At 43.0% G+C, this 1,133,131-nt stretch overlaps 3 protein-coding genes, 4 long non-coding RNA genes and 2 other non-coding genes across 24 annotated transcripts; 4 read left to right on the top strand and 5 right to left on the bottom strand.

Moving 5' to 3' along the window:
* Positions 1–68,699: 68,699 nt before the first annotated feature.
* On the top strand, positions 68,700–148,195 carry FAM107B (family with sequence similarity 107 member B). Of its 2 annotated transcripts, none has more exons than XM_019973081.2 (4): positions 68,700–68,858; positions 133,535–133,718; positions 143,404–143,554; positions 145,447–148,195. In XM_019973081.2, the coding sequence occupies exons 2-4, from the start codon at positions 133,591–133,593 to the stop codon at positions 145,561–145,563; spliced, it is 396 nt and encodes a 131-aa protein (XP_019828640.1). In that variant the 5' UTR covers positions 68,700–68,858; positions 133,535–133,590; the 3' UTR covers positions 145,564–148,195. The 2 variants fall into 2 exon arrangements, with proteins under 2 accessions (XP_019828640.1, XP_070658203.1); XM_070802102.1 differs by lacking the exon at positions 68,700–68,858 and adding an exon at positions 111,942–112,540.
* A 14,304-nt stretch (positions 148,196–162,499) lies between these two features.
* LOC139186658 (uncharacterized) lies at positions 162,500–259,384 on the top strand. Its single transcript, XR_011570329.1, has 3 exons — positions 162,500–163,823; positions 168,698–168,795; positions 254,509–259,384. It is a non-coding gene; the product is annotated as an uncharacterized lncRNA (long non-coding RNA).
* A 10,359-nt stretch (positions 259,385–269,743) lies between these two features.
* Positions 269,744–1,019,753, top strand: FRMD4A (FERM domain containing 4A). Of its 12 annotated transcripts, none has more exons than XM_070802094.1 (24): positions 269,744–269,876; positions 339,549–339,673; positions 797,881–797,946; positions 849,339–849,433; positions 862,593–862,685; positions 876,458–876,542; positions 891,315–891,371; positions 892,280–892,302; positions 906,839–906,922; positions 912,581–912,646; positions 912,889–912,946; positions 918,950–919,036; positions 944,748–944,824; positions 949,844–949,982; positions 956,189–956,330; positions 986,653–986,786; positions 991,512–991,634; positions 994,684–994,912; positions 997,346–997,402; positions 999,046–999,283; positions 1,000,040–1,000,207; positions 1,001,993–1,002,852; positions 1,005,195–1,005,291; positions 1,018,646–1,019,753. In XM_070802094.1, exons 2-24 carry the CDS (start codon positions 339,629–339,631, stop codon positions 1,018,746–1,018,748), a joined length of 3,126 nt encoding a protein of 1,041 aa, XP_070658195.1. In that variant the 5' UTR covers positions 269,744–269,876; positions 339,549–339,628; the 3' UTR covers positions 1,018,749–1,019,753. The 12 variants fall into 12 exon arrangements, with proteins under 12 accessions (XP_070658195.1, XP_070658197.1, XP_070658196.1 ...); XM_070802096.1 differs by lacking the exon at positions 269,744–269,876 and adding an exon at positions 326,479–326,605; XM_070802095.1 differs by lacking the exon at positions 269,744–269,876 and adding an exon at positions 338,899–339,128.
* On the bottom strand, positions 703,559–703,631 carry TRNAE-CUC (transfer RNA glutamic acid (anticodon CUC)). Its single transcript has one exon. It is a non-coding gene; the product is annotated as a tRNA-Glu (tRNA).
* Positions 759,810–767,235, bottom strand: LOC139186659 (uncharacterized). The gene is made up of 3 exons (XR_011570330.1): positions 767,053–767,235; positions 765,894–765,982; positions 759,810–760,035 (listed from the first exon to the last, which is right to left on the bottom strand). It is a non-coding gene; the product is annotated as an uncharacterized lncRNA (long non-coding RNA).
* LOC109567966 (uncharacterized) lies at positions 937,426–944,346 on the bottom strand. Its single transcript, XR_002182157.2, has 3 exons — positions 944,292–944,346; positions 942,902–943,273; positions 937,426–940,802 (listed from the first exon to the last, which is right to left on the bottom strand). It is a non-coding gene; the product is annotated as an uncharacterized lncRNA (long non-coding RNA).
* Positions 1,008,176–1,023,418, bottom strand: LOC109567965 (uncharacterized). The gene is made up of 5 exons (XR_011570328.1): positions 1,022,770–1,023,418; positions 1,019,149–1,020,718; positions 1,015,574–1,017,047; positions 1,009,661–1,014,537; positions 1,008,176–1,009,085 (listed from the first exon to the last, which is right to left on the bottom strand). It is a non-coding gene; the product is annotated as an uncharacterized lncRNA (long non-coding RNA).
* A 6,607-nt stretch (positions 1,023,419–1,030,025) lies between these two features.
* Positions 1,030,026–1,086,263, bottom strand: PRPF18 (pre-mRNA processing factor 18). 4 transcript variants are annotated; one of them, XM_019973071.2, is made up of 11 exons: positions 1,086,044–1,086,261; positions 1,069,785–1,069,862; positions 1,069,643–1,069,669; positions 1,067,016–1,067,120; positions 1,064,413–1,064,526; positions 1,058,632–1,058,778; positions 1,057,103–1,057,171; positions 1,055,524–1,055,664; positions 1,055,329–1,055,400; positions 1,052,661–1,052,816; positions 1,031,163–1,032,475 (listed from the first exon to the last, which is right to left on the bottom strand). In XM_019973071.2, exons 1-11 carry the CDS (start codon positions 1,086,107–1,086,109, stop codon positions 1,032,395–1,032,397), a joined length of 1,056 nt encoding a protein of 351 aa, XP_019828630.1. In that variant the 5' UTR covers positions 1,086,110–1,086,261; the 3' UTR covers positions 1,031,163–1,032,394. The 4 variants fall into 4 exon arrangements, with proteins under 4 accessions (XP_070658201.1, XP_019828630.1, XP_019828631.1 ...); XM_070802100.1 differs by lacking the exon at positions 1,055,524–1,055,664 and having other exon boundaries at positions 1,030,026–1,032,475; positions 1,086,044–1,086,263; XM_019973072.2 differs by lacking the exon at positions 1,069,643–1,069,669 and having other exon boundaries at positions 1,086,044–1,086,260.
* A 4,688-nt stretch (positions 1,086,264–1,090,951) lies between these two features.
* TRNAD-AUC (transfer RNA aspartic acid (anticodon AUC)) lies at positions 1,090,952–1,091,024 on the top strand. The gene has a single exon. It is a non-coding gene; the product is annotated as a tRNA-Asp (tRNA).
* The last annotated feature ends 42,107 nt before the right edge of the window (positions 1,091,025–1,133,131 follow it).

Here is a 1,133,131-nt window from a genome sequence, read left to right as displayed (position 1 = left end):
TGCAGAGAGCACTGAGGCCCAGACCCAGGCAGATGGTATGAATCTTGTCCTACCCAGAAGCACACAGCTTTAGTTAGTCTTCAACTCTCTAGGGCCCCTTCTGCATAACAGGGACACAAATATCAACTTTGCACTTTCCCTGACAATGTTTTTCAGTATTATCTACAGAGTACCTTTTGTGTCAGGGAACCTCCCTGCAAACTTCCTTGACATTCCATGTTCATCCTAAACATTTAGGTCTGTTCTACATGCCCTTCTGAGACATAATGAGATTTGTTTTAAAGTACAAATAATGTTTTCTCTCCCAAATCTTTGAGTGAGATTGATCTCCAGAGAGAGGCTTTGCATACTTCTAGCATTTTACAGGGAGAAGGTGATGGCATCCCACGCCAGTACTCTTGCCTGGAAAATCCCATGGACGGAGGAGCCTGGTAGGCTACAGTCCATGGGGTCGTGAAGAGTCAGACACGACTGAGCAACTTCCCTTTCACTTTTCACATTCATGTATTGGAGAAGGAAATGGCAACCCACTCCAGTGTTCTTGCCTGGAGAATCCCAGGGACTGGGGAGCCTGGTGGGCTGCCGTCTATGGGGTCACACAGAGTCGGACACGACTGAAGTGACTTAGCAGCAGCAGCAGCAGCAGCATGTTACAGCATACCTCTGGGAGGTACCTATACCTTTGTTTGAATGTTTCCTGTTGTTTTATTTTTTTAATTAAAAAAAATGTATTTATTTATTTATGAGTTCACTGGGTCTTCGTTGCTGTGAATGGGCTTTCTCTACTTGGGGCGAGAAGGTCTTTGCGATTCACAGGCTTCTTTCTCATTGCGGTGGCTTCTCTCGTGGAGCACAGGTTCTGCAGTTGTGGACCACAGGCTTAGTTGCCCCAGGGCATGTGGGATCTTCCCAGACTAGGAATCAAGCCTGCGTCTTCTACGTTGGCAGGCAGATTGTTAACCACTGGACCACCAGAGAAGCCCAGAAGCTGTACTTTAGAAGTGTGGCTGATAAGATGATATTCAGGACTGAAGATATTCAGTAGGTATGCATTAGTATCTATTTCTGCTTTATTGACTATGCCAAAGCCTTTGACTGTGTGGATCACAATAAACTGTGGAAAATTCTGAAAGAGATGGGCATACCAGACCACCTGACCTGCCTCTTGAGAAACCTATATGCAGGTCAGGAAGCAACAGTTAGAACTGGACATGGAACAACAGACTGGTTCCAAATAGGAAAAGGAGTACGTCAAGGCTGTATATTGTCACCCTGCTTATTTAACTTCTATGCAGAGTACATCATGAGAAACGCTGGGCTGGAAGAAGCACAAGCTGGAATTAAGATTGCTGTGAAAAATATCAATAACCTCAGATATGCAAATGACACCATCCTTATGGCAGAAAGTGAAGAGGAACTAAAAAGCCTCTTGATGAAAGTGAAAGAGGAGAGTGAAAAAGTTGGCTTAAAGCTCAACATTCAGTAAATGAAGATCATGGCATCTGGTCCCATCACTTCATGGCAAATAGATGGGGAAACAGTGGAAACAGTGTCAGACTTTATTTTTCTGGGCTCCAAAATCACTGCAGATAGTGATTGCAGCCATGAAATTAAAAGACGCTTACTCCTTGGAAGGAAAGTTATGACCAACCTAGATAGCATATTGAAAAGCAGAGACATTGCTTTGCCAACAAAGGTCCGTCTAGTCCAGGCTATGGTTTTTCTAGTGGTCATGTATGCATGTGAGAGTTGGACTGTGAAGAAAGCTGAGTGCCGAAGAATTGATGCTTTTGAACTGTGGTGTTGGAGAAGACTCTTGAGAGTCCCTTGGACTGCAAGGAGATCCAACCAGTCCATCCTAAAGGAGATCAGTCCTGGGTGTTCATTGGAAGGACTGATGCTGAAGCTGAAACTCCAATACTTTGGCCACCTCATGCGAAGAGCTGACTCATTGGAAAAGACCCTGGTGCTGGGAGGGATTGGGGGCAGGAGGAGAAGGGGACGACAGAGGATGAGATGGCTGGATGGCATCACCACCTCTTTGGACATGAGTTTGTGTGAACTCCGGGAGTTGGTGATGGATGGGGAGGCCTGGCGTGCTGTGATGCATGGGGTCGCAAGGAGTCAGATATGACTGAGCGACTGAACTGAACTGAAGTGATGCATCAGTAAGAACAGTATTGTCTATTAAAAATGCTGGAGAGGGTTGGAGAAAAGGGAACCCTGCTATACTACTGGTGGGAATGTAAGTTGGTAAAGCCATTATGGAAAACAGTATGGAGGTTCCTCAGAAAACCAAAAATAGACTGTATGATACAGCAATCCTACTCCTGGGTATATACCTGGACAAAACTGTAATTTAAAAAGATACGTGCATCCCTATGTTCATAGCAGCACTATTCACAGTAGCCAATACATGAAACAATCTAAATGTCCACCAAGAGATGATTGGATAAAAAAGATGTGGTACATATATACAACAGCATACTGCTGCTGCTGCTGCTGCTAAGTTGTGTCAGTCGTGTCCCACTCTGTGTGACCCCATAGACGGCAGCCCAACAGCTTCCTCTGTCCCTGGGATTCTCCAGGCAAGAATACTGGAGTGGGTTGCCATTTCCTTCTCCAATACATGAAAGTGAAAAGTGAAAGTAAAGTCGCTCAGTCGTGTCTGACTCTTAAGCGACCTCGTGGACTGTAGCCTACCAGGCTCCTCCATCCATGGGATTCTCCAGGCAAGAGTACTGGAGTGGGTTGTCCTTGCCTTCTCCGACAACAGCATACTACTCAGCCATAAAAAGGGAACAAAATAATGCCATTTGCAGCAAATGGATGCAACTAGAGATTATCATTGGAGAAGGCAATGGCACCCCACTCCAGTACTCTTGCCTGGAAAATCCCATGGATGGAGGAGCCTGGTAGGCTGCAGTCCATGGGGTCGCTAAGAGTCGGACACGACTGAGCGACTTCACTTTCACTCTTCACTTTCATTCATTGGAGAAGGCAGTGGCAACCCACTCCAGTGTTCTTGCCTGGAGAATCCCAGGGACAGGGGAGCCTGATGGGCTGCCGTCTATGGGGTCGCACAGAGTCGGACACAACTGAAGCGACTTAACAGCAGCAGCAGCAGCAGCAGCAGCAGAGATTATCATACTATGTGAATCAAGTCAAAAAGAAAAAGACATCTAGGTTGCTTCCATGTTCTAGCTATTGTAAATAGTGCTGCAATACAGATGAATGGATAAAGAAGTGTGGTACATATGCACAATGGAATATTACTTGGCCATAAAAAGGAATGAATTTGAGTCAGTTCCAATGAGGTGGATGAACCTAGAACCTATTATACAGAGTGAAGTAAGTCATAAAGAGAAAGATAAATATGATATTCTAATGCATATATACGGAATCTAGAAAAATGGTACTGAAGAATTTATTTGCAGGGCAGCAATGGAGAAACAGACAGAGAGAATAGACTTATGGACATAGGGAGAGAGGAGGAGAGGGTGAGATGTATGCAGAGAGTATCGTGGAAACTTATATTACCGTATGTAAAATAGATAGCCAACAGGACTTTGCTGTATGGCTCAGGAAACTCAAACAGGGGCTATGTATCAATCTAGAGGGGTGGGATGGGGAAGGAGATGGGAGGGAGGTTCAAAAGGGAGAGGATATATGTACACTTATGGCTGATTCATGTTGACGTTTGATAGAAAACAACAAAATTTTGTAAAGCAACTATTTTTCAATTAAAAAATTAATTAAAAAACAATAAAAAAGAGAAAGACAAATGCCATATGACATCATTTATATGTGGAAATCTAAAATATGACACAAATGAACTTATCCATGAAACAGAAACAGACTCACAGACAGAGAGAACAGACCTGTGGTTGCCAGGGGGAAGCAGAGGTGGGGAGGGCAGGAATGGGAGTTTGCGATTAGCAGATGCAAACTGGTATACGAGAATGCATAAACAGTAAGATCGTACTGTGCAGCACAGGGAACTATATTCAATATCCTGTGATAAACCATAATGGAAAAAATATTTTAAAAAATCTCTGTGAAAAACTGTCACTTTGCTGTACAGCAGAGACTGGGCTACATTGTAAATCAACCATACTTCAATAAAAAAATAAAAAAGAAGTAAAAGAAACATTGGTTTTTAAGATATAAAAACACCTTTGTTTTGACCTATAAATAGCTGCCCCCAGGTCCTTGAGTGGCATCCATTCCCCACATCACTCCTCTCAGGAGGTATTTTTAGTCTTGTGGCTTTGGAGAATTGTCTGCTTGGAGTCTATATTTTGTAGCCAGCATCTCTTCCTCCCTCACTTCTGGACACAGCTTTCCTTCTCTTGGGGAACTGCGCCTTCCCCATTCTCTAAGGTTCTGGGGAGGCTTCCAACCACAGCACCTCCCCCTTCCCATGGCCCATGGGGTGGGCAGTGATGCAGGTCCCTATTCCTTGAAAGGCATGTGCATGTGGTCCAAGACAGAGCAACCAGAGGCTTCCCCTAGAACTCTACACAATCACCTCGGTATCCATAAGGAGATGGGTTCCAATACCCTCCTGTCCTCCACAGATGCTCAAGTCCCTTACATAAAAGGTTTCTGAAATTTGATCAAAGGTTGGTTGAATCCACTGACATGGAGGGCTGACTACATTATGAGTGCAGGGACTGAGACACTCTTTGTCCCCCTTTGAAACATGAGCTGAAAGGCTATGGCCTTAGAGCATCTGGTGGCCTCGACTGTGCAAAGAAGGAGAAGCCTGGGAAGCAACACTAAGATAGAAATGGACCACTGGAGAGATTGAGAGAAAGAGAGGACTCTGGTGATATCTGAGTACCAGGCCAAATTTCTATTCTTTATAATAGCAATTCTCAAGCTTGGGTGTGTATCAGCATCAGGCGGAGTGCTAATAAGTAATCCAGAGCCCAGCCATGGTGAAGTGGGAAAGGGCTGGCTCCTCTGTATTTGTTCCTCATCCTCCAGGTGGTTTGGATACACATCAAAAGTTGAGAACTACAACTTGACAAACATCTGACCCATTATACCTCTTTTGCAGCAGCGACTTAGGTTTCTGACGTGCAGAGACTAAGAAGCACCAAGGACTCTATGGCATCATGCAAACAGGAAACAAAGCAAATCTCTGGTCAAGGCCCCAGTGTCCCAGATCTTGGGTAGCTGAGTGAATTGCAGTTTTTGTTCATGAGGAATATTCTCCATGGACCCAGTGCTCATGGGAGTGAAATGTTGAAGTGATTAAAACAGGAATGACACCTCCCATCTTCCTGGGCTCCCCTACATCTACAGTTATCTAAAGGGAATTCCCTGAGCTGGCAGAGCTTTCCTTTATGTGGGCTTCCGTCCCAGCTGCATGTGCCAGCAGCAGCCCAACCCTCACACCACAGTCAACTCAGGATTTGGGACCAGGGTAGAAGATAAGCCATATTCTTGGAAGTGCACTGAAAATCTCTCGTTAGCCCAGATTGGGTCACATGACTCACTGCACCAATCACAAGGAAATGAAGTGGACTAATGTGCCCACCCCTAGATCACATGACCACTCTGTACCAATAACAGGGAAATGCAGTGGCCTGCTGGGCCCAGCCCTGAGTCACATGGCCACCTCTGGCGTGGTGGGGAGGGACATTATGTGGGGGAGAATTGAATTGGCTTCATAAGGACACCAATTCATTACTAGGTGGAAAGGATGACTTTAAAGAGGAAATCAGGACACACTTACTAGAAAATGTGAGTGAATTCCAGGCAGCAAAATCGACAGATGTCTACTACAGTTGGACTCTTGTCATTTTATTCTAGCTTTGCTGGGAAAAAGCCAGTAAGAACAAATTCAGCAAATCACAGACTTGCACTGAAGAGAAGAAACTCAAGAATCTAGGAGCTCAGCCTTTTTTCTCTAAATAGAACATAGTTTATGCTATTGAAGACAGATGCTTGTTTATTCTTTGCTGAGAGCTCTCTGGCCGGGCAGATTCCAAATATCCTTCCATCTGCAGATCCTTCCAGGGCTTTGCAATTTTTACTAGTTAATGACAAGATTGGGGGAGGGGAAACTTAAAATGAAGTAATAAATGCATTTGGAAGAATGTTAAAGGCTTAGTTATTTCACACTTCTGGAATTCAGAGCAATGAAAAAGTAAACAGTCTTACTGGCTCAGAGGGGAATCCTTCCATCCATGAAACAAATTTATTTTGATTATTTTGGCTTCTCAAGAGACATTTCCTGTGGGTGTATTATAAAAAATTCTTCATGTTTTTATTCTATACTGTTCTACTGGGCCTTGTGAAACAAGAAATTATTTGCTGCATTTACTTGCTGTGTAATGGGGCTTCACTATCATTTACATATCTTTTATATACTATTAATTCAGATCTTTTTTAGAATTGTAATTGTGGAAGCAATTTTCATTACAATTTCTTGTAATGTATAAATCTGAGATAATTGGACTGGAAGGCTTGTTTGTCCAAATTGCCTGCATCAGTACTATTTCATGGGTTTTGAAAGTATGAAAAAAATTGAAACTGGTCCCTGATGATAAACATTTGAAGATGATTTTTGTTCTCTGAAAAAACCATTTGTACCCAATGCAGGTGAAAGCAATTCCTTTCTGAGTTGATACTGATGGTGATTTAATTAAACTAATCTTTATGAACTGAAAAGAATATCTTTTTATCTTACCAACCAAGCTTAAGAGTATGATGAATTCTCAGATGAGATATGACCTAGGAGCTGCAAACTTAGAACAAATTGGGGATTTGATAGATCCTATGATAGGTGGGCTATCTATCATAATCCTATGATAGATGGGCTTCCCTGGTGGCTCAGACAGTAAAGAATCTGCCTGCAGTGCAGGAGACCTGGGTTTGATCCCTGGGTTGGGAACTGGAGAAGGAAACGGCAACCCACTGCAGTATTGTTGTCTGGGAAATCCCATGGACAAAGGAGCCTGGTGAGCTACAGACTATGGGGTCTCAAAGAGTCAGATACAGCTGAGCAACACAGCAGCAGCAGCAGCGTATAGTGGATAATATCAGTTTTGGAATTCCATTGTTCCCATCTGGTTAGAGAGTAGTTATCATTTATGGAAGCCTCTTGATGAAAGTGAAAGAGGAGAGTGAAAAAATTGGCTTAAAGCTCAACATTCAGAAAACTAAGATCATGGCATCTGGTCCCATCACTTCATGGCAAATAGACAGGGAAGCAGTGGAAACAGTGTCAGACTTTATTTTGGGGGGCTCCAAAATCACTGCAGATGGTGACTGCAGCCATGAGATTAAAAGACGCTTACTCCTTGGAAGGAAAGTTATGACCAACTTAGATAGCATATTGAAAAGCAGAGATATTGCTTTGCCAACAAAGGGCCGTCTAGTCAAGGCTATGTTTTTTCCAGTGGTCATGTATGGATGTGAGAGTTGGATTGTGAAGAAAGCTGAGTTCTGAAGAATTGATGCTTTTGAACTGTTGTGTTGGAGAAGACTCTTAAGAGTCACTTGGACTGCAAGGAGATCCAACCAGTCCATCCTAAAGGAGATCAGTCCTGGGTGTTCATTGGAAGGACTGATGCTGAAGCTGAAACTCCAATACTTTGGCCACCTCATGCGAAGAGTTGACTCATTGGAAAAGACCCTGATGCTGGGAGGGATTGGGGGCAGGAGGAGAAGGGGACGACAGAGGAGGAGATGATTGGATGGCCATCACTGACTCGATGCACATGAGTTTGTGTGAACTCCAGGAGTTGGTGATGGACAGGGAGGCCTGGCATGCTGCGATTCATAGGATCACAAACAGTCGGACACAACTGAGTGACTGAACTGACTGACTGACACCCGTAAGCTGTATTAAGGTCCAGAACATCTTCTATTGGGCTAAATTCTTAGGAGGAACAAAGTGTATGAAGAAAGTATGTCAGCCTAGGGAGGAAGTGAGAAGGGAACTACCTACAATATAATTCAAGAGACTGGAGAAGGAATCTTTCCTAAAGATTAAGATCCCATAGATTTAGCCCATTACAGGCACTCAACAGATATTTATTCTATGAAGGAAAAAAATAAAGGAATCAGACAAAATTAGAAAAGCCCCTTTGGAGATGTTCCTTTTAATTTACCTCCACTTCTAGCTGGACCAACTTTGATGAGTGCTACATACGGGAGTCACATTTGTCATTAAAGCATGTCATACCAGAGCTCAGAGAACCTTCCCAGAGATAAACATAACTGAGCTGGGATAGAATTTTCTAAAGTACATGAAATCAGCTTTTTGAATTGTGAAAAATAAAACATAGTTCTTTTTGTTGCACCATACTGGCCGACTTTCCATCTTATGAAGAAACCCGCCACTTCTGTGTTTGAGTAACTGATGTCTCCTAATGGATCAGTCACAGACGGTGCCTGAGTTGTGTTATTCCAGGGGCAGCTTTCAAATGCTTCCACGTGAATGGCACCCTGGAGTCTGTAACCCAGCACCCCCATAGTTATTCTACTCAACATCTGTGGTTGAGTTTGTTCCTTATCCAGGGCCTCAGTTCATAAGGGCATGGTCTAGTTTTTTTCAGATCTTGATCTCATTTTAACTAGTCAATTTGCAAAAAGTTATTGCTGTCAATTAATACATTGTTTTTCTTTTCTCCCTGTTTTTTTTTCTGGTTTGTGGGACTGGAATTCAGGAAGAAGAGGGATCCCCAAGAGAACCACAGTGCCTCAGGGTGGAACCGAAGATGGCAGCAGGTAGAGTCCATTCATGGCAACGCCTCCTTTCCTGGGCTGCTGTTGTTGACAGCAGGGCTCAAAGAATCCAAAAGCTTTGCAGATCACAAAAGAAAATTTGTATGTTCCCATTGATTGGAAACATGGCTAGAAATGTCTTTTGTGATGTATGCCAGGCACGACATCTGGACAGTCTGGTCATGGTGCAAAAAATAGCTTCTCTTTTTCTTCTTTCTTCTAATGATTTCAGTGCTTGCTGAACAAATACTTGCAATGAAGTAGATGATGATAATGATGAAGAAATTTCAAATTTAGTCATACTAAAATAAGTAGTGCACTTTTTTTCTGAAGTATTTATGATTACCTTGGAAAATGCTATCTAGATGCATTTGCTTTTTTAAAAAAATGTGTATAGTTAAATATGCAGCTTTGCTAAAGATATTTACCCCATCATTGGACTTCATATGAGATAAAATGCAAAGGAACAAATGAGTCTATACTTTAGTTTCTGCCTATGATTGGTAATGATAATAAGATGTAATAGTCATAAAAATAAACAGTTGAATGGACCTCATAAAAATGAGAGCTAAATCTTAATACTCTCTGCTTCTATTTTCCAATGACTGTGAGGAGGGGTTAGAAGAGGGCTCCAGATGTGTTTGCCACTGGCAGAGGCTCATGTTCTTGTAAGTTAATGAAAATCAGGGAGAGGAATTAAGAAAATTAAAATGGTAATGAAAAGAATATGCAAAGTGGGTGTGTGTGTGGGATGGGGGTGAACTGGCGCCCTGTTCAGATTTCCATGGAGGAGAGAGAATTAGTGATTACCCAGCTCCAGCATCTCCCTCTATGCCCCTCCCAAGTGTCTACCCCATCAGAAACACTGTTTTAGGTTCATGCTTCTTCTGACTTGCGCCCCTTGCAGATTCTTGCATGACTGGTTCCTTCTTCCAGTAGCTGTCAGCTGAAACATCCAGTCCCAGAGGCTACTTTGTTGTTCCTTGAGATCACTCTTCATCTCACTGTCCGTTTTTATTGGGTTGGCCCAAAAGTTTAATTGGTTTTACTACAAGATCTTATGGGAAAAAAACAAACAAACTTTTGAGCTAACCCAATATTTTTTTTTTCCATAATACTTATTACAATCAAATCATCTTTCTCTGGATTGGTTTCTTTCTTAAATCTCAAGAGATTGTAGCATAGGAGTTGAGTCTGGAAGGACAGATATGAAAATCTATTTGTGGAAAGAAGTGCATTAGCTGGGGTGTTTATAAAGTGAAAACCAAATACTGTAAATTGACTCCAAAGGGATATCTATTTGAAATTCTGCTCCCCCCTGTTTTTTGGCTGATGATCTGATCCTTTGGTATCTGTCACCTTATCCTGAGGTCTATGATTTCTATTTGCAGGGGTAACCCAGGGTACAATGACAGGTTAATTGGGAGTGTGTTTAAATATCACCAGCTTTGCACTCTAATGATTCAGCATCTATGTATGATTGAAGTTTTTCTTAATAAGTGACCTGCCTATAATAGATAGAACCCTAATGCCTGCTCAGAATCAGGTAGCATCCCCCCTTGACTTTATGGATACAGTAGCTGAATGGATGGAGTAGCCCATTTAAGTCCCTTTTAATGTGATACAGTATGGGTTGCTGTCAACTGGTGCTCTGTTTCAGCAAGATTAGCACTGGGAGAGTTCATTAGGTGAATGAGGTTTACCTTTGCCTTCAGCCTGCCCTTCTGGTGCCCTGCACCTCCTAGTGAGGTTCCTCCTCACTACTCACCCCCTGATTTCTCTGCCTTCAGAAGAACGTGCAGTTAGGCACATAAACCTTAGTCCATGTTAATTCACATCATTGTGTTGCTTCTTCTTCAGCCTATTGCTATTTAAGCCACAGAGCTACCTGTGGAATGAAAAAATGTGGCAGTTGTTAAACACATCAGCAAACAGAAAAAGAAAAAGGGACACTTCTGGATACAATCACAATGCCTGTGGAACCACTTTCTTAGGCTGAGCATTGAATGGCCCTGAGTCATGGGAATGCTCTGCAAAGATTTCATTAGAGAGTGTTTCTTCAGAGCAGGAATTGTGTCTCTTTACAAGTGAGTGCTCCAACACTAAGTTGTGTCTGGCTCTCTGTGACCCTTTCGACAATAGCCCAACAGGTTCCTTTGTCCTTGGGGTTATCCTGGCAAGGATGCTAGAGTAGGTTGGCATTTCCTCTTCCAGGAGCTCTTCCTGACCCACACCTCCTGCACGGGCAGGTGGATTCTCTACCACTGAGCCACATGGGAAGCACATTTACAAGTGAGGTTAAATCCTTTATTGAAAGACACCATTTTCAAGACTTATAACTTCTTTCTGATATAATGTTCAAGGCAAAAATAAAGGATGGAAAGCTGAACTGAAGTGAGGCTTATCACCCTGCACAGGGAAAAGGAAGAATGAGTGATAGACCCATGAGATGGAGGTATCACGGAGAAGAATTTCCATAACTTAAGAGCCCCTTTGATATGACCATCACTTCCATAATAGAGAAAAAAATAAATATGCTTTACTGATAGTGACAAGGAAAAGGGCATAATTTCTGCGAGGGAGAACTCTACATCAGCAAAAGGGCTGACAGTATCACCCAATTCAGTTTGGCTCAGTTCAGTCACTCAGTCGTGTCTGACTCTTTGCGACTCCATGGACTGCAGCACACCAGGCCTCCCTGTCCATCACCAACTCCGCAGTTTACTCAAACTCATGTCCCTTGAGTTGGTAATACCATCCAACCATCTCATCCTCTGTTGTCCCTTTTTTCCTCGCTACCTCAATCCTTCCCAGCATCAGGGTATTTTCAAATGAGTCATTTCTTCCCATCAGGTGGCCAAAGTATTGGAGTTTCAGCTTCAACATTAGTCCTTCCAATGAACACTCAGGACTGATTACCTTTAGGATGGACTGGTTGGATCTCCTTGCAGTCCAAGGGACTCTCAAGAGTTTTCTCCAACACCACAGTTCAAAAGCATCAATTCTTTGGTACTCAGCTTTCTTTTATACTCCAACATCCATACATGACTACTGGAAAAACCATAGCTTTAACTAGACAGACCATTGTTGGCAAAGTAATGTCTCTGATTTTTAATATGCTGTCAGGGTTGGTTATAACTTTTCTTCCAAGGAATAAGCGTCTTTTAATTTCATGGCTGCAGTAACAACCTGCAGTGATTTTGGAGCCCAGGAAAATAAACTCTGCCACTGTTTCCACTGTTTCCCCATCTATTTGCCATGAAGTAATGGGACCAGATGCCATGATCTTAGTTTTCTGAACGTTGAGTTTTAAGCCAACTTTTTCACTCTCCTCTTTCACTTTCATCAAGAGGCTCTTTAGTTCTTCTTCATTTTCTGCCATAAGGGTGGTGTCATCTGCATATCTGAGGCTACTTCTCCCAGCAATCTTGATTCCAACTTGTGCTTCATCCAGCCCAGTATTTCACATGATGTACTCTGCATATAAGTTAAATAAGCAGGGTGACAGTATGCAGCCTTGATGTACTCCTTTACCAATTTGGAACCAATCTGTTGTTCCATGTCCAGTTCTAACCGTTGCTTCCTGACCTGCATACAGATTCCCCAAGAAGCAGGTCAGGTGGTCTGGTACTCCCATCTCTTGAAGAATTTCCCACAGTTTGTTGTGTACCACAGAGTCAAAGGCTTTGGCAGAGTCAAAGGCTTTGGCATAGTCAAAAAAGCAGAAATAGATGTTTTTCTGGAACTCTCTCGCTTTTTTGATGATCCAACGGATGTTGCAAATTTGATCTCTGGTTCCTCTGCCTTTTCTAAACCCAGCTTGAACATCTGGAAGTTCATGGTTCACATACTGCTGAAGCCTGGCCTGGAGAATTTTGAGCATTACTTTGCTAGCATGTGACATGAGTGCAATTGTGCGACAGTTTGAGCATTCTTTGGCATTGCTTTTCTTAGGGTTTGGAATGAAAACTAACCTTTTCCAGTCCTGTGGCCACTGCTGAGTTTTCCAAATTTGCTGGCATATTGAGTGCAGTACTTTCACAGCATCATCTTTTAGGATTTGAAATAGCTCAACTGGAATTCCATCACCTCCACTAGCTTTGTTCATAGTGATGCTTCCTAAGGCCCACTTGACTTCACATTCCAGGATGTCTGGCTCTAGGTGAGTGATCATACCACCGTGATTATCTGGGTCGTGAAGATCTTTTTCGTACAGTTCTCCTGTGTATTCTTGCCACCTCTTTTGATATCTTCTGCTTCTGTTAGGTCCATACCATTTCTGTCCTTTATCGAGCCCATCTTTACATGAAATGTTCCCTTGGTATCTCTAATTTTCTTGAAGAGATCTCTAGTCTTTCCCATTCTGTTGTTTTCCTCTATTTCTTTGCACTGATCACTGAGGAAGGCTTTCTTATCTCTCCTTGCTATTCTTTGGAACTCTGCATTCAAATAGATATATCTTTCCTTTTCTCTTTTGCTTTTCACTTCTCTTCTTTTCACAGCTATTTGTAAGGCCTCCTCAGACAATCATTTTGCCTTTTTGCACTTCTTTTCTTGGGGATGGTCTTGATCCCTGTCTCCTGTACAATGTCACAAACTTCTGTCCATAGTTCTCCAGGCACTCTGTCTATCAGATCTAATCCCTTAAATCTATTTCTCACCTCCACTGAATAATTGTAAGGGATTTGATTAGGGTCATACCTGAATGGTCTAGTGGTTTTCCCTACTTTCTTCAATTGAAGTCTGAATTTGGCAATAAGGAGTTCATGATCTGAGCCACAGTCAGCTCCTGGTCTTGTTTTTGCTGACTGTATAAAGCTTCTCCATCTTTGGCTGCAAAGAATATAATCAATCTGATTTCAGTGTTGACCATCTGGTGATGTCCATGTGTCGAGTCTTCTCTTGTGTTGTTAGAAGAGGGTGTTTGCTATGACCAGTGCATTCTCTTGGCAAAACTCTATTAGCCTTTGCCCTGCTTCATTCTGTACTCCAAGGCCAAATTTGCCTGTTGCTGCTGCTACTACTGCTGCTGCTGCTGCTGCTAAGTCGCTTCAGTCATGTCCGACTCTGTGCGACCCCATAGATGGCAGCCCACCAGGCTCCCCCGTCCCTGGGATTCTCCAGGCAAGAACACTGGAGTGGGTTGCCATTTCCTTCTCTGATGCATGAAAGTGAAAAGTGAAAGTGAAGTCGCTCAGTTGTGTCCAACTCTTAGCGACCCCATGGACTGCAGCCTACCAGGCTTCTCCATCCATGGGATTTTCCAGGCAAGAGTACTGGAGTGGGTCGGAGAAGGCAATGGCAACCCAATTTGCCTGTTACTCCAGGTATTTCTTGACTTCCTACTTTTACATTCAAGTCCCCTATAATGAAAAGGACATCTTTTTTGGGTGTTAGTTCTAGAGGCTCTTGTAGGTCTTCATAGAACCGTTCAACTTCAGCTTCTTCAGCATTACTGGTCGGGACATAGACTTGGATTACTGTGATATTGAATGGTTTTCCTTGGAAACGAACAGAGATCATTCTGTCGTTTTTGAGACTGCATCCAAGTACTGCATTTCAGACTCTTTTGTTGACTGTGATGGCTACTCCATTTCTTCTAAGGGATTCTTGTCCACAGTAGTAGACATAATGGTCATCTAAGTTAAATTCGCGCATTCCAGTCCATTTAGTTCATTGATTCCTAAAATGTCTATGTTCACTCTTGCCGTCTCCTGTTTGACCATTTTCAATTTGCCTTGATTCATGGACCTAACATTCCAGGTTCCTGTGCATGGGACCTTTTAGTCTTCATTAACTCCACCATAGTTTGGCCCAAGGTAAATAACAGGGAGAGAACACAGCCCCACCCATCAACAGAAAATTGGATTAAAAATTTACTGAGCGTGGCCCCATCTATCAGAACAAGACCCAGTTTCCACCTCAGTCAGTCTTTCCCTTCAGGAAGCTTCCAAAAGCCTCTTATCCTTCTCCATCAGAGGGTAGACAGACTGAAAACCACAATCACAGAAAACTAACCAATCTGATCACATAGACTACAGCCTTGTCTAACTCAATGATACTAAAAGCCATGCCGTGTAGGGCTACCCAAGATGGGTAGGTCGTGGTGGAGAGTCTGACAAAATGTGGTCCACTGGAGAAGGGAATGGAAAACCACTTCAGTATTCTTGCCTTGAGAACTTCATGAACAGTATGAAAAGGCAAAAGGATAGGACACTGTAAAGATGAACTTCCCTGGTCGGTAGGTGCCCAATATGCTCTTGGAGTTCAGTGGAGAAATGACTCCAGAAAGAATGAAGAGACGGAGCCAAAGAAAAACAACACCCAGCTGTGGATGTGACTGGTGATGGAAGCAAGGTCACCCAGTTAGCCAGTGTTGAGAAAAATATTTACACAGTGTGAGAGTTGTGAGTTAGGTTTTATTTGAGGGCAAAATAGGGACTGCAGCCTGGGAGATAGTGTTTCAGATAGCTCTGAGAAGATGCTCCAAGAAGGTGAGGGAAGGAGCTAGGATATATAAGAGTTTTGCAATGAAGGGCAGGTAGGGCAGGTAGCCGGGAATATCAAAAGATTACTGCTTAAGAAACCAGATACATCAAGTTAAGGAATTTAGTGCTTTTCTATGTGAGGGAAGATGTGAGAGTCTCCACTCACTAAAATCATTTTTTGATATGCATCTCAGCTATCTGGGGTCAGTATCCTGTGTTATCAGATTCCGAGTTTTCTCAAGGCTTACTGTAGGGAGTGGACACAGACTGATGGCTACTAGATGGCAGAAGTTATTTCCTTCCTTAGTTCCTTCAGGGCGCAGCAGCTCATGTTGGAGGACCACAATTGCTAAGACTGTGATATCCTTTGTTTACTGATATGGCAGGAGACATTCCATTTCTCACCAGTTTTTGGAAGGTGCTAAGGACCTGCATCATCATGCAGATGACACCACCCTTATGGCAGAAAGTGAAGAAGAACTAAAGAGCCTCTTGATGAAAGTGAAAGAGGGGAGTGAAAAAGTTGGCTCAATGCTCAACATTCAGAAAACAAAGATCATAGCATCCAGTCCCGTCACTTCATGGCAAATAGATGGAGAAACAGTGGAAACAGTGGCAGACTTTATTTTCGGGGGCTCCAAAATCACTGCAGATGGTGATTGCATCCATGAAATTAAAAGACGCTTACTCCTTGGAAGAAAAGTTATGACCAACCCTGACAGCATATTAAAAATCAGAGACATTACTTTGCCAACAAAGGTCTGTCTTGTCAAAGCTATGGTTTTTCCAGTTGTCATGTATGGATGTGAGAGTTGGACTATAAAGAGAGCTGAGCGCCAAAGAATCAATGCTTTTGAACTGTGGTGTTGGAGAAGACTCTTGAGAACCCCTTGGACTTCAAGGAGATCCAACCAGTCCATCCTAAAGGAGATCAGTCCTGAGTATTCATTGGAAGAACTGATGTTGAAGCTGAAACTCTAGTACTTTGGCCACCTCATGCGAAGAGCTGACTCATTTGAAAAGACCCTGATGCTGTTAAAGATTGAAGGCGAGAGGAGAAGGGGATGACAGAGGATGAGATGGTTGGATGGCAACACCATCTTGATTGGACTTGAGTTTGAGCAGTCTCTGGGAGTTGGTGATGGACAGGGAAGTCTGGGGTGCTGCAATCCATGGTGTTGCAAAGAATTGGACATGACTGAGCGACTGAACTATCTAAGAGCAAGAATTAGTCTACACATTCTCACCTGGGCATGTGCCTCACTGAAAAAACAGCTGTTGTATAGTAGTCAGATTTTTGGTCTACATGACTCAGACCCCCAACCTCTCTCAGGTCATTCTTTCCCTGGATTATCTCTTTCCTTTTTGCTCCTCTGTTGGTGGTGAGACCAATGAATGGGCCAGCTATGCTTTCTTGAGAGAATTCTTTTTAAAAAAGAATTGCATCCTTTCTGATGGCTATATTTTCAAGAGGAAAAAAAAAGGAAAATGTGTTTTTAAAATGTTGGCTCAATCTTGCCATGTTTCTTGCCATGCATGGCTTTAGAAGCAAGCCAAGTACTTTTGAATGCTGCAACAACTTTAAATGTTTAAAATCCAAGAAGACTTTGTGGAATCCTTATTGTCTTTTGGTCTGTACTCACCATGTGCTGTTAGGGCTGCAAGATTGCAACATTTTGTTCATTGGAGCCAAGAAGCCATTTTATTCCCATCAGAGGATTTCATCTGAATGTTCTCCTTTCCTTAAAGGTCACCCAGGGCTGAGTGGGGCCCAACCCCCTTCAGAGGTGGGTGTCTGTGTCATCTGTACTTAGTCAAATTTTCATTTCCTGTGGTTTGTAGTTTATTGAAATGTAAAGTAACAAGCCCCAAATGGTTAAAATTCTTCTACTAAAAATGGATGCGATGAGGGAGAAAATATATATATTTTTGTAACCTTTCTGGGAAACGAGACCAGAGTTTCACTCTGCAGCTTCTTAAGTGACATAATGTTACTGTGCGTGTGAGGCTGGGCCCCCAAGGAGACTCAAAAGTCAGACTTTCTGACTGAGAGCCTTGTGAGAGGTCAGAAATAAGACCTAGTCTCTGATAACCAGACAAATGTCTGCTTTTGCTTTCACATCATAGGGAGAACAGTCAAAGCGAGGTTTCCACTCCAGCCAACTGTATTTCAGTAGACTCTCTTCTGATTGTGCAAGAAAGTTATTTGTCCTCCTTACTGATTTGTCTGAGGCCCCAGCCAAAGAATGATCAGGAAATTGTTAAGGTAGGGAAATTAGGAAACAAAAGGGTGGTGTACTTCCTTTATTCTGAATTTACATTCTTTCCAATCCCTTAGACTCGGAACAGATAATCTGAGGATTCCTGGGAGGCTGTTTATTAGAGAAAATGCTACTGGACGCGATAGGTGAATTTCAGCAAAGTCCTGATCCTTAAATTCTTTTATGGGACTTTGCTGCAGTATATATATTTAACTTATTTATTTATGTTTGGCTGCGCTGGGTCTTTGTCACTTTGCCCTGGCTTTCTCTAGTTTCAGAGATCGGAGGCTACTCTCTTGCTGCGTGAGGGTTTCAGTAGTAGTGGCACGTGGGCTCAGTAATTGCAGTTCACAAGTTCTAGGGCACGGGGGCCGTAGTTGTGGCCCACGGACCTAGCTGCTCTGTAGCATGTGGAATCTTCCCGGACCAGGGATCAAATCCATGTCCCCTGCATTGGCAGGCAGAGTCTTACCCACTGCGCCACCAGGGAAGTCCCATACTTTTGTTTAACCTAAGGAATCTCACTACAATTGTTTGTCTCTGCTTCAGATAACAGTGCTTAGATGTTCACAATCATATAAATTCTTCTGAAGAAATGAAAGCAGTGCTATGCTTGTTGCTGGAGGTTTGTCAGAGGAACACAATCCTTTGAAGGTGAGAACATTTCCTATTCCAAGAACTAAAACACCACTGGACAGGAGGCCATAGGCTCCAACATACATTCACAAAAAGGGAGATGTTTCCAGAATTTACTTACGGTTTCTGCATTGTCAGTGTCAATAGGAAAAAGCCTTTTTTTTTTTTTTTGGCTTAGATTTTCTTCACCTGTGAAGTCAGTAGGACTCATCCTAAAATCTGAAGAGATGTTTCTCTGGTGACTGGGGTTGGGAGGCTGTGGCGGTGGGGGAAATGATTGTGTTTGGCAGGAGAGAGTGGTCAGCTTGGGAAGTCTTCCTGTCTGCAGTGATGGGAGACCTCCTGGTCTGCCTATTGAAAGGTGCCAGTCAGCCCCCAGCTCACTGCCATATTCCAGGAGAAGGCATCAGAGAAAGGAAATCAGGTTCCCAAGTTCTCAGGGCTTTCCTAGGTGAAATTTCTTAAGTGATGGTCCACCCACTGCTCTGAACCCACTGCATCCATCCTCCTCAGCATGGCCCAGAGAGCAGTCCTGGCCTTTTCTCCTCTCTCCATAGGCAGAGAGCTAATCATTTCCAGATTTTTTTGGGGGGGGGGGCATAATTCAACAAACCACCAATTGTTCATAAATGGGAAAGCAGAAATATAAAGAAAATGAGGGTCTGCTTTAGTCCTCTGTGTTCACAGTATACCTGCTATGTTGTTGATTGACAGGCACCTGTGCCTTGAGGAGAAGCAGAAATTCACCTCCACAGCTGATGTTTGGGTGTTTGTTTGTTTTTTTTAAGTGTGTGTGTTTTTTGTTTTTAAGACTGCACCATGTGGGATCTTAATTCCCTGACCAGGGATCAAACCCATGCCTGCTTCATTGGGAGCTTGGAGTCTTAACCACTAGGCAACCAGGGAAGTCCCTGATGTTTGGTTTTGACTCTGTGCACATGTGTGCCAGGAGACACCTTCTTTACTTTGTCCTGTCCCTTAGCTCAGTGGGGATGGAGGCTGAGAGCTTACCAGTGAATCAGTTCCCAGGGATGAAATTTTCAGTGTGGGAAATCAACCCTGAATATTCATTCAAAGGACTGATGCTGAAGTTCCAATACTTGGGCCACCTGATGTGAAGAACTGACTCATTGGAAACGACCCTGATGCTGGAAAAGATTGAGGGCAGGATAAAGGGGTGACAGATGATGAGATGGTTGGATGGCATCTTTGACTCAATGGACATGAGTTTGAGCAAACTCTGGGAGATAGTGAAGGACAGGGAGGACTGGCAAGCTGCAGTCCATGGGGTTGCAAAGAGTTGGACACCACTTAGTGACTGAACATGAACAAATACTTAGAGCAGAATAGCCTAATCTCTGTTTGTGTGTGAGAGAGACAAGATATGTTTCTATCCAATTTCACTTTTTAAAAATTATTATTTTCTTGTTTGTTTGACATTTATTATTCGGTCTTTGTAAGAACCCCCTCTGAAAGCTAAAGACAAAGGAGAAAAGGAAAGATATATCCATTTGAATGCAGAGTTCCAAAGAACAGCAAGGAAAGATAAGAAAGCCTTCCTCAGTGATCAATGCAAAGAAATAGAGGAAAACAACAGAATGGGAAAGACTAGAGATCTCTTCAAGAAAATTAGAGATACCAAGGGAACATTTCATGTAAAGATGGGCTTGATAAAGGACAGAAATGGTATGGACCTAACAGAAGCAGAAGATATCAAAAGAGGTGGCAAGAATACACAGAACTATACAAAAAAGAGCTTCATGACCCAGATAATCACGATGGTGTGATCACTCACCTAGAGCATCCTGGAATGTGAAGTCAAGTGGGCCTTAGGAAGCATCACTATGAACAAAGCTAGTGGAGGTGATGGAATTCCAGTTGAGCTATTTCAAATCCTAAAAGATGATGCTGTGAAAGTGCTGCACTCAATATACCAGCAAATTTGGAAAACTCAGCAGTGGCCACAGAACTGGAAAAGGTTAGTTTTCATTCCATTCCCTAAGAAAGGCAATGCCAAAGAATGCTCAGACTGTCGCACAATTGCACTCATCTCACATGCTAGCAAAGTAATGCTCAAAATTCTCCAGGCCAGGCTTCAACAGTATGTGAACCATGAACTTCTGGACGTTCAAGCTGGTTTTAGAAAAGGCAGAGAAACCAGAGATCAAATTTCCAACATCCATTGGATCATCAAAAAAGCGAGAGAGTTCCAGAAAAACATCTATTTCTGCTTTTTTGACTATGCCAAAGCCTTTGACTCTGTGGTACACAACAAACTGTGGGAAATTCTTCAAGAGATGGGAGTACCAGACCACCTGACCTGCTTCTTGGGGAATCTGTATGCAGGTCAGGAAGCAATAGTTAGAACTGGACATGGAACAACAGACTGGTTCCAAATCGGTAAAGGAGTACATCAAGGCTGCATATTGTCACCTTGCTTATTTAATTTATATGCAGAGTACATCATGTGAAATACTGGGCTGGATGAAGCACAAGCTGGAATCAAGATTGCTGGGAGAAGTATCAGTAGCCTCAGATATGCAGATGACACCATCTTTATGGCAGAAAGTGAAGAACTAATGAGCCTCTTGATGAAAGTGAAAGAGGAGAGTGAAAAAGTTGGCTTCAAACTCAACACTCAGAAAACTAGGGTCATGGCTTCTGGTCCCATCACTTCATGGGAAATAGATGGGGAGACAATGGAAACAGTGGCTGACTTTATTTTCCTGGGCTCCAAAATCACTGCAGGTTGTTACTGCAGCCATGAAATTAAAAGACGCTTACCTCTTGAAAGAAAAGTTATGACCAATCTAGACAGCGTATTAAAAAGCAAAGACATTACTTTGCCAACCAAGGTCTGTCTAGTCAAAGCTATGGTTTTTCCAGTAAACATGTATGGATGTGAGAGTTGGACTATAAAGAAAGCTGAGTGCCAAAGAATTAATGCTTTTGAACTGTGGTGTGGAGAAGATTCTTGAGAGTCCCTTGGACTGCGAAGAGATCAAACTAGTGAATCCTAAAGGAAATCAGCTGAATATTCATTGGAAGGACTGATGTTGAAGCTGAAACTCCAATACTTTGGCCCCTGGATGCGAAGAACTGACTCATTAGAAAAGACCCTGGTGCTGTTAAAGATTGAAGGTAGGAGGAGAAGGGGATGACGGAGGATGAGATGGTTGGATGGCATCACCATCTCAATTGGACATGAGTTTGAGCAGTCTCTGGGAGTTGGTGATGGACAGGGAAGCCTGGAGTGCTGCAATCCACGGGGTCACAAAGAGTTGGACACAACTGAGCAACCGAACTGAACTGAAGAATCCCTTAGAGAACACAGAATTGGGATGGTGATGTTATTATTAGAATAGCATGTGCATTACATAAATCAAACTGCCAAGCAATGGTCTTTAAAGATTTCCATCCCGGGGGAATCTCTCTGCCCACTCCCTGCTTCTTCCTTGCCCTCCCCACTTCCCCCCACACGCCCACCCTGCACATGAATAAGAAGATGGCACTTGTGTTGCATGCAACGCATGTGGATACCCACCAGCTCCTTGGAGTCCACCTTCCCTCTTGTTCTCAGGATGTACAAAGTAGGGGTCACCAACTGGAAATTCCAGCTGATTATTGTCACAAAAGCTTGAGGAGAGAAAATGAGAGGGTTTTTACATCTCAAAGACTGTTGTCGTCGTTGTTGTTGCTGTTTGCCCACGTCTCTCTGCAAACATTTCAGTGAAGTGGCATTTTTGGTTCTGGGGCCCCTGAAGTCAGCTGCTTTATTTCAAGCACTCCCCACGTGCTCCAGTTCAACTTGGCTTCGTGGCAGCCGCACTTTACCACATGCTTCAGTGATTCCTGGTGCAGCAGCCACTGATCCCAAATTTGTATTAACATCTAGAAGGGGCACGGGGTCCAGCTTGGCCTGAGGCTGCTCTAAAGCCCTTCAGAGGTAGCCCCAAGCAATTACTTACGTGCCTTAGTGAGTCAATACCTCTGCTCTCTGGCCTCATGAGAAGCACAGCTGGGGAGCGTGGTCCCCACAGGGTCAAGCCCCAGTTACCCCCAGAAGTTGCTGGCTGCAATAAGCCCTGTGCCAGCTACCCGCTCCTGTCTCTGCATCCCACTGCCCTCCTATATCCTCCACCACCCATATAAACTTGGGGAACCTGAACTAAAAGAAGATCCCTTGACACAGTCATGCATCGAACTCATCATAACATATTTAAAAACATCAACGAGCCTGGTTGAAATCTCAAAAAACCTTTCAAAAATGTTTTTAAAAATCTAAATGCAAAATAACTGCTTTGAAATTAGACTGCTTACAGATGCTGTCCACAGGCCTTGCTAGAATGTGGATTTTGATTTGGGCATAAACAGAAGGGGCTAGAGGGCCTCCCTGGTGGCTCAGATGGTAAAGAATCCACCTGCTATGCAGGAGACCTGGGTTCAATCCCTGAGTCAGGAAGATCCCCTGGAGGAAGAAATGGCTACCCACTCCAGCTTTCTTGCCTGCAGAATTCCATGGAGAGAGGAGTCTGGCAGGCTATAGTCCATGGGGTTGCAAAGAGTTGGACTCAACTGAGCACACACACACACAGACACATGCACAATGTTTGAAAAGCGTGAACTTTAATTTAAAAATCTAAGTTCTTATTTCTCTTGAGAAATTGTAAGAATTGGCCAAACCAGGCTTGCATCCTTAAGTGGTTAAAAAAAAAATAGCTGGGGTGGCATCCTCTAGGTGTCCCCTCTCCATCCTGCCTGTGGTCTAAGGAGCAAGTAAGATGATGCGGGGGCTGTTGCTATGGAAACAGGAAGACATGCTAGCATCAAGCTAACGAGTGCTTACCTTGGCCAGCAATCTTTACACAATTCTCTGAAGCTCCTCTGGGATGGTTTCTTCTTTGTAAGAGGCTAATGCTGTCCTCTTCAGAGGATTCTCATGATCTCAGTGATGGAGGATCACTCACACTTTGCAGCTCTGCAGGGTACCATGAGAAGACCAAACCACTTAATGGATGGGTGTGGCCAAACAGCTAGAAGTATTAATATATTCCATCTCACATCTTGATGACACATGATGCTGGAGGACTCAGGGTCACCTAAGAGGCCATAAACTTCTCCTCTGGGTCATCTTTTCATGGGAACTGAGAGGCCAGTGTATTCCCACTGTGTAGCCCACCGAGAGGGCTACAACCAAGGTCTTCTGTCTCTGCACTTGCTCAGCAAGCCTGATGTCATATCCCTTTGTGAGCATTTGCCCATCTGGCTATGTGCCTGGCACCTTTTAGATGGATTTTGACCAAGCATGACTCCTGTGTGCATTGCAGTCATAGAAATCTTTAGCTTTCTTATCCAAGGAGAAGCTGACAAAAGGGACAAATTGCCCTTGGCTATTTTCAAGCTATAGAAGTAGAACAGATCGAGGACTGAGAGAGTCAGACCACATTCCCAGAGTCAATTCTAGTATTTGGTGGTAACTGTAAACACCAGGACATCCGTGTATTTGATCACAGGCTTCATTTGTCTCTTTGTTCAACAGGGTTTATGAAGCCTGCTGTTATGCTAGATGCTAAGACAGGGTGTGAAGTCTTGCAGTCTTGCTTTTTTGTTCACATGGAACCAGTTGCTGCCCTCACCCTAATAGCCATGTTTCTGGAAGTTCATGCTTTGCCATTTATTTCTGTGCCTGGATTCTTCTCATGGCTGCCCTGCTCCAAGTGGGTATGTAGATCCTTCAAACATCTTCAAAAGATGGAAGGAAAATGGATACTTGTGTCACTTCCTTCAGGTGACCGCAACTGTCTCTGCCCCTTACCTCTTACAATCCACTGATTTTATTCTGAATTATTCCAGTAAAGCTGCCATGTTTGATTTTCACATATTCAGGATCACATCATCTGAATTGTTCTTTTCTAACACCTGAACATAAGACATCTGGAAACCATGCCAGTCTGATACTTAACAGTAATACAGTTAACATTTATTAACTACTTGCAATGCACTAGGGACCTTGGTAAGTGCTTTACATGGATTTCCTATTTAATCCTCTTAACAGTCCTATGGAGTAGGTACTATATTATTTCCACTATGCAGATAAGGGAACTCAAGTTTAAAAAATCCATTTATCCCAACAAGTCTGGTTGAGTCAGTCCAAATCCTACTGTCTTAGCCATTTCAGTGACTCTGCAAATACCAAATGTCTTCTGGATAGAGTTAAGAATTTCTGAGCAGTACCATGGACTGCAGGGCGATCAAACCAGTCAATCCTAAAGGAAATCAGTCCTGAATATTCATTGAAAGGACTGATGCTGAAGCTGAAGCTCCAATACTTTGGCCACCTGATGCGAAGAACTAACTCATTGGAAAAGACCCTGATACTGGGAAAGACAGAAGATGGGAACAACAGAGGATGGGATGGTTGGATGGTATCACCGACTCACTAGACATGAGTTTGAGCAAGCTCCAGGAGTTGGTGATGGACAGGGAAGCCTGGCATGCTGCAGTCCATGGAGTTGCAAAGGGTCAGATTCAACTGAATGACTGAACTGAACTGAACTGAACCATATGAGAGGCTTCCCTGGTGGCTCAATGGTAAAGAATCTGCCTGCAAGGCAGGAGCGGTAGAAGCCCTGGGTTTTATTCCTGGGTCAGAAAGATCCCTGGAGGAGGGCATGACAACCCACTCCAGTATTCTTGCCTGGGAAATCCCATGGAAAGAGGAGCCTGGCAGGCTACAGTCCATAAGGTCGCAAAGAGTCAGGTACAACTGAAGCGACTTAGCACGCATGCACACACCATATGAGAGGGTTGATTTTATATCCTTCTGATTTGAGCAAGTTTGTCAGCAGGGATCTTGGCTTGAGTGCCCTTTAGAAAGGCCTAACCTTCCTGGTTTCTTTTAAGGAGGGAGAGGTGAGTAGAGGGGTCCTTGGAATTTGCCCTGGGCATATAAAGTCATGCTTTGGCGAGGTCATGGAGATGAAGTAAAGAAATGAGAGCCTTTACCTTTCTCTCTCTTTTTTTAAGGTTTAGTGAAGTTGAGTATCTGTTTTAAATCTACTTCACTCTAATAAGACATTGGATTTAAATCTCATAGAGCCAATAATAATAATAAACTTCCATCAGATTTGATTCTTTCATCCAATTGTGTAATTTCTGTTTATAGTCCATCTTGGCTTCAAGGTCCTGTTTGATTCCTTCTTTCTCCTTAACTTCTGTATCAATTTTATTGAATTCCTTTACTGTATTTCGTGTATATATGCCAACATTTCCAGTTCTGCTGTTATACTCCATTGTTGGGTCATTATTCCCTCATGTCAGTTTCCTAATAGGTCTTTGTGCATCCACATTCTACCTCCTCTTATACATCTTATGTACCACTGACAGATTATCTATTCATCTACTAAAATCACACCTAGGCTTGAAGGTCTAGGTCCAATTCTATAGTCTCAATTAAATAATGGAGGACCTACCAAGAAGCAATCTCACCAATACCTCCTTTATGGGCCATCATTTACAATCACATGTGGACATGTCTTATCCCTGCCAGTTTATCCGATATTCGCATTCTCTTCTCTAGCCACGGAATCTGATATTGTTGAATACAATTTTAGGTTTAAACCGTTGAATGCAATTTTAGTCTCTGTGTTCTCCCTGCCTTTTCTTTCCTCTCCTCCATCTCGCCATCAGCAAATGGCCAGAACGACTGCACTAGTTCTAGAACTATATTCCCCAGCCTCTCTTACAGATAGGGCTGGACAAGTGATATATAAGCTGTCAGAAGATGCCTTACTTTGGCTCTTCTAGAAGTAGATTCTGAGACAAGGATTCTAGCACAGATTGTTTGGAGAAGATCTTAGGAAGCCCAGGTAGTGGAGAGAGAAAGCAAAAAAGTAGGGCAGGTGGGAAAGCAAGGGTTTGTTGTTGTTGATGGCTGGAGTTTCATCCTGAAGGGAACAGTGGGATGCACACTAGGGGCTGGCAGTTTCAAGCTGGGGCCAGTATGTGCTGAGGATGGTAAGAGCGAGGGAATGCGGCTCGTTTTATTTTTGTTGTTGTTATTCAGTGGCTAAGCCATGTCCAACTCTTTGTGACCCCATGAACTGCAGCAGGCCAGGCTTCCCTGTTCTTCACTGTTTTCTGGAGCTTGCTGAAACTCCTGCCCATTGAGTCGGTGATGCCATCCAGCCTTCTCATCCTCTGTCATCCCCTTCTCCTGCCCCTAATCCCTCCCAGCATCAGAATCTTTTCCAATGAGTCAGTTCTTCGCATCTGGTGGCCAAAGTATTGGAGCTTCCGCTTCAGCATCAGTCTTTCCAATGAATTTTCAGCTTTATTTCCTTTATTGTTAATAGACTTCATTTTTTTAGAGTAGTTTTAGGTTGACAGCAACATTGAGTGCAAGGTACAGAGATTTCCCACAAGCTCCCTGCCCCAACACCTGCATACCTTTCCTCGTTATCAGCATCACTCACCGAAGTGGAACACTTGTTGCCATTGATAAACCTATAGTCCAATATCATAGTCATCCATAGTTTACATGAGGGTTCCCTCTTGGTAGTCTACACTCAGTGGGTTTGGACAACCGTATAACGGCATGTATCCGTCATTAAAATATCACATAGAGTATTTTTTATTGCCCTGAAAATCCTCTGTGCTCCATCTCTTCACTTCTCCATACTCCCGCAACCCCTAGTGACCATGATCTTTTCTTGTCTCCATAGTTTTGCCTTTTCCGGAATGTCATAGAGTTGGAATCATACAGCAGGTCACGTTGTGTGGGAGAATGCGGGCACCTGAAGATGAATAAACGCTGTCTCTGCTCTCAGGGAACTGATGGTAGAATTGTGTGTGTTGGATGTGGTGTTACAGAGTGTACCTGACGTGTCTGGGGAGATGAAGGTGGGACGGGGGTCAGCCCACTGTCTCTTTGACTGGGAACAAGATGCCCACTCATATCTTGCTCTCTCCTGACACCCTCAGCTCTTAGGTGCCTGCTGGAAAAGCCAGGCCTGGCCCAGCATTACTGTGACATCTGAGCATTGAGAGCTGTTTCCTTTCCTTCGAAGCCTAAGAAGGATTATTCTAGTGATATCTGAATAGCTGTGTGTGTGCAGAGGAAGTGGTTCCCTAGCAACAGGAATCTCTGAAGCCTCTGCGTCTCTGTGTTCCCCCTGCCTTTTCTTTTCTCTCCTCCATCTTGCCGTCAGCAAATGGCCAGAACAACCGCACCTGCTCTGAATTATAGGGAGGCCATTCAACCCCAGGCGTTTGTTTTCTAAGTTGAGAGGCCCTGTTCCTCTTTTGGTGGAGCTTCCTCATGAGGTCTGGGGCCTTGCTCTGCTCCTGGTCAGGCCGTCATTACCTCACACCAAACTTCCTTTTCTGTCTTTCAGATGTTGACCAGAAACGGAAAATTCTGAGGTGCCTGAGGAAAATTTTGAGCTTAAAAAAATACTAGTTTTTGCACATTATTTCAAATGACCTAATTTTCTTAAGAAAAAGTTTAGTAGACCTTCCCCACCACCAAAGAGTTCATTCTCACTCCCTTCTAACTTTGTTTTTCCACAGAAGCCAAGTTCTTCCTTTCTTATATAGGTCAGCATGTCAATATGAAGTCGAATGCACAAGGAGATTAACAAGTATCTTCTTATGATGTTGCCTCAGTCTAGCAAACTCTGAGTTTCTAGAAACAGTCATTCTCACTAGGGGCATTGATCCACTTCCTGTTGCAGCCCCGGAGCCCTATTTTAGAAAGGGTAAATCTTTCCAGACCTCAGCACATCGGCAGAGTGTGGGTTCAGAATTGCTGACTGGAAATGCCTTACTTCGAATAGTGTTCTCTGTGAGAACAGTGATCTTAAAGGAGGGGATTCTACATCTTCACCTACCAATTGGCTGGTGTCTGTTGATAATGTTGACTATCTGACCCAAACTGCTGGCCACGTGTGACTAATTATAATTGAGCCTAACAGTGCCTAGAATCCTTGTCATCTATAGCAAGCCTAACAGTGCCTGGAATCCTTGTCATCTATAGCTTTTAAAATATTTTTTTCACTCATTTGTTTAAACAATAACTGTTTAAGTTGGATGAAACTGGAGCCTATTATACAGAATGAAGTAAGCCAGAAAGAAAGACACCAATACAGTATACTAATGCATATATATGGAATTTAGAAAGATGGAAACGATAATCCTGTATGCGAGACAGCAAAAAACACAGATGTATAGAACAGGCTTTTGGACTCTGTGGGGGAGGGAGAGGGTGGGTTGATTTGGGAGAATGGCATTGAAACATGTACAATATCATATAAGAAACGAATCGCCAGTCCAGGTTTGATGCAAGATACAGGATGCTTGGGGCTGGTGCACTGGGATGACCCAGAGGGATGGTGTGGGGAGGGAGGAGGGAGGGGGGTTCAGGATGGGGAACACGTGTACACCCGTGGAGGATTCATGTCGATGTATGGCAAAACCAATACAATATTGTAAAGTAATTAGCCTCCAATTAAAATAAATAAATTTAAATTTAAAAAAAAAGAAAAAAATATTTTTATTCACTCATTGGTTTAAACAATAACTGTTTCTAATTGAGGGCTCCTATGTGTGTGTACAGGCTTCCCAGCTGGCACTAGAAGTAAAGAACCCACTTGGCAATGCAAGAGACATAAGAGATGAGGTTTGATCTCTGGGTTGGGAAGATCCCCTGGAGGAGGGCATGGCAATCCACTCCAGGATTCTTACCTGGAGAATCCTAGTGACAGGGGAGCCTGGTGGACTACCGTTCACAGGGTTGCAAAGAGTCGGACATGACTGAAGCAACTTAGCACGTGCACACACGTGTGTCTACAGATCATGGCGTGTCTTGTGGGGAAAACATGTCTGTAACCTTGGTTAGTGGGGGTTGTCAACTTAAAAGAGGAAGTAAAATATGTACCCCAGTAACTATCCAGCAAGCTCATAGCCTAAACAGAGATAAAACCATACAATTATAGACGTTGTCTTTAACTGAGTCTTCCCATGAGAGGGTAGTGGTGGAGACAGGGCAAACTCACCTTTCTGGGTGATCAAGTAGAATGACTGTGAGGGAAGAGAGCTGAGAAGTTCCATCTGTTCTGTAGACAACAGAGGACTTGGGCTCCAAGACGATTCATCCAGCTCTTTTGATTAACGTTACATTTATTAAAGTAACAAAACTGAAGAGCAAAATCCCCCTATGTTATGGTATTCTGTTTCCATCCAAATGGTCTATTTTTAATCAGTGTTAAGAGCTTGACATATGTCCTCTAAAGTGGCATAAAACAGAAAGCGGGAAGATAATTTATCTGGGATCTGGGAAAAGTAAAACATAAACCCTAGCTTAGGGGAAAATTGAAAGGCCACTGTTTATCTTCTTTTCCTCCCAGCCAGTGTGTTCCACTAGTAAATGAGAGAGGAAGAAAAATGCGTCTCAGTAGCCAAACCCCCTGGGAGCCAGGCTCTCTCTCGTTAATAGCCGTATCCCCCACAAGCTGAGTCTATCCAGGGTAGACTGTGTGCATGGTCACGGTCATGGTCGTGGTTAACCTAAAAGCGAGGTTGTAAATCACTGGCGATGTGAGAAAGGAAGCACCACCCAAAGCCAGACAACCATGGTATGTTCTTTCTCGGGCTGGCTGAGAATAAAGGGGAGCGGACACCTAAAAGCCATTCTTAATAGAGCCAGGTGACAAGCCATTGCGGATCATTTCTGACTTTTAAAAAAATAGTCTCTGCCTTCTGCGCAACTGACACATTAAAGACGTATGATGTGGGGAAGGACCTATGGCGTGGAGAAGGCGAGATAAACCATAAGCGAGCTTTTTGTTAACCAAATAAGTAATTTGCCCTGATGATGGGAAAAATTGAGGGCAGGAGGAGAGGGAGGTTGAGAGAGGATGAGATGATTGGATGGCATCACTGACTCAATGGACATGAGTTTGAGCAAGCTCCAGGAGATGGTGAAGGGCAGGGAAGCCTGGCGTGTTGCAGTCCTTGGGGTCACAAAGAGTTGGACACGACTGAACAACAACAAAATAATTTGCACCTTATGGCTTACGGCGTAAAAGACAGGGAGGTCCCAGTCATGAAAAGAATGGAATTCCCCGAGGATGTGTCCTGAGGCTGGGGCTCTCCTGTAACTATGTTATTGCTAAGGCATAGCTCCCTTTCCCCACCACACTCAGGATCTTCAGTTTTGAAACTAATTGCTCATAAGAAGATCACAGCTATTATTTTTAGGATGTTGCAAACACATTCCCCATGACTTTAGATGAGTAAGTACCAGACTGTATTAATCAGAGTTCTCCAGAGAAACAGAATTAATAGAATGTGTCAATGGCAACCCACTCCAGTACTCTTGCCTGGAAAATCCCATGGACGGAGGAGCCTGGTAGGCTGTAGTCCATGGGGTCGCTGAGAGTCGGACACGACTGAGCAACTTCACTTTCACTTTTCACTTTCATGCATTGGAGAAGGAAATGGCAACCCACTCCAGTGTTCTTGCCTGGAGAATCCCAGGGATGGGGGAGCCTGGTGGGCTGCCGTCTATGGGGGGGGTCGCACAGACTCGGACACGACTGAAGCGACTTAGCAGCAGCAGCAGCAGTGTGTATATATACATAAATTTAATTTTTAAATTTTTATTAGCTTTAAAAATTGAAGTACTGTAGATTTACAATGGTTCAGGTATACAGCAAAATGATTCACACATATATATATATATATATATATATATATATATATTTCATTGGCTTGGGTAATTTTGGAGGTGGTCAAGACCCAAGATCTGAAGATCTGCAGATAGGGGAGAGGCAATGACATAGTGCCCGTCCAAAGGCCAGCAAGCTTGAGATCCAGGAAGAGCTGACATTTTAGTTTGATTCAGAGGCAAGAAAAATTCTCTTTTACTCCAGGGAGGATCAGTCTTTTTTTCTATTTACAACTTCAGCTGATTGGACAAGGCCCACCCATATCCAAGAGGACAATCTGCTTTATTCACCCTACTGAATGAAATGCAAATCTCACCAAAAAACCTTCACAGAAACACCCAGAATAGAGTTTTGGCCAAATATCTGGGCAACTTATGGCTCAGTCAAGTTGACACATAATTAATCTCTGACAGGCTTTGCCTCCTATGCCCATTCAAACAAAGTGAGGAAACTAATATTTATTGAATTCCTACTAGACCAAACACTCTGTGTTTATCTCTTCTTATAAATAGGGGATAATTTACTGCCTACTTTACAAAGCTTGACATGAAGATGACAAGATAGAGGATTTATATTTAAGAAAGATCTGTTAAGTAAGAAGAAAAATTTCTTCAAAAAACAGACTTCTACTTCAAAAGACAGACTTATACAACAGAGATCAGATTGATGGTTACCAGAGGCACGTGCTGCGGGCAAGGGGAATTGAATGAAGATGGTCAAAAGGTGCAAAGTTCTAATTATAAGATAAGTACTAACAACATTATGTACACTGTGATTAACATAATTAACACTACTTACATTATATATGAAAGTTGTTACAGAAGTAAATCTTTAGCATTCTCATTGCAAGGAAAAATATTTTTTCTTTTTCTTTTCTTTTATTTCTATAAGAGATGATGGATAAGCTTGACAATCATTTCATGATGTATGTAAGTCAAATCATTATGCTGTATACCTTAAAGATGTGCAGTGCTAGATGTCAATTATATCTCAATAAGACTGGAAAGAAGAGAGAGGAGAAAGAGGGAGAGGAGGTGAAGGGGTGGGGGGAGGAAGCGGGAGGAGGAGGGAGGGAAAAATTTCCGAATTTCATAGTAAATACAACATACCAAAGCGCACATATGTTCAACGTTCTTCATAATGCTTTCACAAGCATTTATTCAATTTGTCATTAAAATGCCTTGAGATAAAGTCAGAAAGATAAAAATTTTACTTTATAGGTAAAGAAACTGAGTCACAGAAGAAGTAAGCAGCTTGCTTAAGATCACATGGCAAATGGGAAACAAAAGCAAGATGCTTTGCTCACACAGGTTGCAGCATGTGTCACAGTTTCCTTCCTTTCAAAGGCTGAATAATATCCTATTGTATATATCTACAATAAATTTTGTTTATCCATTCATCTGCCAATGGACACTTAGGTTATTTCCACCTTTGACTACTGTAAATAATGCTGCTATGAACATGTGCTTGCTAAGCCATTTCAGTTGTGTCTCACTCATTGTGAGCCTATGAACTGTAGCCCGCAGGCTCCTCTATTCATGGGATTCTCCAGGCAAGAATACTGGAGTGGGTTGCCATGCCCTCTTCCAGGGGATCTTTCCCATCCATAGATAGAATCTGAATCTCATGTCTCCTGCACTGGCAGCTGGGTTCTTTACCACTAGTGCCACCTGGCATAGGTGTTCAAGGATCTGTTGAATCCTTGCTCTCATTCCCAGAAGTGAAATTGCTGGATTGCACATTAAATCTATGTCTAATTTTTAGGAACCACTAATTTTCTTTTCTTTCTTCTTCTTCTTTTTTTTTAAAATTTTTTGATCACACAGGCAAGCTTGTAGGATCTTAGTTCCCTGACTAGGGATCAAACCTGCACCTCCTGAGTCTTAATCATTGGACCATTAGGGAAGTCCCTGCTGCTGCTGCTGCTGCGAAGTCACTTCAGTCATGTCCGACTCTTAGTGACCCCATGGACTGCAGCCCACTAGGCTCCTCCATCCATGGTATTCTCCAGGCAAGAACACTGGAGTGGGTTACCATTTCCTTCTCCAATGCATGAAAGTGAAAAGTGGAAAGTGAAAACGAAGTCGCTCAGTCGTGTCCGACTCTTAGTGACCCCATGGACTGCAGCCCACTAGGCTCCTCCATCCATGGGAGTTTCCAGGCAAGAGTACTGGAGTGGGTCGCCAGTGCCTTCTCCAACATTATTGGTTAGCAGTGCGCAAAGTTTCCATTTTCTCCACATTCTCACCAACACTTGTTATTTTCTGTTTTTCTGATAGGAGCCATCCTCATGTGTGGAAAGTAGAAACTCATATTTTGAGTAAAATAGTAATTTGTTGTCTCTTCCCTGGCAGGAGGTGCCTCCAGCTCCCACTGGAGATCCTCTGGCAGAGAATATGATTGTTTTCTAAGTAGTGAGCAACAGTTAAATTCTCTGTCGAGTTTCTTCAGCCTCCTCGGTGCTGCTTGAAGTCTAACCATGCAGGCAGAGTTTAAGGGTCAGTCCAGAGATGTGGGCAAAGTTTATGCAGAAAATCTGGGGCCGTTCTTCTCTCCTGCTCTCCTTTCTCAGATTTGTCCCCCTCACTTTCTAGCTGCTGTGGTCTCCCTGCTTCTGTTCTGCGGTTTTTTAGCCCAGAAAGACTGCAGGTTTCTATCTAAGGTTTTGCTGCTCTTCTATCCCCACCCGCATCCTAAAGATACCATCTGACTTCAGGCTAAAGGCCACACAAGTAGGAAAGTCAGCTGGTGCCCCTGCTGCCCCAAATATGGATTCCTCTCCAGGTTCTGCCTGCTTTTAGATCACTCACCAGGACTTCAGGAGTTGTTTTGGGATTTTATTTACAGTTGACAATTGTCTTCTGTGGGAGCGTTGAGTCCACCATTACCGGAGTGAAGTGAAGTGAAGTCACTAGTCGTGTCCAACTCTTTGCAACCCTGTGGACTGTAGCCTACCAGGCTTCTCCGTCCATGGGATTCTCCAGGCAAGAATACTGGAGTGGGCTACCATTTCCTTCTCCAGGGGGGTCTTCCTGACCCAGGGATCGAACCTGGGTCTCCTGCATTGGAGGCAGACACTTTAACCTCTGATCCACTGGAAGCAGACCCTTATCCCCTTTCTCACCATCCATTCTCATCTTCAAAAGCTGATGCTGCCCTGTGAATAAACCCAGGCTTCTTCTCCCTTTTTTGATGTTGGTGGTGGTATTGGTGTTGTTCGTGTGGCTTGCAGGGTCTTAGTTCGCAACCAGGGATCCAGTGTGTGGAGTCTTAACTACTGCACTAGCAGGGAAGTCCCATTTTCCGAATTTTGGACACTGAGCATATCTTTTGATATCTTAAGTTAATATTTTTATTATTTTTTAAAAATCTATAATAAAACATCTTAAAATCATAACTCAATTATAGAAAAAACATCACAATCCCCTTCAGAGAGCTAAGGGGAAACTCTGCAATGGCTTCACATTCTTTTGCTTCCAGGCACGTGAGCTGAGGCTTAGTTGACTCATTTAATCTCTTCCCTAAATTGTGTTTATGCTCCACAAAGTGGCTCAACATTTAACCAGAAAAGTTCTAAATTTCTCACTATGTGGGACGCAGGAGAAACAGGAGGTTAATCTTGCAAAACAAGCATCCATTAGATCAGTATTTTCTCTGGGTGCCTTGTGGAAAAAAGCTAACAGGTTTCAGATTGGAAAAAGATAATTCTGAGATCTGGGGGTTAATAAGAGATTTGTCTGCCTTTCTTCAGTAGTCCATTCGCTCAACAAATATGTGTTAGATTCGCATTAGCTATTCATTAGCTTGTTTAATGAAAACTAGTTTAGTCATTTGTGGATTAGTGATTAGCTGGTGTGGTCACACTTTTCTTCGTCAATAAATTAATTTATTTCATGAATTTAATTTAGTTAATTTGTGAATGAATCAATGCAATAATTTAATTCTTCAATAAATTTCTAATCCTTGTTCCAAGGCCCTGCAAGATCCTGAAATGCTTTCTGAAAAATCAAGTTAATCAGTTTTGTTCAGTATAGTTTTAGCATCAATTATATATACTTGCCAACATCCACTGGATCATCGAAAAAGCAAGAGAGTTCCAGGAAAACATCTATTTCTGCTTTATTGACTATGCCAAAGCCTTTGACTGTGTGGATCACAATAAACTGTGGAAAATTCTGAAAGAGATGGGCATACCAGACCTCCTGACCTGCCTCTTGAGAAACCTATATGCAGGTCAGGAAGCAACAGTCAGAACTGGATATGGAACAACAGACTGTTTCAAATAGGAAAAGGAGTATGTCAAGGCTGTATATTGTCACCCTGCTAATTTAACTTCTATGCAGAGTACATCATGAGAAACGCTGGGCTGGAAGAAGCACAAGCTGAAATGAAGATTGCCAGGAGAAATATCAATAACCTTAGATATGCAGATGACACCACCCTTATGGCAGAAAGTGAAGAGGAACTCAAAAGCCTCTTGATGAAAGTGAAAGTGGAGAGTGAAAAAGTTGGCTTAAAGCTCAACATTCAGAAAACAAAGATCATGGCATCCGGTCCCACCACTTCATGGGAAATAGATGGGGAAACAGTGGAAGCAGTGTGACTTTATTTTTCTGGACTCCAAATCACTGCAGATGGTGATTGCAGCCATGAAATTAAAAGATGCTTACTCCTTGGAAGGAAAGTTATGACCAACCTAGATAGCATATTGAAAAGCAGAGACATTACTTTGCCAACAAAGGTCCGTCTAGTCAAGGCTATGGTTTTTCTAGTGGTCATGTATAGATGTGAGAGTTGGACTGTGAAGAGGGCTGAGCACCGAGGAATTGATGCTTTTGAACTGTGGTGTTGGAGAAGACTCTTGAGAGTCCCTTGGACTGCAAGGAGACCCAACCAGTCCATCCTAAAGGAGATCAGTCCTGGGTGTTCATTGGAAGGACTGATGCTGAAGCTGAAACTTCAATACTTTGGCCACCTGACGTGAAGAGTTGACTCATTGGAAAAGACCCTGATGCTGGGAGGGATTGGGGGCAGGAGGAGAAGGGGACGACAGAGGATGAGATGGCTGGATGATATCACCGACTCGATGGACATGAGTTTGGGTAAACTCTGGGAACTGGTGATGGACAGGGAGGCCTGGCGTGCTGCGATTCATGGGGTCGCAAAGAGGCGGACATGACTGAGAGACTGAACTGATACCTTCTTGCATTATTGGAAAACCAGGAGTCATGCATAGTACCTGTATCAATTTTCTCAAGTATTAGGTAAAGTTTCACTTTTCTGGTCATCAGTTTCATAATCAAAGGCCTATGTAGATTTCCCATGATCTCTTGAAGGGAAGCATCATTCAATAAGGTGTTTTTTTTTTAATTTATTTTTTTGGTTGGGCTGAGTCTTAGTTGCGGCTTGGGGGATCTTTGATCTTCGTTGAAGCTCATAGGATTTTTTTTTTTTTTTTTGGTTGCAACATGTGAACTCTTAACTGCAGCATGTGAGATTTATTGCCCTGACCAGGGATGGAACCCAGGTCTCCTGCACTGGGAATGTGGAGTCTTAGCCACTGGATTACAAAGGAAGTCCTGTCAATGAGGTGTTTTTGACTAGCCGTATGATTTTAAATTATTCCAGCATATGGACCTCCGGCTCATTTTGGAACCCCTCTCCTCTCTGGCACTTCTTATTCTGTACCTCCTAGTCTCTATCATAAGCTGGTCAGCCTCTCAGTCCCTGGGTAATGTCCCAAGCCTCTCCTTCCCTATCTCATACTCTACCTACCTTCTATCCCCCACCTGTCTTCGTCCTTATCCTTTCCCTAAGAACAAAGTTACTTTTGGATTTCCTTTATGTACTAATTTTTATATGCAGACTTCTGAATTCTCTTGGAGGGGATTCTAATTCTGATGGCCAGGAATCTGCACTTTTCTTCATGGGCATACTACAACCTGCATTGTCCTACAGGGACTTGAACCTAGAAGAGCCTTGCACTTGGCTTACTGCTCTGCTGTCACCATCTTAAAGTGCTTAAATGATTTTTTTTTAACAAGATGCATTTTGAAACGTTTTTATTCTGCGCTGGCCCCCACAGCTATGTAAGCAGTCTGCATTTGGGAGAGGTGCTCAGTGGGTCAAGAGTTGTGCAGTTCACTGGGGGAGGGGAAAGGAGCAATCAGGGCTATTTATGACATCACTGAGGGATAGGAGGGGACCAGGAAGTTAGGAAAGGAGGGAAAATAGGATCATCTTTCAGCAGTGCTCTCTTTTCCCTTGGAAATCTTAAAACGCCAGACCAGAGTTAGAGGACATAGTGGTAAACATCTTGGAGATCAGTCAATAAGTTAGTTGCTCAGTCGTGTCTGACTTTGCAACCCCATGGGTTGTAGCCCACCAGAATCCTCTGTCCATGGGATTTTCCAGGCAAGAATACTGGAGTAGGTATCCATTCCCTTCTCAAGAGGATCTCCCCAACCCAGGGATTGAACCCAGGTCTCCTCCATTACAGATAATTCTTTACTGTCTGAGCCACCAGGGGAGCCTCCAAGGAACTGTTCAAATGATCAGAGTCAATTCTGATCTACTCTTGGGGAATCCCTGCCAAATTCTACAAAAGGAAACTATCTCTAAAAATAGATTGATTTTAAAAACCCTGCCATGGAATTTACACACTGGCTCATCTCGTTCGCCTAACAGGTAAACTAATTAAAAGATAGGCAAGTTTATCCCAGGAAAGCCAGGAGCAAAATCTTGTCCTGTAAAGATAAGAAGTGGCAGTAAGGTGCTTCACAGATGTTGACTGTAAAGGGATGTTATAATATGTTGGTTTAGGACAGAAATCCTGGGAGAGTAAATTAGAAAGAGAATTGTGATGTCGACCTTTTCAAGAGGTGATAACATGCTGCCCAGGCAGAACCTGAGGGAAAACAATGAGATTCATATGTGAGAAGAAAACAAAGGAAAACACGTGAGATAATTTCAGACTGTCCTGGAAAAAAGAATTATCTATGTCGATCCAAATAGAAAGGTCTCTGTGATGATCTGGACAACAGAAATGCAGAGTTGAGACTGCAAATTCCTGCCTGTTTGCTTTGTAATCATTCTTTTGTTGGCTCTCAATAAGTGTAAAATAGTATTAAAAGTCCACGGGATAAACCATTTCAAACAGCCTAGATTCCATTAGAATTCTAAACAATAGCATTTGAAGGCTCTTGCTGAAGTTCGTTCATTTAATAATTGACTGCTCTTGAAGCAAGTTCATTTCAGAGCGTGGTTTTGAAAATGGGAGCCGAATAAAACATATACCCTGGTAGCGCAGCTGGTAAAGAATCCTCCTGCAATGCAGGAAACCCCAGTTTGATTCCGGGATTGGGAAGATCTGCTGGAGAAGGGATAGGCTACCCACTCCAGTATTCTTGGGCTTCCCTGGAGGCTCAGCTGGTAAAGGATCTGCCTGCAATGCGGGAGTCCTGGGTTCGATCCCTGGCTTGGGAAGATCCCCTGGAGAAGGGAACAGCTACCTTTTCCAGTATTCTGGCCTGGAGAATTCCATGGACTATTCCTTGGGGTTGCAAAGAGTTGGACATGACTAAGCAACTATCACTATAGCTTTCAAAACATATACACGTAAAATTCAGCTCTGCTGAGATGCACTGTTTTATTTCTTATGTGTTGGGATTACTTGGGAGCAGTGGGCATTTGTAGGCAATCCTTTTGCTAATGGTTACTATGGTCAATCTACGAAGTCAACTATTTTTCTGCAAGTCTATTTCCATTGTGTCTTTCAACACAGAAGCAATAGCAATGGCATATTGAACTCAACAACCAAGTTTAAACATTGCATTCAGGGCACTAAGTGCTTCCCTTAATGCAAATTGCTGAAGAGAGCAAGGGAAGTACATTTTGGTGTTTTCTTCAAAGTCCTAACTATTGCACTGAGCCTGAAGTATGGACGACAGGAAATTCTGCAGCCAAGAAACTTTATCTGTACATAACATCCTGCAGAAGATAAAGCTCCATCCAAGTTTTACCATGATACAGATTGTTCATTTACTGTGAAACCTCAAAGAACATATATATATATATACACAAACACATACACATATATATTTTCATGTATCTTAGATGAAAAGATTGTTTTCACTTCCATGACTTATGTGTTTTTTAATGTTAATACTTGATTTTTAAAAATAAATTGAGAAGTCACGATTTTTCCTTAAGTTTATAAATCTTATCTTCCTTTAAATTATATGCAGTGAATTTCTAAAATTCACTTTAAAGGCTCTTCGATTCATCTTTGGGTTCCATGTAAAACCTAAACTCCTTTAAACATTTAAAATTTATTTAAATATCTTTAAATGTTAAAATTTATTTAACATTAAAATGTTATTTTTAAATATCTGATTTATTTATATAGCTTTATTTCTAAGTCCTTCAATTGTCTCTGGAACACCAAAATTTCCCAAAACTTACTTAAGAAATATAAATACAATGTATATAATATGATAATACATGCATTTATACTTACCTACTTATATATAATCTTGCTGTGCTGTGCTTAGTTGCTCAGCTGTGTCCGACTATTTGTGACCTCGTGGACTTTAGCCCACCAGGCTCCTCTATCCATAGGATTCTCCAGGCAAGAATACTGGAGTGGGTTGCCATACCCAGGGCTCGAACCCAAATCTCCCACATTGCAGGCGCATTTTTTACTGTTTGAGCCACCAGGGAAGCCCATAATCTTAAATTCTCTGAAATTTTTCAGTACTGTTTACAAATTGGGTTTTATGTGGTCAGCTTAAAAATCAAGAGTCTGAATCAGTTAATTCATGCCAGTTATTCTTTAGACAATTTATACAAACATTTCAAATGCAAGGTACACAAAATTTTACATACAATTTAACACCAAAATGTAAATATTATGAATTGCACTTACTCAATTATCTTTAGACTTAGCTCTAAGCTGACCTGGTGTTAATCACACCCACCAAGGAACCAATTATACTTTCTCACAGTCATTTCATTTTTCTTTCCAAGTATTTTTTTGGAATACTATTCCAAGGAAGTGGGATTTCCATTCCAAGTGCATTGAGGTGACCTCAGTGCATAAAAATTAGATTGGCTTGAGCATAAGATGAAGAGTTAGAGACATCCAACGTAATTTTTTTCACCAATAGACTGTCATATTGAGTCTTCTTTTTCTTTTTAATTGGAAGATAATTACTTTACAATGCTGTGTTGGTTTCCGCCATACAACATGAGTTGGCCATAAGTATACATATGTCCCCTCCCTCTTGAACTTCTCTCCCACCTCCACCCTCTCCCACCCCTCTAGGTTTTCACAGAGCACTCGATTGAGCTTCCTGTGTTATGTAGCAACTTCTCACTGTCTATTTTACTATCACAAGCCTAGATAGCGTATTAAAAAGCAGATACATCACTTTGCCAGCAAAGGTCCATATAGTCATAGCTATGTGGTTTTTCTACCAATCATATATGGATGTGAGAGTTGGACCATAAAGAAACCTGAGAGCTGAAGAATCGATGCCTTCTAATTGTGGTGCTGGAGAAGATTCTTGAGAGTCCCTTGGACTACAAGGAGACCAAACCAGTCAATCCTAAAGAAAATAAACCCTGAATATTTATTAGAAGGACTGATGCTGAAGTTGAAGCTCAAATACTTTGACCATCTGATGCAAAGAGCCAACTCACTGGAAAAGACCTGATGCTAGGAAAGATTGGGGGCAGGAGAAGAGGGCGACAGAGGATGAGATGGTCATATGGCATCACTGATTCAATGGACATGAGTTTGAGCAAACTCGGGGAGATAGTGAAGGACAGGGAGGCCTGGAGTGCTGCAGTCCACGGGTTCACAAAGAGTTGGACACGATTCAGCAACTGAATAACAACAACAATCTGTTTTACACATAGTAGTGTATATGTTTCCAGAGAAGGCAATGGTAACCCGCTCCAGTATTCCTGCCTGGCAAATCCCAGGGATGGGGGAGCCTGGTGGGCTGCCGTCTCTGGAGTTGCACAGAGTCAGACACGACTGAAGCGACTTGGCAGCAGCAGCAGCAGTACATATGTTTCAGTGCTACTCTCTCAACTCATCCCACCCTCACCTTCCCCACTGTATACACAAGTCTGTTCTCTATGTCTGCATCTCTATTTCTGCCCTGCAAATAGGCTAACCAATACCATCTTTCTAGATTTCATGTATATGCATCAATATACAATATTTGTTTTTATAGGAAATTGAAGTGAAATTCATGTAGCATAAAATTAACCACTTCAAAATAAAAAATTCATCAGAATTGAGTACATCCACAATGTGTGAAACCACCCCCTCTCTTTAGTTTTAAAACATTTCCATAACTCCAAATAAAGTCCTGTTCCCACTGAGGAGTTACTCTCTACTGCTCATTACCTCTGCTCCCAGGAACCACCAATCTGCTTTTAATTTCTATGGTTTTACCTATTCCGGGTGTTTCATATAAATGGAGTCATACAACCTGTGGATTTTTGTGTCAGGGTTCTTTCATTTAGCATGACTTTAGATTCATCCATATCATAGCATGTTGTTGTTCAGTCACTAAGTCGTGTCTGACTCTTTTGCCACCCCATGGACTGTAGCTCGCCAGGCTCCTCTGTCCATGGAATTTTCCAGGCAAGAATACTGGAATGGGTTGCCATTTCCTTCCCCAGGGTATCTTCCTGACCCAGAGACTGAACCCACATCTCCTGCTTTGGCAGTTAGATTCTTTACCACTGAGTCACCATGGAAGCCCATGTTGCAGCATGTATCGCTACTTTATTCCCTTCTGTGGCTAAATAATATTCCCTTGTATGGATACACTACAATTTGTGTATGCATTTATCCACTGATGGACATTTGGGTTGTTTCCACCTTTGACTCTTGTGAATAATGCTGCTATGAATGAGCTTGTACATGTATTTTCGTGAACACCTATCTTCAATTCTTTGGAGTATTTACCTAGGAGTACAATTACTGGATCAAGTGTGTGGTAATTCTACACTTCGCTTTTTGAGGAACTGCCAAACTGCTGTTTTCCACGGCAGCTGAACCATTTTACACCACTCCACCCAGCAATGTGTGAGGGTTCCAACTTCTTGACATCCTACTCAACACTTGTTACTTGCCATTAAAAAAGAATTATGGCCATCTTAGTGCCTATGAAGTGCTATCTTCTTATGGTTTTGATTTTCATTTCCCGAGTGACTAATCATGCTTGAGCCTTTTTTTCTTAATGGCTTCTACCAATGGGGAGGGAGGCATCAAGTCAATGTCCTATATTGTAGGTCCTTTGAATTCATGTTCATTCTTTTGTAACTACTCTCAACTGTGTCCTAGATTAGGGCAAATTATATTATGGGACCTTCCTACCAGTCCCCAATTCCATTTGTCCTCTTTGCTTCACAACCTAACTGGATTCAACCAATCTGTGTAATGCTTATTTCTACTCTACATTCTTTTCACTTTCTATCTGGCAGAGCTCTTACCTTAAACAACTATTTGTGTGACATCCTTTAGCTTCTGCTCGCCTCTCCTGCCTGTTTAACTGCATGGTCAATTTCTCAAGTCATTCTTTTTATTTTTTGCCCTTCCCCCTGGCAAGCACGATCTTAGTTCTCTGACCAGGGATCAAACCTGTGCTCCCTGCAGTGGAAGGACACAGTCTTAAACACTGGACCACTAGGGAAGTCTCTCTAAATTCATTCCAATGATAATATTCTAAGTATAACATTAAATATATTGGGAGGTTGGAAATTTCAGACTGTGACCAAAGTATGTTTTGGCAGAATCAGACTACTGTACTTTAAGAATTAATAACCATTCATTTAGGAAATTTTCCTTTTGAATCAAATAACCTTGATTGAGACCACAGCGTTCAAGCAATGGCAATTTACCTAAATCGCCTGGATGGTAAATTGGTGCCTGTGGGGGAACTAGGTAGATCACCAATAGGAACTATAGGAACCAGGCAGTGCCTGCCTTGTAAATGTCCTTTCTGAACATGACCTTCAGGCCATGGTCATATCTAATTAGGAGTGTCCCGGGAGGGGAGAGATGTTGATGAGAACAGAGAGCATAACCAATTGATGCGGACGAAAATCAGAATTATAGATGAGGGTTTATAGTGTGACAGCCAAGAGACGGAGCAATGCACAAACAACTCATATGGGGACAGATCAGAAATGGGGACAGATCAGATATGGATTCAGAGGTCACTGATCATGTCCTCCATGGTACTTTTTATGCGTGGCCCAAAAAGAGTTTTGCCGAGATACATGGAGACTTACAGGACTCCTGAAGCTATGAAATGATCCATCTCAAATCTACAGTCTGTTTCCACGAACGTCTGGCCCTGCTATACCTGGGACTTCAGATGAGAAACCAAAGAGCAGAAGCACTGGGGGAGACTGTACTCTTTAGCATCTACGCCCCAAGATCTCCAGCTCCTGGACAATTGTCCGGGACAACAGAAAATTCTAAATTGCCACTCAAGTATAAAACAGTGTTGCTTTTATTGTTCTCCTGATGAATTGTATATTGAAGGCAGAGGAGAGCAGAGGGGTCTGAGTTAATTGAAGCTATAAGAAGAGTCTTGTGTAAATTCAGGACCACCCAGGGACTGGCAGTGGCCAGCAGTGGTCAACCCTCAAAAAAGCTAAATAAAATCATCACCGTAACAGGAGATGGCTTTTCTCTTCTCTTCTTGCTTTGCCAGCTGCAAAACAACCACTGTCTTAAAAGAATCGGAAGAGTCCCAAGTGTACTTCGAGGGGACCTTGAGTCCCCAGCCTCCTGCTGGCCATAATGAAGGAGGAGGATGTGCTTTGCTTTGATGTACAGCTGTAGGTTTTTTAATGAGGGAGGCAAGAGATCAAATTCCATTAGGACATTTCCTTTTAAGCCTTGATTATTCAGCAGCCCTGTTGAAATGAGCTGTTCATTTATCTACGAGCAGCTGCATGCAGGGTAGGTCGTTTTTGCTTGTGCTGTGAAACTGACTAGGGCTGGGAGAAGGCACTCCTGAATATTTATTTAATTCAGTTATTCTTCTGTGCCATTTTTTTTCCTTCTTCTGTATAATAACCCCAGATTCTGAAGTTGCTAGAATTTCGCCGTAAAAATGGCCAAGAAATTTGATCTGGATTTGTAAAACCGCAGCTTGGTTCCAATAGGAGACAAGTCCTCTGGGTCCAACCCTCCTGTTCCTCTTCCACGCGACATTAATGCCAATCTTGGCACATCTTGTCACAGCTGCAAAGCAGGGCTGGGCCCTCCTGTGGGCCTGTTCTGATGAGCTCCCTGCAGCGCTACCGGAATGGTCATATTCATGACTGTCAGGGTCTGGCTGGAAATATGAAGTCTGTGTTTCAGAGCAGAGGCCAAGCTCTGCTTACTGTCCTGGGAAGGTGTGCATGGTTAGATGAGACTTTGTCAGGGGATCAAAGCAGCAGGAATGAAGGATGACCCAGGCATGGGGCAGAGATTTGGTGCCAAGTTGGAGAATTGGCAGGGCTAGAAGAGATTCACAGACACACACACACACACACAAAGAAGTGGCATTCTGATTATTGTCATGTATTTCGTTCCATGGACCACCAGGAGCACAAGGGTTTCTCACTCTTCAATATTTACTGATCCAGATAAACTTCGTTATGTATGTGCTTTTGGTTGACAAGACCTCTGCAGTATTATTTTTTTCAATATTTTATTTGTTCTTAAAAATCAAATGCAACTTTTCAGCTTTTTTTAATTAATTAATTTTTTTTTTACAATGTTGTATTGGTTTCTGCCATATACCATCGCAAATCAGCCATAATTATACACACATCTCCTCCCTCCCCTCTTCCCCCTGAGTCATCACAGAACACCAGACTGGGCTTCCTGTGTTATACAGCAACTTCTCACCAGCTATCCATCTTATACCCAATAAATAGTGTATATATGTTGATGCTACTTTCTCCATTCATCTCACTTTCTCCTTCCCTCACTGTGTCCACAAGTCCATTCTTTACATTTGCATTTCCTTTCCTTCCCTTCAAATAGATTCATCAGTATCATTTTTCTAGATTCCATATGTATCAAATGCAATTTTTTTCTTTGGCCATGTGGCATGTGGTATCTTAGTTTCCTGACCAGGGATCGAACATGTGATCTCTGCCTTGGAAGCACAGAGTCTTAACCACTGGGCCACCAGGGGAGGGCCAAAACTTAAATGCAATTTTAAAGGTTACTTTCCATTTATCGTGATTACAAAACATTGGCTGTATTCCCCGTGTTGTACGATACATGCCTGAGCCTGTCTTACACCCAGTAGCTTGTACGTTCCCCTCTCCCACCCCTGTATTGCCCCTCCCCACCTAAGGCCTCTGCATTATTGATTTAACTGTTTCACTCACCGTATTCTTTTCTCCCTACATGTGTTGGTTGCTTGAGCTGTTTTTTCACCACATTTTGTGCTCAAAGATGGAGTTCTACTCAGGGACCTTCAAGCTCCCTGGAAGCTGACCCCCAAGTTCTTTTTACTTTGAGATAAAACTGGCCAAACAAATCCTGGACCCAGTGGAAGCTCCGCTGTCATTTCTTCTTCAACCTTTCCAGCCTATTTTGGGATAGTTTTCACGTTTCTTTCCTCTCCCGATGGGCTTCGTGGTTTTATGGACTGTTCTTACTATCACTAGGTTGTTTGCATTGTTCTGGGGTCTCTTTCAGTGTTTCCAGTGGTTATTTAATGATCCTCCACGTGTTTTCTGAACTGGCCGCCAGCCTCAGCTGCCTCTGCTTTGTTTCCTGTTTGCTAGGAATCCTTTGGGGACAATGGTAGCTGATGATACAGGCAACTGACATTTTACAATCCTTCATTACTCAGAAGAAGGCTTTGTAACTGATGTTGGCAAGTTCATGAAAATGTGATGTGCTCAGCACCAGAGGACAGACTAGTGGTTGTCAAGGGGTAGGGAACTGGGGGAGGGATGGAGTGGGAGGTTGGGGTTAGCAGATATATTCTATTATATATAGAATGGATAAACAATAAGGTCCTACTGTACAGCACAGGGAACTATATTCAATAGTCTATGATAAACCATAATGGAAAAGGATAGCTTAAAGAAGAATATATGTGTATAACTCCATCACTTTGCTGTACAGCATAAATTAATACAACAATGTAAATCAATTATATGTCAGTTAAAAACATTAATAGAATTTGAAAACTGGAGAGGGCCTCTAACATAATTTGGTGAAATGGATGAATCTAGCCTTAGTTCCTTTGAAAAAACATTGGATTTTATTGATCATTGGGCTTTTGGGCTTTCCTAGCCATAGGGGTCCACTGACTGAATATAAGATATTTAAGAGGGCAATGGCACCCCACTCCAGTACTCTTGCCTGGAAAAGCCCATGGACAGAGGAGCCTGGTAGGCTGCAGTCCATGAGGTCTCTAAGAGTCAGACACGACTGAGCGACTTCACTTTCACTTTTTACTTTCATGCGTTGGAGAAGGAAATGGCAACCCACTCCAGTGGTCTTGCCTGGAGAATCCCAGGGACAGAGGAGCCTGGTAGGAGGCCGTCTACGGGGTCGCACAGAGTCGGACACGACTGAAGCGACTTAGCAGTAGTAGCAGCAGCAGCAACAAATACTCATTATTTAGCTAGAGCCAGATAAAATTTCATAATTAAAACCAAAGTGTATAAAATTATTAATTAATTTGTCTTAAAAACCCAAATATTTATTTTCTTTTTTATTTTTTACATTAATTTATTTTAATTGGAGAATAATTACTTTACAATATTGTGATGGTTTTTTCCATACATCAACATGGATCCGCTACAGGTACACATGTATCCCCTCTATCCTGAAACCCGCTTCCACCACCCTCCCCACCCTATCCCTCTGGGTTGTCCCAGAGCGCCAGCTTTGGGTGCCCTGCTTCATGCAGTGAACTCGCATTGGTCACCTGTCTTACATATGGTAATGTATGTTTCAGTGGTGTTCTGCCAAATCATCCCACTCTCAGCTTCTCCCAGTGAGTCCAAAAGTCTGTTCTTTGCATTTATGTCTCCTTTACTGCCCTAAATGTGGGATCATTGGTACCATCTTTCTAAATTCCATATATATGTGTTAATATACAATATTTGTCTTTCTCTTTCTGACTTACTTCACTCTGTATGATAAGCTCTAGGTCCATTCACCTCATTAGAACTGACGCAAATGCATTCCTTTTTATAGTTGAGTATTATTCCATTATAGCTGAGTAATATTCCACTGTGTATATGTACCATAACTTTCTTATCCATTCATCGGCCAATGGACATCTAGGTTGTTTCCATGTCCTAGCTATTAAATGGTGCTGCAATGAACATTGGGGTACATGTGTCTCTTTCAATTCTGGTTTCGTCAGGGTATATGCCCAGCAGTTGGATTGCTGGGTTGTATGGCAGTTCTATTCACAGAAAAACCCCCAAATATTATCTCATGTTCTAACCTGCTAGACCTACCAACATATTATAATCACTAGAAAGACTGTCAATGAATAATTTTTCAACCTTATGCTTTTTTTAAAAACTATTTATTTTATATTGGAGTATAGCCAATTAACGATGTTGTGATAGTCTCAGGTGGACAGCAGCATGTATCCATTCTCCCCCAAACTCCCCTCCCATCCAGGCTGCCATATTGAGCAGAGTTCCCTGTGCTATACAGTAGGTCCTTGTTTGGTTATCCATTTTAAATATAGCAGTGTGGACGTGTCAGTCCCAAACTCATTAACGATCCCTTCCCCTCATCCTTTCCCCCTGGTAACCGTAAGTTTGTTCTCTAAGTCTGTGAATCTGTTTCTGTTTTGGAAATAAGTTCATTTGTATCATTTATTTTTAGATTCTGCATATAAGGAATGTCATTTGATATTTCTCATTCTCTGACTTGCTTCACTCAGTATGACAATATCTGGCTCCATCCATGTTGCTGCAAATGGTATTATTTCATTCTTTTTAATGGCTGAGTAATATTTCATTATGTACATGTGCCACATCTTCTTTATCCATTCCTCTGTCGATGAACATTTGGGTTGCTTCCATGTCCTGGCTATTGTACATAGTGCTGCTATGAACATTTGGGTGCAATTATCCTATGCTGTTTTATCATAGTAAGTAAAGGCTTCTATCTATTTTTCACATTAAAAACTAGTGTCCTTAGCAATATTGAATATTACTGTTGGGAAAGATGAGTTTGACATTTTTGATAGAGTGTAAAAGTTAAGGAAAAGTGGACAGTTTTAAATGCTTTTAGAATGCAAAGCCCAACTGTGGGATATTTAGCTTGAAGTCTGAACTTATCAAATCCTCTGTGCATGTTTGTGATGCTTTTGTGCCCATGTCCCTGTATCTCTGTGCTGCTCACTCTCCTTGGATATTTGTGCCTTGTCCATTGTTGATGTCCTTTAAACAGATCTCCACGTAGCCACATGCTGGATTAAGGGTGACTTTAAATGCTCTGGGTAGGGTGTAAGGGTGTTACATTCATAGCTTCCTAGACTCTGGCAGCTGATAGGCTATACCTATCTGTACAATGTCAGACTTTATTTTTGGGGGCTCCAAAATCACTGCAGATGGTGACTGCAGCCATGAAATTAAAAGACGCTTACTCCCTGGAAGGAAAGTTATGACCAACCTAGATAGCATATTCAAAAGCAGAGACATTACTTTGCCAACAAAGCTCCGTCTAGTCAAGGCTATGGTTTTTCCTGTGGTCATGTATGGATGTGAGAGTTGGACTGTGAAGAAGGCTGAGCACCGAAGAATTGATGCTTTTGAACTGTGGTGTTGGAGAAGACTTGGACTGCAAGGAGATCCAACCAGTCCATTGGGAAGGAGATCAGCCCTGGGATTTCTTTGGAGGGAATGATGCTAAAGCTGAAACTCCAGTACTTTGGCCACCTCATGTGAAGAGTTGACTCATTGGAAAAGACTCTGATGCTGGGACGGATTGGGGGCAGGAGGAGAAGAGGACGACAGAGGATGAGATGGCTGGATGGCATCACCGACTCGATGGAGGTAAGTTTGAGTGAACTCCAGGAGTTGGTGATGGACAGGGAGGCCTGGCGTGCTGCGATTCATGGGGTTGCAAAGAGGCGGACACGACTGAGCGACTGAACTGAACTGAACTGATCTGTACCTACTGCTTATTTTACTGAGAAAGAAAATGTGTTTGCTTCCAACTTCTTTACACCTGTTGTTATTTTAATGCCCTAATGTAATGAGACATGAAATAAGTCAACAAAATATGAGTGCCAAAACAAAAGGAGTGGTGATTATGAAAAGCAAATCAAATGCTTGGAAAAGAAGGGGGATGAGCTTCTGAAGACAAATTGCTGTCAGATTACGTGTGGGCAATTGGGCTTCCCTTGTGGCTCAGCTGGTTAAGAATCCCCCTGCAATGGGGGAGACCTGGGTTCGATCCCTGGATTGGGAAGATCGCCTGGAGAAGGGAAAGGCTACCCTCTCCAGTATTTTGGCCTGGAGAATTCCATGGACTGTATAGGCCATGGGGTAGCAAAGAGTCGAACACGACTGAGTGACTTTTACACTCAAGAGAATTACATTGATATAAGATGAGTGAAAATCAAGAAGGACTCTTTTCACAGATTGCTTTGGAATTCTCTCCCCATTCTTGTTCCCAAACAAGGTGGAGCGGGGTGGGAAGGACAGGGTGGGACAAATTGAGAGGGTAACACTGACGTATATACACTGCTGCTGCTGCTGCTGCTAAGTTGCTTCAGTCGTGTCTGACTCTGTGCGACCCCATAGACGGCAGCCCATCAGGCTCCCCTGTCCCTGGGATTCTCCAGGCAAGAATACTGGAGTGGGTTGCCATTTCCTTCTCCAATGTATGAAAGTGAAAAGTGATAGTGAAGTCGCTCAGTCATGCCTGACTTCTAGTGACCCCATGGACTGCAGCCTACCAGGCTCCTCCGTCCAGGGATCCTCCAGGCAAGAGTACTGGAGTGAGGTGCCATTGCCTTCTCCGGTATATACACTACTATGTGTAAAATAGCTAGCTATTGGGAAGCTGCGGTATAGCACAGGAGCTGAGTTCAATACTCTGTGATGACCTAGAGGGGTGGGATGAGGGGTTGGAATGGGAGGGAGGCTCATGAGGGAGGGGATATATGTATACATATAGCTGATTCCCAGATTGTGCAAGTGGCCAATGCAGGAGATGCAAGAGACACGGGTTTGATCACTGGGTGGGGAAGATCCCCTGGAGAAGGGAATGGTCACCCGCTCCAGTATTTCTTGCCTGGAAAATTCCATGGATACAGGAGCCTGGATGGCTACAGCTCATGGGGTCCCAAAGAATCAGATACAACTGAGGATAAATATAGCTGGTTCACTTCATTGTACAGCAGAAACACAAACCGTAGAGCAATTATACTCCAATTAAAAATAAAATTCTTAAAATAAAAATAAAATTCCAAAAAAGAATAAAACCCCAACAAAAGGGATATTGTGTAGTTAGTGCATTATGGGTGTGATTTGTGGAGGAAACAAGACATGGAAACTCCAGTTAGAAGGCTTAAGAGGAAACATTGACCCTACAGCAGGTAAACTGGTGAATAAACACCCAATATGAGCTTATGTTGAATTAAGTGCTCAAGGCATAGATTATTTTTATATAATTGCCTGCTTTGGTTAACTACTCAGCTACGTGAAACTGAGCCAATAAGAGGACTTCCTGGGTACCAATCCTTTATCAGACATCTTGGGTGCAGTCTCCTCCAGGAAGCTTTCCCTGATGGAAGCCTCCTTCATTCTGGCTCCCAGCCATTTGTCCATCACAGCATTTTATTACCCCGCAACTCTTTGCTTTGTTGTCTCCATCCTCCACTGGGCTGTGGGTCTGCTGAGATCAGCGAACTCATTTTTAATCTCCAAATTCTTAGGTCTTGAAACACTCTGGCCCCAGTGTGGATGCACGAAGGCTTATTGGTTGAAGACTGAGAAACAGACTTCGTTAAATGTGTTGATGAAATAACCAAAATTTAAAAAATAAAAAAAAGGTGTATCACTTTATGGAAAGATTGTGGAAAAACTTTGTTAGTATAAGGGAGTCATTTCTCTGGACTTGAGATGTGTTTTGTGATGAGATTAAAGACCAAATACCTGGGAAACACAGAGCAACGTCAATAGATTTTACTGTTAGTGTGCATTGTCTGAACACTTTGTCTAACTGCAAGATATTCATGTATGTCTTTTTCACTTTGCAGAATTTTTGCTCCCTTTTCTTTTTTGCCCTTCATGTGCTGTATTCTATTTCCAGCAGCTAACAAGCAAGCTGTGGAACAGGGTTGGGGCTGTCCCACATTGACTGGGACAGCCTCAAGGCATCTGAATCCTTCAGCTTCAAATCTAGTTTATTCTCCTTCCTCTCTTCCCTAACCTCAAATCAACATATGTGTCTAGTCTAGGAGTCTAGGGGACTTTTCAAGGCCGTGTATCCTGTTTCCTTTAATAGACTTGCAGCCTAACTAAGCCAAGAATTATCTCCGCCCCTCCGCCCCCCACCGACACCCGGTCTTTTACATTCTTTAATTCCTTGGTCTTAACTCTTTAATCAAATGTCTTGTTTAATGTTCCCTTGCCCTGTGGCATTTGGCTTATGTCTAGCCACAAAACACTCTATTTTATATACATTTTAAAAAGTGGCTTGCAAGAGGAAATAGTTCATTCAAAAGTGAATTGTGTAGTTTGAACACTTAAAAGCTTAGAACCAAAGAGTCTGCAGGAGTCAGTCACAGAACACGGATGACACAGACGCAGTTCAACAGGAAAAATTTTAAATGAATTCATTTAATGTAATCAGCAATTTAATGGGTACTTTGAAAACATATACATATGGAGCTGAATCTCATTCTTATTTGCTGTAGGCATGCCCCTTCCCCTGAAGTCCCCTGAAAGGATGGCCAAATTTGAAAAACAAAGAACCTGAGAAATAAAACTGTATTGCAAATGAATGATTATCTACATTAAAAATCCCAAAGAAGTAAGAGAGTTTATCAAGTAGTAACATGAGAGTTTATCAAATTCACAGGATGCAAGGTCAATATATGGAAATCAATTGTATTTCTATATAGTAGCAATAAATAATTAGAAGTTGACATTTTAAGAACGTATCATGTACATGTATATGTATGACTGAGTCTTTTCACTGTTCATCTGAAACTATCACAACATTGTTAACCAGATTTATCACAATACAAAATAAAAAGTTTTTTAAAAAAATGTCTTTTAGAATAGAATCAAAACCATGAAATATGAAGGCATAACGTTAACAAAGTATGTGCAAGACCTATATGCTGAAAAGTACAAAACTTTAATGGGAGAAATCTTAAAAGATCTAACTAGATGTAAAGACATATCATGTTTATGGATTAGAAGACTAAATATTGTTAAAATGTCAGCTCTCCTCAAATGGAGTTACAGATTTAATATCATCTCAATTACAGTCTCAGGAAGGTTTTTGAAAAAAAAAAAAAATTACATATTGATTCGAAGGTGTGTATGGAGAAACAAAGGACTTAATATAACCAAAGGAATTTAAAAGAAAACCAGAGTTGGATGACTCACACCGCCTGACTTTAAGACTTAAACCAAAACAAATAGCACAGTGTGGTCTTGGTAAAAGGAGAGATCTAGAGATATAGGGAACAGAATGGAAAGTCCAGAAATAGACCCACATTTATATAGTCAGTTGGTTTCCAACAAAGTTACCATGGTAATTCAATTTATAAAAAATGATATGTTCAAAAATGGGACTGGGGATTTCCCTGGCAGTCCAGTGGTTAGGATGCAGCGCTTTGAAACCTTTTTGTAAGCCAAAGTAATGTAAAGCGAAGAAAGAATTATACCTTAGGACACATTTTGCTAATGTGTGCACGAAATAAATGGAGATAAAGCAGAGATGCTCACAGACACAGTTCAAAGCTATAACGACTTGATGCTGAGATGCTGAGCGTGGTTCCCAGGGAAGGAGCTTAGTGGGGCCCCTCTCCCTGCATGAATGCTCACTGTTTCTACAACAACTTGCTGGAAAACAAACACGGAACACTATTTTTGCTTTCTACCTTTTTTTTTTTTTTCGTAAAAGCAAAAATCGCTTTCGGATTTCAGTTAGCGAAAACAGGTACCAACATAAGTCTTTTGTAAAAATAAAGTGGTGTAAAGCAATCTTTCAAAGATAACTTGTATTAAGCTTCAATGACAGGATGTATTAATACAGATTTATATTCAATCATATTTGACGTATGCCAGTTATGTTCTTTTAGACTGTGTCTCCTGCATGGCTTCAGCCTTCTTGGGCAAGACCAGGGCTCTCTCAAGTGAACTTGCCCATTTCAAGTTTACATCTGTCTTCCCCAGGAAAAGGGCCCCAGGCTTCAGGTGCAGCCCCAAATCTGCCACAGACTTGCCAGCTGTATACTTCTCTTTGTACACAACCACCATTTACAGGGAGCTTAGCAAGAGTCCCACACAGGCCTCAACAGGAAGGTTTCTTTCCTGAGTCTTGAATTCACAGTGAGAACCAGGCCATGACCTTCAAAAAAACTCTTAAAATATCCTGTGTCTTTCTCCCCACTAATTTCCTTTTCCTTTCCAGCCTCCCCTCCTACCCCACCCCTGTCCCCTCCCTGGTAAGGCCTTCCTGTCCCCTCTCCCCTTCTCTTCCTCGACTGCTCTTATCTGCTCACCTGCCCTTATTATTCTTTTCTTTTTTTTTTTTCACTTTCGCTACTTTCTTTTTTTTTTTTTTTAATAATTTTTATTGGGGTATAGTTGCTTTACAATGTTGTGTTAGTTTCTGCTGCACAGCAAAGTGATTCATATATATATGTATATATATATACACATACATATATTGCTCTTCTTTGGATTTCCTTCCAATTTAGGTCCCCACAGAGCATTGAGTAGGGTCCCCTGTGTTAAACAGTAGGTTCTCAATAGTTACCTGTTTTATTTATATAGTAGTGTGTATACGTCAATCCCAGTTAAAGTACTCTTTGACTACTACAAGGGACTCAAATGTATCTTTTCTTAAATCTATTTTTTACTGAAGTATAATTGAATGACAATGTTGTGTTAATTTCTGCTGTACAGCAAAATGACTCAGTTATATACATATATGTATGTGTGTGTACACATTCTTTTTCACATTCTTTTCCATTATGGTTTATTACAGGATATTGAATGTAGTTCCCTGTGTTAGATAGTAGAACCTTGTTGTTTATTCATCCCAGTTTGCATCTGCTACATGATTGCTGTTCTTATTCAATCAAGTGTTGTGTTCTCAGAAGCCTAGAAGAAGATCTGCTACAGACTTGCCAGCTGTATACTCTCCGAGTGCCTCCACTTTTTTAATACCAGGCGGACCCAGGCGAGGGACAATACCCTTTATCAGCCTCTGGGTGTGATTCAAGCTCATGCATATTCATGTTTCAACCTCATCAGTAGTCCTCTGGGCTGACTCTGTGTCATCCAGAGAGCACAGAGCATTGTGGAAATCTCAGTTAAAACAATGTCCCTTGTCTTTTTATTGGCCTTGATCTATATTGAAACACAAGTTTCCAATTGCTCCATAGAACTGCTAATCAGATTCTTTTCCTATATAGAAAACCCAGTCTTAAAACAACAGTCACTCCAGCAAATGGGCAATGTGCCTTTATAAAAATTCCCAATAAAGATATAGCTCTGCCTGCCACAAGGAAATCAGAATCCTTTTTTTGAAATAATTACTTTAAGAAACTTTTTGTGACACAGCAGGGAAATATCTAACATCTTTTGGAAAGATGACAAATAATTGTCATAAGAATGTTTGAGGGAATAAACTGGAAGCTGAGTTTTTGGGTGATTATTTCTACAATCGGGAAGTAACATAATGGTCCTGTTAATAATTCCATCATACTGAATTTTTAATATAATTCAAACAATATCTATCTTATTTGTCTCATGGCTCTCTCATTGTACTAAAAATACCAAGAGGATGAAAATATTGATTCCTGCCTGCCTTCAAGATTTCAAGGTAATTAGGGGAAAAAAAGGTACAAAAAATTATAATACGTGACAGATAACAAGTTTGTTGCCTTCTAGAGTGTAGATATTGTGCTTTATATTCAGTGTGTTCTTGTCTCATATCTAGCTCACTCCTTTGCAGACAGAGATATTTAATAAGTGTTTGAAAAATACTGGGTGTTATAAAGAAAATAAAAAGCAATGAATCCAGATGATAAAAATTAGGGATGGCCTCATGGGGAAAGTAGGGCTTGAGCTGAAATTTAACACATGGGTAGAGGGACTTCCCTGGAGAAGGCAATGGCACCCCACTCCAGTACTCTTGCCAAAAATCCCATGGATGGAGGAGCCTGGTAGGCTGCAGTCCATGGGGTCACTGAGGGTCAGACACGACTGAGCGACTTCACTTAAACTTTTGACTTTCATGCATTGGAGAAGGAAATGGCAACCTACTCCAGTGTTCTTGCCTGGAGAATCCCAGGGATGGGAGAGCCTGGTGGGCTGCCGTCTGTGGGGTCACACAGAGTCGGACACGACTGAAGTGACTTAGCAGCAGCAGCAGCAGAGGGACTTCCCAGGTGTTCCAGCGGTTGGGACTTCACACTTCCAATGCAGAGGGCTCAGGTTTGATTCCTTGTCCTGAAATCAGGATCCCATATACCCCTCAGTAAAAAAGGAAAACAATACAACAAAAACATGGGTAGAATTTGGATCTGTTAAAAGGGGAGGGAATAGCATTCCTGCCTGAAGGAACTGTATGAACAAGGTTCAGAGGTGGGAGCAATTATGTTCATGCCAATGGGAGGGAAACTGGCTGGAGTAAAGCATTCCCTTTAGCAAGGTTAGGGTTTAATATTCAAAAGGCCAATAAGGATAATCACTAATTCTCTCCATACAGGATCATCCCTATCAGCTTACAAAGAAAGTAACAAGAATTACACCTAGGCCTCATCATGCCATCAAGTTCTTCCAATTTAAAAATAAAACATAAATATTAATAGAACCTTTCTTAGCTCAGTATTTACCGTTGCTTACCTCCCTAGACGGAGAAGGCAATGGCACCCCACTCCAGTACTCTTGCCTGGAAAATCCTATGGACGGAGGAGCCTGGAAGGCTGCAGTCCATGGGGTCGCTAGGAGTTGGACATGACTGAGTGACTTCACTTTCACTTTTCACTTTCATGCATTGGAGAAGGAAATGGCAACCCACTCCAGTGTTCTTGCCTGGAGAATCCCAGGGAATGGGGAGCCTTGTGGGCTGCCGTCTATGGGGTCGCACAGAGTCAGACACGACTGACGCAACTTAGCAGCACCTCCCTAGAAAAAGTTGCCTATATCAGTTGCCTCCAGTTCCTCCCCTCCTATTCTTTCTTTTTTGTAATTGAAATGTAGTTGATTTATAATATTGTGTTAGTTTCAGGTGTACAGTAAAGTGATTCAGATATATATTTTTATATATGATTATAATATATATGATAATTTATAATTATAATAAATTTATATTATAACTAATACATAGAACATAGAAGTATAATATATTAAAATTTTCCATTTACATTATTTCAAGATATTGAATATAGTTCCCTGTGTTATACAGTACACCCTTCTTGCTTATCTATTTTATATATAGTTGTATGTACTTGTTAATCCCAACCTCCTAATTTATCCCTCACCCTTCCCCTTTGGTAACCATGTTTTTTTCTGTGTCTGTGAGTCTGTTTCTGTTTTGTAAATAGGTTCATTCATATTACTTTTTAGATTTCACATATAAGTGATATCATATAATATTTGTCTGTCTCTGTCTGGCTTACTTCACTTAGTATGATAACCTGTAGGTCCATCCATGTTCCAGCAAATGGCAAGATTTCATTCATTTTTATGGTTGAGTAATATTCCATTGTGTGTATATATCACATCTTTTTTGTCTATTCGTCTGTTGATGGCAACTTAGGTTGCTTCCATGGCTTGGCTATTGCAAATAGTGCTGCAGGAATTCCCTAGCGGTCCAGTAGTTAGGACTCTGTGCTTTCACTGCTGAGGGCCCGGTTTCAATTCTTGTTCAGGGAAATATAAGCCCACAAGCAGCATGATGTGGACAAAAAAAAAGTGCCACCATGAACACTGGTTCCCTCCAGGTCTCCATCCCTTCTGCCTCACCAGTGACATGGAGTGTGTAAATCCAATGGTCATCTCACTGGGCCTCCAGCAGTGTTTGAGACAGCTGACTGCTCTCCCTTTCTTGAAACACTGGCTTCACTTGAACTCTAGGACCCTGGTCTCTTGGTTTTCATTCTCTTTCACTGGCCGTTCATTCTCAGTGTCTTTTGCTACTTTCCAGTCACCTCCCTAATCTTTAAATGCCAGGTGGCCCAGAGCAGAGACCTCAGTCATTTCCTTGATGACATATGCAGTCTCCCAGCTTTCAGTATCATATACCCACTGATGATTTCTAAATGTATAGCTCCAGATTGGACCTCTCCTGTTAATTCCAAACTCACATCCAAGCACATTGTTCAACTTGAACAACGCAGATATTATAGGCATGGACCCTTCCTGGAGTCGAAAAACTCAGGTATAATCGATAATCAGCCCTACATATCCACAGTTCCTCATGGGCGGATTCAGCCATTCAAGACTCTGTAGTGCGTATTTAGTGAAAAGATCCTGGTTTAAATGGCCCTTGCAGTTCACACCTATGTGGTTCAAGGGTCAGCTCTACTTATTTGATCTTTTCACTTGGATCATGGAGGGCGGCTCAGACTAAACATACCTAAAGCTGAACTCGTCCCCCTTCTCAGAAAAAGGAAATGCCATTCTTCCAGGTTCAAGTCAAGCCCCAAACTTTGAAGTCATCCTTGACTCTCTTTCTCTCCCACTCACCATCTCATAATCCGTCAGCAAATCCAATTGGTTTTACCTTCACAATTTCCGTCATGTAACTCTTTCTCATGACTCAGGTTCCAGTGACCACCACCTTCTCTCTCCCAGAAGAATGCATAGTCTTCCAAATATTCTTTCTGCTTCCACCTTTGTTCCCTTGGAGTCTGTCTTCAACCCTGCAACTGGGTGAGCCCATAAAAATGTACATCAAACCGGTCTCTCCTCTGTTCGAAATCTTCTGCTGGTGGCTTCCCAGCTTGCTCGGAGTTGAAGCCAGATGCCCTTCAACAGCCCATGGGGCCTTCTGTGATCTGACTTCATCATCCATCATTTCCTCTGGACCTGCCTTTCAACTGTTTGCCTTCTTGCTGTTTCTCGAACTTACTGTGTGTGTCAGCCTCATGCCCTCTGCACTGCTATTCTAGCTGCCTGCAAAGATTTTCCTCCCAATGCCTGCTCAAGGAGTGCCTTCATATCCTCCAGTTGTTTGCCCAAATGTCACTTTCTGGGAGAAACTTTCCCTTGCCACCCTATTTAAAATTACACATTCCTATCACCACTTTTTATCCCCTTCCTAGCTTATTTTATTTTTTAAAGTTTTATTGGACTATAGATGAGATTTACAACGTTGTGTTAGTTTCAGGTGTACAGCAAAGTGTATCTATTATACATACACATATATCCACTCTGTTTAAGATTCTTTTCCCATATAGCCATTACAGAGTATTGAGTACAGTTTCCTGTGCTATGCAGTAGGTCCTTATTAGTTATCTATCCCACTTGGTTTTTCCTATAGTGTAGGAATAACTAATGCTATTGGACATATTATATGCCTTTCTATTTTTCTTCTTTCTTTCCTTCTTTTTTCATTCCTTCCTTTCTTGTTTGATGTCCTTGTCTAGAATGTGTATCAGGTAAAGGCAGGGATTTTTCTCCATTGTGTTCACTGTTGTTTTTTGTTTTGTTTTTGGATGTGGCATGTGGGATCTTAGTTCCCCGACCAGGGATCGAACCCACACCTCCTGCATTGGAAGTGCAGGGTCTTATCTGCTGGACCACCAGGGAAGTCCTAGAAGCTACTGTTTCTGAAAATGTGTACAGTTCTTGTAAAGTAATAAATCTGATCAGTAACTATAATTCATGAGAAAATGCATTGTTTTATGAGAGTAAATGTCCCCTGCCTCTATATGTGTTCCTAATTTTCAGCTCAACTGAATTCATTAACATTGGCTGTTTGATGGAAAAGAAAGCCATTTGAAGAAAAAGTTGTATATATTTACAATATATAACATGCTGATTTGATACACACATATGTTCAGTTCAGTTCAGTCGCTCAGTTGCGTCCGACTCTTTATGACCCCATGAATTGCAGCACGCCAGGCCTCCTTGTCCATCACCAACTCCTGGAGTTCACACAGACTCACGTCCATGGAGTCAGTGATGCCATCCAGCCGTCTCATCCTCTGTTGTCCCCTTCTCCTCCTGTCCCCAATCCCTCCCAACATCAGAGTCTTTTCCAATGAGTCAACTCTTCGCATGAGGTGGCCAAAGTACTGGAGTTTCAGCTTTAGCATTATTCCTTCCAAAGAAATCCCAGGGCTGATCTCCTTCAGAATATGTGTAGTGGAATGATCACTCAGTTCAGTTTCAGTTCAGTCGCTCAGTCGTGTCCGACTTCTTGCGACCCCATGAATCACAGCAGGCCAGGCCTCCCTGTCTATCACTAATTCCCAGAGTTCACCCAAACTCATGTCCATAGAGGCAGTGATGCCATCCAGCCATCTCATACTCTGTCATCCCCTTCTCCTCCTGCCCTCAATCCCTCCCAGCATCAGGGTCTTTTTCAATGAGTCAACTCTTCGCATGAGGTGGCCAGAGTATTGGAGTTTCAGCTTCAGCATCAGTCCTTCCAATGAACACCCAGGACTGATCTCCTTTAGAATGGACTGGTTGGATCTCCTTGCAGTCCAAGGGACTCTCAAGAGTCTTCTCCAACACCACAGTTCAAAAGCATCAATTCTTCGGCGCTCAGCCTTCTTCACAGTCCAACTCTCACATCCATACATGACCACAGGAAAAACCATAGCCTTGACTAGATGGACCTTTGTTGGCAAAGTAATGTCTCTGCTTTTCAATATGCTATCTATATTGGTCATAATTTTCCTTCCAAGGAGTAAGCATATTTTAATCTCATGGCTGCAGTCACCATCTGCAGTGATTTTGGAGCCCAGAAAAATAAAGTCTGACACTGTTTCCACTGTTTCCCCATCTATGTCCCATGAAGTGGTGGGACCGGATGCCATGATCTTCGTTTTCTGAATGTTGAGCTTTAAGCCAATGTTTTCACGCTCCTCTTTCACTTTCATCAAGAGGCTTTTTAGTTCCTCTTCACTTTCTGCCATAAGGGTGGTGTCATCTGCATATCTGAGGTTATTGATATTTCTCCCGGCAATCTTGATTCCAGCTTGTGCTTCTTCCATAGTCAAGCTAATTAACATGCTACCTCACATATTTACCATTGTGTGTATGGTGCGGGGGCGGGGGGCGGGGGATGCCTTTCCACTTTTCAGAAAATAATTTCTTAAAGAAAGAAGTAACTTTTAATTTTAATTAAAGGGCAACTAAAGGTCTGGATGTGAGGAAGGAAGCCTTATGTAACTAGTTATGCTGGACATGCTCTACAGGTGCTATGGCTTGTGCGATAATGTTCACTGTGTGGGGTGGATGGGAGGAAAGGAGTGTTCATAGATGTCCATTCAATGAAAATTATGTATATGTGGTTCAGGCAGAGTTTGATAGAAATGGAGAGGAACATGCAGATATGAGAGAAAAACAGTGAAAGCAATGGACTGGCTTTGTGACCCAAGTAGATGTGGGGCCCTAGAGAGGAAATGATGATTACCCTAAAGTTGTAGGACGGAGACTGTCAGAGGTCCTCTTAATGAGAGGGTAAGTAGGGTTTTTCCAGTAGTCATGTGTGGATGTGAAAGTTAGACTGTAAAGAAAGATGAGCACCAAAGAATGGATGCTTTTGAACTGTGGTGTTGGAGAAGACTCTTGAGAGTCCCTTGGACTGCAAGGAGATCCAACCAGTCCAACCTAAAGGAAATCAGTCCTGAACATTCATTGGAAGGACTGATGCTGAAGCTGAAACTCCAATACTTTGGCCACCTGATGCGAAGAACTGACTCATTGGAAAAGACCCTGCTGCTGGGAAAGACTGAAGGCTGGAGGAGAAGGGGACGACAGAGGATGAGATGGCTGGATGGCATCACCGACTCAATGGCATGAATTTGAGTAAACTCCAGGAGCTGGTGATGGACAAGGAGGCCTGGCATGCTGCAGTCCATGGGGTTGCAAAGAGTTGGACATGGCTGAGCGACTGAACTGAACTGAGGGGAGCTGAGAGGAAAAAAGAGAAGTTCTGCTTTTGATTGGTCACATTGCTAAGCTGTCTCTCAAAAAGATGAGACATATATTTAACTAAGCCATGAATATCATTAATCATTCTGAAAATCAATTTCCTTACTACTAGGTTCCTCCTATCCTGCGAGAAAATTTTAACTGCTGATCTGACTCATTGAATGTGTGTGGGACTCTCCCAGTTTCCTATTTCATTCTGAATCACTTGGAGCAAGTTCTAGGAATTTTTCCATTTCATTTAAATTTTCAGGTAAAGTTGTTCTTAGTATTTCTATATTCTCTTTTGAGTGTCTTGAGTATCAATAGTTATGTCTCTACATTAATTCCTAATATTCTTTAAATTTTGTCTCTCTGTCTCTCATCATTTTGGACAGAAGTTTTTCAATTCTATTGATCTTTTAAAGAAAAAGAAATAGCTTCTACTCTATCTTTGCATGTCTTCATTTATCCATTTAACTACTGGGGAGGCCAAAACGTTTGTTCAGGTTTTTCCATAAGCTGTTACAGAAAAACCCGAGCAAACTTTTTGGCCAAACCACTAGTTGTTTATGCACTCATGTTGATGAGAGCAGATGGTGTAAGCAGTTGTTGTAGGGAGAAATGATTTGGGAAAAGCAGGTGCACGTCAAAGTCCGATTTCTTGAAAAGTGTCTCAGCTGTTGACTTGCAAAAAGGCAGTCATCAGGTCAAGCTGCAATTAGAACAACACAGGTTGTTTTACACAATGAAAGTGACTGAGGGGTGCCCAGGAGGATTACAAACAGTGCCAGAAACTAGCCTTCGGCCACCCCACATGACTCTGTCCTTTTTATCACTCAGTCTTTCTCTCTAATTTTCCTTCATGGGTATGTGCTTGGTCGCTCAGTCAACTGAGCGACTCTTTGCAACCCCATGGACTGTAGCCTGCCAGGTTCTTCCATCCATGGAATTTTCCAGGTAAGAATACTGGAGTGGATTGCCATTTCTTTCTCCAGGGGATCTTCCCAACCCAGGGATCGAACCAGTGTCTCCTGTATCTCTTGCATTGGCAGGTGAATTCTTTAGCACTGTGCCATGTGGGAACTTTATCCTTATCAAGTTCAAATATTTATTAATATTAATATTATCCAGCTATAGCTGACATTAGGTAGCATTTTAGTCCATGTTGAATTTTGGTGGAACATATAAAAGAATGTTATCACTCAGAGAGCATTTTTTAAAGCCCAGGAATCATTAGCAATCATGTGGCAATTATCTAGGCAGAGTTAATAAGCAAACTTTCTGTGGCAAGATTTAACATTAGCTTGTGGTTTGGACTTTAGTTGCAAGCCCAAAGTAGATTAAGCAGCCTCCAACTTCCAGCCAAGATGGGATAGCAACAGAAAAACCATTCACACTGTAATTTTTAGATAGAACATATATGTATACACACACGTCTTTATATATATGTATATATATGTGTGTGTGCAATAGTGCTGTATTTTTTACACATAACATGCATTTATCTAGATATAGATTTCAATTGAATCACTAACCACTAAATCCAGAGGCAATAGCCTGCAGTAAGTTAAATATCTTGTCCAAAATCACAAAGCTAGTTGGTAGCAGAGCCATGGTTTAGATCTCTTCTGCCTTAGCCTGGTCTTTATTCTAAACTTCATGAACTTACTTTATTGCATTGTTTAAAAGGTAGGTGAATATGTATAAATAGCATCCAACCAGTTATTACCATTATGGCATTTAAAGGGATACTTTCTGCTAATAGAAATGTATCTGGAATGTAGAGCAAGAAGAAAAAAAAGCTGGAGTAAATGCAGTGTTCTCAGTGAACTGGCCACTTGTTTTCTATGTTGGTTTTAGAATTAGGAAACATTTAGGAGGAATCGTCTTTACTATGCTTATGTACAGAGATGGTTTATTTACTCGTTAATATATACCTACTACTGAGACATCTTAATATTTTTGACAGGATGAGAGTTTAGTGCTTTTTCCCCCTGTCTTTGCTTTTAGAGATTTTTGTCTTAATGTACAGGAAGACACTCAGGAAATCCTTCTTTTCTTCTGGTTTTGGATTTATGTGAAGAAAAAGACGTAAAAGTCAGACCTTTGCATCATGCCCTAGTTGTTTATGTGACTAACAGCTGTTTCTTTGGATTCTTAGGGGATGTTTAGTTGCAAAGTTGAATCACCATCTTATAGAGTCCCTTTGATTTTAAAATTATGGGTAATAAAGACAAGTGTTTTGTAAAAACAAAATCAAAATCAAGCATTTTAGGCAACACATATTATTAAAGGTTTTGAAATTAAAACTCTGCTGAATTTTAGACTCTAGAAATGGCAAAGTGTCCAGTACATTATGAAGCAGGGCTGTGTTGTAAAGTTTGCGAAACGCTTTGTAGCAGATTAACCATTAACTATTAAAGGGAAGAGGATTCCTTTTTCTTACTGGTGCTGTTAGCATATTTAATGAAGTGATTCCATTCCCATACTCACAAATGCTCATGCTCCAAGGGGTGGAGCCCCTAAACCTTGGATTTGGGCTACGTCTGTGATTTTCAAACTACAGAATGTAGCAGGATGAGGTTAGGTCTCAGTAGGCCTGATGGCTTCCTCTGGGACCAGCTGCCGTGGGAGGAAGTCCCTGTGAGTCTGCACCTGAGGTACCCAAGCAGACAGCTCCAGCCAACATCTGGACTTTGAGGCCGCTCAGGACAAGCCGATCCATAGCCAACCTCCCAGGTGACAGCAAATGCATGATAGAGTGCAAGAGAACAGAAACCAAACAGAGCAGAAGCGAGGTATCCCAGCTGAGCCTCCTCCAAATTGCCAACCCACAGCACAGTGAGCAAAGCAAATCATTCATTATTTTACACCACTACGTTCTGACATGCTGGGCTATTCATTAATAGATAACTGATACAGATATTGAAGAATATGACTTTTAAAATGTGAACTGAAAATTAAGATTCTATTTCTGTTTGAATGAACTCTTATCTATTCAAATGGCCATGTATACAGTGCAAAATTTAAGACACAAAAGACTATAGATACATAAAAAAATTTCCCTCCTCTGGGGCACGGTTAAGCCATTCTCATCTGTTTGGAGCTCTGTAGGATGATGGTTCGGGCATAAAGCAACTATTTCAAGATCATACATAGGGAAAATGACCAAGTGGGAGATTAAAACACAACATATCTCATTCCGAATTGACCTCTTTTGTTCTATTTTATGTTCCCTTCAAATGTTCATCTCTGCTCTCCTCAGTTTTCTTTAGGAAAGAATATAAAAGGTCCCAGATGTCAAAGCTGAAGGATGAGGTTAAAGCTGAGAGTATGGGTGGTCTTTTGGGTGAGTGTTCCTATATGGAAGATTAATATGTGTACTCTGCAGTAGAGAATCTATCACTAATGATTGGTTAAAAGACTCAAAAACTACTTGGGGGAACATTTTCTTTGCTTTATATTTGGAGAAAGTGAGCAAAGGCTCTCTGTACACCTGGTGAACTGTGCCACCCCAGGACTAGAGACCCAGGGAGGTGCCGCCAGCTCACCTGACCTTCCTGAGGTTCTGTTCACATCTAGAATATGGAATCTACCAGGACATCAGACTCAGGCTGAGAGTTATGTGTCACCTGATGTAACCCCTGGGAAGTCTAGTTGTGCCCTGAAAGTCCAGGCTATTTACTGGACAAACACCTGTCACGTCCTGAATATGGTCCAAGTGCTGTTGATAGAGGCTATGGATTCAAGCATAAATATCACACTGCGTTTGTGTGTGCATGCCAAGTTGCTCTGTCGTGTCTGAATCTGTGTGATCACACGGACTGTAGCCCGCCAGGCTCCTCTGTCCATGGGTTTCCCCAGGTAAGAATACTGGAGCGGGTTGCCATTTCCTTCTCCAGGGGATCTTCTCAACCCAGGGATCAAACCTTTGTCTTACTTGCAGGTGATTGCCACCTGGGAAGCCCCCAACACTCTAGTCCATAACCTTTTTAAAATTAAAAAAAAGTTATTTCTTTTTGGTTGCTCTGGGTCTTTGTTGCTGGGTGCCAGCTTTCCCTAGTTGCAGTGAGTGGGGGCTGCTCTTCTTTGTGGTGTGTGGGCTTTTCATTGTGGAGGCTTCTCTTGTTCTGGAGCATAGACTTTAGGCGCAGTAGTTGTGGCATGAAGGCTTAGTTACTCTGAGGCATGTGGAATCTTTCCCGACTAGGGATGCAGCCCACGTCCCTTGCACTGACAGGTGGATTCTCATCCGCTGTACCACCAGGGAAGTCCTAGTCCATAACCTTTAAGTTCTTATTTCTGGGTTCCACCCACAGTGACTCCAGGGGTGCCAAGCCAAATTGGATATTTGATCCTATCTGAATTAAGATCTCCTTAAGATTCTCAGGAATGTGAAATATAATAGAAGCCCCAAACCATAGACTTAATGAATGAGTATTGGCATCCTATCTTTTAATAAAGCTTTGACTCAAGAAGTGCAAAGTAAATATTTGATCGCCTCATTGTTTTTGGTTTAGAAGAAGTAATGGTTCTTGATACAAAGGTAAGGAAGAGGCTGAGAGCTTCTGGACATTAACACCCCAGTCTAGGGAATAAGCTGCATGTTTCTGTTTCTCTCCAGGGCAGGGACGAGGCTATGTGGTCACTTATCACATCTAGACACTCTGTCCATTGTCCTGGCATCATCAACGTTTGTCCAGGCTGCTTTGAGGGGACGTTATAGACTCACTGGTGGGTCAGTGCTTTTCCAGGGTTAGAGTCTAAAATTTAAGGCATCCTTCTGCTCAGGCTGCCGTAACAGTGGCTTAAACCACAGACACTTATTTCTCACAGTTCTGGAGCCTGGAAGTCCAAGATCAAGGTGCTGGCAGGGTTGATCTCTGGTGAAGCTCTTTCTGGCTTGCGAATGACTGCCTTCTGGCTGTGTTCTCTCATGGCCTCTATGTGTGTGTGTGTGTGTGTGCACACGTGCGCACACACACACACAGACAGAGAGACCTCGGGTATCTCTTCCTTTTCTTATAAGGTCACCAGTCTTACTGGGTTAGGTTCCCCCTCTAATGACCTCATTTAACCTTCCTAAAGGCCCTATCTCCAGATATAGTCACATTAGGGGTTTGGGTTTCAACATACGAATTTGGGGAAGACATAATTCAGTACCTAACATTTCTTATATGCCAGACACTAGGTTAAGCAGGAGGCTATGTATATCTGTGAAGATATGTATATCTATCAAGTATAAACTCTGCTCAAGGAGGGCGCATATTTATAATTCGTGCACTAATTATAAGGTCATACTAGGTACGGAGAGGCAGAAAAAGTCCATTCAGTTTGAGCAAGTTAGGAAGTCTTCTCAGAGGAACTTGGGTTTCAGAGAGGAGAGGAGCTCTTGGGGGTTGGGGTGGGGAGGTGTGCTAGGCAAAGGGGAGGTGTGTAGAAAAGCCAGCAGGTGACTGATTCTTTCATGCAGTCCTCATAGTCACAAAATAGGGCCATTTAGCAAATACAGCACTCTGGCTGAGTGGAGCCATGGGTATGTGTTTGGGGGAAGTAGAAAGACCCCAGGAAGGTCATCAAGGTGATACCAAAAAATGTGTTGCTCTATGGGGTACTGTGTGAAGGAACTTGAACTGGGTCATGTAGTAGGAATTGAACATCCTTTAAAGGATTTTTTATTTTATTTATTTTTAATTGGAATGTAATTGCATTACGATGTTTTTGTTTCTACATATATATATATATTTTGTTTCTATATATATATATATATATATATATATATCCCCTCCCTCTTGAGCCTTGCTCCCACCCTTCCCATCTCTCCCCTCTAGGTCATCAGAAAGCATGGAGCTGAGCTCCCTGTGCTATATAGTAGCTTCCCACTAGCTAAAGGTTTTAAGAGTAGATTAGAACTTTGAAAGTTCACTGGGGAAGCAATCTGGAGGAAAAGCATGTGTGAGATGGGAGGCTGGGGATATTGGGAGGCTACTGCTACAGGGTGGTGATAGACCCCAAAGGCCAACTGTGGCAAAACCAGTGGGATGGGGGCAGGGAAAGCCATCAAGGCATCATGTAGAGCTGACTCCCATGTGGGGAGTGGGGAAAATCTAGGCCGGATCCCAGATTCTGGTTTGGTGACTGGTGGATCCATTGTCAAGAGCAGAGCCAACACAGCCCAAGAATGGGAGAGAAGTAAGACTTGTGGGGAACAGAGTGGATAAAGTTCACACAGGTGAATTTTGGGGCTTGGAAGACACTGTCTCTCTAAATCCTGTGGCAGGTGATCCCACCCCCTAGTGGGCTTCAGGGCCTAGGGATGACCAGACTCTAAAGTGTTGTGACTTCAGAGCGTCTTTGGAGGAAGTCATTCGTTCGTGTGCTCAGTTGCTAAGTCGTGTACAAGGCTCTTTGCAACCCCATGGACTGTAACCCGCCAGGCTCCTCTGCCCACGGGATTACCCTGATGAAGAATACTGGAGAGGGTTGCCATTTCCTTCACCAGGGGATCTTCCCAACCCAGGGATGGAACTTGAGTCTCCTGCATTGGCAGGTGGATTCTTTACCCCTAAGTCACCTGGGAAGTCCCAACTGGTTTACCAAAACCCATAATTGATATGACTTTTTTGTGTGATCATGACCCAAGCTGTTTCAGTCAGAAAGGTTTGCCCATAAGTAAGTGTTTATTCATCTGCGGCCAAGAAAATTAAAAAGCTTTTGATCTAAAACCCATTACCTGTTGTCTTTATTGTTTGTTACCCTGAAACAGATACCTCCCCCACTTTTTTTTTTTTTTAACCTTCTGTGATTCAGGTAGATTGTAATCTAAGAGTCTTAAGGTTGGGCAGAAAACAATTTGCTCTGAGAGCTGAGAAAAATGAAAACCTGAGAGGGGAAAAAAAAAAAAAAGGCAAAACAAAGCTTTTTCTCCTTTCCTATAAATTTAAATACCCTTTCATGAGTGAGGAGGAGGAGTCTGAACAAATTACCCTGTCTCTGGGTTTCAGGCCCTGGTTGGCCAGTAAATACGTACAGTTACAAAACAAATCTGATTCCCTGTCCCTTTGAGTTTTCTCTGGACACGTGTTGGCAGGATTTTAACGGGGAAGTTTGAAGCCAGACAACAGCAGCCAAACACTCCAGAGTGCTTGTGCTTGCGGGGGTGGTGGTAGTGGTGGTGGGGTGTGTGTGTGCGTAATTTAATTTCCCATTTCTCTCATCTGGTGATACTCAATTTTTTGTTCCAAAACAGTATTCTCTCTCCTTCGAGAGTTCCCAAAGCGAACCAAACTAAAACCACAGAAGGAAAACCTCCGGAACCAAACCCGCTGACTTTTTCCCGGTGTAGCCCTAGTGGGCCACGGTCCGGAGCGCGGAGCTCCAGCCAGCGCGGCGGGGCGTGTCCGAGGGCGTGGCCTCGGCAATCTCGCCCCGCCCCCGCCCCGCCCCGCCGCTTAATTTGGACGCGCCGGGCCGCGGGGTGTGAAAGAGCCGCCCAGCGCCGGACGGGTAGCCGCCGCCTTCAGAACCGCCGCCCGGGCCGCTCTCAGCTGCTGGGCCGCTGGGTGCCGCCGCAGACACCCGGAGCGAGCGCCGGGGAGGGAGCCGCGCGCCTTTGTGCGCGCGCCGAGGTGGGTTCGCCTCCAGCACTTACTTTGCACACAAAGACTGGGAGCTGAGGGGAGGCGGGGTGCCCGCCAGGGTTACGGCACGGCCGCCCACCCTGCTCTGACTCCCGGCTCGAGGCTTTCCCAGTGGGAAGGGCCGCCAGGCTTCCCCTCCTCGCGGCTGGCGCTGGGGCGGGGGTCCTTGCGTGCGGGGGTTGGGGGGTTACGGTGCGCAGGGCGGTGGGCTTCCGGGGAGCCCCGGCCACCCCGCGCGGTGCAGGGGACGGGTCCGGCGTGCGGGGTCGGGGCGTGGCAGGGGCCGCGTGCGGGGAGTCCCCGGTACCCGGGGGTGCAGGAGATACGGGGGGCGCCGCCAGTGCGGCGAGCCTGGGCGGCCGCTCCGCTCAGCTTATTGTTGCTTCCCCGGCCCTGAAAATGGAGAGACCCTGCTTGGAGGGATGCGCTGCCCACTGGCTGCGCCGCGCGCGGCCAGATGCCGAGCCCAGGGCGCCCGGCTCGCCCCTAGCAGCCCTTGCCGCCGAGGAGCCTCTCCGCCTGGGCAAACAAAGGAGGGGCCGCGGGGGGGTTGCCCCGCTGGTTGAAAGGTGATCAGGGCACTGTTTCCCAACCAGCCTACAAGTAACTTTTCCATTTCTGCCTCCTCTCTGCTCCGCTCCTACTGCTCCAGTGAACCCAGTATGTTGGGTGGCGTCTGTACCCAAGGAGTCCTAAAATTTTGATTCTCATTAACTCCTCCCCCGAGCATCTTCGGGTCCCCTCTGGGATAGCGTGGATGCCTCTGGCCAAGTTTTGACGAGCTGTATAGGGGATGGTAACAGTCCTGAAATATGAAGAGGAATCCCGTAGAGGATAAATAGCAGATCTTCTCTGTAGTTTAAGATACAGATCTTCCTGCCTTTCGCTGGAAGACTTGAGTCAATTGACAGTAGAGCAAAGTTCTTTGATGAGAATGAGTGTGATATTCAAGACAAATATAGAAAATTGGAATAAGACCTGTTAGGCTTTATATTTTTAACTTGCCAACAGATACTTAGTTTCTCCTCGGACCATGTCCCCTTTTCATCACGTTGGAGATTTCAGCTGTACAAATTGCTTTAAGTTGAGATAGTATCTGAGGTGCATGTCTAGAGATTTCTTAGTGCTAGTAGTTCCCAGTTTAAAGCTTTTAGGTGTAAAATTATATATGTTTATTAACAAATTGAAAAGAAACAGGGGAAAAAAAGTCACTCATGTACCCAACCACCCAGACATCCCCTAGAATAAAGGCGTGTTTGCTTCATTTATGGCTTGGCAACCCTGGTGTGAAGTAAGTAAGTGCGTGCGTGTGTGTGTGTGTGTGTGTGTGTGTGTGTCTGTGAATGTGAATGTGAATGTGAATGAATGAAGGAGTTACTGATTATTAATCTTGACCACTACCATCGGTCTAAAATATGATCTCTAATAACCTTAGTCCACAATGGTGTTTTGCCAACAAATTGTTTGAAATATATTTCCTTATAGCCTTGCAAATAACCACCTGTGCAGAAGGGGGAGGGAAGAAGTAGGAAAAAACAATGCAAGTTCCACTTAAATAGTAAAGAACAGACTGATGAAAGCATTTAATGTACTCTGTTCCTTGGATTTCAGGAATAGTTTGGGGTTGACTTTTTAAAAAAATAAAAGCAACCTTTCATTTTTTAAAATGTTAAAGAAAATAAAACTGTTCTAAGATCCATGAAAAATTGTAACAGAAAGGAACTCTTTTTGTAGAACCAGGAATAGCCATGGTTTTGTAGCTGGTGACATGTTTGCTTCTAAAAGACCTTACACTGGGAAAGTAAAACAAGAAGGATTTTCCTGTGAGTGTAGAGAGTAGTTTTGAAGTGCCTGTGTTCTGGGAAAAAAACAAAAACAAAAAAGTTGTTCAAACCGCACATTTGGCCACTGAATGTTTTTGTCTTTATATACTTTTATTTTCCACTTGTAAAATTTTCCAACATTTAATTTCTCCAATATGAAAATTTACAAAGAGGTCTTGGAATTGACTGTTCAGAAGTGCTAGATTGATGATTAGGATGATGCAATGTTTTTTGAAGTTACAAAAATGTACGAGAAGGAAGTCGTGGTTACGTGCTGTCAGGTGCTGTCTTTGTTCCCGTTTCTAACATGGGGCTCCTTACTCTGCATGTGTGTTTGGGGGTTTACAATGCAGTACAGTTGACTCTCCAAACCCCTGAGTTTCACATCCCCACAGTCAACCAATCGAGGATTGAATCTGCAGGTGCCAAACCCCAAGATGCAGAGGGCCAACGGTATTCATCGTACTGCACCATTTTATTTGGGGACGTGAGCATCTGTGGATTTTGATGTCCTCAGGGGTCCTACAACCAATACCCGTAGACACAGAAGGTCTACAACAGTGACCTGTGAGTGTCAAGTTTGTGACCTGTTGTGATAACGGTACCTTTCTCCATCCAGAAGTCAAAAGAAACTAAAACAGGGACTATCAGAATCTCTCAGTCGTATTTTTCAACCCTCCTGTGACCTGGAACAGTCCGAGCAGCACAACCAAGCTGGATGTGAGGTCAGAGTTGAGTAGCTTTGCTCTTAAAAGTTCTGTTGCCTCACAGGGAGGAGAGAAAAGTTTGGAAGTGGTCCAGGGTTACAGACTCGTATGGCTGTTTGTGATGGCCTATCCCTGTGGCCTGGAGATTCCATTCCTGACATGTTTAAAAGCAGGCTTGGTTTGAATTTGAGAGAAGTGCTCTGAGAAGTCTGGTTCCTGAGCTGTATGTGGTAGGATGTGTATGTGGTCATTCGTTCATTCATTCCTTTGATTTCTTCATTGTTTAAAATGTCACAGAGGTGGAAAAGAGTTTTTACTGATTTTGAGGGGAGTAGTTAAGGTGTGGAAAACTTCTTTAAAAAGAGGGAACATAGTAGGTTAATAATATGGCTTCATATTTTTTTAAGATTTTTTTTTTTAATGTGGACCATTTTTAAAGTCTTTGTTGAATTTGTTACAATATTGCTTCTGTTTATGTTTTGGTTTTTTAGCCATGAAGCATGTTGGATCTTAGCTCCCTGGCCAGGGATCCAGTCTGTACCCTTGCATTGGAAGGCAAAGTCTTAACCACTGGACTGCCAGGGAAGTCTCATAGGGCTTCATCTTCTTAATGTCCTGTCTGCCCTTTCCTTCCAGAATTCTCTGTGAACATGTTTGGAGAAAAGGGGCCAGGAGGTTTTGTTGGGTGAGGTCTAGATTTGAGGCATTTTTGAAGTCCCCGGGTATCTTGAGAGATAGGAACTTGTCAGCCTTTTTTAAGTCTGGAGAAAGTAGCTGTGAGCATTGACCCGTTTTTGCATCTCACTTTGGGCTCCCGTTGTGCAGGGAGAGAACTGTGCAACAGAGGAGACTGTGTGCACAGCCCGGGGCCACTTAGTGCTGGAATGACCTGAGGAGACTTCATTGCATTTCCTCACGTCATTTCCCTGTCCAAGCTTGGCCTAGTTTTGCTCTTCGTTTGTGAAACAAACCAGTTTCTCCCTTTCTCCTTCTCGTGCAAGATGTGCTGGGCCCCATCCATCTGAACTGTAAACCTTTCCTTATGCACTGTACCCAGGGAACTCCGCTGAAAAGGATTCACGCTTTTATCGCATCTGATGCTGCTGATTCCAGGACCCTGTCAGTAAAAGAGAGAAAATCATTGGTTAGCTGCCACTTAGTCCTGGTGAATGGACAAGAGGCTATTTCTAAGGCTGATTGGGCATGCTTTGTTTTCTATTCATTCCTTCATTGAACACACATTTTCTTAGCTCTTCCCATGTGCTGGCACTGCCCTTGCATTGGGCATACTGCAGTTGATAAGTCCCATTGGGCCCCTGTCCACTTGGCAGGGTAGGAGAGGAAAATATTTAAAGAATTGCATAAAATCGCGTAAACATTGTGTTCAATGACCATGATGTTAAGAGAAGGGAAGAGAATCTTTGTGAATTAAGGTATCTCAAAAAGAATGGTGTAAATCCCAGCTCAGGCTGTGGGATTGAGTTTCTGAACTGTGGTTGAAGTGTCTGGGGTGAGAGGCATGGTGGGAACTTAGTGTGATTCACTCAAGGCTGAGAGCTTGGTGATAGGAGCTTGGTGGAATCAATTTGGAAGACTGTTCACTTGTGTCTAGAATTTGGTTGAGGGTTTGGGGCACTTTCTGTTGTAAAATTGAGGAGGGACTGGGAAACCAAGGTCTTGTTCTTAATGTTCTCGTTGACAGTATACCTGCAGGCCAGTTGGGGACAAGGTGTCCCAGCAGGTCCGAGGGATTCTGAGGACCTGAGAGCTAGTGTTATGTGGTGGGGGGAGGCAGGACCAACTACATCTGTGCCCACCCAAGGTTCTGTTACTATTGAAAACATAAGAGAGGGGTTTGTGGGGAAATTGTGGGAGGACTTACTTAAGAAGACCTTTCAGACTCAGTTGAGCTGTAGGAAGAAAAACGGGGAGCGATGCAAAAAAAGAAGGACTGTGGCTTTGACATGAGTGAACTCTTCTGTGAACTCTGCTGTTCTACCAAGGGTTGCATTTAAGGTCAAGCAGCTGGTTAGAGCAACTGTAAAGCAGTAGCCGTAGTCTGTTCCTCGTGTGCTTGGGGAGATGGGAAGGAGGCATAGTTTGGTGACAGTGATGTTCCTTATAGACAGTGTGAAAAAAAAGCTCCTTCCACCCTCAGAGCCGTGAAAACAGCATGACCTATGTATGGGCTGTCTGCAGTGCTATTCCTGGATATGCTCCTGAATTATAAAACCTTAGCAATTGTTTCATGGAGAAGTCTTAAATGAAGGATTGTAGAACCTAGGCAAAAGATAGGGGTAAAAAAAAAAAAACAAAAAAAAAAAAAAAAACAGTGCAGGTAGACCAGCTGTCCAAATCCTGGTGGGTTGTAGGTATGTGTTGTCTGGAGGATTTTCTCACCTTGTTCTCTGTTCTCCTTTCTGTTGTCAATGCCAAGGGTATTATAGTGAAGCATCTATGGGGTACAGCCCTGCTTGGTACCAACCCTGAGTGAGAGGAGTGGAATTGGGGAATGGGGCATGTTAATGAATGTGCTGTAGGGGAATGGTTTGGAGCTTTGAAGCCAGACACATCTGAGTTAGAACCAGGTAGCTCAGCTACTAAAGAATCCGCCTGCAATGCAGGAGACCCTGGTTTAATTCCTAGATCAGGAAGAAAAGCTGGGGAAGGGATAGGCTACCCACTCCAGAATTCTGGGCTTCCCTGATGGTTCAGATGGTAAAGAATCTGCCCGCAATGCGGGAGACCCTGGGTTAGGAAGATCCCCTGGAGGAGGGCATGGCAACCCACTCCAGTATTCTTGTCTGGAGAATCCTCATGGACAGAGGAGCAGGCTACAGTCCATAGGGTTGCAAAGAGTCCGACATGACTGAGCAACTAAAACACACACACACACACACACACACACACACACACACCCACCCAGTTTCATGAGCTCCACAAGTCACGGAGCCCCTGGGAGCTCTAGTGCTCTTGATTGTGAGATGCACTTGGTAAGATCTACCTCAAGGGCCTGAAGCCCTAAAACCCAGTCCATGAGACATGGCTGGCCATGGGTGTTTAGGGTCTTGTATCATTGTGCACAGATTTTTGGTGACAGCAGTGGTGCCAAGATGCTGATGAGGGACACCAGTGAGAGGAGGTGAGGGGTGAAAGACTTGATCCCTTTTCATCTGACCTTTCGGGATGCCTTCACGCCTTCAGGAGTGTTTTAAAGATAACCCGGCTTTGCTATTAGAAACGGTGTGTTTTATTCTATTCTTGGACACAGATTCTGGCACCCTTTGTAAAGTGTCATATTCACATGTCTAGGAGAGAGGCTGTGATCCCATGGTGTCAGCTTTTCTGTGTCATTGTTAGTATATGTAACCCAGAGTGCACTCGGTGAGCATTCAAGTTAAACTCACATTTCATTCTGGTTTTTCAGGCATCTGGGTGTGATCCATGCTCATCAGTTTACAAAACCATGCAGTCATGTTATGAACTCCTGCAGTATAAATAATCAGTTGTTTCTGGGTGTCTCATGGACAGGTATGAACATGTCCTTGTGCTGGAGGAAGTTAATGCCATTGTGGATATGTATCAGTTCAGTCATTTCAGTTCCTCAGTCGTGTCCGACTCTTTGTGACCCCATGAATCGCAGCACACCAGGCCTCCCTGTCCATCACCAACTCCTGGAGTTCACTGAGACTCACGTCCATCAAGTCAATGATGCCATCTAGCCATCTCATCCTCTGTCATCCCCTTCTCCTCCTGCCCCCAATCCCTCCCAGCATCAGAGTCTTTTCCAATGAGTCAACTCTTCACATGAGGTGGCCAAAGTACTGGAGTTTCAGCTTTAGCATCATTCCTTCCAAAGAAATCCCAGGGCTGATCTCCTTCCCAATGGACTGGTTGGATCTCCTTGTAGTCCAAGGGACTCTCAAGAGTCTTCTCCAACACCACAGTTCAAAAGCATCAATTCTTCACCACTCAGCTTTCTTCACAGGCCAACTCTCACATCCATACATGACCACAGGAAAAACCATAGCCTTGACTAGACGGACCTTTGTTGGCAAAGTAATGTCTCTGCTTTTGAATATGCTATCTAGGTTGGTCATAACTTTCCTTCCAAAGAGTAAGTGTCTTTTAATCTCATGGCTGCAGTCACCATCTGCAGTGATTTTGGAGCCCAGAAAAATAAAGTCTGACACTGTTTCCCCATCTATTTCCCAGGAAGTGGTGGGACTGGATGCCATGATCTTCGTTTTCTGAATGTTGAGCTTTAAGCCAACTTTTTCACTCTCCACTTTCACTTTCATCAAGAGGCTTTTGAGTTCCTCTTCACTTTCTGACATAAGGGTGGTGTCATCTGCATATCTGAGGTTATTGAGATTTCTCCCGGCAATCTTGATTCCAGCTTGTGCTTCTTCCAATCCTGCGTTTCTCATGATGTACTCTGCATAGAAGTTAAATAAGCAGGGTGACAATATACAGCCTTGACGTACTCCTTTTCCTGTTTGGAACCAGTCTGTTGTTCCACGTCCAGTTCTAACTGTTGCTTCCTGACCTGCATACAAATTTCTCAAGAGGCAGGTCAGGTGGTCTGGTATTCCCATCTCTTTCAGAATTTTCTACAGTTTATTGTGATCCACACAGTCAAAGGCTTTGGCATAGTCAATAAAGCAGAAATAGATGTTTTTCTGGAACTCTCTTGCTTTTTCCATGATCCAGCGGATATTTGCAATTTGATTTCTGGTTCCTCTGCCTTTTCTAAAACCAGCTTGAACACCAGGAAGTTCACGGTTCATGTAATGCTGAAGCCTGGCTTGGAGAATTTTGAACATTTCTTTACTAGCATGTGAGATGAGTGCAATTGTGCAGTAGTTTGAGCATTCTTTGGCATTGCCTTTCTTCGGGATTGGAATGAAAACTGACCTTTTCCAGTCCTGTGGCCACTGCTGAGTTTTCCAAATTTGCTGGCATATTGAGTGTAGCAGTTTCACAGCATCATCTTTCAGGATTTGAAAGAGCTCAACTGGAATTCCATCACCTCCACTAGGTTTGTTCATAGTGATGCTTTCTAAGGCCCACTTGACTTCACATTCCAGGATGTCTGGCTCTAGGTCAGTGATCACACCATCGTGACTATTTGGGTCGTGAAGATCTTTTTTGTATAGTTCTTCTGTGTATTCTTGCCACCTCTTCTTAATATCTTCTGCTTCTGTTAGGTCCATACCATTTCTGTCCTTTATCGAGCCCATCTTTGCATGAAATGTTCCCTTGATATCTCTAATTTTCTTGAAGAGATCTCTAGTCTTTCCCATTCTGTTATTTTCCTCTATTTCTTTGCATTGATCGTTGAGGAAGGCTTTCTTATCTCTTCTTGCTGTTCTTTGGAACTCTGCATTCAGATGCTTATATCTTTCTGTTTCTCCTTTGCTTTTCACTTCTCTTCTTTTCACAGCTATTTGTAAGGCCTCCCCAGACAGCCATTTTGCTTTTTTGCATTTCTTTTCCATGGGTATGGTCTTGATCCCTGTCTCCTGTACAATGTCATGAACCTCATTCCATAGTTCTTCAGGCACTCTATCTATCAGATCTAGGATAGAAGGGGGCTTTCTAGGTGGCTCAGTGGTAAAGAATCTGCCTGTCAGTGCAGGAGATCCAGGAGACGCAAGTTGGATCCTTGAGTCAGCAAGATCCCTTGGAGAATGAAATGGCAACCCACTCCAGTGTTCTTGCCTCCAGAACCCCATAGACAGAAGAGCCTGGTGGGCTCCAGTCCATGGGGTCACAAAGAGTCAGAAACACACACATATAGACGCACTTTCTTTTGAACGTTCTGTTCCTGTACATTGTCATGTCATTTAAAAGAGGTAAAGCTGTGGTCAGGGTTCTTTGTCTTCCTTTTGTTTTTTCCCAGATGCCCAGAGTAGTGCAGTGTGTTGGAAAGAGAAAGGCCTGGTGTTTTAAAATGTTCAGAATCCTTGGCCCAAGTTCACCATTAATGGTTTCCTAGCAGGTCATTTATTTCTCTTTTTTCTACTTCCTCATCTATATGAAGATAATCAGCCTTGCCTACTTCTTAGAGTGGTCTTGAGGGAGAGGTGGAAGCCTGTCTTCAGTTTACCTACTGGCACACTCAGGATGATCAGTCGTCGTTCCTGGGGCTGCTCAGGGGTTCAATATCATGGTGGCCATCCCCTAGGATCAGGTGACTCTTTGAAGGGGAGGGGAGGCAGGGCACAGAAGGGAGAGCAGGACCGGCTGCATCACGCTTTGTGTTCCTGCTGTGGGATGGGAGTGAGGGAGCATCAGTTATTCTGTGCTTGTGGAGGGAGTCACCATGGACGTGTACTACCCTGTCAGACTTAGCATCTGACTGGCTTAGGCAGTTAACCTAGGAGGGCTTCCATATTCTCATCTGTGAAATGTAATTATAATAAATATTTTCATTATTACCAACTAACAGTTCTTGAGCACTTCCTACCTGGCAGGTGTTGTGCTAAGTACTTTATGAGAGCTCTTTATTCCTTCAGGAAATGCTTAGTGAATTTTTCTCCATGCCAGACCCTGTGCCAGACTCTGGAGAGTGTGGATGGGAGGGGCAAAATTCTGCATACATGGGGCTTCTCTTCTAGTAGGAAGACAGAGTATAAGGCAGACATGGATGATGTGCTTCAGAGCCCTGTTGGTGCTATAAAGAAATCAGGTCAAGGGGCAGGAGCAGAGGTAGGCCTGCATCTGTCTGTGCAAAAGCAAGTACAGATAACAACCCAGGGGCTGGAGGCAATCATCAGGTAGGCCTGCAGGCCACTGGGGACCAGGGGAGGGTCCTGAGCAGGAAGTGGAGGAGATCAGCCTTGTGTTTTGTAAATATCGCCCTGTAGCCATGATTGCAAAGGCCAGAGTGGAGGCCAGAGGACCTGTGGGAAGTTTCTGTGAGTCCTGGGAACTGGGATAGAGCTGGTGAAAAGTGGTTGGATGGATCCTGAAATATTTTGAAGATAGAGCCATCAGGACTTGATCATGGTTTGGAGCTGATAACAGGAGAGGAGAGAAGTCACGAGCGACACGTCTGTGTTTAGCCTCAGCCCCGGGGTGAAGGTTGACACCGTTTATTGATCTGGGAGACTTGGGAGAGGATTATCAATGCACACAAACAGCCTCTGAAATGAATGCCATTTTAGGCTTCCCATTTCACAGATGTGGAAACTGAGGGTTAGAGAAGTAACAAGTTGGCTGTAAGATGAAGCCGTCAGGATTAGGATCCAGGTCTGGTCCTTGTCCCAACCTTGCATTCTCAGCTGTTTTGCTGTGCTCAGCAAAGTATCTGAATTTACTATCAGAGTAGATTGGTGAGAAAGGACCTGTGCACTAAAAACATGTCTCTCTTTTTTTTTTCATTGCAGCCTTATCGGGGTGTCAGTTATACACCATTCAGTTCCCCCATGATAAGTGTACAGTTCCGTAATTAGTAAGTTTGTACAGTTGAGCAGCTGTCACTCCATCCAGTTTTTGACTCTGTAGTCACTTCCTGTTTCCATCCCTAGTTTCAGGCGACCATTGATCTTCTGTCTCGAAGGTTATGCCTTTTCTAGAAATTTCCTACACAGAGAATCATACACGTGACCTTTTGTGTCCAGTTTTGTTCATTTAACCAAGAGTTTCTGAGGCTTATCCATCATGGCACAACACATCTGGTCTTAAGGACCATTCTTTGCCTTGGTCAGAAAGAGGTGCTCAGTGCTGATGAGAATGATTTCTGTGGTGATGGGTCTTCAGATGATGATAAACGTGATGATGGCACGCCTTTCTGATTGTGCCAGGTGTGGTTTTGTTCATTATATTCTGTGGTCTTCCAAGAAACGCCACGAGGGAGGTACCATTGATGTTAGTGTTTTACAAAAGAGAAGTAAGCCTAGAGAGATGAAAAAGCTCACCCCAGGTTCTAAGAGCTGGAATCAGACTTCAGCCTTGCCTCCTGTTGGCCACGAATCCACAGTTACTTAGCTGTGTTGATGAAACTTCTGAGTTCTTAGCCTTAGGAAGGGCTTGGAATCCCAGGGGGAATAATGCACTTGCCAGGTCAATCTAAAACTGTAGTTTTAAGGAGGACATTTATTCTGTATTTTAATTTTGGCATCCTTGCATGGAAATGATGTCTTAAAGTGATCCATTTTTGAAGGAACTTTCTTAGATATGATGTGAGGATGGCACCAAATTAAAAACACATAATCATGTCATTAGGCAGAGCTTGTGTGTTTGAGTTGTGTCTTCAATATTATGTTTACCAGAAGGGCGGTTTTTTGGGTATGAAGTTTCTCAAGGCTGTTACCTTATTAATGGGTGGAATTTAATTAGGCATCATGCATTTTTCAAAATGTTTATATCATTATATGTTTATATTGATATATTTTCCCCTTGGGGTAACAATTCTGTGTTTAAACAGTATTTTCTCCAATTCGCATATAGTTCATACTGGAGGATTTTGTCTTCCCCATTGCAGAGGAGTTCTTTGTACATCACAGATGGCTGAAAGTTTTGAGAAGAGTTTTAAACACTTCATATCTTTCTGTCTATACTTATTTTTTAAAAGGTTATCAAGTAGCTTGTTAAGAGCTAGTTATATAATTTAGCCATAAGTGATAACCTCATTGGACTAAAGACTAACTTTGCATAAGATTCTGCCCTTGGTTTCTGGTAAGGCACTTTTTACTGGTGTCACAGCTTCTTAACTTTTTAAAATGGAATTATAGCATCTTTAAACTAACTCTGTAAGTGTAGTATAGCTTTCATTTTTAGGGATTTTAAGTTATAGTTCCAGTTTACTAGCTCAAAATAGCAAAGAAAGAAAGATGACTTTTTTTTTTTAGAAAACCTTATCTTAATAGTAAAAATTCAACAGGATTAAATTTTGATCTAAAAAGATTGTCTTTGAATCTGTGTTACAATCATCTCTTCCTGCCATTAAAACCAGAGGGGACTGTACTCTTCTTAAAAACAATTAACCAGTGAAATGCCAGATCTTGAAAACTTAGCAGATGGGGACAACCATTGTTGCAGACTCACTGGGCCATTCCAAGGAGTGGCAGGTTAAAAAAAACTCTCATGACTTCAGCTAGAAGAGAGTGTTAGGATTTGGGAGCAGAGGGAGAGACTTTAAAAAATGCAGTAAAGAAGCCTGGTCTTTAGTTGCCATCGCACTGTTTAACTTCATTCTGCCCTGGCTAGACAGCTTGCTTCAGCTGTGCAGGCTACCAGCACACAGAGCTCAGAAGCTGGAAACAGGCTCCCACTTGTTTCTGTTTGCATTCCAGGATTGCTTCCGACTGGCAGTATCCTTGAGAGGGGATGTGGTACTGGACAGCCAAACCGAATAAAATTTAAATTGTAGGAGGTATAAATGGTTGGAGCAATTTATGTACCTTCTACCTCAATAATAATAATACAATAATTATTATTTGGCCACACAGTGTGGCTTGCAGAATCTTAGTGCACTGACCAGGGATTGAACTTATGCCCCCTGCGGTGGAAACACAGAGCTCTAACCACTGGACCGCCAGGGAAGTCCCATATGTCTCAATTATTTGGAAAAAAAAAAGGACCTGCAAACTACACAAAACCAAAACTCTACAGGGAGTAGCTGCTAGGGTGGAGTCTTGTTCAAGAATGCAAAATCTGCATTACCACTTGGGTGTTCATCTTGTTTCCTTCTCTCCCATTACACAGGTATCCTGCTTGGTTCAAATGCTGACCTCTCTGCTCAGAGCATTAATTTTACTCTTCTCGAATGAAGCTCACAACTGCTAGAATCCTGTTGGCAGAAATGGTGCTCAGGAGCCTGTAAATTTCTCTCTAGATTACTATACATACTGCCTCTTGTTCTACCAACCAAGATCTTCTGAGCCTTCTTACCAAAAGTTTCCCTTCCTGTGCAGAGTAGGGTATGGCCCTGCCATCTACGGCTCAGTTTCTGCTCATAGGCCCTGCCCTTTCAGTTGGGAAGTGGCTGAATTGCAGTTTCAGAGCATCAGAAGGTAAGGGGTGGGGCAGCTCAGAGATTTGTAGGACTCTCCATCTTCCCCACATTGATGTCACCCCTCTGGCTTAAGAATGTCTTTTAGTAGTTGATTTCTTCATACCAGGGTCTGAACAAAGCCCGCACATTGCATTTGATATGCCTCAACTCTAGAGCAGCTCTTCTTCGCCCCATCCTGTTCTCCCTAAGTTATTGCTTTGTTGAAGAAGCAAGTCAGTTGTCTTATAGAATGTCCCACATCCTGGATGTGACTGAGAGTTTTCTCTTTAAACATTTTCCACTAGTCTCTGTATTTCTGTACCTGGAAATTAGCACTAAAGCTTGAGTTAGTTTGTTGATAGTGATAGTGAAGTCGTTCAGTCATGTCCGACTCTTTGCGACCCCATGGACAGTAGCCAACTAAACTCCTCCATCCATGGGATTTTCCAGGCAAGAATACTGGAGTGGGTTGCCATTTCCTTATTCAGGGGATCTTCCCGACCCAGGGATCGAACCTGGATCTCCCGCATTGTAGGCAGACGCTTTACCGTCTGAACCACCATAAAACAATAAAACAGCCACTTAATTTTACAGCAAAATGAGTTTATTTGGGAACAGCAAAGAATTGCTATTTGGGACCTGCAACTTACGGTGAACCATAGGTATGTCCAGAGAACAAAGAGAAACATTCTTTTGTAGAGAAGTGAGAGTTGAGGGGGCCGTTATAAACAAAGAGTCCATTGGCGGAAACTGGGAGTTCAAAGTGTTGTTGCTTTTCATTGGCTGACGTGTGACAGTCTCTCATTGGCTGCACTGTTACTGGGCGAAGAGAAATCCTTCCTTCCTCCTGCTGGGTGATAAAGTAATAACCTTTAAAGAAAGGCCATGCCAAAGAATGCTCAAACTACCGCACAATTGCACTCATCTCACATGCTAGTAAAGTAATGCTCAAAATTCTCCAAGCCAGGCTTCAGCAGTACTTGAACCGTGAGCTTCCTGATGTTCAAGCTGGTTTTAGAAAAGGCAGAGGAACCAGAGATCAAATTGCTAACATCCCCTGGATTATGGAAAAAGCAAGAGAGTTCCAGAAAAACATCTATTTCTGCTTTATTGACTATGCTGAAGCCTTTGATTGTGTGGATCACAATAAACTGTGGGAAATTCTGAAAGAGATAGGAATACCAGACCACCTCCCTGCCTCTTTAGAAATTTGTATGCAGGTCAGGAAGCAACAGTTAGAACTGGACATGGAACAACAGACTGGTTCCAAATAGGAAAAGGAGTACGTCAAGGCTGTATATTGTCATCCTGCTTATTTAACTTATATGCAGAGTACATCATGAGAAACGCAGGATTGGAAGAAGCACAAGCTGGAATCAAGATTGCTGGGAGAAATATCAATAACCTCAGATATGTAGATGACACCACCCTTATGTCAGAAAGTGAAGAGGAACTCAAAAGCCTCTTGATGAAAGTGAAAGTGGAGAGTGAAAAAGTTGGCTTAAAGCTCAACATTCAGAAAACGAAGATCATGGCATCCGATCCCATCACTTCATGGGAAATAGATGGGGAAACAGTGTCAGACTTTATTTTTCTGGGCTCCAAAATCACTACAGATGGTGACTGCAGCCATGAGATTAAAAGATGCTTACCCCTTGGAAGGAAAGTTATGACCAACCTAGATAGCATGTTCAAAAGCAGAGACATTGCTTTGCCAACAAAAGTCCATCTGGTCAAGGCTATGGTTTTTCCTGTGGTCATGTATGGATGTGAGAGTTGGCCTGTGAAGAAGGCTGAGTGCCAAAGAATTGATGCTTTTGAACTGTGGTGTTGGAGAAGACTCTTGGGAGTCCCTTGGACTGCAAGGAGATCCAACCAGTCCATTCTGAAGGAGATCAGCCCTGGGTGTTCATTAAAAAGACTGATGCTAAAGCTGAAACTCCAGTACTTTGGCCACCTCATGCGAAGAGTTGACTCATTGGAAAAGACTCTGATGCTGGGAGGGATTGGGGGCAGGAGGAGAAGGGGATGACAGAGGATGAGATGGCTGGATGGCATCACTGACTCAATGGACCTGAGTCTGAGTGAACTCCAGGAGTTGGTGATGGACAGGGAGGCCTGGCGTGCTGCGATTCATGGGGTCGCAAAGAGTCGGACATGAAGAGCGACTGAACTGAACTGAACTTCTATCTGTTGGAGATACAAAGGTATCTCTTTTCCTTTTGGGTCTGCAGTTGACCTGGAGTGATGGGGCCTGAGAACTCCCCCTTCTGGCCTCCTGATTCCATTTTAAATGAGGTTTCCTTTTATTAATTTTCATAGATTCATGTTCAGCTTTGGGGGGGGTGATATTAGTTTGTTGACTGTGTTGTACACTTCATGTCCCATAATCTCAGCACAATATCTGGTTTCCTCCCTTGTGGTGATGCTGAGGTTAATCACTGGGTTCATGTAGTGGCAGGTTGATCCTTTCATTGTAAATTTTCTCATCAATCTTTCTCCAAGGATCTGTTAGCGTCCACTAGGAACTGTTGCCTGAATTGATTATTTCATGAGAGGTTGCTGATTCTTTTTGTCTTAATGAACATATTAATGAGTGTGAGATGAAACTTAAACTAGCCAGGGTGTCCACTTGAGGATGGCTAGATAATCAGTAGAGAAGCAATGATTGGCTTGGCTTTATCCAAGCATAGCAAATACTTCCAGACATTAGAGGTAATTGCCATTTGCGCAATTTTTTATGAATGTTACTGTGAAAGTGAAAAAGTGAAAGCGAAAAAGTGAAAGTGAAAGTCACTCAGTGTTGTCCGACTCTTTGTGACCCCATGGACTATACAGTCAGTGGAATTGTCCAGGCCAGAATACTGGAGTGTGTGGCCGTTTCCTTCTCCAGAGGATCTTCCCAACCCAGGGATCGAACCCAGGTCTCCCACATTGCAGGTGGATTCTTTACCAGCTGAGCCACCAAGGAAGCTCAAGAATACTGGAGTGGGTAGCCTATGCCTTCTCCAGTGGGTCTTCCCGACCCAGGAATCGAACTGGGGTCTCCTGCATTGCAGGCAGATTCTTTACCAGCTGAGCTCCCAAGGAAGCCCATGTTACTGTGCCAGGTTGATTTTATTGTAAGTCTTGTTTAGCAGCAACATAAGAAATTCTATCTGTATTTGCTAACTTGGGTGCTTGACCATCACCTAAAAATTAAGAGATTATGACATGGGTTTATAAATTAGAATTCCACATGATGGTGTAGACCATGATAGATTATCTTCTTCAATAATCATCTAAAATTTCCTGACACGTAAGGACATTTATGCCTCATCTTTCCTTATAAGAGATGTAGGCCGTTGATGAGTTTAAAAATACAGGAGGCAAATGACAAATCTGAAATAGCTGAGTTTCTGTTCTGCCTAGATGGAAGAAAAATGGACCTGTGCTGGCAACTCTCGACTTCATTGTTAAGATCGGAAAGGATGGACTATTGCGACGTGTGTAGCAGGAAGTAGTTGGGAGTTCCTTTTAAAGGAGGGTGGTTATAGCAAATGAATTTAATATGTGTGTGTTCCATCACTGCCAGGGGCCACTGGAACAATAACAATGTGATTTGGGGACATACCCAACATTTGAAGGCCCCTGGGATGGAAATACATTGTTTCCTCCTGCCATAGGCAGGCTCTCCTTTTGCCAGCATGTAAGTAAGTAAGTGTGTTAGTCAGTTGTGTCTGACTCTTCACAACTCCGTGGAATGTAGCCTGTAAAACTCCTCTGTCCATGGCATTCTCCAGGCAAGAATACTGAAGTGGGTTGCCATTTCCTTTTCCAGGGGATCTTCCCAACCCAGGGATTGAACCTAGGTCTCCTGCATTGTAGACAAATTCTTTACCCTATGAGCCATATGGTAAAGCCATAGTTCTTGGAAACTATAGCATGAAAAGGATATTCATAAAGCAGGTTCTAGGATCCCCACAGGCACAGTCTCATGATTAGGAGTTGTGCCTGTGACCTGACACTTGGTATTAAATAAATTGTAGCTGTGATCAGTATATCATAAAGGTGTGACAGTTAGAAACCTAGAAGAATTTGAAATTAGAAACTACCCTGTGTTGTCACAAAGGATTTGAGCTTGAGGAAGCCTTAGAGATCAAGAGATCATCTCATTTAGACTCATTTTTTTTTGGTGACTAAACCAACACTCAGATGTGTTAACTACCTTACCCGAGACCACACAGCTCATTAGTGGTTGACTTGGAACTGGAACTCACCCCACACTAACAGTCACTAACCCGTGAGTGTTTCTTACGCACGTGCTAAATGCTCTCTGTGTGTCATTTATGGGATCCTTATCCCAGGATGGAGGACTTTAATTGACTGTATTTTACGCGGAGGACACTGAGGCCTAGAGACGTCAATGATTTATCCAAGATCACACAGAACTCTGATAGAGTTGGCCCTCTGTATCTGCAGGTTCTGTGTCTGTGGATTCAACCAACTTTTGATAAATTCCAGAGGTTCTAAAATGCTTGAATTTGTGGCATTCTGATAATTATTTGCAAAACATCTATATTGTGTGTACAACTATTTACATAGTATTTGCATAATGGCACCCCACTGCAGTACTCTTGCCTAGAGAATCCCAGGGATTGGGGAGCCTGGTGGGCTGCCATCTATGGGGTTGCACAGAGTTGGACACGACTGAAGCGACTTAGCAGCAGCAGCAGCATTATAAGTAATCCGGAGATGATTTTACAGTGTATAGGAGGATGGATGCTTCATCTAAGGATCTTGCACATCTTGGTATCAAATAAATCGTAGCTGTGACCAGTATATCATAAAGGTGAGACAACTGGAAACCTAGAAGAATTTGAAATTAGAAACTACCCTGCATTGTCACAAAGGGTTTGAGCTTGAGGAAGCCTTAGAGATCAAGAGATCATCTTATCTAGACTTTGGTGTCTGTTTTGGCCCTGGAACCCTTCTGTGCTGATATTGGGGGATGACTGTATATTCATTAGAGAAAAGGTACGTTTATTCACCCTCTGGTTCTGCCTTTTACTTTAGCCCTTTCTTCTTTTCTTTCTTCCTTTCTCCTCCCCCTTATCACTATTATTATTTTAACTTTATTATTCCTTATTAAAGGAGTTATTCTTGACAGCCCATAAACATTGCCTTTCCATCCATGGCTTTCATTTACTCTAAGATTTATATTAAACCCACCAACTCTAATATGTAAATATGGTCAATGGAAAACAATAAGTAACTTGACTACTCAGCATTTAAAAGTTTGGGAAGGTAAAAAAGTTCCTTTGAGCATTCTTAAAAACAAACAGAAAAACTACGTAAGCTTTATGTTCTAGAAAGCTTTATGTAAGCTTTACGTAAGCTTTATGTCCTCCTCCTCCTCCTCCATTCCTCCTCCCACATTCCTCCTCCTCCTCCTCCTCCCACATTCCTCCTCCTCCTCCCACATTCCTCCTCCTCCTCCTCCTCCCACATTCCTCCTCCTCCTCCCACATTCCTCCTCCTCCTCCCACATTCCTCCTCCTCCTCCTCCTCTCACATTCCTCCTCCTCCTCCTCCTCCCACATTCCTCCTCCTCCTCCTCCTCTCACATTCCTCCTCCTCCTCCTCCACCCACATTCCTCCTCCTCCCCCCACATTCCTCCTCCTCCTCCCACATTCCTCCTCCTCCTCCCACATTCCTCCTCCTCCTCCTCTCACATTCCTCCTCCTCCTCCTCCTCCTCCTCCCACATTCCTCCTCCTCCTCCCCCCACATTCCTCCTCCTCCCCCCACATTCCTCCTCCTCCTCCCACATTCCTCCTCCTCCTCCTCCCACATTCCTCCTCCTCCTCCTCCCACATTCCTCCTCCTCCTCCCACATTCCTACTCCTCCTCCCACATTCCTCCTCCTCCTCCTCCCACATTCCTCCTCCTCCCACATTCCTCCTCCTCTTCCTCCCACATTCCTCCTCCTCCTCCCACATTTCTCCTCCTCCTCCTCCTCCCACATTCCTCCTCCTCCTCCCATATTCCTCCTCCTCCTCCCACATTCCTCCTCCTCCTCCTCCCACATTCCTCCTCCTCCTCCTCCTCTCACATTCCTCCGCCTCCTCCTCCTCCTCCTCCTCCCACATTCCTCCTCCTCCTCCCACATTCCTCCTCCTCCTCCTCCTCCTCTCACATTCCTCCTCCTCCTCCTCCTCCCCCCCACATTCCTCCTCCTCCTCCTCCTCCCACATTCCTCCTCCTCCTCCTCCCACATTCCTCCTCCTCCCCCCCCCCCACATTCCTCCTCCTCCTCCCACATTCCTCCTCCTCCTCCTCCTCCCACATTCCTCCTCCTCCTCCTCCCACATTCCTCCTCCTCCTCCTCCCACATTCCTCCTCCTCCTCCCACATTCCTCCTCCTCCTCCCACATTCCTCCTCCTCCTTCCACATTCCTCCTCCTCCTCCTCCCACATTCCTCCTCCTCCTCCCACATTTCTCCTCCTCCTCCTCCCACATTCCTCCTCCTCCTCCCATATTCCTCCTCCTCCTCCCACATTCCTCCTCCTCCTCCCACATTCCTCCTCCTCCCACATTCCTCCTCCTCCTCCTCCCACATTCCTCCTCCTCCTCCCACATTTCTCCTCCTCCTCCTCCTCCCACATTCCTCCTCCTCCTCCCATATTCCTCCTCCTCCTCCCACATTCCTCCTCCTCCTCCTCCCACATTCCTCCTCCTCCTCCTCCCACATTCCTCCTCCTCCTCCTCCTCCTCCTCCCACATTCCTCCTCCTCCTCCTCCTCCCCCCCCCCACATTCCTCCTCCTCCTCCCACATTCCTCCTCCTCCTCCCACATTCCTCCTCCTCCTCCCACATTCCTCCTCCTCCTCCTCCTCTCACATTCCTCCTCCTCCTCCCCCTCCTCCTCCTGTCACATTCCAGGCAGTCCTATGGCAGAGATTTCATCAGGAGCAGGTCTGCTTTTGGGATAAAGAGTGTGAAGGATGATGGAGAGGGAGCAATGGGTGTGAGACGTTGCTTCTGGAAACAGGAGAGGGTGTTGGTGTTGTGTTAGCTTCTCCTTTCTGAAGCCTGCAAGACTCACCTTGTTTCTGTCCATGTTGCCCTCACAGAGCCTGGTGTGGGTGCCGCAGATGTGTCGTTTTGAGGAGATGGTCTGTATCCTCTTGAGTATATGAGGGAGAAGGGAAATATGGAGACCCTGGTAACGTCCGGGGAAATCTCCACTTGGAAATGTTTTGTATCCTGGCCCATGGGTGACTTGAAACAGTTTGTTGTAGAACAAAAACCCAGTTGGCTTTGCAGCTATCTGTGTAGGTGCCCAGAGTAGAATTTGTTTCTAAATTGCAGTTCTTCGTGAGCTTCCTGTGTCAGACATACAGCTGAATCTGCAATGATGGGCTCAGCCAACACTGGTTTTTCTCCCCCCTCTCCGTTTGTGTTTGAAACAAAGCCACCTGCAGAGACAGCCTGGGAGATGCTGCTTGCATGGGCTTCTCGGTGGACCGTGGCGCAGCGCTGACTCATTGCAAATGCTGCCTTTTTATAGCCTCTTCACAGTAATTGTAAACGTTAGATGTTCTCTCTACCACCACCATGTAGATTAATATGACTTTTTAAATGAAGATAAGTTACGTTTTACTCACAGATGACTCATTTTCTAGCTCTTTAAATACACATCCCACCGGTTCCTCTCAAGCCTGTCACTCTCCGTTCTCTGTAAGCCTTAGGCTCTGAAGGGGGCCGAGGCCTTCCAGAATATGGAATTCTGTATGGAAAACTGGTGCTCAGAGAAGCTAGGACCCCAACATCTTACACGTCTCCTTAATGTGGACCTAGGACCAGACCTCTCTTCCCTTGATTGCTAATCCAGCACAGCTTCCTTTGCTCTGACATGCCTTGCCTACCCCCATCGGCCCCATGGACTGGCACTTGCCACCACAAAAGAGCACAAGCAAAAACAAAAGAGAAAACATCCTAGTTTCTGGCATCCTAGGATGTTGGCAATGATTTTATTGCAGAAACAGAATAATGTGTTTTGTGTGTGTGTTGTGTGTGCGCTGAGTCTTCATTGCTTTGCCCAGGCTTTTCTCTGGTTGTGGCAAGTGGGAGCTACTCTTCATTGTGGTGCCCGGGCTTTCTCATTGCCATGGTTTCTCTTGTTGTGGACCATGGACTCTAGGTGTGTGGGCTTCAGTAGTTGTGGTTCTCGGGCTCTAGAGCACCGGCTTAGTAGCTGTGGTACACGGGCTTAGTTGCCCTGCATGCGGGGTCTTCCAGGACCAGGAATCAAACCTGTGTCCCCTGCACTGGCAGAACGTTTAAAGAAAAACCTCACATGGTTCTGTCATCCTACTCTTTCTTTTCTTTTTTTTTTTTTGATGTGTATGTTCTTATTCATTCTAATATGAAGTCTTTAAAATGTTCAACATTAAAAAATAGTTACTTATACCATAAACAGAAACCACAGTGTTTATTTAAATACCTGAGAACTATCTTTGCTAATGTTGTCTGGTGTCCACATTTCGACTTCTAGGGCTAAGCTACTTCCTATGGATTGAATAAATATATGATGTCTTTCAATGTAAATAAATGAGACTATATAAGAGTAAATATATGAGTTCTTTCCATGATTTTGGAAATGTACTTCTCACATCACCATTCCCTGCAAGTCTTTTTTTCAAGGGTTGGTTGTCATCAATTGGTTCTAACACTGGCATTTGAGAAAGAGATGAACCTTCTGTCAGACAGACCTTGGGAGGTAAGTTCTTTGCTCTTTGTGAGCCCAGTGTTTTCGATTCTACAAGGTGAGTCTTAGGCAGGGATTGCAGGTAAAGCACCTGGCAGGGTGCCTGCAGGTAGGGGCTAACCAACGTCAGTGTCCTCCCTGCGTCTGCTCCCCTCACACTGAGGTCTGCATGTGACATCACAGCTGGCGATTTTCACCCACCTGCTGGAACAAAGCAGTTTAGTTCCATTAGGACCCAGTTTGAGTTTGCCACAGGTTCAGAGTGCCTGCGTCAGCCCTACCACTCTCACGGACCTTCTGCACCTGAAGTGCTGTGCTGGTTGTATAAGCAGAGGTAGCTGGAGAGATGGGTTAGGAAGCCGAGGATGAAGGGCCAGAGAGACCACTGGGCTCAAGGGTGTGGATGTGGCTGCGAGCCAGCTCGGGTGTGGTAACAAACGCCACAGACCAGGCAGCTTAACAGCAGACATGTATTTCTCACAGTTCTGGAGGCTGGAAGTCCAGGATCAAGTTTCTGGCAGATTTGATGTCTCATTGAGGGCCCTTTTCCTATTTTGCAGATGGCTATCTTGCTGTATCCCCACATGGCGAACAGAGATCCCCTTTGTGTCTTTTCTTGTAAGGGCACTAATCTCATTTGTGAGGGCTCCACCCTCATGGTCTCATCACCTCCAAATACCATCATTTTGGGAGTTAAGGTTTCAGCAGTGATTCTTGGGGAGATGCAGACATTCAGCCTGTGTGAGCTGAGGTTTAGGACCTGTAGGCAAGCATCTTAGAAACAAAGATGAGTTCTGTAGAGAAGGAAGGTTTTCAGTGGTTTAGGATGGAAGTGAAGTAGGGGGGATATGATGAGAAGTAAGAGTGAAACTCTGGGTCAGGAATCTGAGCCAGCCAGCAGAGCAGAGAATTGGGTCAGTAGGTCGCCCATAGCCAGGAGTCCAAGGATGCTGGATAAAGGTTCTCACTCTGTTTATTTGTTGGTTTGTGGGCTCCTGTAAGCACAGGAACTGATTGCTGAATGAGGGGAGCCTTACCAGTAAAGAGGGACCCAGGGTCAGAAGTCAATGGCAGAAGAGCAGCCCATCTGGTACCTCCTAGGTTGTCTGTAGGCAGCTTGATCCACGTCTTCTTTGCACAGTGTAACTTTAGTAGAGCCTTCATCCACGCTCAAAGTGACCTGGTCTGGCTGATAGATCATGTCATCATCCTTTGTATATTTCCTCAGTTGCGGGTAAGTATTTGCTGTGTGCATAACAAAAATCCCCATCAAAATTTTGTTTGACATGAGGTTCCTCTGTAAGCCTGAGGTTTATTACCTGCCCCACTGAGGGAGCTTGGCTGCTATCTCTTTGCTCCTTGTTTGAACTCTGAAGAATGTTCTGTGTTAGCATTATGTTCTGTTTTTCAGCACTCTTTTCTCTTGGTTTTCCTCCTATTTGGGCAGCAATCCACTAATGCTGTAAACTGTCACTCGGTTGCACCAGCAGCATATCTAATTGCACCTCTTCACCTGGAAATCCTCAGGAGACCCTGCTCTCTCCCTGGGGCTTCCTGGGTGCCGACGCCCCACCCCCAGTAGCACCCTGGTGGCAGGGACTGGTGAAGAAAGGAGGAGGAGAGAAGGTGGTGGGTGCTTTGTGTCCTTTTACTGGTCATCCTGATGAGAACGATTTGGGGAAGTCTTGTTTGAGGTCTGGCCATTGGGGTGTGGGGGAGGACAGGTAGGTGGGGTAGGGAACAGAGCCCAGGGTGCCATCTGGGGCTGTTGATAACATACCCTGCATATTTCTTGTTCCCTTTGCCCTGGGTTCTCTGTGCTTCTGATAAGAGCTGTATTCCACAGAAGGAGAGGTGACAAGCTATTAATATCTGATAGGGTCTTGCACTTTGATAGTTTTGTTTGGGATGAATTGGGAGCAAGGCTCAGAGGGCTTGCGTGCCCCCCACCCCCACCCCCCGCCCCGGGCTGAGAGAGCAGACCCCAACTGCACCTCGCCCCTGCAGGAGAGACTTCTGCATCTTTGGGTTTCTCTGTGGTCATTTGATCGTGGACTGCATTTTTCCATCTCTGATTGGAAACTCCCAGGGCAGGACCTTGTCGTCCTAATCTCATCCTACTCAGGGTCAGGGCTTCTTCCTAAGTCCTGCTCTGGGTCGGGCTCAGATGCCGACTTCAGACCCTGAGTGTGGCTGTCTGTTGAGTGGGGCTGGGCCAGCTTCATAACGTTCATAAAGCACTGGAGGAAGGCTGGGCCTCTGCTTTCAGACTTTGTTTCAGACTCAGTGTGGGTGAGCATCGGAGATGTGCAGGAGGAGCCTGGAGTTTCTTTTAAAAGCAGTGTTTACTTGGTCCCACATTTCCTGAGCTTGAAACCGCTCTGCAAAGGACTTGCCCTGAAACACAAACACATGCACATACACAACAACAACAACAGCAGCAACAACAGAACAGATCCTTTAAGGGGAAAGTGTCCCATACTTTAGTTTGTATCCCCAGGCCTTGGAACCTGAGAAGAATCAGCCTTGTGATACACTGCAGAGGGTCCCAGTGCAGTGTGGAAATACCTTTCTAGTGAGTGGAAGGGTCTTGTGTGTCTGTGTGTTTTCCTTTCCTTGGCTTCTGTTGGTTAATTACTTCCTCTATGAACTTCCCATCCTTCCCACAGCTGATGTTGGTGAGTAAATGTGCCGGTTGGTTGGGTGGGGCCTTGTCTTCTTCCTGTATCTCCACCCACCCTATCTTTACAAGTTGGGTGGGGTGCCGTGTCAGGCCACGAATTCTGTGACCCCTTTTAAAAAAAATAAACAGAGCTGTGCTGCCAGCTTGTGCTCGCCCCTAGATGAAGGATTATTAAAATGGAAAAGGGCCAGGGGCTGGTGGGTGGTTGCTTGCCCAGGAAGGTGAGCTTGCTTCCTGTTGTCTGAGCTCTCTGGTGCATTCCATGGTTCTGCATTTCATGTCACTTGTGGTTAATAAATAGCAGGTCCTTTCCATATAGTCTGTTTGGTTCTGGGTTACATATATTTCTCCAAAGAGTCCTAACTGGATCTTAAATAAGACCTAGATCATCATATTAGTTAAGTGGAAAAGGACGTGTCCTCCTCTCTCTGCCTGGATGACTGCCATCTAATGTATATTTTTCTCTGTCCAGTTTCTTTAAATAGAGAAGTCGTGTGAGTTCGGAGGCTCTCAATCATGCTGCTTGGTTCCACCTTCTGGGCCTGCAGTTTATTGTTTAATAGCTTTATCAGTAAAATGAGGATAATAATAGTACACACTTCATGGAGTTTTATAAGAATACAGCGAGTACACTTGCAGAGTGCCTGCATATAATACAGTTAGCATTCAGTTCAGTATTTAAAAATGTGGGTATTGATAATAACATAAACCTGAGTACTCTGGTGCTGTTTTTGGAACTGTTATCCATCTCCTAGAGGTATGGTCATCATCTTTACTCTGATCGTGAACAGAGGGAGTTGTGTGAGAACCGTGCCTACATTTCTGGGGTTGACAAAGAAGAATATTTAAAATTGGGAGTGGCTTAGAAAACCTGAATCTTTTGGGTTACTTGAAGCAAACAGGATGTTGATAATAGGTTCTTTGGTTGGAGATGGGTTTTATTTTAATGTGTCTGGAGTTTTATCTGCTGTCACCAAGACTACAGCAGCAGAATGCCTGAACTGAAGCTGTCAGCCCTGGGAAGCATCCTACACAATCTTGATCAATCAGCCTCAACTCCCCACAGCCTGCCTCCTTACCTGGGCTTTGATTTAAAAACTACTGCGGTGGGACTTCCCTGGTGGTCCAGTGGCTAAGTCTGTGTGCTCCCAACGCAGAGGGCCTGAGTTCAATCCCTGGTCAGGGAACTAGATCCAGCAACTAAAGATGCCACAAGTCACAGTGAAGACACGCACAGCCAAAATAAATAAAAAACAAAACTACCGCGGCTGGGGGCCCCTGTGGATGAAGCCCAAGTTAGACATCCCCTGGGACCTCTTGATGACTTTATCAGGCTGGGGGTAGGGGGAGGCGGCTTTTAGCATCTTTCAGGCCAGTTGAGTCCCACCGTGTTCGGTGATCTGGAACTCTGAGACCTACATCGGCCGCTCCTATAAGTGAGAAAGTCGACCAGAAGCTGGCCTCGCCTTGCCGCCTCCCTGACCTAGTTTCCAGCCACTTCCCTCTTCTGTGTGCTCCAGCCACACTGGCCTCTTTTCTGTTTTTCCTACACAAGCCAAGCTCACGCTTGCCCGGGGCTGGACGGGCTCTCCAGGGCTGCCGTCTGGAAAGCTCATTCCAGGTCCTGAGCCTCTCCATCACCCTTTCCAGAGCCAGCCCCTGACCTGTAGCCTCTTACCTGCCCACTTGCCCTCCTTCCCAGGCACGTTGCAGACACCTTGTCTGCTCACTGGTTCCTTGCTCATCTTCTCCCTGCCCTTGCCCCACCACTGGATCAGAAAGTCCATGAAACCAGGGTTTCCAGCACAGAGACACTGCTTTTTTCTCACATGCGGGCCTTTGCTGGACTGCCAGTTGTCCTTCCGGTAGGGGAGATGGCTTCTCCTGCTTGCAGAGCAGCAGGGGATAAGAGGGCGCTAGGTAGTAATTACCAAGGATAACCGAGTGGTCTGTCTTCTCCGTAAGCCGCAGAGGGAAACGTTTGGGAAACGTGTTCTGCAGAATACATGATTTGAGCTTCCATCTTGGCATGTAAAGAAGGCTGAGCACCAAAGAACTGATGCGTTCAAACTGTGGTGCTGGAGGAGACCCCTGAGAGTCCCTTGGACAGCAAGATCAAACCAGTAAGTCTTACGGCAAATCAACTCTGAATACTCATTGAAAGGACTGACGCTGAAGCTGAAGCTCCAGTATTTTGGTCATCTGATGAGAACATCTGACTCACTAGAAAAGTCCCTGATGCTGGGAAAGATTGAGGGAAGAAGGAGATGAGGGCGTCAGAGGTTGAGATGGCTGGATGCCATCGCTGAAACAGTGGACATGAACTTGGGCAAACTTCGGGAGATGGTGAGGGACAGGGAGGCCTGGTGTACTGCAGTCCATGGGGTCACAAAGAATCGGACATGACTGGGCGACTGAACAACAACAACTTGGCATGAAGTCGGGATCTTGGGAGGCCAAATAGGAGGATCAGGTTAGTGTTTCCTTCTAGTGAATTAACATGAATGAAAGGCCAGTGACTTCAAGGCCAGGCCTAATCCTGTGCCCTTGGCCTTGAACTGGTTTATGACACTGTGTACCTGGAGCTCAGTCCCAGGAGACTCCCCCTCCCGTCTTCATAGGTCCATCTCGAATTGTCGGTCCCCAGGTGACCCACTCCTGTTTCTTACTGTGATAAAATATACATATAAAATTTACCATTTTAACCATTTTTGAGTGTATAACTAGTTCAGTGGCATTCAGCACATTCACATTGTTGTACAACCATCACTATCATCCATCTCCAGAACTGTCTTCATCTTCTCCAAATGGAAACCCTGTCCTCATTAAACACGTAACTCCCTGCTCCCCCTCCACCTGCCTTGGTACCCACCCTCTCTTTTCTGTCCTCGTGAAAATGATGACTCTGGGTATTTCGTATACTGCATGGGATCACACAGTATTCGTCATCTTGTGGCTTGTTTTTACTTCACTTAACGTTTTCAAGGTTCACCCGTGTTGTAGCATGAGTCAGAATTTCATTCCTTTTTAAAGCTAAGTAGTATTCCATTGTATGTATCCGCTATATTTTGTTAACACATCTGTCTGTTGACAGATCTGTCTTTTATACTGTGAGTAATAGTCAGCATTTTAAAACATACAATAGGAAACGTTTGCCTGTATTAAGGATCAGTACTGTTTTGTGAAATGTGTGTGTGTGTGTGTACGTTGTACTAAACCATACTGATTTTTTAATGGGCATTGTAGAGCAGAACACTTCAGCATCTCCCGGGTCTATGGCACTCATCACGTAGAGAACTCTGCAGTGCTTCCTGTGTTTTGGGAGGGATGGGCTAGGAAAGTAGGAGCTTGAAGAGCAGGTTAACTCTGCCTCCTTGTTTGTTTTAAGCATCATGTGTCCAGAGTGATGGAATTACTTAGAAGGAATTCAGGTGGGCCCAGTGGGAGTCAGACAGCGTTGTTTGCAAATAGTTTTCAGGGTTTTCCCTGGAACTTGTCTCTCCTGTCTCTGTGGGGTCCTTCCCTGCTATGTAGGGCAAGGAATGAGATGGGGCTGCATGCCTGGGAGAGTCTGCAGCCCGAGTGGCAGGCTTGGTGTAGGAGTTGACGTGGACCGTGGATCAGAGCTGAGGTCAGCTCATGGAATGTTATGTCTTGATCACGCCTCCGCGGTTGTTGTGTCACGCTCTTTGTCTTGGTCTGGACTTGGTATTTCCTACTAATTTAGTATCGGTAATCTAGCCCTAGAAGGAAACTTCCTTGGTTTTAGAGGGACAGACCCTTCAGCCCAGAGGTCACTCAGGTATTTATATGAAATGGGGACTAGTGCTCAAGACTAGCTCCCCTGTTGCTTTTTTCCCCACTGTATTAAACGCTTCCCCCCCAAATAGAAACATCCCAGCATATTTCACAAGTGGACTGTAATGTCATGAATTAAGATCATTAAAAGTATAGGTTTGCATTATCTCAAAGCCTGGATGCTACGGAGACTGTGCGGGTTACAGAGAATGTTAGAATTCCACCTCCTTTAGTTGAGAGTGTTGTTGTTTAGTCACTAAGTCATGTCTGACTCTTTGCGACCTCCTGGATTTCCCAGGCAAGGCAAGAATACTGGAGTGGATTGCCATTTCCTTCTCCAGGGGATCTTCCCAACCCAAGGATTGAATATGAGTCTCCTGCATTGGTAGGTGGATTCTTCACCACTAAGCCACTAGGGAATCCCCCTCTAGTTGGAAAGGGGATTATAAGTAGTTGGAAAGGTCAATCAAGGGTGATCAAGGTGTGTGAATGTCAGGCTGGGGATGGTGCACATGCAGACCTGGGGAGATCACGGTGCAATTGTGTGTGTGTGTGTAAGATCCCAGTGTATTTGCGGTGTGTGTGTGTGTGTTTATACCACTTATTGAGGGAGCTGATTCTTAGGGGGAAATGTTTGCTTTCATTGATAGGTTTCAATTACCCTGTATAGAGGGTATTTACTTGTCAGCGCTGCGGATGTTTTTCTGCACATGTGCTGCTGGAGACAGTGTGTTCTGGAAGGTTGGTAACCCGTACCAGGGTCCAGCGTCGGACGGTTTGTTTTTCATTGTTTGCTCTCGTTTCTATGCCAGATGAAGTCATGCAGAGATGGGTATGCAAACTTTCCTGCTTTTTGAAGTTGCTGCAGTGACTCCCTTTGAACTTTAGTTTTCATTTTAAAAATTTCCAGCAAGAGAGCTTCTTGGTGGGGGAGAGGTGGTGGTAGTGGTAAATTCTTGTTCTGGGTGCCTTGCTTTTATCGCTAGAAAAAAGTGTTACTGTTGGGAGGTGCGTTCCTACTGTGGTCTTTTCATCTGTTGCCTTGAACGAGGAGCCTGAATGATTCTGAAGAGATTAACATATATCCTCTTTAACATGTGGTCGCTTATGCCTTGAATAGGTAACATGTGTGGGGTGATTTTCTGGGCAAACTTTATCTTCCTGGAGGATGGCTTTTAAAATATTGAATGTTCATGATGAAAGCATAAATATGTGAATATCTGAGGTCATAGTAAACCTTGAGATCTTCCCCTGGGTCATTGAATAGTCCTTCAGGTGTGTGAACTTGAACTAGTGGGTTTAACAAAACATCAGACATACACATGACTAAATAAAAAGCCATGTCTTGTTATAGTTCGGGGTGTCATGTCTTTGCCAGGGAGAGAGCTCTGTAAGAGGCTGTCTTGCAGTTGTAAACTAATGTTTTTTCCCCAACAATTTCTTCAAATGCCCTAGCATCTCTTATCAAACTCTGGATCCAGAGTTGCCCTTTGCAAAAGGTGACTTTTAAAAATATCTTTCAACATTCAGTAAATTTTGTCTCCATTATTTTATCCGGGTTTCATCCAGTGCCTGGGCTCGTGGTGATTAAATTGTGCTTCTTCTTTGAAGATCTCCACTTCGGTACAATGTGACTCTCCAGTGAAAACTACAGGACTGATGTGTGCATTGAAGTGCTTCATTTTAGAAAAATTTTATTTGCTTTGTAATTGTTTTGCTTCTTATCTCCACTTTTTCCCTGATGGTTGTGGGTATAAGATGCACAAACTTGGAAAAACAGCAACAGAACATTCTGATAGGCCTTCGTTTTAATTTGCTGCCTATTCCTTGGTGGGGGGTGCCTTTTTTGGGTGTCCATTGTGGAAACAGTATTTTCAGTCTCTTTTCATACCTGTCTAATGACCCAAGGGGATTTAAATGCTGTCCTTCATTGAGGTGTCATAATTTCCACAGTGTTTTTGGCTTGTTTTGCTACCTACTACTTCACACTCCTGTCTCACCTAGATGTGCACAGATATTTGGTGACAAGGTAATGTTGATGTAGACAAACAGATCACACACACACACACACACACACACACACACACATACCACACCAACACCAATGCATGGGGGCATGGGATTGATTCCTGGTCAGGGAACTAAGATCTTGCCTGCCACATGGTGTAGCCAAAATGATAATCATAAATTTAAAAATAAAAAGTATATAAAACCAAAAATTTTCAATAGCAATCAATACATGCCATCTTAAGTAATAATGGCTTAGTTTTTGAAAGCTTTCATTCATAGACGAATTCTCTGTCACTAAGGAAGGTGGTTTAGAAGTTCGTATTTCTTGGTAGCTACATTAGTGGCCACCCCTAAGAACATCCTGCTTTCTGAAACGTTTTCACATCCCTGAACTGCTGAGATCTTGCTCTCTCCTGCCTTCTCTTCTCTTTCTGGATCTTCCCCTTGGGTATCCTTTGCAGGCTCCTCTTCTTTGTCCTCCCTCTGGTATTTGGGGGTTTTGGAGGGCACCTTTGCCACCCTATGAGTGATATGAGTGGTTTCCTTAGCTTCATTTGCTTGTAGATTTGGGGCTCCCAAATCCACACAGCCAGCCCTTATCTTGACTCCCGAGCTCAAGTACCATGTCCAGTGCTTGTTTTATTATATATGTTCACGTGTGTGCTTTACGGGCCTCTAAGCACCGTGTGTCTCGTGGGGATCTCGCTGTTCTCTCTGATCAACCTTGTTTATCTTAGAGCGTCTATTTTGGGGAACGGCTCCACCGTGCCCCGAGGTGAGTTTAGATCTCTGGTTTTACTATGCTCCTGTCTTGAGCCCCCTCTCTCTTCGTCTTATGCATCTTGTATTTGAGGTCTGTGCCTCCACGTGGCTGTGAAGGGGTCTCCCTGGGTCTGTATTTCATCGGGATGATCTTCCTGTTCTCAAGACCTCCTGGGCTTTGCTTGTTCAAACCCAGCGCCTGTCATGTCTCCTCCTCCGTTAAGGGTCTGCTTTACCTCTTAGAATGTGAGCCTCATGAGAGCAGGACTTGGTTTTGTTCACTGCTTTGTCCTCAGTATTGGGGAGCTGGGCACCTGCTACAGCTGCAATACATGTTTTTTTAATTAATTACTTTTTAAAATTAATTAACATTTTCGTCATGCCATGGGCATGTGGGATCTTAGTTCCCCAACCAGGGGTTGAACCTATGCCTCCTAAAGTGGAAGCGTGGAGTCTTAGCCACTGGACCGCCAGGGAAGTCCCAGTAAATGTGTGTTTTAATGAAAGAGTTTTTTATTTTCAGCGTGATTTTTTATAAAACCTGTGACTGGTTCCTTTGTAGAAACCATATGTTTTGGAAAAACAGAACAAGGGTAGAGAAGAATTCCTCTTCTGGAGATGCTAGGAATGTCTATAATGATATGACAGTTTTGGAGTTTTTGACTGGAGTGTTGTTGATTAGAAAGTAAAGTTGTAACAGGCACTAAGTGGGTGTTTTCTTATTTCCATCGAGTTCTGGGCCTGGTGGTTGGGAGGGAGCATGTGTTGCTGACCCTGCGGAGTTGACAGAATCGCTTATGTAGTTTGGTAGGAGGAAGAAGTAAAAACAGATGATGATAACTGTGAAGATAAGTGTGTATCAGGTACCATCATCTGAATCACTCTGCTCTTACCCCAGATGTCTCGATAATTTATTGTTTTTGTATTTTTTAAGCAACAAGTGGAGAGGTAGTTGTGGTCAGAGATCTGTATCTCCGATTTCCCAGGGTTCTGTTTTCCTTACAATATCTGCTTTAAAAAAGTGTTGGGTAACAAAGTGTTGAAATACATTAAGTATTTGGGGACCTGATTATTTAGAAACTAAATGTGGGCCAGAAGAGGAAGGATTCCATTCAACAAAGACACTCCTCATCTATCAAAGGTCTTGGAGAAGTCTCATTTTGAGTAGAAGTTTGTTACGAGCAAACAAAATAATACATAGGTTTATTTGTTTAAGGAGACCCTTTATTCTCCAGCTTAGTGGCTCTCAAACTTTTGGATATCAGGACCCGTTTACACTGTTACAAAGCAGTGGGTTGGCCAGAAAGTTAGACTGTGTTTTCCTGTACCATCTTATGAAATGTAACATGAACAAACTTTTTGGCCAACCCATTACTTGTGGCCCCTCAAAAGACCTTTGCCTGTTGTAATATCTATTGATTATTTATTTATTGTTTATTAAATTATTTATTTAATATTACTTAATATTACACTATTATTTATTGTTAGGAATTAAAACTGAGAAAGTTGAAAAATTTCACTTAAAAATGACAAAAATAACTACAAACCCATTACAGTTTAGGAAAAGATCATTTGTATTGAAAAATGTGTCCAAAACAGAAAAAGAAAGATGAACGTGATTTTACTTTTGTGCACATTTCTTCAATTATGTTTAAAAATGGAGCAAAACTGTTCTGCAAAATTGAAACAACAGTGAGGCTAGTGGCATTGTTTTACATTTTTGCAAATCTATTTCATAACCAGCTCTAATAGAAAATAATTCAGTTCTCATGTCTGCTTCTTCATTCAGGCTGTTGTAGGTTGTTTCAGTTGAAGTATATGCAGAAAATCCAGCCTCATGCACATACATAGCTGGTTAAGGTGGGAATACTGAAATAACCTTTTCAGGGAATTATGGATGGCGCAGTGTGGATTCTGACACTCTGGCAATGGTTTTTTTCTTACTCTGTTAACGTTAAAATTCATTAAATTACCTTTCTTTTTGAATAAGAAGAAGGAAAAGTGAACCAGTTTAATGCCATATTATGCAACCATATTTTAAAAGTATTTTATCACGGATGGAATGCTTACATATGTAGTAAATTGTCTACTTAGTGTGACCCTCATTTTGCTAAAAATTAATGAAAAGACATATGTATTAAGTGAAAGGAAAATATATCAAAATATGGATGTGTTTAGTGATGCATTCATGAATGATATTTTATTTTCTATATACTATTCTGATTTTCCAAATTTTCTAGGATCACATTACTTCCAAAACCTGGGTGAGGGGAATTTTTTTTTTTTTTTTTTTTAATAGGGAAGTAAGTGTGTCTGTTAAGCCTTTTCCCTCATCCAAAGGTTACCTTGTATGTGAAAATCCCAGTTTTTATAGTTGGAGTGGTAACTAAGATCCCTTTCCCTCCTTTAAGTTTTTATTTACTTATCAGATTAATGTAACTTTTCTATGTCTGTTTTCAACCTCAGAACTTTCCCCTCTTTCTTTGGATAACAATTTTAACTGATTTATTAGAGAAACTTTATTCAGGACTTATTCAAGCGAAGTATTGATGGTGGGACTTTATAGCAAGGACACAATTTACTTTTCCTCATTTCTGCTACACCTGAAGCAAACACAGATTCTTACCTAAGTAAAATGGTAAAAGGATTTTGTCCTATGGTGATAGTACAGCTCCTTTAGAAGTTGAGAAACATCCTGGAAATTAGCATCTCATTAACCTGTCAGTTATTTTAAGTCCTTTTGTCAGCGGTGTGTTGTGTATTTCTCTTTACAGTCGTGTGGCTGGAAGTGGAAGTGTGTACACAGAGCTGCAAAGGGCAGTTCACATCTGGGGATGAGCTCCCTGCTAACACCTGGGTTTAGGAAGCCTGTGTACTCCTTGTTGTGTAACTGACACGGTGGTGGCTTTTGTTCTTTATGGACAGGAATCCAAATATGCTGATGGTCTGTTTTCCTGAAAGTGGAGGACTCCATCCTGTTACTTCTTTGTTTTATGTTCCTTGTGATATAATTAAGTGATTATTAAGATGTCTACAGAAGCAGCTAAGCACCCACAAAGCAGGAAATTAGCAGTTTTGGATCCACTACTTATCATCTTAAAGATATGAACATTGTTACTTTGATTCTTCCAACTGAACACACAGTTCTGTGGCTTTAGTTAATAAATTAGTGACTGTTAATGTTTGCAGTCTCTCCCAAGACTGTTTACAAAGGCACACCTGATTCTGAAGTATAAACTGGGATAGGAAATCACTTAATTGCTTGTCCTAACATTGTTTTACTAAATTAAAAAACTATTCTATTCTCTGCTTAAAACAGTTGAGACTGTTCTACTTGGGCGCACCCTTAAAGCATTCATCATTAAATTTGGAAATATTCTAATTTAATTTTAGTCAGCTTTTATGAGTTGAGCATTTTGGAGGCTAAGAAATGTACTCCAAATATACTTACTGATTTCTTCCTTTTATAATTGAAACCAGTCTTTGAATTTAATTATTTCTGGTCTCTGTCATTGTCCTTAATGTGGCTTGGACGGTATCACAGATTCTAAGTAAGACATAAGAAGTGTTATTATTGCATCACCGTAATCATGAATTGTGGAAACATTTAGGATATACTCTGAAATCATTGCCACAATACAGAAGATAGACTTGACGAAGGCAGGAGCTTTGATTCTGTTCCTGCTAATTGCACGCTGTTTAGAACAGTGCGTTTATGCCCAGTTTCTCAGTCATGTCCGACTCTTTACAACCCCATGGACTGTAGCCCACCAGGCTCCTCTGTCCATGGCATTTTTATGTCAAGAATACTGGAGTGGGTTGTCATTCCTACTCCAGAGGGTCTTCCCAACCCAAGGATTGAAACTGTATCTCCTGCCTCTTCTGCATTGGCAGGCAGATTCTTTACCGCTGAGCTACCTGGGAAGCCCGAATACCCACATGGTTGACAGTGTATTAGTCGCTCAGTTGTGTACTCTTTGCAACCCTAAGGACTGTAGCCTACCAGGCTCCTCTATCCATGGAATTCTCTAGGCAAGACTACTGGAGTGGGTTGCCATTCCCTTCTCCAGGGTATCTTCCCAACCCAGGGGTCCAACCCAGGGGTCAAACCCAGGTCTCCCACATTGCAGGCAGATTCTTCACTGTCTGAGCCACCTGGGAAGTCCAAGAATACTGGAGTGGGTAGCCTATCCCTTCTCCAGGGCATCTTCTCAAGCCAGGAATCAAACCAGGGTCTGCTGCACTGCACGCAGATTGTTACTGCTGAGCTATCAGGGGGAGCCAAACCTAGATGGGAGATGATCAAAAAACATGTTCCCAGCAGTAAATTGGACAGTTCCAGATGGGGGCTGGGGGGCAGCATGCAAGCTTAGGACAGAGACAAATGGTGGAAGGACCCCGGTTAGATAGGGTGATCTGGGCAGATGGTGTATGAGTGGAGATTAAAGGGTGAGCCAGTGGTAGGGAGAGATTTGCGACGGGGATGAGTTGTGGTGGGGGGACTTGGCATGAACACAAACTAGGTAAGAGATGAAAGGAGGCCAGTGGGACTGGAGGGTGGGGAGTAAGGTCTGGAGAGAGATGCAGGAGACGAGGTGTGAGAAGTACACCTGGGTAGGGAGTGACAGCCACGGTCGGGGTTTAGAGAAGCTTGTGGTGAGAGACCTGACCTCACCTCATTTGTATTTTAAGACAGTCCCGTGGGAGGAATATTAATTCTTAGTGCAGGCTTCCTGCTTTAACATTTTTTTTCTTTGATAATGAAGAGAACATTGGGACAGCATTTTTAGCCATGAAACTGTTGCTTTCTGAGTGTGTTTGAGAAGCAGTAATAACAAGGTTGAGCTTCTCAAGTGATTCAAGTGGTAAAGAATCTGCCTGCAATGCAGGAGAGGCGAGTTTGATCCCTGGGTTGGGAAGATTCCCTTTAGAAGGAAATGGCAACCCACTCCAGTATTCTTGCCTGGGAAATCCCATGAACAGAGGAGCCTGGTAGGCTACAGTTTATGGGGTCGAAAAGAGTCAGACATGACTTAGCGACTGAGCACACACAATGAAAAGGTGACCTCCTAAATTTTCACCCCGAAATTAACGTAGCGGCTTAACTGTGAGGCCTGGCTGGTGGCCTAGGTTGCATTCTACAGGTTCCCGGCAGGAAGAACATGTGGGAAGGGGCTAGTCCAGCCAGTGGTTGGTACAGCTTTACAGTGTCAAGAGCAGAACCGTCATTTGTCGCGGCTGTGACCGATGAGAATACTGTGACCTGGCTGACGGCTGGCAAGCTGAGTGCTGACCAGTGTATTTGCTTTTTCAATCACAGCATCCCGGCTGAGCCAGGAACAATCGAGAAACTCCACTATCAGCACTTGGAGATCTTCTGTGCTTTGGGGAAGAATGGGCATGGACTAGTTTATTGTAAATTTCTGATGTCAAATTACTGATGGTGAAATCAGTTGTTTCAGATGACAGAGGAGGACCGGATGGAAGGCCTCTTTAGAGCAATTGTTATTAATTGTTATTAATCCAGTAGTGCTCTTTATTATAGGGAATGCTGAGAGAGGAGTGCTGTGCTGTTTTATTGGTTTGCTTTCTTACTTTGCCTGGTCGCCTCCAAGCATGGAGAGTCTGGGCGTACAAGCAGTGAGGGGCTGCATTTCAGATACAGAATTTAATCTGAATTTCTTCTGATCACAGATCTTCTGAAGAGTCACCCTATTGTTTTGTATTATACCTAAAAAAATAGGGCTTCCTGGTGGCTCAGCAGTAAAGAATCCACTGCAGTATAGGACCATAGGAGACATGGGTTCAATCCCTGGGTAGGGAAGATCCGCTGGAGGAGGGCATGGCAACCCCCTCCCATATTCTTGCCTGGACGGAGGAGCCTGGCCAGCTACATACAGTCCATGGGGTTGCAAAAAGTCAGACTGAAACAATTTAGCATGCATACCTAAAGATGGGCAAAAATAGTTCTCACATTTCCCCTTTGTGGGGTTAGGGAGTGGCTTACATGGAGTGGCTTAGAAAGGCCTGTCTCTGCTGGAGCGTGACTGTGTTGCCTGGTGCAGTGTGTGTTTGTGGCCAGTCTGTGTCATGTGTGTGTGTGTGTGTGTCTGTGTCCAGTGTGTGTGTCTGTGTCCAGTCTGTGTTGTGTTTGTTTCTGTGTGTGTGTCTCTGTCTGTCTGTCCTGATTGGTGAGAATTGCTGGTCTCCTGGTCTGGGGCTCACAGATGAGGAAACTGACTGCTAGGAACGTGATCCTTTTCTGAACCACAGAGCCTGGCAGTGGCTGAGCTGGGACCAAGATCTGGCATTTTTGGTGCTTGGACCTGTGCCCTTTGACAGAATGTGTTGTTTGGATTAATTGTAAAGAAAATGGTCAGTAACAGATGTAATGAGGAAATAAGTAACATCCAGTCATTTCAAGCCACTGAGTGGGATCTTGTAAAACCAGCAGTGAACCATTTTAAGAGAGAACAAAATTTGATTTTAGCTAGTGAGGTGGAAACAGCTTATTTTAAAAAGTGAGAATGAGTCAAAATAAAACTAGATTAAAGGCAAAGTTGTTCATCTAGGGTACTTTGTATCCTTGTTTTATAATCAGGCATTAAATAAAAATGTCAGTGAGTATGCACACTACTATATATAAGATAAATAACTAATAAGAACCTACTGTATAGCACAGGGACCTCTACTTAATACTCTGTAATGACCTGTATGGGAAAAGAATCTAAGAAAGAGTGGCTGTATGAATATGTATAACTGATTTACTTTACTGTATAGCAGAAACTCAAAATTCTCCAAGCCAGGCTTCAGCAATATGTGAACCGTGAACTTCCTGATGTTCAAGCTGGTTTTAGAAAAGGCAGAGGAACCAGACATCAAATTGCCAACATCCGCTGGATCATGGAAAAAGCAGGAGAGTTCCAGAAAAACATCTGTTTCTGCCTTATTGACTATGCCAAAGCCTTTGACTGTGTGGATCACAATAAACTGTGGAAAATTCTGAAAGAGACTGGAAACCAGACCACCTGACCTACCTCTTGAGAAATCTGTATGCAGGTCAGAGCAACAGTTAGAACTGGACATGGAACAACAGACTGGTTCCAAATAGGAAAAGGAGTTCGTCAAGGCTGTATATTGTCACCCTGTTTATTTAACTTATGTGCAGAGTACATCATGAGAAACGCTGGACTGGAAGAAACACAAGCTGGAATGAAGATTGCCGGGAGAAATCTCAATAACCTCAGATATGCAGATGACACCACCCTTATGGCAGAAAGTGAAGAGGAACTCAAAAGCCTCTTGATGAAAGTGAAAGTGGAGAGTGAAAAAGTTGGCTTAAAGCTCAACATTCAGAAAACTAAGATCATGGCATCCGGTCCCATCACTTCATGGGAAATAGATGGGGAAACAGTGGAAACAGTGTCAGACTTTATTTTCCTGGGCTCCAAAATCACTACAGATGGTGACTGCAGCCATGAAATTAAAAGACACTTACTCCTTGGAAGGAAAGTTATGACCAACCTAGATAGCATATTCAAAAGCAGAGACATTACTTTGCCAACAAAGGTCCATCTAGTCAAGGCTATGGTTTTTCCTGTGGTCATGTATGGATGTGAGAGTTGGACTGTGAAGAAGGCTGAGCGCCGAAGAATTGATGCTTTTGAAGTGTGGTGTTGGAGAAGACTCTTGAGAGTCCCTTGGACTGCAAGGAGATCCAACCAGTCCATTGGGAAGGAGATCAGCCCTGGGATTTCTTTGGAAGGAATGATGCTAAAGCTGAAACTCCAGTACTTTGGCCACCTCATGTGAAGAGTTGACTCATTGGAAAAGACTCTGATGCTGGGAGGGATTGGGGGCAGGAGGAGAAGGGGACGACAGAGGATGAGATGGCTGGATGGTATCACTGACTCGATGGACGTGAGTCTCAGTGAACTCTGGGAGTTGGTGATGGACAGGGAGGCCTGGCGTGCTGCGATTCATGGGGTTGCCAAGAGTCGGACACGACTGAGCTACTGATCTGATCTGATAGCAGAAACTAACTTGACATTGTAAATCAACTACAATTTTTAAAAAAGTAGTATGTCAGTGGGAGTGACTTTCGATTGTATGATTGTATGACTTATGATTATAAACTCATAATGTTATCAGTACTTAATTAAAATAATGAATGTATTAGGAAGTCTACTTTTGTTAGATAATATTGTTTAATCTGGTAGGTCATTTCATAATTTTTTCCCTAAGGGTAAAAAGCCACTGTATGTCTTCAGATTGTTAAATAGCTATATATCAGCAGTGTCCTGCTTTCTGAACATTCATAAATCCAACTTGTGTCCTTTAGATTTATGAGTGTATTTTTCCAAGTCAGCCTTATGGGATGTATTCCCTTTTGGTTTGGCAAAATAGTGATTTCTTTTTAAAAATATTTATTTGTTTATTTTTGGCTGTGTTGGGTCTTTGTTGCTGCACAGGCTTGTCATTGCGGAGCTTCTCTTGCTACAGAGCACAGGCTCTAGGGCTCATGGGCTTCAGTATGTGGCACGTGGGCTCAGTAGTTGGAGCTCTTGGGCTCTAGAGCATAAGGTCAGTAGTTGTGGTGCATGGGCTTAGTTGGCCCAAAGCCTGTGGGATCTTCCTGAATCAGGGATTGAACCTGTGTCTCCTGCATTGATAGGCGGATTCCTTACCACTGAGCCACCAGGGAAACCCAAAGTGGCGAATTCTTAATACTTGGAAAGTATATAACGTAATTAGTGATAGGATGTATAGTGTAAAACAAAGAGCTAAATTGGCAAATACTGATCTATGCAGGCATTTACTCTCCACTGTTTCTATGACAACTAATAATTTAAGTCTAACATATATAGCTAGCTTATTACACCTTGAGGGCACGTGTGCAGTTAATTTCCTTGTTTTTTAAAACAGACTGGATTCAGTAATTGGGTGGTGGTGTATTATTGACATGTCTTTGATCAAGTTGGTGAAATTAACTTGTTTGATGTGCTTTGGTTCTTTTCCTGGCACCAGCCTGTCAGTGCTTCTGTTTACTCACTTTTTGAGGGGTAAGGAAGTGGAGGAGGTAGCATTTGGGAAGTAAGGTGGACAGGAAAGCAAGGGAGAAATGTAACCCCATTTTGAAAAGTTCTGTCGACACTTATTAACCACTCAGTCCCGGTACTTCCTGTTTCCAAAACTGATTTAATGCCAGCCTCCCCTCCACTATGAGGTGGTTTATTGCCTTCAGCAGAATTCCTGGCATATTTGAGGCTCTGCCCCTCTAATTCCTGCCAGATCCCCAAGCCACAACTGGCTCAGTCGCTCTCCTGCCTTCATTCTGTCCCTGGTCAGGACCTCGCAGGGTAAATACAGTTTAACCCTAGTGATTGTTCTAGGGCGCTCCTGCCGCGCCATCTGAGTCCAGCCTTTGTTCTCTCTGCCTGTCATTGTCTTGGCTCTGAATGAAGCCTGACAACTTGGCCCTGCCTAACAAACAGTAGACACTCACCTCCCTTCCCTTAGTAAACATACTCATGATAGGTGTTGTGTACTCTTGCCTGCAGTGCTGGTGAAATATTTCCTAAGGTTAATAAAAGGTATTTGTAGGGGAGGTGTGTTTGAAGGGTGGAGCAGTGAGAGGGTAGAAGGAAAAAAAAAGATAGGTTTCTATTGCTGAACAAAAGATAAGAAGTTTCTGAGTTTGAATAGGTGAAGCCCACTCTCCTGAGATATTTGGTGACCTGCACAGGTAGCAGCTGGGATGCTGGGTCATGGGAGTGATGAGTCCTTATTAAGCAGATGTTAATATAAACAGCAACCCTGAGAAGGGAAGATAAGGAACCAGGCTCAGAAGGCAGCCCCACACACGTTTTGAAATGAGTTGACTTATGTTAGAACTCTGGCCTTTCCATGACTAGTTGTGTGAATTTGGATAAGTGCCTTGGCCCAGGGATCCCCAGCCTCCAGGATCTAATGCCTGATGATCTGAGCTGGAGCTGATGTCATAATAATAGAAATAAAGTGCACAGTAAATGTAATGTCCTTGAATCATCCCAAAACCACTCCTTCCCCCTGTTTATGGAAAAATTGTCTTCCTTGAAACTGGTTCCTGGAGCCAAAAAAGTTGGAGAGTGCTGCCTCAACCCCTCTGGCACTCAGAATCTACCTCCAGTGTTGTGAAAATTCACTATGTGGGGACGTTTAGGACTGTGTTCAGCCCACGTGCTAATATTTATTGAGTAATCATTTTAAGTATTGAATCATTAAAAGCAGGTTCAACAGTTTCTCTATCCACAAATAAAATGATAGCCATCGTACAGCAATATTTAAAACCAACTTTATGGCATTTGCCTATTTGTTAAAAACTACAGTATAACTCAGCTTCTTAATACCATCAGTTAACTGGAGTGAACCAAGGTCATCCAGCTAATACATGGCAGAGTTGGCTTTGGGCTCCTCAGACTTTAAAGCTTAGCTCTTTCTCCTGTTTCATAACCACCACTACTGCTGCCATGTCTCTTTTTACCAGGAAGAAAAGCAGATCAATTCTTAGTTGCCTCCCTTAGCATTTTCTGGCCAGGTTCCCATGTGGTCGGTGTAAATGACCTCGAACAGTTGAGTTGCAGGTACCCAGGACTGGATAACTTCCTCTTACTGGTTTTTTTTTTTTTTTTGGATTCTTTTTATTTTTTAAAATAATTTTATTTAGTTATTTATTATTGGCTGTGCTAGGTCTTCGGTGCTGTGTGGAGGCGTTCTCCAGTTGTAGTGAGTTGGGGCTACTCTCTCATTGTGGTGTGCGGGCTTCTCATTGCGGTAGGTTCTCTTGTTGCAGAGCACTGGCTCTGGAGCACTGGCTTAGTAGTTGTGCACGGACTTAGTTGCTTCTCGGCATGTAGAATCTTCCTGGATCAGGGATCGAACCTGTGTCTCCTTCCTTGGCAGGTGGATTCTTTACCACAGCCACCAGGGGAAGCCCCCTCTTACTCATTGTTCACTCCAGTTAACTGTGGAATTTTGTCCTGTTTCTTAAAAAATACGTAAATAGAATTGTTGTTTTTGTGTTAAGAAGCTGAGTTATACTGTAGTTTTTAACAAATAGGCAAATGCCATAAAGTTGGTTTTAAATATTGCTGTACGATGGCTATCATTTTATTTGTGGATAGAGAAACCGTTGAACCAGCTTTTAAAAAACACTTTAATAAGGGGAGAAAATACTGCCTTGGTGATCTCCATCCCCTATGTTCATCATCATGGAGAAAAAGGCTTATCACTGAACTATGAACAAACGTAATTCTCCCAGTAATCTCTAATTTGTTTTCCTTTTCTCATTTACACATAGCTAGAAGGATTTGAGGTTATTCTTTAGTGATTGGAATAATGGTATTTTAAAGATTAGACAGAGGAGAAGATGATGGCTTCAGCATTAGTAGTAGAAGCCCAAATAAGCTTTTAAAAGGTCATGGTTCTTAAGCGTTTCCCATCTGGAGGGGATGGTGACAGTTGGCATACATGCCGTCTTCCAGTTTACATTTCCGTTGGAAATTTTCAGGTGTCTTCCCTAGTACCCTGAGTGCTGCCAGCGGCTGGTGGCGAAGTTAAGTAAATGAATTAGGATAAAATTTTCCAAGCTGCATCCATTAGTGGATCCCAGAATCAATTTAGTGGGTCACAAGAAGCATTACCTGGAGTAGGAAATGGCAACCCACTCCAGTATTCTTGCCTGGAGAATTCCATAGACACAGGAGCCTGAAGGGCAACAGTTCATGGCATTGCAGAGTCAAACCCAACTGAGCCACTAAGCAAGAAGCATTACCAAAAAAAAAAAAAGTGAAAATTATCAGAGTGTATATAGGCTGGTATCACTTCCGGAAACTTTTACTTCAGTTTGTTTTAGTGTGGGCTTGTTATTGGGTCCCTGTGTATAATTACAGACAGAAAAGTTTGGAAGGCATTGATCTGAGGTGTTTCTGAAAGTTTATCAGCTTACGAGCAAGTCTAAATGTTGCATGGAAGGGAAGTTCTTTAGCTGAGTCCTTGACATTGGTTTTTGTATAGGGTTAACAGAATGAAATTTAGAAACACAGTGTGGTAACTCGGAGATGTTTTTTTTTCCCCCCCAAAGCTAACATATATTTTATAAATAGAAAATAAGGTTTATGATTTTAACTCCAATGGTTCATGGATGAAAGTTCAAAATAAAGTTGATAGTGGCCTTCCTAATTATCATATCACATGTGCTGTTGTGTTGTAGATTTTGTACTATAGACTCAATTTAAAATTTTTGAATTGGATTGTTAAATACTTGGGTTCATACTCAGTTTGGCATTTGTAAGATTATAAACTAAAGGGTAGTGATTTTTGTTCCTTGAATTACCTTGAAAACTTTTTAAACGAAACATTTTTCATGGCCTTTGGCTATATTTTGCTTTTGAATATTTCAATTAAGTAGGTAAATTTAAGTAGGTAAACTATCCTGTCTTAATTAAGCTTTTCAGACTTTTTTTTTTTTTTTTTTTAAGGCATCAGGGAAGTAGTTAGCTATCATGATACATCTGCAGGTTCTTGTTAAATTATTTTATAGCTGTTCTTCTGGAAGCCATGAATGATTTCCTTTATAACCACCTGTACGTAGAGGAGAAATTTTCCTTATGAATGTGTTGATATGCCCTTTATCCTTGCCCTTTTCATTTAATTAACCAGTAACTCCTGTTGTATGTGGATTTTAAAACAGATACAAAGTTCTGAACTTTTGGAGAAGAGCTATAGAGAAGTCAGAAGCTGATGGGAAGTTTCTGGATGCAGAGTTCTTGAGTAAGGAGTCCTGTTGCAACAAAAGAAATAAGAACATTTCAAAAGTGGGTAACTTCAGGGAGAGAGAGAAGCAGAGTTCTCCATTTCCTGTGCAACTGGGGTTGAGCAGGGCTTTTGCTAGTTACCAGCTGTCCTGTTCTTAATCAGTATTGCTGGTGTGGATGTGTCAAGACGTGGGGAAAACATATAAAAGAATAGTATTGTTGGTAAGCAACGGATTTGATTGAGATGCCAGAGTGAGTGGCCTGATGGAGGATGTGTTAGTACTCACGGAACTTGTCCTAATCCCTATTGGCTGAGGACCTGGGGCTGTAGACACTGGTAAGTGCATACTTGGATGGAGGGAGGAAGGGGTGATGGCTAAGGCTTTATTTTAAGAGAGAAGGTCCTTGGTGGAAGCTACCAAATAAATCTGAGAGTTTTGAAGTAGTCATAAATGGTACATAAAACATTTTATGTTTGAACATAAACATCCCTAAAACATCTTGTTGGAATGAAGGTGAATAATATCACCCAGTTTCTATAGGACCTGGGTTATGATTGATGTATCTGTTGCTTGTCACTCAAGCTAAGTGCCTGTGTCTCTTAGGCTTCTGTATGCTCTCGGAATAGATGCAGTTTTGAAATCTTGACTATTTTCTAATTAACCTGGAGCCCCCTTCCTTTCCAGTAAGAAGAAAGGCTGTGTTATGTTAGGCTTCTCAGACACAGTGGCACCTGATACCTGCTGGTTTAAATGCAGGCTCCTTGTTTTCAGGCTTTTGTTTTTCTGTGTTCCTTGATTGCCAAGTAGATTGCTGTCATTTCCCACCCCCCCGCCCCCCCACCCGCCCCCCACCCCTGTTCTTATTTTGAAAGTTTTCCTCTGCCTGTTCCTGTACATGGAGAAAGTCAGAGCTCCAGTGGAGGCCCAAGGGGGATTGTATCCAGTTCGTACGTTGGGTGGGCCTGTTAGATGGCGGGGGTGGGGAGGGGGGCGGAAATCACTGTCTAGATTGCAGAGACAGCCTCTTGGAGCTGGGGGCACCTTGCTTTTGTTTTCCTGTGACTGCAAGACAGCCTGAGGGAACACGGTAAGGCCTGGTAACCTAGAATGGGGGAGTTGAGTTAATGTGTGGAGTTCAAGCAGAGCAAGTTCACAGTCAGTATGGTTTACTCCCTCCTTCTGGCATCTCCTCCCACAACAAATATGTTTATGTTTGAACTTTTGCCAAAATCCCCTTCATTTAAAAAGGGGAGTTTTGTGTGGAAGGAGAAGTTGAAGGCTGAAGGGGTTTCCATTAAAAGGACCCCATCTCTGTTGCTCACTGTAGCTTTCCTTATGAATGTTCTGAGGACAGAACACTTCTGAGAAACGATTGGTGCTCTAGTTTCCCTTGTCAGCTTTGGAGCTGAGAGGCAGGGTGGCAGCTGACTTCACCCAGAGGGGCCTGATGAGCCCCTCGTCAGAAGGCCGGAGTGCCTTTGAAGACAGTTGAATTGGGTTTGTGTCCTAGTCAGCTCTGGCTGCCATAGGCTGAGTGGACTCAGGAGCCTGGTGGGCCACTGTCCGTGGGTTGCAAATAGTCTGACACGACTGAGCGACTTAACGCTTGAGTGGGTTAAACAACAGACATTTATTTCTCATGGTTCTGGAGGCTGGAAGTCCAAGATCAGGGTGCAGATGGGATTCCTGGTGAGGACTCTCTGCCTGGCTTACAGATGGCAGGCAGCCTTCTCATCTGAGTGGGTGGGGGTGGGGAGAGATGCCAGCTCTGTTATCTCATCCTCCTATGAGGACACCAGTCCCATCATGGGAGCCTCAACCTCATGACTTCATTTAGTCCTGATCATCTTACAAAGACCCCACCTCTGCATACTGTCACATTGGGGGTTGGGGCCTCAACATATGGATTTGGGGGGGGACACATTCCACCCATAACTGTGTGTGGCAGAGTCGATTGTCGACCTAACAGCCACTGCTGTCCCCCCTTCACTGCTGGAATGCCGTGTCCCTATTTTCCCAGGGCCCTTTGTTGCTATGGTGATCACAGGACACAGCTCTGGCCAATGAGAGGGCTCTGGGAGTGGCCTCCCTCCCAGAAAAATGGATGCTGGATGGGGGGGTGCCTTCCCAGTCTGCCTTTCCTCCTGGAGATGCCAGGGCTGCTGAGCAGAACAGAGCAGTGAGAAGATCCCAGTGCCCCCATGACACCACTGAGCTCCGAGGCAGCCTTGCACAGCCTAACACCACATCCTTGTGAGGTGAAAACAAGCCCTTGTGGTGCCGCTCCTTTTGGGCAGGTTTTGAGTGTGGTCCAGGGCATCCTCACTGATGGAGTCACATGGGAGAACCTTCCTCCTTTTGGAGTTGGGAGGAGGTACAGTCTTGGGAAGACCTTATCCCTGACACTGGCCTGGTCTTCCCACATTCAAGGTGTACATATCACAGTATTGATTGTGAGCCTGTCTCCTCCACGCCTTGAGCTCTGGACATCAGGGACCACATCTCACTCCTCCAAGATCTTTAGAGGCTGACCCAAGGCTCGTACAAAGGAGTGGACACTCATGGTCTGGCCTTGGCTTAATAACCCTATGTTGGTTTTGGTGTCCTCATCACAAGACTGGCTATTTGTTGTTCACAGAAAGCCCACTGGGTAACCAGAAGAGTAAGTGGGAAAACAGACTTTAATTAAAAGTACCTGGGCTGTGCACACAGCTGCTCTCTGGGGTTTAGTTAGCGCCAGACAGTCTTCTAAAGATCCAGACGGAGACGTGCCCCAATCCTCATGCTAATTTGTCACTGTGGAAGGAGAAATCAAATCAGATATTACATTTGTATAATTATGAAACATATTAACCATCCAGAAAAGCACATAATTGTAACCATTGTTTCTCACATGAAGATCTCTTTTCTTTAGAGTGAAAAATGAGGTTTTTGCAACTCTGTGCTGTATTTCACACGTGAAGTAATTGAGTGATTGGAAGTCAGAGCATCTTGTTCCATGGTCATAAACCTATTTGACCCACAGTAGGGCTGAAATACAGTGTATTTGAGATGAAAAGTTTTAAAAGTATAGAATAATTGTCATTTTACCACTAAGGAAACAGACCCAGAGAAGCAGTAAGTCAGGATTCAGGTTAGTGGACCTTTAATTTTCATGTTTTTTTCTGCTGTACCTCATGTTATTAGTAACTTAAGATAAAAGAGTGTCGAATCCCATCAGCCAGCAGCCCCCAGGAATGCACGTGTCATTGCAGAGATTCGGTTCATTTAGCAGCAGGGCGAGTGTAGCCTGGAAGAGCACTGGGATTCTGGGATTCCCTTGGAAAGGCAGAGTTGGGTTTGCGCTTGTGCTGGATGACTTGAAGGTGGGGTTAGAGAAATGGGGCCAGAGCTGGTTTGGATGTGGTAAGGAAGCAGGTATGTTTCAGTGACTGGGTATCTTAATTTTTATATAGGATGCAAGAGATTGAAGTGGGGTTAGAGTTGCCACTTGGTAAAGAATTAGCGGTCACAGGTTAGTGAGAAAAGTGGGACAGTCTTTCATTTTTGTGGAGGTAGGCACAGGCTTGGTGTCTGGGTTCTACGCTGAACTTTATGTCCTGATGGAATATTGGGGTTCATTATTAGTAAGGCCTGTCTTTCCTTGTCCCATTGTTGCTAGGGTGGATTTTTGCTTTTCCAGCAGTTGATTTGATTTGATCCTGGATACTGATGCTTGAGGAATGGTTGGCTTTAGGAGGAGGAGAATGAGATGGTGAGTGGAGAGTCCAAAGAGGATGTCTGAAGTCACTGTGTCTGAACAGTCTCTGTTCTTCAGGGTTGTAGTTGCTCAGTGTTAAGATCAGCTCTTTTAAAAAAGGCAAATGAGTTGTTTTTCCTGCCCTAAGAGGCATGGGTTTTTTGTTTGTTTGTGTTTGTTTTTTGCCATGCTTCATGTAGATGGGATCTTAGTTCCCCGACCAGGGATTGAACCCATGCCCGCCTGCGTCAGAAGCCCAGAGTCCCAACCACTGGACACACCAGGAAAGTAACAAGAGGTGTCTTTGTTTGTTTTGTTGTTTTAATCATCGCAGTGACTTTGTAGTCTTCTGGAATTTGGCAGGATGTAGAAGCAGATGGAAATGTGGATACTTATAACTGAAGCATATTATTATCTTCAAAGATGCCATCCAGTTATTTTGATCAAGAGGTAATGTTAATGGTGGTGGTAGTGCTGGTGCCAACCCCCCTCCCCCCAGATCAGTAGAAAATGAATTTAGAAAACTCAGTACAGTTCAGTTGGAGTCAGCAGTGAGTGAGGTGGTTGTAGTCCAGCCAAGTGAGGGCCGGGACAGACACACACTTTATGGGCCAGGCTTGGCCACCTTCTCTTTGAACTTAGTCGAGCTTCCATCTCTCTGGGCCTCTGTTTCCTCCTCTTCGGTGCTGGGGAAATTGAACAGATGGTCCCTGCTCTCAGTTTCTCTGTTACGTCCTTTTGAAGATACTCTCCTCTTTGGAAAATACTTGTTCAGGTTCCCAGGTGGACCTGGTCATCCATTTTATGAAATTATTATTCATTCCTGAAAGCAGGAATACTTGAGGGCTTTGAAAGCTAGTCCAGCAGGAAGTATTTTTTTCTGGTCTGTGTAGTTTCCTTCCTCTCAGCGGGGACCAGGCCTAAACCCACATCTTTCCAGGGCATCCCCTTTGCAGTCTCCTGAAATGAATGGCCGAGGTGTTAACACTTTAGAAAGTCGTATCCAGTAAATGTGCCAAGGGAGGCGCCTTTATTCAGGAATTTTCAGTTTGGGGGTAAAGGCTGGTGGTGTGTGTTTGCAAATTTGAATTTTATGACTATAAAATAGCATTATATAAAAATTTTAAGTATTATGATACATGCAAATGTTGAATGCAGGAACCAAAAGAGTAAAAGAAATTGATCAAAAGTTGCCTAATTTCTAAGACAGTAGGCCAGGTGGCTTGTCCCGGGTGTAAGGAATGGCCAGTGGCAGCCCCACTCTTGCTAGTGACAGGAAAGCTTTGCATGTTCAGTCCATATCATGCTCCGTGCTGCCACTCAAGGGCTTTAGGATTTCTGTTGATGGGGGCTGGTCTTTTTAAAGACTTCAGTGATGTTAAGCAGATCTTCACCATGAGGTGTGTCAGTGGTGGTGCCTGTGTTGGGGTAACGCCCCCCGCCTCCCCGCCCCAGCCATAGCTCTGTAACAGAAGCACTGAAACTCTAGGAAGAGTGGGGCGCATCGTGTTGTGACTGAGGGAAAGGAGCACAGAGCACGCTTAGAGGTACAGAGCCATCGCAGAGAGGCCCTAGAGCAGACTGGTGTGGAGTGTGGACTCGAGCTAGCTGTGCAAGCTTTGCAGCCTTAGGGAATTTACCTTACTTCTCTGGGCCTCAATCTCCCCATCTGTACAATGGGACAGATTTTAGTATCTCCCTCAAAAGGTTGTGCTGGGCACTCCCCTTGTGCTTCTCAGGGCACGTGCACTGAGCGAGTTCCTGGGCAATGCCAATACAGCTGATCTTTGGACACTCCAAATACCTTTTGTTCACGCAGATGCATGTATTAGAAAATAAAGGACATACTATTTTGGAACCTGGTATTTTTCTCCCATTCAATCCATCATGAATATTTCCCTTTTCATTACTTATTCTAATAATATGGTTTTAAAGCTGCATTGTATTGCATTCAGCTCAGTTCAGTTGCTCAGTTGTGTCCGACTCTGTGCGACTCCATGAATCACAGCACACCAGGCCTCCCTGTGCATCACCAACTCCCGGAGTTCACCCAGACTCAGGTCCATCGAGTCAGTGATACCATCCAGCCATCTCATCCTCTTTTGTCCCCTTCTCTTCCTGCCCCCAATCCCTCCCAGCATCGGAGTCTTTTCCAATGAGTCAACTCTTCGCATGAGGTGGCCAAAGTACTGGAGTTTCAGCTTTAGCATCAGGGCTGATCTCCTTCAGAATGGACTGGTTGGATCTCCTTGCAGTCCAAGGGACTCTCAAGAGTCTTCTCCAACACCACAGTTCAAAAGCATCAATTCTTCGGTGCTCAGCTTTCTTCACAGTCCAACTCTCACATCCATACATGACCACTGGAAAAACCATAGCCTTGACTAGACGGACCTTTGTTGGCAAAGTAACGTCTCTGCTTTTGAATATGCTGTCTAGGTTGGTCATAACTTTTCTTCCAAGGAGTAAGCGTCTTTTAATTTCATGGCTGCAGTCACCATCTGTAGTGATTTTGGAGCCCCTGAAAATAAAGTCTGACACTGTTTCCACTGTTTCCCCATCTATTTCCCATGAAGTGATGGGACCGGATGCCATGATCTTTGTTTTCTGAATGTTGAGCTTTAAGCCAACTTTTTCACTCTCCACTTTCACTTTCATCAAGAGGCTTTTTAGTTTCTTTTCACTTTCTGCCATAAGGGTGGTGTCATCTGCATATCTGAGGTTATTGATATTTCTCCCGGCAATCTTGATTCCAGCTTGTGTTTAGATATTTAATCGGGGTTTCTTTTTTCACTTTCATGAACCACACATAAAATATTCTTATACATATGTTTTGTGTACATGTCTGATTATCTCTTGGGAGTAAATTCCTGGGAGTGGAATTACCAGATTCATGGATGTGTACGTGTTAAAGCCTCTTGTCACAGACTGCCCACAGTTCTTCAGACAGGAAGTAGCAAAATTTTATCTTCTTATGAATAACCTGTGAGAGTAGATAGTGATTCTCTAAATGTAAGGCAGTGAGGAGAAAAAACTGTCATTGACTGTATGAAATTCTTGTGGTTGGGCTTTGTTGAGAGTAGGCAGGAAGAAAGTGGATTTATAAAGAGAAGGCAAAGAGATGTCAAGAAGAGCTGAGGAGGAGCAAAGGGCTGAACTGTGGCTTGATTTCAGGGTAGTTTAGGATTCAGACGAATTAATTTAATTGTAGTGTAACGTATACTTGCTATAGGTGGTTTCATGCAATGAAGGATAAACAGTGCTTCGTTTTTGTTGATCATAAGGGTATATGTGTGCTTCTTGACTGGAGTATCTAGGGGCTCCCTGGACTGGGGTTCTGGTTTAATAAAGTCTAGTCCGTGCTCCCTCCTATGTGGACATCTCTAGCCCTGGACTGGCCTGTTGAGACTCTCCTCGAGGGACTAGGAGTGAGGGTGGCTGCATCTGGAGTAACGGGGCATCAGGACCAGAAAGCCTGGATGTCAGACACCGGGAACAGGGACGAGGAGGAGTGGAGGGCACGGTGGCGCGTGCATGGAACGTAAGAGGGGTGCCTTCCCGGGGTCCGCCTGGCCCTGATGACGGGGCCAGAGTTTCACTGCCTTGGGTCAGAAGCCCCCGTGGTGGGAGCACCAGATAAGCCGAACTCTTCTGAATTCTTAGAATGTTAGAACCAAGAAGGGAGCTCAGGACCGTCTGGTCTAGCCTTCTCTTGTTACGGATAAGGAAGATAAATAATTTATTGTTTTCAATTAAACTTCACCTCATAAGTTTTTAAAATCAGATAGTCAACCTTGGAACAGAATGGGCTTTCTTTCCTTGCTCTGGGAGAGCCGAACTTTTGAGAATTTAAAGGCTGAATGGTGGACGGGAAAGCAGATGGCATGAGTGACCATATTGCTCCGCCCTGGAACACCGAGTAGATTTCGAGTCAAACCTGCTCCTCCCCCTGGTCACAGGGGCCTCCCTTATGTCTGGCTTCAGTGCAGCACACATCTGCCTGGTCCCCAAAGGCTTCAAAGTAATTTTGGACTTAGGGAACTCTCCTCTTGTGCCAGCCCCATGTTTTTCTTGAATTTACACATGCTAGTTTTCTTAGAGAAATTCCTTAAAAATGGTCTTTTCTGTTGAGTAAAGAAATACGTGTGAGAAATACTTCTTTTAAAAAACAACAGCTGCTCTGAATACAGACTGTGCCTTCGCCACTGGGTGACACTGTTAGACCACAGAACACTCTTCGAGAGTAAAATCAAGGGTCTTTGAACTTGAGATCTCATCAGGCTGCTTTACCTAGGAGAGAGAGAAACTCTGAACCACTTAATGGCCATCTATCAAATGTTATTTGGTAAGTGTAATTTATCAGCCTACGGCAATTTTGAGGCCAGCAGGTTTAGGGTAATCAATTATTGAGGAAATCTGTTAATTGGACAGCATTTCAGTTGCTTAGAGGGTTGTGCAGATTGATGGGCTGCATATTAATGAGGTGCTAATTACTTCATGGGAATATTGGTGCAAGCCTGTGCACTCAGATTTATTTCCCACCAGACAATCTGAGTTATCTTTCTGGGGCAAAAGACACCTGGCTTGTACGTAGCAATTCATGTTACAGACTTTGAGTGAGGGTTTTGGGGGTCATCTTATGCAAGAAGGAGCATCGTCTGCTGGGTTAGAAAAAAATGGGCATTTGGTTCCCTGGACTGATATGTACCAGAAGAACTAGGAACTTGTCTCTCATTCTGAGCTTTTTCTTAAGTTTTTTTTTTTTTTTGATGTGGACCATTTTTAAAGTTTTTTTTGAATGTGTGACAATATTGCTTCTGTTTTTTGTTTTGGTTTTTTGGCCACAAGGCATGGAGGATCTTAGTTCCCCAAGGAGAGATTGAACCTGCTCCCTCTGCATTAGAAGGGGAAGTCTTAACCACGGGACCACCAGAGAAGTCCCCAAGCTTTGTCAAGATCAGATGAGGACAGAGTTTGTTCAAAGCATGAGATGTCCTCTTTCCCCCTCCCCTGTTTTCCGCCCCTTGTGTAGGTCTGAGCTCTGCACGTCACTTGTCAGTGAGTCAAATTGAGTTGAACGATACAGGAGGTATCGATAGCAATGTTTCTGCAGGTAGGAAATGAGGAAAAGTCAGGCCTTCCCTTTGTGACTTTAAAGTGAGAGACTGTCATTGTTGTTTTCATAGCAGCAGCTATAAGCATCGTTAGAGAGGGGTTCACAGTGAGTGTCCTGTTGGGACAGAAAGGAGGAAAACCTCAAGAGGAATCACGAGAGGCTTCAGGAGATGAGCTGCCTGGTTTGGCTTCTCCATTCCTTCAGTGTCTGTGCCCTTCATTCAGTGCAGTTCTTCCGGGTGCCCGTGGGCTGACTCCCAGCCTGGGAATGCAGGAGGGAATAAAGCTGGGTGTGCCGCTGGCTCCCCTGATGCTTAGCTGTAGGCACAAGGAGCCAGAGGCCCCACCTTCCTGTTGGTTCTTCTTCATCCACTAGTCATGGTGGGGCTGCTTCCACTTTGGACGGCATATGTGTGAGGCATTGTGCTGGGGGGGAGGGTGACTGAAATTGGTCAGGGGTCTTTTCCAATTGGTCAGGGGTCTTTTCCCCACCGAAGGGACGCACATCTCTCCTGCAGGAGAGACCAGCTGGAGATGCAGGAAAAATCGGTGGATGTTGAGTGTCAGATTCGTGGACGGAGGGAACACCAAGTAACATTGTACTCAGCACTGCAGACGGGAGGGAGACGGCCGGGGGAAGTGGCCGGGGGGAGAAATGACTCACAGAACTGGAGCACTAAGGGTGTGGGGGCTGGGAAGGCGAGGCCGAGAGAAAGGTCTGGAGCCTGTTCCTGAGACTTCTCAGCACCGAGACGTCAGGATGGAAGAGACATGGGGCCATCGGGTGTGGGGAGAACCAGGAGAGAGGGTCATCCAGACGGCTGGCTTTCAGGTTGAGAAGGAGATGGACAGCAGCTTTGAATTCTCACAAGAGGCTGGGGAGAAGGTACCCCAAGAAGCTGGGAGTCCCCTGCAGGTGGACTGTGAGGTGAATGGGACGTTTTCTGTGAGCTCTTTCTGTTAGGGATTCGCTGGTGGCTTTTTGTCCCTGGGGCCTTGAAGGTCGCAGCTCTTGTGGACAGACCTGGGGGCCAGAGCACAGGAGCTTGAATTCTTAAGGAACATTTGCCCCCCAGCTAGCAGTTGGGAAGAGAGAGGTTTGCTACTGTCCTTCCAGGTTGAAATACATGCTGATTTATACTCAGGCCCAGCTGTTCTCTTGGGGGAAGGCCCGAGTGCGTTTGCCTGGTTGAGAAGTGGCTGCCCTGCAGGAAGGATGAGCGGGGCCGTGGACCCTGTGATACCCCCTGCAGCGCCGGTGGTCCTCCTGCAGTGGTGGTGGGGCCCCGCCCTGGTGAGCCCCTCTGGGCACCCTCTCTCCTTCTCTCACATGTGTGCTGACCCCCTATCGCTCACTGCTCGCAGAATGAGGTAGTTCCTCCATCCACAAGGGAGTTCCAGTCTCTCTCTTCTCTGGAAGCAGGCAGAGGACATGTACAGAGTCTGTGTCTCAGCTGAGGTTCTAGGACTTGTTTAGGTATCAGAGAGAAGACATCACCTGGATGGGCTGCCTGCCCGGACGGTGTGGACGTCATCATTGATTCCGTGCCCTTGAGGGATTTTGTTCACTTCTTTTCTTCCTTCAACTGAGCAACTTAGTAAATTTTTATCAATTTTATATTAGTTTTGTTCTACTTAGAAACATTTTTTTTCTCATACCCCCATAGTGTTTTTGTTTTCATTTTCTTTGTATATTTTGTCTTCACACTTCCCCACGGTAGCTTGAATGGCTAACTTACTAGCAAAACAAGGTTATTCAAGAACTGCTTTTTTGATTTTTTTTTTTAAACTTTTACTTAGGCTTTGAGCATGACCTCATTGGTGACATAGCAAACTCCTTTTTCTTGCAAAGCATTGGACTTTGGGGAGCTAGAAGGCAGAAGGAATTCAATCACAGGGTTAGTTTGCTGGTTTCTATGGAAAGCAACCCAAACTTGGCATCTGTTGACTATCAGCATCACTTTTTTTTTTTTTTTCTGATCAGACACCTGCAGACTCGTGGGTGCCCAGCTTAGGTATGAGCATTTTCTGAGGTCCTGATGCTGCAAGGCGTGTATTTTCTGGTTACCCCTTGTATGTGTTTGAGCTGTTCTGTGTTAGATTATTAATACACTGCTTGATTATAAACATGCAGGAGCAGTACACTTTACTTACAGAGCCAGTGGAGTGAAGTGCAGAAGAACAAAGTACTGTGTTTTTTGGGGACGTTTTTGTTTGTCCTCCACCCATGGCTTCTCTGCCCACTGCTTTCCCATGGGGTTTGACTGAACGTTATGCAAAAATGCCTCTGAAAAGATCTTGCCTGTTTTCTGTTTTGACTTTTTTGGAGAGTTGTCCAACTGAATCATTAGGTCAGATTCCACCAGGGCTATGGGAGGCTAAGTACATTATGAACATTTGATGTATGAGCAGTTAAACTATTTATATGGGACTAGCTTCTGTTTTTATTTGTTGTTATTGTTCAGTCCTCAAGTGGTGTCCGACTCTTTGTGACCCCAATGGACTGTAGCCCGACAGGCTCCTTTGTCCTCCACTGTCTCCCAGTGTTTGCTCAAATTCATGTCCATTGAGTCAGTGATGCTATCTAACCATCTCATCCTCTGCCGCCTTCTTCTCTTTTTGCCTTCATCTTTCCCAGCATCAGAGTATTTTTTCCAGTGAGCCAGCCCTTCACATCAAAGTATTGGATGGAGTTTCAGCTTCAGTATAAGTCCTTGACTCTTCAGGGTTGATTTCCTTTAGGGTTGACTGGTTTGATCTCCTTGCAGTCCAAGGGACTCTCAAGAGTCTTCTCCAGCACAGTTCGAAATTATGTTTTTATCGATCCCTCATATTTATATTATTGCTCTGTATGCAGAATAGTTATTTACAACAGAAACCAGAGTGGTGTAGCAGTTCAGCTGTACAGATAAGAAGACCGAAGCCCAGAGATTGGGACATAATCAGCATTTTCATGGTGTGGGCTGGCTTGGGCTGAGGGCTCCTCTCTCTGCTTTGGCTGTGAAACAAAAGCCCGTCAGGGATTCTGTTTTCTCCCATAGACTCTGTCCCTCTCTCCCATCTAAGAACAAATTGGAAAAATGAGCAGAGGCCTATATGGGGTTCACCATTAAGCTTGGTCTAAACTAGTATACTTGTACTGCATGGTCATCCATTTTTCAGTTTGATAGGACATTGATCATGGAGAGTTAGATTAATGAATTAATTTGTTTTAACTATTTAACTGTCCAATTTATTGAACATCTGCCACATGGTCTGGTACCATGTGTAGTGAATGTTCTCCTTAAGTTTAATTCAGTGCTCACAACAATTCTGCAAGCGTGGCTATGAGCACCCTGATTTACAGGTGAGGAAATTGGGACTCAGGTTAAGTCACATAATTGGTACGTGGCATAATAGGCTTCTAATTCAGGATGGAGGTGGTCTTCAAACTGGCTGGTATTTATTACTTCTCATGACTCAACAAGGTTTAAAATGGATGAAATAACAAAACTGTAATAACACAGCAGCAACCGAATGATCTCTAGGTTGTAATTTTAATAGCTATTAATATTTAATAGGGACTGTATTTATGGAGGTATAATACACATACAGAGAAGAGCATAAGCAAAAAAAAAAAAAAATGAAAAAATGAACTGCTTGTTACATTTTCAGAGTGAATATGCCTGTGTAACTAGAACCTGTATCAGAAATCAGAACCTTACCAGCACCCCAGGAGCCCTGTTTCTTTCCATCCACTCACTCTGTGCTCCGATTATGCTGACATCTGACATCAGAGGTGGTTTTACTCGTTTTGAACATCAGATGGATGGAATGACCCAAGCTGGACGTTTGTGTGTCTGGCTTCTTTTGCTGAACATTGTATTTCTGAGACTCGGGTTGCTGTTGTCGTTCTCCTTGCTCTGTGTTCTTCAACTGTATCCTCATGCCCCACAGTCTGCTTCTCCATGCGGCTGTTAACAGACACTGGGGTTGCCTCCCATTCAGGGCTGTGGTGAACAGTGCTACTGTGAACATCTTTATAAAAACATTTATGTGTTTGAAAGGAAATGTGTCTCTCTTGCCACCTTTCCCCACTTCAGTATGATTTTCTGCAAGGTGTTTTCTGGTTGGGATTATAAAGCTATGATGTTAGAAAGCTTCTAAAATCTTGTTGAGAAAATCATCCTGTTTAAAGTGAAACCCATTCTCTGCTCTCCTGCCTGCTCCCTTCCATTTTCCCAGCTCAGAAGAGTGTGATGTTGAAAGGGGCGAAACCACCCCTATGGAATCAGACCCAGGTTCAAATCCTGGTCCTGTACTTTCCAAGCTGTGTAACCTGGGGCAGAATCATAGGGTTTCTGTTTACTGTGCTTAGTTGCTCAGTCCTGTCCAACTCTTTGTGACCCCATGGACTGTAGCCCATCAGGCTCCTCTGTCCATGGGGATTCTCCATGCAAGAAAACTAGAGTAGCTTGCCATGTTCTCCTCCACAGGATCTTCCCAACCCAGGGATCAAACCCAGATCTCCCAAATTGCGGGTGGATTCTTTACCTACTGAGGCATCAGGAGATGCCTGGAGTGGGTAGCCTATCCCTTCTCCAGGGGATCTTCCCCACCCAGGATTCGAACCTGGGTCTCCTGCATTGCAGGCAGAGTCTTTACCAGCTGCGCTACCAGGGAAGCCCTAGTTGTTATTTGTGGCCAGTGACAGCACTTGTCATAGGTGACATTTATGGAAGGCTTACTGTTTCCAGGCCCTGAGTTGGGTGTGCATTTCTCGTTTATTCTTCATAACCATCTGCCTTTCCTCTTCCTCTTCCTTCTTCCTCTTCTTCCACTTCTCTTCCTCCTCTTCTCCATCTTCTTCCCCTTCCTTTCTTGTTTTTTTTTAACTGGTGAGGAAACATAACCCCAAATCACACTTACAGTAAATGAAAGCTGGAATTTAGACCCATTTGGTGTGATCGGAGCCTACATCCTTGAAGCTGTCTGAGCTCAGAGGGAATGGGGAGACTTACAGTGAGGCCCTGCCTCACTGGGCCATTGTGAGGCTTAAGTGATGGGGAGATGCTTATGTAGAATATAGAGAGATGATGCATATAGTGACTCCAGAGTGGATTCCTCTTGTGGCTTGTCTCTGATGCTTTTACTAACAGTGCTGAGGGTCTGGGTGAGGTGGCCCTGCTCCAGTAGGCGTCATCCTGGAAACAGACACCTTGTTATTTGTGGAGCCATCGCCACCTACTGGTTGGTCCCGTCTCACTTGGTCCAGCTTGGATCTTAAACATTGGCACGTGCTCTGTCTTCCCGAGGTTTCTCTTGCCTTCGTTCCCATCTTCTAAATATAAAATGTGTGCCTTGTTTTTTTTAATATAAAAATACATTTTTCAGGGATGAGAAAACGAGTTTGGTATTTTCCCAAGCGCATCACTGTTTGGCAAGCGTGCGGCAGCATCTCTGTGGCCAGTTAATTGTGAGTCTGAAATTCCAGCAGCGGTGGGCCCGGCACAATTGGAAAAGCCACATTTCTGAGCTCACGTGGATTGCTCTGGTTCAGCGTCAGTTGTCTGCCTTTGTTGAGTTTTTGGCCACGAAGGTCATCTGGGCACTTGTCTGATGCCTTTGGGTCCTAGATGGTGCCATGGTCTCCTGGCAACGAGACTGAATCTTCAGGTTGTTCCCAGGCTCAGGAGTTTTGTAAGTGAAGCCCTTGGCTGTTTGGGAGAAATTCCCATTTTAACTCACTCTCTGCTCTCTCAAGGCCTTCCTCCTCACAGCCAGCCTCCCTTCTGGGAACTGTGGGTGCTGAGGGAGACTGCCGTGGCTCCAGGGACAGTCCTTGCTCTTCCAGGTTGACCCGAGCCTGGACTGGGCTGGCCTGCAGACTTAAAGGACTTGGATTTTTCCGGGTATTGTGAGAGGATTGCTAGAATCTCTTAGAGACAGCCTGGGAAACAAATGCTCTTTAAAACTTCTTGGGCATTACTTTCCAGAAGTTGCAGCACTTCAAACATTTAGTTGTTTAGCTTCGGTTGGTTCTAGTACAGCTCTAACCTGCATGCACCGACAGGTTTCAGGGATTGTTTTCTAAAGGATTCATTTATGAGTGCTTTAGACAGATTTTAAATATTGAGGTGAACATGGAACTTAGCATAATCTGTAAATTTTTATTTTTTCCTCTCAGAGGATTGTTCTATAGTATAAACATAGCTTTTATATATACTGAGGTGAAGTGAAGTGAAAGTCACTCAGTCGTGTCTGACTCTTTGTGACCCCATGGGCTATACAGTCCATGGAATTCTCCAGGCCAGAATACTGGAGTGGGTAGCTTTTCTCTTCTCCAGGGGATCTTCCCAACCCAGGGATCGAACCCAAGTCTCCTGCATTGCAGGTGGATTCTTTACCATCTGAGCCATGAATGAAGACCCCCAAATTTGGGTGACTTGTTTTATTTGAATACTCAGTTTATTGTGGTCTAGAACCAAACCTGCAATATCTCCGAGGATTAAGTTTTAACTTTTATCTTTGTGGGAATTCCCTGGTGGTCCAGGAGCTAGGACCATGAACTAATGAGTATCTGGGTTCAGTCCCTGGTCAGGGAACTACGATCCCACAAGCCCTAGAAAAAAAAAAATAAAATTATCTTTGTGATGTAGAAATATGAAAATGAACCCCTGGAGCCAGGAATAGTCTAATGGGAAACCCAGATGCAGTGAGCATTTATTCATCCAGTTGTGGAATTTTTCTGTGGGGGTGGTTATTCACCTCTGAAAAGCAATCAACACAAAATACCTGGGACTAGCAGAGGCCTGGACCCAGGGTTAACCTTTGAAAAGGGGAAAAACGTGAAGAAGGACTCAAGAGGGCATCTATAAGGCTGGAATTCCCTTCTTTTTCTGGGACAGTGGAGTTTAGTAATGATTTTGCTCATTCACAGGAACCAAAGGCAGAATTCTCATCAGGTTACGTTTTCAGTGTACAGTGTTAGTATCTATCTAAAATGCAAATCTGTGTTTTTATTCCTCAGCTTGAAATCTTTCACTGAATCCCCTCGACCTCAAAACAGCGTCAGAGTTTCTCAACATCAGCCCTGTCTCCTTGGTACACGCCTTGCACTGTAGTCGGAGCCATTCAGAACCCCATGTGCGTGTGATAGACTTTTCACATTTTGCAGAAGGGTCTTAATGTCGGTAGCATGAATGGGTTTTAGAACCATTGAAAGTTACCATCGACTGTGGATTACATGAGGGGAGGGGCTGAGTGAACCTAGGGAGACTTCCCAGTGAGCTAGGGGATTGTAAAGAATGCTTTATTATCATTAAAACAAACAAACCAGCAAACAGCAAAGAGATTTAATGGGCTCCCTCATTTAAAAGAAGAAAAACCTTAAAAAAAAAATAGTTACCAGAGAGAACATGAAGGGGGCTTCTCCTCTATTGAGCTGATCCTCATTTTCCTTCACTGACTTGATAGTTTTTTAAAAAATCCCTTTATGAATCAGTTACTGGTCCAGGGGCGTGTATCTGACAAGAGTGTCTTCATGTTAATTTCTGGAAGAAGATTTCATGTAGCAATACTGATATACATTTCAAAGTGCCTTTACTTCCAGACATTTTTCTGTCTCCTCTTTCCTTCTGGGCTGTGGATTACTGGTTGCTCAGAGCCCCTTAGGCTTTAACCCTCGTTGCTTGAGACTCCAGACAGCTCCGGGGCTCCCTCTCCTGGTGGTTCTTCCTGGATTCTGTTCCTTCATTTAAGGATTAGTCTTTGACTCAGTGGAATGTATCTGGTAACTCAGATTGTAAAGAATTTGCTCGCAATGCGGGAGACCTGGGTTTGATTCCTGGGTTGGGAAGATCCCTTGGAGAATAGAATGGCGACTCACTGCAGGATTTTTGCCTGGAGAATTCCACAGACAAGTCTTGAGACTGGTGGGCTACCGTCCGTGGTGTTACAGAGTCAGGCACAACCGTGCGACTGAGCACGCATGCACACAGGAATGGGGCGCAGTCCATGGGTGCAGGGCCTCTATCGTGTACAGTTTTCAGGGCCACCCTCCTTCTCATGCATAACCTTTCCCAGACCTCAGCGTGGTCTGCGACCACGGGGTTCCCCTCAGCCTGGTTTGCAGTCTCGCTTGAGGTCTGCACACTTGACTCAGGCTGGGACCCCCTTTCCTGTCTCCACTTGGATGAAGGACAAACCAGGGAGAGAGAAGAAGGAAGAAGTGTGTGCCTTCGTTTATGGGCAGAGCTCCCTCAGCCACCGCCCACCTGTGGCCTGTCTGCCTCTGTCCAGCAGGAGACAGGCCGAGCCTGTCTTAGGCCTCTCGGCCAGTGGGAAAAGAGAGGCTTCCCAGGCGCCCAGTCTTAAGAGAAAGTGAAGAAGAATCCAAGCTAGAACTTGTTCCCTAGGCTCAGAACTGAAGTCTGTTCACTGTGTGCACAGGAAGCTCAATCTGTCTCTTGGCACCAAGGCCCAAGACAGTGTCTGTACCCTGGCTCTGACCTCTGGGAACCACGGGCAGTGGGCATCTGTGTGGCCTGCTGTCATGGGAATAGTGGGAGTGGAGGGTTGGGGGGTGTGGGGGAGGTGAAGTGAGAGACCCCGGCAGTCACTGAGTAAGACCAGGAAGGAGCCGCCCGGGGTCTGGGCCCTCACTGCTTCAGCTGCTTGCCCTCAATCACCCGGGTGTCCAGGGACATCTCCAACCCAGCATGTGCCAAAGGGAGCTCCTGACCTCACTCCCGTCTGCTGTGCTCACAGCCTCCACCACGGCAGCTCTGTCCTCGTTGCTCAGGCCAGAGCCCTTGGAGGCACCCTCAACCCCTCTGTGCGTCTCACTCCTGGTGTGCAGTCCTTCAGGAACTCCCAAGGGCTGAAATGAAGTGATCCGGTCTGCTGCACCCACCTCTCACCTGAGTCCCCTGACAGCTGCCTCCTGGAGTCTTGCCTTGGCCGTGCTGGGCCTGTCCTACACTCGGCTAGAATAATCATCCAGACACATGAGTCAGAGCTTGTCACTTCCTGCTTGGAGCCCTGAATGGCTCTTTGCTGTCACTCAGGGCAAAAACCAGAGCCCTGGCACTGGCCTTCAAGTCCCCACATCGAATCCCACCCCTCTCCAGTGCCCCCACTGGTCCCCCGCCATCCCTACCTTTACTCACGTCTCTCCTTCCTCAGATGCATCAGGCTTGCTCCTGACTCCTTATTCCCCAAGTCTGGAACACTTTTCTCCCCAGGTCTACAGGCTCCCCTCCCCTGCTGACACCTTGACCTCAGGAGGCAGGAATCTGGATTTGAGATCAGGGAGATTATCCTTGGTTTAGGACAAAGGGACTAATCCTTTTATGGCAGCTCATTGCCTTCTTGTCTACTGATTAACTAGGATGAAACTGCGGTTGGCTTTTAAACAAAATCAAGACTGCCTGCAGGTCTGTCTGCCACTTCTCCAGTTTCCACCGAGGAGTGCATTCTCTGAGGGGCCCGTTCAAATAGTCAGGCTGATGTGATGGGATCACTGACCTACCACAGGCCCAGTTCGTGAGTTTCCATTTGGGGGAGGCTACAGACATACTTGTCTTTAAAAAATCAATGCAGGTAGCATTTAAGGAATATTTGGTTTAATCTGTTAGATGGTGGTGGTGATGGTTTAGTTGCTAAGTCGTGTCCGAATCTTGAAACCCTATGGACTGTAGCCTGCCAGGCTCCTCTGTCCATGGGATTCTCCAGGCAAGAATACTGGAATGGGTTGCCATTTCCTTCTCCAGGGGATCTTCCCAACCCAGGAATCTAACCCGGGTCTCCTGCACTGCAGGCAGATTCTTTACCAACTGAGCTACCAGGGAAGCCCAATCTGTTAGAGACATGTATATTATTGCTTGGCCATGCATTTATACCTAAAATATACAAATGATGCAGCTACAGTTTTTCTGTTTTAGTTGATTTAATTTATTCTTTGTTTTTTTCCTCTTTATTTCATGTTAATTTTCAAAAGATCTTTCTATTAAAAATAGGAAACATTGTAATTTGGTAGACAACATGAGTTTTAAGATCAGAGAGTGTTAATTTTCATTTTTTTTCAAGTCTGAGATTTACACTATTGGCAAAACTAGCTTAGGCAAGTTATTTTAACTTTTATTCCTCTGTTTATTGTCTGTGGAATAAAGATTCTAGTGCTTCTGTTCATAGGACCGTCACTGGGATCAGGTGTGATCACGTACCCACAGGTGCTGTATCTAAATTGTTGGGAAATTGTTGGCTGCTGTTGAGGACAGTTCAGAGATTCAGGAAACATCACTGATGACTTTGAGACTCAAGACTCCTACTTGTAGCTACCGGCCTCTGGACCCATTTTACTTATTTCTAAATTCTACTTGAGATTGCATCTTTATTCTTTTCGATTATACCCCCACTCCCCCACCCCCATGCCAGGGTCCATGGAAGCACATAGCCACATCTCTCCTCCCTGCACCCCTGCCCCGTGTATAAACACACACACACACACACCCTCCCTTGGTCATGGGCAGAAATAAGATGGAGCCTGTCTTCCATCTAGGAGCTTGCTCACAGAGGCTGTGTCCTCTTTCTGTTTATTACAGATTTGATTAAGTTCAAAATTTATTCAGCTTCTGCCATGTGCCAGACACTTGGCTGGACCCTCGGATTTAAAACTGGAGACGAACTGGTTCTGGCTCTTTCACAGAATAGACAGACATGTATGGTTACGGTGTGTGTGTGCACAAGTGCTCAGTCGCTCAGTCATGTCCAACTCTTTTGTGGCCCCATAGACCGTAGTCTGCCAGGCTCCCATGTCTATGGGATTCTGCAGACAAGAATGCTGGAGTGAGTTGCCATTTCCTTCTCCAGGTGATCTTCCCAGATCAGGGATTAAACCCGTGTCTCCTGTGATGGTAGGCGGGCTCTTTACCACTGAGCCACTGGGGAAGCCCTCCCAGGTGTAAGGATGCTTCTTGTACCGGAAATACATCTGCGTGGTGCTGTTGGGGCTCTGAGGATGCAGGGGAGGGGGACCACTCTCGACTCACCTGGAGAAGTGGGGACAGGGGGCAGTGCTGGGTGTGAGCCTGCTCAGATGGGATCCTCCCTCCTGCCCTTGCCCTCTTCTCAGATCCCTGTTCCATCTGGGGGCACGGCTCTTGCCAGATTAACGCGCATGTACTCTGGACTTTCCAGGGAAGTCCCACTATCAGATGTTCTGCTGTAGTGAGGCCCTGCCTCTAACTTTTGGTTTGGAAAATTTAGTCATCCTGCAGGACAGGGAGGCATAAAATGACGTGTTGGTTATCTTGAAAGATTTATGTGTGTTGGGGAGAGGGAGCAGGGTTGGGTAAGCGATGAGAGACATGCCTAGGGGTCCGCAGCAATCGGATACCTGCCAGGTGGACCACCGGGGTTTCAGCCTGCACTCAGCCAGCCATGTCCCCTCAGCTCTTGCCCCCATGCCTTTTCTCTTCCTTCTCACACAATATGACACGTTTTCATATGGTGCTTGCTGTGTATCGAGGTTGCAGGGGACGAAGGAAGGAGACATGTGCCCCACTCTCCAGGGGCCTCTACACACACGCACTTAAATTGAACACAGGACCCAGGGGTCATCACGTCATGTGTTCCTTTCACGTACTGATAACAGAGTCCAAGCCCAGAAATAAGCCACTTTGGGTGGTCTGTTCTGTTCTCCAGTGAAGCCTCCTCTTCCTTCTAGACAACGAGTGTGAAGAGCTGGGCTCTGCTGTCTGGTCCCTCCCTCTGCGCCTGCACTGTTCTGGCAGCTGGGGGGTGGGGTGTGTATGCAGATGAAATCCTTGCCCTCAGGAGCATCTGCTCTAGGTGGCCAGTGACTAGTCAGTCAACCTGTGATTTGGAGGAAGTAGGGAAGGGCTGGGGTGGGATTGCAGGTTTAAGCAGGGCAGTTAGGAGGAGGTCAAGGCTCTCTGAGAAGGTGCCACTTGAGGAAAGATGCAAAAGGCTATGAACGGGATGAAGTTTCCAGGGTGCTCACAGGAGTGGGAAGGAGACAGGGACCAGTAGCCTGGCAGGATAAGAAGGCTGATCTGCCCCTGGGGAGCTGCTGGCCTCTTATGTGGGCTCTGGGATCTGTACATTTTTAGAACGTCTTAATTTGGAGGCTGAAGGGAGTGTGAAGGACCTGGGTCTGGTGCCTAGGTGCTCATTGTGGGTTCAGCGGGTATTCAGACACAGTGGTGGGCAAGACCTGTGTGACCTGAAGCTCACGGTGAGCCTGGTGGGGACCCGTCTGGCTGTGGGACTCTCCTGTGCTTTAGTTGTCTACTCCCAGAACCAAGTGGGCTTCTCCTGCTCCTTGCTGCCCGCCGTGGCTAAGACAGAGCTTCAGAGGGTTTCCAGTGAAGTGGCGGAGGCCCCCTGGAGGATGTGCTCGGCTGTCCCAGGCCTCTGCTCTGGGCGGACAGACGTCTGAACCGACACCACAATGACTCTCATCGTTCTGTTTCAGACAGCCCACTGGAGGATTCTGACCCCAAGGACAAGTATCTCATCCCGAGAAACATCATGGCCGAGCCAGACTATATAGACGATGACAATCCTGAACTCATTAGGCCTCAGAAACTAGTCAATCCTGTTAAGACGTCCCGGAACCATCAAGACCTTCACAGAGAACTTCTTATGAATCAGAAAAGGTATGATGGCTTTTTGAGCAAAGTTTTCCTTAGGGGACTTTTGAGGTAACTAGATTTGTTTCTTGACCATGTTGAAAGCTTCCTTATTCCTTCGCACATCCTTGAGTCAGAACATCCATGATGTAAACCCGTCTATAGGCTCAGCTGCTGCCCCCAGGATCACTCAGGTTCTGTGGTCCTGAGTCCCCTTCTCAGGTGGACACATATTTTAGAATGTGTACGCAAGAGGCTGGATTAAGGATAAAAGAGCATGTCCTTCATCAAAGAGAAGTACATTGTTTCCCCATATATTTGGGGAAACGTGAAAACCAGATAATGCCAACCTTAGCATTTGTAGGGAGAAGACAATGGCACCCCATTCCAGTACTCTTGCCTGGAAAATCCCATGGATGGAGGAGCCTGGTAGGCTGCAGTCCGTGAGGTCGCTAAGAGTCAGACACGACTGAGTGACTTCACTTTGACTTTTCACTTTCATGCATTGGAGAAGGAAATGGCAACCCACTCCAGTGTTCTTGCCTGGAGAATCCCAGGGATTGGGGAGCCTAGTGGGCTGCCGTCTATGGGGTCGCACAGAGTCGGACACTGAAGCAACTTAGCAGCAGCAGCAGCATTTGTAGAGTGGCAGAGAGAAGTCTCTAGAACCACATCTGACTTAACAATAGATAAGGACCCCCTTTCTTGTGTTTTCATTTGTTTGTTTTTAGGGGGCATTTTAAATGATTACAATCATTTTTATTATTACTATTTGTTTTTTGGAGAGGAGTAAAACATTTACCTTCTGTCTTCCTTGTAAACCATTTGTTAGTTCCATCTGTGTCATAATGTAATTTTGATTGTTGGGTTTGGTGTACTCTGCTTTTTAAATTTTTTAAAATTTTATTTTATTGAAATATAGTTGATTTACAATGTTGTGATACTTTCTGGTGAACAGCAAAGTAATTCAGTTATACATGTAAATATATATTCTTTTCCATTATGGTTTATCACAGGACATTGAATATAGTTCCCTGTACAGTAGGGCTCTGTTGTCCATCCATTCTGTATATAATAGTTTGTGTCTGCTAATCCCAAACTCCCAATCCATCCCTCCCCTGTTCTCCTCCTCCTTGGCAACGATGAGTCTGTTTTCTGTGTCTGTGAGCCTGTTTCATAGATAAGTTCATTTGTGTCGTATTTTAGATTCCACAAGTAAGTGATATCATATGGTATTTGTCTTTCTCTTTCTGACGTCGCCTTGTATCATAGTCTCTAGGCCCATCCATTTTGTTGCACATGGCATTATTTCATTTTTTTTTTTATGGCTGGTACTCTGCTCTTTAAGTGATTCTAAGCAAGATCACTGGGCTAGGAGAGCTGAGAAAGTAGAGCTGAGTATGTAAGACACATGTTATTTTCTCTAAGATCTGTTAAGCTTCATTTAGAACTGTTTTTGGGTCTTCAGACTAAAATTGTTGACCTGAATTGTGAAACTGGATCACTCAACCACTCACTGTTTGCTCTGCCTTGGTGAAAGGGTGGCTACTACTCACTGAACTGAAAGATGTGCAGACAAAGCTAAGCCTGGGGTAATGTTTTGGAAGGAAGGCTTAATTAAAAATAAAACCTTTTAACAAGGATATGAGGGGGCATTCTTCTGGTAATTCTCCGTCTGAGTATACTTAGGCCAGAACTCCTAACTCCCGTCCCGGGAACTCTTTGCGATTACGTCTCTCCCTCCAGAAGTGGTGATGTGTTTTGCTTTCTGTCCCCAACACGACAGTATGCTGCTGGGTTAACCCTTATTCAACAGAATGTGAGTTTGATCCTTCTTGAATAAGTGCTTAACTTCTACCTGTCTTCATCACATAAAAGTTAAAACAACAACAAAACCAAATGGGTATCATCATGCCCAAAGTAAAACAGGACTATGTAAGTTCCTCAGTAGGCCAGAGAATTTGGGAGCTGTTCCTGAGAAACCACATCTGCATTTTGCTGGGAAGATGGAAAGTTTAATATCCTCTAAAAGAGAGTAGCTAAATGGTTTTCTGAACAAAAAATTTTCTGACTGTCTTTATGTCTTGGATCTTAGTTTCCTTGTCTGTCAAATAGCACTAGGACACTTAGCTGATCTCTGAGAAACGTAAGTTCAAACTGCTGTTGGTTTTGTGTTTTTTCTGTAACATCTACAAAAAGCCTCCATGTCAGAAATAGAGGCAAAAGTAAACCAAAATTGGCAGCATAGTCGTTGTTTGAATTAGAGGCTCTAGACTATTCTGCAGAAATGTACGTAGCAGCCTGGGTCATACCTCTACAGGTAGAACATTACTGGTTTGGTTTGTGCGGTGAATCTGTTTCCAGATTTCCTGCAGTAGATACATCCTGTGAGGATGCAGCATCTTCCTGTTGGCCTTTCTCCTGTGCTTTTTTCTCTTCTTGTTTGCACAGCTGACCTCTTAGCTGGGCCCAGCTCAGCTGCTTTTAGAGAATGCTCATGTTCTCTTGAGCACCAAGGTGTAGACAGCACGTGGGCTTTGAGGTCAGGGAGAAATGGTATGGATCCGGTTCAACATTTAACTTGTTGTTTGGTCGCTTCATCATGTCTGACTCTTTGTGACCCCATGGACAGCTTGCCAGGCTCCTCTGTCCATGGGATTCTCCAGGCAAGAATACTAGCGTGGGTTGCCATTCCCTTCCCCAGGGGATCTTCCCAACCTTCTATGATTTTGGACAAAGTCTTCCTTCCTGAGATCTGTTTCTTCATCTATTAAGTGAGGGATAAAAATAATCTTTCTTATAAAGATGAAAATGAAGGAGAATGTGCATAAACATCTACTAAAATACCTGACCTATGTAAGACGTGCTCAGTAAGCACCACCCATCTTTCTACTTACCCTGCCGCAGCATCTTAAAAATCCCTATTGCCTTTTCCTGTTTTTCTCTGAAGAGTTCTGATCTGGTTGTAGAAGTGTATTTAAAAAAATAAAAGTTGCAAAATCAAGTGAGTATATCTTATCCTACTTCTTTAGGTTTTTTTCAAAGGTAAAATCTTAATTTGGTAGAATCCTCTTATTAGAAATACAACTGGTTTTAGAGTAAAGACTTCTAAAGTGGTTTCTTCTCTTATATTCCTCTTCTAATACACATGCTTTTTCACAACTTTGGCTTTTTATTTCTAAGTACCAAATAATAGTATCACATCAATAGTATGTATGAATGAATGAATAAAAGTTGCTCAGTCATGTCTGACTCTTAGTGACACCATGGACTATATTATAGGCTGCCAGGCTTCTCTGTCTATGGAATTCTTCAGGCAAGAATACTAGCGTGGGTTGCCATTTCCTTCTCTAGGGGATCTTCCCAATCCAGGGATCAAACCTGGGTCTCATGCATTTCAGGCAGATTCTTTACCATCTGAACCAGCAGGGAAGCCCTGATAGTATGTATATATTCAGTTAAAGGGTTGTCATACTTGCTGACTAGTTTGTACTATAATGAAATTCTATTGACTTTTCTGCAACTGGTAAAGGACTTTCCCATATTTAATCCAATGATTTTTTTCAGAAACCCAGTGTGTGTTGTTTTGGAATTGTTCTAATTTGATATGTGATTGAAGGGAAGTTCTTCAGGGTACCAGGCTAAAGAGTCTTCTCAAGGTGACACAGTCGCTTTTTGGAATAAAAAAGGGTTGAAATCAATATAGAATTATGTATGTCTTTAATTATATATATCTTTAAAGACAGCTATGAATCAAATTTAATAATAATATGAATGAGGGACTTCCCTGGTGTTCCAGTGGTGAAAACTCTTCACTCCCAATGCAGGGGTCCTGGGTTTGATCCCTGGTCAGGGAATTAGATCCTGTACGCCCCAACTAAAATCCTGCAACCCCCAAACAAAGATTGAAGATCCCAAGTGCCACAACTAAGACTTGGCACAGCCCAATAAATCAGATCAGATCAGATCAGTCGCTCAGTCGTGTCCGACTCTTTGCGACCCCATGAATCGCAGCACACCAGGCCTCCCTGTCCATCACCAACTCCCGGAGTTCACTAAGACTCACGTGCATCGAGTCGGTGATGCCATCCAGCCATCTCATCCTCTGTCGTCCCCTTCTCCTCCTGCCCCCAATCCCTCCCAGCATCAGGGTCTTTTCCAGTGAGTCAACTCTTCGCATGAGGTGGCCAAAATACTGCAGTTTCAGCTTTAGCATCATTCCTTCCAAAGAAATCCCAGGGCTGATCTCCTCCAGAATGGACAGGTTGGATCTCCTTGCAGTCCACGGGACGCTCAAGAGTCTTCTCCAACACTACAGTTTAAAAGCATCAATTCTTCGGCGCTCAGTCTTCTTCACAGTCCAACTCTCACATCCATACATGACCACAGGAAAAACCATAGCCTTGACTAGACGAACCTTTGTTGGCAAAGTAATATCTCTGCTTTTGAATATGCTATCTAGGTTGGTCATAACTTTCCTTCCAAGGAGTAAGCGTCTTTTAATTTCATGGCTGCAGTCACCATCTGCAGTGATTTTGGAGCCCAGAAAAATAAATAAATAATTTTAAAAATAATATATAATTGAGAAGAAGGGGTAGGAATAGGAGAGGAAGACAGAACTGAGATCACAGAACAAGCTTTGTGGAACCTTTGCTCTTTGTGGCTGCGTATTTGGCTCAAAGCTCTGTTGCAGTTCAAAGAGTTGTTGGAAGCACCTTCTAGAGATCAGAAGACAAAAGCAGAGTCCATGCTTGGGAGAGCACATGCTCATAGGTGTTCTCAAACTGTGTCCCGTACTCCTTCAAGGATTCTGCTCTTCTGTTTGCCAGCTTCTGGACCCACCTAAGTTTCAGGCTAAAAGTCTTTAAATTTTTTTTGAAAAGATGTTTTTGATGTGGACCATTTTTAAAGTCTTTATTGAATTTGTTACAATATTGCTTCTGTTTTATGTTTTGATTTTTTTGGCTGAGAGGCATGTGGGATCATAGCTCTCTGACTAGTGATTGAACCCGCACCCTCTGCATTGGAAGATGAAATTTTAACCACTGGACCACCAGGGAAGTCCCTAAAAAGTCTTTATATTTTGATCTGGTCATGCCATTGGTCTGACGATTAGGACCTTGTGTTAGGGTTCTCAGAGTCTTTAGCTATTTTCATAAAATGGCAGATTGCAAGAGGCATTATTTTTGATACTTGGAAGATCATTGTTCAAGAGTGCTTATTTCTGATATAATTTAGAGAGAATCTGCCTTCTCTAAAAAGAGTATCCATACTAAGTCACTTTAGTCGTGTCTGACTCTTGGTCACGCTATGGACTGTAGCCTGCCAGGCTCCTCTGTCCATGGGATACTCCAGGCAAGAATACTCCAGGCAATGCCCTCTTCCAGGGGATCTCCCCGACCCAGGGATTGAACCCGCATCTCTTATGTCTCTTGCATTGACAGGTGGGTTCTTTACCACTGAACCATCAGGGAAGCCCTTCTAAAAAGAGTCCTTTGGGACAAATATAGAATACCCAGCTACCCTGCATCCCTATCATTGGATCTTTGGCTTGCACCTTTCAGTCAGCAGTTTCCAGGACCTTCTGCAGTCGGCGTGCTTTGCTAGACAAACAATTAGTTCCTCAATAAATGCTTATTGTTGTGCAACATGAAAAGAAAATAAGGGAAGTTGAGGTAGAAATATTTGCATTTGAATCCATGCAGGTAGAAAGGGCTCAGTCAACAATGTAGATGTGGGCCGACCAAACCGGAAGATTCCAAGATTCAAGATCAAGGGCTGGAGAACCAAAGGCAACCCTCCTCCTCCCCCATAAAGGAAAATATTAGGCCAAGAGGCTTGGCTGGGTAGGCAGGGGAAGGGAGTGTGTTGTGTTAGGGTTTGTGCCAGACCTGCCTCTGCCCGGTGCTGACCCGCATGATGGTTTCCTTGTCACAGGTTTAAGTGTGGCCGCCGTGGAGGTGGGGCGGTCCACTCGGCCCCAGATGTGTTCAGTGGTTTCTATGAAAAGTGAAAGGGACCTTTAAAAGTTGTCTGTACATTTTCATTGGTGACGGTGGGAATATAAATTGTTGCAGCCTAGTTGGAAAGTGATTTGGCCATCCACATCCAAATCCAGAATATGCAGATGCTTAGCCAGCAGTTCTGCTTCTGAGAATGTTGCCAACAGAAATACTTGGATAGGACAGATATAAATGGTCGAAGAAGTCTCTCGCCTCCTTGTGTTCCATCAGGGACAACTGGAAACCACCTAAATGTCTCACTGTAGGTGTGGCAAAATTTTGGCACTTCTGTGCTCTGATAAAGGTACAGGTAGTATAGGGGAGCACAGACTAGATGGGAAGTTATCTGTGGATGCAGTAGTGGGAGGGCTTCCCAGGTGCCTCAGTGGTAAAGAATCCACCTGCCAATGCAGGGGACTCAGGTTCCATCCCTGGGTTGGGAAGATCCCCTGGAGGAGGAAATGGCAACATATTGTTGGTTGGAAAATTCCATGGACGGAGGATCCTGGTGGACTACAGTCCAAGGGGTCACAAAGAATTGGACACAATCGAACAACTGAGCACAAATGCACACAGGAGTGGGGAGCAGTCTATGGGTGTAGGGCCTCTATCTTGTACAGTTTTCAGAGCCACCATTCACCTAGAATACCATGCGAATGGTGTGCCCAGTAGATGTCGACCGGGGGAGTTGAGGTGCACTTTCACTTCTTGTCTTGCTAATATGTATATGTCACCTAACTTTTTTTTTTTTTTTCAAAGTGTCAATTGCTAAGTCATGTCCAGCTCTTTGTGACCACACGGACTGTAGCCCACCAGGCTCCTCCTCTGTCCGTGGGATTTCGCAGGCAAGATTACTGGAGTGGGTTGCCATTTCCTTCTCCAGAGGGTCTTCCCAACCCAGGGATTGAACCCAGGTCTCCTGCATTGCAGGCAGATTCTTTACCATCTGAGCCACCAGGGAAGCCCTAAAAAACATTGTTTTTTTCAAAGAGGACTCACTAATTTAAAAAATCAACTTGGTCCACTATAAAAGTCACAGTAAGCAATTTGGGAATAACTCTTGGTCTTGAGTGGTACCATGGCCCCCAGACCAAGTTGTCAGTTGAAAGTTCTTGTTAATTGTATATGTCAGAATGGATTAAAGATAATCAATGTTGTCATGCAGAGGCTTATACTGTCATTTTTATGAAACTTGAGAGAAACTAATTTCTGCCTGTGTATGCTCTCTGGGAAGTCTGATCCAGTTTTAGACTCAGAGAATCACATAGATAGTGCTTGCCTTTTTCCATTTAGCACAAAGTTAAGTGAGCTGCTTAATAAAATATTAATTCAATTTGTATGACTTCTTGACTATTATAAGTGCAGGACATTTATCATATAAGCACCATTTTCCTGAGTTTTGTGTTACTAAATATTTTATCTTACTGCACTATTGGGTAAAATCTTTGAACAGAAAATGAATATGTGTATTAGTTAAACCCATTCACATGTTTCTGTAGAGTGCCAGCTTAATGCATCATACATCAGTTTGTTCAACAGCTTTTGCATAATCCAGAACACTTAATAACAGTTGAGGTTAATTTCTCCAGTGAATTATAGTTTGAAATTTAAATTGTGCAGGTAACTAAGTTCTTAATTCTATAATTTAAATCCCTTAACTCTGTAAGTGTCATAGTGAGAGTTTTTAATAGTCATGAAGCTCAGTGGGTCTTTTTCAGATTATTTACAAACAGATTTTCCGGTGCTCAGTGACACCTAAGTCTATAGGAGGAAAGTACCGTAAGCAACTTTTTTATTGCACTGAGTAAAGATTTGGTTTCTGGAGTAGTCTGCCTATACTTCTCTCCACCTCATACAATCTTAATAACTGGGAAACAAATTGTAATTAAATCACAAAATAGCCTCCTCTATTTCACTGGAAATATGGCTGAATTTAGTATTTTCTTTTTTTTTTTTAAACCAAAGGTTCTGCTAATGAAAATGGGGAAAGGGAAGATATACATGTTATTTTGTGTCCTTTATCTTCAGTGATGGATTATACTCATCTTTACTTTACAAACAGCAGCTTTGAAAAAATCATTTATTGTGATTTTAAAAGTAGGTAGAGAGGAGAGATGCCAGAATTTTAAAAATTCCAATAGATGAAGAAGTATGATGTTTGCAAGTATGATTAGTTTGCAAAATATGATAGGGTGAACTTGAAAGAGATTGAAGCAAGGGTGTTGTTGAGATTCTTAAAACCAGAACGTGTTTTGGAAATTCTTTAAGTTATTCAGATGACTGCTGGTTGATTAGTTGCCTTAGCTGATTGGAGTAGTTTGGAGAACAGCCACGGAGATTGATGGGCCCGGTGCACAGACTCCTCAGTGATGATATCATCACTGAGGCCGGCAGGTGTGTAGGGAGGCACATGGGCCTCCGCGGTCCTGGGCTGATCCAGCAGAGCTGGTTTCCTGCAGCCCAGACAAGCACGAGTTCCTGTTGTGGCTGTGTGTGTGCTCGTGGGTGCGAGTGTGATAGCACTGTCACTTATCCCCTTGGCTGTCTGACCTTGATAATGCTCTTCCTGTTCTGTAACTTGTTGTGTTTTTGTCATCAGTGTGAACACAGAGTTGAGACACTTTAGGGGCCAGTGGAGCCTGGCTCAAGAGAGGGAGGACGGTGAACAGGAGGTGGGCAGCTAAGACAGCACAGAGGGTCGGGGCATGGGGGAGTCCAGACTGGAGGAACAACCTGGCCAAACCCTGAGGAACAACCTGGCCAACAACCCTGGCTGAAGAAATGGAGACTGGGCAAATCCCAGCTGATTTTAGCATAGAAATCCCTTCTACGAAAGCATCAATGAATGTCCTTCCTCTGACCTGGCTCAAACCTTTCAGATGAGAGCTGACAGGGAATGACCTAAGTTTGGGTTTTGTTTCGCCCCATATGAAGAGCTGGCAGCCTGATCCATCGCTCCCTGAAGCCTGACTTCCAAGCATTGTCAGCAGTTGAACTGTGTGTCTGAAATGGTTCCAGAGCACTGGCCTGGGAGTCGGGATCTGGATTTGCCGTGGCCACAACCCCAGCAGTGATAGAGCCTTGGGTGTGCCTTGGGATGTGTGAGAATCCTCTCCCAAGTCTGAAAGAGGGAGGGTTGGAGGAGGTTTCCAGGCCATTTTGTTGAGCTTTCTACTAGCTTCTCTCCAGGCTACATTTAATACTTGGGGTCAGGGGCTCCATCTTGGGAAACTTCCCCTGGAATTCTGGGTGGAGGCAACTTCCTCTCCAGTATAGGTGACCATCACACGCTCTGAATGAGCGTGCTATTCCTGAACTCCCCCCACAAACCACAGACACTAGCCTCCCTTGCATGGCCTAGTATCTGGCATGCAGTACAGATTTTATTGAGCAGCGGGTTTTGCTTACTCTTAGAAGGATGCCCTTGCCCTTTGCTTCCATGCTTGTGAATTGCTGAGGCTCCTCAGTGCTGACTGTTAGTTGGTAGTAGGCGTCACAGTCATGCTAAGCTACTGGGCCCTTCTGTGGTTGGTGCCTAAATTTCTGATCATGAAATATGTATCCATTAGATTACAAATTTTGTTAATGCTTTAAAAATTTTTTCAATTTAATTTTTTTTTTACTTTTTTTCAATTAAAATTTTTTTGAAGTACAGTATTGCATTAGTTTGAGGTGTTCAGCAAAGTGATTTGTTAATGCTTTTTTTGTAGGGGTCTTGCCCCTCAGAATAAACCAGAACTGCAGAAAGTGATGGAAAAGAGAAAACGAGATCAAGTAATAAAGCAGAAGGAAGAAGAAGCACAAAAGAAGAAATCTGACTTGGAAATAGAACTATTAAAACGGCAGCAGAAGTTGGAGCAGGTAAGGGTGATTGGGGGTAAAGGCGGGGGTTTTTTATTGAGATATTTGACATAAAATATTGTTTGAGGGAAAGTACATTGATTTTATACATTTGTATCACAATTGTCATTGTAATGTTAGCCCACACTTCTGTCATATAATTACCCTTTCTTCTAGTGGTGGGGCGGAGAAGGCAAGGGCAACCCACTCCAGTACTCTTGCCTGGAAAATCCCATGGACGGAGGAGTCTGGTAGTCTGCAGTCCATGGGTCGCTAAGAGTCAGACACGACTGAGCAACTTCACTTTCACTTTTCACTTTTATGCATTGGAGAAGGAAACAGCAACCCACTCCAGTGTTCTTGCCTGGAGAATCTCAAGGACGGCAGAGCCTGGTGGGGTGCCGTCTACTGGGTCGCACGGACAGGACTGAAGCGATTTAGCAGCAGCAGCAGCAGCTAGTGGTAGGGAGCGTTCTAGTTTCTTAATGTTCATGTTTATAATTGCTTTGCTCCCTGTAACCCCTGGACTATGTATTAGGTCTCCAGGACTTATCTTCTAGTTGGGAGTTCAGTTCAGTTCAGTTGCTCAGTCGTGTCCGACGCTTTGTGACCCCATGAACCGCAGCACGCCAGGCCTCCCTGTCCATCACCAACTCCCGGAGTCCACCCAAACCCATGTCCATTGTGTCGGTGATGCCATCCAACCATCTCATCCTCTGTTGTCCCCTTCTCCTCCTGCCCCCAATCCCTCCCATCATCAGGGTCTTTTCAAATGAGTCAGCTCTTTGCATCAGGTGGCCAAAGTATTGGAGTTTCAGCTTCAACATCAGTCCCTCCAATCAACACCTAGGACTGATCTCCTTTAGGATGGACTGGTTGGATCTCCTTGGAGTCCAAGGGACTCGCAAGAGTCTTCTCCAACACCACAGTTCAAAAGCATCAATTCTTCAGCATTCAACTTTCTTAATAGTCCAACTCTCACATCCATATATGACCACTGGAAAAACCATAGCCTTGACTAGACGGACCTTTGTTGGCAAAGTAATGTCTCTGCTTTTTAATATGCTGTCTAGGTTGGTCATAACTAGGTTGGTCCTTCCAAGGAGCAAGCGTCTTTTAATTTCATGGCTGCAATCACCATCCGCAGTGATTTTGGAGCCCAGAAAAATAAAGTCAGCCACTGTTTCCCCATCTATTTCCCATGAAGTGATGGGACCGGATGCAATGATCTTAGTTTTCTGAAAGTTGCGAGTGTGTACCCTTAATCGCATCTTTCCCATTCCCCCAGCCTAAGTCCCTGCTAGTCCCCATTTTACCCTCTGTTTTTAGATTCTACATATAAGAGAGATCATACAGTACTTGTCTTTCCCTGACTTACCTTGTTCAGAATTTCCCAGGCATGTCGGATATAAGTGTTTATATACAGTGAAAGGAAAAGCTGAGACAGATGTCTGCAGGTGGACTAAAAGACATTCAAGATAAAGAGAAAGATTCTGTTGAGGGTCTAGAAGAGATCAGGGAGGCACAGCCAAAGCCAGGGACTACCATTGAATTTACAGCCCAGTGCTGGAGCTCAAGCACATGAGTGAAGTTCAGCTTCCCTCACAACATATGTGTGTTTCCCTCAGCTCTTGTTTTCATCCTTAACCTTGATCTTCAAGTTCTCGTCACCCCCCAGGGTTTCAGCAACAACCAGTGGGCTGCTGCTTCTGTGCAGAATTCTTACCCCAGGACCTAGATCCCACCACATATATGAAAACATAAATATATTTTAAAGTGGAGACAGGAGAAGGTTTTCTTCTGTTGGGAATCGAAGTCATTAGGGCCTTTGGGAAGAGAAAACAGTGTTTTGGAAAGCCTCTCCCTTTGTAAATACTTGGTAAATAATTCTCCTGTTTCTGAATTCTGTTTAGCTTGAACTTGAGAAACAGAAATTGCAAGAAGAGCAAGAAAATGCCCCAGAGTTTGTGAAGGTTAAAGGCAATCTCAGAAGAACAGGCCAGGAAGTGGCGCAAACCCAGGAGTCGTAGGTCCAGGCTGCAGAGACCACGCACCCAGCCCAGCACACAGAAGGCCTGTGCCAGGGCCTCCCCAGCGCCTAAGCTCAGGGCCAAAGCCCCTGGAGTGAATCCCAGCCAGCAGAGATCTGTTACTTTCAAAAGGGTTTGATTTTGGTTTTTCTCCCATCCGGGTGGGTGAGTCGTCTGTGACTGTTGCAGTTCCTATTCGCCAAACAAAGGATGTTGACCAGCACTTAAGGTGGGATAGTGGACCTGTGTTCAAAGACTTTTAAAAGACAACAGCAAGAAACAAGGGAAGAGGACACTGGAATAAATTCTTGAGAGTTGCACTACTTGGTTTTTCTTTCAATCCAAGTTTAGTGGGGCACAGAGCCTTTTCTCTTTCAAAACCTAAAGGAGACACCTTTCGTTCTTCCTTTCTTATCTATCCAATAATTTAGATTGCACAGAAATGCATTGAATCTGTTACATCCACCGTTTGTAAATTCCGTTTTCTTGTCTCATTTACACTCTCACCCAGTTTAGGCTTCACGCTGGAGAATGTGAATATTCATGTTGAGCACAGCTGTTACCTTTGTTGACATTAAGATTCAGAAATAGGATGAGGAGGTGTAAAAATACAGAAACAAAATTTAGAAACAAAACTCTGTAAATGTCCATCTTGATCTTATTTTCATTCCTGCTGGTTTTCTGAGGCTTCACGGTGACCTTCTACTTCAGGGAAGGTGTGTCCTACAAATCCGGGTATTGCTTTGATAACTGTTAGGGCTTTTGTTTCATTTTTGTTTTTAATTTCTTGCTCATTTAGTCCTTTCATGTGAAATAATCTCCCAGCCCTTCGAGAAATAAAAACTAGTCCGAATAGCCCAACTTCAGTGTCAAAGGAGTGCGTTCAAGTCTTTTGGTTTCTTCTGAGAACAGTATGGGGAAAGCTCCCACCGGAAGCTTGGGAAGGAAGAGTTCTTTGGGCTTTTTGATGTGAAATGAATATGAACTGGTCTCTGGAAGAATTATAGCATTTATGCATTTTGAATATTATTTGAATCCAAGCTTTGAAATTCTCTAATGATCACCAGCTCTTTGCCCTTTTTCCTTGTGAAGGAAGACTGTCTCATCCCTACCTTCGTGATGGTGATACTGTTGGTAAGGATGATGTTATGACCACTGTTGATCTCTCAGGAACAGCTGAGGGGATGGGGCACACTCAGTCTGTGCTCTCCAACTGGCATATTATCCTCCACATGAACCCCGAATTACCAACTTTACAGCAGATTCTTAATGCAAAATCCATTCTCTGTCATCAGTATGGGCAGGGGAAGCATTTCTACTTGGGGTGGTTTAGAAGAATCTGTGTGGATCCAGTATGTTCTCTGTAGAAATTACTTATCCAGTAAGTTCGACATTGAAGGCTCTTCTTATAATTCAAGAATCAAAGAAAGCTGGATCCTAAGCTTTTGAATCCTTAATCAGCCTAGTAGAAATTAGCTTTCTCTGGGAATTCTGCAGTTTTCATGGTTGGCCATTAGGCTTCTATTCATCCCTAATGTGAACAAGACAAAAGTAAATGCAGAGATAATGTACTGCTAGTCAGAGAACATGTGGACTACACCTGAAACATTTCTTTCATCAGCAAGTATTATATGAATAAAATACGAGGTGCTTAGGATAAAATGTTGCTGTATAGTAATTTGCTTTGGAAGGATGGAAGGATACCTATTTTTTCCCATCCTTCTTTTTGCAAGAAGAAAGTGCGTTAACTAAGCATCTTGAAAGTACATTTCTGATTGCACATTGACTAGAGTTCTTTCTCTGTGTATACGAAATAGTGATGCGATTTATAAAATGAAGATTCAAAACTAGCTCATAGCCTTTAATCCAGCTGGATATGCAAGATCTTTAGATCCTGTATCCTTGAAGCAATTCTGCCACTTGATAAAATTTTCAAGGGCCCAGACAGGCTTCTTCAGAAGGACCAATTCTGTTCCCAGAACTTACCTAGAATTCATGCTTCACTGGGAAAAGCTAAATTCCAAAAGCATTTCCCTCTCAATCTCACTCACAAATCTGCAAAAGTAGTAGTGGTTGGTAGTCCAAGGTCTGGCTGAAAGAAGACTTGTAAATAGTGTCAAGTTAAGTTTCCTCGCTAAACAGTGGAATGTACAGATAGAAAAGCTTTTTGAAGTTGCCAGGTCAGCCCGGCTCATAAGCTTGAGTTTAAAAAGGCATCATTCTCTCCCTCCCTGCTGCCCCACACTTCAATACTCTACAGTCCAAACCTCTAGGACTCACGGACATCTGAGCAGTTTTGGGCTTTGAGCCACTTTTTGACAAAAATGGCTCCATTTTTCCACTCTATGGTTTTCTTAAAATAGCTCAGTGTTTTCTAATCTCCAAGTAGGAAGGTAGTGTTGCTTTCTAAGCTACCACAGTTGACTTTATTCTTCTACTCTGAAAAATGTTCACTTGTTTGAGTGTATATAATATATATAAAGGGAGCCTTAATGGATTTGTTTTCATAATTTAATATTTTTTGTATTTGCTCTTGTATAATTGTTTTTAATGGAAAGTATTACAGAATTAAGGGTGGAATTCTTAGAACCAAAGTTATTCTTAATAAAAATCACCACATGCTTGGACCATACAGCTGTGTTTTGTCTGATCTATTTAAGGTGGATGTCTGGAAGGGATGTGGGGGGTGCTGTGTTCAATTCAAGGGTTAGAAGGTGGTTCTGGGGTTTCCCTCTGATGGTCTTCCCCGCCAAATCAGTTATGTCCTCTTGTCTTATGTCAGTCAAGGCTGGCAGTCTATTCTGTCAGGCAAATTCATGCTAAAATATTATGTTACACTTAGAATATGTGGTATTTTAGCAGCAGCTGTTAGTTCTTCAGATCAGAGTATTCTGCATTTTAAGTAGCTTGGTAGAAGAGTGGGAGATACATTTTTGGAAGGGCCACGTTTTAGTGCTTGTGAGCATGTATGGCATAAGTATGACCATGGAATTATTTTGCTAATTCAGCTAAATTAATTTCATCCTCAAAGAAGTCACTTTGGGAAGCTGAAGACATGATTACATTATACTATTGGTTGTAATAGCCTTGGAGAGTCAAATTACTTTATAATTGTGCCCTTATTTTTCATCCCCAAATTACTACTCAGCTCATTCACCCAGCTCCAATATCTTTGGACTGTTTTAAAAGAAATTATATCTACTCCGGGCAGTGAAGATTTTCTATGTCTAGGGTTATACCATGAGCTCCAAAGGCCGATGCAGAAGGTGGGCTACAAAAATAATTTGAGGAATAACTACATCTTTGGAATAACTAGGCAGTTTTCCAAGGTGACAGTTTTGAGGCCATTGGTCCATTTCATTAGACCATTGTGTGGTTCTTACAGTATAGTCATAGATTTGAAAAAAAAAACAGAGGTCAATTAACACAGTATTGACTTTAGTCAATATTAACACCTCAGGCTTTAGTTTCTGTAAAACTCCCTTGGTCGATAATGTGTAAATATGTTTGATAAGATTTAAAATGTTATAGTGCAGCTAAAAAAAAGGATTAGAATACTACTACCCAGCTTACATTTACTAATACAATGAAAAGTGAAGTGTTTTATTCCCAAGTCTTAGGGTAAATAAAACCTTATAAGATAACTTCACAGTCTCACAATTATAATTTCTCCTTTTTTTCCTTCTCATGAGAAAATGCAGTCTGATTATCAATTGGAGATGTTTTGGAACATCTTCCCATTCTCCCAGAAAGATGGTAATGCCAGAGTCTGGTATGCCTTATCAATATCTTGTATAATTAGTAGAATCATATTGAGGTTTTGTCTATTTAAAGTCATCAAGTGGTGTTTCCTCTGAGACATTTGGCTAGGTATTGTCTTGGACGTACTACTGGGTCCTTTTAAATTTGTTGTTTCTATGTTTATGGCTCCTTTTATACTTGGTTATTGTGTGTGACCACTGCTGATGATCACTCTTCTTGTGCTATAATTTCCAGGGTGGACCAACAAATCCAGTTGTCTATCAGCTGGTGAATGGATAAGTAAAATGTGGTATATCCATGTGATGAAATATTATTCAGCCACGAAAAGGAACAAAGTACTGATACATGCTTCAACATGCTGCTGCTGCTGCTAAGTCGCTTCGTCCCATGGACGGCAGCCCACCAGGCTCCCCCATCCCTGGGATTCTCCAGGCAAGAACACTGGAGTGGGTTGCCATTTCCTTCTCCAATGCATGAAAGTGAAAAGTGAAAGTGAAGTCGCTCAGTCGTGTCAGACTCCTAGCGACCTCATGGACTGCAGCCTACCAGGGTACCGTCCATGGGAGAGTACTGGAGTGGGTTGCCATTGCCTTCTCCGCTTCAACATGAACAAACAAAAACATACTGCTAAGTGAAAGGTGGCTGACAGGAAAGATGATATAGTGTACACTTACATCTGTATGCAATGTTCAGAGTAGATAAAACTATAGGGACAGAAAGCAAAATAGTGGTTCCATTGGTAGGAATGGGAAATGATTGCAAATGGACATGAGATTTTGGGGATGGGATGATAGAAATTATTTAAAATTGTAACAGTCATACAACTCTTCACCTATACGAGTAACCATATAAACATAAATATACTAATACACACTTAAAATGGGTAACTTTTATGGTATGTGAGTTATACCTCAATCAAGCTTTTTAAAATGCACATATCCTTTGAACGCACAGTTAGATTTCTAGGAGTTCTTCAGAAGTATTTATCTGCACAAAGATTGTTGTTCAAAGATAATGGAGCATTTCTCATAATTTCTCTAGGAAACAACCCAACTAGATTGCAGTAGTTTGCTAGATGAAGTATAATACATCCCTACTCCCTAATATGTACCACAATGCATGTCTTTTAAAATAACGTGTGTGTGCTTAGTCACTCAGTTGTGTCCAACTGTTAGCAACGCCATGGACTATCACCCACCAGGCTCCTCTGTCCATGGGTATTCTCTGGGCAGGCATGGTGGAGTGGGTTGCCATACCTTCCTCCAGGGGATCTTCTCAACCCAGGGATCGAACCCGGCTGGGTATCCCACACTGCAGGCAGATTCTTTACCATCTGAGCCACCAGGAAAGCTATTAATATTTTATTTACTTACACAGAAATAAGACTTTGAAGCTATACTGTTATATAAAAAAGCAAATTACAGAATAATATGTGTCATATAATCCCATTTACATGAAAAAATTAAAAGTCTATTATCCATACATCTATATAAATGCTTATAAATAAGATAGGACATTTATTTACCATCTCATTGGTGGTTACTACTGAGGGAGGGAAAGAAATTTGGGTCAGAAATAAAGGGGGGTTTCCTAGTTTAATTTGTATAGATTTTTAATAATTTTTCACAGTTAAAAGGTGCTCTTGAGTCACCAGCATTAGTACTCTTGCCTGGAAAATCCCGTGGACAGAGAAGCCTGGTAGGCTGCAATCCATGGGGTCGAGAAGAGTCGGATATGACTGAGCGTCTTCACTTTCACTTTTCACTTTCATGCATTGGAGAAGGAAATGGCAACCCACTCCCATGTTCTTGCCTGGAGAATCCCAGGGACGAGGAGCCTGGTGGGCTGCCATCTATGGGATCGCACAGAGTCGAACACGACTGAAGTGACTTAGCAGCAGCAGCAGCAGGAAGCAAAGAAAAACCTTGAAAAAAATGTGTTTCACACAAAATTATCTTTAGAACTATATAATACTCATTTCATAATTATTTGCACATAGAGTATGTGGTAAAAAATGACAATGGAATGATTTCAGTGTTTTCAACAGCAAAGTAAAAGTGACTGTTTTAAGAAATTGTCAAGAATCCAATTATTTTAAGCACACAGACCTGTAATTGAAGTAGAGTCAAAGGAAAAGAGGGTCCAGGGAAGGAATAAAGAGAAGCCTTGACTCCAGAATGGCAGTGAGGAATGTTTCAATTCTTTGTTGACCCCCAGGGTTCTTGGCCTCCTTAATCAATAGAAATTGATCAGAGGCCAGACAAGAAACTCAGGAAAGGCTTTATTGGGGCCCCTGCTGCAGCAGGGGGCAGCGAGAAATCAGAACAGTTAGTTGCCCTTGGTCGCTTCCTGAATTGAGGTGGTGAGCTGGTTCCTTATATGGGGTCAGGGTAGGGGCAGGTCCAGGGGTCCAGCCAGAGGGGTGGCTGAGGTGGCTTGCCCACTGCTTTGTTGATGTTGAGTGCAGGGGGCATGCGCAGTCCTCTGCTTTTGCTCCCAGCACCCTGTTTTTGCTCCCGGCTCTTCAGAAATGCTAATTGGGCTTTTCTGTCTTTTTGTGTCTTATTCTTCATAATTTGCCCCAACTGTGCATGCGCACAGTTATTTTTAGTCCTTGATAGTTTGTATTTTGTGGAGGAGATGTTTTTCCAGGTACAGGCTTTGTAGCAAAGGGTCCTAGGTGCCGGGTCCCAGCCTGTCTCACAGTGATGAACCAGAGGCCTAAGCTGGGGCTCCTTGTAAGGGGTCCAGTTGTAGGCTTCAGCCTAAAAACAACTCTGCTCTTTAAATGTTTCCTCTGCTGTTGGAATTTAAGGTAGTGTGGCTACAGTATTGGTTTTTCCTATGTTTGTTTTTGTTGGCTGAGGTCAAGGAGACTGGGAACTTGGGGACATGTAGCTTGGTAATGAATTACTGGTACCCTCTGCACGCAGGGCCTTGGGAGCTTTAGGCTGACCGATCACAGTCTTCCTGGCACATACTCTCTTTTGGATGGTGGTGAAAGTTCTGTTCACCTTCTCCCTTGCTTCCAGGTGGAGATTTCATTCTATTACTAACCCTTTTATTTCTTTTTCTGCTTCTTCTGGATGAAGGCTTAAAATTTAAACTGAGACTCAGCCATAAAAAAGAATGAAATCCTACCATTTGCAGCAACATGGATGGACCTAGAGATTGTCATCCTGAGTGAAGTTAGAGAAGAACAAATATTACGTGATATCGCTTCCATAGGGAATCTAAAACTTAGCACAAAACAGAAACAGACCGACAGCCGTGGAAAACGTATCTGGTTACCAAAGGGGAATGGGGGGAGGGATAAATCGTGGTATTGGATTACCAGATGCATACTACTATATATAAAACAGAGAAACGACAGAGATTTACTGTAGTACACAGGGAGCTACATTAAATAAGTTGTAGTAAACTATAATGGGAAAGTATAGGAAAAAAAGACTACTGATATATAAATGTATACATGTAACTGAATCGCTTTGCTGTATACCTGAAATTAACACAATTTTTCACACCAACTGTACTTCAATAAAAAAGTACATATTTAAAAAAAGATTTCAGCTTAGAAGAGGAGTTAGCAAGAAATGGAGAAATGCTGGCCCTTTCCAAAGGGCTATTAGGCCTTGGAATGGAGGCTGGCTTAGAAGAGAATTCATGCTGGAGAAAATAGCCAGCAGTGCCAATTGTCCTGACTTCACTGTTCAAGTGGGAGATGTGATCACATGCATACCACCTTGGTCATTTCTCCATGGTCATTTACTTGTTCAAGAGATTTCAGAAAACCATTATCTATGTCAGTCAGGTTTCAACAAAGAGGGATTACCATGATCAAAACATCTACTGAACCACTGGGCAAAAATCTTACACAGTGAACTGTGAACCAGAATCGGGTTCATAGGTAGCCTCTTTAGAGCTGGAATTCAACCTAGGACTTTCACAAGGAGAAAATTCACGGTGTAAACTCAAATAAGCAAAGGCAATTTTCTGGCTAAAACTCATAAATTGGCTTTAATTTGATGAGGTGGTTATCCCCATTTCTCTCTCCTTCCGCAGTGATTTCAGTGTTTCTCAAAGATAAGCCCCTAGATCGATCAACTAAAAGTACTTACTGAAGAAGTTTACAAGATGTTTTGCAACAAGCCATTTCCAGCCCTAGGGTATTTACAATCTTGTTCAGCCATAAGACATTGCATGGGATGTAACAAATAATAACAAGCATTAAATTAAATAAAAGACCACATGAATACTGAGAAGATAAGGCCTATAGGAACAAATTAAGAAAAGAAAATAAATACACTAAATCAAGTGGTTTTATTGCTACACAGATGCTCTCATAAATGTTCTTGGAGAGGAAGCAGTGGAAAGGAACCGTTCAAGTAAAGTTAAATGAAATGCACATCTTACTTATCCTTGATCTCTCCTCTTTGCTTCACTGTCTCTTAAAAAAAAATAAAAAGACTGGACAGTTTGAAAACCCAGGTTCTTCTGAATATCAGTGATAAGAGAGTGGAGTGTGGCAAAGAGGGCATAGCAAGTAAACCCTCAGCCCCACCATGCACAACAGTTTGTAGCATTGCCAGGTGATGAATGACATTGTTTATTTCCAAAGAACTCCCTGAGATACTGAAGGTTAGGCTGTGGGTGAGTTTAGATTTGCTTCCTAGCATGAACCCTGAAGATCTGTGCAGTTTGCAGTGGCATGATTAATACCAAGTAAGTAACAAGCTTTCCCCATGTGCCTGGAGTGGGTACACAGGAATGAACAGGGTTCCAAGGAAGCATGCATTTCACGTCCTGGTTCTTTGTTTTTAACCACAATGCTCAGTGACGGGCTACAAAATCATGTTCAGTCTCTGTTGTTTGGGAGCTTAAAATCTAACAAGGAGCCAAATGTTATTCAAAGAATCAGACAAACAATGTGACAACTGGGGTGTGTGCTATGATCACTGCCCCCCACCACCACCCCTGCCCAGCCCCAAACTATCAGGAGACCAGGCAGTGACAGTGAATCCACAGGGCAAGTCATGTCAGCGAATCTAGCCAATTAGAAGCTACGGTTGTTGTTGTTCAGTCACTACTGCTACTGCTAAGTTGCTTCAGTTGTGTCGGACTCTGTGCGACCCCATAGACGGCAGCCCACCAGGCTCCCCCGTCCCTGGGATTCTCCAGGCAAGAACACTGGAGTGGGTTGCCATTTCCTTCTCCAAAGCATGAAAGTAATAAGTGAAAGGGAAGTCGCTCAGTCGTGTCCGACTCTATCGACTGCATGGACTGCAGCCTACCAGGCTCCTCCATCCATGGGATTTTCCAGGCAAGAGTACTGGAGTGGGGTGCCATTGCCTTCTCTGGTTCAGTCGCTAAGTCGTATTCAATTCTTTGTGACCCCATGGACTGTAGCACACCAGGCTCCTTTGTCCTCCACTATCTCCTGGAATTTGCTCAAACTCATGTCCATTGAGTCGGTGTTGCTATCCAACCATCTCATCCTCAGTCACCCCCTTCTTTTCCTGCCTTCAATCTTTCCCAGCATCACGGTCTTTTCCAATGAGCTGGCTCTTCACATCAGGTGGCCAAGGTCAGAAAGATTAAAGGCAAGGATGAGGAGAACAAGATTGAATGCATGTAATTACCCTTTCTTTTCCGCATTTTATTCTTCAGCCGAGGACATTAACCTATAATCTGAGACTTGGATGATTCTGAATGTAGGCTGTTTACTCATACTGATAAGCTGTTCATCTTAAAAATAAGTCCCCTCCTCCCTCATCCTCAACACAACTCAAACTACAAAATGTATTTATATTGGTTTTTCTTTCTTTCTTTTGGCTGCACTGCACAGCATGTGGGATCTTAGTTCTCCAATCAGGAATAAAACCCATGCCCCTGCATTGGATAAGTGCGGAGTCTTAACCACTGGACTTCCAGGGAAGTCCCTAAGGTATTTTTAAAGGTTATCACCTTTTTTTTAAAGGTTATCACCTTATCCAGTCAGGTGAGTTTTTCTTTGCAAACTTGCAACCATGAGGCTCTCATCAATTTGCTGTGTTGGAGATACTTTACCATATTTCTGTGAATGGCCTGCATCTTACTCAAGATCTCGGGGAAGCTGACCATCCAAGCTGCGCTGGCCTTTTCTGTAGTTGCTGTATTGTTTTCCTCCCGTCTTATTTGACCTGTCGTGGCTTTTGGTTCTGGCTCTGCAGTGTCACACCTCTCCCTGTTCTTTGATGGAGGACAGGCATCCAGGGAAGCCCAGCGAGGGAGCTTTCAGGTGGAGGGGTGGCCAGTCCAGAAATTCAGAAGAGACCCCTTCTTTCCGGAGTCCACCCTCTCCTCTCTCAAGGATTCATTTATTGAGTGCCTGCTGTACGCTAGCCAGCATGAAGGTCGAATCTGAGTATGATAGAGGTCCCCATTCTGAAGCTTATGCTCCTTGGAGGTCCTTCAAGTAAACAAGTATCCTCAACATGCAAGGAACCTCCTGAGTATTGACCTTAACAGACATGGCTATAGTAAGTATTGTAGGAACCACAAAAAAAAGCAATGTGTTTTTCTAAGAGAGTATGAGGGAAAGTCAAATCCAGGTGTCACAAGAAAAATCCCATGGTCTTGTGTGTGTCACTATAGGAACACACCTAAAGGCTCACACACATGTTAGTCTACGAGCCAAACACAGTGACCCAAAGCCATGGTCAACTCCTGGGCCTCCTTTCCCCAGCTTGAAACTAACTTTGATTCATTCTCACCAGCTGACAGCATGAACCATGAGGTATTTGGGGATGTTTGCCTTCAGTAGAAGGGCTGTGTGTGTGTGAGAGAGAAAGGGAGAGAGAGAGAGAGATGGGATTCATATTGGATGTTGGTGTTTGAGGGAAACATGAGTGAGCAATAGAGTAAGCTTAGGAGCCCAGGCTCTTGTGTGAATCTCAGCCCCTCCATTTTCTAGCTTCGCGATCCTGAGAAAATAAAATCTCTGGTCTCAGTTTTCTCATCTGAACAGTGGGGATAATGAGCAGATCTGTGTCACCGAGTCACGTGAGTTTCACAGGAGTCAGCACACGTGAAGCACATAGTAAACATTAGTGGCTCTGATGGCTTCTGTTCTTTGTGTCTGTGGTCTCTAGCTTGTATTTATGAACAAGTGCAGGCTTGGTCAGCAGAGACTCCTGTGCCAGATGGCTTCAGGACTGTGTTGCTTACAGAATCAACGCCCAGGGCCGAGGCGATCCCAGTACAAGACTCTGCCTCATGGTGTGATTTAAAGCGATAACATCCACCTGCTCCCGGAATTACTCTTCTAAAAGCCTATAGCATTCTTTATTAATATTTTTTAATTCGAGTATAATTGCTTTACAATGTTGTGTTAGTTTCTGCTCTACGATGAAGTGAATCAGCTATATGTATACATATATCCCCTCCCTCTTGGACCTCCCTCCCACCCCTCCCTCTTCCCACCCTTCTAGGCCATCTAGAGCTGAGCTCCCTGTGCTGTACAGCAGCTTCCCACTAGCTATCTGTTTTACACATGATTGTGTATATATGTCAGTCCTATTCTCTTAGTTCATCCTGCCCTCCCTTCCCTCTCCTCTGTGTCCAGCTGTCTATTCTGTATGTCTGCCTCTCTATTCCTGCGCTGCAAATAGGTTTAATTCCTACCACAGTTTAAATCTGTGAAAATTCTAATGTGCTGTCACCCGGGGAGAGAGAATAGTTACCCTCTCGTGCGTGGCACAGACACCTTGGTGCACCCTTAAGTCCTAGGAACAGGACAGTCCCTTTTGAGCTGGGGAAGAGAGGAGACAGACTGGGCCATGAGCTGAGGGCTTGTGGAAGCTAAGCAGGAACCAACCCTGAGGAGTCAGGAGCAGAAGGGTGGCTGGTATGGATGGTGCAGGCGCAAAGCCACGTGGGGCTTGGGGGTTGGTATTTGGGGCGTGTTGTTGGCGCACAATAGGTGCTCAGTAAATATTTGCCACTGAAAGACGGGGCCTAGAAAGAGGCAGCCTGGGCACCGCAGGTGTGGGCTGTCGTCAGTGTGCCCTCGGCTGGCCTGGCTCAGCAGAAGTCAGGGAGCCAGTAAAGGAGGCCCCTGGAGGTGTTGCCGGCTCATTCTAAGGCCCAGGGATGCCTCTGTCCCTACTGCCCCTTCTCACCATGGCAGGACCCTATTCAGATGCTTCTAGAAAGCAAGGCTTCCCTGGGGGTCATCTTCAGTGACAAGGCAAGGCAGTCACATGGAACCTCTGTGCACATCCACTCTGGCGAGAGGAAGGTTGGTGGCCTCAGGCTTCTAAATTTGATCCTTTCTGCTAGGCTGTTTTAATCTGCAGAACTGAGTGCTCATGAGGCGTACATGAAATAGTAAAAATCAAGCCCTGGCTTAGGGCGCAGTCTCTATAGACCCACCAAGGAGGGGGCTGACTGTTGCTATTACTGCCCTCAAAAGTGATGCAAGGGACTATCCTGGTGGTCCAGTGGCTACGACTCTGCGCTTCCAGTGCGGGGGGCATGGGTTCCATCCCTGGTTGGGGAACTAGGGTTCCCACATGCTCTGTGGCACAGCTTAGAAAGAAAGAAAAAAACAATGTTTTTTTTTTTTTTTAAATGCAAGATGCTGCCCTCTACTGTGCATCAGCAGAACTTTAAATTTTTAGTTAGAATTGAAATTAATTAATGAATTTAGTATTATTTCCCCTGTTGGCCTTAGGATTTTTTTTTCAGGATATCCGTTTTCTGTTCTTGATCTGAGGTGTCTAACGGAAGTCAAACATGTCCGATTGATGCGCTAGCCTCCTGCACAGAGAGCAGAGCCTCTCTCTTCTGGTCCCATAGCCCCTTTTCCTGTGGGGCAGTGGCTGAGTCCCTGGGCCTCCAGATGAGCAATATTTCTCATCTATAAACTGATGAAAAGGGCTACCCAGCCCTTTTCAGTCTACAGCAAGTCTGAGGAGCACAGTTTCACCCGTTCATTCATTCATTCGACCAATCCATGGTGGAGCCTGCTGAGTACCAGCCCTGGATCCCTTGTGAGGAAGGAGGTTGGGGGTCGGGGACTGCCATCCGGGAACCAGGGACCCAGGAAGAAATAGACCGACACACAAAATGAACAAGCCACGGAACCATTTCTCAAGGGACTCCTTCCTCCATTCTTGGCTTCCAGCCTTTTTCCTTTCCTAATACTAAAATTCTTTTCTGAAACACAAAGCTGGACATCACTGCCTTGCTCAGAAACTGGCTCCCTGTTCAATATAATAAAGTCCAGTTTCTCTGTCCTGGACGTTTCTCTATTCCGGCCGCTCCATCAAGCTGCTTCCGGTGTTTTGAACTCATAGCAGGTGGCCTTGGCTGGGCATCAGGTGCACTGCCAAGTGCTTTATCTGTTCATCTTTGCCACAGGCCAAGAGCTCCTATCACTACCCTCTGCTTATCGACGGGGAAACCAAGGCAGGGAGGAGCCAAGGAACTGGCCTGAGGCTGCACAGCTTGTAAAGAGCAGGTCCCTGGAGCTCAGACCCAGGTCCCACTTACGGCAGAGCCTGTGTCCTTGGCTTCTGTGCCACGCTGCCACCTAGCTTCAGGCTTCTGCACCTCTGCTCACATCAGGTGTGTGGGCCGTCTGGTGAAATCTCATCAGTTACTCACGAGGCAGCTCAGAGGTCCTGAGCACCAGACTGCCCCTCACATCCATGGCCCTGCTCTGCCACCCCCAGCCCTGGAAGGGCCCCTGCCTAGGTCAAGCCTTATCACGTGTGGCGGAGTTCATACTCATTTGCCTCCCTGAACACGTGACCAGGATCTCATCCACACCTGTTGCGGCCTGAGCTAAACACAGGTTTGCTGAATGGCAGGAAATGAACAGCGCAGGAGAGAGTGCCCTGCACGCTGGAAAGCCTCAGAGAATCAGAAGTCAACAGATGCTTTTAAAATGCCTTTATAAAATGCAAACGGATATAGGAGATGAAATGTGCCTGAGCATTGTTTGGTCTTGATTTTAGTATTACAATTCAGGATGGCTTCTGCCATTTTAACCAGGGTTCACTATCTGGGGAAGTGCTTATGTTACTTACTGAGAAAGAGACTTGAAACTGTCCTGACACAGACTTTGCACAAAGGCAACCTTGAGGGACTTCCACGGTGGTCCACTGGCCGGGACTCTGTGTTGCCAATGCAGGGGACCCAGGTTCAATCCCTGGTCAGGGAACTAGGTCCCACATGCTGCAACTAAGACCCGGTGCAGCAAAATAGTTTTTTTTTTTTTTTTTAAGGCAACCTTGACTCTCCTGACAGAGCTCCAAGTAGCTTCAGTGCAGTGACTTGGACTGGGAGAAAAGTTTTTTATTTATCCTTTATGTCACCAGGAAATGGGTAGGACCCTGGTCTCGGATTCATGCACTTGGTTCTGCCTGGGGCTCTGCCCCTCACCGACTGTTCCTTATTAAACTTCTCAGTGGAACAAGGGAGTTCCCCAAATGATTTCTGGGATTCCTTTAAATCCCAGGGTTCTTAGATTCAGATCTTGGCTCTGCAGCCTCATTGCTTAGAGTCATTTAATTGATTTTAGAAAGCGGTTTCCTTGGCTATAAATTGGAGCTGGCCTAAATTATCAGAAGTCTGTGGGCACTGTGAAGAAATATGAATATAAATTGCCCTTGCAATTAAAAATCTAACAAATGGGAACTTCCTGGTGGTCTAGTGGCTAAGACTTCGCATTCCCGATGCCAGGTGGGCCCGACTTTGATTCCTGGTCAGGGAACTGGCTCCCACATCCTGCAACTAAGGTTTCACACTCCACAACTAAAGATCCCCACATGCCACAACTGAGACCAGTGCAGCCAAATAAATAAATAGTTATTTTTTTAAAAATCTAATAAATGGAAAGAACTAAAGAGTGCTGTGTGTTCTCAGAGCTAAGTTCCAAAGGATGACTTCCTATGGTAGAAGCCAATTTTCTCTTTTTAGAAGATTAGATAGGTGAAACCTGGAGTCTTTTTTTTGAGGGGGGGCTGTGTGACAAAATGAGATTTATATAGTCTGTGACAATAGAAACTACATCCCTTGTTCTCTAAGTAGATTGTCTTCCTCTTTCTCTGGTCTTCACTTTCTCTCATTTCATCATATCTATCTGATCTTCCTGAATAATAGTTCTAGACTCAAAAATGAGTAACCTTAATGCCTTTTGTGACTGCAAATGAAAATTGCTTTATATGAAATAATTTGGAATCAAGGAGAAATTATAACATTAAAAAAACAAAATCTTCTTAAATAATGTTATGTGCTTGGCTATTGTAAGTAGTGCTGCTATAAACATTGGGGGGCATGTATCTTTTTGAATGAACCTGGGTCATAGTTTCATGAGTGTTTGCTTTATAATTATCTACAACACAGACATTCTTTATATACTCTTCTTAGTACGAAATATTCCACAGTCCATTTTTTTTCAATGACAACATTTCAGTTAAACCTAACGACTGGCTCTGTAAAAAAAACCTTGGTCCCCTAGGAAGTGGACACCAGCATGTCTGGGAAGAAGAAAGAAACCAGGAGCTTTCACAATATGATGGTCTTGAAGAAAGGATCTCTAATTTCATCTCTAAGCAGGCCTCTCTCCCGCTGCCTTGCAGTACTATCTTGCCTATCAACCAGCTCTCCCTGTGGGTTCTAGCAACTGCCAATACGCAGTGGAGTGAATACAATTTGTTCTGAGGAACAAAGGTGAGATAATTAGGGTGCATTCACATTGCAGCAAAAGGAATTAGATTAGATTTGCTTCACCTGTTACTTGTTTAAATCAATAGCACTGGCAACCATTGTAATAAATCTGTAGGATGTATATTGGCCTTACCACATTTGTCCGTGCAAACCCCAGACCTCCATATCTTCACCTCCTTTTACTGGCCCCTTATGGGGAGGCTGATCGAGTACAAGCATCTGTTGATAGGAAATTTTATTTGGAATTCACTTAAAAGCCCAGATCCCTATAAAAATGGAACAAACGGAGGTTATAAGGGGAGGAGAGCCCATGCATAATAAATTACCCTTCACTTTCACTTTGTAATTTCTTTTGGCCCTAATCTCTATTTTCATGTCTGTGTTAAACATGGCAGAGATTTGTCTGCCTGTGAGGGCTGTGGGAGCACTGGAGTGTGAGGCCCTTGAAAACCAGACTCTCTCCTGTTCTTAGAGGAAGAAGTACTTTGGGATGCTCCTCCTAGAAATTTCGAAGGGGGACCTTCAGTGTATCATTTGGGGAGGTAAAGTCCATGCAACAGTGTCTTATTTCCGTCAGCTTCTTCTACAAGGGGTTTTACTGTTATTTTAATAGGATGGATATGTTTCTTTGAAAAGAGCACCATGTAAGGGAATGAATAAATAACTAGTAAGTAAGATTTAAATTCATTCTAATAAGAGACTGTCTTAGTTATTTCCCTCCAGACGTTGGACATGCCCCATGTTATTCTGTAGCACCAGTGCCTGGCGTGGTAGGAGCCACTGGTGGGGACTGGAGCCACTGGTGGGGATTCACTGAATCACATTGAATGAATGAATGGATGAGATGAACGCTGAGTCCGGCATCCAGGCTTTCATTAGTGCTCTTTCCCGACCATACTTTCAGGATCCCTGGATCTGGAGACTTTTCCCCCAGCTTGTTATTCTGTTAATTTTGAGTGGAAAAACAGTGACAGTTTTCCATTGCACCCAGCACTAAGGTCATCAGTAACCTGAGGCTGAGTTTGTGGTATTAGGATCTTAAAGATCAAGATTCTGTTTGTATCTGAAATAAAAAATTGAGTTGTGCTAATTCATGTGGAAGAGCACATCACATCTTTTCCCATAAAATGAGATTATTAAATGAATTGTAAATATAATGGATGAGTTTAGATGGCCTCTCAAGGGAATTAAAAGAGATATCCTCTACTTTAGGCTCCAAAGCTTTGGATCTCTTCCTTCAGTTCAGTTCAGTTCAGTCGCTCAGTTGTGTCTGACTCTTTGCGACCCCATGGAATGCAGCACGCCAGGCCTCCCTGTCAGATCCCTTGGTGGTTGTCAAAACCAATTTCTGGGCCCTGAAAATAAAAGAAAACAAGCACCTGTCCACAGGGGTCACTCATCATGCCTCCCAAACATAAATTTCTGTGAAACAGAACCATAAGAGTGGGAATTTAAGGCAATGTGTAGTTAGTGAGAAATATTTTTCTTTTTGCTAGGCTGTGTATGAAATTGAATGGTTATAAAAGCAGTCTGCCTTCACTGCAGGCACGCAGATTTGGGGGTCAAGCACAGATGCCCTCCACAGAAGCACAGGGCCAGGGCCTGCTGAGGGTTGTAGTGCCCGAGAGCCTCCTTGGCCTCTCAAACATCAAAGTGCCCAGGAATCAATACCTGTGCTCCGCCAGTATGTCTACTGAACCAGAGCCAATAGCATCAGTGAGTAACTTCCTAGGAAATGTCTCTTTTTCCTTCCTTCTTTCCTTTCTCCTCCCTCCCTCTTTCTTTGTTCTTGTTTTGATTTATAACAAGAGCACTGTGGCTGAATTTTTTACAAGCATTTGACAAAAACCCCACCACAGCCTAGATCATCAACATTCATCTTCTGGATGACGTGTGCCAGTCAACCATTTTCCTGTTGACCAAAAAAGAGGCTTCCAGCTCCCTGGAGGGGCAGGAACACGCAGAAACAAGACCATAAAAGTGCATTCCAAGCTGGAGTGAAGGGCCATGAGGTGTCGAGGCAGGGGGAGTTTGTGGTTTCCCAGGTAAGCAGATCTAGAGTCAAATCCTGTTTCATTTATGCATTTACTCAGAAAATATTGGAATATTTGATATCTGTCCTATTGGCCAGATTCTATTCCAGGCATCCATGGTATATCAGTAGACAGAGAAATTCCCTATTTTCATTGAACTTGCAAGCTCATAGAGCATGCAAAAGACAATGCAACCAAATTACCATGTTTTGTTGATCTGGGGTAAGTACAGAGTTTCACCATTAGCTGCTCTGAATTTGGGAGGCTTTCTGTAATCACAGAGCATCTTACAATTACTGTCGGCCAGGCAGCTGCCTTTAAGTATGTCATCAACTGCGACTGTGCTGAGCAGAGCTATGAAATAGGAGCGGGGCAGGCGCACAGCCGTTATCGCGAGAGTATTAGCAGGAAACCCGGAAAGCGACCGTTAGAGATCCCGCTGTGCCAATGGTCAGCCTAGCAGTGGTGGGACTCGCGGCAGAAAGTGTGGTGAGAGGCGGATTACAGCCTTCTCCCCGGGGCCCTCCAGGTGCTCTGGCCTCAGGCCAGCAGGTGAACTGGGGGGCCGTGGGGACAGGCCAGGGGCTGTGTCTCTCACACGGCTGCCTGTTGGTCGGGTCCAAGCCTGGAAGTGACCGTGAACCTCTTCCCGCTCCTCGCCTGCGAGACTTGATGGCGACGTTAGTCGTCTCCACTGGTCTCCGTCCACAGAAGCCCCAGCAGCTGAAGGATACACACACTGCCATTCAGGTAATGCCTTCAAGCAGCTTCAGTCTCTCCATTCAAGTTTCAGAAATCAATCCGGCTTAGATGAGTTGTCTAACCCTGGGAGGTCAGGGTTAAATTGCAGGGACATTGCATGTCATTCCTTCGGGTCCACCTCTGTGGTCCGGGCTGTTCTAAGAAGAGCAATCACTATGAGTTTGGAATTAACCCAATTGGTATTAGCTATGACATGTATTCCTATTGATCCTGTACAATGGAGTCTCTCCAGTTAAATGAAAAGCCTGGGGGCCGGTGGGGTCCTGGGTGCTTGGCTGCCTCGTTGATGATGGCTGGGCGGGGACTTGGATCTGAGGGGGCTGCCAGCGGAGATCTACCTCTTCAGCAGGGCCTGGGTGCTGGCAGGAAGACCCAGACTGGGGGCTTGACCAATGCTCCTGGGACTCTGTCCTCTTAGCCAGGATCTGGCCCTCAGAGAGTGAAAGTCGAGCCTTGGGACCTTGCCTTTTCTAATCTGAATGGAGAATAACGTTTGGTGAAGGTTTACAGGAACATCGTGACCTGACCATGACTTCGCCTCAAGAACAAAGGACCTGGGACTTCCCTGGTGGGCCAGTGGTTAAGACTTCACCTTCCAATGCAGAGGATGCAGGTTCAATCCCAATCCCTAGTAGGGGAACTAAAATCCTATAAGCCTCATGGACACAAAACCAAAACATAAAACAGAAGTAATATTGTAACAAGTTCATTAAGGACTTTAGAAATCATCCACATCCTAAAAAAAAAAAAAAAAAAAAGAACAAAGGATCTGATACCAAGAAGTCTGCAACAACTAACCATGACCCTTTCCTAGAAAAAGGCTTTGCTGAAAGCTCTCAGGAGTTTGGGGGTTTTAAGGCATGAGCCACCTGTCTCCTTGCGGGGGCCCTGCAATAAGCCTTTCTCTGCTGCAAATTGCAATGTTTTGGTATCCTTTGTCCTCACTGTACATCAGGCACATGGACTTGAGTTTGATAACAGCTGATCATAGTGTTGCTGCTCCAATCCAGTCATGCACATTGTTGGTACTCTATGCATAGAATTTAATTTGCCACTTAAAGATGTCTCCAAAAAGAGTCCTTGATGATTCGGCATTGAAACAACAAGCTATGTAAACTGAAAGACTGGGAACCAAGAAGCAAATACTCATTCTTGGAAGAATGACCACAATTCCATATTTTCTTTTTAAATTAAAAAAAAATTAAATTAATGTTTTCTGTTTAAAGCATTATATTCTTTTTGATCAAAATCATGTGGGTATTTAATTTTGAGGACATTAGATTTTAGGTTTTGAATTATATTATTGGATTTATAATTGCTTTATGATGTTATTAGTTTCTGCTGTACAACCCTAACCATATAAACAACTAACAATGTTATGACACCTTAAGAAAGGAAGATACCTCCAAGTAGATGTAGCCATATTATATTTTATTAGTGAGCTCTATTTGCAGATGGATTGCTGATCACATGCCAAGGATATCAAGGCTGTAGACGACTCTAAAAACTTCTGAATTACACAAATTACCAAAGAAACTTGAGCTGTGTGACCTGACATTAGGCATTGACTCAGCTGGCTAGTCTTCCCTTTTAGTGACACATGACCTAATGATGTGTCTGAAAGTTCTTGCTGCCTTTGATAAAATGTGGTATTTTGAGTATAGGAAGTGTTGTACAGGAGAATAACATAGGAAGGTGCCATTGCAAATGGTGTGGATTTGAAAGTGCTCACTGGGCAAGTGACATTTGAGCCAAGACCTGGGGGAACTCAAGGAAGAGCCATGCTTCCTTCCAGGGGAAGAGTGTTTAGGGAAGAATGACTAAAAAAATAATGATTTCAGGGCATACTGCAGCAAAACGCAAAATAATTTAAAGCTCTCGCTGGGATGTATGTTTCAGGAAGACTATGAGCTTGTGGCTGTTAGATCTCCCTGGAGGTCGATATTTGTGGATTACATGAATAAACTCAAAAAATGAAAAGGAATGCTATAGTGAGGGATGAAACCATTAACATTTAAAGTTACATTTATTTTAAAATTTATTTATTTAGCCATGCTGGGTCTTCATTGCTGTGCTCAGGCTTTCTCTAGTTTCAGAGAGTGGGGGCTACTCTCTAGTTATGATGTGCAGGCTTCTCACTGTTGTGGCTCCTTTTGTTGCAGAGCACGGGCTCTAGAGCATTTGGGCTTCAGGAGTTGTGGCACATGGGCTCAGGAGTCGCAGCTCCTGGGCTCTAGAACACAGGCTTGATAGTTGTGGTGCACAGGCTTAGTTGCTCTGAGGTATGTGGGAGCTTCCTGGACTAGAAATTGAACCCTCTTCTCCTGCACTGGCTGGTGGATTCTTTACCACTGAGCCACCAGGGAAGCCCTAAAGTTACATTTAGATTGTTGCTGTTAATGTTGTCATAAGGTTTAATACTATTGTGGTCTGAATGTTTGTGTTCCCCCCAAACTCATATATTGGAACCCTAACCCCCAAGGTGATGGTATTAGGAGGTTAGGCTTTTGGAAGATGATCAGGTCATGAGGGTGGAGCCCTCCTAATAGGGATTAATGCCCTTAGCACAACGGTAGTGCATCTTACTCCAGATCAGAAGGTTGTATGTTCAAGTCACATCAGGGTGAAGCTGGCTTTTTTTTTTTTTGGATATGCAGGTGGCTCTGTGGTCAAGAATCTGCCTGCCAATGCAGGGGACACAGGTTTTATCCCTGGGTTAAGAAGATCCTCTGGAAGATGAAATGGCAACCCACTCCAGTATTCTTGCCTGAAAAATCCCATGGACAGAGTTGCCTGGTGGACTGCAGTCCATGGGGTTGCAAAGAGTCCAGCACAACTGAGTGACTGAACATGCATGCATGCATGCCCTCATAAGAGACCCTACAGCTGGATACAAGAAGTCTGTGACCCAGAAGAGGGCCTTCCTGATCTTGGACTTTCAGCTTCCAGAACTTTGAGAAATAAATTTTTGTTGTGTTTTAAGCCACCCAGTCTATGGCATTTTGTTATAGAAGCCCCAATGGACTAAGAGAAGTTTTTTAAAGAATTAAAAAACTAAACAATATATGTCCCCAGAGAATTGCAAATTAAAGCAATTATCAAATGTACCATTAGAATGGCAAAGATGTCAAACAGTGACAACCTCACATGCTGATGACAATGTGGAACAGAAGAAACTCTCATCCATTGCTGGGGGAATGTAGATTGGTACAGCCACTTCGGCAGTTTCTTAAAAGACTTAACCATAATCTTACCATGCAATCTAGCAATTGCAGTCCTTGGTATTTATCCAAATACATTTATAAGTTATGTCCACATATCTTCAAAAATCCTGCACATGGATGTTTATGGCAGCCTTATTTATAATTTCCAAAACTTGGAAGTAACCAAGATGTCCTTCAGTGGATGAATGGTTAAATAAATTATGGTATATCCAGATAGTGGGATATTATTCAGCACTAAAAAATGACATGGAGGAAACTTAGATGCATATTACTTACTGAAGAAAGCAATATGAAAAAGCTACATACTATATGATTCTAACTATGTGACATCCTGGAAAAGACAAAACTATGGAGACAGTAAAGGATCAGTGGCTGCAGGAGTTGGGGGAAAGAGGGTTGAACAGCAGAGTGCCAAGGATTTTGAAGGCAGTGAGACTACCCTGTCCGACATTATAATGGTGGATACATGTCATTACACAGTTGTCAAAACTCACTGAATGTAAAACACCAACACCAAGAATGAACCTTAATGTAAAGTATGGTTTTGGGTGATAACGATGAATCAGATTCACTGGTTGTAACAAATGCACCGCTCTAGTGTGGAGTTTGATAGCGGGGGAAACTGTGTGCACGGGGGCGTGGGCAAATGGTAATATGTGGGAACTCTCCACTTTCTGCTCAAAAGCACAGAAAGTGAGCCTAAAAGTGCTCTAAAAATAGTCCATTATAAGTTAAAAAAAAAGCCCTCATGATAATAATTACAATCCTGGAGCTAAAATTCAACATTACTTCAACAAAGCTTAAGGCAAGGGGTCATTAAGAAGAGAGGATACAATAAGTTGTCACCATATCATCTTGTTTGATTTGGAGAAGAGGGAGATTAAAATATTAATTATTGATGTTGCTAGAAAATGTAGTTTAATTGAGTTAGCTAAAAATGGAAGCAAATCTAGTAGACTAGACATAGAACGTAGAACTTCAGGAAGAGTGTGCTAAGTCACTTCAGTCGTGTCTGACTCTGTGCAACCCTAGGGAATGTAGCCTTCGAGGTTCTTCTGTCCACAGGGATTCTCCAGACAAGAATACTGGAGTGGGTTGCCGTGCCCTCCTCCAGGGGATCTTAGCAACCCAGGGATAGAACCAGCATCTCCTGCGCCTCCTGCACTGCAGGTGGATTCTTTGCCTCTGAGCCACAAGGGAAGTCCTCAAGAAGAGTGTAGAAAAGGAAAAAGAGAGTTTAATGGATCCAGTATATATTAGGAAAGAAAAGAAATTGAGATAATATAATATATATAAAGCGTAAATAGAGTAAGAATAACATCTTCACCTACCAACAAGACACAACTCCCCCATCTCCTGCTCCAGACTGTTAAGGAATAGGCTGGTTCTGGGTGTGGGCAGGGAGGGAAGGTGACTACACGGGACTTCTCTCAGGGCTCCCCGTAGCGAGGTGGGTGCTGGCAGGGGATGCTCTGCCTTCTTCCCCCAGGGGAGCCTGCGGGCAGCAGAGAAAGGAGTTTCCAAAACCTGATTCATCCCATGCCAGCCATCCATCTGCTTGTGAGATTTTTCTGGGTATTGCTATGGTGGGAATCAGGCAGGAATTAACTCAGAAGCAAAGTCATCCCTCTCTTCCAGATGCTGTGGTGCACGAACGTTACTCTGGTCCATGTTCTCTTGCTCACTGCTGCCTCGTTGACATGAAGAGATGGTCAGGCGCATCCTCCTGTGACCTGGTGAATAGTCCCCTCTGTGTGGGTCTGAGGGTGTGGACCAGCCAGCCTCTGTGTGGTTACGGTAGTTTTTTGTTTATCCCCTGTTATGTGTCCCTTTGACTCATTCTTGTCTAAGGCAGCTCTGAGCTCAGGGGTTTTACCAGACTCTGTGGGGGAAGTGCTTCCATATCTCCCTTTGCAGTTGCTTATCACAGGCCAGTTAGTCCTGATCCACTGAGCTGTCAGTCCTGCCCCATCTGCATCACACTGTCCACAAAGTTCCCAGCATTTCACTTTGCTATTTCCCAGAGCTCTTTTCTTGACTAATTTTTGTGTGTTTTGGTTATATCCATGGAGATTTGAGAAGGAGGGGATACAGATGACAATCTGAAGATACAAGTTGCAGTTCTAAAATGGCAGCCTTGTTGTAATAGCAATATTCTACTTACTCTGAGGGTGAAACACTCATTTGGGTGTGCCAAGTCTGTGATAATATGTGTGTTAAGAAACGAAGCCCATCCTTATGAGCACACCCAGCATGCTTCCCCAAGGCGTTTGCCTGGCTCTCCCCACCTCTATGCTGGCCTTTCCTTCAGACATTTACATAGTTTAGTTCCCTTCACTCAGTTCTCTGCTCTGATGTCCCCTCCTCAAGTTATTTCCCCCATCTCTTCAATCCTTGCTTTGTTTTTATTTCTTAGCACGTATCACTCCTTGATGGGCTTCCCTGGTGGCTCAGTGGTAAAGAATCCACCTGCCAATGCAGGAGATGCAGGTTTGATCTCTGGTCTGGGAAGATCCTCTGGAGAAGGAAATGGCAATCCACTCCAGTATTCTTGCCTGGAAAACCTCATGGACAAAGCTTTGTGGGCTATAGTCTATGGGATCACAAAAGAGTCGGACACAACTTAGCAACTGAATGACAGCAGCAACAATCACTCCTCGACATTGTATTAGGTATTTATCTGTTTGCTTTCTGCCTTCCCCTTCAATAGGAATAAACTCCAGAAGAGGGCAGGAACTTTGCCAACTTCTGTATCCACGGCACCTAGAACAGTGGCACACAGGAGCATCTGTCCGTATTTGTGAACATGAGGATGTGTGGCCATGGAGAAACTGAGATAGCTGAACCATAGTCCTCACTTTTTCCATAATGTCAGATTCACACTACAACTAACCTTATTGCTTCAGAGGTGTTTTATTCCTATATATATATCTATGTATATCTATCTATCTATCTATCTATATATCTTGCATTTCATTGCATGGTAATATGTCAACTTTCTGGTTAACAAATCCACCTCTGTGATATTGAGGTATAAAGCCTGGAGCTATAACCATATCAGAGATCTAAATCTGCTACCTGTCACCTTGGTGTCTGGGGTGTCCCTCTGAGTATAACCTTTTATTTGTGAGCATATAACTTGGATTTGCCAGCTGGACAATCCTTCAGAAATAATAAGGCAGTTCCACAGTTCCCAGTAGTTGTGTCTGGTTGGTTCTGTCCTCAGCTGACATCATTTTATTAATATGAGCAATCCCTCCCTGCCTTTCTATTATTTTGCAGTGTGATTAATGGTAAGCTTCTGGATGGAAGGAGCTTTTACAGCAGTAAATGATCATTTAAGTCATGCTTTGATTACCTCCAGCTGCCTGTTCATGGAGACATTAACTGTTCAAGGTGGAAAGTCATTGCTAGATGTAGGATTTAAGTACCCAGAGCGGTTAGAGTGGAAAGAAGGTTCTGAGGAGGACTGAGTTTCCGAGTATTGTGGGCTGATTTTCTGAAGCAGTGTTTCGGCAAAGGCAAGGGTTAGTCAACTCATTAGTAAAGTTGCAGGGCTTCCCAAGTGGCACTAGTGGTAAAGAATCCAACTGTCAGTGCAGGAGACATAAGAGACTTGGGTTCAGTCCCTCAATCTGGAAGATCCCCTGGAAAAGGAAGTGGCAACCCACTCCAATATTCTTGCCTGCAAAAGCCCTTGGACAAAGGAGCCTGGTGCAGAGTCGGACATGACTGAGCAACTGGGCATGAGCATGAGGTGCTATCCGCACTAAAAGTCCTCCAGGAGAGACGTGTGAGCCAGGAAAATAACAGTTCCAAGGAAGGAAGGAGGAGGCAGAGGAGGCGGAGACCAGGGAAGAAGGGAAACTGTTTTTGTTGGAAAGTAATAGAAGAATTTTGCTCACTGATGTCAGTTTAAGTCTTTTATCCAGAACACTTACTAGTAGGGCCATAATTGGTTCTCTTTCCCCCTGAATTCTGGAGATAATAATACAGAAGTCAACAGAAGTGCTTTGATGTTGCCAAAATTGCCTTGTGCACCGGCTTCTGGAAGCAGCATTTCAGGGCACAGGTATCATCCAGTTGTAAATTGAAGCTGGTACCAATGGACAGATGTAATAAACATACGGATGGCTACTCCCAGAATTCCTCCTTTTGTAAATTAGTAATTCAGAGTCTTGAGTCATTGTCAGGAAGCCAGAGGCTGTTCTGGCTCCCAGAATGATTTTCAGGGTTGCTTATTGACCGTATGATGCTATGTAGGACCAGAACGTGGATATGGATTCAGACTAGCCCAAAGGGTACATTTTGGTGAAAGCTCGTTGTAGGAAAATCCCATATCTGTTTGGAATGCTCTATAATTCCCTCTTGGTTTAGCACCCCTCTGTGGCACCAGACCCAGATGGGATGTTAAGTGATGGGATATATCAGAGAGTATGGGAAGAATCCCCCTGTGCAAGTTTTGCCTCCAGTTCGGCCTTAAAGGTGCCTTGAGGCAAAGTCATTATCATATGTACTGGTTCATGCTTAACACATTCAGATATGTGACACTCTACCATTAGCCCTGGAAACTCTTCAGATGTCACTTAACTCATTATTAACCAGGAAATTTTTGTAGAAACTAATACCTATTGTCAGTGATTTTTCTTTTGGCCAGCCAGAAATTAATTCTGTTACTTCACTAACACTTTGTGGGTTATTACATTTAATAGTTATACTTAACATACCTGTAAAATCTTCTAATTTTCATGAAATGTTGTCTTCAATCCACTCCTCTGTAGAAGCAAAGAAATATTCTCCAGCACTGTGAGTTTCGTGTTCACTTTTCATATCAGAATCAATCACTAAGTCTTTTTGTCTTTTTCTTTGTCTAACATTCAGTTCAGTTCAGTTCAGTCACTCAGTTGTGTCCGACTCTTTGCGACCCCATGAACTGCAGCACGCCAGGCCTCCCTGTCCATCACCAACTCCTGGAATCCACCCAAACCCCACGTCCATCGAGTCGGTGATGCCATCCAACCATCTCATCCTCTGCCATCCCCTTCTCCTCCTGCCCTCAATCTTTCCCAGCATCAGGGTCTTTTTTAATGAGTCAGCTCTTTGCATCAGGTGGCCAAAGTATTGGAGCTTCGGCTTCAACATCAGCCCTTCCAATGAAGACCCAGGACTGATATCCTTTAGGATGGACTGGTTGGATCTCCTTGGAGTCCAAGGGACTCTCAAGAGTCTTCTCCAACACCACAGTTCAAAAGCATCAATTCTTCGGCTCTCAGCCTTCTTTATAGTCCAACTCTCACATCCATACATGACCACTGGAAAAACCATAGCCTTGACTAGACGGACCTTTGTTGGCAAAGTAATGGCTCTGCTTTTTAATATGCTATCTAGGTTGGTCCTAACTTTCCTTCCAAGGAGCAAGCATCTTTTAATTTCATGGCTGCAATCACCATCTGCAGTCATTTTGGAGCCCAGAAAAATAAAGTCAGCCACTGTTCCCACTGTTTCCCCATCTATTTGCCATGAAGTGATGGGACCGGATGCCATGATCTTAGTTTTCTGAATATTGAGCTTTAAGCCAACTTTTTCACTCTCCTCTTTCACTTTCCTAAGAGGCTCTTTAGTTCCTCTTCACTTTCTGCCATAAGGGTGGTGTCATCTGCACATCTGAGGTTATTGACATTTCTCCCGGTGATATTGATTCCAGCTTGTGCTTCCTCCAGCCCAGCGTTTCTCATGATGTACTCTGCATATAAGTTAAATAAGCAGAGTGACATTCACCTAATTTGAATCACAACTGTTTTATGAAGAACTGTCTTCTGAGACACGAGTATATATGTCTCTTGGACAATCAGAGAAAGCCTCTGCATACAACTCACTGAAAAATTCTTCTTCACTCAACCATTCACAATGCATCATTTTTGAAAATTTTATGTTTATAATAATCACAAGGCTGGAGCAAAAACCTAATGGAGCAAAATGTGAATGATAACAATTGTAAGTTGTACAATGAAGTGAAAAGTGAAAGTGTTAGTTGCTTAGTCATGTCTGACTCTTTGTGACCCCGTGGATTGTAGCCTGCCAGGCTTCTCTGTTCATGGAATTCGCCACGCAAGAAAACTAGAATGGATAGCCATTCCCTTCTCCGGAGGGTCTTCCAGACCCAGGGATGGAACCTAAGTCTCCTGCATTGCAGGCAATTCTTTACCATCTGAGCCACCAGGGAAGCCCAGTGTTTTGATAACAGAATATATATTCATGTCTCTGGTCAATAATGTGTTTAATATGTTGGCAACAAAGCTACCCCTTGAATCCTCCCACAGGTCAAGTTGCAAGATCTCAGGCAAATAACACAATTACATAAATTCTAATAAGAGGGTTAAGTCATCAGCAAGGGGCCTTGATTCATGGTAAAAAAGTGAAGATGGCATAGCATTAACAATGTGGGCTTGGGAATCTGAAAAATACACAGACCCCTAAAGGGTAGTGAATAAGCTTCAGCTAATTACCCAGCTTCTGGGAGCCTCAGTTTCTCCATCTGTGAGATGGGTTCTTAGTAGCAGACCTTGCATATTCTAAATGCATAATTGCCATTGTATGATTACTGCTATTGTCATTAATTATAGAGAGTAATAGGAAGAAATAGCCAAAACAAAATTGACTCCAGATCTCTGTTCGACCAAATTCCCCAAAATCAAATTCAAGAATCCCTCAACTGTATGTCATTGCCATCAATGCCAACTGGACAGTCATTTCCCTCCGTCCTTCTTTCATACAGTCTTCAGTTATTATGTAGAAAGTGAAAATCTTACCATGTTACTTCCTTCCCCCGGCTCCAGATTCCTGAGAAAAGGCCTCTATGATCTCCCCATGGGGGCCCCTGAGGACAGCCTACCTTGGCCCCACTGTAATTCCATGGGGGGCGGTTATGAATTATGATTCTATATCAGAATCCCCCTGGATCCTGATTAGATGGAACTATCTGTAGTAGTACTTGCAGTTGCTAGGGTTCCCTGGGATGCTCACATCTTCCTCTTTCCCTTCTATTATCAATTTGGGCACTGCTACTCACACATCTTTAAGACTCAACCCCGGGGACTTCCGTTATGGTCCAGTGGCTGAAACTCTGCACTCCCAGGGCAGGGGGCCCAGACTCAATCCCTGGTTGGGGAACTGGATCCCACATACCACAGCTAAGACTGGTGCAGCCAAATAAATAAATTTTTTTTAAAAAAAGAAAGAAAAACAAAAAGACTCAACCCAAATGTGGTCCCCTTTGTGAATCCTGGGCTCAGACCCAGGAGGGCACTCCCTCCATTGTGCTGGATCTGGGGCATAGATAGCTTTCTGGTTGCACGTATGTCATGGGGTGGCAGGTGGTTGCTTACCTGCCTCCTTCCTCCACTGGACTGTGAGTTTCTGAGGGGTTCAGACCTTGTCTTGCTCATTTTGGTGGCCTCCATGCAGAACTCAGTACTTGATGGCAGTTGCTCAGCAAGTGAGTAGAATGAATCAGTGAATGATAATCAGTGTTGCATATAAGAAGCTGGACGTACCTCCAAGTGTCAACTTCTTCCCATTGTGCCCGGTAGGAAACCTAAGTCCAGACAGACCTGGTCATGCCCCCATGCTTTCCAGCCCCAGCTCCTTGGGCCTTTCATTTCACCAAGTCTGGAGGTGCTTCCCAGTTTCCCATGCCTGTCCAACAAACCTTTCCTTCTTCGAAGCCCCACTTAGAAATTCTACATTATTAAATACTGTTCAGTGCCAGTTATAAACAGTGGATGCAGTGCCAGTGTCTGCATCCCTTGATTATCTATATGCCCTTGAGGAACTGTATCTTTCATCATAGTGTGGTGCCCAGTGAAGTGCCTGGATCACGGGATTTATTCTGTAAATGCTGAGTGTGTAAATGGTTGATATACACTTAATAGCCTTACATTCATTTGGGACTTGTTTTCTACTGGTGTCTTAATCACCTTTTCATGTCACAGAATTCTTTTTCTAAAAATATTTATTTATTTGGCTGTGTTGAGTCTTAGTTGCAGTATATACAGGATCTTTAGTTGTGGCATGTGGGATCTAGTTCCCTGACCAGGGATAGAACCTGGGCCCCCCTGCATTGTGAATGTGGAGTCTTAGCCACTGGACCATCAGGGAAGTCCCCATATCATAGAATTCTTGAAATTACTTTTAGTACCTATCCCAGGCCCAAAGATTTAAGTGGCCCTTAATAAATATTTTTTGGTTACTTAAGGCTTTTCTTTACATTGCATTTTATAGCTTATATTTTGCCATTCTTAAATTTCTTAAAGTTATCTCCAAAGTGAAAGACAAATAATTGCTTTAAACTTTAAAAAAAAATGTTTTATCTGTTTTGTTTTATTTATATTTTCCTCAAGTTCATACACATCTATAAAAACAGATTGATGTTTCCCTGAGTAGATATTCTTCTATTTTTGTCAAAAAAAGTTTACAATTTTCTGTGACTTTCTATTTAATTAATTTATTTATCTTAATTGGAGGATAATTACTTTAAGATATTGTTATGGTTTTTGCCATGCATCAACAGGAATCGGGTGCCCTGCATCATGCATCGAATTTGCATTCAAATCAAGGTTTTAGCAAAGAAATAGCACTGTGATAACTATAGATGAAGGCGTACGTGTATGGTTAGTGCTGTTGGGTGGCAGAAAAGTAGCCCAACGCTAGAGGTCCCTCCCTCCACAGGTTCCACTGGCTCTGCCCAGGATCCCTGCCAACTTCCCTGGCTTCTGACTTGGAACAAAAAGTGAGGAGCAAAGGAAATTTGAACCAGGGAATTCTTTGTGGCATCGAAAATTAGATCTTATATATCAGTCCTGCATCACAGAGGCATTGGCAGAGAAACAAGGAAAATATTATTTTCTCCCCCCAAATCCTAGCCCCAGTTTAATTTTATTCTATTTATATCTGGCTCTTGAATTAGCCATGTGCCTTTATTCAAATCCTTTTATCTCAGCCCCATCTGGGAAGCAATCTGGGTTTGGTTGCTAGTTTTTCACTGAAATAACATCATGGAATATAAGCAAGGAATGGGATCCCCTTGCCCCTCACAGGGGCATGTCAAATCTTCAAAGATTTAGTAACCAGTTTGATGGTCTTTATTTGAGGGAAGGAATCCATGGATTGGGGGAGTATGGTGCCTCACACACTGTGGAGCCCTCTTCCCAAGGTTTTTTTTTTTTTTTCTTTTTATTATTTTTGTAATTTTTATTTTTTAATCTTAATGTTTTTTATTTTTTTTAAACTAGAATACTTTAAATATTTCAGGTTTTTTATTTTAAAGTATTTCTTTACTTATTTGGCTGCACTGGGACTATTTAGTTTTATTTTTATCATTTTAAATTTTTATTGGGGTCTTCTAGAGTGTTAGAAGAGGCAGTGTGGAAACAGGGCATGCTTGGCTAGGAGGCCAGGGAGTTCCTTCTAAGGCCAGCAGGCCCTGTATTCTAGGGTAAGGGGAGCTTGCTAAAGCTCAGTTGGAGGGTTGTGATTGGTGTGTGTTGTTTCCCCCATAGGTGTTTCTGTAAGTACAGGTGGACAGGTTTAGATTTGTGATGTGCGCTGGACCACTGGGGTGGCCTCCATACTGTGGGTCCTAGGATAAGAATCGGAGAAGGCAGTGGTACCCCACTCCAGTACTCTTGCCTGGAAAATCCCATGGATGGAGGAGCCTGGTAGGCTGCAGTCCATGGGGCTGCTAAGAGTCGGACATGACTGAGCTACTTCACTTTCACTTTTCACCTTCATGTATTAGAGAAGGAAATGGAAACCCACTCCAGTGTTCTTGCCTGGAGAATCCCAGGGACGGGGGAGCCTGGTGGGCTACCGTCTATGGGGTCGCACAGAGTCGGACATGACTGAAGCGACTTAGCAGCAGCAGCAGCAGCAGGATAGGAATTAACTTCCTGTGACAGTGGTGGGTATGGGAATAAACTCAAAGATTACCAGGATCTTGTAATTCTGGCTGTTCTTATCCAGGTCAGGGCTCCTTCCAGGCCTGAAACATGTTCATTATTCACATGCAACCAGCAAGTGCCAGAGAGGAGAATCTAAGTGGGTACCTTATTCTTTTCCCCAAGGGTCAGTTACTCGTAAGAAATCAATTGAGGTGCATACTTTTACTTTTGAAATGAGAAACACATTTTAACTTAAGTTAGAAAATACATGCACCCTAATGTTCACAGCAGTAGTATTTACAATAGCCAGGACAAAGAAGCAACCTAAATGTCCATCTACAGAGGAATGGATAAAGAAGATATGGTACATATGTACAATAGACTATTACTCAACAGTGAAAAGGAATGAAATTGGGTCATTTGTAGAGATGAGGATTGACCTAGAGGCTGAATGAAGAGTGAAGTTAAGTCAGAAAGAGAAAAAACAAATATCATATATATGTGGTATCTAGAAAAATGGTATCAGTTCAGTTCAGTCGCTCAGTCACATCTGACTCTTTGTGACCCCAGGGACTGCAGCACGCCAGGCTTCCCTGTCCATTACCAACTCCCAGAGCTTGCTCAAACTCATGTCCATTGAGTTGGTGACACCATTCAACCATCTCATCCTCTGTCATTCCCTTCTCCTCCTGCCTTCAATCTTTCCCAGCATCAGGGTCTTTCCCAATGAGTCAACTCTTCGCATGAGGTGGCTAAAGTATTGGAGTTTCAGCTTCAGCATCAGTCCTTCCATTGGATATTCAGGACTGATTTTCTTTAGGATGGACTGGTTGGATCTCCTTGCAGTCCAAGGGACTCTCAAGAGTCTTCTCCAACACCGCAGTTCAAAAGCATCAATTCTTTGGCACTCGGCTTTCTTTACATCGATAATTATACTGATGGGAACCTACTGTATAGCACAGGGAACTCTACTTAATACTCTGTGGTGAACTGAATGGGAAGGAAATCCAGAAGGGAGAGGATATATGTATACCATATAGCTAATTCATTTTGCTATACAATAGAAACTAACACAACATTGTAAAGCAACTACACTGCAATAAAAATTAATTAATAAAAAGGAAAGAAAATACAGAATAGAAAGATGTCTTTCAAGGAAATGAGTTAATCAAGTTTCAACTCTGTGTTGTGGCGCTGATGGAGTAGGGAAGAGGAGGTGGCCAGAAGTAAGAGACTGTCTGTGGCCTCCTTGTTGCTAAAGCAAATGTAATTTCTCCAAGACTGATCTTCTATGAATTCCCAAAGGCAGCATTGCAGGTCACAGGAAAGCCCGCCCCCTTCTCTATCTGCACTGCAAGGGGCCTCCAACTCCGTCTCCTATAAGCACCCACCTCTTGACATCTTATGTCCCAGGGATGTGCTGTTGATGGCAGAGGGCACCTTATAGAGCACAAAACTGGAGAAGAGGCTGGCAGTGGCTCTGGACAATTTGATCGTAGAGTTCTGGGGTCTAGGAACAGAGCCGTAAGCTCTTGTTATTGAAGGAGGAGAACCTCTCAGCTCTGTGAACCTCTCAGTCCATGTCAGGGGCTCAGCCAGAAAAGGACCAGCTCAGGGCCCGGGGCAAGGACCCTTGTTGTCCAGATGTAAAAGTGGTACTGGGTTGTCTCAAGGTCTCCATCCTTGGTTCCTTGGTCTTCTGGTTCCATGTTCATTACTCCCTGACCTAGAGCAGTGTGTACTTAGGACCAGGGAATATCCATATGTAATATAACCAAAATTGCTTTTCATGCCCAGTAGCTAAGTTCTTAAGGATTTTTGCCAAATCCAGTGGATTTGTACTTGGCCAAAAATGTGAGTAGCAAAGGAAATTTGATCCAGCAACTGTTTGATTGAGGCAGGCTTTCTTCTTCTTAAGTTTTTGTTTTATGTTGAACTATAGCCTGTTAACAATGTTGTGATAGTTTCAGGTCGACAGCAAAGGGTTTCAGTCATATATATCTATATATCTACATCCATTCTCTACCGAACTCCCCTCCTGTCTAGGCTGCCACATAACATTGAGGAGAGTTCCCCGTGCAATATAGTAGGACCTTGTTGGTTATCTGTTTTAAATATAGCAGTGTGTACATGTTGATCCCAAATTCCCTAACTGTTCATTTCCCCCATCCTTCCCCCTGTTAACCATAAGTTCCTTCTCTAAGTCTGTGAGTCTGTTTCTATTTTGTAAATTTGTATTCATTTCTTTTTAGACTCCACATATAAGGGATGTTGTAAGATATTTCTCCTTTTCTGTTTCACTTACTTCACTCAGTATGACAATCTCTAGGTCCATCCATATTGCAAGGCAGTCTTTCTTCTGATAGAATTGGGACCTGTTTGGAAGTAGTAGAAAATTACATAAGTTATCAATGCAATTCTGCATTCATCACTGCTGCCCTGATTTGCTCAAAAGTGATTTTTGACTAGTTTCTAAATAGATGACACCGAGAGATGAGATCAGACACATCTGGGGCCTGTCTCCAAATGGGCTTTGGAACCATAAGGCCAAACTCCATTTGCTGGGGGTGTGAAGAGTGTAAGAACAAAGAGTGGAGGTGGGGGTGGGGCGCTACAGATATCTCTGATGCCTCAATGTCAAAAGCCCACAGGAGATTATAGACATGTTAGTTTGCCACCCTGGAATTCTGCTTGAGGCTTTGGCAAAACCGTTTAGCTGGCTGTGACCTGGCCACAAATTTGGGGAAAGCTAATGGGTTTCATATGTTATTGGCAACTCTGGGCCCACCTACAGTACTGAAATAACTCAGGAAATGCCTTTGCTGGCTCCTGACTGCTTTTATTTTCCCTACAAAGAGACACAACTCAGAGGCCCCTGTAATTTCCAAATCAACGAGCAGGAACACCTGTGACTTGCTAATGGCTTGAAACGCTGCGGGTAAAGATTCTCAAAACCTGAGAGTAGCATTCTGGTTAATTTAGGAAGAGGCCACCTTGGACCCCGAGTGAGCTGAATTTTCCCAGCCTTGTGTCCCTTGTTTGGTTATGAACACCTACAGCCTCCTACGAGGTGCACAGATTCTGAAATAGAATCCAATTAACCTTTAGCAGGGTTTGGGCTGGGAGGCTGGAAAGCACATTTGTTTCACCTAATTCCACAGTTGTCATGATGCTAATAGACGGTAGCACATTGAGGACCTCCTCACCATTGCATTTTTATAGGCTGGCAATTAGCACCTCTGTTTTCCTGCAGCCTGGAAGGCTGGAATCTCCAGGTGGGGTTCCCTCTCACAGCTTCTCTTGCTTCTGAGCTACAATGTGTGTGTGTGTTCTGCAGGTGCCCGGAAAATCCCCCCAATTCTCCCCTCAAGGGGGTCACAGCTGAATAATAATTAAGCTTCAGTAAGAAGAATGTCAATTTTAAAACAGTGCAATCACTTTTCTATATGAAATGCATTTCTTTGAAAGGTGTAGAACTTCTATTGTGCCAGTAATTTAAAAACATGTATTTTGGAGGAGATTGGGGGTATTCTGGTTATCAATTGCTGTGCACAAATTACCCTAAAATTTAGTGACTGAAAACAAGTGTATCATGTATCATCATTGTATTGGTTTGCTAGGGCCTCCATAACAAAGTAGCACGGTCAGTTGGTTTAAACAACAGACATATATTGTCTCCCAGTTCTGGAGGCTGGAAGTCCAAGGTTAAAGTGTTGGCAGGGTTGGATTTTCCTGAGGCCTCTCTCCTTGGCTTATAGATGCCATCTTCTCCCTGTATCTTTACATAGCTGTCCCTCTCTGTGTATCTATCTGTGTCTTCATCTCCTTTTCTTATAAGGACACCAGCCAGATTGGATTAGGGCCCATCCTGGTTACCTCATTTTAACTTGTGAGTGAAAGCCGCTCAGTCGTGTCTGACTCTCTATGACCCCATGGACTGTAGTCCATGGAATTCTCCAGGCCAGAATACTGGAGTGGGTAGCCTTTCCCTTAACCAGGGGATCTTCCCAACCCAGGGATTGAACCCAGGCCTTTGGCATTGCAGGAGGATTCTTTATCAGCTTAGCCACTAGGGAAGCCCCATTTTAACTTAATTACCCCTTGGCATCACCGACTCTATGGACATGAGTTTGAGTAAGCTCTGGGAGTTGGTGATGGACAGGGAAGCCTGGCGTGCTGCAGTCCATGGGGTTGCAAAGAGTCGGACACAACTGAGGGACTGAACTGAACTGAACCCCTTTAAAAGCTCTGTCTCTAAATACAGTCACATTCTGAGGTACTGGGACTTTGAACTTGAACATATGAATTTGAGGGGACATAATTCAACCTGTAACAGTCATGAATCTACAGTTTGGACAGAGGTCAGCAGAGATGACCCCCTGGGGGAGGGCATGACAATCCTGTTCAGTATTCTTGCCTGGAGAATCTCCATGGACAGAGGAGCCTAGTGGGCTACAGTCCATGGGGTCGCAGAGTTGGACATGATGGAAGCAACTTAGGATGCAAGCAAGCACACAGCAGAGATGATTCATTTCTGCTCCACATCTGGGACCTCAGCAGGGCTGACTACATAGATGGGAGCTAGAGAATCTGGCCCCAGCCTCCCCAACCCTGACATCTCTCTATCTCTATTGTCTCTCTTCCCATGTGCCCTTCCCAAGGTCGACTGCTTCAGAGTAGCTGGGCTTCTTACATACCTGCTGAGTCAGAAATCTAAGGAACTTTGCAGAACAACTTTTACAACCTAGCCTCAGACTCATCATTGCCAGTATCTCTCTTTTTTTTCTTTTTGGCTGCACCACATGACCTGTGTGATCATAGTTCCCTGACCAGGGATCGAACTTGGGCCCTCAGCAGTGAAAGCAAAGAGTCCTAACCACTGGATGGTCAGGGAAGTCCCAATCCCTCTTTACTCAGTGGGCCACCCAAGGCCAGGTCCAGTTCACTATGGAAAAGGTTGAATAAGTATGTGGATACTGGGAGGTTTTTGGTGTTGGAGCCTCATGTTGGAAGCTGGGTACTGCAGACAAGAACATGAACTTGGCACATAGAACTGAAAAGACGATGCATTTGTGTATGATGCTAATTATAGACATTCTGCAATACAGAATTATAAGGTCGTGGTAGTTCCTCGGCTGGTATGTCTCCTCCTCCATCTGTCTTCCTCCGGGAATGTTCTCCTCACCATCAGAATTTCCTGGCTTTAAGAGAAGTATCACAATAAGCAACATGTACTGCTATAGACTGAATGTTTGTGTCTCTCCCCAGTTCATATGTCAAAATCTAACCCCCAAGGGAATGCTGTTGGGAGGTGGGGCCTCTGGGAGGTGATTAGGTCTTGAAGGTGGAGCCTTCATGTATGAGATCAGCGCCCTTACAGAAGGGGCCCCAGAGAGCTACTTTACCCATTCTGCCACGTGAGGGCAGTGAGCAGGTACCTGAGTGGAAGAGGGTTCTCATCAAACACTGAGTCTGCTGGCACCCTGATCTTCTACTTCCAGCCTCCAGAACCTTGAGAAATAAATTCCTGCTGTTTATAAGCCACCCAGTCTATAGTGTTCTGTCATAGCATCTGGAACAGATTAACACATGCATCAATATCCTTAAAGCACCATCGACAGCAAGGTGACCAGGACAGGGGAATAGAGAATTTAGAGCAGTGGCACCCAGAGTGTGGGATCCTGCCAATATCTGTGACTAGCCCAGGAGGAGATAAGAGATTAAGAGTTCAGAAACTTGTATTGCAATTGAACTGACTCATTTAAGTCCATTGAATCTAATATTTTTATTTTTATTTATTTTTAAAATAGTTTATTTATTTATTTTATTTTTGGCTGTGCTAGATCTCGGTTGCTGCACGCAGGCTTTCTCTAGTTGGGGTGAGGGGTTCATTGCTGTGACTTCTCTTGCTGCAAAGCGCAGGCTTTAGGGCATGTAGGCTTCAGTAGTAGTGGTGCATAGGCTCAGCGCTCCAAAGCATGAGGAATCTTCCCAGACTAGAGGTCAAACCCCTGTCTCCTACATTGACAGGTGGATTCTTCACCACTAGACCACCAGGGAAGCCCTGAATCTAATATTTTAAAATGTGGGTTTATTTTTATATGTATGTGGTATATTTCATTTTTCACTAATTTATGTTATTGTCATATTGCATCAGCCTGCCATTTGGGCCGCAATTAGAAACTATGAATCTGTCACAGTTGAGTGCTTGGGAAGCACTGACTTAGGAATCTGAGTCCAGCTCCAAGAAGCAGAGAGAATGGTGGTTGTAGGGGCTGGGGTTAGCAGGTGCCAGGAGTGCTCAAAGAGGAAATAGAATCTTCTAGAACCAAGGTTTCTGAGTTAAGATGGAGGGCTCTAGAAGAAAGCTCATGTATTAATATTACCAATCTTCTCTGGTTGCGTCTCCCTGCTTGTACACAGGACATGGGATTGTATTGGGGTCAGACTGAAACCATGAGGGGATTATGAAATGATAGAGGGGTTTGCTTTTTCACAGACACATCTTGGTCAGAATGTCCCTATGGATGTAAATATCCATGGTGTGGTTTCCATGATGTCCAGCTGACATCACATTAATCAGATTCTCCCTGAAACATTTTAGGCCAGATTGGTTTCAATCTTTAAATTACCCCAGGCCCTCCAAAGTCTCCAGCTATAGGGAAAAAAGTCCGGATGCTTTAACAATGACCAGTTGGCATGCTTTTCAGGGGGGTTAAATGAGGCTTGAGCAAAGGACATGAGTTTGAGCTAGCTTTGGAAGATGGTGAAGGACAGGGAAGCCTGGCATGCTGCAATCCATGGGGTCACAAAGAGTTGGACATGACTGATTGACTGAACAACAACAATAACAATAACAAATGAGGCTTATTACATTTCTGTAAAGGGCCTGGTAGCTGATAAGAGATAAACCAAAGTTCTCTTTATGGGCTTATGATAATTTATGGTTTTAAAATAATGTCTTTAAAAAATAAAAAATTTAAAGTAGTCATTCCACTCTCCTAGCAATTTCAGAAGGTTTATTTTAGGTTTCAGCAAAGTTTGTAATTCTCTATAATAGATGAATCAATGAACTATGGTTTAGCAGAGGGTCAAGCTGACACAATCATCCCAAAGTTATTTGAAAACTGACTTACAAAAAAGCCTTACCATGATTACAGCATTTTTTTAGTCAGGTGAAGAACAAATCACAACAAAGTGTGTAAAATGATTCCCAGGGAAGCAGTAAAGTCCATAGGGAAGGGTGTAGAGAGGCTATTCTTCGTCCTGCCAACGAGCGAGAATAAACACTAGGGTCTTCCCTGAGTCCAAAGCGTAGCTTTTGGAAAATAAAGATTTATGATGTGGGTATAAATGGTGATGAATCACTCAGCGATACAGGCTTTCTGGCACAGCCTGTCGAAAGTAACGAGGCATAGTCTGTTCCAGAGTTCGTCCAGTTGTAAGTGTTCCCGATAAAATATGGAATAGAGTAGAGCACAATTTGTCTGAGTCTCTGCACAACCTTCTCCCAATTACTGTGCTTCTGTCCCTGTCACTGGTGGAAATAAATGGACTGATAATTATAGCCCCAGATACACTCTGATAGCCTGAACTTCCCTAGGCTTTGCCAGGCACTATGTCTAACGGGGTCCCATTATGAGTCATAACTCAACATTTTATTGTCTCCTCTGATGCCCCCTTGGCCCTCTGTGTCCCCGCTGACCTCCATTTCAGTGCAGAGTTCTTCCCACATCTCAGGGGCTCCCTGGAGGATGTCTCATTGCCCTTAAATGAGTCTGCTCCTCGGAGGACTGTTTCTGCCGTGGGCATGCAGGGTCCTCCCGGGCACATGTGATGCTCTGCTGTTTTTGTTGGACTTAATGGTCTCCACTGATACCGTCACATCTTTCTCCGGGCACTGCCAAATGCACAGGGGCCCTCTGGCTGCCAAAGCTCTGTGGTGGTCTATGCAAGAGTTGCGGAGCCGACACCTGTTTGTTTCTTACTCCGTGTTGTGTGTGTGTGTGCATGTGTGCACAATCAGTAATGCTTATACCAGGGAGTTTTACCAATATTTCGATGGACCAGCCTGTCTAATTTTACTAATTTTTTTTTTTTTTTACTAATTTTACTACTTTTTTTTTTTTTACCAATTACTACTTTTTACTAATTTCTCTCTCCCTCAGACCTACTTAAGAGCAGTGTGCCCTTCCTCCCACGTGTACTCTCCATGCCTGACTGCTTCCCTGCACACCCCCTCCCCACCCCACTGCGCACCTCATCCACCCTGGCCAGAATGAATTCTCTCCCGGGAAACACCTTAGCTCCCATGCAAATAGCAAGTCTATCCCACCAGTTATCCAGACAAGCTCAACAAACATAGGTCCCAGCTGAAGCTCCAGCTGGGACATGCATTATATTTTCTTTTGTCTTTTTGCAAGGGTTTTCATGGTTACAGATGAACCTCTTTCTTGGAAGGTTGGAGAGATGATATTGGCTGTCTGGAAACTGGGGCACTGGGGCGCTTCTCCTGGCTAGCTCCCAGGACATGTTGATGATACATTGGTGAGACCTTGACCTTGGCTGTGCTGCTCGATCTGTCCATTATGTAGCTGACACCATCCATTCCATTCTGTCTCCACCTGGCTGTGTTAGGAGTGCTGTCTGTGCTGGGAAAGCCACTGGTGTGGCTTACATGGTTGTAGTGTTTCAGCAGGCAGTTCTGGGGAAATGTGAGGGGAGAATGCCTCCTTGACACATTCTGATTTATATTGCTTTTAGATAAACTTTATTTACATACCTAACTTCAGGAACTAGTCTTTTTTTTTAAGTGATGGATAGGGAAGTTGAGAAAAAAAATCCAGGAAGTTAAAAACTCTGAGCCATGCCAAAGTATCTTTCTTACAGTCTTCAGTGACCTACCCTGGAAATGAACTTGAAGCAGAGAGAGCAGAAAATGCAGAAGACATTAGCACCTGGACAGACTGTTGCCTGTTTACTTCTCAGATCTGGGCAGCGTTCCAGGGTATCAGCGCATGCTGCCTGTCTCCAGAATGACTTCATGTCATACTGTTGGTTTTCACGAGCCATGAAGGACACAAGTCCAGGTCACAGATGGCTGGTCCCAGCGAGTCATGCTTTCAGTTCCAAGATCTTGCTCCATGAGGATGATTGATGGATGCTTAGGGAAGTCTGAGCTTCACCTTTCCAGAGGTTACCATGGAACTGGCTAAACCAAGCTGAGACTTAAAAAAAAAAAAATCACACATACCATGGATAATAGCAATAACAGGTATTTCAGAAAAGAAGCACTTAGAAACCCAATAGACCAATAAGTAACTATTATATTTTTTTCTGCATTCACTTATAGTGTAAGAGGTGAAATATTATGAAAAAAAGGATATTTGAGACTTTGAGTGAATAAGTGCACTCAATTTGCTGGTTAAATATTCATGTAACTAGAGACATTTTGGGTGAAAAGCTGTAGTGGATATTGGATGCCCTTATTTATTCAAAATAATGGGAAAAAAAGGAATAAGAAAAGTCTATATTATATTCACATATCCTTAGTTCCCTTTTGGGAACTAAGAGGAAGATGTATCAATATCTTATTTTTAAGGGATTCCCTGGTGGCTCCGTGGTAAAGAAGCCTGCATCATCAGGCAGATTCTTCTCTGAGCCTGTATACTTTAAAAACTAAATTTGGTCATGCTTTACTGACAATGTTTATTTTTGCTTTCTTCAGTTGGTATTATTTCCATAGCATTTCTTCACTGCCATTACATATTATTTGAGGGCATCATTTTATTATTATTTTTTTTATCATTTTTGTGTTTTATTGAGGTATAATTGATGTACAATAATATATGTTCCAAGTGTACAGCATAAAATGAGCCAGAGTTTTTAAAGGTTATACTTCATTATAGTTATTATAAAATACTGGCTGTATTTCCCTGTGTTGTATAATATATCCTTGTAGCTTATTTATTTTGTACATAGTAGCTTGTACCTCATAATTCCCTACCCTTCTCTTGCCGCTCCCTGTGCCTTTCTTCCCTTTCCCCACTGGTAGTTTAGGGCTTCCTAATATCTCAGTTGGTAAAGAATCTGCCTGTAATTCAGCAGACCCCAGTTTGATTCCTGGGTCGGGAAGATCAGCTGGAGAAGAGATAGGCTACCCACTCCAGTATTCTTGGCTGCCAACCTGGGTTCAATCCCTGGGTTGGGAAGATCCCCTGGAGAAGAGAAAGGCTACCCACTCCAGTATTCTGGCCTGGAGAATTCCACTGACTGTATCGTCCATGGGGTCGCAAAGACTCAGACACGACTGAGTGACTTTCGCTTTCACTTTCTTTTCAAGCACTAGTTTGTTCTGTCTCTGTGAATCTGTTGTTTTCTTGTTATAGAGGGTATAATTTTATTTATTTTAAATATATATATATTTATTTTTATTTATTTATTTATTTATTTGGCTGCACCTAGGGCTTACCTCGGAGAAGGCAATGGCACCCCACTCCAGTACTCTTGCCTGGAAAATCCCATGGACGGAGGAGCCTGGTAGGCTGCAGTCATGGGGTCACTGAGGGTCGGACACGACTGAGCGACTTCACTTTCACTTTTCACTTTCATGCATTGGAGAAGGAAATGGCAACCCACTCTAGCGTTCTTGCCTGGAGAATCCCAGGAATAGGGGAGCCTGGTGGACTGCCGTCTATGGGGTTGCACAGAGTCGGACATGACTGAAGTGACTTAGCAGCAGCAGCAGGGCTTACCTGGTACCTCGTGCAAAGAGGGAGACCTCAATCCAGGGTTTTATCCCTGGATTGAGAAGATCCCCTGGAGAAGGGAAAAGCTACCCACTCCAGTATTCTGGCCTGGAGAATTCCATGGACTGTATAGCCCGTGGGGTCACAAAGAGTCAGACAGGACTGAGTGACTTTCACTTTCATTTTCACATTTGAACTCTTAGTTGAGGCATGTGACCTAGTTCCTTGACCAGGAATCATATGGGCCCCCTGCGCTAGGAACGTGGAGTCTTAGCCACTGGACAACCAGGGAAGTCCTTGGAGGCCATTATTTTAGATCAGGGGTCCCCAGCCTCTGGGATCTAATGCCTGATGATCTGAGGTGTAGTTGATTTAATAATAATAGAAATAAAGTACACAATAAATTTAGTGTACTTGAATCATCCTGAAACCATCCCCACACCCCACAGTGGTCTCTGGAAAAATTGTCTTCCACGAAACCAGTCCCCAGGTGCCAAAAATGCTGGGGACTATTGTTTTAGAGGGGCTGTATAACAGTTTATCACAAAGATTCTCTTATAGCTGAACATTTGATTCCAGTGTTTATCACAACTGTTACTGCAATGAACAAGTTTACACTGGTCTTTACTTGAGTTTCAGATGAATTCCTTAGGGAAGATACTTAGAAGACATCCTGTTATGAGCTTGAAAATTGACCTTCTGTGAATTTTAAACTAATACAATTCTTTTCATTAGCATTTTGATGTGTTATCTTAGGTTTTACAACACAATCCTTGACTTTTCAGAGCTTAATTAATAATTGGTACTTTTAGCTCTTTTTGGATAAAACAGGATCTTTTCTTGTTTTCTAAAATTCGTATGCCATCATTGTTGTGTATTTTAATTCTATTCTATTCCTCAGGAAAAAAATTATTTTTTTGCTTTTAATTTGTCAAAACGTTCAGATTTACCCTTTCAGTGTACACCATTGCCTCTCACAGCTGTGACTTTGTGTGGGGTAATTTTTCTGATGTCTGAAGAACTCCCTTAGTATTTCTTGCTGGGCATGTCTGCTGGTGATAAATGCTCTGCTTTGCTTTGCTTGAAAATATCTTCATCTCAGCTTAATTCTTGATGGATGCTTTCTCTGGATATAGTTACAGTTACTTCATTTCTTAGTTTTCTATCTTTCATTTTTTCCTATCAGTCACTAATAATGACTGCTCCATTAAAAATAAGTTGTCTTTTTTTTCCAGGCAGATTTTAAGATTTAAATTTCCTTTCTTTCTTTTTTAAGTAGTTTTAATAATATGTACCCAGGTGAGAATTTCTTCTTAGTTATCCTCTTTGGAATTTGTAGGGCTTGACTTTATGGCTTGATATCTTTTGTTAGTTTTCAATTCAGTCCAGTTGCTCAGTTGTGTCCAACTCTTTGCGACCCCATGAATCGCAGCACTCCCTGTCCATCACCAACTCCTGGAGTTCACTCAGACTCACGTCCATCCAGTTAGTGATGCCATCCAGCCATCTCATCCTCTGTCGTCCCCTTCTCTTCCTGCCCCCAATCCCTCCCAGCATCAGAGTCTTTTCCAATGAGTCAACTCTTCGCATGAGGTGGCCAAAGTACTGGAGTTTCAGCTTTAGCATCATTCCTTCCAAAGAAATCCCAGGGCTGATCTCCTTCAGAATGGACTGGTTGGATCTCCTTGCAGTCCAAGGGACTCTCAAGAGTCTTCTCCAACACCACAGTTCAAAAGCATCAATTCTTCAGCGCTCAGCTTTCTTCACAGTCCAACTCTCACATCCATACATGACCACAGGAAAAACCATAGCCTTGACTAGACGGACCTTTGTTGGCAAAGTAATGTCTCTGCTTTTCAATATGCTATCTAGGTTGGTCATAACTTTCCTTCCAAGGCCTAAGCGTCTTTTAATTTCATGGCTGCAATCACCATCTGCAGTGATTTTGGAGCCCCAAAAAATAAAGTCTGACACTGTTTCCACTGTTTCCCCATCTATTTCCCATGAAGTGGTGGGACCGGATGCCATGATCTTCGTTTTCTGAATGTTGAGCTTTAAGCCAACTTTTTCACTCTCCACTTTCACTTTCATCAAGAGGCTTTTGAGTTCCTCTTCACTTTCTGCCATAAGGGTGGTGTCATCTGCATATCTGAGGTTATTGATATTTCTCCCGGCAATCTTGCTAGTTTTAGACAATATTTAATCAAACATGTCTTCCTTGTTTTCTTTTGAATCTCATTCTTGGTCTCCAGTTACACTGTGTCATACCATCATCCAGCACCCTTTATGTTTTTCTACATTCTTTTCTGTATTTCCCATCCTTTTCTGTGACTCATTCTGGATCTTTTATTCTTGGCTATATTTTATTCATCAAGTCTTCCTTCACCTATCCAATCTGTTGTTAAATCCATCCTTCAAATTATTAACTTCAATTGTTGAATATTTTCCATTCTAGAATTTTAATTTGTTCCTTTTTTTTTATTTCAAATAGTTTCACCCTCTCTGTTGAAATTCTTAGTCTTGTTTATTTCCCTGAAAATTTTTAATCATAAAGACTACTTCTGATTACTACAATATCTGGAATCCTGTAGGTCTCTTTCTTTTCTCTCCTATTTCTACTGTTTCATTCATGTGACTTTATATATTTCATGTGTGAGGTTATTTTTTATTTTGAAGTTACAAAATTATATGTAGGAATGACATGAAGCCAAGACTTCTTTTCTTTTTTAAAATTTATTTTACTAAAGTCTAATTGACTTACAATATTGTGTTAATTTCTACCATACAACAAAGTGATTCTCTCTCTCTCTCTCTCTCTATATATATATATACACATATACATTCTTTTTGCAAAAATACTCTTTTCAATTATGTTTTATCACACAATATTGAATGTAGTTCCCTGTGTAGGACCTTATTGTTCATCCATTCTATATATTATAGTAGCATCTGCTAATCCCACACTCCCAGTCCAGTCCTCCCCCACCCTACCTCTCCCTTGGCAACCACAGTCTGTTCTCTACGTCTGTGTGTTTGTTTCTATTTTGTAATAAGTTCATTGGTGTCATATTTTAGATTCCACATTTAAATGATATCATATGGTGTTTGTCCTTCTCTGCCTGACTTCACTTAGTATGATAATCTCTGGGTCCATCCATTTTGGTGCAAATGGCACAATTTTATTCTTTTTCATGGTCAGATGGTATTCCATTGCATATAAGTACCACCTCTTCTTTACCTGTTGATTCATCTGTTGATATATCTAGGTGGTTTCCATATCTTTGGTATTGTAAATACTGCTTCTATGAACATAGGATTGCATGTATCTATTGTAATTATAGTTTTCTCTGGATTTAAGCCCAGGAGTAGATTGCACGATCATATGGCAACTTTATTTTTAGTTTTTTGGGAAACCTCCATGCTGTTCTCCATAGTGGCTGTACCATTTTACATTCCTACCAACTGTATAGGAGGGTTCCCTTTTCTTCACACTCTCTGCAGCATTTATTATTTGTAGACTTTTTAATCATGGCCATTCTGACCAGTGTGAGATGGTGTCTCATTGTGATTTTGATTTGCATTCAAGAATGGTTTTTTCCCTTTGTCCGTGGCTTGGGTGGAACTAACCATTTGAGGCATCCTTGATACAACTTCAGGGACTGAGATAATTCAGGCACCTAGGAGGACTACTATACCTCCTGATAACCCCTCTCCTGATACATAGCTCTGTAAAGTCTCAATCCAAAGAAAGGGCATTCACTGGGACTTCTTTCTGATTGGCATCTGGACCATAAACCTTTTTCTTGGTCAAAAGCATTAGTTGGTCTCTCAAGTATGGCCTTAAAAGTTGGCAAACACTTCTAGGGGAAATCAGTCTTCATTACCAGCTCATCTCTCCTCCCCTAACTCTTGACCCAGTAACTCTCTTTATCTTATTAGCTGTCTTCTCTCCCATCATGGACAGGGTAGAGCTGGGAGTGCCCTGGTGCAGAGGGATCCTTGGATTCCAGGACCTGGGAAAGACACTGCAGAGTAGCCAACAGTACCATGATCATCCTCTCACCAAGATACCAAATTCATTTCATTGTCTGCCTGAAATAATTAATCAACTAATACTTTGAACTTCAATATTTTTGTTTGTTTGTTTTGAAATGAAACCTAGTGAAATACCTTTCTTGATGGCATCGAGTGGGTGTGTGCCAAGTCGCTTTAGTCATGTCCAACTCTGTGTGACTCTGTGGACTGTAGCCCATCAGGCTCCTCTGTCCAGGGATTCTCCAGGCAAGAATACTGGAGTGGGCTGTCATTTCCTTCTCCAGGGGGCCTTCCAGACCCCAGGATCAAACCCGGGTCTCTTATGTCTCCTGCACTGGCAGATGAGTTAGTGCCACCTGGGAAGCCCCTTGATGCCACTATTTTGATGCTAATGTTTTGTCAGATCTGCTTTAAGTTGGGCGGGGGAATTTCTGATAGGACTCCATCCTTTTCCAGTCTCACATTTATTTAGGAAAGAATGCTGGATAACAACTCAGGCTAACAAAAAGCAATAAGTGTGAGGCCAAACCCACAGCTCCCATTCTCAAAGTCAGTCACCACTCTGGCTGATCTCAGATCTGATGTGTTTCAAATCCTCAAAATACCACTACTTTCTTTTCCTATGTGCTCCTCAGCCCAGCCAAACCTTCAGACAGACAGGAAATAAGGCTGCTCTCAGGGAAGGAAGGATGTGAACGCAGTCTGGTTGTGGTTTTTCATCTCCGAGGGCAGCTGAGAACACTTCTCAGGAAACCATACTGGTGAGAGCTTAACCACCGTTTTACAAAGTTTACAAATGTTAAGGCCCTAGAGACTAGAACTGCCCACAATTTTAGGGTGGGCACAATGTGCCTACTTGTCTCACCTGTGCTTGATGAAATATCATGCTGTTGATAAGAACGAAAAGAAGGAAAGTTAAAACTATTGCACTTTTTTTCTGTTTACTTTTCTTTAACAATGTATATGCAACCCACTCCAGTATTTTTGCCTGGGAAATACGATGGACAGGGATGCCTGGTGGTCTACAGTCCATGGGGTCTCAAAAAGTCGGACACAACTGAGGGACTAAACAATATACAACAACAACAATATACTAGCTGGAAGGACAAAGGGAAGTTGAGACTATGGGGGCTGGATGCAGAGGCTCAGCAATGCTGGGGAGGACTGATTTGTTACACGTGAAGAGTTCCACGGCTCCAGTCAAAGTTTTGCTTTCTAATTACATATTTGTGAAATATATAAGACCTGGGAAGGACCAAGGAAACACAAGAGAAGGGGTGTGTATTAGGCAGAGTTTTCCACTGAAACAGAATAGCTGTATATAGATATATGGTTATCTATATGCAGAGTATTTGTATATATCTCTCTACATACAGAATATATATTTCTATATACAGTTATCTATCTATATATATACCTGTAGATATATATAGTCACTAGGAAAGCCCATATATAGCTATATAGATATATATCTATATAACCACTAGGGAAGCACATATGTATCTTTAGTGATAAAGAAATCTGCCTGCAATTCAGGAGCCAGAGGAGACGCATGTTTGATCCCTGGGTTGGGAAGATCCCCTGGAGGAGGGCACGACAACCACCAGTATTCTTGCCTGGAGAATCCCATGGACAGAGGAGCTTTGCAGGCTACAGTCCATGGGGTCACAAAGAGTTGGATGCAACTTAGCACCTATGCACACATAGATACATATGAATATCTATGTATAGGTACACACATGCACACATACACACACAGAATCTTTTTGGGGGGAATTGGGTCATGTGATTGTGGCAGGGACTGGCAAATTCAAAATCCATAAACAGGCCAGCAGGCTGGAAGCTTCAGGCAGCATTCCTATGTTACAGTCTGGAGGTCAGATTCCTTCTTTTCTAGAAACTTTGGTCTTTGCCCTTAAGGCCTTCAACTGATTGCATGAAGCCCACCATGTGATGGAGAGTAATGTACTGATTCTAATCTGTGGTTTCTTTGGCAGTAAGGAGTTAGGATGGAGTTTTACTTTAGTAGCACAATTCATGAAAGCTGCATTTTGATGTCACACATTCATTTTTCACTCTGGGCCAAGTCTTTACACCCCAAAAGCCAGCAATTTTCTTTAACATTTTGTATATTGGAATAGGATGGAAATATGTTCTGGAGTCAGTTCTCTTTCATCATCAGGCTACACAGACTAAATAAATGTGGCCCCAAGGGCAGCAGATCATAACCACATCCAGGAAGTAATCCATTCTGTTAAAAAGACCTGTGCTATAAATAAACCAACATGGCTGCTGTCGTCTTACAGTTTCATTTCCCATCTGAGAGTCACAAGTGTGGTCGGGACCTCAGGCCATGGTGATTTCTTATAATTGTTTGATGAGTGACTTCTATTAAGACTTCTAAATTTTAAATAGTAATAGGTGAGGGGAATACAGTAATGATACTCTAAGCCTAGTTCCCATGGATATGATCACTCTGGCATCAGTTCAGTTCAGTCGCTCAGTCGTGTCCGACTCTTTGCGACCCTATGGACTGCAGCACGCCAGGCTTTTTTATCCATCCATTCTGGCATGGATGGGGACATTTTCTGGTGATATTTTTTAATGAATGTCTCATTAATTTTCTTTCTTTCATTTTCCTTTTTTTTAAAAAAAAAAAACACAAAGCTTATTCTAGTTTAAATGACATGATCCCTTGGAAAGAGCATGTGCAAATTATCTTTTGTTAGAAATGAAAGGGCAGGCACATCATGAATGCTTTTCCTCCGTAGGGTTTCAAAGAATGCATTCATGCCTCTGGACAGAGAAGGAATTGGTTCTGAATTAACTACACAGTGAAGATTAAAATGTAATTTTCATGACAGGGGTCCGTCAGGTCCCTTACTTTCCAGCCCAGGTGAGGCAGGGCTGCCTGGCTTCCTTCTCTCTGGCAGTGCTGCCTGTTGTCATGGGATGCACATAGAATCCTAAGAAGCTGTCCAATTTGGAGCCATGATAGCAGTTATCAAGTGGACAGTGACCTTATTATAGTAAGTCCCCCACATATGAATGAGTACCATCCTGAGGACATGTTCATAAGACTGATTTGTTCATAAGTCCAACAAAGTTAGCCTAGGTACCCAGCTAACACAATCAACTATATAGGATTGTACTGTAATAGTTTTATAATATTTTCCACACAAACAATACATAAGAAACACACACAAAAATTTTTTTGATCTTACAGTACAGTACCTTGAAAAGTACAGTAGTAGATCTCAATAATGGAGAAGGCAATGGCACCCTACTCCAGTACTCTTGCCTGGAAAATCCCATGGATGGAGGAGCCTGAAAGGCTATAGTCCATGGGGTTGCTGAGGGTTGGCCACGACTGAGCGAGTTCACTTTCACTTTTCGCTTTCATGCATTGGAGAAGGAAATGGCAACCCACTCCAGTGTTCTTGCCTGGAGAATCCCAGGGACGGGGGAGCCTGGTGGGCTGCCATCTATGGGGTCTCACAGAGTCAGACACGACTGAAGCTACTTAGCAGCAGCAGCAGATCTCAACAAACTGTAGAAAATTCTTCAGGAGATGGAAATACTAGACCACCTTACCTGCCTCCTGAGAAATCTGTGTTCAGGTCAAGAAGCAACAGTTAGAACTGGATGTGGAATAACAGACTGGTTTGAAATTGAGAAAGGAGTACATCAAGGCTGTATACTGTCACCCTGCTTATTTAACTTATATGCAAAAACAGAGACATTACTTTGCCAACAAAGGTCCGTCTAGTCAAGGCTATGGTTTTTCCTGTGGTCATGTATGGATGTGAGAGTTGGACTGTGAAGAAGGCTGAGCACCGAAGAATTGATGCTTTTGAACTGTGGTGTTGGAGAAGACTCTTGAGAGTACCTTGGACTTCAAGGAGATCCAACCAGTCCATTCTGAAGGAGATCAGCCCTGGGATTTCTTTGGAAGGAATGATGCTAAAGCTGAACACTCCAGTACTTTGGCCACCTCATGCGAAGAGTTGACTCATTGGAAAAGACCCTGATACTGGGAGGGATTGGGGGCAGGAGGAGAAGGGGACGACAGAGGATGAGATGGCTGGATGGCATCACCAACTCGATGGACATGAGTCTCAGTGAACTCCGGGAGTTGGTGATGGACAGGGAGGCCTAGCGTGCTGTGATTCATGGGGTCACAAAGAGTCAGATACGACTGAGCGACTGAACTGAACTGAACTAAACTGCAGATTACATCATGTGAAATGCTGGGCTGGATGAATCACAAGCTGGAATCAAGATTGCCGGGAGAAATATCAATAACCTCGAATATACAGATGACACCACCCTTATGGCAGAAAGGGAAGAAGAACTAAAGAACTTCTTGATGAAAGTGAAAGAGGAAAGTGAAAAAGCTGGCTTCAAACTCAACATTCAAAAAATGAAGATCATGGCATCCAGTCCCATCACTTCATGGCAAATAGATGGGGAAACAATGGAAACAATGACAGACTATTTTCTTGGGCTCCAATATCACTGCAGATGGTGACTGCTGCCATGAAATTAAAAGACACTTTGTCCTTGGAAGAAAAGCTATGACCAACCTAGACAGCATATTAAGAAGCAGACACATTACTTTGCTAACAAAGGTCCGTCTAATCAAAGCTATGGTTTTTCCAGTAGTCATGTATGGATGTGAGAGTTGGACTGTGAAGAAAGCTGAGCACCAAAGAATTGATACTTTTCAATTGTGGTATTGGAGAAGACTCTTGAGAATCCCTTGGACTGTAAGGAGAGCCAACCTGTCAATCCTAAAGGAAATCAGTCCTGAATATTCATTGAAAGGAGTGATGTTGAAGCTGAAACTCCAATACTTTGGCCACCTGATGCAAAGAACTGACTCACTGGAAAAGATCCTGATGCTGGGAAAGATTAAAGACAGGAGGAGAAGGGGACGACAGAGGATGAGATGGTTGGATGGCATCTTCGACTTGATGGACATGAGTTTGAGCAGGCTCTGGGAGTTGATGATGGACAGGGAAGCCTGTAGTGCTGCAATCCATGGGGTCACAAAGAGTCAGACACGACTGAGTGACTGAACTGAACTGAACCAGCTGTATCACCGCTGCTTTTATGCTTGCTTCTGGATATCCTGGGCTTGAAATAATGATAGGGTACTACTGTACTATAAAACACACCAGAGCACAACCACTGTAGAGGATGCGCACTTGACAATGTACACCAGACACATGAACTGACTGATGTGATTGGACATGCAAACACTCATCCGCATCTTTGAAAGTTTTCAACTTGAAGGTTCATATGTAGGGGATTTACTGTATTTGATTCTTCCACTCATTTGCGATCCAGTTTTGGAAATAATGAATACCCCCAAGTACCAAATAGAGGAGCTTGTGACACTAAATGCCTCTTTTTATTACATTCAACAACCATTTGTCATGTGCTCACCATATCCACCCCCCCTTCCACTCCCCACTGAGTACTAGGGCAGGGTACTAGGCCTGAAGGTGCAATGCTAAAAAAATGGTTTTCTTAAACATCTGTGGATTTAACCTTTTTTTTTTTTTTAATGGATAATTTATGTTTATAAAAATACATTAAATGATTAGAAATTCAAAAAATAAAAAGGAATCTTGCCAAAAAACTGACAAAAGTTGTTTACAACATGTATAGTGGGCATAAGAATATGTTAAGAAACAGTGAAAATGAAAGAATTAAAACTCATGTCCATTTGAATGAAATTACAGAAGGTAATATTGAACAAAAGAAGCAACTTTTTGCACACTTTGGGAAACTGTGCATTATCAAATTTTCTTTTTTTTCTTTTTTTTTTTCCCCAAATCTTCCCACCCTCTCCCTCTCCCACAGAGTCCATAAGCCTGTTCTATACATTAGTGTCTCTTTTGCTGTCTCGTATACAGGGTTATCGTTACCATCTTTCTAAATTCTATATATATGCGTTAGTATACTGTATTGGTGTTTTTCCTTCTGGCTTACTTCACTCTGTACAATAGGCTCCAGTTTCATCCACCTCATTAGAACTGATTCAGGGGGAGGAGCCAAGATGGCGGAGGAGTAGGACGGGGAGAACACTTTCTCCCCCACAAATTCATCAAAAGAGCATTTAAACGTCGAGTAAATTCCACAAAACAACTTCTGAATGCCGGCAGAGGACATCAGGCACCCAGAAAAGCAACCCAACTCTTCGAAAGGAGGTAGGAAAAAATATTAAGAACAAAAAAAAAGAGACAAAAGAGGGAGGGACGGAGTTCCGTCCCGGGAAGGGAATCTTAAAAAGAGAGAAGTTTCCAAACATCAGGAAACCTTCTCACTGCCGAATCTGCACCGAGCTTTGGAAGCACAGAGGGCAATATAACAGGGAGAAAAAATAAATAAACAATTTAAAACTCGCAGATTGCGAGCCCTACGGTAACTCCCCCAGCAGAGAAGCAGCGCAGACGCCTGCATCCGCCATTAGCAAGCCGGGGCTGGGCAGGGAGGCGCGGCGGGGGCTGCATCGCTGAGAGTAAGAATCTGGCCTGAATACCCTGAGCGCTATCTGAGCGAAATAATTTGGGCTAGCAAACCAGACTGTGGGATACCTACCACGCGAAAAGCCAGCCCTAACCTAAGACACCGCCAGGCCCGCGCACGGAACAAAGGACTGAACAGAGATAGCCGGCTGCAGACCTTGCCCCTCCGGTGACAGGCAGCCAGAGCCGGAAGGGGGCAATCGCAGCCCCAGAGAGACATTATCTATAAAACTGTAAGCAGGCTTCTTTGCTAACTAAAACTTCTTGGGGGTCTGGACGGTCAACATCTGCCTGAGAAGGTGCGCCGGTTTTACATCCAGATATCTGAGTGGCGGGGAGGCGATAAGTCGCAGCATTGGCGCTCGCCTGGGAAGAGCAAATTGGCGCTCAGACCTGGGAAGAGCACAAAACGCAGGCCCAACTGAGTCTGCGCCTCTGAGGACTACCCGAGTGCCTGAACCTGAGCGGCTTGGACCTGGGAGGTGCATGCAGCCCAGGGCCAGCCTCGGATTGTTCCCGGCGGAACAACCTAGAGTCCGAGCAGTGTGGACAGGGAGGCTACACGCGCCGTGAGCGGGGGCAGACCCAGGGTGGCTGAGGCACTGCGAGCCCACGCCAGTGTTATTTGTTTGCAGCATCCCTCCCTCCCTCCCCACAGCGCGACTGAACAAGTAAGCCTAAAAAAAAAAAAAAAAAAGTGTCCTCCACCGTGCCCTTTGAGTCAGGGCGGAAACCAGATACTGAAGAGACTAGCAAACAGAAGAAGATATAACAGAGAGAAACGCCTTGGAAGCTACAGGCAATAGATCAAAACCCTGTGGTTACTACGGACTACATAGGAAGGGGCCTATAGATCTTGAGAAATATAAATCTGACCAAGGAACTAGCCAAAAATGAACTGAACCCACAACACCCACAAAAAAAAAAAAAAACCCAAAAAAGCCCTAGATATATTTTTATTATTTTTACGATCATTCTTTCTTTTTTTTGTTTTAATAAAAAAAAAAAAATTTTAAGTCCTCTATTGTTTCTTTAATTTTCACTTTTATAACCTATTACTTTGCAAAAAAAAAAAAGATCCTATTTTTTTCTTCTTCAGCAAACTTCATATATATATATTTTATAATTTTTTGACCTTGTTTTTTTTTTGTTTGTTTGTTTGTTTTTTTCTTCTTTTCTTTAACACTGTATTTTTGAAATTCCAAACTCTACTCTAGATTTTTAATTTTCGCTTTTTGGTATATGTTATCAATTTTGTACCTATAGTTTTTTTTTTATATAATTTCTGTGACTTTTTTTTTTTTTTTTTCTTCTTCTCTGTTTCTTTCTCTTCTTCTTTTATATAACATTGTATATCTGAAATTCCAAACTTTACTCTAGATTTTTAATTTATGCTTTTTGGTATTTGATATCAATTTTGTACCTGTATTTTCTTTATAATTTTTGTGACATTGTTCGTATTTGTTTGTTTGTTTTCTCTCTTTATTTTTCTTCTTCTTCTTCTTTTTTTTTTAACATTGTATTTTTGAAATTCCAAACTCTACTCTAGATTTTTAATTTTTGCTTTCTGGTATTAGTTATCAATTTTGTACCTGTACTTTCTTTATAATTTTTGCGACCTTGTTTGTTTTTGTTTGTTCGTTTTTTCTTTCTTTTCCTTCTTCTTTTCTTTAACATCGTATTTTTGAAATTCCAAACTCTACTCTAGATTTTTAATTTTTGCTTTCTGGTATTAGTTACCAATTTTGTACCTGTACTTTCTTTATAATTTTCACGACCTTGTTTGTTTTTGTTTGTTCGTTCTTTCTCTCTTTCTTTTCCTTCTTCTTTTCTTTAACATCGTATTTTTGAAATTCCAAACTCTACTCTAGATTTTTAATTTTTGCTTTTATGTATTTGTTACCAATTTTGTACCTTTAAGGACCCAATCTTCAGGACCCATTTTTCACTAGGGAGTGAGATTACTGGCTTGACTGCTCTCTCTCCCTTTGGACCCTCCTTTTTCTCCACCAGGTCGCCTGTGTCTCCTCCCTAACCCCTCTCTACTCTACCCAACTCTGTGAATTTCTGTGTGTTCCAGACGGTGGAGAACACTTAGGGAACTGATTACTGGCTGGATCTGTCTCCCTCCTTTTCATTCCCCCCTTTTATCCTTCTGGCCACCTCTGTTACCTTCCTCCTTCTTCTCTTCTCTGTATAACCCCGTGAACATCTCTGAGTGGTCCAGTTGTGGAGTGCACATAAGGAAGTGACTACTGGCTAGCCCACTCTCTCCACTATTGATTCACCTCATCTCATTTGGGTCACCTCTAACTCCCTCCTCCCTCTTCTCTTCTCCATGTAACCCTGTGAACCTCTCTGAGTGACCCTCACTGTAGAGAAACTTACCATCTTTAATGTAGATGTTTTATCAGTGGTGCTGTATAGAAGGAGAAGTTTTGAAACTACTGTAAAAATAAGACCGATAATCGGAAGCAGGAGACTTAAGTCCAAACCCTGACTCCAGGGAACTCCTGACTCCAAGGAACATTCATTGACAGGAGCTCATCAATTGCCTCCATACCGACACTGAAACCAAGCACCACACAAGGGCCAATAAGTTCCAGGGCAAGACATACCAAGCAAATTCTCCAGCAACAAAGGAACACAGCCCTGAGCTTCAAGATACAGGCTGCCCAAAGTCACCCCAAAACTATAGACATCTCATAACTCATTACTGGACATTTCATTGCACTCCAGAGAGAAGAAATACAGCTCCACCCACCAGAACACCGACACAAGCTTCCCTAACCAGGAAACCTTGACAAGCCACCTGTACAAACCCACACACAGTGAGGAAACGCCATAATAAAGAGAACTCCACAAACTGCCAGAATACAGAAAGGACACCCCAAACTCAGCAATTTAAACAAGATGAAGAGACAGAGGAATACTCAGCAGATAAAGGAACAGGATAAATGCCCACCAAACCAAATAAAAGAGGAAGAGATAGGGAATCTACCTGATAAAGAATTCCGAATAATGATAGTGAAATTGATCCAAAATCTTGAAACTAAAATGGAATCACAGATAAATAGCCTGGAGACACGGATTGAGAAGATGCAAGAAAGGTTTAACAAGGACCTAGAAGAAATAAAAAAGAGTCAATATATAATGAACAATGCAATAAGTGAAATTAAAAACACTCTGGAGGCAACAAATAGTAGAATAACAGAGGCAGAAGACAGGATTAGTGAATTAGAAGATAGAATGGTAGAAATAAATGAATCAGAGAGGATAAAAGAAAAACGAATTAAAAGAAATGAGGACAATCTCAGAGACCTCCAGGACAATATTAAACGCTACAACATTCGAATCATAGGGGTTCCAGAAGAAGAAGACAAAAAGAAAGACCATGAGAAAATACTTGAGGAGATAATAGTGGAAAACTTCCCTAAAATGGGGAAGGAAATAATCACCCAAGTCCAAGAAACCCAGAGAGTACCAAACAGGATAAACCCAAGGAGAAACACCCCAAGACACATATTAATCAAATTAACAAAGATCAAACACAAAGAACAAATATTAAAAGCAGCAAGGGAAAAACAACAAATAACACACAAGGGAATTCCCATAAGGATAACAGCTGATCTTTCAATAGAAACTCTTCAAGCCAGGAGGGAATGGCAAGACATACTTAAAATGATGAAAGAAAATAACCTACAGCCCAGATTATTGTACCCAGCAAGGATCTCATTCAAGTATGAAGGAGAAATCAAAAGCTTTTCAGACAAGCAAAGGCTGAGAGAATTCTGCACCACCAAACCAGCTCTCCAACAAATACTAAAGGATATTCTCTAGACAGGAAACACAAAAACGGTGTATAAACTCGAACCCAAAACAATAAAGTAAATGGCAACGGGAACATACTTATCAGTAATTACCTTAAATGTAAATGGGTTGAATGCCCCAACCAAAAGACAAAGACTGGCTGAATGGATACAAAAACAAGACCCCTACATATGTTGTCTACAAGAGACCCACCTCAAAACAGGGGACACATACAGACTAAAAGTGAAGGGCTGGAAAAAGATTTTCCATGCAAATAGGGACCAAAAGAAAGCAGGAGTAGCAATACTCATATCAGATAAAATAGACTTTAAAACAAAGGCTGTGAAAAGAGACAAAGAAGGTCACTACATAATGATCAAAGGATCAATCCAAGAAGAAGATATAACAATTATAAATATATATGCACCCAACACGGGAGCACCACAGTACGTAAGACAAATGCTAACAAGTATGAAAGGAGAAATTAACAATAACACAATAATAGTGGGAGACTTTAATACCCCACTTACACCTATGGATAGATCAACTAAACAGAAAATTAACAAGGAAACACAAACTTTAAACGATACAATAGACCAGTTAGACCTAATTGATATCTATAGGTCATTTCATCCCAAAACAATGAATTTCACCTTTTTCTCAAGCGCACATGGAACCTTCTCCAGGATAGATCACATCCTGGGCCATAAAGCTAGCCTTGGTAAATTCAAAAAGATAGAAATCATTCCAAGCATTTTTTCTGACCACAATGCAGTAAGATTAGATCTCAATTACAGGAGAAAAACTATTAAAAATGCCAACATATGGAGGCTGAACAACACGCTGCTGAATAACCAACAAATCACAGAAGAAATCAAAAAAGAAATCAAAATTTGCATAGAAACGAATGAAAATGAAAACACAACAACCCAAAACCTGTGGGACACGGTAAAAGCAGTCCTAAGGGGAAAGTTCATAGCAATACAGGCATACCTCAAGAAACAAGAAAAAAGTCAAATAAATAACCTAACTCTACACCTAAAGCAACTAGAAAAGGAAGAAATGAAGAACCCCAGGGTTAGTAGAAGGAAAGAAATCTTAAAAATTAGAGCAGAAATAAATGCAAAAGAAACAAAAGAGACCATAGCAAAAATCAACAAAACCAAAAGCTGGTTCTTTGAAAGGATAAATAAAATTGACAAACCATTAGCCAGACTCATCAAGAAACAAAGGGAGAAAAATCAAATCAACAAAATTAGAAATGAAAATGGAGAGATCACAACAGACAACACAGAAATACAAAGGATCATAAGAGACTACTATCAACAATTATATGCCAATAAAATGGACAACGTGGAAGAAATGGACAAATTCTTAGAAAAGTACAACTTTCCAAAACTGGACCAGGAAGAAATAGAAAATCTTAACAGACCCATCACAAGCATGGAAATTGAAACTGTAATCAAAAATCTTCCAGCAAACAAAAGCCCCGGTCCAGACGGCTTCACAGCTGAATTCTACCAAAAATTTATAGAAGAGCTAACACCTATCCTGCTCAAACTCTTCCAGAAAATTGCAGAGGAAGGTAAACTTCCAAACTCATTCTATGAGGCCACCATCACCCTAATACCAAAACCTGACAAAGATCCCACAAAAAAAGAAAACTACAGGCCAATATCACTGATGAACATAGATGCAAAAATCCTTAACAAAATTCTAGCAATCAGAATCCAACAACACATTAAAAAGATCATACACCATGATCAAGTGGGCTTTATCCCAGGGATGCAAGGATTCTTCAATATCCGCAAATCAATCAATGTAATACACCACATTAACAAATTGAAAAATAAAAACCATATGATTATCTCAATAGATGCAGAGAAAGCCTTTGACAAAATTCAACATCCATTTATGATAAAAACTCTCCAGAAAGCAGGAATAGAAGGAACATACCTCAACATAATAAAAGCTATATATGACAAACCCACAGCAAACATTATCCTCAATGGTGAAAAGTTGAAAGCATTTCCTCTAAAGTCAGGAACAAGACAAGGGTGCCCACTTTCACCATTACTATTCAACATAGTTTTGGAAGTTTTGGCCACAGCAATCAGAGCAGAAAAAGAAATAAAAGGAATCCAAATTGGAAAAGAAGAAGTAAAACTCTCACTATTTGCAGATGACATGATCCTCTACATAGAAAACCCTAAAGAGTCCACCAGAAAATTACTAGAAATAATCAATGACTACAGTAAAGTTGCAGGATATAAAATCAACACACAGAAATCCCTTGCATTCCTATACACTAATAATGAGAAAACAGAAAGAGAAATTAAGGAAACAATTCCATTCACCATTGCAACGGAAAGAATAAAATACTTAGGAATATATCTACCTAAAGAAACTAAAGACCTATATATAGAAAACTATAAAACACTGGTGAAAGAAATCAAAGAGGACACTAATAGATGGAGAAATATACCATGTTCATGGATTGGAAGAATCAATATAGTGAAAATGAGTATACTACCCAAAGCAATTTATAGATTCAACGCAATCCCTATCAAGCTACCAACAGTATTCTTCACAGAGCTAGAACAAATAATTTCACAATTTGTATGGAAATACAAAAAACCTCGAATAGCCAAAGCGATCTTGAGAAAGAAGAATGGAACTGGAGGAATCAACCTACCTGACTTCAGGCTCTACTACAAAGCCACAGTTATCAAGACAGTATGGTACTGGCACAAAGACAGAAATATTGATCAATGGAATAAAATAGAAAGCCCAGAGATAAATCCACGCACATATGGACACCTTATCTTCGACAAAGGAGGCAAGAATATACAATGGATTAAAGACAACCTCTTTAACAAGTGGTGCTGGGAAATCTGGTCAACCACTTGTAAAAGAATGAAACTGGACCACTTTCTAACACCATACACAAAAATAAACTCAAAATGGATTAAAGATCTAAACGTAAGACCAGAAACTATAAAACTCCTAGAGGAGAACATAGGCAAAACACTCTCCGACATACATCACAGCAGGATCCTCTATGACCCACCTCCCAGAATATTGGAAATAAAAGCAAAAATAAACAAATGGGACCTAATTAACCTTAAAAGCTTCTGCACATCAAAGGAAACTATTAGCAAGGTGAAAAGACAGCCTTCAGAATGGGAGAGAATAATAGCAAATGAAGCAACTGACAAACAACTAATCTCAAAAATATACAAGCAACTCCTACAGCTCAACTCCAGAAAAATAAACGACCCAATCAAAAAATGGGCCAAAGAACTAAATAGACATTTCTCCAAAAAAGACATACAGATGGCTAACAAACACATGAAAAGATGCTCAACATCACTCATTATCAGAGAAATGCAAATCAAAACCACTATGAGGTACCATTTCACACCAGTCAGAATGGCTGCGATCCAAAAGTCTACAAATAACAAATGCTGGAGAGGGTGTGGAGAAAAGGGAACCCTCTTACACTGTTGGTGGGAATGCAAACTAGTACAGCCACTATGGAGAACAGTGTGGAGATTCCTTAAAAAACTGGAAATAGAACTGCCTTATGATCCAACAATCCCACTGCTGGGCATACACACTGAGGAAACCAGAAGGGAAAGAGACACGTGTACCCCAATGTTCATCGCAGCACTGTTTATAATAGCCAAGACATGGAAGCAACCTAGATGTCCATCAGCGGATGAATGGATAGGAAAGCTGTGGTACATATACACAATGGAGTATTACTCAGCCATTAAAAAGAATACATTTGAATCAGTTCTAATGAGGTGGATGAAACTGGAGCCTATTGTACAGAGTGAAGTAAGCCAGAAGGAAAAACATAAATACAGTATACTAACGCATATATATGGAATTTAGAAAGATGGTAACAATAACCTGGTGTACGAGACAGCTAAAGAGACACTGATGTATAGAACAGTCTTATGGACTCTGTGGGAGAGGGAGAGGGTGGGAAGATTTGGGAGAATGGCAATGAAACATATAAAATATTATGTAGGAAACGAGTTGCCAGTCCAGGTTCGATGCATGATGCTGGATGCTTGGGGCTGGTGCACTGGGACGGCCCAGAGGGATGGTATGGGGAGGGAGGAGGGAGGAGGGTTCGGGATGGGGAGCGCATGTATACCTGTGGCGGATTCATTTTGATATTTGGCAAAACTAATACAATTATGTAAAGTTTAAAAATAAAATAAAATTGGAAGGAAAAAAAAAAAAAAAAAAAAGAACTGATTCAAATGTATTCTTTTTAATGGCTGAGTAATACTCCATTGTGTATATGTACCACAGCTTTCTTATCCATTCATCTGCTGATGGACATCTAGAACCTTTTTTGAGTGTTCTATTAGACTATGCCTTTTCAAAAGATCAGATTTAGTTCTTGGTGAGGACTTGCTTCTTGGCTTGTAGACCATCACCATCTTGCTGTGAGCTCACGTTACTTCTTTGTGTGTGAGAACAAGAGAGAAATCTCTTTTGTCTCTTCTGCAGATAAGCGCACTCATTCCATCATGGGGACCCCACCCTCATGACCTCATCTAAACCTGTTTTCTCCCAAAGGCCATGCTTCCATGTACCATCACATTGTGGGTAGAAGATTCAATATATGAATTTGAGGGGACACAAACATTCTGTCCATTACAGTTCGCCTTGGAGAGGGAACCAGCCCAGGAGATGTCTCTTGAAGAGAGATGTGTTTGATTCCTGCATGAACTGGAAGGAAACTGAAGATCATAGGGAGATTGCTCTGTGGGGAACCCCTTCCTCCCTCTGCCTCACAGACTTCCCACCCTCAGCAGTCCTGCTGACTACTTCACTCCAAAGGTGAGGAGATTCATTCAGGGCCATGTTCCCAGGCTTGGGCCTGCTGATGGCTGTTTTCTCTCCTCTTGTTTAATTGGGTGCATTGGGCCATTCTGTATTCCAAGGTCATGCATGTCAGCTACTCACTAATTTCTGCTCCATCCCAGCTTACCAATATCTTTCCTGGTAAATCCTTTTACTTCTCCTTTTTCCTTTAGCTCTATTTCCAAAAGTTGAGAGTTATTCTGTTAAATTAGGAGGAAGAAGCCCTTGCAGAAGTGAGCTGCTCCCTGACTCCTGCAGCAGGTACTCTTGGCTCCTCTCCAGTCCACAGAGTCCATCCTCAGATGTTGCCTGCTCTGGGTCCTGTCTGTTAGCTGTTGCCTTTCGGCTTCTCCCATGTGTCTCATCCCAAGTGCTGAATGGGGCTGTGGCCATGTGACTGGTGTCTTTCAAAGAACATGGGATCTTTGCCATCTCTCAGCCATCATCCTGCTCTTACTTCTTTCCCAGAAGACTTCCAAAGAGCATCTCAATATGAATGAGAACTGCCAGATGGAGGCGTTCCAAGTGTTTGCCTGGAAGTGGATGCTCCAATTTTAAAAGCCCTGTGTCCAGGATTACATTCTGTTCTACTTACCTTTCAAGCCCTCATTGGCAAAAAGAGACTCTGTGGCTGGAGGGCTTCCCAGGACTCCTGGTATTCTAGGGGCCAGCCCTCATCAGTGTTTCTTATCTCTCCCAGTGCAGCCCAGGCATGATCTTTCATACACGAGGTATCTATGAAGCATGTGCCTTGTCCAAAGTCATCAGCAGAGCCTGGTCAGGGGAACTCAGTGTCTTGATTTTTTTTTTTTTAAAACCAGTAAATCTTTTATTTTTTTGCTAATTTTATTTATTTATATATTATATTACATTTATTTTTGGCTGTGCTGGGTTTTTCTTGCTGTGCAGGCTTTTCTCTAGTTGCAGGGAGCAGGGGCTACTCTTTAGTTGTGGTGCACAGGATTTTCATTGTGGTGGCTTCTCTTGTTTCAGAGCATGTGCTCTAGGGTGCACAGGCTTCAGGAGTTGTGGCATGAAGGCTCAGTATTTGTGGCTCCTGGCTCTAGAGCACAGGCTCAGTAGTTGTGGTACACAGGCTTAGTTGCTCTGAGACATTTGGAATCTTCCTGGACCAGGGATTGAACCTGTGTCCTGCATTGGCAGGTTGATTCTTTACCACTGAGCCACCCGGGAAGCCTAGAGCCTTGATTTTAAGTACACTTCTCTTTCACATTGTGACACAGAAAGTAGTTCAGTGTAGTGGGAACCACAGAGGGCTGGTGGCCAAAGACCTGCTGCCTGTTGTAGCTCAGTCACCACTAACCACTGTGGGGTCTGGGGCAGTTTCTCCAGCCTCTGTTCCTTTGAGAATTGTGATGGTCAACAGGAGTATTCGTGTTCCCTCCCCCTGCCACCCATGACCTTGCCCCTTTCCCACTGGCTGCAGAACATTGCAGAAAGCCACTACCAATGACTGGATTTGCTCACAGAGCTGGATCCTATTTGTCCTGTGTTGGGGGCCAGAGTGAGGTACTCCGCCCATGGCAAAGGTCATGAGGAAGGAGGCTCGACATACGCAAAGGCGGGATCGAGCCTCAGGAGTCCCCCTGGAAATCCTCGAGCATCTACCCCCATTAACCAGAGTCTGCCTACTTTACTACTTTGTGCTCTCACCTACACCTCTGACTTTACGGGGGGCTGTCCTCCACCACCTCTTTCGGAGAAGGAGTTAACTTAGAGCTCCAGTTAATAATAATTCCTGGGCGTGATAAGAGTGTTTTAACCTACAAACTCCTCTTAAGGTTCTCTAGCCTGCCTGACAGGCTTGTCCGGCCACATGTGATTGCTCACAGCCTCCCAACCGTGAGAGGCACGAGATGCTTTAAACCTTCTAAAAACAGGTTCCTTAGAAAAGTTAGAAAACTATTAGTATAAGTATAATGGGCTGATTAGAAATTGTATTGGTGAAGGGTTTTTCATTTGTTGAGCCAATGTTTGTTGCTAAGTCTCCATATCCCCTGCCCTTACACACATTAATGGATATATAGAAGAAATAACTATTAACCTTTGATATTAATCGCGTTAGACCTTAGGCTAAGTAAATTCTTTCCTTAACTAAAACCCACTACACCCTCACCCTATAGGAATGTAACTTTATTTGGGTGGCGTCTGTTTTAAGAATAATCACCCTTGGAGAAAAAAGTGTTCTGACCACTGTCACAAGGAGAGGGTCGTAAATTGTCACCAGGCCCCCCTGGCCAGAAGATGATGTAACACCCCTAAGACCTCTGTATACATTTGTGTGAAGCACCTGACTTTAATAAAAGTCAGGACTGCTGTCCCCGTGTGACTTTTGTATAACATCTCAGTGTATAAAAACAGACTCTGGAAAATAAAGAATTGGGATCAGTTTCTCGAAATACTGGTCTCCCCCATGTCTCTCTCTCTCTCACTCTGGCTGAGTCTCCATCTGGAGCGCGGAACCCACCATGCTTACTAATTATGCCTGGGCTTCTAAGATCCGACCGGGGAGGCCTCAGTGTCTCCTCTCCTTCGGGAGAACGGAAGGACGCCTGTGGCCTACGTAAGTGGTGCAAACTTCTTGTCTTGAAGTTTTATTGGTCTCCCGCGTAAACCAAGCCACTCAGCCTCTTTTCTCCACTGAATTTTCCTACTGAGCTATCCTTATTCTATTACTCTTTATATCTTTAATTAATATCTAATTGAAGCTATTGTATCCTGACCCTCGCCGACGCCGTCCCCGCCTCGAATACCCTGGATCAGCCGGGGCTGGACCACGGCAGTCCTGCCTCTTCATATAAGAAAAGGGATGAAATATATCACTGGTTTTCCAACAATTTTTAAGACAGAAATTCTTCCTTCAGATAATATCAGACAGGGCAACCCTGTGTATGAGTACAGTCATTCTCCTTATTCCCAGATTCTGTACTGGCAAAGTCACCCACTTGCAAACATTTATGTGTAACTCTAAAATCAATACCCATGGTCATTCATGGATATGTGCTTGGTGGTGGAATGTTTGAATCAGCAATGTGCCTGGCCCCAGCTGAGGCTGAACAAGGCTCTGCCGCTTTGTCTCAGCCCCATTTAGGGATGACCAGAGGATGGAGATGTAGGGCAGTTTGCAGGGCTGTGCAAGGTGCCCCATCTCTGGGGCTGGCAGACAGGCTTTGAATTCCCAGGAAATCATCTTCTACTCTGAACCCTGTTTCTTCTTTTGTAAAACAGAGAGGATAGAGTCTACCAGAGTGTTTTTTTAGAATTTAAGATTACAATTTACATGTGTGTATAAGCACACACACATACTTTCCCTAGTAGCAATAGTGCAGTATTCACAAATTCAGCATTCAAGTGACTTTATGGAACATAAATAACTTGTGTGAATAACCAGACTGACTATAAACCAAATGCCAAACTATCCTGGAGACCCATCAGCTGGCCTTTCTCCACCTGGGAGTGGGGTGGGGAACCTAACTTGACAAGCCGGTGCAGGGGACCCTAAGGAGTCCCCCTGTGAGTGCTACAGCATGTGGTCTGGATTCCCTGGTCTGAGTGGAAACTCCTCCGGTTGAGCCAGGCCAGAGGATGGCTCTTCTTGGAGGGTCACAAAAGGATTTGTTTCTTCCGGAGGAAGATGCCCCACACAGCTCCTCCGGGGAGATCTCAGCCTTTCAGTCTCATCAAAGGGCCCCTTTCTACTCATGTGGTCAGGATATCAGATCCAGAACTTCCTCTGCCCTTGGCTTTCTTGTCTTGTTTCCTTTACTGGAATGAGGTGTGATCGTTTGAGCTTTAAATATCACAGTTGTGTGTCTGTATTTGTATCTGTGCTTGTGTGTGTGTGCATGTGTGTGTGCATGCATGCATGTGTATGTGTGCTTATCTGTGTGTATGCATGGGTACATGCATGGGTGCTTCTATATAGTATCTGTGTGTGCATGTTGATGTGTGTATGTATACATGCATTTCTCTCTGTGTGTACATACATGCATGTGAATTTGTGTGTTTGTATCCGTGCTATGTGTATGTGTGTGTGTGTGCGTGAATGTATCTGTGTGTTTATTACATATCTGTCTTCTGTGTATGTTTGCGTATGTATGTATGTGTGTAAGTCGGGGTGTGTGTTTACTGGAGGTGGAGTGTCATAAAAAGCGAGGACAGCAACAGCATGAGTAGTGAATTTAGAGGCAGAAGAGAAAGGTGAACTTCCCCAGGGAGGCAGCTTCTGATGCAGGAACTGACTTAAAAGATGTCAAAATCCTTTCCTATCTCAGCATTTGAACCTCCGCCCAGATGTGACTTAAGCCTGATCAAAACCAGACAGAAGCCCTCCTCCCTCTCATCTTCCCTCTGCTCTCCCCCTTGCACCCTTTCCTTCCTGCCCTGCTTCTCTACCCTGTCCCGCTCCTGCCCAGGTTGGAACTGGATCTCTGTCAGTAGCAGTGGCTTTAAAGCCAACTCCCGCCATCCCTGCCCCTGTGCCCAGCCTCCCTGTCCTATTCCACTTGTAGGGAAGGCGGAGCTTTATTCATCCCCAGCAGCACCACTTCCCCCTCTTTCTGCGGCTCTGGAGCCACCACTTAAAGCTCAGGACATGGGGTGGTACAGGAGAATAGCACATCCGCCATCCTCAGAGGAGAGCATCCCGAAATGGCAGGACACCTGCTTCCCCCCACAGCAAGAAAGGACACAGAGTGTGGTGCTCAGATGACCTTTCCTTCATTTTAATGGGAGGACTGGCTGTGAGAGGTCCAGGGCTCAGGTGCCACGTTAGGGAGTGGGTTAAACACCACCGCTGCCTCGTCGACACCCGTTCGCTTGTTTGCTTGTTGGTGATGGACTGTCACTGACAGCGTCCTGTGTGCCAGGCACTGTTCTAGGTAGTCAGGACCCTGGACTCTGCCCTGACTCAGCCATTGGCTGTGGAGGAAGTGACTGTATGTTTGGGACCAACGAAACACTGTACTGCTTGGGGTTTCACTGTATCCAGGAGAGCCCTTGATTTTCATCTCCCCACCCCTCTCAGTTACCTTCAAGGTTGAGAGGATTCTCTGGGCTGCCAGGGCTCTGTGTGTCCCTTGTCTTCCCTGGTGGCTCAGAGGGTAAAGCATCTGCCTGCAACGCGGGAGACCTGGGTGCAATCCCTGGGTCAGGAAGATCCCCTGGAGAAGGAGATGGCAAGCCACTCTGGTACTCTTGCCTGGAAAATCTCATGGACGGAGAAGCCTGGTAGGCTACAGTCCATGGTGTTGCAAAGAGTCGGACACGACTGAGCGACTTCACTTCACTTCACTATCAGGGACAGGGCTGAGCTGACTGTCTCCAGGTCCTCAGTTCCAGTCAGAGTCATTGTTCATTTGTTAACAATTTGCTAGACTTTATTGTGCAAAGAGTTTTTTTTTTCCTCTTAAGATTGATAACCCTCTACCCTACTTACTCACCTTCAGGTTTGGAAGGAGGCTTCCAACCCTGAGACAAAGTCTAATCATGGCAACTCACTTATTTTGTTTCTTTTTTCTTCTTAAACTTACTTATTTTTTTTTATTGAAGTACAGTTGATTTACAATGTTGTGTTAGTTTCAGGTGTATGGCAGTGATTCAGATGTATCTCTATCTATGTATTTTTTTCCAGATTCTTTTCCCTTATAGGTTATTTAAAAATATTGGATATAGTTCCTTGTGCTACACAGTAGGTCCTTGTTGATTATCTATTTTATATATAGTAGTGTGTATACCTTAATCCCAAACCCCTCGTTTCACTTACCTTGTTTCTGCCTCACTTACCTTATCTGGGGGATCAGGAAGGGGTCATAATAACTGGTAACAGCTTCCATAACTATCCTTTTATGTTTTTAAAACAATTTTATATACAGTCTGTCATTAGATTTATATTGCCTCTCTCTCACGGTTGTAGTCACAACAGACAAAGCAATGATTGTGTTTTCTGGAAGAAAGAAGCAAGGGTCTAAATGGATGGCTTCTGTGTAATGACAGAGTAGGCTGCAAGAACATATTTTTTTCTATAGCACAATCCCATTATTCAAAAAGTCCAAATACATTTGGGTCTTCAATGTATCAATAATTAAACAGGACAATGAAATAAAAATTACAGCTATCTCCCCTTCCCGCCTTTCTTTCTTCATGGGCACTTGGACGGTCCATGCTGTCAGCACAGCTGACAAATCTGTTTTCCACTGAGAAATAAACTGCTTTTCTAATATAAAGGGGCACCCAAACAGTGTCCATTCATATAAGAAGACATAAAATATATACTTTGATTAAAAGAAAATGTCAACCAGGGACTTAGTGGGCTTTTCTCCTGACTGCAGCCAGTAGCCCTGAAGCAAGGGTTCAGATGATGAGAAATGAAAAGTGGTCCACAGAAGAAGCCCCAAGCCTAACAGCACTTTGTAACAGATTTCTGATGGTATGCTTTGAACAGAGGGAAACTTTTCTGATGCATCTGAATTCTGTGGCTATTTACATCCTCCCTCATTTTAAAGAATAATTTTGCTTGCTAGTTGAAAAATCATTATGATATCTTTCAGACATAAAAAAGATTTATATCATGTATGTTTAAGACATAAGGATGAGTCAGAGACACATACTCATCATTTCATTTAAGAAATTATAAGAATTTTATGATTGTATTCCTTGCCTTTAGCCCTCAGGGATAAACAATATTTGATTTTTGTGTTCATCCTTCCCTCAATTTTTATTATAGGTTTACTACATAAGTGTTGTCAGGAAGCATTTAACAGGAGGCTTCCTGTGTGCTGTTTTAGATCTGTTAGGAATTCTCTGTTCCTTATTAATTCCTGAATATTCAGGAATTAAGAGGAGAGGCAGGCCTCTCCCAGACTGAGGAATCCAGGCATTTCCTTCGTTAGTTTTTCTATATGGTGATAAGTACCCTCTTCCTTTTTATGAACCATATGGTAAAAGTGATTATTTACAACTCTCTCTCTCTTTAATATGGATCTCCTATGTTTTGTAACCACCAGGTTCCGGTCCATTAACCTCAACAAAGGGTAAATGGCTTCATTTTGTGGTTTTTACTATTAAATAAATAGAATCCTGATGTTTTTCTGCTTCCATGATGAACTTTTTGGCATTATATGTTTCATAGATGCATTCTTAGAAAAATCTATTAGTATATGTAATTTTATTAGTTAATTTTAAAATTAACTTTTTTTATCTTAAAATTTTAATTTATTTAAGCTAAAACAAAAGTGGAAACAATTTACCCATTTCTTCTGCCCCTCACTTTCTGTCTCTGGCACCTACTATGTGTTCTCTGCTTTAAATCTTTTTTAAAATTGAAGTAGAGTTGATTTACAGTGTTGTGTTAATTTCTGCTGTAAAGTGACTCCGTTTTACACATATATACATTCTTTTTCATATACTTTTCCATATGATTTATCACAGGATATTGAATATAGTTCCCTGTGTTGTAGCCACGCGTTCCGGGAAACAAACTCACTCAGAAGGACAATGCAGATAGTGGAGTGCAGTTTATTACACCGGCGGGCCCAAGGCAGAGTCTCCTCTTAGCCAAGGACCCCGACCAGCATCTGTGAAAATCTTTTATACCCCATGTGTACATATCTGAACCCATCACTCCAAATCCCTTGAGACTTACATAAACCAAGGAAAATACAATCCCAATAACCCCATCATTCACGTGCTATGTGCTCATGTGCTCAACAGTCAAACAATTAGCCAATAATCAATAAACCCAGGTTACATTCCGATAGACACAGAAAAATTTATGGTCTGTCTGGAGGAAGGGGTGATTAGTGTATGTTTTCTCTTAGGCGATGAGTAACCTAGATACGATCTTCAAGGTTCCCCTGTCTGGAGGGGGTCTTATCCTCCTGTTGCTGTTTTCATAGGCACTAAACAGAGTTCAGAGTCCATTGGAGAGGAGTCACGCATGATCAGCATGAACAGGCCTAAGATGGAGTCCAGGCCCTGTGAATTGCTTCTTCACCTGTGCTATACGGAAGGACTTTGTTCAACCTACATATAAAAGCTGACATCTGCTAAGCCCTACCTCCAACTCCATCCCCTCCCCCACAGCAACCGCCTGTGTGTTCTCTATGTCTGTGAGTCTGTTTCCGTTTCGTAGACAAGTTCATTTGTGTCACACTTTAGATTCCACATGTAGGTGATATCATATGGTATGGTCTATCTCTGTCTGCCCTACTTCACTTGGTATGATAATCTCTAGGTCTATCCAGGTTGCTGCAAACAGCATTATTTCACTCTTTTTTATAGCTGAGTATTATAAGCCACAATATTGAATAGAAGTGGTAAGGACAGACATTCTTGCTTTATTCCTAATTGAACATATTCCTTCTTTCATAACTGTGTGTGATGCTAGCGTAGATTTTCAGTAGATGCTGTTTATCAAATTAAGGCATTTTCTTCTGTCACAGCTGGCAGAAAGTTTTTTTTTTTTTTTAATTATTATGAATAGCTGTTGAATTTTGTCAAATACTTATTCTGTATTAATTTGAGGTTATCATATGGCTTTTCTTTTTAAATTTGATCATATAGTTAATTATGTTGACTATCAACCTTGAATTCCTGGGATGCACCTCACTTGCTCATGATGCATTCTCCTTATATACTGATGGACTTGGTTTGATAAAATTTTGTTAAGGATTCTTACAACTATGCTGTGTTAGTTTCCTGTTGTCACTGTAAAAATTACCATATGCTTCATGGCATAAAACACAAATTTATCTTCTTACAATTTTGGAGGTCAGAAGCCCAAAAGCCATTTCACTGGGGTAAAGTTAATGTGTTAGTTGGGCTGATTCCTTTTGGAGATTCTGAAGGGTGAATCCATCCATTTCCTTTATTTTTTTTCGCTTCTTGTGGCCCCTTTTTGCATCTTCAAAGAATCACTCTCAATTCTGCTTCTGTCATCACATCTCCATGTTCTCTAATTTTGACTCCTCCAACCTGCCTCTCTTTTATAAGACCCTTTTGATTGCATCAGGTCCCACTGGATAATCTGGGATAATCTCCCATCTCAGGATCCTTCATTTAATCACACCTACAAAGTCCTCTTTGCCATTTGAGGTAACGTTAAAGGTTCTGGGGACTAGGGCATGGACATATTTGTGTGGGGACATTATTCTGCCTGCCACATCTTCATGGAAGTATCCAGTTATCTTTTGGGGGAAAGTTTTATATAATTTTGGTATCATGGTAAAGCTGACCTCATAAAATCAGTTGAGAAATCTTCTCTCTTCTGTTTTATGAAAGTATGTGGGTTGATTTGGTATAGTTTATTCCTAGAAGGCTTAGTAGAATTCATCAGGAAAGCTGTGTACTCCTCAGCAAATTCTCTCCTGAACCTCTAAGCCAAGTCAGGCCCTCTTGTTAAACTTTCTGAAGCACCCTATACCTTTTCCTTGGAGCAGTCAACACAATTTCTAATGACATATGTAGTTGTGTGATTACTTTGTTTACGTATGCCTCTACCAGAATATAAGCAGTGTATAGGCCTGTCTCTTTCACTGGTGAATACCCAGAACATATCACTGAACTTGGCACATATTAGTTACTCAATATGTAGTTTTTGAATAAATAAATGAATGCATTCCTGTTTCATGAGACTTCCCTGTAATTTTATATTTTCCTTCCCTGCTTTACGAAATAAGGATGCTTTCTTTTACTTATTTATTTTAATAATTGACAATAATTTATTCTACTTTATTGATATATAATTGACAAAATTGTAAGCATTTTTGGATTAAGCTAGATCACATTGGTTTCTCTTTCTCCTTACTGAAACTGTCTCAGAAATGGTCAGTCAGGTGAAGGCTAGTATATACTTTGTGAAAGTAGGCTATGTGAGGACACCATGAGAAAGTGGCTGTCTATAAGCCCGCGAGGGAGTTCTCACCAAGAATGCAATCTGCTGGTACCTTGGTCTGGGACTTCCCAGCCTCCATCTGTGAGAAATAAATGTCTGTTGTTTAAGTCATGCAGGCTGGGGTCTTCGTTATGGTCGCCCTGGGCTAAGACAGTGAGCACATCATGTGTTGTCTGCCCTGTTTACTAAAGCCTGCCCAGTCCTGTGTCCACCCTGGACCTGCTCTGCCTTGCATGCAGATGAGCAAGGCCAAAGATGCCTCCAGCGTGAAAGAGTGGACCTGCAGTATGCAGCCTGGCTTCCTTTAGACGGTCCATCTCTTCAGACTTGCTTCAGTAGGTCCCTGAACGCTGCGCTCCCTCACCCTAACTTTTCTCTTTCCTTGCCAAAGAAATGGGTGTGTATGCACACACACACAGACCCATAAATGAACACCTACATACATCTCCAGCTTCACAAGTGAAAGTGAAAGTCGCTCAGTCATGTCTGACTCTTTACTACCGCATGGACTATATAGTCCATGGAATTCTCCAGGCCAGAGTACTGGAGTGGGTAGCCTTTTGCTTTTCCAGACAATCTTCCCAACCCAGGGATTGAACCCAGGTCTCCCACATTGCAGCTGGATTCTTTACCAGCTGAACCACAAGGGAAGCCCAGGAATATGGAATTGGTAGCCTATCCCTTCTCCAGTGGATCTTCCTGATGCTGGAATCGAACTGGGGTCTCCTGCTTTGCAGGCAGATTCTTTACCAACTGAGCTATCAGGGAAGCCCAAAGTGAAAATCACTCAGTCGATTTTCTGTTTGGCTGTTTGTGACCACATGGACTACACAGTCCATGGAATTCTCCAGGCCAGAAATACACTTTCACATGCAGTAAATCCCACAATGATAAAGTCTCCTTCATTCAGATCACTTAAATGTATTCAAATATGAAGAAATAAGAATCTTTTATTTAGAAATAAGAAGAAATAAGACTGTTACTTCCAACTTATTTTTTCATTTGTAAATATTTGTTGATAACACCAATGTGGCTCTAACCACGTCCAACTTAGATGGCTTCACAGGATGACTTCAGCCTAAGTAGAATGTGTCTGCCTGCAGCCAGACTTGCCTGATTCATCGCTGTTGCTCTGAGATCAGTCATCAACTACCGAATCTTGAAGACTTGCAAGGAATTGAAAAATCTCTGGAGAAGAAAGTCAAGGGAAATAAATGTGTCCTCAGATGGCCTTTGCTCACTCAATCTGACAAGTGTAGATTATGTTGTTTGAAATACTTTCCAGTCTGCTAGGAAATGTCCCCATATGGAGCGTATGCAGGGAATTAAGCCCTCATATTGTTAGACAACACTCTGCTGTGTATGAAATGCCAGAGATTTGAAATGAAAGATAATGACGTCATCTGGTTCACTGTGCCAGAAAAGCCTTCTTTTTTCAAGTCCATCATCAGACTGCAGTGTTTGGAGCTTTTATTGCCTGCAATTACTTACACATAGCAAAGTAGCAGAAGGCCAGGATCAAGTTCAATTTATCTTTACATCTTAGTACCTAGCTTGGTAAAGGTGCCTGGTAGATACTTAATCCATGTTTCCTGAATGGAATTCTATTGATTCTTCATGTAAAGCCAAGTCTTTGACATATTGAACATTTTCTAGTTTGCTTATTGAATTAACATTTATTATCTGAAATAGATGAAGCACTGGTTTTTTATTCTTGATATTTATTTATTTTTTGGATGCACTGCATAGAATGTGGGATCTTAGTTCCCAGATCAGGGATCAAACCTGTGGCCCCTGCACTGGAAGCTTGGAATCTTAACCACTGGACTTCCAGGGAAGACACCAATACTTTTTTGATAAGTGCATAAAAACAGATTCATCCATCTTCACAAGTAAATAAGATAAAACACTAAAAAAATTTTTAAGAAAGAAACAAATGATAATAAAATTCTACCCCCCAAAAGATAAAGCACATGATACAATGGAATGCTTATAATGAACTTAATGCTGATTTACTAAAAAAAAAATAATAATAAAATAAAATAGAATAAACTCTTTCTAAAATGAGAGAGAACTGTGTGTAAAGAACATAAAACATACTCTGTCTTGTCTCATTTTTTCCTAAAGGCAAGTCTTAATAGACACCACAGGCAAACAAATAAAAAAGACTAATGAGAAACTGAAAACTACAGAACTTATAAAATGCTCATTGTAATATAATATGACAAATCTTACAGATAAATTAGAAAAGCTCTAATGTGCTTCTCATAATAGGAGAGATTGAAATAACCAAGGGATTTTAATTTTGTGCTCCACAAGCTCAGAATTTTATCCACAGGGGAAAAGTTATTTCTTTAAAAGATAAATAGATAAATCTGTGCCGTGTACAGATTATTCTTGAAGAATTGCTTATAGGCAATGCCTACATTTAGGTACTATGATTCTTTTTTAAAATAATTTTATTCAATTATTTTTGGCCGTGCTGGGTCTTTGTTGCTCTGTGGGCTTTTCTCTAGCTGTAGAGGGTGGGAACTACTCTTTAGGTGCAGTGCATGGCCTTCTCATTGAGGTGGTTTCTCTTGTTCTCTAGGGCACTTGGGCTCAGTAGTTGAGGCTCATAGACTCTAGGGCACAGACTCAATAGTTGTGCATACATGCTTATTTGCTTCAAGGTGTGTAGCATCTTCCTGGACCAAGGATCGAACCCATGTCTCCTGTGTTGGCAGGCGGATTCTTTACCACTGAATCACCAGGGAAGCCCCATTTTACTATGATTCTTGAAGACTAACCTCAAACGGGCTTATTATACAATGAGTCTGTACTCAAGTTGTTACTCTGCATGTCTTCCCTGATAACTGTCAGAGAAGAGGTGGAAATCTCTATTAGGCTGCACTGAATAAAGCATATGGTAAACTTAAAGTCTGTAAAACACGTATTAAATCTCCTGGAGCTATTCCACATACCTTTAAAATCTTTCTTGGTGTAAGAACATATACAGATGGTCAATAGGCACATGAAAAGATGCTCAGCATTACTAATTATTAGAGAAATGCAAATCAAAACTACACTGAGGTACCCCCTCATACCAGTCAGAATGACCATCATTAAAAAGTCTGCAGATAAATGCTGGAGAGGATGTGGAGAAAAAGGAACCCTCCTACATTGTTGGTGGGAATACAAGTTGGTGCAACCACTGTGGACAACAGTATGGAGGTTCCTCAAAAAACTAGAAATAGAATTATTGTATGAGTCAGCAATCCCACTCCTGGGCATATATACAGACAAAACTATAATTAAAAAGATACATGACCCCTATGTTCATAGCAGCACTATTCACAACAGCCAAGAAAAGAAACAACCTAAATGTCCATCCATAGAGGAATGGATGAGGAAGATGTGGTATATATATACAATGGAATATTACTCACCCTTCAAAAGAATGAAATAATGCTGTTTGCAGCAACATGGATGCAACTAGAGACCATTATACTAAAGTAAATCAGAAAGCAAATGAAGTATATCATAAATACCATGTGATGTCACTTACATATGGAATCTAAAATATGACACAAGTGAACTTATCTATGAAACAGAAACAAACTCACAAATATAGAGAACAGACTGGTAGTTGCCAAGGGAGAGAGATCTGGGGGATGGATGGACTTGGAGGTTGGGGTTAGCAGATGAAAGCTTTTATATATAGGATAGATAAACAACAAAGTCCTATTGTACAGCACAGAAAACTATATTCAATATCCTGTGATAAACCATAATGAAAAAGAATGTATATATGTATATAACTGAATCACTTTGATGTATAGCAGTAATTAACACAACATTGTATATGAACTATACTTCAGGTAAAAAAATCTTGTTTTGTTGTTATAAAATGGTACCATTGGTTTTTAAAGAGAATCATTTCACTGCATCAGCAGCTGCATCAGAACCCCCATAGGACACACAACAGGGGCTGCGAGGACCATCATTTCACCTTTCTCCTGGGACCCCTGAACTCTGTTCATTGAAGCTCGTCTGATTCAGTCTAAACATTAGCCTTTTCTCTCTTGCTGTGATACCACTTGAAATTTTTGTTGCTATCTGATCCTATCCCTTGATTTTATTAATAATAGTTGGGAAATCCAAATCATTACATCATATATGGCAAAACCAATACAATATTGTAATGCTAAAAAAAATTAAAAAAAAATAAAAGCCACACTTAACCCTAAAAAAATAAATAAATAAAAATGTTTTTAAAAAATTAATTAAAAAAAAATCTTTGGTCCTGTTGCATCTTCATTGCAGCACCAGGTCTTCTCTTGTTATAGAGTTCAGGCAGCATGTGGCTCAGGGCTCAGTTGTGGCATACAGGCTAAGTTGCCCTGAGGCATGTGGAATCTCAGTTCCCTGACCAGGAAGGGATTGAACCTGAGTCCCTCACATTGCAAGGTGAATTTTTAACCATTGGACCACCAGGGAAGTGCTCTAACTGCATGTTTAATTTGCGTTCACATTGATTATTCTACCATCATCTTGTTTTTCTTTACAGTAAGAAATGTAAAAGAAGGAAATGCCTCAGGGCATCGCCATGCAGAACTGGCTTCATGACCTGTGCTTTCCTCACTTCTTTAAATGCTGTTTTTGCTGTCTTGATACTCTTAATACTTCCTGGGCAAGGGGCCTACATTTTTATAGAGCTGTTCCGGTGGCCACTGCCCTCATCTGTTTCTCAGATAAGCAGAAAGCTGGAAGTGAGTGAAGTTGGATGAAATACTAAAAAAGACCACCTTGGTGTGGCTGAGACACAGTATGGATTTTTGCTGTGTTTGTTCATATTTGCTGAACATGGCGTCTCTGGGGAATCCAGATTCTTCATGAGAAATAGTAGTGGAATCTCTCGAGCTGCAGGCTATTATTCCTTATGCTGTCCCTAAAGTTTAGTACATGTTCCTGGCAGCATGGAAGAAAAAAAAAAAATACAAAGAGAGAGATGTACATGGAAGCAGAACAGAGAGGGAGGCAGCCCAGTGGTGTCCATGATGTCACACTTTCCCTAGACATTTGGCTACCCCAGAGCATAGGATGTAGCCAAATATTTTAACCCACTTTGTGCTGTCAAATTCTGATCTATCCAAGTAAATGCAATCCATATATTTAGAAATCATTTATGTCTAACTCTTCAAAGTATTATTCTTAAAGTCCCTTTGAGGTCTAGAAAAATGTCAGAAGCTCATAGAAATTTTCTAGACTCCTATGGCTGACTTGCACTTTGCATAAATCAAGATGAACCACAGAATCAGAAAACAAACTTATGGTTACCAAAGGGAAAAGGTGTGGGGAGGAGGGATAAATTGGGAGTTTGGGATTGACATACGCACACTATTTAAATTAGATAACCAACAAGGACCTACTGTATAGTACAGGGAACTCTACTCAATATTCTTTAATAACTTGAATGGGAAAAGAATTTGAAAAAGAATAGATGTGTATATACAACTGAATCACTTTGCAGTACACCTGAAACCAACACAACATTGCATTTCAACTATATTGCATTATTAAATAAAAATTTGAAAAAAAGATGAACAATCCTCTCTTTCAAGACTGCCTTCTGTCATAAAGCCTAGTCCTCAATGGTGAGAGTATGATACGTGGTCTCTGATGTTAGATGGCAGGCAGTGAGTGCCCCAGTCCTACCTCTGCAGTTTTAGTGACTGTGGGTGGGTCTTTGTCTTGCCAGGACCATGATTCCCAGGAATGGGCTTAAAGGGTCTTTGCTGCCCAGACTACCATTTGCTCTTTGCTTTTCCTTGTGGTCCCTGTGGTGCACCTACCTGAACCACAAGGGAGTTTTGGACGGAGGACCCTGGTGGGCTGCCCTCTCTGGGGTTGCACAGAGTTGGACACGACTGAAGCGACTTAGCTGCAGCAGCAGAAGCAGAGTCAAACTGCGGAGAAGGCAATGGCACCCCACTCCAGTACTCTTGCCTGGAAAATCCCATGGATGGAAGACCCTGGTAGGTTGCAGTCCATGGGGTTGCTAAGAGTTGGACATGACTGAGTGACTTCACTTTCACTTTTCACTTTCATGCATTGGAGAAGGAAATGGCACCCCACTCCAGTGTTCTTGCCTGGAGAATCCCAGGGACGGGGGAGCCTGGTGGGCTGCCATCTATGGGGTCCCACAGAGTCAGACATGACTGAAGCGACTTAGCAGCAGTAGCAGCAGCAGCAGAGTCAAACTGTATGCTATTAAACAACATAGTCAAAGCTATGGTTTTTCCAGGAGTCATGTATGGATGTGAGAGCTGGACAATAAAAAAGACTGAGCACAGGAGAATTGATGCCCTCGAATGTGGTACTTGAGAAGACTCTTGAGAATCTCTTGGATAGCAAGGAGATCAAACCCGTCAATCCTAAAGGAAACCATTCCTGAATATTCATCGGAAGGACTAATGCTAAAGCTGAAGCTCCAATACTTTGGCCACCTGATGCTAAGAGCTGACTCACTGGAAAAGACCTTGATGCTGGGGAAGATTTTTGAAGGCAGGAGAAGAGGGCGACAGAGGATGAGATGGTTGGATGGACAACTCAATGGACATGAGTGTAAGCAAACTCCGGGAGATGGTGAAGGACAGGGAAGCCTGGTATGCTGTAGTCCATGGGGCTGCAAAAAGTCGGACATAACTGAGCAACTGAACAACAAGAAGTTAAACAACAAGGTCCTTACACTATAATAAAGCATAACAGAAAAGAATATTTAAAAATACACGTATAACTGAATCATTATACTTTTGTCACCTTGATCTTGGACTTCCAGGCTTCAGAGCTGTGAGAAATGACCCAGTTTATAAACCACTCAGTCTGCAATATTCTGTTTGTTATAGCAGCTCAATGGACGAAGATGATAGCTTTGCACAGTATCTGTCTTTTGCCTGCCATGCAGACCTGACTGTACATGAATCTTCAGCTCCAACACCATCTGCCTGATTCAGAGTCCATTTCTTAGTTCCAGATTCCTGCCTGGGAGGAGTGACAATCCAGCCTAGAGCATGTTCTGTTTCCCCAGTCCTAGCAATTGTGGTGGGCAATTGCTCATTCTGAGCAGTGGGTGAGGCAGCTTCTTTAAGAAGAGACTGTTGATGGGGAGTAAATGATGGATATCTTTGGTTCAGCAACACAAGTCTGTGTAATTCATGGTGACACTTAATCAATATCAAGAAGCTCCAGCTTTAGGTTAAGACAATACCTTGAGTTCATTAATCCTCTAAAGCAACTACACTAATCCTGCTAGCACATTAGAAACTTACTTGGATATGCCTCATTTGTTTTTGGCCTTTTATGATCCTATAGCAAGTTCAAAACTGAGATTCAGTCTTTGAGCTTTCCTAATTTTCACCCAGCTTGGTCAAAATATTAATGTTTAATTTATAATATCAGGGACTGTCTTATAAAAAATTTTGAGGATGGTGCAGACTCCTAAAATGAAGATGAACTAACTTACTTTGTGGTGGTATGTTAAATCTGGGGTACTGGAGATAATTAGCTTTATGAGCATCAAAGCCATTAATATTTATTGAGGATGAACAGGGTATATTCAATTTAGCACAATGTAAAAAATGATAAAGTTCTTTGCTTCTAATATTTATTGAATGTTCATCATATGAGACAATAGTCACTTCTATCATTGAATTGGGAAATGAAAGCAAAACCAATTTTATGTAGATGAAAAGTTAAACATAAAAGTCTATTTCTGTAGGTATTCTCTTAAATCAAGTTGAAGACTTCAGAAGTTCTACTTGTACAATAAAATTCATCTTTCATTGAAATATAGAAAGATAGAGTCAATAGTGGCCTTGGACCTTAATCATAGTGTCTTGTTTTTAAAGAGGAAACTGAAGCCTAATGAAGGGTCTGAGTGACCAGTTCAAAGGTCATGTGGCTAATGGGGTCTCTCTCCCTAAGAGCACACTCCCTGGGACACTGGTGTGAGGTGATTATATGTTCTTTAGGTAGTCTAAAGTGTTCATCTGGATGAATTTGTACACACACATATATATACAAATATGTTTACATATATACGCATCTTACACACATTTTATATATATGTATCTTACACATATGTACATATTTTTGTATATATATGTAATACACATAACATCTGAAGCATTCAGAACACCTTGCAGAAAAACCTGAACAACTTTTTTGGCCAATCCAATATTTCTATGTAACTACTGTTCAGATGATCCCCCCAGCATCCCACGAAATAGTCCTTCTCAGTATATACTTCATCCCTACAAAAGCAACTACTGTCTGCCAGCATCATCAAAGCATTATATTTCTTATCTAAAAGGAATTAAAGTTTCAAACTATGGGAAAGTCCCATAATTTATTTTCCATTCATTTATTTAATAAATATTTGATGATCACTCTCTAATGAATTTGTACAGGCACTGGAGACTCCGTGATGAGTCATTTCTTGTACCATTTCTTGGTATTTTAGATAATGCTGGGATCAGTCTCACTATATTTTGAAGATTTTTTTTTTTCCTCTTTAATTTTATTCTGTGTGTATCATTTTGAAATGTATTATATATTACATATACCAATTTGTGTTATCCTTTGTAGCTTTAATATTGAGTTTTAACCTTTAAAACAGGGGTCCCCAACCTTTTTGACATCAGGGACTGATTTCGTGGAAGATAATTTTTCCATAGACTGGGAAGGGGGGGAAGTAGTTTTGGGATGATTCAAACACATTATATTTATTGTGCACTTTATTTCTAATCTAATGCTGTCACTGATATGACAGGAGGTACTGGTTTGAGACCTGGAGATTGGGGACCCCTGCTTTAAAATATTTTTGGCTTATTTTTGAAGGAGAACAGGTTTGCCATTGAATGTAGAAGGAATATGATGACAGCAGAATGAAAGCGTTTCTTACTTAACCTATTGGGAACCTATGGCTGTCAGGACCAAGCAGCCATAGCTATAGCACCATTATCTATGAGGGGCAGCACATCCTAGAGAAGGCAAAGTGCCCAGTTGGGATAAAGCACGTGATCTTGTGTGTTCTGCCCTGAGTCACTGTGGTGCAGAAGGAGAGAGACCAGGCTGCTGGTAGGAAAATGAAGATGGAACGTCCCAGGAGAACACTGTATGGACGACACATCTCTGTATGTGAAAGTAAATCTCTGCACCTCATTGTATTTTTGAGATATGTTAGTTTTATTCCCAGAGAAGGCAATGGCACCCACTCCAGTACTCTTGCCTGGAAAATCCCATGGACAGAGGAGCCTGGTAGGCTGCAGCCCATGGGGTCGCTAAGAGTTGGACACGACTGAGCGACTTCACTTTCACTTTTCACTTTCATGCATTGGAGAAGGAAATGGCAACCCATTCCAGTGTTCTCGCCTGGAGAATCCCAGGGATGGGGAGCCTAGTGGGCTGCTGTCTGTGGGGTCACACAGAGTTGGACACGACTGAAGCAACTTAGTAGCAGCAACAGTTTTATTCCAAAGGCAAAATAAGCAAGAGAATCATTTTACTTAACTTATTTTTGTTTGTGCTGGGTCTTTGTTGCTGTGCATTTGCTTTCTCTGGTTGCAGTGGAGCGGGGGCTACTCTCTAGCTGCAGTGCTTGGACTTCTCATTGTGATGGCTTTTCTTGTTTCAGAACGTGGGTTGTAGGGTGCATGGGCTTCAGTAGCTGCCCCACATGGGCTTAGTTGCCCCTCAGCATGTGGAATCCTCCCAGAGCAGGGGTTGAACCCATGTCCCCTGCATTGACAAACGAATTCTTAACCACTGGACCACCAGGGGAGTCCGGGCAGGTGAATCTTGACTGTCGCATCAGAAGTGTCCCTGCAGTCTGCATATCTAAACGATGACTGAATGCTTGCTGAGTGCCTTTCCCCAGAAAAGAAGACACTGCAAAGGAAACTGTTAATTATAGGTACAATTCTGGGTCAGTGCTCTTGGAAGTCTCAGCCCTATCATGCTGCTGCTACTGCTAAGTCACTTCAATCGTGTCCATAGATGGCAGCCCACCAGGCTCCTGCCAGCCAGCCAGCCCTATCATAGACAGCCAGTTTATCACTGTGTTAGAACTGAATTTAGATGTTTTCAGAAAGGGGGAAATGTATTTTTCAGTTTTTTGTAGTATAAAAAAAGAGAAAGATGTCTACTCTATTCTTTCTGGAAAAAAAAAACCAACCCACAAATAGTGAGCACAGTTGAAAACAAAACCATCTATCTCCGTAGTAAATGGCTTCTGTAAAGTGAGACCTGATCTATAAAGCTGTATAGGATTACCAAACACAATCGACAGACTCACCGTTTATCATTTACTAAAAGGCCTTGCTTGGGAAGGAAATAGTGGAGGAATTCATGACTCATGTCCCTAGGAACTGTTGAGAATTTGCTGTCTCTCTTTTTCTTCTTGGAGTGAATGGGAGGCTGCCCAGATGAACATTTGTTTCAGACAATTAAATTGAGGGAGTCATGACTGACATGTTTTCATGTTATTCTTTCTTGGTTTGATAGAGAAAATCTCCTGGAATCAAGCTAATTTACAAATGAAGGGGTTTATTTTCCCTTTGCTTTGTGGACATAATTGTCTCCATTAACTTTAATAGGAGTTCTGGGGCCTGGTCTGAAGGGAGAAAGATGGCTTAGCATGGAGAGCTGGTTCTCTGCTATTAAATCCTCTGGGAGGAAATGCACCCAACTTCTCCACCGTGAAGAAAACAGAAGCTGTTTGAAATCATTCACATTTTGCTCTATTTATGCCTTAAAAAGAAATACAATGAAAGCCTGATGAGTGCAAGAACAATTTTATGTGGTTCTTGAAAAGATTAAGGGTCATCTTAAAAACACCACAGACATTTTGTCTTGAGTAATGGGGATGTGTGTAGCAATAAATGCACACCAGCAACGGGGAGCCCGACTTCTGCGTCCTGTAACCAGTATATGTTCATATCCAAAAGGTCAGATTGACCAATAAAACTTCCATAAAACTCAGAGAGTGGCAATCCAATCTCCTGAAAAATGAATATGAGATACTGTGAGGGAAGTAGTTCACAGTGAGGGTCTTTGTTTTGCTCTTTTGAAGAATATACATCAAAGGTGCTATAGGCATCTGGACAAGCTAATGAAGGTACATTTAATTATGAAATTGGCTTTATTAATGATGTAAAACATCACATGGCATAGTGTATTATGTGACACTGAAAGAGGGCTCTGGGAGAACAGAACTCTACTTAGGATTTAATTGCAATTTCTGCAAATGTTAATTGTCTTGCACACTGCCTGGCTGTATTAGACATTGAATAAGTTTTGTTGAATGCAACAATGAGTGACCGGTTGCTTATGATGTGTAGTGCACCATCCTTATCAGGACAGTCAAATGTGGTCCTTGCTTTCAAGGAAACACAGTCTAATAGATAATGCATATACAACTAGAGTGTCCTTTTTTCCAGCTCTACTGTTTTAAATCCAAATACAAAGCCTATTATCCTAAGTGCAGTATTACAGAGAAGCACCAATTAAGTATAATGGGAGAACGCAGAAGCGAGTGATGAACCCTGTCTGAAGGTGACCTGGGGAGGCTTCACAGAGGAAATACCAGTTGACTTAGACACCTGTAATAGGGAGGGAAAAGAAAACATGAGCACAGGATCAGGTACAGGAACATGCACATCCTTTTCAGAGAATACCTAATAGCCTAAGCTTTGTGGCCACAGCTGATTGGGTCTGTGTGGGAACAAGTGTAGGTAGACACAGGTGGAGGATGGTAAAGGCCCGAGTTCCAATCATGCTGCAAAGGATACTGAATATCATATGAAGGACTTTGAATGGTTTTCCTGTTTTTAAATGATGGAATAATTGATTTTTTTTTTTAAGGAAAGTAGGGTGATGTCAGGATTTAATCTGAGTTCTAGAATGATGACTGACTGACGTCGGTGTAGAAAATATATTGATACTGGGGGTGCTTGGGGCTGGTGCAGTGGGATGGCCCAGAGGGATGGGATGAGGAGGGAGGTGGGAGGGGGGTTCAGGATGGTGAATACATGTACACTCATGACAGATTCAAGTCAATGTATGGCAAAACCAATACAATATTGTAAAGTAAAATTAATTAATTTAAAAAACCCATATTAAGTAAATAAAAGCCCATATTAAGTAAAAAAAAAATGAAAGAAAATATATTGAGAGGGAAAGACAAGACTGTAGACAATAATTTTTATTATGGTGGCAGTTATAATAATGTAGATGATAATGATGATGATCTGAACAAGAGTAGGATCATTGGCAGCAGGGATGGGGAGGTATTCTGCCAAACCATCCATCCACCCACCTATCCATCATCCATCCATCTACTCACCCATCCATGCATTTACTCAATCAACAACTAATTGTGAAGTGTTATAGCCAATATCAATGCTTTCCTAACATCTATTTTTTTCTCTTTCATTTCCCCAACAAACCTTGCTTTCTTCCTGATATTAGGTGACTATGTACTTTTAGAGATGCTGAGCTTTCTCAGTTCCAGGCAGTTGATCTCAATTAGTCTATTCATTCATTCATTCAATATTTATTGGGTACCTTCTAGGGTTCAGGCACTGTTTTCAGAACTGGGGCTACAGAAGTGAGAAGAATAATTATGATTCCTCCCTCCAGTTAAAATGCTCATGCTCTATTATTGGAGATATTTACCTTGACTAGATAGACGACATCAAAGTTCACTGTAGTCAGACTTGTCATGCTCATCCATACCTTAAGCTTTTCTCCTGGGTACACATTTGTAGTCAGGCAGGATCAGAGTGACCATTTCTGTCTAATGGGCTGTGGATGAAACTTCACTTCCAGACAAGTGTTTTCCTCTTCAGTTGTCCTGAATGAATAGATCATATGCTCCTATGATCTACTGGAACAGGTAGAAAAATCATTGTTAGCTGGGGTCACTAAGTCTGCATGGAAGACAAGGAATCACCATTACCTGAGCAGATTTTGCTTGAAAGAGAAATACGCCCTTGTTTATAAATAATTAGGATTTGGGGTGTTGATTGTTACTGTAATATAACCTAGCCTGTTCTTCCCACGTGGCTCAGTAGTAAAGAATCCACTGGCCAAGCAGGAGATGTGGGTTCAACCCCTGGATTGGGGTGATCCCCTGAAGAAGGAAATGGCAACCCGCACCAGTATTCTTGCCTGGGAAATCACATGGACAAAGGAACCTGGTGGGCTGCAGTCCATGGGGTTGCAAAGAGTTGGGCAAAACTTAGCAACTAAACAACAAAAACAACAACAATCTAATATGATGATTAATGCTGGCATTCAGGTACGAGCTAAGTGCCATAGGAGCCCAGGGAAGGGAGTAACTCACTGTCTGAGGGGTCAAAAAGGGGACTTTGGAGGTAATAACTTGAGCTGAGTCAGGAAAAATGATTAAGATTTAGCTAGGCAGATAGGTAAGTGAGAGACTTCCATGTAATGGAAACATCCTGGACAAAGGCTTAGGGACTTGAAATAGCTCTACATATTGGGAGAACCATGCATAGATTTCTTAGGCTGCATGTAGAGTGTGTGACTGCAGAATGCCCTCTGACAGCCCAGGAGTTCTGTTCATTACTACAGCACACTGAGTGTAGATGGTGGAAGACAGCAAGAGTCCCAAATAAAAGGAGCAAATCAAATGTCAGAGCTTAATCATGATAATTAGGGGTAGAATTAAGGCTTTTCCTTCCACTTCAGACTTTCAGTCCTTGCTGTCACTCAGTTCAGTTCAGTCGCTCAGTCGTGTCCAACTCTTTGCAACCCCATGAATCGCAGCATGCCAGGCCTCCCTGTCCATCATCATCCCAGAGTTCACTCAGACTCACGTCCATCGAGTCAGTGATGCCATCCAGCCATCTCATCCTCTGTCGTCCCCTTCTCTTCCTGCCCCCAATCCCTCCCAGCATCAGAGTCTTTTCCAATGAGTCAACTCTTCGCATGAGGTGGCCAAAGTACTGGAGTTTCAGCTTTAGCATCATTCCCTCCAAAGAAATCCCAGGGCTGATCTCCTTCAGAATGGACTGGTTGGATCTCCTTGCAGTCCAAGGGACTCTCAAGAGTCTTCTCCAACACCACAGTTCAAAAACATCAATTCTTTGGTGCTCAGCCTTCTTCACAGTCCAACTCTCACATCCATACATGACCACTGGAAAAACCATAGCCTTGACTAGATGGACCTTAGTTGGCAAAGTAATGTCTCTGCTTTTGAGTATGCTATCTAGGTTGGTCATAACTTTCCTTCCAAGGACTAAGCGTCTTTTAATTTCATGGCTGCACTCACCATCTGCAGTGATTTTGGAGCCCAGAAAAATAAAGTCTGACACTGTTTCCACTGTTTCTCCATCTATTTCCCATGAAGTGATGGGACCGGATGCCATGATCTTCGTTTTCTGAATGTTGAGCTTTAAGCCAACTTTTTCACTCTCCACTTTCACTTTCATCAAGAGGCTTTTGAGTTCCTCTTCACTTTCTGCCATAAGGGTGGTGTCATCTGCATATCTGAGGTTATTGATATTTCTCCCGGCAATCTTGATTCCAGCTTGTGTTTCTTCCAGTCCAGCGTTTCTCATGATGTTCTCTGCATATAAGTTAAATAAACAGGGTGACAATATACAGCCTTGATGTACTCCTTTTCCTATTTGGAACCAATCTGTTGTTCCACGTCCAGTTCTAACTGTTGCTTCCTGACCTGCATACAAATTTCTCAAGAGGCAGATCAGGTGGTCTGGTATTCCCATCTCTTTCAGAATTTTCCATAGTTTATTGTGATCCACATAGTCAAAGGCTTTGGCATAGTCAATAAAGCAGAAATAGATGTTTTTCTGGAACTCTTGCTTTTTCCATGATCCAGCAGATGTTGGCAATTTGATCTCTCGTTCCTCTGCCTTTTCTAAAACCAGCTTGAACATCAGGAAGTTCACGGTTCACGTATTGCTGAAGCCTGGCTTGGAGAATTTTGAACATTACTTTACTAATGTGTGAGATGAGTGCAATTGTGCAGTAGTTTGAGCATTCTTTGGCATTGCCTTTCTTTGGGATTGGAATGAAAACTGACCTTTTCCAGTCCTGTGGCCACTGCTGAGTTTTCCAAATTTGCCGGCATATTGAGTGCAGCACTTTCACAGCATCATCTTTCAGGATTTGGAATAGCTCAACTGGAATTCCATCACCTCCACTAGCTTTGTTCATAGTGATGCTTTCTAAGGCCCACTTGACTTCACATTCCAAGGAGTAAGCGTCTTTTAATTTCATGGCTGTAGTCACCATCTGCAGTCATTTTGGAGCCCAAAAAAATAAAGTCTGACACGGTTTCCACTGTTTCCCCATCTGTTTCCCATGAAGTGATGGGACCGGATGCCATGATCTTCGTTTTCTGAATGTTGAGCTTTAAGCCAACTCTCCACTTTCACTTTCATCAAGAGGCTTTTGAGTTCCTCTTCACTTTCTGCCATAAGGGTGGTGTCATCTGCATATCTGAGGTTATTGATATTTCTCCCAGCAATCTTGATTCCAGCTTGTGTTTCTTCCAGTCCAGCGTTTTTCATGATGTACTCTGCTCTGCTGTCAATAAATACCATTAAATGAAGTGATACAACTTATGAGGGTCTTTTAGACAATTCCCCCTGGGCTTATGGAGAGTTCTTTAGAGGGAGTAAACTTTGGAGGCAATGGTGTAAACAGGGATTATCCAGGCAGAATTAACAAAAGTGGGCAGATTCCATTTGAGTCATATATGTTTATAGTCTAAAAAAGGAGACCTAAAAATACCCTTAGAGCCTTGATATGTTCTGTGGCAGATTTAGTACTATACAAAGGGACAAAAGAAATATATGCTGTCATACAAATTGTTAGATGTCTCAAGGAAATGAATTACCAAAAAATGCTTTTTAGTCACTTTACAAAACTAGAGAATTTTACTCTTCCCTCTTTTTTGTATTTTTCATGGTATTGGTTAATTTATTTTTGAGCTGATCACATGCTAGATATAATCTAAAAAGTAATACACAAATGCAATAAATTGCGTTATCCCTCTTTATTTCTTCACATTGAAAAAACAAAACAAAACATGGGAACTAAGTGATTTCCTAACATTCAAGACTATAATCTTTTCTACTTGAAGGCAGGAATGTGCTAGTTATTTTTATATTTCTCTCAGAGACTAGTGCAAACTGGTAACATAAGTTTATTTAATCAAAACAAATATTCACCGTTGCCTACTCTGAGCCACGTAGTGTTCTAAGTGCAGAGGGTGGTCCACAAACTGGATGGAAAAGGTGCCTTAACAAACTTGCAATTGAGATGGTGGCCAGGGCTATGGAGAACAATGGATCAGGGAAGGGTAGGGGTGCTGAGGATTGTCTGCTGTTACTTACCGAATGATTGGGGAGGCTTAGCCTGGAGAAGGCAATGGCACCCCACTCCAGTACTCTTGCCTGGAAAATCCCATGGACGGAGGAGCCTGGTGGGCTGCAGTCCATGGGGTCGCTAAGAGTCGGACACAACTGAGCAACTTCACTTTCACTTTTCACTTTCATGCATTGGAGAAGGAAATGGCAACCCACTCCAGTGTTCTTGCCTAGAGAATCCCAGGGACGGGGGAGCCTGGTGGGCTGCCATCTATGGGGTCCCACAGAGTCGGACACGACTGAAGTGACTTAGCAGCAGCCTTGATAAGGTGACATTTGTTCAGAGACTTGAAGAAAATGAGCTGAAGACCATGTGGATGTCTGGGGAAAGAGACACTCAGGCAGAAGGAGCAGCCACGAAGAGATCCCAAGATGGCATGTACTTGGCATGTTGTAGGAACAGCAAGGATGTCAGAGGGGCGAGAAGGGCGTGAGCAAGGAGCAGAATAAGGGGTTGTGAGATCAACGTGTTTTGGGATCAGATCTTATAGGGTGTTTAGGTCTCTCTAGGAATTTTGGTTTCTATGTTAAGTCTTAAGGGAAGCTTCTGAAGGCTCCAAGAGGAGGGTGTTCTCTGGCTTTTATGGGCTGAAATGTGTTCCCCTCAAAATCCACAGGATAAAGTCCAAACCTCCAGTACCTCAGACTGTGACTGTATTTGGAGGTAGGGCCTTTAAGAGCAAATTTAGCTAAAATTGGGTCATATGAACATGAAGGGAAAGTTGCTCAGTCATGTCTGACTCTTTGTGACCCTGTGGACTGAAGCCCACCAGGCTCCACTGTCCATGAAATTCTCCAGGCAAGAATACTAGAGTGGGTAGCAATTACCTTCTCCAGGGGATCTTCCTGACCCTGAGATTGAGCCCAGGTCTCCTGCATTGCAGGCTTTTTTTTTTTTTTTTTTTTTTACCATTTGAGCCACCATTTTTTTCACTTTCACTTTAAAAACAAATTTAGTTAAAATTGGATCATACAGGTAGGAGTAGGGCTTCCCTGGTAGCTCTGCTGGTAAAGAATCCGCCTGCAATGCTGGAGACCCTGATTCGATTCCTGGGTCAGGAAGATGCGCTGGAGAGGGGATAGGATACCCACACAAGTATTCTTGGGCTTCCCTGGTGGCTCAGCTGGTAAAGAATCTGCCTGCAATGCGGGAGACCTGGATTCAATCTCTAGGTTGGGAAGATTCCCTGGAGAAAAGGACAACTACACACTCCAGTATTCTGGCCTGGAGAACTCTACTGACTGTATAGTCCATGGGATCTCAAAGAGCTGGACATGAGTGAACATTCACTCACTCACTCATGTGGCTGGGCCCTGATCCAATATGAGTGGTGCCTTTATAACAGGAGGGGATTAGGACACAGACAGGCACAGAAGGAGGATGATGTGAAGACAGAGGAAGAAGACAGCGACTCACAGACTGAGGAGAAAACGTTCAGAAGGAGCCAACTCTGCCCACACCTCAGTCTTGGACTTGCAGCCTCCAAACCTCTGAGGAAATACGTGTCTGTGTTTAAGGCCCCCCAGACGCTGGTACTTTGTTATGGCAATCTAAGCAGACTAAACCAACACTGATCTTACTTTTCAAACAAGGTCTTTTATCCTCTGAGTGCAGAATGTTTCAGGAAGGGCAAAAGCTGGAAGAACTGTAAATGCTGTTTAGGTAATCCAGGTGAGATTTGCTGGCACTTAGTTCTGAGAGGTCGAAGTGGAGGAGTTATGACGTGGTCAGATTTGGGATCTGATTTTTTTTTAATTTATTTGGACTGCGCCTAGTGTTAGTCACAGCACATGGGGTCTCTAGTTGCGGCATGTTAACTCTCAGTTGTGGCATTTGCACTTAGTCGTGGCGTGCGGTAATCCAGTTCCCTGACCAGGGTTAGAACTCAGGTCCCCTCCCTGCATTATGACTGTGTAGTCTTAGCCACCGGACCACCAGGCAAGTCCCCCTGGGATCTATTTTGAAGGTAGAGAGATGGAATTTGCTCTTGGCTTAGATACTGAATGTGAGACCAAGAGCAGACTCATGACTGTCTCTAAGGTTCACTGTGTGAGCAATTAGAAAAGAGACTTTGCCATTTTCTGAGGTGGGAAGACAGTGCGAGGAGGGGGTAAGGAGAGGGTTTGGAGGGTGGCGTGGGGATCAGGACCACGATCTGGATGTGTGACTCTGACATGCCTGCTAGAGACCAAGTGCGTCGCTAACACCATATAATGCCAAATAATTTGCAGAGCCTTTGTCTACTAAGTACCCAGTAGGTGATTACATGATGCTCCCTGGATAAATTAGTGGATGAAACTGAAGATGAGGGTTTTAGCTTTGTTCTTCTTTTGTTTTGGGGAAAAGCTCATTATCTCCCTGCTTGCATCTGAAAACAATTTAAATACTACTGCAGAGTTATCTTGCTTCAAGCTATATTTTTACAAATTATGATGTTGTGGCAGCTCAGGGGTTCTTGTAAAAAATATGTTGCCTTTTGAGGGAATTTTTCAAATGTATTAAAGTAGGATACATAATTCAAACAACAAAATGGATCTTTTATCATTTCTGGAATAGTTCTTGGTCCTTTTCTCCCACTGAGCTTTTAGTCCATCTTGTCCCCTCTGGTCTGTCTACATCAGGGTCTCCCAGGGAAGCACCCCTCAAGTGCTACTGAGTGCTGACAAGACTGACAGTGGCCACTCATGTGATTCTGTCCATAGTATCATGAAAATTTGCTTCAAAATGATGCTTGGTATTCTCTAAAGGAGCTAGAACAGGCCACAAAAATTTCAAAATTCCATCCAGCCGACACACTGTAACACAACTATTTTATGGATGATTTTTTTTCCAGCTGTGATTTTTTTCCCTTGATACTATTTGAACACCGTTTAAAACTTATAGGAAACTTTCAAGAATTGGACAAGAAACACTGCTATATTTAAAATAGATAACTAGCAAGAACATACCGTATGGCACAGGGAACTCTGGTCAATATTATGTGGCAACCTAGCTGGGAGGAGAGTTTGGGGGAGAATGGATACACATATGGCTGAGTCCCTTTGCTGTCCACCTGAAACTACCACAGCATTGTTAATTGGCTATACTCCAATAAAAAATAAAAGCTTTTTTTTTTTTTTTTTTAAGAAAAAAAGAGTAGTACAAGGATCTCCTGAGTACCCTTTACCTGGAATTACATTTTATCTTTCTTTCCTTTTCTTTGTACATGCACACACTTGTTTTTTCTGGATTATATGGAAGTTGGAGATGTCATCCCCTTTTGCCCGTAAATACTTTGTCATGCATTTCCTTAAAGCATTAATATTCTTCTACATAATCATACTATCATGATCAAAATCAAGATATTTGCCATTAATAAAATGCTACTATACAGTCCACATTCTATATTTAGTTTTTTCCCTACATGGCATTTCTTTATTGCCATTTCTTTTCTGACTATTTTTAAAAATTGAAGTATAGTTGATTAACAGTGTTGTATTAGTTTTAGGCATACAGCAAAGTAATTTAGTTATACTTACATAAAGTAAGTAAGTGCTCAGTCGCTCAGTCATTGTCTGACTTTTTGGCTTCATGGACTGTAGCCTGCCAGGCTCCTCTGTCCATGGAATTCTCCAAGCAAGAATACTGGAGTGGGGTGCCATTTCCTACCTACTGTAGGGGATCTTCCTGACCCAGGAATCACACCCAAGTCTCTTTTATCTCCTGCATTATCAGGCAGATTCTTTACCACTATGGCCACCTGGAAAGCCCAATACCTACATATATATCTATTCTTTTCAGATTCTTTTCCCTTATAGGTTATTACAAAATATTGAGTATGGTCCCTTGTGCTATACAGTATGTCCTTGGTGGTTATCTATTTTATGTGTAGTAATGTATATATGTTAATACCAAACTCCTAATTTATCTCTCCTCTCCTTTCGCCTTTAGTAACCATAAGCTTGTTTTCTATGTCTGTGGGTTTTCTGACCATTTTAAACCTGAAGATCTAAGGTCAAAGACTACCTTTATTTGTCATAGCCTGTTTTCCTTTAGTTTCTCAGCCTATCTTTATGATCTTGATCTTGACCTTTAAAAAATATTTAATTTTGGTTGCCCTGGGTCTTCACTGCTTGTGTGGGCTTTCTCTAGTTACAGCAAACAGGGCCTACTCTTCAGTGTGGTTCCTGGGCTTCTCTTTGTGGTGGCTTCTCTTGTTGCTTAGCACAGGTTCTAGAGCGTGCAGGCTTCCGTAGTTGTAGCTCAAGGGCTCAGTTGTTCTGCGGCATGTGGAATCTTCCCAGACCAGGGATTGAACCCATGTCCTCTGGCGAACTCTCATCTACTGCACCACCAGGGAAGTCCAATCTTGACATTGTGTTGAGAAGTAGAGTCCATATATCTTATGGACTGTTTCTCTGTTTGACTTGTCGCCATTTCCTCATAACTAGATTTGGGTTCTGCCTTTGGCAGGAACAGCAGAAAGTATTGTGTCCTTCTTGGTACATTGCATCAGGAGGCCCATGTCTGTTTGTCTGAATTTGGGTGATGGTGACTTTGCTCCATTGGTAAAGATGGTGCTTCCCATGTCTCTCCCCTGTAAAGTTACCATTGCTTCCTTTGTAGTGATTTGTCAGGGCTTCCCTGGTGGCTCAGACAGTAAAGAATCCACCTGCAATGAAGGAGATCTGGGTTTGATCCCTGGGTCAAGAAATATCCCCTGGAGAAGGGAATGGCAACCCACTCCAGTATTCTTGCCTGGAGATTTCCATGGACAGAGGAGTCTGGTGGGCTATAGTCCATGGGTTCGCAAAGAGTCAGATACGGCTGAGTGACTAACACTTTCACTATGAGACTTATATAAACATCCTATTTCTCATCAAACTTTCTTCTCCTGGTGTATCTGTCCATGAGTTTCGGTCTCTAGGTTGACTGACTTTTATTGGGAATCCATTGATGAATTTCTGTCTCCAGGTTGATTGACTTTTATTGGTTATCCTTTGATGAGTTTCTGTCTCCTGGTTGATTAAAGCACATGATGTCTATTGAACTCAACATTTGCAGGATTCTTTCTTTCTAGATCTGTGTGTGGAGCTCAATGAATCATAACTGAGGCACATGTATTCATGGCCTTCATTAGTCATGAAGACCATGATTAATTAAAATATCTGGCAAGATGTCATAAAATTAATGGACCTCCTGGGAAGTCAAAGGAGTCTGTTGCAGCCTTTATTTAAAATTTGAAGATCATCTTATAGCATTGACAGTTCTGTATATGTAGAATATGTATAATCTACATATACTTCTGGATGGTGTGGAAAAGATATAAAAAAGTTATAAAATAAATTCCTGATTTGAGTTTGTTTTGTTTTCTTTGATCTTTTCCATCCAATAGTAGAATGAGCAACAAGTTTTAGTAAATTGAAGTGCTGCATGGCTAAAAGTAAAAATGTCAGTCAGTTTCTAAGCCACTTTAAGAATTTTTATTTCTTATGACAACACAGAAATTACATAAATGCTCTCACCACCCACATGTATATATGATGCCCTTTTCTTCCTCTTCCAGTTATATAAGTTTTACATTATTGGGAGCATGAATTGCACTTTTTTTCATAAATACTATACCATACCATGAAAACCAAACTGAGATGCAAATTATTTATGTGTTTACATGATAAACCATGCAAAACAGTGAAGATTATTGACCTAAGTATATTGGATTAATTCACAATGTCTTATAAGCAATAAAATTACTTTGTAAATATTCAACAAAATGAAAAATAAAATTCTCAGCTTTTTTAGTTCTTCTGTGTGTCTCCCCAGCTTTTAGGTTACCAGGTTTTATCAGGTGGGTGTAACATTTCATGTTAATTCTGCCCTAGCACGTGGCCGACTGATTGGACCTCTTCTGGCCTTGCTCATATAGGATCTGTCACCACAAGCTGGCCCCCTCTTTCCAGCCCTCCTATGTACCCACACAGACTCAGGGGCTTGCAAGAAGGTCTGAGTAAATGAAAGAACAGAGCAGGGACTTGCCTCTGTGGGTGATGGTACAGAGAACGTTTTCCTTGTGCTGTCTGCCCCAGGCTTTCTGCAGGAACACAGGCTGACGGAGGCAGAACTGGGTTTTTGTTTGCATGCTGTTGTAGGGTTTTGTCAGCAAGTCTCAAGCATCTCTTGCAGTGAGGAATGCAGAGACTGAGCATTTAATTTTTTGTTGTTGTTTTTTATTGGAGGATAATTGCTTTACAGTACTGTGTTGGCCTCTGCCATTCATCATCATGATCAGCCACAGGTATACATATGTCCCCTCCCTCCTGAATCGTCCTCCCGTCTCCCACCCCGTCCCACCCCTCTGGGTTGTCACAGAGCACTGGCTTGTGTTCCCTGTGTCACACAGCAAACTCCTACTTCTTATCTACTTCACATATGGTAATGTACATATTTCCATGCTATTCTTGCAATTCGTCCCACCCTCTCCTTCCCCTACTGGGTCCACGAGTCTGCTCACTATGAGACTGAGCATTTTTAATGTGCACTTCTATTGGAAGAGCTGAACTCACAATCTGTTTGCAGGCAGCAAGAGACAGGTTATTACACTCTGGTCTTTGTTGTAGGTGCTTAAAATGAGGACTGCTGGGTTACAGTTGGATGACAGTGGGAGGGGTGGGGATGCAGAAACTGACCAGAGTAGGGGAGCATTTCATTATGAGGATAGCCCAGAGTTAAACCCTGCCATAAGATGTGAGATTCAGCAAATCTTTAAAGGAAATGGAGGCACACAGACCTTCAGACCTTGTTCTCGAGCTGGGATTATCATTTGAAGGAACCTCTAGCTTCCTCAGTGTGGACTGAATATTATGGCATCACAAAGGTTTTTCTTTCCCATGTGCTCTGAACCTTACCATGGTTTAATGTATAGAAGCAGCAAATCCACGCCACATAAGTGACATTATTTATTTATCTGCTTTGCATTTTAGTTGCATCGTGCAGGATCTTTCATTGTGGTACATAGGTTCAGCAGTTACAGCGCTCAAGCTTAGTTGCCCCACAGCTTGTGGGAGCTTAGTTCCCCAACCAGGGATCAAACCTGAATCCCCTCTGTTGGAAGACAGATTTCTAACCACTGGATACCAGGGAAGTCCCTGAAATAATTATTTTATACTGCCTGACAAATGGCCAAGATGTTGAATACTCCATAAGATGAGTATGTTCTTTTTACATATCAGTTCAGTTGAGTTCAGTTGCTCAGTCGTGTCCAACTCTTTGTGACCCATGGACTGCAGCACACCAGACCTCCCTGTCCATCACCAACTCCCAGAGTTTACTCAAACTCATGTCCATTGAGTCGGTGATGCCATCCAACCATCTCATCCTCTGTCAACCCCTTCTCCTCCCACCTTCAATCTTTCCTAGCATTAGGGTCTTTTCAAATGAGCTAGTTCTTCGCATCAGGTGGCCAAAGTATTAGAGTTTCAGCTTCAGCATCAGTCCTTCCAATGAATATTCAGGATTGATTTCCTTTAGGATGGACTGCTTGGGTCTCCTTGCAGACCAAGGGACACTCAGGAGTCTTCTCCAACACTGCAGTTCAAAAGCATCAATTCTTCGGTGCTCATATTTCTTTATAATCCAACTCTCACATCCATACATGACTACTGGAAAAACCATAGCTTTGACTAGATGGACCTTTGTTGGCAAAGGAATGTCTCTGGTTTTTAATATGCTGTCTTGGTTGATCATAACTTTCCTTCCAAGGAATAAGCGTCTTTTAATCTCATGGCTGCAGTTACCACCTGCAGTGATTTTGGAGCTCCCCACCACCCCCCCCACCACAATTAAAGTCTGCCACTGTTTCCACTGTTTCCCCATCTATTTCCCATGAAGTGATGGGACCAGATGTCATGATTTTAGTTTTCTGAATGTTGAGTTTTAAGCCAACTTTTTCATTCTCCTCTTTAATTTCTTCAAGAGGCTCTTTAGTTCTTTTTTGCTTTCTGCTATAAAGATGGTGTCATCTGCATATCTGAGGTTATTTATATTTCTCCTGGCAATCTTGATTCCAGCTTGTGCTTCATCCAGCCCAATGTTTCTCATGATGTACTCTGCATATAAGTTAAATAAGCTGGGTGACAACATACAGCCTTGACATACTCTTTTCCCAGTTTGGAAGCAGTCTGTTGTTCCATGTCCAGTTCTAACTGTTGCTTCCTCACCTGCATACAGATTTCTCAAGAGGCAGATCAGGTGGTCTGGTATTCCCATCTCTTTAAGAATTTTCCACAGCTTGTTGTGATCCACCCAGTCAAAGGCTTTGGCATAGTCAATAAAGCAGAAATAGATGTTTTTCTGGAACTCTCTTGCTTTTTCCATGATCCAGCGGATGTTGGCAATTTGATCTCTGTTTCCTCTGCCTTTTCTAAAACCAGCTTGAACATCTGGAAGTTCATGGTTCATGTACTGTTGAAGCCTGGCTTGGAGAATTTTGAGCATTACTTTACTAGCATATGAGATGAGTGAATTGTGTGGTAGTTTGAGCATTCTTTGGCATTGCCTTTTTTGGGATTGGAATGAAAACTGACCTTTTCCAGTCCCATGGCCACTGCTGAGTTTTCCAAATTTGATGGCATATTGAGTGCAGCACTTTCACAGCATCATCTTTTAGGATTTGAAATAGCTCAACTGGAATTTCATCACCTCCACTAGCTTTGTTCATAGTGATGCTTCCTAAGGCCCATTTGACTTCGCATTCCAGAATGTCTGGCTCTAGGTAAGTGATCACACCATTGGGATTATCTGGGTCATGAAGATCTTTTTTGTATAGTTCTTCTGTGTATTCTTGCCACCTCTTCTTAATATCTTCTGCTTCTGTTAGGTCTATACCATTTCTGTCCTTTATTGTGCCCATCTTTGCATGAAATGTTTCCTTGGTATCTCTAATTTTCTTGAAGAGATCTCTAGTCTTTCCCATTCTATTGTTTTCCTCTATTTCTTTACATTGATTGCTGAGGAAGGCTTTCTTATCTCTCCTTGCTATTCTTTGGAACTCTGCATGCAAATGGGTATATCTTTCCTTTTCTCCTTTGCTTTTTGCTTCCCTTCTTTTCACAGCTATTTGTAAGCCCTCCTCAGACAGCCACTTTGCTTTTTTGCATTTCTTTTTCTTGGGGATGGTCTTGATCTCTGTCTCCTATACAGTGTCACAAACCTCCATCCATAGTTCTTCAGGAACTCTGTCTATCATATCTAATCCCCTTGAATCTATTTCTCACTTCTACTATATAATCATAAGGGATTTGATTTAGGTCATACCTGAATGGTCTAGTGGTTTTCCCTACTTTCTTTAATTTAAGTTTTAATTTGACAATAAGGAATTCATGATCTGAGTCACAGTCAGCTCCTGGTCTTATTTCTGCTGACTATATAGAGCTCCTCCATCTTTGGCTGCAAAGAATATAATCAACCTGATTTCGGTATTGACCATCTGGTGATGTCCATGTTTAGAGTAGTCTCTTGTGTTGTTGGAAGAAGGTGTTTGCTATGACCAGTGCGTTCTCTTGGCAAGACTCTCTTAGCCTTTGCCCTGCTTCATTCTGTAGTCCAAGGCCAAATTTGCTGTTATTCCAGGTATTTCTTGACTTCCTACTTTTGCATTCCAGTCCCCTGGAATGAAAAGGACATCTTTTTGGGTGTTAGTTCTAGAAGGTCTTGTAGGTCTTCATAGAACTCCTCAGTGTCAGCTTCTTCAGCATTACTGGTCAGGGCATAGACTTGGATTATTGTGATATTGAATAGTTTGCATTGGAAATGAACAGAGATCATTCTGTTGTTTTTGAGATTGCACCCAAGTACTGCATTTTGGACTTTTGTTGACTATTATGGCTACTCCATTTGTTCTAAGGGATTCTTGTCCACAGTAGTAGATATAATGGTCATCTGAGTTAAATTCACCCATTCCAGTCCATTTTAGTTCAGTGATTCCTGAAATGTCAACGTTCACTCTTGCCGTCTCCTGTTTGACCACTTCCAATTTGCCTTGATTCATGGACCTAACATTCCAGGTTCCTATGCAATATTGCTTTTTACAACATCAGATTTGGCTTCTATCACCAGTCACATCCACAACTGGGTGTTGTTTTTGCTTTGGCTCCATCCCTTCATTCTTTCTGGAGTTATTTCTCCACTGATCTCCAGTAGCATATTGTGTACCTACCAACCTGGGGAGTTCATCTTTCAGTGTCCTATCTTTTTGCCTTTTCATACTGTTCATGGGGTTTTCTTTTTACATATGTGTGTGTCTAATTGGTAACATGTTCAGCAGTGTTCTTACAACATTAAAATATTCATTGCTATTTAGAAGAACTAAGTTAGAGTTGAATCATGCAATAATTTCTTTATGCAGACACAAACAAGGTATCTATAGAGTCCCTTGGACTGCAAGGAGATCCAACCAGTCCATTCTGAAGGAGATCAGCCCTGGGATTTCTTTGGAGGGAATGATGCTGAAGCTGAAACTCCAGTACTTTGGCCACCTCACGCGAAGAGTTGACTCATTGGAAAAGACTCTGATGCTGGGAGGGATTGGGGGCAGGAGGAGAAGGGGACGACAGAGGATGAGATGGCTGGATGGCATCACTGACTCGATGGATGTGAGTCTGAGTGAACTCCGGGAGTTGGTGATGGACAGGGAGGCCTGGCGTGCTGCAATTCATGGGGTCGCAAAGAGTCGGACACGACTGAGTGACTGAACTGAACTGAACTGAACTGATAGATCCAAAGTGAATTCTCTGCTGTCTTTGGGAGGCTGCTTGTGGAGCCAGGAGTGTCTGGCTACCTTTGTCAGTAGCCTCCATTCGTACTATTCCCTTTCAATGCCTGTTTATTGAACTCATGGGCTAGTAAGTCATTGTTTTATTAAGTGGAAAGGTTTATGGGTAGCTGGATGGTCAATAACATTGACCATTCGTAAATCAAATAATTAAGTCAAATGAAGCCCACGCAATGTAGGCTGACAGTTGTATAGAAAGTAACTTCCTCTGAGTACTTCTACTGTACCTTGTGTTTTGCTAGATTCCAGTCTGTTCTGGGATTAGCTTGGAGAGCTAGCTTTGGATTTTGGAATGTAGAGTAATACTTATCACAGCTGTAACCGGGCACTTGTGTTGGTTCTGCCAGAGTATCATGGGGCTGTTAAATTTAGTGAACTGTTCATTCCCCAAGGGCACTCCACAAGGTACTTTATTTTAAAACTTTTTACTTTATATTGGGGTATAGCTGATTAACAATGTTGTGATAGTTTCAGGTTGACAGCAAAGGGACTCAGCCATACATATACATGTGTCCATTCTTTCCTGAACTCCCCTCCCATCCTGGCTGCCACATAACATTGAGCAGAGTTCCCTGTGCTATACAGAATGTCCTTGTTGGTTATCCATTTAAAATATAGCAGTTTGGACATGCTGAAGTGAATCTGCCAAGACTCAGGAAAACCAAGACCACCACACATCTCATGCTCCTGTAGAGCTTTAGCTGTTTCAAAGGGGTATTCCCACTGGTCATTGCTGCTATGGAAGAGCAGGAATGTTCTCAGAGTCTTTTCTTACCCACCAGGCTCCTCTGTCCATGGGATTCTCCAGGTGAGAATACTAGAGTGGGTTGCCATTTCCTACTCCAGGGAATCTTTCCGACTTAGGTATTGAACCTAGGTCTCCTGCATTGCAGGCAGATTCTTTATCATCTGAGCCACTAGGGAAGCTCAAAGAATACTGGAGTGGGTTGCCATGCCCTCCGCCAGGGGATCTTCCCTACCCAGGGACTGAACCCAGATCTTCTGCATTGCAGGTGGATTCTTTACTTTCTGAGCCACCAGTGAAGCCCTTTTCTTCATGGAAAGACCAAAGACAAGGAAGCAAAAAAAGAAGAAAAAAAAAAAAAACCTCCCATTAAACTCAATGATATCTTTAGCTTTAAAAATTATAATGATAAAATCCTATGTTTCCCATTTATGAAGCATCCATGATGTACCAAGTATTGTGCAGTAGTCTTCACACACGTTGACTTACATGCTCAAGATGCCCTTACCAAACAGAGAGTGCCCTCATTTTACAGATGACCTGGGTTCTGACTGTAAAGTGATAAGACTGGGATTCAAACCTGGGTCAGATTATCCTCATAAATATCTGGATAGAAGATGGAGTCAAGGTCAGATGATTCTGAGGATGGAGTAAACCATCTTATGTGCTACACATGTTTCTAGGGCTTAAGACTGAGCTGGGAGTATGAAAGGATGTTGATGGACAAGCGCATAGTTTCACTGAATTCCATGGTACCAAGGGGACAGTAGCTAATATGCAGTGTTTAGTAGGTGCTGGTCATCATTCTAAGCTCCTAAGTGCATAATTATGCAATGAATCCCTGCTGTGAATGTATGAGCTATGTACTCTTATGATCCTCATTACGCTTGCTTAGGTAGCCAGCAGGCTCTTCAGGGCTCCAGATCTTGATGTGAGAGCAGAAGCACACTTAAATGTCAGGAGAGTTAAAACAATAGCCTTTTCTCTTAATTGTCCCTGTAAAATTCCATTTGTTGTAACATTGGTTAATAAAATCTAAGACAACAGTCTGGAATATGTGTTTTGAATTTCACATTTGTTTGTTTTAATTACAAGGGCAATTTTTTTTTCAAACTACAATATGTTTTTAAATGAATTTTTAAATCCAGACCTCTTCAATGGAAGGGCATGGAATGTTAGAAAATCCTTATTCTTTGAGCAAGTCAGGTAAATGAGGAGAAATCTAAGGGAAGCTACCACCAATCAGAGGGAATCGTTGCTATCAATGGAGCTCAGAGAGCACAGGCCTTTAATTGCAGCGAAAGGAGCAACACTCCAAATGCTCTTGATAAAAACTGATTGTGTCTCTGAATTCCACGGTAAAGCTCCTCACAGGATGTCTGACAGAGACTCAGCAGCCAGTAGCAGTAGATTTAACAATGCCAATAAATTTAACAATGAAGTTATCAATTTACATCAAATAACATATGGTTTAGAATAGAACATCACTGAAAAAATAAGCACAAACATCTATCTTCCCCCGAATATAGATAATGTATAACTATCATAAAATTATTTACAGTTTTATTACTAGTCCAGCCATATATGTCCCTTTAGGAAAAATTTAAAAATTGAAACAAGAATAATTTTTTTTAATTGTCTGATGATTATTCCTATGACTCAGAAAACAAGTACTGGTTGTTGTTTTTCATGGTTTTATTTCCAAGGACATCTGTGTTCTTCTGATGCAGGCTAGTAGCCATGTGATTCCACTTTGGCTAATTACTCTTGCTAGTAAGGAGCTGTCCAGATTTGAAGTCACTTCCAGTGATCTCTCTGCTGAGAGTGGCTCGATGGAAGGTGGGGTGGGGTGGGGTGGTGGCACCATTTTTGCCAAATGGTAGGAAGGAAAATGAGAATAATAAAGGTATTGGTATTAAAGACAGTCTCTTTTAGCCAGAGATCAGCTGTTGTCTATAAAGTGATGGAACATGGACTTCTCTGGTGGTCCAGTGGTTAAGACTCTGCCTTCTAGAGCAGGGCGTGTGAGTTCAGTCCCTGGTTGGGGAGCTAAGATCCCACATGCCACACGGGCAAAAAAAACAAACATAAAACAGAAGCAATATTGTAACAAAATTCAAGGCAGCCTTTTAAAATTGTTCCTATTAAAAGTATTAAAAAAAATAAAGTGATAGAACAAATCTAGGACAAAGCTAGAGCAGAACCAGAGCCCAGGACTTCATATCCTTCGTGGTTTGTTCACCATCCTCTTGGTCAGGAATTCCGGCCGTGGCGGCATATTCTTCAACTTGGCTCAGTCTCTCTTTGTCTTCATCTCAACTCAAAGCAGCAACTTTCTTGCTTCCTATTATGGTTCTGAGAGGAATGGATTTTCTGCATGGGAGCATCTCCACTTAAGTCTTTTGTGTTTTAAGCAGAGTTTTATTTGAAAACGTAGCTTGTGTTTGTATTTTTGGCATTTAGGGTTCAACTTTTAGCTTAATTTTCATAGTAACAAGTGAGGGATGGAGGGGTCATTTGAGAGGACAAGGGGTAGATAAAAAACAGACTATCATCTACTGGAGGTCAGATGGCCATGGACAAAGTAAGGGGTGGGCAGGTAAGGCAGGTGGCATGAAGGTAGAAATCAAGAAACTAATTGACATGCAGAAATAAGAGGAATCAAGAAGCCCAAGCAGAGGATCTGAGTTCCAGAGAACCAGGGTCCAGACATTTCTTCCATCTAATTTTGGAATTTAAAAATAGCCATAGGGTGTGGGATTCCCTGGATGTCCAATGGTTAGAACTCAGTGCTTTCACTGCCTGGGGTTTGATCTCTGATCAGAGAACTAAGATCCCACAGCTGCCAAAAAAAAAAAAAAAAAGTAATAATAGTGGTAGGATATTGATTTTTATTGAAATTTTTTTAAAGCTATTTGGACACATTTAGGACTCACTTTTGTCATCATTTCCCTTGTCAATTAGCATTTATAATGAAGAAATCAAAACTTTGTATATTTGTAGTCTTTTATTGTTCTTTGAGATGTGAGTATATTCAATAATATTCTCATTTTATAATAATCCATGGAAATAGGCTGACACTTTAGAATTCAGCATGACTATGTCAAGAGTGGAAAATATGTTTTCATTTAAATTAAGAATAAAAAGGAATTCATGGTCAAATGACTGTTAAAATATAAATAAGAGTTGGAATGAAGAAAAAATCCAGATAAGATCAGTCGCTCAGTCGTGTCCAACTCTTTGTGACCCCATAAATCGCAGTACGCCAGGCCTCCCTGTCCATCATCAACTCCCGGAGTTCACTCAGACTCATGTCCATCGAGTCAGTGATGCCATCCAGCCATCTCATCCTCTGTCGTCCCCTTCTCCTCCTGCCCCCAATCCCTCCCAGCATCAGAGTCTTTTCCAATGAGTCAACTCTTCCCATGAGGTGGCCAAAGTACTGGAGTTTCAGCTTTAGCATCATTCCTTCCAAAGAAATCCCAGGGCTGATCTCCTTCAGAATGGACTGGTTGGATCTCCTTGCAGTCCAAGAGATTCTCAAGAGTCTTCTCCAACACCACAGTTCAAAAACATCAATTCTTCGGCACTCAGCCTTCTTCACAGGCCAACTCTCACATCCATACATGACCACAGGAAAAACCATAGCCTTGACTAGACGAACCTTTGTTGGCAAAGTAATGTCTCTGCTTTTGAATATGCTATCTAGGTTGGTCATAACTTTCCTTCCAAGGAGTAAGCGTCTTTTAATTTCATGGCTGCACTCACCATCTGTTGTGATTTTGGAGCCCAGGAAAATAAAGTCTGACACTGTTTCCACTGTTTCCCCATCTATTTCCCATGAACTGGTGGGACCAGATGCCATGATCTTCGTTTTCTGAATGTTGAGCTTTAAGCCAACTCTCCACTTTCACTTTCATCAAGAGGCTTTTGAGTTCCTCTTCACTTTCTGCCATAAGGGTGGTGTCATCTGCATATCTGAGGTTATTGATATTTCTCCCGGCAATCTTGATTTCAGTTTGTGTTTCTTCCAGTCCAGTGTTTCTCATGATGTACTCTGCATATAAGTTAAATAAGCAGGGTGACAATATACAGCCTTGATGAACTCCTTTTCCTATTTGGAACCAGTCTGTTGTTCCATGTCCAGTTCTAACTGTTGCTTCCTGACCTGCATACAAATTTATCAAGAGGCAGATCAGGTGGTCTGGTATTCCCATCTCTTTCAGAATTTTCCACAGTTTATTGTGATCCACACAGTCAAAGGCTTTGGCATAGTCAATAAAGCAGAAATAGATGCTTTTCTGGAACTCTCTTGCTTTTTCCATGATCCAGCCGATGTTGGCAACTTGATTTCTGGTTCCTCTGCCTTTTCAAAAACCAGCTTGAACATCAGGAAGTTCACGGTTCACATATTGCTGAAGCCTGGCTTGGAGAATTTTTAATATTACTTTACTAGCGTGTGAGATGAGTGCAATTGTGCGGTAGTTTGAGCATTCTTTGGCATTGCCTTTCTTTGGAATTAGAATGAAAACTGACCTTTTCCAGTCCTGTGGCCACTGCTGAGTTTTCCAAATTTGCTGGCATATTGAATGCAGCACTTTCACAGCATCATCTTTCAGGATTTGGAATAGCTCAACTGGAATTCCATCACCTCCACTAGCTTTGTTCGTAGTGATGCTTTCTAAGGCCCACTTGACTTCACATTCCAGGATGTCTGGCTCTAGGTCCATGATCACACCATCGTGATTATCTGGGTCATGAAGATCTTTTTTGTACAGTTCTTCTGTGTATTCTTGCCATCTCTTCTTAATATCATCTGCTTCTGTTAGGTCCATACCATTTCTGTCCTTTATCGAGCTCATCTTTGCATGAAATGTTCCTTTGGTATCTCTGACTTTCTTGAAGAGATCTCTAGTCTTTCCCATTCTGTTGTTTTCCTCTATTTCTTTGCATTGATCACTGAAGAAGGCTTTCTTATCTCTTCTTGCTATTCTTTGGAACTCTGCATTCAGATGTTTATATCTTTCCTTTTCTCCTTTGCTTTTCACTTCTCTTCTTTTCACAGCTATTTATAAGGCCTCCCCAGACAGCCATTTGCTTTTTTGCATTTCTTTTCTATGGGAATGGTCTTGATCCAGGGTTGTAAAATGTACTGTGTTGGCACTGATGCTGGTTATGACTAATGGCCAGGAAAAATATTGTAGTGTTTCACATGCCATCTAAACACTAATATCACAATTTATGGAGTATATAGAATGTTGTATTTAAGCTCTTGGGAAATTTTAAAGCTGTATATACCAAGATAATACTTGAGAAAATAAAAAATATAAATACTTGTGTTTAAAATTTTCAAGGTGGCATTAAAGTTGTCAATGTGAAGTTCACAGCCCCCGATCCCCTTTGCCTCAGCTTCTCTTCCAATTCTCCTTTTTCAGAAGTAAAAAGGACAAAAACCACATGCAAAGATTCTGGTAAAAATATTTCTTAGAGGTGAGAATATAAGACAATGTGAAAGGAGGACCAAGAGACCTGGGAGCAAATATGGGACCAGGAAGGAGTGGTTAGGGGGATGTGGTTAGGGCAAAAATGTGAGTGAATCCTTAAAGATTTAGGGAACCAGAGAAGTCTAAAGGGGAGTCAATCCTAGTAGGAGATGCAGGGATTTTCCTGACCATCCTTAAATGTTTGAGAGAGAAGTGAGGATGTTAATTCCCACTTGGGCCATTCTTCTTTCATTGGGATCCTGATCCACAGTTGTACAGTAAGGGTCAGGGCATAAAGACTGTTAGATCCAAGTGACAGGAGACCACTCCATCCTGACTAGATCTGTGTTGGAGGACAAAAACCCACAGGTTCTGGGATTTTCCTCGTGGTCCAGTGATTATGACTCGGCCTTCCAATTCAGGGGGTACAGGTTTGATCCCTGGTTGGGGAACTAAGATCCCACATGCCTCGGTGACCAAAAAACTGAAACATAAAACAGAAGCAATTTTGTAAAAAAATTCCATTAAGACTAAAAATTTTCCATATCAAAATATATTTTAAAAAGCCTGCTGTTTCCAATGTATGTTATCTTATTTAGTTTACTTAACAGCCATCTGATACTGATGCTGTTTTGTCTCATGTATGGGGAGGAGGACCGAGATTTGCAGAGCAGGCTTGGGTTGACCAAGTGCTGACAGTGTGTATCCCACACCCGTTCTCCCGTAGGCTGGCCCCGTGCTCTGACCCCTTTCTTCCCTTTTTAAACAACATACCTGTGATGGATTCATTTTGATATTTGGCAAAACTAATACAATTATGTAAAGTTTAAAAATAAAATAAAATTAAAAAAAAATAAACAACATTTTAAGAGTTCAAGATCGATTCTTCTTTTCTCTCTCAATCTGAAGGTCCCATCACAAGTCTTTCTCTTCTGCTCTAGAAGATGTTCAACAGAAAAGATGGTGATGAAATGCCAGCCCTATGCGTGGCTTTGCTGGCTGGCTCATTTGACTAGGGGACCTTAAGATCTCTGTCTCAGATCTTCCCAAGTGAAAAACAGACATAGAAACCTTATTCTCATTCTCACAGAGAGTTAGTGAAGGTTAGAAAGGCAGGGCTGCCATACAGATCCTCAGGAGTAGAGCACTTAGTAGAGTCAACAAGTATCGAGTTCTTCCCATGATCATCCTGAAGTCTTCCTCACAAGACCTTATTAAGTGAATGCCTTGGCAAACCAAGAATTGATTGGGACTCTGGTTCTGTTGCTGAGGTAGAATTCAGAATCTGAGCTGTACTTCTGCACTTATGAGAAATAGGGCTGAGAAGGGATGGGGCCAGAAATGTTCTTCCAGGTGTCTCTGGAGCAGGCAAAGGTCCTTGAGTGAACACGTGTTCAGTCACATTTGTTGACTGGAGTATCAGACCCTGTAGAATAAACCCTATCCAAACATAGGTGTGTGACTGAATGGGTCACTTGTCATATTACACACGCAAGTTATCCTTCATTATCTTCTTTTGTTTGGGATAAATCGTAGTGACAGTAATATGGACTTAAATTCTAGTCCTCTTATCAAACAAATTGAGAATGAACACTCTTGCCCACACTGATTTCATAATAAATGCACATCCAAACATGTTTGTTGCTTGGATGGAAGAGGGGGCACTTCTTCCTTTGCAAGCCTTTCTGAAATTTAGGGACTATTTGGATGAGGCTATTGATTCTTTTGATGCCAGGGGTTACTCAGTGCTCATCTGACATTTCAAACTATTTTTCAATGGGAAGGCCATCAGATCTTGTGCTTTTGTGGTCGGGTCTTCCCTGGTGGTTCAGATGGTAAAGAATCTGCCTACAATGTGGGAGACCTGGGTTTGATCCCTGGGTTGGGAAGATCTCCTGGAGGAGGCATGGCAACCCATTCCAGTATCCTTTGGGCTTCCCTGGTGGCTCACATGATAAAGAATCTGCCTGCACAGACTAAGCACAGCACAGCACAGCCTTGTGTTGGTAGATTGCCTAGCTTCCCTGCTGCATCTGAGACCAAGAAACCCAGAATAAAGTCATTCCATCAAGAGACTAATAACAATTGGAAAGAAGCTTCTTTACTTTTTGTTAGAGCCTTTTCATGACTGACTGGATCTAAAAGAAGGGACATATTGATTCTGTGTCCTTTTGCTGAGTATGGTGGCATGACAAGTGTGACCTACAGGACATACTAGGTAAGATTTTGGTATTGCAATAAAGGCAAACACAGCAAAACAATAGATCACAGAGTTCAGGTTGACCTCAGGTGGTCAGTAGGCAGTCCTAGGCATTTTGTCCTGGGAAGGAGAACTGTTCATTTCATTCACAAGTTTCTTCTTCTTCTTCCCCTTCTTCTTCCTCTACTTCTCCTCCTCCTCTTTCCTCTTTCTCTTCCCTTTCCCTTCCACCTTCTTCTGAATACGCTTTGGAAACTTTCTCCAAAGGGAAATGTCCTTTCCAAGCTCAGAACTGTTAATCCTTTTGCAGCCAAGTTTCTGTCTTGTTCCAAAAAGAGAACATTGACAGTAAATTCAGTGTTTCCTTAAATTACCCCTTTATTTAAACCTTTAAATGTGTTTCATTTGTTATCGTTGTTTGCTGTTATTTTTAAGCCACAACGCTTACCCATCCTCACACCATCTATTTTGGGCACCCCGAGACGAAGAACCAAATCAATGCTGGCTGTTGCTTTCTCAATTAGTTCAAGGGTTCCAAGAAGCCCTATGTGCCCTAAGCATTGTGTGTTAACTTGATAATGATGACTTACACACATGTGTAATGTTCATTGCTTTTATTGTAGGGAATAAGATACAAACTTGTTTATAAACATTATTAAATTTGTAGTAGCTTTTGGCTCTTTCAGTGTGTGTTGAGTATAGTGATTATGAAGATATTGTTTTGAAAAGCACAAAGGGATTCTAATGTTGAAAAAAGATGGAAGTCAGTGGGGCAGAAAATGAGATTCAGAAGAGCACCTAACTCTCCAGACCCTCCATCACTTCATCTGGTTCCTCACAGAACTTGTTCCCCTTACAGGAACTGGCCAGAATGGACCAAGAGATCAACTGACTTGGGAATGAATTTCAGCCCTGTTCCTTCTTTCTTAGCTGTAACTGTGGCCAGGTTCCATGGCCTCTGAGTGCCTCAATTTTCTCATCTGAACCATGGGGACAATAGTTGTTGTTGTTCAGTTGCTAAGTCATGTCTGATTTTTTGCACCTCCATGGGCTATAGCATGCCAGGCTCCTCTGTTCCTCACTGTCTCCTGGAGTTTGCTCATATTCATGTCCACTGAGTTGGTGATGCTGTCTAATCATATCATCCTCTGTATCCCACCCGCTTATCCTTTTGCCTTCAACCCTTCCCAGCATCAGGGGTATTTTCCAATGAGTCAGCTCTTTGCTTCAGGTGGCCAAAGTACTAGAGCTTCAGCTTCAGCATCAGTTCTTCCAGTGAATATTGAGGATTGATTTCCTTTAGGATTGACTGGTTTGATCTCCTTGCTATCACTAGTAGGTCTATTTAAACTGTTTACCATAAGGCTTGGAGTACAATTACTATTCAACAAATAACAGCTACTGTTTATTAAAGATAACAATGAATTTTCTTTAAGAGGCCAAGACTGAGCAATTTCAGTTTGATTGGACAGACCCCTGTTTGTGGTGAATGTCCTTTTTTTGAGCTGTGTTACGGGGAGAAAGGGCTTCTCAGGTGCTGCTAGAGGTAAAGAACCTGTCTGCCAATTCAAGAGACATAAGAGATGTGTGTTTGATCCCTGGGTCAGGAAGATCCCCTGGAAGAGGGCATGGCAACCTACTCCAGTGTTCTTGCCTGGAGAATCCCATGGACAGAGGAGCCTGGCGTACTACAGTCCATACTGTTGCAAAGAGTTGAATGTGAGTGAAGTAACTTAACATGCATGCATGTGTAGAAAAACCTGCCTTCCCACAAGGGATTAAAATGCAAAAATGATCCCCAAGAAACAAGGCTGATGAAAATATTTAAGTTTTGTTCTGATTGAACAAACTCAGCACATGTTTAGCAGTTCCTTTATTTTTAGATTAAAAGGAAAAAGGAGAAGCCAAGCCTTCCAGATAAACCTGCCTGACAGCATGGGACCACTGACCAGAGAGGACTGCTGATCATCCAGGCTCCCACTGGGCTGCCTGCCTGCGTCCTTCAACCTTGACGACAGGTTCTGGAAGACAACCTGGCAGCCCTCTCACAGTCCATTAAGGCAGCAGATGCAAACAGACTCTGAAGCCAACTGCTGAAATCAGGTTAATTTCAGCTCTGTCCTGGGGCTGCCCACTCACAGCCAATGCCAACTCAACCCAGAACTCTCAAGGTTAGGTCATGGTAAAGCTCTCACTAATGGACATTTCTCAGTAGGATCTGTGCTAAATAAATGCAGAACTGGGCGGCTGGATGGCTTCTGTTTGGAATAGAAATTGCCAGCCTATCATTAGGAGATGGGAGGATGGTTGAGCATAGAAAGTAGGAGACAAAGACACAGAAGCAGTCGGGTGAATAGGGAAGTATCTGGCACTTGATCTATGTTCATTTCCTAGAAGATGAAATTGTTTCAGGAACACTGGACTTAATTGGGTTATGTGATTGAAATGTTTATGAAACAATAAGGTTTATTTGCGTCTCCCCATTGTGACAGTAGTGTGGACCCATGCGGAGAAGCAGAAAGAAAGAGAAGTAATTCAAGGATCATTTGCTTTTATCTTTCTCTGCACTCTCTTTGGCTTACTTGTTGACTCAAGTTTGTACTTACACTGAGAAAATCTGCTTCTAGGTTTTTCTGTTGTGATTCACAGTCAAAATGATTTGAACCTAAATTTGGGGAAGAGGAAAGAATTTGAAGGTTGCCCTCTTTTTTATAAAAGCTTTTTGCTTTATACTGGAGTAAAGCCAGTTGACAATGTTGTGATAGTTTCATGTAGACCGCAAAGGGACTCAGTCATACATATATATGTATCCATTCTCCCCAAATTCCCTTCCCATCCAGGCTGCCACATTGAACTTTGAGCAGGCTTCCTTGTGCTATGTAGTAGATCCTTGTTGGCTATCCATTTTAAATATAGCAGTGTGTGCATGTCCATCCCAAGCTCCCTAAGCATCCCTTCCTCCCATTCTCACCCTTGGCAACCCTAAGTTTGTTCTCTAAGTCTGTGAGTCTGTTTCTGTCTCATAAATAGTTCATTTATATCATTTTAGATTACACATAGAAAAGATGTTATATGATATTTCTCCTTCTCTGTTTGACACACTTCATTCAATATGACAATTTGTAGGTCCATCCATGTTGCTGCAAATGGCATTATTTCGTTCTTTTTAACGACTGAGTAATATTTCATTGTACATATGTACCATATCTTGTTTATCCGTTCCTGTCGATGGACATTTATGTTGCTTCCATGTCTTGGCTATTGTAAACAGTGTTGCTATGAACACTGGGGTGCATGGATCCTTTTGGACCATGTTTTTCTCTGGAGTGGGATTGGTAACTCTATTTATAGTTTTTAAGGAACCTTCATACTGTTGGAACAGTGTTTATAGTTTTTAAGCAACTATAGTGACTTAGCAGCAGCAGCAGCAGTGACTGTACCAATTTACATTCCTTCCAACAGTATAGGAGGGTTCCTAGAGGCTGTCGTCTTTGTGGTAACAGTTATACTGCCCCTTAAGGAAAATACCTTTCTATTAGTCTGAAAGGGAAAATAATGTGCTTTTTCTCTCTCACCATTACATTTCTGGTGGCTGTGCTCCTCTGATGGGCTGGTCCTCTATTCACCCTCTGCTGTTTTCCTTGGTGCTGCCCCAACTTCCCTCCTTTCTCTGGCCCAGCACCCAGGTCAACAAGCTCCACAAATGGCCACGTGTGCCTTTTTTAGACTGGGTACCTGGCTGAGCACTGAGGTATAGGAGATAAGTATGTCTGATCCTGGTCCACGAAGGGTCCATAGTTCTAGTGGCATAGGACTTGCCTGCCCCTGGTGGGAACAGTCAGGGCAAAATGAGTGGAGAAATCCTAAGAAAACACTCTTTTCTCTGCAGTTCTTACCTACAAAATAAAATACCCTAGTCTCATTTGGGTTCATGGCTGGTAAATGAAGGTGACCAGAAGCTTGCTTAACTGGGTATTTTCCAGAGTGATGGTTTAAGTAGCAGTGCTGCCCATCGTTAAGTGCCTGGGTATTGGAATTAGACAGGACTGGCTTGGGATTCTGGCTTTGCCGTGAACCACTGTGTGACCTTGAAAAATACACCTAACCTCTCTGAACATCAACTTCTGCATATGCTAAAATGAGATAATAATAATGAGTTCATAGGGCTGTTGAACGACATAAGAAGTGCAAAGTGGGTAGCACATACTAGGAGGTTAATAAATGGTAACTGCTTTTATTTTATCGCTGTCTATGTTTGTGGATGAATTCTGAGCTACTGTGAAGGGTCAGACTGTATATTGGGAGCAGTTGACATGTGAGCCACGGGTACCTGGGAATTCAGGGGGGTCTGAGGAGGTGGGGGGCAATGATGACCTCTTAGCTTTGGCAGCAGTTGAGTCCTCTCCTGTGGAAAGGAAATGGCCCATTTAGCCAGCTGCATAACCAAACTGCTACCATCAGAGTCTTTTAAATGGAGCTTTGTAAATGTGTGCCATGCAACCTATGGTAATGAGATTCATGCTTCTTCAGTGGTAATCTTCCACCAGACAGCATTTAAAATTTTTTCCTATTTGGTGCACAGAACTGAGTCCAGGATATATATATTTCCAAGTGTCATTTTTAATTTAATGCATGATTGAACGTATTACCACTGGCACAGCTAAATAGTTAAACTAGAATCCATCAATTTGTCCTGAACTGTTGACACGCAGGGTAATGCTACGGTTAAATTAAATTTAAATATAAGAACGAGAGGCAGCTTGGTTTCCTGGCAGCCCTGGGGCCTGCTTTCTCAGTGAGGCCTGGCTGCAGGAGGAAAAGGACATTTTAAAATATGAGGTGCATCGCTCCCCTCCCCTCCGTATGGCTCGGGGAGTGTGCTGATTCTCTTGTGTTTCTGGTTGTTTTCCCGGACTGTGTGGCAGAACAGACCAGGTGTCCAGAGTCTGGCAGGAAGACACTGTGCAAATGTAAAAGCAAATTACAGTTAATAGGAAAAACCTGGTTTGCAAATCATAACAGTTCAGAATGGGAACAGATTTGGGAGACCCCAGAATATCACAGTCAAGGAGACCAGCCAGAGCTTCTATCCAGCTCAGAGGGTCTGGGAAACCTGCCCAAGGACGTTTGAGTTGAGAACTGGGCCCTCAACTCTGAGTAAATGTTTTCTTCTCTGCATCTGAATAGGCTTAATGCAAAGACATGGCCAGGTATGCCCCGCTGCTCATTTCTGTGATAACCTGGGCAAGTGAGTGAGCCCCTTGGAGCTCAGTATGCTTGTCTGTAAAATGGGGATAGACTCACTAGCTGTCTCATTGGGTTGTTAAGACCACTAAGCAAGTTCTAGGTGTGGAATGATTACAATAGTGACCCATACTTGACAAAGGCTCTGTAGATAGAAACTAGTCTTGCAGTTGTTGTTGTGCCAATAAATATTATTTGACTATTGATTCAACACTTTCTCTGAACTGTTTTCTAGGAGTGGGAATACTCTCACCCCCAAGTGTGTCCTCCATAGCCTGGTCCTCTGGTGTCCCCTTGCAGAAGGATTTGAGATGCCCCATGCATTATTCAGTCTGCTGGGAGGCCCGTAAGGAGTTCCTGAAAGTTAGAGAGTTAAAAACCGAAGACACATATTGTCTTATAGTTCTGGCGACCAGAAGTCCAAAGTCAAAGGATTGGCTGGGATGTGCTATCTCTGAAGACACTAGGGGAGGACGCTTCATCACTTTTTCTAGCTTCAGGTGGTTCCCAAAGCTCTTTGACTTGTGCCCACGTCATGCCAGTCTCTAGCTTCATTGTCAGCTGGTCTTTTCTTTTCAGTGTGTCTGTCTTTTGTGCATTCCTTATAAGGACATTTGTTATTGGGTCTGGGACCTATCTGGGTAACCCAGGATCTCATTTCACCTCAGATCTCATTGTGAGATCCTTACCTTATTTGCAAAGACCCTGGTAATGTGCCTTCTCATGCTAGGTGCTCAACACACACACAAAATGAAAGTGTTAGTCTCTCAGTCGCGTCCGACTCTTTGTGACCCCATGGACTATAGCCCGCCAGGCTTCTCTGTCCATGGGATTCTCTAGGCAAGAACATTGGAGTGGGTAACCATCCCCTTCTCCAGTGGATCTTCCTGACCTAGGGATCAAACCCAAGTCTCCCGCAATGCAGGCACATGCTTTCTCATCTGAGTCACCAGGGAAGCCCACTCAACACATAACTAAAGCTTTATTCAGAAATTCCCCTTGGATTATTGTAAAATAAGTGATATTCAGGTACAAGGGGCTGCTTCTGGTTTCCTACATAGCTCTGAACACAGTGGCTGCTCAAATGCAGTGATACCCAGAATACACCCACAAATATGGTCTGTTTAAAAAAAAAATTTAAAGGAAATCAACTCAGTGTGTTTTATTACTATAAAGAGAGCAACCTCTATGTACATGCCTCACATAGAGAAAGGAAGTTTCAGTCACATGCTTTCATAAAAATGACATAGAAGTTTAATAGGGTCCCTGTAGGATGCTTTAAGTCCAAGTTCCTTCTGGACTCTTCTGCAGGAAAGTCCAGTATTCAGACTTTGTAGGGAACGGTGTTCAGTTCCCTTGTTTCTGCATTGTTTGGATTTGCATCATTCATTACTTTTGAAGCCCAAACGTAATGGGTGGAGGAAAAAGAAAAGTAAGGCCCATCTATCTACCTACAGTAGTGACATCAGCCGCAGCTGGCTAGCTAGCCCTGCCAGCTCCACTCAGCCTGCTGCTCAGAGCAAGGGAGGCAGCTGGCTGGCTCCTGGTAAGACTTTGTCAACTGTACAGCTGTGAGCCCTGGCTCATTGCTGCTTGAGCTTGGTGGTAGACTGCCAGCTGCTGAATCGCTGGTGATTATGCTGAGATGCCCAGCAGATGGGGCACATTTAAGTCATGCTGCTTGTGGTCAGTAGCAGCCATTTTTTATCACTGTCCTACTGATGGAGATTTAAGCACTCAGGTGATTTCTTAATTCCTTTGGCCCCTGACCTTTTAAGATGACGATCAGATTTTTATGAACTCTTGTATGCTTTTTCTTTATTAGTCACGATTTCCCCAAGCCTGTGCCATCGATGCCAGCAGTTCTGGGACAGAGCTTGCCATGATTAGAATCCAAGATACTTTTGAAGCTGACTTTCATTTCTTGTTCTTCTTAGATGATGCCAGAACTTGGAGTGTTCTGTATCTTTGAGGGAATTTCAAAACTGAGATACATACTAAAACTCTTGAGTGGGGTTGCTGGGGGATAGGGATACTGGACAAGTTGACAAGAAGGTGGGAGGGGTATAGTGTATCCTGAAGTGTGATCTCAAGGTCACCAGGATAACCATTCATAGCCACCAGGCCAATGAGTTCTGAAATTTGAGACTAGCCGAGAATCATTCTTTTGACGTCAGCCTGTCCTTTTGTGGAAGAGCAAGTGCTCTGGGGAGGGCTAGCCAATTCATCTGTTTTCAGACACGTCTATTTGAACACACATGCGTCTATTGGATCATTTGCTGAGATTGGGTTTTGTTGGAAGGGTGCAGGAGGGAGAAAGAGGGCACTGGATGTCTGAATGGGGTGAGGAATCAGGAGAGGGTCATGGGTAAGAGATGATAGAGTGAGGCTACCTTCCTGTATTTTCCTAGGCTTCGCACCGTGAAGAATGGAGTGATGGGCTATCAGGACATCTTGGATGACAGCGACAGTGAGAAAAAAGGTATGATTAGAATTATGCTGTCCTAGAGAGAGACAGGAGAAGGCAATGGCACCCCACTCCAGTACTCTTGCCTGGAAAATCCCATGGATGGAGGAGCCTGGTAGGCTGCAGTCCATGGGGTTGCTAAGAGTCAGGCATAACTGAGCAACTTCACTTTCACTTTTCACTTCCATGCATTGTAGAAGGAAATGGCACCCCACTCCAGTGTTCTTGCCTGGAGAATCCCAGGGACAGAGGAGCCTAGTGGGCTGCCATCTATGGGGTTGCACAGAGTTAGACATGACTGAAATGACTTAGCAGCAACAGAGAGAGACAGGGTGATCCAGCCTATAGCTTAAAATACAGCAGAGTATTAATTAGGGTCCAGGGCCTTTGTCTTACAATAATTTTTTCTGGATGTAAAACATAGCCTGATACTTTAAAATATATTTTTCCTCTCCTACTCCCACCCAACACAGCATTCATAGACCATCACTGGCAGCTTAGTCTCTTTCCTTGGCTCTCCAGATGCCATTTTGGAAGTAGGACAAGGGCTTTCCTGCAAAGTCATGGTACAAGGGCTGATAAGTAGAAAATACAATGTTACACTTATATTTAAAATAACAGGTATGGACTGTTCTATAGCCAGTGGGTTGTAAATATTATTAGGTCTCCTTTATTCCCTAAATTAAAACTAGCCTGTAAAAATTAAAAATGGCAAACCTAAAATTACATTATTACAGTCTTGGTTAAAATGGAAAGAAATAAGATTATGATTGTTTTGATGGGGTCAAACCATGAAATAGAATAAAGTTTGTTGATAAAACTGACTCAGGAATTCAGAGTGCAGGTAATTAATTCCGTATCTCAGAGAGATAAGAAAGATTCAATTAAGCAGGCTCATATTTAGTGATTCATAAAATACAATGAAAAAAAGGTGTGGGGGGGTACTTCCTGGTGGTCCAGTGGTTAAGCTCCATGCTTCTACTACAGAGGGTGTGAGTTTAATCCCTGGTCAGGGAACCTAGATCCAGCATTCCATACAGCTCAGGAAAAAAATTTTTTTAAATAAAACAAATATCATGAAATCTAGAAAAATGGTACTGATGAACCTATTTGAACATTGACATCTTAGGATCCTATCAGTGAACTAAAATGGACAGAAATGGGTGAATTTAATTCAGATGACCATTATATTTACTACTGAGAGCAAGAATCCCTTAGAAGAAATGGAGTAGCCCTCATAGTCAACAAAAGAGTCTGAAATGCAGTACTTGGATGCAATCTCAAAAACAACAGAATGATCTCTGTTCATTTCCAAGGCGAAACATTCAATATCACAGTAATCCAAGTCTATACCCTGACTAGTAATGCTGAAGAAGCTGGACTTGAATGCTTCTATGAAGACCTACAAGAGCTTTAAGAACTAACACCAAAAAACAGTGTCCTTTCTATCATAGGGGATTGAAATGCAAAAGTAGGAAGGCAAGAGATAACCAAAATAACAGGCAAGTTTGATCTTGGAGTACAAAATGAAGCAGGGCAAAGGCTAACAGAGTTTTGTCAAGAGAACATGCTGGTCACAGCAAACACCCTTTCCAAACAACCCAAGAGACGACTCTACACATAGACATCACCAGATGGTCAATACTGAAATCAAATTGATTATGTTCTTTGAAGCTGAAGACGAAGACACTCTATACAATCAGCAAAAACAAGATCTGGAGCTGACTGTGGCTCAGATCATGAGCTCCTTATTGCAAAATTCAGGCTCTAATTGAAGAAAATAGGAAAAACCACTGGGTCATTCAGGTATGACCTAAATCAAATTCCTTATGATTATACAGTGGAGGTGACAAATAGATTCAAGGGATTAGATCTGGTAGGTAGAGTGCCTGAAGAACAGAGGTTTGTGACATTGTACAGGAGGCAGTGTCCAAGACCATCCTAAAGAAAAAGAAATGCAAGAAGGGAAAATGCTTGTCTGAGGAGCCTTAGGAATTCCTGAGCAAAGAAGAAAAGTGAAAGACAAAGGAGAAAGGGAAAGATACACCCAACTGAAGGCAGAGCTTCAGAGAATAGCAAGGAGAGACAAGAAGGCCGTCTTAAATGGAGGGTGCAATATATATATTCACACAGTGGAGTGGGAGAGACCAAGGACCTCTTCAAGAGAATTGTAGGTATCAATGGAAAATTTCATGCAAGGATGGGCACAAGAAAGGACAGAAATGGTAAGGACCAAACAGAAGCAGAAGAGATTAAGAAGAGGTGGCAAGAATACTCTGTATCCACACTTGGATAACCATGATGATGTGGTTACTAACCTAGAGCCAGACATCCTGGAGTGTGAAGTCAAGTGGGCCTTAGGAAGCATTTCCATGAACAAAGCTAGTGGAGGTGATGGAATTCCAGCTGAGCTATTTCAAATCCAAAAAGATGATGCTATTAAAGCGCAGCACTCAATATGTCGGCAAATTTGGAAAACTCGGCAGTGGCCACAGGACCAGGAAAGTTTAGTTTTCGTTCCAATCCCAAAGTAGGGCGATGCCAAAGAGTACTCAAGCTACTGTGCAATTGCAGTCATTTCACATGCCAGTAAGGTTATGCTCAAAATCCTTCAAGCTAGGCTTCAACAGTACATGAACTGAGAACATCCAGATGGACATGCTAGATTTAGAAAAGGCAGAGAAACAAGATATCAAATTGTCAACATTTGTTGGATCACAGAGAAAGGTAGGGAATTCCAGAAAAACGTCTACTTCTGCTTCATTGATTACACCAAAACCTTTGACTGTGTGGATCACAAAGAAATGTGGAACGTTCTTAAAGAGATGGGAGTACCAGATGACTTTACCTGCCTCCTGAGAAATCTGTATATAGGTCAAGAAGCAACAGTTAGAACCAGACATGGAACAATGGACTGGTTCAAAACTGGGAAAGAAGTACATCAAGGCTGTATACTGTCACCCTGCTTATTTAGCTTATGTGCATAGTGCATCGGAGAAGGCAATGGCACCCAACTCCAGTACTCTTGCCTGGAAAATCCCATGGACGGAAGAGCCTGGTAGGCTGCAGTCCATGGGGTCGCTAAGAGTCACACACGACTGAGCGACTTCACTTTCACTTTTCACTTTCATGCATTGGAGAAGGAAATGGCAACCCACTCCAGTGTTCTTGCCTGGAGAATCCCAGGGACAAGAGAGCCTGGTGGGCTGCTGTCTATGGGGTCTCACAGAGTCGGACACGACTGAAGCGACTTAGCAGCAGCAGCAGCAGCAGCAGCAGCAGCCTAGTGCATGCATGCTAAGTCGCTTCAGTCACATCTGACTCTTTGTGACTCTATGGACCATAGCCCACCAGTCTTCTCCATGCATGGGATTCTCCAGGCAAGAACACTGGAGTGGGTTGCCGTCTCCTCCTCCAGGGCATCTTCCAGCCCCAGGGATCGAACCTGCATCTCTTAAGTCTCATGCATTGGCAGGCAGGCTGTTTACCACTAGTGCTACGTGGGAAGCCTCTACATGAATAGTACATCATGTGAAATGCCAAGGCTGGATGAATCACAAACTGGAATCAAGATTGCCAGGAGAAATATCACCCTCAGATATGCAGATGGTCCCACTCTTAACAGCAAAGAGTGAAAAGGAACCAAAAGGCCTCTTGATGCGGGTAGAAGAGGAGAGTGAGAAAGCTGGCTTAAATTTCAACATTCAAAAAAATAAGATCGTGACATCTGGTCCCATCACTTCATGGCAAATAGAAGGGGAAAAAAGATCTGGCCTCTCATTTAGAGGTTATTTATTTTTGGATAATTATTACTCAAGATTAGAACCTATAATCATTATCCTGTGTTAATCTCTGTGTTTCTTTAAAAGTAGTTATTAAAGAAAACGATGTTTCTTCCTTTAAACTTATAAACCCTGTTATAGGAAATTGAATTTACTCCCTAATAACTAAATTCCTCTGTATGATTTTACTGGCTATAGTAATATAAACCAGGTTAAATTTCTCTTTTCAGAAAAATATTTCACAATCCACAATTTCCTCCTTGAGAGTTAGCTATACAAGTAAAATAAGGATTTGTTTATGTCCAAAACCACAAATTCTCATAATTTCTCAGCTCTCTCCCCTCTCCAAGACAGTAGAGAACTCCAGTCTTTCTTGGAGGTCTCTCCTCCAAGAAATAGGATAATAGGAGAACCCTGGAGAGTGTATAAAGGCTAAAATGGGACCTGTCAAGCCTTGTTCTTAAACCTGCATGAGAATCCTATGCTTCCAGGATGCTTTCAGCCCTCAGAACCCAAGACACTGATACCCGGTCCTAAGACTGTCACTGAGGAAATGTGGGAGATTGAGAAAATTCAAATATTCCCTCTTAAATCAAACACAAGAACCTCACTTAATTCAATGAGGTTAATATGTGTGGATGGTTCCATTGTCCATCTGTGTCCAGTGAGGACTCTTGATTGATTTTACCTAAATTCAAGTAGAAAGTCAAGGTTATGTAATGAATATAGGGCTCTCACTAGAAGCACCTTACATGCTCAGGGCAATAATGTTCTAGATTTTTAGTAACAGAATAGCTTGGCAAATAGTGTGTATATGCATTGGTGTGGAGTGAAGATTTCTTTCAGTATTCCTGTGTCCTTAGAATTCTATGTCACTTGCACATTCTGAATTCTTGAATAATTCCCATTAGTTTTCTTAAAACTACAGGTGAAGTTTGCTAAAGTTGATACCTTAATTCTCCTGAGGTATCCAGTTCTGCAAACCAATTATATTAAGACATTTTTTTGCTTATCTTGAGCTGCTGAAGATACACCAAACTGGAGAAACGTGCATTTGACAACCACTGAAGTTGAGTTTTTGGCTCCTTATCTTCACTGAGGGCTTCCCAGGTGGTGCTAGTGGTAGAGAACTGCCTGCCAATGCAGAGGGTGGAAGAGACCCAGGATTGACATGGATTGGGAAGATCCCCTGGAGAAGGGCATGGCAACCTGCTCCAGGATGCTTGCCTGGAGAATCCCTATGGACTGAGGAGTCTGGTGGGCTACAGTCCATAGGGTTGCAAAGAGTTGAATATGGCTGAAGTGACTTAGCACAGCACATGCACGCCCTTCGACTGAGGCTCCTTATGGGACTTTTTCAAGGTCAATGTCTCCATCCGGTCCCACCAAATTCTGTTACGTTTTGGATCTCATGGTATGTGACTGAGGGTGTGTATCATATTGCTTTACACAAAGTGTTCTCCCATTTGAAAGAATCTCATAATCTCTCCTCTGTCATGAAATACTGTTGATTAATTGATCCTATCAGTTATTCATTGGGTCCTTTATTTAATAAATAATGTCTGCACGATTCTTAACTAATAGTCCAGAATTAGTCAGCATGCAATTTTAATGCTCTAGGGACAAAACAGGAAAATAGACATGCTTTCAACTATCACAGAGCTCAATCTAGCAGGAAAAACAGACATTAAACATAAAATTATGACCATTAAATGCATGATTACAGGTATGAGAAATGCTGTAAAGGAATTCTGGGTGCTATGGGAATGTTTAACAGGCAGACCTCAAAGTTGGGGAAGTCAAGGAAGATTTCTTTGAGGAAGGTGAAGCTGAAATAGGATGGACGCATTTACGTACGACTGTGTGGCAGGGATGCTATTTTTACTGGGTTTTAGGATGTGCCTGAGTCCCAGTTACCATGCTCTAGTGGCCACCTGAGTAGGCCGTAAAGCTATTTCACTTGTCTCTGCATTTCTGGGGGCAGTGATTCAGTGGGCCATGCATCAAACTATGAGGCTGTGCCCAGACCAGGGGCTAGAGGCAACCCTAAAGATTTCCTTCAATGATGAGTCAGGTCCATTATGGATTTTAATCCCTGGAGTATCCTGAGTTTCTGGATAGTCAATGAAGAAATTAAGAGCCCTTCTTTCTACTCTAATACTAATGATTAGGGTGATTTAGGTTTCTACTCTCATCAGTTCCAAGGGGAAAGTCATATAATGTGGGTCTCACTAATAATGGCTTCTAGTCAAGGGCTCCCTCCATGAACACAGCCCTACATCCCTCCCAGTCCAGCCAGATTCTTGGGGTCTTCTCCATCTATTAATACTTCGGAGTGACTCTGAGAATCCTTTCCTGGATGCCCCAGAATGATCCTCCTGTTTTGCTCACTACACAGTTTCTCCACTGTGCTGATACTTTCCCTAGAGTGCCAGGGGGTGCCTCTGAATATTTTGACATTAACCTGAGTCTAGATTCTCTTGTTTTTTTGAAACAAGGTGGCCATGTGCTCTGGGTTACCAAGAGCATCCATGCTTGTAGTCATCTTTCCCTTGAGTCAAGGTGAGGGTTCCAATTTACCACAATCAACCCACTGCTTCTCTGGAAATTGTACAATGCCCCTGGGGAAAAGGGCTTCTCAGGTGGTACTAACGGTAAAGAATCCATCTGCCAATGCAGGAGACGTAACCGACACAGGTTCCATCTTTGGGTGGGAAAGATCCCCTGGAGGAGAGCATGACAACCCACTCCAGTATTCTTGCCTGGAGGATCCCAGACAGATGAGCCTAGCAGGCTACAGTCTGTGGGGTTGCATAGAGTCGGACACAACTGAAGCAACTTAGCATGCAGGCACGCGCGCCTGGGAGAAAAAGAGAGAAGCAAGAAGCAATATAAATGATCACACCCAGTGCTGCCCACTTTGGGTTTCCTTTCCACTCCTGTAGCCCCTCGGAGAAGGCAATGGCACCCTACTCCAGTACTCTTGCTTGGAAAATCCCATGGACGGAGGAGCCTGTTAGGCTGCAATCCATGGGGTCGCTAAGAGGGGGACACGACTGAGCGACTTCACTTTCACTTTTCAGTTTCATGCATTGGAGAAGGAAATGGCAACCCACTCCAGTGTTCTTGCCTGGAGAATCCCAGGGACGGGGGAGCCTGGTGGGCTGCCGTCTATGGGGTCACACAGAGTCGAACACGACTGAAGTGACTTAGCATAGCCTGTAGCCCCTAACACACTTCTTGAGTGGCAGTGTGGACTGTTTAGCTTGGAGAAAGAGGTTTTGACCCAAACGGAAGAACCTCATGTCTCTGAACTCAATGCAGATAGTTAGGGGGAGGGGAAACCCTATCTTATGACACACAGGTTTAAAATTTCCAAAGCTCTGTGTGGGAGTGGCTGTTATAAATCCTGTTATCTGTTGATGGGAGTTGAGCCTGAAACGCCCACGTGCTGCTTTGAAATTTTCCTCCATCTGTTCATTTCTGCAGAGCTTATTTATTTATTTAGGACAAGAGAAGTGGCCTAGTAATGTCCCCAGCTGAACAATTAGGATGGTAGATCTGAGGAGAAAATAGATAACTGTTTGCTGGGGGCGTTCCTGATGTGTGTCTACCTAGGTTCCCTTCCTCTGGTATCTTCAGATTAAAAAGTTCTGGTGATTCAGATTAGAAGATTCGTGGTTTATTAGTGGTAGAAGTCAGCATCGGTGAATGCTCTACTCTCAGCGTCGGGAGTCCAACAGAGTAACAGTGGGGGTGTCGACAGAGGCCACTGGAAACTGAAGTGAGTGGCTTTCAGATCACAACATTTTCATGGGCAAGGACTGTTCACTCGGCTGTGGAAAATAAGATCGAATAAATATTTAGAGACTCAGCTTGGACTTGACCCAACTTATACCTACTTCAGGAAGGAATTTGATCCTTAATTTGGCTTCAGGAAACTTCCCATAAGGTTTTTTTTTTTTTTTTTTTTCCTAATTCAACTTCTGGAGTTTTCCTCTTATCTCCTTCTTGGTTATGAGTCAAGTACATCCCAAGGCTTCCTTTCCCAGAATCTCTTCCTTCCCCTTTGATGACAGGTAGGGTTTTGGCCCCAGTTCCCAATCATGTTTTTTGACCCATGTCTGTTGTGGACAAAATGTTGTGAACAAAAGCTCTCAGGGCCTTGACCCTTTCTCTCACCTCTCTGCTGTCCTTGGCCACAATCCTTCTGCAGACCCAGAAAAAATTGGAGCACTATCTTGCAGTTATTTCATAATCATGAAGCACTTCTTGGATGTTTATGCCTTTAGCAGATATTCACTGAGTGTCCCATATGAACAAAATACAGAACTGAAAATGTACACAAGGTTTTTGTTCCCAAGGACCCGATGGCGGAGACCTACGTAGAACAAGAAACTATACATACACTCATAATTTTCCATTGTGTAAAGTGTTGTGAAGAGTGAATGGGAAGTAATCAAAACTGGGGACCTGACTGGGCTGAGGGCTTCCCAGAGGAGGTGACTTTCGTCCTGAAGTCATGGCTTCTCTATTTGCACTTTCCCCCACTATTTGCACTATGCTTAGATTCCACTTCCGTTAAGGGTGTGATTGAGAATTCAAACAACTCTTGTTCTATTAAAAATGAATTTGCTTGGGTATTTCTCTCCATCCCTGTTACCTCTGGTGCTTGATTACTGAGACCAGGAAAATACTAGACATCCAGGGATAAATTATTTTGTAACATCATGTTTACAGAGTGTGAGCAACTCATTTGGAAAGCGTTAGATTTATAACTTTATGCATTAGTCTTACCTGTGATGTGATGAAGTCCCTGGGGAGGGAATAGACTGGTAGAAAGCTAAAAGGAAGACTTAGCTGACAGTTAAGACACCAAGCAGCCAGAAGAGGTAACCCTCTCTGCCGTTCGTTTTGGTAACCCCAGCTGCCCTATGGGCTGGGGTTTATGTAAAACAGAATGTGTGACAATAGCTGGCTTGGGGATCTATCACAAAAATGTTTGAGACCTGCTCCTTGGAAACCCCAGTCCTAGATGAATGTTTTCCCAAGACTCCATGAAAAGTCGTAGATAGGCGATGAGGGTCCCTATATCAACCACTTGGGAATGAGCCCAAGAGTCTGTGTTTCTGTCACATTCCCAGGTGATGCTGCTGTTGCTGATCCTGCAAGCCAACTCCATAATCGCTCTCCTGGTTTCTCTCCCTGGTCCTGCTCCTCTTCCCTCAGATTCCTCATTTCTCATATGAACACTGGTTTTTACCCACACTTCTCATCACTGTTTCTCTTTTCTGTAATTCTACCAGCCCCACCATCAGCTCAGCTCACACTTTGGTCATTTTTGAAATGAGTGAAACAAACAAACAAAAAGATATTCTCTTTGCCTTTCCAGTAACACATCTAAGGCTTAGGGGAGCACACAGGGCTACCCCATATCCAGAAAATAGATCCTTTTTTTTTTACTTTGTCTTTAATTGTCTCCATTAAGATTGTTTCAGCCTTGTAGCTTTTTCATTGCTGCACCTGCTTTCTTTCTTACAAATAGTTTCAACCTAAAACAAACTGGTTATGAAACGAAATTGCACATCTACATGGGAACATGTCTATAATGAATTTTCTTTCCAGGTTACTGAACCATTTTTGGATTTGTTTGGCAATGAGTTTGGAGATCTCAGAAGAGGATGTAGAATCAGTGATTTATGCATTGTAATGTGGATGGTGTAGCAGGATTACAGTTCTGATGATGTCACACATCAAGGTAATGTGTTAATGTTTGCATTTCTAGTAACATTTTGAAAAGTAAAAAGAAAATGGATAAAGTTAATTTTAATAGTATATTTCATTTCTTATCTAAAATATTATCATTTCCACACATAATCAATATGGAAATTGTGGGCTTTTCTAGTGGCTCAGTGGTAAAGAATCCACCTGCCAATGCAGGAGGCACGGCTTTGGTCCCTGAGTTAGGAACATCCCCTGTAGGAGGAAATGGCAACCTAAGCCAGTATTCTTGCCTGCGGAATCCCATGTACAGAGAGGCCTGGTGGCTTACTGTCCATGGGGCCACAAAAGAGTCGAGACAACTTTGCTACTAAACAACAAGAACAAGAACGACAACATTGTTTCGTACTAAGCCTTTGAAATCCAGTGTGCATTTCCTATTTATAGCCTATATCCATCTGGACATTTCAAGCACTCCATCACCATATGTGGTTAGTGGTTTCCGAATCATTGTTTTCCATTTCCTCTTTGACTGCCTGGGTTTAAATACAGTTGGCTCTCAGTATCTTAGGGTTTTGAATCAGCAGATTCAACTAACCGAAGATCGAATCTGCAGATGTGAAACCCGTGGATACAGAGGGCAGATTGTATACACTGTTTTATATGAGACTTGAGCATCCCTGGAGTTAGGGATCCTGGAACCAATCCCATATATATGCCAAGGGGTGACTGCAATGTCATTTAAAAATTAAGGTCTTTCAATATTGTTTAGCCCAAACCCCTACTTTATAGATAGGAGACTTGAGTCCACTAGAGGTAAAGTGAGCTGCCCAGGGTGCTCCGTGAGCTGAGGACTCGGTGTGTTCTGAGCCCACGTCTCCTGCCTCACAGGTCATGGCTCTTTGCAGACCATACTCCAGTCCTGCATTGTGGTGACTCATGACACTTGTCTAGACAGGAATAAGCCAAACTATGCAAAAGGTGCATTCTGTGCTCTGCCTCTGACTTGAGATAGAATCAGAGTCATATCTTTCTCTTGACAGATTCACTTGTTCACTCAATTCATTTAACTGCCTACTACGTACTCAAGTTTAGGAGTGCAAACATACTCTGAAGAGATTCTGTCTGTAGGGGACAGGAGGTTGTTACTGCGTCAATTGCAGTTACAAAACCCTGTGTTAAAGGGCTTTGAGTGTGTAAGTTTCAAAAAGCTCTGAGACCATCAAGGAGAGGGTGGATAAAGACATGGTCTGTGAAACATTTTGAGTGTGGAGGACAGTCTAACAGAATAGACAGATGCCACTGACACCTAGACTGAAATTTAGACCTTTACTCATTCAGGCAGGAAATGTTTATTCAGTTTGTATTCAGTTCAGTTCAGTTCAGTCCCTCAGTCGTGTCTGACTCTTTGCGACCCCATGAATCGCAGCACACCAGGCCTCCCTGTCCATCACCAACTCCCGGAGTTCACTCAAACTCACGTCCATCGAGTCAGTGATGCCATCCAGCCATCTCATCCTCTGTCGTCCCCTTTTCCTCATGCCCCCAATCCCTCCCAACATCAGAGTCTTTTCCAATGAGTCAACTCTTCGCATGAAGTGGCCAAAGTACTGGAGTTTCAGCTTTAGCATCATTCCTTCCAAAGAAATCCCAGGGCTGATCTCCTTCAGAATGGACTGGTTGGATCTCCTTGCAGTCCAAGGGACTCTCAAGAGTTTTCTCCAACACCACAGTTCAAAAGCATCAATTCTTCGGTGCTCAGCCTTCTTCACAGTCGAACTCTCACATCCATACATGACCACTGGAAAAACCATAGCCTTGACTAGCTGGACCTTTGTTGGCAAAGTAATGTCTCTGCTTTTGAATATGCTATCTAGGTTGGTCATAACTTTCCTTCCAAGGACTAAGCGTCTTTTAATTTCATGGCTGCAGTCACCATCTGCAGTGATTTTGGAGCCCCAAAAAATAAAGTCGACACTGTTTCCCCATCTATTTCCCATGAAGTGATGGGACCGGATGCCATGATCTTCGTTTTCTGAATGTTGAGCTTTAAGCCAACTTTTTCACTCTCCACTTTCACTTTCATCAAGAGGCTTTTGAGTTCCTCTTCACTTTCTGCCATAAGGGTGGTGTCATCTGCATATCTGAGGTTATTGATATTTCTCCCAGCAATCTTGATTCCAGCTTGTGTTTCTTCCAGTCCAGTGTTTCTCATGATGTACTCTGCATATAAGTTAAATAAGCAGGGTGACAATATACTGCCTTGACGTACTCCTTTTCCTATTTGGAACCAGTCTGTTGTTCCACGTCCAGTTCTAACTGTTGTTTCCTGACCTGCATACAGATTTCTCAAGAGGCAGGTTAGGTGGTCTGGTATTCCCATCTTTTTCAGAATTTTCCACAGTTTATTGTGATCCACATAGTCAAAGGCTTTGGCATAGTCAATAAAGCAGAAATAGATGTTTTTCTGGAACTCTCTTGCTCTTTCTCTTTTCTTTCTTACTCATTCAGGCTGGAAATGTTTATTCAGTTTGTATTAGGCACTGGGAAATACAGTGGCAAACAAGACACACAGTTTGAGTATTAGAGAAGGCTACTATCTACTGGGAGAGACATACCAAAATAAATACATTAAGATGAATAAATAAGTTACAAACTATAAAAACAGAGCAAGACGCAATATGGTGACACAGTGAATGAGGGAAGGCTTATTGACTTTGCTCGAGGAGAGAATACCCGTCTCTGAAATCTGTGTTAGAGAGAGAGTAGTGTTTTATAAGCATAATTGAGACATCCAAATATATATCAATATAATGGGTCAAAGATGAGTTTTTTCTCACTCACATAAAATCCAAAGGGAATATTCCTGATCAGCAGGTGGCTGTTTTCCAGGCAGTGATTCAAGAACCCTGTTCCCTTCTGTTGTAGCTCCTCAGTTTTCAACACATAACTTTCACGGTCGCCATGCTCTTCTGTATCATGTTTTTTTTCAGCTGGGGGTAGCTGGCCTGTGAGTGATGTATGTTATGTTCGTGCATAATCGCTTGACATGTCTTACTGCAAGGTAGTAAGACATAGCTGTGTGCTCAGGAGAAAAGGGAAACAGATTCATACTGGTGACCATCTAGCTAGTTTTCACCATAGTTTCTAAGGATCTAAAGGATTTATCTCTGCAAAGAATAGAGGGAAGAATGTTCTTGGCAGGGGAAAAGATACATGCAAGGCTCCGAGGTAAGAAAGAGCTTGACATGTTTGAGGAGCTGAAACAAGAATAGGGGGCTGAAATACTTACTGGGGAAGCATAGTAATGTTTTCTAAACTCTTCAGACTCTTAGGTTAGTTTCTCTTTTAGTAATAGACTGGCCTCTTTTTATGTACATCCAAAAGAGAAAAAATAAATATTGTGATTGCAAAAAAAAAAAAAAGGATAGGGTAGTTGAAGCATGGTGAACAGGAATGGAGCAACTGAGAGCGTGGTGAAGAAATATGCAAGGGTCCAAGTACGAGAGCAGTCTGGGGTTGTTAACTTTTTGTTGTCATAAAATATACGTAACATCAAACTTAGCAATTTAACCATTTGTAACTATATCATTCGTGCATTTAATACATTCACATTGTTGTGCAACCATAACCACCCTCCATTTCAAGAACTTTTTTTGTCATCCGAAACGGAAATTGTGTACCCAATTCCCCCTCCCTCTAGCCTTTGGGAACCACTGGTTTACTTTCTGTCTCTGTGAATTTGACACAGTTTTAGGAACTTCTTATAAGAGCATTCATATAGTATTTGTCCTTTTGTGTCTGGCTTATTGCTCTTAGCGTAATATCTTCAAGGTTCATCCATGTTGTAGCACATATCAGACTTTTATTCTTTTTTTAAAGACTGAATGATATTCCATTGCACACACATAACACATCCTGTTTATCCATTCATCTTCCATCAGTGGACCTTTGGGTTGTTCCACCTTTCAGCTACTGTGAATAATGCTGCTTTGAACACCAGTGTACACATATATGTCTGAGTCCCTGCTTTCAATTTTTGGGGCTATATACCCAGATGAACTGCTAGATCATATCATAATTCTATGTTTAATTTTTTGAGGAACCACCATAATGTTTCCTCCATGGCTGCACCGTTTTGCATTCCCACTAGCAAGGTGCAAAGAGTCCATTTTCTCTACATTCTCCCCAACACTTATAATTTTGTTTTTCTTTTAAAAATAATAACCATAGTAAATGGTACCCATAGTAATGGTATCTCACTGTGTTTTAGATTTGCATCTCTCTAATGTTTAGTGATTTTGAGCCTCTTTTCATGTGCTTATTGGCCATTTTTATCAGTCTTATTTGGAGAAATGTCTATTCAAATTTTAGGCCTTTTTAAAATCGGGTTGTTTAGTTTTTAATTGTTGTTGAGGGGGTTAGGATTTTATTCTCAGTGCAATGGAAAGGCATTGTGGCACTCAAGCAAGGAAGTGATGTTTTAGGGAGAACCTATGCCTTTCTCAAAGGATTGTGTGAAATTCTCCAGCAACACAGGCTGCTGGGTCCAGAAGCAGTGTGGGTGGATATGGATGACATCACTAACCACAAGAGTCTCTGTTCACTATGAGCTAAAAATGTCACGTAATTAGGGCAGAAGGCTTAGGTTCTGTTTTTCCTCCCACAAACTTCAGCAACGTCCTATATTTCTATGCTGTTCCCATAGTGTCCCATATTTTCATCTACTGAGGCTGAGATGGGGTGGGGGTGGGGCAAAGCTCTGAGTCTGAAAATGATTCACTCTCCAGGGCCCATTTAGTCCTGTGAATTGTTAAAAATTGACTTGTAGTTGATTTTAAATGTTTCAGATGTACCTTTCCTGATTATTTTCCATTGCGGATTATTGCAAGATATTTAAATTTATTTATTTTTGGCTGTGTTGGGTTCTTCGTTGCTGCATGCAGGCTTTCTTTAGTTGTGGTGAGTTGGGGCGGCTCTCTAGGTGCAGGGCTCAGGCTTCTCATTGCAGTGGCTTCTCTTGTCCTGGAGCACAGGGAACCTCAATGGCTGCAGCTCATGGGCTCTGTAGTTGTGGCACATGGGCTTAGTTGCTCTGCAGAATGTGGGATCTTCCCGTAGCAGGAATCAAATCCATGTCTCCTGCATTGGCAGGCTGATTCTTAACCACTGGACCACCAGGGAAGTCCTATTGCAAGATATTGAGTATAGTTCCTATGCTACACAGTAGGTCCTTGTTGTGTATCTATTTTACATATAGTAGTGTGTATCTGCCGCCCGCCCGCCCCCCTCCTCTGCCTCTTGTCTCCACTCTGGCCTGTGATTCTTAAAGGGCCTGATGAAGGAACTCAATTAGTTCAGGCACTAATCTTGGTGGTTGTGATTACAGCAAAGAAACCTATTCCTTGAAAAACTGGTGATATTATCAATTCATTTCACACCAGCCCAACAGGAACAATAAAGTCTGAGCAAGAGATCAGTGACGGGGAAGCGATAGGGTTTCTGCAGTCCTGAGAGCTAGTTCCCCTCATTTGGTTTTATACATCCCATTATGTTCAAATCAGCATTAAATATTAGACTTAACAGAGCACTTGACAATTTTATCAGTTTATCAAAATAGGACACGAGCAACTGAGCACGCGTGCATGCCCTGCACTATACAGTAGGTTCTCATTAGTTACCCATTTTATTTGTAGAGATGTGGATGGACCTAGAGAGTGTCATAGTTCTTGTTTACCCACTAAGGCAGTGGTTCTCAAACTTGAGTGTGTTAAAATTGTCTGCTGGTAGTGGTTCAGTCACTAAATTATGTCCGACTCTTGCGACCCCTTGGACTGTAGCCTGCCAGGTTCTTCTGTCCATGGGATTTCCCAGGCAGGAACACTGGAATGGGTTGCCATTTGCTCTTCCAGGGAACCTTCCCAACCCTGGTATTGAACCTGTGTCTCCTGCATCGCAGGCAGATGCTTTACCACTAACGGCCTGTTCAAACACATAGTGCTGGGCCCAGTCTGCCCGAACTTCTGACTCAGTAGGGCTGGGTGGGCAAGAATGTGCATTCCCAAATTCCCAGGGCTTGCTGCTGCTGCTGGTCTGGGCCTCCCTGTTAAACCCTCACCTGAAGACAATAAGCCCAGCTCTGTGGAGTCAGAGAGCAAGCTGATTCAGAGTTCTTCAAATAGCGGTGATTCAGCTACTGTTCATCATGGCCTGGTGCTAGGCAGCTACATCCTCTGCGGAGGTTTTCTTCTGCAGTGCAGTATGCATGCAGGTGTGCGTGTGGGGTGGGGTAGGGGTGGTGAACAGACATGCCAGTCCATGACCCCTGGGGATTCTTCAAAGCCCACTGCTTTTCTGTGCAGACATTGTAAGTAGAAAGCCCCAGGCCCTGATGTGGCTGGGAGAAAGTTACCTGCTCTTTCTCTCCTGTTTGTTTCATGTGATGAAAAGGAATAATGCTATTGTCTCTATTGCTCAGCAGTACACAGGCATTAATTATACCCGTGAAAATCTTTAATCTCATTCAGACAGCTCATTAAAAATATATTAATCGAACATCCACCTTATGAAACCTTTGTTCTACATACTGGAGATACAGCAGTGAACACAAATCAGTCCCTGATCAAGTTAAAACTTTTTTTCCTAGTGGCAGAGATAGGAAATAAACAAATGGAAAGGTAAATATGTGGTATGTTGGATGGCAATAGATGCTGTGGGGGAAACAGGGTAGAGTATGGGAGACAGGATGTGGTGAGAATGGAAAGATTTGCCTTTTGTGTGTGTGTGTGTGTGTGTGCACACGTACGTGCATAGTGGTCAGGCAGGTGTCTCTGAGAAGATGGCACTTGGGCAGACTCTGAGGAGGTGAGGGAGTGAGCCACATGAAAATCTGGAGGAATAGTGTGCTAGGCAGAGGGAACAGCATGTGCAAAGGTCCTGGGATGGGAGTACACTTAGCATTTCAGGGAAGAGCCAAGAAGCTAGGGTGGCTGGTGAGGAACCACATTAAAGAGGAGAGGGTGAGAGAAAAAGTCAGAGAAATAACCAGGACCAGCTTGCATAGGACCTTGTAAACTATTCTAAAGAGATGAAGTGGGCATCACTGGAGGGTTTGGAGCAGAGAAGGGGTACAGTGGGATTTACATATTAAAAGGATTTTCTTAGCTGCTGGTGGCACTGTAAGGGAGTTATGGGGGGCAGGCAGGCAGGAAGACCAGTTAGGATGCAGATTCAATAACCAAGATGAGTCATAATGGTTGAGGGGATCAGGATGCAAATGGGGTGATGAGTGGTAGGACACTGAAGGAAGAGCCAACAGGATTTACTCATTTAGATTAGGGGGAAGGGGAGAGAGAGGGGGGATCCAGGATGGCTCCAGGTTCTTTGAGTCCAGCAACTGGAATAACAGAATTGCCAGTAATTAACTGAGCCCGGGAAACGTGGTCTAGCTGAACACCCAGGAGAGAGGAAAACAATACAAGATGTAAAGGAAAATCACCCAGATCCTATAGCCTCAGCAGAGCTGACATTTTTATTTTGTAATTCTTTCCATTTCCTAGTCCTATTCATTTGTAGTTTACACAGAGGTGTAGGTAACATTATTGAGTAGTTAAAATATGACAGTTAACTGTAATAAGCATTTCTCATGTATTATCATACTGAATCCTCACAAACTGCCCAGAATAAAGACCACAAAAGCTTAGACAGGTTGAGTAACACCTCGCTAGTAAACAGAATTCAATTTCATCCAGAACTAGAGTTTCACCCAGGACTGTCTGACTTCAAAAATCCAAGTTACTCCCTATTACTCTACATTTCTTTATTATGTATGTATATAAAACCCAGAGAACCCCAAGTGTTCCAACTTTTGGAGTCATTGTCTCCTTTCTCTGGTACTGATGGAATCTCCCCGCTTCCACAAGATTCCTGCGTCCTTTTCAGGGATCACTTTCCCTGGAATGTCTGAAATAAAGTTTAGACCTCCAGGGCTAAATGTGTAATCCACCATGAGGTTTATTGACTTGTGACAGTTGGGGAGAGCACTCCAGGGAAACCAGAGTGTCTCATCACACAGAGGAGGTGATGAGGTTGTCAGGACTGGGGAAAACGGTGGGATTTACCTGAAATTCAACTAAATCAACGTGGTTTCTAAGCAAAGTAAGGCTGTGTGTAAAGGAATTAGCATCCTCCTGGGCTAAGGGAGCAGACTCAGATTTTTTTTGCAAACGACAGTGTTAAACATGGGCGGTTGTATCCAAAATCCCTTATCTGAGGCTCTGCACCTGGGTTGGAAATTCAGGCTACTTCATCTGTATCCAAGATGACTGGGCTGTCTCAGCTAGCAGCGGGATGTTCCATTCTTCTGAAAATGATTTTGGACAGGAAAGTTTCTGGAAATTTATAGTTTTAGAGAACACAGTTTCTCAGGTCTATGTCTTTTTATTTTTATTTTTTAGAAATAAAGTCTTTAATTTACAAACATTTTACATTTACAGAAAGATTATAAAAGAGATTTGCCGGGAAGAAGAGCCAGAAGTAATAAGATATTTTTTCATAAAAATCTCCCTAAGTTACATAAGTTGAGCAGTCACCAAGCACTTATTTATGGGCAAATGATAAGTAAATGAGGGCGCCTTTTTCTGGTTTTTCTTTATCACCTACATCTCCACCCTTTCTTTCTTTCCGTTGTGTTTTGGCCTCCACGTTGCAATACTCTGTGATAACAGAATCCAACTTTTAGATGTTGACTGTTGCGGTAGGTCGGAAATTGCATTATTTGATTTGCCATAATCACCCTCTATAATGTTATGTGCAGCTTATATGAAGCATGACCTCTGAACTAAGTTTTTATAAAGCTCACTAGACAGACTTCTAGGATCTGGATTAACAACAGACTTCTGTTGCCTCTCAGCCTCCATCTTAACAGTGCTTTTGAAGTTTATACAGAAAGCTTTAAAAGTTAGTTTGTGCCCTTGGTTTTTACTCTTACAACTGCCAAAATACCTCTATAAGCCTTATCTGTTATTCTTTCATATATTGTATAATAAATGTATAGAATCCATTGACCAACTAAATTGTTGGGTGTCTGTAAATGAGACCAAAATGTGGGTTGCTTCTTTTCATGAAGTCATTTCTCTCGGGGGTTACTGTCAGTGAACTGCAGCTAACCTGTAACTGTGAATGCTTCGTGTCGTCAGTATTTGCATCACCTTCATAAACGTGTGCAAGTCTTGTGACTCCCAGCTTAACTGAAATACTGTTATGCCACCTAACTTGAGTACAGCAAACTGGTGTTAGGTTTTAATGTAATTGATGTAAAACGATACCCCATAAATAAAAAAGTTATTTGTGTTTGGTTTCAAAAAAAAAAAAAAGAGATTTGCCGTAATCTGCCTACTTGTTTGCCCCTATTATCATTTAACTTTATTATGATACGTTTGTTACAATTAATGAACAAATATTGATTTTTTAAAAAATTTTAAATTGCAGGATAATTGCTTTACAATGTTGTATTAGTTTCTGGTGTACAACAAAGTAAATCAGCCATATATATACATATATCCCTTCCTTCTTGTACCTCCCTCCCGCTGCCCCATCCCACCTCTCTAGGTCATCCCTGAGCTGAGCTCCCTGTGCTGTACAGCAGGCTCCCACTAGCCATCCATTTTACACATGGTAGTGTATGTATCAGAGAAGGCGATGGCACCCCACTCCAGTACTCTTGCCTGGAAAATCCCTTGGACGGAGGAGCCTGATAGGCTGCAGTCCATGGGGTCGCGAAGAGTTGGACATGACTGAGCGACCTCACTTTCCACTTTCATGCATTGGAGGAAATGGCAACCCACTCCAGTGTTCTTGCCTGGAGAACCCCAGGGACAGGGGAACCTGGTGGGCTGCCGCCTATGGGGTCGCACAGAGTTGTCGACTGAAGCGACTGAAGCGACTTAGCAGCAGCAGCAGCAGTGTATGTGTGTCAGTGCTACTCTCAGTTCGTCCCACCCTCTCCCTGCCGTATCTCTATTCCTGCCCTGCAAATAGGTTCATCTGTACCATTTTTCTAGATTCCATATATATATATATATATGTGTTAATATATGATATTTGTTTTTCTCTTTCTGACTTACTTCACTTCTTAGATATATATACGTGTTAATATATGATATTTGTTTTTCTCTTTCTGACTTACTTCACTCTGTATAACAGGCTCTAGGTTCATCTACTTCAGTAACACTGACTCAAATTCGTTCAGGGCTATGTCTTTTTGCTTATTAACAAAAGTGCTCAGAAGGAAGCTGGCTTCTCTGCTCTGTGCCCTTATTCCTGGGGCTCCTGTTTTTCTTGCAACCCAGGCTCACTCTGCCGTGGTCCTATGTCTCCCCAGCCCATAAATTCCAGCTCATAAGTATCAGCTGCTGGTACTTGTCTGTTCATTTGGGGTCATGGTGTGGGATTACAGTACCATGAAGGTGATGCTGTGATGTTTCACTGCCAATATGACAGTCTCAACAATCATTTCCTATGTCAAGGAAATTGTCCACTGGTAAGTCCTGCTTACTGCCCTTCTCTTAGACTTCTCTGCCCTCCTCGGTTTTCTGAGTCTCCAAGTTTTCCTCTTTTCTCCTGTTTTGGGGCCTCCACCATTCTGGAAATTATGGGGGAGTCATTAACACCCCCAAGCTGCCCTCTTTGAAGAAGGGATGTCTCTGATCCCCCTTTTCATATGCACAGGACCTCGCTGAGAATGAATGTAAACAGAAGTGAGTGAAGGGGTCCCATTTGCCCTTTAGGAAGGACATCTGGATGCATGCGGATGAAGTACCGGAGGCAGGGAACCCAGTGAGGAAGCGATGTGGACAGTGCATCCCCTGGGAGAGCCTGAACTGAGGAGGATTGAAGAGAAGCAGAAAATCACATCCCCAGAAAGGCTGGAGGATGGCTGAGAGTGACTGCAAGGGAACCTCAGGTGAAGTGGCCAGGGCCTCCCTGAGGATAGGATCTGAGGGGAGGGAGATACCCAAAGTCTGTAAAGATGGGAGCAAATGCCATGACCCTAGGGGGCTACTAGGAGACACTCTCTACTACCCAGGTCATGGCTGGTCCAGGCAGACAAGAGAGACCATTTTAGGGTTGTTTTCTGGTTTGGGGGGGCTTGTACACCTGACTTGGTAGATGGGCAGGATGGATTATTTTACCCTCATTTCACATTTTCACTTCATCTGCAAAGTGGACATGCCTGTCAGGGTGTAACTGATGCTTTCCATTGGGCTGCCTTGGGCCATGAGGGGTGTTCAGTGGTGTGTAATTAATAACTGCTAACAGCTCTATTATAATGTACACTCAAGAGTAAACCGTCCCATTAATCTTCACCGCATGAGGAAAAAAGCATCATTTGATGAGATCCTAGAATTTGCTGGAAGAAATGCCCACAATATAGTGTGAGGATGAAGAACAAAAGAAGCTCTGTTTTTTCTTTTTTTTTTTTTAAGGTGACATCACTGATTCACTCAACAGATACTAATTGAGGACTTGCTATGTGCCAGGAACTGTTCTAGGCACTACACAGAGCGGTGAATGAAGAAAGCAAGACCCCTTCTTATGGAGCTGATATTTGGTGAGGGAGACAGGCAAATACCAAGTAACAAATAAGCGAGACAATCAAATTGTGGTTAGTGCAATGAAGAGAGAGGATTCATGTTTCTGAACTCAGGTTTGGCTACTTGTCACTCAGGAATCCAATACTGAGAGACAAGTGTTGGGTAAAAGGAAAGACAGCTTTATTGAGGAGGCTCGAAACCCTAGGGAGAAGGTGGGCTCATGTCCCAAAGAGCTAACTCCCCCTTGTCCATCAGGGAGCCAGAGTTTTGTTGTTGTTCAGTCGCTCACTCATGTCCGACTGACTCTCTGTGACCCTGTGGACTGCAGCATGCCAGGCTTCCCTGTCCTTCACTATCTCCCAGAGTTTGCTTAAACTCACGTCCATTGAGTTGGTGATGCCATCCAACCATCTTGTCCTCTGTTGCTCCCTTCTCTTCTTGCCCCTGATCCTTTCCAGCTTTAGGGTCTTTTCCGATGAGTTCTTAAAGAAGAGTTTTAGGGCTGCATATGTTGGGGACAGGGTTGTGTGCCGAGCAGCACAGTGAGCTCTGACAGTCATCATGAAATTGATTGTGCAGCAGTATGACTAGCTGGAGAAGGAAATGGCAACCACTCCAGTGTTCTTGCCTAGAGAATCCCAGGGATGGGGGAGCCTGGTGGGCCACCATCTATGGGGTCGCACAGAGTTGGACACGACTGAAGTGACTTAGCATCACTAGCACCATCTTGATTGTTTTAAGTACAGTTAATCTTCAGTTCCAAGATAAGTTTGTTCCCATTTCCTTGAGGCCAGCTCTTGGAATTGTGTAAAACGGAGCAATTTATGTACCATCTACAGTCTGCTCTTCACGCTGTTAACTTCTCCCACCTGGTGACGGTTTCAGTATCTGCAAACAGCTCAAAGGACACGGCTCAGAATTTATCTGTAGCCTTGAGGAGAAACTAAAGGTCCTTGACTATGTTTAATGGCTATTACTGTTTTGTCTTATTTGACTGTCTTCCTTTGTTTCTGCATTTTCTCATTTCTCCGATTAAATTTGTTCTTTGACTAAAGTTTTCCTACAGCAGGCAGGTGGAAAACATGGTGGTTGAGGCCAGGGTGGGGAATCTGCCCTGGAAAGGCCCCATAGGATGCTGGTCTGTAACATTAACAGGGCAACATGATGGAGTATGTAAGTTAGGATGGTCAGGGCAGGCCTTTCTGATAAGGTGACAGTGAGGTTTATTCATCTGGCTCAAACCATGACGTCACCATGAGGGCAAGTTGAGCACCAGTGATCTAGGCTTCAGGCAACTTTGATTAGGAATACCATCAGAACTCATGTAACCACCTTCTTGCAGTGGCTTCTCTCCATGTTCCTGATTGCCTAGAAGTACAGGGTGCTTTGACCTTGATGAGACATGGATGTTTTGAGAAGACACCAGATTGCATCTGGTGTTACACTCTTGTTATCAGCTTTAGGAGATGAGAGCATGGAGGGTGCAACCTCCCTGGATCTCAGGGCTACCATGGGAGGAAGAAGGGCCAGAGTGGAGGGCTTTGGACCCCCAGTGCTGGGTGCTTCCTGCTCCAGCCATGGACCCTGGACTGTTTTTGTTTACTTCCTTTTCTCACATCATCTTATGGACCTCCCAGTCATGTTATCGACGCTTATCATCTTCTCCCTTACCTTCTCTTCACGACATTATATGTCCTGAAGAGAAGCTGTCAGTTCAGTTCAGTTCAGTCACTCAGTCATGTCCGACTCTTTGCGACTCCACGAATCACAGCATGCCAGGCCTCCCTGTCCATCACCAACTCCTGGAGTTCACTCAAACTCATGTGCATCGAGTCGGTGATACCATCCAGCCATCTCATCCTCTGTCATCCCCTTCTTCTCCTGCCCCCAATCCCTCCCAGCATCAGGGTCTTTTCCAATGAGTCAACTCTTCACATGAGATGGCCAAAGTATTGGAATTTCAGCTTCAGCCTAAGTCCTTCCAATGAACACCCAGGACTTATCTCCTTTAGGATGGACTGGTTGGATCTCCTTGCAGTCCAAGGGACTCTCAAGAGTCTCCTCCAATACCACAGTTCAAAAGCATCAATTCTTCAGCGCTCAGCTTTCTTCACAGTCCAACTCTCACATCCATACATGACCACTGGAAAAACCATAGCCTTGACTAGGTTCGGACCTTTGTTGGCAAAGTAATGTCTCTGCTTTTGAATATGCTATCTAGGTTGGTCATAACTTTCCTTCCAAGGAGTAAGCGTCTTTTAATTTCATGGCTGCAATCACCATCTGCAGTGATTTTGGAGCCCAAAAAATAAAGTCTGACACCGTTTCCACTGTTTCCCCATCTATTTCCCATGAAGTGGTGGGACCGGATGCCATGATCTTCGTTTTCTGAATGTTGAGCTTTAAGCCAACTTTTTCACTCTCCACTTTCACTTTCTTCAAGAGGCTTTTGAGTTCCTCTTCACTTTCTGCCATAAGGGTGGTGTCATCTGCATATCTGAGGTTATTGATATTTCTCCCGGCAATCTTCATTCCAGCTTGTGTTTCTTCCAGTCCAGCATTTCTCATGATGTACTCTGCGTATAAGTTAAATAAGCAGGGTGACAATATATAGCCTTGATGTACTCCTTTTCCTATTTGGAATCAGTCTGTTGTTCCATGTCCAGTTCTAACTGTTGCTTCCTGACCTGTATACAGGTTTCTCAAGAGGCAGGTCAGGTTGTCTGGTATTCCCATCTCTTTCAGAATTTTCCACAGTTTATTGTGATCCACACAGTCAAAGGCTTTGGCATAGTCAATAAAGCAGAAATAGATATTTTTCTGGAACTCTCTTGCTTTTTCGATGATCCAGCGGATGTTGGCAATTTGATCTCTGGTTCCTCTGCCTTTTCTAAAACCAGCTTGAACATCTGGAAGTTCACGGTTCACGTATTGCTGAAGCCTGGCTTGGAGAATTTTGAGTATTACTTTACTAGCGTGTGAGATGAGTGCAATTGTTTGAGCATTGATGAGTGTGGTAGTTTGAGCATTCTTTGGCATTGCCTTTCTTCGGGATTGGAATGAAAACTGACCTTTTCCAGTCCTGTGGCCATTTCTTCTAAGGCAGGAATCCCTTAGAAGAAACAGAGTAGCCATCATGGTCAACAGAAGAGTCCAAAATGCAGTACTTGGATGCAATCTCAAAAACGACAGAATGATCTCTGTTCGTTTCCAAGGCAAACCATTCAATATCAGAGTAATCCAAGTCTATGCCCCAAACAGTAATGCTGAAGAAGCTGAAGTTGAACGGTTCTACGAAGACCTATAAGACCTTTTAGAAATAACACCCAAAAAAGATGTCCTTTTCATTATAGGGGACTGGAATGCAAAAGTACGAAGTCAAGAAACACCTGAAGTAACAGGCAAATTTGGCCTTGGAATACAGAATGAAGCAGGGCAAAGACTAATAGAGTTTTGCCAAGAAAATGCACTGGTCATAGCAAACACCCTCTTCCAACAACACAAGAGAAGACTCTACACATGGGTATCACCAGATGGTCAACACCGAAATCAGATTGATTATATTCTTTGCAGCCAAAGATGGAGAAGCTCTATACAATCAGCAAAAACAAGACCGGGAGCTGACTGTGGCTCAGATCATGAACTTCTTATTGCCAAATTCAGACTTAAGTTGAAGAAAGTAGGGAAAACCACTAGACCATTCAGGTATGACCTAAATCAAATGCCTTATGATTATACAATGGAAGTGAGAAATAAATTTAAGGGACTAGATCTGATAGATAGAGTGCCTGATGAACTATGGACGGAGGTTCGTGACATTGTACAGGAGACAGGGATCAAGACCATCCCCATGGAAAAGAAATGCAAAAAAGCAAAATGGCTGTCTGGGGAGGCCTTACAAATAGCTGTGAAAAGAAGGAAAGCGAAAAGCAAAGGAGAAAAGGAAAGATGTAAGCATCTGAATGCAGAGTTCCAAAGAATAGCAAGAAGAGATAAGAAAGCCTTCCTCAGCGATCAATGCAAACAAATAGAGGAAAACAACAGAATGGGAAAGACTAGAGACTTCTTCAAGAAAATTAGAGATACCAAGGGAACATTTCATGCAAAGATGGGCTCGATAAAGGACAGAAATGGTATGGACCTAACAGAAGCAGAAGATATCAAAAGAGGTGGCAAGAATACACAGGAGAACTGTGCAAAAAAGATCTTCATGACCAAGATAATCACGATGGTGTGATCACTCACCTAGAGCCAGACATTCTGGAATGTGAAGTCAAGTGGGCCTTAGAAAGCATCACTATGAACAAAGCTAATGGAGGTGATGGAATTCCAGTTCAGCTATTTCAAATCCTGAAAGATGAAGCTGTGAAGAGAAGCTGTACCTATGGCTTAAGAGAGAATTTATTACGTTATAACCTACCACTTTCTAGAAAGACCATGCATGGATCAACACCAATCATGCAGAATAAAAGTTATCTATATGTGTGTGTGCATGGACCATATATGTATGTATACATACACATACATGTTTATGTGTGTATATTACCACTAGCACCTCCTGGGAGGCCCTATAAATATATATATTTAAATATACTTTATATATAAAATTTGAAAATATATTTTATTCTATATCTTACATCTATTTTTTATCTTGTGATAAAGTATCAGCCATGAAGTCCCTATAGAAAGGAAACAAGAATGTGCGTGTCCTTTGACCTTGAAGTCTAATACACACTAACTAGGACAGGATGGTTTTGGAGGAAGAGGAACAATGTCCCTGCTCTTTGTTCATGAAGGTCACAGCACTGGAGCTTGCGTGGCCAGGTGCTTGGGTCACCCTTGGCCAACCTGCCTCTAGCTGCCAAGGTCCATGGGATCAGAGTCCATCTCTGGCATGCGGTGCCGTTCCAGAGCTGCTACAGCTCACGGAGCCCCATGCTGACTGTGCTGACCCCTCAAGACCTCTGTGAGCTCTTTCATTCTGTTGCTCCCTGAGGCTGGCTGGGAGCAGATGGCGTAGACAGGCCCTAGACATTGGGGAAAGAAGCTCTCTGTCCAAAATCATCCCCCTCACTGTGGCATGAAATACCCTTTGTATTAAAGACCAGCAAGTCAATTACACTGAAGTATAGTTGACTTAAAATATTATATTAATTTCACATGTACAGCAGAGCAATTCAATGTTTTTGTAGATTATACTCCCTTTAAAGCTATTATAAAATATTGACTATAATTCCTAATATATGATATCCTTATAGCTTATTTATTTGTAGTTTCTATCTCTTAATCCTGCACCCCTATCTTGTCCCTCCTCCCTTTCCTCTCCCCACTGGTAACCGCTGATTTGTTCTCTGTATCTGTGAGTCTGTTTCTGCTTTGTTATGTTCATTAATTTTTAAATTTTGTATATGTGATAACATATAATATTTGCCTTTCTCTATCTGACATATTTCACTAAGCCTAATACCTTTCAGGTTCATCTATGTTGTTGCAAATGGCAAAATGTTATCTTTTCTTATGGCTTAGTAATATTCCATTATATGTGTGTTATCTTCTTTATTCATCTGTTGATGGAGACTTAGGTTGCTTGCATTTCTTGGCAATGAAAATTGGGGTTCATGTGTCTTTTTAAAATATTGTTTTTTTATTTTGGATATATACCCAGGAGAGGAATTGCTGGATCATATGGTAGTTCTATTTTTAGGTTTTTGTTTTTTATAGTGACTGCATCAATTTACATTCCCACCAACAGTGCATACATGTTCTCTTTTCTCCACACCCTTGTCAAAACTTGTCTGCTGCTGCTGCTGCTAAGTCACTTCATTCATGTCCGACTCTGTGCGACCCCATAGACGGCAGCCCACCAGGCTCCCCCGTGCCTGGGATTCTCCAGGCAAGAACACTGGAGTGGGTTGCCATTTCCTTCTCCAATGCATGAAAGTGAAAAGTGAACAAAACTTGTCATTTGTGGTCTTTTTGATGATAACCATTCTTAGAGGTCAGAGGTGATAATCTCTTTGTGGTCATTTCTAAAGGTGCTGGACAGGGAGGGGACAGTTTCTAGATAATCTTCTGTGCCCAGGGGGACGAGGTTACTTATGGGGAACCCATCTCCTCTTTCCTGTATTTATTCATTTGACAAATATTAGCGAGAGTACTGCATGTGAGGCACTATTTAGATGTGGGGATAGAATGATAAACAGAAGTCCTCAATCTCACAGAGCTTATATTCCAGCAGAGATGAAGGAAACAGTGAAGAAATAAATAAGTAAAATGAATAGTGTAATAGATGATGATAAGTACTTTGGAGGAAGATATGCAGAGGGAGGTGAGGAATTCCAGTGGGAGGGGGATACATGATACCCCTTTAAGTAGAATGGTCAGGGAAGCCCGCAGGAAAGGAAAGAGGTTATGCAGTTCTGGGGGTGGGGTGGGATTTCCAGGTAGAAGGACCAGCAAGGGCAGAAGCTGAAAGGTGGGATTCTGATGGTGACTGGGGACCAACGAGGAGGCTGCATGGCTGAAGTGGGGGAGGTGGGGAGAGAGGAGGGGATAGGATTCGAGGCTGGAGGGTATCAGCTCAGGTACGGCCCTGTGCTCTGAAAGCTCCAGATGTGGACACCATTGGTGTGGACACCATTGCAAGCTTTTGAACTGGGGAGCTACATGGTCACACACCAGAAAGTATTGCGCTGGGCGCTGTGTTCAGGATAGACGAAAGTGTAAACTGTAGATCACCTGGGAGGCTCTGGCTGTAACCCAAGTGAGATATGACAGAAGGGACCCTGCAAAGGGGGTAGGCCTGTGCAAGGGATGATTCAGGGACCCTGAAGACAGTAGCTATTTTCTGCATCAGATGAGATCAGATCAGTCGCTCAGTTGTGTCTGACTCTTTGCGACCTTGGTCTATTGTAGATTTTTCTCTAAATCTCCCTGGCATACACACTTGCTTCCAGAATCACTGATAAGACCACTGGAGAGGGCATCCACTCATTCTGTTGTCTCAGGCCCTGGAGCTTAGACCATGTGTCTCTCCCTCCACCCCCCAACCCCCCACCCCCCGCCACCACACATGTCCTGGCCAAGTGGCACCTCATCACCTCCTGCACAAGCAGAACGGGTTGAAGGCTCATTGATGGAAGGGCTGGGGGGTACTAACTCTCCTTACCTCTTCCTCATCCTCGACACCTGCTCAGCTCTGGTCTCTGTGACCTTGGACATGCTGCTAAATATATACATTCCCTGAAGACCAGCTTTTATGGGGAGGATGTTTGAGCTGTGATTTCTGTGCTTGTTCAGACCAGAGGCAGGAACCCTGAGCTCATAGAAGGGCATCTGTTGGACGGATGCAGATGGACGTGGCCGTGGCCCGACCCCAGCGCATTTGCCGAGGTCCAGAGAGGCGACTCCTGCCCCACCCCACCTGTGACAGGAAACTGCAGATGGCTGGGCAATTTCATGTGCTGTGATGTTTTCAAAGCTCCCTGTGTGGTGTGTGCAGCCACACCGCTTGCTTCCAGGAAACTGCCTCCAGTGTGGGGAATTTGTCATTTGTATCCAGCTCCATTAAAAGCTTTGTAGTAGTATAAACCCCAGGCAGAAATGGCCTTTCTCTAAATGTCAAGAAAATCACTGAGTTCAAATGTACTGTGTTTATAAAAAGAACTCAGGCGGAGTGATTTTTCACACCTGGTGCTTCCCCTGTTCGCTGTGAATGTGACAAAACATTCTGGTGACAATGAGATCATTTGCCCTGACTATCTTCATGGTCTATTTCCTTAGAAAAGATTATTCTTTGTTGTTCTTTTAAAATTTTTATTATGAGTTATTTTGAAAAGGTTTTTTCTTTTTTTTTTTTTTTGCTGTCTTATTAGTCATTTATTATTATTTTTTTTTAATTTTTTTATTTTTTATTTTTTATTTTTTATTTTTTTTTATTCTTCCAATTTTATTTTATTTTTAAACTTTACATAATTGTATTAGTTTTGCCAAATATCAAAATGAATCCGCCACAGGTATACATGTGTTCCCCATCCCGAACCCTCCTCCCTCCTCCCTCCCCATACCATCCCTCTAGTACAGCCACTATGGAGAACAGTGTGGAGATTCCTTAAAAAACTGGAAATAGAACTGCCTTATGATCCAGCAACCCCACTGCTGGGCATACACACTGAGGAAACCAGAAGGGAAAGAGACACGTGTACCCCAATGTTCATCGCAGCACTGTTTATAATAGCCAGGTCATGGAAGCAACCTAGATGTCCATCAGCAGATGAATGGATAAGAAAGCTGTGGTACATATACACAATGGAGTATTACTCAGCCATTAAAAAGAATACATTTGAATCAGTTCTAATGAGGTGGATGAAACTGGAGCCTATTATACAGAGTGAAGTAAGCCAGAAGGAAAAACATAAATACAGTATACTAACGCATATATATGGAATTTAGAAAGATGGTAACAATAACCCGGTGTACGAGACAGCAAAAGAGACACTGATGTATAGAACAGTCTTATGGACTCTGTGGGAGAGGGAGAGGGTGGGAAGATGTGGGAGAATGGCAATGAAACATGTAAAATATCATGTAGGAAACGAGTTGCCAGTCCAGGTTCGATGCATGATGCTGGATGCTTGGGGCTGAAAAGGTTTTTTCAATGCACAGGAGATACCCTTCTTCAGATTTGGCTTTTTGGGAGGTTTGTTTTACGTTTAGGAATGCTATGCCTTAATATCTACAAGATGACAAATGCATTTGCCTTTTCATGCAGAATTTCCACTTTTGGGATTTATTTTGTAAGTTCACGTCTCTGTATATGAAATAACATCTTTAGCATTGTTTGTAGTGACAAAGGGAAAACTTGTTAAAAAAAAAAACACAATGCCACAATAGCAGGACCCTATGCCAGAAAAACATCTATTTCTGCTTTACTGACTATGCCAAAGCCTTTGACTGTGTGGATCACAATAAACTGTGGAAAATTCTGAAAGAGGTGGGAATACCAGACCACCTGACCTGCCTCTTGAGAAATCTGTATGCAGGTCAGGAAGCAACAGTTAGAACTGGACATGGAACAACAGACTGGTTCCAAATAGGAAAAGGAGTACATCAAAGGCTGTATATTGTCACCTTGCTTATTTAACTTATATGCAGAGTACATCATGAGAAATGCTGGGCTGGAAGAAACACAAGCTGGAATCAAGATTGCTGGGAGAAATATCAATGACCTCAGATATGCAGATGACACCACCCTTATGGCAGAAAGTGAAGAGGAACTCAAAAGCCTCTTGATGAAAGTGAAAGAGGAGAGTGAAAAGTTGGCTTAAAGCTCAACATTCAGAAAACAAAGATCATGGCATCCGGTCCCATCACTTCATGGGAAATAGATGGGGAAACAGTGTCAGACTTTATTTTTTTGGGCTCCAGAATCACTACAGATGGTGACTGCAGCCATGAAATTAAAAGACGCTTACTCCTTGGAAGGAAAGTTATGACCAACCTAGATAGCATATTCAAAAGCAGGGACATTACTTTGCCAACAAAGGTCTGGCTAGTCAAGGCTATGGTTTTTCCTGTGGTCATGTATGGATGTGAGAGTTGGACTGTGAAGAAGGCTGAGCACTGAAGAATTGATGCTTTTGAACTGTGGTATTGGAGAAGACTCTTGAGAGTCCCTTGGACTGCAAGGAGATCCAACCAGTCCATTCTGAAGGAGATCAGCCCTGGGATTTCTTTGGAATGAATGATGCTGAAGCTGAAACTCCAGTACTTTGGCCACCTCATGCGAAAAGTTGAAAAAGTCATTGGAAAAGGCTCTGATGCTGGGAGGGATTGGGGGCAGGAGGAGAAGGGGATGACAGAGGATGAGATGGCTGGATGGCATCACTGACTCGATGGACATGAGTCTGAGTGAACTCTGGGAGTTGGTGATGGACAGGGAGGCCTGGCGTGCTGCGATTCGTGGGGTCGCAAAGAGTCGGACACGACTGAGCGACTGAACTGAACTGACGCCATGTAAAGAGGAATCAAGGTGTGCTCCTTTTACCAACATGGTATGATTTCTAGGATATGTGATTTAGTGGAAGAGTGAAAGAAGACAAACAGTGCTAATTTTTACATAAAATAGAGGAAAATAAGCATATATTTGTATTTGTTTGCATATCATAAAGAAACACTAGAAGGGAAAAGAAATTGATAAAAATTATTCCTTTGGGGGGAAGAGAAATGGAGTGGATGAAGATGTGATGCAGTGTATTTATTAAAGTTTTGATGCTACAGTCATCAAATATTTTATCGCCACAATTTTTTTTAAAAGACAGACACACCCAACCATGTCCAGGCTCCAGTGGCTTCTCACTTGGCTTCTGACAATGGTGCAGGGAAGTGCAAAGAGCTTTGATAGTTATGTAATTTTTGAACACCAGCCAGTGGAAGGCAGGGGTTGAGAGCAGGCTCTGGGGGAGGGAATAAGACCCAGGACCTACCTGAAGGCATTTGCAACCTAGCAGAGGGGACAGGTAAGTAAACTGTTGGTGATAACACATTGCACTGAGAATCCCATGAGAGGAAAGTAGAGGATGCTGTGGTGCTTGGAGGAGGGCTGGAGAGGAACATGGAACTCTTATAGGGGATGGGGCTGGAGATGGAGTTGGGAAGGAAGGAGCTCGAAAGAGAAAGGACGGAGAGGCTCAACTGGGCAAGAAGAAGAGGAAGGACATAGTGTGGAGTTTGGTGTGCTTAGGGAAATGCAGGCAGTTCAACACGGCTGAAATGGAGTGGGTGTGTATCGACAGGGGATTGATGGGACATCAAAGACAGGAGAGAAGTGACTCAATCATAAAGGTCCTTGTTTATCATCCTATGACAGATGGTGCTTGTGCTACCGATACCCTTCCTCCCTTTATCCAATCTTCTATTTGTGCTTAGCATATGGGTTCTTGGACTCAAGACAACATTACCCAGCCTCCTTTGTAAATGTGTATGGCCATTTGACTACATCCTGGCCAATGGGATGTAAATGGAAGTGATATGTGCACCTTCTAGAAAGTGCTTTCAAAGGATGGAATGTGCCTCCCCACCCCCTTTTTCCCTTTCTTCTGGCTGGAATGCAGATGTGATGGCTAGAGTTAGAGCAGTCATTTTGGACCTAATAGAAGACACTTAAACAGATGAGTAGAGCACTGAGACTTAAAGGCCTATATTTATGTAAGAGAGAAGTTATCTGTTCCTAGCAGTTAAATCTAATACTAATTAAGTTCAGTTCAGTTCAGTCGCTCAGTCGTGTCTGACTCTGAGACCCCCTGAATCACAGCACGCCAGGCCTCCCTGTCCATTACCAACTCCCAGAGTTCACTCAGACTCACGTCCATCAAGTCAGTGATACCATCCAGCCATCTCATCCTCTGTCGTCCCCTTCTCCTCCTGCCCCCAATCCCTCCCAGCATCAGAGCCTTTTCCAATGAGTCAACTCTTCACATGAGGTGGCCAAAGTACTGGAGTTTCAGCTTTAGCATCATTATATATAGCATTTATTATTAAATATAGCATTTATACATGTAGTGATTTAAGCTATAATGGCTATACATTTTTGGAGGATGTCTTTTTCCACTCCACTGGCTGGCAACTCTGGTCAAATTGCATATTAATAGCCACATAGTGGATTAGCTAAACAACTATGGAGGAAAACCAGTGCCTTTTTTCTAGATTCCATGAACTAATCAATGACATTTGTTTTTCTCTTTCTGACTTCACTCTAATACTAATTAACCTGGGTTAATTAGTAGTTATTCCTCAGTAGTTTAGGATTATGTTTCCAATATATCCAACTTCACTTAATAGCTTTATCTCAAGTTAGGAACCCTAAGTTTAGCCTGCAAATATTTTTGGTCTGCACAATGTCTTTGAGTGAACATCTCTGTAATCTTTCTATCTGTTAAGTATGTGACTTTTGGATCATTGAAAACCCATCTCCTTCTAGCCTGATATCATGTATTTTAATCAAGTATTGGAGAATGGCCAACAGGGTGGACTGTGACACCAAACTCCTAGCAATTTAATCCTGCCTCTGTCACTTATCAGCTGTGTGACTGCAGATAAATTTTTTGTTCTCAATAAATCCCAGTTTCCCCCAATTTAAAATGACGAAACATAGTCCTTCCTTCATAGCCTTGTTGAGACAATCAAATGATAAATTTAGGAAGAGCAATTAGCACAGTGCCTGATACTTGTAACTGCCAGATACATACTAACTTCTAACACTAGTTAGGGTCTTCCATCCTTGAGAATCTTTAGGTACATTTCAAATAGTCTCATCAACATACCCAAAACTCCCCTCCAAGAGTCATATGAGGCCCCCTTTCCAAGCTGGATAGCTGTTAGAAACCGCTGAATCTCTGCTTCATTTTCTGAGACTGGCATTCCCAGCCAGCTCTCTGCAGCATCCTGGGCTCTACACTAGCAGCCAGGTTATTGGCTCCACCTAAAAAGAGAAAGTATGTCTGTCTCCTCAAGGAGAAGTCCAGGCACCCATGTCCCCACATCCCAGAGGCACCACTTCATTTTTTGGTATGAACGCACTCCCGTAATTGTGCCTGTGCAACCATATGTGCCAGTGCTGAGGCCCCCAAGCAGAATCTCTCTCTGGCCAATGTGAAGGGTTTCCAACTCTACAGGGGAGCTAGGGCAGTATAGAGTCAAGAGGGAGGGGGAGAGTTTGCATGGCCACACTTTCTCTTATGTTTCTGGAGGGGAGTCATCTCTGACTTCATTGTCTGTGAATCTGTGAACAAAGCAACTTGTGCCAGAGTCTCTCAAGTAAGCTTCCTCCTAGCTGTTTCTTGTGAGTGTGCATGCTAAGTTACTTCAGTTGTGTCCAACTCTTTGTGACCCTGTGGATTGCAGCTCACCAGGCTCCTCTGTTCATGGGATTCTCCAGGCAAGAATACTGGAGTGGGTTGCTGTGCCCACCTTGAAGGGACCTCTTGACCGCATCTCTTATGTTTCCTGCCTTGGCAGGTGGGTTCTTTACCACTAGCGCCACCTGGGAAGCCCAGCTGTTTCTGAGCAGTTCACAAAATACAGTGTTAGGTTAATGATACAAGTTAATAGCAAATGGAAAGGTTAACTAGCATTTATCTAAGGCCTCTTAAGTACCAGGCACTTTATATATATGTCATCTCATGTAATCTTCACACCAAAGCTGAGAATGGTTAGCCCGGTTTCTGTAGAAGAAGAAACTGGAATTCAGAAAGGATAAGTAACTTGCCTGAGGTCACCCAGATGATATACAACAGGGCTGGGATTTGAACTCTGGTCTGCCTGGCACCAAACCCTTTCCCTCTGCTGAGCTACAGCAGAACCTGAGTAAGTAGCAAACATCTGTCCATAACACTCTCCCCCGGTGTTCCACTGACAGTCATCTGTTACCCACAGGGAACTGCAGTTTTCGACAGCAAACCTGGTCCAGATTAAGGGCCTCCGCAGGTGACAAGGCACTCTGAATAGCATCATGAATGAGGAAACAGTGCAGCTGATTGCCTAGGCTGCAGGGCAGATCATTGACTGACTGCCAACTTTGGGGAAAATCAGCTGTTTACTAGAGATAAATCAAACAAGGAATATTTCAGCATTAAGGTATATGAGTTTTGGCAGGGAAAGATTTGATGACTTAATGGTGAGCACTGGAGGCTAATTTGGAAATAGCAGATAACTCGGTCTCTACCTAAAACGGTAGGCTGAGTTATTAAAACAGAGCGCCGACGAGCCTGGAGACAGTGTTATTTAAATTGGATGGGATAGAGGCCATTCAGTCCCAGACGATGGCTTTTATGGCTGTTTAGGATTCATGATGTGTTGGGCCTATTCAGGTCAGTGGCCTGGCTGTGTGCATGGCACCTCCTAATGCCTCAGTGGACTGGAGGCAGCTGTCAGCCTGCTGGGTGGGTCCTCTGGCTTCAGAAGGGGACGTTAGAGAAGCTTACAGATGAGTCCGCCATCTGCCTCTGGACTCTACACAGCCAATGCTCAGTTAACTGAATTGAGGACAAAAGCTTGGCCAATCTGCAGAAAACTGCATTTCGACCATCATGGCTGCTGTACCTACCTGGGCATGGTGCCGGGGTATGAAGGTGAAATAATGTTTGCTTCTCCCAGCTCCACCTACAGTATGGTTGCAGGAGGAGGGCAACCAGGCAACCTCAGTGTGACAAGCTAAGTGATTGGATGGTGCAAGCATGGGCAGCTATGGCTGGGGTTATGCCAGTCCAAATGGGTATCAACCTATAAGGAATCCTGAGGAAGCTCCAGTTCCCACATTAGACAGGAGAAGGCAATCTGGAGGGGGTCTCTGGATGCCAGTGTGTGGTTACTTCCCTAGTGGCCACTGGGGCTCCTATCAGAAGGCAAAGGGGCATTTGCTTACCAGGATGCCAACATTGTCACCAGACCGGTCATCTCCCTTGCCATAGCTGCCCATGTTTGCACCTTCCAGTTCAAGAAGAGAGAGAGAATGAATGTGCCCATCCTTCCTTTTTTGTTGTTCTATTTAGACCTTCAAGAGATTGGGCGATGCCCACTCAGCCAGGCTGAGGAGGGTGGTCTTGCTCAGTCCATTAATTCAAATGCTTATCTCTTCTTGCCTCAGTCCACTTATTCAAATGCTTCTTCTTCTGAAAACACCCTCACAGGCATAATGACCCAGAAATAATATTTTGACAGCTATCTGTCTTTGCTCTTTTTGGCCTTTTGTATTTTCTTAATGAATTTTAGGATCAGCTTGCCAATTTCTAAAAAAAAGAAAAGAAGTAAAATTCTGGGATTTTGATTGGGGTTGCATTAAACTTATGGATAAATTAGGAGAATATCTGATGTTTATAATACCATGCCCTACAGTCTATGTACATGTCATACACCTTGATTCATTTACTTTCTCTTTATTTTCTCTCAGTAGTGTATTTTTAGTTTGCATTGTAGAGCTTTTGCATGCCATAGCGGCTATTGAAGGTCTGAGTTGTTTCAAAGGCAAGAAAAGGATAAATTGAGAAGCTAGACATTGTTTTGAAGGAAAGTTGAAATGTTTTTCAATTAGCTCAACAACCACCAAACTACACAGCCATTACCACAGCAAGAATCTGGAGTGAACTTCAATCTTCCTTTCCAAATGAAAAAGTGGACTATTGTAGGTTGTACCTACAACAAGTACCCCAAAAGGTATCTTGAAGCTCACACCCCCTTTGCTTGGATGCAAGAGAGTCTGAGAAATATAGTTTTTGACACTTGAGTCTGTGTAATGCAAGAAGGCACACGAGCAGTGGAAGTGGTGTTGAGTGAGCCAGTTCGTAGCACCGAATAGGAGGTTAGGACGTTTACTGCCTTGGTTTGTGTCAGGGTCCCCCAATCTCAGAACTTCTCCATAGTGCCTCCTTTTTGCATACTGTTTCGTTCTACCCACCTCTCACTCCCTGGTAGTCTTGGATTTTGAGATATAACTCTTTCCTGCCCTTTCCTTTGTGAAGGTGACGTTAGTACCTGGTTTCAAAAGCTCTGACAATTCATAGCATCTATTTCCAGTCCATAGCAACTGTTGGTTGGTCTGCCTTCCAACGTGTTCAAGGCAGAAGCCGATTCTTGAAACCTCTAAGAGCCTCCTCTCTTTGCTATCGCTTTTGTCCTCAGAGTTCTTTTCCTGGGACTGGCTGCAGCTCTGTCTAACAATAGCACCACATGGCATCCTGCCTCTCACTCTACCTCCAATCAGCAATACATTCTTCTCCCCCTGGTGCAGCTGACTGCCGGGTGCTTTTGAAATAGGATCAACAACACATGCTGCTACTTGGCGTCAGCACACACTCACACATATGTAATGTGTGTGGTCTAGCCACTCTCTTCCATTATGGCAACCGGGGTACAAGCCTTGTGAGATCACCCTGGCACAGTCCACAGCATCCAGCGATGTGTGCATAGGCTCTGGAAATGGCACCCACATGATCCAGTGAGGAAGAGTGACATTGTCATGCTGCCCAAACCTGGGTGCCATCTTGCCCCTTCTCTTCAAGTGTGAGAATGGCAGTTGAGCTGATTGCATTGGTATTGCTTTGGTGGGAGGTAAAAAAGGGGTGGGGGGTTTCATGGGCTCCTGTGACTGTTGGCCCCACATTCTCCTGAAGAGCGAGCTGTACTGAAAGCTGCTCTCTGATCTTTCCTAAGCTCTTTGACAGACATAAATTTGCTGCTACAGCTGCTCAGATCATATTTATTCTTGGGTGAAGGAGAGGCTGGCACTTGTACTTGGCAACAGGATGTGATTGGTTGAGTCAAGCTGGCTATCGTGTCCTTGATTCCTCAACTTGAATTCGTTTTTTACTGTGTACGTCAGTCAGGGGCCAGGCAGGAAACAGATGGACTCCTCCAAAGAAATAATTGCAGCAAGTTAATTAAGGCAATTTTTCTAAAGTGGAGGGAGTAGTTTAGGGGTACCAGCAAGAGACTGTGAAGCATCCTTTCGTGGGTTGAAAGGGCAAGACTGAGGAGCAATTCTGAGAACTCTGGAGAGAGGGGTTGAAAGCAGAGGGCTGCCTGCCTGTGCTCTTAGGTTCAGAGAAACAGCCCCTCCATGGCATCCAGCAGGGAGGGGCTGGTGGAACACAGCCTCAGATTCTTCCTGCCCTCCAATCTCTTACCCCTCGTTGAGCCAACCAGCCAGAAGCCAGAGGGCAAGGAGCTCACCTGCAGCCTACAGAGATCAACCTCCTGGGGTTTGATGATGGGTACAAAGTGGAAGTGGAGGAATAAGTAGAAAATCACCAACAACTCCACTGGAACATACTAGAATGAATTTCCTGCACTGTGCTTGGGCACAAGAAATGCCTCGTTGCTTTAGTTTTCTAAATTGAGGTAAAACTGGCTCAAGATACCATTATTATCATAAATCACAATGAATATCAGTTACTGAGAAGCACCCCTGTATGACACTGGGTTTTAAACTGTCCTGGCTCTTCTGCGACTGTGGGAAAAGCTGTAAGGGCCCTTTCTGTAGTAGACACCTGTGTTTTTGCCAGTTTGTTCCTTTGTTTTAGCACATAGCGCCTCATGTTCATACGGGAAATGACTTCCCCTTAGTTGTATGTATACTGATTGTGGCGGATTCTTAACCAAGTGCCCTGCCCTTCTTTGGCCAAGGGGTGGACAACCAAACTACCAAGCCAATCACACTCAATTTTCTGAAAGTTTGAATTGGAGCTGAGTACTTGATACCTAAACCAGGTGGTGCTACTGGTAAAGAACTTGCCTGCCAATGCAGGAGACATAAGAGATGCGGATTCCATCCCTGGGTCAGGAAGATCCCCTGGAGGATGGCATGGCAACCCACTCCAGTATTCTTGCCTGAAGAATCCCATAGACAGAGGAGCCCAGCAGGTTATAGTCCATGGGGCTGCAAAGAGTTGAATACAACTGAAGCAACTTAGCGCACACTTGCATTTGATACCTGCACAGAAAATATGGAAACTGAAGCATTCCAATCGTGGAGCCCTAAGGAGATGGTCATCTCTTGTTACCTCGATACCCTGAACTTTACTGTTTCTGTCCTTTTGGAGGCCTGGGTTTTCAGTTTTCTGATTCTCTGAGATGACCTTTTTAATTACTAGCATTGTTCTTGTTGCTTACAACCCAAGCATCCTTATAGCTACACTATTGTTGCCATGACAACGTCTGCTACATGGTAATTTTGCTTCCCCTGTTTCTGATCTCCCAGTGGCACTGGGAGAGCTGCAGAGAGCTCTTCGCCAAGGTCTTCCTCCAACCACAGGCTTGACCAGAAGGGACCTTTGTCACAGCTTAAAAAACTGCAGACTTGGTGTCCAGCCTGTCATTTGGTCTCCAGGGAGCATCCTGGGGAAGAGGGAACGTCCCCACCACTTGTGCAAAATCCATTGCTTTATACCCCATGTTCCCATCCTTCAGTTCAAGGAATTAAGACTGGGTTGGGCCAGTTCTCTGGAATCCAAATCTTCAGTGCTCTCATCTTTTGGACTAGTGACCTCTCTTACCTTGGTAATCCACATTTTTAAAAATAAAGCTTAACTCCTTGCAACAAGATAACTCTTGATTTCTAGGGTTCAAAGCCTTGGAATGTCTTCTTAAATGGTCAACTGCTGGGAAAATCCATTATTCTATTGTGAGAAAACTTTAGTACAAGACCAAAACAAAACAATACACAAAAAGTTCATTTCTCAAATGGTTAATCCTGTAACATGACTTTCTATATTTTTGACAGAATGAATCTAAATCTATACTATGTATATCTGGGGTATCTTCTCACTTTCTCTTACCTCAAATATAATTGTCATGAATATGACTCACTACTAAACTAGAAGGGATTTCTGTGTATGCAAATAAATGATCAGATCAGAGCAGATCAGTCGCTCAGTTGTGTCCGACTCTTTGCGACCCCATGAATCGCAGCACGCCAGGCCTCCCTGTCCATCACAAACTCCCGGAGTTCACTCAGACTCACGTCCATCGAGTCAGTGATGCCATCCAGCCATCTCATCCTCTGTCATCCCCTTCTCCTCCTGCCCCCAATCCCTCCCAGCATCAGAGTCTTATCCAATGAGTCAACTCTTCACATGAGGTGGCCAAAGTACTGGAGTTTCAGCTTTAGCATCATTCCTTCCAAAGAAATCCCAGGGCTGATCTCTTTCAGGATGGACTGGTTGGATCTCCTTGTAGTCCAAGGGACTCTCAGGAGTCTTCTCCAACACCACAGTTCAAAAGCATCAATTCTTCTGCACTCAGCCTTCTTCACAGTCCAAATCTCATATCCATACATGACCACAGGAAAAACCATAGCCTTGACTAGCTGGACCTTTGTTGGCAAAGTAATGTCTCTGCTTTTGAATATGCTATCTAGGTTGGTCATAACTTTCCTTCCAAGGAGTAAGCGTCTTTTCATTTCATGGCTGCACTCACCATCTGTAGTGATTTTGGAGCCCAGAAAAATAAAGTCTGACACTGTTTCCACTGTTTCCCCATCTATTTCCCATGAAGTGGTGGGACCGGATGCCATGATCTTCATTTTCTGAATGTTGAGCTTTAAGCCATCTTTTTCACTCTCCTCTTTCACTTTCATCAAGAGGCTTTTGAGTTCCTCTTCACTTTCTGCCATAAAGGTGGTGTCATCTGCATATCTGAGGTTGTTAATATTTCTCCCGGCAATCTTCATTCCAGCTTGTGTTTCTTCCAGTCCAGCGTTTCTCATGATGTACTCTGCATATAAGTTAAATAAACAGGGTGACAATATACAGCCTTGACGAACTCCTTTTCCTATTTGGAACCAGTCTGTTGTTCCATGTCCAGTTCTAACTGTTGCTTCCTGACCTGCATACAAATTTATCAAGAGGCAGATCAGGTGGTCTGGTATTCCCATCTCTTTCAGAATTTTCCACAGTTTATTGTGATCCACACAGTCAAAGGCTTTGGCATAGTCAATAAAGCAGAAATAGATGCTTTTCTGGAACTCTCTTGCTTTTTCCATGATCCAGCAGATGTTGGCAATTTGATCTCTGGTTCCTCTGCCCTTTCTAAAACCAGCTTGAACATCAGGAAGTTCACGGTTCACATATTGCTGAAGCCTGGCTTGGAGAATTTTGAGCATTACTTTACTAGCGTGTGAGATGAGTGCAATTGTGCGGTAGCTTGAGCATTCTTTGACATTGCCTTTCTTTGGGATTGGAATGAAAACTGACCTTTTCCAGTCCTGTGGCCACTGCTTAGTTTTCCAAATTTGCTGGCATATTGAGTGCAGCACTTTCACAGCATCATCTTTCAGGATTTGGAATAGCTCAACTGGAATTCCATCACCTCCACTAGCTTTGTTCGTAGTGATGCTTTCTAAGGCCCACTTGACTTCACATTCCAGGATGGCTGGCTCTAGGTCAGTGATCACACCATCGTGATTATCTGGGCTGTGAAGATCTCTTTTATACAGTTCTTCTGTGTATTCTTGCCATCTCTTCTTAATATCTTCTGCTTCTGTTAGGTCCATACCATTTCTGTCCTTTATTGAGCCCATCTTTGCATGAAATGTTCCTTTGGTATCTCTGATTTTCTTGAAGAGATCCCTAGTCTTTCCCATTCTGTTGTTTTCTTCTATTTCTTTGCATTGATCGCTGAAGAAGGCTTTCTTATCTCTTCTTGCTATTCTTTGAAACTCTGCATTCAGATGCTTATATCTTTCCTTTTCTCCTTTGCTTTTCACTTCTCTTCTTTTCACAGCTATTTGTAAGGCCTCCCCCGACAGCCATTTTGCTTTTTTGCATTTCTTTTCCATGGGGATGGTCTTGATCCCTGTCTCCTGTACAATGTCACGAACCTAATTCCATAGTTCATCAGGCACTCTATCTATCAGTTCTAGGCCCTTAAATCTATTTGTCACTTCCACTGTATAATCATAAGGGATTTGATTTAGGTCATACCTGAATGGTCTAGTGGTTTTCCCTACTTTCTTCAATTTAAGTCTGAGTTTGGCAATAAGGAGTTCATGGTCTGAGCCACAGTCAGCTCCTGGTCTTGTTTTTGCTGACTGTATACAGTTTCTCCATCTTTGGCTGCAAAGAATATAATCAATCTGATTTCGGTGTTGACCACCTGGTGATGTCCATGTGTAGAGTCTTCTCTTGTGTTGTTGGAAGAGGGTGTTTGTTATGACCAGTGCATTTTCTTGGCAAAACTCTATTAGTCTTTGCCCTGCTTCATTCCGTATTCCAAGGCCAAATTTGCCTGTTACTCTAGGTGTTTCTTAACTTTCTACCTTTGCATTCCAGTCCCCTATAATGAAAAGAACATCTTTTTGGGGTGTTAGTTCTAAAAGGTCTTGTAGGTCTTCATAGAACCGTTCAACTTCAGCTTCTTCAGCATTACTGGTTGGGGCATAGACTTGGATTACTCTGATATTGAATGGTTTGCCTTGGAAACGAAGAGAGATCATTCTGTCATTTTTGAGATTGTATCCAAGTACTGCATTTCTGACTCTTTTGTTGACCATGATGGTCACTCCATTTCTTCTGAGGGATTCCTGCCTGCAGTAGTAGATATAATGGTCATCTGAGTTAAATTCACCCATTCCAGTCCATTTCAGTTCGCTGATTCCTAGAATGTCGACATTCACTCTTGCCATCTCTTGTTTGACCACTTCCAATTTGCCTTGATTCATGGACCTGACATTCCAGGTTCCTATGCAATATTGCTCTTTACATCATCTTGCTTCTATCACCAGTCACATCCACAGCTGGGTATTCTTTTTGCTTTGCATCCCTTCATTCTTTCTGGAGTTATTTCTCCACTGATCTCCAGTAGCATATTGGGCACCTACTGACCTGGAGTTTCTCTTTCAGTATCCTATCATTTTGCCTTTTCATACTGTTCATGGGGTTCTCAAGGCAAGAATACTGAAGTGGTTTGCCATTCCCTTCTCCAGTGGACCGCATTCTGTCAGATCTCTCCACCATGACCCGCCCATCTTCGGTTGCCCCACAGGCATGGCTTAGTTTCATTGAGTTAGACAAGGCTGTGGTCCTAGTGTGATTAGATTGACTAGTTTTCTGTGAGTATGCTTTCAGTGTGTCTGCCCTCTGATGCCGTCTTGCAACACCTACTGTCTTACTTGGGTTTCTCTTACCTTGGGCGTGGGGTATCTTCACGGCTGCTCCAGCAAAGTGCAGCCGTTGCTCCTTACCTTGGACTAGGGGTATCTCCTCACCGCCGCCCTTCCTGACCTTCAACGTGGGATAGCTCCTCTAGGCCCTCCTGCACTCGCGCTGCCACGGCTCTTTGGACGTGGGGTTGCTCCTCCCGGCCGCTGCCCCTTGCCTCAGGCTTAGGGGCATGGGGTAGCTCCTCCCACCCACAGCCCCTGGCCTATGGCTTGGGGCATGGGGTATCTCCTCCCACCCACAGCCCCTGACCTCAGACACGGGGTAGCTCCTCTCGGCCGTTCCTGCGCTGTCGCAGTCTGGTACTCTCGGCCACTGCCCCTGACCTCGCACGTGGGGTGACTCCTCTTGGCCGCCGTCCTTCGGGCATGGGGTCCTCCTGGCTTCTGCCCCTGACCTCGCACGTGGGGTGACTCCTTTCGGCCAGGCTTTAGCATGCCCGTGGCAGCCACCGGCGCTTTAGCGTGCCCGTCTTTATCCATAATTAAGTATATGACATTATATATAAACAGTATCTTTTTTGAAACTATTGGACAAATGAATGAAATAATAACTACAACAAATGAATCTCTACTAATTCACTGGCACTGATCATTTATGACCTTAGTCAACATAGCTAAGACAAAAGTCACGGTTTTGTCTTAATTATGACTTCCCTCACTGTGCCCGTTTTTCATCACTCACTCATGCGTCATGGCTACCGATCTCAACACTGTTCCTCCCCAGTCTTTCTGGTAAGCCTCCATCTTTGGTGTAATCTCCCTCTGCTAAACCTTTTGTCCCTCCATTCTTTTCCATGTCTAAACCATATCTCACCACCTGTAAGAAAATTTCCAAAATTGATTGGTATTTTACCTTTACGTAATATAAATGTATAATATAAATCCAAATATGTGTTCACTTTCTTCCACTTGTATGTATTTATGTCTATCTATCTCTAATCTATTTATCTATCTGTCCATCATCCTTGTGCTTATATAAGCAGAGACTTTGCTCATGTGTTAAAACTTAATTACAAATAAGATCTTATTTATAAGTAGAAGAAACAGGTGGGAGAAAAACTATTCTTTGCCTTGAACATGCCAATTTATTGAACTTTAGACAAATATAAATAATTTTCTCTTGTCTTCTTTTTGAAGAGAAATAACTAAAACTATCTATAATAATTTAATGATAACAGATTAGAACTCTATACTGACATGGGAATGATAAAAATGATACAAAAGAGCGCCATGCTACAGGCAAGCAAAGTTGATCTAGGAAGGACATATTGTCTTAAAAAATGTTAACTGTCTAAGAATAAACAATTAGTAAAAATTTTGGTAGCCTGGAAGACTGAAAAATTTCTTGAATTACTGAAAATTCAAGTTAGTATTGGGAGAAGAGAAAGAATACTGTGTTGTGATTTATGATTACGAATCATGAAATGTCCAATTTCAGTGCAAAAGAGAATATTCGTTAGGTTTACATTTTATGTTCCAGGAAGCAGAGTGATTTCAGTTTCTTGGTGATTTATGTCCCTCAAATACCTTTCAAAGAATGCTTATAAATTCATGCATGTCTGCAGAAGCTAATGGGACCTACAGAAAAGACTTCTAGGCACAAAAAAATTTTCTTTACTCAGGTGTCTCACAGATTGGAATTCTACTAGAGACAATACTCTTGTGTTATGTTTTATCCATATTTTCATGACTTATTAATTTTGCAAACATTTATTGAGCACCACCATCTTCAGGATACTGCAGAATGTAAAGATGCAGAGGTCTTAGCTCTGCCTAAGGCTTTATAGCTTATACGGTTCCCTAGGCATGTTGATAAGCAACCACATGTAGCAAAAAAGAAAGTATGCTCCAAAAGCATATAAATACAGTAGTGAAGGAGAGAGCTTGGGAAAGGACTAAGGGATTACCATGAAAAGAGGCTGATGGTTCATGAGCCTGCATGGGGACTTGGAGAATGATGGATCCAAAATCACTGATGGAATTCAAACTTGTTAGGAACAAATGCCCTGACATTTGAAAGCTGGCCTTTGAGGTGGAATGTGTGGACTCACTGTATACTTTGAGCCTCTGAGTCCAGAAATAAGGGTGTGAGCAGGCAGTCTGGCTTGTTGAGTTGGTAGTGGTTTAGTTACTAAGTTATGTCCAACTCTTGTGACCCCATGGAAGCCCACCAGGCTTCTCTGTTCATGGGATTCTCCAGGCAAGAATACTGGAGTGGGTTGCCATTTCCTTCTCTAGGGGATCTTCCTGACCTGGGGATTGAACCCAGGTTTCCTGCATTGCAGGCAGAGTCTTTACTCACTGAGGTACCAGGGAAGCTGTTGAATTGGAATTTGCTCTAATGCCCCTCTCTTGCTCTAGGTCCCCACTCCTTCCTTTCAGAACCTTTAGAATTCAATCTGAGAATACTTCTTGCCACCCTCCTCTGCCTCTTAGACTTGTCCCCATTCTAAGACGTCAATACACTGACCACCTAAGGACCTGGGAAAGTTGAGCATTGACCTAGATCACTTTCATCTTGTCTCACTGGTCCCAACTCCATTCACTTTTTGCCCACTGTATATGGCCCTAGAATTTCCCTGTCCCTACATGAATCCATGACAGCAAAAAAGGGTGGATCAGAAAGGAAAAATCAATTATATTACTTTTATAATAAACTAGTTGCCCTAAGTCTACCAGGTTATCAGTGCTGCTGGTCCTTTGGGCTTTAAACCTTCAGGTTGGTGTTTTATATTTGTGTTAAAGAGTTGTATCTGGAATCAGAATAGGAAGGGATCTGAAGCACAGCATTGGTCACTGCAGCAACATAAAGGATGCTGCCTGAGTTTCCACACTACCAGCCAGTATTGATGACTCAGCAGTACTGATGCCTGCCTTCCATTCAAGGTCGTAGTAATGACGGATTTGTCCTGGGCAGGGAGCCAGTACACCGCCTGACTGGCAGACACCTTTGCCCAGAGCTCTTTCATTCTCTCCCTATGTAGAGGGGCCCTAGTGGTCCTGGGAAGAAGCAGTCCTATGACCCAGTATGTAAATGAACTCCTTGGAAGGGATTTTGGGGACTTGGCAGTGCTGCCTCTTTGCAGGTTCTAAAGAAGGGCCAATCTTCCATAGAAAACTCTTTTAGAAAGTGTGCCAGCCTGGGAATGGCCTTATAGGATGCTAATGAGCAGATAATGAGGACATAAGGAGCCCCGTCTGATCACTTTGATGGAAAATGAGAGAGGTAGAGAGATATTATATACAATTAGTCTTTGTCTTAATCACATTCCAGCTGCATCCTCAAATGTAATCCCAACAGTAGCTACATATGAAATGGACAAAACTCTAGTAATTAGGTAGAATTTCCAACATTTATATATATTTCACATTCCTTTTTCATTTCTAATTTGATTCTTCTCTCTTTTTTCTTGATGAATCTGGCTAAGGGTTTGTCAATTTTGTTTATCTTCTCAAAGAACCAGCTTTTAGTTTTATTATCTTTACTATTGTTTCTTTCATTTCTTTTTCATTTATTTCTGCTTGGATATTTATTATTTCTTTCCTTCTACTAATTTTTTTCCCTTCCTCTTTTTCCAGTTGCTTTAGGTGTAAAGTTAGGTTGTCTATTCGATGTTTTTCTTGTTTCTTGAGTTAGGATTGTATTGCTATAAACTTCCCTCTTAGAACCCATAGGTTTTGAGTTGTTGTGTTTTTATTGTCATTTGTTTATAGAATTTTTTTTATTTCCCTTTTGATTTCTTCAGTAACCTATTGGTCATTTAGAAACATGTTGTTTAATCTCCATGCGTTTGCATTTCTTACAGTCTTTTTCTTGTAATTGATATCTAGTGTCATAGCGTTGTGTGCGGAGAAGATGCTTGCTACAATTTCAATTTTCTTAAATTTACTAAGGTTTGATTTGTGACCCAGGATGTCATCTATCCTGGAGAATGTTCCATGTGACCTTGAGAAGAAGGTGTATTCTTCTACATTTGGATGGAATGGCCTGAAGATATCAATGCGATCCATCTCATCTAATGTATCATTTAAGACTTGTGTTTCCATATTAATTTTCTGCTTTGATGATCTGTCCATTGGTGTGAGTGGGGTGTTAAAGTCTCTTACTATTATTGTGTTACGGTCAGTTTCTCCTTTTATGTCTGTTAGTGTTTGTCTTATGTATTGAGGGGCTCCTATGTTGGGAGCATAGATATTTACAATTGTTATGTCTTCCTCTTGGACTGATCCCTTGATCATTACGTAGTGTCCTTCCTTATCTCTTGTAATCTTCTTTATTTTAAAGTCTATTTTGTCTGATATGAGGATTGCTACTCTAGCTTTCTTTTGCTTCCCATTTGCATGGAATATATTTTTCCATCCTCTCACTTTCAGTCTATATGTGTCTTGAGGGCTGAAGTGGGTTTCTTGTAGACAGCATATGTTTTTGTATCCATTGAGCCAGTCTGTGTCTTTTGGTTGGAGCATTTAATCCATTCACATTTAAAGTAATTATTGATATATATGTTCCTATTGCCACTTTCTAATTGTTTGGGGTTGATTTTGTAAATCTTTTTTCTTCCCTTGTATTTCTTGACTACATAAGTCCCTTTAGCATTTGTTGTAAAGCTGGTTTGGTTGTACTGAATTCTTTTAACTTTTGCTTGTCTGAAAAGCTTTTTATTTCTCCACCGATTTTGAATGAGATCCTTGCTGGGTACAGTAATCTTAGCTATAGATTTTTCCCTTTCAGTATTTTAAATATATCCTGCCATTCCCTTCTGGCCTGCAGAGTTTCTGCTGAAAGATCAGCTATTAAGCATATGGGATTTCCCTTGTATGTTAGTTGTTGCTTCTCCCTGGCTGCTTTTAATATTCTTTCTTTGTGTTTAGTCTTTGTTAGTTTGATTAGTATGTCTTGTCATGTTTCTCCTTGGGTTTATCCTGTATGGGACTTTTTGTACCTCTTGAACTTGATTGACTATTTCCTTTTCCATATTGGGGGAATTTACAACTATAATCTCTTAAAAATTTTTCTCATACCCTTTCTTTTTCTCTTCTTCTTCTGGGACCCCTATAATTCGAATGTTGGTGCATTTGATATGGTCCCAGAAGTGTCTGTAACTGTCCTCAGTTCTTTTCATTCTTTTTACTTTATTCTGCTCTTCTGAAGTTATTTCCACCGTTTTATCTTCCAGCTCACTGACTCATTCTTCTGCTTCAGATATTCTGCTATTGATTCCTTCTAGAGTATTTTTAATTTCAGTAACTGTATTGTTTATCTCTGTATGCTTATTCTTTAATTCTCCTAGGTCTTTGTTAATTGATTCTTGCATTTTCCCCATTTTGTTTTCAAGGTTTTTTTTTTTTTTTTTTTTTTTATCATCTTTGCCATCATTATTCTGAGTTCTTTTTCAGGTAATTTTTCTATTTATTTTCATTTATTTGTACTTCTGTGTTTCTAGTTTGTTCCTTCATTTGTGCAGTATTTCTCTGCCTTTTCATTTTTTAAAAAATTATTGTGTTTGAGGTCTCCTTTTCCCAGGCTTCAAGGAAAGTTGAATTGTTTCCTTGAAAAAGGTTGAATTCTTTCTTCCTTTTGGTTTCTGCCCTCCTAAGGTTGGTCCAGTGGTTTGTGTGAGCTTCATAGAGGCTGAGATTTGTGCTGAGTTTTTGTGTGCTTGTTTGTTTTTCCCCTGATGGGCAAGGCTGAGTGAGGTGGTACTCCTGTCTGCTGATGATTGGGTTTCTATTTTTGTTTTTTGTTGTTGTTGTTGTTTAGATGAGGTGTCCTGCACAGGGTGCTACTGGTGGTTGGGTGATGCCAGGTCTTATATTCAAGTGGTTTTCTTTGTATGAGTTCTCACTACTTGGTACTCCCTAGGGTTAGTTCTCTGCAGTCTAGGGTCTTGAAGTCAGTGCTCCCACTCCAAAGGCTCAGGGTTTGATCTCTGGTCAGGAATGAAGATTCCACAAGTGGTTTGTTATGGCATTAAGGGGGAGTAAAAGAAATATCCAAAAATGAGAAACCAAAGCTGAACTCTAGACAAATGGCAGTTATAAAATCAGGCAAATAATAATTAAAATAATGGAATATACACATATACATTATATACCCATGAGCAAAGTGAAAACAGTCCAACAAAAATAAAGTACAGTAGATTGATCTGGCAAAGAAAGGCAATACAAAATTATACTTACCAGTTAAGAACAAAACTAACTTAAGCACAAACTGGAAAACAAAACTAAAGCAAGGTGCCAAGTGGGAAATAAAGTAATGAAAACAAAGCTAACAAATATGTTGAGAGGAAAGGAAAGAAAAAAAAAGAAAGAATAGATCTGCAAAGTTAAATAAAGGTAGATGAAGAAGATTTATATACATTAAAGATTAACTGCAAGGGGAAAATAACAATATGAAAGGCACACGAAGGAATAAATGTAGTAAAAAATAATAGGTTTAAAAAATTAAAAATTAGAATTATAGAAAAGAGAAAAGAGATAAAATGGGAGAAGAAAGAAAAAAGGTGGGGGTGGGGGCAGGAAGGAAAACTCCACAGAACTGCAAAAGCCCAATGTAGAGGCAGAGGTTTATAACAATAGAAAATGTGACTGAATATTCACATATACGTATACACCCATAAGCAGAATCAAAACAGTCCAACAAAAATTAAGTACAATAAATTGACTTGGTGAACAAAGGAAACCAAAAAATTATATCTACCGGAACAAAATTAATTAAAACACAAACTGGGAAACAAAACTAAAGCAAGGTGCCAAGTGGGGAATAAAGCCATGAAAATAAAACTAACAAATATGTTGAGAAGAAAAGGAGGGAAAGGAAAGAAAGAATAGATATGCAAAGTTAAATAGAAGTAGATAAAGAAGATTTATATACATTAAAGATTAACTGCAAGGGGAAAAGAATAGTAGGAAAAGCAAGCAAAGGAATAAATGTAAAAAAAATAATAATAGGTTTAAAAAATTAAAATAAAAAAAGAGGAAAACTCCACAGAACTGCAAAAGCCCAATGTAGAGGCAGAGGTTTATGACAACAATAAAAATGTGACTGAGGAAAAAGAAAAAAAACAAAACAAAACCCAAAAGGATTTCTTAGTGCCAATAAAATCGACAACTACAATGGGGCAGGAGGGAGGGAAAAAAAATCCAAAAGAATCTACAGAACAAGTAAAAAAAAATAGTAAATGTTTTTCTTGAGTCACTGCTGTCGGAGTCCTTCCCCATGCTGGGAATCACAGTCCACCTTACCTCCCTAGGATGCCCTCCGACACTGTACTGATCTCTGGACCTGCTGTGGGGGCTGCTCAGATTCTAATCTGGTCCTATTCCTGTGTGTTCTCGCCTGCAATGTCCACAGCTATCAGAGCTAGTGTATTTTCTTTTGTGGGGGCTCTCAGTGGCCTTTTATATATTCCATAGACACAGAGTCTGCTTAGTTGATCATGTGGATTTAATCTGCAGCTTGTACAGCTGGTGGGAAGGTTTTGAATCTTCTTCCTTAGCCGCACTGCCCCTGGGTTTCAATTGTGGTCCCACTCCAGTACTCTTGCCTGGAAAATCCCATGGACGGAGGAGCCTGGGAGGCTGCAGTCCATGAGGTCGCTGAGGGTCGGACACGACTGAGCGAGTTCACTTTCACTTTTCACTTTCATGCATTGGAGAAGGAAATGGCAACCCATTCCAGTGTTCTTGCCTGGAGAATCCCAGGGATGGGGGAGCCTGGTGGGCTGCCATCTATGGGGTCGCACAGAGTCAGACACGACTGAAGTGACAACAGCAGCAGCTACATGTGGGTCGTCCACTGCGGTTTAGCTCGTGAGGCTACCCTGGAGGGCTTGGGTTTGCTCCTGTGAGGGCCAGGTGTGGAGGTGGTGCAGCTGCTTGGGTCACAGGTGTTCTGGCAGCACCAGGTACTCAGGGGAGTTGGCAGGTAAGGTAGTAGGAAATACAGTGCTCTAGAAGGGTATGGCAACCAGTATTGGCCAATACACTCCAGTATTCTTGCCTGGAAATCTCTGCCTGCCATCTCTGACAGGGAAGCCTGGCAGGCCACAGTCTACAGGGTTGCAAAGAGTCGGACAGGACTGAATCAACCCTGTGAGCATAAACACAAGCCTTTTTTTCCCCCTGTGGCAACTCTGCCCCAGTGAGAGTTGATTGTGAAGGTGGTACAGCTGCTTGGCTTGTGGGGACGCTGGCAGTGCCAAGTGTGCAGGGACACAGACTGCCTCCATGGCAGGAGTTATGGCCCTATCAGAGTCTTTTTTAGAGCCTCTTGTAGCTGGCGATCAGAAGGTCTCTTTGGCCAGTCTTTCTCCATAGCTCTGCCTGTTAGGGCACTTAGAGGGCTCCCTTGCCTGGGGTCCTTCTCTGTTTTTTGGCACTCTATTTTCTCATTCTATGAGAACACATGTGAATAGAAGCATTAATGTTTAATATAACTATGTACTTAACACCATTTCACAATAAATGACTGGAAGAGCCTAAAATTTGCCATCTACTTATTGACCTTTTGGGCATTTGGTATTAATTATTTTATGTTGAACATTCTCTGTATTTTTCTTTTAGGAACTAATTAGGTTGTATTTCTGTTTCCATTTGGGAAGCCTCACAAGGGGAGGGTTCTTACCTCTAGACATTGTGAAGTTAATTCTTTTTTAGCTCTTATTCTATTTACAAAAATAGGGAGTAAAGATATTCCCATTGCTTTCTCATTCTCTCCCCAACTGTCCTTTGTTCTTGTGTTAGGTCCAACTCATGGGCTCCTTGGTCCTTCTGACAGCAACCAAAAGAAAGAATGAGGTGTTGGCTGCCAGCATCTGGTTTGATTCTCAAGTAGAAACAATATTTAAATTCCATGTTAATGCTGGTCCTGCCCATACACAGCCCTGGGAGAAATCATTACTAAGACAAGAGTTAATGTGATAAAAGAACAGGGGACAAACATGGAAATAAAGCACTTAATAGCTACTATTTTGTTAAACAATGCAATAGTATTTAGGGGAGACATTCCATTTTCTCTCTTGGATTATTAATATTTTTAGGTTAATTTCTCTCTGTTTTGTATATTGTATGACTTGAATAATTTTATATTTAGAAATACTTTGGAATGGAAAACTTTCCTGTATTGCACATGGTGAAATTTAGCTTCCCCTTTAATATCTTTAGGTTTTTTTTTTTTTTAGATTTCTTGTGTGGACCATTTAAAAAATCTTTATTAAATTTGTTACAATATTGCTTCTGCTTTATGTTTTGTTTTTTTTGACCACAAGGCATCTGAGATCTTAGTTCCCCAATCAGGAATCAAACTTGTACCCCCTGTATTGGGAGGCAAAGTTTTAACCACTGAACTGCCCAGAAAGTTCCATCTTTAGTATTCTTAAGCAGACTTCTTCCTGAGAATGTGAATAGAAATATTTAGTACATTCCTATGAAATGCCAATATTGTTCTCTTTTAAAAAAATTAGTAAATATTTATAATATAAAACTCTTTCTTAAAAAAAATAATGTGTTAGTGGTGGATTTGGTCATGGTCGTAGAAGCTAGACCTTTGAGAATGATTACTGAGATTCATTTTTTTTTATTTTATTTTATTTTATTTTTAAACTTTACATAATTGTATTAGTTTTGCCAAATATCAAAATGAATCCGCCACAGGTATACATGTGTTCCCCATCCTGAACCCTTCTCCCTCCTCCGTCCCCATACCATCCCTCTGGGTCGTCCCAGTGCACTAGCCCCAAGCATCCAGTATTGTGCATCAAACCTGGACTGGCAACTCGTTTCCTACATGATATTTTACATGTTTCATTGCCATTCTCCCAAATCTTCCCACCCTCTCCCTCTCCCACAGAGTCCATAAGACTGTTCTATACATCAGTGTCTCTTTTGCTGTCTCGTACACCGGGTTATTGTTACCATCTTTCTAAATTCCATATATATGCGTTAGTATACTGTATTTATGTTTTTCCTTCTGGCTTACTTCACTCTGTATAATAGGCTCCAGTTTCATCCACCTCATTAGAACTGATTCAAATGTATTCTTTTTAATGGCTGAGTAATACTCCATTGTGTATATGTACCACAGCTTTCTTATCCATTCATCTGCTGATGGACATCTAGGTTGCTTCCATGTCCTGGCTATTATAAACAGTGCTGCGATGAACACTGGGGTACACGTGTCTCTTTCAATTCTGGTTTCCTCAGTGTGTATGCCCAGCAGTGGGATTGCTGGATCATAAGGCAGTTCTATTTCCAGTTTTTTAAGGTATCTCCACACTGTTCTCCATAGTGGCTGTACTAGTTTGCATTCCCACCAACAGTGTAAGAGGGTTCCCTTTTCTCCACACCCTCTCCAGCATTTATTATTTGTAGACTTTTGGATCGCAGCCATTCTGACTGGTGTGAAATGGTACCTCGTAGTGGTTTTGATTTGCATTTCTCTGATAATGAGTGATGTTGAGCATCTTTTCATGTGTTTGTTAGCCATCTGTATGTCTTCTTTGAAGAAATGTCTATTTAGTTCTTTGGCCCATTTTTTGATTGGGTCATTTATTTTTCTGGAGTTGAGCTGTAGGAGTTGCTTGTATATTTTTGAGATTAGTTGTTTGTCAGTTGCTTCATTTGCTATTATTTTCTCCCATTCTGAAGGCTGTCTTTTCACCTTGCTGATAGTTTCCTTTGATGTGCAGAAGCTTTTAAGGTTAATTAGGTCCCATTTGTTTATTTTTGCTTTTATTTCCAATATTCTGGGAGGTGGGTCATAGAGGATCCTGCTGTGATGTATGTCAGAGAGTGTTTTGCCTATGTTCTCCTCTAGGAGTTTTATGAGATTCATTTTAAAACACCTTTTTGTTCTCTCTTGTATTAAAACACATCACTTGGGAGTGTATAGTATTCATTCTCCTGTGACGGAAAAGTTGGAAGTCAACCCTGAAAGGTACATTCGCAGGGGATTGCCATGCTGGAATTTGTCTACTCAACTTCACAGAAATGCTGAGTTTATAAACCTCGAATTTTCTTTGCTCCCAGCTCTTTGCTTGACTTTTCCATCTTGACATTAGCTCAAAGTGAGGAGTAAAGGATGATAACTTCAAGTTGTGGGTTCTATGTCTTCAACCTGTTGACCTGATAGGGCCCAATCCTGTTAGCTCCTGTGGGATGGTGATGAATTTGTCATTTCTTGTCTACTTGCAGAAATTTCCCCTTCTGTCTCATGTCTGATTTCCAGTGTACAGTTAAGGCTGAAACTCTCTCATCTTTGTGGTTGTTGCTTGGCTGGCTGACACCAGTGTTCTTGGGTGATCTTTGGTTTGACACTGCTGGATAGCATGGTTTGTTGTTTGTAGACGTATGCATTGCTTTAAGTAGATTTGGGCACAGAAATCAAGATTTAGAAAGAGAAGAATCCACTGACAGCATAATTTACAAAGAGATCAGTAGTTTTGAAAAAGTATTCACCATAATACTCAATTTTTAAATGGCTCTTTGTTGTGGTACAAGGGCTCTGCTGCCCTGCAGCATGTGGGATCTTAATTTTTCTACCTGGGATCAAAGCTACATCACCTGTACTAGAAGACAGAATCTTAACCACCAGGGAAGTCTCCACTGTGCTCGATTTTTTAAAAGTGGGATCCGTCCATCTCTGTTCTTTATCTACTTTATCAATTAGAAGCAGAGTCTCTATCTTATTTGCTTGAATTTTTGTAAAGATAAAGCTACTTTCACAAGTATAAGCAACAGGGAATATTAAGACAATAGTCTAGATAATCCAAGCCCCAAATTACTTTGATATTGCCCCAAAATTATAGGAAAAGTATACCTGAATCCATATTACCGCTTACCTTGAGTTTTCACATATAGTTTTGGGAGTTTTTTTCATCATCAATTATAAAAATAAGTCACAATAATAAATATTTTTGGTCAAATCTCATCCAATTCTGTTCACAATTCTATTTTTTTAAATAAACTTGAAAACATTTTAGAACAGAGTTACATTTGTAGAAAAATTGAACAGAGAGTTCTCTTTATAGTCTACACACAGTTTCCTCTACTATTAATGTCTTTATTATGACATAGTGTATATGTATGGTATACTACTACTATTACTACTACTAAGTCGCTTCAGTCGTGTCCTACTCTGTGCGACCCCACAGACGGCAGCCCACCAGGCTCCGCTGTCCCTGGGATTCTCCAGGCAAGAACACTGGAGTGGGTTGCCATTTCCTTCTTTGTCCAAATTAATGAATCAGTATTGATATATAATTGTCATATCAATAATAAGATAAAGTGTATACCTCATTTAGACTTTCTTTGTTGTTACAAAATGTCCCTTTTCTGGTTTACGTTCCCATCCAGGATACCCCATTTTGCTTACTTCTTATGTCTCCATAGGGTCTCCTTGGCTGTGACAGTTTATATAGACTTTCCTTGTTTTTGATGACTTTAACACTTTTAAGGTGCACTGGTCAGGTATCTTATAGAATGTCCCTCAGCTGGGGTTGGTCTTGTGCTTTTCTCATGGAGAGACTGGAGTTAAGGATTCTGGGAAGAGAGAAATTAGTAGAAATAATCTGCCACTTTGAGGTGACTCAGACAGTAAAGAATCCGCCTGCAATGCAGGAGACCTGGGTTTGGCCCCTGGGTTGGGAAGAATCCCTGGAGAAGTGAAAGGCTACCCACTCCAGTTTTCTGGCCTGGGGAATCCTATGGACTGTATAGTCCATCTGGTCCAAAGAGTTGGACACGACTGAGCGACTTTCACTTTCACTTTTCATCACGTTGCATCAAGGGTACATACTGTCATATAACTCATCACTGTTGATGTTGAGCTTGATCACCTGGCCAAGATGTAGTGTATGTCAGTCAGGGACTCTTTCAATAGTCAAATCCCCACTGCATATTAAAAAGACAATAAAGAAATTTCTTTATGTGTCACCTGTTAGGACACAGTTTTACTTGAAAGAAATTACACCTATAATGTTAATTTGGGGCAGTGAGAGATTGCTTGAACATGGAATGAAACAAAACTACCTATAATTGACAAAACAATTGAATTTCTGATAAAGTTAAAGTTTCATTTCATTTTTAAGTCTTTGCAAGTATGAAAACACAAAAATCACATCAAATTGTTCTGAATCCTATATTGTAATAAACACTAGACTTTTTACTACTAAAAGACAAATGTGAATCTAATTTATTCATTAAAATATTTGAACATGTTGCTGTGCTGGTATCACAGAGATATATGTTAGAATTACAAACCAAGGTTTTACTATATCTTAACTGTGGACCTATTATTTGTAGGAAAAGTAGGGATTAGGGAAACTACCAGACGTTGGAAGAAGAGTCAAGTCATTAAGAATGTTAAAAGAAATGATAACTCATGGGCTGTGTAATATGACTATGAAACATTGTCTGCATAAAAGTTAGTTGTTGATAACTGGAACTTCCATCAGCCAACCCAGATGCAGTCATTAATCAATGTTACATAAACAAACAAAGAAGACATATTCACAGGGGAAATTTGAAATATGTCAGCAAAGCATTTTCTTCCCCATCTTACTTCATTTCATGCTGGCCAGTTATTTAGAATTTCCTCTTCTTTGCTCTCTAGTGGATCAGCCATTGGCCTGTATCCATGAGAAGGCAATATGCCCAGTTGAACAGTATATCCAGTACTTTTAAGAATATCCCTGGAGATTAATTTCATTTGATCATTTACAGGAGAAATGTTTAGTGAAATATATTAACACTCTGTAGGATGACATAATATATAAAATTACACTTGCCTGATGAAATGTTTAATAAAATTGAGCAGCAGTTCCCAGTTAGACCTATGAAAAGAGGGAATAAAAATATTGTTCTTCAAGTGAAATAATATTTGTGGCAATGTGGATGGACCTAGAGATCATCATACTAAGTGAAGCAAGTCAGAAATAGGAAGACAAATACCATGTGATATCACTTATATGAGGAATCTAAAGCATGGCACAAATACATTTATCTACAAAACAGAAACAGACTCCCGGATATAGAGAACACACTTGTGTTTGCCAAAGGGGAGGGGGTTGGGGGAGGGATGTGTTGGCAGTTTGGGATTAGCAGATGCAAATTAGTATATATAGTGTGGATAAGCAACAAGGTCCTACTGGGAACTACACAGGGAACTAATATTCAATATCCTATGATAAACCACAATGGAAGTGAAAGTCACTCAGTCGTGTCCAGCTCTTTGTGACCGCATAGACTATACAGTCCAGGCCAGAAATACACTTTCAAATGCAGTAAATCCCATGGTGATAAAGTCTCCTTCATTTAGATCACCTAAATGTATTCAAATATGAAGAAATAAGAATCTTTTATTTAGAAATAAAATAAAAGCTGAGCCACAAGGGTAGCTCAAACCATAGTGGAAAAGAATATTAAAAAGTATATATATGTACAACTGAATCACTTTGCTGTACAGTTGGAATTAACACAATATTGTAAATCAACTATATTTCAATAAAATAAAATTTTAAACATTCTTTATATGATAAAACTGTCCATTTACTATCATAGGTAAAAATCATACTGAGCTTACATATATTCAGAATTATTCACCCTCAACCTGATACAAAAATAATTCAGTACAATTCAGTTCTTTTATTCAATAAAATCATGTATTGAGCAACTATTTCCTAATGCTGAGGACACAGTAAAAAGCAAAATAGACAGAGCCTTGCTCTCTCAGAGCCTAACTTATATTTTAATCTCATGTTGTATGGGAAGAAGAAAGGTAAGAAGATGAGAAACACATGCATAGATGCAATGTCACATGGTGAAAAGTACAATGGAGAAAAGTAAAGCAGGAAAGGCTTAAAAGAAGCACAAGGAGAGGAAGTCATTTTAAATAGGGGAGTCAGGGGATAAGCATCACTTAGAATCTAACATTTGAGCAAACACGTGGAGGTGGTAAAGGGGTGAGCCATCCAAATACCAGGGAAGAGCTTTCCAGGCATCTGTAGTAGCAAGTGCAAGGGCCCTGAGGCAGGAATATATCTGATATGTTCAAGTAATAATAGTGTCTCCTGTAACTGGAAAGAATTTAATGAGTAGTGAAGTCTTAGGTTGCACAGGTAGAAGAGGCAGACCATTAAGGGCTTTTCAAAGAACTATCAAGAATCTGTCTGCAATATAGGAAACATAGGTTTGATCCCTGGAGTTGGGAAGATCCCCTGGAAAAGGGAATGGCAACCCAACCCAGTATTCTTGCCTGGAGAATTCCATGGACAGAGGAGCCTGGTGGGCTACAGTCCATGAGGTCACAAAGAGTTGGACACAACTGAGAGACTAACACTTTCACTTTTTATCAGGATTTTGGAAGATTTTGAGCAGAAGTGTGACAAAATCTGACCAAACATCTTGAAAATCACTCTAAGTGCCCTTTTCAGCTATGCTAAGGAGGCTGTTTCAATAATCCCTGTGAGAGGGCCTTGTGGCTGAAATAGAGTGGAGATGCTAGGAAGGACTGGGGTTCTGGAAGTGTTTTGAAGGTACAGTCAGCAAGTTTTGCTGACACATAAATGTGGATGTGAGTTTCTTTTCAGCATAAGTAGCAGGATGGAGTGGCTTTCACAATAGCTATTTTGCAGAAATTTCTATTTTCTTGTCCACATAATAACGTATAAAAAAGAAATGAGCTTTAAAAGGAACTCCATTAGAAAACTATGATTATATACCTAGAAGAGCTAAAATAATCAACCAAAGCTATTAGAGATAATAGAACAGTGAGAAAAACTGCTGGTCAAAAGACAAAATCACACAGATAAGTCTGTGTGATTATATATACTCAAATGCCTTTATTACCCAGCTAAAAATAAAATAATAAAAGACTTCCAATTTATGATAGCCACAAAACTGAATTATGTATTAATTAAACTTGTGTGAGAGTATATAAAACACATTAATAAAAAAAACTACAAAAGTTTCATGGTGGACCAAAAGGCCTGAATATGTAGAAAAATACATCCTTTTCAGAGAGTAAGGTTGAATGATGGTGGCAATTTTTTCTGTTTGTAGTTTTAAGACACCTTCTGGCTGAGACAGTAAAGACTCTACCTGAAATGCAGGAGACCTGGGTTTGATCCCTAGGTCGGGAAAATTCCCTGGAGAAGGAAATGGCTACCCACTCCAGTATTCTTGCCCGGAAAATCCTATGGATGGAAAAGCCTGGCAGGCTACAGTCCATGGAGTTGCAAAGAGTCAGACATGACTGAGTGACTTCATTTCCCTTCACTTCTTCAGTTGAAATACCAATGATGTCACTGGTGTTTTAAAGAATTCAAAATAATTGGTTCTATAGTATTCTTGGAAAGATAGACAAAAATATGAAAGCGTTAATGAAGAACTAGTAATTATAAAATAGATTAAAAAATAACAATAATTGAGCTGGTATTATAAGGAAAAATATAGATTATTGAAATAAAATAGGGCATGCATAAATAATTTTTAGTACATATGAAAAGATAATACATGGCAAATAAATATAATAGAATTATATAGAACAAACTTATTCTATACATGCTTCTAGAGTAATTTTATTTCAGTGTGACAAAAGACAAATTTACCTCAAAGAATTAAAATAGAAAACTAAGTCATATGCAAAAAGATAGTTTATTTAACCAAAGACGGAAATCATTTTATATTATTAGAGAAGTTATAAAGAAAACTTATTATTGTGTGTATCACAATAGACTATGGAAAAGTCTGAAAGACATGGGAATACCAGACCACCTGACCTGCCTCTTGAGAAATCTATATGCAGGTCAGGAAGCAACAGTTAGAACTGGACATGGAACAACAGACTTGTTCCAAATAGGAAAAGGAGTATGTCAAGGCTGTATATTGTCACCCTGCTTATTTAACTTATATGCAGAGTACATCATGAGAAACGCTGGGCTAGAAGAAGCACAAGATGGAATCAAGATTGCTGGGAGAAATATCAATAACCTCAGATATGCAGATGACACCACCCTTATGGCAGAAAGTGAAGAGGAACTAAAAAGCCTCTTGATGAACGTGAAAGAGGAGAGTGAAAAAGTTGGTTTAAAGCTCAACATTCAGAAAACTAAGATCATGGCATGTGGTCCCCTCACTTCATGGCAAATAGATGGGGAAACAGTGGAAACAGTGTCAGACTTTATTTTGGGGGGCTCCAAAATCACTGCAGATGGTGATTGCAGCCATGAAATTAAAAGATGCTTACTCCTTGGAAGGAAAGTTATGACCAACCTAGATAGCATATTGAAAAGCGGAGACATTACTTTGCCAACAAAGGTCCGAACCTAGTCAAGGCTATGGTTTTTCCAGTGGTCATGTATGGATGTCAGAGTTGGACTGTGAAGAAAGCTGAACGCTGAAGAATTGATGCTTTTGAACTGTGGTGTTGGAGAAGACTCTTGAGAGTCCCTTGGACTACAAGTAGATCCACTCCAGTCCATCCTAAAGGAGATCAGTCCTGGATGTTCATTGGAAGGACTTATGCTGAAGCTGAAACTCCAATACTTGGGATACCTCATGCGAAGAATTGACTCATTGGAAAAGACCCTGATGCTGGGAGGAACTGGGAGCAGGAGGAGAAGGGGACGACAGAGGATGAGATGGCTGGATGCCATCACTGACTCGATGGACGTGAGTTTGAGTGAACTCCGGGAGTTGGTGGTGGACAGGGAGGCCTGGTGTGCTGTGAAACATGGGGTCACAAAGAGTCGGACATGACTGAGCTACTGAACTGAACTGAACACAAAGAAAAAAATGGGCAAAGGTTTTTAAATAAAATTCAAACTTTTGTACAATTAAAATAAAACAAAGACAAAATAGCAGCAAAATAAAGAAAAAAATTTTAAGTTCTTGCGGGAAGTTGAAGTGTCACATGCACAGTTATTAAATGTTTTTTAGGGTTTCTGATGTTTTACAAATATACCTTTACAACAGATAGAAATTTAATAGATAAAATATGTAAACAAAATCCCCAAAACCACCACCAAATCTCCAATAGACAAATATATGTGTAAATATGTATAAATATATGTGTATGCATATATATATACACACACACACAAATGGGGAATAAACAAGTCACATGAGAGAAAAATTGCTTAACCTAATTTATCAGAAAATGAATAGAAATTAAACTCATTCCAGAGTAAATTACATAGCTATTAAATAAGTCAACATCAGAAGAAGTGCTGATGAATCTCGAAGCTGCCTCTTGCACTAGAGATGACACTGGAAATTGATTCACTTCAACAGGGCAATATTTTAGGCAACATGAAACTAATTTTAGCTTTATTCTAGTAATCTTAGTATGGGGAAGTGTGTGTATGAAAATAATTTAAAAGGAAAACAAATGTTATCTGTACAAAGTTGAGTTACAGTGGTATTATCTTGAATAGTTACAACAATAACTAGAGAGCAAAAAAAAAAAAAAAAAAAAAAAAGGTCAGCACTTGATTATAATGAATTAGCCTATAGTTTAACAATCTTATGCGAGCTGTTTATTATGAGCCTAAGGTGAGGAATTAGAAAAGTAGTTATCAGATAAGGATTATAGGGGAAAATAGCAAAACACAAAATTTTGACTGTGATTCAAATATCATGGAAGGTTTACCTGTGCTTAGAGATGAGAGATGTTATTATGAAAGATAGTTGAGTCTTGGTAAAGGAGTCTTGGTAAAGGACTTTTTGATGTAATTTGTGTAGAATTTTTAAAAATCAACATTAAAGAATTAACGTGAACATCTGCATATAGTAATGGATGAATTGGAGGTATTTTGGTGTTACAAGAAATGTACTGATTTGCCTGTTACCTATGCTTTGTCTTCTTTACGCAGTATTGCTCATTTCATTTTAGAACTGGGGTGGCAAAAATGTCAAGGCTATTGGCACCTGCATTCTGGTAGCCCTTTGGCAGGGGAGTCCTGGCTGTAGGTAGACTGGTGGAGTAGGTGGGCTGGTGAAGCTGACTAGGCCACTGTGCTGCATGGACAACATATGTCCTAGGGTTTGGGGACTGGGTTGGAGTCTTGTGGAACTGGAATGCTGGGCAGAGGACAAAGGCAAACCAGCTGTGTGGATCCAGCTAGCCCAGCAAGGAAGTGGCATATGAAGGCTGTGGGTACCCCTTGGCACAATACAGGATATCATGGACTCCTTACTCTGGTTTAGAGCTAAGATGGACTGCATTTGCTGGTGAGTGGCATCTGTAACTCCCCTTGGTGGCCCAGGGAGGCCAGGAGTGGGGCTACCATCCACAGCTGTACTTCAGAGGAGTAGGCAGAGAATTTTGTTTGAGTCTGGGTCTGAGAGACAGCAGGACAGGATGGGTTCTGGGTTCAGGTCACTGAAAGACATTAGGGAGAGTGCCCAGGTAAGCTTGCCCTTATGCAGGCCTTGCATGGGGTGGTCATCCACTCTGGAACCTTGTGCATTCATGTTAGGCCACAGCTCCAACTGAGAGGCCTGGCATAGGGGACGAGGGTGGAGGCGTGAACCATCCCTCTGGGACCAGCATCTCCCAGAGCACATTGTCCTGGTTGAAGCAGAAGAAGAAAGAAAGGAAAAACATGGGAACTCTCTACTGAGATCAAGACGATTGAATGGAGGTGCTTCAAGCCCTTCTTAGCAGATTAACATATCACTGTTTCTATGCCTCCTTCATGTTTTCTCAACATTTCTATGCATTTTTACCTTTCTTTTTATTTTATGGGAAGATACAGCCCTCTGCCCAATGACAGCCCCTCTTTCTGGGAATCTATTCTCCTTTGATTCTTTTGGGATTTGTATGTCCTTAGTCTTTTCATCTTTCTGGCTTCTTTAAAATATACCTGCGACTCTTCTGCTTTCAACAGCACCAACCAACAACGATGTCTTCTCTTAACCCTATGAGCTCCTCAATCTATACCTTTCTTCTTGTCCATGAGCTGATCATGCCCTCTTTGAACAATTACAATAAAACTTCTATCTTCCTCAAGTTGGGACACATGGTTTGAAGGTATTTGGCCTTCTGTGGACCCCTTTACCTGGCAAAGCAATAAAACAATTCTTTTCTACTTCACTCCCCAAAACGCAACTTTATTGAGGTAAAATTGACATGCAGTAACCTGCACTTTTTATTTTTTTGGTTGCACTGGGCCTTCATTACAGCTCACAGGTTTTCTCTAGTTGTGGCAAGCAGGCTCTCTAGTTGCAGTGCATGGGCTTAGTTGCCCCCATGGCATGTGGGATCTTAGTTCCTTGAACAAGGAGCAAACCCATGTCCTCTGCATTGGAATGCAGATTCTTAACCACTGGACCAGGGATGTTCGAACCTGCACATATTTGAAGAACACAATTTGAAAGTTCTTACACGTTTACATATCCTTAAAATCACCACCTTAATGAAGATAGTAACATAGTCATCACCACCCACATTTTCCTCATGCCTTGTGTTAATCCCTCCCTTCTGTGGACACTTTGCTCTATGTTCACTCCTTCCTAAACCAGTCCTATTCCTCAGGAAACAACTGACCTGCTATCACTATGCATTAGTTTAAACAATCCAGAATTTTATATGAATGGAATCACATAATATGTATTTTTTGGTCTAGCTTCTTTCATGCACTGTAATTATTTTGAGACTGATCCACATTGTTGCCTGTATTGATTGTTCATTTCTTGTCTTTGTCAGGTTGAGAAAGTTTCTATTACTAGTTTGCTGAAGTAAAAAAAAATCAGGAATAGATGCTAAAATTTGTTAATTTGCTTTTTAAATACATCAACTGAGGTAATTTTATGTTTTTTTCTTTTTTAGATTGTTATTATGACAAATTACATAGGTTGCTTTCAGAACGTTAAACCAACTTTGTATTCTTTGGATAAGCTTTGGCTGGTCATGATATATTATCTTTTTAATATATTGTTAAGTTCTGTTTTCTGTAATTTAGAATGTTTGCATCCTTGTTCATGAGGATTAATTAATTTATAATTTTCCTTTCTTATATTGTCTTTGTCTGATTTTGATATCAAGGTAATGCTGACCTTATAAAATGAGTTCATAAATATTTCCTCCTCTTCCATGTTCTCAAATAACTTATAAATAATTGTTATTTCTTTAAATACTTGCTATAATCAGGGAAGCCACGGGGGCGGTTCAAGGGTGGGAAGTTTTACTGCTTTCAAATCTCTTTTCCGTTTATTCATTTTGTATCTCTGAAAAAGTCTTCATAGCTTTTGTTTTTGAAAATCACTTTTGTTGGATTAAAGAATCTTACCAGTTTTCCTTTAAATTCATTAGAAGATGTTGCTCTGCTGATTTCTTTTTTTTTTCCTTTTATTACTAAATTTTCAACATGAATCCACCACGGGTGTACACGTGTTCCCCATCCTGAACTCCCCCTCCCACCTCCCTCCCCATACCATCCCTCTGGGTCCTCCCAGTGCACCAGCCCCAAGCTTCCTGTATCCTGCATCAAACCTGGACTGGTGATTCGTTTCTTATATGATATTATACAGGTTTCAATGCCATTCTCCCAAATCATCCCACCCTCTCCCTCTCCCACAGAGTTCAAAATACTGTTCTATACATCTGTGTCTCTTTTGCTCTCTTGCATAAAGGTTATCATTACCGTCTTTCTAAATTCCATATATATGTGTTAGTATACTGTATTGGTGTTTTCTTTCTGGCTTATTTCACTCTGTATAATAGGCTCCAGTTTCATCCACCTCATTAGAACTGATTCAAATGTATTCTTTTTAATGGCTGAGTAATACTCCATTGTGTATATGTACCACAGCTTTCTTATCCATTCATCTGCTGATGGACATTTAGGTTGTTTCCATGTCCTGGCTATTATAAACGGTGCTGCAATGAACACTGGGGTACATGTGTCTTTTTCAGTTCTGGTTTCCTCAGTGTATATGCCCAGCAGTGGGTTTGCTGGTCATAAGGCAGTTCTATTTCCAGTTTTTTAAGGTATCTCCACACTGTTCTCCATAGTGGCTGTACTAGTTTGCATTCCCACCAACAGTGTAAGAGGGTTCCCTTTTCTCTACACTCTTTCCAGCATTTATTGTTTGTAGACTTTTGGATCGCAGCCATTCTGACTGGCGTGAAATGGTACCTCATTGTGGTTTTGATTTGCATTTCTCTGGAAATGAGTGATGTTGAGCATCTTTTCATGTGTTTTTTAGCCATTTGTATGTCTTCTTTGGAGAAATGTCTAATTAGTTCTTTGGCCCATTTTTTGATTGGGTCATCTATTTTTCTGGAATTGAGCTGCAGGAGTTGGTTGTATATTTTTGATATTAGTTGTTTGTCAGTTGCTTCATTTGCTATTATTTTCTCCCATTCTGAAGACTCTCTTTTCACCTTGCTGATAGTTTCCTTTGTTGTACAGAAGCTTTTAAGAAATCTAATGTTACCTTTACCTTTGTTCCTCTGTGTGTGACATAGGTTTGTTTCACTCTGGTTGCTTGCAAAATAGTTTCCTTATCATTGATACTGTGCAATTTGATTACAATGTGACTTGGTGTAGTTTTCTTAATGTTTCTTATGCTTAGAGTTAGTTCATTTGTAATGTATAATTTGGGGAAGTTTTGGCCATTATTTCTTCAAATATATTTTGTGTATTTACCTTTCTTTAGGAATATAAATTACATGTACACTAGGCTGATAAAACGGACCCTACAGTTCACAGATGCTCATTTTGTTTTATTTAGAAAAAAAATTTTCATCTCTGTCTTTCAATTGGAATAGTATCTACTATTTTCAAGTTTTCAAGTTCACTAATTTCTCTTTCTTTAATATGTAATCTCCATTAATCCAAACCAATGTTTTTTTCTTTTCTATTTTTGACATTGTAGTTTTTAATCTCTGAAAGTTCAAATTGGTTCTATTTTATATCTTCCATATTTCTACTTAATTTTTTTAACATATTCAATAAAATTATAATAACTCTTTTAATGTTCTTTTCTGATAACTTTAACAAGTGTGTTAGTTCTGGATGATTTTTATTGATTTGTCTGTTATTTAATGGTCGTAGTTCCCTACTGCTTTCCATACCTGGCAATTTTTATTAGGTGCCAGGCATTGTAAATTTTACCTTCTTGGGTGCTGAATATTTTTGAACTTATATAAATGTTCTTTAGCTTTGTTTTGGAACACAGTTAACCTACATGGAAGTAGTTTGATGCTTTCGTGTCTTGCTATTCAGGTTTGCTAGGCACTGATCAATCTATGGCTAATTATTCCTTTCTTCCCAGCTGGTGCAGTGGTAAAGAATCCACCTGCCAATGCAGGAGACACAGCTTTGATCCCTGGGTTGGGAAGATTCCCTGGAGGAGGAAATAGCAACCCACTGTTGTATTCTTGCCTGGACAATCCCATGGACAGAAGGATCTGGTATACTACAGTCTATGGAGTCGCAAAGAGTTGGACACGACTGAGTGAGTGAGCATGAGCATTCCTTGCTACTGATGCGAGAACTTTTTGAGCATCCTGCCTAATGCACCATGAATTAGGCTTTCCTGACTGGATGTATGAACAAGTATAATTCCTGGGCCTGTGTGAGAACTCTGTCCATCTTGGTCACGCCTGACTCTCAACTTTGTCTCCTAAATTTGGGGAATCTACTTGATTCCACTTGGGATTCCCTCTCTGTTCTGTGGCCTAAAACACCTTTAGTCAATAATCTGAGACAGTTATAAGGCAAACTGTGGATCATTGTCCTTTGTTGCCCTGCTTTCAGTATCTTCAAAGATATTGGTTCATATATTTTGTCTGGTTTTTTGTTTGTTTGTTTTGGGTGGGAGGGTAAACTTTGTCCCTGTTACTCCATCTTGGCTAGAAGCAGAAATTCTTGAAAATATATTTAAATCCTCTTAAAATACAAATATTTACATGGCTGCAATTGGAGTATATGTATCATTTTATGGTCAAATCAACATTATATCTCAGACAGACAGTTTCTATATTTCTAAATAGCTTTCATAATTGCCCGTTTAGTAGATGCAAAATACTCCATAGTGTGCCAAATTTATTTGAGAGCAATTTATACATTAGAGAATGATTGGTTCCAAAAAAGAATTTCAGATGGCTTACTGACAAAAAGGCCTACTAAATAAGAGTAATACATTATGAATTAAAAAGAAAAACAAGGTTGAGGAAAACCAAGAAAGTAATAATGCCAACTATGATAATATCTGCTCTAATTGAAAGTAAAATTAGGTTTCAAGTATTCTGGCAGCCAAAGGTGCCAACTGTGATGGGTTCTATTATTTTCATTTTACGGATGTAAAGGAGATTTTAAGGGAACTAATAGTTATTTAAGGCCTACTGTATGCTGCTTAACCAAAGGTATAATAATATTTGACTTGATTTTCACCTCATCCTCTTGGTACCTACTCTGTGTTACAGAGCAAATGACAGAGTAGCTTTCTGATTTCCAAGAGTAAAATAGCAAGGATTCTGGGGCTAAAGCCGTCGGTCCTTCAAACTACCTCAGGAGGGACAGACATTTTCCTTGTACTAAATTCCAAGAGAAATTTGTTGCATGGGGCAATTTACACAGGCAGCAGTGAGTGACCCAAACATCAGAGTCTACCCAAAATCTTCCCACTAAGTACAGAAGAGGTTTTTATTGGCTATTCTTTTTTTGGCAATAGGTTTTGTTGGGGGTGACATTAAACTGTGCTTTAACTGAGGTACTTTTAGGAGGAGCTACACTGAAAGGAGGGCTTCCCAGGTGGCACAGTGGTAAAGAATCTTCCTGCCAAGCAAGAGACATGGGTTCGATCCCTGGGTTGGGAAAACCCTCTTGAGAAGGAACTCAATGTCAACTCACCCCAGTATTCTTGCCTGGGAAATCCCATGGACAGAGTTTTTCCTGGCAAGCTGCAGTCCGTGGGTCACAAAGAGTTGGATATACTGAGTGACTAAACAGCAGCAGCAACACTGAAAGGAATTACTGTGCAGTTTTCTTGAGATGTTACATTAGCCAAACATGGAACTTAGTTACTTAGAGGAAAGGATTGCTGTTCTCCAAACTTTCTATTTTGCTGATTTTGATTACTCTTGGTTAAGGTTTTGCAAAGATCTATAGAGCTAATAGCTTTGCTTCTTTCTTTGTTTGATAAGGGTTTGTTTTATACTAATTGATTTTTCTTCTTCAGACTACTCCATTATCCTTCCAAGTTTAATCTCTATATCTGTAACTCTACTAAAAACTCCAGGCATCTTTGTGGAGGGACCATTATGTTTGGAACTCTGAGGTTCTCTTTCTTCTCCTCTGTCAGACTGCTAGTTTTCTTCACAAAAGCCCCATGTTCTACCCACCCCTTCTAGTGTGCTGTTCTTGCTCCTTTCTTCTTGTATTTGACATTTTAACATCCTTATTGGTGGCCAGTTTAATATTATTGAGCCCCTACTGATCTGTGCTTGATGCTTGGAGCTATGGGATTTCACAGAGAGGAATGGTGCCTGATTCTGATGTCAGGTTGTTCATTCTCTAGTAGGAGGATATTAAAGGAAAGTGAAAAATAGTTGCAAAAATACAGTAACTTAAAAGTTTTACAAACAGCAGAGGCACTCATGGCGCCACTGGGTCCAACTGCATTCACTCCACCCCATCTTCCCACCACATTTGAACTAGAGTGGCCACTGATATTAAGCTACAACCTTCTTTGTCTCTTTTCCAACTCCACCCCTTCGTTTCTACATGGTCACCTGCAGAAATCAAGCCCTGAGCCTTTGGAGTGGGAGCACTGACTCCAAGACCCTAGACTACCAGAGCACTAACCCTAGGGAGTATCAAATAGTGAGAACTCACACAAAGGAAACCACTTGCATATAAGACCCAGCATCACCCAATCACCAGTAGCACCCTGTGCAGAATGCTTCATCTAAACAACAAACAAAACAAAAATACAAACCAAATCATCAGCAGACAGGATTACCACCTCACTCAGCCTTGCCCATCAGGGGAAAAACAAACAAACAAAAACTCAGAACAAATCTCACCCTATGTAAAGCTTACACAAACTACTGGACCAACCTTAGGAGGGCAGAAACCAAAAGGAAGAAAGAATTCAACCTTGAATCCTGGGGAAAGGAGACTTCAAACACAATGAGTTAAAAAAAAAAACGAAAAGGCAGAGAAATATTACACAAATGGAGAAACAAACTAGAAACACAGAAGTCCAAATAAATGAAGAGGAAATAGGCAAACTACCCAAAACAGAATTCAGAATAATGATAGTAAAGATGATCAAAAACCTTGAAAACAAAATGGAGAAAATGCAAGAATCAATTAAAAAGACCTAAAAGAGTTAAAGAATAAACATACAGAGACAAATAACACAGTTACTGAAATTAAAAATACTCTAGAAGAAATCAATAGCAGAATATCTGAAGCAGAAGAATGAATCAGTGAGCTGGAAGATAAAACGGTGGAAATAACTTCAGAAGAGCAGAATAAAGTAAAAAGAATGAAAAGAACTGAGGACAGTTACAGACACTTCTGGGACCATATCAAATGCACCAACATTCGAATTATAGGCGTCCCAGAAGAAGAAGAGAAAAAGAAAGGGTATGAGAAAAATTTTTAAGAGATTATAGTTGTAAATTCCCCCAATATGGAAAAGGAAATAGTCAATCAAGTTCAAGAGGTACAAAAAGTCCCATACAGGATAAACCCAAGGAGAAACATGACAAAACATACTAATCAAACTAACAAAGACTAAACACAAAGAAAGAATATTAAAAGCAGCCAGGGAGAAGCAACAAATAACATACAAGGGAAATCCTATATGCTTAATAGCTGATCTTTCAGCAGAAACTCTGCAGGCCAGAAGGGAATGGCAGGATATATTTCAAATACTGAAAGGGGAAAATCTATAGCCAAGATTACTGTACCCAGCAAGGATCTCATTCAAAAATGATGGAGAAATAAAAAGCTTTTCAGACAAGCAAAAGTTAAGAGAAGTACAACCAAACCAGCTTTACAACAAATGTTAAAGGGACTTATGTAGTCAAGAAATACAAGAGAAGAAAAAAGATCTACAAAATCAACCCCAAACAATTAGAAAGTGGCAATAGGAACACATATATCAATTATTACATATATCAATAATTACTTTAATGTGAATGGATTAAATGCTCCAACCAAAAGACACAGACTGGCTCAATGGATACAAAAACATATGCTGTCTACAAGAAACCCACTTCAGCCCTCAAGACACATATAGACTGAAAGTGAGAGGATGGAAAAATATATTCCATGCAAATGGGAAGCAAAAGAAAGCTAGAGTAGCAATCCTCATATCAGACAAAATAGACTTTAAAATAAAGAAGATTACAAGAGATAAGGAAGGACACTACGTAATGATCAAGGGATCAGTCCAAGAGGAAGACGTAACAACTGTAAATATCTATGCTCCCAACACAGGATCCCCTCAATACATAAGACAAACACTAACAGACATAAAAGGAGAAACTGACCGTAACACAATAATAGTAAGAGACTTTAACACCCCACTCACACCAATGGACAGATCATCAAAGCAGAAAATTAATATGGAAACACAAGTCTTAAATGATACATTAGATGAGATGGATCGCATTGATATCTTCAGGCCATTCCATCCAAATGCAGAAGAATACACCTTCTTCTCAAGTGCACATGGAACGTTCTCCAGGATAGACCACATCTTGGGTCACAAATCAAACCTCAGTAAATTTAAGAAAATTGAAATTGTATCAAGCATCTTCTCCAACCACAACACTATGAGACTAGATATCAATTACAAGAAAAAGACTGTAAGAAATGCAAACTCATGGAGATTAAACAACATGTTTCTAAATGACCAATAGGTTACTAAAAAAATCAAAAGGGAAATAAAAAAATTTCTATACACAAATGACAATGAAAACATGACAACTCAAAACCTATGGGATACAGCAAAAGCAGTTCTAAGAGGGAAGTTTATAGCAATACAATCCTACCTCAAGAAACAAGAAAAACATCAGACAGACATCCTAACTTTACACCTAAAACAACTGGAGAAAGAAGAACAAAAAAAAAAAAAAAGGAGAAAGAAAGAAATCATAAAGATCTGAGCAGAAATAAATGAAAAAGAAATGAAAGAAACAATAGTAAAGATTAATAAAAATAAAGCTGGTTCTTTGAGAAGATAAACAAAATTGACAAACATTTAGCCAGACTCATCAAGAACAGAAGAGAGAAGAATCAAATCAACAAAATTAGAAATGGAAAAGGAGAGGTAACAACAGACAAGGCAGAAACACAAAGGATTATGAGAGAGTATTATGAACAACTATATGGTAATAAAATGGAAAACCTGGAAGAAATGGACAGATTTTTAGAAAAGTTCAATTTTCCAAGACTGAACCAGGAAGAAATAGAGATTATGAACAACCCAAATACAAAAGTTCAATTTTCCAAGACTGAACCAGGAAGAAATAGAGATTATGAACAACCCAATTACAAGCACTGAAATTGAAGCTGTGATTTAAAAATCTCCCAAAAAACAAAAGCCCAGGACCAGATGGCTTCACAGAAGAATTCTATCAACCATTTCAATTCAGTTCAGTTCAGTTGCTCCGTCGTGTCTGACTCTTTGTGACCCCGTGGACCACAGCATGCCAGACCTCCCTGTCTATCACCAACTCCTGGAGTCTACTTAAACTCATCTCCATTGAGTCGGTGATGCCATCCAACCATCTCATCCTCTGTTGCCCCCTTCTCCTCCTGCCTTCAATCTTTCCCAGCATCAGGGTCTTTTCAAATGAGTCAGCTCTTTGCATCAGGTGGCCAAAGTATTGGAGTTTCAGCTTCCAATATCAGTCCTTCCAATGAACACTGAGGTTTGATCTCCTTTATAATGGACTGGTTGGATCTCTGGACTTCCCTGGTGGCTCAGACGGTAAAGCGTCTGTGTGCAGTGTGGGAGACCCGGGTTTGATCCCTGGGTTTGGAAGATCCCCTGGAGAAGGAAATGGCAATCCACTCCAGTACTATTGCCTGGAAAATCATCTCCTTGCAGTCCAAGGGACTCTCAAGAATCTTCTCCAACACCACAGTTCAAAAGCATTAATTCTTCAGTGCTCAGCTTTCTTTATAGTTCAACTCTCATATCCATACATGACTACTGGAAAAACCATAGCCTTGACTAGACAGACCTTTGTTGGCAAAGTAATATCTCTGCTTTTTAATATGCTGTCTAAGTTGGTCATAACTTTCCTTCCAAGGAGTAAGCGTCTTTTAATTTCATGGCTGCAGTCACCATCTGCAATGATTTTGGAGCCCCCCAAAATAAAGTCAGCCACTGTTTCCACTGTTTCCTCATCTATTTGCCATGAAGTGATGGGACCAGATGCCATGATCAACCATTTAGAGAAGAGCTAATGCCTATCCTTCTAAAAGTCTTTCAAAAACTTTCAGAGGAAGGAACACTTCCAAGCTCATTCTACGAGGCCACCGTCACCCTGATACCAAAACCAGACAAAGACAACACACAAAAAGAAAACTATAGGCCAATATCACTGGCGAACATAGATGCAAAAATCCTCAACAAAATTTTAGCAAAGAGGATTCAGCAACACATCAAAAAGCTCATACACTATGATCAAGCTGGGTTTATTCCAGGAATGCAAGGATTCTTCAATATACACAAATCAATCAATGTGATACACTATATTAACAAACTGAAAGATAAAAACCATATGATAATAGGGGCAGAAAAAGCCTTTGACAAAATCCAGCGCCCATTTATGATTAAAACTCTTCAAAAAATGGGCATAGAAAGAACCTACCTCAACATAGCAATGGACATACATGATAAACCTACAGCAAACATTATTCTCAATGGTCAAAAACTGAAAGTGTTCCCCCTAAGATCAGGAACAATACAAAGGTGTCCACTTTCACCACTTATTCAACATAGTTCTGGACGTCCTAGCTACAGCAATCAGAGAAGAAAAAGAAATAAAAGGAGTCCAGATCGGAAAAGAAGAAGTAAAGCTCTCACTATTTGCAGATGACATGATACTGTACATAGAAAACCCTAAAGGTAGTAACAGAAAATTACTAGCACTAATCAGTGAGTTTAGCAAAGCTGCAGGATACAAAATCAATACACAGAAATCACTTGCATTTTTATATACTAACAATGAAAAATCAGAAAGAGAAATTAAGGAATCAATCTCATTCACCACTGCCACAAAAAGAATTAAATATTTAGGAATAAACTTACCTAAGGAGACAAAAGAACTGTATGCAGAAAATTATAAGACACTAATGAAAGAAATCAAAGACAACATAAACAGATGGAGAGATATTCCATGTTCCTGGATAGGAAGAATCAATATTGTGAAAATGACTATACTACTAAATGCAATCTACAGATTCAATGCAATCCCTATCAAATTACTAATGGCATTTTTCACAGAACTAAAACAAGAAATTTCACAATTCATATGGAAACACAAAAGATCCCGAAGAGCCAAAGCAGCCTTGAAAAAGAAGAATGGAGCTGGAGGAATCAACCTTCCTGACTTCAGATTATGGTTGGATAGGACTTCCCTGGTGGCTCAGACAGTAAAGCATCTGCCTACAATGCGGGAGACCTGAGTTCGATCCTTGGGTTGGGAAGATCCCCTTGAGAAGGAAATGACAACCCACTCCAGTACTCTTGCCTGGAAAATCCCATGGGTGGAGGAAATAGGAACTGGTAGGCTACAGTCCATGGGCCCACAGAATCGGACACGGCTGAGCGACAATCAGTCCTGAGCGACAATCAGACACTCACCTCACTTCACTTCACAAAGCTACAGTCATCAAGACAGTATGGTACTGGCACAAAAACAGACATGTAGACCAATGGAACAAGATACAAAGCCCAGAGATAAACCCATGCACCTATGGGTACCTTATTTTTTATAAAGGAGGCAAGAATATACAATTATACAGTGGAAATGAGAAATAGATTTAAGGGACTAGATCTGGTATAGTGCCTGATGAACTATGGATGGAGGTTCATGACATTGTACAGGAGACAGGGATCAAGACGATCCCCAATAAAAAGAAATGCAAAAAAGCAAAATGGCTGTCTGAGGAGGCCTTACAAATAGCTGTGAAAAGAAGAGAAATGAAAAGCAAAGGAAAAAAGGAAAGATATACCTATTTGAATGCAGAGTTCCAAAGAATATCAAGGAGAGATAAAGCTTTTCTCAGTAATCAGTGCAAAGAAATAGAGGAAAACAATAGAATGGGAAAGACTAGCGATCTCTTCAAGAAAATTAGAGATACCAAGGGATTTCATGCAAAAGGACAGAAATGGTATGGACCTAACAGAAGCAGAAGATATTAAGAACAGGTGGCAAGAATACACAGAAGAACTGTACAAAAAAGATCTTCACGACCAAGATAATTATGATGGTGTGATCACTCACCTAGAGGCACACATCCTGAATTTGTGAAGTCAAATGGGCCTTAGGAAGCATCACTATGAACAAAGCAGTGGTGGTGAAGGAATTCCAGTTGAGCTATTTCAAATCCTAAAAGATGATGCTATTACAGTGCTGCACTCAATATGCCAGCAAATTTGGAAAACTCAGCAGTGGCCACAGGACTGGAAAAGGTTAGTTTTCATTCCAATCCCAAAGAAAGGCAATGCCAAAGAATGCTCAAGCTACCGCACAATTGCACTCATCTCACACGCTAATAAAGTAATGCTTGAAATTCTCCAGGCCAGGCTTCAGCAATATGTGAACAGTGAACTTCCAGATATTCAAGCTGGTTTTAGAAAAAGCAGAGGAAGCAGAGGTCAAATTGCCAATATCCGCTGGATCATGGAAAAAGCAAGGGAGTTCCAGAAAAACATCTATTTCTGCTTTATTGACTATGCCAAAGCCTTTGACTGTGTAGATCACAATAAACTGTGGAAAATTCTGAAAGAGATGGGAATACCAGACCACCTGACCTGCCTCTTGAGAAACCTGTATGCAGGTCAGGAAGCAACAGTTAGAACTGGACATGGAACAACAGACTGGTTCCAAATAGGAAAAGGAGTACGTCAAGGCTGTATATTGTCACCCTGCTTATTTAACTTATATGCAGAGTACATCATGAGAAACGCTGGGCTGGAAGAAGCACAAGATGGAATTAAGATTGCCAGGAGAAATATCAATAACCTCAAATATGCAGATGACACCACCCTTATGGCAGAAAATGAAGAGCCTTTTGATGAAAGTGAAAGAGGAGAGTGAAAAAGTTGGCTTAAAGCTCAATATTCAGAAAACTAAGATCATGGCATCCAATTCCATAACTTCATGGCAAATAGATGGGGAAACAGTGGCTGACTTTATTTTTTTGGACTCCAAAATCACTGCAGATAGTGATTGCAGCCATGAAATTAAAAGACGCTTACTCCTCAGATGAAAAATTATGACCAACCTAGACAGCATATTAAAAAACAGAGACATTACTTTGCCAACAAAGGTCTGTCTAGTCAAGGGTATGGTTTTTCCAGTAGTCATGTATGGATGTGATAGTTTGACTATAAAGAAAGCTGAGCACTGAAGAATTGATGCTTTTGAACTGTGGTGTTGGAGAAGACTCTTGAGAGTCCCTTGGACTGCAAGGAGATCCAACCAGTCCATCCTAAAAGAGATCAGACTTGAGTATTCATTGGAAGGTTTGATGTTGAAGCTGAAACTCCAATACTTTGGCCACCTGATGCGAAGAGCTGTCTCATTTGAAAAGACCCTGATGCTGGGAAAGATTGAAGGCAGGATGAAAAGGGGATGACAGTGGATGAGATGGTTGGATGGCTCAATGGACATGAGTTTGAGTAAACTCCTGGAGTTGGTGATGGACAGGGAGGCCTGATGTTCTGCAGTCCATGGGGTCTCAAAGAGTCAGACATGACTGAGTGACTGAACTGTATTGAAAGCATATATAGGGAATCTAGAAAAATGGTACCGAAGAATTTATTTACAGGACAGCAATGGAGAAGCAGACATAGAAAATGGACTTATGGACATGGGGAGAGAGGAGAAGAGGGTGAGATGTATGGAAAGAGTAACATGGAAGCTTACATTACCGTATGTAAAAGAGATAGCCAATGGGAATTTGCTGTATGGCTCAGAAAAGTCAAACAGTGGCTCTGTGTCCATCTAGAGGGGTGGAATGGGGCAGGAAATGGGAGGGAGTTTCAAAAGGGAGGGGATATATGTGTACCTATGGCTGATTCATGTTGAGGTTTGACAGAAAACAACAAAATTCTGAAAGCAATTATTCTTCAATAAAAAATAAATTTTAAAAAGATGGTAAAGCAATTAAAATTGCTATTATTGCTCTATTCCAATTAAAATAAAATAAAAAAGTTGTACAAACAAAACACATTTGAATGCTCAAATGGAAAAGCCAGGAAATGTTGCATCGAGGCTATAACCCTTGATATTGAAACTTATGTAAACATATATACTTTCACCAGACCCGGTTTTTGCAGCTCCTGGACTTGCTTGGCCCCTATCATGGCCTCTGGAATTTAGCTCTTAGCTTGGTGGGGAGCCCAGCTGCTGTCACTGTCATTTCACTTCCTAGCACAGCCTGCATCCCAGTCTCCTCCAGAGTGTGGGCCAGACTTTGAGCCAGCCCCTATCACATACACGGAGGAAGGACCTTAGCAGCCCTGGTGCCCAGGTCCCATTTGACTGACCCACAAAGGTGAACGATGTCCTTTCATTTCTGGGCTCACATGTTATGCCTTTATGTTATGTGGATGGCTACCTGGAGGTCAGCTAAAACTCTGAAATGTAAGGCAGCTCATGACCTCTACAGCCCATTTAGCCAAGACAAGAGTCAGCTGATGGACAGGAGCAGGCTCGTAACCCGCCTCTCCTACTCTTTGATGGACTATCCCAGGGAATAAAGTCCTATGCCTGTCTGGTCTCCATTCCTCACTACTGAGCATCTGTTCTGTGACCAGCTGTAAAGGTACCATGTAGTACCCACTCTCATCCCCTCCCATCTCCTTCATGCTTGCTGCCCTGAGATGACACATCCCAATAATGTCCTCACACTTGAGGCATGTTGCTGGATCTGTTTTCTAGATTCTTTCTATGGCAGGGATTCAGGGTGAGGTTTTCCAGGCAAAGTACAGAGAGAAGGAGGCAGGTGTGCTGAGGGCCGGTATCAGTGGTTGACATGCAGTCTCTCACCCGCAGGTGTCCTGGGCTTCTCCATACCAGGAACTCCTCAGGCTGGGCCCACTGTGGGATACAGAATTCCTCTGCCCTTGTCCACCAGCTTCAATAACGACAATAGTTATTTTTTCCCTTATGCTTTCTATAATTTCCAAGTATGTAATCCTCATGGAATCATAAACCAGAAGTCATAAAAAAATAAGTTCTATGTATTCCCTTAAATTCCGACTCAGATACAATGACATTCATGAAGCTAAAAGTAAACTCTGTCTGCTCTGTGATGCCTGAACTGTTTTTAGGTCACTTTATAACATTTATCACAGACTGTCTTGTCTCATAAATGATTCTTGGGTATCATTGCATCTACCAGATGAAAAGCCCCTTGAAGGGAGAGATTATAATTGAGTTTGGTACCTTCTGCAAAGCTTATCACAGAATACAGCACGTAGTAGGTACTCAACAACGATGAGTTGAATACACTTAGCAACCCATTCACAAGGTTTAGAGAACCCGTAAATATGTTCCTTAAATCATTACTATTATTATGGTTAATTTAAAAGTCTTTTATGGAACCCACCAACAAATCTAAAATATTCTGCAGCTCAGTGCAAAGCCACACTCAGCTCATACTGTGAATTTTCAAGCACCTGACAGTAGGGATTAATTCTCAGACGTTCCCAAGGTCAAGGACATTAGAATCCAATCCAACAATATGGAAGAGAGTTTTGACCCATTGGATCACCATAAGAAACTTTTCATTCACTCCATTAATATTTCTGAGCACTTACCTTGTGCCAAGCACTGTGATGATCAAATAAATGCTTTTGAAAGTATAAATTATGTAGGGGAAACAGCTGTACTCATCCATAGGAACATTTAAAGGTTATTGATTTCTTTCCCCCAATTTTTATTTAGAAAATTGATTTCCATGTTCCTATACTTCATACTGTGTAGTTAATTCCAAAGAATTTTTATAGTCATTACAGCAGGTGAATAAAAGGAGAAATCAGAAAAGGGCATGAGAAACTTGCCAGAAGTATTAGTAATTGCTATTTTTAGTTGAAAAGGTGGACTCCAGAAGAAGATATAAGCTTGGCAGTGCTCATAAAAAAGAAAGAAAGAAAGATGATTTAATTTTCTTAAATCTTTGACTCTGGGAAGCCTTTATACAATAAGCCTGGGCCGACTTCTTTTTTTCCATTGACATCTTCCCAGGAAAATGCTGCATGATATGATTTTCAAGGCTAATTTGCTTTTTTTGTCTTAAGCACTGTCCCTGGCTACAGATTATCCTTCCAAGCCTCCCTAAGATAGAGAGTCTCCTTCAAAATTCCTAACAGGCAGCCTGGTGGAGAGATGGGAGGGAAAGGAGGGAGGGAGGCAGGGAGGGAGGGAGGGAGAGAGAGGTAGAGGGTGTCTGTCTGCCGTGTACATGTGGTGCAGGCAGGGAGATCAGAACGCTCACGGAACAGGCAGTGTAATTACATGGCCCTCGGAAGTATGTTAGCCCCACGGGGAACTCGGCTTGCCTGTCTACTTGGGGAGGAAAAGTAGATTTGGGGATGGTGGAAGGGGTCAGTTCATAACTGACTTCCTGCTTGGTTCTGGTGAGAGCATCTGCTCATCTCCAGTGACTGCCTGATGCTCGTGGTCAGGCTCCGCTCTCTCGCTCCCAAAGACTTGATTTTGCAAAAGGGAACACACCTTTCTGCAGGAAAGAAGACTCTGACCAGACTGCGAGCGGTAGGTTGACATCCAGCTTGTTTATGCAGCAGAATTGCTGAGAGATGCAGAGAAGGCGGGGAGGGGAGGTTATTCGGGCTGCCTGATTTATCTGCAATGGGAAATGTTTTATTTTAATTGTCAGTTAAAAGAAGAGTTGCTGCCTAGGCTCAGGTGCCAGTGAAGCATCTCAGCTTTTATATTTGCGTCTGATGTGGCTTCTGTGCTTGCACGGCTTAGGGAAGCTAGGCAAGTTTCACCTTTAAAAAACCTGCAGCTTCCTATTTTTCCTCTTTTTCTCCTTTCTCTCCCTAAGCAGAATTCCCACCCCTTCTCGCCAACATCTCCTTGACCTCCCCTGCCACCCCATGTGAAGTGTGTCCACTCAGTGTCTTGAGCCCTTTTGCACCTGAGTCTGAATTTTTTGCTGTTTTGCTGTAGGTTTCTGTGGATGCTCTGCAGTTGCCCAGGGCCCAGGCGGACTGAGTGTGCAGGAGGTTCGTGCATAGGAATCGGAGACCATGGCAGTGCAGCTGGTGCCAGACTCCGCGCTCAGCCTGCTGATGGTGAGTGCTCGGGAGGAGGTGGGGCCCGGGCAGCGCCCAGCTTCAGCCTCTCCGCATCACACACCGCACACCGTGGGCTGCTGCTCCTGCTGCTTCAGTAGCTGCAGACATGTTCAAAATCTCTGCTTTATCCCACACACTGTTCTGAAATGATTTCTTGAGTAAAGAATCTCAGCCATGACAAAGCACTTCCAGGGAAAAGAAGCCTTAGATTTGCCATTTTAGAAACTTGTTGCTTAATGCTATTTTGAGAGATGAGTTTGCAAACAGGTGCTGAGAGCCTCCGGAAATAGATTCCTACCAACGCCTCCCCATGGATCTCAGCATCCTCTCCCTGCCCCGCATGCGCCTTTTTTTTTTTTTTTTTCCCAATCTAAATCCAGGTAATTGGATTCGTTTATTTGTTTATTTACGTCTTCTCATGGCAACCGTGTAATTTTTTGACCACGGCGTGATAGAATAGGCCTTTGATTCCAGGTGACCATGTATCTACTCAGATTTCCCCATAAAAACAGCCCATGGGGTTGGCCTGTGGCCTTTTGTGGCACTGGGGCTGCAGAGCTAGAGAAAGCTTATCTCCCAACCACAAATGAGGAGACCATGGCAAGCTCTGTATGGATCACTGACCTACTTTCAGCTGCTCTGTGATTTCTATTATGTTAAGAAGGCCTCTGCTCTTAGCATATTTAAACAAACAAGGTCAGTGGCATTGCCTTGTTTTTACTCGATCGACCTTTTGCTGGACCCTGGGTTCAGGGTTTGCTTCTACTCTCCTGTGGCTCCACCCTCCTCCTCACCAAGTAGCCCACGTGCCCTGGGGATGCTGGCGGAAGCAGCCCACATTAAGCTGGGTATGTGAATGGGTGTCACAGAGACACGGGAGATTTTACATACAAAGCATAAGTACTTCTGCTATGTGCATTGACCTCTCCTTTCCGGTGGAGAAGGGGAGATGCTGCTTTTTGGAGACCTGGGGAATTTATTACAACTGCTTGGAAGATGAGCGGGCTGGGAGCCTGTCTCCTGGGTGGTGAGCCAGGTCAAGCTAGGAGACAGATCCCTTGGTTCTGCATTATCCCAAATGTGGTTTAGGCCACAGAGGTACTTGAAATAATTGAGATCTCATGAGCCTCTGCTGGCTTCTGATGTCACGGGGGAGAAGGATGGGAAAGAATGAAAGTTGTTTTCTGGACAAATTAGCCTTTATACATTTTCCTTCCCTCATAACTTCTATTGTTTGGTGATGCTTTAGCCTCCATTGTCTACCCACGGCCACAGAAGTGGATGATGGGGATTTTGAGTATTTGTGACTGTGGCAGGCACTGACATGGCAGTGACTGTGAGGACCAGGGGACTCCCAGGAAACTGAGTCTGGGTTATATGCCAGAAAAGTAGAGATGTGCACGCTCATGTGCCACATGTATATTATCTGATATTGTTTAAATAATACAGAAATAAATTCTGTATTGTGCTAATGCAGAGCAGAAACGTGTTCTTGAGAAATGGCCTGCTTGCCTCCAGATTTCTGCTCTGAATTCTCTCCCGGGCTTCTGAGCACTGGGATATGTGTCTGTTTTCCTGGAAGCCCTAAGGTTGCATCTTTGGTACCCAAACAGCTCAACATCCTGATCTAGCTGCTTCTGATACAGACACACCCAGGTTCTCCTGTTCCTCGGGCTCCCAGATATTATGGTCACCAACCTGGAGGTCTCTGCAGCTCAGACTTTATCCTCTCTTGGTCAGCGGCCTCTGCCCTCAGATCTCTCCCCAGCGCTCACCTCCTGCCCAGATTAAAGGACTGTGTGCACCCCTTGCTCGGAAGCAGGGGGAAATAGCTCTTGACACCGTGATGGACCATTAGATTAGAAAACCCTGGAGCATTGTGTGTAATCGGAGTCAATGCATGTTTTCTGGTTCATGTGTTGTTCATGGGAATTTTCCCCTATGGACTTAACTGCTTTTTTTCATCTTTAAGGGTAAAGCCTTAAAGCAATTGTTTCCCTGACCAACTACATGATGAGTCTCAAAAATTATAAGCAAGTCCAGAAGGAAAGAAAGAAGGAAAAGAGGCTGTTTAGCAGAGTTGCTTTGGCTGTGAGTTGAGGAAGGAAGCTATAAACATTATTTATTAGCTAATTGATCAGCCAATCAGTTCCCAGTATTTACGGAGTGCTCAATGACTGAGAGAAGAAGCATGGTGTAAGATCAAGAATGGGAGCACCCCCCACCAAACATCCAATGTGGGGGAAGTCAATATCAGGATGCCTGATTGCAATTCTGGTTCTGTGCCTTGGAGTCACTGGGCTGCAGGGAATCCCAGGGGTGAGGGGAGGAAGGGGGAACATATGTCCACGCCCATTGCTTTTGGATAAGGAGTCAGCCAGAGGTTATATTCAGTGTAGCCTCTAAATGGTTCAGGGCAGAAGATGTTTATTTGGCAGTGGAAATTGCAGCAGAGTCTAGAGCTGGAGAACCCTGTGTTCTGTTCCCAGCTCTGCCGTTCACTGGGTGATCCTGCGTATCACTTCTCTGTGCCTTAATCTGAAGGGGTCTAAACTGAAGGGGTCATGCTCATCACCAGGATTCTTTACAGCTCTGTTGGACATGATTTCAGACCCCTCGGAATAGTATTAAATATTTAGAAGAGGGCTCCTAATGCTTTATTTAGCATCGTGCCTTATTTGCACATTTAGCATGTGAACAATAGTGCTTTTGGAAAGGTGTTCCCATCCATGCGTCTTTTATGCCAGGGCAAGTATGTTTCATACTATTTGCTGGAATGGGTGAGCATTAGGATTTATTCACATTCTGCTGTCAGGCGTCCTACCCCAGGGAAGCCTGATTTATACTGTTGGACAAGAGCAGATGACTTTTGAGAAGTGCCTAATTGCCTTTGTAACTTGGGGCTGGGCATCTGGGTGGGGTTCTGGGTTGTACTGTGGTGGGTGAGATTCCACACAAGATGAAGGCCCTCAACAACCAATGAAGGGTGGTCTTGGAGAGGATGGGTGCTGGTGGTGGGGACAGTCTCCCATGCTGTGGAAAAGCCCATCTTTGCAGAAAACTTGGGAAGCAAGAAAATATATGCATTTGTCACACTGTTAGGAGCTTTCAGCCTGATGTGAGTAATTGTAGAGCAGGAATCTCTTGGCTGTGTGTCATTTGCTAAAGTCGTGTGAGTTTGGAACACACTAGAGCAGGTTCATTGATTATTTTGTAGTGACAGGATGGAGATACACAACCAAGGGGCTACAAGGTGGCATTATGACATTTTAGCTTTGAGATTCTGAAAGCTCAGACACTGATTAAAATTATTTTTGATGTAAATTAACCAGCTTGTCAATAATGCACATCATGCTTTTCTGTAAGCAAAGTGTCTTTATATATATTATCTCATATAATCCCTTCAATAATTTTATTTTTAAGACAAAATTTATAATCAGAATGTGGGAACCTGTCAGTGGTCACACAGCAGAAATTGATGGTGCAAAGTCTCAGAATTGAGGTCTTCTGACTCTTGAGCAAGTGGTCTGATACCATTTTAAAGCTTGATAAACGGGCCACCAGCATCTTCTGACACTTTGGATCAGGCCCTCAAGGGAGGCCTCACCTTGGAGCTCTTCTGCATTTTCCATGTTTCTAGGTGGGTAACCCTGTCTTCCTGGTTATCACTATTCTTTTCCATGTAGATGTGTAAAATCAAAAAGTGGTATACCACAAATATATGACTCGAGACATCTGGTTTGACTCTAGCCAAATGAAGTATTTTTATATCCATCAAAGACTTGCTGTGTTTTCAAGGTCCCATTCTCTCAGACTCTGTTTCTAAGAAATTTCCGTTCTAAGAGTCACATTTTACAATAGGAAAATTAAATATGTAAAAACTCTAATTCATAAGTCAGATGGATTAGCAGGTGATTATTCTCAATGAAGGAAGAGTGTGAATTAGACTATCCAGCAGGTTCTTTCCATTATAAAAATTTGATTTCATATTTCTGAAATTCTAATAGAGTCACTACTTGGTTTGTTTTAAATAGATTCCAGTTGATAATCTGCTGTCCTGTAGCTTTATTTTTCTCATTTCATTTCATTATAGACTCTTCTATCTTCAACCATTTTCTTCATTTGGACATTTTCTTTTTAATTAACCAAAAATTATTTGCTGAGTATATGCTCTGTCCAGAAAAAGTTAAAACTGGTCACTGGCTTTAGTGGACTTAAAATCTAATTGGAAAAAAAAAAATCTAATTGAAGAGACATGTGGAGACTGTATTAGGCATTCACAGGATGACTTCAGAGAATGACATAAGAACTGTAATAATACAGTGCATAACCATTACCAAGTGAGCTCTGGGGTGTGCTGAGTTCAAAAGCCCTGGGGTGCACTGATTGTCAGAATGGAGGAACTGATTAAGTTAGGTATAGTGTTGAGGAATGGATGTGTTAAGAGAGCAGATTTGAGGTGAGAAGAGTGATGGAATTACACTTAAATCTATATTGTGTTTGGGCAATGGAAAATCAACTGGTTTGCATAGAGTGGCTATAGGTAACACAGGGTTAAAAGGTCAGGAGAGTAGATGGGGTGTGACTAAGTTCTAGTTCTATTTGTTGTTGTTCAGTCACTAAGTTGTGTCTGACACTTTGTGACCCTATGGATTGCAGCATGCCAGGCTTCCTTGTCCTTCACTATCTCCTGGAGTTTGCTCAGATCCGTGTCCAGTGAGTTGGTGATATTATCTAACCATCTCATTCTCTGCTGCCCTCTTCTCCTTTTGCCTTCTGTCTTTTCCAGCATCAAGGTCTTTTCCAATGAGTCAGCTCTTCACATCAGGTGGCCAAAGTATTGGAGCTTCAGCTTCAGCATCAGTCCTTCCAATGAATATTCAGGGTTGATTTCCTTCGGATTAACTGGTTTGACCTCCTTGCAGTCCAAGGAACTCTCAAGAGTCTTCTCTAGCATCACAATTCGAAGCATCAGTTCTTTGGTGCTGAGCCTTCTTTATGCTCCAACTCTCACATCTGTACATGACTACTAGAAAAACCATAGCTTTGACTATATAGGCCTAATTTTCACCTAAATTTGACCAGTGACAGATATCTATTCAGAATTTCTTTTTTTTTTTTAACTTTACAATATTGTATTGGTTTTGCTGTATATCAAAATGAATCCACCACAGGTATACACGTGTTCCCCATCCTGAACCCTCCTCCTTCCTCCCTCCCCGTACCATCCCTCTGGGTCATCCCAGTGCACTAGCCCCAAGCATCCAGTATTGTGCATCGTACCTGGACTAGTGACTCATTTCATATATGATATTATACATGTTTCAATGCCATTCTCCCAAATCATTCCACCCTCTCCCTCTCCCACAGAGTCCAAAATAAAACCACAGATTTTCACCAGACCCCAGTTGGTAAATGGCATGGAATAAAATTGAACTCTGCCTTGAGGAACCTTGCTCTTGAGTTAACAATAATAATCCTTATGTTTTTCAAAATGCTTTTGCATTTGTTGTCTAATCAGATGTCCTCTGCAATTCAACTGTGACAAGCACTCTGTTGTTCTCTTATATGATGAAGCTGAGACTCAGAGAAGTTTAAAGGACTTGCCCAACATGAAATTGAAATGTTACCCAGGTTTCTATGGTGGCTAACTCATAAGTTTGAAAATGTGTTATTGACAACCTTTATGGAAATTCAAAGAACAATACAAAATGTAGCCATCTAAAGCATTGTATATGAAATGGGACCATCTAAGCATGCGGCTTGGAATGGGGACCCTGGATGTTGTAGTCTACAGGTGTGACTGGTTCATTTATCTTTCTGGTTTAAAGTAGAATAATTATGCAAAGTCTCTGGGAAATGTCTTGTCATTGTTACAACTAAGGCAGTAGCTAAAACCCTTCTTACACTTAATTGTCTAGTTTCTAAGGTATGATTTCCTAATGGGTAAATCTGAAGTCTTGATATCAGTACTTTCTGTCATTAGTGTTTAATATATAAATTTATCTGTTCTCAGAAGATGAAATTTGAAATCAAGGACAGACAAATCACTTCTCTCAGATCATTCTTTTTGAATATATATTGTTTTCATTTTATATCAAATCTGTCTCTCTGCTTGTTAAAGAGATCTACTCAAACTAGCATCACAAAGAGAGGAAGATATTGACCAATATAATTTGGAAGACCAATAAATGACAGAGCTCCAGGAAAAACTCCAGGATCAAGGACTTTGGGTGATGGCCTCAGGACTGTTTCTCTGCCTCTCCCTGTATCTCAGTTCTACTTTGCCCTCATTGACTTCAGGCTCTGGAAGAGTCTTCCTCCAGCAACTCTGGGATTATTTGTGCTTAGAAGTTAGTGAACCAAACTAAATGAACAAGACTTTTTTTTTTTTTTTTTTCACAAGTTCCTCTGTTACCATCTATTTGGCCCTGTTGGATAATAGGCTTTTCCTAGGACAATCTCTGGGTCCAGGAATGTGTTCTTTGATCAAGCAGGTTGGCTTCTGTCTCTAGACCTGAGGTGAGGAAGGAGGTGGATCAATGGGCTGGAAAATCCACCTGAATCGCATGAGATGGGAAGGGCAGGTTCCAAAAGGAAAAGAGCTCTCTGTAAGGGGAGAAGGGATGTAGCAAGGCAAAAACAATAGAAGTCCATTACAATGGTCATTGCGCTAGTTTACCATTACGGGAAGCCTACAGAACTTTCATGGAGGGGATGCATTGGTGAACCCTAAATCATAGGTTCAGTTTCACTCAAAAAGATAAATGGGAAACCCTAATTGTCTAGATAGTTTATGCTGGGTTGAACGAGTCTCACCATCACTCAAGTGGGATAATAATAGCTACTATTAACACATAAGATTTGGAATAATTCAATGAGATGTGTATGCAGAGTACTTAGCACTGTTCCTGGACCAAAGTTAATGTACAGTAAGTCCAGCTATCCCTAAGTATCCCTGGGAGGTTAGTTTCAGTACTCCAGTGGAAACCAAGGTCCTCAAGTCCCCTGTATAAAATGGTGTAGAATTTGAGTATAACCTACCCACATCCTCCCATGCACTTTATTTTTTTTCCTGTTTTCTAGGTAATAATTTATTTTATTTTTTAACTTTACAATATTGTATTGGTTTTGCCATATCTCCCATGCACTTTAAATCATCCCCTGGGTTACTTATAAGACCTCATACAATGTAAATGCTATGCCAACAGTTGTTATGCTGTATTGTTTAGGGAATAATGACAAGAAAAGAAATCTGTGCATGTTCAGCTCAGACATAAACATCATAGGTCTGACTATACAGAGCATGTCAGCAACAATGTAATATTATTAGGGATTGCTTTCACTTAATGATCTGAAAGAGAAATACATAGCATAAAACAGAATATTTAAATACAAATAGAAAATATAAATGTATCCTCTCTCTTTCATACACACACATGAACCCAAACCCTGGCTCTTCTCTCTTTTTTTGTTTTGGCTGCACAGTGCAGCATGTAGGATCTTAGTTTCCTGCTGCTGCTGCTGTTGCTGCTGCTAAGTCGCATCAGTCGTATCCGACTCTGTGCGATCCCATAGACGGCACCCAACAGGCTCCTCTGTCCCTGGGATTCTCCAGGCAAGAATACTGGAGTGGGTTGCCATTTCCTTCTCCAATGCATGAAAGTGAAAAGTGAAAGTGAAGTTGCTCAGTCGTGTCCAACTCTTAGCGACATACTCCTTTCCAAATGATTCTGTATTTTCAAGGTTACTGAAAGGAAATGGCAACCCACTCCAGTATTCTTGCCTGAGAAATCCCACAGACAGAGGAGGCTTGTGGGCTCCAATCCACAGAGTCGCAAAAGAGTCCCACTCGAGTTAGCAACGGAACAATAAGGATTAGTTTCCTGACTGGGGAGCACATCTGTGTCCTCTGCATTGGAATGACAGATTCTTAGCCACTGGACCACCAGGGAAGTCCCTGGTCCTTTTCTGTTGCTAACCCTTGTGATGGTGATGGTGAAGGTGATGGTGATGTTTGCTATACGATGCCTACAGTGTGCATGCGGTGAGATTACAAGGTGTGGGCTCTAGGTAAGTGGTGAGACACCAGGCTAACTTGAACCTTCTCACGGAATGTCAGAAGGATCATCTGCACAGGAAGAACTGGGTTCCCCTGGTAGATGTGGATGCTGTGGAGGAGGTCAGGGGTATGGGCGTCAGGATCTGTGGAGTTTGAGGGCTCAGGATCTTCAGGCATCGAAGACTGAGATTTCACAGTTGCAGATGCTTTAGTTAGCAGCACTGTTATTGGAAGCTGGGTTTGTTGTTTTTTTTTTTTCATTTCCTTTGCATCAGCAAACAAATCTAGTGGTGGTTGTAAGAGTGTTGTTATTCCTCTGGTGACACAGAAATGTTGTTCCATCTAAAGATTGTGCTCAAGAATCATGTCCTTTAAAAACATTTATGCCTGTTGAAAGTCTGCTTCAAATTTTTCAAGTGTCCAAATTGATGGCTCTGCCTCCTTTAAATTTTCTGCATCACCACCACCATCATCATCACCTGTGAGGATTTCAGCATGTCTTCAACTTCCTTATTGGTAAGGGTTCCTCTGTGTTCTTCTACATGTTCCTCAGCATCACCCATGATGATGTCAGAGAATTCTTTCCCACCAATTTCCCTTGCAGTGTTCCTGACTTTTGCGTCAAGAGCAGGGAAGCTCCTGAAATCCCTGACTGCCTCAATCCATAATAGCTTCCAACACACATTGACTGGCTCTGGCTTTAGGGCATTGACAGACCTCTGTAATTATGAAGCGCTTCCATAAATCTGTGATGCTGCTGTCAGGTTGACATCAGATCAGATCAGATCAGTCGCTCAGTCATCTCCAACTCTTTGCGACCCCATGAATCGCAGCACACCAGGCCTCCCTGTCCATCACCAACTCCCGGAGTTCACAGAGACTCGCGTCCATCGAGTCAGTGATGCCATCGAGCCGTCTCATCCTCTGTCGTCCCCTTCTCCTCTTGCCCCCAATACCTCCCAGCATCAGAGCCTTTTCCAATGAGTCAACACTTCACATGAGGTGGCCAAAGTACTGGAGTTTCAGCCTTAGCATCATTCCTTCCAAAGAAATCCCAGGGCTGATCTCCTTCAGAATGGACTGGTTGGATCTCCTTGCAGTCCAAGGGACTCTCAAGAGTCTTCTCCAACACCACACTTCAAAAGCATCAATTCTTCGGCGCTCAGCCTTCTTCACAGTCCAACTCTCACATCCATACATGACCACAGGAAAAAACATAGCCTTGACTAGACGAACCTTTGTTGGCAAAGTAATGTCTTTGCTTTTGAATATGCTATCTAGGTTGGTCATAACTTTCCTCCCAAGGAGTAAGCATCTTTTAATTTCATGGCTGCAGTCACCATCTGTAGTGATTTTGGAGCCCAGAAAAATAAAGTCTGACACTGTTTCCACTGTTTCCCCATCTATTTCCCATGAGTGATGGGACCAGATGCCACGATCTTCGTTTTCTGAATGTTGAACTTTAAGCCAACTTTTTCACTCTCCACTTTCACTTTCATCAAGAGGCTTTTGAGTTCCTCTTCACTTTCTCCTGAAGGTGAGGGGGTTATGTGTGACCTTTGTGCTCTTGATGATGCCTTGATCAAGGGGCTGCAGTAGTGATGCAGTGCAGGAGGCAGAAACATCACTTCCATATTCTCAGCAGGAGGAGCAGAGATTGGGGTGGCTGGGAGCCAATGTAATGTCAGTTACAAGGAAGCTTGTGAATGGCAGTGCCTTCTCTTCGAAGTGCTTCTTCCTTTTAGGAATGAAGCACTGATGGAATCATTCCAAGAGCAAGATGGCCATTACCCAAGCCTTCTTGTTGTGGTGCCAGAACAAGTGCAGGTAGTTTTCAGTTTGGTGCTTAAGGGCTTGGGGATTGTCTGCTCATTTGCTTTTGTGACCTGCTGTGTTGCCACATGGCACCAGAGTGACCAGGTGATCTTTTCAGACTTTGAGCCTGGGGCTCTTTTGGCACTGGCATTCATGGATATAGGTGTGATTAGGGATCGTCCTCCAGAACAAGCCTGGATCATCACAACTGAAGGCTTGCTCTTGATGGTAGCCTTTCTCTTTTCTTCTGTGAGTCTCCTGAGCTCTTCTGGGAACCGTGATGCTGCCTTGACATCAGGCCATGTGGGTTCTCCCATGATCTTTAAGTTCTTGAGGCTGTAGCACTATGCATAGCTAGTCAGCCTTTCCTCACTAGCTTTAAAGTCCTTCGTCTTCTCAACCTCCTCACAGTAGTTCTCATACAGACTCGTGCTTTCTCACACATCATTTTGCCATCAACAGGGACAGGTTTCTGTGACATGTCCTCAAACCACCTTTTCTCAGTCTTTGTAAGCACTTTGTCACCAACCAGAGAGACCTCATTTGCCATTGTAGGGGCAGCACAAACACTGCTATGGATTTCAGCTGCTTTCTGGTTTATTGCTCAAATGTTGGATTTAAACTTATCGACTCTATGGCCCACTTTGGCAAGTGGCATGCCACTTGCTAAAAGATCTAGGATTTTCACTTTTTCATCAAGAAATAGCCTTTTATGCTCTCTTAGATTTCAAGGGGTGACTTTGACCACTTGCTTTGTAGGAGTCATTTTTTTTTTTTTCACAGAAAGAAAGGGTGCACAAAACATAGCAATGTGTAAATAGCACATGCGGTTGAACAAGGCTCATTCAAGGAGTGCTGGGGAAAGGCTGAGGACCTGAGAAGGGAGATGCTCCAGCAGGGAATACCTGCCTACGCATCACTTTATTCAAGTGTATTCACTCTAGTGTCCAGAATATGGCTAATTTAAGTTTTGCTTTTTGAAGCTTTCTGGAATTTTCTTCCCCAATATTTTTGACCCATGTTTGGTTGAATTGTAGGGGGATGCATAACCTGTGGATACAGAGGACCAATTATATTAACAGTTGCTTGCTTTATCTTAAAATAATATGAAACAAACATCCACCCAAACTCATCTCATTGGATTCCTACAGGAGCCAGAATCAACCTAAAAGAAAAAGTCACCCAATTCTCTCTTTCTGTAACCCAGTCTCTGGACAATCAGTGACCACTTTTGGACAATCAGCCAATGGTTTTAGAAAAACTGATGCTCTGAGGGTCAGGTGAACCATTCTAGTCAAATTTAGATTTGAATTCCTGTCTTGAATAACTAACAATTTTTTCTTACCTTCTGAGGGGAGATGATTAAAATATGGACTGCAATATGTTCTCTCTGGCAAATGCAAAATGCTCACCATCCAGGCCTGGTACACATGACTGGGCAGCTATTAGTGCATCTCTGCTAAAAATTAATTGTGTGGCTGCTTTGCAAAGTTTAATGGCGGTGTGGAGAGCATATGGTCCTGGTGCAGGTAGCAGTTTCTCGTTGAATTCTCTGCCAAAATAGGAAATCTAATGGAACATATGGTATGTAGCCTGGTTGTAATCAAAGGTCCTGAAAAGATGCTTGACTAAGATCGTGTGGCACATGCCGAGCAGGACACAATTGCAGTGTCGGGGTAGAAGTGACCTGCATCTCATGTTGCAGAGTGATGAGTGTCCTGGATAACCCTGGAGATTGACATTTTGGTCTTGCTGTGTAGACCTGGAGAAGCAATTTCCCTGAGTGGTAGAGGCCCTTCCTGTTCCCAAGAAACGTCAAGCACAACCATGATTTTAATTTTCATTTTACATTCTTGACTCTCTGTTGGTGTCTGTGGCTCAGGCTTGCCCCCAAGCTCCTGGTGATTACCAAATCAAATGCTTATTGATTTATCCTCCTGCATATCCTGCAGGTACCTCAGACTCAAATCACTCCAAAGAGGACTTATGTTCTACTCATAGTCTGCACATCTTGCATCATTTACTCTGTCATCTCAGAATTCATCTTTGACTCTTTCTTCTCCCTCATCCCCCTTGTCCAGTTATCTCCAGGTCCTGGTACTTCTGCTTCCTTCTCTTTTTCCCTATCTGGCTCCTCCTCCCCATCCTCCCTCACTCCCACCACTGTTTAATAAGTCTATAATCTCATGTACCTGGGCTAACTGCAGAGCCACCTACCTGGTCTCTCTGCTTCTGCCAGACACAGAACACTCCTTGAATTTGTCCACTTTGCTCTTTTCTCATGCTGCCTCTTCATCCCTCTGCACATGTTCCAGAGTGATATTTACAAAATAAAGGTCTACTTTCTAGACCTAATATCCTCTGATTATACCCAATTACACACAGAATAAGGCTCAAGCCTTTCAGTATACCATGTTGGTCACTTCAAGCTCTGGCCTCTGCTCACCTGCCTGGCCTTATGTCCCACTGTTCCCTCCACCAACCTTCAAAATTCCTATGTTAGCAGTTGTATGATATGTTCTTTCCACTATCTGGATTCTCAATCTTTTAGTTTCCCCTTTATTTCATTCACATACACACACCACCCCCCGCCCCCCGCCACACACACATTTTTTTCTATCATCTCATTTATTGGTAACACTGCTGTATAATATTTGACTTTTATATCTATTTTCCTTAGTAGAGTGTGAGCCCATCAAAAATAGAGAATACTTGTCATTTATTCATTCAACAAATATTTACTGAATACCTACTAGTTTCTGGACAGTTGTAATGTAAAGGATGCAGCAGAAAACAAGCTGAATGAGGCTTCTGCTGTCCTTGAGATTACATTCTCTGGGGGGAGATTTAAAAAATAAACATATTGAAAATAAACAGAAATATAAATGTTTAAGAGCCCTGCTGGGAAGGTAAAGCAATCATGGGGAGACACTACTCTAGTTTTAGAGTAGGTGATCAAGGAAACCTCCTAAGAGTAGGTGACTTTTAAGCTAAAGAGCAGTTGGTAACAAGGAATCAATGGTTGGAAGCTATGGGCTAGACTTTTCATCCAAAGAAAAGGCTATAGGATCAGAAGGAGTTTAGCAAGTCCCAATGCCTGGCACTGCACTCGGTAAATTGAGTAGATTGATGTCTGGATCCAACACTGCCAAACATTAGCACTGGGCCAGGCTCTGGGAGGAATCTGACGTAAGTACAGCTCATAGTCCTTATCCAGAGCTTAAATCTCTTTATAGAAGTAGAATTACAGAAAACATTGATGTACCACTGCATGAAAGGAAATGGCCCCAAATTAATGGGTGTGGTGCCAGCAACATGTTGGGAGGTGTTCAGAGGCATGTGGCTGTGGTCAGGGCGACAGGAGAGTGAAACTTAGAGATCTAGCTAAGACAGACTCTGTGGAAGAAAAGGACATCAAGTCATGTCAAAGGTGCATTTCACCCCAGTTTTATTGCTATATAATTGACATACAATATTGTGTTAAGTTTAAAGTGTACAATATGTTGTTTTGATACAGTTATATACTGGACAGTGATTACCACCATAAAGAATTCATCCACCAAATGGACAAATTCATTAGCTAACTCATCCTTCTTGCCATATAATTACCAGCTCATTTTTGTGATAAGAGCATCTAAAATCTACCCTCTTAGCAACTTTTGAGTATGTAATACCTCATTAACTGTAGTTACCAAGCTGTACACTAGATCTCCAGAATTTATTCACCTCCTAACTGGAAGTTTGTACCCTTTGATCAACATCTCGCCTTTTCCCTCATCACAGCTCCTGGTAACTCCATTCTACTCTCTGTTTCTGTGAGTTCAGCTTTTTTAGATTCCATGTATTAGTGATATAACAAACAGTAATGTCTTGCTCTTTCTGGCTTATCTCACTTAGCAAAATGCCTTCAGGGTCCATCCATGTTGTTGCAAAGGCAGGATTTCCTTCTTTAAATGACTGAACAATACTCCATTGCATATATATTTCATATCTTTTTTATCCAGTCATCCGTTGATGGGTGCTTACACTGTTTCCATGTCTTGACTAATGTACATAGTGCTGCTGTGAACATGGGTGTTCTCACAGATATCTCTGTGAGACCTTCATTTCATTTCCTTTCCTTTGGATAAATACCCAGGAGTGGAATTGGGGTGTATTTATTTTTGATGGGAGAGGGAAAAGAGAAGGTATCTTCCCAGAAAAAGCAACAAAATGAAGAGGGAAATTCAGGAGGAAATGATTATAAATGGCCAAGCGTGGAAAGGGGATAATGGCAGAGGTGGGGATGTGAAGGAGGGACTGGTCAGGAGCCAATGGTCTAAATGAAGGAGAGGACTTGAAGGAGGAAGAAAGCTGGTGAATTGAGTTGGGACCAGATGAAGGAAGATGCTACAAATGCTTCAGTGAGCACCTGGAGTGGAATCAGGGGCACTTAAGAGTGTGCCTTGGTTGGGGACTGACTTAATGATTGTGGAGCTGGAGAAGTTTAATCTGGAGGTGGCATGCAGGGTGAAAGGGAGAATTCAGGTTAGAGTCATTTTCACCAGTTCAGGCGGGGGATGAAGAGGCAGCATGGGAAAAGAGCAAAGTGGACAAATTCAAGAAGTGTTCTAAAAGCAGCATCCTCAGGACTTTACGATGGATTGACAGTAGGGGACCACACACAGGGAGAAGAGCCCAAGTTGACAGAGTGTTGGCTATTGGAGCTGCAGGGAGTGGGGACAGATAGGAACAACTTCAGGGTGGGAAATTCAATATGAAGAACAGGCTGCAATTAACTTAGCAGTCTGAGTGGAATGTGCTGAGGTAATAATAAGATTTCCCAGCAGAGATATGTGATGGGTAGCTGGAGATGCTGGTCCCTGTAGGTCCGGGATTAGATGTGAAGGGGCAGAACTGGGAGTGAGACCAGAAACTCAGGAACCCTGAAGAAAGACTGTAGGGAGAAAAGAACAGGAGGTCAAGCCTGTGCAAGGGGAATTCCAGCAGATGTGGTTAGAAGAGTTCCTATTACCTTGGCATATGAGGCACCTTTGGACCATATCAATGTTACCTTCATGGTGAAATTAATTTTTCTTATGTTAAATATACCACATGGCCTCATTGGAGCAGCCAAGGAGCTTTTTTTGCTAGATGTTGGTTAAATGCAGTTCCATTAGATGACTGCACTTCGTCAGATTTCTGTAGTGCGTGACTGAGCTGGGAATGTACCTAAGCAGATTATTACTAAACTTCACAAAGCAGCTGATGTGTCTGTCATGTGTGTGTGTGTGCACGTGTATTCCAATTATACTGCTGCATACAACTATCTCACACTGTGTGACTTAACACAATCATTTTATTGTGCTCACCAATTCTATGGGTTACAGGTTCCAATAGTTGATGATGGGAATGGCTTGTCTCTGCTCTAGTGTCTGGAGCCTTGGCTGGGAAGAGTCAAAGTCTGGAATCCCTGGACAGGTGGAGCCTGGCATGTCCTGGAGGTGTCCCCACTCATCTGTGGTGGTGGTGATGTTGCCGTCAGCTGGGCCACAGCCGGTTGTGTCGACCACAGTGATTGTCCAGGGCCTCTCCCTATGGCTTGGGCTTCCTCACAACATGGCTACTTCCAAATAGTTGCACTGCTTACATGATGGCTCCGTACCCAGAACCAGTATCTGAGCTGACAAGGCAGAGCTGTGTGACCTTTGGGGACCCAGCCTCAGTGGTCGACCACACAGACCAACTTCTGCTGAATTTTCTTGGTTGCCAGAAGTCACTAAGGCTAGACTCAGAGGAGAGTCTAATCCTAAATGGAGAGGATGAGCCCCCACCTTTTGATGCAAACATGTCAACATATTTTAGGATGTGTTTAAGTCACCACAGTGTGTGTTCATTCTTTGTAATCTAATTGCATGTTCCTTGAGGGTCTTTTACTTGTTGTATTATGCACAATTGTCTATGGAATTTTGCTCCATAAATATTTATTGATGGAATGGTAGATTGATATCTGAATAAGCCAATTATTTATTTATTTATTGCCTATTAGCAAAGAGTTGCATTTGACTTTTCAGGTTTTTATCAAAACTCTAAATATCTGAAGAGTTACAAGTGTTTCATACTTCTATGCTATACATTCAAAGACTGCCCAGAGAATGTATGACTCGTGAAGAATGTCAAGATCCATGACCCCTACCGCAGGTTTTAGTTCCCACTGATGACTGGGAGCTAATAATGCAATAGTGTTGCTTCCTTTACATGCTTGGTATTTGGATTCCTAATTTGTTTTGTATCTTTACTGCCATGTGTCAGGGTAAAAGAAGGGTTGTAGCTTGGTGTTAGGACTGAAATGCCTTTTATTTTTCCCTCTTGAAGAATGTGAACATAATTGAGCCGTAATGAACACGGCTGAGGTCATTTCCCAGGGATTAATGACAGGGAGAATGTGTTCATGGCCTGAGGCTTAGTCTTCGGTCATTAACCTAGTTGGTCATTAATATTGTCCAGGAGTGCTTTATGTTAGGCCATTACAATCACTGCCATATGCCGCTACGATCGGGGACGTGAACATTACCTGTGTCAACAACTGTTTGCTACCTCCCCATTCCCCATGATTACTGGGCCAGGCAATATGCACAGAGTCGGACACGACTGAAGTGACTTAGCAGCAGCAGCAAGACCACGAAGCACCAAGGGCAGGAAAATCTAAAGCTTCCCTTCCCTCCTCACCCCTTCTCCCTTCTCCCTCCTCCCTTTCCCTCCCCGCTTCTTCCCTTCCCCTCTCTTTTAAAAATGTTTATGGAAGAAAGCACTTAGATAAAGTGCTAGGATATAGGAATAGATACGTAAATACCACCTAGTCCCTGCTCTCAAGAAGTTTAGAGTTTTGCTGGAAATGTCAATACGCAAATAATTTCAACACAGCAAGTTAATGTTGTGACAGACAAATCATCAACATGTTGTAGAACACAGGAGCACAGAGTAGGAACCCCTAAAGGGTGCTGATGTTTCAGGTGAGTTTTGAAGGATTGGGGATGGGAAGTGGATGGTGGTGTTCCAGATGTAGGGAACAGTGTACACAAATACAAATGAGAGAGCTGTATGTTTCAGCAACTATGTGGCATTTGGGTCTGGGAATAGTAAGAGGGGATGGCAGAGATGAGACCAAGATCCTGGCTAGGCATGGACACAGGCTGCTTTCTGAACAAATGGTAAGGAGTTTGAACTTGAAACTTCAAGTTTCAACTGCTGCTACTGCTAAGTCACTTCAGTCGTTGCACTTCTGTGCAACCCCATAGACGGCAGCCCACCAGGCTCCCCCGTCCCTGGGATTCTCCAGGCAAGAACACTGGAGTGGGTTGCCATTTCCTTCTCCAGAGTATAAAAGTGAAAAGTGAAAGTGAAGTTGCTCAGTCGTGCCTGACCCTCAGCGACCCCATGGACTGCAGCCTTCCAGGCTCCTCCACCCATGGGATTTTCCAGGCAAGAGTAGTGGAGTGGGGTGCCATTGCCTTCTCTGTGATACTTACTAAAGGTTGCTAATGCTTTTAAACATGAGATGATGTGCTCAGAGTTGGGATGCAAGAATATCACTTAAGAAGTAGTACAGAGAATGGATAGAAAGAAGAAGTTACCTGAGGGGAGGGAGCCTGGGTAAGAAGATATAGAAATCATCCTGTTGGCAGTCCAGTTGGACAAATGCCAGGCCAGTGGGGATGGAGGAAAGGGATAGACTCATGGGCCACTGAAGTGGAAGGCAGAGATGGGTGCTTCGTCATGACTCCTACTGATAAAATAAATACCTGCCTCAACTGACTTACAGGAGGAAATTCTTTAGTTCAGATAGCAAGTCCAAAGGTAAAGTCATTACCAGACTCTGATCTCACCCCTACTCCCACCTCCTCTGCTCTCTCTGCTCTGTCTGCAGGTTGACTTCCCTCACACGGTCACAAGGTGGCTGCCAGCAACACCTGTTCAAGCCTAGGTGGAGAGAGGAAATGTTTTTGCTCAAAATAGGAGCAATAAATTCTTCCTTTCTTTTTGAGAGCACCCACTCAGGTCATCTGAAGTCAAACACCAGTTGGCTTAAGCCTGGGATTATGAACTGGTCACTAGCCAAGAGGCATGGAGTGAGCCTGCTTGGCTTGGATACATCAGTATTTATGCTGCTGCATCTGGGAATGGGGTCAATTTCACATAAGAGGAAGAGAAGAAGGTGGGTGTGGTTGCTGCAGAGACAACAGTATCTATGACTAGAGCACAGAAAAGGGCACTCAACCCTCCCACCCTTCCTTGGGAGAACTGGAGGAAGAGAGAGGTCAGTATGTGGATTGTAAGTTTTTTTGAGAGAAGGACATATGGCTCATTCACCATTGTTTATTTAGCTCTTATCTCAGTGCCTGGCACATAGTAAGTGCTCAGTAAACATTTGTTGACTAAGTAAACTCATCTAGAAAGAGACAGTACCTGAGCTTGAAGGTACAGATCATGAGATGAAGTAGAGGAACAATTTCAAGCAGAGTTAAAAGAATTTGCAACAGTAAAGAATCATACAATTGCATCATACATTTCAGTGAAGTTAAGAAGTTTAGAATCACAGGCACAAAATCCAAGGCAGGGCAAGGCTGAAGATGATGTTAGAGAGTTAAGGAATGACCATATTCTGCTGAGGAGCTTGGGTCATCTCTTACAGAGAATGGAAGACACCTGAAAAATTTTAGACAAGAGAATGAAGTAACCCCATGCGCGTTTGTCTAGATCACTCTGCAAAGATGTGTAGAACATGAGAGAGACATGATGAGGTGAAATCAGCAGTTGATTAGTTTTTGATGAGATGTGTAGGCAGAGAGAGGAGTCAAGGATGACCTTAGGTCATTGTGTTGGGTGAGAAGGCAGGGGGAGGTCACAAGGAAGAATAGATTTTAAAGGATTAATGATACTTTGTTTTGGATGGGTTCATGGGAGCCAGTGAAACATTATAGGGGAGGTGTCTAGCTGTGGTCAGGTGTTTGCGTGTGAAGCAGGGGAAGAGTTCTGGTTAGGACATGCATATTCAGAATTGCCAAAATTCAGGTGCCAGTTTGAACAATGCAAGAGAATGAAACCACCTAGGGAGTGTAGACTAGGTAGAGCCGTGAGCCATGGGTGAGGCACTGAAAGGGTAGGGAGTGGGAAGAAAGCCCAAAGAAAGAGACAAATAAAGTCAAGAAGGTAGAAGGAGGTCCAGGAGCATATGCTGTCTTGGATGACAAGAGAGTGGAGAGTTTGAAGAAAGACTGAGGATTGATGATTGAGGCCATCAAGTGAAGCAGAGAGATAAAGGAAAATAAAAACTGGAACATGTTTATTGTATTTGCCAATCAGGATGGCAGTGGTGACCTTATGGTGAGATGCTTCTTAGATGTGATAAAATCATAAGTTAAGTTGCAAGTGAATGATAAGGGAATAGAAAGTAAATAAATATACACAGAGAAGATATAGGAGAAGGGGAGAAGAGATAGTAACCTGAGGAGTGGGAGGAAACAAGGGAGGCATTTCAGAGATGGGGAAATCATAAGCATTGCTATGTACTCAAGGAGAGAGGCTCAAAGAGATTGCAACATTAAAAGTGCAAGGGATTGGGGAGGTGATGTTGGCAATGACATGACCTCACAGTTCCAAAATGGCTGCTGCAGCTCCAACCTTCACATCCCTCACTTCTGTGTCCAAAAGCAGAAAGAGGAGGAACAGTAAAGAGAGCACTCCTTGTGTCTCCTAATTTCTATCAGGGAGGAAAATCCCTTCCTCTCCCACACCCCCTCCTAAATGCCCTCCTGACTGGGAATCTAAAACATGCATTTCCTGACGTCTCTTGTAGCTGGGGTTCTGCATATGATCTGGTTTCTATGAAGCAAGCTCTCTGGCACCAGACTTGGAGAAGTGAAGTGAATGAGTTGAAGTGGCTGTTGTAGATTTTCTGGCAGGCAAGGTGGCAGAGTGTTTGGTTCTTTGGGACCAACTGTTGTGGAGGTGCTGGTGTCTAGTCTTTGGTGTCAGAGGTGGTGGCTGTGACGGTCTGGGGTCTGGAGGTATGCTTTGTCATTATATTTGGCTCCGTGGTGAATGACCTTGCTCAACTGGTTTTCCCATATGTTCTTAAACTTTCTAGTGTGTGTGTGTGTGTGTGTGTGCATGTTTGCATGTGTGTCTGTGCATGTGGGCATGCACACCTGTTCTCAGTCATATCTGACTCTTTGTGACTGCATGGACTAGCCTGCCAGGCTACTTTGTCCATGGAATTTTCCAGGCAAGAATACTGGGGTGGGTTGCCATTTCCTATTCCAGGGGATCTAAATTCCCTAATACTCTGTAATAATTTCCTTCCTGCTTAAACTAATTAGAGTGGATTTTGTTGTTTGCAACAAAGAACCTGGAAGAACACACAAGACCCGCTCCAGCTGTAAGAGGGACTGAAAAAGAGAATTCCTGGCTTTTTTATGTTCTTCTTGGAGAGCTGAAGGTTCAGGATAATGACTGTTGTGTAGGGAACCAAAAGGATCTGCCAAAGACAAATGCGGACCTAAATAGGTTTTAAATAGAACAGACTGGGTAAGTGTTTTATTTGGTACAAGAGGTTTTTGGGGACCATTAGAATATTTAAAGTATAACCATCATTTTATGACAGTGGTTTATGTGAAATAGCCAATAGTACAAAAGCTAAACCTATTTCATTTCTGTTGTCTGATGATAATAGCCTGTGAAACACCAGTCAGGTCACCATCTAGCTTTGAGGGATGGCAGTTCCAAAATAGAATTCAGAGGAGGGAAGGTAGGAAGGAAGCAGGATTGTCTTTTTAAATAAATATTATAACCTTAATTATGATTATGTAGACACACAGGCGAGGTGGGCATGGCAACCCACTCTGATATTCTTGCCTGGAGAATCCCCATGAACAGAGGAGCTTGGTGGGCTACAGTCCATGGGGTCGCAAAGAGTTGGCCACGACTGAGTGACTAAGTACACAGGCACACAGGCAATATGGTTTTTGAAAATCTTGGTAGATCCTTAGCCATTTGAATCTTGGATCCAAATTCTTTTGACTATTAAAACCATTTTTTACAAATTAAGGTTATTTGGTTTTTATAAGTTTTTTAAAAATACAAATAACTTTACATGATATATGTAACTCTTATATATATATTTTTTTCACCCTCTGGGAAAAAATATATAACCTCCCGCTCTAGTTCTTTAATCCTTTGGATTATTGTGTATCCTTCCAGAAATTGTCCATACAGATGCAACATCTTTACTTGTCAATCCCTATAGCATTACTTCATTCTTTTGAAAGAATATACAGTATTGTATGAATTACAGTTTATTTAATCAATCCCTTCTTAGGCTATTTTCAATATTCTATAATTACAAACTATCCTGCAATGAAGATTCATGTGCATCCATCTTTGTGCAGATGGCTTGAATATTATTTTTGTTCAGTCACTCAGTCATGTCCGACTGTTTGCAACCCCATGGACTGCAGCACACCAGTCTTCCCTGGCCTTCACTGTCTCCCAGAATTTGCTCAGACTTATGTCCATTGAGTCGATGATGCCATCAAATCATCTCATCCTCTGTTGTCCCTTTTCCTGCCCTTAATCTTTCCCAGCATCAGGGTCTTTTCCAATGAGTTGGCTTTTTACATCAGGTGGCCCAACTCTTGGAGCTTCAGCTTCAGCATCAGTCTTTCAGATGAATGTTTAGGGTTGATTTCCTTTAGTATTGACTGGTTTGATCTCTTTGCTGTCCAAGGGACTCTCAAGAGTCTTCTCTAGCACCACAGTTCAAAAGCATCAATTCTTTGGCGCTCAGCTTTCTTTATGGTCCATACACAACTACTGGAAAAACCATAGCTTTGACTAGATGGACCACTGTTGGCTAATTGATATCCCTGCTTTTTAATATGCTGTCTAGATTTGTCATAGCTTTTCTTCCAGGGAACAAGTGTCTTTTAATTTTATGGCTGCAGTCACCATCTACAGTAATTTTGAAGCCCAAGAAAATAAAGTCTGTCACTGTTTCCCCTCATCTATTTGCCATAAAGTGATGGGACTGGATGCCATGATCTTATTTTTTTGAATGTTGAATTTTAAGCCAGCTTTTTCACTCTGTCCTTTCACCTTCATTGAGTGGCTCTTTACTGCAGGTCAAATTCCTAGATGGAGAATGCTGAATCAAGATATATCATTAAACATTTTTTATAGATATTGTCATATTATTCTCTTCAAAACATGTATACCTGTGGCAGATTCATCTCGATATTTGGCAAAACCATTACAACATTGTAAAGTTTAAAAACAAAATAAAATTAAAAAAAAAAAACAAAAAACTCAGTGTTCAAAAAAAAAAAAAAAGGCACCATGCAAATTTGTCTTTTAAAATTACACTTTCAAAGCTCTAGGTATATAAGAACCCATTCCTATCTGCTGGTACTGCTGGTACTGAATATGGAGACTATAGGAAAAGTGAGCTGTTCTCCAAAAGGTATTTGGAGTCTTACTGTACAAACAATTACTGCATTAAATGTCTGCAAAATTCAAGTGGCAAATGAGTATTGAATATCAATTACACATCTGTTCCATCTCAAAGGCAGATGGCCTTTTAATTTTATATCCCAAGAATTATACCCAAATTTCATCTCTTCCTCAGATTCCTCCCCTCTCTTCTTTTACTTCCACTGAGAAAATGGTTTATTGCACTTGTCACATATCAAATTAATTTTAACAGAAAGCACAAAGAAACTCTCTTACTTTAGTAAGCAGATATCTGGGACTGTAATACTAAAGAAACATATATGGGGTCCCAGAAATTGTTTATTGGATGCAGGGTACCATCCAAGCAAAGTTAGAAGGTCCCTACCTTCAGTGATCTTACAATCTGGGTTGAGAAATGGACATAAAATGTAAATGATTAAAGGCCAAATACAAAGCAGAATCTAAATGCTATATGTATAATTTAGCTATTCATACTTGTCAATACAAAGAAGGAAGAGGTTGCATTGTAGAGGAGCTGTCATGGATACTACGAAATAGGTGGGTGTTGGTTTGGCTTTGTGGGATGGGAAGTGAAATGGAAAAGCTCTCCCCAAAGAAACGGGGAGACGGGTGGGGTTGCTCTGAGCCAGTGGAACTGAGTGAGATCAGGGTTTGGGTGGATGAGATGGGACCATGTGACAAAAGACCATGCTTGTTGGTAGAAATATACAGGAAATAATAGGAATTGAGTGTGATCTACTGGAAGGAGGCTTTGGGAGAAAGAAGATGTGTCGTGGGTGTAGAATGAGGGCCAAGAACCAAAGTGGCTTGTGGTCTGGTCTCTCACACTCAGCCATTTAAATCTGAAGTGTCCCACATATAAAATGCCATCCTTCTTTGTTCTAGAGCTTTGTGAATTCATCTAAATTTTTCCAGCTGTTGTCCAGGACCTGAATATATGCTCAGCAAAAGACTAAAGACTGGAGGCAGTGGTGGGAGAAGGAAATTGATGCATTTTCAGTTTTTGTGAAAATGATTTGTCTACTGTTTTCAATCCTGACCTGATTTTGTCAGTATTGTGTAATTACAGGATATTGATCTTTAGCCTCTCTCCACTAGGAAGACACCAGTCCATCAGGTACCATTCCTAACAATGGCGGCAGTGGTGGTCAACAGGCATCCCATTAATGCTTGAACGTTTTCAAAGAGTGTACTTGTCTTTCAACATGAAAACAGACTTAAAAGAGGTACACTAGTCAGAGATGAAAGATATTTGCAGGGAGATAAAAACCTTTGAATTTATAAGAGGTAGCTATTTCATATGAAAGCCAAGCTATATTTTTCTCTCAATCTGCTCCTGCATAATTTTATCTGACTTTTCTAATTATGGTAACAGAACAATAAAAATCCAGACTGCAGTTCACACTCTCACTCCTTTCCTCAAGGAAAAAAATAATAAATTGGTAATATCTACACCAAAGAAAAGGAAACAAAGACAGCATGTAAATTTTCTTTGTGTGAGTTATCCTTGGCACGTTTCTCTCTCTTCTCTTCCCAAAGTCATTTAAAAGAGTGTCACTCAAGGCCAATTAAAAGGATTTGGATGAGAAGCTTCGAGTTTACAGTTGGTCCAAGCAATAGTACAGTTTGTCCATCAATAGACTTCAAAATGCTCTTCAGAAATGACTACGTTTAAGTGTGGCTGAATGATTAGAAAATGCAATTTCATTGAGCAAGTCAAGCCCTCCTTTGTTTGAAAGACTGAGCTTCAGAGTGCTGAAAATCAGTTGTGTATGTGTGTGTGTGTGTGTGTGTGTGTGTGTGTGTGTGTGTGTAAGGCTATCGATTGGGTATGGAGAAACTGATGTATCTTAGATACTTTCCAACACAAAGGTTTTGTCGCTGACTTCCACACGTCTTGTGATGAATCCCATGGAGAAAGGAGGTAAAAAATTGGGAGTCAGGACTAGAGTCAGTTCTAAGATAAGTTCAAATATGCCTTTCTTACCCAGAGAGTGTGTTTAAACTTAAAGCTTTGTTAAGACTAATTTCTTATCTTCTCTGGAGTCTGGGAAGACAGATAAATGTTGCTAAACAAAAACTGTAGAATTTTCCAACTATTTTCTCTTTTTTTCTGAAATAGCTTCAGCGGAATCTATGATTCCTGTCATACAAGTTGTTGGTCTGGGCAGGGAACATTTTGTTTCTTCCCTCTGGGTTTTCTTCTGCAGTTACCTGAACAATGTAGCCTGTGAGAGAGGTGCTTTCTCACCCCCAACAGGAGGGGCAGTGGGTAGGCCAGTAGTGTAAATGTCACTACTGGCCACCTCAAGTCAGACCCAATAGAACGTGTCATGTGATCATGTTATTTTTCTTTTCATGATTCATTTTTGGGGAGAGTAATTTCTCACCTGGGGACATTCTCCTTGATTAGTGTATTAGTCAGTATATTGAGCTGTCTTTACAAAACCCACAGACTGAGTGGCTTAAACAATACACATTTATTTCTCACAGTTACAGAGGCTGGCATCCAGGATCAAGGTGCTGTCCAGTTGGGTTTCTGGCGTGAGCTCTCTTCTGAGCTTGCCATTGGTGTTAGCGAACCAAACTTGGGTCTGCTTGCCTACATGCAGTCAAGCCAATCTACTGATACTGGGTTGTGGAGGAAGAGAGTTCATCATTTATTGCAGGGCACCAAGCAAGGAGGATGAACAGGCAGCTCATGCTCAAAAGATCGGAACTCCCTGAAGGCTTTCAGGGAAGGCGTTTTAAAGGCAGTGTGAGGGAGGGGGCTGTAGTACCTGATCAGCTTGTGCAGAATTCCCAGTTTGGCATCAAGGTGAAGTTTCAAGTAGTCTAGGGTCTCTGTTCTTGTGGTCAGTTTTCATCTGCAGGGGGTCTGCTTCCTGTAAAAACAATTTAGGAATGTGTGTCAAGACTTTATATCTTTCAGAGAACTAGGTGCTCAATGATTCTGCTATGTGGCAGATTTAGTCTAAATTGTTACCAGTTTCTCAGCTCAACAGTTATTCTGCTTTCTACAGCTTCACATTTCCTGATCATTAACCCCCCTTTTTTGTAACTGGAGTATAATTTTGTACAATGTTCCATTAGTTTCTGCTGTACCCAGAAATTGGCCCAGCAATCCCACTACATGTCATATAGAAGAAAACCATAATTCAATAAGACACATGTACCCCAGTGTTCATTGCAGCACTATTTACAATAGCCAGGAATGGAAACAACCTAGGTGCCCACAGACAGATGAACAAATAAAGAAGGTGTGGCACACATATACAATGGGATATTATTCAGCTATAAAAAGGAATGAAATTGGGCCATTTAGAGATGTGGATGGACCTAGAGTCTGTCATACAGAATGAAGTCAGAAAGAGAAAAACAAATATCATATATTAACATATGTATGTGGAATCTAGAAAAATGGTACAGATGAACAAAATCATTAACTCTTGAGACTCAAAGGAGGCGTGGGAGACTAAAGCAAAAGCCTTTTACTTCAGAGGACAGGTACACAGGAGCTTGGACATAGTTGGAATGGTAGCCTTCTCACTGGATCCTCACATGACAAAGAGACCAAGAAAGTTCTTGATGTCTCCTCCTCTTATAGTACAGCAATCTTACCAGATTGGGGCCCCCGTTACAACCTCATTTCACCTTGGTTGCTTCCATAAAGGCCCTGTCTCCAGATCTTTGTTACATTGGGAGTTAGGGCTTCAGCATATAAAATTTGGGGAACACAAGCATTCAGTCCATTAGAACTGGTTAAGGTAGCTTCATGCAAAGCCCTGCCCTTTCTTGGGTGTTGTTTTTCCTTTCTAATTGTCTCTGATTCCATCCTTGGCTTTAAATTAATAGCTTTATTAATGTGTATTTTGTTTCTAGTGACAAATGGATGCAAATGTGTTATCAAAAGAGAAGTATCAGAAGTTCAAAACTGAGAATAAAGATAATTGATAAATGGCTGTTAAGTATGCATGTATTCCTACATTAGTCATAAGGGTAGATTCTTTTTGGAAGCTAAAAAAATTTTTTTAATAGGGTCTTGATTTTGCTAAATGTTTCCAGATATTCTCCCTGGTTCCCCTGCCCCTTCCCACAGATGTACTGGGTTCAGTGTTTTAGACAAAGTTATAAGAACAAAGGAGCCTTGTGGGCTATAGTCCATGGGATCACAAAGAGCATGACTGAGCAACCAATACACACACACACACACACACACACACACACACAAGTCATTTTACCTTTTTCAAGACCTGGAGAAATTTAAAATAAAAACTTTAATCACTACCCCTTAAACTGAGTCACTAGGTCTACATTTCTTCTTTTTTGTAACATGTGCATTTCCCTCAGAGGAACATAGCGTTCCTATTATGCACCTATATCAAAATACCAAAACAGATATCCTTAATTCTTTTCCATGGAGAAAATGAGAAGATTCTGCTGGGGAGAGCCTCTGTCCCTTGCTACTCACATCCTAATACTCAGAATTTCTTGGGTGTTAGCGCTGCCTGCTGTTATAACATCCATAACCTTGAAACAGAACATTGGAGCTGTCTGATGGCATCTCAGTTTGCTCAGCTGTTCACTGCATTCTAGAATTAACTGGTTACTATTTTGGATCCAGCTTAGAGGAGCCTCCTGGCTTCTCTTGGGTAAACGTTTACTTTCCCACCAGGATAGCACTGATAACCTCTCAGTGCTGGGAGAAGCTATTTCTCGACTCCTTCCCCTCTTTTCCATTTTGAACTTGGCTCATTTTAATTTTCAGTCTCTTACTTAAAATGTATATAATTCCTTTCGGCTTCCCTGGTGGCTCAGACGGTGAAGAATACGCCTGCAAGACAGGAGACCTGAGTTTAATCCCTGGGTTGGGAAGATCCTCTGGAGAAGGGCATGGCAACCCACTCCAGTATTCTTACCTGGAGAATCCCCATGGACAGAGGATACTGGCAGGCTACAGTCTGTGGGGTTGCAAAGAGTTGGACATGACTGAGCAACTAAGCACAGCACAGCACATAATTCCTTCAGGAAAAACATATGTTTCTCATATAACAATTGCTTTCTGTAGTTTCATTCTCAGTATAATGGTTATGAATCAGATATTTATGAAGGAGCAACAAACCACTAAGGGGAGCCCAGTAGAGAAAACATCTGGTACACAAGCTTGCCATGATTATGAGCTGTATTATCTTATTACTAGCATTAAAATCTATGAAGATGTTCCCTTGGCTTGAGATGTATGTGGTTTCTAATACATTGTGCTGGAAACTCAAGCATTTTAATGGGGAAATATACAAACCGTATTACTTAAAATTCTTTCCAGCAATTTCCTATGTGCAGTATGCTACTTTGAAGTGTTTTGTAATTAGAGGTGGGTTTATGGGACATAAGAATCTCCTTGAGGCACATGCGTATCTGGGGAAAATGTGAATAATAAAGCCTGAAAGAAAGGTTAAGGACAAGGTACAGACTCTCGAATATTTTCAAAGACCTCAAAATCTTTCCCTAACTTTTTCCCACACTAACCACAAACAAGTACCGGCTGTTTGCAAGTACAGGAAGCAGAAAGAGGTGTAGCATTCTGTTTTGATTTAGGTTCCTTCCAGAAACAGACCCTGAGGCCAGGATTTGAGCACAGGTTGTGGTCTGAGGAAATGCTTATAGGGAGGTGGGGAAGTGAAGCAGAGAAGAAAAGGAAGCCAAAAAAGGAGGCATTGTCCAACTGATTTCCACTGCAGGCATGAACCACTCAATCAGAAAACACCTGGAGAAGTGCAGAGATGCCTTAGATATCCCAGTGCAGGGCAGAGGCAACCGGGGTAGTTGTCCACCAGCCCTCTATCTGCCACATGCTGCAGGGTGCCCAGGGGCCATTCATTCTCCATCACTTCTGATTTGGCACTTCCCAGCACTCTGTGATGAAACAGTATTCTCCCACTACTATGAAAAAAGCCCTCAGGCAGAGTTTTTAAGCAGTGATTGAGGATGAGGGGATCTGGCAGGACATAGGGAGTGCCTACCCTAGTGGCAGTGCACAGAGCAGCCACTCTGGCTTCGACATAACTCAGGCAGCGTTCCATCGAACTGTAAACTAGCACTGCTGCTGCTGCTGCTGCTAAGTCACTTCAGTCGTGTTCGACTCTGTGCAACCCCATAGGCGGCAGCCCACCAGGCTCCTCCGTCCCTGGGGCTCTCCAGGCAAGAACACTGGAGTGGGTTGCCATTTAGCACTCATGAGTAGTAAATAATGAGATGCTGCCTATAAATGTTTAGAGTGAGATTATCTAGTTTTATTAAATCTACTGCTGTCAGCATCACTAATCAATAGGGAAATGTGAATCAAAACCACAGTGAATTATGGCCTGATATCAATTAGGATGGCTACTATCAAAGGAATAAAGAAAGAAAGAAGCCCAGAAATAACAAGAGTTGGTGAGAATGTGGAGGAATTGGAACTCCTGTGCACTGTTAATGGGAGTACAAAATGGTGCAACTGCTGTGAAAAATAGTATGGAAGTTCCTCAAAAAGTTGAAAATGGAATAACCATTTGATCACAGCAATTCTGTTTCTAGATAGACCCTAAAGAATTAAAAGTAAGGTCCAAAAAGTTATTTGTTCACCTATGTTCACAGCTGCTTATTTATAACAGTCAAAAAATGGAAGCAACTCAACTGACCATAAGCAGAAGAACTATTGTTGTTAAGTCACTATGTCCAACTTTTGTGACCCCATGGACTTTAACCCACCAGGCTCTGTCCATGGGCTTTCACAGGCAAGGCAAGAATAGTGGAGTGGGCTGTCATTTCCTTTTCCAGGGGATCTTTCCAACCCAAGATCAAACCCACATCTCCTGCATTGGCAGCTGGATTTTTTAACATTGAGCTATCTGTCAGAAGAATGGATAAGCAAAATGTGGTATATCTGTACAAGAGAATATTTCTCAGTCTTAAAAAGGAAGGAAACTTGTACACAAGCATAGAAGGCCTTATGCTCAGTGAAAGATGCTGGACACAAGAGGATAGATACTGTATGATTCTGCCTCGATGAGGTATAGAGAGTAGCCAAATTCACGGAGAAAGAATGTAGAATGATGGCTCTCAGAGACTGCAGGAGAAAGAATGAAGAGGAAAGAAGTCTGCTGCAACTTCATTCATCTACCTCTTTTTACTTTCAAGTCTTGATCCCTTCATTCTGGCTACAAATGCTGCCTGTGTCAGCCCTTGCCCCCTCAACTGAATTCACTGACAACCTGTGTGTGCAACCGTTTCACACCTGCCCCGAGAGTCCTGACCATCTGGTGAAGTACATGAGGGATTTCAGTGCTTTATCTTCCTGCCCAGTAGGCATAGACAGAGGCACACTTCCCAACCCAAGGACCTATCAGCCAAGTTGCAACCACTGAGCACCCACTTGGGGCTTCTCTCCAAATACTGTGAGTGCTGCCAGGCCCTAGCATCTGTAGTCCACTGACCAGCAGCATCAGCATCACCAGGGAACTTGTTAGAAATGCAGAATCGGGGATTTCACCCCGAGCTATGGAATCACTATCTGCATTTTGATGAGAACCCTCAGTTTCCTTTGTATGTTAACATTGGAAAAGCAGTTGGATAAATTTCAGAGCAACGGTTCTCAACCCTGGATGTATGTTAAAATCATGGAGATGGGGGAAGCTTCTGAAAAACTGCTAGTACTCTGAAGTTCTAATTGTGTTGCCTTGGGTAAGAGCACTGTGTTAAGCACTGTGTTAAGTTGTGTGTTAAGCACTGTGCTGAGAATATGCGTTAAATAATTTAAGCCTGTGAATGCATGCTCAGTCGTGTCCAACTCTTTGAGACCCCATGGACTGTAGCCCACAAGGCTCTTCTGTTCATGGAATTATCCAGGCAAGAATACTGGAACGGGTTGCCATTTCCTACTCCAGAGGATCTTCCCAAACCAGGGATGGAACCTACATGTCTTGCATTTTCTGCATTAGCAGGCAGGTCCTTTACCACTGTGCCACCTGGGAAGCCCATGAAACCCCTGCAATGTGGGCCCTCTTATTATCTCCACTGTGCACTGAAAGCACAGAGAAGTTGGGTAACTTGCTCAAGTCACACAGCTGGTCCATGGCAGAGTTGGAATCCGGAGTCTGACTCCAAAGCTCATGTTCTTCATGTGATTTTTTTTTTAAAGTATCTTAAAAAATGTATTTATTTCTGTGGCTGTATTGAGCCTTAGTTGTGGTGGTTGTGGCTCATGGGCTCTTTGATCTTCACTGCAGCATGTGGGTTCTTCTGTTTTAGTTGTGGTATGCAGGGTCTTTAGTTACGACATGCAAACTCTTAGCTGTGGCCTGTGGGATCTAGTCACGAGACCAAGGATGGAAGCCAGGCCCCTTGCAGTCTTAGCCACTGTGACCACCAGGGATGTGCCCCCATTATGCTATTTTTGAATAAAAGTTCCCTTAATGCAAATTGAGAAGGCCTCTGCGAATACATTCCATGCAGGGCAGATTTCACTATGAAGCTCCTTTGCTGAATTTAGTTGATGCTGCATAACATATAAATTTGATTTTTAATAGTTTTCACTGGCCCCTCACTCACACCCCGGGCCAGCCAGTTCAGCCTCTGGTGGTTAAACTTTGTTATTGGCCTACAACTGACTTCAGGCATTGAAAGCACAGAGAAGGTTGGCAACTCATTCAAGATCATACAACTTGGGAAGTTGTGGGAAGAGAAAAGAATTCTGGAGGGAAACCATGTATGTAAGAAGTGGATTGAAGGGACTGAGATGTCCTGGAAAGGACTTTGGAAGAAAGACCATCTACTACAATATATACAAATCAAAGCTCTCCCACTCCAGTGAGATTTGTTCCATAGCCACCTGAACCTGGAGGCCACTGTTTCTCAGTTCCATTTCCAGCTGGAAAGCTCCTGGGCATTACTCTCCTCTCTCAAGCTTTACCCAACTGACTTCATGGGTCAGCTGAGGCCCTGTTGTCATGACTCACTGAGTTCCTTCAACCTGTACCCAATCATTCAGGGTTCTACCCACTCCTTTTCCAGGTAATTTATCTTCACCTTTTTAAAATCACTGGCTCAATTCTCCCTTCTTGGATCATGTTATTAATTTCACTGCCTACAAATCCTGTCTGATTCACCTTAAATTTAGCCTTTCTAAAGCACACTGTTACATTGGAAGACATGTTTTCTTATAGGAAAATAAGAATTATCTGTGGAGTGTAGTTGTATTATAGGTCTTGAGATTGTAGAAAGAAGATAATGTTTGAAAAAAAAAATTCAACAAGATTCACTAGACACTGAGTATTTTTTATAATAGGCAATATGTAGTCAATGGAATGAGGCTTTATGGTTTATAGAAACAAACAAACAAACCAATTTTGCTATTAAGAGCAAACTGGCCCAGTGCTAAAAGTAAAACACCCTGCCCTCAGCTCATGGGACATTTCTTCTTTCAGCATCTGAGATGTGGACAGTTCCCATGGGAGACCTTACCACTCTGACACCTTCAGTTTAGATAATTCTATGGAGGACTCACAGAACTCACTGAAAGCTGTTATAATTACAATTTATTACAGTATAAGGATTCAGGTTGAAACCAGCCAAAGAAAGAAGCACCAGGGCAGAGTCCAGGGAATTACTCCATGGCCTTTTTTCCCCCCGGCTTTTGAAATATAACAGACATATAACATTGTGTAAGTTCAAGGTGTACAATGTGCTGCTTTCGTACATTTATATATGTTGTTGTTCAGTTGCTAAATCACGTCTGACTCTTTGTGACCCCATGGACTGCAGCATGCCAGGCTTCCTTGTTCTTTGCCATCTTCCAGACCTCGCTCAAACTCATGTCCATTATATATGTTGCAACATGATTATTACCATAACACTAGTTACCACTTCCATCCTGTTACTTTTTTTGTGGTGGTGGTGGTAAATTTAAGATTTACCCTCTTAGTAACATTCAAATATATATAGAAATACAATATTATTAGCTATAGTCACCATGCTGTACCTTAGAACCCCAGTACAGGGGGATCTTGTCATAACTGGAAGCTTATACCCTTTTACCAATATCTCCCCATTTCCACCTACCCCCAGACCCTTGTAACCACAAATCTCCTCTCTTTCTGTGAGGTCAGCATTTTTTTAAGATTCCTCATGTAAGTGATATGCTGTTTGTCTGACTTATTTCACATAGCATAATGCCCTCAAGATTCTTCCAAGTTGCACAAATGGTAGGATTTCCTTCTTTCTTGTGACTGAATAATATTCTATTGTTTATATACAAAGAGTTTATCACAAAGAGTTGGACATGACTGAAGCGACTTAGCACACAATATGGGTATTCAGATATCTTGGTGAGAACCTGAGTTAAATTCCTTTGGATAAACCTTCAAAAGTGGGATTGTTGGATCATATTCCATTGTCCTTTCCATGGAGTCTGGTCAACTGTTACTTTCCTGGTACTAATGTTTGGCAACTTGCATATAGTACTGCCAACCAGGAAAGCTCACCCAAGCCTCTGTTGTCAAGAATTTTCACTGAGGATCAATCATATACTTCCCACATGGCATCCACATGGACTCTTAAGAGTCCCTTGGACTGCAAGGAGATAAAACCAGTCAATCCTAAAAGAAATCAACCCTAAATATTCATTGAAAGGACTGATGCTGAAGCTGAAGCTCCAATACTTTGGCTACCTGATTGGAAAATGAGCCAACTCATTGGAAAAGACCCTGATGCTGGGAAAGATTGAGGGTAGGAGGAGAAGGGGCAGCAGAAAATGAGATGATTGTATGGCATCATCAACTCAATGCACATGAGTTTGACCAAACTCAGGGAGATAGTGAAGAACAGGGAAGCCTAGTGTGCTGCAGTCCATAGGGTCGCAAAAAGTTGAACATGACTGAGAGACTGAATAACAACAACAAAGGGCCTGGAATTAAAAAAAACAAAACACCTTTGGAGACTGGCTAATGACATATGTGATCTTGGACGAGTGAAAAAAGGACTGAAATTTATACAGCGCTTGAAGCAGGGCCTGGCATGGTGGTACTTGGGTTAATCCTCCACGTCTCCAAGCCCATTGCCTTTCATGTAATTGAAAGTTGACTCTGGGTAGAATTAAGCAGTTCAGTCTCACAAATAAGAGACCTGAGGAAGATCCGAAGGCTGGAGAAACATGGAAGGACCTTGAATTTATGCTTTGTTCAGGAAGTGCATTCCACTTAGAGGAAAGTCAGACTTTTGATACATTCACCAACTTTGTCAGGTAGATCTTTCTGGATTATGTCACACAAGGTCTAGCTAGATTCTCCTCTGAATTCTGGAGGAAAAAATTATTCCTTGGGAGATCCTTCTAGAACCTTCTCTGTATGCTTGACTTTCTTGCCTTCCTCTCTGCCTTGCTTCCTTGTGCTGTTCTGAGCAGAAAACCCACCGATTCTATAATGACTTTGCTTTCCTGTTCCTCCCTGCCCCCAGCCTACTTGTCCTTGGGTTTCAACTTAGCCAACCAACACATATTGAATTCTTCTAATCTTTCTTGATAGATCAGTCCTTCTCAGCCCTTAATTATTCATGTGGCTCTCCTCTGAATTCCCTTCAGGCTACTGGGTCTTTTCTGGCAGTTGGGAGTCTTGTCTGAAGCAACTCATGCAGTTCCTGGGAGCTGTGCATTGGTACTTATGGCGAGGAAGCCCCAAGGACAGACAAAGGGGTGACTGCAGTTGGGAAAGTAAGATATGTTGCAGGAGTAGAGGTTGGGGTGACTCACCATAAATTATGGCTCCCGCACTTAATAGCTGTGTGCCATTGGTTAAGTTAGTCAACCTCTTCAGCTGCCTTGCTGGAAAAATGGAGTGAAAATAATATTTCCATTGACTAGTTGTTATAAATATCAAATGAAGTTGCAGGTCAAGCATCAATACTTCTTCATGGGAGCATTTATTTTTATTAGCAGCAGCCAGCTTTCCCTCCCTCATCCAAGCTTGCTATCTATTAGCTTCTCCACTGGCCAACCATATGCCTACATTCCTGCCACTAACTAGTATATTTCTTCAGGATAAGAACTTCTGCTGATAAAAGACCACAGTTAGATGCATGTGGAACAAGACATAAACAGAGAAGAGGAGGCCATTCCTTTCCATGGAAACTTTGGCAGGAAGTCGTCTATCTGACTGAGCAACTTCCCTTTCACTTTTCACTTTTATGCACTGGAGAAGGAAATGGCAACCCACTCCAGTGTTCTTGCCTGGGGAATCCCAGGGACAGTGGAGCCTGGTGGGCTGCCGTCTATGGGGTCGCACAGAGTCGGACATGACTGAAGTGACTTAGCAGCAGCAGCAGCTTAGGAGTCTTGTCACCTTGTGTCTGGACCACAGGAATAGCTCTGGACCGATCTCTTTGTCTCTACAAGTCTGAAAATGTCTGGTGTCCCAGGATTGTCCCAGTTTAAGCACTGCAAGTCCTATAACCCAGGAAACTACTCTAGGGCAAATGGGAGCAGTAAGTCAACCTACAGTGAATGCGCCCTTTCCCCAATACCTTAGATAATACCATCCTAAAATTGATCTCAACATACCACTTTATCATCTGAATAACCCAGATTTTCCCTTGTTTAGTCAGGCAGTTGTAGTCTTTCCCAGTATGGCCCCAACTTGCTTCCAAGCCTCATTTTTATGTCCTCATGCCTCATACTTTGCTCCTACCAGCTCCTCCTTGTCCTCCCGGCATGCTTCTCCCCCTTTATGAAGTGCTTTTCTCTATAAAGGCTGCTAATAACACAAATACAGTCAATCAGAGAATAGTCAATCCCAAGGTCACAAGTGGTTCCAGTGATTTTTCCTTAAACCTGGCGTAGTTCACTGATTTATGTTGCTTGTCTGATTCATGTAGGCATTTGAAGTTGGAAGTTATGATACAGAGCAGGGATTGGCCTGCCCTTCCTTAACCCACCTTCCCCTTTCCACTGCTACCTGCAGGCAAGAAATCACAGATGGCAACTAAAGAAAATCAGGAAAAACAAAGCATGAAATAAAGTGAGAACTTTACTGAAGAAGTGGAAACCATAAAAACGGACCAAACAGAAATATTATGTCCCACAAAGCCTAAAATAGACAGCGATTATTGTGTCTTGGTGGCATGACAGCAGTCTTAGCTAGCATGTGAATAAGTGAATGTGTCTGTGTCCTAATAAAACTTTGTTTTCAAAAGCAGGCATTGTGTTAAGCTTGACACTTGGCCCATATTAGTTCCTGATGTAATTCATCTGCCTCGTTTTACAGCTAAGGAAACCAGAGACAGAACATCAGTTGCTAGTTTGTAGCAAAACTCATCTAAGGTCTCAGCTTTTTAGACTTAAAAAGGCCAACATAAATACCTCTACTTCATGTCATTATTCATCCACTACTGGTCAGCTTCCCTCCTGAGCTTTAATTCCACCCTGCTGGACACAGTGATATGACTGAAGCAATAGAAATAAGGGTGGAAGGTACAGGTGATGGAACTTAGCCAAACCTATAATAAGGTGTGTTCCCCCCACCGCCAGTAGTCTATAACAGCTTGACACTCATGTACCTAAAAATGGTACCTAGAAATCCTTCATTTTTTCTCTGAGTATGATTTCTTAAAATGGAAGCCTGAATGATATTCACAATCTTCTTTATAAATATTCATAACCTTCTTTGTATCCTCTTTCCTAAGGAAAAAAAATATATAGAAAAATATCTTCTGAAAGAGCCTATGGAGACCTGGGGTTCTCTGGACCTAGAGGAACTGTAGCTGGTGGAGTTAAGGGGGAGATAGCAAATAGGTTTCATCTTTTAAGATACATTTGTTCAGTTGCTCCAGGATGCCTGAAGGACTGTGATGAGAAGTACTGTGGAATGCTCAGGCTCAGAGAGAGAACTCTGTGATTGACCATTGATGTCTGCCATGGCACAGAAATAAGGAAGGAGGCTTGCAGGCTACATGTTTCCATCACTAATTAGGACAGGAAGATAATTGGGAAGAAGAAGTTGCATTAACTTTCTTCTTCCTGTTGTTCCTCTCTGGGGCAGTAATGAAGACAAAGCTATAAGAAAGGAGGCTCCTGTGATGAAGAGATGCCCTAGAGGGTACTGAGTCAGGAAGGAGAGTGGTTGTAATTCATGGTGATGACTCTCGAGAAAGCAAATGAGAAGATAGGCAGAAATTCATACATTAATCCCCCTTTGGCATTAAGAACTTGGCCTCTCTTCTTCTCATGTAGTCTCCGCATTAGCGTTTTATACTAATAAGCAGTCAGAGCTATTAACCCATTTTGCTGGTATGTTTGTGATCATTTGAATATGATAGACGATGTAAAAAGATGGATCGTGCTGATACCTGAGGGCAGATGAAGGTTGATTACAAGGGTTTGGGGATCAGAAAAGTGGCTTCTGGATGGACAGAGCCATAAGACGGACAAGTCAAGGATGGGAAGCCCTTTCTGAGAAGATGACAGGCAGGACGTGGGGAAGCGGAGAGCTCCTATTGCAGGGTAAAGGACATGCTGCACCCGTATCTAGGAACTGGAGGTTAAGATCAGCTCTTTCTCTTGAATACCAGCCTCTATTTTTCAGTATGCATGTTCCTACCTGTGAGTAGCCTTGTCAGGTCAGACCAGAATTTTATTGCTTTGGCCAAAGGCCTTTACAGGAAATATCGTTATCCAACAAATGTTTATGACTTTGTGTACATCACCTGGTCCCTCTTGGCTCTATTTTTCTTCTGGTGGGAGCAGGACGTGAGTTATGACTACAGTAGTTTCCCTACCATGCCAGATGATTCACTTTTGCATTTTCTTATAAAGACACTTCTTGTTAAATAATTAAAATGATAGAAACAGTCATTGGAAAAATATTTTCTTAACAAAACACTTAGACATAGAGAACTGTATCATGCCCTTCTTCCTAGTTCCAAAGGATGGTTTTTTCCATTTTGTTTATTTCAAACCGGTTTGGACTGCTGCATCCTGCTTTCTGGAATTTTTTTTTGAAATAATAGAGCTTTTTGAAAGCTTATGCTGTTGAGTTTATATAAGTTGATTTGCAAAAGCTTTTGCCATCAAGCAGTAAATTTTATTCTTTAAAATGTGTGTTAAACTGAAGTTTATGTATTTCTTTCCCACCTCCCTCTCCCAAACTTCTTGTAAGGGAAGACTGTCCATCCATAGACCCTGCTGCAACCTTATTGTATATGCTTTTCCCTCTCCTCATTTCCTTTCATCCCAGCCCCACTAGATAAGAGGAAGCCCAGAGTGGAGGAAGTACCTTTGACGTATGGCCATGACAGACCTCCCACAAAATGTGAGCTGGGTGCAGCAGATTCTTTGGTCTGGAATTGGGGAGCATGGAGAGACTGAGGCAGCAGAAACTTACATGGAAAGTTCAAGACACATATAGGGTCAGAGAGACTGGGCCTATTTTTTGCACCCAAAAAGAAAGCCATTTGACTTTTTAGCAAATCAGAGCTTCCCAGTGAATCAGATCTTTAGTGGAAATTAGGTATGTCAACAGCTATGGTAGATCCTAGAGTAAGTTAAGTTATCACACAAAGGGGACATGTGGCCTAAAACCATTGCATGGGGCTCAGCCCCCAGGTACTTGGAAGAGTCACACCATGTTGATAAGGGGCTCTCATCACCTCTTCTGCTCCATGTATACTTGTCCCAAAGCCTGAATTTATAAAGGCTGATCCTCCTCGGAACCACTGTTTTAAGGAGGGAGAGATTGATCTCATTACAGGTAGATCTTAGAGTTCAGTTTCAGATCACCACAATAAAGCAAATAAAGCAAGTTGCACAATTTTTTTGGTTTCCCAGTACCTGTAAAAGTTATGTTTACACTATACTGTTGTCGATTAAGTGTGCAATAGCATTATGTCTAAAAAAAGTATGTACCTTAATTTAAAAATACTTTCTTAGTATTCTTAGTATTTCTTACTAGCTAAAAAATGCTAGCCATCATCTGAACCATTAGTCAGTTGTAACAATAACTTAAAAGATCTCTGATGACAGATCGCCATAACCAATATAATCATAATGAAAAATCTTGAAATATTACGAGAATTGCCATACTGTGATTCAGAGACATGAAGTGAACAAATGCACCTGTAGACTTGCTCAGGGTTGCCATAAATCTGGGGAAGTGTTGCCACAAATTTACACAATGTATAAAAATTGCAGTGTTTGTGAAGCGCAATAAAACAAAGTCTGTCTGTACTAAAAACACTTTGTCTCTGTGTATAAAAAGACTCTAGTTTTCCCATTTACAAAAAGTGGAGAGTGAGGTAAGTCAGAAAAAGAAAAACAAATATTGTATATTAATGCATATATATGGAATTGAGAAAAATGGTACTGATGAGCCTATTTGAGGGCAGGAGTAGAGATGGAGACAGAGAGAACAGAGCTCTGTGCTCTATGATGACCTAGAGGGATGGGATGTGGGGTGGTGGGAGGGAGGCCCAATTTAGAGGGGTTATATTTCTACTTAAAGCCGATTCATGTTGTTGTACAGCAGGAACTAACACAACATTATAAAGCAATTATCCTCCAGTTGGAAAAAAGGAGAAACTCCCGGTTTACCCCATCCCTGTGTTGCAAGGATAGATACAGGATTAATGGGAGAGCCCGAAGGACACGTGCTGAGTGATGCAGAGGACAGATGCCATGCAAATGAGGGACAGAATAATAGCGGAGCTCAGTACACCTGAGCCCACTGTAACCTTTGGGCAGCCTTCTTGAAAATAATATGGGAGCTGATATTTAATCAAGCTTATCCTTTTGAGAAGACTGTGGTGGGGAATCTTGCCAAGCAGATTTAGGCTTCAGTGACCTTTTTTTGACATTATAAATAGTGTCAGCAGGTTAACACAATGCAGAATGTGCTCAGTGTGGCAGAGAAATAAACTTTTATGTCTTTATTATACTTTTTTTTTTGAAAGACTCTAAAGGCCTCCATTTTATTGGTTTGTCCATTCAAATCTGCCTGAATTTGGGGCCAGTTTACATTATGGATGAAGGGAGCATAGTAATCATGCCTCTATCAAGGGTCAGTGAACTACGGATTGCAATACTTGGCAGAGATATTGCATTTACTGGATGGCCACAGGCATGGCCTTATTATTTTTTCTGGAGGACACCTAATATATTTACTTGTCCCTTTTTTAATTGGTCTGTGTTAGGTCATTTGGACTTCTGGTCTTCAAGGCCCTGACTTTCTGCATCGCTGATGAGTTAAAGCAGAGATCACCTATTTTTAAATTTAAAACTAGGAGATTGTACATATGAAAGAATGTATAAAATCTATGTCCATTCTAAAAAAGAATAAAATAAGCACCGATGAACCCATCAGTGTGAATAGGAAGCAGACTAGCAGCAGCTCTTCGAGGTCCTGTGCCCCCTCCCTGTCTGTACCCTCTCCCACCCCACCTGGAGGTACCAACCTGACTTCACAGGAATCATTCCTTTGCTGTTCTTGGTAGTTGTGCTGAGTTGCTATCCCCTCACAATGCATTTTGGAGAAGGCACTGGCACCCACTCCAGTACTCTTGCTGGCAGCAAAATACATTTATGTTTGCCTGTTTTTGAATGTTTTAGAGATAAAATTATCCTGTATGTATTTCCCTCTGACTTTCTTCTTTAACTTGACAGGATTGCTGAGGTCCCTTCACATGGATACAATATTCAATTATGAATATTCCATCATTTATTTATCCATTTGACTGTTGATAAGCATCTGGATTGTTTATAGATTTTTGCTAGAGTGACAATGCCACATGAACATCCCTGAATGTGTTTGAACTTGTAGCACAAGTTCAGGAGTTTCTCCAGGGTTTACACCAAGGAATGGAATTGTCGGGGCTTGGGGTAAATGCAACATGTATAATGTAAAATATTTTCAACAAAGTTGCACGAATTTAACCTCTAACCAGCTATGGACAAGCATTACCTGCTCTGTCTACATCTTCATTAAAATTTAGGATTGCCAACCTGATAGTGTGAAATGATAATCTAAATGTGAACTGATTTTTGTTATTTCCCCAGTTGTTTGTGAAACAGCACAGTCTTGTTCATTGGACATTTGAGTTTCCTCTCCTGTAAAATGTATGGCAAAACCAATACAATATTGTAAAGTAATTAGCCTCCAATTAAAATAAATAAATTTATATTTAAAAAATAACAACAATAAATTTTATGTCCGAGAATATGCTTAAAAAAAATAAAATTCCTGTTCTTGTCATAACACACATTTTTCAGTCAATTGCTTGTTTTTTGTTATTAGTTTAGCAATTTGTTACAAGCTCATAACATTTATTCTTTTCAGTTGTAATTGTTGTATTATCTACATTTGATTGTTTATATTTTCTCTCTTCTTAAGATAATAATTTTTAGTGAGCAGAAATTCTTGATTCTAATGTAGTCAATTTGAATTACACATTTGTGTGTTTAAGAAATTCTACCTAGAGATCATAAAGATGAACTCCTCAGTTCAGTTCAGTTCAGTTGAGTTCAGTCGCTCAGTTGTGTCCGATTCTTTGCAACCCCAGGAACTGCAGCACACCAGGCTTCCCTGTCTATCACCAACTCCTGGAGCTTACTCAAACTCATGTCCATTGCATTAGTGATGCCATCCAACCATGTCATCCTCTGTTGTCCCCTTCTCCTCTGGCCTTCAATCTTTCCCAGCATCAGGGTCTTTTCCAATGAGTCAGTTCCTCGCATCAGGTGGCCAAAGTATTGGAGTTTCAGCTTCAGTACTTCGAATGAATCAGTCCTTCCAATGAAGGACTTCTAATGAAGTCAGTACTTCCGATGAATATTCAGGACTGATTTCCTTTAGGATGGACTGGTTGGATCTCCTTGCAGTCCAAGGGACTCTCAAGAGTCTTTTCCAACACCACAGTTCAAAAGCATCAATTCTTCGGCGCTCAGCTTTCTTTATGGTCCAACTCTCACATCCATACGTGACAACTGGAAAAACCATAGCTTTCACTAGACGGACCTCTGTTTGCAAAGTAATATCTCTGCTTTTTAATATGCTGTCTGAGTTGGTCATAGCTTTCTTTCCAAGGAGCAAGCGTCTTTTAATTTCATGGCTTCAATCACCATCTGCAGTGATTTTGGAGCCCAAGAAAATAAAGTCTCTTACTGTTTCCATTGTTTCCCCATCTATTTGCCATGATCTTAGTTTTCTGAATGTTGAGTTTTAAGGCAACTGTTTCACTCTTCTCTTTCACTTTCATCAAGAGGCTCTTTAGTTCTCCTTTGCTTTTTGCCATAAGGGTGATATCATCTGCATATCTGAGGTTATTGATATTTTTCCTGGCGATCTTGATTCCAGCTTGTGCTTCATCCAGCCTGGCATTTTACATGATGTACTCTGCTTATAAGTTTTAAGTTAAATAATCAGAATGACAATATATAGCCTTGACATACTCCTTTCCCGATTTGGAACCAGTCTGTTGTTTCATGTCCAGTTCTAGCTGTTGCTTCTTGACCTGCATAGAGATTTCTCAAGAGGCAGGTCAGGTGGTCTGGTATTCCCATCTCTTGAAGAATTTTCCAGAGTTTGTTGTGATCCACACAGTCAAAGGCTTTGGCATAGTCAATAAAGCAGAAGTAGATGTTTTTCTGGAACTCTCTTGCTTTTTTGATGATCCAACGGATGTTGGCGATTTGGTCTCTGGTTCCTCTGCCCTTTCTAAATCCACCTTGAACATTGGAAGTTCACGGTTCACTTATTGCTGAAGCCTGGCTTGGAGAATTTTGAGCATTACTTTACTAGCATGTGAGATGAGTGCTATTGTGCAGTAGTTTGAGCATTCTTTGGCATTGCCTTTCTTTGGGATTGGAATGAAAACTGACCTTTTCCAGTCCTGTGGCCACTGCTGAGTTTTCCAAATTTGATGGCATATTGAGTGCAGCACTTTCACAGCATCATCTTTTAGGATTTGAAATAGCTCAACTGGAATTCCATCACTTCCACTAGCTTTGTTCGTAGTGATGTTTCCTAAGGCCCATTTGACTTCGCATTCTAGAATCTCTGGCTCTAGGTGAGTGATCACATGATCATGGTTATCTGGGTCATGAAGATCTTTTTTGTACAGTTCTTCTGTGTATTCTTGTCACCTCTTCTTAATATCTTCTTCTTCTGTTAGGTACATACCATTTATGTCCTTTATTGTGTCCATCTTTGCATGAAATGTTCCCTTGGTATCTCTAATTTTCTTGAAGAGATCTCTAGTCTTTCCCATTCTATTGTTTTCCTCTATTTCTTTGCATTGATCCCTGAGGGAGGCTTTCTTATCTCTCCTTGCTCTTCTTTGGAACTCTGCATTCAAATGGGTATATCTTTCCTTTTCTCTTTTGCCTTAAGTGTCTTTTCTTTTCTCAGCTATTTGTAAGGCTTCGTCAGACAACCATTTTCCCTTTTTGCATTTGTTTTTCTTGGGGATGGTCTTGATCACTGCCTCCTGAACAAATGATGCAAACTCCCACCCATAGTTCTTCAGGCACTCTGTCTATCAGATCTAATCCCTTGAGTCTACTTGTTACTTCTAGTAGTTTCCCCTACTTTCTTCAATTTAAGTCTGAATTTGACAATAAGGAGTTTATGATCTGAGCCGTAGTCAGCTCCTGGTCTTGTTTTTGCTTAGAGCTTCTCTCGGAGAAGGCAGTGGCACCCCACTCCAGTACTCTTGCCTGGAAAATCCCATGGACAGAGGAGCCTGGTAGGCTGCAGTCCATGGGGTCGCTAGGAGTCGGACATGACTGAGTGACTTCACTTTCACTTTTCACTTTCAAAAATGGAGAAGGAAATGACAACCCACTCCAGTGTTCTTGCCTGGAGAATCCCAGGGATGGGAGAGCCTGGTGGGCTGCTGTCTATGGGGTCCCACAGAGTCGGACACGACTGAAGTGACTTAGCATAGCATAGAGCTTCTCTATCTTTGGCTTCAAAGAATATAATCAATCTGATTTCAGTTTCCATCATCTGGTGATGTGCGTGTGTACATTCTTCTCTGTGTTGTTGGAAGCGGGTGTTTTCTATGAACATTGGGTTCTCTTGACAAAACTCTGTTAGCCTTTGCCCTGCTTCATTTTGTACCCCAAGGCCAAATTTGCTGTTACTCCAGGTGTTTCTTGACTTCCTACTTTTGCATTCCAGTCCCATAAAATGAAAAGGACATCTTTTTGGGTGTTAGTTCTAGCAGTTCTTGCAGGTCTTCATTGAACCATTCAGCTTTAGCTTCTTCAGCGTTACTGGTTGGGGCATATACTATGATATTGAATGGTTTGCCTTGGAAATGAACAGAGATCATTCTGTCATTTTTCAGATTGCATCCAAGTACTGCATTTCAGACTCTTTTGTTCACTATGTTGGCTACTCCATTTTGTCTTCTGGATTCTTGCCCATAGTAGTAAATATAATGGTTTTCTGATTTAAATTCACCCATTCCAGTCCATTTTAGTTCACTGATTCCTAAAATGTCAATATTCACTCTTGCCATCTCCTGTTTGAACACTTCCAATTTGCCTTGATTCGTGGACCTAACATTCCAGGTTCCTATGCAATATTGTTCTTTACAGCATCAGACTTTACTTCCACCACCTGTCACATCCACAGCTGGGTGTTGTTTTTGCTTTGGCTCCGTCTCTTCACTCTTTCTGGAGTTATTTTTCCACTGATCTCCAGTACCATATTGGGCATCTACCAACCTGGGGAGTTCATCTTTCAATGTCCTAAATTTTTGCCTTTTCATACTGTTCATGGGGTTCTCAAGGCAAGAATACTGAAGTAGTTTGCCATTCCCTTCTCTAGTAGACCACATTTTGTCAGAACTTTCCACCATGACCCATCCATCTTGGTTGGCCCTACATGGCATGGCTCATAGTTTCACTGAGTTAGACAAGGCTGTGGTCCATGTGATCAGTTTGATTAGTTTTCTGATTGTGGTTTTCATTCTGTCTTCCCTCTGAAGGATAAGGATAAGAGGCTTATGGAAGCTTCCTGTTGGGAGAGACTGACTGAGTGGGAAACTGGGTCTTGTTCTGAAGGGCAGAGCCATGCTGCCCTTGAATCCAATCCAAATCTTGAATCCAATTTTCTATTGACAGGCGGGGCTGTGTTCCCTCCCTGTTGTTTGACCTGAGACCAAACTACGGTGGAGGTAATGAAGATAAAGGTGACCTCTTTCAAAGGTACCATGTCTGTATGCACTGTGGCCCTCAGTGCCTCTGACCTTGCAGCAGGCCACCACTGACTCATGCATCTGCTGGAGACTCCTGGGCACTCATGGGCAAGTCTGGGTCAGTCTCTTGTGGGGTCACTGCTCCTCTCTCCTGGGTCCTGGTGCACACAGGTTTTGTTTGTACCCTCCAAGAGTCTGTTTCCCCAGTCCTGTGTAAGTTCTAGCGGCTCTATGGTGGGTTTAATGGCGACCTCCTCCAAGAGGGCTTATGCCATACTGAGGTCTGCTGCACCCAGAGTCCCTGCCCCTGTGGCAGGCTGCTTCTGACCCACACCTCCACAGGAGATGCTCAAGCACTCAAAGGCATGTCTGGCTCACTCTCTGTAGGGCTCCTGGTATGCATAAGGTTTTCTTTGACCCCTCTGAGCATCTCTGGCGGGTGTGGTGTTTGATTCTAAATGTGATTTTGCCCCTCCTACCATCTTGTTGGGGCTTCTCCTTTGCCCTTGGATGTGGGGTATCTTTTTTTGGTCAGATCCAAAATTCTCCTGGCTACAGTTGTTCAGTAGTGAGTTGTAATTTTGGAGTTCTCGCAGAAGATGAGCACATGTCCTGCTACTCCACCATCCTGTAGATCCCTTGTGTAAAGATGAACTCCTACTTATTCTTAAGTTTTATCATTTTCCCTATGGGGTTTAATAAAATCTACCAGGACTTATGTTTGTGTAGATAAGAAGAAATTTAATTTTTTAATAGAATTGTCTGTCCTCTCTACACTCATCTGTGTTACTCTGAGATAGGTAAGATCTCCATATATGCGTGGGCATATTTCTGAGAATTCTTTTTTGTTCAGTTGGCCTGTTTCTCATACCCTGTGCCAGCATCAAGAAGAAGTGTTTGAGTGTAAAATATCATACTCCAAATTTCCTCACTTTATTTCTCTTCCCAACTTGCTGTGAATAAAGCCCGTGTTCCTAGAGGATCAGTTATTTACAGTGGAGTCCAAAACCAATTTCACTACTAGTAAGAGATGCCTGTTATTGAGTTCCTCTGTGCCAGGCATTGTGCTAGGCAGTTGGCGTATATTTTATACATTTTAGAACCCAAACCCTGTGAAGCAGCTATTGTTATTCCCATTTCACAGATGAGGAAACTGAATTTAAAAGGAATTGAGTAACTTTTCCAAGATCCTACAATATGGAACCTGCAAGGCCATTTTCCAATACCTCAGTGCTGTTTCTCTTGGTTTATTCAAGTATTAGTATTTTTAATACATGGTGATGGCTTACTTCGATGAGGAAAGTCTAAATTCCCAGCATGAAATTGCATATATTCCCTCTTGTATAATAAATTTCAACTTAATTGGAACTATCCATTCTCCCTTCTCCCATCCCCTCAACTCTAGGCAAACTTGATTGCTGCATCCCAAGAGGCCTGGAGGCTTACTTTAAAGTAAGATTTCACAGTTTCTCTTTGGGAGAAATGGAGCATCCTCCTGCTTCACTATCAGGAAGTTGGACTATATGCTTTGTGATAAATGCCCCCCTCTTAACTACCTCTTTAAATATTTAAGCCACACTCACATTTCTTAGAAAAAAAAACTAATGGTGAAGATGAAGAGCCTGGTGAGGGGTGGGTCGGCATACATCTTTCTCCTCAGAGTTGGTGTCTTTTCATCTCCTTTTTTTCCCTGGAGAAAGTCGTTTCATCTAGAGCATCAATTTCCTTTGAAAGCAAAGGATAAGCACCTTTCTCCTCCGCAGGAGTCTATAGGGAAGATTCTGTGGTTAGTTTGTAAGGCACTTTGAGCTTCTCAGGTAAGAGTCGTTTTGTAATTTCTGAGATTAAGGAATTATTGTCTTAACATCCTGTTTTTCTGAAACCTGATATTTACTGTTTTTTCCCATTTTTTGAGTCTTTCAAAAGATACCTCAAAAGCTAGCAGAGAGGTAAACCTTAAGAAGGCTGAGAATACGTCTTTAATAGGGGCAGTGCAAGAAAGGGATGTGGGCAAGGGTGAAGAGGGACCTTGTTTCTCATTGGTAAAAGGACAAACATCCTTATGACAGGAATGGTCTTATTTATAAGAGTAGGTGGTGGCTACCAATACGATTGGGTCTTAGAGGGTGTTGAGTGGGGTATCCCATACCCAATGACTGACATCTTACTCCTTGCGTCCTAAAGATCTTCTGATCCTTTGTAATCTCTGTTACAATGTTTATATGTCTGAGAGAAATATACTGAAGGTGTTATCACTGCTATCTTTATCAACTTATTCAACTGCTTTAAATATGTGTTTAATAACTACTAAGTGCCAAAACCAATGCTAAGGTCAGGAGATATAAAAAGAAAGGCAACAGAACCTTCTCCCTTTGGGACCTTGCAGGCTGGTACAATACACTTAAGAAAGCTGTAATTACAGTTGAAGGAACTGTGCTTACACACACACATACACTTTCTGTAGAAACTCAGAAGAGAGGCATCTGATCGCCAGCCTACCTCACAGCAGGGATGACCTGATGGCTGTGTGAGAGCATGAATGGGTCACAGAGTGAGCACGTCAGAGAATAAGATGATGGCAAGAAAAGAACTGGAACATTAGTAGGTGAAGCTAGAAGATAAACTTTGTCTGCTTAGCAATTTTATTAAAGATTGACCGTGAAAGAAATAAAGTGTTAATCACTCAGTTGTTTCCAACTCTTTGCGACCCCATGGACTGTAGCCTGCCAGGCTTCTCCATCCATGGGATTCTCCAGGCAAGAATACTGGAGAGGGTTGCCATTTCCTTTTCCAGGGAATCTTGCTGACCCAGGGATAAAGATTTACCGTAACAGTTCAGTTCAGTTCAGTCGCTCAGTCATGTCTGACTCTTTGCGACCCCATGAATCACAGTATGCCAGGCCTCCCTGTCCATCACCAACTCTCGGAGTTCACTCAGACTCACGTCCATAGAGTCAGTGATGCCATCCAGCCATCTCATCTTCTGTCATCCCCTTCTCCTCCTGCCCCCAATCCCTCCCAGCATCAGAGTCTTTTCCAATGAGTCAACTCTTGGCATGAGGTGGCCAAAGTACTGGAGTTTCAGCTTTAGCATCATTCCTTCCAAAGAAATCCCAGGGCTGATCTCCTTTAGAATGGACTGGTTGGATCTCCTTGCAGTCCAAAGGACTCTCAAGAGTCTTCTCCAACACCACAGTTCAAAAGCATCAATTCTTCAGCACTCAGCTTTCTTCACAGTCCAACTCTCACATCCATACATGACCACTGGAAAAACCATAGCCTTGACTAGCTGGACCTTTGTTGGCAAAGTAATGTCTCTGCTTTTGAATATGTTATCTAGGTTGGTCATAACTTTCCTTCCAAGGAGTAAGCGTCTTTTAATTTCATGGCTGCAGTCACCATCTGCAGTGATTTTGGAGCCCCCCAAAATAAAGTCTGACACTGTTTCCCCATCTATTTCCCATGAACGGTACAGAATCCCAAAAGCAACTTGAAACATACTTCTTGTGAGAATAGAAATGTGCTGTTTCTATTACTTCACTGGGGGCCGTGTAACCACCATACCCATCAGAATCTTTTGTTGACCCCACTGTGCGGGCAACTACATTCCTGACCGCAAAAGTCCTTGGAAAACTTACACACATGGATGTGGTCTCTTCCTAGCCTCCACACCCATCTGACTTTCTGAAGGATTATTCTGTTAGGTTTCACTTGTGTAGAGCAGATCCAGGGCTCTCCATCATCCCCATGCTGGTGGGGAGATGGTGGCCTCCCTGTGCAACAGTGGAAGTGAATTCTGCCTCTGAGCCAGGCAGGCTGCTGGCCTTACGCTGTGAAACACAGCTGCTCGGCTCCTGGGGGTTGGTTGTTAGAGACTCGGCTTCATAGCGAACAAAGAGGTAGGTTTCTCTTCATGCAGCTCTTTCCCTATCATAACAATTTCAGTTTTCCTGGCACAGTTTTCCTCAAGCCATTACTTAAGAGAGAGCAGCATGAATATGAATAATACAATTTGAGCAGAAAACTTGCAAAAGCAAGAGGTTGAGACATGAAGGCTCGTTCAGCCTGGAGACTTGACCACATGGCCGAGGAAGCCAAGTCCAGTCCTGCCTGCACTTTCATTTAAGAGACAATGAGGAGCTAGTTGGGTGAAAATAGACTACAAAGCTGTCATATCCTTTCTTTCTCTTTTTAACTGTTTCTCGATGAGCAAATAAATTTTTAGTGAGCATTTGCAATTCCTTTTCTCAGACAGCCAAGTACAAATCCATTTGCTGCATCCAAGAAGAACTGGGGCTTCGCTGAGAATGCCAAAGCTTTGCAAAGCAAAATCGGGAAGGACAATTTCTGATCTTAAATTAGCACTATCAGGCGTGAGGAGAATTCTAATCGTCCACATGTGTTGCACAGCGATGATAGTTTAGGAATTTTGAAGTTATTGCACAGATCCACCATTTTGCATTTTTGAATAAAATAGGAAACTAGTATTTCCCAGCCCAGACTGTTCAGATCAGAACACGGTCACCACCCTTTGATTCATTTACTGGCCCTTGACGGCAGTGAAGCTTCTGATCTGTTGACTGCTGGTTGGCTGGCACTGATCCGTAATCTTAAACCTTGAGACGAGAGAGTCGTTGCTTTCCAGGGAATGCTGGTGTTGGGGAGGGGAGATGAGGGACCAGATACTTGTTGTGCATACTCAGCACCATTGCCTACAGTGGCTGCGTCATATATAGGGCTTTGTATAATCCTCACAGCAGCCTCAAGATGTATTCCTATCCCATTTTACAGGCGATCAGGTAACTTGAGTAACTTGCTCATGGTCTCACAGACAGCTTATCTATGAGTGGACAGACCTGAGTCGCTCGGAAGCTGCCCTCTTCTGGCTATACCAAGGCGGAGATGGGAGCCACCAGCAGTGGCAGCTAGGGTTCTGTGTCCTGTGCACCACAGGGGTGCGCACTGTCTCATGAGTAGAATTTTCAAGACTCCGAGTTAAAGAGAGAACCCATCTTAGAGCCTCCGATGTTCCTTCCAGTTTAACCTCTTTGTTCAGACTAGTGTTTTCTACCCACATCTTTCCTCATGTCTAGAATATTGGCAGCTGCTGGGGTCTACAGCTTATAGCCCCACTGGGACTCTGACCCCTATAATGGGCCTTGTGATGACAAGAATTGAGCCCAGATCCAAGAATGTAAATATGAAAACTAAGCAGGAGAGCTTGGGGGGTCTTGTTGGAGGATTCACTTTGGGGGTCTGTAGTATGCTTTGCTCATCACCCCAAGTCTGACCTTCACTATAGCCTTACTGGGAAGTGTCATCACTTATGCTCAGATGTCTAGTGAATTCCAATACTTAAACATATTCAACCCCGCTTTATGGTACGTCAGCAATTGAGATTAATAGGAATTTTAAATCAGCACATTTAAAGTGTTCTTTCATTAAATAAACAATTACTGTGTAGCTTCTATATATCAAGCCCAAGTTGAAAGTGAAGTGAAAGTGTCAGTTGTGTCCGACTCTTTGCGACCCCAGGGATTGAACCTGTGTCCTCCTGCATTGGCAGGTGGATTCTTTACCACTGAGCCCCCCAGAAGCCATAAGCCCCAGGATGGGCCTGGCTTTATCAAATGTTTCTGAAGTGTAGTCCCCACTCTTGAGTGCCATCTAGCGGAGTTCTGTAGTAGTGCAGAAAAGAGGACAGCTCCCTTCTACTGTGGATTGAAGAGAAGGTTCCCAGAGGAAGACACATTTGTGATGGGCCTTGAAGGATGAATAGGAGTTTTCTGGGAAGAGAAGGCAAGAATGAAGACTATTGGTATATGACCACCACACAAGCATACGAAATAAGTACTGATGGAGTGCATACGGAACCATACAAGTTTTGCAGTCACCTTACATATTTTATTGCCAATGTGTTTAGCTCTCTAAGAGTATTTTATAATTGTTCTTTGTTGCTATATATTTTAGTTACCATGGTCACTATCAGAAAGTGTTATTTGGCATGCGTACATTAAGTTCAAGTGAGTAGAGTTCATTCAATGGTGATATGCATGGTGACAATTTGGGGGCATCTTAACAAGATATGGGCTTCCCTGGTGGCTCAGTGGTAAAGAATCAGCCTGCCAATTTAGGAGACACGGGTCTAATCCTTGAGTTGGGAAGATCTCCTGGAGAAGGAAACGGCAACCACTCCAGTATTCTTGCCTGGGAAATCTCATGGACAAAGGAGACTGGCAGGCTACAGCCTGTGGTGTTGGACAGACTTAATGACTAAACAAATCTGTTTAGTCACAACAGGACTAAGGAAGGTATATGATATTAGCAACCTAATGTTTACTGACAACAAAGGAAGGTATATGATATTAGCAACCTAATGTTTACTGAGCACCTACTTTATGTCAGCCTCTGTGGTATTGGTTACACATATAACCTTGTTTAAATTTGACAACAGTCCTATGAGATGAGTATTTTTGCTCATATTTAAAAGTCAAGATAACTAAGACTCAGAGAGGTAAAATAGTGTATATAGATTGTTTGGGTTTAGATAATACCTTACTTTCTAGTTTTGTTTGATCATGAACCAGTTACTTAAGCCCTCCAACCAGCAAATTGGTTGTAATAGTAGTAGACTTATCAAAAGGTTGTGGGGGAATCTGTTGAGATGATCTGCGTTCAACCCTTGGCCCAGTATAAGTGCTCAATGAAGTATGACTATTTTTATTTATTCTTAACCTCTTAACAGAGGTTAAGAAACTCATGTATACCTGTGGTGGATTCATTTTGATATTTGGCAAAACTAATACAATTATGTAAAGTTTAAAAATAAAATAAAGTTTAAAAAAAAAAAAAGAAAAAAAAATAGAAAAAAAAAAAAAGAAACTCACCCAGAATTAATCACTATTCTACGTGATTCCAAAACATGTACATGCCTGCTTTACAATTAGAGCTCAGATTCCATGACCTACAGGGATTATTTGCAAGATAAACAAAGTTGTTGAAACAACATGTATTATAAATAAATAGTTGAAGGTCAACATTACACACAATCGAAGGAATTCTTGTTATTATGAAGCAGTGAGTAAATAGATGTGAACCCAAGAGAAAACAAAGAGTTTTGAATGCCACTACATGGGCCCAATCTGAAATCTAAGAACTTTCCTTTCTTGAATGTATTTCTTTGTTTATTGGTTGGTTGAAGTTTTGTTTGCAGTCTTTTCATCTTTACCATGGCTATAGAAATATATAGGGTAAGGTAAAGCAATGTTATGGGGCTTCCTCAGTGGCCTACTGGTAAAAAATCCACCTGCAATGCAGACAATGTGGGTTCAATCCCTGACTCAGGAAAAGCCCCTGCAGAAGGGAATGGTAACCCACTCCAGTATTCTTACCTGGAGAATCCCATGGATGGAGGAGCTCATCAGGCTACAGTCTACAGGGTCACAAAGAGTCGGACATGACTGAAGGGACTCGGTATAGACACACACCAAGCAACGCTATAAATCTGGAGTTAGCTGTTAAATATTTTATATCAAGCCTTATTTCTTTTCAGTTACCAGCTTTTCAACCATTCAGTTTGAACTCTGCTGCTTTAACAACTTCAAATTTTGGCAGAGGTCATTCTGACTTGAAGCCATTCAAACTCTGAAATCTTGCTAAGTTAAAGCCAGCACCTGCTAGGAATCTGAAACTGAAGATGAGAGATTTAGCTGAGAATTGTGGTTGGAGGAGCACTTATAAATGACATTTAGCAAGCGCTGTTTTCTGTGGACACTGCTGTGAGATAACCCCTTCATATTTGTGAGTTGAGCTTAAAACTCATCCCTGGAACTAAAAAGAGACACTGATGTCCTTTGAGGATACAACTCAAGGTGTCCAATAGTAATGTTATCTGGACTTTAGCTTTTACAGTCCTTTCTGGAGGGAGGTATTTTGGTGTCAGGGCAAACTGCAAGAAACTACTTTTTCTGGTTATAGCTAAGGTGTTTCCTAGCTCAGCAATTCAAGGAAGGGAAGGGAAAGAGGACCTTCCAGCCTGTATAAGAAGACCCCTCTGAGAGCAATAGACAGAAGGGAGGAGGTTGTGTATGTATACTTTAGCTTGGAGGACCCTGATTTCAAATTCTTACAACAGGTAAAAGGATGATTAATTAATGAGCAAATGCATATGTGTCTCTTTCCAGATGGGTTCTCATCAAACCTGTATCTTTCCAGTTACAAAGTTCATTTATGACCTGGAGTCTGAGCCGTGTTGATTCTCAGTTTCTTTATACGGTTTATTTCTGCATTTTTGTTCTGAAAGCTTCCCATGTTTTTAGCTGCATTGAACTCCATTTAGCACTGGGGGTAACTTAAGAACCTCTCTTTCGAAGCCCATGACAGGGCTGTGTTAGAATATATGGGTTTACTTGTCTCTCCTACCTTTGCTTAATTTGCTGGGCTGTGACTGCTTCCTCATAGCTAAAGCAAAGGCAACTACTCATTTTATTAGAGAGATTTTCTGGAGACTTCTGAGCCTTCTGGAAGGATGGATGAACCACAGTTGTTAGTTTATCTTGTCTGTAAGCAGGAGAGTTGACTTAGCAAGCCATGAGCTTCTTGGGATCACAATCTAGGTTAAGCCTCTGCTTTTAAAAAGGGCATTTGCCAGCCCCTCATAAATACCTTCACACATATTTATTTTAATTTATTGACTAGTTTGGTACTACATGTCCCTGTATAAGTTTACAATATCTGGGTTGAAGTCAAGTGAGAAGGGGTTTTTGTGGTTCAGAACAGGCAGACAATTGGACTGCAAATGGTTCAGAGTAGGTTAGGATGAAGAGTTAGCATTTAATAGGTACAGAGTTTCTGCTGGAGAAGATGAAAAAGTTCTGGAGATGGACGGTGGTCATGGTTGTGTGTGAATGTCCTTAATGCCACTGACTGTACACTTAAAAAGGATTTAAGTGGTAAATTTCATGTTATGTATATTTTACCACAGACTAGATGGTACTTAAACAACAGAAATCCATTGTCTCACAGTTCTGGAGGTTAGAAGCCTAAGATCAAGCAGAGGTAGTTTCTTCTAAGGCCTCTCTCCTTGACTTGTAGGTGGCCATCTACCCACAGGTCTTCATATGGCCTTCCTCTCTGTGTGTCTGTGTTCTAATTTCCTCTTTTTAAAAGGACACCAGTCGTATTGGAATAGGGGGACTCCCAAGGACCTCATTTTAATTTAACTCCCTGTTTAAAGACCCCATCTCTAAATATCATCACATTCTGATATCCTGGGGGTTAAGATTTCTGCATATGAATTATTAAATAATCTTAATAACAATCATATGAATCATTAAGTCAATCTTCAGGAAAATCAACCCTGAATACTCATTGGTAGGACTGATGCTGAAGCTGAAGTTCCAGTATTTTGGTCTCCTGATGCAAACAGCCAACTCAATGGAAAAGTCACTGATGCTGGGAAAGATTTAAGGCAGAAGGAGAAGACAGCATCAGAGGATGAGATGGCTGGATGGCATCTCTGATGCAATGGATATGAACTTAGGCAAATTTGGGGAGATGGTGAGGGACAGGGACGCCTGTCATGCTGCAGTCCATGGGGTCAAAAGAGTCGGACACAACTAGGTGACTGAACAACAACATATGAATTTGAGAGAATACAACTCAGCCTATAAGAAAAATACAATTTTAGAAAGTAGATTAGACTTGATTATCAGAAGGACTTCAAAACTTCCCATTTCTGACTTAGTGAATCCCAATTGAGGTGTGAGAGAATAGCCTGCACATTCTCCAAAATTCACAGGACTTTCAGGATCTAGATATATGGGATTAGATCTTTTGAAATACCTCCCTGGGAGCAAAGTCTATTAGGAAAGGAGGAGAGAATGGATAGTCAATTACTTTTACAACTTAAACTAGAGCTGTTTGGAAAGGATACTCTTTTTAATTTAAAAATTGATCTGGGTAAATTTAGATTATATTGTTTATTGAATAAAGTTAGATTATGTTGTTTATAATACATACAAAGCATTTACATGGTTGGCTTGACCTTAGTAGGTCTGAGATATAAGCAATTTCATAGTGTGCATGGCCAAGGTCAGGGTGGAATAAAGCCAACACATCAGGAGGGGGTGGTTATCAAGATGCTTTTCCACTAGGTTGGGCTGCAGGGACCTAGGCAACTCCCTTGATGCCCCTCTGCTTTGTCCCTCTCCCACATTGCACTCCCCAACCCCAGGTAGTATTGTCCTTAGAAATTAAGTGACCATTTATGTCCCCAGAGGGTCAAATTCTACTCAAGAAAGGTAAAGAGCAGTCAGGAGCCTGGGGTGGCCTGCTCATTCCTCCACAATTAACACGGTGTTATTGGACAGTTCACCTCTCTGGGTCCCGGTTTCCACATCTATGAAGTGTGGGATGTGTACTAGATGGCAAGAATGTGTAGTGGTTATGAATGTGGGCTTGAGTCAGGCAGACCTGGGCTGGAAGACTGTGTTGTCTTAAACAGGTAACTTCATTTTTGACCCCAGTTTCTTCAAAGTGGGAAAAATAATAGACACTTGTTATCTTATAGATTTGTTGTGAGGATCACTGAGGTAATGCATATAACCCTAGCATCTAGTAGGCACCCATGACTGATCATTGTCACCACTATTACCATCTAAACTTCCATTTCTGATTCAGAATCATGGTTCTATGATGCTAAATCACAAAGAAGGGGATTCAACTTGACAAGATGGGCAACTGTCTCATTTTTTAAATTGTGGTATAGTTGATTTATAATATCATGTTAGTTTCAGGTGTATAACACAGTGATTCATGTATATGTATATACACACACACTTCAGCAGTTTCTATTTCCCCACAGGACATCAGAAAACATTGAGTAAGTCCCCTATTCTATACAGTAGATCCTTGTTAATCATCTGTTTTATGTAAGTAGTGTGTATATCTTAATCCAAACCTCTTAATTTATCCCTACTTCCAACCCTCTTTCTCCTTTGGTAACAGTAAGTTTGTTTTCTCTGTCTGTGAGTCTCTTTCTCTTTTGGAAATATGCTCATTTGTATCCTTTTTTTTTTTTTTTTTTTTGATTCAACATATAAGCAATATATATTTTCTGTTTGGCTTACTTAGTATAATCTCTAGGTCCATCATGTTGCTGTAAATGGCATTATCTCATTCTTTTTAATGGCTGAGCAATATTCCATTATACACACACACACACACACACATACACACACACACACACACACACACACACATATAAACCACATCTTCTTTATCCATTCATCTGTCAATGGACATTTAGGTTGCTTGCATGTCTTGGCTATTGTACATAGCGGTACTATAAACATGGGGGTACGTGTATCTTTTTGAATTATGGTTTTTTCCAGAAATATGCCCAGGAGAAGGATTGCTGGCTCATATGGTAACTCTTGTTTTTTAAGGAACCTTCACACTGTTCTCTACAGTGGCTGCACCAATTTACATTCCCTCCAACAGTATAGCAGGGTTTCTTTTTCTCCACACCCACTTCAGCATTTATTGTTTGCCAATTTTTTGATGATGGCCATTCTGATCAGTGGGAGGTGATACCTCATTGCAGTTTTGATTTGCTTTTCTCTACTAATTAGCAATATTGAGCATCCTTTCATGTGCCTTTTGGCCATCTGTATGTCTTCTTTGGAGAAATGTCTATTTAGATCTGCCCATTTTTTATTTGAGTTGTTTGGGATTTTTTGATATTGAGTTGCATAAGTTGTTTACATATTTTGAAAGAGGTGTGAAAAAAGAATGTTATAAGCAGTAAATTCAGACTCTTGACCTGAGTTTTATAAAAGCTGAAAAACCCCACTTATTGGAGGAAATAGTTTACTTTGATAGTGGCTTTAGGTTGAAGCTATTCATGCTTTCTAAACACCTACAGATCAATACCAGCCGATCGTTGGAGCCCAGGCCAGGTGCTCAGAATACCCTGAAGTGATTGGGACCCTGTGAGATTCCCATGGCTCCCCCAGCTGATGCACCAAATAAACCAAAGTACCAAAGAGAAAGCAGAGAATTCCAACAGCACAGCTGTGATGAACTAGAGAAAGGAAATCCATACATTTCAACCTGAGAACATAGAATTAAAGGCAAAAAAAAAAACCCAAAAAAAACAGAAAATAAAGATTCCCTTCTCAGTGTCCTCGCTGTGGTTCTTCTCTGTAACATTGTCAGACAGGATGAGATCGATGGCTTCATCAGGCCAGGCACAGAGTTCTGTAAGCTGCAAAGACTGCAGAGTCACATGGTTACTTGGAAGACACACGACCGCCTTCAAACCCCAGGCCCGGGGCCAGGCAGGATTCTTTCCCTCATCTCGTTCGTTAAACCTCTCAACCTGCGTCACCTTTTTGTGCCTTTATTTTTTCCTAAGAAAATGGAGCCTGGCCCCAATTACTTATTTCAACAAAAATAAGGATAAATATGTTATAAGGATAAATATGTTCAAAGTTCTTGGTGACTGAGATGTAAATCTCTATGAATGTGGGGAGATTGTTGAATTTTCATGTTGAATTATGGTGACCTTAGATAAGTGTTTTCCAGCTGACCCTTGAATACAGTGGATTAAAACTGCATGGGGTCTCCTTTTACATGAATATTTTTCAATAGTAAAATGTTGTAGAACGACTCGATTCCCAAACGGCTGAATCCACAGATGGGGTGGCACCATGGACATGGAGGGCTGACTATATATTTGGATTATCCCCTTGCATTGTCCAAAGATCAGTTGTATTTAAAAAAAATTGCCAATTGATTTAAAGCCACATTCTGAGCTTTAACTTCATAGCCTGTTGAGGAAGATGGAGACCCACCTGGGCACTGGGGACAGTAGAGTGGGGAAGAAATTAAACCTTGACTTGGAAATTATTTGTAAGTTAGAGGAACAGAGTAAAGTGGAGAGGAAATCTAGAAATAAGTTAATGTAACCCTCATTGGTTAAGTCCCTACAAATGGAGTTTCAAGCAAGGATCATTTTTTCATCTTTCTCCCTTAGACCCAAGAATAGGAACCCAAGAGGGTTAATTTCTGCCTAGGGGATCCCCAATTTCAACTTCTAATTGATCTGAAATATAGGACTCTAAGCTGTCAAAGAGATCCCTGCAGTTAGAACGTTAGAAACCACGATTGACATGATGACACAGGGGTCCTGCTGCTGGGAGCTGAGTTGGAAACAGGTCAGGTGTTGGCTGAAGGACCTGGGTTGCAGGAATTGGGTGCCATTCAAAGCCTGGCACTTAATAATGTGTTTTCTTGGTGCTGAATTTAACTGTGGTGTTTATTGTGCAGAGCTCAAGCCATTGGATGTAAATGACTTTGAGAAGTCAGTAAATACCTGGATTCCCCTCCCCCTGGGCCCTGCTGGGCTGATGCCCCTTCCCTGGCAGGTGAAGAGCTTATGGATCAACCAAGAGCATCCTCAGTAGGCAACATAGGGGCCGGAAAGGGTGACAAGGTGGAGAGTATAGTAACAGTGTGTGGGCTGGACGTCTTGAATGTTTACTGCCAGGCATTAAGTTGTATGTTCTAGGTTAACACTTTTAATCATTACAACAACCGTAAGAGGTAGGTTCTATTTCTAACTTCATTCGATGGCTGAGGAAACCTAGGCACAGAGAAGTTAAATAGTTGTCCAGGTTCACAAGTGGTAAAGCCAGGTTTCAAACCCTGGCAGTCAGGCTTCACAAGCCATCCCCTTAACCATGTTCCAACCTCTTCCTAAAACTGTAGATTCATAGGCTCCTTCACAGCCCAAGGGTATACATTTATGTATTTATTTTTAATTAAAAATAATTTCTTGGAGTTCAGTTGCTTTACAATGTTGTGTTAGTTCCAGGTGTACAACAAAGTGAATCAGTTGTATGTGTGTATATACATATCCCCTCCTTTTGGATTGCCTTCCTATTTAGGTCACCCCAGAGCATTGGGTAGAGTTCCCTGAGCTATACAGTAGGATCTCATTAGCTATCTATTTTATACATAGTATCAATAGCGTATATATGCCAATCCCAGTCTCCCAATTCATCCCCCTCTTAGTGTCCATACATTTGTGTTTCTATTTCTACTTTGCAAATAAGATCATTTGTACCATTTTTCCAGATTCCACATAGATACATTGATATATGATATTTGTTTTACTCTTTCTGACTTACTTCATTCTGTGTGACGGTCTCTAGACGCATTTATGTGTCTACAAATGACCCAATTTCATTCCTTTTTATGGCTTAATAATACTCCATTTGCCTTCTTGTTTGCTGAGATGATTCTCTCATTTCTAAGCATGATTCCTCCATCCTTCCCGGCCCTCATGCTCAGATTCAGATGTTTCTCCCTGACAACAGTGAGGGCTTCTCCTGAGCATCTCATCTGGTTGGGATGGTGGGGCACTGGGCCTGTGACACTCCCTCACCCTCCCCAAATGTGAGAAATGTGGGCCGGGGAAGAAAGGAGGCAGACACACTGCTGATCACATTGGAAAGAAGGGCAAGGCTATGTTGACGTTTGGCAGAAACCAACACAATGCTGTAAAGCAGTTATCCTTCAATTAAAAGTAAATGAATTTTATGTAACAAAGAGAAACAAAAAGTAAACAGAAAGAAAACTGTCCCAAGCTCCGGGGGCTCTGGTGAGGTGAGGATTCTAGCCTTTTCTTACTGCCTGTGGGGGTCCGTGACAAGGGGCCAGCTTTCCTCCCATGATTTTAGGCAATTCCAACTTCCCTGGGCAGGAATGGAAGCCAAAGGCAGAGCGCCAGAGTGGCAAGCTGGACCTTGAAAATGGGAACACAGAGTTCCTGAGCGGAGAGGCCAGAAGCTGGGGCTTCTCAATGAGCGATTTTGGAGGGAGAGCTCTCCCTGAATGGGTTTCCCAAGAGGTGGGGAGGAAAGCAATAGAAGGAGGTGAGGTTTGCTCCAAGTGGCTTTTTGTGGGGGTCTTGGGCAGCCTTCTTAGAGGAAGTATTCAAGTTGAGTCACATTGGGTCAGATTGTGAAGCTGGATACACTGAACTTGCGCTTGGCTCTCAGAAGCATACAATGCGCTCACGGGGCAGTGTTTCAGGCAACGTTTCATAGTCAGGACAACAAGGCATGAATTTTACAGCCAGAAAGGTCCTTACAGATTAACATAGAATACTGTTTTCTGCTGGAAAGAAAACAGAAAAGCATCCCCTAGAGCTCATTTGACTTGGTCAATGTCAAACGCTGGCAGGCCAAGACCAGATTCTTGGTTTTTTGATGCACTCTGATGGTGTGTTTGTAAAGGCCAGAGAAGGATTCCTGATGGAGAAGACTTAAATTTCTACCTAAAGAGAGGTCTGCATTTAACCACCTTTATCGTCTAATGGCAGTCTGGCTGTGTATAAGACAAAACAAAAACTTCAGAACACACTGAAACAGCTTAAATATCATCCAAAAGTATAAATTGGCTTTATTCTCTGCTCTCAGACATTTTTCTTTGTTTGTTCTTTCTATATTCCCCTTCTTTGCATTGCCTGACATCTTTGCATAGGCTTAGCATATTCAAATGACCACCAAGCACGTGGCTGATGTTGGATTTATAACTTGTATTTGCATATTTTGGCTTAAAAGAAAGGCAATATTGTTGTGTGCACTTCCTGATATATTTTGTCCGTCTGTGCCTTTGTGCATTTTAAATACTCCCTGTACAAAACTTATGTGGGTTTTATTTTGTTTAATTCTATTAGGAGAGGTTGAGACTTTGGCAATCACTGTTGTGATTTGAATTGGGTGCCATAGTCTAAGCACTATGAACATAAGTCTGGGAGATTAGTGATGGACACAAGGTTTTCTCCATTTCCCTGGGAAGGGGCAGAGATCCTTACATCCAGGAAATCAGACCCTCCCCTTATGGAAACAAAGTGAACTGCCTGGCACCAGCCAGCAGCTGGAGTCAGAAGTTAGACTTTGAAGGGTTGACCAGAGCAGGACGTGTCCTTCCAGAGACTGTGGGAAACAGAAAAACCAAGTATAAAGCTTGAGGGAGAGAAGGATGTCAACCTGGAAACTGAAATTCCAATGCCAAGACCAAGGTCGGGGTAAGAACCAATTTGTGATTCAGCTGCCAAACAGAAACTTAACAGCCAGAGATTTTAATCAAAGGACTCAAAGTCTCCTCCCCATTCATCCAAAGGACATGGAGACCAGTTTCAAAAAAGAATCCTGATGTTAAATCTAACCACCCAGAGTCCCAAGCCAGAGGTACATAGAGATTAGGTCCCATCAAGTCTCTTGCCACATCTGTGTCTATTGTTTGGATCTGGAAGGTCTATGAAAAGTTTAGAATTCACTTTTACCTTGAATCTAAACTCTGTTGTAATTTGAAAAAATTGACAGGGAAGATTGCTAATTTCATTCATTCATTCAAAAAAAATTGCCAGCTCTATGAGCTGATGCATTTTATATTACCTATTTCATTTGCAAAATGAATTTTGTTGAATTGGGAAGCCAGTGTTATGACTAAGAGATGAAGACTGAACACTTGAAGAGAGATCAACAGAATAACAGGGAATCTTTAACCAGCATTTTGCCATCTGGCTGTGTAATTTCAAATCACCATAGTTCTCTACGGTGGCAGAATTAGTCACCTCCTTGCCCCCAGGAGAGGTATGTTAAAAAAAAAAAAAAAAGAACAGGAAAGTGTTTCAGAGCCTGAGATAATTATTTGAGCAAAATATTTGGCAGTTAAATTGATTGAAATATTAACTTCAAATATAACTGAGATGTGGCATTCAAGCCCCTTTGCAAAGGTATGAACTTTGAGTAAGTCAACATTATCGACCATCCTAAAGGTAAATCATTCACAGAAGGACAAATCAGGTGGCTTCAAAGTGTCAGTCACTGAAATTGCCATGACTTTAAGGGAAATTAGTTGTTTTGGGAAACCTTGAGAGATTCTTAGAGAAAATGAACCTGCCTTCAAAATACCAGAGTTGCAAAATGGCAAAACAGTCATGGAGGTGTTGGGATAGAAGATGGCTTGGATGGCTTAGCTACAGATCACTTTTATTTTTACTTCTGCTGGTTCAACAATAGGAAGACAAAGAAGTCAGTGAAAAGAATGAAGGTGATGGAGTGGCAAAGACAATTAGCCCCAACTAAAAGTCCCATGCACTCCCCTCAATTTCCCAGCATTCTTTGAAGGCAAGTTAGGGTTGCGTGACTATTTCTGGCCAATGGCCTGGAAGAAGAAGTGATACATGTCACTTTTCAGGTGAGGCAATTGAGAGCCAATATGCCTTCTCCATCTCTCTCCTCCTGCCTACAGCAACCTTGACTATAGGAAACCATGTTTTCCTGATGGCATAGCATAGAACTGCACTGGGCTTTGTGTGAGAAAAAAATAAACATTTATTTTGTCATGTTTTTTGAGATATCAAGATTTGTTGGGAGCAGTTTCTCAGGATAATCTGCTTAAGTCCTCAAATTTGTCCACTGAATAAAACATAACTCTCAAAAAAGAGGGGGAGGGGATTTGTTTGTTGCTATTCTTACCTGATCAATGTGATAGGTCTTTTTATGATTTTTCTGACAGGTGTTTGGGTAAAGTAACAAATAAAATGCATTTTTAATTAATATTAGTTATAATGAATTACAAATGAATTTATTAAGCTAATTATTAAGTAACAGCCATGAGAGTTTCACTGAAAAGATTTTAGAAATGCTGTGATGGAGACTTCCCTGGTTGTCCCGTGGTTAGGACTCTGTGCTTCCACTGCAGGGGACCCGGATTCAATCCCTGGTTGGGAATCTAAGATGCTGCATGTCACATGGCATGGCCAAAAGACCAACACCCCCTCCCCAAACAAACAAACAAAAAATGCCATGATGTTGGCTGCTATAATTTCCAGAGCAGGGTAGGTTAATTTTACCCCCAGCTAATGACTTGTAAAGTATGTTTGTAAAAATGCAGATCATGTTATAGAACATCAAGAAAATGCTTCATTTGAGAGTTCTCTGGTTGCCTAGTGGTTAGGATTCTGGGCTTTCACTGCCATGGCTCAGGTTCAAGCTGTGGTCAGGGAATTAAGATCCTGTAAGCTGAGATCAAAGAAAACGACTCATTGCCCTCTCAGCTTAAAAATTTTACAGATGCTGATTATTAAATAAGAAAATAATTTGATGCAAAGGTATCCTGAACCCAGTATCATAGGATGTTCTTTAGAGTAAATAAGAATGTTGTAATTGAGCACAGCTGTATTCTAACAGTTGTAATAATGGTGTCTGCCAGAAGGATGTTTGCTATATAAATTAGCAATAATAATCATGGGTTCCCCCTGGTGGCTCAGATGGTAAAGAACCTGCCTGCAGTGCAGGATACCTAAGTTCAAATCTTGGGTCGGGAACATCCCCCTGGAGAAGGAAATGGCAATCCATTCTGGTATTCTTGCCTAGAGAATTCCATGGACAGAGGAGCCTAGAGGCAGGCTATGGTCCATGGGGTCCCAAAGAATTGAACACAAATGAGTTATGGGTCAAACTGTGAAAATTGCTTCTTCAGTGGGTAGGAGGGGTTTCTTATTAAAGGGGCTGAATGGGTGAAGGATTTGGGAATCTTCAGATCATGGAACCATTTTGGTAGGCGGGTTAATTGTTCCCCAAAGATGTCCTAATCCTAATCCTCAGAAACTGTGTGTGTTACCATACATGACAAAAGGGGGCTTAGCAAATGTGATAAAGTTAAAGACCTTGAGATGGGAAGACTCTTGGATCATCCAGGTGGACCCAGTCTAATCACATGAGTCCATAGAGACAGAGAACTTTCCTCAGTTGGAGTCAGAAAGAGAGATGTGACAATGGAATTAGGGGTCAGAAAGAGAGACAAGACAATGGAAGTAGGTCAGAGAGATGCTCCTTTGCTGGCTTTGAAGATGGAGGAAGGGAGCCATGAGCCAAGGCATGTGGGCAGCCTCTAGAAAGTGGAAAAGGCAAGGAGAGATTATTCCCTAGAGACTTCAGAAAGGAGTGCATCCCTGCTGACACCTTGATTTAGCTCAGTGAGGTTCGTATCAGACTTCTACAAAACAAAAAGGTAATGGATTTGGGTTGTTTCAGGTGCTAAATTTGGGATAATTTGTTACAGCATCAATAGGATACAACCATGGCAGATATTAAGGCCACTCATAAAAGCTGTGATGTGGTTACCATTTCAAGCCTTTTCTTTGTTGAGCTTATGACCAATGTGGCATTTAGTGAGAATACCCACCTGTGAGAATCACCACCCCTTCCCATGGCCTTGCCCAACCAGCAGCATCCACAGAGCTGCTGTAGTACGACTTTATGGTTCAGGATGCAATTATCTAAACACAGAGAGAAATCAAAATTTATTTGAGGTTCCCCTACTTTTGCCCCAATTCCTATACCCAAACCTCAGATAGTTTTGTCACTGGCTCCCTGTCCTTGGATTTTATCCCAAGGAGTGTACTTAGTGGACAACTCTTACCCAGTGGTTTCTTCAAATGTGAGGCAATATTTTAAATGTAGTTGCTGTTTGGTTTGGATTAGACCCTGATGTTTTTCATTGGATAAGACCCTGATCCTGGGAGAGATTGAGGGCCAAAGGAGAAGGGGGTGACGGAGGATGAAATGTCTGGATGACATCACCAACTCAATGGACATGAGTTTGAGCCAACTCTGGGAAACAGCAAAGGACAGGGAAGACTGGTATGCTGCAGTCCACGGGATCCCAAAGAGTAGCACACACCTTAGTGACTGAACAACAACACTTGATTTGGAGCACTTTAAAATTGAGGATAGGCCCAAAATATGTAGTAACTCTGAACAGTTAGCCTTGGCTCTCTTAATGGTTTGACCTGGAAGGGAATGCTTACTGGCTTCTATTGGCTCTTGGCTTAATTTAGGCAAAACATTGCCTATGTCCTGAGCATGCGCATGAATTGCAAATGAAGAGCTACCAATCTTTGCATTTCCATAGGGATACCATGTCAATTTCATAATTTGTCAGATATTTCAGACCTTGAGTGGCTTTCTCCAAGTATTAATCTTCAGTAGTTTGTTGGAGGACCTGGCAGGTAGGTAGCACATGAAGAACTATAGCAATTTTGTTGCTACACTTTTTTATGAAGATGAATGGAAAAGTAAATGATTTGAGGAAGTCTTACAGTATATTACATTTGCAGTGTTTAGGCCTATTTGCAGAAAATAAATAGATCTAGGGCTGAAGCATTATGGATGAAGAGAGTGGAAGGCATTCATTGATTAGATGAAGACATCTATACAAAGAATTCACATTCAATTATGTGTCATGTGTGTCATTGTAGGCAGTACAAGTGGCCTATAATGTTGGAAGAACTGCCTTTTACTGCATATTTGTTGAAAAATGTCACATTTCTTTTTTATAGCAATGCCATGATTTGACAGTTGTGTTTCATACCTGAAGCAAAAATTAAAACTAATATACATACACACGCACAAACACATATCTACCTACAGGTTATTCCACTAATAAATGATTAAGTTTGAGCTAGACATTTAAAATATGTATCTTCTGTTTTAAATTTGATCACCTTCTAATATTTGTGAATCAGTTATTTGGAATCTAGAATGCATTATATCCTATAAAATGATCCTACAGCGATTAGGTATCTAAGGCCTAGGTCGCAAACAACTATTTAGGTCATAATAACACTAGGGATGTTTGCCAGGATGTACAGCTAGTAAATAGAAAAGTCAGGACTCAAATCTAAATTCTGAAAATTCTGTTAATTTATACTGCCACATAAATGATTTATAAACATTTAACTTAGAGTATTTGGAGCCTTAAAAGAGGTTATTTGTTCACTCCATTGAATTCTTAATTGGCTGACTTGCATACACAAATAAAATGAAGAGAGTAGTCCATTCTGGAAATAAAAATAAATATTTTGCCCAGTGAGGCTGTATTGAGTGGCTTATGAGTAAGAGGAGGGCCTTGAAATTTGGCAAAACCATATTGCCTGACATTGGGCAACTTACTTAATGGGCCTCTAGTTTCCTCATCTTTAACACAGGTTAATAACACTCACTTCCTAGGGATGTTGTAAGGATTAAATGAGATATTATGTGAAGATACAACTTTAAGCTGTATGTATTTTCCCTTGCTTCTTCTCTTCCTTCTTTTAAACCTCCAGACATGTGTTCACAAGAACTACAATACACACAGACTTCATTTGTCTGAAAGAAACATGTGACATATAAAATAATAATTCGAAAAATCCCAAGGTCTTGATCTCTTACCTTTCTTAACCTCTCTTTATTTCTTTAGCCATGGATTTGATTTGTAGAAGTGGAGCCAATTATGTTTTCTCTATATGCCTTTGTTCTGACTCTATTAACTGCATCTATCCTCCTGCCCCAGGCGTTGTGTCTCCTAAATAAAACGTGTTTTGTTAATACACAGTGCTAGCAATGCTGAAACTTAAACGCTGCCTAGGAATTCTGAAGAAAAAAATAGTTCCGTTCTTGATTGTTTCCATGACACAGTGTGGGAATTCATTATATTTAATGGTAGCTCAATGATATAAATTGTGTATTGACTACAACATGAACATTTATACCCATCTATTCACCCTAAAATTCTTAGTCTTCTCCAGAGAGCAGTAAAAGGATATAATTGATAATAGTATAATTAACTTTCAATTATATTTGCAAATTGCATTTCTTGGAGTCTCTTCATAACAAAGAAAATAGAGGAAGTTAAACTAATGTATATTCTCAAGTATGAAAATGTGATTTTCCTCCTTTCCAATTTTTTTCTCTTTTATGAATATATTCTCTTTATATCATTAACCTTTGAGGAAACATTTTCAAACATCCTTTTCTGCTTTCTGCTTTACTGAATGTTGTGTAAAATAGTCCTGCATAGCCTTACACACACACGCACACTGACACACACACACACACTGAGAGTTAAAAGCATCCAATGAAACAGGGTTGTGCTCGTTTAATTCAGTGATTCAATGGAATTGTACCAGAAAATATATTCATAATCTAGAAATATGTTAGTCACTCAGTTGTATCTGACTTTTTGTGACCCCATGGACTGTAGCTCTCCATGCTCCTCTGACCATGGAATTCTCCAGGCAAGAATACTAGAGTGGGTTGCCATTCCCTTCTCTAGGGGATCTTCACAATCCAGGGATTGAACCTGGATCTTCTGCGTTGCAAGTGGATTGTTTACTGTCTGAGCCACCATGGAAGCCCCAATAATCTAAAAGCACCTCCCCAAACTTCATCTGACTTTGAGAGAAACCTTGAGGGATAAGCAGTAGTTTTCAGGCAAGGGCTAGTTTATCCCTCCAAGACTCATCCCCTAGGGCAGGGATCCCCAACCTCTGGGCTGTGGACCGGTGTCTCCTGTCAGATCACCAGCAGTATTAGATTAAAAATAAAATGCACAATAAATGCAATGCATTTGAATCATCCCAAAATCATCACCTCCCTACATGTCTGGTCTATAAACAAGTTGTCTTCCATGAAATTCATCCCTGGTGCCAAAAAGTTTGGGGACCACTGTCCTAGAGGACATTTGGCCATGTCTGGAGAGATTTTGGTTGTCACAGCTAGAGAGAAGGGGTGAACACATCTAGTCTATAGAGACCAGGTTTGCTAAACAGTCTACGGTGCACAGGACAGACCCCCAGTGCAAGGAATTAACCAGCTCCAAATGTCAATAGTGTCAAGCTTAGGAAACCTGCTCAAAGCTTGCAGGTTGTTCAGCTCACTGATCCCTGTGATTCAGCACTTGATACTGGCCATCTTCAATACCAGACCACCTGACTGCCTCCTGAGAAATCTATATGCAGGTCAAGAAGCAACAGTTAGAACTGAACATGGAACAACAGACTGGTTCCAAATCAAGAAAGGAGTACGTCAGGGCTGTATATTGTCACCCTGCTTATTTAACTTTTATGCAGAGTACATCATGAGAAACGCTGGGCTGGATGAAGCACAAGCTGGAATCAAGATTGCCGGTAGAAATATCAATAACCTCAGATATGCAAATGACACCACCCTTATGGCAGAAAGCAAAGAAGAACTAAAGAGCCTCTTGATGAAAGTGAAGAGGAGAGTGAAAAAGTTGGCTTAAAGCTCAACTTTCAGAAAACTAAGATCATGGCATCTGGTCCCATCACTTCATGGCAAATAGGTAGGGAAACAATGGAAACAGTGAGAGACTTTATTTTCTTGGACTCCAAAATCACTGCAGATGGTGGCTGCAGCCATGAAATTAAAAGATGCTTGCTCCTTGGAGGAAAAGTTATGACCAACCTAGACAGCATATTAAAAAGCAGACACATTACTTTACCAACAAAGGTCTCTCTAGTCAAAGCTACTGTTTTTCCGGTAGTCATGTATGGATATGAGAGTTGGACTATAAAGAAAGCTGAGCACTGAAGAATTGATGCCTTTGAACTGTGGTATTGGAGAAGACTCTTGAGAGTCCCTTGGACTGCAAGAAGATCCAACCAATCCATCCTAAAAGAGATCAGAGCTGAGTATTCATTGGAAGGACTGATGTTGAAGCTGAAACTCCAATACTTTGGCCACCTGATACAAAGAGCTGACTCATTGGAGAAGACCCTGATGCTGGGAAAGATTGAAGGCAGGAGAAGAAGGGGCTGACAGAGGATGAGATGGTTGGATGTCATCACTTACACAATGGGCATGAGTTTGAGTAGGCTCTGGGAGTTGGTGATGGACAGGGAAGCCTGGAGTGCTGCAATCCATGGAGTGGCAAAGTCGGACACGACTGAGCGACTGGACTGAACTGAATCTTCAGGATATTTTCTTTTTTCCCAAGTCTGAAATTTGTGCTGAGGCAAGAGGGGACTTGGTAGCCAGTTACTGAGTTACTCTGAATACTTCTTTATTTTTAAAGTACATCACAACCTCCTGTCCATATATCCCTCTAGCAAATGGTGGCTGTTATCCCATTTGACATCCGGATCACTCTTTCTCAATTAATTTACATTATAAGGTCCATTTTCCCATCATGTTCACCTATTTTATTTTTAGACTGCATAAATAGCTCCTGTTGAAATAATAGGAAGAGACACACATAGCGTACTTAGACAATCCATTGTTGCAGTAGCTTTTGGGGCAGGTAGAGATAATGTCATTACTGCAACGTGAGTAGGGAGAGTGATGGGGCAGCACCAGGTGGGATTTATGATGAATGGTTTTCTCATTCTCCTTGGTTGCTCTGGCAACCAGTAGCAAACACATGTGAAGCCACAGTCCCAACCTATCTGGAGGGCACTGATTTGGGATGTTAATATGCAGATCTAAAATATCTGGACTTCCTAGAATTCCATAGCCAGATCTTATCACTCAGAACCATTCCTAAATCCTTGTCATGTAGCTAGTGAGCCATTCCATTATAATTCTGGTAGGATTATTAGAAACCACTATAGAAATAATCAGTTTTGCATTTTTACTCTCAGAAATGCCCTGTGTCTTTTAAAAGTATATTCTCATTATTTATAGCTTGTATAATTTTATAAATATGAGTCCTTGTTCTAAAGTTTATATGATTTACTTTAAAAATTTTCATCTAAGAAGTGACAGATTTTTTTGAATATATCATAAATCATAAAACATCTGCCAAATCCCTATGGAAAAACTTTTGCATTAAAAAGATAAACCTATTTCAATGATCCTACAGATATAACCAAGGATAAAATACCATCTGCTCATTTTAATCAGGTATAACCTTAAACTAAGGGCACTGAATGAGAGATTTTTTAAAAGGACAATGATAATAACATTAACATATATTGTTGTAATTGTGTAGCACTTTAAATGTTAGAAATCATAATAGTTAACTTTTATTGGGGGAATATTATAGATCGGGCACACAAATATTTTGTATGAGTTATTCCATTTTATCTTCACCACTGTCCCATGAAACACTACCACTCTTAATGTACTTCAGAAATGAAGAAACCTAGGACCTGAAGATATTTAAGTGTCACATTAAAGTAGTGAGTGGAGTCAGGATTGGAACCCAGACCCGTGTAATCAGATTCTGGGATCTTTTTTATAAAACAAAACAAAACAAAAAAACAGAAAAGCAGTTTTTTAAAAAAATTAATTTAAAAATTGTATTCTTCGGCTTCCCTGGGTCTTTGTTACTGTGCTCAGGCCGCCTCTGGTTGTGGTGAGCGGGGACTGCTCTCTGGTTGCGGTGCACGGGCTTCTCATTGTGGTGGCTTCTCTTGTTGCAGAGCACGTTCTGGAGCGTGCAGGGCCAGTAATTGTGGCATGCCGGCTTAGTTGCCCCGAGGCATGTAGAATCTTCCCAGACCGGGGATGGAACCCATGTCCCCTACACTGGCAGGAGGATACTTAGCCACTGGACCACCAGAGTAGTCCCAGATTTGGGGTTCTTAACTACATGCTTTCACAAGCACCATCATGCTGACTAAAAAGGGTACAGTGTCAGGAACAGTCACTCCAACTTCCACAAAATGTATATAGGTTAACTGCTTTCATTCATTCATCTCTCTGTTTTCTCCCTGACACATATCCATCCTATCTTAGCTGCCCATTAACACATATCCATCCTATCTTAGCTGCCCATTGACATCTATCATAGGGCAGTGATGGCTATGATAGTTGGCTCCTTTGATCTGTGGACCTCTAACTCTAATGCTGAGTCCTTCTGATTCCCTCTAGTGCTGACTCATTATTGCCCCCAAATTGGACAGAGGCATGATATGATGGTTTAGACCCACAGCACCACTCTGTCTGTATTCTCCCAGCATCTCATAGCAGTGAGCTAGCTGGAGGTGGGCTGTGAACTCGACATTTCTTTAGGTCTTGAGCTTGAACTTAACTCCATAATATGGTCTTTCTTGTTTTATTAGAAAATTAATATTTTAAGTTACTTACCAGGTAATTTATTTAACTTCTACTTCCTGAAACTTTGACAAAAGTGACCACCCTGGAAAGTCACACATGGTTCACCAGAGGTTTCTTACTGCCTGACACAAGGAACCATGCCTCTTAAGGGTATCTGCTGTGCTTTGGGGAACAAGGGAGGGATACCTCTTTGCTTCAGAAGTAGCACAAGTGGCTATGGGAAAAGTTGAGAGCCAATAATGGGCAAAAGGGTTCTTTTTTTTTCCCAAAACTTGGAATAATGGTAATGGATTACAATATTAAGTGACTAGTTCATCCTTGTGTCAATGAAATTTAGAGGAAGCAAAAGTTGAAGGCAAGGAAAATACGGACCAGTAGGTTATTTTAATGAAATATTCCATAGGAATTCCTTATATTCAGGCTAAATAATATTACAACAAAATTGAGGGGGCATTCACTTTATTTTTTTTAAAACTAAGTTAGCACTGAGCACAGGGCATAGTATAACATTTGAAATATAGAAGGGATTCAATAAATATCCGTTGATAAAATTAATAATTCATTGATGGCTATGAATCGGTCATCAGTAACAGTCTGGCAATACCTCAGCTATGAAAGAGTAACTTTGAGGATAATGACTGCTTCTAAAGGGGACTAGTTAGGCGTTGCACAGCATGAAGAACCGGCCTGTGTATTTTCTCTTTTATTTGTTTGGCTGCATCGGGTCTTAGTTGCATCATGTGGGGTCTGTCCTTGCGGTGCACAGACTCTCCAGCTGTGGCTCGGGCTCACTAGTTGCCGCGTGTGAGCTTAGTTGCTCCATGGCATGTGGAACCTGAGTTCTCCAACCCAGGATCAAACCTGAGTCCCCTGCACTGCAGGGTGGATTCTTAAGCACTAGATCACCAGAGAAGTCCCATCCAGGCTGTATATCTGTTACCCTCTTTCGGGATACTCATCTCAGTGAAAGCTAGGGTAAAAGAAACGACAGGAAAATCCTTCCTCAGAGACCCGTGGTTTGCCTTATGGACAAAAGAAGAGAGTGGCTGCAGTGCACCCAGAGACTCCAGGAAGTAGCTTTATCTCTGCTGTTACTCCCTCTCTAAACTGGGCATAAGCATAACTACCAGCTTCACGGGAGGGCCATGTGGATTAATGAGCTCATCTTGTGAAGTGCTTGGCAGATGGAAAGGTTTTGAGTGGTGTTCTGATTGTCTTCATTAGTTTTCATAGACAGTCCAAGAGTGAATCTTTAGCAAGAAGATGTGTAATTAATGCCACAGCTCTTTATAGGTAGCGTGGGGATGTCCGTGCAAGGGAAAAGAGCCTGATGCTGCTCTACTCCATCTCTTCCCCTGGGTGCCCACTGACTGTTTATTCCCCAGCCCCAGTCTAAGCACCTTCTTTGGATTACCTCTCCTGGCAACTGAACTGTCTGCAGGAATGTCTTAATTAGGTTTGGGATTTGCTTCTTGTCTTAGTTGTTTTGGGTGGCTATAACAAAATACCAGAGGATGGGTTAGTCACTCAGTGTTGTCCGGCTCTTTGTGACCCCATGGACTGTAGCCCGCCAGGCTCCTTTGTCCATGGAATTCTCCAGGCAAGATTGCTGGAGTGAGTATCCATTCCCTTCTCCAGGGGATCTTCCCAACTCAGGGATCAGACTAGGGTCTCCTACACTGCACACAGATTCTTTAGTGTCTGAGCCACCAGGAAGTACACCAGAGGATGCGTGGCTTATTGACATTTATTTCTCATGGTCCTGGATGCTGGGAAGTCCAAGATCAAGGTGCTGGCAGATTTGTTGTTTGCTGAGAGCCTGCTTCCTGGTTCACAGATGGTTGTCTTCTTACGTCCCCACGAGTCAGAAATGGCCAGGAAGCTCTCTGGAATCTCTCTTATAAGGGCACTAATCCCATTCATGAAGGTTCTAGCCCTATAACCTAATCACCTCCCAGAGTCCTCACCTCCTACACCATCACATTGTAGGTTAAATTGCAACAGATGAATTTTGTGGCGACACAAACCTTCAGTCTATAGCATTTATCAAGGGCAGGCGTGAGTCACAGTGGAAATTAAGTGTCTTCCAGTTCTTCTGATGACTCCAAGGGCTCCTTGAACATTGTCCCTGTTCTGCACATACTCCAACCCCAGAATACTAAGGAGTTTAGGAGGTCTTGTCTGGGATCCAAAGATCCCATCACGGACACCACCACCTCTACCAGTCCTTGTAGCATCTTCCTGGAGACAATAGGTGGTGGTGTGTGGTGCGTGGACAGACTGAGGAAACTCAGAGCTGGCTGTGGACAGGGATGCCTTTCTGGTGAAGGAGATTTACAAGAAACAACCTCTATATTTTGAGGTTCCAAAGCACATGAAATGGATCCACTTATTAATATTTTTTTTAAAAAAGAAAGTTTATGAAACAAAGGAAGAAGATGGAAACTTTGGGTGATTCTTAGCAGCAGGCTTGTCCAGAGGCTTTACAAATGATTTATGTGGCTAGTCCCACCTCCCTCTGGATTGGCTGAAGTCAAGGCCACGGGCTCATGAGTTTCTGTGCAAGGACCTCAGCTCTACCTAGAAGACGCTTCTCTTGGATAGGACTGGTGGGGAGGGACCACGCTGGGCCACCTGACTGTCCCGCCAGCTCCCAGAAGAGGGTATCACTGTCCTGCTTTCTCAAATTAAGTCTGTTCAAACTTCATGGCTCTGTCTCCTTAAACGCTGCCATCAGAAAATAGCACATGAGTCCCCTCCTGGCTATTTGTCCTGAAAGGAAATTTCTGAGCAAGGATGGGACAGGAATTCAGGCCAGGGGGTGCTGTGCTAGTTTATTTACCCCTTTTGCTGGATCTGACTGACAGAATGAGAACAGCATGGACTGGATTTGCTGTTTACTTCTTTTATGGCTAGCCCTCTGGTCTTCCTGATGAATTAGGGAGCTATTAGTATGCTGACTTGTTTAATCTACTTGTAAAAGAAAATGTTCTTTAGGAGGGGATTCTCTTCACTGAAATCCTAACACACCTGAAGCCTGAGGCCCCTGGGGTTTGTGATGTGCTTTGTCTTTTTCTCCATCTCTAGAGCATTATCTATTGTCTCTCAACCCCTCTGGGAATGAGAAAGAGGCTCATTCTAAATTCCTGCTGCTGCTTACCACCCAGAAGCCTTTTGTATGTTTGTAAATCATGAACTCTGGCAAGGGAGGGTCTCAGTTGGCAGAATGAGGTAAGAATGGTTCAGCCCTCTGAGCAAAAACTCTCAGCTCCGGCTCCTTTCTGCCTGCCCCACCATCATCAAGCCTACAGCAGCATATATGCCTGCATTCCAGAGCCTTCTAGATAAGCCTCATTACACAACATATTATCACGAATATTTACGTATAATCATTACCCAGAATTTGCAAAGTGCCAGCAATGAAATTTTTAACATGTACGGCAACTTCATGCTGTAGTTATTTAAAGGCCGTTTTACAGAACCAGGTTTCAAAGGAGGAGGTAACTTGCCTAGAGTTACTTAGTTAGTATTAGGGAACCAGAGAGGAGATAACCAGGTTAGGGAGATGATGGGAAGCCATGTCTCAGCCCAGTTTTCATGTAGATATTTGAAGAAAAGCACAGACTGAAATACGATGTCTGCATTTTGTGGCTTTGTGGGAAGAAGACAGGTTTTCCTCCAGACTCTTTCCACTTATGAATCAAAGATTATTCTTGAAATTTTGGAAGCATGTGGAAGTGGAAGAAGTATGTCGAGAAATGACACAAAGATGTGGAGAGAAGGACAGAGAAGTCGAGAGGGGGACAGAGGGAAATGAAGAGAGTGTGTGTGTGTAAGACTGAATAGCTGCCTCCCACCAGCCTCTGGTTGGTTAACAACCTCCCTCGAGGCCAGTACCTGGGTTGGAGTCTCTCAGTTACTTTTCTCTGAACACAAGTGGCCTCAAAAGAACCTAGTAGAGTAATTTTAAAAGCTCTTTATTAACTACATTAATGCCAAGAAAAAAAGGTCTGTCCTTGTTGTCCCTCCAGGCTACAGATGAAAGAACTAAGGTGCAGAGAAGTTAAACGATTTACCCAAGGTCACCAACTCACCAATGACAGAGCCGGGATGAGACCCCAGGTCTTCTTTCCTCACACGGCGCATCTTGCCTCCCTCTCTGGGGCTGATGTGCACCGGATTGGAATGGGATTGGGTGGCACAGCCATGGCATCCTCTTTGGAAGGGAAAAGTGAGTTTACAGTGAAAATCATTCAGTCATGTCTAATTCTTTGCGACCTCATAGACTATACAGTCCATGGATTCTCCAGGCCAAAATACTGGAGTGGGTAGCCTTTTCCTTCTCCAGGGGATCTTCCCAACCCAGCAGTTGAACCCAGGTCTACTACAGGTAGATTCTTTACCAACTGAGCCACAAGGGAAGCCCTTTGGAAGGAAAAGTATTTGGAAAAGGCAGCTGTTGGACAGCTGCTTCTCTGACAGCTGTTTCAATGGTGGAAGCAGCAGCTTTGATTGGGGTCCTTGAAAGGAAAGAGCTGGGCATTTGGGCTGGTGGTGAGGAGGTAAACCTTTCAGTACAGGACTACCTGGATGGGGAGATAACAGGGACACAGTCTGACAACCAGCTAGATATCAAAACTGTCTGTTAATAGGGGCTGGTATCATGCAGCATAAATAGCTGATTACATGAAGCAAAAGTCTTAGCCCCAGAACCCAGAATGGTCTTATCTAGTATCCTTAAAGACTCTGTCCATTGTTTAGTTCAGTTGCTCAGTCATTTCCAAATCTTTGAGACCCCAAGGACCACAGCATGCCAGGCTTCCCTGTCCATCATCAACTCCCAGAGCTAGATCAAACTCATGTCCATTACATCAGTGATGCCATCCAACCATCTCATCCTCTGTCACCCCCTTCTCCTCCCACCTTTGATCTTTCCCAGCGTGAGGGTCTTTTCCAATGAGTCAGCTCTTCAAATCAGGTAGCCAAAGTATTAGAGCTTCAGCTTCAGCATCAATCTTTCCAATGAACACTCAGGACTGATCTCCTTTAGGATGGACAGGTTGGATCTCCTTGCAGTCCAAGGGGCTCTCAAGAGTCTTCTCCAACACCACAGTTCAAAAGCATCAATTCTTCAGCACTCAGCTTTCTTTATAGGTGTCACTATGTGCATTTAATAATGCCATTGTCATGCCTACTGTGTAACTACTGTATATCTAATATATATACTTGCTAAAGTTTTTTTCTATACTTTTTGATATCTGTTCTCTCATTTATTGGTTTCTGCTGATGTCCAAGTAGATGAGAGCAGTCAGGTTAGCTACATTAAAATATGGTCTGGAGAATTCTTCACATTTAGTTTGTTCCTTTATTTATTTACTCATCAGATATGTATTTAGCTTACCATGCCTAAAGAATCCATAAACAAGGATATAAGCAAATGTAATGGGAATAGTACTCCCAATATTTTCTCAGTATATTTTGATGCTCCTTTCAATCTAGACTCCATGTAGCCTCAAGAGTGATTCGTGACGCATATTGCCCCAAGGAAGGAAAGATTAGATGTTGTCTGGAACAAAGGGGCAGGGGACCATGTTGATGGCTGAAGATCAGACTCCAGCTTCTCAATCTCATGTGTTCATTGCCCAGATACCATCTTGTATTAAAATTCTCCCCAAGTAGTTAGGCATAAAGCTCTTAGAGATCATCTATGTCAACTTATTCCTTTTCTCAGTGGAAAAACCGACTTAAAAAAGTGAGTGACATACTCAAAGAAGTTAGTCGTGCAGCCCAAAGCTTGACCTGAATGCTCTTTTTGGAATTGAGCAATTCTGAACATTATATCACTGTATCCTCTTTGTTATCAGGGGAAACGCTCAGGTTTTCTCCTATATTCATGTTTCACTTTTAATTTGTTTTTATGGTCAAGGAAATAGTTTGCCTTGACAAAAGTCATGTTTCCTCATTGCTGGGAGAGTCACTCTTAAGAACAAAGGTGGGGATTGTGAGCATGGCTGTGAATGCTCTTTGACTGTTTTGTGAGCTTGGCTGTGAATGCTCCTTGAGTCTGTTCTGCTCCTTGACAGGAGGTGGTCAATTTGAAGTGGTCAAGATCAGCATGTGCCTTGAATGGTGATCATTCTGGCTTTGGTTCTAATCTTCATAATGATTTGACACTGTCATTGATGTGTCAGGCCATGAAAGAGCACACTCTTTCCTTGTGACTTAATGAGTATTTGGGACAACTGGTAACCCTCTGATTTGATCAGTGTGTGAAACTTGAGCCCCAGAAGACTTTTCATGTTTTCTGTGTGTTGTTGCAGCTGTTGTTGGCTTGACCCATCGACTCAGTCATTGTTTGGTGTCCATATCTGCAGACTGGAGAGTTTCCCTCCGCTAGATTGTTTGACTTGTGGGGACTAACACTTCTTTATTGGTTTACTTGAAGATAAACAGATCTCCACCTAGAACTTGGATTACTGTGAAAGCAAATGAGAGTCTGCATGGTATGGAAGGGAGAGAGGGCAGTGGTTGGAAGGTGGATCATGCTGAGCTGGAGTCTGGGTCTTTCCATGACCCAGTGAGACTCTACTACAGGTCACTTCACTTTAATTCATTCCTCTTTGTTTCCTTTTCTGCATGATGTCAGTAATAGTCTGCCCTGGGACTCTGGGTAAGCTGCCAACAAGATGAGATGTGGATTTTTTTTTTCTCTCTCTGTATCTGGACATTATCTATGACATAGAGATTTTTTTCTTTCTTGCGATGCTATTATTAATTTCCTCTGAGTATTGTTAAGAGGAGATAGAGGTATACATGAGAGAATAAGCTGGAACCACGTATGGATGGGAGATGCTAAATGGGACACTGTGGTCATCATGGCATGTATCCTACGAACCATGTGGAAGCAGATCCCCTGGTGACAATGTCAAGCTGCCCTCCCCCAATGTGGGAAACCTGTAGTCAACAGGGAGGGAGACCTTCAAGGTGCATCCAACTCTTTGTGCTTGTACATTTTCAAAATGAAGCTAATTCAAGCATTTTCCCCTTTAAAAATTTTTATTTGGTGAAAAAATTTATGGTCGCTATTAAAAATGTGAAAAGGAAATTATGGAGGAGAAAATTAAGATGACTTTGTATTGTGACACCTAGCAATATGAAGATTTTAATATTGGCAAATGTTTTCTCTGAAAAGTTTCTCCAATTGCATTAACATTGCTGGAATATGGATGCTCACTTCACTGCATCAAAGCCAGCATTAATTTTTTAAATTGAAAAAAGTGCCAGTTTTATTGATGAGAACTGGTGGGCAAAATATTGTTTTTAATAATATTTTATTAATATAATTGTTGAAAAATTATATATGTATTTTAGTTGTGAATTTTTGTTTACAATTTTGACGACTTTTAAAATTTGTTCTCGACTACTTTTAAAATTTGTTCATGTGTTCTTTTTGATTTTTGAGGCCACTTTGTATGTTTGGTACATTAAGCATATGTTTGCCTCATACTTCTTATTTTTTTTATTTATACATTTGACTGTTCAGGATCTTAGTTGTGGCACTTGGGATCATCCATCTCTGTTGAGGCATTTGAACTCTTGGTTTCAGCGTGTGGAATCTAGTTCCCTGACCAGGGATCAAACACTGGGAGCCTGGAGTCTCAGCCACTGGACCACCAGTGAAGTCCCTGGCTCATACTTTTTAAAATTGTATGATTCCATTCTTTTTGTTATAGGATATGATTAATATATAATAATTGTACATATTTAAAGTGTACATTCTTGATAAAGTTTGACATATATATATACATACACACACACGCACACACACACACACACACACATATATATACAATCATTAAACCATCACCACAATCAAGATAATGAACCAATACATCATTCCTAGAAGTTTCCTTGTGTTCCTTGTAATCCCTCTCCTAGCATTTTAAATTTGAGCAATTCTACTGGGTATCTAATAGTATCTAATTATGGTTTAATTGGCTTTTTCCAAATAACTAATGATACTAGACATATTTTCATATCATATTGCCATTCTTATATCTTCTTTAGTGAAGTGTCTGTTAAAATCATTTGTCCATTTTTAAATTTATCTCATTATTGAACTTTGAACATCAGTATATAAATATTTTTTATAAAATCCCTTTGTCATATATATGTCTGCAAATATTTTCTCCCAGTCTGTGGCTTGCCTTTTATTTTGTAACACGTCTTTTAGGAGTGTAAGTTTTACATTTTGATGACGTTAAATTTATTGATTTATTTTTTTTGTAGTGTATGTTTTTTGTCCTATTTTAGAAATATTTTCCAAATCTTGGGCTACGGTCCATAGTGTTGCAAAAAGTTGGACACAGCTGAGCAAACACACACACACACTCACACACACACACACACACACACAGACATACACAAGGCTCTCCAATATTCCAGCACCGTTTGTTGAAAAGATTTCCTTTCCCCTCTGAATTTTGCATTGGTGTCCTAGGGCTGACATAACAAATTACAATCTGGGTGACTTAAAACCCAGAAACTAATTTTCTTCTAGTTCTAGAAGATAGAAGGTCAAAATAAGGGGTGAATCCTTCTTTTTCTCTTCCTAGCTTCTCATGGTTGCTGGCAGTCCTTAGCACTCATTGGCTGACAGCCACTCCAATGTCTGCTTCTGGCTCCACGTGACAGTCTTTCCTCTGTGTGTCTGTTTTCTCTTCTTATTAGGATACCATTCATACTGGTTATAAGGGCCACCATGCTCCTTATGAACTCATCTAAACCAGTTACATCTGCAAAGACCCTATTCCCAATTAAGTTCACATTCTGGGACTCTGGGTGGACACGCATTTAACCCAGTATAAATTACTTGGGCGCTTTTGCTGGAAATTAGTTAACCATGTATGTGACTTATACTCTCTGATTTGGTTCATTGCTTTTATGCTTCAAAAGTCATTTATCATCCTGAGATCAAATATTAACCTCTGTTTTATTCCAACTTATTAAATGCTTTGGCTTTTAAAAATTGGGGTATATTCTGGAGTATTTTATATAGTTACACTGTAAGATTATTTTTTTCTCCAAAACAACCAATTTCTTTTTTTCCTATCTAGTGCCTAGTATTTCGGAGATGGCGATGGCACCCCACTCCAGTACTCTTGCCTGGAAAATCCCATGGACGGAGGAGCCTGGTGGGCTGCAGTCCATGGGGTCGTGAAGAGTTGGACACGACTGACCGACTTCACTTTCACTTTTCACTTTCATGCATTGGAGAAGGAAATGGCACCCCACTCCAGTGTTCTTGCCTGGAGAATCCCAGGGACGGGGGAGCCTGGTGGGCTGCCGTCTATGGGGTTGCACAGAGTCGGACACGACTGAAGCGACTTAGCAGCAGCAGCAGCAGCCTAGTATTTATTTTAGGTTTTAATTTTTGAAGGTATACACATGATAATTTATACAAATACTGTATTTGATTATGTATACCTTTTTAAATTTTATTTTTTGTTTATTTATTTTTGGCTGTGCTGGGTCTTTCTTGCTGCATGGGCTTTCTCTAGCTGCAGCAAGCAGGGGCTACTCTCTAGTTGTGGTGAAAGGGCTTCTCTTGTGGCATATGGTCTCTAGAGGGCACAGGCTTCAGTAGTTGAATTGTAAGGGCTTAGCTGCCCTGTGGCATGTGAGATCTTCCCAGACCAGGGATGGAATACATGTCCCCTACATTGATAGGAAAATTCTTAACCACTGGACCACTCCAGAAGTCCCTACATTTACTTTTTTTTTTTTTAAACAGAGTCATTATCCATTTCAGAGGTAATTCATCTCTTGCCCTTTCTGTTTCTTCCTTTAAGTTCTGTTTAGCATATACAGTAAGACCAATTTAATGACCATTTTGTTCTAATACTGTTTTTGAGATTTTTACCAGTATTGTACTCTAATAATCATTGTAACTTTATAATTGACTTTAACAATTATCAGGGAAAACCTCCTAAAACTTTCATACTTTCATGCTTTTCTTGCTTATTTGTCCAGATGAACTTTAAAATAATTTAGTCAAAATTGTTCAAGTCCACTATAATTTCTACTCAACTAGCATTGTACCAATGTACAATTTTGTGGAGGACTGCCATTTTTTTCAATTTTAGTTACACCACAGAGAAATCTGTTTATGCGTTCTTTTAATGTAAGTTTTTTTTATATCTTTCATTAAAGTTTTATAGTTTTCATTGTATGGATTTCTATTATGCATTTCTTATTAGCATCATTCCTAAATATTTCTACTTATTGATTTCCATTATAAACAGAGTCTTTCTTTTCTCTATTACCTTTTTTACCCAGTTTCTGCTAGTGTATAGGAACCTGAATGTTTTTGGTATGTTTATATTTTATCTGGTGACTTACTTAAACTACCTTTATCAATTCAATGATTTTCAAAATTGCTCTTATCTCCTTTTGATATCCAAGCTTTAAGCTGTATTTATTTATTTAGGGTCCCTTTCATGATTGTTTTCTCGTGTCTGAACTAATTACCTTTTCAGATCTGCAGTTTGAGGCATGTTTGCTCATAACTAGATTTCCAGTGTCCAACAAGTGCTATTCTACTGGTCTGATTTTCTCATGCCTTTGCTTCTTTGTTCTCTGAAATTCTAAGCATCATGGTGCATTAAAATGTACAATTTCCAGTGAGTAGTAACACCAGTGCTCTTCTTGGGTCCCCATCTGCATTTACTCTTGGAGATTATGCTTTGGCACAACATTCCCTACCATTTCCTGTCTGGTGTCATACCCTGCTTCTTTTCCTGAGAATTGCTCTGTCCAGTTGGATGGAGGAGATCCGGAGTGGGTAGTACTGTGTTGCTCTTCTTTGACAAACTGCTGTCGAAATATTAGGATAGTTTTCTTAAATCTTAGAAGAAATGCTCACTATTTATCTTGAATGTTTCATGCTGTCATGTTCTGCAGAAATGATTAATGATGATGCCAACTCAGTTACTTAGTCTTCAGTGGAATTAACCTTGACCAGAGCATGGATGAAGATAACAAAAAATTCTTAACATGAGCAAAGTCTCTGTTCCAACATATACCCATGTCTTTTAGAGATGAATGTATATATATATTCTTGGTCCTTAAATGTTGTTAAAGTAATCTATTTGATTCAGAGCTATTCAGATTTATCTTTGGCTTTATTACAAATTATGGAGAGCAAAATATAATAATCTGTTGAAAAAAGTAAAAATTCATGAGTCTACACTGATGTGAATGAATGAATGAATGAATGGGGAAGAAAGGAAAGTTCTTTCTTAAAGTAGAATGTCAACTAATGCATGCAAAATAAATTATGGAATTAAAAACACACCATTTGCCAACCAGCATAGTGATAATTGGCTTAGCATAGTGGATCAAAATTTGAGGAATAAAAGGATATTTACATGGTCTCCAAGTATAGTCCCCACAAGCTACTTTTTGTTACAAAGAGAAAAATAGTAACATTACAGTACAGATCATGACAGGCATCTCCTGAACCAATGATCAAAGGTAATGTTGCCAAAAATGGCGCAAATGGACAGCAAGTGCCACCTGACACCATGCTGTGAGAACTCGGCATCACTTGTGGAGTATTCCTGCCAAAAGGCATGACTGAGCTCTAATTATGGGAAACATTGGACAAACCCAAAGTGAAGGAGACTCTCCAAAATAACTAGCCTAAATTCTTCTTAAATATCAATATTGTAAAACACAGACAAATAAAAGAGTCAGGGATTGTAGATTAGTCATGATGTGTTGTCTGAATGCAGCACATGATATTGAATTCTTTTGCTCTAAAGGAAATTATTGGGACAAATGACAAAAAAAAAAAAACAAACTCAGTAAGATTTGTAGATTAGATGATAATAATTGTTCAATGTTGGTTTCTCAATTTTGATGATTTCCTGTGGTTATGTGACAAAATAGTTTGGTTTTCAGAAAGACATAGTAGAGTATTTAGGGATGCATTTTTCTTTAAATCTGAAAAAAATATGAAAGAGAAAGAAAAGGCCAAAACAAGTGGAATAAAATTTAACTTTTGAGAAATCTAGAAGAGTGTCTGGTCATATGTAAATCTGAAGTCTTATCAAAATGAAATATAAGCAAATACAAGTCTTAAAAGTAAACGTATGATAGTGAGATCTCATTTTGTACCATGTTTTAATTGTCGTACTAATAAGCACTTACATAGAACTTGCTCTTTGGTCCTGTAGTTTATATCTATAAATGAGTGAATGTACTCATTTAGTTTTTATCCTGTGAGCTAAGTGGTGTTGTTTTCCCCATTTTCAGACCCAGATTGAGGGACAGTAAGGTTAAATAATTTGCCTGTATATATATGCTAGTAAAGGGAGGACATGAGATATGAACTCATAGGAATCTGGATCCAGAATGCTTGTAAGGGCTGAGTAAATCACAATAGACTTCTTATTTCAAAACTTATTCATAATACCTGGAACTGCTTTTCGGAAGTTTCTGTTTAGAGTGTGTATAATTGTCTGCTTCTGTTTAACATGTTACCCCAAATCTTATTGACTTGAAATAACAGACATTTAATACTCACAGTTTCTGTTGGTCAGGAATCTGGGTGCAGCTCAGGTGAGTGTCTCTGTTCGAAGATTTCTCAAAAGATTGTAGTTGTAGTTGAAGCTGTTGTCTGGGGCTGTGCTCGCATCTGAAGGTTTGCCTGGGAGATATTTGTGTCAGAGCCCACTCCCTTGGTTGTTAGGAGCTCTGGGTTCTGTACCACATGGCTCTTCCACAAAGATGCCTTGCGACGTGGCAGCTGGACTCCTCCAGTTCAAGCAAAGAGAAAGACTGACAGAGAGAGAGAATGCCTAGTTTTCTCTAGAAGCCACAGTCTTCTTATAATTGCACCTCAGAAGTGACATCCTGTGCTGTATTCTATTTATGAGAAACAATGAGATCATCTCAGCTGGGGGGAGAAGGGAATTTCACATTTCACTAGCGAGTAAATACCAGGAGGTGGGGATCATTGGAGGCTGTCTTAGAGGCCACTTGCCACAGAGTTTATGTATTAGTTGTGTACATGTTTTCATATTTATTCTTGTTGGGTATAGTGAGATAGCATATTCAAAAGCAGAGACATTACTTTGCCAACAAAGGTCCATCTAGTCAAGGCTATGGTTTATCCTGTGGTCATGTATGGATGTGAGAGTTGGACTGTAAAGAAGGCTGAGTGCCGAAGAATTGATGCTTTTGAACTGTGGTGTTGGAGAAGACTCTTGAGAGTCCCTTGGACTGCAAGGAGATCCAACCAGTCCATTCTGAAGGAGATCAGCCCTGGGATTTCTTTGGAAGGAATGATGGTAAAGCTGAAACTCCAGTACTTTGGTCACCTCATGCCAAGAGTTGACTCATTGGAAAAGACTCTGATGCTGGGAGGGACTAGGGGCAGGAGGAGAAGAGGACGACAGAGGATGAGATGGCTGGATGGCATCACTGACTCTATGGACGTGAGTCTGAGTGAATTCCGGGAATTGGTGATGGACAAGGAGGCCTGGCATGCTGCGATTCATGGCGTCGCAAAGAACCAGACACAACTGAGCGACAGATCTGATCTGATCTGATCTGATAGTGAGCGCTCTTTTTTAAATTTTTATTTTATTTATTTATGGCTGTGCTAGGTCTTTGTTGCTGTGCAGAGGCTTTTTCTAGTTGTGGGGAGCAGGGGCTACTCTCTAGCTGCAGTGAGTGAGCTTCTCATTGCAGGGGCTTCTCTTGTTGTGGAGCATGGTCTCTGCGCGCAAGGGCTTCAGTAGTGGTGGGGTGCAGAGCCTAGAGTGCATGGCCTTCAGTAGTTGTGGCACACAGGCTTAGTGGAATGCGGCATATGGATTCCGAGGCATGTGGAATCTTTCCAGACCAGGGATTGAACCTGTGTCCCCTGCATTGGCAAGTGGATTCTTAACCACTGGGCCACCCAGGGAAGTTCAATGATCTCTTGAAACAGGCCAATTTTTGAATGCAGCTAGAAACATGTGACAGAAGAATGGAATGGCAGCTATCTAAGAGATGGTTTGTTCTGGCAAGGAGTACAGTTGGCTTCCTATTCCCTTTTCCCATTTAGTACCATTAGCCCTCTAGGTACTGGACATCCCTCCCAGGTACCACCAAGTGACTGGCTGTGACTTTGGGGCCTCTCCCTGAGACTGCCCATTTCCTTACTCTTCACTGGGTCCATGTCTTCATCTGCCTGGCTGAACTGGATTAGTGGACTCCCTGAGGGTAGGGAATGTGTCATTTTTGCCAAAACGGTTACTTCCCACCTAGCACAAACCCTGGGCCAGGAACTGGGTTAAAAGAGCATTGGCTTCTTCCCTAGGAGAGTTTGATTGATTTTTGGCCATAGCAGAGGGTCTGACATATGCCAAGTGCTTTGCACACTTGGTTGGTTCTATAAGACAGGCTATTATACCTGTGCAGTTGTAATGGGGAGACCAAACCGATTTTGGACTTGATAACGTCTCAGGATTACAGCCTTAATCTTTTCTCCTTAATTGGAAAATCCTTTTGCAGGGCAACACCTCTGTGAAAGTAGTCCAGGCAACAGTTTATAAAAGAAGACATCGTTTCCACCCAGTTCTGTCTCCTGCCATTCCATGTGGCCTGCTTACTCTTTCTTGACCCCCTGAAATTCTCACTGTTGGAATTATGCTTTTGGAATACACATGACTTTTTTTTTGAAGAGAGAAAGAGAAAAATATAAATGGGAAATTACCACCTCATTTAATTCCATCACCCAGAGATTAACTGAATTAACTTGTTGTTGTGCTTTTTCCTCATATTTTTTGGTGTATACATACTTTTATTTTTTAAAAATGATGAAGTCAGGGAATTCCATGGTGGTCCAGTGGTTAGGACTCCACACTGTCACTGTTGTGGGCTTGAGTTCAATCCTTGGTCAGGAAGCTAAGATCCCAGAAGCTGTAAGGTCAAAATAATAATAATAAAGCTAGAATCACATTACACAACCTCTCATTTTTTCCGCTTAACACTTCATGAATGTTAAATATGGCTGCTTACCATTCCACTGTGAGCATGTAGGTAGTTTAGAACATTTCTCATTGTGGATTCTTAATTTGTTTCCAAGGTTTTGTCCTTAAAAATAATGCTATCATGAATATCCCTGGGCTAAATAATCATGTGAATTTCTGATGGGCTTCCTCTGATAAATTCGTGTGTGTGAAATTACCGACTCAGAGGAAAGAATGATGATTGCCATGGATTCTGAGACCAGCAGGAAGCCATGGAAAGGCAACTGGCTGAAGACAGTGGACACGAGGTCAGGGGCCACATGAGGGAGTACAGGCAATAGTGTTAGTGGTTCAGCATGTGGCCCCCTGGGTGGAAGTCAAACACTAGCTCTTTGATGTTAGCAAAGTTACTTCAACTTCTGAACCTCAGTTTCATTATCTGTAAAATGGGATGAATGATCTCAAGTGAATCAGAATATAGGGGTGCTCACCAAAAGCATCCCTTATTAAAGAAGCCATATCTAAAAACTTGGATCCTTACAAAGTGTCTGAAAATTTGAGATCCTTTAACTAAAAATGATGGTAGTGATAAAAGAATCCTTCTGCCAATGCAGGAGATGCAAAAGATATGGCTTTGATACCTGGTCGGAATGATCCCCTGGAGGAGGAAATGGCAAGCCACTCCAGTATTCTTGCCTGGAAAATTCTCTGGACAGAGGAGCCTGGTGAGCTGCAGTCCACAGAGTTACAAAGAGTCAGACACAACTGAGCACAACACACAGATCAAAACCTTGTTTAAAGAAAACACATTGGCACGAAATGACTTGCATCCCTGAAATGTAAGCATCCCAGACACCCCAGCATTTGTTTGGGATGCTTATAGGGGTTTCTTGACATAATACAGAATAAGTCAACAGAAAGGAGGCAAGTGAATTGAACACAGATTTAGCAATTATTTCCGAGAATCTGACATCATGAATTGAGAATATGGATGCCATTGTAAACAGAGCTTCTGAAGATTTCCTTCAAAGGCAATAATTGGTTGCAGTGTGCTGCTCATAAATACACACCTATAGTTTGAATACATAAAACAGCTGTCCTAATGTTATATTAATGGGTATTCATGGCTTGGGATAAACTTTCTAGTGACAGAGTACTATATCTCGAACAACTCAGATGGAAATGAAGATGACATGTTCTGGAAAAAAAATGAATTGAATGACTCAAAAATTGGCTCTAGAGATAATGAACATGCAATGAATAAAATTATGTAATGATATGTCAGACTGGAAAGAGCCAATATTTCTCCATTCATGTATAATTTAAATAGTTTGTGGTTTTAAATATGTATGTGCAACCAAATTAGTATTAATAAATTAAATTTTGTAAGTCATATTTACTTTAGCTACAGCCCTAAGAGTTTATATAAGTGACTGGATAAGAACTGGCATTGGGAAGATCTTCTCATTAAGATGGGTCTGCTTATATTTGGGTATAGATGTATTAGTTATCTAACTCCTGGTGTTGTGTGAGAATAAAGATGTGATGTTTATTGATGCTCAGGTCTCTGCCTGGCACATAGCAAGTGCTCCAGTCTGCTGGCTTGAATCACGGGGGTGTCAGATGGCAGACATCAACTCCGGATGAGTACCCATTGGGGAGCTGGGGTGGGGGAGGCAGGGGGTTTAGGACATAGAAGCATAAGGCACACTTACTTACTCTATCATGTGGCATAGGATAGGATTTGACCATCTACAGTGGCTTGTTTCCAAAAGAAATTTTTTTTTTTAAACTCTTAGAAATAATGTTTTGTGTGAGGCCCCAGTAGAGTTTTCTGGCTCTTGCACAGTGTGTGGAAGCACTTTACAAATTACCCCCCAAGCATCTCCATGTCCTCACGACACACAGAAGCGTGGAGTGGAGCCGAGCTTTAGTTCATGGTTGAGACTTCATCGTGTAAGTCCTATGCCCCCTGTGGCATCCACTTCCTCTCCTCATCATCTGCGCCTCCCTCATTGGGGCTCATTCCCATTTGTCATTTGAAAGGAAGAGAATAGATGTGTCTTTCATACCAGCTTCCTCTGCCAGATTGTGACATATGGATCTTTGGGCTGCTGTTTAGAACACTGGCTAGAGAGAGACAAGCAGAGAGAGGGTGAGACAAAGATAGAGAGTGAAACAGAGACTGAGAGACAGAGAGAGATACAGAGAGAGAGGGAGACCGAAGCAGAGAGAGGGTGAGAGAAACAGAGAGAGATACAGAGGTACATATATATAGAAAGAGAAACAGAGAGAGACAAAGAAACAGAGATATATAGAGGGTTATAGAGATAGAGACACAAAGACACAGAGAGAGAGAGAGAGAAGCAGAGCAGAGAGAGGCAGAGAGAGCTGTCTGCATGGTAAGCCAGCTAGTTTAGCAGAAGAAGAAATTGGCAAGAAATTTAATGTGATCTTATTCCTCCCAACAAGGGCTCTAAGCTGCGTTTTCCTTTGTCGGGTTTTGGGGACTGTGTAGTATCTTTATCCCAGGGCCTGAGGCCCGAACCCATGTCTGCAGGAGCAAGTGTTCAGCAGTGAGACCATTGGAAAGATAAATAACTGTCTTTCTGAGGCTCCCTCTGGCCACCTAGGTAGCATACTCAGTTTCCACCAGGATGAAAGCAGGATTCCCCCAAAGATGCCATCTGGTCTCCTACTGGCCTCTTGGGGTCCCTAGGCCCCCTGTGTGGCCAGCAGTGTGTACATATGGATACCAGAGGAGACCTGATGTTTCTATCACAGCCCACCTCGTGTTGGTTTACATACTGAAGAAGCTGTTCACATAGCCAAATGGAGAACTGCCAGCATCCTTTGATTATTTGGAAAAGTCTCCTCTGAAGAAAAATGGTCCAGGGCTTCACATACGTGTAAAGGCTGCCGGATCTCTGCAGCTGAGCCTGTGACTGGTATCTGCGGCCCCTTCCCTTTCCACGTCCCTGAACTGCATGTTCTCAGACCCCTCTGCTACTGGACATACCAAATTTCCTCTCCTACATGTCTTCAATCCCTCTGTGTCTCCGCGTATTCTCCCTTCTCTGTTTTCCTTGAGGAGGGTATTCACCTCCCTCTCTACAGCTACCTTGTTGGCACCATACCTTCCTTTGGGAACCGTGCTACATATTTCTGCCTAGGGGACTTGGTGTTTTGTCAAAACAACTTAATTTCTTACAGCCCATTCTATCTCTCTGTGTGTGTGCTTTCTTAGTTTTTTCTGAACCAGGACTCCTTAGGCCTGTGTATTTGAAAAAGTACTTTCCTGATATGAATAACATTAGATCTCGTGTTTGGTTGTGATATAAAATTTCTTCTTGATAAACTGACATTGCCTCCATTGCCTCCATTCACTCCATGAATCAAAGACCTAGATCTTTATTTAAACCTGAGGAAACTTTGGTGGTTCAACAAGAAACCAAGCATCGACCAACAGTTTCTCTGGAAGGTTCCTACTGAGCCTAGGACTAGATTTCTCCTTGGTGGGGGGCAGGGTAGAGAGTTGATTTGGGGGAGCCCCTTGCAGGGGTAGGTCAGCAGCCCACGAAGCCTCCCTTTGGGTCCCTTGCAGGATGATTACAGCCCAGGCCTATGAGAGAGAGGGGTTCTTTGTGGCCAATGTGCTGTCAGTAGCTAATGAGTGTTTTCAGAGTTACTCTGGTCACTTGCAACCAGGAGAGGCTAGAGCTACTGAACAAAGAACCACAGACTCAGGCTTGCACAACAGGAGTTTTGCAGTTCTGGAGGTTGGAAGTCCAAGACAGAGGTGTCAGCAGTGCTGGTTTCTTCTGCTGCCTCTCTCTTGGCTTGTAGACACCTTCTCCCAGTGTCTTCACATTGTCCTCCCCTCCATGCGTGTCTGCATCCACATTTCCTCTTCATGTAAGCACACCAGTGACTTAGAATTACTGCCCACCCTGAGGGCCTTATCGAACTTAATTTAATTACCTCTGTAAAGACCCAATCTCCAAAAGAGAGTCACATTCTGAGATACTGGAGATTATGGTTTCAACATAAGAATTTAAGGGGAATGCCGTTCAGCTGTAACAGGACTCAAGCACCTACTGGAAAGCACTTTGCTCTCCTCTAATGCCATAAATACTAGATATGTTCCTCTTCAGCTTACCCTCTGGGTGATTTATAAGTAGGAACTCACTTTCTCTACACTTCAATCCCTTGGGTAGGTATTCATTTCTTCACCATTTCACGAGGAATCAGTAAAGGGAGGATAACCTGCTGATACCCCATAGCTGGTCACCGGCCCAGGGACCAGAGGCCAGACTCCAGCCCCACACTCTTTCCTGTGCAGATCCAGCCCGGTTTTTCGGCCCTCCCCCACCCCAGCAGCAGCACGCTCATTCTGATCTGAGAGCCTAAGACAGACTCGAGACTTAATTCGGTCCTCGGGACCCAAGGTAAACTGTGCTGTGCAGTGTCTGTGAGCAAATGTGTCAGAAGAATGAACATTAGGGTTTTATCTCTCGTTTTACAGCTGGGGTTGTAGGATGTTGAGCCTTTTGTGAAAGATTCTATATTTAAGGGATCCAACAGCACTGGAGGGCTCTGCTTTCCAAAGAAGACTATTCTTCCAGAAAGGTGATGCTTATTTAGACATGAATCAAGTGGGGGCAGATAAATCATTATTTTATCTCAAGGATAAACAACATAACCCTTTAGAGATGACAGTGACTCCTAATGGTTGGTGGTGGTGGTTTAATTGCTAAGTTGTGTCCGACCCTTGCGATCCCCTGGACTGTAGCCTGCCAGGCTCCTCTGTCCATGGGATTCTCCAGGCAAGAATACTGGAGTGGGTTTCCATTTCCTTCTCCAGGGGATCTTCCCAAACCAGGAATCAAACCTGGGTCTCCTGCATTGCAGGCAGATGATTTACCAACTGAGCTATCATAATGGTTCTTAATGGTTAAACCAGACATGAATGTTAAAGGGAACTTTACATTACAGTGGAAAGTGAACAGCTCTTCGAGTTTTAGCTGTTAGTACTACCTTAGTGGGTGTGATGTTTTGCCCCCAACTGCTTCATCCAGGAAATGGGTACATAATATCTCATTGCAGAGTTGCTGATGGTTTACAGATTATAGGCAGACCTTGTTTTATTGCACTTTACTGTGCTAAACAAATACTGTTTTGTGTTTGTGCTTTTTTTTTTTTTTTCACAAATTGAAGGTTTGTGACAACCTCTTGTTGAGCAAGTCTATCAGTGCCATTTTTCCAACAGCATCTGCTTGCTCCCTGTCTCTGTGTCACATTTATGGTGATTTTCACAGTATTTCAGACATTTTCATTCTGAATATATTTGTCATGGTGATCAGTGATCACTGACCTTTGGCGTTACTACTACAACTTTCTGAAGGCTCAGATGATGGTTGTTAGCATTTTTTTAAAAATATATATGTCCCCTCTTGAGCCTCTCTCCCACCCCACCCCTGTCCCACCCCTCTAGGTTGTCACAGAGCACTGACCTGAGGTCCCTCTGCTATACAAAAGGTTCTCACTATCTATCTATTTTATACATAGTAGTGTATATATGTCAGCGCTAGCATTTTTTAGCTACAAAGTGTTTTTCAGTTAAGGGATGTGCTTTTTTAATGTTAAAAAAGAACTCTTACCCCAATGTTCATTGCAGCACTGTTTATAATAGCCAGGACATGGAAGCAACCTAGATGCCCATCAGCCAATGAATGGATAAGAAAGCTGTGGTACATATACACAATGGAGTATTACTCAGCAATTAAAAAGAATACATTTGAATCAGTTCTAATGAGGTGGATGAAACTGGAGCCTATTATACAGAGTGAAGTAAGCCAGAAAGAAAAACACCAATACAGTATACTAATGCATATATATGGAATTTAGAAAGATGGCAACAATAACCCTGTATACTAGATAGCAAAAGAGACACTGATGTATAGAACAGTCTTGTGGACTCTGTGGGAGAGGGAGAGGGTGGGATGATTTGGGAGAATAGCATTGAAACATGAATAATATCATATATGAAATGAGTCGCCAGTCCAGGTTCAATGCACGATACTGGGTGCTTGGGGCTAGTGTACTGGGATGACTCAGAGGGATGGTACGGGGAGGGAGGAGGGAGGAGGGTTCAGGATGGGGAACATGTGTATACCTGTGGCGGATTCATGTTGATACATGGCAAAACCAATACAATATTGTAAAGTTAAAAAATAAAATAAAAGTAAATAAATAAATGATCCCCCCCCCCGCCAAAAAAAAAAGAACTCTTAGTAGACTACACTGTAGTTAAACAAGGCTTTCTAATTGCTAGGAAAACAAAGCTATGTGATGTACTTTATTGTGATATTCACCTTATTGAGGTGACCTGAAATGGAAACTGCGGTATCTCTGAGGTCTATTTGTATATATGTTAGGGTACCCAGTTCAGTATCTCAGTTGTTGTTGTTGTTTTGGTTCTGTCGCAAAATATAGGCTAGGCTAAATAAACTGCAGTAACAAATTACCCACAGTCTTGGTGGTTTATCCCTACAAATATTTATGTCTAGTGTAGTATGTCTCCCCCTGACTCCTCACTCTGATAGAAAAGCCACCATCTCAAGCATCACAGGTCACCAGTCCTCTCCCTAGAATCTTGCACCATCAATGAAATGCTTCTGTTTGTGAGTGACAAACGTTGCTGCTCAGCACTCACCAGCTGAACCCAGCCATGTAGCTCCACAGAAGCGCAAGGGGGCCCTGCACACACACCTTCTAGCACCTGCCAGGAGGAGTAGGTGAAGAGCAACGAGGACACTTCACTCTATAGAGCAGGTACTGAGTGCATGGTACCCACATTCTTGGGGCTTCCCAGGTGGCTCAGTGGTAAAGAATTTGCCTGCCAATGCAGGAGATGTAGGTTTGATTTCTGGGTCAGGAAGATCCCCTATTAAAGGAAATGGCAACCCACTCCAGTAATTTGCCTGGGAAATCCCATGGACAGAGGATTCTGCAGGCTACAGTCCATGGGGTCACAAAAGAGTGAGACAGCCAACATTATTATAACCAGGTCTGCCTTTACTGAAAACCACTGTACTCGCTTTCACTTGCTCTCTTTCCAGAAGGGCTTAATGGACCCTCATCAAGTGGACTAATTGCTGGAGGTGCATGTCCTCTTGCCCCCTCACCCTTGGGGAAAATTATCTGTGAATATCCCAAAGTCAGCTGTTATTCTCTGAGTTGTCATGGTAGAGCTGTGTAGATTCATCTATAAAAAGAAAGCATTTTTGACCATGCATTGAAAAGGATATTTTAGGAATGTGTCAGTGACATCATGTATTTGTGTGTCTTGGGCAGAGACTGAAAGTCAGAGTTGGTTATTTTTATCTGACTCATTCAGCTGAGGTCCATTCTGCTTTTTAGCACTGACCTGGATGTGGTTACATTCCAGCACGGTACTGACTGCTCCCCTTAACTTTTTAAAAAATTGCAGTAAAATCTATGTAATATAAAATTTACCATCTTAAGCACTTAAAAATATTTTGTATTGGGGTACAGCTGATTAACAACATTGTGATAGTTTCGGGTGCACAGCAAAGGGGCTCGGCCATACACATACATTTATATACTCTCCCCCAAACTCAGCTTCCATTCAGGCTGTCCCATAACATTGAGCAGAGTTCTCTGCACTGAACAGGAGGTCCTTGCTGGTTATCCATTTAAAATATAGCAGACTGTACCTGTCTATCCCAAACTCCCTAACTATCCTCCCATCCTTCCCCCTTGTGACCATAAGGTCGTTCTCTAAGTCTGTGAATCTCTTTCTGTTTTGTAAGTAAGTTCATTTTTAACCATTTTAAAGTATTTAGTGTTATTCATCAGTTCGGTTCAGTTCAATCGCTAAGTCGTGTCCGACTCTGCAACCCCATGGACTGCAGCTCGCCAGGCCTCCCTGTCCATCACCAAATCCTAGAGTTTACCCAAACTCATCTCCATTGAGTCGGTGATGCATCCAATCATCTCACCCTCTGTCAACCCCTTCTCCTCCTGCCCTCAATCTTTCCCAGCATCAGGGTCTTTTACAATGAGTCAGTTCTTCACATCAGGTGGCCAAAGTATTGGAGTTTCAGCTTCAACATTAGTCCTTCCAATGAACACTCAGGAACAGTCTCCTTTAGGATGGACTGGTTGGATCTCCTTGCAGGCCAAGGGACTCTCAAGAGTCTTCTCCAATACCACAGTTCAAGAGCATCAATTCTTCGGTGCTCAGCTTTCTTTATAGTCCAATGCTCACGTCCATACATGACTACTGGAAAAACCATAGCTTTGACTAGATGGACCTTTGTTGGCAAAGTAATGTGTCTGCTTTTTACTATGCTGTCTAGGTTGGTCATAGCTTTTCTTCCAAGGAGCAAGCTTCTTTTAATTTCATGGCTACAGTCACCATCTGCAGTGATTTTGGAGTCCAAAAGAGAAGTCTGCCACTGTTTCCACTGTTTCCCCATCTAATTGCCATGAAGTGATGGGACCAGATGCCATGATCTTAGTTTTCTGAATGTCGAATTGTAAGCCAACTTTTTCACTCTCCTCTTTCACTTTCATCAAGAGGTTCTTTAGTTCTTCTTTGCTTTCTGCCATAAGGGTGGTGTCATCTGCATATCTGAGGTTATTGATATTTCTCCCAGCAATCTTGATTCCAGCTTGTGCTTCAACCAGTCCAGCGTTTCTCATGATGGACTCTGCATATAAGTTAAATAAGCAGGGTGACAATATACAGCCTTGATGTATTTCTTTTCCTATTTGGAACCAGTCTGTTGTTCCATGTCCAGTTCTAACTGTTACTTCCTCACCTGCATACAAATTTCTCAAGAGGCAGGTCAGGTGGTCTGGTATTCCCAGCTCTTTCAGAATTTTTCACAGTTTGTTGTGATCCACACAATTAAAGGCTTTGGCGTAATCAATAAAGCAGAAATAGATGTTTTTTTTCTGGAACTCTCTTGCTTTTTTGATAATCCAGTGGATATTGGCAATTTGATCTCTGTTTCCTCTGCCTTTTCTAAATCCAGCTTGAACATCTGGAAGTTCACAGTTTAAGTACTATTGAAGCCTGGCTTGCAGAATTTTGAGCGTTACTTTACTAGCGTGTGAGATGAGTGCAATTGTGCATAGTTTGAGCATTCTTTGGCAATGCCTTTCTTTGGGATTGGAATGAAAACTGACCTTTTCCAGTCCTGTGGCCACTGCTGAGTTTTCCAAATTTGATGGCATATTGAGTGCAGCACTGTAACAGCATCATCTTTTAGGATTTGAAATAGCTCAACTGGAATTCCATCACTTCCACTAGCTTTGTTCATAGTGATGCTTCCTAAGGCCCACTTGACTTCACATTCCAGGATGTCTGGCTCTAGGTGAGTGGTCACACCATTGTGATTATCTGGGTCATGAAGATCTTTTTTGTATAGTTCTTCTGTGTATTCTTGCCACCTCTTCTTAATATCTTCTGCTTCTGTTAGATCCATACCATTTATGTCCTTTATTGAGCTCATCTTTGCATGAAATATTCCCTTGGTATTTCAAATTTTCTTGAAGAGATCTCTAGTCTTTCCCATTCTATTGTTTTCTTTTATTTCTTTGCACTGATCACTGAGGAAGACTTTCTTATCTCTCCTTGCTCTTCTTTGGAGCTCTGCATTCAAATGAGTATATCTTTTCTTTTCTCCTTTGGTTTTGGCTTCTCTTCTTTTCACAGCTATTTGTAAGGTCATTACATTACATTACATTACATTACATTACATTACATTACATTAAGGCCTCCTCAAACAGTCATTTTGCTTTTTTGCATTTCTTTTTCTTGGGGATGATCTTGACCCCTGCCTCCTATACAATAGTTCCATCCATAGTTCTTCAGGCAATCTATCAGATCTAATCCCTTGAATCTATTTGTCACTTCTGCTGTATAATCATAAGGGTTTTGATTTGGGTCATACCTGAATGGTCTAGTGATTTTTCCCTACTTTCTCAATTTAAATCTGAATTTGGCAATAAGGAGTTCATGATCTGAGCCACGGTCAGCTCCCTGTCTTATTTTTGCTGACTGTATAGAGTTTCTCCATCTTTGGCTGCAAGGAATATAATCAATCTGATTTCAGTATTGACCATCTGGTGATGTCCATGTGTAGAGTCTTCTCTTGTGTTGTTGGAAGAGGGTGTTTGCTATGACCAATGCATTCTCTTGGCAAAACTCTATTATCTTTGCCTTGCTTCATTCTGTACTCCAAGGCCAAATTTGCCTGTTACTCCAGGTGTCTCTTGACTTCCTACTTTTGCATTCCAGTCCCCTATAATGAAAAGGACATCTTTTTTGGGTGTTAGTTCTAAAAGGTTTGTAGGTCTTTATAGAACCGTTCAACTTTAGCTTCTTCAGCATTACTGGTTGGGGCATAGACTTGGATTACTGTGATATTGAATGGTTTGCCTTGGAAACGAACAGAGATCATTCTGTCATTTTTGAGATTGCATCCAAGTACTGCGTTTTGGACCACTTTGTTGACTATGATAGCTGCTCCATTTCTTCTAAGTGTTATTCATAGATTTACATAATTGTGGAACCATCACCACCATCCATTGCCAGAACTTTTTTCATCTTCCCAGACTGAAATTCCACAGCCACTAAATGTAACTCTCCATTCCCCCTGTGCCGTCTCCTGGCAACATCATTCTACCTTCTGTCTCTATCAATTTGACTACTGTCACTACTTCACATAAATGGAATCACACGGTATCTGTCCTTTTGTGACTGCTTATTTCAGTTAATCACAGTGTCTTAGAGGTTTATCCATATTATAATGTGTCTAAATTTCCTTCCTTTTAAAGGCTGAATAATATTCCCTTATATATATAGTTTATACATATAACATATAGTACATATACTATATGTACTACATATACATATAGTTTATACATATAACATATATATACATATAGTTATACATATTTGGTTTATCCATTCATGTCTGCAGACACCTGGGTTGTTTCCACTTTTTGACTGTTGTGAATAATGATGCTCTGATTATGTGTGTGAAAATACCTGTTTGATCCCCTGTTTTCAGTTTTTTGAGGGAGATCTATACCCAGAAGTGGAAGTACTGGATTTTGTGATAATTATATTTTTAATTTCTTGCTGCTAAGTTGCTTCAGTCGTGTCCAACTCTGTGTGACCCCATAGATGGCATCCCACCAGGCTCAACCGTCCCTGGGATTCTCCAGGCAAGAACACTGGAGAGGGTTGCCATTTCTTTCTCCAATGCGTGAAAGTGAAGTCACTCAGTCGTGTCCGACTAGTAGCGACTCCATGGACTGCAGCCTACCAAGCTCCTCCATCCATGGGATTTTCCAGGCAAGAGTACTGGAGTGGGGTGCCATTGCCTAATTTCTTGAGGCACTGCCATATCATTTTCTATAGTTCTTACAGCACTTACCATTCCCTCCATCAGGGTATACTTTTTACACCCTGGCTGACCTCCCCATGGAGGTCTTCAGAGTATAAGTTGCTTGTTTCACATTCTTGTACAAAGGACAGAGTCCTTCTTGCATCCCATGTATCAAGACCTCATTTGGCATTTATTGCCTCCTTATCCTTCTTTTACTTTGTAATGTTACTCAGAGGTCATGTACTAGAGGCATAGGTTATACTTTAAATCCTGACAAAGAACATGGAAGCAAGTTATCCTTGGTATGTCTTTATTGGATTTTGGTCATTTTTTATTACTGTTAATATACTTGCTATACCTATGGGCTATCTATCATAGAATTTTCCCAGTATTCTTAGTAATGATGTGTAAGAAACACAAAGTCTAATATAGACATGCAGCCCCTTAGAGATTTGTGGGAATAAAGCTACTTTAAGGAATGTACTTGATGTTTAGTTAGCATCTGACTTCTAGATATACTAGGTATATATACTAGATATATCTAACTACATGCTACTCTATCAAAAATACAAAACAAAACAAAATTTGGGGAACCTAGCTAAATCTGTGGATGTTTTCCTTCTCCTTCCTCACTCTCCATGACTCTGGATGGTAATAAATATCCCATCAGTGGAATCTGCCTCTCATTTTCTCAGTATACTCTATAGCCTTTTACTTGAAATGATGACTTTCCCCCATATCTCTTAGGTCCCAAGCCTGAAAAGATTTTAATTTCCTAGACTTGAGAAGCTAGCCTGTGAGGAGAGGTACAAACAAATGCTTTGAAGAGCAGTGTAGAGAAAACGGCCTCAACTTTTCCAACTGTCTGCTTCTCACTCCTGCAGCCAGACTGTTCTCCATCAGTTTTGTCTGAGCAAACAGCGCTCCACACCCATCCACCACCAACCCCACCTGGGTGCGTAGCTTTCCAAGAAAAGCAGCTTGGTGGTGATATTTGCTTAGGAAAACAGAAAATAGCCTATTTCAAGTTCTTCCTACAATGCCAGGAAATTCCTGCCTGGGTGGTCCTGGAGTCCTTGGGAAGTCATCTTCCCATACTCCCAAGCAGACATACACATGCACAGGACAGTTCTGTTGTTTTATCTTATTTGTGTCATCTCTGTTCCTGACACCACTTCTGTATAATTCTCAATTTGGTTTTTTTCTTAGAAGGAAAAAACAACTCCCTTCAATACTCTGTCAAGGAGAAGGAAATGGCAACTCACTCCGGTGCTCTTGCTTGGAGAATCCCATGGACGGAGGAGTGTGGTAGGCTACAGTCTGTGGGGTCGCTAAGAGTCAGACATGACTGAGCGACTTCACTTTCACTTTTCACTTTCATGCATTGGGGAAGGAAATGGCAACCCACTCCTGTATTCTTGCCTGGAGAATCCCAGGGACAGAGGAGCCTGGTGGGCTGCCGTCTATGGGGTCACACAGTCAGACATGACTGAAGCAACTTAGCAGCAACAGCCAATTTTCTGTCAAAGGGGATTAGAGTCACTGTGACATTCTGGGCTGGCTAATAAATAATTTGAATGGAAGTTACATAAACTCTGAACACAAGTGTGGGAATTCACAGGTGTCCTTCAAACCATTGTATTTCCATATTTCTGCTCTTTATGGAAGACTTTTTTAAAACAACCAAGAGATAAAAATAAACTCATAATTGAAATCTCTTTTATGCTAAATAGGAATATTAATTGCTGTTGAATAATCAGCCTCACCTGATTATTAGGAGTTGTCCTCAAAATACTGACAATAACAAAAAGGTTCTATTAACAAAGGTTTAGATAGTTTCAACTGAGTCACTATTGGGTGGTTTAATATAAAAAGTCCACGTCAAAGCCAAGTCTGTTTAATATACATTCTTTTTTCCTCTAAATGGACTGACAGGCTATTTTATAAATATGGTGACATGAAATTACATTTTACACTAGCTAGCTATTTTATTATAGGCTATTTTAAACACAGGCTGTTTTATAGGACTACTTTATTATATACCTTGAAAGCACTGCATTTTGGTAGACGATATTCTGTTCTCATTAAACCAGCAGAAACCTATGTAGACTGAATTAATAGCCAACAGAACTTGGGTAACTGCTTCTTCATTTGCAAAATGCTGAGCCATTAAGAGGATCAATCAGTAGGGGGTGGTGTAATCCACAAACACAGGCATTTTTCACATGGTTCTGTTCATGCATCTGAATGAAAAATTGTTCAGGATTTTATTTTTGAAGTGCATTAAGGAAAAGGCATCCCAGCAGGGGCTTAATAAAGGACTTCTCTCTCCTTTTTCTAAACTTTTTATTTTCATTCCAGGCTTTATAGTTTGGAAACCATTTTGAAGTCAACATGGTGAATATTAAACAGGGAAGAGAATGAGGCCAAGCTGTTACCTCGTAAAAATCAGATACTAACCCTTTATCACAGCCTGGGTGGAAGGTGTGATAGACTCAGAATGACCATTTTGATCTTGTTAAATGGGAGAATTTAGTAATAATGGTTAAATCTTAGGCAAACATAAGGGGGATTAAAATGGGGGTGGGTTTTTGAGGGGGTCCTGATCTCTAGGGCATAAACTTGAACCTTCATCTGGAGACCAAGATTGTCCTGTTGAACTGAATTAAACTAAACATTGCCAGTGTTGCCCCTAACAACAGTTGCTAGGCGACCTTTGCCAGCATGTGGAGGGGTGGGAATCACTGCAGATCAGGGCACTGTTTATCATCATACACCAGCGGGCTTGATTCGGGAAGGGCCTGACACTTATATTGAGTGGGCCACGTGATAGAAATGTTACACTCACCCTGGGAAAGGGAGGCATTTGGGGATGGTCTGAGAAATCAGAAATAGTTGTCATGCAGCTGGTATCGCATCCCTGCCTGTGTGATCTCCAATTGAAACTTCCAACACAGACTTTGAGTGATCAACAGCGTTGAATGTACAGTGTGACCATCCTACTCTGTTGGGGGAGGCTGGGAAGGGAAGGGAAGACGGAGCGAGTGAGGAATAATGAAGATGTCATTGCTCGATCAGTACTGGAATTATAACTGATAACAATCAACTGTAACTCTAGTAACAATCCATGTGGTACCCTATATTGCTGCTGCTGCTGCTGCTGGTAACAATCAACTGTAACTCTATTAACAATCCATGTGGTACCCTATGTTACAATATCCAAATCAAGTGAGCACACACTCAAAGCATTCTTTCAATCAGTACTTGATTCAATTTACAGTTCGCCAGATATCTCATGATGTAATTCCTTCCTGAGGCTCAAAGGGTCATATTGCAGAAGCCTACTTACTCTTCTGAAGGCGTTACATCTATTGCAGCAGAAAATCATTGAACAGATTAGCTCAGCATAAGCAGAGCCCAAGTGGGTGTTTCCAAAAATCACACTGCTCTTTGAGCTGAGCGCATGCTTGAAAGGGCATCTTTTCTTTTCCTATTCTCTTTCCACTTGGCCAATCTATGCAGTCTCAGTGATTGGGCTGAGTTGTGTGTTGTTTGAGTAGTTAGATCGTAAATCAATAGAAACCTGCCTGACCCCACTTTGTTTTTACTGGTTTTAAAGGAGCAATTCTTTACAAGACTTTCTTTTTAAAAAGCAATTAAAAAGCTATTTTTAATTAGAGCAAATTAAAGCAGTTTATAAATTTATTAATCCCTGGAGCAGCATACCACCTAAACAACACCCCTGCTTCAACGATTGCAACTCTTAAATGATCCAGCTCTGTTACCACAAAGGAAACGAAAAGGAAGCGAGAGTCTCCAGGACATTTTTCTGTGAATGTGCCAGATAATTAAAATGACAGTAGCTCCAGGGTGAAATGTCATACCTGCCTTCCCGTGTTCTCAATATTGGAACTGCATTTAGAAGACACTTTGATAGGTCACCAGTCAGGAAGGGTAGAAATAAATCAATGAAAAAAAAAATGCATCTTGCTCTCTTGCTCAAAAAAGAAGAGGGGAAAGAAACAGATGTTTAAAAGGTCCTTTAGAGAGGTGATGGGTCAGAAGATGACATTATTTCCCTAAGGAAGATGTAGGGTTTCCCTGGTGGTTCAGATGGTAAAGAATCTACCTGTAATGTGGGAGACCCAGGTTCAATTCCTTGGGTCGGGAAGATCCTCTGGAGAAGGAAATGATGACTAACTCCAATATTCTTGCCTGGAAAATCCCCATGGACAGAGGAGCCTGGCAGGCTACAGTGTGTAGTGTCTCAAAGAGTTGGACATGACTGAGGGACTAACACACTGCTGCTGCTGCTGCTGCTAAATCGCTTCAGTTGTGTCCAACTCTGTACAATCCCATAGATGGCAGCCCACCAGGCTCCCCTGTCCCTGGGATTCTCCAGGCAAGAATACTGGAGTGGGTTGCCATTTCCTTCTCCAATGCATGAAAGTGAAAAGTGAAAGTGAAGTCGCTCAGTCGTGCCCAACTCGTAGCAACCCGGGCTTCTCTGTCCATGGGATTTTCCAGGCAAGAGTACTGGAGTGGGGTGCCATTGCCCTCATGCTAGGAAGACGTAAATTGGGTGATGATCTGGTTTCTGGATGGAGCATCATGCAATAGCTCAGGGCTCTGGCTCTGAGATCAGGTTTGGACTCATTTATTTATTTAAATTTATTTATTTTATTTATTTATTTTTTCAATGTAATTCATTCATTTTGTTTGTCATAGAAGAATTAAGTTGGCAAAAATGGAATATAACCAAAGTATTCCTATTAATATCATTGTGAATATTTGCTAAAAAATAAAATTTAGTATTTTTTTAATCATCTGTATAAGATACTGGGCTTCCCTGGTGGCTCAGATGGTAAAGAATCTCACTATATTTGATAAACATAAAACCTCATAATTTATCAATAATTGTTCATGTAATTTGGTAATGGAAAGAGTTATCTTACAGTCATAAATTTCTTGTACTTACATATTGTAATGTTTTATTTAAATTTATTTATTTTAATTGGAGGCTAATTACTTTACAATATCATATTGGTTTTGCCACCCATCAATATTTTTGCCAACACTTGGTGATGACCCCCATCAGGTGTGATTTTATCTGGATAAGCTCCCGATTCACCTACAAATCTCGGATAATAAATATATCATGTATACACAGTATATAATTACAAAATTTGCTGACACACAGTATGTAAGATGCTTAAGACTGTGCCTGGCAGTGGTAAGCTTGGAATAGATGTTAGGGTGGTTGGTGCCTTATTTTTGCTGTAAATCGCTGGGAAAGCTGTTTTTAGGGAGGATTCCTAAAGGGAGCAGTGAATGTCCTCTCAATGGCACCTATGGCCGAATTCTGGAGTGACACGAGCAGAGTAGGGACAGAAGCTTCCGGAAACAGATGAGGACCAACTAGATGTCCAAGGGAGGCCCTTCATTGATAACCTCAGTAGCCTGACTGTGGTGAACACTCAGAGACCCAGAGTGAATGATGGATTCCCAGAGGGACCTTAAGTGGTCAACATAATGAATAGCATTTATGTTGAACTTCATAGTTTCTCACGTTGTCCTCTTTGATCCTAGCAACAGCCTATGACATAAATAGGGCTGGGAGTTTCCCTTCTTCTCTGTTCTGTTTCTCTCTTCCTCAACAGAATAGAAACTGATGGTCAAAACCTGTGACTTGCTCCTGATCAAATGATCCAGCACAAGAAGTAGAAGGCACAGGGACTTAGCACATGTGTTCTACCCCCAAATCCTACATGCTAGAGCCTTGGCTTTCTGTAACAGTGCTCTATCATGTCGCCATGTCCCATTTGGCTTCAGTGCAGCTGAGGGGGCAGCACTTACATACAGCCAGGGACCCACCTCAAGAACCTTGGTTTCTCTCTGTTTCCCATCCCAGAATTCTCAGAGAAGCCTCCTGATCCTGAAGTAGGAAAGTTTAATGCCCTTGGAGGCAACTCTCAACCAATGGGAGGGTGGAAAAGAGATGGTGGAGAAGGGTGGAGAAGAGATGGTGGACAAATGCCCCAGCCTCTGTTCCTTGAGGGGACAATTTGGGGGACATTCTACAAGGCTCCTTAGGGGTCCCCAGTGAGACTGAGCCCACCCCTTGCCACAGCAGTAATCACCCACTAATAACCTTTTTAGACTTCATTTCCTCTGTCTCACTTTTCTGCCCTCTCAAGCTAATACCTAGGGTTTCCTCTCTGATAAGCTACTCACATCGTGCATCCAGAGAAACCCAAAGGAAAGCAACAAACCTTTAACAAGGAAGCTCTAAAGGCAACAGAAGCTTTTATAAGCAGGAAGGGAAAAGGCCATATTTAATATTCCAGTTGAATAATTCAAAGCTTCTCATTTTGTAAATTTTGAAAAACTTGAAAAATATTCCAATTGGATTCAAAATTCAACAGGGCAAAGGAAGACTTTTTAAAAATTTTATTTATTTATTTTAATTGGAGGATAATTACTTTACAATAGCGTGATGGTTTTTGCCATCCATCAATATGAATCGGCCATAGGCATACATTTGTCCCCTCTATCCTGTACCCCCTCCCACCTCCCTCCCCACCCCATCCCTCCAGGTTGTCGCAGAGCACTGGCTTCTGTCTTCTGTGGAGCCCGGTGGTCTGTGTCCTTGCAGGTTTAACCTGTGCCCAGAGGCACAGAGCTGGAGCACAGCTGAGGACCTTTGCTGCCCCATGCAGTCTATTCCCTTTGTTGGATTCATGCAGAAATGTAAAGGGTCTTCCATCCCCTGTGCCTTGGAAATCCCACCACAGAGCTCTGTAGGGGAGGCCAGCAAGGGCCAGCAGTGGATCAGGGGGCGCTGAGCTCTCAGAATCGGTCAACTCCCCCTGTTTGGTCTCCTCCTTATCATTCAGGTAGATGCCTGTGGGATGCAGGGTTAGAACTTGGTGTGAGTTCAGGCTCTTACTCCTGTCTGCTGTATGGACAGGAGTAAGCCACTTCGCTATCTGTGTTGGCTCCTCGACTGGACAAAAAAAAAAAAAAAAAAAAAAGGCGGGGGGAGGGGCAAAACTAATGAAGATGTATGTATATAACTTATGAGGCTGTTGTGGTCACAAACGTGGAGGAGATATATGTGAAAGTGCTTAGAAAACCAAAGAGAAAAAAACAAAGTGTTCTTAATTTGTAGAAGGTGGAGAGGGGGGAAGGAGAAAGAGGAAGGAGAGAAAAGGTTACAAGAACGCTGGTTAGGAAGTTCCATCCCTGCAGGCTGCTCCCTCTGCCTAAACACAGCTGCCTCCCCTCCACCTGCCTGGCCCTGCTCCTCTCTGCCTTCTGATCTCAGTTTAAAGGTCACTTGCTCCAGGAAGCCTGCTCCGACTACCCCTCCGCTATGTCTGTGCAGGTGCTTCTGTGCCCTCATGCCAACTTGAACTTGACCCGTCAGAGCTCTTCTTAATTGCCTGTGGTTTGCCTGCATTCCCTGCAGCCCCATGACGACGTGCCTCAATACTGCCTCACCTCAGTACCTAACCCAGTGCCTGGCATGCAGCGTGCTCAAAAATGGAGGATGAGGGACTAAAATGAAAGCAGATACGCTGTATTAACCACTCCATGGTTGAGACTTTGAAGATGCAATATACTTGGTCTAAATAATCTTAACCTTGTTACTAACCAACCACTATAGTTATTAAAATACCAGAAAGTGCAAACTATCAGATATTTTTCTAGGCGAAGAACAAATCATTGACTTAGGTATAGACATTAGAGTCACTTTATTCAAGTTTAGAATTAGAAGGCACAGCTTTTCTTGAAGGTGAAGGAAGCCCTGAATTCTGCACTTTGGAGAGTTAAGTAAACATGCTTATTTGAAAACTTGTCAGTATACAAAATAAATGCCATCAACAGCTTGCCTTATCAATATGCAACACTGTAAACTTTAAAAAATAAGTTTCCACTCCACCTGCTTTCATTTCATGGAAGGAATACTTTCATTTACTGAGTACTGAAGATGCAGGAAGCATGTGGCAATGAAAGATAGACATATATGTGTGTGTGTGTGTGTGTGTGTGTCAAAATTCCTTGCAGAATTTCAGTATACTGTACATAACATGCATCTTTCAAAAAGCTTAAAATTTAAATGTCAGAAATATTGCTGCTCTGTGCTTAGTGTCTAAATCTTTTTAGACACATTGAAATAACAGTTCAGTAGTCAGTCTCTGTAGTGATTTAACACACAGGTAACTTTTCTTATAACTTTCATGTTTGTGCTCATCTTAAAGTCATAAGCATGAAACTACTACTAACAGTCCATGATAGCTATTGATCTTTCCTGTCCAATTAAGTAACAAAGAACAGAAAGGTGTGATGAGAGTTTGATGTGGTTGATGTTAAACTACGATCAGTGTATATCACTAAAGGTTATCTTTATCTTAAATCAATAAGTGCTCTGAGTCCTAAATGGGCCACAGCCCAGCTCCTATGTTCACTGCAGCACATTCATGATGGTCAGGATGTGGAGACAACCTAAATGCCCATCGACTGAGGAATGGATAAAGAGAGTGTGGTATACACATACAATAGAATATCATTCAGCCTTAAAAAAGAAGGAAATGATGAAATGAGCAATGGCATGAATGAACTTGAAGGACATTAGTAAGTGAAATAAACCAGCCACAGAAATACAATGCTGCATGATTACACTTATATGAGGTATTGATAATAGTCAAATTTGTAGAATCAAATAGTGGAATGGTAATCCCCAGGTGTCAGAGTGTGGGAGAAACAGGGAGTTACTAATCAATAGGCAGTTTCAGTCAAGTAAGAAGAAGTTCTAGAGATGAGCTGTATAGTACTGCACTTATAGTCAACAGTAACATACACTTAAACACGTGATGAGAGTACGTCTCATGTTAACTGCTTTTATCACTACAAAATTAAATTTTAAAACGAACAACAACAACAAAAAGCTACTTTATGGTAAGCTTCCAGTACAGGTATTTTGATAGTACTTGGGATTTGCAGTTTGCTGGCATCATTCTTTATTTTTCTTACCCAGGCAGAAGAGCAAGTTTAGAAGAATAAAGGAGGTGTCCAGTCAAGGTCTCTGTATTGATTTAAGATATCTGTTAGACATGTCAATGGTGACTATACTCACAGCTGGAATCCAGTGCTTGAGGGAGGTCTAGGATGGAGAAAAATGTGGACAACATCAAATTGCCCTGCCATTCAGAGCATAAGCTGGGTGCAGTCATCTAAGGAGAGTAACCAGTGAAAGGAGGAGGCTCACCCAGGCACTGCAGCCTTCAGCAGTTCCCAGGTGCGCTCCACCCACCTTGACGCTCTGGCTCAGCAGACGAGCCCCCAGGGAACTCAGTGTAGAACTCCGGTGTAGAAAGAAATCAAGGTGTCCCCAAGTACAGTAACCTTAAATAGTGCCGGGAGGGTAGTTGCTAGCCACAAGCCAGACACAGTAGTTATCCTGCTGTGAGAGCCATTGTTACAAAGCTGCCCTCAGGACCAGCACAGATTGTGTTCCCACAGCTCCCCCACCCCTGCATCAGCTCCCGAAATAGAGGTCCTGGAAGCACTCCTCATCTGCTTTGTTTTTGCTTCATCTCTGTCAAAATACCCTGGCCAGCACAGAAGTTGGGGCGCAGGGGAATTTTCCTTCTCTGCCTTCACCCCAAACCCACCACTGCCTACTTGCTTTGCTTCTGCTCGGAATTTCTATCAGAAATCCAGCTTAGTACTGGAAGTCACATGACCAACTTATTCCATTCCTCCCCTTTTATAACATGGGCCACATTTCAACATCTTTGGATTGTGTGATTTTGCTTCTAAATCCTGCAGAGAACATGAATGAGCTGTCCCTTCTCTCACCACCACCTTCTTTGGTGAAGCCATTTTTCCTGTTTGAATAAAATAAATCATTGACTTATAAATAAGCCAATGTCTTGTGGGTACTGTATAGACAGTGTCTCTAATTCTCACAGCAATTCCTGAAATAATAGGCTTTATTATCTGTTCTTTACAGAACAGGAGACTGAGACCCCAAGACCCCAGATCCCTTGATCAACATCACACAAGATGAAGGGGGATTTTACTTGCAGCCTTAGTTGGACTTAGTGTAAATATCACCTCTTCAGAAAGTTTGCTTCTTGGATCGTTCATTTGTTTTTATTTGTTGGCCACCATCTGAACTTCCTGACTATTTAGGGGCGTCTCGCACTTGATATGTAAGACAGGCTCCCACTGCCCAGAGCAATCCAAGCAGTTGGCTCTCTTACCTGGTTCTCTGCCTGTGCAGGGATAATGTACCAGTGCAGGGGCAGTTGTAGGTTAGTTGTTAGAGGTGCTGTAGTTTTAGTGACAGCATCGAGCTCCCAGTGGTATGGGGCCAGCTGTCCCAACTGACTGATGATGGGAGACCTCGGCTATCTCCTCTGCTCCCTCGACTCCTGACTCATCTTCTTTCTTCCACTCTGGTTTTCTAGTCTCCCTCTCAGCTCAGGTGTGCTTCTCTACCTTCTTCTGGTGATGCCTTTTTTGCTTGAATCAGTCAGAGCTGCTTTCTTGGATTATAACCAAGAACTCTCTCATCCACGCTGCTGAGGAATCCAGACTACCTTTTCCTGGTGGGTGTTTTACCTGGGAAAAGATGCTTCATAAATAGGAATGGGACCGAGGGAGAGGGTTTTACTTTGCTCTTCTTTACCATTGGATTGAAGGCAAGTGCAACATGAAGAACATCCCTTGTAGGAAGTCCTAAAGAATGTGAAAGAAGACTCAGAGGCCCTGTGGAGAAGAGTCACACATGAGACTCAGTGGAGTTCTTTCTCTCTCAGTCTCTTCCTGGCCCTGTAAATTCTTGTTATGGGATTTTTTGAGACTCAGATACACTCTCTTCTGCCCTGGGTTGTTGCATCCTTCACTGTCAATGGTTGGATTTGCTGTCTGATTCTTAGAAGTGTCATGCTGCTGCTTCTAAGTCACTTCAGTCGTGTCCGACTCTGTGCAACCCCATAGACGGCAACCCACAAGGCTCCCCAATCCCTGGGATTCTCCAGGCAAGAACACTGGAGTGGGTTGCCATTTCCTTCTCCAATGCATGAAAGTGAAACGTGAAAGTGAAGTTGCTCAGTCGTGTCCGACCCTCAGCGACCCCATGGACTGCAGCCTTCCAGGCTCCTCTGTCCACGGGATTTTCCAGGCAAGAGTACTGGAGTGGGGTGCCATTGCCTTCTCTGTAGAAGTGTCATAGGTGAATGTAATTCAGAATGAGGATTATGATCTGTGCTTATTCTATAGCGTCCCTACAAAGTCATCCTAATTAGCTTTTTTGCCTGGCAGATGGCACAACTGGCAAGTAGTCCTGAGGACAGAAGACATCCTTTCACACTCTGGGATTCTCTCCTCAGTTTTGTTAGCTCTGCAATAGCACAGCAGTCTTGGGCTGGCTGGAGAGTTGTTGGAAGGAAGCTCCCCTATGGGACATATGGCAGCGGCTGATTCTGTAATACACATGTTATCAGACATAACAAATATTCCATACCAAACCCCACTGAAGCAACAAATGGATGGTTAACATAGGTCTTGGAGAAAGCAGTGGCACCCCACTCCAGTGCTCTTGCCTGGAAAATCCCATGGACGGGGGAGCCTGGTAGGTTGCAGTCCATGGGGTCGCTGAGGGTCGGACACGACTGAGCGACTTCACTTTCACTTTTCACTTTCATGCATTGGAGAAGGAAATGGCAACCCACTCCAGTGTTCTTGCCTGGAGAATCCCAGGAACGGGGGAGCCTGGTGGGCTGCCGTCTATGGGGTTTCACAGAATCGGACACGACTGAAGTGACTTAGCAGCAGCAGCAGCGGTAGCCTTGGTCTGGAAGATGTATGATAGTGTGGTACTGGAAGTGAAGCACTTCCAGCAATGCAGCAGTGGCTTTGTGGGGAAAGATGGGGACTGCTGCTAAAAGACCGCTTAGGTTGCCCAGAAAGCCCTTACTGAAGCATCGCAAATCCAGAAACATGGTAATGGTGAGCACAGGACTAGAGGTGGACTAGTTGCTAACCGGAAGAGAGCTATAAACTCCCATGTTTACATGTGTCTAGGAAGGAGCAAATAAGAAAAAAAGAACAAGAGCTACGAAAGTACAGTTGATAAAGATAAATGCTTTAAAACTTGAGCATGGAAAAGTTTAGAGCAATGCTGAAAATTTCCTATAATCGGTGACTCCTTCATGAGTCACAGTAGTGATTGATCTAACACAGAGCCACAGGGGCTGTTACTAGATGTGAAACCATGAAGTTTCCAGAATTTGATCATAAAAGGAGAAGATCTGAATGCCTAACATAGAGATATTTCCCCAACTGCTCTTGGCTGACAGTTTCTACCATTTTAATAAAGAAGAATTGATCTTTGGCATCAGACTCACACTGCAGTTATTGAGTTCTGTTTGAAGGACAAGATCTGGTCCCTTTTGATTGTGGCCCTCTGCCCACATTCATACCCCAGAGCCACATAAGACCTGCTCTGGCATTGAATGCCCAAATCAGCCCCTTGGGGCTCCATTCTGGGGCAATAAGTCTGAACATCCCTGTGTAAGATGGGCTGGTCGCTGCCTTTGAGAAATACCCCTATGCCCAACTCACATCAACCCTAGGATCCCTCTGAAGTGGTTCAGAGGACCAGGAAGGGGAGGAAGTTGCTGATAAGAACTATATATGAACACAAATGGAAAACAGAATCAGTCTCTGATGTTTTGATTAGTTGGAGTGGCTGACCCAGAACTCACAGACTCCTCACCAGGGACTGATGCAAACTGATCCAGAAACAAAGGGTCGGAGCAGTTGATTCAACCAGAACTGAATTTTTTTCCGAACCCCTGAAGCCCTAACAAATAGGCAATCAACATATTAAATGCGTATCTTCAGAGATGCTATGTCAAGTGTTCAGACAAAAAAAAAAAAGAGAGATGCATTTCATTTATCTGCTTGCCTGGCCCCCAGTTCTGTAAGAGTACCCAGCGTTCTGGGCTTGGTCTCAGGAGGGAAAACGGTAGATTTCTAGGCTTGAGATTTCCTTCTCCCCACTTCACGGTGGCACTAGGGCAAAGAAGAGATGTTTGAATTCTCAGCAGTGACAAAACACAGCCTATTTAGAATCTTTTCCTTGTGTCACATTGATTTATTATTTCAGACCCACTTTCAGAAACAACTTTCTAGTTTTTGAATCTTGAATTAGGACCTGAAATGGTTTCTGATTCTGACTTCAGCTCTCCACATTGCAAAAGGCAATCAACTGGGTGCCTACGTGGCTTAATTGTAACCACCTCTGCCTCTCTGTGCTGAGTCGGTTCTTCTGTGAGGAAGCAAAACCAGTGGGTTTCTTTTGGCTCGCCTGCTTTTATTCTTTTTTAGTCTGTTTCTATTCTCGTGAATTTGCAAAGCTCTTACATCCTGTACTGAACTGAGTAGGGTCACAAAAGTGCCCAGAATGATTTTGTTTCTGAAAGTGGGGATACCGTGAAATCAGATGGTTTGGAGGACATATATTTTTATGCCTCAGTGGAAGTTGAAAACTAATATGTGTGTGTGTGTGTGTGTGTGTGTGTGTGCATGCCAAGTTGCTTCAGTAGTGTCCAACTCTGCAAACCTATGGACTCTACCCCTCCAGGCTCCTCTGTCCATGGGGATTCTCCAGACAAGAATACTGGAGTGGGTTGCCATGCCCTCCTCCAGGGGATATTCCTGATCCAGGGATAGAACCCACATCTCTTGTGTCTTCTTAATTGGCAGGAGGTGGGTTCTTTACAACTTGCACCACCTCGGAAGCCCCAATAATATCAGTAACAATAATTTTACATTACCTTTAATTCACAGTGATCCTGTAAGGTAGATATTATCCCCATTTTGCACATGAGGAAACCGAAGCTCAGAGGGGTTAAGAAAATGGCAGAGGGTCATGTAGCTATTATGTGTCAGAACTGGGTTGGAATTTTTTTTTGCTCTACCACTTTACCTAACTAAAAATGATCATGCAGACTTAGGAGTGCAAATGATTGCTCTTGTGAGTAGCAAAAACAACAGCTACAACAAAAACAAACAACAATAATAACAACTTGTATTTATTGAGCACTTACCAGATGCCAGGATCTTTGTTTGCATTATCTTTGTGATCCAAACAATAATGTGATTTAGATATTAACTTTATTCCCATTTTACAAACAAGGCAATTGATACCTAGGATTGCTAAAGAAACTTGCTCAGGGACCCAGAACTTTATATCCAGTATCTACACTCCAAGTTCCTAATTATTTCTCAGTAACAATGATCAAAAGTGTTCTTAAATCTGGTATTAAGTAGGTGGAAGAAGAGGATCCCACATTTCTCATTTCTGAAATGAGAAGCTGTAATGAACTTTATGCTTCCCTGATAGCTCAGTTGATAAAGAATCTGCCTGCAATGCAGGAGACCCCAGTTTGATTCGTGGGTCAGGAAGATCTGCTGGAGAAGGGAAAGACTACCCATTCCAGTATTCTTGGGCTTCCCTTGGCTCTGCTGTTTGTAAAGATTCTATCAATTGTAAATGAGAGGTACATGCCTTTCTTGTGTTTTACTCAGGGATGTGACACAGTGCTGTCGTTAGAAAAATAATCAATGACTACATTTACAAGGTCTCTGAGCAGTTGGGATCTGAGAGTTCTCTGACCATAAGATCAGCTCATCTCTGTAGACAGGGGTGCAATGAAGCAAATTGGATTTTCCACCAATTCCCAAAGGGCATAAACTCAACTTTTATAGTTCGCAGGACAATTCAAGTTTTGATTTGGGGCAGAATGACCCCATGTAGAGAGGCAGGCTAGCTAGATGGTATGAGCATTCAACTCTGTTTCGAGACAAGGGCTCTGAGGAGTCTGAATTTTAGTTTTATTTTATATAGAACTTGTTGACAAAATCTCTTGGTTTTTGAAATAAAAATACATGTGTGTTTGTATATTTGTGATATATTGTAACAGTCTTGTATAATTGGCCATTAAAAAAACCAAGATCTTCAAATACATTTTACAAGTTTACGGAAGTATCTGTGGTTGCCATTTTTGCATACCTAATTTTAGTTTTAAAAAATGGCACTTAAAGCAATGCTGTGTATTGAGTAGCATAAGTTTAAATGATGGTGTAGACGCACACACACACAATGCTTACTCATGTCACCAAGTTGGCTTTAAATTAATCTTGTGTCTGTGCTGTGCAATAGAAAGAAAGTCTAAATGAAATTGCTTAGTCATGTTCGACTGTTTGTAACCCCATGGACTGTAACCCTCAAGGCTTCTCCATCTATGGGATTTTCCAGGCACTGGCATAGGTTGCCACTTCCTTCTCCAGAGGATCTTCCTGACCCAGGGATTGAACCCGAGTCTCCTGCATTTCAGGCAGACTCTACTGTCTGAGCCACCAGGGAATATTACCTCTATGAAAACCTCTTTTCCTGAATATGCTTCAAATTTTGAACTATGTTAAGCAAAAGATGACAAAAGACTCTTACCCTGGACATAAATCCATTCCACGCTCCCGTCATTAAAAAGTTTACTTTTATCTTAAAAACATTTCTCCAGCATTGGTGATGAAGAAAGGGAACAGGGCAAGGAAAATCTACATAAGCAGATAATCCCAGCAGTACCTATATGAAGCTGTGGGGTGTGTTTTTGTGCTCGTATTACATAGCAGTTCAGCTGATTATGTGAGAATACATAATGGTTGAAACTAAATCACAGAGCAATCTCAGGCAATCTGATGCAAAAGTTCTGGAAAATTGACTTCCCACATCCTGCTTTATGCCTCTGAACTGTGAGGGCTAGACAATAATTTTTCTAAATGTAAGAAATTAATTGCATGTATTTCTCAATGACTGAAAAACCTCAAACAAACAGAAATTGGCGATTTGTATTAATCTAGACCCTAATTTGCTTTAACTCAGTTACTCCAGATACATATATCCCCTGCGGGCTCTATTACACATTGACTCAGATGTATTGTTTGCTTTATGTCAGAAGTCTGAATCATCTTATAAACCTTAGCTACTATCACATTCTTGTTTCCAAACCACATTTTTCTCAAGAAAGCCTCATTCTGTATCTTTGGACTGCAGTTATTTACTTTCTCCAAAGAAAACAGAGTCAGGAGAATACTGTCTTCACCTACAAAATGAGACATTTATAAACTGGTGTATGAGTGGTAGTAGTCAGTCACTCAGTCCTGTCCATCTCTTTGCAACCCCGAGGACTGTAGCCTACCAGGCTCCTCTGTCCGTGGGATTCTCCAGGCAAGAATACTGGAGCAGGGGTGGGGCGGGGGTTGCCATTTCCTCTTCCAGGAGATCTTCCTGATATATGAGTAGGTGACTGAATAATTGATCACCCAAGCCTGTGCACTCGTGAGAGAGAATGGGAATGTTATTAAAATTATGTCTGAATAATAAGATTAATCAATCTGATTTCAGTATTGACCATCTGGTGATGTCCATGTGTAGAGTCTTCTCTTGTATTGTTGGAAAACGGTGTTTGCTATGACCAGTGAGTTCTCTTGGCAAAACGCTATTAGCCTTTGCCCTGCTTCTTCTGTACTCCAAGGTCAAATCTGCCTGTTACTCCAGGTATTTCTTGACTTCCTGCTTTTGCATTCCAGTCCTTTATAATGAAAAAGACATCTTTTTAGGGTGTTAGTTCTAGAAGGTCTTGTAGGTCTTCATAGAATGATTCAACTTTAGCTTCTTGTGCATTACTTATTGGGGCATAGACTTGGATTACCATGATATTGAATGGTTTGCCTTGGAAACAAACAGAGATCATTTCTGTTGTTTTTGAGATTGCATCCATTTCAGACTCTTTTGTTGACTATGATGGCTACTCCATTTCTTCTAAGGGATTCTTGCCCACAGTAGTAGATATAATGGTGATCTGAGTTAAATTCACCTATTCCAGTCCATCTTAGTTCTCTGATTCCTAAAATGTTAATGTTCACGCTTGCCATCTCCTGTTTGACCACATCCAATTTGCCTTGATTCATGGACCTCATATTCCAGGTTCCTATGCAATATTGCTCATTACAGCATTGGACTTTGCTTCCATCACCAGTCATATCCACAACTGGGTGTTGTTTTTGCTTTGGCTCTGATTGATTTTTCCTTTGGCTCAGATTGATTATATTATTTGCAGCCAAAGACGGAGAAGTTCCATACAGTTAGCAAAAACAAGACCAGGAGCTGACTGTGGCTCAGATCATGAACTCCTTATTGCCAAACTCAGACTTAAATTGAAGAAAGTAGGGAAAACCAGTAGACCATTCAGGTATGACCTAAATCAAATCCCTTATGATTATACAGCGGAAGTGACAAATAGATTAAAGGGATTAGATCTGATAGATGGAGGTTCATGACATTGTACAGGAGGCAGGGATCAAGACCATCCCCAAGAATAATAAATGCAAAAAGGCAAAATGGTTGTCAAACAATAAAGGCAAAAAGGCAAAACGAGGCCTTACAAATAGCTGTGAAAAGAAGAGAAGCCAAAAGCAAAGGAGAAAAAGAAAGGTATACCTATTTGAATGCAGAGTTCCAAAGAAGAGCAAGGAGAGATAAGAAAGCCTTCCTCAGAGATCAGTGCAAAGAAATAGAGGAAAACAATAGAATGGGAAAGACTAGAGATCTCTTCAAGAAAATTCCAGATACCAAGGGGATATTTCATGCAAAGATGGGCTCAATAAAGGACAGAAATGGTACCGACCTAATAGAAGGAGAAGATATTAAGAAGAGGTGGCAAGAATACACAGAAGAACTAACAAAAAAGATATTCACAATCCAGATAATCACAATGGTGTGCTCACTCACCTAGAGCCAGACATCCTGGGATGTGAAGTCAAGTGGGCCTTAGGAAGCATCACTATGAACAAAGCTAGTGGAAGTGATGGAATTCCAGTTGAGCTATTTCAAATCCTAAAAGATGATGCTGTTACAGTGCTGCACTCAATATGCCATCAAATTTGGAAAACTCAGCAGTGGCCACAGGACTGGAAAAGGTCAGTTTTCATTCCAATCCCAAAGAAAGGCAATGCCAAAGAATGCTCAAACTACTGCCCAATTGCACTCATCTCACACGCTAGTAAAGTAATGCTCAAAATTCTCCAAGCCAGGCTTCACCAGTACGTGAACCATGAACTTCTAGATGTTCAAGCTGGATTTAGGAAAGGCAGAGGAAGCAGAGATCAAATTGCCAACATCTACTGGATCATGGAAAAAGCAAGAGACATCTACTTCTGCTTTATTGACTATGCCAAAGCCTTTGTGTGGATCACAACAAACTGTGGAAAATTCTTCAGGAGAAGGGAATACCAGACCACTTGACCTGCCTCTTGAGAAATTTGTATGCAGGTGAGAAAGCAGCAGTTAGAACTGGACATGGAACAACACACTGGTTCCAAATAGGAAAAGAACTACATCAAGTCTGTATATTGTCACCCTGATTATTTAACTTGTATGCAGAGTACATCATGAGAAATGCAGGACTGGTTGAAGCACAAGCTGGAATCAAGATTGCCAGGAGAAATAACAATAACCTCAGATATGCAGATGATACCACACTCATGGCAGAAAGCAAAGAACTAAAGAGTCTCTTGATGAAAGTGAAAGAGGAGAGTGAAAAAGTTGACTAAAAACACAAGATTAAGAAAACTAAGATCATGGCATCTGGTCCCATCACTTCATGGAAAATAGATGGGGAAACAGTGGAAACAGTGAGAGACTTTATTTTTCTGGGCTCCCAAATCACTGCAGATGGTGACTGCAGCCATGAAATTAAAAGATGCTTGCTCCTTGAAAGAAAGGTTATGACCAACCTAGACAGCATATTAAAAAGCAGAGATATTACTTTGCCAACAAAGGTCCATCTAGTCAAAGCTATGGTTTTTCCAGTAGTCACGTATGGATGTGAGAGTTGGACTATAAAGAAAGCTGAGCACCGAAGAATTGCTGCTTTTGAATTATGGTGTTGGAGAAGACTCTTGAGAGTCTCTTGGACAACAAAGAGGTCCAACCAGTCCATCCTAAAGGAGATCAGTCCTGGGTGTTCATTGGAAGGACTGAATATGAAGCTGAAACTCCAATACTTTGGCCACTTGGTGTGAAGAACTGACTCATCGTAAAAGACCCTGATCCTGGGAAAGATTGAGGACAGGAGGAGAAGGGGATGACAGAGGATGAAATGGTTGGATGGCATCACTGACTTGATGGACATGAGTTTGGATAAACTCTTGGAGTTGGCGATAGACAGGGAAGGCTGGTGTGCTGCAGTTCATAGGATTGCAAAGAGTTGGACATGACTGAGCAACTGAACTCAACTGAACTGAACCGCAGAGTCAAGAGGTCCAGCTGGACGTGGACAGTCAAGGCTCCAGAAAGATGACTGGGCTTGAGTTCCAGGTTCAGGAGCCATCATGAGTAGGATTCTCAGGCATTGATGCTGTGGAAGTGGGCCTCAGGGAAGGGATTGTGGTGAGGGGTGAACAGGAGAGTCCTGCTGTCACTTTGGTACCGAATGCTTTCTCTACATTCAAGTGGATGAAAAAAGGCTTTGTTAATACGTTGCTTCAAAATAGTTGCTTGTAGGAATTCACAAAAAAAAGGCATAGTAAGATTAGGGCATCAGATAGAATGTCTGGCTGCCCAGAGTTCAGCCTTGGCTGCCCCTTGGGTTAAGAAATTGCCCCATTGAGTTGGTCCCAGAACAGACTCACAATCACAGACCTTACAAGAAATGTTATCTAGATCCCAAATACCAAATTATTAATTTATAATGAGAGATAGGACTGGCAAGTAGAACAGACACATGTTTCTTCCTAACCAACCTCTTCAACCACTTACAGAAGAGCTGCAGAGAGAAACAGATAATTAGAATGTTGTCTGGCACCCACAGTCAGAACAAGGGGGTTGGTTTCATGGTTTGAACTGGTAAGGAGTCAGGCTCTCATAGCCTGACGTGGCGCTCCCCATGATCCAGAGGGGGTGCCAAATGGACTGCACATCGGCTCATCCCCTCCAGCCCTCAGCTGGACTCTCCACCCTGGTCTGTGCAAGCGTGCTGAGTCACTCAGGTGTGCCTGACTCTTGCGACCCCCTCGGACTGTAGCCCGCCAGGCTCCTCTGTCCATGGGATTACCCAGGCTAGAACACTGGAGTGTGGTTGCCATGCCCTTCTCCAGGCAATCTTCCTGACCCAGGGCTTGAACCCACGTCTCCTGCATCTCCTGCATTGGCAGGTGGATTCTTTACCACTGAGCCACCTGGGAATCCCTCTGTGCGTGTGAGGTACTGCCAACTTTCGTTTCTACAGTGTTCCTTGCATCCGTAGATGATCCACTCCATATTAATGAAAACGTGATTTGTCTTTTTAAATTTTTTGAAGTATAGCTAATTTACAAATTGTGTTAGTTTCTGGAATACTGGTGTACAGCAAAGTGATTCAGTATATATATATATATATATATATATATATATATATATATACATACACATATACACACACTGCTAAGTCGCTTCAGTCGTGTCCGACTCTGTGCAACCCCATAGACGGCAGCCCACCAGGCTCTGCTGTCCCTGGGATTCTCCAGGCAAGAACAGTGGAGTAGGTTGCCATTTCCTTCTCCAATGCATGAAAGTAAAAAGTAAAAGTGAAGTTGCTCAGTCGTGTCTGACTCTTAGCAACCCAATGGACTGCAGCCTACCAGGCTCCTCGGTCCATGGGATTTGCCAGGCAAGAGTACTGGAGTGGGCTGCCATTGCCTTCTCTGATATACACACACACATGTATGTATATATATATATATATATATATATATATATATATATATATATATTCTTTTTCATATTCTTTTCTATTATAGTTTATTACAAGTGGTTTGTCTTTGAAATATGAATATCTTCCATCAGATTAAAGACTTGCCTTGCTGCCCGAAGAACTGTTCACTTCCTTTGAAATAATTCTGCATATTGCTGCTTTCATCCATTATGTTCTGACTTTCAAGTTTCATTTCCCTTATTTCCACATTCTTGGCTGTGAGGGCTGGATTTCAGGGTTGGGGATGAGGCCTCACTGTGGTTCTCATGTCAATTTCTTAAATAGGTATAAATATAATATTTTTAAAGTAGTGATTTCAATAATGGTTATTTCCAGCTCAATGCTTTGCAGCAAATTATTTTTTCAGTTTTGCTATCTCTTTATTTTTAGTTGTTGTTGGAGTATAATTGCTTTAGAGTGTTAGTTTCTGCTGTACAACAGTGAGAATAAGCTATGCGTATACATACATTCCCTCCTTCTTGAGCTTCCCTCCCACCCCTCATCCCACCCCTCTAGGTTGCAGCAAATTTGTTGTTGTTCATTTGTAAAATATTGTTCCCTTACTCTCTCATCTGGGGTTTCCCTGATGGCTCAGTCTGTAAAAAATCTGCCTGCAGTGCAGTAGACCTCGGTTTGATCCTTGGGTCGGGAAGATCCCCTGCAGAAGGAAATGGCAATCTACTCCAATATTCTTGCCTTGAAAATCCCATGGACAGAGGAACCTGGTGGGCTACAGTCCAAGGGGTTGCAAAGAGCTGGACACAACTTAGTGACTAAGCCACTACCACCACCAGCTTTAGGGTTTTCTCTGTATACCCAGTTTCCTCTGGGGTGTATTTCCCCTTTCCCTCTGCCCACTATTTCTAACACAAATGCTAGGTCTCTTTGTAGTCAGGTGACTCTCTCACTCTGGCAACTCTTGTTTTTAGGACTGTCTATAATTCAGATGACATGGATCATAATGGGAAAGGCAGGGCACATTTATTTCAGGTTTGCTGGTTAATTTCTTTGAGCCCTCTTGGGATTTTTTTTTCCTTTAGTTAAGTGAAAAATGGTTTCCTGTGGGGCTGCTCTCCATCAGTGACAAGCTGGACTTATAAATAAAGTTGATAAAACTTTCGGCCTCTCTCCCCATAGCTGCAGGCCAGTGAAATTAAATTAATCAAGTCTTCCCTCTTAACATGACTGTCATCAAAAGTCATATGCTCTAAGGAGATAAACATGAGCCTCTTTTAAGCTTCCGCTTTCATCTTTTGCTGCTTCTGGATAGTGATGGGAGTGGACCCCTGAATGGCTGAAGCTGGCAGTTGGAATTTTATCCACGTAGGCTTGCTTGCAAGTTGCTGGTATATTGAAGTTCTTTGCAGGAAATACATTTCAGAATTTGGCCATTTTCACAGTCAAAAACGCTTCCCTTATAACTATATTAACTGGTCTTTTAACTGGATAAACCCCAGATTTTTCTTCATGGTCTGAGTAAGGAGTGGAAGTGAGGGAAGAAAAAACAAGTAAAATAAACTCAGCTTTGCACTCAAAGGGCCCCCATCTGATGGGGAGACAGACACATACACAAGAGACAATTACTCCGTGGAAGACATCCTAAAGGAGCCTCGTGATGTTGCAGAAGGTCAAGGATGGGCAGAGAACGCCCAGCCCTGTTAGAAGGTAGGGGATTGCGCAGGTGTGGCCCCACATCGAGAAATAAAGACCTGGATTTGAAGACACTCCACAGAAACTGGGCTATTTCTATGGGGCTGGCTTTCTGCACGTGTTGCTGGGGGATGTGGATTTGAAAAAGAAGGAATTTTTCTTTCCATCTGAGAATTCAGGGCAGCCCTGTCCTAAGAGTGAAATGGTCAAGACTTCTTCCCCGAGCAAAGCCATGGATGGTAAATGCCACAGAGCCAAATTTTCAATGGGGTGATTTGAGGGGACCTAGGGCAAAGCTCCCTGCTGTAAATGACCAGCTTTAGAGAAGAGTCCCCCCAAATCTTTTCAGCTAGCCACTCAGAAGAAATGAGTTTATTTGGTGGTAGGGGGATCCATATTACAGTAGCCTATGGGGTTGAAGAGGAGAGCTCAACACAGAGATGGAGAGGGGCCAGGGGTTCCCATCCTCGTCACCTGCCTCTGCCCACATATCACACTTGGCTCTTTTCAATGATTCTCCAAGATCCCCAGGGAAAATCATCGAAGCCACTGGCACCAGAGTCTGTCACCTTCTAGAGAGCAGTTCTTCCCAGATAGAAGCATGGCTGTGCCCACCATGGGGAAGGAAGGAGGAGGGAGTGTGTGTCCCTGGCATGCATGGTGCCGCCAGGGTGATGGTGCCTTGCTGGCCCTGCTGAGCATTTGTGCCTGATCACCTGAGAAATGTGGACCACTGAAGTCTTTCTCTCAGGGGAAGTGACAATTACTAGACCAGTGGTTCTCAGGAATTTATTAATTTCAGAGCTCCAACAGTCAGAAGTATCACCTGAACACAACAAGAAAGCAATAAATCATATTTCTCTCCTCAAGACGCTTTTACTCCAATGATCTCCAGGACTTGCCTATTCAAGACTGTGTTCTAGTTCTGCAATAAGTTGGGAACGGGTGGGAATAGCATGTGTGTGGGTACATGCTAAGTTGCTTCAGTTGTGTCTGACTCTTTGTGACCCCATGGACTGTAGCCCACCAGGCTCCTCTGTCCATGCGATTCTCCAGGCAAGAATACCGGAATGGGTTGCTGTGTCCTCCTTCAGGGGATCTTCCTGACCCAAGAATTGAACCTGCATCTCTTACCTCGCCAGTATTGGCAGGCAGGTTCTTTACCACTAGCACCGCCTGGGAAGCCCAGGAGTAGCACAGTTGAATGGAAAATGGTCACATGTGGTGAGAATCATATTTGTAATATTGTTATAAGATGTACTTCTATTTCTGAGTATCTGTTCACATTATTCGTTCAGAAAATCCTCTGTTACAGAAAGCCTAGTTTCTGTCTGTCTCTTCAAATCAGATTTTCATACCTTCTGCTCTAAAAGGACAGTTCTGATTATTTGACAACTGGATAAGCATCACACACCTCTTTTACATGTGCACCACGGCAGGCACAGACTGGGGCAGGTATTTTGCAGACCAGGGAGCACCAAGCAAACCTACATTCTCTACATAATGAGAACTTTTGCCAAGTGAGGCTTACTAAGGCCTGTTGATAATTATTCTGCACGATAGAGGACCCAAACACTCAGGAGTTTCAAATGATTTCACAGCTGATTTATATGCATGAAGAATAATTCACATCATGTAATTTTCCTTGCCAGATTGATTCTCATTTGAATATTGAAAGATATGTCATTTAAAAATAATTTCATACTTCACCGATGAACTAAAATTGAGACATTGGACACATATGGCATGTGTGTGTTTGTGGGCAAGAGAACAATCACCTTCTCTCTTAGGAAGGCAGGGACAGCAAACTCCACAAGAAGGAATTAACCATCTTTGAGAGAAGCAACCATCATTTTTAGAACCTGTTGCCTAGAGAAGTAAACCGGGGCCTCACAACTCAGTAGTCAACTGTGCCCACTCCGGTAGCACAGGGGAGTTCAGAAACAAAATCATGGGCATGAAAAGTCCACCAATTAAGAGATACAGATTCATGGATTAACCTTCTTCAAAGTAATGATTTTAGAGCTGCAGGAAGCTGGTTTGGTTTTGAAGAAAGGAAGGTGTTGTGATCTGTCTCCCCAGATCACACCATCCAGGACTGGCCTTGGCTCTCTGGGTACCTGCCCTCACACAGCACTTTCTTTCAGGCATCCCACCCAGACCCCCAGGCCTCCTTCTCTGCATTTCTCTAAACATTGATATGAGGCCTCCATTGTTACCAAAACCCCTGACTTAACCTTCTCCTGAAAAGCCTCCACCCCCATAGAAGCAGAAGTTTGCCCCTACCTGTAGTGAGCAGGCCCTTGGTCAAGTTCAGACAACAGTGCTCACCTAGTCAAGAGGGTTTAAGGCCCCTCAGGTCAGTAGGGCAGCACCCAGGACACTAGCCTTGCCAGACTTCCCTCTGTTCTGTCCAACCAGGATCCTGGGTCAGCCCCTTGCTTCTCCTTTGCCTAAATCTTTCCACCATTGGCTGAATGACCCACTTTTTTGGGGGGACACCTTTTCTCAGTCCATGTGGTCAGATTCCTGCCCCTCCCCACATTATCCCATGGGCCTGCCTCAATGAGCTATGTCCTGCCACTGAGCTGCAGACCCCTGCCACTCCAGACCATGCAACTTCTCCAATACCCCCTGCCTTCTTTCTGGATGCCAAGGCCACCAAGTAACCCACTTAGAACCCCTCACCTGGTTGGTCCAGTGCAGGAGGACCTTGTGTTCTGACCTTCTCCCTTCTTTACTGATTTCAGCCACTTTAAAAGTCACTTACTGCAAAGTCAGAATGCTTTCAAGCAGTTCAAGAAGTGAATTTTCTCTGATTGTTTTGGAGAGTGCATCAGTGATGAGAGGACTTTCAGGCCGTATAGCTCCAACATACCAAACAAATTCAACAATTGGCTGAAAAGCTGGAGATAGAGATGCCATCCTGACCCCACTTTAGTGGGGTGAGAGGGCATTATGATTTCCAGGAAGGATTTTGAATTGCTCTGCTCAATTAAAAGATGTGAAGGGGTCTTTTGAATGGCATGCCAAATTAGTAATATTATCAGCAATACAAGTAAAGTTAAAGTCACTTTCTGGGATGGCACCGTATAAATGAGGCACTTGAGGTTTGACTTGGAGTGAATTCACATTGACCTGGTGTTGGGGGTCTGTTTGGAGAAGAATGGTAAGTTGCATTTTTGGCCCTCAGAGGACAAGAGTAAACCAATGCGAGTCACCAGAACATTAACTTCTGGAATGACAGCAGAGGAAAACACAGATCTTGGACTTTGAGGGCCAGGTGATCACGATGGTAAGTGAACAACCAGGCTTGAAAAACAGCCTCTTGCTCCAGATAGTGTCTCTGATGAGATTCATAATAAATCATGTAAAATTAATCCCAGGAATCTCCACTTTACTCTCTTGTCTTGAAATCAAGGGGAGAATATTTTTATTCCTCTTGACTGCTGGTGCTTCCAAGCTTTAAGAAAGATTCATATTCAGTTCAGTCAGTTCAGTGGTGTCTGGCCCTTTGCAACCCCATGGACTGCAGCATGCCAGGCTTCCCTGTTCATCCCCAACTCTTGGAGCTTGCTCAAACTCATGTGCATTGAGTCGGTGATGCCATCCAACCATTTCATCCTGTGTCATCCCCTTCTCCTGTCACATGATCCATGTGACTCATCTTAAAAACCCAGGCCCTGACCCAAAGCTGACTCCCTCCTTCCCTCAGTCAAGTTTTGTTCCTGGAATGAGTCTTGGATGTGGACATTCACAAGCACATACCCACCTTCCCTTGGCCCCTCAGAAGTTCTCAGGACTCCTGTCTGAAGGTATTCCATTTGGCTTAGCTGTCTCTGTTTGCTGCTCCATTCTTGAAAAACAAAACAATAATAAATGTAGTTACTGGACACAAGACCATGGATCAGCACAGCTTGGTCAAAAGAGCAAGAGTTTGTAGCCTGAGACTTGATGGACTTGCAGATCCTCACTGCCTCATTCTGTCATCTCAGAAACTTATTTTTCCGAGCCACAGTTTCCTCATTGGATAGAAACAATGTCCAATATAAATATGAATAGTAATATCCAGGTTACGATTTCATGGTGCAATTAGCATGTGCTAGCATGGAGTAAAGTGAAGAAGTGAAGTCGCTCAGACAGTCGTGTCTGACTCCTTGCAACCCCATGGACTACAGGTGTCCGACTCTGCAACCCCATGGACTACAGTCCATGGAATTCTCCAGGCAAGAATACTGGAGTGGGTTACCATTTCCTTCGCCAGGGGATCTTCCCCATCCAGGGGTTGAACCTGCGTCTCCCGCACTGCAGGAAGACTCTGTACTGTCTGAGTCACCAGGGAAGCCTAGCATGGAGTAGGTGCTCAGTAAATATTTGCAGAATGTTGTAGATGACCCAGTTTCCCATGTGTTGCTCCTGATGTAAGTTCCAGGACATCCAGGTCCCCATCAAAAACATCTGACAAAGACAACAGAGGCAGTTCTTTTAAAACTTTTTTAGTCCTTCCTATTTTCTTTCTTCTTAAAAACTTACTCACTTTATCACTTATCTGGCTGTGCTGGCTCTACTTGAGGCGTGCACTTGGGACTTGGTTGCGGCCTGCAAGACGTTTAGTTGCAGCATGTGAACTCTTGGTTGCAACATGTGGGATTTAGTTCCTGACCAGGGATCAAACCTGGGCCCCCTGTATTGAGAGCACAGAGTCTTAGCCACTGCACCACCAGGGAAGTCCCTGGCAGGTGCTGTTCTTGATCCAGAAAGAATCCAGAGACTCAAGGTGCCCACAGTCACAAAGAACTTATATGAGTGCTAAGACAATGCAGAATAGAAACATTGGCTTTTGAGATGTCTCCATTATTCTATTCCTAGTTCTTTTTGTCACACAGACTGAGCCCCGCTTACCTGACTTACTCTTGCTTATTCCTTGGCTTCCTCTCACCTCCTGTTTTCCTGGCCCCTCCCTTACTTCCTCTTCTTTCTTTCACAAACAGCTTCATAGCTAAGACCCTCTAGATCCAATCTATGATGTACCACAGCTTACACGGATTGCGTGAGATGGTGTGAGATTCTACATACAAGAGAACTTGGTAAACCATGAAATGTTGTACAAATGTAAAGAATGATGACATTGGTGGTTGGGATGATGCTTTGTCATTATGACTGAAGCCCAGCAATTTAACCCTAGTGATGATAACTCAGCAGTTTTGAGTTCTTATTTGGGTCAGTTAATGAGCCTTTAAACAACTATGTCTTCTTGGTGAAAGAAGAAATGAATCCAAAAATCTATTAAATTCTCTGCTGGTCTGAATGAAGATGTGGATAAAAAAGGGAATCCATGTGTCTAATCTTTAGGAACATCTTTACCTTCATTTCATGCCAATTTAAACCAACTAAGTTGACATGGAACTGGGAAATGATTGGATATAGATTACAAAAGAAGAGGAGAGAGTAGAGAGAAACGATGACTATTTTGGAGGAGACACTGCTAGCCTACAGAGCACCTTTGTGAGAATTTCTATAGGTGGTCCTTCTTGTAGATTAATAGAACCCTGCCCCAGAAGGGGGCCCCAGACTGCAGAGAGCCAACTGTGACCAGGTGTCCCGGTGCAGGCCACCACCCATCAATCCTTCTGGGTAGTCCAGAGTGGGAACCACACGTCCTCCAAGGATCAATGCTTACAACTGTTTCCTTTGACATTTTAAAAATCATCGGCAGAGTACGGTGCATATTCGTTTTGAAAATGTATTCTATACAATAAAATGTTTAAACAAAAAGATGAATGTGTTAGGTGTAATTACAGAAAAGTGAGGAACTGAAGTTAACACTTAGGAAATCCCGTGGATGGGTTTTTGGGAAAAGTTCCGAGCATGTTCTTGTGTCCTCAGCAGCCAGTTATGTTTCAGGCATATAGTTGATGCTCAGGGAATGGATGAGAAAGAACTGAAGAAAGGGTGGGAATTTGGAAATAGGGGGAACATACAGAAGGAGGTTCTGGGATCTTTCTCTTTGATCTGCTATCTCACCAAGAAAGAGGGCTTGGTTTGGTAGTTGGTACAAGACTGATAATTTACAGGTTCCTTGAAGAACTTGGGCTTCTCTCGTGGCTTAGATGGTAAAGAATCTGCCTGCAATGCAGGATACCTGGGTTTGATGCCTGGGTTGGGAAGATCCCCTGGAGAGGGGTATGGCAATCCATTCCGTTATTCTTGCCTGGAGAATTGCATGGACAGAGGAGCCTGGCAGGCTACAGCCCACGGAGTCACAAAGAGTTGGACGTAACTGAGTGTCTTTCACTCACTCACTAAAGAAATATATTCATCTTGTGACCAAAGGTATTTTTGAAAACCCAGAAGTCTGTTTTCCTTTCCAGCAAACTCAGGTTGTATCCCTACTTGAGATGGGGACGTGATTCCCCATGTGTAAAATAGACAGCTAATGGGAACCTGGTATAAAGCACAGAGAGCTCAGCTCAGTACTCTGTGATAACCTCAAGGGGTGGGATGGGAGTGGGAGGGTGGGAGGTCCAAGAGGGAGGGGATATATGTATACATATAGCTGATTCAGTTCATTGTATAACAGAAACTAACACAACAGTGTATTTACTACTCCAATAATAATAATAAAAAGAAACCAAAAAGTATCCCCAAAATATTAATACTAGGGTGTTTGTGAAGAGAGGGGGGGACATTGAACTGACTTTATGCTTGATGTTAATTCCATCATGAATGGGAAGGATGGGTGAATACTTGTTCAGCAAATCTCAGAATTCTGCAGGGAACTGGGAATAACCCAGAAACTGGTGGCTTTTCCTCAGCCTAAACACAGAGTTCATGCCCCAAAGCAGCAGAAGTGGCCTTAGGAGCCACTGTCAGAAAAAGGTTGAACTTCTTTTCCCAAAAGTTAATTCAGTGTTAGCAAACAGAGTTTGAAAAATAAGAAAGTGAAATGACCTGCTCAGAATGATAAGACTTTCTCAGTAAGGATGACAGAGGCAGGGAGAGTGGCCACTAAGACTCCCATGACTAAATTCTTAAATAGTGTGAAATGGTTAATTTCACAGTAGGCTCTTCTTGTTCTTTGGCAAAACTTGGTGAATTTACTGACTGGCTGGTTAATACAGACTTTCACTTGTGTGTTTGTACTATTCTTTCAAGTTTTCCCCCAAGCTCTTCAAATAGAACCCCTAAGAAAAGCTTTCAACATGAGTGGGAGAAACAGTTGGACACCTCCACCTAGTATTCTATAGAGAATTGTGTTATTACACTCAGTTTTATTAAATTTTCTTTTCTTCCCACTTAATGCTTTTTCTCTAAAAGAAGGAAAGCAAAAAAAAAAAAATCTGAAGTTACTCTTGCTACTTTCAGTTTATAAAGTTGAAAGAGTTACAGTGAAAAAAGAAAACCACACTTTCATGTTTTGACTAAGGGTAGGCATTCTATAGTCTTATTAGTGATATTCTGGTGTTATATTAACTTTGCAACCATACCGTGCAATTCAAGTAGCAGATGGCAAAAAAAAAAAAAAAAACAAGTTGAGCATGCTATTACATTTTTTATGAGTAAGAAATATTGGTCCCTTTCAAACCAGAGTCGTTTATATTGATGGCTTTAATTATTTTAGGACTTGGCTTGTTTTTCACTTAAGTATATAGGTGGAATTTAAAATAACTTTTGAACCCCTGGAATGTATTTATTTTCCATGGCTTTTCCTTTAAAGTCAAGACAAAGGTTTCTAGAGCTGATGGTATCTACCTTTTCCCTATTTAACTGGCTGCTACTGTGTCCTTTCAACAGTCCAACTGTTGGCATTTAAAATTTTCACTTTCTTTTATCTGAAATCTAATCTGATGAAGTGACCCGGTTCATCACGCTTGTGCTAATTCAGCCACAATAATAAATTGCAAAAAGTTGGAATAATGTGCTTTTTATTATAAACCCATTAGCTTTATTGGTGTGATTCTGCCTTAGAAATTATGATGTTCGAGTATAAATTAGCAAGGGGCTGTTACTTAGATAATTCTTTGTTTGCATTTAGGCTCAATATAAAGATTTTTAAAAATCACAGCTGGTTTTCTTCCTTTCTGTGTTTCCCAGAATGCTTCAGCTTAATTGTGTCTATATGATATGACAGTGAAGTTCTAGGCACAGGGGAAATATCCCAAATACAAGAGTATCTGTGAACAGTGGGACTCCAAACATCAAAACTGTTGTTTTGATTGAGAATCTAGAGAAACGCTGCCTACAAGAAACTCAAAAATTTTAGAGAAATTTGATAGAGATATGTGGAAATAAAGCTGTACAAGATAATGCATGTTAAGTACTAAGTCACAAAAATTTTGAGCTCAAAAGAGAGACAAGTTACACAGTTTTTGAGCTGGTAGGACCTTTATTTTCATTTTCAACAATCTTTGTATTTGTTTATTTGGCTGCTCCAGGTCTTAGTTGCAGCACTCAGGATCTTCCATCTTCACTGCAGTGTCTTTAGTTGCAGCACGAGAACTCTTAGCTGTGGCAGGTAGGACCTAGTTCCCTTTGTATGTGTGCATGAGTGCTCAGTTATGTCTAACTCTGTGACCCCAAGGACCGTAGCCCACCAGGCTCCTCTGTCCATGGAATTTCCCATCAAGGATACTGGAGTGGGTTGGGTTGCAATTTCCTTCTCCAGAGGATCTTCCAGACCCACGAATGGAACCCATGTCTCCTGCATTGCAGGCAGATTCTTACCTGCTGAGCCATCAGGGAAGCCTGACCAGGGATCAAACCCAGGCCCCCTGCATTGGGAGCTCAGAATCATAGCCACTGAGCCACCAGGGAAGTCCCTGGCAGGACCTTTAGACTCACCCTATTCCACTCCCTTATTTTCCAGAGGTAAAACGGAAATCTGGAAAAGTTAAATGATTTGTCTGGGCTCCCTCAGCTTACATTCAGCAGAATCACAGCTAAATCAACATATGCTAACTTGCAGCCCAGAACTTTGGGTCCCAGCACTGCCTCTTCTTATCGTCACAAGGATAGTCAAGGAAGGCTTCATAGAACACATGGGATTGGAGTTGCACTTTCAAGACCTAAGTTCAGAGACTCTAGGTAGAATTGTGCAGGTTGGACTTTGAACATCGCTCTGTTTGGCCCCATAGATGCTAATGACCAGCTCCTGAAGGGGGAGACATTCTATAAATGAATGAGATTTACATAGGCAGAGAGCATGAAAGCTCTGTAGCATCTCTCTCTAAGTGACTGTTAAGCACTGTGCCCTTCATTCAAATGGCATCAAGGAGATTGCAGTCTTCAAATGTTGGAATACTGCCACCTCTGGTTCTTCTGTTCCCTGGGTTCAGTTCAGTTCAGTCCAGTCCCTCAGTCATATTTGACTCTTTGTGACCCTGTGGACTGCAGCACGCCAGGCCTCCCCGTCCATCACTAACTCCCGGTGTTTACTCAAACTCAAGTCCATTGAGTCAGTGATGCCATCCAAACATCTCATCCTCTGTTGACCCCTTCTCCTCCTGCCTTCAATCTAATCTTTCCCAGCGTCAGGGTCTTTTCCAATGAGTCAGTTCTTCGCATCAGGTAGCCAAAGTATTGGAGTTTCAGCTTCAGCATCAATCCTTCCAATGAATATTCAGGATTGATTTCCTTTAGGATGGACTGGTTGGATCTCCTTGTTATCTAAGGGATTCTCAAGAGTCTTCTCCAACACCACAGTTCAAAAGCATCAATTCTTCGATGCTCAGCTTTCTTTATACTCCAACTCTCACATCCATAAATAACTACTGGAAAAACCATAGCCTTGACTAGATGGACTTTTGTTGGTCTCTGCTTTTTAATATGCTGTCTAGGTTGGTCATAACCTTTCTTCTAAGGAGCAAGCATCTTTTAATTTCATGGCTGCAGTCACCATCTGCTGTGATTTTGGAATCCAAAAAAATAAAGCCTCTTACTGGAATTTCCCCATCTATTTGCCATGAAATGATGGGACCAGATGCCATGATCTTAGTTTTCTGAATGTTGAGCTTTAAGCCAACGTTTTCACTCTCCTCTTTCACTTTCATCAAGAGGCTCTTTAGTTCTTCTTTGCTTTCTGCCATAAAGATGGTGTCATCTGCATATCTGAGGTTATTGATATTTCTCTCCGCAATCTTGATTCCAGCTTGTGCTTCATCCAGTCCTGCATTTATCATGATGTCCTCTGCATATAAGTTAAATAAGCAGGGTGACAACATACAGCCTTGATGTACTCCTTTCCCTACTTGGAATCAGTCTGTTGTTCCATGTCCAGTTCTAACTGTTGCTTCTTGATCTGCATACAGATTTCTCAGGAGGCAGGTCAGGTGGTCTGGTATGCCCATCTCTTGAAGAATTGTCCATGTTTGTTGTGATCCACACAGTTGAAGGCTTTGGCATAGTCAATAAGGTAGAAGTAGGTGTTTTTCTGGAACTCTCTTGCTTTTTTGATGATCCAAATGATGTTGGCAATTTGATCTCTGTTTCCTCTGCCTTTTCTAAATCCAGCTTGAACATCTGGAAGTTCACGGTTCATATACTGTTGAAGTCTCACTTGGAGAATTGGGAGCATTACTTTGCCAGTGTGTGAGATGAGTGCAATTGTATGGTAGTTTGAGCGTTCTTTGGCATTGCCTTTCTTTGGGATTGGAATGAAAACTGACCTTTTCCAGTCCTGTGGCCACTGCTGAGTTTTCCAAATTTGCTGGCATATTGAGTGCAGCACTTTCACAGCATCATCTTTTAGGATTTGAAATAGCTCCACTGGAATTCCATCACCTCCACTAGCTTTGTTCATAGTGATGCTTCCTAAGGCCCACTTGACTTCACATTCCAGGATGTCTGGCTCTAGGTGAGAGATTACACCATCGTGACTATCTGGGTCATGAAGATCGTTTTTGTATAGTTCTTCCGTGTATTCTTGCCACCTCTTCTTAATATCTTCTGCTTCTGTTAGATCCATACCATTTCTGTCCTTTATTGTGCCCATCTTTGCATGAAAAGTTCCCTTGATATCTGGAATTTTCTTGAAGAGATCTCTAGTCTTTCCCATTCTATTGTTTTCCATTTCTTTCCATTGATCACTGAGGAAGGCATTCTTGTCTCTCTCCTTGCTCTTCTTTGGAACTCTGCATTCAAATGGGTATATGTTTCCTTTTCCTCTTTGCTTTTCACTTCTCTTCTTTTCACAGCTATTTGTAAGGCCTTGTCATACAACAATTTTTCCTTTTTGCATTTCTTTTTCTTTGGGATGGTCTTGATCCCTGCCTCCTGTACAATGTCACAAACCCCATCCATAGTTATTCAGGCACTCTGTCTATCAGATTTAATCCCTTGAATCTATTTGTCACTTCCAGTGTATAATTGTAAGAGATTTGATTTAGGTCATACCTGAATGGTCTATTGGTTTTCCCTACTTTCTTCAATTTAAGTCTGAGTTTGGCAATTAGGTATTCATGATCTGAGCCCCAGTCAGCTCCCAGTCTTATTTTTTGGTGACTGTATGGAACTTCTTCATCTTTGGCTGCAAAGAATATAATCAATCTGATTTTGGTGTTGACCATCTGGTGATGTCCATGTGTAGGTTCTTCTCTTGTGTTGTTGGAAGAGAGTATTTGCTAAGACCAGAGCATTCTCTTGGCAAAACTCAGCCTTTGCCCTGCTTCATTCTGTACTCCAAGGCCAGATTTGCCTGTTACTCCAGGTGTTTCTTGACTTCCTACTTTTACATTCCAGTCCCCTATAATGAAAAGGACATCTTTTTGGGTATTAGTTCTAGAAGGTCTTATAAGTCTTCATAGAACCATTCAACTTCAGCTTCTTGTGCATTACTGGTTGGGGCATAGACTTGGATTACTGTGATATTGAATGGTTTTCCTTGGAAACGAACAGAGATTATTCTTTCATTTTTGAGATTGCATCCAAGTACTGCATTTCGGACTCTTTTGTTGACCATGATGGCTACTCCATTTCTTCTAAGGGATCCCTGCCCACAGTAGTAGATATAATGGTCATCTGAGTTAAATTCACCCATTCCAGTCCATTTTAGTTCACTGATTCCTAGAATGTCAACGTTCACTTTTGCCATCTCCTGTTTGACCACTTACAATTTGCCTTGATTCATGGACCTAACGTTCCAGGTTCCTATACAACATTGCTCTTTACAGCATCATACTTGACTTCCATCACCAGTCACATCCACAACTGGGTGTTGTTTTTGCTTTGACTCTGTCTCTTCATTCTTTCTGGAGTTATTTCTCCACTGATCTCCAGTAACATATTGGGCACCTATCGACCTGGGGAGTTCATCTTTCAGTGTCCTATCTTTTGCCTTTTCATACTGTTCATGGGGTTATCAAGGCAAGAATACTGAAGTGGTTTTCTATTCCCTTTTCCAGTGGACCACATTTTGTCAGAACTCTCCACCATGACCCGTCTGTCTTGGGTGGCCCTTCATGGCATGGCTCATAGTTTCATTGAGTTAGACAAGGCTGTGCTCCATGTGATCAGATTGGTTAGTTTTCTGTGATTGTGGTTTTCAGTCTGTCTGCCCTCTAATCAAGAAGGATAAGAGGCTTATGGCAGCTTCCTGATGGGAGAGACTGACTGAGGGGGAGACTGGGTCTTGTTCTGATGGCCATGCTCAGTAAATCTTTAACCCAATTTTCTGTTGATGGGCGGGACTGTGTTCCCTCCCTGTTGTTTGACCTGAGGCCAAACTATGGTGGAGGTAATGAAGATAATGGTGACCTCCTTCAAAAGGTCCCATCATGCACTGCTACACTCAGTGCCCCCTACCCTGCAGCAGGCCACTGCTGACCCACACCTCTGCAGGTGCTGATTCAAGGCATCCATCACAAAATCATAGTCATTCTGCTCTCCTACTCTGGTTTCAAGGCATCTTCCTATGCTTTAAGGATATAGATAATTTCTGCCTGGTGTCCAGTATCCACAGGAGAAGAGCTGGCTGAGCTTGTGGCTAGCATGACAGGGACTAAATGATTTTCAGTATCAGAAGTGCAGATCAGTTCTTCCATTAAGGGGGAAATAAGATCACCGGATGTGGAAGCTCAGGGCAGACATCTGACCCAGCCCCCACTGCTCTGATAAGGCAGTGGGGGTGGGTGTGGGGGGTGGAGTTAGGTGAAGTTGGAAGGACAGCAGGGACTGTTCCACTGCTTGCTAGATGCAGGAGGTCTTTGGAGGCAAAGGGTAATGATGTGCCTTCTCTTATAATTAATATTCTCCCAAAGGCTATCTTCCCGTGGCAGCTGGTACAAAGGCCTCGGTGCCTCTGAATTCTGGTGTGGATGCTGCTGAGCAGCCCTTGTTAGTGAGGGTCCCATAGGGAAGGTGTCAAATGGTGATAGCATGGGGAGGGCCCCCCCTTTCTCCTCCTGGGAAAGGAGTGCCAATTTGGAGCTGTCCTGGGGGCACTTCTTCAGCCCAAACAAAGACAGACTGTCTCAAGCATCAGACGGGGATGCCTATTCATACCCTAGGCATCTTTTTGGAGCTCGAAGCTGCTTTGTTTTATCACTTGGGTTCACTAAACAGAGATGAAGAAGATCTGGAGCCTGTTTTCCTGAGCTAAGGCATCATGGAGATACATTCAGGGCTTTAAAGCACTTTATATTGAAATACCTCTCATGGCAGCCCTTGTACAATTTCCATAAGAAATTGGATTAAAATGTGTTGTAATGTCTGACAGTTTCCCAAGTCACTTAATTTCACTCATTCTTGAAATTCTTACTTAAATATCAGCTCCAAATACTTTGTGGTCTTGGAAACATAATATCCCAGGAAATGCATGATATCCCAGGCTGGCCTACACCAGACCCTCACTTGTCCTTCGCCCTGTCAAGGACTATAAAGCTTCGGGGGACCCAAGATAAGTAAAATACAATTGTTGCCCCCTAAAAATCTTATCATGGCAGACAAGGAGAGGGTAATTTAGCAGAAAGAGTGTGTGGGCCTTTATAAGCAAATGTACATTTTAGTCTGATTCCTGTCACAGTGCTGTAGAAATATCTAGGAACCTCACTTTTCCTTGTCTGTGAAATAGAGATAGGTCTCTTAAAGATTTCAGGTCCTCTCTCCAGCTTTTCAGTATCATAAATAATATTGTGATAAACATCCCTGTGCAGAGATCTTTGTGGACTATCTGGTTTTTTGGGCCAACTCTCTACAAGCAGAGGTGTCAGCTGGGTCAAAGATTTTGAATGCTTTTAAAGCTGTTGATTGGCCCAGATGCAGTTGCTTTCCAGAAATACTGTATTATTTTGCATTTCCACCATGAACTTCCCTTGTGGCTCAAACCGTAAAGAATCTGCCTGTAATGTAGAAGACCCGGATTCTATCCTTGGGTCAGGAAGGTCCCCTGGAGAAAGGAATGGCTACCCCCTCCAGTATTCTTGCCTAGAGAATTCCATGGACAGAGGAGCCTGGCAGGTTACAGCCCATGGGGTCTCAGAGTCGGACACGTCTGAGCAACTAACACTTTCACTTTGCATTTCAATCAGTGGGACATGAGCCTGCTGATCTCATCTCCAGTGTTTTATGTTATTATTTTCAATATATTTTGTTTCTCCTTTTAAAGATTGAGTTTTGAACTAGCTTTTTAACATGGAACATCTGGGTCTACAAATAGGAGACTGAGTAAAGAAATTAGGATTAAAAGGAGCAGTGGAGCATGAAGTAGATGAATGTATATTAAAATTCAAAATACAGACCCCTAGTGTGGAAAAAAACAGCAACAATAGTTTTTTTGTTCTTTGTTTTTTGTTTTTTAAACTTGTCAGTGGTGGATCCATCTTTTCATTTTTTGTTCCAATTTAAGTCCTAGTTGGTTATCTGTGTGTGGCTGAGGTGGGAGGAAAAAATGTGAGCTTTTGCATTGAGAAGGTTGTAAGAAACTTGTGGGTCTATGTGGTTACGTGAGAGTCTTTTAGATTATTCTGAATATTTAGCTTTGAAAACAACCAGCAGGTCAGTGGCTGGGCTTCTATTAGCAGTGGCTGGATGTGATGCCCATCAAACAGGAATGCACGCTGGGGCACTGACGTGAGGCCTGGCCTGTGGGTAGAGCAGCCGGGAGCCAGCTTTTATCTGTCAGAACCTATTCCCTCCAGAATATACAATAAACCTTGGGAAGAAATAGGAGCCTCAAGAAATGGCAAGGTGGACAGCCCTGGTGGTCCACTGGTTAAGAATCCACCTGCCATTGCAGGGGGCACAGGTTCAATCCCTTGTCAAGGAAGATTCTACCTGCTGTGAGGCAACTAAGCCCATGTGCCACAGCTACTGAAGCCTGAACACTTTAGAGCCCATCCCCACAATAAAAGAAGCCACTGCAAGGAACAGTCCACACACTGCAACTGGAGTGTGTGCAGACCTGCATTTCTTTAATCTGACCTCAGGTGGTCTCCTCAAGAGCTTCTGTGATTCTTGAGGTTATCAAACTGTGACCTTCTCTCTGGAATTGATAATATCTCATCAGATAGTTGACATCTTCCATTTGTTGGGGGTTTCATTACCTACAGAAGAGCTCAAAGATATTCTTGTGTATATTCCTTGAGGGGAACCAGGACCCTGCCCCAGGGCTACACTATTGTTTCTTGGCTGCTCCTCTCTCCTCTCCAGATTGCCCTCCTTTCCTCAGTAACAACTGTTTGAACCTGCCCTCTGAAACTCAGGAAAGGTTTTGGAGGCTGAAGCCTATTTCCTACAAACAAGAAACTGGGGACAGAGGGGCTTCCATGCCCAGGAACCCCAAGGATCTTGCTTGGTTTCAGTCACACGATGTGCCATCCATAAGCTGGGTAAGCAAGAAAGGCAGTGGTATAAAGCAGTCTGAGCCCAAAAGCCTGTGAACCAGTTGAGTCTATGGCATAAATTGCAGTTCAAGGGCAGGAGAACATGAGCTATGTCCCGGCTCAGCAGTGAGGCAGGATTGAAGGAGTAAATTTATCCTTCCTCCACATTGTTCTCTATTCAGGCCATGACGGGTTGGACGGTGCCCACCCACACTGGGCAGGGCCATCCAACTTTTCAACTGCTGATCTCATTGGGAAACACCCTCACAGATGCACCCAGAAATAATCTGGGCATCCCAGGATCCAGTCATGTTGACATACAAAATTCTCCATGACAATGATCTTGGTAGGCTTCTTTAAAGATTAGGAAATCTTTCGCATCCCAAATGAAGCAGAGGCCTCAGAACCTACAAGAATGAACACAATTTCTAAATAGCCTGATCACTTGGGCCCCAGGGAACTTCTGGCATGTAAATCACATTCATGGGGCTTCCCAGGTGGCTCAAGTGGTAAAGAATCTGCCTGCCAATACAGGAGCCACAGATTCAAACCCTGGGTCAAGAAGATCCCCTGAAGAAGGAAATGGCTACCCACTCCAGTATTTTTGCCACATGCAGGCAACGAGTTCACATTCATCATAATATTAGGAACTCAACCGAGAATCAGGGAAGGTATTGGGCTGGTCAAAAAAGTTAATTCAAGTTTTTCTGTAAGAAGTTACCAAAAACTCAGATGAACTTTTTGACCAACCCAGTAGATTCTCAGGGTGTCAGAAAGCTTATAGGAATATAAACCAGTTGCATAGTGGAAGGTAAGTTCTGTAATCCTTCCATTGCCTGGAGAACTCTCTGCAGAGCTGGAAGTGCTCTATGTCTACATGGCCAATGTGGTAGCCACTAGCAACATGTGGTGGGTACTTGAAATGTGTCCAGTGCAACTGAGAAAGTGAATTTGTAATGGTATTTTTAGAATTCATTTCAATGTAAATGGTCACCTGTGGCTGTTGGCTGCTGCACTGGCTAGCACGTGTTTTCAAGCGATAAAAACCTTTTTAGGTTTATGGCTAACACTGTTGAAAGTCCAAGTCCTGTTTTAAGTCAATTTTTAATTTATACAAAGAAGTAAAATGTTGCTGCTATTGAAAGTGGGGTCCAGCTGGTTGCCACTCAAACCCAATAAACACACCAGGCTGGTAGAAAAGACAGTTTGCTTTATTTTGGAGGATGGCAACTGGGGGTTGGAGTAGGGGTGGAGAGGGTGGTTTCGTGTCAGAAGGCCAACTCCCCACAATTGATAATCAGTGGGCAAGAGCTTATATAGATGAAGGGAGGGGGCTACATGCAGAAATATCACAGTCAGCTCTGACAGTCTTCTTGAAATTAGTCACGCAGTGGTCTGATCAGTGTCATTCTGATTGTTTTACATACAGTTAATCTTCAATTCCAGGCTCAGTTTCTCTGAGGCTGATTCTCAGAGTTATGGCAGCTTATGGTTATGGTCTGGTCATCAAATAGTTAACTTCTTCCACCTGGTGTGGGTTTCAGTATCTACAAGACAGCTCACAAGATATGGCTCACAATATGACCTATAGCCCTTGAGGAGGAACTAAAGGTCCTTGACTTTGCTTACTGACTTTATTATTATTTTGTCCTGTTTGACTGCTTTTCTTTGCTTCTGCATTTTCTCACTTGTCTAATTAAACTTATTCTTTGGCTAAAGTTTTTCTACAGACAAAAAGCAGGTGGAGGACATAATAGGGAAGGACCATAGGGTCCTGCTTTGTTTCATTATCATTTCATCAAAAAAGAAGAATGAGGCAGCAGACTTGGGTAAAGAGCAGCTGAGTTGTCAGGCATGAAACTGAGCGTAGAGAGGATAAATTTGTTTGAAATGCAACCAAGTTGGATTTGCTTTGCTGGGGTGTGCTTTGCTGGGACGTTGATTCCTTTTCTTCCTGGTTGCAGGGTTATTTTGGTGGTTTGGGGTTTCATGTTCAATAGGCTTGATTTTTCACACAGCTGGGGGATCTCGGTGTGAAAGCTCCCTGCCTGATCTTCCCAATTCCTCCTTGCTTGGTCCCGCTGCACAGATGTGAATGTGACACTTTCATCTTTCTCAAAGGCACTGATCAAGGGTGACAGTTTCTCTGATGTGCCCACATAGAAAAATAAACAAAATCCAACCTTATGGAATAAAAACAATATTATTCAGAGCCACAGAGGTTGCCATGTCTTTCCTATTCCTTGATGGAGTAGATGATAGTCGACTCATTTTACAATTATGAGAAAAAGAATTTACCTTAACTATGGCCATCCGCCTTGACGTAGGATGTTGTGAGTTTCCACTCTTACATAAAACCATCATTACCATAATTAATAATTATTTATGATGGCATAGACATTACTTTGCCAACAAAGGTCCGTCTAGTCAAGGCTATGGTTTTTCCTGTGGTCATGTATGGATGTGAGAGTTGGACTGTGAAGAAGGCTGAGCGCCAAAGAATTGATGCTTTTGAACTGTAGTGTTGGAGAAGACTCTTGAGAGTCCCTTGGACTGCAAGGAGACCCAACCAGTCCATTCTGAAGGAGATGAGCCCTGGGATTTCTTTGGAAGGAATGATGCTAAAGCTGAAACTCCAGTACTTTGGCCACCTCATGCGAAGAGTTGACTCATTGGAAAAGACTCTGATGCTAGGAGGGATTGGGGGCAGGAGGAGAAGGGGACGACAGAGGATGAGATGGTTGGATGGCATCACTGACTCGATGGACGTGAGTCTGAGTGAACTCTGGGAGTTGGTGATGGACAGGGAGGCCTGGCATGCTGCGATTCATGGGGTTGCAAAGAGCTGGACACTACTGAGTGACTGAACTGAACTGAAGTGATATTTTTTTCAATGAGCCCCTCTTTCTTCTTTTCAACCATTTTTCAATGCTAAAGGAAACCTGGTAAATAAGAAAATTGACTGTCCAAGGAAGAAACTAGCTTGCACATCTCTTACAAAAGGCCTCACAAGAGGCCTTTTGTTCACTTTTTTAATGGTAATTTATCCATTGTTGAGGTATAATTGACATCAACCTTGTGTGAGTTTCAGGTGTGCAATATAATAATTTGATATCTGTCTCTATTCTGAAATGATCCCCATGATAAATCTAGCTAACACCCATCCATTGTTAACAAATATTTTTTTCTTGTGAAGAGGACTTTTAAGATCTACTTTCTTAGGTACTTTCAAATACGGTATTATTAGCTGCAGTCACCATTCTGTACATTACATCCTATGACGTTTATTTTATAACTGAGTTTCTACCTTTTGACCCTCTTACCGGTTTCATCTACCGCCACCCCAACTCTCCCCTTTGGCAACCACCTGTGTGTTCTCTGTATCTATGAGCTCCTGTTTTTGTTTATTTTTTGAGATCATATAGTATGTCTGACTTACTTCACTTAGCATAATGCCCTCGAGGTCTATCCATGCTGAGTTCCTTCCTTTTCCATGTCTGAGTAATAGCCCATTGTATAGACATACCATTCTTCTTTATCCATTCATCCAGTGATGGACACTTAGGTTGTTTTCATATCTTTTCCATTTTCTACAAAATAATTATTCAATCCATGTCTACTATCAATAAGTGCAAAGATGAAAAAAGGGAAAATTGCAGAAACGTCCAGTGATGATGGCACAGAGCCTGATGACAAGATGCAAACAAGGCAGGTGACACCCATGGGTCCAGGAAAGTGCTTACTGATGCAAAAATCAAATGATCAGGGCTAGGGGGAAAAAAAGTAAATGTAGCTGAATTACTGTCTGATTTATGTGTTTATTAGAGAGTGACGGGGCCACTTGAACACTGTTATTACTAATTAACATAATAACTGCGTACTTTCTAGGATCTAGACACTTTCTAGAATCTAGTGCTGTCAATAGTTTATTGGCTTCCCCCTCTCACAAGTGTGACTTGCAGAAGCATTTTCTGTTAACTATAGGAAGATGGCCTGTGTAATAATTAGCCCCAGTCTCAGAGAGCCCATGCATGCTGCATGCTAAGTCACTTCAGTCATGTCTGACTCTGCAACCCTATCTGTAGCCCACCAGGTTCTTCTTTCCATGGGATTTTCCAGGCAAGAATACTGGAGTGGGTTGCCATTTCCTTCTCCAGGAGATCTTCCCGTCCTAGAGACTGAAGCCATGTCTCTTATGTCTCCTGCATTGGCAGGCAGGTTCTTTATTACTTAGCGCCACTTGGAAAGATCATCCCTACCCAATTTTGAGATGGAAAATGAGAAAATTGTATCAGTTGTCATCTTCTTCTACTATATCAAATATTCAAGCAATTGAGTAATTTATATGAAAATGTATACGCATTGCAATAAACATTTACATTTAAAAAGTGAAGAAAATGAAGCAAAAGGAAAGAAAGACTATCAGTAAACGTTGAGTGTGCAACCACATTTCTGTGTTCCATCAATGTGGGCACCAATCTGACTCTAAATAACCTATCAGCCCTGCAAAATTAGAGACATCAAGTTATGAGATGCATGGTAACTGCAGAGTCAAAACTAATGGGGTACTTGGGAAGAGGACACTTTTTCCTGGACAGACCTCCAGGGTACAAACTTTCTGCTCTAAGATGAATAAGGTCTGGGGATATAATGTAAAACCTGGTGACTACTACTGGTTGATAATATATTGTATAGTTGAAATCTGCTAAAAGAGTAGAACTTAAATGTGGCCACCAAAAGTAAATAAATAAGTAAGAAAATTAAAAATCTAATACATATTAGAATTCATGGGAAACAATAAAGGATAAATAAATGAACAACTAAAACAATAGCTAAAGCAAATGGGATTAACTTTTTTTTAAATAAAACTTAAGAATATAATCAACAGATAACACTTAAAAATAAAACTAGTAATGTGGAATTAAAATGTTTATTTGGGCAAGAAAGAAAAATTATTTTTAAATTCAATTAACTTGAATTAGTTAATTTAGTTTTAATTGTAAAGTCCAAAATCACTGCAGATGGTGACTGCAGCCATGAAATTAAAAGACACTTACTCCTTGGAAGGAAAGTTATGACCAACCTAGACAGCATATTAAAAACGAGAGACATTACTTTACCAACAAAGGTCCATATAGTCAAGGCTATGGTTTTTCCAGTAGTCATGTGTAGATGTGAGTGTTGGACTATAAAGAAAGCCGAGTGCCAAAGAATTGATGCTTTTGAACTGTGGTGCTGGAGAAGACTCTTGAGAGTCCCTTGAACTGCAAGGAGATCCAATCAGTCAATCCTAAAGGAAATCAACCCTGAATATACATTGGAAGGACTGATGCTGAAGCTGAAACTCCAATACTTTGGCCACCTGATGTGAAGAGCTGACTCATTGGAAAAGACCCTGATGCTGGGAAAGATTGAGGGCAGGAGGAGAAGGGGGCGACAGAGGATGAGATGGTTGGATGGCATTATCGAATCAATGGATATGAGTTTGAGCCAACTCCAGAAGTGGTGAAGGACAGAGAAGCCTGGAGTGCTGTAGTCCATGGGGTCACAAGGAGTTGGACAGGACTTAGTGACTGAACAACAACAAAGTTATCACAGTTAGCACTGGTAATCACAATAATAGTTAACATTTATTTAGCGATTTCTGTGGTTCATCAGTTTATATTAAGAAAGTCATTTCTAATCAAATACCAGATAAATGTAAGTACCCTGTAGACTCTGCTGTGATGCGCACACTGTATTCAACTCCACTGAGGTGGATGTCTCTCTGTATCTGTGATACATGTAGGAAATACTGTTTTAGTTTGTGCTTGATTTTTTTTTTTTATAAAAGTGGAACCTTCAGATTTGACTTAAATTGAATTTTAGCCTTTATTTTGAATCTTTCATGTTCTTCATGTGCCCCAAAGCCATTTGCTAATAGGTATATTTAAAAAGTTTTCAATATCTCTGCAACTTTTGCAGGTTGAAATATTGGGTCTATGGCTGAAGGTCACTCTTCAGAGAGACTCTGGGATTGATCCTTAGAGAGTAGGTCAAGTCTGAGTAGCTCACAGTTGACCTCATCTTAATTTCTGATTGGGTCCCAGTCAACCCCAGGCACCAGTTTCTACTAATGAGCTTCCTGCCACATTCCCCTGTGACTCTGCGTGTGAGTGTGTGTGTGTGTGTGTGTGTAGTTATATTGGAAAGATTTTCAGATGGGAGTTACAATATGCTTTTGCTTCCCTGGTGGCTCAGTGATAAAAACTCTGCCTGTCAGTGCAGAAGATTCGAGTTTGATACCTGGGTTGGGATGATCCTCTGGAGAAGGAAATGGCAACCCACTTCAGTACTCTTGCCTGGGAAATCCCATCGACAGAGGAGCCTGGTGGGCTATAGTCTATGGGGTTATAAACAAGTTGGACACAATTTGGCAACTAAACAACAGAATATGTTTTTGCAGTTCCTGGCTATTGTAACTGATTTGCCTTCCCTGAGAAAGTCTTTATTGAATCTCAGCTCAGACGGTAAAGTGTCTGCCTGCAATGCGGGAGACCTGGGTTTGATCCCTGGGTCACAAAGATCCCCTGGAGAAGGAAATGGCAACCTACTCCGGTACTTTTGCCTGGAAAATTCCATGGATGGAGCAGCCTGGTAGGCTATAGTCCATGGGATCACAGAGAGTTGGACACAACTGAGCAACTTCACTGGTGGACTGATCTTTCACAACAAGCTAGTAAAGAGACATGATCACTGGTTTCTGAATACATTACACGAAACATTTCAGTGTTGTCAAGTGGTAAAAAAAACTACTTGATTCAGATTCTTTGTTTGTGTATGTTCAGTGTGGTACAGGAAACTATGGTGGCATGTACCATGGAAGAGGCTGTTCACTTCCTCTGTCAACCTCTCCTGGGCTGTGCATATGCTGAAGGCTTGGATGGTCTTAGTCCAACTTGCAACTATTAATTTCCTAATGGTATACAGCCTCAGAAAAGGAGCCAGTTTCCCTCTGGTCTTTTCTGCTATAAGCTTACCACCTCCTTGCCTGGCAATCACGTGAAGAATTGATTGGACCCAGCTTGACTCTTCCTGTAGCAGGGACACCTGGAGATCTCTCAGCGCGAAGAGTCAGACTGATGTTCAGAACTGAGCAAGTTTATTTATTATCTGAGGCGAGAATGGAATAAATGGGGGAACCTTAGGGAAATAATTTTTGCAGGTAGTTTTCAGTCTATAACTGCAGCCCTGCGTGTCTCTGTTATTTCCTGATGGCAACTGATTTTTAATGCAAAGAAACACAGGGGAGACATTTTACTTTTGTGAGAAAGATTTACTCTCACACGCAGGTATGCCTGTCTCTCAGGTATGTTTTTCTTTTAAAATTTCCCTGAAATCGTGAGCCAGATTTCAGAGATTTTTTTTTCTAGTTCGTGTTCCATTTCTAATTTACTGGATTATAATAGGAAATAGCCTCTGGGTGTTTCCACTCATGCAAAAATAAAAATTAGGACATTAAGACTCCATAAAAAGGATTGTCAGGGGAATATGGTAGATTATTTTTGACATTCTAGAAGAAAGAAATAACATATACTACTAATAATAATTCACATTGTTCTATTTAAACCTGCCCTGAGAATAAGAATTGCTATTTAATTTTTAAGGAAGGAAGGGAAAATAAGCAGAGAGATGATTACTTAATGCTTTGACCAGTCTGAAGTGGAGTAGGGGGCTTCCCTCCTCAAAACTGGGATGTGATTCATAATTTTCATCCAATGGTCTTTATGAAACCAGATGAGGCATTTTTTTCAAAGGACATTTGAAATATAAAGAATAATATTTTTTAAGGACAAAGGAAGGTTTTGAAATTTATTCGGAAAGCTAAGAAAGGGGGGGGTCACAAAATGCAAGATTTTTATCAATTTCATGGTGTTGACATTTCAGAAATTAAAAGTTCTCAAAAATGCCCCCCTCTACCACCAACCTCCTCAGTGCTTAACCCAGTGGTGTGAGAAAAGGACTTGGTATGAGGTTGATGAGTGAATATAGGAATGTATAGCTGGGTGAACTAGTGAAGAAACAGATGACTGCTCTGGTATCTCACCAGTGGTTTGTTTTTGCTTGTTTCTGTTACAGAAATCAACTCTTGGAAGTTTGGGAAATGGAGACAAATATAAAAATGAAAATAATAATCACAGGGGATCACACTGTAAAGATGTTGGCATATTTCCTTCTGTTTTTCATGCATGCAGACTACACACACACACACACACGTGGATGTTTGTGTATAACGCTATAACCTCATTTTTCTAATTTGACATCATAATATATCGGAGAAGGCAATGGCACCCGACTCCAGTACTTTTGCCTAGAAAATCCCATGGACAGAGGAGCCTGGTGGGCTGCAGTCCATGGGGTTGCGAAGAGTCGGACACGACTGAGCAACTTCACTTTCACTTTTCACTTTCATGCATTGGAGAAGGAAATGGCAACCCACTCCAGTGTTCTTGCCTGGAGAATCCCAGGGACGGGGAAGCCTGGTGGGCTGCCGTCTATGGGGTCGCACAGATTTTAGTCGTGTGATTAACTGTTTCTCCGATTAGTATTCTATTGTGAAGATTTTCACAGACAAAATGTGGTTAAAAATAAGATTGGATGTACCTCAATAGGATTAAATTGTCTTGCAGAGTGGGCATTTAAGTTTCACTATGAAAATAATTCTGTCGTGAGCTCCTTTTCTATAAATAGTTATGCCATCTTAGGACAACTTCCTTAGGATAGTTCCTAGATGTAGTGGGAAGGCCATTCTTTAAGATTTTGATTTGCTTTGCATGTTTTTATCAACCTCTTCTATTTCTCCTTTTGCCTAGTCATGCTCTCTGCCTGCAGTGCTTGTCTCTCCCATAAGGAAGTGAATACAGTTGGTTCTCATGCCTGGTCACCTGCTGGGGGATAAGAAAGGCAGAAAGTGGCTTTAGACACCTGCTGCTGCTGCTGCTGCTAAGTCGCTTCAGTCGTGTCCGACTGTGCGACCCCAAAGACGGCAGCCCACCAGGCTCCCCCGTCCCTGGGATTCTCCAGACAAGAACACTGGAGTGGGTTACCATTTCCTTCTCCATTTAGACACCTACATCCAATCTTTTTGGGCTCTCAGCTTAAATCCAGACGTTGGTGCAACTACTGTGGAAAACAATTAGGTATTTCCTTACATAGATTAAATATATAGAATTATCATGTGACCCAGCAATTCCCCTCCCAGGTTTAGACCCCAAAGAATTGAAAGCAGGGACTCAAACAAATACATGCACACACACATTCAGAGAAACATTATTCCAATAGCCAGAAGGTGGAAACAACTCAAGATACCCATCAACTGCTGATTGCATAAACAAATCACCTGATGGATATCATTCAGTCATAAAAAGGAATAAGGTGTTGATACAGGCTACAACACAGATGATCCCCAAAAGCATTATACTGAGTTAAAGGAGCCGGACACAGAAGGTCACATTTTATGTGATTCCATTTATTTGAATGACAGAATAGGTGAATCTATAGAGACAGATCACAGATTAGTGGTTGCCAGGAGCTGGGGAGAGGGACGAATACTTACAAGTGTTACCAAAGGCTGACCCATTGCCATAGCACAGCTCTCAAAGCAAGGCACATCCCTGGGTCCATGATTCTTGGGGGATTAATTTATTTAAGAGGCAGCCTATCAGGAAAAAGCAAGGTAGAGTTTTTTGGTTTATAGGTTTACAAGCAATCAAAATGTGTTTAAAAATCATCTGAAGGAAGAGCATGTTCTTCACCATTCTGTGATTGCCAGAAATCCCATTCAGACATAAAACAAAATTAGCTATGGTTGGCCCAGAGTGGAATTTCTGAACAGAGTATTTAACTTGACCTAGATATTGACAAGGATAACAGTGCAATCCTTGATGTTGAAGTCAGCAAACACAGGCTGTTATTCTTTATTTCTTTTGGGCATGACTCTCTGTGTAAATATATTTTGTGCACATTGCTGTGTACACAGTTCTGACACTGAAGCCCATTGGGGGTGATTAGAGCTGTAAGAGCAAATAAATATATCATCCTCTGGTAGATTCTGGTAGACCTCTAGAAGAAAACCTTGACTCAAAAATACTTAAAAGCTTCTTCAAGAAATTCATTATGTTCTTAAATCCAGTTATATAGAGGCAGAGATGTCACATCCTGGAAATTCACAGACTAAAAGTCATACATTGGTAATCCCACGCCCACTAGTGTGCTTGAGTTTACTGTCTGACACTGGAGAGAGCAAGAAGGCACTTCTTTGGAGAGGTTTAGAGAGTGGGAAAAAACAAATAAGCCTGGAGAGATCCTGAAACTCTCTTAAGGAAAGAGGTTCAAAGGAGAAGGCTCTTACCTAAACCAGAAGGTTTGAAGAGGCCAATCTGGATGAACAAGAAGATTGTGATGGAGACTTGTTTCACAAAACCATGTACTCAGTACCTTTGAACAGAATTTGTGTTTTCAGACTGAGTATTCAAAATTTTCTTTTTCTTTTACACCAACAAGTTATTAGGGTTGCTGTTTTTAACAGCTGATCAGTCTCTTTGAACATCATTCAAATAAGGTAAACAACATGTGTGTGTATGTGTGTGTGTGTGTGTGTGTGTGTATTCCCAAAATGGTGCATAGAGTTAAACCAAATCCTTTTAGCAATTCTCACAGAGATAAAAGTGGAAATGACATACCTATTAGTCCAAATCCCTGAAGACTTTTTATACAAAGCCTGGAAATGTCAGTAAGTTGGGATCACCTTGGATGATAAGGGGATAGTAACTTCAAAGATAAAGAATCACCAGGTAAGCAGTTATGCACCTTTGACTGGGGCTCAGAACAGTTGATTATTAGCAATGAAGCCTTAAACAGTGATTAGTTAGGACCAGTGGGGATTAAGGCCTGAATGATGTTTCAACTAGGGATATGAAACACATAACTAAAGATATCCTGATGGAAGAAGAGATCCACAGCCAGTGAGAAAATAATTTTAATTATAGAATAAAGAGAAAATAGGAAGGAAGAATAAGTAACATCTAGGAAGTAAGTATATAAAGAGCTGCAATCATGTATAAGGAGATGGAGCATTTACCAGGAGAAAAAAAAAATATCCAACCAGTTGCACTGAAAACTCCCATCTAAATGTGAAAGCAGGGAATATATTCTGAAGCTGGAAATAATCATCAGTGTGTTAAATGTCACACATTCTAAAAATATGAGATAGATTTCAACAGCCTATAGTTAAAGACTGATGATTGGGATTTTGCTTTTACGATGCCACAGCAATTCAGATGGTTCTTAGGTCTCCATAGCAACAGCCCGATGCTACTTTTTGTTCTTCTGAGTTGTCGCATGATGCTTGATGCACTGCATGAGAAACAGAAGCAGTTGATTGTAATCCTTAATTAGTGACACAGAGACTAGAATCAGGAAGAACTTTTATTGGCATTGGGTCTGAGCCTTGTAAACTGGAGCCATGACGCGACAGCCTTTATTCTATGAGCTAGCACTTAAACTGGGTGTCAGCCTTTGCTTTGATGAACCATGGCTCTATATCAATAGCACTGTAGCTTAATGAACTGTATGTCCATCTTGATAAAGTTCCTTGGAGCAGGTGACCCCTTCTATTTGTGTTGCCCAATTTTCCTAAAAGTTGCCATTATATATGATATATGAATCGTGGTTGCTAGCCATGAAGTGGCTAGTGACCATTTTCCCTCTAGGATGAGCACCAGACTAACTTGCTAGGACAGAGCCACAGTGGTGTGTCGTGGAACAATTGGCAAGTCGCTATAATGGTTTATACTTCAGTTTTCCCATTGTGAAAGGGGGTGATGAGCAAAGTATTTTTCTTACTCACAGGGTGATGTCTGCATTTAAACCAGTTTTGTCAAACATGTTTTGGAAGTTGACTTACTCAAGAGAACCCCAATTGCCCTAAGCTTTTATATGAGATATATCAAGGTGCTTCATGGCTTAACCTAAAGCCAGAACACCGTGAAGCTTACAAGATAGAAATCTCTCCTGAGCTCTCATTAAATTTACAAGGATTTTCTTACTGAGGCCAATTTACGTTCCCAACCCTTTTACCATCATTCTCATTAATGAGTATTTGGCTGAGTTAAGATCCATCCAAACTCATCTTGACATTGGCTGTTTTTCAGTTAGAGTCAGAAGTTTATGGACTCTAGTTCTAAGCAGTGACACATTTGTTATCCTGTCTAAATCAATTCACTCCAATATGTTACTCTTCCTCTGTAGAAGATGTTTATACACTAACAAAGACTGTTACTTTGTGTACAGGAAGTAACCAGTAAATACCTGTCCTCTTTCCTCCTCTTAATCCTTTCTCCATCTAAGATTCTTACATTTCTGGAATTTTGCTACAGGGGGATGAGAGGTGGGCCAGTGGTGTGTGTTTGAAGCTGAGGATAACATTCTGGTGATGCTACAGCAGCGGTGTCAGTGCAAGGTACTAAGCTCTTATTCTCCACAAACACTACACACAGTGCTGGGAATGCTAAGCACTATCAGAGGGGTTAAAAGGCAGCTGAAAGATAAAAGATAACAACAAGGTAACCTAAGCTAAATGTCAAATAGGAACTATAGATCAGGGGGGTGGGGCTGGGTACTGAGCAAAAGCTTCCCGAAGAAAGAGGAGTAACTGTGGACGTTTCAGAGGGCTAACATTTATTGAGTGCCTATTAAGGAAAGGACATGGGGCCCTTTGCCCACTCTATCTCATGAAGAGGGAGAGTCTTTTTCTTTAACGGTGTTATCTTTCTCTGTCTGACTTACTTCACCCAGTATGACAATTTCTCTTTTTAATATTTATTTTTATGTATTTGCTTATTTGTCTGTGTCCGGTCTCAGCTGTGGCACCTGAACTGAGTGCCTGAGTTTCAGAGTGGTGCCTGAAGCTGTGGCACTTCAGTCTTCATCGCAGCACGCAACATCTTTTAGCTGGGAGCGGGAAGTCTCAGTCACTGTACCACCAGGGAAATCGTTAAGAGGGAGACTCTTGGTGATGGAATCGAAGTGGAAAAGTGGGAATATTGGCCTAGAAGTGAGAATGATTGGCAGGAGGAGAGGTAAAAAGGAAAGAGGATAGTAAATCAATCTAAAGGTGAAAATAAGGAGTTTGAACTACATTTTCAAGTCATGGGGAGCTATCATACCATTTTTTTTTTTAGTAGAGAATGCTGTGTACCCAATTGTACAATTTAAGAAACAGTGGTGAAATCAAGCAGGATACCACTGAGACAGCCCAGGCATTAGGTCGTGGAACCTGGACATAGATGGAGAGGCAGAAGGCAAAGGAGAGTATAAGGTTGATCAGAAGAATTATTACCATCAGCAGCAGCATTTGGAGGTCCAGGGGAGGGAGCTCATCTGGGAGAAAGAATGTTAGAGCTGAGTTTGGATGTATTAAATTTGAGGGGACCACAAGTAGATGAAGAGATCTTCCCTCTAGGGTGTTAGAGATGGGGAACTTGCATTGTGAAGGCTGCTGGAAAGTCCACCCCTCACCTTCCTCATGGGGAAGTGGGAAGGATGAAGCCTGACAGCAGAGATTAACTGAGCATCTTATCCTCGCTCTTCAGGGAGTAGCAGAGATTGGCCACTGTTAGATACTACCTTCTGGGCACCCTGTGTGTGTTTTAGTCATTTAGTCGTGTCCGACTCTTTGTGACCCCATGGACTATAGCCTGCCAGGCTTCTCTGTCCATGGGATTCTCCAGGCAAGAATACTGGAGTGGGTTGACATTTCCTTCTCCAGGGGATCTTCCCAACCCAGGAATTGAACCCAGGTCTCCTGCCTTGCAGGCAGATGCTTTACCATCTGTGCTACTGCTAAGTCACTTCAGTCGTGTCCAACTCTATGAGACCCCATAGACGGCAGCCCACCAGGCTCCCCCATCCCTGGGATTCTCCAGGCAAGAACACTGGAGTGGGTTGCCATTTCCTTCTCCATCTGTGCTACTAGGGAAGCCCATAATCCTGTAATTCTGTAATTCTGTCTAATTACTGGGGCAGAATGCTACCCAGCTTTTATTTTCTGGCCAGTGTCCTATGGTAATGTGAACCATCTATTTCTTTTAGTTCCATCTCTCTTTGTGCTATCTTTCTTTATATCACTTTCCTTTCTCCTAGCAAATTATGAATTCAAATAAAAACCAAATCCTCCAAGTCTGACATCCCAAGATGCATTATTCAGCAAGTTCTCACTGGATACCCTTTTTTTTTTTGACAGACACTTGTCCTCTCTCACTTCTTCCCACCATAACTGGCTGTCTGTTTCCCTCTGTACACTGGATGGAGAAATGCTTTGGATACAGGTCAAAGCAAATGTCCTGGGAGAGTTTCTGAGTCAATTCATCAGTGTTTGTAAGACTGATCTAAATAAAATACATTTATTGGCAAAGGATATATAATAGAAGATTTGAAGGAGAAAGAATATCAAATTAGGAGGGCGGAGGACTTTGTATACATTAGGAAATTCACTGAGTTCCCTGGCACTCAGTTTTTACCTACCTGTTGAAATAAGTGGATAGGCTAGTTGATATAAAATTCAGCTCTAATATAATAATGCTTTTATATCATGGAGTTAGGCTTACTATGCCTTTGAGAAATAGCATCACTATATTTCCAGACTATGCTGCTGCTGCTGCTGCTGCTGCTGCTAAGTCGCTTCAGTTGTGTCTGACTCTGTGTGACCCCACAGACGGCAGCCCACCAGGCTCGCCCATCCCTGGGATTCTCCAGGCAAGAACACTGGAGTGGGTTGCCATTTCCTTCTCCATTTCCAGACTATAAGTGTTTCTTATTATAAATGTTCTTAAAGGGTACACTGTGCCCAGCACCACCTTCAGCAGTCAAAGACCAGTCTGTCCTGGTGCATCTCCTGGTTAGAAATCTGAAGCTCAGTAAGCCTCTGTAGCCTCTGAGGCTGAATGACTCTCCTCTCTCAGGAGAGTCTAAATATAACTAAGGGAGAAGATGCACAGTCTAGACCTGTGGGTTACATGTGGGTGACATTGAATATGAGAGCAGCAGGGTCCGCAGATCATCATGTTCCCTTTGAACTACCTGGGTCCCAGCTTGCACCCTTCCCCACTCTATTTCTCCATTGACCATGAACTCTGTGCAACTCATCATCTGGACCTGCTCCTATCTTTATGTTTGACCCAGGATGACTCTGTTCTGGCTGCACGTTTGCCTGCTGTTATGTATTTATTTATTTATGGCTGTGCTGGGTCTTTGTCGGTGCTCATGGGCTTTCTCTAGTTGCAGGGAGTGGGACCGACGCTCCAGTTGTGATGCACGGGCTTCTCATTGCAGTGGCTTCTCTTGTTGTGGAGAACAGCCTTGAGCTGCTTGGGCTTCAGTAGTCGCGGCAGATGGGTTTAGTTGCCCTGTGTCACATGGGATCTTCCCAGACCAGGGCTCGAACCTATGTCCCCTGCATTGGCAGGCGCATCCTTAACCACTGGACTACCAAGGAAGTCCCTTTTTTATTTTTATTTTTTAATTCAGAGCATTGCTAAGCCTGTTCAGTTCAGTTCAGTCACTCAGTCATGTCCGACTCTTTGTGACCCCATAGACTGCAGCTCGCCAGGCTTCCCTGTCCATCACCAACTCCCAGAGCTTGCTTCAGACTCATGTCTATTGAGTCGGTGATGCCATCCAATCATCTCCTCCTCTGTCGTCCACTTCTCCTCCTGCCTTCAATCTTTCCCAGCATCAGGGTCTTTTCCAGTGAGTCAGTTATTCGCACCAGGTGGCCAAAGCATTGGAGCTTCATCTTCAGCATCAGTTCTTCCAATGAATATTCAGGACTGATTTCCTTTAGGGTGGACTTTTTGGATATCCTTGCAGCCTATCTCTGCCCCACTGCTGTTATGAGTCTGTCCTACTCTTTACAGAGCCTGACCACTGCTGCTTCTGCTGGCTCCAGCCCAACTCAGCCCCATACCTTCCATGATTAGTCTGGATTACCCTTCCCAGTGGTTTTGGCTGGTATGAGCCTTCTCTGTCTCTGCTACCATGATGTCCTTCTCGAACGACTGAAGTGCCCATCCCTGAAGCTGCTACCACTGCCACTGCTCCCCTGTGGCTGCTGGAGGTACTCCACCTTGGCTACCAACCCCTGACGCTGCTGCCACTCCTGCGGTGCTGTGCTAAATTGCTTCAGCTGTGTCCAACTCTTTGTGACCCTGTGTACTGTAGCCTTCCAGGCTCCTCTGTCCATGGGATACTCCAGGCAAGGATACTGGAGTGGGTTGCCATGCCCTCTTCCAGGGTAATCTTCCTGACCCAGGGATCCATCCCCCAGCTCCTTCAGCTCCTGCATTGCAGGCAGATTCTTTACCGCTGAGCCACCTAGGAAGCCCTGCTGCCAGTCATACCTAGGTTCAATTCTGTTTCCTACTTTACCACCACCATGACCTCTTCTGTTGAAAGCATCACCGATAGGCACTATAACCTCAGTGCAAGGATGCTACAATCAGCCCCACCTCCAGTGCTAACTGGTGTCCCTACAGCTTTACTCAGGCTTCCCTGGTGGCTCAGCTGGTAAAGACTCTGCCTGTAATGCAGGAGACCTGGTTTCGATCCCTGGGTTGGGAAGATCCCCTGGAGATGGGAAAGGCTACCCACTCCAGTATTCCAGCCTGGAGGATTCCATGGACTGTATAGTCCACGGGGTTGCAAATAGTCGGACACAACTGAGCGACTTTCACATAGCTTCACACCCATGGGGTACATTGCCTTTTTATGCATTGTGTCTATTTTGTTTTTCCTACTATAGTATGTCTTTGAGGTCTTAGCAATCTAGTTCTCTGGTTTTGTGGACTTAGCCTAAGTTCACAAGAGGATCAGAAGATGGCAAGACTTACCAGGGCTTTGGAGTCTGCCTCTGCTGCCATGCTCTGACCTACAGTACATCTTGGAATAAATTTTTTTTTTTTTTTAATGTAAAGAATCCGTCTCTGAATCCTACTTCTAAGGTTTCCCAGGAAGCAAGAACCTTAGGCAATTGGTGTGTCTGGGCTTCTTGAAACAGATGTGCAAGGTTAGACCCCACAGTGGCTTTGGGCTTCTCCATATTATATATGTAATAGGAAAAATGGGATGAAGGTGACTTCTGAGGTATATTCCTGGGAAAAACTTGTCCAGACACAGATTCTGGCAAAGGATAATCAAGATGTGCAATGGTCTTGGGTTGGTTTCTCAGAGAAAAAGTAAGCAAAATCAAGGCCCAGCGACCCAGATTCAAAGCATTCCTTTCTCCTGGGCATTGTTTTCTTTCATTCCAAGCTCTCTGGTTGTGTAACTGTCTAAACATATTCAGACATGAAAGGGAGACACCCTAAACTACTTTCGTGGTCATGTTTGTTTATGCACCATTTTGCCCACAGAGTTGCGTCCTGTGCAGTCCTTGCCTGAAGATCCAGAATTTCCTTAAAAAAAAAAATACTTTATTACTCAAACTTCTCTCCTTTCATTTCTGAACCACAGCCTATGTACCATACATCTGTGCTCCTTTGAAACACAGCTTCAGGAGATTTGTTTCATAGAGAGGTGAAAAAGAAGTTATGTCTTGCCCAGCCTGGGCATGTGCTTCTGCAAACAGTCAGGATGCCCCTCGGGAGATGGGCATGGTGCCTTGCACAGGGAATTTTAATCTTTGTTGAGTGAATGAATTCACTTAAATTGGAAAGAAATACCATTTGTTCAGGAAGATTTGGGGACATTTGAGAACTAGCAATTTCCCCATTTCCCGTTGAATAGAATAGAAAGTTGTCTAAGAGAAGTGGGGTACATAACGAAGATTATTTAACAAGTTAGATAGAGAAAATGAGTTCAGGTATAAGAGCTTCGATGATCTGGTTTTAAAAGGTCCGGTCGCTTTCCCAGACCTTGGCCAGGTGGTCATTCCATGATCATAGCAAAGTTCAAAATAATTCCTTCTTTTGTCCCCCTCTATAGCTGTTCCATATCTCATAATTTCTCTTGATTCTTGTGATTAATTACCATTATGTTTAAAGTCAATATGCTTTACATTCAGAGTTTGGTTTCTTGGGTTCAGGCTGAGGTTCTGAATCAGAAAAATCACATATTATCAGAACTGAGGCAGAAATATTCCTCATGTCTAATTAAAATGCCAATGACTTTGTGACCTCAGGCACTGGTACCTCTTTTTCTGTTTATGAAAGAAAGTCACTAGTCTTGCTTTTAAGACACATACTTAGATCTCAAGGTTCAGATATAGTTTGTGAACCAGAGCATGTTTCCAGGTTTGGGGATAAAAGATGCCTATCAATATCTATCATTAATTCCATGAGTTTGACATGGTAAGAAATCGAATTAAGCAATTATTTTCCTTTGTGCCTCAGGCCAAAACTGACCAATGAAACTTAAGTTGATTTGAAAAATTCCTCAGAGCTATGAAAATAATGCACATTGAGGCATATTTTATTGTTTGAAAGGTCACGTTCTCAGCATAATTCCATTATTAGGTAATCTCACTGCTGGTAATTAAAGAGACCATTGAGTACTGCGCAGGTACGCACACTTCAACTTTTCATGTCAAACAACTTTAAAGAATCAGAATTCATAATATACAAGAATTTCCTGCAGAATGTTAAATAAATTAATATGGAACTTTCAAGAAAACACTGACGGTATAAAGTGAACTATCCTATTATTTCATTTGTGTGTGGTGTACAGATTTTTCTCAAACAATGTGAGGTGTAAATGAAGTTTTAAATTTGGAAAAATCACATCTGAGATCATATAACCTGGAGATCACTTGTCAGCACTTCGCACACCTTGGTGTTCTTACCTTTGTCTTCAAGCATGGTGTTATTTTCTGCCTCTGTGTTTCTTTTTTTTTTAATGTTTATTTTTTATTTTATCTGGCTGTGTCAGGCCTTAGTTGTGGCACACAGGATTTCCATTGCTTCAAGTGGAATCTTTTGTTGCATCACACAGACTCTCAACTTCAGTGTGCAAGCTCAGCACTTGCTTTGTGACATGTGAGATCTTAGTTCCCTATCCAGGGATTGAACCTGTGTCTCCTGCATTGCAAGGTGGATTCATAACCACTGGACCACCAGGGAAGTCCCTGTCTTTCATTTTCATGTGTTAACCTCTCTGTCTGACGTCGTCTCTTTAGTCTGACCCTTCTCCACACTCATTCCCCCAACTTGACAACAGTAAGTCTCATACAGTGCCCACATAACAGTCTTGAAGCCACAAGAACAGCCCTCCCTATGAAGTCTTCATCCACGGTGTGAGGTGAATCAGTCCTTCCCCACCTTCGGTTCCACTTTAACTGTCCAACCCCCTATGCTAGTTCTCTCCAGTATCATTCAGGTCTTTGAAGGCATTTTCATCTCCAATCCTTGGAATTCTTCAAGAGCCATAACTAGTCTTCATTAGCTTAGTATCCTCAGAGCAGAGCCTCTGGCTGGGCCTAACATACTGTAGGTTCTTCCTATAGACAAAAGGTTTGTGCCCCCGCTCTCGGAATTCAAATGTTGAAACCTAATCCCCAATGTGATGTGATGTTATTTGGAAGTGAGGCCTCTGGGAAATGATTAGGTTGTGAGGGTGGAGCCCTTGAATGGGATGAGTGCCCTTAGAAAAGAGACCCCAGAGAACTGCCTTGTCCCTTCCTCCCTGTGAGGACGCAGAAAACAACAGCAGTCTATGAACTAGGAAGTGAGCTCTCACCAGACAATGAGTCTGCTGACATCTTGATCTCGGCCTCCCCAGCCTCCAGAACTGTAAGAAGTAAATTTCTGTTGTTAACATACAACCCTGTCTATGGTGTTTCTATTACAGCAGCCTGAAGAGACTAAGACATTTCTTAACACATACATGTAATTTGAAAGAATTCTGCAGCGTCCTGGGGCCCAGCTTCAATAAGCTCAGTCATTAATGAGGTGCTTTTAGGATAGAAGACGGGGGCTCTCTTTCACACCCTCAGAGTGCAGGATGGGCACATTGGAAAAAAAGGTTCTTGTTCTATTTACACAGCTGGAGGGTTCAAAGAAGTCTCCGAGCTGGAAACTGCTAGGATTCCCCTCTCTGCGTATCATTGTCATTTTTGTCCCATCCTCTCTGCATATCATTATCATTTTTGTCCCATCTGTGCCCAGGGTTTGATTTCTGAAAGTGATTTGTCTACAGCCTGACCTTCCTGAACATTTTGAGAGAAGGATCAAGAAAAGGTGTTTCTCTTACGTAATATTCTTCAGCACAATGCCTTATTTTGGAGCTTTGAAATAAGGACCCCAAAAGAAACAGGAGGTCTTTAAAAATGTGAACAGATGCCTTCTTTGCAGGGAAGAGGGTGGAGAGGGTTAAAAGAACATTCAGCTGCCTCTCCTTCTTCCTCAGGGTTCAAAGGAAGGAAAGTGCCAGCAGCTTCCTCAGTGTCTTGGGCCCAGATACCCTGTTTTAGTTTTCTCCTTATCTGTGTTCCCAAAGGTCTTCTAAGCAAATACCAGAGTAATGGTCTGAGGCCACAGCAGCTGTTGGTTTCTTCCCTCTTGACAAAAGCACTTAAACCAAAAACCCTTAGAAAAGAGAGAAATATAAACACCTCTTTTTAAATGCCTTGCAAAGTCATGTCACTTTGTTCTTTATCCTTTTTTGTACAACACAGGAATAGCTAGAGACCCATTTCCACTCAAAGCTTGCAAGAGGACGAACAAAAGCAGTTTCTTTTTTCCCACTGTGTGGCACTTTTTCAGAAAGTCAAGAACTGCTGAAGTAAGATGTCTCCCAGGGCTAGATTCCAACTAACTGTGGCACTGATTGCTGATAACTTTTGGCAATCACCAGTTCTTTCAAAAATGGGACAGAGTATCTGAAAGATCATAAAGACAAGATGACTGATCAACCAAGGCTGAAAACCTAACACCCACTTACCCCTAGGCTTCCTCAATTTTAGAATGAAAATAGTGGAGGGAAAAAAGCATTGAGAATGAAATGTTGCCAGTCTTGTGCTTGATACTTGGTAACATAAAAGTGTTAGTGTGTGTCTTGAAACTCAGATATTGATCCAGAGGTGTGGAAAATATGTGAATGACCATCATTTCCATCAAACTCTGCATGACTTGCTTTCAGAACTATCTGGAGTAGGAAAACATGAAATTTGGGCTTGGAAGATGTGTGTCTGTACTGTTGTACTGGTTATACTGTTTTCAGAACTGTGATCTTGGATAAGTCACTGTATCCATTGGCTGCATAACAGACACACTGCCTGGGACCAGGGGACTACCTGAGATATGCCCTTCTGATGGACATTGTCAGCCATCTATTTGTAACACATTTGCTAACATCCCACTGGCTCAAACCAGCTATATAGCCACACCCAGAGTATAGCCACACCCAGAGGAAGTGAGAGAGTATAGTAAAGTCTAGGTGGAAGATGGCATAGATAACCAAATGCATGAAGGGTTGAGGCTAAATGATGCAATGTACCATGATACTTAGTTCTCTCAGTCTCTGTTCTCTCATCTGTTAAATGGGGATAATAACGCACCATTGAAGAAGAAACAAGATGGTACTCATGACTACTCACCCCAAAGCTAGAACAAAGTCAATAGCTGATAAATGTTAGTTTCTTCCTACTCCCCTCTCCAACTTGGCAACATGGAAATTAATGCTTGCCACACCACACAGGATTATTGTGAGGTTCTAAAAAGGAAATGCAGGTGAAAGCACTTGGAAAGAATGTCAATTGGTATATAATTTTTGTATTGTGATAACTTAGAGAATGCTTCCTCTTACCAGATACAAACATAAATTCAAGCATATGGATATTAATTCACAATTGTCATTGAATTCTTTGGTTCAGCATGGAGTAAGTGGAAATTTTCTCTGTGATATGCTGTGATAGTTACACTATGCTGCTAAGTCACTTCAGTCGTGTCCGACTCTGTGCAACCCCATATACGTCAGCCCACCAGGCTCCCCCACCCCTGGGATTATAAAGCAAAGTAAATACGCGTGGCCCAAGATCAAGGGCAGGGGCAGGGGAAAGTGAAATGGGAGGGGAAAGTATGGCATGAGCTAAAGTGACACTCAGAGTGTTGCCCAAGATAGCTGGAACCCATACAGTTCAGTCGCTCAGTTGTGTCCGACTCTTTGTGACCCCATGGACTGCAGCACGCCAGCCTTCCCTGTCCATCACCTACTCCCGGAGCTTGCTCAAACTCATGTTCATCAAGTTGGTGATGCCATCCAACCATCTCACATCACCTGAAAGCCTCAGTCTTAATGATGAAGTTTCCCAACAAGAAGTAAGGAGTAATGGGTCATGGAGGGAAAACCCTGATGGTTGTCAGGTCACAGTCTTCTTACCTTAATAAATAAAAAACTATTTATGAAGCAAGACAATACCATTGTGGAAAGGAGAACCCCTCCAGGACCCTAGAGTGGGCTCTTGTCTAACACCTGAAAGTTGTTTAGGGAGACACATGTGCCAATAAAGCAAGAGACTTTGTTGGGAAGGGGCACCCAGGTGGAGAGCAGGAGGGTAAGGGAACCCAGCTCTGCCATGTAGCTTGCAGTCTCAGGTTTTATGGTGATGCAGTTAGTTTCCAGGTTGTCTTTGCCCAATCATTCTGACTCAGGGTCCTTACTGGTGGTACATGCACATCATTCAGTCAGGATGGATTCCAGCGAGAAGGATTCTGGGAGATTGGTCAGACATATGGGCTAGTGTCACCTCTCTCCTTTTGACCTTTTCCGGATTCTTCCAGTTGGTGGTAGCCTCTTAGTTCCACGTTCCTTACCAGGACCTCCTGTTGCTAAGATAACTCATGCAAGGGGCTAGTGCTAGTGCTTGCCTGGCCAGAGCCAGCGGTTTCAGTCAGTGTTCCCCTTTCAATACCATCCTCAGATAATGAACCCTAAATGTGCAACTGGCTGTGGTCCCCAGAGACCACAAGGGACCATAGAAATTAACCTTGAAGATGGAGAGGGTGGGGAAGCAAGGGTCAGCATCTTAAAGCGAGAGATGGGAAACCTGAGCCTCTGACAGATACCTGTCTGAGGGCCTTTGTGACATTTCCAAGTGCTTCTGGCCTAGAGAGGTTTATTATGAAGTTCTTTCTTCTTTTTTTAATGTCAAAATAGAGAAGATGGATGGCCCAAGGGACAAATGCATTTGCTGAGAGATTCCTTAGTGCAGGAATGTTTCCTCCAAGGTCAGAAGCCCCTACCATGCAGTGGAAATTCCTTGAGCCAAGACTCTCTTTCCCTGTGATGCAAACTTAATTGATATTTTACAAGTTTCTGTATATTTGATATCCATTGACTTGTTCTTCCAAGGCTGAGTTAATCCCAGATTGTAGCTCCCGCCCTTTTTGAAGCAGTAGGAACTCTTCTGGAACATGAAATAGTACATGGAGAATGCCTCAATCTAAGGAAATCTGGGGGAAGAGATGTGAATGAGTGTTCCCACTTTTGCATATTTTGGCAACGTTAATCATCCTTAAGAATGTCAGGAGGTCTAATGAGCTGGTAATTATTGTCAACTGACATTGCATGTCTATTGCCCAGGTTAGAATATTTCCTAAAACCCTACCACCACCACCATCTGCCCATTCCCATCCCCCAAAGAAATCTAATGAATTTAGATATAAGAGATGGAATGGTCAGTATTTAAAGGACTTAGATATAGACAGTAAATTGACTGGTATGTTCCTTTTCACAAATAACTCATTATCTTTAATAAACACCAGACTTGTGCTTGATAAGTATCTTACACGGTAACTGACTTGACGTGGATGGCCAATGAATATTGATTGGTATCATCAACGAATAAGTGAATGAGGTACTAAAGTTAACACAATAGCCTAAAATAATGCAGTTTCAAATGCTTAATTTGCGGTCTGTAACTAATAAAAAATAGACCGTTAACTCTTTATATGTCTCCTGTTGCCGGAGGAGATGGGAAGGAACTAGTGTTCTCACTAACTGTGGCCTCACTGAGCTAAATGGAGGTCCATTGTGTGAGCAAAGTACTTAACCAAACCATCCACAAAATAGCAATAAGCACATTGCCTCCCTCATAGGGTAGTTGAGAGGGTGATGTGAGCTAATGATGAAAATCACTTAGTCCAGCATCTAGTACAAGTTAAGTGTTTAACAGCCATCACCATCTTCATCTTTACCATCACCATCAGCATCACCTCAAGATCCTAGTTTGGTCCAGGTCCTATAAATGTTTAAAGGTTTGGGTTAGTCAGGGACCTCTCAGACCACTGTGAACATGGTGAGCAAGCCCAGACTCCAGGGGCTAGAGTTATGGAGTATGAGCAACCAGAAAAGTTGCACTTTCATTATGTGGTGTGATGACACGGGAGATTCAAAATTCCTTCGTCAAGCTTCCTCCTCTGGCTCAGGAAGGCTGTCATGGTTCCAAAAACTATGCTTTGGGTTTGTCAGAAACCAACTAGCCTCAAACATATAATCAGTCTATTTTTTTAAAAACCTTGACATAGTCCCACTCTGTTGTACCACTTTAACCCTCTGGGAGATTTAAGGTCAAAGAGAGAGAGAAGAAGCAGGAAGTGATTCGTTGTGGCAAAATCAAAAAAGGGCAAAAAAAAAGTTTGAGAAAAGTGATTGGAATTGGTAATCCTGGTGAGTCGGGTTCCAGGTGTAGGAAGGAACAAGACCAAACAGAAAGCTTCAGAAAAGAATTGTGGAAAATAAAAGGCACAAGATGGTTGTACCTTGTCCAGGTTGTTGAGAAGTCAAAGAGAATGAAAGCTGGGTGGAATGGGTGATGTGTCAGAATGAGCGGAATAGCAAGCCTGTTTCAATGTCCAGCACTAGGAAGTGGGGTGGATGAGCACTGCTGTCTTTAAAAAAACCAAGAGTGATTTTCTCCCTCCCCTGAATAAGCCCTTGAGGAGATAAAAGAAGGATTTGGGAGATGGGAATATAATTAAAGATGCAGGTGGAGGAATGGAATTCTTGTGGAACAAATTGGTTTTTAGTTGCCCCAGAAAGTGACTAACGGGTATCCCACTAGAAGATGAGTGGAGCCATAGCAGAAGGGGAACCTCGTGGGAGGGGTGACAATCCTACAGAGAAACACAAGAACACACGCAGAGGTTGATATAAAAAATGAGCTGGCAGGGGCTTTCTCCACCCCATTTCGCACTGTATCACCTGAAACTGGAATAGGTCCCCACTGATAGTAGGTACATTACAACTTTGTCAGATAGATGACTGAATACATAAAAGATTAAATAACCCCTGAATATTAGTATGCTGAATACAAAAACGTCATGTTTAAGCCAGCAACTAAAAGAACAAGGTCCAGAGACCCCCCAAAATGCCAAAGATCAAGGCAGAGTTGGGGTTATTGAGGATTTTTCTGGATGCTAAGACTCAAGCCAAATGACGGATATAATTGGTTGAATTAGAATGAGGTTACAATGTGCACGTGTCATGTAGTAGAGAAAGGTGAAGAGTAAAGGACTGAGACAGGAGAGGAATCAGAGGGTGATGGTGTAGACCCTGGGAATCTTTAGAATGTGAGTGTGTGAACTGGAAGAGAAAGCACGGGTTCATGAAGGACGAAGAACACAAATGAAGGATTAGGAACACAAATGGAAGAAGAGGCTGGATAAGAGGATCAACTTCTGATACCATTTGGGGGTCAGCATGCGGGTCACCCCTATCCTGGAGATGAATCGAGAGTCAGGCATAAAAGCAGCAAGTTCTATCCAGGGACAGGGAGCGTTAGCTTTAAATTTCATTGATGAGTTCACATGTAGTATGTGCATGTCACACATACGGTGCAGAGATTTCAAATTATTTCCGCATAGAGAATTTCTCAAACATAAAAAGTTCCCGAAAACCTCATCTTTTTCAGTTTCATTATGCTCTGACCCAGGTCTTGGCAATATTTTTTCACTGTCTACTTTTTACAAGGGACCAACCAACAAGGCTGAATGAAACACTCAATCCTTGTTTATGTGGAGTCCTGGGCAGCACTCACACTTAATATTTCATGCTTAGCCCTTCAGGAACTGAGTCCATAAATCTGCTTTTGAAACTTCCTGGGAAGAGGCTCTGCCTGTACATTCATACACATCTGGCCAAACAGCAAGAAAACCCAGTTAACTATCCAGATGTTATGTCAACACTGAGCTAAAAAAAAATGGTAACCTAGAAATATCCAAGTGATGAGATTTCTTTTTTGGCTTTCTGCACACCAGCCAGAAAACCAGCTGAGTAATGGTGGCAACTAGATGCCCCGCTGTTGGGTCCATTCCTTAAAAGAGGAATGAATGAATGAATGAATAGCTCTGCAGTGCCTTGGGCTGTCAGCTCTACAGAGAGCATCTGCCAGTGGATCCTGGGAAGCAGGGGGATGCCCCGGGGAACAGCTAAGCCACCTCGCCTCCTGTCCTGGGTGAGCTGTCCCTGTGCTTTGGTGCAGATCACTTTTCTTGGCTCAAATGTGGTACCTAAGACAGGGATCATTTGTCAAGTGAGCCTGGTACACAGAGAGCTGTAGGCAGATTATGGAAAGAGAGAGGGAGGAGAGGGAGGGAGGGGAGAGAGAGCGCGGGAGAGAGAGAAAGAGCGAGGGAAGAGGGCGAGGAGAGGAGCAGGCTTCTTCAGGAACAGCGCTTTTCAGGCACCGGAGATTCAAGTTAGACAGGGTGGCAAGGCGCCTCCGGGAAGAGGGGAGTGCCCGGCGACTCCCGGCATGGCTCTTTTCTTGTGGGATGCTTGAAGACAGCGCGCAGACAGAGTAACTTGGAGGAGAGGGAAACTGGCATGAGGATTCTGCCAAAATGGAAGGGCTCCTGTCTCCGATGAGGACTAAGGTAAGGGGAGTGGATCTCCGTTTCTTTTGATTCCGCTCAAAGGTACAGGAAAGGCGGCTGAGGTGTCCTCAGGCTTCTGTAAATGGGAGGCTCCGGGAGCTTTTGTCTTGTTTCAGAACTAGGCTGGCGGATGCAACTGGATCTCTCAAAGAATAGGCTCGCCTCAAAGGCAGTGCGATCCTGGGAAGGGGAAAGCAGGGGGTGGAGAGAACCATCTGTCAGTGCGGACAATGGGAATCTTAGTGAATGAGTTCTCCTCTTGGGTGATTAGACAGCCATATTTTAGCAGGATTTCCAATCACTCTTCTTCGGAGGCTGTGCAGCCCTCAGAGCTGCTCGTTGCAGGAAGTACCAATTTCTGCACTGCTGTTAAGCAGAAAGAGTAACATGTTTGAAAGGAGAGCATGCCCAGCTCTCACTCAAAATATGCTCTTGCCTCTTGCTCTTCTCTAGAGCGAGAGGGCCAGGGAATCCTCAATGGAAAGTAGGTTAATGCATTCTGGAAGCCAGCGTGTTCTCAGGGAACTGGCAGACCCGCGGAAAAGAGTCCAGTGCACTGGACTAGCCTGATGTCTAGAACTCAGTCCTCTAACATTTAGAGGCGCTTGTAAGAAACAGCTCACCCTCTCCCGGAGGCTCTGGGAACTTGCTCTCCGGGTTAGAGTTTGCTTTTTTGCTTGAAAAAGGGATGCCGTGAAGATGGGGCATTAAAAGCTCAGATGAGGAGTATATTTGATATCTGCTATATCCACATGTAACTCGAACTGGGTGCACCAAAAGTTCTACCTTGTGCTAGAAATACTACCTTTTCTAAAAAAAAAATCGTGGGGAAATTATCTCCATAACCACCCAGAAGAGTTAAAGTCAAAAGACTATGGCTTTGATTTGATTTTCACCTCTTTGATCCTCTATTTAGTGATTCCAAGACAAATAGACTCTTTTGTCATGGAGTTATTTTTCCCCTTGCTTGTTAATGAGCATGACCACAGTGTTTTAAGAGAATATTAGAACTAGAGTCTTACGCATGACAGCTTCCATCCTCGCGGAGAATTCCCCATCTTCCTCTCTCAGTCCCAGTTGTGTGACAGTCATTCATTAGACGGACTGCCCCAAGTGAATTTGTTACCAAAGGTTCTAATCTCAGCCCCTGGGCTGACTGGCTGACTGATCTCCTGCAAGACCTCTTCTGTGACCCATTTGCTCTCTTGGAGCATGTAGCTGGCATCGTTATGGTTGCAGGCAGCATACCTCAATTCAAGGTGCTGCGGAAACAGCAGATATCTCTTCCTATGTTGTGTACCACTGCAAAGAGAGTGGCAAATGGCAGTGGATTCCTGTGTCTCTTTATTGACAGAGTGCGGTGTGAATGCTTTAGGGAACGGCATGGAAATCTGTATGCCGAGCTTCCGAAATTGCTGCCACTGGCACTCTCTCTTGTGCACAGTCAGGCTTCCATCAGAGCAATGAATCTGTGCTCATAACCTTAACGCGAGTACAACTCTCTTAGACTTGGACGGGAGTTCCCAATGCAAATGAGTCAAGACCTAAGCACAGTGGCGGAGGCATAAATCACACTCCGGGCCAATTAGAATGGCATGCTCTTGCAGGGGGAGATATGAATGTCAGTGGGTCAGACTACTCATATATTATGTTTATCAGTTTAATTCACATCAGAGCTTTTTCCTTAACCATTATATCACCCAGTGAAACTATGGAGTAGGGGGTGGTCCCGCTAGAGTTCAAACATAGTCTCTACATAGCAAGTGGACTCATTCAGACCCACTAATTTTTAGCTTTCGTGAGATTTGTGTGTGTGTGAATTAAACTGCTTCTGTGAATTCTTTTTAACTCTCTTTCTGATGCTGGAAATCAATATATCCATATTGAAGATTCAAATCACATTGAATTTGGTACCTTCCAGTATCATCCTGACTCAGGGGACAAGACCTGACTGTGCAGGAGGCAAAAGGAGATCCCTTTGATGGGTCTCAGCTTTGGTTCCTTAATTGCTCTGTCCCATGTTGTTGAAATTACCCTGTGAATTGTAAAAATCTATCCAAAGATGTAGATCAGTGGCAGTGGGTTGCTGTTCTTAAACTTTGATCCACACTGTGTCTCATTAAGTCTATTCTGGAATATTTTCCCCCTTTCATAAGTATTTAGCTGGAAGTTTCTGACTTCAGAGTATCATAATAGGTTGAACAAAGAAAGCCTCCTAGCGCTGAATTTTGGTGTGTTATGGTTACTTAATAACTTACTGACAGTTTAAAGCAAGTGTTGAGGTAAATTGGACATCATGCACTAATTTCATTACGCTGTGTAATAGACTTAACCAGTGTAAATCATGGGTGCTTAATGCATTTTTATCTTGGGATTTGCATAATTGACACATAAATATGCATGAGGTTAACTGGAAATGGCAAAAGGAGGTGGGCAAAATGTTCATGAGTGTTCAAATAAGGCAGTTGCAAGGAGGGCACCTGAGCACTGCATCTCCTGGGTGGTGGCCACACGAGACATACCTGGAAACAGACAGGGGAGCAGCTGGCCTCCTATGTCACAGTCAGTGTGCTGTCAGTGACGCAGGGACTCACTGAAGTTTTTGGCTTGTGGCTGCATTCACTTGAGTACGCTACTTACTCTTCCTTTTATATATAATGCAATCTCAGAGCATCTGCAGGCTGATGGATAGACTTGTGACTGGTCTCCTGGCAGGCCACGACACAGGCCTCAGGATGCTAACCATAACAAATGATGTTTGCAGAGACTAGGGGTTGGGGGGAGGAAAAGAGAGGCACTGATTGAGTCATTTCTCCTAGGAGGGTCCAGGAAAGAATTTTATAATTAATCTTCTTTGTGCACTTTTAAAATGTGTCCTTTTTTAATTTGATTTCTAATCCCCCAACTTCTATAATTCTCTTTAATCCTCTGTGCACTGCCTCCAGTGAATGAGGCTGGCAGAAAAATTCCTCTCATTTTCAGCTTCTTGTTATTCCTGCTTGCCAGTGCCTGCTGTAAAATTTGCAGGAGGAGAAGAAAGGGGAGGGAAGGGGAGAGGAGGGAGGGAAGGGAAGATGGCTTGGTTAAAAGTTCACCTTTTGTTTTTTCCTTTCAGTTTTACTGAGATGTAATTGGCATACCACGCTGCATATGTTTAAGGTGTAGAATGTAATGACTTAACATATATATATATATTTCAAAATGATCATCACTGAGTTTATTTAACATCCAGCTCCTCACCTCATATAGTTACCAAAAAAAGCTTTCCTTTGTGATGAAAACTTTCAGGATTTATGCTCTTAACAAGTTTCAAATGGAACAGCCAATGGTGTTCACTGTTCTCACCACACTGTACATTACATTCCTAGTACTGAGTGATCTTATGGTTGGAAACTGTACATTTTGACCACCTTCCTTCCAGTTCCCTTTATCACCCTCTGCCTGTGGTAACCACAAATGTGATCTCTTTTTCTGTGAGTTTTTTTTTTTTTTTAATTCCACATTTGAGAGAGATGAGCAAGACCATACAGCATTCATCTTTCTTTGACTTATCACCCTTAGCACAATTCCTTCAAGTTTCATCCATGTTGTTGCAAATGGCCAGGATTGCCTTATTTTTATGGCTGAATAGTATTTCGTGTGTGTGTGTGTGTGTGTGTGTGTGTGTGTGTTTCTGTTGCTTCCATGGCTTGGCTATTATGAGTAGTGTGACAATGAATAAGGGGTGCAAATATCTTTTTGAGTTTGTGATTTCATTTCCTTTGGATAAATACCCAGAAATAGAATTACTGGATCATATGATAGTTTTATTTTTTATGTTTTGAGAAATGTGAAATCTATCTTTTATGTCCAAAAGATTTTATATCCAAGGTGTGTTTTATCAAGTGACTGCACTGTAAATGGATTGAAATGAACTTCTCTACAAGGGATGGAGTATTAACTTCTAGAAAGTTTAACTTGACAGGTGAGTAACTCTTCTGTGTACTAACTTGGGTTTTTAGAATACCATGACACTCTTGCCTTTTATATCTGCTTTCCATTAATAATTAGCTAACTTCCCAGAGAAGGTGTTGCTTATGTTTCAACCCCCCTAATTTCTGCCTCAAAGACATTGTGGATATTACTTCACTTCAGTTACTTTTTTTTAAAGGGAATGATTCCTGATCTGTGGCTTAGGGTGATTTTCTAAGGGAAGTCATTCTGAAAGGATCAGGCCATTCGTGAAAGGGATACTAAGGAGAAATGTAAACTGAGCTGATAACAGTATAAGCATTTGAAGTTAACACAAGAATTGTGTCTGGCTTTTGTGCACCCAGAGTAAGTGCCCCAAGCAGCAGTTGCTGTTACTTCAAGGACAATCCTTTTCTACCACACTGCAATTTTGGAAACATTAGATACAGATGTAAGATGTGAACATCCTAAAATTGCAGGCAATACAGAGAGCGAAAGAAAGAATCAAAAGAGTGCAAAGCTCTCTGGCTCTTTAGATCAATTATCATGCAATATAGGAAACCCTTCAAGTCACTTAGGATTGTGCTAAATCTGCTCAAGACTTTGCCAGGACTCCATGGAGGAGTATGTGAAATGATCCATTGTGTTCTGCCTGCTTAATACGTAGATTCTGAAAAAAATACTGAAATCTCCCTTTTAAAGAGCTCCTTGAAATCAGTACAGACTAAAGAATACTGTAGTCTGAACTGGGAAGTCTAAGGCAGAGGCTTGACAATTACTTTCAAACATATTAAATATACACAAGATTATTCAGCAGCTAATGACAGGCTATACTTTATCTTAATGGAGACTTAAATAAGAGGAAAACTACTGGAGCTGAAACATGACAGCTGTAGATTCAATTCAAGGCAGTGTTTCTTGACACCAAAATGTTTTTCCTGAGAAAGGTTTATGTGGTTTCTAATCTGAGGCTTCTGAGACAGGTAAGGACGATCCTACCTATGAAGCCAAGAGGAGCCTTTAAGACACGCCCTGTTTTTATGATGCTGTGAATTTTCACCATAAAGCCAATAAAACCAGATATACGTTTGCTGACAAGGCATGCAGTAGACTCCTTTATAAAGTTACATGTATTGAATCACGCAACTCAGCTGGGTGCGAACAGGAAACAACTTTATTCTGTTTTCAAACAACCTCTTGCAAGCAAACTGAATTGTGGAGAGGAAGTTGGGGACTACATAGAACAATTTATTTGCTTAATGAGAGAAGATACACAAGGCAACATAACCTTTCCTAATCAGGCGATAGACTACATCGCACTCCCAAACCTATAAAACTTGGGGTTCACACTCTAGCTCTGCTGTTGACTTGGGTGTTTTTCTGAGACAGTTTTCTCATGTACAAAATGCATACAGTGATGAAACCAATACCATATCAGGAGTCTCCAACCTCCAGGATCTGATGCCTGATGATCTGAGGTGGAGCTGATGTAATAATAATAGAAATAAAGTGCACAATAAATGTAGGGTGCTTGAATCATCTGGAAACCATCACCCTACCCAGTCCGTGGAAAAATTGTCTTCCACAAAACCAGTCCCTGGTGCCCAACAGGTTGGGGACTGCTGCATAGGTTGTTTTGAGAAGTAAATAAGATAATGACTACAGGGTCTTGTCACATTATAATAAATGTTAGCCATTACTAGTATCCTCGTGTGAATGAATATATACCAAAATGCAAGTCTCACAACAAGTGTTTGGGATGAATTGCCATAGTCATGAGCACAAGTAGGAAAGGCAGAGCATTGGTCTTCAAGCTGAAACGCAGGAGGAGAGCCCCTCCTCACTGCAAGATCCCTGTGAAGTCAGGCCCTCACCTGTCAAGGTGCAGCTCCAAGAGCTGAGGATAAAACAGACGCCTTTGGAGCGTAAATCAGTTCTCATTACAGCCAGGGCCTTCACAACAAATGATGATGATGTGGAAATTGTTTAGAAGAAAAGACTGTAGATTCAGCTGAAGCCTAAAGTTTTCCTCTCCAGAAGCTCGAGAAAATCAGTTTTCTGCTCCAGGTTTTGGTTTTGTCATCTCCACACTGACACCTTCATAAAAGAATAGTCCTTCTTCCTTTTGTGCTTTAGATCTTACCAAGTTGAAAGTGCATTATCTTCTGTGATCTTTACTGCAGTGGTTACAAGGCCTCAGGGAGGAAAGAGCTGGGAACAGGCAGAGAGATGCCTCTGTGGGTCTCCCCAGATGGATCAGCTCTCCTATCTCCTGACAGTGGGGCCTTGGTGCTTGGAGACCAGACCTGGGCAAATGCAGGATGCAAGGCTTGTCCCACTCCCCAGAAGGTAGATGAAAAGAGCCAGGAACAGACTGCGAAACAGCCTGGTAACTTTTGGACTCTCAAAGCCATGATTGGTTTAAAGCCTTTTCCATCATGTCCCAACAAAAATCCTGTTGGCCCAGGAGATTTTATGAAGTCACAGAGGAGGCTGGCTGGATGACCCTGTGGAAGCAGAAAAGGAATGGGCCCCTGGCTTCATCAGATCGGATAACAGGGCCCCAGGTGGCAACACCCCTGGCCGGTAAGCCAAATTCTACTTGTACCTAGGGAAAACAGCACAGATGAGGCCCCTCAAGCTACTGAGCTTATGCTGTATAATTAGACTGGAATATGAAGGTGGCAAGTAAATGTTAACATGATTGAGGGAGGAGAGGGCATAGATGAAGGTTTTTGAGCATTTCTGAAATATAAAAAAAAAGAAAATTAAAATCGCTCAGTCATGTCTGACTCTTTGTAACTCCATGAGCCTGCCAGGCTCCTCTGTTCATGGAATTCTCCTGGCAAGAATACTGAGGTGGGTAGCCATTTCCTTCTCCAGGGGATCTTCCCAACCCAAGGTTTGAACTGGGGTCTTTGAACTGGATTCTTTACTAGCTGAGCTACCACGGAAGCCCTATAAAAAATAGAGAGTTGATATATTTGTGGTAATTCTGTTCATTTTCCAGTCAGATCTATTTGGTACATTTCCAGCAGGAGAAGAGATCTCAACAACAAAGCTGCTGAGCAAGAGAAAGTAACCTGGCAGTTATTCTATCTCATTTACCTATCCATCCAGCAAGGATTTATTAAGTGCTCGGATCAAGTGTCAGGGAATAAACTCGTTTCTTTCTGTCAAGGTTGTACAGACAAAAGGGAAACATGTTAAAGATCCACAAACCAGACAAAGCAGCCCAGTCCCTTCCCTTGAAAAGAATCTGAGCACATGCTCTAGAGGCTGGAAGCAGGAGAAAATGCTCTCCCTGAAGGGCACGTTCCTTTTCACTGAGTGAGATGCTTTTCACAAGTGGATGATAGCAATTGGATAAATTAACTCCGCATTGGTATTCAAAGGGAATTACGTTAATGGTAATAGCTGAGTGTCTTCAAAGGGATAAAGATGCCTCCAGGAGGATCCTACTGCATCTTGGAAGGTTTCCTTTATCTACGTGAAGAGCGTGAACTCCAATGTATTTTCTAAATGGGAAAACTGAACACAGTTATTTCTCCAAAGATTTCAAGTCAAATGCTGTAGTTAGCACTGGGAAAACCAGGTTAGAAAATGCAGTGTCAAGTATGATGAAATTTGATAAAGACCAAAGCCCTTAGTTAATTCATTTTGATAACTAGAATAACCCCAACTACACAGTTGGACTTTTCTATTATTATTATGTCTCTACAGATTTTTGGTGAGAGATTCATATTTGTGTGTGTATGTGTAGCTCTCATTCACTTTCAAAACTGATGTTTCTGAAAATGATTCCAATGCTAGTGTATGTCATAGAAATGGAGCAGAATTTAGATATTTTCCTAGAGGCTGTAAGACAAATTTTAATTTACAGGTTAAGTAAGTCATGGCTAGCTCTTGGGTAGGGCTCTTGGGCATGTGCATTGTGGATAGACTGGAAAGATGTTAACATTTACTGTAAGGTACTTTGTTTTCAATTTTAGGGGTAAAATCATAGTATGTACCAAGGATATGCTATAGTATATAACAAAGAGTGAAGAGAATGTAAGTTCTCTAACTCAGCATTGGCCAATAGAAATATAATTCGAGCTATAGGAGTAATTTTAAAGTTGCTTATAGCCACATTAAAAACAAACAAAAAAAAGACATAGCTATAAGTATTGGGTTGTCCAAAAAGTTCATTCAGGTTTTTGGTAAGATGTTACAGGAAAATCTTAATAAACATTTTGGCCAACCCAATAATTTTAATGACATCTTTTATTTGCTAAATACATCTAATATATTATCATTTCCCCATGTCATCAATATCAACTTTATGAATGAGATATTTTACATTCTTTCTTTATAGTGTCTTCAAAATATTGAGTGCATTTTATGCTTACAGCACTTCTGGACCCAGACTGGCCACATTTCAAGGGCTCAGTAGGCACAGATGGTTGGTGGCCACCATGCTAGACAGGGCATCTCTAACTGATTTATTGGTACCACCACAGAAGCCATAAAGCGGGGATTTGTCTCATACTGGTCAATTGCAATTGCTGTCAGCTCTCCCCAGTGTTGTATTGTAGTTGGGATGCTGGTGCAGCCCAGGAGCTCTGGTACAAGCATATTTGGTGGGATGAATGCCCAGAGCGCTTTGACCTCGACCATGAAAGCTGATGGTCACACACAAAGCATGAAGGATCTCAATGCCCCCATTGTGTGGGAGGGATGGGGGTCAAGTCAGAGGGGGCATGTGGACACCAGGGAACAGAGCAATTCTAAGTGGTTCATGGGGTTGTTTTCCACACTTTCCTCCCAGTCGATTTAACATTAATACTAAGTTTTTCTCTCTCTTTTTTCTTTGCCATTCCAAGTGTTGTTTCAGGTCTTTCCCTTTGGTTTAATAACATTTCTGTAGGGATTTTCTCTAGCTGGTTGCTCCAGACACCAAAGCACTCTATGCAAAGGCATTGTCAGCTGGGGAAGCATTTTCTTCAACAGAGTCGAAGTTCTTGGCTCTGCTGATCCTCCATGACCTCCACCCCAGTCCACACCTCTCCCTCCAGTTTCATGGCTACACATCCAAATAGTTGTTTGTTTCTCTTGTTGTTGCTTTCATCACTCGCTGGATATTCTAGAGACATTTTAAACCTAATACAAGCATGAACTCATTGTTACCTCCTCAAGCTGTTCCTTCCTGTGTCCCCACCTCACTAAGTGGCAGCCCCCTCCATCTAGGCGCAAGCCAAAGACCTGGTCTCTACACCCTCTTCTTCCCCTGACTCTTCATATCCCATCAGTTCCCACGTCTTGGTTTCTCATCTCTGTGCTCTGTCTTATGTCTCTTCCTTCCACTTCATCCACAAGATCACACTTGGAGTGCAAGTGGTCATCTTTTGACTGACTTCTTACTAGAGTCTCCTTACTGGGCTTCTGGTCTCCAAGACTCACTTCCTCTAATCCATCAATTTATTCCTCACAGAGCCACTGTTCTTAGACACAAATCCAATCATGTCACTTTTCTTCTCAAAATTCTTCTCTAGCTGCTTGCATCACCTATGAAGTAAACTATCACCGCTAGTGTGACATCTGGGTAAATGTTACCAATCAAGGTTGTTGGCCTCCTTAATCAATAGAAACTGATTAGAGGCCAGACAGGAAATCCAGGCAAGGCTTTGTTGGGCTCCTGCTGCAGTAAGAGTGAGAACAAGAAACAGGTGCCCTCGCTCTCCCGCTCACTCTCTGAGGAGGGGGGAAGCTGATGTGAGGGTAGGGGTGTGTCCAGGAGTCAGGCTGGAGGGGTGCCTGAGGTGGTTTGCCCACATCTCAGGGCATGTGCAGGGGACATGCACCATACGCTGCTTTTCTCTCAGCTCTTCAAAAATGTTTTCATCCTCATTTTAAAGAAGAGCAACTGAGACTTGAGATAGTCAAGTAACTTTCTCAAGATCATCACAGTCATCATGAGGATAGAGACAGGACCTGACCCCTTAGTTGACCTCAAATCCCACATTTCTTTACACTATACCAAATGCCTCCCAAATCTGTGATGTGGTTGGTGGTATTGTATGATATAAAGGTGATCCAGTAAAGAATGAGCCAGATTATGGTAGGTTCTGGGCTCCAGTTGGGCAAAAGATAGTCTAGGAGCTGTGGAGAAGACTCAAAGGGTCTCCATGTAAGGTCAATTTCCACAGTATCAGAGCAAATGCTGTTAATGTCCCCTTATTAGGTTGGTCTGATGAATGGGACCTCCTTCACAGAGCATAGCGGGGTTGCTTTGCATTAGTTTTAGATTCAGTTTGGACTTCACTGCAACTCTCAAACCTGAACCTTAGGTCTCCCAAGGGTTGGTGAGTTTTTGAGAAATATTTGTGTTCCTTTGCTCTTCTCTCAGGAGACCTACCTCTATTAAATGAATGAACCAACAATGGCAATACAGCCAACTACTCTGACATGAGTTCATTTGCTCTAAGAAAACATGTATCTGGATTGCTGTAAAGTTTATTTTGCTTTACAGCTTAATGTTTTCATGAAGAGAGTCTTGATGAACCTCTTGATGAGCCTCTTTGATGAACCCAATGAGATCATCAGACAAGGCTCATGCTCAGGTTTACAAGGTGTGGTCCTGGAACAGCTAGGAGTCTATGGATCTTCAAAGGTTTCCATTAAAGTATTTTCCAAGCAGTATTGAGTTATATGTAACGTGGCTAAAATGCCTTACTCGTCATGACTTATTTCAGGTAATCAAAAGCACATAAAGAATATAGACCTGTAGCCCTATATATGTGTCACCCAGATTAAGAAATGAAACATTGCTGACAGAGTATCATCCCCCTTCTTAATTTCCCAGAGTTGACATCCATTCTGAATTTGACATTTACCATTTTATACCTTTATTTATATTTTTACTACCAACGTTTGTCATGAAAAGTCAGTGATATTGTATGTATATTTTAGTGCCTCCCAAAAACAGTGCCTAAGTGTATGAACCTTCGCAACTTGTTCTCTCCACTCAACAGGGCATGTGTGTGTCATCAGCATGGATGTGTATAGCTGCAGGTCATTCATTTTCCCTCCTGAAGGAATTGCTAGAGCACAGCAGGGCATGAATATACCACAAGTCTTATATCCATTCTCTTGTGGGTGGATATAGCCCCCTCTCACCGCTTTCAGTCATTGCAAGCAATATTGCCGAGTCTGCTCTTATATACATCTCCTTGAACTCATGGGGAAAGTTTCCACAGTGTCTATGCTGGGAGCAAAGTATCTGGGCTGGGAGGTATGGACATCCTAATATTTACCAAATTGTTCTGCAGAGACAATGACCATCAGAACATTTTCTTTCCCCATGTTATGACTCTCTCTTCACCATATTCTGTGGTAGGGATGGCATAAGTGTTTTTGTCTATATATACAGCATTTATTGTACTTGTTGCATTGTGTCCAGAGGATGAAAGTCAGAGAGGTATTTGATTACTTTCCACCAAAACCTCCATCTGCTGTCATTCTACTCTAACATGTACTTTCTCTTTTTAAAAATTTTATTTATTTAATTTAAGTATAGCTGGTTTACAATGTTATATTAGAGTCAGGTGTATAGCACAGTGCCTCAATTATACATATATATCCTTTTCTCCTATAAAGTGAAAGTGAAGTCATTCATTCATATCTGACTCTTTGCAATCCCATGGACTGTCCATGGGATTTTCCAGGCAAGAGTACTGGAGTGAGCGGGTTGACATTTCCTTCTCCAGGGTATCTTCCCAACCAGGGATGCTCCTATAGGTTATTACAAAATATTGAATAGAGTTCCCTGTGCTATACAGTAGGTCCTTGTTGATTATTTTATATATAGTAATGTGTATATGTTAATCCCATCCTTCTGATTTATCCCTCCCCTGTTGCGGTCCTTTAATGGACCAGAACCTGGCGGTCCAGAGTCGACAATAAGAAAGTGAAAGAGAGAAAGAGAAAGAAAGAAAGACACAGGGACCCAAGCTCTGATGGAGCAAGGATGCTTTACTAGCAGAAATGCAGGCTTATATATCTTTAGTAAGATGATTACTCAGCTATTACACAGGATGAAATTTTATCAATAGCCACAATATGGATAGTCTAATACATACAAGGTCACTGATGCTGAAAAGAGTCACTGCATGTCTCATCCTATAACCTCAGTCCTGAGAACTGCATGCAGCTCTACTCGTTTTCGGAATAGGAACTGATAAGGAACAGAGAATCCTTGAGAAATAGAAAACAGCATGCAGGAATCCTCCCTCTTTTCCTTTGATAAAGTATGTTTACTTTCTATGTCTCTGAGTCTTTTTCTGTTTTGTGCATAAGTTCATTTGTATCTTTTTCCCTAGATTTCACATATAAGTGATATCGCATGGTATTTGTCTTCCTCTTTCTGGTTTATTTCACTTGGTAGGATAATGTCTAGGTCTATCCATGTTGCTGCAAATGGCATCTCATTCTTTTTTATGTCTGAGTAATATTCCATTGTATATATGTACCACATCTTTACCCATTCCTCAGTTGATGGACATGAAGGTTGTTTCCAACTTAAATGTACTTTTAAAGTCATCATCCCAATGTCCCAGCACCCTCCCTACTGTGCATTGGATTATATATGTGACCTTAACACGTGGCACCAATGTGTGTGTGTGTGTTTGTATTTATAGCATTAACCAGCACTACCTGATCTGAGACTGCTTGATTTTACTGGGGTTTTTGAAGTGTGCTGCTTTGCTCTGTCCTTGACATAAGAGAAAACATACAGAAAAAGAAATTTTCTTTACATAAAATTCATGAAATGATAATTTCATGGTACTGCTACATGCTCAGAGAAGGTGATGGCACCCCACTCCAGAACTCTTGCCTGGAAAATTCCATGGACAGAGGAGCCTGGTAGGCTGCAGTCCATGGGGTCGCAAAGAGTTGGACACGACTAAGCGACTTCACTTTCACTTTTCACTTTCATGCATTGAAGAAGGAAATGGCAACCCACTCCAGTGTTCTTGCCTGGAGAATCCCAGGGACAGGGGAGCCTGGTGGGCTGCTGTCTATGGGGTCGCACAGAGTCAGACACGACTGAAGCGACTTAGCAGCAGCAGCAGCAGCTACATGCTACTGCTACTAAAGCCAAGCCCACCTTCTTTAAGGCTGTCTAAGGAAGGAGAAAAGGCAGAGGAACCAGAGACCAAATTGCCAACATCCGCTGGGTCATCGAAAAAGCTAGAGACTTCCAGAAAAACATCTATTTCTGCTTTATTGACTATGCCAAAGCCTTTGATTGTGTGGATCACAATAAACTGTGGAAAATTCTGAAAGAGATGGGCATACCAGACCACCTGACCTGCCTCTTGAGAAACCTGTATGCAGGTCAGGAAGCAACAGTTAGAACTGGACATGGAACAACAGACTGGTTGCAAATAGGAAAAGGAGTATGTCAAGGTTGTATATTGTCACCCTGCTTATTTAACTTTTATGCAGAGTACATCATGAGAAATGCTGGGCTGGATGAAGCACAAGCTGGAATCAAGATTGCTAAGAGAAATATCAATAACCTCAGATATGCAGATGACATCACCCTTATGGCAGAAAGTGAAGAAGAACAAAGAGCCTCTTGATGAAAGTGAAAGTGGAGAGTGAAAAGTTGGCTTAAAGCTCAACATTCAGAAAACAAAGATCATGGCATCTGGTCCCACCACTTCATGGGAAATAGATGGGCAAACAGTGGAAACAGTGACAGACTTTATTTTCGGGGGCTCTAAAATCACTGCAGATGGTGACTGCAGCCGTGAAATTAAAAGATGCTTACTCCTTGGAAGGAAAGTTATGATCAACCTAGACAGCATGTTAAAAAGCAGAGACATTACTTTGCCAGCAAAGGTCCATCTAGTCAAGGCTATGGTTTTTCCAGTAGTCATGTATGCATGTGAGAGTTAGACTATAAAGAAAGCTGAGCACTGAAGAATTGATGCTTTTGAACTTTGGTGTTGGAGAAGACTTTTGAGAGTCCCTTGGACTACATGGAGATCCAACCAATCCATCCTAAAGATCAGTCCTGAGTGTTCATTGGAAGGACTGATGTTGAAGCTGAAACTCCAATACCGTGGCCACCTGATGTGAAGAGCTGACTCATTTGAAAAGACCCTGATGCTGGGAACGATTGAAGGCAGGAGGAGAAGGAGACGACAGAGGATGAGATGGTTGGATGACATCACTGACTCAATGGACATGAGTTTGAGTAAACTCTGGGAGTTGGTGATAGACAGGGAAGCCTGGCATGCTGCTGTCCATGGGGTCACAAAGGGTCAGACACGACTAAGTGACTGAACTGAACTGAACTGAACTGAAGGAAGGAGAGTCTCCATATGGAAAAAGATAGCAGCTAATCCTCCAAACTTTTGTTCCTTTTCCTGGCGATCCAGCTTCCCTGAGAGAACCACTTGGGATTTATTGCCACCAAAACTAGGCTGGCCTCAGAGGCACATTTACTTGTTCTACTTCTTGGGAGACCTCTATGAGAATTTGTATTTTACACGTCTACCCAATAATCTTCATAAGACAAAGAGTAGGAGAGGACTGTACACCATCTGATGATCACCTCATAGCTGAGCACTGGCCCACAATTTCTTTCAGGCTAGAGGAAAGAGCAGAGATTTACTTAGTAACAAATGATGTAGTTCTGCCAAATGCAGGCTTAGGCATTGCCCTGCATTATTAAAGGTTTTGCAGAGGTTTGAATAGGAAAAAAATGAGAGAAGAATGGACTTCTCACCCCACACATGGTAATACAAGCATGCCACACTCGAAACTGCCATGTGGGAATCAGAAACATATTCACACTGAATTTAGTCTTAGTCCCCCCAAAACATCATTATTAGGGTCAATCAATGATGTTAATTTGAATTTTATTGATTTTATACTTATATATGTGTATTTAAGTTATAAATTTGACTTTATAGTAATGGAAGAACTCTAAGCATAATGAAATTATATTTTTTTAATGGTCACACACATTTAAGTAACTAAAATTGTTTTGTCCTTGAAAGGGGTCCACACATTTCTGAAGTGAAATCAAACCTCTTGGTATAGCTGAGACCCAAATGGAACATTTTCCTGTGAGCTTCTCATCTCTCTCAGGAGGAGTAATTCACTCATGTTCAGTCCTCGTGAATGCTTCTGCTTGTCCCCTTCCTTGGAAGAAGCTTTCCTTCTTCCTCACCTGCAGTTCCTGCAAAGCTGCTGGAAGCTCTCAAAATCCACACCCTAGAGCTTAAGGTCAAGAGAGAGACATAACCTTCTTGCCCTACCTCTCTGAGATCACTTCCAGTGTCAGTCAGGTCCAGCCATGTGTTTTAAGCCCCAGATCATCTAAGACAGAAAATTGGTTACCCAGGTGGTAGAAGAGCTAAGCAGCTGAACAGGGGATGGTGAAGTGACAGCAGGAAGCCACTATTCCCCAACCCCACCGCCCCCCCACCACCCCATAAGGCTGTAGGGATGGGGGAGGAGGTAAGGTTACTTCAACACCCCAGCCCGAGCTATCTGTCAGGAGTCAGAGTCCCAGCAGGGGCTGCCTGGTAAGAACCAAGTTCATGGAAGGAGAGACAGTGAAGGAGAGACAGCCCTGATAGAAGGGGGCTGTCTTCCCTCATAACTCCCTACTGACAAAGACAACCAGAGAGTCTGCGAATGCAATTCCTGTGACACAGAACAAGGGAAGGGAGGAAAACAGGCATATGAAGGTGTGACTCCCGAGTTGTGTTTTTTTGTACAACAGGCCTCCACTTCTTTCAGATAACTGATACTGGGAATGACCATTATGGGTGACTCTCCCTTCAACACACTGGTATGGCCTCACTGTATGTCAGGAAGGGCAAACAGGATTCTTATTCTGTACCAGTGTTATTGGTTTCTGTGGCTGCCTGGGTCCCCTTGTTGATGTTCCTGTGATTCTATCTGTGCATGCACAGTTGGGGAAAGAGTAGTGGGTTGATTAGTCATGTCTGTCAAGAGCACAGAAGGGGAGCATGAGCACTCATGTTTGGTATATGCTATCTCTATCCTCTTGTTTCATCCTAAAAATCATTCAGGAGACAGAATACAAAAGTTAACATCGATATGTAACAGATTTGAATCCTAGTCTATCTACAAGGGTGGAGAAGAAAATGGCAACCCACTCCAGTATTCATGCATGGAGAATCACATGGACAAAGAAGCCTGGTGGGCTGCAGTCCATGGGGTCACACAGAATCTGACACAACTGAAGTGACTTAGCATGCATGCACAAGAGTAGGTGTACAAGAATGTCCGTTGCTTTATTTTCTTAAATTGAATTAATGTGAATCTGAGTCTTTATCCCTATAGATGAGCAGGGATTACTCTCGTCATTCTTTTCTCATGGTACGTGGAAAATAGGAGCTCTGTCTTCTTCAGTCCATCATGGTCACCACTGACAGCTTACTGTCCAGCCTACCTGAGGCAAGTTGGGTAGCTCTCTGCTTCCCTGCCTTGTATGGGGCCCAGGGTCTTTGCCAAGGCCAGGAACCCTAGTGCCCAGGAGCCCCTTGAAGTCATTTTCTTCTTGGATCTTGCCTTCTTCCTGGGGCTCCACCAGAGAGTGGGGTAAAGATCTCTACTGCTCATGGAACCACCTGACCTCTATCTACATCCCAGGCTAGGGGACTCTCTTCTCTACATTCTTAACTCATTATTGACCAGGGGATTTTTGTAGAAACTAACTCCTGTGGCAAGCAATTTTTATTTTGGCCTGCCAAAACTGAATTCTGTTGTATCACTAACACTTTGCTATTTATTACATTCAATAGGTATACCCAACACACCTCTAAAGTCTTCTCCAGCACCATGAGTTTCATTTTCGCTTTTTGTATCAGAATCAATCACTCAGGTTTTTGGTTTTTTGTTGGTCTAATATTCACATTGTCTGAATCAGAACTTATTTGAAGAACTATCATCTTCTGAGACACCAGTATGTATGTTTTTTGTATAATCAAAGTATCTGCATAAAATTCACTGAAAAATTCTTCTTTACTTAAAACTCCATGATGCATCATTTTTGAAAATTTTACAGTAATAAACTTGCATTTATAATGTACACAAGGTTGGAACAAAAAACTGATGGAGCAAAATGTGAGTCATAATGGCAATCATAAGTTGTATAATAAACTCTTGATCAGTTTTAAGCTCTAACAACTTCTCACAGTCATGTGAATTGTATCACTCTCTAAAAGCATATAGATACCTCTCTGGTCAGTAATGTGTTAAGTCCAAGATGCTCAATAAAGGTGGTCCAAAAGGAAGACATTTGTCCCCAGGTGTCTCCCTTGGTCAGTGCAACAACCAAGATGCCAGCCAGATATTTTTACTTCAGTTTCACCAGCCGAGTTACTCTCTTTAGACTTCTGTAATGGGAACACACAGATATATCTGGTTTGGCTACATATCTATTTTCTGGCAGGTTCTGGTGTATGAAGAGACAGCATAAATGCATTCCATTGCCTTCTCTTTGTGCTGCTCAGTGTCCCATTCTCTCACTCTTCTTCCCCTGGGAATCCTGGCAGCATCTTTTCAACAAGCTGAGTTTTAGGAACCTAGAAAGTGGGGTGGAATGTGCCCTGAAAGCTACTTCTTCTTTGAGCTTGGGTGGAAATCTTTCTGAAGTGAGAGGCATGGGGACCTGCTGCCTTCCCAAAATAAAGGAAAGAAAAAATACAAGGATGAAAGAAATTAAATAAACATTTCTAAAACTAATCTACAGTACTTCCAAGAAGCACAGCCTGGGGGTGGGAGGGAGGGAGGAAGGGTTGCAGTGAGGATGGCTGCTCTCCCTGTAGAAGGTTCCATTCTTCCAATCAGATACTCATCCTCCTGCAATGGACAGCAACTTTCCCATGCATGGGGGCTGTGCCTGCAAATAAATGACCAGAACTACCCCATGGAGCTTTGAACTAGGAAGTCAAGGAATTTCAATAACCTCAGTCTCTGCCTCTGAGCAGCATTTGAAATCCCTGAGCGTGTGACAAATCCAGTACCTAGGATATCACTAAGGTGTGATTCTTAACTGAGATTGCTCTGGAAAAAGCCCACAGTTGGCAATTACGAGGTCTTCCCGTGAATGAGTATGAAATCGGTATAGTAATTTGTAGAGTAATTTTTAAAAGTGCTGATGTATTTGCACCTTGTTTCATTAGCTAAAGCTTCTTGGGAGATGAGCTGGGGAGGAAAATGGAAATGTGTACTTTGAGGTTCCTGGCTGTGAGTGTGTCTCCTAGGAAACCACATGTGATAGAGCACAGTAGACTCTCCAAAACGGGAAAGGAGGAGTGAGAAATGATGGCCAATATGCACAGGGAAAGGAAAAAATAAATCACTGACTGAGCCCCATGGTCTTTAATTCACAAAGTAAATACTCTATTTTTAATGAAATCTTTTGGAACTGCTGATAAATTTGAGGTGGATAGAGGGCGGGAGAAGTCAAAATGGGTATATTGGCTGGACTGGGATGTAATCTAATCTCATTAATATGCAAAAAATTAAGCAACATACAAATGAAAGAACAGCATCATCTCTACTTTGGCATCCCAGCATAAATGAAAACAACGATCTAATTATCCTCTGAGAATAAAGATGATACTACTTACTCCCCATCAGCAAGTCACAGGCATTGGTTTGTTTTTACCAGTGGATGCCACATATAAAATGCATGAGATGTCCATGCTCCTCCATCTCCTTCCTTTCATGACTGAAATATAGACCTTGATCCTAAATGGAAGAGTGCAGGCTAGGACACTTGGGGACAAGAAGCCTATAAATTAACCCCTTATCCTCCACCCTCCTTGAGGATGGGAAGTGGAACTGGCTACATGTTTAAGGTGATGGCGGGATATTGAAAAGGCATTTACATCAAACCCACTGGATATTTATGTACCTCTAGTATAATTAATATTGAAGTATTAAGTACATTATGTCAGGAATTCCACTGCCTGATGAATGTTGTAATTTCTGTTTCTTCCCCATGCTATGCATTACAACCCTAGGACAAATTTACTTTATAACCAGATATTTATACCTTTGGCCCCCCTTCATCCAATTTACTCTCCCACTCCGGCCTCTGACAACTACCAATCTGTTCTCTGTATCTATGAGCTTGATTTTTGTTTGTTTGCATGTTTATTGTTTTTGTTTGTTTGTTTTTATTTTTTTGTTTAGAGTCCACATGTAAGGGATATAATATGGTATATTCTTTCTCTATATGACTTATTTCACTTAGCATAATGCCTTCAAGGTGCATCCATGTAATCACAAAAGGCAAGATTTCATTTATTTTTTTAAAGTGATTGAATCATATTCCATTGTATGTATGTATGTATGCATATACACACACACATACATACACAACATTTTTTTTATCCATTTTTCCGTTGATGGACATTTAGGTTGCTTCCATATTTTGGCAATGTATCTGGTGGAAAGAGTCTGCCTGCAGTGTGGGAGACCTGGGTTCAATCCTTGAGTCAGGAAGATCCACTGGAGAAGGAAATAGCAATCCACTCCAGTACTCTTGCCTGGAAAATGCCATGGATAGAGGAGCCTGGCAGGCTGCAGTCAACGGGATCACAAAGAGTCAGACATGACTGAGTGACTAATACAGATACCATATCTTAAGGTGACGGGAATATTTAAAAAACAATTACATCAAATTCACTGGATATGTCTATGCCTATAAGACAATTAATATTGAAATAGTAAGCATATTATGAGTAGCATCGAGTTGTCTAATGAGTATTGTAATTTATTTTTCAGTTGAAATTCTTCTATGACATGCGTTTTCTACAAAAACAATGGTCCCTAAAAGAGTCCAGTTTCTCTGTAAGCAGGTACAGTTTAGTAAGTTTTAAGAACTTGGCTTTTGACTTCCTTGTGATGTTTTGCTAAGTTGCTAAGTTGCTTCAGTCACGTCCGACTCTGTGCGACCCCATAGATGGCAGCCCACCAGGCTCCCCCATCCCTGGGATTCTCCAGGCAAGAACACTGGAGTGGGTTGCCATTTCCTTCTCCAATGCATGCAAGTGAAAAGTGAAAGTGAAGTCGCTCAGTCGTGTCCGACTCTTCGAGACCCCATGGACTGCAGCCCACCAGGCTCCTCTGTCCATGGGATTTTCCAGGCAAGAGTACTGGAGTGGGGTGCCATTGCCTTCTCCATTGTGATGTTTATAGGTTATTAAAATCACCCTTATCAATATTTTGTCATTTCTGTACTTTAGTGTGTGAATTAGGTTTATTTTCAGTGATGTGTATATAATCATGTATTATAGTTCGTTTATAATTACACATGTGTGAGCATTTGCATATATCTGCATCTGTATATGGGAAGTAAAATCATAGTGTAAAACTTTAATCATCTAAGAAACACTTTAACACTATGAGGTCTTACCCCAGATTTTAATGTTAAATATTCCTGGTTCTATTGTTGCAATTCCTCAAAGAAACAGGGGTGGGGAGGGTTTTTTCATTGTTTCTTTTTTAAAAGGGGATTTCCTCTGTATTTTAGAACCCTTTGAGAATGTTTTATTTTTCATTCATTGTTTGCAAAGAGAGTTCCTGGTTGAGGCCAGGGTCGACTCATGACCATGCATTCAGGTCGAATGTGTTGAAAAATGGAGTAGTGTTTTCTATAAAATGGATGAAAAGAATAACACAGTCATGATGTGTAAACTTTCTGGAGCTCATTAACCTGGAAATGGAAAAAAGACAGTTAAAATATTTTCTTTCCTTATCTGACTACATTTCATGGGCATTGGAGAAGGAAATGGCAACCCACTCCAGTGTTCTTGCCTGGAGAATCCCAGGGACGGCAGAGCCTGGTGGGCTGCTCTCTATGGAGTCCCACAGAGTTGGACACGATTGAAGTGACTTAGCAGCAGCAGCAGCAGTATGGTAAATAGGACATGTACACTCTTCAAGAGCCTAGTGAGGCTCAGTCTTCTCCAAGACCTTCTCCATAACATCATAGCCCAGCACAGTACTTACTCGTAGAGAGTGTACCTCTTAAGGGAATGAGGACAGCTAAGGTCTAGTCAAGGCTATGGTTTTTCCTGTGGTCATGTATGGATGTGAGAGTTGGACTGTGAAGAAGGCTGAGCACCGAAGAATTGATGCTTTTGAACTGTGGTTTTGGAGAAGACTCTTGAGAGTCCCTTGGACTGCAAGGAGATCCAACCAGTCCATTCTGAAGGAGATCAGCCCTGGGATTTCTTTGGAAGGACTGATGCTAAAGCTGAAACTCCAGTACTTTGGCCACCTCATGCGAAGAGTTGACTCATTGGAAAAGACTCTGATGCTGGGAGGGATTGGGGGCAGGAGGAGAAGGGGACGACAGAGGATGAGATGGCTGGATGGCATCACTGACTCTATGGACATGAGTCTGAGTGAACTCCAGGAGTTGGTGATGGACAGGGAGGCCTGGCGTGCTGTGATTCATGGGGTCGCAAAGAGTCGGACATGACTGAGCGACTGAACTGAACTGAACTGAACTGAACGTTACTGAGAGGGTTCTCAAGAAATTAATGGAATTAAATGATCCTCAAACGCCTTTAGACAGGAAGAATTTCAACCATTCACTCCTTTATGGATAAAGAAACTGAGGCACCAGAAACACTAAGCAACTGTTCCAAGATCACATGGTAAGTGAAGGAGTTAGGATCTGAACGCAGGTAGTGTGGGCTCAGAGCCTACATCCTTAGCAAGTCTCTATGACATCTCTGATCTGGAACTGGGGTTTGGCTCCAGCATGTAGAGCCGGTTGACTCCCACTAGAAACATAGTGGACACCCACTGGGACTGGCTCTGGACCTTCTCATCCCCAGACAGAAGGAGAGTCTGTCCTTCAGACTCTCACCTGCTTTGAGAGTCATAAGCTATTCACCAGCTACAGGTTGGCATGAAGAAAGGAACATTTGTATCTTTTCCAAAAGGTACTATGTCCTGGGGCTCTGAAATTATAATCCAAGCTATCTTTCAATGAACTGGCCTGTCTGACATTTTGTTTATTTATCCATAATTTATACTTTGTGTATAAAAAAGGAGTTGAGGCAGCATAATACAGCTGCATACATGTACTTCTTAGATGAAAATAGAAAATTGCACACTTGAAATGGAAATGAAGCAAATAGATATTTACTATAATTAAACATTCCTATCATTTGCCCCAACTAATCGCATACAAAACACTTTTATTTTCAACCCATCAATCAACTCATTTGTACTTGGAAACTACCTTGCACCCAGCAAGTGCTAGGTGCTCTTTGTGAGGCAAAGATGTTGAAGATATGGCTGTTGAAGAGATGGCTAGATGCTGACATTGAACCTCAGGGAAAGTCTGGTATATGTGAATGAAGAGATGAGAACAAGATCACACTTCATGCTATGCCATACTGTGTCAGAAATTGTGTCAGAAGGGGCTCTGAGAAGTGAAAAAACAGTCAAGTGTGGAAGAATTCATCCCTATATTTCCAGGATTCCAACAGGTATCATATATAGGTAATGGCCACCATAATCGCCCACAGCAGTGAGATGAATAAGGTGCTGATCAAAATGGGTTTGCTATCAACTGTGTTGTGTCCTCTTGTGTTGAATTATATCATGTTGTAATGTTATTGGATCCATAGGTCTTCTAAGGAAGTACCGATCCTGACTACCTCCCACACTGTGTAGGAATCTTTTCCTTCCTATATCATTCTGTGAATCATCTAGCTGCCACATCCAACATGGTAGAGGAACGATGAGAAGGAGAAGAGCTAATATTTATCCTGCACTTTCCATGAGTCAGCTTTTAAGCGTTCTTCATATAGAACTCAGGCTCCCCTGGTGGTTTGGTGGTAAAGAATCCACCTGTAATGCAGGAGACACAGGTTTGATCCTTGGGTTGGGAAGACTCCCTGGAGAAGGTAATGGCAAACCACTCCAGTATTTTTGCCCATGGAAATCTCATGGACAGAGGAGCCTGATGGCCTACAGTCCATGGGATTGCAAAAGAGGTGGCCACGACTTAGCAACTAAACAACGATGTAGAGCTCACTGAATCCTTACTCTAGTTTTAGGAGGTAGGTCCTGTTGTCAGCCCCCAGCTGAGATACAGAGATGTTTAGTCATTAGATTAAGGTCACAGGGTCAGCACACAGCAGATCTGTCAACCACTGAGCCTTCTGAGACAATGATTTCATTTCCAGATTGTATTGTTAGGAAAATGTTGTAAGGTTTGTCTGAAATCTACCTTCACATGCTGAGACCCAGTGATCCGGTTTTATCCTATCAGTACAGAATAAGTCTTCTCTTCTTCCAAAAGAAAATGTTCCCAAACCTTTGTCACAGAGCCTAGTCTTATCTTCTTAGGAAGGCGAATACCCTTCCAGTTTTTTTTCAGATAGCTTCTGCCCCTCAGGCAACATAGTGAGAGACTGAGAGCCTGTCTTCTGGCCCCAAGCAGTGTAAGTTCAAGTCCTCATTCTGTCAGTCAATAGTTTCGTGACCTGGACATGATGCTCAACCTCTCAGTGTCTCAACTTCCTCACTCAGTAGCAGTAAAATATAATTTTTGAAGATGTAACTACTAAAGTAACAATAAAGTCTGCAAAATATCCTGGTCATAATGTCTAAATTGTTTGTACCTGTAACACAGGGCCTAGCACAGAGCAAGTCAGTGCTATTATTGCTGGGACTCACCACACACACACCCCCAACCCCGACCCTGGGAACAGCATCTTAAGAGCAGCACTCAGACCGGAACACGAAGAGGATGACACTGAACGTCTCAGTGACCTGTGTGTAGAACTCATTTTTTAAACTGATTAGCATTAGTTAATTGTATATATTATCTCCATATGGGGAAGAGAAGGAACAGTGAGATCTAGGGGGGTTAATTAAGTGACTCTTCCAAAGTCATTCAATAAGTCAGTGGTAGAACTAGGCATAGAATTGTAGTTTCCTGAGGTTTTTGTGCTTACTTAGCAGTCCTCTGGAGAAGGCAATGGCACCCCACTTCAGTACTCTTGCCTGGAAAATCCCATGGACGGAGGAGCCTGGTAGGCTGCAGTCCATGGGGTCTCGAAGAGTCAGACACGACTGAGCGACTTCACTTTCACTTTTCACTTTCATGCATTGGAGAAGGACATGGCAACCCACTCCAGTGTTCTTGCCTGGAGAATCCCAGGGATGGGGGAGCCTGGTGGGCTGCTGTCTATGGGGTCACACAGAGTCGGACACGGCTGAAGCGACTTAGCAGCAGCAGCAGCAGCAGCAGCAGCAGTCCTCAGTGGTCGTCACCCGCCTTGTGTGTACTATTTATGCTTCTTTCACTCGCCCTTATATGTATGTGTCTACTCTTTCCGTGTAAGCTTATATCTGTTCACGGTAACACCAGTCTCCAGGTCACCCCAGAAATGAACCTTGAAGTGACTTTGGATTCCTTTCCCTTCTCTTCCAGTAACACTGGCAGGCATCAGTTTCTCCAGGCATCAGTAAAACGAAGGAGCAGCATTAGATGGTTTCAAAGGACCCTTCAGTTCTAAGAGTTTGTCCTTTCAGAGCTGGATAGTAGTTAACAGCAGTAAAAATAGGTTTTAACCAGGAAGTATTGAAATGGGGGGAAAGTGACCCAGGGGAAATGGAAGAGGCTGCATTCTGAATACAGCATGGACAAATGGGGATTTATAGCCAAGGAGCGGGGGTGGGGGTCCGTGGATAGAAAATTGCTAAGAGGAAACTTCAGAGGTAAGAGTGGATTCGGGCTAAAATGACTTGATAGGATTCTTGCTGAAGGCAGGAATCACCTGAGGAATCTGATCAGATACTGACATGATCAGATGTCTAGGACAGGGATTCTAAACCACCTTGACAGGATTCTTGCTACAGCTGGGCAATGCAGGCCCAGTGAGGACACAAGGATGGACACGGACCGTGGAGGCCTGGAGGGTTTAGAGGAGCCTGACTAGTGAAGGAGAGAGTATGTGCAGGTTTCCATGTCTTTGTCTCAACCCCGTGATTGCCATCTCCAGGATTTCTCTTAAAACCACATCCTTCTCTTCAGCATCCCATTCATCAGGCTTACCACCCAACCCCAGAATCGAGTGGGGTTTGAAGCAGTTTAGGTTTTTCTCATTACAAGGCTACTTCCCTGTTTGACCCAAGGCTTTAGAAATCATCCTCTGTCTTTCAGGCTCAAGATGGCCATGCCATCTATCAGAATAAATTCCCACATGGCAACCTAGCATGATAATACCCTTGTGAGTGACGCAAATTGTGCTGAGACAATTACCAAACATGATAAGGCCGCCGATTGCAGATAGAAAAAGTGCTATAAAGACACATTTACTGCCAGGGAGATGGTTTAGAGCAGAAACCCATCAAGGTTTTGTACTTTTCAATTTGGGCAGTGTAAATTGTGTGTGATGCTGAGCAAAGATAATTACTGGTACTATTTGAAAGACTCACCTAAACACATCAGAGACTAAAAAGGAGCAAAAGAAATAAGAAGGAATCCTGTTGGGTTGTTAGACTCTTGTTTTCCCCTCTCTCCTCTCCTACACCCTCAGAACCAGTTCCTAGGGCAGTCCCCATCCTTGTTCTCTTAAGGCACATGTGACCATGTGACTGAGTGCTGTAGCTCTCAGGAGTAATGCTGATTTGCATGTAGACAAGCTAAAGTTAAATGAATGAACTTCCAAGGAAGAAACTTTGAATATTAGCCAGCAGATGGGGAGAACTCTAGCCCTCAAATCCCCCCAGTAGCATGTAGGGGTCTTCTCTTCCACTTCTTTGTCACCCAAACTTGCACATCTTTTCAGTTTACCCCAGCTCTTCTATGCCCTCACCCTTTGTTCCTCATTGAGTGAAAATGATACATACCCATGACCTTTGTGTCCCATTTTTATTGCACGAGCAGCATTTACTTTGGCAGCCAGAAACAGCAGGAAGATCCAAACTCAGATGTCTAGGAGGCTCAGGCTTTAATTCTACCCATTAAAATATTGTCTGCTTTAGGTACTTCCCTGTAATCTGTTCTCATTTTCTCTCATCTGGAAAGGAGAGCATTGGGTTATATTATCACTCAGAGACTCTTCCTGGTTGGAAAGCCCCGATGCTAGTCATGAAGCAAATGTTAGTTTTGGAGAGTTTATTGGATGCAAACTCTTATAATCCATGTCTTAGAACCAGATTTCCAGTTAAGGGTGCTCATCTCAGTGTTACTTGCTTCCCTTAATTCTCTTAGGGCATAGGATAGATTTTTGACAGTATTTGTTCTCTAGGAAGCAGTCATCATGAGATTACAGCTTCTGAAGGGTCAGCATTTTACAAGGTCATATTTTCTGCTTAAATGGCCTGACAGTTTCCCTTAATAGCATAGAGTACACTTTACTGGGAAAATCTGTGCTCAACAATTTAGAGGATGTCACCAGATCATGTGCATAAATGATGCACACATCTTGAATAACCATTATTGCTAGACAGAGAGGAGGCATACCAAAGGGGTTAACAATAAGAATGCTGGAACTTTCTGATAAAAACATCATTCCTGTTATTAGCACCTTTGTTTAAAAAACTATTTTTCGAAAAAGTTCTTTGTCATGTCTCCATCTGTAAGAAAGAGATTTCCCAATATATTATTGATCCTAATATCAATAAAAGCTAGTCACACAAACTCTGTTTTTATTATAAACCTTCCTTTGTGACAACAGAGCCTATTAGAACAAATGTACCTTTTGTGATCCTTCAGGGGAAATGAGATTTTTCAGTCAACCGATGTTTGTTGAATTCCGTCACTACGCCAGGCATCAGAGGATTCCTTATGACACAAGGAATTTGTCACATTGAGGATCACACACACAGACACACACACCCCAAATGCTAAACCAGAAAGACCACATGGTGAGAAGCACTGGAGGAAATAAAGTGGGAGCAACCAACCCTGATATGAAAGTGTAGAGAGAGGAAGCAATTCATCTTGCCTGGGAGTGGGGTGGGGAAGGCTGGGGTGATCATCAAGGGAGGTATTACAGGAAGGCTAACCTCTGAGGTGTACTTGAAGGAGAAATAGAATTTCAGTAGGTGGAGGAGATGGAGAAGGAGGTGTGGAGGAAGGCATCCTGGGGAAGAGGAATAGCTCCTGTGTTAGTCAGAATTCTCCAGGGAAACAAAACCAACAGGATGTGTGTATACATGTGCACACCATGCATTGTGCTCAGTCATGTCCGACTCTTTGCAACCCCATGAACTGTAGCCCACAGGCTCTCACATGTGTGTGTGTGTACACATAAACACACACATAAACACACACACACGTAAACACACACACATGCACACTTTATATATATGTAAAGGGATGTATTATAAGGAATTGGCTCATGTAGTTATGGAAAGCAAGTCCCAAGATCTGCAGAGTGAGTCAGTGAGCTCTAGCCTCAGTAGAGTCATACAGTTCCAGTCCAAAGACTGGCAGGTGTGAAACTCAGGGAGAGCCAGTGTTCAGTTCTAGTCTGAAGGCAGGAAAAAAAGCCCATGTGCCAGTTTGAAGAGACTCAAGCAGGAAAAATCCCTCTTACTCTGGGCAGGGTCAGCCCTTTGGTCTATCCATCCTTCAACTGATTGGATGAGGCCCACCCACAGGGGGAGGGCAATCTGCTTTACTCAGTGCACCCATTTAGATGTTAATTTCATCCAAAAACACTTTCACAGTCACACCTGGAATAACGTCTGACCAAATATCTGCATACCCTGTGGGCCAATCAAGGTGACACATAAAATTAACAGTCACAACATGGGCAAAGGCAGAGCAGAGAGAAGACACTCTGTGTGTTTCAAGATGAGTCTCCGACATGAGAACAGGCAGAAGGTGATGAGAGATAAAGCTGAATAGGTAGTACAGGACGTTTTGGTGAAAATGCTTAGGTGCCCTGCTCTCTGGACCTCTTTTCCTTACTTGTCAAATGGTGATAAAAATGCTTTCTTCACAGGTGCTGTAAGATTTAAGAGCAGTTCCTGCGGTGGCTGCTGCAGTGGCTGGCACATACTGGGAGCTCAAAAATACTCGTACCTTCCCTTGCATCTTCCGAGTGGACACATTTTAAGGTCCTTGTCTACCCATACCTGGTTTCTGATAAAATATCAGATCACCACCATCTCTTTAGCTTAGAAAACATGTCCAGTCTCTGTCTGCTCGAATTCTCCCCTCTCCCTGCAGTGTGTCTTCTTACCAGTGCCGGTCTCTGCCCCCAGGCTAGACCCTTTGGAGAGATGCCCTTTTGGGATGAAGTGTCACAGCCTCCCATTGCCCTTTATGATTGAGTCTCCACTGTCCTTGGAGGAGTGCTGGTCAGTCACTTGCCATTTTGTGTTTCAGTATTTTAACAAGAAGCAACTGTATTAGCTGAATATCATGGATGCTAGTAGATAGGTTAAAATTACTAAGCTTCCAACTTTCTCCTGGTCCCTTGTCCCAGCAGCATTAAGAAGATAATGAAGTGGATTGAATTTATTTATTTTGCTATCATTATCATAAAACATTTACTGCATTACCAGTACCAGATCGTTATCTTAGGGAGAAAGATGAGCCACTTAAAAGGCTGTGAAGAGTCTTTCACAAGACACAGTTGGATTCATCTGCTTCATCCTATCCACCATACTGTGCAGAACAAAGGCATGTCTTGGGCACCTTGGTGTCACCAACAATGAACACTCAGCGAGACATGTAGAAAGTTTGTGAATGAATAAACAAGCTTTTTCTTTTTTTGGTCAATAATTTCCTTTCACTAAGATGCTAAACACAGGAAAAGATAATTTAGGATAGAACAAATGAATTTGTTTTGGGATGTGTTGAGACTGACACAGGTCTATGTTTAATTTAAACTACTAATCTGGTCCAGACTGTTATTACTATTTCTCACCTGCAATCTTGCCATAACTTTACCACATCAATTTCTTCCAAATCTTTTCTTCATATAGAAATCAGCCTGATGTTTATAAAAGCAAGTGCAAATACATTCCTTTGCTTAATACTTGACTTTCTAAAATTGAAGTTTAGTTGATTTATAATGTTGTGTTAATTTCTGCTGTATGGCAAAATGATTCAATTATATGTGTCTATGCATTCTTTTTTTTTTATTCTTTTCCATTATGGTTTGTCATAGGATACTGACTATTTCCCTGTGCTATACAATTGGACCTTATTGCTTCTGCATTCCATATTCAGTAGCTTACAACTTCTAACCCCAGCCTCCTACTCCATCCCTTCCCCAGCCCCCAGTGCTGGCAACCACCACTCTGTTCTCTAGGTCTATGAGTCTGTTTCTTAAACAAGTTTATTCTTGATTCATTCAGCACCCAGAGTTAGTTGAAAACTCAATGACCCATTCAATAAATATGTTGGTCAGCTTTTGGTCTCTCAGCTTACCTGCTGGGATGCTGAAATGGTCATTCTGTCTAACAATAGCTTCATATTATGAAGAGCCTGCCCACCCTTGCTTACCGGCAGAGTGAGTGCAGAACAACTCTGTTCAAAGATTTGGCTGTGGGACTTCCCAGGTGGTCAAGCAGTTAAAACTTCACCTTCCAATGCAGGGGATGCAGATTCGATCCCTGGTTGGGAAGCTAGGATCCCGTGCTCCTCATGTCCAAAGGACCAAAAACATAAAAACAGAAGTAATTTCGTTAACAAAATCAATACAGGCTTAAAGATTTTGATGTGCCCAACCCAAAAATGCTCCCCAAAGAAAAAACTGCTGCTGCTAAGTCACTTCAGTCATGTCTGACCCTGTGCGACCCCAGAGACGGCAGCCCACCAGGCTCCCCCATCCCTGGGATTCCCCAGGCAAGAACACTGGAGTGGGTTGCCATTTCCTTCACCAATGCATGAAAGTGAAAAGTGACAGTGAAGTCGCTCAGTCGTGTCCGACTCTTCGTGACCCCATGGACTGCAGCCTACCAGGCTCCTCCATCCATGGGATTTTCCAGGCAAGAGTACTGGAGTGGGGTGCCATCGCCTTCTCTGAGCGAAAAAGCACTTGGGGCTTAAATAATCCTGTAAGAAAAGGAAAAGAGGCAGGAATGAAATAGGTTCAGAGAGGATGAAAATGAAAGTAGGGAACAAAGAAGGAGGGCAGTAGAACACCCTTTTATATTCAGAGGTGGAAAAAATATATAAGCAGGTGGCAGCTATTGAGAAGAGGGATGATCGGGGTAGCCGAGGAAGCTGGCGGGGAAGGGGCTGGCATAGGAAAGAGCTGGAAACTGCGTCTCAGACGTGTTTCTATTCAGTGAGAGCAGGTTTTCCTGGGCTACGTGGCATGAATTCTTTTCACACCTCCCTACTCATCTCCTCTCAACTCCAATCACTTCACTCATATTAGGCAGACAACTTCGTAACATCAAAATCAGTGTGCACTGATGGCTCTCAAGTCACAGGGAAAATTCAAAAGGTGGGTGTTTCAATGCTAGAGGAAGAAAGAGAGAAAGGCGCCAAGCCAATTCAAAGATTTCATTCAGTCAAACTCAATACCTTTTTGTCACTTGTCATAGCTTCAAAACACACAAGTTCCCAAGAAGAATTTAAAGCCCAGCTCAAATAGCCCAATGTGTTTGCTTGTAGACTACAAATCTGGCTTCAGAGTCAAAAGTCATCTTTCCACTGGGGACGGTATTCCTGTAGAGAAAGATAATTTTTAATAACTTCAGAGTCAAATTATACTCTTCCCATTCCAGTGGAATAAAAAGCAGAAATCACAAGATCCTCCTTGTAGGAGTCACCTAAAGAGAATTCCTCCACGTGTGCTGGCTTTTGGAAGGTCAGAATAGCAGGATCTGGGGGCTTCACGTCACCAGTGGATGGTTTTTGTTGAGTTGGAATAATCAGTAAGTGCCAATAATCAAGGGGGCAGTGAGAGCATGGGGATGCTGCCTGCAGGGAGAGGGCAAGCTACATGCTAGCACATGGCAATGCTTGAATTTCTCTCTTACACATCTGCAAAATGCATAAACCTAATTACGAACACTTAAAACCTACGTTTCCTAGATACATTAACAAGATGATAGGAAAACTTTGAGCAACCTGGTTGAGAGGGCAGTGAGAGGACCAGGGCTACCCTTGAAGATGGGAAACCAAGTTAGGGAAGACGCAGCGTATGTTCTCAATGGGTCGAATATTTAGAATTCATCTCATGACCCTGTACCTCTGAGCACTTGAAAAAGTAAATCAGAAAGCTGAATTTTCAGTTCAATGCTGCTTTTGTACAGAGTGCTTGCTTTCTTATTTAAATTTTTTCTATGAAAATATTATGGAAATAGAATGGCAGGTTACCTCTGCCGCCTCTAGACCTAAAACAAAATAGTGCCTCAAAAACTCTTTTGTTTCCCTTCAATGTAGTTGTCAAGGGCATTGTATTCAGACAGTTGACGTGATAGGGTTTGTTACCGTGCATTTCTAAACTTGGTGTCATCCTCATCCTCAGTAATCCTGTTTTTTAAAACTCCCTCCAGACATGGGTAGTGAATGTTTGCCCCTATTGCCTTAGTCTCCATCACTCTCTCCACTTCATTTATCTTTCTCTTTCTCTGTCCATCCATTTATCCATCTACCCACCCACCCATCTATGTATGCTTTCTAAGGCTCATTGAAATCAAAATAATTAAAGACATCTTGCAAAAGACATACCTAATAGCAGAAAAGGAACAAAGAAAGAAAACAAAAGAAAAAAGAGTCAAAGGAAACCAAAGACTACGTTAGTCTTCTTTTATTGGAAGTCATGTAGAAATTATCAAAAGAAATTATCAAATGCATATGTGCTAAGTCACCTCAGTCATGTCCGATTCTTTGTGACCCTATAGACTATAGCCCTCCAGGCTCCTCTGTCCATGGGATTCTCCAGGCAAGAATACTGAAGTGGGTTGCCATGCCCTCCTCCAAGGTATCTTCCCGACCCAGGGATCAAACCCACATCTCTTACGTCTCCTTCACTGGCAAGCAAGTTCTTTTCTACTGGTGCCACCTGGGAAACCCAAATTTGCTAGTTCTCACAGCAAATAGAAGAAATCAGCCTGTCCCAAGACTCAGGTCATGTCAGATGCTAAAGGGAAACGAGTCCTGCAAACTTCACCTCATTTCCTCCTCTCTCTGCCCATCACTACATGCTCCTAACAAATTATTTTCCCATCTGAGTTCACCATATGTGGGATGAACTATTAATTCTAGAAGTAGAGAAAGAGACAGGCCCTTTGTCCTCTAAATGGTGGGCTTTATTCAGAGAGTACAGAATCACAAGACATAGACAGTGAGTAAGCATGCTTTCAAGTCACCTCCCATTCTCCAAGTGGGGAAAAAGTGTCCTAGATGAGCAGAGGATTGTGTGCCCATCTCTCCAGGCAGGATGCTGCACACAGGAGGGAGTGGGTCCCCAGAAGAGCTGTGCCCTTCCTTCTCCAACCAGAGAAGGATGGGACACCTGCCAGCTGGGCCTCAGCTGCCACTGGATGGGATCCTGTTGGTTCAGGCTGTCCCCAGCCATGGTCATCACACTTTCCTTGCATGGTCCATGATCATGTTTCTTGTTGAGATGGCCAAGCTTCTAGAGACTGACTGCTGAGGCAGCAGGGACCCATGGATGCTTTGAAAATATATAGCCAAATGCCTGCCTGCCTTTTACATTCTCTAACATCACTTTGGCACCTAAAATTGAACTCAATTATTCACTCAGTTTTCATATGCCATCTTTATATTTAAAGCCTAGAGACTTCTACAAAGAGCTTTTATCTGGCCCCAACTAGCCATGCCCCAAGAACTTCTTAGCAAGATACCTTTCTTTCCTCCTAATTTAACATCAATAGATTCTATCTTAGGCTGGATTGAAATCACTTATTCCATCCACAGCCAAATTTTTGAGCCAAATCCTTGAAAGTTTGGTCAGAATTCACTTACTCGGATTTCACTGAGTTTTTTTCTCCTTCTTATCCTGATCTTCCTGACAAGGGTACAAGATAAAATAGGACTAGCTCTTCATAAATTGGATGATCAGGATGGCTGCCCTGTCTTTAGAATTCTGATGGTACAGAAAAATACAGTTGTTGTCAAGGACCCACTATAGAACACAAGGAACTGTATTCGGTATCTTGTAATAACCTACAAAGGAAACAAATCTGAAAATGAACTTACACATCTGTAACTAGATAGATGTAACTGAAGCAGTTTGAAAGTGAAGTGAAAGTCGCTCAGTTGTGTCTGACTCTTTATGATTCCATGGACTATACAGTCCATGGAATTCTCCAGGCCAGAATACTGGAGTGGGTAGCCTTTCCCTTCTTCAGGGGATCTTCCCAACCCAGGGATTGAACCCAGGTCTCCCACATTGCAGGTGGATTCTTTACCAACTAAGCCACCAAGAAAGCCTGAGTCACTTTGATGTACACCTGAAACATTGTAAATCAACTGTACTTCAATTAAAAAGAAAAAAAAAAACAGTTGTTGAATCAACTGGAAACCACAATAGGCACTCAACCCCTGTTCAGCAGGTCACAGTGAGTACAGACCATGCCTGTGGCAGAATAAAACTGGTTTCGCTCCCACTCACATTGTGACTCACATTCACACTGTGAGTCACAGGCAGGACTGGGCTGGTGATGTGTCTCTCTTGTGGCTTCCTGTGATGGCCATGGTGTGTCCTTTTCCTGCAAGGAAAGCTCCCAACATTGAATGAAAGGTTTTAAAAGAGAAAAATGGAGGAAATGGTGGAATAATACTCAAGACACAGTTGTCTTACTCAGTCTGGGCTGTTATAACACATTATCATGGACCCGGTGATTTCAACAACAGACTTCATTTCTTACAGTTCTGGGGCTGGGAGGTCCAAAGTCAAGGTGCAAGCAGATTCAGCCCCCGTCCTAGTTTACAGGTGGCTGCTATCTTGCTATGTTCTCACCTGGCCTTTCTGTGAGGTGTGCACACAGGGGGAAAGAGAGATTCAGAGATATTTTGTGTCTCTTCCTTTTAAAGGGTGCTATCCATGCCATGGGAACCTCTCCTGACCTAACATACATGTGTGCGAAGTCGCTTCAGTTGTGTCCAACTCTGTGATCCCATGGCCTGTAGCCTGCCAGGCTCCTCTGTCCATGGGATTCTCCAGGCAAGAATACTAGAGTGGGTAGCAATGCCCTCCTCCAAGGGATCTTCCCAACCCAGGGATCGAAACAGCGTCTCTTACATGTCCTGCATTGGCAGGCAGGTTCTTTACCACTAGCGCCACCTGGGAAGCCCCATGACCTAAAAATATAAGCCTAAGTAAGTGAAGTTGCTCAGTTGTGTCTGACTCTTTGCGACCCCATGGACTGTAGCCTACCAGGCTCCTCCATCCATGGGATTTTCCAGGCAAGAATACTGGAGTGGGGTGCCATTGCCTTCTCCAGGAGATCTTCCCAACCCAGTCTGTAGGCAGACGCTTACAATGTGGGCCGCTAGGGAAGCCCTAACCATCTCCCAAAAGCCGCATCTCCAGATCCCATCATGCTGGGGAGGAGGGCTTCAGCACAGGAATTTGAGGACCCAGACATTCAGTCCACAACACCAGCGGTCTCTGCCTCATCCTCCCTCCGCTTTCCACGATGAGAGCCCCACAGAGTCCCAGGTGCCCATGGGTCAAAGGGTCAAAGGCCTCAGGAGATGAAAGCTGCCTGACATCTGCTCCGACAAACCCCTGGCAGCCTCTCCATCACACAGTACACAGCACACAGTCTGCTGTCTTTTCCCTCAATATTTCTCGATCTGGTTGGTTGACAACTTAGAAAGGCAAGCATGGCTCCCTGAGAACTCCCATCTGACTGTGTATATGTGAGTTTTCTGCCCCACTAGTCAGGGAAAATAAATTGGAAATTGCCTGTGTGACTGCAGGTCACAGGATGATGGCCAGCAGAGCAGGGGGCTTGGGATGGGAGTACAGAGGTGGGGTGTTTTTTTCCAGAGTGAAGAGGCCTTAGTTGTGGTCACAGTGCAGGATAGAGCTCCATGAATCTGAAAGCCCAGCTCCCAGCCCTGACTGCATGCTACCGCCCTTGCAGGACAGGAGCAACCAGGTCTCCTGGGTCAGCGACAGGCAGAAAATGACCCCTGTCCACCCAGGGACCCTGTGTCTTGCGTGTCTCTCTCCCCTGAGCCAAGATTTTAAAGTGTATTTTCGTCTGTGCCCAAATTGTTTGTAATGGCCTGGCAAGTGGATGAGAATCTTCAGATGAAAGCCTCAGACATTTGACGTGGGAGCCGGAGCAGTCACACTGCTGAGCCACAGACACCTAAGTTACTCTGTCTATTCCATTCATGGGTTGGGTCTCTGTCTTTTCCAATAGTCTCCAAGACGGTCACACCTGAACTGGATTCCATCATCAAGGCAGAGCATTGAAGCGGGGCGACCCAGGAGAGACACCAGATAGAAGCGACAACAGGGTGGCGGGAGGGCAGTAACTTGGATGAACTAAAGAAGCATCCAGAAGATTCCCTTTCCTTTTCCCTGAATCTGACTCTGATTCACTCTGGGGGTCCCTCAGCACTTCCACATCACCTTAGCCTCTCCTCCCTCTGGTGGTTTTGCCAGCCCTGGTGTTTGGGGTGTGGCATAATTAGAAGAGAGATTTGTGAACGCTGCAATTCACTGTTTCCTTTGTTCTAGCAAAAGCATAATTAGGGGATTTGTGTGGTTCAAATCCATGTTACAAACGCGGCAGTTCAGCACTTATGGTGTAACAGGGCCAATTATAGGAGAACCACAGAGACGGCATGTGAGAATTTAACACTGTCTGCTGCAGCTAACCTTTTCCAAAAGAACAGCAGTACTGTGCCTCTCCAGGTGACAAGAATACAAGCCAGAGATGCTAGATTCCACCCAGGCATGTTAACCTCAGACCAAAGCTTGAGCTTCAACCCAGGATCTAACTGGAATGTCCCCTTGGAGAATCTAGGAATTACAGAGGCTTGATCCCAGGCTAAACAGATTTCAAAGCCTTCTTGGAGCCTGGTGTTAGGAGTTTTGAGATAAGTATATAAAGCTTTATTTCCTATGTGAAATAAAAAACACACATATATCTACATATGGATACTAGAAGGTAGGTTTCAATGCTAAAACCTAAGTTGTGTAGCTTATATACAAATATTTAGGTATGTGATCATCACATTGTTTTTCAAACATGAATGAGAAGCTACAGTACCTGTCCTGTGTTAGGTGGAACTTAGCAATGCCACCAAACACTGCAATGACCTCTAGGGAGAAACACCTAACAATATTGACGATAGTGAGACAGACAAAGGTTTCCAGGTGGTGGAGAACAGAGGTCTCTGAATATAGTAAAGACAAGAATGGCAGACATCTAGGGGTGGGGAGAAAGTGCCATGACAGCAAAAGGAGATATGCTCCCTTCGTGGCAGTTGCCATGGATTCCCGAGAGGAAATCTAGGATTGGGGAAGAAGCATAGGGGGTCCACAAGGCATGGAGGCAGCCTGAGTCCAACTGTAGGACCACAGGCCAGGGAGGTTTGTGGAGAGGACAGCCCTGAGGAACCAGGAAAACCGAGAGGGCGTGCTGCAACATGCAAGGAGCTGGAAGGATCATCTACCCAAAGCTTCAGCCAGGTGCCTGCAGCTAGGTGATGGAAAATCTGGAAGCATGTGGGCAGAGAGGTTTGTAGACTTCAAAGACCAACCACTGAGTTTTTGTTGTTTCATGTTAATTAAAGCTGTTAATACACCCAATAGTAAGACTTCCTGTTTTGTGCTTCAGATATTTCTCAGCAACCCTGAAAGATGAGGGAGCAGGAACAGGTCAGCTCAGCCCAGGACGATGCATCACCCTGCTGGCTGATGGGTGAGAAGGGGTCTTCCTTCCCTGGTTGGCAGCCTGCGGGCAGATGCCTCTGTTTCCAGGGGCTGGTGTCCTGCCCAGCAGATGGGCTGCCCAGGAAATCTCTTTCTTAGCTGGGAGCTCCCTAAAGTCAATGCTAATTCCACTGTCATATTGACATTCTCTGCGACCTTTAGCTGGTTTTGCAATTGCTGATTCCAAATTGCTTCTACTATTCATGTATATCTAGGCGTAGTAATGGTATTATTATAAATTATGGGTGATTTTTAATCAGTAAGCAACCCTGAGCCTCTCAGAGGAACTGTTTTTGTTTGGTCTTTTCCTGATTTAAGTCAAATGATCAAAGGGAAAAGTGTCTCTGTGCTTTGGTTCCTTGAATTATTAACTAGATAGACTGTAATAAGTTGCTTCATTCCCATTCACAATGGTGAAAAGAGAGAGAAAGATGAAAGGCTATTGGGGTGAAGTAGATATCAATGGAAAGTTTCATCCATATGAGGCAAGGCATGGGTTCGAAGAGGGGGTGGGGGCTGGAGACATGTTATCTGAGGGACAGAGCTGTGCTATGGATGTACAGACTTGCAAAGGAAGCTCATTTTCTTAGCCTGACAACAAGCAGTGTTCCTTCCATGAATGCACCCAGCACTTTTTCACATTCATCATCTTTCTGACTGTTACAACCCAAACACAGGGAATACAGGACAGGTGAGGTTAACTGAGGTTAAAGGAGGGCTGCCACCCCGGAGATGGTGTCAGGCCTGAGAGCGTTGATGGTGATGAAGATGATGATGATAATGGTGATGGTGGTGATGATGGTGATGATGATGTGGTGATGGTGGTGGTGATGGTGGTGATAATGGTGATGATGGTGATGATGGTGGTGGTGGTGATTGTGGTGGTGGTGATGATGGTGATGGTGATGATGGTAGTGATGATGGTGATGATGGTGGTGGTGGTGATGATGGTGATGATGATGTGGTGATGGTGGTGATGGTGATGATGATGGTGATGGTGATGATGGTAGTGATGATGGTGATGATGGTGGTGGTGGTGGTGATGATGGTGATGATGGTGGTGGTGGTGGTGATGATGGCAGCAAATGATATGCATATATAGGCAGATCTCATTTTATTGTGCTTTGCTTCATTGCATTCTTTTTGTTTTTTGTCAAAGCAAAGGTGTGAGGCAACCCTGCATCAGGGAAGTCTACTGGCACCATGTTTTCTAAGAACATTTTCTCACTTTGTGTCACTGTGTCCAATCTTGGTAATTCTCCCAATATTTCAAACTTTTTCATTATTATTACATTTGTTGACCTGTGATCTTTGATGTCACCACACCTCACTGAAGGCTCAGTTGATGGTTAACACTTTTTAGCAAGAAAGGGTTTCTTAATTAAGGTGTGCACATTGTTTCTTTAGACATAGTTTTATTGCACAGTAGAGTGTAGACGTAACTTTTATATGCACTGGGAAACCAAAAAGTCATGTGACTCACTTTATAGGAGTATTCAGTTTGTTGTGGTAATGTGGAACCGAAGCCACAATATCTCTGCATTGGCATGTCAGTAGTGCTTACGATCTACAGGGTTATCACAGGCATTTTCTCATCACACAACTAAGAGACCCATGGAGGTAGAAAACCTTAGACCCTAGATTTGCTCAACTACCATATTCAAAGCCATGTGCCAACCAGCAAATGTATTGTATTTTTGCAGGGAAACCATAATAAAAATTTGCATCAGATTTGAGTGCCTAGGATTCTTGGAATACAATGACCATACAAACAGCCTTTGCCCTCAATAATGTCACATTCGAATAGAGGGAAGAATCACAAGTGCACATCACTCTCCAAGAAAGCAAAAGATAAGAAGTGATAGGAAAAGTGGTCCAACCTCTAAAAGTGAGCTCAGAGGCAGTGGAGATAGCTGGGGGTTGGGGCCGGGAGCGGGGGCGGGGTGTGGCGATTGAAGGAGGCTTTCTGGAAATGGAATTCGGATTAGTGTTTGGAGGATGGGTTGAATTTCAGTAGGAGGTGGACCAAAGTTACTCTGGGGAGAGAAAATGTCTTGAGCAGTGACATAGCAGAGATAAACACTGGATGCGCTAAAACCCTCTCCACCTTCAGCTTCCCCAGTGTGTGGTGAGGCCTCCCCTCCACTTCACAGAGCAGTGGGATCAGCATCAGTTATTTTGCTTTGAGTTGCAAGTAACAGACTCTAACTCAAAATGGCTGAAATCAAAAGAAAATGGATGAACTCACAGAACACGAAGCCCAGAGGTCAGGCATGAGCCATCACTGGTCAGTTCAGTGGCTCAGCATTCACATTCAGACTATGGTACTCCCTGCCCCTCCCGCTCCAGGCTGTGGGTCAGCCTCTACCACTGGCTAACTGCTCTCACTACCACCTCCCTGGTCTGGTCTCAGCTCTGCAGGGCAGCCTTTCTGACTCCCTCATGGCATCTGCTTCACTTCCAAGACTCCTGCAGTACCCCTGGGTCTCCTCCTCAGAGCAGGGCCGTGCTTTCTAGTTATGTGACCGTGTCATTAGTGCCAGCCCTTCCCTTTAGATTTAGATAGTGAGGGAAGGAACTCTTCCTTTTTTGTTCATTGTTGGTTCTCTACTGCCTGCCACTCAAATACTTGTCCAGTGAATAAACAATAGCTTTTTCCAGTACCTGGAAGCCCAAGGGCTACAATAAATACGTAATATGGAAAATTACTCATTACGATGTATTCTTCTATGGTGCTTTTCCCTGAGGCAAATTACTATCAGTTTCTTCCCCCCACCCCCAAACCATTATCCGCTTTGTTCTTCCTATACCCTCCAAGTGTGTGTGCTCATTCGTGTCCAACTCTTTGTGACCCCCTGGACTGTAGCCCTCTAGGCTCCTCTGTCCATGGGATTTTCAAGGCAAGAATACTGGAGTGGGTTTCCATTTCCTACTCTAGGGGATCTTCCTGACCCAGGGATCAAACCCATGTCTCTTGTGTCTCCTGCATTGGCAGGTGGATTCTTTACCACGAGCACCACCCATAAAACCCATGTTCATTTCAATAGCCACACCACCCCCTGTCCCACATGGTGACTCAGATTATTCTGCCTCCTTGGGGCATTTCTCTGGCCCATGGCCAAAGCTGCCCAAACAGACAGAAGGAAAGGACATATTTTTGGAGATAAACAAGGGTGCCTGTTGACCCAGCTGCCGCTGGTGGTCATTTTGTAGCCAAGGTAGTGCTAGTGGAGTTGGGGGGAAATGGAGAGAAATTTAGTAGGTAAAAGTGAACAGGACTTGGTGGTGTTTGGGGACATAAGGGGTGAGGGAGAAGATAGTCTTAAGGAAGACCCCTCATTTCTGACTTGGACCACTGGGTGATAGATGGAGGTTCTCCAGTTACCAGGATAGAAAACACTGGATAAACAGACTCATCCAGGCCAGATTATCATGTGCTGCTCTGTGATCAGTTCCATAAATTAAAGCAAGTCCCAATTCATCTCCGCTTCTTGTTTGCTTCTATTGCACCGTGTCCAGCTCCCTGTTGTCCTGTTTATCACATCTCTCCTTGTATCAATTAGACTTATTGACTAATGTTTGCATGTCCTCCCTGGACCAGCCTGAGAACTTGGAGATAACAGGAGACGTGTCCCACCCTGTGCGGTGTGTGTGCGTGTGTGTGTGTGTGTGTGTGTGTGTGTATGATTGCATTCCCCACAGCTGATTACTGCTTTGTCCACATAAGCAGTTGATAAATATTTGCTGGATTTAGCTGGGCTGTAGCTTTGTGAGAATCAGACAGCAATACTCTGGTGAAAGAGTTGTGTTCTAACCTTGGAGTCGACAGAACGCCCACCTCATCAGCTCCCCTCACTCCTGACTGTGCCTTTAGTGGTTGCATGTTTGAAGAGTTCATCCCATAAGCCTCTCCTAAGTGCAAATGGACCTCTGAAAGCCTTGGACTGATGACAGGGTAGCCGTGTCTTTGACTATCCGAAGCCCGTCACCCTTTTTTCTTTGGAGGATAGAGTATAGCTTTCTCCCTGTTCTTCCAAATAGGTTTGCTATTATTTTGGCAAATCTAAAATAATATTCGAAAGCAGGGGAGAAGCAGCTGGGGGACATTACTTGTAATTGCTTAATATTATTATCACATTTGCTTACAAGAAAACAGAGGCAACCTGCCATCAATCAAGGGAGGGCATTTTCATAGACGTCGAACACGGTGCTTGCTCCGGAGTGTCATGGCAACCGTCCCACAGTCCCAGACTTGATGGCTTCCTGCTGCATCTCGGTCGTAGCTGAGTTGCTTCATTAACTTTACTTTCTTCAACCTCATTTGTAAACGGAAGCTAGAAAACAGCCCCACACAGGGCTTCATGCTCCTCTGCTCTGAAAAACTGATGTTACAAAACAAAGTAGAATCTCTCCTTTCTAGGTTCTTCAAACACTGTCTATATGTGCATTCAGAGGTTCATGGGTCCTACTGTGGTCCCCAGAGAAGGGCTCATTCAGAGGTGACAGGAGATTACACACTACCCAGGTCTGTCTTTTTACAGGTGGGAAAATGCAGTCAGGAATGGTGCACGCCCAGTAGTGGATAGAGTCCTGTTTGGTGATCATGTGCTCTTGAGTTCAAATCCTGGCTCCATCACTTACTATCTAGCTAGCTACTTACCTGTGTCAGAGCCTCGGTTTTCTCCTCTGTGAGATCAGGGATTATAACATCTGCCTGTAAGCACCTATTGTGAGAACCCCAGATCAAGCAAACTTCATGGTTCCTGGTACAGAGCAAGTGCTTGGTACCTGGGTACTGAAATTATTATTATATCTAGAGTCACAAAAGGAGGTGATGGGGAAGATGGACTCAGACTCTCGTGTCTTATAAGTCTGGCCTGATTCAACTACACCCCTAAGTCAGGAGGCCCTGGAGTATGGATACTTACAGTTTCTGCTCCATAAAGTTTCCCTCATTTTAAGCCCAGAGACTAGTGCTTTCCAGTTGCAAATAATCTCAGTGGGTGAGCTCTTGGTTGAATATTTGCCCTAAACCCTGCTCTTTGTAGCATTTTACAGAAGCCTCTGCATTATCCTAGGGGATGTGGGGGAAATACATGGGTATACAGGGAGTTGCCAATAAAATGTCCAGTCTCCATCTCAAAGACTCAGGGGGCCACCAACATGAAGAAGAAGACGCCTGCACTCAGATCCAAGCAAACCTCAGGGTCCACTGGGCACAAGCTTCACAAAGGAGTCACAATGATGGTAGCATTTAAGCTTCAACATCAGTTCCAAGACAGCATGGTGGCCCCTCTCCTAGGACTGGGGTCAGGTACATCAGGATTCTTGAAGGTTCTGAGAGGTAAAGCGGACTTCTAAGACACAGAAGGACTTTCCATTGAAGAAAGGCTGTAGGTAGAGTGTGGTTTAGAAAGCAGAGTTCCTTCACTACTGAAGGGAAGATGGGAGAGCCCAGTAGGGTGGCCCTAGACCTGCAGAGGAACCTGACCCTTCTGGACAAGCCTGGTTTGCTTATGCAGGGAGATGACTGGAGGCCCTCCAGTCCTGTGCATTTTGCCTTTGTTTTCACAGTTATCCTTCCAACTGGTAAAAGAAATGGAACTGGAAACAGTTGCTGGAAGTTTTGGCCAGAAACCCAAAGATGCTGGCAAGAAGGAAAACTTCTGGAGCAGAACTAGCAAAGGGGGGCACTTGTGTGCTAATGAACCTTCCCCAGGAACAGACTGGTGTGAAACCACCAGCACGCAGCCTGTCGGGAACATGACCACAGAATAGGTCCTGCCTCTGCATGGCGGGGCCGGTGTGTGTGTGCTCAGCCGTGTCCGACTCTTTGTGACCCTATGCACTGTAGCCTGTCAGGCTCCTCTGTCCATGGTATTTCCCAGTCAAGAATATTGGAGAGGGTTGCCATTTCCTTCTCCAGGGGATCTTCCTGATCCAGAACCCAGGGATTGAACCCAGGTCTCCTATATTAGGAGGTGGATTCTTTACCCTTGAGCCACCAGGGAAGCCCCAGCAGGGCCAGTGCAAGCTTCAGTTTGGCCGGAAGTCATGTTTGTGATTATTTTAGCAGCAGTTACTTTTTGGGTCACGCAATGCCTTGTGTTCACTTTCTCATTCAATCCCCACAACATCCCTATGAATCAAGTACTTTGATTCCCCCTTTAATAAATGGAGACAATGAGGCTTAGAGAGGTTAGGTAATTTGCCTGCAGACAAAGTTGGAAGGTAGATGAGTGAGATTAGAACCCAGTTTTCTCACCCTTTGATGCCCACACTTGCACACTCTAATTATGTAACAGTAGAGCCATTCTGTGTCAGGTTTCTAAGATCAGATGTTTCTAAGATCAGATGAGATCGGACACACTCATGGTGGTATAGCCATAGACACAATTCCCTATGTTAACATCATGCTGACACCCACCTTATAAGATCAACATATGGCTAGTACCATCCCCATCTAACTGATGGGGAGATTGAGGCACCAAGAGGCTGAGAGATTTGCTCTAGGTTGCACAGCTAGTGGGTAGCAGGGACAGGGTGAAGAGCCAGCATGGATGGGTCCCACGTGTTTGCCATTTGCTGTGGAGCTCTTGACGTCCAGTCCCTGGAACCACCGTACAAACATCACTCAGAACTTCAGGCCTCTGCCCAGAAAGCCCAAAATCAAGGCCCACAGCCTTGATCTGGCCTGGCCCACTCACACCTGCTTGTGGTTTCTCTCCAGCTCACCCACTGATGATAGAGATGACACTCAGCTTTCTAAATTCTTGTTCCTTGAAATGTGATCGCTGAACTAACAATGTCCCCATCACCTTTGAGTTTGTTAGAAATTCAGGGCTCCACTCAGATCTATTGAAGCAGAAGCTGTGTTTTAACAGGATCCCTAGGTGATTTACATGCACACGAGAGGCTGAGAGACACTGACTTATAACAAAAAAGATCACACCAACAAGATCCCCCTCTGATCTTGCTGCTTCAGAAACAAGAGAAGAGAGACGGAGAGAAAACAGCCAGGAGACACAGTCCTTTGCCTAGAAGGCCTGTGTGCTGATTAAGGTAAAAGAGGGCATGACAACCTGCTCCAGTATTCCTGCCTGGAGAATCCCATGGATAAGGAGCCTGGCGGGCCATAGTGCAGAGGGTAGCACAGAGTCGGACATGATGGAAGCAACTTAGCACGCATGCAGATGCTGACACAGGTAACCTGAGTCTCTGTGATTAACAGAAATACTTAAAATAAGTATTTATCACTTGTGTAAAATCTAATCTGGGGAGGGCTTTGCTCCCAGAAAATTGGAAGTGATGCTTATTATTAATACTTCAGTTCACTCTCCATACCTACCTCTAAGTGTAAGGGAACGTGGAAAACATCCTCTGGCTGTGTGTTCAGGAAAAAGCTTTAGTGAATAGCCAGCCATTCCCACCACAGTTCACTGGTATCCTTTTATTTCCCAAATGCTCATTTATTCATTGAATAAATGAATGAATGCATGCATAGTATTGAAAAATGAATAAGATTCATGTATGCACCCATTCATCTATTTATTCATTCAACAAACATTTGTGAATGCCTGCTATATGGAAGGTCTTGGAATAACAAAGGAATAGAACTGTTGCATCTTGTCAAGAGCTCAGTATCCAGAGGGGTGATAAACAGCAGCCCAGTGACTGGAAACCATGGACAAGAGTAAGGAAGGGCATTCTGGGAACCCAGACAAGATGGGCGTCAGGCAGGGACATGAGGGAAGGCTTCCTGGCAGGAGTGATGCTGAAGTGACTTTAGACATATGGAAAGAATAAACAGGCTTCCCTAGTGGCTCAGACACCAAAGAATCTGCCTGCAGTGCAGGAAACCCGAGTTTGATCCCTGGGTCCAGAAGATTGTGTGGAGAAGAGAATGGCAACCTACTCCAGTATTCTTACCTAGAAAAGACAGAGGAACCTGGCAGGCTGCAGTCCATAGGATTGCAAAGAGCTGGACACAGCTGAGCGATTAACACAACACAAAGAATAAACAAGGCAGAGTGAAGTTTGAAGACTGAACTGCACCACAAGCGGGCTGTGTGAAGTCATGGAGGAACTTAAGTTTGGGAAACTGAGATGTTGGTCAGCTGGATGATGCTTTCAGGGAAGGATGAGAGATGTGGAGGAAGACAATTCAGAATAGCTGAGTTGCCTATCTCCTGGAAGGTAGGAAAAGGTGGATCCACAGTCTAGCCCCAGATGGCAGGAAAAGATGCAAAGAGTCCTGACCACGCACCTGCATGTCATTCTCATGCCTAGTCACCCAGAGAACAGTCACAAACAGACACCTACACACACACACACACACACACACACAAATTAGCTTCCTCCCTACAATGCCCTTTATAACTCTGCAAGAATGGAGGTGCAAGCTGCTTTAAATTACCCCATATTTTATAGTCCTGGAACAGCTGTCACCTGCCTCGCCCTGGGGAGCTCATTACTGAAGGAGGGATATGCAGATTTTACCCATTACCTAGGTCTTGGGTGGTACTGGGTTTTCAGAACCGCTGCACACTATCTCCACCAAACTCTCAGCCCCAAATATGTCCTTCAGCAGGTCTGTGGGACAGAACACAAAGTTCTGTCCATCATAATTAGGGAGAGTGATTAATAACTTAATCAGAACAAAGAGCAGCCCACAGGTGTTACCCCCTCTCATTTGTTGGGCTCTGAGCCCCCATTAATCACAGGACATTCTGAATGCAGTAGAGACAGGTTGGTTTGAAGCTTAGCATTGGAGTAACCTCACTGCTGCTCCCTGATCTGCTTGACAAAGGCTGCTAATATATCACAGCGAACAGCACCGTCAGCCTCTATTCCTGATGAACTTCTGGGACAGGGAAATTTAATATCTGCACATGGAGGACGCCTGCTCCATCCCTCCTTCTCCCACTGGGGATCCTCAGAGCCACTGCAGCGCAGATGCACAGATGAGGAAGTTCTACGAAGTTAGATCCCACCCACGGAACCCTGCGCTCTGTTCTCGCTGACTCACTTTCTCCCATAGACCACAGGTTCCTCCTCCTTGACCTCCTCTTCCACTCCTAAGGATGCTCCCGGAGAGATGCTTCCCTGCAGTTCTCGGCTCACAGAAGCCTATAGTCCTGGTGTCTGCAGGCTTGAGAGTGAGTCACGCTCCTGTGTCTGTCACCTCTCTGAACTTGGGCGCTCACCTGACTTGCCCTGGCTGCTGGTGCGTGACAACCCCTGGGTCCCTCAGCACTGCTCCTGGCCACGTTTCTGAGCTGGACTCTCAATTGGAAACCAATTCCTCCTCCAACAAAAGACCATGCAGTCAACTGGGATTCTCCATCCCTCACTGTGGAAACACAACTGGCTGATGATGAAGGAAGGAAATTGGTTAAAAGGGAAACCACTACAGAGGTGACAGAATTTCCAGGAGAGCCAGAGAATTGCTGGGATATTCAGGTTAGATGGCTGGGAGAGATGCCCCAGACCTCACCTCCCAGTGGATGCCCTGAAGACACCATCACCTTTACGCCACACCCAGACGCTGCAGCTCACAACTCCAGACACCAGACACCCTCACTAGGACAGCTGCATCGCTGCTGCCCTGAAGGCACACACTCTCCCATGGCTAGGCTGCTGCCACTGGAGAGGCCCCTCAGTGCCCGGGACTCCTCGAAATGAGCCTCTGAATCCAGGTGTAAAGTCAATGCAGATGCCCAGGTCCAGTGCCCACACCCTACCTTCAGGGTGGCTGGGAGAGTGAGGAAGCACCAAATATTTTCAGCTTCCTTGGCAGGAAATGGACTCAGGCCCCCCACGTCTCATCTGGTGGGCGTGCCCCAAACTGGAAAGAGGTCCATTGTTGACGGCTTCTGTGTCGTGCCTCTGGTGAATGAAGTGAGGTTTAAATGCATCAACACTGGGTGGCTCGTCATATTATTCAAAATAAACAGTTAACACTTTCAGACACTGAGAGTGGGTTCACTCTCCATCTTTCCTGCAATTTCCACAAAGTCTTCGCTTATAAACATCTGATGTGTGTGTGTGCTCAGTCATGTCTGACTCTTTGCAACCCTATGGACTGTAGCCTGCCAGGCTCCTTTGTCCCTGGGATTCTTCAGACAAGAATACTGGAGTGGGTAGCCATTCCCTTCTCCAGGGGATCTTCCCAACCCAGGGATCAAACCTGGGTCTCTTGCATTGCAGGCAGACTCTTCACTATCTGAGGAACTGATGTCTACTGCTGCTAAGTCACCTCAGTCATGTCCGACTCTGTGTGACCCCATAGACGGCAGCCCACCAGGCACCCCTGTCCCTGGGATTCTCCAGGCAAGAACACTGGAGTGGGTTGCCATTTCCTTCTCCAATGCAAGAAAGTGAAAAGTGAAAGTGAAGTCGCTCAGTCGTGTCCATCTCTTAGCGACCCCATGGACTGCAGCCTACCAGGCTCCTCCATCCATGGGATTTTCCAGGCAAGAGTACTGGAGTGGGTCGCCAATGCCTTCTCCCCCATCTAATAAGGGTTGGCTGCCTCTGACTTGCTGCATCTTCAAAGGAAAAAGGTCTTGGGAATTTTTTGTTTGTTTGCTTGTTGTTGTTTTTTTTTTAAAGATTTTCTTTTTATGTGGGCCATTTTTTTTTAAAGTCTTTATTAAATATGTTACAATATTGTTTCTGTTTTATGTTTTGGTTTTTGGGCTGCAAGGCATATGGAATCTTAGCTCACTGACCAGGAATGGAACCCACACCCCCTGTATTGGAAGGCAAAGTCTTAGTCAGTGGACTGCCAGGGAAGTCCTGGCCAAGGGAGTTTGATTCTGTGTGGCTATTGATAGATGTCCTTTATATTAAATCCCTATCTGTAATCTCCCTACCTTATCAGTTTGCTGCCAAAAATGAACTCTGTTGCTCTCAAGGTCTCCAATTGTCATGTCTTTAACATTGGCCATGTTGACTACATTTAGGGCCAAGAATCTCAGGGCTGCATCTGAAGATTCAGATTCCTGGGCCCTAGCTCCAGAGATTAGGGTGTCATGGGTGTATGATAAAACTGGTCTCGAAGTGTGAAGGTTAAATTCTTTGGCAATTTCACAATGTCTCTGAACATCCCCATTTCCCAGGTGCTGCACACACTGCTTGAATATTTAGGGCATCCAAGCTCACCCCAGGCTCTAGACAGGCTCACATATCCAAGAAAACACATGGCAGCTGTTCTAGACTTCCAGGTTATGCTGCATGGGCTCCCGGAGTCCCCAGGATGCTCTGTGGGCGTGAGTCATCTTCTCCACTCCATCAGGAGATGCCCACACCACACTATTAGTGTTGACACAGCAGCCAGCTCCCTCCACCTTCCTTCCCCAGGTTAACTGATCTATCTCGCTTGGTGTTAACTACACCCTTTACTTGACAATGTTGGCCTCTTGATGGAGCCCTCTTTCTTGGTCTCACTGGGTGAAAAAAAATGCTCATTGCTTGATGCCTTAGGAGCACAGAGCTCAGTAAAGAAGGCTGCTGGGTTCTCAGAGTCTCAGAGACCTGAAGTCACCATGACCCCCATGGCAGTATGACAACCCATCAACTTCTAGACAGTAGGACCCTTGTTTCCTTAGAACTGGAGAGTAGTGGCCCTGATGATAAGGAGGCCAGCAGACTGTCATTTGCACAATGAATGAAGACTCATCTTCATACTAGGGCTGAATAAGTGGCTCTCATTGATTCGCTCCTTCATTCACTCATTCAGCAAATATGACTTGAGTGACCACTGCATGAGAGGGCCTGTTCAGACCCTGCTTTGTGATGAACTCAGGCCTTCTCCTGGGATGGAGGAAAGGAGCCAGTGTGAGTCTGGGCCTTGCAAGAAGCGGACACCAAGTCAAGATTAAACATGCAAGGGGAAATGCCTGCATGAATGGCAATGGAGTTATTGTTCAGTCACTCAGCTGTATCCAACTCTTTGTGACCAAATGGGGTAGAGCTGGGAGAAGCTGGGTGAGGCCTCAAAAGGCAGTCCAAGTTTGATCTGGAGTGAAGGAGAAAGGGAATGCTATGATCTCCAGGTTTGCATCCCTTCCAAATTTTTAGGTTGAAATCCTTACCTCCAAAGACTATGATATTAGAAGGTGGGACCTTTGAGAAGTGCTGAAGATTCTTGAGAGCCCCTTGGATAGTAAGGAGATCAAACCAGTCAATCCTAAAGGAAATCAGTCCTGAATATTCACTGGAAGGACTGATGCTGAAGCTGAAGCTCCAATACTTGGGCCAGTTGATGTGAAGAGTCAATTCATTTGAAAAATCCCTTATGCTGGGAAAGATTGAAGGCAGGAGGAGAAGGGGGCAACAGAGGATGAGGTGGCATCACTGAATCAATGGACATGAGTTTGAGCAAACTCCTGGAGAGAGTGAAGGATAGGGAAGCCTGACATGCTGCAGTCGACGGGGTTGCAAAGAGCTGGACACAACTTAGTGACTGAACTACAACAGCCACAAGTTGTGACGGTGGAGCCCTTCTGAATGGGCTTAGTGTCGTTGTAAGACAGAGGCTCCAAAGACATCCCTCACTACCTTCTGCCTTAAGAAGACATGATAAAATATCTGTGTCTCAGAAAAGGTCCCTCAAACAAGCATGCCCCTACCCTGGTCTTGGACTTCAGCCTCTAAAACCATAAGATATATGTTTCTATTGTGTATAACCCACCTGGGCTGCACTGTATTGTTGTATCAGCCCAAACAGGCTAAGACAGGTGGAGTAGTTTGGTTGAAAGCATAACAAACTGCTGTGCTTGAGCCACTGGGAGTACCTGAGCCTAAACTGGCCAACAGATGAGTCCAGTGTCTGCGAGGAACGGGCTGCCTGAGTATCTCTGCTGCACTTGGACATAGGTGGGGAGCAGCCCATGGATGGTGATACCTCAGGGCCAGCACAATGATGGATTTCAATGCATAGCAGAGGGCCCTTGCCCGTCATGCTCTCAGCCCTAGGAGGTCTACCAGGTGCGTTCCCCTGGTGGTCATAGAGCCACGCTTTTCACAAAACCAGAATGAAAAAGGAAGCAGGAGTAAATTTCGGCGTAAAATCAGAGCTAAGGTAAGAAGAAGTTATATCCCTCTTTCTGTGGGATGGCTTAGACTAGCTTGACTGTTATCCACTTTCTGTCTTCTAAAGGCAAGAAGTAACTTATGATGGGTGACTATATAAGTTGTGCCAGGTGCTGGTCTGAACTCATACAAAGGGTGGACTGGGCAGATGTTATGAGCTGGCATTTGGTTACTGCTTGTTTAAAAGCATGAGGTTTTGCATAGTGAGGAAGCTGAGTTCAAGGAAGACCTCTCTAAGGCTGCCTTCTGCCTCAAGATCCCCCCATTAGAAGCCCCCTTTTCACCCCTTCTCCTATCACTTACATCAGGCCTTCTTTATTTGCAATGTCAGGGCTCAGTGAATCCCAGGATAAGCAAGTACTACAGTAATTCTCCATATCCACTTTCAGCCAAACTAGAAAACACAAAAGGCATAACACTGAAGTCTGTTCAACTCAGCAGTTTCGACGGATTCAATCTGATTGTAACAGAGGAAGAAACATGCAAAAACCACACCCCAGTGTGCATTCTTCATATGAATCTGAGGTGAAAAAACAAGCTGTCGCAGTAGCGTTTGGGTTTTCCTAACAGATGCTACTCACGTTTCGCGGAGTGAAACATGTTCCTGTTTTCCTGTGTCAGCTCTGATTCCTAACAGGGCAGAGCAATGAGGCAGGGCATGAAATTTTCATAACCAAGCCCCCCATTTGCATGCATGAGAGCTGAGATAGCCTGAGGAAAAAAACAACAATCGCACAGAGATCTGAAGTGTTTCCGAATATTGGGCTGAAAATTCCCTACCCCCAACCCATGCTTTGAAATTAATGAGTGCGGATGACATTTGCAAAATATTTCTTCATTCTTTCACTCAGAGATATTTATTGAGTGTCTATTATGGGCATGGTTTTTTGTTTTGTCTTTTTTTAAGAAACTACAGTACAGCCAGAGATGCTCATTGAAAAGGGATTGGGGTTCAGGTGAGTTAAATGGAGTTTTGCATCCATTTCTTGCATAAAGTAGAGGAGAGTATAATCATAAAAGCAAAACCTTAGTCTGTGGTAGAAAGACTGTAAGACTGGGCATCATCTGTCTAACCAGATAAAAGAGCAATTATCTATAATCTTTCTTATGTAGTCGGGGATTCCATGAGAACTAAGAGGTAAGCTACATGTAGCCCAACCAATGATGGGTTGGGACCTTTGGTATGTAATGATCAAGGGATAACCAGAAATGTCTGAACCACCATGCACTGGTCAATGCAGCGGCCAACTCACACACATGGTTACTGTACGTTTGCAGTGTGCCTGGTCAGAACTGAGGTGCTGTAAGTATAAACAACACACTGGATTTCCATACTGGGACTGCTCTAGAATGTAGGCTTCTCCGAGATGGGTTCTCCTACTGTGTCCTTAGAACACACTCAATTCCGGGAATGTGCAAGGTGGTCTGATGTTTTCCAAGTGGGTGAGAGTGTGAGTTAAGCACGTCAGCCCTGTCAGTAGTAGGAAGGTGACCGTTTGTTCTCTCTCTGCACCCACTCTTCGTAGTCCATTCATGTTCCTTCCATGGCTCATTCATACCTTCTGACAAGCCCATTAGGAACTTGCTCTAAGGCGTCCAGATGGCGGTCACAGGTCCTGAGGCACACCCACTTGTGCTAATCCTGGCAGCTTCAGTGGTTTTGCAAACTCAGATGGCTGCCAGTGGATCTGTGGGTTCAGAAGCTCTGAAGGGGGCTCAACTGCCCACGCTGTTTTCCCTCACTGATTTCTTACCTCTTACATTTCTTCAAACATTTTTGTTAGTAGGTACACACACACACACATATACACACACAGAGAGACATGCATCTTCTTTATCTGTTCCTCTTAATGTCAGTGGACATTAAGTTGCAAAGCAGTATTGAATGATGCTCTCAGAACCCAATCTGCATCTCAGGGTAGCAGCCAGCAGGTGGCAGACCAGAGCTCACCCACAGAGAGATGAACCCAAGGAAAAGCATGAGGGAGAATGGGGAACAGATCTCCCTAAGCGTGCGGGAGCTTGTCCAAGCCATCCTCCCTAAATCTTTGTTGGGACACAGAGCAGACAATAGGTGGGGGTGATCTTTCAGAGAAGCCTGGGAAGGGGAGACTAAATTTCCAAACCGGGCCATACCCAAGCATGTTAAGCTTTTGAAAAGCCACTGAGACCTAGCCCAGTCCATGCACTGGAGTCTGGCCAGCCCACATCACCTCTCAGTATCCTTGGAGATAGGATAGGTTGGCGGTATGGTGTGGGGTACAGAAGAACAGACCTTCTTGATCCTTCACCCTGGAGGTCAAGAGATCTGACTTCCAGTATTCAAATAGTGTTTGCTCAATAATCAAAATCTGATGAAGGAGAAAAACAAACATTTGTGTGTATATATATATATATATATATATATATATATATATGTACATTTCTAATTAGAGTTTCACTAATTGGTCTTTGGTTCAGATAATTGGAGAAATGAACAACAAATGACTTCTGAAAATGGGCTTGTTGTGTATAGGTGCCTTTTTTTTTAAAGGAACATTTTAGCCAATAATGGTGAGGACAAATGAAATGAAAAACTCCGTGTACCCCACAGCATTCTTTGAGCTGGTTTTCTGTCAAAGAATGCAAAATATAGTGTCATTAAAAGGGATATTATAGATGTATCTGTACTAGACACACAAGCTCCTGTCCCCGCCACCAGCCCCACCAAGTCATCCAGGCTGGCCCCTTGGTGTGTGTTTCCCAATTAGCACACACTTACATAGCCACCGTTTAATAACCCCTTTGTATGTTGCCTTAATTATAATAATTATACCCATTGAGTGAGGATAGAGATGGGAGCATAGAATGAGATGTCCTTTTGAATTTGGGAGAAATAAAGTTTAATCATTGCCTTGCCATAATCCTGAACTAAAGTGAGCAGATGGGGAGGTCTCAGGGGAGGTATTGTGAGCTCTTCAAAGCCATCTCGTTCTTCTGAAATCAATTGAGAGAAAATGCAGACCTGGCCTCATCCAGACCCTGGCAAAGTGTTCTTCACTGCTCTGTCTTCCCTTCTCTTCTCCACACTAATCCATTGCACATACCTGCCAGATTAATCCTCCTAAAATGCCACATTAATCATGTTATTCCTGCACACTGATCTTCACTGCTCCTAATTACTTAGAGAATTAAATTAAAAACCACATCCCACTGCTATAGGCCCACCCCAGCAGGACTCACGTCCTCATATCTGATCTTCGCCTTCAGGTACCTCCAGGCCGGTCCCTGTCCTTCTGACAAACCACTCAGCTTAGTGTTTCTCAAACAATTCCTGAACTTCCCCCAACACAAAGTTTTGTTCACACTAGTCCCCAGGCTGTAATTCTCTTTGCCTTCCTTGCTCCAGTAATCGCTGAGCACCTGTGGTGAGGAACTGTGTGTGAAACGTCCTTCTTCCCCGGGGCACACAGCACTTGACTTTTTTGATCATTTTTGTCATTAATTTGTCCATTAGGCATAGACTCCTGTGACAGTCACTTATGCCAGGGGTCCCCAGCTTTCAAGATCTAATGCCTGATGATCTGAGGTGGAGCTGATGTAATAATAAAAGAAATAAAGCACACAATAAATGTAATGCACTTGAATCATCCCAAAACCATCCCTCCCCGCCGCCGGTTCATGGAAAAATTGTCTTCCGGAAGTCCAAGATCAAGGTGCCAGCAAATTTGGTGTCTGGTGAGGACCTGCCTCTTGGTTCACAGACGGCTGTCTTCGGGCTGTGTCCCCACATGGTGAGAAGGGCAAAGGAGTTCTCTGGGGTCCCTTTTATCAGGGCACTAGTCCTATTCAAGGAGACTTCCCAGGTGGCTTACTAGTAAAGATTCTGCCCACCAGTGGCAGGAGATGCAGGAGACTTTGGTTCAGTCCCTGGGTGGGAAAGATCCCCTGAAGGAGGAAGTGGCAACCCACTGCAGTAATCTTGCCTGGAGAACCCCATGGGCAGAGGAGCCTGATGGGCTACAGTCCATAGGGTCACAAAGAGCTGGACACGGCTGAGCGACTGAACACACATGCAATCCCATCCTAGAGGGCTTCCCTTTCATGACCTAATCAGCTCCCAGAGGTCCTAATACCATCCCTGGGGGTTGGCGGGGGGGTAGGATTTAGTGTATGATTTGGGGTGGGGGGAGAAAAATCAGACTATAGCATATACTGTTCATTTTTTTAAATGTATTTACCTCATCTCTCAATGAGATTTCAAGTTTCTCAGTACAAGGATCATGTCTTATTCCTTTTGGTACATGACATAATGCTTTGACAGAACTAGGTATGCCCAATACACATTTCTTCTATGGATGAATTAATTAATTAATGGATTCATTTTGTTAAAATTCAGTCTTAATGATGTCTGCACTCTGATCTTTCCCACAGTAGCAATCTTTCCCCAACCGTAGCATTTCAGGCTTAGAAATCCCTCCAGGGAAGAGGCAGTAATGCTGCCTAAGCAATCCATTCTCTCTTTCTCTCCTTAAATTTAATTAATTAATTAATTAATTAATTTTGTCTGTGCTGGGTCTTCGTTGCTTCACATGGGCTTTCTCCTGTTGTGTGGGGGTGACTCTTGTTGTACAGGCTCCAGGGCTCAAGGGCCTCAGTAGTTTTGGTGTACAGGTTTAGTTGCCCCACAGCATGTGGAATCTTCCTGAACCAGGGACTGAATGCATGTGCCCTGCATTGCAAGGCAGATTCTTAACCCCTAGACCACCAGGGAAGTCCAGCAACCCATTCCTGAAGGAAGGGATGTGGAGGGGAGAGTGGTCCCTGAGCTAGACACATGGACATGGTTATACACCATCCAATAAAACCACGAGTCAAGTCATTCTCAATGGGTCCAGGCCTCAAGGAAACCCAAGGCACAGAGCCCTGTGGTTTTACAAAACACAAGTATAATAAATAAAAGTTAAAACATACCCTATGCACCTGAAGGACGGTGTGCTAAGTGAAATAAGCCAGTCACAAAAGGAGAAATACTGTGTATTCCACTCCTGTGAGGTACCTGGAGTAGTCGAATGCCTGGAAACAGAAAGTCGAGTAGTAGTTTCCAGGGACTGGGGGAAAGGGATGGGGAGCTGTTTAGTGGCTTCAGATTTTCCATTTTGCAAGATGACAAGTGTTCTGGAGGTGGGTTGCACAGCAATGTGAACAGACTTCCCACCAGTGAACTTTATAGTTTTAAATGGTTAAGATGGTAAATATTTTGTTAGGTATATTTTATCATAATGTTTAAAATTTACATTACTATTACAAGAAACAGATAACTGCTCATGAGATAATTCTTAGAAATGTGTTTGGCACATTAAAATCATTTCAACAATGGCAAAGAAAAATTCTTATTTTCAGCATGACAAAGGAATTCACAGCTGTTTCTCAAAACAAAGGAGAAATCTGATTGAATATAGTTCAGGTGACCAGACGCACCCTTCCCTTGAAGGTTTTCCAATTTTCCTTTTTAAAAAATAAATAAATAAAAGAGATACACATCTCAGTTGTCCAGAATGTGTATTTCTACATCATCTTCTTGAATCATGAAAAAGAAAACCTCATAGATCACTTTACAATTTATAAAATCACTCATATTTGCCATTTTTTTCAAACTTGAGAATGTCACAGAGGTCTAGAGCACCTCATTTCCATGGTTGATCGTGGGCAAAAGTGTTTGTTCTTTCTTTCAATTCTTTCAAATGAATTTTTCCCATTCATTTTACAAACCAGTTTCTCTTTATTTGGTCTTCTAAATTAAACTGAAATATCTTTGCAGCTTTATCATGAAATCTCTCTTATAGTTACATATTTATAAGCAGTGTTTGTGTATACATAACTTTTTTTTTTTTTACCATATTTACTTTTGATAAGAGTTGTAGTGCCTCAGAGGTGGAACATTTAGGAATAGAGGAGAGGCCATTTGTAGGATATAGAGATGGTGAAGGCATTTAGGTACCCATACTGGAGAAGGCAATGGCATCCCACTCCAGTACTCTTGCCTGGAAAATCCCATGGACAGAGGGGCCTGGTGGGCTGCAGTCCATGGGGTCGCTAGGAGTCGGACGCGACTGAGCGACTTCACTTTATTTTTTCACTTTCATGCATTGGAGAAGGAAATGGCAACCCACTCCAGTGTTCTTGCCTGGAGAATCCCAGGGACGGGGGAGCCTGGTGGGCTGCCGTCTATGGGGTCGCACAGAGTCGGACACGACTGAAGCGACTTAGCAGCAGCAGCAGCAGCAGCAGGGAGCAGTTCATATCTATTGTTGATTAAATTTGCTTACCAAGGTTATTAATTCTATAAATGCAGTCAGCAGGGACCCGGGGTTCTTGAGTTGTGGTGCTCCACCATCCTCAATATATCCCCTCGTGGCCCCAACTTGCTGCTTGAGATCAACACATTACATCTGTATTCCAGACTGCAGTGAAGCAGAAAGGGGAGAGGCTATGTCCTCCTGGTTAAGGAGACTTTATTAACACCCACTAAGCAAAGCAAAATCACAGAACATATCTGCATGAGAATGCACTTGTATACCCCTTTTAAACAGGCTCATTGCTGATCTGATTAAAACACATGTTTTGGTCCATGGAACACAGGATAGAAAAGGATATCGAGGTTGATGCCACAGGCTCTGTTACTTCTGCAGTGGAGCCTGTTTTGGCCGAGGCATCTATGTCAAGGAGAGACTCATATCATGAAACCAGATATGAAAGGTGCCCAAATAGAACAAAAAGTAAATCGTGTCATGCTCTTCATCCTGTCTATTTATTAAACATTTCTAATTTGCTGTGGGCTGGGTTTAGAGTTTCAGAGGGGGAAAAAAAAAAGCTTCAGGAAGTAGCTGTGACAAGTTGCCCTGTATGAAACCTCCCGTGCATATAATCACTGCACCAGATATAATTGGGAGCTAATTTCATATTTCCTGCATATCATATTGGAAAATTGAGCTGTCAGATGTATTTAAGGGCTACATGCCAAATGAGAACACCCAAGCCCTGCTCTTTTCAAGAATACATTTCTGCAAGACCTTTTCTTTTCTCTCTTCAAGACTTAACAATAGCATTTTACTAGAAGCCAGTCCCATCTCATTCAGGAAGCTTTTGAAGTTCAGACAGTTGCTGTATATAAAATTTAGAGAACTTACAGAAGACACTATATAACTGAGGGAAATCTTCTCTGAAGTATCTTTTCCCATAAAAAGTCCCTTAAGTTCCAAATCCAACTGTGGATTGTAATGCAGCGGGCTGATGTCTCGTACATTATATGAGGTTCAGTTGGGTCTTGATAATCCATGATCAGGGTGCCCTGACATACCTGTGTAATCAAGCTTGGTTAATAAGAAATGAGCAGAAAATTATTCAGTCTGTCTCTTGAGAGACATTAAGCTACATGCTGTGAATGTATATTGCTGAAGCCGTACTGCTGCTGTGGGACCATCATTTCTGTCCTTTATCAACAGATCTTCCAATCACTGGACCACCCCACTTGTGTTCTTCTCCCATAGCTTTTACTGAGCTCTTTTGCATCTTGGACTTCCCTGGTTGCTCAGATGGTAAAGAATCTGCCTGAAGTGTGCAAGACCCAGGTTCAATCCCTGGGTAAGGAAGATGCCCCTGGAGAAGGAAATGGCAACCCACTCCAGTATTCTCTCCTGGAGAATCCCATGGACAGAGGAGCCTGGTGTGCTGCAATCCATGGGACTGCAAAGAGTCAGACATGGCTGAGCAACTAATGCTTTTGCATCTTGTGGTTTTTCAGAAATGTGCTTAACTAGGAGGAAATCTGTATCTTCTATTCTCTAAAAGCAGTCCACAAGTTGGACTGAAGTCCACTGGAAAAAACTCCTCATTTAGTTTCTAGAAATGATTGAGAGATGATAGTCCTCAAACATCTGGTGGGAGATATGCTTAAAATTCTATTTGATGACTTTGATAGGAAATGCCAAAATGAAGAGGGAAGGAAGAAGAAGAGAAGGAAGAGAATATACTTCTGGGATTTGTTCCATGAGTGGCTGATGGGTGTAATTCACAAAGGAAGACGTGTTGTATTGTGTTAGCATTGAGCCAGGCTCAACACTGGAAGGTAGCAATTCTCAAGCACCAAGATGGTGACCACATGGACCAGGTCCAAATATGAGTAGAACATGAAGCAGGTAGAAGGATCATTGGTTCCTTCTTCATCTTCTTTTGTTGTTTTTGGTTTTTACCTGATGTTCTTTCTACTTTGATTCCCAGTATCATTTTTTTTTCCTCTCTTCTCTTGTCTCAAAAGAGTCTGTGGAACCTAATTTACCTAATTGTTATAAAGTGTAATGAATTCCATTGGAATTTCAGCCAATGATCAATATCTGAGAAAGGATCTTTTGACTAGCAGATCACAGAGGCCTTTTTTACCTACTCCAAAGGCTATCTATGTGGCAAGTAACTCTTTTTTTTTAATCATAGATTTGTCTTTTTTCATTGCTTTTATTTATTTTTAATTAAAATATCATTGATTTCAATGTTGTGTTAGTTTCAGGTGTATAGCGAAGTGATTCAGTTATATATTTGTGTGTACACACATTACATATATATATAAATTCTTTTATATATATATATAAGTATACATTTTACATATATTCTTTATTTATATATATATATATATATTCTTTTTCAGATTCTTTTCCCTTATAGGTTATTAAAAATATTGAATATAGTTCCCTTGCTATACAGTAGGTCCTTGTTGGTTATCTGTTTTATGTATCAGAAAGTAAGTCATAAGAAAAATGCCTGGGAAGTGTCTTAGCGAGTTTCTCTATTGCAAGTCAGTTTCACTAGTTTCATTGCCTGCAGGGTGCAATGAAACTGTCCTTCGTACAGGATAACTGTAGGAAGTTCTGGGTAATCCTGTAATCTTCATGAGATATGGAATTGACAAAAGGATTACAATATTACAGGTGAGAAGCTATTTAACTCCATTGAGCTATTACCTGTTATTGTTATTCAGTCGCTTCTTTGTGACCCATGGAGCTATCACCTAGTCCAGAGGTTTATCAAACTTTTTTATCTTAAGCAAAATATTTGTAAGTAGAAACAGTAGAGGGATTCTTTTTTTTTTTTTTTTTAAATCACACACATAAATTTTAACTGCCAAAGTTCTTTGACTTCCATAGTTTCATCACATAATTCTGAACAGCATTTTTAAGATTTTTCTTTCCCCTGTTAAAAACACAGGTTAGATAGAGATGTGGAGGTGAAAGATATCCAGCAGTATTCTGAAAAGGTCCATACTTCTCTTTATGAGTGTTCCTTTGAGTCTTTGCCATTGTGTCTCCTTCACAAAAAAGGAAAACATTCCTCAAAGGAAACAGTAAGGGAATTCTTAACACATAAAACATTGAGCCGATTAAGCAGAGCTGTGTTGGTGGAAACCAGAGTGGGCATCAGAAGGAGATTTGGGGAGGGGAAGAGGATGCCAGAGGCTCTTGCAGGGACCTCTGGGATTTAGAGCTTAAAGTCTAAGCACTGTGGCACCATCCAACCCCCATGTCACAAAGGTCCAGAAGCTTGAGTTCTGAGATGCTGAAAGACTTGCCCAAAGTTACACAGTCAGGAGGGGTGGCATTAAACTGGACTCAACACTCCAAACTTCTAGTTCAGAAGTTTCCCATAACAGTGAGCCAATGACTGATCTTCCCTTCAATGTTTATTTTTTCCAATTATTTGAAAACCCAGGAAGTGTAGGGAGTATAAGGGAAAAAATGAAATCCACCTAAAATCCTATCAACCAGAAAAATGTACATCCAGTATAATCTTGACTTCAAGACTCTTAGACATACTTGACTTTTCTCAGGTTGATTCAAATGTGTGGTTGATTCTGAGACAGTGAATACAGAGAATCGAATGTCCCAGACCCTATAGATCATATCTGTGCATGGAAAGATTAAGCTATTCCATTATTCAGAATTTTAAGAAAGAGAAATCTATGGTGGAACAGTCTTTTTGAAATTTCTCTTCCTAAAATCACAATAACTAGTTATCCCAGCACCCAAACACAGTCTATCATTATAGAGAATAATGGAATGATTTTAAAATATTTGCAACAGAGCATTTTTCTAGGCATTTCTCTCAAATATCTGAGTATATCAAGTTCTGGCTGCAACTGAATGTTTCTAGTGTACTTTTGAAGCTCCAGCATGGATGCTACTTCAAATTAAAAAAAGTGGTAGAAAATGAAATGCTTCTTTTACCACATGCATTCAGTGATTCTAAATTCATAAGCTCAGGTGAATCATGGTGAAAGTAGAAATGAAGATGACATAAATCACAGGGTAGCCCACGTGGAATTTTGCTGGGCTGATTGTGAGACAAGGATGGAATGAGCCAAAAAAAACCAACACATTTGGGGTAAAAACCAGAGATCTACACTCCACCTGAGAGTTTGCATAAATGTCAATACAGTTCAGTTCAGTTGCTCAGTCGTGTCCGACTCCTTGCGACCCCATGAACCGAAGTGCGCCAGGCCTCCCTGTCCATCACCAACTCCCGGAGTCCATAAATGTGAGGAACAGAGAATTGAGGGGCGACCGGACAGTGGACGGGGAGATGATGCTTGCCTGAATGTCAGGGTGTCTTGGTTCAAACCAGGTTCTGTACCTTGAAACTTCTTTAATCTCTCTGACCATCTCCATCCCCATCTATAAAGGAGGAACTAAAAATGGTACCAATATTTTAAGATTTAATAAGATTTTTAGCCTCTTTGACCTCCTGTCTGTCTTCTAACCCTGCCCTGGAAATTTAGACTCGAAAGACTATTTTATTGGGTGCATCTGGAAGGCCAAAACAAAGATGAACCATAGTTATGGGTTTGAGGCTTAAGCCAAAAGTAGGTCTGAATGTGACATTGATGGAGTGTGAAGGTCAAGTAGACAGAGCAAACCCTGTGTTGCTGGGTAACCCCTCAGACACAGTTCGAAGAGAGAGCACAGAATTTCCCAAGGCAAATAAAATGGTTTCCCTGTACCGAATGCTGTGTGCTGGGCACTGTGCTAAGTGGAATGTATCTGCTCTTTCCTTTGATGCTCTAAACAATGCATGTTTTCAGATGAACAAATAAAGTTTAGAGAATTCACACAACTAGCCCAAGTTCACACAGCTGGTGGGTGGCAGAGCTGGGATTCCAGTCCAAATCCAGTCACCTGTAAAGCTCATATTCCTGTCCTCTATGCCCCACTTCCTGCCAGAAGGCAGGCCAGATTGGGATCATAGCATGAACAAAAGTCTTAGACCCTTTGAACACTGAACCAGGTGTTCACGTGACTGTGAGGGATGTAAAAAGGACTTGAGGCTGGATCATGGATCCTTGAGCACCATATAAGAAGCATTTACTTTATTGGTCAAGTGAAAAGAGCCATGGAGAGGATACTAGAGAGAATCCTATGACTTGCATTTTCAAAACATAACTCTGTTGGCAGCTTATGGGGATGGATTTGTTGGAGAAGAGACGGGAGCCATAGGTGGCCAGTTTGAAGACTCTGACAACAGTCCCCTGAGAGCTTCCAAGCTAGGAAAATGGGAATAGAAAAGAAATTACATGTAAAGAATCCACTGACAGTGCAGGAGACTAAGAGATGTGGGTGTGATCCCTGGGTCAGGAAGAGCCCCGGGAGGAGGGCATGGCAACCCACGCCAGTACTCTTGCCTGGAGAATCCCATGCACAGAGGAGCTTCACCGGCTACAGTTGATGGGGTAGCAAAGAGCCAGACACGACTAAAGCAACTGAGCATGCACACATGCACACATATACATGTGTATGTATATATATAAGCAAAGATCTAGGATGTCATATATCCACAAGTGTAACAGTTGAGGACACTGACTCTGGACACTGACAGTCCAAAGTCTGCATCTTAGTTCTGTCACTCACTAATTGTTTAACATTGAACAATCAACTTCCTCCCTTATAAAGCAGAGACAATGATGGGCTTAGCTAGTTAGAGCTGCTATAACAAAATACCATGGACTGAGGGGCGTATAAACAGCTGACATTCATTTCTCACAGTTTTGGAGGCTGGAAGTTTAAGATCAGGGTGCAAGTATGGCTGAGTTCTGATAAGAGCCCTCTTCTGGGTTACAGACTGTCAGCTTCTCGTTGTAACCTTACGTAGCAGAAAAAGAGTATGAGAACTCTCTGATGTCTCTTTTATAAGGGCCCTAATCCCATTCATGAGGGCTCTATCCTTATGACCTAATTACCCCAAAGGTCCCACTTTCTAATACCATCATACTAGGGGTTGGGACGTCAATATATGAATTATATGAATATACACAAACTTTCAATTCATTGTAATGATACTACCTTAAAATGTATTGTGAAAGTAAGGATTAAAAAGATGAATCACTTAATAATACAGTGGCCTAGCCCATATTTAGTGCTGAATAAATAATAGCTACTTTACTATCATTATAATAATTGCTAATAATACCTTACTGCCTCAGTCTTTCCTATCAATCAGAGAAAAAAAACCTGCAGAGAATAAGAAATAATGAATTTTAAATAATATTTCATTGTGATCTCATTTAAACCATTTAAAATTTTCAAAAATTATATTTCTCATGTTTCCTAAGATAACTAGGGTTGAGAATCTCTGGTATGTAGGCTGATGTCTTCAACGAATAGACATTGTTGTTCTTTCAGTTCAGTTTAGTTGCTCAGTCTTTATTGCGATCATGGACTACAGCACGCCAAGTTTCCCTGTCCATCACCAACTCCTAAGGCTTATTCAAACTCATGTCCATCAAGTTGGTGATGCCATCCAACCATCTCATCCTCTGTCGTCCTCTTCTCCTCCTGCCTTCAATCTTGCCCATCATCAGGATCTTTTCCAAGGAGTCAGTTCTTCACATCAGGTGGCCAAAGTATTAGAGCTTCAGCTTCAGCATTTGTCCTTCCAATGAATATTCAGGACTGATTTCCTCTTGGATTGACTGGTTTGATCTGCTTGCAGTCCAAGGGACTCTCAAGAGACTTCTCCAACACCACAGTTCAAAATCATCAATTCTTCGGCGCTCAGCTTTCTTTATGGTCCAACTCTCACATCCATACATGACTACTGGAAAAGCCATAGCTTTGACTAGGTGGACTTTTGTTGGCAAAGTAATATTTCTGCTTTTTAATATGCTGCCTAGGTTGGTCATAGCTTTCCTTCCAAGAAGCAAGCATCTTTTAATTTCATGGCTGCAGTTATCATCTACAGTGATTTTGGAGCCCAAGAAAATAAAGTCTCTCACTGTTTCCATTGTTTCCCCATTTATTTGCCACGAAGTGATGGGACTGGATGCCATGATCTTCATTTTTTGAATGTTGAGTTTTAAATCAACTTTTTCACTCTCCTCTTTCACTTTCATCAAGAGGCTCTTCAGTTCCTCTTTGCTTTCTACCATAAGGGTGGTATCATCTGTGTATCTGAGGTTATTGATATTTCTCCCAGCAATCTTGATTCCAGCTTGTGCTTCATCCAGCCTGGCATTTTGCATGATGTACTCTGCATATAAGTTAAATAAGCAGGGTGACAGTATACAGCCTTAATGTACTCCTTTCAGCATTTGGAACCAGTCCGTAGTTCCATGTCTGGTTCTAACTGTTGCTTCTTCACTTGCATACAGATTTCTCAGGAGGCAGGTAGTGGTCTGGTTTTCCCTTCTCTTAAAGAATTTTTCACAGTTCATTGTGATCCACACTGTAAAAGGCTTTGGTGTAGTCAATAAAGCAGAAGTAGGTTTTTTTCTGGAACGCTTTTGCTATGATCCAATGGATGTTGGCAATTTGATCTCTAGTTTCTCTGCCTTTTCTAAATCCAGTTTGCACATTGTAAGTTCTTGGTTCATGTAGTGTTGAAGCCTGACTTGGAGAATTTTGAGCATTACTTTGCTAGTGTGTGAGATGAGTGCAATTGTGCAGTAGTTTGAGCATTCTTTGGCATTGCCTTTCTTTGGGATTGGAATGAAAACTGACCTTTTCCAGTCCTGTGGCCACTGCTGAGTTTTCCAAATTTGCTGGTATATTGAATGCAGCTCTTTAACACCATCATCTTCTAGAACTTGAAATAGCTCAACTGGAATTCCATCACCTCCACTAGCTTTGTTTGTAGTGATGCTTCCTAAGGCCCACTTGACTTCATATTCCAGGATGTCTGGCTCTAGGTGAGTGATCACACCATCGTGATTATCTGGGTCATGAAGATCTTTTTTGTATAGTTCTTCTATGTATTCTTGCCACCTCTTCTTAATATCTTCTGTTTCTGTTAGGTCCATACCATTTCTGTCCTTTATTGTGCCCATCTTTGCATGAAAATTTCCCATGGTATCTCTAATTTTCTTGAAGAGATCTCTAGTCTTTCCCATTCTATTGTTTTCCTCTATTTCTTTGCATTGATCACCGAGGAAGGCTTTCTTATCTCTCCTTGCTATTCTTTGGAACTCTGCATTCAAATGGGTATATCTTTCCTCTTCTCCTTTTCCTTTAGCTTCTCTCCTTTTGTCAGCTATTTGTGAGGCCTCCTCAGACCACCATTTTGGCTTTTTGCACTTCTTTTTCTTGGGGATGATCTTGATCACTGCCTCCTGTACAATGTCACAAACCTCTGTCCATAGTTCTTCAGGCACTCTATCAGATCTAATCCCTTGAATCTATTTGTCACTTCTACTGTATAATCATAAGGGATTTGATTTAGGTCATACCTGAATGGTCTAGTGGTTTTCCCTACTTTCTTCAATTTCAGTCTGAATTTGGCAATAAAGAGTTCATGATCTGAGCCACAGTCAGCTCCCGGTCTTGTTTTTGCTGATTGTATAGAGCTTCTCCAACTTTGGCTGCAAAGAATATAATCAATCTGATTTCAGTATTGACCATCTGGTGATGCCAATGTGTAGAGTCTTCTCTTGTGTTATTGGAAGAGGGTGTTTTTTATGACCAGTGCATTCTCTTGGCAAAACTCTGTTAGCCTTTGCCTTGCTTCATTTTGTACTTCAAGGCCAAACTTGCCCGTTATTCTAGGTATCTCTTGACTTCCTATTTTTGCATTCCAGTCCCCTTATGATGAAAAGGACATCTTTTTTTGTCATTAGTTCTAGAAGATCTTGTAGATCATCATAGAATTGTTCAACTTCAGCTTCTTCGGCATTAGTGTTTGGGGCATAGATTTGGATTACTGTGATATTGAATGGTTTGCCTTAGAAATGAACAGAGGTCATTCTGTCATTTTTGAAATTGCACCCACGGACTGCATTTTGGACTCTTTTGTTGACTATGAGGGCTACTTCATTTATTCTAAGGGCTTCTTGACCACAGCAGTAAATATAATGGTCATCTGAATTAAATTTGTCGTTCTTTTAAATCGTTGTTCTTTAGTGAATGAATAACATGCAGTGCATCTGAACAAGCTGTCTTGCTAACGCCCCCTCTGCATGGATGGGGAATTACCTGCTGCTGTCCTGTTTTTGTTTCACTGCCTTTTTTGGCTCAGGCCCTCCTGGGTTCCCAACTCCTGGACAGCAGAGTCCAGGTCTTCCCAATTCTTTTCATGGTTAAGCAGAGTAAGCCCTATGCAAAATTAGTTGCTTAAAATTTACTCTGTGTGATTTATCTGTTTGAAATTTGGAGGGAAATATCTAATAACTGAAAACCTATTTATTTGCAAAGTTGGATTAAGGAGTCATTTTTCCCAAAGTTGCCTAGAAGATTTCTGTGAAGTCAGCTTCCTACCTCTAGGGGAATTGGGGAGTCACAGAGTCCCCAAACTGCTGCCAGGGGAAGTACTAATTAAGAATGCTTAGCACTATTTTTTTCCTCCAAGAACAGGATGGTGGGGGTTATTTTTACAGCCTCTCTCAGTCGGGCACAGATGATCCAAATTCACAGCACACTAGAGTGTTCTAGTTTTACATTTTTACTCCTCAAATCTTCTTATTGTTCTCCTGGTTTTACTGATTCTTGGAGAGCGAGTCCTGTGTTCGTCTCACACTGATGCCCTTTGGACTTGCCCTGGGGTGGGACCAGCAACCTCTGGATGAAGCGTGGTATAACTAAGCTCTGGAGGAGTTAGATGTGATTTGGAAAGCATATTAGTTGTGCTTAATTATATGTGGAATTGTATATGGGCTAACACCTTCACGTGTGGTCTTTGTTTCGTTCCTTCGTATTGAATAAGGATTTGACCTGCTGCGTTGGAGGAACAATGATTCTGTAGAAATGGATCCAGTAAACAGCACTGGCCCACAGGCTGCATAGTGCTAAAGGGGATGATGTTGAGAAGTACACACACAAAATTATTCAAACAGTGATCCCCAGCGATACGCTTAGACTCTATGCATCGCACTATTAATAGCTCAGGTCCCCACAGACTGAGCAAGCATTCAAATTCAATTGACAGCTGTAAATTACAATACAAATAGCATCAAATCACTGAATGGCCCTGTGCCAAAATAATAATATCACCCTTTTTGCATCAGGGTAAATCTGCTCTGAGTGTGAAAGTGATGGCTAGCAGGAGACACGCAACAGCACAGGCAGCATCTTTTAACACTGAACTGTTTGCTCTGGAGGATGCCTGGGGGAGATGTCATGAGCGGAATGGTCCGTGGTCTCTTGAGTGAAAAAAGGCAAATCTCAAGAGTTTCATGTTGGTCTCATTTAACTATTAAAATCAGTGGATTTTTTTCTTAGTTTCTGAGCCAGACAGCCTCAATATTTCCTTAATGATCAGAGTCATTAAAACTCACCCTTCAGAGACAATGAAGACAATAAAAGACTTGAAATCATTAGGTTCTTAGTGTTTATACAGCATATACACACATATACCCTTGAACTCACACACACATATACAACCAGGTATATGTGTGTGTGTGCATACACGCACACACTATAATGAAAATTGCCACAGCAATTCTAATTTGCACAAATATTGTTACCTGAACTGGAAAAATCCACTTCTCCATCATGTTCATAGAACCTAGGCAGGCCTGAGAATCTAGGCAGGGGTGAGGGCTCTCATGATCCCAGTAGAGAGAGAGGTAAGGTAGATTCTGAAGCACAAGGCCCAGGTTAAGCCACACAGTAGCACTCACTGAATTGGTACCCATGCATCTCTTGCCTGCAGTTGTGTGTGTGGAATGATGGAGGAGCAGTAGATGAGCAGTAGATGGTTACCCTGGCTGGCTCTCCATTTGGGAGGTTGCAGCCTTTTGTGTTCACACTGCAGGGAGGCTGGCCAAGGCAAGAGCTGGGGTTAGGAAAGCTGCGCATCATTACATTTCCATTCTGATTACACTTCCCCCACTTCTGTGATCATCCCCCCAGGGGGCCTCGTTAACATACTTTTCATGCCTTCCATGCACAAACTCTGGAGTTATAGCACCGGCCACAGCATCATGCCAAACACCTTTCTATTGTGAACTTTCCATCTGTGCATAGGGCAATGTGACATGTGTCCCTGCCTTTGGGGTCGACCAAGGGGCGGGCAAAGGAACAGATGATTCTGTTGAGCCAGACTGTCCTGATTGGTAGCCCCATGCTGTCACGAATTGCTGACCTCAACCTGCTCTTTCCAGAAGGCTCCACCAGACAGCGGCTTCATTTATATGTTCTGCTCCAGTGGTTTGAATTTCATTATCTCCTCCACAGACCTTTTGGCAAGAGCTTCCACCTTCCTGCTCCAGGCACCCCTTACAATTTGACAGTTGAAGTGTATGATTAAAGCCATCTTCCTTTTAAAAAGCATTTCCTTTCTAGCTCTGGTTTATTTTCCATATAAATTCACTAGGTGGCAGCGAACAGTGAGGGAAAGAAGGCTGCCTTTGAGAGGCTTTCGAGGGCAAGTGTGACTGAACATTCTAGGATATCCAACCTGCACTTTTTTGGGGGGAGGGAGCATGCCTTGTGACCTGCAGGAACTTAGTTCCTGAACCAGGGATCAAACCCATGCCCCCTGCACTGGGTGCGCAGAGTCTTAACCACATAGACCACCTAGGCAGTCCCCCAACCTGCAATTTTAAGGGAACACCTAGTATTTTACTAAATGATGAAATGCAAGATTCATTGTCAAAACTCTTAGCTCTCTGCTAATTTCTTTTCTGGTTATATTCACAAAATTGTTGAAACCAATGACATTTATTCATTGCCTATAAACATATTGCTTTTTCAGAAAACAGTGATTACAATCAGGTCCTACTTGTCCAGTCAAAACTTCTATTGTGTGCGTAAGTGTGAGTGGGTGTTAAGTGTGAAGGTGTGTGTGTTTTCTTTAGAAGACAGGTGAGCCTCACGATTCCTTGGAGGATTTAGGTGGTGTTCTTTGATTAATTTCTCTAGGTAACCATCACCTCCCTTTCACCCTATTAGATTTAGGGTCACAGTTTTTGCAACAGGCAAAGCCTGGAATCTTATATTGCCTCTGCCTTGAGAAGACTCTAAAACTTCAAATTTATGAAAGGACAGTAAAATCTTAGTCCTTATGCTCTCAATTAGTTTATTTATATGCTGCCTGGTTTTTAACCTAAATGCACTTTGTGCAGGGGGGAAGAAAACAGTTATAAATCAACTAGAAAGGCAGTTTCCATAAGCTACTGAGTTGTGCTGTGGCTGGAGAGGTTGACCTGACCGGGATCAGGAATGCAGGGACTATCATGTCACAGCCTCTGCACCTCCTCGTCTTTACCCATGAGCCCTCCCCTGGCCCTGACTCTGGCCCTGGCCTGGGAAACTTAACAGAAGTGATGCAAGCTCTGTTTCTTGCCAAACATTCTTGGACACAACAGCATTATTGCGTCAACCAGGTTGCTGCTCTAACACTGATCTCATAGTCCAGCTCTCATGACTCAGCTTCCTCCAACTTCTGGATCCTTCTCACTGTGCAGGTCTCTGCCCTGCTCTTGATAACCAGTCCACTTCTACTCTACTGCTTTGGTCTCACCAGACACTCTCCGAGGCCTTTATAATCTGAGCCTGGTCTTAGGACCCCACTATCTGATGCAGACCACCCCCAGGTGCCTCTGATCACTAGATATTGCTAACTTCCGGCTCCCTGAAAGTGTCCTCCACTGAGCTGTTTGGATGCCATGTGATTCCCCTTTGAATTCCTCCCATGAGATCACAGTGAAAAACTCCAGCTTTGCTGATGCCCTTGACAAACTCTAAGGAGGGTTACTGTGTTCGAGGCTCCGAGCAGGTACTAGAGATACAGTGGGAATCAGACATGGTCCCTGTTGTCAGAGAGCTCACACCCACCTCCAGGTCTGTGTTCTGCCTTGGTATCTCCCGTCAAAGCCGGCTTCAGGGTCCGTTCCCTTGTTAGGCCACGGTCGCTCCCAGTCTGTCTGGTCCTATGGCTGCAAACTGGGGTGTGGCTGGCTGCACCCGAGGCTATCAAAATGTCCCACTCAGTTTCAGGTAAACTCCTGTGTTCTCTGTCCACAAGCAGGTTGGGCTACCGTTATTCAACTTGAAGAGGGAAACGGAGAGCTGAATAGTCACATAATCACTGTCTTCTTCCCGGGTCTCCACGGCCAGGAGTCCCCACCACCAAGTGCAGCACAGAACAGACATGAGGAACCTGCCTGGTTTGGGGTGTGACGCCCTGGACCATTACATCCTGCCTGATGAACTTGCGGTATGAGAGATGAATGTGTCTGGAGTGTAAAGTCATCCTGTGCTTAGTCACTCAGTCATGTCCGACTCTTTGCCACCCCATGGACTGTAGCCCGCCAGTCTCCTCTGTCCATGGGACTTCCCAGGCAAGAATACTGAAGTGGGTTACCACTTCCTTCACCAAAAGTCACGCTTTCCTTAGGTTTAATCACATACATGATCAGGAGATCCTGAGGTGGCATTGAGCTGAAAATAAGGCATCACTTGCTAAGAGGATGAAAACAACTGGGGAGAAGTTTCTATAAATAGTGGAGAGTTGTACCTTCTAGAGAAGCTGTGCTTGGGATACTCTGTTAATTATCTTCTAAGTGAGTAGTGTGGGTTGTTAATAACATTGGTGGTTCCCGTTGAGGACTTAAAGATGCATGTGATAAATCTTAATGATATGCTAGCTGGACGGCAAATAAGAAAAACCAAGCTCCTCTCTGGTTCTCCCATTGGAATGAGGCAGGCATTGAACAAAGATACGCTCATAGGAAAACTAAGATTGGGAAAATCAGTTCAATCAGTTCTCTTAGAAAAAAAGAGATCTTTACACACATGGTGCAGTTTTTCCACGGAGCTGTTTTCTCATGCGGTTACAGGAGTGTTTTGCTTTGTTTTGTTTTGTTTTGAATGCTGGGTGGCACTACCTTGTTTATTGTAGACATATACATACATTCACACATGTCTGCAGGAACCACCTGATGGCTTTTTAATGATTTTTAAAAGATAAAATGACTTACTTAAGACATTAAGTACACAAAGAAACCCCCTGTAGGAATCTGAACAACCTTCCCTCTCTTTCTTGCAGCCTTATTCACGCCTTATAGTTTTAAGACCTCTGGGGACGTTTCATGGTTTGCTGATCTACACTGGCAGGATCCAAGAGTGGTGACTTCAATGTTGGTTTGGGTGCTTTAATTTGAGTGCTTCTCTGTAATGAGAACTGAGGCTTGAAAATTTATAACAGTGACCAAAAGATGTATTACAGAGTCCTGAACCCATGCCAACAAAGTATCCTCGATACAGCTCATAAGCTTAGAAACAGAGAAAAAGAATGACAAGTCGTACACAGGTCCATTGCAGTCTGGTTCCCTCCTCCTTGGCCAGTTGTTGAAGGCTTTAGCACAGAGGGGCTGGGTAATTGCATCCTGATTTGAACCCAGACCCCAATCTCTGTGCCCCAATTCTGTGTTTCCTGCCCCTGCCCCATGCACATCCCTGCAAAGCGGCCCCTTCCTGATATGATGACCACCATCACGCTGATTCTGGAGTGTCCTCAGGCTCTCTTCCTGCATCTCTGAGCACATGGTGCAAAATGCCCCACCCATGCTTCTACTAATCTTACTACTTCCCTTCTGTTTCCAGTTCCTGTCTATCGGGTCTGCGCAGCACGAAACTATGGGAGGGTTAACTTTTGCATATTCTGTATATACCAAATATTCTCTCCTGCATGCTAGGGGATGCGCAGCCCTCCAGAATTTCAGATAAAAGCAACAATATCTTCTAGACCAAATGCTACCTGAAGTCCTATCTTCTGTTACTCAGGAGGCTTTTCTATTACAGTTATTTCTAGGTCCCTGCTATAAATATCCTCCCAGCAGCCATCTGCCCCTGAGGCAGAGTTTTACAATTTTATGCTGGCTGTTTGGGTTACACAATCACAGGACTGCCATCCATTCTAGAGCCATTTCAACAATTCCTCTCTTTCTCCTAGAGAATATCGCCCCTGCTCTGTTAGGAGTGAGCAAGATTTATTTTTGTTTCCTGAAAAATCTGTGCAGTTTATATAAAGCCATCAGGAGCCGGTCGGCTCATGTGGTTTAACCCATGAACTTGTGAAGGGGATGCAGGAAACAAAACAAGGTCTGGAAATTACCTTGACGTCTGGGCTGTGAGCTCCTGTTCCATGGCACCGGGCCAGGTCCCTGCACAATCCATCCACACTGGGGGTGGTAGCATCTCTCAATGGGGCAGGGAGAGATTTTCCCAGAAGAAAAAATTCCAGTAAAACTAGAGTTTGTATTTAAAAAAAAAAAAAGCTTGAGAGGGTATACTGTTTTACAATTCACAATAAATAAGGTGTTTCAAGGCCAAGACCCTGATGAGATAATCACCACCAAAGCGGCCAGTGAAAGGAGCATGTTTGAAAACTTATTGAAAGCATAGAATGGACTGGCCCTGTGCCTAGCATACTGGGTGAGAGGTGGGGGAGAGGGTCTTTGTTTTCCCTGCAACAGGTGACTGTTCAGAGTCTGAACAGTCCATCCTCTCTGGGAACAGTGCTGATATGTGCATGCAGGGGCTTGTGGGCCCAGTCCCTGCGGGGGAAGGATGGACCATGGAGGGGGTGCAGGGTGGGGGGGAGTGAGCCACGGGCAGCTGCCCTATTCACTGTGCTATCCCTGTGGAAACAACTTCCAGAGAGCCATCACCAGGGGCTGGGAGGCACACAGGTGAAATCAGGAGAAGCTTTGGAACTGTAAAATCAGCTGGGAAAGTAAATGTACTCCAAGCATTGGGCAAATGCCAAGAAAGAGGCTTTGTGAAAGAGGTGGTGACCAGAAGCTGGCTGAACAAGCCCTACTGACTTCCTCATAAGTACTCATCTTTTTTTTCTTTGCTTTTACTTATTTTTTAAATTAATTTCTATTGGCGTTTAGTTGCTTTGCAGCGTTATATTAGTTTCTACTGTACAGCAAAATGAATCGGCCATACATATACATATACCCCCTCACTTTGGGATTTCCTGCCAATTCAGGTCAGCGTAGAGCATTAAGTAGATTTCCCTGTGGTATACAAGGTGCTCTCATTAGTTACCTGTTTTATGAAAGTGAAAGTGTTAATCACTTAGTGGAGTCCGACTCTTTACCACCCATGGTCTGTAGCCCGCCGGTTGCCTCTGTCCGTGGAATTCTCCAGGCAAGAATTCTGGAGTGGGTAGCCATTCCCTTCTCCAGGGGATCTTCCTGACCCAGGGATCAAATCCAGTTCTCCTGCACTGCAGGCAGATTCTTTACCATCTGAGCTATCAGGCAATGTATATGGGTCAATCCCAATCTCCCAGTTCATCCCACCCCCTCTTCCCCTTGGTCTCCATACATTTGTCCTCTATGTCTATATTTCTGTTTTGCAAATAGGTTCATCTATACCATTTTTCTAGATTATACATATATGCATTACTATACCATATTGTTTTTCTCTTTCTGACTTATTTCACTCTGACGACAGCCTCTAGGCCCATTCACATCTCTGAAAATGGCACAATTTTGTTCCTTTTATGGCTGAGAAATATTAAAAAAAAAAAAAAACTTGGTATATGGCTGAGTTGTTGTTCAGTTGCTAAGTCATGTCTGACTCTTCTCAGCCCCATGAATTGCAGCATACCAGACTTCCCTGTCCTTCACTATCTCCCGGAGTTTCCTCAAATTCATGCCCGTTGAGTTAGTGATGCCATCCAACCATCTCATCATCTGTCACTCCCTTCTTCTCCTGCTTTCAACCTTTCCCAGCATCACGGTCTTTTCCAATGAGTCAGCTATTCTCATCAGATGGCCAGAGTATTAAAGCTTCAGCATCAGTCCTTCAAATGAATATTCAGGGTTGATTTCCTTAAGGATTGACTGGTTTGATCTCCTTGCTGTCCAAGGGACTCTCAAAAGTCTTCTCCAACACCACAATTTGAAAGCATCAATTCCTCAGTGCTCAGCCTTCTTTATGGTCCAAGTCTCACATCCATTCATGACTACTAATAAAACTATAGCTTTAACTATATGAACCTTTGTGGACAAAGTGATGTCTCTACTTTTTAATATGCTGTCTAGGTTTGTCATAGCTTTTGTCATAATCTTTTAATTAATGATTTCACTCACCATCCACAGTGATTTAGGAGCCCAAGAAAATAAAATCTGTCACTGTTTCCACTTTTCCCCCATCTATTTGGCATGAAGTGATGGGACTGGATGCCATGATCTGTTTTTTGAATGTTCAGTTTTAAGCCAGCTTTTTCAGTCTCCTCTTTCAGCCTCATCAAGAGGCTCTTTAGTTCCTCTTAGCTTTCTGCCATTAGGGTGATATCATCTGCATATATGAGGTTGTTGATATTTGTCCCAGAAATCTTGATTCCAGTTTGTGAGTCATCCAGCCCAGTATTTCACATGATGTACTCTACATATATAATGGCTGAGTAATACTTTTAAAACAAATTTGGTTATCCCAAATTATGTCAATGGGAAACAGCCCTATTTCACTTATAGAAGGTAAGATGTAAATCATAACAAAGTACACTATGAATAAGTTTTTAGTATAAGTATTTTCTATTTGTTTAAAATACATGAACATGGAGTCAAATTTTTTATATTGGCAGATTTGCTGTTCGTATTAGTGAATTTGAGGTACTATCAAATGCTGAGTTATCCAAGATTAATCAAATGTTCAATCTACTAAGGCAGAAAAGCAGACTGACTGGTACATTTGAAAGGTTTTTTGTTAGAATAGTGGAAACCAAACTGAGATTTTCATTTAGACTTAGTTAAACAGTAATTAGATTTAATCAGTATATCTTGTTCCCTAGCCTACCTAATTAGTTTTACTTCTTTGGAAAGTAAAACGGGAAGTATCACTTCCATTTATTTTATAATAAATGTGGACCTTGACTAGAGAAATATATATCTAAAGTGGAATTACATGCCTTTAAATAAGCTGGAGAATTCTTAAAAGACCAAGGCACAAAAGGCTTCCTGCCAATCCCATTAAAGTTGAAGGCAGAGGATTTTGAAAAAAAAAAAAAGAGAGAGAGAGAGAGAGAGAAAGAGAGAGAGAGAGAAATTTGTTGCAGTGCTCATCAAAATGAGCCCCTGCATGCCTGTTGCAGGTCAAGAAGGGTGCTGATGCTCAAAGCTGTGAAATGAATGCATGATTCCTGCTGCTGAAATGAACAGTTAATGCAAATCCCTCCAAGTTCATGAATCACATTTGGGACCAGGCAGATGGTCCATGCCCAAAATCGTGACTACACCAATTTCACAGAGAGGAGGTTTTCACAGGACAGTGAGTGCAAATGAATAGATGGGAAGATTGTGGCTGCCCACACACTCCCCCCTCCGCCAGTCCCACAGGCTGAGCTTTCCCTGGTGTGTTGCATGCCCGACGTGTGAGGCAGCCTTTTTTCCCAGCATCCCCATGGGCACTGAGTTGAAAGGCAAGCCCTCTGAATATAAGATTCTGAGACCTGTTTAATCTCTCTGCTGCAGAAAGAATTTTTGATAAGGGGGGCCTATTCCTTGCAAACTGTCAGAGCGTCACCCGCGGGTTGTCAAGCCACAGGAGCAAGACTGGTGATTGGAGAAAATAAGAACACCTGAAAGCTGCCCTTCAGTTAGTACTAACTAGAACCCAAACAGGGGGCTGTCTTCTTTATAGACACCATTTTCTGTAAACCCACAACCCTGGGAAATGGAAATTCACATCCACATTTACAGATGAGAAAACTGGGACTTAGAGGGAATAACCAGCCCAGAAAACAGGAGTTAGGATGCAACCACCTCTTGCTGCCTCCAGGCACATACCCACTGTCCTATATATAATGGCACAGGGCAAGCTACTTTGCAAGAAGGTTTTCAGGGCCTGTGATGAAAACTTCTTGATTTATAAACAGATGAAGTGATTCGGTTAGTGAAAATGAGGATTTATTCTGATATTGAGCAAGGAGGTGTTTCAAAAGGGACCCAGGATTTTGTTTTTATCTATTGGTAAGGCCAACACATCAGGAGACAGTTGTTATGGAAAAGGATTTGTTAGTCACCATTCCTAAGGGGAGAGGGCGTGGCCCACCTCACAGGACCACGCGTGGAAGCACCAGGGTCAGTCAGGAGACAGAAGAAGCAGGGAAAGGCAGGGGTAAAAGTCGTTATTGTGGATTTTCATGGGATTGATTGGACAAGGAAGGCTGAGCAGCAGGGCACACTTAACAATCGGATACTTTAACTTTGGCAGGTTCTGGGAATAGAGATGGTCTCTAGCTGTATCCGTCCCTGGGATGATTTGGGGCTGGGGGATAATGTCCCAGCCTGCAGGAGCCTGATGAAAGGAGGTGGGTAGAGAAATGGACTCAGATTTGATTGGTTTGCATGTCAAGGTGTATTGGCTATCAAATTGTTTCTTCGCTCTACGAATTATTAATAATTACAGGAGCCCTCTCACCCTTTTTGTGGTTTTTCTCTCCACAGTTTCAGTTGCCTACAGTTAACCTCAGTCCAAAAATATTAAATGGAATATTCCAGGAAAAGATAAGTCCTAAGTTTTAGATTTTGAGCCACTCTGAGTCATGTGATGAAATCCTGAGCTGTCCCACTGTGTCCTGCCCAGAATGTGAATCATTCCTTTGTCCTGAGTATCACACTATTTACATACCCAGTAGCCACCTCAGTTACCAGACTGACAGTCCATTTATCATGGTGCTTGTGTTCGAGTCATCCTTGTTTTACTGAATAATGGCTCCAAAGCACAAGAGGAGTGATGCTGGCCATTTAGATCTGCCAAAGAGGAGGTGTCAAGAACTTACTTTAAGTGAAAAGGTAAAATTTCTCAACTCAGTGAGGAAAGGGAAAAATTGTATGCTGAGGTTGCCAAGATCTACAGAGAGAACACATCTTCTATCCATGAAGTTGTGAAAAAGGAAAACGAAACTCATGCTAGTTTTGCTGCTGTATTGGAACTGCAAAAGTTAACAGTCACAGTGGGCAGTGAGTGCTTAGTTAAGATGAAAAAGGCATTACATTTGTACAGTTAGTTATTCTGAGACCGATTGAGAGAGCCCACATTTACACAACTTTGATTACTGCATATTGTTATAATTACTCTGTTCTATTGTTAGTTACTGTTATTCCCTTGCTGAACCTAACTTATAAGTTGAACTTTATCATAGGTATGTATGTATAGGAAAAAACATAGTATATGCAGTGGGAAAAGTGAAAGTGTTTCACTATTAAACTGTTTACAGCATCCACTAGGGGCCTTGGAATGTATCCCCTGTGGATGGGGATGGTGTGGTATGAAATAAAAAGTATGATTAATACAAGAGTGCCCCTACAAAACCCTCTGTGCATATACCTTTTTTACTTTCTGCCATGACAACCTAAGCAGCAGTCATGGCTACAGATGTTTTATGGGACAATTTTGCTGCTTTCAGAGCACAGTCTGTGGACTGTTCACAAGTCTAAGGAGGCTGAAACATGGGCTTGTGTGCCATTTTTCTCTAGGTATAGGACTTCCCTGGTGGCTCAGATGATAAATTGTCTCACCTCTCATAAATGAGTCTTTATTAGCGCAGGTATTTGACTCCTGGAAGTATTTCTTTAGAAATGGGATCTCCTGCTTGCTTCTTTAACAACCAGATTTTTCATTCCCTGGAGTTTCAATGGGACAAAGGTGGGAAAGAGATGCCTAACAAAAGTATGTTGTTGTTATTGGTCCGTTAGGAAGTCATGTTCGACTCTTTGTGACTCCATGGACTGCAGCGTGCCAGGCTTCCCTGTTTTCAGTACCTCCTGGAGTTTGCTTAAACTCGTGTGCATTGAGTCGGTGACGCTATCTCACCATCTCACCCTCTGTTGCACCCTTCCCTTCCTGCCTTCAATGTTTCCCAGGATCAGGGTCTTTTTCCAATGAGTTGGCTCTTCGAATCAGGTGGCCAAAGTAGTGGCACTTTAGCTTAAGCATCAGTCCTTCCAATGAATCTTCAGGGGTTGATTTTCTTTAAGAATGACTGGCTTGACCTCCTTGCAGTTCAAGGGACTCTCCAGAGTCTTCTCCAGCACCACAATTCAAAAGCATTAATTCCTTGGGGTTCAAAAGTATGGATGTCGTTGTAACCTTTATATGATGCTCATATCGTTTCTTTTTTGTTTGTTTTATTTATGTCTTTGACAATAGGCTGTCTTCTTTGCTACCAAAAATGAAGGAATTGTGGCTATGAGAGGAATCAACTCTAAAATCTACTTAGATGTCCCCTCATCCGTTGGTGGACACTGGGCAGCAGTAACTTGGGCGAGTGGAGTCACTGTCAAATTCCTCTGTCAATTCACAGCCTCGCCCTGCCTTCAGGGGAGTCTTCAGACTGAAGTCACGCCTAGAGGCATCACCTTTGCTGTAGTGCCATTCACCTAAGGATCCAGTGCCTTTTATGCTCAAACAAAACCGAGTGGAGACAGTAACAGTCCGTTACACCCCACCCTCCGGCCTCTCTCTTCCTTTCAGAGAGGCTGATGGCTAAGAGCAGATGCTCTGCAGTACGACATGGGTTCCTCTTATGGCTCCACACCTGACCATCTCAGTGACTGGGGCTGGTCACCTAACCTCTGTGTGCTTCAGGGTTTTTTCCCTAATCTCTAGAATGCAATGATAATAACAGAACCTATATTGTAGAATTGGTGTGAAGATTAATTAACTATTTCAGGGGCAGAGTAAGGCTCACAGATATCAGCTGTTATTAATAATCTTTGGAACAGTATTTTCCCAAGGGGGGCCCATGGTCCACCTACACCAAAATAACCTATGCTGCTTTGGCAATGGTCCTAGAGAATCAGATTCTCTAGGAAGGTTCCAGGACTCTGTCCCCAGCCAGTCCTTATACATAATGTGTGAGAACCACACCTTAAACTTTAAGGTTGAAAGTGGTAGATAGAGAAACTTTAAGGATAGAGGCTTTTCAGGGAAGCAGACCTAACTTCAGATTTCACCTCCCCCCTTAAATAGACCTGTGTGATACAGAACAAGTTACTGAGTTTATAGTTTCCTGGAGCTGTCATTTCAATACACTGAGATATTAACATCTATTTTGTTCAACAAATATTTATCAGTGATGCTATGTATAGGACACCCTTCTAGCTGCTGGGAATATAATAGTGAACATTCTTGAAAAATCTACTTGTCCAGATTATTGTCAGACCTTGGTGGAAAGCACTACAGCTCTCCCCTTCTCTACAGCTCAGATTCCAGGAAAATGCCAGAGCACTGGGTAATTCATTGATTGGGCTGCTCACCCCAAGAGATAGCATCCCATAAATAATGTAACCAGTTCTATCACAAACTAGTTGGTGACCTTAGACACAGCACTACAAAATCTTTGAGCTTCAGAACCTTCTCCTGCAGAATAAGAATGTTGGATTCAAGAACTCTACAGTCTCTTCCAGCTTTATCAGCTCATGGGAGATCTATTCTAAATACAATTAGGAGTTCTTGGCTCTTCTTGAATAAGCAGATTCGGGGACTCCCAATATCTATCCCTATCTCCCACCCTCCATGTCTACAGGGCTTCTAGTCACTTTTGAGAAAGAAACATTGAGTTCTGTGCAAAGCCTCTCGCATTGGTTGGCAACAAAGATGGTACGTCTTTTGCAAAATCCAAGACTGGAATATTAGTAGAAACATCCTAGGTTGTATCTGTGTTTAACAATGAGTAGAAAAATCTTTGAAAAGTATGGTCTGAATTAAGACAGATAAACTTAAAAACGATTACATGTTAAAAGGGTTAGGACAGTGCAAGACCGTAACGAGAACCAGATGACCATACTGGAAGGCTGAATTTGCCACAGGAAGAACTGGCTTGTGTTGCCTCCAATAAGTTACCCGTCCACTCTGATCCAAAGGAGAACCTGCCTCCTAGGAATGTATGGGGATTAAAAACAATAATGAGTGTCTAGTGTTTGACATAGTTCCCTACATCATAGAACACACTCAATATATTAACATGATATTTATTATGATCATCATCATTGTATTATTGTTATTATTACTACTACATTATTGCACTTTAACGTATTCCTGGATATAAAGCTCACTACTGAACATTCACTTACTTTCTCCTCCATCACCCCTATGTGGTATGCGGAGATGGTACTATCTTAGATAAGGAGTCAGTCATGGGTCAACCGTGATTTCCACTCAATTCTCCTTCAGAGGGTCTCAGTCCAAAGTGGCTTTCCCGTCTCCTCTTCGTCTGAGCTATCCAGCGAAGTGCTTACAAGACCCTGAGTGCAGGCAGACCCTGGAAGAGGCAGCCTCCATCCGGCTGCCTAACGTAAACTGACAAATGTCTCGCCACCAACGTTTTGTTTTGTTTTGACCCTTTCGCCTTTGTCACACACACGCAGAAGGAAGTCGATACCAGAAATGTCACTTCAGCACAGACTAGAAATTGACTGCAGGGTTTTACATGGAGAGTTTATTAAAAAGTAAATTGATAGCTAAAAAGAACTCTGACTAAGAGAAGCCCATAAATTTAATGGCATTTATTAATTTATGGGCTTTTATCCCAAAATGAGTCATCTCTCTGTAAAAGCATCAAATAGCTGTGATTTGGTTAGGACTATGCTTGCTGTCTCCCCTTACAGAGATGACGACGACCCACCAACATCTGAGCTGGTTAGATGCGGAGCAGCACACTCGCCACTTCAATCAGACTGCCTTTCTCCAGGCCTCTCTTTGACTTGATACATTTATTTATCTCATTGTGATCAGTCTCTCACTCTACTGACACAAGCCTGGTAGATGATCCAGAAAAGGCAGCAGATGAGCCCTAATGAGACCCTAATTGGGCACTGACCCCAGGATTCTTCTTCGAACTCGGCCTCTTGCTGGCTTGCCAGGCTCCCTCTCAGGCTACAGTTTTCTCATCTGCAAAATGAGAGGCTGGCATCACCAGTTCTTAATTGCAAGCTGTCCTCAGAAAGGATCCAAAGGTACCTGGCCATCAAAGTCCTGGGAAACAGCCCCCAGCAAGGAGGGGCTCACTGTCTTGTCTCAGTCCTGGCACTCTCATGGCACCAGGAAAGAGAGGCCCCAGCAAAGAACATGCCCTGCCTGTCAAGTCACTGATCCCCATGAGTCCAGTGAATGAGACTTCAAGGTGCTGGAGGGCTTGTCATTGTGGTTGAGGGTTCCCTTCCTGGACTAACCTGCACACAGGACCCAGTTCCCATGTCCATGGCTGGGAAAATATGGAGGAAAGGATGGAATATCATCACAGCCTTCAATGATGTGACAAACACAGTGGGGAAGCAGCAGAAAAAGTGGACTGTGTGGAAGTCTGTCTCTATAGCACCCTCCAGATAGAGCTGGGGGAAGGAGTAGTCATGTGACCCAACACTAGTACAGAACAGTCTGGCTTGAGCGCCAGTCTTGAGCGCCAGTAGTGTTTGAGGCACCAAAGGATACATAGAATCAACACATAGGTCTGTTACTCTCTGGCCAGGGATTTTTTTTTGTCTATAACCACTGTAGATTTCACCCATTTCATTAAACACCATTGCTCTGAAGGCTTGATCATCTCAAAATGCATGCTAGATGTAAAAAAAAAAAAAAAAAAAAAAGGATCAGAAAAAGTCATTTAATTTTTATTACTAGAAATATTAGAAGACACTTTTATTGTTTTTATATCATTTACTTTCTTCACATTTTGAGACATAAAAATCTGGCATGTATTGTCACTTCCTCAATGCTGGCCCCTGTTGTGTTTTCTGTAGCATTTATGTTTACTGTTCACATTGACCTCATAAGGGGTTTGCTGTTATCCCCAACAAATAGGGAAGGGAAGGTGGGGTTTTATATACACAGGTGGTGAGAGGAAAGGTTGGGATTTGACCATCTGCAGGATCTACTGGCCAATCATTTGGCCACCTGATGAGAAGAGCTGACTCATTGGAAAAGATCTGGATGCTGGGAAAGATTGAAGACAGGAGGAGAAGGCAGAAGCAGAGGATGAGATAGGTAGCATCACCGACTCAATGGACACGAACTTGAGCAAATTCTGGGAGACAGTGAAGGACAGGGAAGCCTGGCATGCTGTAGTCCATGAGATTGCAAAGAGTCAGACACGACTGACTAACTGAAGAGCAACAGCAGGAATCTACTGTTATCCTGTCTGCCATACTGGGATGCCTCCCTCTGCACAGCTGCGCTTGACTGCTACGGTCAGGAGAAAAGAAAAATGAGGGGCTCTGGACCCTCTGAGATGTCCAGACCTGGGCTATCTCTAAGGGAAATCCTTCAGGATCTGGGGGTATTACTGGTTTTCTCTTCCAGGGAGGAATTCCTAGGACTCATCCAGAACACAGAACCTTAATGCAAATGGCCTGCCAGAAGGGCTGCATACAATGCGCCCATCCCCACAGAGGGATGACAGCACAGGACAGCCAGAGGCTGAGAGGTGCAACTGGAAACGTGGGTTTGGAGCCAGAAGACCTGGGTTTGAACTTCACCATTAAAACTTCTCTGAGCATCAGCTCCTTTGTGCATCATCTAGAGCCACAGTCCCCAACCTCTTTGGCACCAAGGACCAGTTTCATGGAAGACAATTTTTCCTCAGACCAGGGGTGGAGGAATGGTTTGGGGAAGATTCAAGTGCATTACATTTATTGTGCACTTTTATTATTATTACATTGGCTCCACCTCAGATCATCAGGTATTAGATCCCTGAGATGGGGGACTCCCTATCTAGAGGTCACCACCTCTACCGTGCCCAAACCCAGAGAGTTATTGTGAGGGTCACATGAAAAACAGATGTCAGACACTATAAAATGCAAAATGTTTCAGAGACTGCTTCACACATGGTTGGTGCTCAGTGCATGACTGTTGAATGAGGCAACTTTATTCCATGAGCCCATGTATCTTATAGACAGAGAGAAAGGCAGCTTGCTTCGTGTACCACTGAAAATGAATCCATTGTCCCAGGTGTAGTCTGCCTTCCACTAAATGAAAGAGGCATGCAAGACTTGACACACAGTAGGCACGTGAGTCTGAGTCGACTCTGGGAGACGGTGATGGACAGGGAGGCCTGGCGTGCTGCGATTCATGGGGTCGCAAAGAGTCGGACACGACTGAGCGAATGAACTGAGCTGACTGAGGCAGACTTCCTGAGAGTCAGTATCTTAAAGCCTTGAGTGCATTCTCACGGGAATATCAAAGTCCTTTATAGCCCTGTTAGGTGTGGTTTCAGGGTAATCTGTCTGGAGACACAGACAAACAAGAGTAACCTTGCCCATTCTTCCTCCCCTTTGGATTCTAAAAGAGCAGCCTGGAGAATGTTGCAACCGGGGCTGTGATTCTATTAGGGTCCAGCGAAGTAGACTGTAGATGAACCTCTGGCTTGTATCTATGACTTTTTTGTTTACTATGATTATTCATTCGTGGAAATGGCTCTTTGCAATGGAATGCTGTCTGCCTCAGAAATCTAATGATGAGGGTTATTAATCCTTGAAGCCAGGGTGATCATCAGGTGGACTGAGGCTGAAATGATTCACCATTGTATAATATTTTGCACAGTTGTGTTCATTATATAAGATCTTTTCTCATTTTCTTCTTTCCCTACCCAATGCCCTACTCACATGTGAGTGAGGACACCAGCACCCTCACACACCATGTAACACATGCAGCACGTAATCACAAGCACCTGGAATATTTGAGATGGATGTTGAGCCTATGAGAGGGGGTCTATTTCTGAGTATTTCAGGGGATGCAGTCTCTGATTTAATTATGCAATTCCTTGAACATTAGACATAAAACCTCAATCCAAATAGGTCTGTTTCACCTTTGGTTTGCTTTTAAAAAATGAATGTATTGTCAAACCTTAAGAGGACATTACTCCAAATGCATTGCTCCTGATATATTTCCATGTTGCAGAGGGCATCTCAGAATTGACAAGAGTGGCCTCTTAAGAGCAGGGCAACAGAAAGGCTTTCCACTCAGTTGGAGAGGGATGCAGAAATGGATGTTTTGCCAATACTAATAATAGTGACTGCAAATACTCAGGACCCATTTACAAAGCATCCTCACGTGCTCTATCCCCTTTGAGCCTCATAACAGCCCTCAGAGACATGGAGAGGGCTGTTATGAGAATATGTTCTCACCCTCATTGGAGGATGAGAAAGCAAAGCCCTGAGGTTCCGCGGGCAGCAAGGAAGGACTGGCAATGCCAGTGCCCTGGTCCAAAATCTTCCATCCCATCTGGTTTTTTTTTCTCATGGACAAGCAGCATTTTTAGTCCCTGTGATACCTACTCAGGCACCATGTCAGAATCTGGGATTCCTGGTGTCTCCTCACTTCTCTAACTGTTTGAGTGACACTGAGCTAGCCCAAAAGGAAACTGCAAGAAAGTATTAATACTCCTAGACCCAGGCCTTCTATTAAGAGGCTTAAAGTGCAAAATTCCAAGGGCTGTCTTCCCCACAAGCCTCTGGACTCTGCCCTCTCCTTTGTGCTTACTCCATCATATACATGTCCTCTCTCAGCCCCGTATCTTTTCATCTCTTACTACCCCTTCTGTCTCCCCTACTTGAGAACTCACTGAGGAAAAGAGCCACCCTTCATTTAACCTCATATGCTGTTGTCCTGTTTGGGGGAATATGTGTGAAATGAACATATGAAGAAATTGACCAAATAATTCATTACTAGAGAGAGATCCAGGCAAGTGTATGAGAAGGCAAATTGGTGGACTGAATCTGTCTTGTTCCTCCTTCCCCCACCACCCCAAAATAAATAGTAATGACATTTAACAACTTCATACATTTTAGCTTCTTAAGGTGATGGTTTTAGCTCCAGAAATGACAAAGTAAACCCAAGCACACTATATTCTTTGGCCATGCTCACAAATTCTGCAGTCCTTGTAATCATACAGATTACCTGGGAGAGGCCAGTCGGGATTCACAGACAGGCCCTTGTGACACAGCTGCAGCCTTCTGGGTGCAACCCACACTGGGTAGATGAATAGGTAAAGGGATGCATGGTGTGTGTGTGGTGCACTGGCCTCATAGTCCTGAGGCTGGTTTCTCCAAGCCTCAGGAGTGACAGATAGATCCAAGACCAAGTAGTCCTATAGCTTAAGTCAGGTTCTTCTGGCAAATATTAGTACCTTCCTGTAATTATGGGCTTCCCTGGTGGCTCAGATGGTAAAGTGTCTGCCCGCAGTGCGGGAGACCCAGGTTTGATCCCTGGGCTGAGAAGATCCCCTGGAGAAGGAGATGGCAACCCACTCCAGTATTCTTGCCTGGAAAATCCCATGGACAGAGGACCCTGGTAGGCTACAGTCCATGGGGTCACAAAGAGTCGGACACAACTGAGCGACTTCACTTTCCTGTTAATTAAAGGTAGATGGCATATTACAAGCTCATGTTAGACTAAAGTATATTTTGCCACTGTTAGTTTGGGAAAGCAACATGGTCTAGGAAGGGATGATAGCCCTGGATGTTCTTAGCCCTGAAAATCTATATCAACTCTTCAGAACTTGGTTCCTTGATTTGAAAAATAGAATCAATGGTAGTGATGTTCTGATGATTATATATGATAAGGGAGGTAAAGTATTTACTAAGTACTTGGATTGATTAGGTGCCAAGGAAATAATATTTCCTCCTCTCCTTGCCTCTCTTCTTCCCAATATAGTAATAGTAATCAGATGAGCAGGATTTTACCAGAACATAAACAGGTAACTGAAGAGAAAAAGAACATTTAAAAAAAGACATAGATCACTGATTATTTCTATGCAAATGTGAGTGTAATTTAAAATAAGCTGTATCTAATCATTGCTGATGATCTTGCAGAACTTTCTGTTAGCAGTGCTCTATTCGCAGAAGTTGGCATGAGTTAGTGTAGGTTTTTTCTTTAATTATTAGAGCATCTTTGTTTGACTCTACAAAGTATGTCATGCTGCATGCTAAGTCACTTGAGTTGTGTCCGACTCTTTGTGACCCATGGACTGTAGCCCACAAGGCTCCCCTGTCCATGGGATTCTCCAGGCAAGAATACTAGAGTGGGTTGCTATGCCTTCCTCCAGGGAATCTTCCCAACCCAGGGATCAAACCTGCATCTCTTATGTCTCCTGCATTGGCGGGCAGGTTCTTTACCAGTATTTCAACTGTCAAGTAAATCTGAGTAGTCTTCTCTCCCTGTCTGCAGGACTTGCTGTATTATAAGCTTCTGAAATATCTATTAAACCATCTAAGAGTACTTCCCTTGAAGTCAAGACCTGAAGTCAAGGCTTTTATTTTACATTTCTCCCCTCATCCTGTCCCACATGCTTAGCCAGGAATGACCAGTGTTACTATCTTAAAAACCCCTCTTGACTTGTGTGAGTCTCCTCTCCTCAGTGGAGCTGCATCTTTTCCAGCTATAAGTAACCGTAAGTATGCAGTTGTACAAGTTCCTGGACACTATCCAGAATCTATAGAGACTCAAAATGTTAAGAAGGAAGAGCTAGTTCTATAGCCAGACATGCCCAATCAGTCCAACACCCTCCTGGATGAGACATTTCCTCTTCTATGTGGTCAGTAAACATGAACTCTGAATGCATTCATCCCCAAGGTCATTGCACCCAGACACAGAAATGCTTTTGTTCTGCACAGTAGTTTATAGCATTTGCAGTAGCTGTGATATCTTCTTGACTGTTGACTTTGATCACTGTTGCTTTCCTGAACTGGGTGCCCTCAACATTTTGGATGTGAAACTGCTGATAATTCATCTGGTTGATGCAGGTCTTAAGCATTTGCACTGGCTGACTCTCATCCTTAGCTCTGGGACAAGTGGGAGACAGGAGCGCAGAGCCTGGGTTGAGGGCAGAGACACACGTCCTCTCTCACCCTTCCACTGCTTCCAGTTTTGCTCTGTCCAATACTGAGACCCCACTCCCATAACCCCTACCTTTACAATCTACCTTGACTACCCTTCTACTTGCCGCCTAAGTATTTGTTGGTGCCATGGTACTACTTGGGCTTCCCTGATAGCTCAGTTGATAAAGAATCTGCCTGCAACGCAGGAGACCCTGGTTTGATTCCTGGATGGGGAAGATCCCCTGGAGAAGGGATAGGCTACCCACTCCAGTATTCTTGGCTTCCCTTATGGCTCAGCTGGTAAAGAATCCACCTGCAATGTGGGAGACCTGGATTTGACCCCTGGTTTGGGAAGATCCCCTGGAGAAGGGAAAGGCTACCCACTCCAGTATTCTGGCCTGGAGAATTCCATGGACTGTATAGTCCATGGGGTCTCAAAGAGTCGGATATAACTGATCGACTTTCACTTTCTTTTCAAGGTACTACCTACACAAAATTTAAAAGGAACTTTTGGTGACTCAACTCATGCAGGGCAACTTACAGTCTTCCAACACGTGACTTACCAGGAATTTCAGCTCTACTGTGTGGGAGTTAGATGAGTGCTGGTGGTGAAAAACCCATGAAAAGGGCAGACTTTATCCTGAATTGCCCCTCACTCCATCCCCGCCCTCTATAGCAGCCTTTGAGCAAGGCAAGACACCCCCAATCTCATCAGTTATCATCTGAGATCTTTTCCATCATGGATACCAGCCATGTAGTATCTGACCTCAGATCCCAGTCAGGTTTTGTTTTTGGAGGGTATATTCAAGGTCCTTTGTGTTTCGTTTCAACCACACAACCACAAAGCTAACCACCCAAAGATGATGAGCAAATTAAGGAAATAACCTGGGAACTTGACAAATGTGTAACATTTCTTACAAACAACCCAGTGATCTGGCTCTTTATGACCTAGAACACCTCCTTTCATACCAAAAATGCTTCCAAGTTTCCCATCCCACAAATCTCCTTGCAAGCCTTCTCTCAGCTCCACCAACAACCCAGCCTGCAGGTCACCCTCACTCCCTACCTACTAAAGGAGTTGTAAGAAGTACGCCAATCAGCAAGATCTCTAGAGACAACATATAAATAGAAGACGTGCCTGGCACTAACATCTGAGCCAAGAGATAGGGACCCCCTGTTTTGCCTGGAAAGCTGATGTGGGTGCAGGTTACAGGCTATCCTCACAGAGTAAGTCTCATCCTTGAATATTTTCTCTTTTCTAATATGAAGTTATTTTTATTTAATCCTTTTTTAGTCCCTTTCTCTATTGTCCTTCCTATAAATTATGAACATATGTATATATTTTCCTAGTAATCAGTATCCATAACTCTATTTTCCAAAGACTTGTGTTGAAGAAACAAACCACATAACTGGGAAGTGTGTGGGGTTAAGAGAAAGTATAAAGCTATTTTCCAGAAGCATGTTTTATTACTTTTATGATTCATCTTTCTCCATTTCACCTCATTTTCCTTTAAGGCTCAATATGTAGCAAACTGAGATGCACAGATATGGAATCTCCATGAGGAATGTGTGCAGACAAAAAGCTTATTAGCATAGTTTCCTCTCTTCTAAAAAAAAAATCCTCCCCATTCCCAAAATAACTGATAAATGATCCTTTGTGGTGATGGTTGTGGTGCAGCCTTTACGCTGTCAAACGCCTACTTTACATCTTGCTGAAAATTAGAGCTTTGCAGCTGTGGACAGCAAATGTGGATGTTTACTCATTGGCTGACACCACCAAGGTTCAGAAAGCACTAGGTTTAGAAGACCAGCTGAGGCCAACTCACATAATTTAAAGTCTTTAAAACCTTTTAGATCTGTAATTGCCAAAGAATGCTTACAACTTTGAAGAGTAAGGGTTATGTGAATGCTACATCATCCTAAAAAGGCTGCACAGACACAGTTGTTATTCTTGGTTTGTTCTTGCTATATCTCCTTCACTTGGCACCTTGAGGACAGTATCCTGGAGAAGCAAAAACTGACTTCCTAAGATACCAGTTGTGCCTAAGCCCAGCATCTCCTTGACCTATGTCACCCTGTCCCTTCTTCTCCACTTGGCCATCGAGCTCTCCTTATGCAGTTGATTTTAGCTAGATATCCAGAAGCAGTCTTATTTAAATACACATCGTGAAAGATGAATGAATGGTCAATTGACTTGAACCTTCCCAGGAGAACTATTCTTTTAAGGAGGATGTTGTTAGAATAAATCAATGTCTGATGGGTAGAATTTCAGGTAGAAACATCAATGTTTATTGAAGGTTTATTAAACATTGGTCACAGTTCTTTGGATTTTATGGCAAAAACACAAAATTAAGAGAAGCAGCCTGGTAATAGTACATGGACAGTAACGCTTCCCAGCACCTCTTTTACACACTCTCTCTCTCACCGCAACCGCCAGCTCCCACTTGTCAAAGTCTCCACCCCAGTGCACCATCCCTGAGTCTTCTTGAGTCATTCTTCATTCAGTGATTACCTGAGAAGATACCCAGCAAGCACAGATCTTTCTGCACATATGTCCAATCATTTTCTCTGCCCCGTTACCAGCCACATCTTAAGCCAGCAGCAGCACTCAAGTCCTATCCACCCACCTCCTAAGAACAGAGTTCAGAGACAATAAAAATTCAGAAGTTACATTTTCTCCCTATGCCATCTCCCTCTCTTCCTCTCCTAGCTTAAAATTATTTTCCAATCCAAAGTAAGTCTTTTTTTCTCCTAAATCATTTCTTTACATGAAGTATTTTCAGATGTTAACAGTATTTTGGGATCATTTCCAAAGAAGATTTTTTTTTTTTTTTTTTTTTTGCTTTACATTTTTAAATGTAATTAATCCCAAACCAAAGATTTCTCCTGTGCTTGGAGAATGAAGGCATGATGTATGAAAGATAAGCTTAACTTGAAGCTGGAAAATCAGGGTTTACAGTGGCCAGTGTTAACACAAACTTTGTTTGAAAGTCATATGCATTTAGTAGACTTCATCCCCAGCTAGGTCAAGATGCCAGCCTGATTTATTTTGCTCCCTTGGAGAATTGGTTGCCTTTCTGAGTGTGGCATGGAATTTGTGGGGGACTAAGTCAGTCTTGGTTTATGTTTGCTCTTGACAAGCTTCTAAGAGACTTCATTCTAAATATCCTTACAATTGGAATGGCCACAAGGAGCAGCAGAAAGGTAATGTGAGGAGGGTTCCAGTGGTCAGGGATCTGGGCTCTTTCCCTGGTGAGAGATGTTTGACTTTGCACATCAGTGACCTCAGAGTAATTAATCAGAGAGTAATTAATAAAGTGTTAGCCAGTATGGATCTTATCTGGCAACTTCTCGATTTTCTTTCATTAGGTATATCAGTCTTGACTTGAAATTCTTGCATCTCCTTTTAAGATGCTAAGGAAACTTCCTTTGGCAATGCATCTGTCAACACAGTAATCTTGAAACATAAACTTCTCCCCTACACTGCTGATCCGGAGAAGGCACCCCACTCCAGTACTCTTGCCTGGAAAATCCCATGGACGGAGGAGCCTGGTAGGCCGCATTCCATGGGGTCGCGAAGAGTCGGACACGACTGAGTAACTTCACTTTTATTTTTCACTTTCCACTTTCATGCATTGGAGTAGGAAATGGCAACCCACTCCAGTGTTCTTGCCTGGAGAATCCCAGGATGGGGGAGCCTAGTGGGCTGCCGCCTATGGGGTTGCACAGAGTCGGACACGACTGAAGCGACTTAGCAGCAGCAACGCTGCTGATCGGTGGTGGTCTGAGCCGCCTTGTTTGCGGAAATCTCGTCTGCATGTTTCCCGTTGAATCCCCAGTGTCTAGCAGTGTCTTGTACACAGTAGACATTCAGTAGATAGTTGTTGAATGAATGAGTGAACCAAGATATAGCCCTAACCATGGATAACAGTCCAAAGGATTTCCCGAGCCCTGAAAGAGATGAGAGGTCTGGTGCTTCTGAAGTTCCCAGATGGACAGCATTGCATTATCAAGTCCATTCTTGCTCAGATGGAAGACTAGCTCTTGCTGTCTGCCTCTCCTCAGCTCACTCTCCTTGACCATTTTACTTTCATCCAGTTCTTCTCCAGTTATTTAACAGGGCTGCCTGTTATATTGCTAATTAAATGTTGGTAGAAGGAAAATACTAGGGGGAGGACAAGTAAAATGAAAGATTAAGGGTGAGGAGCATAGTGTATAGTTGTCTTTTTTTCTTAAAGTATTGTTGATTTACAGCAATGTGAACAGTTGGCATTTTTGAGTATCACTTCTTTGAACTGTAACTCCATTACAAGATGAAGGATCTTCCAAATTTCCAAGATGACTACTTGGAGGAGGAAGCAGGGGGAAGGAGGTAGAATAGATGCTGGATCACACCCCACAGGCGTCTTCCCAGGAAGGAGCAGGGGATGGGCATGGTACTGAGCTCAGAAGGATACAAAGCAGGGGGGAGCAGGGAGCAGGCAGTGTGAGGACAGAAGGAAAGAAATGGAGCAGTTCTGGTCCGTGTGAGGTTTGAGGGGAAGGAAAGTAAATACACTGTGATGCTCTGTGCAAACCATTCCATCAAGAACACCCTCATCAAGACTTTTTGTTCTTCACAGCTGATGACTATTGATCTGTGTTGAGTAGACCAGCCCTGGAAGCAGCCCAGTGGGGCTTCTCTGGTGGCACAGTGGTAAAGAATCCACCTGCCAATGCAGGAGACAGAGGAGATGCAGGTTTGATCCCTGGGCTGAGAAGATCCCCTGGAGTAGGAAATGGCACCCACTCCAGTATTTTTGTCTGGAAAATTCCATGAACAGAGGAGCCTGGTGGGCTAGGGTCCATGGGTCCAAGATTCAGTCATGACTGAGAGCACACACACACACACACACTTACACACATATACACACACATTCACACCTGAGACATCCAAATGCCCCTTAATTAGTTTACTCTCAAAATAGCCAAAGACAGATTGCAAATGTTAGAAAGAAAAATTAAAGACCATGAGAATCTTCTGTAAAAGGTGTAGTTCCCAAATATTTGGTTTCAGGGGCCATGAAAATTAAAAGTTCCTTGAACCTAACTTTAACATTTTTGCCTTGGGAAGCCATTGGAGCAGAGAAGGGGTACAGACTACCCTACATTAATACCATCATAATAAGTGAAACACCAAAACATTGGAAAATATACACTTTTTAAATAAAGCACAGTCTTTAAAGTTGTATCCATTTGGCTTCAGGAAATTCCCTTACAATTGTTCTTATTTTGTACATTTTGTCATGGACCAATAAAATTTCTTCATGATTCCTCATACCAGTGTTTACGCACAGCTGTCCTGGAGGCTCCAGGGTAAACAGGCTGAATTCAGATAAAACTCATGAACTCTCTCCCAAGAAATAGGCAGATGCATACACGCTTTTGCAAACAACTTCAGGAAGATCATCTCTAAGATAAGCACTTGTGCTCTAGAGAACCATTATATGAATAGAGATCAGTCATCTGAATTCATGATACCATAGCCAGTCATTTTTGCAATTTTATCTTACTTTTATAGCTGTGCATACCAAGGCATGGTAGTTCAATAACTTAGAGTTCATCACCGTATGAATTAGTGGCAGAACAAGGAATATAATTCACATGACCTAAGTTTTGGAATGTGAAGTAAGTGGGCCTTAGGAAGCATCACTATGAACAAAGCTAGTGGAGGTGATAGAATCCCAGTTGAGCTATTTCAAATCCTAAAAGATGATGCTGTGAAAGTGCTGCACTCAATAGGCCAGCAAATTTGGAAAACTCAGCAGTGACCACAGGACTGCAAAAGGTCAGTTTTCATTCCAATCTCAAAGAAAGGCAATGCCAAAGAATGCTCAAACTACCACACAATTGCACTCATCTCACACACTAGTAAGGTGATGCTCAAAATTCTCCAAGCCAGGCTTCAACAATACGTGAACCGTGAACTTCCAGATGTTCAAGCTGGTTTTAGAAAAGGCAGAGGAACCAGAGATCAAATTGCCAACATCCACTGGATCATGGAAAAAGCAAGAGAGTTCCAGAAAAACATCTATTTCTGCTTTATTGACTATGCCAAAGCTTTGATTGCGTGGATCACAGTAAACTGTGGAAAATTCTTCAAGAGATGGGCATACCAGACCACCTGGCCTGCCTCTTGAGAAACCTGTATGCAGGTCAGGAAGCAACAGTTAGAACTGGACATGGAACAACAGACTGGTTGCAAATAGGAAAAGGAGTTCGTCAAGGCTGTATATTGTCACCCTGCTTATTTAACTTATATGCAGAGTACATCATGAAAAACACTGGGCTGGAAGAAGCACAAGCTGGAATCAAGATTGCCGGGAGAAATATCAATAACCTCAGATATGCAGATGATATCACCCTTATGGCAGAAAGTGAAGAACTAAAGAGCCTCTTGATGAAAGTGAAAGAGGAGAGTGAAAAAGTTGGCTTAAAGCTCAACATTCAGAAAACGAAAATCATGGCATCTGGTCCCATCACTTCATGGGAAATAGATGGGGAAACAGTGGCTGACTTTATTTTTTTGGGCTCCAAAGTTACTGCAGATGGTGACTGCAGCCATGGAATTAAAAGACGCTTACTCCTTGAAAGGAAAGTTATGACCAACCTAGACAGCATATTAAAAAGCAGAGACATTACTTTGCCAACAAATGTCCGTCTAGTCAAGGCTATGGTTTTTCCAGTGGTCATGTATGGTTGTGAGAGTTGGACTATAAGGAAAGCTGAGCACCGAAGAATTGATGCTTTTGAACTGTGGTGTTGGAGAAGACTCTTGAGAGTCCCTTGGACTGCAAGGAGATGCAACCAGTCCATCCTAAAGGAGATCAGCGCTGGGTGTTCATTGGAAGGACTGATGCTGAAGTTGAAACTCCAATACTTTGGCCACCTTATGCGAAGAGCTGACTCATTGGAAAAGACCCTGATGCTGGGAAGGATTGAGGGCAGGAGCAGAAGGGGACGACAGAGGATGAGATGGTTGGATGGCATCACCGACTCAATGGACATGAGTTTGAGTAAACACTGGGAGTTGGTGATGGACAGGGAGGCCTGGCGTGCTGCAGTTCATGGTGTTGCAAAGAGTCGGCGAGGACTGAGCAACTGAACTGAACTGACCTAAGTTCGGCATTGACTTAGCTAAACTACATAACATTCTGAGAATGTAACATAGAGGGCAAATGATATGTCCCCAACAGTACTGATAAGTAAATCAGCAAATCTCCTTTCTCCCTACCCTGGAGGCAGGAGTGACGGCTGGGAATGGGGGGAGGTGCAGCCGATTGGAAACAGAGTGACATTACAGAAAGAGCAAAAGCAATGCCCTTGGACTTGAGGAAAATAATATACTCACAAATCATTCAGGATGTTTTTAAGAGAAAAAGAAAACTGACCAGATAAGACAGCTTCCTTCATCTCACTTAGCCTAGGGGAGAAAAAACCGGGAAACAATTCTAATTAACCCTAATAAAACTAAGATCATAATATGTGGCTAGTTCAACCACTACCCAGCAGTGTATATCTGTGTGAGATCTTCGAACTCACACACATGTAAGTGATATCCAATGTAAGGTATTATTGTTTCTATATAATTTAATTATTTTCAATGGAAAGGGAAGGAAAAATTTCCTCCCATCCCCAATACCCTTTTTTACATCCTAGGGTTAAGAACTCTGAATAGAGCTACTGAGCACAGCCCAAAGTCAGATGTACATACAAACATTACGAACAAAATATAGTAACATATGCACTTGTGTGTGTGTGCTCAGTTGCTCAGTTGTGTCCTACTCTTTGCAACCCCATGGACTATATAGACCACCAGGTTTCTTTGTCCATGAGAATCTTCAGGCAAGAATACTGGAGTGGGTTGCCCTCCTGCAGGGGATCTTCCAGATCCAGTGATTGAACCAATGTCTCCTGCATCTCCTGCATTGGCAGGCGGATTCTTTACCACTGAGCCACCTGAGAAGCCAATATATGCACTTACTAGATTATAATGAATCAAAGCTTTATTGAGCTCAAATTTTTCTGCGCCACACTTGAATGATAAAATCACTGGGAAATAAATAGCAAGGATCTGGTCTATATTATATATTCTTGATCATAACTAGTCTCCTATATGTTCCCCTCAGGCATGTGGTATAATCACCCCTTAGCACAGTGCCATCAGGGAAATGAAGTCTTGCTTCTTTCATTGACTTCACCCAAGATTTCACACACCCTCCCTGGGGCCTGGGGCTGGAAAAGGTTGACCTTGTAACATGACCCACAGTTCCTGCTTAGGTGTCAGTGACTTCATACCTGACTCCTCTTGGGCATATTTGGACTGCAAAAGATGATCCTAGAAAGCAGATGGCTTCATTTATTATGACGAACTTTCAGTGGTAGGATTTCAGATGGAGTAACACTGGATGGAACAGATATTATAACTGGAGTGGAAGGAAACTTTCCCAGCACAACTCTTGCTCTGCTTCTGTTATGTCTGACCCCTAGAATCAGTCCTGGTCCTGCTGCTCCTATTCCTGCCAATGGGATGACTCTTTTCTGTGTATACATATGGGGGTGTGTGCATACCACACACTCCTCCCCACTTCATGTTTTTGCTGTTTCTGTTTTCTGGAAGTCCCTAGATACTTATCCCCGTAGGATGATGTGAGCAGGGAGGATTAGGGGGGCTAGGACTCTGGTCACCTCTAAACATTCTCTGGAGAAGAAGTTACTATGACCCTCTTCATGCTTTATTCAGCCCTGAGTCTGTGAGCCAAGAGGTGAGGTGTACAAAAAAAGAAGCAGATGTGTTCCTCCTCTTTCATGAGAATGGGGCTTCTTTGCTTCATCAAGTTAAGCAAGGTTTGTTGTTGTTGTTTAATTGCTCAGGCATGTCTGACTCTTCTGCGACCCCGTGGACTGTAAGCAGAATGCCAGGCTCCTCCTGTCCATGGAATTTCCCAGGCAAAAATGTTTTAGTGGGTTGCCATTTCCTTCTCCAGGGGATCTTCCTGACCCAGGTATCAAACCCCAGTCTCCTACCACCTGGGAAGCCCTAAGCAAGGTTGCTGCTGCTAAGTCATGTCAGTCGTGTCCGACTCTGTGCGACCCCACAGACGGCAGTCCACTAGGCTCCTCTGTCCCTGGGATTCTCCAGGCAAGAATACTGGAGTGGGTTGCCATTTCCTTCTCCAATGCATGAAAGTGAAAAGTGAAAGTGAAGTCGCTCAGTCGTGCCCGACTCTTAGCGACCCCATGGACTGCAGCCTACCAGGCTCCTCCATCTATGGGATTTTCCAGGCAAGAGTACTGGAGTGGGGTGCCATTGCCTTCTCCAAGCAAGGTTAGACCATTGTTTATTTTACTTTAATTCCAACAGCCTTTTTGATAGTAGAAATTTCTCCGGGATTCTGTTACTTGATGTTCCAATGTTGGATACTTGAATGAGTTCTTAGCATTTTTAGTGACTTAGGTATTTCAGTGCAAATTGGAGAGGTTGCATAAAGGCCTCTCCCCATAGTCTGCTTCAAACAAGAACTGGAAAAACAGAGTTGGACTGAATAAGGCAAGGCTCCTATTCTCCATCTGTCTCCTCCCATTACTAGTAGAATAAAATATCAGTGATGGGTGTGGGCAAAGACCCCAGAGCCAGCAATAGGGGTTTATGATACTCTACCATTCAAATTAGAAAGTACTGGGAGAATGCCTGAAAATGATATGGCATTCGATAAATGCTTGATAACATTATTAGAGTATATTACTATCACTGCAGTTTCGCATGCTGAAATTGCCTCTGCTGCTGTTTTAATGACTGATCACTTCCTCAGTGTTCAAAATAAGCACAGTATTCTGATCGTTGAAATTCACCAGGAACTTCACAGTAATGGGCACTAGCAAAGGGCTCTTTAAAGTTCACGCAGAAAAAATCATAATTTCCCGAGAATAAGCGTTTACTGTTTTCCAAAGGCTGAAGGGACGCCTTCCCCACTGGTGTCCATGGCAATGTCGGGTGGAAGAGTTAGATACTTGGATAGCCGCTTTCACATGGTGCTTTTTTACAATAAGGAATATTTCTGAGGTTGCTGGAAGTGGTTATAACGACGCGTAATTTAAAAGCACTATGAAAGGAAAAGTGGAAGGAACTGTGAACTCATGCATTCTTTCAGTGAGGCTGTAGTTAGGGAAAACATCAATATAAAAATAAACTATTTTTAGGACCTCAATATCTTCAGCTCCGTGGACGCTTCTGAGTCATATTTTATGAGGACACACTTGGCTACTGTTGGGCTCCAGCTCCCGTCCAGCTGGGGGGGATTAAGCATGCATTCCATTGTTGAGCACTTCCCAGAGAAATTGCTAGTGCGTTCTGACTGCAAAATCTTTACTCTTGGTATTGACTTAAGTAACAGAAAGAACATGACTTGATTTTTCAAATCCTTGGTAGATCTATAGCTGCTCTAAAGCTTTTGAACCATTCAGTTGGCCTCAAAAGTCTCGGGGAAGCTGCAAAATGTTCATTTTCATATTTCTACTGTTTAGTGCACTTAAAACTCATGGAGCAATTTTTTTATGATATGTATATAGCAAGCAGATTTAATTTTCATGTTCTGACTACCTCACCTTTATTACTGAGGTAGATAGAAATTCTAAGGAGTTTGGAATGCATTGGCGAGAGAACGCATATCAGATAGGCATTAGCTAAATCCACATGCACAATTAAAGCAGCAGTCCCCATCATTTTTGGTACCAGGGACTGGTTTCATGGAAGACAATTTTTCCATGGACCAGGGGTGGGGGTCGGGGGGATGGTTTACGAATGATTCAAGTGTATTACATTTATTGTACACTTTATTTCTTTCATTATCATATGAGTTGCACCTCAGTCATCAGGCATTTTATCCCAGAGGTTGGGAACCCCAGTTTAAAGCCATGATGCCCAGTCTACACTGGTTTGTTTAGATAATGGCCAGGTAGTTATTAAGAAATAACTACCTGCCTAGCAATGGTTTGAACCCTGTTAGGTTTCAACAGAGCAGTAACAAGTGTATCACTAAATTACGGACATGGAATTAAAGCTATGGCATAGAACTTTTTTTTAAGAGGAAAGGAAACAAAGTAAAACTAACTTTGGCTTTTATCTTTAATTTGGGGTATGTTACTTGAACTTTCTGAGCCTCAGTTTCCGTGTATGTAAAATCCCCAGAGATAATAAAACCAACCTAATAGTGTAGTTGAGAAAATAATAAATATAAATGGCATAGCAAATATTTGGCTCATCTCGATGAGGCGAATCAGGGCCAAAATTAAAAGAAGAATCTGCTTCTTGCCTCTGCTTTAAAGAGTTGGAGATTGATACTTGCTAATGTCCAGGAGTAATTCAGGCTGGAAAGATGTACACATACTTACTATAGCATCCAGAAAACTGAGGTGGGAACCAAGATGCTAGAAATTTATATTTATTTTTATTATGTGAGATTTATTACTTGGACTGGAAATATTTATGTCTTCAAAACAAGTACATTCTTTCTTTATGTATAAAGCTCTTAAAATAGTATCTGGCTCATATTAAGTGCTAATAAATAATCACTAAAACATAGGTTGTATGATTAGAATTAACATGAGAAGCATTGTCAAAAAAAACACAGCAAAACAGAAAGTGTGCAGTGTCTGTAAGATCATCACATTATGTCCCTAGAGACAAAATCATTGGGAATTAAAACAAAGAACTGGAGGAATAAAATGAATGCCTACATAGTGGATTAGTAGACCCTGTAGAATGCTCACCCTCCGCCCAGATACCCTCACCTACTTCTGAACAATACCTTGATTTTGTTCAATACCCTTCTCTCAGGTAAAGCCAACCCACCCCCAGTTCTAAGGATCAGCTCCTTTGGGCTAGAACAACACCTTCCTTACCCTACAGCTAATTCCATTCCCTCAGGGGAATGTGGTCAACAAGATAGAAAGGAAATCTGTTGGGAGGCGACCAGGAAAGCTACAGGAAGGGACTCCCTCTTCTCTCTCTAGACAGGATCTGGGCTGGATGTGAACCATAATTCAGTCCATAGCAGACAGTTTCCAAGAAATCCCACCTCTAGCTTTTAGATTCTCCTGGGTTTTTGTGAAACAGCACTGGGACTCCAAAGGAGACAGGAGCTAATACTATAGCCACCTGGTTTCATTTACACACAAACATTAGACTCCACAGTGATGTCCACAAAACATAACTAGATTTGGATCAGGTTTTCTCTCTCTTTCAATCCTGGTATGACTTTCAATAAGCTCTTTGGTTTTTTTTTTCTTCTTCTTCTTAGTTGTTTGTTAACCAGAATTATTGGATAAAGTAGGAATGCTTTGCATTTTGCTTTTTGTATTCACCTCCATTATATCTCAATTCACCGCTATTGCCTTGACTACAAAAAACATTTTTAGTTTGACCACAGCATTTTTTCCTTGCTCCCACCCACCTCCTAAACCAAGGATAGACATTATATGTGATTATGGCAGCCTAAAACACCACTTGGGGCCTCTGAGTGCTGCATATCCCGTTTGGATCTGTGATTTAGCTGGTGGGTGTGTGTAAACATGTACAACCAGCCTGCTCTCTGCAGACCCTACAATTGCAGGGTTCTCTGTATGTTCCTTCACCAAAGGGCTTCACTTGGACTTCAAAGACTGCCATGCTGGGATGTGTGCAGTGCTTCTGCCAGTCCATCCCCTTCCTGTCAAGCAAGCTGCGGAGAAAGGACGATGAGAATCATATCCCTGCTAACCTAGATGAGGTGCTCAGTCAACAGCGAATGTCTGTGTTTATCCTTTTCTGTGAAATTTACTCAACTTTTTCTCTAGTTTCTACCACACTACAATAAATGAAAAGGCCTGGATTTGAACAGTAACATGATGTAAGAAAAAGACACCTTTTACATTTCTTCTCTCTTAGGCTCTTTCATCCTCTTGCAGTGTCTTACTGATCCAGACTAGACAATGTGTGTGTGTGTCTGTGTGTGTGTGCTCAGTCGTATCTGACTCTTTGTGACCCCATGGACTCTAGCCTGCCCTGACTCCTCTGTCCGTGGGATTTTCCAGGCAAGAATGTTGTAGTGTGTTGCCATTTCCTCCTCTAGGGGATCTTCCTGACCCAGGGATTGAACCTGTGTCTCCTGCATCTCCTGCATTGACAGGTGGATTATTTACCACTGCACCACTCAATACACTTAAAGATAAATGGTGGAAAGATTCTAGAAGGAGAAATGAAGATTTTAAAAGCATACATTTAAAATTATATATATCTAAGTACATTTTTGTCCTTGAAAAAAGCAAAAGATGTGTAAATTTAAACTCCAGATTGGGCCGAAACCAATGAATTCTACATGGTGGATGAATTCATTATGAAAATAGCTAAAATATACTCTGTTTTCTCATCTCTAAGGACAAAAAGAAGGAAAGGAAGCTTGCAGTTGAGGATATGGTATATTTGGTAAGAGGAACCCCCACCTACCACCTCCTCCCTCAACCAAGCCTAGGTTTTTCTAATCATTTCTCTCCAGTTTCACCTCTTAAAGGAACCAGAAATAGACACACATCTATGGTGGGTTCAATTTAAGACCTTAGTGAAGGTGAATTCACTGATTCCTTTATAGGGAACTAGAGATTACTTCCCTGATCAAAACTGTTCCTTTATTTCTGGGTGAGTTTGACTATTATTTTTTAATCACATTCACCAACACAGACTAAGTTTGGTTCCTAGAGACTCTGATGAGTGTCAAGAGTAAACAAACACACTAGATGGGAAAGGAGTGTTTTAGTTCCAAAATTAGCTTAGCACACATTGACTTCTTTTTATTTTAATTTATTGAAGTATATTACAATGTTATATTCAGGTATACCAAAAATAGTTTGATATTTTTATAGATGACACACCATACAAAGTTATTATAAAATACTAACTATACCCCTTGTGCTGTGAATTCATCTCTGGGACTTATCTACTTTATAACTGGTAGTTTATATCTCTCAATCCCTGTCACTTATTTCACCTCTCCTCCTACCTCTGTCCCCTTTGGTAACACTAGTTTGCTCTCTCTGTCTGTACTCATTTGCTTTGTTCTTTAGATGCCACTTATAAGTGAAAACATACAGTATTTGTCTTTCTCTGTCTGACTTACTTCACTATGCATGATGCCCTCTGGGTCCATCCATGTTGTCAAAAATGACAAAATACCATTCTTTTTAATGGATGAGTAATCCATTATACAGTGTGTGTGGGGGGTGTGTGTGGGTGGGTGTGTGTGAGTGTGAGTGATGGCTCCACAGGTAAAAAATCCATCTTCAGTGCAGGAAATACAGAAGACACAGGTTCAATCCCTGGGTTGGCAAGATTCCCTGGAGGAGGAAATAGCAACCCACTCCAGTATTCTTGCCTGAAAAAATCTCATGGATAGAGGAGGAGCCTGATGGGCTACAGTCCATGGAGTCGCAAAGAGTAAGACATAACTGAGCATGCATGCATCTGTGTATATATGTCTGTATACTTGTATACAGCATCATCTTCATCTGTTCATCTATTGACGGGCACTTAGGTTGCTTCCATAACTTGGCTACTGTAATTAATGCTGCAGTGAACATAGGGGTGGATATTTCTTTTCTAATTAGTGTTTTCATTTTATTTTGATAAATATCCAGGAGTCGACTTGCCAGATATTAAAAATAGAACATGTTGTCTTCTATCTTGTTGGATTTGTGTTTCCCTTTCTTTGAAATGTCCTGAGTTGAAGCAATAAGGCAAAATAGCTACAGAGCCTGATGTTTATTATTTTCTTGTATTTGTTGACATAACATATTCTCATAAATCCAGCTCTAAGGTAAAGATAATATGTGAGGAAGATGCTATATTCAGATTGTGGTGAGGAGAACATTTTCTCTCTCTTTTTGCTTTCATTTCATCAAGAATGTTGCTGTATTCACTGGGATTTGAAAAATAAGGTGCAAGTGTGCTCTCTGCCTGTGTCGTCTTACCAGACAGAGAAATAAATAACCCAGTCTAGGGTCTGTACTGACAATATTGCATGGCTAAACTTCCACTGACCTAAAAGCAAAATGCCTTCATTGCAAAGCTCTTTAAGTCTCACTCTCCAAACCTAGCTGAAGTTTCTTGAATTCTTATTGTTAGCTGCTTTTTTAAATATGACAAGTCCAAAGAAATACAAACTATGTCAGTCCATTTACTAAGGTTTCAAGGTTTTGTGACAAAATATAATCTGCCAGGCCTGGCATGGTTAAATATAACCGTAGAAAAACTCACTTACTAAGGGAGATGTCAGGAACAATGATTTTTTTCCCCCTAAATATTCTGTAACCAATATCTTTTCTTTCGAAGGTAAGTGGGGCAAGAAAACAAGGGGCAAGAAAGCAAGAACTCTCCACCAGTGCTTTTCTCTCACTAGAAGAGACAAAGAAACAGCAAAGAGCTGAGCTCTGCATTTGAAACGGCAGAGTATTTGCACGTGAATGAACCAGAGCAGATGTCGGGTGTAGGGGGAGGCCTCCTAGGCTGTGGGCTTGGATTGGTTGAAAGATGTGTGAGTGGCAGGTTGGATGGCCAATAGCAAAGGAGTGATGCCGTGCGCACCACTGGTCCAGGGAAGTGGTAACTGGAGCTGAGACTGGTCCTGAAGAAATACTGAGGGAGTCTTTAAAACGTGAGGGAGGGGAACTAATCCCACATACTTCATAGCACAGCCTTAAATAAATAAATAAATTTTCAGTTTAAAAAAGAATGAGGTTGGTATTTTAAAAATGAAAACAGCAAATATCTTTAAAATGAAGGCAGGTATAATTTACAGTCTTTTTAATCCTTCAGTCATTTCAGAAGCTTTGTAAGAAAACAAATCTAGGGATCATTCAATGTGTGCAAAATTCACTGATTTTAGGTCTTGATTACATGTGTGTGTGTGTGTGTGTAGCTAGAACAGTGGAGGGCTGGAGGGTACAGGGAAGTCAGAAAAAGGGATGTAAACCTTACTATCTATTCCCGAGGTTCTTACTGTCTGGATGGGAATACAGACAGATCATGAAGATGAAGGTGGCGTCTGTAAGGAGCCGACCCACTAAGGCTCCTGTAAAGTAACCTGAAAACCTAACCCATTCGAATCTTCCTTGGAAGGAAACAGAATTAATATATTCATTAATTTGTTAACAAAGAGACTGTGGTTGAATTTCTAGAGACAAGGACCAAATGACACTTAGGTAGTTGGAGGTAGGTTTTTCTCTGGAGTGAATCAGTGCTTTCTGTTGCCAGTGAATTTGAGGTTCTTGCTTCGTCACAAAAGAATCTGGAGACAAAGTCATAGGTAAGATGTGGATTTATTTAGAAAGAAGCACACTCCACAGACAGAGTGTGGCCCATCTTAGAAGGTGAGATAGAGAGCCCCGAAACATGAGGTGGTTAGTTTTTATGGTCTGGGTAATTTCATAGGCTAACTAGTGGGAGGATTATTCCAGTTATTTAGGGGGAGGGGGGAGGATTTCCAGGAATTGGGCCACTGCCCACTTTCGGCCTTTTATGATTACCCTCAGAACTGTCATGGCTCTGGTAGGTATGTCATTTGGCTTCTGTTAATGTACCACAATGAGTGTATACTGAGGCTCGAGGCCTACTGGAAGTCACATCTTCCACCATTTTGAACCCAGATAGTTCTCAGCAGTCTCTGTCATGTGCTATATTTATGTCATTCATTTAAAGGTTGGGCTCTGCCCTCTTCCCTCCTGTTTCATCTCCACCCATCTTCTTGGAAGGAGACAAAAATTGAAGCCCCAACAAAGTGGACTTGAGACGGGAGTTGGAGTGAAATACTCCCTCTCTCAGGATCTGAGAAGATAGTTTTTACTGAAACTGGAGAGGAAAACTGCCTGGAGGGACCGGGGCCTGGGATGGTGCTGGTAGTCTGGCCTGTGTCCTTGGAGACTGTCCAGTTTCTATGTGGGAGGCTGGCCGTGTACCACATAGGGACTACACGTATAGGGCAATTTCCATTTTTCTTTGCACTCTCGTTGAATTTTCAGTAAGCCTTATAAAAGTTTCGGCCTGGTCTCAGTCATGGGGGAAATTAGGGCAAGACTTGTTTCCATTCTTCGAGCTGTGCAGAGAAGAGTGAAAGAGGAGTGGTCTCTGTCCACAAACCAGAATTGGAGTCTCAGGGGTTGGGCCCCGAGAGGCAGTCTTTCCAGGGTCACCAGCAATGGAGGTGGTGGCAAGGACATAACTACACGTAAAGGACCCAAACCAAGGACCCAGGGCTGTTTGTTCTGGAACGTACCAAAGATAGGGCCTCAGAAAACGCTCTGAAATAGCAGGGGTCTTTTTGATGGAGGTGGGCTGACACCATAATAATCTGGGTATATAAAGTAAGTATCTTTGTTTAGAAGGTGTCAACTAAAAAAGATGCACAGCATGAGAGTTGTGAGTTAAGTTTCATTTGGGGCAAAATGAGGACTGCAGCCTGGGAGATAGCACCTCAGTTAGCTCTGAGAAACTGCTCCAAAGAGCTATGGGGGAAGGTCAAAATAAAAGATTCTGGTGAAGGGAGAGCTTAATGCAATCAAGCACTTATTTTACAAAAGGTTTTTCTGCTTGTCACAAGGCCTGATGTCACCATGAAATGATTTGGTGGTTTTCTAGATATGAAGAGATGCAAGGATTGGGATCATGAAATCAGTTTCTGAAAATATTTAGCTGAATAAAGACCTGTTCCACCAGTTTCCCTGGAGCACAGAGTGCCTCACTCTCCACCCTGAATTTCCCTCAGGAGGTGTTGAAGGTTGGCAGCTGCAGCAGTACAGGGTTCAATCTCTGCAGAGGCAGATAGCAAACACCCTTGTTATTGTTCAGTTTAGTTCAGTAGCTCAGTCGTGTCCAACTCTTTGCGATCCCATGAACTGCAGCACGCCAGGCCTCCCTGTCCATCACCAATTACCAGAGTCCGCCCAAACCCATGTCCATCGAGTCGATGATGCCATCCAACCATCTCATCCTGGGTCATCCGCTTCTCTTCCTGCCTACAAACTTTCCCAGCATCAGGGTCTTTTCCAATGAGTCAACTCTTCACATGAGGTGGCCAAAGTATTGTAGTTTCAGCTTCAGCATCAGTCCTTCCAATGAACACCCAGGACTGATCTCCTTTAGGATGGACTGGTTGGATTTCCTTGCAGTCCAAAGGACTCTCAAGAGTCTTCTCCAACACCACAGTTCAAAAGCCTCAATTCTTCAGCACTCAGCTTTCCTTATAGTCCAACTCTCACATCCATACATGACCACTGGAAAAACCATAGCCTTGACTAGACGGACATTTGTTGGCAAAGTAATGTCTCTACTTTTTAATATGCTGTCAAGGTTGATCATAACTTTCTTTCCAAAGAGTAAGTGTCTTTTAATTTCATGGCTGCAGTCACCATCTGCAGTGATTTTGGAGCCCAGGGAAATAAAGTCAGCCACTATTTCCACTATTTCCCCATCTATTTGCCATGAAGTGATGGGACCAGATGCCATGATCTTCGTTTTCTGAATGTTGAGCTTTAAGCCAACTTTTTCACTCTCCTCTTTCACTTTCATCAAGAGGCTCTTTAGTTCTTCTTCACTTTCTGCCATAAGGGTGGTGTCATCTGCATATCTGAGGTTATTGATATTTCTCCCAGCAATCTTGATTCCAGCTTGTGCTTCCTCCAGCCCAGTGTTTCTCATGATGTACTCTGCATATAAGTTAAATAAGCAGGGTGACAATATACAGCCTTGATGTACTCCTTTTCCTATTTGGAACCAGTCTGTTGTTCCATGTCCAGTTCTAACTGTTGCTTCCTGACCTGCATACAGGTTTCTCAAGAGGCAGGCCAGGTGGTCTGGTATTCCCATCTCTTTCAGAATTTTCCACAGTTTATTGTGATCCACACAGTCAAAGGCTTTGGCATAGTCAATAAAGAAGAAATAGATGTTTTTTCTGGAACTCTCTTGCTTTTTCAATGATCCAGCAGATGTTGGCAATTTGATCTCTGTTTGCTCTGCCTTTTCTAAAACCAGCTTGAACATCTGAAAGTTCATGGTTCACGTATTGCTGAAGCCTGGCTTGGAGAATTTTAAGCATTAGTTTGCTAGTGTGTGAGATGAGTGCAATTGTGTGGTAGTTTGAGCATTCTTTGGCATTGCCTTTCTTTGGGATTGGAATGAAAACTGACCTTTTCCAGTCCTGTGGCCACTGCTGAGTTTTCCAAATTTGCTGGCATATTGAGTGCAGCACTTTCACAGCATCATCTTTCAGGATTTGGAATAGCTCAACTGGAATTCCATCACCTCCACTAGCTTTGTTCATAGTGATGCTTTCTAAGGCCCACTTACTTCACATTCCAGGATGTCTGGCTCCTGATGAGTGATCACATCATCACGATTAACTGGATCATGAAGATCTTTTTTGTACAGTTCTTTTGTGTACTCTTGCCACCTCTTCTTAATATCTTCTGCTTCTGTTGCTGCTGCTAAGTTGCTTCAGTCGTGTCCAACTCTGTGTGACCCCATACACGGCAGCCCACCAGGCTCCCCCGTCCCTGGGATTCTCCAGGCAAGAACATTGGAGTGGGTTGCCATTTCCTTCTCCAACGCATGAAAGTGAAAAGTGAAAGTGAAGTTGCTCAGTCGACTCCTAGCAACCCCATGGACTGCAGCCTACCAGGCTCCTCCATCCATGGGATTTGCCAGGCAAGAGTACTGGAGTGGGTTGCCATTGCCTTCTCTGTCTGCTTCTGTTAGGTGCCTACCATTTCTGTCCTTTATTGAGCCCATCTTTGCATGAAATGTTTCCTTGGTATCTCTAATTTTCTTGAAGAGATCTCTAGTCTTTCCCACTCTGTTGTTTTCCTCTGTTTCTTTGCATTGATCACTGAGGAAGGCTTTCTTATCTCTCCTTGCTATTCTTTGGAACTCTGCATTCAAATGGGTATATCTTTCCTTTTCTCCTTTGCTTTTCGCTTCCCATCTTTTCACAGCCATTTGTAAGACCTCCTCAGACAGCCATTTTGCTTTTTTGCATTTCTTTTTCTTGGGGATGGTCTTGATTCCTGTCTCCTGTACAATGTCACGAACCTCATTCCATAGTTCATCAGGCACTCTATCAAGATCTAGTCCCCTAAATCTATTTCTCACTTCCACTGTATAGTCATAAGGGATTTGATTTAGGTCATACCTGAATGGTCTAGTGGTTTTCTCCACTTTCTTCAATTTCAGTCTGAATTTGGCATAAGGAGTTCGTGATCTGAGCCACAGTCAGTTCCCAGTCTTGTTTTTGCTGATTGTATAGAGCTTCTCCATCTTTGCCTGCAAAGAATATAATCAATCTGATTTCGGTGTCTACCATCTGGTGATGTCCATGTGTAGAGTCTTGTCTTGTGTTGTTGGAAGAGGTTGTTCAGTTGCTGGCAAATGCTCTTGGCAAGTGCCAATTTGCAGGTGACAAAGCAAGTGTGGGTGACTCCTTGGCTATAGGGGTGGAAGATCAACAAGTCAAACCAAGTACTCAGTGTTACGGACTGAACACTTGTGCCCCCAAAATTTGTATGTTGAAACCCTACTCCCAATATGATAGTATTAAAAGGTCGGGCTGGTACAGTAAGTAGCCTACATATGAGTGAGTTTTGTTATGAGAGCACATTGGCAAGTCCAACCTGTCTGTAAGTCCAACAAAGTTAGCTGAGGTACCCAACTAACACAATTAACTATATAGTTCCATTAAGTGAAGTGAAGTGAAAGTTACTCGGTCGTGAATTCTCCAGGCCAGAATACTGGAGTGGGTAGCCTTTCCTTTCTCCAGGGAATCTTCCCAGCCCAGGGGTCGAACTCAGGTCTCCCACATTGCAGATGGATTCTTTACCAGCTGAGCCACAAGGAAAACCCAAGAATACTGGAGGCTACTGGAGTAGCCTATCCCTTCTCCAGCGAATCTTCCCAACCCAGGGATGAAACTGCGATCTCCTGCATTACACACAGATTCTTTACCACCGGAGCTATCAGGGAAGCCCTTATGGTAGTTTTAAAATAGTGTTCATAAAAATAATACATTAAAAATAAACAAAAAATAAAGAAAATATTTTTAATCTTACAGTACAGTACCTTGAAAAGTACAATAGTACAGCACAACAGCTCCACACAGGGGTATGTTCACATCTTTGAAAGTTCAGAACTTAAGTTTCATATGTTGGGGACTTACTGTAGTAGAAATTAGATGAGGTTATGAAGGTGGGGCCCTTATTAGGAAATATATGAGGTCATGAGGGTGGGATTAGGATTCAGAGAGAGCTTACTTGCTCCCTACTCTTTGCCACAGATGCATATAAAGAGCAGGCAGCCTCTGCAGCTTGGTCGAGGGTCCTCATTAGAACCCAGTCAGATTGGCACCCCAATCTGATGCCCACTGTCCAGAACAGTGAGAAATACTCTTTGTTTTCTATAAGCCACTAGGCTGTGGTATTTTTGGTACAGTAGCCCAAAGAGGCTAAGACACTCAGGGAATATAGAATAAATGGGTTGAGTGAGGATAGTGAGCTAAGAGGAGCTTCCCTGGTGGCTCAGATGGTAAAAGAGTCTGCCCATAATGCAGGAGACCTGGGTTCCATCCCTGAGTCGGGAAGATCTCCTGGGGAAGGGAATGGCAACCCACTCCAGTATTCTTGCCTGGAGAATCCCATGGACAGAAGAGCCTGGCGAGCTACAGTCCATGGGTCACAAAGAATTGGACATGACTGAGTGACTAACACACACACACAGTGAGCTAAGAGTCACAGGAAAGGTATATTTGAAGTGAAGTTCTAGGGAAATTGGGATGCAAAAAGTAAGCATTCTAACTGCTAGCTGGGGGAAATCTGCAGGCTGGGCTCTGCTGATATCCAAGCCCTGTGACTGATGGCACTTTCAGGCTGCAGACCATGCTTCATGCATACCCTCCCCCCAAGAGCTGCACTTTTTCTGTTGTGCTGTGCAGTGAGGGATCTTAGTTCCCTCACCTGGGATTAAACCCCCACCCTTAACAGTCCTAAACACTGGATCTCATACTCAGTTACTTAGACACGTGTGACTATTTGTGCCCTTTGGACTGTAGCCCACAAGCCTCCTTTGCCCTGGGATTCTCTAGGCAAGAATACTGGAGTGGGTTGCCTTTTCCTCCTCCAGGAGATCTTCCTAACCCAGAGATCGAACCTGTGTTTCCTGCATTGCAGTCAGATTCTTTATCCCTGAGCCATTGGGGAAGCTCCCTAAACACTGGACCGCCAAGGAATTCCCTTGATCCACACATTTTAAGAGGTGTTTTCCTGTGCAGGAGAAGAATTACTCATGGAGCTGCGATCCTCCTTTGGGGAAGTGAATGAGCATGCCCTGCCACCACTTAACTTCTCAAAGTCTTCGTTTCATCATCCACAAAAGAGGGGATAATAACAGCACCCACTTCACAGGGCTCTTGTGGGAATTAAATGAGTTGATTCTTGCAAAACTCTACAGCAATATCTAGCACAAGGGAGCAGTGCAGTAAGAGCGAGCCATTTCTACCTAACATGCCTTTGCTCTGTGTTCCAACTGGTTTGCACGGATGAACCCACTTAATCTTCACAACAACTCTGGAGATTAGTACCATGAGCCCCATTTTACAGATGGGAAAACTGAGGCCAAAAGAAGTTAAAGGAACTATCTAACACCAATATGTGTGTTAAGTGATGGAACCAAGCTTATACCCACATCATGACTCTTTGCCTCCACATATAGGGGCTCAATAAAGACTTCTTGGTATGAAAAGATGGGTTGCATGGAGGTGCGGTAAGCATGATGTGAAGAGAAACTGTAAATACATGGTCAACTCATAAAAGCAAGATTTTTTTCTCATGTTTAATAAAATCTTTACACAATGAGGCCCAACTTTTTAAAAACATAAGATCCAGTAGATCCTAAGGACATTAAAGAGAAAAAAGGATTTACTGTAGGCCACCGTTAGTTGCAAGGTGTAGAAGGACACAGTTTGATTGATCTTTTTCCTAATGTGCCAACAACCACAGTGGGAGAAGGAACTGTGGTTTTAAAAGGCCACAGTCTATCATTGGTTCTTAAAGATCTGGAATGCTTCTCAGCATGTTTCTTCAACTTCCTCTTCTCAACCTGTTTTGAAGACTGTCTAATATCACAATAAACTGTGGAAAATTCTGAAAGAGATGGGAATACCAGACCACCTGACCTGCCTCTTGAGAAATTTGTATGCAGGTCAGGAAGCAACAGTTAGAACTGAGCATGGAACAACGGACTGGTTCCAAATAGGAAAAGGAGTACGTCAAGGCTGTATATTGTCACCCTGTTTATTTAACTTATATGCAGAGTACATCATGAGAAACGCTGGACTGGAAGAAACACAAGCTGGAATCAAGATTGCTGGGAGAAATATCAATAACCTCAGATATGCAGATGACACCACCCTTATGGCAGAAAGTGAAGAAGAACTAAAGAGCCTCTTGATGAAAGTGAAAGTGGAGAGTGAAAAAGTTGGCTTAAAGCTCAACATTCAGAAAACGAAGATGATGGCATCCGGTCCCATCACCTCATGGGAAATAGATGGGGAAACAGTGGAAACAGTGTCAGACTTTATTTTTCTGGGCTCCAAAATCACTGCAGATGGTGATTGCAGCCATGAAATTAAAAGATGCTTACTCCTTGGAAGGAAAGTTATGACCAACCTAGATAGCATATTCAAAAGCAGAGACATTACTTTGTCAACAAAGTTTCGTCTAGTCAAGGCTATGGTTTTTCCTGTGGTCATGTATGGATGTGAGAGTTGGGCTGTGAAGAAGGCTGAGCGCCGAAGAATTGATGCTTTTGAACTGTGGTGTTGGAGAAGACTCTTGAGAGTCCCTTGGACCTCAAGGAGATCCAACCAGTCCATTCTGAAGGAGATCAGCCCTGGGATTTCTTTGGAAGGAATAATGCTAAAGCTGAAACTCCAGTACTTTGGCCACTTCATTCGAAGAGTTGACTCATTGGAAAAGACTCTGATGCTAGGAGGGATTGGGGGCAGGAGGAGAAGGGGACGACAGAGGATGAGATGGCTGGATGGCATCACTGACTCGATGGACCTGAGTCTGAGTGTACTCTGGGAGTTGGTGATGGACAGGGAGGCCTGGCGTGCTGCGATTCATGGGGTCGCAAAGAGTTGGACACGACTGAACGACTGATCTGATCTGATCTGAATGTGAAACTGTCCACTTCATGAATTCCTTATTTATATCAACCATTATCTCCTCACCCCACAAGTCCCCATTGTGCTTGCATGCCAAGTCTTTTGAGTCCTGTCTGGCTCTTTGCAACATCATGGACTGTAACCTGCAACCTCATGGACTGTAACCTGCCAGGATCCTCTGTCCGTGAGATTCTCCGGGCAAGAATACTGGAGTGGGTTACCATTTCTGCTCCACAAGGCACCATTGCACATTTGTAATTCATCTGTCCTAATTGCTTTGTTTACCATCTTTGTAAACTTGTTTATTTGAAAAATGTAGGAGAAGGGTCTCAGGTACAAATTAAACCAGCATATCTGTATATGAGGAATCGACAGTGGACAAATCCAACACTTGTTTTCCCTCGTAACTGGCTACTCAACTTCTTTCTACATCATTCTATGAGCCGTCTGTTGGTCCTGAATCCAAAATCCTTTTTGTCATGGTCATCTCATGCATTCTTTTTGACTACAAGGGAGTTTCCCCATGCTCTGCCGATGAGAGATGCTGTCGATAAAGACTAACTTCCCTGACATTTCTGAGCAGACTCTAGAAACTGGAGGTCAGTCAGTGAGTGGCAGTCTCCAGGGCCAGAAGGAAAGAAATATTTTTGTTTTAATAACAACTGGGGAAAGCCTGTTCTGTTCACAAAAATCATTATTGTTTTTACTACTATAAAATGCTCCCTTATGTAATAAGGGTGTGCGTGTGTGCTAAGTCACTTTGAATATGTAATAAGTAGGGAGCTTTAAAAAATCAGCTATGCAAAATGAGGGGATTGTGCTGTTAAGAGGAAAACGAAATGAAGAAGGCATTCTCAAAGCTCCCTGACCAGAATTTCCGAAGTTCCTGTTTCTCCATCCAAATCCATTCCAGTCCCAGAAGTTGTGTGCTATAGCATGAACATCCATGGACGATTCCCAGTCCTGTGGCTGGTGGGGACTCCAGATAACCGGTGTCCATCCTAGTAATGTCTCGGGAGGCTGGTTCACTTTTCAGCCTGATTCTGGGTGTTTGGTTACTATCCCCACACTCCCACATCCCTCCTCATCCTCCTTCCCTGTAAGAACTCCACCTCCCTCCTCTGTGATCTTGGGATTTTACTGATTAACAAATCAGAAATGATGTCTAACGGTTGCCTAGTGACTGTGTGCTAGACTGCGTACTCAGTGCTTCGTATATTGTTCACTGACTGGTCAGAACTGCTCTCTAAAGTAGGTATTATCGTCCCCCTTGCTGGGGAAAGAAGCTGAGACTTGACCTCAGGAGTCTATCTCGGGTCTCCCAATGGGGAAGCAGCAATGCCTTGATTTTCTCTGTTCTGCCTGACTCCAAGGCTTCTTTCTGTTTCACACCAGTACCTCACAACTCCTTTGTATTCAAACCCCAAGGAGTCACATTCTCCCACATTTCTTGGACTTGAAAATCCCAGGACAGAAAGTGCTTCTCATCCTCTGGTTTCACTTTTCTTGTTACAGTCAGTTTTGCTTTCTAGAGTATTCAGCACTAGTACAATGGGTTTTTAGAACAGATAGGAGAGAAACCAACAGGAATATTTAAATTATCTTCCCCATCACTAAGAGTCTGTGTTAAGCATTCAAGTTTGTATCAAAGAAAGATTGGATAGTTTTTATCAACCTCCCTGACCCTTTGGCCTCTGAAATGAGTACAGCTGAATATGCTCTGGTTTGAAAAACTGAAATGAACCCAATGGCTTCTTTTTCTCCTTTTCTTTCTTCTTTCCTACTTCTTTCTTTTTCTTGTTTGTTTTTGTCTTGTTTTGTTGTGATGATGTTCTGCTGTTTGGGATCTTGGTTCAGTTGATAAGCTGGTAAAAACTTGGCCCCTCTACCTAGGATCAGGCACATATATTTATTTACACATATTTTGGCTATGGTCTTAGGGATCTTAGTTCCTCAACCAAGGATTAAACCCAGGCCCATGACAGTGAAAACTGAGTCCTACTGGACCCTCAAGTCTGCCTTTTCCTAAAACATGGTCATTTAGACCCTAAGGACTCAACTAATGCAGAAAAAGAGTTTTACCAAAAGGTTATAGAAGAGCTTTGCATGTTGCCATGTGTCTTTTATACACTGTTTTTAAAGATTCCCCATGAGAATATAGAAAAGGAAATTCATGACCTCTCTTGTGACATTAGTTAAGCTTTAACCTTCAGGTTTTATGAAGAAAAAAAGTGTCACTGTTTCTAATCACTATGGTCACTTTAGTACAGCACGGATTGTAAAGCTCAGTTGTGTTTTAACTTTTCATTGCTGTATTTTATTCCATTATATGATTACACAGTAGGAACATCAGTCAGTTCAGTTGCTTAGTAGTATCCGACTCTTTGCGATCCCATGGACTGCAGCATGCCAGGCTTCCCTGTCTATCACCAACTCCCGGAACCTATTCAAACTCATGTCCGTCTCATTGGTGATGCCATCCAACCATCTCATCCTCTGTCATCCCCTTCTCCTCCTGCCTTCAATCTTTCCCAGTATCAGAGTCTTTTCCAATGACTCAGTTCTTCGAATCAGGTGGCCAAAGTATTGGTGTTTCAGCTTCAGCATCAGTCCTTCCAATGAATATTCAGGACTGATTTCCTTTAAGATTGACTGGTTGGATCTCCTTGCAGTCCAAGGGACTCTCAAGAGTCTTTTCCAATGTCACAGTTCAAAAGCATCAATTCTTTGGCACTCAGCTTTCTTTATAGTCCAACTTTCACATCCATATGTGACTTCTGGCAAAACCATAGCTTTGACTAGACGGACCTTTGTTGGTAAAGTAATGTCTCTGCTTTTTAATATGCTGTCTAGGTTGGTCATAGCTTTTCTTCCAAGGAGCAAGCGTCTTTTAATTTCATGGCTACAGTCACCATCTGCAGTGATTTTGCAGTAGGAACATATTACATATTTATCTGTTATACCTCTGATGAGCATTTAGATTGTTTTTATTTTAAGTTGTCATGAATAATGCTTCTGTGAAAGTCCCTGAGCATGTCCTCTGGTGCTTATATAGACACTTACTTGGGAAGGAACTTACTTTTATGGGACACTTACTTTGGAGGATGGGTGCATTCCTAGATGTGAAACTTATTTGTAAATGTTCCCTGACTTTAAATCTTGTTTAAACAAATAGCTTAGGTATGAAGAAGATTATAGTGTGGTTTCTTCCCTTTTGGTGAAGAAAACAAATTCATTTATAAACAAAAGTAATTTCAATTAGAATTTTCATGACAAAAAGCTAATCTGTAACCGAAATGTGGAACTATCGCAAGTACCACAGCAAAGCAAGTCTTTTCTGAGAGCGTCATCAGAAAGGCTTTTTGAAAAACGTCACGAGGAAGCCAAGTTAGCTTCCTTTAAAAGCAACTCTGAAGAATTCAAAGGACAGTAAGAGTTCTGTTTTATCTGAGGAAAGCAGAAGTGTCCAAATTGCCCTATTTCAGCATGAAAACAAAAAAAAAACCACAATAAAAAGAAAGGAATCGACCGGACTTCACATTGTTTATGACTTTTTGACACCCTGCAATTTGCCATTTCCAAAGCTGCATTATGATCAAACAAGTCATTTTGCTTTCTCGTAAAGGAGTCCTAGCTTTCCTTTAATGAAGAGGAAATAAAACAGTTATCCCACACTGAAGGCCTGGCGCGTACTACTCCACAGCCCTGAGAAATGGATTTCTGCAGGCTTGTGGGAAAGACTGCTGAAGACTCCTGGCCTCTTCATCATCCCTTTCTTCATCCCTGGCCTGTTCTGGTCCAGACACCTTCCCAGCATCACCTCATGAAAGGGAGCACCTGTGTGAGTGAGCACTGCTCCACTGTGTCCGCTGCAGGCCAGAAAGCTCTCAGTGCCCGTGATGAATGCACTTCAGAGCGGGGCAAAGAGATACCTGAGCTGATCTGAGGCCTCTGAGGGGTCCTCAGTTCTGTTAATAAAGGACCGAAGTGGGACCACTGCACCTGGAGATGTTACATCTGGATCTGGGTCCCTGGGTCCAAGATGGTCTCCAGCAGTCAGGCCATCTGAGGCCACGGTCCCCAGCTTGTTCCCTCATCTCCAAGATACAGTCAGCCTCAGATGAACCTTATACTCCTCCCAGTTTTAAGAATTGCATCACTCTGTGCTTTTTGCTCCAACACTAATTTCAACTGAATTTCTTTAGTACCGTTATTGAATCTCTCCATTACACAAGGGAGATGCTATTAAGATTATCTTGTAAATGAATAACAGACATTTTCCAGTGAGCCCCATCACCACCAAACACTTTTTAACCAGCTTTGCTTCTTCATAAGAACTCTCTGTTTCATCCAACAGAAGAATGATTTTCCCTCCGTGACAGGGAACAAGCGATGGTTCACAAAACTAGGATGTTGGACACACATAGCCCAGTGTAGTGGTTACATCACTGACTCTGGAGCCAGAAGGCTTGGGCTCAGATTCTGACTCCACCATTAGACTGGCTGTGTGACTGTTAGTAAGTGACTCTCTGTTCCTAAGTTTCCCCATCTGTAAGACGAAAATGGAGAAATGATAACCATCTCATGGGATTATAGTGAGGATAAGTTCATATTTGTATGCACTTAGAACAATGCCTGTGTGTGTTAGTCACGTCAGTGGTGTCTGACTCTTTGTGATTCTATGGACTGTAGTCTGCCAGGCTCTTCTGTCCATGGAATTCTCTAGGCAAGAATACTTGATTGGGTAACCATTTCCTTCTCCAGGGGATCTTCCCAACCTAGGGACTGAACCCGGGTCTCCTGCATTGCAGGTGGATTCTTTACCATCTGAGCCACCAGGGAAGCCCAGTACAATGCCTGGCACAGGGCAAAGATTAAATGGGGGTGATATATAGAAACATAGGTACATTCAAAGATATAGAAAGAGAATAGATGGATGGATAGATAGACAAAGGATGGATCGATGGGAGAAAGAAAATGGAAAGATCAATTGATAATAGATAATAAATGGATGGATAGAAAATAGATAAAAGATGGATAGATGGGTGAATGGATGGATGGAAGGAATAAAAGAAATATGGATAGATAAGCAAGTAAACAAGCATAAGATCTAACTTAGAAACTAGAAATTCAAATTTGTAGCTGTGAAAGACCTGACTCACCCATAGTACATATATCTACCCCATTATGAATGTGAGTAAAAAGGAATATCATTAAATAACAATACAAGTACACAGTCTAAGTATGGGTTATGTTGTATAAAATAGTCTTCTAACAATTTGTGAGTCTAAGCATTTCCACCCACAGGATTAATAGCTTGGTGCTTATAGCACATGACAAAATCACTATAACCTCGATGCAAATCCAATAGAAAACAACAAACTCAGTAAATATTTAACGTTTAATTACTTTAAATTAATTAATTCAATTATTTAGTTTGTTGGCTGTCATTCTGTAATGATTTTTTATGTGTCCGTGAAATGACTGAGACATTGCCCCTTTCAAAAATGCTCAAGACATGGTGTCTTGAAGATCAATATTATTATCATTTTGTCCAAACACAGCTAGCGACCTTGAGAGTAAGTGGAAATCTGAACAGAGATGAGCAACCATAGAAAATAGAGGTGCATCATAAATTCAGTGAGGCAGGAGGACCAGCTTTATGGATGCAAGTCAGTGGTCACAAGTCTTTGATCCACAGTCACCAGGGAATCAGTAGCTGTACCTGGTGGAGGTGACAATCTCGTATATCTTGGCACATAGTAGAAATTCTGAAGATCTTTATTGCCTATGCTGCTGATCCTTTATGAGATTAGCTTCTGAGTTTTGTAGATATGAAATGGAGTAGCTGACAAATGTTATCCATTTTATGCAGTCCACCTCTGATCAAGTGTCACGGTCCAACGTCTTTCAAGATTCAGCCTTTTCATTGCTTTGAGATCTCTTCTCAAGGTCAAGGGGACATTTTATGAAGGAATGAATTACCCTTTGTTCTGGCATAACGTGGTTTTAATTTCCATTCATCCTAACAGGTGCGTTTTGGGGGATAGATGATACAGAGGTGCATAAGGGAGCCATTAATAAAACCCTGTATGCAAGACAGCAAAAGAGACACAGATGTATAGAACAGTCTTTTGGAATCTGTGGGAGAGGGAGAAAGGGGATGATTTGGGAGAATGGCATTAAAACATGTATAATATCATATAAGAAATGAATTGCCAGTCCAAGTTCGATGCAGGATACAGGAAGCTTGGGGCTGGTGCACTGAGATGACCCAGAGGGATGGTATGGGGAGTCAAGTGGGAGGGGGGTTCAGGATGGGGAACACGTGTACACCCGTGGCGGATGCATGTTGATGTATGGCAAAACCAATACAATATTGTAAAGTATAAAAAAAAAAAAAAAAAGATTCTCTTATATTGCCTTTAAGTATGGATATCAGCAAGTACATGAGTCTAACATCTTGCTGCTAATCATTAGTTTATACCCATTATCAGAATGTTCATGAGACACAGCTGAACCCATCTGGATCGATGAATACTTGGTTTTAAAGGGGGAATTCATATTAGCGAATTTTTATGAACCATTTTTTTCAATTATTAAAGGAGATTATAAATTTAAATAAAAGTGAGATGCCATTTTTCACTTGTCATATTGCCAGGATTCAAAAGTTTTTGTCATACCATGTGGCTGACAGTGTCAGGAATCAGGCACTCTCTATTTTGGGGGGAATGTAAATTGGCACAAACTCTATGGTGGGTAAAAAAAAAAATTTAATGTGCATGACCTTCAAGTCAGCAGTTCCACCTCTAGAAGTCTACACACACAAAATGTATTTTCATCTTGTCTTACCAATATATTGAAATCCCCATCAATAGGGTGCAGATTAATAAAATATTCCAGATAGTGAAGTACTATTTGCAATTGTGAATATTTGTGATAAATCTTCTATATACATATAACATACAAAAGTTGTGATATTTTACGCCTGAATATGATCAGAACATCTCCAGAAACATCTCCAACTGAATGGCTGTAGATATAAAAGAGACAAACTTTTAAACCTGTTCTCCTTTGTTTTAAATTTTGTGCCACCTGCATACATTACCAATATAAAAATCATTAACAAAAAGAGGTTCAAAAAACTGGAGCTCAGTCTTGTGCCTAGAAATCAGCTGTTCATTCTCAAGCACACACATAGGCAAGAGATTTCATCCTGGTGAGGAGCAGTAGTTCCCAGAGGGCACTGATGTTTCCAGAACACCTTTGCAAGGACTTGAGTCAACTAAGAAGTGAAATAAGATCGCCACACTCTCCCTTGGCCTGGCTTTGTCCTTTCTCTGCGCCCTTAAAATTGAATGCAAGTGTTTATTTCTGCTTCCCTTTTCTGCCTGGCCAATGCTGTCTTCCCTGGGTTGGCATTGAAACTGTGGGAGAGAATAAACACATGGAGAGGAAGACAGAGGATCTGCTTGCAGTGATTCACCTATGGGCTGTTTCTGCATATCTTTGGTCTGTGTTTTAGTAGCAGTGTGACGATGCACTGAAAATCAGAGATAGAATCACAGATGTTAAGAGCTGATCGTAGTTGACGTTCCTCTGGTTTCAGGAAGCACCAATCCCTGCCTGTAATAAACTCCTCACCAGTCTGTATCACAGAAAAAAATACAGACAACAGAGGGAGTTCTCCATCCAACTAAATGCCATCCACTTAAAATTCTGAGATTCTCTCTCTCCTATTTTTAGTATGTGTTAAAAATGTCTTTCCTTTAATACAGTCTCAGTGATGGCAGATGGGAACAGGCTAATTTTGTTATTTGTTCTTGTTAATGCCCCAACTTATCGTATAAGATACTGGCAGCCCTAGCTTGGTCCTCCAAATATTTAATTTGATGTACAAATTGTTGTGTTCTGTGACACCCATAGTCTAGAATCCCTTGTGTAGGCTCAGCCTGGATTTGGACACATGCAGAAACTGAGCCCAAAGAGGCTGTGAACCTCAGATCACAAATGGGAGACCCCAGGGTCACTGCTGCCTCAGCTGTACTTGAACAGCTCCAAGCAAGGTGAGAGGGAGCACTGACCTCCCTGGCAGCCTCATGGAAAGCTAGTTAGGGCAAATCCTGGCTGTTTGTGAAGCCATCCATGAGGTAAAGCACTCAGATCATTTAATCTCCATCTTTAGCCAAAGGTCCTAAAAAAGAGGGAGAAAAGTGATATTAACCATGGGGCTACCGTAAAAGCTTGAGACAAGACACGTAGCATGTGAAAAATTCCTACTCATGTAGTATATTAAATAACATACTTGAAAGAGCATGTGCTAACAAAATTCCCCCTCTTTTGTGCCCTGTGATCTTCGTGTGACCAGTGGGAACTCCTCTGACCACATTTAGGAAAAGATTTCATCTCACCCTAATCAGGGCACAGTGTGGTGTAGATGTCTCAGAGGAGAAGTGTAGCCAAAGACACCTGAATGCTTCAGGCTCTGTTTAAGCCAGAGGAAAATCAGTGGAGAATTCCTTCTGGCACCTGCATTGACAGGCGAGTCTCCCTATTATGAAATCACCCCCAGAATTGAAGTTGTTGCAGAAATGTCATCGCACCTCTAGTGGAATGAACCTTTCTCCTTTTAGGTCTGGCCTGAGTGAAAATGTCAGGGCCTGGTCTCTGGAGCAGGGCTGCCATCGTGAGATAAATCCAGGTCATTTTGTATTCTTCTCTCTTTGGGGTTAATACTCCAGCTAAACTTGAACAGGGATTTGTCAACTGCGTGAGAAACTCGGGTTTTCTATTGATTAGGGCTGTGAGTTATGGGTGGAGATCCACCCAAAGCCCAGGATCTGATCATCTTCCCCATACCCAATACTTCTTATGAAAATATTTATCTTGTTGTCTTGTGGAAACTTCATTTTTCTCAGTGATGAGATTATATCAGTCTCATGAGGGTTCAAAGCCAAGAGCCAGTCACAACTGCCATTTTTCATCCAGCTGCACTCAGAGTGCTCCTCCAAGTTCTGGGGATCAGGCGTGGAAAATGCAGGGCTCTCCTGGCTGAAGGATGGAGAATGCCAAGAACCAGTTCCTGGATGCTGACCATCTTGGAACTCTTTTTTTTTTTTTTTTCTCCTTAATATATAGTTGATTTACAATGTTGTGTTAGTTTAAGGTGTACAGCAATGTGATTCTATATATACATAGAGATATACCTATTCTTTTTCAAATTCTTTTCCCTTATAGATTATTATAAAATACTAAGTATAGTTCCCTGTGCTATATTATTTAACAAGAACCTGCTGTATAGCACAGGTTAATATAATTATATATATATATATATATATTAACCCCAGACTCCTAATTATCCTTCCCCCTGCCTTCCCCTTTGGTAACCATAAGTTTGTTTTCTATGTCTGTGGGTCTATTTCTGTTTTGTAGATAAGTTCATTTGTATTCTTTTTAGATTCTACCTATAAGTGATATCATATGATATTTGTCTTCCTCTATCTGACTTACTTAGTGTGATATCTCTAGATCCATCCATGGTGCTGCAAATGGCATCATTTCATTCTTTTCTATGGCTGAGTAATATTCATTTAGCGTAACTATACCACTTCTTTATCCATTCATCTGTAAATAGACATTTAGGTTGCTTCCATGTCTTGGCTATTGTAAATAGTGCTGAGATGAATATTAGGATATATGTTTCTTTTTAAATTAGGGCTTTTCTCCAAATATATGCCCAGGAGTGGAAGTGTACGATCATATTGTAGTTCTATTATATTTTTAGCTTTCTAAGGAACCTCCATACTGTTCCCCATAGTGGTCATACTAATTTAAATTCCCACCAACAGTGTAGGAACGTTCCCTTTTCTCCTCACCCTCTCCAGCATTTATCATTTGTATACTTTTTGATGATGGCCATTCTGACTGTGTGAAGTGCTTCACTGTGAACTCTTAAGAGAGATACACTAACAGGAGGCCAGCCTGCCACAGTCAAAATAGCCATGTGGGCTGCTATAATAAAATACTATAGACCTGGTGTCTTTTAAGCAAGAGAAATTTATTTCTCACAGTTTTGGAAGCTGGAAATTCCAAGATCAAGGTGCCAGCAGATTCAGGGGCTGGTGAGAACCTGCTTCCTTGTTCACAGATGACCATCTTCTAGCTATAACCTCATGTGGCAGAAGGAAGAGACAAGGGAGCTCTCTGGGATTTCTTTTGTAAGGGCACTAATCCTATTCACGAGGTCTCCTCCCTCATGACCTAATCACCTCCCAGAGCCCATCACACTGGAGTCAGGTCTTCCACTTGTGGACATAATGAGGACACAAACATTCAGTTCATAGCGAGCAGTAACCATCCCATAGTTTGCATGCCCACAACTTCTTATTTTAGACTAGCTCAAAGCACTCTATTTAAATGTACTGGGTTCATTTTTAAAATATCCCTGGAAAACATGGAAATCTTTAAATCCTATGCCACTTGAAGAGATGAGAAAGAGTCATCAAAATGTCTGTAAAAGATTTGGAAGGATGAGGATCTTTGCTCCCACAACCTGCATTTGAACTCCAGAAAGCAAGGTGCCCTGAAAGGTATGGGTGGTGGAGTTGGAATGATTATCCTCGGCACATCCCAAGGTGTGCTGCAGGGGGTGAGCTTGGAATCTCTACAAGCTTCTTTTACTCCAAATGGTAGAGCAAGTGACAGGTGGCAGGACTGAAAGAAATCAGACAAATATTTATGTGTTCTCTCCATCATCAGCCCAGAGCACCAATGCATGTGCCTGACACGAGTTTCACTGCCTCTTGGTTTGGAAAGTCTTGAACTTCATCCTTGTGAACGACTAGAGGATACGGGTATGGGAGGCAGGGCCAGAGTTGGGTAGAGAGGACAGATGCGGAGAAACAGAGCCTTTGTATTTGCCAGAGAGGCTGCCAAAATTGAAAACGCTTGGTGAGTGGGGAAGACAAGGTTGCTTGTGTAAGCTATCTGACAAACGAAGTGAGGCAGACACTGGGGGCATGGGCTGCTGATAGAGGCCCCTGCCCTGAGCCATGGCAGTGCCAGCCTGCCACAGGCCCTGTACAGGCAAACCTTTAAATTAACATGTCTGTTCTCTGAGCGACAGCTGGAGCAGTCAGGCGAGCCTTTGTTACTAGACCCAGACAGGCAGCTGTCTGTAGGGCCATCAAAAGAGCCTGTTTTACTTAAGCATGCATATTCTTAAAATCCCTCTCTTTCTAGTTTTAAGGTAAGGCAGAAACTTGGCAGACAAGTACATCGATGTGAAAAAGTGAAAGTGTTAGTCGTTCAGTCATGTCCGACTCTTTGCAACCCAGTCGACTGTAACCTGCCAGATTCCTCTGTCCACAGGATTTCCCTGGGAAGAACACTGGAGCAGGTAGAGATTCCCTTCTCCAGGTGATCCTCCCGACCCAGGGACTGAACACGAGTCTCCTGCATTGGCAGGCGGATGCTTTACCACAGTGCCAACTGGAAAGCCCCTTGCTTGCACACCATCGTACATAATAGAAACTGTCCGATATAACTTGAACCACCAGAGAACCTCACCTCTGCACAATGCTCAAGCTCTAGAAGTGGATGATTTGTTTCAAAGCTGCAGAATAACGTGGTTCTGTCTCAAAGACTGGTTTGCCATAGCTTCCCTGGAGAGGACTGAAGGGAGACTGGTTTCATGTCTGTTCAAGGAATCCTGCCAATCCGTCTTCCAAGGACTTTTCTTTCATCTAAGTCCTGTCACCAAAATACTGAGACTGCTGAAGGAGGTTTTTCATGGACTTTGGTAGAAGGAAATGGTCAGTGAGATTCAAAGAGAAAGAAACTCGAAATTTTAAAAAATACCCACCAATGTTATGATTTAAATGTGCAGAGCAGATTCTAGCATTTGCCTACTATATTAGATGTGTTGCTGATTAATTGTTCTCAATTGACGAGCTTCAACACAGTGGTGAGTGTCAGATCCTTCTCAGGTGGCCATGAGGCTTTGGTCAATGACTGAAGTGTATTTGTTTCCTTAATGAAATGTATACCATCACAGTGATGTCTGTGGGATGGTGTCAGGATCCTGAGCTGCCAATATTGAGACATTGGCTGCTACCTTCTCAAACCCAATGGTCTCTGGGCTCAGACCCCCAGGATCCATCACTGCCCCCAGCCACGCCCCTGCCACTTACCTCTGCAAACCCCATCTCAGGACATGTGCTCTACACCTCACTCATTCTTGTTCATTTCCCATGGGGTGGAAGTCATGTTCTTTCTTTTCTATCAGTGAACCCTCTCATCTCCCAAGTCCCAGAGTCAGTGCTCCTCAATAAGGAAGTACATCCTTTTTTCATATTCTCAAAAAAGGATACTATAAAACTGTATAAGCACATCTTGCCATGTCTTCTGTAGACCGTAAGTCTCAAAGAAAAAGCCATGTCTTTTTAAAAAAAATTATTATTAAAGTATAGTTGCTTTGCAACGCTGTGTTGGTTTCTACTGAACAACCAACTGAATCAGTTATATGTATACATATATCCCCTCTCTTTTGGATTACCTTCCCATTCAGGTCACCACAGAGCTCTGAGTAGAGGTCCCTGTGCTATACAGTAGGTTCTCATTAGTTATTTTAGACATAGTAGTGTATACATAGTAGTAGTCAATACTAACTCCCCCCAACTCACCCCACACCTCCCATCCCCCCTTGATATCCCTGTGTTTGTTCTCTATGTCTGTGTCTCTATTTCTGCATTGAAAATAAGTTCATCCATACTATTTTTCTAGATTTCACACATACGTTAATATAAGATATTGGTTTTTCTCTTTCTGACTTACTTCACTCTGTATGACAGTCTCTAGGTCCACCCACATCTCTGCAAATGACACAGTTTCACTTGTTTTTATGGCTGAGTAATAGTCCATTGTATGTATGTATCACATCTTCTCTATCCATTCCTCTGTTGATGGACTTTTAGGCAGCTTCCTTGTCATAGCTACTGTAAATAGTGCTGCAATGAACCCTTGGGTGCATGTAGCTTTGAATTACAGTTTTCACCAGGTATATGCCCAGGGGTGGGATTGCTGGGTCATATGGTAGCTCTATTTTTCTCTCTTTAAGGAACCTCCATACTGTTTTCCACAGCGGCTGCACCAACTTACATTCCTACCAACAGCGTAGGAGAGTTCACACCCTCACACCCTTTTATCCACACCCTCCCTAGCATTTATTGTTTATAGACTTTTTGATGTGTCCATTCTGACCAGTGTGAGTGGTACACCATTGTCGTTTTGGTTTGCATTTCTCTAATAATTAGTGATGTCATCGTTTCATGTGTTTGAAAGAGCTGTGTCTTGATCTTCTTAGCAGTACAAGGACTCATCCCAATATCTGGCCCAGTTGCTGAATAAATACTTGTTAAAAGCTTGTGTGAATAAGTGAACAAATAAGCATCCATACTTAATATAAGCATCAATGAAACTTCTCCATAGATATGGCCTTTCCAGTAGTCATGTATGGATGTGATAGTTGGACCATAAAGAAGACTGAAAGCGAAGAATTAATGCTTTTGAACTGTAGTGTTGGAGAATACTCTTGAGAGTCCCTTGTACTGCAAGGAGATCCAACCAGTCAATTCCTGAATATTCATTAAAAGGACTGATTCTGAAGCTGAAGCTCCAATACTTTGGCCACCTGATTCGAAGAGCTGACTCACTGGAAAAGATCCTGATGCCGGGAAAGTTGAAGGCAGGAGGAGAAGGGGATGACAGAGGACGAGATGGTTGGATGGCATCACTGACTCAATGGACATGCATTTGAGCAAACTCTAGGAGATAGTGAAGGACAGGGAAGCCTGGCGTGCTGCTTTCCATGGGTTTACAAAGAGTCAGACACAGCTGAGCAACTGAACAAACAAACATAGTTACCAAAAATGTGTATCAATTAGAGTTACTACCTCATATCCGTGACATCCACAATTCACTACCAGTCTCCTCATTCTCCCTTCATACTAACTCTCTTCCAGTCCATTTTTCCCCTTTGGAAACTGTTAAGGCAGCTTTGGAGAAGGCAATGGCACCCCACTCCAGTACTCTTGCCTGGAAAATCCCATGGACAGAGGAGCCTGGAAGGCTGCAGTCCATGGGGTCACTGAGGGTCAGACATGACTGAGCAACTTCACTTTCACTTTTCACTTTCACGCCTTGGAGAAGGAAATGGCAACCCACTCCAGTGTTCTTGCCTGGAGAATCCCAGGGACGGGGGAGCCTGGTGGGCTGCCATTTATGGGGTCGCACAGAGTCAGACACGACTAAAGCGACTTAGCAGCAGCAGCAGCAGCAAGGCAGCTTTACTCCTAAAAGCAGGATGTTTTTGATACATCGTTCTTAGAGCTCTAGCTCAAGAATATAAATTACTCACACTCCAAATTATGCACAGTTTCTTGTCCCTGAAGTTTGCTGTGTATATTTTAAGAGAAGCCATGTCTTGGGTTGCCTTTAAAATCATGTAAAGTCATTGCTGAGACTGGGAGATAGACTGCCTTAAATGAGAAATATTAACTGTTCTCCATAGGCTGATCCCTGTCTATCCCAGGAAGAGGATTAAAGAAATACACAAGTATATCTTTTATGAAATCCCAGATTTTTTAAATACTTTGTCCAAATTGAATTCTAAAGGCAAGGGGCTCAAGAAAACCTGATTTTGAAAGCTCTCTGGAGCGTCTCAGGAGACCAGAACAGTATTACATTTGTGCATACACCTCACCTCTCCTACAGTCTCCAGGTTATAAGGCCAACAGGTCACTCTTAGATGTGGTGAGAGCAGGTACCTGGCATTTTGGGTTCCTTCAGGGCAGGTAGAGTTTTAACTCTAACTGTTTAAAAAATGCAGCTACATGGCAGGACTTCTGCTGGTGCTGAGTCTTGGTGGCTGACATCGTTTGCTCTGGTACTTGCCTGCATTGCAGACATGGGAAACACATTAGCTCATAGGGAGGTCTGTGAATATGAGTTCACCCATCAGGGAAATATATTTTCTGTACAGTCTTGGCTATTAGAGCCATTCATCACAATACCGTCGCCCCCTCCATGGTGCCTTTGTCTAACAAGAGATGCTTGTCATGAAACCCACTCTAATTCCCCTATTAGAGGCCTGAAAACAGAATCAAAACTATAATTCAGAGAACATTTATGTACAATTTATGACTGACTGTCAAGCTCAACTACTCTGACAGACTCGCAATCTGCTTTATAAATAACATGATGCTTTGTATCAGTTCTTTTCTTGGTGCTTTGTTTTATGCTTGCTTTGCTTAGATGTTATATGCCGAGTAAAGTGGGTCTATACCTCCTTTGGGAAAATGAAAATTCATGGGAAGGTACTAAATTGGAGAGTTTCAGCTGTTCCCACTTTAAAGAGCTCATGAGAAGGGGACGAGTTTTATTATAAACCAGAGAGTTTCATATTTTTGTTCCCTTCTCCAATGCATGTAGGCCACCTTCTCCTTTGGCATCAATATTAACTGTTAAGTGGTCATACTTGTTTGGAGTCAGAAGCTGGAATTTGCATGGATTGTTCAGCAATTATTTAAGGAACAGAACAGAACTCAGTAGACCAAGGCTGTTTTTGTTATAGGACAGTAACAGGATGGGTGGCATCTGTACCACTGTAGGCTTGACAACCAAGTGTTCCTGAGAGATTTACTCAGGCCTGAAAAATTGTCCAAAGCAGTGGTCTTTCTTAAGATACAAGATTTTAGCCCTGAAAGGGAAAGGAATTCTGACACAAGATAAAACCTAGATGAACCTTGAAAACATGATGTTACCGAAAGGACAAATACTGTATGATTCCATTTACATGATGTACCAAGCCATCAAATCCATAGAGACAGAAAGCAGAATGGGGGCTGCCAGGAACTGGGGTGGTGGGGAGTTACAGTTTAATAGGTATAGAGATTGAGTCCTACAAGATGAAAAAGTTCTGGAGGTGGGTTGCACAACCATGTGAATGTCCTTAAAACTGCTGAACTAGCCACTTCAATATAGTCAGTTCAATTCAGTCGCTCAGTTGTGTCCGACTCTTTGCGACCCCATGGACTGCAGCATGCTAGGACTCCCTGTCCATCACCAACTCCAGGAGTTTACCCAGATTCATGTCCATTGAGTCGGTGATGCCATCTAACTATCTCAACCTCTGTTGTCCCCTTCTCCTCCTGCCTTCAATCTTTCCCAGCATCAGGGTCTTTTCCAATGAGTCAGCTCTTCACATCAGGTGGCCAAAATATTGGAGTTTCAGCTTCAACATCAGTCCTTCCAATGAACATCCAGGGCTGATCTCCTTTAGGATGGACTGGTTGGATCTCCTTGCAGGCCAAGGGAACTCTCAAGTCTCCAACACCACAGTTCAAAAGTGTCAATTCTTCAGCTGCTTTCTTTATAGTCCAACTCTCACATCCATACACGACCACTGGAAAAACCATAGACTTGACTAGACGGAACTTTCTTGACAAAGTAATATCTCTGCTTTTTAATATGCTGTCTATGTTGGTCATAACTTTCCTTCCAAGTATTAAGTGTCTTAATTTCATGGCTGCAATCACCATCTCCAGTGATTTTGGAGCCCATAAAAATAAAGTCAGACACTGTTTCCCCATCTATTTGCCCATGAAGTGATGGGACTGGATGCCATGATCTTCGTTTTCTGAATGCTGAGCTTTAAGCCAGCTTTTTCACTCTCCTCTTTCACTTTCATCAAGAGGCTTTTGAGTTCCTCTTCACTTTCTGCCATAAGGGTGGTGTCATCTGCATATCTGAGGTTATTGATATTTCTCCCGGCAATCTTGATTCTAGCTTGTGCTTCTCCCAGCCCAGCGTTTCTCATGATGTACTCTGCATATAAGTTAAATAAGCAGGGTGACAATATACAGCCTTGACGTACTCCTTTTCCTATTTGGAAACAGTCTGTTGTTCCATGTCCAGTTCTAACTGTTGCTTCCTGACCTGCATACAAGTTTCTCAAGAGGCAGGTCAGGTGGTCTGGTATTCCCATCTCTTTCAGAATTTCCACAGTTTATTGTGATCCACACAGTCAAAGGCTTTGGCATAGTCAATAAAGCAGAAATAGATGTTTTTCTGGAACTCTCTTCCTTTTTTCATGATCCAGCGGATGTTGGTAATTTGATATCTGGTTCCTCTGCCTTTTCTAAAACCAGCTTGAACATCTGGAAGTTCATGGTTCACATATTGCTGAAGCCTGGCTTGGAGAATTTTGAGCATTACTTTACTAGCGTGTGAGATGAGTGCAATTGTGCAGTAGTTTGAGCATTCTTTGGCATTGCCTTTCTTTGGGATTGGAATGAAAACTGACCTTTTCCAGTCCTGTGGCCACTGCTGAGTTTTCCATATTTGCTGGCATATTGAGTGCAGCACTTTCACAGCATCATCTTTTAGGATTTGAAATAGCTCCACTGGAATTCCATCACCTCCACTAGCTTTGTTCGTAGTGATGCTTCCTAAGACCCACTTGATTTCACATTCCAGGATGTCTGGCTCTAGGTGAGTGAGCACACCATCATGATTATCCGGGTTGTGAAGATATTTTTTGTATAGTTCTTCTGTGTATTCTTGCCACCTGTTCTTAATATCTTCTGCTTCTGTTAGGTCCCTACCATTTCTGTCCTTTATTGAGCCAACTTTGGGTGAAATGTTCCCTTGGTATCTAATTTTCTTGAAGAGATCTCTAGTCTTTCCTATTCTATTGTTTCCCTCTATTTCTTTGCATTGATCGCTGAGGAAGGCTTGCTGGTTAATTTCATGCTATGCTATTTTACTACAGTTAAAACCTTTTAGGTAAAAACAAGAAGAAGCAAACTCTGGAGGCAGAAAAGAAGAAATGGCCTTTGCAAGATTGAGTGGATAGTCTTTCACTGGCAGAAGCTTGAGGAGTTGACGCAAAGAGATTCAATTTTTTTCCTTGATGTTTATCTACTCTTACAGAGGAGGGGGTGGGGAGGACGCAGGACGGGGGTGAGTCTAAGGATCTAATAATATTCTGAGGGAAAATGTCGTTTCCTTGTTTTTCACAAGACTATGTGCTTTTCTGTCATCATGTACAGAACAAGGTCTGATGGGGGTTTTACAAAGAACCATTGATGGTGTGTCTGTGTGAATTGCCCCGGCATCGGTCACAGCCAACTTCGGCAGGACCCACTGCCCCCGCTCTACAATACGCTCCAGTGTGTTTGGCCGTTTATGAAAGGTCACAAGTGAACTGAGAAATGGGCTGGAGTCAAAAACATGTGGCCCTATAAATATCAGAGCCAGACGGTTTAGTCCATTTCTTCCCCACTCTCCCTACTCACCCCATCTTGCTTTCTCGCTCTCTCTCTCACCCACTGTCGGGATTTCCCTGCCTTTCCTACGGCACCTCAGACCCTGAAGTTATCAAGAGCCAGGATTCTTCACTGCGTGACATCATTTTATATCCAGACTGGTTCCACAGAACCCTTAATACAGCTTCCTTTTTTTCCCCCAATCCTTTATGATTTCTGGCTACAAAGCTCTACCTGGACAGTCTGCAATGCTCTGTTCTCTTTTGAGAGTTTCTACTTCCCATTAGTGGCGATTCTGCCTTGTCATTAAATTTGTCACCAAATTTTCCGAGCAGAGGAGTGTACAGGTTTGGGCCGTCAGGGGGGACCAGATCACCCAGCGGATCGTCCGTTATGACTTTAGCTGCCAAACTGGAGGACTTTGAGGTGACACTGGAACACCTGCTCATGGATGTATTTGTAAGTAAAAGCAGACCCTCCCTCTGCCACCCCCAGGGTCTTCGTGTCCCCATCACTGGGTCTGAGTCTCTTCCACAATCATCCAGTCCTTCCTGTGCTGTTGTTAATTTCTTCCTCCTGTGCCTCTAGGGGGAGAAAACCATAAAGTCACTAAATGCCTGAGCTGTGCAGATTGGTCTATATGGATTACAAAGCAGAGTAGCGGCTTTTTAAACCAAATAACTTGCACAAGTAGGAATGAATGAGATGAAGAAATAAAAAGCGTTTGCCAGAAGAGACCAAAGCAGCTTCAAAAGGCATTGCCGAGGAAAATCAAATTCGTTTGTTAAGGGAAGCAATCCCTCTAGAAAAAAGGGGAGGGTTGCCTGAAAAGTGTGTAGTTTGCTGATGAAGGATGCAGAGGGCAGGGCAGCATGAAGCCCCCTCTCCAGTGCCTGGATCCCTGCCTCTTTCCTCTTTCATAGGTATCAGGTTACTAAGACTTCCTCAGGAGTTGATTTTATAGGGAAGGCTGTTTGAATGATCCTCTCTTTTAAAGAAAAAGCACTTGACAGGGACAACTTCTGTACCGTGATACAGAAACTCAGAAACACAGTCTTTGAAAACCCTCGGCGTTTGTAACAACCTAAGCAGTGTTGCTGTGCCACACTGGCCACAGTCTTTCTCAGTCTTTCCTGGGGGTTTTCTGTCAATGATAGGGTCTGTCTGCTTGGTGGGGGTTTAGGAAACTCCAGACTGTGTGAAACATGCAGGTGGTTACCTTCCAAGAACAGCGCTGGCTCTGCCCTGGGAAAAGGCAGCTGGAGTGCATTTGGAGGACAAGCCATCCTGCCTCTCAAATCTGGAAAAGGCTTTCGGAAGGTTGGCTCTTTCTGTACTCTGCATCACTGAAGCCCTTTCAGGAACCTTTCGGGGAATGGTGTGTTTTGGCAGATGTGAGAGTCTGGGGCTTTTTCTCTTTATTAATTTATAATTTGTCTTCAAATTGAGGCAACATGATGCTGGCAGGATTCCCAGAAGGAATCAACTTTTCCAGGGCTGGGAAACGGGATCTCAGGGATTCACAGTCACTCTGGCCATAGGGCCAGGAAATTACGCCCTAAGGAGGAGAGTTGTCAAGAACTGAGAGGGTCCTTCTGGGTTTCCAGTGATGGGAGACCCACAGCTAGCATCCTTACTTTATCTGAAGTAGAAAGAGATGGAATGGCAGGATGAGAGGGTTTCTCTAATGGCTGATATCCTCTATCCAGCCACCACTGCCTGCCACAGTGGGGCTGGTGGCCGGTGGCCATAGGGTCTTGCGTGGGACGGTCTGTGGTATATCAAAGAGTTGATGTGAGTTTAGTTTGAGGGGGTACAAAATTAACCAAGGAGTTGTTTTCTCTAAATACCACCAAGTCATTAATATATCACCCTTCTCTCCTTAACCACCTGTACCCCTATGCTCTTTTACCAATGCTTCCATCTCCACTGTCTTGTTTGGAAGGTCCTAGAAAGGATTGCTGTCACACCCTCCATCCTTTTCAAGAAATGCAACCCATAATTTCATGGCCCCAGTTTAGGTCCTCACTACTCTCACTTGGGCTAAGCATCTAATTATCCTCCTGTTGTATCCAGTGTTTCTCCTCCAGTTAATCCTACCATTATCATCTCCAGATCAATCTCCTGACACTCTATTTTTTAATTCATAAAAAATAAATTTACACTAGTTTTAGATTCACAGCACAACTGAGCAAAACGTATAAAGATTTCCCATATACCCCTGTCCCCACACACTCACAACACCCCATGCTACAGATATCCTCAATAAGAGTAGTACATTTGCTACAATTGATGAACCTACCCTGACACATCATTATCCCTAAAAGTCAATATTTCACATTAAGGGTTACTCTTGGTGTTGTCTGAACAAATGTGTAATAATGTGTATCCACCATTACTGTATCACACAAGGTAGTTTCACTGCCCTAAAAGTCCTCTGTTCTGCATCTGTTCCTACATCTCTCTCCCCTAATGCCTAGCAACTAATAATCTTTTTATTGACTCCATAGTTTTGCCTTTTCCAGAATGCCATATAGTTGGAATCATAAATATATAGCTTGGCTTCTTTCACTTAGCAATATGAATTTAGGCGTGTGTGCTCAGTCATGTCCAACTCTTCGAGACCCCATTGACTGTAGCCTTCCAGGCTCCATGGGATTCCCCAGGCAAGAATACTGGAGTGGGTAGCCATTTCCTCTTCCAGGGAGATCTTCCCAATCCAGAGATCAAACCCAAGTCTCCTACATCTCCTGCATTGGCAAGTGAATTCTTTTCCACTGTACCACCTGGGAAGCCCGTATGAATTTAAGTTTCTTCCATTTCTTTTCATGGCTTGATAGCTCATTTTTTCAGTACTGAATATTATTCCATTGTCTGGATATACTACAGTCTGTTTATTCATTAACCTACTGAAAGAGAACTTAATTTCAAATTTTGGCAATTATGAATAAGCTTCTATAAACATCCATGTGCAGGTTCCATTATGGCTGTAAGTTTCAGTTCATTTGAGTAAATGCCAAGGAGCTTGATTGCTGGATTATATGATAAGAGCATATTTCATTTTGCAAGAAACAGCCAAATTGCCTTCCAAACTGTGCCATTTTGCATTCCCACTGAATGAGAGCTCCTGTTATTTTACATTCTTGCCATTTGGTATTATCAGTGTTTTGGATTTTGACCATTTTGATAAGTAGGTAGTGGTATCTTATTATTGTCTTAATTTGCATTTCCTTTATAATAATAGATGATTTTGAGCATCTTTTCAATACCTTTGCTCTTTTGCCAAAATCACTTTTTTTTGTATTTATGTAGGTTTATTTCTGGGCTATTTATTCAGTTATATGGGTCTAATCTATTCTTGTACCAATAGCATACTGTTTTAATCAGTGTAACTTTCTAGTAAGTCAAAGTTAGGTAGTGTCAGCTCTTTGACTTGGTTTTTTTCACCAATATTGTGTCAACTAATCTGTATCTTTTGCCTCTCCATATAAATTTCAGAATCAGTTTGTTGATATCCATAAAATTGTTTGCTGGGATTTTGATTGAGATTGTATTAAACACATAGATCAAGTTGGGAAGAACTAGCATTCTTGTAATATTGAGCCTTCCTATCCAGGAACATAGAATATTTCTCCATTTATTTTGTTCCTCTCTGGTATCTCTCATGACAGTTTTCTCATTTTACTCATATATATCTTGTACATATTTTGTTAGAATTATACTTAAACATTTTGTTTGGGGGAGTGTTAATGTAAATGGGACGGTTTCCCTGGTGGCTCACATAATAAAGAACCTGCCTGCAATGAAGGAGACCTGGGTTCCATCCCTGAGTCAGGAAGATTCCCTGGAGAAGGGAATGGCAACTCACTCCAGTATCCTTGCTTGGTGAATTCCATGGACAGAGGAGCCTGGCAGGCTACAGTCCATGGGGTCACAAAGAGTTGGACACAACTGAGCAACTAACACACACACAATGTAAATGATAATATATTTTTCATTTTTAATTTCACTTGCTCATTGCTAATATCTGGGAAAGCTGTTGACTTTTGTATGTTAACTTTGTATCTTGTAAACTTCCTATAATCACTTATTAGTTCCAAGTATATTTTTGTCAATTCCTTCAAATTTTCTACATGGATAATCATGTCATTTGTGAACAAAGACAGTTTTATTTCCTCTTTCCAAATCTATATAACTTTTGTTTCTTTTTCTTGTCTTATTGTATTATTTAGGACTTTGTTCAATAAGATGTTAAAGCAATGCTGAGAAAGATATCCTTTCCTTGTTCCTGATCTTAGAGGGAAAACTTTAAGTTTATCACTGCTAAGTATGATGTTAGCTGTAGGGTTTTGAGGATATTCTTTATCAAGCTGGGGAAGTTTACCTCTGAGCCCTAGTTTACTGAGAGGTTTTTTTTTTTTTTTTTGTCATGAATGGGTGTTGAATTTTGTCTAATTCCTTCTCTGCATATATTGATATGATCATGTGATTTTTTTCTGTAGCTTTCTGATATGATGAAATACATTAGTTAATTTTTGAATGTGTAAACAGCCTGGGATAAATCCAACTTGGGCATAGTATATAATTCTTTTTATATCTGTTGTATTCTATTTGCTAATATTTTGTTGAGGATTTTTATATCTATGTTCACAAGAGATATCAGTCTGTAGTTTCCTTTTCTAATAATATCCTTGTCTGGTTTTGACATTAGAGCAATGCTAGCTTCATAGAATGAGTTAGGAAGTCTTCTGTTTCTGTTTTCTGGAAAAGGCTGTTGAGAATTGGTGTACTTTCTTCTGTAAATGTTCAGTAGAATTCATCAGTGACTCCCACCTACCTTCTGACTTCTCTCAAGATTTTTTCTTTATCACACATTCAAGATTTTTTTCTTTACTCTATGTTCATAGCATAGAGTAAAGTAAACTATTTACAATAGCCAACCATCTAGGAAACAACCTAAATGTCCAATGACAGATGGATGGATAAAGAAAATATATATACGCATGTATTCCAATAGTAATATTCCATATAATATGGAGTATTACTCAGCCATAAAAAGAATGAAATAGTGCCATTTGTAGCAACATGAATGGACCTAGAGACCATCGTGCTAAGTGATGTAAACCAGGAAGAGAAAGACAAGTATCATATGACACCACTTATTATATGTAGAATCTAAACAATGACACAAATGAACATATCTACAAAACAGAAGCAGACTTACAGACACAGAGAATCTATTTGTGGTTGCCAAGGAGGCAGGGCAGCGGGGAGGGACAGATTGGGAGTTTGGGATTAGCAGATGCAAGCTATTATACACAGAATGGATAAACAACAAGGTCCTACTGTATAACCCAGGGCACTCTATTCAGTATCTTATAATAAACCTTAATGGAAAAATAGGAAAAATACTTTTTTAAAAAAAGATTTTTTTCCTTTGTCTTTGATCTTCTGAAGTTTAACAATAATATTCCTAAGTGTAGTTTGTTTGTTTGTTTGTTTTTGTGGGGTTTTTTGGTGTGTGGTTTTGTGGTGGGGGCTGATTTTAGGGTTTTGTAGGTAGGGGGATTTGTCTGGTTTGATAGTCTCTGAGCTTTCTAGATCTATGTTTTGTGCCTGACACTAAATTTGGAGAAATTCTCAGTCATTGTTTCTTCAAACATTGCTTCTGTTTTTTCTTTTTTTCTCTCTTTCTTCTATTTCCATTATGCCTGTGTTACATGTTTTGTAGCTGTCCCACAGTTCTTGCATATTCCATTCTGGTTTTATTTGCAGTCTTTTTTTTCTCTTTGCTTTTCAATTTTAGGAGTTTCTGTTGTCACATCCTCAAGCTCAGAGATTCCTTCCTCAGCCATGTCCAGTCAACTGATGGAATCATCAAAGGCATTCTTCATTTGTCTTACAGTGTTTTTGATCTCTAGAGTTTTTGATTCTTTCTTAGAATTTCCATCTCTCTGTTTATGTTATTCATCTGTTCCTTTATATAATTAACCTTTCCATTAATGCCCTTAGGATAAAAATCATTGCTTCTATTGTTGCTGTTTGTTTGTTTGCTTTCTGGTCTGATTTAGTTCCAACACTCCTTACATGTCTGACTCTGGCTCTGATGCTTGTTCAACTGAACTGTATCTTTAAAATGTTTCTCACTTTGAGGAAACCTTGTAATTTCAAGGTGGACATGATGTACTGTATAAAAGGAACTGTGCTGAATGGGCTTTTAGCAATGAGGCGGTGAGGTGAGCATTGGGGCATTTGATAGTCCCGTGTGAGGTCTCACTATTTTAGAAGCCTATGGCCTTAGGCTGTGAATTTTACAGCACTTCTCAGGGATTCCCCCTTTTAGGTGAGACAGAATGGATGGAGGGGGCTGGAGTTGGCATTTCCCTTCCTGCAAGTAGGTTATGCTCTGATTCAACCTCAACTGTTTAGGCTCTGGTAAAATATTTTCTCCTGAAGGCAGCCTTGTTCAGAAGCACAGAATGCTCTGCTGTATCTCTACAAACACATCTCTAAAGAATACTGAGAATGAGCTTCAATGTCGCATGGATTTGAGGTCTCAATCACAGTTTTGCAAGTGTTTAATCTTGATGAGCTTTGTCTTCCTCATCAAAATGTAGCTAATACTACCCAGGTTATAGGATCACAGTGAAGGTTTAAAAGAGGTCATTTAGAGCAAGAACCCAGAGCCATGCCTGATGCAGAGGAGGCACTGGGTGAGTAAATGATCTTCTTCCTTTGCCTTCTCCTATAAAAGGTATTGGTTGGTTGGTGGGTTTTTAAATAAATTTCATTTATTTATTTGTAAATTATGGCTGCACTGGGTCTTCGTTGTGGCTCACGGGCTTTCTCTAGTTACAGCACACGGAGGCTTCTCTAGTTGCAGTGCTTGGGTTCTTTAGTTGCCCTGTGGTGTGTGGGATCTTAGTTCTTCAAACAGGGATCAAACCCACATCCCCTGCATTTGAAGGTGGATTCTTAACCACTGGACAACCAGGGAAGTCCCAAGGCATCGATTTTAAGTCCCTAATGGTAAAAGGTTATATCCCATGTCTTTGCCTCTAAAGCTCTCTCTCACTCCCATCACCAAACCTTTTCCTTTGAATGATCAGGGGTTTGGGTTCTGTGAAAGGACAGTATTTGCTCCCTGCCTCAACCACATCAACCTATGGCCATTTCTCCTGACTCCTTCCAAAATGGCAGCAGGTACCTCGTCCTGAACTCACCCAGCAGCGGACGGGAACGGAGCCCTGGGCACAGGCTGTGCTTGGCTTCTGCTCTCCATTGGGATCCCCTGGTGGGGCCTTTTAGCAAAGGGACCTGAGTCTGCAGCTCCCAGTAGAGAGCCAGGAAGAGTGTTCGACATCCCACATGGCTTGGGAGGATAAAAGCCCATGTACGAATGAGGGGATGTGATACCTACAGCCCAGTGTACCCCTCTCTGCATTCCTGGGGACTATAGGCTTTCTCACGTGTGTCTAATTGTCTAGAAAGAATATTTGCAGCCAAGTCCCATTAGCCTTGAGTTTCCTCCGTAGCTCATTAGAATGTCATCTAACTATCTCAACAACAGCTGTTTCCATATTGACACTTCCTTTCCAGGATTACAAAGATCCACTGGGGGATTTCGTGGGAATGCAAGGCTTCTGCAAGATGAGATAAAAGGGACACATCAGGCGTAGTGTTTCATAATTAGTTGTCACCACTCTGAGGCTTCTGTAGCTGCTGCAATGCTGCTAGGCTCACAAAAGGAAGTAACACATGTGTATATGCGTGAGCATTCATACACGCAAACACAACCCAACACTGAGGGAAAGAGTTCAAAAGGTGAGATCAAGACTTCCCTGGCAGCCCAGTGGTTGAGACGCCACACTTCCACTGCAGGGGGTGTGGGTTCAGCCCCTGGTGGGAAAACTGAGATCCCACATGCCATGCAGCATAGCCAAAAAAAAAAGGTGAGATCACTCAAAAGCATGAATGACCCTTCAGGACTGGCTCCAGAATTGATGGCAGTGCCTTTGCTGATGTGTTTGTCTTTTTCCTTTTGTCTGTCTATCCTCATCTTGTTTCAAAAGATGTACGGTACTTCTTTCCGAGGTGTAGCTTAAAAGCTAGGCATTTTAAGCTATCGGCCATTTTCAACAGCCATTTCAATAGCATATTCATGGACAGAGAACCCGGTAACAAGACACTGAAAGAAAAGACACCAGAGGAAATGAGGCAGGTCTCCTGAAACATTTACTCGTTGAATTAAATAACCCCAGTATCTGGACCCAAATCTGTCCATTCAGAAAGAGGTCTGGCAATCCGGCTCTGCTTCCACAGCCAGCATCTGCAGTCAGCATTCCACGCACACCTTCTCAGGGCCATGAATGCCCTTCTAATTACCACTCACTACCCCCAGGCCTTATCTGGCTCAAATTATCTTGAACATTGCTCTTTCTCTTGACAGTTTCTCATTTTTATCAAAATTATACGTGTGCATGGCAATTTTCATAGCATTTTAAAGTTGAAGAATACTGGACAATTTGTAAACACAAACAGCAGGCTCCATTTCCACTTCTTTTCATCTCTTGAGTCCCTCTCCCCAGGGGCGCCATGGACATTTTCTTTCAACTGTTGCTTCTGGTAGTTAATGCCAGATTTCTCGATCATCTGTTTATACTGTGATTTCTTAATCACTCAATTTTGGGCATTTTATGCTGCCACCCTGAGAGATGAGGCTTAGAATTTACTTCAGTTGTTACTCCACATCCCTACAGGCTCACACATCTCCTTTCCTATTTTCTCAAAGTATCTATATCACAGTTTAAATCAAAATTCACTTTTATTATGACTATCAAGGTATTGTTTACAGCTGACAACTATTGTATAGTGTCATTACATAGCCTGGATTTTCCAACTTTATGTTTTCCCAGGAATTAATAGTTGCCTTATTTAATTATTCGCTCACTTAATATTCTGTTATGCCCATCAAGTATTTTTCTCTAAGATCTTCAATAGAGCTGTGTCTCTCCTTTCAATTTGGCAAATTCATTTTTTGCCACTCAATCTATTCTTTTTTCTTTTTTTTGAGGCATCCTTCCTAGATCCCTCCATCCTCCTACACCAATTCAACTAGCTCTCTTAAGTCTCCTAAATGATTGTCTTCTTGAGGCTCCCTTTTCTTCACCATTATTCTGGGAATCTCTTTGCACCTGTCCTGTGATTCATTCTCCTTTTCTTGGAACTCAGGTTCTCCTCTTTGTAGGTTTAACTTTCTTTTCCTGGAGATCATCTTCCAGTAAGCTCCTGAGAAAAAGTCCATGAGAAGTAAATTTTTGTGTTCTTGAATGTCTTCCCTCACACTTGACTAATAACTTGTCTAGTGGTTATGTGTCTGCTGTTGAAATCCAGACCTACATTTCCAAGCTTGACTTCCCTCTTTAGTTTCAGGTCAAAACGTTCATGCACCAAAAATTCTGTACATTCAGAGCTATGCTTATCATCTTCCAAATCTCCCCCATCTCCTGTGTACTTACCTGAACTTATAGGACCTTTCTTCCTCTAGCCCCTCAGTAGAGAGGAACACTATTCTTCCTTCCAGCATTTATAACTTGCCAACATCATGTATTCAACCTTTCACCATCATTCTAGCTCTGGAGTTAATCATCACTCATTTGGACAATTGTGTTGACATTGTAGCTGCTCTCCTTGTCTCTACACACCTTGACTCTCCATTCTACCCTTCATCCTTTATCCCTCAAGTTAAAAATATTCAGGAAGGTAGTATCATTCCTTTCAAAAACAACTTTTAATGACTCTTTCTTGCAAATCAAATAAGATCTAAAATATATTCTTCTATAGCATTAAAGTCAGAATATGGTCTCATTGTCATTTGTGACCACCTTGTTCTCACACATGTGATTCACTGTCTCCTTCAAGTTTCACAACAGTCTATTATCTGTGTTCATGCTATAGGGGTTTAAAATTCAAATAGTATAGGATATGCAAGCAGACAGTAATAGAATCCCCTACTCATCCTCATTTAAATCTAAGGATTTGCCCACTGAAAATATTTTTTCTCATTTTGGCCATGATTTGATATTGAGAAAACATTTGGCATTTTGACTTACAGGAGCCCTCTAAGGCACACTCAAGATAAGCCACATTCCTAAAATGTGTCACCCAACTTCCTAATAGATTCAAACGTTTTCTTTCCTCTTCTAGGGCAAATACAGACAATGTGGCTTATTACAGAGACACCTGGGTAAATGGGCACTTACCCTTGGGAGTGACACACTCCTGGGCACAGGAGAGAAAGCAAGCCGATGGCCCAAGAGAAAACCATCCCTTTCTGCAGTACCAAAGATATCACTTAAACCAAGATGAACCTTTCTCCTATTGAAGAAAAGTGCATGTTAAACTTCTCCTCTCTGGGAAAAGGAAGCATGGAAATTAGCAGCAGATTTAAGAGTGGGTCATTTACCACCCAATGCTTAACTGAAATTTGACAGCTAAAAGATAAATCAAAAGTCAACCTCCATTGACTGTTTGGAAGTATACTACATATATATTCAGCTAATCCTGGGTGGTCAATACCACAGATAAGGACATTATTTATCTGTCCATTCTAGGTGCAATTACACAGTTTAACCAGTACAAACAGCACTTCATAAATATCACAGATCAATGCTAGTTATCAAAATCCATCCACAACCGATAGCACATGAAAAAGGGTTTTGCAAAATGGCCTTGAAAGCCAATCTAAATGACCAGTCCCACACAGGTCAGCTTATTGACTTCTTAATCACACAGGCATCCTGGCAACCTTATTGATTCCTCAGGACCTGGCCGTGACATCACTCCTAACAGCACATGCACTCAGCCATTATTGCCATGCAGAAAAGCCATCATTCCACGCTGCGGCCATCGATTGCCTGACTTAGTCTCATGCTGGGAAGGGCAAGTGAAGCTCTGATGAGGAGGCAGGGGGCAAATCATACCCAGGTTCCATGTGAAGAATTTTCCTGTGGAGGAATAAGATCCATCAGCTGCTTACAATCCAGGAGCTCTGCCTTTTCCCTCTTTCCCTGGGTGACTAGTTGAAATAATCCTGCCAGCATGTTGATGAGTCCTTTATTTGATGTCCATGAAGCAAGGGTTGCTAAGACAGAATATGGACTAATCCTCCACATAAGCCATTAATATCTTCCACTTGACATTCTCTTCCCCTTGATCACTATCATAAAGATTGAATGGGATTCTGGGATGCTTGGTTAGTAAGCAAGGTTTCCATCAGCAAAATGCTATGTTTTCTTCCCGGTCCTGGAAGACTGAGATCTGTTCTTTTGTGATGGGATGTGTGTCTTTGAATTGATGGAGATAGAGGGTCTTACTCTGGACTAACTAATTCTGTACCCAAACGAAACATCCTCAAGAGGGAGTTCTCAAAATCTTTTTATCCCACCAAAAAAAGTGGGGCTTAGCTGGATGACCTTTAGGGAATTCAGATGGATGAAACGTGGCCATCATAGCAGGATATTGTATGAAGAGGGAGAGAAGTAGATGGTGAGGCCCAGGAAGGCTGTTGTGGTAACAGGAAAACAGAGTGTGTGTGTGTGTGATTTACAAAAACCTTTCACAAACATGATTTCATTTTCTCTTGACGGGTAGGTGTTCAGTAACCTTCCAGGTGCCGGGTCAGGTATTAGGTCAGCATTCTTTCACTTCCCCAGAGACCCTCATCAAGGACAGGAACTGAGTTTTAGGGACAAAAGAAAACTCTTCCAATAAGCAAAAGGTTTCTTATGTCTTCAATTCTAGGCACATCTAGGAGAGTGTAACAGTTCATCAACTGTGAGGCCACTTACCGCGGACCCCAGACAGGTGACTCCACTTCTTCCTACCTTAGTTTCTTCATCCAGGGAAAACAAGGGTACCTATTTGATAAGGTGTTGTTTGAATTAAGGAAAGGACTGTATTTAAAAAAAAAAAAAAAAAAAACCTTGAGAAGAGTTCCTGAAATAGACAACATTGGTTTAGACAAGGGTAAGGTTAGTGTGGAGTTTGGTATGAAATACAAGTAGAGCACAGACAATGTCATTGTCACCTCAGAAGCAAATAATAGATTCATCTTCGTCCACCAAACCTTTCCCAGCAAGGATGAGTGGGAGTCAAACTGAAGGATTCGGGTTATACTTCTTTTCTTTGCCTGGATGGTCATGGAAAAAAATCTGTTCCATGAAGCCCAGGACAGAGCCCAACTAGATAAAAGAAGCTTGCAACAGAAAGAGAGGAAAAGGGGTAAGGGGAAGAAGGGAAGGAAAAATTCATCTGCTTACTCAAGCTAGCTACCATCCTACCCACTGCTTCTTCCAAATGCCATAGGAGGAGGGAAGGTCTGTCCAAAGCTGGGTAATGACTACCATGCCTAGCACCAGGGTAAACCTTAGTTCCAACCAAGAGAAACCAAAACTCCTGCACGGGGACCTGTAGATAATCCCACGGGCTCTGGGCACATGAGGTCCAGGGACACCAGTGTTGCTCCACATCTTGGTTCTGTTCTTTGGGATATTGGGTTTCATGTTTGGCCTAAATTCCAGCCACTTTTCAAACAGAAAATTACAACTGTCGGCAGTATTTCTGTTTGCATAGCCTCAGTCACAGCTTACTCTAATATGATGTGACAAGAATCACCCAAGTTAGCTGAGTTAGGAGCTGGTGGAAAAGGTACTGGAATGTTGAAGAAAGACAGGGCTTCCCTCCCGCCTGCTGGAGGGATTTTCCAAATCGGTTAGGAATGTGTTGCCTTCCTGTGTTTGGGTGCATCTCAGCTGATCGATTCTCTCACCCATTTTACGTGACAGTCGTTAAAAACTCCACACTTCATTCAAGAGTCAGAGCTGGATGATGCTGGACGTGGGGAAGGTGGGACAGGTCAAGTCAAAACAGTTTCTCTCTGGGTCAGACAGGGGTTTAAACCCAGTCTTGTCCTCGCAGGACGCCTGTGCATTCCTGGAAGTCCCTGCCCACCTCCCCACCCCCACCTTACCCACTGCTAGGGATTTCTCACTGCAGTTCCCAGGCACAAGCGATACCTCTTAACTTTCCTGAACCCAATGCCAGCGTGTGGGGAAGGCGGACAGGAGGCGGTTCTGCCATCAGTGATTCTCTAACACCAGGCAGGTCCTAGTCTACCTGGAGACAGCATCGTTTCCCGTGCGTTGAGGGCTCAGTCCTACAAGCCTTCCCCACCCCCAATTTCAGACACTAATTGCAAGTCCAGGTTGTCATGACCAGACGGCTGTAAATCAGATCTTCTTTGGGAGTTTGGTTCATTTGCTAGAGCAGCTTACAGAACTCAGACACATTTTGGTTACTAGATGACCAATTGATTATTAAAGGATACAACTCAGGAACAGTCAGATGGAAGAGAAGCATGGGACAAACTATGAGTGCACCCATCGCCCGCACATCTCCAACCGGAAGCTCTTCAAACAACAGACTACTGGGATTTTATGGATGCTTCATTACATAGTCAGGATTAATTACGTCATCAGCCCTTGGTGACTGATTCAACCTCCAGCCCCTCCCCTCTCCCCAGAAGTCAGGGAGTAGGGCTGAAATTTGCAGCCCTCCAGTCACAGGCTGGGTTCCTCAGGTGACCAGCCCCATTCTTAGGTGTCCTAGGGACTTTCCAAACTTCACCTTATGAATATAGCAAAAGTTCCTCTATCACTCTCACTGGTTAGAAAATTCCAAGAGTGTTAAGAGTTTTGTGCCAGGAAAGGAGACTAAGACCAAATGTATATACTTTTTTATTTTTTAATAATTGTATTTGTTTATTTATGGCTGTGCTGGGTCTTCACTACTGCATGGGCTTTTCTCTAGTTGCGGCGACAGGAGGCTACTTTATCGCAGTGTGCAAGCTTTTCATTGAGGTGGCTTCTCTTGTGGAACAGGGGCTTGAGGGCATGCAGGCTTCAGAAGCTACAGCTCCCGGGCTCTAGAGCGCAGACTCAGTAGTTGTGGTACTGGTTGCTTCACGGCACGTGGGATCCTCCCTGATCAGGGATTGAACCCGTGTCTCCTGTGTTGGCAGGCAGATTCTTTACCACTGAGCCCTCAAAGGGAAGCCCTCAAAGGCATATTTTTTACTAAAGATCACAATATCTAACTCTCTCCCAGGTGGTCACATAAATCCCTCTCTTTGCCCCCAGCCTCCATCTGCCTTCCTCCACACAACACGCTAAGCACCTGGGATGAGCCAAGGCTGTGGGATGGGAGTGACCTCCTTCCTTTTGCTTCCAGCGGCTGCTCCAGGCACCCCCCTTTCCCGGTCACCTTCCCTGAGGGCACCCCACAGCCAGTCCCTTCTCCAGGTCTGAGTTGAGGGACAAATGGCGCCCCCTTCACTCTCATCCTCCTGCCTGGACAGCCTGAAGGGAAAGTCAACTGAGGGCTTCAGAACCTCCCTCGCAAACCCTTGAGGGGGGTTGGAAGAAGGTGGCTCCTGCTGCCTTGAAACCACAGATAAAACTTAGCAAGAGCCCTTTCGCATCCTCCTCAACAGACAAGAAATAATGGCTTGAGGTGGACGTTGGGAGAAGCACCTCAACTGCCCGCTTTCTGTTGTCCTGTTTCCCCAATATGAGTCATAGTCCACCTTTCACCAGAGAAAGGATGCAAGTGGCCAAAAAGGCCAGGGCTGACGTTTCTCAGGTGGACTCTGTCCTTCTTTCTGGAAGGGCACTTCAGCTCACCTTTCTGACACTTAGCTCACCGCCTTCTGCCCCGACCCCAGACTCACAGTGACCTCAGGCTGCCCTCTGACCCCTCCCCTCCCCCACAGCATGCCCTCAGTCACCTCCCTCAGACACTCTCCGTCCTATAACCCCTTCTCTTTGTGTTCTGCCAAATGAACAAAATCATGCTGTGCGAATGAACTGACTGAGTGCCAGTAAATTACAGTCAGTGGTGAGACTGGCATTCACGTGCCCCTGCTGCTGCTGCTGCTGCTAAGTCGCTTCAGTCATGTCCAACTCCGTGCAACCCCACCAGGCTCCCCCGTCCCTGGGATGCTCCAGGCAAGAATACTGGAGTGGGTTGCCATTTCCTTCTCCAACGCATGAAAGTGAAAAGTGAAAGTGAAGTCGCTCAGTCGACTCCTAGCAACCCCATGGACTGCAACCTACCAGGCTCCTCTGTCCATGGGATTTTCCAGGCGAGAGTACTGGAGTGGGTTGTTGTGCCCCTGCCGAGGGCCAAAAAGGACTGGCCTCACAAACGGTAACTGCAGGCCCTGGGCCAGGAGCCGGGATAAGCCCTTGGTTCTAGTGTGTCAGGCTCACTCTGGGCAGGAGGGTACAAAGATCAGTCCCCATTCTGTGCCCAGTGTTCTCCCAGGACTCACTCGTGGCACACTCCCACGGCTGCCACGCAGGTGCCCTCATGGTCAGTGGCCTGACGTGGAAGTCAACATCGTACCCAGGCACGCACATCACCCCAGGTGACCCTCCCTCCAGCCTCCCACTTAGCTGTGCTGTTAGGAAATGCTTTCCCCCAGACAGGCCATCATTCCCTGACCCCCCTGTCTCTCCCCCTGCTATCCCTGACCATGAACTCCCATTTGATTGGATACATCTTACTTCATTGATTTTCCTGAAATATCGCTTGATTGATTCCCATGCATTTTCATTCCAGAGTTTGAATGTGAATACTTCTCACTAACACGGGAAGGAAATATTCAGAATGAACAACTAAAGAGCGCCACCAGCCTAGAGTGGGTGCTGTGCTCCCAGAGGCTCCCAGACTCAAGAATGGAGGTCTATCATCTCCATACCATTTCCCAGCAGGGCTCACTGATACCCTGATGGGGCAAGATCCTCCCAGTCTGTCCCCTGTGCATTAGGCTGCTGCTCCCTGGAGGCAAAGGGAACCCTATCATCCACCACCCTGGCAAAAACATGCTCTAAGTAATACAGCTGCTTGATGGTATCAGCAGGGGATTGGTTCCTGGACCAATCCCAGTATCTGTGAATGCCACATACATAAGTTCCACCAATTGCAGGTCAAAGCCTGTCTCCAGGTTGGTTGAATCTACTGATGGGGGTGGGGGTAGCCAGCTGTACCCCATTTCAAAGGCTTAGCTCCAAGGGGCATCAAAGCAGTGGTTCCAGAGACACTAGCACTGCTCCGTCTAACCCCATTTCCTGTATTAACATTCTCTCTTTTTCAAAGACAGTGGTCTTCCCATTCCTCTGCTGGGCACTGTGGATACATGTCTTTTTTAGATTTCCAAAGTGCTATAATCGGATAAAGTCCTCTGCAGTAGGTGAGAGTACAAGGGACCAAGTCAGGCCCTGAAATCAGCCAAATTGACTTTGGTTTTCATCTTAGCCCTGACAGTTCTAGCTGTGCTACCTTGGTCAACTTATTAACCCTCTCTGGGCCCTAATTTCATCAATTGTAAAACATGGATGTTTGTATATGCTCAGTCATGTCTGACTCTTTGCAACCTCACAGACTGTAGCCTGCCAGGCTCCTCTGTCCATGGGACTTCCCAGGCAAGAATACTGGGAAATGGGTAGCCATTTCTTTCTCCAGGGGATCTTCCCAACCTACCCAGGGGTCAAATCCAAGTCCCTTGTGTCTCTTGCATCAGCAGGTAGATTCTTTACCACTGAGATAATGAAACTTAATTCTGCCACGGAGACAAGTCATCAGTAACCTTCTAGCATGTTTCCTGGCAATGGCCGAGCATTCACTAAATAACAGTTACCCTCACCTCTCTAAAGTGGTCATATCTGCTAAGGTATGGGTTATATCCACTCCCAAGAAACATATTTGTATTCTAACAGTGTAACAATAGTCTTCTGAAAATAAATACATTAGATTCAATAATTAATTAAAACATGTAAATCTCAAACACCTAGAGTAAGACCGTCAGAAAGATAATTTTGAACAAGTTGAACTTTAAGAGCCTTCAAACCTCTCTGAGGTTTGAGGTTCAAACCTCCTACTCTGTGGGGACTGGGGAGGATTCTCTATTAGCTGGGAGGAGGCGCCAGTGCTGATATGAGAAATGATCCTGCCCCACACCCTACCCCTAGGGGAGGGGGGTAGAATGTGTGGGGCTCAAATGTGTGGGAGTCTGGCCAAGGGTTATTTTTTTTTTGTTTCCATTAACATTCTCTTCTATATGTATTTTAACTTTAATCAAAGGCATATGTTTTTGTTTTATTTGCACTTAGTTCATCAAAGTGTCTCTTATGATCTGAACTATGCTGCAAAGACTTGAGCTCTGCATCGAAACCTTCATTAATACCCCTGGGAAACAGGAAGTTGCATTTAGTCAAATATAAATAAATCCAGCTCCCAGGGGCTTTGCCCTGGCCTGGGTCAGGAAGAGACGGTGACTTCTCTGTTGATCTGATCCATGGCCCCCCTCTCAAGCTGCACTTGCAAACAGAAATCCCAGGGCTCTGGCCAGATCAGGGTTTTGAAAATGTGCCTCTCCTTTGTTCAAAACCATTGTGGAATCAACAAGGAAGAGAGACTTGATTTGGCCAGGTTACTGGGTAGCATGCATTTCCACCAGGCAGTACAGAAAGGAAATGAGAAAGAGGAAGAAGAGTTAGCCTAAACCACCTCGCCAAAGACTCTGTATAGGTCATGCTGGAGAACTTTCCATCTCCCCCCACCCCGTCTACCCCCACCCCTTCCCTCTCACCCTCTCACTAACTCTCCAACTGCACATATGGAACCCATTATGAACAAAGCCCGATTGTTGTATATTTGGAATTTCCCACATCAACTTGATGCTTTCTTTAACTGCCTCTTAATGTGTGTCTGAGTTGGGTGACCAGACCCACGTCTCCATTCCCCCACCCTCACCCCCAGGAACACCCTCCTTCTAAGAGTGTTTTCCGGATTCATTTTCAAGCAGTGTAAAATTCCACTTTTTTCCCCTCTGCACCCCACCCCCACTTCCCATCAGATTCTTAGAATAAACAGAACTTTCTTTTCCATCGTTTTCAATAAACGGGTCTGTAGAGAATAAATAAAAGTTGGTTCCCAAAACATAAGAGTGATATTAGGCAAACACCCAAAAGCCTGGGATTTTTACAAAGGAAATGGCATCCCTTTCATAAAACGCCGCAACAGAGAGAGCAGCGGAGGCAAAAATTAGTTAAAAAGAAAAAAACCCTAAAATACCTCCAATCCTAGAAGCCCCTTACTTGTTTTTCCTGTTGAGTAATTTTGTCTGCTATCGAAATAAGCAGGTTTAGGGAGGAGTAGAGATGAGGGCAGTCTCATAAGTGAACAATATGTCAGAAACAAAATATTACAGGACACTTAAATTTTTAGAGCATGTGTGCCCTCGGTCAGAGAAGCTTGTCTGATGTAGAATTACACCATCTGATTAGAGAAGAATATACAAATGTGATGGGTGAGTCTGAGCGTAGATAGTCCTTTTCAGAGCCTTGTAAAATCAAACATAATTTCTTCATGTTTATTGGCACACATAAAAATCAATGCTCTGTAACACAAACATTTAAATGAGGAGATGCCAAATGGGAGTCTGTCTGGTGTATTTGATTTGATTCATCTGAACCATGTGATACAAACATTTTCTCCTTTCTTCCCTCAGACTTCCTCTTTGTGGATGCCATTCACATATATAATTAACTGTATGCCTACATTTGTTTTCTATCTGTTGGAAAGCAGGAAGAAAAAAATATGCACGTCTGACGCTCAGGGTCATACCTATAATTTATGACTACAAAGAGGGACTCCCCCTCAAGTCCCCACTGTGCTATGCCACTGCCCTTCAAATATTTTCCCTGTGTCCAGAAGAGAGTGAAATCAGAATGCAGAATTGCACATTAATCTCTGCACCAGATGGTGATATTCCAAATAGTCTTTTTAAGGTGAGCATGTGACCTACTGTACGGCCGAGGGGCTTTGGAGTCACGTGACAGAGTGAATAATACGTCTGATAGGGTTTCCATTAGACAACTGACCTGGTTACCGTCTGGAGCCGCGGGAAGCAAAGTTGACATTTCAGGATCACTCCCCCCAGAAGCGTCACTCACTGGCCCACTCCTGGGACGTGCAGCCTCACCGAGGGACCGACAGGCAGGGGCAGGCAGGAGGGAGTGGGGCTGAGCTGCGGGAGGCACGCTGAAGTTGCAGAACTTGGGCTCATTTTTTTTCTTCCCCATCCCCCACCTCCAGACACACCACATCTTGACTCATACGGTCGAAAGAAAAAAAAAAAAAAAAAAAAAAACCCTCTTTCAGTTATTTGATATTTGGGAAACCTCCAGGAGACCATAACTTAGTTTTGAGGACGCCTCCGTCTCTCCCTTTGCTGGAAACAGATACACACACACACACTCTCACTCACACTCACGCAGACACACTCACCCACGGCTCTACACCATGGTGGTTCAAGCTGCAGTGGCTCCAAATAGATCCCAGAGACTCCTACTGAAAATTCCGTATGGATCTCTGAGAAGACGCAGTGTGGAGAGGGTAAGCAACGTGGCGGGCTGTTTGCTTTTCACCGGAGCAATTGCTCCGAAGAAAAGGAGAGGCTTCTTTTCATTGTACATAGCATCCCTTCTGGAAGTCATGTTTTCCTAAAAAAAAATTCAAATTCCTGGGACTGGAGAAATCTATAGTATATGCAATTTTATTCTTAACAGATAATGATAAGAAATTTGAAGCAAATTCTGGTCGGCTGTGCATGGAGGTGGGAGCTGTTAGAGATGAAAGATGAAAGATTGGGGTAGGGATTGCCCTCTGGAAAGAGGATGGAAGATGCGGGTGCTTGCTGAGAAGAGCTTTGGGCTGTAAAATCTGCTTTCCTCTCTGGTGAAACAGATCCATTAGTGCAGCAGGGCTGCAAATTCCCTGTCCTTTTCTGGGTGACAGTGTCTTCAAAGGAGGTGATAAAGACAGAAGGAGCTGTGATGCTTGGAGGGTTTAAATGATGCACTTGGTTGATTACAATCCCCTCTGTTGTTTCGTTGTTGTTTCAAATACCTTGCTATCATTCAGTTGTTTGTTTTTTTTTTTTTTAACATTATGGATGGTGGCTCTGTTAATTTTCTGAAAACATGCTTACTTTACGGTAGCGCCTGGCAGAGAAGATGCTGTAAAACAATAACAGGGATTTGTCCTTCTCTGGAGTGACTAATACAGTTTGGGGAAATGACTGTCGTTAATGCAAATCTGGTCATATTTGGGATGTGGGGGGCTCATGCATGTGGGGGCAGTGCCTGTATCCACACATGGGGGGGTCTCAGAAACACCCAAAATCTGTTTGCATCATGGCAGGCCCCTCCGTGAGCTGTGGATGTCTACTTAGACGTTTTAGGTTAAGGTGTAATCTTAAATCAATAAGGCAAAGAGGATCACAAACTGCTCTCATGATACATCAGCGAACCTGCTGCATCTTATAAAGGGGAGCAGCATCTAATTCAAGTGACTTTTTCTGGTTTGTATACTGACTACTCAGTAATTTTTAAATTTAAGGAAAACATGATTTAAGTTTTAAAAGTAGGAGGGGCAATCTAGACTTCCAGAGGGAGTTGATTTCCTGACTTTCTACGAGTTACATTTTTTTCTGCCGTTTGAGTAACAATGAAAAAACTTCACTTCCTTTTCTTACTGTGTGTAGGTCTTTCTTCTGAGACATATTTCTTGGGCTGCATATGAGGGTCATCAACTTAAATGTATTCAGTGTCTAATATGTGCTCTCTTTTATACCAAGAGCTTTAGATTATAGGACCAAATGTTATAGCAAAATTTACAAATTAACTGTTATGTTTACAAATGTAGCTTATCTTGAACGTGATTTTGGGTTCCAGTGAAAATTTTTTGACCTGTATCATAATTAAGTTTATATAATGTGTTCTGTTCATGAAAACTCACATGCAAATGCGAGTTGCCCACACCAGAGCTGTACCACATGACAAAACTAACGTGAGCATTATCCTGCACATACACACACAAAATCCTCAGTAACCTATTTAACCATAAGAATCTCCAGATGGAGGTGTAATGAATCACGTATGTTTCGTAAGTCCAGATGTATGCAGGCACCGTTTCTGTTATTTGTTTAAGAAAAGCTGACAATATATGAACACGGTGTCACATATGAAGCTTGTCTATTGCATGTGTTGGTGTACACTGACATTCCAGACACAGACCTATGTCCTGCCTTTGGACACATCAGTGTCGCCAGGGCCTCAGGAGTCTAATCTGAAAGCTTCTGGGCCCTTAAGAGAAGCATGTCCATCAGTGGAGCATCAAATGTCCTATTAATCTCCATGGCCAGCTGTGAAGTGGAGGGGTCCGAGATCCCATCACTCACAAGAGGAGCCCCTTTATGTTCCTATGAGGCTCCGTACTCACCCTCCACCATGGGGGAGGGGGAGCCTAACTGGAACGTATGATGTCATGTCGATTTCAATTGGATAGTTTATGCCATTGTTGGTTTTATGACAACTTTCAGAATCAGCATCATATATTTATATAAAAAGGGGGCAGGAAAGGCTAGAGGTGGCATCTACTTTCAGGGCAAACACTGAGAACCAGTGCTCTTTTCCTGGGACTCCCTGAATTCAAGAAGTGACAGCTTTCTTGGTTACATCAGCAGTTTACATGGTGCCAGACATCAGTGATTTCCATGGCCTCATGACATTTAATGGCGATAAAACCTTGCATTTCTACAACACCTTTGCCCAGTGCACTTTGTAGGGAGGCACAGAGAATTGGGCTTATTTATTGCCCTTGCCCTGTATGAACAGGGAAACCAAGACATGCAGAGGTTTAATCTTCCCTCTGAAGACATACAGTCAAGGACAGAGCAGGACTTCAGTCAGGGACCTGATGTATTACATCCCTGCCATCGAGTCCATATTTCATCTCCTTTGCTCCCTGAAAGAGCTTTGACATTGCAACCTGGCCCTGAGAGATGGGCTGTACCCAGCTCGTCACTAGTACTTCACAGAAAAGGGAACTTACCAAAGACAGAGATTCTGGCAACCAAAGAGAACCCATGACCTCGTACACTGACAGCCATGCGTTGTTCAGGATTAAGAACAGGGGCTTCTGTTTTCCAACTGCTAGAAGTTGAGGTGAAAAAACAGGAATGCACATTTCTAACTCTGCTACTTTGACAGCCATCAAATCCTGAATTACAAAAACACTCAGACTGGGAGACCAAGCCTGGTTCTTGTTCATGTTTTCACAGACTGCCATCAGCCCATCACCATGCTATGCAGAGTGGAAAAAGATATCTAAAATGCCTGTGTTTGGTAATATAGCAGAGATTAGGGATCTGGGGTTTATATAAACGAAACAGTTATAAAGCATACAATAGTCATACAATCCAGCTACAGTTAACTAATGGAGATGTGTGTGTGCTAAGTCACTTCAGTCGTGTCTGACTCTTTGCAACCCTATGGACTGTAGCCCACCTGGCTCCTCTGTCCATGGAATTTCCCAAGCAAGAATACTGGAGTGGGTTGCCATGTCCTCCTCCAGGGGATCTTCCTGTCCCGAGGAGTGAACCCGCATCTCGTAAGTCTCCTGCATTTGCAGGCAAGTTCTTTACCACTAGCACCACCTGGGAAACCCAAAGTGGAAGCTCTAGTTACTCAATAGTGTCCAACTCTTTGCAACCCCACGAACTGTAGCCCACCAGGCTCTTCTGCCCATGGAATTCTCCAGGCAAGAATACAGGAATGGGTAGCCATTCCCTTCTCCCTGGTGGCTCAGATGGTAAAGAATCCATCTGCAATGTAGCAGACCCGGGTTCAGTCTCTGGGTCAGGAAGATCCCCTGGAGCAAGGAATGGCTATCCACTCCAGTATTCTTGAGTCACAGCTCATAGGGTCACAAAGAGTCAGACATGGCTTAGTGACTAACACGCACACACTGGAAACTAGAAATGAAGATGATTCAGGTGCAGAAGGAAGCAAGGCACACTGTCCCAAGAAAGAAGAGCCTCACTCTCCACTAACTGTGTGACTTTGGCAGTGACTCAGGCTGTCTCAGCCTGGTTTATTCATCTGCACTATCTACTTTCAAAGATGGCTGTTAAGGATTAGAGGTGATGTATGTAAGACCCTACCATGATACCTGGCATGTAGAAAGGAGGCAACCATTAATGATGGGCATATTTTTATTTTATTGAATTAGAGTTGACTTACAGTGCTGTGTTAATTTCTGCTGTGCAACAAAGTGATTCTTTTCCATTGTGGTTTATCCCAGTGTTTTGAATATAGTTCCCTGTGCTGTATAGCAGGGCCTTGTTGTCCATCCATTCTAGATGTAATAGTTCACATCTACTAATCCCAAACTCCCAATCCATCCCTTCCCACCACATCCCCTTGACAACCGCAAGTCTACCCTTCTGTCTGTGAGTCTGTTTTGTAGATAAGTTCATTTGTGTCTTATTTTAAATTCCACATATAAGTGATAACATATGGCATTTGTCTTTCTCTTTGACTTCTTCACTTAGTAGAACCTCTGGATCCATCCATGTAGCTACAAATGGCATTGTTTCATTCTTTCATGGCTGTGTAGTATTCCATTGCACACACACACACACACACACACACACACACACACACACACACACAGTATCTTCTTTACCATTCATAAGGGTGCATGTATCTGTTCAAATTAGAGTTTTCTCCAGATGTATGCCCAGGATTGGGATTGCTGGATCATATAGCAACTCTATTTTCAGCTTTTTGAGAAACCTTCATACTGTTTTCCATAGTGGCTATACCAACTTACATTCAATAGGCATACTTTTGAAGTTTACCTTTGAGTAGAGGAACACTTGTCTTGTATTTTTAACAACCAATAGCCTTTTATACACACTCGTTAGTCACACTTACTGTTACCTGGAGAGGTTCTTTAAGGGTCATTCACTTGATAAAGCCAATACAGAAGTATTTCCTGGTGATAATTTTCCTTGGACTCCCAATTTTATGTAAACATGAAAACCAGAGTGTTTCAAATTCATTGCACACCAGTGCCAACTGAGTCAACGTATTCAAGCCTGGATGACTTCTGTAGGGCCTTTTGCTTCTACAGCTGGAACGGTAAAACTGAACTTCATGGAAAATCCTAATAAATGTAAGAACATAATGTATAAATGAGTTAAGTAAAGAGCAAGTGTGGGCCTTTAAGTAGGGGGAGGAGTTTACTTCGGTGATGGGAGGAACATTTTTTATTAAACTTCAATGACTCTGTAATATGAGGAAATGGTTTCATGATGGAGATTACCTTTGTAAGTCCAAATCCTAAGGGTGGGCCAAGCTATATCTGGCCTGCATTGCTTTAATGTGTGTATTTCTTTAAAATATTTATTTGTTTAGCTGCTCTGGGTCTTAGTTGTGGCATGCGATCTTTGGTCTTCACTGTGGCCTGAGCTATCTTTTAGTTGAGGCATGTGGGATCCAGTTGCCTGAGCAGGGATTGAATCCAGGCCTCTTGCATTAGGAGTGCAGAGTCTTAGCCACTGGACCACCAGGGAAGTCTACTGTGTGCATTTATTAAGGATGCCCATCTCCCTGCTGATTTATCCTATCAGCCTGACCCACGTGTCCTAGGGTGGACTGGACATCTCTCTTCTCTTGAGTGTCTCAACCCCTGACATTCAACGTGTTCGAAGTGGAACTCATCATCTCATCCACAATTCTGTTCCTCTTCCTCCAACCCCACCAGCCAGCTGAACACCCACACAGGAACCCAGGTATCTTCCCTTTCCGGTCCCCCATCTAATCACTCACCATATGCTGCCAGTTCTAGCTCCAGAATCTCTCTCACATCTAATGCCTCCCAATTTCTTAGTTCAGGCCCCTGCCATCTTCCACTTGTGTACTTAAAATCCCTGCCTCAGGATAAGTACAGATGCCTAAAGATCATTACTAGGCCCTTCATAATCGAGACCCTCTCCAGCTTGGTCTCCCCCCATCCTTTACTCTGGATATTGCACACTCCAGCCACACTGAACATATCTGTGGTTCCTCCGACTACCACGCTCTCCCTTGCTACACGGCCTTTGCATGTGCTTTTGTAGGCTTGATACACACTGCCTTCTCCTTCCACCTACTCAACTCCCTATTCACACCCTTCAGCCTAAAGATAACATGCTGTGGGATGCCTTTCCAGGTACCCTATCCCTTCCCCAAGTATAAATAACTGTTTTTCCTTCCTTCAGGCTCTCTAAGCTCTCCAAATGTCCCTTGAGTGTGTGTGCTAAGGCGCTTCTGTCATGTCAGACTCTTTGTGGCCCATGGACTGTAGCCTACCAGGCTCCTCTGTCCATGGGCTTCTCCAGGCAAGAATATTGGAGCAGATTTCCATGCCCTCCTCCAGGGGATCTTCCCAACCCAGGAATGGAACCTGTGTCTCTTGCATCTCCTGCATTAGCAGGAAGGGTCTTTTTTTCTGTCACCACTAGCGCCATCTAGGAAACCCCTGAATGTCCTTTGAAAGTCAAAGAGAAAGTCACTCAGCCGTGTCTGGCACTTTGCGACCCCGTGGACTATACAGTCAATGGAATTCTCCAGGCAAGAATACGGGAGTGGGTTGACCTCCTCCAGGGGATCTTCCCAACCCAGGGATGGAACCCAGGTCTTGCACACTGCAGGTGGATTCTTTACCAGCTGAGCCATCAGGGAAGCCCAAGAACACTGGAGTGGTAGTATGTCCTTTATAATAACACAAATGACACTGCATTGACTCTGCCTCTTGTCAGCCGGTTTCCCTCATGTTCATTCTCCACATGATGACATGCTCCTGGAGATGGGAGGCACAACTTGGCCCCTGGTTCCTAACAGGAGAGTGATAAACATTCACTAGCTGAGAGAATGAATGAAATCTGAAAGATGCCAGAAGCTTCCCTCAGGGAGAAAATTGGGGAAGAGGATCAGAATGAAGCCATAAACAGGAAGAGCCACACATCTCGTGTTATATGGCCACCAGCCCCATTTTTGCTGGTGGAAAATGTGTCCATGCTTATATGTTAATGCAGACTGAGGATACAAATGCTTTTCTCCTATTCATTCTGAAATCTAAGACCAAAGCATGTGTCTTGCAGGGGAACGTGTGTATCTGAACAATTGATCAGATTCAGTATCTGTCTCTTCACAGAGTAATAGAAATTGGATATCTTTATTAAAAAAAAAAATAAATAAGAAAGCATTTTCTTTTACTGCAATTATTTAAATATCCAAGTAAAAGAGGATTTTTTTTTTTGTCCTGGAAAGTCTGAAATGGTGTGGTATTTTTGGAGCAGTATCTTTAACACAGTATAAATTAAACCTTTTTGCACCCACATTATTCATTACTTGACGTGTTATTCCAGGTTGACGTGTGGCCCGTCTATTATTTTGCAAACCATTACATTATCACAGCTGCTAAGCTGCATAACTTAGGCATTTCAGAGTACAACAGAGTCTCTGTCGTGGAGTGTGTGGTGCTTACATTCTGAATGTATTCATGCAGGGAAGTGCAAGACTTTACCAAAAACACATACAGCAGACGGCTTTTAGTGGATATTTATTACCATCGAAAGCAGACAGCCAAGAAATGGTTCAGACAGATCAGTGTATTCACACATATTATTATCCAGCCCCCTCATCCTGCATAGGTTTTGTTCCTTCTATAAATACACACATATCTGGAGGAGGAAGAACATGAATTGTATCAGGGTTTCACAGGCTTGGGTTTTGTATTCTTGGGTTCACAGGCTGTATTGAAGGCCATGTTGTACACGTGGGTCAGTTCCATGGAATTTCAACTGACCCAGATTTGGTGCGCCAACTTTTATTTTATTTCTCACAGCAGCTCATGTCAAGTTTAAATCAATGGCTTCTCATCTTGACCAGAACGAGATGGGGTAGTGGAAAGACTGTCCCTCTACTGGGTACCACAACAGGGTTCTCATTCCTCAGGCTGGAGGAAAGGTGAAACAGAGAAGCATGGACACATTTTCCACCAGCAAAAATGGGGCTGGTGGTCATTTAACATTCAAATGGCCAGGACCCACAGGACCCTCACCATCCTGCACCAAACTTTGGCTTTCAAGCTCAGCATGAAACCAGGCAATGATTTTCCTCTTTAGACTACTTGTCCCCAGGTCCTGATTTCTTCTTAGGACTCTTGTTAACGTTTTGGGTCAAATGCCATCACTCATCCTAAAGCAGTGCTTCTCAACCTTGGCTTCACTGTGGAAGCACCTGAGAAGCTTTAAAAATCCCAGCAACCAAGCTGTACCCCCAAATCAACAAATATCAGCATCTCTGGAGAAGGGACTCAAGCACCATCATAGTTAAGCCCCCAGTGACTCTACTGCATGGTCACATTGAGAACCGCTGCCCCATGGTGAGATTATTGCCAAGACAGATTGTCTGGACAAGATGCTAGCTTGAAGAAATTAGCTAGTTCCAGTGCTTTCTTGTGTCTTCACATAAAAAGGAAATAAATGAGTCAGTTGTTTTGGATTTTTAGTCAAGAGTGTCATTCTCAATAGGAGAGAAAAATTAATCTCTTTGAAAGTTGAGTCCATATTCCTAGGACAGCTTATGAAGTGCCCAACACTTTGAGATCACTTTCTGGAGAACTGAACACAGCCTTCTGAAGTCAGAGAGGCTAGTACCATGTAGGACTTCCTTTTAGATAAGTTGGGATCTGAAACACCCAAATCCAGTTACTCCAGCAAAGTTGCTCTCCATTGCAGCAGAGACAGAGTCCCTTCTGGGTATATTTCAACCCACCATCTTGCAGCCATGTTCCTAAAACCAGTCCTCTATTCTCAGGACACTCTCTGTAGGTATTCTGAAAGCAGATCTTTTATAAATTGCTCTAGCAGAGTGAACACTATCCACCTGTGTAATATAAGAGGTTTTTTTGAGTGCATAGTTGAAAACAATCCACTGTTATTTGTACTGATTTATCAATGCACCTCTGAGAACAATAGCATCTATGTGTAGGGAACAATAGAGCAGAAGACTCTGCCATGGGTCTATGGTTTCTAATCTGGGAGTGGATGAACCACATCTGTGGATTTTCATTCTTTTTTTCTCTTCCTTTCATGGACACTCAATAACTGATTGCTTCAAAGGATGTGGTCAATTCTTCTACTAAGTCTCAGAGCCTAGAGCAGTACCTGGCACATATATAGCATATTTATAGAATGAATACATATTTATTGAATGAGTAGATAAATAAAAAGAATGTTTTCATGATCAAAAACTCAAACAGAATTGTCAACCAAAAGATGAGGTTGCAAAGTGCTTGCCTTCCTTATACATGTCAATATCTATGTCATTGTCAGTTCTAACAAAGTGACTCAATTTAGAATGTTAATTGTATTAGTAGAGAACTTATTTATGAAAATCTTGTTCTACTCAATACTCTATAATCAGGTGTATGGGAAAAGAATCTTTAAAAAAGTGGAAAAAAGAAAAACTTCCTGAAACCCTACTACACAATTAACCCTTCTGAGTGCATGGGCAACCCTATTCTTTACCAGTCAGAATCAGTAATAGTCCATAAATATGCCCCTGATCATTTTCCTCTACTGCCTGCTGACCTTTCTCAAACATGCCTAGAGTCACATTTCCACATGGATACATTGCATCCAATGGTCCTTCCAATTTCTCAATTGGAACATTAATCAGGAAAAACCAATAAGGCTTTTAGAAGTATATTAATAATTTCTGGAAAATGTGGTTCAAGTTCAATCAAACAAAACCAGTCTTAGACTATAAATATCCCAAGGACTCTAATGTCTAGGGCCCAACATTCAATTTTTTAATTCTACAAAAAATTTTTAATACCTACTACATGCCAGGCAGTGTTGTAGGCGCAGGGGATGTAGAAAAGCCTCTGCTTTCATGTTGTGGTGGGCCCTCTTTGTCTGCTGATGTGGAACCTGCATTTAGAGAAGGCTGAGTATAATATGCCATTCTATACAAGGGGCTTGAGCATTCATGGATTTGAATATATGTAGGGGGTCTTGGAGGGCTTCCCTGGTAAAGAATCCACCTGCAATACAGGAGACCCTGGTTCAGTTTCTGGGTTGGGAAGATCCCCTGGAGAAGGGATAGGCTACCCACTCCAGTATTCATGGGCTTCTCTGAGACCAGAGGGGGCTTTCCTGGTGGGTCAGATGGTAAAGAATCCACTGCAGTGTGGGAGACCTGGGTTTGATCCCTGAGTTGGGAAGACCCCCTGGAAGAGGGCATAGCCACCCACTCCAGTTATCCTTGCCTGGAGAATCCCCATGGACAGAGGAGCCTGGTGGGCTACAGTCCATGGAGTTGCAAAGAGTCAGACATGACTGAGTGACTAAGCACAGCACAGCACAGGGAGCCTTGGGACTAATCCCTCACAGACACACAGGAATGACCATAATTGGTGATAATGCCTCTAGGGAAATAAATAGTAGGAGAAGAGGTGCGGAGTGTGCTGCATCTTGTAGATGTAGATCTCTGTTAATGTGGTTTTGGAGGACAGGCATGGAGAAGTAAGAGACGGGCACACAACATCTGGGCAGAGGACTCTGCAATACACAGTTGTGATGCAGGCTGATACACTCGAAGGATTTGAGGAATAAAGAGGGGCACCCAGGGTTGGCCAGAGTAAGGGGTGATAGCTGGGACATAGTAGGGGTGGGGTTAAGTGGTTGGGAGCAGCAGCCAGGGAAGTGTTTGGAACCCTGATGACAGAGGGCTGCACCAGCCACAAAAAGGACTTTGGGGTTTTACTCTAAGCAGGACAGAAGGAGACCAGTGGTTTGGGGACAGAAGAATGACCTCAGCTGACACGTTTTTAAAGGAGCCCCTGCTGCTAGTAGGCCAAGAGAGAACTGGGCAAGGAAGTGGGTGACTCATTGGGTCATGAGTGTAAGAATCTTGATGAGAGATGCTGACTCTGGAGGTGGTGAGAAATGAATGAATTTGGATTTAGCCAGAATGTAGGGTTGACAGGATTGACTGATGGATTGGATGACAGAGAAAGAGGAGTCAAGAAGGAGTTCTGAGTGCCCAGAGAGTGGAGTTGACATTAAGATAGGAAACGCTGAAAGACAAGCTGGGTGGTGATGACAGCAGGGATGGGAAGATGAGGGGTTCTGTTTGGATGTGTTAAACTTGAGAGGATGACTGCAAATGCAAATGGAGGACGTTAGAAACACGTTTGGTGTTTAGGCAAGAGTCTGCACTGGAGATGTAAATGTGGACGATGATCTGGGGTTGATAGGACTGGCTTATCTCAGGCCCCGAAGAGCTGACTATGGCATCTCTTCCCAATGTGTGGCCACTTTCAGTGACCACAGTGGGCAGCTTGAAAGGGTTGGTGATGGGAGAATTTACACCATGGAAATTGGCTAACATTATAAATCGGGGCTATTTTCCGTGGGGAGTCAATGGTTGAACACTGTCTGGGATACTCTTGGAGGATGCTGTTAATAGCCACAAGACCTGAACAGTGGCACAAAGAAATGTCAGAGGAGTGGACCCAAGTGTAGAGGTCAGTCCCAGGAGGAGGAACCAGCAAAGAAGGCAGATAAGGTGCATCCAGTGAGGCGCAAGGAGAATTGAAGAGAAACTCTTAGGAGGAGTGTTGGATTATCCATTGCTGCCATTAGTCGAGTACTATGAGGACTAGGAAATCCTCTGAGCACAGTGTATCAAGAAGCCTGTGTGCAAGCCATGTGCATCAGAGTCACCCAGGTGTTGTCAAAACCCACTGGTACATGGTCTCCCCACCAGACATACTGAATCTGAACCTCTGAGGGTTGTAACAGGGCCTAAAGTTTGAGAAACAGTACCAGAAGTATGTGTGTGCTCAGTCATTCAGTTGTGTCCAACTCTCTGTGATCCCACAGACTGCAGCCAGCCAGGCTCCTCTGTCCATGGAATTTTCCAGACAAGAATACTGGACTGGGTTGCTATTTCCTCCTCCAGGGCATCTTCCCAACCCAGGGATCAAACCAGCATCTCCTGTGTCTCCTGCATTGGCAGGCAGATTCTTTACCATCTAGGCCACCTGGAAAGACTTCCTGGGAGTACAGCTTATCAGAAAGAAAAATAATAATAGGTACCAGTGAGGGAGAAAAAAGAGCACAGTGCAGGGAGGGGGAAATACAGGAAACAGGAAAAGGGAGAAACTCTCAGGACAATTCTTACTCAACCTGAGGTCAGTCCTGGGCCAAGCAAGTGGAGCCCAGGATGAGGACTAATGGGTGAAGGTTACAACAACCACGGCCAGTAGAGAATCTTCCTCCCTGAAGCATCCTAGAAACTCAGTGCTCCTGTTTTAAACAGCTCCCCCTCCTCAACTTGAACCACTATGTTAGAAAAATGGAACTGCAGTCAGTCCCTTAGAACCAGTCCAGCGGGGGCAGTGGAGTGGGGGGGGAAGGCAAAAGAGATGAAAGACCAATTTCAACATCTCACATTGGTCACCTGTGTCAAAAGCCGGCACCCCACCACGATTAGTTTTCCTAAGATCTCTCTTTTCTTTTGCTTTGTTTGTTTTGTTTCACTCCTGAAAACGTTTTTAAAATGGGTTGCTGCTATCATGTGTCAGAGCTTCATAACCCAGCCAAGTCCCAGAATAGATTTAGAAAGTATAATTTAGGGCTGAGGCAGCCACCAAATGCCTGAAATGAGTAGGTCCTGATTTGAACCCTGAGTGTTGGGGTTTAGACCTATTCTGTAAAAGCAGATGGATTTTGGATTGAACTGGAAGAAATCATGTTTTTGACATCAGGCTCTGTCTCAATGAGTCCTCATGGCATTTCTTATAGAAGAAAATCTTGGTCTTATCTGCCAGTTGGGCTGAGGAAGGTGAAGGCCTTTAGTAATGCAAACATGGTGCTTTATGTAGATCCTATTGATCAAAGGGTTTCTATCTGGGACAATTGAAAATATCCACCAGATTAGCACATACATAGTTCCTCTCCTCATCCGCTTTCATCTTACTTTTGCTGCTGCTGCTGCTGCTAAGGCGCTTCAGTCGTGTCCGACTCTGTGCGACCCCATAGACAGCAGCCCATTAGGTTCCTCTGTCCCTGGGATTCTCCAGGCAAGAACACTGGAGTGGGTTGCCATTTCTTTCTCCAATGCATGAAAGTGAAAAGTGAAAGTGAAGTCACTCAGTCATGCCCGACTCAGCGACCCCATGGACGGGAGCCTACCAGGCTCCTCCATCCATGGGATTTTCCAGGCAAGAGTACTGGAGTGGGGTGCCATTGCCTTCTCCGCATCTTACTTTTAGGTACATCAAATTTAAACTACTGAAAGAAAAACTTTAAAGGCAGATGTGTTGTGAGTCCCTCCCATGATTCTGGGCTGATGTTAGGGAATTAAACTGTTTCATTTCTCAAGCAGAATCAGGTGTGTCTGGGTTTGGAGGCGTTCACTCCCCAGTGCCACCAAGAAAGCTCTTCTTCTGCATGTGTGCAGTAACATCCTTGCTTTGCACTGCTGTGTTGCATGGCCAGGTCCATCCACATATAGGCAGCAATGCAGGTGCCAGGATCTAGAATCCTTCTTGTAAAGATGTCAACCTAGGGGTAAGATAAAGAAAGAAAACCCCTTTTCCCTCCACCATCCCACTGGGTCCTAGTTCCAAGTTTTCAAGTATCAGAGCATTTAGGGAGAGGAGCTACCAAAGAAAGAAAAGAGTCCTCTGGAAACACATGGGAGTGGGTACTCGTTGAGTTGATATCAGCAGCATAGAATAATAAGCTCACACCAGGGCCCCTGGTGACAGCTCTGTCTTCCTCCTGAGGGCTGTGCCCAGGGAACAGAAGCCAAGGTCCCCAGCCTGTGAGCCATCTCATTCCAGCACCCGGGGGTGGGGAGAAGGGGTGAATACCACTATCCTGAGGCATTTGGCTCAGGCTCAGGGTCCATTCTTAATCACTGTGAAAGTGTTAGGCGCTCAGTCATGTCTGACTCTCTGTGACCCCATGGACTATATAGCCTGCCAATCTCCTCTGTCCATGGAGTTCTCCAGGCAAGAATACTGGAGAGGTTTGCCATTCCCTTCTCCAGGGACCTTTCTGACCAAGGGATCTAACTCAGGTCTCGCACATTTCAGGCAGATTCTTTACCGTCTGAGCCCTATTTCTAGCACCATCCCTGGACATGTATTCTGAAGTCCCCTCTGGAGAGCACAGAACCAAAGGCCAACAGCAAACAAAAGTGTCTTCTCAAGTCTGTGACTTCCTCTTTCCTTCAGTCGAATGACTTTAAGGTGGCATGAGAGAAACAGGGATTGTGTGTCTTAGAATAGGGCCTGAGCAAGGCAAGACTTTTCTTGCTCCTTCTGAGACCTACCCATCAGAAATAGACTTGTCAAGGGTTTCTCTCTGTCTTCTATACTCCCCTTCGGACCTCATCCTTCCTCTTAATCCTGGGCTGCCTCTGTTCATTCTGGCCATCTTATAAAATAGGGCACCGCATGGGCATCACAACTCAGATGCCTACCAGAGTCAGGCAGGTCAAATGCGCGGAGGTCAAGAAGAAAAGTGGTACCTTGCAAACTGGAGAACTTGTGTCTTAGCCAATGGCCAGTTACTACTCAGCTTTACCATGGGGAAACTGGGGCTGGTGTTCCTGGATCTTCTGATTTTCCAGAGGAAAATTTTCATGCAATTTTCTTTTAATTAAGAATATATACACACACACATATATGTATGTGTGTATGTATATATGTGTGTGAAAAAGAGGTGAAATATCTCAATTTTCATATGCCAGCAACAAGTCTAAGCTTTTAAAGGAAAACACGACATGTTAAAGAAAGCATGTTTACAGGCTACATTTGGTCCATAAGTTGCCAGTTTTTTACTTCTACAATAAAATGAGCACCATCCCACACCAAATATCTATGTATTCTCTCTTCCTAGTCTTGCATATCATAAAAAGGAGATGTGGTGATACAAAAAAATGAATCTTGGAATAGATCCTTCAGACCCTCCAGCTGGCATCATAATCCTACTACTAAATCAGAACTTTTAAAAAAAAACCTCTTCTGATAGATCAAATGCAAATTTTAAAACACACTAAAATAAATTGAATATCCTTCAGCTATAAGAAACAGGAAGACAGCATCCTGTTGGCTGAGAGTGGGGTTTTATTACCTAGTAAGAGGAATAGAACTCAAAAAGCTACTAAACGTATGATCTAATCATAACCTTATTAGGGCATCTAAGCATCAGCCCATTTGTTTGCTTTTGGCAAATGTTCCCTGATATCAATGTGGACTATATCGAACAATTTCGTCCAATGCAGCAATCACTCCATCACCTAGAGGTATACTTTACTGCTAACTCATATTTACAGAGCAGCAGTGTGTGGTCTTACCCCAAACCAGACATTGCACAAGAACCAGAATGAAGTTCTTTTATGATCCAGGTGGTTGGCCGGTAAGAGCAGAACTAAATATTTTTTTCATTTTCAATCATCTCTTTCATGCTTGATGGAGGAGAACTCTGGGGTCTCAGCCAAGTCCTTGAGCAGGAACTTGAATAGATTCACAGTTCCTTTTCTGATGAAAGCCTTGGCTCTACCCACAGGAACTCTTGATCTTACTGGGAGGTCAAGGTGGAATGCTGCTCCAACAGAGAAACAGTACAAGGCACACTTTTCAACTGTCCCTTCCACGTGGCACCTCTCACTCCGACCTATAGCAGAGATGTATCTCTTTAATTTTAATCTCAGAATATCTCCATTTCTACCTCTGGCTAGATGAGGCAACTGTGAATTGCCCGCCTTCCAGCACTTAACCAAAGTCTTCCTAGGGATGACTAGGAAGAGCAAACTGAGCGACACTGTATCTATTCATTATTTTAATCCCTTGAGGGACATTGTATCTATTTATTACTTTAATCCCTTTAAACTTTATCATTCTGGAGTTAAACAATCAAATATCAACACACCTGAACCATATTTTCTCAGCTCCCTGACGGGATTTTTTTAAATTAAGATTTAGCTCATCCTTATTGAGCTGAAAATCCCATGGACAGAGGAGCCTGGCAGGCTACAAGTCCATAGGGTCGCAAGAGTCAGACACAACTTAGCGACTAAACCACCACCATCCTTACTGAAGGCTGATACCCTTTTCCACAGTCATGCAGGATGCCATCTGGGTCTGAGCTAGGGCCAAGAAAGCTAGGACTTGGGCAGAACATGGAGTAGGGTGGGCAGGATTTATAGGACATAAAACCAAGGCAAGGAATGAGAATTCACTATTGGCAGGAATCCCTAAAAGAAGCCCTATGGGCAGGTGGGTGTGTCCTGGGAGGGAAAGAATTGGATGGACCTGGGGAAATCGGGGTTGAAATGGTCGATGGAGGCCAGAGAAGTCAGGGGAGAAGTTGGCTCAGAGCAGAGGTAGGAGGAAGCATCTGGAGGAATCCCTTGAACAACTTACAGAGCCACAGGCAGGTCTGGGCACAGCCTGGACTGCGGACAAGCAGAGAGTGGGTGAGGTTCCACCCTGCTCAGAAAGCCGACAGAAGAAACACGTGTAAAAATGCTTCTGGGACTTTTTCAAAGTGACAGTTAAAGATAATGTTGATTATGTTATTCAGGATTCCTTCTGTAACGTCCATCCTGTTCATTCCTTTTGGAGCAAATAAGTTTATAATTCCATTCAATTACCTTTTTTACCTCTGCCACCAGGAAACTCAGAACTAAAGTAGGGCTAATTTGCTTGTTCTAGCTGCCTTTTCATTTTATCTCTTCCATTTAACTCATTTCTGTTATTTTCTCTTTTTTTCTTTTTTACATTGTCCTTAATTTCCTGGAGAAGGAAATAGCAACCCACTCCAGTACTCTTGCCTGGAAAATCCCATGGACAAAGGAGCGTGGTAGGCTACAGGCCATGGGGTTGCAAAGATTCGGACACAACAGAGGGATTTCATTTTTTTTTAATTTCCTAGTTTACCCTTATATTCCATGTATACAGTTGACTTTTTAAAAGTTTTTTTAATTAATTATTTGACTGCATTGGGTCTTAGTTGTGGCACACAGGATCTTCATTGCATCACTCGGGATCTTTCGTTGCTACTTGCTGACTCTTTAGTTCTGGTGCACAGGTTCGGTAGTTGCAACACGCAGCCTTAGTAGCTCTGAGGCATGTGGGATCTTAGTTCCCCCATCAGGGATCAGACCTGTGTCCCCTGTATTGCAAGGTGATTCTTAACCACTGGACCACCAGAGAAGTCCCTACAGTTGACTCTTAAACAATGTAGTACATAATAGTACCAGCTCTTGACACAGTGGAAAACCCACGTGTAATTTATAGTTAGTCTAGTCATCTAGATTTGCAGTTCTTTTCTATCCAAAATTCCTCCATATCTGAGAATCCACCATCCACAGATTAGGTAGTACTGTAGTGTTCTACTGAAAAAAAAAAAAATCCATATAAGGGAGTCTACATGGTTCAAAACCATGTTGTTGAAGGGTCTGCTGTGTATTTGTGTGCATATGTTTTGCTCCCTCCCAAGCAGCGTGGAGTCCTAACCCAAACCCTGTTTCCGTTAGATTCTGTCAGGGAAATCAACACACTGGAAACAGTCAGCTGGGAGTAGAAAATAGAACAAAGCATACAGCATCCCTTCTCCTGGCAGCGCCAAAGATCCCAACAGGTGTATTCAAAATGCTGCCAGGTAAGCCGAGCCCTGGGAACTTTGTGCTCTGAACAAGGCAGTGCTTTTTCCCAGAAGGAAATGAATTCATTTGGAATGTTCAGCCCTGAAAAACAGAGCCCCTCCATGTCACCCCCATTGTGTGCCATGTGGGCTCAGTGACTTAATGCAGCCCCTCGGTGGCGGTTGGAGGGATATTCTAGGGGAAGATCAGAGAATACACGGCAGACGGTAGCCCCAGGGGAGGGTCAGAGGGGCACAGCCTCTTTCAGTGTCTCCACGCCCAACGCCCACCCTCCAGCCAGGTGTAACTCTGCCTGAGGATGGCTTTTCTGAGGAGCCCTAACTTGCTGTGCTGAGGGCTAAAAGAAAGGTGTGTCTGCTTTCAAGTTCCCACCAGGATGCTGGAAGCTTCCTTTTTGTCCTTTTCACCCTCTGCTTCTTTTTTTCTTTGCCTTTCTAAATTTTGCTCTGCTGTCAACCATCAGATACACAAATAACAATAGCTTCCTGGGAAAGTGATGCAGCCACAGGCGATGGGTCAGCCCCAAGCAGAGGAGGAAAGCCTGGGACAGTTTCAGGGGAACCGCAGCATTCAGACTGCAGTTTCAGGAGAATTGTTTGATTTCTGTGAGGGATGCTGGCTTGAAGCAACCGCGAAACCTGGCCTCAATATCTTCTCTTTGCAGGGAGGAGACTTTAAACTCCGCCCCCACCTCCAGATGCCTTGGCTTTCTTGTTTTATTTGTTTAATGTTGAAGGCCAGTTCATTATCAGAATCTAGTCTCTGATCTTGGCGTTCATGGGAACAAAGATGAAAACAAAAGCTGGGAGGTGATGAGGCTTCCATGTCAGGTTTACTCCCAGAAGAAGAAATAACACTTCCCAAATGCTGGCTCCGTTGCTCAGCAGTTTTCTGAGCATGTCTGACCTTGAGATGTCAGGTGTCATTGTCCTGGGCTAGTCCACCTGGCCAGGCTATGGGAACGCCCGCTGTTCAGCTCACTCTCAAAGAGGCAGAATCTTGCTCCCCGAGGGCTGAGACATCCGGCCAAGAAGCTCTCGCAAAGGAAGGGCTCCTGAGTGCACTTCCTTCCATCCTGCAGTGAATGAACTGGGTCAGCCGGGGTCAAGGAGCAAATGTTAAGTGACATGTTCTCCTCCCTCATTCCCCAGCACGTCCCCCAGCATGGCCCCTGGGGGAGATAGAACGGAAATGCAGGGACCAGGGTGGCCTGGCCAGGACAGGCCCCTCAGAATGAGGGAAAGCAACCCCTTCTGTGTCTTTCCAGCACCACATCCTCTTTTCCCTTCCCCTCCCCCTGCAGATTAATCTCAGTTCTCCAAGGAAATGACCAGCAGCAAATTTAGATGGAAAGGAAGGTGCTGAGACCCAGAAGACCTTGATAGACAATGATATAAAGTACATTTTTATTCAGTGAGCTCCTACTTTGTGCTTTACGGTTATCAGTCTTCCCTAGTGGCTCAAATGGTAAAGTCTGCCTGCAGTACAGGAGACCTGGGTTCAATCCCTGGGTCAGGAATATCTTCTGGAGAAGGAAATGGGAACCCACTCCAGTATTCTTGCCTGGAGAATCCCATGGACAGAGGAGCCTGGTGGGCTACAGTCCATGGGGTCACAAAGAGTTGGACACGACTGAGTTACCTGACCTGCCTCTTTAGAAACCTGTATGCAGGTCAGGAAGCAACAGTTAGAACTGGACATGGAACAACAGACTGGTTCCAATTAGGAAAAGGAGTACATCAAGGCTGTATATTGTCACCCTGCTTATTTAATTCCTATGCAGAGTACATCATGAGAAACGCTGGGCTAGAGGAAGCACAAGCTGGAATCAAGATTGCCGGGAGAAATATCAGTAACCTCAGATATGCAGATGACACCACCCTTATGGCAGAAAGTGAAGAGGAACTCAAAAGCCTCTTGATGAAAGTGAAAGAGGAGAGTGAAAAAGTTGGCTTCTGGTCCCATCACTTCCTGGCAAATAGATGGGGAAGCAGTGGAAACAGTGGCTGACTTTATTTTTCTGGGCTCCAAAATCACTGCAGATGGTGATTGCAGCCATGAAATTAAAAGATGCTTACTCCTTGGAAGGAAAGTTATGACCAACCTAGACAGCATATTAAAAAGCAGAAACATTACTTTGCCAACAAAGGTCCATCTAGTCAAGGCTATGGTTTTTCCAGTGGTCATGTATGGATGTGAGAGTTGGACTATAAAGAAAGCTGAGCACCAAAGAATTGCTGCTTTTGAACTGTAGTGTTGGAGAAGACTCTTGAGAGTCCCTTGGACTGCAAGGAGATCCAACCAGTCCATCCTAAAGGAGATCAGTCCTGGGTGTCCATTGGAAGGAATGATGCTGAAGCTGAAACTCCAATACTTTGGCCACCTGATGCGAAGAGCTGACTCATTGGAAAAGACCCTGATGCTGGGAAAGATTAAGGGCAGGAGGAGAAGGAGACGACAGAGGATGAGATGGTTGGATGGCATCATCGACTCGGTGGACATGGGTTTGGGTGGACTCTGGGAGTTGGTGATGGACAGGGAGGCCTGGCGTGCTGTGGTTCATGGGGTCGCAAAGAGTCGGACACAACTGAGCGACTGAACTGAACTGAGTGACTAATATACTGACTTACAGATACCTTCTCCTTTAGCCCCCAGACAGTCCTGTGAGATAGGTTTTCCTGCCTCCCTACTTTATAGAAGAGGAAGACAGAGATTAAATCATTCTCCCAGGGTTCCACAGCTGCCATCATCGGCAGATCCAGGGTTTGAACCCAGGCAGAGACCTCTTTGAGGGGAATCTGCTTGGAGTCCAATCTGGAAGGAGACTCCTGGGCCCTGAGACTGGGAGAAAAGTGTCCTTGAGGGAGGAATGAGCGTTGCTAGATTTGGCAAGTGAAAATACAGGATACCCAGGTAAATTTAGAATTTCAGGTAAATAACAAACAAATAGTGCTTTAGTATAAGTCTGTCTCACGTTTCCATGCAATTCAAATTCAGCTGGGCATCCTATATTTTGTCTGGCAGTTCTGACTATAGGGCTACTCTCATTTCTCTCTTTGTCTTATCTTGCTTTCATAGTAAATGTACTACCTGCCTGCTTTCTTTGATTTTTCTTATGTCCTTCTGTGCTTCTGCACATAAACTTGCTTCAGAATCACTTGTTAGAGATGACTGATTATTGCTTGAGCTCCCATAGCACATAAACTTGCTTCAGAATCACTTGTTAGAGATGACTGATTATTGCTTGAGCTCCCATAGTAAGCCAGGAGATGTTGTTCAGAAAGTGGTGGCTCATGCCCTCTGGGACAGTAGGCATTAGGGTACAAGCACCGGGCACCCTTGTTTCCCCTATAGAAGTAAAAGTACCTACTGGCAGCAGTGGGAGGTGCCACTAGGGGGCCAAGAAGGCTTAGATAACTCGCCCCTGACTCAACCAGAGGAGCTGTGCTTGTAAGATATATGTTTCCACCCTCAGTGTCACTTGGGCAAAGATTTCCATAAGTGAAAGCAACATTTACTAAAGATCGCTGTTCTAGGCTGCTCAAAGCAGTGCTTCTCCAGTATCAGTGAACAAAGGGATCATCTGAGGATCTCGTCAAATGCAGATTCTGATTCAGCTGTTCTGGGGTGGGTCCTGGGACTCTGTGTTTCTAATAGGCTCCCAAATAACACTGGTGCACTAACCTGTCTGGGCTTCCCAGTGGCACTGGTGGTAAAGAACCTGCCTGCCAACATAGGCATTCAATCCCTGGTTTGGGAAGATCCCCTGGAGGATGTCCTAACTTCTGTACACAGACACAGATTTTTTCCCCCCTATCTTTGTTTCACACATTATCTCTCTGTCCTCTATCTATCTGTATCTATATATCTCTATATCTATCAATCAATAATCTTTACCATGACTATTTTATACAGATGTTTCGGCAAGATCAGTGTGAATGTCACTAACTCATTTTTTTTTTTCTTTTATGCCATTTATTGATGGTGGAGTTACACTGGAAAATAATCCTAACAGAAGAATCATCTTGAATAGAATCTTTTTATTTATTTATTTTATTGAACAATAATTGCTTTACAGAATTTTGTTGTTTTCTGTCAAACCTCAGCATGAATCAGCCACAGGTATATACATATCCCCTCCCTTTTAAACCTCCCTCCCATCTCCCTCCCCATCCTACCCCTCTAGGTTGATACAGAGCGCCTGTTTGAGTTTCCTGAGCCATACAGCAGTTCCTGGTGGCTATCTATTTTACACATGGAAATGTAAGTTTCCGTGTTACTCTTTCCGTACATCTCACCCTCTCCTCCCCTCTCCCCATGTCCATAAGTCTATTCTCTATGTCTGTTTCTCCACTACTGCAAGAAATTATTGTAAATAAATTCTTCAGTACCATTTTTCTAGATTCCATATGTGTGCGTTAGAATATGATATTTATCTTTCTCTTTCTGACTCACTTCACTCTGTATAATAGGTTCTAGGTTCATCCACCTCATCAAAACTGACTCAAATGTGTTCTTTTTTATGGCTGAGTAATATTCCATTGTGTATATGTACCACAACGTCTTGTCCATTCATCTGTTGATGGACATCTAAGTTGCTTCCATGTTCTAGCTATTGTAAATAGTGCTATGATGAACCATGAACATGAGTCTTTTTCCATTTTGGTTTCCTCGGGGTATATGCCTAGGAGTGGAATTGCTGGGTCATATGGTAGTTTTGTTTCTAGTTTTTAAAGGAATCTCCATACCGTCTTCCATAGTGGCTGGATCAATTTACTTCCCACCAACAGTGCAAGAGCATTCCCTTTTCTCCACACCCTCTCCAGCATTTATTCTTTGTAGACTTTTTGATAAGGGCCATTCTGACCAGTGTGGGGTGATATCTCACTGTGGTTTTGATTTGCATTTCTCTAATAATGAGCAATATTGAGCATCTTTTCATGTGTTTGTTAGCCATCTGTATGTCTTTTTTGGAGAAATGGCTGTTTAGGTCTTTTTCCCACTTTTTGATTGGGTTGTTTGTTTTTCTGGCATTGAGTTGTATGAGCTGCTTGTATATTTTGGAAATTAATCCTCTGTCAGTTGTTTCATTTGCTATTATTTCCTCCCATCCTGAAGGTTATCTTTTCACCTTGCTTATAGTTTCCTTTGCTGTGCAAAAGCTTTTAAGTTTAATCAGGTCCCACTTGTTTACTTTTGTTTTTATTTCCATTAGTCTAGGAGGTGGGTCATAGAGGATGCTTTGATTTATGTCATCAAGTGTTCTGCCTGTGTTTTCCTCTAAGAGTTTTACAGTTTCTGGTCTTAAATTTAGGTCTGTAATCCATTTTGAGTTTATCTTTGTGTATGGTGTTAGGAAGTGTTCTAAATTCATTCTTTTACATGTAGCTGTCCAGTTTTCCCAGCACCATTTATTGAAGAGGCAGTCTTTGCCCCATTGTATATTCTTGCCTCCTTTGTCAAAAATAAGGTACCCATAGGTGCATGGGTTTATTTCTGGGCTTTCCATCTTATTCCATTGGTCTATATTACTATTTTTGTGCCAGTACCATACTGTCTTGATGACTGTAGCTTTGTAGTATAATCTGAAGTCAGGCAGGTTGATTCCTCCAGCTCCATTCTTCTTTCTCAAGACTGATTTTGCTATTTGGCGTCTTTTGTGTTTCCATATGAATTGTGAATTTTTTTGTTCTAGTTCTGTGAAAAATGCCATTAGTGATTTGATAGGGATTGCATTGAATCTGTAGATTGCATTTGGTAGTATAGTCATTTTCACAATACTGATTCTTCCTACCCAGGAACATGAAATATCTCTCCATCTGTTTATGTCATCTTTGATTTCTTTCATCAGTGTCTTATAATTTTCTGTGTACAGTTCTTTTGTCTCCTTAGGTAAGTTTGTTCCTAGATATTTAATTATTTTTGTTGCAGTGGTGAATGGGATTGATTCCTTAATTTCTCTTTCTGATTTTTCATTGTTAGTATATAGAAATGCAAGTGATTTCTGTATATTGATTTAGTATCCTGCAACTTTGCTAAACACACTGATTAGCTCTACTAATTTTCTGATACTATCTTTAGGGTTTTCTATGTACAGTATCATGTCATCTGCAAACAGTGAGAGCTTTACTTCTTTTCTGATCTGGATTCTTTTTGTTTCTTTTTCTTCTCTGATTGCTGTAGCTAGGACTTCCAGAACTATATTGAGTAATAGTGGTGAAAGTAGACACCCTTGTCTTATTCCTGATCTTAGGGGGAATGTTTTCAGTTTTTCACTGTTGAGAATAATGTTTGCTGTAGGCTTATCATATATGGCCTTTACTATGTTGAAGTAGGTTGCTTCTATGCCCATTTTTTTAAGAGTTGTAATCATAAATGGGTGCTGAATTTTGTCAAATGCTTTTTTTGCATCTATTGAGATTATCATATGGTTTTTATCTTTCAGTTTGTTAATATGGTGTATAACATTGACTGATTTGTGTGTATTGAAGAATCTTTGCATTCCTGGAATAAACCCAACTTGATCATGGCATATGAGCTTTTTGATGTGTTGCTGAATTCTGTTTGCTAAAATTTTGTTGAGGATTTTTGCATCTATGTTCATCAGTGATATTGGCCTGTAGTTTTCTTTTTTTGTGTTGCCTTTTTCTGGTTTTGGTATCAGGGTGATGGTGGCCTCATAGAATGAGTTTGGAAGTGTTCCTTCTTCTGCAATTTTTTGGAAGAGTTTTAGAAGGATAGGTATTAGATCTTCTCTAAATGTTTGATAGAATTCTCCTGTGAAGCTATATGGTCCTGGGCTTTTGATTTTTGAGAGATTTTTGATCACAGCTTAAATTTCAGTGTTTGTAATTAGGTTGTTCATCATTTCTATTTCTTCCTACTTTACTGAACTTTTCTAAGAATCTGTCCATTTCTTCCAGGTTATCCATTTTATTGCCATATAGTTGTTCATACTTTGGCCACCTGATGTGAAGAGCTGACTCATTGGAAAAGACCCTGATGCTGGGAAAGACTGAGGGCAGGAGGAGAAGGGGACAACAGAAGATGAGATAGTTGGATGGCATCACCGACTCAATGGACATGGGTTTGGGTAGACTCTGGCAGTTGGTGATGGATAGGGAGGCCTGGTGTGCTGCAGTTCATGGGGTCGCAAACAGCCAGACATGACTGAGCGACTGAACTGAACTGAACTGAACTGTTCATAATAGTCTCTTATAATCCTTTGTATTTCTGCATTCTCTATTGTAAACTCTCCTTTTTCGTTTCTAATTTTGTTGATTTGATTCTTCTCTCTTTTCTTCTTAATGAGTCTGGCTAAAGATTTGTCAATTTTGTTTATCTTCTCAAAGAACCAGCTTTTAGTTTTATTAATCTTTAGTATTGTTTCTTTCATTCCTTTTTCATTTATTTCTGCTCGGATCTTTATGATTTCTTTCCTTCTATTAATTTTGGAGATTTTTTTTTTGTTCTTTTTCCAGTTGTTTTAGGTGTAAAGTTAGGTTGTCTGTTCGATGTTTTTCTTATTTCTTGAGGTAGGATTGTCTTGCTATAAACTTTCCTCTTAGGACTGCTTTTGCTGCATCCCATAGGTTTTGAGTTGTGTTTTCATTGTCATTTATTTCTAGAAATTTTTTTATTTCCCTTTTGATTTCTTCAGTAACCTGTTGATTTTTTAGAAACGTGTTGTTTAATCTCCATGTGTTTGTGTTTCTTAGAGTTTTTTCTTGTCACTGATATCTAGTCTCATAGCGTTGTGGTCAGAGAAGATGCTTGTTACAATTTCAATTTTCTTAAATTTACTGAGGTTTGATTTGTGACCCAAGATATGGTCTATCCAGGAGAATGTTCCATGTGCACTTGAGAAGAAGGTGTATTCTTCTGCATTTGGATGGAATGGCCTGAAGATATCAATGAGATCCATCTCATCTAATGTATCATTTAAGACTTGTGTCTCTTTATTAACTTTCTGCTTTGATGATCTGTCCATTGGTGTGAGTGGGGTGTTAAAGTCGCCTACTATTATTGTGTTACTGTCAGTTCTCCTTTTATGTCTGTTAGTGTTTGTCTTATGTATTGAGGTGCTCCTATTTTGGGTACATAGATATTTACAATTGTTATGTTTTCCTCTTGGTTTGATCCCTTGATTATTATGTAGTGTCCTTCCTTATCTCATGTAATCTGCTTTATTTTAAGGTCTACTTTGTCTGATGTGAGGATTGCTACTCCAGCTTTCCTTTGCTTCCCATTTGCGTGGAATATATTTTCCCATCCACTTACTTTCAGTCTATATGTGTCTTGAGGTCTGAAGTGGGTTTCTTGTAGACAGCATACATATGGGTCTTGTTTTTGCATCCATTCAGCCAGTCTGTGTCTTTTGGTTGGAGCATTTAGTCCATTTACATTTAAGGTAATTATTGATATATATGTTCCTGTTGCCTTTTTCTTAATTGTTTGGGGTCAATTTTGTAGATCTTTTTCCTTCTCTTGTATTTCTTGACTATATAAGTCCCTTTAACATTTGTTGTAAAGGTGATTTGGTAGTACTGAATTCTCTTAACTTTTGCTTGTCTGAAAAGCTTTTTATTTCTCCCTCAATTTTGAATGAGATTCTTGCCGGGTATAGTAATCTTGGTTGTTGACTTTTCTCATTCAGTACTTTAAATATATCCTGCTATTCCCTTCTGGCCTGCAGAGTTTCTGCTGAAAGATCAGCTGTTAAGTGTATGGGGTTTCCCTTGTATGTTACTTATTGCTTCTCCCTTGCTGCTTTTAATATTCTTTCTTTGTGTTTAGTCTTTGTTAGTTTGATTAATATGTGTCTTGGTGTGTTTCTCCTTGGGTTTATCCTGTATGGGACTCTGTGCTTCTTGAACTTGATTAACTATTTCCTTTTCCATGTTGGGAAAATTTTCAAGTATAATGTCTTCAAAGATTTTCTCATACCCTTTCTTTTTCTCTTCTACTTCTGGGACCTCTATAATTCTAATGTTGGTTCATTTGATATTGTTCCAGAGGTCTCTGAGACTATCCTCAGTTCTTTTCATTCATTTTACTTTATTCTGCTCTTCAGAAGGTATTTCCTCCATTTTATCTTCCAGCTCACTGATTCGTTCTTCTGTTTCAGGTATTCTGCTAAGGATTCCTTCTAGACTGTTTTTAATTTCAGTAATAGTATTGTTTGTCTCTGCATGTTTATTCTTTAATTCTTCTAGGTCTTTTTTGATTGATTCTTGCATTTTCTCCATTTTGTTATCAAGGTTTTTGATCATCTTTACTATCATTATTCTGAATTCTGTTTCAGGTAGTTTGTCTATTTCCTTTTCATTTATTTGGACTTCTGTGTTTCTAGTTTGTTCCTTCATTTGTGTAGTATTGCTCTGCCTTTTCATTATTTTTTTTTAACTTACTGTGTTTGAGGTCTCCTTTTTCCAGGCTTCAAGGTTGAGTTCCTTCTTCCTTTTCATATCTGCCCTCCTAAGATTGGTCCAGTGGTTTGTGTAAGCTTCATATAGAGTGAGATTTGTGCTGAGTTTTTGTTTGTTTTTCCTCTGATGGGCAAGGCTGAGTGAGGTGGTAATCCTGTCTGCTGAGGATTGGGTTTGTATTTTTGTTTTGTTTGTTGTTTAGATGAGGCATCCTGCACCGAGTGCTACTGGTGGTTGGGTGGTGCCAGGTCTTGTATTCAAGTGGTTTCCTTTAAGTGAGTTCTCACTATTTGATACCTCCTAGGGTTAGTTCTCTGGTAGTCTAGGGTCTTAGAGTCAGTGCTCCCACTCTAAAGGCTCAGGGCTTGATCTCTTTTCTTTAGACTGGGGGCTGATGAGTCTTCAGAGTGAGATTTCATGCTGTTGTTGCACGTGAAGGTCATGGGAGTTTTTTAAATATATATATAAGAAAGAGTGAGGCATCCCCAAGTCACTGTGCTGTGATGAAATGTTCCTGTGGGCCTTTTGCCAGGAGAACGCGCTCTACCTCTCTGTCAGGTGAAAACCATCTGCCAGGTCATGCTCTGTATGTACCAAACTCTAATTGGAAATTGCCATCTGGTGTTTAAGAGCTATTAGGCAGATGACGCTGACCTTCTTTTATTCCCCTTGCTGATCAAGGTAGACTCTGGATGTGTCTCTTGGTTCTTTTCAGGTTCTTTTTAACAGAACAGCAGAAGTGAGTGTGATAGAACTAGACATCAGACTTTAGACCACAGTGTCAGGCTGAACCTTCCCTGGTTTTCTTTCTGCTCTTTTCTGTTATTCAGTCGCACTCAGGACATCCCAGGGCTTCCCAGTTGGCTTAGTGGTAAAGAATCCGCCTGCAATGTAGGAGACACGGTTCAGTCTCTGGGTCAGGAAGATCCCCTCCAGAGTCATTTTCTAAGTGAAACATTGCTTTGAAATATAACAAGTAAGAAATCCAACTGTGTCATCAGGGAAGCCCTCAGTTTTGTACAGACATCTCACCTGGGACTCTCATAGTTTCCCACTCCATAGCACATCCTTCAGTGGGAGTGTGTGTGTGTGTGATACCCATATTTAGGAATGAGGAACCACATTTTAGCCAGGCTTCTAGGGATAGATTTGCTTATATTGAGATGCAGGAAAGAAAGAAATTATTTTTGGTCGATGGGTTAGTGTTATTCACATAAATCTTTCCCACTCAGTGAGCAAACAAAGCCCCATGATGCCAGGGGGTCATAAGAGAGGAAGAAAAGGACACAGCACATTGAGATGTTTCATTTCTGAGAAGCATTCCTTCCTTGGAGAGTGTAAATTCTTAAATATCTAATCCACTCTGAAATAGTCTGTTCCACCTTGATGTCCTATCACAGTCAAAGAGTCCACTGTGAGAATTTTACATTTGCCAAATTTGGAAGTCCAACAGACATGAAACAGTTCTGTGTCCTAAAAAGTCTTTAACCCTTGCATAACCAAATGGGAATCTGTATGGATTTTGCATAATCCTAAGAAGTCCTCTACACAGATTAAAGGCAGATCAGGGTTTATATGTATGAAGGAGATCATTTCCATCTCCCTCTGCCCAAATAATAAATAAAATAATTAGGCCTGTGACACCAGCCCTCAGCCTACTATCCTATGAGATTTTTTTTTTTCACTTTCTATTACATCCTCCAATGTACTTGTCTCTGTTAAATGTATTGCTTTTCCTTTTAAAAAATAAAATCAAGTGTTTACTTTTTGGCCACAGATGATATTGAGGGCCCCTGTCTTGAAATGATTTGGGTTTGTTTTTTTTTTTTTCCCCTCTCTTCCTTTACAGCTGTGACCTAGTTAATTGTAGGTGGGGAGCAAACTCTGAAGTCATTCAACTTTCTTCTTTACTTAGAAATCTTGCTCCATGAAATTGTAGGATGTCCTCCTTAATAACAGGAAGTCAGGTTTCGGGATCAGCAACATTTGTGTCCTTTGTGTGTGGAGATAAAGAAGAGTATTTTGCCTGCAGTTTCCTCCTGGTTGGGGGAGAGAGAGAGAGAGGACAGAAAGACATGAAAATGACCCAAAGATGAGTCACTCATTTCTAAAACAGGAGTCTAAATGCTCTTTGTTGACGTGGATTTTAACCTCTGAAACGTTCTGCCCTCTTGACCACAGGGACAAAGGAGTAAGTGATTCAGGCTCTCAGCTTCGGTGCTTCATCCCTGCATTTGGGGAGTCAAGTCCTGAAATATCCCATCAGTAAGAAACCATTTTAATTTAAAAATAAAGGCACATTACTAAGAGTCAGGCTTTTCAAGTCAACAAGTATGTTCTCATGGTGGGAAGAAAATCCTTTTAACAAAATAATTATTTTAATTAATTGAATTATTTTGGGGGGGGGGGCTAGAGGGGGGCAAGGAATCGTTGGGTAAAAGGTCCTTAAGTGTTGATTTTTCATTCTGTGTATGGGATAAAGGTCATTCACTAGCCTCTACCATGAAAAGGTGTCCAAGAATGAAACTGTAAAAAGTAAAAGTCATGACTGACTCACTTCCATTTCTCTACCACTGAGCCACCAGAGAAGCCCACAGTAGAGTATTATTCAGCCTTTAAAAAGGAAGCAAATTCTAACACAGATTACAACATATATAGACCTTGAAAATAGCTGAATGGAATAAGCCCAGTCACAAAAGAACAAATACTGTGTGATTCCACTTGCATGAGCTATCTCGAATAAGCAAATTCATAGTCAGAACAGTGGTTTTGTTTTATGTGTTTTATGTGTTCTGTCCTTACTATGGATCTTGTTCATGAGCGGACTTTTATTAACTCTAAAAAATGTGACAGACTAGAATAAATGTGACAGACAGATTTATTGCCACAACCATGTAGGAATACAGTCTCTGGAACCAGGCATAACCGTGGGACTTCTGGCCTAGGTGGTACTAAGGATAAGAATACAGAGCCCTGGGGTAGCCCAGGGTGGTGGTCAGGAGGTAGTCTCCCAGCTGGGTTCTTCTGATGGCAGACATCCTTTATTTCTCTGCTTTCTTTTCCCCTTGGGAAAAGCATTTCAAGAAAGCAAGGGGGAAACGTAGCCTAGAGAACAGCTTCCCAAAGTCATTATCTCACCAAAATGGCATCTGATCCACAAAAGCGGCATTGACCCCACTTCCCTTAGCAAGGCCCTTCCATCCGCGTTCATCAAGCCTCCAGCATCATCACTGTCATAGTGCGTCATGTCTTCACTGCTCAATAAGAAAAGGGATGCAGGGCTAACCCTGTACACCTACTCTTTGAGAAACCAGAGCAAGAAGAACCACAGAAGCTCCTGTTATAGAGCTTAAGCTACTCCAGGGTGGAGTAGCTTATGAAGATTTTATGAAGGCATGTCACCCAAGAGCAGCAGGAAGAGCCACAAGCCTATGCTTTTATGTAAGAGACACATTTTCATTCATTTTTGCCATTTCTTTTATTCTTTCTCTGCCATTTCCAACAATTCTGTTAAGCTCAAGACGCTGAGGCTTTTTTTTAAGTGGATTTGCTAAATTAGAAGAAATTTTAAAGAGGAACCAAACCTCACTAGAAATGAGTAACAAGTTTTTAAAACCTAATATATTATGAACAACACAATAGTATAAAGAATGTCAAGTCCACAGGCGGGGCAAGGGTTCAAAGGAATTTAAGCTATCCTAATTTACCTCTTATCAATTCTACTTGCCTTCCATTAGAGGGAGAAACATTAACGTCCTCCTCACTGAGTTTCCCTCAAACCTCTTCACAGCTTCTAGACACAGATTTTCTAACGTCTTCTTGGTTCCCCCTTGGAGGGAAAGTTATCTCTCGGAGCTCTCCTCTGAGTAGTAACTCATCTTAATCCCCTCCACGAGAAGGAAGAGGAGATAGTGCTCAAGTGGCTAGCAGACACCCCCCAGCTTTATAACTCCACTCACAACGGGCCCCAGACCCTTCCAACTGCTTACAACCTCTAAACAAAACAATGCATTTATTTTTTCACATTAAGGCTGTGGATCATATAAAACAGGCTTGCAAAATATATGCTCAAAAAACATCCTTGGCCACTGAGTTCCATGGAAACCAAATAAGAGAGATTAAGAAAGGGAGGAGGTGGGACGTTTAATATCTCTTCAGGGTCTGGACTGATTGGTTCAGGCAGCCCTGATTTTATTTCTATAGGGGCCTGGCATGTATCTGAGAACTAACTTTAGTAACCAGAGTAATTGATAGGATGACATCACTTTTAGGGCCCTAGGATCCCTTGTATAATGGTTTTTAGTGCTTAGAGGAAATATTTCTAAATATAGCTCTTGGCGTGCAGCTCTGGAGCCCTTAAACCAGAGGGCAGTCCTGCCTCTCTGCTACTTTCCCAGGGACCCAAAATATTTTCATGAACACAGCCAAGCATTTTTTTTTAAATGGTTTTCCTACTCCTAAATGATCAGAATGCACTCCTTAGCATTTTTTTCCCAGGTTGAAGAATAATGACGCACTGATGACTCTGTCAGAGCTGGGACATTTTCCAGACCCAAATACGGAATTCAGTGTGTTAGTGAGCAGTTCTGAAACGCCTCAGAATTTCAAAAAATTGTTTGGGTTTGGGTTTTGCATGTTGCCCACTCACTTCATCAGACAAGGGCTATTTCTAAATATCCTTTTCCCAAAGAATTGGCACTGGGATTATAAAGTGACAAATGGGAACTTCCAAAAGTGTTTGGACATTTGCCCCAAATGGTAGGCATGAGCGTGTCAGGAGCAGAAGGAGAAGGAGGAGGAGGGGAAGTTCTGGGCTCTTCTGAGACTTTTGCCTCTGTGTCCCCAAAGCCCATTCATATGCTTGGGGCTCAGTCAGGAAAGATGGCAGGCCAGCCCTTGAAAGATGGGCACTGCCTTCTGGCCCTTGTGCCCCACCCTATCCAAAGGCTGTGTCATAGAACCCGACCAGGAAAGCACGATGCTTGACCCACCAGAACACCTATAATCAAAAGGACAGATGTCCACAAGGTTGGCAAGGATGTGGAGAAATGAAAAACCCTCACACACTGCTGATGGGAATGTACAATGGTGCGGCAGCTATGCAACACAGCTTGTCAATTCCTTAAGAGGTTAAAAATGGAGATAACATGGCAATGGCACTCCTAGGTAGCTGCCTAAGAGACATGCAAAATGTTCAGTTCAGTTCAGTTCACTCACTCAGTCATGTCCGACTCTGTGTGACCCCATGACCGCAGCACGCCAGGCCTCCCTGTCCATCACCAACTCCTGGAGTCCACCTAATCCCATGTCCATCAAGTCGGTGATGCCATCCAACCATCTCATCCTCTGTCGTCCCCTTCTCCTCCTGCCTTCAATCTTTCCCAGCATCAGGGTCTTTTCAAATGAGTCAGCTCTTCGCATGAGGTGGCCAAAATATTGGAGTTTCTGCTTCAACATCAGTCCTTTCAATGAACACCAAGGACTGATCTCCTTTAGGATGGACTGGTTGGATCTCCTTGCAGTCCAAGGGACTCTCAAGAGTCTTCTCCAACACTACAGTTCAAAAGCATAAATTCTTTGGTGCTCAGCTTTCTTTATAGTCCAACTCTCACATTCATACATGACCACTGGAAAAACCATAGCCTTGACTAGACAGACCTTTGTTGGCAAAGTAATGTCTCTGCTTTTTAATATGCTGTCTAGGTTGGTCATAACTTTCCTTTCAAGGAGTAAGCATCTTTTAATTCCATGGCTGCAGTCACCATCTGCAGTGATTTTGGAGCCCCCAAAAATAAAGTCAGCCACTGTTTCCCCATCTATTTCCCATGAAGTGATGGGACCAGATGCCATGATCTTCGTTTTCTGAATGTTGAGCTCTAAGCCAACTTTTTCACTCTCCTCTTTCACTTTCATCAAAAGGCTCTTTAGTTCCTCTTCACTTTCTGCCATAAGGGTGGTGTCATCTGCATATCTGAGGTTATTGATATTTCTCCCGGCAATCTTGATTCCAGCTTATGCTTCTTCTAGCCCAGCGTTTCTCATGATGTACTCTGCGTATAAGTTAAATAAGCAGGGTGACAATATACAGCCTTGACGTACTCCTTTTCCTATTTGCAACCAGTCTGTTGTTCCATGTCCAGTTCTAACTGTTGCTTCCTGACCTGCATACAGATTTCTCAAGAGGCAGGTCAGGTGGTCTGATATTCCCATCTCTTTCAGAATTTCCACAGTTTATTGTGATGCACATAGTCAAAGACTTTGGCATAGTCAATAAAGCAGAAATAGATGTTTTTCTGGAACTCTCTTCCTTTTTTGATGATCCAGCGGATGTTGGCAATTTGATCTCTGGTTCCTCTGCCTTTTCTAAAACCAGCTTGACCATCTGGAAGTTCATGGTTCACATATTGCTGGAGAATTCTCCTGGCTTGGAGAATTTTGAGCATCACTTTACTAGCGTGTGAGAAGAGTGTAATTGTGCAGTAGCTTGAGCATTCTTTGACATTGCCTTTCTTTGGGATTGGAATGAAAACTGACCTTTTCCAGTCCTGTGGCCACTGCTGAGTTTTCCAAATTTGCTGGCCTATTGAGTGCAGCACTTTCACAGCATCATCTTTCAGGATTTGGAATAGCTCAACTGGAATTCCATCACCTCCACTAGCTTTGTTCGTAGTGATGCTTTCTAAGGCCCACTTGACTTCACATTCCAGGATGTCTGGCTCTAGGTGAGTGATCGCACCATTGTGATTATCTGGGTCGTGAAGATGTTTTTTGTACAATTCTTCTGTGTATTCTTGCCACCTCTTCTTAATATCTTCTGCTTCTATTAGGTCCATACCATTTCTGTCCATTATTGAGCCCATCTTTGCATGAAATGTTCCCTTGGTATCTCTCATTTTCTTGGAGAGATCTCTATTCTTTCCCATTCTATTGTTTTCCCTTATTTCTTTCCATTGATTGCTGAGGAAGGCTTTCTTATCTCTCCTTGCTATTCTTTGGAACTCTGCATTCAAATAGGTATATCTTTCCTTTGCTCCTTTGCTTTTCACTTCCCTTCTTTTCACAGGTATTTGTAAGGCCTCCTCAGACAGCAAATTTGCTTTTTTGCAAAATGTACATCCACACAAAATCCTGTACATGAATGTCCATAACATTATTTATAATAGCCCCAAAGTATAAACAACCCAATTGCCCACCAGTGGATAAATGGATTAACAAAATGTGTTATCTCTACACAATGGAATTTTATTCAGTAAGAGAAAGAAGTGAAGTGCTGATACCAGCTACAACAGGAATGAACCTTGAAAACTCGCTCAGTCAAAGAAGCCAGGCACAGAGATCATACTTACATATAATGTCCAGAACAGGCAAACCTATAGAGACCGAAAGCAAATTAGTGGTTGCAGGTGGCTGGGGGAAGAAGATGGGAAAAGATGGGAAGTGGTGGTACCAGCTGATGGGTATGTGGTTTCATTTTGGGGTGATGAAAATGTTCTCAAATTAGATCGTGGTGATGGTTATAGAACCCAGTGAACATACTAAAATCCACTGAACTGTATACTGTAGATGAGTGAAGTGTATAGTATGGAAAATATATCTCAATCAAGGGTTCTTTTATTTTTTTAAAGGTGAAAAAAATTTATTATATCAATGTGCACTTAACAAGCATATGCTTATTGGGCCATACCATACATAATTTTGTCTCAAAATAGTGATACACATAATCCAGTTAAATGTAATATTTACTCAAATCCAAAAGGACACATCATACCACTTGATGAAATTCAGTCATAATTTCCATTAAAATGAAGAATCGCTCTTAAAATTTTTTAATTTCTTTTTAAAACTGCTAGTTAAGAAAAAGCTGTGAGTATGGTTTCAGCGTGTCTGCCCTCTGATGCCCTCTTGCAACACCTACCGTCTTACTTGGGTTTCTCTTACCTTGGACGTGGGGTATCTCTTCACGGCTGCTCCAGCAAAGCGCAGCCACTGCTCCTTACCTTGCACGAGGGGTATCTTTAGCGGAACACTGCAGGTTGCCATCTTCTGGCTGAAGGGGGTTGGAGTCGAGGCCAGCGCGCGAGTACTTTACCCGGTGCCAGCACGCCCGGCAAATTCCGAGGGGATCTCCTTAGTCTTTGCCGAGTTTCCGAGCATTCCAAGGAAAACGCACAAAGCTGGAGCCCACGCAGCTGGCACCGAACACAAGCCAGCGGTCATCCAGTCCAGTCGGTGGCCAGTACCCCACCCTGTGACCCTGGAGGCGAGCCAGACACACCTCCAGGCTCCGGGCGGGCTCACCCCCCAGGCTGTCCGACTTCAGTTCGCGTCAGAACCCTGCCGCTGATCACCCTGCTCCCGCCCAAGAAAAAGCTGTGGTCATAACACATTTTGTTGCACTTCACATTGTGTTGCACGTATTGTGCTTTGCGGATATTTTGGTTATTACAAATTGGAGTTCTGTGGCAACCCAGTGTCAGGCAAGTCTATCACCACCACTTTTCAGACATTTACTTATTTTGTGTCTCTGGTCACATTTCAGTAATTCTTGGAATAATTCAAACGTTTTCGTTTTTGCTATATTTGTTATGGTGATCTGTGATCAGTGATATTAGATGTCACTCTTGCAGAAAGATTACAACTCTTGCTGGAGCTCAAATGATGGTTAGCATTTTTAGCGGAGAAGGCAATGGCACCCCACTCCAGTACTCTTGCCTTGAAAATCCCATGGATGGAGGAGCCTGGTAGGCTGCAGTTCATGGGGTCGCTAAGAGTTGGACACTACTGAGCGACTTCACTTTCACTTTTCACTTTCATGCATGGGAGAGGGAAATGGCAACCCACTCCAGTGTTCTTGCCTGGAGAATCCCAGGGATGGGGGAGCCTGGTGGGTTGCCATCTATGGGGTCACACAGAGTCAGATACTACTGAAGCGACTTAGCAGCAGCAGCAGCATTTTTAACAATAAAATATTCTTTCTATTAAAATATATATATTGTTTTCTAAACATAATGCTATTACACACTTATGACCAACCTAGATAGCATATTCAAAAGCAGAGACATTACTTTGCCAACAAAGGTCCGTCTAGTCAAGGCTATGGTTTTTCCTGTGGTCATGTATGGATGTGAGAGGTGGACTGTGAAGAAGGCTGAGCGCCGAAGAATTGATGCTTTTGAACTGTGGTGTTGGAAAAGACTCTTGAGAGTCCCTTGGACTGCAAGGAGATCCAACCAGTCCATTCTGAAGGAGATCAGCCCTGGGATTTCTTTGGAAGGACTGATGCTAAAGCTGAAACTCCAGTACTTTGGACACCTCATGCGAAGAGTTGACTCATTGGAAAAGACTCTGATGCTGGGAGGGATTGGGGACAAGAGGAGAAGGGGACAACAGAGGATGAGATGGCTGGATGGCATCACTGACTCGATGGATGTGAGTCTCAGTGAACTCTGGGAGCTGGTGATGGACAAGGAGGCCTGGCGTGCTGCAGTTAATGGGGTCGAAAAGAGTCGGACACAACTGAGCGACTGATCTGATCTCTGATAGTGTAAACATAGCTCTTATATGCACTGGAAAACCAAAAATTTTGTGTGATTCTCTCTATTGTGATATTCACTTTATTGTGGTGGTCTGCACTGAATCCACAATTTCTCTGATATTTATTTTTTTAACTTGTAATTTATTTATTTTTTAATATAAATTTATTTATTTTAATCGGAGGCTAATTACTTTACAATATTGTATGGGTTTTGCCATACATCAACATGAATCCACTAAGGGTGTACACGTGTTCCCCATCCTGAACCCTGCTCTGACCTCCCTCCCCATACCATCCCTCTAGGTCATCCCAGTGCACCAGCCCCGAGCATACTGTATCATGCATCGAACCTGGACTGGCGATTCGTTCCACATGTAATTTACAAGTTTCAATGCCATTCTCCCAAATCATCCCACCCTCGCCCTCTCCCACAGAGTCCAAAAGACAGAGAATGATGGGCCAATTTCATGTAAAGAATGAAGCTTCCAGTTCTGCCCAGACTTGCATTTTGGTTACACATAAAGATTTAAAAACAAAAGCATTCAATTGGTGGAAAGAACTAAATGTGCAATAGATTTCAGCCTGTTTGATCCTATGTTGGAAACCGGGGTGGGAGGGAGTGTGGGGAATATAGAATAAAAATAAGAATTAGTGCTAAGGGCTGATAAAGTCTGTGACACAGAAACATTAACTGTACACAAAACCCCATAGAAATCTGCTCTCTACAAAACCTGAAGATATGGTTCATGGGGTTTCTGAACACATCCCTGCTTTTTGCCTCACTCTTGTGGATGCCTTTGTTTGCTCCCATCTTCTCAGGCTCACTTTGGAATAAGTTGCCCATTGATCCTCTTTAGTTCCTCCAAGAAAGCAGATGTGGCTTTAATAAGGTGTTAATTCTGGCTGAAATGTCATGGCATTGGATCTCAACCAGACTGGGCCTTGATGCTGGAGAAACTGACCTTTCCCCTCTGGTTCTACCAGCAAAGCATAACATAACTCATCTAAGAGAATCTTCTAAACACGGCTATTTATGCCTCCCGGGAGCTGAATTTAACCTAACATAGAGTATAGCCAGTCAATCTTCTGGCTGACATTTCCTAAAATAGATGTCACTAAATAATCAGTGAATAATTAAGATGGGTTAATTAGATTGCATTTCCGAACACATTTCTTTGGTTGCTATAAATAGACTCCCTCCCTGTGTGCCATTTCCTGTGTCTCTGTCTACTTGCAAATTTTGGTCATAATGACACTAGGCATTACTTCCAACTTGAGTTTTTCCAAATTCTTTTTCAAAGTAGTAATTATGTCTGAAAACATCCCTTGAGTCAGGCAAAGGCAATTATTGCTTTAAAAAAAAATCCCTCTGTCTTTACAAAAATAGTGAGGAGACTCTAGGAGCAGAGATGGAATACCCAAAGGCATGGAGAGGGAAAGAACTGGAGCAAGGGTGGAGCAGATGGGGGAGGGGATCCAGGCAGAGCCCTGCTCTGGGCCCCACACTCCCTGGGAGGTCCTGCCCACCTCTTTCTGCCTTTGCTCTATGCAGAAACTCCTGGCTTCACCAGGCTTGCCTCCCCCTGGAATCTGTTCCCTTCCTAAAGGTGGAACCATAGGACTAAGACACCAGTTTTATCAGTGATGTTCCCCCAGGGCAGACAGCAGGCAAACACACAGCAACTGATCCAATTCTGCCAACTAACTCAAGACTTGGACTCTTTACCCCCAAACGCTAGCAAAGAAGTTCATGAAAGGAGGGGTGATGCAGGATGGATCTTAACTATGTCTTCCCAGCATCTCATGATGCCACTCTCCATTTCAACACCCAGCAGTTCACCACTTCACTATTCCTGAGGCTTGGTGATCAAATGTCTAAGGGATAAACCACCTAGCAAACTAGTTTTCTATCATTTTCAAAGAAAGTATAAAGAAAGTGATTAAATGGAGTTCGGAGTAGTAAGACAAATCCAGGTCATTTGCTGGCTTGGTGAACCCTGGGGTCATGTCCCAACATCTGCACAATATCCATGTGGCCTGGACAGGTCATTCTGATTTCCTCCTTTGTAATATGAGGGTACAAAGACACACAAACACACAGACACACACACACACAAAGACACACACATTTATATCTAACTGCTCTGAGCATTATCAGTTCCCTTCAGTCGATCAGTCGTGTCCAACTCTTTGCGACCCCATGAATCGCAGCACACCAGGCCTCCCTGTCCGTCACCAACCACTGGAGTTCACTCACATCCATTGAGTCAGTGATGCCATCCAGCCATCTTATCCTCTGTCATCCCCTTCTCCTCCTGCCCCCAATCCCTCCCAGCATCAGAGTCTTTTCCAATGAGTCAATTCTTCGCATGAGGTGGCCAAAGTACTGGAGTTTCAGCTTTAGCATCATTCCTTCCAAAGAAATCCCAGGGCTGATCTCCTTCAGAATGGACTGGTTGGATCTCCTTGCAGTCCAAGGGACTCTCAAGAGTCTTCTCCAACACCACAGTTCAAAAGCATCAATTCTTCGGTACTCAGCTTTCTTCACAGTCCAACTCTCACATCCATACATGACCACTGGAAAAACCATAGCCTTGACTAGACGAACCTTTGTTGGCAAAGTAATGTCTCTGCTTTTCAACATGCTATCTAGGTTGGTCATAACTCCTTTTCTTCCAAGGAGTAAGTGTCTTTTAATTTCATGGCTGCAGTCACCATCTGCAGTCATTTTGGAGCCCAAAAAAATAAAGTCTGACACTGTTTCCACCGTTTCCCCATCTATTTCCCATGAAGTGATGGGACCAGATGCCATGATCTTCGTTTTCTGAATGTTGAGCTTTAAGCCAACTTTTCACTCTCCACTTTCACTTTCATCAAGAGGCTTTTTAGTTCCTCTTCACTTTCTGCCATAAGGGTGGTGTCATCTGCATATCTGAGGTTATTGATATTTCTCCCGGAAATCTTGATTCCAGTTTGTGTTTCTTCCAGCCCAGCGTTTCTCGTGATGTACTCTGCACAGAAGTTAAATAAGCAGGGTGACAATATACAGCCTTGATGTACTCCTTTTCCTATTTGGAACCAGTCTGTTGTTTCATGTCCAGTTCTAACTGTTGCTTCCTGACCTGCATATAGGTTTCTCAAGAGGCAGGTCAGGTGGTCTGGTATTCCCATCTCTTTCAGAATTTTCCACAGTTTATTGTGATCCACACAGTCAAAGGCTTGAGCATCATAAATCCCTTTAAAGACACAGGGCATCATGGTTGATGCTAGTGGCGTTTGCATGCACATCCTCAGATGCCATCAGGGAACCTGCCCTGTGAAAGTCTGAATTAATGACTGAAAGTCTAGGACAGAATCAGATATGATTGAAAAGACGGGGCCAGTGAAACCAGGTAGCATCCTCCACCAGCACTAGGGCATGACCTGTCTCTGCCACTGTGCCTCCCCAGGCTCAAAGTCATCCGCTGGCATGACTAGGCTCAAGCTGCAGGCCCTTGAGCCAGTCCCTGCAGAGGACGGCCCTGTCCCTGTGTGCACCAAAGACTTCAGGGCAGTGTGATTAAGTCCTGCTGTTCTCAAGAATTAATATGTTTATATTCAGGCATGTTTTTAAAAAGCTTATTAGGGCAACTTTAGACTTCAAAGATTCCCAGACTATAAGCTAAATATATATTTAACTATAAAGAAATGTTTTAATCACATTACTTAACAATAGTGTAAAACAGAACCTTTAAACTGGTCCCTGTCCTTTCCATAATTACATGCTCTGGATAAGAGCCTGGTTCACGGCCAAAATCCCCATGGAGATGTATGAGCTTGGGGACATAGACAACAGCTAACTATGATATCGCTTGCCTTTGTTTCTTCTTAAAAATACCAAAGCAGTTAGCTAATGGTAATGGAGCAGTCACTTTCCATATACTACTTTTTAAAAATTAATTTAGCTTCTTTCTTTCTCTTTTTTTCTTTCTTCCTTCCTTTGTTCCTTCTTTCTTTCTTTCTTTTACTTGAAAGTGAAATTATCTCTGCTGATGTCTTTGTAGAAAGACAGGATTCCTTCATAAACCCACCACCACCTTTTATTTTGGAGTGTGTGAAAATAAAGGAATAATATACAGGAATAAAATCCTGCAGTTTTTCCCTGGAGCCATGACCCACAGGAAAATGATAAAAATCATCCAAGAAGATTGTTGGTGAAAGTGATCTTCACATATTCATTAAATGAATAAGTGCATGGATCCATAGCAAAAGGGATTCCAAAAAGGTGATTCAGAGAAACACAGATCTGGAAATGATCTCAAGAGTTTTATACTATCAGTGGTGGATAGTATCCTAGAATTACTTGATCATGGGAAACACTCCCAAAAAATGAAAATCAGGTACATGCCACACCCTGCATTATCTACTTTAAGTATATCCCCTGACTTAATCCTCACAACAGCCCTGTGAGGTTGGTATGCTTTCCATCTGAGAGATAAAGAACTACTGGGGTTGGCCAAAAAGCTCGTTTAGATATTTTCCATAACATGTTATGAGAAAACCTGAGTGAATTTTTTGGCCAACACAATAAACGAGAGAAGTCAATGTGTCTGAGGTCACACAGTAAGTGGTAGGGCCGAATTCAAACTCAGTTATGTCTCGCATCAGGACACTCCAGGAGGTAGTGAGTTATGAGTTCCGCGGGTTATGTTCTACTACTTTTCTGATGATAGTAAAGGTTCCAGTTGAAGAGACAAGATAATCAATCAGTATAAAGGATGTGCAGAAGGCAAATATGCCTCAGTGACTACCAAACACTCAAACTGATGTTAAGACTAAACATGCTGTTCCCTTAAACGTACAGGTTGTGTTATGAGCTAATCCTCCGTCCCCTTCTCACTTTGAAATCTTGTCTTTTGGTCAGTACACTATTGAACTAGATGCAGATGCCCTTCTGAAACATGGTTTAAAATAATCAAAGTAATAACCAATAATAATAATCACAAAAATCAAAACTCAAAATAACTTGATTGACATCTCAAAGAGCTTTATCTTGTTTAACTGGATGCCCTTCCTTGAGTTAAGGTTGCCACAGGATTTATTTAATACATGATAAAGTCACAAGAGCATTTATAGAAAATGACCCATCATGGGGAAAAGCAGATAGGCCACCTTTATCCCCCTTTATCCCCTCTCCTCTAAAATCTCAGATGTGGATATTACATCTAGCAGATAAGCTTTCTTCCTGCCCTTCTCTTCCTAACCTAAACTTGGGACATTTCCAAAGTAAATGCCTGGATTTTTACAACTTGTCAACAGATATAGCAGTTTTTCCAGTGTTGATTTGGGGAAAAAAAAAAAAACAAAACTGTCCTTTTGGCTTTGTCATGCAGAAACTCTGGTTCTGGAAGTTTTAAAGAGTTAAGAGTCTGAACGGAATGCCTTGGGAATGTTGGCGGGAGGCTGAAAATCCATCCCCTTTGCTTCTCACCCTCGATGGAATTCCGGAACCATGAGCACACAGTGACGATCCGGGTCCACGTTCTTTCTAAAATTCTGTTCTGATCTGCCTGGAAAGTCAGCCGGGTGTCCTCTGAGGTCCAGCGAGTGCTATTATCTGCAGGGGAGGCTTATTTTTACCTTGTCCTGGGAGACTTTCTGGAGGCAGGGAGAAAACATTCTCATTTAGGAGCTGTTAGCTCGTCCTTGTGCAGAAACAGTCTCTGAAGACTAGTGAGGGTGCTGGGGAGGCAGGGTGGGGGCTAGGACAGAGGCCCCAGTGGAGGCAGAGTTATTTGGACTGCATTTTTCCTGGTCTGATGACATCTCAGTGACATTTGAACTTGGCGTCAGGAAAAGAACACAGCCCTGCATATGGGGCCTGGGACCAGAAGGGCAGAGGCGGGGCCTTGGCTGGCATGGCTGCGGGGCTGCTGGGCTCTGAGAACCTGCTGAATGCCTGGGACCGGCCGGTGTGGGGCCTGACTTGCCGGGCTCTGAGGACATGCCAAGGCAGAAACGTGCGGGTCCTGCAACTGATGCTGAAACCATGGTGCATCTCCAGGGCTGTCTACCAGGTGGGACCAGAAGCTCCTCTTCTGTTTCTTTGTAGCATGAGAAATTCGTGGGGAATGGTGGGAAAGGGACGTCAGCTCTTGTCATTTCTGTACCATGTGTAAGGGGAGGAATCCACCTTCATCTGGCATCGTCTTCTAGGTGCCAGGCAATGGGAGAGGTGCACTGTAAGCAGGATCTAATTCAGTTTTCCTGACAACCTGATAAAAATGGGTGTTTGTGGCACCTTTTGGAGATAAGGTTATTAAAACTCAGGGAGGGATATAAGATGTTCAGTGTTACCCAGCTGATAAATGACAGAGCTCTGGTATTTGCACCCAAGTTTTTCTGGCTACAAAGATGAGGATGCCCTCCCCACAAGTTCATGCTCCTCTCACAAGAGATGCTATTTTCTCAAAGAGTGTGTGTGTGTGTATAGGGGTGGCAAAAACCTGATACGGGGTATTGGCTGGCAGGCCAGGAGGTGAGGAGGGACGAGCACTGAGCAGCAGTATCAAGTCCCCATCTTCCACTCCCTCCCATTTGGTAGCTTCCCTTCTCAGACATTCCCACACAAATGTGAGAAATGGGGAAAGTTTTCTGCAGCTGGGTGGCCCTTCTAAGCCCACTGGCTGGGGACACAGAGCTCTTAAAAAGGGAGAGGGTCTGCTTTCCCACCCATCCCTCCAGACTGGTGGCATGAAGCCAAGTCCCTGCCGACCATGGGGGTTTCAGTCCTGATAGCCCAGCCCAGCCTGAGAAGAAGGATCCAGACTGACTGCCCAGGTGGGGGAGATGAAGGCAAATGAGCAAAGGGCCAGCTCTGCCCCTGCCTGCTTCTTGGAGGCAGGTGTCACTAGCTTGGCCTCAGTTAATGTTTTCTTGCAATACTATTTCTTTCACTAAGTTAGCTTGAGAGGTGTTGGCCCCCTCTCTGCTTCCCACACTGCTTGGAAGCAAGCAGGCCCAGCTGGCCTTTGTATTCTTAAGCATAATTTGGCTGCATATAATCTCTTAATGAACCATAGTGACTAAACACAGGACCCTGTAGCCACCCTTCCCCCCAGCCCTCCCGGTGGACTGTCCATACTTGCACTGAATAGACAGCTCCTTGGAAGATGAGCCCAGGTGCCCTGGGTTGGTTTCACAGAGGGACACAGCCCTCCCAGAACCCCTTCCTTCTACTTCTTCATCTGCCTGTTGGCAGACAGGATGAAGACCATTCAAGTCGTTTCTAAAAATGAGGATTTTTTCCCCCAGAATTCTTGTGTTTGAAAAGCATATGCCTATAGTTTTGCTATAAACAGCAAATAAGGTTATGTCTGTAATAGATCATATATAAAAGAAACTTGAAAGAAGTCTTCCCAAATTTGACAAGAATCTGAAAAGTCTTTACAGTGTTTCCCATGACAAATTGTGATTTTGAAAGACATCTGGGGGGAAAAAAATCACCCAGATGGGAGATACAAACAGAAACTAACATGGCTGGTTTGTCCATTTGAGGATTTTTTTAAAACCTTGGTTTTGGAGTCAAATCTCAACAGCTTGGTGTTGAGGCTAATTCCTTAAACCAGATGAGTCTGTCCTATTTGTTGCTAATTACAAATGAATTTGGGAGTCCTGGCTTCTTCTGTTTCCCACTTTCTTTTTTATTATAATTTTTATTATTTCTTGGCTGCACTGTGGGGCAGGTGGGATCTTTGTTCCCCAACCAGTCAAAACCATGCCCACTGCAGTGGAAGCATGCCAACCACTGGATCTCCAGGAAAGTCCCTCTCCCACATTCTTTTCTCTCCTGTTTTCCTCGCTTTATGTTTCATTAAGTTATATAAAAATCAGGATTCTAATGCACTAGCCCAATGTCAGTGGGCTTTTTAAAGACTTTCCTTCATGCTATAAGTGTACTGGAGAGAACATGGAATTATTGGCCAGCAGACCTGGAAGAACCTTCCTCCTGCTTCAACTTCAACTCAATTCATCAGACACTTACTGAAGAGCAGTTTTACACCTGGCCCTTGGGAGGCAGTTGGGACTCAAAAGCTAATCACACCTCATGCTTGTCCATGATTTGTCTCTGGCCATGCCAGACTGGCCAGCCAAGCCAAAATGGTCAGCCTAGAGGTCAGCTGCCTATGACCCACACAGCCTGTCTTCAGCCAACAGGTAATTCCCACAGGTGGGTTTGAAAGGCATTTGTGGAGGGGAAAGCAAGGGCAGCAGGTCTAAACGAGTTCACTGACCTAAGAGGCCACGTTGACCAGTTAGCTGTCTGCAGAGCCAGGCTAGGGATCTTGGAAAAGAAAGCATCAGATCAGATTAGATCGGTCGCTCAGTCGTGTCCGACTCTTTGGGACCCCATGAATCGCAGCACGCCAGGCCTCCCTGTCCATCACCAACTCGCGGAGTTCACTCAGACACACGTCCATCGAGTCAGCAATGCCATCCAACCATCTCATCCTCTGTCGTCCCCTTCTCCTCCTGCCCCCAATCCCTCTCAGCATCAGAGTCTTTTCCAATGAGTCAATTCTTCGAATGAGGCGGCCAAAGTACTGGAGTTTCAGCTTTAGCATCATTCCTTCCAAAGAAATCCCAGGGCTGATCTCCTTCAGAATGGACTGATTGGATCTCATTGCAGTCCAAGGGACTCTCAAGAGTCTTCTCCAACACCACAGTTCAAAAGCATCAATTCTTCGGCGCTCAGCCTTCTTGACAGTCCAACTCTCACATCCATACATGACCACAGGAAAAACCATAGCCTTGACTAGACGGACCTTTGTTGGCAAAGTAATATCTCTGCTTTTCAATATGCTATCTAGGGTGGTCATAACTTTCCTTCCAAGGAGTAAGCGTCTTTTAATTTCATGGCTGCAGTCACCATCTGCAGTGATTTTGGAGCCCAGAAAAATAAAGTCTGACACTGTTTCCACTGTTTCCCCATCTATTTCCCATGAAGTGGTGGGACCGGATGCCATGATCTTCGTTTTCTGAATGTTGAGCTTTAAGCCAACTTTTTCACTCTCCACTTTCACTTTCATCAAGAGGCTTTTGAGTTCCTCTTCACTTTCTGCCATAAGGGTGGTGTCATCTGCATATCTGAGGTTATTGAGATTTCTCCCGGCAATCTTGATTCCAGTTTGTGTTTCTTCCAGTCCAGCGTTTCTCATGATGTACTCTGCATATAAGTTAAATAAACAGGGTGACAGTATACAGCCTTGACTTACTCCTTTTCCTATTTGGAACCAGTCTGTTGTTCCATGTCCAGTTCTAACTGTTGCTTCCTGACCTGCATACAAATTTCCCATGAAGTGATGGGACCAGATGCCATGATCTTCGTTTTCTGAATGTTGAGCTTTAAGCCAACTTTTTCACTCTCCACTTTCACTTTCATCAAGAGGCTTTTGAGTTCCTCTTTACTTTCTGCCATAAGGGTGGTGTCATCTGCATATCTGAGGTTATTGATATTTCTCCCCACAGTCTAAATTCCAGCTTGTGCTTCATCCAGCCCAGCATTTCCCATGATGTACTCTGCATATAAGTTAAATAAGCAGAGTACAATATACAGCCTTGATGCACTCCTTTCCTTGTTTGGAACCAGTCTGTTGTTCCATGTCCAGTTCTTACTGTTGCTTCTTGACCTGCTTACAGGTTTCTCAAGAGGCAGGTCAGGTGGTCTGGTATTCCCATCTCTTTCAGAATTTTCCAGTTTGTTGTGATCCACACAGTCAAAGGCTTTGGTGTAGTCAATAAAGCAGAAGTAGATGTTTTTCTTGAACTCTCTTGCTTTTTCGATGATCCAATGGATGTTGACAATTTGATCTCTGGCTCCTCTGCCATTTCTAAATCCAGCTTGAACATCTGGAAGTTCACAGTTCACTTACTGTTGAAGCCTGGCTTGGAGAATTTTGAGCATTACTTTGCTGGCATGTGAGACAAATGCAATTGTGCAGTAGTTTGAACATTCTTTGGCATTGCCTTTTTTAGGGATTAGAACTGAAGGAATGGGGGTGGACTGAAGGAATCCCAATCGAGACATACCATCTCCAGGGCACTGTCACCTATTCCCAGGCCCATTCACACTGGCAAGCAGGTTTGGTTTAAATGGACACTCAAAGCAAAATACCTGCCTGTCTTCAGAAGCTCACAGCCTCCTGGGGAAGAGTCAGAAAACAAATAGAGTTTTCAAAGGAAGAGTTCAGAGTAACTAATTTTGCTCAGGGAAGACTTTTCGAACAGTCTTTTTTCTCCCCTAGCCTGTGCCTTCTCCATTATAGAATATAGCTTAGCTAAAGTGTAAGGGTAGGGAGGGAGGTGGGAGGGGGGTTCAGGATGGGAAACACGTGTACACCCATGGCTGATTCATGTCAAAGTATAGCAGAAACCACTAAAATATTGTAAAGTAATTAGCCTCCAGTTAAAATAAGTTAATTTTTTTTAAGTGTAAGGGTAAAATAGGACGTATTTGTGAAAGTGTGCTGCAACTGCTGAAGTATATACAAATGGAAAGTATTGTTATTTTTATTGAAGTATAATTGATTTACAGTATTATACTAGTTTCAAGTGTACAACACAATGACAATATTATTATGGATTATTGATTATAGTCCATTTTAAATTATTACAAAATAATAGCAGTATTTCCCTGTTCTGTACAGTATATCCCTGTTATTGACCTATTTTATACATAGTAATTTGTACCTCTTAATCCTCTACTCCTTTCTTGCTCCTGCTCCCTTACCTCTCCCCACTGATAACCACTAGTCTCTTCTCTGTATCAGTGAATCTGTTTCTGTTTTGTCGTATTTGTGTTATTTTTTAGATTCCACATATAAAGTGATATCTGTGTCACTGCATATAAAGTACAGTACTTGTCTTTCTCTGTATGACTTACTTTACTAAACATACTATCCTCTAGATCCATTCACATTGTTGCAAATAGCAGAATTTCATTCTTTTGTATGACTGAGTAGTATTCCATTGTGTGTGTGTGTGTGTGTGTGTACACATACATACCACATCTTTATCCACTCATCTGTTGATGGACACTTATATTGCTTCCATATCTTGGCAATTGTAAATAATGTTGCTATGAATATTAGGGTGCGTGTATCTTTTCAAATTATTGTGGGTTGGTTTTTTTTTTTTTTTCAGATATATACCCAGGAGTAGGATTGCTGGGTCACATGGTGGTTCTATTTTTAGTTTTCTGAGAAGCCTCCATACTGTTTTCCTCAGTGGCTGCACTAATTCACACTCTCACAAACAATCTACCAGGGTTCCTTTTGCTCCACGTCCTCACCGTTTGTTACTTGTGTTCTTTTTTGATGATAGGTTGCTTGCATGTCTTGACTATTGTAAACAGTGCTGCTGTGAACGTTAGGGTGCATGTATCTTTTCACATTAGTGTTTTCATTTTCCTCAAATATACACCCAGGAGTAGAATTGCTGGATTATATGGCACTTCTCTTTTTAGTTTTTCATTATCATTTTTTTAATATGCTGTATCCTTACTGTTTTTTATCTTGGGGAAAAATTCATTAAGAGTGGAGTGCCTTTAGTAATAGTAAAGGACAGGGAAGCCTGGAATACTGCACTCCATGCGGTCACAAAGAGTTGAACATGACTTAGCGACTGAACAACAATGCACAACAATGAAAAATGATTATTTTTTAATATACTGTATTATTATTGTTTTTTATCTTTGGAAAAATTCATCAAGAATGCCTTTACTTACTAGTGGTAAGGTGATGAATGGCCATTTTTATGTATTTTGTTTGTCTAGGGAAAACTCTCTCTTTTTCTTTACTCTCATGCTGCTATCACACTCACAATGCTTGTGGTGTGGTTAGATTTTCCACACCAAGCAATTCTGACACTAACTGCCTAGAGGCAGCACAAGTTCAGGTTAAGGGCTCAGGTTGAGGACTGCCCTACTCTTCAGACACCAATCACACATCCCCAGTTTACCCCACAACTTCTGGCTGACTTGTCTACAAATTGGAGGTTCCCATGATCCCCTCCTTGGATTTGGTCATTTGCTAGAAGAGCTTACAGAACTCAGGAAAACACATTTACCAGTTTATTACATGATACAGGAAATGAGAAAGGACATAGATGGATAGTCAGATGGAGAGATTCATAGGGCAAGGTCTGGGAAGGTCCCAAGTGCAGGAGCTCCTAGCCCTGTGGAACTGAGATGCACATTATCCCAGCATATGGATATGTTTACTAGCCCAGAAGCTTTTTGAACCCCATATGTTTGAAATTTTATGGATGCTTCATCATGTAGGCATGCTCAATCATTAACTCAGTCTTCAGCCCCTCTCTCATTCCCAGAGGATGAGGATGGAGATGAAAGTTTTAAGCTTCCAATCATGGCTTGATCTTTCTGGTGACAAGTCCCCATTCTGAAGCCATCCAAGAGCCCAACAGAGTCACCTCATTAAAACAAAAGACATTCCTATCACTCAGGAATTCTAAGGGGTTTAAGAGCTCTGTGTCAGGAACCAGGGTTGAAGTCCAAATATAAGAACAAAAAATGCTCCCAGTGCTCTTTAAGGAAAAATTACAGGAGTTTAAGGAGCTCTGTGCCGGAAATGGAAGACAGAGACCTATATATATATATATATAACTTTTTTCCTATTATTTCATAGCAATGCTTTCATGGTTGATGGTTTCTCCATTGCCTGAAGTGATGGCTATCATTCCCTGGTTGGGCTTTTGATTCTGTCGGGGAGCTTTTAAAGCCACCCATGCTCAGGTCTGACTCCCAGCAATTCTCATTTAATTGATCTGGAGCCTATGTATGTATGTTTTTTAAGGTTTCTAGGTATTTATTGTGCATCCAGCCGAAGAGCCTCTGAGCTGAAGGAAGCTCATTCCACTGTCAGATAGTAAGCAGATGTTTATTTTCTGTGCCTGTGTGTCTATTTCTGATTTGTAAATAAGTGCATTTGTATCATTTTTTTGAGATTCCACATGTAAGCAATATCATATGACGTTTGTCTTTCCCTGTCTGGCTTCCTTCACTTAGTATGATAATCTTGATCATGATAATCATGTTGCTGAAATTTGGCTCCCTGCATTTTAAGCCTGATTTCTCCTATGTGGAGGCCACATAGTTCCATAACCAGGTGCTGTAAGATGTAGTAATATCTGGATAAGACCCCAGGCCCTGTACCTTTATGGACAATACAGGTTAAGTCAACACTTGGGGGTGAGGAGTATGACTGAAAGCCAATCCTTCAATGGCATCATCCATTTCCATCTTTTCCTGTGTGCTTAGTCGCTCAGTCATGTCCGATTTTTTGCGACCTCATGGATTGTAGCCTGCCAGGCTCCTCTGTCCATGGGTATTCTTCCAGGTAAGAATACCGGAGTGGGTTGCCATGCTCACCTCCAGAGGATCTTCCCACCCAAGGGATGGAACCCAGGTGGATTCCTTACCATCTTAGCCACCAGGTAGTCCCATCTTTTCATAGATAAATGGAAATGACCGTGAACTTCAAACATGTATTCTTTTAACCCAAACTACGTGTATCGCAACTCAAGTGCCCCTGAGCTGAGCTCCAGAAAGTGTCCATGGCCATTCCAATGCTACGTCATCAAGAAGGGAAGTTTAGCAGAAGGAAGGTCAGTGCAGAAATAGACAGTAGACATAACTGATTGCAATTATAATAGCTCCATTATGCAACTGTGACTGTGTACACATATTACCAGCAATCATCCTAGAGCCCTAGAAGAGATCCCAAGAAGTGACAGGCCCTGAAGTTTAAGTTCATTAACATCATGATGAAGCCACCTTTTTTTCCTCCTGCCCAACCGCTTATCATGAGTATGAACTACAGGAGAAATAAGATAAATAAGACCAGTAACTTAAATTATTGCTGTGCCATAAATTGTTTCTGGCTCCAAAGATGAAGAGCACATATGCATGGCATATGTGAGTCTGTTTTAGTTTATTTTTTTAGTTGGATGTCATTCATTTTTTCAATTTCTTCATTTTTGGTCTATTTGCAGAAACGGCACCCTTCATGAGAGTTGTTAGCTTTGTTTCTGTTTTTTATTTTTTGAGGCTGCTGAATGAAGTCCAAAGAGGAAATTTACCTGCTCTTCCTGACTTTAGGATATAAGCTGTGGGGGAGAAACTAGGAGTGGAAAAATGTTCCAGTGTATGTTCCCACCTTCCTCTAAGGAGTATGGTTTCTTATGTGTATTTAAAATCATCCATCACTTTCTTCTAGAAGAGAATATGGACCAGGAGCCAAAGTGACACCCAGGTGTTGGGAATTTGGGGAGAGTCCTTTTTATTTATACTGAGAGGTTCTAACCCAGTGCTCTGGCACTGCCTCTCTATGGCTGACAGAATCAGCCCTGCATTGACCTGTATGTACTGAATTTCCCACAAACACTGCCAGAAAAACAAACAAAAACAAAGAAGTCAATGACAGAGAAGACTGCTTTATCACCCTGGGATGTGACCCTGGGATCACAGAGAATGGCTTGTGTGTTTTTCTTTTAATGGGAATTGTGCTTCTGAAACTGAGAGGTTCTACAAATAGGAATGATTTTGAAACTGCATTTTTATCAACTGTCTGTATGATGAGTTATAATGATGTCAGTGGTAAATTCTTCTAATGATGAATAATTCCTCTAAAAGGGGATTGGGTTTGCAATGATTTATTTGTATCTTCTAAAGCCACTAATACAACCAGTCTGGGACCAGTGGATGATGCCATGATTCCAGGAAACGTTCCCACATGTGCAAAGCTAGGCTTTGATGCTCAATTTGCTATTTTTGCTGTTCCTCTTTCATCATTTCGTTCCAGCAATGTATGTTTTCCAGGGGTTGTGCTTTTTGTATTATTTAGTGCCTACATATGCTGTGGGGCTGAGCCTTTCCTCCGATGATCTACAACATATGTTATAGTTAAAGGGGAAAAAATAGGTTTGCACCAAGCAAAACAATTACCAAACTTATTCTATTTCTTTCTACCTTTTGTCAAGTCTGTGCATTTGTTTACGTCAACCTTTTCTGCCACTCATTACAGCTATTTGTGCCCGTTGGTAAAGGGTTATATGAATGCATTTCTGCTGATGTGCTTGAATGTTACACACACATCTTTGCAACTGCATTTTCTTACATTGATAGGAGTCACGTCTTTGCAATAGAACCTCATGAATCTGCAAAGCTCATTCTTGAATTTTCTAGAAATGTATTTGCAAAGTAGGATCTCAGTTTTTACTTTGTTCAGAAAATATTTTTGAGTCTGACATGCGGTAGATTTTCATCCTTCTTGAAAGCACTTTCCTTGGTTCCAGTGAGAAAATAATACTTCATGGTTTAAAATTAGCTGTCAGTTACTGCATCAAGCAATGCTCACTTTGCGCCAGTCCCTCCCAACAGATGCTAATCTGCTTTGAAAGCATTGTGGAAATCAACTCAGAAGTTTCTCTTTTGACAAATATCACACTACCTTTGAATAATGAAGGCTTCTAAATTTCTACTCAGGTTGGGCTTTGGAAATAGTCATCCCAACAGAAGGAGAGTAGCCAATTTTTTAGTTAAATTGTATGATTGTTTAAAGGTCTTAGGGCTGAGGCTGATGGAAACTGTGGGAGATCTAATTTCTCTGCCATTGCCCGGAAATAATGATTATTTAACTAAATGGTGAGTCTTTGTCTAACATCCTCAAAATGCCATCTTCTTCACAAAGCAGTGTCTTTTCAAAAATCCCATCGAGAGACAATTTTCAAACTTCCTAACTTTAAGCAAAACATACATGCACAGAGTCAATAGGGTATTGTCAAATGAATTCTCTTATTTTTGATTCTCAATGCCAGTGTGGGGGTGGGAGAGGGGTGTGTTATAAATGAGGACACTGCACTGAGGCTCAGAGAAGTTAGTGACTAGCCTCCTGTGGGAGAGGATCTCAGCATCTGTGTTATCACATTTGTTCTGGAGTGATGGTCACCTATGCAAGTGTCACCTGATTTGAAGGCATCTCTTTCTACAGAGTTGTTTGAAAGATGATGGGCAGTAGTAGCTGCAGAAATCCGATATTCTAAAGTATATTCCTATCTTTACCAATAAATCTGGGTATGACATATTTCTACCTCAGTTTCTTCACTAAATGAGGATTCATTCATTTATTTATTCAGGTGTTTGCTCATTCATCTAACAAATAATGAAAGAACACCTGCCGTGTGCAGATATTATGCTGAGTGCTAGAGATGGGATCGTGAACAAAACTGAACACGGTACCATATTTGTTTACAGATTATATTACAGTGGTGGAATTCTGACAATCACTCACTCAACAGAACTAATAACTATGCAAACTCACAGGAAATTAAAATTGAATGTCAGTGCTTTGAGGACAAGTTACCTGAGGGCCTGAGAGAGTTTCACTGGGAAACCTACTTGTTCTGTGACATCAAGGAGGGCTTCCTGAGAAGACAGTAGATGAGCAGAGGTCTTATTAATAAAGACGAGTGGGTATGAACTAGGTAAAGGGAATGAGCAGAAGCAACACAATGTGCCAGCTTAAAGTTGCTGCAGCAAAAAAAGGGGCACAACTAGACTGAATTTGTTAGGCTAACAGTCATGCGTCTTTATGTAATAAGTGTAATGCGATTTATATCATTTGCAGTAATGATGTCCACACTGCTTAACCGCTGGCCGCTCATCACAGAGCCTTGTTCTAACCTGGCACTAGACCTTCTGAAAACCAGCTGGCCTGCGTTAGAAGCCTCACCATCCAGTCTTAGCTGGAAATTTTCTTTATTCTCAAGGCTATGAGCTCATCCCCACACCAGATGGGTTCCTAATAAATGATGATTGTGCAATCTGATTATTTTCGTCATGCTAGCTCTCTTTGGAAGATGGGAGATGGAAGCAGGGCATGGGATCTCTTTATCATCTTTCTAAGTTGGAAGGGAATTTCCTCATTATGTTTGCACACCCTGCATTTTGAGAGAAAAGATACAGGGTAGAACTAGGCAGTTCTGCCCTAAGGGTCCACTAACAGTAATGGGTTTTTAGATTTATTTATTCGGCTGCACCAGGTCTCAGTTTTGGCACACAGGATCTTTTAGTTGCGGCGTGTGAGATCTAGTTCCCTGACCAGGGATCGAACCTGGGCCTCCTGCATTGAGAGTGCAGAGTCTTAACTACTGGACCACCAGGAAGTCCCAATAGCAATTTAACTGTAGACAATCAATTCATTTTCCTCACCAGGTACATGAATTAAAGTAACTGGGGCTTCTGCAGTAGATACCTTGAAAATCTCAGTGACTTATCCCAACAGAAATGTAGTTTTCACTCATAGTAAGTCTAACTTGTTCTGGTTTGCATACAGCCCTCCCCAGAATCATTCAGGGTCATCTCATGACTTGTCCCTCCTCTAGGGTCTCAGTGGCCTATTTATTTAATAAAGAAGAACAGGGCAGGGAAGCACCCTTAGAGTTTTTCATGGTCCAGACCTCGAAGTAGAACTCTTCCCTTATACTCACATAACATTGGCCAGAAGGTGGTCACATGACCACCCCCACCTGCTAGGAAAGCTGGGAAGAACAGGTAGGTGGGTACCTGGCCCACCTATTGCAGTGGGCTTAGGGCATGTACCCTAAGTCAGTGAACTAGGTATGAAATCCCAATCCCCAGAGCACATCTTCTCATCCAGGAAACAAATAACTCTATTTACCACCTACTGTTATCTTTAGGGGACTTCCTTTGTGACTCAGATGGTAAAGAGTTGCCTACAATGCAGGAGACCTGGGTTATCTTTAGGATTGAATGAGGCATTACATATAAAATACTTAGAGCGAGTATGATAAATAATACCAGCTCAATAGATGTTAAGCTATTATTATTAATGTATTCATTTGCTATAAAATAAGGGCAAATTTAAAGGTGCCTGAGCCTTTTGTATCATCTACACTGAGAAATGAATGGGGATATAAAACAATATTGTTTAAATTCTAAATGAAGGAAAAAAATACTCAATTTCCAAAATTTGTGCAAGATTGTTCTTCGTGAGTCTCCTTTCAGTTTCCAGGGATAATTTAAGGAAGTCTTTTGACAGACAATTATGTCAGGAAGTAAGCTGTGACCCAAGATTCAAAGTAGGCAATCTTGGTAACTTAGGTAGTGGTGGCCTCTGGGGACCCAGCGCTGAATGAGAGTCCCAAGGTTGGTGTTTCCTAGAAATCTGAAGGGCCCTCTGATCTATCCTCCCCGCCAAGCCTGGATCCAAGCATGGGGGCTGCCTCTCCAATACCAGGCAGCTTTGTTTGTGCTTTCTAGGCGAGCATTTGCTTTGCGATTTCCCTGTTTCAGGGCAAGCACTGTGGCTTTTTGGAGCAGCATCTGCTGGTTTGGGCCAAATTACCTGCAGTTTGCTTTCTCTCTTGGCCAAGTCCAGAGGGCAGGGTACCTCCCACCCCCAGCATTTTCCAAGCAAGAGGCTGTCCTTGTTGCTCTCCAGGCCTGGGGTGAAAATTACACCTGACACTTCATGTGAGGGCTCTGATCCAGGCATAGCAGCAGAGGGGCAGCAAGTGCCAGCTCTCATGGTGTGCTCAGAGGCAGGTCTAGAGGATCCTGATGAGGTAGATATGACCTCCTTGAACCCCTGAGGTTACATTTAGTTTCCTCCTGTGCCCACGAAACCTTAGCTAAACCCATGGAAAAAAAAAAAAATTGGCTCAGCTGTTGTGTCACAACCTGGCCTTGCTCTTAAATGTCACCGCAGGGTATTGAGATCAAATCTTAAAAAACAAACAAACAAAAAAAAAACAAACCAGCTTTTGAAGAAGGTGGATAGACATTATCTGATTATCATTGAGAGAAGAGGTTGCTGAGAAAAGATAGTGAAAATTCCAGCCCTTGTTTTCTAATAAATTTCACTTATTTAAGCCACTTTGTAGAATAAAATACTTGGAGTGCTGGGGAATTTCGTTAACTTAGTCAAGAGTAATTCCTTCTCTTCTGCCAAGGCTATATTGCAAGCAACCAAGGAAACTACTTGTTGAGACTGGTGGTGACTATAAAACTAAAGTAATTGTTTATTGAGTTATGCTCCAAGCACTTTGCTGTGGCTGTTGTTCAGTCACTAAGTTATTTCCAGCTCTTTTGCAACCCCATTGTCTGTAGCCTGGCAGGTTCCTCTGTCCATAGAATTATCCAGGCAAGAATACTAGAGTGGATTGCCATTTCCTTCCCCAGGGTATCTTCCCTATGTAAGAATCGTACCTTCATCTCCTACATTGGCACGTGGATTCTTTATTCCTGAGTCACCAGGAAAGTCCTCTAAGTGCTTTACATATACATTAATTTTCTCCATGATCCTTTAACGTAGCTACTATTATTATCCCCTTTTACAGGTAAGAAAAGGGAGGTTAGGTCACCCAACCCAAGGTCTTGCAACTCCTAAGAAACAATCAGAGGCCAGTATCTAGTGATTGTAGAAATCACCTGTTCACATTCTGCATTACTAGCCATCTACCGCAAGGAGGTCCCTTATGTTGCCACCCTTGGCTCCCACAGCCATTTGAGTGATGAGTATTGGGTCACCATGTCTTGGCATATTTGATAATCCTTGCAATACAGTCATTGGGTGGCCTTTGTCTCCTAGAATTCCCTATCTGCAGTTTCTTTGTTGTGTTTGGGACTGAAGGATAAAAACAGGGCTCTTTTTCATTGCCTGAAATCTAGTGAAATACACAGCCATTTCTGCCTCCTGGGCTAGATTCTATTACCTTGGTCTAAGAGGTTCTTGATAATAATAGCTGACAATTACTTAAGGATCCATATATGTGCCTTTTTGGGCTTCCCTTGTGGCTCAGCTGGTAAAGAACCTACCTGCAATGCAGGAGACCTAAGTTTGATCCCTGGATTGGGAAGATCCCCTGGAGAAGGGAAAAGCTACTCACTCCAGTATTCTTGCCTGGAGAATCCCATGGACAGAGGAGCCTGGAAGGCTACATAGTTCATAGGGTCACAAAAAGTTGAACACAACTGAAGTGACTTAGCATGCACCCATTGCCATTGTTAACGTTGCTCTTTTACATTTGAATCAGCAAACATTGACTAAGTTCCAACAGTCAGTATACTAATACTGAGAGAAAAACAAAAGCCTCGGTAAGGTATTTGCTACAAGTTTCAAACCAGCTGCGTAAATCGGTCAGGTGAGTAGAAAAAAGATAACTAGGGATGTGTGGCAGTAGCAGATAGAGACCAAGTAAGAAGTTCAGACAACAAATCCTGTGGGATTTCAGAGAAAGAAGGGACAAGACCTCAGAGCTGAATCAGGGAGGAAGACAAAGACCAGACAGGATTTAGCTATAGGAGAAGGAAAGTTTCCCAAATAGAAAAATTATTACAAATACTGGAAAAGATGTAGGAGAAACAACATCCGATGTATTCACAGTTGCCATATATGATCAACTTTCTAAGTGGCTAGCAATACAGAGGAAGGGAGGGAGAGTTTGGGGCCAGAGAGATACAAGGACCAAAATAGGACTGAATGGAATGGGGAAGTGAAAGGAGCAAAAAAACTAGTGATTTACTCAACCCCATGAATTAATATTGCAGCCAGAAATAACACCAAGGATTCCCAGTTCCCAGCTAGATTCTCAATATGAGACACTTTCCCCCAGCAAAGGAAGGCTTACATCCCCTCCTTTTTCTTTAGACTCTGCTTATGATGAAGTACAAGCCAAAGAGAAGCAGGAAGATTTATAAACATTAACAGTCGGGCAGAAGAGCCTTTCAAAGGAGCCTGCCTGTTTGTTGAATCTTTCAGCTTCAAGACACAGTTGCCTTCCCACACCCAGCCATACAGTCAGGGCCACCCCAGGAGAGAGCGCTGATCTTGTTATTAACCAACTGTTTGGCTCACTCTCTGGTTCAGGGCATGCTGACTCTTTCCAGGACTTTCTAAGCCAGTTGTTTAGCAAGAATGTTCTGGATAAAGCAGACAGTTCTCAGGAACTGAGGAAGTACCCAGTGTAGGGGCTGGAGAACATGGAACTCATTGTGAATCTCAGTTTTCAAAAATGCTCAAAGTCTCCTGCTTTCTGTCCCTCCCAAACACTTGATGAGGCCAAGACTCAGAGAGAGTCCATTTGTTTTATTTTTCTCCTCCGACCTTATACAGTCCTCCAAATCATTTATAATGCTCAGAAATGCATGTCAGTTTATTTGTACACTGCTAAATGCATTTTCTGTGCCACCGGAAAAAATAAACAGCCATACATCCACAATTATTTCCCTTTTTTCCAGTTAGTTATTTTTTTCAGTTTCTTGAGGTGTAACTGCCATATAGCACTGTATCAGTTTAAGATGTACAGCATAATGACTTGCTTACATATACTGTTGAGTGATTGATTACTGCAGTAAGTTTTATGAACATAGTTCATCTTGCATGCTTGCTAAGTCGCTTCAGTAATATCTGACTCTTTGCAACCCTATGAACCGTAGCCCACCAGGCTCCTCTGTCCATGGGATTCTCCAGGAAAGAATACTAGAGTGAGTTGCCATGCCCTCCTCCAGGGGATCTTCCCCACCCAGGGGTTGAACTTGTGCTTCCTGTGGCTCCTGTATTACAGGAGGATTCTTTACCACTGAGCCACAGGGGAAGCCCATCATCTTGCAAAGATACCAAAAACAAAAAGAGAGAGAGAAAGGAAAAAACTGTTTTTCCTTGTGATAAGAAGTCTTGGGGTTTGCTCTTTTAACAGCTTTCACATAGCATCTGCTGCTGCTGCTGTTAAGTCACTTCAGTCATGTCCGACTCTGTGCGACCCCATAGACGGCAGCCCACCAGGCTCCCCCATCCCTGGGATCCTCCAGGCAAGAACACTGGAGTGGGTTGCCATTTCCTTCTCATACAGTAGTGTTAACTACAATCATCATGACATATGTTAAACTACATCCCCAGTATTATTTATCTTATAACTGAAAATTTATACCTTTTGACTACTACTACTACTAAGTCACTTCAGTCGTGTCCGACTCTGTGCGACCCCATAGACAGTTTTCATCCAATTCCTCCCGCCTCCCACCCCTGCCTCTGGTAGTCACAAACATGATCTCTTTTTCTATGAGTTGGTGGGGTTTTTGTTGCTGTGTTTTTTAGATTCCACAGATAGGAGCAATCATACATTGCGTGTCTTTCTCCATCTGACTCTTTTCACTTAGCATAATGCCCTCAAGGTCCATCCATGTTGTTACAAAAGGCAGGATTTCCCTCTTTTCTTATGGATGAATAATATTTCATTGTGTATGTATACAACGACTTCTTTATGTATATATCCATCACTATGGACTCTTAAGCTTATTTCCATGTCTTGGCCATTGTAAATAATGGGAGTGAACATGGGAGCCACTTGTAATTTTAGATTAGCATCATGGTGTACCTGAGATGAGCAGAGACTTGGTGTCAGACTGATTCAGGTCCAAATTACCTGTCTCCACCAAACATAGGTCCATCATCTACCTGTTGCATGAACCTGGCAGGCTCCATAGTTGTCCTGAGACTTGGTTTCCTCTTCTGTAAAATGGGGGTAACAGTCAATTTCTTGTAAGCTTGTTTTGAGGAAAAGACATCCTCCCTAAAGCACTCAGCATATTGTGTTCCTATAGGAGATGCTCAGTAAAGGGTAGCTGTTTCATTACTGAACTTCCCTGGTGGCTCAGATGGTAAAGCACCTGCCTACAATGTGGGAGACCCAGGTTCAATCCCTGGGCTGGGAAGATCCTCTGGAGAAGGAAATGGCAACCCACTCCAGTACTCTTGCCTGGATATTCATTCATCACTTGAGCATTCTTGGAAATCCAGCTTTGCTAGGAAGGCCCTCTGCAGTAGCTTTAGAGATAAATGTGAAAGGGCTCAACAACATGAAAACCACCTTGCTGTTTTTCACATGCATTACCAATTTCAAACCAAGAGCAGGAGAGCCTGGAAAATATAGAAATATTTTTCAGATGTACTACTTTATATTTAAGAACAATGTCCTTCCCCTCCTAGCATTGGCTACGAATCAGTACCTCTCTTCTCTCCAAGGGTGCCTTTTCAGCAGGCTGGGTCTCTCCACTATGAAGCAGTTTCTCGGTAGGGTCTTTAATACATGAGAAATTCTAAAACAAAATATACCCCAGCAGGGCACTGGGTCCATGTTGGCAAGTAAGCCTGCATCAGGTGACACCTCCACTATTGCAGTGTGTTTTTAATTAAAGAAGGAATTGCAGCCCCGGACTTCAAGGTGAACTGCCCAGCCCCATGTGAAAGCCCTCGGGCTAATAGTACTACTCTTCTGGGACCAGAGGTCCTTGAGCCAGAGAGCGCCTTCTCCACTCCTGCACTGTTTCAGCCTCACCAGCCACCAGATTCTTCTTCACTTGTTTACATTTCAGGAACTTGGGTTAAAGGACGGTAGATGGTTAAGTAGCATTTAGGAGCAGAATTATTCCAGTCGGATAGAATGACTACCTTACACATTTGGACGTGATGTATGCTTTGTTAAGATCCATGACGTATGGAAAATGAAGCCAGTCCAAGAAAGAAAATCATGGCTAAGGCTTAAAGAATCAAAGTCAAGGTCCTTTATTAGGAGAAAATTCAAACTGCTTTAAAAAAAAAATTCATTGGAGTTTAGTTGCTTTCCAGTGGTGTATTAGTTTCTACTGTGCAGCGCAGTAGAATATATATATATCCCCCCTTTTCTGGATTTCCTTCCCATGTAGGTCACGAAAGCATTCAGTAGACTTCCCTGTGCTATACAGTAGGTTCTCATTGGTTATCTATTTTCTACACAGTATCCGTAGTGTGTCGGTGTCAATCCCAATCTCACAATTCATCCCACCACCACCCTTTCCCCCTTGGCGTCCGTACATTTGTTCTCTATGTCTGTATCTCTACTTCCACTTTGTAAATAAGATCATTTATGCCAATTTTTTCAGATTCCACATGTATGTGTTGATATATGATATTTGTTTTTCTCTCTTACTTCACTGAATATGACAGTCTCTAGGTCCATCCATGTCTCTACAAGTGAGCCAATTTCATTCCTTTTGATAGCTGGGTAATATTCCACTTTATTTATGTACCACATCTTTTTTATCCACTCCTCTGTTGATGCACAGATTGTTTCCATGTCCTGGCTACTGTAAATAGTGCTGTAATGAACTTTGGGGTGCATGCAAACTGCTTTTAAAGACAATGTGGTGATTATTTCTAGCCTGCCTGAGACCTAAAGTATCTCAAGTTAAAAGGGTAGCAACAGAATCAGATTGCACAGACCCCTAGTTTCACGTGGGTGCTCTGGGTGAATTTGATGCAGGGTTTTAGACCCCGGGAGTCTGTGATATACTCCAGGTGCGACCTTGGAGGAGCCTGACTGAGGACTGCATCACACAGGCTGCCAGCAGGAGATGGGGGTATCCTGCCATAGGACTCTGACACCCCGTCTGAGTGGGCTCTGATGGTTGAGGGGCCATGCTTCTCACCTAGAGACCCATTCCCATTTCTTGAACAGCCAGAGCCGTGAAGCACTATAGGGAGTTTTGAAAGAGGTATCTTATTTATTTCTGTACAAACCCAGAGAAAAGCAGTGAAGACTTGGTGGAGAAGTGAAAACTCCATACATTTGACTCTGTTTCTGCCTTGACCTCCTAGCACAGTTCTAGATGATTCTTCTTTTCTCTCTCTCGCTCGCTCGCTCTCGCTCTCTTTCTCTCTCTCTCTCTCTCTCTCTCTATGTATATATATATATATTGGTAAAGAAGGAGTGAGGACAGGTGGCTCCCTTGTGGTTATTCTTTCAAAATGAACTTCTTGTCTGATTATGATAGGCTGAGTTCTGAGATTTTTACGAAGGCTAAAAATTGCTGATGCTGCCAGGGTAACAAAAACATGTAGCTTTTTCATTTCTTGGGGAACACCTGCCATAGCTCACTGTAGAATAGAAAGGGAAATGCTGCACACGTTACAGGAAAGTGTTCACAAGGTGATGGTATATGGGAACAAAAGTAGGATACACAACCCTTCAGACACAGGAATTCCTATTTCACAAAGAGAAGAACATTCATTTTGAAAAATCAGGTAGAAAACAGTGTTATGACCAAAGTAGGACATGTGGGCTTCCCATATGTCAGGCACGAGGTTGTATGTTCTCAGATATAATTTAATTTTAAAAAACATTTATTCATTTGGTTGTTTCAGGTCTTTGTTATGGGGCTTGGTCTCAGTAACTGTAGCCAGGGACTTAGTTGTTGCATGGCATGTGGGATCTTAGTTCCCTGAACAGGGATCAAACCTGTGTCACCTACTGTTATCATCCTACCTTCAAACAGCATTGTTTAAAGAATGTCTTATATCTAATCTTGAGTGAGAAAATCAGATCTTGCTTGTTTTCCTATCTTCTCTGATGCTAGATGAACACTGTTAAGTTAGTTGAATTTCAGTGAAGGAGATAAGGAAAGAGAGATGAAATCTGTTCAGATTCAGCCTTTCCTCAAGTTAAAACCAGTCTTTGAGTCACTAATCAAGATGATGCCAGAAATAACATTACACTGAAACATCAGTAAAATTTATCCAGAACAACTAAGGCAAGTGTCCCCCACCTTTTTATTTTTCGCCTCCGCCTGACTGGGAATTCAGCATCCCCCAAAGCCGCTCATCTGGGGCGAGATCTTAGGGTGTGTGCCTGTTTTTCATCTCCACAGGACCAGCTGTGGGTGGAGGAAAATTCCTCACACAGGATCGGGTCACACTGCATTTACCCAGAGGGCTCTTTCCTGGGGAAATCGTCTGTGTGTTGCAAAGTCAGTAACTCTGCTAATTAAAGAAACGTTTTCTGAGATGCTGTGATCTGTCATAAGAAGTATTGACTCTTGATGACATGGGGAATGACTAGCATCTCGTTTCATGCATTCCAAAGAGAAAGATACACAGATGTGAATGTCTTTTCTCCATACCCATCGCTTCTGAAACAAGATGCTGAGAAATCTCAGAGTTGGAAAATGGAGTATAAAGGGAAAACACTCACATTGCACCTTTACTCTCAGTACGTAGTCACATCCAACTCTTTGAGACCCCATGGACTGTAGGCTGCCAGGCTTCTCTGCTCATGGGACTTTCCAGGCAAAAATACTGGAGTGGGTTGCCATTTTCTTCCCCAGGGGATCTTCCTGACCCAGGGATTGAACCTGCTACCAGGAAATACTTTGCTATATTACTGCTTCACTCCTGACACCACAAGTGTGGGTTTTCCACACATCAGGCAGTTCTGAGACACTATTTACCTCAGTTTTGACACTATCTACCTAGAGATAGCATCAGATACTACAGGTGAAGAGGTCAGCCTCACAGGACCACCCCCTCCACCACCACCCTTTTCAGATGCCAGCTGCAAGTACAGGTTGTGACCTGTGCATCCGATCAACTGCAGATCAGAGGTTACACCACCACCTCCCAAGTTCCATTAATTGCTAGAGTGGCTTATAGAACTCAGGAAAACAGTTTCAGTTCAGTCACTCAGTCGTGTCCAACTCTTTGTGACCCCATGGACTATAGCATAGCAGGCTTCTCCATCACCAACTCCCAGAGCTTGCTCAAACTCATGTCCATCAAGTTGGTGATGCCATCCAACCATCTCATTCTCTGTCATCCTCCCCTTCTCCTCCAGCTTTCAATCTTTCCCAGCATCAGGGTCTTTTCCAATTAGTCAGTTCTTTGCATCAGGTGGCCAAAGTTTTAGAGCTTCAACTTCAGCATCAGTCCTTCCAATGAATATTTAGGACGGATTTCCTTTAGGATTGACTGTTTAATTCCTAGATAATTGGTTTATCATAAATGGATAGTACTCATGGACAGCCAGATTGAGGAGAAGCATAGGGCAAGGTATGTGGGGGGTGGTGAAAACATTCCACACCCTCTCTAGGCGCCAGCCTCCCAGCAGCCCTACGTGTTTACAGACCCAGAAATTCTCTAAACACCATGCTTTGATGTTTTTTATGAAGGCTTCAATGTGTAGGCATAATTGATTAAATCATTGACCATTGACAATTTTTTTAATTGGAGTATAATTGCTTTATAATGCTGTGTTAGTTTCTGCTGTACAAGGAAGTGAATCGGCCAGCCTCCCTTCCTCCTACCCTCCACGCCATCCCTCTAGGTCACCACAGAGACCTGTGCTTTACAACAGCTTCCCACCAGTTATCTATTTCATACATGGTAGTGTATACATGTCAACACAGCTCTCCCAATTTGTCCACCCTCTTCTTCCTCTGCTGTGTCCACGCATCTGTTCTCTGTGTCTGCATCTCTATTCCTGCCCTGCAAATAGGTTCAGCAGTACCGTTTTTCTAGATTCCGTATATACGCATTAATACGATTTTTTTCTCTTTCTGACTTACTTCACTCCGTATGATAGACTGGCTATTGATTCAACCTCCAGCCTCTCCCCCCTTCCTAAAGGTCTCAACCCTCTAATCTCGCAGTATTTTCCCTGGCAACCAGTCCCCTTCCTTCAGTTCAGTTCAGTCGCTCAGTTGTGTCTGACTCTTTGCGACCCCATGGATGCCAGGCTTCCTCGTCCATCACCAACTCCCCAAGCTTGCTCAAACTCATGTCCATCAAGTTGGTGATCCCCTTCCTTAGGGGCTTTCCAAAAGCCACTCCATTAACATAAACTCAGGTGTGATTGAAAGGGGTTTTTTATGAATAACAAAAGACACCCCATCACTCTTATCACTGAAGATATCTGAGGGTTTTAGCAGCCATGTGCCAGGAACAGGGATGAAGACCAAATATATATTTCTGATAAATCACAATGTTACACCCAGTTTCAGTTATCAGCTCGGTGGTATTGTGTTTGTTGTTGTGCTTAGTTGCTAAGTTGTGTCCAACTCTTTGCAACTCCATGGACTGTAGCCCACCAGGTTCCTCTGTCCGTGAGATTTTCCAGAATACTAGATTGGGTTGCCATTTCCTCCTCCAGGGTTTCTTCCCGACACAGGAATCAAACTCATGTCCCCTGCATTGGCAAGCCGATTCTTTTACCACTGAGCCACCAGAGAAGCCAGCCTGGTAGTAGTTAATAACTGTCACCAAATCTGGGACTCAGTATCTTGTATACAAAAATAGGGATTTATAAAATCTACCCAATAGAGTTGATGTGAAGATCACAAGCTGTGTGAATCATAAAAGATCTTACAAAATTTGAGTATGTTTGAAACTTTGCAACAATCTTGGCAGTATCAATTCTTGTCTGCATTATGTTCTTTTTGATGAAATGTGATACTAGACTTGAGCTGCTAGGACCCATATTTCCCATCTCAGACAGATGAGTACATGAAGAAAACTCTTCTGAAGTCATGTGTTAATTCTTATGTGAACTAAATTACTGTGTAAGTAAGCAAAGCTCGACCTAAAAAAAAATATATATATATATAATTTTAGAAAATGCAGAAAACTTCTAATTTAGAACAAGATGAAACTCCTCTCATAAATCCACCCATACCAAAGTCAACAACTTCTTTGCCCTGGGTGTCCTCATTCAGCAGAATGGTGCAATTTTCACCAAAGATCAATCAACACTGACACATCATAATCACCCGAAGCACACATTGCAAAGCACACGGTGTACCTTAGAGTTCATTCTTGATGTTGTACGTCCTATGGGTTTAGACAAAAGTATAATGATGTGTATCCATTGTTATAATATTGTAAGAGTATTTTCAGTGTCCTAAATCTTTGCTCTGTCTATTCATCCCCAACCCCTGCCCAAAGCACCTGATCTTTTTTATTGTCCCATAGTTTGGCTTGCTCGTTGTTGTCCTACACCCATGATAGGCTGTCCATGTTGATTTTTGGGGGGCGGGGACCAAAATGATTGTTTGTGGGTTTGTTTGTCTCTTTTTTAAATTGAAGTACAGTTGATCTACAATGTCATGTTAGTTTCAGGTGGTGGTGGTGTTTTTCAGTCGCTAGGTCGTGTCTGACTCTTTGCAATCCCATGAACTGCAGCACGCCAGGCTTCCCTGTCCTTCACTATCTCCTGGAGTTTCCTCAAACTCATGTCCATCAACTTGGTGATAGCATCCAACCATCTCATCCTCTTCTCTTGCTGCCTTCAATCTTTCTCAGCATCTGGGTCTTTTCCAGTGAGTCAGCTCTTTGCATCAGGTGGCCAAACTATTGGAGCTTCAGCTTTAGCATCAGTCCTTCCAGTGAGTATTCAGGGTTGATTTCCTTTGGCTTGACTAGTTTGATATCTTTGCTGTCAAAGGGACTGTTAAGAGCCTTCTCCAGAACCACATTTCAAAAGCACCAGTTCTTTGGTGCTCAGCTAGTTTTAGGTATACAGCACAATGATTCAGTTATACATATTTATATATTCCTTTTTAGACTCTTTCTTTGTAGATTATTACAAAATATTGAGTATAGATGCCTGTGTTTTATAGTAGGTCTTACTGCTATATAGTAGGTCCTCGGTTATCTATTTTATGTATAGCAGCATGTATATACTAATCCCAAACTTCTAATTTATCCCTTCTTGAGCCCCCACTTCCCCTTTGGTAACCATAAATTTGTTTTCTATGTCTGTGAATCTCTTTCTGTTTTGGCAATAAGTTCATTATTTTAAAATACATGCTGATTTTTAACTGATCACTTTATAGCTCAGCCGGAGAAAGGTGGCAAAAGAAAAGAAGCACAGATTGGAGGGTGTAAAAGATGAGAAAGAAGACTGGTTTCTATTCCCATGGTAAAGTGCACTAAAGTTGCACTAAAAAGTGAGTCAGTGGCCACTAGAGTCTGTAGAGGGGCTCAAGGGAGATTAAGTGTGTTCCATGAATAAAAGACACATTTATGTGACTTGGGGAAATGAGGGAAATGGACAAGTGACCATCACACCACCCAGAGCACCTGAAATCTCTGTGATGAGGAGGAAAAATTCTGCCGTGTCAGGAGGTATCTAAAGTATCAGCTAGCTTCGAGAAGAAGGAGGTAGAGAGAACAGGGAATTTGGGGAAAGCTCTGCATCTCAGCTGCTTGGTTTCAGCCTCAGACCTTCAACCCATAAAATGTGCTCCTTTATTTTAGGGAAGGCCTTGTCTGGAAAGTCCAGCTGAGTTAATTCTTATAGCCCTGAGCTTAGGAAGCATCCTCAAGTTATCCCAGCTGCCTGGTGGTCAGGCACACTGGGTTAAGGGCAGGACTACCATCAAGCAGAGTTCAAAGCAGATCTGATCCCTTCCTTTGCCCCTTTGGATCCCAACTTATCATTGTGCACCCCAAAATTATTCCACACCTGTGTGTGTTAGCCGCTCAGTCATGTCCAACTCTTTGCAACCCCATAGACTGTGGCCCACCAGGTTTCTCTGACCATGGAATTCTCCAGGCAAAAATACTGGAGTGGGTTGCCATTCTCTTCTCCAGGGGGATCTTCCTGACCCAGGGATCAAACCCAGGTCTCTTATGTCTTCTGCACTGCAGGCAGATTCTTTACCATCTGAGCTACCAGGGAAGCCCTAAACCACTTGGTATTTCGCTCTGCGAGTGAGGAAGGCAAATCGTAGGGATGTGTAAATAATGCTTGGACTCTGATTCATGACTTTGGTTTCAGCCAGAGGAACGTAAAACCGATGCATTTTCCTGGCCTGGTCTGGCTTCTTCCTCAACGCCTGCGAAGTAAGCAAAAAAGTGAAGGGCTTAGTTGCTGGTGATAATTGGATAAGGAGAAAGAAAGGACAGCCAAATGCAGAGATTCCCCTCCCACCATTTAAATGTGGAGGTGGCAGGATTGCTAGGACTGACCCTGAATATATTATCGAGCTTTATTGAACTGCTTGTCACTCTGAGCATGTAAGTTCTCCCAGCCTGGTTTACTTAACACACTGTTCCAGAGGCGGAAACCAGTTTGAATTTGAACCTCCCCAGAGCCCCGCCTGGCATATTTGCAGACAGTTGTGCCCGTGAGACATCTCAAACTTTACAACTCGATATTTAAGCATTTATGAGACTTGAACTGTGTTCCATTAAAAAGAAAAAAAAAAAAAAAAGGTGGTGGGGGGATAGGCAAAGAAAAAAATATCCTGAGACTTCCAGCAAGGGTAATTAGCCCCAAATGTTTCATAAAGGATTTGATGACATTCTAGTTTTAAGATTCTTTCCCAGATCTGTTGTAGGAGGGAAAGAAAAAAAAAGGAACTTATGAAAAAATTTACCATTGCTTTAAAAAAGAAAAAAAGAACTGTATGAGTAAACAAAGTGGCTGGACCCATATTTAAGAGAAGCCTAACCACATAAAGCTCATCCCAGGGTAGAAGATTAAAATTTTACTGGACAGAAAATATTTAAGACACTGACTTGGCAGTTTTCATCTGCCACACCCTAGAAATACCTTTTTTAAAAAAACTCCTTGTCTATTTACTCTACATGTGCCTGTTGGGTCCAGGTTAGGCTTTGCCCGGCCACCTTCCAGTTAAGGTGTGCTTCTCACGTGTTACTCCCAGCATGCCAATGCTGGTAGAGAGGCGTGAGGGGCTATAATGACAGAAACGCTCCAGAAGAACTGATGCTGATGTCCACCCACATGACATCTCATCAGCATGGCTCCACCTGACAGCACCGACCTTCCTGGATGAGGGCCACACTGCAGGACTGTCCCCAGCAGTCCCAGGGGGCCGAAGACTCAGATACTCAGATATCTCGCGAAGACTCAGATACTCTGTGTTCCTGACTGAAGGGCTAGGGGTTGCTTTCTGCATGTTGCTGTGGGTACAAGTGGAGAGGGCACAGCACTAGGAGGTATTTATCAAGCCTTCCCGTGTCACAAAAGAAGCTTCCAGAACAATCCCTCAGCAGCTGAGACAGTACTCGTCTCCAAAAATATTAATAGCTATGAACTTCTGAACAGGGGAGTTTTCTGTCCAGTGCCGGGGAGAACACCTTGAATATTTAAGCAGGCCAAACACTACTGTGCTCTGTCCACCCTGCTAATGGTGTCCCTGGCTCATAAAAGATCCCCAAGAAATAAAACAGACCTCCCGAATGGTTTCAGTATTCACCTGCTGGGGAAGGGGCTCCCAGACAGAAGGCTTCTCCTGGTTTCACCAAGTCTTTCACTCTGCTCCTTCTACTTGGAAGAAACATTGCAAGTTCCTCCCGATGTCTGGGTTCTGTAAGACTTTATCTCTTTCAACAGCCCCGTGGATTTTGCCTGCTTTCCCATATTACGAATAGGACTCCCACTCCAGCACCTCCTGAGTCAGACTTTCAACACCAATTTAACCACAAACACCAACCTACTACCTTATCAGGTATTAACGAAAGGCATAAAATATATTGAATATCAGTATTATCTAAAAGGAATTAAAAGTCTTGGCTTTATACCAAAAACATTACTTTTGGATTTAAGTCTATTTTTCATCAAATAATCTATTTGATCAAGAGCTGGCTTTTGTGTCCTCACGCTGGATGTTTTGCCATGGGAAACAGCCCAGTTCTTCACAAATGCCATAGAAATTTGCAAAATGAAATATATAACCCATAGTTTTAGAATGACTTGACAGTGTTTTATAATTCACGAAACCATTCCCCACCCCACTCTGTGTAAGATCAGACACATTATGACAGAAACCACAACACAGCTGTTTTTCTCAAGGCAAATAAAAGCAGAAGACACAGCTTTTTTTTTTTTTTTTTTAACTCTCTTTATACCGGATGATTTTTTCATTTCTCCAGAAAATTCAGAGGCCTCAGAAAAATTCACTCCCGTCTTTTCTAGGTATCACAATCAGAAAATCAAGCCATATGCCTTAACCAGTTCAGGTTGTAACAAAACTTGAGACTTAATAATAATAGATAAATTTACTTCTCACAATCTGGGAATTCCAAAATCAAGGTGCCAGCAGATTCGGAGTCCTGTGAGACCCTCTTCCTGGTTCACTGATGGTCTTCTCGCTGTGTCCTCACATGGCGGAAGGGGCAACGGAGCTTCTGGGGTCTCTTTTAGGAGGGCACTAATCCTATTCACAAGGGCTCCACCCAAAAGCCCCATCTCCAAACACCATCACACTGAGGATGAGATCTCAAGACATGACTAGGGGGAGGAAAGCACAGACATGTCCTGTACACTGTTCCCATCGTGGAAACCCAGATATGTCGTCAACCATCCTCACTCCTTCCCTGGTGAAGCCTCAGTAGCCTGCAGGGAGTCCCTGATCTCAATCAGATGCCTTCAAGCTGGATGTGCCTTTCAGACCTGCAGGCAAACTGGGTTCTCAGAGCTCAGCCTCAGCAAGTTCACTCTCCTGTGAAGGGCACAGGGGCTCAGCCTTGCAGGCGGAGAGCAATGGAGAAGCTGAGATAGCACAGGCTGGGAGCCAGGGAGTGATGTGAAAGGGAGAACTCGTTAGTGCCTTTAATGAGCCTTCTCCGGTTTCATCTGCGGCTGAATCAGAAACTTTCCGAGTCATTTACTCTGTCATAGACCAGTTTGCAGAGTGGATAACCACCCTCAGAGAGGCGAGGGCTCTGGCATCCCAGGGAGGCTGGGATGCACACGTACTACCGCCCAGCATGAGGTCGCCGTGCTGGCCTGGGAGGCCAGGCACCAGCCTTCGGCTTGTGGGCTCCACCAGCAGCCTCTCAGAGCTCACCTGAACAGGAGGCTATGTGTGCAAGCTGGGCTTGCTGGCCTCTAACTTGCACATCCCATGATCCCTCCAGACTCTACTAACAGGCTTGGAACACGGTCTAGTGTCCTCAGGGAACCCCTGACGAACAAGCTAGAGTCAATGTTCCAGAAGACCTCAAGACTTTTCTGGGATCACACTTTGCCACTTGGTTCTCCTGTGGGCATCCAACCAGAAACATCGCCCTGGGAGATTCTAGACCAGGGTAAGACTGATCCTGCTGAAATAGCAGGAGAGGTTCGCTCCATTCCAGGGACAGTCGTGAGGTTGTGGTCACCTTCTCTTAAAGGGCAAGCACACATCCTAACTACAGTTCTACCAGCCTGAGCCTGTAGGTGGCAGAAAAGCTCCCCTAGGTAACCTGTCAGGTTACTGAGATTCTTTTACCTTTTAGTTTAATTTAGTTTGACTTTGTTTCTCTTTTTTTCAATTGAGTATAGTTGATTTACAATGTTGTGTTAGTTTCAAGTGTTCAGCAGACTGATTCCATTGGCACTTTGCACTGAGTTTAATTGGACTCTTTCGACACACGGTCCTTGGACACTGGAATGTCCAAGGTTCTTTCTTCATCCACCTCATAGGTTCTTTGGAATTCTCCCATCCTACTTTCTCACATTGTAGTCAGTGGCACTGGCACTGTAGAGACCTGGTCCCATCCTGGCCACTGACTGGCCGTGTCATGATTGACAGGCTAACCACTCTGACAACTTACTGGAGGGCAGGACTGAGGATATGCTGGGCTGCAACCTTGCATGAGTCTGTGGATAAGGCAACAGGGTCAGGTTGCCTGGAGAGGCCAAACAGATCATCCTCATCTTGCAGCTGTTTTCCAGGGCATCAGCCAGACCCCTCCCCGGCAGGCTTTGCTTCTTATCACTACCCATATCATCCTCTGTTCCTCAGCCCCTGCAGAATCCACCAGGTCAGAACATTAACAGGGGTGTGAGGAAGCAGAAACGGAGTCATTTTTGCTCCAGACTCATAGCTTCAAGCCTGAGAAAAAGAAAGGTTCCCAGGATAATAGATGGACACGATGCAGACATCTAATTTTAACAGATAGTTTTTTCAATGGAACAAGAAATGACATATATAGCATCACATTAAATGTAAAGGCTCCTGTCTTCTTCTTCTTTTTTTTAATGAAATCAGCATGACATTAAAGAATGTCCCTTTTGGAAGGGGACCAGGAGTAATCCTACATTTTTGCCCCTTCCAATAATGGCAATCTCATACTTGTAAGTGGACACTAGGGAAGGCTGTCATGGCTGGCTTTGGTCACAGAACTCGAAGAAACTGGCTTCCATGGAAGGAGTCAACCCATGACCTTGACCTCAGTTGACACTGTTCTGCATGGAACAGCGTCAGACCCACAGGGAAGGAAGGATATTGCTCATAACTCTTTCAGATTCACCAAGCAAAACCTGGGCAGTAGTAATAGTTCTTGCTTTCTAACTCCTAGGGCCAAATGGCTTGTAGGACAAGACTTCAACAAGTATCGAGTTGTTTTCCTGTATTTATTTCCATCAAAGGCCTGCACTGTCTGCTCTGCCAACAATTGGAAATTAATATCTCGGTAAGACTTACAAGTGTGGATCCCTCCAAGGTTTACAAAGTGCTCCAACTGCCCAGCAGGACATGGAACCTTGTTTTCCAACCTAAGCGATGAGATGGGAAAATCTTTTTGCTGCCAGGATGGGAAATCTGTTTTAATGTAGGTTCTGCACCGACTCCCCTTGTGGCCATCCTGCTGAAAAGACAGGCAATACATTTAAAAGTTGTCAGGCAAGGACACTCACTCTGCAGTACCACAGATCATTATTGTTCTTGGCTCCACAAAGCCATTGGAAGGTTTCGTTCCATTCTATATTTAGTCATGCCTGCTATGAAATTAGGAATACTTTTATGTCATTGACATTTGACACATAGACATTTTTCTGGACGGACAAAAACATTCAAGCTCTCTTGTTAATGTTGGGAAAGTCCAACCCTCTCCTCCCCAAATGTGGCAGTTTCTAAAGTCAGAGCCAGGGACTAACAAACCAGAAATTTATATTACAAATAAATCCCACACATTATGCCAGGGAAGTATGTCAAGAGCCTGACAGTGAAGCTGGCCAAGCCAAAATGTAATTCCCAAATAGTGAATTACAGCTTTTTACCTGATGAAAAATAGAGGCAAACTGGGTTGGTAATCTGATGATAAAGTAAAGAGTAGGTCCAAAGTATAACTAAAAGCATGTGGGTAAGAATTCTCAAGACCTCAGATGATCTCCAGGCTGGTTTCTGTCTCTAAACTCACTCTGCATTGACTAATCCCATGAGACGCTGAACCATTTAAACCGCACAGTTGATACCGGAGTTGAATTTCCTGTAGCTGTTTCTGAGGTTCTCTCCTTACCCTGCAGCCCTTATTCCTCCAAATCCGGGATTTGACAACCTGGGCACTGTGGACACTTCAGTCTGAACACTTCTCTGTTGCAGTCACTGTCCTGTGCATTTTAAGATCTTTAGCAGCATCCCTGGCCCCTACCCACCAGATGTCAGTAGCACCTCTCAAGTTGTAGCAATCAAAAATGTCTCCAGATGTTGCCAAACATCCCTTGAGCGTTCACCCCACTGTTGAGAACCTGTTGACCCCTCTGTGCCCAGAAGGAAGCTTTGTCAAGAGTTAACCTGAATTTGTGCTGTGTGAATATATGTTATTATTATCTATGGAGGGTGTACTGCAACGGAGCAAAGAATATACATTAAAGCCACAACAGGAGTGCTTTCAGAAAAAAACTTTTCTAATATTGAGGATCATTAATTATGATATATATCCAGTGGGACTCTTTGAAGATCTTTGAAAATTCGATTAGAAGACTAGTAGGTAGTTGGTTTAGGTCAGGGCATGTAAGTAGAATAGAATTTGCTTAAAGTCCTTTTTTAAATTTTTTTATTACTTTCTTTCATATGGAACCAAAAGGATATGTGTATACAAGAATACAAAGGAAAAAAGGAAAAGTAGATTGTTTCACAAGAGGTTTTTTTTTTTTCCCTTCTATAACTGAAGAGCTAGGCATTTGGAGAGGAAAAAAAGACACCAAGAATAAGCTTGAATGAGAAACAGTGGAGAATGAAATTGAGAAATTAGTGGATCATTCATAACAGAATATAATGGTTACAATTAAGAGATTTGCCTACTGATAAATATTTCAGAACATGCATGTTACTAACTGCTCCTCCATCCCTTTCACTGGAAATGGATTTACAGATTGAAGGGCTTTTTAAAGTTTAATTTTAAGTCCACTTTTTTTCACTTCAGTTTTATTAATCTTCAGCATAAATATTAATTTATGAGCATGATGCCCAAAGGGCCTCCACATGGCCTCTCACAAAGAATAATAAATATCACTGCCGCGGTTCACCAAAAGCAACACGAGTGTGAAAAAGCCTGACAATGTGCCACTCAATTTGAAGTGGGGCTAAAGCAAAGACACCCCTCCTTCTCCAGGACCTCATTTAAAGGAACAGCGCCCTAAGTAGGATGTATTTGGTAAATTTCATTTATGTCTTTATTTTTTTTTTAGGCTGTGCTGGGTCTTCGTTGCTGCTTGAGGGCTTGCTCTAGCAGCGGTGCGGAGGTTACTCTCCAGTTGTGGTGCATGGGCTTCCCATTGCGGCGGTTTCTCTGGTTGCAGAGTGCTGGTCTAGGCACACAGGCTTCAGTAGTTGCAGTACTACTTAGCTGCTTAGCTGCCCATGGGATGTGAAACCTTTCTGAATCAGGGGTTTAACCCATGTCCCCTGCACTGACAGGTGGAGTCTTAACCACTGGACCACCCGGAAAGTCCCAAGTATGATGTATGGAAAGGCTTGGCACCGGGTTGCAGTAGGAAGAATTTTGGCATCCACTGCTTAAAGAGTTTGTAGCTATCAGCACATAAACTTCAAGTTGTTTTCTCCAGTTATCTGCTAACTATTGTTTTACCTGTCCTTTCTGCTTCACTAAGTACATTTTCCATGGGGTCAATTATTCCAGATCTTTACTGGAAGCACCTCTGTCATCAGAAGTCCCTTAACGATTCACCTGAGGTTTGCTATTAGCAAAATGAGAGCTCCTCTTTGCTCTCTCCAAAGACGCGTAACTTCTGGAAATGGCAAGCATTTCATGCTTTCTAGGAATAAAGGGGTTACACGACTGAGCGACTGAACTGAACCCACAAAAAGATTGCAAAAATGTCACCCCTGGAGGCCTTTTTCAACCTCTTATTTGCTGTCAGGAATCTTTCCGTCTTGCTGAGACGTGAACGCTCCCTAGGCTAGCCTGGCCAAGTTTGTTTCTTCTGCCTGTCTAGCCATGGGTGGCAGAGACCTCAGCTGCATTTATTAAATGGATCAGAAGCAACACAAAGAAATGTCAAAACAATTTATTTAAGGGGAAATGCTTAGTTAACACATGAGTGTACAGCATAAGTGATGAAAGCCTAACAAGAGGAGAATGTTTTTTTCTTTCTAATCAAAGAAGAACAAAGACTTGTAGATATTTGGGACTCAAAGCAACACAAGCATCCTGGGTTGACCACCTCATTTACAATGAAGAGCCGTTCTCAGCCCACCCACAGGAAGAGACTGGGCCAAGGAATCCAGTGGGATGTTCAGATTCTAGCCCTGGGCCATTCTTGCCTCTCCACCACCCCTGTGTGATTTAAAGCTGTGACTACTGTACAGCCTGAAACAAGCTGAAGTTCTTGACTTTCCCCTAAGCTCATTTGCTGATTCCTCCATGAAGCCTTCCTGGATGTGTATGTCTGTGTTACGGTTATTTGTGTACCAGCAGGTCAGGGTACGGGTTCCATCCATTTCCTTATATCTTGTTTGCAGTGTCTGACCCCCGGCTTTGAATCAATATAGAACCTCCTCTTGTGCAAACCCATTTCCCATTATTTACACAAATCTTGCTGGGATGGGGCCAAGGGGCTAGGTGTCAAAGGCAGCAGAGAAGAGAGAAGAATCCTGATCAGAACAAGCTGGTGCAGCACACTTGAACTTGAGAAGCAGACAGACTGTGATCCAACTCATAGTTTTTCCACTTGAAAGATGCATTTCTACAGGGAAGTCAGGTGACTTCCTGAGCCTCCATTTCAGTCTGTAAGAAGGAGGAGAACCTAAGGGATCATGGCTGGTGCAAGTGAGCAACAGGGTGACAAGTGGGAAGAGTCCATTGTCACCTCAGGAAATGTAGGGGATGTTCAGGACAGACTCCCCATGGCATTTCTGTCCTGATGGTCTTTCTTCACTTCCTTTCTGGAAAACTCAAATCAGAGACAATCCACTTGTTTTGACCCATTTCCTGAAACATATGGTGCCCTTTATATAAAAATATTCTCAGAACATTATTCGTGCATCATCCTAGGACTTTCTTGAATATCATCCATCAATGGCTATCATTTCCAGAGCAAGAGCCCCTGTTCTGGTCCTGAATCTACACAGTTCTCGTCATAACTTGATACTGAATTTTTTGCAAGGTAATTATCATGGGGTTCACATCTAGTTTCTCTGCAGGAAAGCAAAAATTCTACTTAGCATCCTAGTCTAATACTGTACATGCAAAAACATTCTGCAACTGATTGACAGCAAAGAGATGGGCCATTTTATTTCAGCAAATGTGTAGAGAAAAAGCTTACACACTGTAGAAGCATCAGTATTTAGTAACCAGATGTAAGTGGGATGGTCCGCAAGCTTTGTTTTCCTCTGTCCTTCGGTAAATGAGTATAAAAAAACAGTCAACTCCCAATTTTAAAAAGTGTTTTTTTTTAAATTGAAGTATAGTCAATTTCGGAGAAGGCAATGGCATCCCACTCCAGTGTTCTTGCCTGGAGAATCCCAGGGACCAGGGAGCCTGGTGGGCTGCTGTCTCTGGGGTCGCGCAGAGTCGGACACGACTGAAGTGACTTAGCAGCAGCAGCATAGTCAATTTACAATGTTGTGTTAGTTTCAGGTGTACTGAAAAATAATTCACACACACACATACACACAAACCAGTGGGATTCTTTTCCCTTAAAGGTTTTTTATAAAATATTGACTACAGTTCCCTGTGCTCTATAGTACAACTTTGTTGGTTATCTAATTTTTATATAGTAGTGTGAACATGTTAAACTCCTAATTTATCCCCTCCCACCATTTCCACTTTGGTAATGATCAACTTGTTTTCTATGTATGTGAATCTGTTTCTGTTTTGGAAATAAGTTCATTTGTATAATTTTTTTTAGATTCTACATATAAGTACTATCGTACAATATTTGTCTTTGTCTGACTTCACTTAGTATGATAATCTGTAGTTGCATCCTTGTTGTTGCAAATGGCATTGATTCATACTTTTTTTAGGCTGAGTAATATTCCATTTTACATGCCTGTATGTGTGTGTATGTTTACATATATATGTGTGTGTGTACATATGTATATACACCACATCTTCTTTATCCACACATCTGTCAGTGGACGTTGAGACTGCGTCCACGTCTTGACTGTTATGAACAGTGCTGCAAATGTGAATAGTGCTACAAATAATATTATGTTTTTCCCCAGATATATGTGCACAGGTGGGGTTACAGGATCATATGGTAGCTCTCTGTGTAGTTTTTTAAGGACCATCCATAGTGGATTTAAGGATTCTCCATAGTGGCTGCACCAATTTACATTTCCACCAACCACGTAGAAAGTCTTTTTCTCCACACGCTCTCCAGCATTCATTATTTGTGACTTTTTGATGGATGGCAAGGACACTTTGAGAACCCTATTTTTCTAGCTCTAAAAGTAAGCTTGTCTTCTCCAGCAATTAAATGAATAAAGTGGATCCTCAGATATTTGTTGAGGGAAATAATTCTGATTTTTCTCCAAAATCTGATGTCCACATGTCGAAAACAAATACTTTCCTCTGTCCTGCTGACCAGCAGAACCAGAAGCTGGATTGTCTACACCTTACTAGGATCTGTTCCTTGTTCCAACAGTTCTTTGGATATAAGAAATCAGCTTAATGAGTCCCTAAAACTGAATTTCTTTTAGACTTTTTTCAAGACCTCCTTCCATATTTTTCACTACCCTGGATGCTGTCCTCATCGATGAATTTTAGGGATAGGTAGGACTCATATATTTTTTCCAAAGTGTGAAAATTAATTAACCCTGCATACAGGTGCTTGCCAAATCCCATAGTGCTTTTTTGGATCACATCTTTAAGACATTCATTCATAACAGTTTTAAGGTTCCTTTGCAATCTTGGGTGATTCTGGCAGTTGCTAATTTCTGAATAATAGTTATTGAGCTGTCAAGGATTCTTTATTCCCCTACACAGTTACAAGGGTGATGTTTCTATATTTTGCTCCATTATTCCCAGAGTTCAGCTCACCTGATGGTTCACATAAATGAGTTTCTCCTCCACGTCTGTCTTATCACCTGCCTCCCCCTCATCTGTTGCCCAAGTCCAAGGGGATGCCAAGTCCTTTCTTTCTGTGCCTCAATGCCCCCTGGGAAAGAGATGCAGGGGGCAGGCAATACATATTGGCCATAATCATCCAAAATATAAACAAAAACATTGAAACTTATCCTTACCTATTGAAAAACCGAAAGAAAACTTTTAAACATACACAAGTCTGACTGTCCTTGCAGTACAAAATTAAGTAGAGCAAAGGCTAACAGAGTTTTTTCAAGAGAATACCCTGGTCATAGAAAATATCTTTTCCAACAACACAAGACACATCTCTACACATGGACAACACCAAATGGTCGATACTGAAATCATATTCATTTATATTCTTTGCAGGTAAAGATGGAGAAGTTCTATACAGTCAGCAATAACATGACCTGGAGCTGATTATGGCTCAGATCATGAGCTCCTTATTGCAAAATTTAGACTTAAATTGAAGAAAGCAGGGAAAACCACTAGGCCATCCAGGTATGACCTAAATCAAATCCCTTAATGATTATACAGTGGAGGTGATGAATAGATTCAGGGGATTAGATCAGGTAGAGAAAGTGCCTAAAGAGCTATGGACAGAGGTTTATAGAATGAATGCAAAGTTCTAGAGAACAGCAAGGAGAGAGAATCTTATTCAATGAACAATGCAAAGAAATAGAAGAAAACAATAGCATGGAAAAGATCAGGGATCTCTTCAAGAAAATGGGAGATATCATAGAATATTTTGTGCAAGGATGGGCATGATAAAGGACAGAAATGGTAAGGACTTAACAGAAGCAGAAGAGATTAAAAAGAGGTGGCAAGAATACACAGAAGAACTACACAAAAAATATCTTAATGATCAGGATAACCACTATGGTTTGGTCACTCAGCTAGAGCCAGATACCCTGGAGTGTGAAGTCAAGTGGGCCTTAGGAAGCATTACTACAAACAAAGCTAGTGGAAGTGATAGAATTCCAGCTGACCTAGTTGAAATCCTTTGATGCTGTTAAAGTGATACACTCAATATATTAGCAAATTGGGAAAACTCAGCCATGGCTACAAGACTAGAAAAGGTCACTTTTCATTCCAATCCCAAAGAAGGGCAATGCCAAAGAATGTTCTACCGAACAATTGAACTCATTTCAGGTACTAGCAAGATTATGTTCAAAATCCTTCAAGTTATGCTTCACAGTATCTGAACCGAAAACTTCCAAATGTACTAGCTGGGTTTAGAAAAGGCAGAGGAACCAGAGATCAAATTGCCAACATTTTTTGGATCATAGAGAAAGTAAGGGAATTCCAGGAAAAAAAAAACACACATTTATTTATGCTTCATTGACTATGCTAAAGCCTTTTACTATGCGGACCACAACAAACTGTGGAAAATTCTTAAAGATATGGGAATATCAGACCACCTTACCTATCTCTTGAGAAACCTTTATGGAGGTCAAGAAGCAACAGTTAGAACCAGGCATGTAACAATGGACTGGTTCAAAATTGGGAAAGGAGTATGACCAGGCTTTATGTTGTCACCCTGCTTATTTAACTTATATGCAGAATATATCATGTGAAATGCTGGACTGGATGAATCATAAGCTGGAATCAAGATTGCTAGGAGAAATATCAACAACCTCACATATGCAGATGATACCACCCTAATAGCAGAAACTAGGACCACAGCCTTGTCTAACTCAATGAAACTAAGCCATGCCCATGGGGAAACCCAAGACGGGCAGGTCATGGTGGAGAGATTTGACAGAATGTGGTCCACTGGAGAAGGGAATGGCAAACCACTTCAGTATTCTTGCCTTGAGAACCCCATGAACAGTATGAAAAGGCAAAATGATAGGATACTGAAAGAGGAACTCCCCAGGTCAGTAGGTGCCCAATATGCTACTGGAGATTAGTGGAGAAATAACTCCAGAAAGAATGAAGGGATGGAGCCAAAGCAAAAAGAATACCCAGCTGTGGATGTGACTGGTGATAGAAGCAAGGTCCGATGCTGTAAAGAGCAATATTGCATAGGAATCTGGAATGTCAGGTCCATGAATCAAGGCAAATTGGAAGTGGTCAAACAGGAAATGGCAAGAGTGAATGTCGACATTCTAGGAATCAGCAAACTGAAATGGACTGGAATAGGTGAATTTAACTCAGATGACCATTATATCTACTACTGCGGGCAGGAATCCCTCAGAAGAAATGGAGCAGCCATCATGGTCAACAAAAGAGTCTGAAATGCGGTACTTGGATGCAATCTCAAGAATGACAGAATGATCTCTGTTTGTTTCCAAGGCAAACCATTCAATATCACAGTAATCCAAGTCTATGCCCCAACCAGTAACGCTGAAGAAGCTGAAGTTGAACGGTTCTATGAAGACCTACAAAACCTTTTAGAACTAACACCCAAAAAAGATGTCCTTTTCATTATAGGGGACTGGAATGCAAAAGTAGGAAGTCAAGAAACACCTGGAGTAACAGGCAAATTTGGCCTTGGAATACGGAATGAAGCAGGACAAAGACTAATAGAGTTTTGCCAAGAAAATGCACTGGTCATAACAAACACCCTCTTCCAACAACACAAGAGAAGACTCTATACATGGACATCACCAGATGGTCAACACCGAAATCAGATTGATTATATTCTTTGCAGCCAAAGATGGAGAAGCTCTATACAGTCAGCAAAAACAAAACCAGGAGCTGACTGTGGCTCAGATCATGAACTCCTTATTGCCAAATTCAGACTTACATTGAAGAAAGTAGGGAAAACCACTAGACCATTCAGGTATGACCTAAATCAAATCCCTTATGATTATACAGTGGAAGTGAGAAATAGATTTAAGGGCCTAGATCTGATAGATAGAGTGCCTGATGCACTGTGGAATGAGGTTCGTGACATTGTACAGGAGACAGGAATCAAGACCATTCCCATAGAAAAGAAATGCAAAAAAGCAAAATGGCTGTCTGGGGAGGCCTTACAAATAGCTGTGAAAAGAAGAGAAGCGAAAAGCAAAGGAGAAAAGGAAAGATATAAACATCTGAATGCAGAGTTCCAAAGAGTAGCAAGAAGAGATAAGAAAGCCTTCTTCAGCAATCAATGCAAAGAAATAGAGGAAAACAACAGAATGGGAAAGACTAGGGATCTCTTCAAGAAAATCAGAGATATCAAAGGAACATTTCATGCAAAGATGAGCTCGATAAAGGACAGAAGTGGTATGGACCTAACAGAAGCAGAAGATATTAAGAAGAGATGGCAAGAATACACAGAAGAACTGTAAAGAAAAGATCTTCACGACCCAGATAATCACGATGGTGTGATCACTGACCTAGAGCCAGACATCCTGGAATGTGAAGTCAAGTGGGCCTTAGAAAGCATCACTATGAACAAAGCTAGTGGAGGTGATGGAATTCCAGTTGAGCTATTCCAAATCCTGAAAGATGATGCTGTGAAAGTGCTGCATTCAATATGCCAGCAAATTTGGAAAACTCAGCAGTGGCCACAGGACTGGAAAAGGTCAGTTTTCATTCCAATCCCAAAGAAAGGCAATGCCAAAGAATGCTCAAACTACCACACAATTGCAGTCATCTCACACGCTAGTAAAGTAATGCTCAAAATTCTCTAAGCCAGGCTTCAGCAATATGTGAACCGTGAACTTCCTGATGTTAAAGCTGGTTTTAGAAAAGGCAGAGGAACCAGAGATCAAATTGCCAACATCCGCTGGATCATCAAAAAAGGAAGAGAGTTCCAGAAAAACATCTATTTCTGCTTTATCGACTATGCCAAAGCCTTTGACTGTGTGGATCACAATAAACTGTGGAAAATTCTGAAAGAGATGGGAATACCAGACCACCTGATCTGCCTCTTGAGAAATTTGTATGCAGGTCAGGAAGCAACAGTTAGAACTGGACATGAACAACAGACTGGTTCCAAATAGGAAAAGGAGTAAGTCAAGGCTGTATATTGTCACCCTGTTTATTTAACTTATATGCAGAGTACATCCTGAGAAACGCTGGACTGGAAGAAACACAAGCTGGAATCAAGATTGCCAGGAGAAATATCAATAACCTCAGATATGCAGATTGACACCACCCTTATGGCAGAAAGTTAAGAGGAACTCAAAAGCCTCTTGATGAAAGTGAAAGTGGAGAGTGAAAAAGTTGGCTTAAAGCTCAACATTCAGAAAAGGAAGATCATGGCATCCGTTCCCACCACTTCATGGGAAATAGATGGGGAAACAGTGGAGACAGTGTCAGACTTTATTTTTCTGGGCTCCAAAATCACTACAGATGGTGACTGCAGTCATGAAATTAAAAGACGCTTACTCTTTGGAAGGAAAGTTATGACCAACCTAGATAGCATATTGAAAAGCAGAGACATTACTTTGCCAACAAAGGTTCGTCTAGTCAAGGCTATGGTTTTTCCTGTGGTCATGTATGGATGTGAGAGTTGGACTGTGAAGAAGGCTGAGCGCCGAAGAATTGATGCTTTTGAACTGTGGTGTTGGAGAAGACTCTTGAGAGTCCCTTGGACTGCAAGGAGATCCAACCAGTCCATTCTGAAGGAGATCAGCCCTGGGATTTCTTTGGAAGGAATGATGCTAAAGCTGAAACTCCAGTACTTTGGCCACCTCATGTGAAGAATTGACTCATTGGAAAAGACTCTGATGCTGGGAGGGATTGGGGGCAGGAGGAGAAGGGGACGACAGAGGATGAGATGGCTGGATGGCATCACTGACTCGATGGATGTGAGTGTCAGTGAACTCCTGGAGTTGGTGATGGACAGGGAGGCCTGGTGTGCTGCGATTCATAGGGTCACAAAGAGTCAGACACGACTGAGCGACTGATCTGATCTGAAAGAGGAGCTAAAGAGCCTCTTGATAAGGGTGAAAAAGGACAGTGAAAAAGAAAAAGCTGCCTTAAAACTCAGCATTCAAAAAACATCATGGCATCTGAGCCCATCACTTCATGGCAAATAGAAGGGAAAAAGTGGAAATAGTGACAGATTTTATTTTCTTGGGCTCCAAAATCACTGCGGATGGTGACTGCAGCCATGAAATTAAAAGATGCTTGCTCCTTGGAAGAAAAGCTATGACAAAGCTAGATAGCATATTTAAAAAATAGAGACAGCCCTTTGCTGATGAAGGGCCATGTAGTCAAAACTATGGTTTTTCTAGTAGTCATGCATGAATGTGAGAACTGGACCAGAAGGAAAGCTGAGAGAGAAGAATTGATGTTTTTGAACTGTGGTGTTGGAGAAGACTCTTGAGAGTCCGTTGGACAGCAAAGTGATCAAACCAGTCAATCCTAAAGGAAATCAGGCCTGAATGTTCACTGGAAGGACTGATGTTGAAGCTGAAACTCCAATACTTCGGCCACCTGATGCGAAGAACTGATTCATTTGAAAAAACCCTGATGCTGGGAAAGACTGAAGGTGGTAGGAGAAGGGGATGACAGAGGATGAGATGGTTGAATGGCATCACAGACTCAATGGACATGAGTTTGAGCAAACTCCAGGAGATGGTGAAAGACAGGGAAGCCTGGTGTGCTGCAGTCCATGGGGTTGCAAAGAGTTGGACACGACTGAGCGACTGAACAACAACAACAATAGAATCACAGGTGCAGATAGCGGGAAAGATGAACCAGACTGGCCAGCACTCTGTACCTCAAGCACGATATAGCCTCTGCCTAATCATCAGATAAACAGAATTCTGAGAACCTGTAGTTTGCCCAGGAGAGATTTTCTGGTGATAAAGAGTCTGGAAACATTTCTTTTGAGAAACAGAAAGAAAAAAATATGTTTAGGTTAAAGAAGAAAAGACATAGGAAGGGTGTGATTTATCTGTCATTACTTACAATTAATGCATTCATTCAATATTCATTAAATAAACATTTTTGGAGCACTTTCTGTGTGCCAGGAAAGGGACACCACAGGCAGGAGAGAGGGCCTTGTCACTGCTTTCACAAAACTTGGAGTTTGTTGTAGTGAAACCAGGAGAAAAGATTTTCCAAGGGGGGCATATGGTTTGGTTAGGTTTGTTGGTCAGTCGCTATTTGCTTTATTGTTTCTTAATTCTGGACTTGTTTGTTCCTATTTCACTGTCTTTTTTTTTTCTTTCTCAAGAACAAGGAATTATGCCTGAGTGTGAGATATGTGGTGATCAGGGGTACTAGGCATTTAGAAGCACAGGGAGAAGCAGGCAGCCAGCACATGGTGGTCAGAAAAGTCCATTTTGGGAAATAGTGTGCTCAAATCTTAGCTCTGAAATGGGCCAGGGGTAGTGGTGGGAGAATTCATCAGCCAGCAGTCCCCTGGGGGTGCAGAAACGTCAAGGAGGGGGATTGAATTTGTTCAGCCCGGGCTGGAGCCGTCCCAGTCCTAAAGGGGTGAGTTGGGGTGTATAAACAAACGACCTGAGCCTTGGTGAGGGGTCAAGTGACCTGGATCCTAGACCTCCCTTGGTTTCAATTTAGCTGTGGAGCCTTGAGCAGCGGCCCAGGCTCTCGGGAGCTGGCAGCATGCTGATAGACTAAATTGTCTCGAACCTTCTCTCCTCCCCTGACCTTTAAATGGCCCCATCACACTTCGGGTCTCAGGTTAAAATGTTAGACAGTTTTCCCAGGACCGGTATCATTTAGGCAAAGACTAAAAAGAACAGGTGCTGGGATTTGCTGGTAATTAAAGGACTCATTTACCTTATTATTCTTAACTCTGCCCGGTGACGTTCCATAAAGTGTTCTCTCACTCAAAGCACATTTTTCCCTAAACTTGAAATCCCTTCATCTGCCTCTTCCCCCACCCCTTTTGGGAATATTTTGAAATGATCCTCTGCTTATGACTGGATTTTACAGTTGATTAGAGAGAATCATCTTGTACCCGGTAGGAGCAAACCATGCCTTGCTGCAAAACTATCCACAGGTCATTCACCAGCCTCCACAGGCACCAATTGGCCTGTGGAGCTGACGGCTTCCTCTCTGATTCCTAGGAAGACTCACACAGGACAGGGAACCCTGTTGCTTATCTAGCAGAAACCGGCATTATCAAACACTCAACAAGGAAGTCAAGTAGCGGCAGAAACCTACCGTCTGCTCACTCATCACCCCTCTGTTAAGTTTCTCAGCCAGAGTCCCGTAAGCCAGGAAATCCGGAGAACTTTCTCTGAACAAAGCAGGCTGCCATGAGTGACAGAGGCAGCGTCAAATCTGCCCTGTAAAGACCTGACTTAGCCTATTGGGATTTTAGCCGGACGTGCTCCCAATACACATAGTTCTGTGCAACCGTAAGGTCATCTCTGCCTCCAAGTTTTAGATTCAACTTTATCACATTCATCTCTTCTTGCTGGAAATTCAGTCTTTTTCTTTCAGAAAAAGATTAATTTTCACACTCTGTCCTGGCCCAGATTAATAATTATTATGATCAGTATGATTAATATTTATTCCTTGCTTATTATTACTGGGTTTGTCTGTGTGATTTTCATGGACTATCTCATTTAATCTCAACATCATTATAAGGCAGATGTGGTCCCTATTTAACAGATAAGCTAGGGAGTTTCCCACGGTCCAGAGGTTAAGACTGCATACTTCCACTGCAGGATGCACAGGTTCGATCCCTGGTTATGGAACTAAGATCCTGTACATCTCATGGTGCGGCCAAAAAGAAAAAAAAAAAAAAATAGATGAGCTCACTGAGGCACAGATTGTATAGTTTAATTTGCCCCATTAAAGAGCTGGGAAGTAGCTCAGTCAAGACTCAAATCTGGAGAGGTTGACCCCAGATCTTGCTTTTGTACCACTGCACCTCATTGCCATTGTGCTTGCTGAGAATTTAAATGCCAAAGGTTATATTAAGTTGGCATCAGTTCCCATTTGGGACAATATCAGAAACTAGACTTCCCACTTTGGGGAGCTCTAGTCTCCTCCCGTCTTTTTATTCAGGTGGTAGAATTAGGCTGCCTGCCAACCATTTCTCCAGTTCAGGGTTCTCTCTCCATAACGGACTGTATTTCTCATCTTCAGAAACTGATTTCCCTCTGAAAGTGATGACACTTCATCACTCCAGACTTGACCATTGAAAACCTTAAATGTGCCTCATTCCTGTGAACAGGGGACCCAAGGCGTGAGCAGGCTTGGTGCCAAGGGCAGGTACCTATAGCCCAGGAGCATAGTCTCATCCTGGAGAACATATAAGGAAGTCTTCCAGACAGCCGGCTAATTATTCTGTATGGAGAGGAACAGACTGAACAAATTGTGAAACATGGGGCTGTCACTGTTACTACTGGACGAGGGAAATTTACATTTTGTGTGTCGAGTGGTAACGTAATTTAAAAATAAAAATCTGCTGCAGGCTACCATCCCACAAATAATGTGCAGCTTGCTGTGCAGCCAAACACTCTACAAATAATAAGGAAATAAAATGTGAGGCTAACAGGATGGCTTGGCGCAGGAAGAAAAGGATCCCAAGCATGTCTAATTACTTTCAAATCAATTTCTAATATGTCACCAAACACTCAATCATATTTGAAATGGGTAGCTCAGCTGGTAGAGAATACACCTGCAATGCAGGAGACCCCAGTTTGATTCCTGGGTTGGGAAGTACCCTGGAGAAGGGATAGGCTACCCGCTCCAGTATTCTTGGGCTTCCTTGGTGGCTCAGATGGTAAAGAATCTGCCTGCAGTGTGGGAGACCTGGGTTCAATCCCTGGGTTGGAAAGATCCCCTGGAAGAGGGCATGGCAACCCACTCTAATATTCTTTCCTGGAGAATCCCCATGGACAGAGGAGCCTGGTGGGCTACAGTCCATGGGGTTGCAAAGAGTCGGACACGACTGAGCAACTAAGCACAATAGTAGAGGCATGGCTTCATAAAATCTCCATGTAACACTATTCCAAATGGGCCTCCTGCTTCTTGGTATTCTGTTACACACCTCTGATAAAGTGGAAGGAAGAGGCAAGGGCATTGGAGAAATTTCCCTGCAGTTTATACACACTGGACCTTCTGAGTGGCTGAGTGTCCATGTGGTCCTCCAGCCCTGGGGTGGACTCAACAGTGATAGGGCCTCATTCCCAGAAGTTCACACCTCCACACCCTGCCACATGGCCACACATCCTCAGAGTAGCCATCCAGCTGGCCTCAGTGCTTATGTGAAATCACAGAATGGGCTACTAAAGAAAACATATAATGTCCATTTATCACTGAATATAAAAAGAAATGAAATGGAGCCACTAAAAAAAAAAAAAACAAGCAACTGTTAGTCTTCTATAAAGAGTCTTTATTTTTATTTATTTTTAATTATCTATTTTTGGCTGCCCAGGGTCTTCATTGCTACATGGGCCTTTTGTGGTGAGGGTGAGCTAGGAGTGGTGAGGGTGGGCTCCCCCTGAGCCAGAGTAAAGGTGCTCAGGCCTCTCATTGTGGTGGCTTCTCTTTTGCAGAGCACAAGGTCTAGAGCTCATGGGCTTCAGTAGCTGTGGTGTGGGCTTAGTTTCCCTGCAACATGTGGAATCTTCCTGGACTAGGGTTCAAACCCATGTCCCCAACATTGGCAGGAGGATTCTGAACCACTGGACCACCAGGAGAGTCCCAGAGTCTTTATTTTTCAATTCCACAGGTTAAAAACAATGCCTTAGATCATTTGCCTCAATCCAAGATACAAATGCCAATCCAAACACTTGGGTAAAGAATTGGATTTTGATTGATTCAAATTCACAGTTCGGTTCAGGATTTTATCTTATTTTATTTTATTGTAAGTAGAAGAGACAAACAGACTCACTTGTGAAATCAGCGAACTATATGTTAAATAGAACCATCCTTTTTCTTCTGGATGAATTTCTACTTTTTAAAATAGATCATTGAGTTATCATTTTGAATCCTGAACACGATTTTTGTGAAAATGTACTCTAAAAATATACTAGGAATTCCAAAAATCAGTTTCATTTCTTAGGATCTCCAGCTTAATGTACATGTTCCAAAAAAGCTTAGATTTCTTGGACTTCTAACACTGCCAACTATTTTAGAATTTAAAATTCAAATTGTGTTCATTTTTCATGTGTTGTTATGAAGTTACAACCTGTCTTCCATACTGACCTCTCTCCCCATGTATAGAGTTTACAGAGCATTTACATTTGTGGTCATGCTAGCTTCACTTTTAAGAGAGAGCCTAATGGAATAACTAAACTTTTCCTGATCTTTTCCTGCTACTGGTGGTATTTCTTAGCTATTTTTAAATTATCTTTGGGCTTCCCGCATGGTGCTAGTGGTAAAGAATCTGCCTGCCAATGCAGGAGACACAGGTTCCATCTCTGGGTTGGGAAGATCCCCTGGAGTAGGAAATGGCAACCCACTCCAGTATTTTTACCGGAAAAATTCCATGGACAGAGAAGCCTGGTGGACTACAATCCACACGACTGAGCAGACAGCACAAATTATCTTGCTGCTCCTTGTATCCAGATAGAAGGAAGAAACTAACTGAACCCAATTGAAATTCAGATTTTTTACTTCTTCAGTGGTGTGAGAAAATTAGATATCAATATATGATTTATAGGATGCTGTAAAAATCCATCTTCAAGCAGAAATTCATGGGCAGACAGGAATATAGGGTAAATCTAGTGTTATGGTCTGAATGTTTCTAGTCCCTCAGTATTCCTATGTTGAAACCTAACCTCTAATGTGATGGTGTTAGGAAGTGAGGTGTCTGAGAAGTGATTAGGTCTTGAAGGTGAAGCCCCCATGAATAGGATTACTGCCCTTATAAAAGAGATCCCAGAGAGATCCTGAACCCTCCCAGCAGGTGAGGACACAGAAGAAAGTTGGCAATCTGTAGCCCATAACTTTCTTACCAGTTCCCAACCAAGCTGGCACCCTGATGTGGGACTTCCAGCACCCAGAACTCTGAGAAATATATTTCTGTTGTTTATAGGCTACCCAGTTTGTGGTACTTGTTATAGAACCCTGAACAGATTTCCATTATCATGGAATTGGTCTTTCTAAACAGATGGTTTTACATGCTAGGGGAGAGGATGATGAATGACATTGGGCATCATTCTAAATAGAAATCATAAATAAGAGATTTATTTTGAACTCTTTGAATTCTTTGGAAAGGTGGGGGATTCAGTTAAGTAGGAGTAAAGACAGAAATTTCCAAGTGACCCTGCAGCGGCTGTTTATTTCTCTGTTCTGGAGTTATCTGGTGCTCAGTGGTGCCTCTGGATGTCTTTATTCCCTTTATTCTGTGTATCCTTGTACATTCTCAGCACACTTTTCCTATTTATCTATGTGAGGAAATTGCCTAAGTCAAGGAGGACACATGAAGATCCATGCACTCAGGGAGCTATGCGTGAGGCAAACATCCTCTTCTTACAGCTAGAGTCAAAGCTGTTTCCAACAGCAACGGGGGGCCACAAAGAAAATATTGTGTTTATGCTACTGTTTAGAGGAGGTGGCATTAAAAAGCCTGCAAATCAGTATCCAGGTTTATGATCTTTACTTTTGGCTTCTAAGTTACTGGCTGGTCATTGGCACTGCTGTTGTGTTGCTTGTGTCTGTGTGTGTTTTAACTTTTTTTTTAATACCGGAGTCAAGCTAATTAACAAGACTGTGATAGTTTCGGATATATATGTATCCATTCTCCCCCAAACTCCCTTCCCATCCAGGCTGCCACATAACATTAAGCAGAGTTCCCTGTGCTATACAGTAGGTCCTTGTTGGTTATCTATTTTAAGTATAGTGGTGTGTGTACATGTCCATCCCAAACTCCCTAACTATCTCTACCCTACCCTTCCTCGCTGGCAGCCATAAGTTTGCGTTGCTTTTTTACTATGGACAAGAGTTGCTCTGGGTATTCCCTTGGCCTTAATCAATACCCACTACAAAAGGGAACAACCTATTAGATCATCTTAGCCCCTCCTTCCCCTGTGCGTTAAGGTGCCCAGACAGGATTATTCCCTACATCTCCAGCATCTGGACCAGTCTGGCTGAAAATGACTCCAACAAGGAGGCTTTGATCGCCTCTCTGAGGATCTGTGATCACAGACTGAGAAACATTTCCTGACATACAGCCTCGCTTTCTCTGCTCTTCTGTCTCTTCACATGACTCTCAGTAGTGCCCAGAATGCCAAAGGAGAAACAGGTCAAAAGTGAATATACTCCTTCACTCTGGTTTTCAGATCTCTGCAGCCAAGAATTTCTTTTTTGAACCAGATGCCCAAATGTAAGAAATCAAAGTTGATTTCCTTGAGCAGCAATTTTTACCATGTACACTTTCAATCAATCAGATACACGTACAGATACACTCTTATATTTATAAAAACAAACAAACAAAAGAACACCTTTCACTACAATGGAAAATTTCATAGTGTTAAACTAAAAATAGGTTTCTCTGGGGACTTAGTCATTAAAGAGACCTCCTGCAATGCAGGAGACCCAAGTCCTATCCCTGAGTTGGGAAGATCCCCTGGAGGACGACAGCATGGCAACCCACTCCAGTATTCTTGCCTGGAGAATCCCATGGACAGAGGAACCTGGCAGGCTATAGTCCATAACATTGCAGAGTCAAACACAACTGAGTGTACATGCACACATACAATGAAGAGGGGGGTAAGATTTAAAAACATTGGCATTCTCCTCTTGCCAAAATTAACTTTCTTGGGGCAATGATCTGAATAAACAGGAATAAAGTGGGAACTGATCAGATTAGCAAGGCTGAATCTTTATACACAAAAGTAAGCATACAAGTGCTTTTGACTGATTATAAAAACTGCCCTTAGAGGAAATTCTTCCTATGATGTTTACATCTTTTTCTCTCTTGCCCCAGTGGTCGAGTTCAAGCCCTATACTAGGTGCCTTGATTGAATCTCAATCCTGACCAGGGATATGATCAGTCTTAGCCGTCCTGATGGTCTCTCTAAGGGACTGCAGTGTCTCTCCAATGATGTCACCGGGCAGACATGCAGCCAATAGTCAGTGAAGAGATAGTTCAGTTGAATTCTCTATGAAGTCATTCTTTCAACAAGTGTCTGTGATATGCCAGATACTTGTCCAAACACTGGGGATAAAGCAGAGAACAAAACATGCCCATCCCCATCTTCATGGGAGTCCCTTTGTGTGAAACAGGGTAGCAGAAAATAAACACACCTGTACTGTATCTGATGATGGGCAATGCCACAAAGCAAAGTGAAGCAGCATAAGAGGGCAAAGAGAGGCAGCAGGGGAAAGGATGTGGTTTAGACTGGGTGATCCATATGGCTTTCCACTGAGAGAAGCCCTATGTACACCACCAGACTCTATCCGGGGAAAGAGAGTTCCAGGCAGAGGGAACAGTAAGTGCAATGGCCAGGAGGAGGGAACATGGCTTGTCCAGGGCCTGGAATAAAGGGAGGGAGAGAGAAGGACAGTGGGAGGAGATGAATGAGAGTCAGGAAAAAGTGTTCCAGATAATGTTAATTTTTTTTCTAGGCTGGTGTATACACTTTAGATTTTACTCTGAATCAGATGGGAAGTATTAGAGGAATCTGAGCTGAGACATAATGTGCTCGGGCTTATGACTTTAAAGAACTGTTCTAGGATTTCTATTTTGTTCCATTGGTCTATATTTCTGTCTTTGTGCCAGTACCATACTGTCTTGATGACTGTGGCTTTGTAGTAGAGCCTGAAGTCAGGCAGGTTGATTCCTCCAGTTCCATTCTTCTTTCTCAAGATTGCTTTGGCTATTCAAGGTTTTTTGTATTTCCATACAAATTGTGAAATTATTGAGGGGTTGGTATGGGGAGGGAGGTGGGAGCGGGGTTCAGGATTGGGAACATGTGTACACCCATGGCGGATTCATGTTGATGTATGGCAAAACCAATACAATATTGTAAAGTAATTAGCCTCTAATTAAATAAATTTAAATTAAAAAAAAAAAAGAACTGTTCTAACCACTGCTGGCCCAGCTGCCACAGCCTGACTGAAACTGCGATGCCAGTAATTTGAAAGCCGAAAAGTCCACACTCAGGAACACCAGGCTGGTGGCTGGTGTGTTGTCTTTCCACTTGGCCTTGGTCTTGGTAAACACCTGAGGAAGAAAGTGGTTTATCTACATGTATACTATAGCATCCCCCTCAAGGGAATGTTGGCAAGTTTATAAAATTCAAACAGATGGACTTTTTTTAATATATCAAACTGCTCCTGGAAAGACTCACTCCCACAGAGTCTTCTACTCTGATTTATTCTGTGTCTAAAATGTGCGTACTTTGTTATTTCTTTCAAGAAAATACACAATAACCCTTGGTTATCATTTTGGATGGAGTGCATTTTTTTCACCCATTTTCTCAGTTCTTACAAGTATAATTTAGCCAAAGAATGAACTACTCCCAGTTAGTTATAATACTGCATAGCGAATCAGTCCACTGTTTGAATATCATCTATTTATTGCTGACAATTGCTGTAGTCTGAAGAAGTTGTAAATAGACAGACATGGCAGAAATAGTCAACATTTCTGTCACATGCTTCATTGTAATGATTCAGTTCTATTGACTATATCCTAGAAAGAGGAAAAGAAAATGACAAAGCACTGAACTTGCTGGTTTCTGAATTATTTTTAAGCAGCATCATCTGATTCTAATTGTGTCTCATATTTTGGCTTTTTCTAACCAGAAGCAGTGTGCTCTTGTCATTAGAATAATAAGACGAGAATTGCATCTGCTACTGTGAGTCAACACGGGAGGAGAATGAGAGCTTTTTATTTTAGAGCAGACTCCACTTACCCTATAGACAGAAATCAATCTTCTTTAATCCCACAAAATAAATAACCTGGCTCTAACTTCTGTGTGACCTTGAGCAAGTCGCTTAACCTCTCTGGATTCTACCTTCTCCTATAAAATAACAAGAGTTGGACCACATAGTCGCAAACAGATTTTCTGGCTCCATAAATATCTTTAATTGCTGTTATAACACATGGATTAACATTGCTCTTAAAGACCACTGTCCATCTGCTTACTTTCATAGTTCCTTAACTTCTTATTCTTCACTACGTATCAACAATATCAGGGGTAGGCAGATAGAAGATGGACAGGTGAATTGCCATGTCTTAGTTCAGGCTGCTATTTAAAAAAAATACCCTAGATGAGATGGATTAAACAACAGAAATTTATTTCTCATAGTTCTGGAGGCCAGGAAGTCCAAGGTCAAGGTGCCGGCAGAGTGGTGTCTGGCGAGGGCTCTCTTCCCTGTTTGCAGGTGGCCACCCTTTCACTGTGTCCTCACATCACAGGGAGGGAGCTCTGGTGTCTCTCCCTCTTCTTCTTCTTTTTTTTTAAAAAATATTTTATTTATTTACCTGATTGTGCCAAGTCTTCAGAGAAGGCGATGGCACCCCACTCCAGTACTCTTGCCTAGAAAATCCCATGGATGGAGGAGCCTGGTAGGCTGCAGTCCATGGGGTCTCGAAGAGTCAGACACAACTGAGCGACTTCACTTTCACTTTCCACTTTCATGCAATGGAGAAGGAAATGGCAACCCACTCCAGTGTTCTTTCCTGGATAATCCCAGGGACAGGGGAGCCTGGTGGGCTGCTGTCTATGGGGTTGCACAGAGTCGGACACGACTGAAGCGACTTAGCAGCAGCAGCAGTGCCAAGTCTTAGTTGCAGCACACAGGATCTTTAATTGCAGCAGGTGAACTCTTAGTTGTGGCAAGCGGGATCTAGTTCCCTAACCAGGGATCAAACCCGGGCTCCCTGCATCAGGAGCACAGAGTCTTAGCCACTGGATCACCAGAGATATCCTTCTTCCTCTTCTTACAAAGACACTAACCTCAATCTCATGACCTCATCCAGCCCTAATCAACCTCCCAAGGACCCCATCATACTGAGGGTTAAAACTCCAGCATATGAATTTGGTGGGGGACAAATTCAGTCCGTAGCAGCTGCCAGACAAAATTTCTGAATTCTTAACATAAGGAGGCAAAGCTTGCTAGAGAAACAATATGGAATAATGTGAGGACACTGGAACCATGCTGTCTGAGTTTGAATTTCATCTCGACTCTCACTAGCTCTGTGACTCTTCCTTATCTGTACAATGGGGATAAAGTGTTAAGTGACTTAAGATAAATAGAGTGCTTGGCACAATGCCTGACCACAGTAAGAATTTACATGTTTGTTACTGTTCTGCTATTGAAGCATCTGTACAGAACTCCTCCCATTCTAAGAGCAACAGAAGGATTTTTCAAAGAAAAAGAAAACAATGCATTAAATATAGAAACTGGCTCCCAGGCCCTTTTAGACATAATGTGTGTAAAAAATTTTTGGAATAATAATGAAGAGTACTTGCCTAAAACAAAGCACTCCCAGGTGAGAACCAGTGTTTGATTTCTGACTTCCTAGGACTGTTGGGGAAATACTCTTAGGTACAGTGGTTTTCCAATATACATCCACAATATTAAAACTCAAGTTCTGATAATGTGTCTGAATCTGAGTGCAACTAAAGTGTATGTTGTAGTATAGGTTCTAACACCCTAGAAAGAATACCTATAATCACCTTGAAGAATTTTCCAGAACCTCATTCTGGAAAAATGAGCTCAATATACTAAATAATTGGGTCTAAATAACTGAGTAGGAGTAGGTGAGGGCAGGTGGGGTTTGAGGGACGTGATGCAGGAGTTCAGTTAAAGAATATTGTCATGACCTTAAGGACAGCATGTAGTATTGTCCTGCTGCTGCTGCTGCTGCTGCTAAGTCGCTTCAGTAGTGTCCGACTCTGTGCGACCCCATACACGGCAGCTCACCAGGCTCCTCCGTCCCTGGGATTCTCCAGGCAAGAACACTGGAGTGGGTTGCCATTTCCTTCTCCAATGCATGAAGGTGAAAAGTGAAAGTGAAGTCGCTCAGTCGTGTCCGACCCTTCTCGACCCCATGGGCTGCAGCCCACCAGGCTCCTCAGTCCATGGGATTCTCCAGGCAAGAGTACTGGAGTGGGGTGCCATTGTCCTAACAAGACCCAAATGTTTGGATGGAAACTACATCAGTAGCTACATAGTTTTGCTTCCACCAAAATAGTGCCTAGATGTTAGAGGAATGCTAAAATGCCTGACTTTATTTTTCTTCATCTAATAGATTTGCTGTGACTCTGAAATTGCTTTTCCCTTGAAGGCTTTCTCCCATTGCTGTAAACTTGACCAATTTAAACCCCCATCTCCCGTCCTGACTGATGGGAGAGGTTTGGGACTGTGGAGGGAGAGTTTTCAGTGGCCTCTTTGATGGTCAGGTGTACATTTGGGGGCAGAATTTCAATCCAGACTTTTAAAAAATTAAGATTTCTAAAGAGATACTCTTCCACTTAATTGCTACTTTTTCATTCATTGGCACTTTTTATTGTATATAAATATACATCATTGTGATATATATTCTACACTCTAAGTCTAGCAATAATGCATTATTCTTTGAGATATATATTCTGCAAGCATATTTCTGAAAGTCTCTAGCTCTAAGTTTTCTTTCCTTCTTGAACCCTTCCTTTCAAACTGTTTATGCTATTGCTGCCCAGAAGTAAAGTGGGGCAGCACACAACTGGAAAAAACAGGAATCGAGTTGCTTATTAACTCATTAGTACAATGACGAATGAGCAGTTTCCTAAGTAAAATGAGCTCCAACTGCAGTGTAAACAAAGTCACCGGCCACTGGCTTATTTAAAAGTCACCACGTTAGAACAGGGATTTCCTTTTTAATCTTTTTTGCTAAGGGACTTTTTTGGGGTTTTTTTCTGCACATCAACCTTATTCACTAATGTTATCTTTTAAACTCACTTATTTAACATGGGTGGACCTAGAGATTATCATACTAACTGAAGCAAGTCAGACAGAGAAAAACAAATTATCATGTGATATTGCTTATATGTGGAATCTTAAAAAAAAATGGTAGAAATGAAGTTCTTTACAGATGAGAAACAGACTCACAGACATAGAAAACAAACTTATGGTTACCAAAGGGGAAAGTGGGGGAAGAGATAAATTCAGAGTATGGGATTAAGACACATACTAATATATATAACATAGATAAAACAACATGGCCCTACTGTATAGCACAAGGAACCATATTCAATAACTTGTAACAACCTATAATGAAAAAAGAATCTGAAAAAGAATAGATAAATGCATGCAACTGAATCACTCTGCTGTACATGTGAAACCAGCATAACTTTGTAAATGAAGCATAATGAAAAAAAGAAAAACACTCCAAATTTTCTCCTGCTTCTATAAGTCAAACTTCAATAGCCTTTTCAGTGAAAGCTGGCAATAAGCTGAAGTTCAAGTTTTGCTTTGCTTGGAAGTTTTTATTTCCTTTTCATTGTAAAGTAGATATTAACTTTCAGCACCTGTGGCTGATTTGTGACTATGTGTGGCCGGGGCCACCACAGTGTTGTGAAGTGATTGTCCTCTAATTAAAATAAATAAATAAATTTTTAAAAAAATCAACAACTAAATTATCAAACAGTAAAATTTTACAAAAAAACTTAGTGAGAGAGGCAGAGGTTTTCAAAGAATGTCATGTTTTTCTATGTGTACATAGAAACAAATGTGTAATCAATATCTAATATCACAAACTAAATTCTACCTAAATTTTTATGCACCCCCCCACACACATATCTATTGTAATTGCAACCATTTCCTAAGCAAGTATGGAAGAAACCAGAGAATACAGTATTTCCTCTTTAGCACCCAATCAAATAGCACTTTGGAAATTAAGAGAAACCTTCTAAATCTAAGACGAAGCCGCCCAAAGCAAGATATCTATAAATGAGCTATAAAGATACTAAGTAGAATGGAACCTGGGAGTTAGGGGACATTTGGACTTCCCTGATAGCCCATTTGCTAAATTATCCACCTGCAATGCAGGAGACCCTGGTTTGATTCCTGGGGCAGGAAGATCTGCTGGAGAACGTATAGGCTACCCACTCCAGTATTCTTGGGCTTCCCTTGTGGCTCAGCTGGTAAAGAATCTGCCTGCAATGCAGGAGACCTCGGTTCGATCCCTAGGTTGGGAAGATTGCCTGGAGAAGGGAAAGGCTACCCACTCCAGTATTCTGGCCTGGAGAATTCCATGGACTGTGTAGTCCATTAGGGTCGCAAAGAGTCAGACACAACTGAGTGACTTTCACTATCATTTAAATATGTATTTGAAATCCTTTGTGTGTGTGTTTTGTTTTTACAAAGGCTATTTTGCTTTGTTTTACAATATTCTTTTTTTAATTAATTTTTCTTGGCATATAATTGCTTCACAGTATCATGAACAAATGAATCAGCCATGCGTATACATACATCCCCTTTTGGACTTCCAAACAAAATTGGGTCCTTTGCAAAGACATGGATGGACTTAGAGAGTGGCATACAGAGTGAAATAAGTCAGAAAGAGAAAAATAGATGTCATATAGTAACATACATCTAGAAAAAGAGTACAGATGATCTTATTTGTTTCACAATAGTCTTGATTGAGATCCAAAACTCACACTTAGCATGGTTCCTTTATCACCTGGTCCAGAGCTTTGGCAATAGTAGACATTCTATAAACATCAGTAAAGTGAATGAATAAATGGATGAATAAATGACTCTCAAAGCCTCCTTCCAAAACAATGTTGGTACCCCAGTTGGGGCTAGGATGGGGTCATTGAAACTAGAAATATCATTTGACATGTATTAATTCAACAAGAATTTACTGAGCTTAGTGTGTGTCAGTATCATTCAAGGCTCTGAGATACAACACAGAACAAAGTGGCTAAAAACAATGCCTTCAGGAAATCATCTAATATGGAGAAACAGACAATGGACAAATCATCAAACATATTATGTTAGGAAATGATGAGTACAAAGGAGAAAAACAAATCAGTAATCAGGGAGAGAACCTGCTGTGGGCAATTTTAGAACAAGGATCTCCTTTTTTTTTTTATTTTTTAGAGTTTTATTGGAGTATGGTTGATTTACAATCTTGTGTTAGTTTTGAGTATACAGCAAAGTGAATCAGTTATAAACATACATATATCTACTCTTTTTTAGATTTTTTTCCCATGTAGGTCATAACAGAGTATTAAGTAGAGTCCCTGTGTTATACAGTAGGTCCTTATTAGTTACCTATTTTATATGTAGTAGTGTAAGTATATCAACCCCAATCTCTCAATTTATCCTTCCCTTTCCCTCCTGGTGGACTTCCCTGATGGCTCAGACGGTAAAGCGTCTGCCTACAGTGCAGGAGACCCGGGTTCGATCCCTGGGTCGGGAATATCCCCTGGAGAAGGAAATGGCAACCCACTCCAGTATTCTTGCCTGGAAAATCCCGTGGACGGAGGAGCTTGGTTGGCTACTGTCCATGGGGTTGCAAAGAGTCGGACACGACTGAGTGACTTCACTACACTTCCCTCCTGGTAACCGTAAGTTTGTTTCCTACATCCATGACTTTGTTTCTATTTTGTAAAATTCTAATAGCAAATGAGTTGATTTCTCCCCACTGGAATACTGTGGACTAAAGTAGTAGCAACCACTTTCCATAAAGTGCTTTATAGTTTACTATGCTGTCTTGTACGTTTTGCTTAATTTATCTCCCTTTTTATTGATGATAAAACTGAGGGTCCGAAGCTGGTTAAACAGTTTTAGCCAGAGCCACACATCCAGTGAGGATGGTGCTGGAGCTGGCTTGGATCTCCTGTCCCATCTGCCTGTGGTATGAGGGGTACATCTCTGTCACTCCTGCCAACTTGGGAACCAAGGAAGCCTGTAATGGTGTGTTTCTGTTCTGCTCAGAGTTGCTGCCTCGTGAAGTTTGATATTTACAGTTTCCGGGTTTGGATTTTTTTTTCTTTCCCTAGGGGGAATAAAAGTACAACGTGTGCTTATTACTAAAAAAAATGTTTTGTTCAGAGTATTAAGATACAAAAAAAGAGAGGAATTGGGTAAAGTCAAAGAATTTCCCGACAATCCATCCCATACTTACAAATTTTGAATCAGGCCCTAGCTGCCACAATTGGTGCCACACACATTTGTCATCTGGGCCATCGCCTGACTTGTTATTCATTAAATTCAAGGCACTACTTGGTGATGAGAGTCTTTATCAGATAGTATGACTCATTCCTGCTATACTGAATTTTTAAAAATTTCATTTATAATTTCAATTAAGTTTTGAGAGCTGAAACTTCAGTAGGCCCACAGAGATGATTCTTTTCCCATTTAGAATTATCCAAGTACAAAATCTCACAGCAAATTTGTCAAACATAGAGCTTTCATTTTAAATCCACTCAACCACTGTTTCAGGAGAGTCCTAAGATCATGGCCTGCTTTTTTTTTTTTAATGAAAATGAAGAGAATGTTTTTCTTCATCCCCTAAAAGCAAGTGAACAAACAAAAAAAAGCACTAATCAACAAATATTTACTGAAAACCTGGCATCATTTTATTAAAGTGCTGACTCAAAACTAGAGAAAAATATAGATGTGGGAAGCAGATGGAGAGGTTTCAATTCCAGTTTTGTTTCTCATTGAGTAACCTATGCAAGTTAGCCACTAAACCTCAGCTTCTTCTTCTGTAAAGTGGGCATAACACCTGCTTTGAAATGTCATTACAGGAATTAAATGAAACATAGACTGTTACATGTCTGGCACATAGATAGTCAATAAATGGAATTATTACAGGGCTATTGAATGCCAATTATACGCCTGTTGGCCCTTTCCTCCAGGGCAATGAGAACTTGACTTGGGCTGCCGCTGCTGCTGCTAAGTCGCTTCAGTCGTGTCCGACTCTGTGCGACCCCAGAGACCGCAGCCCACCCGTCCCTGTGATTCTCCAGGCAAGAACCCTGGAGTGGGTTGCCATTTCCTTCTCTGATGCATGAAAGTGAAAAGTGAAAGTGAAGTCGCACAGTCGTGTCCAACTCTTAGCGACCCCATGGACTGCAGCCTACCAGGCTCCTCTGTGCATGGGATTTTCCAGGCAGGAGTACTGGAGTACAAGCTCCCAAAGCCAGAGGGGGTGGACAGGGCTAAACCCCAAGAGCAGCCAAAGGAGCAATGAGGTCCATGAGCTGGATGAAAGCAGCCTCAAGAAGTGAGGAACCACTTCTTGAGTGTGTGGTTGAGTTGATAGAACTGAGTCTCTGAAACAGTCTGCAGTGGGGGTGGGGGTGGGGGTGGGGGTAGGGGATGGATAAGATGAAACCTTCTAGCGGATTCCAGGCCAAGCTAGGTCAGGCAGCCTTTGAGGATGAGGAACTCAATAAATGAACAGCAGACTCCTATCTTGGAGGGATCTGCATTTCTAATTGACCTGCAGTCAGCGCCATTCCAGATAGTGTTTACTTCTCAAAGTCCATGCCTTCAGCACTGCTTAAAGTCAGACAACGTTACGTTTGTTCTCTGAATACAAATTACTAGTGTTGGGAACCCATAGCGCCTGAGCCAGCCACCCAAATGGAACTCTTCGTTGGTGGTACTTGCTCCCTGACTCCGAGACTCAGAGGGAACTCAGGGTCAGGAGTCCATTTGCCCACCCAGGGAGGGCTTCTCACCTGCAGGATCACAGGTGGTGCCTAGCCCCTGCAGGGACACCCACCCACGGTGTCACAAGGAGGCCGCCCCATCAGTTAGCAGCTCTGAGTTACAAAGTCACAGTAAAGTCTGCACTCTTAAAGCCCCTCTGTCCCCACAGGGATCTAGTTTCCTGTACCAGCACTTAACACACCAGATCTCCCTGAAATCAATTCTCCAGGTAGCTGGCTCCTGCCTTCCCTCACCAGAGCTATTCTTTCAAGGACTAAACATCCCTGTTCCCTTCAATCACTGAAGTTGGCTCTGAAAGCTTTGCATCCCTAATTATGTTCATCTTGACATAGTTAAAATTGCAAGCATTCATCTTAAAATGTAGCCCATGAAATTAAACTCAGTAATTCGCATATGTTCTGAATATATAGGTCCTATAAACCCCTCTGTTAACACTCTGGTTTACTTTGTGTACTAATATTGCACTAGATTTTGAGCCAACCCTGTAATGCTCCAGGTTCCTAATTAAGTGTGTCATCAACAAAATTCAGGATTTTTTTTTTAGTACTGCTTTTTTTCATCCTATGTATATGTAGTTGGTTTGGTTAAAACCATATTTCCTGTTGTTAAGTCCATCATTTTCATAAAGCTTCTCAGACCTTTATGAATTCTGCTTTTTAGCTCTCTTTTAAGTTTTGGTCATTTTGAAAATCTGGTAAGAATTCTTCACAATTTCAACCAAGGGATTACTAAAAATAGTTATAATGTACATATCTGTACATGAACAAGTTTCTGTGCCACAACCAGGGACCAATAAAACTCTTATTAGACTACAACTGTTATTATTTTGAGTAATATTGAATGCCATTGATTATTGATATTAGTCAATACTATTAATTTAGCATACTGTTGATAATGGTTTTACTGTCAGTACTCATCACAGGCATATTGAATACAGTTACTTAATATTTACTATATGATTTCATTAATTGACATTCTTTGCACATGGTTATTTTATGAGTTATGAACTTGCCCATGGTAAGGGTATACTCCTATTTGTTTTAATTTGTATTTTATTTCAAATTTTTATTTTATATTGGGGCATAGTTGATTAACAATGTTGCTAGTTTCAGGTGTACAACGAAGTGATTCAGTTACACATATATATATATCCTTTTTCAACTTTTTTTCCCATTCAAGTTATTATAGTACATTGAACAGAGTTCCCTGTGTTACACAGTAGGTCCTTGTGGGTTTTCTATTTTAAATATAGTAGTGTGTATATGTTAATCCCAAACTCCTAATTTATCCCTCCCCCAGATGTGTTCAGTTGCTAAATCGTGTCTGACTGTTTACAGCCCCATGGACTACAGCACACCAGGCTCCTCTGTCCCCCACTATCTCCCAGAGTTTGTTCAGATTCATGTCGTTGAGTTTGAATAAGCTCTGGGAGTTGGTAAAATGGACAGGGAAGCCTGGCATGCTGCAGTCCATGGGGTCACGAAGAGTCAGACACGACTGAGCGATTGAACTGAACTGAAATGATGTCCACTGAGTCAGTGATGCTATCTAACCATCTCATGCTCGGCTCTCCCTTCTCCTTTGCCTTCAATCTTTCCCAGCATCAGGGTCTTTTCAAATAAGTCAGCTTTTCGTATCAGGTGGTCAAAGTATTGGAACTTCAGCACTCATCCTTCCCATGAATACTCAGGGTTGATTTCCTTTAGGATTGACTGGTTTGATCTCCTTGCAGTCCAGGGGACTCTGAAGAGTCTTCTCCAGCACCATAATTTGAAAGCATCAATTCTTCAGCGTTCAGACTTCTTTATGATCCAACTCTCACATCCATATATGACTACTGGAAAAACCATAGCTTTGACTATACGGACACCAAGACACACTCCTTTTTGAATGTTTTCAGACCTCATGTTACAATTATAGAGTTCAGGAGAGAATTTGTATGAGAAACTTTGTAAAATATTTCACTGAAAGTAAAGTATACCCTGTCGATTAGCCTTAACAAAATGGAAACCAGGACACCTTTACAACAGGAGGTGTCCCCTGGTGCCTTCCCCTTCTTGGGCACAGCAGGGGCCACAGCTGAGTCACTTGATAGCTCTTCATCTTGCCCATAGCCATCTTCTCTTTTGCAGGATGCAAATGTGCCCCAGGGAGGTAGAGAGGTGTTGGGTATACATATGGTCAAGCCTCATCTCACCTTCCAGACTTCTTTACCCACTCATTACACTCGCCTTTCGGAGGCTCTGCCCTCTCTCTCGACAATCCAACTTCCACATGATACACCTCCCTCCTGGCCACAGCCAATCCCATCTCATAAACTATGTACTTACTCACTTATTTGTTTATTGCCTGGCTCCTCCACTAGAATGGCAGCTTCATGAGTGAAGGGACAGGATGGCTGCACCAATTTACATTCCCACCAACAATGTACTGCTGCTGCTACTGCTGCTAAGTCGCTTCAGTCATGTCCGACTCTGTGCGACCCCATAGACAGCAGCCCACCAGGCCCCACAGTCCCTGGGATTCTCTAGGCAAGAACACTGGAGTGGGTTGCCATTTCCTCCTCCAATGCATGAAAGTGAAAAGTGAAAGTGAAGTCGCTCAGTCGTGTCCGACTCTTATCGACCCCATGGACTGTAGCCTACCAGGCTCCTCCGTCCATGGGATTTTCCAGGCAAGAGTAATGTACTAGGGTTCCCTTTAAAGGCTGTAGTTTTGGTGTGTGTGGGGGGGGGGGGGGTTGGGTGGGTTGGTTGTTTGTTTTTATTTGCATTCCATGAAGAAAACTAACAATTCATCTCTGAGTTTGAAAATTTCAGCCAGCAGTTTCCTCTGGCTGAGGGAAAAGATATGCTCAGGAAGCTATTCTTTTAAAAAGTCAAATTTCCGAGACACTTTTCCTTTTCTTAAAGTTTTCTTAAAAAGACAAATTTTAAAACTACTAGATTTTTGCCATGAAACTCCCAGAGGCTTAAAAGTAGAGCATTCTTGATAAATGATGCAGTGGCTACTGGTGCAGGCACAGGGCAAAAGGGTGTGATAAAGCTGTTTGTCACAGGCGGTGCCTAGCTGTGTATATGATTATTTACTGGTTCCAGTGGCTGTTGGGCTCAATAAGAACATTCATATATTTTGTTGAAAAAAATTATGTTATTTGCCATCAGTTCAGTTCACTGAACTGATGTCACTGATTTCGTGTCCAACTCTTTTCAACCCCATGGACTGCAGCATGCCAGGCCTCCCTGTCCATCACCAACTCCTGGAGCTTACTCAAACTCATGTCCATCAAGTTGGTGATGCCATCCAACCATCTCATCCTTTGTCGTCCCCTTCTCCTCCCGCCTTTAATCTTGCCCAGCGTCAGGGTCTTTTCCAATGAGTTAGTTCTTCACATCAGGTGGCCAAAGTATTGGAGCTTCAGCTTCAGCATTGGTCCTTCCAATGAATATTCAAGACTGATTTCCTTTAGGATGGACTGGTTGGATCTCCTTGCAGTCCAAGGGACTCTCAAGAGTCTTCTCCAACACCACAGTTCAAAAGCATCCATTCTTTGGTGCTCAGCTTTCTTTATTGTCCAACTCTCACATCTATACATGACCACTGGAAAAACCATAACTGACTAGATGGACCTTTGTTGGCAGAGTAATGTCTCTGCTTTTTAATATGCTGTCTGGGTTGGTCATAGCTTTTCTTCCAAGGAGCAAGCGTCTTTTAATTTTATGGCTGCAGTGACCATCTGCAGTGATTTTGCAGCCCCCAAAAATAAAGTCTCTCACTGTTTCCATTGTTTCTCCACCTTTTTGCCATGAAGTGATGGAACCAAATGCCATGATCTTAGTTTTCTGAATATTGAGTTTTAAGCCAACTTTTTCACTCTCCTCTTTCACCTTCATCAAGAGGCTCTTTAGTTCTTCTTCACTTTCTGCCATAAGGGTGGTGTCATCTGCATATCTGAGGTTATTGATATTTCTCCTGGCAATCTTGATTCCAGCTTGTGCTTCATCCAGTCCAGCATTTCTCGTGATGTCCTCTGCATATAAGTTAAATAAGCAGGTGACAATATACAGCCTTGATGTACTCCTTTCCTGATTTGGAACCAGTCTGTTGTTCCACATCCAGTTCTAACTGTTGCTTCTTGACCTGCATACAGATTTCTCAGGAGGCAGGCCAGGTGGTCTGGTATTCCCATCTCTTGAAGAATTTTCCATGGTTTGTTGTGATCCACACAGTCAAATGCTTTGGCATAGTCAATAAAGCAGATATTTTCCTGGAACTCTCTTGCTTTTTCAATGATTCAGTAGATGTTGGCAATTTGATCTCTGTTTCCTCTGCCTTTTCTAAATCCAGCTTGAACATCTGGAAATTCATGGCTCACATACTGTTGAAGCCTGGCATGGAGAATTTTGAGCATTACTTTGCTAGTGTGTGAGATGAGTGCAATTGTACGGCAGTTTGAGCATTCTCTGGCATTGCCTTTCTTTGGGATTGGAATGAAAACTGACCTTTTCCAGTCCCATGGCCACTACTGAGTTTTCCAAATTTGCTGGCATATTGAGTGCAGCACTTTCACAGCATCATCTTTTAGGATTTGAAAGAGCTCAACTGGAATTTCATCACCTCCATTAGCTTTGTTCATAGTGAGGCTTCCTAAGGCCCACTTGACCTTACATTTCAGGATGCCTGGATTCAAATCTGCCCTTTTTCTGGGTATGAACTTTCAGCAAGTTACTTAATGTTTCTGAGCCTCATTTTCTGGATCTATATAATGGAAATTGATAATACCTACTGTTGAAGCAATCCAAGTACAGATTGGAAAAGAATTTCCAGACATGCAGCTTCTCATAAGGGAGTGAGTTTATTAAGAACAAACAGTAGAAATAATGTGGGCACTGCGAGTGCAGTGGGCCAACCTCCTGACAGACCAAGGAGAGTCAACCATTTTTCGTGGGTTAATAACCAAGTTTTATAACCTCAAGACAAAGAAAATTCCTGCTAGAAGGTTGGCAGTAGGTGATTGGTTAGGGTGCCATAGAGTGACTACTGGGGTGGGCATTTTTGCCTAATTTGGGGTCAAGAAGTCTGCTGGCAATGGTCAAGGGGGCTTTTGGCAACAGTTACAAAGGGTCTCAGCCACCTTCAGAGGTGGCCTTGGTTCTGGGCTCTGCTTCTGTGGCCTTGGGGCAAGGCCTCCCACCTGTGGCCTTGGGGCTGGACTCAACACCTACTTGCAGTGTTGCTACAGGAATTAAAGATGATTCACATAATGTTCCTGGTGCCATTCAATAAATAATAGCCATTATTATTATTATTGTCTGATCCCAGTTTAGGTTATAACCATTGCCAAGAGAATTTTCTTTGCAAATAGCACAGAAGGCATCCTCTGAAGATTCTAAAGGTACTTTCCTTTGTCTCTGCTGTATCCACGCTTCTACTGAGAACTCAAGACCAAAACTGCCCTCAAGTATCCTCACCTCAGGCTTCCCTGGCAGCTCAGCTGGTAAAGAATCTGCCTGCAATGTGAGAGACCTAGGTTCTATCCCTGGGTTGGGAAGATCCCTTGGGGAAGGGAATGGCTATCCACTCCACTATTCTGGCCTGGAGCATTTCATGGACTGTTTAGTCCATGGGGTCACAAAGAGTCAGACACGACTGAGTGACTTTCACATCCTCACCTCTGCCTGGGAGCAGCTATTCAGACCACAGTGTTTATTTCTTTATTTTGCACTTTTGAAAGAGTGAGAAAGAGGGTGGAATCCAAGAAAGCACCCTTAAGGGTCTTCCCAAGACCCCATTCAAGAAGAATATAAAAGAATATAAACCAAGGCAGAACCTTGTGTTTTGGAAAGTCAACATCAAAATGGTTTAGAGTTTACTAAGTAGAGACTGAGAGGGGAGATGGAAAAATATCCATTTCAAGATAGAATTTACAGCTGCAGCATTATTAAGTGTTTCATCAGGGCTCCATGAACGCTTTTAGGAATCCTTAGAACACATTGCAGAAGTTCTGCACTGCCAACAGTGCATACACACTGCACAACTCGCCCTGGCTCATTTATGAGCAACAGAGCTCATTTATAGCTTCAGATTGACTATAATTTAGGCCACTTTTATTAAAACAATTACAGGGAATTGCATATAAACACTGATCAAATGCTGTTTCCTACCATCACAGATGCTTCTTCTGTTTTTTATTAGCTGAACGGATTCACTTAAAAAATCTACTGGATAATGATCATAATACTTAGCCAAAAAACAGTGATAAAGCAACATTAAATATACTGTATACAGATGAACAAAGTTGGAGGACTTCAAGGATTCACTTAAAAAATCTACTGGATAATGATCATAATGCTTAGCCAAAAAACAGTGATAAAGCAACATTAAATATACTGTATACAGATGAACAAAGTTGGAGGACTTCAAATAAAATAAAACCCAAAAATAAGCACCACCATGATTCCTACGTTGGAGGAAATCCTGAGTGAGGCATGCAGACAAATGCAGAAATGGTTAAAGTGGGTAGAGATATGCATAGGCCATTAAAGAGCAAGAGAGTGTTGTTATCCAGGTGTTTAATATAGAGCAAGAGTGTGTTAACCAAATAGGGAACAGGAGGATGGAAACTACCTCAGAGTGTGTTCCCTGTCATGTCCCAGCCCAACCAGTGCCTGTTGGTGAACATATCAAAGATCTTTGACTTTACCCCCAGGTAGGAGAGGAGATTCTTTTTTTCTCTCAGAATGGAACAACATGATCATATTTCATTTTTGATATGGAAGAAACCATTTATAAAGAATTTCCATCAGAATTAAATTCTTTTTTTTTTTTAAGGTTCTTTGTGATATGGACCATTTTTCAAGTCTTCATTGAATTTGTTACAACACTGTTTCTGTTTCACGTTTTGGTTTTTTGACCAGGAGGCATGTGGGACCTTAGTTCCCTGACCAGGGATCAAACCTGCACCCCCTGCATTGGAAAGCAAAGTCTTAACCACTGGACTGCCAGGGAAGTCCCAGAATTAAATTCTTAAAACTACAATTCTACACAAAAGAATCTTTATTCCTTCATTAAATTCATCCTTTAATGAATATTTATTGAACATTTGATATGTGCCAGGGACAGTTCTAGGCTTAAGAGAGTCAGCAAAAAAAAAAACAAAAAAAAAAGACATAATTCCTCCTCTCCTGGGAAGGACTGATATGAACAAAACACACAAGTAAATAAGTCATATAGTCTGTTAGAAGGTGAGAAGGGCAACCTAGAGGAAAAAAAAAAAAACAGAGAAGGGATGAGGGTGAAGGGCAGAAGCAGGAGAGTGAGTGAGAGGAGTTACTTTCTTAAGAAAGATGGTCATAGATCATAGTGAGTTTGGCATTTGAAAAACTAAATGACCACTAAGAGAAAGAAAACTTGCTTCCATGTCTCATTACTAGAAAAAAAAAAAAGAGAGAGAGATGGTCAGAAAGTCTCTCTTTAAGAAGGTGACATTTGAGCAGGGACCTGGAAAAGGTTTGGACTTGATTGCACTGATATCTGGGGAGCTGCATTCCAGGCAGCAGGCCATGCAAAGGCCCTGGGACAGACGGAGTTTGAGGGGTCAGAACAACAGTGGGGGGGCAGGGTGCCTGGAGCAAAGCCAAGGCTGCAGTGGCAGAAGAGTGATGCTTGCTGACCAGCCCCATCAACATCCTGGGAACTGATCAGAAATCATAATTCAAACTTATGATTGCCGGGGAGAGGATGGGGAGAAGGGATAGTTGTTGGTACGGACATGTAAACACTGCTATAATTAAAATGGAGAACCAACAAGGACCTACCGTATAGCACTTGGAACTCTGCTCAATGTTGTATGGCAGCCTGGATTGGAGGGGAGTTTGGGAGAGAAAGGCTACATGTATATGTATGGCTGAGTCCCTTCTCTGTTCACCTCAAACTATCACAACATTGTTAACAGGCTATACCCCAATACAAAATAAAAAGTTAAAAAAAATAAATGCAGATTCTTGCATCCTCAACCCAGATCTATGAAGTAGAAACTCTGTTGTGAGGTGGTGGCGGGGGCGGCAGGGGGCGGGGGGCGGCGGGGTGGGGAGGCGGTGGTGGTTCGCTGGAGAAGGTGAGACCCAGGGGATCGGCTTTGACAAGTCTTCCAGGTGATCCCAATGCTGGCTTAAGTCTGAGAACCACTACCTGAGAGCTAGATCCTGAGCCCTCTTTCCCACTATGGTATCTTTTCTGGACAATCTCATCAAGTGCCATAGGTTTAAATGCCCTAGGTGTACAGTTCAGTCACTCAGTCATGTCTGACTCTTTGCAACGCCGTGGACTGCAGCACGCCCGGCTTCCCTGTCCATCATCAACTCCCGGAGCTTGCTCAACCTCATGTCCATCGAGTCGGTGATGCCATCCAACCATCTTGTCCTCTGTCATCCCCTTCTCCTCCTGCTTTTAATCTTTCCCAGCATCAGGGTCTTTTCCAATGAGTCAGTTCTTTGCATCAGGTGGCCAAAGTATTGGAGCTTCAGCTTCAGCATCAGTCCTTCCAATGAATATTCAGGACTGATTTCCTTCAGGATTTCCTTCCTCTGTGTACAGGCATTGCCAATTTTTTTCCTTTTCCACCCATATATCTTTTTGAGTTCTAATCTTGCATATCCAATTCCCATCTCAGCAAACAGCCTAACCAACTTCCCGTTTGAATCAGAACCCTAGAAATCTGCTGCACTGAGCCCACTTTATTTATGACGTGAATTATAGCAAATTCTTAGCCATTATAACTCAGGGTAGATCTGATCTATATTTGATGGCAGAAAAAAAGTCATCATATCACAAGTCATCACTTAATGACAGTTTTCAGCCCCATCTCAACTCCAAGAAACTGAGTTACTTTCTCCCCTGGGGCACAGGGGCCTCTGTTCTCTTAAATCCTGGGCCCCTTCCCCCAACACTGGCTCATGGTTCCAATACATTCTTCTTGCTTGCTTGAGAGATTGATGATTGACATCACCTGCACAAAAGCCTTCTCTATTAGAAGTCTCAACTGAAAGAGAAATACTTGCTGAAAATTTTTTCCGTTCAGTTTCACAAATATTTCTCTTAATGCCCTTTCATAATGCGGTGATGGGCTCACAAATAAGTAACAAATACTAAGTTCCTGCTGATAGACACTGTGTTCGGAATAAGGGAAGTAATGCCTCCTAATTTAATACTTGGCCATTGGACAGTGAGTTGAGTGAGGGTCAATAATCTCAACTCTGAACTCAGACCACTTAAGTTTGATATTTGGTTGTTGCTTACTTGTCCTCTGTAGGATCTGAGGTGGGTTATAAACCATCTCTCTGCCTTATTCCTTTCCCTCCAAATGGGGTTAATAATAGCACTGACCCCCCAGGGTTGTTGAAAAGATTAAATGAGTTGTTGTATGTAAAATGCATAAGCAGTATCTGGCATTAAGTGCCAAGACTTAACTATTGTTAATACATATTTCAGAGCAAATAAACAGAAAGGGTTTGGTGAGAGAGTTAATCTATGTCCTTGAGTGTACTTCTGATGTACACCAATTTTATAATATGCTACTCACTGTGATACAGCTGCTCCCAGGGCTCCAAATGACATTAATTAGCTTGTGATGTTTTGATTGATTCTTGTCTGTGTTTCACAAAGACTTGCCCTGGGTTTTTGCTGCCCTGAGTTGAGGCAATCTAAATCAGGATTCCCAAACAGGAAAAAATAATAAGCAACAATTTCATGTAATGAGAACATAACAAGATTATCAAACATAGCTATTTTAAAATGGCATTGCTATTTTAAAAAAATAATGACATAAAACACAGCTATTAGATGATTTCTTCATCTACCCCAGGGACTGTGGACTTAAGTGCTTGCTGTCAGGCCAGGAGAGGAGATATAATTCTTTCTTTTTGATTGAAGTGGCTCAGAATTGGCCTTTAATTGACCTGGGATAAGAAGAAAAAAGGATTGGGTATAAAAATACAATCAGATTTACTTAAAGCCAGTCAAGGACTTTAACCTGCCCCCAAAGGGGTCTTGCTTTATCCTCAAAATCTGGTGAAAGTGTAGAAAGAAAACATGCCACTTTTGTTCTCCAGAAACATGAATGGAATGTAAAACAATGTCTATTTGGTACAGGTTAGGAACTAATATAACAGTACAAGTACCTCTTCCTAGATGCCTTCCAAGTGTGACTCAATGCATAACTTTTAAAAATTAAGTTTATTCATTTCTGTCTGTGCTGGGTCTTCATTGCGGTGAATAGGGCTTTTCATTGCCACGTGTGGCCTTTTTCTAGTTCTGACGAGTAGGAGCTACTCTCTAGTTGCGGGGTCCAGTCTTCTCATTTCAGTGGCTTCTCTTATTGCCGGGCACGGGTTCTAGAGGGTGCGGGCTTCAGTGGCCGTGGTGCACATGCTTAGTTGCTCTGCGGCAACTAAGTGATCCAACCAGTTAGCTGCTCTGCAGCAACCAGTGATTGAATCCATGTCCCCTACATTGGCAGGCAGATTCTTAACCAATGGACCGCCAGGGAAGTCCCTCAATCCACAATTAAAAGTGTATATCAAAGTAAGTGCATGGCTCTGCACTGAGATTGCCTGTATATGTCATGTGTATTAGTATGTAATGGTTAAGCTTGGAAGAAAAGAGCTCAGAGTCACAAAAGGATGACTCTGGGTTCAATTGTGAGGAACACAGTCCCTTCAGCTTGTTATTTCACCTTTTAAAACCCCAGGTTCCTCATCTGTAGAAGAGAGAGAAAAATAATTTCCACCTCATAGGACTCTTGTGATGATCAAATTAACGAATGTTTTGGAAAGTTCTTAGCATGGTGCCTGGCACAGGATGTATATACTCAAAATAATGTTAGCTATCAATTGTGGTCAGTTGTATGGTTTTGGAAATATTTGATACCTATTGAATCCATGGTCTTAATAAGGCTAGAGAGAGAAATGATTATTAGGCCGGTTTTTCAAAAATATTTATTAGTCTGTGCTGGGTCTTAGTTGTGGCACACAGGATCTTCGATTTTGTTGTGGCATGTGGAGTCTAGTTCCCTGACCAGTGATGGAAACCAGGCTTCCTGCACTGAGAGTGAGGGGTCTTAGCCATTGGACCACCAGGGAAGTCCCTATCAGGCCAGTTTTGTTTTTGTTGTTTTTTCATTTTAGCCATTTATTTATTTATTTTTTCACAGTCTAAATTTTATTTTATTTAACTTACAATGTTGTATTGGTTTTGCCATATATCAAAATGAATCTGTCACAGGTATACATGTGTTCCCCATCCTGAACCCTCCTCCCTCCTCCCTCCTCCCTCCCCAACCATCCCTCTGGGTCGTCCCAGTGCACCAGCCCCAAGCATCCAGTATCATGCATCGAACCTGGACTGGCAACTCGTTTCATATATGATTTTATACATATGTCAATGCCATTCTCCCAAATCATCCCACCCTCTCCCTCTCCCACAGAGTCCAAAAGACTATTCTATACATCAGTGTCTCTTTTGCTGTCTCGTATACAGGGTTATTGTTACCATCTTTCTAAATCCCATATATATGCGTTAGTATACTGTATTGGTGTTTTTCTTTCTGGCTTACTTCGCTCTGTATAATAGGCTCCAGTTTCATCCACCTCATTAGAACTGATTCAAATGTATTCTTTTTAATGGCTGAGTAATACTCCATTGTGTATATGTACCACAGCTTTCTTATCCATTCATCAGGCCAGTTTTAAAGGTGAAGAAACGGATACCAAAAAATTAAGAGACTTGTTCAAGGTCACACTGCACCTTCAGAGCACAATTCTAGGGCTGTTCCATGTTACAGGTTCCTACAGAAGGATTATGCAGCCCTGACTCAGATCCACCCCACGCTGGTGTGTGTCCTCTGCTGGGCAGATACACAAAGGAAAGAGTGGGGCCCATCGTTCTCCACCATCTGTGCTACTCTGGCTAAGATCCAAGCTGAGGCATCTTCTAACTGCTCCATGTATTTCCCTGAGCTTGTTAGGAAAGCTATGACTTCAGATCCCAGAGTTAAGAACCAGGTACTTTCTATTAGTGAAGAGTGTATAATTTTTGCTCTGCAACTTTGGGCATTAAAAAAAAAAAAGTCGTATTAGTTTACTCCTCTAAGCGCAATTAAATCTATGTCCTTTCTCACCAAGGTGGCAGGAATTACTCATTGTCTCCTCTCCCCCAACTCACATTCGACCTCATGACACAAAAAGGGTCTCTTGTCATTGGTCCAGCAGAGATGCCACTGAAATGCCCAAGGACCTGAGAACGAGGTCCATTTTATATTGTTGTTGTTCAGTCGCTCAGTCGTTTCCGACTCTGCAACCCCATGGACTGTAGCCCACAAGGCTCCTCTGTCCATGGGATTCTCCAGCAAGAATACTAGAATGGGTTGCCACGCCCTCCTCCAGGGTATCTTCCCAACCCAGGGATTGAACCCAGGTCTCCCACATGGTAGGTGGATTCTTTACCATCTGAGCCACCAGGGAAGCCCAAGAATACTGGGGTGTGTAGCCTATCCCTTCTCCAGGGGATCCTCCCAACCCAGGAATCGAACCGGGGTCTCTTGCATTGCAGGCGGGCTCTTTACCAGCTGAGCTACCAGGGAAGCCTCCATTTTATATTACTCTTATTGATTTGGTGTGTCAGGTCTTAGTTGCGGCACGTGTGATCTTCCTTGTGGTGTGTGGGCTCTCTAGTTGTGGCACGTGGGCTCTAGTAGCTGCAGCACGCCGGCTTAGTTTCCCAGTGGTATGTGCAATCTTAGTTCCCCAACCAGGGATCGAACCTGAGTCCCCTGCATTGGAAGGCAGATTCTTAACCACTTTACCACCAGGGAAGTCCCGTTGAGGTCCATTTTTAAAGCCAAAGATTCCATGCCTAAGATCCTGTGCTGTGCCTAAGACACACCTCCTAGAATTTGCTACCTTTACCAGTGTCCCCATGCTACCCTGGCAGATGAGCAGTGCCCTCTTGAGGCACTCTGCAGACATGCAGTAAGGGTCTTCCCATTTGCTGGTGGCAGCCCTTTCATCTTCCTGGTGTGCCATTGCCTTTCTCCACCCTTTTCTCCATCCCCCATTTGCAAGCTTCCGAGCACCTCTCCTCTACTGGAGACTTCACCTCCTTTCAACACAAAGCTCCCTAGCTCTGTATGAGAATCCTATGTTACCAGGTCTCAAAATCCTGCTTGCCCTCAGGAAGAACCAAAGGAAAGTATTTTTCCTTCCTTCTGAATCTTCCCCGGTACTGAAAGCAAAACACAAAGGCATATGTCCAGAAACTGGCCTTCCATGTTTCTTTTTTCAGTTTAATGCTTCAAAAAGCATCACATTCGAGCTTAAAATGGAAACATTCTCTATTCTTTCATCACAACCACAGGTTAGGGCTGGCCGACAGACCAACGCTTTGCCAAGGTCCTTTGATTCTTTATGTCTTTGCAAGAAACTGCCTGAATTGTCAGTGTTGGAATTGGCTTCTCTTCGGAAAACAAACCATTATAGAATTCAGACTGGCAAAGCTTGTCATCCATTAACTCCAAGGATCACCGCTGATGAAAGAGAGGATAGATTCCCTTCATATTTTCATTAACCTCCAGATAATTTACCTTAAAATTTTTATCTCATTAATCTAGTTTAACCATGGCCAATTTCTCTCAGTACTTAAGTTCTTCAAATGTAGTTTTTCCTTTTCTAAATTTTTATCCATTCTCAGTTTGGGGTCCAAACACAAAACACTTAGGGGGTAAAGACAGCCTGCATCAGGAACTAGCCCAGGCCTGGGGTCAGAGTGAGAATAAAACCCACAGAGGCCCTCACATGTACACACTAATATTGCCTGGTCCTGTTCTAAGGTTTTCACATATACTGATTCATTTAATCCTTACAACAACTCATTGAGGTTGGTAGTATTATGAGTCCCACTTCATAGCTGAGAAAACGGAGGCACAGAGAGGTTAAGACATTTTCCCAAGGTTGCACAGCTATCAGATATGAGAGGCAAGAGCCAAGTCTGGAAGTCTGACATCAGTCTGTGCCTTTAACATGCAGCCGTGAGTACCAACCTTAGTTAAGAAGGAAATAAACAGGCTGATGATACAAAGAGCAGATGGGGAGGTCAATTCCCAAGTGCTGATCAGGGAAGGCTATCTAGGAGGCAGCACTTGAGCTAAAACCTGAAGGATGGCAAGGAGCCAGCAATACAAAGAGTGAGGGGGCAGAGGTGAGCATTCTGGGCAGGAGAAACAAGACACGCAAAAGCCAAGAATAGGAAAGAGCCATTCACGAGCAGAAAAGTGGCCTGGGTGGCAAAACATAGCAAGGGACTTGGAGAATAATAACATGGGATGACGATGGGGTGGATGCTTCAGGAGCAGTGAGAAGCCCGGATGGTTGTAAGCAGAGATATGGCATGATCTGAGTCGCTTCTACAGTCCCTGGCTGCTGGGGGAACAACAGGGCGAGCAAGAACCAGGAACATAGGGGACCTGGAATCAGGTTATGGAATTCAAGCGGAGAGCGGTCTGGTAGCAACAGACAAGGATGCATGGATAAGGAAGGCTTGGTGCTCAGGACTTGTCAGGCCTCTGAAGAAGTGAAGACTTCATTCCTAAGAGCCAGGGAAACCTGGATGGGTTTAAGCAAAGAAGTCCTGTGATCAGATGTGGGTTTCAGCAGAATGACTCTGGGTGGTGTGGAGAATGTGTTTGAGAGACAAGACTGGGATCCAGTCAGGATGCTGCTAGAGACACAACGGTGATGGGTGATACTCACTGACCAAGGCCAGGGGCATGGGTTACTCATGCCACAAAGATTAACCACCCAGCACCAGGCACTGGAACAAGTGAGACAAGGGGCTGGTCTCAAGGAACTTTCCAGAGCTCTTTATGAGGACAGGCTTGGTGATATCTTGACAGTGAAGAATGAACGAAAAGAAGGAGAGGAAAGGTCCTTCTCTCCCTGAGGGGAGAGGAAGGATGCTGTTTTGTAAGATAGGGAACCTGGAAAGAGGCTTTGCTTGTGGGTCAACTTGAGTTCAGGACAAACTGAGAGTTCCAATGGCCACAGTGGAAAGGCAGGAGGTAGATGTAGATGGAACCCCAAGACTCTTCTAAGAATGCAAACTAACAGTTGGGAGAGAAATGTTACCTTTGAACATCTCCTTAATCACCACCCGCTAGGTGTTACAGTCTAAACAAATCAGCACCAGAAACAACCTGCTTCTAAAGAATAACATCCCCCCTAAGGGCTTCAGAACACAAGGAGATGGGTTTCAGTGGCAGCATGAGAACTGGGCTTTGCTTAAGAACAATCCCCAAGGACTTCAGAAGTACAGAAACATCCCTTTCAGCTTCCCATTACTCAGATTCAGACAATCAAGTCCTCCACCCAGGAGCATGGTGATCACCACAGCTTGAGATAAGATGGGTAGGCCTTATCATAGGTGTTAACTTTCCCTCCAACACTATCTGCACAGGCAGTTTACCTTCTGTTGATTGACAGACCTCAAGCTGTCAGATATGTTTCCCAGAGATCTTTAGAGAAGACACAAGCTGTGTCTGGTAAGATCAGTTGGAAGACAGGATGTGTGAGATTTCTTTTCATTATAACATAAAGTTTGTAAGTTTTCACTCCTGCCAGTGCCCTGGAAATAATGGTGCCAGTACACTAGAGTCCCCATCAAACCAGGGTGAAAGGGGAACCAGCCCCTCCCTTGAAGGATGGATAGGTGGATGGATGGATCCTGGGAATTCAAGGGAAGAGTGAGTTCTAGAGAAAGATTTTACCTCTGAGACAAGCTGGCTTTTCCACCTTCACTAAGCGGGTGCTCCTGTCTGCTTCTCCCTTTATTTCATCAACCGTGTTTTGACAATTCCTTTAGAAAAAAAGAAAAGAAAACGTGTCTAAGGCAAATTGAGCTCCTGAAGTAATAAACATTTAGACATACAATGTGAATTGAGTTATTGTTCTCGGTCGGGATAGTCTCCCAGTCTGTTTCTCTTTTTTTGAAGAGAGACCGTGTCAGGCCGTCTTCCTCCCCCGGGCTCTGAAGGGGAGTCTCCCCTCCGCAGTAATTGTTGCGAATTCTGACAATAGCCCACGACTAGGTTATCTCACAGGAACTTCCATTTCCAAAGAGTTGAGGGGAGATTAATGCAAGAAAACTGGACTAGATCGAGGGAGAAGAGCCGACCCTTCAGCCAAGTTTAACCAAGGTAGCCTTTTCCTGGGTCTCCCAGGTGGGAGGGGGCCTCTCGCGGTGGGTTTCGGTGAGATTTGCTGGGGACAGAGTCGGGGTCCTCGGGTCCGGAATCCCCGCTCTCCTCCGCACAGCCTCTGCTGTTCGGCGGCTGATTCAGGACCTAACTTTGTCCCGATCGCTTGCGAAGCAGAGAGGGAACCAGGGGCTCGGCCAGCTCGGCGGTACCGGGGACCTCCGGGCTGGGCTGGGGCCGGGCCCGGCCGGGCGCGTTCATTGTCTAGGTGCGGGCGGCGCTCCGGGGCCCTGCGGCGGGCGCGGAAGGCGGCGACGCGCTCCGCCGCGCGGGGACTCGCCGGAGCCAGCCTATCGCCCGGCCTCCCGCCGCCCCGAGCGCGCTCGCCGTGCCCGGGTCCGCCGCGCGGGGCCGCCCAGCATGCGGCGGGCTGGGCGCGGCGGCCCGGGGCTCGGCGCGCGGGCGAGGGGCGGGCCGGCGGTGGTGCGCCCTGGCGCGCGGCCAGGCTCGGCGTGAGCGGCGCGAGCGGGCGATGGGCTGACTGGGGACCCGCTGGGGCGGCGGGGCGGCGGCGGCGGCGGGGGCGGGGGCGCGCCGGGGCCGGCGGGGCGGCTGCGGGCGCCGCACGGCGGAGGCGGAGGCGCCGGGCGCGGATGCCGCCGGGTAGGCCCCGGGCCTGCGCACCCGGGGCGCATGGGACTCCCGTTTCGGTGGATCCGCCGCTGCAAACCTGAAGTTCCTCGGCTCCCCGGGAAGCGCCACGAATAAAAGGTAATGTGTCTTTGTTTCCCGTCCGCGATTGCGGGCAGGCGATAGATTCTGCAGCAGTTCTGGGTCCATGTCTGGCCGGTGAGAGGGGCATGACACTTGTGCTTTACTGAGGACATAGAGCACTTAATGCTGAAGATGTGACATTGTTCCAGTGCACACCCCACGTGCGGACAGACTCTGCTCCCTCCCCCCACACCCACTTTCTTGGGCACCTTGACCTCAGTCAGGCTGGATTAACCCAGGGAGAAAGGAAAGGACGTTGCTGCGGGCAGACCTGGGCGGGATATTTTTTAAAAACTCATTTGTCTGGAAGTGACAGGAATAGTCCTTCTTTCGGGGCAGGCGGCAGGCTGCAGATCAGGTCTGCTAAAATGGACTGCTCGTCACATTCCAAATGGCTGCAGCAAGTTCGATGCAGGGAGACAGCGGGAGGCGGGGAGGAGGGAAGCCCCTTCAGGACGGGGTCATTTAAAAATGACCAAAAGCCGTGCTTCTGTATTGCAAGCAGCTGCCCCAGCGTGGGTGCATAGTGCATTTAGGAAAGGTGAACCGGCCCTGTACTTTGAAAGCTGTGTGCAAGCTGCCCGTGTGTCATCAGGAACTCGGTGCTAACCTCGTTAGCAGAGTAACTGCTCAGTAGATTCGAGAGAATTTCCAAGGGATGGCTATTCTAATAATAGGTTTGGCGGTGGCTTCCTAATAGACACACTCCTTCTGAATGATGCGGCCATGCCCGTCCCCCGGAAACTCTGCTTGCTGCGAAAAGGCTATCCAATGCCAATAAAGGACTCCCTGACCCCACCGTGAAAGGAGGAGGTTCTTTCTCCCCTATGAATGGAACATCCCAATAGAGGTTGCTACCGCAGTTGTGGCTTCACTCAGTGTGAATCCTCCCAGCATCTGTGAAAGGGATTCTCAGAACACCTAAGCCAAGCACCAGTTTCTAAATGTGAGCTGTTCAGGGCGGATGGCTTATATTAAGTGTTGGCAAAGACTCAGCTGTATTTAGGCCCCTGGTCAGGCTGACTTGATTTTTATTTACCTGAGTGAGTTTTGAACAGCTATTCACATCCCCCTGACACCTCAGCATCTGCAAGTCTGTGGGTTTTTTCTGAAAGCATGGCTGTGATGTTCTGGAGAGCACAAGTCCAAGAAAGAGCCAGGGGCAGGCTTCTGGCTTCATTCATGGAAGCCACCGCTGACCCTGGGGGCACTGTCTCAGGAGTTGGATGCAGAAATCTGTTACTTATACTAGGTAGAACTTAGCTCCATGTGCCATCTCTTGAATGTGCCACAAAGTGGGGAGTTGGGGAAGACAAACATTTCATTGTTTCTGGTTTTTAAATTGCTTCAAGTTCATTCATATCATTTGGCCCCTTTTGGAGTCTGACTTGGACAAGGTGGGAAGACCAAAAACAAACAGTTCAATCAGTAGACATCTGACTTTGGTTCTTCAAGTGTTCATCTCTTGGAACCAGAGGGCCGGAGGATGAGCCTCTTCTGTTGGCTGAGGGATCCTTTCTGCTGTGAATGAAATCTGGGTGTTTTAAGGAACACCAGGAATGGGGGTCTTGCTGCAAATAGATTTGAATCTCTTTGGTCCGGAAAGGTTGTATGTGCCTGTTAGTCGCCCAATTGTGTCCGACTCTGCGACCAAATGGACTAGCCCACCAGGCTCCTCTGTCAATGGAGTTAAATAGCTGTAATTACTTTATGGGAAGCAATATTTGGACTTGCTTTGAAATCAACACTATTGTCCTGTTAGTGAATATAATGTTGCCTCCAAATAACTTGGAAAAAAGTGATGCTGGATGTGTTGTGGAAGTAACCTTTAGAATAACAACATTAAACTCTTCTTGTGTCGAAAGGGAACAATGTTGGTTGAAATGAGGATCAGAAAATCCCTCCATCCACTTAAAATTGTTTTATTGAAATACAGGTGATTTGCAATCTTATTAGTTTCAGGTATACAGAAAAGTAATTCAAATATGTGTATACACACACACTCACATATTCTTTTTTAGCTTCTTTTCCGTAATATGTTATTACAAGATATTGAATATAGTTCCTGGTGCTGTATAGTAGATAACCTAATAGGTTATCAATTTTAAATGTAGTAGTATGTATATGTTAACCCCAAATTCCTAATTTATTCCTTCCCTGCCTTTCCCCTTTGGTAACCATGTTTGTTTTCTGTTTGCGAGTCTGTTTCTCTTTTGTAAATGAATTCATTTGTACCGTTTTCTTTTTTCAGATTCTGCATATAAGTGATATCATATATTGTGTTTATCTTATTTCACTTAGTATGATAATCTCTGGGTCCATCCATGTTGCTACAAATAGCATTATTTCATCCTTTTTAATAGCTGAGTATTATTCCATTATATATGTGTGTGTGTGTACCACATCTTCTTTATCTTTTCATCTGTCAGTGGACATTTATGTAGCTTCCATGTCTTGGCTATTGTAAACAGTGCTGCTATGAACACTGGGGTGCATGTATCCTTTTGAGCCACATTTTTCTCCAGATACCTACCCAGGAGTGGGATTGCAGGATCATATGGTAGCTCTGTTTTTAGTTTTTTAAGGAACCTCTATACTGTTTTCTATGGTGGCTGTACTGATTTACATTCCCAACAACAGTGTAGGGTAGGAAGAGGGTTCCCTTTTCTCCACACCCTCTCCGGCATTTGTTGTCTGTGGACTCTTTAACAATGGCAATTCTGACCAGAATGAGGTAATGCCTCATTGTAGTTTTGATCTGCATTTCTGTAATAATTGGCAGTGTTGAACATCTTTTCATGTGCCTGTTGGCCATCTGTATGTCTTCTTTGGAGAAATGTCTATTTAGATCTTGTGCACATTTTAAAATTTCTCCACCTACTTTTATTCTGACCAAGTGTGATCTGCCACTGCTGTTGCTAGTATTCTTTCTGGCACTTGAACTAATTTTATTAATAAGACTTGTTATTTATGGCATAGTGCTGCTTTGTTATTTGTAGACATCGTTGCCAAGTCCCCTGACAGCCTGGCAGGTGGCAAGTACCATTAGCATTATCTTGTTGTGGGGGGAACCGAAACCTCTTGAGGTTCAGTGAGTTGCTGATTTCATAATCCTTGAGAACTGCCTCCCAGATGTGGATGTGCTCAGCTTTATTGCAATGTCCAGGTTATAGTCTGAGGTCAAAAGATAAACCAAGAATGAGTCTGAGGGACTTCCCTGGCAGTCCAGTGGTTAAGACTTCAAGCTTCCACTGCAGGGAACGTGGGTTCAACCCCTGGTCAGGGAACTAAGACCCCACATGTCACACAGTATGGCAACAAACAAACAAACAAAAGAATGCATCCTTGTATGGGTCCTGGAACTTGGGGAAAGGCTCTGTGGACTAGTGGGGATGCCAGAGTTATAAAGGAAAGGGCTCCTGAGTTAGGCTCGATGGATTGATGCGTGAGTGTGATCCATCTGTAATGGGAGAGGCAGTGATGAGATGAAAGGTCCAGGAAATAGTGTATTGAGGGGGACCTGTCAGGGTACCTTGGTCATTTAGTAAACGTGGGGTTGGACGTGACTGCCTCCAGAGGAGATCGTTATCAACTTTACTGCATAAATACATCATTTGTGCTCATGTTATTAATGTTAGCATGTGTGTCTTAAGTAAAAGACTTCCAGTTCTATTCATATGTCATATATTCACCGGTTATAAGAGTTGCGTGTAGCCTGACACACCAAATGACTGAAATATGATCAGGCACATTCAAAGCTCAAGTTTTGTTCTAAGAAATTTTTGTGTGTGTCAATACTTCTTTAAAAAGAAAAAAAAAAAGGAAACAGTGTAACTTCTGGAGAATTTCCATTTAAACTAGGGGAAATGAGAAAGACATGCTAACAGTTAAATAGGTTGTGAAGTTAGTTTAAACCACATTCTACACAGTATCAGAATATGCAAGACTAGATTCACCAATGGCTTTCATCCATGTGTTTTATTTCTTAAGACTTGTCTCATATCTTTAAAAAATATTTTTGATTTTTATTTGTAAGATTATTATTGTTTTTTAAATAATTTTATTTATTTATGTATTTTTGGCTGTGCTGGGTCCTTGTTTCTTTGTGCAGGCTTTCTCTAGTTGTGACAAGCAGGGGCTACTCATTGCAGTGGCTTCTCTTGTTTCAGAGCACAGGCTCTAGAGCACAGACTCAATAGTTGTGGGACATGGGTTTAGTTGCCCTGCGGCACGTGGGATCGTCCCAGACCAGGGAGTGAACCTATGTCATATGCACCCGCAGGTGGATTCTTAACCACTGGACTTCCAGGTTATATTTTTGAGTATCAGCTGATATGTCAGTAAGTTTTGTGGCAGGAATTCTCTATTTGAATGTATTCATTGTAAAAAATTCCAGCGTCTCTATTAGAAAGGATCTCTGAGACCTCAGTGGGAGAGAAGCCATGGGCAAAGATCTTTTATCTAAATTTTAAAAACAGCATTCTTCTTGAGCTAAAGATGCAAAACAGGGACTGCCTTATAGGTTGAGCATGTACTCGTAACCGCCCCAGGACACTGGTGAACCTTTCTATCTTGCCCATTTCTGATTCCTTGCCATCTATTGCTCTCTAAATAGGCAATTAAAGTAACAAAAGTAAACATTGGCTGTCTCCTAAAAGATAGGAGTTGATGTGAGAAAAGGAAGAGACAGGATCATTCCATCAGTTACATAGGATGCATAGGTGCTTGAACGTTTCCTACAATAAGCAAAAATCAAAGACATAAAGAATCTGGGGAAAGTGGCCACTAAAAGTTGAACCTGCTGGAGAAGGGTGAAATTTGAGTATTTTACCTTGTTCTGTTCATTCTAGCCGTAGTCAGACTGAAGTGTATTGGCACTGTTGTCCATTTTTGTTTTTGGTTTTCCCAGGACATTTAACCTCCAGAGCTGGCACAACAGCTTTTGAAGCTCTGGGCTCCAGCGTCACCATTGCACACAAAGCCTGTTGGTATTGCTACTCTCTTTTGCAAGTTTTCTGAATCAGCATAAATCCAGCTTATCAGAAGTTCTCCCCACAGCACATTCCTTTTGGTTCCCTAAATCCATCAGCTGCTACCCTTTCCCCTGCCCTGTGGGATCAGCATCTCTTTCTCTTATAAGGAATAATTTAGACACACCCTTTTATTCTTATAAGGAATAATTTAGACACTTTTGAGGCTACCAGCTCCACCACTAGCACCATTATCCAAAAAACATCCAGCATTATGCCTCTCTTACTTCCTCAGATCATCAGAGCTACTGCTACTGTTTAGTGAGTTGCATTAATGCTTATTTTGGGTGCTGTTTGCTGTTGAGTGAGTGTGTGGAAAGGAGATGTTCAGTTCTTAATTGTATCAGTGGAAATTAGGTATTTTCCTCCAAAAGAGAAATACTTTTATCTTTAAAGATGGAAATTACTGCTAAGAATAAAGGCTGTGCTTGTTGGAAGGGATCTAAGGGGTCTGGTTCAGTTCAGTGACCTTATGACTATCAAACGATCAAGAGAAAATGAGCTGGTAGGTTCTGTTTGAACTGAATGGGTAGCTTCTCTGTAGATGTTCGAGCATCGCTAACTCCAGGTCATAGATGGAGCGGATAGGATCCAACTTGTTAGGGAGGCTAATCTCCATCATATGTGGTGGTTGCTGGTTTTGTGTTTTAAAATTGAAGCTCTGGCCATTCCTTGATACAGTACAAGAAGACGTGAGCTGTGTGTGATCACGAACAGTTGTATGTGCACAGCCTTCTCCTCAAATTCTCACTACATTCATGCGTGCTATCTTATTAGTGATTATTTGCCAATCCATAATTGTTGCATACTTTCTGTTCACTGAAGGCTCCCTAAATTTACTGTCTGCTCATGACAGGCACTCAGTAGATCCTATTTGAATAAGAAAATCACAGAGTGACTCTTCATACCAATCCCAACACTAATGTATTTCAGCATCTTCAGAAACCTGGAAAGCCCAGTGAGCTAAAGAAAACTGGAACCTCTTAGGTTGTCCCGTATCTAACTTTTTTTAAAAGAAGTCTGTTCTGTGGTGTGGCCCCTTGTTCCCATTTAGCAATACCTTGCCCTTTTGGTACTCATGCAGAATACCAAAATTTTTGACAGTAATTTTCACTTCGAATTAACCAAAGGCTGTCATCTCAGTCGTGGACACCAACTCCATCATTTCCATCAGAATTAGCCCATTCTTCTGGTGATGAGGGCTTCTTTGCAAGGCTTTTTGCCTTTCTTTGTCCTTTCGATATGAGGAATGCATGAAAAAAACAGTGTGTAATGGGTCTTAGATTGATAATGCATGACAGCAAATGGAAATAATAATCGGAGAGTTGCCAGGCTGTGCCATTCATAACCATAAAATGCACAATTATGCCCTCCCCACATGCCTGTGAAGAAGTATGTAAATGTGACAAACCCAAACTGGGAAATCCTAATAGTGTGGAGCCATCTGGATCTAGGCAACACACCTGCAAACAGTGGGTAGTGCGGTGCAGGCTTACCAATTTCTCTGCTCCCTTTGGCTACCCCGCTAGAGATCCTGGATACTTATTTCTCTGTTGCTCAGAGAGAGAGCAGAGAAGAGGGGAGGGTGATGAGGACAAGAACCAGATTGGAGCCGCACACAATGCAGGGCAGTGTTCTGCCTTCTCAATCCCCTTTTATTGGGATGGTTGAGTGTTTTGTAACAGAGTAGCTACAGAGTGTCCAGTAGTACAGATGTAGCCTGCAGGTCTTGGCAGGAGAGCAGAGACCTCAACGGAGCAAAGCAGCAGAGAGCTGCAGTCACACTAAATGTTGAGCTCAAAGTGTGGACCACGCACATATGAGATTTGGGGATTCTCCATTGAGTCGGACATCTCAGATGGAGCTTGAGGAAAGAAAGGGAGCATATAGGTCATTTTTACAAATTAGGAGATGCTCACAGAGGTTCAGGGACCTTGCTTGCTGAGGTCTCAGTTGCAGGGCCAAGACTAGAGTCCCTACTACCTGACAGTGTGTTTTGGCAAAGAAGGAGTGGCACTGTGGAGTCATCTCACCTCACCGTGGCTTGGATTTCTAGCTCTGCCCCTTCCTGGCTGTGAGGACTTGGGTGAAATACTATATCTCTTTGAGGCCCAGTTTTCTTAATTATCAGAAAAGTTATATTCAGTGGAGCCAATGAGATAATATCTGTGAAGTACCCAGCACAAAATAATAAGGAACTTTTCTAGAATCAGAAATTATATTCTTGCATTCTCCCCTCTTCAAAGTAGTCCCATGGGGTAGTCCCACGGGGACTACTGTGGTGGTCGAGGGGTTAAGAATGCACCTTGTAATTCAGAGGATGCAGGTTCAATCCCTGGTTTGAGGAACTAAGATCGCACATGTCATGGAGCAGTGTAGCCCACAGGCTGCAATGAAGGATCTGAAAATGATGTGCCGAAACTAAGACCCAGCGCAGCCAAATAATTCTTTTTTTAAAAAAAAAGAACACATGGAGTGTAAAAAGGCCACTGGTCAAGGAAGTGGGCCATGTATACCATTCCATTGTACTATGGAAGCAAAAGGGGACTCCTCACCCACTTTCCTGGAATGAATTTTATAAAGAGAAAAAAACCTTGTTCACTCTGATATTCCATAAAAGTCACCCATCCTTCCAGAAAGGATTCTGCAGGTAAAGACATCACTGGAATGACCCTTACCTCGTTGGAACAGAGCAGGCTTAACAGAGAAGGGGGCAGTATCCTGCAGCATTGCAGCAAGTCTCCAGCGAATCCAGGAGCACTCATCCGGTGAGGGTTGGTTGAGGGAGGGGAAGAGAGAGAAGAAATATGATTTCACCTTTGCACTAATGGATTCTGTCACCCTACCTTTCTGAAATTCTTCAGTTTTCAGGACTGATCACAAAGCTCTTAAGGCTTTTATCTTGGAAAAAATTCTCCAATAGAAATAAGGCTATGTCAGTCATTGGTTATATCATTTTTTTTAATTGAAGTATAATCAATTTAAAGTATTATGTTAGTTTCAAGTGTACAGCAGAGTGATTCAGTTATATATGTGCTTTTTCAGATGATTTTCCAATATAGGTTATTACAAGATATTGAATATTACTCTCTTTTTTATACAGTAAATTCTTATTGCTTATCTACTTAACGTATAGTAGTTTGCATCTGTAAATTACATACTCCTCATTTGTCCCTCCCCCTCCTTTTCCCCTTTGGTAACCATAAGTTTGTTTTCTATGTCTGTTTCAGTTTCGTAAATAGATTTACTTGTATTATTTTTTAGATTGTACATATAAGTGACGGCATATAGTATTTGTCTCTCTCCGTCTCACTTCTTTGGTTTAGTATGATAATCTCTAGGTCTATCCATGTTTCATTCTTTTTTTATAGCTGAGTATTACTCCACTGTATGTATGTACCACATCTTCTTTATTCACTCATCTCTCAATGGACACTGAAATTGCTTCCATGTTTTGGCTGTTGTAAACAGTGCTGCTATGAACGTAGGAGTGTATATATCTCTTTGAATTAGAGTTTTCTCCAGATATATGCCCAGGAGTGGGATTGCTGAATCATATAGCCACTCTATTTTTAGTTTTTTGAGGAACCTTCGTACTGTTTTCCACAGTGGCTGCACCAGTTCACATTCCCACCAGCAGTGTAGAAGGAGTCCCTTTTCTTCACACCCTCTCTAGCATTTGTCACTTGCAGACTTTTGGTTGATGTTCATTCTAACCGGTGTGAAGTGGTACCTCGTTATGGTTTTGATTTGCATTTCTCTAATAATTAGCAATGTGGAGCATCTTTTCATGAGCCTGTTCATGTCATCTGTTTCTTAACAGCAAAGAAAACAATCCAATCACTATATAAAAGTTTTCCATTCATGGTCATCAACTAGAAAGGTTTTCAACTCCAATTTTCTTGTTTATATTTCACCCAACTACTTTATGCAGCAAGTGAATGGCAGAAATAAGCCTAGAACTTGAGTGTACCAGATGCTCATGTGAGTTTTTTAATTGAACCCACCATCTGACCACTCTGAAAATACTGCGAGAGTTTCCTCATTGTAGAAGTCAACAGGCCAATTTGCAGAATATTCATCAGAAATTACTTAAGCACCTAATAACCTTTGAAATGGTAAATAAAATAAATTAGAATGAGAGGTTGTCCGTCTTCTGGAGACAGATTAAACAAGCACACACACAGGCAACAGAATAAAAGCATTAAACAAGGAAAGTATTTATAGACCATAATAGCCACATCCAGAACAAGGGTATATTTTGGTGGATCTTCAGGGACAGCTTATGGGCTCCGTTTGCCTAGACAGGGTGGAGTGTGTCTGTCATTTTATGGAGAAATTATAAACTGCCATTTGTTCGTGGTTCCGTCTTTCTTTTCTTGTGGAAAATGTGGTTTCTCTAGCCCACTGCAGTTGAGTTTCTCTGCCCTCCTGTTCCTAAGGTTCTGACTTTATCCATGGAGATTTTGTGCCCTTGAGATACAGAAGTCTATAACGTCCAACTTGGAAAGATACTCAAATATATCATGATCATATTATCCAGTATTCCAAAGAATAACATCCCAAACCACAGTCCTTTGGGTTTTTTAATGGCAGAGTTCTTTTTTGTCTTGCCAGTAGGCCTGATCATATGCCTAAAGAACGAACAAAACCCAACTGAAAAAATCCAGAAGCTGTTACGTTTCTTACTGTGGCTTTGGGTTTTCTGGTGGAAATAGAGAAAAGTTAATTTGTGAGCATCCTTGTTTCTTGTTTGTGGAAAGGTGGGAGCGGGGAAGCTCGAGTTACCATCACTTCCCTGTGGCCCAGAAGGTGAGGCCAATAATACCTCAGCATCTGCCCACCCCTCCCCATCAGACCCTGCCTGGTAAGACTGCCTTTCAGACTGGCTTTGAAACTCCAGAGACTCTGTCTGACTAATTACCAACGTTTGGGAAATACAGTTCCCCAGAGGAACCTCTCTCCTCTAGTAGTCCAGAGTTAGCCAACACTTTGCTGCACTTCCTTTTGTTCTTACTAGTTCCACCTGGTTTTTTGATTACCCCGTTCCTCTTCCTCCTAAGGCTTAAAACTCATTGTCCTGTGATAAATGACTCACCACACCTGCCTGCTGCTGCTGCTAAGTCGCTTTAGTCATGTCGGACTCTGTGCGACCCCATAGACGGCAGCCCACCAGGCTCCCCCGTCCCTGGGATTCTCCAGGCAAGAACACTGGAGTGGGTTGCCATTTCCTTCTCCAGTGCATGAAAGTGAAAAGTGAAAGTGAAGTCGCTCAGTCATGTCCGACTCTTTGCGACCCCATGGACTGCAGCCCACCAGGCCCCTCCGTCCATGGGATTTTCCAGGCAAGAGTACTGGAGTGGGGTGCCATTGCTTTCTCCAACCACGCCTGCCTAACTCTTCCTTTTTGCTACGTTACTAGCATCAAGCTCTCCTGGCCTTTTACCATCAATTTCTCCAATGCCTCATCCATATGTTTTCTTCCCAAGTTCTTTTGGGTTGAGGTACCTACTGCCATTGCCATGATGGTTCAAGGCCTCCTCTTTCCTTCCTGAGTTATTGTAAAATCTTTACAACTTGTCCCTTTACCATCTTCCTACCACACACACACACACACACACACACGCATACAAACATCTCTCTACCTCTCCTTGCCCTCTCCACTTCATTCTCTATAGGCCACAGCCCTTAACATGGAATAAAAGGCCCCACCACAACCGGGAAGCTTCTTTTTATTTATTTATGTATGTAAGTATGTGTTTGTTTTTGGCTGCACTAGGTCTTTGTTGCTATGAGAGGGCTTTCTCTAGCTGGGGTGAGCAGGGGCTCCTCTCTAGTTGCAGCGCATGGGTTTCTCTTTGTGGGGGCTTCTCTTGTTGCAGAGCACAGGCTCCAGGGCGTACAGGCTTCAGTAGCTGTGGTACACAGGCTTACCTGCCCCGAGGCATGTAGAATATTCCTGGACCAGGGATCAAACCCGTGCCCCCTGCTTTGGGAAGCAGACTCCCAACCACTGGATCACAGCAGGGAAGTCCAGCTTCTTATTTCTTAAACTTCTTCACTCCCCTTATCCTTCATACACTTAGTCTGTTCAGGAAACCGTAACAAGATACTCAGTGGCTTATAAATAACCCACGTTTATTTCTGACTGTTCTGGAGACTGGGGAGTCCAGGTAAAGCAGATTTGGTGTCTTGTGAGGGCCACTTCCTGGTTCATGGATGGCGCCTTCTGTGTTCCCCACACTGTTGTCCGGGGCAAGAGATCTCTCTGGACCCCCTTTTTCTATGGACACTAATCCCATTCCTGCTGGCTCCATTCTCATGACCTCATCACCTCCAAACACCCCACCTCCTGATACCATCACATGAGGGGTAAGGGTTTAGCATATGGATTTTGAAGGGACACAGGCATTCCGTCTGTTGTGCACATACACCCACACACCCTTGCCTTTCCCACGAGCATTTGACCTCTGCTGGACGTCGGTCTCTTGTGACTCACCCTTCACATTAAGAGGCCCCTTCAGTCCCTTCTCTGCCTGGACGCTCCTGTTCCTCAGGTCCAGCCTGCAGTGTCACCTCCTCCTGTTCCTCCAGGTGGAGCACGTCTTCCTCCTCTGGTCTCCTGCACCAGCCTCACCAGGTGTCTGTCGAGTTTGGTCTCAAATTCAAATGACCCATTTGTGTATATGTTTCCCACTGTAGCTTCTAAGGGAAGGATTGTATATTTTTATTTTTAATTGAAATATAGTTTATTTACAGTATTGTATGAGTTTCTGGTGTACAGCAAAGCAATTGAGATACATATATACATGTGTCTATGTGTGCTCGGTCACTTCTGTCACGTCTCTTTGTGACCCCATGGACCGTAGCCCGCCAGGCTCCTTTGTCCACGGGATTCTGCAGGCAAGAACACTGCAGTGGGTTGCCATGCCCTCCTCCAGGGGATCTTCCCAACCCAGGGAAGAACGCACATCTCCTGCATCCTCTTCATTGGCAGGCAGATTCTTTATACACATGTACATATAAATATACATTTTTTTCATATTCTTTGCATTATCGATCAAGATGTTTAATTGTATATATTAAGCTGTATATTGACTGTAGTTCCCAACAAGTAGGACCTTGTTATTTATCTTGTTTATATGTAGTAGTTTGTGTCTGTTCATCCCAAACTCCTAACTTATGCCTCCCCTCTCCTTCCCCCTTTGGTAACCAAAAGTTTGTTTTCTATGTCTGGGAGTCTGTTGCTATTTTGTAAGTAAGTTCATTTGTATCATTTTTTTAGATTCCTCATGTGAGTTATATATCCTGTGGTGTATGTCTTTCTCTGTCTGGCTTACTTGGTACGATAAGTAAGTCTATCCTCGTTGCTGCAAATGGCATTATTTCATTGTTTTTATGGCTGAGTAGTATTTCACTGTGGAGAAGGAAATGGCAACCCACTCCAGTGTTCTTGCCTAGAGAATCCCAGGGACGGGGGAGCCTGGTGGGCTGCCGTCTATGGGGTCGCACAGAGTCGGACACGACTGAAACGACTTAGCAGCAGCAGAATTTCACTGTGCATATATACTACATCTTCTTTATCCATTCATCTGTTCATGGACATTGTAGGTTGCTTGTTTCCACGTCTTACCTTTTGTAAATAATGCTGCAATGAACACTGGGGTGTGTATATCTTTCCAAATTATAGTTCTTTATGGATTCTGTGCCCAGGAGTGGGATCGCAGGATCGTATGGTAGTTCTGTTTTTAGTTCTCTGAGGAACCTTCATGCTGTTCTCCACAGTGGCTGCACTTTATCTGTCTTTGATCCTAAAGCAACTTATATTGTTCCCAGCATTTGGTGGGTGCTCAAGAATATAAGTGAGTGATTATTTGGCACGTTTTGTGGTTTCTCATTTCTTTCCTTGTTTGCATATAGCTGGAACTAATTTTTTTTAGTGCTTAAGCCTAGAGTCCTTCACCTGTCAGCCCTCCTCTGTCTGCATGTGTCTGTGTCACAGAGTAAAGAGGAGCAGAACAAGAATGGTGCAGCACAGCTGTGTCCTTCATATGAAGGTGAGCCTGGCACCCCAGCTGGCAGAGAGGCAGGAAGTGCCTGCACATCCAGTTCTTTCATTTATTCCTTTAGTCAGTCAGTCAGTTATTCTGACTGACACACTTATGTGCCTCTTCTGTCCTGGGAATATGTCAGCAAACAAAAGGGACCAAGCTTCCTGCCCTCGGGAGCTTGCACTCTACAAGGAAGAGACAGGCAGGAAGCATAATGAATAAGTAAATTATTATATCCTGTGCTGGAAGGTGCTGATTGCTGTAAGGAAAATGAAGCAGAGGCCGGGAAGCATGTCAAGGTTCTGTTTTAAATTCAGGATGTGATATTATAAAAAGGTGACATGAATAAAGCTTTGAAGGCTGTGAAGCAGTGAGCCATGTGGGTGTCTTGTGGGAACATTCCAGACAGAGGAAAGAGCTCATCACAGGCCCCAGGTGGAAAAGAGTGGCTTGTCGGGAACAGCAAGGAGATGAGGGTGGAACAGCAGATGAAGTGAGTGGGGGGGGAAGGGTAGGAAGGTGTCTGTACTGGGGGCAGTGGGACTGACTGCTGGAGAGTGTGGATCTAGGAGGCACCCTGATCCCACGTGGGCTGCACAGGGATGGTTTGGGTGCTCTGTGGGGACCAGACTGCAAGATAGGCAGAGGGAACCGCTGGGGTGCCAGTTGGGTGGCCATTACAGGAATGGGGCAAGTGATAAAGTGCCAATGATGAACAGGCTTAAGGGTCTGGATATTTAGAGATTTTTCTGGTGAGCTGGATGTGGGTTGTGAGAGGACAGAATGTGCTGATGGAGAGCTAGAGTAGCCGTTAGCTGACAGGGAAAAGCTTTGGGTGAAGGTGGTTTGCGGAAGAAGTACATGCGTGCTCAGTGATAGAGTTGTGTCCAACTCTTTGCGACCCCATGGACTGTAGCCCACCGAGCTCCTGGTCCATAGGATTTCCCAGGCAAGATTACTAGAATGGATTGCCATTTTGTAGAAGATAGGTCAGTAGTTCACTTTTTTTGAGATATGTAGCAGCTATCCAAAAGGAGATGCTGAGTGGGCAATTTTGCATTCATCATGTACAAACCTAGGAAAGGAGGAAGTCCCGGCAGAGACACAAAGTGGGACTCAGCCAAGTAGAGCTGATATTTAAAGACTTCGTGGCTCAGTCCTGGATGTGACAACATCTGAGAAAAAGACACCGTAAATCCAGTTCATACTTCGAATTTTTTAAAATGTAATATGTAAAAAATGAAGTAATCTCTCCTCCAAGTGCGAAGAACCCTGCTGAGATGTCCAGTTGCACACATTGGACTCTTCAGTCACTTATTCACTCAGCAAACGTTCCTTAGGTGACAAGTGCGTGGTGTGTGTATACCAGGTGGGAGTATAATACAGTTTAGAGGAATAGCAGTGATAACAACAACAAAAACAAATCGGACTTTTCAGATCAGCCTGATGGTCTGTCCCTTTTTTAATGCACAAAAGGAATAACTCTAACTCTTATATTTTATTTATTTGTTTGGCTTGTTGGGTCCTAGTTGTGTTATGTGGGATCTTTAGTTGCAGAGCAGAGGCTCAGTTGCTCCCCCCAGCATGTAGGATCTTAGTTCCCCAAACAAGGATCGAACCCAAGTCCCCCGCATTGCAAGCCGGATTCTTAACCACTGGATCATCAGGGAAGTTCCTGACTTTTGTATTTTAAACAGATTTATTGATGTACCATTGACATACAATAAGCTTCACATATTTAAAGTGTACTGTTTAATGAGTTTAGACATATGTCCACACCTGCAGGCAGGTTGGTTGGTCTAGGGCGATGGTTCTCGCTTTGGACATATGGCCACACCTATGAAACCATCACCGCAGTCAAGAATTATAACTCCATATTTTCATCAATCATGCTTACTGAGAGTTTGGTGTGTTTCAAGCTCCATGCTGGGCACTGTGAAGGATAAAAGATGAAACCACTATTCCTTGCCTGTGTGTTTGCTCAAATTTAAAATGCTGCCTTTCCCTAAAGAGTTATTGCATTGTACACTCATTTCCAGGTCTTTCCTCCAACGTTTGCTGGAAGTACACTCAAATTTGGTTACCAAAGGCTTTGGAATGACGTATGTAAACTGTTTGACACCTGCATTCCTGGTTAACTTGGGAAAGAGGAAAGGTCAGGAACCCTGCCAGCTTTTCATCGGTTCTGATATAAGCAGAAACTTCTCTCTAGTTGCTTCTTGCATGGAAACAGCCCAAACAGTAAGCTCTGTTTCCCCCTTTTTCCTTGTGTGTAGGCAGGATAGTAATCACCACCTGCTGAAAGCTTGGAGAAATCGTTCCGTGTCCAATTAGAATTCTTGATTTGACTGATAAATCCGGCATCCTGTCTTTATTTCCGTGACTGCTCTCAATGATATGCACCCTGGGGACTTCCCTGGTGTTACAGTGGTTAAGAATCCGCCTTGCAATGCAGGAGACACGGGGGTACTATTAATAAGATCCCACAAGCCACGGGGCAACTAAGTCTGCACGCTGCAGCTACTCAGCCCACAACTGGAGAGTCCGTGCGCCACAACAAACCATCCCACCTGATGTAACCAAGACCCAACACAGCCAAGTAAACAAATAAGTATTTATAAAAAATAATATGCCCCTGAGAGGCTGTGCCTCCTGGGGTGAAAAGAGTGGGGAGCCCTCTTTTGGTCTTGCAATCGTCCCTCTCCCTCCCCCCACTTCCCTTTCTTTCCTAACCTGATGCCGCACCCTTGTTTGTAAATGATACTGGCAACCACGGCTCCTGTTCTGTCTGTAGCACTGCCGCCGCAGAACCTGGAGGCTGGGGAGCAGGTCTCCTGGAAGCGTCTGGGGTGGCAAACGGGGCAGCCGGCCAGCGTTGCAACCTCCGACAAGATGAATGGAGGGTAAGCCCTGCCAGCGCAGCCCATGCAAGAGGGAGCAGTCCCTGCCAGCGACACTCCAGCCGAATCCTTTCCAGACAACTCGGTTATGTAAACATCCAGGCGTCAGCCTCCAGGCCAGATGGACGGCCCCGTGCCGACACAGTCTAAGGTAGCTGTGAAAACGGCCCTCAGTGCAAGCCTCCAGGTTCTCAAGTTCTCTCTGCAGCTTTGTGTTGGCGGCATTGGGCCAGGGAGGGCCGAGGGCTCGCTGCTTCCTGCCGGAGCTGGGACCACCCCGCAGGACTGTGTGCCTCGGGTCTGCTGTGTGTGATGCCATTGGAAATTTGGGCTGATTTCAGCCTCAGTCTCGGAAGGATCAGTTCTTGGGCTGGAGCACTGCCTTCCAAACCTGGAGGACTTGGCGTCTGTGCACTGGGCCCCGGGACTCAGCCATGGGTGGCACGTGTCACCCATGCCGGTTTGCATCCCATGCCGGTTCTATGAGAGCAGGTAGCCTGGGGGGTCATGCATGGGCGGTAGATGACAGGGTCATCCTGTCAATGGAGCCTTTGCTGTTTAAGCCCATATGCAGCTTTCCCATCAGCCCTGGGAAGACATGGTCTCCAGATCTTTACCTCCTCTGGTTACCCTTCCTTGGCTTTGCTCCAGGTTCTTTCATTTGGTACCTAAAATACTGTATTCAGAATTCAACACAGATTTCCAGACATGGTTAACTGTAGTAGGATATAGGAGGCATCCTGATTTCATTATTCAGGATGCTGTACTTCTAGCATGTGGACAGAGAACAGGACCTGAAACCATAAACAATATGACTTCACTTTGTAGCTGTTGAAGTTACCATCTAAACAAGCCTCTTGTCATCTGTAAATGTGGTTGGCACACTTTCTGCGTCTGGTTATAAGTTGTGAGGACGTCATACGGATGTCATATGGAGAGCTTATATTTATGATAGCATCTCTTTTTATGACATGAAAATATCTGTGATTTTATTGATCTGAAGGTCACAGGTACTACTATAGTTTGTTACCTACATTCTTATTTAAAATATTTATGTATGTAACTGTTTGACAGCGCCGAGTCTTAGCTGCAGCATGCTGGATCTTTGATCTTCCTTGTGATGTGTGGGATCTAGTTCCCCGACCAGGGATTGAACCTGGGCCTCCTACATTGGAAGCACCCAAGTCTTAGCTACTGGACCACCAGGGAAATCCCTATAATAGTATCTCTTTATAGTTTTCCAACTGCTTGTATCTTTTCTAAAGCACTTAGTCTCATCACTTGCAATTAGAACCCTCTTTCTATACTCCCCTCATTTTTACACCAGTTAGGATTGGATTGATGTGAAAATATTGTCCAGTAGATACATCAGTGATTTAGCCATCCTCAGACTCTAGGCTAGAAGCTGTTCCTCCTTCCTCTTGTAAAGAGGATTCTCCAGCTGTACTTTTCACGGCTTTGCTGCCCAGCTGATGTTTTGAAAACACACCACATTCTCTTCCACCCAGGTCTTCTTACATCAGGTCATCTCTGCTGGATGTCCTCTCTTCCGACGGCACTTCCTCACCTGAGCATTCACCAATCTCCCAGATGTGAGTGAGGGTCCCCCCACCCTCTGCTCCATTGCATCTTATACTCACCCCCTTGTCACACATTACACTGTAATTTCCTCTTAACTTAGGTATTTCTGCTGAACATAAAAGCTCATTAAATATAGGAACAAAATTGTGTTCATCATTAAATATATTTTAATGTGCCATAAATATTTGCAGATGAACACATATTATGATGGACACAGCTAGGTATAATCTTCTAACCTCATTTCTCTTATTTCATGAGGGTTGGTCACTGGTTTACTCCCTGGATTACTAGAGAGATGGATAGATCTCTTCTAGAGGAGAAATTATTATCAAAGGAGATGAACTCTGCAATGTGAATCTGCCCATATTGCAGGCAGACTCTTTACCATCTGAGCCACCAGGGAAGCCCAAGAAACTGGAGTGGGTAGCCTACCCCTTTCTCCAGGGAATCTTTCCGACCCAGGAATTGAACCAGGGTTTCCCGTATTACGGGCGGATTCTTTACCAGCTGAGCTATCAGGGAAGCCTGTGAACTCTTCAGCCATTTGCAATTTAATTTCCAGTAGGATATTAGTGGTCTTCTGCTGCTGCTACTGCTGCTAAGTCGCTTCAGTCGTGTCCGACTCTGTGTGACCCCATAGACGGCAGCCAACCAGGCTCCTCCGTCCCTGGGATTCTCTAGGCAAGAACACTGGAGTGGGTTGCCATTTCCTTCTCCAATGCGTGAAAGTGAAAAGTGAAAGTCAAGTCGCTCGGTCGTGTCCGACTCTTCGCGACCCCATGGACTGTAGCCCACCAGGCTCCTCCGCCCATGGGATTTTCCAGGCAAGAGTACTGGAGTGGGGTGCCATTGCCTTCTCCAAGTGGTCTTCTACTTAACTTATAATCATCTAATAATTAAATAATTTTATCTTTAACATATTAATCACTTTATAGTTGTTAACCATACCAACTCGGCATTTGTTTTTTCTTTTTGCTTATGGTGATTTACAGAGTAAAATTAGTTTTTTGAAAAAGAATTTTAAAATGTAATCAACTGTATGCATTTTCCCCTTTTGGCCCATCCATTGCTTTTATACTTAAAAAAACATGATAAGCCTGTCTATTTTAATATTTCACTGTATGAACCACTCGGAATTTATTCTGGGAAAAGAAGTACAGTTTATATTCTTAAAATTTTTTTTAATTAATTAATTCTATTTTGGCTGTGCTGGGTCTTCGGTGCTGCATGTGGGCTTTCTCTAGTTGTGGTTCTGGGCTTCTCACTGTGGTGGCTTCTCTTGTTGCGGAGAATGGGCTCTAAGTGTGCGGACTTTGGTAGTTACAACACACGGGCTCTAGAGCACAGGCTCAGCAGTTGCAGCACACAGGCTTGGTTGCCTCACAGCACGTGGAGTCTTCCTGGACCAGGAATTGAACCCACGTCCCCGGGAATGGCAGGTGGCTTCTCAACCACTGGACCACAGGGGAAGTAAGTGCAATTTACATTCTTTTAGTCATTAGTCCTACCACGTACCTTCTTGGTGAGGAGACTGAAACTAAACAGGATCTAAGTGGTCCAGCAGCTCATCTTTTAACAAAGATTTATTGGTGTCAAACAATGAAAACATTCCTTTCCTCCCTCTTATTTCTTGGGATGTATCTTTAAAGGCTCTTCTATTGTCCTTAGATGTTCCTCATTGTAAACCTTTGTCTCAGTTTTCCAACTCTGTCCCTCTAGGGTTGTGACACTTCCTCATCTATGTGCATCACATATATAATGTATTTCATGCCCTTGACACGTTGTATATATTATACTAAAATATACTAAATTATATATTATACTAAATTCCTTTGTGAATTCTTCATGCAGATACTTTGTTCTTTGAATGTCAGAATCTTCACTTTCTCATTCAATTTTATTTTTATTGTGTTAGTTTTATCTTTAAAGTTTTTGTATTGAAATTTCAATCTCATGCAAATGATATTCTTGCAGATCCACAGAGTCAACCTCATCTTTTTTTCTGGACTTTAAAACCATTTTCCTTGAGTCTGGAGCCCCCTTAGGAATACCTATCAGTCCTTTTCTATAAAAAATCCAAGTGCAGTCATCAGAACAAAGGAAACTATAGATCCTTGCCTTTTCTTATGTAAGAAGCATCTCCATTCCACCCAACACTCTTTTCTTTTCTTTTTTTTTTGCTTATAACTTTTATGGTTTCTTTTTTTAATTAATTAATTTATTTTAATTGGAGTCTAATTGCTTTACAGTACTGTAGTGATTTTTGCCATACATCAGCCATGGATGTACATGTGTCCTCCCTCCTGAACGCCTCTCCCACCTCCCTCTCCAGCCCATCCCTCAGGTCCACCAACACTCTTGTCTCTGAGACTCTGAAGTCAGAACTCCACCTGCCTAAGCACAAGTGTCATTTTCTTTCTCCTTTGCTCACTTCAAGGAGAACCCTGGAATGTTGGGTGGGTTAGAAGGGTTCTTGCTGCTTCCTTTGCATGTTTTGTTTCTTTGGGTTTTATACCTTCCCAGTCACCTTTGAAGGATGTCTTCATGGACACCGAGTTATAAACAGTTGTCAGTAAGAATAACACCTGAAAAAAAAGAACACCCTGAATCTGCTGAGAGAATCAGGTGGGGTCTTGGCAGCAGAAGGGCTTCATCTCCTCCTCTGATAATAGACTGTATATTGCCCAGCAGTTCCTGTGGTCCCCACCAATGTCAGCATGGGGTACTGACACCCCTAAACCTCCATTCCTCCACTGGCTCTGGCGTGCCTTCCATCAGCTCTCTGTGGATGCCAACACATGACCAGGGCCCCAGGGACTCTGCTCTGTGAAGGCCTGGTACTTACTCAGCACAGGGAATAGCTATCCAAAAGATACCCACCTGGCCCATCATCCCTTTCCACCCAGCCACAGTAATGGACAGCCTAGTGTGAGTGGCAAAAAGTTGCAGCCTCATCAAGGCCATCCTGTGCCGGTAGGGGAGGGGTGTGTGCATCATTGATGAAAACCGGATTCCATGCTGCAGGTCAGGATGCATTGTCTCTCATCTGTCTGACAATGCTGATCAGACAAACGTCCCCTTCCCGAACTAGAGCCTTCTGTGCCAAGCAGAGTTCCACACACTGTATATGTTAACTTGGTTATTCCTTTTGGCAGCCCCACGAGGTTGGCATGAGGGTGATCTCCATTTCAGAGACTGAGGAATGAGGCACAAGTTGGTGAAGTTCTTGTGGGTTCACACCCAGCTAGCCCCTGGTGAAGCTGGGATAAGACACGAACCTAGGTGGTCCAGCCCCAAAGCCTTCCTCCCATCTTCTCTAAGCCCTGGCACAGTGACCTGGGGAGGACAGAGGCAGGAGAGGCTCGAGGCCTGGCATCAGAATTGCCAGACCAGGCTGGGAAATCAACCCGTTCCCCCACCAGTGGGGCGGAGAAAGCTTGTGCATCATCTTAGAGTCTGGAAGAATGAGTGAAAGTCATGTCCATCTTTTCCTTAAACTAGTGACCTCCGAGAAATAAGATGAAGCTTACTTTGGTCACTGCTGTGTCTCCAGCCCCTGGATTTGTGTGCAGTCTGAACCAGGCAGGCAGGGATTGTCCTTTGGGGACATGAAGAAAGAGAAAGTGGTTCCAGGCCAAAGAGACGGCATGGGCTGGATCTGGAAGCAAGGGTGGCCCTCAGAGGAACAGAACTTAGAAGTCCAGGGCAGTTGAGTCCTAGACTTGGACTGGTCTTGGAATTTCAGGGATGGGGTTAGGGAGGAAGGAGAGCATTTGGGGGGAAAAGAAAAAAACAGGTCTGGTGAGATGAGGCCAGATCTCAGAGGGCTCGTGATCCAGCATTCAAGTATTAGTCTCTCACAAGTGGTAGCAACAGTGTATAATCAACAAGAGATGTTTTACAACCTCATCAAGAATCTCCTTCTTGGGCCTTTATTCCCCGAGGTCTTCTGTCCAGATCTGCTCAGGATCCTGCTGTTCCCAGACATCCTCTGTCCAGACTTCTCAGGATTCTCTCTCATGTTGAAACTCCCAACTCACCTTCACTTATGCGAAGGCGCTATTCCTTTTACCCAGCCCTCTCCAAATAATGATCATAATAATACAACATCAAGTAGCGTGGAATCTCCGTGGATCTTCAAAGACTTTAGTTGTTCTGCTTGCAGCACCAAAGTTGTGTGGAAACAACTTTTTTGGGTAGAAATCAAAAGCTTGCCTGTAGATGTGCTGTGAATGAGGTGAATATGTGCTAGTAGATGTATTTTGGATTGCATTAGTAGATTGAGATCTTGCTAATCTACTCAAAATGTTGGTCAAGAAAATCATTGTCTTCAGAAGATGCTCTGGCAGCAGTGGGAGCCGAGTGTGATGGCCAGGTCACTCTTCTTTCAGTGTCCAGCTGGTTAGAATGTAATTCAGAAAGCACTGCTGCCTTCCAGGAACCGGACGCCTCACCTGCACTTCCGTTCATGTCTGTTAACCAAACCATAGTATCGTCACTATTCTGTGGTCACTTAGCAGGTGTCTGGGCTTCCCTGGTGGCTCAGCTGGAAAAGAATTCACCTGCAATGCAGGAGACCTGGGTTCGATCCCTGGGTTGGGAAGATCCCCTAGAGAGGGGAACAGCCACTTATTCCAGTATTCTGGCTTGGAGAATTCCATGGACAGTATAGTCCATGGTATCACAAAGAGTTGGACGCAACTGAACGACTTTCATTTTCACTTTCTTTCACTAAGCGGGTGTCTGTGGTGCATAGACAGGGCCCATGCGTGTGGCTTTCCCAGTGTGCTTTTCATCCTATGTAGTTGGCTCTCAGACAGGAGAGTCTGATTGTCACACTCTAGCCCTGGACTGAAATGCCCCTCTTGGGCCTTGACCTTCTGGATCTTAGACACACCTGTCCGACCTCCATGTCTATAGCTTGTCCTCAGATTGCAGTGTCTTGCTGGAAGAGAAAAAAAGTCCCCTCTTTCCGTACATCCTACAACAGAGCCCTGGCTGGGAGCTCCTCCTCAGTGGGATCACATGAGCCCATTAGACGACTGGCTGTCCTCTCCTTTGTCTGTCCCTCATTATCTCAACTTTATGCCCCAAGATTGATAATGAATTTTTTGACCCTCTCACCTGCAGCCCCATCTGGAGAGGATGGAAATGATGGTCCAGAAGGACTCGTGGCTTGATCACACACAGCAGTGGTCTGCAGGGCAGCAGAATTGGGGACTAAAATTGTCCACTTGTTACCAAGTCAGAGCTTGTACTGTTTGCTGCATGACAGTCTAATAAATTGAGAGATGAGTTGTTGGAGCAATGAACAGCCTTTATTCAGCAAGCCAGCAGATCAAAGAGATGGTGGACTCATGTCCAAAAGAACCAGCTTGCTTTAATTAGAATTCAGGCTTCTTTTATACTGAAGGAGATGGGGTGTGGTTGGTTATGGCCAACTTCCTGGTGTTGGAATCCTTTGGTCTTGCAGCTGTCACCATAGTTCTGGTCACAGTGTTGCTATAAAGCTCCAACAAGATAAATGTTCTTCTCTATTTTGCAACTTTTTATCTCTATATGAATAGAAAAGTTATACTTTTAAAGGTCAGAGCCTTGAGAATGGGGTGTCCTGTATATTTCAGACTGTAGGCAGCATTCTTTCAAGCAATGGAATACAAAGGTTAAAGAAAAAGAAACAGATCCAGTATGGAATCAGATTTCTTCTTCCCTGTGACATGCTGGGCCACGGCAGCCCTCTGTTGTCCTCAGCCCTTAGTGCTCCACAGCACCATTACCTCTCTTCCTGCGTTACCAGAGAAAACCCAATTTCCTTTTGCTGGAGGCAGAGAGACCCAGACAGCAGCATCACCACCACCACAATTTGCTTTCCAAAGATCCTCCAGTGAACCACTAACTACACTCATGACCTCATCAAATGCACGCTTGAAGCTCTGAAGAATGCTAGCCTGTTTCAGTTCTTATTACATTGCATTGTCACGTGAATTTGTTTCTGATAAAGACACATTTAATCATTTTCATCTGGGTTTTATCAGTTCTGACTGTATTCAGCAGCCAAGAACCTCAAGGACACGCCTGTGTGTGTCCTTCTGTACCTCGGAGACTCGTAGTAAAGGCAGAGGTGACATAATTTGCCAGAAGTCATGGAGCAAAGTCAGGATAAGGTTATTCTCCCTGAATCGGGCTTCTGTCTAGTACCTGGTATCTTCTTTCTTTCCATTAGCTTCTTGATTTTAATACAATGTCACTTAAAGACAAAAATAGTAACCATGAGATAAATCAGACAGAGGAAAAATTATAATAAAAAGGACAATATACTTTTTCAATTTTTCTTAAAGGTTGTGGGCAGAGGCTCCTCATGCACTTTTACTATGTTATAATATTACAATAGCTTATTATATCTGATATTTCCATAGCACAGGTTAGATGTGGGTAGCAGATGGATGAATATTTTTTAACAGCTTTTAAAAAAAATTAATAATTATTTATTTCTGGCTGTGCTGGGTGTTTGTTGCTGCGTGTGGGCTTTCTCTAGTTGCAGGGAACAGGGACTCTAGTTGCAGAGTTGCGGTGTGTGACATTCTCATTGCGGTGGCTTCTCTTGTGGCCACGGGCTTAGTTGCCTCATGGTGTGTGATCTTCCTGGACCAGGATCGAACCCATGTCCCCTGCCTTGGCAGGTGAATTCTTAACCACTGGACCTCCAAGGAAGTCCCAACGATGAATATTTTAAACAACTTTTAATTTGTTTACTATCCTTTCTGTGAGTTTATTTACGGTGGGGTTGACTTTCTCGAGGCTGCTGTGGATGTGCTGTGTTTATCCGTCTCCTGGGTATGACAGCTTCATGATTCTGGAGATTCTGGGATCCTGTGACTTTCTGGTACTTAGGTGAGTCCCTGGTCTTCATTTGTCTGCAGAGGAAACTGAAGGGATGTGACACGTTGAGGTGACCCAGAGAGCAGATGCTCCAACAATGAGTTGCCCTGGGAACTCATCGTCATAAATCTGGAATTTCCTTCTGAGCCACAGAGGGGCCTGGGTCAGAGGGCAGATTGTGAGGTGCTGCTGTCATGCTTCTGGCATCCTCAGGATGCCCCATTCTTTATTGAATTTGTTACAATATTGCTTCTGATTTATGTTTTGATGTTTTGGCCCTGTGGCATGTGGGATCTTAGTTCCCCAACCAGACATCGAACCCACATCCCTTGCATTGGAAGGCAAAGTGTTAACCGCTGAACTGCCAAGGAAGTTCCGATGATAACGTTTTAAAGGATAAGATTTCAGGGTGTTTGGAGGAGTATTGATAGTTTTCCGAAGTGTGCCTTGGAAATGTTAATTCTTTGTTTCATGCAACTCCAGTGAGTCTTTAATATTTCTTATTTTATTGCTCCATAAAGTATCATCTCTAGAATGAATGTGAATTGCAACGTGGTGACTTATTAGGCACAGAACAAGTAGTCATGTGCTAACTGTGAACCTGGCTCTCCTCCCCCACCCTACACTCCCCCCAGCCCCCAATGTCTTAGTGGTAACAGTTCCAGTATAAATTAATCTCAGGAAATATCATGGTAACATGTGTTAATTTATTTTAATTTTTTAAAAGCATATGTTTTTCTGAATTCAAGATCTGTTACCCTACCGTCTTTGGCACAATATCATTAGTTTTCTATGAAAATATTATTAACAGGGCCTAGGGTTATTTCTTTGTGGTGTGCATAGCATAGTAGACACATTACTTGAGTGACAAGAATAGGGTGGAGCGGACATGCAAGAAATGACTCAGAGAGGGAGAGGGGGCTGTTAGGTGGAGGGAAAGGTGATAATGAGAAGAATATTGAATCTGGGTTTACTTCGTTTTGAATTTGAAGAGAAAATATTCCTAATGGAACATGTTTTCACATGATGAGCTCAGTACCTGGTGCCTCTTCATGTAAAGCTCTTCAAAATCACCCTTTGGGGGAGTTTGTCGTCACTGGTTAGGTAGTTGTTTTTCAGTAACACCCTGCAGAGGGGACCCCTCTGTCATATTGGGACAGACCCCCTCTGCCATCAGGAATATGTCAGGCTCTGGTGGATGGAGGCTCTCAAACACAGATACTTCTAATCCCCTATTTCACATTCTGTGTTCCCCGGACCTCTTCTGGTCACAGTCAAGTTCCCTCCTGCAGGGAGAGAAGGTGGGAGACCTTCAGTCTTAACAGTTCTAATGTCTGTGACCATTGCATTTCTCATTTGTACATTAATTATTGTGACTTGGTATGTTAAAATCATAGAAAATTGGTACAAATGAGCTTATTTACAAAACAGAAATTGAGTCACAGATGTAGAAAACAAACTTATGGCTACCAAGGGGCGGAGAGAGATAAATTGGGAGATTGGGATTCATGTCTACACACTATTACATGTAAAATAGATAACTAATAAAGACCTACTGTATAGCACAGGGAACTCCATTCGGTGCTCTGTAATGAGCTATATGGGAATGGAGTCTAGAAGAGAGTAGATATATGTATGGCTGATTTTCTTTGCTCTACATTAGAAACTAATACAACATTGTAAATCAACCAAACTCTAATTAAAATTAATTTTAATATCTCACAGGCAATCTAAAATGAATTTGCTGAGAAGGAAACCTCTCAAGCCCCATTTCCTATAGCTGACCTCAAGCAGAGTCCTTCATTTTTCCAGATAAAGTTTCTTTTTTACATTTTTTAACTGAAAAAGAAAGAAAGATGTGAGGTCGTATTTGGGTGGAGGACCACCCATAACCCTACTACCCCAGCACATCAATTATTTTATTTTTGCCTCTTAATTCCCACAATTTTATTGGCTACCTTTATAGTAGACAGTTCATATTCTGCTGTGTTCACTTAAGCTTGTATCATACATGCATTTCTATGTTTGTGCATAATTTTCGTGATTCACTGTATGTCTTAACAGCAAAGTTGGATAAATGGAGCGGACACCTTATTTCCAAAATAACACTATTCTGTGTATCCTTTGGCATCACAGTGCACTTGGCAGGCGTCTGCTTGGTATAGAATTGTTCTGTAACAAGTCGATTCATGGCTGGAGAGGTAGCCAGCTGACATCTGCAAGAAGCCTTGTTCTCCGAAAGGATTTCCTTTGAGGGTAATGCCAGCCCTCCAGTTGTGCCCGAGCAGCTGAAAATGAGAACAAGGAAAGCAGTATTAGTTTGCAATTGTTAGTATTCAGAAGAAAATTTCACTGTGCCTGGGAAGCCAGACAAAGCTACAGATGTCCAGCCGCTCTCTCTCTACACACACCCAGGATGGCAAACCTTTTCTCAGCTGATGATGAAAGCAGGATGCTCCAATTTCCCTCCATGTGGAACAACAAACAGGTCTCCTTTTTGAGGAAAAAAAGAGCCACAGCTGTGCTGTCAAAAGAAAGTTGTGCTTTCAAAAACATGATGATTCAAAGTTGAGTTTCTGTTTAGACTCACTTCTCTGTGCAGATTTTTCTCAGAGGCAGTTTGCCTTCCAAAAGAGAAAGTGAAGTTGCTCAGTCATATACAACTCTTTGCAGCCCAATGGGCTGTAGCCCACCAGGCTCCTCCATCCATGGAATTTTCCAGACAAGAATACTGGAGTGGGTTGCCATTTTGTTCTCTGGGGGATCTTCCTGACCCAGGGATCGAACCTGGGTCTCCCGCATTGCAGGCAGATGCTTTACCATCTGAGCCACCAGGGAACCAAATTTCCTATTAGAGTAGGGAGTGTGCTTGTAAATCCCCCAAGATTTAGTTGTGAGATTTTGTTTAAGGGAAGAATGAAGTTGGAAGATCCTTGGGTAGATCTTAACATCTGAATATACTGCTACTTCTTTAAATGTCTGAGCAGATAAGATGAGATGCAGGGATTGGAATTGTATGTTTCCGATGAAAATGAGACTCAGGTATGAGAGTCTCAGACTTTAGATATGGGTATGAACTCAGGGTCACATCACACTTTGCAAGTTTGGAAATATTTTGAGAAAAATGGTAAGGCTACCTCTATGGCCGTGAGTAGAACTTTATTTGATATAGTAATGTCTCTTGGATACCAATTTTCCTTGGTTTTTATACAACTTATTAGAATGTGAGTAAGTAACTCAAGAACATGTTTATACCCTTAACCGTTTACAATAAAAAGAAGTTCAAAACTTTGTGTTTTATATGTGGAAAGGACAAACAGAATTTCTTAAAATTCCTTAAAATTGTCCTTAGCTTTGAAGTTGTTGTATAATACAAGGAACTCAACCTGGTGCTGTGTGACAGCCTAGAGGGATAGGATGGGATTGGGAGGGTGGGAGAGAGGTTCAAGAGAGAGGAGATATAGGTGTACTTATGATTGATTCACACTGTTGTATGGCAGAAACCAATACAACATTGTAAAGCAATTATCTGCCAGTTAAAATAAATATAAAATTAAAAAATGTTGTCCCCACCCTTCAGAAAATTTTCTCAAACAATATTAATAAAGGTTTTTAAAGGAATTCAAAAATCATATTTACGATGGTTGTAGCACTCGCCTTCCTAGAACTCCCTCTCTGTTGACCTTGAGTTCATCCTAATAAGAACTTAATTGCTGAAAATCTAAAATGTTATCCAAAATGCCTGTGCAGTTGCTGTCAGCTTCCCTATTGAATCGTGAACATTTTGGGTGTTCTTTTTTGTTAAAAGAATAATTTATACAATTTGGTATGGCAGCATATATTTTAGCATAATTTAAAATTATAGTAGCTTTCTTTGATCTTAGATTGGGCAATGATTGAAATGAAGCTGATGGATTTTTTTTTTCAAGCCAAGTTTTTTATTCACTTTGTAAAAGTTTTCCTTTTTAAAAAATTGAGATATAGTTGGCTTATAAGATTATATTCAGGCATGCAGCATAATTTGATATCTGTATATGTTGTTAAGTGATCACCAGAATAAGTCTCGTTAACATCTATATAAGTTTCAAAATTTTTTTCTTGTGATGAGAACTTTTGATATCTGCTGTCTTAGCAACTTTCAAATATACAATATTGTATTATTCACTATAGTCAGCAGACTGTACAGTACATGCCCAAGTCTTATTTATTCTAACCGGAAGCTTGTACTCTTTGACCAGCTTCACCCAATTTCCACCCCCGACCCCATTCTCCTGTTTCTGGCAACCACCACCATGTTCCCAGTATCTAGCAGTTCGTGGCTTTTTGGTTTCATTGGTTTATTTTAGATTCTACACGTAAGTGAAATCATACAGTATTTTTTTCTGTCTTGACTTATTTTACTTAGCAGAATGCTCTACAAGTGTATCCACATTGTCATAAATGGCTACATTTCCTTTCTTATGGCTGAATCATATTCTTATGAATAACTATGAGTGACAATATGACTTGATGGAAGCATGAATAATACTATGACTTGGTTGGCTTCTTTGAAGGAAGGAGAAAGAATTCTCTTGTAGGAATAGACAACAGCTTTGCTCATGCCAGTGGTCAGGGAAGGAGCCAGGTTGGGCAAGGAGAGAAGAGGCTGCCTTCTCCATGTTTCCCGGAGAAGGCGCTCCTGAGAACGTACTGGGATGCCCATGAAGTGAGGCAAGGCTGGAATTAGTCCATGCTCATCTTTCCTTTGGGTCTGCATGACATGGCTGATAGCTGGGGAAAGAGAAGGTGGCTTCAGTGGGGGCTACAGCCATATGTAAAGCCAAAGACTGGAAGGAATCTTGGAGTCTTCTGGTCCAGGCAGCTGTGTTGGGGTGGCTCGTATTCACTTGTGAGCATAGTTGTTATCTTTTCAGGAATTCTGTGCTCCAGTTGTAAAACATAGGCATTATTAACACTAAATTATATAAACTTACAGTTAAATAAGTTATGTTGAAACAAAGTTAATACATACTATAATAACTAAGTAAATCAATTTAACACGTCCTAATTATTTTACTGGCCTTTGCTAGGATCTCCATTCTTGAAGTGGTATGTATTAGGTTTTTCTTGTTTTGTTTCTACTTACTAGATTACTGGTTTATTGTTGTTGTTCTTACCACTGAGATTCTTTACCAGTGAGCCACCTGGAAAGCCCCACTGGTTTATTATAAAAGGATGAAACCCAGGAACAGCCAGATAGAAGAAATGCATAGGGAGGTTATGGGGGAGAGGCATGGAGCTTCCCTGCCCTCTCCCAGCATCATTCTACCTGGAGGTGGTGTGTTTTGTCTCTGTCTGTTAGAAACACTCTGCATGTTGTCCTGACAGTTGCTTGAAATCAGACGTGGTGAAGCTTCTTGGAGCAGCAAGAGTCTTTTGGTTAGAATGGTGGCTGTCTAACATCTCCCAGAAAGCTTGATCTTCAGAGGATTTCCTTTGAGGATGATGCCAGGGCTCCAGCATATGCTACAAATTTGGAAGCATTCTGAAAGCTTTTTCCTTCCAGAAAGCTGGTTGTTAAACATTTACCATTGCTCCCAGTGGGCCCACCTACTCGTTTTAATAACTGAGATCGGGGTGCAGAGATGAACAGAGGCTTGTTCAAGGTCCTGCAGCCAATAACCAGCATGGTTAAGACTTGACTTGGTCTCCTGCTGCCTGCCAAGATGCTCTTTCTATTGTACAGATATGTTATTGGTGAAAGGCACAAGGGTGAGAGGTCAAGTTCAGCTGTGAGCTTTTATCTCCAGGGTTCCTGTAACATAAGTGATAGCTCTGTAGGGACTAGGGTCATACCTGAGGAGGGGGGATGATTAACACAGAAATCAAGATCAGTTGCCAGTGGGGTGGTCATTTGCTCCCTGTGATCAAATAGGGGAACGAGTTGGGAGGTGGCCCAGACCAGATACTGAACTGTGACCCTAATGCACAGTGACAAAATTGTTGAAGAGTGACTCAAGAAGGAAGAACTATTACCACCTGATATTACGTTACATATGCATTTGCTAGTTTATTTTACATCTCCCCCATAAAGATGTAACCTCAGTGAGAACAGGCACATACCTAGTCTTGTGTGCCGCTATGCACCAGCTCCCAAAATAGTACCTGGCGCATAGAAAGTGTTCAATAAATATTTTTGAATGAATGAATGAACCAGTCCTGCCATTTCTTGGCCTTATAGTCTCCAGCTCCCAGGGAAGGTTTTGCCCAGAGGAATGTGCCTGCCGTCATCCAGCATGGGGACCCTCTAACCTTGTGAAAGGCCATTAGACTCTTGGTGACCATCATTTGTCTTTCTCCTTAGATGACGGAGGGCCGTCGATGTCAAGTACATCTTCTTGATGACCGGAAGCTGGAACTCCTAGTTCAGGTAAATGACTCCTGGCCAACTTTCTAAGTTTTTTCTGCGACTGATGCAGTTCAGATATTGATTCAGCTGAAGGGTGGGTGAGAAAATAAATCATTTTAAAATCTCTATTAAAATCTCTGAGAGAAGATTGGGGCACACCTTGGTGTTTTTGTGTGTGTGTGTGTGCAAGCGCACGGGCTTGCACGCTATTTTTGTTCGTTCTGCTTCTTTGTACTGGACCCCTAAGGCATTCAAGGCCAGATATAGATCAAACCTATTGTTACAAATCTCTAGAAAAGGAAATTCCACAACTGCCATTAGCTAATCTTTCTGAATGGAAGGAGTTGGCTATAGTATAACCTAGAGAACTCTTGCTACAAGACTGATTTTGTCATCTTCCTTGCTCGAGTTATAGAAAACAGTTTATTATTTTCAAGTCAAGCCTTCATAGGTGTGACAAAGAAGAGCAATCTCCTGACTCTGTCTTCTCTCTAAAGGCTGAGTAACTCCTACTCCCTCCCAGAGGTCATCATTGCCATCACTGTTGATTGTCTATATGTTAGTTGACACATAGGAAATCATTTATCCCCAAAGAACTTATCCATGGCAGAGAAGTCAGAGCAGGCATTAGAATCCAGGCATTAGAATTAGTCCATTAGAAATGGACCCTGGTTTTGTTCAGCTTCAAAAAATAACGTATCATTGTTTTACTCAGAGCCCTAAAGAATGGTGAAATTTCCAAACTTGATTTAAAGAACTTAATTCCAAAACTCTTGTTCACCTCCAACTTTTCTAACCATATTTGCTTAATATTCTCCAGTGTCTATCATATTCTTAGGGCAGTGCTCCTTAACCTCCATCGTATTTGCCCTGGAGATGCTGCTGTTCATCAGTGGGTTGAAACAATGCCCACATGCTCATTCACGAGGGAAAACTATGCTCCCGTGGGGAGATTTACATAGAGGCACTCAAATCTCATGTTCCCGTGTATGTGCTGCTCAGATTTGAAAATGGTCAAACTGCTAACTTCTTAAGAGTGACTACTTTTAATAAGATTTCAGTTTTAAAGGTGTTACAAATGCAGGGTAGGAAAGAGACAAACTGTGGGAAGAAGCTCAAAACCACAAATAACAGTTCAACTCCTATTCTCATTTTGGTAGATTTCTTTCCAGCACTTTTCATATTTGTATTTCTTACATAGTTGCAATCATGTGTGACTAATTCTCTGTATTTTCTTTTTTCACTTAATGTCGTCTTTCATTAGCCTTTTCCAAGTTACTGAAAATTGTCATCTTTGTGAATAGCTTCATAAATTCCAGAAATGGATATTCCATTAGTATTGAGTCACTTAACTCATTTAGGTCCATTGAAGGTTTCTTTACAATTTTTCCACTATTACATTTTTACTATTTCTACTAAATGTTGTGATTAATTTATCTACCCTTGTACTGTCCTCCCATGTTTTGGATTATGTCCTTGTTAGACTAGATTCGGAGGACCACAGGCTTATTAAGTGTTGAAACTTTGGCTTGGGTTGGAGGGTGGGGCAGTGGATAAGATTATAAGGTGAGCAAGATCTCTTCAGTTAGCAGTGTCACAAACTGATAAAGCACTTGGAGCTCTAAACGGTTAAGAGTCAACTTGAGCTGCTGAGAGGTGAGTGGTCTGGTGTGTTTTAGATGCTTTTTAACATCAGCTCTTAGAGGCTTAGAAAGCAGCTACCCTCTTAAACAGGAAATGACACCTCAGTGGCAGTGAAATGACAATCGGTTGGCCGATTTGCTCTGGGGAAATATGGTTGGGGGCATTTGAAGTAGTCTCAAGTCACTGAAAAGAGATGCAGTTATTGATATGCAGCAGTTTTGGAAAGGGCATTTTCAAATGCCCTTGAATTGGACCAAATAAGAGAAGTTCACACTCTTCCCATCTTCCCACACTTTTCAGAACATGCTTCAAATGTTATTCCCTCTTCCTGGAACACTCCTTCCCATGCCCTCACCTCTGTCCCTGGATAGTTTCTGTTAAGCTTTCAGTTCCCAGATTCGAAGACACTTTTCCCTCTAAGACTTTCCCTGAAAGCCCTTTGTCTGGGTAAAACCCAGTCCCCCAGGTCTGGGTCTTAACCATTACCCAACCAGACTTGTGTCTGCTCACCCACACACAGTAAAGCTGGTTCCTGAAACAAGATTGTGGTGAAGTGAAGTGCAGCATTTACAGCAGGTACTAAGGGCTTCCCTGTGACTCAGCTGGTAAGGAATCTGCTGGCAATGCAGGAGACCTGGCTTCAATCCCTGGGTTCAGAAGATCCCCTGGAGAAGGGAAAGGCTACCCACTCCAGTATTCTGGCCTGGAGAATTCCATGGACTCTATAGTCCATAGGGTCGCAAAGAGCTTGACATGACTGAGTGACTTTCACTCACCAAGATAGTAGTCCAGGCAGCTAATGCTTGACAGACCTGAACACCCCAAGGGCTTTCAGGGAATGGCTTTAAAACACATGGTGAAGTTGTGATCAACGTGTGGACTTTCTTCAGATTGGTTTGTAGTGGGGTAATTGGAAGTCAGCATCATCAGCTTTCTGGTTCCAGCCAGCCTGGGGTCTTTGTGATTTGTGGTCAGCATAGAGTTAACTTCTTCCACCTGGTGAGGGGGTGGGTTAGTATCTACAGAGCAACTCAAAGGCTATGGCTCAGAATATTATCTGTGGTCCTTAGGTTCTTGGCATTGTTTAATGGCTGAGCTATTGTTATTTTATCTTGCTTATTTCCCTTGTTTCTGTATTTTCTCACTTCTGTGATTAAATTTACTTTCTGGAATTTGGAGCAGGCTGACGTTCTTCTATAAATAAGAGGCAGGCAGAGGACATGGTCAGTGGGGGGAGGTGTGTCTGTCCTGGGAAGACCCCCTGCTGACAGTCCTGCGCTGTGACATTAACTTTCACCCTTGCCCCTGAGCTTTCCCTCTTACTGTCACAACTCATCACGACTCACTGTCATGGCCTGTTTACTTGGCATTTCCCAGGGCCATCAACAGTGTGAGGGCCGGGTCTGTGTCATGGTCACTGTGTAGCCCCAGCACCCAGCCCAGGGCCTGGCACATAGGTCACTAAATAAATCCTTGTGAGTGAAAAAATGGGCAAATCCTAAGATACTCTGGAAGTACCTCCCCCAAGGACCATAGAACCAATTGCTTTGAGTTTAGCACCAAAAAAAAAAAAAAAGTGGAAGCAACCTAAATGTCCATTGACAAACAAATGGATAAAGATGTTCTACATATATACAAAGGAATGTTAATCAGCCGTAAAAAAGAACAAAATGACGCCATTTGCAGTGACATGGATGGAGACTGTCATACTGAGTAAAGTAAGTCAGAGAAAGACAAATATCATATGATATCGCTTGTATGTGGAATCTAAAAAAAAAAAAATTTACTGATGAACTTATCTACAAAACCAGAAATACACAGATGTGGAAAACAAACTTCTGGTTACCAAAGGGGGAGGGGATAAATTGGATGTTGGGATTGATATATACAAACTACTATATATAAAATGGGTAGCTAATATGGATCCTCCAGTCCTATCACTTCATGGCAAATAGATGGGGAAACAGTGGAAACAGTGTCAGACTTTATTTTTCTGGGCTCCAAAGTCACTGCAGATGGTGACTGCAGCCATGAAATTAAAAGACACTTACTCCTTGGAAGGAAAGTTATGACCAACCTAGACAGTATATTAAAAAGCAGAGACATTACTTTGCCAAGAAAGGTCCATCTAGTCAAGGCTATGGTTTTTCCAGTGGTCATGTATGGATGTGAGAGTTGGACTATAAAGAAAGCTGAGCACTGAAGAATTGATGCTTTTGAACTGTGGTGTTGGAGAAGACTCTTGAGAGTCCCTTGGACTGCAAGGAGATCCAACCAGTTCATCCTAAAGGAGATCAGTCTTGGGTGTTCATTGGAAGGACTGATGTTGAAGCTGAAACCCAGTACTTTGACCACCTGATGGGAAGAGCTGACTCATTGGAAAACACCCTGATGCTGGGAAGGATTGAGGGCAGGAGAAGAAGGGGACGACAGGGGATAAGATGGTTGGATGGCATCACCGACTTGATGGACGTGGGTTTGGGTGGACTCCAGGAGTTGGTGATGGACAGGGAGGCCTGGCGTGCTGCAGTTCATGGGGTCACAAAGAGTCGGACATAACTGAGTGACTGAACCGAACTGAACTGAACTGAATAAGGATCTACTGTATAGCACAGGAAACTCTACTGAATGAATACTCTGTAATGATCTATATGGGGCTTCCTTAATGGCTTCCAGTTCCAGTTCAGTCTCTCAGTCATGTCCAACTCTTTGCTAAGTCGCTTCAGTCGTGTCCAGCTCTGTGCGACCCCATAGACGGCAGCCCAACAGACTCCCCCGTCCCTGGGATTCTCCAGGCAAGAACACTGGAGTGGGTTGCCCTTTCCTTCTCCAATGCATGAAAGTGAAAAGTGAAAGGGAAGTTGCTCAGTCGTGTCCAACTCTTCGTGACCCCATGGACTGCAGCCCACCAGGCTCCTCCGTTCATGGGATTTTCCAGGCAAGAGTACTGGAGTGGGGTGCCATTGCCTTCTCTGGTCCGACTCTTTGCGACTCCATGAATCACAGCACACCAGGACTCCCTGTCCATCACCAACTCCTGGAGTTTACTCAAACTCACGTCCGTCAAGTCGGTGATGCCATCCAGTCATCTCATTCTCTGTCGTCCCTTTCTCTTCCTGCCCCCAATCCCTGCCAGCATCAGGGTCTTTTCCAATGAGTCAACTCTTCGCATGAGGTGGCCAAAGTATTGGAGTTTCAGCTTTAGCATCAGTCCTTCCAATGAACACCCAGGACTGATCTCCTTTAGAATGGACTGGTTGGATCTCCTTGCAGTCTAAGGGACTCTCAAGAGTCTTCTTCAACACCACAGTTCAAATTCATCAATTCTTCGGCACTCAGCTTTCTTCACAGTCCAACTCTCACATCCATATATGACCACTGGAAAAACCATAGCCTTGACTAGACATAACTTTATTGGCAAAGTAGTATCTCTGCTTTTTAATATGCTGTCTAGGTTGGTCATAACTTTCCTTCCAAGGAGTAAGTGTCTTTTAATTTTATGGCTGCAGTCACCATATGCAGTGATTTTGGAGCCCAGAAAAATAAAGTCTGACACTGTTTCCACTGTTTCCCCATCTATTTGCCATAAAGTGATAGGACTAGATGCCATGATCTTAGTTTTCTGAATGTTGAGCTTTAAGCCAACTTTTTCACTCTCCTCTTTCACCTTCATCAAGAGGCTCTTTAGTTCCTCTTCACTTTCTGCCATAAGGGTGGTGTCATCTGCATATCTGAAGTTATTGATATTTCTCCCGGCAATCTTAATTGCAGCTTGTGCTCCTTCCAGCCCAGCATTTCTCATGATGTACTCTGCATATAAGTTAAATAAGCAGGGTGACAATATACAGCCTTGATGTAATCCTTTCCCGATTTGGAACCAGTCTGTTGTTCCATGTCCAGTTCTAACTGTTGCTTCCTGACCTGCATACAGGTTTCTCAGGAGGCAGGTCAGGTGGTCTGGAATTCCCATCTCTTTCAGAATTTTCCACAGTTTATTGTGATCCACATAGTCAAAGGCTTTGGCATAGTCAATAAAGCAGAAATAGATGTTTTTCTGGAACTGTCTTGCTTTTTCGATGATCCAGCAGATGTTGGCAATTTGGTCTCTGGTTCCTCTGCCTTTTCTAAAACCAGCTTGACCATCTGGAAGTTCATGGTTCACATATTGCTGGAGAATTCTCCTGGCTTGGAGAATTTTGAGCATTACTTTACTAGCATGTGAGATGAGTGCAACTGTGCAGTAGCTTGAGCATTCTTTGGCATTGCCTTTCTTTGGGATTGGAATGAAAACTGACCTTTTCCAGTCCTGTGGCCACTGCTGAGTTTCCCAAATTTGCTGGCATATTTAGTGCAGCACTTTTGCAGCATCATCTTTCAGGATTTGAAATAGCTCAACTGGAATTCCATCACCTCCAATAGCTTTGTTTGTAGTGATGCTTTCTAAGGCCCACTTGACTTCACATTCCAGGATGTCTGGCTCTAGGTGAGTGATCACACCATCGTGATTATCTGGGTTGGGAAGATCTTTTTTGTACAGTTCTGTGTATTCTTGCCACCGCTTAAATGGTAAAAAAAAAAAAGAAAATCTGCCTGTGATGCAGGAGACCCAGATTCAATCCCTGTGTTGGGAAAAATCCCTTGGAGATAGGAATGGCAAACCACTCCAATATTCTTGAGAGGAGATTTCCACGGACAGAGGAGTTTGGTGGGCTACAGTCCATTGGGTCATAAAGAGTCAGACACAACTGAGCAGCTAGAACTTTCACTTTCAGTGACCTATATGGGAAAAGAATCTTAAAAAGAATGGATATATGTATAACTGATTTCACTTTGCTGTACAGTGGAAACTAACATACATAATGGTATAAATCTATACTCCAATAAAATTCATTTTAAAAATATGAAGAAGAAGATGGTTGTTTTGAGACATTAGTCTTCTATCTTTTTGGTCAGCTGGCTTTCCAAATAAAGTTGTAATCCTTGCCTCAGGAAAAAAAAAATGAAGAAGAAATGATTCTAAACTCTCATATATTATTACAATGTGAGTTTCAACAGAACTTGGAGAAACAAGGATGGACAAAAGCCAACTTAAATATATGACTTTTCTTTGTATCCTACAAACTACTGTAGCCCAGGATTGTACTCTTTTGACAGGAGCTTTAGGGGATTCCCTATTCTTGAATTCATTGGGACCCATCTCTAAGTTATTAATAGCATATAATATTTTGACTTGGAACCTTTTTTTAAACAGCTTCATAGGCTGAGAACCTTGTAAGTTGTTTAGTCACCAGTATTATGCATATTAAATGCTAAAGTTTTTGCCATTGTTAAGAACAGTTCCAGAATATTTGCAATAAGCTGTAGACTGAGCAGTACCCTTCCTAATCTTTTGATCTGGTGGGGAAGGGTGGATGTTTCCTACGCTGACCTCACAGGGGTTAAAAGATGGAGAGGCAAGTTTTGAGGAAATGGTCATCTTTCACAAAGATTAAAACAGGTTTACACACAAGGATGAAAGAATGAAGGGCATTGATAATAGCAACAGACATGGGATGTCCAGCTTTTCAGCCACTAAAGATTAGGACAAGAGACTCATCCAAGGCTAGACCACAGACCTTCAGAAGCAGCACAGTTTCCAGCCGCAGAAGTGGTAGAACACTGGGCTAACTAAGAATTAAAATGTAACCAGAATTGCTTTGTATCAGAAGGATGCTGGTAATCAGACAACTACAGAGATTATTTCCTGCACCTGTGCAAACCTGGCCACTGTGATGGAAGCATTTCCCTTTTAAGGGTTACAGAGCAAAATGGCCATAATCCCCACATTGAAGGTTTATTACGAAACCCTTTTGAGATTGCCAAGTGGAATCTGCACTTCTAAGTTCCTGATGGTGTTGAGTAAATCCCACATTACGTGTACAGGGGAAAGAACAGAGGTCAAGAATTCACATACAGGAATATTAATATTCAGAAGGCTCATCCCTCAATCCACAGGCAGGTTCCTGACACCCACGATATGACCACGTGATGCCCTAAGTCACTGAATTGCACTTACGGACAGCTGAAACCATGCTGTGACACAAAGGTGTGATTTAGTAACAAGTCAACCCTTCAGCTTTGGTCATCATTGGGTGAACTTTGTCCAGCCACAACGCACTCGCATTCAACAGAGTCAATGGCATTTTCTCCATTGCACCAAATTGTTTCAACCTTTTAGAAACGTACTTGAAAAAGCCTGAATCAAAATACAAGAGGCCACCATCATGGACTTGTCTCAACCAACCTTTTGATACTTCTATAACCAGTCAGGAGGGTGTCATGCTTGTTTTGTATTAAACTGAACTCGCATCTGGCCTTCATATAGTTACTCCTTTAAAATGACTTTCTTCACTTTTTTCTGACCTGAGTGTGTATTTAAGGGAACATTTTGGAAGCAAAGAAAGAGAAATGAGCTTTACTCTTAGTGAGAATCATTTCAATAAGACAGAGAGGAATTTCCTGACAATGAGAGTCAGTGGGTGGAGGACTGGAAGCTATTAATGGGAAGATTCCAGGCTCGCTCTTTTGAGTTTCTTAAAAAATACAATAGATTTTCACTAGATTGGAATGGCTGAGGTGTGGTCCTTCCTTTTTAGGGTCTCTTGAGGCTTATGATACTGTGTGAGGGCTTGTCTTAGGAAGACAAGCCAATGAGAGAAAAACAGATATGTACCTTCTACTTCCAGAGATGCCTCGTGTCAAGGTCTTTCCCGGTTCTTTGGATGAGTGGGTATTATGCTCATGGCAGAATTTCCTCCCTTTGATGAGAGAGCACACCAGAGTCTTCTCCATCCCCTGCACAGAGGGAGCTGCCCAGTGATGTGGGGTGAATCCTAAGATTACTGTCTCTCTCTTCTCTGACCCCATCTCTAAGTGGCCATTGGCATCATATTTATAACTATTTACTTCCGTTAAAATAGAGGAACGAAGTATCCTGTGATTCTGAGAAATGGAGCAAACTTAAACAAGTCAGTGTGTTTTCAAGAGAATTAAAGATAGTAGCTGGACTATTCTTGTGTATCACATAGTGTCCCTAATCCTGATAAAACCAGTGGGACAGAAGCATCAAGGGAGATTTAAAGCTACACTGTGGGGTACAGTTGGAGCCCTGGAAATGTGGCCAGTCCCAATTAAGATGGACTGTGACTGTAAAACAAGCACCAGATTCTGAAGACTTCATTTTTTTAAAATAAAATATCTAATTAATGATTTTCATATCAGTGATTCCATGTTGAAATAATATTGGGCTATGTGAGATGAAAGACAATACATAATTAAAATTAATCTCACCTGTTTCTTGTTCCTTGTTTCATGTGGCTAACTAAAAAACATAAAAATTTCCTATTAGGCTTCCATGATATTTCTGTCGGGCAGCTATCTCTGAAGGATAAAGAGTAGATCATTTAAGCAAGAAAAAAATTATAAACTTAATAGACTTGTTTAAGTTTATCCAAATTTCCTATTGAACGACCTCTATAATAATGATGGCACTTTACAGAGTTTCTCTGGAGCATATCTTATTTAACCTTCACATTAACTATGTAAATAAGATGCTAACTCAGATGGAGAAACAGAAACTCAGACAGGTTGATTAACTTGCTCAAGGGTCACAGAGTAATATACGCAGCTGGAACACCACTCCTCTGACATTTCAGCCTATTCTCTTTCATTGCACAAGTAAGGAATATATACGATTAATACCAGACTTGTGAGACGGTTTATGGGATACATGGCTCTCATGTTGGCCCCAACACCAGCTTCATAAATGACTAGAATTAAAGACTTAAAGCCTTCTCTCAGGGCTTCCCTGGTGATGCTCAGTGGTAAAGAATCTGCCTGCCAGTGCAGGAGGCACAGGTTCGATCTCTGGTCCAGGAAGATTCCACATGCTGCAGAGCAGCTACGCCCATGTGCCATAGCTAGTGAGCCTGTGCTCTCGAGCCTGGGAGCTGCAGCTACTGAGCCCACGTGCCACAGCTGTAGAGGCCCATGCACCCTAGAGCCTGTCCTGCACAACAGGAGAAAGCACTGTGATGAGAAGCCTGTGTACGGCAGCTAGATAGTAGCCCCCGCTTGCCTCAACTAAAGAAAAGCTCGTGAAGCAACAAAGACCCAGCACAGCTACAAATAAATAAATAAAAGTTTAAAAAAACAAATCTCATCTCAGATCGAGAACTGAACTCAGATGGGCTTCCTGGGGTTGTTTTGTTTCTTTGAACTCAGTTTCTAATCAATAAAGTCAAGATACGCAGATTTGACACAGGATAAAGAGTTTCAACATCTTGTCTAAGCCTGAGGGTATCAGGTATGAGAGAACCTTTGCAGCAGATTTAATAATTCTTGGATTCTCATCACTTTCCTCTGCCTGACAAAGATTCTAGTGATACCGGCTTAAAGATAAAGTAAGTTTATATAGCCTCTGAATAAAGCAGCCTTGAAGGCAAAGTAATATTCTTATGTATAATGGGCTTTAAAATGCAACCTGTACATGACTTTTTCAGAAATCTGGAAGTCTGATAGTGTTGCATGGGATAAATGAACAAGCCCTGAGTTTCCTCTGTGTGCAAACACACGTTCATATTCACCCTCAGCCCCCATCCTTAGCTACTTCCATGGTTTATCATGTTCTTCTATAAAAATGCAAAGGATTATTTTCTATCAAAGAAGCCAAGAATTTCCCCAAAACGCACTTTGCCGAGAAAAGAAATACACAGAGTTGATTCCATATCTTCTCAGCCGAGAAGGGTGGTCTGCTTTGCTAGCTGGCCCGTCTACTAAAGCGAGGGCTGGCCGGGCCATCTGCTCCTGTCTGGACTGAAGTCACCAGGAGGTGCAGTCTCAGTCAGGGGTGGGAAGCCCTGTGCAGAGCTGGGAGCAGACCGAGGGCCCTGGGTGTTCTGGACCTTCTGTCTGGGACCTCCCAGGCCCCCAGGCCGCCTCATAAAACAAGAGCCAGCGGGGTCAGGCAGCAGTGCTGTGGGCTGATCTCAGAGTCACTGCGATGGCCATCATCATTTATTAAGCTTCTGGCTGCAAAGCTGGGCATGCGCCCAAATGAGCCAAACAGATGTCTTCCCCACCCCTGGGGGTGGCTGATAATATTTAACATCTTAAAGGCACATCGTGAAGCAAATAGATGTTAAGGTATAGATCACAGACGGAGGACATAGTGGTATGTGATGGTCACTCTATGTGGAATCAAAATTAGTGGCTTGGAGGAATAAGAAATAGTCCTTAAAGTATACCCTTGGGGGCCACAAGCAGCTCAGGAGTTTCCGCCTCTGGCGAGAGGAGGGAGGGACCTGTACATCCTCTTTTTTGCGTGGAGGGCCTTTATGGAAAAGTTGGGGAGCTCTGCTCTGCTTGATAACCAAAGCGAACCCCAGTCTCCCTGTGGGGCTGTGACAGAGGAGTGTCAGGATTCAGCAGGTTGTGCAGTCATCCAGGGGCCACACCCAATACACTCACCCCACCATACAGGCACACACAACTCCAGGAGCAGCCAGCTCAGGGCAAGGAGGAGAGACCAGGTTCCAGGCAGTTGAGGTCCAGGCTCTGGTTCCTTAGCAACATCCCCTTCTTTGCTTCCTTCCCCACCTTACCCTCCTTCCACCCCAGCCCTCCATTTCTGTAGGCCATTCTCCCTTGATGTTCATTTTAACCGGTTTTTTAAGCATATCACTTGGAATACTTTGAAATGGCCAGTGTTGGCTGATTACGTCCTACTGAAAAGACAGTTTTATGGGGTTCAAACTGTGTGGGGGGCAAGAAAGGGAATTTCAGGAGAGGAAGACAGGGCGACACCTTACCTCCCAGAAATGACCCTCTAGAAAGTTGATTTTTGTGGCTTTGTTTTGTGTGTGTGTGCGCTACTGCTGAGTTGTTTTGTTGATCCTTGTACAAAATCATTTCCACAAATTCTCCAAGGTGACCCAAAGCAGTGTTGGCAGAAAGGAGCCTTGGGATACAGGTGGGGACTGTGGGCTCTCTGGTGTAGCCTTTCTGCCCAAGACGGGTGAGAAAGGTGAGGGGCAGAAACAAGCTTAACACCCAATGCAGGTCAGCAAAATGTGAATAATTGTGTCACTACGGGAAAGATACACAGAAAACACGTGTGTGTGTGCACCCCCAGCCCAAGAGAGTGTGGAGATGGAGAGAGAGCTGGCCATCTGGAAAGGATGGCTTCACGGGAACCTGGGTATTAACAAATCTGGGTGTTTTCTGTTTTTCACCCACAACTCACATTAATTTTTGGCTCATTGCTCGACTTGAATTGCACTTGCTCATTTCATAAAGCTCTATTATTCATCTTTCCCTGTGCTGCAGAGATGTCAGTGTGCCTCCCTTTGCAGCAGAAGGTCATGTCTAGAGGTGGGCTGGGCGACTTTTTGCACATCCGGGGTATTCTTACTTCTGCAATGGGCTGTGTGTTCTCCACTGGCTGTAACAGCGCCCCTTTCTCTGTGCAGTTATACCAAGGGCACCCCATTCTCCCTTTATAAGGAGCGGGTGCAGGAGGATTTGGAGAGACAGAGCTGTGCATCCTGGCAGCCTCTGCTGCAGCTTGTCCCATCCTGCCCAGAGATGGAGGGGAGGGAGGGAGAAGGGGGAAGAGGTGGTGAAGGGATCAGAGGTCTGGGAAACTCTCGGCTGCTCTGTGCTCTTCCCTGTCTCTCCCACCCCTGCGGCCCTGCCCCAGAGCCCTTGAATCTCTCTACTTGCCAGTTTGTTCACTTGCCTGGTGAAGAACCGACAATTTAGTTACCAAAGCAACACAGAAGATTTCCAGATCTTGCCAAAGCCCCCATCTCATACATCAAGCCACCTGCTGGGTGCCAGCAGACAGCAGAGATATTGCAGGTTGGGTTCTGAGGACTAGAACATATCAAGTTGCATGGTGTTTTTGTGTCCTAAATTTTATAGATATAAAATTTATGTTTCATTTGCTTTATCTTTTAGGTTTCACACATAAGTGAAAACCTACAGTGTTTTTCTTTCTCTGTCTGACTTACTGCACGACATATAATACTGTGTGGGTCCATCCATGTTGTTGCAAATGGCAACATTTTCATTCTTTTTTATGGCTGAGTAATGTTCCATAGTGTGTGTGTGTGTGTGTGTGTGCATCACAACTTCTTTACCCATTCATCTGTTGATGGCCACTTAAGTTGCTTCCATTATCTTAGCAATTGTAAGTGATGCTGCTCTGAATATTAGAGTGCATATATTGTTTCAAATTAGTATTTTCATTTTCTTCAGCTATAAGCCCAGGCGAGGAGCTGCTGGGTCACATGGTAGTTCTGGTTTTAGGATTTTGAGGACTCTACTGTTTTGCACAGTGAATGCACCGACTTACATCCCCACCAGCACTGGTGCTGCTGCTACTGCTGCTAAGTCGCTTCAGTCGTGCCCGACTCTGTGCGACCCCATAGACGGCAGCCCACCAGGCTCCCCCGTCCCTGGGATTCTCCAGGCAAGAACACTAGAGTGGGTTGCCATTTCCTTCTCCAATGCCTGAAGGTGAAAAGAGAAAGTGAAGTCACTCAGTTGTGTCCGACTCTTAGCGACCCCATGGACTGCAGCCTACCAGGCTCCTCCATCCATGGGATTTTCCAGGCGAGAGTACTGGAGTGGGGTGCCACTGCCTCCTCCAAGCGCTGGTGCTGGTGGTTGCCTTTCTCCACATCCTTGCCAACGGTTGTTATTTGTTGTATTTTTGATGGCAGCCATTCTATAACAATATGGAATCACTATGTTATACGCCTGGACTTAAAATAATACTGTAGATCAACTTTGATTTTACAATTTCTGTTTACACTATACTGTAGTCTAAGTGTCATGTAAATGGAGCAAGTTTGAACCCCTCTGGCTTGTCCCTTACCCCTGACAGGGTTCACCTGAGGGGGCTCAACAGAGCCCTCAGGGTTTAGAAATCACTAGATAGAAACCAGCTGATAAAAAAATATAAGTATCCTTTACTTTATGCAAATGAGCACATTCCCAAACAGTTCAATATGATGCAAGCTTTAATTCCCAAAGCCAGTTTTTAATGCTTTGGGAAATTTTATGGCTTAGTGATTCATCATCAGTGTAGCTACTGAGTACTTCTTTCTGTGCCAAATTGTTCTAAGTGTTCCACACGTGCTGAATCATCAGATGATAATTAACTCCATTATTCTTCCCATTTTTCAGATGAGGAAATTTCAGCATAGAGCAGTTAAGTAACTTATTCAGGATGGCACAGCAGGGAAAGAGTAGATACCTGAGTCAAAATTAGGCTGTATGGCTCTGGGGAAGAGCAGCTTATCACCGATACACTGACAGCACAGATTCAAGGGCCAGACAGCCTGGCTTCAAAACCTGGCCAGAATTTAAATCAGTCAAGGTCCCAGAGTTACCAGCCTGATGCTTAGTAGCTCCATCACCTTGGCCAATTGTCCAGCCTCTTTAAGCTTCAGTTTCCTTATCTGTAACCCGGGAATCAAAACGGCCTCCAATCTTCCTGCCAATTTTATCTATACATTAATTTTAGAACTTGCCTCATGGAGCTATGATTAGGATTCAATGCATTAGAACATATAACATGCTCAGAAGATTTCTCCGCACATCTCGGGCCATCCGATGCCCAAACTGGACCACTTAGTAGCTATGGTAACCTGGGCAAGCCTCTTCCCTTGCTACCTCTTTGTAAAATGGAATTGTTAACTACCTCGGCCTCTGGGGAAATGCTACATAATTTGTGGTGTAATTATTCCTAGTAATTTGGTATTCCTTGAGACTCTGTACAAGGCTTTATGGAGTATTTCTAGAGTGCAGTGCAAGTTCGCTTGACAAGGGATGGGGTTGCGTGTCGGTCAAAAATGTCTTAATTGCTTAACCTTTTAGGCTTCCTGACACATGGTCCCCTGAGCCTTTTATGGACAGTGGTTATCACTTCTAATCCTCCCAGTGTCATATACAACTCATGTGACAAGGTCGTAGAGGACAGAGGGGCTTCCTAGGTGGTGCTAGTGGTAAAGAATCTGACTGCCATTGCAGGAGACACAGGAGATGTAGGTTTGATCCCTGGGTCTGGAAGATCCCCTGCAGTAGGAAATGGCAACCCGCTCCAGTATTCTTGCCTGGAAAAATTCCATGGACAGAGGAGTATGGCTAGAGTCTGTGGAGGCGCAAAGAGTCGGACACAACCAAACGACTGAACACACACACACACACACACACACACACACACACACACACAGAGGACAGACAGGATGTAAGTGGAAATGTGTTCATGCCAAGTACTGATAACCGTCTAGATGAGTGAATGCAGTTGTAACTTCCAACTATGTCAAAGCTTGCTAAGCGCTTGTCACTCTGGGGAATAAAATAGGGGAAAAAAAAAAAAGATTTTGATGGTTGCCACCCAGTCTCTTATAAATGACCCTATCTATAATACTTTACACTGAAATAATCTTGAAGCCTAATTTTATACAAATGGATGATATTGACTGTGAAATGTGGTAGGGTAAGAACTGAAGGCGAGCATGATTCCTCGTAAACAAGTTCGTGATTGGTTTCCCAGCTCATTACTCATGGTCTCAAGTTCTCACAAGTTCTCACATTAACTATTATTTCCTACTAAGGGCTGTATCCTTTCCAGGGGATGTGGTGTGCTAGCCAGATTTTGTAGCCCAGAGCGGGATGGACATTTTTGGGCATTCAGTTGCATTCTTTGCTACTCTGCAAGTCTCAGAAGAACTTGTGCCTAACCAGGGCTGCTAGAATACCAGCCATCTGAGATCATTCCCAAGAGAACTGCCTGGCTCCAGAAACGCCTAACTGCCAGTTCAAAACTGGTCACAACTTTTTCCTTGAGGGGAAGAGGATTTTAAAATCCCACGTGACTTCCTTTGACAGCGGCTTGAATGAATACAGTGATTCTTTTTTAAAACATTTTATTTTATATCATAATATAGTTGATTAAAATATTGTGTTAGCTTCAGGTGTAAAGTGACTCAGTTATATATACACATGTATCTATTCTTTTTCATGTTATTTACCCATTTCAGTTGTTACAGAGTATTGAACAGGGTTCCCTGTGCTACACAGTAGGTCCTTGTTGTTTGGTTATATGTTTTAAATATAGCTGTGTGTACATGGCAGTCTCAAACTCCCGATCTAAGTACAGTGAATCTTACATTTTAAATTGTTGATGGATGCATTGCTAAATTAAAGCTAGCCGGATGTCAGTATTATAAAAATTGTTGATTAACCTTCCTTACCCTTGTAATAGACTCAGTGATTTTTAAAACGACAGAGAGAATATCAGTGGATTCATACAAAGGTATGTTGGATTGTACTAATCCTCCAAATGATTCCAGGTCTCCATTTCATTTAATAGTATATCTATAACAGAATCAGAGAGGTGTGACCAGATAACTGCCTTTTCGCTTACCTTTCAGAGGTGAATAAAATGATATATAAACCAATGAATGCTATGATACCGAGCTGCCTCCAGCATTCAGTTGGCTTTGTCAAATACACACACACACACACACACACACACACACACACACACACACTATATTTTAGAGAGTAGCGCTGCCCTGTGACCCTGAGTTCAACAGCTGCGCTCTCACCAGATTGTATTCAGAAGCGTGAAAACAATCATCTTTCTGTTCAGCTTCACTTTGAGCTCCAGATTAAATGCAGTTACTTCTCCGGAAGTTCTCAGGCTCCTGGACTCCACTGGTCACGTGCTGGCTGCAGCAACTCCAAGTAGCGCATCTTCACGCAGCCACGTTCCAAAGAAGGAAGGGAGTTTCTCCTCTTGTAACTCTTTTATCGTGAAAGACAAACCTTCTCTGTTCCCTACTTCCCTCCCCAACCCACACTCTGTTGGTTCATATTCATAGATCTGAGCTAGTCCCTAACAAGGTGAACAGAAATGATGTGGTGGGCATAAGCCAGGGCTTCTCAAAGTGTAGTCTGAGATTGGCAGTGGCAGCATCACTTGGAAATCACGTTAGAAATGCAGATTCTCTGGTTCAGCACATCCCTGGTGGAACCCAGTGATGGAGCCAGCATCTGGTTCTATGCAGCCCGCCATGGGAGCCTGCATGCTCCCAGGCACACTGCATACTAAGACAGCAAGAATCTAACGTGGAGGAGAGTGCAGGCCTGTATGCCTTTCCAGAGTTCCCCTCTGGGGCTCACAGTTAGGGTCAGTGTGAGGCAGTGGTTCACAGACTTTGGAATTTAAGGAACCATAAAATGTAAAGAAAAAAGAAAAGTAGGGCTGGATTTTTTTTTTTTTTTGATCAAGTAAGAATATTTAAAAATATTGCTGAATACATTAACCTTCATTTTTGTAATAAAAAAGAAAAAAATACCAAAAATAATAGACAAGGAGAATAAAGAGCAGTCCTTTAAGTGTAGGATACCTTTTGCTTTATAAAATGTTTACGTACATTAATCTTATTTTCCTTGTTTCACCACTGACCCATGGAAAAATGGATCAGGGCTCCGGAGCCATTGATGTGATAAAGTTCGTACTCTGGATAAAGTAAAAATCCTGACCCGCCCCCCTTCCTGTGGATGGTGTGTGGGCTTAGGAAACATTTATCTATATGAACCTCAGCTTTCTTGTTGCTAACATGGGAATTGTAATAACTACCTTGCAGGATTGTGGTGAGAATTAGAAATAATGAAATCCGGCACCCTCTTCTCGGGGGCCCTATGGTGGCTGCTTTCATTGAACAAATGAATAGATGAACAAATTGCTTTCAAAATAAGAACTTCTCGAGTCTTCAAGTTAGCGCTTCTGTCCTCGTTTACTTGTGGCAAAAGGGACGGCCAGATTATTTTTCAGTGACTCAAAGCATAGGGACTTTAAAGATATACTTTAAAAAGAGAGAGACAGGAGGGGGAACATAGGAGAGGGCACAAGCTCATGAAGTTATTCTAGGGATAATCATTTTAATTCCTAAAATCCAACCAACCTTGAGCTTGGTTGTTTTTTAGCCCCCAAACACGTCTGTCTTCAAGTGTTCAGCTGCGTAATAACAGCCCATTTGTGACTGACAAAGCCTCTGGTTGTAACACTCACAGCAGCAGTGTCACCTTGGGGGAGCTAATGTGGGGGAAAGAGGCTGCAAACCTGAAATGTGATTCTGGCCCCAGTACTTGGAGTTAGTGCCGACTCCTCTCATCCCCAACAAGACCACCCGCCCTTCAGAGACCAGCCACAAGCGTGGGGGTCCCCAGTCACCCTGCACTTCTGACCAGCTGGCTGTAAATGTGGGGGTTCCCATCACCCTCTGAGGTTCAGGAATTCACCAGGATGACTCATGAAACTCAGGAAAGCATGGTACTCAGGATTATAAGATTTTATTGTAAGGGATACAAATCAGAACCTGCCAGCGAAGAGACTCATAGGACAAGGTCTAGAGGGTCCCAAATGCCAAATTTCCTTGTCCCCTCCCGGTGGAATCAGGACACATCACTCTGTCAGGGCAGCTGTGTGTGTGCCTACCGGGAAGCTCCATCGAGCATCACTGTCCAGGGTTTTATTGGGGTTCCACTGCAGAGGCATGACTTTTCTTCATTTTTTATTGAAGTATAATAAAACATATAACATTGTTTAAGGTATACACTGTGTTGATTTGGTATATTTATATATTGCAATATGAGTACCGTTAGCCTCTTAGCAACTTTGAAGTTTATAGTACAGTGTTGTTGACGATAATCTCTATGCTGTATGGACTATTATGTATAGAATGGATAAAAAACAAAGTCCTTTTGTATAGCACAGGGAACCATATTCAACATCCTGTGATAAGCCATCATGGAAAAGAATTTATATACATATATATGTACACAGGCATGTATGACTGAATCACTCTTCTGTACAGCAGAAATTAATACAACATTGTAAATCGACTCTACTTCAATAAAATGAATTTTTAAAAAATGTTCTTGATGTTTAAAAAGCTTAAAGGAGAAAGAAAGGAGAGAAGAATGCTGTGTCCTAAAGCCAAATGAATCGGAACCTCACTGAAAAGCCTCTGCAGACTTCCTCAGAATGATCATAGTGGCCATGTATGGCAGGGATCCTGTTGGCTGAGAGGACCACTGAGGAAGGTCATTTAAAAAGTATTTCCTAGTAAATATAATCTCCTTCATCTATGTCAAGTCAGATGACTAAATACCATTTTGAGGTGATGTCCTCAAAATGTCTTCAGAATTGGTGATTCTTTCAGCCAAGTCCTAAAGTTATGTTAATCATTGTGTTTATCTTATTCATCATAAGGTGGCTTTTATTCAAGGTCATGGTTTTTTTTAATTGGGATATAGTTGCTTTACAATATTGTACAACAAATAGAATTAACTGCATGTATACATATCCCCTCCCACTGGGACCTCCCTCCCACACACCCCCATCCCAACCCATCTCATGCCACAGTCATGGTCAGTATTTTAGACCGGATAATAAAGGGAAACAGGCAATGTCCCCACCTCCCAGGAGCTTACAGTTAAAGACTGTCATGTCAGTGCCTTCAGATATGTGGAAAACAGTTCAGAGGGTAAGTGATGCATTAAGCCAAGAAATGCATCAGGGAGAAATGAATTTATGAGAGGAGACCATAAATGGGGTGCTGGAATTCAGAGTCTCTTTCCCATGACGTTTGCAACGGAGGAATGACTACAGAAGAAATGTTATGCCGTGTCTTTCATGGGAAGGATGATTCCTGGTGGAGTTAAGCCTGTTTTCCTCGTCCATCGTCTTCAAAGGTGCTCACTGGGCAGGTTACCATGGAGGCCAGAGATAGATTCCGGGCTGTTTTCATGTTGTCAGGTCAGGAGATAGAAGGAAAAGACAGAGGAAGTGAACAGAAGATGCCTGGGGGGTGGTGTAACGAGAGGCACGTGGATTGATGGACACTTTGCAGAAGAGGCTTGCAATTGGGCTTTGATGAGAAGGAAGCAGGAGGTCATGCCAGCAGCTCATGTTTGAGCTTCTTATTGGTGAATGCATGGCTATACCATCAGAGTTGGAACTCCAAGTTAGTGTCTATATGATGCCAGCATAGAGTCAAGATTAACTTTGAGGAAGAATATTGCCCAAGAGGATAGAACTCAGAAGCTGCTCATTCCAGCCAACTGTTGGGAAAAAGCACGGTGGCCAAGAACATGACCCTCTGATCCTTTGTAACTGTCGTGTATTCCCCACCGCGGACTTTCTGTAATCTGTGGAAGGCTCTAAACAGCTTCGTTTAAAAAAGGTCAGGAGTCTTGGCTGGAATTCTCAGCTTCCTGGCATGCATCATGGGAGAACGGTGATTCAGAACCCAGCTGGGACTCCCAAACCTGGGCATCGGGGCCCTTGAACCTTGCCGACCTCAGCCCAGTGTGCTGCAACACAAGTTTCTTCGTAGCTCGGTGACCATATTAAGGGAGAGAGACAGGGGGCAGTTTGTTTGGTTTAATCTTATATTTCTGATTTGGGATGGTTTTCTCAGAAAGCCACCCTTGTAAGGAAACCACTCTCTGAACCAGCATTCACCCAAATGTGCTCCCTGAAACACAAAGCCCAGAATGTTATCCGAGAGGAGAGGGTCCTGTGTCAAGGAAGTTTGGGAAATGCCTCACGGTACATTCCCATCTGAGATATGGGCACATCTGCCTACTGAAACCATCGGGGAGATCTGTGGTGAAAGCATCTGGTCAGCTAGTCTTCCCAGGCCTCCATACTCATGAAAATCCCTCTCTCCTGGGTGGTCCCGCTTAGTGGGGTTTATGGGACCAGGGGTCTATGTTATAACACTCTGGAAAATGCTATGTCTGACTCCACGTCCAGACGCATCCTGTCTCAGCCCCACCGGGGCCAGTGGGATGACTCTGAGCAGGCCAGTCGGCCTTTCTGTGCCTCAATTTTCCTAACAGAAAACACTGATTTTGGTACCACCTCTTTTTCCTTCTCAGGAAAGCTGCCAAGATCATGGCAAAATGACACAGGCATTCTGAGTGCTTTAGAAAGTTGATGCCACCACAGTGTTGGGTGAATGTCCTGAGAGCTCCTTCGAAGAAAACTGGTGTCCATTCCTTAAGATGGATTCTGCGCCGAGTTATGTAATGCCAGGCCCACAATCGGCGCTCTCTAGGCATTGATCGGGTCAATAAATATAAAAAGTATATAACAACGTATGACAGTTATGAATATTTACATCTCATTCACTTAGTTGTTTCCGACTCTTTGTGACCCCGTGCACTCTAGCCCGCCAGGATCCTCTGTCAATGGGATTTCCCGGGCAAGAATACTGGAGTGGGTTATCATTTCCCCCTCCAGAGGATCTTTCCGACCCAAGGATTGAACCCACGTCTCTTATGTCTCCTGCATTGGCAGGTGGGTTCTTTATTGCTGAGCCATCAGTGAAGTCCCATATAACAACATATGACAATTGTGAATATTTACATACCAGGCGTACTTCTAAGTATACTTATATATTTTGACTGATGTTCATGACATCTCCAGGAGAAACTCCCTGGTGCCAACTGTAGCTCTGCTCTACAGTTGAGGAAACTGAGTCACAGAGAGTGGAATTAATTGCTGAAGATCCCACAGAAGTGAAGGAACTGAGTTCAAACCCCAGTTTGTCTGATATCTGAGCTCTCATAACCATTCTGTTTGCTGTCATGCTGAATAAAAGCATTTTGAAAAGGAAAGAAAAATGTATTTCTTTCTAGTCCATTGTGATGACCTCCGTCTCAGGCCGTCCTTTGGCAGCTCGACTCTTTGGTCTTAGACAGATGAAGGTGTGATTACTTGTCTGTGTACATGGCCCTCACAGGAAGGATCTAATTGTCTGGATGTTCCTTTGCCCAAACAGAAGTAAGGAAAAACCTCAACAGGGTAGAATTCCAGAGGTAAGAGTGAGGTCTGCATAGTCCAGAGGAGAAGTGTTGGCCCTACTGGCTTATAAAGTCACTTGGCTGTCCAATGCCTTTACGTCACCCCCCGACCCTCTTAAAATTGTACTTCGTTTTATTGCACTTCAAAGGTCTGTGGAAGCCCTGCATCGAACAAGTTTATCAGCACCATTTCCCAACAGTGTTTGCTCATCATGTATCTCTGTGTCAGATTTTGGCAATTCTCACAATATTTCAGATTTTTAAATTATTATAATTGTTATGGTGATCTTTGATGTTGCTACACTGACATGCCAAAGCCTCAGATCACAGATGGCATTTTTTAACAATGAAGTGTTTTTAATTAAGTTATGTAGATTTCTTTAGACATTACGCTACTGCACACTTAATAGACTACAGAAGTTATGTAGATGTCTTTAGATATAGTGCCGCTGCACACTTAATAGACTGCAGAAGGGGTCCCCGACCCCCAGGCCGTGGACCAGTTAACACACTGGGCTCACAGCCAGAGGTGAGTGACAGGTGAGTCAGCAAACAAGCTTCATCTTGCCACTCCCCATTGTGCGCATTACTGCCTGAATCATTCCGTCCCCACCCCAAGTTCATGGGAAAACTGTCTTCCATGAAACTGCTCCCTGGTGCCAAAAAGATTGGGGACTGCCGGACTACAGTAGAGTAACATTTATATGTGCTGGGAAACCAAGAAGTCCAAGTGACTTGCGTTACTGAGGTGATCTGAAACCAAACCCACAATGTCTCCTAGGTGTGGCCTGCAACACTTCAGCTCGTATACAAACCTGATATCATGACAAGAAATTGTGTTGAAATCCCTTGAAAGTTTCACATGTACCCCCACGTTACCAAAGTGGATGTAGGTGCTTGAAATTATGATGCTCAGCCACCAACAGTGCAGCATTTTCTATCTTCAGCTCATCTGTTCCTCACCCCTTCTGGCATTGTTTACATCCTATAACTCCTTTCACCTAAGTCTTACAACAACCCCTTTCAGTAGCCTTCCTGGAAGTATGTCACGTATGGGCCCCATTCCTTTTCTGTTAGTGTTCTTTGTAACCCTGAAGACTGTTCCTCCAGACCAGAAATTTCAGACACATCAATTTTGTCTTCCCTATGCCCTCGGGGAGGATGTCGGTCTATTCAAAGTTTTCTTTCTAATGTCAGGCTTTCAAATTCTGGTATCCTGTGAGCATTCAAACATTAATACTTAGAGGGGCTCAGAAGAGCCTCAGGGTTAAGGAGCTTGACTCCTCCCCATTTCTCTTCATTCTGGAGAAGCAGCCAGGGGATTCAGTTCATGTCTGCAGTCAGATTTTAGGGAAGACTAAACCAACTTGTGTCCAGAGACTGGTTTCTTAAAGAGAACTGGCTCTCCTGCCATGAGCCTTGGTATTTTTCAGACCAGCTTATGCATCCTCGGGGAAGAGAACTTCCTTCCTCATTATGTGTGTCCACTGTGGGCTTGACTTGTAAGCCCAGTTCTATGCGTGATCGGAAAAGAACATCTGTCTAAAAACTCCCTGCAAGCCGGCGCTGGAGAGGGGGGACTTCCTTTCATGTAGTTTTCACTGTGGGTGCCTTTTACTGGTTTGGATCATGTGCCATCTTTCTCTTTAAAAAAAAAAAAAAGAAAGCTTCTAAGTATCTCTAATAGCTTTTTTGAGACGTAATTGACATACATCAAACTGTATATATTTAACGTGTACGGTTGGGTCATTTTGATGTGTGCATACATCTGTAAAACCATCAAAAAGTCTAACTAGTTCTGTAAGCACAGCAAACAAGTGGCTCATCTTCCCTGAGCCCACAGGAGACCCCCAGATACTCAGGATCCCTTCTTGGTGAAGCTGTTGTTGGTCATGAGACTCAGTAATGTGGTCCCCAGATGGCCGGGCTATCAGATTGTCACAGTACTCTTAGGCTCTCTGGAAATCACCTTAGGAATTTTAGGGGATCTGTGGAGGAACGGTGAGTGTTTCTTTTCTCCTTCTCCATGCCTCTACCCCCAGACTCTAAGCTTGGGGATTCTGGGGCATGAATGCAAGAAAGGACGCTATCCTGGCCTTGGCAAGCTGGCAGGGAACTGGAAACTGGCTCCAGGGCACATTGAACATGGGCAAAAGGTTTCACTTCTTCATCTGCTCCTGGGCAGGAAGGCTGGGCAGGAAGAGTCCTAGGAACAGGGCATTTCAGCATGAACTGAACCCTTAATAAACGCTGAAGGAGGGCACCAGTAGAGTGGGGTGGGGTGGGAAGGGGGTTTGTGGATCAGGCCCTCAGCTCCTGAGAAAGCTCCATGTCTCTTCCCAGTATGTACTCACTCCTCCCAGACAAGTCATAACAAGTAAAGAGGACCAGGGTTGTGTTACTTGAAAATGTTAAGTTGTGAAAGTTTTATTTCAGATACACACCTCTAATTTGTGCCTCTGACTCTCACACAAAGGCAGTTATTTGCAATTCACATGCAGAAGGTCGTGCCCCAAACTGAAGGTCATGGGTGTCTTTCCTCTGGGTTTGAGTACAGTACATGAACAGGCCAGGTAGCTTTGTTTATGGGCAAGAGCTTTGTAAACAAACTTAATCCAAATGATGTATCTCCAGACTTCCCTGGTGGTCCAGTGGTTAAGAATCTGCTTTATAATGCAGAGGACATGGGTTTGATCCCTGGTCTGGGAGCTAAGATCCTACGTGCTACGGGCCAACTGAGTCCTTGGCACACCTAGAGAGTCCATGCACTGCAACGAAAGATCTTGCAAGAGGCAACTAAGACCCAGCATAGCCAGATAAATAAATTTTTTAAAATATACTTTTAAAAAAAAGGATGTAGGGACTTCCCTCATGGTCCAGTGGCTAAGACTCTGTGCTCCCAGTGCAGGGAGCCCAAGTTCGATCCCTGGTCAGGGAGCTAGATCCCACATGCAGCAACTAAAACCTGGTAGAGCAAAAAAATTAAATGTCTAAAAAAGGATGTATCTCACCTGGCTCAATTTCCAGCATGCCATGTGCCCTTTCTGTTCCATGTCATGCTATATTTTGGCTCTGTGAAGATTCTAAGTTGGATTGTTCCTGTGGCTTGCTGTTCAGTGTCGTGGTTGTGATTTATTCAGAAAAATACAGATAAAGGTAAGTTGAGAGTCAGACCTTTTTCACAGTCGGTGTCAATTGAAAATGAAATACAAATAGTGTCTGTAATACACGAAGACCAGAGCATGCTGCTTTGAGTGACTATAGAGGACACAGCCTCCAATTCAGGCCAGGAGGACATGAGCAGTTTCTCAGATGACTAAGAGTTTCAAGACTGCCTTTTTGAGACAGAATTTTTTAAAAATTCCCTAGTTCTCAGATTCCATTTAAAGAATGTAATATGTGTGTATCCCTTGTTGGAAAAGTTATGGTGGGTCTACAAACAAAGATACTCTTAAGGTTAGATTCTTGGCGAATTAGTGTGTTTTCTGTACAATGAGACTTGCATGTTTATTATCTTTATTTCTTACATCTTTAAGATGTTGTAGTCATGAAACATTTGGGTGAAAGATTGGGCGAAAGAAATGGGATAAATTATAGAATTCTGAATTAAAGATATTAAAAACCTATAAGTTTGTGTACTTCCTCTCCTTTCCTTTTTTGAGGCCATACCCAGTCAATTTTGAAAATGGCTTGCCTTCAAAATATACTTGATACCTTGTTTCATGGGGCTGGAGTTTCAGTTTTGCAAAATGAAAAGAGTTCTTAGGATTGGTTGCATAACAAAGTGAATGTCCTCAGTGCTTGAACTATACACCTAAAAATTGTTAAGATGGTAAATTTTGAATTCCTTGATAACCTTGCAGCCTTCTTGGAAAGCATGTCAGTGGTCAAAACCTTCTTTAAAAAAAATTGTATTGAAATATAGTTGTTTTACAGTACTGTGTTAATTTCTGCTGTACATCAGAGTGACTCAGTTATACACACATATTCTTTTTCCTATTTTCCATCATGGTTTATCATGGGATATTGATTAGAGTTGCTGGTACTATACAGTGCTGTGCTAAGTCGCTTCAGTCATGTCCAGCTGTTTGTGACTCTACAGTCCCACTGTAGCCCACCAGGCTCCTCTGTCGATGGGGTTCTCCAGGCAAGAATACCGGAGTGGGTTGCCGTGCTCTCCTCCAGGGGCTATTCCCAACCCAGGGATCAAACTTGACTCTTAGGTCTCCTGCATTGGCAGGCGGGTTCTTTACCACTAGCACCACTTGGGAAGCCCTTGCAAAACCTTAGTGAGGGAATTCTTATATTTTTTTTGAGAGCTGGCAATTTTTATTGAATTCACCAGGATCTATTTTCAGGATTCTATTGTAATATTTAGTGCACAAAAATTACCTTAAGAAACAGTGTGAAAAAATAACTATAAAGTGCAATTTGTTGTTGTTTAGTTGCTAAGTTGTGTCTGACTCTTTTGAGACCCCATGGACTATGGCCTGCCAGGCTCCTCTGTCCATGGGGTTTCCCAGGCAAGAATACTGGAGTGGGTTGCCATTTCATCTCCAGGGAGTAAGGGAATTCTTAATGTCTTTGGAAATTCTCTCCTCATAGAATTCCACATCATAGCTTCTTTAGGGGAAAGAAAGAAAGAGGAGCTTAACACCACCTGTGAAATACACTTTCACAAGCACAAATGGGATTAGTGTTCTAATCCCAGAGAACACTGCTTAGTGTTCTCTGACCTGCTGGACACTCACGAAGAGAAGAGGAAGGGACGGTTCTTCAAAGCCTCTGAGACCTCACAGTTAGGGATCAGACCTTTTTTCGTCTAGATCTGACCCCTGACAGAGGCCAGAGCCAGCCCGCTGCCCTGAGGGTGCTCCCTGGAGCGAGATGGGAAACCCAGACAACAGCACTGTGCTCTTGCAGCTGAGCATTTCCAGAAAGGAGGGTTGCCCGGAGGAGTTCCCAGAAAGGGAGAGGTCCCCGCAGCCACTGTCAGAGGCTGCTCGCTCTTTAGCCTCTTCCATCCACACTCACTCTCCCTCCAGGAACCGCAGATGATTCCTGGCAGGTTCTGCTCAAGGTGGTGCCCTCTGGCTTTTCTGGAGTGTCTTGCTTCTGGCTGCACGTTCAGATCTTGGCTGTAGGATACCACCCAGCCTACTAGTCTCCAAGGCAGAATGCTAGGATATTTAGGGTAGCGTAAAAGGCATGATGCTGAAGCTGAAGCTCCAATACTTTGGCCCCTTGATGCAAAGAGCAGACTCATTGGAAAAGACCCTGATGCTGGGAAAGATTGAAAGCAAAAGTAGAAGAGGGAGGCAGAGGATGAGATGTTTAGATGGCATCACCAACTCAATGGACATGAACTTGGGCCAACTACGAGAGATACTGAGGGACAGGGAGGCCTGGTGAGCTGCAGTCCATGGGGTCGCAAGAGTTGGACATGACTTAGTGACAGAACAACAACAAAGGGCATGAAATTACAGTTTCTCTTTCAAACAGACGTAGAGATGTTTAAACATTCTCCACCAACAAGAAGTGATATCTCATTGTGCTTAAGGCAACTCAGCCAACGATCCTCCTGGTTTGAATTCGGCCCCTGCCCCTTGCTAGCATTCTGATCTGGAATGATCTGTCCTGCCTTGGTCTCTCCAGACATGCAATGGGGACATTTACCTTTTACTTGAGTTCCTAATTATAATGGGCACATCTGATCATGTAACCCCCTTAAACGTATAGAATCAAATCCCAGCTTTGTGATGAGGCTCAGAGACCTGTTGTCTTCCTTCACAGTCCATCCTCTGTGGGTCTTATGCCTCTTAGATGTGTTATTGTTCAGCCACATTTGATGGAGTCATGCCAGGCTCTGCTTCTGTTATAACCCTCACATATTGTATTCATATTACACATAGAGAGTTGGGTTTTGGCTTTTAAGTCTTTCTTCTCCACAAGCAGCATCAGAAGTAAGGAGTACTGGCCTTGGGGTCCAGTGCACAGGATCTAGGTCTGGTGTGAAGCCCAGATACAGTGAGAAATAGCTGTGTGACGATTCCTGTAGGAATAATGTTAACAATAGTACTTGCTTCATGAGATTGTAGAGAAGAGTGACTGTAATGATGTATATATTACTGAACACCTTACTGGATGCCAGACAGTGTTCTAAGAGTTTTACTCCTCGCAACAAGAAGCAGGTGAGATACTGATTTTTGTCGAGAGTTTCATTTAACTTGCCTAAGGCCCCAAAGGTGGTGAATGGCTTCTGTTTGTTTTGTTTGGGGTCAGGGGTGGAGTGGGGTTGGGTAGGAGTTGGGGTTTGGCTGCACTGGCTCCTCATTGCTGCAAGCAGGCTTTTCTCTAGTTGCGGTGAGTGGGGGCTACTTGCTAGCTGTGGTGCACAAGCTTCTCATTGCGTTGGCTTCTCTTGTTGCAGAGCGTAGACTCTAGGTGGTTGGGCTTCAGTGGTTGTGGCTCTCAGGCTCTAGAGTGTGGGCTCAATAGTTGTGGTACACAGGTTTAATTGCAACGAGGCATATGGAATCTTCCTGGACCAAGGATTGAACCCCTGTGCCCTCTGTTGGCAGGCAGATTTTTAACCAGTGGACCACCAGGGAAGTCCATAAATGGCTTCTGAATCAGGACTCTGAACCCCAAGGAGTCAGTGGGGCAGGTGTACCGTGTATGTGTGTAGTTGTGGCTCCTTGCCTGTGAGCTCCTTCAGGCGGGGGGTTTGGCTTCCTGTTGCGGACCCTGGTACCTTGCACTCTGCCCAGCACACTGCCCAGCACACTTTGGGTGCTCCATCCCAATACTGCTTGGCATCCAGGGGAAGCATCTACGGGAAGGCCGTGTGTAAACTGATAAGGGTCAGACAGTTGTGCCCCCAACACTCTGCTACTTCCTTCAGGGCAGCTCAATCCCAGCTGCACATTAGAATCAGTGATTCCTGGACCACCCCCACCCCTCCCCCTGCAGATCAATTAAGCCCAGACTCGTTAGGGTGGGGCTCAGGTGGTAGTGGCTCCTTTAAGTTCCCAGGTGGTCCTCATGGGTTGCCAAGGCTGGTTATGGCTAATTTAGAACATCCCAGCTGACATTTCTGTCCAGGCCTCCTGCTTCCTGTTTCAGAGCCTCCTACTCTAAATAGAGCCCCAAGGTCCACGGAGGAACAGATTTTTGGAGGACAATAGAGAGTCCTGGATTTCACTGTTGCTGTTGGTTCATCAGGAGGGCACGTCAATCAAGTAGTTTGAAAATCAAGTAGTTTGCCTAGAATTTATGTTGTAAGAGATGCTAAAAGAGGATACAGTAGGCCCTCCCTATCCATGGTTGTGTCCGAGGATACAGCCAACCTTGGATCATAAATAATAGTACACGATCCATGGTTGTTTGATTCCATAGACGTGGAACCTGAGGATCTGTAGGACCAACTTAGGGGCTTGAGCATCTGTGAGGGAGTTTTGGCCTCCCTGGGAGGTCTGGGAACCAATCCCCTATGGATACTGAGGGCCCACTGTCATCAGCGTATGCAGGAAACGCAGAATCCAGGTTCAATATCCAGGGACCCAAATGGGGAGAATTGGTTCTCCTGAACTAATGTATCACCAGGGCCCACCTCACATGCATTAAAAAATGGGTATTATTTTTGTTTTTGCTCTGTTTTATTTTTCCCTCCACTCTCTGGCTAAGAAAGTGAAAGCCTTGAAGATAAAGTGCCAAGAGATTTTTTTCCCCCTTTGCTTGTGTTAAAATGGTCCTGAGGGATTGCTGCTGCTGCTAAGTCACTTCGGTCATGTCCAACTCCGTGCGACCCCATAGACGGCAGCCCACCAGGCTCCCCTGTCCCTGGGATTCTCCAGGCAAGAACACTGGATTGCCATTTCTTTCTCCAAGGCATGAAAGTGAAAAGTGAAAGTGAAATCGCTCAGTCGTGTCTGACCCTCAGTGACCCCATGAACTGCAGCCTTCCAGGCTCCTCTGTCCATGGGATTTTCCAGGCAAGAGTACTAGAGTGGGGTGCCATTGCCTTCTCCGCCTGAGGGATTAGGCTTGATGAATTCTGATGGACCCGGGCATGTGGCTCATCTCATAGTAACTCAGCCCTGCCCTCAGTGAATGCCAGAATGTTCCCTGGTGACAACAGCTGGTGGGAAGTCCTCCCCAAGGAAGGCAGCATGAGATGAAGATGTTGATAGAGATGGCTGTGGGAGGGGTGGCGGGGGGGCAAGTGGAGAAAGAAAGTGGGAAAGAAATTAACAGGCAGGAAGTAATCATCACTCATCAAGAACTGATCCATTTACACATACAGTCTTGTTTCATCTTCACAGCATTTGTAACGTCTGTGGAATTTCACCCATTTTACAGAAAAAGGCAGAAGCTCTGAGAAACTAAGCAACTTGGTCAGGACCCCACAGCAGCTGACGAACCATGGTTGCAATCCAGGTGTCTGACTTCAAAACCCTCCCCGTTTCCTGACAATGATCCAGGGTCCTTAAGGCTACCATTTGATGCTCAGGTCTCCAAGGGGCAGCCTGTGAAGTTGACCTCATCCAGAGGAGTCCTGCTTGGGGACCAGAAAAGCATGGTCTGAAAACTCAGCAGAGATTATAGCCAAGGGTCCCACCTTTCTCTATGTTCCTCTTTGTTCAACTGAGAAGTGTCTTGTGGGAAGACTTAGGTCAGGAGTAATTTAAATTTTTTTTATTATTTTTTATTGGGGTATAGTTGCTGTACAATGTTGTGTTAGTGTCTGGTGTACAGCAAAGTGAATCAGCCATATTTCCTTCCCATTTAGGTCACCACAGAGCACTGAGTAGAGTTCCCTGTGCTATACAATAGGTTCTCATTCAGTTCGGTTCAGTTCAGTCGCTCAGTCGTGTCCGACTCTTTGTGACCCGATGAATCGCAGCACGCCAGGCCTCCCTGTCCATCACCAACTCCCGGAGTTTACTCAAACTCATGTCCATCGAGTTGGTGATGCCATCCAGCCATCTCATCCTCTGTCGTCCCCTTCTCCTCTTGCCCCCAATCCCTCCCAGCATCAGAGTCTTTTCCAATGAGTCAACTCTTTGCGTGAGGTGGCCAAAGTATTGGAGTTTCAGCCTTAGCATTAGTCCTTCCAATGAACACCCAGAACTGATCTCCTTTAGAATGGACTGGTTGGATCTCCTTGCAGTCCAAGGGACTCTCAAGAGTCTTCTCTAACACCACAGTTCAGAAGCAGGACACGACTGAGCGACTTCACTTTCACTTTTCACTTTCATGCATTGGAGAAGGCAATGGCAACCCACTCTAATGTTCTTGCCTGGAGAATCCCAGGGACGGGGGAGCCTGGTGGGCTGCCGTCTATGGGGTCGTACAGAGTCGAACACGACTGAAGCGACTTAGCAGCAGCAGCAGCAGCAGCTTTCTTTACAGTCCAACTCTCACATCCATACATGACCACTGGGAAAACCATAGCCTTGACTAGACGGACCTGTGTTGGCAAAGTAATGTCTCTGCTTTTGAATATGCTGTCTAGATTGGTCACAACTTTTCTTCCAAGGAGTAAGCGTGTTTTAATTTCATGGCTGCAGTAACCATCTGCAGTGATTTTGTAGCCCCCCAAAATAAAGTCTGACACTGTTTTCACTGTTTCTCCATCTATTTGCCATGAAGTGATGGGACCAGATGCCATGATCTTAGTTTTCTGAATGTTGAGCTTTAAGCCAACTTTTTCACTTTCCTCTTTCACTTTCATCAAGAGGCTCTTTAGTTCTTCTTCACTTTCTGCCATAAGTGTGATGTCATCTGCATATCTGAGGTTATTGATATTTCTCCCAGCAATCTTGATTCCAGCTTGTGCTTCCTCCAGCCCAGTGTTTCTCATGATGTATTCTGCATATAAGTTAAATAAGCAGGGTGACAATATACAGCCTTGATGTACTCCTTTCCCAATTTGGAACCAGACTGTTGTTCCATGACCAGTTCTAGCTGTTGCTTCCTGACCTGCATTCAGATTTCTCGGTATGGTAGGTCAGGCGGCAGGTCAGGTGGTCTGGTATTCCCATCTCTTGAAGAATTTTCCACAGTTTAATGTGATCCACACAGTCAAAGGCTTTGGCATAGTCAATAAAGCAGAAATAGATGTTTTTCTGCAACTCTCTTGCTTTTTCGATGATCCAGTGGATGTTGGCAATTTGATCTCTGTTTCCTCTGCCTATTCTAAAACCAGTTTGACCATCTGGAAGTTCACGGTTCACGTTTTATTGAAGTCTGACTTGAAGAATTTTGAGCATTACTTTGCTAGCATGTGAGATGAGTACAATTGTGCGGTAGTTTGAGCATTCTTTGGCATTGCTTTTCTTTGGGATTGGAATGAAAGCTGACCTTTTCCAGTCCCTGGCCACTGCTGAGTTTTCCAAATTTGCTGACATATTGAGTGCAGCACTTTCACAGCATCATCTTTTAGGGTTTGGAAGAGCTCAACTGGAATTCCATCACCTCCACTACCTTTGTTCGTAGTGATGCTTCCTAAGGCCCGGTTGACTTCACATTCCAGGATGTCTGGCTCTAGGTGAGTGATCACACCATCTGGGTCAGGAAGATCTTTTTTGTACAGTTCTTCTGTGTATTCCTGCCACCTCTTCTTAAGATCTTCTGCTTCTGTTAGGTCCATACCATTTCTGTCCTTTATTGAGCCCATCTTTGCATGAAATGTTCCCTTGGTATCTGGAATTCTTTGAAGAGATCTCTAGTCTTTCCAGTTCTATTGTTTTCCTCTATTTCTTTGCACTGATCACTGAGGAAGGCTTTCTTATCTTTCCTTGCTATTCTTTTGAATGCTACATTCAAATGGGTATATCTTTCCTTTTCTCCTTTGCTTTTTGCTTCTCTTCTTTTCACAGCTATTTGTAAGGCCTCCTCAGACAACCATTTTGCTTTTTTGCATTTCTTTTTCTTGGGGATGGTCTTACTCTCTGTCTCCTGTAGAATGTCATGAACCTCCATCCATAGTTCATCAGGCACTCTGTCTATCAGATCTAGTCCTTTAAATCTATTTCTCACTTCACTGTATAATCATTAGGGATTTGATTTAGGTCATACCTGAATGGTCTAGTAGTTTTCCCTACTTTCTTCAATTGAAGTCTGAATTTGGCAATAAGGAGTTCATGATCTGAGCCACAGTCAGCTCCCGGTCTTGTTTTTGCCAACTGTATAGAGCTTCTCCATCTTTGGCTGCAAAGAATATAATCAGTCTGATTTCAGTGTTGACCATCTGACCATCTGGTGATGTCCATGTGTAGAGTCTTTTCTTGTGCTATTGGAAGATGGTATTTGCTATGACCAGTGAGTTCTCTTGGCAAAACTCTATTAGTCTTTGCCCTGCTTCATTCCGTATTCCAAGGCCAAATTTGCCTGTTACTCCAGGTGTTTCTTGACTTCCTACTTTTGCATTCCAGTCCCCTATAATGAAAAGGACATCTTTTTGGGGTGTTAGTTCTACAAAGTCTTGTAGGTCTTCATAGAACCTTCAAGTTCAGCTTCTTCAGCATTACTGGCTGGGGCATAGACTTGGATTACCGTGATATTGAATGGTTTGTCTTAGAAATGAACAGAGATCATTCTGTTGTTTTTGAGATTGCATCCAAATACTGCACTTTGGACTCTCTTGTTGACTATGATGGCTACTCCATTTCTTCTAAGGGATTCTTGCTTATAGTAGTAGATATAATGGTCATCTGAATTAAATTCACCCATTCCAGTCCATTTTAATTCGCTGATTCCTAGAATGTCGATGTTCACTCTTGCCATCTCCTGTTTGATCACTTCCAAGTTGCCTTGGTTCATGGACCTCACATTCCAGGATCCTATGCAATATTGCTCTTTACAGCATCGGACTTTACTTCTATTACCAGTCACATCCACAACTGGGTGATGTTTTTGCTTTGGCTAAGTCTCTTCATTCTTTCTGGAGTTATTTCTCCAGTGATCTCCAGTTACATATTGGGCACCAACCAACCTGGGGAGTTCATCTTTCAGTATCCTATCTTTTTGCCTTTTCATACTGTTCATGGGGTTCTCAAGGCAAGAATAATATTAATTCGTTAATATACAGTATTCATTAATATACAATATTTGTTTTTCTCTTTGACTTACTTCACCCTGCATGGCAGTCTCTAGGTCCATCCATGTCTCAACAAATGACCCATTTTCGTTCCTTTTTACGGCTAATATTCCACTGTATATATGTGCCACATCTTCTTTATCCATTCCTCTGCTGATGGACATTTAGGTTGCTTCCATGTCCTGGCTATTGTAAGTAGTGCTATAATATGGAGTAATTTTTAAAAATCAGAGGTTAAGGTACTGAGCATACATGTGTGCCAAACACACACACACACACACACACACACACACACACACACACACACTGTATGAACATGAACACAGAAGTACAGGGTCAAACTTTCTTTTTCTTTTAGCCTCCTATGCAGATTCTGATGGCCATGCTGGAGTTGGATTCATGTGAAGCCTCATGTTGGTCCCGCAGGGGTAGACATAGGTGAAATGAAGCAGTTGAAAGTCGGCTATTAGATCCAGGAGAGATAGATCCAGAGTCAGCTATTGGTGGCCAGGAGAGAACAGGGGATTTCTAATCTTATCCCGGGTTCTTCCTACTACACCTTGACTTTGGAGAAGCTCTGGGAGGAAGTTCATCTTATTTTCGTCATTTTCCCCCTTCTCATTGTAACGCTACTGCCATCTTGGATCCTTGAGATCATCAATAGGAGTCTTTCCAATGGGCCTGGCAAGGCAGTAGCACAGAACAAAATCTCTTTTGTGCCTTTGACCTGGGCCAGAGTCTGACCCTTCGTCACACAAGTGGAGGAAAGGGGGGCAGGAGTGACAGCTCCCTCCCCAAAGGACACCCTGCTTAGCAACCAAGCGACACTGCTGCCACAGGGTCAGAGGCTGTGATGATTTCTCTGTGCAGACTGACATGCCATTAAGAATGTAAAGCGTATTGACTCGACTCTACAAAGGGAAATGGAGGGCCTTAAGAGAGAGTGGGTGGGGGTAGTCTGGAGAGGCACCAGGTCAGGCCCCCAGATGAGTCACCACTCAGCGCAGACACCAGCAATGCCCAGTGGGGGGTGCGAGGGTCTCCCGCGCTGCATGTGAACTATTTCCCTGCAAGTCTAAGAGTTACATGTTACCGCAGATGGCTCTGCCAGGGCCTGGATTTATTCTGATGAAATGATTTTTGATTCAAAGAGACAGGTGGGTGACAAGGGCAGCAAGACTGGGATGTACACCTTTGTCCTGGTTTCCTTTCTCCTCATTGGCAGGCCCCCCACACTTCCTTGGCTCCATTTAGTAAGGGTGATTGGGGCTCACGCTCTGGATAATAAACTAGGAGGCGGCACGAGCCCTGAGCTGGATCCTCTTCTAGAAGAGTCCCGCTGAATATGTAGAGAGACCCTAGCAGTTGAGAGTGACTCCCTGACACCTCCTGAGATGGATGTCCTTGCTGGCTTTGAAGGCACTTGAACCTGGTAGGACTTAGAACAAGGACGGGTGAGGTCCCTTGGGGCCTGTGTGAAGACCAAGGAGGGCCTGGACCTGGGGACAGAACTCAGGGGACACTGGTTTTTATCAGTGTGAAGGCTCCTCTTGCTCTGATCCTTCCTCCACTATTCATTAATTGATGGATGCATTCATCCATCCATTCATTCATTGATCCACCTGGACAGTCATTTAACATTGACCATCTGGGTCAGGCTCCGTGAAAATGAAGATAAAGAGGATGCTGTTCCTGCTCCCCAGACGTGGTCGTTCTTGAAGAGGAATAGACTCTGAGCACAGATGCACCTGCTGTAAGACCTGAACATCCGGGGAGGCTGATGGGCCCTGTGAGCCTGAGCCCAGACGTCACATGGCGATGCTGGGGACGCCTGGGTGGGAACTCCAGAGCAGGTGTGAGGCCAAGGCAGCTCCCCCTTCAGAGAGGCTGCAGCACAGGGTCTTAAATTTAAAGGGTAGTTGGGGGCAAGGGAGCTTCCCTGGTGGTCCAGTGGTTAGGACTCCATGCTTCCACTTCAGGGGGCACAGGTTCGATCCCTGGTTGGGGAACTAAGATTCCCACGTGCCACACTGAGAGCCCAAAAAAATGGTAGTAGGGGCAGCAGAGGAAAAGAAAGGGGCCGGGAGGCCCTGGGGGCAAATGTACAGTGAAAACCCGAGCAATAAAGGAAAGAACAGGGCTCCCGCCTACCCCCTTGGTGTGGAGGTCTCCTCCCGGTGGGCTTGCAGACCTTCCCAAGATGAGATGCACATGCAGACCATCCCTGCCTCCTGGCCTTGTATCAGCACCTCCGATTCAGCCCTGCCATGTCCAAGGGCCCTTTGCTCAGCTCACCTGCTTCTCCTTTTTCCCATTGTGAATTTTTGGACGCGATTCCTTCATCTCACCTTATCAGTCTGCAGGAGGTTGGTGTGGTTTGCCTGCATTGGACTGACTGCCAATTTCTTCGGTGGCTTGGCTTCAGAGTCAAGACAGAACATCAGTGCCAAGCTGCCTAATGGCTGACGCGAGCATGTGTTAAGAACCTAATAAAATATCGCCTCCAAAATTTCCAGCCAAATTCACTTATGTAAATAAATCAAACATAAGGCCTGTCCCAGAATATCCCATTGGGCTTCGGGAGACTGCTTTAAAACCTGCTCCAGGTGGAGAGGGTGTTGCATAGAGGGCTAAACTACGAAACAGTCCTGTCTTTCCCAGGGACTATGCTGAAGACGTGCTGTATGCTGTCCCTTCCCGTGTGGGACCAATTGATAAATTCCTTCTGGGATGCACTCCCAGGAAAGGCTTGCCTGTGTGTGAGAACTTAGCGTGCTTCTTGGATCCGCTAACAAAACGGGTGTAACCTGGTCAGCAACAGGAACCAGTTTATTTCACGTGTTTGATCACCTTCAGTGGAGTCTGTCTTATTTAGTGTTTTAATCCCCCTATTTTATACCATCTAAAATTTTGTAAGCTTCCTCCGAGCCTTCTGAAAGTGGGGCTGGGGGTCAATGTAGGCAAATAATAAAATAGTATTTCTGATCCGAGAATGGGGGTCTTACAGGCGCCCAGTTTTCCCTTGGACCCCGTAGCACATCATCTGTTCTCATCCACTTAATTAGCACATTGCACGGGAGGGGCTGCCATGCTTTTGCTTTGTTGTCGGCTGACTTCAGTGAAACGACTCTTCAGGAATAAATATTCCTCAGCCAAAAGTTGCTCTCCCCTCCTTTACCTCCTGAGACACCAGCGCCTGTGCATTTCTCATCTCTCTCCCACCCCCGGCGGCAGCGAGAGTGCCTTCTTAATTATATTGGAAATGACATCATGGGCAGAGCTCACTGTCTCTCTCTAGCTTGTACCTGCCAGCAATTTGCAAGAGCCATGGGGGGAGGGTCCGCAGGGAGGAGCCTTGGGGAACTTCCAAATTAAAATGCTAACCAACCTCAGAAAGCCGGCACCGTGCCTTGATAAGTCCCTGGAGCAGGAGAGAGGTTTATTTCTGGCCAGTAAATGTTGTTTTAACCGTAAAGAAGCAGGAGACAAGGACTGATGTGAGAGAGTACATCACTGTAGTGAATGGAGCCGAGCATCACTGAGCAGACACTGGGAGCAGAGATGGGTGCTATTTAGGGCAAGTCTACCCAAATGAGTTCGTTTCCAAGGGAAGTTGTCTGCTTTCTCTTCTCCTTATTGCCTAGTGATGATTTATTCATGGTCCCTGAGATAAAGGATATGACAGTTCACTCAAAAGAGGATTTAGATTCCGATCAGAGTAGGCCCATGTCAAAGCGATGAGGGGGTAAGTTACTGATGGAAGGAGAAAAGGAGAGTGTGCTTTTATTCAGCACCTTCATGCACCAAGTACTTTATAAATGATCATGTATTGACTCCTCACAGCAACCCATGAAGTAGGTGTTATTGTTCCAATGTTTCAAAGTGAAAATAAATGCCGATCATGTTACACATGGAATAGAATTGGGTTTCCAAGCCTTGGTGTCTGACTACAAATCCACTGACTAGACTACATGAAAGGGGCACTTACATTTTAAGATCCATCATAGCACCATATATATTTTTAAGCCCGCACAATGTCGCACTCTCCCCATCATCATGCTGGATGGCAAGCTTTCTATTTCCTGTATGTGGGTGATGAAGCCTCTCTGAAAACCATGCATGCCCTTGGCATAAGACAGCAGGTGCCATCCTTCTGTTCATCACAGGTACCTGTCCCAGAAAATGGCTCTACCCTAACTCTTCCTCTCTGTGCTACTGCCACATCGTCCCCTTACCAATGAGACTCCTAAGAGCTCCTCAGTACCGAGGACTACAGAATTTATGGTTGGAATGATCGAGCCTTGCCTTAGAGTCCATGGCCTCCGGTGAACCACACAGAGCTAATTTCAAAGCTCCAATGTCCTGTGCCCTGGAACGATGCTCTCCTTCACTCTTGCCTGAACGTTAAGCAAAGGGAAGACCTCAGTGTGCAGTGTCATGAAGACTTCAAGTTTGAATGGGTTTGGGTGTCGTTTGTCCCATTGGAAAGGTGACCAATTGGCCAGTTTCATCCTGGAGAACTCACTTCACCTTCCAGGGAATGTATGGGTGGTTTATGTCAAAAATAGTAATTTATCACTCGTGGTAGGACAAAATAGGGTCATAACCTGGTATGCAGGGCAGGCTTTGATTTAAAGGGAAAAATAGGCGTGGTAGACATGATGACCATGGACGATGAATCCCAAGACCCTTAGCATCCTCCATATTTGCTTCCAGAATCTCCAGACTGGGGCTGAAGACTGTCAGCCAGCCCAATCTTATAGAGACCATCTGAACACCATGCATCTCTTTGTGTTTTTGCCTCACTGAAGCGGTTATCATCTCATGAATTCGGAGAGGCTGCCAAGGGGAGCCACCCTGGATGAGCAGTCTGCGTGACATTGCCCTGAGCAGGCTGGAGTCTGGGGGAGTAGTGTGTTAATCAGCAGGCGCTCCCACTGAACACCTGCCCACCCACCCGGAGTCCCCGGGGAGCAGACCCTGAATAAAGCAGGCTCCCCAGCTGGCTGGCAGGAGCACTTTGCATTTCTGGAGGAGTAATGATTATGTGTGCTTGTCAGAGCCTTCCCATTGGGCATCATTCAAATGCATGGATGAGAAAGACTCAGCTTCCCAGACTGATAGCAACCCCAATTTTTCCCCACACTGGGACCAGGGTGTATCTTAGCAAAATGTGGAAGAAGCCATGTGGAAATAAGAGGATGAGAACAAGGGAGTACATTAGTATCACATAAAGAATAATATATAAGAATAGTATAAAGGAAGGGGCCAAGTAAGTGGGAAACCAGAGGTTATTCCCTGGAAGTCCCTGATGCTGGATTAAATGACAGGGTCTGTTGGAAGGAGTGAGAATGGGGAGGAGGCAGAGGGATGAGGTTAAAGGGAGTTGGTTGCAGGGAGAAGTCAGGTTGGAGGAAAAGATGCACTAAAAGGAGGGGTTAGGAGTACAGACACAAACATCCTTTCCTGGGGATACGAGTAACTTTGCCAAAGTATATGTCAGAGCGTCCTTCTTGGGTACCTCAAGGTATAAGACCCCGTTGAAACCCAGGGACTGTCTTGTATCTGGGTCTGTGGTTTCTGGACCACATGGGGCCCCACAGTCTCTGCCTAGGAGTTCTGTGCTTCCAACCAGGCTTGAGTGAGCATGGAGGTTTCATTCTCCCCCATGGTCAGCTTTCTTGCTAGACTGGTGGAGCAATCAAACCAAGACCCTTCAGTCTGTCCTGATCTACCAATTAAAACAAAATAACAAACCACCTTTATTAGGCGCCTATTGCGTGCCAGGCACTGTGCTCGGGTGCAGGGCTACACATATTGATCAAACCTGATCCTTTCCTCTGGGAACATATTGTCTGGCAGAATTCTGTTGCATTTAAAAAACACAGCTTCATCCTCTTCCTGTCTGTGTTGTCCGTTACTTGCTGGATTATGCAGCTTTTAAAATCAAATCTTTGGAGTCAGTCCCATCTCGAGCCCCTCGTCTGCCCTGTGCCCCTGGGGGGTTGTGCCTTGGGCACAGTGACCGTTCTAAGCTCCAGTGTCTGCATGTGTACAACGTGTTACAGGTTTGCTTTGAAGATGGAATAAGATGATATAAGTGAAGCATGCAGCCCAGAACCTGGAGGGGGGCAGGGGGCGGTAGAATATGGTGGTGCCCCGGGGCAAAGGGGCAGCAGCAGCTGGAGGGAAAGCGGGAAAGGGCCAGGAACCCTGGACATGAGCATAGTGTGTGCAGTGACAGCTTTTTTTCTGCCAGGACTCCCCCGTGATTGATGCCCTCTGTTTTCTTCCCTTCCTGTTCCAGATCATTGCAGCCTTTTCTCAAACCACCTGCTTAAGTGGACTCTTGTTGTTCAGTTGCTAATGACTCTTTTCTGCGACCCCGTGGACTGTAGCCCACCAGGCTCCTCTGTCCATGGGATTTCCCAGGCAAGAATACTAGAGTGGGTTGCCATTTCCTTCTCTAGGGGATCTTCCCAACCCAGGGATCAAACCTGCGTCTCCTGCATTGGCAGGTGGGCCAACAGAGAAGCCCAAAGTGGACTAGCAAAGGGCTATCCTGGCCCCATGTGTGCTGATCACTAAGGTGACCTCCCTTGTCCATGGACAGGCTTCTCAGCCCCATGAATCTTAGTTTCCTGCCTTATCAGTTAAACGTGGGTTGGGTAACCAGTCAGTAGCTTTTTATATAATCTGATGTTCCTAGGTGATTTATACCCGCCTGATCATTGAGTTAAATCTGCTGGTTACTAACTTTGTGCATTTGGCAAGATACTCCTTTCTCTGGGCTTTGGCTCCTCCTGTATTACATTGGGGTGATCCTGACATCTGCCTCCTGGGTAAGGATTGACTCACTTCTCTGCTGGGAGAGATGCTGCACCAGTAAACAGAAACCCTTAGTATTGGCTGTGTCTGGAGTCAGCTTTGCTGCAATGCTCTGCTGCTGGTCCCCCCTGAGCTGGAGGTCAAGCATTTGTCTCCTGTCCTCTAATGAGTTGGGGTTCAGACTGAATGGGGACCTCCCAGATGCTGAGATGCTCTCTCTGTCAGGACCCACTGAGATTTACAACACCCGCATCCCTACCCCTGCCTATCCCAGGCACCTGGGGGCCCTGAAGAACGAATCAGCCTACATAAAGCCTCCCCGCATTTGCCCCCAACCAAGGGAACCCAAGGGCTGCTGGAAGAGGCTGGAAGGAAGCCCGCCTCCCCAGCTAATCAGCCAGAGCATCAGGGGGGCGACCGGGAAGGGGAGCGCAGCTAGACCCGCGGCTGTGTGCGGGATGACCTCATGCATTCTCTCGATGGTTCGCGCGGCGCCCCTCCCCAGGATGAAGGAGCAGCCAACCAGCGCTCGGCTGCTTATTGCCGAGCCCCCCGGGGGGGAGGGGAGGGTGGGAGCCAGGTTCCCAGCTGCTCCGGGAAACACAATAACAGGCAGGGCTTCAAAGAGGCCGCAGGCAAGCTCTGGCATCATTAATTCAGAGCTGGCCCTCTTCACCTCCCTGTCTCCCTCTAGGTTTTCAGAAAAGTTGGGAAGAAAGAGCACTGACCTCGCTTTCTTTCTTTCCACTCTCAGCACAGGACTCTACCACCGTACAGCTGCTCCGCCTTGGCCTCCTTCTCCGGGGCGGGAATCACATTTTTCTGGGATGGGGGATGCAGTACCCGGTGCCCAGGGACGGGTGTGACCCAGCTGTCCCCAGCAGCCTGGCGGTCACAGGGGGCACTGTGACCACAGTGAGTTCCAGAACAGCCTTAGGGAGGAAGGAAAGGGGAGAGGGTGATCTCTCAGTCTCCCAGCCCCGTGATTCCTCCCAAAGCACAGATGGGAGCCGTGCGAGGTTTTAATTTTTTAATGCAATTAATTCAGAAGTAGCAATTCCATTGATTTCGAATCTGTGAGTTGCCCTCAAGGAATGGGGGGTGACAGGAAAGGGCTTGAGGGGAGAAGTGACTGAGTTGAAGCTGCTGGCAGCCACTGGCTGCCTCCGATCAGCCCCTGAAACAAAGGTGTCCCCAGCTGGACTTGTGTCTGCGGCTTCCTTGCCCAGGTCAATGGCATTATAAAGAGAAAGTGCAAATACTAGTACAGGGCTTTCTCCGGAGACCCCGTTTTGTGTCTCAAACAACCGAGGGGTTTGGGGTTTCCTGTTGGTAGGGCCTGAACGCCAGGCTCTGCGGGGCTTCTGTCTGTAGGTGTGTGTTCATTTTCTGAGGCTGCCATAACAAATCACCACAAACTTGGGCGCTTGAAATAACAAACACATTCTCTCACAGTTCTGAAAGGCAGAAGCCAAAGTCAAGCTGTCAGCAGAGCTGAGCTTCCTCTGGAAGCTGGAGGGGAAAATCCATTCTTTTCAGCTTCTGGTGACTGCCAGCCTTCCCTGACACGTGGCTTCATCACTTCCATCTCTATCTTCACGTGGTTCTCTGGCGTTTGGCTGTATGTGTCAGAACTCCATCCGTCTCTCTCCTAGAAGGATCTGTGTGATTGCACTTCCTTTCAAGGATCATAATCACATCATGTATAATCCAGGGTCATGTTCACCGGCTCCAGCATTTAGGATAGACCTTTTGGGAGGGGGTCTCCATTCAGCCCATTACAGGGCACAGCAAGTCATGTCACAAACTAATTCACCATGTTCAGAACACCCTGTTCTATTTGCAGAAGCCAAAACAGGCAAGTAACCCAAGTGTCCATCAGTGGATCAATAAATAAACAGAATGTGGTTCATTCATACTGTGGAATATTATTCAACCCTGAAAAGTAAGGACATTCTGATACCTGCTGCCACGTGAATGAATTCTGAAGATGTTATGCTAAGTGAAATAAGCCAGCCACAAAAGGACAAATAATTTACAATTGTACTTAGATGGGGTACCTGAAGTAGTCAGGTTCATAGGAATGGAAAGTAGACTGATGGTTGCCAGGGGCTGGAGGAGGGGGGATGGGGAATTGTTTTGCAAGAGGAAATATTCTAGAGCTGAACAACAGTGTGAATATACTTAATAATATTGAACTGCATACTTAAAAGTGGTTAAGATGCTCAATTTTATGTTATGTGTGTTTTACCATACTTTAAAAAATGTTTGAATTAAAAGTAATACTGTTTGTTAATGCATATAGGTGGAATCTAAAAAAAAAAAATGGTACAGGTGAACCTATTTGCAGGGCAGGGACAGAGACACAGACATAGAGAGTGGACATGTGGACATGAAGAGGGGATGAATTGGAAGATTGGGTTAACATATATACACTACCATGTGTAAAATAGATAGCTAGTAGGAACCTGTTGTATAACACAGGAACTCAGCTCAATGATGACCTAGAGGGGTGGGATGGCAGGGAAGGGAGGCTCAAGAGGGAGGAGATATATTTGTATCTATATAGCTGATTCATAGCAGAAACCAACATAACATTGCAAAGCAACTGTACCCCAATTTTAAAAAAGTTAAAGGATAATAAAAATAAATGAATTTACTGCAACATAAGAGTATGCATGCCAAGGTTGAATGAAATCCCTGTGGTAAATGCTAGAGGAGTTCAGAGGAGAATGAGACTATTTAGAGATGGGATGATCCAGGGTCCTTCCTGCAAGAAGTGGGCCCATGGGCCTTGAGCAAAATAAAATTTAAATGGGAGGGGGCAGGGGAGAGAGGATATTGTGGGCAAGGTTTGAAAATAGAAATGAGATTGGTGTTTTTTTTTTTTTTTTTTCCACTCTGATACAAACAGATTAGACAGAAATGAGCACTTTGGGAGAGAATTGGAGAAAAGTGAGATTAGATAGGCCCTATAATCAAAAGAGTGGCCTTAAATACCAGACTGGCCTTTACAACTTGATACCATTTAGGAGACTATTATCATAATTCATAGGTGAGATAAAGAGCATCTGAAGTAATAGTGAACACATAGAACATTCACTTTGTCTCAAGCACTTGCTCTGGCACCTAATGCAAGTCAGTGTTAATTCATTCAGTCCTCATTGCAGTCCTATGATGTGGGCATGGAGACCATCCCCATTTTGCAGCCAAGGAAACTGAGGTGCAGAAAGGTCAAGTGACTTGCCCGAGATTGAATAAGAAGGATGGCTATGTTAACTGATAGATTTAAGAGATCCAGGGAGATCCAGAATGGTTGCAGAGTTTTTTTTAGAAAGAATGACTAGACCCTTGAGAACATTGGGCAGGTTTTAGGGAAGGAAGGAACTAAATTTAATAAAAAGCTTAATGAATAAAGAATCCAAGGGCAGGAGTCTTAATTCATCAATCTAGTTCATAATTTTATAAAGGAAAATGCTGAGGTTCATAGCAGTTACACAGTTTGTCTAAGAGCATCTCTCTGGAATGGAGCCATGTTAAGTGGAAAGTAGACTGTGTGATTGATAATAAAAATATTCTGTGGAGAACTAGAGAGGAACTAGGGTACCATCTGGTCAGCTGATCCCTCTCGCCACACTTTGCCTGGACAGTTCACAAGGTCAGCTAGAAGGATCATGTGTGCCCAGAGCACTGTAGAGCCATGTGTCCCTGTGAAGTGTTCTTTTGATCTTTACAATCCAATCATGTCCCACCTTGGAAGCCAGTATAGACGGGGCCCATTCTGGAACCCTGTCCATGCAGGTATGTGCACAGTTTCCCACTGGAATAGTCCAGAGCCCTGGGAACTCAGATCTGTATGGTAGAGTAAGACATTTATAAAGAAAATCTATTTGTCAGTTATAAGGATGGTTTAAAGCCTAGAAGGGCACATGGGAAAAGAATCTGAGATAGAAAAAGAAAATGAGAAAAGCTATTGAGTGAACAAAGTTCATTATGGGTTGAGAGAAAGTCAGTCTTAAACATCGTGACCTCGGAGAGCCTGGATGGTGCCAGTGACCCAGAATAGGCTGTTTCTAACCCACAACGCATAGGGCTTGCCTTGCTCACATTGGCATTGAGGCCTCAGCCACATTTGTCCTGAAGAACCTGACGAGTCTACAGGCCACCTGCCTGGCCTTGCTCCCAGCCAAATCCTGCAAAGCTCCACAAATGTTTACAGTACAAGTAATTGGCAAATTATAATCAGCAGATTTTGTAAACGTCCCTTCAAAGTAACTAATAGCATAAAGCTTTCTGCTTACCCAGCAGTGTTCACCAAATGAGTTTAGGAAACGTTCTGAATGATGTAAGTTCATTAATCACCACCGCATCAAGGTGGGATATTGTCTTAGTTTGCAAGTTCAGGGAATCACTGACTTATAAATAGCTTTAAACCTACCATACAGGGAATTAAGATTTCAGTGCCTGAATCAATTGGATAAGCTAGGTTATTCTCTGATGACAAACCAACCCCTAAGGTCATGGTGAAAACTGAACAATGAGGTTTATTTCTCACTCAGGCTACTCGTCCATGAGGTGGGTGGGAGAGCTTGCTCTCATTGGTAGAGCGGCTACCAGCTAGGGCATTGCCAGTCACCATGACAGTAGAAGAGGAGTGTGTCTTATTTTTTTTAAGATTTTTTTTAATGTGGATCATTTTTAAAGTCTTTATTGAATTTGTTACAAGATTGCTTCTGTTTTATGTTTTGCTTTTTTGGTCTTGAGCCATGTGGGATATTATTACCTCCCTGACCAGGGTTTAAACCTGCACCATCTGCATTGGAGGGTAAATTCTTAACTACTGGACTGCCAGGAAACTCACAAAAATCTCTTAATTTAGATGATAATGTCATCATATAGGAGACTACTCATATGAAGGACATGACAGTACCTCAGTAAGTTCTTTGAAAGGCATGAGATTGGAAGAAGGGGAATTAAATATGTAATTTGACTGTTTCAAATGACTGGCTAAGGTAGCCCCATGCCTTCATTTCTACAGAGAAAAGGCCTTACTGCTGGGACTCAAACATTAATATTTAAGGCCTATGGGCTAAGACTACAGTACTTTTCTCAGCTCATTTCCTTTTCCCAGACTCCCCACCACTTCTGCACACAGGCTGGTCATTCACTCAGCCCATTCTATGGAACGACTACAGTATTTAGTCATGTGATAGATGACTTCTTGTCTCTTCCTGGGTAAATTTGTGTACCTCTGGTCAATTCCATTGAGATGATGGCTTTCAAGTTTAACTCGCTTCTTTTCTTGGGTAAATTTGTATACCTCTGGTCATTTCTCTTGAGATGATGGCTTTCAAGTTTAACTCTCAAAGAGAAGGAAATCTTATTTCCATCATTTCCAAGTTTGGGCTGGGAATCTCCCCATTACCTCTAAGAACCCACAAATAATGAATTACCAGTCACACCTCATTTTAGAAAACAGTTTGATCCAGTGTGCTCCCCCCGTGCACCCTCTATCACCATTCACCAGAGTTGGCCTCATGTGACTTTTGCCATTTAAAAAAATATAAAATCTGTTCCAAGACCAGTGAGGATGCTTTTACACATGAGACACCAGCTTCAAAGGCAGACCCCAAACATGATCAAAATGTTTAAAGAAATAGCAGATTATAGAAATGCTGTGACTGTTCTGAAAGGGATGCAAGCATTTGGAAGGATGAGTTACAGTACTTTGCAATGTAAAAATCAGCCTTACCTCCCTCCATTGGGTCACAGCCTCTGCATTAAATACTTGTTATCTGGGCAGCCAGGTGCCTTGTGGGGATGGAGGTGATGCTAGCAACACAGCCCCACAGCATCCCTTAACAAATACAGCCTGAAGCTTCAAGAGCCCTCCTCCCCTCTGATCCTACTTGTCACTCATTAATGATGCTCTGAGATGTGCCACATTGACTCCCCTGCCTTCCTTAGTGTGAATGGAAGCATAGCATATGGGATGACATTGATTTATCAAAATGGATTCTCCTGTTGATTTATGTTTTCTGGGGGGAGGAAGCTCTGCCCCTGCTTCAAAACCACTGTCATCATTTTTGGCAATTTTCATTGGTAAATTGATGGTGATGAGACCCCGAGGCTGCCATGCTGGGAGCCCAGGATGAGGCAGCAGAGATGGGACCATCTGCTTTGGCTTTTTGCAATGAACACTAGCTGTTACTCTGTGCCCTAAAGAGAGTCTGAGGGCCTATTGGCAAGTACTGTGTGCTGTGCATTTTTGTATCTCCTGCAGGGTTCGCTAGTGCCCTACACATTTTAGACACTCCATAAATGTTTGTTGGATCAAAGGAAGTGCCCCTGTCTTAGTCGCTGCCTAACAAATACAATAGACCTGGAGGCTTAGATAGGAGACACTGATTTTGTCACAGTTCTGCAGGGTGGAAGTCCGAGGTCTGGGTGCCAGCCTGGTTGGGCTCTATGAAGGCTCTTTTCTTGACTTGGAGACTGCAGCCTTCTCACTGTGTCCTCACCTGGTGGAGAGACAGCAAGCCAGCTCGCTGGGATCTCTTCTTATAAGGACACTAATCCCATCATGAGAACCTGCCCTTATGACCTCATCTAACCCTGATCAGCTCCCAAAGGCCACACTGCCTAAAACCATCACAACGAGGTTTAGGGCTTCCACATATGAATTTGGGAGGGGGGACACAGCACAGTCCTTAGTAGCACCAAAAAAGTGAAAATAAGAAACTAAACTGTCTCGTAACTCTTTTTTTTTTTTTTACCATCTTAAACCAGTTCACCTGCCCCTACTCATCCCCCCTATCTCTGGCAACCATCAGTCTGTTCTGTGTATCTATGAAGTGTTTTTAATTTTCTTTTTTAGATTCCACATATAAGTGAGACCAAATAGTATTTGTGTTTCTCTTTTGATTTATTTCATTTAGCATAATACCCTCAAGGTCCACCCATGTCGTTGTGAATGGTAAAATTTCCCTCTTCTTTATGGCTGAATAATACTGCATTGTGTGTATATACCACATTTTCTTTACCCATTCATCTAGACGGACACTTAGCTTGCTTCCATGTCTAGACTGTAGCAAATAATGCTGCAGTGAACAAGTACATATGTCTTTTCAAGTTAGTGTTTTTGTTTACTTTGGGTAAATATCCAGAAGTGGAATTGCGAGATCATATGCTAGTTCTGGTCCCATCACTTCATGGGAAATAGATGGGGAAACAGTGGAAACAGTGTCAGACTTTATTTTTTGGGGCTCCAAAATCCCTGCAGATGGTGACTGCAGCCATGAAATTAAAAGACGCTTACTCCTTGGAAGGAAAGTTATGACCAACCTAGATAGCATATTCAAAAGCAGAGACATTACTTTGCCAACAAAGGTCCGTCTAGTCAAGGCTATGGTTTTTCCAATGGTCATGTATGGATGTGAGAGTTGGACTGTGAAGAAGGCTGAGCGCCGAAGAATTGATGCCTTTGAACTGTGGTGTTGGAGAAGACTCTTGAGAGTCCCTTGGACTGCAAGGAGATCCAACCAGTCCATTCTGAAGGAGATAAGCCCTGGGATTTCTTTGGAAGGAATGATGCTAAAGCTGAAACTCCAGTACTTTGGCCACCTCATGCGAAGAATTGACTCATTGGAAAAGACTCTGATGCTGGGAGGGATTGGGGGCAGGAGGAGAAGGGGACGACAGAGGATGAGATGGCTGGATGGCATCACTGACTCAATGGACGTGGGTCTGGGTCAACTCTGGGAGTTGGTAATGGACAGGGAGGCCTGGGGTGCTGCGATTCATGGGGTCACAAACAGTCGGACACGACTGAGCGACTGAACTGAACTGATGCTAGTTCTAAAACTGTTATGTAACTCTTTGTTAAAATTAATTTTTATTTATTTGATTTTTGGCTGTGTTGGCTGTCTGTTGCTGCACACACGGTTTCTTTAGTTGCGGCGAGTGGGGGCTACTCAGTTGCTGTGCGTGGGCTTCTCACTGTGGTGGCTTCTCTTATTGTGGAGCACAGGCTCTAGGCTTTCAGGCTTCAGTGGCTGCAGCACACTGGTTCAGTAGTTTCAGTGCACAGGTCCAGTTGCTCCGTGGCACATGAGATCCTCCCAGATCAGGGATCGAACCCGTGTCCCTCGCCCTGGCAGGTGGACCCTCAACCACTGGACCATCAGGGAAGTCCTGCTATGTAGCTCTTGATTTATACATCTTATCCACCCTCTTAATAGAAAAATGGAACAAAGTAACCATCAGAACAGGAAATTTACTCAGGAATGGTATACTAATTTGCATTAATGGAAATACACACACACACACACACATTTTCTCTTCTTGCATTCTTTTTTGCTTTGTGCTTAGAGACATCCAGCGAGTATACTTGCTGGAACAGGGCAGTTGTTGTAGAATAAAGGCAATGCATCTACAAAAACCTGATCTTGGAGGCAATTTATAAATAGTTGACACCTTTTGGCTCCACATCTCTATTATCAGCCTTTCCTTCCCCTCCTACATCTGAAGCTGGTGGTGGTGGTGTTGCTCAGTTGCTGAGTCGTGTCTGACTCTTTGTGACCCTGTGGACTGCAGCACACCAGGCTTCCCTGTCCTTTACTACCTCCTGGAATTTGCTCAGACTCAGTCCATTGAGTTGGTGATGCTATCTTACCATCTCATCCTCTGCCACCCTCTCCTCCTGTCCTCAGTCTTTCCCAGCATCAGAGTCTTGTCCAGTGAGTCAGCTCTTCGCATCAGGTGGCCAAAGTATTAGAGCTTTAGCATCAGTCCTTCCAATGAATATTCAGGGTTGATTTCCTTGAGGATTGACTGGTTTGATCTCCTTGCTGTTCAAGGGACTCTCAAGAGTCTTCTCCAGCAACACAGTTCAAAAGCATCAATTCTTTGGTGTTCAGCCTTCTTTATGGTCCAACTCTCACATCTATACATGACTACTGGGAAAACCATAGCTTTGACTATGTGAACCTTTGTCAGCAAAGAGAGGTCTCTGCTTTTTAATACTCTGTCTATATTTGTCATAGCTTTTTTTCCAAAGAGCAAGCGCCTTTAAATTTCATGACTGCAGTCACTGTCCACAGTGATTTTGGAGCCCAAGAAAATAAAATATTTGCCTGGTAGTCTGTGGTCATCTTAACAGTGATAGGCCAGAGTGATGGATGTATTGACAATGCAAACAGCTACAATGATTTCATACCTAAGGCTCTGACACACTCCTTTAGATTGGCAGAGATGTTCAGGAAAGAGTTGATGATAAAAATATTCTTGGAAAGGCAAATTTTTGGTTTATTCTTAAATAACTATTCTCAAGTTTCTCTGGCCTTAATGTTAACATTTCTGTCAGGAAGTTACTCTTATTGTTTGAATTTTAAATTATGGGAGCATATAGAATGATCAGGGCTTCCCAAGTGGCTCAGATGGTAAAGAATCCACTTGCCAATGCAGGAGACACTGGTTTGATCCCCGGGTTGGGAAGATCCCCTGGAGAAGGAAATGGCAACTTACTCCAGTATTCTTGCCTGGAGAATTCCATGGAGAGAGAAGGCTGGTGGGCTATATAGTCCATGGGGTCGCAAAGAGTCGGACATGACTGAGCGACTAACACACACACACACACACACACACACACACACACACACACACATAGAGTAGTCAAGGGTAGTCTCTGGAACCAGAGTTCAAATCTCAACTACAGTACTTAGAGATGTTTAATCTTTGGGCACCTGTTTCCTCCCCATACAATGGAATTAATAATAGAACCACCTTATAGAGTTGTGATGAGGGTTAAAGAAGCTGGTGTTTGTAATGTGCTTGGAATAGGCCCTAGCACATAGCAGATAGCACATAGCAAATACTATATAAGTGCATGGTATATATATATATATATTAGGTTGGCTACAAAGTTCAAGTTTTTCCATTATATCTTATGTGAAAATCAAAATGAGCTTATTGACCAAACCAATATATCTATCTTCACATTCTATAATATATTAATTATAGTATTAATATATTATAGTATTATATAACATTTGTGTTATGCAATATATATTTGATGTATGTCACAGCATATATATATTACATATGTTAGTGTTAGTTGCTTAGTTTTGTCTGGCTCTTTGTGACACCATGAACTGTAGCCTGCCAGGCTCCTCAGTCCATGGGATTTCTCAGGAAGAATACTGGAGTGGGCAGCCATTTCCTTCTCCATAGGATGTTCCCGACCCAGGGATCGAACCCATGTCTCTTGCATGGCAGGCAGATTCTTTACCATCTGAGCCACCAGGGTAGCCCATTACATATGTATGACTATGTATTTATATAAGGGACTTCCCTGGTGGTTCAGATGGTAAAGTGTCTGCCTACAATGCGGGAGACCCGGGTTCAATGCCTGGGTTGGGAAGATCTCCTGGAGAAGGAAATGGCAACCCACTCCAGTACTCTTGCCTGGAAAATCCCATGGACGGAGGAGCCTGGTAGACTGCAGTCCATGTGGTCGCAAACAGTCGGACATCACTGAGCGGCTTCACGTTCACTTTCTTGTGTGTGTATATATATATATATATTTTTTTTAATAAGATATCTTCATGTCAACTCAGTATAAAATGTTCTCCTGTGGGGGGTGGGGGGGAGAGCTGTGAGCTCTGACAGCCTTGTCAATGAGCAAGTAGCATTTGTTGATAGAACAAACTACCAGGAAACAAGGCAGAAGGTCTCAGTCCACTGATGGCCCTGTCCTCACTGTCAACTCCTTGGGTTTTATAAAAACCATGTGTATCGATGTTCTTGAACTTTGAGACATTCCCTTCAAGAAATATGAGATTGAGATCGCATGTTTCAGGAAACGGAATCTCTCGTCTCTTACTCTCCCATTTTGTTCTCTCTCCAGCCCAAGCTTTTGGCCAAGGAGCTGCTTGACCTCGTGGCCTCTCACTTCAACCTGAAGGAGAAGGAATACTTTGGAATTGCCTTCACGGATGAGACGTAAGTACCCACGTGTTCAGAGAACCCGAAGGGAAAATGTGGAACCCGAAATCGCACTGTCTCAACTGTCCGCAGTGGAGGCTGCTGCAGGCCACGTAGGTCTCATGGTTCAGGGTCAGTCCAAGTTCATCATTTGAATTTCAAAGGCCTTGTGATCATGCCTGGAACAGCCAAGGGATATAATTAGGGTGATGCTCATATTATGAAATTATTAGGTAAACCAGTTCTTATAATCAAGCCGGTGCGTGTTCAGAACTGAAATGTTTCTTTTTAAAAAAAGATTTGTCTGGGTTTGTTTTCTGTTAGCGTTAAACGAAAACGTCTGGAAATGCAGCATTTCTTTCCAGTGCTGGAATAACAATAACAGGAAGTCAATGCGATGATAAATTCAAAATGAAGAGTTATCTGTGCAGTTTCACTGTCAACGATGAAGTAGACTATAAAAATGGAAAATTCAGACTGCTCATCTGATGAAAAGTACATTTGTGTTCAGTGATCTTTCAATTTGGCTCTCTAAAGTGGTGTTTTGCAACACAAGGAAGGAGTATCTTTACTAAAATTTCAATTTCCTTCTTAATATATTGTTAATAAAAGAGTACGGTGTACACCTGCACAAATTCCTCGATACACTGTTCTAAGCAAATGTTTTACAGTTCTTGCTCCTCTGTACATACACACACACACTTGCATACATGCTCCTCCAGATCCTTAGAATTACAGAGATGATGTCCTAAAACATTAATAGATTAGGGTTAGGTTAGCATCTGGACAAGACGACTCTGGGAGGCAGGTCCCACTGAAGCAGGTTGGGCTCAAGAGCAAGGACTGGAGGCATCCACATTGGTCGGTGGGAGAGATGATCAGGTGGATATGTGCGAGGACCCTCCGGGAGCTGCAGGTGGATGGGGCGGCCGTAGCATTTATCATCCATATCAGGACACTGTGGGTAAAAGAGGGTGTAAGTTGGGACTGTCTGGGGCAGACTGGGCAGATTATCAACCCTCTAAATCAGCAACCTTTCAGGTGGCAGTGTGAGCAGTATTGGGGGCAGAGTCACACCTGGCTCCAGAAAGTCGGGAGGAACAGGCTTCCCCTGGCCCTGGAGCCTCGGAGAACAGAGCCGGAAGGGAGGAAGGACTGCTTGCTCCTGGTCTAGAAGGATTGCTGTGCCTGCGGGTGGGACCTCGTAAACAGGGCTGTGACCTGGAGGGCTGTGATGGGAAAGAGCCAGCGAAGTAATTTTCAAAAATGCTTTAAGACAAATGTACAAATATACATGGAGAATAACCACTTTCATGAATGTACTTGTTTTCTACCCTTTCTCCTGAAAACCACTGTAACCTTCTCAACTGGTACTCAGACATTTTTCACTAATTAGAAGGAAACCACAGTTTCAATTCATCATATCCCATTGTTCACATTTCCCAAGTATGTTTCCTCTTCTCAGAGAGCCAGTGAACTCAAGATGGGTCCCAATTCGACTTCCCTTTTGGATAAACAAGTCAGAGAATGAGGTGATTGTCCTGGGCCCAGGAGGAAAAAATACACCTGCCGAAGGTTTCAGATCACAGCCCTAATGGCACCAGCCAGGAAGAAATGAACATCAGGGAGAAAGTCCCTCTGCTCCCAGGAGAGATGAAAGCAGGAAAACCACCCAGCACCACCCACCTGTCCCATCGAATGGAGCCCGTCTGCCCCAGGCTCCCTGGGCTGGTGGGGAAAGTGTGTGTGTGTTTATGTCTGTCTGTTCCAGGTCTTGACCTCCTGGCTCCCCGGGCCGGTGGGGCAAGTGTGTGTGTGTCTGTGTGTGTGTGCCTGTGTCTGTGTGTGTACACGTGCACGCAGGCTGGAGGCACGCAGGCTGGCGGGAAGGGTCCCTCTCCCTGGACTGTGAACTGGCAGCTGGAGAGCCCTGTTGGGGAGGGTGGGGGTGATAGGCAGGATATGAACCATCGTCTGGCATCGTCCAGAGGAAGAGTGGCCACCACCAACCTCTTCACCTGGGTGTGGGTGGGAGGGCTCCTCTGGCGATGGTAGAAGTGGTGGACAGCCAGCCGAGATCGGTAGACAAGACTTTGCAGCTGGCAGACAGTTCCTGGAAAAGAGATGGCAGGTGGGCCTGACTCACCAGGGAACAGTGAGTATCAGGGACCCCTAGGAAACCAGGAACCAGCCTCCGAGAGACCAGGATGAGGAGACAGAACAAAGGGAAGGCAGGGGTGGCTGTGACTCAGGCCATTGTCAGTCAAGGGCTGACCACACCTGGGGCCAAGGCGTTGGCTCATGGCCTCTTTGGTCATCTGACCTTTGCTCCTTTTCTTGGTGGGAAAGGAATGAATGAAAGCTGTGACCAAAGAATGGTGCCTGTGGGTGAGGCTTGGTCTGTGTGGTGTGCTTAGGTGCTCAGTCATGTACGACTCTTTGTGACTCCATGGATTGTAGCCCGACAGGCTCCTCTGTCCATGGAATTCTCCAGGCAAGAATACTGGAGTGGGTTGCCATGCCCTACTCCAAGGGATCTTCCTGACCCAGGGATCAAACCTAGGTCTTCCGCATTGCAGGTAGATTCTTTACCGTCTGAGCCACCAGGGAAGTGTCTAGGGTGGTGATAATACGTCGGTAACCACTGTCCTTGTCCTGTATCCTGCCTCAGCTCTCACACTGCGCACTGCTAGACAGTAATGCCAGATCATTTAATAACTGGATATTCTAATTATGCATGTGTATAGGGTTGTGTGGTTGTGTGTGTGTGATTTCTGCGGGTACTACACTGTGTATTTAATAATAAAATGCAGTTGAACTTTCATCCTTTATCACAATCCATGGCATACCCCATGCATTTGCCTTTTTCCCAATTCAGATCAAAACAAGACTTATAAAGTGCTGTAGGGACTTCCCAGCCAGTTCAGTGGTTAAGACTCCACTCTCCCAGTGCAGGGGGCACCAGTTCCATCCCTTGTTAGGGAACTTAAGGTCCCTCATGCTGCATGGTGCAGCCAAAAAAAAAGAAGAAAAAAGTGCTATAAGCTATAAAATACTGCACTAGTGTTAGGAGTTGCCAGCAGTGTTATAATTCCTAATAGTACAGTATGTGACTGGTGTATAGTCAGTGAGTCTTTCAGTGTGAAATGCTGTTGATGACATTTCGTAGGCTCTGGATGGGCATGGAGAAAAGAAATATGAAACAAAATGTAGACGAAACTGGAAGATTCTCTAAGTTCCTTTCACCCCTAAGTTGCATTCATTAATAGTGTCCAAGGCCACAGTGCCAGACTCTGTGTCCAGGGATATTTCCTACCGTTAGTTAATCAATGCAGGATTAGTACTAGGTCTATCTTCTGTTTTTTGTAATTCAATTTTTAAAATTTTTATGTAGAAATAATTGGTTATACAGAAAAGCTGCAAAGATAGTACAGAATTCTCATATACCCCTTACCCAGCTTCCCCTAATGTGAATATCATAAATACTGTGTGATAAGTATCAAAACTAAGACATTAACCTTGGTATTGATACTGTGAGTAACTTAACTACAGACTTTATTCAAATTTCACCACTTTTCCCACTGAATGTCTTTTTCTATTTCTGGATTCAAGTGCATTTAGCCCCTTTTATTTTTAATAACTCTGCACAAATAAAAAGATATACAGGTGAACTTTGTTTTTTTATGGTTTCTTTTATTGCACTTCACAGATACTCTGTTTTTTACAGATTGAAGGTTTGTGTGGTAACCCTTCATTGAGCAAGTCGGTCAGTGCCATTTTTCCAACAGCATTTGCTCATCTTGTGTCTCTGTCATATGGTCTGGTAATTCTCACAATACTTCAAACTTTTTCATTTTTACTGTATTTTTTATGGTTGTCTGTGATCGGTGACAGAGAAGGAAATGGCACCCCACTCCAGTACTCTTGCCTGGAAAATCCCATGGATGGAAGAGCCTGGTAGGCTGCAGTCCATGGGGTCTCTAAGAGTCAGACACGACTGAGCGACTTCACTTTCACTTTTCACTTTCATGCATTGGAGAAGGCAGTGGCAACCCACTCCAGTGTTCTTGCCTGGAGAATCCCAGGGACGGGGAGCCTAGTGGGCTGCCGTCTATGGGGTCGCACAGAGTCGGACATGACTGAAGTGACTTAGCAGTAGCAGCAGTAGCAGTGATCGGTGATCTTTGATGTTACTCTTGTAAAAAAGATTACAACTCACAGAAGGCTCAGATGAGTGTTAGCATTTTTTAGCCATGAAGTATATTTAATTAAAGTATGTACCTTGTTTTCTTAGACAATGCTACTGTGGAGTTAATAGGCTACTGTATAGTGTAAACATAGCTTTTATATGCACTGGGAAACCAAAAAATCCATGTGACTCTCATTTTTGTGACAGTCACTTTATTTTGGTGGTCTGGAAGCAATCACCCAGTTTATCTCTGAGGTGTCCGTAGATGGTTATCAATGAATATCTGAAGTGTGGTGATCCATGCAAACTACGACATTTTAGCAGTCTTTAAAATATTCTGAAGCCAAGTAAGAGCCTAGTGTGAGTTTTTTTTAATATAATTTTATTTATATATTTTTGTTTGGGCTGGGTTTTCATTGCCACATGCAGTCTTTAGTTGCAAGCGGAGGCTACACTTTTCGTTGCTGTGCTGAGGCTTCTCATTGAGGTGGCTCCTCATGTTTTCTGTGCTCAGGCTTCTCATTGAGGTGGCTTCTCATGTTTTCTGTGCTCAGGCTTCTCATTGAGGTGGCTCCTCATGTTTTGGAGCACAGGCTCCAGGCACATGGGCTTTAGTTGCAGCACACGGGCTCAGTAGTTGAGGTGTTTGGATGTAGTTGCTCCATGGCATTTGGAATCTTCCTGGATCAGGAATCAAACCCATATTGCCTGTGTCGCCAGGCAGATTCTCATCCACTGTGCCACCAGGGAAGTCCTAGTATAAATTGGATCTTAAAATAATTAATGTTTTGCTACTGACGTGGTCCTCAACCTTGACCCCACATTGGATTCACCTTGGACTCTTTATAAAATGCCAGTGTCTGGGCCCTACCCCCAGAAATTCTGATTTAATTGGTCAGGGTGTCGCCTGAGCATGAGGATTTTTGAAAGCTCTCCAGTTGATTCTTATGTGTAGCCAGTTTGAAAACCGCTTTCATAGAGCAGAGGGATGCTGGTGTAAGTTGTCTCTGCCCCCTCCCTCCAGATCCAGGAAGAGAAGCTGAGTTCATTCTAACTTTGAATATTTGAGGCCCATCAGGACTCATGCCATGAGGCTGCAAAGTTATAAACTCTTCCCCATTCCAGATTCTGGAAACCTGTTAAGAACCCACTCAGAACTTCAGATTTCGTGTTTGCTAGAGTGCAAATAGAATAACCGAGATTTTCATTTATCAAACACTAACATTCATCATTTAAGGAAAGTTATTTTTGTATGTTATTTTTGAAATATTCCCACTGCTGTTTCAACACTCAGGCTGATTTTTTTCATAAGTCATGGTTCTGATGGTATAATTTAAATATGTAAAGCCCTATTTTTAGTTATCTGATCTATTCTCTGTCATCATTGTTCCTCTGTTTGGGTTTCTTTTTTAAAAAGAAAAACTTTACTGAGGTGAAATTGACATACAAAACTGCACATATTTAAGGCCTCCCCCGTGGCTCAGAAGGTAAAAGAATCCGCCTGCAGTGCAGGAGCCACAGGAGAGTCAGGTTTGACCCCTGGGTCAGGAAGAGCCCCTGGAGGAGGAAAATGGCAACCCACTCCAGTATACTTGCCAGAAAAATCCCACGGACAGAGGAGTCTGGCGGGCTACAGTACAAAGCATCACCAAGAGGGGAACACGACTAAGCGAGCACAGCACATACTTAAAGTGTACAGCTCAACGAGTTTGGACATAGGCAAGCATGGATAACACCCAAGTGTTTAATTTTTAAAATTTTTTTATTTTATATTGGACTATAGTTGATTTACAATGTATAGGTATACAGCAAAGTAATTCAGTTGTATGTATAGATATATCTATTCTTTTTCAAACTCTTTTCCCATTTAGGTTATTACAGAATATTGGCATAGGCAAACACCTGTAACACCCAAGTTTTCCATTTTTAAAATAAAAAAGTTGACAGAGGATCCCACCATCAACAGCAATAACTGAACAGCTTTTAGACTATTAGGGCTATTAGTCAAATACCCATCAAGGTGAAGTCATGATTAATTGTAACATATTTAAATTTTAATTTTAATTTCCTGTCATAAATTTTAAGGATTGTTTGTCAAATGTTGTAAATGAGTATCTGTGTAAGAACACTTTAAGAAGTATTTAGAAAGTTGAAGGAGAAAGATACAAAACTCAGTTAAGCCATTGTTGCACATTTCAAAGCCATGTACAGTTCTAGTGTATTCTCACGTACCAATTAGGAAAATGAATAGTTCTTAACCTCTTATTTAATCACAGACCCTTGTGAAATTTAAGAAGTTACATTCCCTCACCCCTACAATTGTTTACATACAGAATAATTAGTGCTTAAATTTTAGAAGGTTCACAGGCACTCTGAAGCCAGAATCTAAGTTGAAGAACCGATTAAGGATTTTTTAAAAAAAACAACATGCTGTGTCTTAATTAATTGAGCCGTGGATAGGTACTGATAAGGGAGTGTTATTTATCTGGTTAATTAAATGCCCATATCACACTGGAATTGCATCCGTTTTAGACCCAATGCCAGGACAGTGAAGAGAACCCTCGGTTCAGCAGCACCTTTGAGTCCTGTGACCCTTGACTAGAACCAGGACCAGCATGGACCGAGACATGTGAAAAGGGGCTAGTCGATGAGCATCCCCAGTCACAAGCTGATGTGCAATTTAAAAAAGCAGAAAAGCGGTTTTCCAATTGCAGAAGAAACCACCACAAGTTGCAGCCCTGGGAATGTAATTTATTTGGAAATAGGTTTGGGATTTCCATTCATTAAATGCTCAGTACTGTGCGACCGAGGAGAAAATCAATGGCTACAACCTCGGTGCCCGGGTTGTAATAGCTGCTTCTGGGAACGTGGCATTCAGCGTTCATTACCCCTCGGAGACAGCCCGCTGAGACCTTCAGACGCCGTGGCAAACAACAGGACCTTCTGTTCAGAACCAGAAAAGGGCTTTAGCAGAACTCTTCCTGTGTGCAGCTAAGAGAAAAAAGAATGAGGCAACCAGAAGGGGTCTTAGGAATCCAATCTTTCTCCTGACCTTTTCCTCCCAAAGCCCAGTGGTACAGGGGAACCCGGGCCTGGCCTAGGTGAATTCTCATTGGATACAAAGATTGTTCAGTTACGGCGGGAGCAGCGTCCAGACGTGGAGGGCAGTCATGGAACCAACAGCAATATTGATCTATGGGGCTTATCTAAAGCCAATGTATTCGCTTCTCAGCAAATGTTTATTTAGCATCAACTACTGAGTCTGGAGATACAGAAGTAGCTGGCCTGTGACCACTTGGAGAGCTTGTATTTGTAGTTTAGGCAATAAATATTTAAGTTATAGGTAGGAGATGCTAGAAAAGAAAATTTTGAGTAGCCTTCAGAGGACACTGTAGAGCAAACAATCTCTCTGTGTGTAATAAAAAAAATTAAAGGCATAAATTCAGGTGGACAAAATAGCCCATGATTTAGTCATCCAGGCTCCCTATATATTCCTTCTCTTAAACTTCATCTGTGTGTGTGTCTCTCTCTTGTAGACACACACACACACACACACACACTCTTGAAAGCCACTCTGAGGGAGTCTAGCTAAACCAGTATTCCTAGCTGTCCTTGCTGAGCACACATACTTCTGACCCTAAGACACTGGACTGAATGAAGAGCAGAAATCTTCCTTTTGAAGAACTTCAAACCTAGCCTGTCCATCTAGTAACACCTAAAAGAACTTCATCTTCTTGCTTTGACATTTTTTGGAAGCGCATTCCCTAAGAATCAGTTGTCTACAATAAAAACCTCTAAAAGGCACCGAGTCTCATTCTCCCCTGGGGTTCAAGACTGTTGGGTTCAGATAGACTTATCACACACCCCTACCCCAGTGATTCTCTACAAACAAAGCTCCCTTTAAGGCCTTCTCCATTAAAGCTTCCATGAACCAAAAATCTATTTGTATTGTATGGAGACGCTAAAAGCGTTAAATAAATGCATCCAATTTCTGTTGCCTAGAAGCAATTGCATATTTAATACTGACCCAACAGTTTGACCTATTGCCGCCATAAACCAATAGGTGTTATCTTGCTCAGCTTTAAAGATAGTTTTCAGTCAAGCAATAACAAAAATACCTTGAGCATCTCTTGGGACCTTTTTTTTTTTTTTTTGCTTTGTTACAGGCCAATGTACTGATGTGAATTCTCAAATGAAAAATCAATGAGATAATGAAACCCAAGCTATCAGGCATCTCTTAGTTAAACTGTACAGAGAAAATGCTTCTTCTACTCTTTGCTTCCCATCCTACCTAAGCTTAAAGAAAAGAAAAAGAAAGGTTGAGGAAGAGACCTGATGTTGGGAACGAGAGGTGTTACATAAGGAAAAAAAAATCACGGACAGTGAGGAATCCTTATCCTTGATACTGTTGGGTGTAGGAAAATGTGACCTTGAACCCAACGCAATCAGCAGGAAATATTTTAATGCATGGAAATTGGTGGCCTCAGAAGTGAGATTTTGTTTCCTTTTTAATCTATCCCTTAGCTTTTGCCCAGATGTTGAGCAGTTATCCTCAGGGACCCAGGGTGGGTTACTGGTGCCTCAGTCTTTCCTTTTGTAGCCCCTTTGTAGTGGAGAGATTTTACAGGCACATAAAGTCGAAGGGTCGCGGGACTCCAGGTGCAGGAAGAGCCCTCCCAGAGGATTTCAGAACCCCGTGTGTGTGTGTGTGTGTGTGCACTGTCATTCCTTGCAGAAGTGGGGTTGAGGAATCTGAGTAGAGGAAGTAGGGGGAGGAAGTTCATTTTCTCTCCAAGGCCAACTATTCAGTTACGGGGGAATCCTGGCCTCCTTGTTCTTTCTGCTTTTTGACCATTTTCTTAATCTAGTCATTTCATGGTTTGATCAATGCTGAACTAATACATGGCTGGGAACCAAGGAATTCATCCCTATAATGTTCTTTTAAAAAGTTTAGTGTGGGCAATGAAATTACCTAGGGAAGTGGGATCCATCTGTTTGTTCTCCATTAACATGGATGAAGAAGATGGGCAATGAGCAAACCCCGTAGAGTGGTACCCTAGTAACATGGTCTGTATTTCTTCAAAGGGTTCCCACTTTCAGGTTCTCCACCAAGTGAATTATGGCCCCCAGATCAAATCCCCAGCACTCTGAGTGGTTAGAAATGTTGTGCCCTTGGGTGGAATGAGAATTTCTCAAGCCTGACCCATTGATGGATCCTCAGGGCACAGGTAGAACATTCCATCTCGATTCCTCCTTATTCCTTGCATTTGGGACCATAGGAAAACTGCTGTTCACCATTCTAGTCTCTCTCTTGCAAGATTCTGGAAAAGGTTAGTCTCACCAGACTCTTTATCAGGAGTTATTGCAAGGCAAAAGATTCAAATTTAAATCTGCATGGTCATTGGATAAATTTCTGTTCTGAGTTTTTACAGATTCTGTATTTGTTTGGGATCATTAGTTACAGGGCCAAACTAACAGCTAAAGTTGTTTCCATTCCATCCCAAACTAACAGCCAAAGTTCTGTGACCCTGAGGCCACACTCTGAACCACCTCCTTTAAGTAACTCCCAAACCCCAAGCCAGTATTCCCCCTCCCATCCTTAATCACCCCAGAGCCAGTTACCAGAGAACCAGGGATAGTTCTGAAGACTCAGGGTCCACCAGCACTGTTCAGGCTAGCCAGTCCTAAGCTGTCCCTCGTGCCTTTTCCATGAAAACCCCAGTGAAGTCTCTTCCTGTGTCCTCCCCATATTCCGTTCTGCCTCATGAACAACACTGGAGCTTCTTCTCATGACCCTGCATGGGGTGGGTGCCTCTCATTTCCAGGAAACCATGAGGAACATTAAACTTTCCCTTCAGTGGCACTGACCTCTCAGTGCTGTCACTCAGTCACTTTTGTAAGTTGAGATCAGGGCGCACCTCAGCTTCTTGCAGAGGTAGTCATCTAACCAGTGCGCAAGTACTTCGGCGTCCATAATATTTGCCAAGTGCTATGCTATGTTCTAGGGATGATTCTGTTTAAATGTTGAAATCATAACTGAGCTGTAGAAACAGGTCCTATTTTTTAAATAACTAATTGTACTAGGCTCTGCTAAATGCCTTGCAGATGACACAAACCAGAAGCTCTGGAGACATTGGAAAGAAAACCCAGACTCAGGCAATCAGAAGGCTTCACTAAAAGTAAGATTTGAACTCGACCTTGAACAGTGGCTAGCATTCAGATAAAGAGGATGGAGAGAATGTTCCAAGGAGGAGAAACCAAATGATCGAAGTACTGGGGTGAGCGTGCATATGACGTGTTTGCAGGAGGCTGAGCACAAAGAGAGGATCCTGAAAGACTTTGGACATTTTCAGAGGCCAAAGTGGGGGTGGAGGGAGACTGTGGGTTATTACACCTTGATAATGAGGTCTGTTTGTCTTACCTTCCAGTTAATCAAAAATGCACACACTGTTACCTGAGGGAGTAGATCTCTCTGTGTTTTTCATATGTAGAAAGTCTGTTGAGGAAAAGTGTGTACACAGAGTAAGTTCCATGGACTTTGGGAAGGGCAGCCACAGAGCTGTGCCCAGGATGGGTGCTGGAGCACCCAGAGGAGGACCCGCAGCCCAGGCTGGTGTGTGGTGTGAGGAAGGGGTACCAGGGAAGGCTTCCCAGAGGAGACACAGGAGAGCTGTGTCTTGAAGGATGGGCCAGACTTCGCTGGGCAGTGGAGAGGAAGAAGGGCATTCTAGGCAGAGGGAACAGCATGAGTTAAGGCACAGAGGTTTAAAACAACATGATCCCCACGGGGCATTGTCAACATTTCAGGTCTGACCAGAGACAATGGTGGCATTGAGGCTTTCTGTTTCCAGACCCCGTGTTCTTTCGAACAAAAATTTATCGTGCCTTTCTGGAAGATGTTGGTCCAATCGTTTTGCACAGAGAACTTTTTTCCATTCTTTTTTTTTTTTTAACCCTTATACTCAGAATTGAGATACTGCTTTAAACATGAAAGATAAAGTTAATAAAAAAACATGTTTTGTCTAGATGAAAATTCCTGGAGGAGAAAGAGGCCAGAGTTCCTCCGACAGACACTCTTTTGAGGCAGCCCTCATCCTCATCTCTGGAGCCATGGGCTCGGGCTTAGTTGAAAGAGGGGTTTGTTTATTTTTGTGCGCAGAAGGTGCGGTTTGAAAGACATCTCAAAATGGAGATGGAAAGCCTCCAGCTTTCATTATTTGGAGGCTTGGAGGAGCAAACCTTTTAATACAATGATGCAACAGCTTTTATGTTCAGTAAGCACAGCCTTTCACATGGGTGTATACGTTATAAACACCAGTGTTACACAGCGTCAGGCCCCTGAAGAAATGTTGTGCAATAGTGTCTGTTCAGCATGGGCTTACTGAGTCACAGAGATGATGGGACTCTGAACCCTTCTGAATGACGGGCTGAGACTGGGGAAGGAGAGGAGAGGAAAGGGGCAAGGTGGATCCCTTTGCTCATCCTTGTTCTATGATTCTGTCTTGCTCTTCAAAGACCAAGCTCCTCAGCTTGTCACCAAGACCCTGGTCCCCACTCTCCAGCCTCATCCCTTTCTGTTCACATGATACCACGGTGCCAGGTTTTCCTCCCCACCTCAGGGCCTTTGCACATGCTGGCCTTACTGCTTGGAATGTTATTTCCTCTTCCTCTTTGCTTTCCTTCTGTCATTCTTCAAATCTCAATCAAACACCAAGCAGCATTTCTTGGACCCCCAGACTAGATCGGGTCCTTACAGGTCCTCATACTATTGGTAATTGCAGAATTAATCATGAAAATAATTGCTGAGTTCCTGTCTCCTGACAAGAATATAAGCATCAGGGGTAAAGGGACTGTGTCAATTTTGCTTACTGCTACATCTCCAGACCCTTATCTGGAGAAGATGATCAATTAATATTTATGGAGGGAGGAAGGGAAGGAAGAAAGAAATGCAGAAGTGACTCCATTTGCATATCATCAAGTATTTCCACGGTTCACTGTTTAAAATAGCTTTAATGAGATAAAATTGACATGCAGTAAACTACACAATTAAAGTTTACAATTTCCTAAGTGTTGATATGTCTGCACTCAAGAAACCATCCCCACTTTCAAGATAATGAACATCTCCATCACACCCAAAGGTTTGCTCATCCCCCACCACACACACGCACTATCCCACCATCAAGCACCCCTGGCAACCACCAATCTGCTTTCTGTTGCCCCAGATTAGTTTGTACTATCTAGAGTTTTCTATAAATGGTATCATACAATCTGTACTCTGTTTGTCTGGCTTCTCCCACTCAGGATAATTATTTTGTGATTCATCTTTGTTGCTCTGTGTATTAATAGCTCATTGTCTTTGTCACGGGGTAGTATTCCTTTCTATATCGTAATTGGTCCATTCCCCTGTGATCAACATTGGGGTTGTTTCAAGTTTCGAGCTATTACAAATAACATGAACATCTGTGTGTGAAAGTCATTGTATGGATGTCTGCTTTCCTTTCTCTTGGGTAAATTCCTAGGAGTGGAGAGGCTGGGTCCTGTGCTAGGTGTATGCTTCATTTTTAAAGAAATTGTCTCTGATTCACTTTGTACCCCAATCTGCTTCCAGCATGATATGGTGAAGATTGCTAACATGTTTCTAAAGGGTGTTTGGAGGCCTTCAGACAGAAAAGACTGTCTTTCTTCCCTGTGGTGGTCAGGGAATTCAGGACAAAAAAAAGAATGATTGCCTTTTCATTTCAGTGCCATCAAGGAAATGGACTGTGGGTCTCAAATCCCCAGCTGTGATTGTTACATGGTATCTCCTGCTGATGCACTGTTTCTCCAGTGTTTCCTTTGGTGTCTGAAAACTACTAGAACTTAAGAGTGAAGCAGAGGTCCACGTGTATCTGTGCTCCAGCATGTACCATATATGCAGACATAGACCTTCACCCCGGGTAACTTTGGCAACACCCAAAGGTCTAATCCACTGGTCTCTCTTTTCCACAGGGGACACTTGAACTGGCTTCAGCTAGATCGAAGAGTCTTGGAACATGACTTCCCCAAAAAGTCGGGACCAGTGGTTTTATACTTTTGTGTCAGGTACGAACATTGGGTATCCACCCTTTTGCTTTTTTTCCCCTTTGTCAGAAAAGCCCAGGAGGGTAGAGCAAACAAAGAAAAGGGAACTCAGGTTTATCTTGGTTCGCTGCCAGGAGTAGAGGTCGTGGTATAGAGTTCCATGTAAACGTAGGGCGTGAGCGTGTAAGGCTTGAACACACATGTTTTTGCTCTGGCACTAGAATGCTTCTGTGGAATGAAGGTAAAACCTTTTTGGTTTTGCTTTTTGGGTGGGGGAGAGGGGAAGAAGGCATATATCTCAAAGGAAACTGAGTCTCTGAGAATAACACAAACCTGTGGATTCCTTTGTTGGTGTTTGAAGCCACATAACAAAAGTCTGTGTATTCTTTCTTTCTGCCACTTGGCTTCTTGAAACTTGTGTGCTTTATCCCAGGTAGGAATAGTTGCAACCCAGCAACAAACCACAGATAAATGCATTTCCCAGTATGGGAAGCTAAGTTATAATAATATTTCAGAAACAGTAGGAATTTTCTGTTCATTAATCTAGTGTAAGAAGTTTTATTTTGTGACTGCAGAGAACTATAAGCTTCTCACATTTAATGTTTGCAACAATCTAATGGAGTCAAGACTTCAGACTTGACTTACCACTGGGCTTGCAAAAGGTTGTGTGAAGCCAGAGTGGGGATCACGTCAGGAGTTCAAGGGCAAAGTACTGATGCAAATCATGTGAAACAGATCCAGAATCTGAGCCCCTAGACCCAGCAGCTCTCTGAGTACCCTGTCTGTTGAGCACCAGGCTATTTCTGCTGCACAGCTGCAGAGGTGTTTGGGTTCAAATGCTTTGGTCTTAAAATGCACACCAACCCTTCCACCCAAGGCATAGACTCAGCGCCTTTAAAATATGTGAATAGAAATTCAAGAGCAGGACACCATTGCATTACAATTGAGTTCTTCCTAAAGAACACAACTAGGAATGCAGTTTTAATCAAAGCCACCTTGATACCACAAGAGGCAAAATCAGAGGTAAATGTGCCTCTTACAGGTGGGAACGTGTCTGTATCTCAGCTGACAGAGGAAATGTAAACTTGCTTTTAATGCTTTTTTGACTTGTTTAATAGCTGGGAACATATCAAAACTGATCTTCACCATTTGCATCCCTGATGAGCATGCTTTCTGTGTCATATTCTCTTTAATAGGGGCTACATTTTCTCTGATAAATGGAAAAGTCATTCTATAAAGCAAAGAGGAACAGTAGCGCCAGGAGGGGTGGCAGCATCAAGGGGGACTTGCTTGCATTTAAGCAGGTCATGAACTCATAATCAGAGGGGAACACGTCCATACACTTGACATGTACCTGGCCCCCCTTCTTCTTGGTGTTTTTTTGCGAACATTAGTCAAGAAGAAAAACACTGGGCTGGTTGCATATTAGCTATTTTTTCAAGTGTTTGTTATGAGCTGAGTTATTTGTGAGTTCGGGGAACCAAGCTTTGAAGAAAAGCTTGGGACAGCATGAGATTGCCTGGTTGCAATGTTTGCAGTCTAGGATCTGTGTGCCAACACGTCCAAATCTCTCCAGGCCGATGTCTCTCCCTGGGACCAGATACACAGAGGACTGCCGCGGTAGGCCAGTGCAACTAGCCTGGCAACAGGCTGACTGAAGACCCAAGGACATGTGGTTTGCTGAAGCAGGCATCTTCCCAAATGCTCACTGGGAAAATCTCGCCAAAATCACATTTAGTGATGGACACCGCACAGAAACACAAGGCAGAGCTTCCTGTAGCTCATCCTACCAGCAGGTCTTTCTGGAGAGCCTTGGGTTTCTATTTCTGGTTACTTCTTGGCCATTATGTGGAGGTCAAACTCAACAGGTCCAAAGCCAAATTCATCATCTTCCCACCCACCTCCCCAGACCTCCTGTGATCACATCAAATGTGACATTGTTATCCATTTATTATAGGCTTAAATCGTTGTTTTTGGGTTTTTTTTTTTTTTGCTAAAACACAATTTATTGTCTTACAGTTCTGGAGATCAGAAGTTCTAGAGATCAGAAGTCCAAAAAGGATCTTATAAGACTAAAATCAAGCTGTGGGCAGCAGGATCATATTCCTTCTGGATTCTCTAGGGGAGGATCCTTTCTTTGCCCTTCCAGATTCAAGAGTTTAGTCTTAAATTTTTTTTTTTTTTTTTTGGTCTTGTAAGTGAAAGTGTTAGTCTATCAGTCATGTCCAACTCTTTGTGACCCCATGGAATCCTCTGTCCATGGGATTTCCCAGGCAAGAATACTGGAGTGGTTAGCCATTCCCTTCTCCAGGGGATCATCCAAACCCAGGAATCAGACCTGGGTCTCCTACATTGTAGGCAGATTCTTTACCATCTGAGCCACCAGGGAGGCCCTTTTTTTTTTTTTAAATCTTATGACTCTATAAATTCAAAATTAACCTTATCTAATTAACTACATCGGTCTAAAATAAAGGTCTCGGCAGGCCTGTGTTGCCTGCTTAAGGTTCTCAAAGAGTCTATTCCCTTGACTTTTTAAAAAATTGTATTTTGGCTGTGTTGGGTCTTTGTTGTGGCCCAAGAGCTTCTCTAGGGATCTTAATTCCCTAATCAGAGATCGAACCAGCACCTCCTGCCCTGGAAGGCAGATTCTCAACCACCAGACCACCAGAGTAGGCCCTGTTCCCTTCACTTTTGCCACTTTCAAGAGACTGCCCACATTCTTAGACTCAAGGCCGCTTTTCCCTACCTTGAAAGCCAGCAATGTCAGTAGGCTTAAATCTTAAAGTCTGTCCTCCTTTCCTTCCCTTCAGATTGTTACAGGCATTAATTCTCTGCTGCTGCTTACAAAATCTTTCCCTGCTTTTCCCTCTCCTCTCTATTACCTGAACTCAGGCCCTCATCTTCTGTCACTTGAATTATCACATCAGCCTCCCAGGGAGGGTGTCTCCTTAGCACTGGCCACAGAGGATCCTGTCTCCCGGAACCCCTACTTTCCCTGAGTCCCCACTTTGTAGCTGGCTGAACAGCACACAGCAAAACTCTGATCATTTGTCTTCTCCCAGAGAGGAGGCAGATTTTCCCTTGGGGATGAATTCTGTGCTTTTACCTTGATTTTCGGCCTGGGAAGAATTCCCAGTTTATAACTTCATGCCTTTCTGAGAATGGCTACAGGCTATATTTCTCCAAAGGAGTGGTATGACAAATTATCTTCATAAAAGACCCAGACCTTGGAGTACACCAGAGTCTCTGAAAGACATCCTGTCCAACTGGGCTCTTTCTCTTTGTGTCCATACTGACCTTTCTAAGCAAGAAGCCAGGTGTCCATCATCCGTGCCTTCCCCATGCACCCTGACTCTCCACGCCTTCACTGCCACTCTCCTTTCCTGTAAACATCTATGTTACATCTGTGTAACATGTGTACAGTCATATCAGAGAATAAAGGCAGAAGAAAACCACCTGATAAAAGAGACCATGGGGGAGATTGGCTGCCTTAAGCCAAGATTTAGGAACTCTTCAAGTAGAAATCTTAACCCTTTGTCACCAAGGATCTGTGTTTGTGCTGCCACCCAGCATAGCTTGTTCCTTGGCATTTATATATTCTTTCACTGCAGTGCATATTCAAAACATCTAGGCAGAATTAGCGCCTCCTTTCAACCAATTAGGAAAAATACGACCCAAATATATTAATAAATAATGTGAATTGGAACTCACAGAATTCTGTTTATCCTCTAAGCCAGGAAATAAACTTTTCCTTCTGATAGCTCAGTTGGTAAAGAATCTGCCTGCAATGCAGGAGACCCCAGTTCGACTCCTGGGTTGGGAAGATCTGCTGGAGAAGGGATACCCACTCCGGTATTCTTGGGCTTCCCTGGTGGCTCAGCTGGTGAAGAATCCACCTACAATGCAGGAGACCTGGCTTGGGAAGATCCCTGGAAAAGGGAAAGGCTACCCACTCCAATATTCTGGCCTACAGAATTCCATGGACTGTAGAGTCCCTGGGGTCGCAAAGAGTTGGACACGACTGAGCAACTTTCACTGTCTGTCACTTCCTTGGAGGGTGTGAAGCAAGACAGCCTCAGAATAACAGGAAGGAGGGCTGAGAACCTGCCATCACTGACCCATTATTTAGCCTCAAAGGGACTTGATCACTACAGCTCTCATCAATCAAATGACCAGGAATGGCCACAGCGACATCAGGGTCTTAGTAATTACCTAAAAAGGAAAAAGGTCAGAGAGAAGGCAACTGTCCATTACTATGGGTGAATTAGTTTGCAACAGTCCTTGAAGCACTATTGTTTTTCCTAATCAAGATAAGGAGATGGGGGACCAAGATGTTTAAGTAAACTCTCTCCCCAGCATGGCTAGTAAGTTACTGTATCTGTCCAGCCAGATCTGACTCCCATCCTGGGGCCCTGCCTTCTGCACCACGCAGTCTCCCTCTCACAAATGAAAAGGGACATCAAGAATGCTAATCAGAGAGCCTGCCATTGCTCCCTGTGCAGGCAGGGCCAGAGGACCTGAGTTGAGATCGCTAGCCTTGACCCATCTTGGGCTCCATGCTTGGCCTCATCTGCAGCCCTGGCGTCCATCTGCAAAGGACAACTGCACCCAGCACTGGGTGAGAGGGGCGGTGAGAAAGGCAGCCCTCCCAGACCTGACCTTGCTGCTCTGGGACTGCCAGAGTCAGCACCATGGACAGAGCGCCCCCTGCGGGGACAACCGCAACCTGCAGTCCAGAAGCTTGGCAGCCCCATTGGAAACCACCTTAGCAAATGGAAGGGGAGTCTTAAAGAGGGAAGCAGAGATGTGTGCCAATAGTCCCTCTTGAGAGGGACCTGCCATCTCCTGACAACAGGGACCTCCATCGTGGAGACATTCTGCCCTGTGCTGTGCCCTCTCCTATTCTACGGAGAAAACTCCTCTGTCCAGCTGGTCCATTTTTGTCATTCTGAGCTACATCACTGCTGGACATTAAGAGCCAAAAGCCTATCATTTCAACTATGGGTTGTCAACAGCTTTCTAACTTGTGAACTCCATGCTAAGTACTCACCATCATCGATGGGTTTGGGTATTGGTTTATGAATACTCATTGGGGGCTTGTATAATGTAGATGCTGTTTGAGGATTTAAGATCAGATCAGTGAGCAAATTAAACCCCCCAACTTCCAGGGTCCCTTTCTCCCACCTCCATCCCTCTCTCCCTCTCCCTCTCTCTCATACACACACACACACCTCATTCCATCACCTGAGGCTGGTGGGTCTACATACCTTCTAGTTCCAGCGCCTCCCACCACCTCAGGGAGTTTACTCCCCTCAGTCTCCACTCTTTTTCTCTATCTTAAGCCGCTTCTTCTCCACAGAGCGCTCCCTCCACATCCACAGCACTCTCACCCTCACAAAAGAAAATACCTTCCCTGACTTGCCTCCTCCTGCAGCTCCTATCCCTATGCCCCCTTATGTTCACAGCAGAGGTTCGGAAGGATGGACTTGCCCCTTTTCCCATGTCCCACTGATCCCTCAGTCTCTAAGGGTCCAGTGTCTGGTCCCATTAGCCCCATGGTAACTGGAGATCTCTGGGCACCAAATTGCACAGGCGCTTCTCTGCCCTCATGTCTGAATCAAGTAACATCATCATCTTTCTGCCCCCAAACCTGGTCTTCTTGCTTTGATGCCTCCTTATCTCTGCAGTGGGCACCACCACCCATTCAGCCCCTCAAGCCAGTAACTTGAAACTCAGCCTGGATGTCATCAGCTCTCTCCCACCTGTTCCCTTCTCTGCCCTCTTATCTGTGAATTCCTCTTATCTAACATATCTTAAATAGCTCTGTCCTTTACCTTCCATGGGCTTCCCTGGTGGATCAGATAATTAAGAATCTCTCTGGGCTGCCGTCTATGGGGTCGCACAGAGTCGGACACGACTGAAGCGACTTAGCAGCTGCAATGCAGGAGACCTAGGTTCAATCCCTGGGTCGGGGAGATACCCTGGAGAACGGAATCACAAACCGCTCCAGTATTCTTACCTGGAGAATTGCATGGACAGAGGAGCCTGGTGGGCTACAGTCCATGGGGTCACAAAGAGTCAGACAACTGAGTGACTAACATTTTCACTTTTACCCTCCCTGTACACGCCCCTGTCTGTAATTAGGACCTTCATAAGTCTCAGCTGATCCTGAAATCTCCTTGTTCATCTCTGTTTCAGGTCTTGGCCCCTCCCACCCTCTTCTATATGTTGTCACTGAGCACCTTTCTAGGATTGTCATTTGATCCTCAATGCATTATCATGCTAAGGCTGCCCTCGCTTGTCCTGGGTGACCTGACTTGTGCATGCCTCTCCAGCCTCATCTCTCCCCACCCCTTGACCCCTCACACATCCTCTACAAGCCTCCCGGTGATCAGTTTGACAAAGATCACATTCAATGACAAGGTCATTGTTTAATGCCATGAGGCAAGCTCCCCAAATTGAGAGCAGTGACCCTCTGGTAGGGACCACCAGTCAAGCTTAAGAAATAGGTCAAGAGGGTTTCCCTGATGGTCCAGCAGTGAAGAATTTGCCTTGCAGTGCAGGGGACACTGGTTCAATCCCTGGTACGGGAAGTCCCAACATGCCACAAGGCAACTAAGCCCATGTGCCTAGAGACTGTGCTCTGCAACAAGAGAAGCCACCACAATGAGAAGCCGTGCACTGCAACTGGAGAGTAGCCCCTACTTGCCACGACTGGAGGAAGCCCACACACAGCAATCGAGACCCAGAACAACCAAGCACAATTAAGAAAATAAAGAAATAGGTCAAGAAAAAATAGAAGGAAAAATATGCCTATTCACCCAAAGAAGTCGCTCTGTCCTTTTTGGGGTTTTTTTGTTTTTATTTTTTGACCATGAGACAGGTGAGATCTCATCCCTGATCCGGGATCAAACCCATGATGCCTCTGTTGGAAGCACAGAATCTTTATCACTGGACCGCCAGGGAAGTCCCCTTCTTTTTTTTTTTAATGGACTTAAGTTTGTGCTCAGGATAATTCCTCCGTGTCTGGGTGTTCCTTTCATTGTGTGTTCTGTAGCCAAGTGTTCTTGGAGCTCTGGTCATCGACATTGTTTATAGGAAAATAAATAGAAGTTAGATGTGTCTCTTCAAACCTAGAGTTTCACAAACAATAATATAAAGTGAGCTACAGAGAAGAAAAAAAAGAGAGGAGATGCCAGGAAGCTGTCATCTGGGAGGGGGATGTTATAGCCAAGTTCATGACCTGCCTGTTGGTGTCTTTCGGGGCTGATTAAGACAGCAAGTGCTGTTTCCTGTCACTCGCAGTAACAACGATGGTGTGGACCTAAAAGGAGGTGTCCACTAACCAGAACTCGCTAGATCTCGACTGGGTGTCCCAGTTAGGATTCTCGGCGCTGTTGAAATTCTCAACATCAGAGATACTTGGCTGCATAAACTCACAGCAGTATTAATTATCCTTCTCATTACTATCGCTCCTTTTTGCTACCAAAAGCCAGCATTCCAAATGTGACATTTGTGTTCATTATGAAATGAAATCATTGGGCCATTTAATTAACACTTGCCGTAAATAGTCAGTGATTCCCAAGTGCCAAGTGGGGATGTGAGAGGGAAGAGGAGGAGCGAGGGGGCCCGTAAGAGCCCCTAGCTGATGTCATCCTGCAGGGGGGTGTTCAGTCTGCCGCCACCTGAGGCTTCTACAGGTTAAGGGGACCAGACTCCCCGAAGGCTCCAGAGCCTTGAGTGTTGAATACACTCAGACACGTAATAGCATAGCACATATGTATTCCTACTTCAGACCATCTGATAAAATATCCTCAGACTAGCATCATCTGGGTCAGGTTGCGTGTGGCATCAGTCATGGTACTGAGCCAGGTTTGCCCTTGGCCCAGAGCACTGTTTCCTTTGACTCAAAAAGAAGCCCTGTGATTCAGTCCTACTGGGAGTTCCCTGGCAGTCCAGTGGTTAGGACTTGGTGCTTTCACTGCCCGGGGCCTGGGTTCAGTCCCTAGTCAGGTAACTAAGATGTCACAAGCTGCACAGCATGGGAGAATAAAGAAAAAGATTCAGCCCTATTAAATGCGCTGAAGAACCTGTTTTAGGTTTTTAAAAAATATATTTATTTATTTGGCTGCTTTGGGTCTTCGTTGCAGCACGTGGGATGTTTGTTATGGCATGTGAGTTTCTCTAGTTGTCGTACACCGGCTTAGTTGCCCCAAAGCATGTGGGATCTTAGGTTTCCAACCAGGGGTCAAACCTGCATCCCCTGCCTTGGAAGGTGGATTCTTAATCACCAAACCACCAGGGAAGTTCCCATGAAGAGCCTGTTTTAGAATGTAGGCCTTATTTTTATTCAGGTACTTGGGGCCAACGGATAAGGAAATGACTAACATTGAAAAGAGAGACTGCTAGTTGATTCCCAAGAGGAGAGGGTTCCCAGCAGAGTAAAGCACGTGGGGAAGCACCAGGCTCGGCCAGGAAGCAGAGGGAGTGAGGTACCTGTGGGCAAGAGCCTTCACTGTGGTTTCTGCAGGAATAGATCAGGCGTGGTAAGCAGGCTTAGGACTGGCTAGTTTGAATAACTTCAGCAGCCTCTGGGGGTATGTGGACTCTCCCAAGTTATCCAGTTCTTGGCTCTGAGATAATTAAGGAAGGTGAATAGCAGCCTGGAGTATGAAATTCCCCTGGGGCAGGCGAGGAAAGGGGTTTTAGGCATTGGATTGCCCACAGGGTAAGCAAGACCCCGGATGTCAAGGCATCCAGACCCGTCAGTTAATACAGAATCAGGCTTGGAATCATCCACACAGACCCTCTGAATACGAGAGACATCATCCGTTTCCTTAGGTTTACCCAGAGACCTGGAATGTTTTTTGTGAACCCACTCTAACACTGACATCCCGCACTGGTAGGTAAGGAAATGCAACATCGCCATCTAGTGCCTCAAAGGAGGACCTTTGATAAGGTTCTCAGGAAAAACCAAAAGAGCAGGTAAGTGTTAGTCGCTCAGGCGTGCCTGACTCTGCCACCCCATGGACTGTAGCTCGCCAGGCTTCTCTGTCCATGGGACTTCCCTGGCAAGAAACTGGAGTGGGTAGCCATTCCCTTCTCCAGGGGATCTTCCCAACCCAGGGATCAAACCCAGGTCTCCTGCATTGCAGGTGGATTCTTTACCGTCTGAGCCACCAGGAAAGCCCCAAAGAACAGAACTGGGATCTCCACTTTGAACAGACACTGTCAACCTTCCCCATTTCCCTAGAAGTTCTCTCCGAGTGTGTATTGGGCCTTGGCGTGGGATTGAGATGTCCGAGGTCTGTTTTCCTCTGGGCACTTTTGACTCACCAGCTCCCTAGCACAGATGGAAAGTTCAGGATGAATTAAATACCCAGGATTACAGAACAATAATATGACAGCCCTGGAACTCACCGGGTTTCCCAGGCTGTTTCTTGGTGATAAAGGTTAACAGGAAACTGCTTTCCAGTTTCTGTCAAAAGGAAGTGATTTTTTTTTCCTCCACCTCAGAATATAGTTATTTCCTCCACCTTCCTGTCTCTTGTGAAGCCAGAGAACAAATACTACCTCAAAAGGCATAAAATTTGCCATCTCATTTCAGTTTCCCATTATTAGAGAGCTGGAAAGGGAATTGTAATGTTTTTGCTTAATATGCTGTTGAAGAAAAAATTGGGAGGGGGTGGGACAGAATGTCTTCACTCCTTAATTGTCAAGCATTAAAATGAATGGGATCGAGACATAAGGCATTGTTTTGAAAATCAAGTTATTTCAGAGCCAACAGCTTTAGGTTCATAATTATTACCGAACTAAGGTCACTCACTGGCAAATTCCAGAAGCCTCTGGCGTTCTCCTGGCTCTAGGATTCAAAGTCATCAGCATATCTCTGTGAACAGCTTTGTACGTTCACACTGAGAGAAGGGGTAGAAGGGCAGGAGCTGGGTGTGGAGTGTAAGGACCCCTAATCATTATAAATGGGCTGGGAAATCATTTATTATTTTTTCTCCCTCCCACATGTCTTTGTCACTCATTTCACTGTCCAATAAGAACTCCTAACAGTGGTGTATGGAGAGGAGAACAGTTGAAAATCAGACTTTTTCACTCATATAAACTTACATGTTATATATACAGTGGAATACTATTCAGCCATAAAAAGAACAAAATAATGCCGTTTGCAGCAATATGGATGAAACTAGAGATTATCATACTGTGTGAAGTAATTCAGAAAAAGAAAGACAAGTACCATATGATAGCACTTTTGTGTGAAATCTAAGCTATGACACAAAAGGAGCTTATCTGTGAAATAGAAACAGACTCACAAGACTGTGGTTGCCAAGGGGGAGGCAGGAAGGGAGAGGGATGGACTGGGACTTGGGGTTTGGTACCCCACCAGACTCCTCTGTCCATGGAGTTCTCCAGGCAAGAATGCTGGAGTAGGGTTTCCCTGGTGGCTCAGTGGTAAAGAATCTGCCTGCCAGTGTAGGAGGCACAGGTTCGATCCCTGATCTGGGAAGATCCCTTATGCTGCCGAGTAACTAAGCCAGTGCACCACAACTGCTGAGCCTGTGCAGAGCACAGGAATGGCAACTACCGAGCCCATGTGGTGCAGCAACTACCGAAGCTCTCGACCCCAGAGCCCGTGCACTGGCCCAAGAGACGCCAGCGCAATGAGAAGCGTGCGTGCTGCAAACTAGAGAGTTGCCCCTGTTCTTGCAACTAGAGTAAAGCTCAGCGAAGACCCAGCACAGCCAAAAATAAAAATATATATATATATAAAGGAATGCTGGAGTGGGTAGCCATTCCCTTCTCCAGGGGATCTTCCCAACCCAGGGATCAAACCTGGGTCTCCTGCATTATAGGTAGATTCTTCACTGTCTGAGCTACCAGGGAACCCCAGATACAAATTGTTACATTTAGAATGGATAAATAGCAAGGTCCTACCATATAGCACAGGGAACTATATTCAATATCTTGTGATAAGCCATAATGGAAAAGAATACTTTTTTTTTAAAATAATTAATAAATAAAATTTTTAAAAATTCTACACATTGGTGCCAGGTCCTGGATTAGTGCTGGGAATGCAGAAATGAATGAGATTGGGTCCCAGCCCTTAAGGAGTCAGCCGCCTAGTGAGAAGGCATCTCAGAGAACAGGGAATCTCGGGACCAGGGGCCACACAATAAGCAGAGGGTGTCACTGGAGCCCAGGAGAGGAGATCCTCTGTGGGGACCGTCCACAGAGTCAATGAAAACATGTCATGACTGAGCAAGGCGAAAGGGAGCAGGAGTGAGCTGGGATCTGCAGCAGGATTGTTCTGGGGTGAGAGAAGTAGCTTGGACACAGGTATAGAGGCAGAATTGATTTGTAATAGGCCACCCTTGCAGGTCTCTGGGCTTCCCTGGTAGCTCAGCTGGTAAAGAATCCACCTGCAATGCAGGAGACCCCAGGTCGATTCCTGAGTTGGGAAGATCCCCTGGAGGAGGACATGGCAACCCACTCCAGTGTTCTTGCCTAGAGAGTCCCATGGACAGAGGAGCCTGGCAGGCTACAGTCCATGTGGTCGCAAAGAGTCGGGCACACTGAGCGACTAAGCACAGTACAGCAAGTCTCCCAGCTAATCTGGCTTTGCTGTCCCCCAACCCCCTGCCCCAAAGCCCCGTCCTGAGCCTTTGTCACCCTCCCCTCCGCCACCTGCCTTCCTTTCCCTTCCCTTCCATCTGTCTGCCTTCTTTCCTTCTGATTTTGCTATTCTGACTACCCATCGCCAAGAACCTTTTACAAGGGATGGAGTCTTTTAAATGACATCGCATTTAACTTGCAGTCCGTTCTCCATATGCATGGATCAGATGTAAAACCCTGATATGTACTGACTGTACTGCACCATTTTATATCAGAGACTTGAGCATCCAAGGGATATCCTTGGGGAGGGGATCCTGGAACCAATCCCCTGCCAATACAGAGAGACAACTGTTTTTGCTTTGAGAAGTAGAATTTGCTACCGCATTTCAAGTCTTTGTTATTAGGAGAGTGAAAGGGGCGCAGCTTCCCAGTTTCTCTGAGACTGCTGCAGACCCTTTACGGAGACCTTCATGACTTAAAATGCTTGATCCAAAAGCAGGAGGCAAGTGCTTTGTATTTTCAGTAGGGGAAAGGGGTAATCAGCCAGCCTGTTCATTCCCAGGCTTTGCACAAATGAAGATAGAATTGTAATTTCCAAAAATTTTGTAGACCTTTCATGATGGTAATTGTAGGATTAATATCTGTGGATTGAAAATATCTACTAATATCTGAAGTTACTCTGGAGTTACTCACAAATTTAACTGAATCTGTGTTGTATTCATCACAACAGCCTCTGTGCATATCTGTGAAATGGTCAAAGATGTTGTTTACTTAGCTGTAGACCAGAGGTTGCAAAGTGGGATGCCATGGACTTACCCTAGCCTACACAAACCTGTTGTTTGCCTTATGCAATGTTGGTGTGTTGGTTTTGCTGTTTTTATTGTTGTTTAGTCTCGAAGTCATGTCCAACTCTTTTGTAACCCCATGGACTGTTAGCCCATCACCTCCTCTGTCCATAGAATTCTCCAGGCAAGAATACTGGAGTGGGTTGCCATTTCCTTCTCTAGTAGATTTTCCCAGCCCAGGGATCTGCATGCAAGCAGATTCTTTACCACTGAGCCACCAGGAAGCTCTTAATCTGCATTAGGTTCCAGTACTTGAAAGCAGCAAACATTTTAGGTGGGGAACTGCTGATGGCGTCCTGCTGTCTTTTATAGTCTGGCAAGCAGAAGCCCAGTGTGACTTGTCCTGAATCACAAAGCCCTGGGCACAGATTACTGGGCTCTTGACTTCCTCCCCGTGACTCCTTCCATCATATCTTAATGCTGTTCTGAAAGACCACAGCACTTGCTTTTTTCTCATTTCACCTTCTACCCCCTCTTGGTGCCTCCAGTTTCCACAAGGCAGGTGCCCCCAGTTTCCATGAGGCAGGTACCCAGTTTCCATGAGGCCCCCCCAGGAGTTGTCACCCCTTACTCAGAACCTCCTCCCCTCCAAGGCTCTGCATGCTAATCATTTCCTTCTCCCCTGTCATCTCGGCTCCCTCAGTACAGCTGATCCTAAGACAAGTACAAGTGCCTTATCTAATTAGGGAATTGAATAAACTCCAGAATCAACTTGTAAAGACTTATTGAATGCAAACTTAAATAATTTCAGAATGTGTCAACTTGAAAAAAACCCCATAAGCTTTATCTGCATAAGAATCCAATTTTCATTTGGCTTCATGTTCATGAATATCACAGTGTTAAGAACACCGGCCCCAGCCTTCTGGATGTAGAGATGTCAAACCCTACCTTGCTGTCTTCAGATCTGTTGTAACCATTTCAAAGAAAAATAAGGTCCTTTATTCAACTAAGCAAAAGAAATTATCTTTTAAAACTCCAACTTAACAGTGATTAGGACAGAAAGTAATGTAATGGAAACAAGTGACATTGTAAAAAAAAAAAATTGGCAACAGGTAAGGAAAATAGAAGTAAATGGTCAAGTTCAAGTTTACTCCTGGAGGCTGATGGCGAACCTGGCTCCTAGCTATGGGAAGGGCTGTCAATCTTGATGGTCCTAATCCACTATAAATAAAACTTGAAAAGCACTAAGGAATTGATGACTTTTTCTTTTGTTCCTGTTGGGTTGGAAGTCCTCATCCTCCAGTCAGATCGTGTAACTCAGACAACTTGATTTTCTGCCTCATTGGTCCGTGTGTCCGTGGTTCATTGACAGTTGTTCTCTTGCAGGTTCTATATCGAGAGCATCTCATACCTGAAGGACAATGCCACCATCGAGCTTTTCTTCCTGAATGCCAAGTCCTGTATCTACAAGGTAAGAACTACTTCTTCCTGTTTCGAGTTTTCTGTTGAAATCTGAAAGTCTCCTTTGTAGCTGGGAATCCCAGCTTGCTGCCCCTGCTGCTGCTGCTGCTGCTAAGTCACTTCAGTCGTGTCTGACTCTGTGTGACCCCATAGATGGCAGCCCACCAGGCTCCCCCATCCCTGGGATTCTCCAGGCAAGAACACTGGAGTGGGTTGCCATTTCCTTCTCCAAGGCGTGAAAGTGAAGTCTCTCAGTCATGTCTGACTCTTAGCGACCCCATGGACTGCAGCCCACCAGGCTCCTCCATCCATAGGATCCTCCAGGCAAGAGTGCTGGAGTGGGGTGCCATTGCCCTCTCCAATTGTGATGCTATTGATTAGTAGAAAGTGTGTTAGTCACTCAGTTGTGTCCGACTCTTTGTGATCCTATGGACTATAGCCCCCACAGGCTCTTCTGTCCAATGGATTCTCCAGGCGAGAATATTGGGGTGGGTTGCCATTCCCTTCTCTAAGGGATCTTCCTGATGCAGGGATTGAACTCCGGTCTCCTGCATTGCATCTACTACTTCTATTGATTAGTAGAAGTAATTTCTAAATTAATGGCTATAAATAAATGAGAACTCCAAGGAGCTAAAGCTGTTGTGTGTTTATAAAGTGACTCCTTCCAATCCTGTAACTGTGTTATGGTTCCTTGGAGGTGTTTCTTAACTTGATTTTAGGTGTCTCCTTAACTTGGCAACTGTGACCTAAAAGGGGAAACCCAGACTAGTGTGACAAATGCACTAGGTCTTATAACCAAATGCATGTATATTTGATCATTTTTGGATATTCTGGAAGTATCTCTCAAAAGGATGCTATTGGCACTTTGGGTGGGACAACTTTTTTCATTTATTTATTGAAGTCTAGCTGATTTAGTGGAGGAAGCCTGGCGTACTGTAGTTCGTGGGGTCGCAAAGAGTCGGACACGACTTAGTGACTGAAAAAGAACAAGAAGTTGATTTACAATGTTTTTGCTGTACAGCAAAGTGAGTCATTTATACATATATTCATTCTTTTTTTGTATTCTTTCCCACTGTGGTTTATCCTGGGATATTGAATATCATTCCCTGCACTGTTCAGTAGGGGGCCTTGTTTATCCATTCTATATATAGTAGTTTGCATCTGCTAATCCCAAGCTCCCAATCCATCCCTCTCCAGCCCACCCTGACCCTCTTATCAACCACTGTTCTCTGTGGCAGTGAGACATTTTTTTAACTGTGATAAAATTTACCATGGTAACCACTGATAAGTGTATGTTAACACTTAACAGGTATCACATGTTTACCTTGTTGTGCGACCACCATTACCATCTATCCACAGAACTGCTCCTCTTACTAAACTGAAACTCTGTATCCCTTAAACAATGATTCCCTATTCTCCACACCCCCAGACCTAGGCAACTTCTATTCTACTTTCTATTTCTCTGTATCTGACTATTCTGGGTCCCTCATATAAGGGGACTCCTGCAATATCTGACCTTCTGTGTCGGGTTTATTTTACTTAGTATAAAGTCCTCAAAGTTCATCCATATTGTATCATGTGTCAGAATTTCCTTCCTTTTGACGGCTAATATTCCATTGTATGCATTTCCCACCTTTTGTTTATTCATCCATCCTTCAGTGGATACTTGCATGACTTTCACTTTTTGCTTGTTAGGAGTAATGGTGCTATGAACATTGTTGTTGTTCAGTCACTCAGTCGTCTCCGACTCTGCAGCCCCACAGACTGCAGCATGCCAGGCTTCCCTGTCCTTCACTATCTCCTGGAGTTTGCCCAAACTCACATCTATTGAGTCAATGATACCATCCAACCATCTCATCCTCTGTCACCCCCTTCTCCTCTTGCCCTCAATCTTTCCCAGCATCGGGGTCTTTTCCAGTAAGTCAGCTCTTCATATCAGGTGGCTAAAGTATTGGAGCTTCAGCTTCAGCAGCAGTCCTTCCAGTGAATATTCAGGGTTGATTCCCTTTAGGATTGATTGGCTGGTGTGATCTCCTTGCTGTCCAAAGGACTCAAGAGTCTTCTCCAACACCACAATTCGAAAGCATCAATTCTTCAGCCTTCTTTAAGGTTCAGCTCTCACATCCGTATGTGACTACTGGAAAAACATAGGTTTATAAGTATCTATTCATATCCCTGCTTTCAGTTGTTTGGGGTCAATACCCAGAAGTGGAATTGCTCAATCATGTGGTAATTCTGTTTTTCAGTTTTTTAGGACCTGCCTTACTGCTTTCCATAAGGACTGTATCATTTTATATTCCCACCAACAGCACATAAAGATTCCAGATTTGCACATCCTCACCAACACTTACTATTTTCTGGGTTTAAAAAAAAAAAAACAAAACAGCATCCTAGTGGTGTGAGACGATCTCTCCTTGTGGCTTTGATTTGCATTTCCCTGATGATTAGCGATGTTGAGCATCGTTTCATGTGCTCTCTGGCCATTTGTACATCTTCTTTAGGGCCACGTCTCTTCACAGTTCTTAATTGAGTGGGACAGTCTCTTGCATCCAACTTCCCATATTCTTGTAGTGTTTCCTTTCACTGGATAACCCAAAATGCCCACAGAAAATTCCAAGGACACGCTCCATCCTGGGGTTGAGAACCATAACTGGGGCAATGTATTTAAAGTAAAGACCCGCTCTGCACCCGCCGACAAACCTCCTTCTGTTTCATGATCGCAGCCTTAGGCCAGCTCATCAGCGGCCAGGGAGAGGGATTGCTGACAGCTCCTCCCGTGGCACCGTGGCGGGCTTGGCACTGAGTGCTCTCTGTAAGTTATGTGGCTGAAACTTTGCACCATCTCCAAAGTGAATACTGTTCTTTATCCTAGCTTTCTCTGTGAGGCAGCTGAGACACAGGGTGGTTATGAGATTCACCAGGGTTGCATATCTCCTGAGTGGCTGACGCTGGCAGCCTGACTCAGGATCGCAGAGCTCAGCCTCCGGGCTGCACTGTGCCCTCACAGTCAAACCCTCCACAGAGAACTTCAAAGCCAGCTACACCTGTTGTGACATGGCCAATGGCTGTGTTCAAAGGAGTTCCCATCCTGCTGCCTGTACTTTTCCTGCTTAACTAAACCCAGCTTTGAGGGACTGCAGCAACCCACCACACACTGAAGCACACACACAAGACTTGAAATGGTCTATCAGCCATCACTTTTCCTTCTAGAATGATTTCAGCACCTCACTGCACAAAATAGTTCCACCAAATGCAAGTGTTCAAAATCCTGGAGGCTATGGCAGTGATCAAATTCCATCTGTGAAAGAACCTCGCTTGGTGACGGTTGCTGAACCAGGACTTAACCTGAGCTCAAGCGCAGGGCACTCTGACTAGAATATTTGGGGATTTTGCTAAATGGCAGCACAAAGACGCTAAATGTCATTCTAGGATTTGTGGTTTTCTTTCTCTCTCTAAACCTCATTTTCTCACTATAAAGTGAAAATAATACCAGTCTTACTTACCTCATAGGTAGCAAGTGTCTGATGGTCTTTGCGTAATCCATGTGAAAGCACTTTGAAAGAAATAAGCAGTGAGGACTGTCCACAAGGGGGCAGACTTGGGCAGTAAATGCTTAGAAAGTCGCTGCCTGGGTGAGATCCCCGTTAACCTTGGCAGGTGAAAAGTTGCCCCCAGATTGTGCGTATCCAGGCCCCTGGGTTAAGGGAGCGGACGTGGTTTCTCTCAGAGTTGTTCAGTTCAGTCTAGTCACAGATGCTGAGCTGAAGGTGACGACTTCGGTGGTTCTGAATCATGATCACAGAGGTCTCTGGGATTAATGGGAAATAAAAAAGAAATCCCCAGAACTAAATATTATAGGTTCCCCAAGTGGAGGAGGTGATACATTAGGAACAAGCCACATATAGGGTCCAGGTGCCCATGGCATCAGCCTGCCTGCAGACCTGAGTGCCCCTCTAGAGCCCCTGCTCTCTCTTCTCAGCATCTGTCCTGGAGCGTAGTGAGTCCTGCCAGTAAGCCGGAGATGGCTTTTCTGGTGGTGACAAAGGAGACAGAATCATGTCACAAGGCCACCTGTCTCTCATCATCAAAAATAATATTTTTATTTGCATAATTGACACGTAGAGTATATACAATTTTTCTTTTAATTTTATTAGAGTATAGTTACAATGCTGTTATTTTCAGGTGTACAGCAAAATGATTCAGTTATATATATTCATTCTTTTTTAGGTTCTTTTCTCATATAGGTTATCCCAGAATATTGAGTAGAGTTCCCTGTGCTATACAGTAGGTCCTTGTTGGTCATCTGTCTTATATATAGTAGTGATCGTTGTTCAGTTGCTCGGTCATGTCAGATTCTTTGTGACCCCATGGACTGCAGCATACCAAGCTTCCCCTCACTGTCTCCCAGAGTTTGCTCAAACTCATGTCCATTGAGTCGGTGATGCCATCCAACCATTTCATCCTCTGTCGCCCCCTTCTTCTCCTGCCCTCAATCTTTCCCAGCACCAGGGTCTTTTCCAATGAGTTGGCTCTTCACATAAGGTGGCCAAAGTATTGAAGCTTCAGCATCAGTCCTTCCAATGAATATTCAGGCTTTATCTCCATGCATAATGGTGTGTGTATGTTTATCCCAAGCTCCTGATTTATCCCTCCGCCACCACGTTTCCTCTTTGGTAACTATAAGTGTGTTTTCTATATCTTTAAGTCTCTTTCTGTTTTGTAAATAATTTCATTTGTTTAAACATCTCTTTCACATATATTACGTTATGTGAGACTCACGAGTGAGATGGAATCAAGTTTACTGAGGGAGGAAAGTGGTGCTGGAGACACTTAGTAACTTAGTCAAAGACAAGGAACCTGAAGTGGTGGACAGGCTTGGCACCTGTAAATATGTACAGATGGCGGAGGCTCTGGAGCAGAGTGACTGTGATTAGGGATTTGGACTTCGGGGTTCCCTTCCTACCTCTGCGTCTTAGCAACTGCAATAAATGTGGACGCCTTCTGTGATGTCTCCAAACTTCATTTTCCTCTTCAGTTGAACAAGAATATTAAAAAAACCCCACCCACTAGCTTTTTGGGAAGATTAAGCCAGACAGATGTGAAGGTGGCCAGCACCCCACCAGGCACGTTACTAGCTCCCATTGAGGTAGAATTGCTCGCTTGGAATCAGATCCAAGTTCATCTTGGCTGCAGTCTTCTGTGCCGCCCGCACTGCCCTCTGGCCCCTTGAGGGGCCCGAGAGCAGGGCCAGACGCATCACTGGTGGGTGATGCTGATACTGGCTGACCCAGCACCCTCCCTGTGGCTTGGGAAGCAATTCCTACAATGTACTAGAATCGAAATCTACATTGTTCAGATACAATAAGCTGTTCATTCCCACTTCCTCCAACTTATTTCATTCACTTTTTAAAAAGGAAAGATTCTTATTTTTTTTAATATTTATTTATTTATTTGGCTGGGCCAGATCTTAGTTGCAGCTTGTGGGATCTAGTTTCCTGACGAGGAATTGAACCAGGGCCTCCTACATTGGGAGCACAGACTCTTAGCCACTGGACCATCAGGGAAGTGCTTCATCCACTTTTAACACATTTATGTTTATCTAAGTAATATATGATATAGTTTAAAAGTCAAGAGGCTGTTTATGAAAAAGAGCCCACCCCCCACCACTTCCAACAATTTTTAGCTGTTTCTTCTGGTATTTGCCTCTCTGCTTCTAAATAACTGGAACAGGGTCTTATTCCTTGATTTATCCATTTTTGATATAAGTGAGGACTGAGGTCTCCTATGCACCTACCCGCACTTTCCCCTTCCCATTTCTCCCAGTGTGGTGATACCACGAAACCCATCCCCATACCATTGTTATGACTAACCCAAGTAGCATCCTGGGGTTGCGATTCCTTTTTAGACAACCAGTTATTTTACCTAAAGGTAATAACCATTTTGCCATTACTTGCTTTAGTTTCTATGCATCCATCTTTTTTTCCCAAAAGCTCCTACAGATTTTCAAATGTCTATTTGAAAATAATAGACGTTAATTTCCATACACATTGGGTAATTCATCTGTTCCTCTCTTTGGCTGGGTTTTTTGCTGTTGCTTCTGTTGTTCTTCCTGGGACCTCCCTTTTGGAGCGCTCTGTCCTTCTGCTCTCGTCTGAACGTAGCCTCATTTGCAGCCCTCAGCCCAGGATGTCCCCGTTCCTGTCCCGTCTTTCCTTCACCCCAACTCTGGAGTAGGTACTTTGCTTCCTGGGTCCTGAGTCTTCTTGTGTTTTTACGCTTTTGTTTCACTGGAGAACGTCCTGCAGTAATCCAGGGAAAATGTATATGGGAAGTGAAATGTCTGGGTCCTTGCACACCTGAAAAAGTCTTTGTTTTGCCATCACATCTGATTTCATGGTTTCACTGGATGTGAAAATACAGAATACCTCTCTCAGTATATCACAGGTGTTGCCTCAGAGTCTTCAAGAGTTGCTCTGGGGAAGTCTGTGTCTGTACACTCTAAGTGGACTACCCTGACCATGACCTCCATGGGATCTGTTAGGATTTCCTTCTATTTCCCTTTATCTGAAATTTCAGGATGGTGTGCCTTGAAGTAGGTCTTGGTAAACCCGCTATGTTGTGTAGACGGACACTTTTAGTCTGAGGTTCGTATTCCTCTTCATATCTGGCGGGGTTTTTGTATTATTTCTTGTATGATGTCTCTCTGTTTCCTCTCTGCCCTCCTTCTGGAGCCCCCACTAATCAGAGGCTGGGCACGACCTCCTGCTTTGACATCTCGTTTCTCCTATTTTCCTTCTTTGTCATTTTGTTCTACTTTCTGGAAGATTTTCCTCAATGTTATCTTTAATCTCCTCTATTGACTTTTTAACCTTTACTATCATGCTTTGAATTTCTCAGACTTCCTTCATATTAACTGATTTTCTTTAGATACATATAATTCTATTATTGTCTTTGAACCAAATATCCTCTTGAAAGTGAAAGTGAAACTGAAGTAGTCTCTGACTCTTTGAGACCCCATGGACTGTGGCCTACCAGGCTCCTCTGTCCATGGGATTTTCCAGGCAATAGTACTGGAGTGGATTACCATTTCCTTCTCCAGGAGATCTTCCCAACCCAGGGATTAACCCAGGTCTCCCGCATTGTAGACAGATGCTTTACCTTCTGAGCCACCAAGGAAGTCCCTAAATATCCTCTTATCTCTCCAGTAATGTTAATTATCATGCATGTTCTGTTTCTTTCCAGTTCTTTTTGTTTCCTGTTGATTTTTTTGGTCTCTGTCTTTTATGTGGGCTTCCCAGGAGGCGCTAGTGGTAAAGAACCCACCTGCCAATGCAGGAGACATAAGAGACACCGGTTCGATCTCTGGGTCAGGAAAATCCCTTGGAGGAGGGCATGACAACCCAGTCCAGTATTCTTGCCTGGAGAATCCCATGGACAGAGGAGCCTGGCAAGCTACAGTCCATGAGATTGCAAAGAGTCAGACATGACGGAAGTGACAGAGCGAGCATGCACTCTGCCTTTTATGTAGGGGGCTTTCCATCCACAACTAAGAGTGAGACACTCAAAAGCTCCCAGTGCCCAGGTGGAGATGGTCCCCTGTGTCTGTGTCCCTGGCAAGCTCGTTCTTTCAGCAGGAACCCCGAGTATCAGCGCTTGGGGTCTTTTCTCGTGACTCTTCATTGCCTTACTTCGCTCCTGGGATGTCAGCTCCCACTTTAGCATTTGGGGGAGGGAGTGGCCACCACTGGGGTGTAGATCTCCTTTTAATCCCTGATCGCTCTGCCCACTTCATCCCAGCTTCCTGGGTATCATCTTCTCCAGAGAACCAACTTCTGATCTCTTCAACAGCACAAAAGTGAGGAAAGATGTTTTGTTTGTTTATCTTGTCATTTTCCCCAAGCCACGAATGCCAGCTCCCGCCCTCCACTCTTCCTTCACCAGGAGGCAGAAAACATAACTACAGTGGGTCCTCTCTCACTTCTCCTTTCTTTTCAGTCCCCTTATTTTCTACCAAAAAGAGCAGGAAATAACAGTCATAATCTGTCCAAGATGCAGAATGTTAGAATCTGGTCAGCAGTGACCAGGGCTGGAAGTATTGCCTTTAAGTGGAGCAGGAGGAGGTTTAGAAAGGGGTCACTGATGCCCCACGTGGCCATTTTGCTCCAACAGCGTTTCTGTTGTTTTTCAGCTTGGTTGTGTTTCAAGTGGATGATGGAAAGGAAATTTATGGCCAAGGGATGGATAAAACTCATTCAGAAATGTGTGTCTGGTTCCTAGGAAAGCTCACATGGGAAGTGGGCCTGGGATGATGTGTTTTTCCTGGGAAGCGACACAGGAAACCAGAGCTCCTCCTGCCAGGCTTTCCATCTGGCCGTCTCTCTTCTGGGATGTGGCTTCCTCCATCAACTGGAGAGGCCCATCAGTTAGTCCGGCCAGGGAACAGTGGACTTGTCATGCTAGAGGGAGTGATGGGGTGGACGTGGACTCTAATCCCAGCACTTTCCCCACCTTCAGGATGGAATCCTGCCTGCTTGGAATTCTCCACTGGCAGAGTGAGATTGCTGTCAAAAATTAGTTGCCACAATCATTTTCAAAAGCTTTGCAAAACAACAATTTCTAGGTCATAAAATGTCAAGTGTTTTTTTCAATGTTTAGGGAGAAGGATTCCATTAGATGATAGGTCTTAAAGTTATAAGGAAATAAAGAACTCTGCAGTCTAGCTTCCAGTCGTCTTCAGTGGCATACCTTCCAAGAGACAAGAAGAGAGGCTCACTTGCTGAAGGACCTTACACTGCTATTCAGTCCCTCGGAGGAGTTATCTGATCCTCAGATGACTTAAGTTGGGTGAAGTAAGGGACTGGTCAAGATGACTAGCTGCCTTGTTTGAATCTCACATTTAAACTGAAGGGGATGACCATCCACTTTTTAAATAAATCCATCTATCACATTTAAGTGCTTGATCTCAAAATGTATCTTGTCAAATATTATAACCAAAGAGGCAGGACCCCTGGTCACCATCTGAGAATGCACAGAAATATGTCTTGTTGGGTTGGAGAAAAAGTTGGCACTAGCATTTTTCTAAGTAAATTTTGATAATCAGCTTCTTTTGATGTATCACTGAACCAGACGCATGCTGCTGCTGCTAAGTCACTTCAGTCGTGTCCGACTCTGTGCAACCCCATAGATGGCAGCCCGCCAGGCTCCCCAGTCCCTGGGATTCTCCAGGCAAGAACACTGGAGTGGGTTGCCATTTCCTTCTCCAGTGCATGAAAGTGAAAAGTAAAAGTGAAATCGCTCAGTCATGTCTGACTCTTCGCGACCCCGTGGACTGAAGCCTACCAGGCAGGTGCATAATCAATGTGGAAAAAAAAAAAACTTAAAATCCCTCCTTTGTGCTGGGGGTCTTGTCCAGCCTCCTGGGCTGAGATGTCCCCATTAAACTGAGAACATCACATATGATTAAAGTTTGAACAGTCATCCCTGGTCCATATTTGCTACTTGGATCTAAGTACCATCTTCTTGCTGAAATTGAAATAAGCAGTCTTTAGCTAGGATCTTCCAGGAGGTTTGCTAATGAGCAGATGATATCTCTTCTGAAGATGAGAGAAACAAAAGCCCAGAATCAAGTCCCACAGGACAAAGGAACCAATGTAAACATTCATCTCAGACTCACAGAATCCCAGTCCTTATCTCTTAGATGGATGCATGCCGGCTTGGTGTTTGTGCTCACGTGACAGAGAGAGGAAGAGAAAGAAGACAGAGAGGGCCTTCCGTCTTCAGCTCTCTAGAAACAAACACACACAGACCCATCATCTGGGCCGTGCCTGCGACCTCCACAGGAGAGATTCCTCAAGATCACGAAATGCAGTGTATGCTGCGGACACTGGGAGAAATCCCCGGGCCACCAAGTGCGAGTGCCCCAGACAAACGTGAAGTGACTCGACTGATGGAAACCTGGCAAAGGGCTCAGAAAGAGGAAGTGTGCAAGACCACATCAGTCTCATCCTGCACCCCAGCCCCTCACTGCCTGGGGGTGCCTTCCTGTAGACACTACAGGTTGTGCAATGAGACGGGGCAGGCACCGGGCACAGTGAGGCTGATGTGGGTGTGAGGACCCACTGGGATGGTAGACACGGTGGCCAATACACAGACACGTGCAGACACACACTTCCACAATGCTTCCCACCTCTTTTTTTTTTAAGTCTTATTAAAGATTCCAATAAATTCTAAAACATAAATGCAAAAAAAAAAAAACACCATGAACAGAACTGTAAACAGAACAGAGATTCTGTGGAGTTCAGATGATCTGTAAAGACCAGGGAACAAAAAAATAATAATACAGACTTGATCTTTGTGGTGTGTCTTAGAGTGTCCAAATCACCTGTACAGAGTTCCACCTCACCAGACTTAGTACAGTACTTGAAAAAGAAACTGTTCTCCTGGGAGTTCCTTGGAGGTCCAGTGGACTCCCTTGCTCCCAGTGCAGGGGCCATAGGTTTGATCCCTGGTCAGGGAACTGAGTTTCCGCAAGTCACAAGGCATGGCCAAGAAAGGGAGAAATGAAGAAAGAAAGAAAAGAAAGTGTTCTCCTTATTCTACTGATGAGAAAACTGAAACTCAATGAGGTCCAGTGATGCATTTATTCAAAGTCCCAAAGTAGAAGGTGTCTTAAAGAGGATGGCAGGAAACCATCTTCTTCAGGCGTATTGTGGGTGCAAAGAAAGATGGTTATTACAATGGGTGAAGATTTACTAGGAAATCCACTGGACAGCCCTGCAGGTTGTTTTGCTTGAACTTTGCAAAGGTCGTCCTCATGGAAATCTCCTCAACCTACCATGTGGTTGCTCATCATCTTTTCTGTTATAATTCTCTCATGAATCTTCCATGAAAGCTGGAATTTCTCTCATTCCTGACCATGGAGGAATGTTTTTTGTTAAGATTCTCAGTTGAGTCTGAAGACCACCACTAAGGTCCCCGGAGCAAGGCAATCATGACGAGTTCCTCCGGCTTTCAGGACTTTTGGAGAAGGTTCATAACACCTGCCACTTGGGGGGTCTCATGGGGCTCTTTCTTTGGAACACTCGGAGACCCTCAAAGTAGAAATCTTTCTGAGAATATTGTTAACCCTGAGACTGCTGATAAATGACCTCAAGCGTCTTCCTTTAGCAACTTAATCACCTGGGATAAAACCTTGTGGAGTGGGAGAAAGTGGCACCATCTTCCCAGCCCTGTCTGAACTTACACACACCCCTGCAGAGTCACATTTTGTCTTTCCATACCATGAATCAAAAGATCAGAGAAAGCAGCATGCCTTATTCAGTAGAAAGTGAAACAGTGCTTCCCTGGTGGCTCAGGGGTAAAGAATCCCCTGCCAATACAGCAGACACAGGATTCAATCCCTGGGTTGGAAAAATCCTCTGGAGAAGGAAATGGCTACCCACTCCAGTATTCTTGGCTGGGAAATTCCATGGGCAGAGGAGCCTGGTGGGCTACAGCCCATGGGATAGTAGAGTTGGACACAATCAGATACAATTTAGCAACTAAAAATCAACACAGTAAAACAGATGTCCGAAGGACATGTGAACTCCGTGACATCACTTTCCCTCCTATCAGCATCTCCCTTTTACCAGTGAATCTCAAAAGAAAACGACTCCATGCCCTCCAGACTACCTTGGATTCCCAAGGAAGACTCTAGTTCAGCAGACAGCCCTGCTCTGCAGATCTCCCCACCCCAATGGCTCTCGGAGCCCTGGGGACACAGAGGAATGTCACACGTTCAGCCCGTGGGTGGTGCCAGATGGGAAAGCACCCGTACCCCTTCCTTGAAGGGCCTTCTGCTCCCTATCCTTCTCTGATTCATCCTCCGTCAAAGGAAAACCCAGAGCCCCAGGAAAGCACAAGGTTTTCGCATGCAGTCTGTGGTCTTCTTCAGTTAATATGCTCTGCTTGAGCAGAAACACTTGAAAAAAGCCACCTGTGTTCAAGAGAAGCCAGATAAGGAAAAGGTGGAAAGTGGAGTCGTCTCTCTAATGTTCTATGGGAAGTGGACACCTGGAAACATCTATCCACCCCTCCCCATGGGGACTCAGCTCTTGGGGTTCGAGGCACAGTGGGAAATGTGTGGTGTAGGCAGGAAGCCTAGAGCTCTGCTCCACCTCAGGGGAATTTTAAAGGTAAAAGTCACCTGGGAGGGCCAGGGATGCAAAGGGGAAGGTTTCGTCCTTTGTGAACCTTGTGTTGTAAACAGACCTCAGGGAATTGGGCAGAGGCTGCAAAGCAGGAAAGAATTTTCTTCCAGTTGGAGGATCTCTTCCCCTGGCCCCCATTCCCCATTCCTAGATTGGGTCTTATAAACACCATTTAGATCTCTGAACTGACTCCTCCGAGGACAGACAATGCTGGCTTTAAGATTTAGTTTTTTAATTTTTGGCTGTGCTGGGTCTTCGTTGCTGCGCCCAGGCTTTCTCTAGTTGCAGCAGTCGTGGGTGACTTTTTGTTGCGATGTGCAGGCTTCTTACTGTGGTGTCTTCTCTTGTGGAGCACGGGCTCTAGGGTGCGTGGGCTTCTGTAGTTGCGGCGCACGGGCTTAGCTGCTCCGTAACATGTGGAATCTTCCCGGACCAGGGATGGAACCAATGTCCCCTGCATTGATAGGCGGATTCTTAACTACTAGATTATCAGGGAAGCCTAAAGCTGTGATTCTTGAACTCAATATTAAATAGAAACAGTGAGAAGGAATACTGCAGCTCTCTTTCCCATCAGATTTTACAAAAGTGGGGGATGTCTGGGTCACCTTACTTTTCAATCCTTTTGACTCTTACTGATCACGTTCTGACTCTCAGTGTTTTTAATATCTTCACTGGGAGATGGTCGAGGACAGAGAAGGTGGAAACCCACCCCATTTAGAGTTGCTGCTGCTAAGTCGCTTCAGTTGGGTCCGGCTCTGTGCGACCCCACAGATGCCAGTCCACCAGGCTCCCCCGTCCCTGGGATTCTCCAGGCCAGAACACTGGAGTGGGTTTAGAGATGCTAGTTTTCATTTACCCTGAGGACACATGCAGTTGGGAAGAAAGAATTCATATAAATTAGGTGAGTGTTTAGGTGGGCATCTTAGGTAGCTTGACTCTGAAAAATGGTACATTATGATTAATGTTGCCCCATGACTAGGGGATGGCAGTTCCCCCCAGAACTACAGAATGGACTGTGCAAAACCAAATCAATTAGAAAATGACCACCATCCACCCTCCCCACGTTTGTCCTCTCCCCAAAAGTGTGGATGTTTTCCTTTAGCAGATGAGCCAAGTAATGAACCAAAAACCATGTGCACACGTTCCGGGGCTGTTCCTGATGGTTGGTTTTGAGTTGGCCTCTCCTGGGATGTTAACTATTAGCCACTGTTGACCATCACCTGCAAGCTCAGTGTAAATGTTTGACAGAGCACACATACCGATACACCGACAAGCACACACCGGTGACTTTGGGAAGTCGATTGGTGGGAATGGAAAAGCATATAGTGCGAGTAGAAATGATCCATTGTGGAAACCCTGGACAGTGTTTCTGTTAAATCATTTGTCCACTGTTAAATGATTTACATTCAGATGGGACCTGGTAATCCCAAGACTGCAATTCCAGGCATTCCTCCACACTGCAGCACTGACAATCTGTATCAATTACAGTGGCCGTAAAGCTCCTTTAGCTGGTTAAGCATGAAGAATTATTGTCCCCGATCCATCCACGTCTCTCTTAGCTCGCACTCCAAGGTGGTTTGGTAGCAAACATTATTATCCATCTTTGAAATTCCTAAACCTGAAGGAGCCTGCAGGATATCCTTCCCTCTAAAGATATAGGTGTGCTTCAGTGCATTGTTTTGAAATACAGGGGCAAGTCCTGGACCACACAAAAATCATTAGAAAATCCATGAATCAGAATTTGGTTTATAATTCAAAGAAAAAAAGTAACTTGTTTTGGTTGTGCTGGGTCTTCATTGCTGCGTGCAGGCTTGTTCTAGTTGTAGCAAGCAGGGCTCCTCTCTAGCTGTGGTGGCTTCCCTTACTGCGGAGCACCAGGTCTAGGGTGCAGGCCTCAGCAGTTGTGGCACACGGGCGTAGTTGCTCTGCAGCATGTGAGATCGTCCCAGACCAGGTATTGAACCTGTGTCCCCTGCATTGGCAGATGGATTCTTAACCACTAGACCACCATCAGGGAAGTCCTGAGAGAAACGTTTTTAAACTTTCTGCAGTGAGTGAAGAGCCCGTATTTGCTCTGACATCATGGTAGTCAACAGCTACCTTGAAGTATTTGAGTACATGAAGAAATGTGTCTCATACAACTGGGAAACTGTATTTTTAACTTTATGTAACTTTAATTTAAAGAGTCATAATTCCATCATAACCTTTTCTCTAGCAAAGTCTTACCACTGGTTCTGAAGTAGAGTTTACAAAGAAAAATGCATGTGGTGATCAAGTAACCTTAATCCATCAATTAATCAGATTGACCGATTTGTAAAAAGCTGGAGACTGATCCATTCCTTAATTTCTCATGAAGACCTAAAGATGAAGCCCTGGAAGTGACTGTGTAGACACAGGACCATTGGAGCTCTTATAAGAGCTTAGGGAATGATGTCAGGGAACGTTTGAGTCCAAGTAATTCAGAAAAGATGTTCTATGGGTGTTTGAGATTCTGGGTAACATCTCAGATAAGAAAGACCTCTCCTCTTTCGGGGGAGATCATAAAGAAATTGTTGTTAAAGTACCAAACTTATCTTACTTGGTTTTCCTTTCAGGAGCTGATTGATGTTGATAGTGAAGTAGTGTTTGAATTGGCCTCGTATATTTTACAGGTAAGTTGTTTCCCTCCATCTTTGTATTCTAGAGCCATATACAGAAGAAATAGGAATAAGACACCTCATGTATGGCAGTTGCTATAACCACTAGCTCTTTGACTCCTTATTCTTTAGCCACAAGCAGGAAAGAGCTATTAGGGAAACTACACCATAGCAATAAACAGTGTCTCCTCTATTCTCTGTTCTTGTCCAAAATTTTAAGACAGTATCTCTCTGCAAGGGAAAATTGTGTGTATAACCTGAGATTGGGAAACTGAGATCATCTGGTGACCCCCTTTTCTTCAGGTCACTGGAGAAAGCCAAGTAAAAAAAGCTAGAATTTAATTGCCAGGAGAAGCACTGTCATGAAAGATGAGGAAAATACCTTTAAGCTTGTGTGGAAAAAGAGGGATCACTGAATATTAGCCACAAGGGCAAGATCAGAAACACTGGCAGAATGAACTGAAATGATGTCATTCACTTTTTCCTTCAGCAAAGATTTATTGAGCAACTACTGTGCTCCAGGCATTTTGCTAGATTCATTACAGACTCCATGGTCCCTACCCGCAGAAGCCCACAATACAAGACAAAACAGCAAGTACCACAAGATATAGACACATAGTGCTACCCAGACACATGTCCAGGTTCAGAATCTTTACAGTGGAAAAAGTTAGATCAGAGCTTAGAAGTGGAAACTTTCCTTTTCATTATGAATTGCTTTCTTTGTATAGAACTTTCTAAAGTTTGTCTCCTATTCAGGTGGTAAATGCATGCATCCTTCCTTAATTATATTCTGGTAGCTGATAGGATGAAATAGCAGTCAGTTGGAATGATTCAGCAGAGGAGTTCATGATTCTACAGTGCATTTTAAAATCTGTAACACAAATCAGAATGAGTCACTGATGTTGAATTTTCTTCTTCTACAGGAGGCAAAGGGAGATTTTTCTAGGTGAGTTTACCTAGGTTTTTTGGCTTAAAAATGTATTCTATTGCATCTGTATGAAAAGAAACTATTCTGTTATTCTTCATAGGAGGACAGTTTATTAATGTTATATATTAATGATGAAATCCAGTTCCCAACTTGTCAGTGGAAAAATTACGTCAAGCAGAGAAGATGTAGTAATAGCAGGAGAATATTCTGTACCAAACGAAAGTTACTAGGGATTTCCCTAGTGGGCCAATGGTCAAGACTACCAAGGGTGTGGGTTTGATCCCTAGTCGGGGAGCTAAGATCCAGCATGCCACATGGTATGACCAAAAACTGAAAGAAAAACAATGAAAGTTACTAAAGGGCTGCCATTAGACTTTTCTCCCCCCTCTTTTAGTTCCAACCCTGAAGAGACAAAATGCTAGCCTCTAAAAGATATCTTTCATGAAAGTGTTAAACATAAATACCCTACTTCTACTTTCCTTCCTTTTCTGGATATTACATTAGGGAGAGAACAAAAACAGACTTAACCATGGGGAAAACTGTGCCCAGCTTTAATAACTCTATAGACCTGCAAACTTCATTCTCAATCTTTCATTTCATTAAGCACGGCCCATTGACTAGCAGGGCTGTATTGCCAGTCTCTCCTGATCTTTAATGGAGTCAGATAGGGGGTGGTCGTCAACCTCCACCAACAGAGCTGTCTGCTCGAAAACAGATACCATTCCTGGGATTCTGTTTTACTAGACACTCCTGAGGGAAGTCTCCAGAACAGCCCATTCTTTAGAATTGAGGCCTAGAGACATGTATTAACCTCATGTATAAGAAAACAGCGTCGGGGCATAGGATTCTGGCCCATTGAAAGGAAATTAACAAAAGTGGTATGAAAAACATGGATCCCTACTTCTTCTCCAATGAAGAATTTGGATGTTTTCTCATGCTTTGGGAAATCTGATCTGTAAATGTAACCTAACCTACTTCACTTGGTATCTACCTCTACTTATCCAGCTTTGTCAAGTTCATGCTGACTAGGTTTTCAGGTCTTAGCTGCCTTCTCTCTACTCCCCGTGCATTTCTAAGGCTTTCTAACAAAGGCAGAGGCATATGTTCTCATTCAGATATCTCAGCAAAAGCAAAAAAATTCTTTTACAATGTAAAACAAGGGTCAGTAAGCATTTTCTGTAAAGGGCCAGACAGTGCACATGTGGGTTTTGCAGGCCACCCAGTCTCTGTTGCAATTAATCACTTTTCCCTTTCTAAGTGCAGAGCAGCCAGAGACAGTAGGTAATCAGATGAGTATGTCGGTATTCCAATAAAACTTTATTTATAAACTCAGAAATTTGAATGTCATATACATTTTCATGTACCACAAAGTAATCTTCTTTTGACTTTTTTCCCAACCTTTTAAGGTATTTTTCTTAAGATTTTTTCCCCCCAACCATTCTTAGTTCACAGGCCACATAAAAACAAGCAGGGGGCTGGATCTGGCCAGTGGGTTGCAGTGGGCTGACCCCTGTTCCTAAAATATAGTCCCTTCAGCTCAATTTGATTATTTGTAGAAGGAGACCTCCAGGCCCCTTTTATTTAGGTTTCCCAAGTTCTTGCTATGAAACAGCGGTAGTCCATTTTTTTTGGATGAAGGTTTATTTATAACCTTAGCAGGAGACCTTGGACATTGTAGGTGGTCCATAACCATTGACCAAATGGGTTGAGGGAAACATTTTCAGGATTTAGAAACTGTACTTTGTTCTATTTTCATTTGTTAGTTTTTTATGTCCTTCATTGCAGTTGAGGCTCTTGATAAGTGCAGGTTCATATCTATTGAAAAAGGGCTCAGGAGTCCCACGAAAAATGGTTTAATAACCACAGATCTAATGACCTCCATCGTCTGGTCTGCTTACTCTGAAGGTACTTTTACCTCCCTTTTCTTTCACCGGCTCTGAACTCTGCTGTAAATATTATTTATTTTTGAGAGTCCCCTGACAGGATGGAATGTGAGCCAGGAACAGCATCATCTGGCCCCACAGATCCTGGGAACGTGGGGCCACAAGGGGCGACCAGCGGTGAGGGGGGCAGGCCTGGCCTCCAGTAACTCATGGCCCCCTCATGAGCTTGTGGAATGCCAGCTTGTTGGCTGCAGAGAAACAAAGGACCCTGGTTTGACTTCATTTGTCAAAATGTTCATCGAAGTTTGTTTGTAGCAGCAGCTGTCTGGGGTGAGAAATAGCTGCCAAGGGAGGGGAGAGGTCAGACACCTTATCTAAAAGGTCACTTTATCTCCCAGCATAAAACTCACATCATGGAAGATAGGATTCCCTGATAAACACTGTTCTCCATAGGGGTCCACAGTTAGTATGTTTGAGTGGCCTGGAGTTTGGAACCAGAGAAGAAATTCAAAATTCCTCGTTGATATCTTCTGTCCACATCTGGGAAAATCCCCATAACACTAAAGTGGACCCCATTTGATATGAGATGTTTTAGATGTCCCCTTCTCAGAATTTAGTATTGGAGAATGGTGTTTTTGCTATTGATAATGAATGCCAGCTTCTACATTCTTCATTGTGTTTAACTGAATAGCTTTGACTTATGTGCATGCTCAGTTACTCAGTTGTGTCTGACTCTTTGTGATTCCTTGGACTGTAGCCTGCCAGGCTCCTCTGTACGTGGGATATTACAGGGAAGAATACTGGAGTGGGTTGCCATTTTCTCCTCCATGGGATCATCCTGACCCAGGGATCGAAACCGTGTTTCTTGCATCTCCTGCATTGGCAGGTGGATTCTTTACCACTGAGCCACCTGGGAAGCCTTTGATTTATATACAGATCCTGTAAATAAAATGCATTTTCCTGAGCAACATTTGTAACATAAGATGTCAGCTTAGAACACACGGAGCACTTTGGAAGCCTTTTGTATAATACGTGGTCCAGGGCTTCATTCTGAGACCTTCTGGAATCTAGAGGATCCAATAACTTTTTAAAAGAATGGCTGCACACAGATGGCAGAGGAACTCTTCATAGCCCGTGAGTGCGTGTGTGCAAGTTACTTCAGTCATGTCCTACTCTTTGCGACCCCATGGACTGCAGCCTGCCAGGCTCCTCTCTTCATGGAATTCTACAGGCAAGCATGCTAGAATGGGTTTCCACGCCCTCCTCCAGCGGTTCTTCCCAGCCCAGGGATCAAGCCTGTGTCCCCTGCATTGCAGGCGGATTCTTGACCCACTGAGCCTCTTGGGAAGCCCTTTATAGCCTGAAGATCATGAATCTCTGCCATTCTTTTTTAAAAGGTTACTTTGCCCAGGATGCTGTTATCCTATACATTTACATTTCAGGGAATAGATACAGATTACTTTTATGTAGAATGAGTATTAAAACTCTACATATTATGGGAATTCTCTGGCAGTCCAGTGGTTAGGACTTGGAGCTTTCACTGCTGTGGCCCAGATTCAATCCCTAGTTGAGGAACTAAGATGCTATAAGCTGCTCAGTGCAGGAAAAGAAAAAAAAAAAAAAAAAATCCACATCTATGGGAGCAAGTTCCTTGATGCACAGGAAGAAAAGTGTTCTTTTAACAAAAGGGAGAAGTCGAAAGTGCTGATATTACTTTACTAGAATAAGAACTATGTAAGGTCACCCCAAAGCCATAACTACTCTTTCTCGTGAAACTCACAGCTGTTCTGTTTCTTCTTTTGGGCTGTTTTTGCTCAGCAGACCCTTGAAGGCTGATTCTTACGTAACCCCCTTTTCTTTCCAGTTAATTGAATTGTTCACTTCCTTGTCTTATTGAACTTAACAATGAAATCTTGGGTTCAGTGTTGCTGAAAGAAAGTGAGAGATGTATAGATGGATAGTAAATGTTTTTTACAACAGGAAGAAATATATGTCACTCATGTCCGTATTCTAGCATAGAGTGGGCAAATTCATAAGATATAGTGAAAGGTTGAGGAAATCATCTTATCTAAAAATAATATTTTCTCCTTTGTAGTATTTTCCTTAGCACAGCATGTAGTTATCATATTTCATTTCCTGGTACATACATATGTTAAAAACATTAATGTCCATCAGCAATGAGGAAATCAGTGGAGTTGGCATTTCTGTTTAAAAACAATTGAATAGCCTAAGAACTGTCCATCATGGCAGCTACATAGGCAGTATTAGGGTGAAAAGGCTCAACACAGTTTTAAAAACAAACAGTTCTCCTTTGATTATCTCTCCTGAGCATTAGTCATTAGCTAACACACATTTTCCAGGATTTATATGTACTTTATTCACCACAAACTCCGCAGTGGTTTAAATGCCAAGCCCTGACTTTTCTTGTTTAAAAAAATTTTTTTTATTAAATTTATTTGAATTGGAGGCTAATTACCTTATAATATTGTATTGGTTTTGCCATACATCAGCATGAATCCTCCACGGGTGTACACGTGTTCCCCATCCTGAACCCCCCTCCCTCCCCATACCATCCCTCTGGGTCATCCCAGTTCACCAGCCCCAAGCATCCTGTATCCTGCATCAAACTTGGACTGGCAATTTGTTTCATATATGTTATTATACATGTTTCAATGCCATTCTCCCAAATGATCCCACCCTCTCTCTCTCCCACAGAGTCCAAAAGACTGTTCTATACATCTGTGTCTCTTTTGCTGTCTCGCATACAGGGTTATCGTTACCATCTTTCTAAATTCCATATATATGCGTTAGTATACTCTATTGGTGTTTTTCCTTCTGGCTTACTTCACTCTTTTTTTTAAACTTTGGGTTTCTGTAGAAAAATAATATTCTCACCTTTTAAAAGGTCAAAAAAAAAAAAGCTAATGCAGGGAACACCTAATTTAATCGACTGAACAGGACTTTCAAATTGTATAGTTACATTTTAATTTAATAGAAGATTTCTTAGTACACTGTACTAAGCAAGTTACTACTTACAGAACTTGATTTTTTTTTTGCTTTTGTCCCTAAAGAGATCTTAACTGAAAACCCTAGTGTCTAATCTTTATACTCTGGTTTTGAGAATAGCCTCACTTTTTACCTTCTGTCAGCCCTTCTGAAAGTGGGCCACCAAAAAAAAGGAAAAAAGATCATTTTAAACATTTTACCAAATCAGTGAATTGATTAAAAATACTTTATGCTGCCAGGACATCCCTGGTGGTCCAGTGTGGCTAAGACTCCATGCTCCCAATGCAGGGAGCCCAAGTTCAATCCCTGGTCAGGGAACTAGATCCCACATACCACAGCTAAGACCCAGGGCAGCCAAATAAATAAATAAAAATATTTTGGGGCTTCTGGTGACTCAGTGGTAAAGAATCTACCTGCCAATGCAGGAGACAAGGATTCAGTCTCTGACGTGGGAAGATCCCACATGCCTTGGAGCAACAAAGCCATGCACCACAATTTTTGAGCCTGTGCTCTAGAGCCCAGAAACTGCAACCACTGAGTCCACGTGCCGCAGCTACTGAGCCCGCACGCCATAGAACCTGTGCTTCACAACGGGAGAAGCCACTGCAACGAGAGGAGCCTGCGTACTGCAACGAGAGTAACCCCCGCTTTCCACAACTAGAGAAAAGTCCATGGAGCAATGGAGACCTAGCACAGCCAGTAAATAAATTTTTTTAATAAAATTATTTTTTAAATAAATATATAATTTTTTAAAAAATAAAGAAGTCAAGGCACAGTTATATAAGGTTAAAATAAATAAATTCCCAAATCACACTACCTTTGATATAAAGAATCATCCACAAATTAATAGGGACTAGTGAGGAAATGGCAACCCACTCTAGTGTTCTTGCCTGGAGAATCCCATGGACAGAGAAGGCTGGTAGGCTGCAATCCATGGGGTCGCACAGAGTCGGACACGACTGAAGCGACTTAGCAGCAGCAGCAGCAGCAGTAAAAAATAAAATCGGTTCTGTAGAATTTTTTGTGAACAAGATTTACAGAAACCAGATCAGGACAGCTCGGTTACTTGGGACCACCTGATGAGACCTGGAAATACCTTTGCTACAGATAACCGGATGTACTTATGAAAAGTGAGAGTGAAAGTCAGTCAGTCGTATCTGACTCTTTGTGACCCCATGAACTGTAGAGTCCATGGAATTCTCTAGGCCAAAATCCTGGAGTGGGTAGCTTTTCCATTCTCCAGGGGATCATCCCAACCCAGGGATCTAACTCAGGTCAGATTGCAGGCAGATTCTTTACCAACTGAGCTATCAGGAAAGCCATGCTAATCACTGAAAGACTTATGAGGACCAGTAAGCAGTCAGCTCTTGAAAAAGGCTTATAATGAGGAAATCCCATGTAAAGATCTGTGAGTCACACTTTGCTTACCTGTTAGGCAAAGCTCATCATGTGCTTGCTTTAAAGATGATGGCAAGCTGCCTTCCATCTGCAGCTTCTCAGGTCCAAATAAACACAGCAACCAGAGTCAAAGGAGTTTCTGTGACACCTGTACCGGGTTATGGGCTGGTCCTAGTGAGACAATATCTGCCTCTCAGAGTTCCAGGGTCAGTAAGAGTCTTACTATAACCTTTGATTTATCAACCTGCAGATTTCTAATTCTCCTTAATAACGATAATACTACTTTTAGATACAGAGCAGCACGTTACTCCCTCAACAGAAATGAATAGTGGTCCTTCATTAACAAAAGAAATTGATTTTTAACTCCATTTTAGATGAGCAATTGGAGTATTTATTTGTCCCGAAAAATTCCTTTCAGCTTCCACAGACTTGCCTGGTCTTAGGTCTCTAGAAGAGCAGTTAGAAGCAAAATAAATAAATAAATAAATGAAGACCTTTTAATATTTTATCTTCTGTAAACCATGGGACCATGTGTTCACTAAGAGATAAAATGAAATTTCTGTGGGGAAAAAATATACCCTCTTGATTTTTTTTGTTCTTTATGTGATATCTGTTCTGCATTTTTTAAGAGCATTTGTGAATTAATGCAATGAAATAATACTTACTGGTATCTGAAAATTCCAGGCTTGTAGGTTTTGTGGGTTTATTTTTTTGTCTTTTTGTTAGACTAGGTGATGCCTTTTAGGCAGTCATAGGTTAAAGGAGGGCTTCCCAGGTGGCTCAGTGGTAAAAAGCCCGCCTGCCAATGCAGGAAACAGGAGACCCAGGGTTTCATCCCTGGGTTGGGAAGATCCCCTGGAGGAGGGCATGACAACCCACTCTAGTATTATTGCCTGGAGAATCCCATGGACAGAGGAGCCTGGTGTGCTACAGTCCATAGGGTCGCATAGAGTTGGACATGACTGAGGTCACTCAGCACACACACACATGCAGGTTAAACGGAGAATTTTAAAAGATCAACAGGAAAAGAAGACAAAGGGCTGACTTTCTTCTAAAGGACTTTTTTGGTAACATAAACATTTATATAGATTACTATCTTTTAAAAGATGGCAGCATTATTTTCTTGCCCTGCTAAAAGAGCATTGAAAGCTGATTAATTGCAGGCGGCAGTCTATAAATCACAATTCTGAGCCTCCAGCATCATTACTTTGCACTTACATAAGTGGTTTTACTACTGCAAGTCAGAGCTCAGTTTTATAGCAGTCTTAGAGCATTTGATCATTTGGGGTATATTTTCCTACAGTGTTTTAATTGGCCTCTTGAAAGAAAGCAGCTGGTATGATCATATAGTAAGAGAAATAGATTTACTGAGACTTTTAGATAATTAGTAAAAAAAAAAAAAAGACTCGGACAGCTGTGTTTGGAAGAGTCAACATTTGGAATACAACTTACATAACCTATTAGTATCTTTAATACACAAACTTGCAAATTTCCCTATTGGAAAATTCCTAGGAAAAAAGTCATCTGTTAAGCTTGAGACATATGGAAGCCCCAAGAAGAGTTTTTGTAAGAAGAATTTAAATGTATATAAATCTCATATATTATTTTATCAAGAAAGGAGAAAGGAGTGTGTGATATTTCCCCATGATTTATAAAGGACTTGAGAGAGAAACAGCTGGAATCTCTCACACCAGCAGGACCTTTTGAAAGGAATGGAATCTGCAATTTTGAAACAAAATGTTCAAATGGAAAAGTTATTACAGAAAGCTTTGTTTTGTGCACAACAGTCCATTTCACTGAGCTTTTCAAGTGTGTAATTCACAGTTTCCAAACATAGAAAAGTATTCAGATAGGGTATTTTGCAGGATGATATTCTTCAAATCCTATGGGAATCCTTTAAGTAAAAAGTGAAAGAAGAACTTGTGTATTATGACAGCTTGTCTCATTTGCTAAGCATTTCTTTAATATCAGTGTTACATTTTGAGTTAACCTTGATAACAGCAAAAGGGTTCACAACTATGACATTATGTCAGTTGTTCAGAATTAAGATTCTGTCTCAGAAGCATAATGTTGTAGAAAATTAATCAGTTGCTTTTTCTTGTGCCCTTAAAATTCTTGCCTCACCTTGTAGGCTTACAAAAAATTTTTAACTTGCTTTGAATTTTACAAGTTTACAGCTATGTTAGAAACTCAAAAAAATTGTTTCTGTCATCCTAGAAAACCAAACTCACTAATCGAGAAAGAAATCATTATTTAGATAAATTAGCCTTTAACATCAGAAATAAAGGCACATACATACTGGCTTTGCCCCTCCATCCAGGTGGCAAATTAATGTGGCATATTTATCCATTATGCATGCCTGGAATCCATAGTCCCATGCTGGAAAAATCTCAGAGGGATTCCATGTGCTTCCCAGGTGTCTCCAAGTGTCATGACAAGAGAAACGTCATAAGCTTTGCCCCCAGCCACCAGCTCTGTGAGCCTCCCTCCACCCCTGAGAGAGTATGTGATAGGGAAGAGAGAATCATCTTCTTTGCTGTCACCTGAACTTCAGCTTGGTTCACAAAAAAAAAAGAAAGGAAGGAGAGAAATTGTTTCTTTCACGGTTAATTACAATCAGCAGAGGTCATCTACAAGTCTCCTTATTCATTTGTCTCAGTTTTCTAGATGTATTGTACCATTCGATAAAGCAATACAGACCCACAGGGCATCTCTGAAGCTTTTCCCAGTGTTTCTGATTTGAGAGCTTTGTGGGTTTTAGATGGTAATGCAGGCTATCCTGTAACACCCAGGACAATATCTGGGACAGCCTCTGGACCCCTGTCTATTCACACTTCTGTATCAGAATGTGGACATTCTACACCAAGTGGAAGAGAGAGAAAGGTCAAACATTAGGTTTGCCACCCAGTTGGCTAGCAGGCTTTTTTCTGTATTGTTTATTTGACTCATCGGGTCTTCATGCGGTGCTCGGCCTTCTGTAGTTGCAGCGTGTGGGCTCAGTAGTTGTGGTGCCTGTGCTGAGATGTGGCATGTGGGATTGAACCCAGGCCCCCTTGCATTGGGTCTTAGCCCCCGGACCACCAGAGAGGTCCCTAGAAGGCTTTATTTTTTAGAGGTTTTCAGATTTTGGAATTGTGGCTAATGAGGACCCATAATATTCTTTTTTACTTATGAAACCCCTCTCCCTGGAGAATTTGACCTTCATGATACACTTAGGAAATGTGGAGGAGTTGGTAGAACATTAGCTTCCTGTTACCGCTCCTGAGGTTCCCATTCATCCTTTCTGTAACACTAGTGTAGCCTTCTGGCTTTAGTGCTGTAGCGTTTTAGTACCAGGGGACCTCAAAACCACTGGTTTCAGGAGGAATTCTTCCATGTGAAGCCAGTTCTATCTGCCCAAGTTTTGTCCTGTAAATTATGAACATCTTACGTGACCCAGAAGGAATCTTCTGAAAAAGCATTCCCTCACTTTTAAAGGACAACAAGGACTTCCCTGGTGGCTTAGATGGTAAAGTGTCTGCCTACAATGCGGGAGGCCTGGGTTCAATCCCTGGGTCAGGAAGATCTCCTGGAGAAGAAAATGGCAGCCCACTCCAGTACTCTTGCCTGGAAAATCCCATGGATGGAGGAGCCTGGTGGGCTACAGTCCATGGGGTGGCAAACTCAGACACGACTGAGCGGCTTCACTTTCACAAGCACCTTGTGGATTTTGCTAACACGCCTATCAAGTTTAATTCTTGCTTTCTTCACTTTATGGTGTCTTGGTTAAATGTATTGTAGCTGTTTTTTTGTGGCAAATCCCCTAGTTGAGGTATTGCTAGAAAGCTTAGATTTCCAGAGTAGGTCCTTCAAACTTCGCGTGTTTTATGACCAGGGTAGACAGTAAAAGCAAGGTCCATCATCTTAAGGAGAAAAAAAGAGCCTTAAATCAAAGACCAACAGAGCATTGAGAGATCACTTTTTTGCTGGCAACATTAATCACTATCTTAAAGTTTTGAATAAAATAAAATATTAAAAATAAGAAGACTTCAGTTTTACTCTCAGTTTAGCAAGTGACTTTCAAAGAGACCTTTTTTTCTTTTTCTGTTAATAAAAGTGGAACCTAACATTTGTTTGGAACAAGGAACTGTTTTAGACTGTTTTATAAGTTGGCGTTTATCAGGTACCCTGAACGCTGGGGGAAATGTCCAAGTGGAAGATCTTGAGAGAGAAAGCTGGGCACTTCTAGCACATTCTTTTGGTTTCAGCTTCCCAAGTCCCTAGAGATAGAGTGACCAGCTGTCCCGTTAAGGCAGCTTTGTGATTTGCAGTCCGAGTTTGGCCAGAGCGCCTGACGGGCGGTCCCCCTCTAAGTTATCACAGATGTTTACAGACAGCAAAAAAACAAACAGGACGTTTCTACATAGCTGTCCTTTGGGAAGGTTTAAGAGCCCTGGATCCCTTCCAGAATGTAATGGATTTGGATGGGTTTCACGCCTTTGTGATTTCTTGTTGTATTTGTCTGTGTCACCTTGCCCTGGGGGAGTGCTCGAAAAGCCACTACTGCTCCAGCCAGGATGTCAGACCTGGGACTCTCATCAGGCATGCTTGTTTGCCAACAAATGAGTGTTTAGTGGGTAAGACAATCCCTTCCTCCTTTAGTTCCATCCTTCCCCAAATATGCTTTAGATGAGTCTGAGTAAACCCAAATCCCTGCTTCAGCTTAACCGCCTTTCTTACAGTTGCATCCACTAAAATTCAACCCATAGAGTGCCTCCCTAGGCACTGAAGAGTCAGTGAATCAAATCTCTGTTCTTGGGGAGCTTATGGTTAATAAACAGAGATCAGACCCCAAAACTCATTATTGTGGGCTCTTGGGTGTTTGGGGACCTGAGTATTTCTTTAAGCTATGTCTTAATAGCACGTGAGTAAAGATCCCAAGCTCTGCTTGGGAATTGAATTTTCCTAAACATAAGGAGGCGACCTGTAACAAAATCTCCAGTGACTGACAAATGTCACTGACAAATGTCTCCTACCCAGACTTGGACTCTGCCAGCCTGGCACGGAAGATCCTCAAAATCCTATGCCTAGTCTGCCCTTTATTTGGCCAGGCTGCCCGTTATACACCACCTACCCTGGTTGATCTCTTCAGTTCATAGTGCCTGACCTCCATACTGCTGGATTCTGAGAAGAAAAATGAGATTCCTATTCTTTTCTTCATGCCGGTCCTGCCCCAAAGCCTGCTTTTACACTAGAGCCCGCAGAGACCTTCCTTTCCTCCACACGTTTTAGTTTGTTGTTTGAATCAACATGATCCAGTACTGCCCATGTCGCCGGCTGTCTTCTAATTTGTACCTCTTGCTCCATGGCCTGAATTGTGAGCATCTTTTGATTGAGGACTATGTCTTATCCTTTTTATTTTAATCTTTCCTACACTACTTCCTAATAGCAGGGGCTCCATAAATACATTCAACTTATTGATTATTAATCAATACATTCTTGCCAGTTGAGTGATAACAGTTCAAGGACTTGGATTTATTGATTTCAGCAGTTACAAATTAAGTTATTCTTTCCAGTTGATTGTTCAAAGCCAATATTCACAAACTTCACTGTCACTGTTTCTTGTGGGGCTTCCCTTGTGGCTCAGCTGGTAAAGAATCCACCTGCAATGCGGGAGACCTGGGTTTGATCCCCCTGGAGAAGGGAAAGGCTTCTGTTTCTTAGTCCACTTGAAAAATGCCCTTCCAGGGAGTAGCAGTAAGGTTACATCCATGTGTTTCTTTGTCACCGTGTATGTGAACTCGAAGTCTGGAAGTGGTTTTGCCCAGTGACACTTGGCATCCAAAAGGCATGGCTGGAGGCAGCTTTTCTGGCTGGTTGGGGACCCACAGAAAGTCACGTGACTGCAGCATTCCTTCTTCCCTTTGTATTTATCTACTGAGCACCTGTCTCGTTGCTTTTTACATGCTACTGTCCAATGCCCGGGCCATCAGTTTTTGCCTTGCTTTTCATGAGCAGCATGGAAGCTGCTACTATAGCCAAGCTTAGACCTGTGTGTGAAGGCAGGCTCCACGGGTGGCCTCTGCTCCCCAGCAGGGCCCTCGAGACGCTCTGGTGGACCAGTACAGAGAGACCCTGCTACACACCAAAACCATCCCAAAGGGATGCTGCCGACGGCTCTAGAGGTAGACGGTGGGGGCCAACACCCAGATGTCTTGTCCCAGTGGGGACGCAGGTCTGCTGAGTGCATATGGGGAAGTCAAGCCTCTGAAAACCCCTGGTTAAACTTGACAAGTTTAAAGTATCTTCCAAATCTGAGAACGTGTGAGTCTGCAGGGAAAGTCCGGTCCAGGGACCAGAGGCATAAGACGTCCTTCTAGTGCCTAATAGTCAGCTTCACACTTCCTGAGTTGTTTCTGAACCTTGTCAAAAGCAAATGACTTGTATACAAAACAGAAACAGACCCACAGACATAGAAAACAAATTCATGGTTACCAAAGAGGAAAGGGCTTGGGGGATAAATTAGAAGCTTGGGATTAACATACACATGCTGCTATATACAAAATGGTTAACCACCAAGGACCTATTGTATAGCATAGAAAACTTTGCTCATTATTTTGCAATATCAGTCAGTTCAGTTCAGTTCAGTCGCTCAGTCGTGTCCGACTCTTTGTGACCCCATGAATTGCAGCATGCCAGGCCTCCCTGTCCATTACCAACTCCTGGAGTTCACTCAGACTCACGTCCATCGAGTCAGTGATGCCATCCAGCCATCTCATCCTCTGTCGTCCCCTTCTCCTCCTGCCCCCAATCCCTCCCAGCATCAGAGTCTTTTCCAATGAGTCAACTCTTTGCATGAGGTGGCCAAAGTACTGGAGTTTCAGCTTTAGCATCATTCCTTCCAAAGAAATCCCAGGGCCGATCTCCTTCAGAATGGACTGGTTGGATTTCCTTGCAGTCCAAGGGACTCTCAAGTCTTCTCCAACACCACAGTTCAAAAGCATCAATTCTTCGGCACTCAGCCTTCTTCACAGTCCAACTCTCACATCCATACATGACCACAGGAAAAACCATAGCCTTGACTAGACGGACCTTTGTTGGCAAAGTAATGTCTCTGCTTTTGAATATGCTATCTAGGTTGGTCATAACTTTCCTTCCAAGGCGTAAGCGTCTTTTAATTTCATGGCTGCAGTCACCATCTGCAGTGATTTTGGAGCCCAGAAAAATAAAGTCTGACACTGTTTCCCCTGTTTCCCATCTATTTGCCATGAAGTGATGGGACCGGATGCCATGATCTTCGTTTTCTGAATGTTGAGCTTTAAGCCAACTTTTTCACTCTCCACTTTCACTTTCAAGAGGCTTTTTAGTTCCTCTTTCTGCCATAAGGGTGGTGTCATCTGCATATCTGAGGTTATTGAAATTTCTCCTGGCAATCTTGATTCCAGCTTGTGTTTCAAAACTGAATCACTTTGCTGTACACCTGAAACTAACACAACATTGTAAACCAGCTATACTCCAATAGGAAAAATTTCTAAAGTCGAATTTTTTGAGAATTTGAAAATATATTGTAATTATCATATTTCAGAACATAAGTAAGTGCAAATTTCTTTTTTACTTAGGAAGAAAGAGGTTAATACACTAGACCAAGGATTTCTGAATGTAGATAACTTAATATAGTGAAATCATGCCTTATTAACAGGCTAATAGCATTTTATAAAGAACACCATATTTTATATAATAATGAATTTTTAAATTATCTTGGTTTTAAAGAGCAAATGTTATTGATTTGTCATATTTTGGACAACAGTTTCTAGTATGTGGTTAATCCAGGCAAAGAAAACTGACCTATAGATTAGTGAGGGAAACAGTTTAAGGCGAAAACAGTCAAAAACAGCTCCATTCTCAGAGCCCACGACTGGGCCCCCAGGAGCTCCCTAAGGTCCCCCCTTTGGGGTCACTGGTGGCTCTTATCCCACATTCCTGCTGCCCAGGGACATTCATCTGTGCCCACTTGGCATGCAGGGCTTGAAAAGAACCCTCAGGCATCCCAGAGGGCTCTACCCTGCCCTGCTGTGTGCACCACAGGCGTAGGCCCGCAGGCTCTGCATGCTGTGTGTCCCCCTGTGTAACTGAATCAGGACAAAGAAAGCTCCCCTTTTCACTAAAGGGGCACAGATGTGGGGTATGAGGACCAGATGGCGGGGGTTGGGTTTCCTGGCGTGGTGAAGTGGTCTTCTCCCGGGCCGAGTGTGTTTCTGCCATGCCCCCTGTCTGCCCCTGTCTTGCAGCAATGAAGTGGTGAGGACTGACCTGAAGAAGCTGCCAGCGCTTCCCACACAGGCCCTGAAGGAGCACCCCTCCCTGGCTTACTGGTAAGCCCCTTTTCTCTGCACGCCCCAGTCATCCCCCCAAGGATGGAGCCCCTTCGAGGGAGGCAGGGGACTCCGGGTGACTGTCCACCCTCCCCACCACCACGGGCCAACCTGGTCCCCAATCAGAGAGCGATTCCAAACTGTATCGAGTGGCCTGAGCCTTCATGAAACCATATTTTGCATTTATTTAAATGACACGGAATATGAGAGCTGTTTTTCCTATTTTCTTTCTTTTCCTCTTTTTTTTTTTAATAAAAGGGAAAACTTCTAAAATTTCACTTTGGATGCCTTGCCTCCTTGGAGATCCCTTCATGGACTGCTAGAATTTCGCTTTGGGATCCTTGTCATTTGATGACAGGATGTGTGGGATTTTGAGATGTGGGAGGATGAGAGGGCTTTCCTCTTTGCAGAAGAGGGAGGTTGATTCTTTCCTTTTCCCACAATGTTTCATATCTCCTGATGTAGCTGCCGTGTAACATTACACCATAGTTCATCTGTTAGGCCCTACACTACTGATTCTCAATGAATCAGGCGTTTGAACTCTTCCCGGATTGTGGTTCAGGTCACAGTGAGTGGGGTTTGCATGGCTGCGTAGTGTGTTGAAATACTGTAGGGCCAGCGAGCCCCAACCACTATCCTTTGAAAGGAAAACGCCACTTCCCTAATCATTCTTATGACTCTGTAACCAAAAGCACTTTTTGTTAGGCTTCTGTAAGGGCTTTTATTTAAAAATAATAAGATATAAATCACAGAACAAGTCAATTTTGTTGCATTATAACATATGACTTTTCAGCATTTCTCTAATGCACTTTGTGAAGTTTACAGTTTAATAACATTTCATCTAGTCTAGAAAGTGAAGTCGCTCAGTCATGTCCAACTCTTTGCAACCCCATGGACTGTAGCCCACCAGGCTCCTCCATCCATGGGATTCTCCAGGCAAGAACACTGGAGTGGGGTGCCATTTCTTTCTCCAGGGGATCTTCCCAACCCAGGGATCCTGCATTGTAGGCAGACGCTTTACTATCTGAGCCACCAGACACCTTTCCAGTTGTCAGACTAGTTGTTCAGTCATCTGGATGGCTTCAAGGGGACTCCTTTGGCTGGGATGGGGTGCATGTTACTGTGGAGGGCATTAGCAGAATGAAACTCCAGGACATAAATCACGTCTTGCCAAGAGACCAAGTGACCGGGCAGCTGGACAGGAAATAAAAGGGCTGAACCCTGAGACTGGGAGCTTCCACCTGTGTGCCGACACTCTCGGTTTCATTTCTCTGAACTGTTTTGTTGCCAGTCTTTTTTTGGTAGCATAGGTGTGATAAACAGTGCTCAGAGCCTTATAATTTGCCTTCAAAGAACAAGATTGGTTTAACACACAAAGACTTTGCATGTGTCCGTTTCCAGACTTCCAGCCTGGCAGCGTGCACATACAAACACCCCAGATGGCACTCTTGTTTCCTTTTGTGTGGAAACAAATTGCCCTCTACCGAATTCCTCATGCTCCCTGGGCCTTACCTTCTCTGTCCTCCCAGCGGTTTATTTTCAGGAAACCAGTGATGAAGGGACTGGAGCTGCAAGGAGATAATTCACAAAACCGGTAGTTCCTACCTGGTGAAATGCATTAGCCGGCAGAGGCTGTAATGTTGCTGGCTTATCTGGAGTCAGAGTTGCTTTGAGCCTAATGAATCCCTCAGTTATCTCATTTGTATGTTTCCAAATGTTGTTTACACCCTGGCTGCTCCTTTCAGAGCTGGGAAGTCCTCCTTTCATCTCTCTCCCTCCTGCCTCTGGGTTTTCTTCTGGGTTATCTCCACAGCCTGCTCTGTGCGCAAACATCATCACTGAGCCGTGACTCCTTCCTTCACGCTGGTGCTCTCTCTTTTGTCAGCATGAACGGCTTCATCCTCATCCACGTCTCTAGCTGTCCTGCCAGAACAGCCCTCATCTCTGTGACCAGGCCCACCCTTTAGGACCCAGAGGCACCATGTTACTGTCTAAATGTCCTAGGAGGATGACAAGACAAAGGGAGGGATGCTTTTGAAGCAGGTGCCCCCAGGTTCTACAGCTCAGCTTCTACACAAACAGGCCAGTGGCATGAACCATTGTCATGATGCATAGCTTAAAAAAAAAAAGTGCCCATACACAGATGCAGTGGACAACCTTCAGGCCTAAATAAGCCATAGGGATCCTGTCCACACTAGCCAGGGAAGGCATTGCAGCCTAGTGAGCAGAACAGCAGGTTTAGGATCCCAGCCATGTCTCTGAGCTGCGGGGTAATGACAATCCAGGAAGCTCTGCTGCCTTAATTTTCCATCTGTAAAATGGGACTAACCGTAGCAGCCAAATCCAGACTGTAATTAAGAGAGGAAATATTAATAAACAAGCACATAATGCAGTTAGAAAGTTGTGAGTGGTACACAATAATGCCAGATCATCACCCAGTAATCCTTTCTGCTCATTTTCCCCAAGCGTTCCACAGGCTTGGACTTCTCGCCCTGTGTGATCTCCTTATGGGAGGGTGGCGTTGAGTCACGCAGTACCCAGGGCCCCGGGACAAGGCAGCATCAGGGTCCTGACCTGGCTTCTCTTGATAAGGGACCACAAATACACCCAGACAGGGCGTGAGGGGATGTCTTCCTTTACTCTGAAATCATTGGCCCCTGCAGGCTGACAGCTCCTCTGAGACAGGGAGCCCTGTGGCCGTTGGCTTGTTTCTGGGTTCCCTGTATGCAGAGATGATTGACCTTAAAAGTGAGAGCCAGCCCCTGCCTGGGGGCGCCATCAGCCTGGGTCACTTGCCTTTTTGCTTCATGTAACACCATACCCTCCAAATGGTGTTTGGGGATTCCATTTCCTCTGGCTGGTGGGTCTCTGATAGTAATCCCATGGAGGGGTGGTCAGTGCCATGATCGTCTGTCAGTCCCCATGGAGGGACAGGGAGTGGAGGGGAAGCGTGGCAGCTGCTGTCACATGCCTGCCCACGGTGTTTCCACTAGGACAGACAGAGAGGGGAAAGCCAAGGAAGAAGGAAGATACTGAGGCCTCAGAGGGTCTCAAACAGGAGAAACTAGGCGGGAGAGGGTGGGGTGGCAGATCCTTGCAGCTGTCAGGCTCAGTGAGGCCCCAAGGGTCAGGCCATTTAGTTTATGAACAGCTGCACAGCTGCCTGCTGGTGTTTCTGACCCCGCTGGTGTTTTTCCTGAGCCATGCTGGTGTTCACCACTACAGCGCTGTATTGAATTCCACACCCCCATCCCAGCCTAGGGAGCAGGGAACCCTCTCTGCGACTCTATACAAAGGAAGCGGGCTCGTAGCTATACTGTGTGGCTTGACCCTGGATCTGAGGGTCAGCCTCCCTAAATGCTACATCGTCGTGTGCCCACCCAGCTCTTGATTCAGTGGGCAGCTGGGGAGGAAGCTGGAAGGGTGACCCCAGAATGTCCTGACCCCACTCTGATGGTCTGTGAGGCTGGCATCCACCCAAGCAAGGACACTTTTGGAGAATTTTCTGTCAGGAGAGGGCCTTGTCCCCCTCAGTGCAGAGCCGCCACGGTGTGAGGTGTGTGGGAACTAAGGAGAAACATGGCTGCCTCTGCCCTTTTCTGAAGAGAGGGTGCTCGGACCCCATAGACTTGACTCTCAGCTAGACAAAGGCCCCTCGTAGCCAGTCATTCCCCATCTGGGACCTCAGGAAAGACACTTTCCTGCCAGGGGCCAATCTTGTACAAGTCAAATTTCAGAATACTAACATGCAGAGATATTCACAGAAGATTAAGAGAGTAACTAAACGAAAAATAAACTACCCCCAAGTACTCGGTAATGAACATACAGAATGTGTGCTCCGCTCCCCAGAAGTGGCCTCACTAATAAGAGGTGGGTGAAAGAAGGCTTTCGATCTGCTCTGGGATAATAAATGAATCATAGATCGTGAAGTTCAACTGAGGAGGTCTTGAGGGTTCATCCCTGGAATTACCTCCCATCGTGGAGTCCATAGGCTGTGGGGAGGAAGAGTAAGGTGGAGGCCTGAGGAAGAAGGTTCCAAGGTCCCAGAGGCCAGGCTTTTGGACTTGACCCCCCAATAGGTGGAATGTGGTTCCAGAGTTGGGCTTGGCATTTCCAAAGGCAGCGGGGTACAGGGTCACTTCCCAGGAGGCCCTTCATACTGTCTGCCTTGTCACAGGAGGGTGAAGCCCCCATGCCCCTAAAGGAGTGAGCTAACCTCTTGCTATGTTAGATCTGAGATTTCAGAAGGTTACCGGGTCCCCATCTGACTTCCGGTAGCTGCCTTATCTCACAATGCTGCTGTGGGCATTTTATTGCTCTATGATTTGTGTTCAGTTCACTTCAGTTGCTCAGTCGTGTCCGACTCTTTGCGACCCCTCTGAATCACAGCACGCCAGGCCTCCCTGTCCATCACCAACTCTTGGACTTTAGTCAACTCATGTCCATCGAGTCCATGATGCCATCCAACCATCTCATCCTCTGCCGTCCCCTTCTCCTCCTGCCCCTAATCCCTCCCAGCATCAGAGTCTTTTCCAATGAGTCAACTCTTCGCATGAGGTGGCCAAAGTACTGGAATTTCAGCTTTAGCATCATCCTTCCAATGAACACCCAGGACTGATCTCCTTTAGAATGGACTGGTTGGGTCTCCTTGCAGTCCAAGGGACCCTCAAGAGTCTTCTCCAACACCACAGTTCAAAAGCATCAATTCTTCAGCGCTCAGCTTTCTTCACAGTCCAACTCTCACATCCATACATGACCACTGGAAAAACCATAGCCTTGGCTAGATGGACCCTTGTTGGCAAAGTAATGTCTCTGCTTTTCAATATGCTGTCTAGGTTGGTCATAACTTTCCTTCCAAGGAGTAAGCTTTCATGGCTGCAGTCACCATCTGCAGTGATTTTGGAGCCCAAAAAAATAAAGTCAGCCACTGTTTCTACTGTTTCCCCATCTATTTCCCATGAAGTGATGGGACCAGATGCCATGATCTTCATTTTCTGAATGTTGAGCTTTAAGCCAACTTTTTCACTCTCCTCTTTCACTTTCAACAAGAGGGTTTTTAGTTCCTCTTCACTTTCTGCCGAAAGAGTGGTGTCATCTGCCTATCTGAGGTTGATTTGTGTTAACCAGCCCCAAATTCCCGAACTTTCCGATCCTCCTTGGACACCCTGAGCTATTAACTGCTAACAGGGTAGAGAGGCCATGAATGTCGTGTTGAGGTCAGCACCTCCTTCCCCCTGACTGGGCAGCTGGAGTTTAGGAGGGGAGGAGGGCCTGACCGAGGTTGCCCGAAGCATCCATGTGGACCCCCAGCAGTGGCTGTCTGCCTGTCCTCGTCCTGTGTCCCTCCCCACTGGGATGCGTGCTCCTTTCATCCTCTGCTCCCACAAGGAGTCTAACCCCCCGAACCTGAGCCAAACTCAAGACAAAGAGCAGTGAGTCCTCTGAGGGGAAAGTGGACTCTTTTGGTACTTCTGTCACCCTGGACATCTCACTTCGGCTGGGTTTCAAAATGCTGCTTCCAGGACAAATCATTCTTCCAGGAGCTGTTGGCTCCTTGGAACTTCTTGTGAGGATGTGGGGCTCACAGTCTTTTCCTGAGGAGGGCTCGGGGCTGTCACCTGGAGACTAAGGTAGAGACTCCTTTTCCTCTCGTTCTAGTGAGGACCGGGTCATCGAGCACTACAAGAAACTCAACGGCCAGACCAGAGGCCAAGCCATCGTGAAGTAAGTACCTCACCCCTCCCAGTGCTGATGAGGTTGTGTGTGTGTTCACATAGAACATGTCAGGGTTGTTCAGTTCTTCTGGGAGAGACTCCAGTGGATGGTGGTTCCATTTAATTTTTAAGTAAATAACCATTCAGAGAACTTTTATCATGTACACACAGACACCAATGTGCGTATGATACCAATTCTGCTGAATAACCACGTTGTGTGTGTGTGTGTGTTGTTTTGTTTTGTTTTCACAGCTACATGAGCATCGTAGAGTCTCTCCCAACCTATGGAGTTCACTATTACGCAGTGAAGGTAAGTGAGCACATTTGGTGAACATTGCCAACATGCCCTAAAAAAGATTTTCATTTCTTTATTTTTAATCTTATTGAAGTTTTTTGGGGTTTGGGGAGGACTCAGTCAGGGAGATCACATGCTGGGGGAGTTGGGACAGTGGAACACCCCCAACTAGTGTAGTAAGACTTGATTCAAAGACGCTCCAAAATTTACTTTCCCTTTTGTGAAGTGGGTGTGATAAATGCCTCAGTTCAGTTCAGTTTGGTTCAGTCACTCAGTCATGTCCAACTCTTTGCGACCCCATGAATCGTAGCACGCCAGGCCTCCTTGTCCATCACCATCTCCCAGAGTTCACTCAAACTCACGTCCATCGAGTCGGTGATGCCATTGAGCCATCTCATCCTCTGTCGTCTCCTTCTCCTCCTGCCCCCAATCCCTCCCAACATCAGGGTCTTTTCCAGTGAGTCAACTCTTCTCATGAGGTGGCCAAAGTACTTTCAGCTTTAGCATCATTTCTTCCAAAGAACACCCAGGGCTAATCTCCTTCAGAATGGACTGGTTGGATCTCCTTGCAGTCCAAGGGACTCTCAAGAGTCTTCTCCAACACCACAGTTCAAAAGCATAAATTCTTCGGCACTCAGCTTTCTTCATAGTCCAACTCTCACATCTATACATGACCACTGGAAAAACCATAGCCTTGACTAGACGGATCTTTGTTGGCAAAGTAATGTCTCTGCTTTTCAATATGCTATCTAGGTTGGTCATAAATTTTCTTCCAAGGAGTAAGTGTCTTTTAATTTCATGGCTGCAGTCACCATCTGCAGTGATTTTGGAGCCCCCCAAAATAAAGTCTGACACTGTTTCCATTGTTTCCCCATCTATTTTCCATGAAGTGATGGGGCTGGATGCCATGATCTTCATTTTCTGACTGTTGAGCTTTAAGCCAACTTTTTCACTCTCCTCTTTCACTTTAATCAAGAGGCTTTTTAGTTCCTCTTCACTTTCTGCCATAAGGGTGGTATCATCTGCATATCTGAGGTTTTTGATAAATGCCTACTTCATTTCAATTCTCAGAAGAATCCTGGAGATCAGGACCACAGAGCCTCTCAGTAGGAAGATTCCAAGGAACTATAGAGAACAAAAACTTAAGCAGAATGAACAGTGTTTCTCTTGGTGGTCAAATGCCATGTAGGCAGCCAAATAGGAGAAGTGGGACTATGGGTTGAGAAATCAACAGCCTCTATCTTCTTAAATATGCTGATGGCAAGTCCAATGTGACACTGGCCCCATTGTAAATTCTTTTACATTTGATACATAATGTCCAAGACTGGGATCCCTTCTTTGAAATAGTGGATAATGATGTTCCCAGGCTCTTTTTTCTATCCTGAGAAAGGATAACTTCCTTTCCTTCATTTACCCCGACGTGAAGTTTATCGAAGTCATTGTCCCAAGTCAGGACAAAAGGAACAGAAAACCCTTCTGAATGCAAGACAGTCCCACCAAGCAACCCGATATTCTCAGGCTTGCCCACCAACTTCCTTCCCCATGTTTCTACCTGACTGTATTTTTTTTTTTAAGATTTATTTATTTACTTTATTTTTTTGTCTGTGACTGGTCTTTGTTGCTACATGCAGGCTTTCTCCAGTTGCAGTGAGTGGTGGCTACTCTTCATTGCGGTGCTCGGTCATCTCATTGTGGTGGCTTCTTGTTGCAGAGCACTGGCTCTAGGCACTTGAGCTTCAGTAGTGGCACACACGCTTAGTTGCTCTGTGATATGTGGGATGTTCCTGGATCAGGGATCGAACTAGTATCTCTTGCATTGCAAGGTGTATTCTTAACCACTAGACCACCAGGGAAGCCCCACCTGACTGTATTTTTAATTCTTTTAGACCAGAGTGTGCCATGTTTCATTCATTATTGTGTCACCACGGCAGCTTCAATGGCATTTTAAACATCCTTGGTGTGCATTTAATGGCCTGTATCTTCCTCTAAACTGCAGCCTTCTGATAGCAAAGACTGTGTTGTATTCTGTTATATATTCCTGGAATCCAGCAGAATCTAGCATAGTGCCTGGAATGTAGTAGGTGCCCAGCAAATATTTACCAAGTGCCTTTATTGAGAATTGAATCAAGTAGTTGGATGTATGCATTTCCATGATGGGAACAGATATCAGAGTGACATTTGTGGAGTCCAGTTTTGAAGCATATGTGGGTGCAGTCCCACCCAGCAGCTCATCTCCAGATCTATCACAGCCTGCAGTGGTTCAGTTCTTCCTGATGTCCTTCCAACACCCTTCCCACCAGTGGAAGCTCTTTATCTGTCTTCACCGTGATGCACAGAACTCAGAACCATGGCAGTCATCCCTGCCTTTCTCAAGTCTAAGGTATAGTCTTGTCATGAGAAGTATGACCTGGGCTTCTGGGCTAAATTCTGTCCCACATGAAAAGTGTGAATCATCTGAGGAGACAATCCCTGTATCGCTCTGCCGGGGAAATGACCACTGAAATCAGTGGGCAGTCAACTCCCCAAAAGGAAATTGAATTGATCGTGAAAAGAAATTCAAAATCCCCCCTGCTGGCTGCCAGGGTTCAACTCTTACACTGTGAGTGAGTCTAGAGCCCATGTCCATTTTGCCGTCTTGCTACCATAAAGGAAACAGGAGGGGCCAGCAATAGTCCTGACATTATTACAAGAGGCATATCACAGAAATCAAACTGTGAGTCTCTCTGTCACTTGTGGAAATATTCCACAGTGATGTTTAGTGGAGAGGTCTGAGTTCATTAATGGAGCCAGTAATTCAGGAAGCCCTGACTCCATTTCATTCTCTGATTTGCTGTTTGTCCTAAGCACGATCTCACCTCTGCTACTCATAATTAGAAGAGAGATTAAGGGATTTCCCTGGTGTCCAGTGGTTGAGGAAACACCTTGCAAGGCAGGAGACACAGGTTCAATCCCTGGTCAGGGAACTAAGATCCCACATGCCACAGAGCAATTAAGCTCACACACCACAGATCCAGAAGCCCTGCACTGTAACTGCTGAGCTCAGGCTGCACAATGAAAGGTCCCACATGACAACCACAAGCTGCAACTAAGACCTGACCCAGCTAAATAAATAAATATATATTGAAAGTAAATCGAGGCTTCCTTGGTGGCTCTGTGGTAAAGAATCTGCCTACCAGTACAGAAGACACAGGTTCAGTCACTGGTCTGGGAAGATCCCACATGTCGTGGAGGAAGTAATCCTATGTGCCACTGAGCCAGTGCTCTGGAGCCTGGGAACTGCAACTACTGAGTGGATATGCCACAACTACTGAAGCTAAAGCACCCTGGATCCTGTGCTTCCCGACAAGAGAAGCCACCACGCTGAGAAGCTGGCACACCGCAACTAGAGAGTAGCCCCTGCTTGTCACAACGAGAGAAAAATCCCGAGAAGCAGTGAAGACCCAGCACAGCCAAAGATAAATAAATGAAGATAATATACGTGTGTGTGTATATAATAAAATAAACAAATAAAGTGGAGATTAAGAAATTTGCTTCACCAACTACTCCACAAAAATTTTCTAAGTATTAGAAGACTATTGAGATAGGTTGCTAAGAGTCGGGCACGACAGAGAGACTTCACTTTCACTTTTCACTTTCATGCATTGGAGAAGGAAATGGCAACCCACTCCAGTGTTCTTGCCTGGAGAATCCCAGGGATGGGGGAGCCTGGTGGGCTGCCGTCTATGGGGTCGCACAGAGTCGGACACGACTGAAGCGACTTAGCAGCAGCAGCAGCAGCAGAGATAGGTTGAGATACCTAGATGAAAAGGCTTTCAGATAGAACTTCATCTGGGTTTTACGAACACAGCGTAAACTTGAATTCTGTTTCCTCGTCAGCCCTGGAACATGACAAAAGGACAACCTCTGATATGCATGCTCTCTGCTATCCAATAAAACTTTAGAAATATGCTCCTTTGCTGTTTGTGAATTTCTGGGTGCCAAGTGTGCCTGTGTGTTTGACTCTTGGAATCTCAAGCTTGAGGGATTGCTCTCCCACTTACTTGGAGAAAGAGCCTAAGCAACGATATCGAGACTCACTGTTTGGTGGCCTTCCGTGTAAATTTCACAGATGCCACATATCTTGGTGTGATGACACCTCTTGCCTCAACAATCTGAAACCCCAGTGGCCTTCGTCTGTCCTCTTATTCTGTTCTCCAAAACCAGTGCAATCATATGGGCACTTTCCATACCTTTAAAGAAATTTAGAAGCTCTTCTAAAAATTCAAAATGTAATTCTTTTGCTTTTTACCTTTATGCTTACCTTGAAGCATAAAGTCATGCCCCGCAAAACCCTGAAGCCAACTTTGAGTTTTCAGGACGTCCTCTGTGGGTTCTATTAGGCCATTCATCCATGTGGCAATTAAAACAAATCCAGGGAAAGGCTGCTTTATATGCCCACTGCCAGCTCCTAGCATTTGGGATCTTCTCATTAACAATCACCCTACTTGAATGGAGATTAACCATCTAGGGGCCAGAAGTCTCTGTTAAAGGAATAAACAGAGGGTCTTGGCATTTCTCATTCTGCCCCCGGAGTGTCTAGGCTTCAATTTTGTTACTTTGACCTGTAGCCTGAGTCACCCAGGCCAGCCCGGAAGCCGCTGTCTTCGTAAGTGAGCAGGACACACTGGGAAGCACCTGCTCGCCCTGCACTGCCATCGGCCTGCTGGGGGCTGGGGAGAGGGGAAGGGGGGTCCTGTGTACAGCAGGACACAACATTTGCATGATTTCTTTGTCTCTAAAATGAGAGGAGTTTGGGACTTCCCTGGTGGTCCAGTGCTTAAGGCTTTCCCTTCCAATGCAGAGGGTGCTGGTTCAGTCCCTGGTCAGGGATCTAGAATCCCACACGCCTCGGGGCCAAAGGGCCAGAACATGAGACAGAAGCAATATTATAACAAATTCAATAAAGACTGTAAAAATGGTCCACATTCCAAAAAAAAAAATAGCTAACATAAGAAAGAGATGCACAACTTAAGAAAAAATAAAAGGAGTTGATATATGTATAACTGATTCGCTTTGCTGTACAGAAGAAACTAGCACAATATTGTAAATCAACCCTACTCCAAAAAAAATTTTTTTTTAAATTAGAGGAGTCTTAAATGCATATTACTAAGTGAAAGAAGTCAATCTGAAAAGGCTGCATATTGTATGATTCCAACTAAATGGCATCCTGGAAAAGACAAACCTGGTTGCCAGGACCTGGGATAAATAGATAGAACACACAGGATTTTTAGAGCAATGAAAATACTCTGTGCAACACTATATGATTGATACGTATCTATATGTGTTTGTCCAGACCTATGCAATGTACAATCCAAGAATGAATTCTGAGGGAAACTATGGACTCTGGGTGATTGAGATGGGTCAGTGTAGGTTCATCAGTTACTACAAAAGTACCATTCCAGTGTGGGATGTTATTGATAGGGGAGGCTGTAGGGACAAGAATATATGGGAAATCCTTGTACCTTCCTCTCAATTTTGCCATGAACCTAAAACTGATGGAAAAAAAAAATTAAAATCTTTTAAGGCAAAATTTTTAGGGGAGTCACCTTTCATAGTTTCCATGGTTCCTTCCAGCTCTGACAGCCGATGACAGTTTCTCGGCTCAGAAGGTCATTTTGTCAGTGCTCAGCATCTCTCAGATTTTCCTAAGTGGGGATGGGGGGTGATGCTGAAAACCTAAATTCTTCGGAGGAGAACAGAGAACAAGGCATCCGCTTTTGACTCAGAATAGGGGAGAGAACCACAGCTGTGCTGCTGGTTAAGAGTGGAGTTGGGTCCCCAACCCAGGGCACTTTCCAAGTCACATCACTGAGCATCCTTTGATGACGGGGCACACCTGTCAAGGTAAATCATAGAGAGATGGGGTCCATCCCTTTCAAGGAATTTGCTTTTCCCTTTGTCTTCAGATGAAACAGATCTCTTGGCTCATGTTTCTCTCTTCTGGTCCCCTGCTTACCCGTGCTTCTTTTGATGTCCTAGGACAAGCAGGGGATACCGTGGTGGCTGGGCCTGAGCTACAAAGGCATCTTCCAGTACGACTACCATGATAAAGTCAAGCCCAGGAAGGTAAGCATGCTCTCCGTGGTGGGCTAGTGGGGCTCCGGTGGAGGGAGGAACAGGCTGAGAAGTGACAAAAATTGTAGCCATGCAGCCTCAGGGCCTCTGGGCTCCCCAGTCTCCTGATAAGTGCGGTGTACACAAACTACTCCAAACTCATCCGTTCTGCCTTCTCTGGGAAAATACTTTTCCTTCCTGTCACTAAGGAAATGGAAGTTGTAAAATTATTTAAGGTAAGAAGACTGGGGGATTTCCAGGTGGCACTAGTGGTAAAGAATCTGCCTGCCAATGCAAGAAATACAGGAGATGCGAGTTTGATCCCTGGGTTGGGAAGATCCCGTGGAGGAGGGCATGACAACCCACTCCAGTATTCTTGCCTGGAGAATTCCATGGACAGAGGAGCCTGGTGAGCTGCAGTCCATGGGGTCACAAAGAGTCAGACATGCTCAAGTGACTTAGCACATACAGAACAAGAAGACTAGGTCAGCTTACCCAGAGCAGATGGACAACGGGCCTCTGACAGATCATTCTGGCCCTCATTCTCTGGGATACTGTGGTAATGAGAATGTGAAGGAGTGTCTCTCTTGAATCCTGAGGCTAATCTGAGTTTTCCCAAAGGTTTTCTTTTCTTTTTTTTTTTTTAGAAAGGGGGGAACCTAAAAGAAGAGATTGTAGGTCAAAAAGAGGTGAAAAATAAAGAAGCATGAGAGGCTTGCCTGCCAATCCAGTAAATATTTTCTGGCATATTAGAAGTGATCAGAAATCTGGAAGAAATAAGATCCCTTGCCAAAAAAGAAAGGGAAGCTTAACAGAGTATATAGAGTCCCGGTAAAGCCAAAACAGAGTGTTTGAAGGGGACACAGGACTTGGATTTTCTGTTTTCATTTCTACACATTTTTCAGACCAGAACAAATTGAAAAATTATAATGGAAAAAATGTCTCTGAGGCGAGAGCTGTCATTCAGCTCCTCCAGGCAGAGAAAAAGACGGGGAGACAGTATGCGAATCGGACCCTGAAATACAGATTAAAAGTCTATCAAAACCACGCTTGCTTTTGGAGGGAAAAAGCCATATGAGTTCATTATGTCACTGCAAAATGCTTTCCAAGCTGCTTTATCCATGAGCAGGATTGAAATCCACGCTACACATCTGAGCTTATTGTAGTCTATCCAGTGGACGTCTGCCCTTAGCCAGCTTCTCATTAAACTGATAGAGAAAAAATGGTTCTGTATTGAGGAAGATTTTCACTCAATTGATCAGTAAGTCAGTTAAGTTCTATGAAAAGATCGTGAGCCTGTGATGGAGGAATTCTTCCTTGGGGACAATTCAGGAGGAACCTGGCTGTTCTAGGGATGATTGTTTTGTGACTATTTTCAAAACCCCTCCAGTTTCCTGCTGCAAGACATGATTTGGACTCTGCATTCTTATTTTTTCTTCTTTGTCGTTCTCAGTCACTGGGTCTGTACTTCAAACACTCTTAACTTTTTGTTTATTTTCTACCTCTTTCTCTTATAACCTTTATAACTTTCTGTGCTTTTTTTCTTGAGTTTTCTCTTTACTCCTTTCTTCTTTTTGTTTTTTTAAACTTTTTAGTTTATGTTGGAGCCTAGCTGTTTAACAACATTGTGAAAGTTTCAGGTGAATGGCAGAGTGACTCAACCATACATGTACATGTATCCATTCTCCCCCAAACTCCCCTCCCATCCAGGCTGCCACATAACATTGAGCAGAGTCCTATGTGCTATACAGTAGGAACTTGTTGGTTATCCATTTTAAATATAGCAGTGTATACATGTCTATCCCAGACTCTGTAACTATCCTTTCCCCCGACTCTTTCCCCAGTGGCAACCTTAAGTTCCTTCTCTTAAGTCTGTGAGTCTGCCTTTGTTTTGTAAATAAGTTCATTTGTACATTGACTGTCCCCTCTCTCCAACCTGCTTGGCTATTTTTTCTGCTTGCAAGAGCCACAGAGACTCCTAGATCCTTTAACTAGTCCTAGTAACAACGTATGCATCTCTCAATTGCCCCACTGGTGGAGACAAGGCCAGCTTGGACGATTAGGGTCTACAGTGGAATTCATTAAAATCCCATGGTTGAACTCTTCTCTCCCTATGAATGTTTTTGAAAAATGTGCTAACTAGTATTGGTATGTGTTCAGTTCTATTTATTAATATGTTTAAGCTTGCCTTGTTTCTCTAATTGAGGTGCTAATGACGGTTTTAGATGCAGTGAGGTAGCCTTGATATTTGTGAAACATACAAAATGCAGCACAGGGGTTCAATAAATTGTAACTATTCCTGTAAGACTCCAAAAGAGACTTCAAAATAATGAAAAGTGGAAAGCAAAATGTGTGAATAATCACCCTTTGAATAAGAGAATTTACTCTCATTGGTTGAATTTATGCAGGTCAGTGGATTAAAAATGTTAGCAGGGGAATACATGTATTCAGGATATTGACTGTATTCAAACTGAGTTGTTACTGAAAATGTTGCCTGCTTCTGTGTCCTCTAAGGAAGCATTTGGGATTCTCAAGTCTATCACTAACGGAGGGACAACCAGGCCATCAGAGTCACTATGCATTCATTTCTTCGTTCCTTCAGAAATGTGTATTTAATACCCTCTATGCACCAAGCAGACTGCAGGGTTCTGAGATAAGACACACAGCAGGTCCTCAGGTCCTGCCTGGCTATTAGAAAGAGAGGTGTAATGATTGCATCTTACAGATAAGACAGGTCTGCGTGAGGGTTGATGATGAATTGGCTGGGCTTACGGAGAAGGAGCTGTATCTTACGATGGTGCAGAGGTATTGAAGATGGACCAGTGGGGTGAGGAGACACACAGGTGTGCATGAAAGCACCTTGAAGGAGAGGAGCATGGTGTGATGGAGACGCACGCAGCACCACTGGGGCAGGAACGTAGCGGGAGAGGAGGCTGATGGGGCTCCAGCATCCAGAATCCTGAGGATTTGCTAGGGAGATATCCTCTTTGAGGCAGAAGCAGACGAGTGGCCATTTCGGACTTCCATAGCCAGAGGAGCATCATTCTGACAGCTGGTGGAGGATGAGTGGAGTGATCCAGGATAATAGTTGCAGACTGGGACATCATTACACTAGTGTAGGTCTGAACTGGTGGGGGCTTGCGGGTGGCTGTCAGTGCTGGGGGTGGAGAAGGGAATTGGAAGAGAGATGTTTAGAAGGTGATGTGACTGATCAATGGCAGGGGGTGAGCGGATGGCAGTCAGAGAAGGAGGAGAACCTGGAACAACTCCCAGGCTTCTTGATTGACCAGATCCTGGGATGTTAGAGAAGGGGAAAGAAGAGCAATTTAGGACATGCCACGTCTTAGGCTGATGGGGCGTTCGGGTAGCCTTGGCAGATAGGCAGTGAGTTTTCAGTTGGAGCTTGACAGTATCAATTTCCAAATCAGAACTGAACAGAGAGAGGAGCGGGAGAGGTACTCAGAACACTGAAAAAATTACAGTAGCCATAAGTGAATTTCAGTTTCCCATCGTGACATTCCCTGTGAGGTTGAAGGGCAGGCTGGGGACCGGGACACCCTGATCCTACTATAACTTGGGGAGCCCTCTTTAGGAAATAAATGTGCAATTGGAATACAAAATTAAGAACTCTGAAAAACCCATAGGGAGAAGAGCAGAAATTTCATTAGCCCAAGGGGTATCCACCTCTGCTGAGACATGCCGTGGGCCCTAAAGACTTAGCCTGAGCTGTAGTGAAGAGGTCCCAGCTTCAGGGAACACGAGGCAGGGCGCTTGTCCCTTTTGCTCGTAGCCAGCACCATCACCATCATAAAAAGGCCATCTTTCTTCCACGTAAGGCACCTGAGAGTCTCTGAATGCACAGAGCACACTCCCAGGCTCCAGACCTGTGAATCTAAGGAGACGCAGGCACGCGGTAGTGACCACCGGCGCACATTTACGTATGAGTGCCCCAAATCTGTCTTCAGCGAAAGATTGGAAACTCACATGAAACTGTCAGAATGGACAGAGGCCCCAGTCTCCCCTGATCTCTCCCCCTCTCATTTCTGACCCAGCCGCTGGATGTCTAGAAAGCCTCACAGTCAATTCTGACATGGTGGCCAGAGTTGAGGATCACTCCTGCAGCCAGCGGTGGGTCCTTTCTGAATTCAGACTCAAGGAGGATCAGCCAGGCATGGCAGGTGTGCCCGGCAGGGCCTCTGCACTTGGGGAGCTGGGCACAGGGCTCAAGTTTGGGCCGGCTCTGAATGAGGGATCGCCCTGCAGGCAGCAATCACGCCCTGGCAAAGGGGGCCAGGCAGAGCTCGCCACCCGGGCCCCCCGCAGTGCTCAGTAAACGGGGAGTGGCACCCAGTTCTGGGCACCTGAAGGCCCTTTTGTAGCAACAACTGCCCCTCCAGCCCAGGCAGGAGTCTCCCTAACACTCTGACCTAGTTACAGCAGCTAGGCCCCATGGCACCGAGACAATGGGAGCCAGCTTTCAAGTAGGGGCAGGACCAGGGTGAGCAGCACCTTTGCCTTCAGAGGAGCTGGAGGCATCTCTCGGCGTCCTCGGCTGCAGTAGCATCAGCAGATCATGCACGCAGCCAGAAACAGGCCCTCAGCAGTCTCCTGTGAGAATGCACTCTGGTGCCTCCGTCGGGGCCCTGAGAAGAAGCGGGTAGCTAATGACTGTCCCAAAGTGGGCAGCACCACAGCTGTTCCAGCTTCTCTGGGGGTTGGGGGTACTAGTTTCCCACTCTGGTTGCAGTCTTCCCTAAATTGCTTAATCCTACTCTGAAGCCCTGGGGGCTTTGGGGAGATGGAGTAAAGCACGGGATCCCTCGTAGGTGGAGCAGGGAGAGCATTCTAGGCCCTGTAATATCTATTACCTGGATCTTCTAAACAGATGGGCACCTGGCCTTGCAGAAGCACAGCCCAAAATGCAAGCTGCTGATGTTAGGGGAAAAAAAATAGCTTCTTTGCCCTCAGGGCACACATGTCAGGAACAGCAAGGTGTGTGTGGACGCCCCAAGAGGGTGTTTTGGCTCTTGAGTATGTGCAGAAGCTCAGAACTATTTCAGAATGATGCGCGGTGCAAGAATTGCCACCCAAAGGCCTAAGAAGCCCACGCATAGGACTAAGAACAAAATACCCAAGCTCCCGTCTATACTAGAATAGTGGCCCTTGCTTACATAGATGACTTTTTTTTTTTTGGCTTCATGGGGTCTTATTTGTGGCATGTGGAAGGGATCTAGTTCCCCAACCAGGGATCAAATCCAGGCCTCCTAAATTAGGAGCTCAGAGTCTTAGCCACTGGACCACCAGGGAAGTCTCAAGATGAGTTCTTTTAAAATGAACAGATGGAATCCCAAACAGTGTCTGAGGATAGGTTGTAGAATTGTTTATGTCATTAAATATCGCCCCAGCATCGACTCTCACTGAATCCTGCTGTTTCTCTCTTTCACCCACTGATGTTTTCCCTCTCACTCAGCCTGCCTCCCCTCTCCTGCACGCTTGTTCATACACTGCCAAACCTGCCTCTCTTCTTTACCGTGATTATGGGGTGATCATTTTAGGCACTGTTGTGAGTGAGGTTTCAGAGAACGGGAGTGACAGTATTTTCATGTCTAACCGTCTGGGTTTAGCAGTGGTCACAGAAGTACAGAGAGTGTTACATCGGTGAAAAAAAGACAAAGTCTTGCAGCTACATAGATTATTTTCCCCTACTTTCTCCTGGGTACCACATTCCCTTTGAGCACATGTCTACATGTGTAGAAATGGAGCTCTTCACAGGTGAGAGATCCTTTATTCCACCAGGTACCCATCCAGTTGAGCTTCCCTGGTGGCTTAGTGGTGAAGAATCCACCTGCCAATGCAGGAGACACAGGTTTGATCCCTGGATTGGGCAGATCCCCTGGAGGAGGGCATGGCAACCCACTGCAGTATTCTTGCCTGGAGAATCCCATGGACAGAGAAGCCTGGAGGGCTACAGTCCATGGGGTCTCACTAAGACAGGACTTAGTGACTAAATAACTGTCTGGTTGACTTCAGGGAATCATGAAACATTATCAGTTGAACTTGTCAGTTCAAGTGCGCTTGGACACTCGAAGTAAAAGATCAAACTTCATCTTGGGTTATATTTATGGCCAAGGAAAGACACAGAAGCATCAAACAAGAGTAAATGCCACTACATTAAGTGACCATCAGTGGGGACATGCCGCGAATCAGCTGGCATGTCAGTCTCAGGCAGCTGTGTTGGTACAAGCAAGAGTGTTTCTACTTCGCTGAGAACATTTGAATGAAAATTAAATGATCTATACAGAAAATACATTGTTTGTTAACTCCTGTGGAACCAGGATCACATGGGGCAGAGATAAATAAAGCTGGGTAAAGTCAATTACAAAGGGCTCCCTCTTTTAGAGGAGGACCTTGCACTCCCTAGATCAGAGCCTGAAAAATTCTGAAAGCTCTGATCTCTGGGACAATCTGCCTCTTCTTGGGAGCACCGGGGCCAAAGGTTTCAGGTGATTCGCTTCTCCCACGCTCGAGACTCAGTTCCCACCAGCACCAAGCTGAGCCGTGTTGCTGCATGACTCTACCGCTTCCCCCATTATCCTCTATGCATAACTTAAGGTATAAAAACTACTTTGGAAAATAAAGTGCGGGCCTTGTTCACCGAAACTTGGTCTCACCATGTCGTTCTTTCTCTTACCTTCTGGCTGAATTATTCAGCCTCTTTTCTCCACTGAATTTCCTCACTGAGCTATCCTCATCCTATTACTCTTTATATCTTTGATAAAATATTTAAATAAATAGGTCGCCTATGCCGTCTCTCCTTCAAATACCCTGGATCAGCCGGGGCTGGACCCCGGCACTGTGTGCTCTGTCCTCTGGCTGTAGTCTGCACTCCCCAATCCTGTGGTGAGCCCAGCCATTGAATCATCAGAAAACATTATCATTTACAACAGAAAATGCTTTCTGAATGGGGCGCCAGGAAGAGTCAGAATAAAGATCCGTCCATCAGGCTTTATCAGACGCTATATGCATTAAAAAAAAGAACAGTGTGAAACACGTGGCTCCAAAGAAACCTTAGAAGCAATATTCAATATCTGTAAATCATCACTGATTGCTGCAGCCCCCTCACCAGCCCATATTTAATGAAATCTCTCCGTGGGGGGAGGATGACAGCGCTGGTCCTTGTTACGTATTCAGCAGACAACATTTACTTATTTATTTGATGTGCAATTAGGGGCGCTCTTATGTTCACTTAGATGCACAATTAGGAGCGCAGAGGGCTCCCCTCTGAGACATTAGGAGAAGGAACCAGAGTAAATGTTCTGCCCCTTCTCCCCCAGAGCAGCCAATGCAGCTTCCTATGGTTCCTCTGAGCATTTCAGAATCGGGAGCATTAGCTCAGAGAACTGATGCATTGCTTGTCACCACCCCAGATTAGTAAAGATTTTTGAACTGGATGAAACGATGAGACAGGAAGAGAAAATAATATTTACAGGAAATATTCCATTAACTGTGAACCAGCTCCCAGCTCACAGTCAGCCAGCCTGCTGAATTATTCAACGAGATAAGCATGCCTTTAAGTGCTTTGCCGACTTATTTTTCAGCTTCTGTTTGGATGCACTTGACTCATCCTTGGGCTGCTGAGCTCTCTGCCTTGGCAGGCCCTGGGCGGGTGCCTCCCTCATCCCGTTATCTGTACTCCCCTGGGAGACCGCACCCTGGGCTCCCCGGGGAGGAAGAGCTCCACGGAGTATGTTCAGCATTCCAAGCATTTTGCAGCCTTTGCTTTTTCAGTGTCTGATCAAAGGGCTCCTTTGTTGCCTCCTTCAGATCTCACTCAGCACTGAGTGGACCAGGGAGCGTTCAGTGCCTGTGGGTGACAGGTCCTGGCCACAGGTCACCAAGAGGAGCCCGCCTCAAAGCTGAGGAGTGGGCCTGCTGGAGGGATGCTGGGTTGCAGGGAGGAAGTGGGGGCAGAGAGTCACCAACATCTGCCATCTTAAAATAACTCCCCAGGAAAGGAAAAAAGCAGTTGTATTCTAGGAAGATTGAGATGCTCTTCTCAAAGCATCATAGTGCATACATGTATGTGCATAGTCGTATCTGACTCTTTGCGACCCCATGGACTATAGCCCCCCAAGCTCCTCTGTTCATGGAGTTTTCCAGGCAAGAATACTGGAATGGGTTGCCGTTTTCTCCTCCAGGGTATCTTCCCAACCCAGGGATCGAACCCAAGTCTCCTATATCTCCTGTATTGGCAGGCAGATTCTTTACCACTGCACCACTGGAGAAGACATCCTCTTCTCAGAGCATGCGTAATAGCATAGCTGAGTTCTCTCCCTTTGGAACAGGAATCCCAGTCTCCTCTCATCCAAGAATTTCAGTCTCCTGAATGTGCTGAGCTGGAGCCTCAGAACTCCAGTAGAAGGTGTTGAATATGAAATCCTTCAGTAAAATGGTCCCAGAAATACCAATTGCCTGTCCTGAGCAAGTCCCTGAAGATGATACAGTGAACAAAAAAGATGGGTCCCTGCCTTTACAGAGCTTAGAGTCTAGAGGAGAAGATAGTCAAAGCATTAGGTCTCTTAACGTAGAGTGTCAGAGTAGTGAATTCAACAAAGACAACCAATCAGTAAGGAAGAGGGGGAGGGCATGGAATGGTCAGGAGTGGTCTCGCCGAAGAGGTGATGTTTAAGTGACTCTACTCCAAGTGTTGCACATCCCCTGAGAAGCAGAGTCAGAGGTGGATTCTCTCACAGGAGATATACTGGGAAATGGTCTGGAATTAACACCAAAGAACAAAGGGAAGCAGACAGGACCCGGCAGAGGGAGAACTGGAGTTGTGATGCAACCTCAGGCAAAGCTGAGAAATTGCAACCAGCAGACCCATCACCTTAGTTCAGCATCAACCAATCATTAGATCCAGGTGACCCGCCAGGGTGAGGTCGTGACCTTGGGCAAGATTGGCTCTGCACAGCTGAGGTTGTGCAGAGGTGGTAAATCCTGCAGTCCTGAAGGAGACGCTGGTCGGTGCAGTCGCTTTTACCGCAGTGGTTCCTCAAGTGTGGCTCTTGAACCAGCAGATCACTGCTACATGACCTAGGAACACACAAGAACCACATATTCCAGGTACCCATCTGACTCTGAAATTCAGAGGCTGGGGCGTGGCAGTATGGGTTTTCACGAGTCCTCGGGAAGATTTGGAGACAGGCTGTAGAGTTTGAGGATGGCTGCTCTAAACACAGGTAACAGAAACTTTCTGTTGTTCAGCTTTGTTGTTAAGACAGTGTCATCTAAGTTAAAGTCAAATTCCTTCTTATAACAGATGTAAAAAGAGGTTTTATAAACCAGTGGCCTCCACATCCACTTAAAGGCCCAAAATAAATCTCAAAATCTCAACCAAGGAGTAATTTGAGGAGTATTAACTCACTTCCAAGGGATTCAGAGTTGTGATAAACAGCTTATTTAACTTCTCTGGGCCTCTGTTTTTATGTCTGTGAAATGGAGGCTGTAAAACATGAGCAATAGTCCAATTACCTTCAACTTGAATATGTTTACATCTCAAAGAGTTGCCTGTTCCCCACGATAAAAGTACTGTTGCCCTTGACATAGCAAATATTGTTACAGTCTCTTTTATGCTGAACACAAGAGGCAGGATTACCATGAAGAGCAAACAACGCCTCTTTGTTAAGATGATTGATTTTTTTCTTAGTCACTGGATCTGAGAACCTAGGGTCCCTTGGTTCCCACAGGTTGCTCTGGAGGCCATTTCAAAGCCTGGTCCTGAGTTAAACCCTCCCCCTCACCAACTTGTATTCTTGTTGGAAGTGTCTCCATAATACTCGTGCTAATGTCAAACTGTCCCTTTTGAACATGATGTCTGTGAGCAGAAAATAAAAGCATGCGCCCATCCAGGTGGGTAATCTTTAAGAGCTATAAGGTGAGTCATTTCTCTGGAAAGGTACAGGAGGACAGGAATGCAATTCTCCTCTTAAAAATGTTTTGTTTTTGGCTGCGCTGGGCCTTCGTTGCTGCATACAGGCTTTCTTTAGTTGTGGCAATCAGGAGCTATTCCAGTTGCAGTGCACAGGCTCCTCATTGAGGTGGCTTCTCTTGTTGGGGAGCACAGGCTCAGTAGTCCTGGTTCACAGGCTCAGCTGCCTTGCAGCTAAGTGTGGGAACTTCCCATGTCCCCTGTACTGGCAGGTAAATTCTTCACCACTGGACCAATGCAATTCAGGGAGGTCCCAATGCAAGTCTTAGGAGAAGCAGATCCAAATCTCTTGTGGGTTGACCTGCTTGGAGGTCCCTCTTAGAGGTGGTACCTTTTACTATGAAGAACTCACCCAAGTGCTATCTGGTTACCAGGGTAACTCTCCAGGCCTGGCATCACCCTTTGGGTATTCTGTTCCTGCTCCCACCTCCTACTGTTACTTCTGATGGCAAGATGTCCAATCTGGTGGTCAAGGCCCCTCATTTCTAGATCTAGATCTCCAAGCTCAGTCGCATCCCTGGGCCTCAGTTTCCCATCAACAAGGCATCTGCTGCAGATGATGGGGAATCTTGAGGTCAAGAGAAGCAGGGAACAAGAAATGAGGGAGAGGGATGAAGCTAGGGGCAAGCTTGCTATAAAGCCAGAAGGGAGTTAGTCCTTTGTGAAAGGAACAGTGGAAAACAACATTTTCTCAGAAGGAAGTGGTAGAGAGAGAGAGAATGCCAGTTTCTAAGTGGGTAAATCCCTGTCTGTCTCTGACTATTGTCCAGATTCACTGAAACCCCTGCTAGATCCAAGCAGATGACCAAAAATAGTTTCCCACCCTGCCCCCGGCCCAGCTGAGCGTCTGTCCCTCGTGGGGTGTGAGGCCTCCCAGAGCTCATCTGCCACCCGTGGCCGAGCGTCTTACTAAGCAGCAGCACGTGTCAAGCACTAGGATCGCTGTATACACAGCCACGTTGATAGTGGGGAGGGAGCAGAGTCGGGGTCAGACTCCACACGCGGTATTTATAGTGAAGGTCGCTCCGTCATGTCCAACTCTTTGCGACCCCATGGACTATACAATCCATGGAATTCTCCAGGCCAGAATACTGGACTGGGTAGCCTTTCCCTTCTCCAGGGGATCTTCCCAACCCCCAGGAGATTGAACCCAGGTCTCCCGCATTGCACGCAGATTCTTTACCAACTGAGCCACAAGGGAAGCCCAAGAATACCGGAATGGGTAGCCTATCCCTTCTCCACTGGATCTTTCTGACCCAGGAATCAAACTGGGGTCTCCTGCATTGCAGGCAGATTCTTTACCAACTGAACTATCTGTATTTATAACATCCAAATAAACACCTACCCAGACAGGCCAGTAGCCCCGTTGACACTGCCGAACTTCTAGATAACTGGCAGAAATAGACTCCTGCTACGCAAGGCGCCCCATAGACCTTGGGTATAATCTGAAGACAATAATGAAAACCAAAGGCTGTTGTTGGATCTCTGTCTTTGGTAGAGGCATCTCCAGTAGCCCCACCCACTGCAAAGGGAGCTCTGAACCAGTAGTGACTTAGAACTGGTTGGGTTTCTCTCGCTTAAAAACCAAAGACTTGGCCAGGCTAACAAGAACATCAAAGACCTGGAACTCAAAAGACACATTTCTTCTATCTCCCACTGTTCTTTTAAAGATATTCTTCCCTAGATGGAAAGGCAAGCAGTGCATGACTTTTCTGATCTCCCAAGTAATACAGAGTCACTTTAAATAGCAAAGTTAATTTTATTAAGAAATGAGATAGAGAGTTTGGGATGGACATGTACACACTGCTATACTTAAAATGACTAACCAACAAGGACCTACTGTCTAGCATATGGAACTCTGCTTAGTGTTATGTAGCAGCCTGGATAGGAAGGGAGGTTGAGGGGGAATGTATACAGGTGTATGTGTGGGTGCTGCTGCTGCTAAGTTGCTTCAGTCGTGTCCGACTCTGTGCGACCCCATAGACGGCAGCCCACCAGGCTCCCCCGTCCCTGGGATTCTCCAGGCAAGAACACTGGAGGGTTGCCATTTCCTTCTCCAATGCATGAAAGTGAAAAGTGAAAGTGAAGTTGCTCAGTCGTGTCCAACTCTTAGCAACCCCATGGACTGCAGCCTACCAGGCTCCTCCATCCATGGGATTTTCCAGGCAGGAGTACTGGAGTGGGGTCCCATTGCCTTCTCCGGTATGTATGGGTGAGTCCCTGATAATTTCAGGTGAACAATGTTAACCACTGGCCCACCAGGTGAACTGTATGTTCACCTGAAACTGTCACAGCATTGTTTGTTAATTGGCTATACCCCAATACAAAATAAAAAGTTTAAACTGAAAACAAAAGAAATGACAGTGCCCAATCCTTGATAACAACCAAAGCCCCCAGCTTGATGTAACATTAAATCTCATCCCCTCTCCCAGCTGGGCAACCTCCATCTCTCCATACCTCCTCTGATGGCAGCTAGCAGCCCACTCCTCGTTGTTTAGATGTGAGCAGGGGTCAGGTGGCAATCTCAGCTTCAGCCTTTAACTTTAGGAGACGCCTGTCAAGTTCCTCAGGCAACGGTCGGGGAGTGGGAGGGATGGTATGTGTGTGTGTGTGTGTCACTCAGTCATGTCTGACTCATTGCGACCCATGGACTTGTAGCCCGCCAGACTCCTCTGAGAAGGATTATCATAAAGTCTTGGCTAGTACATCGCTGTCGGATCCTGCAACTCTGGTTGTGCAGTGGTGTCATCAGATAATTCCTGACCAACTGTGCTAAGACCTGGGGCAACCCCACAGAACCCTGGCCAGTGAACCCAAAGACAATCCCAGCATGCAGGTCTTTCTGGCATTTGCGGCAGGTGTTTCTGATGCTACATGGGTTTTTGAAAGATTCCTCACCAATCCTGAGAATCATTCTAGAAAGTGTGCATGCATGCCAAGTTGCCTCAGTCATGTCCGACTGTGACTCCATGGACTGTAGCCTACCAGGCTCCACTGTCCGTGGGATTCTCCAGGCAAGAATACTGAAGTGGGTTGACTTGCCCTCCTTCAGGGGATTTTCCTGACCCAGGGATCAAACCTGTGTCTCTTAATGTCTACCTGCATTGGCAGGCAGGTACTTTACCCACTAGCATCACCAAATGTGGCCTGTGGGTTACCCCAACCCTGAGTGGACCCAGCCTCCTCATGATGAGTGTTTCTGTTCCACCCTTTTATCAAGAGGTCGAAGAATCAGAGGGGTTCTAGGTGCCCATCTCTCCAGGCCTCCCCGGACCATAAGCCAGCTGCTAGCCCTGCCTGTAGCGAGGATCAGGAGCTAAAGCTGAGGGAATGGCCTCTGTGTGGCCGTGCACAGGTGTATATCTTTAACCACGTCATGGAGCTGATGCTTGGAGCTGTGGGGGTTGAGAAACGGGTCCCTGGCCAGATTTCTTACATGGTAGTGTCAGAAAACACCCCCAGAGATACCTCAGTTATGACAGCACAAAGCAGTCGGGCTGGGGGAGGTCACTTGTCATCTGCAGGGCCCACCCCAGCAGACGCGAGAGGAAAGCGCTATAGAAGGACCATCAGAGCAGGGGGAGTCGGAAGCTGCCTGTGGAAAAGGGACAGTCTTGGGATTAGGGGGCCTTATCCTGGACTGCTGGCTCCTTTTAAGTAATTAATTTCACTGAGTTTTAACCACAAGAGCATCTTCTGTTTTATGGTTCATGGAGAGTAGGATTTACCAGTCAGAGCAGTGGCAAAGCCTAAGGAGCTCCTGGTTACCCCCATTTCTACACGACCCCCCAAGCCCTAGTCACCTAGAAACCTACTTTCCTGTCTCTGTGGCCTTGCCTGTACCAGACATGTATAAATGGAACCAGAATCTGTGGCTTCCTTCACTTAGAATAATGTGTTCAAGGTTCATCCCTGCTGTAGCAGGAATCAGAACTTCGTTCCTTCTCATGGCTGAATACGTTTCCCTCATTCTCTGTTTACTTCAGCATTTTCTGCTCTAACACAGCAAACACATATACACAAACGGTGCCTTGGGTCTTCGTACTTATAGTGTTCCCTGATAAGGGGGTAGAGCTTTGCCCCAGTTTCCTTCTGGTACCCACTCAGCTGTCACTTCAGCAGTGCCTTCCCTGACTGCTTTATAAACAGTGACACCCCCTGCCCTACCCCTGATGCTTGTCCTCAAACCTGCTACCCTCTAATGTCCTCCGTATAGTTCTCTGATTTATATTCCTACCTCACAGAAATGTGCGGAGACTGTCGGTGTTTTCTTTGCCACATGCCCACTGGTATCGCAGTGCCTGACCCAAGGTAGAAAATAGTGGTTAAATGAAAAAAGGCAGCCAGAGCGGAATATCTCTGCTCTCTGCTAACATGTTGTGAGCCACTTCCATATATAGGTGTATAGTGGTCTCAGAGAAAGAAGGATAAATAGCATAGCTTCTATAAGGAAGGGTTGGAAGAAAAGACCAGACATCTGTAAGGAAAGGGAGGGAGGCAGGAGAGCTTTTAACAGCTTAGACTTGTTGACGGAAAAACAAAAAGCATAACATTTCCCTACCAGTCCATCTAGAGCAGCGGTCCCCAGCCTTTTTGGCACCAGGGAACAGTTTCATGGAAGACAGTTTTTCCACACACTGGGGTGAGGTGGGGATGGTATGGGGATGCTTCAAGAGCATTACGTTTATTATGCACTTTATTTCTATTATTATTCCATCAACACCTCAGGTCATCAGGTATTATATCCCAGAGACTGGGGACTCCTGCTGTAGACTGTCTCTTGATTTTTTGTCTCTTGGAGCAAAAAGGACTCAGATTACTACTAGTCACTAGATGTCAAAAGTGAATCTCTGGACGAAGGCAGGCCATTGAATCATTCAGCTGGATGCCTTTTCTTGCTTAGAAGCAGGAAATGTCATGCTGAGAAACCCTGTTTGTCAGATCCAGTACCCTTTGCCTTGTCTTGGCTCTCAGCTTGTTTCTGCTGAACCCCACAACACTTAGGAAGCTCTGTGAGGTTTTTTCCTTCTTAATGAGCATGATTCAGAGGGGAATCCCCAGGTGATCTTGCTGAAGTGTGAACCTGTTTCATACTAAACCCTAGCATAGCCTGAACACCGTCAAGCTCTCACTCCCGCACCCAGGGGCTCATTGGCCGAGCCTGGAGGTGGGGCTGGGGGACTCTACTGGAGGATTCAGCCTGCTCCAGGTCATGCCTAGCAAAGAGCCTTCCACTTGTCTAGCCAGAATGGGTTGTGAGGGGTCACTTCAGGTCTGGACTCAAGAAGATTCCAGCTTGAGCTTCTGAGCTCCTGGAGACCTACTCACTTTGGAACCAACTTGAATTCAGACAGAGCTTCCAGTAGAAGGAAGAGCTATATCTCCTGGGTTGCAGCTCCCAGGCTGGACCCCCTGTCTCTTCCCCATTGCCATTTCCCATGTGGTTTAGAAATGTATAAACTAGACATGCAGGTTCAAGGGCTGGTGGCTCCTCATGGCATGGAGGTTATCTGAATTTTGAGCAGATAGGGGTTCAAATACCAACTCCCATCATTAATGATCTGTGTGACTTGGAGAAAGTGACTTAACGTCTCTGAACTCTGGCTGCCATAATAACCTACCTTATAGAGTTCTTCATTCACTCACTTATTCACTTAGCAATTACTGAGTGCCTAGTATGCCCTGAAGCACTGTGCTATGTGCCAGGAAAATACCTTCAACAAGCCTAGAGTCTAGTAGAAAAGACATTTGAGTAAAAAAAGACATTTTATGACACAGGATGAGAACTGGCTTGACAGAGGGAGTTGAATGAATATAGAGGAGAACCAGCCCAGTTGAGGGCTGGGACGTCTCGAGGGGTGGGAACAGCCCTCATGAAAAAATGTAGTTTAGGGCCGGCTGCAGAGAAGTGCCCATTTCCTCTTCTGCCCCTCCTGGCTGCACCACCATCACAGAGCAGCTGGCAGGACCGATGAGTATTCTCGGCAGCAGTCTGGGCCAGCTGTCCCATGCCTGCCCTGGCCCCAAGCCTGCCCGGCCCCCGTGCTCCCTAGGACACTTTCCAACCAGGAGAGCCTGGAGCTCACACTTGCACTCTGGGCGGTCCCCACAGAAACCAGGGTCTGCCAGGCCTTCCCCTCCCCAGAAGGATGGGCCAGCTCTTGAAACACTGGCTGGTTTAAAGTGCATGCCAACTGCTCTTAAGTGATTATTCCCAAAGAGCCCTTGCTGGTTGATTAACATTTTTAAACTTTGTTTTACAGATAACACTAGAGTATTGTCATTTTTTTTAAGCTTGATTATCCAGGCTTTTAATTATGAGTGTTTACTTTTGTTTATGTAGAGCTGGTTGTCATCCTATCCTCTCTTCTACCCCATCTCCCAAGGATTCAGGTACCCCCAATCAGGGAAATCAGATCTCACTGTGATGCGACACCTCTGGGCAGGGCTTCCAGGCATAAGAGAACTCTTAACTGCCAACTCTTAACTATCCCCACAAAACAAATTTTTTTAAATACAGAGTTACCCAAAGTCTGTCCTCCAAAAGTGTCAAAAAAAATCCTTAACAGCCATCCAAGAAAAGACCTTTGCCATTGCAAGTGGTTCCCATCAAAATTCCCCACCCAAGATGGACTTAGTACTTTGCACGCCAATTCCATCTTTGAAGCATCCCATTCACAGAAGTCATAGCAGCTGTGATTAGCCTTGAATGGTTTTTTAAAAAATATTTACTTAGTTATTTGACTGCTCTGGGTCTTAATTGTGGCGTGTGGGATCTAGTTCCTTAATGAGGAATTGAACCCAGACCCTTTGTCTTGGGAGCGCAGAGTCTCCCAAGGAAGAGCTCCCTTGGACCACCAGGGAAGTCCCAAGCCTTGAAGGTTTTTTTTTTTTTTTTTCCTAAAGAAAAGCCTGGCACGCAGAGAAGTGAAGCCACACCAAACTGAGCCCCCATGCTCACTGCTGGAAAAAAACAAAGTTCGACTCGGGTAAAATGAGTTACCTGGCCAGTTTCTCCCTTCGGACACTAACCCGCATCCATCCCCCCAGAGGCACGTGGAAAAGGGAAGAAGTTCCATCAGGAGGCCAAGGATAAGGAAGGAAAAACGCTTTCAGCTTCTCTTGAAAGTTTTTACATTTGCCAAAGCTTTATGGTCAGGTCTCCCTGAGAAAAAGCCAAAATACACACAAGAAAATGATACAGAGAGATGCCCCCCAAGGAGAGAAATAAACGGAAATTGCATTGAGTGGGGACAAATAAAATGGCCTGTTTCTCCATGGACCTCTTAAGTATCTGTGGATCTTCTTTCCCTTTCTCTGCCCCTAGTAACAACTCTGAAGCCAGAGGAAGCTAAAAGGTTTTTGATGGGTTAAAAACAGGCTGTCCGTTAAAGGGTCAGGGCCTGGTGCTCCGGACGTCTGTCACTGAATTAACCAAATCAGTTGAGAGCTCCTGTAGTCTGACACTGAGGAGTCAGCCAGAGGAACGTCTTGATTCCATTAGGTCCAGCGGTGCTGAAAAATTAGCTATCGTTTTCTTGGCTGGGTATCTGGCCCTCTCGGGAGAAGATGGAGGCCAGGGAGCCCTCTATCAACGCTGGTCCTGAGGACACCCTCACAACCACTCTCTGAGCTAGTAACGTGGGGACAGAGTTTGCCTGTCTTGGAGGCCATGGTTTGGATTCCAGTCTGGCCCATTCCATGTGAATACTACTGAGCTGTATCATAGGAGGCTACTTCCTCTCAGGGTGAATGTTGTGAGATTAGAAGTTATAGCAGGAGGAATTCCCTTGTGGTCCAGCAGTTAGGACTCCACGCTTTCACTGCAGGGGGCACAGGGTTTCAATTCCCTGGTTGGGGAGCTAAGATCCCACAAGGTGTGTGATACCCCCAAAAAATATCAGCAGGAAAATGGTCAAAACTGACTCTGGTCAAAATTGTGGTAGACCCAGGAACTGACTGGGTAAGAACTGGAAGAACCTGAAGAGAATACATCAAAAACCAACTCAAGCAGATGCAGGGGAACCTGGGTTAGACTTATCCTTGTGTGGTGAAAAATTCAATGAACAAAAAACATTTTTTAAAATGCCCATGGCACCATATTAGCCATCTTTTAAAAAAGAATTTCACAAACCTCTACTCTGGGCTATGTGTTCAAAGTAATGAGAACTATATTTTGTTACATGAAAAGTAATACTGTCATGTGAGTGATGGCAGAAAGAGAACATAATGGCTGATATTTAAGTGCTAACTACATACCTAGCTCTATATGCAGCACTTAGTATGTATTAGTTCATTGATACAGCATCGCTATGAAAAGAAAACTGATGTTCTTGGTAGTCTTATTTCAAAGATGATAAAAGAAAAACATTTTATTGCCAAGGATAAACAGCCAGTAAGTTATAGACAGTGCAACTTTGAAAACCATGCTTTTAGTCAGTGAAATAGTTAGCTCCCTTATCTGTGGGTCCCACATCTGTGGATTCAACCAACTGCAGATTGAAAATATTCAGAAATAATCTTTAAACTCCAGAAAGTTCCAAAGAGCAAAACCTGAATTTGCTGCATGCCAGCAACTAGTTACATAGCATTTATATTCAGTTCAGTTCAGTTGCTCAGTCGTGTCGGACTCTTTGCGACCCCATGAATCGCAGCACGCCAGGCCTCCCTGTCCATCACCAACTCCTGGAGTTCACTCAAACTCACGTCCATCAAGTCGGTGATGCCATCCAGCCATCTCATCCTCTGTCGTCCCCTTCTCCTCCTGCCCCCAATCTCTCCCAGCATCAGGGTCTTTTCCAATGAGTCAACTCTTCACATGAGGTGGCCAAAGTACTGGAGTTTCAGCTTTAGCATCATTCCTTCCAATGAACACCCAGGACTGATCTCCTTTAGAATGGACTGGTTGGATCTCCTTGCAGTCCAAGGGACTCTCAAGAGCCTTCTCCGATACCACAGTTCAAAAGCATCAATTCTTCAGCATTCAGCTTTCTTCACCGTCCAACTCTCACATCCATACATGACCACTGGAAAAACCATAGCCTTGACTAGACAGACCTTTGTTGGCAAAGTAATGTCTCTGCTTTTTAATATGTTATCTAGGTTGGTCATAACTTTCCTTCCAAGGAGTAAGCATCTTTTAATTTCATGGCTGCAATCACCATCTGCAGTGATTTTGGTTATATTTATATTAGGTTATTGTAAATAACTTGGGGATGATTTACAGTGTACAGAGGATGTGCCTGGGGTTTATGCAAATACCACTCCATTTTATATAACGGACTTGAGCATCTTCAGATTTTAGTATCCAAGGAAGGTCCTGGAACGAAGCCCCTGAGGATACCCAGGGTCAACTGTACTGTTTCCCATAAATAGGAGATGTTTAAAACAAGTGACTTTATTTTTAAATTCCAAAGAGTAGCTGGGTGGCATTTCAAGGATTTATAGTGCTGACCTTCACTCCATGCTTTGGATGCAGAAGGCCCACACACATGCCCCTCCTTTGGTAAGGGAAGGCAGAAAAGGAAGCCAAGATAAAGACAGATATACAGAGTCAGGACTAGCACTGAGGCCTCCTGACTTCCAAGTCGGAGTTCTCATCCCTAAAACTGATGAACCAAAACCAGGGAGTCTCAGCAATGCTCATGAATATTGATTCTGAGACAAGAGTACAAGACATATTTCATAAATTGGTATGGTGCCTCCATGGAGTTGTTTGTTTTTTTTTTTAATACTATTTATTTTGGTTGCACTGGCTCTTCATTGCTGCACGCAGGCTTTCTCTAGTTTCGGCAAGCAGGGGCTACTCTTTGTTGCAATGTGTGGGCTTCTCATTGCAGTGGTTTTTCCTGATGTAAAACACAGGCTCTGGGCGCACAGGCTTAGTTGCTCTGCAGCATGTGGAATCTTCCCAGACCAGGGATCAAACCTGTGTCCCCTGCATTGGCAGGCGGATTCGTTACCACTGCACCACCAGGGAAGTCCCTCCCTAGAACAAAAGCCTGATACCGAAACTCTAGGAGGTTTGAAACTCCATCACGGAGTTAGTTCCTGTGCCATGGATAGTCTGCGTTATGTATGTCACATCCTCCCAACAAGCGCCTTAGACATAGAGACACATGGGAGGCATGTCCTTCCTCTGTCCTCTTCGCACAGGTTTATGCAGAGTAGACACCACAACTTGAATGTTCGAAAGAGGAATGGGGACTGGATGTTACCTAAATCCCCAGGGCCTTGTTTCAAGCATAAAATACTGGCTTGGCCAAAAAGTTCATTTCGGTTTTTCCGTAAGATGGTGTAGAAAAACCCAAACAAAGTTGCTTACCAGCCCAATATTTTGAATACCCATGCAACTGATATAAAAACCTCCGGCATAGAGTGTTTAACCCATTAAAAACAGCACTGCTTCTGTTGTTCGTAGAATTAGTTCCTGAATGACAGGGGAGCCTCATCAGGGGACTCCTGTAAAAGTTTCTGAGTGTGCAGGCTTGGGGGTTTTCTGTGCTGTTCTCCTATTTTAATTCAAGTCCATCCAGTTGGGGTTGAGTGACTTCTTTTGTGCTGTATCCGTCTCAGTGTGTATCAGCTCATGTTTATTTGCTGAAGGTATAAATACACCTGGAGATGACAGTGACAACTTCTAGAGGGTGAACAGAGCAAAAGTGAAATCAGGCAGTGGTTTTCTATTGGTATTTTTCATCCTGAGCTCCAAAGTTATTCCTGGCCTGATTCTCATTCTTCTTATAATACAAGAGAACTCCTTGCTGGTGTTTGCAAAGCAGGAGGCCAAGAACCTTTGGAGGAGTGATGACTTACTTAACCATCGGCTGGAAACAACTCTGTTCTCACTCATTGCCAGATCCCCCTGGTGTGTTAGGAAGAGCCCACAAGAGTGGGCCTGACATCAGTTACTCATTTAACCTCTGCCAGTCCCTTAACTTCTCCCCTCTGGGCTTGCTTTATCTGTGGGAGTCGGGGGCTGGCCAGATGGCCCCCGGGATTCAGTATAATGGCCCCTCTAGAAGCAGCAGGAAGTTACTCAGAGAGAGGTCATTAAGAGGCTCGGTGACTCAGCCTCAGGGACAGGAGGAAGACGAGCCCCCACCCCCTCAAGTCCTGCTCAAGAATCAGAGCCACTAGCCGGCTTCCTCTCGAGCCTTTATTTCCGTCTCATTTCGAGAGCTCACCCATCACCCCACGTGCTGTGCTGGCGCCCAGTAAACAGTGGCTACGGAGGAAGTCTCAGGGAGTCAAGGCCCTTTGGCCCATCCCCACTACGCCTTCACCCACTCCGAAAGAACAGGACATGAGTCCTTCCCAGCCCTGACCTCCAGTGTACACAGGATGTGGGAATCAGGCAGACCAGCTAATGGGATCCAGGAACCTGGTCCGGCTTGTTAAGTGTTTTTAGTGTACTCTGCTGCACTCAGGGCACAGAAGCTGTATTTATTAGCCACTCTTGTCTGCTTTCTGTGCATAAACATTTTCCATCTCTTTTACACATCACATTGAGCCCCAGCAAGGGGAACTGGAGGACCTATGTTTGCTTGGGAACTACACATCTGGGTCAGAAGCCACAAATCCACATCCACGACCACCCGTGGTTCCAATCATGGCAACAGGCACGGTCTCCATAAAACCACTTCTGGAAGGTTTCTCTTCTTTTTTGTTTTCCGTGCAAGGCCAAATTATTAAGTCTGTTCTTAATCATGATTGTTACTTGTTAGTCCTGGATGGAAAGCTGCTGATACTGAAGCATCTCTGTGTAGAAAACCAGAGGAAGCCAGGACTCTAAGGCGAGAAAGGAGTAATATGTGTTATCATTTACAGCCTGTAAAGGAAAGAAAAGCTGCTGTATAGGATGGAAAAGATGTGGCTTATACTTCCTACCTAGCTGCTCGTTTGTAAAAAAAAAAAAAAAAAATCATTCCACTTGTAAAGTTAACCATCCATTAGTGAGTAAGAGCTGTTCCCACTAATTGGTGGACCCCGTAGGGAAAGGAACATAGTTAGAGGTTAGAGTAATGGGCCAGGTGCCCTTGACTCTTATTTCTGGTTCCTTCACTGACTTGCTGTGTGGCCTTGGGCATTTTCCCCTCATTTCTCTGGGCCTCATTTTCCCCAAGAAGAAAGTTTCCTACTTGCTCTTCTTGGGGGTGGGGAGGATGCTAAAAGATCAAAGAAGAGGCGTCTGCTTTTTAAAGATGCCCCAATGAAGTGCATTAAGCCTTTTTCATAGGTATTAATTAATAAGTCCTTTGATTACTGATAGACCTGTGTTTGAGATTTTAGGTAGCTCCTTGGGCAGAATTGGCCATAGGAATTAGCCAAACTCCTAAGGGATCTAGCCCAGCTGTAACCATATTTATATGTCCAATGAGTTCTTTATGTGGATTTCCAAAACATGTTGGTGTCTTTAGCTGGTGGCTGGGTTATGATGGCTGCAGTGAGTCAAAGGGGTTCTTTTGAAGTGACACGGATGATCAAGGGCTGCCCCCAGACCAGCGCCTCGGAGCCTCGTGTACCCTGTTCACAAAGGGGAGGCCAAGCCAAATGTCTGCTGTTTATCTGCTTGTTGTTCTACTCTACCAGCCTCAGAGGGAGGGTTTAGTAGGCACAGCCTCAGAACGGTGGGCACAGGGGCCCTCGAGCACAAGAGGCCACGTTGATGCGTGGGGCGTCCAGCTGCCTGCATCCCCCTGCTTGTTCCCAAGCACTCCAGGTACCCCCAGGTGTGGGAGGAAAGGTCCCTCATGAGCACCTCCTTTTGGGTTCCTGGAACCTTCCTGGCCTGGAAAATTACCCTCCTTTCCTCCCTTCCCCGTGTTTTCATTTACAAAAAAAGAAGAAAATAAGGAAAAAACCCTGCCTAGAACAAACAGGAGGCAAAGCCACTGTTCTGCTCCTGTGGGAAATGTCTACAGATGCTGGGAGCTGGGCCGGCAGGGTTCCATGCTGAGGCAGGAGTCTGCAATGCACCATCAGTAGGCAGAAGGGCCACAGCAGACACAAGGTTGTGTTCTGGTCCTTGGCAGACACGAGGCTCTCCACTCCAGGGGCATGGGGAGTACTTTTGGGGAACGCCCGGCATAAGTTCTGTTTTAAAAAGCCAGGGAGGGAGGAATTGCCAGGGAACCCACCCCCTGAGTGTTGGGCTTTGGGAGTTTTCACCAGGAAGGAGGGAGCTCCCAGCCCGAGGCCCATGTGAGGTGCTTGTCAGTGCACCAGCGCCAAGAGGATAAAGCCCAGGAGGTCTGCCCATCAGATGCATGTTCCCCCACATGTTGTCCCCCAAAGACAGTGCCCGAGGCATGAGCATCAGTTAGGACCAGTGGCATAATCTGCAGGGCCCAGGACAAATGAAAATTCAGGGCTTGTTGATCAAGCTTATTGAGACTTTTGAGATGGAGACAGCAGAATGTTAGACCAAGCACAGGGCCCTCGGGTCACACACCTGAGAAACAGGTCCTGGCCGAGGCTCCACCTTACCTGGCCAGGTGGGTGCCACACACATGCTGCAAGTCCCCCTCAGGGATCAGCCATCTCCTACCCACCCCTCTCTTTGGAGAAAAGGGGATGGGGTGTAGGCAGGATACTAAATCCATACACTTCAGATTTCTGGGACTTTTATTTTCTTAAACCCCAATGACAGGGCTAGAAGTTAAAAAAAAAAAAAAAAAAAAGCTTAATAATTTTGGCTGTTCTGGAGTTAATCTACTTCATTTGCCAGGATTTGGGAGAAGTAAGAGCAACTAGAATTGCACTGAGACCTGAGTTCACTGAGCATTTACTTTGTACCGTGCTAAGGATCTCTGTTGCTTCTACCTTAGAAGCGTTATTGCCATTTTACAGATGGGAAAACTGAGGCTAAAGGCGATGCGGTCACTTACCTGATGTCACACAGTTTGGATGTAGGGGACTCAGGATTCAAACAAACGTAGCTGGACTCCACAGCATCTGCCTGGCCACTTTGTTCTGTGTACTGCCTACCTCCAGGTTACAAGGTCAGGGAGCTGTTAGTTCTGGTGCTTGTGTGTCTGTGGCCAAGTTCAAGTGGAACCTCGGTAAATACCTATCAGTGGGGAATCCGAGAGGAACTCTGTGCATTTCACTAAGGGGTTTACCAGAGCATCAGATAAGATGAGCATCAGATAAGGCTCAGATCTGGGACTCAAGTCATCGACTACACAGGTGGCTTTTCATCTGTGATTGGACACAACGCTCTCTGAGCTCCGGTAGGACTTGCTTTCCTTGGAAATGACCTGAAAGGAGAAAAGGAAGTACAATTTTCCTTGGACTTCAGAGCAAAATGTACTCTGAGCTGTAAACAAAAGAGATGGCCCTGAAATCAGAGAAAATCCATGTCCTCCTCCCCGTTAGGCAGACAGAATCATTGTAAGATTCTGCAGAGCAGGTTGTGAGAAGGCAGCCTTGCCAGAAACAGTTTTTATTCCAGCCCAGTTTGACAACAAGGCGGAGTCCTTTGGCCAGGCCTGTGTCTTGGGCCTGGCAAGGAGGGTTGATGGGACACAGAAATTGTTGTCTTGCAGGAGAGAATGTGAGCAGATCAGAAAGTGTCAGGGGTGTCAGGTGAGAGGATCCTGGGTCTAAGATAAGACCCTGAAAAGCATCTGCCTTAACTCAGTGGGCAAAACAAGGGAGGACCAGGGGTAAAAATCAGCCACTTGCAGGGTGAAGGTCTGTTTGGCCCTTCTTTGGGCTAAACAAACTCAAATTCTATCGAAGGGACTGCAGTATTGCATCAGATACAAATATGAATGCTATGGGCATCACTTGAACTTCTTTTGACATTTCCCTCAGAGTTGAAGTAACTTTCTTTTTCATCCAGTGTAAGAACCCCCTCACAGAGCAATGTTGCCACCCTAATTACTCCCAAACATCTTAGTGAACAGACTCGCTCAGCCAAGGAAGAATGTCCACCAGGCCCTTCAGGGCCTTTGGGCAGCGCCAGGAACTCGGTTTAGCTTCCACTGTTCAGAACAGCCCTAATTTCACTCTCCAGCGCCCCAGTGGCCACAAGCCCCTGGCTGCAGCGTCCCGCTAGCCCTGATTTTCTTTGTGCTGAAGAAAGAAGCTGGGCTTGTCAGGCTTCTGTGGTTATCTGGAGTCGCCTGCCCCCAAATAGGGTCCGAGCAGCCCCTACCCTTGGAGGGGAAGCTTCCCCGGCCGCCCCAGATCACCAGGGCGAGTCCAGCCGCTGACACATTAGTGGGCGGGAAGTGGAGTCCCGAGGGGAGGCTGGGAATGCGAGTGCCTTACCACTGGAGCACTGCAGGGAGGAAGCCGGATCAGCACTGCAGGCAGATGGCTACTACTCCCTCCTGAGAGCGCCGGCTCCCTCCCTCCCTCCGCCAGCCCGCCCTCCACTCCCCCTCCTCCCCCTCGCCTTGGAGGGAAAACTGCAGAGCCGGGAACTGTCTTGGAGAATTCAACAAAGGCCCAGCAGAGCCGGGGAACCACTTGAAAAGAACTTGTTTTGTTCCTGTTGAGAAGCCTGCAGGAAAATCCACACCCACGTTGCCAGGGTTGAACTGGAGAGCTGTGTGTGTGTGTGTGTGTGTGTGTGTGTGTGAAGCAAGAGGCATAGGAGGTGCAAACAACTGTACGGGTTCAGCTCTGATAAGGAAACTGCCAGCTGTAAGTTCAGCCACAGCGAGAGGACTGCAGCCGTGAACCGCTCGCACTTGAACTTCAACTGCGTTGTTTTCTGTCCAGATATTCCAATGGAGACAGTTGGAAAACCTGTATTTCAGAGAGAAGAAGTTTTCTGTGGAAGTTCATGACCCACGCAGGTAAGCTAGAAATGTTTTTTCCTCCTGGGAGTGCTGACATATTACTTACATTACTATTTTTGTGCTGTCACTGTTCGTGTTATTAATTAGGGGGAAGAAGGTGGTTGATTGGGAGAATTGAGTTTTGTTTTTGTTCTGTGTGTTGAGAAATGCAGTGTGTGTGTGTAAAGAGCAATGCCATGATCATCTCATCTGACTACATGTGTTACTTGCCCGTCTATGTGGAGTTGTCTTTACAAGCCGGGGCATTTTAGGAAAAATTTGTAGCGCTTTGGAACGATTACCAAATTAAAGTGAGCAGTGGCCTGAGTCCTTTTAGGAAGTTTTTGCCAGAGAAGAGTCTGAGGGATGGCTTGTCAGTTTCTGAGACTGTTTTTGGTTGGACAGTCAGCAGCAGAGGGAACCTCCAGTCTAAAGAGTTGTGCTGAATGGTCTCATTTTGTGAGCTGTAACTTTAGGGTATTCGCAGTGGTGGGTGGATATGAAAGAAATGGAAGTCTTTTCCTCTCCACATCACATTGTACCCCAGGGAGCACTCGTGTCAGAATGAGTGCTCCCCAAGTCCAGCAGCGAACAATAGGGTCCCGTTTTGGAATGCAGCAAGCCCTTCGAGGAAGGTTCTCGGGGCTGGGGGGTGGGGGGGTGCACTGTGACTTTTCCTCTCTTTGTCTGCTAGTCCTAGAGTTACAGGCAGCCCAGAAGCGGCTGCAAAATTCCCTGAAAACAGACCTAATGCTTAAGGATAAATCACTTTCAACAGGTCCAAAAGCAGACTGAGAACAGGAAGGAAGCCTTGGAAAGACAGGCGGAGGGCAGGGTCTCTAGGGGAGTAAATGGGAACGTGAAGTGCTGTTGCTGCCCCGGCCGTGGCTCAGGGCAGAGGAACTGTTGGCACCAGCTTCGCACACACATGGCTTCTGGGTGCTCAGGCCAAGGTGCCTCCCAGAAAGCTCTCAGCACAAGACCTCCAGAGTAAGATTCATGCCCCATCAGAGGGTGAGGCTTGGGGGGGGCGGGGTGGCGTCTCTGCTCCTGCAGCCAGTGATAACCCAAGAGGACTGATGCACCACTCGCCTGGTCGTGTAATCTGCGTGAAGCAGCCTCCCATGTAGCCAAGAGCACCCTCCACGACCATGGTTACTATGCAGTCGGCAAGCGGAAAACGACTTAAATCCAGGTGGTGGTCAGGTGATGACAGGAGTGCTGGTGGCATTTTTCAGGGTCCAGCGATGAAGGGTCTCACGGTCTGGAGACCCAGTCTCTACAGAGCAGGAATCCATTGGTGCAGGACAGGTGGTAGGAGAGATGCTGAAAACAGTTTCCCCAAATGAGTGCTACAGTGGGTCAGATGCAGAAAACACGGACGACTGACAAAATAAAGATGGAGATTGAATGACCTAAGGGACTGAGGGTAAGGACTAGATAGCCTCTCCGAGCCTGTGTGCTGCTGGGAATTTTGCTAAGGCAGAGGTACCTTGGACACATCCTTGCGTGTGAGTCTGTGTGTCCACATCCTTGCATGTGAGTCTGTGTGTCTGTGTTCTTGTTCTCTCTGGGCCTGTTGTCCTATCCTGTTGTAATACCAAATTCCCTTCCTTTTCCCAAGGCCCAGGGATATCGAAAAGAGTCCATACCTCACAAGTTCCTATTACCTGGGCCTTTAGCCTATTACATGAAAGTGATCCATCTCACATTGTTGAGTAGCATGGGTATTCGGGCACTGTCCCGCAACAGTATTCATAACTTACTATGTGTTGCTTTGTATAGAAAAAAGTCAGACGGGGTCTACTTGCCCTGAAAAGAACTTCTAGCACTGCTGAGGAGAAGGAATAAGGAACTTAATGTTTATTAAGTGTTTGCCATGCACAGCCACTGTTCTAAACACTTGGACTGCTATCTCATTGGGTCCTTGCTATAACCCTGAGAAGTAGGCACTAGTGTTCTTGTCCTACTTGGGAAATAGGCCCAGAAGAAGCACAGTAACCTGCTCCAGGTTACAGAAAGCAGTCGGATGGAGGCAGGGTGTGAACCCGGGGAGTCTGGCTCCATAGCTCACGTGCCTTCCACCACATTATACATGGGCAGCGGGTACCAAGTGCCAAACGACACAGCCCCTAAATGCTGCAGCTGGCCAGGCTGGTCTGGAGAGGCATCCTGAGAAGGAGAAATCTTTAGCTAAGGACATAGAGCTCAAAGTGGGCCCTCTGGGGGATAAAGATGTCAGTCAGGTGGGTGTCAGAGAGAGGAGGGAGGTAGAAGAGCCAGAGGCAGCCTGAGCACTGAACATGAGCCGTGAGCACATCCCCTCAAGGAATGTATTCCTGGGTCAGCCTGGAGTCACCAGCAGAGAGAGGAGAGGGGGACAAGGAGAGGCCAGATGTGGCCTCCTTGATGTCAGAGGTGGAAACCCAGGTTGACGATGGCACTAAAGGTGCACCAGAGTAGGCAAAGGGGACCATTCTAGATTAGCTGCTAAGCTGAGTGGTGTAGCCAAAGCTCCAACCCCGTCTTCCACCTGGCGCTGCAGTAAGTGCTGTTCTACAGGACTCCTGGCGCTCCTCCAGTTAAACGTGTCATCCTGTTGCTGTTGCCTTGTTTATTTGAACACGGAAGAGTCATCTAATAGTCTGTACTTTGTTGGGATGGTTCAGTAGTCAGCCCCTCCCCCAAACCAGGAAGGAAGCCAGGACTGAAGTTATAGGATGGCAAGAGCAGGGGCAGAATCGTGTCCTGAAGACCAGTGTCCCGGGACATGGTGAGTACAGAGGGTGGCTCGGCCGCCACAGAAGATACTTCAAGATTTTCTCTCCTGGACATGCATCCTGACACAATACCCAGCATTGTGTCTGCGGTTCACTGGGCTTGGCAGATATTCCATTTCTAAGGTTTTGGCCAAACAGAAGAGTCGGTGGGATGGGAAGAGCCTGAAGGGAACCCTGTAGAGAAAAGACCAACTCATAATCGAGTGTGAGAAACACTCTGAGAGCATCTGATTCAGGTGCTGCTGGGAACACCCAGGCCGGCCAGCCTTCTCCCGCCTCCTACTCCTCCACCTTACCTGAAAAATACACCTCACCTGGCTCTGCTCTCTCTGCTGCCACTGAAGCACATTTCAAATGACTTTTCCTTTCTAATTCACCTTTTCTAGGAGGGGTAAAAAAACGTATTTACTCCCAGGATCAGCCATTGCTGTGGAAGCCAGATTGAGTGTTCGCATCGCATTTCAGAGACCATGGGGGTTTCCTTCTCACTCTCTCGCCAGCTCTTTTTCTGTTATTTTCAACTTTGTGTTCTTCCATGAGCTGGTATTTTACCTTTGGTTTTAACCAAAAGAAAGAATAATGCTCTGCTTAGAATCTGTAGCATTAACTAACCACCAGTTTGGAATTCCTCCTTAAAAGTGGGTCTGTAGAACACCTGCTGTTAAATCTTGAGACCCTAAGAGAAGATGATTGGAGCAGCTTCTAATTTCCTTCAAGGAAAAAAACTGGCCATGAAAATAATGTGATTATTCATAAGTCCTGATCACCCCCAAGATTCTGGAAATGCAGTAGCTCAATCTGGAACACATATTGTTCTTCTGATGTGCACATAAGATACCCCAAGCCTCACCCCACTGCCCCCTCACCTTGCCCTACACATGCACACATGCAAGTATGCACACACTCATTCTGAGATTTCACTTGCAAAATCGTGTACCCATCCTATAAAATACACTTCACTAAGAACACAATCATATAACTTTTCCCCCATGATTCCATTAATGTGATGAATTACATTAGGACCAGTCTCTCCCACCTTCCATTTAAAGTCTGATTGCCTCTCTCTGCACCGTACAACATCCTCCACATCTCCTACATCCGTGTGTATGTGGAAGTGGTTTGGGTAGCAGGAGGGAGATTGGACGGGCCCATTTCTTTCTGCCTTCCCTATCCTGATTACTTTTATACCCCACCTGCCCTCTGAATATATTTGAAATTGAAACCAGCTCTTTCAAGGAAGATTGCCTAAGAATAACATAAGGAGTCCTGATTGCCTTAGATGATGTGGTGATTAGAAGAAAATTTACTCATCCTTCACGACAGGCAGTGTTGCCTGGTTAATAAAGGGCATTGTCAAAGGCTTTTCCTGTCTCCAAAGTTTGCCTTGGCCCAGTGCCAAGAGCTGAAGATCAGAAAAGACCGTCCCGTGACCTCGAATGACCCATCTTATTCCAGACAAGGCAGAGGCTTAGCCAAATTTTGATCCCTAAGGAGCCAGTAAATCAAAATATTAGCAGGATTCACAATAGCCACGATATGGCAGCAACCTAAGTGTACATTGATGGATGAAGAAATTGTGATGTGTATGCACAACAGAGTATCATTCAACCTTAAAAAAAAAAAAGGAGACCCTGCTGTTTGCAATAACGTGGATGGACCTGGAGGACGTTATGAAGTGAAATAAGGCAGACACAGAGAACAGAACTACATGGTCTTGTTTATAGATGGAAACTAAAAGAGTCGATACACAGAAGCAGAGAGAAGAATGGCCGTCACTGGGGGTAGGGCAGAGCAAGGAGGCAGGGGAAATGGAGAGATACTGGTCAGAGGGTACAAAGGGGTAGTTATGGAAGAATTAGCCTAGAGGCAGAATGTACAGCATGGTGACTATAGTTAATAATATACTGGAAACTGGCTAAGAACAGATTTCAGGTGCTCTGACCATAAACACACACAAGCACACATGATGGTAATATTGGAGGAGATGAGATATTCTTTAGCTTGACTGCAGTGATGACTGTGTATATGAAGATCAAATCATCATATTCTATACCTTAAATAGAATCCGTTTCTATTTAATAAAATGAAAAGCTGGCCTTTGTCAGCCAGCTGCACGTGTGTGCACACAAGGCCCTTCGGTTACCTTTATGCCAGAACTTTTGGACCCAGTGGGTTCTTGGTAAAAGCTGTGGACTGAGGACTGGAGTCCTTCATGGCCAGCGCAGTTGGTTGACCCTTCTGGTTCTTATTCTCCCAGGGCTTCGGTGACAAGGAGGACATTTGGACACAGCGGCATCGCGGTGCACACGTGGTACGCGTGTCCAGCACTGATAAAGTCCATCTGGGCTATGGCCATTAGCCAACACCAGTTCTATCTGGACAGAAAGCAGAGTAAGGTAAGGGCCTCTCCTGGGATGGGGAGGGCCTCTGCGGAGACCAGACCTTCCACTGAGCCTTGAGCTCTCCTAAGGGCAGGGTCCTTGTCTGGATCTTGTAGTTTGGGGAGTGGGCATTGGATGGCTGGGGGAGGCTCTGCATCCCTTGCTCTGAAATGGGCACAGGTACAGACTGGCCTTTTAGGGCTATCAGAGGCAGGAATGAGATCAACTCTTTAAGAGAACAATTCTTTCTCAGCGACCTGGTCAAGAATAGTCAGAGCCACTTAAGCCATTTGACACAGCCAGGTAGGAATTCTGCCTGCGCTTTCAAAGCCCTAGAGCCTCTCCCAGGAGTAAGCAGTCAAGCCCTTTTTGGTGTGTAAACACTGGCATGTTGTTTTCCTTTTGAGAAAATAAAAAGCAACTAGTCTCAACTAATAGACACCACCTAACTGTTGAGGATAATTGCTTGTGAAAACCCTCCAGGCTTTTCCAACTGCCAACTCTTCTTCTGAAAAATGCAAAACTGGAAACATTAAAAAAAAAAAATTAAAAAGCAACAACTCTGTTTCCCTCAGGTAGACCCAGAGCCTCAGGCCTTGATAAACAGTCATCCTCCAAGGGAGGTTTGATGTAGCCCAAGTTCACAGACACGGGGTGGGGGAGGGGTGCATTTTCTGGTGGGTGGGAAAATGACATCTCCCCAGTTCACACAGGGCTTCCGTCAACATTCTGCCCCTTCTTCCTCCTGCCTCGGCTTCTGGGCTCCCCTCGCCTTCCCCACCCAAGCCTCTCCCGTCCACTACCCCTCAGGTGAAGAGCCGTATCAAGATGGGCTCAGTATCTTTCTCAGGATTCTGGTGGCTCAGGAAGGGTGGGGAATGGACCTTGGCCCCTTGCCTAGCCGTACCATCCCCCATGGGAGGTTTTGTCCCAGCCCATGAGTCCTGAAAGGGGAGGAGGTGGCAGGACTCTGGGCTTACTGGGCCCAAGACTTATTGGATTGGTGCCCTTTGGTATTCTTGCAGCTTCCCCTTTGGTGTTACTTTCCTTCTGGTTGGAGATGCTTTTTTCCTGGCTTGGGGAGAGGACTGGAAGGAGAGCTGTTGAGCAGGAGGCAAGAGAAAGATAGTAGGACAATAGGGCAGGAAGGAAGCAGACAAACCCTGAAGTCATCGTTCAGTTTCGAATCACAGCCTTTCCCATGTGGGGGTCACTTTCTCCTCTGTAACACATTTTCTCCTCTCCTAGGTCTTCTTCCTGACCCCTCTTTCGGTCATTTTCTGGGATGAGTGGGCACAGGGTGGAATATTTTTGTTGCCAGGAATAATGAGAGTGTTCTACAGCTCTGCTGGTGATGACGGGCTTTGGCACAGGAATTTGAGGCCCGATTAGATCCAAAGAAACAGGGCCAAAGTGCTTTTGACTCATGCTTTGTATTGAGACAGTGGGTGGGTGTCAGCGATTTGCCCTCCGGTGGCAAGAGTTGGAGGTCGAAACCTTAGAACCTGATTCTGTCCTCCGTACTGTTTGGCAATGCATGATGAGAGGTAAGAGAGTTTGACAACCCTCCTGAACCCCACTACCGATTCCTCTTGCGAGGACCTCACACACACTGATACTCAGTGTTGAATGCCGAAAAGAAAAAACATGCTTCACCCTAAGGATTAGCTGTTTGAACTCTTCCTCCTTGTGCTGGCTTTTTGCATTAGAACGTCTTTGGGGTAATTCAGGAGGCTCATCCTTAGGGTTCTACAGCCCTGTTGAAGGTTGTCTAACCTGCAGTTGGGGAAGCTTTATGGAGCAGGCTTACAGGTCAACCCACTGATACAGCAAGTAAACCTTTAAAAGTAACCATCAGGGACTTCCCTGGTGAACCAATGGTTAAGAATCCGCCTGCCAATGCAGGGAACACGGATTTGATCCCTGATCCAGGAATATCCCACATGCTGCAGAGCGGTTGAGCCCGTGTGCCACAGCTACTGAGTCCAGAGACCCTAGAGCCCATGATCCACAGCAAGAAAAGCCACTGCAGTGAGAAGCCCATGCACAACTAGAGAACGCCCAAGCACAGCAATGAAGACCCAGTGCAGCCAAGAATAGTTAATTAAAAGTAACTATCAAGGATGACCTGTTAACAAGAAGTGTCTTTTAAGAGACCAAACCAAATGCTTATAGCCATAGAGAACTTTCACCTCAGCAACCCCTGGAGGGCTGAAGGAAATACACCTATTCCTAGGAGCAGGAGAATTTTCCCCAGATAAGCTCTGAATATTCACAGGTACTCCAGAGCCCATGCATTTTCTTTTGGAACCAGTTCCTCTGCCTGTGGTATTAGGCAAGAAACAGGTTGCCCCATAGGGAAGTCCAAGGATTCTGCCTTCTCTTTCTGTGACCCTGGACAAGTCTTTCCTCACTCCTTGCTTTCCTCAGTTAAAGAACAGCAAAGAAACCCCTGACAAAATCATTGACTGGGCCAGGGACACAGTGTTTGTGATTGCTTCAGGAGATGGGAGCTATCTTTCATTATTGTCATTATTAATCGAGCATGCTGTTCCCTGGCCGACACCTGTATGAAGTTTAAACTCTTTAAAAGTACCCCCAAACCAGAGATGATAAAATTTGCCTCAGGAATTGTGTTACAACACCTTTCAATTCTGGAATGTTCTTTAGACAATAGCAATGTGACCCATCTCCAGTGGGCAGGATGGTTCCAGGTGCGTGATGGTTGGCAGACCTGGGATGAAGTGTTTCCAAGTATTTCTGAGCAGCCAGTATTGGCTGGCATGCTAGCCATTGCTTCACACTCTACTGTAGTGGGCCGTGCCAACCATTCCTTTCTCTGAAGTGCTTCAGCAAAGCCCAAGCCTCCTAAGGAATTCTTTTCAACCCCAGAAACAAGTGTGGTCTGGTGGTTGGAGTCAGCAGGGGTAGGTAACCGAGAAGTCTTGTGCTCATACACTGGCACTTGGTTATTTTCTTCTTTCAGGGTTCTGGTGTAAGTCGCTTAAAATCTCTCCTTGTCTCTCTCTTCTCTGTCTCACTCTCGCTCGCTCTCTCTCACACACACAGCCTGCATCACTAAAGACAGAGAAGAACGAGGATGAATACACACACACACACGCGCGCGCGCACACACACACCCACACACCCACACACACACCCACACACACCCACACACACACCCTCCGTCACTAAAGACAGCAGAAAGAAGCCCTTCTGGTTCCTTTCTGGTGGCTCCTTCAGAATGAGAGGCTGTACAGTCACCAGTGACATTTGGTAAATTACATCTGCTGACCCCAAAGATCAGAAGTGTCATCAGCTGGATCCTGCCAACCTATGTGCCCAAGGAATCTCTAATAGAGTTCAGAGGGAAATATTTGAAAACTTAAATTGTTTAGAGTGAATATTAGTCACTGTTCCTCTGAATTCAGATTGAGGACTTGTTGAGTTGGCCCCCAGATCTAACATCTTTCCTTCTTAATATTTTTTCCCCACTTGATCCAATCTGCTATTCTTTATTCTGTCTAGATCAAAAGCCAAGTGAAAGCATGGTAGAGGCTGATTAAACCTGGCTCACAGAATGCCTGTAGTAATACTTAGTACAGCAAGACCCTCCAAGCAAAACGTCTAGAACTTTGGAGGCTCTTTGACCCAAAGACTTGACTTTACAAGGAGGGAATCTCCCCATCAAGTTGTCTCCTCTATAGTGCCCTCTCTCCTCCTGATCCACATGGGCATTGTGATATTTCCATTCCAGACAGAAGTCAGTAATTTCCTAAAACTTCTGAGAAGCTAATCTCCCTCAAAAGCACACATGTTATCCCTTTTTCCTAGTTTGTTTCCTGTCTCCAAGGTTAGCATGACAGGGATGGGGTCGAGGGGGGACGGGTTTCCCACGAGATTGATGAGATCCCCTAAAATATCCAATGGAGTCATTCATTGAACCTCACTTAGCAAATTCCTCCCAGGACCTGATTTATAGCTTATTCCAATTCCAATGACCTTGATGTCTGTTATCTAATTTAGTCCTGACATCACACCTCTGTGATGTGGGTTTTAAGAGCTCCATTTTACAAACAGGGATCTCGGGATCAGAGAGGTTGGAAATCAAGGTCAATCTATGATTTACTGGAAAGAGCCGAGATTCCAGTCCAGGTCTTTCTGACTCCAGAGCCTGGATCCTTCACCAGGGTGAATTGGGCTGTGACTTCATGAGTTATTCTTGCATAACTGCAAGCGTGGGCTCCTCTTGGTGATGCGTGGGCCTTGGTAAGAGAATAGTGTTGAAAGAAAGGAAGTGATGGATTGTGCTTTCTCTGCTTTGCTCAGAGGATACAACTTAGCCAGGTGCATGTGATTGATATTCTGTGTCAAAATGAAACGGAGGCCTTCCTGCTTTCTGCTACAAGCCAGAAAACCCTGCCAGGGGCTGGCAGCTGGGATTATTTCATGAGCAAGGATGCCTTCACCGCAGGAAGGCGGCCTGGTTCTGAATGTAGGGACAAAAGTTGAGGTCGGAGAGGAGACAACAGTTAAGGAGGGACCAGTTCCTGGCAGTCCAGTGGTCAGGACTCTGTGCTTCCATGGCAGGGGGCACCAATTCAATCCCTGGTCGGGGAACTAAGATGCCACAAGCCACATCATGGGAAAAAAAAAAAGGAAGGATCACTGAGATAGAAGAGTGTGAGAAAGAAGACAAGCCAGACCCGATGAACAAAAAAAGCAAAAAATCTCCGCATTTCCTCTGCCTTTCAGACTCTCATCTCATTTAGGTGAGGAAAGTACTTGGCAGTCGAAAGTCATTGCCTTTCACCAATTTTGGCATCAACACGGAGGCCAGACAAGGGCAGGGTCTCAGGATCCAGACAGACCCTGCTGGAGACCACTGTGGGCACAGGATGTGAGGGGAGCCAGGCAGTGGTCTGCCCACATTCCACGGTTTCTCCTGTGTCAGGGACAGACTGGGCCTCACACCAGCCAGGGGTGAACACACACCAAATAACTGCAAACCTCAGTGGGGAGCCTCGCCTGGTTCTATCCGTGCATCCCTGGCATATCGCCAATGACCGCAGAAAGATGGACACATGTACAGGTTACACTAGCATTGATCGCTGTTTTCTGGAAGGCCACAGTTCAGCAGAAGCCCCTGCCTGAGGAATTATCATGAACTGATTTCCCGATAAAGGAAAAAAAAAAAAAACACCCTCAAATTGTCAGGGGGCACGCAAACCCATCTCCACTTCCAGAGCTGGGAACTAGAGCAGAAAGCTTCACTGCAGCAGTTACTTTTAGGAATGTAATTGTGAACAGAGTCCTCTTCTGATTGCTCTGTTGTTTGCCAAAGTGGGCCAGTTAATTTGTGGAGTCAGTGGAGTCTTAACTGTAATCTGAAGACTTGGGCTCATACATTTAGGTATCAAAATGGAAGCAGGGCACCGTGTCAGGTGCCCCTTAGTGGGAACCAAACATCCCAACGAGCATTTGTTCCAGAAGCCCTTACACACCATGCTTACACACTATGCTTGCACACCACGCTTGCAGGCTGGTAGCGTGGTCACTTCCCAACCCTCTGAGTTTTCGTAGCTCCATGGCTAACACTTTAAGAGTTATGAACCACTTTAGAACTTACTGAAACTTCCTAAACTTTCTTCAGACATCTCTTAAATCATTCACCAAGCTGACAATTATTTTTTTCTCCTTCTTTAAGCACAAAATCCTGTATAATCACTAGTGTTTATTGACAGCTATGTAGGAGGTGGCATGGGGAGGGGAACAGAAGGGGGAGGAGAAGGGAGGGAAGCCGTTCACTCGTCTGACTTCCTTTGACCCTCACAAAACCTTGAGCAGTAGGTGGTGGTCTTCCTGTTTCATCCTTGGGAATAATGAGGCTCCATGAGCCTAAGTCATTCCCCAAATCGGGACCCGCCCCCAGCCCCCAAGATCTATCTGACTCCAAATCCACACTCTGTAAGCCCTGTACACACAGCCTGGGGGATGACAGGTTTAGAAAATTCCTAGTGAGTCACCTCTGGAGTCTTATCTGCTCCCGAGGGAAAGTTTCAGAGGATGAGCGATGGGCCCCGGGACACACACAGAAAAATACTGCAGTTCGGGCCATGAGGCCATTTGCTAGATCTCAGGATGACAAGCTGTAGTCAGCGTGTCCTCGCCAGGAGGGGAGTGTCCTCCACCTAATCTGTCCAACCCGCTGATCTTTTTAGTCGAAGATCCATGCCGCCCGCAGCCTGAGCGAAATTGCCATCGACCTGACAGAGACGGGGACGCTGAAGACATCCAAGCTGGCCAACATGGGCAGCAAAGGCAAGATCATCAGCGGCAGCAGCGGCAGCCTCCTGTCCTCAGGTGAGCAGACCCTAAAAGAGGTCCCCGGGCAGCAGGGCTGCAAGCCCTGGGTTGGGGCGGAGCGCTCTGAGGGTAGGTGAGGGGGGCGGTCAGGACCATGTGGCAGGCTCGGCGGAAGCTGGCTCTGGCATCCAGAGCAAGGTTTGCAGTCCAGCAGGGATCAGAGAAAATGGCCAAAGATATGGGGGGTGGGGAGAGGCGGAAGAACCACACAGTGTGCGGAGGACGCACAAGGGTCTTAGAGCAGCATCCAGAGCCTTCTCGAGGCTGATGGCCAGCCGGCAGGAGTGTCTGCTCCAGGGGTGGAAGGAGGGATCCCTTGGGTGCCACTCAAGGAGAATTACCTAAGAAAGGGCTGAAGGTCCGAGTCATGGTGCTGAGGGACCTGCACTGTGTTCCCAGGGGAACTTCTTGAGGCTTTCAAAAGTACAGAAAACTCTTGATCATTTGGAAAGGAGAGTCTTGCTGTCTGGCGCCTTTGGAAAGAGAGGATCAGCGGGTCTGATGCAGTCTGTCTCTGCAGGGCCCTGGGCAAGTGTTTGTCATCATTCGAAGCTGGGAGGGGCAGAAATGCCCTGAGGTTTCAGGTCTGGCTGGATTCAGGAGAAGGGACACCGTTTGCTGAAGTGACAGGAAGGGGAGTGGTTTGAGTTGGGCAGGGAATCGAAGAGAAGGAGGCAAAAATTTCCTGAAAGTGTTACAGAAGTATAATAATGCTGGTCACCCTCCAGGCCACACAGTCACGGCCGGATTATTCTTGGGGCCAGTGTCCTCTTCCTTGCCTCTGAGCCAGAGAGTGAAACAAGAAGGCTTTGTCCTACCTTATCTTCCAGAGTCATTTCTATACAGCTGGTGGCAGCAGACAATAAAAAGGGAAACAAAAAAGGAAAAAGATTCCTCAGTACCATGATGACCGGGAGGGCTGGGATGGGGCGGGGGGGAGATCAAGAAGGAGGGGATATATATACAGTTATAACTGATTTGCACTGTTGTATGGCAGAAACCAGCACAACATGGTAAAGCAATTATCCTCCAATTAAAAATAAAAAAGAAACTTAAAAAAAAAGGAAAAAGACAGGAGTAGGGAGAAGCTGAAACCTGTCTAGTTAATTTCTGGGCTGGTGGAGTCCAGTCAGAACCGGAACACATTCAGACCTGAAGGGCAAGGGTGAGGATTGATCGGCCTTTGTAAGGTCCCCAGGGACCCGTGGCCAGGTGTTCACATGGCCATGGGTTTTACAAAATCTGTGAACATAATACATTTAGCCACCAAAATTATATAAGTGTCAGGCCCCACACAGTTGGCTCTGCCTCTGCTAGGTCACCATTAAGGATCACTGTCAACCCCTCCCTGTCTTGGATCCTTAAAATGTTTTCATCAATACAATGGTCCGAGTAATCATTATTTCTGAGGCTTACAGGGTTCCAGTGAAGACCATGGACAATGCTGTAGCAAAGAGAATGTTTTCCAAAGTCCAAGACCCCTGCCTGGAATTTCAGCCACTCCTGATTCCCTGCTGAATGAGGGAGGGCAGGGCCAGCACTGTGATTGTCCCTGAGACACTCCCCTGTGTGCGTGTTCAGCTGCTAAGTCATGTCAGACTCTTTGTGACCCCATGGATTGTAACCCGCCCAGCTCCTCTGCCCATGAGATTCTCTAGGCAAGAATACTGGAGTGGGTTACCATTTCCTCCTCCAGGGAATCTTCCTGACCCAGGGATCAAACCCACATCTCCGGTGTCTTCTGCACTGGCAGGCAGGTTCTTTATCACTGAGCCACCTGGGAGCCCAGAGTCTCAGATTTGAGCCTGGATTCATCTGCCCACCATCCTCCTAATCTAGCCCCTATGAGGCTGACTCTTCCTCCAGCCTCAGCTAGGGGCACATCCTTGCTGTGGTTTCATATCCACTCGGAAATCCACATTCTTTTTGCACATGGCATGTTATACCCAGGAGGAGAATAGATTCTTCCAGCTCAGGTGTATCAGAACCCCTTGGGAGGTTCCTTCAAACTCAAATAGCTGTGTACTAGCCCTGGAGTGTCTGATCTATGAGACTGGGTGAGACCAGAAATTTGCCTTTCTAGCAAGTTCCAACAAGTTCCCTGGTGCTGTTGATGCCACTGGTCTGGGGACCTTGCTTTGAGAGTCTCTCTTCTTGTTGAAGAAGAGAGAAAAGCTTGAGGTGGTTGTACAGCTCAAGATCAAGGAACTTAGGTCTCCCCACTTTTACCAAATGAACCTAACTAGTATCTTTTTTCAACTATTTATTTGGCTACATTGAGTCTTAGTTGTGGCATATGGGATCTTCATTGCATTGTGCAAGATCTTTCATTGCAGCATGCAGGCTTTAGTAATTGGGGTGTGTGGGCTTGGTTGCTCCTTGGCATGTGGGATCTTGGTTCCCCAACTAGGAATTGAGGTCATGTCCCCTGCATTGCAAGGATTCTTAACTACTTGACCCCCAGGGAAGTCCCTCCTCTCCCCACTTTTACACCTATGTCCTGGTCCATCTGCAGGGGCCCCTTGTCTCTGGCACCCTCCAGGGATGCAAAGCTAACAGCAGGTACAGAGGAATGGGTGAGCAGGAGCCCCAAAACTTCTAACATGAAACGACATTACTCAACCATCAGAGATGAGATCCAGGCAGTTTTAATACTAAGCAATTAATATTAAATTTACTAATTTAATAAATTAGTTTATTTAGAGGAAGCAGTTCCTCTCTGTTATCGCCATCAGCTTGACATTAATCAATCCCATGGGTTAGGAGATGAATCAACTGCTGAATCCACTCCCACACCTAATATCTTTATCCCAGGATATTAGAGCTGTTCTAACTTAGTGATGAAGACCCCACGCAAAGCTGTTCGGAAGTTGATGGAAGCAACCGGGGTCCCCTGACCGCAGCACTTCTGCAGTGGCTTCGTGCATAGGGCCGAGGCCCTCTGGCTTTTCTCTGCCTGCCCTCTGCTGCTCAGCTAAGTGAGAGGAAGGCTGGGTGGAGGATAAGGTGGGGAGGTGTGAGTCGTGCCTGTGACCAGGCCAGGGAGCGTGTGACACTCGACCCAGCCCTGCGAGATAGATCTTGAAGAACTGGCCTTAAATGCAGAGACGGAGGCTCTGTGGGGAGGTTTCCCTCCTAACTTAGGAAAGGCCATGGGTCAGTGGAGGGAGAGACTGTGCACCGAAAGTGTTCCATCAGCCAACACAGGGAACTTCTAGGACCTGTACATCGGGCCATTGCGGCCTCCAGGTGTGTGCTTGCTGCGCCTCTGACTTTCCATATGCAGGAGAAAAAGATGCCTTCTCCTGAGGCCTTGTGGTCCCACCTGGAAGGGATGGTTGCCCATCCCCCAGGTGAAAATATAGGCTGGCTCCCCACCTGTGCTTTTCATCCTCTAGACTGGGGCTGCCCAACCTCTGGGCCACAAACCAGTACCTCCCTCAGATCAGTGGCAGCATTGGATTAGAAATAAAGTGCGCAATAAATGCAGTGCACTTGAATCATCCCAACCCCCTCACGCCTGCCCCGAGCCCACGGAACTGGTCCTTGGTGCCTTAGTGAGCCCTTCTCCGCTGCACACTGAGAGGCCTACATTTTAGTGACTGGCTTGCATAAATGAGAGAGCTCCAGTCTTTCTGGATGGACCTGATTTAAACACTCTTTTATGATACTTGCCAGAACTATGATCTACCTCTCATTCAGGAAATAGGATACCCAGTGTCCTATTTGATCAGTTATTTTTATTTCCTTCACAAATACAAAAAAAAATATTTTGTATTGGTGTGCATGTCTGGGTCTTTTTGACCCCATGAACTATAGTCCACCAAGCTCCTCTGTTCATGGGATTTTCCCAGCAAGAACTAGAGTAGGTTGCCACTTCCCCCTCTAGGGGATCTTCCTAACCCAGGAATCAAACCCAAACCTCCTATGGCAGGTGGGTTCTTTATCACTGACCTGGGAAGCCCACCTGGTGCCTCATTAAAAAAAAAAAAAAGGTGCTGTCTAATAGTCCTGAAAAACATTTTGAAAAACTAATCGTCACTCGAAAATCCTTTTTTCTAGCTCAGTGCCTGACACCCAGTAGTTGCTCCATACATGATTTTTAAAAATGTTTATATTATTTCCCCATAACTCATTTATTTGATGACTGGAAATTTGTACCTTTGACCCCCTTCACCTATTTCCCCCACTGTCACCCCCTGCCTCTGACAACCACCAGTCTCTTCCTTTTATCTATGAGCTCAGGGGAGGTTATGGGTTTTATTTGTTTGTGTTTAGAGTCTATATATCAGTGAAATCAAATAGTGTTTGCCTTTCTCCAGTTTATTTCACTTAGCATAATGCCTTCAGGGTCCATTTATCTTGTTTCAAATGACAAGATTTAATTTTTTTGTTATGGCTGAATAACATTCCATTGTGTGTGTGTGTGTGTGGTAAAGTCACAATTTCTTTACCCTTTCGTCTACTGGTGGACACTTAGGCTGTTTCCGTGTCTTGGCTCTTGTGAATAGTGCTGTAGTGAACACGGGGATGGAGATATCTTTTCCAGTTAGTGTTTCATTTCTTCAGATAAATACCCAGAAGTGAAATTGCTGGGTCATGTGGTAGTTCTATTGTTAGTATTTTGAGGAACTTGCATACTATTACATGGTGGCTGCACCAGCTCACATTCCCACCAGCAGTGTAGGCAGAGTTCCCTTTCTTTTTCTCCACATTGTCACCAACACGTGTTCCTTTTGATGACAGCCATTCTGACAGATGTAAGGTCATTTCCCACTGTGGTTTTGATTTGCATTCCCCTGAAGGTTAATGATTCGGGAAATCTTTTCATTAATGATACTGGTCATATGTATGTCTTCTTTGGAAAACGTCTCTTCAGACTCTTCTGCCCATTTCTTAATTGGATCTTTTGTTGTTGTTGTTATAGCGTTGTGTGAGTTTTCTACATATTTTGAATATTAGCCCTTTATCAGATATATGATTTGCCAATATTTTCTCCCACTCAGTAGGTTGCATTTTCTCTTTGTTGATGGTTTCCTCTGTTGTGCAGAAGCTTTTTAGTTTGATGTAGTCCCATTGTTTATTTTTTTTTAATATTTATTTATTTGGCTGTACTGGGTCTTAGTCGCCACACTCAGAAGTTCTGATCTTCGTGGCAGTTTGTGGGATCTTTGGCTGTGGAATGTGGGATCTAGTTCCCTGACCAGGAACTGAACCTGGGCCCCCTGCGTTGGGAGTGAGACAACTTAGCCACTGGACCACCAGGGAAGTCCTGAGTCCCATTTGTTTATTTTTACTTTTGGCGCCTCTGGTTTTGGTGTCAAATTTAAAGAAATCATCACCAAGACTGATGTCAATGATACACAGTTATTGAAATTAAAATTTGAAGGATACTAGTAAGAATCCAGTGTGTGCTGCATTTTAAGAACCTTCTGTGTTCCCAGAGTATATGGTATCTTGGTCCTTGTCAGGATCTCTCATAAACCTACCACCAACATTTTCCATCAGATTATCATGATGGTATCAGACCTTCAGAGGTTACTCTTTTCAGATCAGACCCCTCCTGCAAATACTATCCATCTTCATTCTCTTTCGTTCATCCTTCCACCCTTGTCTGTCTCCAAATTGTGTTGTAACTGAGCCGTATAACCACACTGTGATATTTTACAGTATAAACATTTTTTTCCAGCTCCCGAACTTCGCTAGGAACTATGCATAGCATTTTAAAAGTTATAGCCTCTCTCCTCAAAGAGTTTGCATACTGTGTATTGATATAAAACAGAGATAAAATATTGTCAACTTCTAGTAACTCTGAAGGCAGTTTTCCTATTTAACAAGGCCACATCATTACCAAGTACTGGACTTCAGTCATTTTAAAGGAATCTGAGGTGTCAGATGCTAAAGAAATGAAGAAATGTTACGGATATTGTTAAAGAAGTCAGAAGTCCACTCTTACTAATGGCCCATTCAGGGGCTAACATTTCAAAAAGAAACAGTCTGCATAGTTGAAATGATTTACTAAGGCTCGGGGCCAAGACCCCCTGAGATTTTCAGTGGTGACACCCAGGCCTGTCCCGTGGGAGATCTGAGTAGAGACCCTTAGAGGTGCTGAGCCTTCTGAGCTCTGCTGGATTAAAAGGGGTCAAGCTCTTACTTCCTGACATTGCAGTGTATGAGATTCAGATTCTAGAAAGGTTAGGGAACCAAATCCCAAATCCATTTGTAAAGGGGTGGCGGTGGGCAGGCTTTGAAAGATGTGAGGACCCTTGTCTCAGAGCACGTCTACTGAGAGATGGCCTGGCCTTCCCAGGGTCCCCAGAGGAGGGGATATGGAGGCAGCTCAAGGCGCAGCCCCCCTTCCAGGCCAGCAGAGCCCCACCCACTGCCCCCATCATAGTCTCCTCACAAGCTCTGCACCTCTGGGTACCCAGCCAGCCTGCCACCTGACCACTACGGGGGACGTGGGGGTGAGCAGGGGACATTGTAGTCACTCTGCCTAGTTGCTCAGTCACTCAGTCCTGTCCGACTCTTTGTGACCCCACGGACTGCAGCACGCCAGGCTTCCCTGTCCTTCACCATCTTTTTCTTAAAACCTCAAAAATGATGGGAAAGGGAGGAAAAATGGAATGACAAAATAAAAGACACAAGAACTGCATGTTGAACACACATGGCCTTTCCACAGATCCTCTGAAAGCAAGAGAGAGTGGAGGATTGTCCTAGCATTGCTTCTGGAATTTGCCATCCCAGGACAGTTCTGGTTTCAGTGGGAAGGTAGGGGCTCAGGGAGATGTGTTTTTGCTTTTAGCCCATTTAAAGAAAATGGCACGGACTCTCTTAGGAGAGATGCTGTGTTCTGCTTCCCCATGTGGATTGTTGCATTAACCATCCCTCCCCCCAAACAACAATAAAAAAAGTCACTGTGCATCCGTTCTTAAAGAAATAGAACAATGAGACATGTTCTTTTTTTGAATGGAAATACAGGGGCAGAAGCCACCCACTCTCTCCAAAACAGAACGGCATGTTGTGTCTATAAATAGGAGTCGGGCTATGGGATTAATGAGATGGCAGTTGAGTCATCTTCATTGTGAAGAGCAGGATTGCAAAGAATGTGGTGATGGGTCTTGGGTTTAAAAAATAAAATTAAAAAAAATAGCACAAAGCCTTGCAGTCTGCTGGGGTCACTCAGCTCTGACCTTTTCCGCTCTGGGGGAAAACATGTTGTACTGAGCGTAGGGCCTGCTCTGTCTGGGACCCGTCCATGTCCATGACTCAACTCTTCACACGTTCACCTTCTCTGAATGCCAGCACTTCCTGCCATTGTTGGGAAGTTTATTAATAACTAGTGTAACAATGAGGGTGCCAGCTATCTGCCATCTCTCCTTCCAGAGGACTGATCTGATAGGCGCCTGCCAGCTTTATAGTTCAGGGCTGTGTTCAGCTCAGAATACACAGCCCTGTAGTTGGTATCAATCACACGATATTTGGGGGCTTTTTTCTTCTTTTTGTCATCTTTTTTTCTTTTAATGTAGATTTTATTCCTACAGTTCAAATGTATTTCCTTTATGTTTTGCAATTACTTGATATCAATTTTTTTGCTGCATGGCATGTGGGATCCTAGTTCCCCAAGTAGGGATTGAACCCGGGCCTCCTGCATTAGAAGTTCAGCGTCTTAACCACTGGACCTGCAGGAAAGTCCCATCTCCATCCTTTCTCTTTAGCTCTCGATTCTACCTCTTCCCTGTATTTCTCTTCAGCTTTTTCAAGTTCTGTTGTCCTCTTAAGTCTAATGATGCCCAGGTTCCTGGGCTCAGTGCCCTGCAGACAGGGTCAGCCTGCAGGACTGCCAGAGGGCTCACCTTCTGCCAGGGTGTGTTTATACAGGACTGTGTAACTGGTGAGGGCTGTGAAATCTCTGTGGAATAGATGTTTCTGGCCGTGGCTTGTGCAGGACAGGCCTGAGTCAAAATACTGAGAAGACAGCATGGTTGTCCTTTTCTGCTTTCTCATCAGGGGGTTAAGAAAAAAAACAAAACCATGAAAGCCATTTATACTGATATATTTCTGCCCTCCTGTGTAAAGGAATATTTGCCTCCTAAAGAAAACCAGGACAGAATGATCATCTATAGCCTAAGTGAATGACTTTGAAACTGACGGAATTTTAAACAGTGATAAAGAAATCACTGTCCCCACCCATAGGCTTTTTGCACTCTTCCCATTTATTGAGACCAGCCTTCTCAATATTGCCATCAAATCAGAATTTTGGAGACAGAAGAATAAGCCCTCGTATTTCACAATATAAGAAATAGAAACCATGTAAGTTAACTCATAACAGTAGTTTCAACTGGGTACTTTACCAGATGCTGCCAAATTTTTATTAATTTTTATTGAAGTATAGCTGCTTTACAGTGTCTTGTTAGTTTCTCCTGTACAGCAAAATGAATCAGCTATACATGTACACATATCCTCTTTGTTTGGACTTTTCTTCCCATTTACATCACCACAGAGCACTGAGTAGAGTTCCTTGACTCACACAGTAGGTTCTCATTAGTTATCCATTTTATACCTACTATCAGTAGTGATACTGATTGATTGATCCCAATCTCCCAATTCATCCCACCCCTCTTTTCCCCGCTAAGTGTCCATACGTTTGTTCTCTACATCTGTGTCTCTATTTCTGTTTTGCAAATAAGATCATTTGTATCATTTTCCTAGACTCCACATATATGCATTAATATTATTTGTTTTTCTCTTTCCGACTTCACTCCATATGAGTCTCTGGGTCCATCCACGTCTCTACAAATGACCCAACTTCATTCCTTTTTATGGCTGAGTAATATTCCATTTATATATGTACCACATCTTCTTTATCCTCTTTTGATGGACATTTAGGTTTCTTCCATGTCCTGGCTGTTGTAAACAGTGCTAATAGAACTGCAGTGAATATTGGGGTACATGTGTCTTTTGAAATTATGGTTTTCTCTGGGTATATGCCCAAGAATGGGATTGCTGGATTATATGGTAGTTTGTTTTTTATTTGTTTAAGGAACCTCCATAGTGGCTGTATCAATTTATATTCCTAATAGCAGTACAAGGATCCCTTTTCTCTACACTCTCTCCAACATTTATTGTTTGTAGACTTTTTTTTAATGATGGCCATTAGGATGGGTGTGATTTTTTTTTTAATGTTGAACTTGTATCTTACAACTTTCCTGAATTTGGTTTTTAGCTCAGATTATGTATGTACATGCATGTGTTCTTTGGATGGATATGTTTGCTCAGTTGTGTCCAACTCTTTGCGACCCCATGGACTGTACCTGCAAGGCTCCTCCATCCATGGGATTTTCCAGGCAAGAATACTAGAGTGGGTTGCCATTTCCTTCACCAGAGGATCTTCCCAATCCAGGGATCGAACCCAGGTCTCCCATACTGCAGGCAGACTCTTTACCATCTGAGCCACCAGGAAGCCCATGTGATGGGTGTCAGTAAAACCCCATTATAGTTTTGATTTGCACTTCGCTAATAATTAGTGATATTGAGCATCTTTCCATGTGTTTATTGACCATCTGTTTGTCTTCTTCAAAGAAATGTCTATTTAGGTCCTCTTCCCATTTTTTAATTTTTTTCTTTTTTTTCTATTGAGCTGCATGAGCTGTTTGTATATTTGGGAGATTAATCCTTTGTTCATCGCCTTGTTTGCAAACATTTTCTCCCATTCTGAGTGTTGTCTTTTTATGTTGTTTATGGTTTCCTTTGCTATGCAAAAGCTTTTAAGTTTAATTAGGTCCCATTTGTTAATTTTTGTTTTTATTTTCATTACTCTAGGAGGTGGGTCAAGAAAGATCCTGCTGTGATTTATGTCAAAGAATGTTCTGCCTATGTTTTCCTCTTAAGAGTTTTGTAGAGTCTGGCCTTACATTTAGGTCTTTAATGCATTTTGAGTTTATTTTTGTGTATGGTGTTAGGGTGTATTCTAATTTCATTGTTTTGCATGTAGCTGTCCAGTTTTCCCAGCACCATTCATTGACTAAGAAGCTGTCTTTTCTCCATTGTATATTCTTGCCTCCTGTGTCATAGATTAGGTGACCAAAGGTGTGTGAACTTCCTCTGGGCCTTCTATTCTGTTCCATTGGTCTATATTTCTGCTTTTGTGCCAGTTACCATACTGTGTTGATTACTTCTAGTATAGTCTGAAGTCAAGGAGCCTGATTTCCTTCAGCTCCATTTTTTTTCTTTCTTAAGATTGCTTTGGCTATTCAGGGTCTTCTGTGTTTCTGTACAAATTGTAACATTTTCTGTTCTAGTTCTGTGAAAAATGCCATTGGTAATCTGACAGGGATTGCCAGCAAATTTGGAAAACTCAGCAGTGGCCACAAGACTGCAAAAGGTCAGTTTTCATTACAGTCCCAAAGAAAGGCAATGCCAAAGAATGCTCAAACTACTGCACAATTGCACTCATCTCTCACGCTAGTAAAGTAATGCTCAAAATTCTCCAAGCCAGGCTTCAGCAATACGTGAACCGTGAACTTCCTGATGTTCAAGCTGGTTTTAGAAAAGGCAGAGGAACAAGAGATCAAATTGCCAACATCCGCTGGATCATGGAAAAAGGAAGAGAGTTCCAGAAAAACATCTATTTCTGCTTTATTGACTATGCCAAAGCCTTTGACTGTGTGGATCACAATAAACTGTGGAAAATTCTGAAAGAGATGGGAATACCAGACCACCTGATCTGCCTCTTGAGAAATCTGTATGCAGGTCGGGAAGCAACAGTTAGAACTGGACATGCAACAACAGACTGGTTCCAAATAGGAAAAGGAGTACGTCAAGGCTGTATATTGTCACCCTGCTTATTTAACTTCTATGCAGAGTACATCATGAGAAACGCTGGACTGGAAGAAGCACAAGCTCGAATCAAGATTGCCAGGAGAAATCTCAATAACCTCAGATATGCAGATGACACCACCCTTATGGCAGAAAGTGAAGAGGAGTTAAAAAGCCTCTTGATGAAAGTGAAAGTGGAAAGAGAAAAAGTTGGCTTAAAGCTCCACATACAGAAAACAAAGATCATGGCATCTGGTCCCATCACTTCATGGGAAATAGATGGGGAAAAAGTGGAAACAGTGTCAGACTTTATTTTGGGGGGGTCCAAAATCCCTGCAGATGGTGACTGCAGCCATGAAATTAAAAGACTTACTCCTTGGAAGGAAAGTTATGACCAACCTAGATAGCATATTGAAAAGCAGAGACATTACTTTGCCAACAAAGGTCCGTCTAGTCAAGGCTATGGTTTTTCCAGTGGTCATGTATGGATGTGAGAGTTGGACTGTGAAGAAGACTGAGCACCGAAGAATTGATGCTTTTGAACTGTGGTGTTGGAGAAGACTCTTGAGAGTCCCTTGGACTGCAAGGAGATCCAACCAGTCCATTCTGAAGGAGATCAGCCCTGGGATTTCTTTGGAAGGAATGATGCTAAAGCTGAAACTCCAGTACTTCGGCCACCTCATGCGAAGAGTTGACTCATTGGAAAAGACTCTGATGCTGGGAGGGATTGGGGGCAGGAGGAGAAGGGGACGACAGAGGATGAGATGGCTGGATGGCACCACTGACTCGATGGACGTGAGTCTGGGTGAACTCCGGGAGTTGGTGATGGACAGGGAGGCCTGGTGTGCTGCGATTCATGGGGTCACAAAGAGTCGGACATGACTGAGTGAGTGAACTGAACTGAACTGGATTGAATCTATAGATTGCTTTGGGGAGTATAGTCATTTTCACAATATTGATTCTTTCAGTCCAAGAACATGGTATATCTCTCCATCTGTTTGTGTCATCTTTGATTTCTCTCATCTGTGTATCATGGTTTTCTGCATACAGATATTTTGCCTTCTTAGGTAAGTTTATTTATTTTTTTAATCAAAGGATAAGTGCTTTACAATATTGTGTTGGTTTCTGCCATACATCAGTACTTATGTAGGTTTTTTCCTAAGTATTTTACCCTTTTCATTGCAATGATAATGAGATTGTTTCCTTAATTTCTCTTTTTGATCTTTTGTAGTTAGTATATAAGAATGCAAGAGATGTCTGTATTAATTTTTTTTCTAGTCATATTTATTTTTGAGATCTCAAGTAACATTCTTAAAAATAGAAACAAGGAGTGAAATTTTTAGGCTATCCAAAGGAGGTGGGTGGGTTTTTAAGAGGTGAGCAATAGAGCAACCTTGGCCAAAGGAGTTTTGGAGTAGGGAGTGCAGGACTGAATTGTCAATGGGAGGTGAAGAAATATTTGAAGGCAGAGTTTGGCTGTGAAGAATGGAGAGTGGTATTAAGCTAATTGAAACAGAAAGCAAGATTGAATCAGGAAGATTCATTTTTAAAATAGAAAACTAGAGAATGTCTAACTAATGAAAAGAAGAATTCAAGAGAAGGAAATAAAGTATGATCTAGAAAATAAATCACTGCAAAAGAAAAAAATGTCAGAGCACATGTAAGCATTGCCTTTAGATAAAAGTTGTAACACCTCTTCCATTGAAATTAGAGGGAAGGAAGAATGATTAAGTTATATGTAGGTTTGGGGATTTGGTAAAGCTTAGAATTAAATTTCACCCTTCTGTTTTAATTTTGTATCCTATGACTTTACTGTTTCCACTGTTTCCCCACCTATTTCCCATGAAGTGATAGGACCGGATGCCATGATCTTAATTTTCTGAATGTTGAGCTTTAAGCCAACTTTTTCACTGTCCTCTTTCACTTTCATCAAGAGGCTTTTTAGTTCCTCTTCACTTTCTGCCATAAGGGTGGTGTCATCTGCATATCTAAGGTTATTGATATTTCTCCCGGCAATCTTGATTCCAGCTTGTGCTTCTTCCAGCCCAGCATTTCTCATGATGTACTCTGCATAGAAGTTAAATAAGCAGGGTAACAATATACAGCCTTGACGTACTCCTTTTCTTATTTGGAACCAGTCTGTTGTTCCATGTCCCGTTCTAACTGTTGCTTCCTGACCTGCATATAGGTTTCTCAAGAGGCAGGTCAGGTGGTCTGGTTTCCAGTCTCTTTCAGAATTTTCCACAGTTTATTGTGATCCACATAGTCAAAGGCTGGACATGAGTTTGAGTCAACTCCGGGAGTTGGTGATGGACAGGGAGGCCTGGTGTGCTGAGATTCATGGGGTCTCAAAGAGTCGAACACAACTGAGCGACTGAACTGAACTGAACTGATGACCTTACTGAATTTATTGATGAGCTCTAGTAGTTTTCTGGCAGCATCTTTAGGATTTTCTATGTGTAGTATTAGGTCATCTACAAACAGTGACAGTTACTTCTTTTCCAATTTGGATTCCTTTGATTTCTTTTTATTCTCTGGTTACTATAGCTAGGACTCCCAAGACTATGTTGAATAATAGTGGTGAGAGTGGACACTCCTGTCTTGTTTCTGATCTTAGAGGAAATGCTTTCAGTTTTTACCAGTGAGAATAATGTTTGCTGTGGGTTTGTTGTATATGGCCTTTATTATGTTGAGGTAGGTTCCCCCTATGCTTACTTTCTGGAGAATTTTTATCATAAATTAAGTGTAGAATTTTGTCAAAAGCTTTTTCTGCATCTATTGAAATGATCATGTGGTTTTTATTCTTTAGTTTGTTAATGTGATGTATCACACTGATTAATTTGCAGATATTGAAGAATCCTTGCATCCCTGGGATAAATTCCACTTGATCATGGTGTGTAGTGCTTTAAATGTATTTTTGCATTCAGTTTGCTAATATTTTATTGAGGATTTTTGCATCTATGTTCATCAGTGATATTGGCCTGTAATATTCTTTTTTATGATATCTTTGTCTGGTTTTGGTATCTGGTGATGGTGGCTTCCTAGAATGATCTTGGGAGTGTTTCTCTGCCTGCAATTTTTTGGAAGAGTTTGAGAAGGATAGGTATTAACTCTTCTCTAAATGTTTGATAGAATTCGCCTGTGAAGCTATCTAGTACTGGACTTTTGTCGGAAGATTTTTAATTAGTTTCAATTTCATTACTTGTGATTGGTCTGTTCATATTTTCTGTTTCTTCCTGGCTCAGTCTTGGAAGGTTGTACTTCTTTAAGAATTTGTTCATTTCTTCCAGAGTGTCCATTTTATTGGCATACAGTTGTTTGTAGTGGAATCTTCTCTTACAATCCTTTGTATTTCTGTGCTGTCTGTTGTGGCTTCTCTTTTTTCATTTCTAATTTAATTGCCTTGAGTCCTCTCCCTTTTTATCTTGATAAGTCTGGCTAAAGATTTATCAATTTTGTTTATCTTCTCAAAGAGCCAGCATTCAGTTTTATTGATCTTTGCTATTGTTTTCTTCATTTCTATTTCATTTATTTCTGCTCTGATCTTTATCATTTCTTTCCTTCTGTTAACTTTGGGTTTTGTTTTGGTTTTTTTGCGGGGCAGGGGTTCTTTTACTAGTTGCTTTAGGTGTAAAGTTCAGTTCAGTTCAGTTGCTCAGTCGTGTTCAACTTTTTGCGACCCCATGAATCGCAGCACGCCTGGCCTCCCTGTCCATCACCAACTCCCGCAGTTCACTCAGACTCACGTCCATCCAGTCAGTGACGCCATCCAGCCATCTCATCCTCTGTCATCCCCTTCTCCTCCTGCCCCCAATCCCTCCCAGCTTCAGAATCTTTTCCAATGAGTCAACTCTTCACATGAGGTGGCCAAAGTACTGGAGTTTCAGCTTTAGCATCAATCCTTCCAAAAAATCCCAGGGCTGATCTCCTTTAGAATGGACTGGTTGGATCTCCTTGCAGTCCAAGGGACTCTCAAGAGTCTTCTCCAACACCACAATTCAAAAGCATCGATTCTTCAGCTCTCAGCTTTCTTCACAGTCCAACTCTCACATCCATACATGACCACTGGAAAAACCATAGCCTTGACTAGACGGACCTTTGTTGACAAAGTAATGTCTCTGCTTTTCAATATGCTATCTAGGATGGTCATAACTTTCCTTCCAAAGAGTAAGCGTCTTTTAATTTCATGTCTGCAGTCACCATCTGCAGTGATTTTGGAACCCAAAAAAATAAAGTCTGACACTGTTTCCACTGTTTCCCCATCTATTTGCCATGAAGTGATGGGACCAGATGCCATGATCTTTGTTTTCTGAATGTTGAACTTGTTGGCTTAAGCCAACTTTTTCACTCTCCACTTTCAGTTTCATCAAGAGGCTTTTTAGTTCCTCTTCACTTTCTGGCGTAAGGGTGGTGTCATCTGTAAAGTTAGGTTGTTTATTTAAGATTTTTTTGTATTTTGAGGTAGGATTGTATTGCTGTAAATTTTACTTTTAGAACTGCTTTTGCTGCATCCCATAGATTTTGGGTTGTTGTGTTTTCCTTATCATTTGTTTCTAAGTATTTTTTATTTCCTCTCTGACTTCTAAAGTGATCTCTTGGTTATTTAGTAGCATATTCTTCAGCTTCCATGTGTTTGTGGTTTTTTTCAGTTTTTTTCTGTAATTGATTTCTACTCTCATAGGGCTGTAATCTAAAAAGATGCTGGATATGTTTTCAGTTTTCTTAAATTTACCAAGGCTTGATTTGTGATCCAAGATGTGATCTATGCTGGAGAGTGTTCCACGCACACTTGAAAAGAAAGTGTATCCTACTGGTTTTTGATGGAATATCCTATAGATAGCAATTGAGTCTACCTGGTCTAATGTGTCATTTAAGGCTTGTGCTTCCTTATTTTCTGTCTGGTTGATCTGTTCTTTGGTGTAAATGGGGTGTTAGAGTCCCCCATTATTATCGTGTTACTGTAGATTTCCCCTTTTATGACTGTTAGCATTTGCCTTATATATTGAGGTGCTCCCATGTTGAGTGCACAGATATTTACAATCATATCTTCTTGGATTGATCCCTTGATCATTAGGTAGTGTCCTTCCTTGTCTCTTGTAACAGTGTTTTATTTTTTAAAGTTTATTTTGTCTGGTATGAGTATTGCTACTCCAGGTTTCTTTTGAGATGCTGTTAATTTTTTAAATAAGTTGCTCAATTCTCTCTCTCCTCCTTCCTCTATTTTTCTTTTTAATTATCTTTGTACTCTTCACCCTTTGCTAAGAGTGTCAGTGAGTCCTTTTTTTTTTTTTTTTTCTGAGTCCCAGAGACTCTTAGCTGCCACCAAAAGGTGTTTATTTTCAAAGTGCTCCCATTTCAATACTCTTTAACATGAACTATTTTATTTTTAAAATTTCTGACTCTAATGAAAAGTTTTCCGAGCATGAACTTTTCACATTACAAAAAATCACATTTCATTCCCTGAGACGCTTTCCAGAGATCACACATTTATCCTGAAATCTGCCAGGTGGCTCTATTTCCCATGTTCTCTTAGGACATCTTTTCTGTAAGAAATTCATAATTGAGGATTTGTGAGGCAAATAAATATCTCTCATCATAAAGAAGGGTTCAGACCTTTCCCTCATATTTATTCCTGGGGTATCTGCCAAAACTTTTCCTTACAGCTTTTATAGATCTGCTGGGAATATGCCTTCTTCCTTCTTTTTTTTTTTTCTTCCTAAAAGTCTAAACAGAGAGATGGTCATTTCCTTCCCTTACTTTTAGGACAACGGATTTCTTTCTTCTTTGGGGGACTGTTTGTTTCAAATTTCCCCCTGCTTTCAGAGAGGAAAGCACCCCTTCTGTCTCCTGAGGTCATCAGAATTCCATATGTGTAAAAACAGATGAGCCTGGTTCCTGACAACATTCTCTTCAAGAGGATGCATTCTCATATCCGGTGCGGAGTAGCCCAGGGTCTTTTGAAAGATTGGAGCCCATTCTCCATCTCAGCCCGATGAGCACATCCTTCCCATTTGCTGGCGGGGCAGGGAGCTGCTGTTTGTGTGAGTTGGCCTTCTCCTCACATCCTGCCCCAGGGAACCAGCTGCCCATTGGGCGACAACTGGAGTTCCCCAGCTGGAACCTCTGGAAAGTCCTAGATGCGGTTTCTCCAGAGGTGGCAGAACAAGTTTTCTCCATATCCCTGCCAACAACAGCCCTAGCATCCATGAGTTCACTCCAGAGATCTCCCAAAGCCCGTTGAAAGTCACTCTCGGATCTTAAGCACATCATTAAATTCTCCTGGCTGTGTTTGGTTAGCAGTTGTCTTCTTAGAGGTCAGATCTTTTCCTCCCCTTCACTGGCCAGTTGATGAATGACTGATTTCTATAAAGGATGTGGATTGAAATATGATCATCTGATAGCCAAAGACAAAAGATATTTTCAATCTGGGCTCAAACAGATGTTGACTAGGCAGTGAGTAAGACGAAAGGTTTTCCAGAGAACTGATCTGATGCTGGTCTTCCTGGCCGTGGACCATAGGGAGACTCAGCCTCCTCAGACTAGACTTAGGGACATCATCAGCCCTGCAGGCTAATTATCTAATTGGCCCTGGGATGTAGGCTCACTCCTTACACCGCTGCCACCACCTCTCCTATTCAGGTGCATGGTATATTTCCTTCCTCCTGCTAGATAGTTTTTTGTGGCCAAACCCAAGGCTCTCTGAGGGCTGGGCTTACATCCGGTTACCTGTCTCCCTGTCTCCTGCCCCCACTGTGTACACAGGCGGTGCTTCAGAGACTTCTGTTGCTTCATTGGTGCATTGGAAGGACCCATCGGCTCCTCCTCCTCCTTTCTGCCTGTATGTTCCTCCATACATCCTGCAGAAAGAGTCTGTCTGGGCTTGCAAAGACAGATAGGACTGCATGCCAACAATGTTACAGCAAGACAAAGTTCCTCCCGTCGTGGTATTTCCATCCTTAGGATGAAAAAGACCAAACAGGAAGCTGGAATCCCAGCTCTGCCTCCTTGAGTCCTGGTGACCACTTCTATGGAAATGGGGTTAATGTTTTTGTGAGAATGAAATGAAGTAGAATATGTGGGAAGCTCCTGTTAGGGGTTCTGTAAAAATCTCCCCGTTCCCTTTTTTCTCCCATGCTTCCTGCGTGTGGACCTTCCACTAGCTTTCTGTGTTTCCTGCCTGTTCACTGTTCTTCCTCTTTACATTCTGAGGCTCCTCAGAATCGGGGTGCCAACCCCTAACAAAAGTCAGTGAGATGGTTTAATACAGGTAACCAGAAATATTGAGGTAGTGCCTGTGGTGGTCTGAGCTCTGGTCTAAACACCTTGCCAGCACTGTCTCCTTTGATCATCCCAGCTTTTGAAGAAGTCCTGCTTTCGTTCTCACAGTATAAGGGAGGTGACAGATTGAGAGAGGTCATGTAACATTGCCGAGTCCTCACAGCAAGTAAGTCACAGGAGCCGGGACACAAGCCTAGACTTGTTAACTCTAAACTGCTGGACAGTAGTATTCTGCCTCCAGAGGCTACAAGACCTGTAGAAGTTTCTCAAGGTGTATTCACAGCACTCTATCCTTATAACCTTCGTGCTGCTCGAAGATTTGACACCAATAACAAAGTATTTATGTGCTACTTAGATCTTTCACAAATATTCATAATCACTCCTATTTTTCCCAGGGTTACTACATCAATTGATTATTTCTGGACAGCCCTTTCCAAGTAGCACTTGGCTAGTGTTTGTCAGTCTATACATTTTGAAATATCACTCTTCTGGCTCCAGGAAATTGCTGTCCATCTTCATATATCATGAACCCCAAACACAGCTCAGATTAAACAGTGTTCAAGTCTACAGTTATTTGCTTTGGTCTTTTGATAAGAGGCAGAGGTCAGTCCTTTAGGTGCTGGTCGATAATTAGACATTTCCTTTTGATGTGAAGCACTTTGTAGCAATAGCTGGGAGAGGGACCAGAGCTGCCACGATGTTTGTCTGTTCTAGAGGCAGGGATGAGAAAGAAAAGAGGAGGAAGATGATACCGTATGTAAGGTTTCTTTTGTAAAATTTGTAAAAATGACTCCTAGAGGTGAGAGGGAACTGCCTCAGTAAGTCGTTTATTAACAGCTTATTTACCAGAGACGTATGCAGTGTTTAAATATTCACTTACATAACAAATCACCAGTCACAGGTGTTAGTTTCCACAAAAATCCCCTGGTCAGTAGTGTCTGAAGTACCAGATTCTTTGAGTTTGGAGAAATCTTGGGGGTTAGTTAGTTGGTCACTTTCTAGTTGGAGACATCATGGTTCTGAGAGGTTAACAACCCAAGTGTGTGTGTGTGCTCAGTTGTGACTCCATGGAGTATAGCCTGCCAGACTCCTCTGTCCATGGAATTTTCCAGACAAGGATACTGGAGTGGGTTGCCATTTCCTACTCCAGGGGAGTATTCCCAACCCAGGGATCAAACCCGCATCTCCTGCATTGGTTCAACACTGAGCCACGTGGGAAGTTCTTACAACTCGAGATCTGATACCACGAAGACCAACAAGACCTTCTAGAACTAACACCCAAAAAGATGTCCTTTTCATTATAGGGGACTGGAATGCGAAAGCAGGAAGTCAAGAAAAACATGGAGTAACAGGCAAATTTGGCCTTGGAGTACAGAATGGGGCAGGGCAAAGGCTAATAGAGTTTTGCCAAGACAACACATTGGTTATAGCAAACACCCTCTTCCAAAAACACAAGAAATGACTCTATACATGGACATCACTACATGGTCAATACTGAAATCAGATTGATTATATTCTTTGCAGCCAAAGATGAAGAAGCTCTAGACAGTCAGCAAAAACAAGACTGGGAACTTACTGTGGCTCAGATCATGAACTCCTTATTGTCAAATTCAGACTTCAAGTAAAGAAAGTAGGGAAAACCACTAGACAATTTAGGTATGACCCAAACCAAATCCCTTATGATTATACAACAGAAGTGAGAAATAGATTCAAGGGATTAAATCTGATAGAGTGCCTGAAGAACTATGGATGGAGATTCATGACACAGTACAGGAGGCAGGAAACAAGACGATCCCCAAGAAAAAAAAATGCAAAAAGGCAAAGTGGTTGTCTGAGGAGGCCTTACAAATAGCAGTGAAAAGAAGAGAAGTGAAAGGCAAAGGAAAAAAGGAAAGATATGCCCATTTGAATGCAGATTTCCAAAGAATAGCAAGGAGAGATAAGAAAACCTTCCTCAGTGACCAATGCAAAGAAATAAAGGAAGACAATAGAATGGGAAAAACTAGAGATGTCTTCGAGAAAATTAGAGATACCAAGAGAACATTTCATGCAAAGATGGGTACAATAAAGGGCAGAAATCGTATGGACCTAACAGAAGCAGAAGATATTAAGAAGAGGTGGCAAGAATACACAGAAGAACTGCACAAAAAAATCTTCATGACCCAGATAATCATGATGGTGTGATCACTCACTTAGAGCCAGACATCCTGGAATGTGAAGTCAAGTGGGCCTTAGGAAGCATTACTACAAAGAAAGCTAGTGGAGGTGATGTAATTCCAATTGAGCTCTTTCAAATCCTAAAAGATAATGCTGTGAAAGTGCTGTACTCAATATGCCAGCAAATTTGGAAAACTCAGCAGTGGCCACAGGACTGGAAAAGGTCAGTTTTCATTCCAATCCCAAAGAAAGGCAATGCCAAAGAATGCTCAGACTACCGCACAACTGCACTCGTCTCACACGCTAGTAAAGTAATGCTCAAAATTCTCCAAGCCAGGCTTCAACAGTACATGAACCATGAACTTCCAGATGTTCAAGCTGGATTAGAAAAGGCAAAGGAACCAGAAATCAAATTGCCAAATTCACTGGATCATTGAAAAAGCAAGAGAGTTCCAGAAAAGCATCTACTTCTGCTTCTTTGACTACGCCAAAGCCTTTGACTGTGTGGATCACAACAAACTGTGGAAAATTCTGAAAGAGATGGGAATATCATACCACCTGATCTGCCTCTTGAGAAGTCTGTATGCAGGTCAGGAAGCAACAGTTAGAACTGGACATGGAACAACTGACTGGTTCCAAATAGGAAAAGGAGTACATCAAGACTGTATATTGTCACCCTGCTTATTTAACTTATATGCAGAGTACATCATGAGAAACGCTGGACTGGAAGAAGCACAAGCTGGAATCAAGATTGCTGGGAGAAATATCAATAACCTCAGATATGTAGATGACACCACCATTATGGCAGAAAGTAAAGAAGAACTAAAGAGCTTCTTGATGAAAGTGAAAGAGGAGAATGAAAAAGTTGGCTTAAAACTCAACATTCAGAAAGCTAAAGTCATGGCATCCTGTCCCATCACTCCATGGCACATAGATGGAGAAACAGGGGAAACAGTGGCTGACTTTATTTTCTTGGGCTCCAAAATCACTGCAGATAGTGACTGCAGCCATGAAATTAAAAGACGCTTGCTCCTTGGAAGAAAAGTTATGACGAACTTAGCATATTAAAAAGCAGAGACATTACTTTGCCAACAAAGGTCCATCTAGTCAAAGCTATGGTTTTTCCAGTAGTCATGTATGGATGTGAGAGTTAGACTATAAAGAAAGCTGAGCATTGAGAATTGATACTTTTGAACTGTGATGTTGGAGAAGACTCTTGAGTCCCTTGGACTGCAAGAAGATCCAACCAGTCCATCCTAAAGGAAATCAGTCCTGAATATTCATTGGAAGGACTGATGTTGAAGCTGAAACTCTAATACTTTGGCCATCTGATGTGAAGAACTGACTCATTTGAAAAGACCCTGATGCTGGGAAAGATTGAAGGCAGGAGGAGAAGGGGACGACAGAGGATGAGATGGTTGGATGGCATCACCAACTCAATGGACATGAGTTTGAGTAAATGCCAGGTGTTGGTGATGGACAGGGAGGCCTGGTGGGCTGCAGTCCATGGGCTCGCAAAGAGTCAGACACGACTGAGTGACTGAACTGAACTGAACTATGTTGGAAATCCAGATGTCTTTTATCCTTCACAGCTGCTCTCAAAAATAGCAGATTCCCATCTTGTTCATTTCTAAGGGTCTGAACGTATAACCTTGGATTTGTGCTGCCTGTGAAAAGGCATGTGTGTGTTCACATACCTGGAAATGGATAAATTGTAGTAACCGAGAACTTTTATACCATTCACCATGTGTAGGTGCTGATTGAAAATTATTTCTGTGCTTAGAATCCTTCCAGATGTGCTTTTAGTTGGTAAGACGCTCATTGCCCTGAGCCCCTGAGGCTCTTCTGATTGTGTTTCTCCCCTGGATTCATTCTGTTCTGTCACTTGAGAGGATGAAGAGTGAATGTCTGCCTCCCAGTTTCTAGCTGTCTGGCTATTCTACCTTTTAGATGCCACACCTGCCTTGCAGGGATGTCTGAAGGGTAACAACATCAACATCATAGAGCACTTGGGGCTCCTTCTTCTGATGCCCTTGAGTTTCTTTCTTTGGTGCTGACACTGGACACTCGGCTGCCTCCCCCCATGGTTGCCATATTTGCCTGGTTGCAGTAAGAGCCCCATAGACTCAGATCCCATAAGCTCCAGGAATGAGCAGCTGTAAGAACTCAGCACGCTTGCCCAGATGGTGCATTTCCTTTTCAGAAAGAGAGGCACTGGGAACCTCTCTTTTTCAAATGTGTTGTGACAGGAACCCCAGTTGCAGAGCTGCCTTAGCTAGAGAATGGTGGAGTAGGGAGCCCAGGACCTGCTGAACTTCCTTGACCCCCATCCCACCCTCATACACCCTAAAAAGCGTAACTACAAACCCAGGGGCTCAAGAAACAGAATTTGAAGTGTCCAGACCTCTTTCGCTTCTTCTAAAGATGAGCTTTGGAGCCCCAGTGGTGGCACAGAGCGCTTCTTTTCCTTGGCAGATGGCCTCCTGGAGCAGGGGCGAGAAAGTCATTTCAATCATCTCTCTCTTTCTGATTCTACCCGTGTGTACCCATGTGAGTATGAGCACTCACTCAAGTCTACCCTGGATACAAGCTAAATGCTCAAAGTGTGTGATCTCATTAGTCTATTTTATAGACATCCTTTTATTTATTTATTGACCACACCACATGGCATGTGGAGGGAAGATCCCCTGGAGAAGGAAATGACAGTGCACTCCAGTATACTTGCCTGGGAAATCCCATGGACAGAGGAGCCTGGCAGGCTACAGTCCATAGGGTCGCAAAGAGTCAGACACAGCACACATGGCGTGAGGAATCTTAGTTCTCCAACCAGGGATCAAACTCAGGCCTCCTGCTTTGGGAGTGCAGAGTCTTAACCACTGGATCACCAGGGAAGTCCTCTCATTAGTCTTTTCAGCAGATTGAAGAGGGCAGGTCACTTGCCCAAGGTCACTCATCTAGTGCGTGGTTTAGAATACAGATCATTTTACCCTCTCCTCACCATCCAGTTACCATGATAATAACACTCTGCATGTCTAGGCCAACCAGCTCATTTACTTTGTTAAGATTTAACTTGGTGTCTGGCACCATATTCCTACTGAAGCAACTTCAAAATTAAAGGTTGAAACAGTGCCAGCCAAGTGTTAGTGGTGCCCAATATGGAGACAGCTCTTGAACCACCACTCTATCTTATATGAGCTTGGTATTTAGGCTAATTATTAGGTTGTTGTTCAGTTGCTAAGTCATGTCCGACTCTGCGACCCCATGGACTGCAGCACGCCAGGCTTCCCTGTCACTATCTCCCAGTTTACTCAAACTCATATCCATTGAGTCAGTGATGCCATCCAACTATCTCATCCTCTGTCGCCCCCTTCTCCTCCTGCCCTCAATCTTTCCCAGCATCAGGGTCTTTTCCAGTGAGTCAGCTCTTTGCATCACATGGCCAAAGTATTAGAGCTTCAGCTTTAGCATCAGTCCTTCCAATGAATATTCAGGGTTGATTTCCTTTAAGATTGACTCATTTGATTTCCTTGCGATCCAAGGAACTCTCAAGAGTCTTCTCAAGCACCACAGTTCAAAAGCATTAATTCTTTGACACTCAGCTTTCTTTACGGTCCAACTCTCACATCCATACATGACTACTGGAAAAACCATAGCTTTGACTACATGGACATTTGTCAGCAAAATGGTGTCTCTGCTTTTGAATACATGGTCTAGGTTTGTCATAGCTTTTCTTCCAAGGAGCAAGTGCCTTTTAATTTTGTGACTGCAGTTACTGTCCATGGTGATTTTGGAGACTAGGAAAATAAAATCTGCCATAGTTTCCACTTTTTCCCTATCTATTTTCCATGAAGTGATGGTACCAGATGCCATCATCTTAGTTTTCTGAATATTGAGTTTTAAGGTAGCTTTTTCTCTCCTCTTTCACCCTCATCAAGAGGCTCTTTAGTTTCTCTTTGCTTTCCGCCATTAGAGTGGTATCATCTGCATATTTGAGGTTGTTGATATTTCTCCCATCAATCTTGATTCCAGCCTGTGATTCATCCAGCCTTACATTTCACATGATGCACTCTGCATAAAAGTTAAATAAGCAAGGTGACAATATAGAGCCTGGATGTACTTTCTTCCCAATTTGGAACCAGTCCGTTGTTCCATGTCCGGTTCTAACTGTTGCTTCTTGACCTGCACACAGCTTTCTCAGGGAGCAGATAAGGTGGGCTGCTGCTGCTGCTGCTGCTAAGTCGCTTCAGTCCTGTCCGACTCTGTGCGACCCCATAGATGGCAGCCCATCAGGCTCCCCCGTTCCTGGAATTCTCCAGGCAAGAACACTGGAGTGGGTTGCCGTTTTCTTCTCCAATGCATGAAAGTGAAAAGTGAAAGTGAAGTTGCTCAGTCGTATCCGACTCTTCGCGACACCATGGACTGCAGCCCACCAGGCTCCTCCGTCCATGGGATTTTCCAGGCAAGAGTACTGGAGTGGGGTGCCATTGCCTTAGTATTCCCATTTCCTGAAGAATTTTCCACGGTTTGTTGTGATCCACACAGTCAAAGGCTTTAGCGTAGTCAATGAAGCAGAAGTGGATGTTTTTCTGGAATTCCCTTGCTTTTTCTGTGATCCAACGAATGTTGGTTATTTGGTCTCTGGTTCCTCTGCCTTTTCTAAATCCAGCTTGTCCATCTGGAAGTTCTCAGTTCATGTACTGCTGAAGCCTAGCTTGAAGGATTTTGAGCATTACCTTGCTAGCATGTGAAATGAGTGCAATTGTGTGGTAGTCTGAACATCCTTTGGCATTGCCTTTCTTTGGGATTGGAATGAAAACTGACCTTTCCAGTCCTGTGGCCACTGCTGAGTTTTTCAAATTTGCTGGTATATTGAGTACAGCACTTTACTAACAGCATAAACTTTTAGGATTTTAAATAACTCAACTGGAATTCCATCGCCTCCACTAGCTTTGTTCATAGTGATGCTCCTAAGGCCCACTTGACTTTACACTCCAGGATGTCTGGCTGTAGACAATGATGACACCATCATGGTTATCTGGGTCATTAAGAGCTGTTTTGTATAGTTCTGTGTATTCTTGCCACCTCTTCTTAATCTTCTGCTTCTGTTAGGTCCTCACCATTTTTGTCCTTTATTGTGCACATTTTTCCATGAAATGTTCCCTTGGTATCTCTGATTTTCTTGAAGAGATCTCTAGTCTTTCCCATTCTATTTTTTCCCTCTATTTCTTTGCATTGTTCTCTGAGGAAGGCTTTCTTATCTCTCCTTGCTATTCTCTAGAACTAGGTAAATCTTTCCCTTTCTCCTTTGCCTTTTGCTTCTCTTCTTTTCTCAGCTATTTGTAAGCCCTCCTCAGACAACCATGTTGCCTTCTTACATTTCTTTTTCTTTGAGATGGTTTTGGTCACAGATTCCTGTTCTTCAGACACTCCATCTACTAGATTTAATTCCTTGAATCTACTTGTCACTTCCACTGAATAGACATCAGGGATTTGATTTAGGTCATACCTGAATTGGCCTAGTGGTTTTCCCTACTTTCTTCAATTTAAGCCTGAATTTTGCAATAAGGAGCTGATGGTCTCAACCACAGTCAGCTCCCGGTCTTGTTTTTGCTGACTGTATAGAGCTTCTCTATCTTCAGCTGCAAAGAATATGACCAGTCGAACTTCGGCATTGCCCATCTGGTGATGTCCGTGTGTAGAGTCATCTCTTGTGTTGTTGGAAGAGGGTGTTTGCTATGACCAGTGTGTGCTCTGGCAAAACTCCTTTAGCCTTTGCCCTACTTCATTTTGTATTCCAAGGATAAACTTGCTTATTACTCCAGGTATCTCTTGACCTCCTACTTTTGCATTCCAATTGCCTGTGATGAAAAGGACATCTTTTTTTGGTGTTAGTTCTAGAAGGTACTGTAAATCTTCATAGAACCATTCAAATACAGCTTTTTGGCATTAGTGGTTGGGGCATAGAGTTGGATTACTGTGATGTTGAATGGTTTGCCTTGGAAGCAAACCAAGATCATTTTTGAGATAGCACCTGAGTACTGCATTCTCAACTCTTCTGTGGACTATGAGGGTTATCGCATTTCTTCTAAGAGATTTTTGGCCACAGTAGTAGATATATTGGTCATTTGAATTAAATTTGCTGATTCCTGTCCAGTTTAGTTCACTGATTTCTAAAATGTTGATGTTCACATTTTAGGAATTATTTAGGCTAATTATTGTAAATAATAATAATTTAGGTAGTGCTAATGAGCTCAAATTGCCAACATCCACTGGATCATCGAAAAAGCAAGAGAGTTCCAGAAAAACATCTATTTCTGCTTTATTGATTATACCAAAGCCTTTGACTGTGTGGATCACAATAAACTGTGGAAAATTCTGAAAGAGATGGGAATACCAGACCACCTGACCTGCCTCTTGAGAAATTTGTATACAGATCAGGAAGCAACAGTTTGATCTGGACATGGAACAACAGACTGGTTCCAAATAGGAAAAGGAGCACGTCAAGGCTGTATATTGTCACCCTGCTTATTTAACTTATATGCAGAGTACATCATGAGAAATGCTGGGCTGGAAGAAGCACAAGCTGGAATCAAGATTGCCAGGTGAAATATCAATAATCTCAGATATGCAGATGACAGCACCCTTATGGCAGAAAGTGAAGAGGAACTAAAAAGCCTCTTGATGAAAGTGAAAGAGGAGAGTGAAAATGTTGGCTTAAAGCTCAACATTCAGAAAACTAAGATCATGGCATCTGGTCCCATCACTTCATGGCAAATAGATGGGGAAACAGTGGAAACAGTGTCAGACTTTATTTTTTTGGCCTCCAAAATCCCTGCAGATGGTGACTGCAGCCATGAAATTAAAAGACGCTTACTCCTTGGAAGGAAAGTTATGACCAACCTAGACAGCATATTCAAAAGCAGAGACATTACTTTGCCAACAAAGGTCCGTCTAGTCAAGGCTATAGTTTTTCCAGTGGTCATGTATGGATGTGAGAGTTGGACTGTGGAGAAAGCTGAGCACCGAATAATTGATGCCTTTGAACTGTGGTGTTGGAGAAGACTCTTGAGAGTCCCTTGGACTGCAAGGAGATCCAGCCAGTCCATTCTAAAGGAGATCAGCCCTGGGTGTTCTTTGGAAGGAATGATGCTAAAGCTGAAACTCCAGTACTTTGGCCACCTCATGTGAAGAGGTGACTCATTGGAAAAGACTCTGATGCTGGGAGGGATTGGGGACAGGAGGAAAAGGCAATGACAGAGGATGAGATGGCTGGATGGCATCACCGACTTGATGGACGTGAGTTTGAGTGAACTCCAGGGGTTGGTAATGGACAGCGAGGCCTGGTGTGCTGCAATTCATGGAGTCACAAAGAGTCGGACACAACTGAGCGACTGAACTGAACTGAATGAGCTCAAAACCAAAGCTTAACTAATCTCATAACTAGAGGTCAGATCATCCAGAAACACTGTGCTTTACCACCCAGAGTTTAATGTTGTGATTTTTCCCATCCTTTAAATATAATTCATTCTTAGATTAGACTTCATAAATCATCATTTCCTATTGAGAGGTTAGGTAGAGGTGAGAGGGAAAACAATGAATGTTTCATTTGTGCTAGAAATCCTTTAATCTTCTTGGACCCAAGTTTCCCCAGGTCTGTTTTTTAAATCTAAAGTCTGACTTCCTTCCAGTATTATTTTATATTCTTATTAATCCTTTCAATGATGAAATAGAGCTTAGCTCATTAAATTTTCCTGTGTCTTCACCTGTGGTTGGTGACTATGGCTAAAAGAATGAAATTAAGATTCAAAATGGTTTTTTAATAGCTGTGTTATGTTAGATGGATATAGACTGGATATAGTTCAGGACTAATAAACTGGGGGTAATTGACTTATGGGGGTAGAAAACCTGAAGCATTTCAGAAAGCGGAGCCTGCAGTAGTGTCCAGCCATGTGTTACATTAGCACACCATATGGATTTAGAATCTGAGAGAGACGCGGTCATAGACACTTTGTGAGGGTCAAGTTTTCATTTGCATTTACTGTTGAATTTGGAAACATGCAACTAACTGAAGCATGATGAAATCCAGGAAAGAGCTTCAAAAATGATTAAAAGCTTGGAAGGCTGATTCTATAAAGAAACCACTTACAGGGACTAGATTTCTTTACCAAGATGAGATACAACTTAATTATAGCATGCTGCGATTCATGGGGTCACAAAGAGTTGGACACGACTGAGTGACTGAACTGAACTGAAGCATATGATTGACAACAGTATTTGTTTATTCAAGCTAATATGTATTAGCCAGTATGGAGACAAAAATGGTCCATTCCTGCAGTGATGGAAATTCTCTGTTTCAAGTTAGAATGGAGTAGGGGGTAGGGGAAGCCTAAAATGGAGTCAAAGTGTACCTAAACATTGAAAATTCTTGAGGATTAAGGTTATAAGAACCTAGGTGCCTGGTAATTGAGGGAACATGGAGACACCTGCTCAGAGCCTAAAGAAGAAAGAAGAATCAGATATATATGGGACTGATTGGAGCATCGCAGGGTTTTTAGTGTAAAAGCATGGAAGTCTTTTTTTTCTAGTATTGATTCTGAGACACCTTCTTTAACCACTGGAAGTAACAGAACAGTTGACTCTTGAGAATTCCTTTTGGATTATTCTCAAATCTGTCTTCCATTCACTGAATCGTCCCAAAATGCTTCCTAAGGAAATATAGTTCCCACCCCTCCCTACAGCAAATCCTGCTGGGATTTTTATTGGGATTACAGTGATTCACTGGTTTAGTTCCTGAAGAATTGACATCATTACAACACCAAGCCTCCAGTCCATGACCAGAGTACTTCCCTATCTTGTTTGAGGTCTTGTTTTTCTCATCAGAGTATTCTACTTTTCATTGTGGAGATCCGTCCACCTTTCACTAGATGAATCTCTAGGTATTCGATGTCGTTTGATGCTGTTGCAGATCTCATGACAGGGGCCCCTTGAAGGCACACCAATCCATTTCTAAGATTTTGCTCTCCATGGCACAAGAAGCAAAGTAATAAGCAACGTTTCCTTTCCCAGGGAGTCAAAGTGCCTTGTGTAACCATCCAGGTAGAAAAGGTATAATAGCTTCACTGCGGGAAACCTATTTCAGAGTCCAAACATTGCAGCCCAGAAACGATTCTTCTGATCTAACGTAAATCTCTCCAGTTGGCATTTCAGCTTATTTTCCTTTTGTTTGGTTTACAGTTTGCCTTACACAATGGTTTCCTATCTAGCAGGCTGCTATTTGAATCAGCAAGCAGATATTTCTATGCTGCATGTAAAAATAGGGATAACTTTTATTAGGAGGGAATTTGCTCATGATTCAGTCTTGCATTCAAAAACTACAATAAAAATCTCATTTTATTTTTTAACTATATGTGCTTAGCTAAAAAGACCAAAAGAAAATGCTTATTGGTGGTTACCTCTGGGTGACTAGCTTATGGATTATTTTTATACCTGTCTACATTGTCAGATTTTTATGATAAACATGCATTATCTTTGTACTAAGAAAAAAATAAACACTTTAAATTGAAAGAAATTAAAACTATGTATTAAAATGACTGGCTCAGGAATTCCCTGGCAGCCCAGTGGTTAGGACTCTGTGCTTTCGTTATCAAGGGTGCAATTTCAATCCCTAGTGGGAGAACTAAGATCCCTCAAGCTGTGTGGCATGGCCAAAAAAAATTAAACAAATGACTGGCTCAATTTACTTCCCCTTCTTGGTGCAAAATATTTATCAAAATTTGCTAGTGAAATTAAAATGGATGTATGACACATCTTAAGATAATCAAGGAAGAGAAACTTCTCTTTCGGGCATGTACATTTCCCTGTCAGTCTTTCTGACCAGTTGCAAATTACCCAGAGTGCTGAGAAGTTGTTCCTCAAGCTTGGAGCCCCAAGCACCTGTTTATTTCACACTCCGTTGATTCCAGGGGTAAATCCCACATCCACAGCGTGGGCTTCGGTTCAGTTCCTTTGTGGTCCAGATGTGCATCCCTTCGTCAACTGGCCTGGTAACCCTGCTGTTAATTGACAGGTTCTCAGGAATCGGATAGCTCTCAGTCGGCCAAGAAAGACATGCTGGCGGCCTTGAAATCCAGGCAGGAAGCTCTGGAGGAAACACTGCGCCAGCGGCTGGAGGAGCTGAAGAAACTCTGCCTCCGAGAAGCGGTGAGTACCCTCAGTTCATCCTGTGTGCTCATCCGTGCTCGTGTATTTATAAAAGGCAAGCGTGGGCATCACAGTGGGCCTAAGAGGGAAGCAGGACCTCTTCTGTTGATGACACCCAGCCCCTGGGATGAGCATCCCTCATCTTGGACCATAGTGAAACACTCTGACAGCAGTGAAAGCACGTCTTGGCAGAATTCCCAGTGAGAACCTCCCCCCAGGGGCCAAATGACAAGTAGTAATAACAGTCATGATAGCAACGGTAAACAGCAACATTTGCACAGTACCTCATAGTTTATAAAGCATTTCCTCATAGGACAGGACCATGTTGGATGGAATGGTTTGCCATCTTCCTAAGACTTTGTGCCTGAGTTTATCAGTGTTATGGCTTTTGTTTTTCTTGAGTATATTTCAGATTTATTTTTGTTGAGATCATAGTGAGAAGCACCTTTAGGGATCAACAAGGAAATCAGGATTTCCTCTGATATATCTTTAAAACTCATGATCTGGTGTGTGTCTTTTAGTGTTTGGTTATTTTTTTTTTTTTTTTGGTAGATGATGCTTTTTTTCCTTTAGTTTTTTCTATTTTGTTTGTTTTTACAGCAGGTCTTTGGTTACCTATTTTAAATATATCAGTGTCTACATGTCAGTCCCAAACTCCTAATCTATACCTCCCCCTGGTAATCATAAATTCATTCTCTAAGTCTGTAAATCTGTTTCTGCTTAGTAAATAAGTTCATTTGTACCATTTTTTTTTTGCATTTCACATGTATTTTTTGATGTCGTATGATATTTGTCTCTCTCTGTCTGACTTACTTCACTTTGAATGACAGTCTCCAGTCCGTCCATGTTGCTGCAAGTGGCATTATTTCCTTCTTTTTGATGGCTGAGGACTATTCCACTGTATCTATGTGCCACATCTTCTTTATCCGTTCATCTGTCAGTGGACGTTTTAGGTTGCCTCCATGTCTTGGCTACTACAAACAGTACTGCAGTGAACCCTGGGGTGTGTGTATACTTTCGAAAAAAGTTTTTCTGGTTTCAGAAAAGTTTTTCTCCAGACATATGCCCAGGAGTTGGATTGCTCCTAGACATATATCTGGATCATATGGTAGCTCTGTTTTTACTTTTTTGAGGAACCTCCATGCTGTTTCCCACAGTGGCTGCACCAGTTTACATTCCCACCGACAATGTAGGAGGGTTCCCTTTTCTGCACAGCCTCTCCAGCATTCATTATTTGTAGACTTTTTGGTTACGGCCATTGAGACTGGTGTGAGGTGATACCTCACTGTAGTTACAGTTTGTGTTTCCCTAATAATTAGTGATGTTGAGCATCTTTTCATGTGCTTTTTTGGCCATCTGTATGTTTTCTTTGTAGAAATGTCTATTTAGGTCTTTGGCCTATTTTTTGATTGGGTTGTTTACTTTTTGGATATTGAGCTGCATGAGCTGTTTGTAAATGAAATCTTAGCCTAATCATCTAAAAAATATTCTAATTTATGCAAAGCAGTGCTTCCTCAGGTATACACACACACACACACACACACACACGTCTCGCATCTCATTGAGATTTAGGGGCTGTAGCAGATCGCTATTTATATTTATTTCTGTGTCTTTTTCCACCACCTTCTGCTTATTCCACAGTTCTTTGTTACGTTTGAAGGCTTGATTTCTTTTAATGCAATTCACATTACTGTGAGCGTGCTTGCACACAGATATGATGGGGTGGGAACCCTTGGGGGAGAGATAGTCCTGCATGTAACAGTACAAGGAGCTCTGTTGGTCAAAAACTCCCAAAGGGAAGTGGAAAGGTGTTCCCAAACTAACTTGAAGAGTGTTACTCCCCTCCCCCAAATCATAATGCCTTACTCCGGGAAGAATGAAAGCAGGGGCCACAGAAGGAGATCACATTACAGTTCAACTTGGCTTAATTATGCTCTGGATTGATTTAAACTGGAGCCAGCTCAAAGCAGACCCACATTAGCGCAAATCCTTTGCAAATCTTGGGAAAAGCAGTTGGCCCGGCTGGGGGATGTGCTCTGTGATACTGTTAATATCAGCAAGCTCTTTATAAAGAATGCATTGGAAAGACTGAGACAACATGGGTGTGGGTATCTGCAGTTGTTAATTTGTAAAGCCTTATTTTTCTTTTAATAAAGGCAGCATCCTTAAACCCAGCAGAGAACCAGCACTAGAAAACTGGTGAAACATGTCCGGGCAAGGTCAGCATGTCTGTTAAAGGTCTACGGGCCTCTCTTAAATATAAAAGCAAAATAAGGAAAACAAAGCTCTTACTTTTTGTAATGTGGACCCCAGAAAATAGAGCTCGAGTGGCAGAAATGACTTCACAAGAAGCCGGTCACAGTCTCCCACCTCCTCTGAACTCAGGGGATAGGAGAACTTGTCTCCTGATAGTCCTGCTCTTTCTGTGTCCCCCCCCACACCATGCCCCTCAGCTCAGGGTATCGAGAAGCTTTTTGTCATCTGGGGCATGGGGCAGCCCGAATGAGATGCAGTGGGAGTGTTTGGCAGAATATAACTGACATAAGAATAGAAAGGGAACCGGGTCTACTGAGCCTCTCACCAGAGTGTGTTAAATTCCCCTTTCGCCAGCAGCTCTGGTTACACGTGAAATCAGATTAAATATGGAGAATCAAGGCCTGGACTCAAATACCTTCAAGCAGATGGTGGGAAATCAGTAGCCTCATTTTTTAAAAAAGATATATTTTTTTAAAACCACAGACTTTTTTTTTTTTTTGTCTTTTTTGAAGTTTTATTTCATTATTCTCAGAAGGCTTGGTACTCTTGCTGGGACAATACAGATTCTCAATTTGCAGTAATTATCAATACAACTTTTCAATATTTCCTCTTCCATTGTAGTACCTTACAATGGAAGAGGAAATTTAGAGACAGCCTTTAAATTTTTCATAGATTTAAAAAAATTTTATTATATGTTGGACTGTAATTGTTCTGCAGTTTTATGTTAGAAAACCATAGACTCTTTAGAGTTTTAAATCAATGCCCATTTTAACAACTTTTCCCTTCTTTTTTAAGTCACAAAGTCAAAAAGAAAGTCCCAACAGCATAAAACCCTCTATCTGTCATGTTGTTTATAGGCAGACTTTCAGGGCAGTAGATAAAAATGTTGCCGAGTAAACATATAACTACTTGAGAGACATTTGAACCACATTTAAAAAAAGAATAACAGAAAAAAAAAAAAAAAAAAAACAGGGAAGAAAACTGCAGAGCATTTTGTACTCAAAGAGTTGGCCATTGTGCTCTGAAATGCTTACACTGGGGAATAAAAAGCCCACGAGGTCATTTCCTGATGGCCTGAACCCAGGAGGAGAGGCCTGGGGTCGCAGGGAGTGGGTGTGCTTGTACATGCCAGGTGTACCCACACATGCACACACACACAACCCATCAAGTACAGACCAACACCCCAGTGACGCACACAGCAGTGGTGCAGAGAAGCCAGGTCACTCCTGTTGGAAGGTCAGTCTGCCCCTGGAATCTAATGATCAGGGCTCACCTGCCCATAGGAGGCTGCCTGGCACAGAAGTTTCTGCGTGAGTGACAGATGTTCCCAAGAAGAGCCTGCACTGGGTCTTCATGTAGCATCCATGTTGGTTTGAGACTAGAGACCAGGGCTCGGTTCTGCCTGGAAGGGCCACCTGTGCCTCGGAGGCAGGCAGTGGGTTTCCCAGGCTTTTCTGGTCCCTGGAAGTGACTCCTTGCAGTAGACTCCTGGGCTCCACTAGGTGGATTAGCTGCTGACTCAAATGTAATCTTTATTCAGCCCAAAGGTAACCACTCAGAGAGAGCCTAATCCTAACCGTGAGTCATCCCACAGACCTCTCTTCACCTTTTCCTGGGACCATTGTCCCAACGGTGGTCTGTCCACTAAATTCACTGTCCTACTCACAACAGTTAGATTTCCAGAGCCTCAGAGGCACATATACCAGATTTTTTTAAATAGCTTTGTCAGTAGTATTGATTATATTTCAGTTTCAACTGAAACTCATATCTGTACACATTTAATTTCTTTTGAGCTCAGCCTGTTCCTTGAGCATCCAGCCAGAGTGGAATAATTATTACTCATATTCAGGTTTTAAATAATGTAATAATGCCCTTTTCTGGGATTTGCCCAATAGATACCAATCTTCCTAAGAAAGCTCATTTGAAAGACTCATTTTAAACTTTGATATTTGAGAGGGAATAGTTGATGCAGTGAAAAGAACCAGAGTTTAGAGCCAGAAAGACCAGCAATCTCGTGTTGCCACTGGTCTTACTGGCTGTGCAGTCTTGCTGGGCACTCAGTAGACACGCCAGACACATGTATGAACTTAACAAGTTAAAGAAATTTGAGTTTTTATGATGAAAACCAACAGTGACTTGACTTACCTGATAGGAATTTACTTTGGGAAAAACTTTTCCAAGTGCCTCTGTTCTGTAAAAGAAGGACTGCTCTCATACATTTGTAGAAATGAAATTGCACTGTAGGAACTCCTGTTAACCTTAATATTGTGTGAGGTTATGGTTTCAAAGCTATGTATTGGATCTGTACTTTGAACAGTGTGCATGTGTGTGTGCACGTGTATGTGTGTGCATATATGCGTGTGTGTCCGTGTATGTGCATGCATGTGTGTGTGTGTGTGTGTCCATGTCCTAGAAGCCAGTCATGGACGCTCTGCTGATCCCTCCTCCCATGATGTCACACCTCTACAGGAGCTGACGGGCAAACTGCCCGTAGAGTATCCCCTGGATCCAGGAGAGGAACCACCCATTGTTCGAAGAAGAATCGGGACGGCCTTCAAGCTGGATGAGCAGAAAATCTTGCCCAAAGGAGAGGTGCATGTTTCTTCTCTCTGTGGCTAGATTCTCTGACACCTGCCTTCCTGGCCTATTTGTGAGGGCGCCAGGGTTTTCTCTAATGATGTTTCATTCTGCCCAACACCACACCCTCTTTTCCTCCTGAGTAGCCCTCCTGTAGTCTTTTCTTAAGTTATCTGTTTGGCCAGTATTCCGTGCCCGTAGTAGGATTGGTTACCTGTGTTAATCTGAAAGCATTTTGATTTCTGCAGAGGTTGTGTGTCTGACTCAGCAGGCCTGTCGCAGGCAGCAGGGTTAGCGGGAGGATATTCCGTAACAGTCCTGTGTACTTCTCCCAGCTCTTTGTCACTGAGAGCCAAGTGTGCTGTGTGATCTGTGAGAGAAAACGATCAGAAAGGAAGAATGCCGAGGCCGTGTCAGCAGGTGCAGGGGCGCTGTTGCTGGGGAAAGCCCATCGGGCTGCCCTCGTTGCTGTTCAGTCACTAAGTCGTGTCCGACTCTTTGTGACCCCATGGACTGCAGCATGCCAGGCTTCCCTGTCCTTCATCGTCTCCCAGAGCTTGATCAAACTCATGTCCGTTGAGTCAGTAATGCCATCCAACCATCTCATCCTCTGTCACTGGCCTTTCCTCATGCCCTCAATCTTTCCCAGCATCAGAGTGTTTTCCAGTGAGCCTTGGGCACCCACTTGGTTAATATGTTATCCAGTCTCAGAGCAATAGAAATTCAAGGCCAGGCACACCTCAGGCCCCAGGGGCACGTCCAGGAAATGGCTTTCCAAATTTATTCCGAATACAGTTACTCATTACAACACTATTGAACAGAGGGTTTCAAAGGGCAGGAATCAGAGCCAGTGGAGAAGGGAATTCTGTACGGGCTTAGTGCTTTTAAAAAGAGAACCTGATGTTGTCACATAACACGTGCAGCGGTTGAGTTGAGGGGGAAACACACATGCCTTGGAGACAACTGAGGGGGTGACCAGTCTCCTGAAATCTGTAATAGCAGCCCCCCATCCCCAGGCACTGGGAGGAACTGGTGGATGCACCAGAACCCTTCATCCAAACCCGGAGGCAGTTTTCCTCTTGTGTAGAACGAAGGTCATGACCCTCATTTCTCCAGACTGTTGCTGGGATTAAGTGAGCAAGTGGACAGAAAATATTTAATTCAGTACTGACAAATGCTAGATGCTTAGTAACCATGAGGGGTGTCAGAGGAGGGGTGCTGGGCTGTGGGTGGGCCTGGGACTTTATCAGAGTCAGAACTGGGGTACAGGCCGGTGCGATTTAGAGAACCATCTGGTGGAGTATTTTTCAAACCCGGCTGTCGTCAGAATTGCCTGGAGACTTCCGCTCCTCTTGTACTAGTCAGACACCTGCACTGAACTTTCCAGGGGAGACCCCACTTGAGTGAGTACCCCACCCTACCCATGCCCTGTGGTTCTTCCCACGTTCCCATCACGCCTTCTCACAGAGCCTCTGTCACACTTCCCATTAGAAGATGACTCGGCTCCCGAAGAATCCTTGTCTCCTGCAGATGTCAGCAGCAGATGCCCCTTTCTCCTGGGAATGCCCTTGACCTCCCTGTTCACACACAGGCAGCCATCTGTGCGGACGAGCTGCCAGCCTTGTCCTTGGCTTGGTTTAAGTAGCAAGAGTGTGTCCTGGGCTCCCACAAAATCGCAGTCAGGGTCTTGGGCCAGGGCTGTTCTGCCTTCCCAGGAGCAGCTGCGAGCTGAGGTCACTCTCGCAGACCAGGCTGTGTCCTTGGTAACTATTTTGTCTTGAGGGTCCAGGCAAGAGTCTACCTGGTTATGGTTACTCTTCTCCAGGGATGAAGAAATGCAGTGGGTGTTTGAAGGACCCGGGGACTTTCATTAGCCCCTTGTTCCTTTCAGTCTCCCCCTGGGCCTGTCCCTTTAGGGCTCCACAGGAAGTGAAGTCCAGCTCAGAGTTTTGTGCCTGATGGAGGCACCCTGCCTGGCACACGGTGCCCACAGGTGAGGGTGGAGTATTTGGCCATTGACTAGGAAGTGCTGGCTCCAGCGAGCTCGGTAATCTGCTCTTCCTTGGTTAGATCCGTTCCTTTCAGGTTTTAGCCGGGCTGTGGATCCTCCGGAGCCACAATGCAGGCTTGGGCTCCCCTGGTCTTGATGGTCTGGGTGGTGTCTGCAGAAGGGACCAGCTGAGCTGCAGAGAAGCCAGCAGTTAATCTGAGGGGACCCTTCATCCTCTGGGCCCACCAGGCACCTTCTGGCGGCCACAGTTGCATTTCTCCTGGGTTCAAAACCCTGTTTGAGGGAAAATTCATCCCCCTACTCCTTTCAGCCAAAGTCAGGAGTAGAGGAGGAAGGGAGGGAGGCACATGGGAAAGGAAGGGGTGCCCAGGACGATCCAAGGAGCAGGGGCCTGCTCCACCACCCACCAGCCAGACTCACGGGGGGGGGGGGGGGGTCCCTGGTCATTCAGCAGGAGTTGTGTGCAGAGCAGGTGTGTGTGGACAGCAGAGCTCACAGAAAACATCTGAAGGAGGCATGATTAAGTAGGGATGAGGCCCAGCATGAAGGACTCAAAATAGGAGAGACAGAGGGCATGTGCTGCAGCTGGGGTCAGCAGGGGTGGGCTGGGGCTGTCCCTGTGAGTCCCCTGCTAGCAAAGCCACAGAAGAGCACAGAGAGACCATGCCCCTGATGGAAAGCAGACGCCAACCCAGTGGGCCCTGGATCGCCTCCACGCTGGGTCTTCCAGAACGTTGCTGGAGACCTTGGAAATGAACCCTAGCGGCCCCCAGGCCTGAAAACTCCCTGCTTCTCAGTGACGGTGCCAGTCTCAGGGCTGATGTTTGTCCCCAGGATGGATCAGAGGCCTAGAGTCTCAAAAGTGGGTGTGTCAAGGTCCCTGGCTGCCAGGGACTGGAGGAGCAGGCGCTGAGGGGCCAGGCCCAGCCAGGGTGGGCGCTGAGGCCTCTGGTTCCCTAGTGCGCATGTCTCGCGTGGCGGGGCGGGGGTGGGAGGATGGGCATCACCTGTTCAGCATCTGCCTAAGTGTGGCCTCGGCTCCCCCTCCTACAGGAAGCCGAGTTGGAGCGCCTGGAGCGGGAGTTTGCCATTCAGTCCCAGATTACAGAGGCCGCCCGCCGCCTGGCCAGTGACCCCAATGTCAGCAAAAAACTGAAGAAGCAGAGGAAAACCTCTTATCTGAACGCACTGAAGAAGCTGCAGGAGATTGAAAGCGCCATCAACGAGAACCGCGTCAAATCTGGGAAGAAACCCACCCAGAGGGCCTCGCTGATCATCGACGGTCAGTGCTAAGACCACTCCCCACTGTGGGTGTCCCTTCCCTTCCCCCACTGGCCTCAGGGGATGGGTGTTCCTGTCCAGAGGTGGACCCAAAGCCCAGACCCCTGAGTAACCTAGCAAGCTGAGGAGCTACTCCTGTGCGTTAATGTTTCCATCCATAAGATGAAGCTAGAAAGACCTGGTACCAGTGAGATCAATAAGATGCACTCAGAACCAGAGATAAAAGGGATTATACAAATCAAAGGAGTATTATTACTCTTTATGGCCTCTTGGGAGTGCACTGCTCTCAGTCTCCTGGGAGCTGAGTCCTGAGCCAGCCTAGGCTCCGACATCCTCAGGGACCTGGCCACCCTACCCAGGTCTGGAGGGAAAGGCGGGAGGCTGGGCTACCCCGAGGCCAGCACCCACGCAGCCCTCTTTTGTCTCCATAGGCTTCTGTCACGCTGCTGAGGCTGGAGAGGTCTGGGCCTCCCCACTGTGATGGTCTAGAGCCCAAAACCCTGGTCCAGGAGGGGTTAGGAGCTGGGGAGACTATATTTGGTGAATACTAGAAGGGAAGAACCCAGAATTCATCACCAACTCTCAAGTCTCTCCCAGCTATCATGATCCTTTTTTTTTTTTTTTAAGTCAGCAAACTCTTTTTCTTTTAATGGGAGTATAGTTGTGTTGAATAACTCTGCATTCCTTTCAGATGTACAGCAAAGTGATTCACAAAAGACTAGATATATACGTCTATTCTTTCTCAGATTCTTATCCATTACAGGTTATTACAGGATAATTTAATATAGTTCCCTGAATATAGCAGGTCCTTCCTTATCAATTTCTTTAAGATATATCATCAAGTATCCTTTCATAGTTTATACACATTTATCATAACTTTTGCTCCAGGAAGACAGAAAGTAGAAGAGAGGTTACGAGGGGTTGGGGGAGGTGGACAGGGGAGTTACTGCTTTATGGGGACAGAGCTTTAGTTTGGGGAAGATGACAGAAGTTCTGGGGCTGGATGGTGGTGATGGCTGCACCAGAGTGTGGATGTTCTTAAATTCACTGAACTGTATGGCTAAAACAGTAAACTTTCCATTATGTATGTTTTACCATTGCTCTCTATATATATTGCTGTAGCCTAAAACTGTGGGCATCCTAGGGAGGGGATAACAGACTGGCGACTCCAAGATGCTAGTCAAGGCTGTGTCTCCTAGCAGTTCATAGTTCATCAAGCAATACAAATAAAGAGAATTCTTAGTTCAAAGAGAGAAAGATCATAAAACAGTTTTTTTGCTCTAGGAAATTTGAAATAACTGTCTTCTGCCTCTTGCCCTGTTGTCCTTGGCGAAGATGTTGTCATTTTCCCTAAAAGAGCTGCAGTTAGCCTGCCTTCCTCTGTCTTCTCTGCCTTTTGGGACTTCTTCTGCACCCTTGAAGGGACCTGGGGGGGTCCCCAACTCTGCAGAAACATCAGCAAGGCTGACGGAGTCTGGGAAGGACAGCTGAGGGACAGACGTCTTGCTGGTCGACCACAGAAGAGCATGGTTCCCCCGCCTGCTCAGAGAGGGCCATTCTGTGAGGGCAGCCAGCAGAGTCCGTCTGTAATTCACTCTCTGACCAGCTGGTGAATGGTCCCATCCAAGCTGTTAGCCATGTGTTTATCTGCTTAAGAATATATCTTCTCCATTTTTCTGCCTCCTTGAAATATGTTTGATCATAAGAACCCACTTGAATTAGAGTAATTCCAGTTTCTTCTTCCATGCCTTAGCCTGGTTTGTTATTTAAGAGATAAAAGGCTAAGCTTGGGATCTAAAGACCTGGGATCTTTTGCTGACTTAGCCAGGAGAGCAGCACAGCCCTGGACAAGCCATCCCTCCCTAGATATCCCTCAGTTTCCCTAGCTGCTAAAGGAAGGGGATTATCTTTCTGTCTCCCTCTGGGTGTGTTCTCATGGTTAATTGAATGGTGTCTCTGAAAATAAGCTTTGGAGAGAGAAGCTGTACTTAGAAGCTTGTTTTGTCTGCTAATGGCTTAAGAAGTTTATTGAGAAGTCATTTACTGTCATATGAGCCAAACCAAGCTCCTCACCCTAGTTTCGCGTGTGTAGAATAAATAGCAGGTCACTTCCTTGGGTTGAGTTGGAACGCGCCCTGAGATGGGCCGGGGCAATGATGTGGCCAGGCAGCCTTTATGCTGGATATTAAGCTGCTCAGTATTGCTGTCGCCAGTGAAACAAAGAACAGGCACATTGCAGTGTCAGGGATGGGGGGTGAGTCATGACCTACCACAGAGACTGTCAAAAGAAATGCCTAACAGCATTTTGATTGTTTCATGGGTTCTTTCTGATTAGAAAGAAATGGGATGGTGGGAAACTCAACGATGTTCACAGATAGAGCTTTGTCTAAGGGATGTGTTTAACTCATACATTTATGCTTTTTTGTCTTCCCAGACGGAAATATTGCCAGTGAAGACAGTTCCCTGTCAGATGCCCTTGTTCTTGAAGATGGTATGTTGTCTGTTTCCTGCTTGAGAACTCAGAGCATAGATTAAACTGGGATTAAGCTGAATGTAGTCTGGGACAGCCTGGGATTAAGCTATATGTAGTCTGAAACAGCTCAGTGGAAAGCCAGGAGCCGGATCAAGATGGCGCCGGGTTCCCTGTGTTTCTTTCACTGCTCAGTGGTCACCTCTTTGGCTGAGAGTGTGTGGGCACTACAGAAACACATGCCTATTGGAATTTCATTATGTCTTGGGGCCTGGAGGTAAGACTTAAGGTGATGGTGAGTGGTTTGAGTTGTTTGGTCATGTCCAGCTCTTTGTGACTCCATGCACTGCAGCACGCCAGGCTTCCCTGTCCTTTCCTGTCTCCTGGAGTTTGCTCAAACTCATGTCCATTGAGTTGGTGATGCTATCCAAGTGAGTGGATGGTGTTCGACTTTTTTAGTTGCCAAAACCACATTTTTACCTGAACAGATGATTTAAACACCATGTATAGTTTCCTTTTGAGTGTAATTTCTGGAGGAAAGAAGTGGACATTGGTTTGGGTCAGAAAGATTGAAACCTGCTAGGAGAGCCTACGGGCAGCCAGAAAAAAACAAGTCTCTGTACCTTCCTGAGAAATGGTGAAAGTGAAAGAAAGATGTCCCTTTAGATTCCTGGTCACCTAGAAAACTGTCTTCTTATTTCTCATTGACCTCCAAAAACCTAGTGATTCTCAGGATATTTTCTTGGGAAATTCTTACAAAACTAGAAGCGCTCGCACACCTTCCACCCCCCAACCCCAGCCCACCATCGCCGCCACCACCACACATCAGGGAAGAAGGAATTCCAAACACAGAACCATATTAGAGAATGTTCCCATGAATTTAAGCCCAACCTGGGGAGGTCAGGGCATTAACGATATGGAAATATGGGATTAGCCAAAAAGGTCATCCAGGTTTTTCAGTAAGATCTTTTTGACCTTTTTTTTTAAAAATCTCTTTTGGCCAATCCATTGTATTAAGTGGTAGTTATTTATTTTTTTGCCCTTTAGGAAAACTTCAGGTGGTAAGGGGTGTTTCAGACAGAAAACATGGAAGATCTTGCTCCTAGTCATAATGATAACTATAAGGATAATATTCGTTATCATTGATGTGGGATGAGGCTGGCAGGGTATTTGCCCAGTTGTCTTGGTCCTGCTATATGCAGTCAGATCGTCATTTTATTCATTACATGGGTGGGAGGAAATCCCGGAACTGCAGGGGAGTGGGTGCCATGTTTTGAATATCAGAGATCCAGCGCTGGTTTTGACCTCTGTGGACTCCAGTCTCTTCCGGGGAGGAAAGCAGAACACTTGAGGGAGATTCCTCTGTAAAGAGAACTTGGAATAGGAATAGATTGTCCTTAGCATTGCGTGTGATCAGTTTCTTCCCCATATGCCAGACCCTGGACCTACCAAGGGGCATAACGGCATCACTTGGGCCCCCCACTCCCATCGCAGGTAGCTCCTTCCAGGGACACTTACTGATTTGAGGGGTAAAACAGTAAAACCACAGCTCCTGTCCACTGACCTCTGATGGCGGGGGTGGAATTAGGGTGGGTGGAGCCTGCAGGAGGAAGGGGGAAGGATGACCCTTGCTCACTTCCACTCTTTTTTCCGTCTTGGTGCAGAAGACTCTCAGGTCACCAGCACACTGTCCCCCTTACAGTCCCCTCACAAGGGGCTCCCTCCTCGGCCACCATCGCACAACCGGCCACCTCCTCCCCAGTCCCTGGAGGGACTCAGGCAGATGCACTATCACCGCAATGACTATGACAAGTCGCCCATAAAGCCCAAAATGTGGAGCGAGTCCTCGCTAGATGAGCCTTACGAGAAGGTCAAGAAACGTTCCTCGCACAGTCACTCCAGGTGAGCTGGGCCAGGAAGGCCACACGAGGTCACTGTCCACACTTGGACAGAATCCAAGGGCTAAGTAGCATCTGCTAGTCTCAGGTCCCCCGCACCCTGCATGCGCCTCCCCTGGGCTGCCTTCTAGCAGGGCTGTGCCACAGCGCCCTCTGCTGCCCACCTGCCAGAGGTGCAGATTTGTCATTCGTAGGGAAATTTGGGGGTTTTGGCTCACAATCCATGTTGGCAGCAGCTTGCTTGAATGTCCTTAAATTCCATGGGAATTAATTAGGAAATCATAGGCAGAGTATTCTGAAATGGCCAATGAGAGTCCACTCATAAGAATCCCAAAGTGGCTGAGAACCCTAAACCATCATCCAACAGAATTCCAAAGCCAAACAGCTGTAATCTTAGCTGTGTATTTCCAGTTCATTACTCAGCTGATATGGGAGAGGGAGGTTTTTGTCTGCCTCTCTGTTTTTCTCATTTCCCTTCATTATGCCCCGTAAAACTCCCAGTGGGTGCCCGGACAGGTAAATATTTGTCTTATGGAAAACAGAAACTGTGGTTGAAGGCAGGGGCTTCACAGAACAGGGGCTTCATCTCACACTGCCCTAAGGCATGAAGGATAAGGGATAAGGATGCCCACCACTTCTGGGGGAGTCCTGGGCAAACTTCCCCCACCCCTAGAGGGATGTCCTGAGGCCACAGTCAGCAACCTCAGAGAAGGGGCAGCCCTGGCAGGCAGTGACCAGCGTGGTCTCCTCTGGTTTGCAGCAGCCACAAGCGCTTCCCCAGCACGGGGAGCTGTGCTGAAGCTGGAGGCGGGAGCAGCTCCCTGCAGACCAGCCCCATCCGCAGCCTCCCACATTGGAACTCGCAGTGCAGCATGCCATCCACACCCGACCTCCGCGTCCGGAGTCCCCACTACGTGCATTCCACGAGGTGAGTCTCCCCATTTCCCTCCATGGGCCAGACCCCCACCTTTGTAAAAATTTGGTCCCACACTGGCCCAGGTAACTGGTGAACTAGAGTCAGGACTGAACTGATGAGGTAGGCTCTTCTGTAAGTGAAGCAGAATTAAAAAGTGAGCCGGCAGCAGAAGGACCCCAGGAGCCAAGAAACACATTATATCCCACTGTCTGCATAGTGGGACACCAGGAACTGGTCAGAGAATCCCCCAGACACTGTGGGTATGGAAGGAGCTTTCCCAATAAGAGCGGAGGTGGGAACTTGAACTGGATTAGCAGGGACCAGAACAGCCTTGCCCAGAGGAGGTCCCCTTGTACCTAAGTTTAAGCCTAAGTTTATCCTGGACTTCCTTGAATGCCCCAGGGGGTACATTAAACAGCAAAAGGAAAAGTGAGTTTTCAGTGAATCCCACCTTCTTTTCCTAAAAAGAGGCAAAACCAAAGCCATCATTCAATTTTCTCTAATACCTAAGTTCATAGGGACTATAGTTCAAAGGACAGATAGTGTGATCTGCTGTAAGTAGTAAACCATTTATACAGGATAAAACTGAGCTCTCCAGGCAAGAGTCTCTCATCTAGCCATCCATCCGTCCATTCACTCACTCACTCATACAACAGATACTTATCAAGTGCATCTATGTACCAAGTGCAGGGGACAAAAAAGACTACACCATGCTCCCATCAGACTGATGTTTTAGTAGGAAGAGAGTTCACGGTAAAGAAGTGTCAGCAGTGATAAGTATTGAGAAGAAGAATGAGCAGGCAAGAAGCTAGAGAGTGAAGGGAGAGACCATCATTTAAATGAAACCAACAGAGAAGGCTTCTCTAATAAGATAACATTTGAGCAGAGACCTGGATGGGATGGGTGGTGCACTCTAAGGATATTCAGGGAAGGTCAAAGAGCCAGATTCAGGCTTGCACTTGGCATGTTCCCATGAGCTTGAGTGGAAGTAGGGAGTGGAACCAGAGAGGAAACTGAGGCCTGAGTCAAAGAGGGCCACATGATTGGGATTTCGCAGTCTACCCCGAGTGACAGTCACCCCTGGGACTCACCTCTTCATGTACTTGGTTAACCCAGCCACGGTGAATTTCCATGGAGTCCTTACACTCTGCCCCATGGCCATATTGATGGATATTTATTGTGTGGCTCTAATAAGTGGAATGGAGTATAAACAAAGTAGTGGAGGAGTAAGTGTTTATTTGCCTCTTTCATTTTTAAGTATTCCACGTGCCGCCAGTCTTCCTTTTCACACAGGTGTTCACAGGGAAATAGAAATCTATTGACATGGGTCTCATAATAGTACTGGGTGGAACCGTATGACTGCTTCTGCAAGGCTTGTTTTTTTTTTTTTGACCTACTAAAATGGCATTTCAAAAAAAAATGGCATTTCAGCGGCTTAACATAATGCTAAAACGGGGATAATCTTGATTCACTGTGTCTGTAGCTTCTCTTTAAATCTTTATAAAACAAAAAGCGGGGGTGGAGGGGCTGGCTATTGGAGTGCTTTTTTCAGAAATAACACGTGGGCGCTGTCTCTGACCCCACCGCCCATTCAAAAGTAAACATCAGAGCGGAGGCCTGGGGATCAGCCGTCCCCTTCTCGCCCTGCCTTCACCTGGGAAGGTTGGGAAGCACAGGCTCTGGAACTGTTTCCTAAGTCTGATGCACGTTTCCGAAGGCCCCGGGCCGCGATCGCAGAGCCGCCAGCCCCTTCCCCTGGGCGCCCCCAGACCCACCTCGCCGGTCCTCTCCCCGCAGGTCGGTGGACCTCAGCCCCACGCGGCTGCACAGCCTGGCCCTGCACTTTCGGCACCGGAGCTCCAGCTTGGAGTCCCAGGGCAAGCTCCTGGGCTCGGAGAACGACACTGGGAGCCCCGACTTCTACACGCCACGGACTCGTAGCAGCAATGGCTCGGACCCCATGGACGACTGTTCGTCGTGCACCAGCCACTCGAGCTCGGAGCACTACTACCCGGCGCAGATGAACGCCAACTACTCCACGCTGGCCGAGGACTCGCCGTCCAAGGCGCGCGCGCGGCAGCGCCAGCGCCAGCGGGCGGCGGGCGCGCTGGGCGCGGCGAACTCGGGGAGCATGCCCAACCTAGCGGCGCGTGGCGGCGGCCACGGCGTCTACCTGCACAGTCAGAGCCAGCCGAGCTCGCAGTACCGCATCAAGGAGTACCCGTTGTACGTGGAGGGCGGCGCCACACCGGTGGTGGTGCGCAGCCTGGAGAGTGACCAGGAAGGCCACTACAGCGTCAAGGCGCAGTTCAAGACCTCCAACTCCTACACGGCCGGCGGCCTCTTCCGGGAGAGCTGGCGCGGCGTCGACGAGGGCGACGCGGGCCGCCTGACGCCCTCGCGCTCGCAGATCCTGCGGACTCCATCCCTGGGCCGCGAGGGCGTCCCCGACAAGGGCGCCGGCCGCGCCGCCGTCTCGGATGAGCTGCGCCAGTGGTACCAGCGCTCGAGCGCCTCGCACAAGGAGCACAGCCGCCTGTCGCACACCAGCTCCACCTCCTCGGACAGCGGCTCCCAGTACAGCACCTCCTCGCAGAGCACCTTCGTGGCGCACAGCAGGGTCACCCGGATGCCCCAGATGTGCAAGGCCACGTCAGGTGAGGAGGGACCGGGGACTGGGAGGGCGCGGCGGCCGGGCGCGTGCATGTGTGATCATCGGTCAGGTTGTGAACCGGCGGAGAGTGCAGCTTTTAGAGTCGACAGTAAGGAGAGATGGTTAATTCTAGAAACCTAGCTGTGCGATATGCAAGACCTTCGTTCCCCTCCTTTCCCATCCCTTCCATTCTGCCCTTGGTTTTGCCAGAGGAAGACCCGGGACGGGGTAGGGCGGTGCATCTGACACCCTAGCCCACCCCCAGCGGGCTGCGCAGTCTCTCATTTCAGCTTCCTAAGTTCTGATGCCATCCACCCCTCCAGCCACTTCTCCTTGTAAGGACAGAGATGCAGGAAGTGGTGAAGTCTGTGTCTCTAGGTTTATCTAGTCAAAGGTGCGCCTTTGCCCTGGTGAAGGAGTTTGGCGGTAGAGTTGAGCAGCACCCTTGCAGAGGAGAGCTCCCTCCGGGCGATGCTTGGTCCTGAGGCCCTGAGATTTGGCCAGTGTCCCCCACCCCCCAGGTGGGGCAGACTTGCTTCAGAAAGAAGTGGCAGTTCTGCCTGAGTTCCCCAGTGACTTTATAGAACTCCTGACTGCACCACAGTACCCCTTTCCAGTGATGTTATGATCTAACCAAAGTAATTTTTGTCAAGTGCTTCTGATGCCCTGGGGTTACACCTTCACATTTTCATCATCAGATGAAAGGTTACCTTATATTCTTGTACTTGGGCATTAAGCAGTACTGAATCCAGTGAAAAAATGGAAGAAACTATCCTCCCCCTTCAGTTACAATCCCTTCCCCTCTCCATCTCCAAGAAAGAATAATGGTAATAACAACCAGGATGTGTCCTGCCTTCTCCACATCCCTGAGGGGTTCTCAGCACCTGCACACATGAGCTTGTGTAGGTTATCTCAGTTTCCACAAAGAGCGGGGAGAGTGTAGCCATAAGAGCACCTTTCTAGTTGGGAGACGGGTGCTGCCCATTCACGAATCGCCTGAACGCCAATTTGAAAAAGAGAGCAACTGTATTCCCCTGGCTGTAGGAAAGAAAACAGGGGAGGACTTTGAGACGTAATAAAAAATGATTCTCAGAGTATAACATGAGCAACAAAGGGAACGAAGTCCAAGTCAGGATTTAACTTGGGACAGGAAAGAAAGATAAGGAAGGGCAAAAACCCAGGGAAAGGGGAGCGATCTTAAGGAAGGAAAACAAAGGGTCCCTCTTTGGGGAACTGAAGGAGATGCTTGGGGCCTAGGAAGGGGAGGACAAAGAGGAAAGCCTGGCCGGCTCCCAGGTGCACCAGGCCACAGGGCTCCTACGTCCTCTCCCCAGCGCCCCACTGACTCATGTATTAAGGTTCATCGGCTGAATGACAAGTTTCAGAGACAAGAATAAATATGGTTCAAGCCATTGTGAGAGAACCATGGACTTCAGTGTCCTAAAAGCTTCTTCAGATGCCTCTGTCATCTGTCAAATCAGCCCAGTGACATTTGCCATCAACTTCCTAGGAGGATTTTGAGAAGAATTGCATGAATAAGTTACACATAGCGTTTAAAGAGCATGTTTCCCTGTGACCCTATTAGGAGAAGCCTTGGTTGGACAGGTCAGGAGTGTTTATATTCTGTCAGAATTGTAGTGCTTGTCTAGTAGATTTGCTTTACCTGAATAGATTTGGTAAATCTTTTGAAACATATTTTAAGCTAAAAATTCTAGGAAGCTGTATCTGACCTTTCCTGATGAAAAAGATTGCATTCCCAAGGAGGCAAAGGGATGCATTTAAATAGGATTTGCTTCCTAGTGAGTTTTCCCAACTAAACAAATCCTGTCCCCATCAATAAGCTCCCAGTAGTCAGACTTGGATGAGCTCTGAAAAGCCCTGCCCCATTTGAAGTGTCCTAAACATGGTAAATAACAAGCCTGAAACAGCAGAGACCACAAGCTCTGAGACCCTTTCTGGAGGTTCTCTATTCTATGTAATGAACAACAGTTTTAACCTTGGGGCCACATGTGGAAACTCCCTGGGGCGTATCTCGCTGGTGTCCGGAGAAATCAGTCATGCCTGCACTAGGTCAGCCTAGGTCCCCGCTTCTGAGGACTGTGGGGACTGTCACCATCCTTGTGGCCACTTCCCAGTGGCAAAGCAGGGGACCTGGAATCTCAGGCGAGCTCGACCCACATGGAGCTAGAACGGCTCAGGAGAGAAAACGTAATTGGCCAGATGTGGGGAGATGGGCTGATGTTTTCCCGTCAGGACCCTGCAGCGGGTCCTGGGAGCATCTCTGGAGGGAAACTTCTCCACTCCCCTGGGTCTGACCCCTGTCTTTTCTGCACCACCCACACGCAGCTGCCTTACCTCAAAGCCAGAGAAGCTCAACACCGTCGAGTGAAATCGGAGCGACGCCCCCCAGCAGCCCCCACCACATCCTAACCTGGCAGACCGGGTGAGTTCCCTTGGCAGGCCTCTGATTCTCCCTCCCAAGTTCTGGAACCCTCCTCAGCCTTCTCTGTGGGTTAGAGGATAGCAGGTATAATATCCTAGTAACAGGGTGTGTCAGCAGAAGAACGATGTCCTGGGAATGATGGACGGCACTGGGAAACTCCCTCCTCTCTGGGGAGGCCCAGGCCCTGCTAGTCCCTCGTCACCCCCACCCCTTCCAGCGTGGTCATTTTATTCAGCTGATTCTCTCTACTCTCTTTCAAAGCTGGTGATAATCCCAAAAATGTGGAGGAGGTGAGTGCACTTCTTTGACCAGATGTCTGTGTTTGGCAGACGTTTTTCAGTTTCTGCACATTTATCTCTAGTGATTTTTAAGCCAGGCTTTGTCTTAGTGTTTGACAGGAGAGCTAAGATTGAGTGCTTGCTGTGTACTCAAAGACCAGGAGCTTCTTCTAACCTGTATCAGCTTATGTAATCCTTACTGCAACTTTGTAAGGGAAGTATCCAGACTTTTTTCTGTTCTATAGATGAGGCTCAGAGAAAGTCAGTGCCTTTTCATCTTACACAGTTGGATGACCCTGTAATTTCAGCCCTGCACTCTGTTACCCCAAACCAAAGCCTTGTCTTTTTCCACTAAGCCAGTTCTTAAAATGCAGTACCCAGACCAGCAGCATAAGCATCACCTGGGGTATTGTTAGAAATGCACAAACATCTCGGGTCCATCAGTGACCCACTGAGTCAGAACCTAAGTCGAGGGTGCAGGGCGCTGGCAGTCAGTGTGGTGTCAAGCCCTCCAGGGGATTCTCATGCACTCAAGTTTGATGTCACTGAACACCCCACACTGCCTCTTACTCCTCTTGAATTAAAAGAGCCTGCAGTCTCAGCTGCCAGTGTTCTCTGTCCACTCTGTTTGGTTTGTCTGTTGGGCAGCAGCTACCCACTCTGTCCTTACTACACACCTTATAACACTTCCTTACGTACCATCTGCACTCCAGCTCTAGCTCCTGTGGTCAGGCAGCTGCTGCAAGGCTTCGGGCCCAAGAGTCTCAAGAGGACAGACCCATAAGAGTGACCTTTTGTGTATATGGTACCTCCACTGACTAAGCCATCTCCCCCCAAGTAAGGACTTTCTGATTTCAGGGTGTCTGTCTGGCTCCTCCACATTTTCTGGATCACACCCAGTCTCACCTGCTCCAAACATATGACTGCCAATGACTGACAGCAGGCTGTGGAGCTTAGGAGCACTTTTACCCTGGAGTGGGTCTGGGCAGCTGCCTATGTTTGATCACACACAGCTAGTGAGGACACAAGACCAATTTGAAACAAAAAATGTTTGGTTGGTCATTAAACTCTTTTATCAGATTGGGTTGAATTATCATTAATGAAGAATAACTATTCTGTGATGTGATGATAAAATGAGAAGTAGTGCCACAGTCTGGCAGCCTTCCTAACAAAACCAAAGTGATCTTTGTGAGTTGTGCCCGGGGTTGAAAATCTCCTATTTGTCACTAACACCTGGGTGCATGTCAGCTGGGCTTTGCAGTGTATTGATAAGCTGCTCATCGTGTCTGTCAGTTCCTCTCTTTAACATGACCTCTCTTCTCTTCCTTTTCCTGCTTTCCTTGGTTCAGAGAAGCAACAGAAAACTCGCCCATTATGGATGGGTCCGAGTCTCCAGCCCACCAAAGTACTGATGAATAGAGGTATCGTAAGGGAACGTGTTGTTCTTCCAGCCCTTCCCCTTCCCTGCTCATGAGTCGGAGATCTCACGTGTGGTGCAGGAGTTGCCTTTGCTCGTGTGGATCATAATTTCCAGGGGGAAACATCTGAGTGGTGTGGAAGCTGTCATCTTCATGTCCTATCTGTAGATACATGTGGAACTCGATGTCTGTGTCTGTTTCTAGGTCTCTGATATTAGATATAGATTAGATGTTAGGTAGTCCCACTGCTCCTTCCCCAAAGAGACCTCAAAGTGTGTTTTAGACCTTCCTGGGCTCTTTGTATATGCAGATACTTGTAGAATCTTTGACTGGTTTTTGTAACCAGTGTTTGTTGAAAAGAATAGCATCATGCAGTTTACATCTCAAAGCACCAGGGGCAGACTGAGTTGGTCTAGAAGCATCTACCACCCATAAGTTCCTCCCAGTGTTTTTTAGTGACAGCTGTCCACTTTACCAAATGCTGTGCATTCCAGCATGGGGTCCACAGACAAGCCTTGTCCCCCATGTCACCCAGGAGTTTGGTAGAAGGTAGACTCTTGGACCTACGGAATTCAAATCTGCATTTTTAACAGGACCCCTGGGAGAATCACATGCATGTTGGAATTTGCAAAGCCCTGCTTCAGTGGGCATAAAAAGTGAACACTTGGTCTGGTTCCTATTCTTAAGGGGTGACAAAGTATTGAAATTAATAGCATTTCAAGGGTTAACTAAGAAGATAATGATACAGCTTCTTTCAAAGCCACTTCCGAATGGTAAGTTTACTCAATCAAAAGATGGCAGTGCTAACTCTTGTAGCACTTATGTATTCAATACTCTGAGACGTGGGGAGAGGAATCCCTTCTGGTTTCTAGAGATGCTGTGTGAACTTGGCTTCAAAGGCCCAGGGTGGGAGCAGGGGCTTTGAAAGGCAGAGGCTGAGGAACGCCCTTCCAAGGGAAAAGCACAGATGTAGAAACAAGCCGGGGTGTGTGGGGGAACAAGAGAGCGCCTTCCTGCTGTAGAGAAAGAGCTAGAGCTCAGTCTGAAAAGTAGGGTGGGACAAATCCTCAACAGAAAGAGAGACAACAACTTTTGCTGCAGATGCCCTGAGCTGACACATGGGGGAGTTCAGAAAACGGGCTTAGCCTTTGCGAGGAAGGTGGTATTAAAAAACAAAATTCAGCTGAGTAAATTTGAAAGATCCTACTGGCTTTATTTCAGTGATTTGTGAATCAAGGAGCTTCCAGTCCAGCAGAAAGCAAAGAGCTCCGAGATGCTGCACAAAAAACAGAGATGTGCAGGCACGCACAGGCAGTTACACCAGGTGAAGAGGCCGGGTGGGGACGGCCCAGTTGCTGTCCTTAAGGGGACAGCAGGCGTCTGGCGGGTGACGTCCTCATCATGCGGTTGGGGGATTCCATTCCTGGGGGAGCTGAAACTGTAAAGTCAAGTCTCGGTGTGATGATGTGGAGCTTAGCCTGTACAACTGCATTTCGGGTCTGTTGTTTTTAACAGTTCTCCCTTTTCATCCAAATGTAAGGCAGTAGGGCTACCCCCAGCTATGGCTCTGGGGTTCTCACTGGCTTTTTGCTCAATCTCTGTGTGGTCTTCACAGGTCATGACACTGAGTTCACATTCTTTCAGTCAGTCATTCTGTTCCTTTTCTGATGTTCTGTTCAAGGGAGAGCATGTACTTGGTTGCCTGTGGCTGCAAAGCTGTATTTAAAGCTTTTGAGAGAACACAGCACCCTATGGTGACTACTCTTGTAAACAGAATGACCCCTAGAGAAAGACTGTGTTGGTTGGGCTGCTGGCCTAAGAAAGTACTGGGCTTGTTCAGTAATCTTCTGTGGCCGAGTCTTAGCTTCCCCCGAAGTGTCGTCCAGGTGCACGGGTGTGGGTCACAGCACAGACATCTCCTTGCTTGGCTAAAGGCTGTCAGAGGCTTGTCTCATCAGGAACAACTGTGGTCAGTATAGGGATTTTTTATTGGGCAGCTGTTGCTTTACCAGCAGGGTCTGCAGTATCTTCAAGAGGTAAGGAGAGATTACTAATCATGGCCTCCTTTGCATCAGCTCTTGGCCAGGGGATGAGGGATCTGCCAAAGAAAGCAAATTTTGAAATCTCTGACTCCTGCCTGGGAATTCGTGTTGAATCTGTGGCTAGGGACTTGGAAGGTGACAGCCCTGGAAGCCAGTAAAAGGGAAGGGTTTGTAGACAGCACAGGTGGCTTTATTCTGGTCTCCCTTGCCTTGTGTCCCTTTCTCTGTCCACAGCCTGGATGCAAGGTTTCCTGGGTCAATAACCAGAGACAAGGAAGCAGACCCCCAGGGTTAAGGAGTAGGACACATTAGAGATGGGGGCTGGCTGAGCTTCGATCCAGAGAAACCGAGGCCCTAGAAATCAGGGAGAAGCTGTGATGGGCAGAAGTACGTAGTCACCAGCATCACAGTGTTAATCATTCAAACAGTCGTCTGGAGGTTTGGATCTGTCCCCCTTTGCGGTGGTCTGAGATGTGGGGACAGTGGCATTCTCTCTCCAAAGCAGAAAGATGGACAGAAGAATCATAAAAAACCTTCACAGAGTAAGAGTTAGGAAAAGGATGGTCAGAGAGGGAAGGAGGAATGGAAAGAAATGTCCTTGATTTGACATTTTGGGAGGAAGCAGTCTTACCTCTGTGGTAGCCACTTCTCTCCCTAGTCAGTTTGGTTTGAGATTGCCAGCTTTTGCGCAGGAGGGGAGGGACCAGAAGGTAGGTGGAGACTTCATCCGTTGTGATGTCTCCACCCAAGGTTTGGTGCCTTGTGATTGGGCAGCCATGTGGCCATCAAGAGCTCATGGTAGGTTACTTTCCATGAATCTCACTTCTGCAAAAGCATTAAGGTAAAAGATCTGTCTGTAAATAATAACTTAGCTCAGTGGTAAAGATCTGATGAGAGTTCATTATAATGAAATCGATGAGGAATTCGTGTTGAATTCAATATAATGTTATTTCTGTGATATACAACTTTTAACTTTTTATCTTATACTGGAGTATAGCCAATTAACAATGTTATGATAGTTTCAGGTGGACAGCAAAGGGACTCAGCCATACATATACTACATGTATCCATTCTCCCCAAACCCGTGCCATCCAGGCTGCCACATAACATTGGGCAGAGTTCCCTGTGCAGTACAGCGGGCCCTTGTTGATCATCCGTTGTGTCCATGTCCACACTGATGGACAGTGTGTACGTGTCCACCCCAAACTCCCTATCTATCCCGCCCCCTTGGGACCATAGATCATTCTCTGAGTCTGTGAGTCTATTTCTGTTTTCTAAGTAAGTTCGTTTGTTACCATTTCGTTTTAGATTCCACACAGAAGGGATGTCACAGGATATTTCTCCTGTGTCTGGCTTCCTTCGCTCAGTGTGACAATCTCTAGGTCCATCCGTGTTGCTGCAAATGGCATTACTTCATTCTTTTTAATGGCAGAGTAATAGCCCATTGTGTATATGTACCACATCTTTATCCACTCCCCTGTGATAGACATTTAGGGTGCTTCCTTGTCTTGGCTATTGTAACAGTGTTACAATGAACATTGGGGTGCATATGTCCTTACAGATGTTTTTCTCCAGATATGTGATAGACAGCATTTTAAGATAACCAGAATTATGATTGATAACGTTATACCAAGATAGATTTTTAGAAATTTCACACAATTTCTAGAGTACTTAATAACATGCATCCATACAAATAACTCAAAAAGGTTTATCATCAGTTAGTTGACAATGTGTCCCGTGTATCTGAACAATAAAACTAATTAGTATAACATCTTTCATAAGGTAAGAGACAGATCCTTTGAAGTCTGATTTAAGATAACCGTAAGGAAATGGGGTACGATGGTACTATAGTTGACAAGATGTGTGTGTCAATTCGGGCAACTTGAGTTCTAATCAGAGAAAGGTGAAAAGAGGCACCGGGAAGCTTGGCTGCAAAAGTTTTACCTTTGTAGCTGACATCGAAGGGACTTCAGGTGGTGTGTATGATGGCACGAAGGATAGGGGAAAAATCAGGTTACAGGCAGACCAGGAAGTCGCCAACATCATGGACAGATAGGAGTTTTAAATGGAAGATCCAGAGTCTGAAAGGTCTCTTCCCTGGGCAGTCAGTCACCTGGGAGACACAGGCAACGGGTTATCCTCCCGATCAGGGAGCAACAGAAGCAGGCAAAGAGAAGAGAAAGCAGGTGAGGGGAGGAGTCTGGTTAACTCATTATTGACCAGGGGAGTTCTGCAGAAACTAATGCTTGTGGCTGTGAGCTGGCTGGCCAGAAACTGTTGTGTCACTAACACTTTGTGGGTTATTACAGTCACTAGTTACATCTGACACACCTGGAAAGTCTTCCAATTTTCATGAAATGTTGTCTTCCATCCACTCTTACGTAGAAGCAAAGGAGCATTCTCCAGCACTGTGAGTTTCACGTTCATTTTCTTTATCAGAATCAATCACTCAGGATTTTTGTCTCCTTGTTAGTTTAATTAAATGTCTCTGAATCAGAACTATATGCTGAAAAACTACCATCTTCCAAGACACTAGTATATATGTCACTTGGAAATCAAAGGAAATACCTGCATAAAATTCTTCACTGAATTCTATGAAATTCTGAACTTCTTCACTCAAAATTTCACAATATGTCATTTTTTAAAATGTCACACTTATACACAAGGTTGGAACAGAAACCTAACAGAGCAAACTGTGATCATGACGATCACAAGTTGTATAATGAACCCTTGATCAATGTGAAGCTCTAACAGTTTCTCACGGTGCTATTAATTGTGTCACCCTCTCAAAGTGTATTGATATGTCTCTGGTCAATAATGTGTTAATAACCCCCCACCATGAATTTCATAGTGAAGGAGAACAGGTGTAGAAATCATGTTAGGTTACGCAGGCCTGGCTCGGTGTCTGGGGACCGCTGTCCACATCATCTGCTTCTGCTGCCAGGAGAGCCTGAGGGTGAGACTGCAGATGGCTCTGCTGTCCGTTCATGTCCTGTGACTCCTTGCAGGTGGGACAGAGGTTTTCAAGCTTAGCTGTTCAGGGACTGGTGAGCAGTACCAGAAAAGGTCATTTCCCAGGAGGGGAGCAGGAGTCCTTCAGCTGGTGTCTTTTTTCAACGGACATATTCTCCAGCAAGTAGTGGGCAAGTGGTATCGGTGGCAGGTTGTAATCTTGTTCAGCGTAAGTTTCTTCAACCTGAGGAGGAACTGACAGTAGATGACCAGCGATTTTTTCATGGGTTCTGTTGGGTAATGGGAGGGTCAGAGTGTGGAGAATGAGTCTGTTTTTCAAAGGCAGGGGACCTTAGATTCAGAAGGCCCAGGGACAGCACTTTGGTCGCCTCCTCATTGGGTTTTAATGATGTCACCAGTCTTCTGTCCTGTCCTGAAGGCAGCCTGTACAGCAGAAGCAGGGACTCTGCGGAGTTCTGAGGCTGCCAGCCAGTGAAGTGAGTTCTCAGTCACTGTGCAGAAATGATGCGGGTGCCCCATACAGGGAGGATGTTTTAAAGTCATTTCTTTGCTACAAAAGAGGCAGCTGCTTATCAACAGGAAAACGCTTCTACCCAGCAAAAAACATACAGCTCATGACCAATACGTATTTGTCCGTTTGTTTACTCGTTGTTAACAATTATGTTTAATTAGAAAATTTCTCTTGCCATTAAACAGCTAGCCAATGTCTTATCTTTTTACAGACACATTTTGTAACCAAGATAACATGAACTTATTTGAATAGTAAACACAAGTAGAATCAAATTATGTCTGCATTATATCAATATTTAACACACCTACTTTGATCAAACCAACAAATGTAAGATCACTCTTGATTTATCCCAGATCATGTGAGTTTGAAAAATGTTTGGGCTAAGTTTCTGTATTTCTGAGTTTTAGAATACTGAATTTGATAATCATTTTTCTTTAAGCCAATTAGATGCATTTTTTACAAAGTGATTATATAGTACCAGTCAGAGGCAGAAACACATTACAAACCTACCATCGGTTCAGTTCAGTTCAGTCGCTCAGTAGTGTCCAACTCTTTGCGACCCCATGAATCACAGCACACCAGGCCTCCCTGTCCATCACCAACTCCCGGAGTTCATCCAGACTCATGTCCATCGAGTCAGTGATGCCATCCAGCCATCTCATCCTCTGTCGTCCCCTTCTCCTCCTGCCCCCAATCCCTCCCAGCATCAGAGTCTTTTCCAATCAGTCAACTCTTCGCATGAGGTGGCCGAAGTACTGGAGTTTCAGCTTTAGCATCATTCCTTCCAAAGAAAGCTCAGGGCTGATCTTCAGAATTGGACTGGTTGGATCTCCTTGCAGTCCAAGGGAGTCTCAAGAGTCTTCTCCAACACCACAGTTCAAAAGCATCAATTCTTTGGCGCTCAGCCTTCTTCACAGTCCAACTGTCACATCCATACATGACCACAGGAACCTACCATGTACATACACAAACATACAGACAGATGCAGGGGTCGGGAAGCTTTGGTTTTAAAATTTTAGCCATGAGACAGGTACAGTAAAGCAGAATTTACTAGTTGATAGAAAAATTGTTTTATCCAAATCCTGTTTCTGGACATTCGAGTAAGTTAAACTTACCTGCTCAAAATAGGAGTTCCTTCAAGGACTTTTCTTTCTTAAATTCAGATCTTTTACAATGTCTGCAAGCATTCTGAAGTGAATGGTCTATGTTTGGGGATTGATAAAAAGAATAGGTGGCCTTTGATTTGCTTCTAAACCTGTGATTCTATTTTTGTAAAGATTAGGTTTATAAGACCAAGGACAGGGTGCAATGTGAATGACATCACAGGCTGTCCCATGCCTCCAACTATATCATCTTCTGTTTGCTTCTGTAGATCATGAAGAAGATTGACTAAGATGGAATTCAAAAGATTCCTATGCTCCAGATTTAGAGCTTTGTCTCTGGAATGTTCTTCTTTCCCTCTGGGTACACAGTTTCATTTTGACTTAGGAACTTTATCCCCAATAGGTTCTGAATATCAGCTTCCAGTTTGGCCAACTTCTGACCATAGAGCCACATAAACAACCTTTTAAATATCTTGTCAGGAGGACAAACAGTAAATATTCCTGGCCATACTGAAAGACCTCATGGATGCAAAGAGGCATTCCCAAAGAGGGTGCCAAGGATACCACCCTTCCAGATCCAGAGCCACTCCCATAACCAAAAGGGAAGACTCAGTTCGCCCTGAGGGCTGGAACCCATCAGGCAGGACCTCAGCTACAAACAGGTGCAATTTACATTTCTGTGGTACTCGCCCAACCTGACGGTCACCAAGTTCTCAGGACACAAGACAGACAAGAAGGCAACAATGGCCCCTGAGAGAGAAAAGATCAATCAGTGTGTCTGGATTTGGAAAGGGAGGGGTGTGAAAGTTTACCTTTCTCTCTCAGCTGGCCATGGCAGGCAGATTCAGGAGAACTGACTCTGGTCGGGATGCTCACCCTGGCTGTTGTCTGCCCGATTGACCAGGATCCCATTTGCAGGCTCTGGAACAAGTAGGGTTTAGAGTGTAGCTTCACTAGCTACTGAGATTCAGCAAGGTTTTCCATTAATTTTATTATTAGTTTCCCCTTGGCTATGGAAGGGAGTAACTGGAAGCAGTTACAGGAGAATCCCATGAAGTCCCATCAACCCTGGGAGAGCCCAGGGGGTGGGGGGGCTTCCTCCTTTGGGGATAGATTTAGGGGTGTCTGTACAAGCACTAACTTGACAGGCTTTTGTTACAATCTCGCAGTCTCTTCCAAGTGGGGAGAGAATGCAGACAGAGGACAAGCAGAATGAATCCAGGAGGAGTTAAAGTTTTACTCTTACTTTAGGTATCTCTTGTGTCTTTAAGTTTTTTATTAGCCTTTTTCAGTGAGTTTCAGCGAAGCTATACGGGAATTTTGAAGCCTTTTGCAAGCTTTATCATACCGACTAAACTAGGCATCCCAATCCACCTGTTTGATGTGGACTTCTGAAGTGAACAATCTTGTGTAACGGGAACACTCCTCCTGGTGGCCACCGTTATTCTAGTTTATCTTCAGTAAGAGCAGTCCATGTGCAAGTGGAGAGACCACAATGTCTTTTAACATAAAACCGCTGGGGGTAGTTCCTAAGGTGGTGGTGGGGGCACTCTTAAAACATTTAGGTGACTGGGATCCATTTGTGGAGTTTTTCCTAGAGCAGAGAAAATCCTCGAAAGCCTCAGGGGTAAACTGAGGGCCAGGACTCAGGTCTGACAGCCTGTCTCTCACAGGAGACTTCCTTTTCCTGGTGGACGGCCGGTGCCCCGTATGTCAAGACCCCCGACCAGGGCTTCCTCAATACACTCAATTTTCTTGCAGGTGGCCGGGGACGTGTGCCCCTTCTGGGCCGTGACCACATTTTCCTACCTGGGAGCCTGGGCTCTGGAGATGGTTGTCTCTCATCAGGTGCTTGACCCATGCCCTCCAATTTTTGTTTTAATTTTTCTCTCAGGAAAACTACATGTTTAAATGTAAACCAAGTGCACTCTAATTCAGAAACTAAAAAAGTACTCACCAGAAGGACAATCTGTCTTTGTCCAAATCTGGAATAAAGTTGGAGAGAACCCAAAACAGAGGAATCTTGGACTCTGAAGTCCTCTTGGGATCCCAAGGCTGTCACTGCTGTTAAAAAAAAAAAAATTCAATTAAGTAAAAATCTTGTTGGCTTCATTTATTCAAGTTGCAACCCAATTCCTTGTGGAATTAGAAACTGTCTAATTCTAAATTAGTCCTGTCTTACAAACCTAGTCTCTACAAGAACAGAAATGCAGCTCTGAAGCCATTCAAAGCTCAGCCAACCTTTTATCAATCCCTAAGCAACCCCTCTTCATCTCAAAAGCGGGGGTGGGGGGGGGGGGGAGGGTGCAGACATTGTAAAAGACCTGGATTTAGGAAAGGAAAGTCCTTCTTGGAGGAACTCCCATTCTTTTCCGGTGCCTTTGAGATGGGAATGTTCCACCTGGTCTCCTCCAGGAACTCTAACCCAGGCCAGCTCTTAGAAACTTCAGGGAGGTAATTCTTATCAGAAGGAAAAAAAGAGAAGCAAGGGTATGGGGAGCTTAGGTGAATGAAAAACCTTAAGTGTCTTCTCCACAACTGAGCAGCTAACCTTAATTTATTCCAGCTTCCAGAAACATGACTTGGACCCAACTGTTCTTTTATCAGGGCTTCCCAGGTGGTGCTAGTGGTAAGGAACCCACCTGCCAGCACAGGAGATGTAAGAGACATGGGTTCGATCCCTGGGTCAGGAAGATCCCCTGGAGGGGAGGGCACGGGAACCAACTTAGCATGTATGCATGTTCTTTTATAAACTAGAGGGTTTTGCATGATAGCACCTGCCTCACGGCTGAGGGCAAACAAGGAGCTTGGTGGTTCTCTTTCCATCTCTGCCTTTCCTTCCTGCCCCTGGTGGTCACCTCCTCAGGAGGAAGCGGTCAGCCTTGTACTGAGAAAGCCACTTGTCCACACTCAGTCACTTGCCCATCTCTGACCAGTGACTGGGATTAGAAGACTCCACTGGTCCCCCTGGGCCACTTGGCTCCCCTCAGTGAGGGCAGGGGGGACACCCTGGTGGAGGGCACCACCAGGTCAACACAGAGAGAGAGGGCTCGCCCTCCCAGTAAACAGCATATGTCCACATGGGGTCCAACCACCTTCTGCCACGGAGTCTCTCAGGCACAACGGTAAGGTCAGTTGTCAGGAGGAGAGTATACAGGGTGAGTGTGATGGAGTCAGCCACTTATCACCTGAAGACAGTGATGATGGCCACGGCCAGTTCCAGAATTGAGGACCTTCGTGTCACTTTGCTTCTGAAGCCACCTTTCAGCATATTAACCCCAGCATACATTTCAGGGGATCCAGGCACAGGACTCTCTTTAAAGGCCACAGTATGCTCCCAGAGGCCTTTGGTCTTGCTGCGTTGATGGGTTTTTTTAAAAAGCCAGATGAGAAACCTTCACAAAATCCAGAATGCCTTCATCCCCTTGTTCCTAGAAAAATGACAGCAAATCAAATAAAAAAATGGTGATAATGGCTTATGCTCAGTCATAAACTGGGACACGACATTGTGTATAAGATGCTCTTAAACCCACTGTTGTCTGCATCTCCTTCTGCCCAGCACTGGGCATGGAAAGGGTCAGCCGCAGGCAAGGGGAGAGATCCCCTTCTGTCGTTTATGCTGTTTCCAGACAGGTGTTTCTACCCCCAGCAGCATGTGCTCTGGGAGGTCAAACTCAAAAATCCAGCCTGAACACCACCGAGACCTACTAACCGAGAGGCACCGACCAGTGTCACTCACAGGAACGTTACTCAAAACCGAAGGCTGAGGTTAGAGGCCTGCGGGTTTGGAATCAGCACAAGTGAACTCTCTGGAGTTACTAGAAGTAGAAGCTCAGCGTGAAGGAAGAGCACACGAGGTGATCCAGGCCATCCTGCCTACAGCTGCTTCCGCACAAGGCGTGGGGGTCAGCCGTCCCCACGTCAGGGCCTGCGGGGCAGGACAGGAGAGGAAGGCAGGAACCCTCTCCTCAGGCGGCATGGCTGCCTTTCTGAACCAGCCTCTGGGAGCCTCCTGGGCAAATTCAGGCCTATCTTCACTAAGATGAGGTGTGATCTTCATCTTGCCCTGGAAGAGCTAGCTCAGGATGAGTGCAGAGGGACTATTTTTCCAAGGAATGATGCCGAGTAATGGTTCTGGGCTTTGACATAGCCCTGTGATGGCCTCTTGATACGCAAGAACTACAGCTGACCCTTGAACACCACAGATGTGAATGCACAGGTCCACTTATACTCAGATAGTTTTTCCAGTAAATACGCAGCCAGCCTTCATATCTGCTGAGCAGGAACCGCAGATATGAAGGGCCCACTGTCCTTCCATCAGGGGCTCAAGCAGCCTTGGACTTTGGGATCCAGGCGGCTCCTGGACCCAATCCCCTCCAGATACCCATGGATGACCATACCTCCACCCAACCTGCATCGTGACACGTACCTGAAAATCTTTAATGGCCTTTCTATACACTTTCACTTTGAAAATATATATTTTCAATACTTTTTTGATCATCACACAATACATGTTATCAAGTAAACAGCATTTAAGACTCCATTCAAAAATATCACCTCAGTTTCACTACAGGGAAACCTGCCACTTCAAATGTGCTTCCAGGACAGAATAAAAATCTAGTAAACTTAGTTATGCCTGGAGTCTGAGGGAGGACAAACCAAGCAACTATTCCGAGAAGAAAAGAATCCTAAGGACTCCAGCCCGAGAGGTTCTAGGCCTTGGCTGCACGGAGAGTCACCTGGGGGCTTTGAAAGCTCCTGATACACAAGCACACCCCAGACCAATTAAGCTAGCGGGGCCGGACAGGAGTGTTTCGAAGGCTCCCGGGTGACTCCCACATGCACCCGAGCCTGAGGACTGCTGCATGTTCGCTCCCTCTCCCTCCACAGACGGTCAAGGATGTTTTCAGTCCCCGAGAGTCTGCTGTCCACAGCACTGTCCCAGGCCCTGTGAACACGTCCTTCTGAATGCAGGCTGCAAAGTGTCATTCCCCACTAATGGTCTCCTCTTCTCCTTGGGTCCCTGCAGGAGCTACGGTGACAGCTGTTTCCTGGACTCTTCCCTCTATCCAGAACTAGCTGATGTCCAGTGGTACGGGCAGGAAAAAGCCAAGCCCGGGACCCTTGTGTGAGCCCGCCGGCCTCCACCTGACCGCCTCGCCGCCATTCTGAGATCACCTCACTGCCTCTCATTTGCCTTACCCAGACGCACTGTCTCCCTGCACCAGCTTCAGCCCTCAGCACTTTTTTTCTCCCGTCTCCGCAACCCCTCACCCTCAAAAAACCTGACTGAGGAGACATTCTGGAAGGTTCCGGTCCCACTGTGTGTCCCCTGGCTCTCTTGCCCAGAGAGCCAGGCACCAGTCCTCAATGGCATCTTGGTGCCCCCCCACCCCTCCGTGACAGCCCCCAGGCCAGGAACCGGCGGGGAAGCTGGTTGGCATGGATTCCCGTGGACCAGTGGCACTGGCCAGACCAGGGAAGGGACTTAGCACAGGGTGATCCAGAAAGACTAGGGAAGCCGAGGCCCACCTGCCACCTGTAGGCCATCCAAGCATGTTGTGAAGAGGCTGCCTCAGGGGAATATTCAGCTGAAATATTTCCTAGGAGGAGTGGCTGTTGGCGGAGGGGGAGAACGGAAACAGGAAGCTGAACACGTCAGAGACGCATCCGAGGATCACAATCAGTTCTACGCTGCCAAAGATTAAAAAAAAAATAAAAACACACACAAAAAAATTAAGAGGGCCCAAGAGGAAGACATTCCTTCTGCAATGAAATCTCTTAAATCCTCAACTGCTACCACATCCCACATGTGGAAGTCGACCATCTGTGACGTGTCCCCCTCTATAACCCTTCCCTGAACATTCACCTCCCTCTCCACCGAGAGCCTGAAAACTCACCCAATGTGATGGGCAAGTCGGAGAGCCCCCAGCTAGCATTGCTGACTTGGATCTCCACGAGCCTGGACGCGAAGGAGAACAGCCCTGTGGGGAGCAACAGAGAGTCCGCTCGGCCCCAGCCTGCATGGGGGTTCAGTCCAAGACACAGAGCTGCTTTCCTCTGGGGATCTGTAGGAAGCGTAAGGTGATGGTTGCCAAAAGTGGTTCTCTCTCATTAAAACAACCAGTAAAAGTGTATCCTATTTTTTCGCACAAGGTGTTTCATTTGATTTTTTACGGGAAGCCAAGGGAAAAAAGCACATTACAATCCATTAAGGTATTTACCTGTCACGGCCCATTTTCTGTTTGTTAGCACTTGTGTGACAAAGAGCTCAGATCCGACGTCTCAGCACCCGGTGACCACTGTGTCACTTCTTCCAAGAACCCAACTATGCCCTTAGATAGGAAGACTGTACTCACGTGTCTACTAGCTGGCAGGCAGAGCAGGGTTGAAAAAATATATCAGCTCCCGGAGGGCCCGGATGCCTGTGACACCATCAGCTACCTTGATGTATCACGGTCTGCAGGTACCAAAAAAGGAAGAGGGAAAACAGGTGTGTGGGAGCTGCCTGTTTACATGTGTGTTGAGCTATGCTCAGTACACAACTGGAAAGCCATCCGTTTCTTCAAAGGCCTCAAAATACTTTTCTAATACTAACAAGTGCACACTCTGAGTTGGCTTGTTTCAAATGGCACAAACACGGTCTCCACAGAGATGGGACGCTGTGCTTACCTGGCGCAAGTAGCGGGGTGTGGGGGGGGGGTTAATTTTTTTCTCACTTATAATGACTCTTCCTATTGGAAAGGCAGTGGACAGCCAGACAGGAGCTGGGTTGGCTGTAGATTTGTGGGTAAGCAGAACTGAAGCTAGCTTTAGCATAAAAAGAAAAGTCTTTTTTTTTTTTTTTTAATGTATATGTAATCCAAGAATAACAATAGACTCTACCAGACCAGAAGGGTAGGAATGGATACTTACCAGTGGTTAAAAACGCAACAACCACGGTGTTTCCCCCGCTGCAGCTCGGAAAACACTGTGGGATTCCTCTGGGGTGCGGAGCAGGCTGGGGCCAGTTGGGACGGTTCAGGGCCTGGCTCCCTGGCTGTGTTGGTGATACCAGCTTGCGGAAGGGAGTAATATTCATAGAACGCTCTGGGGGTAGACCCTGCAGGGTAAATAAAATTGATGATAATGTTATTAAAGGATTCTGGGGATTGACATGGGGGGAGCGGTGCTGCTCTTACTTGACAGTCAAGAGTTACAAACAGCAAGTTTTTTCCCTTCCCATTTGGAAACAAGTCTCTACGAGGCCAGATTCTTTCTCCCAAAAGAAGATGCACAAATAATCAAACTGAACTCTGTGCCACAGTTAAAAGTCAAAAGGGAACTAGAGGAGGTGACAAGCTTATATGGCTACAGGGCATACACAGGGACACTAGTTTGAAATCAAGTTGGAAGTCATCTCAATCAAGTTTTTAGCCCAGCTGGGTTATAAGGAATGACAGACAAAAATTCTCTCTCAACACGTGGGTTTGGGATTCAGGAGGCAGAAAGGAGTGGAGGTGGGGGAGGCGGGTGGAATTACAGTTCAGACGAACATCCTGATAGTCTGGTAGCAAAGACGGAGATTAAGTAAAACAGGTTTTACTGTTGAGCTGCATTCATGTTCCTACAAGATGTACATAAAGTGTTGGTCCTGTGAGACCGACATGATTAATGATCAGTGTGGTGGGAAGTGATATAGTTATTGTACACAAGCACTGGCAAGCTCTTTATATTTCCCTATTTCTTTAAAGCAAACTAAGAGGAAATACGAAACCCTGGTCTGAAATAAAGTCCCTATTGGATTCTTTGGATACGTGTAAGAAACTGCCTGTTGAGCCAGAAGGCTGGTAAAAACACCTGCATCAGCCTTTGTTGTGAGACAGGTGGGTTTTTTAATTTTCTTATATGCAGGTGAGTGTTGCAACTGTTCAAATTCCACTTTGTTTTCATTCGGTATTAGTTTAGTTCTTCATAGAGCAAACCCCATCCAGGTGCTATCAGATGACCAGTTACTGCTTAATTAACTAGGTGTAAAGTTTTACATATACATTCATGTCAATAGTTTATTACAAGTTGTGTAAAACGGACTCTAGTTTAATAATGGGGAGGAAAGGATTAGGTTGCTCCTGAAACTGACTTGTAGAGCATGTAAGATGATTTTACTGGATTCTGTTCATCTGTAATCAATGACAAAGATGTATGTTGTAGACAAAGTTGCAGAATTAAAAAGAAATCTGCTTTTAATTTATTCTTTTTGTATTAAGAATTTGTATAGTACCTTTACATTTTGCAAAACAGTGTTGTCAACACTTATTAAAGCATTTTCAAAATGAAAAGATCTCAGCTGCCTCTTGGACATTCTGTTTGTGTCTAACTGATCAATGCCTATGTACGCTCCAAGGAGCTGTAATTCAGTTGCCTGTGTCCTCATCGGGCTCCTTTTTTTGACAGGCCAACTGAGGAGACAGGCAGGCAGCTCAGCCTTTTTCCTACCACTGCTGTTCATTGTACCACAGCTCAGACTCCATCCCCCACCCTCCAAATCCTATCACCAAAGCAACAGCCCGCTGGGCCTGCAGGTACAAAGCCCTGCACTGAGGGACACAGCAGTAACGGGCTGACTTAGTGGAGCCTTAGCTGCCGTCGCACCCTGGCCCCCTAACCCACACTGCACCTCCTCACTAGCAAGGAACTAGAAATCTGACGGGCAAAAGCACCCCAGGACGGAGAGCCTGGCTGAAACATCTGCCGCTAGTGTGGGCTAACCCTCCCAGAAAGGGAAAAAAGCCACTGAGAACAGACTCAAAGCACATCTGAAGCGAGCCCATCAGGACAGCATCTTACACCAAAGCCTGTCTGTCCTTGGCAAAGCTACCAGGGCCTCCTATCAAAAGATAATCAACACTGATTTCAAACAAATAGGATCTTCTGTTAATAAGTCTTTTACATGTAAACATGTTGCTGCTCAGGAAATAAATCTACTGTCTCCTATTAAGCTCTATCACCTGAAAGCAACCAACCCACAGGAAGATGGAACTTTCCCGTTTCACACACACACACACACTCCCCTTACACTGTGACAAGGCAATTCCAAAAAGTCATTATTTTGGTTAGTAGAGAACACAAAGTAAATAGCTGGTTCCTGTAGAAAGCATTAAAAATAGGTCTTACTCCAAAACACCAGTTCCAACAAGCTCAGACATGAAATTCCTCTAAAAAGAGGAATATCAGAGAAGCCCTGATGGGGGTCAGCCAGCAGGCAGTGGCCACAGCTGAAGTCAGCCTTTCCCTGCATGTTCTGCAGTGGTCCCAGGTCCTCTGCATCTAACGGAAGAGGGTAAAATGAGCCCGGCAGATAGGAGATAAGCAAGTGTGTCAGTGGGATCCCTCAGGGATCTCTCGTTCAAGAGGCTGCCTGGTGAGATAGCAGAGACGAGCAGACCGGACAGAGACACGACCTCTCTCTGCCTTGCACAGAGTCTCACTCCCAGCACAGTCAGTATCTATCCAGGTAAGAGCTGAAGGGCCTGTACTGCAATTCAGGAGGATGAATCTGCAGTTCAGCAGGTTAGCTGATAAGGCTCATACATGTGCAGTTGCACCAAAATTTATTTTTTCATCAGAAACCCACTTTACTCTCCATAAATCTTTATCCCCATAAACAAGTAGTTTCCTTTTTTCACCCATTCATCCTATTTTCCATCAAACCCTTTCTAATAATGCTTCCCTTCCTCCCACTCTACCAAAACCCCTCTTATCAAGGTCAAGGATGACTCTCCACATGCAAGGGTTAATTCTCTTAGGTTAATTTTGTAAGGTGACTTACCAGCAGCACTGGGCATGGCTGATCCCTCTTGCTTCCTTCATGGAAAGACTCTTGTCACTTGAATCCAGGACAGGACATCGTCTGGTTTTTCCTCCTTAATACAGTCAGGGCTTCTGCCCAGCTCCTTGATGGCTTTTGCTCCATCTCCCCAAGGTCTACGCACTAGTGTCCCAGAGCTCAGTTCAAGCTTTACCGTGCAGTCACTTCCTGTAGCTCTCATAGTGCCCATGGTTTAAAATGTCATCTGTGTGCTGTTGCTGCTAAGTCACTTCAGTCGTGTCCAACTCTGTGCGACCCCATAGACGGCAGCCCACCAGGCTCCCCCGTCCCTGGGATTCTCCAGGCAAGAACACTGGAGTCGGTTGCCATTTCCTTCTCCAAAGCATGAAAGTGAAAAGTGAAAGTGAAGTCGCTCACTCGTGTTCGACTCTTCACGACCCCATGGACTGCAGCCCACCAGGCTCCTCTGCCCATGGGATTTTCCAGGCAAGAGTACTGGAGTGGGGTACCATTGTGCTAAGGGCATCTGTACTTCTCCCTGGACCTCCTCTCTGAAACTTGTATATCCTGCAGCCCACTCAACAGCTCCACACGGATGTCTAATGTGCTAACACATCTGGAAGTGAATTTCTGAGCTACCCTCCAAATCCGCTCCATCAGTGACGTCCCCCAACCAAGTTAGAGGCACCTCCAGTCTCCCAGGGCTCAGGCCCAAATCCTTGGACCCACCCATGATGACCTCCTGTCCTTGTTGCATATGCAGCCAACCAAATGGATGTGAAATCCCTGCCCTTGTTCTCTTGGGGGTGGAGGGAAAGAAATAATAATGTATACAACACATTAGAAGGTTGGAAGAAAGCAAGGTTGGTCAGTGGAAGATTCAGCCTCTGACAGGTGGAGATACACCTTTCCTCCAAGTAAGGTAAGAAGAGGTGGTAAGTGTGGAGGCAGCGACAGACCTTAGGCCTGTGTCCGTGTTCCACCTGCTGTGAGGAAAACTAGGTGAGGCCACCTTCCAGATGACAAGGGAAAGACGGAGGATCGGGATGCAGCGGTCACGGGGAGAACAGCCCCAAGCAGAGAGGGGGTGGGGCACGCGCTCCAGGCCTCTCTCGGTGCCCAAGGACACTGGACACAGGGTGGGAATCCCCTCCAGTGGCACCGCGGTGGGGTCGGGGAGCCATCGGAATGAGCCAGGCCCAGGTTGTGTGGGACAGTGTGGCCAAAGGACAACGGGGGAAGAGAGAAGACGGTCCTGGTGAGAAACTGGAGTGATGATGATGGACTCCAGATGGATTACGGAGAAGAGCAAAGCCAGGAAGATGCCGAGGAAGTAGAAAGAAGCAGAGGAACGAATGCAGAGAAGGTGTTGAAGAGACTGAGGCAGAGCAGAGAGGGAATTAAAGGGAGAGGGCACAAGGACAGGACTTCGCGACTAGACAGGAGGTAACACCAGTTTCCCCGGCATCTTGGTTCTCCACGCTTGGGGTGAACCCCACGAACTGGGAGCAAAGTCCATGTGTGCTGGAGGGAAGCCAACCTGAGCTGAAGGCTGTGGGAAGGGGACCCATCACACTTCCCCTCAAGCAGGAACCAGAAATCTGGCTGCCAAGCATGTCAATTATTATAACAGAAAAGACTGTTAACCAGAAAGTGAAGAGGTGACAGGAAAAGGGGGACCCTGAGGTATCACAGAGATGAGAACCACAGGAAAAGCCACTGGTCTCAGGGCTGGAAACAAAGACAAGGGACTCTGAAGACTTAGAGGTTTGAGGAGCTGGGAATCAAACCTTTGAGACCTGGATGCTGCTCGGGTGGCTCGGGTGCCTCAGGAACTTGGCGGGACCCCACAGAGCTAGGATTCAAATGTCTGGAGAGGAGCACTGGCTGATGATGCTGCAATGGTTCTACAGAAGTGTGGAAAACCTGTGAGCAGGGACCACCTCCTCTAGGAATGCCAAGTGTCACCGTGGGCTGCAGCCCACGGCTGGGCCACCACCACTGGGGACAGGTAGTGAACACGGAGGAAGAGGGCCTCCCTCCCTCCTAGGGGCTCCTGTCTCCCACGTGGCCCATGATCGGTAGAACCTAACACAAAGCCAGTCGCAGAGGAGAAATGTGGTCTGCAGAGCCTGATCCCAAAGCAGAGTGTGGCAGGTGCAGGGGAGAGGCTGTCAGTCAAAAAGTAATTTTCTATAAAGGACAAAAACCATACATACCTTTTTGGCTCAAGTTTGTGTAATGTCTGTTACTGCCCTAGAAGGAACGGTGGTAGTTAACAAGTCAAAGCATACCAAGATACTTTCTCCCCGAATGACAGAATCACAAGTGTATGTTTTCTCAGATATCTTTCTCACCCACAGAGGTATCCGGAGTTTATTCCTCTCAAAGTCACTCCTAAGCCTAGTGGAGATTTGGGAATAACTCAGAGAGGAACAAGAGTTCGATGCCTCTGTCCTACAGAGTGACACGAATCTCTACCACAGGTCGACCTCCGTCTGCTCTGCAACCTGGCTGTCTATGGACTGCCATTAACATACACTGGGTCCAGGTTTTCCTGCAGCTGAAGCAACCTGGTGCCGATACCCACGAGCTCATTCAGGTGAACACTAACATGCTTAACACGTATCTTATGAGAATGGCAAAAACGCACCAAGTCTTAATGAAATGGCAATCTAGTACCACTACAACGTTTAACAATAATACAAAAACACATTATTTCTCTCCTCTCAAATCCCATACGCAGGCACTGCACTATGCAAAGATTATTTTATTTAGGATTCACATGACTTTTTATAAAATCTATCTGGTAAAGATAGCTGACAAAGGTTATGTCAATATCTGAGCTAGTGATAAGACTATTTCCCCTATGCAGAGAAAATGGAGAAGGGAATGGCAACCTACTGCAGTATTCTTGCCTGGTGAATCCCATGGACAGAGGAGCCTGGAGGGCTACTGTCCATGGGGTCACACATAGTCAGACATGACTGAGCAACTAACACTATGCATAGAAAACCTAACATAAAGTCAAGCCACAGAGCAGAAGTATTTATAACACACACTGAACACAGGCCTCAGCCAGAGCATATAAGGAACTGTGTTAAGTCAGTAAGAAAAAGGCCAGGAATTCGGTAGAAAAAAGTGGACAAAAATAAAAACTTGAACAGAAGATTTCACAAAAGTTAAAATCTCAATGGCCATGAAGTACATATGAAAAATGCTCCACTTAATTTTCCTCAGCAAAACGCAAAGTGAAACTACAACATGGTACCATGTTAGCCCGTCACAAGAGCTGAAGTGGACAAGAGCTGAAGCTGAAGTGACCGAGGACATTCCAGGAGGGGCCAAGACCCCTCGAGTCCCGCACATGGCACTGTGGACTGGCACGAGCCCCTCAGAAAGCTCTTTGGCACCACCTTCTGAGTACACACATACCCAAACATTTCTCAACTTCATATAGACCCTAGAGGAATTTATAATTCACCAAAAAATACATGTACAGCATTCATACCCAAAGTGGAGATGACTCAAATGTCTATCAAATGTAGAATGGGATAGAGAAATGAGAATCAAAGAAATCACAATGAGGGACTTCCCCAAGTGGTCCAGTGGCTAAGAAGCTGCAGGGAGCCCGGATTCAAAACCCTGTCAGGGAACTAGATCCTACCTGCTGCAACTAAGAAGACTGAAGATCCTGCCTGCCACAGCTAAGACCTGGTGCAGTCAAACAAACAAACAACAAGCAAACTAACTCACACGGGGAATGACTGCTAATGGGTCCCGGGTTTCTTTCGGGGTGATGAAAGTGTCCCACATGTGCTGCTGACTGCACAATTCTGAATATTCTAAAGACTACTGTACCCTTTGAATGGGTGAATCTTACCGTACACGCATCCAATCAAGAAAGATGTTTTTTTAAATAACGACAGCAGAAATCAAGGCCATGGCTCTGTCCTGATGAGGCATGAAGAGATTTCTGGGGCACTAATAACATTATCTTTCCTGACTTGGATGATAGTTACTTTGAGACAGCTTCACTCTGAAAAAGTTGTATGATATGGTATCTTTCTGATGTGTGCACTTTGCTGTATATGTTACAACTGAATAAAACTTTGAAGGAAATGAAGGGAATGAAATCTAGCTGCGAGTCTTGGGAAATAATCATCAAAGGGCTAAACAAACCCTCAACAGGTAACTGATTAATACTAGACTCCTGCTATCTCTCTCTGCCTCAACCCTAACTCATAGTTTAAACAATCTCATATTTTATATCTGTTTATTCTTGCTTTACACAATGTATAGTCAGCCCAAGGTAGTCACCTATTCTTACCATTAATTTTCTTACATGAGGCCTGTCCTGGAGGTTCTCTCTATGCACAAGTCACCTCATTTGAAACCTAAGAATTATTGCTTCAAAAATATTTAACAACTGAAATACTCAAGGTTTTATAATATGCCAATTTCCACATAAACCTTGAGAGCTAAGTGTTCTCTATTAAAAAATAAATAAATAGAAGAAATGAGTCCTTTTGCCCTAAATTCATCCACCAGGTCACTTCCTTCTGTAACTCTAATTCTTTTTAACCTGTGGTTTTCAAACTGCTGGTCACAACACATTAATGAGTTGTAAGCCACTTTTAGAGTCATACCAGCATATTTTTAAAAGAAACACAACAGGAAAGAAAAATCAGAAAGCACCGCTCATGGCATGGTCAGGGAATACACATAGGTGATACTGGGTCCCACCTATTTGTTATGGCTGACTGTTGAGCTATAGTCAAAGCATCTCAAAGCCACAACTTTAATCCTCCCACTTTACGAGATGCAAAACTGAAATCAGGCTCAGAGGACAATGCTAATGGTTCGTGATGTCTCCTAAGTCTCAAGGGAAGAGCAAGTTGGAGAGTAAAGGCAATTTGGTTTTGGCAAGCTGTCAACCCTGGGAGTTTAGAGGGCAAGGAGAGCTGGGTATGCAGATGACTCCTGATGGAATCATCAGCAAGAATCATCAGCAAGGAAGCTTGCTGAATGCCTCAGTGATCACCAGTGACACTCAAAAAGCAGCTCAAACCTTCTTAGCTGCCCTCCGTGGTCAAAGTATGTGTTCATCTTGAATGCTGGGAGAAAGCTGACAATGATTTCAAAGCGGGTGCTTAAGGACAGAGAGGAGAGACTAAACAAAAGGAAGTGGCCTAGTTAAACAAGAGTAACCACTACCATCAACACAAAGATTAGTCTGGGCGAGTTTATAAGAGTTTGTGGAAAAAGGAGTAAATAATCAATACTTTCAAAATAAACTGTTTTGGAAAATGTAAAAACATATATATATACATACAAATATTTTATATGTGTGTGTGTGTATTTTAAATGAGTATGTTTCCAAAATCCTGAAAGGGGTCAGTTCACACCACAGCGACAACTGCCAACCACACTGCATTCCCTCGAGTTAGTCCACGCCACCAGAACTTATTTTTAAATTTCAAAAGATTTTAAGGTTACTGTTAACCATTAAAGGACGAACTAGTGCATAGTCAGAATTCAGCCCATCCAACTGCCGACTCTGATGAAAACCAGTTGCCATAACAGTGTTCCCACAGCGACCCTCTGGGGACTGGGGCTGGCTCCTCATGCTCTAGACAGCTGGAAACTCTTACACAAACCTGCTGTGAGAAAGGGCTTTCAGTTCAAGCCTCCCAGTACGACTCCATACCATAAATTTCTAGGGGATAAAGTTAAGGGACTTCATGGGCGAGGATGTGGAGGAAGGAGGCATGATCCACAAGGTTACGCTCTTGCAGATATTCAAAGGGAACAGCTACATCTCAACCGAAGCTCCCCTTTCACTGAATCTGCCCCACTTAGCTCTACTACCTTTGTAGGTCCAGAAGTAATAAAGGGGTTACTACAGGGCTGAAAAGGAGCCAGTGATAGGATCCACAAGTTCAAATCTACGGAACTCTTTCTTTCAAATAATTGGATTTCTACAGAATTTGTTGTTGTTTAGTTGCTAAGTCGTGTCTGACTCTTCTGCAATCCCGTGGATTATAGCCTGCCAGGGTCCTCTGTCCATGGGATTTTCCAGGCAAAAATGCTGGAGTGTGTTGCCATTTCCTTCTCCAGGGGATCTTCCTGACCCAAGAACAGAACCCGAGTCTCCTGCATTGCAGGCGGATTCTTTACTGCTAAGTAAATACTACCATATTTACTGTGGTCAAATCCCAGGACAATCTAAAGTGCTACAGGGGGCCAGGAGATCATCAGAAGGAAAAACTTAACATTCAAAAGTTGTACTGCTAATCAACCCTATTTTCTATTCCTCCAAATTCTTTTCAAGATGCAGTGCATCCTAAACACTCGTACTAGTGACAGCTACCTTCCCAGCACTGGTCTCTTGGGACCTTCCCCTTCTTCCTACAAGATCCGGGCTGTCCCCTCTCCTCTCTATGTGTCAATTGTTTTTGGCCTCAGTTTTCTTTTCCTAGTTTTTCCCCAAGGGCTGAAATCACAGCCATGGCCTCCAGACTGCCACAGCCCTGTACTGCAATGCTAAAAAATACTGCTGTCTTTGCAGTTGGCAAGAACACTCCTAAGAAACACAGGATTTACTTTTGAGGGAAAACAGTGTTTTATTAGATTTGAATCCAGAAAGACACAACTCCTTTGGAAAGGAGTCTGGGGAGGTGGGGACGAAGAGAGAGAAGAATATACTTATTTCAGGAGTGTGACTGATTTTAAAAGATAGGCCTTTATTGTTTTAGAAACAGCTAAAAATTAGAAATATGTACCATCTGCTGCACTATAATTTTCATGATCTGGAGAATGAGAAAGGTCATTTTTTACTAAACCCCCATGACAGGTAAAGTCCTCTGAAGACCTTTTAACTTCTGGGAAATAGAAAACTTCTCTATGAGGAATCTACACCTTTCAACCTGCCTCCCTCTACCCAAGCCCCAAAATGACTAGCATTCACGGCACCACAGAATACCTTACACACTTTTTTTTCCCCCTCAAACCATCTACCCGTGCTGATCAGTTCTAGAAGGTACTGGTGTCACATGATGCAGTTTCTTCTCTGTGGAATATTAACTCAGGGCAAATGGGAAGACAACACAAAATGAGCTGACTACCATGGTGTGGGCTGCCTATGAATTTTTAAAAAAGTGATCTGTGGAGTATTCATTCAACAATATTTATAAACAAGTTCTATTCAAGACTATATAACTGAAGTCTACATTGTTGTCACATCTTATGAAAGCCTGTCTCTTATTGCTCTACTAAGCTTCATTCAGTTCTAATTAATTTAATAAGAAATGGTTTTCTAAAGTGGGGTGAAGGGCAAGGAACACTGATTCAATTCAGGACAGGAGGCCTCAGCCACCATTGAGCAAATAACCAGCGGACACAATCAGCCCAGCGTAGCCACAGGCCCCACAAGTGGCCAAAATTGGCTTTCAAGGCTTTCCAAGAGGGGCCAGAATAAGTAATTGAATCCACCTGCACTCACTTGGCTGACTCCAGGCTCCACATTCTGGATTCTTCTAAACTCAGAAATGGCTGAAAGTGTGAGCAGCTATAGAGCGTGGATACAGTAAGTGCTTAATAAATACTTCCACTGATTAGTACTACCGACACTGCCACCAGCAGCCTGGCTGTCATCCTGAGGGGAGCACACACTGTCCTGACCAGTGGTCTGGGAAAGCCACTTTGTCTTCACTCTACCACCAACAAGGACACAGTATTTGCCTGGTAGCGTGCTATACATTTTATTTCACTTAAAACAGTGATGCTGTGAGGCATGGACAATGACTACCACCATCTGCAGACAAGGAAGCTGAAGTTTAGAGAGATGAAGTGCCTTGCTCGTGGGTGTACAGACATACACATGCCTGTGTTGCTGAAATGTGAGGCGAGGCAGTTCTGATGTCAGAGTCCCACTCCTACCAGGAGCCGCCAGCACCACTCCACCTGGTCAAGTACCATTCTATTTACCCACCTGTCTCTATCCACTGAATCCTCTCGACTTCTAAAGCGCAGTGATTCATCACAGATATCTGGGTGTGACACTGTGCAAGAGTCAAAAGAAGTCCTCGCTTGAGTGACATCAGACCAAGCCCTTCAACTTGGGCAGTGACAAGAGTCCAGCACCCTTCTCTTTGGCCGGTGAGACGGAGTGTGACCAGCCATCCACCACGGTCTCGGGAGGACGACATTAGCAGGCAGTCCTATTCCAGGAAGAGCCAGCAGCAGCCCTGACAATCCATTTCTTCACCTTGAAACCTTGATGCCTGGGGCTACTGAATTTGAACTTCTGTTGGTTTAATATACCATCTTTGTTTTCCAAACTTCTACTTCCTGTTAATTCTGTTCTGAGAGATGACCAATACTATAATGTATATCTTTAAAGGATAAAAGCTTTAAAACGCAAGATAGACACTTAATAGTAAAAACATTTACATTCAAATATATTGCAAGGTGGCAAAAGTCAAGCAACATTTAAGGACGATCAATTTTCACTAAATGGTTCCATATTTTTGTTGAAAAATATAAAAATATTTCTCTATAAACAAAGCATAAAAGGCAACATGAAAATTACCATATTTTATAGAAATCATTAAGTCCATCCTCAAATGTTCCTCTTTAATCCTTTCATTTCAACTTTTAGGTCTAGAGGGGAAAAGTTATTTTAAACCGTGTCCTGTGACTGTTTTAAATTTACACATTTAAATTACTGGGGAAAGTCTTTAGTACTTAATCTTTTGACTACTTAAAAGTAAGACACAAAAATCACTCTGCAGTCAGACGTGACATGAGAGCCAACACAGGTTCTTAAAACCAAGAGCTGCATTAGGTAGAACTCAGAGACCACAAACTCCTTTTTTCTTCTTCCCTCATTGCAACTGGTGGTGATTCCAGAAGTCCGTGACAGGCTTCCTTAAGCTTCTCTTGATATTTACACACTGCACACAGATCTCATAGTGCATTGTACTCCACACATTTTGATGGATCTGTAGGAAAGTGCTTCTGGCAAATGGTCATTAACCTCTTCAGTCCCTAAGAAAATAAAAAAAAAAATAGTGGTTGGCTATGATATGATTAAACTTTTAAAAATGTTTATTAATTTTTTATTTCTGGCTGCCCTAGGTCTTCACTGCTGTGCACAGGCTTTCTCTAGTTGCGGCGAGTGGGGGCTATTCTCCAGTTGCGGTGCACAGGCTTCTGGCTGTGGTGGCTTCTCCTGCAGTGGAGCACAGGCTCTACAGTGTGCGAGCTCCAGGAGTTGTGGCTCCCCAGCTCTGGAAAAGAGGCTCAACAGTTGTGGCACACAGGCTTGTTTGCTCCGAGGCATGTGGAATCTTCCTGACCCAGGGATTGCACCCATGTCTCCTGCACTGGCAGGCAGATTCTCTACCACTGAGCCATCAGGGAAGCCCTCAAACAACTCTTAAGTGAAATCACCAAAAACAGAACAAAACAATAAGTAAAAAAGCCTGCCAATCCCTGAGGTCCCACAGGAAGCAGATAACACAAATATAAATTACTTCTATGAAGTGAGTTATAATCTAAGAGATTAAACATCAGAGAAACAAGATTTTTCAAACATCTTACTTAAAGTCTTTTGTGGGTTCAAAGACTGTCCATATTATGCTGTCTAAGGACTGGGAGTGTGGAGGGAGGCTATCTTTCAGCTCATTTCCAAGAAAGAAGACGTGCTGGCAAAGACAGACCAGGGAATTTGCTTTCTTCCTAGCTTTTTATTCTTATATCCTGTACCTAAGAGGGTATTTGCTTCAGGATAAAGACCCTTCTGGCTTTAGACCAGCTTTTCCTACTGTGAATTCTAATCAAGTGGATGCAGAATTGGATCCATGAAATCCATGAAAATGTCTGCAATATCGTTAATCTGGGATCCTAAGTTTTCCCAAAGGAACAGGTGAGAAGAGAGGCAAAGCCAGGAAAGGGAACACTGATGAAATACTAAATAGCTTCAGTCGACACCAAAACACAGCAAGTATTATTATGAACCAATAAAGGCAAACTGATGGTAAGACAAGTAGGGGTCATTTTCCTTACACCACAGGATTAGAATTTCAGGCGTCTGTGCCTTTACAGAAGATAACTGTGATGCTTAGATGCACTCACTAAGCTGATTCTCTGATTTAAAAATAAATATTAAAAGAGTCTCCATTATAAAGTTACCATGGAATGTTACAATAAATATTTGCAATAAGGACTGCTAGCACCCAGCACAGATTTTTAAAGGGGCATAATCTCATGATAGCCTATGAATATTTTCCAAATGGAAACAACTCTTCTCAATTAGATCTCTCACGATTTTAGTTTCAAGTTGCTTGAGGATGCTTAAATCAGTAAGATAAGGAGCACCTTAGCTTAGCTTACTGCAAATAACTTAAAATCAGTAGTATTCTTAAATATAGTTTTTACTTATATAAAAATAATACATCTATTTAATAAATCCTTATTCAGGACCTACTATATGCCAAGCAATGTTCTAGGTTGTGGGAATACAGCAAAGAATAAGAGAAAAATCCCAATTCTCATTGAGAATGCATTCTAATAAAGGAAGACGAGAACAGGTGTAAGACAAGAAACAAAATGACTATGTAAATGTCTAATATGTTGAATGATAGTAAGTGCTATGGAGAAGATCAGGCAGGCAAGAGGTGTGCATGCTGTGAGAAGTGACCAAAAGGACTCTGGCTTTCCCTGAACACAAGAGCCACTGAAGCGCTCTGAGCAAGAAAACATCACAGTCTGGTTTGTATTTTAAATGCATCCCTCTGGATGCCGTACAGATACTGAACAAAAGAGAGGCAAGGAAAAGAGCTCAGAGCAGAGACACTGCAACCATCCAGAGAAGAGAGGCTGGTGGCTGGAACCAGGTTGGGGCAGGGGAGGTAGTGAAGGGATCAGATTCCAGATGTTATTTGAATATGGAACCATCACGGTTTGCTGATGTGGGCTGAGAAAGAGAAAAGCCAAGGATAATGCCATGTTTTGTATACTTTAAATGGGTAAATTTAATGGCATGGTATGAAACTCCAGTACTTTGGCCACCTCATGCGAAGAGTTGACTCATTGGAAAAGACTCTGATGCTGGGAGGGATTGGGGGCAGGAGGAGAAGGGGACGACAGAGGATGAGATGGCTGGATGGCATCACTGACTCGATGGACGTGAGTCTGAGTGAACTCTGGGAGTTGGTGATGGACAGGGAGGCCTGGCGTGCTGCGATTCATGGGGTCGCAAAGAGTCGGACATGACTGAGCAACTGAACTGAACTGAACTGATACTGTAATGCCATAACTCTCAACTCCATTGTTACTATGTGTTTGGTCTTGGTCTTTCATGTTGGAAACTTCCACGAACACCTGATGATCCTAAGTGAACATGCATATTTATGAGTAAGGCAATAAGGAGCTAAAGGAAACTCACTGAATGGGCAGGGCTTATCAGTGGAACTTCATTTTAGGACAATATGGCAGTAAGCCAGTTTTTTCAGTGCTGGAATGCTAAATGTTAGTAACTATACATTTTTTCTCTTGGGTCAGTTCAGAGAAGAACTTCCATTCCTGAGCTGGCAGTAAAAGCCCACCTGCCAGCATCAGAGGAACCAAAGGAGAAGAGGAAACAGGGGTCCCATTTGTCAACACATACACTCTCACTTGAATTGTCTGTTCTGAGTAAGGAATCTCACCTTGCCTGATGGTAGAATCCCTCAGAACGTTTGTTTTCTGAAAGAGAGGAGATGGGAATGGGGGCCCACTTGCACAGGAGAAGGAACCTCTGGACAATTTATCCTAATTTCAACCACTCCTTCATTTTCAGCCCCATCCCACAGTCTGGCCTTTTTTAAGTGCCTAAACATCCCATGTCCTGAGCCTTTCTAGATTCTACAGATTCCTCATTAATGACTCCTTAATGACTTTCTCCCCACATAGTATTAACTAAATTGATTTTTTTTAATCATTATTGTTTCCAGGAAAATATTCTGCATTTTAAGAAGTCCGATGAACTATACATTTAAGCTGATACACTGAAGATGGTACACATAACTGTACACTCAAGATGGTAAAGCTGAGTAAGAAATTTTTTTAATGTTCAACTTGGTAAAATCTATGACAAATACTTCAGTTTTTAAAAATCTAATAGTAAGCATTAGAGAATATTCTAGATAAGGTATAGGAATATCAAATATGGCTACAGTTTGCTGTATGATAGCTTGTGATACGGGATACAAATCCTGGATAATGAGAGTTGTTTATATCCAGATAAATCAATGAACCATTAAAACAGTCAACCTGCATCAACTAAAGCAACACCAATTCTTTATTACTGCAGAAAACAAAAACTTCTCAAAACCTAACCAAACTATAACCATAACCTTTTAGATTTGTCTTACCTTATGAACTATCATTAGTCAATAGAACTTGAGGAAGATTTTAAGTAATCTTTTTACTTCAATGTAAGATATTTGAATATTCACCAGAAGGACTGATGCTGAAGCTGAAGCTCCAATACTCTGGCCGCCTGACGCGAAGAGCCAACTCATCAGAAAAGATCCTGATGCTGGGAAAGATTGAAGGCAGAAGGAGAAGAGGGTGGAAGAGGATGAGATGGTCCACTCCATGGACATGAATTTGAGTAAACTCCAAGAGACAGTGGAGGACAGAGGAGCCTGGCATGCAGTAGTCCATGGGGCGGCAGTCGGATACAACTTAGGGACTGAATAACATCAAAGGAAAACATTATTAAATCAATTATTTCTGTCCCTGTCACTAGTGTACCCTGCAAGAACAGTCTCAAAGATGAAAGCACAGATGTGTTTAGTGACACAGCATAGGAACATGAAGAACAGGGGTAAGTTAAGAATGTTCTCCACTTAGTTATTTAAATTCTCTCAATGAAGTCGAAGGACGCTTAATAACTGTTTTTCAGGAGGGTCTTATCCGCATTGGACAATATCATCACCCTCATTCTCCACATCTGCATGTTGCCTGGGGTCCCATTGCTTCACTGGGTGCCTCTCTGCCTGGGACTGGGGCCTGTGGTGGAGGGCCTCCTACAGCCACCCTACACCCTCCAGAGTGGCTAGCGGAATGGGGTCATGTGGCCTAGAGATGCTGGCTGGACCCTTTCCTTGGGGTCCTCCTTCCCAGGGGCTCTGAGGTACATAAAATGTGCCTAAGATAGCAGAGTAGAAGGATGTGCACTCATCTCCTGTGAGAACTCCAAAAATGCAACTAGCTGCTGAACAACCATTGACATGAGAATGTTGGATCCCAACAAAAAAGATACCCCGTGTCCAAGGGCAAAGGAGAAGCCCCTACAAGACGGTACAAGGGGCAAAATCAGTTTTAGGATCAAACCCCATACTCGTCACAAATGCTCAAAGGACTCAAACAAAACCTTGTGCACACCAGGACCCAGGGATCTCACAGAGACTGAGCCAGACCTGCCTTTGAGTGTATGAGTGTCTCCTGCAGAAGCACAGGTCAGCAGTGGCCTGCCATGGGAACAGGGGCTCTGGCTCCAGCAGACTCGGGAGGCGCAGCGTGTGAATCCCACCAAGCGACCAGGCAGACAACCCACAAACTGGAGAACAATTATACCAAAGAAGTTCCCACACTGTTGCGAAAGTACTAGGGTCCACAACAGATTCCCAATCTGGGGATCCAGCAAAGGGACTGAGAATCCCCAGAGAATTTGACTTTGAAGGCGAGTAGAATTTGATTACAGAACTTTCACAGGACCAGGGAAACAGACTCTTGGAGGGCACAAACAAAACCTTGTGCATGCCAGGATCCAGGAGAAAGGAGCAGTGACCCCACAAGAGACTGAGCCAGACTTCTCTGTGAGTGTCCAGGAGTCTCCAGCAGAGGCATGGGTCAACAGTGGCCTGCTGTGTGATCTGGGGCATGGAATACAACAGTCCTGGCAAAAGCCCTTTTGAAGGAGGTCACCATTACCCCTACCATAGTTTGGCCTCAGGCCGAACTGCAGGAAGGGAACACAGCCCCACCATCAAAAGAAAATTGGATTAAAGATTTACTAAGCACGGCCCCTCCCCAAGAAAGGCAATGCCAAAGAATGCTCAAGCTACTGCACAATTGTACTAATCTCACATGCTAGCAAAGTAATGCTCAAAATTCTCCAAGCCAGGCTTCAGCAATACGTGAATCATGAACTTCCGGATATTCAAGCTGGTTTTAGAAAAGGCAGAGGACCCAGAGATCAAATTGCCAACATCCACTGGATCATCGAAAAAGCAAGAGAGTTCCAGAAAAACATCTATTTCTGCTTTACTGACTATGCTGAAGCCTTTGACTGTGTGGATCACAATAAACTGTGGAAAATTCTGAAAGAGATGGGAATACCAGACCACCTGACCTGCCTCTTGAGAAACCTATATGCAGGTGAGGAAGCAACAGTTAGAACTAGACATGTAACAACAGACTGGTTCCAAATAGGAAAAGGAATACATCAAGGCTGTATATCGTCACCTTGCTTATATAACTTATACACAGAATACATAATGAGAAACTCTGGGCTGGATGAAGCACAAGCTAGAATCAAGACTGCCTGGAGAAATATCAATAACCTCAGATATGCAGATGACACCACCCTTATGGCAGAAGTGAAGAACTAAAGAGCCCTTGATGAAAGTGAAAGACGAGAAGTTAAAAAGTTGGCTTACAACTCAACATTCAGAAAACTAAGATCATGGCTTCCAGTCCCATCACTTCATGGCAAATAGATGGGGAAACAGTGGAAACAATGGCTGACTTTATTTCTGGGGGCTCCAAAATCACTGCAGATTTCATGCTGACTACATCCACGAAATTAAAAGACGCTTACTCCATGGAAGGAAAGTTATGACCGACCTAGACAGCATATTAAAAAGCAGAGACGTTACTTTGCCAACATAGGTCCATCTTGTCAAGGCTATGGTTTTTCCAGTGGTCATGTACGGATGTAAGAGTTGGACTGTAAAGAAAGCTGAGCACTGAAGAATTGATGCCTTTGAACTGTGGTGTTGGAGAAGACTCTTGAGAGTCCCTTGGACTGCAAGGAGATCCAACCAGTCCATCCTAAAGGAAATCAGTCCTAAATATTCACTGCTGATGCTGAAGTTGAAACTCCAATACTCTGGCCACCTGATGCCAAGAGCTGACTCACTGGAAAAGACTCTGATGCTGGGAAAGATCGAAGGCAGGAGGAGAAGGGGATGACAGAGGATGAGATGGTTGGATGGCATCACTGACTCAATGGACATGAGTTTGAGTAAACTCCAGGAGTTGGTTATGGACAGGGAGGCCTAGCGTGCTGCAATCCATGGGGTTGCAAAGAGTCAGACAGCACTGACTGACTGAACTGAACTGAGCATGGCCCAGTCCATCAGAGCAAGACGCAGATTTCCCCATAGCCAGTCCCTCCCATGAGGAAGCTTCCACAAGCCTTTTATCCTTATCCATCAGAGGGCAGACAGAATGGAAACCACAATTACAGAAAACTGATCACTTGGATCACAAGCTTGTCTCACTCAAGAAGCTACAAGCCATGCCATGTAGGGCCACCCAAGACAGTAGTCATGGTGGACAGTTCTTACTAAACATGGTCTACTGGAGAAGGGAGTGGCAAATGACTTCAGTATTCTTGCCTGGAGAACCTCATGAACAGTATGAAAAGGCAAAAAGATATGACACTGAAAGATGAACTCCCAAAGTTGGTAGGTGGCCAATATGCTACTGGGGCAGAGTGGAGAAATAGCTTGAGAAAGAATGAAGAGACAGAGCCAAAGCAAAAACAATGCCCAGTTGTGGATGTGAGTGGTAATGGAAGGAAAGTCTGATGCTGTAAAAAAACAATACTGCATAGCAACCTGGAACATCAGGTCCATGAATCAATGTAAACTGGAAGTGGTCAAACAAGAGATGGCAAGAATGAACATTGGCATTTTAGGAATCAGTGAGCTAAAATGGACCAGAATGAGCGAATTTAATTCAGATGACTATTATATCTACTACTGTGGGCAAGAAGCCCTTAGAAAAAATGGAGTAGCCATCATAGTCAACAAGAGTCCAAAATGCAGTACCTGGGTGCAATCTCAAAAACAACAGAATGATCTCAGTTCACTTCCAAGGCAAACCATTCAATATCACAGTAATCCAAGTCTATGCCCCAAACACTAATGCTGAAGCAGCTGAAGTTGAACAGTTTTATGAAGACCTATGAGACCTCCTAGAACTAACACCAAAAAAAATGTCCTTTTCATCACAGGGGACGGGAATGCAAAAGTAGGAAGTCAAGAGACACCTGGAATAACTGACAAGTTTGGCCTTGGAGTACAAAATGAAGCAGGGCAAAGGCTAACAGAGCTTTGCCAAGTGAACACACTGGTCATAGCAAACACCCTCTTCCAACAACACAAGAGAAGACTCTATACATGGACATCACCAGATGGCCAATGCTGAAATCAGACTGATTATATTCTTTGCAGCCAAAGATGGAGAAGCTCTACAGAGTCAGCAAAAACAAGACCGGGAGATGACTGTGGCTCAGATCATGAACTCGTTATTGCAAAATTCAGAATTAAATTGAAGAAAGCAGGGCAAACTACTAGACCATTCAGGTATGACCTAAATCAAATCCCTAACAATTATACAGTGGAAGTGAGAAATAGAATCAAGGGATTAGATTTGATAGACAGAGTGCCTGAAAAGCTATGGACAAAGGTTTGTTAATACTATACAGGATATAGTGTTCAATGATATACAATGATTCACTGATATACAGTGATCAAAATCATCCCCAAGAAGTGAGCAAGTGACTGAAAGCTGCTCAGTCATGTCTGACTCTTTGCAACCCCATGGACTATATATAGTCCATAGAATTCTCCAGGCCAGAATACTGGAGTGAGTAGCCTTTCCCTTCTCCCGGGGATGTTCCCAATCCAGGGATCACACAGGTCTCCCACATTGCAGGTGGATTCTTTACCAGCCACAAGATGATGAAAAGGAAAAAGTAAAATGATTGTCTGAGGAGATCTTACAAACAGCTGAGAAAAGAGAACTAAAAGGCAAAAGAAAAAAGGAAAGAAAAATCCATCTGAATGCAGAGCTCCAAAGAATAGCAAGGAGAGATAAGAAAGCCTTCTACGTGATCAATGCAAAGAAAGAGAGGAAAACAATACAGTGGGAAAGACCTAGAGATCTCTTCAAGAAAATCAGAGATACCAAGTGAGCATTTCAAGCAAAGATGGGCACAATAAAGGACAGAAACTGTATGGACCTAACATAAGTAGAAGATGTTAAGAGGAGGTGACAAGAATACACAGAAGGACTATACAAAAAAGATCTGAATGACCCAGATAACCATGATGGTGTGATCACTCACCTAGAGCCAGAAATCCTGGAGTACGAAGTCAAGTGGGCCTTAGGAAGCATCACTACGAAGAAAGCTAGTGGAGGTGATGGAATTCCAGTTGAGCTCTTTCAAATCCTAAAAGATGATGCTGTGAAAGTGCTGCACTCAATATGCCAGCAAATTTGGAAAACTCAGCAATGGTCAGAGGACTGGAAAAGGTTAGTTTTGTTTTGTTTTGTTTTGTTTTTCACTCCAATCCCAAAGAAAGGCAATGCCAAAGAAAGTTTAAAGTACTGCACAATTGCACTCATTTCACACGCTAACAAACCATTGCTCAAAATTTTTCAATCTAGGCTTCAATAGTACATGAACCGTGAACTTCCAGATATTCAAGTTGGTTTAAGAAAAGGCAGAGGAACCAAGAGATCAAATTGTGAACATCTGCTGGATCATAGAAAAAGCAAGGGAATTCCAGGAAAACATCTACTTCTGCTTCAGGGACCACACTAAAGGCTTGATTGTGTGGATTACAATGAACTGTGGAAAATTCTTCAAGAGATAGGAACACCAGACCACATTACCTGTCTCCTGAGAAATCTGTATGGAGGTCAAGAAGCAACAGTTAGAACTGGACATGGAAAAAAGGATTGGTTCAAAATTGGGAAAGAAGTACATCAAGGCTCCACATTGTAACCTTGCTTATTTAACTTCTATGCAGAGTACATAATGCGAAATGCTGGACTGCATAAAACACAGTCTGGAATCAAGACTGCAAGAGAAATGTCAATAACCTCAGATATGCAGATGAAACCACCCTCATGGCAGAAAGGAAAAAGGAACTAAAGAGCCTCTTGATGAAAATGAAAAAGGAGAGTGGAAAAGTTGGCTTAAAACTCAACATCCAAGAAACGAAGATCATAGCACCCGATCCCATCACTTCATGGTAAATAGATGGGGAAACAATGGAAACAGTGACAGACCTTTATTTTCATTTCAGTTCAGTTGTTCAGTCATATTCAACTCTTTGCGATCCCATGAACTGCAGCACACTAGGCCTCCCTGTCCATCACCAACTCCTGGAGTTCACCCAAACACATGTACATTGAGTCAGTGATGCCATCCAACCATCTTATCCTCTGTTGTCCCGTTTTCCTCCTGCCCTCAATATTTCCCAGCATCAGGGGCTTTTCCAATGAGTCAGCTCTTCACATCAGGTGGCCAACGTATTGGCGTTTCAGCTTCAAGCCATCAGTCCTTCCAATGAATATTCAGGACTGATCTCCTTTAGGATGGACTGGTTGGATCTCCTTGCAGTCCAGGGGACTCTCAAGAGTCTTCTCCAACACCACAGTTCAAAAGCATCAATTCTTTGGCACTCAGCTTTCTTTATAGTCTAACTCTCACATCCATACATGACTACTGGAAAAACCATAGCCTTGACTAGACAGACATTTGTTGACAAAGTAATGTCTCTGCTTTTTAATATGCTGTCTAGGTTGGTCATAACTTTCCTTCCAAGGAGTAAGCATCTTTTAATTTCATGGTTGCAATCACCATCTGCAGTGATTTTGGAGCCCAAAAAATAAAAGTCAGCCACTGTTTCCCCATATATTTGCCATGAAGTGATGGGACTGAACGCCATGATCTTAGTTTTCTGAACGTTGAGCTTTACATGTCCAGTTCTAACTGCGCTTCCTGACCTGCATACAGGTTTCTGAAGAGGAAGATCAGGTGGTCTGGTATTCCCATCTCTTTCAGAATTTTACATAGTTTACTGTGATCCATGCAGTCAAAGGCTTTGGCATAGACAATAAAGCAGAAACAGATGTTTTACTGGAACTCTCTTGCTTTTTCCATGATCCAGTGGATGCTGGCAATTTGATCTCTGGTTCCTCTGCATTTTCTAAAACCAGCTTGAACATCTGGAAGTTTACGGTTCATGTATTGCTGAAGCCTGGCTTGGAGAATTTTGAGCATTACTTTACTAGCGTGTGAGATGAGTGCAATTGTATGGTAGTTTGAGCATTCTTTGGTATTGCCTTCCTTTGGGATTGGAAGGGAAATGGACCTTTTCCAGTCCTGTGGCCATTGCAGTTTTCCAAATTTGCTCACATATTGAGTGCAGCACTTTCACAGCATCATCTTTTAGGATTTGAAAGAGCTCAACTGGAATTCCATCACCTCCACTAGCTTTGTTTGTAGTGATGCTTCCTAAGGCCCACTTGACTTCACATTCCAGGATTTCTGGCTCTAGGTGAGTGATCACATCATCATGATTATCTGGGTCGTGAAGATCTTTTTTGTACAGTTCTTCTGTGTATTCTTGCCACCTCTTCTTAATATCTTCTGCTTCTATTAGGTCCATACCAGTTCTGTCCTTTATCGAACCCATCTTTGCATGAAATGTTCCCTTGGTATCCCTAATTTTCTTGAAGAGATCTCTAGTTTTTCCCATTCTATTGTTTCCCTCTATTTCTTTGAATTGATCGCGGAGGAAGGCTTTCTTATCTCTCCTTGCTATTCTTTGGAACTCTGCATTCAAATGGGTATATCTTTCCTTTTCTCCTTTGTTTTTCGTTTCTCTTCTTTTCACAGCTATTTGTAAGGCTTCCTCAGACAGCCATTTTGCCTTTTTGCATTTCTTTTTCTTGGGGATGGTCTAGATCCCTGTCTCCTGTACAGTGTCATGAACCTCCATCCATAGTTCATCAGGCACTCTGTCTATCAGATCTAGCCCCTTAAATCTGTTTCTCACTTCCACTGTATAATCATACGGGATTTGATTTAGGTCATACCTGAATGGTCTAGTGGTTTTCCCCACTTTCTTCAATTTAAGTCTGAATCTGGCAATAAGGAGTTCATGATCTGAGCCACAGTCAGCTCCTGGTCTTGTTTTTTTCGACCGTATAGAGCTTCTCCATCTTTGGCTGCAAAGAATAAAATCAATCTGATTTCGGTGTTAGCCATCTGGTGATGTCCATATATAGAGTCTTCTCTTGTGTTGTTGGAAGGTGTTTACTATGTCCAGTGCATTCTCTTGGCAAAACTCTATTAGCCTTTACCCTGTTTCATTCTGTAGTCCAAGGCTAAATTTCCCTGTTACTCCAGGTGTTTCTTGAATTCCTACTTTTGCATTCCAGTCCCCTATAATGAAAAGGACATCTTTTTGCAGTGTTAGCTCTAAAAGGTCTTGTAGGTCTTCATAGAACCATTCAACTTCATCTTCTTCAGCATTACTGGTCAGGGCATAGACTTGGATTACCGTGATACTGAATGGTTTACCTTGGAAACGAACAGAGATCATTCTGTCGTTTTTGAGATTGCATCCAAGTACTGCACTTCAGACTCTTTTGTTGACTATGATGGCTACCCCATTTCTTCTAAGGGATTCTTGCCCACAGTAGTAGATATAATGGTCATCTGAGTTAAATTCACCCATTCCAGTCCATTTTAGTTTGCTGATTTCTAGAATGTTGACATTCACTCTTGTCATCCCATTTGACCACTTCCAATTTGCCTCAATTCATGGGCCTAACATTCCAGGTTCCTATGCAATATTGCTCTTTACAGCATTGGACCTTGCTTCGATCACCAGTCATATCCACAACTGGGTGTTGTTTTTGCTTTGGCTCCATCCCTTCATTTTTTCTGGAGTTATTTCTCCACTGATTTCTAGTAACATATTGGGCACCTACTGACCTGGGGAGTTCCACTTTCAGTCAACATCTTTCAGAGTTCATTTTCAGTGAACAGTCATTCAGGTCTGACAGAATGTGGTCCACTGGAGAAGGGAATGGCAAACCACTTCAGTATTCTTGCCTTGAGAACCCCATGAACAGTATGAAAAGACAAAAAGATAGGACACTGAAAGAATTTTATTTTGGTGGGCTCCAAAATCACTGCAGATGGTGACTGCAGCCATGAAATTAGAAGACGCTTGCTCCTTGGACAAAAAGCTATGACAAACCTACACAGTGTATTAAAAAGCAGAGATATTACTTTACCGACAAAGTCCATATAGTCAAAGCTATGGTTTTTCCAGTAGTCGTGGATGGATGTGAGAGCTGAACTATAAAGAAAGCTGAGCACTTTAGAATTGATGCTTTTGAACTGTGGTGTTGGAGAAGACTCTTGAAAGTCCCTTGCACAGCAAGGAGATCCAACCAGTCCATCCTAAAGGAAATCAGTCTTGAATATTCACTGGAAGGACTGATGCTGAAGCTGAAACTCTAATATTCTGGCCACCTGATGCAAAGAACTGACCTATTGGAAAAGACCCTGGTGCTGGGAAAGATTGAAGGCAGGAGCAGAAGGGGATGACAGAGGATGAGATGGTTGGATGGCATCACTGACTTACTGGACGTGAGTTTGAGCAAGCTCTGAGAGTTGGTGATGAACAGGGAAGCCTAGCATGCTGCAGTCCATGGGGTCACAAAAAGTTGGACATGACTGAGCAACTGAACTGAACTAAATGAACTGCCATATGTTCTAATAAAGGAATGAATTAACATGAGATAGTTAAAAATTAATCCTAACTTCGATAGAATACACCTTTAACCCAAAGTGTGATTTTCTAAAAGTGTGTACTTAATAAAAATTTCTACACTTTCAACATTCATAGCCATGTATATACCAAGGCCAATCCTTCAAAAAGTGTCCACAGGAATTCTTTTCACACAAGTGTATATGATTAAAATTGAGTGGATCTAAATTAACTCATTCCAGACTTTTCAATTTCTGATCTGGATCAAGCTGCTTGGGACAAAAGCAATCTCACGCTGCTTCCAATGAAGAGTCCCAGTGCAACTGCCAAATGTATTCAATTGCTCAGGCTCTGCAGGACATAGTAGAAATTAAAGAAAACTCAGTTTGGGGCTAACTTCATCTTCTTCTCGAGTTTACGGTAAGAAACAGAGCTGCTCCCATTTTTACCTGTCTGAATGTTTGTCACATAAATGAACAGAATTACAAATTCAAAGGTTTATCATTTCATAGAAAGTAGTATCAAATGAAAGGACCTCCCTGGTGGCTCAAACGGTAAAGCGTCTGTCTACAATGTGGGAGACCCAGGTTCGATCCCTGGGTTGGGAAGATCCCCTGGAGAAGGAAATGGCAATCCACTCCAGTACTATTGCCTGGAAAATCCCATGGACAGAGGAGCCTGGTAGGCTACAGTCCATGGGGTGGCAAAGAGTTGGACACAACTGAAGGACTTCAAGTGATAATTACATTTTGAAAACAGCACTCATCTACTTAATGAAAGTAGGTAAAAATGTATGGCGGAAGACCAATTTGAGGAAAGATTTTATTTATCTGACCTACAAGGACTTCACAGTGCAAGATGATCTTTTCTTTTTTTTTTCTCATGCATGTGATTGAGAAATATAAGTTAATATACCAAGTACAATGTCTGTTCAGCTGCCAGCTAAAAGGCATCATGGCACCAACCCTCAGTGTTCTATATTAAAAGGTAATGTAGGGCTTTCCTGCTGGCCCAGTGATAGAGAATCCACCTGCCAATGCAGAAGACACAAGTTCAATACCTGGTCTGGGAAGATCCCACATGCAGTGGAACAACTAATAAGCGCACGCACCACAGCTACCGAGCCTGTGCTCCTGAGCCTGGGAGCCACAACGACTGGGCCCACGTGCTGCAACTACTGAAGCCTGCACACCTAGAACCCGTGCTCGGCAACTGGAGAAGCCACTACAACAGAGAAGCTTGTGCATCCCAACGAAGAGTAGCCCCCCACTCACCACAACTAGAGAAAAACCTGTGTAGCAATGAATACCCAGCACAGCCAAAAATAAAATAAACTTAAAAAAAAATTTTTTTTAAGGTAATATAGATGAAAGAGAAATGCTAAGCAGTATTTTTCTCTAAAATTTTGTTTTAATATGCCAGGAAGTTATTAAATGTGTAAACTGTTACCAAAGTAACTTGCCTTTAAGAAATGCTTTTTCAGACCCAAGAATGCCTGAAGATAGGATAAGGCCACTTGACCCACAAATGTGTGACATAGAATCTGATGTATAGAGAGTGTTTACCAACTAACAATGATATTGTGTATCCAGCACATGGATCAAGCTGTGATTGCTCACTGCAGTAATGAATGTTTCTGTTATACCATTTTCAGCAATACACAAACATGTTATAAATTTACAAATGTTTCACAAAAACAAATTAAGCAAAGTCCAGATGAAATATGCCAAACTGAAATGCAGATATAAATACCTGACATAAAATGCTGGAATGATGTTTTCACCAGGGAATTTACAAACTTGAGGTTACTGAACACAACTTGCCGGAGAAGAGTATTAAAGAACATTTTGCCTTTTGGAATAGTGAAGACTTGAGAAAAATTATTTGGAATGAATATTACTCCTTAATCTTCTAATTCCCAAAGAAACGTGTGTTGAAACACAGCACACAGAGCAGTTAATCTACATGAATTAGGAAGGGTATCCACAGGAAAAGGAAGGGCACACTCAAGTCGGGTAATATGACCGTAATAGTTCCAAGGATTTTACAAAGGTCTGGGCAAGACCGGGACCAACAAGAGACAATACAGCATCACCAAGCCAGCAATACCCCGAAGCCACAGCCAGCCTGTTTCCAAGGGGGTCAGGGAGGAAAGTGGTGACTCAACGTAGACAGAGATGGCCAGACCTTGAGGAGGGGTGCAGTGACTCCACAAGAGGAAGCCAGGAAAATAAACACCCAAACTCATTCCTCTCCTGCCTATAAAATGCCTTCCCATCTCTCTCACAGCCCACCCCATTCAGAACTCAGAGGGCAAGGGAGCCTGTCACTGTTGTTCATAAAAGCCAGGTTTCCAGGGCACAAGGTACAGGATCAGGTAAGGAAGGATGGACTGGATCTGGAGGGCAAATCACCACGTGAGGTCAATTTCAGCTTTTTGTCCTCCTCTTCTTTACCAACAAGTAAAGAACCGTCACAACATGAACCTTTTCAAGAGATGTCTGGAAATGACTGAATTATCGAGACTAACTAATGAAGAATTTTCTGTAATCTGTGGAGAAGCTTTACCCAAATCTGGGCCAAAGGTTACATCTGCATTTGGCAGACCAACCAAAGTCCTTGAAGTTCCTACCAACAGTTCCATCTCACCCGAGATTTGCAGTTAACTAATATGCTATCCAACTTCTCTTTGATCTGCATGGTGAGAAAACCCTCCCTGTGGTGTGTTTAATTTTTGTGAGAAAGAGAACACTTCAAACAATTTTCACAGTTTAAATTCTACAGAGATTTGCATAAAACCCAAAGATGAAATCATGTTATAGTAAAGAACCCCTTGAATTGTTTCCAGGCCAAAATACTGGAGTGGGTAGCCCTTCCCTTCTTCAAGGGATCTTCCCAACCGAGGGATCGAACCCAGGTATCCCACACTGTAGGCAGGTTCTTTACCAGCTGAGCCACCAGGGAAGCCCCAGTAAAGATCCCCTTGAATTGGTTTCACGGTATTTCAGAAAACAGTTATTTCTTACCAGTATTTCTATGCAAAAGGAATTCTTCTATACATTGCAAGATTTCATTTAAGTGATGCCCAAGACCTGGCAATATTAACCAATAATGACACACATCAAAATAATGGTTATTTCTGATGGGAGGAGGGCTTAGACTCAGAAAAGGAATGAGGGAAACTTCAGGGATGCTGCTAGAAACTTCCTGTTATCTAGACCTTGTTTTACATCTTGATACAAAATCACACGTACATGAAGAATCACTGAGCTGTACAGTTAAGATCAGTACACTTTACATGCTTTACTACTTACAAAGGTTTACTATATCTAAATTTAGAAAGAAAATACCCTATTAAATGACTTTCACAATTACCTCCTCAGCAAATATCTTAACGAGAAAAGGTTTGGGTTTACATATTTACTATGGGGTCAACAAACTACGGCCCACAGGCTGCTCATCCCTTTTATACACGGAATTTCACTGGAACACAGCCGCTGGCTGCTTTCACACAGCTGCAGGGTTGGACAGTTGTAGCAGAAACCTATGAAGTGCAAAGCCTAAAGTATTTACTACCTGACTCTTTAAGAAAAAGTGGGTCACTCCCTGACTTCAACTTCAAATCATATATTTAAACCGTCCCTTTGTAGGAATAATTCACATTAGTCTCACCCGAATACCAAAATAAGAGGAGATTCAAAAGACAGCTTAGTAAATCACTCAGTTAATTGTAATCAAGAATTTCATAAAATGCTAACATGGGGTGGCAGCATTTTGCCTTGAGCTGCCCCATGGGTTTAAGATAGATCAAAAACTAGCACTTAATTTGGCCTCACAAACTGCTAATTTTTTGTTATTGCCAATATTTTAAAAATAGGAGCATATGCTTTTTTAAAAAATTAAGGATTCTGGTATCTCACTAAAAAATAAAGGAAGATGGAGCGACATTAGAAAGATATTCCTACAAAGTAACAGTGAGCTGAGGTGACACCAGTGATGCTAAGGCTAAGATGCGGCTGACACTTCATGCTGTGCTTGCACTGCCACGGTTTTAAATTTTTATTTTATGTTGGAGTACAATGGAACTAACAACATTGCTAATCACCTGTCTGCCTTTCTCATCACAGAGTTGACAGGAAAATGAAATACCGCTTCTCTGTCTACATGAAAAGTTGGAAAAGACAAGCCAGATCAAGGGTCAGGGGTTTCTTAACACTCCGCTCACTCGTTACCTGACTATCCTGTGAGTGTCAATTTGCAACCTCAGGTTTAAGCAAAGGCCTCTAGGGAAAACAGCAGAGAGATATCGAAGGACCAGATAAGGGTAATAGTTAACCAGATTCTTTCAAATATCAAGTGGTAGGGATCTCCCCTGTATCTTCTAAAGCAGCCCTACTCCTATTCGGGGGCAATTCTGCCTGTTAAAAAGTTTCTTTGTATTATTTTTGCAACCTCTTACCAGTTTACCATTGTTTCAAGACAAAAAGATTAAAAAAGGAAGAATCTTTTCCTTAAACTGATTAGAAATGTGTCTTCCTTCCTATACCTTGCTGCTGCTGTTTAGTCGCTAAGTCATGTCCGACTCTTGGTGACCACAAGGACCCAGGCTCCTCTGTCCATGGAATTCTCCAGGAAAGAATACTGGAGTGGGTTGCCATTTCCTCCTCCAGCAGGTCTTCCCGACCCAGGGATCAAACCAGCATTTCCTGCATTGGCAGGTGGAATCTTTACCATTGAGTCACCAGGGCCTTAACTGTATAGGACAAACTTAACCCCTCTTCCACCACAAAGTTCTCTCTTTATTGACAGTTATCCAGACCCCCAACAAGAGTCTGCTTTCTCAAGGACTAGAATAAAAGCCAGACTTTGACCTCTCGTGCCTGTGAGCATTCATTCAATGGGCAAATCTTGATTGAGCACCCACCGCGAGCACTATTTCTAGACTCTGAGGACACATCAGTGAGCTATGCTCCCGCCTTGTGGAACGTACCCTAAATTAAATTATTATGTCTCTCTAACAATGTAGATAAGCTCTCATTAGACCTGCTAGTAGCCATATTACACTACTGTTATTGTACTTAGAGTCCACCAAATTCCCTAATCCTTCCAGATATACACTGCTCAAACTGCTCAAGCAACTGACAGTTCAAATTTCTTTGTGGTCATCATAATCTTTTAGAATAAGATAAGTACTGATTTTTTAGAATCAGTTTTTTTCTTCAGTCTTTCAAGAACTTCCAGAATGCAAATTTCTTCTCCATCTGAACGTACAGCCTATCCCTTCTGTTTCTTACTGTCTGTAAATCTGATAAATATACCTCTTGGTAGAGTCATCCAAGTTGGTCATGAAAACTGTTGAACAGGAGAGTGCTGAGGTCACTAAGAACCCTGTGGCATATCACCAGCAACCACCCTGACAGACATGGATTCGTTACTCAGTCCTCATGGCTTCTCTCACTCAACAAGCTGAGTCCACCTGGCTGTCTTACCATATTTACATCTGTACACAAGAATATTATTATGTTTAGGTCAAACACCTTCCTACAGTTCAGATATAGTATGTTCACCAATATTCCCTAATCACCTTGGGGAAAAAGGAATGGAAGGAGAAAAGTTAAAAAGAAAGAACATTGGGGTTTCCCTGGTGATTCAGAGGTAGTAAATCTGCCTGCCAAAGCAGGAGACACAGGCTCAATCCCTGATCCAGAAAGATCCCACATGCTGCAGAGCAACTAAGCCCATGCGCCACAACTATGGAGCCTGTGCCCTAGGGCCCGTGTGCCTAGAGTCCAAGCTCACAAGAGAAGCCACCGCAATGAGAACCCCACACATCACAGCCAGAGAGCAGCCCCTGCTCTCCACAAGCACAGCAAGACCCAGCACAGCCAAAAATAAAATAATTTTTTTTACAAAAACGAAGAACAATGGAGGGAGGATAGGTCATTGTATAGCTATAATAATAAATACTATTCCAAAATAAACCAGAAATCTTTAAAATACTAAGCATATTTTAAAAAAGGATAAACGTTTATAAGATGGTAATCAAACCACTGTTTAAAAAAAGCATGCTGTCTTTAAGACAGGGCTTCCCAGGTGGCTCAGCGGAAAAGAATCTGCCTGCCACTGCAGGAGACTCAGATTCAATCCCTGGGTCAGGAAGATCCCCTGTAGGAGGAAATGGCAACCCACTCCAGTATTCTTGCCTGGAAAACTCCATGGACAGAGGAGCCTGGTGGGCTACAGTCCACTGGGTTGCAAAAAAGAGTCAGACAAGACTGAGTGTGCACCACACACATACACACACACACACAAAATGAACTTTTAGACACACTATAGCCTTGGCCATGGTATAACTGAAGACAATCAGTAAATTTAATCACTGGAAACAATATTCCATTGTTAAAGCCAAGCCACTTTTCCCCCCAACTAAAAGCTTTTTGCCTTCAATACAGTCAATGGTGGTTATTTAAAAAATGGAAATGTCTTTGATTTCCACAACTATATTTGAACTCTAAAATTCTGTAGTTCCCATTAGGGGGTCAAGTTGAAATCATATTTTAAAATGTTAATACATATGAATAAGGCACAAAGCATGACAGGCAAAATAACCTTTAGCACTTGGAAGTGAAATGAAATAAAATGGTAATGCATGAATATGATAGCGACTATTGTCCAGCACAAATTCTGAAAACATGTTATGCATTTTAAGTGAATCTTATACTTTAAATAAACTTTGAGTTTCATCTCCAAGCTTTAGTGTTAACATCCAGCAAAAGTCATTATACAGACACAACCTGGGATCGTTGATAACTTGGCAAAAACTAGGTTATAACTGAGGTTTTCTCCCCTACTAAAAACAAAAGTTTAATCCAACAGCAGTATTATCAGGTTTATGTGAGGCTCAATAACTTTAAGAAAATAAACTATGGATACTTTAAATCTATTTGTGTAGAGAAGTGTTGTTATAAATTATTTAAAAAATACTACTAGCCAAATTTTGACTATTCGTACCTTTTTAGTCTATATGTTAAACTTACCTTGAAAATAACAAAATTGTGACTTATTGCAAAATACTCTGTAAATTCATCATTCTTCAGTAAATTCCCAAAGCAAACAGTAATAGTTTTATTTCACTACTAAGGTAATTAAAGCACAACACTTGACTCTGTCTTACATCATCTATGACACGTAAAAGCTTTCTGTTTTACAGTTCAGTGAAGGTGTCTTAAATACAAGCACTACTTATACAAAGCGTGGACTTGCACCCTGTCATGCTATATCCTATTGCTGTAATTCTCCTTCTCGCAAAACTTAGTTTGAGAAGTGGGGAATGTTAACCTCCAAAGCACTTCGCCCTCCAAACTACTTACCTGAATATATTTCCGCTGTGTCTCATCGTTTAAAACATGTGCAACGTGCTTGGAAAAAATCTTTTCCCTGCCAGTTCTGGCATGGATGCCAACCATAGTAACACCAATGGGCCAAGGGGCGTTTCCAATGGCCATCTGAAGATAGGCATCGTTAGCCTAAAGAGAAAGTTTAAGTAGAGATCAGAAAGGCAGAAATATTCTGCTGGTCCAAATTTTTCATTTAAAGTATTTCACAGCCCTACATGATGTAATTTTCATCCATCTCTTAGGCATGTTGAAAATATTACTATTCCCATTATCCAAACAAAAGAAATTAAAACAGGGGTGACTGATTGCTTGCCCACAACCACAAATGTCTGTGGAAAAACAGAAACCAATGCTAACTAACCCAGTGAGTAAAAAGACAAACATTCTTTGCAGCCTTCAGGCATTAAATATTAATGCAGCTCAGATCTGGAAGTACTAGGTAGGTAATCTGATGCACTGATAGAGACTCCAGTCTGAGTCTCTGTTAGACCCGGTATTCTCCATAGGTGGTCACAGGGAAGACAGAGGCTAACTAGTTTTTCATAATCCCACCTGAAGCTACATCCTCTCCCCACACAGCAGTGTGGGCCTCTGAAAGTAGCATGGGCTCTGTGTGCTGGGACCATCACATTGGTCCCAAAGCAGATGTGTAAACAGATTAAAAACTGGCCCTCGAATAGGTCAAGGATGAGATCGTTTCACTTTGGCCCCCCGAAACCTCCCACCTGCCAAGAATCTTAAAAATAAAAGCTACAGTTTCCCTGGTGGCTCAGTGGTAAAGAATCCACCTCCCAGTGCAGGAGACACGGGTTCGATCCCTGGTCCAAGAAGAGCCCACATGCCATGGATCAACTAAGCCCGTGCACCACAACTACTGAGCCTGTACTCTAGAGCCTGGGAACTGCAATTACTGAAGCCCACGTGCCCTAGAGCCCATGCTCAGCAAGAAGAGAAGCCACCACAATGAGAAGCCTGCACACCACACCTAGAGAGTAGCCCCTGCTCACTGCAACTAGAGAAAGTCTGTGCAGCAATGAAGACCCAGCACAGCCAATGAATAAATAAATAAAGTTATATTTTTAAAAAATTTAAGGCTACAAAATGAGAAGACAGAAAGCAACAAAGACAAATGGCTTTTTCTAAACCAAGTGTGGCTACTCATGGAGGGAAAGAAGGAAAAATACAAAACAGAAAGCAAGTAAATTCGAGAAGACCCAATGGTGTCAGAGAAGCTTATACAACCAGGACTCAAAGAGATTTTAATTTTAAAAATCAAACACCCATGAGACTGATAATGTAGAATTTTAGAAGGGCATACACATTTTTTATCACTGATTCTTGTGCGTGAGAAATCACTGGATATTAACTGATAAAATTTCCAATATTTGGTTTCCCCCAATTTTCAAAGAAAACTGTCCAAATATTGAAGTTTCAGTTCTGTCTGTATTGTATATAAAATAAACCTTCACCAGCTTCTCACATAATATATGAGAATGAGAAAAGTACCAAGGAGAAGCCACGGTCTCGAGCAGACAAGTGACCTGAATTCTCTCTGCAGTGATGGTGACCTTATCCATCCATCTCAATGGGATCACCCTTCATAAGCAACAGGCAACTCACAGAAACTACCCAAAATTAAAGCTGACACTCATAAAACAGTTTCTTTGACTAATGAACTGGCCCCCATGCAGAGGGAGTAGTTCAGCAGGGAGCCCTCCAGTCACCCAGGATCACCGAGCTAACGACAGACACTCAGGGCACAGGAATAAGCAACGGCTTCCCCGCTTTCCTGGTAGAGCCTGTCTACTGCTCTGGAACTGTCACTGGAGGTGCTGCCCGGAAGTCCTCCCCTCCTCCTCCTCCTCTCCTGGAAGGCACAGCCCATGGGAGCCTCCCTCCTCAGACTTGGCTGACGGCCCACGAGCACTGGCATACTTCCAATGCTGCTAGCAGTACAGGAGGCCCTTCTCTTCCTGTTCATCACCAACTGAGAGCCTTGCACCCACCTTTCTAAACTCTGCCCTCAGAGCACGTGGACACCAGATTTCTCTCCCCAGCCACTTCCTCCCCAAGTCCATTCAGGAATAAAAACACCGCAGCAAGGGGAAGAGTCCTCCCTTACTAGGCTCTGCTATGCTGCACCACTGAAAAGGGAGCAAGGAATTCTGGCAGCCTGACCTGGAACATTTTCTCAGAGAAACCAGCATAAAAGTGGTTAAGTTCCATGGTATCATTAGTTCAACAGTTCAGCTATATTATAGATTAAGCAGGCTTTTACAGCTGGCCTGAGAAACTGATCTAATAACATTGCTTCTATGGGAAAATTTGTTCCAAGCCATAATCAACCATCTATAAACTTAGAAATTCAGTCCCATTCATGAAATGAACACTGTCTATATCCAATTTGTGCTCTGCAGAATCTTTATACCTTCCTTCAAAATGATTAAAAAATTCAAACCTAACAATATCTATTCATATCTAACAATAAGCTGACAATAAATTATAAAATGCTTAGTTTTTAAAATTTATTTCACATTTATTCTTATATCTGCTATTAAAATACCCCCACATGAGATGAACGTATTATGCACACAATCTAGATACATTCACGAATATAATTTTGATGCACAGCATAACGTACCTTCACGTATTCCCTCTGCAACATGAATTTAATAATATCTGTTATGGATTCTTTAATATCAGCAGGAAGATTCTGGAAAAGGAAAAAAAATAATTATGGAAGCTCAATATGTAGTTATAGATCACATTTGTCCTAACTTTGTATATTCTATTTTAAAAAAATCAGTTAATGAAAGCATTTTTTGAGAACCCTCACCCTCTTCCGTAGCTTTCTGAAAAGGGGTCTGAGATAGGACTCAGTCTGTTTCTGAGTAGCACTGTTCAGTTTACCCTGCACACTGCGCTTCACATAATCCTCTCTGGCATTCAGCTCTTTAGCCCAAACACCAAGAAGAAACTGTGGAAAGAAAGGGTAAATTTAGACTACAATGCCACCCAGTGGTTTCATAAGCACGAAAGTTCTCTGATGCACAAAACGGTACCCATTCATCCTTAGAGTAAATGTCTTAACTGATTAATATTAGTCGCCGATGTTTTAATGAACTGTTTCTGCTTAGTAACTCATAGATGTTTTAAGGCAGTGCTTTTGGCAAGTCACAAACCTCCCTATTCTACACATATTCCTAGCTCAAGTGTGATCCATTTCTCCCCTAAAAAGAACCCCGGGCTGAAATACGAAAAAGTTCTTTTTCAGGCCAGAAACTCTGCTCCCCAAGTTCCTGGGATGAAATAGGAAGAAGTTTCACAGGTAACTGTTTGATAGAAATAAACTTTTATTTGTATTTCTATTACATAAAATTCAACCTGCCTAGACTTATCAGCCATAATGCCATGTGCTGTGATATTTAATCAATTTTTCAAGGATGATGATGCTATATTTGGACTTTGTACTTTTGCAGTAGAGACCACAATTCAACTAAAAATTCCCTCTAAAACACTTGACCAAAGAAGGAAGGAAAAAAGGAACGAAAATATAAGAAACTATGACCAGCCCCCATCCCACCCTAGAAAACTACCCAGGTGCTCCTTGAATTTAACCACACAAAGAGCATCCTTTCTGGAGGCAGCTAAACAGTGGGCTGAGGAGGCCATATTCCCCAAGTGGTGTTACGTATGCATGTGCTATTGGGAGAGGCCGTCACTCAGAGGAAATTCCGTCCATACTAGATCCCATGCCCTAGCTAAGTCCATGCAAAATCCTCAGTGAGTTAAGAATCTTGATGACCGATATGTCGCATTTAAACTATAAATACAAGTAAAAGCATTTCTTGCATTTAAATTTCTTGGTCTGAATATAAATATTGATAATTCGTGAAGAAATGTTAAAAGGAATCTGGGGTTTGCACATACTCTACCTAAACCACTGAAGAGAGAAAAGCTGGGAAGAAAGATAGAATGAGCTACTGATAATTCTGTGAAAGGTTACCCAAGTGTTTGCTTTTTTCACTGCCAATGTCTTGCCACTTTTTCCTTATGTCATCTCTCAGAGAAGCTTCTGGAACTCTCTCCTTATTACACTCTTTCCCAGGATGTTTAAAAAAATCTTTTAATCCTTAAAACTTCTTGTTCATTCTACTGCTATGATTCTTTTCTGTGTGTTTACAGTAATAAGTCAGCTTTACAAGTGCCATGAAGAAAGTAAATATACATTTTGTTTAACCTCTATACCCAAACACATACCAACATTATAAACACTACACATGCAGAAATGTTTAATGAGAGTTTCCCTTTCCAGTCTAACTCTTAAACAATTCAGAACTGTAAGACCAAAAAAAAAGTAAGACCAATTCTTATCTAAAGAAAACATCCTCCGTTCCTAGCCAAAAAGTACATACCTTAAGGAATTTGGTAATGATGTCCATGTCTTTATGATCATCACCTTTTCCTAAAGACTCTCCCAGAGCCTGAAAAGAAGGAAGGTTTCTGTTTTAGTCAGGAGCAACAGCTGAATATATATGCTATTAACATCAGTCCAAACATGGCCCTTTATTACATGTATGGTCCAATTTTGATTTAAAGCCTGAGAGAATTTCTAGATAGGTTAAAAATATCAATTTGCCATTTAAATTTAGACAGCATGTTATCTTTTATGAATCTAAAGATTAATGGGAGTGACTGCTAATAAATGTGAGGTTTCTCTCTAGGGGAATAAAAATGCTCTAAAATTAGACTGTTGTTGGAACTTGTGAATATACTAAAAACCACTGAATTGTACACATTAAAAGGATAAATTGCATAGTATGTGACTATCTCCAAAGTTGTTTAAAATGCCCAGAACTGGTTTGCTCACCAGTTTTATTTCAGTAAAATTATTATTTCAGTAAAATTCAGGGGGTGGGAGTACAAATAAAATAACCACCTCACATATGTACACCTAAGCCTAATTCATGTTGATGTATGGCAGAAATCAAACCAATATTGTAAAGCAGTCAATCAATTAAAAATAAATATATATTAAAAGATAAATAAAAAGGAGGAAAATCTCAAAAAAACAAACAATAACCTCAACTACAATCTCACTTACAGCAGTCAACATGGGTTAAGAGCAAGGAATGAAAGGTAACAGAAAAATGACTTTACAATTATCAAGAAATTTAAGTCATTATTTTTGCTCATGCTAGACAGATAATTTAAAATTATTTCAAGTAATATTACATATATCACTCCACATTCAATACACCGGCAAAAATAAGCAAGCAAGATATTGCCAAATGTTGGCAGGGATGTACGGATACACTGCTGATGGTGGAGTGAAGACTGGTACACCCATTCCAAAGAGCAACCTGGCAGTATTCAGACAAGTTAAGAAGCAATCTTGTTTCTGGTCCAGAGGGGTTATGTACAAGACTGTCGGTCACAAAACTGTCTGTGGTAACAGGAAGAAGATTATTGCATGCTTATTATTGCATGCACAATTATTACGTGCTAGTATTAAAAGGCACTGAAAGTCACACTGTATAAAATACTATGTAACAATTAAAATCAAAGGTTTAGATGACACAGAATATCAAGGTTGGAACTTGAAAATAAAAAACAGAATGAAGAATTTCACAGTAAAGTATCATTTATGTATACCGAAGCACATGCATACAAAACATTACTGGTTTTACAAGACCATCAATAAATAAAAGGATGTACACATCAAACATATCAGAATGAATACTTTTGAAGGCAGGAAGGAGGGGAATGTTTGTAGAAAATGAGAAAAAAGGGAGTGAATAAACAACAGTCATGAAATAGAAGGGCCTTTGTAATGACCAAAGAAGCCAGGGTGCTGTGAACTGAACAGTCTAATGAGCTCAACCGTCAGCTCCAGGGAATGAAAGGTGGGGTGGGGGAGTGAGGAAGGTGGTGGAGGGATCACCTCTAATTCTTCAATTGTGGTGTTTTCTTCGTGAACTTTCAAATCATTCTGGGTGTCTTCCTCTCCAGGCTCTTGGCCACCCACAAGCTCATTGAGGTACTGCTGATCAATCTTATCCAAAGCTGCTTTCAGATCATTCCTCAATCCCTGAGGAAAGGTAAAAAGTTACACCTCGTATGAAATTTCATTGATGTTTCACTTCTGATTTTTTTTTCTGATAATGAGTATAATTCATTTTTTTCTCCATAAGGAAACTCAAACAATATTTCAATTAATTATACAGCTATCACTACTGTCCATTCAAAGTCAATTCTTATGAACATATTCAAATTTAAAAGAATATATAATAATATATTATAATAGCTAGTCTGACAGAAAAATAAAAAATATGAGCGACAAATCCAATTAAGAATCTGCATAAACGCTGTAATTTTCTAATGAGGCCTAGAGAAAGTGACCAGGTGCTCCACCCATTTTCCTGGTTCACTGAAAACCTCTAACAACTCCAACTGCTTTCAACTTCCACAACATCTGGCAACATCAACAGTATAAAGCCAGAGTCTCAACCACGTCCTAGACTTCACTATGTTTTTAACAAACCAGTAAACTCCACATTTTATTCACTTCTAGTTTGTGATCATTTGATTAAAATGGAAGCCTTAAAGATAGACCCTTATCATATACCACATATAAAAATTAACTCAAAATCGATCAAAGACTTAAATGTAAGGGTTAAAACTATAAAACTGTAGCTCTTCGAGTTAACTACAACAGAAAATCTGATTTAAAATAAGCAAAAGACTTAAACAGACAATATACAATGGCCAATAAGTAAATGAAACGATGCTCAACCTCACTAATCACTAGGGAAATGCAAACCAAACCACAGAGATACCACTTTACAACCATCAGGATGGATATTATCAACAGAAAACAGAAAATAATAACGTGGCTAGGATATGGAGAAACAGACCCATTGTGCACTGCTGGAAATGTAAAATAGTACAGCTGCTGTGGAAAATGTTAGGGCAATATCTGAAAAAGTTAAACATACCTACATCAAGGCACATTACAGTTAAAATGTCAAAAGTTAAAGACAGTTCCTACAAGAGAACACAGGCAGAGTGCTCTGACATAAATCTTAGCAGTATTTTCTTTAATCAGTCTCCTAAGGCAAAAGAAATAAAAGCAAAACCAAACAAATGGAACCTGATTAAACTTAAAAGCTTTTGCAAAGCAAAGAAACCATCAGCAAAATGAAACAACAACCTACTGAATTGGAGAAAATATTTACAAATGATGTGACCCTCAAGGGATTAATATCCAAAATATACAAACAGCTCATACAACTCAATATCAAAAAACAACCCAAGCCAAAAATGGTCAGAAGATCTGAAAAGACATTTCTCAGAGAAGACATACATATGGCTAACAGGCACATGAAAAGATGTTCTACATTACTAATTATTCAGTTCAGTCACTCAGTCATGTCCAATTCTTTGCGACCCCATGAACTGCAGCATGCCAGGCTTCCCTGTCCATCACCAACTCCCAGAGCTTGCTCAAACTCATGTCCATCAAGTTGGTGATGCCATCCAACCATCTCATCCTCTGTTGTCCCCTTCTCCTCCTACCTTCAATATGTCCCAGCATCAGGGTCTTTTCAAATAAATTAGTTCTTCGCATCAAGTGGCCAAAGTATTGGAGTTTCAGCTTCAGCATCACTCCTTACAATGAATATTCAGGACTGATTTCCTTTAGGATTGACTGGTTGGATCTCCTTGCAATCCAAGGGACTCTCAAGAGTCTTCTCCATCACCACAGTTCAAAAGCATCAATTCTTTGGCTCAGCTTTCTTTATAGTCCAACTCTCACATCCATACATGACTACTGGAAAAACCATAGCCATAGCTTTGACTAGATGGACCACTAATTACAAGAGAAATGCAAATCAAAACCACAATGAGGTATCACCTCATACAAGTCAGAACAGCCATCTCTAAAAAGCCTACAAACAACAAATGCTGAAGAGGATACAGAGTAAAGGGAACCCTTGTACACTAGTGGTGGGAATGAAAACTGATAAAGCCACTACTGAAAAATAGTTTCTAAAAAACTAAAAATAGAACCACCATGACACAGCAATTCCACTCCTGCATATGCATCCAGAAAAAACAAAAATATGAAAAGATACATGCACCCCAAAGTTCACAGCAGCACTAGTTATAATAACCAAGACATGGAAGCAGACCAAGTGCCCCACAGACAACTGGATTAAGAACATGTATGTATGTCTCTCTCTCTCACACACACACAAACACAGGAATATTACTCAGCCATAATAAAGAATGGAATTCTGGCACTTGTAACACATGGATGGATCTGAGAGTATTATGTCTTGTGAAGTAAGTCAGACTGAGAAAGACAAATACTGTGTGATACCACTTATGTGGAATCTAAAAAATAATACAAATGAGTGTATATGCAAAACAGAGACAGACTCACAGATACAGAAAACAAACTTGTGGTTACCAATGAGAAAAAGAAAGGGGAGAGTGACAAATTAGGGGTACCGGATATACAAACTACATTTAAAATAGAGGAGCAAGAAGGATGTTGTATAGCATGGAGAATTATACCCATTATTGTGTAATAACCTATAAGGGAGTATAATATGCCAAAAATACTTAATCACTATGCTCTCTACCTGAAGTTAACACAATATTGTAAATCAATCATACTCCACTTTTTTTTTTTTTTTAAGTTACAGAAAGGAAAGAATCTTAAAAGCAGCAGGAGAAAAACAATTTGCTTTGTATAAGGAACCACCTCCCAATAAGACTATCAGGATATTTTTTAGGAGAAACTTTGCAGGCCAGGAGGGAGTGGCACAATATATTTGAAGTGCTAAAAGAAAAAACTTCCAAGAACATGCTACCCAGCAAAGTTATCATTCAGAATTGAAGGAGCAATAGAGTTTTCAGACAAGCAAAAGCTAAGAGAGTTCCTAACCACTAAACTATCCTTGTTAAGAAATGTTAAAGGGATTTCTTTCAGCTGGCAAGAAAACATATGAAAGCATAAATCCCAGTGATAAAAGTATATGTATGGTACAGGTGGTAAATTAATCACTTATAAAGCTAGTATGAAGATTAAAAGACAAAAGTAGTAAAAATAACTGTAAGTGCAGTAATTAGTTAAGGGCTACACAATACAAAATGATGCAAAATGTGTTATCAGAAAAAAATGTGGAGGGAGAGGAGGAAAAGTGTTGAGCTTCAGAATGTGTTCAAACTTAAGTTATTAACTTTTAGTTCCGGTTACAAAATAAATAAGTCACATGGAATAATGTACAGCATGGTGACTGAAAATACTGCACTGCACATTTCAAAGTTACTCAGAGAGTAGATCTTTAAAAAAGTCTTCATCACAAGAAAAAAATTTTTGTAACTACATACAGTGATGAATATTAGATTTACTGTGGTGATCATTTTGCAATATATACAAATATCAAGTCATTATGCTGTACACCTGAAATATGTTATATGTTAATTATAACTCAACTTTTAAAAGTACAAATAAATTCTAATATTGAATAAGATCAGAATACAGCAGGTTGTACTAAGTTAATATTAAAAGCTAGAAAATTTCTCAAGTAATGAGACATGAGTAGCAGAAAAATTAAATCAGGTACCAAAAACTAAATAGTGCACATTAGCATTTTAGACTCTTTTGATAAGGAAAGTGACTTGGGATATAGAAGAGAACAAATACTGGTGAAATGAGGCATTACAAAACCACTTAGCTCTTTCCAAGGATTTAGGTAAGGAAACTTTAGATAGGACTGAAAATAAAAACAAATTACTGTGGACATTAATAATATAAATGAAGAAAACGTTTTAAATTCATTTATGTTTTTAAAAAGAAGTTAAACATAGAATCACCATACAATTCAGCAATTCCACTTCTAGGAATATATGTAAAAGAAGAGAAAGCAAGGAACTTGAACAGATATTTTTATACCTGTGTCCATAGCAGCATTATTCACAATAGACCAAAAGGTAGAAGCAACCTCCCTGTCCAACAAGGATGCATGGATTAACAAAATGGCGTCCATACATACAATGGGATACTAGCTTTAAAAGGGCAGGAAATGCTGACCTCTGCCACAACAAAGCTGCACCTTTAAGCCAGCATGCCTAGCTAGTAAGAAGGCCAGACTAGGGAGCCTTCAGGTGACCTCAGCCGCAACCCTCCTGTGACTGTATCACAGGTGAGACCTCAACCAAAACACTACCCAGCTTAACCCAATCGAACCACAGAATGTGATGGAGAATGATAAACTATCTTAGTATACAAGGTTTCAGGGTGGTTTGTTACCATCACAAATGACTGAGAAAGATTTTATGATAATGAATTGTTTTACGATGTAAGTTTTGGGGTGGTTTGTTATACAACTACATATAACCACGTCTGTCTCTCTCAGTAACTGAAAGAGCAAGTAAATAAGTAAATAAGACCACAAAAGATCTAAACACCACTGTAATTGACATTTCAAAAGCATAAAGCATACTCTTTTCAAGAGCCCATGGAATATTCACCAAGATGGATTATAAGCTGAGCCATAAAACAAGATCAGAGTTCTAAAAGTAATGCTGAAACTATTAAAGTTTTAGAAGAAAATACCATCTCTTTAAGATCTTAGGGTAGGCAAACATTTTCTTAAGCAAAACACCACAAGCAGTAATTATAAAGTGAACTTTGTCAAAATTCAAAAGTCCTGCCCATGAAAAGACACCGTTAAGAAAACAGGTAAAGCTTAGGAAAAAATAGATACAAAACATGAATTTGTATATCTAATGAAGAATCCAGGTTACACATAAAGAACTCCTATAATTCAAAAATAAAAAGACAACCCAACTAAAACATGAACACTGCATAGAGAAAGATGTGGCTAGTAAGTCTATAAAAAGATGCTCATAATCTTTAGTTGTCAGGGAATTGTGACTAGACCCACATGAGATACTACCACACAAACAAGAGAATGGTTACAATTTAAAAGACTAACAATAACAAACACTAATGAGACAACACTGGCAATACCCAGCATTTCTTAAAAAGTTGAGCATACATATACTGTTACTATTCAGCAATTACACTTCCAGAGAGATAAAAATGTATTTAACCTAGGAGAAATAACATAGAACCAAAAAATATTTGTGTAAGAATGTTCACAGCAGTTTTATTCATAACAGCCCAAGGCTAGAAACATATTGTGATATATTCATATTACTGAATATCATCAGCAATAAAAAGGAACAAGTTACCAACATCCACAATAACATGGATGAATCCTCAAAATCTTACACTGAGCAAAAGAAGCCAGACATATCCTGTGTGACTCCACCCAAGTGAAACACTAACACAAGTAAAGTTCATCGACGGTAACAGAATTTAAAATGGTGGTTGCCCAGGAATGGAGGAGGAAGAATCCAGGGACTGGCCAAGAAGGGGTGCTGGGGAGTTTTCATGTGTGTGTGATGAAAATACTCTATATCTTCGTAAGGGTACTGGCCACACACTTGCAAGCATTTTCAAAATGCACTGAACCGCATGCTCAAGATGTGTGCCTTTTAAAAGAAAATTTACATTCAGCAGCAATAATCTGGCAACTTCATTTTTCCTTTTTTCCTTATAATAAGGCAATTATTTGAAGTCTGTCAAAGTCTGTAGTATTCTCAGAGATGTGGTACAGTGATATTCTAGCTTTGTTCTTCTTACCTTGTTAACTTCTGGTGTGAGGATCTCTATTTTTCTTAAACGTTGAAAAGCATCATAATCTGTTTCTCCAAATAGTCTGATTGGTTCTCCTCTTTCTCTCAATCTTCTGATAACCTATTTTAAAAAAAAGAAAGAAAGAAACAATAGTAATTTCTATTTTAGAAGACTAAACACTTATTTTGAAAATTAGATGCGAAAGTAAGTTATATTTGTTTTTTCTTTAGTTTTCCACGAACAGATATACTGAATTACTGTCACACCTTAAATAACCCCAATGGTTTAGGTCATTTGGTGAGTGTTACAGAAAGGACCAATCTGTGTAGTAGGCAACATAAGAAAACCATTAAGATGGGAAGGAGTGATAACATTCATACAGAGGAAAAAAAAAGTCTGGAGTCAGCTGATAAGCCAATGACCACAGACAGGCAAGGGTCATCACTGTAATACTAAATTAAAACCCAAAACTAGTCCCTTAGACAAGAAAGTGAGTTACAAATGGGTGGAGGGGGGCACATGCAGGGCTTTTGGAGGTAATATTCCTCCTTGACTTTGGTGGTGGTTGTATGAGTGTCTGTTTTGTTTTGCAATTATCCACTATATTGCACATTTTACACACACTCTGTATACATGCTATATATTTCATAAAAAGGACTAATAAAAATTATAATTAAGAAAATAAGCTGTAATTAGAAAAAAATTACCAAGAATTTAGTCTGGGAACTGAAATAGTATCACACTTAGAAACCACTGGCAAGGCTTCCACTGGATTAACTGAAACTAAAACTTAGACCTCATCTAGTGCTATCTCCCGGAAAAGGCGATGGCACCCACTCCAGTACTCTTGCCTGGAAAGCCCCATGGACGGAGGAGCCTGGTAGGCTGCAGTCCATGGGGGTCACGAAGAGTCGGACACAACTGAGCAACTTCACTTTCACTTTTCACTTTCATGCATTGGAGAAGGAAATGGCAACCCACTCCAGTGTTCTTGCCTGGAGAATCCCAGGGACAGGGGAGGCTGGTGGGCTGCCGTCTATGGGGTCACACAGAGTCGGACACGACTGAAGCGACTTAGCAGCAGCAGTGCTATCTCCAATCAATGCAGAAATGACCTCAAAAACACCTTCTTCGGGCCACTGTCTGACGAATGACAGGAATCACACCTCTTCATGGAGCAGCCCATCTCATCTTTGGACAGTTTTACTATGCTTCTCAAAATAAACAAAACCCACCTCTTTCAATTATCTCAGCTTTATGAAAAGACAGAACACTCAATGCTTTTTCAAAATTAGAGCTGTGGTCAATGGATCTGTTTTCAAAAATCTCTAATATTCTTCTCTTCAGGCCAAGTATTCAAAAGTCCTTCATCTAGTTTTCACATGACAGCTTCTGGAGTCAGCCCTCCTTTCCTCTGAATGTTTCGTTTTGCTCAAAGTTCATTTCCTTGTGTACTTTGTGTATATAATCGTAACTCTTTTTTCACATGAATACTTTAAAATTTTGCTGTTGTTGAAGGAAAATAACAGTTGATATTGACCAGGGTATGGACAAAGCCTATAGGCTAGAGTATGAACTGGTGGAACGTGTTTACAGAGCTCTCTGGTAATTTATATCCAAAGTGTTAGACATGTATTAATATATAGGCTTAAGTAGACTCCAGAAATCATGTTTCTAGAAAATTTTCCAAAGGAAACTAATCATATAGTATTACACACGCAATGACATCTGTATAAGGATGTTCATCTCAGTATAACCTATAAAATGGAAATACTGAGGCAGTTTAAATGACCATTAACAAAGAATTGGTTTTAAAAATAATAAAGTAGTAGTTCTAAAATATTGTGGGAAATTATGAAGTCATAAAAAAATTATATAGACCTCTATATTTTGACTTAGAAAGATGTATTAAGAGAAAGTAAAAAGAAATCAACCCTGAATATTCATTGGAAGGACTGATGCTGAAGCTGAAGCTCCAATACTTTGGCCACCTGATGTGAAGAGCCAACTCACTGGAAAAGATGCTGATGCTGGGAAAGATTGAAGACAAAAGGAGAAGAGGGCAGCAGAGGATGAGATGGTTTGATAGCATCACCGACTCAAAAGATATGAATTTGAGCAAACTTGGGAGACAGTGGAGGACAGAGAAGCCTGGCGGGATACAGACCATGGGGTTGCAAAGAGTTGGGCACAGACTTAGTAACTGAACAACAACAAAAAAAGTTACTGTTTTGTAACTTACTTTCTCTTAATACATAAATGATATTATTTTAAATAACTTTGACAAATTATCTAAATATAATTATTTCAAATACATGCATTTAATTATACTTATTTAGAATGTGTTTAGTTTTTAAAGTTTAGAAGGATATATTCTTTAAAAAATTTAAGACATGAGATATCCTTTAAACTATTTAAGACAACAGTATCAAGAAAAGCAGAAATTTAGAACCTCATAAAGAAAACTAAACTAAAATACTGTGCTGGTCAGGTAAGTCATTTTATATGGGAAATGATGACATAAAAGTTACTAGAACTAGAGATAAATGCAATCCTGTGGAGATTCTTTTTTTTTTTTTTTTAAACAAAGCACTCATATATAAACTTACCTCTTGCCTAGAAAGAGTCATGGGTAATTTTTCCTCTGCCAGTTCAAGTTCTAATACTGGATTCGATGAAGTTAATGGTTTCTGGTCCTCATCTTTTGGCTGTATCTACATCAATAGCCAAAAGAAATGAAATTCTCCTTTTAAAATACAATATGGTTTATTTTAACATGTACCATTCTATACATTAGGTATCTATCAAAATGAAACATGTTTTACATATTGAAGGTTTTCTAAGTGTTCCTCTGAGCAAACAGCTCATAACTGACGTACATGCTTGCGGGAGCACAGGGACACCCGAGGAGACAGCATGCACCCTGGAAGCATTCTTGCTACAGAAGCGCGACAGAAGTTATTAATAAAATGGTTTCCGCAATCAAAAACTTAGAGGTTGAAACCTAGACTCATTTTCTCCCTAGACTCCAAGATTTTTACTTTCTTCTTGGAAACAATCAGCTTGCTTCTCCTCTTTGAGAAAATCATCTTACAGGGTTATTTGATCCTTGCTCTAGATTTAAAATGAAGACCAAGGAAAAAGAACTGCTTGATAACAAAAACCTGTGAAGCCTCAAGTGTCAGCTCTTTCCTATCCTGATTTTTGAAAGGTATATTCCAAGCGCACAGGAATCATCGCTGGATGTGTAAAAAAATTTCCCAATGCTCCACCGAACTTGCCCGTGAACTGAGCCACGAAGGAAAATAATGAAAACCAGCCACTCTCTACTCATAGCACACAGAGATGAGACTGAATACTGTTGTTCATATGAACCTGCAGGGAAAAAAATCTAACATTTTCTTGAGTCAGCTTCCCAAGTCACAGTTTAGGAAAACTGAGTTCAGCAGTTTATAAGTCCCACTGCTTGGTCTGTAAAAAGATACTGAAATGTGGTTTTCCAGTTGACCCTAAGACAAATCTAATATGTCAAAAGAAGATCCAAAAAAAATCAAAGAAGATCAACATTAAGGGAAACCATTCAGTTAAGAAAGGCTGTATGGTTACAATTTTATACTTGATGATTCCACACTTTAGGTTAAAGGTTATATTAATCAGTGTTAATAGTGATAACAGAAAATGTAAGTAAAAAACCAAACTTTCGCCATTTTCACAAACCAAATCAGCATCAAGTCTCAATAAACGGTAACTAGTTTTATAAGAGAATAAAAGCAACATGCTGTATTTTCACTACTACCAACAAGGACCCATTAAATATGCTTCAGAAAGAAAACCCTGTGCTTTCTTTTTAAGCATAAAAACAGGTATTTGTCCCAAAATCTCAGGATGGAAAGCATTTTCAATTATAAAATGGCAGTGAGTAGCCTTAAGGAAAAGACCTAAGACATTCTGTCAGCTGGACTCAACATTACAAGCGGTATCTTTACAGCAATGACTTTGCTTCAGTGCTCTCCTCTATACTGGCAAGAAAGAACTGCTGTTTTAGCAAGAGCAATCTAAACTAAGGAAAACTGTCACTGTTTATTTTCCTACCTTATCAAAAAGTTAAAAAGGTTCGAATCTAAGGATATGGGAAAGCAGCCGAGTCAGTGGACTAAACCAAAGGTAAGTGATTGTTATTTTACTTTAAGTGTGAGTTAGACAACGCTAGGCAAGCAAATAATGGGAAACCTTTCTGACTATCTATTCGACATTTAGATGGTTTTAAAACATATTTTAATTCCCTACACTAGAAGCAAATGAAATAGACATACTTAAGAGAAGTATCAAAATACCAATATAAACTTTCAAATTTTAGAAACCTATCAGAAATACAACTACAGTTTTAAAACCTACCCTCTCCCAAAAGTACAAAATGAAAGCAAATCCATATACATACCATTTGCATTCTTCATGCTTTCTTCTAGAAATGCTATGCCAGATAAAATTAATTTCCAGAACTTTCCCCATTACATGCACAAGAGTATTATTGTATAATCAATGTTTCACAAGCAAAGAGTCGATTTCAAATTTATGATTTGTCAAAAGTATTTCAATAGAACCTCTGAACTTTGTTTAAAAAATTAGACTAGATACAGTCATCTTTTAAAATAAATTAAACACAACTTCACCTTGTAACCTTTAACCCCTCCCAATAAAAACCCCAATACATTATTAACTAGGTAATCTCAAAGATAATTTTAGTCATGTTTCTAAAGTATTCAAAGTTTTCTAGAAACCTCATTTATTTCTAATATTTCAAGATCACATTTTCTATCCAGTAGGGTGAGCAGTGTTTGAAATGTGATACCTTATCATATAAAATGGCTATATCTCAGGCAGAGGTACTGAGGGCCAAAAGGGATTATTCACATTGCAAACATAAAACAATGGCTTAAAATATTCAGGAGAAAGCAGGGGAAATACCACTGCTGATACCACTGCTGCTGAATGAATAAAATGTTTTCAACCCTTTACAAATGGACTTTTATTGGGAGAGGTAGGGAAAGGAGTGGTGGTAGTGATGAAAATGAGGTAGTATCAGATCCAGGACTTAATTAAAAGGAAAAAAATTCAAGCTTTGATCTCAAGCCACTTCATGCTGTCCACAAAAAGCCAAACCATTCCAAGCCAAAGGTCATGCATGTATTTTCCTGAATTCAAGATAAAAGAAAAAAAAAGAAAAACAAAATCATACCTCTCCAGATGGCTTCTCATTTATAGGCTAATGTATAACATTGATAAATTGAACAAAGATCAATTGTTTTGTTACTTTAACAACAGCTATATAAATTTAAACTCAGAAATATATAATTTAACATAAAAGCAGGCATTCATACCTTGTAGCCACATCTTTCAAAATATGCTTCCTCTTCTTTTTTTGCAAGTTCACTACGCTTGAAATATTTTTTATTTTCCTATTGAAGAAAGAAGTAAGTTAATAATAACAGAAGTTTTAACTTTCCTATTGAAGATACAAGTAAGTTTCTTCCTACTGAAGAAAGAACTTCAAATTTCATGTCTCTTGATCAACAACCTTGAAAGTTTTTCAACAACTATAAAGTTTTTTAGGTCCCACAGAGATTATAGTGATTTCCTGACCACCTGTCCACCCTGGTCTAAACATGAAGACATTTCTCTTGCAGCATCATTTTAACAGACATCATCCAACAGCACAGAGAAGGAACCAACCCCCTTTACCAAATGTTAACATTGTTTTGATTTAATTTCTTGGTGTTTTAGTTCAATTTCTACAAATGGATTAATTGTGAACCACATAAAATGTGATCCTTTAATTCTTTTCTCCTAACAGACCCAATCAAACAAAAATTATGGTAGCTTCAGCTGACATTTTAAATCTCATTATCAACAGACCTCCAAGGATGTGTCCACATTCTTTTTTGTCATCTGCAATCTTATTATAATGATCAGTTAACTGTATTTGTATTAACCAATTTTTAAAAATAATGTGGACATAGGATGGTTTTGGAGAGCTTCTCCAGTAAAAAGATGGTTCAAAGGTATTTGGTTTTAATATGACATGATGTTAAGAGACAAACTCAACCTACTGTGGCGGGGAAAAAAGGTTAGCTCTTTCCATGCTATACATAAAATTATCCTGTTAAAAATGCAGACCCTTGGATAATTTCATAATGTATAAAACTATCAAATCACTATGTTGAACACCTGAAAGCCATATTTTATGTCAGTTATAATGCAAAAAATACAGTTCCTCATTTGCAGGCTTGTTATTATCTGCAGTTCTGCCTCTTAGATACTATTTCACTGATGACTTAATTCAAATAAAGATACCATAACAATACCTCAATAATACCTCCACACATATATTTAGCCCCTCATAGTTCCAAAGCTCACTCAAGCAGTGATCATCAATAATGCTATACCCTGACAAGGAAGTTTGATGGTGAACAATGGAAAGATCACTTGCCACACTTGAACCCACTGCTCAAGCCTGGCACCAATAAAACATCTAGGAGGTACACAGCAAACCACTTAAATATGTCCTCCCCAAAAATCTAAATCAGTCTCTTATCATACAACTTCCCAGAAACATAAAGAAGACAGGAAAAAGTTCAAACACCACAGGAAAGCAATCAAACACTAACACATTTCATAAAACTAGCCCCAGTTTCTCCAACAAGTTGACGAATTTAAAAAGTGGGGGACCTGAGGGAAAAGAAAATGTTTTCACTAAAAGAAACCAAGAGTCATAATAAATGCAATGAGTGGATTTTTGTGTGGACTTGATTTGAACAAACCAACTGTAAAAACATATGTATGTTTGTATTTTAATTCAACTGGGGATATTTGAATGTGAGAAGAGTATTTCATGGTATTATGGACCCAATTTTAATTTTGTTGAGTGTGATCTTAGTTCTATAAAGATATATTCTTATTTTCTAGAGTTACATGTGTTAGGGGGAAGGTAGATAGTTCATTATACAATGAACTATTTGTGTATATATTAAAAACAGCTTAAAATTAACAGGTTTTTCAAAGTTCATTCATTAGCTCAATAAATATTTACTGACTTATCTCATGCACCCCAAGTACAACTTTATAGATATAAAGAGGAAGACGTTACCCAGTGTAAGAAACTGATGGCATCATCTGAACATCAAAACTACTCTGGAAAAGGTGGATGCAAATAAAATTAATCCCACTGGAGAGGTGTGAAACCTGAGAATTAGAAAGGTCAGGTGACATTCCCAGAACTCAATAAGCCTCATGAATAACAGAGACAGGACTAAGACCTCTGGTCCTTAAATCCTTTGTGCTGATCCAGTATTCCATGTTACAGTTTCTCACGCCCAAAAGGCATTTCAGCATCGCAAACTGTTCCTTTTGACTATGTATAATAGAACATACTGGTCATATTTGAAATAAATGAATTGACAACATGGACTGGTGGCCTCTCAGAAAGAGCTGGTATGTACGAAGAAAGTAACAGGACTCCCCAGGCCACAGACCATGGTCCAACCTTTAACTATGGAATCTTTTACTACCATGTCTCAATTCCAGTGAACATACCTACCAAAACCTTCAACCTAAAACTTCCATTCCCAAAATGTAGACTTCTGGGGGTCCCTAAGACCCTTCCAGAGACTGCACAGGTCAAATTCATTTTCATAGCACTGAGCTGAATTTTAACACATAATACAGTGGTTTGCTGTGTACTTCCTTGATGCTTTACTGGGGCCAGGCTTGAGCAGTGCGTTCAGGTGTGGGAACCTGATCTTTCCATTGTTCACCATTAAGCTTCCTTGTCAGAGTACAGCATCACTGATGATCACTGCCTGAGTGAGCTGTGGAACTATGAGGCGCTAAATACCTGTGTGGAGGTATTATTGAGGTATTATTATGGTTACTGCTAATGAAGTAGGACAGTGTTATGAAAGTTCATCCAATTTTACATAAAAATAAAAGACACTTTTCATTTTCACCAAGAACTTTATTAGAAAACATATTCACTAACTGAACAAATTTTTTTGGCCAACCCAATACTAAGACATTATGTGTGCCACCCCACTGCCCTTTTCATTATGCTCAGATCTGCACTGATGGTACAGAAGCAATGGTGAAGAAAACTACTAGAACCTTGGCATAAACACTGTTGATGTATAGTAGTCACTTGTACTCACCACCATGCTCTTGCCAGAAAATAAAAAGGCCAGTTTCTCTGAATGTTTTGATAAAGAACAATTTTACTAAATCTTAACCCTTAACTACGTGCCCCTTTAATATTTGGTATGATGAAATGTAAGGAAATGAAACATATGAAGCACTTCTACTACATAATGAAGTAGGAGAGCCCTCTCAAAGAAAAACACTTGTGCAACTGGTTGATTATTCAGACTTGCATTTTTGGCAAACATTTTCTCAAAACTGAACAAAGCAATCTTGTCACCTAAAGGAAAACAATGACAGTATTTGTTGTCTATGATAAAATTCCACCTGTCAAGGGAAAATGAGAATGGTAGAAAAGTGGTATCCCTCACTGTGAACTTGCTGGCTTCCTGACACATAAAGGCTCCATTGATGAAATCAGTGGTGACATTAACAAATGTGACTGTTAAAATACTGTCTAATGGAAAAATCAACATTTAGAAGATCAGCATAATTCAGCATAGCTGAGAAACTCATGATGTCACAAAGGCAAGATGTTATAAAACCATGCACAGGCAAAAGATTTAGGAGCAGAACAGACCAGAATACAATAGGTCTAGAACAGACCAAATCAACAGACTTTAATATCCAAAAGGCCCACTGATACAGGTCAGAACTAACTCTCAGCTAACCAACAGACTGGCTCCAAATAGGAAAAGGAGTACATCAAGCCTGTATATTGTCACCCTACTAATTTAACTTATATGCAGAGTACACCATAAAAACGCTGGGCTGGATGAAGCACAAGCTGGAATCAAGATTGCAGGGAGAAATATTAATAACCTCAGATATGCAGATGACACCACCCTTATGGCAGAAAGTGAAGAGGAACTCAAAAGCCTCTTGATAAAAGTGAAAGAGGAGAGTGAAAAAGTTGGCTTAAAGCTCAACATTCAGAAAACTAAGATCACGGCATCCGGCCCCATCACTTCATGGCAAATAGATGGAAACAGTGGAAACAGTGGCAGACTTTATTTTGGGGGGCTCCAAAATCACTGCAGATGGTGACTGAAGCCATGAAATTAAAAGACACTTGCTCCTTGGAAGAAAAGTTATGACCAACCTAGACAGCATATTAAAAAGCAGAGACATTACTTTGCCAACAAAGGTCTGTCTAGTCAGTTCAGTTGCTCAGTCGTGTCAGACTCTTCGCGACCCCAAGGAACTTTTTCCAGTAGTCATGTATGGATGTGAGAGTTGGACTATAAAGAAAGCTGAGCACTGAAGAATTGATGCTTTTGAACTGTGGTGTTGGAGAAGACTCTTGAGAGTCCCTTGGACTGCAAAGAGATCCAACCAGTCCATTCTAAAGGAGATCAGCCCTGGGTGTTCTTTGGAAGGAATGATGCTAAAGCTTAAAGTCCAGTACTTTGGCCACCCCATGCGAAGAGTTGACTCATTGGAAAAGACTCTGATGCTGGGAGGGATTGGGGGCAGGAGGAAGAGCGGACGACAGAGGATGAGATGGCTGGATGGCATCACCGACTTGATGGACGTGAGTTTGAGTGAACTCCGGGAGATGGTGATGGACAGGGAGGCCTGGCATGCTGTGATTCATGGGGTCGCAAAGAGTCAGACATGACTGAGCGACTGAACTAAACTGAATGCATTATTTGCCCTAATTATTGTATTTATTATTTCCTTTTTTCCAGTAACTTCCACATTGGTTCCTATAGTTCCTTCCTTTATTGTTTCAATTTCAGGATTTTGTCAATTTCTGTTAAAGGAGGTTTTTCTTTTTTTAATTAAGTCATTTCTATACTTTTATAAATGAAAAAAGCAAGTGCAGAAGAATGAATCTAGTATGCTGCCATCTTTATTTAAAAAGGAGAAAAGACACACCTTTGCTTCTTCACATTTGCTTCTAAAGCATGAAATAACTACAGGAGATCCCAAAGCTGACAATGTTGGCTGCTTTGGAGGAGGTGAACTGTTGGGGCACATGGGTAAGAAGGAAACTTTCTACTGCTCACCCGTTAGTATGTTTTGAATTTTGAATCATTTGAATGCATTATCTATTAACAATAAATTTAATTTTTGAAAACTAGTTTGCTTCTCATTTTAAAAAGCTATATTGGGAAAAATGTAGGTGTTTTTCTTCTTACTATGCGACCCTTCACTTCAGGGCAAAAGAAGGTCGTCCAAAACAAAAGGTTCCCTGCCAGGTTTCACTATCACCCTGCACACTTTTTGTTTAGAAACAAAACAGCAGTTTGTAAGGAAAGGAAGTCAAGCGGTGATTTCTATTTAAAACATTTTCTAAGGCACAATGAACACCAAACAAACTTAGGAGAGCTACGTTCACGACACAACTGACACTGCAGTATTTTACAACCTGAGATTAGTAACACATCCCCCTTCATAGGTAACTCGGCAGGATAGAGAACTTGCCCAAACTTAAAGAGCCCTCTGCAACGGAGCCCCAGTGAACCTGAGGACTTGTTAACTCCTTTTACGAAGTTAGTTTCCTTTCTAGCTATATTCCAAATCTTTGAACTCTACGTTTGCTGACTCAATGACAGAATATACAACACAGCCCTACAAACACAATCCTGAAAGCGGCTGGTAGCGATTTTAAGACAGCATGTGAACTGAAGGTAAATGTGTGTTCCCTCCTAAAGCATCTGAACTCTCCATTTGGACCTCTCACTCCAGCAGATTTTAAAAACAAGTTGAAGAGGGTATACATAAAAAGCACTTCTTTTAAAGACAGAGCCTCATTCCTGCATGGTGCTTCACACATGCTATTCTTGGGCTTTGTCCAAGTTGTACTGTCTGGATTATAAACCTGAGATTCCCAGGCCTAAAGAGAACAAATCTTTCTACCACATCACCTGAACCTCCAGCCCACACTAATGAAGAAGAGTCAAAACTAAAAACCACTGTTGCATTAATTAGAATCATCATTCCTTCCATCAGATTAAGATTTTTAGTGTTTACAAAAATGAACATCAAACACAAACATCATAAGAGTTCTACAAAAAGACACTGGAGAGCTAACAAATACACAGCCTGAACACCCAAAGCAGAACGTGAGAAATCACGAACCATGTGACAGGGTCAGTTTCCTGCTGAAGAATGGAAATAAGCCGTAAAGAGTATGGAGTAACAAACCCAATGGTTGGGCACCCAAACAGAATTTAAAGAGACATAATACTTTTCAAAGTATAAGAACTATAAACTGTCAAGGGATCCTGTTAGCTAGGCAATATATTTTCTCAATGATGCCATCCAAAGTAAAAAACTATACCAAAATTTACCTTGCACAGGTGAATTCTATGTACTTCATAATTATATATATTTGTATCACCATATGGGGGCTTCCCTGGTAGCTCAGTTGGTAAAGCATCCACCTGCAATGCAGGAGACCCTGGTTCAATTCCTGGGTCAGGAAGATTCGCTGGAGAAGAGATAGGCTACCCACTCCAGTATACTTGGGCTTCCCTTGTGGCTCAGCTGGTAAAGAATCCACCTGCAAAGCAGAAGATCTGGGTTCAATCCCTGGGTTGGGAAGACCCCTGGAGAAAGGGAAGGCTACCTGCTCCAGTATTCTGGCCTGGAGAATTCCATGGACTCTGTAGTCCACGGGGTCACAAAGAGTTGGGCATGACTGAACGACTTTCACTTTTTTCATATCACCATATATAAAATTAGACAAAAATGTATGTAAGAAATAAATGCCAATCTTATACAGGCTCCTTAATGAAGAAGTTAAACATACACTTACTGTATTATCCAACCATTTCACTCCTATGCATTTATTCAAGAGAAATCAAAGTATATGTCCAAACAGAAACCTGTACACTAATGTTCACAGCAGCTTTATCGTGATAGCCAAAAAATGGAAACAACTCAAATGTCTATCAACAGGCTAATGAATAAACAAATTGGGGGTATATCCATACAATGGTAGAAGACCATTCAGTAACAAAAATAATGAAATCCTGATACAAATGCATGAATGAATCTCAAAATTAGACTGAAAGAAAGCAGATGAGAGAGTCTGTATTAAACAACTCTGCATAAAACCCTAGAAAGTGCAATCTAAGTAACAGAAGGCAGCCCCACAGTAGTCTGTGGAAGGGTGGTAGAGCCCAGGGAAGGGGAAGAAAGCAGGCTCACAAGGGGCACAGGGAAACCCTGGGGTGAGGCAGACATGTTCGCGCTCCTCGCTGTGGTGGCGCCGCCACCGGTGCAGGCATGGCGTAACTCACTAAGCTGTGCACTCTAAATGCGTGCAGCTTACCGTGTGTCAAGGGTACCTCAATAAGGCTGCTTAAATAAGCAGCACAAGTGGAAGCAGCCTACGTGTCCACCAGTAAGCACGTGGATAAAGAAGATGCGGTACTTATACACACAGTGAAATACTACCTAGTCATAAAAAAGAACAAAAGTTTGCCATCTGCAGCACCATGGATGGACTTGGAGGGCATGTGCTAAAAGAAACAGGCAGAGAAAGACAAATTTATGTGGAATCTAAAAAGTACAACAAACTAGTGAATATAAAAAAGACAAAGCAATCTCACAGATAACAGAGGACAAACTGGTGGTTACCAGCGGAAAGGGTGGATGGCCAATATAGGGGTAGCGGAGTAAGAGGTACAAACTATTCCGTATCAGCTACAAGGACATACTATACAACACAGGGAACAGAGTCAGTATTTTATAATAACTGTAAGTGGAACAGAACCTTTAAAATTGTGAATCACCCTACTGTATACCTGGAACTTATATAAGTATAGCAACTATACTTCAATTAAAAAAACAAAATTAAACAGAGTGTTAGCATTTACACTGCCTGACTTTACAACTCACCAAACGGCAACAGCAATCAAGACAGTGAGGCACCGGCATAAAGATCAACAAACAGATTAGGACAAGAGAGCAGAGCAGAACAGAGCCACACAAACTATTACTGATTTTTGATGATACCAAACCATCCAAAGAGAAAAGAAAAACATTATCAATAAATGGTGCTGGAACAAATGGACATCCAAATACAATAAATCACACCCCTGCCTCACATCATACCAAAAAACTGATTCAAAAATTTTTTGTTTTTGTAAAAGATAAAACCATAAAGCTTTTAGAAGATATTATAAGAGAATATCTTACTCTCTTGAGTAAATGCTTAGGAGTAGAATAGATCGATCACTCAGCAGGTCTATGTTTTACTTTTAAGAAACTGCCAAACTGTTTTTCAATAGGTTACGCTATTTTATATTTCCAGATAGGATACACTCAACATTAATCATGAAAAATTGATAAGCTGGACGTCATCAAAATTAAAAACTTTTAAGAAGATGAACAGAAAACCCACAGTCTAGAAAATTCACAAAACATACTGACAAAGGAGTGATATCCATGATATATATAAAGAATTCCTTGAACTTACTAAGGTTAAACCAACCAATCCAATTTTAAAATACGCAAGTAATTTTAAGCCACATCACAAAAGATATACAAATAGAAAAACACACAAGACCTACTTAATATTAATTCTCAGGGAGATGCATACTAAAACCACAATGAGATATTACAATACATCCACCAGATTGGCTAAAGTTAGACTGAAGCACAAATTGCTGACCCAATGTCGAGATCCGAACCGTCTTACTTTGCTGGTGGAGATGTGACACAGTCTAACCACTCTGGGAGAAGTTCTAACAGCTTTCTACAAAACTAAACACATAACGAACACCATGACCTAGTAATTGCACTCCCCGGCATTTTCCTACGAGAAATGAAAACATAAGGCTTGCACAGGGACTTCCCTGGTGTTCCAGTGGCCAAGGCAGAGGACACAGGTTGGATCCCTGGTCCAGGAAGATCCCACAGGCCGTGGCACAACTAAGCCCATGTGCCACAACTACTGAAGCCTGCAAACCCAAGAGCCCGAGCTCTGCCACAGGAGAAGCCACTGAAATGAGAAGCCCGTGCGCCACCACTAGAGAAAAGCGCAACAAAGACCCAGCGCAGCCAAATACAAATCAGTGACTTAAAAAAATAAAAGACTTGCACAAGAGGGTCCACAGCTAAACCCTAGAAACAGCCCAGGTGACCATCCGCAGGGTAACAGATCAACAGACCGGGACATGTGTGCGACACAATACTCCTCAGCAATAAAAGGAACAAACAACTGACACACTCAACAACACGAATAAAATTCACATTACTCTGATTAAACACAGTGGGTCATATAAGAGTCCACAGTATGATCTCATTTACACGAAGTTCTAGGGCAGGCAAAGCCAATGGATGGCGGAAAGAAAGCGAAGCAGCAGTTGCTTCTGGGGATGGCAGAGGCTGACTGCAAGGTGGAGTGAAGACGATGTTCTGTACCTTGATACACACAGGGTCACACAGCTGCGTATGCATTTATCAAAAACCACTGAGTGGGACACTTACGATTTGTGTGTTTCTTCGTATGTATAGACAAACACTGTGAACACTAGTCAATGAAAAACATGTCAAATTATATTCTGGCAATTTTAAATACTTAAGGTAACGTGTAACAATGTCTGTAAATTAATCTGAAATGCATCAAGATCAGTACCTTGGCTTCAGGACCCTGTAAGCAGCTGGAAAACACTCATCTAAAGAGCCATCTTTGGTCATTTCATGCGGTTTCCCAGCTTTTTATGGTTCATCTGTTTTAGGTGAAATGGTAACGACTTAGCCTGTGTCTCTTGTCAAAGTGTGGAAAAGCTGCCTTCCACTATTCTAAAATGCTCTGCCTGTTTTACTGTCCTGAGGTAAACGCAGTTTCTGCACTGCTAGATGGATTGACGAATGGATATACAATGATGGACAGATGGACAGTCGAAGAATAAAGCAAATATATTAAAATGTTAATCGCAGGTTTAATGCAAATCTAGATGGCAGGCATATGGGTGTTCACAGTACAATTATTTTGAGTGTTCTGTACATTTAAAAGCTTTCACAGTGAAGTTCTGAGGAAAAACTTCTTTGCAGGAGATGTCAAGACATGGTACCAACATGACAAATTCCCTTCCACGCTGTTTTCTAACTGTACCAAAAAACCTGTGAAAGGCCCCTCACCAAGCGCTAAAGAGAGAAAGGTGTTAGAGAGTTTTATAGGAGGCTGTGGGAATGAAGGGAAAGTGTGAATATAGGCAAGCTGAAGGACTGGAATAAATGAAGAAGGGTCAGCAGAGTTGGGACAGCTGCCTGGGGCAAGGGATTCATGGGCACAGAGATGTTCCCCAGCCCAGAAAGAACTAGTTCTTGACCTTTTTGAGTCAAAGATCCCTTTAATAATATCGTCAACAGGAGGAGGCAACGTGGGGTCACAGATATATATACATGCTAAACTTTTTATTTATACACCATACCAGAAATGGCATGGACCTAACAGAAGCAGAAGATATTAAGAAGAGGTGTCAAGAATATACAGAAGAACTATGCAAAAAAGATCTTCACAACCCAGATAATCACGATTGTGTGATCACTCACCTAGAGCCAGAAATCCTGGAATGAGAAGTCAAGTGGGCCTTAGGAAGCATCACTAGGAATAAAGCTAGTGGAGGTGATGGAATTCCAGTTGAGCTATTTCAGATCCTAAAAGATGATGCTGTGAAAGTGCTGCACTCAATATGTCAGCAAATTTGGAAAACTCAGCAATAGCCACAGGACTGGAAAAGGTCAGTTTTCATTCCAATCCCAAAGAAAGGCAATGCCAAAGAATGCTCAAACTACTGCACAATTGCACTCATCTCACACGCTAGTAAAGTACTGCTTAAAATTCTCCAAGCCAGGCTTCAGCAATACATGAACTGTGAACTTTCAGATGTTCAAGCTGGTTTTAGAAAAGGCAGAGGAACCAGAGATTAAATTGCCAACATCTGCTGGATCATAGAAAAAGCAAAAGAGTTCCAGAAAAACATCTATTTCTGCTTTACTGACTATGCCAAAGTCTTTGACTGTGTGGATCACAATAAACTGTGGAAAATTCTAAAGAGATGAGAATACCAGACCACCTGACCTGACTCTTGAGAAACCTATATGCAGGTCAGGAAGCAACAGTTAGAACTGGACATGGAACCACAGACTGGTTCCAAATAGGAAAAGGAGTACATCAAGACTGTATATTGTCACTGTGCTTATTTAACTTCTATGCAGAGTACATCATGAGAAACGCTGAGATGGAAGAAGTACAAGCTGGAATCAAGATTGCCGGGAGAAATATCAATAACCTCAGACATGCAGATGACACCACCCTTATGGCAGAAAGTGAAGAACTAAAGAGCCTCTTGATGAAAGTGAAAGAGGAGAGTGAAAAAGTTGGCTTAAAGCTCAACATTCAGAAAACGAAGATTATGGCATCCGGCCCCATCACTTCACGACAAATAGATGGGGAAACAGTGGAAACAGTGGCTGACTTTATTTTTGGGGGCTCCAAAATCCTTGCCGATGGTGACTGCAGCCATGAAATGAAAAGACGCTTACTCCATGGAAGGGAACTTATGACCAACCTAGACAGCATATTAAAAAGCAAAGACATTACTTTGTCAACAAAGGTCTGTCTAGTAAAGGCTATGGTTTTTCCAGTGGTCATGTATGGATGTAAGAGTTGCACCATAAAGAAAGCTGAGTGCAGAAGAATTGATGCTTTTGAACTGTGGTGTTGGAGAAGACTCTTGAGAGTCCCTTGGACTGGAAGGAGATCCAACCAGTCCATCCTAAAGGAGATCAGTCCTGGGTGTTCATTGGAAGGACTGATGTTGAAGCTGCAACTCCAATATTTTGGCCACGTGATGCGGAGAGCTGACTCATTTGAAAAGACCCTGATGCTGGGAGGGATTGGGGGCAGGAGGCGAAGAGGATGACAGAGGATGAGATGGCTGGATGGCATCACCGACTCGATGGACATGGGTTTGGGTGGACTCTGGTAGTTGGTGATGGACAGGGAGGCCTGTCGTGCTGTGGTTCATGGGGTCACAAAGAGTTGGACACGACTGAGTGACTGAACTGAACTGAAACTTTTTCTAAACTCACAAAGAGCTGATGGGAACTCTGAAGTCCATCCAAAGGCTCCACTTAAGAACAGATGGTAACTGAAATCTGAAGGGGAATATGAAATTCAAATAAGAGAATTTGGGGGGACTTCCCTGGCGGTCCAGTGGTTAAGACTCTGTGCTTTCAATGCAAGAGGTGCGGGTTCAACCCTGGCCAGGGAACCAAGCTCCCACATGTCACGCAGCCCAGCCAAGAAAAGTAAATATATATGCATACATATATATATGCATATATACGAGAATTTTCAATGTGAAGTAGCCAAGGCCTAAACTTTAAGGAAAACCAACATTTAAGGGATAAAAACCAAACAATAAAAAAACAACAACAAAAGAGAAGCCTCTAAAGGAGATCAGAAATAAGTAGCCTGAAAAGTAGACGCAAATGCAGGACCTTGTAGCGTAAGAGGCCAAGGGAAGAGTGGAGAAGGTGGACCAGTCTAGTACAAATGCTCTTGAGGTTAAGAAACCATGGCAGTCACTGTGGCCCCTGATTAGGAAGGATTCAGTGTAACTGCCAGGGCAGAAATCAGGTTAAGGAGTAAGTGAGAAATAGAATTTAAGAAGCTTGGCTGTAAAGAAAAAGGACAGCTGTGTGGGTTTTTTTTTCTGATTTTATTCTTAATAACAGTTGTGTTTAAAAAACAAAAAAAGCAATGTACGTATGTTTGTTAAAACATACATACAGCACTGAAACATTCATACACACATCATGTGCGTTTCAGTGCTGCTAGAGATGAGCCAGTAGAGAGATTAAGACACAGGAGGAAAGGAGACAAGTGATATTTAGGTTCTGATGACGCTAATAAAGATGAGAGTTGGGCTCCAACATGTAAGTGGAAGGTGTGACCTAACATACAGCCAATACCTCATCCACTTTCACAGGAGAAAAGTGAGGAATTTATTGACTGATAGCTTCTCTTTATAAAACTGAAAGTAGGTTCCTTACAGTAAAGGATGAAACATTATTTAAAAAAAAAATCCTCTGTGGCACAGTGTAGTACCTTGCACAGAGGAAACATTCAATAAATATTGGAAAAAACAAAGCTAAAATTCTACCCAAAGTCCATCTTCCAAACTGCAACTCATAAAACTGCTAATTAAGCCCCACTGAGTGCTGTAGTGGCCTGGCTTTCCACGTGAATGAGGCTTTGTGTTAAATGAAGATTCACCAACACCAGGGCTCCAAAGCACTGGCATTCTAGCAACAGGGAGGCCGAATTTACCTCCACGTAGTTACACCTGGCAGAGCACTGAACACAGGGGACAGGAGGCCGCTTTAGAAGCTCCTCCAGTTCTGACAAAGGGGCGCTCACAAGCTAAGTATTTACTATATCCAGCTACTGGACTAACAGGAAAAAGCTGAGGGGCTTCCCTGGTAGCTCAGTGGTGAAGAATCGACCTGTCAATGCAGGAGACATGGGTTTGATCCCTGATCCAGAAGATCCCACATGCCAAGGAGCAACAGAGCCCACTGAGCCCAAGTTCTAGAGCCCAGAAGTCGCAACTACTGAAGCCCGCACGCCTAGAGCCCGTGACCTACAAGAGAAGCCACCGAAATGAGAAGCCCAAGCACTACAACCAGAGAGCAGACCCCACGTGACAGCACTACAGAAAAGCCCTCGCAGCAACGAAGACCAGCACGTTCTAAATGCTGCCAGAATTTAAAATTGATTAATTTAAAAAAGAAAAAGCTGGGACACCAAGCTCCATACAGGATGGATAAACAAGGTCCTACTGTATGGCACAAAGGACTGTAGTCAATATCCCATGATAAACCGTAATGGAAAAAATATGAAGAAGAACATATGTAACTCAACAACTATGCAGTAGAAGTCACAGCAGAAATTAAACACTACATTGTAAAATGACCAAAGAGGAGGTGGCACTTCTGGAAAAACAGTACAATAGAAATGGGCGTTTCCCAGCTACAGAAAGGGTAGTGAAAAGGATTCACCGACCCGCAACCAGAAATTGTTTAAAAAATGAAACAGGACAACGGATTAAAACAAAGAAATGTATGACAGAATCACATGTACTTAAGATAGGAAATGTTGCATGAAACTTTTTTCATACATATCAGATCGAAATATAGATTTAATTCTTACTATGCCTGGGGCGGTGGGAAGTTGGAAAGTTACTGATAGACACTATGATACAGAAAGATAAAGGCTATAAAGCAAACGATTCCGTATAAAATTATACGGCGGCAAAGCAAATGACGGTCTCCCCAGGCATTAAAAAGAAAAAGTGTCCAGTCTGGGCTTCCCCCATAGCTCAGTTGGTAAAGAATCCACCTGCAATGCAGCAGATCCCAGTTCAATTCCTGGGTCAGGAAGATCTGCAGAAGAAGGAATAGGCTACCCACTCCAGTATTCTTGGGCTTCCCTTGTGGCTCAGCTGGTAAAGAATCCGCCTTCAATGCAGGAGACCTGGGTTTGATTCTCTGGGAGGGAAAGATCCCCTGGAGAAGAGAAAGGCTACCCACTCCAGTATTCTGGCCTGGAGAATTCTATGGACTGTATAGTCCATGGGGTCACAAAGAGTCTGACTCCACTGAGCGACTTTCACTTTCACTACAGACATTGCCCTATGTTATGCAGGAGAACTCACCCACGCAGTGGGGACTGAGATCCACCCCAGAGCCAGGAGAAAATCACGCAACCCTCAGCTTCATCATCTGTGGGAAGAGCATACTAACTGCCCTATGTACCAAGCAGAGTTGCTGTAAAGCTCAAATGAGAAAGCATACTATGGTGCTTTGAAAAACACAAATTGTGTATGTTAAAGTAATTTAATTCTTAGATTAACCCTATGAACACCAGTTCTATGTTCACAGGTGAAGATAAACAGCTGGTCTGCAGTGGTTAAGGGAGTAAGCTTTAGAGTGGAAGAGGAGTCGTCCAATTCAGGCTCTCTCTCTTGCTAGCTGTGCAGTTCTGTGTCAATCTGTAAATCAACCTAGCTTCTGTTAGTTTCCATTTCCTCATCTGTGAATGGGAGCAACAAGTAACTTTATGGAATTGATGTACAAATTAAACAAGGTGTCACATATGAAGCCTTCTGCATACTGCCTTGCAGATTACTAACTGGAACTATGACTTTCAGTATTTTAATCCCCATCTCATGTATGTCCCTTTGCTGGCCCTAATTGGGAAATCAATCTTACCTCCTGGCCAGGGATATCTGAGTAATTAAATCAACTATCAAATTACAAAATTAAAGACATACCAGAAAAAGTTTATATATGATGATAAATTAAGAACAGTTACGTAGAATCAGTGTTTATAATTAATCATGTTTAAAGGTTGGTCTATTTCCAAGACAAAGAACCTGATTATGCAAATAAGCAGGTTGTAAACCCTGAGAATGCGCTGAGCTTTTCCTGATTCCATTTTCCCCGAAAATATTTTGTATTTCAACACCTGGCCCTTTCTAACACCCACTGTGCATTCCAACATCTAAATTAGCTTTTTCAAATACTCCAGAAACCACTCATCAAAGGTAAAAGGCCCCCAGTTAAGAGATGAAAATACCAAGTTACAAATATGAACGAGCTCTGCTCCACACCATTTGCTAAATAACACTCTAATTAGATCCACTTGATTATTTTTTAAAGTTTCAATGATTATGAAACCTCCATCTGCCAAACTAACAATCCCAACTTACACTAATCAAATACTTAAGTCAGGTGTTCTCAGAGTGGAGTAGTCCACAAGAGCCCCTGGGGTCGTTAAGACCCTCTGAGAGGGTCTCTGAGGTCAAAACTATTCTCAGTACTCAGGTATTATTTGCCCGTTCACTCTGTTACATTGACACTGAGAGTGAAAAGTGAGTCTCCTGAAGACTTCACAACCATCAAGACAACAGCACTAAACTGTACCAGCTGTCAGATTCGTCCATGCTGAGCACTAATGGAGTGGGGGCAGTTTCACTTAACTACCTCCTTGAAGTTGTAAAATTATTAATTTTCTAAGTCGTGGTCCTTAACCACATCTTTTTAATATCCTGTGCGACAAAACAGGAAGTACACATAAAGTGCAAAGCCTTCGTAAAACGACAGAAGTGAACGACCAGAAGAAGTGGGGCGGTCCGAAAAATACCGACAGACGGGAATAGGTGTGAGGGACAGCTGGGGGAAAGAGAACTGCCAAAGTCTCGGGTTTTCCTGCAATTCCCACACTTCCATCCCAAAGGCTCCCGAGTGAGTGCCAAGGGCACAGTGGGTCTAGCTGCGGCCTCTCTGGGGCCGCGGCGGGGTTCTGGCTGAGCCCCACCCAGCAAGGACCCTCTCAGCACCGTTCCCCTCTCCCCAGGCCCTCCCCGACGCACTCAGCTCCTCCGTCGCCAACGCCCACGACCCCAAGGCTCCTCACCACCAACAGGTTCCTGTCCTCCACCAGCTGCCGCTTCCGGAGGATCTCCGATTTCAGAACGTCCATCTTGCTGTCCGGGTTGAAGCTGTCTCAAGTTTTCTTTCTCCCGCTCCAGCTCTCTAGACCAAGACTTTTCACCCAGCCAGCCGCCACTAACCTACTTACACACAACCAGCCCAAACACCGGAGGACAACAACTGACAGGGCGGCTTCCGGCGGAAGCTGAGGTAAGCGAGAGGAGGGGAAAGAGCGCTCCAGGGCTCCTATTATTTACGTAGTCGCTGAGGGCCGGCGCCCCCTGGCGGCCCTCTCCGACAGCGTGCCTATAGTTTCCGCGGAAATGCGAACAAACATGGAAAATACGAACACGAGTCTTCTAAATGGATGCTGCATTAAAAAAATAATAAGTTATATACCTATGTCAACTATACTTCAGTTTTAAAAGAAGATAAAGGTTATACTTTTTTTGTACCTGCTACTTGAGGTGCAAAAGCTTCATAGCGGAACACTTCATTTATGATTACTGAAGTCAGATCTTTACCTGCTACACAAGAATCTCACTTTGGAGTTCATGAAGCTACCTGCGTGCCAAAATTAATGTACGCAAGTGAGAAAACCCAGAACAATAATACTAACTCATAAGTATAGAGTAAAAGGTGTTCGTTGCTGGCCGGTGAAACTACCTGTAAACTTAGACAATTACAGTACATTCATTTACATAATTTCAGAGGTAAATTTGTCCCTCCTCCCTGAGTTCTAGATTGCTCGTATATCTTAGTGACAATTGAACATTTCAGTTCAGTTCCGTCGCTCAGTCGTGTCCGGCTCTTTGCGACCCAATGAATTGCAGCACGCCAGGCCTCCCTGTCCATCACCAACTCCCGGAGTTCACTCAAACTCACATCCATCGAGTCGGTGATGCCATCCAGCCATCTCATCCTCTGTTGTCCCCTTCTCCTCCTGCCCCCAATCCGTCCCAGCATCAGAGTCTTTTCCAATGAGTCAACTCTTCACATGAGGTGGCCAAAGTATTGGAGCTTCAGCTTTAGTATCAGTCCTTCCAATGAACACCCAGAACTGATCTCCTTTAGAATGGACTGGTTGGATTTAATGTTTAATGTTTAAAAGTCCAGGGGACTCTCAAGAGCCTTCTCCAACACCACAATTCAAAAGCATCAATTCTTTGGCTCTCAGCTTTATTCACTTTTATCAAGAGACTTTTTAGTTCCTCTTCACTTTCTGCCATAAGGATGGTGTCATCTGCATATCTGAGGTTATTGATATTTCTCCCGGCAATCTTGATTCCAGCTTGTGCTTCTTCCAGCCCAGCATTTCTCATGATGTACTCTGCATAGAAGTTAAATAAGCACGGTGACAATATATAGTCTTGATGTACTCCTTTTCCTATTTGGAACCAGTCTGTGGTTCCATGTCCAGTTCTAACTGTTGCTTCCTGACCTGCATACAGGTTTCTGAAGAGGCAGGTCAGGTGGTCTGGTATTCCCATCTCTTTCAGAATTTTCCACAGTTTATTGTGATCCACACAGTCAAAGACTTTGGCATAGTCAATAAAGCAGAAATAGATGTTTTTCTGGAACTCTCTTACCCCAGCAAACTGAGATAATCTCTTTGATCATGTGTTCAGCAATGAAGATTTTCAGTGAGATGATTAAAGATGTAATTGAAAAAAATTTTAATGCCTTCGCAAGAAGACAAATTAAATTGGGGGGAAATTATGTCAGAGATTTAAATGTTTAAAAGACCCTAAAAACTGTTTATATTTATTTTTGGTTCTATACCACTGAAAGTGAAAGAAAGTAAAATGAAGTCACTCAGTCATGTCCAACTCTTTGGGACCCCATGGACTGTAGCCCGCCAGGCTCCTCTGTCCATGGGATTCTCCAGGCAAGAATACTGGAGTGGGTTGCCATTTCCTTTTCCAGGGGATCTTCCCAACCCAGGGATTGAACCCGGGTCTCCTACATTGCAGGCAGATGCTTTATCCTCTGAGCCACCAGGGAAGCCCATACCACTGAAGTTGTGTTTAAGTTTCTAGTTAAGTTGTAACTGAACAATATTAGACATGCTACTTTTCCCCAGTCAAAAAAGGAAAGAAATATTCAGTTCAGTCGATTCATTAATGGGTGAGATGGTTTAGCAAAATAAAGATGATAGAAAGTGGTTTCAATTTACAAAGTACTTTTACTGTATACATGTATGTGTTGGTTATATTTCCTTTAAAAGATATCTGACTTTTGCCAGAAATAAATCAACATAGAAAGTTAATTCAGTCTCTGAGCTAAGATGCTTTGCTAATTTTTAGGGCTTTAAAAAACTTTTACCAAAAAAAAAAAAAAAGGTCTTGAATCATTAAACATGGGAACATTTTTACATGGATTTGTTTCCTGAGTCACTTATAGTTCAATAAGCAAATAATAATTTATTAGCCTATTCCTGTTTAGGGTTTAGAAATGATGACACAAAAACCTGAAGGTTGACACAAGTAATTGTAACAGTTATGGAAGTTCACAGAGAAGGAACAGCTCACGTAAACCAGGGAAGACAGTAGCTTCTATAAACAGGCTCCTTTTAAATTTCAGATTTTCATTGATCTTGATGTTTATGTAAATATGTGCATTAAGTCTTAATAAAGGCCTAAGATGGAAGAGTGGGAGAGACAAGTACTTTAACAAGCAAACTGATAAGGAAGCTTTTCAGTTTATACTGAGGGGAAAAACAGATGACCAGGAGAGCTAAGAAATACTCAAGAGAACTGCTTAATCCTGATTATAAGGAGTCATATTCATTTTTAAAATATGCATCCCCTTATATTGCAGTTTTTTAAAGAGCAAAATATTAGAAACAATCTAAGTGTCATATCTGGGGGAATGGTTAAATAAAGTCATAATTCATACATACAACTGAACAATACGTTCAGAAAATATTCAGTGATATGAGAATCCTCGTGACATAATGTTTAGTTAAAAAAAAAAAAGTAGAGGACTTCCCCAGTGGTCCAGTGGTCCAGTGGTTAGGACTCCGTGCTTCTACTGCAGGGGCTGCTGGTTTGATCCCTAGTTGGGGAACTAAGATCCCAAATGCTGCACAGCCAAGAAAAAAATTTTAAATAAAAATTAGAAAGTAGGATAATGAAACTAGAAATATAACATACAGTCTCCATTTGGTTAAAAAAAAAAGCACATAAATCTAGAGAGTGATTGAACAGAAACATATCCAAATATCAGATTATTACCTATTCTTCATTATACTACAATTGTACAAATTCCATAATTTTGGGGGGAAAATCCTGAGAGGCAGTCATTTTCTGTTTTATTTCATTACTATTGAAATTCTTTATAGAATTTCAGCATTACTACTTTAAAAGCCATGTATGATAAATTTTAAATAAAGCCAGTAAAAGAAAACAAAAAATTAGATAAAAAAGAGAATGTTTTCTAACCTTCATACTTATTCAGTCAATATTTAGATGTCTCGGACTTCCCTTGTGGTCCAGGGGTTCAGAATCCACCTGCCAATGCAGAAGACACAGGTTCTATCCCTGGTCCAGGAAGATCCCACAAGCCTCGGGGTAACTAAGCCCATGTGCCACAACTACTGATCCCAAGAGCCAAAACTTCTGAAGCCTGTGCTTTAGAGCCTGAGCTCTGCAGCCAGAGAAGCCTGAGCACCACATCTGGAGAGTAGCCCCCGCTTGCTGTAACAAGAGAAGGTCTGTGCACGGCAAGGAAGACCCAGGACAACCAAAAATAAGTAAATAAATGAAAATATTTTGATGTCTCCTATGAGCTCTGTACTCCTTTAGGTTCTGTGGACTAAACCAAATATTGATACCATACATAGTGCTACCCATGAGGATGTTACCAGCTAAAAGTTAAATTATATAAGATAAACATGATTTTGTAGCATATATGGGACTATTAAAAGTATTTACAGAAACTAAAACAAGAAATAGTAAAAACTCAATAGGTATATAATTGATGAGATTATTCTGACATTGAAATAACCCATCCTAAGAGATTTCTGGAAAATGGGAAAATATCAAGTTTAATCAAGATGATCTAGGTTTGTTTTGTTGCTGTCCTAAAGGATAGACTGTAACTTCTTTTTTGAAAGCTATATAATCTCATACTGGGAGGTTTCCTGGCAATCCAGTGATGAGGACTTGGTGCTTTCACTGCTGGGGCCCAGGTTTAATCCCTAGTCAGGGAACTAAGATCCCAGAAGCCACAAAGCACAACAACAACAAAAATTTAATTCATTCATTAAAACATTTAAATTTAAAAATCTCATACAGTGGCCCTCCATTGTCAGCATGCCTCAAAATAACCCAGAGGACTTTTAAAAACCCAGACTGTGGGTCCCCAGAATGTCTCATTCAAAAGGTTTGTGGAGGAGCCCAAGAATTTGCTTTTTGAACAAATTCCCAAGTGAGGCAGCTGCTGTGGATCCAGGGACCACACTTTGAGAACCACTGATCTAATATATTATTTTGGAGCATCGGGTGAGTCAGAAACTCGGTCTGTGGGAAGTCCTGACAAACAAGACGGGGGAGGAAGCTGTGTCGGTGTCTACAGTACTGTCATGGGGCCTCCCAGGGCGTCTGCCCACTCACAGTGGTGCTTTGGGAAATTTCCTAAATAGAAGGGGCCGGTTCCCTTTGGAGCCAGCCATGTTCACAGGCCTACTTCTGCGTGTTCACAGAGAGTGGGCTGGGACCTGGCCTCATGTAGACCAATCAGAGTCTGTGCCCTGGAAAACTGATGTTGGAATTGAGTCAGTCTTTGCAGGTACAGAAGGTGGGGATTGGAGAGTGGTGGAAACCATTCCAGGGGCATGCTGGAGCCAGATCAGTCCATTTTGAACTGCAAGAAGCTACTGCGTGGGACTTCCCTGATGGTCCAGGGGATAAGCCTCTGCACTATCAATGCAGGGGACCCAGGTTTGATTCCTGGTCGGGGAACTAGATCCCACATGCCACAACTAAAAATCCCACAAGCTGCAACCTAGACCCGATGCAGCCAAGTAAATAAATAAATAAACATGTCTTTTTAAAAAAGAGCCCATTGTTCCATTTTTTAAAAAATTTTGTGAACCAGCTGTTATGCATAGCTATCATTAAAAATTAAATGTTTGTTAACAATTAAACATGTTATAAACAACAGTAATAAATACACAGAACCTATTATTCACTAATTATATTACTGCATTTTACTATTACTTATGCTCTTGGAGTTAGTTATGACTGTTGCATCTATGTGGTGGTAATATTATAGAACGTTGAGGTCAGTGCATGTCTTTCCCTAATGCCACACTTGAGGAGCTCATGTTGGTAACTTGAAATCAGCCAAAATGGGAGTATTTACACCAAAGAAATTGGCGAATGCTACCAATCTGGACTTGATTATCTAAGCTTTAAAAAGTTATGGGGAAAAAGTTAATAATATGGTTCACAGTTTCTCAACCTTAGGCCAGATCATTCTTTTTTGGAAAAGAAATGTCACTAACTCTATCCAATAGATGCTGGTAACACCCTTTCTATAGTTATGACAACCAAAAATGTCTCTAGACATTGCTAAACATCCCCAGAGGGGCAAAATCTCTCTCCAAGTGAGAAGCACTGATACAAATGAAATTTAAAGCATCATGTCTATGGCCATTACATAGTGAAGAGGACAAAGATTTGTGTGGTTCTTCTTCCAGGATTTGAAGACTATTATGTGAATCAAAAAGAAGCCTCTAGGACTTCCCTGGTGGTACAGTTCACTTCAGTCAGTTCAGTCGTTCAGTCATGTCTGACTCTTTGCGACCCCATGGACTGCAGCATGCCAGGCTTCCCTGTCCATCATCAACCCCCAGAGCCTGCTCAAACTCATGTCCATCAAGTCGGTGACACCATCCAACCATCTTGTCCTCTGTTGTCCCCTTCTCCTGCCTTCAATCTTTCCTAGCACCAGGGGCTTTTCCAAGGAGTCAGTTTGCCGGGAGCTGGCATATTGCATATTGAGTGCATACTGCATATTTCATATTGAGTGAAGCACTTTCCACAGCATCATCTTTCAGGATCTGGAATAGCTCAACTGGAATTCTATCACTGCCGGGAGCCAGTGTGAGGAACTCTGCCCGTGGCAAAGGTCATGAGGAAGGAGGCTCGGCATATGCAAAGGCGGGATCGAGTCTCAGGAGTACCCCTGGAAATTCTCGAGCATATACCCCCAAAACCAGAGTCTGCCTACTTTCTGCTTTGTGCTTTCACCTACACCTCTGACTTTACCGGGGGCTGTCCCCCACTACCTCTCTCTGAAAAAAGAGTTAACTTATAGCTACAGTTAATAAAGTTCCTGGGTGTAATAGTGTTTCAACCTACAAACTCCTTTGGAAATCCTCTAGCCTGCCTGAATAGGTTTTTCCAGCCACATGTGATTGTTCAGAGCCTCCCAACTGTGAGAGGCAGGAGATGTTCTAAACTGTCTAAACACAGATTCCTTTGAGTAGTTAAAAGATTGATTAGAAATTGTATTGGTGAAGGGTTTTTCACTTATTGGGCCAATGTTTGCTGCTAAGTCTCCATATCCCTTACCTACTGTGTCCTTGGCAGTGTATTGATTAATATAATTGGTGTAAGTAGTAGCTTTAATGTTTGTAACCTTGGACCCTTGAGTTAATTTTTTTTCTTGTTGTAGCCCACCACACCTTTGCCCTATAGGAATGCAACTTTAATGCTTTTGGAGGGTGGCGCCTGACTAATCACCTTTAGAGAAAAATAAGTTTTCTGAAGAAAGGGTCTTAAAATGTTAACAGGCCTCCGGGCCAGAAGATGATGCAAATCACCTAAACTTTTGCATATGGTAAGTTTGCAGGAAGAAAGCCTGGCTTACTGCATGACTCTACCCCTTCCCCCATTATCCTCTATGCATAACTTAAGGTATAAAAACTATTTTGGAAAATAAAGTGCGGGCCTTGTTCACCGAAACTTGGTCTCCCCATGTCGATCTTTCTCTCACCTTCCGGCTGAATTATTCAGCCTCTTTTCTCCACTGAATTTCCTCACTGAGCTATCCTCATTCTATTACTCTTTATATCTTTGATGAGTATTTAAATAAATAGGTCACCGATGCCGTCTCTCCTTCGAATACCCTGGATCAGCTGGGGCTGGACCCCAGCACATTTCTTTCCAAGGAGTCAGTTCTTTCCAAGGAGTCAGTCTGAAACTCAAAGTATTGGAGTTTCAGCTTCAACATCAGTCCTTCCAAGGAATATTCAGGACTGATTTCCTTTAGGATGGACTGGTTAGATCTCCTTGCAGTCCAAAGGACTCTCAAGAGTTTTCTGCAACACCACAGTTCAAAAGCATCAATTCTTCGGTGCTCAGCTGTCTTCACAGTCTAACTCTCACATCCATACACGACCACTGGAAAAACCATAGCCTTGACTAGACGGACCTTTGTTGACAAAGTAATGTCTCTGCTTTTGAATATGCTGTCTAGGTTGGTCATAACTTTCCTTCCATGGAGTAAGCGTCTTTTAATTTCATGGCTGCAATCACCATCTGCAGGGATTTTGGAGCTCCCAAAAATAAAGTCAGCCACTGTTTCCATTGTTTCCCCATCCATTTGCCATGAAGTGATGGGACCGGATGCCATGATCTTAGTTTTCTGAATGTTAAGTTTTAAGCCAACTTTTTCACTCACCTCTTTCACTTTCATTAAGAGGCTCTTTAGTTCTTTGCTCCCTGGTGGCACAATGGATAAGAATCCACCTGTCAATGCAGGAGACATGGGTTTGATCCCTGGTCCAAGAAGATCCCACATGCCTTGGGGCAAAAAAGCCCTGCGCCATGGCTACTGAGCCCAAGCACCTAGAGCCCATGCTCCATAACAAGAGAAGCCACCACAATAAGAAGCCCCAGAACTGCAACAAAGAGTAACCCCCACTCGCTGCAACTAGAGAAGGGCTATAGTCAGCAACAAAGACCCAGCATGACAAAAATAAATAAAATGACTCAGCTTTCAATAATAATTATGAAAGAAGCCTCTCACATCATTGACCAACAAGTGACATTCTGACACGCATCTTTGTTGTTTCACTTTTTATTCATTAATTTAAGCAAAAATGTCCATCAGTATTCATGTCAGAGCTGGACGTGTTCATCAATTATAACCACAGGCTGGTTGGGGATACAAGAGTTCTGCAAAAATCAATGAAAGCATTCTGTGAGAATCAATGGGCTATATGGAATTTACAATACAGAGTATAATAGCATTCATTATCACCTATACATTTTCCCCTGTCTCCTTTGTATCAGTAAAAACAACATGAATATATGTGCACAGTTCTTTTTATCCAGAGGCCCAGTATTTAAACATCTGCCAGCACGGCACCAGCCATGGCTCACCTCCCAGGTGGGCTTTGCTAAACGGTTCAGCAAAGAGAGTTGGAATATCAAGGAAAAAAGTGAAACAGATTTGCAAGAAGAATCCTGAGTGACAAGACAATGGAGATGAGTCCTCGAAGCCCCTGGATTTCCAGTTCTCTATCATGGTTCTTCTCGCTCCATATCAAAAGAAAGAAAGAAACCTATTGAATCTACCATTTTAAGGTACTCTTTTTTCACATTTTAATGTTTCTGAATTCAGGAGGCATTATAGAACCAGTGTGTTTGTAGTGAGTTGCTATGGTATTCCAGAGAAGGCAATGGCACCCCACTCCAGTACTCTTGCCTGGAAAATCCCATGGATGGAGGAGCCTGGTAGGCTGCAGTCCATGGGGTCGCTAAGAGTCGGGCATGACTAAGCGAATTCACTTTCACTTTTCACTTTCACGCATTGGAGAAGGAAATGGCAACCCACTCCAGTGTTCTTGCCTGGAGAATCCCAGGGACGGGGGAGCCTGGTGGACTGCCGTCTGTGGGGTCGCACAGAGTCGGACCCGACTGAAGCGACTTAGCAGCAGCTATGGTATTCTACCCAGGCACTGTTCAGAACTAAGGTGTCCATCCCCCACCTGCCCTGAACTGGGGACACACAGCTGCCTCCCTCACTGGACACAGACTCTGGCTGCAGGGACCTGCCTCAGCCAAGTTTAGAGCTCCTCCAGGGGGCGTCTACCACCAATGACTGCCTGGAGATTCCAAGGTCCAGCTCCATTGTCTCAACCTGGGGGCAAAGCTACAGAGTCATTCCAGCTCCAGAGCTCCCCAAGGACCACAGGGGATCTTCGCTGCAACTTCTCTGCAGTCCAGCTTCTCTCTGTGCCAAATCCTGCCTTCCTCACTTCCTTACAGATGCATCTCCAAGAACAGTCTCTAGGAAACCACAAACACATGCATTCAAAGCAAACAAATGCTTTGAGAGGTAGACATAGGTATTGTGGTTCAGTTGTTAGGAGATTATGAAATTGGCCTGCTAGTTTTGACATCAGTCATTGTTGTGATTGTGGTTGACCAGTTACTCCAGAGCCTGATCCTAGTCTGGGGACACAAGAAAAGTTGAATTTCTGGACACTAAAATTTGAGAAGCAGAGCTTGTATCCTGGTAGGTTTGTAAATATCAGCCCTGTGAAGCCCTGGTTGAGACAATCCCCAGCAGACAATTCCTACTGATACCTTGTTTTCCTGGACTTTTTTGGGAATCAAATTAAGGGGACAGACCATATACCAGATCAGTTCCCCTTTTTTCTTGCCTAACATTTGCTGTCTAGTCATCCCTTCTAGTCTCCTTGTCTCAAATATTTTATACTGTATTATTAGTGGGGTCTGTGAAATGAATGAAATAAAGATGGAGTCAGTGCCATTTGCAACCACATGGATGGACCTAAAGTGTATCATGCTTAATGAAATAAGATAAAGATAAACATTGTATGTTTTCAATTATATGTGAAATCTGAAAAAATACAATTGAATGGCTGTAACAAAACAGAAACAGACTCAAAGATACAGAGAACAAACCAGTGGAGAGAGGGAAGTGGGAAGCAGCAAGAGAGGGGAAGGGGACTAAGAGATACAAACTCAAAGGCATAAAATAAAAAAGTATAGATAAGAAATAACCCAATTGTCCCATGGAAAATTCCACTATTGGTGCCAATATAATAGAGATCATTATTTTTCAAAACTGTTCATCCTAATTATCTGTTTTTAGAAGCTTGTATTGTCTATGGATGCTCATTCCCCATTTGAAAATAATTAATATATTTTGAAGATTAAAAAATAAAATGGTTACAAGGATATATTATACAGCATAGTGAGTATAGCCAATATTTTTAGCAACTTTAAATGGAGTATAATCTATAAAAATATTGAAGGGACCAAATCCTAACCAGTGAACCACTAAGTCCCCCATTTTATTATTTTTTTAAAATAATTTTAGTTAGTTATTTTTGGCTATGCAGAGTCTTCACTGCTGCACAGGATTTTCTCTAGTTGTGGCCAACAAGGGCTACTCTTAGTTGTGGTGCACAGGCTTGTGACTGCAATGGCTTATCTTGTTGTGGAGCACGGGCTCTAGGGCAAACTGGCTCTGTAGTTGTAATTCCAGGGCTCCAGAGCATAGGTTCAGTAGTTGGGGTGCATGGCCTTAGTTGTTCCATGGCATGTGGGATCTTCCCGGAGCAGGGTTTGAACCTGTGTCTCCTGCACAGGCAGGTGGATTATTTACCACTAAACCACCAGGAAAGCCCTCCTCCCATTTTATTTATTTATTTATTTTAAGCTGTGCCACATGGCTTGCAAGATCTTAGTTCCCCAACCAGGGATTGAACCTGGGCACACAGCAGTGAAAACACCAAGTCCTAGCCACTGGACCACCGGAGAAGTCCCTCCAGTTAAGTTCAGTCACTCAGTCGTTTCGACTCTTTGGGACCCCATGGACTGCAGCAGGCCAGGCCTCCCCGTCCATCACCAACTCCCGAGGTTTACTAAAACTCATGTCCATTGAGTCGGTGATGCCATCCAACTATCTCATCCTCTGTCATCCCCTTCTTCTGCCTTCAATCTTTCCCAGCATCAGGGTCTCTTCCAATGAGTCAGTTCTTCGCATCAGGTGGCCAAAGTATTGGAGCTTCAGCTTCAGCATCAGTCCTTCCAATGAATATTCAGGACTGATCTCCTTTAGGATGGACAGGTTGGGTCTCCTTGAAGTCCAAGGGACTCTCAAGAGTCTTCTCCAACACCACAGTTCAAAAGCATCAATTCTTCGGTGCTCAGCTTTCTTTATAGTCCAACTCTCACATCCATACATGACTACTGGAAAAACCATAGCTTTGACTAGATGGACCTTTGTTGGCAAAGTAATGTCTCTGCCCATCAGAACAAGACCCAATTTCCCCCTCAGTCAGTCTCTTCCATCAGGAAGCTTCCATAAGCCTCTTATCCTTCTCCATCAGAGGGCAGACAAACTGAAAACCACAATCACAGGAAACTAACCAATCTGATCACATGGACCACAGCCTTGTCTAACTCAATGAAACTATGAGCCATGCCATCTAGGGCCACCCAAGATGGACGGGTCATTTCGACAAAATGTGGTCCACTGGAGAAGGGAATGGCAAACCACTTAAGTATTGTTGCCTTGAGAACCCCATGAACAGTATGAACAGTATGATCTGAACCACAGTCAGTTCCCAGTCTTGTTTTTGCTGACTGTATAGAGCTTCTCCATATTTGGCTGCAAAGAATATATACAGTTTGATTTCTGTATTGACCATCTAGTGATGTCCACATGTAGAGTCTTCTCTTGTGTTGTTGGAAGAGGGTGTTTGCTGTGACTGGTGCATTCTCTTGGCAAAACTCTATTAGCCTTTACCTTGCCTCATTCTGTACTCCAAGGCCAAATTTGCCTGTTACTCCAGGTATTTCTTGAGTTCCTACTTTTGCATTCCAGTCCCCTATACTGAAAAGGACATCTTTTGGGGGTGTTAGTTCTAGAAGGTCTTATAGGTCTTCATAGAACCATTCAACTTCAGCTTCTTCAGCATTACTGTGCAGCATATAGACTTGGATTACTGTTATATTGAATGGTTTGCCTTGGAAATGAACAGATCATTCGGTCGTTTTTGAGACTGCATCCAAGTACTTACTGCATTTCAGACTCTTTTGTTGACTATGATGGCTACTCCATTTCTTCTAAGGGATTCTTGCCCACAGTAGTAGATATAATGGTTATCTGAGTTAAATTCACTCATTCCAGTCCATTTTAGTTCACTGATTCCTAAAATGTCAATGTTTACTCTTGCCATCTCCTGTTTGACCACCTCCAATTTGCCTTGATTCATTGACTTAACATTCCAGGTTCCTATGCAACATTGCTCTTTACAGCATCAGACTTTACTTCCATCACCAGTCACATCCACAGCTGGGTGTTGTTCTTTCTTTGGCTCCATCTTTTCATTCTTCCTGGAGTTATTTCTCCACTGATCTCCAGTAGCATATTGGGCACCTACCAACCTAGGGAGTTCATCTTTCAGTGTCCTATCTTTCTGCCTTTCCATACTGTTCATGGGTTCTCAAGGCAAGAATACTGAAGTGGTTTGCCATTCCCTTCTCCAGTGGACCACATTTTGTCAGAACTCTCCACCATGACCTGTCCATCTTGGGTGATAGCATGGCTCATAGTTTCATTGATTTAGACAAGGCTGTGGTCCTGGTGGTCCGATTTTAAAAGACACCAGGTTCAGATATTTTCACTGCAGAGATCCACATAATCTTTAAAGAATAGTAATTCAAACTTTCTGTGCTCAGAAACTCTTTCTATTTGCAATAATTCTTAGAGATTTCAGGAAGGCTTTGTTGAGGTTAATCATATCTATCAATATTTATCATACCAAAAATTAAAATAAAAATCTTATATTATTAATTCATTTAAAAATAACAACAAACACACTATATCTAAAAACAGATATATTTTTTGTGGGAAAATAATGGTTTCAAAAAATTTAGGGAGAAGAGTGATATTTACTGGCTGTGTGTGCTCAGTCGCTCAGTTGTGCCTGACTATTTGTGACCCAATAGACTGTAACCCACCAGGCTTCTCTGTTCATGGAATTTTCCAGGCAAGAATACTGGAGTGGGTTGCCATTTCCTGGTCCAGGCTATCTTCCTGATCTGGGGATCCAACTCGCGTCTCCTGCTTTACAGGTAGATTCTTTACCACTGAGCCACCTGGGAAGCCCAGTAATCATTTACATTATTTCACATCTATTTAGTATCTAGCATAAACAAAAAGAAATCCAGGTTCTCACATTCACTACTAACATTCAGTCTGTTGTAATATGTTATTTTGTTTAAAGTATGTGAAAAAGGGACTTCCCTGGTGGTCCAGTGATTAGGACTCCTCACTTCACTTCGGGGGACATGAGTTCAGTCATGGAACTAAAAAGAAAATTTTGCTTCACACAGCTATGCAGTTGGGAAAGGGCAGTATCTTAATCAAACTAGTGTAGATTCTTTGATACTATACCCAACATGACAAATGGTGGTTTTCTAAAAATTAGTTGCAGTGTGGAATCTAAAACCATATGAATAAACTTTTCCTACTCTATTTCATTAATGTCCATCAGTCTTTCTTGAACTGTATTTGTTATTATTTTTTAATTTTTATTGGAGTAGAGTAGATTTACAACGTTGAGTTAGTTTCAGGTGTATCTTGAACTTTAAATGTATCATTTACTTATGCATGATTTTCTAACATTATGCACTGGTCATTTGGAAAATATCAGTTCGCTGATTTATGCAGGTCTTCCAGAGGCTAACACACTATATTGTTGTTGTTGTTTAGTTACTAAGTCGTGTCCAACTGTTTTGTGACTCCATGGACTGTAGCCTGCTAGCCTCTTTCTGTCCATGGGATTTCCCAGGCAAGAGTATTGAAGTGGGTTGCCATATCCTTCTCTAGGATCTTTTCAACCTAGGGACCAAACCCATGTCTCTTACATTGGCAGATGGGTTCTTTATCATTGAGCCACCCAGGAAACCCAACACACTATATTACATATTTTAAAAATCACATTTATTAATATCGCCCCCTCCATCTCCTCAGAAAAGCCTTTTGTTGGTGGTGGGAATGTAAATTTGTACAGCACTAGGGAACAGTATGCTGCTGCTGCTGCTAAGTCGGATCAGTCGTGTCCTACTCTGTGTGACCCCATTGATGGCAGCCCACCAGGCTCTCCCGTCCCTGGGATTCTCCAGGCAAGAACACTGGAGTGGGTTGCCATTTCCTTCTCCAATGCATGAAAGTGGAAAGTGAAAGTGAAGTCGCTCAGTCGTGTCCAGCTCTTAGCGACTCCATGGACTGCAGCCTACCAGGCTCCTCCGTCCATGGGATTTTCCAGGCAGGAGTATTGGAGTGCGATGCCATCGCCTTCTCTGAGGGAACAGTATGAGGTTCCTCCAAAAACTAGAGTTGATATATGATTCAGCAATTCTACTCCTAGGCACATACCCAGACAAAATTATAATTTGAAAAGATACATGCACCCGTATGTACATAGCAGCACTATTCACAATAGCCAAGACATGAAAACAATCTAAATGTCCACTGACAGATAAATGCATAAAGTAGATGTGAGATACATAGATAAAGATATATAATGGAATACTACTCAGCTATTAAGAAGAATGAAATAATGCCATTTGCAGCCCCACGGATAGACCTAGAGATTACCATACTAAGTGAAGTAAGTCAGAAAGGGAATGACAAATACAATATGATACCACTTATATGTGAAATCTAAAATACAACACAAATGAACACCTTCATAAAACAGAAACAGACTCACAGACACAGAGAGCAGACTTGTGGTTGGCCAAGGTGGAGGGCAGGTGGAGGAGGGAAGGATTGGAAGCTTGGGATTAGCAGATGCCAACTATTATAAATGGGATGCATTAAAAAAAAAAACCAGGTCCTACTATATAGCATAGGGAGCTATATTCAGTATCCTGTGATAAACCACAATGCAAAAGAATATGAAAAAGAATATATATATATATATACACACACATATATGTATAATTGAGTCATTTTGCTGTACAACAGAAACTAACACAACACTGTAAATCAACTATACTTTAATAAAAAATTTTTAAGCCTTTTAATTATAGGGGAGAGATTAAGCTCATGGTGGCAGATACGATTTGCTAATTGTAAAATGTTAGTTTTTACTGAAATCTCGTATTTTATCACTAGCAACAGATATTGTCAGTTGTTTCCTTTAAGTGACAAGCTCACTTTGTTCGTTTACAAGAAGATGTCTCCCAATAACCAAGTCTGAATACCATATTTTGTCTCTTGCTTATTCTTTTAAGTAAAAGTAGTAGCCCACACACAGAAAGAAAGAAGAGCTGGCTCAGCTTGCAATTCAGACAACACACACGCTTTTCCTAAAGCCAACCATTGGAATTCAGTATGCGACAGAAGTGCTTCATGTGTACTTCCGGTTTCATCACCCAGAATATTAAAAAGATGCCTAGCCATGTGGCAAGAGTTGATAAAATTAATCATTTTTACTGCTTTATTAAGAACTTTTTAAGTGAAGCTGGCTTTCGTGTGTGTGAGGGCATGAATATGAAGAATCTGACTAGTGGCACAGTTAGAGCCACAGTTTTGATTCATGCTAATGCATCAGCGAACTCACTATTGCTTTTGTACCTTCAATGTAAATGTCAGCTTTCTAAAATGTAATATATAAATTCTTGTTCCACTTATTACTTTTTATGGAGTGGGGTTTTGTCAGAGGAGAAAATTATCTTAAAGATCACATGAAAGTAAATATTTCCAATAATAGCCACAAAAAATAGTGAAAAGGTGAGTGAATTGTTACTTTTTTTCCACCTTTTTTTTTTTTTTTACCAGAGAATAATTGCTTCATAATATTGTGTTGGCTTCTGAATTGTTACTTCTAACCTAAAGGACTAACTGCTAAGGAACTGCTGTCCCATGCTATTATTGTTTAGTCACTCAGTCGTGTCTGACTCTGCGAACCCATGAGCTGTAGCCCACCAAGCTCCTCCGTTCATGGGATTTCCCAGGCAAGAATAGTGGAACAGGTAGTCATTTCCTTCTTCAGGGCATCTTTCCAACTCATGTCTCTTCCATCGGCAGGTGGATTTTTACCACTGAACAACCAGGGAAGCCCGCTGTCCCATCATAAACAATTATAAAAATAGGGGAAACATATGAAACAAACTATTTTTTCAGATGTTGGACAACAGGCAGCACAGGCCTGTGACACTATGATCAGGAAAACCAATGAGGCAAGCGCTTGCTCTAGACTGCTACCTGGATACAAGTTTCCAGGATACAAGACACAGGCAGAACCCAGTTGTCTCACTTAGTTGAGGAAAGGAGTTCTGGGACACTAATGAAGCTACATTTGTGGGACAGAATCCTGGGGAGGAGAGAGGCACTGAAGGTGAAATCTCAAGAGATCTGCAGAGGAGTCCCTTCAGATCAATGACTGAATCCTGATCTTCGTGTTTATTTATTTATTTTGCCTCAATAACGGTGTTTATTGTATACAGAGGAATAAGAGCATGTGTACACAGGTGTTATCACTGAAACAATGATATTATCTAATACACTGGCTATACTTAAAGTATCCCAATTTTCTTAGAATAACTTTTCTGTTTTTTTTTAATTTTATTTTATTATTTTTTTAAAATTTTATTTTATTTTTAAACTTTACATAATTGTATTAGTTTTGCCAAATATCAAAATGAATCTGTCACAGGTATACATGTGTTCCCCATCCTGAACCCTCCTCCCTCCTCCCTCCCCATACCATCCCTCTGGGTCGTCCCAGTGCACTAGCCCCAAGCATCCAGTATCTTCGTGTTTAGAAGAAACTCCCTAGACCAAGTAAAGAATCACCCTGAAGCAGAGACCACACAATACACAGCACTCAAACAGGGATAGGCCTACACCAAGCATAGAATAGAGTCTTCAGAAGGAAATCACCCTCACAGCGCTGATCTAATTGATTTTAGACTGAAGGCTGCTCTGACGTACCTTAAAAAGGCAGAAAAGCCATCCTCAAAAGGGTCAATGTGATTCCAACTAACTTAACTGTGTGTCATGTCAAAGGTCAATATTTTTGAAGGGATACAACAATATCTAGCACCCAACAATATAAAAATCCAGTGTCCTGAAATCCAAACAAAACTACCGGCATACAGAAAATATAATTCATAACCAAGAGGACAGTCCATCAACAGAAATATACTTAGAAACGACAGAGATGATGAAATAGGAAAGCTTCTAAATCAGCTACTATAAATATGCCCCAGAGGCTCAAAAATGCAGGGGAAAAACAGGCATGCTGGAGAGATGGAAGAAAAAGGAACAAAGAAAAGATTGACTATAGACTTCCTATCAGAAATTATATAAGCCAGGAGACAAAGGAGTGACATTTTTAAATACTGAAAGAAAAATCTGTCTATCTAGAATTCTACACTCAACAAATTGATCTATTAAAAATGAAGGTGAACTAAAGATTTTTTTCATACAAAAGAAATTGAGAGGATAATTCAGCAAACTACAATGCAAAAAATATTAAAGTTCTTGAATCCAACAATGTATAAAAAGAATAAAGTGGAATGCAAGGGTACATCAACATCCAAAAATCAGTCAAGGTAATCCAGTGTATTAATAGGAGAAGGAAGAAAAAGCATGTGTCTACATTAATTGACAGAGAGAAAGGCAGTTGACAAAATCCAGCACCTACAGCAAGATGGAAAGCTAGGAAAGAGTATTTACAGAAAACCTACAGCTAGTATCATACTGAATGGTGAAAGAATGAATGATTCCCCATTGGTTTGAGGAAACAAGCCAAACGTATGTCAACTCATAAATGGATAGAAACACATGGTAGTATGATCTTTTCAAAGAATAATTATTCCGCAATAAAAAAGAATGAACAGCTGAGACATGCAACAACATGAAAAAGTCTCAAATCATTAGGCTAAGTGAAATATTGCAGACACAAAATACCTTATACTTCGTGATTCCATGTATATGATTTCTTTAAAAATGAAAACTACAGTGATCAATAGCACATTAGTGATTACTAGGAGCAGGAAATTGAAAGTGAAGTCACTCAGTCGTGTCTGACTCTGCGACTCCATGGACTGTAACCTACCATGCTCCTCCATCCATGGGGTTTTCCAGGCAAGAGTACTGGAGTGGGGTGCCATTGCCTTCTCCAACTAGGAGCAGGACTTGCTGGCAATTGACTACAAAGGGGCAGGAAGGAGCTTTTTTGTGGGGGATGGAACTATTTCTATATCATAAAGGTAAAAAAAAAACACAAAACACTTCTAGGCACACACTAACGGAGAAGACAATGGCACTCCAGTACTCTTGCCTGGAAAACCCCATGGACGGAGGAACCTGATAGGCTTCAGTCCATGGGGTCACAAAGAGTCAGACACGACTGAGTGACTTCACTTTCACTTTTCACTTTCATGCATTGGAGAAGGAAATGGCAACCCACTGCAGTGTTCTTGCCTGGAGAATCCCAGCGACGAGGGAGCCTGGTGGGCTGCCGTCTATGGGGTCACACAGAGTCGGACACAACTGAAGCGACTCAGCAGCAGCAGCAGCAGCAGACACACCCTAAACTTCCTATCACCCGAAATATTCCGTAGTCCTCCAACTGCATCCATTCCTTAGTACCCTCTACCATTCTCTTGTCCTGTGCTAACCCAAAATATGCACACTTCCCTGTTTAACTGTTGGGGAGGACATTATTTGTGACCACAGTCACTACAGTTCGTAATGAGAGACAAAGCATTTCAAGTTGGCAAAAGCGATGGTGATGAGAAAAGCCAGCTATGAACAGCCTGAGTGTTAGAAAAATCTTTCAAGCACAATTATATGTTGCTGCTGCTGCTGCTAAGTCGCTTCAGTCGTGTCCGACTCTGTGCGACCCCATAGACGGCCTCCTACCAGGCTCCTCTGTCCCTAGGATTCTCCAGGCAAGAACACTGGAGTGGGTTGCCATTTCCTTCTCCAATGCGTGAAAGTGAAGTCATTCAGTCGTGTCCGACTCTTAGCGACTTCATGGACTGCAGCCTACCAGGCTCCTCCGTCCATGGGATTTTCCAGGCAACAGTAGGGGTGCCATTGCCTTCTCCGAATTATATGTTATATTTCATCAACTCTAAGATGCTTTTTTTTTTCATATTTTAACTTCTCTGAAACAGGGATGCATCTTCAATTGATGACATCATGCAATTATAACTGGCTGTGTTTCTTTTTCTTCAGTTCAGTTCAGTTCAGTCGCTCTGTCGTGTCCGACTCTTTTCGACCACATGAATCACAGCACACCAGGCCTCCCTGTCCATCACCAACTCCAGGAGTTCACTGAGACTCACGTCCATCGAGTCAGTGATGCCATCCAGCCATCTCATCCTCTGTCGTTCCCTTCTCCTCCTGCCCCCAATCCCTCCCAGCATCAGAGTCTTTTCCAATGAGTCAACTCTTCACATGAGGTGGCCAAAGTACTGGAGTTTCAGCTTTAGCATCAGTCCTTCCAAAGAAATCCCAGGGATGATCTCCTTCAGAATGGACTAGTTGGATCTCCTTGCAGTCCAAGGGACTCTCAAGAGTCTTCTCCAACACCACAGTTCAAAAGCATCAATTCTTCAGCGATCAGTCTTCTTCACAGTACAACTCTCACATCCATACATGACCACAGGAAAAACCATAGCCTTGATTGGACGAACCTTTGTTGGCAAAGTAATGTCTCTGCTTTTCAATATGCTATCTAGGTTGGTCATAACTTTCCTTCCAAGGAGTAAGCGTCTTTTAATTTCATGGCTGCAATCACCATCTGCAGTGATTTTGGGACCCAAAAAAATAAAGTCTGACACTGTTTCCCCATCTATTTCCCATGAAGTGATGGGACCAGATGCCGTGATCTTCGTTTTCTGAATGTTGAGCTTTAAGCCAACTTTTTCACTCTCCACTTTCACTTTTATCAAGAGGCTTTTTAGTTCCTCTTCACTTTCTGCCATAAGGGTGGTGTCATCTGCATATCTGAGGTTATTGATATTTCTCCCAGCAATCTTGATTCCAGCTTGTGCTTCTTCTAGTCCAGCGTTTCTCATGATGTACTCTGCATAGAAGTTAAATAAGCAGGGTGACAATGTACAGCCTTGACATACTCCTTTTCCTATTTGGAACCAGTCTGTTGTTCCATGTCCAGTTCTAACTGTTGCTTCCTGACCTGCAAACAGATTTCTCAAGAGGCAGGTCAGGTGGTCTGGTATTCCCTTCTCTTTCAGAATTTTCCACAGTTTATTGTGATCCACACAGTCAAAGGCTTCGGCATAGTCAATAAAGCAGAAATAGATGTTTTTCTGGAACTCTCTTGCTTTTTCCATGATCCAGCGAATGTTGGCAATTTGATCTCTGGTTCCTCTGCCTTTTCTAAAACCAGATTGAACATCTGGAAGTTCACAGTTCACGTATTGCTGAAGCTTGGCTTGGAGAATTTGGAGCATTACTTTACTAGCATGCAAGATGAGTGCAATTGTGTGGTAGTTTGAGCATCCTTTGGCATTGCCTTTCTTTGGGATTGGAATGAAAACTGACCTTTTCCAGTCCTGTGGCCACTGCTGAGTTTTCCAAATTTGCTGGCATATTGAGTGCAGCACTTTCACAGCATCATCTTTCAGGATTTGAAATAGCTCAACTGGAATTCCATCACCTCCACTAGCTTTGTTCGTAGTGATGCTTTCTAAGGCCCACTTGACTTCACATTCCAGGATGGCTGGCTCTAGGTCAGTGATCACACCATCGTGATTATCTGGGTCATGGAGATCTTTTTTGTACAGTTCTTCTGTGTATTCTTGCCACCTCTTCTTAACATCTTCTGCTTCTGTTAGGTCCATACCATTTCTGTCCTTTATCAAGCCCATCTTTGCATGAAATGTTCCCTTGGTATCTCTAATTTTTTTGAAGAGATCTCTAGTCTTTCCCATTCTGTTGTTTTCCTCTATTTCTTTGCACTGATCGCTGAAGAAGGCTTTCTTATCTCTTCTTGCTATTCTTTGGAACTCTGCATTCAGATGTTTATGTCTTTCCTTTTCTCCTTTGCTTTTCTCTTCTCTTCTTTTCACAGCTATTTGTAAGGCCTCCCCTGACAGCCATTTTGCTTTTTTGCATTTCTTTTCCATGGGGATGGTCTTGATCCCTGTCTCCTGTACAATGTCATGAACCTCATTCCATAGTTCATCAGGCACTCTATCTATCAGATCTAGGCCCTTAAATCTATTTCTCACTTCCACTGTATAATCATATGGGATTTGATTTAGGTCATACCTGAATGGTCTAGTGGTTTTCCCTACTTTCTTCAATTTAAGTCTGAATTTGGCAATAAGGAGTTCATGATCTGAGCCACAGTCAGCTCCTGGTCTTGTTTTTGCTGATGGTATAGAGCTTCTCCATCTTTGGCTGCAAAGAATATAATCAATCGGATTTCAGTGTTGACCATCTGGTGATGTCCATGTGTAGAGTCTTCTCTTGTGTTGTTGGAAGAGGGTGTTTGCTATGACCAGTGCATTTTCTTGGCAAAACTCTATTAGTCTTTGCCCTGCTTCATTCTGTATAAGGCCAAATTTGCCTGTTACTCCAGGTGTTTCTTGACTTCCTACCTTTGTATTCCAGTCCCCTATACTGACATGGACATCTTTTTGGAGTGTTAGTTCTAAAAGGTCTTGTAGGTCTTCATAGAACCATTCAACTTCAGCTTCTTCAGCGTTACTGGTTGGGGCATAGACTTGGATTACTGTGATATTGAATGGTTTGCCTTGGAAACGAACAGAGATCATTCTGTCATTTTTTTTTCAAACAGTGCACCTAAGAACTAATGGCAAACCTCAGAGTCAATAAACTGCAAGATGGCTGGACAGAGGATGCACAGTATGTGGCTGTGGCTTCTGGGATAAGAAAGGAGAGATGAGAGCAAAGTTTGAATCCAGAGGACTGGAACCATGCCCTGGGCTGGAGTCTTCATGCTACATTTGAAATGAACAGCCCTGTCCCCACTTATTCCTGTCCCTTGTTAAAGCTGAGGAGGTACCCTGGCAAATGGTTGCCAACAGACTCAGGAACAAGCTGGAAGAAATAATGCTAGGGAAAGGTAACAAGTGCGTGTCCTATCTCCAGCAGGTGGCACCACAGAGAAGACAAATAGATGGATTTGGGCCTGGCTCAGGTGAGGGAGTGGAGAAGGAAATGGCACCCCACTCCAGTACTCTTGCCTGGAAAATTCCATGGGCAGAGTAGCCTGGTAGGCTGCAGTCCATGGGGTCGCTAGGAGTTGGATATGACTAAGCGACTTCACTTTATTTTTTCACTTTCATGCATTGGAGAAGGAAATGGCAACCCACTCCAGTGTTCTTGCCTGGAGAATTCCAGGGATGGGGGAGGCTGGTGGGCTGCTGTCTATGGGGTCGCACAGAGTCGGACACAACTAAAGCAACTTAACAGTGACTTAGCAGCAGCAGGTGAGGGAGTGGAGAAGGCAATGACACCCCACTCCAGTACTCTTGCCTGGAAAATCCCATGGACAGAGGAGCCTGGTAGGCTGCAGTCCATGGGGTTGCTAAAAGTCGGACACGACTGAGCGACTTCACTTTCACTTTTCACTTTCATGCATTGGAGAAGGAAATGGCAACCCACTCCAGTGTTCTTGCTTGGAGAATCCCAGGGATGGGGGAGCCTGGTGGGCTGCCGTCTATGGGGTCTCACAGAGTCAGACACGACTGAAGCGACTTAGCAGCAGCAGCAGCAGGTGAGGGAGAGTATGGTTGGCCAACTGCATTATGAAATTAGGTAACTAAGCAACTTGCCACAGTGCTACTAGGGGATGAGAGGACAGGGCTTCTCCACTATAATTACTTATCTTTCTGAACTTCATTTTCTTCATTTGTAAAATAAGGGGTAATGATCATACCCACCTAATAGAATAAGTACATGGACTAAAAAGACATAAAAAAACATGTGAGGGCTAAAAACAAGCCTGGCATATGGTGATACTCAATAATTTTATGTATCATTATAGTCATTTCTGTAAATACTCAAAACTACGTTCATTCATTCACTCACTCTTTCAACAAGCATCTTTAGCAGTTATGATGCTAGGAGCTGGATAGTTTATTGTATTTTGTCACTGTTCTTTATGTCTTTTTAATACGCTTAGAAATAGCCAGTAACAAACACCAGTTCCTCATACTCTCCTCAACTATTTACCATCCTCAATGTATTTTATTTGTTCCAATATCTTGCCAATTAAGCAGTTAGTTGAAAACAGAGCCAAGGTTTTATTCTTTATATTAAAACCAATACTATTGATTCATCATAGAATATACCAGCTGTTTGCATGCCAATAATGATCTAGAAAAATACACAAGGCTGAAAAAAGAGAAATTGAAAGTGGCTTCGTTACTGAAGGAGGTGTTATTGTAAGGCAGTCATTTGCAAAATAAAGATAATACTACACTGGCACAGATTTTGAGAGAAATAAATGAAATTGTATGTCAAGATGCACAAACTTATTATTATAAGTAGACTCATTATTATAGATTTTGTAATAAAGAATAACATGGTACCCCAAAACTAATATATGTCAATTACACTTTAATTTTTTTTAATTTAAAAATTATTTTCTTTTGATTGATGAATATTTTTAGTAAAATTGCTAAGAGAGCTAGAGACAAATATTACTCTGGATTTAGATATGATTTTTTATTGTATTGAAGAAAGGAAGTTATCCAAGATTTATTAATGGGCACTAGTGCTACATCTGTCATCTGTACTTCCTGTTTCTCAGATTTGTATGTCTTCCTTTGCTTCCAAGCCCCTTAGCCTTTCAAAAGGAAAAACATGCTTTTAGACCAGAGGTTGCTCAACCCTGGCTTCTCAGTAGCACCATCTAGGGGCTTTTGAAAAACACTGATGCCCAGGCCTTATCCCAGAATAACTAAGGCAGAATCTGGACATTAGTCATTCTAAAAGCTTTCCAGGTGATCCAATACTGAGAATCACTAGTAGCAAATGAAACACCACCTATGCTATTTAAAAATCACACGCTTGCAACAATACACTTTCTGATGTCAGCTTCTCTCCTGACGTCATTTTGTTGAGCATGACCTGCACTCAGGACACAGCACTGAATGTCGACTGTCATGGCATCCCTTTTTTGTATCCCCATCACCCTTTAACTATACTTTTCTTAGTGTGGCTAATAGTCCACCTTATTGTGTAATTATTTTTGTATGTATTTAAATTATCTTTTAGAATATACCTTTCCTGAAGATAAGAACAATGACAGTGCCTTTTAATGGCAGATCTTTGCTGTTTCAGTTGTCCACCTTACGATTTCACTGTGGAATGACCCTGCATCTCATTTCCCCAACCTTCACTCCTGCCTTATACCTCCCTTCTGACTAATATAACTATTTTTAAAAATTTACTTATTTTATTTTGGCTGTGTCAGGTCTTAGTTGCAACGTGAGGACTTTCTGTTGCATCATGCAGGGTCTTTCGTTGCAGTGCACAGACTCTCTAGTTGTGGCACAGCTTCCAGAGCACATGGACTAAGTTGTTGTCATGCACAGGCTTAGTTTCTCCACAGCATGTGGAATCTTAGTTCCCCAACCAGGGATTGAACCCGTGTCCCCTGCATTTCAAGGTGGATTCTTAAGCACGGGACCACCAGGGAAGTCCCTAATACACCTATTTTATTTTCCTAATTCAGGTGTCACCTCCACACACTTAATTTTGCTCTCATGGAATTCCATTCACCATTCATACTTCTTCCAAGTGTTTTCCCCCTCAAATTATCACTAGAACGGCTTTATAATTCTTCCTCTCCCTTGGTTCTTTCCTTACGGCTTCACTCTTTTCCACTTCCTACTAACTCTTTGCCTCATTCCCTCCCCTATCACTCAACCACCTTTGCTCTAAGTCCCCCACAGGGGATATTAGCCTCATTCAAAGGAATAAGTTGCCCAAAGGACAGAGCTGGGGTGTTTGGGGGCATCAATTCTGGCCAGTGTTGGTGAGGTGCTCAATGAGAGCTAGACCTTGAGACAAAAGACAGGTTAGTGGGGAAGACCAGATGGTCCATACTGGTTAGGTGGGGTGGGGGACAAGCCGTGGGGGAGGATATGGGCCATTGTCGCAATGCCAAGAGGAAGAGGTGAGACAAGAAGAATAACCTGCAAGTTCATGATATGCCAAGAGGAAATAGGTTAGACTCAGGAACAGATAGAGAGGAAAAATAGGTAACAAAGTGCAGAGATCAGCGTTCACAAGGCGTACAGTTAATGAATGAAAGGTTTACAGGTTCTGGTTTGATCAGCACTCCACACCTCTTTTTGCTATCCTGTCAGTCTTAAAGTGCTCATACTTAGATACCTTCTTGCTCTGATCCTTATTAAAGACCTTTCTCCTGATAGCTCTCCTAGGGCTATCAAACTAGGACTTTGCGGGGTAAGAGGTGAAAATTGCTTATAGTCCTTAGCATAGATGGTAGACAGACATGTTAACTTCTTAGATGTAGTTCCTGTTAACAGAGCTGAGGGAATGAGAAGATCCTGTCAGGCGTTACGGGGGCTGGATTGGACCAGACAGAAGTACTGACTCAGAGAGGTGGACGCACAGGCAATCTTAGGGGTAAATGCAAGTTACTGCTGTGAAGAGAAATTGGAAGTTCATGCTAAAAGGACAGCATCAAGCATGGGATCAGAGAGACAAGTCTAAGGCCATAAATAGGAGGAGGGGCAAGGGATCAAAGCCAGAATATTTCTAATATTTTCATGAAGCAGAGTGCAATCATGAAATAAACACTAGGCATCACAGCATGTCAGAGCATGGCCTCGTGTGCTAGGATAGCTAACCAATTTAAGGACACAGGCTGATGAATCTCGTCCAAGAGATCCCTCCTATCAGACAGGATAGACCCAGAGTTGCCCATCTGAGTTTTCCTGATGGAGGACGGAGCTGCTGTCTTGGGTGTGTATGAGTATCCAAGGGCACCCTTCAGGGGGCCCCTCCCACTGGACCAGAGTGGGAACAGGTCTTGGAGGTTGTGGCTACATCAACCTCACTAAGCATTTACCTGGGGCCTCATGTAAGACTGCTGGAGTCAGTCTTCAGGGTGTATAATAGAGGCCAGGTGCTGAAATGTGTAGAACAGCACATACCAGGGGAACTGCATGGGGAAGGCAATCAGAGCTGTGAACACTGTAATTCTGAACTTTGTAATAGACTCTCTGGTAAAGACAGATGGGGTGGATGGTGGAAGGAGAGTCAGCAGCTCTCCCATCTGAATCCCTCCCCTTGCTATCTGGTACTTACTGATCAGGGCCTTAGATTGTAATGTCCCTTGTCATGCTAATGGAGGCCTGTAGATGTTTCTGAGCAACCTGAGTGCCTACAGGGATCTGACCAGGAGCTGGGCTCACAGAGGTTTAGGATGATACCAGGAAGTTCAGTTCAGTTCAGTTCAGTTCAGTCACTCAGTCGTGTCTGACTCTTTGCAACCCCATGAATCGCAGCATGCCATGGCCTCCCTGTCCCTCACCAACTCCCGGAGTTCACTCAGACTCAGGTCCATTGAGTCAGTGATGCCATCCAGCCATCTCATCCTCTGTCGTCCCCTTCTCCTCTTGCCCCCAATCCCTCCCAACATCAGAGTCTTTTCCAATGAGTCAACTCTTCACATGAGGTGGCCAAAGTACTGGAGTTTCAGCTTTAGCATCATTCCTTCCAAAGAAATCCCAGGGCTATCTCCTTCAGAAGGGACTGGTTGGATCTCCTTGTAGTCCAAGGGACTCTCAAGAGTCTTCTCCAACACCACAGTTCAAAAGCATCAATTCTTCGGCACTCAGCTTTCTTCACAGTCCAACTCTCACATCCATACATGACCACTGGAAAAACCACAGCCTTGACTAGACGGACCTTTGTTGGCAAAGTAATGTCTCTGCTTTTCAATATTCTATCTAGGTTGGTCATAACTTTCCTTCCAAGGAGTAAGCGTCTGTTAATTTCATGGCTGCAATCACCATCTGCAGTGATGTTGGAGCCCCAAAAAATAAAGTCTGACACTGTTTCCACTGTTTCCCCATCTATTTGCCATGAAGTGATGGGATCAGATGCCATCATCTTCGTTTTCTGAATGTTGAGCTTTAAACCAACTTTTTCACTCTCCACTACCAGGAAGAGGTGGAGGTAAACTGTAAATACCACAAAAGGGAGTACCCAGGGGAGGTGAGTTCCAGGAGCTGTTATTTCTGGATAACTGACTTACCTGTTCATCTTTGCTGGCATTAAATACAAAGACTGCCACTGTCCCAACCTCCTCTGAAAAGTGTCATCCTCAATAAATTGCATAGCTGCATAAGAATATCTGGGCACTGATGATGGTGACTTCCAAACTGTCCCAGGAGAGTCATTAATGCAGACAATATTTCAGAGCCTGCTAAGTCACAAGCCTCAGGGTCCTTGAGCACAGCCCTGCCCTGACCTCCCCAGAATGGGAGACAGAGGATCCACCTGGGGGTCAGTCCCCTTCCCCCTCAGCACAGGGACAGCTCTATCAATACTCTTCCTTGACCTTGTTGCAATCACCCTCCAATCCCATGAAACAAATAACAACACCCCCTGGGCAAAGACACACGGTGTGATCAAGTGACTTGCCCAGTCACATAGCACTGAGCAGACGACCTTGAACCCAGGTTGGCGTTGTTTCAAAGTCCATGATCTTACCAACAAAATTAGTACTGCCTCAAGGTAGAGAACAGTCTTGGGGGACAAAAAGCACAGCTGAAGGACACATCAGTCAGACACTGGTCAGGGCTTGCTGATTTCAACATTAATTCCAATCACAGCCAAAAGGGAAGAGAAAGTGAGTATAAATGATGGGCACCTGGTGGCCTAGAAGGACCTAGCTATTCTAGAATCCATCTAAATCCAGTATGGGGATTTTCCATAAACCTTTGTTGAGGGGCCTGGAAAAAGAAGTTTTTTTGTTGTTGCTGCTTGTTTTTACTTTTTTAATCAAGAGCCAACCTTGATTTTGGTGGTTAAATGAGTTTCTCAAAATGACTAGGTGGAAAAGATCTAATGCTGGGAAAGATTGAAGGCAAGAGAAGAAGGGGATGACAGAGGATGAGATGGTTGGATGGCATCACCAACTCAATGGACATGAGTTTGAGTAAACTCCAGGAGATAGCAAAGGACAGGGAAACCTGGGGTGCTGTGGTCCATGGGGTCACAAAGAGTTGGACATGACCTAGCAACTGAACAACAACAACAATACTCACGGAAGGCACATTCCAGGACCCAAGAAACACCAGGACAGCAATAAGTTTATGAAAAGAATTATTTAGGGACTTCCCTGATGGTCCAATGGTTAAGAAATCTGCCTGCCAATGCAGGGCACACAGATTCAATCCTTGTTCAGGAAGGATCCCACATGCCGTGGAGAAATAAGCCCAGGCCCCACAGCTATTGAGCCTGTGTTCTAGAACCCAGGATCTGCAACTACTGAGCCCACAAGCTGCAACTACTGAAACCCTTGCGTTTTAGAGCCCATGCTCTGCAACAAGAGAAGTCACTGCAATGAGAAGCCCAAGAACCACAACTAGAGAAAGCCCACACACAGCAACAAAGAGCCAGTACACTGCAGAGAAGACCCAGCGGAGCCAAAAAAAAAAAAGAGAATTATTTAAACCAAAGAAAGCATTAGTCTAAATAGGAAGTAAGGATTATAGAATCTTTCAAATGAATACAACTATATCATAGAAATTTGGAAATAGAACAAAATAAAATCAGGTACTATTTGAATTCTATCAGATAATCAGCTACCATTTGATAACATTTATATACATATTTTATAAGCATATTTCTAGACTTTGCAATAATTCTATGCATATTATTTCATATCCTGCCTTCCTAACAATATTATATCATATGCACTTTTCCATTTTGAGTAATAGTCTTCATAAGTTTATTTAGTTATATAATATTTCATAAAGTGAGCTATAACCAAAATTAATTTAAATCATTCTGCTCCTGTTGGCTATTTAGATCACTGCAAGTTTTTGCTATTATAAATTATTCTGCAGTGAACATCTTTATGCAAATGGAATTTTATTTGCATAAAGTATTTTAGATTCATTACTTCTTATATTTACTACCACTCTAGGCCAGATCTTAAGCATCACATAGCTCCATGAATGAATTCACATGCTAGTCAGTCTCCCTAGCTTCTGATCTATCCTGCATAACACTAAGAGATTAATTATCCAAAAATGCCAGTTTCGTCACGTCAATTTCTTTACCTAAGATATCCTTCTCTGTCTGCCTTCCATCACCTGGTATAATTTGACTAATCTATTATAACCTTTATAGACCAAGTGGAAGTGTGTTGGGGTCCCAAAGGCTAATCAGCAAGACCCAGGAAAACAGATGGTAGAGGTAACTTACTTAGTAGGCTGCTGCTGCTACTGCTGCTAAGTCGCTTCAGTCATGTCCGACTCTGTGCGACTCCACAGACGGCAGCCCACCAGGCTCCCCCATCCCTGGGATTCTCCAGGCAAGAACACTGGAGTGGGTTACTTAGTAGGCAGGAGAAACTAAAAATCAGCCAGACTTGTTGGTAATAGGATATCAATAAGAAGCAAGCTATTCACCTCAAAGAAACATGGGAAGCCCTGGAAATTAGAGGCACTAAATAAGGCAGAGGGAGGCATGAACTGAAACTAGAAATAGAGGGACCAAGACTTCCCAGGAGGTCCAGTGGATAAGACTCTGCGCTCCCAATGCAGGGGGCCCAGGTTCAATCCCTGGTCAGGGAACTAGATTCCACATGCCACAACTAAGAATTTGAATGCTACAACTTAAAAAAAGATCTTATATTGCACAACCAAATAAATAACAAAATTTTTAATAGATGGATTAGTTGAAAGTGGCTGTAAAAATCTCTTCCATACTCCATGAAGTTGGGTGCTCCTCACCAACTCAGAGAAAGAGTGGGAGGTTTACTTTTGGAGAAATTTAACCCTACAATCTGCACATGGACACCAGACACAGTAGAGGAAGGCAGTGAAGAAATGTCCCTAAGATTTCTTTGCATGAAAGTTTGTATAGTGAATGGTATAGTCCAAGGTCCCCTACCCCACTGTCATCTCCCAAGCTTAGACCACCAACCACCAACCTGTCTCACCACTGTTCCCCATCCCTGCCTCTAACTTCCTGGAGATTAAGTGCACATACATTTGCATTTGAAGGTCAACCAATAAAACAGCTATATGCCTGCCTATTATCCTACAGTGAAGCAAGCACTGGAGAAGGCACTGGCGACCCACTCCAGTACTTTTGCCTGGAAAATCCCATGGATGGAGGAGTCTGGTAGGCTGAAGTCCAGGGGGTTGCGAAGGGTTGAACACAACTGAGTGACTTCACTTTCACTTTTCACTTTCATGTATTGGAGAAGGAAATGGCAACCCACTTGTGTTCTTGCCTGGAGAATCCCAGGGACGGGGGAGCCTGGTGGGCTGCCATCTATGGGGTCTCTCAGAGTTGGACATGACTGACGCAACTTAGCAGCAGCAGCAGAAGCAAGCACACCAGACAACAAGCCTTGTTCATACTCATTGAGTTGCCAAGTAGGACTTATAAAGTATCTGACTTTTAACTGTAAAAGGACAGCCCATGATCACTGAGCAGTTGAGGAACACCATCAATGTTGTTCTTTTCTAAGACTGTTTTGGATATTTTAGGTCCTTTACCCTTCCACATAATTGTTCTGATTTTTTTCCACCATAGATTAACTTTGTCTTTTCTAAAACCTAATATGTGTGCATGCTAAGTTGCTTCAGTCATGTCTGACTCTTTGTGACTCTATGGACTGTAGCCCACCTGGGTCCTCTGTCCATGGGATTCTCCAGGCAAGATACTGAATAGAATCAAATAGTATGTATTCCAGCTTTGTTCACTCAGCATGCCTGTGACATTCAGGCATGTATAAGTAGTACATTCCTTTTGATTACTAACTAGTATTACACTGTATGATTATATCACAATTTTTAACCTACTTTCCTGCTGATAGATATTTTATCTCCAGATCTGGGCTAATATGAAGAGAGCTGCTGCAAGTGTTCCATGTTCATATGTTTGAATGGATATACAACTTTGTTTCTCTTGGGTAAATAACTAGGAGTGGAATTGCTGGGTCAAAGAAAGGGATAACATCACAAGAAATTACCAAACCTTTTCCAAGGTGGTATTATAATTTTACATCCCACCAGTTGCTTCACATCCTCCTCTCAACATTTTCCACCCTATTTTTTAAAATATATTTTAGCCATTAGAATGGCATCTCATGGGTTTTATTTTGTTTTGTTGTTGGAAGTGGGTATTTATTTCAGAAACAATTTCAAACTTAAGAAAAGTTGCAGAAAAAGTAAAGTACAGTCCCCCTTGAACCAGTTGAGAGTAGTTGCCAATATCATGTTCTTCACTCTCAAATAGTATTTCCTACAGAAAAGGATTTTATCCTGCATGATCACAACACTGTCATTAAAATCGGTATATTCTCATGATTACTAATATTTAAGAACTCTTTGTCAGAATGGCCATCATCAAAAAAATCTACAAACAATAAATGCTGGAGAGGGTGTGGAGAAAAGGGAGTCCTCTTACACTGTTGGTGGGAATGTAAATTGGTACAGCTGCTGTGGAGAACAGTATGGAGGTTCCTTAAGAAACTAAACATAGAACTACCATATGACACAGCAATCCCACTACTGGGTGTATACCCTAAGAAAACCATAATTAAAAAAGATACATAGACTCCAATCTTCATTGCAGCACTATTTACAATAGCCAGGACATGGAAGCAACCTAGACGTCCATCGATAGATGAATGGATAAAGAAGATGTGGTACATATATACAATGGGATATAACTCAGTCATAAAAAAGGAACAAAATTGAGTCAGTTGAAGTGATGTAGATGAATCTAGAGGCTGCCATACAGAGTAAGTGAGAAAGAGAAAAACAAATATATATCAATGCATACATATGAAATCTAGAAAAGTGGTATTGATGAATCTATTTGGAGGGCAAGAATAGAGGTGCAGACAAAGAGAACAAAGTGTGGACACAGGAGGGGAAGGAGAGGGTGGGACTAATTGAGAGAGCAGCATTAACATATATACACTATCCTGTGTAAAATAGATAAATACCTAGTAGGAAGCAGCTGTATAATACAGGTTGCTCAACTTGGTGCTCTGTGATGACCTAGACGGGTGGGATGGGAGGGAGGGAGAGAGGCCCTAGAGGGAGGGAATGTATGTATACATGAATTTTATTAAAATGTCCATTCTCAGGACTTTCCGGTGGCTGACTCTGCAACTCCCAATGCAGGGGGCCTGGGTTCAATCCCTGGTCAGGGAACTAGATCCCGCATGCCACAACTAAGAATTTGCCTGCTGCAACTAAAGATCCCACAGGCCTCAACAAAGACCAAAGATCTCGAGTGCCGCGGCTAAGAACCGATGCAGCCAAATGTATAAATATTTTTTAAATGTCCTTTCTCCTCCCACATATCTCTGGGGGTAAACTGTGACTCATTTAGATCAGGGTTGTAATTCATCTTCCCTGCTTCATATGTTTAGGAAGGGTCATCTATCAGTCAGGAAACTAGAAGCTATGTTTTGCAGGCTAGGTATAAAGGGTTCTAATATAGGAAACTGGTAGATTACTCAGAAGAAAAAAAAAAGGCCTAACAGAGCAACGGTCAGATAAATCACTGCTTGTCTTCTCAACCTGAAGCATTCAAGCAGATGGCTCTCAAAATTCACCTTGAAGTTTCTCTGAGTACCACATCCACTCACAATTCTGGCTGAAACAGACTGGAGAGTAAGGATCTTTCCATCACTCTGGCTCAAGGGTTCCTCCCGTACACACGCTCTAATATGGAACCATATGATAAAGTGGATTCTGGCAAATGTAGTTCCTGGCTTCTCCTCTTCAAAGCAAAGGAGAACTTAGCAGGGGTGATGATGATGCCAAATCAACGAGGGATAATCCAACCCAGACCACTGACCCAAGTCAGCCAAAGGCACAGGAGGGGAAGAAAGCTGGAGAGCTTCTGAAAAATATTTGCTGATAAACTAAATAAAACAAATACTTGCAGTAAGGATAGTCCTCCTTTGCTTTCCACTGGAGTTTTTTTTTTTTCCTATGTGACTCTTGGAACCAAAGGATTTATCTTATGATCATGAGAGGAGCCAGTTGAGATGGAGGCAGACACAGGGTCTGAAGCTTGTCCAATCTGAATTTCTTGTTATGTGAGAATATATGTTCTTATTTAAGTTATTTTCAATTGTTTTTTTCTGCCATTTATAACAGATGGAGCACATTACTTAGGTCGTGCAGGTAAATCCCAGAAGAAACCATTTACAGGAGTGAAAATGGGCAACTTAATGAAACAAGACTGGGATAATGAGATGTGGTACAGAGCACATTGGTTTTTATTCTGTGCTTTGTGCTATTTCACGTTGTAAAGATGATATATGCACTACTTGGATAAAAAATTGAATTAGAAAAGGAACAGTCTGGGGACTTCCCTTGTGGTCCAGTGGCTTAAAACTCTGTACTCCCAATGCAGGGGGCCCGGGTTCAATCCATGGTCACAGAAATAGATCCCACATGCCACAGCTGAAAGTTCACTTGTGGAAACCAGCATAAATAAACAAATAAAAATAGATTTAAATAAAAAAGGGACAGTCTGACAACTCATGTCCATCTCCACAGTGAGCTTTTCTTGATTGACTCTGATCTATAGAATAAAAAGAAATGGCAGCTAAACGCCACAGCTTGTCCTTTTATCTTGGCATTCTCAAAGCCAACATCAAAGATTGTGTAGGTCCTCAAGATATGTCTATTGAAGAATGGGTAAATAAAGGAATAAACACAATTCCAAACACATGGCTTTTAAAAAATACTTTTGTAGGCGACTATACTTTCATTCAGGTTGGACTGTGAAGAAAGCTGAGCACCAAAGAACTGATGCTTTTGAACTGTAGTGTTGGAGAAGACTCTTTTTTTATATATAAATTTATTTATTTTAATTGGAGGCTAATTACTTTACAATATTGTACTGGTTTTGCCATACATCAACATTCATCTGCCACGGGTGTACACATGTTCTCCATTCTGAACCCCCCTCCCACCTCCCTCCCCATACTATCCCTCTGGGTCATCCCAGTGCATCAGCCCCGAGCATCCTGTATCCTGCATTGAACCTGGACTGGCAATTCGTTTCACATATGATATTATACATGTTTCAATGCCATTCTCCCAAATCATCCCACCCTCTCCCTCTCCTACAGAGTCCAAAAGACTGTTCTATACATCTGTGTCTCTTTTGCTGTCTCGCATACAGGGTTATCATTACCATCTTTCTAAATTCCATATATATGCGTTAGTATACTACACTGGTGTTTTTCTTTCTGGCTTACTTCACTCTGTATAATCGGCTACAGTTACGTCCACCTCATTAGAACTGATTCAAACGTATTCTTTTTAATGGCTGAGTAATACTCCACTGTGTATATGTACCACAGCTTTCTTACCCATTCATCTGTTGATGGACATCTAGGTTGCTTCCATGTCCTGGCTATTATAAACAGTGCTGTGATGAACATTAGGGTACACGTGTCTCTTTCAATTCTGGTTTCCTCAGTGTGTATGCCCAGTAGTGGGACTCCTAGATCATAAGGCAGTTCTACTTTCAGTTTTTTAAGGAATCTCCACACTGTTCTCCATAGTGGCTGTACTAGTTTGCATTCCCACCAACAGTGTAAGAGGGTTCCCTTTTCTCCACACCCTCTCCAGCTGCTTATAGACTTCTAGATAGCAGCCATTCTGACTGGCATGAAATGGTACCTCATTGTGGTTTTGATTTGCATTTCTCTGATAATGAGTGATGTTGAGCATCTTTTCATGTGTTTGTTAGCCATCTGTATGTCTTCTTTGGAGAAATGTCTGTTTAGTTCTTTGGCCCATTTTTTGATTGGGTCCTTTATTTTTCTGGAATTGAGCTGCAGGAGTTGCTTGTATATTTTTGAGATTAGTTCTTTGTCAGTTGCTTCATTTGCTATTATTTTCTCCCATTCTGAAGGCTGTCTTTTCACCTTGATTATAGTTTCCTTTATTGTGCAGAAGCTTTTAATTTTAATTAGGTCCCATTTGTTTATTTTTGCTTTTATTACCAATATTCTGGGAGGTGGGTCATAGAGGATCCTGCTGTGATTTATGTCGGAGAGTGTTTTGCCTATGTTCTCCTCTAGGAGTTTTATAATTTCTGGTCTTACATTTAGATCTTTAATCCATTTTGAGTTTATTTTTGTGTATGGTGTTAGAAAGTGTTCTAGTCTCATTCTTCTACAAGTGGTTGACCAGTTTTCCCAGCACCACTTGTTAAAGAGATTGTCTTTTCTCCATTGTATATTCTTGCCTCCTTTGTCAAAGATAAGGTGTCCATAGGTGCATGGATTTATCTCTGGGCTTCTATTTTGTTCCATTGATCAATATTTCTGTCTTTGTGCCAGTACCATACTGTCTTGATGACTGTGGCTTTATAGTAGAGCCTGAAGTCAGGCAGGTTGATTCCTCCAGTTCCATTCTTCTTTCTCAAGATTGCTTTGGCTATTCAAGGTTTTTTGTATTTCCATACAAATTGTGAAATTATTTGTTTTAGCTCTGTGAAAAATACCGTTGGTAGCTTGATAGGGATTGCATTGAATCTATAGATTGCTTTGGGTAGTATACTCATTTTCACTATATTGATTCTTCTGATCCATGAACATGGTATATTTCTCCATCTATTGAAGTGTCCTCTTTGATTTCTTTCACCAGTGTTTTATAGTTTTCTATATATAGGTCTTTAGTTTCTTTAGATATATTTCTAAGTATTTTATTCTTTTTTTTGCAATGGTGAATGAAACTGTTTCCTTAATTTCTCTATTTTCTCATTATTAGTGTATGGCAATGCAAGGGATTTCTGTGTGTTGACTTTATATCCTGCAACTTTACTACATTCATTGATTAGCTCTAGTAATTTTCTGGTGGAGTCTTTAGGGTTTTCTATGTAGAGGATCATGTCATCTGCAAACAGTGAGAGTTTTATTTCTTCTTTTCCAATTTGGATTCCTTTTCTTTTTCTGCTCTGATTGCTGTGGCCAAAACTTCCAAAACTATGTTGAGTAGTAGTGGTGAAAATGGGCACCCTTGTCTTGTTCTTGACTTTAGGGGAAATGCTTTCAATTTTTCACCATTGAGGATAATGTTTGCTGTTGGAGAAGACTCTTGAGAGTCCCTTGGACTGCAAGGAGAGCCAACCAATCCATTCTAAAGGAGATCAGTCCTGGGTGTTCTTTGGAAGGACTGATGCTAAAGCTGAAACTCCAATACTTTGGCCACCTCATGCGAAGAGTTGACTCATTGGAAAAGACTCTGATGCTAGGAGGGATTGGGGGCAGGAGGAGAAGGGGACGACAGAGGATGAGATGGCTGGATGGCATCACCGACTCAATGGATGTGAGTCTGGTGAACTCCAGGAGTTGGTGATGGACAGGGAGGCCTGGCATGCTGCAATTCATGGGGTCGCAAAGAGTCAGACATGACTGAGCAACTGAACTGATACTTTCATTCAACTCAATCCATTGCTCAAAAAATAATTTAGAATGACATTTTTATTTCAGCTTCATTTCAGTTGAGGAGCGATACAGAAAGTTTCATTAATTTTGCTATCTTGTTTTTATCTAAAAGTGTAACCTATTATGATTATATACTTTAACCACCAAAGTGTGTTCCAAATTGTCCTTGACTGTTTCCAAAAGTCCAATGCATCTTTAAGGATGAAAATTTTTCATTGCTGAAAACTGAAATAATTTGACATAAACTCTGAAGGTAATTCCAAACAGAGACCTGCATGTTTTTGAACAATGCAATGTTCAAATGCAATGCAAAGCAATGACGTATGGATACATGTTGACAACTTTGAAGAAAAACTCCATTTGGAGTATTAGTGCTACTTGGCATGACAAAAAATGTGTTTATATCATGGTTACACATCATGTAACACATATATTTATCTATATGAGGATAATGGGAAGACAGTAAAGAGGAAATCCACAATGTCATGAAGACGTGAATAGATAATGTCAATTTAATTTCTAATATTCCTGTTGAGAATCACTGTTTTAGTGCCCCCAGGGAATCTTATAAAGATGGAATAAATGAAGCACTAGTGCTACAGTTTTGCTGCCCAACGTTCGTTTGATCAGAATTTAATGGACCCTTATGGCCCTGCTTTCTTCCTTTCTCTTCACTTTGTCTAAACAGCATATGCTAGGTTGTAGGTAGGGATACCTGAGGACACTTTACACTCAGAGGAAGCATCGTTGTGGTGGCAAAAAGTCACTGGATAAATATAAATAGTAACCACAGTGTTTCAAAAATTGCCAAATGGGGGATAGATCTTACAACCCAGAGCAAAACTTCTTGAAAATCCTCGCTTGCTTTCTCCCCTTTGGTATGTCACTGGGCCTGGCAGGAACACCGTCCTGGTCTTTCTCTACATTTCCTTGCACCTTCCGCCCCACCCACTGCCATCTTCCTTCTCCACTTCTGTCTCATATCCCCCTTCCATACATACACCGACTTCTTCCTTTTCTGCACTACCGCTCTTATCTTCTGAATCTGCTCCATTCTTGTTTTGTCACTTCCTGAGATCAATGTAATTGTTTTGAACTGTTTTTAATTCCCTCTCTCTCCCATTAACCTGGTCCAGTGCACTCCTGGGACCAGGGACACAGCATTGGTGAAGACAGAATTCACCTTGGCAAGGTGAGAAGCAAGGAGACCCAACCAGTCCATCCTAAAGGAAATCAGTCCGGAATATTCATTGGAAGGACTGATGCTGAAGCTGAAACTCCAATACTTTGGCCACCTGATGTGAAGAACTGACTCATTTGAAAAGACCCTGATGCTGGGAAAGATTGAGGGCAGGAGGAGAAGGGGACAACAGAGGATGAGATGGTTGGATGGCATCACCGTCTCAATGGACATGAGTCTGAGTAAACTCCAGGAATTGGTGATAGGACAGGGATGCCTGGGGTGCTGCAGTCCATGGGGTCGCAAAGAGTCTGACACAACTAAGCGACTGAACTGACTGAATGTGACAAGGGGGTGAGGCTCTGAATCCTCAAATATTATTATTGTTTCTTGTCATACCAACATCTGACAGGCAGAATTACATTTCACTACAAACTATGATGGATAACCTTAACCAGATATACTCTTAGGACATCATCAGGTACAACAAGGTCTGGCTATAGAGTCCAGGTGAACAATTCAGGGACCACTTATTCACTGAGAAATATGGCTGCAGCCCTGCTGGGAGACGATTAGATTGGCACTGATTTACATGGATGGGTTTACATGCATTTACATAAAATATGGCTCAGTGGTAAAGAGTCTGCCTACTAATGCAGGAGATGTGGGTTCAATCACTGGGTTGGGAAGATCCCCTGGAGGAGGAAATGATAACCCACTCCAGTATTCTTGCCTAGAGAACTCCATGGGCAGGAGACTGGTGCTACAGTCCATGGAGTTGCAAAGAGTGAGACACGACTGAGCGACTAACACTACTACCACTACATACAAGGAGCTATCTCATGCCTGGGACTACCTCATTCCTCAGGACCCCTTCTTTTTATTTGATACCTCAGCCCCACTTTTCTAGGCCTGAAAGGGTGTCTAAAGCTTCAGAAAGTGCCAAGAACCCTCCTACATCCCCACACCCTTCTGCTCTCTCTGGACTCTGAACCTTGGGTGAAGTTCTGAGGACTGAAGTGTAGGGAAGCTGCAGGAGCAGAAATTCCTATTTATTACAGGGTTGCCAAATAAAATACAGGGCACTCAGTTAAGCCTAAATTTCACATAAAGAATGAACAATTTCTTAGTATGCCCCCAATATTGATGAGATAAGCTTATTTTTAAAAGCACTCATTCTTTATGTGAAATTCAAATTTAAGTGGATGCTCCTGTTTGATTATCTGTTCTTGCCTAGGTCTGGTAACCCTAATTTATGAGAATCAACCAAGAGTGAAAAAACCTTAACTGCCTCTTGAGTTGCCCACAAGAAAATGTATCTGAAACATCAAAATATCAAGAAAGCAGTCTCTGAAAGACAAATACTATATCACTCTTAGGTGGGATGTAAACTAGGGCACAGATGAACCTTTCTACAAAACAGAAACAGACTGTTGTCGCCAAGGGGGAGGGAAGGACTGGGAGTTTGGGATTAGCAGATGAAACCTACTATGCATAGGATGGATAACAACAAGGTCCTACTGCACAGCCCAGGGCACTACATTCACCATCCTGGGGTAAACCATAAGGGGAAAGAATGCTTTTTAAAATGTCTGTATGCATATAACTGAGTCACTTTGCTATACAGCAGACTGGCACAACACTGTGAATCAACTATTCTTCAATTAAAAAAAAAAAAAAAAAGCAGTCTCTGAAAATACCAAGATCAGACAGAGCGAGTCTGTAGCACTAAGATGTTTAAGTAGCTAGACATATTTTATTGGTCTCCTACAGATAGAGACCAAGTCAGCTTGTCCTAAAAGAGTATATGGTGTTGTAGGCACATGAAAATTTACTTGTCAATAAGTATAGATGAGCTTAAAGTCTCTTCTTGGTTCCTGGAAGGGGGAGTTGGGAATTTCAAAGCAAAATGCTTATAGGAATATTTAAAAATCTGAGGGAAATTACATTGCCAAACTGAGAGATGATATAGATCAAAGATCCTACAATAAAATGAAACTACAATGACTTGGAAAACTTAAAAGGGATGAGGGTAGGCATCGGGCAATGTGTAAAAACAAAACAAAACAAAATAAAACATGATTTTTTTTCCCCCTTGAAAAACACTGAGTAGAAAAGTGAAAATCTGAAGTGATAAATCCAGTCTAATCTGGCTAGTTCTCACTTTCTTATCTTCAATCTTGATTATTCTCATAAAAAGGAGGAAATAAGGAATCTCACCCTAATTCTTCGGAGAATGAAACGATTACAGAGTCACTTCATGGAGCCGAATCATTATTTTAAAGATAAATACATAATATATGTTTATGTAATTATAAACAATTTCAGTTAAATTATTGAAAGTTATTAGCATTGTATAGATATATCTGGGCTTCCCTGGTGGTTTCAGTGGTAAAGAATCCACCTGCCGATACCTGTGTTGCGAAGATCCCCTGGAGAAGGGAACGGCAACCCACTCCGGTATTCTTGCCTGAGAAAGCCCATGGTCAGAGGACACTGGCGGGCTACAGTCCATGGGATCACAAGAGTCCAATGGGACTTAGAAACTAAACAACACAGATGTATCTATATGGATTATTTATTAATCATCAAATTATGAAACCAGAAGAATCACCAAATTACCTAAGTTTCATAGCAGATATCCAATTTATTTGTTTTGCTTTGCTGTTTTAAAGACTATCAATATATACCTCTACTAGATAGAGGTATCAAAGCATTCTTGAGCAAGAGTTTAACTACAAAGGATTTTACAGGTGAAATGAGACTGTTTGGCTTCCCAGCGAGGATGGAACAGAACATGTGCTAGTTCAATGGTAGCAGTAGCTACGTAATGCAAAGCAGCTTCCTGCACCCACAGCTATTCCCTGTAGCTTGAATAGAGTTTGAGTCAATGATGAGATTTAGCCCAAGTGAAAGCAGAGCTTCCCTGAGAACAGATCAGTGAAACAGAAGAGGTGTTTAGAGCAAGTAAAAAGAATGAAGCAGGAGGAGGCTTTAGAGTGAAGGCTCAGGTAGTCACAGGTAAGATTGTGCTGTTTATGTCTCCTTTGAAAAAGTCCAAAAATGACTCCACATGCTCAACTCTCTGTTTGAAGGAAACAGACTCTATTCTGCTGAAATATGATTTTGGAGCCATGACAGTTAGTTTTATGTGTCAACTTGACTGGTCTGATTAAACATAACTTCAGGGTGTGTCTGTGAGGGTGTGTCTGGATAAGATTAGCAGTTGAATCAGTGGGCTCCCTAAAGTAGATCACTCTCCCAAGTGCTGGTGGGCATTATCCAATTCATTATAGGCTGGTGTAGAATCCTAAACAGAATAGAGAAAGAGGTATTTACCCTTTTTGCTTCCTACCTCCTTGAGCTGGGACACTGACCTTCTCCTGAACTTCAACTAGAATTTATGACATCAGTTCCTCTGGTTCTCAGACCTTCGGACTTAGACTGTAATTACACCACTAGTTTTCCTGGGTCTCTAGCTTATAGATGCATTTCATGGGACTTCTCAGCCTTTGTAATGACTTGCGTCAATTCCTCAAATAAATCTCTTTACCTACATGTATATTGTTAACCTAAAACAATAAAGCAGCCAGTTATTTTACCAGTAAAATGGGTTCATTCTGGAGCAGCAAAGGATTGCCATTCAGGGCACACAATGATGGTAAACCACATGGTAAAACAAAGGAGAAGAAACTTTTTTTATAGAGTAGAATAAAGAGTTGGGAGGAGTTATTACAGAGTCCAATGGGGGAAACTGAAAGTAGGAAGTATCGGCTTTTCATTGGTTCAGCTCAGTTCAGTTCAGTTGCTCAGTCGTGTCCAACTCTTTGCGACCCCATGAAGCACAGCACGCCAGGCCTCCCTGTCCATCATCAACTCCCTGAGTTCACTCAAACTCATGTCCATGGAGTTGGTGATGCCATCCAGCCATCTCACCCTCTGTCGTCCCCTTCTCCTCCTGCCTCGAATCCCTCCCAGCATCAGGGTCTTTTCCAATGAGTCAACTCTTCACATGAGGTGGCCAAAGTACTGGAGTTTCAGCTTTAGCATCAGTCCTTCCAAAGAAATCCCAGGGCTGATCTTCAGAATGGACTGGTTGGATCTCCTTGAAGTCCAAGGGACTCTCAAGAGCCTTCTCCAACACCACAGTTCAAAATCATCAATTCTTTGGCCCTCAGCTTTCTTCACAGTCCAACTCTCACATCCATACATGACCACTGGAAAAACCATAGCCTTGACTAGACGGACCTTTGTTGGCAAAGTAATATCTCTGCTTTTCAATATACTATCTAGGTTGGTCATAACTTTCCTTCCAAGGAGTAAGCGTCTTTTAATTTCATGGCTGCAATCACCATCTGCAGTGATTTTGGAACCCAAAAAAATAAAGTCTGACACTGTTTCCACTGTTTCCCCATCTATTTGCCAGGAAGTGATGGGACCAGATGCTATGATCTTCGTTTTCTGAATGTTGAGCTTTAAGCCAACTTTTTCACTCTCCACTTTCACTTTCATCAAGAGGCTTTTGAGTTCCTCTTCACTTTCTGCCATAAGGGTGGTGTCATCTTCATATCTAAGGTTATTGATATTTCTCCCGGCAATCTTGATTCCAGCTTGTGTTTCTTCCAGCCCAGCGTTTCTCATGATGTACTCTGCATAGAAGTTAAATAAGCAAGGTGACAATATACAGCCTTGACATACTCCTTTTCCTATTTGGAACCAGTCTGTTGTTCCATGTCCAGTTCTAACTGTTGCTTCCTGACCTGCAAACAGATTTCTCAAGAGGCAGGTCAGGTGGTCTGGTATTCCCATCTCTTTCAGAATTTTCCACAGTTTATTTTGATCCACACAGTCAAAGGCTTTGGCATAGTCAATAAAGCAGATGTTTTTCTGGAACTCTCTTGCTTTTTCCATGATCCAGTGGATGTTGACAATTTGATCTCTGGTTCCTCTGCCTTTTCTAAAACCAGCTTGAACATTGGAAGTTCACAGTTCATGTATTGCTGAAGCCTGGCTTGGTGAATTTTGAGTCTTACTTTACTAGCATGCAAGATGAGTGCAATTGTGCGGTAGTTTGAGCATTCTTTGGCATTGCCTTCCTTTGGGATTGGAATGAAAACTGACCTTTTCCAGTCCTGTGGCCACTGCTGAGTTTTCCAAATTTGCTGGCATATTGAGTGCAGCACTTTCACAGCATCGTCTTTCAGGATTTGAAATAGCTCAACTGGAATTCCATCACCTCCACTAGCTTTGTTCGTAGTGATGCTTTCTAAGGCCCACTTGACTTCACATTCCAGGATGTCTGGCTCTAGGTGAGTGATCACACCATCATGATTATCTGGATCATGAAGATCTTTTTTGTATAGTTCTTCTGTGTATTTTTGCCACCTCTTCTTAACATCTTCTGCTTCTGTTAGGTCCATACCATTTCTGTCCTTTATTGAACCCATCTTTGCATGAAATGTTCCCTTGGTATCTCTAATTTTCTTAAAGAGATCTCTAGTCTTTCCCATTCTGTTGTTTTCCTCTATTTCTTTGCATTGGTCACTGAGGAAGGCTTTCTTATCTCTCCTTGCTATTCTTTGGAACTCTGCATTCAGATGTTTATATCTTTCCTTTTCTCCTTTGCTTTTCACTTCTCTTCTTTTCACAGCTATTTTGTAAGGCCTCCTCAGACAGCCATTTTGCTTTTTTGCATTTTTTTGTTGGGAATGGTCTTGATCCCTGTCTCCTGTACAATGTCACAAACCTCCATCCATAGTTCATCAGGCACTCTATCAGATCTAGTCCCTTAAATCTATTTCTCACTTCCACTGCATAATCATTGGTTGGGTTGTAACAATCTGAATGGCTGAGTTGTTGCCAGGCAGAGAGAAAATTTTTTTGCCTTTGCTGTCAGTATTAAAAGTAGTGTCGCTTCCTGCTAGGGATGCAAAAAAGGTCTCTTATTGTTGGTATCTGCATTGACCTCAAGTGGCATGTGTGTGAGTACTCTTCTGCCTCCCAACTCCATTTCAGTGAAGTTTCCCTTCATTCATTTGCATAGTACCCATATATCTATAGCTATACCACTCCTACAAAGGTCCATATAGTTAAAGCTATGGTTTTTCCAGTAGTCGTGTATGGATGTGAGAGTTGGACTATAAAGAAAGCTAAGCACCAAAGAATTGATGCTTTTGAACTGTGGTGTTGGAGAAGATTCTTGGGAGTCCCTTGGACTGCAAGGAGATCCAACTAGTCCATCCTAAAGGAGATCAGACCGGGGTGTTCATTGGAAGGACTGATGCTGAAGCTGAAACTCCAATACTTTGGCCATCTGATGAGAAGAACTGACTCCTTGGAAAAGACCCTGATGCTTGGAAAGATTGAAGGCAGAAGGAGAAGGGGATGACAGAGGATGAGACAGCAGGATGGCATCACCAACTCAATGGACATTAGTTTGAGCAAGCTCCAGGAGATGGACAAGGAAGCCTGGTATGCTGCAGTCCATGGGTCCACAAAGAGTTGGACATGACGAGCGACTGAAATGAGCTGAACTGACTGGTTCTATTTCTCTGGGAAAACCCTGTGAAGTGAATTCGCTCAGTCGTGTCCGACTCTTTGCAACCCCATGGACTGTAGCCTACCAGGCTCCCTGTCCATGAGACTTTCCAGGCAAGAGTATTGGAGTGGGTTGCCGTTTCCTTCTCCAGGAGATTTTCCCAATCCAGGGATTGAACCCAGGTCTCCCGCATTGTAGGCAGACACTTTACCATCTGAGCCACCAGGATGCTGCTCTCTTTAAGGGTGGGTGTAAAAAAATAGAACTGACTGGTTCTATTTCTCTGGGAAAAACCTAATAGGAGAGTAAAAAGAAGTCCATGAAGCATCACAGAGGGAAATGAACCCATATTTGCCAACCTGGAGGCCTCCTCTGGCACATCCTCTTTGCCCAGCCCCAACCGCTCACCATCTAAATTCCATTTCCTATTTTTCATTCAGTTTTAGAAGTGACAGTCCATGTGAAAAACAGCAGCTTTTTCTCACTTTGGCAGCTAACCAAAGTGTATACTCATTGATGGCAGGAGAAGCCTCTCAGATGTGTATTTCCTAGGGTTCTAAAACCTAGAAGCAAGTGCTTTGCACATAGATAGGAGTTTCAGTGAATTAATGAATGCACTCTCCAAATGGTTAACATTTACAAACACTAACTAGCAGTATATTATTAATCTCCAAAAACAAATCAGACTGAATCACAGAGACCATCCTGCTGGGGATGCAAAGTAGGTCTTTTTATTCTTGGGATCTGTCCTGACCTCTGTATTCACAATTCTCATCCAGACTCCTTCAGAATGAGACTGAAGTATGAGGTCAGGGGAGAGGAAAACAGACTGCAGACACCGAAGGTACGGCTGTGGCTTTACCAAACTTTGACCAGCATGAAATCAGCCGACACAAAATGAATAAAGTTCCTGTTAGCATGTCACATATACTGGGGAAAGAACAAATGAAATCACATTGATAAAATTCATCTCTTTCTATAAAATTTGTTCATTTGATCTTTCTCCCAAACCTTCTTTGACATGATTAACCAAAGATTGAAAACTGAAGATAGGAAACAAACAAAAGCCCGTTGGATTATGTAAGCCACATTTTTTGGCCCTGTGTGCAAATTGTGTGTTCCCTAGAGAAATATTTTCTACTTTTTTTAAAAGAATTTTTTTAATGTGGACCATTTTTTAAACCTTTTATTGGATTTTGTTAAAATATTGATTCTGTTTTAAAATTTTGTTTTTGGCCAGGTGTGTGGGATCTTAGTTCCCTGACCAGGGGTTGAATCCACACTCCCTGCAATGGAAGGCAAAGTCTTAACCACTGGACTGCCATGGAAGTCCCTAGAAATATTTTCTAGAACTTTGTCTAATCCATTTCTGGTAGATTTGCTCTTGTTTCAGTCTTTTTCTGAAGAATTTATTCCAGTTGTTGTTGTTTAATCACTCAGTAGTGTCCAACTCTTTGTGTCCCCATGGACTGTAGCCCACCAGGCTCCTCCGTCCATGAGATTTCCCAGGCAAGAATACTGGAGTGGGTTGCCATTTCCTACTCCAGGGCACAGTCCCGAACCAGGAATCAAACCTGCATCTCCTGCTTTGGCAGGCAGATTCTTTACCACTGAACCATCAGGGAAAGCTTCCTTATTCCAGTTAGGCACAACTTCGACACCTGAGAGTTATTCTGAGATTTTCCTTTCAGTTTGCCTTATTTCAATTTTGCCCCATTACTCCTACTTAGACCCGTCCCCTGTCACCATACTGTGGATCGTTTTCACATTCCTTTTTAGGCATAATTTAACCATGCTTCACACATTAACTTGAGTAGACAGTATATGGTATAAATTACAGAAAACAGCGATGTGTGAAGACATTCTGTAGTGAATAAATTAAAGCATTAATTTCAGACATATCAAACTAACACTTTTTAAATTTGTGGTTCATATAATTTTCAGGCCTGTTTTCTAAGGTCTTTGGAATGGAGGAATTAAATGGAAGATTAGTCTAAAATTTCTACTTTTATTTCATGGGATAGAGATCAGCCATTCCCATGAATATTTAAAAGAGGAAGAATTTTAAAAAGAGAATTTAACACAGAGGACCTACTCAGATTTACGGAGATGTTGACATTCAGACATACATGTGAGAAAAACTGGGTTTAGCGACTCATCAGACATCATCACCACCAATCTGGCAGGAAAGAGAATTAAGACTATTGACAAGCAGGAGAGGACTTTCTCCCCCACTGAGTATTTGTGCAACTTGGTAAATGAGTCTGAGTTCACTGAGAAGCAAATGTGTTTATATTGCAAAGGAAAGATTTTAAAAAGGAGAATCTAACTCAAATTTACCAAAATTGCTAGGTGGAAAGGAAACTATTCTCAGCATAGGCTCACCAGGGATCCTGGAGTTTCTGGTTTTCACAGCTGATACAGAACCACAGCATGTACATGGAACCGGCACCAAAATGCATGTGTGCATACACACACACACATCTTTTTAGGTAGTGACACTTAGGGAAAATGATCAAGTTCATTTTTGCTCCTACTTTTATTATACTTCATAGTATTTATCACTTACTTACTCTATATCTTTATTTTTATTGACTCTTTTCCCCAACCCCTTCTAGAA

The sequence above is a fragment of the Bos indicus genome, chromosome 13 (genome assembly GCF_029378745.1).
Source record: "Bos indicus isolate NIAB-ARS_2022 breed Sahiwal x Tharparkar chromosome 13, NIAB-ARS_B.indTharparkar_mat_pri_1.0, whole genome shotgun sequence".
In the NCBI taxonomy this organism is placed as follows: domain Eukaryota; kingdom Metazoa; phylum Chordata; class Mammalia; order Artiodactyla; family Bovidae; genus Bos; species Bos indicus.
The sequence above is the reverse complement of the archived record's forward strand: the minus strand, read 5'-3'. Positions and strand labels throughout refer to the sequence as shown.

Coding starts and splice junctions, on each gene's coding strand:
- FAM107B (XM_019973081.2), top strand. CDS start 133,591: ATGGCCGAGCCAGACTATATAGACGATGACAATCCTGAACTCATTAGG. Junction 133,719..143,403: donor CTTCTTATGAATCAGAAAAG/GTATGATGGCTT, acceptor CTTTTTTTGTAG/GGGTCTTGCCCCTCAGAATA. Junction 143,555..145,446: donor GGCAGCAGAAGTTGGAGCAG/GTAAGGGTGATT, acceptor AATTCTGTTTAG/CTTGAACTTGAGAAACAGAA.
- FRMD4A (XM_019973073.2), top strand. CDS start 692,309: ATGGCTGCGGGGCTGCTGGGCTCTGAGAACCTGCTGAATGCCTGGGAC. Junction 849,434..862,592: donor ATTGCCTTCACGGATGAGAC/GTAAGTACCCAC, acceptor TCTTTTCCACAG/GGGACACTTGAACTGGCTTC. Junction 997,403..999,045: donor TGCCCTTGTTCTTGAAGATG/GTATGTTGTCTG, acceptor GTCTTGGTGCAG/AAGACTCTCAGGTCACCAGC.
- PRPF18 (XM_019973071.2), bottom strand. CDS start 1,086,109: ATGGACGTTCTGAAATCGGAGATCCTCCGGAAGCGGCAGCTGGTGGAG. Junction 1,069,670..1,069,784: donor TTGAAAGATGTGGCTACAAG/GTATGAATGCCT, acceptor GTTATACATTAG/CCTATAAATGAGAAGCCATC. Junction 1,058,779..1,064,412: donor TCACACCAGAAGTTAACAAG/GTAAGAAGAACA, acceptor ACCTTTCCTCAG/GGATTGAGGAATGATCTGAA.